General features: G+C 41.7%; 5 protein-coding genes and 3 long non-coding RNA genes across 18 annotated transcripts; 4 read left to right on the top strand and 4 right to left on the bottom strand.

Annotated features, from left to right (window-relative positions):
* Positions 1-139842: 139842 nt before the first annotated feature.
* LOC138797389 (uncharacterized) lies at positions 139843-152267 on the top strand. 2 transcript variants are annotated; one of them, XR_011363928.1, is made up of 4 exons: positions 139843-139928; positions 140354-140452; positions 150420-150452; positions 152009-152267. It is a non-coding gene; the product is annotated as an uncharacterized lncRNA (long non-coding RNA). The 2 variants fall into 2 exon arrangements; XR_011363927.1 differs by having other exon boundaries at positions 139855-139985.
* Positions 152268-159427: 7160 nt separating this feature from the next.
* Positions 159428-218584, bottom strand: LOC138797388 (cytosolic beta-glucosidase-like). Of its 4 annotated transcripts, none has more exons than XM_069977464.1 (6): positions 218504-218584; positions 203724-203871; positions 186620-186847; positions 184297-185099; positions 181728-181851; positions 159428-161820 (listed from the first exon to the last, which is right to left on the bottom strand). In XM_069977464.1, exons 2-6 carry the CDS (start codon positions 203788-203790, stop codon positions 161621-161623), a joined length of 1422 nt encoding a protein of 473 aa, XP_069833565.1. In that variant the 5' UTR covers positions 203791-203871; positions 218504-218584; the 3' UTR covers positions 159428-161620. The 4 variants fall into 4 exon arrangements, with proteins under 4 accessions (XP_069833565.1, XP_069833568.1, XP_069833566.1 ...); XM_069977467.1 differs by having other exon boundaries at positions 218532-218576; XM_069977465.1 differs by lacking the exon at positions 218504-218584 and adding an exon at positions 214043-214154.
* ADGRA3 (adhesion G protein-coupled receptor A3) lies at positions 214142-256595 on the top strand. The gene is made up of 19 exons (XM_069977463.1): positions 214142-214670; positions 227917-227988; positions 233288-233359; positions 235087-235158; positions 237625-237696; positions 238709-238869; positions 241172-241385; positions 241753-241917; positions 246301-246502; positions 247058-247207; positions 248781-248942; positions 249058-249261; positions 250163-250376; positions 250976-251184; positions 251335-251459; positions 252133-252256; positions 254084-254229; positions 254636-254731; positions 254992-256595. The coding sequence occupies exons 1-19, from the start codon at positions 214459-214461 to the stop codon at positions 256232-256234; spliced, it is 3915 nt and encodes a 1304-aa protein (XP_069833564.1). The 5' UTR covers positions 214142-214458; the 3' UTR covers positions 256235-256595.
* A 46234-nt stretch (positions 256596-302829) lies between these two features.
* KCNIP4 (potassium voltage-gated channel interacting protein 4) lies at positions 302830-708525 on the top strand. Of its 4 annotated transcripts, none has more exons than XM_069976475.1 (8): positions 302830-303101; positions 647251-647375; positions 671485-671554; positions 676371-676441; positions 693657-693764; positions 694825-694929; positions 695771-695833; positions 706070-708525. In XM_069976475.1, the coding sequence occupies exons 1-8, from the start codon at positions 303008-303010 to the stop codon at positions 706115-706117; spliced, it is 684 nt and encodes a 227-aa protein (XP_069832576.1). In that variant the 5' UTR covers positions 302830-303007; the 3' UTR covers positions 706118-708525. The 4 variants fall into 4 exon arrangements, with proteins under 4 accessions (XP_069832576.1, XP_069832575.1, XP_069832574.1 ...); XM_069976474.1 differs by lacking the exon at positions 302830-303101 and adding an exon at positions 398600-398756; XM_069976473.1 differs by lacking the exon at positions 302830-303101 and adding an exon at positions 530874-531154.
* LOC138796785 (uncharacterized) lies at positions 414903-425908 on the bottom strand. The gene is made up of 3 exons (XR_011363818.1): positions 425751-425908; positions 415175-415300; positions 414903-415066 (listed from the first exon to the last, which is right to left on the bottom strand). It is a non-coding gene; the product is annotated as an uncharacterized lncRNA (long non-coding RNA).
* Positions 708526-716353: 7828 nt separating the features above from the next.
* Positions 716354-732874, bottom strand: PACRGL (parkin coregulated like). Of its 3 annotated transcripts, none has more exons than XM_069977460.1 (9): positions 732765-732874; positions 731554-731714; positions 729416-729483; positions 727870-727960; positions 723577-723711; positions 722898-723005; positions 718300-718380; positions 716729-716791; positions 716354-716568 (listed from the first exon to the last, which is right to left on the bottom strand). In XM_069977460.1, the coding sequence occupies exons 2-9, from the start codon at positions 731695-731697 to the stop codon at positions 716512-716514; spliced, it is 747 nt and encodes a 248-aa protein (XP_069833561.1). In that variant the 5' UTR covers positions 731698-731714; positions 732765-732874; the 3' UTR covers positions 716354-716511. The 3 variants fall into 3 exon arrangements, with proteins under 3 accessions (XP_069833561.1, XP_069833562.1, XP_069833563.1); XM_069977461.1 differs by lacking the exon at positions 732765-732874 and adding an exon at positions 732442-732597; XM_069977462.1 differs by lacking the exon at positions 716729-716791.
* LOC138797385 (uncharacterized) lies at positions 732686-793469 on the top strand. Its single transcript, XR_011363926.1, has 4 exons — positions 732686-732903; positions 734313-734403; positions 790638-790770; positions 793403-793469. It is a non-coding gene; the product is annotated as an uncharacterized lncRNA (long non-coding RNA).
* On the bottom strand, positions 769132-990697 carry SLIT2 (slit guidance ligand 2). 2 transcript variants are annotated; one of them, XM_069977458.1, is made up of 36 exons: positions 989906-990697; positions 987692-987763; positions 986694-986765; positions 976827-976898; positions 853088-853159; positions 838450-838521; positions 833769-833840; positions 831371-831534; positions 830219-830357; positions 821520-821591; positions 819926-819997; positions 816070-816141; positions 813427-813570; positions 813085-813248; positions 806290-806440; positions 805840-805914; positions 805070-805213; positions 803587-803730; positions 800855-801021; positions 799928-800060; positions 798595-798663; positions 797535-797606; positions 797364-797435; positions 797116-797187; positions 795218-795381; positions 794401-794525; positions 794218-794315; positions 791163-791302; positions 787353-787446; positions 786978-787115; positions 786609-786849; positions 783438-783568; positions 779680-779834; positions 778375-778663; positions 773689-773900; positions 769132-770882 (listed from the first exon to the last, which is right to left on the bottom strand). In XM_069977458.1, exons 1-36 carry the CDS (start codon positions 990109-990111, stop codon positions 770641-770643), a joined length of 4593 nt encoding a protein of 1530 aa, XP_069833559.1. In that variant the 5' UTR covers positions 990112-990697; the 3' UTR covers positions 769132-770640. The 2 variants fall into 2 exon arrangements, with proteins under 2 accessions (XP_069833559.1, XP_069833560.1); XM_069977459.1 differs by lacking the exons at positions 976827-976898; positions 986694-986765; positions 987692-987763; positions 989906-990697 and adding an exon at positions 858093-858318.
* Between the last annotated feature and the right edge of the window lie 162736 nt (positions 990698-1153433).

The raw sequence follows: 1153433 nt of genomic DNA, 5'->3' as shown, positions 1-1153433 counted from the left end.
AAGACCAAAACAGGACAACAAAGAGTTAATCTACAAATCCCTCACCCCTTATCTGTTCTGACCATCACCAGTGACCTGTCTGAGCTCAGATTACAGCTGTCACCCAGCTCCGTGCCTGTAATCCTCTGTTATCTGCTTTCTGCTGCCGGCTAACTCCCTCCTTCCTCCTCCCCCCTCCCCTCTCCCTAGAGCAGACAGGGTACGTCTCCTGCAACAAGTCACAATTTTCAGATTTTTCAGAGTGGATGAAAAAGAGGAAGGAGGGGGGACCTGGGAAAAGGCTTTTTACATGCAGATAATGGCAGATTTGGCTAATAAACCCAATTACAAAGTTTCTTAAAATCGCCTGGACTATTGATTTCTGCAAAAAAAAAAAAAATACGACAGTGACTCTTTAAGCTGTTTTCACTTCGGAATAGTAGTTACATTTTTGCATCTGTATTATGGCTACAGGTCCCAACCTGACTACTGGTCTGATGACCAGAGCTCACAGCTGACAGCTTCAGTGATCAGAGAGCCCTGGCCATAATATGAATATAAAAATGCAGCTGTTTTGCACCATTTGAACTAGCCTTATCTAGTATAAAGCTGATTTGTTTCTGCTTACGTGAAATGCTCATTATATTTACTGTTTGTGCTTGTATTAATTTTATGTTTATACTTTTCAACTGGCCCCTTAGCTACAGATACTGTAAACTTTGATCCAATAAAGATCCCCTATAGGGAAAGTAGAAGAATGTTCAATTTGGAGTTCAATTGCCACTATAGTTTACCTTGTACGGGCTGATTCATAAATAAACTATTAGATTTTACTAAAGATATTCCCAATGATAACAACAAGGTTACATTGCAATTATTGCAGACATGCACATGTTTTATACAGATGGAGGGATGACTTTCCGGTGGACCAGATGTACTCTGGTCCGGTACTAGCTGTTTTGTGTAGTCTGGTAGAATATTATATAAAAGCTTAAAACACCTGCAATATTTTTTAATTGTATTTCACACAAAAACACATTTCTATTAGTGTGTTATAAGATATGCAAGTGACAAGGCCGAATAGTTGTGATACTACAAGGAAGAGAATCTAACTATAAGTTGTCTCGGTTGCTTATTGTAAAAAAGCCTGCGGTATAATTTAAGAAATACTTGGAGGGGACACTTTTTATTTTAAGTAAATCATAATGCTTATAAAGCTTTTTACTTTAAACGTTCTTTTTAAATTGATTACATGGAAATTGCAATCTTTGTATGAAGCAATTCTTCTAAACCGTCAAGTCAGCACTTTGAGACAGGTGGTCTGTGGAACACCGGAGTAAGCAAATTAATAACACAGAGCGGTCAATTGGTGCTTAGTGCAGGGTGCTGCTGACTAGCACTTGAAATCTCTACATAAAACTTGTGCTCTGGATCCTAAAAATAACATTTAAACTTTCACATACAAATGCAAAAGGCCTAGCTGTGTTTTTTTAAAAACAATAAACAATAAAACACCATCAATAGGCTCTTGGAAATAAACAAGAATATGAATAATTTAACTTTCTCATTTCTTTTTTGATGAAAATACAAGTTATTTTAATATTAACCCCTACAGCGGTTTGGTTTAGTGTGAAAACCAATGTAAAAATAGATTTTAAGTTTAAAGCTTAATGCCAATAACTAAAAAAAAAATGTAATCTTAAAGTAATACAGTACTTTATATTTAGCCCCCAAATACCCCCCCCCCCCCCCCCCCCCGGGATTCTTCTCTACAGCTATCGATTACTCAATGTAATGGTAGCCAAACTTCTTATAGGATATGCAGATTCTTTAATTTTTAGGCAGTTTGAAACCATGGGTCTCCAAACTGCGGCCCTCCAGCTGTTGCAAAACTACAATTCTCATCATGCCTGGACAGCCAAATCCAAAGCTTTAGCTGTCCAGGCATGATGGGAGTTGTGGTTTTGCAACAGCTGGAGGGCCGCAGTTTGAAGACCCATGGAGTAGACCATAAAGGTCTACTAATGTACAGCCAAGGGTCAGAACCAGGGGTGAAAATAATGGTTACTAGGCGGAAAAATCAGATAAGTATTACAGGTGCAAACTCAAGAACAAGGCGACAGTCATGAAAAGAAGTCAGTAGATGAAAAGCCAGATGGAAAAGAGACAACCAGTTGCAAGACATTCAATTGAACTTGAGATTTCTTGGTAAGCCTGTTTGATCTCCTGCTGGTAAGTGCCTTTCTTGGTACCTTTCTTGGACAGTTTATAGACATAAATAGATAAGGAAGTATAAGCAGCATAAGATTTAGAATACATGGCCTGATTGTCCTGGGACTGCCCAAGCAAAGTATGTGCAGGAGCAGGGACTCCTTTCAAAGGCAGACCCTGCTCCTGAACAGAACATTTACCAGCTGGGCTTGGTGCAGAGCGCCCGACTGTAAATGTATGATATGGAACGATATGGAAGTTACAATGTATACAGTGTAAGGCTAGGTTCACACTTTGTATAAACTAGGCGTTCCATGACCTGGCCAGGGCCAGAAAAGATCATCATGGCCGGTACTGCAAATTATCTTTGGCGCCACTAAATTCGGTTGTGGGTGCATCCATGCGCGCCCGCATCCGGATTCCCCGCTGCTCACAATGGAGCATATACAACCACCCAATACTGAGTTTCAGTAGCAAATAAATCTTTATTATCTAGCATTAAAAATACAATTTATTAAAAAGAGGCAAAACCATGCATTAAAAATTATAGTGGCAATCCCAGAGGGTATACAAAATACTAAATTATTGCTATCTGCCCACCTCACAGAAGCTGCATAAATTAGGGCATCATATCACACATATCATTACAGGGTCCATATCAAAATTGAATAAAGTGCAAGTGCAAAAAATATATAAGCTACCTGGGAGTCTCAATGTATAAAGTGCTATATGCAAATAATTACATACTTCACATTACTTCCCACTGATATAGCTGGAGCACATTTCGCCCTTCAATCTCTATTACCCCACAAAGGTTTGGGACAGGATAGACATCTTTATCATAAAAATCAAAGTCTGTCTGTCTGTCTGTCCGTCTGTCCCATAAAGACTTCCAAACGCCTGAACCGTTTGACCCCAAATTTGGCCCACAGATACATTGGGTACCTGGGAAGGTTATTGCGAAGGTCCCGTCCCCGCCAGATGTACAGGAGGGGAGGGGGAGGGGGAAGAGCGGCGCCCCATAGAGATGAATGGGAAAATCTCCACACTGCAAACAAAGATGATATAATTAGCTGCAGCAGAGACGGCAGTTGGGAGCCTTAGCAACCAATAGGATTACTACTATGATTTTCACAGGGAGTTGGGGTTGCTAGGGAAGCTGCCTCACAACATCCACAGTAATAACTGGTAGACCCCCTACTCCATCTATACAGTACATGTATATACAGAACCTCCTACTCCATCTATACAGGACATGTATATACAGGACCCCCTACTCCATCTATAAAGTACATGTATACAGAACCCCCTACTCCTTCTATACAGTACATGTATACAGGACCCCCTACTCCATCTATACAGTACATGTATACAGGGCCCCCTACTCCATCTATACAGTACATGTATACAGGACCTCCTACTCCAACTATACAGTACATGTATACAGGACCCCCTACTCCAACTATACAGTACATGTATACAGGACCCCCTACTCCATCTATACAGTACATGTATACAGGACCACCTACTCCATCTATACAGTACATGTATACAGGACCCCCTACTCCATTTATACAGTACATGTATACAGGGCCCCCTACTCCATCTATACAGTACATGTATACAGGACCCCCTACTCCATCTATACAGTACATGTATACAGGACCCTCTACTCCATCTATACAGTACATGTATACAGGGCCCCCTACTCCATCTATACAGTACATGTATACAGGACCTCCTACTTCATCTAAACAGTACATGTATACAGGGCCCCCTACTCCATCTATACAGGTATAAAGGGCTCCTTTCTCCATCTATACAGGTATACAGGGCCCCCTACTCCATCTATACAGTTATACAGGGCCGTATTACTAGCTGCTGCTGCCCTAAGCACTGAACCTGAGGATGCCCCATCCTCACTCACCAATTAGCATCAGGACTGGTAGGTAATAGCTCCACACGTCATATTTAACACCGCCAAACCAGACCTGACCAATACCGCCATACTGTGACTGGATAACACCGCCATACCAGACCTGACCAATACCAACATACTGTGACTGGATAACAACTCCATACCAGACCTGACCAATACCACCATACTGTGACTGGATAACACTGCCACACCAGACCTGACCAATACCGACACACTGTGACTGGATAACACCGCCACACCAGACCTGACCAATGCCTCCTTACTGTGACTGGATAACACGCCATACTGTGACTGGATAACACCGCCACACCGGACCTGACCAATACCGCCATACTTTGACTGTATAACACCGCCATACCAGACCTGACCAATACCGCCATACTGTGACTGGATAACACCGCCATAGCAGACCTGACCAATACCTCCATACTGTGAATGGATAACACCGCCATACCAGGTATACAAGACCTCCACCAACTCTATACTACAGGTATACAGCACCTCCACCAACTCTATACTAGGTATACAGGACCCTCTATACACACTGACACTTTATACCCGGGCAGCGCCGGGTACATTTTCTAGTATTACCTATAAGTCAGTGACAATCGCACTCCTCAGGGACGCCACCACCCCGACGAGCATTTCAGAATCTTCGTCCAGAGTGCACATTGACAAATTAGGCATTAATCAAGATGGAGCATGCGGCTTGAGCCGCACGCTTCATTGTGTGAACTGACAGGGTTACAAAGGCCGTGACTACTTAAGAACTTCTGTAGTGTGAACATAGCCTTAACCCCTTAGGGACCAAGCCTATTTGGACCTTAATGACCAGGCTCATTTTTCAAAATCTGACCTGTCTCACTTTATGCGCTTATAGCTCAGTGATGCTTTAACATATGCTAGCGATTCTGAGATTGTTTTTTTGTAACATATGGTACTTTATGTTAGTGGCAAAATTTGGTCACTGTCTTGTGTGTTTTTTGTGAAAAACATCAAAATATCATGAAAAGTTTGAAAAATTTGCACTTTATGAACTTTGAAATTCTTTGCTTCTAAAAGAAGAAAGCCACATGACAAAAATTAGTTCCTAAGTCACATCAATATGTCCTCTTTATTCTGGCTTTATTTTGTAAACATATTTCACTTTTTTAGGGTGTTACGGGGCTTAGAAATGTATCAGAAAATTATCAAATTTTCATGAATTTTCATGATTTTTTTAGGGACCAGTTCTTTTTTAAGTTGATTTAGGAGGCTTGTATACTGGACACCCCCATAAGGGACCCCATTTTGAAATCTTGACACCTTAAAGAATTAATCTAGGGGTATAATAGGCATTTTCACCCTACAGGGGCTGGAGGAAAATATTCACAATAAGGCCAAAAAAAAATGGAAAATAGAAATTTTCCAATAATATATTTGTTAAGATTAAAGTATCTCATTTTCATAATAAGCATGAGAGAAAATGCACTGCAAGTTATGTAACGCAGGTTCTCCTGAGTACAACGGTACCCCATATGTAGGCGTAAACCACTGTATGGGCACACAGCAGGGCTCAGAAGGGAAGGAGCGCCAATTAGCATTTCCAGTTCAGATTTTTCTGAAGAAGTTTCTGAGCGCCAGGTGCGTTTGTAGTGCCCCTGTAGTCTCAGCAGAATAGAACCCCCCCCCAAAGGTCACCCCATTTTGGAAAGTACACCCCTCAAAAAATACATCTTGGGGTGTGGTGACCATCTTGACCTCACAGATATTAGAGGAAAGTATTCAAAAGAAGACAGTAAAAATGAAAAAATTGAATTTTTCCAATAATATGTTTGTTTAGTTTGAAATTTCTCAATTTCACGAGGAAAGGGGGAGAAAACTCACCCCAATATATGTAACGCAGGTTCTCCTAAGTACAACGGTACCCCATATGTGGGCATAAACCACTGTATGGGCACACAGCGGGCCTCAGAAGGAAGGGAGTGCCAATTAGCATTTTCAGTGCATAATTTTTCTGAAGAAGTTTCTGAGCGCCAGGTGCGTTTGTAGTGCCCCTGTAGTGTCAGCAGAATAGAACCCCCCCAAAAGTCACCCTATTTTGGAAAGTACACCCCTTAAAGAATACATCTTGGGGTGTGGTGACCATCTTGACCCCACAGGTATTAGAGGAAAGTATTCAAAAGAAAACAGTAAAAATTAAAAAATAGAATTTTTCCAATAATATGTTGTTTAGTTTCAAATTTTTCAATTTCACTAGAAACAGGGGAGAAGGAGTGTCATTTTAGTTACAGGCAATATGTGGGTGTTTACTGGTTATCTGGGGTGGTAATGGACAATCTCGGGGTGTTTACTGGCTATCTGAGGTTGCCACAGGCAATCTGGTGTGGTTATGTGCAATCTGGGGTGGTTACAAGCAGTCTGTGACAATCTGGGTTGGTTACGGGCAATCTGGAGTGGTTACGGGCAATCTGGGGGTGTTTACTGGCTATATGGGGTGGTTACGGGCAATCTGGGGGTGTTTACTGGCTATCTGGGGGTGTTCACTGGCTATCTGGGGTGGTGACGGGCAATCTGGGGGTGTTTACTGGCTATATGGGGTGGTTACGGGCAATCTGGGGGTGTTTACTGGCTATCTGGGGGTGTTCACTGGCTATCTGGGGTGGTGACGGGCAATCTGGTGGTGTTAACTGGCTATATGGGGTGGCGACGGGCAAACTGGGGTGGCGACGGGCAAACTGGGGAGGCGAAGGGCAATCTGGGGAGGCAAAGGGCAATCTGGGGAGGGGACAGGCAATCTGGGGAGGGGACAGGCAATCTGGGAAGGGGACAGGCAATCTGGGGAGATGAGGGGCAATCTGGGGAGGTTGCGAGCAATCTGGGGTGGTTACAGGCAATTTGGGGTAGCTACGGGCAGTCTGTGGCAATCTGTGGTGGATACAGACAATCTGTGGTGGTTACGGGCATTATGCGATGGTTATAGGCTGTCTGGGAGGGTTACAGCTGTCTGGGATGGTTACGGGCAATCTAAAATGGTTACAGGCTTTCAGGGATGGTTACGGGCTGTCTAGGATGGCTGCTGGCTGTCTGGGATGGTTACGGGCTATCTGGGGTGGTTACAGGTAATCTGGGGTGGTTACAGGTAATCTCGGGAGGTGATGAGCAATCTGGGGTGGTTACAGGTAATCTGGGGTGGTTACTGGTAATCTGGGGCACTTGACTTTGGTGACAGGGGTAAAAAAGTTCCGGCACCATTTGGAACAAGCGATCAGTGATATATAGTATATACCGCTAATCGCTTGTACTGGGACCACACTGGGTGGTCCCCGATCATTGCCCCATGCTCTCTGCCACCACTGGTGGTGGAGAGAATGGAGCTTTGATCATTTTTAGGAATCCATCACTGTGAACAGAATCTGTTCACAGTGTTGGCGTGGCCATCTTGGATCAGATGGCCGCCCAGGGAGGGGAGGGTCAGTGACCAGGTCACTAGGGTTAATTCTAGGGAGGGGGGGGGGACATGTTTTAATCTTCTCTCAGCGTTCATCTGCGCTGGCAATGTCTGTTACCGGTGGCCGCCGTTATACTGGTAATAACGGCGATCGCCGGTGAGGGGACTGGCCGGGACTGAGCCCAAACTCTGCCCCAACCCCTCAGCGACCTCCGGTAGCTGAGAGGAGGGGGCTGCGGGCATTACCGGCGCCGATGCACTATTCTGCGCCATCGCCATAAAGAGCTGATGGCCGCAGAATAGAGCCCATTAGTGATCGCCGTAAAAATCTGCATCGGCGGTCACTAATAACATAATACATGTATTCCCTGGGTCACTACGGTTACGGCGATACCACATTTGTGTAGGTTTTTTTAACTATTACCGCTTTGGCGCAATAGAAACTATGTTCCAAGCAAAAACCCACAAAAACTGTCGCCACATTGCAAGATCCATAACGTTCTTATTTTTTGCACGACAGAGCTGATTTTGGGCTTATTTTTTGTGGGAAGATCTGTAGTTTCTATTGATACCAAGTTTTATATGTATATGACTTTTTGATCTCTTTTATGATGTATTTTCTAAAGTGAATTGATAAAATACAGCTATTCTTGTACTTTTTTTTTTTTACAGCGTGTGTCGTGCAGTATAATTATTGATACAATTTTATAGATTGGGTCGTTAAGGACGTAATGATACCAAATATGTATAGGATTTGTGTTTTTGATCACTTTTATGTAATGTTTTATAGTGTATGGGGAATGTAATGAATTTTTATTATTGGGGGGGCTGGTGGGGCTGTGTTGTATTTGGTGCACATTTTTTTTACTTTTTTTTTACTTTTACACTAGTGTACATTACTTTACACTAGTGTTAAATACTTTGATCACTGATACAATACACTGCAGTACCTAATGTACGGCCACCCCTGTCAGCATGAGGCATCTCCATGGTGACCCCGGGGACCTTCATTAGGACCCCGGATCACCATGGAGACCACCAGGACACCAGATGGCACTGCGGGACATCGCGATCGCGTAAGTGACCCACGGCGCCGACCGGAACCCGTTAGATGCCGCTGTCATGGTTTGACAGCGGCATTTAACGGGTTAAACTGCTCGGAGCGGAGAATCCTCTGCTCCGGGCAGTTTCGGGGGGGGGGGGGGGTCAGCTGTCACACTGACCGCTGATCCCCCGCTCTGCTGCCGCCGCGGGGGGTAATTTATTCCGATGCGTCTGCCGTTAAAAGGGGTACGCATCGCAATAAAGCCCATTAGTGGCCGCCGTTAAAATACGTGTGGCGGTCACTAAGGGGTTAAATAGCAGGGATCAAAAACAAATGACAAAAAAGTTTGGATTGTAACTAGAGATACGCAAACCAAATTTCACGAACCTAGATTTATTACAAACTTTTTTTTTTTAAAGTTTGCAATGAGTTCATGAAAATGACAGCTGCTCATTTTTATAGACATTAAAAACAAAAGCAAAACTCATCTTGCCCAGTCTTGCTTGAAGCAACTCTGCACCCTCAATCTGACCCCACTCCCCCCCCCCAAACCGCTTTCACCTATCCGCTTTCTGCTATTAATTTAAGATCTGTCCTGGGGTCCGTTCAGCAGGTGATGCAGTTATTGTCCTAATGGCCGGGGCTTAGATTGTGTATGCATTAGGCTGGCACAACCTCTGTGTCCCTCCTCCCCGCTCCCTCCTCATCATCTCATCATTAGGAATGCTTCAGGCAGATTGTCTCCTTTTCATCAGCTGTGTGAATACTGAATATGGGCTGGATCGTTAAGGCACCAGTGCAATGTTCAGACAGAAGAAAATGTTCCATTGGCATTCCTAATGATGAAGAGGGTGGGGTGGAGGAAAAGAGGGGTGGTACAAAGTTAGGGCACAGATACTTTAAGCCCCAGCCATTGGGCACGGGGCTGCAAGTTTAAAATTTGTTTTTTAGGACAATAACTGCATCACCTGCTGAACTGACCCCAGATCTTGGATTAAAAGCAGCTATCTGAAGGTACGATTGGTTTGGGGGATCAGATTGTGGGTACAAAGTCGCTTTAATCACACTAAAACAGCTGAAAGCCTGTAATTGTTTAGCTGTATTAGTGTGGTTCATTTAAGGTTCAATTCATGCGAACTCAGATTTTGCTTCAAAGTTTGGCTAACCTGCTGGACTGAACTTATCTCTTATTGTAACTAATATGATTTTTTTTGTGAAATTCCATCTGAAATCAATTTGTGCCGAATCAATTCCTTCATCTCTACTCAGGAAAAAGTCTGAGAATCATTGTCAGGAGATCAAACTAAATGGTACAGGCCAGAGAATGACACCAGAACAATGCCATTTCTCAGATTCAGTCAGGCATGATGGTTTCCTTTAAAGAAGGCCAACTGGGTCTGACATCTTTAGGTATTAGTTACATAAAAAACCCAGAGCCATCGGAAACGCATTGACTGCCAGAGAAGACTTCTTTCTGGAACAGAGAGCAGTGGGGAACACTTCTAAAGCTTCCTATGATGACTTATGATGGCACTGCCCCATTGTCAAGATTAGCTTAGAATTTAGCCAAAACTTAGAAGAGAACAGACTGATGTCTAGTACATTAAACTTTGGGAACAAGTACAGCTAGCCAGAAAAAAAGTTCAATTTAATTGATTTATGCGCATAAAATATTTTACTGATAATTATATTGCTAAAAAAATAGTGCCCCGGTCAATATTAGGAAAAATAATAATTAAGTAACTTTAAAAGTTTTGGTTGCAATTAGTATAGGATCCTTTAAATTTGATTAAAGTTAATCCCCAGTTTCCTCAATTTGGATTTCCTTTTAGATTTGTATTATTATTAAATATTTATGTGTTAATGTAATTCACCATATTTATACCTTGATTGTATTGTGTTTAGTTAATTATTCATGACAAATATTCTACATTTTCAGGAAAATATTTATCTGTCATATCATATCCTATCTTTTATTTACAAATTTAATTGTGCCTTATATAAGATTAGAAATGGTAACAAGTAATATCTGCATATAACTGTTTCTGAAAGAACTGAAACTTTTTCCACATTGCCTTGGGTCACATGATTAATAATATAAAACATCATGTCTTGATGTTTTGAATCTTATCATTATTCAGCACCAATATAAAGGAGTAATTAACATATTCTACAATTAAAAGGGAACTATAAGTAGGTTAGACGAATCTAACCTGCTGATAGCTCCTTAGTGAACATGGGGCACTAAGGATGGAGGTATGTCTGTTACCTTCATTCTCAACGCCATTCCAGTGCTATTCATTCTGAAATCCTCTCTTTGGTAAGCCATTAGGAGCACTTGGGGCGGGACTACCACCCTGAGCACGGATCTGGCCCACCCCTCCATTGATACTTATGAGAGGGGGTTTGCCGGGGACAGTATCACCGCCCCGATACTTTGAATTTTTTAAGTTAATTGGTGCACATTATATTTTTGTTGACCTACCTCATGGAACCTATTTTACATACTTACTACATAAGTTTAGGTGGTACATAGCAGATTTACAATATGGTGATAGTTTTAAAGTGTATAGAATGGGTCTATAAGGTTGTTAATCATGGGTTCACACATAATATTTTTGTCAGTATTTGGCCCTTATTGGAGAAGCAGTACCCATACCATCAGTGGCAGGTCCTGTCTGTCAGTAAAAGCTGTCAATCTTTACAGTTAACCCTGCAGAGGGAGAAATCTCCCTCTGTACACCATTTGGGCTCTGTGAAGTGATTGCAACTAGTGATGGCAAACGCAGGCCTTAGTGATGCCCTGGCAATGGAGGCTGGTAAGGCTCTGCACTGAGGCAGAGTCTCATCAGCAATGTCTGTCAGTGTAGCACTAAAAAGCATAATATACTGCAGAGCAGATGAGCATGGCTAAGTCCCCTGGTGTGGCACGGTTAAAGCCACTCTGTCCTGGAGTCCGTTTGGCAGGTGATGCAGTTATTGTCCTAAAAAGCAACTTTTAAACCAGCAGCCCCGTGCCCAACGGCTGGGGCTTAGATTGTGTATGCATTAGGCTGGCACGCTCTCTCTGTCCCTCCTCCCCGCCCTCCTCATCATTAGGAATGTTCCAGGCAGATTGTCTCCTAATTATCAGCTGTGTGAATACTGAATATGGGCTGGATCGTTAAGGCACCTGTGCAATGTTCAGACAGGAGAAAATGTTCCAGTGGCATTCCTAATGATGAAGAGGGTGGGGAGGAGGGGCGGAGGGGTGGTGCAAAGTTAGGGCACAGATTCTTTAAGCCCCGGCCATTGGGCACGGGGCTTCAAGTTTAAAAGTTGTTTTTTTTTAGGACAATAACTGCATCACATGCCGAACAGACTCCAGTACAGACCTTGGATTAAAAGCAGCTATCCGAAGGTACAAGTGGTTTTGGGGGAGTCAGATTGTGGGTTCAGAGTCACTTTAAGTCCCCTGGTGGGACAGTAAAAAAAGATTGTAATAATAATATTAATAAAAATAAAAAAGAATTAAAAAAAAAATTAAGGTAAAACACACAATCTCCCCATATTGCAATTGATCAATTAAAAATAAATTGCCTTGTCCATAATGACACTGGTAATAAAATTATCACATCATTTAACCCACATGATGAACACAGAGAATTTTAAAGCTAGAAAATCATAAGGATATCGGGCAAAATTTACCACCAACCTTGTACAGAGCGTCCCGAAAAATAGTTTCAGAATTCAAGGTCCTTAAGGCCAAAATTAGCCTAGTCTTCAACGGATTAATGTGTTGTTTTTAAAACTATTATTTTGAACTATTAAAAATCAAGCTATCACATAGGACTTTTTCATTTTCACTTTCACAGCAACATCTAAAAACTTCACGGCATATACGATTTTGAGAAATATGTGATCCCAGCACCCTAACAGATCTTGTATTCATAGTTTAAAATATACATTTGTACAGTGCAGTCATTGATTTTCAGTAGTTTCCTTGTGAAAATAATCCAGACAGTCATCACAGGAAAAGACTAAGGACTCTGGCATACATGTATAAACCGTAGCTCTCCGAGTAATGAAAAAATACAGCCCGGTAATTTTCTGTAATATGAAATATTTACTGCTCTTGGCAAATTACAAAATATACCGACTATGAAAGCGTACATCAATGTATACAATGCACTTTGAATACATTACCTGCAGATTTTTTTTTAACCATTTTGTTTTCTTCAGCACATAAATAATGCATAAGTGGTATAGGTGACATTTTGACTTTCTTTTTAATCAGTCATCAGTCATTTTCATACTCTCTCCGTCCATTTAACTCCTACATTAGTTGACATTTCATATCATATTATTCCAGTTTATGGAGAAGTCATTTTCATAAAGCAGTTAGTCTGGCTTTGGTGAGCCAAAACCTTAAACAAAAAGATTTTGTTAAGTTGTAAGGATGTGAAATCGATTAAAATAAATCATGATGTTCAGGTTTGATTAAGATGTATGCAAATTTTAAAAAAAATCGGGTCATTAATTAGAACATAAATTACGGTATACAATATATTTATATGTCCACATAGATGGAGCCAATACAAATTAAGTCATTATTGCCTATAACTCTCTACAATAATTAGCTAAATGGACACTCCAATATTTATAGGGAATGTGTCTCCTAGATTTATTTATTTATTTTTAACTGATAAAGCAAGATACTGAAACATGTTTTTTTTAATGTCTGGATATAGGAACTAATCGACTGAAGGAGACCCTATTGACATCTAGGGGACATTTTTTAGGCTCTGTAATCTATGCAGAGGTCAAGGAGGGGAAGAGGGTGAGCTGTGACTTTCTTTTGTAAATGGCCAGATACTAATCTATCTTTATAGTGGTTATACCTAGAGATGGGAAAACATAAAAAAAAAATCCCAAATGATGCCTGCCATGTTTACACACAAAGGTACTGAAAGAAAAGATGGCTTTTTCCAAATGGTCAAAAACATATCCCATTTTGGGATTGCAACATGACTGTTATCCTAAAAAAGTGAGACAAAATCCTCCATGCCCTGATTTTTCCACACCAATTATTAATATGCTAACCAGCCAATTTGATTCACTGGGGCAGTATTTTACCCCTCAGTGCACTGAAATGGCCACCCGCCTACTCCTTTAGCAACCCCAAATAATGAATACTTAGATGCCGCTCTGCAGTGAGGGCAATACAGTACACCAAATGGGCTAATTAGTATATTATTATAATTCATTGCATAAAAACAGTGCTGTAAAGGTGCCATGTAATTTCCCCAATAAGGATCTATCAGCAGGTTAGGAGGTCGTAACTAGAGATAAGCGAACTGTTCGGACTTTTGGTCTGAAAGCATCTCTTGTCATGCCTGTGATCCCAGCGCTCACGGGAATATGCGGCCAGGATATTCCAAGGAATCAAATGTTAAAATCCCTGTAATATCCAGGCCGCATATTCATGGAATCGCAACTATGCAACCGGGGTCACAGGCATGATGAGAGATCGCCGATGCCTTCGGACCAAAAGTCTGACAATCTGCTCATCTCTAGTTGTAACCTGTTGATTCATTTTTTCTATCTACAGTTTTTGGAGTTCTATCTGTGTTGTTCACTGCTTACTGTCCCTCACAGATATCTTCTAATGCTTGCTGTCTCTTAAATCCCTTGCTGTCTCTTAAATGCTCATTCTCTCTTCCATCCTTATACCTGCTTAGGACTAACCTAACAGCTGTCAATCAAAGAAAAATAGTTGTGGGGAGGGGACGAGGAGGCATTTAAAGGGTTATCCAGTGCTACAAAAACATGGCCACTTTCTTTTAGAGACAACACGACTCTTGTCTCCAGTTCAGGTGCAGTTTGCATTTAAGCGTCATTGACTTCAATGGAACTGAACAGCAAAACCCTGCCCAAGCTGGAGACAAGAGAGGTGCTATCTCTGGAAGAAAGTGGCCATGTTTTTGTAGCACTGGATAACCGCTTTAAGCTAAGCACACATCATAAACTTGGAAAAGAATCTTTAGGTGAGGAAATAAAAGAATTTTTTTTTTTTTTACATTTTAGAAGGACAGATATATAAAGTTATAAAACATACCCTTGTTCTAACATCTATCCAACAGGGCCAGCAGTTTGGAACATAAGTTACAGAGAAATTGTGCACACTTTTTCATTATAATTTTTCTCTGTTGTTTCTACCTCTGATTTTGGCAACAGATACTGACCAAAATCACAAAATGGCCGGACATAATGTAGTAGATGGTCTACTTTAGGGGTACACCTCACAGGGAGCCATCTACTATAGGGTAAGCTGCTATAAAAGGCAGCATCAGAGCAGGTGAACTAGTATGTTGGGGGACTCACATCGGAACCCCTTTACTGTGGGCAGCAGGTCAGGGGTAAATCTATTGGGTGCTGCCCCTTCTGCCAGGGGCTGCTCTCCTGCAGGTCTGGGGTCACACAGGTTAATGGGGGGGGGGGCTGGGTAAACCTTTCTTTGGAGTGCCAGAGGCAAAATCCATACTGTATGCATGTGTTGGTACGGGCAAGGTCTCTGTTGCTCCGTAGACTTCAATGGTTGCGGCTGCGGCATCACCTGCCCAGCGGTGCATCAGGACGCTATAAGATGGGACTATTTCCGGCGATGGGACTATTTCCCAGCCGCATGCTTTGAACTATACTATTAAAAACAATGATATCCGTTCAAAGATGTGTTTCTCTCCGGCTCTTTTCTTCTGCGCCGGAAGGTAATGCTGCTGCACCGCCTGATGAGTGTAAATACTGATAGAAATACTGTCCAAAATACTATGTGTGAACCAGGGGCGGTCTTGGCATTTCTGGGGCCCCAAGCGAAGTTGTGTCTGGGGCCCCCCCCGCGACACGCGTTCCAAAACAATAGACCGCTGTGTGTTGTCCCCAGTAGTATATACCCCTTGTGTCCTTCCCCCAATAGTATATACCCCTTGTTTGCTTCCCCCAGTAGTATATAGACCCCTGTGTGTTCCCCCAGTTATATATAGCCCCCCCGTGTGCTCCCCCAGAAGTATATAGACCTCCTGTGTGCTGCCCCAGTTGTATATAGACCCCCTGTGTGCTCCCCCACTAGTATATAGACCCCCTGTGTGCTCCCTCAGGGGTATTTAGCCCCACTGTGTGCTCCCCCACTTGGATACAGATCTCCTGTGTGCTCCCCCACTTGGATATAGACCCCTGTGTGCTCCTCCAGTAGTATATAAACCCCTTGTGTGGTTCCCCCAGTAGTATATAGACCCCCTGTGTGCCCCACCAGTATTAAATAGACCCCTTGTGTGCTGCCCCAGTAGTATACAGACCCCTGTGTGCTCCCCCAGTTATATATAGACCACCTGTGTGCCTCACAAGTAGTATATAGACCCCCTGTATGTTCCCCCAGTAGTATATAGACCCCCTGTGTGCCCCACCAGTAGTATATAGCCCCCGTGTGCTCCCCCACTTGGATATAGACCCCTGTGTGCTCTCCAAGTTGTATATAGACCCCATTCTGCTGTCCCAAGTTGTATATAGACCCCCTGTGTGCTGCCCCCAATAGTATGTAGACCCCTTTGTGAAGCCCCAGTAGTCTATAGCCCCCCTGTGTGCTCCCCCTGTTATATAGCCCCCCTGTGTGCTCCCCCATTTATATAGACCCCCAGTTAAACAGACCCCTGTGTGCTCCCCCTCCCATACAGTATATAACACAATAAAACAAACACTTATACTCACCTGGGTCCGGGCGTCTCCTCTTCTCTTCACTCTTGTGGCCGCAGGAAGGGTTTTCCCTGTGATCACAAGAGACCGCACTCCCCTTGTGCTGGCGCCGATGCTCCAGTGATGTCACTGGAGCGCCGGCACCACAAGGACAAAGCTGCCACTTGTGACCGCAGGGAAAACCCTTCCTGCGGCCACAAGAGTGACTGACAGGAAGGGAGCCAATGTCTCCTGCCCTGTCAGTGCTGCTGCATGTAACTATGAGCGCTCATTACGAGTGCTCATAGTTACAGTTCAAATGGCAGCAGCCCTGTCCAGTGGTCTTGAGCACAAGAGCGGGGCGTGGGGGCCCCCCTGGATGTTGGGGGCCCCAAGCGATCGCTTGGTGCCAAAGACCGCCATTGGTGTGAACATACCCTTAGGGTAGAGTCACACATAGTGGCAATGCTGCTTATTTTCCACATTGGAATTTCCTAGTGGAAATCCACTGTCTTTACAATAACACCTGAGTGGAAATTTAAAAAATCTCACCCACACACTGCTGGAAATACACCTTTTTTTAAAATCACAATTTACGGCTACATGCAGCTATAGATTTCAGTGTAGGAATTCTATGGATTTTTTATTTACTAATTAAATTCTAACTGGTAAAAAAATATTTAGATTTATGTTGTGTTGTTTTATATTTACTGAAGGGGTATGGAGAAACAAAACATGTGCCAGTATGTTATAAAGATTTGTAGATTACATTTATTTAATAAAATTCAAGCCTTCCAATACTTAGCAGTATACCCTGACATTTGAAATCTGCACTACATATTCATTTTTACTTGGACTTGATGTGAATTTTTCCTGCAGTGTGTGCCTAAGTTTTTTTTTTTTTAACTTTACATAAACTCTAGGGTTTAGCCAAACTGAACAATCCATTGTTTCAATTGCTTCATATTATAGCTTTTAGGACACAAAACACCACATTATTTTGGGAGACACAGAACTGTGCCAGGTGAGTCATTTCCTACTTGCTTAATATCTTACTTAATACTAATTCTTATCAAATATTTAAATAATAGATATGCATGTCTCTTCCAGGTATAGTATTACAGCCATTGTAGAATCATACTAATACATGGTCACCTCTCTTCCTTATCTACCTGGATGTGCTAGCAGACAGTCACAACAGTTGGTACGAATTGAACCAGGGTGATCCCATTCTCAACATAGGTACCATAAATATTCAAACGGGATGCCCAATAGCTCTGGTAAAAATGTTGGTTATTACAACTTTTTTTCTCCTTGTAATCTAGGCTATGCTCACACAATCTAAAAAAAGAGCAAAAGCATCTGCTCACTATTGCCGCTATGTAATTGACTTCAATGGAATGCATTGAAGTCAACGGGATGACGGACGTCCAATGCACACAGTGTATAAAATGACGAACGTTGTCTGCATGGACGTCAACATAAGGATCATGACAATTATTTTTGGACGTCTTTTGCAAACAGCGGACGTTATTTTTTAGTTGATGACACACAGTTTCTCCTTTTTCACCGTCCTTTCACCGTTTTTACTATTGAATTCAATGGACTTTTTAATTATAGACACACCCAAAGCGCAATCAGTCCACCTGAACTATAATAATGTATCAACAGATATCATTGCACTGATGGCGGCCAAACAGTGAAATGACGGAGGAAAAAACGGTGTGTGAACATAGCCTAAAAGTAAAGGATTTTTTAAAATACATTGCTTAAATAAAGTCATATTACTTTGTAATATAACTTTAATAAAATAAATGTATACTTTTTTTTACTACTTAAAGGGGTTATCCAGCACAATAAAAGTTTCTATATGTTGTAGCCCTTCTATAAATCATAACAAACACCCTATGCTTATCTCTCCACGCTCCTCCCTGTCCTCTTGCGGTATCTCCTGGTCCCCTTCTGACCGCAGACCAAAGGTTCTATTACACGAAACAATTGTTGGCCGTATAGTCTGGTGTCAAAGAAGACAACGATCAGCTGACATGAACGATGACAGCTGATCGTTGTCTGTTGTCGTCTTTCAACATGTTAAAAAACAAACGACTAGGATAGCATCAATCTGCTGCCGTCGCTCTGCGGAACAAGAGCAGCAGCAGACCACTGCTTTTTTCTCTGGGCTTGCTGGATGATCTAGTGATCACCCGAGCAGCCCCCCATCCCACCTCCGCATTAGTGAAACGGCGGTCACTAATGGGCCGGTGCCGCCGCTATATTTCATCTCCCCCCACCGTGAATCCACGGTGGGGGGAGATGAAATAAGTAAAATCAGACCCCAGACCAGCCCCCCTAGTGCCCCGGTATCTAACCCCCCCCCCCTCCCGCGGCGGCCATCGGATCCAAGATGGCCGCCGCCATCACTGTGAACATAGTATATCTGTTCACAGTGATCAGAAGTAAAAAATTAATGAAACACCCAAGCATGGGGCAGTCATCGGGACCCCCCCTGTGGGGTCCCGGTACAAGCGATCAGCGGTATATACTATATACCGCTGATCGCTTGTGCCATGTGCTCCAGACATTTTTTATCCCCTGTCACCATGAATGATTGGTGACAGGGGATAAAAAGTGATGTCCCCCCACCCCCCAAGTCGCCCCCCACCCCCCCTGTCACCCCCGTCCCCCAGTCACCCCCCCTACCCCTTATACGTTACCTGATCCTGGAGCTCCTTCCTCTTCGGCGTCCTGGCTAGTTATGAAGTGCGCATGCGCTCCACAACCAGCCAGCTCTGAAAATTTTAAGTGACAGAGACCAATTTGGTCTCTGTCACTGAATTATGATTACTGTGATAGAAAATATCACAGTAATCATAGTAATACAGTGAAAATGAATGTATAAAGTGCAAAAAGTGACAAACACAAAAAAATAAAACACACACTTTTTATTATAGTAATAATTGCAGTTTACTCCCAAATTACCCCTAACCCCCCCCCCCCCCCCCAGGTTGCCCGTAACCACCGCAGGTTGCACATAACCACCCCAGGTTGCCTGTAATCATGCCAGATTACATGTAACCCCCCAGATTGCACGCAACCACCGCACATCGCCTCTGACCACCACACGTCACCTATGACCACCGCACGTCACCTCTGACCACCGCACCTTGCCCATGACCACCGCACCTTGCCTCTGACCACCGCACGTCGCCTCTGACCACCGAACGTCGCCTATGACCACCGCACGTCGCCTCTGACCACCGCACCTTGCCTCTGACCAATGCACGTTGCCACTGACCACCGCACCTTGCATCTGACCACTGCACCTTGCCTCTAACCACCCCAAATTGCCAGTCACCCCCTCCAGATTGCCCGTAACCACGCCAGATTACAGGTACCCACCTCAGATTACCTATTAGCACTTCAGTTTATCCGTAACCACAGCAGGTTGCCTGTAACCACCCCAGATTGTCTGTAACCACCCCAGATTGTCTGTAACCACCCCAGATTGTCCGTAACCACCCCAGATTGTCCGTAATCACCCCAGATTGTCCGTAACCACCCCACGTTGCCGTAACCACAGAGGGTTGCCTGTAACCACCCTAGATTGTCTAACCACAGCAGGTTGTCCGTATTCAGCCCACGTTGCCTGTAACCACCCCAGGTTGCCTGTAACCACCCCAGGTTGTCTGTAACCACCCCAGGTTGCCTGTAACCACTGCAGATTGTCCGTAACCACCCCAGGTTGCCTGTAACCACCCCAGATTGTCCGTAACCACCCCAGATTGTCCATAACCACCCCACGTTGCCCGTAACCACCGAGGGTTGCCTGTAACCACCCTAGATTGTCTGTAACCACAGCAGGTTGTCCGTATTCAGCCCACGTTGCCTGTAACCACCCCAGGTTGCCTGTAACTACCCCAGGTTGTCTGTAACCACCCCAGGTTGCCTGTAACCACCGCAGATTGTCCGTAACCACCCCAGGTTGCCTGTAACCACCCCAGATTGTCCGTAACCACCCCAGATTGTCCGTAACCACCCCAGATTGTCTGTAACCACCAAAGATTGTCCGTAACCACAGCAGGTTGCCGGTAACCACCCTAGATTGTCCGTAACCACCCCAGGTTGTCCGTAACCACCCCACGTTGCCTCTAACCACAGCAGGTTGCCTGTAACCACACCAGATTGTCTGTAACCACAGCAGGTTGTCTGTATCCACCCCACGTTGCCCATAACCACCCCAGGTTGCCTCTAACCACCCCAGGTTCCCTTTAACCACCCCAGGTTGCCGTAACCACAGCAGGTTGCCCGTAACCACCCCAGATTACCCGTAACCACCTCAGACTGCCCGTAACCACCTCTAGATTACCCGTAACCACCCCAGACTGTCCGTAACCACCCCAGACTGTCCGTAACCACCCCACATTACCTGTAATCTAATTTCTTTATTTTATTTTAGTAACTGCACTATTCTAATAACCATTACTAGCTGCGGTTTTGCTCCAGCAAATTGGCACTCCTTCCCTTCTGAGCCCTGCCGTGTGCCCATACAGTGGTTTATGCCCACATATGGGGTACCGTTGTACTCAGGAGAACCTGCGTTACAGATTTTGGGGTACATTTTTTCTCCTGTTCCTTGTGAAATTTAGAAATTTCAAACTAAACCAGCATATTATTGGAAAAATTCAAGTTTTTCATTTTTACTGTCTAATTTTGAATACTTTCCTCTAATACCTGTGGGGCCAAAAGGCTCATCCTACCCCAAGATGAATTCTTTGAGTGGTGTACTTTCCGAAATGGGGTGACCTTTGGGGGGATTCTATTCTGTAGACATTACAGGGGCTCTGCAAACGCACCTGGTGCTCAGAAACTTCTTCAGAAAAATCTACACTGAAAATGCTAATTGGCGCTCCTTCCCTTCTGAGCCCGGCTGTGTGCCCATACAGTGGTTTATGCCCACATATGGGGTACTGTTCTACTAAGGAGAACCTGCGTTACAGATTTTGGGGTGAATTTTCTCTCCTGTTCTTCGTGAAATTGAGAAATTTAAAACTAAAGGAACATATTATTGGAAAAATTCGAGTTTTTTCATTTTTACTGTCTACTTTTGAATACTTTCCTCTAATACCTGTGGAGTCAAAATGCTCACCACACACCAAGATGAATTCTTTGAGGGGTGCACTTTCCAAAATGGGGTGACTTATGGCGAGATTTTACTCCGCTGGCACTACAGGGGCACTGCAAACGCACCTGGCGCTCAGAAACTTCTTCAGCAAAATCTGCATTAAAAAAGCTATTTGGCGCTCCTTCCCTTCTGAGCCCGGCTGTGTGCCCGTACAGTGGTTTATACCGACATATGAGGTACGTTTTTACTCAAGAGAACCTGCGTTACAATTTTGGGGTACTTTTTTTCTCTTGTTCCTCGTGAAATTGAGAAATTTCAAACTAAAGGAACATATTATTGGAAAAATTCGAGTTTTTCATTTTTACTGTCTACTTTTGAATACTTTCCTCTAATACCTGTGGGGTTAAAATGCTCACCACACACTAAGATGAATTCTTTGAGGGGTGCACTTTCCAAAATGGGTGACTTATGGTGAGATTTTACTCCGCTGGCACTACAGAGGCACTGCAAACGCACATGACGCTCAGAAACTTCTTCAGCAAAATCTGCATTGAAAAAGCTCATTAACACTCCTTTCCTTCTGAGCCCAGTTGTGTGTCCATACAGTGGTTTATACCGACATATGAGGTACCTTTTTACTCAGGAGAACCTGCGTTACAGATTTTGGGGTACTTTTTTTCTCTTGTTCCTCGTGAAATTGAGAAATTTCAAACTAAAGAAACATATTATTGGAAAATTCGAGTTTTTCATTTTTACTGTCTAATTTTGAATACTTTCCTCTAACACCTGTGGGGTCAAAATGCTCATCCTACCCCAAGATGAATTCTTTGAGGGGTGTACTTTCCAAAATGGGGTGACTTATAGGGTTTTTTCTCTCTGCTGACACTACAGGGGCTCTGCAAATGCACCTGGCGCTCGGAAACATCTTCAGCAAAATCTGCAATGGAAAAGCTAATTGGCGCTCCCTTCCTTCTGAGCCCCGCTGTTTGCCCATACAGTGGTTTACGCCCACATATGGGGTACCGTAGTACTCAAGAGACCCTGCGTTACAAATTTTCTCTCAAGTTCCTTTTGAAAATGAGAAACTTTAATCTAAACGTATATATTATTGGAAAATTTTAATTTTTCATTTTTTTACGGCATAATGGTGAATACTTTCCTCCAGCCCCTGTAGGGTTAAAATGCTCATTATACCCCTAGATTAATTCTTTAAGGTGTTTAGTTTCCAAAATGGGGTCACTTATGGGGGTTTCCAGTATACAAATCTCCTAAATCAACTTAAAAAAAGAACTGGTCCCTAAAAAAATCAGTTTTGGAAACTTTCACGAAAATGTGGTAATTTGCTGATAAATTTCTAAGCCCCGTAACACCCTAAAAAAGTAAAATATGTTTATGAAATGAAGCCAGAATAAAGAGGACATATCGGTAATGTGACTTAGTAACTAATTTATGTGATACGACTTTCTTTTTTTAGAAGCAGAGAATTTCAAAGTTCATAAAATGCTAATTTTTTCAATTTTTCATGATATTTTGATGTTTTTCAAAAAAACACACAAAGTAGTGACCAAATTTTGCCACTAATATAAAGTGCCATATGTGACGAAAAAACAATCTCAGAATCGCTAGCATACGATAAAGCATCACTAAGCTATAAGAGCATAAAGTGAGACAGGTCAGATTTTGAAAAATGAGCCTGGTCTTTTAGGTGCAAATAGGCTTGGTCTTGAAGGGGTTAAAAAAAGGAATAATACTCATAATAATAATAATAATAATAATAATAATAATAATGGACTCATCTCTCAGCGCGCGTGCCGGGCTACAGCGGCTGAGATCTCCGTCACCCGACCGGATCCAGAAGCGGGACCCGGCGGGATTAGGTGAGTATAGGGGGCTCTAACGGGGGGTCGGGAGCCTGTCACCCCGGAACGGGGGGTGACAGGTTCCCTTTAAAGGGCATTTCCATCTTGCAGTTATTGCCTACACACAGTATGGGGGATGAAAAGATGACCTGTGAATTCTGACTGTTGGGACCTGCTTGGATGAAATTGCTTCCAGGAAATACCTCTTTGGGCTGGGTTCACACTACATATATTTCAGTCAGTATTGTGGTCCTTATATTGCAAGGATCTGTTCACACAATGTTCAAATTGAGTGGATGGCCGCCATTTAATGGCAAATATTTGCTGTTATTTTAAAACAACGGCTGTTATATTGAAATAATGGCAGTTATTTACTGTTATATAGCGACCATCCACTCAATTTCAACATTGTGTGAACAGAGCCTTTCTGTGTTTTTAATCCACTCCTGGTTTTGGTTGCAATATGAGGACCACAATACTGACTGAAATATACGTAGTGTGAACCCAGCCAAATGTGATTTGACATAATGCATTTGTAGAAACATTGTAGCGATGGCTTCAATCTCATGGTAAGGTAAGCTATGCAGCACAGTCTAGACAGACTTTCCAATAATAGTAGAGCAGAGCTGCAGCAGGGGAGCCTGCCTATAGTATAGCAGACACATGCTCCCGTCTGTCTCTGCTGAATGGGCTATAAGGAAGTACTGGAGCACAGAATACAAGTCATCACCCTCTTTGTTAATCTCAAATCTTCCTTTCCTGTTACTGAGCATCCTGGACGGCAGGGAACAGGAACATTTGATTGCTTTATCAGCATTGTGTCCATTCTGTCAAACATGATCCTAGTGGATGGAAGCTCTTGTCTAATGCACTGTATAATGCAATTCTAAGCACATGCAAAGAACATTATACTATTTTAGTTTGGAAGAAATCCAATCTATACACAAACAGAAATGCCTCATGTCAATATTCTAACAATAAATGAACTCTAATAATTCCAGTTTCCAGTAAATCCCACGTGTAAATATAGTGAATTCCCAACTGTGTGTCTTTGTCTATTTTATAAATTGACTATAATGTTTTTGTTGCGTCAATTAAGTCTATTGTTCCCTCTGTAGCTAAATCCTTATTATTTTTCATGTTCAGTAATAATAGTTTCAGGAAATATGTTGTCACTTATATACACTGCATGCATACATATCAGATAGATGGATTATAAAAACGGAAGGGATGGGAAATGCTATTATCACAACCACTGCTGATACAGCATTGCCTCATTCTCTAAGAATAGGCAATATTTTTCAGTAACTGAGGAATATCCAAGAACAAAGCTGTAGTTAGGAAGTTGTGGCATTCTACAAAGTTTCTTTAGTCTGCTTATATTTGGGCATCCCTCAAAGTAAATTTCCACCCATTCTGACTAATTTCCTAATTTATCTTCATATTATTATTTTGCTGATACAGAGCCTCAAATCCCCTGCAAGAATAATATTAGATATATGAATAAAAACAAAAATAAGTAAAACACAAATAAAGTGAAAACAGTTTGGCAGATTGGGATCCAATTTTAGATAGGAGTTATGGGGGAAGGGAGAAACCTGTGGACTATATTGGATTTAACTTCAGTTATTTTAATGGATGTGTGTTTTTATAGTAGAAAATATTACTTTATAAACAATGGCGTTTACATTTTTTTTTTTTTTTTTCAGAAATCAATAGTACAGGCGATTTTAGGAAACTTTGTGATTGGGTTTATTAGCTGTAAAATGCATTTTAATAATGAAAAAGCAGTTTGAAGCTCTCCCCCCTGTCTTCATGATCTCCAGCCGCCAGCCCAACCCATCATCTGCCCAGACTACTGTGGTGCCGCCCACCCGCTGCTCCACACCTCCGCACCCCCCAGACCGCGCCAACCCAGCCAAGCACTCTGCACCTAGCAGGCCGCTGCAGACATCTTCTGCCAACAGAAGGTGCAATGACGTCATATCAATACACCTACTGGAGGGAAAAGATGTGTGCAGGGGTGACGGCGCCCTGCTCCTCGCAGGCTGCAGGAGAGAGGGACCTGCTGTATGTCAGAATAAGGTGAGTATAATGTTTGTTTTTTTGTGTGTATGTGTGTTTGGCAATGCAGAGCGGAGCAGAGCACAGGGTGGGATTATTACTATGGGGACAGCACAGGGCAGAGGCGTAACTAGGATTCATGGGGCCCCATGCCCCATGCCTCTGGCCACAAAAGAAACCCTCTCTGCTATGCAACGTGTTGTGAGCCGCCATGAGGACAGAGCACGCTGCAGAGTTGTGAAACACTGTGGTGCTGGCTCATCCTCGTGTACTGTGCCACCGTCTCTGTATATTACCACACACCATGCTGGGAGATGTAGTCCTGTATATTATCACACATCATGCTGGGAGATGTAGTCCTGTATATTACTGTGCCATTGCTCTCCCCCCCCCCTATACTGAGTCATCCTCTAATCTGTTGCAGAACTATAACTCCCATCATGTACTGCGACCAGCCCCCCCCCCCCCCCCCCCCGCGGCTGCGTGCCCTGCCTATATGGTAGCTACGCCACTGGCACAGGGGGGATTATTACTATGCGGCACAGCACAGGGGGATTATTAATATGGGGGTGCAGCACGGGGGGATTATTACTTTGGGACAGAGCACAGGGGGATTATTACTATGGGGACAGCACAGGGGGGATTGTAACTATGGGGACACATTTTAGGGGATAATTACTAAGGGGACAGCACAGGGGGATAATTACTATGGGGACAGCACAGGGAGATAATTACTATGGGTGTGCAGTGCAGGGGGGATTATTATATGATATTAAAATCTCAATGTATAAATTATATAAATTTATTTGCATTTTGCACAGAGAAATAAGATTTTGATCCCTCTGGCAAACAAGACTCAATACTTGGTGGCAAAACCCTTTTTGGCAAGTGCAGCAGTCAGACTTTTTTTTGTAGTTGATGAGGTCTGCACACATCAAGAGGAATTTTGGTCCATTCCTCTTTGCAGATCAGCTCTAAGGGTCTGTTCACACTAAGTAAAACAGGCGAATTCCATGCGGAGCCCTAGCCACGGACTCTGCTTTGAATCCCACCTGCCTCAATGTTTCAATGCGATGCCTTGCGCGCCTCTGATCTCCACCACCCTCCACTCAAAGAATTGACAAGTCTAACTGGTCTGTAGAAGCCAAAACTCTTAATAGTTGGTAGGTGATCAAATACTTATTTCTCTATGCAAAATGCAAATCCTTTATTTTGGATATTCTATCTCTCACTGTTATAATTAAGCTCCCCTTAAAAATTATAGACTGTTCATGTTTCTGTCAGTGGGCAAACTTGCAAAATCAGCAAGGGATCAAATACAGTGGTACTGTACCTCGGTTCTCGAACTTAATTGGTTCCGGAAGGCAGTTTGAGAACCGAGCAGTTTGAGAACCAAGCAGTGTCTTCCCAGAGGAAATAATGTAAATGGGTTTAATTGGTTCCAGCACCCACCAATAATTACCCTGTAGGGATAATCCCTACAGTACAGGACAGAACAGCACTATATACTATACAATACATTATACACAGGATACATTCAACAAAACCAGCAATTATAGTAAGTAGTCACTAACTCTTCTCTCATCTTGTACTGTATAGAGTCCCCCCCATCCCAGCACTGTACAGGATGGGGGATGGTGGTGCACTGACTGTACTACTACTATGCTTTATATGCACTCCAGCAGTCTTATATAGTACTGTACTGAATGTGAAGCCTCACCAGTGCTAAACTCACCAGGTACAACCCACCATCCACGCTCACAAAAACATTCAGATACCGAGTACCTCAAGACTGGGTGCCCGAAAAGTGTTTAAGAACCGAGCAAGAGTTTGAGAACCAAAGCAAACTTTTCTTGAAAATACATTTGAGTTCCAAGCAGTTTGAGAACTGAGCATTTCAAGAACCAAGGTACCACTGTAATTATTTCCTTCACTGTATCTGAATTCATTTTTATACTCCCAGTAGAGGGCTTGATCATGTGATACAAAATTAAATATTGACCAGCTTTTTATATAGAGGATATACAGTATGTTCATCTTTGTAACTTTTTTGTAATTGTTCATAATGTGCACATGGTTTTAATGACGCATCTCTTACAATACTGTATCTACAGCTACTTTGTACATCCATGCATTTTTTTACAAATAAACTCTGTATGGCTTGATCCTTTAGTCATATTCCCTTCAACCAATTTCCTTTTTTACTACTTAAGACTATGCTCCCACCTTTTTTTTTGGTAAAATAATAGTCATTGGCCAATAATCAATACTAACAGCCTTTATTATCAAATAACGGCCATTTTTTTGCCTAAAAAGACATTGTGGAAACATAGCTTAACAGAGAAATAATATAATTAATTTATTTTTCAAATATAATATAGTATTTTCTGTATTCTTCCCACTTAAATACAAACCTCATTGGAACTTAACTTTTGGCTTTAAATTTTTGTTGTGACCTATTGGCATGTCAGTAGCTCTGAGAGAACTGAGTTGCCTTAATATATATTCACAGTTCTTTGTGAACTTTTAAAAGTCAAAGATCTGTATTCTTGTTACTGACAAAGCCTTGTAATTACTAAGGCAAATATTTGCCTTTTGACTAAAATGTTGACTTATAGCACATAGTTGGCACTTCTGAAATGTCGTATTATTTTGTATCTCTGTCTACAAGGTGTACTTGTCATGAATTTACAGGTTGGGGGCTTTGCAACTCACAGCTATATCAAACTAAATATACAAAAAGAAAGGCTAAATAAAAAATAAAATGTGTGATATTTGTCTATCTATTTATCTATCTTTCGGTCTATTTATCAATCATCTATCTTATCTATCTCTTTTTTTTATAAAAGAGTGATGAAACAAGTAAAGCATAAAAAAAAAAACTTTTACGGGAATTATATTAAGCATTTCTGCATTCTCTGAACCTCGTGTAACCACATAGAGAAAACAGAGAAATATAAAAGATTGTCGGCAGCACATCTGGTTTGCACTTATATTATATATGTCAGGCATGTTTATATTCAGTGATTGTAGATTTACCAACCACATCTGCTGGAGGCTTGTTCCAAGCATCTACCGCTTTTTTAGTAAACTAATAATTTTTCATGTAGATTCTGATTTTTCCCCCAACTAACCTCAGATTATATTCCCTTATTCTTGTGTTCAGTTTCTTATTAAAGCCATCTTTGGACCCATTATATGTTATTAACATATTTTTGTAGGTGAGTTCTCCAGAATTGGACACAGTATTCCAGATGTGGTGTCACATGAGCTCTATACAGCGGGATCACAATCCCCCTCTTCCGACTAGTTACACCACTAGTTATAGTTATAATATTAGATCTAACCACTGCCTGGTTGCACTGGTGACTACTTTTAACCCTTAGACGACCCAGGGCGTATAGTTACGCCATGGAAGTCTGTCCCCAGACGACCTAGGGCGTAACTGTACGCCCTGGGTGTTTCTCACGCTATGAAGCGTGCTCCGGAGCGGAGCGCGCTTCATAGCAGGTGGGGGCCGGCTGCAATCAGCAGCCGGGACCTCACCGGTAATGACACGCTGCAGCGATCGCGGCGTTTAAGTGTGAGTGACAGGGGGAGTCCCCTGTCACTTACCGATCGGGACCCCCGCAGTGTGACTGCAGGGGTCCCGATCGGTAAAACGGGCCGCCGGAGCTCTCTCACCTGCCTCCGTGCGGTCTGATCGGCGCTCTGGTCACTGAGCCTGCACAGGCAGGCTCAATGAGCAGAGCGCCGATAACACTGATCAATGCTATGCCTATGGCATAGCATTCATCAGTGTAAAAATCCAAGTACTGTATGTACAAGTCCCCCAAAGGGACTTCAAATGTGTAAAAAAAAAAAAGTTAAAAACACTAACACACTACCCCAAAACCCCTCCCCCAATAAAAGTCTAAATCACCCCCCTTTCCCATTATATAAATAAAACATATAAAAATAAATAAATAGATAAACATATAATATACCGTAGCGTGCGTAATTGTCCGATCTATTAAAATATAACAAGCGTCATTGCGAACGGTAAACGGCGTACACGAAAAGAGGGAAAAAAGTGCGCGGATTACCGATTTTATGTTACAATATATATATAAAAAAATTAATAAAAAGTGATCAAAACGTCCGATCTTCACAAATATGGTATTAATAAAAACTAGAGATCATGGCGGAAAAAATGACACCCCATACAGCCCCGTAGGTGAAAAAATAAAACCTTTATAAGCGTCACAATAGTCCCATTTTATTTATAATTAATTGCCAAAAAAAAGGATTTCATTTAAAAAAATATATATAACATTAGAGAATCTGTGTAACCTGCATATGGTTGTGTTCGTACTGACCTATAGAGTAATGGTATCATGTCGCTGTTACCATATAGTGCATTACGTAGACACAGGAACCCCCCAAACGTTACCATATTGCATTCTTTTTTGCGATTTCACCAATTTATATCTTCATAAATAATATATTTGGAATTCCATCATACATGTTATGGTAAAATGAATGACGCCATTACACAGTACAACTATTCCTGTAACAAATAAGCCTTTACATGGCTTGTAGATAGAAAACTGAGAGTGCTAGAGCTCTTAGAAGGGGAGGAGGGAAAAACGGAAACACTAAGATCAAAATTTGCGCGGTCCACTGGGTCATTTTGGGCCTGGTCCTCAAAGGGTTAAGGCTGTCAGAAATCACTACATCAACAGTCCTTGTATCTGTGCCACTATTCACACTGTGTGATGCAGGTCTAGCACAAGCTGCGTCACCCTTCCCGGCTGTATAATCCACATAAATTCATAAAAAAGTTCCAGACCAGACAATACTCTTTGCAAATGCTTTCTTTGTTGAATAATATCAGTACATTACATAAGATAATCAATTAGGGAGAAATCACTACCCCTAAATACTTCTCTTCTGAAGTCTTTTGCTAACACCGAACTGCTCATCTGATACTCATAGGGATTCTCCAACCCCCCCCCCCCCCACACACACACACACACACACCGAAGTGCATATTTTTACATATGGAGAAATTGAACTGCAGTTTCCGTTGTTTTGACCACTTGCTTAGTAAGGCTAAATTATTTTCCAAGTTGCAGACAACAGTACTATTTAGAAAAGTCCATGCTAAAGAAATTGCTAAATTTGTAAAAGGTTCATGGTTTTCCTCTGAGTGCTTTCCATTTCATGAGGGAGATAATCAAACTGTCTAATGGTAAAACTGGCTTTGTTGCCCTTGGCAGCCAATCAGAGGAGAGCATTCATATCTTCAAAATGAAATCTCAGCTCTGATTGGTTGCTATAGGCAATAAAGACAATTGTACTATTGGACAGTATTTTTAGATACTGAGGACATGCAATACTGATTGTTTGATAACTAAGCCTAATTGTATGGAAAGTTCCTATAAAATTAACAAAATATGTATACATGTCCCAAGTTTCCAATTTGTCCTTCAACAAAGCATGGAAACATGTCTACTATTTGATGATGAGACACATTAAACCCTAACTCTCCTTATAAACCCCATTGACAAAGAGTTGGCTTTTTAGGCTGGGTTCACACTATGTATATTTCAGGCAGTATTTGGTCCTCATGTCAGGTCCTCATAGCAACCAAAACCAGGAGTGGATTGAAAACACAGAAAGGATCTGTTCACACAATGTTGAAATTGAGTGGATGGCCGCCATATAACAGTAAATAACGGCCATTATTTCAATACCACAGCCGTTGTTTTAAAATAACAGCAAATATTTGCCATTAAATGATGGCTATCCACTCAATTACAACATTATGTGAACAGAGCCTTTCTGTGTTTTCAATCCACTCCTGGTTTTGGTTGCTATACAGCCTCACAAATACAGCCTCAAATATACATAGTGTGAACCCAGCCTTAGACTGTATATAGAGGATGAGGACTGTTTTTTCTGCTTATTGTATATAGTAGATATACTGGGATTAAATGCACAGCAGGTTAGACAAATCCAAGCTGCTGATTGTTCCCTATTGCATACGGGGCACTGAGGATGAAGGTATGTCTCTTACCTTAGAGCCCTTTTCATGCAGTTTGTAGTTTAATACTGCATCTAGTAAGGTCATTTACAGTACTAGGGGCAAGGCTATCCCCTCTAGAGCACCAATTGGCCTCAAGCCAGCCCACCCCTTCTAATAGCTATTAGTAGAGCGGGCTGGTCAGAGACCAGATCAGTGCTCTGGGGGTGGTAGCCCAACCCCCAGTGCTGTAACTGGCCTTACTAGATGTGTTATTAAACTAAAAACTGCACAGAAATACTTATCTTCACCCCATTGTCGAAAGGGAGCTATCAGCAGGTAAGGTGACCATGCAAGAAAACTTCCACTTTTTGACACTGCTAACAATGGTTGTGTCAAACAATGGCCGTTGTCATTACAGTTTGTAAACCTAACCTAAGGCTATGTTCACATGATGTCCTATTTTTAAAAAGAACGGCAGTTGTTTTCCATTGACTTCAATGCACATCATTGCAGTATGAAAAGTATGGCCGTTGTTTCAATGTAAAACAATGGAAGTTTTTTTTTTTTTTTGGGGGGGGTGTTGTGTGAACATATCTTTAATGTAAGTAACTACATGTAGCTTATTAAAACAATATATTTTTGATGATGTTTACCAAAGTTTATCATGAGACCACTCTGTATGGATGGTGTTTAGTTGATTTCCATATGTAATTCTATTGATAGTATGTCATGTTTTTTACTATTTGAAGTGGATGCTTTGAAAAAAAATCTATTTTACAATTTAAGTATTCATTTTTAGGTAAAATAATTTTTTACCCTCTTTACACCGTCTTTTTTTGGCCAGTTGATGGTGGTCTTTAAGGACAGCTGTCATTTTGAGTCCAAATAGCAGCCACATTTTTTGTACAATCAAGGGCGACATTTTGAAATTACAACTGTTATTTGGAACCAAAATGACGGCCATCCCAAAAGACGGTGGAATATAATAAAAAGCATGCAGTATGTTTACCATTCCTTGTGCCAATGCAGCACTGTGTCTGCTCCTGGACCCCCACCGTCATTCTCTATCTCCCACTCCTTCAATGTCATGTGATTGGGGTGGGACACCGCTGCAGTCACTGATTGGTTAAACGGGCTATATCCCACCCTTTCCCGCAGGGGAAATCTGTAAGAAAATGACATCTGGTGGGGTCCAAGAGCCTGGTCATGTGGCGCTATACGGGCTCGGGGTCTGGTAAGTATACTTTCTTGATTATGTTTCCACCACTCCTTGCCGCCAATTAATTTTTTTATTTTGCCAGACTTTAAAGAGGCTCTAGAACTTGTTATACTTGTGAGAATTATTCAAGGTGTCCACATCCGGATATCTTTAGTTACTATTGGTATGTATTACTTTTCTGCAAATGGTGATTCTGCAAGTCTATTTTTCCTGCAAGCGGGGCATACTAAGTCATCATTGTACATATGGATTATAAATTTAGTGATTGATTGATAGATTGCATTAAAGAAACTAGCTTATTTGAGAGCACTGAATTGTGCCCTGGCTCTGTGACATTCTTTGGTAGTGTACTATAGAATAAATGTTACATGCAAGTAAATTTAGGAGAGTCCCTCTAAGCAGTAGGAGAATGTACAAGTTTTGCTTCTAGCAGAATTTAGGGTTGCTTGACAGGCTTATGCATTATGCTAAATTATTATGTAGATACTGAATCTCAACAAGACAGGAGCATAACTGGTGCCAGAGCATAGCTACTATTTATATATCCTATGAAGAACATGCAGCATAATAAAAACCTAAACACAACATTAAATGGTATTTCCGCTGAAAAATTACATTTTTAATTAATTTATTCTCAATAAATATTGGGGGAGATAATGAAAAACTGTCCAACAGTAAATCTGTATTTGTTGCCCATATTAATCAATCAAAGCTCAACTTTTATATCTTAACAAGGTGTGATAAAATGAAAGCTGGCATGTGATCAATTTTTATTTCATTTAATAATAAACCAATAAATATTTAAAATGAATCACAATATTACAAAAATACTATATTTAAAAATAAAAGTATACATCATCACAGAAAGCTAGTCTCTAGAAAAATAAATTCTATACACACTGATCAGCTACAAAATAAAACCATTGATAGTTAAGGGAATGACATTATTTGTCTTATGACTGTTGCAGTAAGTACACAGTCAGCTCTTGAAGTTGATGTGTTTGAAGCAGAAGGACAATCATAGGAATAGAAGCATCTATCACAAAGACTAAATTGTGATGGCTAGACGATTGGGTAAGTGCATCTCCAAAACACCAAGAAATTTAAATTCTTATATTGCACAAAGATTTTCATTTTTTTTCACATAACGAGTAGGCAAAACCTGGCACTAGGTGAAGCCAAGCTTGAAAGCAGGTGAAGCCTATTGGTAGTCGCCCCCCCTGTACCCCTGTAAAATATAAAAATAAAAAATGCAGTTTTTGAAGATGAGAAAAAAATGATAAAAAAGGACCCTGTAAGGTGCTGCTCCATGTTAAAAAAAATATATAGATTTATTTAAAAAGCACAATACAACAAATAAAAAGATTTATTCGGAACCTGAACCGGAACGACTGCTTCTTCAGGTAAGTACATATGATTGCACCTTGATATAGTGCATTTGATGTGGATCTACCTGAAGAAAGAGTCGTTTCAGCTCTGAAATATAGATTTATTTAAAAAGCACAATACAACAAATAAAAAGATTTATTTTGGAGCTGAAATGACTCCTTCTTTAGGTAGGTGCATATCAAATGCACTATATCAAGGTGCAATCATATGCACCTACCTGAAGAAGGAGTCATTCTTTTTATTTGTTGTATTGTGCTTTTTTTTATAAATCTATAATGGTTTTTTTTAACACCAAGCAGCGCTTTACGCAGTTCTTTTTTTATCATATTTTTCTCATCTTCATATCGCTACCGGAGGAGTTTTCCACACCGGATCCTGACTGATGGCAGCAGCTCCCATATGGTCTTTATGCTTTGTTTCGGTGAGCACATTTTGACCTGGTGTGTCCATTATTTACACTCGAAGTGTCTGCACATAGTGCTTTCACTACTGTCTTTTCTCAATATGCAGTTTTTAGTACCTACCAAAAGGAGTCTCCAAAGGAGGACAACCATGAGCCAGCATCAATGCCTAACACAGATGAGCCAGGATCAATGCCTAACAAAACAAGGTAGATAGAGAAAGGCAATAACTGGTGCAAAAGGTTTAGCTACAGAAGATCAAAAGGATAGACTGTAAAAAAAATTACTAGCATACTAGTAGTGGCTAACAAAATTTATGTATTCTTAAACAATTGAAGGACTAATTATTCTATGTGGGCCCATTAGAGATGATGTTAATACAATGGTAAAGCTTGTAAAACTGGGTAATAAATGAACAGCTAAATTTCAACAGTACAGTAAAGTCACTCACAAGGCAAGAAGTAATACCCTTTGTTCCTAAAGACGAAAGCAAGTGCAATAGAGTTAGTGTCATCTTGAATTTACACAACTGCAAAGTTGACTTGCCTAGAAGGAGGCCAGCCGACCATTAGATGGGAGGTGTCTGTGGACTGCAGATGATGGATGGACCATGTTGGATCTTTTTATTGACTACTCCAGACAGGGGCCAATATTCAGGCAATTTGGCCAGTGTTCCAGATGAAATGGTTTTAGTGCCTTGGAATCTCAGAGTGATTTTTTTTTTTTTGGCTGTTCACTTTTAAGGATACCATCTATAAAACACTGTTGTTATTTCTGTTTACAAAGAACCCTTATGCTCCCATCAGGGACAATGGCTGTCAGTGCTGTCTCGGAAAATCAGAGCCAGTCACTATGATTTACTGCTCTTTTGAAGGACTCATGGGATAGATACACGGATATGCAAATCTATGTCAGGATTCAACTAGCTCATTTGCTTGGTCTGGTAGCATTGAACCCTCACCTAACAATGTTCTCCGCTCATAAATACATAACAAATTCCACTTTTTTTTTTTCTTCCTTGCATTAAAATATGAAAACACATCTAATGTGAAGTCAGAAGCTCTCCGGGTACAAATCATATTTCAAACTCCTCGGAAGATGGGAAAAAGGCTGATCCTGCCTTTGATAAATAAAATAGAAAAATAGGACATGATTCAAGAGCTTTTAGCTAGGAAACAAGATTACAACATTGGTTATAGAATTTGTAAATTCACACACTGTACTCTTTCTAATCCGGGCTCATTTCAGACAAAAATAACACATTTCATTACCGTTTAAGACCTTTCACGCTGAACTGGAGAAATAGGCTAGCCCCCTGTGTGAGATGAAGAAATTAAAAGCAAAAGAAAAAGGCAGCTTTAATTTATAAGACGCCGAAAATGGAGATTTGTGAATTTCATTTGTTACAATGAGGAAACGTTTTCTCATAAATACTAAGAGCAGCGTGGTTCCTGTCATGTTTTTTTTTTCTTCTTCTTCTTTTCGAGTTAAATGAAGAAGAGGGCTATGTACTATACACTTATAAAGTATATGTTTTTTTTTTCTTCTTCTTCTTCACACAGTAATGCTTCCAACTGGTGCGTTTTATTCCATTGACTGCCTGACTACACATTTTATATCATTACAATAGAACATTTCTCCCTGTCTATAACCTTTGTGCTCACATAGATTGCGGTTGAATTAAATCAATTAAAATCCTCATCTATTGATATTTTACTCAAGGTAACGGCTTAAATGAGAGTTCCATTTGACATTTACAAAAGGGGAAAATTATTTTTAGAAAACAGAACAAATTGAAGATGTATTTACAATTTTTGGTTTCTAAGTATAAATTACTGGGGAATGAATTGTTGGCTGCCTTAGGGAAATTAACAATCCCTTCAAATGGATTGCTTCTGTCACTGTATGGACATACAGTAGCTTGTTTGATGTCCTTCTTCCATTTATCTTCCGGTCTGCATTTATCCGTAATCAGCCTTACTTCACAGGTACAACGGATGAAAGAAAGCCACCCAGAGTGGTACCGAGTTTAAAGTTTTACTTAAACTCACTTGTTCAATTACTTTGTGTTTTTTTTTTGTTTTGTTTTTTTCTTTGTGAAAAACTCTGATAGTTTGCTAGTTTACAGCTCTTCATTTCCCCATCTACGAAGAATGATAAATTGCTTTTTTTCTACTTCAGTATACCTTGAAGTTGCAAATAGCGGCACTTCAAAGGCTAGTACTTTGTGTCATTAGGAGATATCGTAGATGTTTACATTATACATTCTAAAATGAGAGTAGCCATCACAACAGCAACAACAACATCTACATGGATAAAAGTAATGCACCTCCTTTACAATATACCCGTGATTTTGTCGCATGGAAACATACACTAACAGTGAACCCGAACGCTCGGCATCAGTTTCCCACTGTCTGGCCACTCTGTGTAGTGGGTGGATACAGCGGGAGGACTGCCTGGAAAACTGGGATACAGCCTATGGCTATGGCTGTATCCCAGTTTTCCAGGCGTTCCTCCCGCTGTATCTACCCTCTCCACGGAGCGGGCAGACAGCGGGAATCATTGCCGAGATCATTGCCTCGGCAGGTTCGGACCATCCCTAGCATGAATAAAAAACTTTTCTGCAATCCTAAGTTTGCCTAGAAAAAAAAAGGCAGTTAAATAATATATCTTAAGACAGCTTAAAAAATTATACTTCGATAAAGTTGAACTTTACCCATACTGTACACCAGCGCTTCTCAAACTTTTTCTACTGGAGCCTCAACCAACAGACCAAGGCAATGCTTGCGCCTCACCAGACTGACCAAGAGGATGACTGGGCCTCACTATCTGTGGTGAAAGTCCATTTAAAAGCTGGAAATAATGCTAGGGCTACCTTTCACTCATCTCCCAAGCTCTCTATACTAATAAAGCAAGTACAAAATAAGTTAATAATGTTTCTAAAATGGAGATTTTTGCAAACAGCAAAAGGACTGTGCAGATCATAGTCACTTTTGTGAAAACTGGCTGCCCAGCTGGGCCTCACCAACAACTAGGGGGCGCCTCACTGGTGAGGCCCGTCTCACAGTTTGAGAAGCACTGACTTATATTACTACATATATAACCACATATATCACCATTCATATCACCACGTATATATTTCCATATATCACCACATATATCACCATACATATCACCTTATATATGACCATACATATCACCACATATACCACCATACATATCACTATATATCACCATACATATCACCACATATATGACCACATGTAACAACATATATCACCATACATATCACATACATATCACCACATATATTACCATACATATCACCACATATCACTACATATATCACCATACATATCACAACATAGCACCACATATATCACCATACATATCACATACGTATCACCACATATATCAGCACATATATCACTACATATATCACTATTTGTATCACCGCATATATACCACCACATATATCACCATACATATAACCACATATATCTCCACATATATCCCCACATATATCACCACATATATCACCATATATATACCATCACATATATCGCCATATATATCTCCCCGTATATCCCCACATATATCCCCATAGATATCACCTCATATATCACCATACATATCCCCACATATATCACCATATATATCACCACATATCTCACCATACATATCACCATACATGTCACAACATAAATCACCATACATATCACAACATATATCACCATAAATACCACCATATATATCGACACATGTATCAGCATGTATATCACCACATATATCACTATACATATCACCACTTTATTACCATACATATCACCTTATATATGACCATACATATCACCACATATATCACCATGCATATCACTTTATATAACCATACATATCCCCACATATATAAACACATATCATTACATATAACACCATACTTATCACATACATATCACCACATATCACTACATATATCAGCACACATCATCACATATATTACCATATATATATACCACCACATATATCACCATACATATCACCACATATATCTTCACATATATCACCGTATATATCACCGTACATATCACCACATATATCACCACATATATCACCACATATATCTCCACATATATTCCCACATATATCACCATAGATATCACCATATATATACCATCAAATATATCACCATATATATCTCCCCATATATCCCCACATATATATCCATAGATATCACCACATATATCACCATACATATCCCCACATATATCACCATAAATATCACCACATATATCACCATACATATCACAACATAAATCACCATACATATAACAACACATATAACCATACATATCACCATATATATCACCACATAAATCAGCATATATATCACTACATATATCACTATACATATCACCACATATATCACCATACATATAACCAAATATCACCATATATATCACCAAACATATCACCATACATATAACTTTATAACACCACATATATTGCCATAAATAGCACCACATATATAACCATGTATCACCACATATATCACCATACATATCACCACTTATATCACCATATATATCTCCCCAAATATCCCCACATATATCACCATAGATATCACCACATATATCATCATACATATCCCCAAATATATCACCATAAATATCAGCATATATATATCACTACATATATCACTATATATATAACCAAACATATTACCATACATATAACTATATAACACCACATATATTGCCATACATATCACCACATACATAACCATGTATCACCACATATATCACCATACATATCACCACTATCACCACATATATAACCACATATATCACCATTCATATCACCACGTATATATTTCCATATATCACCACATATATCTCCATACATATCACCTTGTATATGACCATACATATCACCACATATGTCACCATACATATCACTATATATCACCATACATATGACCACATATATAACCACATATCACAACATATATCACCATACATATCACATACTTATCACCAAATATATTACCTTACATATCACCTCATATATCACTACCTATATCACCATACATATCACCGCATATATAACCACATATCACCACATATATCGCCATACATATCACCACACATATCACCACACATATCCCCACATATATCACCATATATATACCACCACATATATCACCACATATATCTCCCCATATATCCCCACATATATCACCATAGATATCACCACATAAATCACCATACATATCCTCACATATATCACCACATAAATAACAACATATATCACCATTCATATCACCATGTATAAATTTCCATATATCACCATACAAATCACCATACAAATCACCTTATATATGACCATACATATCACCACATATATCACCATACATATCACTATATATCACCACATATATCACCATACATATCACTATATATCACCACATATAAAACCATATATCACCACATATATCACCTTACATATCACCACATATATCAACGTCATAGAAGAAAAAGAGGAATCTGGATGCACTCACCGTTAGCAGAAAAATCGTAGCTTTATTTTCCAACAGGTGTGCTTACAGCATAATTCAAACAGGTGGAGGACGCCAGACACCCTCCACTGACAATTGTCAGTGGAGGGTGTCTGGCGTCCTCCACCTGTTTGAACTATGCTGTAAGCACACCTGTTGGAAAATAAAGCTACACTTTTTCTGCTAACGGTGAGTGCATCCAGATTCCTCTTTTTCTTCTATGACGTTGATTGCTCAGCTACTATATGCTTCTATCTGGTTTTTTTTGCACTACGTTAAGCTGGAAATAAGAGCACAGATGTGGGGACAGTAAGTGGCTAATTTAAAGTTGAGTAGTGCTGACCTCAACATTTCTACTATTGACTTATCGCCACATATATCACGACATATATCACCATACATACCACCACATATATCTCCACATATATCCCCACATATATCAACATACATAGCACCACATATATAACCATATATACACCACCACATATATCATCATACATATCACCACATATATCTCTGCATATATAAACATAGATATCAACACATTTATCACCATGCAAATCACCATACATATCACCACATATATCACCATAAATATCACCACTTATATCACCATATATATCACCACTGATATCACCACATACATTACCATATATATCACCATATATATATAACCCCTTATGTCGCCACATATATCACCATACATTTCACCATCCATATCACCACATATATCACCATCCATATCACCACATATATCAACATATATATCACCACATATCACATTATATATCACCCTACATATCACTACATATCTCATCATAAATATCACCACATATATCACCACATAAATCACCAAACATATCACCACATATATCACATCATATATCACCTCATATATCACATCATATATCACCATTCATATAACAACATATCTCACCATACATATCACCACATATATCACCATACATATCACCTTATACATCACCACATATATCACCATTCATAACACCACATGTATCAGTATACATATCACCACATATATCACCATAAATATCACTATACATATCACCATAAATATCACCATATATATCACCATATATAACCACATTTCACCACATATATCACTATACATATCACTACATATATCACCAAAAATATAACCACATATATTACCATGCATATCACCTTATATATCACCATACATATAAACACATATATCACCAAACATATCACCATATATATCACCATATATATCACCACTTATATCACTATACATATCACCACTTATAGCGCTGTACACTATACATATCAATACATATATCACCCAATATATAAGCATACATATCACCACATATATTACCATACATATCACTATATATATATATATATATATATATAAAACCACATACTGTATATCACCGTACATATCACCATACATATAAACACATATATCACCATACATATATACACCTATAATACCATTCATATCACCACTTATATCATTATACATATCACCACCTACGTGTATATCACCATACATATCACCTTATATATCACCATACATATCAGCACATATATTACCATACATATAACCACATATATCACCATATATATTTTTATATATATATATATATATATATATATATATATATATATATATAATCATTCATATCACCATACATATCACCATATATATCACCACTTATATTACCACACATATCACGACATGTATCACCATACATATAACCACACACATTACCATACATATCACCATATATATTATCATTTATATCACCATACATATCACCACATATATTAACATACATATAGCCATTCATATCACCATACATATCACCATATATATCAACACATATCAGCATATATATCACTACATATATCACCATACATATCACCAAATATCACCGCATATATCACCATACATAGCACCACAAATATCACCATATATATCACAAAACATTTCACCATATATATAGCTATCACATATATATCACATACATATCACCACATATATCACCTTACATATCAACACATATATCACCATACATATCACTGCATATATAACTACATATCACCACATATATCACCATACATATCACATACATATCACCACATATATCAGCACATATATCACTACATATATTACTATACATATCACCACACATATACCACCACATATACCACCACATATATCACCATACATATAACCACATATATCTCCACATATATCCCCACATATATCACCATATATATACCACCACATATATCTCCATATATATCTCCCCATATATCCACACATATATCACCATAGATATCACCACATATATCACCATAGATATCACCATACATATCACAACATAAATCACCATACATATCACAACATATATCACCATACATATCACCACTATCACCAAATATATAACCACATATATCACCATTCATATATATGTATATATTTCCATATATCACCACACATACCACCTTATATATGACCATACATATCACCACATATATCACCATACATATCACTATATATCACCATACATATCACCACATATATGACCACATATAACAACTTATATCACCATACATATCACATACATATCGCCACATATATCACTACATATATCACCATACATATCACCACATATATAACCACATATCACCACATATATCACCATACATATCACCACATATATCACTAGATATATCCCTATACAAATCACCACACATATACCACCACATATATCACCATACATATAACCACTTATATCTCCACATATATCACCATATATCTACCACCACATATATCGCCATATATATCTCCCCATTAAGCAACATACATATCCCCACATATATTACCATAAATATCACCACATTTATCACCATACATATCACCATACATATCACATACATATCACCACATACAGTATATCACTAGATATATCCTATACAAATCACCACACATATACCACCACATATATCCCCATACATATAACCACATATATCTCCACATATATCTCCATATATCTACCACCACATATATCGCCATATATATCTCCCCATATATCAACATATATATCCCCACATATATTACCATAAATATCACCACATTTATCACCATACATATCACAACATAAATCACCATACATATCACCATAAATATATCACCAATATATCAGCATGTATATCACCACATATATCACTATACATATCACCACATATATCACCATACATATCACCTTATATATGACCATGCATATCACCACATATATCACCATGCATATCACTTTATATCACCATACATATCCCCACATATATAACCACATATCACTACATATAACACCATACTTATCACATACATAGATATCACCACATATATCACTACATATATCACCACACATCACCACATATATCACCATATATATACCACCACATATATCACCACATATATCACCACATATATCTCCACATATATCTCCACATATATCCCCACATATATCACCATAGATATCACCATATATATACCACCACATATATCACCATATATATCTCCCAATATATCCCCACATATATCACCATAGATATCACCACATATATCACCATACATATCCCCACATATATCACCATAAATATCACCGCATATATCACCATAAATATCACAACATAAATCACCATACATATCACAACATATATCACCATACATATTACCACATATATCACAATACATATCCCCATATATATTAGCATATATATCACTACATATATCACTATACATATCACCACATATATCACCATACATATCACCAAATATCACCACATATATCACCATACATATCACCACATATATCACCACATATATCTCCACATATATCCCCACATATATCTCCACATATATCTCCACATATATCCCCACATATATCACCATAGATATCACCATATATATACCACCACATATATCACCATATATATCTCCCAATATATCCCCACATATATCACCACATATATCACCATACATATCCCCACATATATCACTATAAATATCACCACATATATCACCATAAATATCACAACATAAATCACCATACATATCACAACATATATCACCATACATATCACTTTATATATTAGCATATATATCACTACATATATCACTATACATATCACCACATATATCACCATACATATCACCAAATATCACCGCATATATCACCTTACATATCTCCACATATATCTCCATATATATCTCCACATATATCCCCACACATATCACCATAGATATCACCATATATATACCACCACATATATCACCATACATATCACCACAAATATCACCATATATATCATCAAACATATTAACATACATATAACACCAAATATATTGCCATACATATCACCACATATATAACCATGTATCACCACAAATATCACCATACATATCACCACTATCACCACATATATAACCACATTTATCAACATTCATATCACCACGTATATATTTCCATATATCACCACAGATATCTCCATACATATCACCTTATATATGACCATACATATCACCACATATATCACCATACATATCACTATATATCACCATACACATCACCACATATATAACCACATATCACAACATATATCACCATACATATCACATACATATCACCACATATATCACCTTACATATCACCACATATATCACCATACATATCACTATATATCACCATACATATCACCGCATATATAACCACATATCACCACATATATTGCCATACATATCACATACATATCACCACATATATCAGCACATATATCACCACATATATCTCCACATATATCCCCACATACATCACCACATATATCACCATATATATACCACCACATATATTACCACATATATCTCCCCATATATCCCCACATATATAATAGATATCACCACATATATCTCCATAAATTTCACCACATATATGACCATACATACCACTATACATATCACAATATAAATCCCCAAACATATCACAACATATATCACCATAAATATCACCATATATATCAACACATATATCACTATGCATATCATCACATATATCACCATACATATCACCAAACATCACCGCATATATCACCATACATATCACCATAGATATCACCACATATATCACCATACATATCCCCACATATATCACCATAAATATCACAACATAAATCACCATACATATCAAAACATATATCACCATACATATCACCACATATATCAGCTTACATATCCCCATATATATTAGCATATATATCACTACATATATCACTATACATATCATCATATATATCACCATACATATCACCAAATATCACCGCATATATCACCATACATATCACCACATATATCACCACATATATCTCCACATATATTTCCACATATATCCCCACATATATCTCCACATATATCTCCACATATATCCCCACATATATCACCATAGATATCACCATATATATACCACCACATATATCACCATATATATCTCACAATATATCCCCACATATATCACCATAGATATCACCACATATATCACCATGCATTTCCCCACATATATCACTATAAATATCACCACATATATCACCATAAATATCACAACATAAATCACCATACATATCACCATATATATTAGCATATATATATATATCACTACATATATCACTATATATATCACGACATATATCACCATACATATCACCAAATATCACCGCATATATCACCATACATATCACCACATATATCACCACATATATCTCCACATATATCTCCACATATATCCCCACATATATCACCATAGATATCACCATATATATACCACCACATATATCACCATACATATCACCACAAATATCACCATATATATCACCAAACATATTAACATACATATAACTATATAACACCAAATATATTGCCATACATATCACCACATATATAACCATGTATCACCACAAATATCACCATACATATCACCACTATCACCACATATATAACCACATTTATCAACAGTCATATCACCACGTATATATTTCCATATATCACCACAGATATCTCCATACATATCACCACATATATGACCATACATATCACCACATATATCACCATACATATCACTATATATCACCATACATATCACCACATATATAACCAGATATCACAACATATATCACCATACATATCACATACATATCACCACATATATCACCTTACATATCACTACATATATTACTATACATATCACCACACATATACCACCACATATACCACCACATATATCACCATACATATAACCACATATATCTCCACATATATCACCATATATATACCACCACATATATCTCCATATATATCTCCCCATATATCCCCACATATATCACCATAGATATCACCACATATATCACCATAGATATCACCACATATATCACCATAAATATCACCATACATATCACCACTATCACCACGTATATAACCACATTTATCAACATTCATATCACCACGTATAAATTTCCATATATCACCACAGATATCTCCATACATATCACCTTATATATGACCATACATATCACCACATATATCACCATACATATCACTATATATCACCATACACATCACCACATATATAACCACATATCACAACATATATCACCATACATATCACATACATATCACCACATATATCACCTTACATATCACCACATATATCACCATACATATCACTATATATCACCATACATATCACCGCATATATAACCACATATCACCACATATATTGCCATACATATCACATACATATCACCACATATATCAGCACATATATCACCACATATATCTCCACATATATCCCCACATACATCACCACATATATCACCATATATATACCACCACATATATTACCACATATATCTCCCCATATATCCCCACATATATAATAGATATCACCACATATATCTCCATAAATTTCACCACATATATGACCATACATACCACTATACATATCACAATATAAATCCCCAAACATATCACAACATATATCACCATAAATATCACCATATATATCAACACATATATCACTATGCATATCATCACATATATCACCATACATATCACCAAACATCACCGCATATATCACCATACATATCACCATAGATATCACCACATATATAACCATACATATCCCCACATATATCACCATAAATATCACAACATAAATCACCATACATATCAAAACATATATCACCATACATATCACCACATATATCAGCTTACATATCCCCATATATATTAGCATATATATCACTACATATATCACTATACATATCATCATATATATCACCATACATATCACCAAATATCACCGCATATATCACCATACATATCACCACATATATCACCACATATATCTCCACATATATCTCCACATATATCCCCACATATATCTCCACATATATCTCCACATATATCCCCACATATATCACCATAGATATCACCATATATATACCACCACATATATCACCATATATATCTCACAATATATCCCCACATATATCACCATAGATATCACCACATATATCACCATGCATTTCCCCACATATATCACTATAAATATCACCACATATATCACCATAAATATCACAACATAAATCACCATACATATCACCATATATATTAGCATATATATATATCACTACATATATCACTATATATATCACCACATATATCACCATACATATCACCAAATATCACCGCATATATCACCATACATATCACCACATATATCACCACATATATCTCCACATATATCTCCACATATATCCCCACATATATCACCATAGATATCACCATATATATACCACCACATATATCACCATACATATCACCACAAATATCACCATATATATCACCAAACATATTAACATACATATAACTATATAACACCAAATATATTGCCATACATATCACCACATATATAACCATGTATCACCACAAATATCACCATACATATCACCACTATCACCACATATATAACCACATTTATCAACAGTCATATCACCACGTATATATTTCCATATATCACCACAGATATCTCCATACATATCACCACATATATGACCATACATATCACCACATATATCACCATACATATCACTATATATCACCATACATATCACCACATATATAACCAGATATCACAACATATATCACCATACATATCACATACATATCACCACATATATCACCTTACATATCACTACATATATTACTATACATATCACCACACATATACCACCACATATACCACCACATATATCACCATACATATAACCACATATATCTCCACATATATCACCATATATATACCACCACATATATCTCCATATATATCTCCCCATATATCCCCACATATATCACCATAGATATCACCACATATATCACCATAGATATCACCACATATATCACCATAAATATCACCATACATATCACAACATATATCACCATTCATATCACCACGTATATATTTCCATATATCACCACACATACCACCTTATATATGTCCATACATATCCCCACATATATCACCATAGATATCACCACATATATCACCATACATATCCCCACATATATCACTATAAATATCACCACATATATCACCATAAATATAACAACATAAATCACCATACATATCACAACATATATCACCATACATATCACCATATATATTAGCATATATATATATATATCACTACATATATCACTATACATATCACCACATATATCACCATACATATCACCAAATATCACCGCATATATCACCATACATATCACCACATATATCACCACATATATCTCCACATATATCTCCACATATATCCCCACATATATCACCATAGATATCACCATATATATACCACCACATATATCACCATACATATCACCACAAATATCACCATATATATCACCAAACATATTAACATACATATAACTATATAACACCAAATATATTGCCATACATATCACCACATATATAACCATGTATCACCACAAATATCACCATACATATCACCACTATCACCACATATATAACCACATTTATCAACAGTCATATCACCACGTATATATTTCCATATATCACCACAGATATCTCCATACATATCACCTTATATATGACCATACATATCACCACATATATCACCATACATATCACTATATATCACCATACATATCACCACATATATAACCAGATATCACAACATATATCACCATACATATCACATACATATCACCACATATATCACCTTACATATCACTACATATATTACTATACATATCACCACACATATACCACCACATATACCACCACTTATATCACAATACATATAACCACATATATCTCCACATATATCACCATATATGTACCACCACATATATCTCCATATATATCTCCCCATATATCCCCACATATATCACCATAGATATCACCACATATATCACCATAGATATCACCACATATATCACCATAAATATCACCATACATATCACAACATATATCACCATTCATATCACCACGTATATATTTCCATATATCACCACACATACCACCTTATATATGTCCATACATATCACCACATATATCACCATACATATCACTATATATCACCATACTTATCACCACATATATGACCACATATAACAACTCATATCACCGTACATATCACATACATATCACCACATATATCACCTTACATTTCACCACATATATCACTACATATATCACCATACATATCACCACATATAACCACATATCACCACATATATCACCATACATATCACCACATATATCACTAGATATATCCCTATACAAATCACCACACATATACCACCACATATATCACCATACATATAACCACATATATCTCCACATATATCACCATATATCTACCACCACAAATATCGCCATATATATCTCCCCATATAGCAACATACATATCCCCACATATATTACCATAAATATCACCACATTTATCACCATACATATCACCATACATATCACATACATATCACCACTTACAGTATATCACTAGATATATCCCTATACAAATCACCACACATATACCACCACATATATCACCATACATATAACCACATATATCTCCACATATATCTCTACATATATCTCTATATATCTACCACCACATATATCGCCATATATATCTCCCCATATATCAACATATATATCCCCACATATATTACCATAAATATCACCACATTTATCAACATACATATCACCATACATATCACAACATAAATCACCATACATATCACAACATAAATCACCATACATATCACCATAAATATATCACCATTATATCAGCATGTATATCACCACATATATCACTATACATATCACCACATATATCACCATGCATATCACTTTATATCACCATACATATCCCCACATATATAACCACATATCACCACATATAACACCATACTTATCACATATATATATACCACCACATATATCACCACATATATCTCCACATATATCTCCACATATATCCCCACATATATCACCATAGATATCACCATATATATACCACCACATATATCACCATATATATCTCCCAATATATCCCCACATATATCACCATAGATATCACCACATATATCACCATACATATCCCCACATATATCACCATAAATATCACCACATATATCACCATAAATATCACAACATAAATCACCATAAATATCACAACATATATCACCATACATATTACCACATATATCACCATACATATCCCCATATATATTAGCATATATATCACTACATATATCACTATACATATCACCACATATATCACCATACATATCACCAAATATCACCACATATATCACCATACATATCACCACATATATCACCACATATATCTCCACATATATCCCCACATATATCTCCACATATATCTCCACATATATCCCCACATATATCACCATAGATATCACCATATATATACCACCACATATATCACCATATATATCTCCCAATATATCCCCACATATATCACCACATATATCACCATACATATCCCCACATATATCACTATAAATATCACCACATATATCACCATAAATATCACAACATAAATCACCATACATATCACAACATATATCACCATACATATCACCATATATATTAGCATATATATCACTACATATATCACTATACATATCACCACATATATCACCATACATATCACCAAATATCACCGCATATATCACCATACATATCTCCACATATATCTCCACATATATCTCCATATATATCTCCACATATATCCCCACATATATCACCATAGATATCACCATATATATACCACCACATATATCACCATACATATCACCACAAATATCACCATATATATCATCAAACATATTAACATACATATAACACCAAATATATTGCCATACATATCACCACATATATAACCATGTATCACCACAAATATCACCATACATATCACCACTATCACCACATATATAACCACATTTATCAACATTCATATCACCACGTATATATTTCCATATATCACCACAGATATCTCCATACATATCACCTTATATATGACCATACATATCACCACATATATCACCATACATATCACTATATATCACCATACACATCACCACATATATAACCACATATCACAACATATATTACCATACATATCACATACATATCACCACATATATCACCTTACATATCACCACATATATCACCATACATATCACTATATATCACCATACATATCACCGCATATATAACCACATATCACCACATATATTGCCATACATATCACATACATATCACCACATATATCAGCACATATATCCCCACATACATCACCACATATATCACCATACATACACACCACCACATATATTACCACATATATCTCCCCATATATCCCCACATATATAATAGATATCACCACATATATCACATATATCTCCATAAATTTCACCACATATATGACCATACATACCACTATACATATCACAATATAAATCCCCAAACATATCACAACATATATCACCATACATATCACCATATATATCAAAACATATATCACTATGCATATCATCACATATATCACCATACATATCAACAAACCTCACCGCATATATCACCATACATATCACCACAAATATTACCATAATTCACCAAACATATCACCATACATATAACTATATAACACCACATATATCGCCATACATATCACCACATATATAACCATGTATCACGACATATATCACCACTTATATCACCACATATATAACCACATATATCACCATTCATATCAGCACGTATATATTTCCATATATCACCACATATATCACAATACATATCACCTTTTATATGACCATACATATCACCACATGTCACCATACATATCACTATATATCACCATACATATCACCACATATATAACCACATATCACCACATATATAACCACATATCCCCACATATATCATGACATATATCACCATACATACCACCACATATATCTCCACATCAATCCCAATATATATAAACATACATATCACCACTTATATCACCATATATATATACCACCACATATATCATCATACATATCACCACATATATCTCCGCATATATCACCATAGATATCAACACATATATCCCCATACAAATCACCATACATATCACCACTTATATCACCATATATATCACCACTTATATCACCACATTCATCACCATATATATCACCATACATATCACCCGTTATGTCGCCACATATATCACCATACATATCACCATACATATCCCCACATATATAACCACATATCACCACATATAACACCATACTTATCACATACATAGATATCACCACATATATCACTACATATATCACCACACATCACCACATATATCACCATATATATATATATATATATATATAAATACCACCACATATATCACCATAGATATCACCATATATATACCACCACATATATCACCATATATATCTCCCAATATATCCCCACATATATCACCATAGATATCACCACATATATCACCATACATATCCCCACATATATCACCATAAATATCACCACATATATCACCATAAATATCACAACATAAATCACCATACATATCACAACATATATCACCATACATATTACCACATATATCACCATACATATCCCCATATATATTAGCATATATATCACTACATATATCACTATACATATCACCACATATATCACCATACATATCACCAAATATCACCACATATATCACCGTACATATCACCACATATATCACCACATATATCTCCACATATATCCCCACATATATCTCCACATATATCTCCACATATATCCCCACATATATCACCATAGATATCACCATATATATACCACCACATATATCACCATATATATCTCCCAATATATCCCCACATATATCACCACATATATCACCATACATATCCCCACATATATCACTATAAATATCACCACATATATCACTATAAATATCACAACATAAATCACCATACATATCACAACATATATCACCATACATATTACCACATATATCACCATACATATCACCATATATATTAGCATATATATCACTACATATATCACTATACATATCACCACATATATCACCATACATATCACCAAATATCACCGCATATATCACCATACATATCTCCACATATATCTCCATATATATCTCCACATATATCCCCACATATATCACCATAGATATCACCATATATATACCACCACATATATCACCATACATATCACCACAAATATCACCATATATATCATCAAACATATTAACATACATATAACACCAAATATATTGCCATACATATCACCACATATATAACCATGTATCACCACAAATATCACCATACATATCACCACTATCACCACATATATAACCACATTTATCAACATTCATATCACCACGTATATATTTCCATATATCACCACAGATATCTCCATACATATCACCTTATATATGACCATACATATCACCACATATATCACCATACATATCACTATATATCACCATACACATCACCACATATATAACAACATATCACAACATATATCACCATACATATCACATACATATCACCACATATATCACCTTACATATCACCACATATATCACCATACATATCACTATATATCACCATACATATCACCGCATATATAACCACATATCACCACATATATTGCCATACATATCACATACATATCACCACATATATCAGCACATATATCACCACATATATCTCCACATATATCCCCACATACATCACCACATATATCACCATATATATACCACCACATATATTACCACATATATCTCCCCATATATCCCCACATATATAATAGATATCACCACATATATCTCCATAAATTTCACCACATATATGACCATACATACCACTATACATATCACAATATAAATCCCCAAACATATCACAACATATATCACCATACATATCACCATATATATCAACACATATATCACTATGCATATCATCACATATATCACCATACATATCACCAAACATCACCGCATATATCACCATACATATCACCACAAATATTACCATAATTCACCAAACATATCACCATACGTATAACTATATAACACCACATATATCGCCATACATATCACCACATATATAACCATGTATCACCACATATATCACCATACATATCACCACTTATATCACCACATATATAACCACATATATCACCGTTCATATCAGCACGTATATATTTCCATATATCACCACATATATCACAATACATATCACCTTTTATATGACCATACATATCACCACATGTCACCATACATATCACTATATATCACCATACATATCACCACATATATAACCACATATCACCACATATATAACCACATATCTCCACATATATCATGACATATATCACCATACATACCACCACATATATGTCCACATCAATCCCAACATATATAAACATACATATCACCACTTATATCACCATATATATATACCACCACATATATCATCATACATATCACCACATATATCTCCGCATATATCACCATAGATATCAACACATATATCCCCATACAAATCACCATACATATCACCACTTATATCAACATATATATCACCACTTATATCACCACATTCATCACCATATATATCACCATACATATCACCCGTTATGTCGCCACATATATCACCATACATTTCACCATCCATATCACCACATATATCACCATCCATATCACAACATATATCAACATATATATCACCACAGATCACATTACATATCACCATACATATCACTACATATATCATCATAAATATCGCCACATACACCACATAAATCACCATACATATCACCACATATATCACATCATATATCACCAGATATATCACATCATATCTCACCATGCATATAACTACATATCTCACTATACATATCACCACATATATCACCATACATATAACCTTATACATCACCACATATATCACCATTCATAACACCACATTCATCAGTATACATATCACCACATATATCACCTTATATATTACTATACATATCACCATAAATATCACCATATATATCAACATATATAACCACATTTCACATGTATCACTATACATATCACTACATATATCACCAAACATATAACCACATATATCACCATGCATAATACCTTATATATCACCATACATATAAACACATATATCACCAAACATATCACCATATATATCACCACATATATCACCATATATATTACCACTTATATCACTGTACATATCAACACTAATAGCGCTGTACACTATACATATCAATACATATATCACCCCATATATAAGCATACATATCACCACATATATTACCATATATATATATATATATATATATAACCACATATATCACAATACATATCACCATTCATCTAAACACATATATCACCATACATATATACAGCTATATCACCATACATATCACCACTTATATCATTATACATATCACCACATATATCACAATACATATCACCTTATATATCACCATACATATCAACACATATATTACCATACATATAACCACATATATCACCATATATATCACCACTTATATTACCACATATATCACCACATATATCACCATACATATATACAGCTATATCACCATACATATCACCACTTATATCATTATACATATCACCACATATATCACAATACATATCACCTTATATATCACCATACATATCACCACATATATTACCATACATATAACCACATATATCACCATATATATCACCACTTATATTACCACACATATCACCACATATATCACCATACATATAACCACATACATCACCATACATATCACCATATATATTATCATTTATATCACCATACATATCACCACATATATTATCACAAATATCACCACATATATCACCAAACATATCACTATACATATAACTATATAACATCACATATATCGCCATACATATCACTACATATATAACCATGTATTACCACATATATCACCATACATATCACCACTTATATCAGCGCTTCTCAAACTTTTTCTACTGTAGCCTCACCCACCAGACGAAGGCAATGCTTGCGCCTCATCAGACTGACTGTGGTGAAAGTCCATTTAAAAGCTGGAAATAATGCTAGGGCTACCTTTCACTCATCTCTGAAGCTCTCTATGCTAATAAAGCAAGTACAAAATAAGTTAATAATGTTGCTAAAATGGAGATTTTTGCAAACAGCAAAAGGACAGTGCAGATCATAGTTACTTTTGTGAAAACTGGCTCCCCAGCTGGGCCTCACCAACAGCTAGGGTGCGCCTCACTGGTGAGGCCCGTCTCACAGTTTGAGAAGCACTGACATAGAGCAAGGCAAAACTAACCCCCCAAACAATACCCCCTTTTACCTAATGGGGGAAAAGATTTTTGATTAATTCCTCAGGATCAACTGAACATAACTCATTGCTGTAAGATGTCATTTGTCCTGAGATGTGTCTAGCCACTTAGCATCTATGTATATAGAATACCCATTTGGCAAGGGCAAGGGGAATACAATTTCTAACACAATATGTTCTGCTCACTTGTTCTGTGCATACTGGCCTGTAACATGCTCAGTCACCAGTTACCAGTGTGTATGAAACAAAAGCCTCTTTAACATTCAATTAATGTATTCAGTCCAGATTACCACAGTTCCAGAATTGCTGTAAAAATGGGGGCGGATAATTATGTACTGGGCGAAACAGGTCAACATGGAATCAAGATGTCACAATATAACAGCAGGTTTCCTCAGTAAAACACTAAGGGTTGTCAAACCAACCATATACAAAGGAACGTGCTTCGTTTGGAAAGGAAATCTGCACAGATACACTGTAAGTAATACAAAGACGTAAAACACATGTACAGTAGATTACACGTAAATGCAATACAGACAAGAAGGATGGGGAACTATGTGTGGAGGTGCTATGGTTGGCCACCAGTATAGAGACCTCCAGCTGTTGCATGTTCAAGAAACAACAACTTATGTTAACCTCATTGTGTTATTATATATAGTAATAACCTGATTCATCACATATAGTATGAGTCATTATTGCAGAGTAATAACTAGTATAACAAATAGGTAATGCACAGAATACCACATTCTGGTAGCCACATTTTATACACATAACAGCCTTTCAGCATTAGTACAATTTCTATACAATACTCATAGTAGTAATGTCAGGAATGTGCAGTAGCCTGGTGTGAACTGGGCCTGGTTCTTGCTTTTGTGTAACACACCTGATTGCTTCTCAGCTTTCGGCAATGCAAAGAGATACACTGAACTCTCCTAGCCTTGATTGCCACAGCTGAGCAAGTCTGTTTGATTGACGTTTTTCTCTCCCTGTCTGGAACCTGGAGGATCAGAGCGCCGGTTGGCGGTGCCAACTGCCAGTCGGCATTACACAAAAAGTAACACCTGGGCAGATTGGCCGAGGAAAGCGAAGCCCAGGCCGTGGCAACATACAAAGATGCTATGCCGATGAGCCCTTACCTGGGCTGGGCCAGTCGTCTGGGATACCGTCAGTGCGTTCCCCACAACCAGCCGGGCCAGTTGCCGGGCACTGACAGGAGGCTGGCCGTACATTCTGGCAGTGCCGTGGCCAAGCGTGACGGCTGGCTCCTGACAACCAAGTAGAGATCCAAATCTTCTGCAAATATATAGAGATACAATTTAGGCGGTCTACAGTCAACTCTAAAGGACACTTATGGGGTCATTTAATATTGTTTCAGTATTAGATCGAATGCACAGGAGTGGAAAACCCATGGCAGTTTTGTTCACACCTGTTCATATGTGAAGTTCATCATTAGAAAAAAAGGACTCTTACTCCATTAAGGTAAGTCATGAACCTGTTAGGGTTAAAAAAAATAAAATAAATTTCACCAAGAAAAATTATTTATCGCATATAAGTACTATGTATTCTATAGGTACTTGTCAACAGGTCAACACATCATGAGTCCTGGTTTATGTAAACCCAACTCAGAGGTGGCCATTTGGGGATGATACCAGTTAATGTGGGGCCATTTGCAGCTCAGGGCTTCAAGGGGTATCCTGAGTTTGAAGTATTCAACCAGGCATACCTCTTTAAAGGTCTTCATTTGTGCAATTTACATCTTAGCAAGTGTTTAGCTACATGAAGCTAGAAGAAGAAGTTGAAGAAAATAGCTCCTACCCCTAAGGCTAAACTGAGAGGACTCATGCTTAAAGTAGAGGATGAAACGCAGATAAATAGAAAAAAATGTGGTAATGCTCCTATAGCTCGAGGTATGGCTAGATTGGAAATAGGGAGCTTTTTGGGGGGAATTACTCTTTAATGATGATAATTTGTTCTGCCATATAGGGCTGAAGCATTTGTGAATGTCTGCCTGTGGGTTTAGCTGCATGCTTGACAGTGATGTCTACTAGTGCACATCAAAAGAGAAGCAGTCTAATTCTGTACAGAGAAAACGTCCATCAGATTAATCTGGTATCTTGCAGATCGATTTATTATTTGACATTCAGTGCTGTCGGATTCACATACACAATAAATTGCTATTTCACTGACTATCCACTGACCATAAAGTGTCCTGGCCCAGTGCAGATCACTGATCATATGAACAACCCACCCATGGAAAACCCTATTATACACGCAAAAGGAGATGAACAGTGAAGCTGGAGCAGAATGCATTAAGAACTGTATCATGTCTTAGGAGAATTGTCTGATTAATTTTCTGTATTAAGAAAACAGCTCAGAATTGGTGACTATGTTCTGATGTGAAACACCCTGCTGATGTAATAAATTGGATTTTTAAAAGCAAATGTTTGTTACTAAAGGATTCCTCAAACAAATGGACTTGGGCTGTAACTTTTGATGTGAAGCGTATTTCATTCACTGTCAGGATTTTACAGCTTACTGAGCCTCCGGGGACAAGCTGTAATGTCTGGACTAAAGAAGTGTGAGGCATAGGGTTCACCCCACCCCCCTTCTTCAATGGGAACCAAAATGAATAATTGGTTAAGTGAGCAGATGTGACTTATTTAATAAGACTGTAATATGTGCTGTAATGTGTGTAATTCCATAATAACTGAGACATTGGGTTTTTTACTCTCTGCAGACTTCAAAATAAAATACCTATCATACTTTTGGCATACAGTATCAGGTCATGTGCACATGTGGTGTCCCACTAGGGATGTTACTGTTACATACACCCTTTACAAAAGTCTGTACTTTTTGTGGTCTTATTATGATAAAAAAGTAGTATTAAGAGTTGGCCACTAGATGTCGCTGTATTATGTATGTATATAAGGAAGCTGCACAACTGAAGGATTGCAAAGGGTTATTGTGTTCATGTGTTACCAGAATCTGTAGACCAGTACGATTTCTGCTTTCTTCTTTCCTATCACCTCTCCTCTCTGTTCTTCTGTAGCACTCTTTTTATCCACCCTACATGCACCCTACACGCTGTAGAGGAAGTGAGTCTAACAGGAGACAGGGAGAGTAGTCAGTCTTAGCCAGTACCCCGCATGGGTAGGACGCAGGACAGTACACTGTTACCAATCTTCTCACAAGTACCTACACCAAGCACTATGCAGTGTTAAACCTCTTAGGAGAGGACTAGCCAAAAGATAACCTCAACCCACACCATGGACAAGGAGAAGTCACAGAGCAGGACAGTATCCACTATAGAGCCACAGAGCCAGGAGCTGATCCGGACAGAGCAAAGTTACAGTAGCCTATGAACTCTGTCTCGTAGCGTGGGTGTCATCAGTCTTTATTGGAACTTTGTCAAGTGTATGTCAGAGACCGTCTGTATTACCTGTTGCACACTTACAAGTAGTAAACTAACTCAACGTTACTCCAAGAGTCTGTGGTCATTCATCACCACCTGCACAGCATATACACCGCAACCTTGGGACACTTCCCCTTTCTGTGGGTGGCGGGTCCTACTATCCGGGAGGTTCATTATACCGCTCTGGTTACCTGTGACTACATCATCTGTCACACTATCCCAAGAGACCCGGTAGCAACCCGGCAGGACACTGACCACAGGGAAAAGGGTACAACCGGCCTTACACAGCACAAGCAGGCATGCCATCAAACCTGTGTGCCCACCGGGCACTGGCATCACGTGACAACCCATTAAGGTCTGGCTGTATCTTGGAGTATCACAGGAGTGGCATCACAGGAGTGGAGTCCTACAACACCTAGCAAGTGACCGTCCGTCTCTCCGATATAACACCTCCATGGGTACACCACACCCACATGGCATGAACATCGGCCGTTGTTTGACACACCACTGCAGATGCTGATTGGCTCAGTAGAAACTAAGGGTCCTATTCCACGGGCCCGATCAACTATGTAAACGAACGCCGATCTGCTAGACTTCTCCTCCGCTCCGTCTTCCTCCCCTGGTCTCACGGCACAGCATCAACTTTGGTGCGGCCTCATTGAGCTGTCAGACCGCTCGGCCAATCACTGGCCGTGGCGGTCCTGGCCTGTGGTTGGTTGAGCGGTCTGACAGCTCAGTCAGACCGCTCTGGAGCTCCTGACGCTGTGCCGCGGGACCCGGGGAGGATGTCGGAGTGGAGGAGAAATCCTGCCAGGTAATGTCTGGGTGCTTCTTAAATCGTTGGTCGCCCACTGCGCACCACTATTCCACTGTAGCGATGCGCGCTGGGGGACCGATGATTTTAGGCTGACCCTAAATAAACGATCAGCCGATGACACGATCATCGGCTGATCATTTTCTCTATTCCACCGAGCGATTATCGCTCCCATGGAATAGGCCCCTAAGTCTCTGCTCAACCAATCAGCATCTGTAGCAGTGTCCCTCCTCAGCTGTTCGTTGGCTGATTGCAGATGAAGGAGCTCTAGATAGAAGACGCTGCCAGGAGCCCAGGTTGGTAAGTATAAACCACATCACCCCTGCACTCTCAGCAACAGAGCACACTCTGGCCCCTAGGTTAGTTAAGTGGGGATGCACTTAACCCCCTGGGGGCCAAACTGTAACTTTTTGAATTTTCAGGTGAACCAGACACCCAGGGGGAACCTGGTAAAATGTTAAAAAAGTTAGTTGATAAGTAACTGATCGTAGGGGCCCAACTACTCTAGCTTCCTCCGCCAAACTAAAAAAAGTTTTAATTTAGAATTTATAGGTCTTGGGTTCACAACCTATCAATTACAACATCCGCAAGGAGTTTGTAAGTTCTCCTTGTATTTGCCTTGCTTTCCTCTAGGTATTCTGGTTTCCTTCTACACTAAAAACATACAAATAGGCAAATATCTCAATTCCCCTTTTCCATGGTACTGGGGAAAATTCAGAGACTAAGCAAATTACTTTTATATGACTTTTATTCACTTTCCTTTCTCCGTGATAAGTTACAGCAGAAACACAGCATCAGATCATTTTATGAAACAAGAGATAGCTGGGCATTGTAAAAGCAATGTTGTCAGAACTGTTCGCAGTGTTGCATATACTGGAAGCATAATAAACAGTGATTTAAGACTATAGCGCTTTATACAGAGACCTCAACAGGCAGAGTTCTGTAGACTTCTTAGACTGCAGATCACAGAAACCTGTAGACATTTGCTTTATCTTTACTAAGAAGCTATGACTATGTTACATTATTCTACAAAAAAAAAAGAAAAGAAAAGTTATAGAGCAGGATGGGCTGAGAAAATGGATAGTTTTGTGGAAAAAGATTATTATTTATAAGTTGTTTATAACTTTATATTGATTCAATTCTTTGTTATTTTGGGTTTAGTCGTCTGAATTAATGCTTGACAGCTCTGCCTGTATGGATATGTACAGGGACATAGCTGTCGGTGATTGAGTAGGACTACCCACTGGACTCCTGAGGTTACAAAGAGAAGAGTTAGATAAAAACACACAGGCAGAGCAATAAAAGAAGGGAGGGGCAATGCTAATTAACAATGCAAACTTATGTGATATTCAGGATCTGTCAGAGAATAGGTGATAAGTTGTATAGGCACAAAAAGTAGGGGCATTGCTAGGGTCCTAAAACATCTGGGCCACATGCCCTCTAAATTGCATCTTGCTCAATAAGAGGTTTGATACACAACTGCATGTCTAAATAACACATTGTAATTCCACATACAGGATATTAGAAGTCTGGCAGGCTTTAAAATAACACCTGTATCAATCACTATGTATATTAGTGATTTATGTGTATTACCACCACTTAAAGACTAATAACACCATAGTGTTACTAAAATCCACCATACCAAGACTAATAATACTGGTATATAAGAAAGAAATATTATCACCGCCCCTATTACCAACATATCATAACCAAATAACATCCAGTATACGAAGACCATTAACCCCTTCACGACCCAAGATGTAACTGTACGTCCTGGGTCGGGTAGGAGAGTTCAGAGGAGGGCTAAACGGAGACCCTGCTCTGAACTGCCACGATCCCGGCTGCTATTAATAGCCTGGGACCGCGGCAGTTAGAAGGCGCTGTCTTATCGCCGCCCCTGCTAATGAGCAATTTAGATGCAGCTGTCAAAGTTGACAGCTGCATTTAAATGGCTATTTCTCCCCTCCGTGGTAGTCCAGTGGATGGATCGACGAGACCCCCCCACCCCTGCCATACGATCGAGGAGGGGCGATCCATTTAACTAACCCAGCCGGGTCTCAATGTTGGAATAACGCTCATACCGGCTTGGTAATCATTAGATCTGGTCTGCAACAGACCAGAAGAATATAGCACTGATCTAATGGATCAGTGCTGTATTATATACACAGCATTGATATCTATGGGAGATCAGTGTTGTGTATATAGAAGTCCCTCAGTGGACTTCTAATTAGTGTTTAAAAAAATTAAATAAAGTTTTTTTATAAACCCCTTGCCGCAAAATGACGTTTGGGAAACATCATGTAAAGCAGGTAGTTAATGCAACATGACGGTTCCCAAACGTCATGCTTTCCCTGCCTCCCCCCTCTGTCCCTAGATGCGATCGGGCATCAGGAGGAAGCTGTGTCACACAGCATCCTCCTGCTGCCACTGTCCGGAGGGGAGCCGCTTTCCCCACCGGACAGTTAACCCCATAAATGCCGCAGTCAATGCGACCGCAGCATCTATGGGAATATCTCTGGCTTATGGGGAGATCGGGTGGAGGGAGGAAGCTGCAGCATGTTGCCTCCTCCTGCGACCACTGTCCAATTCTCCCCCCGTCTGTTTGCCCTTCCCCGGATTGCTCCCCTCACCCTGATCTCCCGCCTCATCATGTGCGCCCCCGCCCCCATGCTCTGTCCCCGTGCTTCTCCCCCCACCCCCGGATCTGCTCCCCTCCCCGTGCTGCTCACCCTCCCGGGCCGTTCTCCCCCCCTGCCCTGATCTCCCTCCTATGCTCCTCTCCCTCCCGTGCTCCTCAGATGCCGCCCCCCGAGCCGCGCGAGCAACTATGATATATACCGATCAGGCCCCTGCACTGAGGCTGGGGTCTGATCGTTTGAATGAGCAGTCAGTGTGTAACACTGACTGCTCATTCATTCTGTATATAGTATAGTGCATTACAGCACTCATCATGTGCTGTAATGCATTATACTGCATATATACCTGTAAAGTAAAAAAACACAAAACACACACACACATAAATACATAAATAATAAAACAAATAAAATAAATAAATAATTAATTTAAATAAATAAATATAAATAAATAAATAAATATACACATTCCCCATCCCCTTTATAAATGATCCCCTATAAATAAAGTACACATATTTGGTATCGTCGCGTCCGTAATGACCCCGTCTATTAACCTGTTACATTAATTATACCGCCCGATTAATGCCATAAAAAAAATAAGTAAAAAACTAACCAAAATGAAATTTTTTTGTTAATCCCGCCCCCTAAAACATATAGAAAAAAGCTATCAATACGATGTATGTACCCAAAAGGTGAACCACTAAAAACGTCAGCTTATGCCACAAAAAAAAAGTCCTCACATAACTACATTGGCGAAAAAATTTAAATAGTACAATATGCAAGACACAAACGGTATGTATAGTATAAATGCCATAAACTATAACAAAAGCTATATGAAATGGACATCACTGTAACCGTACCGACCTGATGAATAACGATAACATGTCATATGTGACGTATAGTAAACGGCGTACAAAAAAATGATGAAAAACAGCTGCTAAATTGTGTTTTTTATTCTTACCACCTCATAAAAAATTAAATAAAAAATGATCAGGGTGTCACATGTCCCTCAGAATGGTACCGATGGAAACGTCAACTTGTCTTATACAAATATTTTGGCACCGCAAGGCCTCTGTGACATGATATAATGGCTATAAAAAACATGAAATAAGAAAAGACCCGAAAAATACACAAGGCTTCTATCATGTCTGTGGCCTGTGGTTGAGTCAGGTGACGCAATGCGGCCACATATGGGGGATTTCTAGAAACATTGAAATAAGGGGAATAAATATTGAGTTACATTTCTCTGTTAGTATTTGCTGTGTTAGAGAAAAAAAGGGATTAAAATTAAATATCTGCCAAAAAAAATGAAAATTTTTAATTTCCCCTCCAACTTGCTTAAATTTCTGCGAAACACCTAAAGGGTTAATGAACTTATGAAATGTTACTTTGTATACTTTGAGGGGTGCAGTTTTTACAGTGGAGGAATGTATGGGGGTAACTAACATACAGGCCCCACAAATCCACTTCTGGGAACTGGTCCCTAATAAAATCAGAATTTGAAATTTTCCGGAAAATTTGAAAAATCGCTGCAAAGTTTCGAAGCCCTCTACATTCCTAACATGTAAAAGGACGTTCACCAAATGACGTCACCTTAAAGCAGACATATTGTAGATGTTGCAGTAATAGTTAGTTTATAACTATTTTTCTCAGAAAAGAGTTTTGAATATAAAGAAATGTAAATTTTTCTAATTTTTGCGCAAAAGTTGTGTTTTTTACAAAAAACTACTGAGTATATATATACTGAGTTTATATATATATAAAGTATACCACAAACATAAAGAGGAATATGTCACGAAAAAAAAAATCTCAGAATAACCACGATAGTTAAAAGCACCGCAGAGTTATCACTACATAAAGAGAGACAGGTCAGATTTTAAAAATAGGCCCTGGGCATTAAGGCCAAAACAGGCTGAAGAGGCAAGGGGTTAATTAAAAAAAAGTTATTACCAGCTCAAATGACCATTCATACTATATAAGAAACATATGTTATTACCATACCTTAACCACCACCATTACCACCACATACTGACTAATACTATCATACCATTATTACACATCACTAACATCAACTGCCCAAAGACCAGTATGCCCCCCATGCACTGACCCATATAGAGGTAGATTATATCCAGTGACTCACAGGTGACTTCTCCATCTGGGCTGTCTATCATATAGACTTCTCCCAGCCACAACTCATTCTCGCTGAATCTGCCAGACAAACATTTTAGTCTTATCGTTCATACAGTATAGGCATCCTCTATCTGCCATTTAGTTGATATTCACTTAGGTTAATACCCCTTCTAGCCCCCAGTAGATAGTCTCCCCAAAAGGTAGTATTCTCAATGTAGTCAATATCTGTGTGTAGTTAATACCCCTGACAGCCCCACAGCAGGTAGTATCTCCCATGCAGTAGACATCCCCTATAGGTAACACCCCCCCGGGGGGGAGCTTGCCCCCCTCCCCCAATAGGTAGTGTCTCCATCATAGTATATATTCCCCTGTAGTAAATCCCCCCAAAAGATGGTATATGTAGGTAATCCTCCTTGGTTGTTTGTCCCACCTTTAGTTAGCCCCCACTCTTATGAATCTCCTCTCTGTAAGTAAAAAAAACCTGTTGTTCCCACCCTGCAATTACAGTGCTGTGTTTAACTGCAAGCACTCATCAGGAGCGCCTGCACTTAAAGGAACATTTGCAGCACACAGGAAGCCTGGTCAGTCGCCAGGTGCTGCCAGTGTTGCTGCCTTAGGGGGTCCAGTCCATTAACAGACCAGGCCCCCTTATGTGCAAGTCCCCATAGCACTGTGGCACCAGTGGGAGCCAAAAACTTTTGGGGCTAGTCATAAATCCTCTGGGGCTTAGGCCCCGGACATTATAGCAAGCGATGCCCCTGATAGAGAGGTTTTTGCATGTGATGTAGCATTTTTTTCTTATTCTACAAAAAAAATCCAAAATAGCTGCATACTGTATAAAAAGACTTACATTTACCAGTGGAAAACAGTAATATTTCAAAGCAATTTTCTTTCTTTAAGGGGAACAAATTGTTCAATTCATACCAGTATGATGAATAATGACAGCTATGCCAGCAAAATGGCTTTGTCAGATATTTTAATTGGGTAAGGGTGTATCTTGATGGACCCTGATTTGTTTTTTTTCGAAGGGAAAAATAAGAAATTTAAAGCTGAGTCAGCAAGGGTGGTCATGGACGTAACCATCTGGATAATCAATATGTGTGTCCTGGCAAGTGAGTATGGTGGTTAGTGCTTACTATTGACAGGGATCATCCCTCTAAGGGCCCTGTATATCTGCTGTGGTGTAAGACAGACTTGACAAGTTGTTCATACTAAGTAATAAGTAGTGAGAGCTGAGGACTAGGCGTGAAAATGTCACAATCAATGTTATCTTCTATCTAAAGTTGTAATATATGTTCAAAGTAGCCATACAATTCAATAACAGCAGCCCACAACTATTTCTCCTGATTTCACTAAAATGAACATTCCGCATGGCCAAACCTTTATATGTTCTCTATGAAGAGAGAAAGATTTAGCTGTTCTAGAATTCATCATTTGTCGGGGGAGAGAAAGGAGTGTGCTATATACTTTAGGTAGTCGGCCGATGCTGCCGAAGTTGGTAAGGTTAAAAAAACTTTGTTCAGATTGCATGGAGACCATAGAAAGTAATGAAGGAAGGGCACACTAATTTAAATACCTGTAGGGGAAACTGTAGATTGCAAACCCCCCCGGTAAGGGAGTATGCTTAAAGGGAACCGATAACCATAAAAATGCTATCTAAGCTATTAAGATCATGTTATAGAGCAGAAGGAACTGAGCAAATTGATATATGTCTTTATGGAAAAAGATTCAGTATAACTTACTTATTGATTAAAATCTCTGATGTTTCCATGCTAAAGAGTCCAGTCCACTGAGTGACACCGCCCACTGGACTCCTTAACCCAGAATGATCAAGGATTCCAGTCAACATGTTACAAGTTATACAGAATTTTTTCCCACAAAGATATTTATCAATCTACTCAGTTCTTGCTCTATAACATTATGTCGATAGATTAAATAGCATTGTCTTGGTGACAGGTTCCCTTTAAATATGTTGAATAGCTAATATATATGAATGTTTATCTGAAAGAAGTGTATATGGAAGTGTCCAAGGTGGCTATTTCAAGCTGTTAAAATAAAAATAATGACTTAGTCAAGTATACCTTAGATGAAGATTTATTATTATTATTATTATTGTACTATTATGTATTATTGTAGTAGTAGCAGTAGTAGTAGTAGTATTAGTAGTAGTAGTAGTTGCAATAGCAGGTATATGCAGTATGTTAATAGCAAAGATGGCAAACAATTTTTAGTTTTTTTAATTCCATCTGACTGCTCCAGGAAAACTGCACCAAGCTTTCTATCATGACCTTCAATCTTGATTGACAGTAAAGTGACAGTAAAAATTTTCAACGTGATCTTTTATTGTCAGTCTACTCTATTCTTTTTTAAATGCATTCAAGCATAGTAATGAAGAAAAAATCAAAAGAAAGAAATGATGCAGCAAAACAGAGAGTTTTATTTAGTTAAATAGAAATGATGAATTCCAAAGATCTTAAGTGATGTTTGACCTTCAGATTGCCCAGAATTACCAAGAGTGAAACTGTCACTGTTTGACATAAGTACACCAATATTTGTATGCTGCCCCGTCCATGACTAGCATGCATTGCTGGCTTGGCAGATCACCTCGAAATTAGGCTAGAAAAATGTATTTAGTTGTTTTACTTTGTAAGATGGTGTCATATGTTAGCCGTGTTTGTACATAAATTGCTCAAATCTGTAATGTATAACTTGCTTGTAAGAAGGTTGTCAATGGGGTTGTACATCCCAAGGAGGAAGAAAGCAGGGTACCATTTTTGTGTACTTCAGAAGCACGCAGGGCTCTCTGCTCAGGCTCTGGAGACTTTCCCCTAGGTCGTGGGAGGAACTGACGTCCTCAGCGCATGGCCTAGAAATGCAGCGCAGAAGAAGTATTACTGATTCAGAATGCCCTCAATATACTGGACAGACACATGGAGGAATGCTTGACAGTTTGTGAATTGTTCAGAATTTTCTCTAATTCTACATAAATAAGTAGATAAAGAGAACAAAATAAACCAAAGGAGTCAAAAATATTAGAGTTAGCCATTTATTTATATATTGAGGATAATATTCTAATTTCACATACACATACATTTGTGCCTGGCAAAAGTATGTGAACCTTTAGGATAATCAGATAATTTCAAGGTGAAATTAGAGGTAGATATTGGGCGATGTGTTTTATTTAACCCTGTAAGTACCCATGAAGTACTGGTATACCATTAAGCCCAGCAGCTCTATGAAGCGAGCTCGGGAGATAAGCTCGCTTTATAAAGGGAATGAGAACTGGCTGCTATCAGCAGTTGGGTCCTCACCAGTCAATGAGGAACAGCAGTGATCGGGTGGCCTCCTGTCACTGTCCGATTAAGACCCCCATAGTGTGACTGTTGGGGTCCTGAACAGTTATCCAGACTGCTGGAGGTGTAATACTTACCTTTGTGCAGTCGATTGGCATTCTTCTCATAATGTCTTTCTCAGCCAGACTGAGGAAAGAGTGCAAATAACACTGAACAATTGTTGTCTACATCTGAGAATACACCTGCCTCCATTCCCCCCTCCCTGCACGTTTGGATGTAACCTCCATTAAAGTACCCCAGCGGCACACTACATCGGTGAGTGCACGTATCTTTGACTTTTTATTTGTATAACACTGATCAATGCTTTGCAATGTCACAGCGCACTATAATCAACCTAATGTTTGCTTGTAATAGTCCCCTAGGGGGACTTGAAAAGTGTAAAAACAAATTTTATTAATTTTTTTATTTTTAAATATGACAAAGACCTGAATCAAATGCCGAAACCCTGGTTTCGGATTAACTCAAGCTTGCTCCGTGTTCAAGTTTTGCTCATCCCTAGTGGAAGTGTATAATGGCATAAACAAAAGAGATTTCTGAGGACCTCAGAAAAAGAGTTGTTGGTGCTTATCAGGTTGGTAAAGGTTATAAAACCATATTTAAAGAGTTTGGACATCACAATCAACAATCAGATAGATTGTGTACTGGAGGAAATGCAAGACGCAGTAGTGGTCAACCAACAAAGATTAAACCAGGGCCAAGGCATATAATAGTCTAAAAAGTAAAAGAAAAAACAAGGCAACCTGTAAGAAACTAAAGGCCTTTCTCACATGAACTAATGTTGATGTTCGTGGAAACACCAAGCAATGGTGTGCATGGCAGAACTGCAAGGAGAAAACCGCTGCTCTCTAAAAAGAAAATTCCTGCTTGCCTCCAGTCTACTGCAAGGACAAGCCAGGAGACTACTGGAACAATGTTTTAAGGCCGGACAAGAAAAAAAACAGAGCTTTTCGGTTTAAATGAGAAGTGTTATGCTTAGAGAAAGCTGCGTTCCAGCATAAAAACAGATCATTTGTATTATGGTTTGGGCCTGTAACACTGCATTTGGGCCAGGACAAGTTGTCATGTTAGATGTAATAATAATGTCAGGAACCGGTGACACCAGACACACAGAGACAGTGAGCCCTGAGCTCAGCCCCGCCCACTGACTCTACCTACTTGCCCCCTTAGGCTAAACCCTAGGGCAGCAACTGGGCGGCGGTCCCTGTACTGGCTTGGTGGGACAAAAAGACAAGACAGACAGACAAAACACAATAAAGAATGGTCGACAGTCCGGGTCACAACAATCTGGCAGCAAAAGTACAAAATCGGATCCAAAAGCGTAGTCAGAAAACAGGCAATGAGGTCAGGGGCAGGCGGCAAACAAGGGAGGTCAAAAATACTAAGCAGGAGTCAGGAGAAACCAGAAAACAGAACACACAAGCAGGCAGAGACAAGTCAATAACCAGCAATGATATCCCAGACTGAGGAAGTTATATAGGAGGCCAGGGTTCTGATCCAGAACATCATTGGACCATCCCCCTGATCTCCAAGCACAGACAGCTGAGAACAAAACAGATCCACTGGCAGAAAGACCTGTCAGTCACAGCAGAACCAAAACACAGATTAACCCAGACATGGCCAGACAGAACTCAGCAGGTGAAGTCGGGTGTGTCTCTCAAGGTGAGCAAATAACCAGTGTTCACACACTACAAAACAAAACACAGAAACAGAATGGCAAGAAAATCATCGCCTTCTCGGCCGCACAGCACGAGCCGAGGGGCGCATAATGCTCCGCAAAGATACAGTCCTGACAAATAATTTCTGAATTATACCAGCAAATTCTAAAGAAGAATGTTGAGGCATATATCTGGCATCTCCTTCTAAGGAAAATGTGGGTTATGCAGCAAGACAACAATCCTAAGAACACAACTATCCCTTCCAAAGAATGGTTAAAGTGTACCTGTCACCATAAGCCTGTTCCGAATCAGTGGCGATATTCAATGGGGGTGTTGCACATTATGGCCTCATTAAAGGGGTAGTGTGGCGGTAAAGAATTATTGACAGAATAACACACATTACAAAGTTATACAACTTTGTAATGTATGTTATGTCTGTGAATGGCCCCCTTCCCCGTGTCCCACCACCCCCACCCGTGTACCCGGAAGTGTGGTGCGCTATACATACACGTGCCGACTCGTCTCCGATCTTCAGTATGCAATGTCGTCTTCGGACGGCCCGGCCGAATCCCTCCGAGCGTCCTGAGTGCCGACCGCCCTCTGTCACGTCATTGGCTGCTCAGCCGCGATTGGCTGAGCCAAACTGTGCTCAGCCAATCGCGGCTGAGCATCTGATGACGCTGAAGAGGGCGGCTGGCACTCAGGACGCTCGGAGGGATTCGGCCGGGCCGTCCGAAGACGACATTGCAGACTGAAGATCGGAGACAAGTCGGCACGTGACAGGTATGTATAGCGCACCACACTTCCGGGTACACGGGAGGGGGTGGTGGGACACGGGGAAGGGGGCCATTCACAGACATAACATACATTACAAAGTTGTATAACTTTGTAATGTGTGTTATTCTGTCAATAATTCTTTACCGCCGCACTACCCCTTTAAGTCTCTATATCCATGGAGAACCGAACTTCTGGATTAGCAGAGGATCTTACTGCTGATCTAGAAGCATTGTTTTCTATCTGCATGTAGTTTCTATTATAGGTTGCAGCCATCCTGTATAATGTTCAGTATTGCAACATGGGGTCTATCTTGACCACCTATGAATTTCTTTTCCTATAACCATCATGTTTAGGAGGGTGACATCCTGTATTGTTCTTATATATGGGTGATATGGTCATGGTGTGGCGACTTGTATATATATATTCTCTGCATGGGCTGACGGATTTATCAGTTTATCAGGCTATCTGTTTGCTGTAAGTGAACTGTTGTCTATATTTATCTGAGGTTTAGCTTCCAGTTTGAAGCGTGTATATACCTTAGTACGCTGTTAATGCTTTATCATAGCACGACCTAAGTTATGATTCCTGATGAACCTGGGGCATCTCTCTCAGGGGAAATGCGTTGGAACAAGTATAAATCTATATTCCATCTAGTAGCGTAATTGTGGTATATCAGACGTGATACCCACACGTCCTTGTATATTTGTATATAGTTGTGTGATATTATGCACGCGTCACAATACATGTTTTCTTGTTTGTCCGTTTATTATTTTCTCCTGGGCACTTTAATAGAGTAGGGATTGACTCCGTGGTTGGGGCCACCCTGTTAAGGAGGTGGGCACCCCAAAAGTTAGGGAAAGACTGTATCTAGAAGAACAGGGCTCGCTTTCCCTGTGTCTGACTCTCCTATTCATCAGAATCTATCGCATATTCCAGTACTACTTCCCTACTCTATATGTATAGCACTTTTTTCGTTCTTATAGCACCTTTTGTGTTCTTATAGCACTTATGAGTATATGTGTGATTTCTGTGAGGCGAACACGTCTTTTAGATGGTTTATAATAAAAGTTATGTTTTACTGCCATTAGACTTACGGTGGTGTCTTTCCTCTGTGATACTATAATATTGGGTCGACCCAATCCCAGGTTCACAGACCTGTAGATCCTTCTGTATTTTGGAATATATTTTGATCTAGAAGCAGCCTATTGTGACAGGAACACTTTGAGGCTATGTTCACATATAGTATTTTTGCTCAGTATATTGGTCTGTATTTTGCAACCAAAACCAGGAGTGAGTTGAAAACACAGAAAGGCTATTTTGACACACTATTGAAATGTAGTGGATGGCCGCCATATACACTACCGTTCAAAAGTTTGGGGTCACATTGAAATGTCCTTATTTTTTAAGGAAAAGCACTGTACTTTTCAATGAAGATAACTTTAAACTAGTCCTAACTTTAAACAAATACACTCTATACATTGCTAATGTGGTAAATGACTATTCTAGCTGCAAATGTCTGGTTTTTGTGCAATATCTACATAGGTGTATAGAGGCCCATTTCCAGCAACTATCACTCCAGTGTTCTAATGGTACAATGTGTTTGCTCATTGGCTCAGAAGGCTAATTGATGATTAGAAAACCCTTGTGCAATCATGTTCACACATCTGAAAACAGTCTAGCTCATTACAGAAGCTACAAAACTGACCTTTCTTTGAGCAGATTGTTTTTCTGGAGCATCACATTTGGGGGGTCAATTAAACGCTCAAAATGGCCAGAAAAAGAGAACTTTCATCTGAAACTCGACAGTCTATTCTTGTTCTTAGAAATGAAGGCTATTCCATGCGAGAAATTGCTAAGAAATTGGTGGGAGATTTGTACAGGGTAAAAGGGATTCTGAATAAGGAAGGCTATCACTCAATTTTGCAACGCCATGCCATACACAGTGGACAGCACTTGATTGGAGCCAATTTCATCCTACGACAGGACAATGACCCTAAACACACCTCCAAATTGTGCAAGAACTATTTACAGCAGAAGCAGGCAGCTGGTATTCTATCATAGGTAATGGAGTGGCCAGCGCAGTCACCAGATCTGAACCCTATTGAGCTGTTGTGGGAGCAGCTTTACCATATGGTACGCCAGAAGGGCCCATCCAACCAATCCAACTTGTGGGAGCTGCTTCTAGAAGCGTGGGGTGCAATTTCTCCAGCTTACCTCAACAGATTAATAGCTAGAATGCCAAAGGTGTGCAATGCTGGAATTGCTGCAAAAGGAGGATTCTTTGATGAAAGCAAAGTTTGATGTAAAAACAATGTTATTTCAAATACAAATCATTATTTCTAACCTTGTCAGTGTCTTGACTCTATTTTCTATTCATTTCACAACGTAAGGTGGTGAATAAGTGTGACTTTTCATGAAAAACACAAAATTGTTTGGGTGACCCCAAACTTTTGAATGGTAGTGTAATGGCAAATAATTGCCGTTATTTTAAAACAACAATCCACTCCTGGATTTGGTTAGCAAAATACTGACCAAAATACTGAGCAAAATATTGTGTGAACATAGCCTAAAGAAGAAAAAAGTTAAAGTTTGGAATTTCAATACAAAAACATACAAAAACAAAGTATAGTACATAGCTGTGAATTCCAGCATTATAATCAATAAGGTTCATAACCATTGTATATCCAAGCAGCACAGGGTCCTTATGTACTGCCCTGTTGTAATGTGAAGGTATATATATAAAAGGACAAAACATATAAAAAAAAAACAATATTTCTTACACTCACACATTACAATGAAAAGACCATTTTTTTCATGGTATTTTCTGGTTTAGTAATATATAGACCTTAATAAACATCAGAGAGATATAGAGTTTAAGGAACCAATATCAGTTCTACAAACCATAGCAGGAACCTGGTTATATCTGACATTGCATTTATATCGCTGCAACCTACTGTCCTCTGTTACTTTGCATGGAAAAGAGTTTACAGGCAGCAAGAGTGATGTGCATTAAAAGTCGTCCTTATTAATAACACTTCATATCAGATAACATCAGCTCTAATGAGCTTCCAACCGTAGCAGCCATATAAATAAGTGCTTCCTCCGACTGCATACCAAAAAGAATACAACTCATTGTCTGCTTTAGTAATGGACAAGTTCATTTAATGTGTTTATGTTCTATCACCTTCAATGATGTTCTAAAGTTACCCTCCCGATTCTCCTTACTAAGGCTCATTTGCCTCACTGTATGTGCAGAAAATACCTGATGTCCATCTTCCTTTCTTGCTGCCGGTTTGGTAATCTGTACTTACTAATCATTCTGCAATTACTGTAGTGGGAATCAATTCCCCAAGCACTGACTTACTGGGAAGCTTGTAATAATGCACAGCAGCCAATTAGAAGATGACTAGCTGCAGGGGGAGGGGCTACATCAGTCGCAACCAAGAACAGGACAGGATCACGCTGTCTCAGACTTCTTGTAGACACTGTAGCTCAACGGTAGTCAAAGGTAATGGAGATAAGCTAAAAGGTAACCCAGAAGAAAGATCTGAGGAAAATAAAGCAGGTAAGTATCCCCTGTAGTTATAGACTTACATATAATTTTTAATTCCTGATTAAAGGGATTAACCAGGATTAGAAGAAAAAATAAAGTTGTTTTTCAAAAACAACCAGCACCACTCTTGTCTTTAGGCTCAATTCACTTTAATGGAACTGAGCTGCAATATCATATCCAAACTAAGGACAAGAGTGTCGCTATTTATGGGGAAAAAAAAGTAGCTATGTTGTTTTTTTTTATTCCTGGTTAACCAATTTAAATCTCCACCTTAAAGCGTACCTGTCAGGTATAGGAAGTGTGCAATAGAGCTTCTTACCCTGAATCAGGAAATATAACTCTTATTTCAATCCATCACTCCAATACTAAGTTATAAGCTTTAGGAATTTTGTTCAAAATAGGAGATAAAGCTCATGGGGCATTACTCTGGCTAGAAAAAGCACAGCAATGTTCAGCCCCTTCTCTCATGACACTTCTATGCCTGCATGTAAATGCCAGTTCTATGCTTACCTCTAATATCTGTGCTTTGGATCGACAGATTGATATAAGAGTGATATTTATTGATGTAGGGTAGGAAGTCCTACACTACACTGACTTTACTCTGATAAACACCAATAAAGAAAATAGTATGTAAATGGTATAATGGTGCATATATGTGAAGGAGAACAAATATGCAGTGTTTTAGTAAAGTGATTGCAACAGAAAAAGAAAAAACACATATGGCGCACATGTTAGAATGCAATACAGTGAAGGCTATTAATGCCGCTCACTTTAGGCGCTCATGCTGTGACCCCAACACGGTCAATGGCTTGTAAATGAATTGTAGTAACTGTAGCCATCTGTGGTCCTTCCATGGGACCTGGGGACCCAGTATAGAAGTTTAGAAGGAGTTAGCACTATGGAGGTCCAGTTGTGCAGACGATCCGAGAGACATAGGCAGTGATCTGCAGATTATGGGTTAAAGTCAGCAACCAACAATCTACCGATCGGTGCCGATGTCTCCTGGATCTTCTGCACAACTGGACCTCTAGAGTGCTAACTCCTACTGTTATTTTTCTTCCTTCTGTATCTGATTACTTCCTGGTTTCCTCTATGAACTGTGACTCTGAAGTTGCCATGCAACAGTGCACACACTTTCCCACAATCCCCATTGCTTACATCTGTATAACGTTCTGACACCAAATTATTTGAAGACTTTTTCGTCCACCAGAGTACTCCTTTAAGTTGTGTTGGGAACATGAAACCTGGTCTTCTCCTCTTCCAGGAGGATCTCCATGAGCCTCAAGAAGCTTTCTGTGGCCTTTACCTCACCTCTCCTTATTTGTGGTGTTTGAAGCCTTGTTGCTGCTGGTGGGTCCCATAGACCTCTTCGAACAATGAAGTTTTTTATATTGTTTTCAAGGGTTTGGATCTCTCACCGGGATCTAATTGTGTCTTTGTGTAGCTTTGTGACTGTTATGTCCCATTGGGCTTTGTCATACTGGGGGCCAGCAGGCTTGCCTCCAGTGCTTCAGGCCAGGACGGTGCTCAGCAATAGACCGGTGCATCCCCAATCTATGCAATTCTTGTACCTATGAATAGTCATCTGGGGCAGCTAGGTTAAAAAAAAACGGAAGGTGGCATCCCTGAGCTGGCACTGGTCTATGTCAAAATCTTAAAGCGATGTACCTAATGGTACATTTGCTTTAAGAAGCCAAGATAGTGCTCCTCTTTCTGAATTTCCTGGCTACAACTTCATGTATTCCAACTGACTGCTTTTGTGTTTGTTCAGTTCTCACAGCTGTGTAGACTGGACCCATTGCATCTGTATGTGACTCAGATGGCTTACAGAGATGTATAAGGAAAGTGACGTATAATCCACACCGCAGTTGCTGTAAGAAATTTGACAGTCAAAGTCATGGTCACATGACTTTAATAAAGCTGCCCATGAAAAGGATTGTTGCCCTGACTCTTTAATCATGGGATGTTACTGTCATGGAATGAGTAAAAATGTTGCCTGGAGTGATCCTTTAAAAATGCCCCGTGTAAACCCATCCTGACTGTAGTACTATAAGCTGAGCGCAGCGTTCTTAAATCAGAAGATATATTAAACCAATAAACTACACCTTCCATGAGACCAAACTACCGCTCATAAATCCACTGTACTAAAAATTTTCTTCTACAAACACCTTCATTTCTTTTAATAACAAGCAAAAATAAAAAAGGGAATTAAAATCCCCTTTAATCATGGGAATCCCAATTCAATAATCAGATTTATAATAATCAGCTTCATCTACCAGTGTAAGAATGCAGGAGGGGGTATAAAACCGCAGCTATAAAAGTTTAATGATTGTTAGACTTAAAGTCATTGAATAGTAATGATTGTTAAATATATCAAAATGGCTAAACAATAACCAACATGTTTAAGGACTATATTAAACCATCTATTTATATTCAAGACAACTGAACCCTCCAGTGGAAACAAAGCTGTATTACAGCAAATACATGTTTGGCTGAAATCAGAGGTAAAGAAGAAGAAGACATAAAATAATCTGCTATTCAGTCCTGGAGCGCACACCTCTGTGATCAGCACCGCCGTTCCGCTCAATCACACTTGTATAATGCGCTATATATCACAAATGAACTTCTTACTAATCTACACATGGGTTTCAATTGGATCCTTTAGCAAATACGACCAACGTGAAAGTGACCGGTATGTAAAAAATATATAAAAGGAATAATCGTTTAGCGCTGGCAATCTATGAAAAGTCTCAGAAATATAGCTTTTAAATTAGAGTAATTGACTTACGCTGCAAATTTCAGGTCTAAAATAGAGTCAATGGACTGTCATATTCATTAAGACTAATATGGACTTAAGTAGGATGTTCACGAGACGGTGCTGACGAATGGATCATACACCTGGCCCCTGCTGGATGAGACTCAACATTCACTAAATGGCGATTATTGCTGTGCCATTTGTTGCCATTATGATGAGATGGAATCACAAAATTTCTCGCTTTTTTGGAAGTCACTAATTTGCTCAATTGAATGGATACAAATGGTGGGGAAAAGCTGCAAGAAATCAGCTGGAGAGGTGTATACAGCCTTTAGGATGTAATTTCTTCTTTTCCTTCCCAGCTGGAGCTATAAGTGCAAATGTAATAACAACAATACTGAATTTCAATGGGAGCCTAAAGTTTTAAAAACAAAACTTCTGACATGTATAGTGACTTGTAAGAAGTTTTGGTTAATGGGGGTCTGGGTGCCGAGGACCCTACTAATCTCGAAAAGAAACCCAGCTACAGCACTCAGATGAGTGCATTGCCCATCTGTGTCTGTTCACCACCACTTGGCTTGGAGGGTGCTGGAAAATAGATGTATAGAGGGCACAGGTTTTGGACAGCCTTGTGTGTCATTGTTATAACATTAAATTGAATTTGCTGGGCAATGGTTAGCCAACTAGGATAGTTCCAGAGGGGGACAAAGGGTGAGGTGGATTAACCAGACAGCACTTGTGAATGAATTGGATGGGAGCAAGAATGTTCCACGATAAACCACAGAGAAGGATGTTGTATGTTGATGTAAGTTGGTGAAGGCATGGACTGCCAGTTGATATAGTCAATTTTGAGAATAGTGCAGAGAATGTTCTTTAGGTGGAGACAACAGGAGGGTGGAAGGGCTTAGATGTTTAAAAGACAGAGTATCTTTAGACAGCATCTGGTAAAAACATAGACATAGTCTTGAGGAACAACAATAGAGAAGTGGTATGTGAGTGGGGAACACTAACTGTTTCACTGACAAAGTATTAGAAGGCCAGGGGATGGCCAGGGGATGGCCAAGTCTGTGACACCAAGTTCCTAACTGAAGGGAATGGTTTACTGTGTTAAACCCAGAGGACAGTCTAGAAGGTAGGGCACTTCTTAGTCATGTTGTCAGATTTAACTTTGCTCTGAAACAGCAAAACCAGAGCAGGAAACAGCCACATAAGCATGATGGTATTGCCATACAAGAGTTGTAGTCATGTGTAAGTAAGAAACCATATTAAATCTGGGCTCTGGATGCCCATAGCCTTCCTCTGCAGCCTAAAAATGATGCAGGACCGTACCACAGCCCCTATTTGCATAACTACACTTTATTTTCATAACCACAGCTACTTTTATTGTATAAACTGCCATTACCTCTTTAAACATTCTACATTTACTATGCCTTCATATAATGCTAGATATTGTTGTTAAATTTACCATCTCTATGAAAGTTTTTTTCGTGTCCTGCTTCTTACTTTTTTCCGTTCAATCCTGTCAAGCCTACAGGGGTTGCCTGTGGAGCAGAATGGACAAACACCTACCCCCTCCACTCATCTCCACTACTACATTTCCAATTGCTGTAAATGTACTCATTTAGGTTGTGTTCACACATACAGGATCCACAGCATAACCACAACAGATTTGATTTACCTCTGCACACAATGGAGCGTGCGGCCGCTATTTTGTCAACTGACATGTTCTGTGCAGCCACTATTCAATGATTAGAGTGTAAGGCAATAAAGAGTTTTAGAGTGGAAGTCACGTAGCACTGGCTCCGATCGAAGGCCTGTTTGGAGTCCTGTACCTTTGTCCGACCATCTATGTACTCTCCTCTCGATAAATTCAACATGAGTGCAAGAGGGAGGATTTTACTGAGCATACCTATTTTGGGCCCTATTTAAGGTTCTTAAAGCGTAACTGTCATGTTTTTTTTTTTATTGCAGAAATCAGTAGTATAAGCGATTTTAAGAAACTCTGTAATAGGTTTCATCAGCCAAAAAAGCCTCCTTCTGTACTCAAGAAGCAATCTCCCAGCCTCCCCCCTGACTTCTTATCTGTGCATTATCAGGCAAACACGTCTTCATTACAGAGAAGCCAGTGAAGACGGGCTCTGCGCTCTCCATTGTAAGCCTATGAAGGGGGGAGGGGCCGAGGGAGATGAGGGAGCAGGAAGAGGTGACATGAAGGTCAGCTGTTTGTAGACTCTCTGGGCACCTAAAACGCTAAATTCAGGTGTCAGAAAGGTCAGTGCTTATCTATGAACTTACTGAGAGAAGATTGCAGGGTGTTGTGCTGTGCAGGACTGCTCCGTGCTCAGTCACTCCTAACAGCCCCTCCCCTCTCCATAGCCACATAATGGAGACAGAAATCCTGCTTCATTTGATGTGAGGGGGGAGGCTGGGAGATTGCTTTTTCAGTACAGAAGGAAACTCTTTTAGTACATAAAACCTATTACAGAGTTTCTTAAAATCGCTTGTACTGTTGATATTTAATGTTTTCAGAAAAATGGCCCTGAAATGACACTTACGCTTTAAGGTTCAAGAATCCTATTCTCCTGCATATAAGGAGAACGTCTGAACAGAATGGTGTAAGTAATACACCGATCTGTTCGGCATTTCTGTTCCTAGTTTATGCTGTCCCATTTAAGACAGCATAAACCTACTGACAGATTCCCTTTAACTAGGGCTTACTTTTAGAGTAGGGCTCATATTTAAAGGGAACCAATCAGCCCAATCAGGCTGATATGGTATCCTGAATCGCTGTATATAGCTCCTGCAGCAGCCATGGCACGTACCGGCTGTGGCTGCAGCAGTAGCTGTGTACACGAAAAAAAGCATTTTATTCCCCCGGGCGTGTGACAGGCAGCAGCATGGAGGTAGTCGTCTGGGCAGCTCCCCGCCCATATCTAGTCACCGATCTCTGCCTGTCAGCATGCTCGGAGGGGGTGATTGACAGGCAAAGAGGCCAGTAAGGGACCTCTCTGTCTGTCTGTCATCCCCTCCGAGCATGCTGACAGGCAGACAGGGGTGACTAGATATGGGCGGGGAGCTGCCCAGATGACTACCTCCCCGCCGCTTCCTGGGAGATTAAACTGCTTTTTTTCAGGGATAACAGCTACTGCTGCAGCCATGCCATACGTGCCACAGCTGCTGCAGGAGCTGTAAACGGCGGTTCAGGGAACCATATCAGCCCAAAATGCCTGGAAAATGAACATATACACACATATATGTTGGCACTGCATATGTTGGCACTATATACCTTCTGCTATATAATGTTATAATACCATCCTAATAATATTGCTACTTTTGTGCTAGACTTTTAAGTAAAACGTTTTTTACAAGAAGCATATTGGAGCATAAAACAAAATGAATTGAACAGAAGTTTAGTTTCATAGTCTCATTCTTTCCTTCCATCCTGCACAGATCCTCGGTAATATTTCCAGGCAGATCATGTTTCACGCTCATCTTCCATTTCTTTACTTGACAAAACAAGCACAATACAATTTTATTTCTTCCTCACACCACCTTGGTGAGAAACGTCCTTTTTTATACCTGACAACACATGATTACTATCAGATTTCAGGCAATTTATTGCTATTGTCTAGCTCTGGCTTCTATTTGTTTAAACCTTACATTGATGTGAGGTGCAAAACTTCCCGAAATAAAAGAAATGCCAAACAACAGTGGCAAAGCTGTCATGTTATTATGACTTGTGCTCGGTTTCCAGCGCTCGACTGTCAGGATGATATTATTATTTAATAATAGGGTTAAATTCTGTGTACTGGGTAATAAGATCGTATTACACACAGAGGCTGGGAATGCTCTTTACTCCTAATATAAACAAGTGGGCACGGTACATAATGAACCTGTGATAGTACAAACTGTGCAGGAACAATTACAACAAGTGAGTTGGTCCAGAATTAGAAACAAGGTTCTCATTTTTTTTTTCCTGCAGTTCGCCCTCTATTGTCCTGAGTCTGATATTGCAGCCTATTTAGAGTGAATCTGTCCCCTGACTTCCTACCAAGCTGGTGGCAACACTGGATAAATATTGATCAACTAGAACATGAAGCAAAAAGCACTCGTGCAGCATATCTACTGGTGTATAAATGTGGGAGCAAAAAAAACTCACTCACCTTATGGTGCTGTACACAGGGCACAACATCTATACAAGCTCGCAAGGGGACAGAACTGTATGATTTAGCCCCATCCTGCTGGAGATAGATGGCCCACTGCTACCGCATACAGTCCTTTCCGTTTGGTGGAACCTCACCGGAATACACAGAATTTAATGAAGAAATGGATCTCATTGATGGTGCTACACTTGGGTTGTCGAAGAATGACAAAACTGGGGGAACAGTGGAAAAAAATCCAATGAATACTCTCTCAAGAGTCTCCATTGATATATTGCCCCCTATAAATTTCAATATGCAAAAAAGGGTTTGTGAAGCCTCAGTTGCTAGTTTCAAAATGCAGGAATAGCCGGATATCCCTCCGGGGAAAGAAAACCTGTTGCCAAGGGGATGCCTCCAAGTGAGGAGATCACTAAACCACCCTGATCCCACTCAGTTGTGAATATTGGAACATAAATAGGGAATACCAGGGCGTTACCTTTTGTGGGCCCTTTTGATGTAAAAGTGGCCACCTTGGTATTTCCCTATTTATGTTTCAATACTCGCAGCTGAGTGGGACTTGAGGGGCTACGTATCAGGGTGGTTTGATGATCTTCCCACTGGGATCCACCTCTTGGCAACAGGTTTCCTTCCCTGGAGGGATACCTGGCTATTCCCGCGTTTTGAAACTCGCAACTGAGGCTCCACGGACTCCTTTTTTTGCAAGTTGTGGAAGAATGAAGATTCATTGCCAGAGAACAACATGTTTCAAGATCAGAGTGATGCATGTACGTGAGGAATAGGTCCTACCAATCTCAAAACGTGTCATTCTATCAATAAATCTTTATTCTTCCATGATCCGAGTGCAGGGTTATGAGATTTTTTTTCTTCTCTGTTGAATTCTAAATATCAATAAAAGCATTCAGATCAAACCTTTATTACCTATGTTTTACTGTATGTTTTTATTTTCATAAAAAAAAGAAAAGTGTCAATGAAGCGGGGCTTACTGGTCCCTGGATCGTAGCGCCACTACAGCTCAGCCCGCCTCCAGTGCTTCAGCCCAGGCCTGATGGTACATTCCCTTTAAAGGCCTAGGCTACAGAAGAGAGGGCCAGACTGTTCTTAGTCTCCTCACACACTACTCTAGATAAACTCTGACTTCCTCCATTCAGGCACAGGATAAACTCAGGATTGAGAGGGTATTGGAGCAGATCAAAGCACCTCCCAATTGCCATAGCTTCCTTTTCTATTAACAATCTACAGCTACTGTAAGTGCACAACTCACTTGCTCTTGGTTAATATAAAATAACCACTAGGTGTCAGCAACCCTCACAGTACATGAGGACATTAACTCATACCTACACCCAGATGTACAGTTGTGTCGTGGTACCAATAATGGGAAAGCAACTAGGGGCCAACGCTAATAGCTGGCACAGAGCGATTGAACGTGACGACTATTTAACCAATTAGATGCCACTGTCAAAAGTGGCAGCAGCATTTAAATGGCCTACATTGGTGGTCTGATGGCCAGATCTACACCCCCCAGCAAGATCATGGGGAGTCGATCCAAGGTCAGTGAGGCTTCCTGGGCTGCTCCACATTAGCAACTGTTGCAGCTTGTGTCTAGAAGACTGAAGCAATTGAGCATAGAAATGTACTACATGTACTGCATTGATCTCCATGAGAAAAACTAAAATATAAACTAAACAAAATATAATTCTCTAGTCTTCCCATACTTATCAGCTTCTGTACGTCCTACAGGAAGTGGTGCATTCTTTCCAGTCTGACAAAGAGCTCTCTTCTGCCACCTCTGTCCAAGACAGGAACTGTCAAGAACAGGAGAGGCTTCTATTGGGCTTTTCTACTGAACTGGATAGTTCCTGTTTCAGACAGGGGTGGCAGCAGAGAGCACTGTATCAGACTGGAAAGAATACATCACTTCCTGCAGGACATACAACAGCTGATAAGTATGGGAAGACTTGAGATTTTTAAATAGAAGTAAATTACAAATCTTTTTTTTTTTTTTTTACCAAATCTCTTTTTATTGAAAAGGAAGCTATAGACATTTACAATGAAAAGTGTACGATGTACAATGTAGAACCCTACATAGGGTTAGAGGAAAAGAAGCAGTAACAACATAAATGTATACGAGATCGGTCCCGTCGGCGTAAACAGTGATAAACAGATGACTGGAACAAAGTACAGGTTATTGGTGCATACATGAACAAAAGAGATGCTTTACGTAAATTACAAATCTTTATAGTTTTGTATTAGCTGGAGTACCCCTTAGTTGTGTCTTTTTACTACTTAGTAAACTAGATTTTATGTACCAAAAATGGTATAAAGGAAAAATAGTAATAATAGTAATGTGTTGCTTCATCAATGCTGTAAATTGGTATGGCTGGTAGACTATTTGGATGTTTATATGTTAGTATATTCTAGGCATTCATGTGTTGATGAGCTGTCACGGGTATTCACATAAGTCGAAATGAACCCATGGAAAAGTCGTCTGCTTGCATGTGGATGGCTGCCAAATAGCAAAAAAATGTTTTCTGCAGTGCAGAAAATGGTAAAAAAGAAATATGAGTAGAGGATACGTCGACCACATTCTCAATGTTAATAAAGGCTGAAACTTCAGTTTATAATGGCTATTTTGGATCCTATTAATTAGAAATGTTGTGTTTACTTTCTATACAAGACGACATCAAGGTCCTTTCTAGAGGAATCAGAAAACATTATTAGCTTTGCAATTATGCAAGTTTCACAGTTGCCAACATCCCATTAAGAAAGGGAAAGTTCTTTAAGTTTCTTCGGATTAGTTCCTAGTGGCAGTAATAGTTTATCAGCATACCAGCTCATACCTCCATCTCGTGTCGATGGTGTCTGCTAAAGTTTCACAGCAGGACCTTTGAATGTCTTCTACCCTGCTAGGTTTGCAATCTGTTAGATGCTAACAAAACTGATTAATTCTTACGTTGCGTTTGAGACTTCTGTCTTATTGCATTTTACATCTTACTGTTCCAGTCCTCCAGATGATTCCTTCAGACTTTTGCCATTGAAACTGTGTACAATTTACTACAATTGCATATGCTGGGTAGCTCTATCCGGATCGTGTCTTCAGCAGATGGACTTGTGTGGTTGTTTCTGGCCTAGTAAAAAATTGACTCCTTGAGACAGACATTTTCTCTAATTGCAATGTTTGTCAAATATCACTTCTCCAAGTCTCATCATAATACATCAGACTTTCATATTGAGCAATTAGCCAAAGTAAGAGCGATTGTTTGTCATGATTCAGCTTATTACTTCTCCTATGTCATCACACTTCATACAAGTCTATAAAAAGACAAACAGTGCCATTTACTTATGGAGAGAAGAATAGCATGGGCGGGCATTATCAGGATCCTTAGTCATCAATTGTCATTGCCCCTCGATGCTAGATAATAATTGGGATATTGTGCAGGCGAGCCCCTCTATGGCTTCAGTAGAAACAACACCTTCAGGCTATGCACCCACAACGGTATTTCCTCTCTGTTTTTGAAAAGAAAAAATGCCGTCCATCAGTTCGCTGTTTGGCCACCCATCAGTGCAACATCGGCTGTTGGTACATTATTCTAGTTTTGGTAGACTTATTGCCCTTTGGGGGTGTCTTTAATTGAAAAGTCCATTGAATTTAACAGTAAAAACGGTGAACGGATGGTGAAAATAGAACAACAAAAAATAACGTCCAGTGTTTGCTAAAGACGTCCGAAAATAATTGTCATGATCAGTATTTTGAGGTCCGCAAAGACTGTTATTTAATACACTGTGTGCATTGGGGTGCTCACCATCTGCACCTGCTGTGCAGCCCCCTCCTACATTGTGACAGCCCATAGAATGTGCGGACCCTTAGGACAGTATGACCACAACTGTGACTGGAATAACGCCAAAGGTCCCAGCAAGCCCACAGGTACACTTCCCCCTTGGCAACATCTGACCTGTCTCTGGTCTGCTGCACAGTTTTATTAAAGGGAATCTGGCATCATGAAAATGCGATCTAGTCTATGAGTATGATGTTATAGAGGAAAAAGAGCTTATCATATATATCTTTGTGGGAAAAGGTTCAGTAAACTTGTCATTTATTGACTGACATCTCTGATCTTTCCAAGCTTCGGAGTCCAGTGGATGGTCCTACAATTGAATGAGTCCACTGGACTCCTATGAATAGAGAGAACAGGGATTTTAATCAATGAGTTCCAATTTATACTGAATCTTTTTCCCCATAAAGAATCGTATGCATCTACTCATCTCTTCCTGCTCCATATCAGAAAGCTGATGGATTACATAGCAATTTCATGGTAGCAAGTTTTTTTATAAACGTCCCATTGACATCAATAACTTTCTTTAGTCTAAATGGCATGAGCTGTATATTTAATATGAGTTTTGTATTTCTGGGATATGTCATTTCCTTTGTTTTGGTTAGCTGCTCTGAAGTCCTGGGAAGCCAGACGATAAGCCTTTGGGGAGCAGAAATTTAGACCATGTTGGTCAGTTTCCCAGAATGAGATATTGTCAAGAAATGACTGAATAAAATTGTTATCTTTATCTTGTCAGAGCAGGTGAACTTCAAGTCTGAGGGTAATTGTTACTTGACTATCTGAGGGAACAGTCACGTTAGATATGATGTCAGGGCTTTTAGCCACTAGCAGTGTGGTAGTCCTCCTCTCCCTGTGTGGCTTTCTGACTACTGCCAGCAACAATTTAGAGCACCGTAATCTGTAATGGACATGATCAGCCGGTAACATCAGTCACCATGGTCTTCCTGCCCAGCATAAGGCCCTATTACACGGAACGATTATTGGTCGTATTCAGCTGATATCGGCTGTTACGGCCAATAACTGTCCTGTGTAATAGAAAACAACGATTAGCTGACATGAATTATGTCGGCTGATCGTTGCTGTCGTTTGTATTTCAACATGTTGAAAGACAAACGTCTGTGATAGCAGCGATCTGCTGGAGCCCCATCATGGAATAGGAACGGCGGCAGCAGACCTCCGCTCTCCTCTATGGGATCTAGCGATCACCCGTGCAGCCCCCCCCCCCCCCCCCCGCAGCTCCCCTGCACTTACCCGCTCACTGCCGGTACATGCAATAACGGCAGCAGGAAGTGGGGAACGGGTAGCAAGCGAGCAATGACAGCGCTCCTTTGTTCCTCTATGTCGCCCCATGTAATGGGGGTTTGCTCTGGTATAGCAGCCTGAAAGAGGAGCTGTGGGGGAGTGGAGGCATATCAGTATGTAATTGAGTAATCATTATGCTCCCCCCCCCATGCAAGATAGTTCTAACACTATATATATAGCTATGGTACTTTGATGTGTCACCATTCCCCGTCATTCTAACTGGCAGCAAAGACAAGAGCAGGTGCTACCTTTGGCCTAGAACAGTATAGGTCAAGAAAACAAGAGTCTGTGTGTGATGTGAGATCTGACCTATGGGATTGATAGGCTTGGGCTTGTACACTGGTGATACATCAGATAGTTGGAGGTCAGAGCCACTCATTCATCAGCATTGTTGGACTGAAAGCTAGTATGGCTTGTTCATTGCAAATGAGAGGGCTTAAGGCTACAGTGAGTGATGAAGAATATGTGAGGATGCTGTGCCATTGGTCACTTAGTGTGTTTTTTTAAAACTAACAGGCAATAGATGCCTTGGGATATCATATGGCAAGGCCTTGTGAACATCACAAGGAAGCAGTCGATTAGTTTACGGAAGGAAGATGTTTGATGCTTAAGAGCTGTGTACTGGGCTAGTTAAGCCACAGGAACTTGAGAGGCTGTGTGAGACGTTTGCTGAAGTGGCTTGGGCTTCTCAGCACCAAGGAGGAGTTAGGTCAAGTCTTCTGGGTGCTGAAAGAGAACTATCAAGAGAGCCAAGAAAACTTTGGTCACAGGACGCTTTAACCCTGGGAAGGCTATAGCCCGGCATGGAGGAGCTTTGTTAAATGACACTCTGAGAAGCTTAAGTCCAGTGTAAAGTTGGCTGCCCTGTGGGCTGTAACAAGGCCTTAATAGGTTACTTTTATGAGTGTAGAAGAAGTCTTCAGGAATAGAGCCAGGTACGGTAAGCACTAGAGAAGAAGAGTTTTGCCAACCAAGTTACATGTGAAAATAAGGTTTATCCGAGACAAGCTGAGGAGGTATATGTGAAAGGAACATCAAAATAAATGCTATGTGAACCTGACACTGACTTGCCTAGAGTTAGAGTTTATTTATTTAAACTATTGTTACGTTAAATGTTCACGTCTTCTGCATCACCAGTTTTAAGTATACTGTAACCAGCAAGCATATGGTGTCCTTAAAGTAAATTGCAAACACCAAGCACATTGTAACACTGTTGTGTAACGAAAACAATATTAAATTCTTTCCTGTAACTTTGTCTTTATATTGTCCCTGTCAGATTGAAAAATCTGATTCATTATACAGTATATAATAAGTGCTCCTTAGTTTGGGGCATTTGTTTGACATATCCAAAATATTAAAGGTGTTATCCAGGTTATAAAATCATGGTTACTTTCTTCCAGAAACAGCACTACTCTTCTCTCCAATTTGGGAGTGGTTATGCAGTTCCAATGAAGTGAATAAGCTTAATTGCAAACCCAAACTGGAGACAGGAGTCATGCTGTTGCTTGAAGAAAGCAGCCATGTTTATCTAATCCTGGAAAATCCCTTAAAGCCTTTGTTTTGTACCAATATCCTATATTTTCATCCTATGGCTTGTAATCTACTCCGTAGATATGTGAACAATCCTTTAAGATTGGCCAGACCTTAAGTTTGAACAAATATATGTCATGTAAAAGCCAAATATATTATCCCATACAGCATTGACCTTTCATTGTGTCATGTATGATGCTGACATATTGCTGACATTAAGTCAAGCTTTTACCGACAGGAAATAAGTGAGTTTAAATGTGCCATGCTGCTGAGCCTGGGCTTTAGGTTTTGCCAGGGAATAAAGTATTAGTCACCATCAACAGACTAAAAGTTCAGCAAAGAATGGATACAAAAAATCTGCATTGTTAGGATATTCTGCATACGCATGTCATTTACATTTAAACAATGTAAAACAATGCAATTGCTAATTCTTTATAATGTGTTGTGTAGCAGCAGGATCTGAGTCACATCGAAGCTTCTCTGCAGAGCTACAATGTGTCATTTATTAGAAATGCTGTCTTCCTGCAAAACTTCTATTCTCCGAAAAAATACCAATTAGACAACTTGTTCCAATAATTTCACCATTACTCCTCTTAGTAATCGGGCGCTAGATTGCAGAATGTCTAAGTCACAGTGTTAGTGATTCAAAAAGTATGTCCCTAAAAATCCCCACTTTTCTAAATCAACTTAAAGGAGCTCCCTAGGTCTTAAATCTTAATTGAAATACAAAGTAGGATAAAAACTTGTCTTACCCATTATTTAACAATGCATCAAGTGAATGTGTCAGAGGCAATCACAGTCTAAATTGCTGACACTTTTAGATAGATGTTTGGTCAAGGAGATACATGATACCATTCATATGTGTGTCTGTGCTTCCATAACATAGAAAAATGCTTTTATTCTGTGATTCAAAGTGTCAAAGAGGCTTCCCCATACTTTCATATTGGGCATACTTGTGAGACTTGGAATCAGGGCTCAGTTTCCATTTGACAATAAAGCAGGGATAGGGATGAGAGGGGGCTTGAAGAGGCATTAGAGACTTCAGCACTTCAAGGCTCTTTGACACTTTACAACAAGGAATAATTTTTATTTCTATATTCTGGAAGCACAGCAGGATATATGAAAGGTACCGTGTGTCTCCATGTCCTAACAGCCATGTAACAGTATCAGCCATTTGGAATGTAAATTGCAACAGTTGTCTCCCATTAGAACAATCCCTTTTCTTAATACAGACCCACTGATGATCACATATTATCCTTAGGGGAAATTAGTCAATGTAATACATCTGCAAGTCCTCTAGAATCCAATCTGCTTTTTATAGTAGTCAGGCCTTAAAAATAAATTCTGATTAGACACAAACTCGTATTGAACCCTATACTCTCAGAAGAAAAGTCCAGCAGATGTAGTTGGTAAATCTACAATAAACAGAATGTAAACCTTTCTGGGATGAACATATATCTATCCTAAGATAGGAAGGAGATACTAAAAGGGCAGACTAGATGAAGCCAGTGGTGTTTTTTTGCCAACAATCTTTTATGTTTCTATGACCAGGTGGCTATGCATCTCCGCTCACCTCTGGGGGCCATACAGCAAACTACCATACATAGCACGTTGCTTTTACTATATAGGAGCTGGGGCTCCTGTCAAAATGACAAGTGTCCCTGCTCCTCTACCTCTCACAGAGGTAAATGGGTACGTTAAATAACCTTGGGGAGGCACGAGCCACACGAACAACCAGATACAAGTAAAATATGGCATGGATCAATTTCTCTAGCAGCAAAACAAAGCTGCTAGATTAAAAACTAGATTAGAATAAAAAAATAAACACAAAAGCTAAAAACCAGAGTAAGCAGTAAAATGTTGCCTGATTTTTGGTAATTTATAGGTTCTGTGTGGTTGTTCTTGTTACAGAGAGTAAAGAGTAGATGGGCTGCATAAGAGATACAAATGTTTTCTGTGTGGAAATGCTTAAAAATTAGAGATAGAATAGAAAACATTCTATTTAACTTTGACCAATGTATGAAACTTGCTCTATTGTGCTATAGTACTGTATACTGCTCTATATGACTCTATTTCATTAACTGTGTTTCATTTTAATTGAATCCCATTCTCATATTTAAGCTACTGTAAGGCATAACATGATAGGACTATATCCTACTCCGATCCCACAAATATATAATACATAGAATGTACTTTTGGAAAGTTGGATAGCAGTCCAGTGTTCTCCGTCACTGAAACATGTGAACCAAATTTTTTTTTGATAAAAGGCCATGAGGTCCAAGGTTATTAACGGCATATCTTTTATCTATTAACTTTTACTGCATTATCAATTCAGGCATGAAACAATAATATCAGTCCAATGTCCTTCATCTCAAAGAATTCCACATTTGACATTAGCAGATTAATCTGCTGCAATGCATAAGGCTTTCTAAGTTTACTCACGGGCACCGTCCGGCAACGAAGGGGGAGGCAGGGCATTCTATTGGTTTAAAAAGATTTTTGCTTTTCTGTAATTTTTCTGCACAAAAATACTAAGAACTTTGTGATTTTATTTATAAAATAAATAACGTTTAATTGCAATAAACCTTAATAGAAAAAAGTTTGCATTTACATAAATTCAGCTCATATGAGATCTTCAAGAGACACTGTCAGGAGGTTTATACTGTCCTAGCTAAGAGTAGTATAAACTAGTGACAGAGAAGCTGTACAAAAGTTGGCATCATGTGTATCACATTGTTCTGTGCAGCTGATTCGGAGATATCCTCTTGAATACCAAGGACTCTGAGCACTGCACACTAGCTGTCAGGTACAGGACTGAAGGGCACGAAACAGGTGAGGCCCTAGCACTGACACCCGCCCCACTGTCCCTGTCTGCTTACCGCAACTGCTGTAAGTGGCAGCAGATAACTGGGTGACAGTCCCTAGCCTAAAAAGGTGTAAACACAAAACGCGGACAAGGGGTTTAGGAAGCAAGGTCGGTAACAGACGGTCGGTGCGGTACAAAGTCATGAGTGAAAAGGGAAGTCAGGAAGCAAAAAAACAGACTTAGGAAATCAGGACTTCTATCAGGATAACGCTAGCTTAGTCACTCTCGAGTACTGAGGCTCTAGGAAGGACATATGGGAGCATATTTATGGAGGCTGGAGTCCCAGCCCCATTCCTCTATGTAAAGCTGACTAACGGTGCTGGCTACCAGTCAATAAATGAAAACACATTACAAGTGGACTGATAGGCCTGAGGTGGTGAATGCCCAGCCATGGCAACAACAAAGGTGACGCCGCTGCGTCCCTAACAACCGGCCATACGCTCCAGCATTGACATATGCAGAAGGCCGGCCGTACGCTCCAGCGGTGCTGGGAGCTGAGCATGGCAGCTGGCTCCTGACACTAGCCATCTCTATTATGTGCTCAGTAGTCCTCAATGTTCATGAGCACCAGCTCACCCTGCCCACCGGCTGCTGATTGCTAGTTCTCTGTCTATACTGTATATATGTGTACAAAGTATATACTATACTGTATATAGGCAGACAGCTGTCCATTAGCAGCCAGAGAGTGGAGGGAGTGGTTGCGGAATGACGTCCATTCTCCTGCATACCAGGAGAATGGCTGAACAGAATGATGTAAGTAATGCACTATTCTGTTCCGTATTTCTGTCACTAGTTTACTGTATGTTGCCTTCATTTAAGGGCAATTCTTAAGAGCCATTGTTTCTGTCACTCCAAAAAACGTTTCACACGTCTGGTGTAGAACCATTTTTAAATTCCCCTCCGAACAACCTTTTTTTAAATAGACTTCAAAAAGGAATCCCTCACTCTGGAGGACCTAACATGTTGGTGCATTACATGGATGGCCTATTGAGAGCTGTGTAATGCTTCATTTCCCCAGTAGAGGTGCTAGAGGAAATTCAAACATGCTACCAGATTCTCCTTCACACAAAGGCTACGTTCACACAGAGCAAAATGGGCGGATTACGCGAGGAAATATTTCCGCCTGAAATCAACTGACGCTGAATTCCGAGCAGAATATAAGCAGAATGTAAGCAGAATCCCTGCGTATTCTGCTAGGAAAGTGTTCAGCTCGTAATCAGCTCTTGACAAATTCAGTGTGGAATACTCGAGGAATCCGCGCTGAATCCGCATACATTCAGCGCTGAAATTCAGCAAGTATTTGGCGAGTAAACTAGACTATACCAGAATATATACTAGAATCCTCCTCCCCCCCTTTTCCCCATTTCCGCGCTGATTCAGCGCATAATTTCTGCTTGTATTACGCTTGTATTACGCGCTGAATACGCGCGTATTCCGCGCTGAAACAGAAAAACAGAGCCCCATTGGTTTGTATAGGCTTCCGCTAGCGGAAGAATGAACATGTTCATTCTTCTGGCGGAAAGCGGATTAGTTCAGTGCGGAAATTCCACCGTGTGAACTGCAGAGCAGAATTTCCATTCAACACAATTGAAATTAGCTCTGCACCTATTTTAACGGCTGAAATTTCAGCGCTGATTCAGCGCAGAAATTCAGCTGCTTTTGCTGTGTCTGGGGACACACTATCTGTGAAAGATTCATTAAAGTTAAGGGGGGGGGGGAGAAAACCTACCACACTCAGAGATGTGTAACTGGCATATGCAGCGGTATGGACTTATCTGAAGAAGTACCCAATAATTTCCCGCTGTTGAAAAATAGATTATCATAATAACTCCATAAACCACAAAAAAAAAACAGGGTACTGCTGTGTAATCCACCAAACTCTAAAAGCTTTTATACTGCTCTAGTTTTAAGGGATACATGGAAATTGAGATTCACTTTGCAATAAGGAATATAAATCTGTGAATGCATATGCTGTGTGTCAGTTTCATGTTGTTCCTAAACAAGATTTTTACTGGAAATGTTCTCAACGCGAAGAGATAATAAGATAGAAAAGTCACATCATTTATCAAGTTGAGTGCGCCCGAGCAAAATCCTCACATTTTATTCATATGAGGATAAGCAGCAAGAAAAATTAACAAGTTATTCAGAGCCCGAACACTCCCCCAAATTAGAAGGAGATGCCTGGAATTAAACATCTATGAATGACATTATACGAATGAGGAGTCTTAGTCAAACAGTGGCACATACATTCCTCAAGGAGAAGGGAGAATAAATTGCTTTCTCGGGTTCAGATGGTAGCACAAGGTAAATGTATACCGAATTTGTACCAATTAATCTCAGAAAGTGTCCTCTAAACTGAGCAGACAGCTATGAAATAACCTGAGCTAAACACACCTGTACTGTAACTTAACTGGGAGATTATTCATTCCGAACAAGGCGTCTGAATATATTCAAGACAATAAATGGAGGACTGCCACCGGGCACTGTGTGCATACTAATAGCAAGGGAAAATGTGGAGAGTATTCTTCATTTATAAAACTTTGACCTGTGACCTGTGTCCCCAGCAGACTGCAGGTGATCACAGGCAATGTTCCCTCTAAGCCTTTGCAGCTGATGAATGGATACTTAAAATGTACCTCCAAAGTTCAGTTCTCTTACAATCTTCAGATCCAGAGTGGTGAGATGCATACCACCATACAACACCCGGCAAGTCCTGTGCATAAGCATATTTCTAATTAAAGGGGTACTCTGGAGAAAAAAATGGTTTCAAATCAAGTGGTGCTAGAAAGTTTTACAGATTTGTAATATACTTCTATTTAAAGCGGCTCTGTCGGATAGCTGCTTTTAATTCAAGATCTGTCCCAGGGTCCGTTCAGCAGGTGATGCAGTTATTGTCCTAAAAAACAACTTTTAAACTGTGTCAAATTGGCGTGGCCCTAGAGTGTTTGTGCCCTAGGATTGCAACGCCTCTCCGCCCTTCCTCCGCCATTAGGAATGCCCCCTGGCCTAATCATCAACTGTCTGAACACTGCACATGTGCTAGATCGTTAAGGCACCTGTGCAGTGTTCAGATATGTGATGAGCAGGAAAAATCCTGGGGGAATTCCTAATGATGAGGAGGGCAGGGAGGAGGGATAGAGGGGCAGTTCAATCCTAGGGCACAGACACTCTAGGCCATGCCAAGTTGACACAGGGCTGCAAGTTTAAAAGTTGTTTTTTAGGACAATAACTGCATCACCTGCCGAACGGTCCCCAGGACAGATCTTGGATTAAAAGCAGCTATCTGACGGTACAAGTGGTTTGGGGGGGGGGGCAGATTGTGGGTACAGAGTTGCTTTAAAAAATCTCAAGCTTTCCAGTACTTATCAGCTGCTGTGTATCACCACAGTTACAGGTCTGGTCCTTGTTGTGGTGAGTTTAGTAAGGTATAAAAATGAAGGCCCTAGTGGGTCACTAAACTACAAAGCTACAGTATTGCTAACCAAGAATCAAGGAATCATCAGGGAACAAAAGGTTTAGGTTCAAGAGAAGCAGTGTGCTTATTAGGCCGACCACCCCACCTTAGTCCAGGGCTTAGTTGAGGGCATTACAGAGTTAACAATAGGTCCCCAGGCCCAACTTGCACCCAGTGTCCCATCCCCTATAGGGAAAACTGTGGACCCAATAGAAGTTAATTTTTGATAAGTGTATTGATATTTTAATACACTGCTGTATTCTATACATATATTTTATTGATGGAACATAATAAAAGTTACATTTTAGCCTATATATTTTATGCCCTGCAGGAAGTGGTGTATTCTTCCCAGTCTGACACAGTGTTCTCCGCTGCCACCTCTGTCTGTGACAGGAACTATCCCGAGCAGTAGTAAATCCCAATAGGAAACATCTGCTGCTTTGAACAGTTCCTGTCACGAACAGAGGTGGCAGCAGAGAGCACTGCGTCAGACTAGAAAGAAAAAAAGACTTCATATAGAGCACGGGACTGACAGAAGCCCTCCTCCTTGCTTTTCTTGTCATTTACAATATATATACATTGACGTTCACAATTATATTGGGATAAATGTTGGTTTCCGGATTTATCGCAGTTTTTCCCAATATAATACTATATGTTCATTAAAGCTGTGTCACCAATAGGTATACAGAATGTGCCAATGAGGGAATTGAGCATACATAGACTACATGAAGAAGCAATAAGGGACAAGAACATCTGCATGTTCCTGACTACATTGTCTTGCTTCCTGCCCAAGACCTATGTCTGAATCCCCCTTTGCCTTACCTGCCCTACAGTCATGTTTTCTAGTCCGATGGGCCATTTGCTACCCTTACCGGGACCACTGGGAATCAGAAGCGACCTGGTATGATGTAAAGGCAAAGGTCCAATTTCTACATACTGGAGCAAGGGTAAAAATCTAAAGGGTACATAGACCCCTCTCCTAAGCATGGTCCTAAGCCAAACCTACAGTCACACCAAATTCAGCTGAAGACACAAACAGTTGAACAGAGGTGGGTCTTCTCTCCTATTCTCTTTTTACAATATCAACCCCAGGGCCTTTCCTGTGTTACTCACTTTCGATAGGAAACTACTTGAGCATCCTCGGGTTTTTCCGAAACCGAGTGGGTGGCATTTGATTTGCGGTGGTCGAAGAAGTTGGATGCTGTCCTAAGGCTTCCTGAAAAACATGGATATAGCCATTGACATAGGCTGTATCTATTTTTTCCAGGTGTATTCATGTTTTCCAGGATTCCTTAGGCTGCATCCACAACCAATCAAATGCTACACACTTGGGTTTAGATGGACACCAGAATGCTCGTTAGACTCATCTCCAACCATTGACTATTTTGACCAACACTTCTTTATTTTTTGAACCTAACAAGTTCAGTTCTTCTTTCTGCAATCTATAGTCTTCAAATCAACACAATTTTCAGTGTCTTACAAGTAGCACTCTATATATGCTGAATGCATCAGGCACAAGTAGGTTCATAAATTTATTGTTCTGAATCTCCTGTGGTTCCTCATTGTCCTGTCTGAACATAACCATGTGCCATCTAGCCATCTTCTTATATTGCATGCTGTTTCACAATGCATTTTTTATATTAGTGCTCATAATTTTATGTATATAGTCCTTATAGACAATAACAATATAAATAATATTGTAATACACAAAAGTAAAAAATAAATAAATAATAATCTAAGAACATGATATTCTTTGATATCCTATCTATGGTAGATAATCTGCGCACAGTGCAAGGAGCCATAGCACTTATACAATTGGAAAGATTCTGCATGTGACAGATCTGTATCCCAAAGACGTACATCAGGCACATGACATCACATAGATCATCATGCTCTTTTCTATTTAAAGATCTAATGGGGCAGCAAGGGCTCTACAGCTGAACATTGACTCTAATATCACAAAAACAGTATCTGTAAAAAAAAAAAATAAATAAAAAAGAGTAGCGGTCATGCTCGTGGAACTTACATGACACATATCACTGAAGTGCTTATTAGTTAAATTATATCTACAGGTAGGTGGCGGTAATATGTCAAATAAAAACAAGGCAGAAGGTCAGAGACTTTCAGACGATAATAAATGAGGGCCATTTGAGCAATTAGCTTCAGAGATCAGCAAATGTCAGGACTGCTTAACTTACCACACTTCAAAATGTACTGAAATGCTAACTGGGACAAATCTCAAATCTAGCTTGCATAACGCTGGCAAAAAATGACAAATTCAGTGCTTTTTTACGCTATTCAGGGGAGAACTTAAATGTCAGGAGATGACATTTATTTAAAGTAAAACACTGTTAATCCGGAACATGGGGTCTAAAATACCTGCTAAACCTGCATCCGACAAAACTGTCCAGACACTGTTTATTATATTGTCTTTTAAAGCTATGTTCATAGCCTGTAAAATAATACCAAAATACAGCTGTAATTTTGAGTTAAAAATACGGACGTATTTTTAATGAAGTAGTGTACTCTATTGAAGTCTATAAGACTGCACACTCAGTAGAGAAAAATTGTTGTGATTGAGTAAGGGTGTAAAGATAATTCACATTATTTACAACATACTTTTGTGTGTGTGGGTGGGGGGGAGTCCTTTTTTTGACCTGTTCACACATTCAAGATATAAGGCCAGGAACAGACTATAAACAGAGAACAGGTCATAAAGGAAAGACTGGATTTCTCCTCTTTTCAAATGCATTCCTGGGTTTGGCTTCAAATCTTTGGCAGATAATGGTCGTCAGATCTGTTGGTGGAATAGGGCCATTACTGATAGGGTTTCTACTCAGTTCCTCCCTTCTCTCATGGCAGAGAAAGCAGCTGGGGTGGTAAGGAGGTTGTAAACTGCAGCTTAAAGAGTGGGCAGTTGGGAGAGCATATATGGAGGGAAGCTCACAAAGGCTGCAAATAGGGAGGTAAACACACTTAAGGCTGTTTACAAGAGAGATTAACATAGAGAAACAGTTCTTCCATATAAAAGGTGTCCAATCATGTAAACTCATTATACAGTATTGTGCAAAGGTTTTAGGCAGGTGTAAAAAAATATACTGTAAAGTATGATGGCCCCAAATTTTTATTTTGTGGCAGAACAACAACCTCAAACATACAACCAATGTTATTAACAATGGCATAGTAATAGGAGTACAACTTATGGCTGTATCCATGTTCTCCAGGACTCCCTAAGGCTGCATCCAACTTCATCAGCCACCTGTAATGAAATGGCGAACGATTGAAGTCGAGCATGCTCGAGTTGCGCTCATGTCTAGTCAGGAATGATGGCAGGTTTTCTTTAATCCTGAAGATTTGCCATTCCATATAGATGATACAAAACCTCCCCCAGAATGAGCTCCTCCAGGACTACAGATCTTTGCACTGAGGACCTTTTTCGCATAGATGAAAGAAAACCGAGTTGCAGGTTCTCAGTCTAAACATCTCAGTGTAAAATAAAATATGTACAAAGGGACAAATAACCAGAGAGCAAATATCCCATCTGTGAAATGTTCCATTTGTGGCTTTATTTGATGTGTGCTGATGGATATATTATCATCAAACATAAGAAAGAGGAATTTGGAAATCATTATTTGTGAGGATGTTGACCCAGAATGACATATGATTGCTGTTTGGGAGTTAGCGAGTAATATTCTGGTTGTTTATGACAAAACATAAAAGGAATTAAATGAACCTGATAGAATTATGTCTTTCCATTCTCACTGACAATGCAACTCTAGTGAGATGATTGCTCTTTCTAGAACCTGTGCAAAGGATGTATAATTTGCCTTTTAAATAAAGTCGTTTTTTTTTTTTTTTTTTCCACTGACTGCAATCAATTGCGCTCCCTGAAAAAGCCATCTGTTTCTCGCCAGTCATGGGAAGCACCTCTAAGGTTTGCCGTTTTCTCTCCCTGTATCTCTATTAGATGATTTTCTAAACGTGTCTAACATGTCCTTTGGCAATTATCACCTGACAGGGAAGGATCTTCAGAAATCGCTCCCATAATTTGTGAGACTTCAGTATGTATAAAAATATATTTGTTAATTCGCATATTTCACATATGTGATACGACGTCAGTAAGTGTGTCTGTCAGACCGTCATGTGTAGAACACCCTCCTCCACATTCTAGCATTGGAATTGTCTGGGGGAAAAATGTTATCCGTGTGTACTGGATATATCTCCATGCAAAAGAGGGGAGACCCTATTTTCAGGCTGGGTTTATACTGCTGTCCACTTTCCCCATTGACTTCAATGGAGTGCATTATTATATTTTTACCTTAAAATTAATTTAATTTATGTTGTGTGGACCTAGCCTCAAAGAAATTGTTAGATCATTCTTAGAGATGAGTGAACCTCGAGCATGCTCGAGTCCATCCGAACCCGAACGTTCAGTATTTGATTAGTGGGGGCTGCTGAACTTGGATAAAGCTGTAAGGTTGTCTGGAAAACATGGATACAGCCAATGACTATATCCATGTTTTCCACATAGCCTTAGGGCTTTATCCAACTTCAGCAGCCACCGCTAATCAAATGCCGAACGTTCGGGTTCGGATGAACTCGAGCATGCTCGAGGTTCGCTCCTCTCTAATTTATTCTCCCTTTATGGTAGCTCCACACGGGCGGGCTCGCAGCGAGATTCTCGCTGCGCGCCCGGCAGGTCCTGGCAGTTCCCATAAACTACATACTTGCTGCGGACCGCAGCGAGTATGTAATTGTACCGCGCTTAACCCCTTCTACTCCCGCCCGGCTCCCCCGCTGTAAGCAGCATACATTACCTGTCCTTGCTGCTCGGGTCCGGCGTCCTGCTCTCCCGTCCGGCCAATTAGTGTGTTGCCCAGCCGCAGCCACTGATTGGCCGGGCGGGAGAGCAGGACGCCGGACCCGAGCAGCAAGGACAGGTAATGTATGCTGCTTACAGCGGGGGAGCCGGCGGGAGTAGAAGGGCTTAAGCGCGGTACAATTGCATACTCGCTGCGGTCCGCAGCAAGTATGTAGTTTATGGAAACTGACAGGACCTGCCGGGCTCGCAGCGAGAATCTCGCTGCGAGCCCGCCCGTGTGAAGCTACCCTTAACAAACATAGTTGGAATAGTATACAGCTCCAAAGAGTGTCCTTCACTTACATCAGTGACCTACACACACAGCCCAATTGATTTTAATAGGATCCATGTAATGCTGCATTTCTCCTGTGATGGCACTGTAGACAATTTGAGCATTTGATAACATTGGCAATTAAAGGGGTACTCCAGAGGGAAAAAAAATAAATCAACTGGTGCCAGAAAGTTCTATTTAAAAAAAAACTTCAATTCAAAAACAAAAAAAAAAAAAACTCAATTCTTCCAATACTTATCAGCTGCTGTGTGTCCTGCAGGAAGTGGTGTATTTTCTTCCATGTCACAAATTGTTGAGAGCAGATTCATAGTTCAGGGAGAAAAGCAAGAAGTAATTAGATCCATTAGGGAGAAGAACAGTACAATGATGTATGTTGCTTCCCCTAAAAATAGCACATTTGCACTCTTTTACATATATTTATGTGGTATATTTGATTTGTCTAGTGGGAATTTCCTTTAATACCTGCCAGTTTTAGTAAACATGCTTGTTTGTTCTGCGTGTAGTTCAGAAGACTTGCCCAGTACTCACTAATACTAGTATATACCAAGAACTCTAGTGGGCAAAAATAATGAAATTTGCCATATAAGTGTATGTGCACATTTTGGAAAATCAACGTAAAATCAGTTGCGGAATCCGCCGCTCGCGCCCGCTTTTGGACTGCGGTGGGCGCGCGCATCTCTGCTCGTGTCACAGACTCCGTTCTATGCACGGACGGATTCTGTCGTCCGTCCATAGAATAAACACTTTTCCGAAGTGTGCACATACCCCAAGGCAAAAAAAATACATGTGATTTCTCTTAATAACTTGTCTGTCTATTTATACTGTGTAAAAGTGTGTGTGTGTATCTGTTTATGCCCATGAGTGCACGTCTTCATGTTCTTTGTGTATGTGTCCGTATACAGTTTGTCTATATATTCAGGTTTATATCTGTATGTCTGTGTGAGCTTTTTTTTATATATATAACAATCATTTTATGTGTTTATGATTTTTTTTTAACTTAAGGAGCTCAGAAAGTAGTAGAAAGTTTAAGTCTACTCTTACACCCCCAAAGGATATTAAGTTAGGAGCCTGCTGGGTGGATGACTAAATTTCAAGATCTTCGTGCCAAACTGCTGTCAAGTTAATTAGGACACTTCTCAGGCAAAGGTCTAGAAGTGGGCTGAATTGCTGCGTACCGTCAGCTCTGTGCTCATTACATTAGTATGGCTCCCTCAGTACATCATTCATGATCTTTGCTTTCTCCCATAATGATGGCTGCTTTTTTTTTTTCCTGTAAAGTAAACATTGTATTTTAAATATAACTTGCTTTAATTGAATGTGAAATGGGTGCAAGGTCTGCAAAAATATTGTCCTTTCCAAATCCTATTATTAGGTTAAGGTTTAAGGTATAAATGTGTCTATTATCTCTACCTGCCAACTTTTTAAGAAGGGATATGAGGAAAATTCTGAAAAGTATCACATAGTAGCCCCATACGTTTGTACAATGCACTCCATCAATCTATTTGAACCCCAAATAGTGCATATAAACGCCCCGATTATCCAAAATGCAGACAAAATGCAAGCTTATAGACACCAAAGACCAGATTTCATAGGTTGGGATTAGGGATGGTGCGAACCGAGTTCGGTTCGGTTTCGTACGAACCCGAACCCGAACCCTCGGTAATGATTCCCGCTGTCTGCCCGCTCCGTGCAGTGGGCAGATCCAGCGGGAGGACAGGCTGGAAAACTGGGATACAGCCATAGCCATAGGCTGTATCCCAGTTTTCCAGGCGTTCGTCCTGCTGTATCTGCCCGCTCCACGGAGCGGGCAGACAGCGGGAGTCTGATGCCGAGCGTTCGGGTTCATACGAACCCAAACCTCGGCAGGTTCGGACCATCCCTAGTTGGGATGAGTGAACTTGAACTGCAAATACCCCAAATCCCCATGTTCGAGTTATACCTGACCAGTCACGCATCTGTTTGTATGTCTGTTCGTTGTTCTCCAATAAAGTTTATTAAAAGGTCAATCAGCAAGCTTGTAGGCGTCAATGTTGCCCTGGCAATGGGGCCTGGCTGGGATTGGTGAGGCTGGACGTGTAACCCTTGGGTATAATAACACCAGTCACACTTCCCACTGCCATTCTGCTAATTAACTTTGTCAAAAAATTTGTCAAACTTTACCTAATTTTTTTTTTTCAAACTTAACCTAAAATTCAGAAAATAATAACATTTTGATTGAAAATTACATTATATGCCGTCAAATATTATTCAAAGGGTAACACCAGGCTCTCGTCCACTTTGGATGCGTCACAATTGTCCACCATGCTTGGCATGAATACTGTCTTTGGGTTCCTTGTCATCATTGTCACATTTGCCCTCTCATAGATTGTCCTCTCAACTAGTACAGCGTGTGATGGCGGCGGCATCATCCAGTAGTTCTGGCAGTATATATCTGCATTATCTCCCTGAGCCTCCCACATGATCCACAATCTGTCAGTCAAAGACTAAACACAGGACCCGCACTGACAATCCTCCCCACTGGGAAATCACTTGCTCAGCACTACATAGGTCATGATAGGACACACATGCTCTACTAATCAGGTATCTATTGCTAATTACTTTGTCTATAAATAGATGTCTTGAAGTAATGTTAATTAACTCCTGATGAAGCTACAAGAGGGAGCGATACACGTGGGGCATTTACAGCCACATTGGGGTCACTATCCATACTTCCTTTTTTTGCCAGTTATACATATGTATGAGCACTATGGCTATTATTTAGCCTATTTGTAGGTATAGGACACATGATTACCCAGTGAGTGGAGTAGGCTCCTAACACATACAGGACTACCGTGTGCTACTGCTGTTGCATGTTTTAAGTGTTTTAAAGTTTTCTTTGCATTGGCTTTGTATTTGTAATGTGATTTACTTATGTTCACTCTGCTGGTACAATAAAAATAGCGCGTGCTGTTCGGCCGAGAAGGCACTAATTTTCTTGTATCCTGTTTCTGTGTTTTGTTTTGCTGTGTGTGAACTCTGGTTTATTGCTCACCTGGGTTGGGAGACACACCCGACTTCACCTGCTGAGTTCTGTCTGGCCATGTCTGGGTTAATCTGTGTTCTGGTTTGGCTGTGACTGACAGGTCATCCTGCCAGTGGATCTGTCTTGTTCTCAGGTGTCTGTGCTTGGAGATCAGGGGGATGGTCCAATTACGTTCTGGACCGGAGCCCTGGCCTCCTATATAACAAACCTCAGTCTGTGCACTTATTGCTGGTTATTGACTTGTCTCTGCCCGCTTGTATCTTCTGTGTATTTGCTATCCCTGATTTTTGCCTTATTCCTTGACCTCCCTTGCTTGCCGCCTCCCCTTGACTATATTGCCTGGACTTTGACTACGTTTATAGGATTGTTATTTTGTACTTTTGCTGCCCGATTGTTGTGACCCGGACTGTTTACTATTCTTCATTGTGTTTTGTCTGTCTGTCTTGTCTTTGTGTCCCACCTAGCCAGTGCAGGGACTGCCGCCAAGTTGCTCGCCGCCATCTTAGGGCGGATTGTGGCAAGTAGGTAGAGACAGTGGGCGGGGCTGAGCTTAGGGCTCACTGTCTTGTCTTGTCCTGCTGTCCAGTCCCTGAGATCTGCTTGTCCACAAATAATTCTGCAAGGATGTTCCTAAATGCCCTTGTAAAGTTTGCAGCTGCACAGAATTCATGCCACTACAGGAAAGCAGATCTGGCAGTCCAGCCAGAGTCTTTGGAGCAAAGATGTTTAAACATTGCTTCAAGGGATGGTACTGTTTATACAAAAATGTGATAGGTATAGCTGACGGCCATCAGTTATTAAAGGGGTTGTCCAGCAAAAAAAAAAAAATAATTAACTAGTGTCAGAAAGTTATACAGATTTGTAATTTACTTCCACTTACTTAAAAAATCTCCAGTCTTCCCATACTTATTAGCTACTATATGTCCTGCAGGAAAGGTTTTATTTTCAGTCTGACACAGTGCTCTCTGCTGCTCTGGACAGTTCCTGTCTCGGCCAGAGGTGTCAGCAGAGAGCACTGTGTCAGACTGAAAATAAAACCACATTTCCTGCATGACATATAGTAGCTAATAAGTATGGGAAGACTGGAGATTTTTTAAGAGAAGTAAATTACAAATCTATATAACTTTCTGAAACTGGGTAATTTAAAATTAAAAAAAAAAAAATTGCTGGACAACCCCTTTAAAGGTATATGGCCACAACAAGGTGCTTGATAAAGAATCAAGCTCCATTAAGCACCCCAATGCTCGATGAAGCATTATCCTTGAATAAAGCATGCTCACTCAACAATCTTTATTACCATCTCTGCCCTCCTAATCACTGTATACACAGCACTGGGTAAGCACTGTATACAGAGTTCAGCAGGGATCTTTTTTCTTGGCAATCACATGATTTCAAAGCATTTACAGGGAATAATGGAACTTAGCCGAACCAGATCACTTTCAAATTATCTGCTAATTCTAAAGGTTCACATACTTTTCCCACCCAAAAATATGTGATATTGGATCAGGTTCTTTAAATAAAAAAATAAATAAATGACCAAGTATAATATTTTTTACCAATGTAGTTGATTTCTTTCTCTACAGAAAATTCAAGAGGGTTCACAAACTTTCAGGCACCACCGCATTAAAAAGGATGTATAAATAATTAACTATGTATCACATAGGTATATGACATATGTATCACAGGGTAAACCGTCCCAGTCTTGAATGGCTTTAAAAAAAATTATAGATCACAAGTTAGATTATAGGTCACAAGATAAATTCTAGCTGTCTGAACATTTCATGACAGGCAATAAAAAATAGTGTTCAGTTCACCAAGACAAAGATGGAAGATGGAAGTCATGTACTGTATGTGGGTAACCTTTTTAGGTGCAAGGCCTAGCTTCTCTATCAACAAATTCTAGGACTCCAAACTTACTCCAAAAAAGCCTATGTATTTAGAATTTATTAGAATGCAATAAATACAGAATAAATTATACAATTTAATTAGGTGCAATGTGTCATTTCCTACTCAGGATTCTGGAACGCTCTGGTAAGTCTCATTGATTTCAAGATTTCATTGATGAGCCTATGTTGGTCTTTTCTTCAAGCCTAAACCAATTTGGAAGCATGAATTTACATGGAAACAAGCCTCAGCATACGGATGTGATACAGTATGGGTCACTACACATAGGGTTCTGTTGAAGGTGAATGGCAGAAGTTCTACCTGTCTATTATCAATCCTTAAAAAATTTCTTTCCTCTAAATATTAACATAGGAGTTAATGGTTAACTTGACAAATCATGTTTATTTCACGCTGACCTTGAAACAAGGGCTAAACCAATGTTTAGTCATTTCATTGTAGAATTTGAGCGGTAAATATAAGCAACTAGTATTTTTCTATATATCAATAATTGCAGGCCAGCTTTCACAACAGACGGCATTCAGATGGGAGTTATAAAACAGGATCGACTTGCCAGCCTCTGGTGTCCAATAGCCATCTGGTAGCCTTCCATCAAACAGACATGTATTTCAATCTTCTGAATAAAACCGTTCTCCATGTAATGGATATTGACAATTCATTTTTATCATTGCTTTGTTAAAAAAAAAAAGAGCATTTATGCAAAATCCCAGAATGGACAAATCCTAAACTTCTACTATAGATCATTGCCATTCACAAATGACAGATTAATACACCATGCAGGTTATTTGAGGATAATATAACTTATCAGACCTATAATAAAACAATTGTAGTACTTCTATAATCCAGCATTTAAGGGGAGAAATTGATTATCAGTGTCTGGAGCCCCATGATCACTGGGTATTAGAATCCCCCCATTGGATTGTGATATATGGCAGACATTCTTCTGCCATCTAATCTTCTTTGGCACTTATGTTCATTCACTTGCTGGGGGCAGTTTTAGTTTTTCCAGTATATGGGTCTGTGCCAGGTTTATGCTTTGTCTTGTTTAATGTGATACTTCATTTTATATAATGGATCCATTTGCTCGTTTTTAAGGCTAGTCATATTGATAGACTGGTCTAGTGATTGTCTACTGGTGCAAGGAGATTGTGTTTGCTGTCAATGCTCTGCCTGTGTTCACACCGAGCAGTCTGCTGTTGGTATTTAAAAAATAACTTAGGGTATTGCAGAGCTTTTGCCTATTTAGGTGGCCTACTTTTCCTTAGTGTTTTCTTGTTATTTTCCATCCTGCGGGACTACAACTACTTTCAACTATTCCAGCCCATGAAGAGTAGTCATTTGGTGATTGACATCAATAAATACTTGGGTGAATTTAATGTGTAACTGCTGACTGGTCCCACTGTTCTGCCCTACCATAATTCCTGGGGGTATCTGATTACCATTGTTAGGACTCAGGAAAGGCTAAGGCCTTATTCAAATGTCCTGTAAAGTTGTCCGTAATTGCGGATCCACAATCATGGTTCAACTTAGAACACATTTATTTATATTGGGCTATTCACACAGTCCATTTTAATTTTTACCCGTAATCCGTTCCATTAAAAAAAAAAAAAAGGACATGTCCCAGTGCAAATTGAAATTGTGGCACAGATCAGCCCATAGGAATCTAAGGGATCAATGTTTTTTAGTGATGTCTGTAAAAATCACGGATGAAAACGTGTTCAACTTTATTTACTAGTACTGTTCACATTTTAAGGAAATGGATGCAATTACGGATGCTAATACAGATGATTTTCCACGGATCACTGAGAAAAATTAGCGTGAGGTTTTGCGGCCCAGACAAATCACTGAACATGTGAAAGAGGCCTAAAGTTGAAGCCTGGCTCTGGGGAAGCCATATTACCTGAGTGAAATATCGGATCTGAAGGATGTCAGGACCTCGTGACCCAGGTGTAGAACGGGTGCAGGTAGGCTGGAAGAGTTGTTCACATGCAAGGTATCCACCGCGAGACATACAGGAGTAAGTCAGCCCCACGTGTATTTCCCAAGCTTGAGAAAAGCCACTTTATACTTAGTTTGGCCAAAACACATTGCACACAATAAAACTGCATTATTGCACCTCAATACCCGTGGGGCTGACTTACTCCTGTATGTCCCGCGGTGGATACCTTGCATATGAACAACTCTTCCAGCCTACACATGGGTCACGAGGTCCTAAGATCCTTCAGATCCGATATTGCACTTTCTACACACCTTGCCTGATGCTTGGTGTCCCTGGGAGGAGCTGCGGTAGAGCTACACGGACGCGCGTAAAAGAGTTGTGCCTAAATATTTGCATAACTCAACCAGGTAAGTCACGACATGGAGAGAGAGGAGCGGCTGCACATCACACCTATGGCTGATACTAGTGCTGCTAAGCTTATTTTAAAAACCAACGTCAGGATGTTGGCATATAATTTGATCAAACCATACCGCCCCCTGTACCACGTACAGGTCTCCTGGTTCACACGGGTCCCTACGCTAACTTCACAATGTTCCGGTTGGTGGCCGCCAACCCCGCAAAGAGTGCACCTGCAGGGAAGGGAGGCCATGGAATGGCCCTGCAACCCCAATGTCACAGGACCAAACCCAAAATGCCCCATCAATACCCAGCCAAGAAGGCTGCCCCCAAACAACACAAGTATTCCTCCTATGCCCCCTCCTACTTATGCATAGGAGACAGACATGGCTATTTATGCATATATGAATGTACATACAAGGAAGGGATGTAGGAATGGAGCGGGAGGGAAAGTACACTGAGGGGGTGACGAACACTCCACTACACCCTGAATAGAGTAATTTGCATATTATCTTTGGATCAAACTACAGGGAATGGGGCATTGCTGAGAAATAAGAAGACTGGTGCTGGAAAGTGTACAAACCTGATGATATTTTCCCTTTAGGGTTAGTGCCCTAAACTACTGGATGTGGCCAATCAACCAAGTTATGATATCCAGCATCTTCCTGTCTCCTGTGCCAGATCTTAAGTGCCCTGGCCTAAGTGGAAGCCTTCCCAGTTCCTATCTTTGCCTCATAGTGTATCAGACTACGTTCTTGACTACATTTGCCTGCCCCCTGCCCTGATCTTTCAGCCTGTCTCTGACTATGACTTATCCTACATATCTTTCCGACACTTCTCACATCAGGTGCCTTTTCAAGCCAATAGCTTTGGTGAAGACCAACAGCCCCTTAGACTCTGCTCCCAGGTACGGATGCCCTCCATCGCTTGCGTCGGTCATGCGGGTCCACTTCCTCCAGACCACTATACAGCCATTACAACTCCTCCTAGCTGTCAGTCCAACAGTTATTACTTATACGGATAAGTCATAAATGTTTCAGGCTGGAATATCACTTTAAGGGTACGTTCACACGTACAGGATCTGCTGCGAATCCCTGCTCAGTAAACTCTATGGGCAGACAAACTCGCAGCAGGATGCACATCCCGCTGTGAGTTTGTCCGCAACCCGCCCGCAGCCCGCTGCAGCATATTTCGGGGCTCCTGGTGTCTTTACGTCCCGCTCAGCCAATCAGTGCGCTGCAATCCCTTGTGTCTGTGTCTTTCTCAGCCAATCAGTAGCTGATATGGGAAACCATAAGAACAGTTTGTCAGTCTATAGCGTAATGCTATTATGCTATGTTTGACTTTTATTGTTTAAAATAAACCGAGGATTCACATGTTCACATACAATTTCTCTGTTTATCATGACAAAGATTTTTACATTGTAAATCTCACTGATCCCTCCTGTACCATGGCTGCAGGCAAATAATTTAGAACTTTGTGCAATTTTCTATACATAAGTTGGTAAATAAAAGGGAAAGTTAAGGAAATATAATATTAGTAGATAAAAGTAAAGCTATGTTTATATCTCCTAACAAGCCTGCAATAGAAGATATAACCTGAGCATTCAGTCCTACAAAACCACAGTATGCCATTGGAAATGGATCAAATGTAGTCACAAATAGACCACGGTTGGCCCACAGAACTATGGGCACATGCCATGTTTGCCATTTTACCATTATCCAGATATATCTCCTGGACATAGTGTAGGGTAGTTAGTAGATGTGTACCTCATATACGCTATCTTGTACTGTTACAGTTTTTGGTGTGTGGAGGGCATACTGGTCCATTTATTAATTTATCAATCTACCTGAAATTAAAATTGTCTGGTTTTGCCCATAACAACCAATCACAACTCTACCATATCTTAACAGACTATAGTAAAATTAAACTGTCACTGTCGATTTTAAGAAACTTTTTAATTGGGTTTATTGGCCGAAAAATGCATTTTTATCATAAAAAAGCAGTTTGAAGCTCTCCCCCCTGTCTTCATTGTTCTCCTATGGAGAGAGCTCAATAAAACACCAAAACAGGACAACAAAGAGTTAATCTACAAATGCCTCACCCTTTATTTCCTCTGACAGTCACCACTAACCTCTCTGAGCTCTGATTACAGCTGTCACCCAGCTCCGTGCCTGTAATCCTCTGTTACCTGCTTTCTGCTGTCGGCTAACTCCCTCCTCCCCCCTTCCTTTTCCCTAAAACAGACTGGGTACATCTGATGCAACAGGTTACAATTTCCGGATTTTTTGCAGTTGATGGAAAAGAGGAAGGAGGGGGGGGGGGACCTGGGAAAAGGCTTTTTAAATGCAGATAATGGCAGATTTGGCTAATAAACCCAATTACAAAGTTTCTTAAAATTGCCTGGACTATTGATTTCTGCAAAAAATAAAATAAAAATACAACAATGACTCTTTAAATCTGTACTGTCATTGGTTGCTGTTGGCAAGACGAGTTTTGGTTTCTAGAGGACTGATAAATCTGACCCAATGGATCTTACTGACCATCCAAATACCTGATTAGCAGTGATGGATTTCAGGTGCTTTAGGAAGTCCTATTGTTATTCAGTTTAGGGAATCTCTAAGGGTCCAAATCTATAGAGCACCAACTAAAGTGAAACCTCTCCAGAAGACCACTTTTAAAGTGGTTGTCAACATTATCCTTAATTAAAGGGGTTGTCCAGCGAAATTCTTTTTCTTTTAAATCAACTATCAGAAAGTTATATAGATTTGTAATTTACTTCTATTAAAAAATCTAAAGTCTTCCCATACTTATCAGCGGCTGTATGTCATGCAGGAAATGTTGATTTATTTTCAGTCTGACACAGTGCTCTCTGCTGACATCTCTGGCCGAGACAGGAACTCTGTCTCAGTTTTATATGAGTCCCCATAGAAAACCTCTCCTGCTGCTCTCGACAGTTCCTGTCTCGGCCAGAGATGTCAGCAGAGAGCACTGTGTCAGACTGAAAATAAAACAACATTTCCTGCATGACATTTAGTAGCTGATAAGTAGCTGCAGTTTTTTTACTAGAAGTAAATTACAAATCTATATAACTTTCTGACACCAGTTGATTTGAAAGAAAAAGATTTTCGCTGGACAACCCCTTTAAACAAAAGTACTTTAATGATAAAGTTATGTCACTTATGTACAGCAATGTGCCCCTGTTGTGCCCCATTTCTAACACACAAGAAGTCCAGGCCCCTTGCTGCCCCATCCTTCTCTGCATTGTGGATGGTGATGCCATTCATAAGATGGCTAAGCATGAAGGAGCATGTGACCATGCACCTTATGCCTTGAGAAGACCACTATCCCAGAACACTAAATTTGAATGGATTTTGGGAGGTCGTATAACATACGATAATACACATTTTAGATTTAGATTCCCTATTAAAATTAAATATAGCTAAATATATATATATATATATATATATATATATATATATATATATATATATAGTCCAGCTGGTAATTAGGTATGTGCATTGTTCCATATCTTCCTTATTCCTACAGATGGTACAAAATGTTGATACTGCCCAATTCCCCGCAATATTTATTAAGAAAAATTCCTCTGAGATGTAGAAACTACATGAATACTGTGTTTCTCAGCAGAACGGAGACAAGTTATTTTGTTAAAGAAAATAACCCACCATTAAAGAACAATTAATATGTTCTCACTAGGCATAACAAGCAATTCAGGCAAGGTATTTAAATTGTAGTTTAATGATGAATGATGGCTTTACAGATTTTCACGGACTGATGTTTGGCAACCAAGGTGAATGGCTGGTATTAGTTCTCATGTTAACACTTTCACCAATGCCGTAATTTAGTTCTTGTATAGATCCAACACAGTCAAAGAAGAGATTTTTTAAGACTAGTCAGGGGTATAGCAATTCAGTGGTAGCAGTCACTCCTGAACACTCAAACTTTTGTGCCTGGAGGTCCTAGAGGACAAATATATACGACTTGGGAGATCATGTTTACCCTATCTAAAATAACTTAAAGCCAACTCATGAGAAGCTATGTCTTCTGCCAGAAGTTAAAGGGGTATTCCCATCTTTTGGCTCCCTTCTGCAGTTACATAAAGAATAAATGGAGCAGTGGCACATATCAGCTCCATACAGCAAAAATTTTCTGGATTTCTGTCCTAAAGAGAACAGGAGGCCTCAGTGGTCAATCTCTAGCTATTCCCTATCCTGTGCATACTGTGGATATAGCATAGCAACTCGAGATGGGAATACCCCTTTAAGATGGGAGATATAGCTGAGGTAGCAAGTGGTCCTGTCACCAAAACAACTCTTCTCCAAAGCTATATGGTTAATTACCAGGGGTCCCACCCTTTCAACTGTGTATGACACTCTTTTCCTTCAAAGCATCAATTATTCCCATGATATATGATGAAAACCTGATTGGTGGGGTCCAACGCCAAGGCACACCAAAGATCTCAAGAACAGGGATTCTTTGTCTCTTACTGGTTGAATAGACCATAGCAGTCATACATGTGCTCTGCCACTGTATTCAACTCCATGGGCCTGCCACAGATAGCAAAGTATTATTCAGTGGGATTGAACCTATATTGATCAGACACTTATTAGTTGTAAAGCCACATGCTCAGTTATCCCACACCTGCCATGGGTCGCACTGTGCTTAGCTCATCTATTTGTTCTTCTCAGTGCTTCTCAGTGTACTTTTCTTCCAGCATCATCTCACCTGTGCTGAGCCAGCTCTCTGGGGGATTGGGCTCCCTCTAGTGGCAGGCGCACACCTTAGCAAACCTCATCTGTGCTCCCTGGCTATCTGCTACTTCCTCGCTTCCTAGCGACCTTCTAGCCATTTGGATCTTGTTCCATTCCTGGTTTTCTGCTCGGTTCTAGTCAAATCAACATTTTCACTTCCCGGGCTCCACAGTACTCACTCCTTCAGTCTCTTCAGTCAGCGGTCAATGGGGACTTTCTCTGAAGGAAGCAACCTGGGAGTTTCCCGCAGCGAAGCCCATTGTACCTTGTGGCATGCTCTGGTGAAAACCAGATTCCGCTCCTTGGAGAAGGTAAATTAGCACTCCCCTGTGAAACAGTTTATACACCTGGTACCAGCTTAACCCATTACATCAGTTATCCTGTAGATTGAGAACTTTGTTGCTTTATTTCTGATCAGCTTTCTTTGGAATGCTGAGCACACAGATCCACACACACAGACTCCATGACAGTCTCTATGTATGTCCATGATACATGGCATCTATACTCCAAGTGATCACTTTTCCAAGGATAGCCAAGAAGAAATAAAATGAAAGGGCACAGGACTTAGATGTGCTGTGGGATTTTAAAAGTTTTAAAGTCACTGGGGGCAGTGACTATCATTAAATATAGCAGCAGTGTGGTTAGCTTCCCAGCTAGGCGCTCAATTTGACAAATTTTAGAAGAAGGACTCCAAAGACATAGAATGGCAATCAGTAAAATTAAGTGCAATTCCAGAGAGCGCGTCAGACGACTATAACTAACAGAGGGATCTCAGCACTGAGACCCTGACCAATCAAAACTTTGGACAATATCAAAAGTTTATTTAAATGTCCTAAAATCCACATCACTGTTCAATGTGCAGGTAGACTCAGCATAGATGATTTTATGACATCTCATTCTTGTTTCTGGTACTATAATCAGCTGCTGAATTTCTGTGTGAGAGTACCACCATGCTACCATACTAGAACCCTAGAAAACTATGGTGATCTAAGCTGACTTTACTCAAACTATGGTTAGTTTTGTAGACTTCCTATGGACATTAATAAGTCTTAGAAGCAAATCTAAGCCTTGCATTCAAAGGAAAGAACTAAATTTATAATGATGACATCTCTAAAAAAAATGAGAATTATTGTTTTACCAATTACATTTGTATCCATCTTATTCAGACATAGACAACATTTAATCAGAAAAAAATTCTATAACTTTATCTTTTTGACAAACACGCCGATCTTCTTTCGGAACCTTTCAAATGGACTGAGGAAATGATTTAATTGGTCTCTTATCAAGGGACTATAATGATCCCCCATAGCAACCTATTGACTTCTTCAACCTTGCCACTTTAAACTACACGGAGTTCAGAAGCTGAGACTGCAGGTTTTCTATTTATAATGATTAATTAATTCTGCACTAAGCAATGTTCTTGACTGCGAGAAAAATATATCCACTTTAGAAAACATAAATGACAGCTTGCTTCAAATAATTAACACTGATAGTATTGGGAATCTTCTTTCTCTTTACACCGACTCATTTCACAGAATCTAATTAATGATATCTGAAAACTTTCATGAATGAATCAAAATAAAGAAAAGTTAAAACGATGACAACTAGAGAGGTATGGCGCACTGATCTTATAGACTATGGGGAAAGTTTGTGATGGAAAGATGATTGTTGGATAGAAAAAAAAAACACATTGATTTGGAGCAAACAAATGACTTTTTTTTTCTCCCAAATATTTTTATTAGATTTTTCAAATTTTATCTATAACAATACAGTTACATATCAAAGGAAGACATAAATAGGATACAATATAGTAAGTTTGAAAACTATTTTGCTATAAAAAACAATAGAATCTAATGAACAAAAAATTAATGCTCTACAGGATAGAAAGAAATGTAGATAAAGAATCTCTATCTTTAATATAATTAAGGAACTCTGAGTACTCCTAGGGTGCCCCTTGCCTCCGCCGTCTGATACCAAACAGTATTACAAAAGTGTTTCATAACAGCTTCCCTCTCCTCCTGCGACATAACCTTTATGAAAAAAAATTTCCATTTTTTTAATGAAATTTTTTGTGGAAACATCTTTGTTGCGGATTGCATCCAGCATTTCCCAATGAAGAGTTTCTTTAAGCGAGGTTGTTAGCTCAGAAATAGTGGGAAGTGTGTCAGAGATCCAGTGGTTTAGTAAGCCTTTTAAGGCCAATAACAGAGTAAGATGAATACATTTTGAGGCTATAGGTTTTTCAGAGGGATCTCCATCCCCGGCCACCACAACATGAAAAACATAACTGAGTAGAGTTAGAGCTATGGATTCATTCCATGTATTCTGAATAAAGGTTTGTACTAATTGCCAGTATGTCTGAATTTGAGAACAAGACCAAACACAGTGTAATAAATCTGCGCTAGGTTCTTTACATTTTGGACAATATGTCAAGAAATCATCTGGCATGGTGGAGTAAGAAAAGTTAAAAGCGTAAATTGCCTTATGGAGTAGCCGGAAGTGGATTTCCCTCAATTTCACACTGGGAGTGGCTGCAGTAACATATCGGATACTATTTAGCAATTTTTGTTCCAAATTATCTGTTTGTATTTCTGCAGCTCATTTCCGAAGAAAAGGGGGAGGAGATTTGTGTAAGGAATCAACACATATCCTACGGTATATTTGTGAAAGAGATAAGGTGGGAGAAGAATTGGAGCATAGAAAATCAAAATCATTAGTTTTTTCTGCCTTAGCACAAGATTTAAAGGGGTTGTCCGGCGATAAAAAATTATTCACAGAATAACACACATTACAAAGTTATACAACTTTGTAATGTATGTTATGTCTGTGAATGGCCCCCTTCCCCGTGTCCCACCACCCCCACCCGTGTACCCGGAAGTGTGGTGCGCTATACATTACCTGTTGCGTGCCGACCACGGTCTCCGATCGTCAGCAGTGACGTCTTCTTCGGGAGGCCACGGATCTTCCCGAGTGCCGGCCGCCCTCTGCAGCGTCATCCGAAGCTCAGCCGCGATTGGCTGAGCATAACTGTGCTCAGCCAATCGCGGCTGAGCAGCTGATGACGTGGCCGCGTCATCAGCCGCTCAGCCGCGATTGGCTGAGCACAGTTATGCTCAGCCAATCGCGGCTGAGCTTCGGATGACGCTGCAGAGGGCGGCCGGCACTCGGGAAGATCGGCCAAGCTCCCGAAGAAGACGTCACTGCTGACGATCGGAGACCGTGGACGACACGATATGCGGTGAGTATAATGCACCACACTTCCGGGTCTAGCGTGGGTGGGGGGAAACACGGGGAAGGGGGCCATTCACAGACATAACATACATTACAAAGTTGTATAACTTTGTAATGTGTGTTATTCTGTGAATAATTTTTTATCGCCGGACAACCCCTTTAACTCTATTAATAGCAAAAGAACACAGTTGTTCAAATAAAACCTGGTGATGGGGAGGGATATCATACATGTCTCAAAATTTTTCCCAAGATAACAACTCTCCCTTATCTGAGTCCAGTAAGTTACTTAAGTGAGTGATTTGTTTTTGCTTCCATACCATATAGTCAGGATTGATGTTACCATGTAGAAAGAGGGGATTGTCCCATAAATGAAAAAACTTAGAAAGACTAAATGGGAGTTTATACAATTTTCTTAAAGCTTTCCATGTGGCCACGGTATCAGCGATAATAACATTGTGTTTTAAATGTGAGGGTAGTTCTGAAATAGAGAAGTGAAGAAGCGAAGCCAAAGGCCAAGGAGAAGAAAGAGCAGACTCCAAGGAATAATTAGAAAAGAAAGAAGTACCGTTAATCCAGTCTCTGATGTGTCTGAAAATGGAGGCCAAATTATAGAATCTGATATTAGGTAATTGAGCACCACCTTTATGTTTGGGGAGGCTGAGAGTATCATATGCTATTCTTGGTCGTTTTGACCTCCAAATAAATTTGGTAAAGGCTGATCTGAGTCGAGAAATATCCTTATGTTTTAGTAGTAAGGGGATCATTTGTAAGGGATACAATAATTTAGCAAATGACATCATCTTAATAAGATGAATACGGCTTAAGATTGAAAGGGGTACATTTTTCCACCTATCAAGTTCTTGTTCTATTTTTTGAAAGATTGGGATATAATTTAATGAGTAGAGAGAAGAAGGGGTATGTCCAATTTTAATTCCTAAATATAAAAGGTGTTGTTTTGCTATACCTATACCTTCAGGGTAAATATGGGGAGCCAAGTGTGGTATTAAGGGTAACAATTGGCTTTTAGTAATATTAATTTTAAAACCAGAAAATGAGCCAAAGTTTTTCAAGATTTTTAAAACACCAGGGATGTTTGATGTGGGATTTTCTAAAAATAATAAGGTGTCATCAGCGAAGCAAGCTATACGTACTTCTTCATTGCCTACTTGAATGCCTTTAAATTCAGGTGTGAGGAGAAGAAATCTAATTAAGGGCTCTAATGCTAAATCAAAAAGAAGGGGGGACATTGGGCAACCTTGTCTGGTTCCTTTAAGGATTGGGAAAGTGTCAGACAAGAATCCAGGTGTATGAATGCGAGCTATTGGGTTATTGTATATGGTAGAGATAAGATCTTTAAAAGGTCCTGTAATGCCATAACGAGAGAGGGTCATATCCATCCATTCCTAGTTAAGATTATCAAATGCCTTTTCAGCGTCTAAGGCAAGCAGTCCTGGTGAATGGTTTGGATTTTCCCTTCGTCGTACTACTTCCTGTATGGTTAGAACTGTCCTAATATGAGTTATCGCTGAGCGGCCCTTTATAAAGCCAACTTGGTGGCTACTAATCAACTTAGGGAGAAATAAAGCAAGCCGGTCAGCCATAATTTCCGTAAGAATTTTTAAATCTTGATTTATAAGAGAAATAGGCAGATATGAGGATGGAAGTTGTGGGTCTTTCCCTTGTTTATGGAGTAATCTAATATAGGCCATTTCCCCTGAAGGTAACATGCATTTATTATCTATTATATGTTGATATACTTTTTGGAGAGTTGGAACCAGATCAGTATTTAGAACTTTATAAAATTCTCCACTAAATCCATCTGGCCCTGGTGTTTTATTATTATGAAGGGTAGATATTGTTTTAGAGATATCCTCAGGAGAGATGGGGGCATTTAATGATGCCAGAGAAGATTCATCCAATTCGAGAAGATTCAGAGACTGGAGAAACTGTTGACCCGCTGAAGTATCTATAAGATCAGAAGAGTAAAGGGATCGGTAAAATTTTTGAAGAATATTAGAAATAGTTTTTGGATCAGAATGTAATAAACCATTATGATCTTTCATATTTTTGATATGGGAAATAGGGCGTTTACTCTTTGCTAAGTTAGCTAATAATTTTCCTGTTTTATTACCATATTTATAAAGACGAGAAAAATAGTGATCTTTATATAAATTATAAAGTTTTTCTTGAGCTAATTCAAATTCTTTTTTTGCTATACACCAAAGGGATTTATTTTGTTCAGAAGGTAAAGATAAGAAGGTAGTGTATGCATTACGAAGTTTAGTAGTAAGAGTATTGTAAGAGGTGGTCGCTTCTTTTTTACGTGCAGAGAGATAAGAGATTATATTGCCTCTTAGTACAGCTTTGGCAGTTTCCCAGAACAGTATAGGAGTTGTGGTATGTTGCCGAATTAGTGTCGCAAAACTGTGACCACCATTTTTTAAGAAGATTTTTGAAGACTTCATCTGAAGCTAAAACTGCTGGGAATCTCCAAATAATGTCTTGTTCCTTTAGGGTAAGAATCACGTAGGGTTAAAGTAATCGGAGAATGGTCAGATATAACCATATCATTTATGACAGAATCATCTAGTAGGCTCAAGGCTCCCTGTGAGACTAACATATAGTCAAGTCTGGACCAAGCCATCTGAGAATGTGAGAAAAAAGAAAATTCTCTTTCTTCAGGATGAAAATGACGCCAGGAATCCACTAGATGAGTACTAGATAACAAATTTGTTAAAAATAATTCAGGAGGAGGAGAATTCCTTGTCAGAGGAGTGGAACGTTTCCTATCTTCATGCGGGTGTAAAACTGTATTGAGGTCACCTCCTACTATTATTTTGGATTCACCATCTTGAAGAAGGGATGATTCTAAGTGTTGAAAAAAATGGAGTTCGTCTGTTATTAGGGCCATAAACATTATATAAGCTTATATGTCCAGATGGAGTATCCAAAACCATGTGGTGAAATCTCCCTTCTGAGTCTGAGGTTTGAGAAACAATAGAGTGGACAAAATTTCTATGAATAAGAGTTACCACACAACGCTTCCTATTTTCAGCAGGAGATCCAAAGACTTCACCTACCCAAAACCTTTTCATTCTAACATAATCTGATGAGATTCCTATAATAACGCTACATCCGCTCCCAGTCTTCTAAGGTGTTTAAAGAGAACCTATCATCTAAATTTCACTGTCCCTAATATTAAAGTATATCTTTCCCTAAGTCTATCTATGAAGATACAGACTGCCTTTGCAGTCTGTATCTTATGCCTTACCTACTCTTTCGTATCTGTGTAAGCAAGGCCGGGCGCCGCCATCTTGATGACGTCATTTGACCGTTGGAACGCAAGTTGCGTCATCAAGATGGCGGCGCCTGGCCTTGCTTGCACAGAAACAGAGGATTAGGTAAAGTAGAAGATACAGACTGTAAAGGCAGTCTGTATCTTCATGAAGTCTATTTATGAAGATACAGACTGCCTTTGCAGTCTGTATCTTATGCCTTACCTACTACTTCGTGCCGGTGCAGCAGGGCCGGCGCCGCCATCTTGATTACGTCTTTGCGTTCCACCGCTGGAACGCAAGTTACGTCATCAAGATGGCGGCGCCGGCCTTGCTGCACAGAACAGAGTAAGTAAAGTAGAAGATACAGACTGTAAAGGCAGTCTGTATCTTCATGAAGTCTATTTATGAAGATACAGTCTGTATCTTCTACTTTACCTAATCCTCCGTTCTGTGCAGCAAGGCCGGCGCCGCCATCTTGATGACGTAACTTGCGTTCCAGCGGTGGAACGCAAAGACGTAATCAAGATGGCGGCGCCGGCCCTGCTGCACCGGCACAGAGTAGTAGGTAAGGCATAAGATACAGACTGCAAAGGCAGTCTGTATCTTCATAAATAGACTTCATGAAGATACAGACTGCCTTTACAGTCTTATACTTTACCTAATCCGCTTGTTTGGTGTAGCTAGGCGGGGGGGGGGGGGGGGGGGGGGGCGCCATCTTGAAGACGTGACTTGCGTTCCAGCGGTGGAACGCAAGTGACGTCATCAAGATGGCGGGCCCCCACCGGCCTTGCTGCCGCTCTGCATGACGGGAGTTTCCTGTCTCGCGCCGGCTCTTTTGAAAAGAGCCGGCGCGAGGCAGGAAAGTAAAACAGAAATATTTAAAAAACGCAGCTTTAAAATTAATTAATTATATTTACAAATATTGTTAAAATTAAGATTTACATCTAATTAGGGAATAAAAAAAAATTCATTTTTGCCCGTGATTGGTTCTCTTTAAGGATGAGCGCTCTTTTGGAAGGAGAGCGCAAACCTTTTACATTCCAAGAAACGATTTTCATAAAAGCCAGGAGCGGATGAAGTGATAAGAGGCAGGCACCCCAAGAGCACACAGCAGTGGTAGGGATAAGAAAAATATAGATGAGAGACTCATGTTACAATTACACCTGAGAGCATAAAAACGGAAAAAAAAACTTACATAGTATATACAGAGAGCAGTATAGCAATAATATTGCAATATATCTAAATCTTACAACTAAATAAGCGAAAGAAAGTTGGTATAAGACTTCACTTTTTTCACACAGAAACATACGGAGTATTCGCTGACTCTGAGCAGGCATATAGCCTGGTGAGAAAATAGAAAGATACAAGAAAAAGAAGAAATAGAAAACAAATAGAAACATGGCGAGAAAACGTAACTCGCTAATATCAATAATACTACATAGCAATATCTCCTCCTATACATTTTCCTATTCAAGCAGGATTTGTACAAGTAAACAAATGCCATGACTAATTTGATAAAGGAAAACTCTTTCTTTAAGGTGAAACCTTAAGAAGTCATAGTAGAATAGGAGGAGCATAAGTAAAGGGAGAAAATGATTGAATATAAAGGAATAGGAGATATAAATAAATATCTGAAGTAAGATGATGACTCTTGTTAGACATGTTAGTCAGTATAGTTCATCACTCCATATCTGCTGAAGGAGATGTAGGACTATCAAGGCGTCGTCTCTTGTTCTTATCCCCAGGAGGAGTAGCAGAAGTCGGGTCTCTCAAATTCTCTAGGAGAGACGAAGTTTCTTCAGGGGTCTGGTATACACTGGTAGATCCATCTGATTTGAAGACTTTTAGAATAGCAGGGAAGAGGAGTGCAAATCTTATTTGCTGATGTACTAGAGCTGTACATATTGGTGCAAATGCTTTTCGTTTTTGGACTACTGTAGCAGAATAGTCATTGAATATCAGAATTTTGTGACCTCTTATAAGAACTTCAGTTTTCATTTTCCTAAACGCCTGTAAAATAGCAGCTTTATCTGCATAATTAAGATATTTGACTATGACTTGTCTCGGTTTGTTAGTAGTCGCCTTTTTGGAAGGGGTTAAAGTGTTTGCTGGAGGGCCTATACGATGTGCCCTTTCTACTTGACAAGAGCCTTGTAAACCTAGGGTCTGTGGTAATTCTGAGGTACAGATGATGGATAATTGTGACAATGCTATGCTTTCAGGCAGACCTATTATGCGAAGGTTACTCCGTCTTGATCTATTTTCTAGATCACCTGTCTTGTCCCTTAATGTTGCTGTAAGTTTCATAGTTTTTTGTAGCTTAGATTTAGTCCTGGCTAGTTCATCCTCCACTAACCCTAGGCACTCTTCTAATTCATGTATTTGGGAGGTATGATGAGAAATGTCTCCCTGTATAGCAGATAGTGAGGTCATTATAGTGGCTTCCAAGGAAGCAGTAATGTCTGGTATTATTATTTTGGCCACTTCTATGGCTAGTGATTTACAGGAAATAGACAGTCCAGGAATAAAAGATTCAGTGTTGGGGTCATTTGTGACCATTTCAGAAGAAGCAGGAGGTGAATGAATTATATTTGTGTCTCCTGTGGTGATGTGCTGCGCTGCTGTGTGAGGAGACACAGCCATCTTGGATTTTGTTTTCTCCCTCTGTGGGAGAGGTATAGAGGAAGAGGGGGCTCTGTGTTGCTTCCCAGCGCGCTGCTGTTGTTTCTCCATGTCCCTAACGGGTAGAGGAGTATCAGGGCCGTTTCTAGGTAATTTTGACTACAGGGCGAATCCTGCTAAAAGCGCCCCCACCCATAGTAGTAAGCCCCCCTGTTCTCCCCCACCCATAGTAATAAGCCCCCTGTGCTCCCCCACCCATAGTAGTAAGCCCCCTGTGCCCCCCCCATAGTAATAAGCCCCCCTGTGCTCCCCCATAGTAATAAGCCCCCCTGTGCTCCCCCACCCATAGTAATAAGCCCCCCTGTGCTCCCCCACCCATAGTAATAAGCCCCCCTGTGCTCCCCCACCCATAGTAATAAGCCCCCCTGTGCTCCCCCACCCATAGTAATAAGCCCCCCTGTGCTCCCTCCATAGTAGTAAACCCCCCTGTGCTCCCCCACCCTTAGTAATAAGCCCCCCTGTGCTCCCCACCCATAGTAATAGGCCCCCCTGTGCTCCCCCACCCATAGTAATAAGCCCCCCTGTGCTCCCCCACCCATAGTAATAAGCCCCCCTGTGCTCCCCCACCCATAGTAATAAGCCCCCCTGTGCTCCCTCCATAGTAGTAAACCCCCCTGTGCTCCCCCACCCTTAGTAATAAGCCCCCCTGTGCTCCCCACCCATAGTAATAAGCCCCCCTGTGCTCCCCCACCCATAGTAGTAAGCCCCCCTGTGCTCTCCCACCCATAGAAGTAAGCCTCCCTGTGCATCCCCCACCCATAGTAATAAGCCCCCCTGTGCTCCCCCACCCATAGTAATAAGCCCCCTTGTGCTCCCCCACCCATAGTAATAAGCCCCTCTGTGCTCCCCCCATAGTAGTAACCCCCCCTGTGCTCCCCCACCCATAGTAGTAAGCCCCCCTGTGCTCCCCCACCCATAGTAATAAACCCCCCTGTGCTCCCCCACCCATAGTAATAAGCCCCCCTGTCCTCCCCCACCCATAGTAGTAAGCCCCCCTGTGCTCCCCCACCCATAGTAATAAGCCCCCCTGTGCTCCCCCACCCATAATAATAAGCTCCTCGTGCTCCCCCACCCATAGTAATAAGCCCCCCGTGCTCCTCCACGCATAGTAATAAGCCCCCCTGTGCTCCCCCACCCATAGTAATAAGCCCCCTTGTGCTCCCCCCATAGTAGTAACCTCCCCTGTGCTCCCCCACCCATAGTAATAAGCCCTCCTGTGCTCCCCCACCCATAGTAATAAGCCCCCTGTGCTCCCCCACCCATAGTAATAACCCCATGCTTTGTCCACACAAAAAAACCCAAAAAACATTTTACTCACCTTGTTCCAGCATACAGCAGGTCCATCTCTCTTCTCCAGCCTGCAAGGAGCAGGCCGCCGTCACCCCTGCACAAATATTCTCTCTTCAGTAGGCACAGTGATATGACGTCATTGCGCCTGCTCAGGGAGAAGATGTCTGCAGCAGCCTGCAGAGTGCTCGGCAGGGTCCTTCCAGTCCATGGGGGCGGAGCTACGTTCGGGCGGGGGCGGAGCTATGTTCGGGCGGGGGCGGAGCTACGTCCGGGCGGCGGGGCGGAACAACGTTCGGGCACCAGTTGTGCCCTGTGATGGGGCACAGAGGCAGGGGGTCACAGAGCTAGGTGATGGGGTGAGCGAGCGGGCGGCCGGGGGTGCGCGCAGCTCAGTGGAGCCACCAGTGCCCCCTAGCTGGCGGTGCCCCGTGCGGTTGCCCGGCCCGCCCGCCTCTAGAAACGGCCCTGAGGAGTATGTCAGGTGCTCTGGTATTTACCGTGGTAACGGGTAACAGCTGGGAGCAGAGTCTATAGCGAGTTACTGTGGGAGCTCCTTCACAGTGCTGCCATCCTGTGCGCGCTGGAACTGGAAGTCTCCACAAATGACTTATTAATACCAACTTTAGTCAGCGGCAACTGTTGCTCACAACAGCTTCAGATGTCGGTATAAGGTGTATGGGGCCCTGTCCATCGACAGATGATGTCAGTGGAAACAGAGATTGGGCATGATGAAAAATTACTGCATGACCTCTTTGTTCTGGAAGAGATAAGCCACAGCCTCCATAGAGAACACAGCAATGCTCAGACATTAGCTGTTCAATGTGAAAGTTCAGCTCACTGTAAAAGATCCTCTGCCAGTGTAATGCTTTTTAAAATGTTTTACACTTTTAAATATAATAATTATATTTTACATAAAGTGAAAGTTATTTTACAACTGAATTTAATCCATGTTTAATAACTAACTGGTGATGTATAGATATCTGTACGGAGAACCACCCATATATAATGCAATATTTCTTATCTTTTCTACCATGTCTGTGGACAGCTGAAGGACCTACCTACCAGCCAGCAATGGTGTATGTGTCTGTGCCCTCTGAACAAACCTACACATTGTACTTCATAGACCTGGATGGGATCTTCCTTCATACTGTTGGCCCCTATTAAAATGTGCCATGATAGCCTATGACTTGCCATGCTTCTGAGCTAATCATCCGGTTACATTTCTTTAGAAGAGTGGTTGACCCCAAATGGCAATTCACCATTTTCAAGAGAAAATATAATAGGAGACATTAACCCATAGTAATGATGAGAGATGCCTATTAGCAAAGTGTAAGGTTTGTAGAACACCCACAGGTTTATCTTTTGACTTAATTCTTTTCCAGTCTCTAGGTGTTGGTCCCAATTAAAAAAAAAAATCACTGTAATGGTGGTTACCCCATTATGAACAGCTCATCACTTACAGCTGAGGCCAGACATTGACTGTAGTGTGTTTGGAGAATCATCAAGAGTGCAGGGAGAGCGCGTCATCCAGGGAAGTAAATAGAGACAGAAGGTCAGACCGGGGCTGTCACTGGACTAAAAGTCCCCATACATTTTTTACTTTTGCCAGCTATACCCGCCGCTCATGACGAGTCTGGTATATGGGGCTCTCCCAATTGTCCACCGACATAATCTGTCAGTGGAGATTAGTGTCGGCGTGATGAAAAATCATTGCCCATCCCCTTTGTTGTCTGAGAGATAAGGCGCAGTCAGAGCAGTGTACTCACATGCCGAATGTTCCTGTCTAGGGGTGGAACACTGGTTGATGTTCAGATTGGGGATGACTAAATATTGCAGATAAACCCAAATTCAAACATAAATTTCCATTAAAAACTCATGATTATTTTGAAAAATATCGAAAAAGGGTGTGGCTTATCAAAATGGGTGTGGTTTTGCTGAAAAGGGGAATACTCTAAGTTTTGGAGTGGCCGAGTCAATGTTCAGACCTTAATCCGATACAATTCTTTTGTCATAATTAGAGATGAGCGAACCTGGAGCATGCTCGAGTACATCCAAACCCGAACTTTCGGCATTTGATTAGCGGTGGCTGCTGAAGTTGGATAAAGCCCTAAGGCTATGTGGAAAACATGGATATAGTCATTGGCTGTATCCATGTTTTCCAGAAAACCTTAGAGCTTTATCCAAGTTCTGCAGCCCCCGCTAATCAAATGCCGAAAGTTCGGGTTTGGATGGACTCGAACCCGAACCCGGTTCGCTCATCTCTAGTCATAATATAAAAAAGCCAGCTCAACTTTAATTATTTAAGTATTCCAGGAATTATATCATTACAGATTACTGATTATCATCAAAAATTACCAATAGTGGCTGCAGTTTCCTGTAAAAACTGCAGCTTTAAAAAGAAAAATATAGTTCATACCAGGGGTCTGTTATTATCTATTACTTATGCTTTACTTATTATCTATGCACATCCAGACTTATATGCCTAATGTATTTATCTTTATACCGTACATTGAATGCCACATGTCAACTTATCTATAAAAGACTAAACCTGTTGCAATAGTTTGAAGATTTTTTTTTAAAAGAAATTAACAGAAAATGTGATTGCAAGCAGTTTTGCAATATACTTTATTTTATTTTTTACCTTTTTTTCAAGTTTTAAGTTTAATATTTAAATCAATGTTATTCATAGGGCCACTACATGTCTTCCTGACTGTCAAACTGTTGTTCATGCTCCCTCTTTACCTATATTTGCTCTTTTATCTGTTTAAAAAAAAGAGACCGATCCCATGAAGTCTCAGCCCTTTGCATGCTCACAGACATGGCTTGGTAGTGACTGACAGCCATTCCTGAGCATGCATGAACTAATAGAGAGAGAGAGAGAAATGGCTTGCGATCACAAACCCTGTTGCTTTCTTAAAAGAAATTTAGCGATCGTGCCCCTTTAAGGCTGGGTTCACACACAGTATATTTCAGGCAGTATTTGGTCCTCATGTCAGGGCCTCATAGCAACCAAAACCAGGAGTTGATTGAAAACACAGAAAGGCTCTGTTCACACTTTGTAATTGAGTGGATGGCCGTCATTTAATGGCAAATATGTGCTGTTATTTTAAAACAACGGCTGTTATATTAAAATAATGGCCGTTATTTACTGTTATATGGCGGCCATCCACTCAATTTCAACATTGTATAAACATAGCCTTTCTGTGTTTTTAATCCACTCCTGGTTTTGGTTGCTATGAGGACCTGACATGAGGACCAAATACAGCCCGAAATATACGGTGTGAACCCAGCCTAAAGCTTAAAGGGGTAGTGCAGCGCTCAGCAATTATTCACAGAATAACACACATTACAAAGTTATACAACTTTGTAATGTATGTTATGTCTGTGAATCGCCCCCTTCCCGTGTCACCCCACCCCCGCACGTGTACCCAGAAGTGTGGTGCGATATACATACCTGACGCGTGTCGACCCCCGTCTTCTGTCGATGCAATCTTCGGGAGGCCGGCCGACTAGCTGCAGCCGTCCCGCATGTCGGCCCCCCTCTGCAGCGTCATCAGCTGCTCAGCCGCGATTGGCTGAGCATAACTGTGCTCAGCCAATCGTGGCTGAGCACAGTTATGACGCGGCAGAGGGGGGCCGGCAGGAGCGGGTCGGCCGGCCTGCCGAAGATGACGTCTTTGAAGAAGATGGCGGACGGGGTCGGTGGACACGGATCAGGTATGTATAGCGCACCACACTTCTGGGTACACGTGCGGGGGTGGGGGGACACGGGAAGGGGGTGATTCACAGACATAACATACACTACAAAGTTGTATAACTTTGTAATGTGTGTTATTTTGTGAATAATTGCTGAGCGTCTCACTATCCCTTTAATCCCTTGCAGTGGATACTGGAATTTATTCCCATAATAATAAATTTGTGACCTCCACAGAATATTATATATGTACATTTATAAATTCATCAGTATCTGTATAATAATTTTATTCTACTACTTGACAAATGAAATTCATTTGGATTTTCTCCCACATATTCTTGGCATGGAGTCTCTTGTTGGATGTGCCAACCTCATCTATGGATGACACTGTCATTTTGGATGACTTTCCTGTGGTGTACCTGGCTTATGTGTGTCTAGTCTGCTGTAAATGAGACACTCTGACAGTAATGCTATGTCCTTCATCACATTACCTGTCTGCTCAGTAATACCACACCAGGCTGTGACAAGAGCTCTTACCATTCTCACTTTTACAATTGTAATACAGGTTAATAATTTCTCAATTTCACTTTTTCTTGTATGAATTCTTCTCTGAGCTATTCGGTTACATTCCACCATAGTGAGTGATATTTTCAACATTCTTGGGGTACTCCGGGGCCTTTTTTTTCCTCCAGATCAACTGGTGTTAGAAAGTTATACAGATTTGTAAATGACTTCTATTTTATAGATCTCAAGTCTTGAAGTACTTATAAGCTGCTGTATGGGACTGGAGTTTTCTTTCCAGTCTGACACAGTGCTCTCTGCTGCCACCTCTGTCTGTAACAGGAACTCCCCAAAGCAGGACTATGGGGATTTTCTACTGCTCTGGGCAGTTCCTGTCACGGACAGAGGTGGCAGCAGAGAGCACTGTGTCAGACTGGAAAGAATACACCACTTCCTGCAGGACATACAGCGGCTGATAACTATGGGAAGAATTGAGTTTTTTAAATATAGGTAATTTGGCTTAATTTTCCTCTAGATTACCCCTTTAATCAGCTATTCTTATTGACTAAAATTGTCGGAATTCTGCAGCAGAGCTTTCCCCTGCGGAATACCGCCATCTGTCTGTTTCAGTGGGACCGCTTGCCCGTCTCTGCTTTCGCCGCTCTCTACTAAAAGAATTGACATGTCACTTCTTTGAGAGTAATTCCACCGATTTTATGAACTGGCCCTTACTCAATACATGCATGCCTATCTTGACTGAGCGAACATGTATTCCATGGTTCCATAGAAAGAAAGGAATAGGTCAAACTTTTCTCTAACATGTATAGAAACATACTACAGAACAATCAAACCCTATACAGTATGACAGGTTGAAATAACTGCATGATCAGACTACATAAAAGGTTTGTTTGTAGTCTGTAGCCATAGAGACACATAGCTCTGTATTAGAACTGTAAACACAAAACAATAGTACATTTCCCAAAAAAAATTCTTAGATGCACTGGTGCAATAATAAACAAAAAAATATTTAGCATGAGTGTTTACATCCCTTAGGTTTCTATCCGTAACTAGTACATAAGCAGTAATATAAAAATGGCAGGACTTCTTGGAATAAATACATTCTAAACTGGAATTTAGTGTATGCCATTTGTGCTTGTAATCTTGGTCTGGAGATTTCCATGATAAATGTTTGATGAAGCCAGCTACATATGAAGGAACGTAGAAGCGGTGATTCCGATAACTATGTACAGCATGCTGCGACTCAGTCATCCTTATAGAACGGGAGTAAAGTGTTTTACAAGTTGCTTTCCAGGAGTGCGGTATGATCCTTGGAGAATTTACAAGGATTACATGCTTTATTGCTTCTTGTTCAATAAACTGCTGTTCACATTTATCTGTAACTTGTTCTTCCTAGAATAAATTTCGAGTAACATCTAATAAATAATATGCTTGTGTTTGCAGAGGGCTAGTAAATCTTCTTGTCTCTTACAGAAAGTAAAACATTAAAACTTATTGGCACTGTAGACTTGTCAGAGTACTCTGGCTCCATTAATACTGATGGATCTGGGTTCCTGTACTACTCCTCCAGGATTCTCCTACATAGCCCAAGCTAATGCCATAGTCCTTAATTAAAATCTGTAAATATAAAATATGGAAACACAGCAGGAGTTGATCTGCTCCATTCTTTTACTTCTGTTACATGGAACATTTATCTGAACTCAGCGGGTGACGTTCTGATCAAAACCATTTTTAGCCTCGAACGGTCTTACAGATTGCGCATTCTATGTAATTGCAGAAGGATGCTTTGGTCGAAGATCCTCAAAACTTTATTGCTAATTTTGGCAATAAACCTGCTAATGAGTTAATTGTAGAACATTAGTGAATCAAGCAATAAGAATCCATCTGTTTATAACATTTTTCAGAACTCTCTGGAGTATGCTAAGTTTACACTTTCCCGCTGGCTCTGGGCTGAATCTCTTCAATAAAATATATTTTTGGAAATTTTCAAACAAAGTAACTTCTCGAAGTGTAAACATAATGGCAGACCTCACTCCAGATGTCCTTGTCTGGGATAGAGATGCTTCCTGGTTTTGGAGGACATCTGGGAGGCTCCTAATCTTTTTCTGGGGCTGGTCAACATATTTATTGGCATCCAAAGGTGTAACTGCAGTATAGGGGGGTAAAGAGGTCACAGCTATAGTAGGACTTAGTGCCAGGAGTGATGGTGAAGGTGTGTGTGGGTTGTTGTTTTTTTGGGAGGGGGGGGTCAGCTATTCCATGACCCCTAGGAGGACATCAGTTTTCAATGTCTCTACACTAAGATAATTACAATGTGTGTTGCCCCTTCCCGGGTGCGTGCACACTACAGAATTCCGTCGCTCGTACCCGCACACGGCGGCGCGCATCTCCTTCCGTGCCATAGACACTATTCTATGCACGGGCGGATTCCGCATTCCGCCGAAAGAATTGGGCGGAATCCGCCCATGCATAGAATAGTGTCTATGGCACGAGCGGAAATATGCGCCGGTGCGTGCGGGTACGAGCGGCGGAATCGCCGCGGGTCATACACGCAAATTCCATAGTGTGCATGCATCCCAACTGTAGTTATCCCTGAACTGTGACATCACTAGGTTCACATTACCTCTGTACTCTGACATTTTGAGTGAGTACAGTACTCTGTACTGCCATTTTGATTGTCGCTTTTAATATCCCTCTTCTGTGGCATCACTGTTATCCATAGCCTTTAGTACCATGTTTTCCTGAAAATAAGACATATATATATATATATATATATATATATATATATATATATATATATATATATTTTTGCTCCCAAAGATGCGCTAAGTCTTACAGGGGATGTCTTATTTTATGTCACATGCACAGCAGGGACAGAGCATATGTCATGGCGGCTTTCTGCCACCAGACCAGGGGGACCATAGCATACTCGCACAGCACAGCGGGGACAGTGTGCGGTACGGTGGCAGGTGATGGGATAACAGCAGACTGTGCACAGCTCTACACCTGGTGGTAGGGGACAGCATACGGTATGGGGGCAGGCGATGGGTCTCTTGATGCCTTGCCTGCACATTTACAAGTGATCGCTGTGAAAGGAAAAATTGGGTTTGGCATCAGGTGACGGTCTCCACGTCCTGCATGCAGCTGCTCTGCAATAGATGGTGAAGGTAGGAGACAACGACGGCGGGCTAAAAAGAATCGCGATGAACAATTTGTTGGATGATCGGTATGGTTATAACGATCATTTTACAAAATGCGAATTTGCGCAACTGCGTGAGTTTCCTCCCACCAATTTGAAAGAGCCAATGAACGTGTGGGGAAGGAAGGGCACATCAGGTAATGTAGTAGCCAAGTTCACTACTGGCATTACTGTGACCAGCTGTACGATTAGAGTCATTACACACAAATTTTCTCAGTCTTTCCTGATTCTTGTGCCGTTCAGTAGGGAGAGTGAAACGAGCAGGGACAGCATCTGAATTTGGTTAGGCAGCAATACTCACAGTGGTAGTTAGTCAATGTAGGGAGGGAGAGCTGACCGAGTAGGGCTTAGAACGTTGTGAAATGGTCAGTGTAGGGAAGGTGAGAGAATCTAGCATTTAAGCACTATAAGGCCATGTTTATACACAGTATGAGTCCGGCCATTCCGTCTCAGAAAAGATCATTTGTGCCAGTGATTGTGGAGTTTAATTAATATAGACAGTAGTATATAAGTCATTGCGTATATATATATATATATATATATATATATACGCACAAATGAAAACCAGCAGTGAAAATCAAACAGCTTTTTGTGTGAATAAGTATGCTGTCAATATTTACTTTGCTAATTTTGGATTAAGTAGTCAAATAGGCAGGCTTAATAACTGTTAGTCTGAGTAGGACCGCCTAGTTGACTATGTAGACCAGAATGAGCAGAGATATACATAAAGACATTAAAAGTTATCCTAAAACTTTTTCCACAAACCTATGTAATAATCTTCCCAACTCCTCTCCTCCTGCTCTATACATGATGCCTGCAGGCTGGACTGCTTTTTTTATAAAACAGAATCCCTTTTATAATAACTTTCATCAATGTCTTATGATAACAAATGAGTTCCACGATAATTTTAAGATATAAGTCTTATACAGTTGTACTGTAAACCTATCTACCAACATTATAATCAGTCAAATGGACTGTATACTACTGGTATATATCATATATTGCCCCTGGTAGTATGTGATCCAGTATTTGATGTATTAAAGTAGCACTTGACATTTATTTTAATAAATTGATACCCCAAACCGAAAATTGAGAATAATATAGAGTGAAAGTGACCAAAAATCTGTGTTCTTTCTTAGCTGTCAGCAATGGTTGCTGAGGATATCCTGCCTAACAACCACACACTTTTCATTGAGGTCATCAAGTAGCATGTCCCCAGCTACCACTATTAGATTACTTGTGTCTGCATCTCAAGGCAGAACTGACTTCAAACTAAGGGCAGAGAAAGATCAAGGATACTTGGCAGGACACAAAGGATTTTCTGGGATTGCAGTGTTAAGGGAAAAGTGCTCAAAAATAAGAAAAATAAAATTACTAGAAAGGTCTTGTAGAATATTTCCTACAACCCTATGATCAGACGTTTTTGATACAGAAAAGTTAAATAGCTGGGATGCCCCTTCTTTTACCATACATTGCTCATCCATGTGACCAACGCTACAACGCTGTGCATTTCTCACAGTACCTGCTGTGTGGACAAGAAGTCACTTTCTCTATCGGCCTCTCAATGTGAGTCTCATAGAGATGTACAGGGACTTCCTATCCACACAGCAGACACATGCGTGAGCAGCTGGACCACAAGAGCATTGTATTGGGGAATTAAACCTGCCCAGTAAAAAGACCATCCAGGATGGATAATTGTTGTATAATGTTACTGGCAGGGAGTTAAAGTTTTTATAAAACCATTGTAGCAGTTACTCTACTTATATACAGTGTCTCTCCTGCATAGCTTCAAAGCTTCATTATGGAGCGCCATGCCTCTACCAGTTCCCCATCCCTATGCATGGTAGAACAGAGCTCTTGTATATAGATGTTGGCCAATAGAGGGGCATGTGACTTACACATCACTCTCCCTCCTCTATAGCAGTTGGGAAACAAGCACAGGGGCATTGGAGGAGGCAGGGTGCTGTAGTATAGTCACATTCCCCTTCATCAGCCACTATCTATGGATGGGAGCTTAAGGGCCCATTCACCATGAGCAAAAGTGGCGGAATTTCAATTGGAGCCGGTGACGCGGACGCCGCTTAAAATTCAGCTGTCCAATTGACTCTTAGCATCCTGTTTGGAATCATTACTTTTCTAGGAGAAGTACATGTGAAGTGAAGCTATGCTTTAACCTGTGAATTACCTGGTATTGCAGAACCACATTTTCCCTTCAAGGTAGAAACTTGGGGTTGTAGTTTTGTAACGGCTGGTGAGCCCCAGGTTAAAGTGAACCTATCATGAAGCACGAGGACCTGATCAGTATTAAATCCATTGTGTGGCCAGAAGTTCATATATGCATAAATAAGACTATGCTGGGTTGGTACTGTACACAAGCCTAATTGGATCATAGTGGGGGTCGCACACAGTACCAACCCGGCATGGTCGTATCCATGCATACCCACACTTCCAGCCACAGAATGGATTTCACAGTGACTGGATCAGGGTGCTTCATGACAGTCTCTTTAAAGCATAGGGCGACTCGTTGGAGATGACTGTCCTAGAGCAAATATCATCACCTGTTTACATAGTAAGCTTGGCTCCGTAAGCTATTGGACAGTTTAAAGCTAGAGTATCTGAACAAACAACAATGAGGACAAAAACATACAGATGTACCATACACTAGCTAGTCATCCTCTAATGGCCTGTCCTCATGCCATGGCCCATGGTGCTCGACAGCATGAGTATAAAGCAATAGCACTTCAAGAAACTGTGTTTTTATAGGTCAAGTGTTGTTAAGTACCATAAAATAAAGTACCATAGGATGTTGATAGGTGAACATTATAATGTACAACAGAATGTGAAGACATTTCCTAAATCCCTTACAGTGCACTGTGGTCATAACTTGCAAGAAAATGTCTGCTATTCTTAGCATAATTAAAAGTTAATTGTTATTATTGTAAGCAGTAATGGAAGCAGTAAGTGCTTTAAAGAGAGGATATAAAAGCACAAAACACATCGCAGGGAGAAGGATGGGCTAGCTGATTCAGCTGACAGGTAAATGGTATGCAAAAGATGCTTAGATAGAAAGGCAATGATATGTAGCAGTGTTAACACTCGCGACTTGTATGTCATCAACATTTCCTCCTTTATACCAATACAAAATAAAGATATTGCTCACAAATGCTTCCTACCTTTATGTGGGTCCACTTTGGACACCTTGCTGCTATGAGAAGAGGTCTCTTAGTATGTACCCAATGTGATCTGCTGTAATCTGATAAAGAATCTGAAAGATTGAGTGCAGAACAATGAAGAGCACTCACCATTGAGATGGAACATTTCAAAATAGTTCAAAAATCTATTTTTCTTTAGACACGCAGAGAGGATACCAGGCACATACTTGAGTGACAGCCGTTTCGCACACGCATGTGCTTCATCGGACTCCACCCTTCAACCGTGCCAGAAGATAAATGCACCTACAAATTTAGTCTCTGACATTTTGAAATAAGGAAAAAGTCCTATCTCAATGGTGAAAGCGCTCAGTTTTCTCTGATACCAAGTTAGGTGTAACCAGTACAGTGTAACTGGAAAGGAGCAGCACCTTTTTGACATTCAGAATAAAAAAAAAACTTCAGAGAGGAGGCTATAAATGCATACAAGTCCATCAGATAGTTGGTGCCAATCATTGTGTCTTTTGTCTCAGATTAAAGGGGTAGTGCGGCGCTAATCATTTATTCACAAAATAACACACATTACAAAGTTATACAACTTTGTAATGTGTGTTATGTATGTGAATGGCCCCCTTCCCCGTGTTCCCCCCCCCCCCCCATTATACTTACCGCATTCGTGTCGACCCCCATCCGCCATCTTGTGACAATGACATCGTCTTCGGGAGGCCGGTCGAACCGCTCCATCCGTCCCTCATGACGGCCACTCTCTGCCGCATCATCAGCTGCTCAGCCGCGATTGGCTGAGCACAGTTATGTATTTTGGGTCCGTTTCCTTTCCTCTATGAGCATGGGCACAAACAGTGAGACTATTTTTTATTTATTTATTTTACATTTATTTTACATTGTCTGTAACCATAGATATGGGCACAGTGTGGAGAAATAGCTATTAAAGGGGCACAGTGAGGAGGGCCTAACTCATGATACACATGGTTGGGGCCCACTAGGGATGACAGCAGAATTTTAGGCCTAAATACAGAATAGGAAACATGTAGGGCTAACTACTGATGGAGGCTTACTGTGGGATCTAATTACAGATGGTGGCATACTGATAGAGGCACAGTGTGGGGTCCTAATTTAGGAAGGAAGCAAAGTGTTAAGGCCTTACTACAGGTGAGGACACAGTATGGTAGCCTAACAACAGTTGGGGGCACTGGGTGGGAGACTAACAACTTCATGAGGACACAAAGGGAGCAATATTACTGTTTCAGTGACCCTATTACTGTGTACTTTTATTAATACTATTTGGGGAAATATGAATAGGAGTTTGGCTCCTATTATGTGGCTCAAGCCCACACAGTAAATAATCACAGTTAGGATGCTGTAGATATTAGACAGCCTGTTGTAATGACTTACAACAGAGACGACCTTTGCAAATTGACAGAGTTCCACTATCTATCTCTTTGTGGGAACATATTCAGTAACTTTGAGATTGATTAAGATCTCGTGTCTTTCTATTCCCAGGTGACTCGATGATAAGACCACCCACTGGACTCCTAAGCATAGAAAAATCAGACATTTCAAGTAGAGAAAGGATAAGTTATACTGAATCTTTCCCATAAAGATAGATAGATAGATAGATAGATAGATAGATAGATAGATAGATAGATATAAATCTTCTCATCTCTTCCTGCTCTATACCTTGATGCCAACAGTTATCATTTTCATGGTGATAGGTTCCCTTTAAAGTAGAATCTTACTGTTTGCAAGGTTACAAGGGAGTTTGGCAATAAATGTCATAGCATACAATTACCAGTGGTTTGTTAGACATGAGAGGGTGCTCTATGTTGAATTATTCAAGAGTAGGAGGACTATTTTTTTTACACAGGGACCCTCTGGTCTCCATACCCACCCCTGCAGTTGACTCAGCTATTGAACTGGAATAGAAATGACACATGGGAAGGGAGGTCTGGCAGCTCTTATGTCACTCTGTTTCTGAGCCTCTCTGTTAATCATAGTTTTCTAATATTAAATATATGCATAGACCTGCTTTAAGCCTTAATAACTCCAACCAATTATGGTTTTATTCCATATACTATCATAGAAAAATCAGGGTGCCAACGCTCCAGCTGCACTAGTTGTATTGCAACTTGAATGTCTTTCCATGATTTAGTCTGCAAATTAATAGCAGCCTTTGTTTGAACGTTTCTATATTTGTCAGATCGTTTGCTTGAATAATTTATGTTGTTAAACTAATAATATTCCAGAGAGAACTTACATTTATCCTGATGTCATTTGCTTTCCCTATTTTTTCTTCTTCTCTCCAGCTGAAGCTGTAAAACTGGTAGCACAAATTCTGGTTGCCGCTACCATTAGCAGTCTGGAAGTGTTAAACACAGAAATTGTGCTCATAACCAGCACATTCTCTATAGAAATAGGAAATTTGCTGAAATTTGTTATTTGCAGAATCAGAGAAGCACAGCCGGTAGCATGGAGTATTGTGTTACAGACTTCTGTAGTGTCAGGATACTTACATCATACTTTAATGATTACTGGGTTGTATATTTTTAGTCTTTGTTATGAATATAATCTTAAAATCTTTCTTAGGAAATATTGAGCAATTTTCGTAGCTTAAAGACTTCTAGTGACTCTTTCATTCCCTGACCACCTACTAAGCTGGCTGCACCACTTGATATCAATAAAAGCAGTAAGAACATGCCTTTGTTGCCTGTGTCTTTCCTATTCTCTTAAAAAAAAAAAAAAATTTATTTGGGCCGTGAATAGTGTCAAGGAGGCAGAGCCCTAAAACTTATACACCTTAAGGCTATGTTCACAATACGTATATTTCCGGCCGTAGTGCGAACCGCGAATATACGCCTGTAGTTTTGAGGTTGATGCATACGCTTGAAAGTATACGATATCCGGCCGCACAATGCACACTACGTATGACCCTACATACGTACAGATAGTATACAGCGCCGTGAAAAATGAACAAGACCATTGTTTGCGGCCGGAACTGTTCCAACTCACGGCCGTGGATTTCAATGCGGCCCCGTACGGAATACTTTTTTCAGCCAAATCGAACTTGATTTCTATATTAAAAAGGTTCTGTGTGGTTTATTGGGCTGAGCGAAGATTTCCAAGTAAAGGACCTGCCTCAGATCGCTTCGAAACAAGCTAGGAAGCATAACTGTACTACGGGCGTATGTTCGCAATTCGCCCGCATGTCTATTTTTCACACGGCCGTAGTTTCAGCCGCACATGTCCGGCCGCGTACGAACTACGGCCGGACATATACGTAGTGTGAACATAGCCTAAAGCAAATGTATCATCAGGTACATTGCTTTTTTGTTCTTACATTAGCAAATCGGCCTGGGTGCAGGGATCCCAGTGGCGTGGTCCTTCTTTTGAAACGCTGCCTGATTCCTGTGCTCTCCACTGTTCTTTTGCCATGCACCGGCCCGACTCTATGTAATGGGGACAGGCACCCCCCACAATTCTAAAGACTTTTTTTTTTATGAAAATAAAAACACAGGCAACAAAGTTATGGCCTTTGTGATGCGGCTTCATTAGAATCAATCAATAGAGCTGCGTTACAGAGGGGAGCGAGTACACTACAATACCAGATTAAACACACAAACATATGGGCATACTCTGTACAAAATATATATAATTTATTCACACTTGATTATACCATCTATTATTATAAAACAAATTCATAAAACTCTGCTGAAATGTATAAAAGGAATCACCAAACAAGTAAAAATATACTGTAATAATGCAGGAAGGTCACTAAAACCTTTATTTATTTATTTATGTTTACATATTTTCATTTGTAAGATAGGAAAGGGGGTTATTTTGTTATTATTATTGTTAAGTTTTTTTTTTGTTTGTTTGTTTTTTTACACTTTTTAGGGCCCCTCTAGGGGACAATTACAAGCAATCATTAGATTGCTTATACTGATCAATGCTATGCCTAAGCATAAGCATTGATCAGGAAGATTGGCACTCTGCATGTAGAGTGTGCCTGAGGAAGACTCTAAATGCAGAATGCCGATCTGACAGGATGGAGGTAATTATTATTCCTCTTTCTTTCAGGGAAACTGAACGGGAACCCCGCAGTCACAGGGCAGGGGTTCCGATCAGTCAGTGACAGGTACCGTGAGAGTGTTTAAGGAGTTAATGGAAAGTAGCTCTGCATAAATTATGACCCCTTATTCACACCAGGAACATATATATATATATATATATATATATATATATATATATATATATATATATATACAATCCTACTGCACGGAGCATTTGCAGTTGTAATGTATATAGCCGCATGGCTGATGTGAAGGGATTAATAAATTCCGTAATAATTCAGTAATGTACAGCAATATCAATTGGTAAACTGTGTTTGAGGTGACTCTGGTTATTATTACCTTATATTATATCTGAAACTATCAGGTTTAGCATATATTCAGTATTAGCAGATATCTGTTAGGTAGGGAGGGGCAATACTTGTTATAGCACTCTACTGGCATTTTTATGTAAGCGGCTGCAGCTGTTGACATGGAAACTACTTTAATGATTCCCTTTAAAATTAATGTTTCCCATTTTTTAGACGCCATTGATTACCAGTGGAGGATGGCATTTTAAAAACTACGGAATAATTTTAATCACAGTTAACGGTGAGCCGCAGACCTCGGCTGCAAGGCATGGATTATATGTCAGCCTCATGTATGCTTTTTTTGTGTGTTATTGGTAAATTCTGTGAGGTCTGAACACATGGCAGATCAATGCCATTGAACAGTCTGAACAGATTTTGAATAATACATAAATTAATGTTAAATATACAGTATAGTACATTGCCGGATCAATCCTGTCCTCGAAATCCAAGCTGGGGAAAGGGCTGACTGTGCATTTACATAATCTAAAACTTATAATTAATCATCTGCTTCCGCAATTTGCATTAATCTAATGTAATTGTTGAAAAGAAATTACTGTCTGATAAACATAGATTGAATCACCAGTGTGATTTATTTCATCTTTTCATGTGAATTCTGGCTCTAGCTCTGGTATTAGGCTTTTATGGCTTTTACAGAGAAACATGAGTCGAATGTTACCCATAATTGCTGCAGATTCCTCTTTCGTTATGGGGCGGTTTGACTCCCCTTGGTTTTATATATGACTGCTTCTATCAAAATGGGGGTGAAGACCCCAAGATAGATTACGCTAAACCTTGGCACCATTGGAAACTCTCAGTCAACAGCTGGATACCCTCCTCTGAGGCTGGCAGAGGAGCTGTCATTGTGTTACACAGTTCCCATATCAGTGCCACTTTACATATAAAGGCAACAGAGAGAGAAGATGTCATAGCAATATGTATCGGTAGTGTTCACATCAGCATCACATATGGCGCCTGCATTACAGACTATACATGAAAACTATGCCACCTCAGTTTACCCCCATAAGTCAATGGGGCATGGCACTGGCTGTGTCCAACATGCAACAGATCTGGAACTGTGTCATAGTTTTCATGCTTTGAGGCTGGGTTCACACTACGTATATTTCAGTCAGTATTGTGGTCCTCATATTGCAACCAAAACCAGGAGTGGATTGAATACACAGAAAGGCTCTGTTCACACAATGTTGAAATTGAGTGGATGGCCGTCATTTAATGGCAAATATTTGCTGTTATTTTAAAACAACGGCTGTTATATTGAAATAATGGCCGTTATTTACTGTTATATGGTGGCCATCCACTCAATTTCACCACTGTGTGAACAGATCCTTTCTGTGTTTTTAATCCACTCCTGGTTTTGGTTGCAAAATGAGGACCACAATACTGACTCAAATATACGTAGTGTGAACCCAGCCTAAGACTGCATATGGCACATGGTAGAATACCATATTAAAGGGGTTATCCAGGATCAGAAAAAGCACAGCTACTTTCTTGGAAAAACAGCACCACCCCTGTTCTCAGGTTGTTTATGGAATTGAGCTCTATTCATTTCAGAGGAATTGAACTGCTTAACCACAACCAAACTGATAACAGGAGAGTTTCTGGAAGAAGCATAGATAACCCCTTTAATAAGTCAAGACCCTAACAAAAAAAAGTTTTTTCTTTGAAAAGTTGTGGCCCACTTTTATGGTGAATTCTATGAAGTGCAAACAGATGCATACACCATAGCTAAGTGAATATAGTTTATTTAAAAGGGTGGAGTCACAAAGCAAAAAAAGGTATAATCAGATGTGTAACACATACATATATGTAAAGTAGAACAAATGCACTGTTTTTAGTAAAGAAGCGTACATCCCTGTACCATTTTTCTTCCACGTTGATTTGTTCACTCCCTGCTTTCCTCTCTGAACTTTGACCCTGCAGTTGCCATGCAACAGTGCAGACACTTTCCCATAATCCCCTGAGGTGAAAACCAACTGCCAGTACTAATGGGTCAGATCATGTGACTGCAATTGAACTGAGCATGAGTGACCCAAGCTAGAGGATGCCTGGTGGGTCATAACCAAGGGCAAAAGATTAACAAATAAGCAGGCACATGGGGTGGATTAGTAAGTCTATAGCTTTCAAACAATACATTTTAAGAAATGCTTGAATATTAAAAATATGTTTAATTTAACATAATGCATCACTATAGATCTATTTTTCCTCCTGATACAATCCCTTTAAGTGAAAATGCCAAATACAAAGCAACAAGTGAGATACAGAAGACACAATAAGAGCTACAAGACACAAAGAAATAAACAAGAAAATACATCTAGCTATAAAGTAGACATCTTACAAACAATACGGGGGGTGGGGATAGGGGGCCTTTGTTGGTTGATTAACGGAGTTTCCATATGAACATCTGCATAGGTCCATTGTAATGTTCCAGAGCCGACAGATTGATAGCATCTCTCCCTTTTTCTTACTCCCCAAGGTCTTCATGAATCTAACAGAAAACACTACACTTCCCAATACTCCATAAGACCTGCCCTCTCTTAAATTCCCAATTCACAGGTGTTCAAGCAGTGCGCACGTGAGTATAAAGAATACGGCATGTATATCAGGTACCATAACGGATGTGAAATACACAGAGAAACTAAATTAAATCATAAAAGTAACAATCAAATGTGGAAAAGAAAATACAGAATTAACCCTGTATACACCTACCTGGGCATAGGTTATATCTGCTATTTCAGCTCTGTCCTATTTACTTCAAAAGATACAGGACATGAAACCAGAAACAACCCGTGGGCAGGTGCGGTACAATTTCGGAAAGCCAAGGATTCTTATCCTGTACTACTCATCTTACGTAAAAGTCCCATTGTAGTCATTTATAGTATACTGGCTGAATAAAATAAGGAGTGCGGGGTTCAAAGAGCCCTTTAAAAAGGGTCGTTCACTAAAAAAAATTGTTTTAAATCAACTGGTGCCAGAAAGTGCCAGCGATTTGTAATTTACTTCTATTAAAAAATCTCAAGTCTTCCAGTACTTACCAACTGTTGTATGTCCTGCAGGAAGTGGTATTCTTTCCAGTCTGGAGAGCAGGAGAGGTTTTCTATGGGGATTTGCTACTGCTCTGGACAGTTCCTGACACAGACAGCACTGCATCAGACTGTAGATTAAAAAAACACCACTTCATGCAGGACATACAGCAGCTGATAAGTACTAGAAAAGGATTTTTTTTTTTATAGAAGTAAATTACAGACCTCTGGCACCCGCTGCATTTCTAAACTCCGCAGAGGTTTGGTTCCCCCCTTTTTAAACTTTGGACAATCTCTACTTGCAACTGAGCAACCCCGATTAAAAGGGAAACTTCTTGCGGAAAGTAGATTTAAAGGGTATCTAAGCTATAAGCACACATTTTAATATTGGGCTATCTATAAGATAGAGGCTGCAGATGTTCCCTCTAACCTGTATTTATTGGCTGATCTTCCAGATTTCCTTACATTAAAGGGTCTGTCAGGTGATACTATATAGCACAATGAATACACTTTTATAACCCTATAACCGTTCGTATTTAATGTCACTCAGAATATTAAAAATCACGGTTTAACTTAAAATCTAGACTAGAAGCAATCGATTGGAAGCTATTAATTCCCACTCCATAAAAAAATTGGCTGAAAAGCAGCAAATTTATAATAAAGTGCTCTGTAATGGTCTTTATTTTCTCCGTCAGTTTAGTGAGTGTTACTCGGGCTCCTTCCATCTGGGATGAGGATGGTGATTTCTGGTCAGATTTTGGCTAGGCTCCAACAACAAAAACTGATGGATTGTGTAAAAGCCTGAGTCTTTATCAGGCAACTCAATATTTTTCCATCAGATGAGTACGTGGGTAATATTTCACATCTAATTGTGATAAACTATATCGTATTGGCTTGATAATTCTCTCTTTATTGGCATAGCAATACAAATGGGTCACTTGTGAGGTAGAGTTGCAGATTTGTTTTACTTTTTCTTTGAAATAGGAAACTTTTTTTTTTAAATTTTTCAAACACTGTTATTCAAATGCTTGCCTACCAACAGGGGCCATTAGTAATGAGTCACAAGACTGGATGTGGCTAGTAGTGTTGAGTGCTCGATCAAGCATCAGGGTGCTCGGCACTGTTCAATGCTCAACCCGAGCACCTCATTTTGGTCTGGTTCTCGATTTTAAGAAAAAAGCATGTTGAACGGCAGCTGCAATCAGCGACTGAGGTAGGACACTGCTGCAGCCACTGATTGGCTGAGCGGTGCCTCGTGCATTCACATTTGTCACTCAGCCAATCAGCGGTTGCAGTGGTGTCCTACCTCAGTCGCTGATTGACTGATTGCAGATGAAGAAGCTGAAGTAGAAGCTACAGGGAGCCCAGGATGGTAAGTCTGGCCCCTAGAGGGTTAATTGGGAATGCACTTAATACCCAGGGGGCCAGGCTGTAACCAGCCACTCTCCATCTGCCAAGAAGGGGGAACTTGCTCACATGCTTGAGTCTTCCTTTGACTTTAATGGGGTTCACTATTCAAGTCAAGCACTCGAGCATTTTAGTGCTCACTCAATGCTATTGGCTAGCATGGAAGCCTGGCCAATCAGGATCATGCCCAGTAATCTGCATTGTTTAGCTACGCCAGATTTAAGCAAGAGGATAAAGGCCACAGCCATCTTTGATTGTGCTTCCGTGCCTAATGCTGCTATTTAGGATCTATGGTACTCGTACCCCCTGGTTTCATTGGTTTGCTGATTCAAACTCAAATGTTCCCTCTTGGGTTTGACTCCACTTGGGTCCACTTAATGGTCTGTTGCCCAGGTTGGGGCCATCACCTGGGGTGGATATTCCAAGTAGGTAGAGACAGGTAAGTGGATAAAATTAGGACTGAACTTCTAGGTACTTGCACACACTGGTCATATCCACACCCATCTCTGATACTTTAAACATTATATATTAAAATGACGAAAAAAAGGATTTGTACCAGGGAAGGACCCTTTCCCTGGCCTTACCCTGCTATGTCTGTGACAGCACCTCTACAAATCCAAAACTCTGCAGAAGAAGGTAATACCATTACAAGAGGTTCTTGTAATATGTAATGGTTTAATTGTATCTTGCCCATATTAAAGTGTTACATATTATTATAGTTCGAACTCATTACAGCAAGAACCTCCTGCAATGCATATAGTCTTTGTCACGGCCGCGGCAGCGTCTCATGCTCCGGGCCGCCGCCGCGACCTCTCCATGCAGCTGCCGGGGTCCATGTGCAGGGACCCGGCAGTGCTACTAGTTCGGCCCCGGGGGGCGCCTTACCTCGCCCCGCTCTTGTCACCCGCTGTGCCGGCCGGCGCGCGCATCCCTGCCTCCTAGGGCGCGCACGTGGCGGCTGTCTCAGATTTAAAGGGCCAGTCCGCCCCTAATTGGAAGGTGCACTAATCACTTCCTATAAATTCCAGCCCTGCCCCACTACAGGTGTTGGAGCCTCTACATGCTTCCCATAACGTTTGGCCCAGCTCCCTGTTGTTCCTGATTCCTGTCCGCTACCTGGTCCCTAGTCCTTGTTCCTGATTCCTGTCCGCTACCTGGTCCCTAGTCCTCGTTCCTGGTTCCTGCTCCTCTGTTACACTATTGCTTCTGTGTTCAGCCTGTCACCTGCGGTTACGCCTACATACCTCTGCCAGCACCATCTCCTGCCTACTGCTCCTGCCACGCCTCGCCTGCCGTCACTAGCAACCAAGCCAGGGGTAGCGACCTGGGGGTCGCCTGCCGCAGCAAGTCCATCCCGCCTTGCGGCGGGCTCTGGTGAAAACCAGCGGCCCCTTACACTCCGTTCCCTGGTGAGGTTAGTGCCATCGCTAGTGACGGTCCAGTGGATCCACTACTCCAGGCGTTACAGTGGGCTCCAACCATGGATCCCGGCGAGGTGCCTGATATCCGCGACATAGCCCGAGTGGTCGCTCAACAGGCTCTACAAATCCAGCAACAGTCGCAGCAGATCCAGCAACTCACTGCCGCCTTACAGCAGCATACTACAGCCCAGCGCACACCACCTCCTGCTGCTTTTTCAACACTTCGACTGGCTCTCTCAAGCAAATACGCTGGTAACTCCAAGTTGTGCAAAGAATTCCTGACTCAATGCACCATGCATATTGAACTCTTAAGTAGTCAGTTTTCCACCGAGCGCTCTAAAGTGGCTTTCATCATCAGCCTATTGGAGGGTAGAGCTCTGGCTTGGGCCACGCCGCTGTGGAACCGAGATGATCCTGCTGCTGCCAATCTCCGAACCTTCCTGGCCGAGTTTCGCTCCGTCTTTGAGGAACCTGCCCGTGCCTCTTCAGCTGAGACTGCACTCCTCAACCTCTCTCAAGGGAGCTCCTCTGTTGGTGACTACGCCATCCAGTTCCGCACCCTGGCAGCAGAATTAGACTGGAATGAGGCCGCTCTAATAGCCACCTTCAAGAAGGGCCTGTCCAGTCGGGTGAGAGACGTGCTTTCCGCCCGAGACCTACCTACCTCCCTGAACGAACTCATCCTACTGGCCACCAGGGTCGATACTCATTTTTCTGAGAGGAGGAGGTCTGGCATGAACGGCGACTAAGCCTGTCCCGTAGCCATCACCAGCTGGTGCCGGTCTTCCAGAATCCTGACGTTCCGGTGTCCCAGTCGACTCCTGAGATTCCTATGCAGGTGGAACGGGCTCACCTGACACCTGATGAAAGAATTTGTCGTTTGGAGCTGAATCTCTGCCTCTACTGCGGTGGTTCGGATCACTTTCGGCTGAGATGTCCCCAACGTCCTCAAGCGTCCGGGAAACGCCAGCACCTAGGTCGGGTGGGAGAGGTCTCCCTAAGTGTGAATGCCACCTCTCCAAGGTTGTCTGTGCCAGTCTCCATCCAGACACCCTCAGGACCAACTCACCAGAATACTGCCTTTCTCGATTCTGGGTCAGCAGGCAGTTTTATTGCAGCTACATTGGTCCAAAGATGGCGGCTACCCGTCAGACTAGCCAGACCCCTGACTATCTCCTCGGTCACGGGCGAGATTCTTACCGACCATGTGCACTACCAGACCGCACCTCTAGTCCTCCAGGTGGGTACTTTAAATCAGGGAAAGATCTCCTTCTACGTCCTGCCCCATTCTTCTTCCACCATCCTCCTGGGACTCCCTTGGCTGCGATTACATGCCCCCAAGCTGGACTGGAGAACCGGGAAGATTCTTAGTTGGGGTCAGGACTATTCCAACCAGTGTCTGAGGTCACCTCAGCCCAAGTACTCTATGTTGTCACCCGACCCCGCCAAGCCTCTAGCCGGCCTACCGGCGGAATACCAAGACTTGCCTAAAGCCTTCTCTGCCACGGAGGTGGACTCTCTACCACCTCATCGGGCGTACGATTGTCCCATAGACCTCCTTCCTGGAAATTCTCCTCCACAAGGTCGGGTGTACCCTCTCTCCGTACCCGAGACTGAGGCCATGTCCTCTTACATCCAGGAGAACTTACAGAAGGGTTTCATCCGCATATCCACATCCCCTCGCCACATAGGGATGGACTTCATCACTGATTTGCCTCCATCTGCAGGCAAGAAAGAGGGGGAGTCCAAAGGGGGGGGGTACTGTCACGGCCGTGGCCCGTGCTCCGGGCCGCCGCCGCGACCTCTCCATGCAGCTGCCGTGGGTCCATGTGCAGGGACCCGGCGCTGCTAGTAGTTCGGCCCCGGGGGGCACCTTACCTCGCCCCGCTCCTGTCACCCGCTGTGCCGGCCGGCGCGCAACCCGTTCTCCTAGGGCGCGCACGCGCCGGCTGTCTCAGATTTAAAGGGCCAGTCCGCCCCTAATTGGAAGGTGCACTAATCACTTCCTATAAATTCCAGCCCTGCCCCACTACAGGTGTTGGAGCCTCTACATGCTTCCCATAGCGTTTGGCCCAGCTCCCTGTTGTTCCTGATTCCTGTCCGCTACCTGGTCCCTAGTCCTTGTTCCTGATTCCTGTCCGCTACCTGGTCCCTAGTCCTCGTTCCTGGTTCCTGCTCCTCTGTTACACTATTGCTTCTGTGTTCAGCCTGTCACCTGCGGTTACGCCTACATACCTCTGCCAGCACCATCTCCTGCCTACTGCTCCTGCCACGCCTCGCCTGCCGTCACTAGCAACCAAGCCAGGGGTAGCGACCTGGGGGTCGCCTGCCGCAGCAAGTCCATCCCGCCTTGCGGCGGGCTCTGGTGAAAACCAGCGGCCCCTTACACTCCGCTCCCTGGTGAGGTTAGTGCCATCGCTAGTGACGGTCCAGTGGATCCACTACTCCAGGCGTTACAGTCTTCTGTGGCGTTTTTATTTTACTGTAATTTTTTTATTTTATAAAAATTTCATTTGTAAAATTATAATTTTGTACCATTATTGAAACTTAAATAGGTTTTCCAAGATGAGAAAAAGCACAGCTACTTTTTTTTCCTTCCAGAAACAGCACTGTCCATAGTTATTACACTCAGGTATTACACTCAACTCCATTCAACTTAGCTGCAAAACCTACACCCAAACTGAGGACAGGAGTGGTGCTTTTTCTGGAAGAAAGCTTGAACAGGCTCTTTAACGAGTATACTCGTTATGTCACGGTTAAGGGGAAGCAGAGAGGGCTCACTGTGCAGACCCCCTCTGAAGTGCACAGCTCCTAGCTGCTAATAAGCCATTTAGGTGCAGCTATCAAGGCTGACCGCTGCATTTAAATGGCTTGTGTCCCCATCCCTGGTGTCTAGTGGGGGGGGGATCACCCTCCACAGTGTGATTGTGGAGGGGCGATCCCGTCATCTTACCCAGCTGGGCCTCATGCCGCATGATACTGATCCCGGCTTGGCAATCCATTGCTCCAGGCTCCAGTAGCCCAGAGCAATACAGCACTGATCTCATGGATTGTATTAGAAGTCTCCCATAAAAGTTTGAATTATCCCCTTTTCCCATTTTATAAGTAATAATAAAAAAAATAATAATAATAAAATAAACATATTTGGTACCGCCGCGTGCGTAATCTCCCGAACTTTTAAATTACCACATTCCTGATCTTGTATGGCAAAAAAATGCCAAAGTGCAAAATGTTTGGTCACATCAAATCCACAAAATTTGTAATAAAAACTTAGCAAAAAGTTTCACATATGCAAGCAAGCTATCGATAGAAAGGAAAGATCATAGCCATATAACACACACAGCCCCATAGACCAAAAAATAAAAACTTTATATAGATGGTAAAAGAGCGATTTTAACAAACATTTAGTTTTTTTTTTTTTGTAAAGGTTTTTATTTTTTATAAGCTGTTAAATAAAATAAAGGTTATACAAGTTGCCTATTGTTGTGATTTGTTGCATTATGATTTATTTATTTTATAATGGAAATTAATTGAGAAACTGATCAAAATGCAAAAAAAAAACAAAAACGTAGTATGAACCCAGCCTAACTATTCAAAAATTTGCTTATTTGACCAATAAAACACCCCATAAAACTGGTCATTCAGAGGTCAAAATATGATCTATATCTAGATGTTATGAGATTATATTTCCCACTCAATGATAAACTTGTAACTAGAAAAATGAAAGAACTGTACTGACATCACAGAGACATCAGTCAGAGGTCCAGCACCTTGTTATTTATTATTGAATGTTACCTGCACCTCTGGCTGCTCCGGGACATATGCTGCATACCTAATATGGGCCTGTAATTAGCAGAGCACATGATCTTTTATTAATTAAACACCAAATGTCACAAAGAAAAAAAAAAGATCCAAACACAAAAGAATAAATGAAAGATGATAAAGCTCCAGGACATGAGGCAGGAGCGGGAGAAACGCCTGAGGCTGAAATGGTTGGTAACAATGTCCGGTATTTGTTCCTAACATCAATGTCAATGTATTAATGGGCCCCTTGTAATAGTTATAATTCCCCCCTAGGTCATACCACTAGTTTGAAAAAGAACAAAAACCAACACGTGAACAGTAACATAAACATATAGTAACATGTTGCGTGTGAATGTTAAAGAGACATAAGTTTAGAACAAACCAGAGATTGAAAAGGGCTTAATACTATATTGGATGTGTTCTCTATTGTGTATTATTTGCAGTCAGACACAGTGCTCTCTGCTGCCACCTCTGTCTGTGTTAGGAACTGTTCAGAGCAGCAGCAAATCCCTATAGAAAACCTTTCCTGCTCTGGCAGTTTTGTGAGACTGGAAAAAAATATACTACTTTCGTCTTGTGTATTGCAGAATATTGTCTATTGAGTTTTCTGGTTCTGTTGTTGTATACTGTTGAGTGCTATGTTTTTTCTTTCTTAACTACTGAATGATCTCACTTTTCTGCCCTACCTGGTAGTTCTGGTAGTATCTGAGTATTGGGGCAATTTTTAAGATCCAAGAAAGGCAACAGTTAAAAGTCAAGCCTGATATTGCAATGTTGCATTTATAATTGACTAAACACACATCACACAAAGACAGGCATAACATTATTGGCAGCTCGTCTACTCCAGGAATGGGGAAGCTTCGGCCCTCCAACTGTTGCAAAACTACAATTCCCATCATGCCTGGACAGCCAAAGCTTTAGCTTTGGTTGTCCAAGCATGATAGGAATTGTAGTTTTACAACAGCTGGAGGGCCGAAGGTTCCCCATCCCTGGTCTACTCCATAGCCTCAATATTACAACTGAGCATGTGCAAGATTAAAGGGGTACACTGGGGGAAAATATATATTTTTTTATTAGCTGGTTTCAAACATTATACATATTTGTAAATTGCTTCTATTTAAAAATATCAAGTCTTCCAGTACTTATCAGCTAATGTATGTCCTGCAGAAAGTGGTGTATTCAGATAGATAGATAGATAGATAGATAGATAGATAGATAGATAGATAGAGGCTGATAAATACTGGAAGACTTAAGTTTTTTTAGTTTTCTTTTTTAAGAGAAATAGTTTATAAATCTGACAGTCCAGCAACATTAGAAAATGAAAAGGGCACTCACCCCTGGATGTGATCTTCTTTATTCGTGCAGAATTTAAAATACGCAGGACATACTGGGCTTTTCAGCTGAACGCCAAGCACCTAATATGAAGTAAGGTAACAGCTGGTTCGCGCGCATGCGCGCTTCTTCTTATAAGTCTGACACCAGTTGCTTTGAAAAACTGTTTTTCCCCTCCAGAGATCCACTTAAAGGCAAAATGGCCCCTGCTAGTGAGATATCCCTCACGAGTTTATCTGTACTCTCTTCCTCTTCCTATCAGATCATTGACATTACAGCCTTTAGTGCTGATCACCGGGCCCCAATAATTGCTTCTTTTCCCCCCATCATCCCAGATCCCCCCTTTAACAGACTGCTAGGAATACAAATAATACCACTTTTGTATAGTTCAAGCAAACTGCAACAAACAGAAAAATCACTAAATTAGAGCACAAGGATCGAACGGCAACCTACTGTTTTTGTGTCATTCATCTTAAATCTAATTGACTAACTTAATAAGGTTTGACAAACATATCCATCCTTGGCCTTTCAGAAGTGCATGCTTGAATAGGTAATTGTGCTGCACTTAGGCAGGGCGTTACTTTGCATGCTGTCAGTGCACAATGACAGGAACTCCTCTACAGAAATTTTATTCCGTGATGGTTCTTTTGAGGCCGGCGGACAGCAAAGAGTTGCATTAAAAATGATTTTCTGTCAAAGTTGGAAAGTGATCGTCCGGCGCGGCATTGTAATACATAAGATTTCTTAATATTTTACAGAAGGAAAACAGTAAAGGGGAAGGCAAAACAACTCAGACAGTGGTAATTGGATTTACTACTTAATTACGCTCCTGCCACAACAACGTTGTCATTCAGTGCGAAAGGAACGTTACCCAGAAAATTGTTCTAATTGATATTGTGCATAAGCTGAGAAAAGTGGCAGAACATTTTTTACAAGAATACAATAATATAATTGTGAGGATAAATCCCCAAAAATACAATAAAACCATACAACGCAATCCTTATGGGCTTAGTTTATTGACCCGCTTCAGTAATATTATATCACAGATTTTGGTAAAGTAACATGAAAGACTTCTCATCCTGACTCCAGCATCTTCCTATGTGCCAGGGGCAATATATCTTCTGGTGTTATGTAACAAAGTGTAACATTGCCAACTTTCTAATATACTTTAATACAGGTAAAGGTCTCTGCTTGTTGTCAGTGAATGGTCAGTCAAAAAACAGTCTTGATAAGGTCACAAGGTGCAAGACAGTAACAGATCTCTGCTGCCCCCTCTGTTCATGTCAGGAACTGTCCAGAGCAGGAGAGGTTTTCTATAAGGATTTGCTACTGCTCTGGACAGTTTCTGACATAGACAGAGGTGGCAGAAGAGAGCACTGTGTCAGACTGAAAAGAAAACACCACTTCCTGCAGGACATACAGTAGCTGATAAGTAATTTGTACTTCTTTAATTATATTGCATGGAGCGTATTTTCTGCAGCAGTAACCACATGGATGAGATTAAAAAACTGTATTTGAAATACAATGACTTTATTATTGTATTTGTGTTTTTCAGGACTGACTAGGGCTGCATCTAACTTCTGCAACTGTGAGTAATCAAATGCTGAGATTTCGGTTTAGATAACGTTTCCAAACCTGAACATTTTGACAGGTCCACTCAACACTAGTGTTCAGCCTGTATCCCGCTGCAGGAGCGTGACCTCTGTGGCTAGAGGCCACCAGGTCATCTACAAGTGTGGTCACGGTGTGAGCAGCAGCTGGTTCCCAAGGAGTCAGTGTGAGTTCCCAAGGAGTCAGTGTGAGTTCCCAAGGAGTCAGTGTGAGGCACCGGGGAACAGGCTGAGAAATCGTAGTCAGGAGGTAAGCTAGCACAGTGCCAGGAATGAAACGGCTATCATAGGCAGACAGGCAAAGGGTCAGGGCGGCTTTAGAGGCAGGTTGGGCAATCCGAGACGGCAACAGTAGAGAGGTCAGACAGAAGGCATTGAAGAACAGGCATGAGTCAGGATACATGGGAATTCAGCAGAAACAGCAGACACCTTTGCTATGTGTGCAGGAACGCAGCAACATTCAGGCAAGGAGAGCTAGTTTAAATAGGTGCAGGCAGCTCTGGAATTGTAGACAGCAGTAGCAGGTAGAGACAAGCTGCCTCTATAAGTCCAGAGCATTTGGCGGCATGCGTGCCCTAGTGGCCAGAGGTGTCATTGCAGCAGAAGGAGGAAGAAGACAGCGGAACATGAGCAGGATAAGCATGCGGAGTGCACAGGATGGTTGTGGCGAGTGGGTGCAGGACCTGGGGAGCACCACCGGTGAGTATCACCCAGCAGCATTACAATGCGCATGGGATTGGGATTGTCGAACAACTTTGTGTCAAACTTGACATGTAGGAAGGTTCTCCTTAAAACACCTTCTAGTGTAACACTTGTTAGATGGCATCTGTGGGGGTTTGTACTCCACCTATCACTAGAATTAAGGAGCCAATGTGCTTCCCTTTTCTGTTTCTATGTGTGAATATCTCCCATTTACTGCAATGAGACTACAATTCATATAAAGCTTTAATAACATATAACTGGTCACATACAAGATGTTAGATGAACCTTTAGTGTAGTATAGCAGCCCCGCAAGCTGGAGGGCCAGTATAGAAAGGACAATGCTGCAGAAAAAAATAAATGGAGAAATAAAAAAATGAAAAACAAGAACTTCATTGATGCCGTGGCCACATAGTATCGGAAGGCATTGTAAGGAAAAGGTTGCCCTGTATCATGGAAGAGTTAAGAATAGCAGGAAACATTTTGCTATTCTGTCTTCTCCTGTCTGTAAGGTTTAAGGGGCTGTCTCCTAGCTGATCTATTACTCTGGATCAGATGGTTATGACTCAATATTAGCTATTTTTAGCATTCTCTGTCCAAGCAAGACTTCCTGGACCAGCGTGTCACTCCAAAGCCATTTCATTTCTCTTTGTTCCCAATCTGTTAAGATATATACAGACTGCTGGATGTTCCTGACTTTGCTGATCTGCTGGTTTCTTTAACCTTCGCCAGTGCTGACTACAACACCTACTGTCCCGGCCTGAGCCTGACATTTGTTACATTACCAAGTGGCACATCTGCATATGTTCCCAAATCTTTCCTCATCTTTTTATAGATAAAACAAGGAGTCAGCATCCCTATCCAGTAAGAAGAATCAAGTGTCTTTCCCTGGCTTTAGTTTTGTGAAGATGTAACACATAAAAAGGGATAAAGAAACGTAAAAAAAGAATATCTGTTCCAACGATTACTCCAAAAATGCAAAATGGGGAAACGTTAAATAAAGAGCTTTGGAATGCCTACAGTCTTTGCCTGCTATCCGGTTAATACTATAATAAATGAGGCTGAATGGACCAGTCAGGAGCCAAGCTTCCCGGGCCCAGGTGGAATATGTATTCTATTATAGATGCAAAATATTAATTGTACAGTAATATAGGTTTGTCTTTACTACTACATTACTACTATATAGATATCATAATATGCCTTGACATTCCTGCTGCAACTTTATATTACTTTTGTTCCTGTCGGCAGAGACATTGTTGGGTTTAGTCAATAGTCAAGCACCAGGGCCCAGGTGAGAGGTTACATGCAGTATTACGCACAATAGTAACTTAAGCTTTACTATCCTATCAAAATATTTTTTAAAACCCGCCTGGTTTAGTTATATTTACCATTCTCAGGGGTGAAAAGGTAATATTCAGCCCCTGGGAACCCCCTTCATAGTGCACACCTATTTATCATTCTCTCCATTGTAGGTGTGGGCACAGGAGCTCAGCTGTTTGTGACCAGGACACACCATTACCTCTCTGGCCAATCACAGCACAGCACATACTGCACTTTGCAATGCCATGACATGGTGCTGGTGAATGTGCACTGGACTGTTGGTCCAGACAGGCACTGGGCTGTTGGTCTACATTGTACCCTACTATGGATGAGGAAGGAATTATTGATGCACTGGATTAGTTAGATGCTATGTAAGCAGATGAAAAAGAAACAACAGCAGCACAACAAGAAATGGGCTACACCAAACAAATGAGACCTAAAATGAAGCTCAAAATACTGTTGAGTGTGCACATGGTTTAAAATGGTGTAAGAGCAGAGAATGGCTGACCAAGAAAGAACTCTTTAGAAAACAAATTCAGCACAGAAGACATCTTGTAGTATAAGAGTAACCTAACTAAGGAGCCTAGCATAAAGAAGAAATAAAGAGCCAGCATGCACCAAACTTGCTGCTGATAGTGGTCCGTCTATTCATTGAATTCACATGTGTGGGGGAGAGAGGTGATCACAGGTGCATCCTGGAAACAGCTTTTTGTACCAATAGGCACTTCTTCCGGCCACTTCTTCTACCTTGGCCGGAAGAAGTACCTATTGGTACAAAACACCTGTGATCACCTCCCTCCCCCACACATGAGTTCATGGAATAAATGGACTACTATCAGCAGCAAGTTTGGTGAGTGCTGGCTCTTTATTTGTTCTCTATGCTGGGACTCCTTAATTACTGTAGCTTTAGCACTCCATAGTCTTCAGTCCAAAGGCTACATTGTCCTGCTTGATCTGCAGGACAATATTGCAGTGTTTGAAAAAGTACCTTTGATGCCAGTTTGGAACTTTTACAATTGTTATACTTCTCAAAGGAGTATTCCCATCTTTCACTGTTGTATATTCCTGAGGCAGAATATTATAATATGTGTGGAATAGTGTTGAGCGAACTTGCCTAAGGTTTGGAATCGGCAACATTTGTCCGAACTTGAACGCTTGGCATTTGACTTCCGGCAACTGGAGAAGTTGGATGCAGCCGAAAAACATAGATACAGCCTATGACTGAGTTTACACACAGTATATTTCAGTCAGTATTGTGGTCCTCATATTGCAATCAAAACCAGGAGTGGATTGAAAACGCAGAAAGGCTCTATTTACCGTTATATGGCGGCCATCCACTCAATTTCAACATTATGTGAACAGATCCTTTCTGTGTTTTCAATCCACTCCTGGTTGAGGTTGCAATATTAGGACCACAATACTGATTGAAATATACCGTGGGTCAACCCAGCCTATGGGTGTATCCATTTTTCCTTGAAGCCCTAGGCTGCATCCAACTTCTCCAGACGCCGGGAGACAAATGGGGTATGCTGACTGGCCACTTCCTATGGGAACGGGACATCATCAGATGTTATAAAAACACTGACAGCAGTGCAGACAAGGCGACCTGGGAACTGGCAGCGGCGGAGGAGCGGGACAGGTAAGTTTGCAATACTGTCATAACCTCCGGCAGCAAGAATGAACTTTTCTCAGACAACCCCTTTAAAGCAAATGTACCACTAGGTATGTCGCTTTGTATTTTTTACATAAATAGACCGTTGCTGGCAAGCGAATGCCGATACTGCAGTCCATTCCCGAGCACCAGCCTGGCATGAAAGCCGCCGGCCCCAGTGTAATGAAACCCCCTCCCCTCTGTGATGTGGCTCCATTAGATTGAAGTCGAGGGGAGATTGTCACACTGGGGGCCGGTGCTCTGGAATAGATTGGTGCTGTGAGTGGGAACTGGGCAGCGGTCCAAAAAAGGGCCGCAGCATCGGCATCCCCGCAGCGGCAGCAATCTATTTATGTAAAAAAAAAAGAAAGAAAAGAACCTAGTCGTACATTTGCTTTAAGAATAATGAGAATCTGTGTTTTACTGCTTCAATCTCAAATTTCTTTTTGCAAACAGGAAATATCCAATGATACAGACCTGTGAGGACTTTTGCCAGTGTCTGTAGTGAGTGTAGAAAAGACCTGAGACTGGTAGTACCAGTGTGGTTGCTGGGAAGTAGGGAACTCGCCTGTTCCCCATATCCAGGCAACTGCACAAAAGCCATTCCCAGAGCAAAAGAACATGAGGGAAATCCCATGGAAAGTATCCTTCATAGACAAAATATACATTGTTCTTCATTGTGAAGTTAACACAGCAGGACATTTTCATTTCCATATTTATTTAATGCTTAATTATTCTGTAATAGTTGTCTGTAATAAAATAAAGCCCGCTCGTAGTGCACTGATGACTGTACACAGATCTGCAATGAAAAACTCACGCTCTCTAAGGCATCACATCCTATTTGCTTTCCCATTGACAATCTAGTTCCTTTTCAATTGCTAATATGATTAATTAGGAATAACATTAATTAAAATACTGCAGGGACTGTTAGTTTTTATTATTTTAACCTCATGGCAACATTAATTTATAGCTCTAATTACTGGACTGCCCTTTGTATAATAAATATTTGGCAGGGAAAGCTAGCTTTAAACAACTAAGAGGGATACAGATGGTCATTTTCTTCCTGTATCTCAGTACATGTGTATTACAGATATATAATATCTTACAGTCATAGATTATGTTAAGGTTTTAGGGCCCTATTACATGGAGCGATAATCGGCCGAATCAGGCAGATTATCATTCCGTGTAATAGAGACAACAATCCGCCGATGAAACAAACGATCATCGTCTGATTGTTTCTTTTGGTCCAGACCTAAAACCATCTGGCGGTGGGCGTGCATCGCTATGTGTAATAGCCATGTGCATCCGACGGCTGATGATTGTAGTATAAAATAATAAAGTATTTACTTTATTTATTACACTGCCACGCTCTTGGGCCTTCTCAAGTCTCTGCAGCTCTGCCTTCTGTTCCAGTCTCTGCACTGACAGGCTGCCCTGGCTGTGGTCCTGTCTCAGCCAGTGATTGGCTGAGCGGCCTGTTAGTGCGGAAGGAGAAGGCAGAGCTGCAGACACCGGGGAAGGCACACGGACACCTGGGAACATGGTAAGTAAATACTTCATTGTATTATGCTAAAGGCCAGGGCTGCACGGACATCACTAATGTTTCAATCTTTTTTTTTTTATTAACAGATTTTTTCAAACAAAGTTTTTTTACACAGACAATAAAGAATGTAAACAGGTAAGTATACAAATCGGTATTAGCTGGTTAAGGTATTCATAAGCAAGTTACTGTTAGAAGATAATACACAAAGACATCCAGACAAGACAGACAAGGAAAAGACATAAAGGCACACCAACAAAGAACAAAGGAGCAAAGATGCCACTTAAAAGAGCAGTAAAATGAGGGAATGTGAACTTATACGTAGCTTGAGTAGGAGAGATGACTACCAATAAAGTAGGGGTCATAAGTAGTATGGAGTAGTCAATCACCAAAGGGCAGTCATAGAGCTGTAGTCTAGAGTATGCAATGTGACAGTACTTGCATAAGGCAACATATGAATGTACGACCAAGCTAGCGCTGGTAGAGCAGGTAGGGAACTTAACAAATAATAAATAAAATGTCGCTCAATTATGGTAGATAGAGCAGCAGGAAAAAAGGAATGCTTTACAGTCCATGTTGCAGGAGCAATTGTATAAACAGTGAGTATGCAACGTTATGGTGTGGCCCATTGAAGAAAACGGAGCTTAAAAAATCACGAAGACCTATGGGGCAACCAAGTATTAGCAATTATAAAATAAACATGGCATAGCAAAAGGCACAGACAATCAAGCGACATTAAAACGAACAAGACGCTAGGGCTGCAGTAGTCAGCTCAGCCTGGTAGCTGACCCGCAGGTAGCGAACTACAGGGTAGGGCACATAGTCCGAAATAAGCCGAGGACCCAAATCGCAATCGTGTAATGGGAATGTCCATGGGACCGAATATCAGTCAATATGAGTATCAAAATTGGAACAGTCCCCGTAAGCCGAAGTCGGATCTGTCCGAGTCGCTGGGTGTTGGTGGACCGGGTCCTGAAGATTCATGCGGCGCTGGTAGCAGATTCCATTCCCTCAGTAGTTGAAGCCCTTTAAGGACCGTAAGGCGGGCCGGAGATCCCCACTTGTAGGTAATACCATGAGACCGAAGTGTTGAGGTGATCTGGGCAAGCGATCTGCGCCATTGTAAAGCTTTTGGAGAAAGATTTGCGTAGACTGAAATTTTCTTATACTTGCCAGAGGGTGCTGCTTGTTGTCTGAGAGTGAATAACAGGGCTCTTTTAGTGTGAAGGTGGCGAATACGATCGATGGTATCTCTAGGAGTGCCAGGTGGTAAATTGTAGGGTTTAATAATTCGCCTGGCCCAGTCGATAGAAGGTTCCTCCTGGAAGCTGTTCGGTAACACATTTCTGAGGAAATCGGTAGCAAAGTTGGGTAATCCAGCCGGTGGGATATCCTCAGATATGCCTCTCAGTTTTATGTTGTGGCCCCTTGAATGGTCATCCAGAGCCGCCAAAGTGTGGTGAAGATGTTGCGTTTCTGCTTCTAGAGATCGGTGAGAGTCCAGCAGATGATTAAATTCAGTAATAACTGCAGATAGGCGGTCTTCGGCCAACTGCAGTCTGTAATCTAACGATTGCACAGACGTTTGCATAGCACTAGTGGTACGTTCAAAGGCAGATTGAATAGCGTTGTAAAGCAGTATAAGAACGTCTTTGAGAGATGCAGATGTAAGTGGATCATCAGAGGAGGGTATATTGTTAAAGATGCAATCAGGAAAAGGAGTAGAATAATGCTGCTGTGTTTGAGCAGTGTGCTTCTGATGGCAATTGAAAGGAGGAGGTGGTGCCTGATGTACAGGAGAAGTATGTGGGGAACATGGTTGCTTACATTCCCGGTGGAGAGCCTCTCTGCCTGGTATTGTGAGCTGTCAGCCGTGCAACAGGAGGCTGGTCGGCACCCTGCCGACTCCCTTGCTTAGCTCCCGATGCCGGGGGGACCTGCCACGCCACCACGGCATCCTTACAGTTTAGTCTTTGAGAGAAGGGAGAGGGAGAGCCGCCGTCATCTTGCTTAAGAGTAGCGGGAGGGAAAGACACCGACTTCCTCCGTCGGGCGGCTGCTAATGCCTTCTTTGAAGTCGTCCGCATGTCAAGGGAGAGTCAGGGAGTTTGTTCGGGCTCCAGGGAGCAGGATCGGTCCGCTGAAAAAGTCGCAAGGAGCTTGAGAAGAGCTGCTATCACAGGAGCTCCAGCACTGTGCGACCGGTCTTTTCGGCAGCTAGCCACGCCCCCGCACGGACATCACTAACAATAACGCTAACGAGTGCCGATCTAGTAGATAGGCGCTTGTTTACACTTTAATTGGGCTGTGTAATAGGACCCTTAGGTTCACCTAAAGCAGATCTATACGAACCCCAGTGGAGTTACTTTGGATCTTGACTTTCCTATATACCTTGTCTCAATTAGGTAAAATCTGCATTAAAACCACATGTGTGAACACACCCTTGAGGCTTACAGTGTTTATTTGCGACAGCTGATACAGAATGAACAGTATGAATGCCAGAGAGCCAATAAAATTCAGTGTTTATTCAATCATTAAAAAGTTCACATTTCACAACCCTCTTATTTCCTGCAATGCAGCCATTTAATCATGGACATACCATTACATAGTCAGAGACAAACCTCACAAGAGTAAATATAAACACAATAATTACAATAACAATAAAAAATAATTGACATCTCCATAATTGAAAAATATTGGACTTTCTTCTTTTTCCCTCTTCATAGACTTCTATGGGCAGCAGGTAACCTGATCTATCAGTGAACTGATAATCATTCTCCTCTCCCAAGGCATACTCCTCCCCATAGAGAACACAGAAATGCTCGGCCTTGCCGAAGTTTTTTTTTTAAGGAAGGGGGAGATAACCGACGGCTATCAGTTATGAAGGTGTATTGCCACCTTAAAGGGGTTGTCCGGCGCTAAATAATATGTTGAATCTAGACATTATATCTCAGTAGCTCCAGACCTCTGAATATTTTGATCCCAGGACATGGACACTTTTAAACTAACTGTATAAATTAATAGTTTTAGAGACTGTAAGAAACTTCATAATATGTTTTATCAAAGAAAAATGTCTTTTTATCCATTTATAAGCCCCTTATTAAAGGGGTTGTCCGGCGCTAAAAAAATATTCACAGAATAACACACATTACAAAGTTATACAACTTTGTAATGTATGTTATGTCTGTGAATGGCCCCCTTCCCCGTGTCCCACCACCCCCACCCGTGTACCCGGAAGTGTGGTGCGCTATACTCACCTGTCACGTGCCGACCACGGTCTCCGATCCTCAGCAGTGACGTCTTCTTCGGGCGGCCGGCGGATCTTCCCGAGTGCCGGCCGCCCTCTGCAGCGTCATCCGAAGCTCAGCCGCGATTGGCTGAGCATAACTGTGCTCAGCCAATCGCAGCTGATGACGTGGCCGTGTCATCAGCCGCTCAGCGGCGATTGGCTGAGCACAGTTATGCTCAGCCAATCGCGGCTGAGCTTCGGATGACGCTGCAGAGGGCGGCTGGCACTCGGGAAGATCCGCCGGCCGCCCGAAGAAGACGTCACTGCTGAGGATCGGAGAACGTGGTCGGCACGTGACAGGTGAGTATAGCGCACCACACTTCCAGGTACACGGGTGGGGGTGGTGGGACACGGGGAAGGGGGCCATTCACAGACATAACATACATTACAAAGTTGTATAACTTTGTAATGTGTGTTATTCTGTGAATAATTTTTTAGCGCCGGACAACCCCTTTAATAAGGGGCTTATAAATGGATAAAAAGACATTTTTCTTTGATAAAACATATTATGAAGTTTCTTACAGTCTCTAAAACTATTAATTTATACAGTTAGTTTAAAAGTGTCCATGTCCTGGGATCAAAATATTCAGAGGTCTGGAGATACTGAGATATAATATCTAGATTCAACATATTATTTCAGGCTATTATTATTATAGCTAATTTCTCATTGGTTGAGGAGCATCTTCATCTTGGGAAGTTTTCCTGCATGAGGCGACCCTTCTGCCAGTGTTAAACATTGATTAACCTTGGCCTCCGCACGGTGTCTTTCCCTGGGCAATCACATTTCCTTATGCTATGTTAGCACAGAACACAATGTAATAAACCAAAAGAACTGAGATCATGAATTTGTAGTGTTTGGCTACAACCTGCAGATTTCTTTGCGGCACCATATGCATTATTTATGAATCCTGGAAAACATGGATACAACTATGGGCTGTACCTATGCTTTCTAGTACTCTCTAGGGCTGCATCCAACTTCGTCAGCTACCAGTAATCAAATGCTGAGCGATCCGACTCATAGATGGGGGTTCCAAGTGTGGGATCCACCACTGTGACATCTTTTAGCTTATAATTTTATATATTATAATACTATCTCCAGTTTCTTCTTCTTGTATTTTAAATTTTCCACTGTGAACTTTTCCTTGTTGACTTGGCTTCAGTGACTTAGGGTAGGATCATGAACAGCTTTATATTGTATTTCTATATTTTTCAAGTTCAACATGGTCTCCTTCATTCCCGACTCATCATCATTATCATCAATCAATTCCACCAACATCTGGTCCCTGTCACGTACAGTATTTGCGAGTTGCCATTCTTTCTGTTTATTGCCTGCCAGCAATGATACATGGTCTCTTTGCAATGGGCTTGACTATAAGTCCTAGTGGTATCTGAGTAGTGTGAGCTGCAGTTGAAGAGTTATCTGGCACTGACATTTTTTACTATGTTATTTCCCTTATAAAAACGTGACAAATATCCTATCCTTACCTTTCTGCACTCCGGTGTCTCCCTGTTGTGTCTCTGGGTCCCCCACTGACAACATCCACTGCCAATTCCGAGACAAACCTGTCTTGGCAGTGACAGACTACTCAGCCAAAAGAAAAAAAAATAGAAATTGGCAGCACTCCAATGCCTCTGTTAACACTGCAGGTTGCACGCTGCATGTGTCTGAAGTACAGACAAAAAACAAAAAGTGCAACAGCAACCTACAGGTTCAAGTGCATACGGTACATACTCCCTCCTGCATAACCACGATAAGAACCTACTGTAGAGATATTAAAATGAGGATGAGGAAGCAAATTATTTGATCAAACAGAGTGTACCATGTCTGCATGTTAGGGTGTTCTCAGAGACACGGTCCTACTCTAGCATTCTCACACTAGCAATGGCCTCTGCTGGGCTAACATAAGCCTAAAACTGGCCAGATAGGAATTTCTATTTACAGCACCCACAGGACATGGGAGCCAACAGGAGGTAGCCACACACCCCACACAAATAAAAAAAAAAATTAAATTGGCAGCACTCCAATGCCACCTGTAGGTTGCTGTTGCACTTTTTGTTTTAAGCCTATTCAGCCAATTAGTGACTGCTGAGATGAGATTGGGTACGTTCACACTGCAGAATATGCACAGAGACTTAAATTGGATTATGATGGGCGGCCTCCACTTGAAGTTCCACCCGTCCCATAGGCTTAATGATATTTGATGTTGGATTTTGCCATCCAGAAAGTAACAATAAGATGTTTGTTATGTTTTATGTAAAGGCAGCAACATATAAAAAGTTTCTAAGTGCCAGATTTTCCCCTTAATACCGAGCAAAGGCATCTGCAATGAGAGAGAAAAAGTTTTTCCATAATGGAACCAGCCAATTTCCTGCTGGACCAAATTAAAAGCAACAGTCCAGATGGATACAGGGAGATAAACAATGTATTTGATATTTTACGGACTCTATATTGTACAGCAGTCCCTTACTTAGAACATATTTGTCACGTAATGCATAATTCTTTTTTATTAGTAGGAATGTACTTCTGAGAAGACACTGTTACATTGCATCATCTGCTTAACACAGATGACACAAATGGAGTAGTGTGTTTTTCAATATCTCAAAAAATAGGCAAATGTATCACAGTAAGAGGAAGTTGGCACAACTTCTACTTAGAAATCAATCCATTTTCTTTTACTACTTTGGCATACTCAATAGCAGAATAGTATGGTGTTCTTGGAAGATTTGGCTGGTTAAAATCCACATGGAACAATCCAAAGCGAACGTTGTAGCCAGAATTCCACTCAAAGTTGTCAAGTAGGGACCAAACAAAATAACCTTTCAACTTCACCCCATCTTGTTTGATAGCTGCCAAGAAAACAGATGGAATGTGTTAGATATAATGAAAGTATTATTATAGACTTCAGTATATTTTTCCCAGCTGTAAATAGCCATATATTGCATGTACAGTAGCAATGATAAGTTAATGGATAACTATAAATATGATGCCTTTTGGATAGTATAGTATCACATAGGCATTATAGCTTAACTAGATAGTCAGATATGTATTAGTTGTATCAGAGCTCTTGTAACAAGCCATGGACCTATGGGAGAAGCACAGGCCTAAAGACTTTGTTCACTGACAGCAAGAAGAATTGCAAGAAGTGTACGATCAGTGTAGTGTCCCAAAATTTGGTCCTCCCAGTGATCCTTTTAATGAAGGTCCCAAGCCCCTGTTGCTCCTCTCTGTCTGACTGTAATTGGGAGGACTTTCATTTAAGTAGTAGCCATGCATGTCTCCTACCTTAATTTTTTTAGGGCTGACGGAAACAGTTGAGTGCTTTACTTAGTTACTTTTCGCTCACTTCTAGATTTGTTCCTGTCTTTGGCTTCAAAAATCTGTCAGACAAATCTCTATGTGTAAAGGCACCCTTCGAATTGCCACGGACTGTAGTTACAGTGCCGCAGCGATTCAAACTGTTTCCCCACTCCCGACATGATGTTGATACATCATGCTGTACGGGGAAACAGCATTCATCGTCTGTGTTTTCTGTGTTTCACAGACAGAAGACAGAACGCAGCATAATTCTCTGCCACTTAGGAGCAAGCTACTAGGAGCAAACTCAGGGAGTATTGAAGTCTGATTTAAGCACCTGTGATCAATTAACCCCACCCTTAGGGTCTATTTACACAGAAAGATTTGAAGCCAAAGATTTGAAGCCAAAGCCAGGAATGGATTGGAAAAGAGGAGAGGCTTTCCTTTAGGACCTGATCTCGGTTTATAGTCTGTTTCTGGCTTTGGTTTCAAATCTTTGGCAGATAACTTTTCTGATCTTTCTGAAAACCTTCTCAGTACTAGCACTATCTGGTGCTGCAGCAACGTACCCCACACAATTGCACAAAAGAATCAGTATACTCAGCCACTCCAAGCCCACAGGATCACAAGGAATTCCTCCTTAAAGGCGTTGTCCAGCGAAAATCTTTTTCCTGATATCAGAAAGTTATACAGATTTGTAATTTACTTCTATTAATAAATCTCAAGTCTTCCTATACTTACTAGCTACTATATGCCATGCAGGAAGTGGTGTATTCTATTCATTCTGACACAGTGCTCTCTGCTGACATCTCTGGCCGAGACAGGAACTTTGTCTCGGTTTTCTATGAATCCCCATAGAAAACCTCTCCTGCTCTGGACAGTTCCTGTCTCGGCCAGAGATGTCAGCAGAGAGCACTGTGTCAGACTGAAAATAAAACATTTCCTACAGGACATACAGTAGCTAATAAGTATGGGAAGACTTGAGATTTTTTAATAGAAGTAAATTACAAATCTATATAACTTTCTGACACCAGTTGATTTGAAAGAATTTTCGCTGGACAACCCCTTTAACTCCACACTTATTCTCAGCCACTTAGTAGCAAGCCACTAAAAGCCCGTTTATTTTATCGCTTGTATACCGTTATGGGAAAAGCCATATTTCCTAAACATTTAGAGGTTTGCTTTACAGCAGCCCCATGGACCTAAAAATAGAGGTGAGCGAACTGTTCAGACTTTTGGTCCGAAAGTTCGCTCTCTCGTGATGCCTGTGATCCCGGCCGCATAGTTGCGCTCCCGCGAATGTGCTGCCAGGATATTCCAGGGAATCTATGTTGAAATCCCTGGAATATCCTGGCCGCACATTAGCGGGATCGCAACTATGCGGCCGGGATCACAGGCATGATAATAGAGCGCCGATGCCGTCTATTTCTAGGCATGCTCAGGGACCTGTGCAGAAGTCACTAAGCTAATATCCTATAATAGATACTTTCTGTACCATGCTCTGTGTAGGCGCTCAACATCCAAGGATTGCTGGGAGATTTCTTCTTAAAAGGCATCAGAATAGTAAACGCAGTTCAGACTGTAATTTCGGATCAGTACGAGCAATACAACCTATTTACAAAGTTGCAGCTTTGTATGTAAATTTATTCTATATGTAAAGCGGCGTTTATGTTGTTTAACATAAATTATATGGTGCTCGTGGTTAATGTAACTCTATGCAAACCCCTTTAAAGAAAAATGTTTATCCAACAAATAAAAGTACAAATACTCCACGTTTCTAAATACTGAAGGAAAAAAAAAAACACACATCCAAGTAGAACTTTTATAATCCATCCAAAGAAACCAAGAAAAAAGGCAAAGAAATGTAATAGTGTGATATGCCAATATGATTTATGAAGCACTGAAGCAGTGAAAGTAAAGTAGAAAGCAACCTTTGTGTGCTCAACTTCTCCTTAAAACTGAGTGGAATTTTAAGATAACAGACAGAATGGAATGACTGTGGATCCAAGGAAACTGGAACAAATGCGATAAGCGCCGCTCTTCTTAAGTTTCAAGAACATTCACTCATACCTGAAGACTATATTAAGAAGAAAAAGAACAGGAGCAAACAGGCAAGATGTATCACACTATTCTTAATGCGTCTCACTGGCTACACATTACTTAAACTACCTGAACGTGTTACAAGACCCCCAGCTATAATTACACTGGGATTTAAAATACTCCGAGATCGCTGCTCTGGAGGTGCTAAAGATCCCATTCAATAAAAGACATTATCTGACTGGGGCAAGGTAGTTAACCTGTCACCCGCAACTAGAGGGCCTGACCAATATAGTCTGGGAACTGTGTCAAAGGATGGCGGTGTTAATTCAATTAAAGAGGTATTACACAGTGTTTTAAAGTCCCATTAAATTATTCACCTCCATTTAGCCTATATGTAAGAAAAAGCTTCCAATGTATAATATACATGGTGGACTGTGACAGATGCCTAACAGTGCCATCCATCACCTGAAGGATATTATAGAGCAAAGCACACTATAAGGTAACACCTTCCAAGGTAATAATAAAGGATTAAACTGGAAAGGCTCCCCTTGTAGGGTTGTGCTAAGAGCGCAACACCTGAAAGCATGTAAAGTAGAATCCAAGCAGATTCCAAGTGGTTAACCCTAGGGATGGTCCGAAACTGCAGAGGTTCGGGTTCATATGAACCCGAACGGTCGACATCAGATTCCCGCTGTCTGCCCGCTCCGTGGAGAGGGCGGATACAGCGGGAGGACCGCCTGGAAAACTAGGATACAGCCTATGGCTATGGCTGTATCCCAGTTTTCCAGGCGATCCTTCCGCTGTATCCACCCTCTCCACGGAGCGGGCAGACAGCGGGAATCATTATCAAGAGTTCGGGTTCGTACGAAACTCGGTTCGGACCATCCCTAGTTAACCCTTTAAGGATGGAGCCCAAAATGGCCTTAAGGACCAGGACAATTTTCAATTTTCAACTTCTAAGAGCTATAATTTATTTACTTTTCCAGTTATTGGGCCGTGTAATGCTGGATTTACACGGAACGATTATTGTGCGAATTTGCACGAAAACTATCGAAATCGAACGGTAATCGTACGTGTAAACGCAGCGAACGATCAAGCGAATGATTCGCAGATCGTTCCGTGTAAACAGACAATCACCGATTTAACCTATGTGCGAGGCTTAAGCGATCGCAAAACAATTTTTCTGTACGATATATCGATACGTCTAAAAGTTGATTGTTATAAAAAAAAAATTGTTACTTCGAAATTGCTAAACGTACGATCGGGCGAATTATCGCTCTGTGTAAACCCAGCATAAGAGCTTAAGAGTTTTTTTCAGGAACAGGTGTACTTTGTAATGGCCCCTTTTGATCTACCATACCATGTATGGCGGAAACCCCAAAACATTATTTATGGGGTGAAATTGTGGAAAAAAAATACAATTCTGCAAATGGTGGTGGTGGGGGTTCCTGTTTACATAATGCAAACTGACATTTAAACTTAATTCTATAGGTCAGTCTGAATACGGCATTATGCAGTTTATATAGCTTTTCTAATGCTTTACTATTTTTATTAACAGCAAAACTTTTTTTTTTGCAAATAGGTGCGGCATGGGTCCTTAAGTAGGTGGCTGTACGGGTGCGGCATGGGTCCTTAAGTAACAGGATTTCATGACGTACCCGTATGACATGGGTCCTTAAGTGGGTTAACCCTTAGAGGACAGGGCCAATTTCAATTTTTGCGTTTTTGTTTTTTCCTCCTTGTGCTTAACCCCTTAGTGACCGCCGATACGGCTTTCTACGGCGGTCACTAATGGGCCTTATTCTGCTGCCATCAGCTTTTTACGGCGATGGCAGAGAATAAGGCTGCGGGGTCGGGACGGCCCCCACCCCATCCCCCCGGCTACCGGAGGTAGCTGAGGGGTTGGGGCAGTGTGCGAGGTCCGTCCCGGCCCCCCCCCTTACCGACGATCGCCGCTATTAACGTTATAGCGGCGGCCGTCGGTAAAGAGGATTACCGGTGCCGCCGCCACCTTTCATCTCCCCCCGCCGTGAATCTACGGCGGGGGGAGATGAAATAAGTGTATATCAGACCCCAGATCAGACCCCCCTAGTGCCCCGATAACTAACCCCCCTCCCCCGGCGGCCATCATTTCCAAGATGGCCGCCGCCATCGCTGTGAACCGACTAACGTCGGTTCACAGCGATTAAAAAGTTAAAATGAATGAAAGCCCCATGCTCTCCGCCACCGGAGGTAGCGGAGAGCATGGGGCAGTCATCGGGGACCCCCCTGTGGGGTCCCGGTACAAGCGATCAGCGGTATATACTATATACCGCTGATCGCTTGTACCATGTGCTCCCGGCACTTTTTATCCCCTGTCACCATAAATGATTGGTGACAGGGGATAAAAAGTGATGTCCCCCCACCCCCCAAGTCGCCCCCCACCCCCCCCCTGTCACCCCCGTCCCCGAGTCACCCTCCCTTCCCCATATACTCACCGGATCCACGGAGCTCCTTCCTCCTCGACGTCCTGGCTGGTTATGAAGTGCGCATGCGCTTCACAACCAGCCAAGCTCTGAAAATTTAAAGTGACAGAGACCAATTTGGTCTCTGTCACTGAACTATGATCACTGTGATAGAAAATATCACAGTAATCATAGTAATACAGTGAAAATGAATGTATAAAGTACAAAAAGTGACAAACATACAAAAAAATAAAACACACACTTTTTATTATAGTAATAATTGCAGTTTACTCCCAAATTACCCCTAACCCCTCCCCAGATTACCCGTAACCACCGCACGTTGCCCGTAACCACCGCACGTTGCCCGTAACCACCGCACGTTGCCCGTAACCACCGCACGTTGCCCGTAACCACCGCACGTTGCCCGTAACCACCGCAAATTGCCAGTGACCCCCTCCAGATTGCCCGTAACCACCCCAAATTACATGTACCCACCCCAGATTACCTATAAGCACTTCAGTTTATCAGTAACAATCCCAGATTGTCTGTAACCCTTCCAGGTTGCACATAACCCCCCAGGTTCCCCGTAATCATGCCAGATTACATGTAACCCCCCCCCCCAGATTGCACGTAACCACCGCGCGTTGCCTCTGACCACGCCACGATGCCTCTGACCACGCCACGATGCCTCTGACCACGCCACGATGCCTCTGACCACCGCACGTCGCCTCTGACCACCACACGTCGCCTCTGACCACCACACGTCGCCTCTGACCACCACACGTCGCCTCTGACCACCCCAAATTGCCAATGACCCCCTCCAGATTGCGGTGCCCATGTCAGATTACAGGTACCCACCCCAGATTGCCTATAAGAACTTCAGTTTATCCATAACCACCCCACATTGCCCGTAACCACCCCACGTTGCCCGTAACCACCCCAGATTGTCTGTTAGCACAGCAGGTTGCCCGTAACCAGCCCACGTTGCCTGTAACCACCCCAGATTGTCTGTAAGCACTGCAGGTTGCCCGTAACCACCCCAGATTGTCTGTAAGCACTGCAGGTTGCCCGTAACCACCCCACGTTTCCCGTAACCATCCCAGATTGTCTGTAAGCACAGCAGGTTGCCCGTAACCAGCCCACGTTGCCCGTTACCAGCCCACGTTGCCTGTAACCAGCCCACGTTGCCTGTAACCAGCCCACGTTGTCTGTAACCAGCCCACGTTGCCTGTAACCAGCCCACGTTGCCTGTAACCACCCCACGTTGCCGTAACCACAGCAGGTTGCCCGTGACCACCACACGTTGCCCGTGACCACCACACGTTGCCCGTAACCACCCCGCGTTGCCTGTAACCACCCCACGTTGCCTGTAACCACAGCAGGTTGCCCGTGACCACCCCATGTTGTCCGTAACCACCCCAGATTACCTGTAACCACCTCAGGTTGCCCATAACCACCCCTGGTTGCCCGTAACCACCCCACATTACCTGTAATTTCATTTTTTTTATTTTATTTTAGTAACTGCGCTATTCTAATAACTATTACTAGCTGCGGTTTTGCTCCTGTAAATTGGCGCTCCTTCCCTTCTGAGCCCTGCTGTGTGCCCATACAGTGGTTTATGCCCACATATGGGGTACCTTTTTACTCAGGAGAACCTGCGTTACAGATTTTGTGGTGAATTTTCTCTCCTGTTCCTCGTCAAATTGAGAAATTTCAAACTAAACCAACATATTATTGGAAAAATTCGAGTTTTTCATTTTTACTGGCCAATTTTGAATACTTTCCTCTAATACCTGTGGGGTAAAAATGGTCACCACACACCAAGATGAATTCTTTGAGGGGTGCTCTTTCCAAAATGTGGTGACTTTTGGGGGGAATCTATTCTGCTGACACTACAGGGGCTCTGCAAACGCACCTGGCGCTCAGAAACTTCTTCAGAAAAATCTGCACTGAAAATGCTAATTGGCGCTCCTTCCCTTCTGAGCCCGGCTGTGTGCCCATGCAGTGGTTTATGCCCACATATGGGGTACCATTCTACTCAGGAGAACCTGCTTTACATATATTGGGGTGACATTTCTCTCCTGTTCCTCGTGAAATTGAGAAATTTCAAACTAAAGGAACATATTATTGGAAAAATTCGAGTTTTTCATTTTTACTGTCTACTTTTGAATATTTTCCTCAAACACCTGTGGGGTCAAAATGCTCACCACACCCCAAAATAAATTCTTTGAGGGGTGCACTTTCCAAAATGGAGTGACTTATTGGGAGATTTTACTCTGTGGACACTACAGGGGCTCTGCAAACGCACCTGGCACTCGGAAACTTCTTCAGCAAAATCTGCATTGAAAAAGCTAATTGGCGCTCCTTCCCTTTTGAGCCCTCCTGTGTGCCCATACAGTGGTTTACGCCCACATATGGGGTACCATTGTACTCAGGAGAACCTGCGTTACAAATTTTGTGGTACTTTTTTCCTCTTGTTCCTCGTGAAATTGAGAAATTTCAAACTAAAAGAACATAATATTGGAAAAATTTGAGTTTTTCATTTTTACTGTCTACTTTTGAATACTTTCCTCTAATACCTGTGGGGTCAAAATGGTCACCACACACCAAGATGAATACTTTGAGGGGTGCACTTTCCAAAATGGAGTGACTTATGGCGAGATTTTACTCCGCTGGCACTACAGGGGCACTGCAAACGCACCTGGCGCTCGGAAACTTCTGCAGCAAAATCTGCATTGAAAAAGCTAATTGGCGCTCCTTCCCTTCTGAGCCCTCCTGTGTGCCCATGCAGTGGTTTATGCCCACAAATGGGGTACCATTGTACTCAGGAGAACCTGCGTTACAAATTTTGGGGTACTTTTTTCCTCTTGTTCCTCGTGAAATTGAGAAATTTCAAACTAAACGAACATTTTATTGGAAGAATTCGAGTTTTTCATTTTTACTGTCTGCTTTTGAATACTTTCCTGTAATACCTGTGGGGTCAAAATGGTCACCACACACCAAGATGAATTCTTTGAGGGGTGTACTTTCCAAAATGGGGTGACTTATGGGGGGTTTTCTCTCTGCTGACACTACAGGGGCACTACAAACGCACCTGGCGCTCAGAAACTTCTTCAGCAAAATCTGCATTGGAAAAGCTAATTGGCGCTCCCTTCCTTCTGAGCCCTGCTGTGTGCCCATACAGTGGTTTACGCCCACATATGGGGTACCGTTGTACTCAAGAGAACCTGCATTACAAATTTTGGGGTGTTTTTGTCTCATATTCCTTTTGAAAATGAGAAACTTTAATCTAAACGTATATATTATTGGAAAATTTAAATTTTCAATTTTTTTACTGCCTAATTGTGAATACTTTCCTCCAGCCCCTGTAGGGTTAAAATGCTCATTATACCCCTAGATTAATTCTTTAAGGTGTGTAGTTTCCAAAATGGGGTCACTTATGGGGGTTTTCAGGATACCAGACTTCTAAATCCATTTAAAAAAAGAACTGGTCCCTAAAAAAATCAGTTTCACGAAAATGTGATAATTTGCTGATAAATTTCTAAGCCCCATAACACCCTAAAAAAGTAAAATATGTTTACCAAATTATGCCAGAATAAAGAAGACATATTGGTAATGTGACTTAGTAACTAATTTATGTGCTACGACTTTCTTTTTTTAGAAGCAGAGAATTTCAAAGTTCATAAAATGCAAATTTTTTAAATTGTTCATGATATTTTGATGTTTTTCACAAAAAACACACAAAGTAGTGACCAAATTTTGCCACTAACATAAAGTGCCATATGTCACGAAAAAACAATCTCAGAATCGCTAGCATACGTTAAAGCATCACTGAGCTATAAGAGCATAAAGTGAGACAGGTCAGATTTTGAAAAATTAGCCTGGTCATTAAGGCCCAAACTAGCTGCAGCACAAAGGGGTTAAAAGGCCATAGCAGTTGCTTTTTTTTTACCCTGGGGTAAAACTGACTTGTTATATATGTTCCTCAAGTCGTTACGATTACAACGATATGTAACATGTATAACTTTTATTTTATCTGATGGCTTTTTAAAAAATTCAAACCATTGTTAACAAATATACGTTCCTTAAAATCACTCCATTCCCAGGCTTATAGCGCTTTTATCCTTTGGTCTATGGGGCTGTGTTAGGTGTCATTTTGTGCGCCATGTTGTGTTCTTTCTATCGGTACCTTGATTGCACATATGCGACTTTTTGATTGCTTTTTATTACAATTTTTCTGGATTTGATGCGACCAAAAATGCCCAATTTTGCACTTTGGGATTTTTTTGCGCTTACGCCGTTTACCGTGCGAGATCAGGAATGTGATTAATTAATATTTTGGGCGATTACGCATGCGGCGATACCAAATATGTTTATTTATTTTAATTTATAATATGGGAAAAGGGGGGTGATTCAAACTTTTATTAGGGGAGGGGGCTTTTTATTAATAAAAACCTTTTTTTTTTTTTTTAACACCTATACAAGAAGCCCCCCTGGGGCTGCTGCAGCCGGAAACTACCGAATGCCGAGCCGGGATCAGTGCCATTATGGCGCAGACCCGGGCCGGGTAAGAACACGGGGATCGCCCCTCCGGAACAATGTCACGGGGGGGGGGGGGGGGGGGGGCAATCTCCCCACTAGACACCAGATATGAGGCTGCAGTATGTATTCAGATGCAGCTGTCAACTTTGACAGCTGCATCTGAATATATAATCAGCGGGCACGGCAATCGGACCGTGCACGCTAATAGCCGCGGTCCCGGGCTACATGCGGCATCCGAAACAGCGGCCGCGCTCTGAACACCTCTAGGCAGCCCAGGACATACGGGTACGCCCAGGGTTGTCTAGGGCTTAAAGGGGTTATCCAGCGAAAATGTTTTTCTTTTAAACTGGTTTCAGAATGTTATATAGATTTGTAATTTACTTCTATTTAAAAATTTTGAGTCTTCCCATACTTATCAGCTACTGTATGTCCTGCAGGAAATGTTGTTTTCTTTTCAGCCTGACACAGTGCTCTCTGCTGACATCTCTGTCCAAGTCAGGAACGGTCTAGAGCAGGAGAGGTTTTCTATGGGGACTTGCTGCTGCTCTGGACAGTCTGACTGTGTCAGACTGAAAAGAACACATTTCCTGCAGGACATACAGCAACTGATAAGTATGGGAAGACTTGATATTTTTAAATAGAAGTAAATTACAAATCTATATGACTTTCTGAAACCAACTGATTTGAAAGAAAAAGATTTTCACTAGAAAAAGAACTTACAAAACACGTTGGAGGGTAAGATGGAGAGGCTGAGTTGTAATCCGGACTCATATACTTAGGCCTTTATGTGGTTCAGGTCTGAATACTCAGTTTTTTTGGGCACTTTAGCCACCATTATATGATTTATGGCCTGCAAACTGTGTGTATCTGTGCATAGTCACCCCCTGCATTTATTGTGTATTATACATGAATTCCTCCCCTGCCCCTCCACCTAGTTTTTAATTGTTCATTCGTGTTTATGCTTTTTATGGGATTAGTACTAGTTGTAAATTGTTTGGTTAATAGTAGAGGTGTATGGGTTGCAGTGGTAGCCGCAATAACAAAACGGGGGCGTCTTCTGAGGTGATTTAAGGATTGCTTATGTTCTATCTACGAGGATACCCTGCATTATCCATCTTCACCATGTAGTGCCCCATTGTTATTGCGACTACCACTGCAACACAATAAGGTTTTTTTGGGGGGGGGACTTTTTCTCTCTTTTTTTTTTATAAGACATTATGCTCGATAAAAGGTAAATTAACCTATCAGTATGTTTTCAGAGTAAGAAACCAAAATGTTCGCCATATTAGTGACTAGAGATGAGCGAACCAGGTTCGGGTTCGAGTCCATCCGAACCCGAACTTTCACCATTTGATTAGTAGTGGCTGCTGAACTTGGATAAAGCTCTAAGGTTGTCGGGAAAACATGGATACAGCCAATGACTATATCCATGTTTTCCCCATAGCCTTAGGGCTTTATCCAACTTTAGCAGCCACCGCTAATCAAATGCCAAAAGTTCGGGTTCGGATGGACTCCAGCATGCTCCAGGTTCACTCATCTCTATTAGTGACACGTTAACTGACCATATAATCAATTAATGGAAATATTTTTTTTTTGCACTTAAGGCGACCCTGAAAAAGAAAAAACCTTGAAAATATAAGAAGAGTTCTTCATTCACAATCTAATAAAAAGAGCCATCCCAGATCCTGTTAAAACAATAAAAAATACTAACTTTATAGTTTTTTACTCCATCACTCCCTATGTTGCATGAATACATGGTTACTAATTACAAGCACATATAGAATGGACTGTGGGATGGAATGCTCTAAGTAAATCTTTTCCATAATTGATGTTTCTGCTTTAAATGCTACTCTGGGCCACATCTATAGATTGAAGCCGCTTAACATTCATCAGACATTCCTCAAACTGGAGGATCCCTATAGGGGTGGCTTCACACACTGCATTTTTAATTAGTTTTTGATGCAGTTTTTTGAGCCAAAGACAGAAGTTTCTACATTTCTATGAGTTGGTTCAAAAGCAATGGGATATTTAGGAAAAATATTTAAAGTATACTTCTCATTCTTCTGGGTTCGCTCTTAGCTGCAGTAATATGTAAATATAATTGGGACAGATTTACAAATACCATCTAATACTTACACAGTCTACAAATACACCAGATTTATCACAGCGGCCTGTGTGGTGCAATACATTTAGCTCATATTCAGAATATCTAGTCTAAAGCCTCCCATACACATTAGGGCTGGGTTCACACTACGTATATTTCAGTCAGTATTGCAACCAAAACCAGGAGTGGATTAAAAACACAGAAAGGCTCTGTTCACATAATGTTGAAATTGAGTGGATGGCCGCCATATAACGGTAAATAACTGCCATTATTTCAATACAACAGCCGTTGTTTTAAAATAACAGCAAATATTTGCCATTAAATGGCAGCCATCCACTCAATTACAACATTGTGTGAACATAGCCTTTCTGTGTGTTTTAATCCACTCCTGGTTTTGGTTGCAATATGAGGACCACAATACTGGCTGAAATATACATATACTGACTGAAATATACTGACTGAAATATACATAGTGGGAACATAGCCCCAACATGTATTTGCCAAACCCACCAGACATGTTTCTGGGGAATCCACCAGCTTCGGCAGGTCCAGACAGCAATCTAAAGTTTTTGTTGGCTTCCTGACTTTTCCACAATAATGTTGGATTTTAACTACCTAATATTTTTTCTTGGGGAGTTAAGCCTGACAGTAGCTTATCTTCATCTTTCTATTCTGAACATACAAATGCTTATCCAAGCTGAGGATTCACATGTACTTGTGGGGATTCAAGGAGACAGTTGATGGGTAAAAAAAAGTATAGCTAGCTTCCTTCAGGCCAAAAGGTGTGCACCAAAATTATGACACACAGGGGGTGATTTATCAAGGGGTGTAAATTTTAGACTGGTGCAAACTGCTCAAAGCAGCCAATTACAGCTCAGCTTTCATTTTTGCCACAGCTGAAAGCTGAGCTGTGATTGGTTGCTGGGGGCAGTTTGCACCAGTCTAAATTTTACACCCTTTGATAAATCTTGGCCATGGAGTTGCATGAAAGCCATGCCGATTTTCTATAAGGGTGTCTTTACACGTACCGGATCCGCAGCGGATTTCACGCTGCGAGTTTGCAGCGAAATCCACTGCGGATCCATGTAGTGTGAAGGTCTATGTGTTACGTATCCCCAGCGGAATTTTCATTCCTTTGCGGATATGTAAGCTGGCCCCTTTAACCCCCCACCGCCCGCAACCCCCGTCCCGGAGCATACATTACCTGCTTGGCACCGAGGCTGTGTGTGAGGCTCCCGGCTCCCCACGGTCCCCACCAGCCAATCAGTACACGGCAGCACTGTTTGGCTGATGGGGAGCGAGAGGAGCCGGGAGCTTCACACAGCCGCAGCGCTGAGGAGGGTAATGTATGCTGAAAATTCCGCTGTGGATATGTAACCCATAGAACTTCACTATACCAGGATCTGCAGCAGATTTCGCTGCAAACTCCCAGTGTGAAATTCGCTGCGGATCCAGTATGTGTGAAGGCACCCTTAGCCAAACCCTTTCAATGTCTAAAATAGTCACATAAAAGTCACATAAACTTCATTTTGTAACAAACTGAGACAGAAATCTTCAAAAGTAAATCTGGTCCATTGGTAAAGGAAATAGAACATAGAGGGCGCCATTCTACTATGGCATAGACAGTTTGTGGATAGCTGGGGACAACCCCTTTGGAATGGCTGCCATCAATTGTTGTCACTACAGTTAACACTTCAGAATACACTGTCCTGTGTGCGTACATGAGGAGCAGACAAGTCAGTCTAATTTGCAAGTAATCGTAGGTTTATCTGGTTTTGTCCTTTGGTTCAAACTGACCATAGGGCATTAATCATGTCCTTGTATGTTTTCATACGTGTATCCTTTTTTTTGTCAAGTTTTTATTTTGTTATTTCTATGTTTGTTCTTTCACATATAAGTAACAATAAGTTTATATATTGCCAAGAAGTTTCACTAAACATTTAAGAGATATTTTACATAGTGTACTTAGTATTCTCCATAGGATGCTGTATTTTATAGACCAACTACATAATATGCTGTATAGAGGCCCCATATGGCAATACATGTGAGAGTGCCTACAACTCTGTATACCTCTGTATAGACTCCATGTTTGTGAACTATTTATCAACATAAAGTAAATATTCCTTTATTTAATAAGAAAAAGTGTGGGCTAACATTAATGTTTTATTTTATGGGAAATGATCCTTCAATCCATAATGATATTTCTAATCGCAAGCAGATATTTTTCACACAAATGGAGACAATGGAGAACAACAGTGACACCTGTTGGCTGAGGTGTACCCTATAGTCACACCTGTGATTCCTTTAGACACATGGACATGACCATGCGGTGGGATATGGATCATGAATAAAAACAGATTTGCAGACAGAATTGTTTGGTGCTATTGTATCTGATATACTTCTGTTAGGAGATTTAGAAGAGTAAATCATTACTTCCTATAGTGATTTTGTAGGTGTATAAATACTTAGTAATCCTGTAGTGTTATTGACAGGTTTCAAGATCATTGATCTGCAGTACAGTAGTCCAGACTCATCCTGTACATTAGCTACATCACGCTTGGCAGCCACTCAAATTCTGAACTTGTTAGGTTTTAGCAGCGGAGCTTCTTGTGACTCAGCACATTTCTCTTACTTCTAATGTCTCTTTTCCGGGCTTCCAGCTACAGGATTTATCCCCGTCTGCAGAAAGTAGGAAGAGTGTGCTTCTTTGTGATTGTAGCAGGGTGTGTGTCTTACGCTCCACGCTTCTCCTGGATTCAAAAGGATTGAAGGATGCGCTTCCGTCTAGAACAAAGCTGTCCTTTCTGCATGCGGAGCTCATATACCACATGTATTATCGTCATCTATAGACATAGGCTATGTTAATGAACGGAAAGTTCTGGAAAAAGCTTTTTATTTAAGTGAAGACATTTTTCATATCGACTTAATCTCCGTTTCCTAGAACAACTTTTGAACAGGTGTACATGCTTAGCATCTAGAAGTTGGGAGAATTCTGTGGCAGTCTCAAAGATGTTGGGTTTGATCATTTAAATTTAGCATTGGAGACGTGGAAGAACACTGCCCCCTCCAGTCTATGTGGAGGCAACTCCATAGACATAAGGGAGACAACCGCACCGTCATAGCAGATTACTGCGTGATTGGTATAGAATGATGATATTAACAGTGTTCTTTATGATAAGTACTAATATATCCGATGGGTCATGCTGGGATATATAGTTCCACAACTAATTTAATCACAAAATTCATGTTTTAATTTAAAAAAAAAGTTCTGAAACTTTTTAATGTATTTTACATTTTTTATTCCTCACCCTTCCAAGATCTTTGGTTAATGTCAGAGAACATTTGTAACAACGAACATGCTGACACTTAAGGGGGTTATCAGATATATGAAAATTCTATTTACCCTAAGATTTAAATTACTAATGTAGTATTATCGCTTATAGTACTGGCTTCAGTGGTTTTTGTGTGACTCACTACTCACAGGAAATAGAAAACAGCAGAACTACAAAATGAGTATTGTCTACAGCTCCCCGCCTCATCTCTCTCTTTGTAAACAATGCTTCATCCTCTGAAGTCACAGATTTCATTGCTTTTCCTCAGTTTTTCATCACAATCCTCCCACCCTGCCTACTCCCCTCCTCCAGCACTCCTGCCGATTCCCCAATCAAAGCTGTTGCAGAACATCTTTTTTCCCTGCAAATGCTGCAAGCTTACTGTGCAAAAGTCTACAGTGAAACTATATGTTCTGGAAAAGCTTTGGGTGGGGAACTAGCAGGAGTGCTGGAGGAGGAGAGTAGGTAGGGTGGGAGGACTGTGATGAAAACCTGAGGAAAAGCAAAGTATCCTTGGACTTACAGTACTAAGCAACTGCTAAACCAGGATGTATAACCATAAACACAGAACTAAGACCCCCAAAACAAATGAATTTTTGGTGGTTTCAGAACTATGACAGACAGAGAAGCAATGCTATTTGCTTCTGCAGCATGTTTATTTATTACCTGAGCTAAATGCATCAGAAGAATAAATTTCTTTATTATTGCAATGGTTTTCAACAATGTATCAGAGTAAGTAAGACCAAACTGCTTATATTCATCTAAGCAACTGGTAAAAGTCTCAAAAGTTTTGTACAATCTGTTGCTTTACAAAAAAAAATTGTGACTTTCCCTGGTCTGTGCTGGGGCAGCAATTGATAAATTTTCCACCATGATATTAATGGCCTTTACTGGTATAAGCATCATGGGTAAAGACAGCATTACAGAGCCAGTTTTGCATTGCAGTTAATGGCCATGTAGCATAAACCACTACATATATGGGCAGACACACAGGAGGTGCCTTGTTCCTTAGAGCGGACCTGTCCGCAACTTTTTGCTGACTAAAGTAAAGGCAGCATACAATAGGGTCTCTCACCATGAATCAGGAGATATAACTCTTATCCCAATCCGTCGCTCCAGCTCTAAAATCTTTAGGAAACATAATTTTATAACTTTGCTAAGAGACAGGTAATATTTGCCCAAAGGGAACCTGTCACTCCCCGTGCCGGGGTGACAGGCTCCCGACCCCCGCTGGAGCACCTTATACTCACCTAATCCCGCTGGGTCCCGCTTCTGGAGGTGGTCGGGTGACTGAGATATGAGCGCCCGAAGCCTGGCGCGTGCGCTCCTCAGATGAGTCCAACGCTCATAGAGAATGACAGGCTAGTCCGACGCTCCGTCATTCTCTATGAGCGTTGGACTCATCTGAGGAGCACGCGCGCCGGGCTTCGGGTGCTTATATCTCAGCCACCCGACCACCTCCAGAAGCGTGACCCAGCGGGATCAGGTGAGTATAGGGTGCTCCAGCGGGGGTCGGGAGCCTGTCACTGTGTACTGTATGTATAATAATAGCCTGTCACAGCAGAGAGGGTCGGGTCGGGAGCCTGTCTACTGTGTACTGTATGTATAATAATAGTCTGTCACAGCAGAGAGGGTCGGGTCGGGAGCCTGTCTACTGTGTACTGTATGTATAATAATAGCCTGTCACAGCAGAGGGTCAGGAGCTCACATTTCATATTTAGCTGATAGTACATTCGCTTTAAAATGGATCTATCAGGTACATTAGTTTTAAGTGTAACATAGTAACATAGTAACATAGTAAATAAGGTTGAAAGAAGACAAGAGTCCATCAGGTTCAACCTAGGAAAATCCTACTGTGTTGATCCAGGAAGGCGAAAAACCCCTATGGGGCAGAAGACAAACGCCCCACCACAGGGAGAAACTCCCCCCCCCCCCTCCCCCGACTGCAATGGCAACCAGAACAATCCCCGGATCAACGTATCACCAGAAATCTAATGCCCATAACTTGTAATATTATATTGTTCAAGAAAAGCATCCAGGCCTCCCTTGAACTTATTTAATGAATCAGCCATGACAACATCATGTGGCAGAGAGTTCCACAGTCTTACCGCTCGTACAGTAAAGAACCCGCGTCGATGCTGATGATGAAATCTTCTTTCCTCTAGACGTAGAGGATGCCCCCTTGTCATTGTTACAGACCTAGGAGTAAAAAGACCACTACAAAAATCTCTGTACTGTCCATTCATATATTTGTACATTGTGATCAGATCGCCCCTAAGACGTCTTTTTTCTAGCGTAAATAACCCCAAGCGTGATAACCTGTCCTGGTACTGTAACCCACCCATTCCCTTAATGACCTTTGTTGCCCTCCTCTGCACCCGCTCTAGTTCAGCTGTGTCCTTCTTATATACCGGTGCCCAAAACTGTACACAGTATTCCATATGTGGTCTGACCAGTGATTTATAAAGAGGCAAAACTATGTTCTCATCTTTAGCATCTATACCTCTTTTGATGCATCCCATTATTTTATTAGCCTTGGCAGCTGCTGCCTGGCACTGATCACTAAAGTTGAGTTTACTGTCCACCAATACCCCCAGGTCCTTTTCGGAAGTAGTTTTACCCAGTGTTTTATTATTTAGCACATAACTGTACTTATTATTTCTATGGCCCAAATGCATAACCTTACATTTATCCACATTAAACTTCATTTGCCATTTCTCCGCCCAACCCTCTAGCTTCTCCAAATCCCTCTGTAATATGATATTATCCTCCTCTGTACTGATTACTTTACCCAGTTTAGTATCATCTGCAAAAATGGAGATTCTACTCTGTAGCCCCTCTACAAGATCATTAATAAAAATATTAAAAAGAAGTGGACCCAACACTGACCCCTGTGGTACCCCACTAGTAACTAAAACCCAATCTGAATATGTTCCATCAATGACCACCCTCTGTTTTCTATCACACAACCAGTTACTTACCCATTTGCATACGTTTTCCCCGAGTCCCAGTATCCTCATTTTGTAGACCAACCTTTCATGCGGCACAGTATCAAATGCCTTTGAAAAGTCCAGATACACAACATCCACAGCCTCCCCCAGGTCCAGTCTATAACTTACCTCTTCATAGAAGCCGATCAGATTAGTCTGACAGGACCGATCCCTCATAAATCCATGCTGGTGCTGCGTCATAAGATTATTTTCATTAAGATACTCCAGTATAGCATCTCTTACAATCCCCTCAAATACTTTACCTACTATAGATGTTAGACTTACAGGCCTGTAGTCTCCAGGATCACTCCTTGACCCCTTCTTGAATATTGGTACCACATTAGCTATGCGCCAGTCCTGTGGAAGAATCCCTGTCGTAATAGAATCTTTAAATAATAGGAATAACGGTCTGTCCAACACAGTATTTAATTCTTGCAAAACTCTAGGATGGATACCTTCTGGGCCCGGTGACTTATGGATTTTAATGTTTTTAAGGCGTTTCCCCACTTCTTGTTGTGTTAGGCAGGTGAGATTTATGGGAGGATTAACATTATCCCTAGTTATATCGTCTGTTATGGGATTCTCCTCTGTGAATACAGTAGAGAAGAATGTATTTAGTAGATTGCGAGCTGGAGAGTACTTTTATGCTTATACCTTGTTGGATGCCCTTGGGTCCGGGGGTTTTTTCTCGCGTGCTCGTGGAGAGGCATACAGCCAAAATAAGAACACCACATTCCATCTAAAGGGACTTTTGTGTTGTGAGTACTGACCACTCTTTGTCATTTAGTAGATTGGCCTAGCATATCAATAAAATGGAGCCAGCGTGGGGAAGCCAATGCAGCTGTGCTTTTTTCAATTCTAATGGAGCTGTGTCACAGAGGTGTGGTTTTCACCACTGTGGGTGGCCCGGGCCGCCTCCAGTGCTTCTGCCCGGGCCGGTGCCCGGTAATAGACCGGCGCCGTGCGTGGGAACCAGGCCCGCGCCGGTGCTGTTCTCTTAATATGATAGACTTAAAGCGAATGCACCTGATGGTACTCGCTTTAACTGTTTTATTTATAAGGAATAAACTGAAAAACCACCTGTAGTTCCATTTCAAACTATGAATGTAGAAAATCATAGAACATTATTACTACAATGCAGAATATAGTATATAAATTGTGAAGGAACTTAAAGAGCTATAGAAGGAATTAATTAGTTCTGTTACTTCCTGAAAAAGTATAAGTGCAAAATGTATACTGTTCAGATTTGTAAAGCTCCCATGACTTCCATTACCTGTTCAAATCAATAGGAGATGCAAAATCTTCCCTGATTTTCACACTGACTCCATACACTTAATACAATAATACAGTTCTACATAAAATGAGCACAGATCTTGCCTGTGTGAATAAGCCTTAATACCCTTTTATGGACCTCCCTTCCTGGTTCCACCAAGAATCCATCACGCTAGCCCAGAAGCCATTCTTGCCTAACGTGTAGGGTATCTGATGCCATTGGTTTTTTTCACAGTTTTTTTTACTTAAAAAGAATTGGAAAATGTATTTGCACTTCCTTGTTAACTCACAACTTTGGGCCCTAAATGTTTGTAGTGCTGATGGTCTAGGTACAACTTAGAAGGGAGTGGATGGAAGGAGAGTGAAAGCATGATGGAGGAACAGGACAAAAACAAAGAGAAGGCAAAGATTAAAAAGTCCCCATAATTATAGCTCAATCTGGGTGAGAATTAAGGCAATATTACATGCAGAGCTCAACTATACCATAGTAACGTAGTCCCCCGTATCTATGGAATGCATGCTGCTGTTTTCTGCTTTATGTACCTGACAATCTATCTTTGTGAATAGTTTTGATGAGAGATGCCATTCTCACATGCTAAAATTACCCTGTGTTCAGGCATACCACTTATACTACAATGACATAATATACAATATACAATCTCTCCTCATCAGCCATTATGTTACACTGCGGGGGAAGCATATATGCACTACAACTATAATAAAAAAAAGTTTCACCTTTCAAAACTTCTGTCAACGTTTCTTCAAAATATCCCCATCTTTGCACGTCCTGGAGAACCGGAGGGTCACTTTGAGCAAATCCATTCTCTGTGATGTAGATGTCTGGGTCCCCAAACGTGTTCTAGGAAAATACAAACTATGAATTGCCAATGCACTGACTCAATTTAATAGCCATAAATACTAAATGAAGAGTATATAAATAACAAGTTCAGAGTAGGCTGGCACACCAAAGGGGCATCATGTAAGGTCAACATGTATCCATCTGTGCAATGGGATTTGTGAGGGACTCATGTATCACAACTTGTCACGATCATGTTTCCAGCTATGAAGATTCTCCAGTGCCACAATATGTTTGGCACTGAGATGTCTGGGCTTACCCTTACTCCCAACAAGTAGGATTCCAACAGTTTGGTCCACAAAATTGTCATGAATTGGGAACAGTAGTGCTAAGATAGCAGAAGTATATTCAGGAACATAACTAGTGGTCAAGAGCCGAAGAGTGGTCAGGATGCAACAGGTTAGAAAACAAGATATGAGCATAGCCATGAATGCCCCTTGTATAGTGGCTGTTATGTATGTGTGAACACGACATAATGGTGGGATCACCAAAGCAGATTTAGGTTTTGGGCCTGTAATGTCAACCTCTTATTCCTCTATATAAAAGTAAGATAGATATTTTCGTTTTTCGTTTAGTAAAATGATCCCCACTTCCATTGAATCTTTGTTAGGCCCTTTAACATGGATATAGACTTCCATCCTTAATTTTGTATGGAAAAACTTAATATTTTCCTATAAAATACAGTAGTTCTGATTGACATCAGCCATGTATTACTATAAAATGTGAGTCTTACACTATCCATCTAAATATCTCTCTCCAGCTCTTATAACGGCGTCTAAACAGATTAATAGTTTTCCATCTCCTGTATCGTATTAAAACAATTTCTTACATAAGATGCCCATCCGGGCTACTTTCAGTGTATAAAATGCCAGTATATCAGGTTGGATCAATAGACGTCTTTGAGCTTTTATGCTTGCCAATTAGAAGAGTTCATTCTAAGATATGAATCATAAAACCATGACAATTATTAGTAATATATGTTATTTTACAAGAGGGGATGTTGAATATTACGCCTTTAGAGTGCCTCAAATAGCCTCCACTATTGATGTTCAGCTTACAAACCTGTAATTTTCTGGACAGCCTTAGGTCTATGTTGTAAATGGTGCATTCTTTTTACCTTTGTAGCATCCTCCAGAAATAGCGTTTATACATTAGGAGTAACAATCTTCTAACAATGGAGTCTAGATCATTAGGAGCAATACACGGAAGAGCATCATTAACAATCCCGAAGTCGAGTCCTTATCTGTAGCTGCTAGTCATTGTAGATGGGCTCACAACTAGCATTCGATATTTTATAATTATTTCGCTATTGTGTGTATGGCCTCTTCTTATCCCTACCTGAGATGTGGCGGCATGGTAGTAATTACGAGATAAAGAATCTGGTTTTTCTTAGGGATCATAACAGTCATCTCTTCCCATTGAGAGTATAAGTTGATATCTCTTTTAATAATTAAATATATAATACATTCAGAGCCTTTCTATATTCCATATCTACAATATGATTCCTGTTCATCTGAGAGTGAAGGGGTCACAGAGCCACCCACTGACGCAATGGATGAATGCTGTAGGCTTTCAATACAGCACTATTACACTTCCCCTGATAAAAACATCTAATTGGGGCTCATAGTAGCGGATACCTGCAAATCAGATTCTGGGCTTGATAAGAATAGACAAGTATGTCTTGTATGTCTACCTTAGTCTGCCAAAAAGAAAAGAGGAAAATCAGTTGTCCATGAGCGCATTCACACAAACGATCCCCACAACACAGTTAAACTGGTTAAATTTGTCCACACCATGGTTAAAAAAAATAAAATAATACTAGGATGCTCATATTTTCTTCAGACATTAGACTGTCGTCGGCCACCGTGAACAATCACTCTATGATTAACCAAAATCTGCTAATCATTATCTCATGTGTATGGCCAGCTAAAGTCCTTCATTAGTATAAAGTTGGCAAAGTCTTAACCACAGTTCCTCAGGTTTGCCGATACCAGGATAAGAGTTCTGCAGAAGCAGAATCTTTAATTTTACATTAGGCAAAGGAAAGTTTAAGGCATTCTCCTAGAGAGGTTCCTTCGTGAAAAAGAAGTTTAGAATTACTGGTGTATGCCATGAAAAACATGGCACATGTTCTCCTTTAAACCTCAATTGCAAAGGTGTGAAACTTTCTGTTGTCTAATGGCCACATTTAAGATGGTGCTACTTTCAAGGGTCAAAATAAAAGTAAAAGAAGCAGGTCTGATTAAACATATACACGAGGATAGGCATAGTACATGTTCTATGGAGTTGATGCATGATACAGGGATTTAAAGAACATCAAAGAGAGGAGCCCTGTGTTATAAAGTGTCTCTTGCATCCTGCACTAAGCATGGCAAAGCTTATAAGTTCTGTACAATACTCATGTATAACTCCTGTGATCTTTTATAGGTTATAAAGAAAACTCCATACCTTTATATAAGCTAGCAGTTTACGTAGACCCCAAGGAACAACAGCTAGCCATTCTACTCCAGCTTCAGGCCAATTGGGATCTTTGATTCCTTCTGCTCCTGTGTCAGAGTTATAACTAGGTCCACTTGGCTTTGTACTGAGAGGTCTCACATTTCGAGAAGTATAATAATTTAGGCAGAAGAAATCGGCGGTGCCTTTTATAATTTTCTTTTCTTCATCTGTGAATTCTGGCAGTCTGGATGTCATCAATCCTTCTTCTTTACTATTTCTGGAGATCTCCGATTTCATCACCGCAGGATAATCCCCATCAATGAAGATTGGATTTGCAAACCAATTGAGGCGAAACTGTTGATATCGATCACATGCTTCTTTGTCACCGTCAGAATTAGGATCCAAAGGCTCTGCCCAGTCGCTATCCAGAGCAATGGAGACAAGCCCTTTTTGCTTTTCTTTGAAAAAGGTGTTGTACATGTGCCATGCTTTGGCATGGGCTTTTATCATGTTGTGTGCAGACCGATATGCACCAAAACCCGTTTCCTTTTTTCCTGGAGCAAAAATGGCTTGTTCATAGCCAAGCTTGGCAACCATAGCTGGTTCATTGACAGTAATCCATAGTTTAACTCTGTCACCAAAGGTAGAGAAGCAAAACTTTGCATACTGTTCAAATACATCTGCTGTTTTCTCAGAGCTCCATCCACCTTGGTCTTCAAGGGCTTGTGGCATATCAAAGTGATAGAGCGTAACCAGTGGAGTTACATTCATCGCAAGAAGACTGTCGATCAACTTGTTATAATACTCCACCCCTGAGGTTTTGAAAGTATAATGTTATTTAGTGATATTATATCAATGCACAAAGCCATATTATACCACTACTATAAAACATTACATTTGTGGTAACAGAAAAGTAGATAATTTACCAAATGAGCCAACCCCATATACCAATGTTCTTTCACATACCAGATTGACCTAAGGTTGGCATCCTATAAAAGTGCAGCTGATAAAAAGAACTACTCATAGCATTCTTATTTATTTCCAAAAAATGTGGTTTACTAATTGGTAAATTTAGCCATTTTGGCATTAATTTTAGTTAGGAGAGGTACCCCTCCCCCTGCAGGCTGCCGGCTCTTAGAAATTGTCGGACTTCTCCTTTAATGTACTCCTTTATTTCCTCATTGTAAGCTCATGGGTCTGGTGGGCGGTCCTACCCAGAGATGTCAATCACTAATAAGACTACTCATTGGACTAGGCCCAGAACCAGCATGCATTTAAAAGGGAACCTTTTAAAATCTTTGAAATAAGAGTCCAATCTGCAGGCATCCTGTTATAGAGCAGTGGGGGCTGAGCATATTATTATAACTATCACCCACTCAATTACTGAGTAGAACTCCTTAGCCCACAAAACTATGGGAAAAATTGAGCACGTACCCATAAAAACCTACTAGTTTTCATTTTTCAGAGGCCTGCTTTGCTCTTTCTTTGCACAAGGTTTGATAAATCTCCCCGCTATATATGAATCTTCTCAGTTCCTCCTGCTGTGTAACACGATGTCCGCAGACTGGACTGCATTTTCATAATGACAGGTTGTCTTTAAATGAACAGAATGAAAGTTACACTAAATATCACTCCCCAAAACTATATATCAATCTGTTCAGCTCTTCCTGCTCTACAACACTATGCCTGCAGCTCAGATAGCATGGTCCACGTGACCACGTTCCCTTAAAAAAACCATGGTTTGCATGGTGAAGCGCCATACATGCTCATACAAACCCTTATAGCGGCTATGCTGAGGAGGGGCAATGTCTGAATCAGGACCCATGTACAAGCCATCTTGGGATAACAATTTATTTACAGAATATTGTAGGAAATCCCTCTAAGAACACTATTGCTGTTCATGTTCTTAGTAATTAGTAGCAACTACACAACCCCCATGTCTTGCCTTAGGCTTCAAATTACGGTTAGGGACTTTTGATTGTATTTATAGTATGTATTTCAGTCCTAGCACCATGATCATTATGATCACGTATTATGCTGTAATATACCTATTCATTATCATGCATCCTGTATGCAAATGGGTCTGCCCTGATTTATAAATCTATACGTCCTCACATTGACAACATAGCGGTTCAGCCGAGTCAATATATGACATATAATGCTAATCAGGACATGGTACTAATAGATGGAAATATACCATGGAGCGTTGCTTTGATCTTCGGCATGTACCCATACATAGATTGATGCTGGTGAACACCCAGAATTAATTATGCCAGACAATAGCAATAACCTTGATTAAAGCTTCAACCTTGTATCCGTAAGAAACAATTACCTTTCTGGTTGATAAAACCTGTCGTCCCATCAGGTAACAGACGTGACCAGGAAAGAGAAAAGCGGTAATGAGTCAATCCAAGCTGTTTGATGCATTTCAAATCTTCTTCCCACAGTGTGTAGCTGCCACAAGCTACATCTCCAGTATGGTTCTTAAGAACTCGATCTCCTCCCTGATGAGTGAATGTATCCCAGACATTGAGGCCTTTCCCATCTGTATCCCATCCTCCTGGCAAAAGGCAAACAGGCAGTGCTTTATTATAGGTCTTTGTGCGGACTATAAATACACAATGGACATTATTGCCGGACACATAACCGGGCACATAGCTCCACACTTTAGTACACATGCTTAATGGAAACTGATGAAAGACTACAGGGTTAATATAAGGTTACTTTCCAATGTATGGACAGAACAAGCTAGATGGCAGTCAACATTTAGAATTAAAGGGACACTAGTTAAAGGGAATCTGTCATCAGAAGATGAGTTTTTGTTACATATATACATATGTTTTTTTCTTTTTCACGTGCCTTCGTATATTTAGAGAACAAAATTCTAAAATCTTGCAATTCAGAGCCAGAGCTTAGTCAGGATGGCTGTCTCCATTATCATGTACAATACATGGAGAAAAAAAATGCATTCAGGAAACGAAAACCGATTGAAAAAAAAAAAAGGAAAATGTTACACAATGTTTTAGTTAAGCTTTAACACATTAACATTAGTTAAAGGGATATTCTGCAAAATTTTTATTTTTTTCAAAACTGGTGTCAGAAAGTTACATAGATATGTAAATAACATCCAGTACTTATCAGTTGCTGTATGTCCTGCAGGAAGTGGTGTATTATTTCCAGTCTGATACACTGTTCTCTGCTGCCACCTCTGTCTGTGACAGGAACTGTCTAAAATATGAAATGTTTTCTATAGGGATTTGCTGCCAGTTCCTGTCACAGACAGACAGAGGTGGCATCAGAAAAAATATACCAATTCTTGCAGGACATACTGCCGTTGAGAAGTAATGGAAGATTGAAATTTTTAAATAGAAGTAATTTACTAATTTGTATAAGTTTCCGACACCTGTTGATAAAAAAAATAAAATGTATATATATATATATATTTATTTTTTTCAAATTACCCCTTTAAACATTAGTCCAATGTGATGAAATTTTATCAACAGGAGGCTGATTTGGTTTAAAAGTTAAAAATAAAACGCAAAAATCGTAACTAACTAATTAGATAAAGTAGTACTCACCTAACGAATCCCTAACCACTGCCTCTCGGACAGTAACTAGGTCCCCCAAGGAAATGCTCAATCATTGGCTAAAGCATGTCAGCACTGCGGCTAGTGGTTGGCTAAGGCTGCATTTTCTTTTCCATGAAAGGGAAGTGGAGATCAGTGGAGACTCTATTATCGTTGGAATGGCAGTATAAGATTTAAGGCCCTATTCCATGGGCCGACTGACAGGAGCAAACAAGCGCTATTAGCTCCTCGTTCTCCGCTCGCTGCTGCCGGGGGGGGGGGGGCCTGCCCGGGGGATTGCTGATTGTCCGGGCAGCCCATAGGATACAGCAGCGTCTGTTGCCGACGATCTTATTCCACAAAGTGACTGCAGCAGATCGTTGCTGTATCAGTCGTTTGTCTTTCAACATGTTTGAAAGACAAACAACGCAACGATCAGCCGACATTAACGATGTCGGCTGATCGTTGCTGTCAATTCCACGGGACGATTATCGTCCGTAACGGCTGATAATTGTTTCGTGGAATAGGGCCTTAAGAGTAACAAGATTAAGAGTGCCATTAAGAGTACTGCCATTTTTTTTTTAAACCCAGTCAACCCTATTTTCTATTTTATTTCACTGCAAAAACAAGCATTAAAACTTACAAAAAAAGCTCCAAAATATATACAAAAAGGTGCATGGGCAGTATGCTGCAGCAGAAACCTTCCTCTGTCACTCTTAAGCTAACTCTACCCCCATACTTCTACTGTTCAAAACATAGCAGGAACATATAACTGGCCAAACAAACTTGCAGCACAACCAGATAGACATCTAGTGCCATGTTTCCCCGAAAATAAGACAGTGCCTTGTATTAATTTTTGCTCACAAACAGGCACTATGGGGGAGATTTATCAAAGGGTGTAAAATTTAGACTGGTGCAAACTGCCCACAGCAACCAATCACAGCTCAGCTTTACTTTTACCAGAGCTGGAAGCTGAGCTGTGATTGGTTGCTGTGGGCAGTTTGCACCAGTCTAAATTTTACACCCTTTGATAACTATCCCCCTATGCCTTATTTCTGTGGCATGTCTTATTTCCCCACCCCCAGCCGGGGGGTGGGGGTGGTTGAAATAAGACATTCCCCCTAGACCTTCCCTTTATACTCACATCCTTGCTGAAGCAGGAGCGCATTAGCAGCGGGACGTGCGGTGGCGTGCATCAAGCATGCATCGTTTTGTGGTGGGACAGGTGGCAGGACATGTGGTGGCGGGCGGAGGACAGGGGGGCCATGGACCAGGCTGCCTTTGGCGCCGACTGTAAAGGTCCTCAAAGGGATTAGGTGAATCCTGGGTGGCGGCGGGTGGCAACGAGCTGCCTTACTTTTGGGTGGTGCCCTAGTTTAGAGTAGGGGTGGCTTATTTTCGGGGGTATGCCTTACTTGATAGGGTAGTTGGGGTATATTATTTTAGGGGAAACACAGTATGTTTTGGGTTTCTCGATCCTCCTTCTAATTCGGAAGTTTTGTTTTAACATGTCCAATCGTTTGTTCTAAGGAAAGATAAGCTGCCCCTATAGGAGTCTAGCAGGGGCAGCTGTTGTGACAAACCAACATTTGGCCTAAGGAAAGCGCCCCCTGCAGTCTGAAAAATGAGAAATATGTAAGGGAAATCCTCTTGTTTAATTCCTCACTCATTGCTTGATTTAGTGTCCCTTTAATTGTATTAATGAAATGTTTAATCTGCAGAAAATACTGATGAGATCCACAATGGTTTCTTCCATTATTTATTTCCCAGCAGAGGGAAGATTTACATATGTCAGAAAACTAATTGTGTGTGCAGCGGTTGATTAGGAAAGGATATTTTTGGACAGGACAGACATGAAATGAGTAGCTAAGGGATATTCCCGGTAAAAGGCTGTAAATGACCTTCATCAGTAGGAATGCAGTTTTCTATAAAGTACGGCTCCTTATAGAATCTTTTTTCGCTCTTAGTGTGATTGCGCTCGTCTTTCCCCCAGGCTTTGAGCCTTTACATTAATGGTGCTAATGCCTTCCCTATTGGGGAGCAAGGTTTCATTAGAAAGGGAGGTCACCATTTCTTTTTTTTTTTTTTTCAAATTAATTATGAACTAATACAAATAATGTTAAACTTGTAACACAAGAACAATTCCTGTTTTAACCTTTCCTCAAATGTCAATTCTATATAACATGGTAGTAATATTATTACTGACGTGCATGATACAAAGGAAACCTTTTCATTGAACTTATGGTAAAAAGAAAAAAAATGCTTGCAAATTAGGCGGCTTATACAGATGAATTGTAGGAAATGTATGGGACTAGGATTATTATATTATTATTATATTGAAGCGAATCTCTTGTAGACACAATTCCACTCCCAGCAGGAGCTATCACAGTCACAATCCTGCAAACCAGATCTCAACAGGAGTGCTACCACCTTAAGAGTATCTGTCATAGAAAAAACGTTTTGATCGGTTGGAGTCTGAGGGGGAGATTTATCAAAGGGTGTAAAATTTAGACTGGTGCAAACTGCCCACAGCAACCAATCCCAGCTCAGCTTTAGGCAGTGCTGAAAGGAAAGCTGAGCTGTGATTGGTTGCTGTGGGCAGTTTGCACCAGTCTAGCCAGGAGAAGTCTGTGTGCAGCGTGTTCTCTCCCGATGTGACCAGGGTGGGCTCCCAATGCAAGTCTACGGGCCAACCAGGTCGGACAAAAACAAAGCCGGGAGAGGAATGCACAGCAGCACAGTCGTCTCACTGCTGGTTGTCCTTAACAAACCTTTTTACATGTCTCTCTGACACATCAAAAGTTTTTCTAACAACAGGTACTCTTTAAAGGGGTTCTCTGGCTGGGGCCCCGTTTTTCAGCAATACTCAGACAGGGGGTGTGTAGAACCAATGACATCCACTTACCTCTCAGGCTCCAGCGCTGCTGCCGGCATTTTGCCGCTCCAGTCCCCTGGGGTCAGGCCACTTCCTGGTCTTGAGACGGGACTTTAGACGTGATGTGGTTAGCCTGCTCACCCATTCAGCAGCTGTAGCCGTGTCCTGCCTGTGGCAGTGAATAGCTGAGTGGGCCTGACCGGTTGGAGTATCCTTTAAAGTGTTCCTGACGTTTCAGGGGACTTTTTAAGATAAGCTGCCCTGTGTGTGTACATGAGGAGCAGAAATATACCTGCCCATTATTAATCTTGTATATGGCATCCATAGAACAGTAGCTAGCTCAGGAACAAATCTTAACCAGTATACAAAAATCTTTACGGGTAGCTTCACACGTACCGGATCTGCAGCGGATTTCACACTGCAAGTTTGCAGCGAAATCTGCTGCGGATCCTGTAGTGTGAAGCTGAATGGGTCCCATACATGATCTGCTGCCTGTATGGGACCCGGGCCCTTTAACCCCCCCCCCCCCCCCCCCCCCCCGTCGGCCACCCACAGCCAGCAGCCCCGAGCATACATTACCTGCTGTGTGTGCACGGCAGCACTGATTGGCTGATGGGGAGTGAGGGGAGCCGGGACCGTCACACACAGCCGCGGCGCCGAGCAGGTAATGTATGCTCTGGGCCGGACTGCAGGCGGCCGATGCCGGTGAGTTAAAGGGGCCGGGTCCCATACAGGCAGCGGATCCGCAGGGTGTATGGGACCAATTCAGCTTCACACTACAGGATCCGCAGTGGATTTCGCTGCAAGCTCACAGCGTGAAATCCGCTGTAGAACCGCTCCGGTATGTGTGAAGCTACCCTACAAGTTGATTTTGAGAGTAAATGACAGTTTAGCAAGAAGGGGGATGGTGCTTGATAACAGAGGAAGGAAGCAATTTTGTCTGATAATAAATACTACGGTTTCTTATACTCACTCATACTATTGATCTATGCAAAGGGGTGTGAGATTTAAAGTGTACCTATTGTTATAACTTTGTACCTATGTGAAATAAAGCAAGTTTACAAATTACATTCATTATTATGGAAAACACGGCCCTTCCTGTGTTTAGTCTCCTTTTTTTTTTTTTAAGAGTCTAAAAACAGGAAGTCCCATGTTTCCCAGGTCATCTGCACTCACAGAGAAAGCAGTCATGTGATTGATGGACAATTAGGAGACTGGACCTGGATTTCTGGTAAGTTTAGCTTTGTTTTACAGCATAACAAAAAAAAATAAAAAATGAATGTAAATTACAAACTTGCTTTATATCACATGTACTGTTGATTTAGACTTTGAAAGTTACACAGGTACACCTTACACAGTTACACCTTAAGCTATCCAAATGTCAGGAAGCATGAAATCTAGACAGATTGTCTTGTTACTGCCATGCCATGGATTGGTTTTATAGTATATTATTTCTAAAATGCAACGGCATGTGTTAGTTGTCAACAACAAGAGGAAATGACCCACTTGAATCAGAAAAATATTAAAACATCCATGCTTCTCCACAGTAAATTCTTGCTTTGCAATGGCCTGGACACTTTCTGCCTGGTGTTTTCAGGGAAAAGTTGCTCCTGCTCTGAGTGATTTGGCATAATCATGTATTTTATGAGTAGCCAATAAATATATACTAAATCTCGATTTTCCAGAATGAAGCCCATTTAACTATGGACAAGCAGAATTAAAGGGAAAAAGCAACAATCCAATGGGTCTGTGTTCAGACACAGAAAACTGCGCCATAACAAGAGCCGTGAGGTCAACAACGACAAATCCAAAGGCAAATAACTTCTTAATTTTGTCCATCACTTTTTGGGTTACTTCCGTCAGTTTTATAATTGTATTAGCAGTATTGTCCTACCAAAATGTCTATAATGGTTCCTGGTAGGAGTGGTCATTATAATCAGGGGTGGGGTTAAGGTGGTGTCAACTTCAAGAAAACTGTCAACAGTTTGAAAAGCAAACTAGACCTATGTGGAGACACAAAGAGAACAACAGGAAGAAGGTGAATGTTACAATGGCGCTAATTCCTCCTATTCTGTCTTCTCCTCAGTTACTATGAAGATGTTACTTTACAATGGTCTTATAGTCAACTCCAGAAATCCTGATTGCTCAAGCCTGGATAGTTTTGGGTGGAAGCTTCTATTTATCAATTGAATATATACTCTCTGTAGATTATGGTGAAGCATATGCAAATGTTTCTTGTATTTTCACATTTCTTGTCTCCATGGAATTCCTTTTTGTGTTATAATTGTATTTGGAGGTTAATGAAGTTTAGCTCACTTTGCTTCCTCCTAAGTTTGTGTTTCTCTGGGCCCTACTGCCTTATTCTAGTTTTTCCTGCTAGTTTTGATACAGAAACCACAGGGATATTGCAGGGGCAATGAGTTTTAGTAGTGTCTGGTTTTAGTTTACAGTTTAGGAGAAGATCTAGGGAAGATTAAGGTGAGTTACCTAGGTCTGGTTTCTGTATTTGTTTCTGTTTAGTCATCTTCTGTTTCATTCCTTCTTACTATCTTTCTCATTCGTATACATCATCATTCAATCCATCATCTTCAGTTCCAATCATCAAATGGCGAGATTCCACCTTGTTCTAGTTAATGTTTAAAATTCATGTGTGCGTGTGGCTGTCTGCTGGTCATTCTATTCTATTTGACCAGCTCTGAATTAATTCCTGAGGGTATATGAGTACAGGGAGCCAGTTAGAACCCAGGATAGGTGACTGCTGAAGGTGAAGCCCAGCTCTGCTATCCATGTCATATATATATATATATATATATATATATATATATAGTTTGTGTGTGAGTAAGTTGTCAAGTATCAGGAAGTATATATATTTTACAAATTACCACATATTATTTAATGTAAAACTGCTCTTACATAAGGTGTTCCTACATAAAGTGACTGAACTCTTGAGTGCTCCATCCTCTTCTATCATGTTTCCTGGTCATTGCTGTGAACAGCTGTGGATGCAAAGTGTTTCAATCAGTAAGTGAATGGAGGGCTAAGTGTTCCCAATATGTTGAGACGTCCTAAGGGCCGTTCTCAATTGTTCATGCAGATGTAAATGACTCACAGTCCTCGTCAATTAGTTCTCTAATATGTCTGCTTATTCTGCAGTCTTGATGGGAACATGTTGAAATGCACTGGAAACATCAAATACATTTATTCACAAACAAAATAAGAACTGGAAGAATTTTCTTAAATATTCTACTCTGTCTAAAGAAATGCGGCTTCCTAAGTCGGCTTCCTGTATAAGCACTATGCATCTGTTCAATGAACTGTTCCAGTTACAAGCAGGAATGATTTGGGTAATGACGGAAGATGGAAAAGGAGAATTAGGGCCTGTGGCTACTTTCCCCCCGTGTTGACCAGCTGAATACATGTGACATTTAGTGCACTGTACTGTATAGGCAGAGAAAGGTATCTCCAAAGAACTAGCAGTCATTAGGTGTAGACAGAGACTTAAAGGAGTCATTTCAATTCACTGTATTTTTGATGTCTTGCTGAAGGCACAGTTAAAATAAAAAAAGTTATACTCACCTACCCGAGTGCCACACAGCTACTGTTAGGGCACTGATCCAGTCCCTTACTCTTCACCGCTTACTCCTGCTTCTGGCATGAGTCTAAAAGGAATAATCTGCCAATTCACAATATTTTCACTCCATGTAATAAAGACAACATTGGTTGATTGTTGTCATTTATTCCAGCCTAAAAATCATTGGCTGCTGGGTGCGCATCACTATGTGTAATAGTGATGCGCAGCCGACGGCTAATGACTGTGTAAAAAAAAAAAAAAATAAACATTATACATACCACTCTGCGCTACCTGTTGTCCTTTTTGCTTCTGCCCTTAGTCTGCAGTTGCCTCTGGAACTTCTGAGCCAGTCTCTGAAGTGACAGGCCGCTCAGCCAATCACTGGCCACAGCACCGTCCCGTCTAAGTCAGAGATTGGCTTAACGGCCTGTCACTTCAGAGACGGGGCCAGAAGTGTCAGAGGTTGCTGAGGGCAGAAGCGAGAAGGACACCAGAAAGCATGGAGAGTTAAGGTAGGTATAAAGTTTATTGCAGTGATTAAGACGTACCAACGTCGAAACGCGTCGCACTATCCATGTGTTGGATGTTTTATTCTATTTTTGTCCAAGCTAAATAAAAGTGGATTTTATTAAGGATGGCTGTCTCGCTGGAATACTTTCTGGACATTGCATTCTGACCAGCCCTGTGAGTTCCAGGGCACTAGCGACGCCTCCTACACCACGCTTACATCTAGAAGGTTCAGACCTACATTACAGGCATGTATATGGTTGTAGCGATTTTATTTTCTTTTATAAAGTTTATTGTTTTACACTAGGGCAAGGGCTGCACGAACATCACTAATGATATGTATACAGCCCTTTCCGCACCATGCATTAGGCTCCCTTACATTAGTGATCGGGCCGTGTAACTGTAAAGTTATCTCCTGCAGGGTATGCATCACATAGTTGTGCTGGGGTTTGCACCCATGTGTGAACTTGCAGTCTCTTAAAGGGCCTTTAGGGTCAAACACCCATGTCATCAACCAACGTCCAGGGAATCTGAGTTTTATAAGGACCTCCCTCTTTAATTTGAGCCTAATGCCCCTATTCCACCGGTCGTTAAGAGGAGCAAACGAGTGCTCTCAGCGCTCGTTTGCTCCTCGTTCCCCGCTCGCTGCCGCCGCTATTCAGCGCGGCTGCAGCGAGCAGGTGAGTGCGGGAGGGGTGGCGGGGAGCTGGGGGGGGGCTGCTCGGAGGATCGCTGATCGTCCGGGCAGCCCATAGGATACAGCAGCGTCTGCTGCCGATGCTCCTGTTCAACGGAGCGAGGGCAGCAGATCGTTGCTATATCAGTCGCTTGTTTTTCAACATGTTGAAAAACAAGCGACTGCAACGATCAGCCGACATGAACGATGTCGGCTGATCGTTGCACTCTATTCCACGGGACGATTATCGTTCGTAGCGGCCGATATCGTCCGAATACGAACAACATTCGTTCTGTGAAATAGGGCCTTAAGCAATACGGGTCACCTAGTCCCTGCTGTTTGTATATTTGTTTTTTTATTGGTATTGATCCAGCTCACATATCTGACACATCTAGTCGTCGGTGTCTTGCCCTGACCTCTGACTGTCTACCGATGAAGAACGAATTTCTTGCCTGCCATAACCTTTGCTACACCTGACTGCAACAAGATATAGCAGGGAGAGGAGTGTGCTTCATTTCCCGGCTTGTCACTTGATCCAACTCATTGCAGGTAGAAATAAGCACAGCTCGCGCATCCGAGCATCCGTTCCTCAAAGCCCGAGCATGCGGCATTTGATTACTGGTTTTTGAAGAAGTTGGATGCAGCCCTGAGAAAGCCTGGCATAGGCTGTATCCATGTTTTTCAGGACTCCCTAGGGCTGCATGCAACTTCTTCAGCCACTGGTAATTGTAGGAGACAGGCTCCATCTCCTGAAATGAGTCAGGTTGAACGGAAAGTGAAGTGCAAAGCCGTGAATTCTCCTATCTTTATCTAGCAATTAGTGGGGTCTATGTATGATAGTTTTAACACCTCTTTTCTACTATGTAAATTTCCTCTCTTCTCCATTTTTCTTCCCTAAATCCTGGACAACCCCATTAAAAGATGACAACTAAAGGAAGCTTACAAAGCTTTCAGCATACAGTTAATGATCTCCCAGGTTCAGATGGCAGAAACCAACAAAGAATCCACATTCATTCCGTTCTTAAAAATGAAAGAGCTTTCCGATTCCTTTAAAGAAATTTGAAAAATCCACATGTAGAAAAGAAAATGTGTTGCATACTGATTCCATTGTATAGGACTAATCTGTGCCCAACACCACATTGAAATATGCACAAAATCCATAGACTGCACAGTCTCTGAAGTTTTCTGTATGAGAATAAATAAGACATAGTCAAATGCAGGAACAACTAGGCTAACCAGGTTCTAATACAGTAGTCCCCAACCTGTGGCTCCTTATCCATTTCAAAACGACTATTTCCAGCTGGGGGCTGAAGCGTTACAACAGCTGGAGACCACAGATCTAATGTATATTCAGACCATGCTCTTCTTCTTTTACTGGATGTTGTCTCTCTCTAGTGGCCAAAATATATAAGCCTTGTCTATGGGAAAGCAATGTGTTTCTGACAAGCGGTGACCTGGATTTAATACAAATGAAATGGAATAATTTGATTTGTCCCTTTGTAGCCTTTTTTTTGGGTGTAAATAAATCCTATTTTATTCCTTTTGTAATAGGTTATGAAAATCCATAGCTTTAATAATCTATAAAGTTTGCTGTGCGTAATATTGGTACATTTCTGAATTTATTCTATTGATTTCTCAGTAGAAAAGGTTTGAAAGTGAATTTTCCCGCATTGATTTTCGGCTGAATTCATTCTAAGTCCCCTCCTCCTGCGAAATACACTTTTTTTTTTGCAAGTTTTTATCTTAGGTTCAATAGATTAACCTTCAGTAACATGAACATTTAATGACATTTGAGACATGATTTTTTTTTCTTTACTATATTTTGGTGTTGGAGACTTTGTACAGCATCATAGATACACCTTTATTTACACATATACTGGAATTTATACATATCCAATGAAGTGTAATACTTGGCAAAAGGACATTCAGCGATGGATTTATGTGTTGGATACTGACTTATAGGGAAGCTACCTACAGGTGGCACCAGACAGCTAGCTTTAGGGCCGTATTACACAGTCCAATATTCTGGATAAGCGAGCGCTAATCTGCCAGATCTGGATCTATTACATGGCTCAATTAACGCGCAGAAAGCGCTGTATGGAAATTGTTAGTGATGTCCATGCAGCCCTAGCTGTATATAGTAAATAATAAAGTATATATGTTACCTCTGCACACGTTCTGTGTTCTGGATCCTTCAGGCAGCTCAACCAATCACTGGCTGGGATGGGACATCGCTGCGGTTGGTGATTGACTGAGTGGCCTGTCACTTTAAAGACTGGTGTAGAAGCTTTGGCAGCAGAGAGTGGGTAGAAGCAAAAACACCGTGGAGCATGGACAGATAAGTATAAATTTTATTATATTTTTTTTTACATAGTGATCAGCCATTGGCCGTGCATCGCTATTACATGCAGCGATGTGCAGTCGGCAGCCAATTATTTTTAGGTAGGACCAAAAGATCGCTGTTGTCGGCTGATCGTTGCCAGCCCGATTTAGCAGACTATCCCTTTGTGTTATAGGGCTCTCAGTCTCCATTGGAATAATTAGCATACTTTTCCTAGGAGGCATTGTCTGACCTAGTAGACGCTCCATGCCAGTTTTAAGACCTCCACAAGGAAACACATTACCCATACTATGACAGATGAGGACATGTAAAGGATATATCCTACTAGCTTTCTTCATTCTGGGGAAGCACAAAAAAAGTCTGCTGCGGACCCTGCAGCAGAAATCTCAGACAAAACCTAAGATTTATGCAGAAGGTTTTTACAATACATGATTTGTGGAAATGTGACAACAAGTGGCTTGCCCGTTTTTCTATTATAAACTAAAGAAGGGATTCCTATTAAAGTGTAACTATAATTTAAAAAAAACTTCTGACATGTCATAAGTGTTTATCAGTCGGGGTCTGGGTGCTTATTAGGGCAGTAGTTTGCACAATACTGCCATGTTTTTGCCACAAAATGAAGCTTTTCCAAAAAAAACTCCAATTTACAGCCAAAAAAGATGTGGGAACATAGCCTTAGGGTATGTTCACAGTGTGTCATATGCTACGTTTACACGAAACGATTATCGGGCGAATTTTCGCGATAAAGATCGAATTCGAACGATAATCGTACTTGTAAACGCGGCGAACGATCAAAAAATCGTTCATTTTGATCTTTTAACATGTTCATAAATCGTCGTTCGCCGATCGCAAAAAAATCGCCGATCGTTCCGTGTAAACAGTCGTCGCGCGATAGTCCGGCCGCCCGCCGCCCGGCCCCCCGCTCATCCGCAGCCCCCTGCGCCGGCTCGATCGCCATCCCCGACGCCGCTCTGATCACCACCCCCCCGGCCCCGATCGCCACCCCCGCTGCCGCTCCGATCGCCACCCCCGCCGAAGCTCCGATTGCCACCCCCAGCCGCCGCCGCTCCGATCGGGAATCTCCGTGAATTTCAAACGGCTTCACTTCAGCCAATCAGTGCTGAAGAGGAGCACTGATTGGCTGAAGAGGAGACGTTTGAAATTCCCGGCTCATCTCTTCAGCCAATCAATGCGCTGAAGATGGGAGCCGGGGATGTCGGAAGACCTGGGGGGGGGGGGCGGCGATCAGAGCGGGGGGGGGGGGGGGGTGGGGGCGATCGGAGCGGGGGGGGGGGGGGGGCGATCGGAGCGGCGGGGGTGGCGATCGGGGCGGCGGGGGCGATCGGGGCGGCGCAGGGGGCTGCAGTTGAGCGGGGGGGCGGGCTGCGGTCGGGCCGGGCTGCGGGTGCACGATCGCAAAACGATTTTTCCGTACGATATATCGTACCGTCTAAACGCTGATCGTTTTAAAAAAAATCGTTACTTCGAAATTGTTAATCGTACGATCGGCCCAATAATCGCCTCATGTAAACTTAGCATTTGGGTACTATTACATGGAACGATAATCGGCCGAATTGGCCCGATTCGGCCGATTATCGCTCCATGTAATAAATGCAACGATCAGCCGATGACAACGATCATCGGCTGATCGTTGATATAGGTTAGACCCTATTTTTGTCGGGCACCGACCGCGCACCGCTGCGTGTGATAGCGGTGCGTGGCCGGCGACTAACGATATACATTACCCATCCACGTTCCAGGGCTTCTCCTGCCGTCCGCTTCTCCCGGGGTCCCGTGCGCGCTCTAGCTTCACAGCGGCCTGTCAGCTGATAGGCCGCTCAGCCAATCACAGGCCGCGGCGGTCCCGGCCTGTGATTGGCTGAGCGGCCTACCAGCTGACAGAACGCTGTGAAGCTAGAGGACGGCAGGAGCAGCCCTGGAACGTAGATGGGTAATGTATGCCAGTTTAGCAAGGGCTGCAAGGACATCGGTAACGATGTCCTTGCAGCTCTTGTCAAACGATTATCAGACCGCGTAATAAAGCCAGTAAACGAGCAACGATCGGCGCTCGTTTACAGGTATTATCGGGCCCTGCTTGGCCCGTGTAATACCACCCTTAGTGTCATATAGCCCGTCTATGGGAGAGCCTGCGCTCCCATAGACTAAAGTCAATGCAAACAACAGCCACTGTTTCACACAATATAATGAACAAGGGCTGTCGAAATAATGTTCATGTCATTTCCATTTCAAGCCGTTGTCCATAAACTTCAATGAAACTTTTCATTATAAACAACGCTAGTTGTTTATACATAGTGGAAACATAGCCTAAAGGTGAAACAGGTGTAACCTGCCCACAGCAACCAATCACAGCTCAGCTTTTTTTTTTTTTAATTGTAAATTTTTATTAAAGTTTTGCATACAATAACAACAAAAAGCGTCATAGTTATCTATACATAACATATATATATAGAGAGAGCATTTTAGGCATAGAATGCTCAAGAAAAAAGAAGAAAAGTCCACGGCAAGAAAGAAGAAGCATAGCCTGCCATTGTAGTTGTAACAGCTCTGGTAAAATAGAGCTGAACTATGATTGGTTGCTGTGGGCATGTTACGCCTGTTTCACTTTTACACAGTTTGCTAAATATGGGCCAAAGGCTTTTATAGAGACATGTGCTGTGTTTATTATAGTAATATCCTTTATTTTTTTATTTTACCGTTTATTCTCTTTTTGCCCTGAAATGCCGCAGCCAGAGGAAGAGGATACATGAAAGTCTATAGTGAAATATTACAGGCACTGCAAACACAGCTTTATCGTAGTGTTTGGCTATATTCACACAACGTCCAAAAAGAAAAAAGGTGCCGCTTTTTGTGTTTAAAAAGACCGTCGAAAAGTCTGTTATTGCATCATTTGGACATGTGTGAACATAGCCTTTCTTGGTGTTTTTTTTTTTTTGCATTATTTTTGAACCAGAAGAACAGCAAAGAAAAAGAAAAAAAATGTTAACAATGTAATGAATTGCAAATAAAATAAAAAAAATGCCACCATATGTGTTAGTGGGAAACACAATCAAAAACGTTTGAAATGTCTGTTTTTATTATGTATGTGTGTGTGGAGGAGACCTTAGGCTGGGTTGATACACTGTAACATTTTAAAAAGTCTGCTATAAAACAGTGTTGAGCGGACTTGCCGAACTATTCCGGTTCAGCAAAGTTCTTCAAACTGACTTGGCATTTGACTCCCGGTGGCTGGAAAAGTTGGATGCAGCCCTAGGGAGTCCTGGATAACATGGATACAACCATAAGGCAGCATCCAAGTTTTCCAGCTGACAAATGCCAAGTGTTCAAGTTCGAAGATCGTTGCCGAACCTGAATAGTTCGGCACGTCCACTCAACACTAGTCCTCATCTCTTTTGTTGTCTTCACTAGTTTTAAAGGGCTTTATACCACTTCAGAGAACTATCCTGATATTGCCTAAAAATCCCTAAAGACCAGTTGATATGGTCCTTATAGGCCTTGTTCCCATTGAGTCTTTGGACCATATTTTGGTGCATTTAACCCCTCCTCCCTCCCCCAAATAATAAAAAAATGCAAAATCATTCTTATTGCTTTCAATGAGAATATGCACAAACATTTACATTGTTAACTGCAGCAAACATTTTTTACACACTTCTGTAACCAGTTGCACCCAGGTATTTCAGTATACTTGCGCTATAGTTTTTCTGCTTGCATAAAATATTATTGTCTATGTAGTATTGTTTTACTTGGTATTTGGATTTATGGTGCAGCCCTTTAATATTTTACTACTTGTATTATGTGTATTGTGCATTAATAATAAATCATTAAAAAAATGATGAGCCATAAGTCATGTTAAAGGGAACCATTCACCCCGTGGCCCCCGTTAGAAACAGACATACAGTAACATAAAGGTCAATATACTTACCACATCGCTCCCGGTCCCGTCCCGGATCCCGTTGTTGACACGGAGAAATCGCCGATTCTTCTTCTCCCGCCCATTATGGTAATGAGCTGAGATGAGTCCAACGTCCATAGGAAACGACGGACGAGTCCAACTTATTCATGAGGTCCTCTTCTCGTCGCCGCCCATCCACGCCTCCTGGAACTTGATTGACGTCTTCAGTCTTCAGTCTTCTGCCGAATTCCCGCGCAGGCGCCGTTGCGATGGTCTCGTCACCTCTTCTGCGCCTGCGCGGTAAACAGGATACGTGTTCGAGCCAATCGGCGCACGCGCAGTAAACAGTGAAGCTGCGGAGCGGCTTCAATTGTGAACTGCGCATGCGCCGAAAACGACTGTCACGGCGCCTGCGCGGGATCCGGCGAGAAGATAGAAGACGAGGAGGAAGAAGATCCGGCGTCAATCAAGTGTCGGAGGCGGGGAGAAGGCTGGACTTCGGGCCGGCGGCGCTCATTACCATAATGGGCGCGAGAAGAAGAATCGGCGATTTCTCCGTGTCAACAACGGGATCCGGGACGGGACCGGGAGCGATGTGGTAAGTATATTGACCTTTATGTTACTGTATGTCTGTTTCTAACGGGGGCCACGGGGTGAATGGTTCCCTTTAACATTTACAGTCCAGGCCCATACATATTTAAGCATTGCTGCACTTTATATGATATAATTGCTTATGTCCCAGGCGTCAGGCCTCCTCCCTCTTGACTTTTAGTGAACTTGTAAGACTCATTATTCTCCTGATCTGCCAGACCACTGCTTTTAGAGCAGAGTGGTGGCCAGCAACCTACACAAGGAGCTGTCAAAAATGGCAGGGAAAGAGGAGCATATCAAGAGAAGAAGGCAAGCTTGCTAAATCGATGTATTTGCAGAAATATTCAAAGAGGACCTGTCATCCCCCGTGCTGGGGTGACAGGCTCCCGACCCCCTGCTAGATCCAATTTTACTGACCTCATCTCGCCGAGTCCCCCTTCAGGAGCCGGTCCCGGGGACGGAGATATCCCGGTCAGAAGCCGGTCCGATGTCCATAGAGAATGAATGGAGCCGGACTCATCTCTGCAGCACGCGCACGGCTCCATTCACTCTGTATGGACGCCGGACCTATCTCCACAGCGCACGCGCCGGCTTCTGACCGGGATGTCTCCGTCCTGGGACCGGCTCCGGGAGCAGGACTCGGCGAGATGAGGTCAGTATAAGGGGATCTAGCTGGGGGTCGGGAGCCTGTCACCTCGGCACGGGGGTGACAGGTCTCCTTTAACTTGCCGAGTCTTACAAGTATAACTACGTTAGCTGAGATGGGAATACCCTATAAGGGTGCGTTCACACCTACAGGATCCGCAGCAGATTTGATGGCGCAGATTTGAATTTGCAGCAGATCTGCAGCAGATTTGATGGTCTAGAGTTACTTTGCATTGAATCTGCAACTTCAAATCTGCTGCAGATCCTGTAAGAGTGAACACACCCTTTGGGTGTATTCACCCGTACGGGATTCGCAGCAGATCTGCAGCAGATTTGATGGCGCAGATTTAAATCTGCAGCAGATCCGCAGCAGATTTGATGGCCCAGAGTTACTTTGCATTGAATCTGCAACTTCAAATCTGCGCCATCAAATCTGCTGCAGATCCTGTACGTGTGAACACACCCTTAAATGGTCACTGTCATTTAAAGAAAAAAAAACTGAACACTGAAACCCAGACCAATGTCTGTCTCTCTTTTTGACATGAACTCTCTCTATTTTTTTACTACTCTATAGACAGGAAATTTTTGTACCATAAATGTTAGATGATCGGGTGAACGATCCAACATGGTGGATACCGTTTTTAGCAGATGGCAAATGGATCAAAATTATTGCTTTCAATTGTCTTTTGAAAAAATAAACTGCCATAAATAATGAATAACAAAAGAAACATGTGCAGCTGGTTCCTGGTTTTACCTTCAATCTGATAGGCCGCTGTTGCTGCGCCCCAAGCAAATGATTCCGGAAATTTTAACTCGTCCATATCTTCTTTTCTATCAACAGAAATCTTGGATTCCTTTCTGTTTGGTAGGTCAATGTGCTACTGTCCACCTTTATCCTTCACCTGAAAAACAAGTCATTCAGCTTACAAAACTTCATATATCAATGCCAAGCTACCTAAAGACTACGTGGCAACAGAAAATGATGTTGCTAATAGTCAAAAGCACACTAGATGGCGCTGCTGCAGCATTTCTTATACAATGTCATCTGAAAAAACTCGTACTATGGCATGGTTATAGTACACCGTGCATGTATTTTTTCAGTTGTTTGTATTCTGAAACACACACAAAACTAAAAAAATTCATGTGAAACATTTCATGCATTTTAACCAATAACTGCTGTCAATTTACAATGTGGAATTTCCAGCACATCTTTTACGGAACTCACGTAGTGTTGGCTTCTAAGGAATCCCGGCGGGAGTGTATACACATAGAATACGCTCTGGCCGGGATCCCTTGCGGCGCCGCAAGAAACTGACATGTCCGTTTTCTGCGGGCACTATTCAATAAAAACCCTGTCAGTGCACACAGTTGAGCGTGCGGCTCCGACTGCATGCTCCATTGTGAGCAGCGGGGAATTCGGATGCGGTACTAGCCAGGATGATCTTTTCTGCCACCGGACGTTCTGTGACCCAGCAGGGTGACGGAGCGGCCGGTGTCTCACGTTGTGTGAACATAGCCTAAGTTACGCTATGTAAGCCATGTAGCCTGAGGGTCAATATTCAATAGATTTTACCACTGTATCGAAGAAACCATCATGGCGGCAGCATTCAGCCACCACTAAGGGTATGCCAGATGTACTATACTTGGGTGATGTAGAAATGTGAACGCACTGGTCTCCCCTTACAGAGGAAGCATATAGCTCTGGTCCACCATGCCTCTATGGTAGGCGCATTGCAAACTATGTTGATGTAGTTGTTGGGTGATGTAACAGATGGAGGAAGCAGATCTCTTTACTTACAATAATCTCCTCCTCTTTAACACTTTGGAGGTAAGAAACTTTGTTTTTAATGAGGCAGCCATTTCCTTTGCACATGGGCAGCTATGGTTTGGTACTAGCTAGCACATCTACTAACCAATGTACAGTAATTTGAATAGATGTTACTAGTGGCTGCTGGAAATGTGAATAAGACGTCTGATGGTCTCATGTTTTACTCCTTTGCAGTCACCATTGTAAATCCTGAGTAATTCCTACTTCAGCTGACGTAAATGTTCAGCCCTATGTGAAACAATGGCTGGCAGAGGATTATGGAGAGTGATGTGTGAGAACAGCTGGAGGAGAGCACTTCACACAAGTCCGCCGCTGTACGGCCGGCACAGCTACAGGGACAGATCATTCATGTCTCTGGTCACTGGGGAATCTGCATGGACTCAGAAACCAAGAGAAGTTTGTTCATTTTTTATAGTATTGTTCTGTCCAAAAATGCTGCTGCCAAAGTCTTAAGTATTAAAGACACTACAACAGTGTTTCTTTCTGTTTGTGGCTTTCTGGAGTTCCCTTGCTCTGGGTATGGGGATTGTTTATTTCTGGCATAACTGAGGCTGCTTGGTACGGGGTGAGGTGAGTATGGGGTGTAGTTCTTTCTATTACAGACCTAACAGGTTGCAGTGTAGCTATGTAAAGGGGTTGTCCGGCCAGGATCCATTTCTGTGCTATGCCCAAGGAGGGGCTGGGTGAAAAAAATAACACTTATCTCCCGAGCACACGTACCACGTCAATCCGATGCCTGTAGTGCGGCTACTTCTGGGGTTCGAGGACATGAAGTAGGAGGCCCACTTGGTGGCAGAGGCAGGAAACCATTACAGCTGCTGAATGGCTGAGCGGTATTGATGAGGGAACATGACAAACATTTGGCATTTGAATCCCGCTGCCAGGAGAAGTTGGATGCAGCTTTAGGGGGTTCCTGGAAAAAAATAGATGAAAAACTATAGGGCAAGTATACTGAAAACATGGTTTTCCTGGCAGCTCTAGGGCTGTATCCAGCTTCTCCAGCTGCCAATTGCCGAGCCTTCAGGTTCAGCTCATCACTACGGAGCGGTCTGCTGCATCATAGTCGTTAACCCAAAGACGGCCGAACAACAGGGACTGGAGCGGTATAGCACGAGCGGCAGTGCAGAAGCCAGGGAGGTAAGTGTATGTAATTTTTTTACTCACCCTCTCCGTGCAAAGCGCAGCAAGGGATCCTGGCTGGACAACTCCTTTCATCTCAGGAGTGTACCGAATAAAAGTTGTTTTTAGCTAAAATACTGGCCCCGGGAGACAGGCCAAGCCTGTGACCGGACATGCCTTGATGAAGACGACAAAACGGCACTGGCGGAACAGATTGCTTTCATTAAAGGTATGTTCAGATAGTAATAATTGGTTGCAAATTTGTATGATTTTAACACAGGCATTTTTTGCATGCTGTTTTCCAAAATCTTCGAAGATTTAAGAGTGAGCTGCCAAGCGGAACTGCTCTTTTTTTCCAATGCTGTTTTGCAATTCCCTATTAAAACCAATAGGGTGGGTTTTAAGCATTATAATACTTGTTTGGGGCTTTTAATTTTTAAGTCTGTGTGAATATACTCTAAATTGGAATAGCCCCTTAAATGAACATGTCTTCACCTTCATTCTGCCTAAACCAGGAGTCGTCGGTGCGGTCCTGGTGGCTTCAAGGCTAGATGACGTGTGGTTCAGGCAGCATGAAAGTGATTACAGGATCCCTTTAAACTACAGTCACACATAAATGCTACGGCTTTTTCGCAATGGAAATCTGGAGTATCTCCACCCCGAAATCCACAATACTGCAGATTTATTGCAGTTTCTGACTTCTACCATTGAAGTCTTGAAAACCACAACTCACAAGTTGCAGATCTAAAATATGCATTACAATTACATTTTTGCACAAATGGAGAGATTTATTTTTATATATCCCATCCACTTTGTTGCAACTGTATATAGGGTATTATAAACCCTACATCACACGCCAAAAAAAATAGAACAATGCACACCAACATGCATCACAATTCACAATGGCCCCTAGCAACCAAAATCTTAGCTTTTCTTTATGACCTGTTCCCTGTTTATAGTCTGTTCCTGTCTTTGGCTTTAAAAATCTGTCAGATAAATCTCTCTGTGTAAAGGCACCCTTAGAGATACTGTTATGTAAGATCAGCAGCCATTGCCCTGGCTCTACAGTTCAGAAGGACGCTGGGGTGATATAACATTAGTACAGTACTGGGCAATAAAAAACACCTGACTATACTGCTGTGTATAATGCAATGACTGTTACGTTAGGTGAAAGCAGCTCGGCTCTCTTTTGCTTGTGTAAACTTTATAGTTAGGGCCCTATTCCACGGGATGATTATCGTTTGCATAATCGTTAACGATAAACGATCCAAACGGCCGCTATTGCGAAAGACCTGAAATTGTTCACCCATCTACATGGAACGATAATCGTTACTTATGATCGTTCTTGCGGTCGTCTTGTCGTCGCTATTGCATTCGTCACTACTGCGAACGACCAAACGATGTCTTATTCAATGCGAACGAACAACAATAAAAATAGGTCCAGGTCTTATTAAACGATCAACGATTACTCGTTCCATCGTTAATCGTTAACTGCTATTCAATCGAACGATTATCGCTTAGATTCGAACGATTTAGCGATAATCTGAATGATAATCGTCCCGTGGAATAGGGCCCTTGTGTCTTATGGATAAGAACCTATTATAGATGCTGTATGCAACCACTCCCCCTTGACTCCTCCAATAGCCACGCAGAGTTACTGAAAGTCCCGACAACACCACATAACTACGGGATCATGGCGGGAATAGGCATCTGTCTGTTAATATTGCCTGCCACAAGTAATGATCAGGATTATTACTTGCATCCATCAATAACAACAGACAGCTGCCTTTTCCCGACATGATCCCGTAGTGGTGACATGGCCTCAGTCTGGCATGTTTTTTCCTTGCTCATATGAACTATCCCATAGGACTTTGGTCATGTTGTGGATAGCTAGCCCAAATGATGTCATCAAAGACATGACTCAAAAAAAAAAAAATAAATAAATAAATAAATCTGGTTTAAAATAGGTGGGATCTATAATAATTATCAGAAATATTTGTTATTTTACACCAGAATTCTTTTTTCAAGGTAATTTATCATTTGCCACTTTTTTTCCACCCCACCTTTCTGGCTTACACTTACTGCAGGCACTGTTCAAGAGGAGTGACTCGGCTGGAACTCTTTTTGGGGTAACTGCTGGCAGGGTGGACTCTATAGGCACCTATTGATTGGGGGTTCTCTTTTTGACGGGAACTCTGCAGGCCCTCTTTAAGGGGGGCACTCTTTCTAGCAGGGCGGACTCTACAGGCACTCTTTCTGGAGGAACCCTACTGGTAATATTATGTATTAGCCACAATGCTATCACGGATCATCTGTGGCACTGATTCTAGGGTATACTCTACTGGTACTGTTACTATAGCGCACTCTTTCTGGAGGGCACTTTGTTGACACTGTTCCTGGAGGAACCTTACTGGGAATACTGGGAATTCCTGGGTATACTCTACTGGTACTGTCACTATAGCGCACTCTGGAGGGCAATTTGTTGGCACTGTTCCTGGGGGAACTCTGTTGGAACTTTTGCTGGTGAGGGGGACTCTGCAGGTACTCTTTCTGGAGGAACCTTACTGGGAATTCCTGGGTATACTCTGATTATTACGCTGAAAACATAGGCACATAGACATGAAATAACCTGTACTTACTGCATATAGTGTAAACTGCACTATAGGTTATATAACACTACTGTATTCAACATACTACACTGCATTTATTATACAGAACAAACTATACTGTGTATATATATATATATATATATATATATCAATCACATATATATATATATATCAATCACATACTATTCTGTATAGAGCATACAGTACTGTATGTAACATAATATACTGTATAAATATATATACATATATATATATATATATATATATATATATATATATATATATATAGTGTACAGCACTATACGTAACATACTATGCTGCATGCTGTATACAGCGTACGGTACTATACGTGACGTACTATACTGTATATAGCGTACAGTGCTATATGTATCATATAGTACTATACGTAACATAGTATACTGTATATAGTGTATGGTGCAATATGTAACATACTATACTATATATAGCATACGGTACTATATGTAACATACTATACAGTATATAGTGTACCATACTATATGTAACATACTATACTGTATATAGCATACTGTACTGTATGTAACATACAATATTACACTACAATACTGTATGTAACATAGTATACTGTATATAGTGTACTGCACTATATATAACATAGTATACTGTATATAGCGTACCATACTATATGTAACATAGTATACTGTATATAGCGTACTGCACTATATGTAACATAGTATACTGTATATAGCGTACTGCACTATATGTAACATAGTATACTGTATATAGCGTACCATACTATATGTAACATAGTATACTGTATATAGCGTACTGCACTATATGTAACATAGTATACTGTATATAGCGTACTGCACTATATGTAACATAGTATACTGTATATAGCGTACTGCACTATATGTAACATAGTATACTGTATATAGCGTACCATACTATATGTAACATAGTATACTGTATATAGCGTACTGCACTATATGTAACATAGTATACTGTATATAGCGTACTGCACTATATGTAACATAGTATACTGTATATAGCGTACCATACTATATGAAACATAGTATACTGTACATAGCGTACCATACTATATGTAACATAGTATACTGTATATAGCGTACTGCACTATACGTAAAATAGTATACTGTATATAGCATTCTGCACTATATGTAGCATAGTATACTGTATATAGCGTTCTGCACTATATAACATACTATATTACACTACTGTACTGTATGTAACATACTATATTACACTACTGTACTATATGTAACATACTATATTACACTTCTGTACTGTATGTTACATTGTATGTTACATACTATATTACACTACCGTACTGTATGTTACATACTATATTACACTAATGTACTGTATGTTACATACTATATTACACTACTGTATGTAACATACTATATTACACTACTGTACTGTATGTAACATACTATATTTCACTACTATATGTAACATACTATATTACACTACTGTACTGTATGTAACATACTATATTACACTACCGTACTGTATGTTACATACTATATTACACTACCGTACTGTATGTAACATACCATATATTACACTACTGTACTGTATGTAACATACTATATTACACTACTGTACTGTATGTTACATACTATATTACACTACCGTACTGTATGTAACATACTATATAACACTACTGTACTGTTTATAACATACTATATTACACTACTGTACTGTATGTAAGATACTATATTGCACTACCGTACTGTATGTTACATACTATATTACACTACCGTACTGTATGTTACATACTATATTACACTACCGTACTGTATGTAAGATACTATATTACACTACTGTACTGTATGTAACATACTATATTACACTACTGTACTGTATGTTACATACTATATTACACTACTGTACTATATATAACATACTATATTACACTACTGTACTGTATGTAACATACTATATTACACTACTGTACTGTATGTTACATACTATATTACACTACCGTACTGTATGTAACATACTATATTACACTACTGTACTGTATATAACATACTATATTACACTACTGTACTGTATGTAACATACTATATTACACTACCGTACTGTATGTAAGATACTATATTACACTACCGTACTGTATGTAACATACTATATTACACTACCGTACTGTATGTAACATACCATATATTACACTACCGTACTGTATGTTACATACTATATTACACTTCTGTACTGTATGTTACATACTATATTACACTACTGTATGTAACATACTATATTACACTACTGTACTATATATAACATACTATATTACACTACTGTACTGTATGTAACATGCTATATTACACTACTGTACTGTATGTAACATACTATATTACACTACTGTACTATATATAACATACTATATTACACTACCGTACTGTATGTTACATACTATATTACAGTGATTTTCAACCAGTGTGCCGACACATGGTCGGGTGTGCCGCGGAGAAAGTTCCCCAAACTATGGTGCCCCTGCAGATCGCCCCGCTGCTGCTGTCTGCCTCACCTACTGGCCGCCTGTAGCGCCCGGACATGCTCCTCCTATCCAATCAGTGGAGACTGGGAGCGTGGTGCAGCATGTCTGGGCCCTACGGGGGGCCAGTAGGTGAGGCGGAGAGCAGCGGCGACCATGTGGGAGGAGGTGAGGAGGAAGGGGGGGAGAGAAACCTGGGGATGGGGGAGAGAAACAGGAGAAAACTATGGGGGAGAGAAACCTGGGGATGGGGGAGAGAAGCATGGGGAGAAACAGGGGGGGAGAGACAGGGAGAGAAGCATGGGGGAGAGAAACCTGGGGATGGGGGAGAGAAACAGGGGAGAGAATCAGGGGGGAGATAAACATGGGGATGGGGGGAGAAACATGGGGATGGGGGAGAGAAACCTGGGGATGGGGGAGAGAAGCATGGGGGAGAAACAGGGGGGGGGGGAGAGACAGGGAGAGAAGCATGGGGGAGAAAAACCTGGGGATGGGGGAGAGAAACATGGGGATGGGGGAGAAACAGGGGAGAGAAGCAGGGGGGAGAGAAACATGGGGATGGGGGAGAGAAACATGGGGATGGGGGAGAAGCAGGGGGGAGAGAAGTATGGTGGAGAGAAGCACAGGAGAGAAGCAGGGGGGAGAAGTATGGTGGAGAGAAGTAGGGGGGAGAAGTATGGTGGAGAGAAGCACAGGAGAGAAGCAGAGGGGAGAAGTATGGTGGAGAGAAGCAGGGGGGAGAGAAGTATGGTGGAGAGAAGCACAGGAGAGAAGCAGGGGGAAGAAGTATGGTGGAGAGAAGCACAGGAGAGAAGCACAGGTGGGAGAAGAAAACAGGCCCAGGTTTTACACTGAGTGAGTATAAATACATTTAAAATGTATATTATTAACTATATGTATAATATGTACTGTTTTAGTGTAATTTTGTGCCATTTTGGTTGGTGGTGTGCCCCGAGATTTTTTAAGTATAAAAAGTGTGCCGCGGCTCAAAAAAGGTTGAAAATCACTGCTATATTACACTACTGTACTGTATGTTACATACTATATTACACTACTGTACTGTATGCAGTGGCGGTCTTTGGCACCAAGCACCCCAAGCGATCGCTTGGGGCCCCCAACATCCAGGGGGGCCCCCACGCCCCGCTCTTGTGCTCAAGACCGCTGGACAGGGCCGCTGCACCCGCTCGCTGCTGCCATCTGAACTGTAACTATGAGCACTCGTAATGAGCGCTCATAGTTACATGCAGCAGCACTGACAGGGTGGGAGACATTGGCTCCCTTTCTGTCAGTCACTCTTGTGGCCGCAGGAAGGGTTTTCCCCGAGGTCACAAGTGGCAGCATTGTCCTTGTGGTGTCGGCGCTCCAGTGACATCACTGGAGCATCGGCACCAGGACAAGGGGAGTGCGGCCTCTTTTGATCGCAGGGAAAACCCTTCCTGCGGTCACAAGAGTGAAGAGAAGAGGAGACGCCCGGACCCAGGTGAGTATAAGTGTTTGTTTTATTGTGTTATATACTATATGGGAGGGAGAGCACACAGGGGTCTGTGTAACTGGGGGAGCGCACAGCAGGGGTCTATATAAATGGGGGGAGCACACAGGGGGGCTATATAACAGGGGGAGCACACAGGGGGGCTATAGACTACTGGGGCTTCACAGAGAGGTCTATATACTACTGGGGGCAGCACACAGGGGGTCTATATACTACTTGGGGCAGCAGAATGGGGTCTATATACAACTTGGAGAGCACACAGGAGGTCTATATCCAAGTGGGGGAGCACACAGGGGGGCTATATACTACTGATGGGGCACACAGGGGGTCTATATACTACTGGAGGAACATACAGGGGGTCTATATACTACTTGTGAGGCACACAGGTGGTCTATATATAACTGGGGGAGCAAACAGGGGTCTGTATACTACTGGGGCAGCACACAAGGGGTCTATATAATACTGGTGGGGCACACAGGGGGTCTATATACTACTGGGGGAACCACACAGGGGGTTTATATACTACAGGAAGAGCACACAGGGGTCTATATCCAAGTGGGGGAGCACACAGGAGGTCTATATCCAAGTGGGGGAGCACACAGGGGGGCTAAATACCCCTGAGGGAGCACACAGGGGGCCTATATACTTGTGGGGGAGCACACAGGGGGTATATACAACTGGGGGCAGCACACAGGGGGTCTATATACAACTGGGGCAGCACACAGGAGGTCTATATACTTCTGGGGGAGCACACGGGACGGGGGGCTATAAAACTGGGGGAACACACAGGGGTCTATATGCTACTGGGTGAAGCAAACAAGGGGTATATACTACTGGGGGCAGGACACAAGGGGTATATACTATTGGGGGCAGCACACAAGGAGTATATATTATTGGCGGTAGCGCACAAGGGGTATATACTACTGTAGGCAACACACAGCGGTCTATTGTTTTGGAACGCGTGTCGAGGGGGGGGGGGGGCAGACATAACTTCGCTTGGGGCCCCAGAAATGCCAAGACCGCCCCTGACTGTATGTTACATACTATATTACACTACCGTACTATATGTAACATACTATATTACACTACTGTACTGTTTATAACATACTATATTACACTACTGTACTGTATGTAAGATACTATATTACACTACTGTACTATATATAACATACTATATTACACTACTGTACTGTATGTTACATACTATATTACACTACTGTACTGTATGTAACATACTATATTACACTACTGTACTGTTTATAACATACTATATTACACTACTGTACTGTATGTTACATACTATATTACACTACTGTATGTAACATACTATATTACACTACTGTACTGTATGTTACATACTATATTACACTACCGTACTGTATGTTACATACTGTATTACACTACTGTACGTTACATAGTATACTGCTGTTGTACATACACCATACTTTCCCATAGCAGTATACAGTATAGAGTACAGGGTATAGGCCGGGGCTGGCGGTGCCCGGAGCAGGGGGCAGCACGGTACCTGGGCCGCTCATGTGCTCGCGCAGTCGGCACAGCTCGCAGTCCGCGCGGTTATTGTGTGCACAGCGCCGGATCCCCCCCTCTTCCCGCTGACATGTCTGTGCCTGGAGAGGAGGAGACAGGGGGGAGGAGGAGACCATCCCGGGAGACTGGGGGGAGGACAGTCTGGAGCAGCTGTGTGTGTATGGCCAGGAAGGGGCCTCCTCACCGCCACTGCCTGGGGCAATAATGTGAGCGGACCTCCCAGGCTGAGCAGCCAGAGCGCCGGTACCGGAGCCCTCTGCACTGTACGAGGACTAGAGACATAACGCTGCGGATCCTGCGCTCGGCAGGCAGGGGGCGCCCGCTCGCGGTGCGGGGAGTCTGGAGCGGCTGTAGGATAGCACGGTGTGCTCCGGCCCGGTAGTCACGGCTGGGATGGAGGCCCCGGGCCTGGCGCTGCTCGCTCTCCTCTCCCTGGTGGCCTGTGAGTGGACGCTGCCCCCCGGGTGTAAGCAGGACGGGAGACCGCGGGGAGCGGCGGGGAGGACGCCGGCAACCGGAGGGGAAGGGGCCAAGGTGGTGTGCAGCAGCCCGGACACCGGGAGGACCTTACCCCTGGGAGCGCTGCCCAACCGGACCAACACCCTGTGAGTACCGGACCAGTGAGGGGGACTACAAGTACCAGCGTGCCCTGCACTGCTATATACCGCTACCACATCAGGGCAGGATGGTGTATGATGGCACTGCTGCCTGCTGTATACATAGTATATACTGTGTCACTATAGTGTGGGGGACTACAAGTACCAGCGTGCCCTGCATATACCGCTACCACATCAGGGCAGGGTGGTGTATGATGGCACTGCTGCCTGCTGTATACATAGTATATACTGTAACTATAGTGTGGGGGACTACAAGTACCAGCATGTACTGCTATATACCGCTACCACATCAGTGCAGGGTGGTGTATGATGGCACTGCTGCCTGCTGTATACATAGTATATACTGTAACTATAGTGAGGGGGACTACAGGTACCAGCGTGCCCTGCACTGCTATATACCGCTACCACATCAGGGCAGGATGGTGTATGATGGCACTGCTGCCTGCTGTATACATAGTATATACTGTAACTATAGTGTGGGGGACTACAAGTACCAGCGTGCCCTGCACTGCTATATACCGCTACCACATCAGTGCAGGGTGGTGTATGATGGCACTGCTGCCTGCTGTATACATAGTATATACTGTAACTATAGTGAGGGGGACTACAGGTACCAGCGTGCCCTGCACTGCTATATACCGCTACCACATCAGGGCAGGATGGTGTATGATGGCACTGCTGCCTGCTGTATACATAGTATATACTGTAACTATAGTGTGGGGGACTACAAGTACCAGCGTGCCCTGCACTGCTACATACCAGTACCACATCAGTGCAGGGTGGTGTATGTGTAGTGTGGTGGCACATGGGCACTGCTGCCTGCTGTATGCATAGTATATACTATAACTATAGTGAGGGGGACTACAGGTACCAGCGTGCCCTGCACTGCTATATACCGCTACCACATCAGGGCAGGGTGGTGTATGATGGCACTGCTGCCTGCTGTATACATAGTATATACTGTAACTATAGTGTGGGGGACTACAGGTACCAGCGTGCCCTGCACTGCTATATACCGCTACCACATCAGGGCAGGGTGGTGTATGTGTAGTGTGGTGGCACATGGGCACTGCTGCCTGCTGTATACATAGTATATACTATAACTATAGTGAGGGGGACTACAGGTACCAGCGTGCACTGCTATATACCGCTACCACATCAGGGCAGGATGGTGTATGATGGCACTGCTGCCTGCTGTATACATAGTATATACTGTAACTATAGTGTGGGGGACTACAGGTACCAGCGTGCCCTGCTATATACTGTTACCACATCAGTGCAGGATGGTGTATATGTAATGTGGTGGCACATGGGCACTGCTGCCTGCTGGATACATAGTATATACTGTAACTATAGTGAGGGGGACTACAAGTACCAGCATGTACTGCTATATACCGCTACCACATCAGGGCAGGATGGTGTATGATGGCACTGCTGCCTGCTGTATACATAGTATATACTGTGTAACTATAGTGTGGGGGACTACAAGTACCAGCATGTACTGCTATATACTGTTTCCACATCAGTGCAGGATGGTGTATATGTAATGTGGTGGCACATGGGCACTGCTGCCTGCTGTATACATAGTATATACTGTCACTATAGTGTGTGTGGGGGGCTACAAGTACCAGCGTGCCCTGCACTGCATATGCTGCTACCACATCAGGGCAGTATGGTGTATGTGTAGTGTGGTGGCACATGGGCACTGCTGCCTGCTGTATATATAGTATATACTGTAACTATAGTGTGGGGGACTACAAGTACCAGCGTGCCCTGCTATATACTGTTACCACATCAGTGCAGGATGGTGTATATGTAATGTGGTGGCACATGGGCACTGCTGCCTGCTGTATATATAGTATATACTGTAACTATAGTGTGGGGGACTACAAGTACCAGCGTGCCCTGCATATACCGCTACCACATCAGTGCAGGATGATGTACGACTGGTGTAGTGTGGTGGCACATGGGCTCTGCTGCCTGCTGTAGATATTATGTAATTAAAGTGTATACAGTGTGGATACAGTATTATAGTATGTACTGTATATATAGGGTATTCTGTGGAGTCGGGGGTCGACTGCCAAGGACGTGCACCCACCGGCTGGAAGCCATCGACTTTAAGTCAGCACAGTGCTGTTCTACCAAATAATTTTTCCTGTATGTATAGGGTGTATATACTGTGTACTCCTGCTATACCGTGTAGCCATAGTATATACTGTGTATAGTATATACTTTATATGCCTGCTATACCTTCTAGTGTATATACTGTGTATAATAAACCAAAACGCTGGATTCTCCATAGCAGCCAGTCACAGCTCAGCTTTCATTTTCACAGAGCGCAATGAAAAATGAAAGCTGAGCCGTGATTGGTTGTCATGGGAGATGTGATTGGTTGTCATGGGAGATGTGATTGGTTGTCATGGGAGATGTGATTGGTTGTCATGGGAGATGTGATTGGTTGCTATGGGCAAAATCAGTTATTGTTTATATAGTGTCCCCCGTGTCTGCTCATGATTATTGTACCCCAGCGCTCCCTACACCGATTCCTTATGGTACTCCATCACTCCCTACACCGATTCCTTATGGTACCCCGTCGCTCCCTACACCCGTCCCTTATGGTACCCCGTCACTCCCTACACCCGTCCCTTATGGTACCCCGTCGCTCCCTACACCCATCCCTTATGGTACCGCATGGCTCCCTACACCCATCCCTTATGGTACCGCATGGCTCCCTACACCCATCCCTTATGGTACCGCATGGCTCCCTACACCCATCCCTTATGGTACCGCATCGCTCCCTACACCCATCCCTTATGGTACCGCATGGCTCCCTACACCCATCCCTTATGGTACCGCATGGCTCCCTACACCCATCCCTTATGGTACCCCGTCGCTCCCTACACCCGTCCCTTATGGTACCCCGTCGCTCCCTACACCCGTCCCTTATGGTACCCCGTCGCTCCCTACACCCGTCCCTTATGGTACCGCATGGCTCCCTACACCCATCCCTTATGGTACCGCATGGCTCCCTACACCCATCCCTTATGGTACCCCATCGCTCCCTACACCCATCCCTTATGGTACCCCATCGCTCCCTACACCCATCCCTTATGGTACCCCATCGCTCCCTACACCCATCCCTTATGGTACCCCATCGCTCCCTACACCCATCCCTTATGGTACCCCATCGCTCCCTACACCCATCCCTTATGGTACCCCATCGCTCCCTACACCCATCCCTTATGGTACCCCATCGCTCCCTACACCCATCCCTTATGGTACCCCATCGCTCCCTACACCCATCCCTTATGGTACCGCATGGCTCCCTACACCCATCCCTTATGGTACCCCATCGCTCCCTACACCCATCCCTTATGGTACCCCATCGCTCCCTACACCCATCCCTTATGGTACCCCATCGCTCCCTACACCCATCCCTTATGGTACCCCATCGCTCCCTACACCCATCCCTTATGGTACCCCATCGCTCCCTACACAGCTCTCCAGATGATCCCTTGTTGTACAGCATGGCTCCGATGCAGCCATGGTCACTATCATTAGTTGTGATGGGGCAGCACCATATTGCCGGGCTATGCTGAGCAGCCACAAGTTGCCGCCATATTCTTATAGTAAAGCTGGCCTGCTCAGCCTCACCCCTGCTATAGTCATGTTGTAGCTGCAGATATAGCTGATTTATTGACAATGCTGCTGGATTGGGTTTTGCAGAACTCCAGAGATTTGGTGCAGGCCCTGGTTGTGCAGTGGATTTCACTATTCGTAATGCAAATATTAAATGTAACATTGAGAAACAAACTAGATACCTGTGTGTTGTGGCGCCCGCTCCCGTACCTGTGCAGTGCCGCCCGCTCCTGTACCTGCAGCTTCACCTGTGGACTTCACTCTGTACTCTGCTCATGTCATCAGACACTCAATAAATGTCACCGCCCTGCTGTATATCCCTGCTATCAGAGTACACCAAAATGTGCCCCAGATCAGTCCCCATCGAAATCCCATCCACTTGCCACAGATATAACTGCGTTGATTTCTGCAGGTGTGTGAGGGGTTTCTGTGGCACTCTGTTGCATATTGTGGCTGTGGATGTCTTTATAGGTTTGCTACAATTCTAGATAAAATCCCTCACAGAAATTTGAGCGAGTGTGCAGATTTAGTCACTTTTTGCCACCCTTGGAGTGAGTGCATAGTATGGGGGTACAGCATGGATCAGTAGGTTTGTTTGGGTGCCATATTGTGGATCTGCACAAGACTGCTGGTATGGTATATAGGCCTATCTTATTGATAGTATATGCTGTCACCTTATCATATGTAGGCGGCTGACCTGAGAATAAAGCAGCTGTAGAGCTTCTGGAGCTGTCAGGACATGCTAGGAGTTGTAAGTTTGTAGCAAGTGTTAAAGGGGCACTCTGGCGAAACATTTTTATGGACTCAAGTGAGCTAGAAAGTTATAGAGATTAGAAAATTACTTTAAAATCTTCCAGTAGGTATTAGCTGCTGGATGTCCTGCAGGAAGTGGTGTATTCTCTTCATTCTCACAGAGTGCTCTCTGCTGAAACCTCTGTCCATGTCAAGACAGAACAGGAGAGGTTTTCTATGGAGATTTGCTACCGCTCTGGACCATTCTTGATCCAGAGCGGTAGCAAATCTCCATAGAAAACCTCTCCTGTTCTGTCCTGACATGGACAGAGGTGGCAGCAGAGAGCACTCTGTGAGAATGAAGAGAATACACCACTTCCTGCAGAATATACAGCAGCTGATAAGTACTGGAAGACATAAGACGTAATATGTAACCCGGCCCCTTCAACCCTCGCAGCCCCCGGCCCGGAGCATACATTACCTGCTTAGAGCAGCGGCTGTGTGAGCCTCCCGGCTCCCCTCGCTCCTCATCAGCCAATCAGTACACGGCAGCGCTGATTGGCTGATGAGGAGCGAGGGGAACCAGGAGCTTCACACAGCCGCAGCGCCGTGCAGGTAATGTATGGACGGGGCTGCGGGTTAAAGGGGCTGGGTCACATATCTGCAGCAGAGTGAAACTTCTGCTGAGGGCATGTGACCCCATAGAACTTCACTATACCAGGATCTACAGCGGATCCGGTACGTGTGAAGGCACCCTTAGACACTTTTCCCGATGGGGTGTGGCTTAAAATATACCTGACATTAGAAAAAAAAAACTTTTGACATTACCCCCATCAGTCATGAGAATGAGTGGCGAGCAGCGAGCCTTAGTGGTCCTCACTTCAGTCATCTCTGCCTGATCAGAGATCACTAGGAGCGGGTGAGCGAAGTGTAACGTTGCACGCTTCTCCCTGCTCGTTCTCCTGATCTGTGGGGTATCTGCAGACTGTGATGATGTCCCTGTTCATCAGTTAAAAATCCCTTTATTTATATAGCGCAAACATATCCTGCAGCGCTGTACACAGCAGCTTGTCATCACTCACATCAGTCCCCATTACAGCTCACAATCTCAGCTTCTATATGAAAAGACAAAGTTTTAGGAAGAATTTGCAGCACAAAACTGAAAATGTATGAATCCTGTCAGAGGTTGGTGGGTGTGTTTGCCCTGTATTTATAGTGTCTGCCGCTAGTTTCCTGGTGAGTGTCTGTGTACTTGGTGCTGGTTATGGTAGTAAGGCTCACAGGGTGTTCGCAGCCTCTGCCACAAAGCACCATCTTCTGTCCAATGACACTCCTATAAAATAAGGGACTAAAACAGAAAATGTGGATTTGGCGGGGTGACTTGTGTCCATGTGTCGGTGCTGATGGGTGATCTTCTTCCTCCTCTGGTAATAGTAATGGCTGTATGTGACCGAAGATAAATTATTATTCCTCACAGACGGTCACAGTCCAGTAAAGGTTTTATTGGTGTCATATAAAGGGATTTATTATGCTGTTTGTTGTGTGTAACAAAGTGTTAGATGTCATGTAGCTAGTAAAGCCCTGTGCACAGGTAGTCACCCCGCCATGTTGTCCCTGATGAGTCTTGCAGAGAAGACCCCTAATCCTTTGTAATCCTTTGTTCTCTGCTGCTGACTAATCTCACTCGTCTCTCCTCCCCTCTCCATAGCACAGACATTATCCGTCTGATTGAGATTTCCTGATTCTGAGCAGTGGATGACAGAAAGGAGGAGGGGACCTGGGAAAAGGCTTTTTAAATGCAGATAATGGCATATTTGCCTAATAAACCCAGTTACAGAGTTTCTTAAAATTGCCTGGACTATTGATTTCTGCAAAAGAAAATTTTAATGACAGTGACTCTTTAACCCCTAGACAACCCTGGACGTACAATTACGCCATGGAAGTCAGTCACCAGACGACCCATGACGTAACTGTATGTCCTGGGTGTTTCTCCTGCTATGAAGCGCGCTCCGGAGCAGAGAGCGCTTCATAGCAGGTGGGGGTCGGCTGCAGTGAGCAGCCGGCACCTCACCGCTAATGACAGGCTGCAGCGATCGCGCTGCAGTGTGTCATTAACTGCTCAAACGCCACAATCGCGCCGCGAAGTTTGTGTAAGTGACGGGGGAGTCCCCTGTCACTTACCAATCGGGACCCCCGCAGTGTGACTGTGGGGGTCCCAATCGCTGTATCAGACCGCCGGAGGACTCTTAGCTTCCGCCATGCGGTACGATCGGCGATCTGCTCACTGAGCCTGAGGGGAATAAGGGCGCGAATTACCGATTTGATGTTACATTATATGTAAAAAAAAAAAAAAAAAGTTAATAAAAAGTGTTCAAAACGTCCGATCTTCACAAATAGTATTAGTAAAAACTAGAGATCATGGCGGAAAAAATGACATCTCATACAGCTCTGTAGGTGAAAAAATAAAAACCGTTATAAGTGTCACAATAGGCCCATTATATTAATAACTAATTGGCCAAAAAAAGGATTTCATTCAAAAAAATATATAACATTAGAGAATCTGCGTAAACCTGCATATGGTTGTGTTCGGGCTGACCTATAGAATAATAGTATCATGTCGCTGTTACCATATAGTGCATTACGTAGACACAGGAACCCCCCAAACGTTACCATATTACATTCTTTTTTACGATTTCACCTATTTATATCTTCATAAATAATATATTTGGGATTCCATCGTACATGTTATGGTAAAATGAATGACGCCATTACAAAGTACAACTATTCCTGTAACAAACAAGCCCTTACATGGCTTGTAGATAAAAAACTGAAAGTGCTAGAGCTCTTAGAAGGGGAGGATGGAAAAACGAAAACACGATCAAAATTTGCGCGGTCCGCTGGGTCATTTTGGGCCGGGTCCTCAAAGGGTTAAGTTCTGGGTTTAGTGGAGCCCACCTAAAGCCACAGATCCCCTGTATGAAGCACGCCAGGTTGTACCAGTGTGTAACCGCATGGCAGTCTCCTCCGCTGATGGAGCGACCTTCCCGCGGAGATCTGACCTCGGCTTATACCACATAAACAATGCAGTGATCTGGACCTGGGCTCTCCCCACCATAGACATCCATCATAGCTCAGACTACAAGGAGCCATATAGAGCTGTGTTATACATGTCTGTGCCCCCATATGTGTGTGTTAGGTGTGTTCAGGAAAAGTATCTTCATAATACAGTGCCATACAGCTACATATGGACAGCCTGTAGCTCAACTGTATACAGCTGTACAGTCTAAAACTAAGGATTTACATCACATTACCATATCTAAATGTTTTTATAGTACATATATTGAATTTATGTTGCATGGAGTCCCTATAGCGGCAAGCAGTCCTTATGTAGCTGTCTAGTATAGTACCATATCGAAGGGTTTTGTGGGACTTTTATCTTAGACCTGATCTGGTATCCCCACTGATAGAAGAGGCTGCAGCATTGAGACATACACTGAGGCCCCTTTATTGTTTACTAGGCACAGCGCCATATATTTTCTAAAGGAAGTGCCTGATATTGCACCTTGCAGCAGCTCACTCCTATTCAAGTGAATGGGCATGAGCTAAGTGTATGGCCTGGTAAACGGTGAGGAAGCCACAGAGCTCACCCTAGAATTATAGTCCCTTCAGTCAGGTGATCTGTGAGGGTGCCAGGAGTCTCACCTGGCAGTGATGGTGGATCGATAGATGGAGTTGGTGCCGGCATGGCCTTGAGTTTCCTTTACTGGCAAGTAGTAGCTGATGTCATGTAATATTCCTATGCGCTGAGTATATATGATCTTATATAAACGTTAGTCACTGCAGGTGCTGACAGACATGTCTGGAGGGCTACATAGAGATGTACGTGTCACTGATACCTAGTGTCTACTCCACAGCTTATAGACTACGCTATGGTCTTGTTCATAGGCCGTATTAAAGAGGAAGCCTCAAATTCCCAGCAGAATCCACGTGTGTAATCCTTGCAGATTTACATGAATCTTTTGAAATGGATTTTAACTCTCTGATTTCATTCAAAAATTGCTCAGAAAAGGGATTTTTTTTTCCTCCACAATTTCCAGCCAAAAATTTCCAGCATATCCATTTGTGATAGGAATAGTCTGAGACGCTCAATAATCCGGCATTAGCACTTACTGGCCCTCTATTACACAGGATAAGCCGCACTCCTAGGGAATCCTAGGGAGTAACGTAAAGATGTACGCTGTTCTGGTGATCTATTTATAGGGCAGGTCTGGTTTTTCCAGTGTTGCCATAAACCTTAATAGACAGCCCTGGTATAGTAAATGACACGTCTGCTAGGTGTTAACACGAAAGCCGTGAATAATAGGCCCCTTCCTGTGAGAACCTCCCTGCAGCCGTCTGAAGTGGCCGATTTATAGGGGGTGATGGATGCCGGACATTGACCAGCGGCCCGTCCCTCCATGTTGGGAGGGCTGATCCTCGTTTTACGACTTCCAGGCTCGTTTTACTATAAACCTCATCTTAAAGGGAAAAAAATAGAGTCAAGTCTCTGTAGCTAAAGTTTTAGTCTTCCTGCGTCATTGTTCGTTCCCAAACTTCAGAGATGATTCGTAGAAGTAGAAACATTCTTAGAAACCACATCAAAGAGGCTGACGCTTTGTGGCAGCTCTGTAGTCATTGTGCTGGCGGATTGTGGAGGAGAACATGAGCCCCTCGGCTGCATCGGTGGCCCCCAGCCTAAACAATACACGCCCGTACTGGTTCGCTTGTTGTGTTTCATGTCCTGGATGACGGGCCGTGAAATATTACTACTTACTGAGTGACTTTTAGCCTTTGGGGGGGAACGTTTATTGGAACAGATGCTCACTGTGTTATTAAGACTAGGAAAAAACAATAAGGAACATGATTATATGGGTTGATGGGACACGTCGGTATTCAAATCTGGTATCAAAATGAGTCTAGAGAGATGTGATGACCGGGTCTTTTGTCCGTGTATAATTTAGATATCTAAGAGTTTGATCCTTTTAAGGGAATGTATCCCCAGCCTGTGGCTTCTCTGTTGTTGCACAACTCTCAGCATGCCCTGATAGACTATGGATGCGTATCTGTCCTGTGGCAGTGTCCAAGTGCTGGGGGACCAACCTGGTGTCCCCTGTTATACCTAGAACTAGTGATGAACCAACTTGAGGCCCTGTTACACAGAACAGTTATCGGCCGTATTCGGCCTGTGTAATAAAAGACAACGATCAGCCAACATGAAAAATGTCGGCTGATCGTTGCAGTTGTTTGTCTTTCAACATGTTGAAAGACAAATGACTCATAGCAACGTTCTGCTGCCGTCGCCCCGTGTAATCGGAGCGGCTGCGCCAGCAGACCGCTGCTATCTGCTATGGGCTGCCCGGACAATCTAGCGATCACCTGGGCAGATCCCTGCATACCCCCACCGGGATTGCTAATGCACGTGGCGGCGGCAAGCGGGAAACGAGGAGCAAAGTAGCACAAACAGCACTTGTTTGTTCTTCATGTCGTCCCATGGAATAGGGCCTTTAAAGTTTGGCCAAACCCGAACTACTTTAGTCTGCAGTCTGGAAGTTTAAGGGGTAGTCCGGCGGGGGGCATTTTCCCCCCAGGTTCGCTCAGCCAGTCAGTGGCGGAGGCGGGATCCATTTCAAGTCCGCTCAGATCCCACCTCTGTCACTGAGTGGCTGAGCGGACTTGAGATGTATCGTCTCGGGCCCGCGTCAAACACCAGGAAGCGGCCGGGGACTGGAGCGCCGCAATGCGGGACCTGCCGCTGGATCCGGGGAGGTGAGTGGACGTCGTTTCCCTCAGCCACCTCCTCCCCGGTCCCAGGAAAAAAATTCCTCTGGTACTGTGCTTGTAATCCAAATAACTCTTAAACCAAAACAAATTTTCCCATAAGAAATCACTGAAATGCAGACAATTGGTTCCACACCCCAAAATAATGATTTTTTTATTCTGAATAACATGTAAAACAAATGAAACAAACATTTAGAAAGCGGAATGTCATGTAAGTTACTGTACAGTATAGAAGTCAGCATGTGGAGTATAATGTAAGTGCATAAGAATGAAAAAACAGCAGCAGTTTGTAGATACAGGATGGAACTGCAGATCCCCATAATGCAGTAGCGTAGTACAACAGGCTAGAATAGAGAAGCAGGGCTGCTTTCAGAAGTCTGTGTGGTCACATGACCACAAGATGGAATAGGTGTGTGTTCAGCATGGACCAATCAGGAAAGGAGAATCCTAGAGCTGTGTAGGAGGACAGTGACAGAAACTTTTCTACACAGCAGTGTGTATAGCTGGGTGTGAGTGCAAGCACATTATAGCAGCAGTGTGTATAGCTGAGTGTAAGTCCAGGCACATCATAGCAGGAATAAAGAGGATGGGAAACACAAGGACTGACAGAAACTGCAGGGAGCATGAAGGAATGAGCAGGAAATATGTGGGCACATACATGCAGCACTCTCTGTCCGGGGAGAGAGGGGTTACAGCTATGAAGAGATTACCACCACAGTCCTGTCCCCTGATGCAAGCCCCAGACTGAAGCAGATCTGCCATGATTTGGAAGGTGAGGAAGACTTCCTGGGTCAGTATACAGTGCTGTAGAGCCCGCTATGCAGACTTGGCCCCTCCCAATACCTTACCTCTCCAGGCGCTCCCGGTGTCCTTCTGCCTGTTTTTTGCTCACTACAGCCGTTTCTGAAGCTGTCTCTGCAGTGACACGCTGCTCAGCCAATCACTGCCTACGGCTCTGTCCCATCTTGGCCAGTGATTGCTGAGCATCCTGTCACTGCGCTGACTGGTTTAGAAGCTTCAGCGGTGGCTGTGGAGAGCGGGGAAAAGGCAGGAGGCTACCGGAGAGGAAGTAATATTTTCTATGTACACAGCAAAGGCTGCACAGACATCAAGCCATGTAATAGGTTCGGTAAGTGAACGCTGATGTTGGGCCGTGTAACATAGCCCTATGTGTCCTTAATGGAGAAGCCCCTTTAAAACTTAAAGAAGTAAAAAGTAATTACAGGAACCACATAGAGCAGCAAGCTTGCCTGTTTCTATCTTCCCGGTCTGGAGATAGGTGAGGATGTCTTAGATATCAGACTTCATGCTATATCCTGTGGATATACAGTAGTACCTTGGTTTAAGAGTAACTTGGATTAAGAGCGTTTTGGTTTGAGAGCTCAGTTTTTCAAAATTGTGACTTGGTTCAAGAGCATTGCTTTGGTTTAGGAGCTCCCTGTACTGGGTGGGAGCATGAGTGGAGGAGGGGCATGGTCTGCATAGCGGGGTCTACAGCCCTGTACTCTGACCCAGGAAGTCTCCCTCACCTTCCAAATCATAGCAGATCCACTTCAGGCTGGGGCTTACATCAGGGGACAGGACTGTGGAGGTAATCTCTTCATAACTGTAACCCCTCTCTCCCCAGACAGAGTGCTGCTATACTGTGCTTACTCTGGGGATCTGCAGTTCCATCCTGTATCTACAAACTGCTGCTGTTTGTTTCTCTGGTTTATGCACTTGCTATACATTATACTCCACATGGTGATTGCTAAACTGTACAGTAACTTATGACATATTCAGCTGTTTCTAAAGGTTTGTTTCATTTGTTTTACATGTTGTTCAGAATTTAAAAAAAAAATCGATATTTTTGGGGTGTGGAACCAATTGTCTGCATTTCAATTTGCTTTGGTTTTAAGACTGGATTTGAATTACAAGCCCGGTCCCAGAACGAATTATGCTCGTAATCCAAGGCACCACTGTACCTTACATGTCTAAGATGGGAATGACCCCATTGGGTCCTGTGAATAACCATCCTGAAGAAGCAGCCTGTACTGGGCCATAGAAGCCATTGTACAGATCCATGCAGATGTAATATGATTGTATGAGTGTCTCTCCTTTCAGGTGAAGTTCATATGTTTACAGCTACAGCCAGCATTCAGCAATGACTATGCTCTGAGCTGGCTGTGGGTTATGGCTTCTGACCGCTCCCATGGGGCAGCAAATGAAAAGACGCAACCTCAGTCACTTAGAGGATGGGATCACTTCTTTATGTTTATTACATGAGGGGAAAACTAAGGTGCAGTTTATCAGCACATAGAGGATAATGAATGTGCATTGTGCGGGTTGTGTTTTACCACTGTGTTAGGCCCCAGGCACCGTGTCCTGGATACATTTGTTCTATAAGGTTTTGTTCTTAGGTTTACATTTCTTTATTATAGTAAAAGAGCAGCCAGCCATGACTGTTCTTCATGCTCGGCATCTCACAGGCCGTATTTCATGGGAGGGACAGGATCATGTTGACCGCTGCTTTATTCTCTTGGTATATCTGGGTATTGCCATCTACATAGTAATGGAGGAAAAGTTGTCAACAATTCTATGTGTATGTTCTGATCTGACAACTGGTATTAGACTGGTGTCATGTCCACGGGTGTGAACATACTGCAATCCCCAATAAATCTGTACTTGTTCCCATGAATAGTGTGTCTTCCCTTATCTAAGGATATTGCAGCTCTACCAGTTATATGTGTGCACGCGTGTCTGTATAACTGCGGCCATTACTGTGACATGGAGCAGCTCAGACACTAGGAGGTTTGTTCTGGTTGTTGTACTATGTCGGCTACAGACGTCTAAAGTCACGTTTCACCCAAAACATCTAATCTAATAGAATCGTTACCTGATCGGACGCGGCTCTCATGACTTTAATGATATAGAAGTGTTACTAATCAGATGCCAGATTAAAGGGATTTTACGGTATGTGAGGGAGAAAATGTTTGCTTTGTGATCTTTCTCTGCCTTCTGTGTATTCTGCTCTTTTCTCATACTATTTGTTCTCTTTGTTTCCTAGAATCCTAAACAGCAATAAGATCACTGAGCTGAAGAACGCGTCTTTTGAGGGGCTGAACTTCCTCGAGAGGCTGTAAGTATTTCCTAGTCCTCTAGCATCCGTGGTAAAACTTTTGACTTGATAGGAAAGCCTATACATTTTCATTACAAGTAAGTAGTGTTGTTGGTTTTTTTTTGTTTGTTTTTTAACTTTCAAATTTTTTTAATTTTATTTTAGAAGTTTAGTTGTGACTGGGTTCATACCTGTGTTGTATTTTCCATTGTTCTGCGCCATCATTGGGGCACAGCGACCTCAAAACAGTGCTGGCACATCACTTGTGTGCCTGGTTTTGTAACAAAAAGTACAGGACGCTTTTTTTTTTTTTTTTTTTTTTTTTTTTTTAAAGAATGTCTGGCACATGTGTGAACTTAACCTTATTCATTGCATCGTAAGTGGGTATTTTTATATTATAAACTGGTGGCATATTGTAAGCATATGCCATTGCTTTATGACCAGTGTGCATGCTACCTCAGGGGCCGCTATGCTGCTGTTCCTCCACCGTCTGCTGTCTCTGCATGGTGGTGCCCAGTCAGCCTCTGTGTAGTATAACTGAGAGGATCCATGCTTCACAGGGACCACAGCATGTTGCGTTGGTCGCTGCTGACTGCATTATCCAGATATCCTGGTTATAAAGCATCACAGCCTACAGCAGCTGAGTATAAAGCAGTGCACTTACTGTGACATGTTCTGCTGCTGTGACTGGCATCTGTGTGCGGCTCCTCATGTGTTGGTAGTGGTCTGTGAGTAATATAACTAGCTATGCTGTGACATTCACCATTGTCACCACTATGGAGTCGTACTGCATACTTTCTCTGGAAAATGTGTTTTCTATGAAGTGTTGTGGGAGTAGAAGTCGCCTGGTCGGAGTGATCCCTGCTCGGTGGGGGAGGGGAGGTTGTGGTTTTCAATGTGTTTCACTCTGCAGGAAATGGACTCTCTGGGGGCCAAGTCCAAGAACACTCAACACATTTTACAAGACTTGCTGCTTTTTTTTTTTTTTTTTTTTTCTACACACTTTCCATGGATTGGATACAAATGTACCACCCGGAGTGATTTCTATTTTACACGCCTACTTCATTTCTTCTATGTTTCCTTTATTAGGACTGTAATAAATACAAACAATTGGGAGTCACAGCTTTATGGTCTGGAATCACCAAATGGATGTGCAGTCTTCCATTAAAAGTGTTCTGCAGCAAAGGGTTCTGTTCTTGGCGCTGGGCTCTGCTATGTACAGAGCTAGTAACAGGTCCTGTTCTTGGCGCTGGGCTCTGCTATGTACAGAGCTAGTAACAGGTTCTGTTCTTGGCGCTGGGCTCTGCTATGTACAGAGCTAGTAACAGGTCCTGTTCTTGGCGCTGGGCTCTGCTATGTACAGAGCTAGTAACAGGTTCTGTTCTTGGCGCTGGGCTCTGCTATGTACAGAGCTAGTAACATGGCTCCCATGTGTCTGGGTCCTGGGACGGCTTTCCCTTCCTTACCCAAATATTTCTGTGCTTCTCATGATTCAACCATGTGATATATCCTATTTATATGCCTTGGAGGATATTTCCATCTATTTATATGACTGTATTTTTATAGCATGATCCCAATATATGCCCTTGGTATTTATAATACGGGCATCCAGATATAATCATAGGAAAGACTATCAAAGCTAAATTGTGGACAAGAATACTGGCTGCCATGGCTGTGGTACAGTATTGTTAGTATTTTTTCTTTTTATTTACTAATCTAGTGTTTGCCAACTGTTTTGCATACATCTTGTTCCTATGTTATAGTGCTGTGGTGGGGAACCTGTTGTCTTCCAGTTATTGCAAAATTACAGTTCCCATCATCCCTAAGCAGCTAAAGCTTTGACTGTCCAGGCATGACTGGGAACTGTAGTTTTCACACAGCTGAAGGACCACAGATTCCCCACCGGTGTTAGGGCCAGTTTGCACCGATCAAAAGCGTCAGAATCCCACCTGCCTTAGAGTGACACTCTTTCTCTATTAGAGCCCAGCATTAATAAAAGCTGCTGCAGAACATCTTTGGGAGCAAACCTGTCAATCACTTGAGACACTACTGACATACATAAACACACACATATACACCAGTGTTACAGACACTACTGACATACACACACACATACACCAGTGTTACAGACTATATATATATATATATATATATATATAGCCAGATACATACACATACTAACATATACATATATACCCATAGATACACTCTCTGACACACATACACAGCACTTACAGCTCCCAGGCTTCCCCCCTCCTCCTGTAGTTCGGGCTGATCTTCACATAGAAGTATTCAGGACCTTTGGGTCATGTGATCATAAGGTCCTTCATCCCTCTCCTGTGCCGTGCAGGACCTGCTCCTCTGTTCCTCTCCTTTTGATGTTCAGCCCGCTCACCCGGCACTACAGTGAGGGGGCTGAACAGTACAGTGGCAGGTCCTTCTTACTCTTGAGTACAGAGGTCAGCTGTCAGTGGCATACAGTACCTACCATGAAGGCAGAGCAGGCTTCCTCGGCCCCCCTTCCTGCAGGGGCCCCATAGCAGTCGCCTTCCCTGCCTTCATGGTAGCTACGCCACTGATGTCAATTCTTTGAGCGGAGAGTGACTGAAGCGCCCCTTTTGCTTCATGTGAACTGGCTTTAAGAGTGGTATCAGAACTAAGTGGACGTTCCAACGTCTACAGAATTCTGTCCGTGCACAGCCGTTGTTCTGCGGGTTGGACCTGAGAGATCCCTGTTTAGGTCTGTTCCAGTGAAAAGAATTAAATTGTAATACCACATACAACCCGTGGACAGGGGTGGTGCTGTTTTTTTAAGGAAGTAGCTGTGGGTTGTGTTTTTTTTTTTCTCTGATCCTGGATGACCCCCATTTAACTTTTGTCTGCTAGGCAGCCCTGTTCATTTGAATGGCATTATGTTGTGTGTGTTTTTAGTCTTTTTGAATCTATTTAGTTCTTTGTACTTTTGTGTTATTTTTAAAAGCACAAATACTTAGGTGTAAGTGTGGTGGCTTGGACTTGTTCCTGTTCTGTAATTTTTTTGTCAGCCATTATTTGTGTGTCTGCTGGAATGGTATTACAATTGCAGACAATGAGGCTGGCATGTGCGTTGTCTACAACCTTTCAGTAACACATGGCAGTAATGCAGGACTATATATATATACCACATTCCACTCCAGCAATAGATATTTATAGCTGTAAGGAATGAAGAGCACACTTCCACATAGGGACCAGTGATTTACTGCCGGACATAGACACAGATATGGCCAGAGTTTCCGTCCAAGCTTCTGAGCCAAGTTAATAGGCTTTTGTGGAGATAGGAATATAAATCTATTGCTGTTATTATCTGTGTGATGTGCTGCGCTGCATGGAGGCTGCCCTATTATATGCCGCTTATGGATACAACTAGCTTAGCACTGGAGTGTTTCCTGGTGAACGTGGTAAGCAGAGGCCAGTCATATGATGGGAACCTTAGGCTGTGTTCACATGCTAAAAATGTTGGCATTGTATGTGAGTAGGGTAGTGTGTACAGCATTCATGTGCAGAATATTCAGTTATTCACATTATTATCCACAGCATACACACTGTTCCTATGGACTGAATAGCCTTGTATTAATTCTTATAAATACATGGTGCGTTCATTTGTCAACATTGCCTTAATGTTACTAATGATTCATCTTAAGGCTATGTTTACACCACATATTTTTTATGACGAGAATGGCCAGTGTTTTAAATTAAAATGTCCGTTCTCACCATAAAAGTGTTGCATTGAAGTCAATGCAAACAATGGCTGTTGTCCACAGAGTGTATTAAATAACGGCCATTGCTCGCTACGGCCTTGGAGATAATTGACATGTCAATTGTTTCCACCTGTCCTGCATTGATTTCAGTGCAGCAGCGTCCGTTGTTTGACACACAAAACGGTAGCCGCTGTTTTTCAGTGCTAACAACGGCTGCTGTTCATACATTGTGTGGACGTAGCCTTAAGGGGTATTCCGATTTTATTTTTGTTTTTCATGCATTTGCTCAGCCCTGAGAGGGGACGTAGAAAACAAATCCCAGTGCACAGGGAGGAAAGTATATGTTTTTTTTATCATTCAGCCATCTGGGCTTTGGTTCTCTCCTTAACTATGATCATGTTATCTCCACATTGAGAAATTGTCGCTTAGTGATAAGACTGCATGGATTCTTATGAGGGACACATGTTGATACATTTATGTCTGCATCGTGCCACATTGTGGTAATAATAATCTTTATGGTGTTTCCAGATGGCTGTGAGTGTTACCCCCCCCCCCCCAATTCCCCAAGTGTGAATGTGTGGATCAGTTTGTAGTGATTCTTCTTCTATATAATAGCATCCATAGACTTAAAGGGGTATTCCAGAACCCAATAATTCCCACCTGTTCTCTGAATAAGGGCCCTATTCCACGGGACGATTATCGTTCAGATTATCGTTAAATCGTTCGAATCTGAACGATAATCGTTCGGTTGAAATGCAGTTAACGATTAACGACCGAACGAGAAATCGTTGATCGTTTAATAAGACCTGGACCTATTTTTATCGTTGCTCGTTCGCAAATCGTTCGCATTGAATAAGACATCGTTCGGTCGTTCTCAATAGATACGAACGCAATAGCGAATAAATAGCGAAGAGAAACGATCGCAATTACGATCATAAGTAACGATTATCGTTCCATGGAAATGAGTGAACGTTTTCAGGTCTTTCGCAATAGCGGTCGTTTGAGATCGTTAATCGTTAACGATTATCCAAACGATAATCGTCCCGTGGAATAGGGCCCTAAGTGTCTGAACACAGTACCCCCTTCTGACTCCCTGCTAAATGATGGATCCTGAAGATGAGCCTGTGACACCCGTTTATTCTCCAAATCACCACTGCAGCTAGAGGAGTGCTGTGGATAGGGGATACGTTATTTGGCGCTAGGGTACCCATTCAGATTTTCATGACATGTCCGTGGTGGTTAGGGAGAGCCCCATACACTCTACTGGCAGCCGAGTATGGGGACACTTAGCCTGTGTGATCTTACTCATCCTGAGGAAGTAAGACAAGTTCTGTGCAATCCTTCTATGGCCTGGAACCTATAGGTGTCTAATAATGAAAGCAGTCTATCTTTCTGAGTACTCGGATTGTTAATAGTAATGATTAATCCATTGCTTCAGTGTTTTCTGCTAAGGTGCTGAACTGTTTTGTGATTATAACACTTTTTTTTTTTTTTTTTTGCTCTTTTACATATTGTTATTTGTGAAGTAGAAATCTATATATTAGAGATGCGGCTGTGTAATCTGCATTATCCTATATTTACAGAGATCTTCGGAATAACCTGATCAGCACAATAGAACCTGGTGCCTTTTCGGGACTTTCATCTCTTAAGCGGCTGTAAGTTATGTTAAAATACAATGAAGTGCCAAAGGTTCCTTTTCAGTCATGATATACACTCACCGGCCATTTTATTAGGTACACCTGGCCAACTGCACGTTACTACTTAATTTCTAATCAGCGAATCACATGGCGGCAACTCAGTGCATTTAGGCATGTAGACATGGTCAAGACAATCTCCTGCAGTTCAAACCGAGCATCAGTATGGGGAAGAAAGGTGATTTGAGTGGCTTTGAACGTGGCATGGTTGGTGCCAGAAGGGCTGGTCTGAGTATTTCAGAAACTGCTGATCTACTGGGATTTTCACGCACAACCATCTCTAGGGTTTACAGAAAATGGTCCGAAAAAGAAAAAACATCCAGTGAGCGGCAGTTCTGTGGGTGGAAATGCCTTGTTGATGCCAGAGGTCAGAGGAGAATGGGCAGACTGGTTCCAGCTGATAGAAAGGCAACAGTGACTCAAATAGCCAACCGTTACAACCAAGGTAGGCAGAAGAGCATCTCTGAACGCACAGTACGTCCAACTTTGAGGCAGATGGGCTACAGCAGCAGAGGACCACACCGGGTGCCACTCCTTTCAGCTAAGAACAGGAAACTGAGGCTACAATTTGCACAAGCTCATCGAAATTGGTCAGTAGAAGATTGGAAAAACGTTGCCTGGTCTGATTAGTCTCGATTTCTGCTGCGACATTCGGATGGTAGGGTCAGAATTTGGCGTCAACAACATGAAAGCATGGATCCATCCTGCCTTGTATCAACGGTTCAGGCTGGTGGTGGTGGTGTCATGGTGTGGGGAATATTTTCTTGGCACTCTTTTGGCCCCTTGGTACCAATTGAGCATCGTTGCAACGCCACAGCCTACCTGAGTATTGTTGCTGACCATGTCCATCCCTTTATGACCACAATGTACCCAACATCTGATGGCTACTTTCAGCAGGATAATGCGCCATGTCATAAAGCTAGAATCATCTCAGACTGGTTTCTTGAACATGACAATGAGTTCACTGTACTCCAATGGCCTCCACAGTCACCAGATCTCAATCCAATAGAGCATCTTTGGGATGTGGTGGAACGGGAGATTCGCATCATGGATGTGCAGCCGACAAATCTGCGGCAACTGTGTGATGTCATCATGTCAATATGGACCAAAATCTCTGAGGAAAGCTTCCAGCACCTATCTATGCCACGAAGAATTAAGGCAGTTCTGAAGGCAAAAGGGGGCCCAACCCGTTACTAGCATGGTGTACCTAATAAAGTGGCTGGTGAGTGTATATAATATGTATAGCAACAGGCAGTGAAAATGGTTATAACCTTCCTATTACCTACAGATGCCAGAAAAGCCCCTGAGTCCTTTAAAGCTGTATACACATAACAAAGTTGAATGCTCAGAGCCCCTACAGTGATACAGTCCCTTTATAGTATGACGTGATAGAGCATGTCACTATTTTCTTTTCTTTCCTCCATATGGAATTTATACGGAAAAAAGTGTGTATTTAAGGCATAAAAAGCCACAGTAGGAAGTTATAGACGATATTAGGATGTAAGGTTGAATGAAGCGATAATATAGTACAGTTATTATATGGTTTTCACAAGCCCTAAAGAAAGCAACTCCACACAGCAATAACATTTATAATATCCACAAATTACACAAAAAATATAAACTTATGTATTGATGTTATAACCTAAAATAAGTAATAATATTCACTTGTTGTTGTCTTCTTCTTTCAGAGATCTAGCCAATAATAGAATTGGATGCCTTAATGCGGACATTTTTAAGGGACTCCCCAACCTGGTTAGATTGTAAGTATCTGTCTTTTATTTCGTAAGAAAGGCCGATAGATGAGCTGCAGTTAGTGGGGGACCCGAAGACACCAGGGGGGCGCTCATAGCTAAAAATAAGATTCTTACTGTGTTTTATATAGGGGAAACACAATATCAAACGTTTTTAAGGGCCAGAGTACCCCTTTAACTTGTCCACTTCTGTGAAGCTTTTGAAAAATGTTTTATTAGCGGTATCTTTGTCTGATCTGTCATCTGTATACAGTATGTGTAGTTTTTTTTTTCTTTAGTTCTAGTTATGCAGATATGTACTAAATAAGCTGTCTCATCCCAGACATGGCCTCTTGTCAGGATGTGCTGCTAAAGTGTAGTCTCTGGATATAATGTAGTACTATATATGGCTAGCTTAAAAGGAAAATCGCAAAAACAGGGTTTTCCAATGAGGTTATGAATCATTCCTAAGCCATGATGTTTACTAGGCAGAGGGCCAAATATGCTTACTCCTAGTCATGGTCTTGCCATGAATCATGGCTTGACAGATACTTAGTGCATTTGCTACGGGAGAGACTAGCAAAGGACTTTCTCCAATAAATTATTACAAAGTAATGAATAGATAGTATTTAAGATCATCTATAGCACAAGGGTCAAATCTGAAGCCCCCCAGCCGTTGCAGAGCTGCAGTTCCCATCATGTCTGGCCAGCTTTGGTTGTCCAGGCACAATGGGAATTGTAGTTTTACAACAGCTGGGGGGATTCAGGTTGGAGAACATTCATCTAGAAGTTGAATTGGTCATAATCATAATGGTGTATCCGATTAATCTCTTTCACCACATCAACATGCTATCACCCATATTCTCTTATCTTTGAGAAAGATTGAAAAAAAACCCTAAAATCTGTGGCATTCAGATAGTAGGCGGATGCCAGCAGCCACACCGCGAGCCAAGGTGCAAACTGGATATCGAGACAAAAAAGCCGCAGCACTCCCAGCCATGTCAGCTTCAAAACTGGTGGTTTATTCTCCCATGTGCAGACAAATGGCTATCTAGATGTGTGTTTTATTATCAAATGTCAGTATAGGGGAGACACTGTCTTCCCTGCATTTCTTTAGACTCAGATTTTAAGAAATTTTTAGAAAAGGTCAATGGGGAAAAATATATGCTGTGTGTAAAAGGGTACTCCAGAGAAAAAGAATTGTTATACAGACTTGTAAATTACTTTTATTGAAAAAAACAAACAAAACCCTCTGGCCTTCCCATACTTATCAGCTGCTGAATGTCCTGCATGAAGTGGTGTATTCTTTGCAGTCTGACACAGTGCTGTCTGCTGTCACCTCTGTTCATATCAGGAACTGTCCAAAGCAGTAGACATTTTCTATGGGAATTTGCTATTGCTTTGGACAATTCTAGACATGGTCAGAGGTGGCAGCAGAGAGCACTGTGTCATACTGGAAAGAATACACCACTTCCTGCAGGACATACAGCAGCTGATAAGTACATGAAGACATGAGATTTTTAAATAGAAGTCATTTACAAATATAACTTTCTGACACCAGTTGATTTGAAAACATTTTTTTTTCTACAGAGAATTCCTTAAAATAAAAAATCAGCTACTTCGTAGCGGTGACCATCCAGATGCAACACGTTTGCTCCGCTGTTAGCCCTTATTAAAACATTTTACATTACATGATCTTAGCGGATTTTTAGAAAGAATGCATTTATGAGTATGAGGTTTTACCAAATGTGGGAAGATCATGCAAAGAGCTAATGGTGTGGTTTCCAGTAATGTTTTCACTCGTCCCCTAAGACGCATAGATTCCTGACAATCCAGTGTTTTTTCTTATGGTTTAAATGCACTTTTTATTTTTTGCCCTTTAACACTTCATGTGCTGTAGCACTCCCTTGCTTGTAGCATTGTAGTTGCTGGGCATGCTGTTTCATGTATATAACGTTGGTACTGCTGGCAAGCAATGTATGTGGTATTTAAATGGAATGTCCCAGTTAGTTCTCTACAGCATTAATTTAAGGTTTTCCTTTGTCATTTGCATTATAAGACCTTATATATGTTGTATATGAGGTATAAAGCTGCCAAGTGCACCCTGACACTCATATCCACATGTATAGGCCCCAGACCCTGTACATCATTGTGCAGTCTTTCCTCCCCTTACAATTTCCAGTGCTGGGCCCTGTACATGGGGTGAAGCTTCCTGTATATAGACATCCTGTAGGTCGCTGTATAATTACAGGCTGGTACGTTGGCAGCTCTTTCTAGTAATTATTTGGTGAGTAGTTGTTTTCTTACCATCATTAGGTTGTGTTACTCATATGCCATCCTCCATTAGTTCTATGATTCAGCCTCTAATGCCTGTAAACTACACGTATCCACGGACTATTCTTGGTGTGACGCCTTTATTGTAGTAAATGACTAAGCTGTAATTTGATCACCTACTACCCTGTGTTTAGTGAAAGTCTATATTTTATTTCTTTCTAGGAATCTCTCTGGGAATTTATTTTCTTCACTGCCACAAGGAACTTTCGCTAACCTGGTTGCCTTAAAGTCACTGTAAGTACCAGTTGGGCCCCAGATATTATTACCTAAAGTGATGGATATTATAAAGCAGCCTGTGTTCTGCTGACTACAGGGAACAGGGAACCTGACCTTCCCACAATGCTGGGAGTGACTCCTATAGAAAATGGAGCATGTGCAGTTAGATTAGTATGCTGAGGAACTGCTATTCATGTAGTCCTCTGTCCTCTATAGCACAAGTGGCAAACTCTCATCCCTTTAGGTGTTGCAAAACTACAATCCCCATCATGCTTGGACAGCCAAAGCTAAAATTTGGTTATTCAAGCATGATGGGAATTGTAAATTTTACACCCCTGCTTAAAAGCGTCTCCATTATTATTTTACCAAACTTTTGACGTGTCAGAGAGACATCAAAAGTTAAAGAGGTTATCCAGCGCTACAAAAACATGGCCTGTTTCCCCCTACTGTTTGTCTCCAGTTTGGGTGGGGTTTTGAAACTCAGTTCCATTGAAGTAAATGGAGCTTAATTGCAAACCACACCTGAATTGGAGACAACAGTAGGGGGAAAAGTGGCCATGTTTTTGTAGCTCTGGATAACCCCTTTAAGATCAGTTGGAGATTTTATGCTAAGACCCTGACCAGTTAATACATAAATGGTGTGACACGCTTCTGTCCCTGTCACTGCTGCAGAAGTTAGACCCATAAAGTCTGTCTGAGGACAGAGGACACATTTGGTTGATCTTTTCTCACCCCTCTTTTTAGGGACTGGTGGCGGTCTCAGCATCCCGACCCAACGCATGATAACTTTTGACAAGTCTCTATTACCTATCAACATTTTTTTTAATGACAGTAACACTTGGATTATCCAGCTTTAAAAAACAGTGTACTATTCTCGGTACAATCCATCAGTATTAGATCAACTGGGGTTCAACTTTAACTCATTGAAAAGTGTGAATGGGTCAGTGCTGCACTGCCACCACTAATAGTACAGCGATGCAAGGATGGGGGGAAGTAAAGACCCTTGACCCAATTTTCTGCTCACTTACAGTGAATTTCAGACAGAATATCTGCTTTGTGACTGTAATCTTATGTGGATGCTATGGTGGATTAAAGCGAAGAATATAACTGTTCGTGAGACAAAATGTTCCTACCCCAAGTCTCTGCAAGGGCAGCCTATAACAGCCGTGAAACCTGAACAGCTGACCTGTGGTGAGTAGAAATATATTGACCAGGCACCTCTATGCATCCTTACTGATGTAATCCCAAAAACAACACATAGTGACTTCATATGTTATAATTGTCTGATTAATGGGGCTCCATGATCCTGAGAATGGAAGGAGGGGTGTCATTAGCCCCACAGTGAGTGAATGTAGCAACAGTGTGCATGCTCAACCATTGCTGCATTCACTCTGGGGACCATGAGGTCCTGTAATCATAAGGGGCCCTAGCAGCCGCGCCCTACCTATCTTGTATATTTGTGATAGTTTTAAAGGAGAAGTCCTGCGAAAATTTTTATTAAAGTATTGTATTATCCCCCAAAAGTTATACAAATCCCCAATATACACTTATTACGGGAAATGCACATAAAGTGCTTTTTTCCCTGCACTTACTACTGCATCAAGGCTTCACTTTCTGGATAACTTGGTGATGTCACGACCCGACTCCCAGAGCTGTGCGGGCCGTGGCTGCTGGAGAGGATGATGGCAGAGGGACACTGAGGGACACAGGGCACTGGAGGGACACTGAGCACCCCTCTGCCATCATCCTCTCCAGCAGTCACAGCCCACACAGAGCTCTGGGAGTCGGATCGTGACATCACCATGTTATCCAGGAAGTAAAGCCTTGGAGCAGTAGTAAGTGCAAGGGAAAAAGCACTTTATGTGTATTTCCCGTAACAAGTGTATATTAGTGATTTTGTATAACTTTTGGTGGACAATACAATACTTAAAAAAATAATAATAATTCGCCGGACTTCTCCTTTAAGAAAATATTCTTTATTTCATAAAGTATTTACTAAAGCAGACATGTCAGTAGAGCTGGCAAGTCCTCTGTAGAGATGCCCTGAAGGTTGTATTTGATCATAGATTCCCGAACATATGCCAGAACGTGACTTCATGGATTAGACACTCGCTGCGTTCACCTTGAATAACAGCGCTGTTTACATTCACTTATTCTCTAATCCGCCCTGGTTTTAACCCAGATATTTACTCACAGCTCAACCAGATCTTTGAGTTCATATGTCATCTCCTGGTTCTTACTTGCACTGAAAGTCAATAATTCCTGTGTGTTTTTCCACCGGCCCTGAGTAATCTTTGCACATGCACATTATGTAATGTCTCCTATGATGATGGCCATCACAAAAATGAGGCATGTCTTCACTTTTCCCTAAGTAGATAAATGTGATTTGCTGGTTAAAGGAGAAATCTGGCGAATTTTTTTATTAAAGTATTGTATTGCCCTTCAAAATGACCTATATACACTTATTACAGGAAATGCACAAAGTGCTTTTTCCCTGCACTTTCTACTGCATCAAGGCTTCACTTCCTGGATAACATGGTGATGTCACACCCGACTCCCAGAGCTGTGCGGGCTGTGGCTGCTGGAGAGGAGGATGGCAGAGGGACACTGAGGGACACAGGGCACTGGAGGGACACTGAGCATCCCCCTGCCATCATCCTCTCCAGCAGCCACAGCCCGCACAGCTTGGGGAGTGGGGTCATGACATCACCATGTTATCCAGGAAGTGAAGCCTTGATGCAGTAGTAAGTGAAGGGGAAAAAAAACACTTTTATAAGCATTTTCCGTAATAAGTGTATATTGGTGATTTGTATAACTTTAGTGGGGCAATACAATACTTTAATAAAAATTTTTGACAGACTTCACCTTTAAATATGTTTTCAGTGCTTGATGCATAACCAAGACTATGCACAACCTCCACGAGGTGTGTATCCCCCTGCGTCTGGAAGACTAGATGTATACTGTGTACTTACATGACCGCTATTGTATACTGGTCGTCATTGCTGTTCACAATAACCTTCATTCACGTCAACCATTACCTTAATATCGTGTCATGTGACAAGACCTACAGCACTGGTCTCTTAAATGTTAAAGAATATGTTGCCAGTGCTGCTAGGTCTAATGCAGACTTTGCATTATCTCATCAGTGGGGGTCTTACACCGGGCTTCCCTGCCAGTCAGCTATTTGCCAAAGCCACAGTCTCTGTCTCTTTTTACTGTACATGCAGGTGCTGCAGCTCTGGCAAACAACTGAACAGCAGACATGCTGGGTGTCAGACCCCACTGCCCCACTCATTTCAACAGTATCATGCTGCAATGGTGGTGAACACTCCTATTCTAAGGATTGGTTAAAGTCCTTTAGGCTGGCCCACATCTAGTCATAAAGAAGAAAACTATCTATGTCCTCTTTAGGGTGATTTATTATGACTTTTCTGTATTTATACTGAGTAGTATTGCATTTAATACTGTGGATTCCTTCTTCATTTGCTTCCAGATTCGCCTCTCGAGCTGCCTTCGTTCTACATGACCCCATCTCATCGCCAAGTGGTCTTTGAAGGGGATAGCCTCCCTTTCCAGTGCATGGCTTCCTACATAGACCAGGACATGCAGGTGCTATGGTACCAAGACGGGAAGATTGTGGAAACAGACGAGTCACAGGGCATTATTGTTCAGAAGAACATGATCCACAACTGTTCTTTGATAGCCAGGTACCTATATGTCCTCTCATAGATGATAATACATTTGTTATATGCATTACTGATACAGAGCACTAGACTGACTCTTATTTTTTTAGTGAGTTAAAAGAATTAGCCAGAGGTTTATAAAGGGAACCTGTCAGCAGGTTTTACACACACAAAAGTGGTACCTGTGTTCTAGGTCTCCATTGGAGCAGTACACTGGCAAATACTAAATCACAAAACTGTCCGTGCTTTGGCGACACAATACTACAAAGTTTACAATTCGTCCTAAAGTTGCACTTTGTTCTGTCTAGTATGGTAATTGGTAAATAGAAGGTATTTCAGCAGTATTGTTTCAGTTCAGGGTATTGACACTGTGTATTCATTTTTTTTTTAGTGCACTGACAATTTCCAATATACAAGCTGGATCAACCGGGAACTGGGGCTGCCGGGTGCAGAGCAGGCGTGGTAATAACACCAGGACTGTGGACATTGTGGTGTTGGAGAGCTCCGCACAGTACTGCCCTATGGATAGAGTTATAAACAACAAAGGGGACTTCAGGTGGGTAAATAGCTCCTAGTTCAGGAGTCTTGAGTCATCTGACTTACAGGGTATTGGGTGTTTCAATGAATGCAATATATGTGTGTGTGTGTGTGTGTGTGTGTGTGTGTGTGTATGTATATATATATATATATATATATATATATATATATATATATATTGTATAACATTTTATGACCAAGAAGTAAATAGATCAATAGACAGGGAGAAGCCTGTCATTTATAAAGCTGATTAAGTATATGCAATAGGATTACATAAACCAGTTCAAGGGTCTTAGTATACTATACACTTCAGACATAGGTCCACTGGATTTAGGTGACAGATTCCGAACCCGCATGTGTCCTGTGCTGATATGACCATACATCTGTTGTATTGCACCTATGTATTAGTATAGGAATCTATGGACTTTGGCTTAATGGCTGCTCGCTGTAGACCTCTAGTATTACCGTACAGTTATGTATCAGGCTCCTTTATTGTCTGCTTTAGTGTTTGCTGTTGAAATTCTTATAAATGTTGTATGAGAAGGTCAAGGCAAGAACAGGATTAGTTAGCAATGCTGTGAAGTGCTGCCAAGACATACCTTTCACAATCTAATAGAGTGAAGCCTGTCAACTTAATACCCAGCTGTGTTTCATTTTACAAACACAGTGCTGGTGCCATCATAGTCAGAGAAATGGGGAAGATGATTTAAAGGGCATCTGGCTGTAATAGTTATACTATAAGTAATACTATTCTAGCCCTTCCTGTATCTGTGGAGTTATCGCCACGATCACTGCCACTGATTCTCATTTATTTTGTTTAGACACACTAGCAGGCCACACTAGACACACTAGCAGGCCACCTAAGTAGCTTTTATAGAAGAGGATGATGGTCAGTTCTGGTTCTCATTGAAGAGATCCAGCCGGTGCCTTAGGATTTACAGGCAATGCTTCATGGCAAAATATGCTATTCTTGTCTCCTCCAGAAGCAAGAACTGTGCATAGACTGTTGGACTGATGGCGTTCTCAGTATTTCATCCCTAGGAAGATAATGAGAAATAACGGCTATCCAGGCTACCTAGGTCCTCATCAGGCTTGGCTTACCGTCAAATCTGAAGAGTCACATGTTTTATACAGAGAAGGATGTAGGAATAGGGGGGTGAATGAGAAAAGTAATGTTAAGTAGAAACATCAATATGTGAAGGGGTAAACCACTGGGGGAGCAAAAAGCGTGAGTTGTTCACAGAGAGTTCCTTGGATTGTGTTGCCTTCAGTAGCTTTAAAGGGCATATTTCAAGTATTCCTACCTCGGACAGTTATGGCATATCCACAGAATATGCCATACACAGATGTAGCCACCACCAGTTACATCATTGGTGTACATCTATCCCAATGTTTGCCTTTAGCATAGTGCACTATGAAAAGGAGCAGGGACACAGCATCCAGTTCAGCAACCCCTAATGCGTCACCTGCTTACTATACAGTACAGGGGCCTGACATATAGTGTGTGTGGAACTCTACCCTGGTATCATAGAGGATAACACAGAAACAACTGTGTATTTGGCTGTGTGTATGCATCAGGGGTCCTGTACACTTATCTATTCAAGCTGCCTAGCTCACACTTAATCATCATCATGATACTAATGGTGGTTGCTATATCTTTGACATATGTTGGTCTCAGTCTATCTGTGTGCAGCTCTTTGCATTCTGCTCTATGGGAATTATGGAAATAGTTAAACAGCCCCTTTTGCCCACCTTTTACATAGTTTTTTGCCTGAGACCCTATTATAGCTGTGCGGTTACTCATCGCCGCACACATTACCCAGTGCATGTGACCAGAAGCAATTGTCTCAGTTCACTGTGTAGTGGCAGACCCTGGTTACATCACTTGAATGGGAGCTGAACTGCAGTTACACATCACCACCGCTACACAGTGAATGGAGGCAGCTTCTTCCAGCCCCATTTACTGTGTAGTACGGACACTGAACATGTTTTGCCAGGAAAACCCTTTTAGGGTGCGTTCACACCTACAGGATCTGCAGCAGATTTGATGCTGTGTTCAGTTATTTAAATGAAATCTGCTGCAGAAAATCAGCTGCAGATCCTGTAGGTGTGAACGCACCATTAGGCTGGGTTCACACACAATATATTTCAGGCAGTATTTGGTCCTTATGTCAGGTCCTCATAGCAACCAAAACCAGGAGTGGATTGAAAACACAGAAAGGATCTGTTCACACAATGTTGAAATTGAGTGGATGGCCGCCATATAACGGTAAATAACGGCCATTATTTCAATATAACAGCCGTTGTTTTAAAGTAACAGCAAATATTTGCCATTAAATGACGGCCATCCACTCAATTACAACATTATGTGGAGGTAGCCTTTCTGTGCTTTCCATCCACTCCTGGTTTTGGTTGCTATGAGGACCTGACATGAGGACCAAATACTGCCTGAAATATACTGTGTGTGAACCCAGCCTTAAGCTGTATGTGCAATCAGGGAGTGAAAAAAAAAATGAAGAATGGCCTAAATCCATGCAACACATTAATTCCTGACAGGTTGTCATGAGCTTGTAATCCCAGACTCCTGACTTTTTGAGACATTAAAGCAAATGTATATTTTAATAGTTCGGACAATTACGCACGCTACGGTATATTATATGTATATTTATTTATTTTTATATGTTTTATTTATATAATGGGAAAGGGTGGTCATTTTAACTTTTATTGGGGGAGGGGCTTTGGGGTAGTGTAATAATGATTTTCACTTTTTTTTTTAACACATTTTAAGGCCCCCCTGGGGGACTTTTACATACATTACTTTGCTTTCATACACTGATTATTGCCATAGACATAGCATTGATCAGTGTGATAGACGATCTGCTCATTGAGCCTGCCTGTGCAGGCTCAGTGAGCAGATCGCCGATCGGACCACACGGAGGAAGGTAAGAGACCTCTGGCGGTGCGATACAACAATCGGGACACCCGCTACGGTAAGGGTGGTATTACACGGGCCGATGGGGGCCCGATAATACCTGTAAACGAGCAGCAATCTGCTAGATCGTCGCTCATTTACTGGACATATTACACGGCCCGATAATCGTTAAACAAGGGCTGCAGGAACGTTACCGATGTCCTTGCAGCCCTTGCTTAACTATATACATTATCTATCCACGTTCCAGGGCTGCTGCCGCGGTCTTCTTCTCCCCAGGTCCTGCGCGTTCTAGCTTCAGAGTGGCCTGTCAGCTGACAGGCCGCCCAGCCAATCACAGGCCGGGACCGCTGCGGCCTGTGATTGGCTCGGCGGACTGTCAGCTGACAGGCCACTCTGAAGTTAGAGCGCACAAGAGCCGGGGAGAAGAAGACCGCAGCAGCAGCCCTGGAACATGGATAGGTAATGTATATCGTCAGTCGCCGGCCGCGCACCCCAAACATATATCAACGATCAGCCAATGATTGTTGTCATCGGCTGATCGTTGTATTTATTACATGGAGCGATAATCGCCCGAATCGGGCCGATTCAGCCGATTATCGTTCCGTGTAATAGTACCCTAAGTGACAGGGGACTCCCCCTGTCACTTACACTTAAACGCTGTGATTGCGTTGCGATCGCGGCATTTAAGGGGTTAATGACATGCTGCAGTGCAATCGCTGCAGCCTGTCATTAATGGTGAGGTGCAGCCGACCCCACCTCCTATGAAGTGTGCTCCGCTCCGGAGCGCGCTTCATAGCAGGAGAAACACCCTGGACGTACAGTTACGCCCAGGGTCGTCTGGTGACAGACTTCCATGGCGTAACTGTACGTCCAGGGTCGTCTAGGGGTTAAAAAAAGAAAAACACAGGCACCACCGGCATCCGTGTGTCGACACCCATCCGTAGAAAAATGAAAGCAGTGTCTTGCTGGGACTATTCTTGATGCTTTAAGCCCTCAACAACCAATGACGAGTACACTCGTCATGTCGCTGCTAAGGAGGTATGGAGAAGGCTTACAACGTGGCTCCTTTCTAGTTGATTTTCAGTCACGTGACATCCAGGGGAAAAAAAGCTTGAAAGAAATGCAGAAAATCCTCATCGTGAACTTAGCCTTACTCCCACTGAACTCCCTGCCCCTGCACTTGTGAACCTGGCCGGTAACTGTTATAGTCCTTTAAAGCAGAGGCGGTGCCTACTTTCTATTGTATCCTACCTATTCTTCCTCTGTGGTCTAAAGTTATACAGTGTTTGGGAACTGGCTCGGAGCTATGCCCTTATGGGCTAGAACATGCCCAATCCTTTTTCAGCAAACATACCAAATGACTTTTTGATAGCCTTTTGTGTTACCTGAAAAGTTGATATGTAATTGGATCATCCATCATAGTTTTGGTGCAGTATCCTAATAGTGATATGTAATTGTATAACCTGCTAGGTGGCCGAGAACCTTGGCAGGGATCACTGCATATCTGCTGTGCACACGCTACTCAGCCGGAGGCGGCATCTATCCTGGCACTCAGCAAGATGACATCAGAGCCTGGCGACGGTGTGACCGAGGAGGCTTCTGGGCAGAGGATGACTATTCTCGATGCCAGTATGCCAATGATGTTACACGAGTGCTCTACATGTTCAATCAGGTATTCTTTTGCAGCGCCCATAATGAGAGGATTTACACTTCATCATGTACAATGTAGGACTGCTGTAGTCACTCAGTAATGTGAATTAGTTGTGTAGGTTTAAATCCAGGACTATAAAGTCCCTTCTATTCATGTCAAAATTAGCACATCCATTGCATGTGAATGGCTTTCCACAAGTGGAAACGTCCATGTAGATTGTTTGTACTACCAAGGAAAAAGAATCTGCTGTGGCAGTAAGTAATATGCAACTTTTTTTGCGGATTCTGCACAGGAAGGCAATTACTAAACCCATTGAATGACAATGGGGCTAATCCTTGTGTAAATCCACAGCAGAAATGCAAAGGTCAGCCTTGTATTATTAGCATAGTGTCCTGTAAAAATGTGTGTGTCTGACTGACCATAAGCTACCGTCTATGGCCACTTGTGGGTATAATCATTCCCTTCACACTTCCTGTTTAATAAGGAAGAATTTTTCATTTGTTAAGCTAAGCATTTCTAAAAGACTGATCTTAAGGTCCTTCTTTGTCGTCATTTTTAATGTTTGCTCATTTTCAGATGCCTCTTAACCTCACGAATGCCGTCGCAACTGCAAAGCAACTTCTGGCTTACACGGTGGAAGCGGCAAACTTCTCGGACAAGATGGATGTTATCTTTGTGGCGGAAATGATTGAGAAGTTTGGACGTTTTGCTGATAAATACAAAGAGGTAACAGAGAACACAAGACAACGTTTGTCTCTCTACGTGCTGTATATATCATATGCTGAAGATATAGGAAGTGGAGTATCAGCACATTGTGTTATGTTGTAGAATCCTATTCTGCTATATTGGAGGCTAACCAACAAAACACAGCAATCACTGAGCTCAAGGAGATCAGTGAAAAATTCCAATGAAGTACTCAATCAAGAGTCTTCACTGATGCCCCAAAAATTTAAATATGCCAAAAAGGAGTCCTTGGAGCCTCGGTTGCGAGTCTCAAAACATGGGAGTAGCCAGATATCTCTAGCCTGTTTCCATGGGGTGCCTCCAGATGGGGAGAGCACCACATCAAAACACAACAATCACTGAACTCGGAGAGAACAGTGAAAAATTCCAATGGAGTACTCATTTACGAGTCTCCATTGATTGTCCCATACAAAATTTAAATATGCAAAAAAGGGGTCCATGGAGCCTCAGTTACGAGTCTCAAAACACGGGAATAGCCAGATATCCCTCTCTCCAGAGAAGGAAGCCCATTGCCAAGGGGTGCCTCCTAGTGGGGAGAGCACCAAACCACCCTGATACGTAGTCCCTCCGGTCCTCACTCTGTTGCGAGCTTTAGGACCTAAATAGGGAAACACCAGGGTGGCCCCTGTGAGTCAAAGTCTAACTCTGTGGCGAGTATAACGACATAAGACAAGGGCTACCAAGGCTAGGCATCCATCCACAGACTGCAATTTCGGGGTATTTGCCCCTCGTCAGTGTGGAGCAGGATTCTGGCTACTGAGAGCACCACATCACCCTGATAGGTAGCCCCTTAAGCCCCACTCGGTTGCGAGTATTGGAACATTAATAGTGAAACAACAGGGTGGCCCTTTTGTGTCAAAGTCTAATTCATTTTGGGGAGCATCAGTGGAGACTCTTGATTGAGTACTTCTTTGGAATTTTTCACTGATCTCCTTGAGTTCAGTGATTACTGTGTTTTGTTGGTGGATTTGTCATTGCCCCAACTAGCCAGAATCCTTCTCCACACTGACGAGGGGCAAATACCCCGAAACGGCGGTCTGTGGATGGATGCCTGCCTTGGCAAGCCCTTGTCATGTCGCAATACTCGTACCTTGAGTTAGTTTGACAAACAAGGGACCACGCTGTTTCCTTATTTATGTTCCAATACTCGCAACCGAGTGGAACTTAAGGAGTTATCTATCAGGGTGCTGTGGTGCTCTCCCCATCTGGAGCCACCAGGTGGCAACAGGCTAGAGATATCTGGCTATTCCTGTATATTGGAGGCTACACTGACGATAGTTCAGTGAAGGTCTGCAGTGTTATTGCATCAGTCTAAGGCCAATTTTGGGCAGGCATAATTATGAAAAATTTTTGCGTACATGTTTAAAGATGTAAGCCCCAACAGGACTGTAAGTCTAATGGCCAGAAATGAAAGCATTGTAGATCTGTATGATGGCTTCACTTTGGGTTATTAGATCCATACTCTGTCTGGGACTTCTACCTATATTGTGCAATGCTCAGGGGACTGTCATGTGTTGATATGTGTATAATGTCTTACTTTACTTCTGTTTTGCAGCTGGGTGATGTGATGGTTGATATAGCTAGTAACATCATGCTGGCTGATGAACGGGTCTTACTGATGGCGCAAAAAGATGCCAAGGCCTGCACCCGTATAGTGCAGTGCTTACAGCGGATTGCTACTTACCGACTTGCCAATGGGGCACAAGTGTACTCCACGGTAAGTCTATTGGGGGGAAAAAAATGAAATTTGTGTATTTTGGGTCTCTAAGGCTGTGTTCACACTGCATCTGCTGTGCAAATTTAACAATTTTTAATTTATTTTTTACTTTCAGTATTCCCCAAATATCGCCTTAGAAGCCTATGTGATAAAATCCACCCTCTTCACTGGCATGACCTGCACAGTGTTCCAGAAGCTGGCTGCGTCTGACCGCACAGTAATAGCTGATTTTGGAAGAAGAGACCCTGATGGGAACCTGGATAAACAATTGAGCTTTAAATGCAACATGTCCAGCACCTTTAGTGTGGTAGCATTAAAGGTAATTTTACACATTGTTTCACAAATGTGCTGGAAATCAGAGAAGACTTAGAAAAAAAACACCTTTGTCTTCTTCCCTGGGTGCTCAGCAACCTATTAAACCTGTGCTGTGAAAGTACAGTGTCTCCCACCTCCCACTGTTCATCTTTTTTCTTGACCGCTCGCTGTTCTGGTAATGTAAGCTATGGGTGTGCCTGGTGGAAATGACTACAATGGCGCAGGAAGCTCCTCAGAATGACAGCTCTAGATTACACAAATCATCTGGTGTATTATCTGATGTTTGACCTGTGATAGACAAATGGCTCAAGGCTCCATGATGCCGGTTCAGGGGTGCAGAGAATGTGACTGCATGGATCCCATAAGGTCTGTCTTCCCTGAGTAAAAAGGCATTATCAGACCCAGAATGATCACTAGAAGTACTGAGGAGAAGTGCATGCTAAGCATGTTCTCTATGCCATGTGATGTGGTCTCATAATTCCAGACTGTGGGACTATCTTGGGACATAGAGATGACACTGCATCAAAGTGTTATGGAGACACATAGGGCTTGCAGAGTAGAACATGAGCACCTGCATTTTTGCCATTTGCCTATATATGAAGTTAGTGAAATTTGGCGCAAACACCCCTTATAAAACGTCTAAATTCCCCTGTGCTAGATCTGAATGGAAATAACCCGGGGCACTGGTGTAGAATCAAACTTAGGCTTTTATTCAATGCGGCGTGCTTCAAGGGCACAATCGCCTCTTGATCAGGCACCTGTGTGTTTGTTTGTTTTTTTCTCTTTGTGTATATATATATATATATATATATATATATATATATATATATATATATTATAATATATTGTCTTTATTCTCTATATCATAGTAAAATTCACCAGTCCTTTTTTTGTCTGTTTCCCAGAACACAGTTGTGGAGGCTTCTATCCAGCTCCCGGCTGCACTGTTTGTACCTAGAGAGAAGCGTGAGAGGCGAGCAGCGGATGAGTTTGTGTACAAGCTACAGCTGATAGCGTTCAGGAATGGAAAGCTTTTCCCAGCCACAGGAAACGCCACACACCTTGCAGATGATGGCAAGAGACGCACCGTTGTGACGCCTGTCATTCTTGCCAAACTAGGTTTGTATTGTGCTATCTTAGAGCAGTGTTTCAGTGGTAACCTCTACGAGTCATGTCAAGGCTTTCTTCATATACCTCTTCAGTAATATTTTTAAAGCCTGCTGCCTTGAGCCCTACTGTATGGAAACTTCACATGTGTAGTTTCTGTACAGGTGTCCCATGTACTGAGCCTTACAATGCCACTGTCATTAGGTTGGCAGGAATTAGAGGGTGACTCATAGAGCTCTGTCAATGGCAACATGAAAATATTATAATGACTAAAAACTATTGAGGAATTATTGCCGCTATAGTGGAGATGATTCATCCTTTCTAGTGGATGCTGGTTTAGTTGGAGAAATGGGCCAAACTACTAAAAGAAAAGTTGAAATAATTTTTGGGAACATCGTTTTGCTTTAGTCATCCCCTATGTTTATTAGGTGGGATACTAATGCCGGAGAAAATAGTTTTGGCTCTATTGAGCTGCAAAGTGTTGAGAATGGAGGTCATTGGGTAGCAATTCGCTCTGTCACACCATCCAGATGACAGATGCCATGTGGGATTGGAAATGGCTGACCTCTCCATGATGCTTTTTTTTTTTTTTTTTTTTTTTTTTTTTTTAGATGGTCCAAACAAGAACCCTCCCAGCGTGCCCATTAACATCACACTACGCCGCATTGCTCATGGGAAGGACCCTGTGGCCGCCCAGTGGGATTTTGACCTCCTTGATGGACAAGGTGGATGGAAGTCCGAGGGGTGCAGTATCATATCGTCTGACGAGAATATTACTACAATACAGTGCCATACACTCAGCAACTACGCTGTATTAATGGTAAGATTTATAGCCACATGGCTATTGGAGTGACATGATTAGAGTTGAGCTTTAAATACCAGACACACAGCATGAACAGTAAGGAGGCAAAAAAAAATTTATTTTATCATGGACAATTTCTTAATGTTGCTTTTAATGTTGTCTGTGCAGGATCTTACTGGAGCTGAGATCTACACCCATCCTGTGACTCTCCTACATCCAGTGGTGTATGCATCTGCGGTGGTGCTGCTTCTCTGCTTGCTGCTGATGATTATCAGCTACTTGTACTACCACAGGTATGTTACCATCACACCGCACTATGTAGCCATCACACTGCCTTCTCCCTGCAACAATTAGTGTAAACTGGTGGTGTTTGCGAGAGTATGATAACACTTTTGGATTTGACATAAGTTTTAGCTCAGGATTCTTTGCTGAAAGTAGTGTCAAATCCATTATTTGCATTTGTAAGTGAATGGTGTTTCCACTGTTCACATTTGTTGGAAACTTTCTGTGCACATGTTAATTCACAATGTAGAAAACATAGGTAATTACTAAGGTTGAAAAACAAGACTCCAGCAAACTCAATATATATCCCTACTGTGTTGATCCAGGGGAAGACAAAAACACTCATGAAGCAGATGCCAATTGCCCCATTACAGGGAGAAAAATACCACAATGGCAATCAGGATGTTGATCCAGGGATTTATTTTATCACATAAAATGTAATGCCCGCAACTTGTAATATTATATTTATCAGGAAAAGCATCCAAGCCTCCCTTGAACAAGAGACACATATATAATAATATTTTAATACTATTTCATTTCTAAATCATTATCTATATGACTAATACTGTTGACCTGATATTTTTCCTGTGTTTTATTAACACTGTCCACCGCAGTGACCAGCATTGTAGTTGTGTTTGTTTTGTAGAGGAATCCTTTCAGTATGCATGGTGTTTTATTTTTCAGTGTGATTCGGGTTAGCCTTAAGACCTGGCACATGTTGGTTAATCTCAGTCTTCACATCTTCCTGACTTGCGCAGTGTATGTCGGAGGCATAAATCAGACTAGGAATGCTCGTGTTTGTCAGGCTGTAAGTATGAAATTTTCCGTATAACAGTAAAGCTCCGGGCTACTATTCAGACACTGGGAGGGTTTTAACAAGTTCCAAGTAGGTTACTACATTCTCAACCCCAAAAGCGATTTCATTAACTATGGAAATATTTTTAAGGGTGTATACTAGAACATACACTAACTAATCACTGTTAAAGGGAATCTTTCAGCTGCAGTTCACATCATAACTGCTGACACTGTTAGATAGCCGTTACAGCAGGGAGACACGTGGTACCTTTTTATAGATCTGTCTGTGCTTCCAGAATGCTGACAAATGTTTTTATTATATAAAGTTTAGTCAGGCCTCCTGACTCCTGACTCTGTTTCCAGGTGTCAATTAGGTAAGGAGAGCGAGAGAGGAGACCTTCCAGTTTGAGCTATTCAGGAGCTTGGGAAGCCTTTTTACTCCTTGTACCAGAGAGTAAAAGCGTTTCTCTACATTCTGGAAGCACAGCTGGATATATGAAAGGTTCCATGTGTCTAACATAACATAAATTACAGCTGACAGATTCTCTTTAAAAAGCAAAAGTAACCCTGTCATCTTTGACATTACTTTGCTTTGGCTACCTATCAAACTTCTGGATTGACTTTAAAATTGGATTGATTATAAAATTGACTATGAAATAATTGTTTTCAGTAAAGGTGGCTATACATTTAATTGCTGTTGGCCAAACGTTCATTCAGCCGACTGCTCTCTTTTCAGATCTTTCCGTACACATGAATGTTCAACACAACTAAATGTTCATGTATTATCAATGGAGAGAGGAGGGCTAAGCCACTGCCAGATAGTTCTTGTTAGAACAAAGGGGTTGGATGTAAAATCCAAGGTATCCAACCCTCCTTTCCCCCAACATGGTTGGCTTACTTTTGGCTAAAGTATATAAGATATATTAATATTTACGACCTAGTTTCCATACAAATTTCAAATGTGTGTATATATATATATATATATATATATATATATATATATATATATATATATCCTTTATGGAAAAATAAATGTTTATTTTTTTAAGTGTCTTAATAATTAATGCCAAATGAATTATTTTAGAGCAAGTAAACTAGTTAAAATTATGCCTATCATCAGGATGGACAATCAGTAATAAATCGGTGGGGGTCCACCTCATCATCCGTGACCTGGCCCCTTCAGACAGCTTATTGCCATGCTACGTTTACACAGAGCGATAATTCGCCCAATCGATTGTTTAACGATTTTGAAGCAACGATTTGGTTTTTATAACGATCAGCGTTTAGACGAATAAATCATTAGAAAAATCGCTTGAAAATAGTTATTGCGATAGTTTTTAAGATCGCTTAAACCCATCTTTTACATAGGGTAAATCGGTGAAAGACTTTACACAAAGCGATCTGCGAATTTTCGGCGAACGACTATTTGAGAACATGTTGAAAGATCAAAATGAACGATTTCTTGCTTGTTGCTTGAACATTTGCTGTGTTTACACGGTACGATTATCGCTCAAATGCGAGTGTTGTTGCGAAAATTCGAATGATAACCGTTCCGTGTAAACGCAGCATAAGACTCACCAATCTAGCATTAATGGCCTATTAACACACATTACAAAGCTATATAACCTTGTAATTAATAAGCTATCTGGCCCCATACACTTTCTATATATATATCTATATCTGATTTTGTTTTTTTGGTTGGGGGGGGGGGGGCGCAGCCGCACTACCCCTTTAATTTTGAAGCCCCGGATGACCCATTTAATTTTATTATACATATCAAGACTTATAAAGAATAATAATTTTCCATTTAAATTGCTGACAATGTTTCATTGTTTTGTAGATTGGGATTCTCCTGCATTACTGTACGCTGGCCACAGTGCTATGGGTGGGAGTCACAGCTCGCAACATATACAAGCAAGTCACCAAGAAAGCCAAACGCTGTCAAGATCCAGACGAGCTTCCTCCCCCTCCCAGACCGATGCTGAGGTTAGTATGTAAATGCAGTCTCAAAAATGTGGATACTTGTACAAAAGAAAATAAACTCGTGTTCTAAAACTTTTATCCAGTAGGTGGCGCAAAACTCCTAATGGCAACTCCATTATCTATTTGTATTTTATCCCCTTTAAGCTTTAATGTTTGGACTCTATCCAAGGGAAATACTAGTTACATTGTATATACATGTGTGAAAGTGATGAATGAAATGGTCATGTTTGCTTAAAGGAAGTTTCAATGAAGTCAAATAAGTCAGCAATTCAACAGAAGGAGGAAGCTATTAAGGAAACGGTTGTTTACATTGCCTTGTTCCTCGTGTTGGGTTGTGTTTAGTTAATATATTTGTTGGAGTCATTTCTCTGTTTCCTTTATTTTTTTTTATTTTTTTTTTTCTTCTTAGATTCTATCTCATTGGAGGTGGCATTCCTATCATTGTATGTGGAATAACAGCAGCAGCAAACATTAGAAACTACGGGAGCCAGCCGACTGCCCCATAGTAAGTGTCTCCTACTTGGTCCTTGTGAGAGAAGTGCTCCTAGAGCTCCTTCACGTCTGCCCAAAGCAGTTTCATTCTGCTCATTTATAGGAACAGAACACTGAAAAGGACATCTGTGCCCCATCTATTAAGTGATGGCAACATGTGGCACCAGTGCTATAGAGGGGTGCCATGTTTTACTGGATAATGTAGCAATGCTTTCTTCTTCCTTTTTGGTCTGTTAGTAGTTATAACACCATTGCTTTGTTATCTCTTTCTAGTTGCTGGATGGCGTGGGAGCCCAGCCTTGGAGCTTTCTATGGTCCTGCCAGTTTCATCGTCTTTATAAATTGCATGTACTTCCTCAGTATATTTATCCAGCTGAAGCGTCATCCTGACAGAGTCTTTGAATTAAAGGAGCAAACCGAGGAACAACAGCGATTAGCAGCCAGCGAAAGCGGGGAGGGCAACCAGCAAGATTCACTATCGGTGTCTTTGGTCTCCACATCCGCCTTGGAGAATGAGCAGACATTCCAGGCCCAGCTTTTGGGCGCCAGCCTTACCTTGTTCTTATATGTTTCCCTTTGGATATTTGGTGCTCTATCTGTTTCTTTGTATTACCCAATGGACCTGGTCTTCAGCTGCTTTTTCGGGGTAACTTGTTTAAGCCTTGGTGCCTTTTTGGTTGTACACCATTGTATGAACAGAGAAGACGTAAGACGGGCGCTAATCAATACGTTCTGCCCTGGCAGGAGTACATATTCTGTGCAGGTTAATGTCCCACCTTCCAACTCTTCTGGTGCCAATGGCGATGCCCCAAAGTGTACCAACAGCAGCGCTGAATCTTCATGTACCAATAAGAGCGCATCCAGCGTCAAAAACTCCTCACAGGGCTGCAAGTTGACTAACTTACAAGCAGCCGCAGCACAATGTAACACCACAAACCCCTTACCGGTCAACACAGCGCCCCAGCTTGACAATAGCTTGACGGAGCATTCCTTGGATAATGATATAAAGATGCATGTTGCGCCAGTCGAGGTGCAGTATCGCCCTAATGGTCACCCGTCCAGGCATCACAAAAACAGAAGTAAACACAGATCCAGTAGGCTCACTGTTCTTAGAGAGTACGCATATGACGTTCCCACTAGTGTCGACGGCAGTGTACAAAACGCAGTACCAAAAAGCCGTCAGAGCTACTCAGAGGGTCACTCTCGAAGCCGGAGGGCTTATTTGGCTTACAGAGAGCGCCATTTTAACCAGTGCCATCAAGACAGTAGTGACGCTGGAAGTACTCTTCCTAGGTATAGCAGAAATATAGAGAAGCCTCCGTCTGCAAACCACAAAAAAGACATTTTGAGGGAACCTATTGCTGTGGAACTTGAGAGCCAGCAGAAGTCATATGGTCTAAATTTGGCTGTCCAAAATGAGCCCGCTAAAAATGAAGTGACCGAGGAGCCACCTATAAACACAGACAGCAATGGAAATGTTAGGACTGGTCTATGGAAACATGAAACTACTGTGTAGTATCTCCATGCTGGTTTATCCTTTGAAGTTTACATGAAAGGGACAATTCCATTGCTTCAAAGGCTTTTCCAATGTGATTGTTTACAGACAATTTTTTGTAACCTATACATTATGGGAGAATACTAACTATGAAGGAGGAGAGCTGTTCTGACTTCCAGAATCTTTGTATTTTTAAAAGAGACAGTGTTTTTGTCCACGTGTGATTTTTATTTTTTATTTTTTTAATATTTTTTTTAAGAAAAGCAAAAGGAAAAAAAAAAAACTTTTTTATGTATTTTTTTTTTTTTTTACCTATACCAGATGCCTTGTTTCTTATCGGGTTTGTATTTAAACATGTAATAAACAGCGTTTGTCACTGTCACATTTAATATTTTCCTATTGTCGTCCCTTTGGTTAGAGTCAGGTCCGCTAATCTTACTCCCTGGCCTTTTTTTTTCACACAGCCTCTGGGTGGGTTCACACAGATTTTCACAGATTTTCAGGCGGATTCCGCTTCAAAATGCGCGCGGCATCCGCACCGAATCCCGCCCGTAAAGAATGAACATTGTGAATGCACATTGGCTTTAATGGGTTTTCCGCTTATTTGTTCACACAGCAGAATTTCCGCGCTGAAAATTCCGCCGCGGATCCGCTTTCCGCCTGAAGAATTGACATTGATTCCATTAAAGGAATCCTATAGGAGTCAATGGGGCTTTAATTCTGCTTGAAATTCTACTCGAATTCCGCTTACATTCCGCTTGAATACCGCTCAAATTCTGCTCCTATTCTGCCAGAGCTGAATAGGCGAGGAATTTCAAGCAGAAAACTTTCCTCTACAATTCCTCGAGAATTCCTCAGTGTGAACCCACCCTCTTTTAGCAAATATCAGTGTATGCAACCTATGTGATAGTATGGTTGCCAAATGCTGGGAAGATGCAACTTTAGAACCTAACCTCTTAAAATTCAGCGAAGAACATTTAAGTGACTGCAAGCTTCATATTCCTGTTCCCTGAAGTAGGGCTGGGCGATATGGGCAAAAAATAAAATCTCAATATTTTTTTCCCTCCATTCTCGATTTAAATCTCAATTTATTTTTTCTTGCTAATTATGATGGGTGTAGAAGTAGAGGCATAGTGGACTAGGGGTGTAGTAATAGTAGAAGCATAGATGATGAGGCCTGTTTTTAGTAAAGAAGTAGTTGTAGTATCAGGAGTGGGGGTAATAGTAGCAAACGGTACTGGGAGCAGTATTGGGGGTAGTAGTAGAGCAGTATTGGGGGTAGTAGTAGAGCAGTATTGGGGTAGTAGTAGAGCAGTATTGGGGTAGTAGAGCAGTATAGGGGTAGTAGAATAGTATTGGGGGTAGTGGAGCAGTATAGGGGTAGTAGTAGAGCAATATAGGGGTAGTAGTAGAGCAATATAGGGGTAGTAGTAAAACAGTATTGGGGTAGTAGTAGAGCAATATAGGGGTAGTAGAGTAGTATTGGGGGTAGTAGTAGAGCAGTATGGGGGTAGTAGAGCAGTATTAGGAGTAGTATTGGGGTGGTAGTAGTAGTAGCAGCAGTAGTAGTAGTAGAGCAGTATTGGGGGTAGTAGTGGAGCAGTGTTGGGGGTAGTAGTTGAGCAGTATTGGGGGCAGACCTCCGGGTCAGGGCTGCAGTGACGCTCACTGCATGAGGCCTGCTGGGAACTGTAGTCCCCCTCTGTATACCTGGCTGTGTAGTGGGGTCATGCTGGGACCTGTAGTCCCCCCCTGTATACCTGGCAGCCTGCATCAGTGGGGTCATGCTGGGACCTGTAGTCCCCCTCCTGTATACCTGGCAGCCTGTATCAGTGGGGTCATGCTGGGCCTTCGGGTGCGGACTGGGGGCGGGCAGCAGACCTCTGGGTGCGGGCAGACCTCCGAGTGTGGGCTGGGGGCGGGCGGCAGAGCTCCGAGTTCAGGAGGTGGACCTCCGGGAGCGATCGTGCATGTAGGTAGGTCGGGGGCGGGCAGGCGGCCTTGTGCGGTCCTACTCTGACCTTCAGAAGGAGAAGCTTGCCCGGAGCGCCACTGCTCCCCCTGTAGGTCGAAGGGCATTTCTTTTTCTTTTCTTTGAAAATCGAATTTACGATTTTCAAAAAAAAAACTAAATTGATTTTCAATATCTAGGCCAGCGTTTCCCAACCGGGATGCCGCGGGATCCCGGTGGGAAAAGTGTGCTGTCTCTTTAAGCATCCCGAGAAGCTGCGGCTGCGCAGCTTCTCGGGATGCACGGATCACTTTCATGTTCGGGCGGAACATTACAGTAAGCAGAATATAGGAGCAGGAAGTGTCAGCGTCCTGCTCCTATATTCACTCCCATAGGCCGCCGGCACTTCATGCCAGCAGCCTATGGGGGGCCGGGACGTGACCTCTCCGGCAGGCTTGACGATGTGACGTCATTGTCTGAAGAGATGAAAAGTAGCTGGAAGAAATCATCATGGCGGATGGAGAGGAAAAGGGAAAGTGACTCCTCAGATCAAAGAAGAGTCACTATATGACGGTTTTCTTATTTTGTAGAACATTATTTAGTAGGGGTGCCCCGAGGAAATTTTTTTTTCCAAGGGGTGCCCCGAGGTGGAAACGGTTGGGAAGCACTGATCTAGGCGAATTAATCGAATTAATTTGATTAATCGCCCAGCCCTATCCTGAAGTATCATTAGAATGTAGTTGTCACTGTGTAATGTGGAACCATCAACATAAGATGCAGTGCAAGTCACAATATATACCTTCATCAGAGGATGAGAATTTCTGTGCCTCAGGCATTTTTTTGAGTACATTTTTGTATCCATCTTACAGCTGCAAGTCCTGGCCTGACCACCGATCTAATGCCCTGAACTGACAGCATCATAGTGATCTACCTGTGGTTCGACCAGGACTGTTGGGTGTTATTCGGATGTGTTCATATTGTGCTTGTGTAAAAACCGCTTTAGGGAGCCCTCATTCAGCCTTTCTGTGTGGTATTTTGCAGGCCTCCAGAAAAACTGACGATGCGTTTTTTTTTTTTCCCCCATGCATTGGCATTTTTTTTTCTAGCTTTTTGGACTTTGTGTGAATGATCTTTTTTGTGTTTTAGGTGTTTGTGTGCTGAACTTTTTCTTTTTCCCCTGCCATCACTACCTAATTGCTGGACCACAAGAGGTGACAAAAACGCCAGGGAAAAAATTCCCGCCAGTGAACTGATCAGCAGATGACTTTGTTCTGTCCTATCGCACATCTCCCTTCATAATAGTACATAAGTGGCACAGCAATAATGGCAGCAAAGAGCCTCTGGAACAATCCAGTGATTGCCTGTGCAGCTCTATCCACATAATAGTTGAGCCTTGTAATCGGCACACTTAAAGGGGAGCTATCAGCAGGTTTGTGCTACCTTATCAAAGGTAGAGATTCCCTTTTAAAGAGTACCAATACATATAAGACCCGCGCTTGTTTAGAGCGATATCCAAAACCTGAGCTGCCTAAAGCATAGCTATAAAATCCCATTCAGTAGCGAGGGAAATTGTTTATGCTACAATCCTCTTATGTCTTCCTAATGTTAGACTGATGAAATAGATATGATTAAAGAAATTAGTAAGCTGGTTGCCAAAACCAATAAAAGTTGCAGAGTGCTATCGACCCATCTAATATAGCAAGTAATAAATATATTACATGAGGTGAGCATCAATAAAAGTGAACTGAATGCCATAAGCTATATCCCTCCAATGTATCTGGTGTCTAATATCAGGCAGGGTTATTACCATTTCCAGTATTTATGTATCGATGGTGATATATCTTACATATGCATCATCATCACAGCAACTTGGGCATTCTCTGAGTCAAGTAGTATTTTTGGGCTTTTTTTTATTATTATTATTATTATTATTATTATTATTATTATTATTATTCCTCAGCTTGGACCAATGCAGCTCATGTTTTTTGTGTAGTTTTATACTTTATTCTACCCTGTAGAATGGCACTAAAAATTTTGTACAGCATTACATATACACTACCGTTGAAAAGTTTGGGGTCACCCAAACAATTTTTTGTGTTTTCCATGAAAAATCACACTTATTCACCACCATACGTTGTGAAATTAATAGAAAATAGAGATACGACATTGACAAGGTTAGAAATAAAGATTTGTATTTGAAATAACATTGTTTTTACATCAAACTTTGCTTTCATCAAAGAATCCTTCTTTTGCAGCAATTACAGCATTGCACACCTTTGGCATTCTAGCTATTAATCTGTTGAGGTAAGCTGGAGAAATTGCACCCCACGCTTCTAGAAGCAGCTCCCACAAGTTGGGTTGGTTGGATGGGCACTTCTGGCGTACCATACGGTCAAGCTGCTCCCACAACAGCTCAATGGGGTTCAGATCTGGTGACTGCGCTGGCCACTCCATTACCGATAGAATACCAGCTGCCTGCTTCTGCTGTAAACAGTTCTTGCACAATTTGGAGGTGTGTTTAGGGTCATTGTCCTGTTGTAGGATGAAATTGGCTCCAATCAAGCGCTGTCCACTGGGTATGGCATGGCGTTGCAGAGTGATAGCCTTCCTTATTCAGAATCCCTTTTACCCTGTACAAATCTCCCACCTTACCAGCACCAAAGCAACCCCAGACCATCACATTACCTCCACCATGCTTAACAGATGGCGTCAGGCATTCTTCCAGCATCTTTTCATTTGTTCTGCGTCTCACAAACCTTCTTCTTTGTGATCCAAACACCTCAAACTTGGATTCATCCATCCACAACACTTTTTTTTCAGTCTTCCTCTGTCCAATGTCTGTGTTCTTTTGCCCATCTTAATCTTTTTCTTTTATTGGCCAGTCTCAGATATGGCTTTTTCTTTGCCTCTCTGCCCTGAAGCCCAAAATCCCGCAGCTGCCTCTTCACTGTAGATGTTGACACTGGTGTTTTGCGGGTACTATTTAATGAAGATGCCAGTTGGGGACCTGTGAGGCGTCTGTTTCTCAAACTAGAGACTCTAATGGGCTTATCTTCTTGCTTAGTTGTGCTACGTGGCCTCCCACTTCTTTTTCTACTCTGGTTAGAGCCTGTTTGTGCTGTCCTCTGAAGGGAGTAGTACACACCGTTGTAGGAAATCTTCAATTTCTTAGCAATTTCTCGCATGGAATAGCCTTCATTTCTAAGAACAAGAATAGACTGTCGAGTTTCAGATGAAAGTTCTCTTTTTCTGGCCATTTTGAGCGTTTAATTGACCCCTCCAAATGTGATGCTCCAGAAACACAATCTGCTCAAAGGAAGGTCAGTTTTGTAGCTTCTGTAATGAGCTAGGCTGTGTTCAGATGTGTGAACATGATTGCACAAGGGTTTTCTAATCATCAATTAGCCTTCTGAGCGATTGAGCAAACACATTGTACCATTAGAACACTGGAGTGATAGTTGCTGGAAATGGGCCTCTATACACCTATGTAGATATTGCACCAAAAACCAGACATTTGCAGCTAGAATAGTCATTTACCACATTAGCAATGTATAGAGTGTATTTCTTTAAAGTTAGGACTAGTTTAAAGTTATCTTCATTGAAAAGTACAGTGATTTTCCTTCAAAAATAAGGACATTTCAATGTGACCCCAAACTTTTGAACGGTAGTGTAGTTTATCTGAAGACTTCACATTTTTATATATTGAATCCTTAGCAAAAAGAATAGAAAGACAGCACTCACCAGCTCATAGAATGTTGTTTTATTTTATAGTAAGGATGAAAGCTCACAAGAGCCACAGGCCAGAGCAGCTGTTTCGCGTCTGTCTGCTTCGTTAGCTCTGCATCTTGTACCTGTCTTATGAAGACTTCTTAAACATGGCCATATTGTGGCTTCATACCATTTCTCTACATAGTTGCCAGAGAGTAAAATGTGCTGCTACACACTTCTCTTGGCTCATTCTGATCGGTGGTGGTCTCAGCAGTGAGATCCGGACCAATCTGTGACACATCAAAAGTTTTTTCAGGAATCTTAAGCATTCCCATAAACCATGCAACCTGTGGTTCAACAACCCTCTCCTCCCCTCCACTAGCAGAAACTTAGCCCCTATACACAGGGACTGGAACACCTCTGTCTGAGACAGGAACTGTCCAGCGCAGTAGCAAATTTCTGTAGAAAACCTTTCCTGCTCTGGACAGTTCCTGTCTCGGCCAGAGATGTCAGCAGAGAGTACCGTGTCAGACTGCAAAGAATACACTACTTCCTGCAGGACATACAGCAGCTGATAAGTATGGGAAGACTTAGATTTTTAAATAAAAGTAAATTATAAACCTGTATAACCTCCTGTAACCAGTTGATTTGAAAGAAAAAGGATTTTCGACGGATTTCGAAGGATCTGCTGTTAATGTCATGGTGCCAGATACCACAGCATGCCTTTAGCGGTTTTGTGGAATCCAGGTCTGATTGACAATTTATGAAATAGAACTTTTACTTTCATTGTCCAGTAGCAATTTCCGCATAGTACACAGTTATTAAAGTGAAGGCCGTTGGAGCTAATAAAGATGACACCATGAATCCTCCCGTGAAGTGTGTGGTGCAGTGAATGTCCTCCTCCGCTATATTTCCTGGAAAGCGGCGCCTAGTAAAACACAGAATCATTTGATGGAAATAGATGGGCAATTGGCTAATGGAGAAAGGCGCCTACCGCCTGCGTCTTAATGCTGTGATTTTGTTTCTCTCAGTCAACAAATGCCATGCTACATTTCCTTGGGGAATTAAGAGCCTGTACATTAAGGAATTGCTTACACATTAAACCAGTCATGTGTACAGCAACAGAAATCCTAGTTGTATTCCAAAAGTGTAGTTCAGAATCTATACAACATGTCACTGATAGGCCTGACATTGTGTATGGGAAATAGAGTTGAAGAATGCATTGAAGGCCATGATATGGTGTAAGGGTAAGTCTACAGAGATAGCAGAAGTGTCAGTAGGCTGGGACAATGACCGACAGAATGGACCATCTCCATTTAACACATTTAATCATTTTCCTACTGGATTCATTGTTTGCTGGCTAACCTGTGTACAAGGGGAAAACCCCTTTAATAACCCCCATACTCCCTCTATGTCAACAGAATTACCTATTGTTTAAATTGAGTATTTTTGCTCATGGGATCACCTTCTTATTACTAACATCATAGGCAGGATTACAATGTGAGGTAACATCGGTGTATAGATAGGATGGGATCACACCATTCATGATGGATGATGGTCATAGCTTCTCTTCTTCCCCTCCTGGTATACTGACCTCTGCACAGGTCAGAGAGAAAACTTAGAACCCCCCTAGAAAGTAAATAGGGTCACTGCCAGTCTATTGTGTCCATAAGGGGATTGGTGAAAACTACAGTGAACAGGGCCGGCGTCAGCACAGGGTTTACCCGGGCAAGGGCCGTGCCCGCAGCGCCTCCAGGGATTCAGAAAGGAAGAGGCGCCCAGTGTTCTAATGTTCAGCACTCTCACTGTAGTGCAGGGTGAGCACAGAACATCAGAAGACACAGGAGATGGAGCAGGACCTGCACAGAGAGAGAAAAGGATGAAGGACCTGATCACATGACCCGAAGGTCCTCAACCTTACAGTGTGGAGTGCAGCCCAACAGAGAGGAAGAGGGAGAAGACATGTCAGTGTCTGTCATTCACTCAGTCAGTGTCAATAATGTGTGTTTATGTATGTTAGTGGTGTCTCAAGTAAATGTGCATAGTGTGTGGATGGATGAGGGGTCGCTAAGGCTCTGTCGCCCGTGGGCTCGCAAAATCCTGTAGCCGACCCTGACAGTATATTTCTAAGGGACATACTAAAAAGCATGAACAAAAAGAATGAACATTATTTCCATTGGGCAAAGATGTAAAAAAAAAAGGTGTTAATTGGTTTTATCAGTTAGATAGACCACTGTGCAGAAAGTTTAGGCAATATGTCTGCCCTCATAATAAAGTGGGGGAAAAAACAATACAATAAAAATTAGAAACTGTTCAGTCAGTAAGAAAAATCTAGGTAGCATTCCTATTAACCTTGATTTACTATGCATTTTCAATTGTTTCAAGATGTGATCTTAGGGATTGCCTCTGCAGGATAGTAGTATATTCCCTATATTACGGTATTGGTGGGGCATTTTGGGTTTGGTCCTGTGACATTGGGGTTGCAGGGCTATTCCATGGCCTCCCTTCACTGTTTGTGCATGCTTTGCGGGGTTAGTGGTCGCTGACCGACACAGTGTGGAGTTAGTGTAGGGACCCGTGTGAACCAGGAGACCGGCACGTGGTACATGGGGCAATATGGTTTGATCAAATTATATACCAACCTGGCATTGGTTTTTAAATGTAGCCGAGTGGCGTTCGTGTCAGCCATAGGTGTGAGGTGCAGCAGCTCCTTTCTCTCAATGTCATATTCCCTATATTCCCATACACATCGCATTTTGTCTGACATTTTTCCATGTATATCTCGTCTTCATTCTAGGACTAGGTTCACACAATGTCTAGGCACTGTGTTAATGGGAATACATGCCACAATTCAGTATACACTGTGGTGCATTTTTTGGTGCTATTATGTAACGTACCTTATTCCACAGGGAAAACACACTGGAAAACCACAACACAGATTTAGCGCTATTGATTGCTAATCCACAACAAAAACCACAACAGATTACATCAGTGAACAGACTAAAAAAAATACACAGCAGAAATACAAGGCTGCCCCTGTGGACTTAGCAGAGTATTCTTCCATGTGGATAACTACCCAGTGTACACACACCCCTAAAGGACAGGTGTCAATCTTGGAGGCAATCAGCTGTTGCCAAACTACAATTCACATCATGCCTGGACAGCCAAAGCTAAAATTTGGTTATTCAAGCATTATGGAAACTGTAGTTTTGCAACAGCTGGAGGGCCGTGAATTTGACTCCCCTGCCCTACCGAGAAAGTTTAGATCTCCACAAGGAATGGTATCAATAATACACTATACAGCTATGATGCATCTTCAAACCTATTAGTATCATAACATACAAAGTCTTATTTATGGCAGAGACACCAATTGAATTGTGTTTCCATTTAGATGAGAATTGTTTTGTCTATGGATACGGTCATCTCTATAGCGGAGATTCACCAGTAGCCAGTCCTCCTCCCCCACTGAGCCGCACTCTGTCTATGTAAGCAGAAGCCACTTCTCATCTCCTTAGCACACTGTAGCAGTATCTGACAGCAATCTGTCCCCTGTCCACCTCCATTCACACTGTAGTCTCCAACATGGACACTAAGAAAGTGGAGAGTATTTCAGCCCGGCTGGATAAGGCAGAGGACTCTTCAGGCGGTAGGACCTGAGGCATGCTCTCACTGCATGGACATCCATACTATTATCACAATGTCCCCTGGGACTGCATGACAAATTACTATAGGGGCAATAAAAGGTGCCCACCTGTAACTGCACGTCAGCAAAAGCCCTGGCTGTGGTGCTTAGGTTTTTCTCCAGGTTTGCTTTTATTATACTCTCTGGATTTTACAAGTTGTGTCTATTCTTTCTGGGAATATAGCTATGGAAATGTTTTGTACCTATAAAGAAAAGTTCATGAAACATTTCAATACTTTATAAATTGTAGATAGTTTAGTAGTCATCATAGTTCTAGATATATGTGTCTACATTTAATCTTTCTTCATACTCTGTAAATGTATATGGTTTGCTGGCGGTTTTTTTATATGTGGAATTTAACATTATATCATTCTTCATTTATATGTAAACGTTTTTATGCAATATATATATATATATATATATATATATATATATATATATATATATATAAACACACAGCGGAAGGTTATTTGTCTCTGTATTGCATATACACTAGATTACGGTATTTGTCAAGCAATAGTCACTTCTGCCAGGGCCATGGCACTCGTCCAGTCAGGCACATCAATAACGCTACACAGAGAAAAGTAGATTTTACAAACCGGTTGTCAAGCAGGTAGAATCTATATCCATAACTAGGGAGAAAAAAAATTACTGATGTACATAATGTAAATTGGCGACTGTAGGCTGACTGGTTTATATTTGGTAAAAACAATGCTGTATGTTTTTGTTTATTTTGATACGTTTTTGTTTAGCTGATTAATAACAGTGCAGATTTTAATTACACTTTGATTGCATATAATTGGCGACTCGCCAAGCAATTTGTATTACTATTAGAAAGTCATTAGCCAGAGTGTAGCCTGGACCAGCCAGCAACTTCTTCCATATAAACAAACAGAAAAGGAGGGTGACTTATTTTTAGAAGTGGTTAATGTAAATGCTTTTACAGAGTACTGCACCTTGTGGGCTGCTTTAGCACATCAGTGCACATAGTGGAAAGATTTCTTGAGTAGACCCTCCCTCCACCCCAAAAAATGAGATTTAGGGGTTACCTTGCAGTACTGGGGACTTGAGGTTTAAAGGGTTTTTGGGGCAAAGTGTACTGATCAGCAGGGTTCCAACACTGTGTGGATCATCTGTTTAGAGACCGCACTCAGGGAATGAGCGTCATGTAACTGCAGCTCACCTCCTGTAGGATTGTAGTGTTGCCTTGAAGATGAGGGTTGTAGTCCTTAGCTCCCTTTTCTACCAGACCTCCCACCCTCCTTGGCTTGGCACAGTGAAGGGGATTAAATTATGTTTAGTGGCAGTAGTAGTCCCCTGTGCATTGCCTGTGTGTAAGTCCCTAGGCTGATGTAGGCTGGCCTGTTTGCCCTTTGAATAAAATGGCTCTGTGCACTGTGGTAAATCAGCAATAGCCAAAAGGGGTCTTCCTCTCTCTAAACACTCCTCTCTTCAGTCTATTCTGAACGCAGCAGCCAGGCTCATCTTTCTATCCAGCCGTTACACCGACGTCTCCCCTCTCTGCCAGTCACTGCACTGCTTGCCCATTAAATCCAGAACTCAGTTCAAACTCCTCACCCTCACCCATACAGCTCTCCACAACTCTGCCCCTTCATATATCTCCTCCTTCATCCCCACCTACCATCCTTCCTGTGCTCTGCGTTCTGCTAAGGACCTTACACTAACATCTTCCATAATCAGAACCTCACACTCCCACCTCCAAGACTTCTCTCGTGCTGCACCAGTTCTGTGAATGCTTTACTCAAAGACATTAGACTCATTCCCAACACTCACAGCTTCCAGAGTTCCCTGAAGACTCCTCTCTAAAGGCACACTTATAGCACTCCTTAAATTTTGTCTCCCCCTCTGTTGTCCCCTCACCTTCTACTGTATATCTCAGATGGTTCCTTGCACTTTATACTTAGAACCTGTACTCAGACATTGGCAGATGGCTGGCTCACCCCACACTCATAGGTACTTTCTGATTCTATGTACGATGGCTGGACCATCTACACAAGCTCTTACTGCATCTTGTGTTTCCCTCAGTCCTTCTAGTCTATAAGCTCTTGCCAGCCGATCTCTGACTCATTTTGTATCTTTATTTTAATCATTTATTTAATCCTGTAATGTGTAAATGTAATCTTTGTATTGTGTGTGGGAAAAAAGCACTGAGAAATCTGTTTGCACTATACAAATAAGTATTATTATTATTATTATTATTATTATTATTATTATTATTAATTTATGCAAACCCCTCCCAAAAGTGGGAGCTCCCATGTGTTTTGGAGTAGTCTCATGGCAAGCCTTAAATGTCTCCATTTTGGTATTAAAAGGATTGCCTTTTTAGGATACAGTTTAGAACATGTACAACTATTAAACAGATCCCTAAAGATATCCAAAAAAGATATATAATGGTGCCTTGGTTTACGAGCAGAATTCGTTCCGGGACCATGCTTGTACTCCAAATCCATTCTTAAACCAAAGAAATCAGTGAAATGCAGAATATTGGTTCCACACCCCAAAAATAATGGTTTATTATTCTGAATAACCTGTAAAACAGATAAAACAAACATTGAGAAACAGCAAAATATGTGATATTATAAGTTACTGTACAGTAATGGAGAGGATAGGAAACACAAGGGCGGACAGAGACTGCAGGGAGCAGGAAGGAATGAGCAGGAAACATGTGGGCACATACATGCAGCGCTCTCTGTCCGGGGAGAGAGGGGTTACAGCTATGGAGAGATTACCCCCACAGTCCTGTCCCCTGATGTGAGCCCCAGCCTGAAGTGTTTCTGCTATTATTTGGAAGGTGAGGGAGACTTCCTGGGTCAGAGTACAGTGCTGTAGACCCACACTATGCAGACTATGCCCCTCCCCCACTCCCTCTCCCACCCAGAACAGGGAGCTCTTAAACCAAAGCAATGCTCTTAAACCAAGCCACAATTTTGAAAAACTGTGAGCTCTTAAACCAAAATGCTCTTAAACCAAGGTACCACTGTATACTCTTTTACAACAAGTTTTTCTTTATTACTTCATTGTGTCTAATATGACTCAATTTTATAAATGGTCTTTATTAAATAAAAATTTTACTGTTTAGTGTAACAGCTGCTATTCAGGTTTATGTCTCTATGGTTACAGACTGCAAACAAACTATGTGTAGTCTGATTCTGCAGTGATTTGGTACTTTCTGGTTTCTTAAATTTTAGATATGTGAATCAATAGAACTCTCATGTTCATGGCCTCTATGTTTTCTACACTTTAATTGTACAAACTTAGAAAGTACCTGTCAGTAAAAATAACTTTTGACATGTTATCAGGCATGTCAAAAGTTATTTATCCTACCGGATGTCACTGCTGAGAAATACGCTTGGATTGGGGGGGGGGGAGGCGGGTGCGGGCAGCAACGAAATTCATCTAGGTCTATCTAGGTAGTCTCATAGACTTCCATTGACAGAGCGGTAGCAGAGAAACAGGCGGGGAGTGAACATGCCGACTGCAGAGGTCTCTCCCCGACTACTGTATGTCTCCTGATCAGAACAGGTGTCAGCAATGGCACATGTTGTCATCAATAACTTTTAACATGTCTGATAACAGTTTTTTGATGACAGGTACTCTTTAAAGGGGTTGTCCGGCGATAAAAAATTATTCACAGAATAACACACATTACAAAGTTATACAACTTTGTAATGTATGTTATGTCCGTGAATGGCCCCCTTTTTCCGTGTCCCACCACCCCCACCCGTGTACCCGGAAGTGTGGTGCGCTATACATTACCTGTTACGTGCCGACCACGGTCTCCGATCCTCAGCAGTGACGTCTTCTTCGGGAGCCCGGCGGATCTTCCCGAGTGCCAGCCGCCCTCTGCAGCGTCATCCGAAGCTCAGCCGCGATTAGCTGAGCATAACTGTGCTCAGCCAATCGCGGCTGAGCTGCTGATGACGTGGCCGCGTCATCAGCAGCTCAGCCGCGATTGGCTGAGCACAGTTATGCTCAGCCAATCGCGGCTGAGCTTCGGATGACGCTGCAGAGGGCGGCCGGCACTCGGGAAGATCCGCCGGCCTCCCGAAGAAGATGTCACTGCTGATGATCGGAGACCGTGGACGACACGAGATGCGGTGAGTATAATGCACCACACTTCCGGGTCTAGCGTGGGTGGGGGGAAACACGGGGAAGGGGGCCATTCACAGACATAACATACATTACAAAGTTGTATAACTTTGTAATGTGTGTTATTCTGTGAATAATTTTTTATCGCCGGACAACCCCTTTAAGGTCACATTAGAAAACTGTAGTTTATTGTAACATTTATTTTCAATCATTCATGGGCATTCACGTCAGTACAGAAAGTAAAATGCTTTGGGTTCCCTGGTTGCAGGATTCTCATTCTGGTAGAGTGCTATAGTACACAGGGATGTTTGTTCCTCTGTAGTAGTAAATGTACCGACGCCTTTCTCATCCGCTTGTTTTGCCAAGGCTACAAGTGCTGCTGCAACAAATCAAAAAACTGGCAGCTTGTGCGGAATGGACTAAATTGGTTTCCAATAAGTCTCTGTAGTGAGGAAAGTGCTGATGTGATCAATCATTCAGTGAGTAGAATGGTGAATTGTTACTCTCTGGTACTTCTAATAGGAAATTAGGCTATTGAGCTTAATGTAATTACCTGCTGTAATTTGCTTGAATGCACATTAAGAGCTGCGATTAGTGCCTGGGTTACTGGAGTGAGACGTTAGATCCCATAATAGCACATGGGGGTAACTCATTGCCATGTGACATGCATGTGAAACGAGTGTTCCAAGACTGCAAATACGCACGTGGAGCTGAATAATCTTTATTTCTTTTTATTATTATTTGCCATTGAATTACTTCTATTCTGCAACATAATAAAACATGCAATAGGTCACTTGTATTTCTAAAACTAGATGTTACCTTGTAAAGCTCACCTTTCCTACACTTCTGACCAAGGCTATTAACATGCCATCATAACATGTATTTATGATAGTTTACGCCATCCCAGGAGAATATGTAGAAGAGAGGGGTCCCCACTATGGTGCTAAGGTTTGTCCTCACACAGCCGACCAAACCAACCCCCCACCTTCCCCCATTGACCCTTAGCAGCATCATGGTCTGTTATGTATTACCTTGCTAGATATAAGCACAATGGTGGTCAATCTAGCATTTTGGTATGGTGGATAGAAATGAGCTAACACAGTAAGGGCCCTATTCCACCGGACGATTATCGTTCGCAGAATCGTTAACGATTAACGATCTCGAACGACCTCTATTGCAAAAGACCTGAAAACGTTCACTCATTTCCATGGAACGATAATCGTTACTTATGATTTTATTTGCGATCGTTTTTTCTTCGCTATTGCGTTCGTATCTACTGCAAACGACCGAACGACGTCTTATTTAATGCGAACGATGTGCGAACGTTTTGTGAACGAGCAACGATAAAAATAGGTCCAGGTCTTATAAAGCGATCAACGATTTCTCGTTCGGTCGTTAATCGTTAACTTCATTTCAACCGAACGATTATCGTTTAGATTCGAACGATTTAATGATAATCTGAACGATAATTGCCCGGTGGAATAGGGCCCTAAATCTTATGTGAACCCAATCACTTAACATTTGACTCCCGCAGCCATAGGGCTGCTTCCATCTACTCCAGGCTGTGGGATTCAAATGCAGAATGACTAGATCTGCACAAACGTACCATTTGTTGACTCATCTCTAATGGTGGGTGTAAATGTACCTTTGGCTTCATCAAAAGGATGTACATTGCATTCAGCCAGGGCTGGTTCACACAGATGCCTTTAAAGGGGTTATCCAGCATTAGAAAAACATGGCCACTTTCTTCCAGAGACAATACGACTCTTGTCTCCAGTTCCGGTGTGGTTGGCATCTAAGCTCCATTTACTTAAATGGAACTGAGTTGCAAAGTCCCAACCAAACTAGAGACAAGAGTGAATCTGGAATAAAAGTGGCCATGTTTTTCTAATCCTAGATAACACCTTCAATGCAGCTGTATGTGTGACTATTGTTTTCCCAGTGTATTTCATATATCTAGAAAGAGGTTGAGGCTTAGCAGAATTAGATTCAGAAAACCAGATGTTCCAAGACCTTTTCTTGTTTTGCATCAAAAGGGAACAGTATATAATAAAGTCCGATATATTTTGTAAAACATGAATATAACAAAGAAAATACAATGAAAAAAAACACACCAAGGGGGACATTTATCAAGCGTCCGCCCAAGACGTACGACAGGGAGAAGGTGCAGATTCGGCCCTTGTCCCTGGTGTATGCCTGCTGTACACCCCACTCGCCTGATGGGTGGGCTGAGGGAGCTTGGGGGGGCGTGACAAGGTGGAGAGAAGGCGTGGCCTCCTCCCGCGCCTCATTTATCATGATTTACTCCTGCAAGCAGGTGTAGATTTAGCACTCTTGGCACAGATTCGGGCGCCTGGCCGGCCGGATTCAGGGGGTGTGCGCCTCTTAGTGAATCCTACCAAGGAAAAGGGTGCAGGGCTTAACATAAGACCGGCGTACTTGTACACCGGTCTTCATAAATCCCCCCCCCCCCCCTCAAGTCTGGGCTGTTACCAATACCTTCCTGAAATACCTAACAACAATGTTCTGGTTGTTATGGGGTTAAAGATTTGCATAATTTTACGTGTAAATGTAACAAAAATGCTTACATTAGAAATGATCTGTAAAACTAATATTTGCCGCTCAGTTTCCATCATTCCTTTTCAAAGACGGTAAATGTAAATCCCCATTTAGCTTTGATGATCACATTAGTGTAAGAGTCTATGTGATCCTTCACTCTACTAATATGTAAAAGTCCAATTAAAATTACAAAACTGTTCAATGATCTAACAGAGCATAAAGTAATAGATGTGACATGGTGACAGATGGAATATTGTGGATTTCACAGTTTCTATCTCATCCCCTCTCCGCAGAGCCAAGATGTTGTACAATACTAAATCCGGCCAAAATGCAGCTTATACTGTATTATCATTTCCTAAAACCATACTAAACTGTAAATAGGGATCATATAATACTCCGATCTTTTACAGATATTAGGCTTTTATGCTTGAATTATCCTTCTTGTGCTTAAACGGCCATGGGTTGAATCCAAGATAAAGGAGAGATAATAACATGGCACACTGCTGTGTGCAGTGTCTAAGACCACTATTGGAGTACTGGTTGAGTTTGTTATAGATATATAAAAAGTTGTCTGTGGAGCCTTGGTCGGGAGTCTAAAAGCAACCAAAGCATATTCAAATTTCTCTGGAGGCCACCTATCAATGGAGACTCTTGTATGAGTACTCCATTATGTACTCCCTGAGCTCAGTGATTGTTGCGTTTTGTTGATATGTATTACATATAGTTGAAGGAAAAATAAAAGTGACCCTGTCACGTTGAATAAGTAATCATGTCTATAAACATATTATAGAGGGGATAAGCTGAGAACGGATACAAATATGGCTATGGAAAGAGATTCAGTATAACTGGCTTATTCTAGGCTTAAGAGTCCAGTGGCTGTTCTGTCAGTGATTGACAGTCAGGCTGGGTTTAGTACTTCTCCCAGCTCTAATGATTGGTAAGGGACTGATTACCCAGATCAAAAATGTTGATGTGCAACAGGGTCATTTTAAAGGCCCTATAACACCAAGCGATTGTTGGCCGTATTTGGCCGATTATTGGCTGTTACGACTGATAATCGCTTGGTGTAATAGCTAGAGTTAAAAGACAATGATCAGCCAACATGCATGATGTTGGCCGATGCTTGTCTTTCAACATGTTGAAAATTCTTCAATGGTAACAACGTTCTGCTGTCCGTTGCTTTGCGCAATAATAGTGGTGGCAGCAGACCGACGCTATCTCCTAAGTGCTCCCAGGATGATCTAAGGATTGTCCAGGGAGCCTCTCCAGCACCTCCCCCCCCACACACACACACACTCTTAGGGTCCATTTACAAAGAAAGATTATCTGCCAAAGATTTGAAGCCAAAGCCAGGAATGGATTTGAAAAGAGGAGAAATCTCAGACTTTCCTTCATGACCTGATCTCTGTTTAAAGTCTGTTTCTGGCTTTGGCTTGCAGCCCTGCAGCTGTTGCAAAACTACACTTCCCATCATGCCTAGACAGCCAATGCTTTAGCTGTCCAGGCATGATGGGAAGTGTAGTGGAGGGCCACAGTTTATGACACCTGTAAGCATCTATTAGAGCTTATTGATGATCTGTGCTCTTAGAACAAGGATAACAATAAAGATCAGGCTGCAGTTAAACAGGGATTTGCACACGTTCTTTATAATTAGAGATCAACCTTCCAATGTATTGAATTCCATGCAGAATTCAGGGTTTTGTCATTCTGTATATTATCTATTCCTTGCCATTTGGATGTTTTTTTTTTCCTTTACGTTTTTCTGCTGATATGGTACAGTAAGTTTATGGAGTAGAAATGAGGTGGATACTGTGTCTGTCGGTAATAAGCTCCACTGCCGGAGGTCTACCAGATGGTCTTACAATAATAAAAGGGCTTTGTTAATATCCATATTTATTCAGGCATTTATGTTTAAATGGAATTTCTGCATTTGTTACAATTACTTCCCCATTCTCTGTGATTCCTCTCTGTTAGTATTCTAATTAAATACAAAGCTATAAAAATAGATACGGAATATGTTCCGTTTATCCGTCATCAAATCAGCACTGCTGAAAAGAAAGATCCTTCCATGTCTCCTACAGTGGAGGGACACTGACAATAGAAACGTGATTGAATTTTTTTTTTTTAGAATTTAAAAATAGATAAAGATAACCCATCAAATCCAATCAACAATGCAAATAAGGAGGGTGGAGACAGGCCCCAAGGCCGAGGGGCTGCGTTGATTCTGCACACTACATGCTGCTGCCTGTCACCCCCAGTCACTCCCTGTCTCTATATAATGGGATAAAACCCCAGGTTACTATATAGAGGCAGTGAGTAACTGAGTGTTCTATGTAGAGGGTATAATAGAAATAGATTATGGTCATGTTGGGGGTTGTGGTCTGCTATGTATGCAGCATAATAGTATATTGTGGTCACGTTGAGAGTAGTAGTTTGTTGCAAAATTGAAGACAGAGATATGGCACTCACCATTAGTTGCATCTTCTTAGACTTTATTCCCACAGTTCAAAATCAGTACAGATAAAATGAGAGAATGCTGGAGCGCTGCAGCAACATTTCGTGCCGTAGCACTTCTATCGGCCATGTGTTGGTAGCCGATGTCAGTGTGTGTATACACTCCGGCTGGAATTTGAAAATCGGCAACACCAGCCTTTGTCAAGCTAATTGACTTTTTTATTTACTTGAAAGAGGTACTAAAGTTTTTTTACTTCTCAAATCAACTGTCCAAAAGTTAGATCGATTTGTAACTTACTTCTTTTTTAAACTGTTCCAGTACTCATCAGCTGCTGTATGTCCTGTAGGGAGGAGTGTAGTCTTTCCAAGCTGACACAGTGCTCTCTGCTGCCACTTCTGTCCATGACAGGAACTGACCAGAGCAATAGCAAGTCCCCATGGAAACATCTCCTGCTCTGTTGAACTGGGGAAAAAACACAAATTTCGATATAGGCATGACAATATTCCCTCCTATAGAAGTCTGTGGCAAAACACCAAACACATAGCCTGCTACAATTCACACACACAAAAAAAACACCATAGCAGAAAAATGTCCTATGGGTATTGCATTTGGTTTTCCCCATTGACTATAAGTTACCATGTGGTTGCAGCGTTTTTGCCCCCCCCCCCCCCAAATGCCGTGTTTCTAAAAAAACACCAACAACATGGTACATGAGAACATACCCCTCTCTCAAAGTTATTCACAGGATAAAGGATAACAAGACCTATAGAGAATTAATGGTGCACTCTCCCCACTGTTTATTTGAGGGGGACACGTTCCACACAATCTCGTGACCACTGGGACCCCTACCAATCAGATTGATATCACCCATTCTGTGGATTTTGGGGGGCGGTAGCTACCAAGCCCACACCTGGATGTATGTGTGTGGGGGTACAATACTTTGCCTTGCCCCTGATGCTGCCAACACACACAAGAGCCACTGGGCTGTGTATATATGGCAGTGAAATGATAGAATCCAGGAATTTGATCAAATCCTGGGAAATGATGAAATGACTGCGCCGTTCCATCATTTCCCTGAAGAAAGTCAGGGATTTGATCAAATCACTGACCCCTTTCAGGAAAATTATGGAATGAATTCTATCATTTTCCCTGCGACATACCTCCCAGCAGGCACCACAGCAGAAGCAGAAGGGCCCATGATAGCGCGCCGGCGTCCTGTCACCTCCCAGCTGGCACCACAGCAGGAGCAGGAGGGCCCATGATAGCGTGCCGGCGTCCTGTCACCTCCCAGCAGGCACCACAGCAGGAGCAGGAGGGCCCATGATAGCGCGCCGGCGTCCTGTCACCTCCCAGCAGGCACCACAGCAGGAGCAGGAGGGCCCATGATAGCGTGCCGGCGTCCTGTCACCTCCCAGCAGGCACCGCAGCAGCAAGCGGGCGGATGGCAAGGAAGAGGACCAAGATGGCACTGGAACTGGAACGCTTGGTCATTTCATCGTTTACTGGGAATTGATCAAATCCCAGATTCTATCATTTCACTGCAACATATGTATGATGTATATTTATGGTGGAGTCCATGTTGTCAAATCTTGCAGATGCAATGCATATTTTTTCCTTAAGATTTGAGTGCCCCTTTAATCCAGGGATACGCACATACATGCAGGAGTTGTACTAGCCCCTGCTCCATCCTACTTGGCTTATTGTGCAGGTGATAGATCTGTGTAGCAGGCAGATGTCCAGCTCTATCACTCTGCAATATGTGATGGACCCCCAACTCCCAAGAATAATAAGTTAAACCAAAGAACGCAAAATAAAGACACAACACATTGTAATCAGGTGCCAAAGGGTCTCAATTTTATTTAAAATTATATGACACCCAAAATGGCAGACCCCCGACTCACAGAGAGTCACCCTCCAGCGCTCAGGCGAGGAAAAAACCCCTGTGGGGGAAACCTCGAGGGAGCCATGGCTGGAGAGTTGCCCCTCCCCTGGGCTTAGAGGGTAATACCATAGTATGAGTGAGAAATCCAGCTGCAACATCTGTCACCTTATTGAAGATCTCTCTTCTCTTTCACAGATCCAGGTCCGCTTCTCAGTAAGGTGAAGACTCGATTAAGGGGTAGTCTAATGCAGACCACCCCTTTTACCCTGCTAGAACCCCCAAATTACATCAAGGGTAGGGGGCAGTAAAGTAGTCAAGCTCAAGGCCTCTGGCGCATCCAAGATGGCACTGATCAGGGCGCGGTGCATTGCTTAATGGAACCTCCTTTATGACATAAGTGCTTGTCATCTCAGTGCACGGTTGCCATGGTTACTGCAGGCAAACACATCTGAAGCATTAACCCATTAATGACTGGCAATCCGCTTTACTGCAGAGGTCACTAAACAAACTTGTGACCAAGCAAACAGCTTATGGTGAGGCCTCACTAAGAACACTAAATAATATGGTTTGATGTGGCCCATAGCAACCAATCACAGCTCCGCTTTCTTTTCTCAAATTACTCTGGTAAAATAATAGCTGAATTGTGATTGGTTGCCATGAACAACTTCAACAGTCTAACTTGCCCATAGCAACCAATCAAAGCTCAGCTTTAATTTTATAAGAGCTTGTATAGATATGAAAGGTGAGCTGTGATTGGTTGCTATGGGCAAATCAGACCATGTGTTGTTTCCATTGTGGTTCACAGACATTTCTATACACTACAATTCCCAATATTTCCGGTCACTCAGTTTAGCATCCACTGGTATATGGTTATATACGGTGGATTTGTTAATATGAAGGAGACTGCTGACAATCTGATGTAATTGTATGTGGAAATGGCGGTCACAGAGTATTATAAATAAAGCTGATGAAATGAATAGAGAAGGAGGGGATCCCTACCTGGAAATCCTCCACAGTATAGACAGTATGAGTGGCATGTAACACTACATTTCCCAGGCTGTCATAGGAAATCAGTGAAACAGAAGTAAATTACAAATCTATATAACTTTCTGACACCAGTTGACTTAAAAACCAACAAAAACCAGTGACTAGACTGGACCACCAATCACCAGACACCACAAAGGGGACCACCAATATCCTGACATTATGGACTGTACCACCAAGCACCTGCCACCATGTACTGGACCACCAATAACCTGACAGCATGTACTGGACCACTAATCATCTGACAACATGGACTGGACCACCAAAGGTGGATCATCAACCACCTGAAATAAAAATTTTTTAAACTTTTTCCACATTTGCATAAGCAATGGTCCCCGTGGATAATGTCCAAGTACTTTAAGTGATTTGTATCAAAATAGATCTTCTATCAAAATACTTTATATCAGGCACTTGAGCATCAACCCACTGGGTTATTGAGAGACTAAGGGCCCTATTACACCTATTATCAGATTATCTGACTGATTTTTTTAAGCCAAAGCCAGGAATGGATTTTAAAAGAGGAGAAATCTCAGTCTTTCCTTTATGACCTGTTCTCTGTTTATAGTCCATTCCTGGCTTTGGCTCAAAAAAAATCTGTCAGATAATCTGTTGGTTAAATAGGGCCCTAAGTGACTGAACAATAAGGGCCCTATTACACCAAATGATTATCGGTGATTACCAGCCATTCCGGATGATAATCACTTGGTGTAATAGCTCCTGTTACAAGACCACAGTCAGCCAACATGCACAATGTCGGCAGATCATGGTTTTTCAACAGGCTGAAGGTTGAAGCACTCACTTCCTCCTCTTCGTGCTGTGTACAATGGCCCAAAGAGTAAGTACGCTAAATCTCTTCTCACTAGGGAATTAGGTAATAATTAACTGTTCACACACACACTTTGCAAATATATTTAGCATTGTCATTGTTAACCATAGAGTGTATTCTGCCATTGGCATGAGCTGATTTTATATTTCCCCATTGTAAGGTATTTAATAGTGATAAGCGAATAGTATTCGATCGAATGGCTATTCACGCTATTCGATTGCGTTTGAATATTGGAACAATAATGCAGTAAAAATTTGATTCGCCCTCACACCCACCCTGGCCCTTTTTTCCAGCCAATAAATATGCAGGGGGGGGGGGGGACAGGCACTAGGAATAGGCAGGACTTAAAAAAATACCTCTAACTGTGATTGGCTGGCTAAACCATGTGACTTCCTGAGTATACGAATAGTGGATACCAGATTTGTGTCACTTGCTGGTTGGAGCTAGAGAGGGACAGACTGTATACCAGGGAGAGAAAGCTTTTAGGTGAAGTTAGGTAGGAAGGGACCCCCAAAAGCCCTTGTTAGGGCTAAAAGTATAAAGATTTAGAAGCTGTTGTGAGACAGGCAGTGTGTTCAGACCTCTTCTCATATTGTATATGGCTGTATACTGTGATTGCAGGATAATACCTGTTATCTTGCTACTACTGATTTGTAGTTTTCCTTAATTTTGTTTTTACGTATTTTACGCTACACCTGATACTTAGGCAAGTGCGTACTGCTAGACTGAAACGTACGCTTCTACTTTACGCTCATCACTAGTGTTAGATGCAGCCAGGCATGCTTCCCCTGCTGTCCCATATGCATCCAGAGGTGTTGGCATCATTTCCTGAGGCGTCATTGAGTACTTAGTGACCTCCTATTTGTCAAATATTGATTTCCAGGTCCCAAGTATTTTTTTCCCATAGACTAAAATGGGATCCGATATTCGTTCAAATAGTCGAATATCGGGAGCTATTCAAATCGAATTTCGAATTTCAAATATTTCACTATTCGCTCATCTCTAGTATTTAACACTGGTAACTATAACGCATGGCAGAAATATAAACAGTTTATGGTGTATAGGCAGGTGATGGACAGGCACCCAGAACTCCAAAATTAGCTATGGATTTGTAGATCAATTTTGATAACACACTCATAAAAAAATATATGAGGCAATCTCCACCATAAAGTAAAGTTAAAAAATTACAATGAAATATAGAGTGGAGTATGTAAAATCTCATGTATCATGTACACGGACATAGTATTCTTATTATCAGACCATACTGGGATGAAGTAGACTTAAACAACCAACTTTTTTTTTCATTAAATAACATTTTGACTCTTCTTACAGATTGAGCATATATTATTAAGCCATCAAACAATTAAGAATAGAAAGAGGAATAGAAACTAAATAGAAAGAATAGAAACAAACAAAAAAAGCAGATAAAAATAACACCAAACCATTACTTGTCCCTTGAATATTGGATCAATTTCCCAGCACTGTGATTGTGGTAATTTACTTGGTCACGTTTGAGCGGTTTCTTCGTCAATCTTTATAGACACTAGGTAGTCTGGATTTATCTCTTGATGCTGGTATAAGACTTCCATTACCAGCTGTAAGAGAACGGCTTCTACAGCCAATCTTCATATTTGCAGCCTCTTCTGTTTAACATCATCTGTTTAAGATCCCTCTCGAGTTATTTCTGTCAGAGGTAAGACAATATTCTTTATATCATCTTCAGTGTTGTATATGTCTACGTTTTTGTTTTTTCTATTATAGTTGAGAATTTATGATACTTGTCTCTGTCACTGTACTTTAAAAGAAACCTGAATTCTGGGGCATTGTCTAAAAGTTTGATGGTCACTGACTACTGGTGACTGCTGATTGTCCAGTATGAGCTCCCTGCCCCATATCTCCCCATATCTCAGCTTCCTGGACCCTTTAAGTTCAGTATTTGAATACACTTGACGCTGGGGTTAAAGCCATCATCTACGATTAGAAGGGTCAGCTTTCTCTCCATACACAGCACCACTAAAGTGTGTGCAGTACTGCAGCTCTGGTCCATGCACATGAACATGGCTGAGCTGCTACACTATGCACATCAATACATCAATGGAAAATCCTGTTTGAGATAATTTACAGATTGGTTTTCTACTCTCAGGACCCTTTTTAACTATATTCACACTCAAATTCGTAATGTGTTAGTAACGTTAGGTATACATTTATTAGTCATTTCAATGGTTACCAGGTCTTAATAATGAAGTAGAGGCTAAAAGGGGAACCATTTGCTCTTTTAAAGATCATGACCCAGTCTCCACCAAGAAGCAAAAAACAGCACTGGATGAAGGGACTACAGGAGTTTCGCAAGAAACATAACTTTACCCGGAAATATCTACTGACCTGCAGCCTTACAAGACGGATTATAGCTTGTCTGAACCCAAAAGACGCAGGTGACTATTTAGTCATTTGGTTTTCACACATGTTGTACGATGAATCTGTATTAATTCCGTCGATACATTTGAAGGGTTTTTCTTTTTTATGAGTGTTTTTTTCTATTCTGTGAGCTTTTTTTCCCCATGTTTCATTGCATAACATATATATTGATAATTTTTTTAGCCTATAGATGTCAATGGGTTAAATTTAGAAACATAGATGATTGTCAGCAGAAAAGGACTATCTAGTATATACTGTATGTTCCATATATTTATAGTTTTTATGTGACTATAACTTGTAAAGTCTCGTATCAGTCAATCATCTATCTTCTCTATCTATTTATTTATCCAGACATCTACCTATATATATAACAGTCTATAGCATAATAAAAGGAATGAGAGAAACTCATTTGGTGGGTGAAGGGTGATGACAAGCCCTATGGGTGCTGTTATATAATATGCATACATTTAAATGTTGAATCCCCTGATTCCTGTACTGTAGCTGTAGTGTAGAAACTGTATATCTGGGTCACTGTAATTCTATACAAACAGCAAGTCACATGTTTCATCAGAATTCTTTGAGTTGGGAAAATAAATCTGCAGGCAGCTGTGTGTATCATCACCCCCTCTAGTGGAAGAATCAAGGCATGCGTAGAATAAATAGAGCCCCCACACAGGGCCGTATTTACCACTAGGCACCCGTGGTCCGGTGCCTAGGGCATCACCTTTCAGGGGGGCAGCACCAGGGAGCAGGGAAAAGGAAACAACTTTTTTTTTTACTTTTCATTTTTTTAGTCTCCCACCTCCCATTCTGACTTGTCAGTAGATCTAGTGTCTTTTTGAGGGGAGGGGGGGGGTATATGGTGGAATTTTTCAGGCCTGGAGCTATTACCTACTAACCTACCAATCCTTTGGTGAGAATTCCTTTGCACAATATGCAGACGGCTCTTATCATTGATTTAATGTGGAAATTAGTTTGTTTAAAGCCGTTAAAAAACAGGAAAAACGCGATTCAGACAATGTTTCTACATGAAGAGAAATGCTTGTGGCCGAAACCCCTTTCCCCGACGCACCTGGGGCGTCTTCAGGTTTAGTGCCTAGGGCAACAGCAGCTGTTAATATGGCCCTTCCCCTATATACAGTAGCTGCATGGGACAAATAGAGTTTAGGCTGAAACCAAAATAACATACAAATGATGAAGTAAATGTGATACATGTGTTTTGTTTTTATATATGTTTTACCACTAGATGTCGTTCTTATCTGTATATGTACTTGTATATTGCACAGCTGTAGTGAACAAAGGGTTATTGCTTGTAATAATCTGTGCACCAATGAGAGCCCTCTTCTCTTCTTCACCTATCTCTATTATCCTTTTCTCTTCACACTTTTTTCTCCACCACCCACAGGGGACATTACACCTCTTGTAGAAGTTGTCACTTGGGGAGAGGAAGTGCACGCCCACACAGTGAGTCTTACCCAAGTCTTGGTGGAGAGAGGACGCAAAGCAAGACGGTCCCTGCTGTAGTCCAGTTGGGCCCTGGCTTTGCCAGGTCCCCCCTCCAGTCAGTGTCCAGTGTAGTCTAGTTAGGAGTGTGGTAGTAGACAGACGCACATGGGAGACGGAGAGACTTTTCTTTTATGGGCTATCTTTCATCCAACTGTGCAGTGCCAACACCCCAAACCACGCTGTGAACACTTCTAAAAGTGCAGGACATTATCCTGAAACCCTGAAATCCTGGAACTGATCCAGATAGAGCAAAGTTGCTATAAGCCTACATAGTCTATCTCGCAGCGCAGGTGTAACCAGGTCAACTTGGCCACCTTGCTCAACTCAAGTAACAAGGTCTGGGGCTTGCGTCACCCTGATAGGACGGGTCAGCTGACACTGTAGGGCAACAGGTGGTATCACAACAACAAAGGTTGAAACACAGGCACAAATATATTTCTACTTTCAAGTATTCTTCAGTATTCTACACTTCTACTCTGGGTTGGGACTCTCAGCACAGACTTCTCTCCACTACTCTACTGTTCTCAGCTCACTCTACTTCTCAGCACACAACCAAGTCAGCTCAGCTCTTCCACTACAAAGGCTCTTAGCGCAGATTCTGTTCTGTCATGTCTACTATCTATGATCAGCTATTGTTCGAAGCATTCTCACAGTAAAGAAGATTTTATTTATAACAACAGAACTCAGTGATCATTCCGGCACCTACACAATCACAACTCTATTCTTGGGTCATCTCCCCTTTCTGTGTGTGGCGGTACAGATAGTCCGGGTGGGTCACAGCTCCACTCCGGACCACCGGGATAAGCCCAGCAGGTCACCGACCACAGGGGAAGGGAGATCTGGCTGAGCTATATCCCGACTAACCACTACATCAGTGGCGTTACACATCACCATCTGGCAAGTGACCGGTCATCCATAACCAGGCTAGACCACTACATATTGCACAGATGTCGCTGGGTAGGAGATCAGTGGCAGATTAAATGTACACTGGTCCCTGGGCTGTCCACTCAATCTTGCCCCCTCCCCTTCCCATTGCAGGCATGACTAAACCCACTAGAGGGGGGAAAACTGTTAAGTTTCCATATAGGAGATGGCCCTCTCTGTGTAGTCTTCATATTGTAGGAGGGCCCCTCTGTTTCATGCCCCTATAGTGTATTCCCTTTAGATGTTTCATTGTGTACTCCTTTTATAATAGATGTCCCCCTGCGTAGTCCCTCTATAGTACATGGCCCCTGTATAGTACCCCTATAGTATATGGCTCCTTGTATAGTTTCCCTTTAGTATATGGCCCCCTGTATAGTCCTCTATAGTAGAAGGCCAGGCCCTCATGACTAGATGGAAGAAAAACCCTCACCTAACCCATGCTCCCCCATTGCTGGTGTACTGGCGGGATTCCCAGGATTGCTTTGTAGAGATGCACGTCAGTCGGTGGGCTAGTGCCACTTGCTATCCAGTAGTTTATGATCAGATGTGGATGGTGTGAGGCGCGGGGGATTGGTGGTTTTCCTTGCCGGGTCAGCTGGTACAGTGGTGGGGTAGCTGTTTGGGTCTAGGGTCACTTGGGCACTTCTCACAGTAGCCTGGAGTGGTGTTAGAACCAATCTGCACAATTAGCACCTCACCAGCACAAGAGAAAAAAAGAGATTAACCTAAGTGTACAGGTGTGTGTGTAGGTGCAGGTGCGAAATAGACAAGCCAGAGTCCAGTGAGTTAGCGGAAAAAAAAAATTGTTTTTAGTGTGCTCTGCCGGAACAGTTTGAGTTACTAGAAGAAGTAAAAGAGTCTACTCATACTCACGGATGACTTGTTAGTCCTTAACCTCCTTATTCCCCCTAGTTGCGGGCCACTTATCCCAGGTGGGCAGCACAACCCCCAGGCCTTTGCTATCTGGGCAAAACAGACTCCCGAGGTTTCCCAATAGTCCTGCACTGCGCAGTGGGATATGTAGATGTTCTGTAGCTTTGTCCCACTGGGGTCAGTTCCTATAGCTTTCAGGTAACTGCCCTGCACGTTTTAGAGAAGTTCATGGCGTAGGCAAGGTGAATCCCTGTTTGGCTTCTATCCCCTGGTGAAAGATTAGCACGGCATAGTCGTCTGAAGGTTTACTAAAAGAACACTGTGGTTGAACTGCTTCTCAGACTTCCACTTACTTGGACCTACAGCCACTAACTCCCTCACATCAAGCCCTCCTGTGAGTGGCAGTGGCTGTGTGTGTGGAGAAAGAGAGGATAGGATAGAACAAGAGGGAAAGCACCTTCACCTATAAGTGGTCAGAAAACAACATGTGGTACAAAATATAGTTAACCCTTCTGCTCCTTCAGCCGTGCATAACGTTAGACAAAGACAGTAGTGACACCTAGTGGGGAAAACACAATAATACACCATTCTCCACTTGTGTGAACCTGAGGGATACCATTGTTGGGTTAACTCTTTAAGAATACGGTGTTAGGCTATGTTCATACAGCATAAGAGACCGGCCGTTCTGTGACCCGTGTCAAAGAACGGCTGGTCTTTGAAAAGATCATCCCGGCCGGTATTGCAGTACCGACCGGATGATCTTTCGGGTCACAGAGTTCTGATGTGGCCGCAGAAAAGTGACATGACGTGACAGTAGGGATCCCGGCCGGAGTGTATACTATGTGTATATGCTCCGGCCGGGATCCCACAGGCAGCAAAGGCACGTATATTTTCGTAATTATCAGGTTTTACGAAAATATACGTTGTGTGAACATAACCTTAAAGGGATATTCCCATCTAAGCATGTTATGCTCTATTCACAGGAGAGGGGATAACAAGCTAATTGGTGGGGGTCCAAATGCTAAGACCCCCACCGGAAAAATGTCCCTTAAAATGATTGCATGGGGAGTCCTCCATTTAATCTGTACGGGGCTTCTAAACATTGCAGGGCTCAGTGCTCATCCCAACAGTTGGAACCCACCATGTTATCCTCTATCTTGTGCATAGAAGATAACATGCTGAGATGGGAATATCCTTTCATCATCACCAAAGTGGCTCTATTGTAATCTTTGCTATGTGACCCCCCTCTCATCTATGTGACCCACTGAACAAAGCCTCTAGTCTATATCATTACTGTAACAACCTTTTCTGTATTTTTTTTCCTGTATTTCCTTTCAAGAAACCTTATGTTTCCATAAAGCCTACAACCCTAAAGCAATAACTCAGATGACAAGGGCATTCCCGTGACACCTTTCACAGACATCGCAGCCTCACAGCAACCCAATACAATACACACAACAAGTCCTTGAAGAAGTTCATTTATTCAATGAAATGCTGCAGCGGCCGTGCCCTCCACATAATGAGTAATTTCAGCAATCTCATCTGCATGGCGTGCGTCACCTTTATTCTGTATTACTGAATAATTTGGATAAATGAACCTTCACCGGGTAATCACGTTCCCTTAACTACATTTAGGCAACGGTACATGAAGAATAAGAAAAGCTTTGTGCCTCGTCCTTTTCTGGACCTTGTCACTAGCTGGGGCTCTGATCCATGCTGACACTTATTACTTACATCACAGCCCTCTGAAAGCAGAGCCCATTTACTAAGAAGCTGTCACATATGATTAAGCATTTGCACATGAATTTGTGCTGAGACTTACACGGCAAAAGAAATTAAGCAGCAAAAAGGTGTTTTCATTGTAAAAGCAGGTAAGCGAACAATGCACTTTGCTGCTGACCTACTTCCCCTATAATGCTTGGCCGGCCTGTGGTCCTGTGGTTTTTCTACTTTGTCTACTTCCTGCATCTTATACTCACTAGTCTGCAGTGATGGAGTGTGACCCTATAGTAAGACCCTGTCAGAAGTTCCATTAGATATTTTATTAACTAATGTCAAGACCTTATTATATACTCCAGTAAGTATACCAGACCGAGGCCTTGGATATTAGTAATAACAATGACACTCACAATATGGACGGTGTGATAGCACATGTGAAATAAGAAGTTTCTGTCACACAACTCTTCAGAGCAGGGGAGTTTAAGTCATTGAATTGGTTTTCTTATTGGCCAATGTGGAAGATAATACTTTAGGTTAGCGTTAAGGTCCCCATACATCTTATGCTTATGTCTAGTGGTAAGAGAATTTACAGTAGGAATAAAGTGAATTTTTCCATTAGGTTCGGCCGGCAGCTTTTTAGGCTGCTGGCTTTGAAATTGGTGCCACTCCGCCCTGGTTCTCGAGAAAAGCTGATCCAGTCCTGTGAAACTGGGAGAGGTTTCCCAGGACTGAATCCAGCTTTTCCCGGCACCTGGGGAGGAGTGCGATGGAGCGGTACAGACTTTAAAGCCAGCAGCCTGACCAGCTTCGCTTCGTTCCAATAGTAAATTTACTCATCCCTACTAATGTCGCTTGTGATGGGTTCAGCCATAAGTTTAAAGTGTATGGGGTCTCCTGAGAATCCACCAACAGAAAATGTTGGTGGAGATAGAGGTTGGGTGTGATGGAATTTCTGTGTCCGACCGCTTTGTTCTTGGAAAGATAAGCTGTCACAGCAGTGGCTGCATCTTACCCGTCCCTTCCCCATAAAGAACACAGGAATGTTTAGTTATGCCAAAGGTTCGCGTATATAGGAAGAATGGGAGTACTACTTGTCACCTGCATGATCATTCAGCTGGCAGTTTTTAAAGGTGTATGGCCACTTGATAACTTAGGGTTAAAAAGAGAATATAGCCGGCGGGTGCCCTATTTAAATACACAGTCTAAGGAAATCTGGAGCTAGATCTGTTTGGCCTGGTTACCTTATTGGTCACCCATCACACTCCCATGCCCCATGTTGCCATATGCTCATTTCCCTGACCATCTGGGGGGCGTTCTGCAGTCTGATAGGAACGCCTAAAAGCAGCACATAGATGGGAAGAGAGGTGGCATAGGCATGGGGTCAGGTGAGTTTCAGACAGGTTTCCTCGGACCAGAGAATTTAGTTCTTTACAGTCTTAGGTCTTTTAGGGTTTTTTTTTTTTTTTTTTTTTGCAAACTCCTGGTGGTCTTTCATGTATCTTGAAAGGAGAGGATTCTTTCAGCCACTGTGCTCTTTGGAACTTTCACTGCAGCAGAAACTTTTTGTACGCTTCTCTAGATCTGTGCCCCCACACAATCCTGTCTCTGAGCTCTACAGGCAGTTCATTCCTCCTCATTGCTTAGTTTCTACTCTGACATGCATTGTCAAATCTTAAATGGGTTGTGAGACGTTATATAGACAGGGCTGTGTGTTATCAAATCAACTGACTCAGGTGACTCCAAAGAAGGTGTAGAAACATCCCGTAAATGATCATGAGACATAAGAGACCCCCAGCTCTACTTTAATCATTATTTCAAATGGTGTCAATGCATACATGCATATGAAATTCAAACGCAAATTGATGGGTATTTTCTTATTTTAGCACAAGGTAACATAACTTAATATGAAAAAGTGAGATTCTAAAAACTTTCCAAATTAATTGTGCAACATACTGTAATGAAATATAATCTTGGATACAGTATATGCATAATAATTATATTCTTTTTAACAACACATAAAAAGGATCCATCAACAGCAGCTTGTTGGTGTTTTCTAAATGGAGAATTATAATCTATACAGCAAAAATGATAACTACAGCCTTGTGACGTCCAGTAGATTCGATGACTATTCTAGTCTATGAATCAGAGTTAATAACAGGCGGGGAAAGTCTTAGATATAATGTTCCAATGTAGCCGACATTATAAAACTTTGGTGATAATAATTACTTAGCGTATATATATACTGTGTTATATAATTACCTGGTTTCCAGACCTGGGCGTCACACAGAAGATACGTCCGGCTGTCACACACACAGCGACCTCTTAAAAGTGACAAAAGCATAATGTGTATTGTGTGAGTGTTCTGGCTGGCAGAATACATTATTCATTGTGTTTAGTGCCCTCTGTATGGTGCATATTTCTCTGTGGTGGAAGGTCAAGGCCTGAAGTGACACTACATTTGATGTCATTATTCTACAGGGTTGTGAATATTTAATTAGAATGAAGGAGGATATGAACAGCATTTTCTGCTTCACTGTCTGCAATGTAATCTTCTTGTGACTGCAGCATGGAAACCAATCCACACCTTGTCAAGGGCAAAGAGTAGACACCAGTCTGTCATATGCTCAATAACCAGGGATTGTGCTGTGGGTTTCCATGAATTCTAATTATATAACCTTTTTATATTTATTGCATGTAATATAGTAGGGTGGCAAAATAAAAATAAGTCTCTTTTTAAGCCTTGCATTTTATATTTTTCCCTTCTGTTTAGAGACTTTTTAAGGGGGTCACCCCCTGCTACTGCCATTCCAGTGCTCGCTGGGTAGCCACTCATCACCAATTCCTGGTCCCATCTGAACGCACGGGAACTGGTTGAAAGGGCTGACATAATTACTGGATGAGGCAGGTCATTGGTCAGGCCAGTGTGTCACAGTCATTTCATACAACCTTCCTCCAAAGCTTCAGCTGTGGCTGTATAAGAATTATGGGAATTTTGGTTTTGCAACAGCTGAAGCGCTGAAGGTTCCCCATACCTGGTCTACATGATTCCTAGAATATTTATAAATCCCTTTATTTACCCAGAAAGACTCCCTACCCCCAATATAGCAGAGAGAGTAAATTGGGATTGGCTTGGGATATGTGCCTGCAATCTGTAATCTTGTTAGTCTCCTCAAGCTGTGCCTGAAAGGTAAACCAAGGCTTCCCTGTCATCTCAGCAACTGCAGTTCAGCATGTAGTGTAGCCATTTCTGCTGCTCCTTCTTTCGTTTCTGCTTAGCCAGTGTATCAGTAACCCCTTCTCCCTCAGCATGCCATCCATAGTAGTGTACTGTAAACCATCTTCCAGCATAGTTTCAGCCTGTTTAGTCCAATACACTTTTACCAGGACTATGTAACAGTAAGGATTAGGTGCTGTGCTGTGATTGGCCAGATAACTAAGGGAATGGAAGTCCTGTGTGTGTCCTATATTAAGTGCAAAGTGCACTTTGTTTTATCTGATGAAGAGGACGTATGTCTTCGAATTTGTGCTATATTAAATATATTTTTCACTATATTAAATTCATTTATTTAAAGGGGTATTCCAGGATATTTTGACATTTACTCTACAGATTAGTCTTGTAATAAAATTAATTTGTCTCATTAGTTTCTATTACGAATTTTGTCTCTTTCTCGCAATTTTTACATGAGTCACGTGGTCCTGTGACGTCACCGAACCGGAAGAGTACTGACTTGCCGACTCAGCCGGCCTCTAGTTAGATATTCACTTAGCAGGCTTCAGAGCCTTGCAAACGGCCCTCCCTGAGCACGAGACGTCACATGACGGGGGGCGGCCGGGGGGTCCGCAATGATTTACAGAGAGAGGGGGGCCGGGGCTGAGGGGTCCGCAATCATTACACAGGGAGGGGGGCCGGGAGGATTGAGGTGATTACACTGACAGGCCAGCTCTGGAACAGGGCGTCATGTGACGTCCCGTGCTCAGGGAGGGCCGTTTGTAAGGCTCTGAAGCCTGCTAAGTGAATAACTAACTAGAGGCCGGCTGAGTCGGCAAGTCAGTACTCTTCCGGTTCGGTGACGTCACAGGACCACGTGACTCATGTAAAAATTGCGAGAAAGAGACAAAATTCGTAATAGAAACTAATGAGACAAATTAATTTTATTACAAGACTAATCTGTAGAGTAAATGTCAAAATATCCTGGAATACCCCTTTAAGCTTTCGGCCACTTCTCTATGTGGACAGCGCTGACCGTGAGTACCTTAATTCCTTTTTATTTTATTCACTTAAGGTGTATGGGGACCTTAAGAGCTGACTGTCAAGCCAATCGCTTACCACTAGGGTCTATTTCTGATGGGTTTATTCACAAAAAATCTATTACATACTTAATTGATAGATATAACCTATAAGGCAGTGATAACAACAGACATTGAAATGCAATTGAATGGATGGATTGATGTTCTGTATAGATAGAGGGTGGATGATTAGAGGGAGCAGGTTTAGACCATTATTGGTGGTCATGCACTGTAATTGGAGTTTTTTGGAAGGAAGCGTTTAAGGTTATGATTAAAATATTTGAAGTCACGTTTGAGGATGAATATGAATGTGCATTGTTGGGTGTGTTTAATGATTGCCATCTGTCCAGAGAAAAGAGGGCAGTGGTTTACAAGTTATTCTTTGCTGCCCGTCTGGTTATAATGCGTAATTGGGTTTTGATACACCCTCCTAATGTGAACGAAAGGAGGGAAGTTAGTTGGAAAATGTTAAGAAAGGAGTTATGGCACACCAAATACATAAGGAAAACTGGTGAAAAGAAACGGAAAGAGATTGTGGATAAATGGGGGGAGTACTGGAAATGAGAGAGGATTTCCCCTTTTTATTTTTATTTTTCTTTCTCTTCTTGAGTGTGTTTTCCCCCCTTCTTCTTTGGTTCTTTCCTTCTGACAGCTAGGGTGGGGGGTGGGGTGGTTAAAACGGAGAATTTTTTGTCAAATGTGGGGTTCTTCCACGGCCCATGTGTCATAATGGTTGACCATGGAGATAGCGTGGTGTTGGGGCTGTGTGGGGGGTCGCCCATGCCTTCTCCGCTCCGGAGTGCCCCCTAGGATGGCCTGAGCTGGTCATGTGGGCTGTCTGTGATTGTTTGTGACTTTATGTTTATCTGAGTTGTATGTATGGAAGTTTGTGAATTACCTTTTTGTTTTCTTTTTTTTTGGGGGGGGGGGGCTTTTCGGTCCTCGGTTGGATTTGGACCAGGCGTGACCCCTGCAAGTGTGGTTGAACGGTATATTGATGGTCCCGGCTACCCATTCTGATCACTATAATTGGTTGGTCGGATGGCTGGATTGACTTGGTATGTGGGGTACTTCTGCGGTGATTACTGTAGAGTACTAGCACTGGAATGTATAAGAGGAATATACCTTTTGCGAGCTCTGTCGCTCCCTCCCCTTTGTGAGAGGAAGGGGGGGGGGGCATGTGGAAGCGGAGGGGAAAGATTGGCGAAGGTATTGTGTGGGCAGGGTGACACGGTGGTGGGGTTCATCACGAGGACTTGTTGAATTTATTATTTATTTATGTATTTATTTTTCTCTTTTAATTTATGTGGTATATGTGTAATTTTATGTGGTATATGTGTAGCTGTTAAGTTGGTATAGAGTGTGAAGGTTTGGTCCGGTTGGGCTGGATTGGGGGGCAGGTCTGGGCCGGGTGGGGGTGGGGGGGACATCCCTGCGCAGTTAGACTAGGATAATTAATGTTTATGGTAGCGGGTGGTCTATTGGAGGGCCAGATAGATGCCCCAGGATTATGGGCTAGTGGCAGGGTGGGCCGTAGGGAGACTCCACAGCACTTTAAGATGTTGTATGAATTTGGTGATTGGGTCTAGTGTTATTCTCCGTATAGATGGGTAGGTTGGAGTTTGATAAGATTGTGAAGTGCTTTCTTCTTTTATATTGTATCTTCAATACTAATAAAAAATTTCATAAATAAAAAAAATAGATAGAGGGTAGTCCCTCTTAAGGACCCGAGGCTTACCAGCCTGAGATCACTTAAATACAGTAAATATAGAAGACCCCTATAAGAGATTCTGTATTAACTTCACAAATATTTGCCCTGTAATCCAAACTGAAGGACAGACGAAAGTGCCGAGTCTTCATATGATTTTATCTGCAATAATTTTACTAGTCATTAAAATTCTGAAAATCAATATGCATTAGGGTCATTTATGCAGATAACATAATGAATGTGCAGCTTCTGAGTGTTTTACAGAAGAGGAGGGAAATGATAGCTGTTTATACACACTTTCCGTGGGATTGCACTGCTTTTAGCAGGAATGGGCTGTCTAATGGACACTGATGGCTACCAATATCCCAGGTGCTGCAGTTAGCGTTCATGAGTTCAGTATGATGAGCACATAGGGTCAGTCAGTTACTGTATACTGTGACTTGTTGATACAGTAATTGGTTGGGACACCATCAAACTCTGCAAACCTCTATGCTGCGGCTCTAGTCTTTTATTTCCAATATTCCCATACCGAAGGGTAAAATATTTGATGATTTGTCCCAGCTTCACTTCCAGACTGTTTTACTCTAAAATAAAATGCAACTTTTTTCAGCTCCGTTTAAATTGATGTCTGTCATTGACGGATGTAATTTAGCTGTCTGGACGTCCATCCAAGTGCAATGGCGGTTGTAGATTATTCTAGTTTCGGGTTACTAATTGGCATTTGGGTCAGTCTATTGAAAAGTCTATAGAATTTAATAGTAAAAATGTTGAAAGGACGGTGAAAAAAGAAAGACTGTGTGTGAAAAACAAAAAAAATAATGTTCGCTGTTTACAAAAGACGTCCGAAAAGAATTGTCATGATCATTATTTTGAAATCTGCGCAAACAATGTCCGTTATTTTATACATTGTGTGCATAGGACGTGCATTGGATTCCATTGACTTCAATGCATTGCATTAAAGTCAATTAAATTGCAGCAATAACGGGTGTCTTTTCTCTTTTTTGATGTTGTGTGAACATAACCTTAAGGTTATGTTCACACACAGTATTTTTGCTCAGTATTTTGGTCAGTATTTTTCAACCAATACCAGGAATGGATTAAAACACAGAAAGGCTTTGTTTACTCACTGTTAAAATTGAGTGGGTGGCCGCCATATAATGGCAAATAATTGCCGCAATTTTAAAATAACGGCCATTGTTTTTAAATAACGGCCCTTATTTGCCATTAAATGGCGGCCATCCACTCAATCTAAACAATGTGTAAACATAGCCTTTCTGTGTTTTTAATACACTCCTGGTTTTGATTGCAAAATACAGGTCCTGGTTAGCACTTCATTCATTGTGGGGATGATTGCACCCCCCATTCTCAGGCAAACAGGTGGGGAAACCAGTGGTTGGAACCCCAGCAATCAGCTTGTTATGCCCTATCACATGGGTCTCCAAACTACATCTCCCATCATGCCTGGACAGCTAAAGCTTTGGATTTGGCTGTCCAGGCATGATGGGAGTTGTAGTTTCACAACAGCTGGAGGGCCACGGTTTGGAGACCGATGCCCTATCATATAGATAGGGGATAACAAGCGGAGCTGGGAATACCTCTTTATGGTGCGTTCACACCTACAGGATCTGCAGCTGATTTTCTGCAGCAGATTTCATTTAAATAACTGAACACAGCATCAAATCTGCTGCAGATCTGCTGCAGATCCTGTAGGTGTGAACGCACCCTTAAGCTGGGAAAAAAGTTTGTAACTTTAACTTTATCCTTCTTTCTTCGCTAATATCACATATCACACAGTCTGTCTGGTCAGCACCTATTCGAGAGACATAAATACGCTAAAAAGATGCTTTTACCAAGTCTTTATGTGATGTCGGCAGAAAACTTTCTTTCTCTCTGCATTAATATTTGATATGACTTCAGTTTTAAGATTCTTCATCCTGCTACTGTTATAGTTTTATGTAAACCCAAAAAAATCACATTGTATTAATCAGTGATAGCAAGGCTATAGAGAAGTCACTGCTGCCAGCCAGACCAGCCAATACAGCTTACCAGCTAAGCATTTCCCCAATTACCTTATAACTGACCTAAAAGAAGACAGTGATGGGAATTATGCTGAGAAAGGAGCCTTATGCTAAAGTTCAGACTAAGGGCCCTATATAGGGCCACGTGCGGACACATATCAGTAAGATCAGTGCTTGTCTGCAGCGCCTTTACAAGGCTTGAAAGATCGTGCAGCTGGGCCACACAAACGATTGCTGTATTCTTTGTGCGGCCCTTAACATGCATTGTTATCAGCCGTCTCCTGTTTACAAAGAGAGATGTGCGGCTAACATTAAATTTTACGTAGAAAATGAAATCAGCTCACAAGCAGGCGTTTTCCTGCTCCTCGGCTGATCGCTGACACTTTTACGTGGGCCGATTATCGGCTACATGAGCATTTCTAGGAGAGCTAGTTGTTGCCAATCAACCTGTGTAAAAGGGACTTTATTGCTACAGTATATAAGCAATAGGCTGTTTAGAAGTGACAATACATATGTGGCAGTAGCTCAGCTTTGTTGATGATCACTTCTTGCTGTGATCTCTGTGACAGATGAATGCATGTGTCAATGAAGTTTAAAGGACAACTCCCGCGGGACCCCCCCAAAAAAAAAAAAACACAGACACACACAGACACCATACTCACCATCCCTCCGGTGACGATCGCCACTCCATTCGCCCGCCGTCCGCCTCACCGTCACCGCCGTCCGCCGTCCAGCGATGTCTCTGATTTCCGGGTCCTGGGGATGGAAAAGGCTGCCAGTGCGCTTGCGCACCGGCAGCCTTTTCATTGGCTGGAGCGCATCACATGGATTCCAGCAACCTCAGCCAATCAGGGCTGACGAAGCTGGAAGCCATGTGATGCGCTCCAGCCAATGAAAAGGCTGCTGGTGCGCATGTGCACCAGCAGCCTTTTCCGTCCCATTCACTCTCTATGAAGACGCCGAGGAGGAAGAAGACCCGGACCGCCCCCCGGCTCTGACGTCGTCGTCACCAGATGCCGCCCGGGAGAAGAGGACCGTGACGATCGTAATAGGTAATGTATATATTCTTTAACTTCCGGGCGGGGGGGTCGGGGGTCCGAAAGTGGGGGAAGGGGGCCAGACCGGGTATTTAACCACATTACAAAGTTATATAACTTTGTAATGTGTGTTAAATAAGCTAAAAAATTTTTTCGTGGGAGTTGTCCTTTAATTTTATTTCAGGTAACTTTTCAGGATTATCTGTTGTGTGTATACCAAAGTAGAAGTAGCTCTATTTCTGGTCTGGTCTAATTTTTAAAGTGATATCCCCCCGCCCCTTACTCTATGTGTGGTTGTCGGCACCATCCATAAGCTGCTGCATCCAGAAAGGCATATGGATGGACTAGGATGTTATCTGTTCACCAAATGTATATGCTAAGCTATGCTATGCATTCTGTGTACCAGTGTAACTGTCAGGCAGAGAATGGGTTACATTGCCTCACACACAGACAACACTAAACTGTTAGGCAACAGTGACACCCATAGGCTTTAGTGGGTACTGCTTAGGTACTGTAAAAAGTTTCCAGCTCATTCTAGAGTTTGCTAGAAGGTGGGTGGAGTATGCTAATATGCCCCCTATAAAAGGTTTTCAGAGACAGCATATAGCTGAGACCAGTGGCGGATTAAATGTACCCTGGGCCCCGGGCTGTCCACCCAACCTGCCCTCCCCCCAATCCGCCCAAACCGCCCACATTATAATCCGCTACCTCCCCCCCACCACGCTGTCCCCAATAAACATAATGTTTGGTCCCTTGCTGCTGCCCCCAGTAAGCATTGTCCACCCCACCTCCACTGCCCCCAATAAACATATTGCCACTTGTTCACCCGCTATTGCCCCCAATAAACATATTGCCACCTGGTTTCCTGCTGATGCCCCCCCCCCCCAAAAGGTCACAGCTGCACAGAGGTTGTCAGGAGATGAGGGGGCTGATCTTATAGGGGAGGTCACAGGGTCACAGCAGCACAGAGGATGTCAGGAAAGGAGGGTGCTAATCCTATAAGAGAGGTCAAAGCAACACAGAGGATGTCAGGAGAGGAGGGTGCTAATCCTATATGAGAGGTCACAGCAACACAGAGGATGTCAGGAGAGGAGGGGCTGATCTTATAGGGGAGGTCACAGGGTCACAGCAGCACAGAGGATGTCAGGAGAGGAGGGGCTGATCTTATAGAGGAAGTAGCAGTGTCCCAGCAGCACAGAGGATGTCAGGAGAGGAGGGTGCTGATTTATAGGGGAGGTCACAGCAGCACAGAGGATATCAGCTGGCCCCCTCTATAGATGGTCCCTCTCTGCCCCCCTTATAGATTGTCCCCCTCTGCCCCCCTTATAGATGGCCCCCCTCTTCCCCCCTTATAGATGGTCCCCCTCTGCCCCCTTTATAGATGGTCCCCCTCTGCCCCCCTTATAGATGCCCCCCCTCCTCCCCCCCTTATAGATGGCCCCTCTCTTCCCCCCCTTATAGATGGCCCCTCTCTTCCCCCCCTTATAGATGGCCCCTCTCTTCCCCCCCTTATAGATGGCCCCCTCCCTCCTATAGATGGTCCCCCTCTGCCCCTCTTATAGATGGTCCCTCTCTGCCCCCCCTTATAGATGGTCCCCCTCTGTCCCCCCTTATAGATGGTCCTCCTCTGTCCCCCCTTATAGATGGTCCCCCTCTGCCCCCCCTTATAGATGGTCCCCCTCTGCCCCCCCTTATAGATGGCCCCCCTTTTTCCCCCCTTATAGATGGCCCCCCTCCCTCCTATAGATGGCCCCCCTCCCTCCTATAGATGGTCCCCCTCTGCCCCCCCTTATAGATGGTCCCTCTCTGCCCCCCCTTATAGATGGTCCCCCTCTGTCCCCCCTTATAGATGGTCCCCCTCTGCCCCCCTTATAGATGGTCCCCCTCAGCCCCCCTATAGATGGTCCCCCTCTTCCCCCCCTTAAAGATTGTCCCCCTCTGTCCCCCCTTATAGATGGTCCCCCCCCCTGCACATAATTAACAAAAAAACCACAACACAACTCACCTGCCGTCCGTTCCCCCGTCGAGCCTCTTGCCTCCTGGACTGGGCCCAGGCTGATGCGTGGCTGCAGGGGGTGTCCTGTCCTATCCCCGGCAGCGCGCACATCAGAGAGCTCCCCGTGCGCCGGAAGTTACAGCCACAGGCGTACGGGGAGCTCTCTGATGCGTGCACTGCCGGGGACAGGATGGGACACTCCCGGCAGCCGCGCGTCAGCCGTGGCAGTTAGCAGTGGCAGATTATAATGTGGGCGGCGCAGCATGCCCCCCCCCCCAAAGTCTTGGGCCCCGGGCGGCCGCCCAAACCGCCCATATTATAGTCCGCCACTGGCTGAGACAAGCTGAGTAACTAAGAGAGAAAAAGCTGCTGAAAGAGGAGATCAAGGAGTTAAAGGGGAAGTCCAGATAAGAAAAAAATGTTTTCTATTAAAAGTACATAAAAAGTTATATAGATGTGTCTATACAATGTATTACTGTATCTGTATGGTTCTGCCACACTGGTAGCTGATAGAAATCCAGAAAGTGAAAAAAAATGGTCTCTGTACCAATTATTGTCTCCTGCTCCTTCTGCTATCCCCCCTCAGAAGACAAATCTTGCATGCTTCTGTCTCACATTGTGTGTGTTTGCTGAGCATAGGCTGATGATGCAGACAGGGGGCAGGGCGTGATGTCACAGGAAGCTTGGCTGGATCCCCCAATTCAACATCTCTGTTGGGGCTTGACAGAGCTTATCCGCGTGGATTCCTCAGTTCAGAAACCCATGTGGATGGACTTGAGCATTTTGGATTGCAGAGTTTACTTTAGGCCTCTTTACCATCTCCTTATGAATTTGTGGGTAAGATATAAAAAGACCCCTGGATACTTCTAGGAACTGAAATAAGTAGCTTACTCTGCATCTCTCAGTGTATCCCCTTATTCCAGAGCTCTTTGCTACACACAGGAGAGCTCTAGCCACCTACAGACTTACAACTACTACAACCATCATCCTCTCTCTCTCTTCCACACCCCAGCTTGCTGCATAAGCTGTGACCCAATAGCTCACTGTACAGTATAATTTCCTATACTCATTCTGCAGTCACTGTCTGCATCTGGCTCTCTCTAGTTACTCCCTCCTCTCCAAGGTCCATCCCTTTTCCATCCCTATAGATATATATATATATATATATATATCTATATCATAAAAATCAAAGTCTGTCTGTCTGTCTGTCTGTCCTCTATAGACTTCCAAACGGCCGAACCGTTTGACCCCAAATTTGGCCCACAGATACATTGGGTGCCCGGGAAGGTTATTGCGAAGTTCCCGTCCCCGCCAGATGTACAGGAGGGGAGGGGGAGGGGAAAGAGAGGCGCCCCATAGAGATGAATGGGAAAATCTCCTCACTGCAAACACAGGTGATATAATTAGCTGCAGCAGACACGGCAGTTGGAGCCTTAGCAACCAATAGGATTACTGCTTTCATTTTCACAGGGAGTAATGGTTGCTAGGGAAGCTGACTCACAACATCCACAGTAATAACTGGTAGACCCCCTACTCCATCTATACAGTACATGTATATACAGAACCTCCTACTCCATCTATACAGTACATGTATATACAGGACCCCCTACTCCATCTATACAGTACATGTATACAGGACCCCCTACTCCATCTATACAGTACATGTATATACAGGACCCCCTACTCCATCTATACAGTACATGTATATACAGGACCCCCTACTCCATCTATACAGTATATGTATATACAGGACCCCCTACTCCATCTATACACTACATGTATATACAGGACCCCCTACTACATCTATACAGTACATGTATATACAGGGCCCCCTACTCCATCTATACAGTACATGTATATACAGGACCCCCTACTCCATCTATACACTACATGTATATACAGGACCCCCTACTCCATCTATACAGTACATGTATATACAGGACCCCCTACTCCATCTATACAGTACATGTATACAGGACCACCTACTCCATCTATACAGAACATGTATATACAGGACCCCCTACTCCATCTATACAGTACAAGTATATACAGGACCCCCTACTCCATCTATACAGAACATGTATATACAGGACCCCCTACTCCATCTATACAGTACATGTATATACAGGACCCCCTACTACATCTATACAGTACATGTATATACAGTCCCCCCTACTCCATCCATACAGTACATGTATATACAGGGCACAACAGATATACCAAACTGTGACTGGGTAACACTGCTACACCAGACCTGACCAATACCGCCATACTGTGCTGGATAACACTGTCATACCAGACCTGACCAATACCGCCATACTGTGACTGGATAACACTGCCATACCAGACCTGACCAATACCGGCAAACTGTGACTGGGTAACACCGCCACACCAGTCCTGACCAATACCACTATACTGTGACTGGATAACACCATCATATCAGACCTGACCGATACTGCCATACTGTGACTGTATAACACTGCTATACCAGACCTGACCAATACCGCCATACTGTGACTGGATAACACCCCCATACCAGACATGACCAATAACGACACTCTGTGACTGAATAACACTGCCATACGGGTAAATACAACCCTGCAGGTATACAGGACACTACAGGTATACAGGACCCCAAAACTATACACTACAAGTGCACGGGACCTCCACAAAACTATATACTACAGGTATACAGGACCCCAAACTTTACACTACAGGTATACAGGACCCCAAAACTATATACTACAGGTATACAGGACCTCCACCAACTATATACTTCAGGTATACAGGACCTCCACCAACTATATACTACAGGTGTACAGGACCCCAAACTATACACTACAGGTATACAGGACCCCAAAACTATACACTACAGGTATACAGGAACTCCACCAACTATATACTACAGGTATATAGGACCCCAAACTATACACTACAGGTATACAGGACCTCAAAACCATACACTACAGGTATACAGGACCTACACCAACTCTATAATACAGGTATACAGCACCTTCACCAACTCTATACTACAAGTATACAGGACCCCAAATATACTATAGGTATACAGGAACTCCACCAGCTATATACTACAGGTATATCGGACCCCAAGCTATACACTACAGGTATACAGGACCTCCACCAACTCTATACTATAGTTATACAGGACCCTCAAACTATTTACTACAGGTATACAGGACCCCCGAACTATATACTACAGGTATACAAGACCTCCACCAATTATACACTACAGGTATCCAGGACCCTCAAACTATAAACTACAAGTATACAAGACCTCCACCAACTATACATTACAGGTATACAGCACCAACTATATACTACAGGTATACAGGACCCCCGAACCATACAGTACAGGTATACAGGACCGTCACCAACTGTACACTGCAGGTATACAGGACCTCCCTCAACTATACACTATAGGTATACAGCCCCCCCAACTATGCACTACAGATATGCGAGACCCCTAAAAACTATACATTGTGGGTATACAGAACCCCTCCAACTATGCACTACAGGTATACACTAATTCCACTGATGAAACAATACCTTTAGCTTGGCCTCCTGGGCACCTTAGAACAAATCTAATTAACACACTGACACTTTATACCCGGGCAGCGCCGGGTACATTTTCTAGTATATATATATATATATTTATTTATTTATTTATTTATTTTTTCCCTGCAAATAAAAATAATACATCAATAAACTAAATAAATAAATGAAATATAATATTACAGTTCTGCTTCCATAAATATTTGAGGTGAAAAGAAAGCATAACACGGGCAGTGTGGCAGGTGACGCCACGCTCATACGCTATGCACCATTACAAGGTGTCACCATGTCACATTATTAATTCGTTTACAGTGTCGCTTGTTCTCCTTGGCTCAAATTTGCAGAGTAAACATCTCATATGTCATAGGAACCATGACTGATGGCATGTCATTAGCACGGTGTGTGTGCTCGGGAATCTGACAGCACTTCATGGCATACTGTACAGTCATGTATGTAATCATGTTGCATTTACTTATTGTTAGACCTGACCGGTAAAATCTGGAAGTAAAATACACCAGGGAAGCAGCATGTCAATAAGCCAATAAGCTATGTGTGTGTCAGACCTTGTATTAGTTTATATCTAGTGAATGCTATAGAGTAATGAATTACCAATTACACTAATAGCTTTCATATATTCTTATGGTTAGAAAAAAACTCCTATAGCCAGACAAGCTGTCTCCTGTAAAGCTTACCCTGTGTTTCTGGCTCAGTGTTGGGTATCGGCCAGTAGTTATATTATCCTTAGGTGGAGAAAGTTGTCATAAACTCAAAAAACTAACTGGTCAATAGCAGTATAATCATTTACAACAGGAATGGGGAACCGTTGGCCTTCCAGCTGTTGCAAAACTACAATTACCATAATGCCTGGACAGCCGAAGCTAAAGCTTCGGCTGCCAAGGCATGATGGGAATTGTAGTTTTGCAACAGCTGGAGGGCTGAAGGTTCCCCATCCCTGATATACAACTACACTCCTTAACAACATTTGAAATTGTGAAACACTGTGAAGAAAAAATCATAGAATGACAAAAATGACAAAATCAATAGAACTCCGACCAAAAAGTATTTTTTAATATGTTATTTCATAAACAAAGTTAGACAAATTCCTAATATACACTGATCATGGGAAATGCACATATACTGTAATGCTGTTTCCCTCTATTTAGTAGATCAGGCAGGCTTCATTTTCTCTAAAAAAACAAAAAAAAAAATGTGACGTCACGACTCGGGTGTATGTACCTGAAGTGTCCAGCAGGGGGTGTAGTATATGTAAAAGTCTATGTAGTGGAATCAGTGTGTTCTCCTTCCCCCCTCACGGTCCTTTGCGATCTACCTGCTGCCCTGTGCTTTGAGAGCTCCCTTTCCCCATGTGCATCTTAGGTGTCCATGACTGTTGCCAGTTCCCAGGTTATCCTTTCTTGGCTTACTTTTGGTACGTATTAAACATTGCATAACAGGAACACACTAAAAGATCTGCCATTGAGAGATACAATCGCCCCGTTATCTGGCCATTCTAAAAACCAAAATCTTTTTCTTTCAAATCATCTGGTTTCAGAAAGTTATATAGATTTGTAATTTACTTCTATGTAAGAATCTCCAGTCTTCCCAGCTGCTGTATGTCCTGCAGGAAGTGGTGTATTCTTTTCAGTCTGACACAGTGCTCTTTACTGCCACCCCTGTCCGAGACAGGAACTGTCCAGAGCAGCAGGAAATGCCCATAGAAAACCTGCCTGCTTTGGACAGTTCCTCATACTGATAGAGGTGGAAGCAGAGAGCACTGTGTCACACTGCAAAGAATACACCACTTCCTGCAGGACATACAGCAGCTGATAACTATGGGAAGACTTGAGATTTTTAATTAAAATAAATTAATGAAACTTTCTGAAACCAGTTGATTTAAAAGAAAAAGATTTTTACCGGATCCTTATGCTTGCTTTCCTGCTTTTAACTGACAGTAAGCAGAGATCTTGTAAAAGGGTAAGAATAGAAAACTAAAACATTATCCAAATTTATTTACATAAAATTAGAGAACCCCTTTAAGCTGATGGGATGTTCCGTGACAACCGGTTAATTTTTTTTTACAAGCCCATTCATTAATAAACAATGCATGAAGATAGGCTGTGAAGTGCCTGGATTTGTGCAGAAAGTACAGGTTTAAAGCTCCGCCTGGAGGCTGATGTGAGCCTGTATTTTCTACTGGGAGCATTGTGTAAGTAAATCTCTCCTGTAGCATATCCAGTTAACTCCACTTGAGCATCAGTGGCCAGGCAGGCTGTCTGCACAGTGTCATCCTGGTGCGAGCCAGCGCTTACCCAGAGAGAAAACCTCAGCAGCAGCAGCAGTACATCGATGACATTCACTCCTGGAGAGCTCCTTGCAGATGTGCTAGCAATTCTAGAACACTGTGCACTCCTTGAGGTGTGACCTTAATAAGAAAAAAAAAAAGGACAATCCAATTTGGGGGAAAACTTTGCCTTTCTTCACCTTTCCGAGACTGAGACATCCCATTATACTGCTCCATAAGATGAGCACCTGTAGGAAACGCTGTAAAAGAGAAATCCTGAAGTTTGTGCAGTACCTGGTGCGGCTGGCCACTGGGACGCTTCATGCAGGTAAAGGTAATCTCATTTTTATATTTAACCTTTGCATTGTCTTCTGTGTCTTTTATTGTAATACGACGAAAGGGAAATTAGGATAAAATCAGATTCTTCTGTGCAAGATATCCCTGGAATGGCAGCTTGTATCTGGGATATTGGTGGCATTGTATCTGATCTGACATAATAAATGGGGCTGGACACAAGGTGAGCGTCTGTATTAGTACATAGTGATACTGTATCTTCTTCAATCTGAAAGATAGAAATTGGTCAAGTAGTAAGGAAAAGTGGCTGGTAAATTATGTATATAGGTGCTAACATGTGTCAGCTTGGAATCATGCAGCGTCTAGCTTTTTCGCTTAACCTTGCTTTTTAAAGGGAAAGACCACTTTTGAAGGAACTTCACTTTAAGTATTAAAAGTTTGTCATATTAATAATTCTGAGTTTGGTCTATGTGCAGAAAAAGTTGCATTGATTTTTTTTTTACAGTATGTTTACAACTTATTATGAGCGTCCCCTTTAAGAAAATTTAGTAATGAACCTGTCTAAATCTCTGCTGCTGGGTATGACCTAAAGTGATAAAAATCTGAATCTTCCATGTGTGTTGTGTAAGAGCAAATATCCATGTGTGAAATCAGCAAATATCTGCAGTTCTATCCATTTGGGATCTACAGCCGTGTTTTCTGCACGATTGCAGAAGACGATGCAAATGAACTATAGACTATGCATGCTACTATAGACTATGCATGCTACATATAAAGAAGAAGGACTCAATACTGCTAAACTAGAAGATTCAGTGTTTCGGAAATGTGGCAATATTGACAACCATTGACATGTATTCAAGACCTGGTAGATTTTAAGCAAATATGCAGTACAAATGTGCTTACTTTGCAAAGGCAATTGAATGGAACCTACCGTTCCATGTTATCAGCTCTTTCTGACCGGGGAGCTGACTATATTAGTTTTTCAATGAGATTATTGACAATCCATAAAAGTCACAACACCCATGATCAGTACTTTATCTCACATATCTTCACTTCTGCTAACACCTACATTACCATCCATGCCTAGCAGTATGCTTAAGGTCCAGCTTTTCAGTCTGAAAGGTCTAACTAAGATAAAGGTCCGGTTTCTTCTATGATGTATTATGTTTGGTGGCAAATTATCATGGAAGGGTTATCACAACTTTGCTTGATATTCACGAAGGGCTGATTTACTTATAGGATTTCAAACTATTAGGCACCTACATTTGGCTTTTTTTTTCACTTTTGCAACTAAACCAGGAGTGGGTCATAATAGGAGATGAAGAGACAGGTATTACTTTTACACTTTTTTAAATCCACTTCTGGGTTTATGTTATAATCTGCAAGAAAAGAAAACCTGATTGTGTCTAGGCTTAAATGAATTCCGTGAAGAAGAGCATCATGCTCGAAACACGTCTGTGACGTTTTGTCTTTTAATGGAATGAAATAAAAATAACTTTTAGAGGGATGCTGGATCATCCCTTCATTTTGTATGAAGAATGTTAGGAATATGTTTGCTCCCACTCAATATTTTTAAGCAGTCAGACCACTCATGTAATCAATGGACACTAGTTGTTGTATTCAATAATGGATGTTCCATTATGCTCTATTGTGGTGCATAGAGGATTATGGTTGAATCCTGTAAGATTATATATCTGGTCCCATGCTATAGCCTTTGTTGGCTGCCTTTTGATCCAGCAACTGCTACCTCTTACATGGGGTAGGCATATCTCCTGGATGGCAGCACAGAGGACAAGCGAGGGGTATTAACATAGTGGCAAAGTGGTACCACCACCCAGGCCCAGTTCAGTCCTGTTTTCAGTGGTAGCATTAAACTAGAACATTGATAAATAACAGTATTAAAACATGCAGACAAACACTACATGAGGCAGTGTTCACACAAACACAGCTAGACAAGCTAGATACCGCCAAAACTTTATGTGATCCTTATGGGGAGAGAGCTTTCAGCCAGATAGCTCTGGTGCCAGCCTTTCCCTCCAAGAACAAAAGGGTTGGGCAATAAAAATCCATCTCCACCAACATCATCTGACAATAGAAAGTTTGGAGGCCCCTATGCAACTAATACTTTCACCTAAATAAAGTGTATGGGAACCTAAAAGGTGTACTCCGGTAAAAAAATTTTTTCTTTCAAATCAACTGGTATGAGAAAGTTATATATAGATTTGTAATCTACTTCTATTTAAAAATCTCAAGCCTTCTATTAGCTGTTGTATGTCCTGCAGGAAGTGGTGTATTCTTTTCAGCAAATCTCCATAGAAAACCTCTACTTCTCTGGACAGTTTCTTTCATGGACAGAGATGGCAGCAGAGAGCACTGTGTCAGAGTGGAAGGAAAACACCACTTCCTGCAGGACATACAGCAGCTGATAAGTACTGGAAGACTGGAGATTTTTAAATATAATTTTTTTTCAATTTTGTATAACTTTCTGAAACCAGTTGATTTGAAAGAAAGAAAAAAAATGCGTACCTCTTTAAGGCTATGTTTACACACAGTATTTCTTTGGCCTGATATTAGGGGGAGAGGAGGATCAGGCATGTTAGATTTAAAGAGGTTATCCAGCGCTACAAACACATGGCCACTTTCTTCCAGAGACAGCCCCACTCTTGTCTCCAACTTGGACGGGGTTTTGACGATCAGTTCCATTGAAGTGAATGGAGCTTCGTGTTGTCTCTGAAAGAAAGTGGCCATGTTTTTGTAGCACTGGATAACCCCTTTAGGCTATGTTCACACTACGTATGAGACCGGCCGTTCCGTGACCCCGGCCGGGTCACGGAACGGCCCGTCTCTGGCCGGACCATCTCTTTCCGGCCGCAGAGCTCTGATGCAGGCGCATCAGCGCGCTCCCGCGTCAGAGCTTCCCATAGCCCACAGTGAAGTAAGCGGCCAGAGCCGCTCGCTTCACTGTGTGAACTGACAGGTCTTTCTGCGGCCAGAATTCACTGAATTCCTGCCGCAGAAAACTGACACGTCAGTTTTTTTCCGGCGGCGTATGGGATCACGGCCGGAGCATATACGATGTGTGTACGCTCTGGCCGGGATCCCATTGCAAATAAGGCATTGTTCCGCACCGCAAAACAACGGCCGTAGTTCTGCGGCGAGAACTACGGCCGTAGTTTTACATTGTGTGAACATAGCCTTGAATTGTCTGATCCTTTTTGGAAAGGTAAACAGCCAGAGCTCTCTGGCAGCAGCTTACCCCTCCTGTATCTTTTCAGATTACATGAATGCTCAACTAAGCCAAAGTTTTATATGTATAGAGGGTTCAGAAGAGATAGCTGTTAGCCAAACATCTGTCCGACAGCTTTCCTATGTGTATGGGTACCTTAAGAACTGTACCATAGTGTGTTCCTGGGATAGGGAAAATAGAGTGTGAGCTCCACTGGAGACAACAACTGATGTACAGTAAAATCTGTGTGCAGCAACGCAGAATATGTTGGCATTATACAACATTGATATAAAATTGATAATCTTGACTATAAGCAATATATAGGACTATATTAATTCTCAATAAGAAAATGAGGCGGCACTCACCATCATACTTGTGCAGACCTTCGTGCTCATTTATTGTGGTAAAAACACAATGCAATCATATCAGCAGGTAAGACGCCACTCGGCCATAATCATGGCCGAGTGGCGTCTTACCTGCTGATATGATTGCACAAGTATGATGGTGAGTGCCGCCTCATTTTCCTATTGAGAATTAGGATGGACATTGCTAAAACTATGGCTGAGCACCCCATCTAGCAGATTATCTACCTCCACTCCACTCCACTGAAATCGGTGGACATCCATGTGGATGCACTAATCAAACTCCTAAGGGGATTACCTGCTGTGCCGTTCTGTGTCTTTCCCCAGTGAATGATATAGGACTATATACTTGCAGAAGGTGAAGGACATTGGAAAAGTAATCTAGCGCTATAACACTTCTAGAAGCACCTAATATTTTTGTATATACACCCTGGACTAAGGTGCCCAGCTTACTCATGTTGGCAGGTCCATCTTTTAAAGTGCCACGTTACTTGCCCCTTCCGATGTCATTCCTAGCCCAGTGTCTGCCTACTTGACCTGGTCCTAACTTACAGCTTCTTTGCTGTAAACCAGAAGTCACTGCCACCTATGCAGCTCATAGATACTTGAGTAGCATCTTAAAGCTATAGACCGGTGGCAGTAACTTCTGGTTTACAGCAAAGAAGCTGTAAGTTAGGACCAGGTCAGATAGGCAGACACCGGGCTAGGAGTGACATCAGAATGGGCAAGTAACATGGCACTTCAAAAATATTAACCTGCTGACTTGAGTAATCCTGGCACCTTAGTGCAGAATGATAAGCTACAGTATAGGAATACTCTTCTACAAAAAATATGGCGTGCTCCTTTCATCCTTTGTATCTGAATATCAGCTGTATACTGCTCCTAGCTTCCAATAGGGCCACACTGCAGAACGTTAAATATTCTACAAGCAGCTCCTAGCAGAATCATTTGTTATACTTTTTACTTGTTATATTTGAGTGTATACACATCTATTAAAGATACTGGCCCTGCAGCTGTGATAATAAACATGCGGACAAGCAGAAAGTGATGATAAATGAGGTTTATCTATTGGCTGGGGGGTGGACATGATCACTAAAGAATCCTAAAGATATATCCTATCATTTATCCACCAAGTTTTGCTACCTAGATTACAACATTTCCATGAACTCAATTATAATTTCTTTCTTCTAATTCTCAATATGTAATCTGCATTGATACATTTCCTGAACTATTATTGAGGTGCTGTATGCGATCTGTGACCTAGAGATGGATACCTACAAATACGGATACAAAGGAAATCGGGGACAACAGGCGCCTTTTACCGACAACAAGCAAATTTATCACTTGGATATATAACCTAGAAAACATATACAGTGGTAACTTGGTTTAATAGTAACTTGGATTGAGAGCATTTTGCAAGAAGAGCTCACAGTTTTTCAAAATTGTAACTTGGTTTAAGAGCATTGCTTCGGTTTAAGAGCTCCCTGTACTGGGTGCATAGCGGGGTCTACAGCCCTGTACTCTGACCCAGGAAGTCTCCCTCACCTTCCAAATCATAGCAGTTCCACTTCAGGCTGGGATGTACATCAGGGGACAGGACTGTATAGGTAATCTCTTCATAGCTCTAACCCCCCTCTCTCTCTGGACAGAGAGCGCTGCATTTATGTGCCCACATATGTTCTGCTCATTCCTTCATGCTCCCTGCAGTCTCTGTCAGCTGTTGTGTTAATGTATACTTACTATACATTATACTCCACATGCTGATTGCTATACTGTACAGTAACTTATCATATCACATATTCATATTCATTATTTTTTGGGGGGTGGAACCAATGGTCTGCATATCAGTGATTTCTTATGGGAAAATTTGCTTTGGTTTAAGAGTGATTTGGATTACAAGCGTGGTCCCGGAACGGATTATGCTTGTAATCCAAGGCACCACTGTACACCCTATTAAAGCAAATGAACATTGCAGGGAGGGTGTATGCTGCTTGAGTCCGCCCTCTAAGAGCCATAGAGAACAACCACTGTGTAAGGTCAGCTGTTGTTTTGCCCGTCCATGTATCACACTACTTCTTGTGACCACTGAAGGGGAACGCAGCTTACCCCTGCAATACCAGCTCATCATTATTGGCTAGGCCTGCAGTGCATTAGCCAGCTTATATTTATAAAGTGGCTATCTTCATTAACAACCCGCTTTCAATATTATTTATGGTCCTCTATATTCTACATTTATTCTAATATGATTTATGTTGTCATCTTTAATGTGCTCCTTGATGCGTACAACATGGGAATCATGTCTCAGCTATTGCGCAGCAAAGAGATGGGTTTATGTACTGTATCTTATCTGCATTGCACCTTGCTATATAGCTAGGCTTTCTATGTATATGAACTATATATGTTCAGATCTCCTGGACCATTCCTGAGTGGGATCCCGTCCCAATGGGGTTGTCTAATTTCCTGTAAATAAATCATACTCATCGTAAAATGCAATGTTCTGCAGCTTTCCAGTATACTTTGGGCTTCAATTCATCACCATTTCAAGAATTCTGGTTTCTGTCAGCGAAACAGGAAACTTTCTTGTTTGCATCAAGAGGTAAAGGACCTAGCCTGACACAGCTCAAAGAGAGAAAGAGATACAGGATTAAACAAGGGGCCTATACGTCTTAAAGGATACCTCTAATTGTGGCTGCAGGAAACATTTTAAATTCCCAGCCAAATCTGCAGTCTATTGCTAAACAAGTGATATATGGAACTGGTTAGGTCAAATAGACATGCATTGCAAGATACTTGCAATGCAAGTCTATTGGTCTACCAGCAATTCCGTATACTGCTTGCTTTAGCATTGGACTATGGAGTTGCTGGGTTCTTAATGTTTTTTTTTACGACCACAAATAGGTATGCTTCATATGGTTCATGTTAGGGAAGCTCCATATGCTTAATAATCAGACTAAAGTATATTTCTTATTTTAGGTTATATTCCATTTCCACAAGTTTAGCAACAATATTTAGTTAAAGTCTTACTGTCCCTTAGAAAAAACTTTTCACATGTCACACAGACGTGTTAAAAATTTTGATCGGTTTAGGTCTAGGTGTTCAGACTCTTACCAGGAGAATAGCTTCATTTCCCCCTGCTAGTTTAAAAATGATTGACCATTGACTGTGCATCACTCTTTGAGATAGGAGATGCATGGTCAGTGGCTGATGAAAGTATATAGAAAATATTGCAGTTATACTAACCGCCCCAGGCTCCCAGGTGTCCTCTTGCTGGTTCCTCGCTCACCACAGCCGCCGCTGAAGTTTGTGACAGGGCGCTAAGCCAATTACTGGCCAGGGTGCTGTCCTGCCTTGGCCAGTGATTGGCTAAGCAGCCTGTCACTGCACATACACGATTAGAAGTGTCAGTGGTGGCTGCAGTGAGCAGGGAAAGGGCAGGAGGACACTAGGAGCCTGGAGAGGTAAGTAAAACTTTATTATTTTATTTATTTGCAGTAAGAGCTGCACAGACATCACTAACAATGTCCTGCAGCCCTTGCTGTATAATTATTGAGCCGTATAATAGGATCGGTAAGCGAGCATTAATCTAGACGAGTGGCACTTGATTACAATAAATGTCAGCCCATGTAATACGGCCATTAGCTCGCTGCTCTATCCCGCTCAGGAGATTGATGCTACAATAGGTCCATGAAGCCATCTCCTGCAGTGAGTCAGAAATAGCAGCCAGTAAGGGAGAAAAGCTCTCAGCCATGTGCTTCTCCCAGTTCTATCTAGAAATTGGTGGGAACCCAAATTATCAAAACTCTGACATGTAATGCGTCATCTCCACAAAACCTGCCTGCTCTGTCAATGGTGATTTAAAGGAGTTTTCCCTTAGTGTCAACTTATCAATTATTCTAAGAATAAGTGATAAGTATCTGAGGATTCAGATTGTTCTTGTGATCAGTCCACAGTCTTCATTGGTCACGAGTACCCATTGTTTAATGGAGCAGCAGTTGAGTATGAGCACTTCCAGACCATAGTTTGGTAGACTGTTGAAGGTGCTGTTCTCAGTCTGCCGTATGACAGCCGCCTCCAGCCTGCTCAGCCAATCATTGACTGAGATGGGACAGCACCGTGGCCAGTGATTGGTTGAGCGAGCTGTCACTCTCGTCTTAGGAGTGACAGCCCTCTCAGCCAATCACTGGTCGTGGTCTCAGTCTAAGTCATTGATTGGCTTTTCAGCAATCGAAGCTAAGCACATAATCTTGGTGTCCACGTGTGTATGATCATAGGGATCCACTCCCTTCTGTGCCTCCAATTTTGGGTGGACTAAAAATGTAATCCTTTTTGGTAAATAATTACAAAGCTCTGAGGTATGACAGCAATAATAGGGCATGGCACAATAACAAACTATAGGGAAACCCTGACGGACCCCATTATAGGTAAATGAGGTCCACTGGACCAGATATAGTGTTTCTGTGTTTCCTATAAAGAACCGAAAGTCCTTAGAATGAGTTATTTATTCACCATGTTAAGGTTATTGCAGAGGATTTCACTTTCTAGCTTAATAAAGTTTTCTTAACAGAGAATGTTCCGGTAGATACAAAAGTGACAGCCTGCTCAGCCAATCACTGGCCATGGAACTCTCCTATCTTAGTCAATGATTGGCTGTGCAGGCTGTCACTCCCGAAATTGACTGTGTGACTGACAATCACTGACTGACTGAGACAGTACTGAAGCCAGTGATTGGCTGAGTGACTAAGTTTGAATGACAGTCAGAAATGACAGCCCACTTGACCAATTACTAGTCACGGTGCTGTCCCATCTCAGTCAGTCAGGAGGAGCACAGACAGGTAAGTATTAATGAGCAAACTTGCTGAACTGCACTAAAACAGCTAAATACCTGCAATCATTTAGCCATTTTAGTGCAGTTTGTTTAAAATCTGGGTGGGGCGAACCCAAACTCTTTTTCAAATTATGGTGAACCTGCTGAACCAAACTTTTTAAAGTTTGCTCATCTCTACAAATTAGTTTTTGAAAGAAACTCATTTAATTATGGGAGTAGAAAAACATGAATAAAAATCTATATAAATTTGAATACACTGACCAGTGCAATAAACTTAGTATGTCATAATAAACCACATAGTAAAAACGGTAAGAACAAAACCCCTAAAACGATACAAAACAAATTTTATTTTAATGTCACGCTTAAACATTTTTAAAAATATATTACATGTACACCAAAATACAGCCATTAACTATAACCCATCCTGATCGGAAGCGGTCATCCATCTATGTTAACCAAAAACCCAGCTGATTACTTCCGACTCAACATCTTCTGGCATTAGGACTGTGTCTTCCTTCCATAAATGCTCAGTAAATAATGGATGCTCTTTTTGCGGGATGTGTTACTCCAGGCTTGTGACATATCTCCATGCGCTCAACTTCTCACAGGCTTTTCATTTACTCCTCATTCCTTCCTGTGAATGAAAATATTCTCCATGTGAACAGTAAACCTCTGTTCACAACAATGGGATGGATACAATATTCATGACACAAGAGATCAATAATGAATTAAAGTTTTATGAATTCAGCATAAAGGTATAGAGTAGAGCCGGTTATGTGAGCTGCTCATGCACGGGTCTTGGCTCTGCTTAGGGCTGTGGCTATGTTCATGTAATTGGGAAGTGAGCTGCATTCAGAACTGCAGTGCACATTCATATTTCTAGGAGGTGAGGCTAAGTGCTACCTTATGGTGAAATACAGGTTTCTGCTAAAAAAAAATCTACATCCCTAAACTAATGCTGTCTAAATAGCATCTTGTAGTAATTCATGAGCTTGTAAAAGCCTCTTTGACCCTTTACACTGGAGAATAAATGCATTTTTTCTATATTATGGAAGTACAGATGGATATATAAAAGGTGATATGTGTCTCCTTCAAATAACACCTAACAGCCTCAGAAGTTTGGGGTGTGAATTACAGCTGTCAGACTCCTCTTAATCTATGTTGCTTGGTCAGGTTATGAGAGAATTGAGAAGGGGATTTAGGCTCAATATCACAGGGTCTTACAAAGCCTACCAAAGAGGTTTTTAGATAAGAGTGTATATAATCTACAGGGCCACACTGTTTCTTTACAATATAGGGTGGAGAGATTTTTCCACAGATGTGGCATTGCCCATGGCTGATTGTAGGCTTTCTGCTTGAGGCGAAACCTGAAATGGCAACCCCACCCCTTGTGCCCACACTGCCCCATCAACCCTCCTTCCCCAAGCCTATTCAAAAAAATAAGTAAGGTGTGTGTGCAGAAGATCTGCAGCTTATAATAGAAAGTGCATACACATAATCCAGCTCCACTAAAAATAACCCTATCCAATCACTACCTTCTATCCTTGGTGAGGACAAGACAGAGAAAGTTTCCAAATCCCACCAGTGTGTAACCAATTATTCTATCTTTATTGCTTCTCCAAGAATAAAAGCCCCTGATATATATATACAAGAGTCAATGGATTGTGACTACTTCTGGTGCTCTTATTCATGGTCATACTACCATTACACCTTGTGCTCCATATAAAAGGGTAGTGATCACTAGTGATGAGCGAATACTGAGATATTCGAATATTCGATATTCGCACGAATATCCCGTGAATATTCGAATATTCGATCCCATTAAAGTCTATGGGAACAAGTATTCGATTAGTGAAAAACATCTATTTGACCATTTGGAGGGTGAAACTGGAAGCTGGCGGATATGAACGCTTATCGAATATTTATCGAATATTCGCGGGATATTCGTACAAATATCGAATATTCGAATATCTCACTATTCGATCGAATATCTATTTGATCGAACAGTATTCGCTCATCACTAGTGATCACTTGTAGTGTAGTAATGTCTAAAACATATAACAATACCTGCAGAGTGTCTGCCGTCCTTTTTTTCCTTGCGTTCTACGACTGTGTCCAGCTATCATCTGCAGATCATAGGGTCAATAAAATCAGTGGTGTGTAGTAGACAGTAAAATTTATGGCCACTACATAAAATCTGCCGCCTGAGCAAAAAACTAATTTTGCCTCATGGCAGAAGTAGCCCTATCGGTGCCCTATACTAAATAAGTATTGGGAAAAAGTGACTTTATAAATTTAGCAAATCAAGTTTGCCTCTTAATCCCTTGTTATATATTCTGGACTATATGGAGGATGTGCCTGTGATGGAACATGTTTAGTTGGCCTTGATACTTCTATTATATGTTGTTTAGAAGAGCACTTATCCTTTATCCACAGTATAGGGGATAGATGTTTAATAGCTGAGAGCACCACCACTCTCCCTGTTTTCATTGTGGTCAGACATGCTCCCTGCTGCTTCTAGGACTATGGGACTGGTTGTAATAGCTGAGTACAGCACCTGGTTATCTTCCAGTCAAGTACAATGTAGTCTACTGTAATATTTTCATCTAGGTGTATTAATACTGATGTCCCTTTAAATATATAGGGGAAAAGAGCAGATGTAGATTTTTCTACAATCCCAGTGACAGGCGAAGGTCCTGCTGGCTTTACTAAGAGAATGTACAAAGTTTCTTATGGGAAATACATACTAAGGCTATGTTTACACACTCGCTTCACTGTGTGAACTGACAGGTCTTTCTGCGGCTGGAATTCACTGAATTCCGGACGCAGAAAACTGACCTGTCAGTTTTGTTCCGGCGCCGCATGGGATCCCGGCCGGAGCGTATACGATGTGTGTACGCTCCGGCTGGGATCCCATTCAACATAAAGCTATGTCACACACCGCAAAATTATGGCCATAGTTCTGCGGCGAGTACTACGGCCGTAGTTTTACGTAGTGTGAACATAGCCTAAATATAGCTATAACTTATCAACTTGATAGGCAATTCTTTGGTCAGCACTTCCACTAAAACGTGCAAACTGAATGCTCCAGGTATAAGAAGGAACCAAGTAATAAGGTACTCCCCTCCACACACCTGCAGCATAACAATGCTGATTAAACACATAGACATACCTTTAAAGCGACTCTGTACCCACAATCTGTCCCCCCCAAACCACTTGTACCTTCGGATAGCTGCTTTTAATCCAAGATCTGTCCTGTGGTCCGTTTGGCAGATGATGCAGTTATTGTCCTAAAAAAAATACTTTTAAATTTGAAGCCTCGTGCCAAACGGGAGTATCTGTGCCCTAACTTTGCACCACCCCTCCGTCCCTCCTTTCCACCCTCTTCAGCATTAGGAATGCCACTGGAACATTTTCTCCATGCTGAACATTGCTCAGGTCCTTAACGATCCAGCCCATGTGCCGGGCTGCCACAGCTGAGGAATAGGAAGCAATCTGCCTGGAGCATTCCTAATGAGGAGGAGGGTGGGGAGGAGGGACAGAGAGGTTGTGCAAAGTTAGGGCACAGATACTCCCGTTGGGCACAGGGCTTCAAGTTTAAAAGTACTTTTTTAGGACAATAACTGCATCACCTGCCAAACGGACCTCAGGATAGATCTTGGATTAAAAGCAGCAATCCGAAGGTACAAGTGGTTTTGGGGGGGGGGACATATTGTGGGTACAGAGTCACTTTAAATACAATCAGTAATTCAATAATAGATCCAGTCTATGATCCAGACCTTGTGGCAACAATGAGGAGAGGATCAGAACCCACAAGATTGAGGAGTTGTTGTTTTCTGTCTCCACCTCTTTTCACACCAATAATGTAGTGTAGACACATCACCCACAGGCACAGAGGAAGAATGCTTGGACACCTGAGACAGATTCATGGCATAGGAGTGTGTAGCACTGTAGATATGGTCTTTAAACGGCCTTTGTGCAATACACAATTACAGGGGCCAGGTCCTGGGAAGGAACTTTCAGTCTGCTCAGGAACTAGTCAGTCTGCTCAGGAACAACCGTAGACTAACTAGGAAAAAAGACTATCTGACTGTCTCCCCCAGCTACTTATAGGCTAAAGCTGGGCTAGTTTCCTATCTGTGGAGAGCAGCTTGAGGTAACTTGGTACCTGATAGGTTGGAACTTTCTGGAAGCAGCCTCTGCTAGGCTAAGAGAAAGAGGGTTGCTGACAATCATTGCCACTTTGGGCCAGTTCACACAGAGTAAAACTGGCGGAATCCCCCCGCTGCGGAATCCCCCTGCCTCCGTGTTATACAGGCTGTCTATAGGAGGGCTTGCACGTCTCTTCTCTCCGTAACTCTCCGCTTGGAAGAATTGACATGTCATTTTTTCTGAGCGAAGAGGCGCGGAGAGAGGAAGTGCACGAGCCCTCCCATAGACTGCATGTATGACACGGAGGCTGGCATGTCATACTCTGTGTGAACTAACCCTTACAGTGTAACAACATACAAAGAACAAATGAACCCCTGAGACCTTCAGTGGGCTGGTTGTTATAGAAAGTAAATACCAGTTAGTGACATCTTTTGGTCAAGAAATAACACTATAGCTTGCAAAGAAAACTGTAGACAAACCCAGCAGCATATACTTCGGTGCGGACTGACAGTAAAAGGAAACTAACAGTGGCATATGGGTTCCAGGACACTGCAATACCCTATAGTTTCTGACTTGCTGCAGTTGTATTGCCATACACAAAGGCTAAGTAGCATAGAGGATAAACAAATAATTTCATGGAAACGGCGAGGAGGATGAAGGGAAGAAACTTACCGTCATCCTCAGCTCCCCATCCACTATAGAGACATATTAGCAACTTAGATTTTTAGTTTCCCTAAGATTGTCCTCTAATGATCTCTTCATATTTGCATCAAGATCTCTATTTCCATCAGAACCTTGACAGCTCATAAAGAATCTTAGTGACTGTAATACAATCTGTCAGAAATCCATTTTTTACAGTCTTGAACAGGTCAACAGCAAGGCGAAACTTAAAGGAACAGCTACTAAACAATGTCATATGATGACTTAAACACTGGCTTTTGTCTGTCGTTCTAAAAAATTACAGTATAAGGCTGGGTTCACACTATGTATATTTGAGGCTGTATTTGGTCCTCATGTCAGGTCCTCATAGCAACCAAAACCAGGAGTGGATTGAAAACACAGAAAGGATCTGTTCACACAATGTTGAAATTGAGTGGATGGCCGCCATATAACAGTAAATAACGGCCATTATTTCAATACCACAGCCGTTGTTTTAAAATAACAGCAAATATTTGCCATTAAATGATGGCCATCCACTCAATTACAACATTATGTGAACAGAGCCTTTCTGTGTTTTCAATCCACTCCTGGTTTTGGTTGCTATACAGCCTCACAAATACAGCCTCAAATATACATAGTGTGAACCCAGCTTAAAAAACATCTGCTGGAAGCCCTAGTGTGAACAGCGCTTGACTGACTACGGCTGCCTCTCTGAAGGACAGCTCTTGAGCTGTGTCTACAGGGAATAGGGGCTTCATAGGACGTGATTCTTCAACTTTCAAGACACAATAATTATAATGCTAATCATTTTATCATTCATACAAAATTAAATAACTTGCTTAAGCAGAAGGCTGACATGAAAAAATGATTAATATTTCCCTCTCTGGGCCGCGCGCTGCATCTGTGCACCCATGTGGATAAAATATACCAATTTGCTCTGCATTTTTGTAGCGCTGTCTACGTTCCGGTGTAGCGAGCATGTCCAGTCTGTTAATGAAATGCTCTTGTCTAGGAAGTCTGAAATTATTCATTTCCCCTTTCTCCGGAGTTTACGCTGTGTCTTAGGCATGACCACAAGGTGTGAAATAAAATAACAAGATTAATGGGAAAGGCATGATGGGAATTTTCTACCCAGTTTTCCCGTGATGGATCCCATTAAAATATTTGATCATTTGGGAAGTTGATGAATAATAAGTTCATGTAAATGGACTTTGCCTCTGACATAGGTTTTATTAGGGGGAATTAGGCAAAACAACCTATAATCCGAGTGTTCTCCAACCTCCAGCTCTTCTTTGTTTGTCCGGGCATCATAGGTATTCTAGTTCTGTAACAGCTAAGTGCAGTGTCCCATAATCCTATTAGTCCACTGCTGCTGTGTGTATATATGTTGGGCAGCAAGGACTTTTGTCTTTAATACAGGTCTAAAGGGTTTAATCTGAGGATGAAGGATGTTATACCGCCTCTGGTCTGTAGATGTCCCTGTATGCTATTCTTTTGTAACAAGTACATGCTGAAGAAATATGTACTTTTCTGTCTGCAACCTGCTTGAGAAATGGTTACCCCTAGGTTGACCAATTCCAGTAAAGGTCACCCAGCTGAAATATCTCTTTAGATTGTCTGGCCTATGAGGGCCCAGACCTACTATTTTCTGATACCATGATTAAGCACTGAGTGCGAAATGCCTAGGCGTGGTTCTCCCATGGGGAGTAAAACTTTTTTAACCAAGATGAAATAAAGGACTGCTTTTATTCGTTTACAATTTTTGGTTGAAGTGCTAAAAGAAAAACCTCTCTTCTCATCTGTAATTGTTGCACAACAGTGTCTAGCCCACCTCAGGTCCATAGGAAAAGAAAATCATATAAGGTGAGCCGTTCATATTTACTATTTTACATATATGATCTACTATTTCCTCACATCACTGTCCAATCCCATCACAAGTTATTTCAGGTGTCCTCCACCAATGGGAACTCATTCCTGCAGTATAACAAAGGCGGTAGTGAAGGCCTGTTAGTCAGCCAGAAACGGTAGCCTAGTCCTGTCTTCAGTCTATTCCAGTAGTGTGTTCCGTACGGGGCCTAGACATCCGGACAAAGTCTGATGCTGGGCTTCTGAGGTGTCTCTGAGTCCAGTTTCCAGAGTTCTTGTCTGTCCACCTATAGCCGGCTAAAAAGTCTGGGGGGTGGCTGCGGCTGACAATGAATCCAGACCCGTTCACGCTGAGGGGGTTGTTCTTTAAAGTCTTCCCAGCCCTGCTATCTGCAGATAGCTTTAGTTGGCAGACATTGGTCGCCAGGACCTTAGGATCATAACAACGGCTGGCTCTTACAGTTTGTCCACCTAGGGCCTGTGCTACTGGATGTGCTACTCTTTATCCTCATCACTGCTTGACAGATTTCTTCTGTCAGTGAGTATGGGTTTTCTCCAAAACTAATAGTAAACGCAACCGACTCCAAGGTGGTCAGAACCCCCTGCAGCACAATGCTGTGTATATTAGACAGGTCCCCTGTAAGTGGTCCATCATGAAACTACAGTCAAGTTTCAAAAACTCAGATACACTCACATCCTACACTACCTTCCAAGTGATCAAGATCAAAACTTACAATTCCCCCTTTTCTAAAACTCAGTCTACCTCCTATCACAGTAATCCATGTATTTTAAGTGTATTTAAAGAGAACGCGCTCACACGCCTTTTTTCAAGCTCAAATGCACATTCTGAGCAGCAACTTATATTTTAATTGTACTGTGCCTTTAAGAGACTGTTTCGGTAAAGTTATGTGTTCTTCAACTATCTCTCTGCATTTAAGTTCAGTACTATCACACTGCATGAGGGGATACTAGAAACCCAACAAGCACAATGGGTGTGTGTTGGGTCCCAGGGATAGCTAACTACTACTCCGAGCCCTCCGAGTGCGATAGCGATACTGCAACAACTAGCTCCGGCTTATAACCACCGAAGCCTGCAGGTTGGGGAACAATGCCTGAACCCCTGAACTAACAACTGCTTATAGCTTTCTGAAATATAGAGGAGTAACTTGAAGTTCCTGGGACTCCCAACTATCAATAGTCATTTACAGAACGTATATACTGGGAAGGAGGGACCTTTTGGTCCTCTTCAAGCTTCCCATGTGCACCTGTATCCTCTGCACCTTCTATAGCTTATTCACTACTGAAATCAATAAACAGGCAGTATTTTGTAACCTGTAATGTTTTGTTCCTACTTGCGGGTACTGAATATTTCAGCAAAATGTATATGACTAATTATGTGGTCGTAGAACATCTCCAGAACTAAGATTCAGTTCCCTCAGTATTCATAGGTCAGTTGTGTTACAGAATATTTTTCCTAACTGAGGGTTTAGATGCCTATTGTAATATGTTCACTTACACTCTACCATTCCTGTCTGTCTCTTAGGGTCTCACCTAATTTATCAGATAGGAGGGTGGATTAAAATGGGTACTCGATACATTGCTTTAATAAAGTTCTATTACTTTGTAATATGACTTTTTTCTTTGCATAGTCACTTCTGTTGACTGGAAGCAGAAAGGGTCAACACTGTCTGCTTTGCTGACACCAATGTTCCTGTTGGGAACTCCACAGCTGTCTAACCCTGCAGTTACCCATTCCCTGCTCTAATCAAGTGCTGCTGCACAGCGCTATACAGAGCACGGTCCCCACCCCCATTTGTACTGTATATTCTAGTTAGAATAAACGTTAACAATGGGGAGGCTAATGGACACTACAGCAGAGTGTGGCAGCCAGGCGAGTTTTGTTTGTAATCCATATTCTTGGCAAACATAAAGCAGTATTTCTGGCATTTTTTTTTTTTTTAATCTGAGGGCATGAACTAAGGTAGTACAGCACTGGTGAAGCACTGCATTCTCTTCTAATTTTCCCTGCTCTCTACCATCCAGATGTGCAGAGAACCATTTACTTAAATGGGGCTATACTTCAGTTTCAGCCATGTGAGTGGAATCCATTGAGCAGAGGAAAAAACCCACTAGTGTTGTATTCTCTTTTTTTGCATGATCATTGGGGGGGGTCTCACTGATCATAAAGTAGTAGGCTCCACCAAGAAGGGTAATTTGTCATCAGTTCTAGAGAACATAATTTAACAGTAACGACCAATATGGCTGCAGAGGCAAGTGACCCAGAGAGGAAAGTAACATAGAAACATAGTAGACTGTCAGCAGAATTTAAAACCACTTAGTTCATCTAGTCTGCCCTTATATTATTTCCTTTTTTTATTTTCTTGGGATAGATCTGTGCTTATCCCAGGCAGGTTTATTCCAGTCATCTACTACTTTCTTAGTAAAGTAATATTTTCTCTGATCTTTCCCCTAACCAATCTCAGACTGTCTCCCCTTGTTCTTGTGTTCAGTTATAAATTAAAAACAAATCCTTCTTGAACCTTATTTAGTCCTTTAACATATCCATAAGTTTCAATCATGTCCCCCTTTCCCTTCTTTCCTCCAGACTATACAGATTTAGATCCTTAAAGGTGTGGTGTCACAAAGAAAAGAAGGTAAAATCAGATGTGTACCACATACTTATACAGTATGTAAAGTATAAAACAAATCTGCTGTTTTTAGTAAAGAAGCTTCCCTCACTGTACCATTGTTTGTCTACATGCATCTGATCACTTCCTGGTTATCTCTGAACTGTGACCCTGCAGTTGCCATGCAACAGTGCAGACACCTTTCCACAATCCCTACCTGTGGTGGTGTGTATCCTAAACGTAATTTTTGTCAACTCCATTTCCTCACTCTCCTCCTCACTTTGAGTTACATCCATGACAACAACCTCACTGTCTGACAACCGGGTCTCATCGTCATCATCAGACACCTCTTCCAACCCCGCTTGCAAGTCCCCACTCTCATCACCCACTGACTGTGTGAGCTGCATAGTTTGGACATCATTACAAATCGACTGCTCCGGTTGCTCTGACTCAGGGAAGGGTCCAGAAAAGAGTTCCTGGGAGCATGGTGGTGGTGGTGGATCTGAATCCCTTCTTTCCCTGGAGGGGCCAGGCTGTGGGGAAGGAGGCTGAACTAACGGAGCAAGGGTTCCACTCCCTTGGGTAGCGTGGCTGGACTGCGTGGAAGACTGGGTGGTGGATAAGTTACTGGACACATTATCCGCTATCCACGTGATCACCTGGTCACACTGCTGCGGTTTCAATATCGGTCTACCTTGAAACCCTGTAAGTTGGGCAAAGAAGCTAGGGAGTGGACGTCTGCGGTGTGCCACTGCTACCTCCTCAACAGGTGCTGCTGTGTCACCCTGCCCTGAACCACGGCCTCCGGCAACCACATCACTTGGAGCCCCACGCCCACACCCTCGACCCTTACCCCTGGGGTTCACCATTTTATGGACACTGCACAGTATGGAACTGAGATGTCTTGCGTAAAAAATACAGAAATCTGGAAAAATACTTGTGCTACCACAAGTTTTGGGGGGCTGTAAGGTACAATCTGGTAGTGGCTGGACCTAGATACACGCTGTGATACCCCCTTCCAATGAGCAGTGAAGTTTTATAAAGGTGTACTACAAATCCCAGCAATACAATGTAGTACCCACTATTTTAGGGGGGGCTGTACGGTACAATCTGGTAGTGGCTGGACCTAGATACACGCTGTGATACCCACGTCCAATGAGCTGTAAACTTCTATGTAGGTGTACTACAAATCCCAGCAATCCAATGTGGTACAGCAGGACCACCAGCCCCAAAATAAAAAAAAGAGTACACTGGGCACTTCTTAGGGGTCTGTATGCAACACCTAATGTCCCCTGTCTGCCAGCAGCCGATCACCACAGTGTGCTGGTTAAATTGTGCAGCACTGCAAGTCCCAGCCAGCAGTCTGTAGTAATAGTATTAAAAAAACTATTTGAAGCCCTGAAAAAACCTGTTTGTTTATATTGCTAGTCTATACCCTGCCTACTGGAACGCTAAATCCTACACTGACACTCTCCCTGACCAGCAGCAGCTCTGTCCCTAATCTCTCACAGCATGCGTCTGAAGCGAGTACTGCCGGCTGCGCGTTTTATATGGCAGGGTCATCTGATCTGGCCAACCAATCGCTGCTATCGACATGTATGGGTCCCACGTCATCGCAGGATGTACCAAAGAGCCTCCTGCATGTTTAATGGCTGAGAAATAGCGCCCAAACTTACAGGAAACAGATGATGAGATTTTCTTGAGTATCGGGAGATGCTCGTCCAGGTAACGAGTATCATCGAGTGCCCTAATACTCAATCGCAGGGGCGGATTAACTTGACCATAGGCCCCGGGCTATTCACCAAGCCTGGGCCCCCCAACCCACTGTAACTATGGCAGCACTAGCCTGGCGTTCATAGTACAGGACAGATAATGTCATGATGTCCTGATTTGTGCAAAATTGCCATAAAAAAACAGTGATTTTTTGCAAATCATGGCAGAAGTGTAGCCAGGAGACAGTACATCACTGAAGGTATAAGTCTTTTTGGATGGTCATGGGCCCCCCAGGAGCTCAGGGCCCCGGGCTGCCGCCCGAAACGCCCCTATTATAATCCACTACTGCTCAATCGAGTACCAAGCTCGGACGAGCATGCTCGCTCATCACTAGTGCTTATACATTCAAATGTGTTACATTTAACATATTGCATCAGTATAGACTGGTTTTCTTTGTGACATAACCCCTACAAGTCCACCATTTTTGTTGCCCATCTTTGGACCGGTTCTATTTTATCAATATCTCTTTGTAGGTGAGGTCTCCAGAACTGGAAACAGTATTTCAGATGTGGTCTAACTAATGTTCTATACTTTAGTTGTCTCTACTGCCTGGCTGCACTGGTGATTCAATTTTAATTCGTTACATATTAGTTTTTTTTCCACCCCTCCCCAAACATACAGCTTTAAGGGAGAACTCTGGGCAAAAGTTAAAGACCCTAGGTTGTCATAGAGGGGGGGGGGGGCCACATAATAAAGAGTTAACGTCACAAGAAATGCTTAGAAAATGCTGAGAAATGCCTGTTCAGCCAGTCAGCACTGGTGGCGCTGCGGCTGCCGCGGCACAGGGACGGATAAGTATAATTCTTTATTATGTTCCTTCCGCCCCTTGCCCGCCCGGGAATATTAAATTTCAGACGTGTTCTCTTTCAAAGAGTCCTGCCTGGACAACCCCGTTAAGTCCAATCATCCTCATCGTCTGTGCTCTAAACAGCCTGAATTTTGGATTGACACATTGGAGGAGATTGATCAAACTGGTATAAAGTAGAATTGTCTCAGTTGCCCCTAACAACCAATCAGATTCCACCTTTCATTCCTCACAAATTCTTTGAAAAATGAAAGGTGAAATCTGATTGGTTGTTAGGGGCAACTAAGACAATTCTACTTTACACCAGTTTGATAAATCTCCCTCATTGTACCTTTCCTATACATAGTAATAGAGATTGTGATATTTGTGCTCCTCATATATTTAGCTCATGGAGGATTGTCTGTAATAGTCACATCCGTAACCATATAGCCTCTGGGTATAATCAAGAAGGTTCCTGGCAGTGGAAAAATAAACCAACAAGAACCGCATATGAGAAAGTTGTAGAATACTTATAATTTACATATAACATTTAGCAAAGCACTAGTAATATTGCTGTCCAATGGCGTGTATAAAGTGCAGGACAAGCTACAGTATAGGAATACATTGTATTAAGATCATTCACACTTAATGGGCTTTAAAATGCATTATCTTTCTACAAAATCAGATTGAGTTCTTCAATGCTGTTTCTTACAGAATTTCAATTGAGCATTCACACTGCCCGGAAGAGAGAGTTCTTTCTACAGCGTCTATGAGTACTCAATAGGTGGAGAAAGGTCTATTTCTGGAGCATCAGGCTCCTCTTATTTATGCCATGCACTGGTGAGCTAGTGCTTGTATACAGGAGCCATCAAATCATGCAGAGCTTGAGTAGACACAGTATTAGGGTCCTATTACATGGGCCGACTACGGCCCAATCATTTTAAGGGCCCGATAATCAGGCAGTAAGGGCTGCATGGACATTGTTAACAATGATGTCCATGCAGCTCTTGCCCAAACACCTGTTACCTTACCTCTCCCCGCTCCCGGTCCTCTCTCCTGTGATCTGCAGCATCCTGGTCCCAGCAGACAGCGTCTGAGCGGCCTGTCAGTTGAGCCAATCACGGGACGGACCGCCACGGCAGCTGCTGAGACTGGGAAGCTGCGGAGCATGGGAGAGAAGACCCGGAGCGGAGGGAGGTAAGGTAACAGGTGTTTAGGCAATTGTTAGCCGCCAGCCGCGCATCCCTATTACACATAACCATGCGCGGTTGCCGCCCGCCGATTTTAGGTCCAAACCTTACCCAATGATCAGTGTCATCAGCTGATCGTTTTCTCTATTACATAGAGAGATAATCATCTGGATCGGCCCAATTTACCCCTAGCCTGTGTTGACATAGGAGGTGGATTTCTTTCAGACACCCAATGGGCAAGGTGGCCATGTCTAGTCAGAAATCACAACTATAGGTTTGGTGAATGAGTTCCATAGAGTTATAGGCTCACCATCCTACACCCATGCACCCTCAAGTTTGTCCTGAGCTGAACCTGGAACTCTTAGCATTTGATTACTGGTGGCTGAAGACGTTGGATGCAGTCCCTAGGGCTGCCTGATTAACATGGATACCATGTTTTCTAGATCTCCCTAGGGCTGCCTGGTAAACATGGATACCATTTTTTCTAGATCTCCCTAGGGCTGCCTGGTAAACATGGATACCATGTTTTCTAGCTCTCTCTAAGCCTGCATCCAACTTCTTCAGCCACCGGTTATGCTTTGAGTTCGGAATCGGACAAAACAGAGTGCACTCGCATCTTGCTCATTTCTATTCACTACCAGTTGAGTTTCTCCTGCTAACAATGATGTTATACAAAACTGAATCAGACATATACACACACTAGACAGAGATCAAAGAATTTTAGAAACGTTAAAAAAATGACAAAATGCAATATATACAGAGAAGGCCCTGCTATTTACAACAGGTCAATAAACTAAAGCTTGTGAGGCGTGACAGGAGGATGCTGAGCTCTCTCTGCTAGCTGTTTTCTATCAAATGGTAATTACTGGCCTTCATAGCCAGAAGAGGTCGCACATAGGCTGACACAGAGCTGGCATGAATATTGAGACCATGTTGCAAAGTTTGAAACATTTGCATTAGTTAATATTCCCATTTTTGTTCCCTCTGTTTCTTGAAATGTACCATTAAAGTGAATTCACCGGCCTTCAGTGCCTCAGACCGGGACGGTGACCAGGAATCGATCAGCGCTGTGCATGGGAACCTGATCATGGTTAAAAAAAAATACTACGCCACCAGGATGCCAAATAAGCGATGTACCTGCCCTCTGCATGCACATCCATATGACAGAAAATATACCTGTCCCACAGTCACAGGACATACACGGAATCAAGGGAACCTTTTCTTGCAGATCTTCTGTGCAGTGTCCCACTACAGGCCTCTATGTGGGGGGAAAGGGGCAGAGACTTTGAGAAAGGATGAACTGGCACTGACTTAAAGGGGTTATCCAGCGCTACAAAAACATGGCCACTTTTCCCCCTACTGTTGTCTCCAGTTCAGGTGTGGTTTGCAATTAAGCTCCATTTACTTCAATGCAACTGATTTTCCAAACCCCACCCAAACTGGAGACAACAGTAGTGGGAAAGTGGCCATGTTTTTGTAGCGCTGGATAACCCCTTTAATATTGATAACAGCAGGACGGTTCTTCCAGTGGCTGCACATTTCTCTAGAAAGGACCATACAGTTGAAGACCTGTTGGTTACAGTCTTAATGGGACATTTCAAGACACAAAAGGAAAGGAATGGGAATATAAACTAATGCAAAAATTTCAAAGTTTGCAACATGGTCTCAATATTAATGGCAGATCCATGTCGGCCTATGTGTTACCTGTTCTGGCTATGAAGGCCATTAATTACCATTTGATAAAATAGATAGCAGTAAGAGCTCAGCTTCCTCTTGTCACGCCACAGAATGTTTCATTTATTGACCTTCTCTATGTATATTGCATTTTATTTTTTGAAGTGTCACTGTCGTTATAACTTTCAATATCTAAATCAACAGTAGATGTCATATAAAGTAAGATTGCAATTTACATTCATTATTTTTTTTTTAGTTATTATTCTGTAAAACAAAGCTGAACTTACTTGTACTTACTAGATCCAGTCTCCTGAAAGCAGATTTTTAGTCCTGTGCTAGTTGAAAAGGAAAAAAAAAAAAAAAAACTAAACACATGCGCTCACAGAAAAGGCAGTCATGTGACTGATGGACACATTGAGCCGTGACTCTCTGTCATGGCCGTGACTTCATGTGTTTGGTCTTATTTTTTCAGGACTGAAAAACTTCAGGAGACTGGACATGGATTTCTGGTAAGTTCAGCTTTGTTTTACAGCATGATAACTAAATAAAAATAATGAATGTATATTGCAAACTTGCTTGATATCACATCTACTTTGGATTTCGATTTTGAAAGTTATAACGACAGTGACACTTTAAAGTCTCTAAAATCCTTTGATGATACCTGTCTTGTGTGTATATATTTATGAATTTTCCAGTTTTGTGTAAACTCATAACAGTTGAAGGGAACTAGACCCCTGAGAGCTTACAATCAAATATACTCTGTAATGTAAATGGTATCTCCTGATTTCTTCACTCTTCTACTGCTTTTTATGGCTAAGAGAGTACAACATTATTCTACCAGCACATTGCTAGAACATACTTTATGATTGGTGAGGTTGTGACCTCTAGGATCTCCATTGATTGTTAGAAATAAAGGGGTACTCTGGCTACTTAACCCTTACTGGTGCTGCATAGAAAATAATGGCCATCCTATACTTACTTAACTATGCTCTCCAGGGTCTTCCTGGATTTTCTTTGGCTCCCCCACTGAACGCTCCTGACACTGATTCATCATGGCAGTGACAGTCCACTCAGCCAATCATTGGTCCTGATGGAACATGGTTAAGTAAGAATTGGAAGATTATTTTTTATACTATATACCAAAAGGGTTAAATGGCCGAAGTACCCCTTTAAGGGGGCGTAGTTCTGTGTGATCTTCTAAGTTTTTCCTGCAGTGCCCTAGGTCACCCTGAGGGGCAAGGAATCACAGTTAGGTGCACTCACATAGATGGGGCCATACTGCAGTTCCGTGCACAGCCACAGGGGAAGGATTTTGGTGTTATACAACTTCTGCATCTCCTTTCTTGTGATCAGTGGAGATTCCAGAAGTCAGACCCTCATCAGTGATAAAGTGATGGCATATCCTAGCAATATACCATCACTCCATTTGAACACAGTTTTAAACACTGTTTAACTTTTACTGCTGCCAGTGATGGAGCTGAGATAAGTAATTGCATGGATATTAGAGGAATTGAAAAAACTGGTAATGAACAGTGATGTAACTCGTGGTCCGGAAGAATATAACGAAAATAGCATTATAACCATTACCTATATGCTCTATATTGTCCTCACTCAGTTGTAGTACTAGAGGCTTTCAATAATTTATCAGAAGCTGTTATGTGTAGTGAGACGATTCCATTTCATCCTCATCCTAGAAAGCAGAATGATTTGTATATTGAATTTCTTTGTCACAAAAAGCAGGTATCCCTTTTTTACTGATAGCGTTATCACAGAGACTCGGCTCCCTCTGAGCCGCATGCTTTCTGGATACTCGCAATATATAAACATCTGATGGGAAAAAAAAAGCTATCAGGTTTCTGACATGCAATCAATAGTCGGATGTATCAATGGCGGATCAATAACGCCACTGAAATCTATTCCCGGAACTGTGCCCCATCATTTACTTTACACACTTTATACTGTTAAAAGTGAACAGAAATGTGAAAATCTTTTTTAATACATTACTGCAATGCTGAGATATGATTGCTATAAAGAGGCTGTGATGCCAACATTCCCTTGTTCCCATTTCTGTCCTTCCTAGCATGAATAGGAAATGTTATACATATATACTTGGGTATAAACTGTCTGTATTGTAGTGATTAAAAGGGTGGTTGTATAATACACTGACGTCATGGTTATGGAATCATGACATCGTCAAAGTTCTTCTAAGAAGCCAGAAGTAGCCACAGCAGTGAGTACAAGAATTATGGCCTTTCAGCTTCACTAAGGCCAAACTATTTTTTTAACAAGGTCTGGGGAGGATAAAAGAAATTACATGTTCTTACCTCCCTTGCTCCAGTGCCCGGTTACTTCCTGGTCTGAGCCAGGACCTGGGTTGTGATGTGTGTGGTCTGTGGTGGGACCCCAGTACGGCTGCTGACAGACTGAGTAGACGAAGCAACTGCACACGTCATGACCCGGGTCCCGGCTCAGACCAGGAAGCGGCAATGGTATGCGGTGGAGCCGGGGAGGTAAGAACACGTTTTTTCTTTTATCCTCCAGAGCACTTGTTAAAAAATAGCTTTGCCCAGACTTCTCGGTTAAGTGGGCAATGTCACTAAAAAAAATAAAATAATGTAGACATTTTTGATACATCAGAGAGACTTTTAAAAAGTAGTGTTGAGAAGACTTGCCAAACTGTTTGGGTTGAGCAACGTTCTCTGAACCCGACCATCGTAGAGCTTCCAGGAACACATCTTTTCCAGGGCTCCCTAGGGTGTCATCAAACTTCTTCAGACACCAGGAGTCAAATGTCGCTCAGGTTCGGAAACGATGCTGAACCTGAACAGTTCTGCAAGTCTGGTCAACACTGATCAAAAGTTTTTTCGGGGTGTTTAGACCATGACTGATCTGGAGAACGAGCCAGAAGAAGTCTGTGCACAACATGTTCACTCCTGGCTTTGTGTCACGTGACCTATACAGACTTTCCCTGTAAGTCTATGGGGTCCATCTAGGTCACCAATAAAAGCTTTGGATATGTCTGTCTGACATATCAAAAGTTTTTCTTCTTAAAGACAGATACTCTTTTAAGAATAGGTTCCACATTCATAAAATCTTAGAAATGTACAGCTTCTGAGAAAGTCTATGAGACGATGACAGCTGAATGAGGACATTGCTAAGCTAAGATCATTGGCAGCTACATGAAGACATGTCAGGAGTTCTCAGATGATAGGTACCCTTTACCCTATAGGTGCTAACTATCTGATGGATTGGGGGGGGGGGTGGAGTTCTAGGACCCCCACTTTTTAGGTAAATGGAGATCCACTGCTCCTCAATGTGCCATGTGAGTGGCTGATGGAGACCCCATCCAAGCACAAAATAAGGCTTTATAAAACTTTACATTCAGTGTCTGTCTTCAGCAGAAGGAACGTCTTTCAGGTTTTTTCTATCTCTCATGAAGACTTGACTCTGAAGAGGAAGATAACTCTGCTGTCTATACATGTATTATTAGATCTCCATTTTTCAATCACAGTTTAGATTAATATTTTATTTTTTATTGCCTTGAGTTGTCAGTGGAAATTGTTATCGCGTCCTGCGCGTCTGTGTGGTGGCTGTTTTGCCTATACAACTCCGGGATGATTAGAAATAGTGCTCAAATTGGATTACATTTCAGAACCTAAGTCTCTGAAAGAAAGCAGAACTGCTTAACATAATAATAGCCCAAGAGAAATGTATTTCTCCTTAAAGTAGACAAGCAGAAATGAAAGCGCAGGTAGAACGCATCTCTATGTAAAGATTTCTGGCTGCAATCAGGAAAAATATATCAGAATTTACAAGAAGCGGTAGAAAAAGTTCTAATGCATTTCCCCCGCTGACTCTGAGCACACTAGAATGTCTAAATAAGATAACAGGAACTACAGGGCTGGGGAAAGTGTCTGCCCCCTGACAGATAATGCATATTTGTCTACAAGGGAATTGTAGTCTTTAAAAAATATATAATTTTAGACAAATGAAATATGGGGAACTTTCTGATTTAGGCCACGTTCACACTACTACGTATTTTTGCAAAAAACAACAGCTGTTGTTTATTGACAAAGGCTATTTGAATTGGTGTGTATTGAACAACGGCCGCAGTGTATACACTGTGGCCGTTGTTCTCTGCTGCCACACAGAAAAACTGACATTTCTGTTTTGTGCTGTACAAGATAGCCTGTGCACACAACGTACAGTGCTCTTTGCTGCCACCTCTGCGTGGGTAACAAGCTGTTGTTCTCTGGAGAATTAAAATGATACTTTATTAAGTGTATAATTTCCAATGTCATTCTACTGTAGTCCTTATATTCATAGATTTCAATGTAATGTGGGATTAACTTGACAGAACTGTTAAATCTGTCACCACAAATTATTATTTATCAGCTTCAGTAGTGATAGATATTCATTTTGATCCCTTACTTAATCCAATATAAGCAAATTCAATTCTGCTGTATTTGTCATGAGGTTCATTTACATATTGATGTCAAAGTAATTTAATAGGACCCCACCACTGCATACAATATCTAAAGTCATCAACTTCCCATAGTAAGAAGTATTCATTTTAATTTTTTAAATTTTAGAATTAACTTTGTTATGAATAAAAAACTTGAATACATTGTTATGAGTAGACTAAGTTATTCAATGACAGACCAGCAGACCAATCGTATGTATGTAAGTGTAATGTGTTTGGTACAGGACTCAAAATGTGTTCCACAGTTAGTGATAGACTGAAGTATGAGCCCCCCCCCACACTCCGCCCTACCCATTCCCCATCCGTGTGTGGTAGTCCAATGCTTGTTTCTTATGTGTGTATGCGCGTCTGGTGGGGCAGTCCTTATATGCTGCTTACCAGTCCTCTGCCCGGCCAACCCCTTAGCTTGTGGTCTTTGTGGATCATGATCAGGGCTGAATCGCTGTGAATTTGCAGGTATTACTGTATGGTGGCTATAGGCAGTAAATTCCAAGGGCAGGGAGTATACAACACCATGTCAGTGTAATATAGAAATTATGGCAGCAATATAAATACAGCTCCAGCAGTCTTGGGGAGGGGCAGATACAGCATCCAATGTGTGTTATTTGCAGTGAACAGACAGTAATGTACTCAGCACTGTACAGCTGGCTGATCTGTGGCCCATCAGTGTCAGACAGGCTTCCCGCTTCCCATTCCTGTGCTTCTTCACAGTGCAGTTCACAGCTCTGCCCAGGGGCCCATAATGCTAATATGACGGCCCTGGGAAAGAAGGGATTATTATTGCTACTGCTGCTAATAAGCTAAAGGCAGGAAGATATTACATTACAGCACTGTGGGTATACAGCAGTAGGCACAAGGGACAACCGAGCTGAACTGTATTGCTGAAAACACACACAGTCTTTTATATTATTTATTTATTTTATTTTTTTGTGTGAAAAACTGCCACTGCAGTATGTTAGGGCCCCCGGGAACAAAGACACACAGGACAAGTGGGCCCTATAGCTAAGACCCCCCACACTCTCCTTACCTACTTGCAGTGCAGGTCCTAAACAACCAGTCCGCAACTGGGCGACGATTCCTGCACTCAAATAAGTGTGAACACAGACAAGACACAGTACAGACGAACAAGGTACAATGACAGCAGACAAAGCAAAGTCACAAAGACACACAGAAGGACAGGACCAAGAAAGCAGCAAGGAACAGAGGACCAAACGAACGGAGGACGAAAGCCAGAGATGCAACCAGGTAACGGTGAAGCCATAGCCAGAACAGTGAAGCCAAAGCCAGAGATAAAGCAAGAAGAACTGAGCACTAAGCAAGGTAAACTGAGGACTAAGGAGAACACTGAACCAAAAGACAAAGGCAAGAAACAAGCAAAGGGATCAGGAAACCAGGAATACAGACAATATCACAAAGGCAGGATCTAGCAGACAGACAAGCTGCAAAACTATCAAGAGCCCTGAGTGAAGGGAGAGGCACAAGTATAAGGGATCAGAAGTCCCGGACTCCAAGCTGATAGGCTGAGTAGAAGAAACACACCAGAGAATAACAGAAAACCAGAGGAGAAGAGACCTGTCAATCACACCACAGCAGACACAATTAGTGAACAGACCACAACAAGGAAAGTGCAGGGAAAACTAAGAAAACATGGACCGGAACACAGAAGACACAAGCAGAAAACACGGAACGGATCATGGCCAAAAGCGCAGTCTTTGGCGCAGAGGTCGAAACTTCGCAGCAGAGGGTGGCACTGATGCCTTTTCAGGCGCGATCATGACACAGTATTTGTGCCAAAACCAGAAGTGGATTCAAATGGAATAGAAAATATTCCTGTTAAATCCTCTTCTGGCTGTGGCACAAAAATTGCAGTGGCAGTTTAAAAAACAAACAAACAAAAGAAAAACTACCATGTGAGATTGTGGCATCAAGGTGGTCAGAGTTAAAAAGGAAGCCTTGATTTATCATCGAGAAACAGTGTGGATCATCTAAAGCAGGTAGACTGGCTTAGCCTGAGGGCTTTCTCATGGTCTTTCCTACTCTTTAATGCACATTACACATGCTAAGCCCCACCCTACTTCCTTCCTGTGTTCTGTCTGCTGTTACCAGAGACAAATTTCCCCTGGCAACAGGCAATGGATAGCATATAACATAGAGTCAATTGAATCATTTACAAATGGCTGTGAAGGATCAAGTAGGTCAGTTTACATTATTAACAATGACATATAAGGCTACTAACAACCTGTCTCCTCCTTATATATCTGAGCTTATCTTCTATTACCTCCGCTTCCACAATCGCTAATCCTTACAAGACCTTCTTCTGACCTTTTCTTGCACCTGCACCTTTCCTCACACACAAAATTTGCTTCCCTGATGCATCACACTCTCCTTCACCAGCAACAATAACCCTGCAGCCACTACAATACCATAAACAGTTTCTACCCTCACCCACTCTCTTATTCTCCCAAAACTTACTGTAAACCCTTGTAGAAAGGGTCTTCTTTTTCTCTGTACCCTTTTCATTTTATTTGTGTTCATTATAATTGCTTCTTGCCATATGTACTTAAACCTGTTTTTCTATATTTTTATTTCTAATTAAAATAATTAGTAATAACTATGAAGACACTATAAGCTCATGAACAGATAATTGGACCATTAAATCAGAGTACTTTAGAACCAAAGTGTTGGCAGGTGCGTGTTAATAATGAATGTCCATCTAGTTTTCTCTTTGTGGTCAAGGATATGCAGAGCTAAGATACGTGGACTTATGAATCAGTACATGTGCACATAATCCTAGTGGTTGGCTAGTTGATGCTTTACCTATAGCGTTATATAAGGTTATTGCTTAAAAGGAGAAGCAAAGATCAGAAGTGCTGCTGTGTGGTTGAAAGTTAATAACGAGAGATGAGCGAACCTGGAGCATGCTCGAGTCGATCCGAACCCGGACTTTCGGCATTTGATTAGCGGTGGCTGCTGAACTTGGATAAAGCCCTAAGACTATGTGGAAAACATGGATATAGTCATTGGCAGTATCCATGTTTTCCACACAACCTTAGAGCTTTATCTAAGTTCAGCAGCCCAAGCTAATCAAATACCGAACGCTCGGGTTCGGATCGACTCGAACCCTAACCTGGTTTGCTCATCTCTATTAATAATTCATTAATAATATACAGTATAGTAGATTATTCTAGGAAGCTGAACAGTTTGTGCCCCATGCCCCCTGCCTCTGTACCCCTGAGGATGCCAATTATTCAGGGAAACACGTCAGGGATGCAATTTTAATTGTTTCAGTGTCTCTGTCTGTTGAATGTTCCCACTATGTGGTATCTACACTGCACCATTATCTGATCAAACACTGTCAAGAATAGCAATCGAGTCCTGGAAGTTGTATTTGCATCATTTTACTCTAGAAGTTGAAATAATAGGACAGAATTACAAAAACTGACTAATTCTTAGTGGGTAAACTAGAAAGACTTTGGGTCAATATGCGCTTTATACTTATGTTGGCCAAACCTTCCACTGGTGGCAGCTTTGGATGTCCATGTAAAGTGTATGGGGGTGTCCTAAGACTCCGTTGACAGATAATGTTGGTTGAGATAGGAGTCGGATGTGATGGGAAATCACTGCCCAACCCCTCTGTTCTCAGAGAGATAAACTGCCACCAGAGCAATCTAAATGCCCATGGAGAACACAGTAATGTTCAGCCGTGATGATGTTAAGCCGTGTTTGTTCGTCTGACAGCTATTGATGCTGTATGGGCTAATTAAGATTGCACCATATTTTGTGGTTAAGGCCGTTTCATAAGCTTATTTCTTTCTAGCCTGACACACTGCTCTCTGCTGCCACCTCTGGCCATGTCAGGAACTGTCCAAAGCAGAAAAGAGTTTCTATGGGGATTTGCTGCTGCTCTAGATACTTCCTGTTACAGACAGAGGTGGCAGCAGAGAGTATTGTGTCAGACTGGAAAGAATTCACCACTTCCTGTAGGACATACAGCAGCTAGTAAGTACTGGAAGACTTGAGATGTTTAAATAGAAGTTATTTACATTTCTGTATAACTTTATTGCTCCTGTTGATTTAAATCCCCCCTCTCCAGAGTACCCCTTTAATACCATATATGAAAATAACTGTGGCAAACATCTTGAAAATAAAAAAAATTGTATTGTTTTAAATACTCCTTTATCTACAAAAGTCCATTTTCATTTAGAAGACAGTAATTCGGCCTGCATTTAATTTTTTTACTGATCCTTAAGAATAATTGTACCATTACCTTAAAATGACTTTTAAACAACCTTTTAATGCCGACATTTTCACTCATTTTTTTTAAAGGTCATTAAAACATAGTTTCCTATTTTTAGCTCAATAATTAGATCTTAGCTCCTAATTTTCCATTTTGAAGAGAGCAGTATGCTTTTTTATATGGCACCAAAAGGTCCACACTCCCACTATGCTAAGTTTATTATTCAGGGGTGTCTCTCGGATAAATTAGCCCAAGGACAGGCAAAAATAAAATGTACTTAAAGGGATTATCCAGGCTTAGAAAAAGCACAGCTATATTCTTACCAAAACAGCGCCACCCCTGTCCTCAGGTTGTGAGTGGTATTGTAATTCAGCTCCAATCATTTTGATGCAACAGAGCTTCAAAACCTACACTGAAACTGAGGACAGGAGAGGTGCTGTTTCTGAAAGAAAGCAGCCATGTTTTTCTAAGACCGGATAACCACACAGGGCACTGAAGATCTCAGGAGTCACATACAAGTCATCTGGACTCTTGCCATGGTAAGTCCAAGTGGTGGTGGTGGATAGGGATCAAGTAGAAGGGTATTTTATTTGCCACCATTGCCTTCTTGGCCGATTCATCAAAGAGGAGGGAACCCCCATTATTTACTCTGTGTGAGCATTGTTTTTCAACCAGTAGTTTGGGGCAGTGGATCCATAGTTTTCAGCAGTTCAAGTTCCATTGTACACCAGCTATATCAGAGCAAAACCGAATCTTGGCACCAGGGTAAGAATAACATGACTGGCACTTGGCTTCAGTGTCAGGATCTAATAAAAGATAATTATCATTATATTCAGTGATGACTTTGCACCAGCACTAAGTGACTGTTATATGAGTTTCACTTCTAAGTATCTGGAAAGTCATGTAATTTCTTCTTTTTAGTGATTAGTTATTATCTATTAAACTTTTATCATTCATTTGCTAAAGGTCAGTTCAGTAAAGTGTTTAAATTGAAATTCCACTTTAAAGCAAAATATGAAGTTACTTACTATGTAAAATATAAGATCTTTGAGCTATTTTATTCACTTCAGAAAATTCTTCATTCTGTAGAAGACTAACAGTGTTTTCTTGCTGTCTGATCTATCAGTTTTGGCAAAAGGTCATTTCTACAACAAAAGGGCATAACCTTCCGTATAAAGGCTGTAAACACATTCAAAAGCACTTATAAGTGCAAAAACACTACTAAAATATTTGCTTAGTTTCTTTTCTACAGCCTCTACAGTTTGCCTAGGCTTTTCTGATTTCTTTCTATGCTAGCACACACTCCAAGTCATTATTCCCTGCAAACTACAATCTGTGTTGCCCCCAAATATTTTCTCCTGTCTACCACATTAGTCTCAAAACTGCGGCCCTCCAGCTGTTGCAATACTACATCTCCCATCATGTCTGGACAGCCAAATCCAAAGCTTTAGCTGTCCAGGCATGATGGGAATTGTGGTTTTGCGACAGCTGGAGGGCTGAAGTTTGGATACCCATGGCCTACAACCCAAGGAGTCATGTAATCCCCTCCCTCTCCTTGCTGCTATCTCAAACACTAAGGGAAAACAAGGTGTATCTGGTGGATTCTCTAAGGAGAAGCTAACTGGGAGAAAATTTTTAATGAAGACTGTTTACACTGTTACCTAATTTTGCATGCACAAAACAAAGAGACCTTAGAAGCAGACCTTAGAAAAAGCTATTCCCTTGCTCTATAACTAGTACAGTATGTTTGTGTGCACCTAGGTGCAAATGTTAACCCTTGTTCTCACAGCCAGACATGGGACAAACACAATAAAAATACAAAGGTTGGTACAAAACAGTACAAAACTATAAAACATAGACAAAACAAGACATTGACTTAACAACCCAACCAATAGGGCACATATTGCGCTACATTGCTATGAGAATGCTAAGGTTTATACAAGTACTTTAGACACAAAATGACATAACGTTTTTTATCAAGACTTTTTGCTGCACTCTCATGCCATAATAACAAAAATAATAATAATAAGATTAATAATAATAATTAGCCCCTTTCTCCGCCATACATCATGGACATTAACCCTTAGAGGACCGGGCCAATTTAAACTTTTTCCTTTTCGTTTTTTCCTCCTTGTGCTTAAAAGGCCATAGCAGTTGCATTTTTTCACCTAGAAACCCACATGAGCCCTTATTTTTGAGCCACTAATTGTACTTTGCAATGACAGGATGATTTTTTTCATAAAGTACACTGCAAAAGCAGAAAAAAAAAAAAAAACAAAAAAAAAACAAACGCATTTATTTTATTTGGAGGGTCTTTGTTTTTACGACGTTCGCCCTGGGGTAAAACTGACTTGTTATATATGTTCCTCAAGTTGTTGCGACTACAACGATATGTAACATGTATAACTTTCATTGTATCTGATGGCTTATAAAAAATTCAAACCATTGTTAACAAATATATGGTCATTAAAATCGCTCCATTCCCAGGCTTATAGCGCTTTTATTCTTTGGTCTATGGGGCTGTGTCAGGTGTCATTTGTTGCGCCATTATATGTACAGTACTTTCTATTAGTACCTTGATTGCGCATATGCAACTTCTTGAGCGCTTTTTATTACAATTTTTCTGGATTTGATGCGACAAAAAATGAACAATTTTGCACTTTGGAATTTTTTTGCGCTTACACTGTTTACCGTGCGAGATTAGAAATTAAATAAATTAATATTTTGGGCGATTACACATGCGGGGATACCAAACATGTTTATTTATTTATTTATTTGTATTTATTTATAACATGGGAAAAGGGGGTTGATTCAAACTTTTATTAGGGGAGGGGGCTTTTTTTATTAATAAAAACACTTTTTTTTTTTAACTAGAAGCCTCCCTCTGGGGTTAGGGTTATTCTCCCTGTGGTTAGGGTTATTCCCCCGGGGGACTTCTAGTATATGCACACTGATCTCTCATTGAGATCTATGCAGTAAAGTTATACTGCATAAATCAATGAGATTGGCACTGGATTGCTTCTGGCTGCAGACCCCGGGGGGGTAAGGACACGGGGATCGCCCCTCCACGATCGCGTCGCAGGGGGGCAATCCCCCCACTAGACATCAGGGAACAGGCTGCAATAAGGATTCAGATGCAGCTGTCAACTTTAGCATCTGCATCTGAAAAGTTAATTAGCGGGCACAGCGATCGGACCGTGTATAATAGCCGTGGTCCCGGGCTACAAGCGGCATCTGGGACTGTGGCGGTTCAGCGCGGGGCCGCCGCTCGGCACAGCTCTGAAGTCCCTGAGGTACGCCCTGGGTCGTCTACGGGTTAATGCCCATAATGTAATTATGTAATTTTTTTGCTTTTCCATATACTGTATTTTTTTGCTGGACAACATGTACTTTTTATCAGTATTATTTTACAATACAACAACAACAATAATGTTATTACAGCACACTTATTGTGTATCAATTGAGATCACTAAACTTTTTTTTACTGCTAAAACCATATTTTTTCTTTTTTGAGTGTGTCTACATTTACCAGTAAATTGGAAGAGAACATATGTGGCAAAATTCTGAAATCATGAAGTGTGTTTTATTGTGGTACTCTGATGATATAGTCACAGCAGGTTCTCACTCTTAGTATACAGACACAACAATTATACTATGCCTGAGCTGGGCTGCGTGCCGTGTAATCATGGTCCATGTAATGGGATACATGCTGCCACCTCTGCCTAATGGACTTGTGGTCACAGACAAAATGGTAATGCCAGTGCTGTGGTTTTTTTAAGTGTTGTCTAAATAGAGCTGCAATTTCCTGTACAGGGAATATGGCATCTTTTTTGGTTAATTATAGTTGTGTACATTTGGTTTTATGGTGTTTATGTATCTTAAAAAAACAACAAAAATAGATTTTTTTATATTGTTTTCCCATGATGAAAGGCATTGTACCGGGCTAGAAAAATAAGGCTGATGCCTTCTAATAACAGGGCTACACATTTCTACAGCACAGCTTCATTCACTTCAGAGAAGCTTAGACGCAGTAACAGACAGGACCCTTGAGCAGGTGTGGCACTGTTTCTTAACAAAAAATAATAAAATTGTTACATAGAGGGCTGCTCTTTTCTCATTTTATGAGGATACGATTATTATTATTATTATTATTATTATTATTATTATTACCGTATTTTATGGCGTATAAGACATCTTTTTAACACGGGACGACCCCTATAAAAAAAACAAACTATTCAACTCACCTGTGACCTGTTCCCCACAGCCGTGCGTCCCCCATCATGTTCCTGATGCAGGGAGTTATCGGGGACTTCTGGCACCTCTGCCATTCTCTCAAAGCTCTTCCGGCAGCCGAGCTTCTCCGATGAGTCGCTCGGCTGCCGGGCGAGCCTTGGGGACCACCGGTGGAGACAGTGTACGTCACACTGCCTGTGCCGAGAACGTGACAGGAGATGGGCCACTGCTGGGAACGGGTCACAGGTGAGTTGAATTGTTAGTTTTTTTATTGTTCAACTTCAGTTAACCCCTGCCTGACTGCAGCAGAGCTCCAGCTAGTAAACCCTGCTGCGGTCAGGCAGGGTTTAACATTTTCCGGTGTATAAGGCAAACCCCTTAAAATCTTCTCAAATGTCAGGGGTCATCTGATATGCCCAGTAGCCTTATACGCTGGAAAATATGATAGTAATAATAATAATAATAATAATAATAATAATAATAATGCATCAAGTAGCATTCACATTAATCTGTATGACTTTAAAACTTTTGATTATTTTGATAAAACTTTGATTATATCATTAAAGGGGTGATGTATATTATGCAACAAGTAGTGTGTTGGAAATAGGAAAAATAAGCTCTGTGATCTGAATGATTTTAACAAAGGCTAAATTATAATGGTTAAATGAGTGGTTAGACAGCAGGCCTTGTGAGGTGTTTTCAGTATGTAGTGGTTAATACCTACCCAAAAAGCCAAGGAAAAGAAACTGGTATACTAACAAACTAACAAACTGATCACTGATAACTTTGGAGAACAAAGAGTAATTGCTTTGGTCTTACTCCATGGAAGAGCCACTGTAGCACAAATTGCTGAATAGCTACATGCGCTCTCATGAGAGAGAGAATCAAAAATTGTACTGAAGTCTTGGCCACTGGATCTCTCACTTCCTAGAAAAACGCTGTCCACTGTTACATGAATTCTATCTCTAGCAGCCGGGAGACCAAGACACAACATTGGAAGTACATGACTGGTCAATGCTTAGTCAATGTTTTTTGTTCTATTAACCCCTTAAGGTCAAAGCCAATTTTCGTTTTTGCGCTTTTGCTTATTCCATTTTAAGTTTAAAAGTCAACAGCGCTTGCATTTTTTCACCTAGAGACGTATATGAGCGCTTATTTTTTGCAAAACCAATTGTACTTTGTAATGACAGGCATTATTTTTCCATAACATATGCTGCGAAACCGGAAAAAATCATTTGCGCTGTCAAATTGAAAAAAAAACTTGTTTTGATTTCGGGGAGTTTTGCATTTACGCCGTTCGTCCCATGGTAAAACTGACTTGTTATGCATGTTCCTCAAGTCGTTACGATTACTATGATATATAACATGTATAACTTTTATTATATCTGATGGCCTGTAAAAAATTCAAACCGTTGTTAACAAATATACGTTCCTTAAAATCGCTCCATTCCCAGGCTTATAGCGCTTTTATCCTTTGGTCTATGGGGCTGTGTGAGGTGTCATTTTTTGCGCCATGATGCGTTCTTTTTATCGGTACCTTGATTGCGCATATACGACTTTTTGATCGTTTTTTATTACATTTTTTCTGGATTTGATGCGACCAAAAATGCGCAATTTTGCACTTTGGAATTTATTTGCGCTGACGCCGTTTACCGGGCGAGATCAGGAATGTGATTAATTAATAGTTCGGCCGATTACGCGCGCGGCGATACTAAATATGTTTATTTATTTATTTATTAATTTATATTTATAAAATGGGAAAAGGGGGGTGATTTGGACTTTTATTAGGGGAGGGGATTTTTTATTAATAAAAACACTTTTTTACTTTTTTTTTTACTTTAACTAGAAGCCCCCCTGGGGGGCTTGTATATAGACAGCACTGATCTCTCATAGAGATCAATGCTGTGTATATACACAGCAAAGATTGATCAGATCGGTCATAGATTGCTATGGCCTGCTGCAGGCCATAGCAATCTATTGCCGAGCCGGGATCAGCGTCATTCCGATGCTGAGGCCCGGCACGGGCAGAAGAACGGATCACCCCCCCGCGATGCGATCGCGGGGGGGAGATCCGTCCCACTAGACACCAGGGACACGGAGAGCACAGCATCTAAGTGCAGCTGTCAGGTTTGACAGCTGCACTTAGAGGCTTAATTAGCCGGCGTGGCAACGGGACCCGCGCCGGCTAATAGAGGCACTGCACGGCTGCACATGTCAGCCGGGATCAGCGCCGTTCAGAGCGGGGTCCCGGCGGGACCCCTCTCTGAACACCCCGAGCGGCACCATGACGTATCAGATACGTCATGGGTCGCTAAGGGGTTAAACAGTGTGTGCATGTGCCCTAAGGGTCCTATTAGATGGCCCGATCAATAATGTAAATGAGCGCCGATCTGCTAGATCAGCATTCATTTACTAAACCTATTACATGGCTCGATAATCGTTTAGCAAGGACTGCACAGACATCTTTGGCGATGTTCATGCTGCTCTTGCCCTAAACTGTATACATTACCTTTTTTCACACTTTTGGTGTTCTTCTGCCCTCTGCTTGCTTCCCGTAGCCGCCGCTGTAGCTTCAGAGTGGGTCAGAGTAGTCCTCTCAGCCAATCACTGGCCAGGACAGCCGTGGCTCCGTGAAGCAAGCAGAGGGCAAAAGAACACTCAGAGCATGAAGATGTAATGTATACAGTTATTTCTTTTTACACAATCCTTAGCCGTCGGCCTTGCATGGCTAGTACACGTATAGTAGTGATGAAAAATTTTATGTGATCGTTGTCATCAGCTGACCATTGTCTCTATTACACAGAGTAATAGGGCCCTGAAGGTAAATAAAGGCGTCAATCTTATCTCTTACTACACATAAAATTCTAGACAGCTATCCAGTGGGATATTGGTAGTCCATCTATTTATACAGTGCTGAATGTAATCCCTGACCAGGGTCCTTTTGATACTATCAGCTTTTCATCATATTTATCAGCAATAATCTACTTAGTCCAATGTGGCTTTTGTAATGTAACCCTTCTTGCTGTGATCCGTAGGACTCTTTGCTATGGTTCACCATCTTTCATCACTAGTAAGAGGAATCCATAATTTCTCCAGAATGAGTAAAGCAGAACCTTTAGGATGTAGCAGGTAATATATTTTTGAAAGTACATTAATTTAGCAAACTTGTCTCCTTTTCCTGATATGCTGGTCTTTTCCTTCCATTGTTAACAACCCACTACCTAGGTTACCGACCACTGCTCTGCTCTAAAAGCCATGGTCTGGCTGGTGTATATATAGCTATAATGTACATGTATGTAGCTATAGTGTATATACTATATAAATATATGTCAACTATTTCTATACATACACCGGCCAGACCACTATTTTTTGAACAGAGTTGTGGTCGGTAACCTAGAAAACGTGCTGTCAACAATGGGAGGGGAAGGGCGGCATATCAGGAGGAGACAAGTTTGCTACATGAATGTATTTGTCAAATCCAGAGAGTCACCGGCACTACAGATCCCAGCATAGAGATATATAAATCACAGACACTTCCCTCTCCTATCGGTGTAGGTGGTGTTCAGCTGTCAGCAGTTCAATTAATTTCATGCACAAAGAAGTCATCTTCAGCGGCACTCACCATAAAATTCACCTTTATTGAAGGACAAGATTGACATCCCGCTGCAAGTATGTAAGTGACAACCCCCTTACCCCCCCAACCGGAGCATACAATACCTGCTCCGCTATTTGGCTTGCTTTGGGGGTTCTCGCCTGGATGTCCCGCTCAGCCAATCAGTGCGCTTCCCCGCCGCAGCCACTGATTGGCTGAGCAGGATGTCTAAACGCCGGGAGCACACAAAGCAAGCTGGAGCATGAATCAGGTAATGTATGCACCGGCTGGCAGGGGTTAAGGGGGCTGTCACTTACATACTTGCAGCGAGCGTCAAGGATGGATTTGTTTTTATCCACCTTGTTCCCCTAGTGACTATCCCTGTCCAAATTAAGTAAGCTGAGCGCTAGCGACGAGGACATGGCAGCAGGCAAAAAGACGGTATAACCTCCTCTCTCAGCTGAGTTAGGAGTGCACACTCATGCTTTATTCGGTTTCACATGAAATATATAAACTTTCAATACAGGTGGTGTTTCAAGTCACAAGACACAAACCTATCCAATTCTGATGGGTCAATCCATAGATGGTCAGCAGTTTTCTGTCCTGCGCAGTCAGGCTGGTACAACGTGTTGTTTACACATATTGTTTATATAACAATGTCTCTCTCCTGTGTCTGTATTGTGGCTGCGATATAGGTTCAAGGTGCTGTGCTCATAGGCCTGCTGCCAGCATTCCTCTCCTTCTTGCAGAAGCAGTTGCAAGGATGAAGACATTTTAAGTAGGGATGGTCCGAACCTGCCGAGGTTCGAGTTCGTACGAACCCGGACTCTCGGCAATGATTCCCGCTGTCTTAGACCTCCTCTGTGGAGAGGGTGGATAAAGCGGGAGGACCACCTGGAAAATTGGGATACAGTGTATGGCTGTGGCTGTATCCCAGTTTTCCAGGCAGTCCCCGGCTGTATCCACCCTCTCCACGGAGGTTTAAGACTGCAGGAATCATTGCCGAGAGTCCGGGTTCGTACGAACCCGAACCTCAGCAGGGTCGGACCATCCCTAATTTTAAGGATTTCTTTATCATCCCTAATTTTAAGGATTGTTTTTATCCAAAGTAACATCAGCTTCATGGCCACCTTCACAAGAGTATGTATTCTCATTTAAAATGACCGGCAAGGGATCCGCAGCAGATTTAGCTGTGGATCCGTTACATGTGGAACTTTCCTTGTTTTATTCTCTAGCACTATGTGAATGATCTTGCCCCTCTACATGATAGAGAGGAGGACACTAGAGTGACTACTGCTGGCAAAGAGCTGTGTACCATGGATGAGACTTTCTCAGGGACAGCACTAACATCACTCTGAAGGGTTAATGTAACAAAACCAGACAGGTTTTTTTAAAATTCTTTTGAAAGTACAGGTATGCCTTACATGTTTTGTGAGCACATGAATACCTGTCAAAACTATGTAAAAAGTTACACCTGTATCTAGAACAGGAATGTTTCCATACGGGGAAGGAACATACGTAGCAAATGCTGTCTATCTGCAAGGACTTTAGGAACAGTTCACATAGTTTGTATTGGGTTCTGTGTCTTTCCTTCTTTTATTCTCTGGTTATAAATGAGATAATGAAGCGCAGATCCTATGTTCTGCTAAAAGTCAACAGATACTTTCAGGCGGTGGAGATTTCCTAGAGCTTTTAGGAGCTGCAAATGGAATTTAAATGGGGACCCTGCAGGAAATGAATCATCTTATTTTATGCCACATTAAACATTTTACACTATGTAATGACTGTGTTTTGGGACAATGAGATTGCTTGAAGGCAATGCTGTAGGAGTTTATACATAGAGGTGTGTGGACAAAACAAAGATGTTGTTATTGCATACTCATATCTATCTATCTATCTATCTATCTATCTATCTATCTATCTCTCTCTCTCTCTCTCTCTCTCTCTCTCTCTCTCTCTCTCTATCTATCTATCTATGCAAAAGAATGGAGTGCACTCACAGAGATAATGTTCAGAGTGCCAGCAACAGGGACTGGATCCACGTCCCCTCTTTAATACAACATAAGAAGTTGCAGCACATCCAAAATCGTGAAAAAATTGGTGGTGTTTTATTTATTTATAAAACACCATCAATTTTTTCACGATTTTGGATGTGCTGCAACTTCTTATGTTGTATCTATCTATCTATCTATCTATCTATCTATCTATCTATCTATCTATCTATATACAGCACATCATCCATGATCAACTAGAAGAGGATGTGAATGGCTATGTTTACACAATGTTTTTTTCAGTTCTGTTTAAAATTATGTCCGTCATTTTGAGTCTAAAATGACATCCGTCATTTAGCTGTTTGACCGCCCATCTGTGCATTGACGGCTATTGGTACATTATTCTACTTTAGGTGGACTGATTGGCCTTTGGTGTGTCTTTAAAGGAGAAGTCCGGCCCAAAGTATTTTTTAATATGTTATTACTTATGGAAAGTTAGACAAATTCCATAATGTACATTAATTATGGGAAATGCACATATACTGCTATTTCCCTTAATTTACTAGATCAGGGGGACTTCAATTTTTCAGAAAAACCGTGACGTCACAAACCAGGGTGTAATTCCAATGAAGTGTCCAGCAGGGGGTGCACTATATAGAGAAGTCAATGAGTACCATTGACATCTATATATAGTGCGCCCCTGCTGGACACTCTATTGATTCAATGGATGTGTATGTCAAAAAATGTTATGTAAAGTGCATTTTTGATTGAATACATTTATGGAATACTTTGGGGAGCAAGTCTCCTTGCTCCCCAAAGTATTCCATAAATGGATTCAATCAGTACATTTGGAGGGCACCGAGCAGGGAGGGAGAGAGGTGCCTGTGCATCTACCTCCCCCCTCCCACCCTTGAGAAAGTCTTGTGGTTGAGACGATTAATAAAGATTTTTATATTGCTTATATCTTGAGGACATAGTTCATTATTTCATTCTTATTATTATATTACCTGTGGATGTGCCACCCCCTATTTCTGGCATAGCTTTTTCTTCTGTTTTTTGAGTCTCGATCAAAAATTCTTGAAGGGAGTTAAGCTGAGCAAGTTGTTGTTACTCTTTCTACCACAGGCTTGATGGATTCACTCACAACAATTAATTTTATTTTCATATGTACAAAAAGAGAAAACGTGCAGGGCACTTACCGTAAAACTTTGCTTTTATTTAATCCATGTTAAAAAATCATCCCAAAGGATAAGGATGGCAGAAACCACAGCACCATACGGCAGCTTGACAGCTGTTTTGCGTACGTCAGTACGCTTCTCCAGACGCGTGGACCTACAGGTGAGTACCTACCTTTTGGGGGCATCTACCTAAGGGGAAGTACCTACCTATTGGGGGCATCTACCTAAGGGGGAGTACCTACCTATTGAAGGTATCTCTTTAATGGGAGGAAAATGATCTACTTACTAGGGGGCATGTACCTAATGGTAAGGAAATTACCTGCCTACTGGGGGCATCTACCACTGGCGGAACTACCGCCGTAGCAGCCGTAGCGGCTGCTACGGGGCCCCGCCGCATCAGGGGCCCGTGACGCGGGCCCCTGGAGCATACATATCCTGCAGCACCCGGCGGCTGAGCATGCCTCCCGGGTGCTGTAGCCGGGGGCCGGTCCCGTGCTCCTCCCGACCCGGAGACTCCTTTCCCCAACCATAGGGAAAAGGAGTCACTGGGCCAGGAGGAGCACGGGACCGGTCCACAGCGCTCCTGTCACCCCCTGTCTGATGCGCGGCTGCCGTCTGATGCCGCGTCATAGCCCCGGCAGCGCGCGTATCATAGAGTTCTGTGTGGGCTTGTGCTGCGGTTCGACTTCCGGCACAGAGACGTGTGCCGGAAGTCGCGGCCACAGGCCCACACAGAACTCTATGATACGCGCGCTGCCGGGGCTAGGACGCGGCATCAGACGACAGCCGCGCATCAGACGGCAGCCGCGCATCAGACGGGGTGACAGGAAAAAGGCTCGACGGGGGAGCGTGTTGTCAGGTGAGTTTTTTTCTTTTTTTTTTAAACTTGCTTTCCTCGGAAGGGGGCATCTATAAGGAAGGGGGCATCTATAAGGAAGGGGGGGGGAGAGAAGGGGGCATATATAAGGAAGGGGAGGGAGGAGAGAAGGGGGCATCTATAAGGAAGGGGGGGGAAGAGGAGGGGGCATCTATAAGGAAGGGGGGGGGGAGAAGGGGGCATCTATAAGGAAGGGGGGGAGAGAAGGGGGCATCTATAACTAAGGGGGCATCTATAAGGAAGGGGGGGAGAGAAGGGGGCATCTATAACTAAGGGGGCATCTATAAGGAAGGGGGGGAGAAGAGGAGGGGGCATCTATAAGGAAGGGGGGGAGAGAAGGGGGCATCTATAACTAAGGGGGCATCTATAAGGAAGGGGGTGAGAGAAGGGGGCATCTATAACTAAGGGGGCATCTATAAGGAAGGGGGGGAGAAGAGGAGGGGGCATCTATAAGGAAGGGGGGGAGAGAAGGGGGCATCTATAACTAAGGGGGCATCTATAAGGAAGGGGGGGAGAAGAGGAGGGGGCATCTATAAGGAAGGGGGGAGAAGGGAAGGGGGCATCTATAAGGAAGGGGGCATCTATAAGGAAGGGGGGGGAGAAGAGGAGGGGGCATCTATAAGGAAGGGGGGGAGAGAAGGGGGCATCTATAAGGAAGGGGGCATCTATAAGGAAGGGGGGGAGAAGAGGAGGGGGCATCTATAAAGAAGGGGGGGGGGGAGAGAAGGGGGCATCTATAAGGAAGGGGGGGGGAGAGAAGGGGGCATCTATAAGGAAGGGGGGGGAGAAGAGAAGGGGCATCTATAAGGAAGGGGGGGGAAGAGGAGGGGGCATCTATAAGGAAGGGGGGAGAAGAGAAGGGGGCATCTATAAGGAAGGGGGGGGGAAGAGAGGGGGCATCTATAAGGAAGGGGGGGGGGGAGAGAAGGGGGCATCTATATGGAAGGGGGGGAAGAGAAGGGGGCATCTATAAGGAAGGGGGGGAGAAGAGAAGGGGGCATCTATAAGGAAACGGGGGGAGAGAAGGGGGCATCTATAAGGAAGGGGGGCAAGAGAAGGGGGCATCTATAAGGAAGGGGGGGAAGAGAAGGGGGCATCTATAAGGAATGGGGGGAGAAGAGAAGGGGGCGTCTATAAGGAAGGGGGGAGGGGGACATCTATAAGGAAGGGGGGGAGAGGGGGGCATCTATAAGGGGGGGGGGAGAGGGGGACCGTCTATAAGGAAGGGGGGGGAGGGGGACATCTATAAGGGGGGGGGGAGAGAGGGCCATCTATAAGGGGGGGACACCATAGGGGGAGAGCAGGCCATCTATAAGGGGAGAACATAGGGGGAGAGGGGGACAACATAGGGGGAGAGGGGGATATAAACGTACAACTTTGGGGGAGAGGGGAACATCTATAAGGGGACAATAAAGGGGGAAAGGGGGCCATCTATAAGGGGACAATATAGGGGAAGAGGGGGCCATCTATAGGGGGGGCAACATAGGGGACCATCTATAAGGGGACAACATGGGGGGCATCTATAAGGGGGACAGCGGGGGGGGGGGGGGCAACATAAGGAAGCTATCTATAAGGAGGGGCGACAGAGAGGAGGGCCATATACTAAAATGGGATCACATAGAGTCAGCCTGCCCACTAAATGTGGGTGTAAAGGGGCCAATACAGATGTGCAGTTGGTAGAGATGGTGATGGTGAGTGTGGAGCCTAATATGTCTGTCTGGCAGATTCTGTGGATTTGTGGCCTGGAAAGGTTCTCATAACGGCCCAGGACAGATGGAAAAGAAAATGAAAAGGGAAGAACTCCGATCAGAGAAGACGTCTCCTGTAAGTCACCTGATGTAACTGTACTGTAATTTTTATGGTGTACAGAACCTGTGTAGAGCTGAGTGTGTTGATGGCATAGTGGTCGGTCAGAGGAGGGGGCCCCAATCAAAAGTTTGCTATGGGGCCCAGCCATTTCTAGTTACGCCCCTGGCATCTACCTATTGGGGAGGGGGATTACCTATTACATATTTCCCATAAATGCAAACAGCAGTTACCAAATTGTAGACAGAGAATAACATTGTGAGCAAGACATCTACCTTAAAACATGCATTTATGTGCATCTACAAATAAAAAATACAGAGGATTTTATTCTCCTCCTGGGTTTCTGGACTGTTCTTGTTTCTTTATTCCTGGACCTGAGCTTCTGACCATCTGTGCACGTGGAGCAGATTGCCTGGAGGGTTAAGGTGCGTTTACACGTAACGATTTGCGCGATAATGATCGAATTTGAACAATAATCGTACGTGTAAACGCAGCGAACGATCAAACGACGAATGAGAAATCGTTCATTTTGATCTTTCAACATGTTCTCAAAAAATTCGCAGATCGTTCCGTGTAAACAGACGTCTGCCGATTTAACCAATGTGTGAGATAGGCTTAAGCGATCGCAAAGCGAATTTTCCGTTTGATATATCGTACCGTCTAAACGGTTATGAAAAAAAATCGTTACTCCGACATCGTTAATCGTACGATCGGGCCAATTATCGTTTCATGTAAACGCACCTTAAGAGCTGACGGACAGTGTTGCTGCAGGTTCTCTGTTGTGCTCTCCTGTGTATAGTGGTAGTATGATACTGTCCTGTGTATATTTGTTTTTATTTAGCAGCACTATGATGGTATCTCATACACTGAGATATTATTATTATTATTATTATTATTATTATTATTATTATTATTATTATTATTATTATTATTATGATAGTAGTGTATGACACCTTTCATGTTTACATTTTCACACTTTTTTATATCATTAGGTTGCTGCCCTGTACAGACCATCCAGGCTCAGAATAAAACAATGACATTTTGTCTGTGATTGATTAGTGGTCTGAAAATAATCTGTAGCTGTCAGTGAAGGGAGGGTTGGACAAGCAATGATGACCCAACCTGTCAGTTTTTGTGTTTTCTTATGTAGCACTGTGACCTTGGCCTCTCACCATCACTACAACCCCTTCCTTCCCTTTCCTTCCTTAAAATTTAAAACAATAAAGGTTACAACTTGTGCTGTCCCTTATGATTCAGTTCATCTTGTAAATCTTTACTAGTGGAAAACAAGCTTAAAACTTAATAATTCAAAGGCCCTAATTCAAAGTCCGCAAAAATACCACCCACCCATCTAACTAACTTATGACCTTTATAACACTGGTTTCTTCTTATGTGAAAAAAAAGGGAATTTGCATTCCCAAGTGAGACTGCTACTGCTCAACATATACTTATTACAAGTTTATATGCTAAAAGTTTACAGCCATGTCCCCCAACCTGCACTTCTCCAGTTGTTTAAAACTACAACTGCCAGTATGACTGGTTAGTCTTTGGCTGTCTGGGCATGCTGGGACATGTAGTTTTACCACAGCTGGAGAGCCACAGGTTTGGGACTTCTGATGCACATGCCATGTTCAATATATATATATTATTTTTTCTTTATTTTCCACGTTTGAGACTTAGTTCTCTTGATTTCGCTACAAAAATATTCTATGGAGAATGCTGATAAAGATTGCACAACAATCCATACATAAATATCTAATTACTAAATTCTCTAATGTACTGAACGTTTAAACTTTACTGTGCAACAAGTATAAATCATATCAAGGGCTCTGCTGCCATCTGGTGGTCATACACATAACTGCAAACTGTTAGTGGCAGAGATCTGTATTAGACTGAAACAACATTCACAGTCTTATAATAAATGGGGCAGTTACTGAGGGTGCAGATGTAGTAGTTTACCCTTTGCCTGTACTTCCCTGGAGGCCCAAGGCCTCTTGGTTACTTACGTAAATAAGGCACCATAATTACACATGACACATATGAAGTGGGGGCTTCATCACAGATTTTACTTTGAGCCACAGTAGCTTAAAGTCACACCTGACTGATACTATTTCTGACTATTTTTCTAAAGCAAAGTAATCTTTAAAGCAGCACATTGTGTGTCATGCAAACTTTAGCATTTCCTTTTATCAATTTTCAACAAAGATTTCCTTAAAGGAGTTATCCCGCTCTACAAAAACATGGCCACTTTTCCTCCTACTGTTGTCTCCAGTTCAGGTGTGGTTTGCAATTAAGCTCCATTTACTTTAATGGACCTGAGTTTCAAACCCCACCCAATCTGGAGACAAGAGTGGGGCAAAAGTGGCCATGTTTTTGTAGCGCTGGATAACCCCTTTAATATTTCCCACCTCCCAATTTACCAAAAGACCAGTCCCAGACCCCAGCTTCCATTTACAGCACTACAGCGGCTTCTAACAGCTGATCAGCAGGGTGCCTGGAGTTGGGCGCCCCCCCACCTCACCAAAGGATAGGTTATACATTTTATAACCTGGAAACCCCTTTACCTCAATGATACCTGTCAGGCTATGCTGGGATCCACTGTATGACAATAAATAATACAGCTACTATGCTGTCTATATACTGTTATATGCTGTATATATAAATGCCATAAATTGGACATATAAATACTTCCAGAGGCTTTGTTTCCACTGTGGGATCATAGCAGGAAAAGGTGTCCGTCCCTTAACATTGACGGACGCAAATAATGATCATGATGAGTCTGCCACCTTTTCCCGATACCAATACGTTCCCATAGTGGGAACATAACCATATATTTTATATCAATAACACTAAATGCTATATGGAAATTAATAAATTATAAATGTATATAGAAATTATAACAATGTGCACACATAAATAATACTGCTATATACTGTACACACACATAATACAACCACATAAAGATGTAGCATGTGCCAAAGATGTCACATTAATGCAACATCATTGCGCCACAGGGAGCCAGCTCAATATCTTGCTAGCCTGTGGCACCCTATGCTGCCAGTCTAGAACACTAAGGAAATTATGTAAGTGGAGCAGGGGCTACCGTCAAACACAGTAATAATAATAATAATAATAGAAAAAAAATCTTCTGGTCATCTGAACCCAAAACAACCCAAAGGAAAAAAGAATGATTAGTAAAAAAAAAAATCAAAGGGGGGAATTTAACCCTTTCATGACCGAGGTCATTGGTGCCTGAATGTCCGGGTCATAGTGGTGTAAAAGAAAAATTTTGATTGCTTTTTAATTTTTTTTCCTTATATAAAAATAAAAAGAAAAAATCAGCAATCCTGGTATTTTGTTTTTTTTGACAGTTCACCGCATTGGAACAATAATGTTATATTTTAATAGTTCAGACAATTCCACATGCTACCATATAGAATATGTTTGTTTATTTACTTTTTTATTTATTTTACATATTTTTATTTTTATAATGGGCACAGAAGTATATTAAACGTTCAGTGTGGGGGGGTATACGTTTTTTTTTTTAAATCCATTTAAAACTTTTTTTTAAATTACACTTTTTTACACTATTATTTTAGAGCTAAAGGGGTAGTGCGGCGGTAAACAATTATTCACAGAATAAAACACATTACATACCCGGAAGTGTGGTGCGCTATACATACCTGTCACGTGCCGACTCGTCTCCGATCTTGAGTCTGCGATGTCGTCTTCGGATGGCCCAGCCGAATCCCTTCGAGCGTCCTGAGTGCCGGCTGCCCTCTTCAGCGTCATCAGATGCTCAGCCGCAATTGGCTGAGCACAGTTTGGCTCAGCCAATAGCGGCTGAGCAGCTGATGACGCGGCAGAGGGCGGCCGACACTCAGGACGGACGGAGGGATTCGGCCGAAGAGGACATCGCTGACTGAAGATCGGAGACGAGTCGGCATGTGACAGGTATGTATAGCGCACCACACTTCCGGGTACACCGGTGGGGGTGGTGGGACACGGGGAAGGGGGGCATTCACAGACATAACATACATTACAAAGTTGTATAACTTTGTAATGTGTGTTATTCTGTCAATAATTCTTTACCGCAGCACTACCCCTTTAAACATGCAATCATTAGATGCCATTGCATAGCATAGATCAGTGCTATCGGCGATCTGTACATAGAGTCTGCCTGAGAGCAAACTCTATGTACAGATTGCAGATCTGACAGGACGGAGGTAAGTGGCTTACCCCCGCCTGTCGGTACAAGTGATCAGGACTCCCGCAATATGGCTGCGGGGGTCCTGTTCAGTCAGTGACAGGTGCTTAACCTGTCACTGACTTCCTTAATTGCTGCGATCGCTATAGATTATGGCGTTAAAGGGGTTAATGACAGGCAGATGCGGGATTGCAGTTGCCTGTCATTATCGTTGGCTTGGGACACACTAATGTGTGTGAGACCGCAAACACTGCAGTGGTCCCACACACATCTAAAGCCCCTCATTTTTTACCCCAAAATTTGTGCATTTAAAAAAAAATTGCTCAAACTGGTGCAGGCTTAAGTCTGGTCAGTATCAGGCGAATTTGTTTGCCCAATTTTTGGAGAATATTTTATTCACAAATTTATAAATATTTTGTTAAATTAGTCCTATTCGGCTGGGTAAAAAAAAAAAAGACAAATCCATAACCAATGGGTTAAAATTCTCCATCTGCCTGTGATTTTATACAGTGGCATACAGCATAGTCTCCCATTGAAACATTGTGTGAGTTATCCAAATGACATTGGCTTGTACATGATCCCTCAGGTGAGGGATAGGTTGTGGCATGGAGCTGCTCTTTACTGATGGGGGTATTACCATCTCATTAAGTAATCCGATATCCATAGGAGGAGGGCATAACAAGCAGATTGGTTGCGGTCCAACCACTGGGACGCCAACCAATACCAAGAAGGGGACATAATTATTTTTTAAATGAATGGAGTGCGACCACTACTCTATTCATTCTCTATAGGGCCACCAAACATGCCAGAGTTTAGCATTGAGCAATGTTTTGTGGCCACATAGTGAATGACTGGAGTACTGGCCAATCTGCTTGTTATCCCGTATCTTGTGAATCGGGAAAATCTTAATGATACGGGAATATCCCTTTAAGCAAAGCTAGGTATATTCCTTAAATTAAAGGTGTCTGAACCTGCCAATTTTTGGGGGATCAACCCAACCATCTAATGTGTATGGTGGCCTCCTGCCTCTCCTCTGATGGCAGACGACACGAGGAGGGAATAATCAGACATGCTGGATTTCAACATGCCCAAACCTTTTGCAGTGACTTTCTTACCTCTCACTATTCAGTATATATATATATATATATATATATATATATATATATATATGAGATAACTGTCCGCTGACAGCTATTTAAAGTGTTCTGCTTAACTTATAGAAGGCGCTATTTGTTGTCACCTGTAAACACAGTCATATATTGTGCTATAGGCTATGTTCACACAACATCAAAAATAAAGAAAAGGCGGCCTATTTTGATATTTAAAAAAGCGTCCGTTTTTTGCCGCGATTTAACTGACTGCAATGGCAATGAATTGAAGTCAATGGGAAGACGGACGTTCAATGCGCACAATGCATTGAATAACGGACGTCAAAATAATGAACATGATCATTATTTTCGGACGTCTTTTGCAAACAGCGAACGTTTTTTATTAGTTGTTTTATTCGTTTTTTTTTAATTTTTTCTTTGGTCACCGTTCTTTCTCCGTTTTTACTATTAAGTTTAATGGACTTTTCAATTAAGCCACACCCAAAGGGGAATTAGTAATCCCAAACTACAATAATGTATAAACACCAGTCATTGCACGGAGGCCAGGCTGGTAAATGACATCCATCATTTTAACAGAGCTGAAAAAACGTGGTGTGAACATAGCCACATAGTGAAACCCAATAATTCTCTTCACAATTGGTAGGTAATAGAGCGGTATATTCAATAGTAGAGCAATAGGGTTCAGTTCACACTGCTGTGAAGGATTCTATTTTTACAGGAGCCATGACAAATGTGTCCGATCTGTTGTGATCTGTTTAGTTCCTGAAGGATACCACAGTCATAATCGATCTCTACTAGCATGAATTTCTGTTGGTGCTTTTTTGTTTTATAAAGTAAAATTGCAACTTTTATGGCAAAGGAGCACTGGAAACTGGAAAGGTGTTATACGTAACACAAGTGTCAAGAGACCAAGCAAACTGACCTGCTGAGCTCAAGGAGACTTCTGTCCCATCAGACCTGTGTGGAACTTTGCATGTGTATTACTGTAATATGTCCAGCAGGTGGCAGTGCAGGTCCAACTCTTTCAATGTTTTCCTGAACTACAGCTAGAAATCTTAGATGATTTAATGACTATATGCTTTTTTACCTGTGATTTTCACTTTCATTTCAGTCTGTAACGAACATTCAGATACTGTTTGACATATGAACACCTAGTGGTTTTGTGGTCCGTTGTGTACAGCCCGCAATCATTGCCTATAAGGCCAATAGAAGTCTACACAGCATTGACCGCAATATTGTCCATATATATTCAAGTCCTGGTTTGTTGTTGTTGTTGTTGTTGTTGTTGTAGTCTGGGCTCTAAGTAAATTTGCAGACTATAGAATTCATTGTTATGTGCATTGGTCTATAGACTAAAATGGGACCAGCACTGTCCACAATTGCACATTATACAGATTACAGTATGACAGCATTCAGGTTTCACATCACAGATGTAAAGGAGGCCTAAGGGTGTTATTAACATGTCAAATGATAAACCACAGAAATACCTAACGTTATTACTGTGACTGAGGAAAATTCAGCTGCTCTGTGTATTTAGGCAGCTCCACATGCTATGGTAGGTTTGCAGTATTATTGCATTTTCTTTAAGCAATTTTTTAAAATTGCAGCAAAACTACCATTTTGGTAACTATTACAAAAACTGAAACATCCAGCATCACTAACATGCTGCATTGTGGGTACGGTAAGGCTGGGTGCAGGCTCCAGGTTTTTGCAGGCCCTTGGATGACAGAGCCTCAGCGGGCCCCTCATCCATCCACTATGCACAAACACTTGAGACACCACTAACATACACAAACACACATTATCGACACAGACACTGACTGACACACAGCACTTACAGCTCAGTCTTCTCCCTTTTCCTCTCTGTCGGGCTGCTCTCCACACTGTAAGGTTGAGAACCTTCGGGTCATGTGATCAGGTCCTTCACCTTTTTGTCTCTCTGTGCAGGTCCTGCTCCATCTCCTGTGTCTTTTGTTGTTTAGGTCGCTCACCCTGCACTACAGTGAGGGAGCTGAACATTATAACACCGGGCCCCTCTCTGTCTCTGGGCCCCTGGAGGCGCTGTGGGCCCAGGTAAGCCCTTGGCTGACGCCAGCTTTGACTGGGTACACACATTGATACTACAGGGCAGCATTATGCCAAATGCTTAGTACAAAACGGCATGCAGTTTACCCCAGATTGCCATGGTTTAGTGACACGGACATACTGTATGCTCCACCTGTACTTGCCACAAAATGAAGCAATTCCCAGTAAACTGCAGGCTGTTTCATTGAACAATCCTCAGCCACAATGTATAAGCCCGGCTTTAGTTGAATCTTTATTATTCTCCAGTGCTGAATTCATCCAGGCAACCTTATTGGTTCTGCATGGGATCTGTATTCTGCATAGTATATATAGTAGCATATATAGTATAAGTAGCATTCCTGCTGCATGTCAATGACAAAATGCCAAACTTACTGACTGTTTCCTATGAAAACCATCAAAATCACAATTGTAGTTCTGAATTATAATACAGGCAATATCTCAGTGATCGTACTCAATGTATCATGTAGATTGTAGAGATTGTCAGGTTTGTCTGAACCCTAACACTCTGCATTTGATTAGCGGTGGCTGAAAAAGTTGGATGCGGCCCTAAGGCTGTCTAGAAAACATGGATACAGTCAGATGATGTATCCATGTTTTCCAGGTCTGCCCTAGTGCTGCAGTCAACTTCTTCAGCCACCAGTAGTCAAATGCAGAGTGTTAGGGTTCAGACAAATCTGAGCATGCTCAGTGCTGTATAAACTTTTGCTGTAAAGCATTACAGTCATTTGCAGGAACTTTGACCTCAGACGTGTTAAAAGTTACTGATCACACTGGGTCTCACTGCCGAGACCAGCTGCAATCCAGAGACAGTCTCCATCTCTGTGGATCAAATCCAACTTAATCACATCATTACAGTCTATGGAGAGAACAAGTCAGATAATCTGCTAGCCATATACTCCCTCCCGCTGTCTCTCGATATTGCAGCAGGTTTCAGGAGTGAGAGTCGGTGTGAGCCAGAGTCTGTCAGAGAACATGTCAGAAATTACTGGAAATAACATATCAACCTTTTATGGGTACTAGGGTTATGGGGACAGGAGAAATCCTGCAGGGGCACTGCTTAAAGGATTATTCCCAACTTCAAAAGTTATCCCCTATTCAACTAATCTGAAGAACAGAGGAAAATGGAGTGTGTTCTTGTATGCAGTGGGGGTCCCACCGATCAACTTTTTCCCCTATACTTTAATTTGAAGACAACTTTTATTTTTCGTGGAAAATGTTCACCTTTAATTGCTTTTAACATTGCATAATATGTACTATGCGCAGACTACCTGCACCTTCCAAACTGTATTATCATGTTGTAACATACTAGACTAGACTGTAACCTTCTTTTATAGTTTGTAATTTATGACAATTATCTAACCATTTAATAATTATCTTTTAATAATATTATAGTAATGGATTAATGTTAAATGGTGTGGACAAGCCCTTTAAAGACAATCATTACCATATTAAACACATTATGGCCCGCAGACCTGTTTTATTAGATTCTTGAACCCGAGTTCAGCTACAAGATATTAAAACCACTGGAGATGATGTGAGCAAAATATAAAACTGCAAATTACCCGACACTCGCACTCTACCTAGAATATGCCGGACTAGAAATTCCCTTCAGATTTATTCAGAATGGGTTTTACATTATAATCATGTGTAATGATAGAATTCTGCAATCACTACCGTACGCATAGAAACCCAATCTGCTTACAGGGTTGTGTTTCGTACATAATCCACTAAAATGTAATAGGATTTCATATATATATATATATATATATATATATATATATATATATATATATATATAAATTTTTAAAATTCTGCTGCACCAGATATTGTTCTTGCATACTTGATATGGCGCCCTCTAGTGTTCTCTTGATTAGCAATATTTTACCTTGCTCCCTGTTACATTATAACCACATGATGCGACGACCTCCTGGACAAGCCCTTTAAAAGTAATAGGTACTCCTTTTGTAAATTAACCCTTACTGCTAAGCCCTATAAGGTCTCCTCCATTCCTCTGTGTAAAGTGTTTGAACACTGCTGATAGATTACTACAATTATTACATTTACTATCTATGATATGATTTAGTTCTAGTGCACAGTGGTACAGTCAATGAAATATACATCACATTCTCTGCAAGTACTTAAAGGGGTACTCTGGCAAAAAAAAAAAAAATCTTTAAATCAGTGTCAGAAAGTTATATAGATTTGTAATTTATCTCTATTTAAAAAATCTCAAATCTTCCACTACTTATGAGCTGCTATATGTCCTGCAGGAAATGGTGTTTTCTCTCCTGTCTGATACAGTGCTTTCTCCAGCCACCTCTGTCCATGTCAGGAACTGATCAGAGCAGGAGAGGTTTTCTATTACTGCTCTGGACAGTTCCTGACATGGACAGAGGTGGCAGCAGGGAGCACTGTGTCAGACTAGAAATAATACACCACTTCCTGCAGGACATACAGCAGCTGATAAGTACTGGAAGAATGGAGAATTATAAATAGAAGTAAATTACAAATCTTTATAACTTTCTGAAACCAGTTAATTTGAAAGAAAAAGATTGTCGCCAGAGTACTCATTTAAATAAATCATTTGTATTGCATCCTGTGGACTGTACCATCTGTAGATGACACAAAGCTAACCATGACTACCATTAATTAATGGACCTTACACGTCTGCATCTGAGCAACATCATTTTTAAGAATTAAATTTTTTTTTCAAATGTTTCATTTTACTATATCTATATATTTTTTTCCCAAATAATCTTGAAACACAATGCAGTTTTCATTCTCACCGTTAAGCCTAAATCTAATCTGAGACTTCCTATTCTGTCTGTGATGATAAAGAGGAGGCAGCTCAAAAGTGACCTGTACAACATTACAATAAAAGGTTACAACAGTTCATAGAAAAGACAATAGGTGATGTTCACAGCTCAGCCTCCCCCTCCTCTGCCAAGTTCACTGAAACCTTTTCTCATTTAGTGTATGTCTGGATACAACAACAACAAAAAAGAAATATAAAATTTCAGTCACAGATTATAAAATGATCAGAAATACTGAAATCCATAAAGAAGAAAGAAAAAAAATTCTAGATAATGTATCCCCTTTAAATCCAAGTGACTATAGTAAGTTATCTTTGGTTGGCTTAGGAAGAATGGGAACAGAATACAAACTGCTATAAAAACATATAGTGCCCATTACGCTCCTTATTTTTTGTATTTCTACTTTTTTTTTTTGGCCAGTATGAATAATGCAGCACGTTGTGCATTTAGCATAGGAAATAACTCCACGGAACTGGAATGGAAATAAGAGCTAAATAAACATTTACCATACGGTCAAAACGTCATTGAAATTAATAGGAGCCATTGACTAAGCTTCTCCTTATCTTTGTCTCGTAAAACGTATTCAGAAATGAAGTGACCCCCTAGTGTGAAGAGACCATCATGGTGGGGTGAATGACTATATTCCTGCTCTCTGTAGAGTGACTATGGAATAATGACCTGTCAGTCATGGCTGGGAGATCTGATCTATACCACTGTGCTCTATGACAATGTGTCTCTAGATAAACATTTTTTTCTATCTGTTGTCGTCAAGATGAACTATTGCAGGAATAGACTGAAATAAGTAAAGTATAATATCTGTCAGTCAACATTTCCTGCCAGAATTTAAAAAAAAAAAAAAGACAAGAAGAAAAATAAGAAATGAGAAACTTCCCAACTATTTGAAGGATTCAATAGCAACAGTGACAAAATACATGCGCTCCATCATTAAGTGAATATCCAACTTTTCCCAATACGACTGACACTACGGTGACTGCAGGGAGCCAAACCTTATCATTTACATACATGGATTTACAGCTTGGTAGCAAACAAACTAAAGAACCATATAGGGATATTAAAGAAATCAATCATCATTAAATCTTCCACCTGTTTAGAGTTAAATCTATCTATCTATCTATCTCCTATCTATCTATCTATCTATCTATCTATCTATCTATCTCCTATCTATCTATCTATCTATCTATCTATCTATCTATCTATCTATCTATCTATCTATCTCCTATCTATCTATCTATCTATCTATCTATCTATCTATATTCCTATGTAGTATAGTGCTTTTGACAAAGCAAATAATTTGTAGGTGCTGCACTTATGGACACTGGTTTTAAGCCCTACACTACTGCATTGATTTTCATTATACAGGGACAGTATACTGCTCAAGCAATGTAGCATTATGCATTGACCACTAGGGGGAGCCAATAAGTGCAGGTGGATGTATTGACTAAAGGAAGGGGTTGGGGTAATGAAAATTTATACTTAGTAATAAATCACTGCCATTCCAGTACTGCTACTGTATGTCACCCGGGTAATGGTAAGTCAGAGCACAACTGAAGGCACAGGGTTAACTATGGTCTTATGTGTGTTCACTGTTTAACCAATCACAGGTGCAGGTACCACACACACAAATCTACCAATTACACTTCTTCCCTCAGTTATCTCTTCACTGCCCCCACCAATAGGAGGTTGGCTCCGGTCACCCCTATATTAGGATAGCTATTCCTGGTGGGAGGGCTTAGTTAGTAGGTCTGTTGTCAGTGGTAGTGGAGTTTGAGAGAGACTAATTGACAGATATAGATTTCTTCATAGAGACTCTTAAGTCAAAGATGCACTGCTAAACCCAAGGGTGGGGTAACTGTCCCCTAGGTCAACCTTGTCTACGCCTGAGATCCTTCCTTATTCGTCAGGACAGTCTACAACAGTCAAGAGATTGATCCCCAGCAGGGCAAATAGCCTAAGCTAACGTGTCCTACTGATCTTTGCTCGACTTCCTTAGGAAGCCTGGGGGAGTTAGCTTCACCCAGTTGTTCAGGCCTGGGGCTCGTACTACCAAACCTGGCGCTCGCTGATCTGGTTTAGCAAAAGGTGGTCATCTCTCTATTGTGCATCTAACCATGAGTACGAGGATTTTCTACAGTATACTCAGTCACTCTCTACGTATCCCGGCAGAGTACACTACCACATAGACAAGTCCCCAAGAAGGTCCCTTACACCTCTTCAAGTCAAGTTACACCTTTTCTAAGTCAAGCTCTACTTCTTCTGTTCAAGTCACTACCTCTAGCACTATCGTCACCTATTCCTGCACCTAGTGAGCTGTTTATTGTTGTACCTTTTATTGCACTGAAGTTCCTTAGCAAAAATCATCTTTTGGTTAAGTGCTGAACGCTGTGCTCAATTTCCCCCCATACCTGCACCCTCACATTGTGCTAATCTTTCAAGTGCCAGTGCTTGTATATAGTTTAGCTTATTTTCTCCCTCCTTGCATTTAAAAGGAAAATGAATCTAACCTACAGATCGCTTTTTATTGTGCATGGGGCGCTAAGGATGAAGGTATGTGTCTTACCTTCATCCCTGACGCCATTCCTGTGCAGTTTTAATGCAGTCCTCTGTCCAGTATAACTATTTTTGGAGCATTGCCCCACCCACCTCCAGAGCACCGTTCTGGCCCGCCCCAGCTAGCCTGCTCCACTGATAGTCATCAGAAAGGACGGGCCAGCCTGGGGTGGATAGGTGCCCTGGGGGTGGGTGAGGCAATGCAGCAAACTGCCTTTCCAGACAGAAGACTACATTAAAACTGCACAGAAATGCTGCCGAGGATAGAGGTAAGAGACATATCTTCATCCTCAGCACCTCCTGCGCAATAGAGAGCTAACGGCAGGTTACATTTGTGTAACCTGCTTATAGTTCCCCTTTAAAGCATTACTGTCCAGAGAAAATTTAGAGTACACCAAGTCTCAGTCCTAAGACCCATATCCAGGACTCCCTAGGGCTGCATCTAATTTCTCCAGCCACTGGATATCAAATACCACCCACTCAAGGTTTACTCATCTGCAATCCAGACTTTATGAATTCAGCATAAGATCATTAAAATTGGCAATAGTACTATGGATCTATGGCCGCAATCTGATCACAAATTATCTGAACTGATGTTATATAAATCTTATGAGCTGGGCATCTGCAAGGTGGCGCGAACATGCCCGGTCTGTCCTGGTATACCGAAGTTCCTGAAGAAGGTGTTCTATAAGGGCTGCTATTCTCCACCTAATAAGAGGAGAGATACTGAAACGGTTACTTTCTTGTGAATATCAGTAAAACATACCAGGATTTACAATGAAAGCTGAAAAGCAATTTATCTTCTTCGCATTGGAGATAAGGCAGATAAGTGGCAGGTAGGACTTGCAACACCCATATTTTACAAGGCTCAGTGTCCTAGGAAGTAATCTCTGTGTATTGAGTGTACTCTATAATAACAGACCATCTATCTCAGGCAACAAACCTAATAAAAATTCACTACAAATATATATTCAATATTTATTTCCTGGTGAATTCATCCGCAAAATTTTAAAGAGAATGAATTCATAGAATACCAATGCTGCTAGGAACTGTTGTATGCAGTGTTCCCTCTAAGCCTTTATAGCTGGTAGGCTCTGTTCCTTCTAAGCTGGGCAGTCTAAATCTGTAGCAAATAAATATTGCGCCAAGTTATTTGCCAAAATTGTATAGGGTAGTCAATGGGTTTATAGTAACATCCATAGGGTCAAGTTCAGAGAATGAATTAACTTTTGCATGTTCAGTGGTTTAGGGCCGAAAAAAGGGTACATGTATAATTGGTGTCCAATGGGTTACTGGCCCCTCCAGGCGGCAAAAGCCCTGCAAAGTTTGGCTTGTCAACCCAGAGTAGAAGTGTACATTAAGGCAAAGGGATGTTAGAAGAGGGGGCTCTGATCATTGCTGGGCTTGTGCAACCCAGAGAAACGCCCCATGGGCATTACCTCCTAATTTGACACTTAGTCTTAAAGCCCTATGTAATCGAAATTAAACAGGTTGTCTCTTGTCTTCTTTCAACCTTATTAATTATGTTACTATGTCTAGTTTAGAAGACTATATTTATATAATCTATCTTGACTTTAAAGAGAAGGAGGAAAAAAACAAATAGTGTCTCTGGCTCTGGAAGACGGATTTGTACCTTGTGCAATGCCACGTTCTCCCTATGGTGGCACTGTGGGAAAAGTTTACACCAACTGCTAGGTTTATTGAGTACAATAGGGTCTCAGCAAAGGAATCCTCTTGTTGTCTGGTCTTGTCATTGTCTTGTTAACAATTAGACATTTTTAATCAATCTGGATCATGGCTTGGATACCCCAGTATGAGAGAAGCTTTCAGAGAGTGGGGTACGGATAGGAGTTTTCTTCATGAAATAACTCTGTTGCAAATTCCAAAAAGTTGAAACGTAACAATTTGGAAATGTTGGCTCCTATATTGAAAGAGTGAGACTTTGTTTAACTTTGTTTCTCGAGTTCTCCAAAAATAATTGAAGGGGATCGCAACTGGTAAATTCTCTGAGTGGTGATGGACTTTAGAGTTGATAAAATAAATAGAAAAACCAGTGACCTTTACCAGACAGCAAAACTAATGATTCTGATTCCTCCAGGTATGACATAACTAGAAGTCTGCACCTTTCATTTATCAGTTGTCAGACAACTATCCTGACAAACAAAGCAGTATCAGTGGCTATATAACCTTGTAAATAAAGACTTTAATATTGTGCGTTTTGGGATTTATCTGAGGCAATCTATGTCACTTTCCTCCAGGGAGTTAAAAATTTCAAATGGTTTATGCTGAAAAAGTATGCACTTTTAGGACTTCCAACAGCAACAGTTTCCTGTAGGCAATGTTAAAAACATTCTTTATTCTGGCCTATTTGTAACTAGAAATATATAAAAATAAAAATCAACATTTTTCTTTATTCCATAGGATATGTCCAACAAGGAAGCCAGTGCTGCTGTGTGTATCTGTATGCGTGCCTGTCTGTCTGTGTGCCTGCCTGCGAATGTGTGTGTGAGTAGATGAAAACTACCAGGTGAGTGATGTTGGGCTATACAGGGGGAGCAGTATGTATTGGTGCAGCATGGTGTTGCGTTATACAGGTGGAGCAGTATATATTGGTGCAGTGTGGTGTTAGGTTCTACAGGTGGTGCAGTATGTATTTGTGATGTGTAGTGTTGGATTATACAAGTGGAACAGTATTTATTGATGCACTATAGTGCTGATTTGTCACTGCTCTTGGATATTATGTGCACTACATGGTGCGTAGTAGTATATGTATGTTGGTGAGGCCCCAGCATCAACACGGTTCATTTGGTGAGGCCTGAGAAGTAAAAGTTTGAGTAGCCCTGGTCTTAGTTACATGGGGACTTTAAGTGTACTATGTTCTTGTAGTAATTATAGTAACATTTAAAATAAGAGAACAGATATACTGTAGACGTGGCCAAGGCTTGGGCTTACTGCATTGAGTAATCAGAGTTGTGGTTAAGGATCAAAAATCACGACCTCAATAATAAACACATCCTGCAAACAAAAATTGTTTAAGTAATTTGCAGCCGTTGGACCCAGAACATAGAACCTGGCAGCAATACTTAAAAATAATAGTCATTCTAAGTCATATAATTCCATATTCTTTGTGTTTCCCCGTTCCATTCTCACTCGTTCAATGTTTAATCTGTGAAAGTCATTAGCTGAAATCTCAACTGTGAAATTGGTGGCTAATATTTATTTCATTAATAGTACATAGCACATTTCCCTCCGTACCTGGAAATACAACATTAGCATTTTAATTAAAATACTGAAATAGCCAGAATTAAGCCTTAAGGTAAAACTATTTTCTATTTTCAATTCTAAGAAATAAAATAATGTTCTATGCAATATCAACTGCTGTAAATGTTAGAATGTCTCTAAATAGGATACAAATTGTGTTGTTAGCAGATTCATAATCATAGACATATAATGAGGAAGCACTAATCTGTCAACCACAGTGGTAGCTGGGCTTTTCCTCCCGGAGGCAGGGATTCGGTTAGCTGTCCTAACCATGGGAGGTGGCTATGCACAGTGCCTGATTGGCAACATGATAACAGCAGGCACCAAGACACTTGCTTCCTCCAGTACAATACAATACAAAGGTAGCAGACATCAGACTGCAATATATTGGCGTATACTGCACTGTACAGTACTGTAGTGTATACTTGAGTAATGATGCATATTGTATGCTTCATTGCTTATACATTTATTGTGCATCGTCATGCAAAGTGAATGCACAAAGTCAGGGATTTTGTAGGATTATACGGTAGTCAGGTGTATGATAAACCAATTATACCAACTATGTGATCATACTGATCATCATTTTTTTATATATAGTTTTAAACAGAGATATTAAAGGGGTACTTTGGGCAAATGGGTAAAAAAAAAAGTAGAGCAGGGGGTGTTGGCACTATAATAATGAAGTTATACTTACCAGTCCCAGAGCCACCACAACCACAGCTCCATTGCTCACCCTCACCCTCTGGTCTCCCGAATCTCCTGTGATGTCACAGCCTCGCTCAAAAAATCAGTGACTGAGGTGTGGCACCTCTGCAGTCACTGACTGGATAGTTCCTGTGGTGTTGTGATGACACAGAAATTGAGAGATTTAGGAGACTGAAGGCTGACAGGAAGCAGTGGCACTGTGGTTGTTGGGTCACCAAGACAAGTATCACTTCATTATTATGTTCCCACCAGCCCCTGCCCTATTAATTTGCAGGATCAGCTGTGTAGGAGGCTTACAACTGGATGAGGAACAGCCAAACTCTGCGACAAAGATGTCACAGGTTGCACTCCATGGTTAGACTGAGCACAGCAATAAGGCACAAATTAGTTATATGTTATCAGCAAGGTCTCTTCCAGGCAAAGATTTAAAAGCAGACTTGAGTTTCAAGATGTTCTGCTCAATTTCTTTAAAAGAAAACGTAAAATCAATTTCTAATCTGGCATTGGGCCTACTTATCTAGTAACTATGTATTCTGGGAAATTAGCTGTGACAAAATTCTGTGTAGATATAAGCATAAAGGGGGCCCACACATCTCCTAGCAGACACCCAGCAGCTCTTATAACTCACCAGGGCAGCTAGGTCTTCATCTAGAAGTAAAATTGACTGCAGACAGTCCTGAAACCCGATGCATAATCCAGCTTAACCTTTCCTTTCTTGGCAGTACATTATTGAAGTTCACTTTAACCGAGGAGCTTTGTAAATAAACCCCGCTGAGTTTAAACACTTGTTTTTTACTATTTCTTACACTCTGCTGATTTATTTTATTTTTCCCGTGAGGTAAATGTTCAGTGAGTAATAGAAAAAAAAAAAGTTGCTGAAATTCTCCAACTGTTCTTTCTAATGTGATTACAGTACATTGACACATGGAAATCCAGCCGTCAGAATGAGCTCAGTTCTCTCTGCCTTGAAGCAGAAGGAAGGGAAACATCAATCACTGTCTCCTAGTCAGTGAAACACCTGGCCAGATTATAATAAAATGTAGGTGTTGTATAAAGATATTGTACATGTCACGTTGTATCCACAGTCATTCTATTCTGAGATATGGTAAAATGAAGGGGGATCGGCAGCAGACGGCACCTGTGCTCATGCTATTCTCAAATGATTAGGCAGATTATGGAACAGATCAGCTGAGCCATGAAGTTGAGTCTTTCTTGGATTATTATGATTCAGGATATTTAAATAGGGAATGTCGTTGCAATACACATATATCAACAGTACAAGAGAATATAAAAAACTTAAAGAAATATATGAATATAATACCTTTTTCTACACTTTTTATGTGTTAATATTATCTCCTACCACCACCACCACTAATAAACCTTTTTTTTTTTTTTACTTCTAATTTACTGCTAAAATCCATCCTGGGAGAACTGATGGTTTATAAGCCTACTGATCAGGTTACATGCTGCCTATAGAAGTGTATGGAGAAGATAAGAAGAAAACTTACTGATAGAAAGAGACACAAGTAGAAATGGTGCAGAGAAGTTTTGATAGAGAGGGGTTTTGTTTTGGTGCTTATACCCCCACTGATTGCTGGAATAAGCAGGGAGATGTGTGTAGCCGAGCGCATTGTCTCCTCAATGTGGGAGATGGGCTCTGTAGACTTTCTATAGTATCTTCCTGCATCAAGGATGGGGAGACAAGTGCTCAGCTAGTCGGTTCTCCCCATTCCTTCTAGTGATCAGTGGGGGTTTCAGCACCCAAACCCCAACTGATTTACTTTGACATGTCAAAACTTTGAACTATGTAAAATGTTTTTTTGTTTTTTTTTTAACTAAGTGTTAATTTAAAGGGATACTACTCTGGCTCCATCTGCTGGCTACACACAATAAAGCATATAATGTAAGTGAAGGGCTTTGTGCTTTTCTGTGACTACCTGTAGCCTTTACACCAACATTACAGAAAGAAAAACTTAAAGAAAAAAAGCCAGGAAAAAAACCAAAAGGTAAATAGACACTAGAAAATGTCTTTTATTTTATTTTATTTTTTCAAAAAAGAAATGTTTAATTTTTTTTTTAAGGAAAACATATTGCCTAACTTCACCAGTATCCCTGGGACCCTTGGGACCGCCCGACACGTGTTTCACATATCCGTTCTTTGTCAGGGCGTGAGATTTGTAATTTACTTTTGAATAATCTCCAGTCTTCAAGTACTTATCAGCTGCTGTATGTCCTACAGGAAGTGCTATATTCTTTCCAGTCTTAAACAGTGCTCGCTGCTGCCACCTCTGTCCATGTCAGGAACTGTCCAGAGCAGTAGCAAATCCCCACACAAAAATGTCTTCTGCTCTCCAGACTGAAAAGAATACACCACTTCCTGCAGGACATACAGCAGCTCATTAGTACTGAAAGACTTGAGATTTTTTAATAGAAGTAAACTACAAATCTCTGGCACTTTCTGGTACCTGTTGATTTGAACAAAGTTTTTTTTTCCTGAAGTACCCCTTTAAGGATAGATTGAAGAGATATTAGTAGTCTTGATGGCATGCCACAAATAAGTGTGGTACTATTCCACTAATGTGGAAGCATTTCAGTAGATAATAGTACTAATAATAATACAAAAACAAAACTGTAATGTAACCCATCGCAGACAGTCAACTTCTGTATAGCTGTCACTGTTCTCGTTAAAACAAAGAGAAAATGAAATAGTATTCGATATTGCCGCCGTGCGCACACATACAGTAACCAGTAACCTACTTTGAATGCAAAATACAAGTTTGGGGATTGAAAAAAAGTAAATCTTGAACGGTATAAAGAATATAGTAGTTCTAAAAAATTGTCAGAGATAATAGGTCAATGTTATAAGACTCTGGAGATCTAATTAGTTACCCTTCTTTATGTGAATGTCATCCAATCAGAAGGGCACTGGCTAAGATGTAGTCAGAGCAAAGACAATAACTCCGGCGCGTTGCACTTGGCGACTTAGGTGCCTTCATTTCTGGCATTATAAATATTTCATGTAGCATTTTCCAATGTGGCTGGATGGCTTTGTAACTTTGCTATCTTTAATTAAACCATTCTTAAATGTTAAATAATGGATTTATTATGTAAAAAGATGAATATACACAAAGTAATTGCCGCTTTATCTTACTGAGTCATGCTGAGCTGAAATGTACAGTACCTGAGCTCAACCAGGGAGGCAATTTAGAGGCAATCAATCAAAGGCAAAAACCACCACGGAAACTGATGGATAACATTTCTTGAATTCAATAAAAATGAAGAAAATTAATAGGGCCCCAATTATTTTTCTATTAAGGGGGACTTTGGAAGGCGAGAGCCTCTAAGCGTGAAATGCGAGGCGTCTTATATCAACATTACTAATAATATTCTCAATGTATATTTAAAAATCCCAGCACTTGAGACACGAACATGATATTTATATTGGCAAATTATCAGAGCTCGAGCTTTTGCTATTAGCTTTCACCCACTTGAAGACTTTAAGAGTCCTTCCATCACTCTGCAGACTGATAAACTGGGAAGGACGGCAATTTCCAGAGGAACGGCTGCAGGTTTCTAATGGTATTAAAATGGTTGCGGCACTTTTAACAAACTTTACATAAATCATTTGATTTTAAGAATATATCTTAGTAGAGGATAAATGCCTCTTTCCAATTGAATCAGCCTTGTTCCCCCGGAAAAAACAAATGGTTACTTTAAAAAACAGCTTGAAGTCCACCTTAACAGAAAAGGTGGGCAGATCACTCAGAGAGGAAGTTACATGCTGCCCATAGAAGTCTATGAAGGGGTTGTTAGCTGTCAAGTGAGACAGAGTAAAGGCCCTATTACACAAAGCGATTATTTGCCTTATTTGGCCAATTATCAGCCATTACGGCTGATAATTGCTTCATGTTATATAAGGCAATGATCAGCCGACATGCACGATGTCAACTGATCATTGTCTTTTAATGTCTATCAATATTTTGAAAGACCAACACTCTGGATAGCAACAGGGGCGGTCTTGGCATTTCTGGGGCCCCAAGCGAAGTTATGTCTGGGCCCCCCCCCCACGACACGCGTTCCAAAACAATAGACCGCTGTGTGTTGTCCCCAGTAGTATATACCCCTTGTGTCCTTCCCCCAATAGTATATACCCCTTGTTTGCTTCCCCCAGTAGTATATAGACCCCTGTGTGTTCCCCCAGTTATATATAGCCCCCCCCGTGTGCTCCCCCAGAAGTATATAGACCTCCTGTGTGCTGCCCCAGTTGTATATAGACCCCCTGTGTGCTCCCCCGCTAGTATATAGACCCCCTGTGTGCTCCCTCAGGGGTATTTACCCCCTCTGTGTACTCCCCCACTTGGATACAGACCTCCTGTGTGCTCCCCCACTTGGATAGAAACCCCTGTGTGCTCCTCCAGTAGTATATAAACCCCCTGTGTGGTTCCCCCAGTAGTATATAGACCCCCTGTGTGCCCCACTAGTATTAAATAGACCCCTTGTGTGCTGCCCCAGTAGTATACAGACCCCTGTGTGCTCCCCCGGTTATATATAGACCACCTGTGTGCCTCACAAGTAGTATATAGACCCCCTGTATGTTCCCCCAGTAGTATATAGACCCCCTGTGTGCCCCACCAGTAGTATATAGCCCCCGTGTGCTCCCCCACTTGGATATAGACCTCCTGTGTGCTCTCCAAGTTGTATATAGACCCCATTCTGCTGCCCCAAGTTGTATATAGACCCCCTGTGTGCTGCCCCCAATAGTATGTAGACCCCTTTGTGAAGCCCCAGTAGTCTATAGCCCCCCTGTGTGCTCCCCCTGTTATATAGCCCCCATGTGTGCTCCCCCCATTTATATAGACCCCCGATGTGCGCTCCCCCAGTTAAACAGACCCCTGTGTGCTCCCCCTCCCATACAGTATATAACACAATAAAACAAACACTTATACTCACCTGGGTCCGGGCGTCTCCTCTTCTCTTCACTCTTGTGGCTGCAGGAAGGGTTTTCCCTGTGATCACAAGAGACCGCACTCCCCTTGTGCTGGCGCCGATGCTCCAGTGATGTCACTGGAGCGCCGGCACCACAAGGACAAAGCTGCCACTTGTGACCGCAGGGAAAACCCTTCCTTCGGCAACAAGAGTGACTGACAGGAAGGGAGCCAATGTCTCCCGCCCTGTCAGTGCTGCTGCATGTAACTATGAGCGCTCATTACGAGTGCTCATAGTTACAGTTCAAATGGCAGCAGCGAGCGGGGCAGCAGCCCTGTCCAGTGGTCTTGAGCACAAGAGTGGGGCGTGGGGGCCCCCAAGCGATCGCTTGGTGTGCTTGGTGCCAAAGACCGCCACTGGATAGCAATGATCTTCTGGCGTCGCTCCGTGTAATAGGAGTGGTGGCAGCAGACTGCCGCTATCTTCTATGGGCATCCCAGAAGATTTAATGATTGCCCCGGTCGGCCAGGTTCCCCCCCTCCCCACAGCTCCTCGCAGTCCCCCCTGCTCTTACCCGCTCGCTGTCAATGTGTGTAATAGCGCCGGCAGCAAGTGGAGAACAAGGAGCAACCGTGCACTGACCTGACAGGTTGGCACTCGCTTGCTTCTGTTGATTGCCCCATGTATAACTTTCAAAATCTAAACCAACAGTAGATGTGATATAAAGCAAGTTTGCAATTTAAATGTATTATTTTTTTTAGTTATCATGGAAAACGGCACTTCCTGTGTTCTGACTCTTTTTTTTCCTCAAAGAGTCAGAAAAACAGAAAGTCCAGTGTTTCCCAAGTCATCTGAGCGCTCACAGAGAGAAGGCAGTCATGTGATTGATGGACACATTGAGCTGTGATTCTCTGTACTGGCCGGAAATCCTGTGTTTAGTCTGTTTTTTACAACCAGAACAAGTCAGACAATCTGCCTTCAGGAGACTGGACCTGAATTTATGGTAAGTTCCGCTTTGTTTTACAGCATGATAACAACAACAAAAAAATAATGAATGTATATTGCAAACTTGCTTTATTTCACATCTACTGTTGGTTTAGATTTAGAAAGTTATAACGACAGGTACACTCTAACTCTCCAATAGTATTATTATACAAAGGTATTATACAATTTACCATTATTAGGAAGCACAGAAATGACACACAGTAAAACCTTGGAATAAATGTGTTCTGGGAACGTGCTTGTTATTCAAATCACTCATATATCAAAGCAAATTTTCCCATAAGAAATAATTGAAACAGAGAGGATTCGTTTTACAACCCACATAAGGTACCTAATGTGTTCTGTATCATTAAAGAACACTGTATCAGTAAAGAAGGGGTTATTCGGTTAACTCTCCCACAACACACACACACACACACACACACACAATTTTTTAGGTGACTATTGGTGAAGGGGTTAATTCAGGTGTCAGAGGCAAGCAGCCGTCATACACCATTCAGCGCCATGTGTAGGCAAGATGGCAGCTACATATGTGCGGCAGCAGTGGAAGTTGCCCAGACAAGGCCCTAGGGAGTTGAAGCACTCACTGCTTGGTTTACATCTGTGCATGCAGTATCCAGGTTGCCTGAACACCTGAGTAGGAAGGAGCCCCAGCATCACTCACCCCCAATCCTTCAGCAGCAGGGAGAGGAGATAAGGCCAAGCTGCTCGCTTCCACAGGAGGATCTCCACAATTCTACAGTATCCCTATTGCCGACAGAAGAGACAGAAGGCATCCAATCACAGGCAGAGTTGATCAGGTAGTAGTGGGTTAAAATGAGAGGGCTTTCTACCCCGTAGAGTATCAGGATGGGGAAACAGGGGCTGGTATTACGAAATCTTAATTGCCTGAGTTACGATTTTTTTTTTTTTTAACTATTAGCTTGTCTTGCAAAATGCACTTGTTATCCAAGGTTCCACTGAAGTTTTGCATTTGACCAAACATGGATTGTACCAGGATACAGCATGTGGATACCTTAAAACCATTTTGGATATAAAGAGAGATGTGAGATACAGTAAAATTTTACATAAACAATTCCTAACAGAAAAGTAGCTGTTATCCTGGATACTGTCCAGACTGATATAGATTGAATGTAGCATTGTATTTTATAGGAGAGCTCTGCCAAAGAATAAAAGATGCTGTGCAGATGAGACTGAGAGTAAAAGTAATTGAATAAACTATTACTGACTTCCTCCATCCTCTGCTCTGATGGAACCAGTGTCAAGGGATCCACCGCTCAGGGAATCATTTGGGTAAAATATTAGATTATGGGCCAGTAATTGCTCTTTACAGGTCAGGTCTGAGGCAAGCCCTAAAGCTGACCGCAGACTTAGGATTTTTGTTAACATGATAAACAATCCAGTTTTAGGACCAGTGTCTTATGTATAAAACCATTAAAGTTATATGGACAATTCAGAAGAAATTTAATCAATATCAAAATGTGAATCCACAACTACAAGTATGTAAAGGGCAGCTCAGATTGGATCAGCTTGTCTGGTAGAGATGGTCGGCTCTCAGCTGTAGTTAACAGACTCATTTTTATTCCGAAGTGGATGGTATAGTTTTGTTTTTCACAAATCTCCGATATTCTATAATAAAATATTAAAATATAACCATTATAAAAGTATATTCCCCAAACATAGTATATTATAATATAGTATAATATTATATTATCTAAAATATAAAATAATCCTAAAATCTTGCAGTCCCATTCCCACCACTAGATCTAAAACTACGCTAAGACTTCCTGTTCTGTCTGTGATGATAAGGAGGAGGCTACTGTAAAGTGATCTGTACAGCATTACAGTTCGAAGTGACAGCACTAGATAGAGATTTCAGTAGGAGATATTCACAGCTCAGCCCCCCCCCCCCTCTAAAATAATCTCTTCATAAGTCACAGAGTACTAAAAGTATACAAATAGAAACAGATTCGCTGGGTATTACATATACATATATCTATATATTAGTTTGCCCACTAGCTCTAATAACTGTCCTCACTTAGCTCATAGAACAACCAAAAGGAAACTGTTTTCATGCTGGCTGACAACTTTAATCCTGCCCAAGATCAGAAGATGAATAGGAGGAAGATACATTATTTATGAATGGAAATTCTTCAAAGATTAAATCTGCAATGCCTCAAATTGCTGCTTCTTCCAGAAAGTTCAAGTTTTCATTTGTTTCCTTCAGATTCCCTCTTACATATTTCTTAAAATGGTGTGTTCATTTTAAGTAATATTTCTTCAAGCAAAAATACCCCAAAATGTTAAACAAAAAAGTTTAAAGATATAGTGAAAGGCAATATATTACAATTCAATATTAGCATATAATACCTGCATATACCAACTCCTCTAATTTCCCAAGTCTAGCTGTCCTGACAAGATACTCACCTTTCCTTGTTCCTGTTCCCTCTACTTCCCAGGTGCCATTGCAAACAAAGTCCTGATGCTGGATCATTATGCATCAGGGCAATGTCTGTGATGGTGCCCAGGAGTGAACAGGACGGCAGGGACAGAAGTAAGGAGAGGTGAGTCTTTGCTAAGTTCAATATTTTTTCAGGTGGTCCTGTATTAATAAGGATATGGTAGGGTCTATATTTATTCAGGGGGTCAGCATTAGTGGTCTGATGAGTGTTTCTGTTTTTACTTAGGGGGTTTTATATATGAGCATAGGATATGTGCTATGGATTGTATTGACTTAAGGGATTTTTTGAAGGAGTCTTACCTTAATTCTGCATTAGTTTGGGGAGTCTGTTTTGGAGTTTGTATTTTTTTAGGGGATCTGATCCGGGTCTGTTTGTTGTTAGGGCCTCCGAGACCTACCACTCGTGCACTCGCACTGACAGGCTAGATGCTAGTAAAGTGCCTACTGTTGTCCTTTCACCATTGCCGCTGCAGAGCTTCTTTTTCAAAATAAAGATGATGTTTCATATCAGTGAATGGCCGATAGTAAACCCTCTTGATCTTCACATAGAATTTCTGCACTGTGGCCATGAGATGATGTCCCAGTGCAACAACCTAGCCAGATGTATATTATATGGAGTGGATGGTCAATTGGATATAGCATTAAATGCTCTAAAATATACTTATTCTGATAGATGATCAGATGACCCCCACACAGCCACAACTTCCTTTCTGAACTTTGGATATAAAATATTATTATACTGGCTCATAATACAGAATAATACAAAATAATTCAGCAGAATGTGTTATAGAACATAGAAGAAGTCGCCTATATTACATGTATTGTGTGTTTTACAATTTTTTTTATATTTAATTCTATTCTGTTGTAAATTTAATAGAATGCTTTTCGGATCTGACAAAGTAAAGAACAATTTACCTGGAAGTATCCTCCTGGTGAATTGTAGTGCTGTTACCAATGTCCCACCAAATGTCTACTGCATTATGATTTCTATACAATGGAAGCTTATAAGTGCTAATGTATTCAACACATATTCAAGCATGAATGAGGTCATCTGTCTGGATGGGAAAGCTGCATGAGAGCTTATTCCTTCTGCAGACATGACACCTTTTAACTGAAAAAGCACTATATAAAGTGAGGTGAGAAAGTCCTCAAAAGTGGCAGAAAATTACCTTGTGATGAGTGACGACTGAATACCCAAAGTGGTTTTGGAAACATTAAAGGTGCTGTCCAGGATTAGAGAAAAGGCGTCTAATTATTTTCCAGTGTTACATCTGCCTAGATGAATCACTATTTCTTCGGGGGTATCCCAGTGCACTTTACTATACTCATGGCCTTAGGCTGGAATCAGATTAGTTGTTTTTTTCCCAAAAACAGGAAAAAAGTAGGATAAACTGTTGCCAGTTTCAAAAATATGTCTATATTATAGTTTACTTAAAGAATTACTGTCATTACTTTTGACACGTCATCAGCCATTAAACAAAAGGAGGTCCAACAATGTGAGTGTTTATTTAAAGTGATACTTCACTGAATAAACTAGAGACAGAAATGTTTGCAGTTTTCTAAATTACAATGCACCTGTGTCAACCCCTGATTTTATACCAATTTTTATCATAGAATTATAAAAGAAACTGGCATATTTCAAGAACTGTAGTACAATGTATACAATGTACATAGGTAGCGTTGAGCAGACTTGCCAACGTGTTCAGGATTGTCAGCATGCTCCCAACCCAAATGCTCGGCATCGACTCCTGGTGACTGGAGAAGTTGGATGCTGCCCTAAAAAGTCCAGAAAAACATGTTTTCCTGGCAGCTGTAGGCTGGCATCCCACTTTTCCAGCCACCAGGAGTCAAATGTAGAGCAATCAGATTCGGAGAACGTTGCCAAACCTGAATAGATCGGCAAGTCCATAAGTCCGTAAATGCTTTCCCTTTACTATTGTAGCTGTCCTGAATATATCTTACATTGTCCTAGCCAACCAAAAGAAACACCTTAGGGGGACAACATCATGGAACCACCCTATCTTCTTCCTCTATTGTCGCTGTTCTGCAGGCTAATAGATGTGAGGATGTAATTACCCATTCTATTTGTGACTCTTAGTTTGTGCACAATACTATGTAATCTTCCAAAATTCCAATGTTTTTAATAACATGTTGTAATTACTCCCAGAACTTAGTGACCCCGCACTGTAATTGCTGGAGATTTGTCTCCCGATACATTAATTAAAATGACAGTGTTACCAAAGTCTCATTACGCTCCTTGTAACAGCTTTTATCTTCCATATCAAAGGCAGGTGGCTTATTTATTTGGAGAGATTCTTCACCACCTTGCTCTTTAAGGGGAGAAGAAGAGATTTAATTGTGAAACCTGTAGCTGAAGATATTGGTCATAACCAAATGAAAGCAAACACGGGAGCTAAGAGGAAGGTGGACGGATGACGTCTTCACTAATGGGACTCCTGACAAGGTGCATTCTGGGTCAGAGGAGAATTTATAATTACATTTGTGTCGACCAAATTATCAGACATTTCAGACACAGAGAAGTGAGGAATTTTCTTAACCTACAAAAGTCAATATAGAGTCTCGGAACTTCTTCCTACTAAAGATGAAAAAGTCTTTTTGGGGCGTTCTATTGCATGTATCCTTATAATTCTTTGTTTTTTGGCTGAGGATGAGGAATATAATACACATCTAAATACAATATTAATTTTTTTTTGTAGAAAAAAAAACATTTAATTCTTTAGGTGTCATCCAGATAATGTAGGGATTAGAGATGAGCAGTATGGGATCCGGTTCAGATTTTTCCAAACGTCTGAGTCCGGGCAGATTCGGATTTTTGGAAGTCCACTCCGAATTTTTTTTTTTCTTGCTTTCATAAATGGCAGCCATTTTAGAAAGCAGAAAGTGTTCTGGGTGGGAAAAGCACTTTCCCATGATGCCCGGAACACATCCAATCAGCAGTGATGTTGCACTAGCCCACTCCCTGTGTGACGTCGGTATTGCTTTAAGAGGAGCGGTCACATGACCACATGAGGCAGTCTGCACAGAGAGAGGAAGGAGACTGTTAGCAGTGCACAGAGCTCATCAGTGACAAAATGCTGTTGCTGCTGCACTGAGAAGATATTGTACGAAAGTAAAGACAAAAAGATTATTAGGAAAGTGGAGAGGAAAAACATATAGTGATGGAGAAAGAAAAATAGAGAGGGCGAAAGATAGATAGATTAGGCATAGGAGAGCAAAGGGTACACAGAAAAAAACGTGCTATACAGATATCTAAGTACTATACTGTCACCCTTGCGAGAGTGTTTATGACATAGGTGTTTTCCTGAGGCACAAATATACTGTATGTGCATGTGTGTAGAATAAAACTCTAAAAAAAGTGCTATACAGGTATACAAGTACTATAGTTGGACCCTTGCGAGAGTGTAGTGGAGAGACTGCTCCTTCACTGCATTTGCGACCTTTTTCCTGCATAGACCCTGTAATGGTGAATTTCCTGCATAGACCCTGTAATGGTGAATATTGAAGTCTATAAAAAAAAATTACTTTGAGATATTGAAAAGATAATGATGTTACTGACATGTAGAGCCCTAAATTCAACCAAATACACTACCCCCATATCATATAGATGCTTTAAACTATGAAATCCAAAGAAATCCAAATTAGGTCGAACCAAACTTTACCAAAAAATCCGGAAGTCCGGTCGGAATGAGCTTTTGAAAAGTTCGCTCATCTCTAGTAGGGATGTAGAAGCAAAGTAGGACATGGTTACATAGTGGGGCTCTCAATACTGTTATTGAGTCACTGTAACCACCTACTTCTGTCTGCTATACTATGCCATTGTGCTAGTGAAAGGGCCCTGGACTGTACAGAGTGACACTGTGCTGGGGGATGATTAACAGTACACTTCCATAGATAGAAGGTGCTATGTAAAGAAATGAAAGAAACAGAAGCAGCACAGCAGCAAGGAAGAGGTTACACTAAGTACCGATCTGCTGAAGCTGCTGCGAATATGTGAAGAAAGCATTGATTTTGTTGTAACCTAGGGGCTGCAGGTGTTATAAACAGGAGCTAGATGTTGAGGTACTGCATCGGCACTAGTTACAGGGCATGCAATGGTAAATAGATCTCCCTAGGGGCCAACACAAACCCGTGAAAATGTTCCTAGTATCCCCTCGTGCAGTGTGATAGTCAGGTAGACTAACGAATAGTCATGAGCGAACCTGCTGAAAGGTAGGGTTTGCACAAACTGGAATGATCGGCAGCAGGATTCAAATGCAGATTGTTCTGGGTCATGCGAACCCAAATTTAGTGCAGGTTCGCTCATCTCTAGTGAAGATAATACTTGGGCTTTGGTTTCATAGACTTAAAAGACAAGTTAGCAAATAGCAGTCTCTGGGGTTGGTGACCTGGGTGGACTTAACTAGTGGCAGGGTGGAGTTCCTAGAAGGGATCTGTCCAGTATGCACGGCGTTCTGCTGTAGGGGGTCCAGACAACCTTAGATTAAGTTGCGATTACTGAGATAGTTTGGTGAAGAAAAACCCATATTAAAAATCAGAAGAAATCCGTCAAGCTGGGATGAGAATACCGAATGGCACATTGAATAGCATGGGCCCCAGGAGGAGCACTGGTAAAACCAGCTGTTAGTTTTAACCTAAAGTCCTGACAAGTTACAGAAGGGCACCTTGGCACAAAGCAAGGTTCTCCAACCGTTGTCTGAAGAACACTACAGATTGCAGGGTTTGGAAATTTTGAAAATACCCCCCTTGGCATGGACAGGCCTGGATCACACATCAGTGGCAGTCACACTCCTGGCGTTTTAGCCAGCCATAGTTGAAAGACAGGAATTCTGGAAACTGGATTCAGGAATGCCTTAAATCCGCAGCATTAGGCATTAGCCAGAGGGGCAAGCCCCATGTAGGTCGCTATCTGGTTCTGGAGATAGCTGGATCCACTAGCAGGAAACTGGAACACCAACTACTGAAAAAGAATTACCCACAGGCCCTTATTACTCATCTATCTTATACTGCAGGGAAATGGCTCTCATATGTGTAGGGGACCTGAGGTAACTACATACAGGATTGGACAAAGCAGATGGGGAGACAGTGAGTCTGGGCTCTGATAAACCAAGCAATTTAGAGAGAGAAACTTTACTAGAAGTTTTCAACCTAGGGGCGACTTAACAGGCCATTTTTCAAGCAGGTGCATAGTCATATACTGTACATAGATGACCCTTTACATACTTATTTGCACATGCTTGTTTTAGAAAAAAATAGCATACAGTGACATCTACAGACAGATATGCAGTAAAACATCCTTCATTCGCAGATTTACCCTTTAAGGCTGGGTTCACACTACATATATTTCAGTCAGTATTGGGGTCCTCATATTGCAACCAAAACCAGGAGTGGATTGAAAACACAGAAAGGCTCTGTTCACACAATGTTGAAATTGAGTGTATGGCCGCCATATAATGGCAAATATTTGCTGTTATTTTAAAACAACGGCCGTTGTATTGAAATAATGGCAGTTATTTACCTTTATATGGTGGCCATCCACTCAATTTCAACATTGTGTGAACATAGCCTTTCAATCCACTTCTGGTTTTGGTTGCAATATGAGGACCACAATACTGACTGAAATATACTGAGTGTGAACCCAGCCTAAACCTGTATTAAGATATAAGTAGTGTTGCCCGACATATACACATACAACATAAGTGGACAAATAGGGCTCTGCGACACTGCAATTTATCTTTTAGGAACAGTGAGGATCCTCAGGATGAAGGAGACAGGCTCAAGGAGTAGCCAAGTCCCATTTCCTATATTCTATCCTCCTACCTTTGTTACTAGAGACAGATTTCCCCTAACAACAGAAGGTGAACAGCAGATTGCAGAAAAGTCACCAATACATGATATAAACCGAGGTAATGATTGGGTGAGGTTGTGCATGGGTGACGGGAGAAATCTAGGGATGGGGCTTCCAAATATTTTTAATAACCTGTTCGCTGACCAAGGTTTTAGTTGCTCATTTTAAACACCTAACCCTCCCCGACTCTATATCTTATGTAACTGTTTGACATATGAAGACGATGTCTACTTCAGTACTTTCAGATTATGTTCGAGCTTTCAAAGTCGGTTAACAAAAGTTTTGTGCTATGGGATTTCTGAGGACACCTTGGTTGATGCCTGTCCTAAATAAGCTGTTCTATTAATACAGGTGCCAGGTAACAGGTGGGGGCTTATTAATGTACAAGTCCTATAGGAATTCTTTAACAATATTGAGTGAAATAAGTTGCCCTAGTTTAGTTTACATCTCAAAAGAGTTTGCCTTTACACTACAGTGAACTTTACCATGGAATGATGACTGTAAGATCCTAAATCACTTCTAAAGTTGTAAGCATGTCTGTTGCCGTCCTTTCCAGGAATCTGAATGTCATCTTGCAGCCATTGGGAAATATGTAGCATCCACTGTGCAGAGGAAATAACCTTTAAAAGAAAATATATCATTGTAAGATTTCATCCATTCTGTAAAGACATTGAGCTAATTATTTCATTTCCATATCTCAGGTCAATGTCATGTGTTATAACTAAAGCGAGAATTCACTTCCTGCACTTACTTCCCCCTTCTTACTTACACTGGGAGGAACTATAGTCCATTTGTCTATTATATCACACAATCTTTTTTTCAGTTGATGTCATGAAAAAAGCTCCTGTGTACATATTACTTATACACATGTCATGGTGCCCCCTGCTCTTCATTTTATTCCACCATTTTGTCCACCTGATGTGTCTAGTACTGGAGATGTGTAAGACAGATTGTGACACTTGATTCTCTATGAAAACCTTGGTACTTTGTTATGACATGCTTGAGAAAGGCTTCGTTATATGTGGGTGCCGAAACACGTTGCGCTTATGAATAAATTATTTGTGCTCATCAATTGATGGTCCATCTCTACTGCATCTACCACGGACTGTGCACCTGCACTTGGGATTTCATAGAGGATCAAGTGGCACGATAGGTCTGGATTAGAGATGAGTGAACCGGTTCGCCCGGTATGGGATCTGGTTCGGATTTTCCCAAAAATCCGAGTCCGATCGGATTCGGATTTTTGGAAATTCGCTCAGATTTTTTCCCCCCTTGCTTTCTAAAATGGCAGCCGCCATTCTAGAAAGCAGGAAGTGTTCCGGGCGGGAAAAGCGCTTTCCCATGATGCCCGGAACACATCCAATTAGCAGGGATCTTGTACTACCCCACCCCCTGTGTGACGTCGGTATTGCTTTAAAAGGAGTGGTCACATGACCGCACCACGCAGTGTGTAGAGGGAGAGAGAGAGAAAGGAAGCAAGCTGCTGTTGTGTACTACAGACTACTGGGAAGATATTGTGGGAAAGGAAAGATTAGGAAAGCGGAGAGGAGAAACATCTAGTGATTGAAAGAGAAATATAGAGAGGGCGAAAGATAGATTAGGCTTTGGAAAAGGGTGCACGGAACCAAAACGTGCAGTACAGATATACAAGTCCTATACTTCTGATAGTGTGTATATCACATCTGTCTTATCCTGAGAGACAAAAATACCTGGTTCAGGTGTATAGCATTGTATCTTAAAAAAAAGTGCTATATACCCAATTTCTATACTTGGACTCTTCTGAATGAAATTGTGTATATCACACCTGTCTTATCCTGAGAGACTAAAATACCTGGTTCAGGTGTATAGCGTTGTATCTTAAAAAAAAGTGCTATATATATATATATATATATATATATATATATATATATATACCCAATTTCCATACTTGGACCCTTCTGATTAAAAGTGTGTATATCACATCCATCTAATCCTGAGAGACTTAAATACCTGGTTCAGGTGTATAGCATTGTATCTTAAAAAAAGTGCTATATACCCAATTTCCATACTTGGACCCTTCTGATTGAAAGTGTGTATATCACATCCATCTTATCCTGAGAGACTGAAATACCTGGTTCAGGTGTATAGCATTATATCTTTACAAAGTGCTATATACCCAATTGTTGACTACTGTTGCTCCTGCCTGGCCTCCATGTTGGCTACTGCTGATCCTGCCTGCCCTCCATGTTGACTACTGTTGCTCCTGCCTGGCCTCCATGTTGGCTACTGCTGCTCCTGCCTGGCCTCTATGTTGGCTACTGTTGATCCTGCCTGGCCTCCATGTTGGCTACTGCTGCTCCTGCCTGGCCTCCATGTTGGCTACTGCTGCTCCTGCCTGGCCTCCATGTTGGCTACTGCTGATCCTGCCTGGCCTCCATGTTGGCTACTGCTGCTCCTGCCTTGCCTCCATGTTGGCTACTGTTGCTCCTGCCTGGCCTCCATGTTGGCTACTGCTGCTCCTGCCTGTTCTCTATGTTGGCTACTGCTGATCCTGCCTGGGCTCCATGTTGGCTACTGCTGCTCCTGCCTGGCCTCCATGTTGGCTATCGTTGATCCTGCCTGGCCTCCATTTTGGCTACTGCTGCTCCTGCCTGGCCTCTATGTTGACCACTGCTGCTCCTGTACTGGCCTCAAATGACTATTGCTGGACCTCCACTGGCCTCCAATGACTACTGCTGCTCCTTCACTGCATTTGTGACCTTTTTCCTGCATAGACCCTGTAACAGTGAATTTCCTGCATAGACCCTGTAATGGTGAATTTCCTGCATAGACCCTGTAATGGTGAATATTGAAGTCTAAAAAAAAAGAGCCCTAAATTCAACCAAATACACTACTCCCGTATCATATAGATGCTTTAAACTATGAAACCTGAAGAAATCCGAAATTCGGTAGGACCGAACTTTCCGAAAAAATCCGAAACTTTTGAAAAGTTCGCTCATCTCTAGTCTGGATCAAACCGTTTTGTCTTACATATTCAAGACACCAGTGGACACGGGTGGTGATCCCTCTTCCCTTGAGTTACGGTGACTTGAGTTACAGATACCACAACACGTTTCTATAGAGTTGGGCCTATTTCTGCAGAACTCGACTAGGTGAGTTCATTTCAATATAATTTTGTGCTTGCTCAATTTTGCTGATTGTATTGCACTAGGAAGTGCCCTCTTGTTTGTTTCTCCAGTACAAGAGAGAAGCACCGCTTGTAGTACACTGATTCTTATTGTCCAATAGCAAAAATCAGTGAGTGTGTGATCGCCACCACTGGACACATTAAAGTGTATCTAAACTTTCAGTGGTTTATCAGAAGTTGTGGAGGTTCGGTTGCTGATTCCTAGCACAAAGAGGCAGAAGTGTTCAGTGAAGCATTTCGTTCTTTCATTCTTGGACACTATGGGGGAGATTTATCAAAGGGTGTAAAATTTAGACTGGTGCAAACTGCCCACAGCAACCAATCACAGCTCAGCTTTCCTTTCACCAGAGCTGGAAATTAAGCTGTGATTGGTTGCTGTGGGCAGTTTGCACTAGTCTAAATTTTACACCCTTTGATAAATCGCCCCCTATGATTTCTGTAATCATATGCAGAAGCACAAAGCTGCTTTACACTATCAGTATTTAACAGGCTCTGCCTATACTCATATCTGTACTGTTAAAGGGGTTATCCAGCGCTACAAAAACATAGCCACTTTTCCCCCTACTGTTATCTCCAGTTTAGGTGCAGTTTGCAATTAAGCTCCATTTACGTCAATGGAATTGAGTTTAAAAACCCCGCCCAAACTGGAGACAACAGTAGGGGGAAAGTGGCTATGTTTTTGTAGTGCTGGATAACCCCTTTAAACACCATCACTAGTGATGAGCGAACATCCCGATGTTCGGTTCGGATCCCGAACACGAACATAAAAAAAAAAAAAAAAATGATCGTGATCGGTTCGTACTCACCAAACATTCACAAACAAATAACGAACATACAGTAGAAGTGTACGTTTTGCTCAATTACGTCAATAAAAATCGATTTTGGTCTAGACTTACACATATGCGTACAGATTATCAAGCGCAAATCGTAAATTACGCAGTGGTGTATGCTCACAAGTCCGAATATGTTCGAAAATGATCCATTCTGAACATCTAACAAATTGTTCTTGATCGGCAAATACAAACAATTAGCGTCACGTACGAACATACAAATATTTACAAACATGTTCGCTCATCACTATCCATCACTTTGTCCAGCAGATTGGTGAACATTTATTAATATGCGTCCTGGCATACACCACGGAAAAGGCACAGATTTTTGCGCAAACTGCAATGTGCGCCTTTTCCACGGTGTGAGCACAGCTCACCTAATGGGCGTGCAGAGGGCGTGGCAAGGTGGGGAGGAGGTGTGGCCTCCTCCCTTGCCTAATTTATAATGGCTTATGCCTGCACACAGGTGTAAACCAAGGCAAAAATCTACTTCTGCGCTAGAGGCCTTTGGACTGCGTGGGGGCAGGGCTTTATTTTACCAATAAATGTCCCCCTTTGTTTTCTGTTAGGCATTGAGCACTGAATGTGAGACTGGGGTTTTGTTTACGTGGGTAGCTGCATAGGACTGTACCCTAAAGATGCCCATACATGATCAATAGCTGTCAACCAAACACTGGATATGTTTTAAATGGAGGGAAGACAGTGATCCACAGTGATAGACAAGTTTCGTCTATCGTATCATGGAGATAAATAATCCAGACAAGTGGTAGGTTGGTCTTTTTGACTACATAAACCATACCAACTAGTGATTTTTTTTTTTTATTTGGGGGTGGAATCATCTCACCTCAACTATCAGACACTAATGTGACAATTTCAAGCACTTATCAAGTAGGACTATTACTACTATTAGGCCATGTTCACACAACGTATATTTTGCAGAAATCACGGCTGTTGTTGCAAATTGTAGAAGATATGTTCTATGTGCATGAATGGAATCCTGGCCAGAGCAAATACACATAGTATACGGTCCGGCCGCACAAAAAACTGACATATCAGTTTTTTTTGGCCTATATTCATGGAATTCACAGAACGGCCGGTCTCATACCATGTGTGAACATGGCCTAGTACTCATTGTGAGGGTAGTTTAACAGAAGAGATATATACCAGCGTCTGCTCTTTTCATGGTTGGTGATGGCTTCTATATGTTATGGGTGTTATATATAAATGATTTTTCTAATTAAAAAAATACAAATCTGTCATAGTCATTGGTCAAAGACATGCTAGGAAGGGCTGCGAAATTTCATGATCAGCTCAGCTGCAGGAATTGAATTGAAATAACCATGAATAAATGATCATGAAATAGCACAGGACTAATAACTAGTAATCTATTACAGCGACACATCACACATGTCACAGATTACAATCAATGTTAATTTAACTTCTTACGTTGGAGGAGGCAAGAAAGGGTTAACTTCTCATGAAACCGGTGGATAATAATTAGGGCGGCTTTGGGCTATGAACCTCATTAGCCTGCACATTGGGGAATTAGACTCCAGTATCTTGGATTTAAGTCCAAAAATTTACTAGTTCATAGATTTCACATTTAAAGGGGTATTCCTAGCTCAACTAACATAGATATACTTGTAGGGCTCATCAAAGTAAATAATTTTGCAAATATAGCAAATTTAAATATTAAATATTAATTTAAACTTAAATATTAAATATATTAATATTAAAATTTAGCAAATTTAGCAAATCTGTCTCCTTCTCTTGATAGGTCCACTCTTTCCTGGAACCCAACTGTTGATGGAATCCAAACAGAACCTAATTAGGGATGAGCAAACCGAGCCGTTACGAACCAGACTTGTTACGAACTTTGCAAAAAGTTCGGTTCGGCACCGAAAGTTTGTTACGAATCTGGTAAAAATAACAACGGCGACACAAAATTTTATTTTTTTCACAGAATAGACCAGGATACAAGGGATTATTACTCCTATAATGCCTTGTATCCTGGTTTTCTGTGAATATCAAGATGTGTGACGTCCCCCCTGTTAGGGTGAGACCTTAAATTAGTCTCCTCAGATAAACCTGGGTGCTGCCTAATCAAAAATGTAATGTGACAGCTGTCTGTGAGTATCAACCAAGACACATGAAAGCAACTTCAGTGTTCAAGCTTATCGAATTTATTAAGGGAAAATCTCAGTTCATATCTTTACAATTCTGGTTCAAAAAAATAGGAGAACCCTGTTTAGCCGCAAAAAAAAAAGTTAAAAAAAACAGTCCAAAAAAAAGTCCCATCAATGTCCCAGAAAAAAAAAGTCCCGTCAGCTGTTCCATCACTGCACAGTTTTGAAGAAAAATGTTGGCGACTAATTGGGATTATTGGTGTCCAAGACTGTGCACCCCAGTGCTGATGTCTGGTCCTTTAATTATGGGCAAGGGCAGTACATGTCTGTTACTGCCTATTGGGTCAACATTCCCCCAGAAGACCACCAAAAAGTTGCCACCGTCACTTCCCCGGTGCTTTAGGGGGCCAGTTCTGCAAAAGTTCTGCCTCCACCAGCTTGCAACCATTCACCGCTTTGACTGCAGTCCAACCTGCCCCGGTGTCTTACCAACTATGTCAGGCCCGGCGCTCTCAGGCTGTCCTCCATTTTGTGAGCCTGAGTGAATGGAGCCACAGTGGGCAGGAGCTCCTCTGGGCCATCAGGTAGGAGATATACTGTATAAATGGCTGAGCCAAGGTTAAATAACAGTGGGAAGTGTTGTAGCCCACAAAGGGAGGAACCTTTTCTCTGCAGTGCAGCAGGGAGGGCTGCGTCATACACCTTGTATGGCACATGTGATAAACCTCATAATGCACAGGTTTCTTTCAACATGTCGTGTCAATTGTTGATCCCTTTTGAGTACGCGACTCTATGAGCAGGCATCAACGACATCATCCCAGTTGTCCGTATTCTGGAAAGTGCGGTGAACAACATCATCAGCGAGGATTCCCAGGCCACCACTCTAAGGCTGAACATCCTCCTCCTCCACGAATAGTCTGTTCTACAATCATACTGGGCTGGGTGCAATCAGGTACTGCCTCCTCCTCCTCCTCCGTAAATTGTCTGTTCTCCACCATACTGGGTCCAATACAGTACTATTACTGCTGCTGGTTCCACTGTCAAATGTCTGTTTTCCACCCTACTGGGTCCAAGGAACTCTGTGTCCTATGTCCCGTGTAATCACTTACACCTTGGCTAATTTTTTTAACAATTTTTACACTTTGATGTTTTCCACTTTTTTCATTGTAATAGCAACTGCAACTATACGAAACTATACCCTATCAGACTCCCACTATTGTAGCTGCAATTATTCAGCCGTTATAGCAAGGTTCGTTTAAGTTTGGTTCGCGCGAATCCGAACTTCACGAAAGTTCGCCAGATCAAACCGAACTTTTCAAAAGTTCGCTCATCCCTAAACCTAATAACAAAACAGTTCCAATCTGTAGTAGTCCACAATCTGTAACACTCCACTGTAGCAGTCCGCAATCTGTAACAGTCCAAATCTGGGGCAGTTCACTGTAGCAGTCCACAATCTGTAACAGTCCACTGTAGCAGTCCACAATGTTTAACAGTCCACAATCTGTAGCAGTCAACTATATGTAGCAGTCCACTGTAGCAGTCCACAATCTCTAACAGTCCACAATCTGTAACAGTCCAAATCTGTAGCAGTTCACTGTAGCAGTCCACAATCGGTAACAGTCCACAATCTGTAACAGTCCTCTATAGCAGTCCACAATCTGTAGCAGTCTACTATATGTAGCAGTCCACTGTAGCAGTCCACAATCTGTAACAGTCCACTGTAGCAGTCCACAATCTGTACCAGTGTAACAGTCCACTGCAGCAGTCCTCAATTTGTAGCAGTTCGCTGTAGCAGTCCACAATCTGTAATAGTCCACTGTGGCAGTCCACAATCTGTAACAGTCCACTGTAGCAATTCACAATTTGTAGCAGTCCACAATCTGTAACAGTCCACTGTAGCAATTCACAATCTGTAACAGTCCACTGTAGCAGTCCACAATCTGTAACAGTCCACTGTAGCAGTCCACAATCTGTAACAATCTACTGTAGCAGTCCACTATCCACTTTTGTTACTGCGGTCGCTTACCTCATCTGGTCCCAGCAAAAGAATTGAAAATTTGGAATTACACTGAACAGTTAGTGAACAAATGCGTAATTACTGTGAACAATTTTTCGATTGTTGCCTGCAATCACACATGTCGCTTATGGTTTAAAATTGAACAATATAACAAATTTCTGCACAATAATTGTCATGTGTTATAGGGCCCTTAAAGGGGTAGTGCGGTGGTAAAGAATTATTCACAGAATAACACATATTACAAAGTTATACAACTTTGTAATGTATGTTATGTCTGTGAATGGCCCCCTTCCCCATATCCCACCACCCCCACCCGTTTACCCGTAAGTGTGGTGCGCTATACATACCTGTCACAGGCCGACTCGTCTCCGATCTTCAGTCTGCGATGTCGCCTTCGGACGGCCGGGCCGAATCCCTCCGACCGCCTTGAGTGCCGGCCGCCCTCTGCCGCGTCATCGGCTGCTCAGCCGCAATTGGCTGAGCACAGTTTGGCTCAGGGAAGGGGGCCATTCACAGACATAACATACATTACAAAGTTGTATAACTTTGTAATGTGTGTTATTCTAGAATAATTCTTTACCGCCGCACTACCCCTTTAAGTCAGAAAGGCCTAGATGGCAGGCAAAATGACCTTTCTGCTTTTCTTAGCTGAATGATATGCCACCTTTCAAAATCTTTGAATGAATTGCAGAGGCATGTCTAGCGATTCGTGATCTCACTCCAAAAGATATTCTGTAGTTGGTGAAGCACTTTAAGCCCCCTTATGTCCAGTGTCCAGACCACACCTGTAATCACTCACATGTCTGCCTGGGACATAACAGCAATCCAACATTCCTATCTAGTATATTTATTATTAGTCTCTTTTTATTAGTCTCCAACTGGATAAAGGAAACAAATCTAATATAATTATTGTGACAGCAGATTGTACCTGAAGGTTGGCACAGATTAAAGTGAGCAGTCCCATTGTTTGTGTGATACCACTTTGCTCAGCGGCATCAGGTAATGTGTGAGAATAAGAGATTGTCATCTCCGCATACTTGGTCACACTCCTTACAATATAATTAACAGCTACCAGAGTCCTAGGAGCTAGGAGAAGCTGTTATTGCTGGGAGGATTAGATGGGATTCTTTGCTGAAAAAGAAATAAAAAATGGTGACCGATTTACATCTATGACTTTAAGTAAAAATGTGTAATAGTAATAATGTAGTCAGTAAATTGGTGTTTTCCCCCTGGGAGCTGAGATTCACATCTTTTTATTCTGCAGTGACCAGCATAATATTGTTGTCATTGTGCAATATAGCTGACTGGCAAAGCAACAGGTCCTGCAAGCATCAGACTGCTATGCAATATCACTAGAGGCTGCTAGTCCATGATTTATACCAGACATGTAGAGTGATGGGACAGACGGCCACTATGAATAACTAATAGGTTCCAAGTAAGGACCATACAGCGAGGGTTGCTATATATATTTAACCCCTTAAGGACAGAGCCAATTTCGATTTTTGCGTTTTTGTTTTTTCCTCCTTGTGCTTAAAAGGCCATAGCACTTGCATTTTTCCACCTAGAGACCCACATGAGCCCTTATTTTTTGCGCCACTAATTGTACTTTGCAATGACAGGCTGAATTTTTTCATAAAGTACACTGGAAAACCAGAAAAAAATAAATGTGTGGTGAAATTGAAAAAAAAACCCAAAAAACGCATTTTGTTTATTTGGGGGGTATTTGTTTTTATGCCATTCTCCCTGGGGTAAAACTGACTTGTTATATATGTTCCTCAAGTCGTTACGATTACAACGATATATAACATGTATAACTTATATTGTATCTGATGGCCTGTAAAAAATTCAAACCATTATTAACAAATATATGTTCCTTAAAATCGCTCCATTCCCAGGCTTATAGCGCTTTTATCCTTTGGTCTATGGGGCTGTGTGAGGTGTCATTTTTTGTGCCATGATGTTTAATTTCTATCGATACCTTGATTGCGCATATGTGACTTTTTGATAGCTTTTTATTACAATTTTTCTGGATTTGATGCGACCAACAATGCGCAATTTGGCACTTTGCCGTTTACCGTGCGAGATCAGGAATGTGATTTATTAATAGTTCGGGCGATTACGCACGCGGCGATACCAAACATGTTTGTTTATTTATTTTTATTTATAACCTGGGAAAAGGGGGGTGATTCAGACTTTTATTAGGGGAGGGGGCTTTTTATTGACAACAACACTTTTTTTTTTTTTTACACATATATTAGAAGCCCCCCTGGGGGATTTCTAGTATATACACTTTGATCTCTCATTAAAATCTTATATACTTATATACTATATGTATACTTATACAGCAAAAATCAATGAGATCGGCACTTGTTTGCTTTCGGCTGCTGCAGCCGAAAACAAACGAGTGCCGAGTCGGGGTCAGCACCATCTTGGCGGAGACTCTGGCAGGAAATAGACACGGAGATCGCTCCTCCGGGACAACGTCCCGGGGGAGCGATCTCCGCCACTAGACACCAGGGAAGTGCTGCATTCGATAATCGGATGCAGCTGTCAACTTTGACAGCTGCATCTGAATACCTTATTAGCGGGCACGGCGATCGGACTGTGCCCGCTAATATCCGGAGTCCTGGGCTACAAGCGGCACCTGGGATCGCGGCGGTTCAGAGCGGGGTCGCCGTGCGGCCCCGTTCTGAAGCCCCTTACTGGCAATAAATAAACATACACCCTTTGTCATTAAGGGGTTAAAGGGAAAACCAAAGATAAACATTGTGAATGAACCATATGAGCTAGAAAAGGTATAGGAATCTAAGTCCTTAAAGTGAATCTGTCAGGTCCCTACCTGGTAGAGCTGCAAACAGTTCTGGCACTTAAGATTCCAAGGAAAATTATACAAGCAGATAGCTGTGGCACTTCAGCTTCTGAGGAAAAATGCAATTTTATAACTTTGCAAATGGCCATGAGCAAAGACAAAAGCATCACTTGCTTTATCTCCCTATCACCTATCTGCCCATGTCTGCAACTCTGTACCTGGTACTGACCTGACAAAGATATTTTTTCTTTCAAATCAACTAGTGCCAGAAAGTGCTAGAGATTTATGATTTACTTCTATTAAAAAATATCAAGTCTTCCAGTACTTATTAGCAGCTGTATGTCCTGCAGGAAGTGGTGTTTTATTTCCAGTCTGACACACTGCTCTCTGCTGTCACCTCTCTCTGTGACAGGAACTGCCCAGAGCAGTAGAAAATCCACATAGAAATCCTCTCCTCCTCTCCAGACTGGAAAAAATAAACCACTTCCTGTAGGACATCCAGCAGCTACTGCATCAAGGCTTCACTTCCTGGATAACATGGTGATGTCACGACCCGACTCCCAGAGCTGTGCGGGCTGTGGCTGCTGGAGAGGATGATGGCAGAGGGACACTGAGGGACACAGGGCACTGGAGGGACACTGAGCATCCCCCTGCCATCCACCTCTCCAGCAGCCACAGCCCGCACAGCTTTCGGAGTAGGGTCGTGACATCACCATTTTATCCAGGAAGTGACATCACCATTTTATCCAGGAAGTGAAGCCTTGATGCAGTAGTAAGTGCAAAGAAAAAGGCACTTTATAAGCATTTCCCATAATAAGTGTATATTGGCAATTTGTACAAGTTTTGGGGGGAAATACAATACTTTAATAAATGTTTTCGCTGGACTTCTCTTTTAATGAACTAAAGCTCAGTATGTCTGACGTGGAGCATGCTGGACTTGAACATTAATGTACAGTGATCTGCTCTCTTTGTTGAATATAAAATAATTCTGAAGTTTACTTTTGCAGGAAAGTGCTACTATTGTCACCTTATTTGGCACCAAGTAACAGAAAAAGCTTCTTCACTCAATGATTTTTCCTCGCCATTCAGGGTAATAAGAACATTCGTCTAATCGACAGAACTCGGGCTATAACTTATTTAGGCCCTGCAGGTTGCCTGCTGAAGATCTCTTCTGACACTGCAGGGAGCCAGCGCATTGTCTGGTGTAAACGGTCACTGACATTCGAAGCTTTATTGTTTTAATTTTCGTTTTTCTAAAGAAATCTAAGTAATAATTAATTTTGAAGAGTGATCTCTTGGCCACCAAAGGGTTAAATGCTAATTAGTTCATGTAATTCACTCAAACGCATCAGCCCGACGCCTGGTATTTCTATTCAAGGCTATTGAAGTTCTTACAGGCTCTCATATTATTTTTGTATTTTTAGCCACTCAAAGGAAATTACGAATATGAAGAAGAACTTTTCTATAACTCTATTTTGTGAACCTTACATGAGGATGTCAGCAGGTGTAAAGTGTCCCAGCTGTTTCAGATAACTTTAGGATTAGCTGTAATGCGTGTACATGTGGAGTAGCATTATTATGGCCCTTATATCATTTTATGGGGAATTTTTCCTCTGCACTTTTTCTATTCTGTAGATTTTTTCTAATTTTCAGTTGTCCCCAAGCTAGGGGGCGGACCCTAAGGTTTACGTTGTCTCCCATTCACTGCACAGGGATTCTGGTCTTCTCTATCTCCCCACAAACCCTCAGATGTAGCAGCAACATGGAAGACATTATTAGGCAGTAGTGAACAGTCTAAGCTGTGAGTTAATCCCTAGGGTGAGATCCAATACGGTTAGCTCTTGTGTAGTGGCTACAACTCTCTGTCTTCCTCTGCATTATGAACTCATTCCCCTTCCCAATTCCCTTTCCCCCCCTCCCCCCTCAATAGATTTGTATGGGCAGCAAATATTCTGTCCTCTCGTTATTTGGCAGTTCATCTTGTAAACACAGAATGGAACTGAGGGAAGTTTTACAGGGCTGGGGGTTGGGTTGAAGCTTGACAAAAAAAAACAAACACTTTTTTTCTTGGATAAAATATATTACAAAGTTTCTTGCATTTGTTCTATGCAAAGTTTGTTGAAATGAGGTGACCATTTAAGAGATCATCTGTCATCAAATAAATTTTTCAGTCATTTTAAAACAAATATGAACAATTTGCTCAATTGTATAATGTTATATTAAAGCATACCTGGCGTAGAGACATGTTTTGATCAGACCCATACCAACTGGGAGAACGAGCAGGGAGAAGATGCAATGCAACTTGTCCTCTACCGGCTTTGTACAAGAAAAAAAAAAGTTGGGCTCCATAGAGCTCCATTATAAACTCAACTCTTTTTTTCTAAAACAGAGCAGTAGGAGAATGCACTGCAGCGTGTCTTCTTCCAGCTCGTTCTCCCAATCGGTACAGGTCTGAGCAATTAGATCCAGCCCGATCAAAACTTTTCATATGTCTCATAAGTCATGGCGCCTTTAGGCGAGTTCAGAGAGGGGCCACGCCACGACCCCGCTCTGAACTGCCGCGATCCCGGGTGCTATGTGTAGCCCGGGACCACGGCTATTAGCAGGCACAGTCGATCGCCGCGCCCGCTAATAAGGACATTTAAATGCAGCTGTCAGACATGGCATTTAAAAGCCATGCAGAGCGCCATCCCTGGTTTCTAGTGGGGGGATCACGGAGGGGAGATCCCTTCTTCTGAACCAGCCGTGGCTCAGCCTCGGACTGACACTGATCCCGGCTTGGCAATCCATGCATCTGGTCTGCAGCAGACCAGAGAAATACAGCACCGATCTGATGGAACAGTGCTGTATAATGCATACTACACTGATCTCTATGGGAGATCAGTGTAGTTGTATTAGAAGTCCCCCAGGGGGACTTCTAATTAATGTGTATGTTTAAAAAAAAAAGTTTTATTATTACAAAAAAATCCCCTCCCCTAATAAAACTATGAATTACCCCCCTTTTCCCATTTAATAAATAATTAAACATATTTGGTATCACCGTATGCGTAATCGCCCGAAATGTTAATTTATTTAATTCCTAATCCCGCACGGTAAACTGTATAAGTGGCAAAAAATTCCAAAGTTCAAAATTTGTGCATTTTTGGTCGAATCAAATCCAGAAAAATTATAATAAAAAGTGATCAAAAAGTCGCATATATGGAATCATGGTACCGATAGAAAGTACAGATCATGGCGCAAAAAAATGACATCTCATACAGTCCCATAGACCAAAGGATAAAGAAGTTATAATGATGGTAAAAGAGCAATATAATAAACATTTACATTTTTTTAAAGATTAATTTTCTTTTAAAGTAGTCAGATAAAATAAAAGTTATGCAAGTTGCATAACATTGTAACCGTAACCTCATGAGGAACATGTTTATCATGTCAGTTTTACCATAGGGTGAATAGCAACCCCCCCCCCCCCCCCCCCCAATAAAAAAAAAAAAGTGTTATATTTTCAATTGCACCACACATATAATTTTTTTTTCTGCAAAAATTAAGTCTGCCATTTCAAGCTACAATAAGTGGCACAAAAAATAAGGGCTCATGTGGGTCTCTAGGTGAAAAAATACAAGCGCTATGGTCTTTTAAACACAAGGAGGAAAAAACAAAAGTGCAAAACTGAAAAGTGGCTCAGACCTTAAGGGGTTAAATTGTCACTGTCATTTTTTTTTTGTTTTTGTTTTTTGCAGAAATCAATAGTCCAGGCGATTTTAGGAAACTTTGTTATTGGGTTTATTATGCAAATATTCCATTATCTGCATTCAAAAAGACTTTCCTTAGAAACCCCCCTCCCCCTCCCCCCCTCCTCTTTCTCATTCACTGCTCATTATCAGGAAATCTCGACTCTTTTACATCAGTCCAGCCCTGTGTAATCTATGGAGAGGGAAGGAGGAGGAAGGAAGGAGATTAGTCGCCAGAAGAGAGCAGATAACAAAGGATTACACAGTGGGAGCTGTGTGAAAGCAGATATTCAGAGGTCAGAGAGGTCAGTGCTAACTTCAGAGTAGATAGCCCAGTGATGTAGCTGTTAATTAACTCTTTGTTGTCCTGTTTTGGTGCCTCATTGCCCTCCACCCTCCCCTCTCTATAAGAGAACCATAAAGACAGGGGGAGAGCTTTAAACGGCTTTCTCATGATAAAAATGCATTTTTCAGCTAATAAACCCAATTACAAAGTTTCTTAAAATCGCCTGCAAAAAAATTTAAACGGCACTTTAAATTTTGTACTCTGAGAGTTAACTTAATGTCCAGTGAATATTTATTAGCCGTTTTTCGCCCTTTTGGAACCATGGTGGGGACAAATTGTCAGCAGGGTAGACCACTGTTTAAGACACCACCTTGCCAGAGATTTAGGGACACATTTTCAATAAAAGTATAAATAAAAGTCCATAGACTTACATTATGCGTCCATCTCGATCACGTGAACCAGAGCCAGGAGAGAATGCGCTAAATGTGGACTTCTCCCGACGCATTCTCCTGAATGGTTGCGGTCTGATCAGTCAGACCAGGACAGAACTAAACTTTTCACATGTCTCTGTGACATACACAATGGAAAAATCATGCAGCATCCATATTGAATCAAGTCAATGAAGTTTAATTCAGATGATCCAGTGAAAAAAATGCAACGTTTCGACCTTCATGCAGGTTTTTATTAGACATAAAGAAGAACTGCATAAAGGTCGAAATGTTGCATATACAGCCCTCACACTTGGGATTGTGGTTCTCCCAGCCTGCATCCTTCTTCTACATTTGGCCTTCTCTAAACAAGCTCTTTAGTGCTGTTGGACTTGACTAGTTTAACACCTAAAATGCTCAGATGGTTTAGTGGATAACCTAAAATTACAGACGTCTCTCAAGTTATAATATTAATTGGTTCCAGGGTAAACATTGTAAGTTAAAATATTGTATCATGAGGCCAAAACTTTATAAACACCTAGCAATTGGTTTTTAAGCTACCAAAATGTCATTTTAAAATAAGAAAAAAAATATATATTAAAGAAAAATGAGCCAATAACTATTACAAGTCATCACATATAAAAGTCAGAAAGAGCAGGTAAAAGTTGAAAATCACTTTCTATACTGAAGCTTCTCCAGGGTGTGCACCAGGCTGGTTGGTTGGATCTTCTAGCCATTGATGTTGTCTGTAGTAAAGGGTGTAAATGCTAAAAATATTACAACATGAGGCCATTGTTACTCAAGGGAGCACTGTATACAATAAAATTATGATGTACAATAATGTGCAAAAGTGGAAGTCTCAAAGGCACTCTGTACCCACAATCTCCCCCCCAAAAAACCGCTTGTACCTTCAGATAGCTGCTTTTAATCCAAGATCTGTCCCGGGGTTCATTCGACAGGTGATGCAGTTATTGTCCTGAAAACAACTTTTAAAGGGAACCTGTCACCCCCCCGTTAGAGCCCCCTATACTCACCTAATCCCGCGGGGCCCGCTTCTGGAGGTGGTCGGGTGATGACGATCTCAGCCGCTGCAGCCCGGCACGCGCGCTGAGAGATGAGTCCAACACCCATAGAGAATGACAGGAGAGTCCAGCGCTCCGTCATTCTCTATGAGCGTTGAACTCATCTCATCTGCAGCGGCTGAGATCTTCATCACCCGACCACCTCCAGAAGCGGGACCCGGCGGGATTAGGTGAGTATAGGGGGCTCTAACGGGGGGTCGGGAGCCTGTCACCCCGGCACGGGGGGTGACAGGTTCCCTTTAAACTGGCAGCCCTGTGTCAAACGGCCGGGGCTTAGATTGTGTATGCATAAGGCTGGCACCACCTCTCCGTCCCTCCTCCCCGCCCTCCTCATCATTCGGAATGCTCCAGGCAGATTGTCTCCTATTCATCAGCTGTGTGAATACTGAACATGGGCTGGATCATTAAGGCACCTGTGCAATGTTCAGACAGGAGAAAATGTTCCAGTGGCATTCCTAATGATGAAGAGGGTGGGGAGGAGGGACGGAGGGGTGGTGCAAAGTTAGGGCACATATACTCTAAGCCCAGGTGGTTGGGCATGGGGCTGTTTAAAAGTTGTTTTTTAAGGACAATAACTGCATCACCTGCCGAACGGTGTCTTATGGGTTAATTCTGGCCTTATTGACCATGATAATAAATTAACAAACAGCAGTGTTAGCGATATCTGTGTTGGGACTGCAGTTCCCGACACAGCCACTGGTGGCAGCAGAGGAGCCTACGCAGACATGAAAAAAAGTTAATAAATAATTGTTTTTCTTAAACTATATAGAAAAGTATAGCCAACCAGCTAAACTTGTGTTATAAGACTATGGCAACAGTAGATTTTATCGTTTTTCAAATGAGTTTTTGGAATTAGCTGTCATATGTGCATATAAAATAACGTGTATAGTAGTGGGTTCACACGTAACGGAATTGCAGCGGATTCTACACTGCGAATTTGCAGCAAAATCTACTATTCTACTATTCCCCTCCTGTCAGTTTTAATAGGATTACATACTCGCAGCAGTCATCCTGCTGCGAGTATGTAAGTGGCAGCCCCCTTAAGTCCCCCGCGGACAGAGCACTGGCTGAGCGGGATGTCAGGACGCCTGGAGCCACAGAACAAGGCAGAGAGCAGACTGGCCCGCAGGGGGTTCAGGGGGTTGCCGCTTACTTGCTCAAAACAGGATGACATCGCAGTGAAAACTGCTGTGATTCTGGTATGTGTGAAGCTACCCTAAGGCATTATTTACAGTTTTCCTTCTGCAGGCTCCATCTCTAATTTTCCGTTTTCCCACAGTTAGTGTAGAACCTAACCCCTATAATGGCTTTCACATACTAAAAACACAGCAGAGGGGATCTTGCTCCTCTGTATGTCAATAGCACACCATCAAAAGCAGCAGCATAGAGGACATCATACAGCAATATTTAGCAAGACAAGCCTTGAATCCAACATGGAAGTAACACTTACAATATGTAGAAAAACGTGTGTGTGTGTGTGTGTGTGTGTGTGTGTGTCCCTCAATGAGCTTCCCCATCTCAAGCCAGACACCAGCATCTTTTGCAGGGTGAATAATGAGTTTAGGAGAAAGAATATAACCTGATAAACAAAAAGATAATTTTTCTCTGATAAGACATATTATTTATTTCTACTAATTTATCTAAAGTTTAATTAAAGTTAGCATTTCACCTGTGGATGGTTTCAGTTTATTAGGAAATCTACTATTTATTACTTGTAATATTATTCTTATTTCTCGCATACCTGGTAAGTTTAAGAGGAAGAATATAACCTGATAAGCAGACAAAGATAATTTTTCTCTGATAAGATATATTATTTACTTGGACGACTGTTTTATGCAAAGTTTAATGAAAAAACAGTGCACATCTCACTTGTTGATGGCTTCTTTTAGGAAATCAAGTACACATAATGTTTAATCTTATTTCTTATTAGTTTCCAGTATACTTGGCATTTCTTACGGTATAGTTTCGACATCCAGAATCCAGACAAATCATCATAGCGATTCAGCGGGGTCACAAGAGGCTATCTCTATGAAAGGTCTATCAATGTCATGGTTAGCCAGTGCATTCAACCATTGGGCTACAAGCAGAGCTTTACCTAGATGAAACCTAGATTCCCTTTTAGATGTTAGATGCGGTTACCAAGGGAACTGCCAATCCACAACACTTCCAACCATAAAACAAGCGAATGAAGAAAAGGAGGGGGGAAAAAAAAATCCCAGGTGTTTTGCTGTCAGTCTGTACGTGTCACTTTCTTCTTTGCCTGTGTGACCTCCTGGGTCCTTGGGTGATCGTCGCTTTCTTTAATGCATGGCTGTCTTTCTGTGTAAGAGTGATAACAAGCATACGGGTAAATCCTGACAGGCCGCAGTTTATCCGTCTGCCACTTCTGGCCTCTGCTAGCATAGACAGGAGGCACTGTATTCACACAGATACACACACTCTCTCTCTCTTCCTCTCTCTCTCTCTCTCCCTCGCTGCCTGACTGGCAGTAGTCCTCTTAATGTAGTTTAATGGCTTGACAAAGAAAGCCAGTGTGCAGAGCTGCGAACTAGCTGGCTGTGGTCAGACCATGACCTAGCTCGCCATGAACTTGGAAGGTCTTGAAATGATAGCTGTTCTAATCGTCATTGTTCTCTTTGTGAAATTATTGGAACAGTTTGGGCTTATTGAAGCAGGTATAGAAGGTAAGGGAGTCATTTCTTCTGTAACTTTCTCAATGCTTTGTTCTCAATTGCCTTTTATGACTTGACAAAGTTTCCTGCAGTTTGTATGTAATGTTTTATTATGTTTTATCTATGCTCGTGTAGCAGAGTTCGCTATGTCAGATGTAGCAGCACCGAGTTTGTCTTGGGGTTCAACTCACTTTATAGGATTTGCATTACCTTAGAGAGTTATGTTATCATTATACATTGCCTATTTGGCTTTGCTTCATTTACATTTATTTCTGGCAGCACTATTAATTCATGGGACTGTATGATAATATTCATAGATAAAGTTTATTACATGTACTAAGTACTGTATATAGTGCCTTTATATATCCATAGTGGATAAATAAATCACAAATAAATCTAATATATAATAATATAATAAAATATAATAGATAGGTAGATGTTATTAATTTAATATCTATCTATTTATTATTATTATTATTATTATTATTATTATTTTAATAATAATTATTATCTTTTTTTTATAATAAATCATGCTGATTAGTTCTTTTAATGTTTTACTCAAATGCATCCTATCTGATTGCTGATGTAACAGACAGGAGTGAGCTACATGTAGTAGAGCTGAGTTTGTCTTCAAGTTTATAACACTTTACATAGGACTGCTAGTAAATCTAGTGACTTTATGAGAGTCATCCCTATCTAGTTCAGTTACATAATTAATTTAGCTCTGCTACATCTGCGTAATTATAATTTCCCTGTAACTGTAAATGTTTTGATGTTACATTTATAGATTAGAAAACTCTCGTCTAGAGATGTAGTGTTATAAATGCTGGAGGGCACCAGCCACAGTGTAATCTACAGTGTAAGATAAAAGCTGTTTTCTCCTTCATTAGTCGGCTGGGTTCACTGTGTGATCACGTAACATTTATCAGTCGTGTCGATTCATTATTGTCGCTCTTTGAACAATACCTGTGGAAGTTGTTTCATCGCAGGCGCACGTCTCCTATGCGTTAAGGTGGACGTGCCCACAATGTTTTCATTGCGCTGGTAATTGCTCAGGGAATAGCCCTGTTTTACACTTCATGTGACAGGGAACATTTATTTTTATCAGTTTTATTCTTCTTTCAGATTGATGGGGTTTTGTAAGCAGACAGCAATTACTGTGAACAAATAGGCTATCTTCAAGTATTCTGTACAAGCAGATTAAAGGGTAACTCAGCAATTAACCTATTTTGGATGCTTTAGAGGTGTCGTTGAGGATCATCATTTTTTTTTTTTTTTTACATATAGATGTGTGTAGTATAAAAATAATAAATAAGTCATACTCATCTTGAGATGCCATTTTGCCATTTCCTGGTCCTCACTTGTCACCACTTCCTGGTCCCTAGACGAGTCATCTTTGTAGAACCTGTCTGCTCAGCCAATCACTGATTGAGCAGAACATTGCTATAGCCTGTGATTGGCTGAGCAAAGAAGAAACAGTGACATGCGGGGCCCAGAAAACAGCAGAACGACAGCTGCAGGGGATTGGGGTAGGTGAGTATGAATATATATATATATATATATATATATATATATATTGCTAGAATGTACCAAATTGGATAAACTCAATGCTGACAAGTAGAGATGAAAGAGTCGCAGATTTAAAAAAAGCAAAATTGAAGGGGTAGCAGGGCTGACAGCCTAGCGGCTTGATGAGTGGAGCACAGACCAAACTAAGCATTTGACTTCGTTTAAATCTGCGTTTCGCTCATCTCTACTTGTCAGCATTGAGTTTATCTAATTTGGTACATTCTGGCAGCTCTATATCATGCTCAGAGTTGCAAACATGGGCAAATAGTGGATAAAATAAATGATATACAGTATGTTGATAGTTGTTCTAAAAGGTTATAAAATCCTGTTTTCCTTCTAAGTTTAAGAGTAGTAGCATGTGGGCTGAGCTGCAGCTTACATGCCTTTTCTCTCACCCACTATATCCTGCTCTGCATGATTGATGGAAAGGATTTGTGAGCTTAATTTATACAGGGCAGAGAGGGTGGGCAAGGGAGGAAGAGTGCATGCTGTAGCTCAGCATGGCCTCTACAACTCTTGAGCTTAGGAGAAAGGCATTATTTTATAATTTCAAATCAGCTAGGAGACAGGCATTATTTAATTTATGTCCTGATTAGCTATATTCCCATGTCTGTAGGTCTGAGTATGATATAGAACTGACAAATTCCCTTTAAGCCCATGAAACACCTGGGAATGCCTCTAACATCAAGACCAGCGTGGTTTACATAAACTCTTTTTGTGATCCAGTTTACAAAATTATTCAGCCAAAAACTCAATAGTTGGCAGGCAGGCAGTTTTTATTATTTTATTTTATTGGTGTTTGTGGGATTCCTCTGTAAATCAATGTACCAGCAATCTGTACTGTTTGTATGTATGGGTAAGTTTATTGTGTTACCTTAAATCATAGATCTGCTCTACAGGCTTCACCTATAACTTTTAGTTAAACCTAAGCTAGTGGATGTAAACTAGAGGGTATGATGTTTCCTATACACACACACACACACACACACACACACACACACACACACACACACACACACACACAACATAATTGAGCAGTACTGAACAGTGTAAGCTCTGAATCTAGCATTAGTATGAGATATTATAGTCATTATAAGCTCCTGCACAGTCTCTGCAGTCTGTCTGTCTAGGTGTTATGTTTACTAATTACTCCCCTCTCCTCTTCCTATTCAGGGGCGGTCTTGGCATTCCTGGGGCCCCAAGCGAAGTTATGTCTGGGGCCCCCCCCTCGACACGCGTTTTAAAACAATAGACCGCTGTGTGTTGCCCCCAGTAGTATATACCCCTTGTGCGCTACCGCCAGTAATATATACTCCTTGTGTGCTGCCCCCAATAGTATATACCCCTTGTGCGCTACCGCCAGTAATATATACTCCTTCTGTGCTCCCCCCAATAGTATATACCCCTTGTGTCCTGCCCCCAGTAGTATATAGACCCCTGTATGTTCCCCTAGTTATATATAGCCCCCCGTGTGCTCCCCCAGAAGTATATAGACCTCCTGTGTGCTGCCCCAGTTGTATATAGACCCCCTTTGTGCTGCCCCCAGTTGTATATACCCCTTGTGTGCTCCCCCACTAGTATATAGCCCCCCTGTGTGCTCCCTCAGTGGTATTTAGCCCCCCTGTGTGCTCTCCCACTTGGATATAGACCTCCTGTGTGCTTCCCCACTTGGATATAGACCCCTGTGTGCCCCACCAGTAGTATATAGACCCCTGTGTGCTCCCCAGTAGTATATAGCCCCCTGTGTGCTCCCCCGCTTGGATATAGACCTCCTGTGTGCTCTCCAAGTTGTATATAGACCCCATTCTGCTGCCCCAAGTAGTATATAGACCCCCTGTGTGCTGCCCCAAGTAGTATATAGACCCCTCTGTGAAGCCCCAGTAATCTATAGCCCCCCTGTGTGCTCCCCCTGTTATATAGCCCCCCTGTGTGCTCCCTCCATTTATATAGACCCCCGATGTGCGCTCCCCCAGTTACACAGGCCCCAGTGTGCTCCCTCTCCCATATAGTATATAACACAATAAAACAAACACTTATACTCACCTGGGTCCGGGCGTCTCCTCTTCTCTTCACTCTTGTGGCCGCAGGAAGGGTTTTCCCTGCGATCACAAGAGGCCGCGCTCCCCTTGTCCTGGCGCTGATGCTCCAGTGATGTCACTGGCACGCCGGCACCACAAGGACAAAGCTGCCACTTGTGACTGCAGGGAAAACCCTTCCTGCAGCCACAAGAGTGACTGACAGGAAGGGAGCCAATGACTCCCGCCCTGTCAGTGCTGCTGCATGTAACTATGAGCGCTCATTACGAGTGCTCATAGTTACAGTTCAGATGGCAGCAGCGAGCGGGGCAGCAGCCCTGTCCAGCAGTCTTGAGCACAAGAGCGGGGCATGGGGGCCCCCATGGATGTTGGGGGCCCCAAGCGAGCGCTTGGGGTGCTTGGTGCCAAAGACCGCCACTGTTCCTATTCCTCCTCCCCTCTCTATAGACTTGTATGAGAAGCTATAAACTGTTCCCTCAGTCAGCAGCTAGTCTGACTTCCCTCTCAGCATATATTTGAGTTGTTGGGGGCAGTGTCGGACTGGGGTATCTGGGGCCCACCAGAGGAAATGATCCTAGGGGACCACCAATGAAGGACCAGTGAAAAACAACATGTCAGTCAGTGTTTGTGCAGGTTCTAAAGCTGGGGGCCCACCCGAGGATCCTCTGGTGTTCTGGTGGGCCAGTCTGACACTCATTGGGGGGGATTTATCATTGTGCACCCCTGAAGTATGCCACAAAAGAGGGGCTAATTTGCCCCTTTTCCATGGCATACACCTGTCAAATCCTCTGCTTGCCTGGTGGGCGGGTAGGGGGCGCAACAAGGCAGGGAGGAGGTGTGGCCTCCTACCGCACCTGTTTTATGAAGGTTTCAACCTGGAAACAGGCGTAAAACAGGCAAAAATCTACACCTGCTTCTGAGTAGGTGTAGATTTTTGCACCAGCCGACTGTACTAAGAGGCGTGCACCTCTTAGTAAATCCTAAGCCCTATATATTTATATGCAAATACAAGACATACATATTTTTATGTTTGCATTCAATGTTTTTTACACTGTCTATAACACAGGAGAACACCTACTGCTCTCAGTATACATGTTGGGCATTGAAGCAGAAGATAAATATTGTAGAACACATATCCTTGCATTAGATTTTGGATACATATCGATCTGAACCTGAGCAGTGGATTTTTACTTTTGCATTATAAACTTTATATGTGCTGTAAAAAATAAGGGAAAAGGCTAGTTTTTCTAACAACAGAGCCCTTGTTGTTCATGAGATGTATTTGGTATATAACAGCTCAGGCTCAAGTAAAATGGGCCTAGTGGTGATACGCCGTTTGTTTTTAAACCTCAACATGGTCTTGTCCCCAGTTTGGATCCCTGATTTCTTATTTTGACATGTCTGTGTGATAAATATGGGGTATATATGGTTCATGAGACACTGTATGAACTTACTATACTAAAGTTGGGACCAATTAAACCTATAAATGATGGGGGAGTAAACCTAGACCCACTGGAAACAAAAGAAAAAAAAGCCTAGCCTTACTTAACCTTGTTCACACAACTGGTGAAACTTTACCAATGTATGAGTGCAGTTAAAACCACTAACATAGACCCAGACACCCTATCTAACTCCCTACCTACCTTTAATAACCTTTCAATGCCAAGTGTTCTAGAACTAAAGCTACTTAAACAAAAGTTCAATTAACAAGATCAGCCACCCCTGACCAGTATTTTTTTGTTTAAAATAGATAAATTCTACCTAAATGGTTGGGATTAGAGATGAGCGAACTCAACTTCACAAACCGAGATTCATTATATACATTGCAAGAAGTTTGGATCATTACAGAACTAAACCTTTATTAAAGTTTGTGAAGATGGTGGTTGTACATTTTAATACATATGGAAAACAAAAAATAGCTCGTGTTCGCCTGTCGTGTTCGCCGCCCCTAGCCTGCTCAGCCAATCACTGACTGAGATGGGACAGTGTCATGGCCAGTGATTGGTTGAGTGTGCTCAACTCTTGTCTTCTTCAGGAAGTGGAGGCAGCTGTGATTTGAGGGGGACAGACAGGTATTGATGACACGTAAGTATTCACTTCAAAGTTCAACATTTCTACAACTTCTTTGGTCTGTTCAAGGTCCGTCCTCTGATTTCTGTAGCAAAGAGCTGAATTATGACTGCATAGTGTAACACGCTTATAAAGTACAAAATACTCTATAAGGCCAGGTTCAGACTATGTAACTGTGCGGCTGTATTTGCGGCTGTAATTGTGCGGCGGTATTTTTGGTGGTTCATGCATATGCTGGAAAGTATAGGATATACGGCTGCACAGTGCACACTATGTATGAATCTACGGCCCGATCGTAAACGGACCCGTAAAAAATGAACAAGACCATTGTTTGCGGCTGGACATGCGGCCGTGGATTGACAGGCGGTCCGTACGGAGTACTTCAAAAATAGCCGGCAATGATGCCGAATGCCGATGCCTCTAATAGTTAATATATTAAATTAATAAAACACATTTTCTTTGTAATAAAGTCCCTTTCGTTGGTCAATAATTTAATTCTAACGAATCCATCATTGTGCAATTAAATATACTGTTAAAATAAATAGATATATAAATAAATGTATATTTATATATATATTTATTTTTTGACAGTATATTTAATTGCACAATGATGGATTCGTTAGAATTAAATTATTGAACAACGAAACTGAATTTATTTAATCGAAAATGTGTTTTATTAATTAAATATTAATTAGTACAGGAAGCTCCATAAGCCGTTAATTCATATTGCCGGCAAAAGAGCATTCTGTACTAATCATAACTTTACTTTAATGAAAACATCAAATGTTTCTTCTAATTATGTTATGACAATAGCATTATTAGAAGAAACATTTAGAATTATATGTGCGCTCAGCTGATTGGCTGATCGGCTCAGCGCACATATAATGAGCGTGTCCGCAGCACAGTGACTTCATTGTGCTGCGGACCAGCGATGAGGACACATCGGGGTGAGTATAGAGCTCTCCCCACCCCCTCCCCAGCACTGCTCCCCTCCCAGCAAGGAAGGGGGGTCAGTTAACCCCTTCCTTGCTGGGATGGGTGCAGTCTGACATCAGTCTGGCCCCCAAGGGGTTAAGGGGGATGCAATACATCCTCCCTTAACCCCTTGGGGGCCAGACTGTAAGCAGCGATCTGTAAAGATGCTGCATACTGTAAGGTGCACAACACCGCTCACAATGATGGGTGTTGTGCTCCTGTTTGTGTGTTTTTTGTGTGTTTCTCCCTTTTTGTTTTTCAGATATCGGTATCCTGGGGATTACGTCGGATTCCGTGGACTACGTCGATGACCAGCGTTTTTTTATTTTATTTTTTTAATAAAATGGTCAATGAGGGGTGTGGGGGTGTTTTTATTTGAATAAAAAAAATTTTTTAACTTGTGTCTTGTCTTTATTTTTTTACTTTATAGACTTAGTAGTGGAAGCCGTCTAATAGACGGAATCCATTACTAAGTTGGGGCCTAGTGTTAGCCGGTATAAAATGGCTAACACTAACCCCCTATTATTACCCCAGTACCCAATGCCACCAGGGGTACTGGGAAGAGCCGGGTGCCAGTGGTCCCGGAGCGTCAAAATTGGCGCTCCTGGACCGGGCGGCAGCAGGCTGGTAAGATTTAGGCTGGGGAGGGCCTAAACCAATGGCTCTTCCCACCCTGGTGTTACCAGGCTGCTGTCGTTTGGTTTTTAACCCGGCTGGTTATAAAAAGAGGGGGGACCCTATGCGTTTTTTTTTTAAATAAATAATTAATTTAAAAAAAACGCATAGGGTCCCCCCTCTTTTTATAACCAGCCGGGTTAAAAACCAAACGACAGCAGCCTGGTAACACCAGGGTGGGAAGAGCCATTGGTTTAGGCCCTCCCCAGCCTAAATCTTACCAGCCTGCTGATGCCCGGTCCAGGAGCGCCAATTTTGACGCTCCGGGACCACTGGCACCCGGCTCTTCCCAGTACCCCTGGTGGCATTGGGTACTGGGGTAATAATAGGGGGTTAGTGTTAGCCATTTTATACCGGCTAACACTAGGCCCCAACTTAGTAATGGATTCCGTCTATTAGACGGCTTCCACTACTAAGTCTATAAAGTAAAGAAATAAAGACAAGACACAAGTTAAAAATTTTTTTTATTCAAATAAAAACACCCCCACACCCCTCATTGACCATTTTATTAAAAAAATAAAATAAAAAAACGCTGGTCATCGACGTAGTCCACGGAATCCGACGTAATCCCCAGGATACCGATATCTGAAAAACAAAAAGGGAGAAACACACAAAAAACACACAAACAGGAGCACAACACCCATCATTGTGAGCAGTGTTGTGCACCTTACAGTATGCAGCATCTTTACAGATCGCTGCTTACAGTCTGGCCCCCAAGGGGTTAAGGGAGGATGTATTGCATCCCCCTTAACCCCTTGGGGGCCAGACTGATGTCAGACTGCACCCATTCCAGCAAGGAAGGGGTTAAGTGACCCCCCTTCCTTGCTGGGAGGGGTGCAGTGCTGGGGAGGGGGTGGGGAGAGCTCTATACTCACCCCGATGTGTCCTCTTCGCTGGTCCGCAGCACAATGAAGTCACTGTGCTGCGGACCGGCTCATTATATGTGCGCTCAGCCGAACAGCCAATCAGCTGAGCGCACATATAATTCTAAATGTTTCTTCTAATAATGCTATTGTGATAACATAATTAGAAGAAACATTTGATGTTTTCATTAAAGTAAAGTGATGATTAGTACAGAAAACTCTTTTGCCGGCAATATGAATTAACGGCTTATGGAGCTTCCTGTACTAATTAATATTTAATTAATAAAACACATTTTCGATTAAATAAATTCAGTTTCGTTGTTTAATAATTTATTTTTAACGAATCCATCATTTTGTAATTAAATATACTGTCAAAAAATAAATATATATATAAATATACATTTATTTATATATCTATTTTAACAGTATATTTAATTGCAAAATGATGGATTCGTTTAAATTTAATTATTGAACAACGAAAGGCACTTTATTACAACGATAGATTAACCATGAGAGACATCAGCATTAGTGCAGAGGATCGCAAACCCCGGTAATAGCAATTCATGTAAACTGTGTTCCCTGCTTTCCCAGATGCATCCAGAGGTGTTTGCATCACTTTCTTAAGATTTTATTTGTTATTTTTAGTTGAACCAGATTTCAAAGTAAATGACCGTATGTTTTGAGCCGCATGTCTCACGGCCGTAGTTTCATCCGCACATTTACAGCCGCATAAAAAATACAGCCGCACAGTTACATAGTGTGAACCTAGCCCCCGCATGTTCATTATTTGGAGGATCATAGTCTCTTCTGGCCTTATTATATACAGTGTCTGCACTTTCAGACAATTTCCATTTAACTTCGATGGAGTGCATAATTATATTGAAAATACAGCTGTATTTTGCTTTTATTTTACAGTGTGTGAACATAGCCTCAATATGTTAAATACATTCTGTCAATACATTTTACTCTTTGTAAGATTTGCAGTGGAAGGAGCAAGATGCTAAGTGCTCAGACTACAGGAAGTGTTAATGCATACGCTGGGCATAGTAATTCAATAAAGAAAATGGTAGCATCGTTAATAAAGGGCTAATGCAGTGGACATTCACAGCTGCTGCCCTACGTGATTGTAGCATAACCTCTTTGGCAGCAATCCATTACATTACAAATAAACTGTAGTGCTTAGTGCTTAGCTTAAAGGCAATGTCCGAGAACAGCTTTTCTGTGCAGTCTTTCAGTAGTGCAACACACTTCAGTAGAATAGATAAATCTTCACATAGACTTTAGTACTGAAGACTTTAGTACTTGGAGGGTTGATTAGAGAAGAGGAGAAGAGTTGGTCAAAGGAGCCCTGACCTAATGTAGCAATGTACTCTTCCGGAACTTTGGAGGAATACTTTTGAGTAAGAAGTTTACTTGTACCTGTGTATAGACTATGTCTGACCACCTTGTGCCCTACAGTGTCGAGTGACCCATCCGAATAGGGTGATACAAACCCCAGTCATGGTTATCTGGGTGATGCTAAGTTCCCGGGAGTGTCCCAGTTACCTGCACTGCGAGATAGGATTCGTAGACCTTCCTTGGTAGCTTTGTCCTATCCAGGCTAGTTCCTCTGGTTCTTACGATACTGCCCTGCACTTTTTAGACTGGTTCACAGCGTGGGTTAGGATGTTCCTGGAATCTTCTCCCTTTAAGTGCTTAGCACTGCATAGTAGTTATAGTAGGAGTAAAAAAAGAACTGGTTGTCTCTAGCTGCATCTGTACACTACTGGGTCTCAGACTTGACTCCTCCGTGTCCCAGAAAAGGGTCCTGGCATACGCCAGGCCCTGGCTTGGCTACAGCAGGGACACTTTCTCTGTGTGTTTTTCTCCCACGAGAATCTGGATAAGACTGACTAAACTTCCTCCACCAAGTAAATAACTTACTACAGGGGCTAAGTTATCTACCCTGTGAGTGGTGGGGATGAGTGTGTACATAAGAAAGAAGAAAAGAGATAGGTTAAAAGTAGAAAGGACCTCCTATAGGTCTATAAGAGCACATGGTACACAGAAAACATTAACCCATGAACCTCCTCAGATGTGCAATACATAGGAATACAAAATACTGACATCTAGTGGTAAAACTGCACCCTAGTGATAAAGTACCCTTTATCACCACTTAACCTGGAGAAAGAAGCTTTTGCGACAGGTGCAAAGGAAAGACAAAAAAACACCCGTGGTGGGACACCACACACCCATTATAACCCTCAATGCTCCATTGCCAATGCTCTGGTGGCCCCTTTCAGGTCTAAATACATTACCTAGACCAATATCTGATGTTCCCATAAAGAATGGATGGAGCGGTAAAATATGTTTCACTTGCCACTCCATTGTAACAGGCAGGAAACTTGAATCCCTGTCCTCAAGATCATGGGAAGTCCATGTGACAGAACACGTGGGATGCCTGTCCTAACCCACCATGATGAGCATGTCGGTTGTATTATACTAGAATACCCCTATCTGCATTCTCTTGGCACTCTTTTTTGCACTTGCACTTTGATTCTTGCATTGGCATTACGAGTCTGTTTATTAGGCAGTATTTTACATCACATTGTTTACATATATGCTTGTTCTGACTATTGCGCATATTCATTTTTGATTATAGGCATTATTAGTTTAATCTATATTTGTTCATTTTCTGTTATCATGGTCATTACATAAAGATATTGTGCAGTAGATTGGGTTCCACATGGTCAGATTTGGGCCAGTGGTTTGTCTGTATTTTAATTGATTTTAATAGTCTTTTTGCTATTTTGTGTTATCTGTGAGGTGCAGTCCATTTTTTCAGTCCTTTTTTTTTTTTTTTTTGTTGCATATTGTTTACATGGTGCCAGTCAGACTATAATATAATATTGAATGATTAAACCCACACTAATTGTTAGATCGTGGCAGGAGAAACCCAGTAGCATGCTTCACTCTCTGGCTTGCTACAGTCTTGGTCCAGTTCCTCTAGCAGGGCTCCATCTATGGATCGTGTCTAGTGCAACTGAACAAAGGTCGGAGCGAGCTAGGGGTGGAAGTGGAGCTGCTGAGCACCTCTCCTGTCCCAGTCCAATCATTGTAGATGTGAATGCTCAGACTCACAAGAAAACTTTGCATAAATTAAACCTCAAAATGCCTAAAAATGTCCCAGATTTTATAAACCTGTCCTGAATGTATGTTTCACAGTATTATGCATTGTATTACAAGGGTATTCCAACTTAAAACTAACTTTTCCCCATCCACCCATCGCTCTATTCAAAAGAAAGAAGCTGCAGGTTGATATGGAGATTGCCGGGGGGTCGGATTCCCCTTGATCTCTTACTTGTCCCCTATTCTGTGGATAGGGGACAAGTAAGTTTAAAGGTGAAATACCCCTTTATGGTGCGTTCACACCTACAGGATCTGCAGCAGATCTGCAGCAGATTTGATGCTGTGTTTAGTTATTTAAATGAAATCTGCTAAAGAAAATCAGCTGCAGATCCTGTAGGTGTGAACGCACCATTAAAGGATATTTTTTTTCCTATAATAAACAATATCTGATCTTCACAAAAAGTTTTCATGTACTTCTTTATAAAATCAGAAGCATCCGGAGATACAGCTGGGAACCATATAAGTCTGTGAGTGAAATACTATTACTCTGTAAAGCTTGGAGATGTATGGGGATGTGATACGGCCATGTGAAGAGGCAAAATCTAACTTAATGTTCTCAAGAGTATATATTATAGACTAACATTGACTCCAATTCATAAAACTGACAGAACCTTTTTAATTATATCTAGTTTAAAAGTAAAAAACATTGAAAAAAACAAGACTTTTATTCCCGACCATGGCTAAATTTCCATATACTTTGATTCCTCCTTTTTTCATTAGGACAGAGATTTATTTTCTGGCTGATAATTAGGGCAGAGTAATGTTAGGCAGACGGCCGCTCATTCACATTTAAATCCCTGAAAACTGAGATGCCGTCCAGTAGGATGAATGTAGAAACGCACCAGGAGCTGCACCTTCTTCAAAGAGTAATAGTCAGTGAGTTCACCTTGAATTTCTTGCTCATAACTCCGCTGACAGCAGATAACTATCATTCTAATGATTTAGCTTTGTCACACTCTACAAGAAGGAGAACATTTGCTTTTCCCATCTGTAATGCATTGGATTTTGCTGCACAGTAAAACTATTTTTGATATTCATGAGACGCGGTAAGTGAAGGAGACATGAAGCCTCCAGCTGCTCCCTCCCTCGACCGTCCCGAAAAAAAGCAGCACAAAATATATATCAGGTCTAGTCCTACCTTAGTAATGTGGTAACTTTCCTTGGTGCCCGTCCACACTATAAAGTGTACAAATACCCTTTGGAAAAAAAAGAAGGGATGGGGGGGCGGAAACGGCCCAAATCCCACATTTGGACCTTAGACTCCATCTTACCAAAACTATAGGTACTTATCACTTTGAAAAACTTCTGACATGTCAAAAGTTTTATCAATGACCAGGGACCAGGTGCTGAGACCCACCCCAATCCATGAAATCCAATCTTCATGTCAGCTCAGCACCCCTTGGCTCTGCTCAGAGAGTGGCACGAGGGGTGTTAGGATTACAGAAAAGCAATAAAAAAGTACCTTTACTATACACTACTGGTACCACTCCCTGAGCAGAGCAGAAACGAACAGGCACAGAACTCCGCTGAGTGCTTCTTTTTGCTTGTTTTACCAAATGGTGGGGTCTTAGCATCCTGGACACCACTGATCAAAACTTCTGACATTTCACTATGAAGGAAACACGACAGCACGGATAGGCTGGTCAGTGACACTGTCTGCACCTGCCCTACTCTCCGACCACCGCAGTGTCTTAAGGCAGCCCCCCACCTCCTTCAGACTGATAGCTGGCTCGTCTTTGGCTGTGTGGGATTTCAACATGAGCCAGCTGTCAATCTGAAGGAGGCTAGGGCAGCCTGAAGACAAAGATGCCAGTGTCTCCTATCAAAATGTATCTATACTTTGAATAAGAATGTTAATTCACCATCTGAGATCCCCAGATGCCAGAAGTAAGCAATATACTGTATACTACCAGTATTAAGGCTTCTGTTGTTTGCCCCACTGCTTAGTTGACGTTCGCTGAACCAAGTGCAGGATGTTTGGCCCCATATTTATAAAGCATCACCACTTACCTCCAAGTTGCACATGTTCCCTGGGCTGGGTCCTCTATGCTGGGCCCAGTTATTGTGAACTGACGGGTGAGACCTACATTGTGTGTATGTGTGGTATGTCAGTCTAGATGGTATTTTCCTGTGAGCTCAGCCAGAGATGCTAATGTCGAGACACCAGTGCTTGTCCAGCACACAGATGTGATGTTGGTACCTGCTTTGTTTATGTGGCTGGCTGTATTCCCCAATGGTCGGTGACCTGCTGGGTTGTAATGGGTCCCTTACGCTCTTGTCACGGTAGTCCTAAGTGACAACTGACCCACATCGGTACCGCCACCCAGAGTCCAGGGAAAAATATTCCCAGGCATATGGTATGTGTGTATGAGTGCTGGTGTGTATGAAGTATGACAAAGTCCCAGTGTTGAAAAAATAGAACAGCTTTTCTGTAGAATTCTTCAATAGTACAATACACTTTCACCAATAGATACATCTTTGCCACAGACTTTAATACTGGAGCTTGCTTGTGCTTAAGGAGGTGCTTAGAGAAGTAGAGCATAAGAAAAGTAGTTGTAGTGCTGCTTGGAGAATTGAGTAGAGTTGAGGAGAAGAGTTTGTTGAAGGAGCCCCAACCCAGGGTAGCAATGTACTACCGTATGCTGGAACTTTGGAGAAATACTTTTGAGTGAGAAGTTTACTTGTACCTGCGTTTATACTACGTCTCACCACCTTGTGCCCTAAAGTGCTGAGCTATGCATTTTAATAGGGTGATACACGCCCCAATCATGGTTATCTGTGTGTAGCTAAGCTTTTGGGCCTTCCCAGTTACCTGCGTTGCGAGATAGGGTATGTAGATCTTGTTTGGTAGCTTTGTCCTATCCAGGCTAGTTCCTCTTGTGTTTCAGCATATTGCCCTTTTTTAGACTGGTTCTCAGAATGGGTGAGGGTGTTCCTGGACTCTTCTCCCATTAAAGTGCTTAGCAATGCATAGTAGCTTTAGTATAAGTAGTAGTAAAACAACTGTTTGTCTCTAGATGCATCTGTACACTTTGGTGCCTCAGACTAAACTGAACTTTGACCCGGACATGGGTCCTGGCATAAGCCAGGCCCCGACTTGGCTACAGCAGGGACATTTGCTCTGTGTGTCTTTCTCCCATGAGAATCTGACTAGAACTAACACAACACTTCCTCCACCAGTGTCTCCTCCTACAGGGGCCTAAAGAGAACTTCCCTGTGAGTGGTGGGGAAGAGTGTGTGCGTAAAAAAAAGAAGAAAAGAGATTGGTTAGAAGTAGAGAGCACCTCCTATTGGTTAATAACAACACATGCTATACATAAAACATTAACCCATGACTGACAATACTGCTGTGCAATACATAAAAATAAATAGAATCATACCGAATCAATTGGGTCAGAGACCACAAACCTGCCCTGTGTCATCTGATCCTATAGTCACACTCTCTTCTATTTAGTTCACTTCTATCTAGTTTGACATCAGTATCAGAGAATACAGTCTGTTAGTAGTTTATGGACACACATAGATGTACAGACTAGCTATACAAACAAAACATTATTTTATAAGAATATTTTGCTTTTTTTAAATTCAAATTTATTTCATCAAATATAATACATAGGATAAATTAATAATATAAAAAATAGTTGCAAAAGTGTAAATTTCTTTGTAATAACACAAATGGTCATGTTACACATACAGAATAGGAATGAGGTATGGGTTACATTAACCGAATGTGATTTGATGTTTAGGAAAAGCTTTAAATACAAACTGCCACACGTGAAGTTAAATAATATTTTCTGTATTTCTTGGAAAATAAACCTTCTACAATCCTAGAGGATGTCATGGTACCCAACCCCCCTTATAAGGAAAATAATATCCCCCGCCCCCCAACATAGACATTCAGATCAATTCAATGAATCAGTATAGGACTAGAGTTATAGGACAACTGTTCTAAAGATGATAGAACAGCGCTAATGTTCTGGTTCGTACGAACTCGAACCATCGGCATTTGACACCCGCTGCCTTGCCGTTCCGTGGGAAAGGTGGAGACAGCCCGAATCCTGCCTGGAAAAGAGGAACAACTTATGGCAGAGGCTGTATTCCTGTTTTCCAGGCGGGACTCGGGCTGTCTCCACCCTCCCCATGGAACAGGAAGTCTGCGAGAGTCAAATACCAATGGTTCGAGTTCGTACGAACAAAAACATTAGCGCTATTCGATCATCTCTAAACTGTTCCACTGCAGCATTGCATCCAATGATTGTCAATGTCATTGTGTTGTGATGACAGCCAAATTTTGGGTGATTTTAAGTGACAGGTCGAAATTTGCATGTGACTTCTTTGATTTTTTTTTTACACTGTGTCAACATTTTACAACAGCAAACTGCTGAATGAATACAGATATTAACGGGGTTCACAAATCCTTTTAACCCTTTAAATGGTTATGACTTCTAAAGTAGTGCCATATCACTAAGAGATCCCATAACATTATAGTCAGTGGGGAGCTGACCTCTAGGACCTTCACCAATCATTAGAATGAAGGGGACACCATACTGCAACCTGTTCACAACAGTACTTTACTTCAAGTCACCAGATGTGCAGAGAAATGCAACTCAATGTAGCTCAATTCAAGTGAAATATATTGTGGTGCAGTTCCCTGCACGGCTAGGAGTGTCACTGTCACAATATCTCATGATTGATGGGGTTTTAAATGATCAGATCTCCATGGATATGCCATCACTTTACAAGATGGGAACAACCATCTGACCTTCAGGGTCACAGAAGTTTTGGGGAGTTTGCTTCTACAATTGTGTACTTTAATTCTATTCATCAAGATCTAGCTGTAACAATCAGCTTTACTCTACTGGCTATTGCCAGTATTGCAGTGATGTTCACGCTTCATTTTTCTTTTGTGTTCTTCTTTTTTTTTTATTCAACCTTCAGCTCAATATACTGGTATAAACAGATGTCCCTATACAAAATAGGCAAACAAAAAAATTAATCAAAATTAAACATTGAATATTGTGAAAAGTTCAATGTCTTTTAGTCCTAATAGAGAATACTAATAGAGAATACTTACTTTTGATTATTTTTTTATCTAGTTTGTGTAGGAACAAGGGTCGAATCTCATGTCAGTATATTTTTCAAATTTTAGTCCGCTATCTTTCATCCCAATACGCAAAATCCCATCCGCATTGTTGCTGATCTGCAAAAAATAATAATAAACTAGTCACTATTTACGGATTGCAGATCCGTATTTTTTGAAGATCGCATCGGCTAAAATACAGATCCCATAGAGGTGTGTCTGTGGAGGAATTTCTGTCCGCACTAGGGCCTGTACACACAGATCATGGCCCTGTACACACCGACGGATGTGTAAATGGGGCCAATGAAATGCATTGACCCTATTTTCTGTCTGTTATTGCAGATCCACACTTGCGGACGTGTGAATAGCGCCTAAAGGTAAGCCACTGCCAGACAGCTCTGGTGATGGCTTATCGCTAAGAAACCAATAGAGAAAGAAATCCAACATGTACAATTTTAGAAGAAAAAGACATGGCTGCATGCTATACATCGGCTTCTCAGCAAAATTCTCAACAAGCTATCATCAAGTCAATATATATTTTAATCAAACTGTCCAAGTCCACAGCCATCTGCTATGTAACGTACTTGAGCTGATGGAAGAGTGGGGGAGGAAAGTGACAATTGCTCTGGTCACTTATCTGGCTCAGGAGATCCTTCGTCTAGCAGCAATAACTCCAGTAAATATGGCCTCTATGGAATATGGATCTCCAAACCAATTACTATAAAAGACCATGCGGAGAATGGTGTAAGCACTATTTCCATTACCATCATATGTAACAATTGCATACAGCGCTCGGTATCTATAGTTTTGCATTCATATGATTGATAAGGAATTGCGATAATGTGTTTATAAAAATCCCAGCCTCATCTAGAATGGTAAAGAAAATGATTAAAATGTAAGTGAAACATAAATTGGATTAACACTTGCAAAGTTATCGCTAAACATAGAGACTATAAAATATGCAAATTGAAACTAGCTGTACAGGCATAATGCTGATGCAAATTGCCTTTATATAATGCAATCAGCCATTTAACTCCTTCATGGCCATAAGCTAATTGCTGCTTCCTTACTTTCTACTATGCTATAGCTACAGTATGTATGTGAGCCTGAAGTTACCTAATAGAGATGGGCAAATCACAAGCACACTCAGTTCCGTGCAGGAGCGTGCAAAATTTGATTACCAGTGACTGAAGAAGTTAGATGTAGCCCTAGGGCTTCCTGGAAAACATGAACACAGCCATAGACTATATCCATGTTTTCAGGGCTCCCCAGGGCTGCATCCAACTTCTACAGCCAGTAATGAATTGATGCAAGCTCTGGTTCGGACCTGAGTGTGCTCAAGATTTGCTCATCTCTATGTACTGCTCTCCTTCTCAGAGAAAAAAACAAAACAAAAAAAACAACAAACTTCACGAGTCAGAGGTCGGGGATTCCCTCAGATTGTTGAAATAAAATCACAGAAGAGTTTAGCTTTAAACTGTGCTTCTTTAGTTCTGCTCAGCTCTTACAGGGTTAGGCTACGTTCCCACTGAGCAAAACTAGCGGAATTCCGCCGCTGAATGCCGTTAGCCTCCCGCTCATAATGGGATTCTATGGGAGGCGCGCACTCCTGCTCTGAAGAATGAACATGTTCCGCTAGTTTTGCTCAGTGGGAATGGGGCCTTAAGCTCATATACTTTCTTTAAACTGAACCTATCAGCTGCAATTTATGTTTCAAATGGCTGGATAGCTGTTAGGTCAAGGAGACACATGATGCCTTTCATATATCTGTCTGTTCTTCCATCGTGTAGAAATATGGTGTGAATCTCTTATGCAAACAGTCTGATGTTGTTAGGACTCGGGCCATGCCTTTTGCTCGGCGTCCATAGCAGCCAGACTGCTTCTCAGGTTTTGCTCTGCTCTGTTATTCCGTGTTGTAGCAGAGCCCAGTGCTTCACTCTCTGGCTGATCAGCATAGGAGTTGTGTGTGTTCACTGATTATTGACTGACAGCTGACTTACCAGTTAGTTGTCGGTATCTGGGCAGGACCTGGAGCCTCAGCCCCAATCATTACCAGGGGCTGGGACTACAGGGTGCATACGTATCTTCACTTGCCTCATGCTCCTTGCCTGAGATGGAGCCTATTTCATAGTGTTTCTTGATCTAGCGGTTTTCCCTGCATTGTATTTTTGGTTACCTGACTTTTGGCTTTTGGACATGACTATTCTCCTGGATTAGGTTTTGTACTGCGCAGCCCTCCTGTTGCTGACTTGGACCTCTGACCTTTCTGTATTGTGTTGCGTTTGTCCTGTCTGTTGTTTTGTGTTCACACTATATAGGGTAGGGACCGTCGACAAGTTGTCCGCTGTCGCTAGGACTGCTGTGGCAAGTAGGCAGGGGCAGCAGGGCGGGTGCCAGTGTTAGGGCTGCACCTGTCCTTTGTCTTGCTGGTCCTATATATCCTGACAGATGTCTCAGTACTGGGATCCTCACTGCTTTAAACTTCTGACACTGTGTCAAAGGTTTCCTGAAATAAAGATACAATTTTGGCCACGTTCACACAATGTATTTTTTCACTAACTAATGGTCGTTGTTGCAGGATTGCAACAATGGCCGCTATTTAGTGGAAAATCAAATAACATTGTATTCCATGCGGCCGCACTCAAAACTGACACGTCAATTTTGTGCGGCCGTTATTCATTGAAAAGCGGCCGCACAAAATTGATAGTGCAAACAATGTGAAGTGCAGCTCCAGCCACACTTTACAATGTTTGCAATGGTTAATTGGAACTCAGGCACACCTGAATGTGCCCGCATTTTAATGCAAAAGAAATGAAGGTCATCCGGCCTTTACTGCAGTCCCGGGTTGAACTTCACAAACAGCGGCCATTCTGTGACATGGCCATGTCATAGAACAACCACTGTTACACCATGTGAACGTGGCCTCAAAGTGTCACTGTCATTATAACTTTCAAACTCTAAATCAACAGTAGATGTGATATAAAGCAAGTTTGCAATTTACATTAATTTTTTTTTTTTTTTGTTATCATGAAAAACACGGCACATTCTGTTTTCTGGCTTTTATTTTTCTCAAAAAACAGTAAACAGCCAGAAAACAGGAAGTCCTATGTATCCCAGGCCATCTGAGCGCTCACAGAGAGGAGGCAGTCATGTGATTGTCGGACACATTGAGCCGTGACTCTCTGTAGTGACCAGAATACCTGTGTTTAGTCTGTTTTTTTCAACCAGCACAAGTCTGAAAATCTGCCTTCAGGAGACTGGACCTGTTTTACAGCATGATAACAGCAAAAAAAAATGAATGTATTACCAAACTTGCTTTATATTACATCTACTGTTGATTTAGAGTTTGAAAGTTATAACCCCCTGCCTCTCTATGACCCGGCTCAATTGATTCTAATCCACTCCTGGAGCGGCATATGGATCATGTCATGATACATCACAATATGAGGATCCAGCTCTGTATCCAGGTAGCCACCTTGCTGTTCTTGGAGAGTGATACTAAGATGCAGAGAGACCCTGTAAGACAGAGTAGTCGGCATCTCCACTGTGCTTAGTGTTCAGATGCAGAGAGACATCACATCAGAAGAAGAGTTACGTCACACACCAACGAAGCAGCTGGTTTGGGTAGGAGCATGGTTGAGTAAGAGCCTTTTTCATGTTATGCCTGTAACCTGGGCCAAGTTAAAACATGCATAATGTCAAACAGGCTGTTTCTATCTCTACCACTGACCATGCTTATACCGTAACAAAAAGAAGCTTATGCATTATTCCAATTGGTGAGTGCCGCTTTGCTTTTCCACTGTGAAGCATAATACTTTTAGAGAACATAGGAATAAATATAAAAGTAAAGTCGACTATCTTGCTCTCACTGTCAGCAGGCTCTTCTGCGCGCACTCCTGCTCTGAAGAATGAACATGTTCCGCTAGTTTTGCTCAGTGGGAATGGGGCCTTAAGCTCATATACTTTCTTTAAACTGAACCTATCAGCTGCAATTTATGTTTCAAATGGCTGGATAGCTGTTAGGTCAAGGAGACACATGATGCCTTTCATATATCTGTCTGTTCTTCCATCGTGTAGAAATATGGTGTGAATCTCTTATGCAAACAGTCTGATGTTGTTAGGACTCGGGCCATGCCTTTGGCTCGGCGTCCATAGCAGCCAGACTGCTTCTACTGTATTACCAAACTTGCTTTATATTACATCTACTGTTGATTTAGAGTTTGAAAGTTATAACCCCCTGCCTCTCTATGACCCGGCTCAATTGATTCTAATCCACTCCTGGAGCGGCATATGGATCATGTCATGATACATCACAATATGAGGATCCAGCTCTGTATCCAGGTAGCCACCTTGCTGTTCTTGGAGAGTGATACTAAGATGCAGAGAGACCCTGTAAGACAGAGTAGTCGGCATCTCCACTGTGCTTAGTGTTCAGATGCAGAGAGACATCACATCAGAAGAAGAGTTACGTCACACACCAACGAAGCAGCTGGTTTGGGTAGGAGCAAGGTTGAGTAAGAGCCTTTTTCATGTTATGCCTGTAACCTGGGCCAAGTTAAAACATGCATAATGTCAAACAGGCTGTTTCTATCTCTACCACTGACCATGCTTATACCGTAACAAAAAGAAGCTTATGCATTATTCCAATTGGTGAGTGCCGCTTTGCTTTTCCACTGTGAAGCATAATACTTTTAGAGAACATAGGAATAAATATAAAAGTAAAGTCGACTATCTTGCTCTCACTGTCAGCAGGCTCTTCTGCACATTCATGCACATTTTGCAGACACTCGGCCATATCCAGCCAGCCAACAACTGAGGCTACAGCTTATTAAATAAAGCAGCAGTTCAGAAATATGAGCCATCTAAAACAACAGACTAGAGGTCTTCAATCACTTCTATAGAGGGGCTTTAGACATGCTCTGTCATATGTGCAGAGGTTATTTTGCATAAAGGAGAAGGTAGACTGTGCCGATGTGACGATGTCAGCAATGGATCCTGTGCTATCTACTTTCATCTGTACAATGAAAGTATTACCTTGTATTATAGTTATGCCCAGTGAAATGACTGCTGAGAAGGGATCTCTACAGTGTCAGCTTATTATTAGGTTTAGTGGTCAATGGAAACCAAGATTGTTTTCTATTATAGAATGTGGGGTTTAGGCAGCACACATTACCTGTAAAGTAAGAGGGGTACCAGGCATGCCCACTCCCGTGTGGCTGCATACCTATCCTATAAAGGACACTTCTCAGGCTGAAACGTGGCTACGTTTATGTGACCTATTTCTGGCACAGTTCATGAATTCTTACATGGATAATAAAATTTTATAGCATTCACTTAAACTCTTGTGTGAGTGCCGATTGTCCTTCTGATTGATACATATTACTCAAGTTTTTTTTTCCAATCTAGATAGTGATATGAAAAAAATAATCATTTTTATATAAAAAGGCTTGCTGTAAAGTTGAAGGGCTTTAATCTGGTTTCTTTATACAAATAGAGAATTTTTGCATTTTTCATAAAGGTTATAGCAATTACTGAAAAAGACATATAGTAGCTGAATGCAGCCATTATCAGTACAGACCATATCTTGCTGTCTATGTGTTCTAAAGGCATCATCCTTAAAGTGTATCTGCCATTTAAAAACAATTTAAAATGTAATTGTCATTTCATTTATTTTTGCAGAAATCAATAGCACTAGTGATTTTAAGAAACTCTGTAATAGGTTTAACTAAGTAAAAGAGTTTATTTCTGTTCTCAAATGTGCGCCTCTGGTGTACACCACAGAAAAGGGGCATATTTTCCAGTCGTACCCCCCCCCCCCCTCGTCTGATGGCAGGAGAGGTGCAGCAAGATGGGGAGGAGTTGTGGCCTTCTCCCAGGCCTTATTTATTATGATTTATGCCCGCTCTGAGGCATAATTCATGATAGAAACCTATACCTGCTCCAGAGCGGGTGTAAATTTGCGCCACAATGCCTGCTTTATGAGCAGTGCCGGCCAGATCTACTAAGAGGGATGGGTCTGAGAACTTGGTCTGAAAAGATTGCAGGATGTAGTATTTTGCAGGGCTGTCTTTTCTCCACTCATGTCCGCTCATCCCCCTCAACCTGAACCCCCCCCCCCCCCCGCATAGACCATAATCCCATAATAAACATGGACACAGAAAACCTGCTTCTTCTGAAATGTGTATTGGGGGCAGGAAGACAGAGTACAGAAGGAAACTCTTTTGCTTAACACCTTCATAACAAAAGGTCATTGATTTGATGCAGCGTTCCTCCTCACCTTCTAAGAAACATAAAGCTTTTATTTTTCCACCTACAAAACTGGAATCATATTGGTGTAAAAAAAAAAAAAATGATTGCTTTTTTTTTTTTTTTAAATGTCTTTTTAATAAAAAAAAACAATCCTGGTGTTTTTTTTTTCTCTTTGTGTACGCTGTTCACTGTGCAGTTCTGCAGGCTACCATATATAGTATGTTTATTTTTATATATTTTTTTATTTGTATAATAAGAAAGGAGCTAATTTTAATGTTTATTTGGGCTTTATTTTATAAGGGTTTTTAAAAAAATGTGTTTTAAAACTTTTTTTTACACATTTTATAAATCCCCTTAGGGGATGTATATATGCAATGCTCAGATTGCATATACCGAACAATGCTATGCCAACATACTGAAACCAGTTGATTTGATTTTCACTGGATAACCCCCTTAATGGAAAAACTTTTTACAATCAACACAATACATGTTGGCCTCAACTATCTTTGATTCAAGAGGGAGCAGTATTTCGAGATTTTGTGCACACTGGTATGTTACACACTTGTCGGACTAGGCAGGAGAGACATTGGCAGAACATTGGGGAAACAGAAAGCATTTTATTTATGAGGACTGAAATGCCAGGCGGCTAGATTGGACAGAATAACAGCGTGGCACAGAAATACACAGAGATGATCAAAGCGCCCAGAGCCCAGGAGTCATCATGACAGCATATGGGACAGGACACAGCACCACTTTCAGAACAGATGTTTCTGGGAAATGTATTGGATTACATCAAATTAAAATCAAGAGCAAATGTGAGGTGAGCTGCCGCCATCTATTCAAGTAAAAGTGATGGAGGAGATGAGGAAAACAAGAACGTATAGCACAACAGCCCAGCCTGGTAGAGCAAAGTCACTGTGATGCCCAGACAGGATGGCCCTTGCTGAGGGCACTTGTGGTCTTTCCTATATTACAGAAGACCCGTCAACTCATCTGACATTTCTGTTGTATTTAACACATGTATTTCCCATGAAATAAAAATTCCAGAGCATTTGTTAGAACTTGACATTGTGCCTTATTCCTCTTTTATTCCTCCTGGAACTGCATGAATAGATAACTGAGTATTCTATTTGTCAGGGTTGTCCATACACATTCTGATACAGTTTAACCTGTGCTGTCCAAGTTAGTGTTTTTCCTTGGGGAGGCCAAGCCATACATTGCTCCATGGGAAAAAAAATATGTAAAAGAGGTCTCATCTTGAAAGAAAATACTTTGCTCTACATTGCCACCTACTGGAGGTAGCTTCTCTCAACATCAATGTTGGACCTTAAAGGGCCCTAATACATGACTGGGGATTATATGCCATGCCAGAATTTCTTTTAGAAAGAAAAGTCACCCATCTGTAGATATTGTTGATTTGAGAGTCCCCAGCATGTTCTGAATATGGTGAAATTTATTTCCACTACATCTGGGTGGGGAGTAAAAACCCCATCCACATACATTGTACTGTAAACCGCAATGGATCTTGGTGCAGAATCCTCACAAAAAAAAAATAAGTGACACACATTTGATAACTTTTGTATAGACAAGCCCATGTCGATTGGCATCACTCCCAGTGATCAGCTGTCACAGATATTAAATGGAGGACCATATGGTTTGCTGACCCCTCCAGAGACAGGGCTGTCTAGGCATGCTGGGCACTGTAGTTGCACCATTAACAGAAGAGCCCCGTTGTTTAATCTATACTGGACCCATTCATAAAATTTTAAAGGGGTACTCCGATATAAGGTAATAAACATGCTACAGAAACTTGTAGCATTGCTTACCTGTCTGCCCCAGTTCTGAATCCATCAAAAATTATTTGTTTTAGGAGTCTTAGTTTTTTATTTCCTGGCTGTATTTCCTTGTTGAGCAGTTACTCACTATTACAATTACTTTCTCTCAGCTCTTCATCCCAGTCCTCCACCCTGCCTAATCCCCTCTAGCAGCATTCTCCCCAATTCCTTGCCCAAGCTATTACAGAACATTTAATTTTACTGCAGCATTCATTTCCTGTCTGCTCTTTCTGTAGCATGAGACAGTACAGGGCAGCATGCTGTAATCAGACCTCATTCTTCTGTAAATATCCCAATAAAGATGTATAGGTATCTGTGTATATGACAGGGAATGGTTCCCTTAAAGGACAACTCCAGCGGTACAAAAAAAACAAAAAAAATACAGAGTCACACAGATAGCTTATAAAGATACATTACACAGTAAAATATAACACCGGAGTTGTCTATTAAAGCGACTCTGTACCCACAATCTGCCCCCTCCCAACCACTTGTACCTTCAGATAGCTGCTTTTAAACCATGATCTGTCCTGGGGTCCGTTCGGCAGGTGATGCAGTTATTGTCCTAAAAAACAACTTTTAAAATTGCAGCCCTGTATCAAATTGGCGTGGCCTAGAGTACCCATGTCCTAGGCTTGCACCGCCTCTCCTTCCCTCCTCCCCACCCTCTTCAACATTAAGAATGCCCCTGGGCAGGTTTTTTTTTCTATTCATCACTTGCAGAACACTAAACAGGTGTCTTAACAATCCAGCACCTGTGCAATGTTCAGGCAGGTGATGAATAGGAAAAATCCTGCCTGGAGCATTCCCAATGGTGAAGAGGGCAGAGAGGAGGGACAGAGGGCTGGTGCAAGTCCAATGCACACACACTCTAGGCCATGCCAATTTGGCACAGGGCTGCAAGTTTAAAAGTTGTTTTTTAGGACAATAACTGCATCACCTGTCGAGCGGACTCCAGGACAGATCTTGGATTAAAAGCAGCTATCTGACGGTACAAGTGGTTTGAGGGAGGCAGATTGTGGGTACAGCGCCACTTTAAGGTCCTTTTAGACCTAAAAATCTTGGTCTGCCTGCGATATGTTAAATCGATCGACCAGACCAGACCAGTATAATTTGTGTGGCCATTTAAAGATATTGCTATTGGCCACACATCCCCTGTCCACAAAGGGCGGCCGATAGCGATCTATCTTTCTGCGGCACAAAACAATCAGCCAAGTATCAGGCATTTTTCCGCTGCTCGGCTGATCACTCTGATGGTGCGTTCACACCTACAGGATCTGCAGCTGATTTTCTGCAGCAGATTTCATTTAAATAACTGAACACAGCATCAAATCTGCTGCAGATCTGCTGCAGATCCTGTAGGTGTGAACGCACCCTAAAGGAGCGTTTCTAGCAACGCTCCTGAGCGATAATAAGTGCATTGTTTATTAACAAAGGGCCTCTTACCAGAAAATCCCAGACTTTGCAAGATGAAGAACAAAGCCTTATTTTAATCTTTAAGAGCCTTTACAATAATACCAACCTTTTTCCACAGATGTTTCTATATAGGACACTTTGCCAATTGCATTGATGCTCTTCTACTATAATCCATTTAACAATCAATTGTAAGTGGATTGGGCACTGGAACAGCTGAGCAAATTGAACAAGCTTCCCCACACATAACACAATTACACTACGCCTGCCACCTTGTGCAGCCTGCCGCCACACATGGTGATTGAGATGATTCAGTCACATAGCAGAGGGATAAACATTGTCATATGATGCATCAGGAGAATATCCACACATGAAAGTAAAATCAAATAAAAAAAAATAAATAAAAAAATTAAATTGCGCCACCAATGGATGTCATGATAAACGTGCCATGACCGTTATGCAATTATCATGGTTTTCTGAGATTTGTACTGGGTTTGTTGAAGTGTGACTGTCTTGTAATGGTTTAATGAAATGCAACTTTTGTCAGGTCATGGTTGCATATCTATGTGGATATAATGCAATTAAATAGCCAGGGGCATGGCTGGTGGGTTTGAGATATGACAGCTATACTGGGTTCATACTACGTATATTTCAGTCAGTATTGTGGTCCTCATATTGCAACCAAAACCAGGAGTGGATTAAAAACACAGAAAGGATCTGTTCACACAATGTTGAAATTGAGTGGCTGGCCGCCATATAACAGTAAATAACGGCCATTATTTCAATATAACAGCCGTTGTTTTAAAATAACAGCAAATATTTACCATTAAATGGTGGCCATCCACTCAATTTCATCATTGTGTGAACAGATCCTTTCTGTGTTTTTAATCCACTCCTGGTTTTGGTTGCAATATGAGGACCACAATACTGACTGAAATATACGTAGTGTGAACCCAACCATAATCTGATGGAGCATAGACTTTTCCAAATGTGTTCTGTGGTATCTGCACCAAGATGGTACAAGCAGAGTCTTGGGTTATCCATGGTTTAAAAAGTGTTAAAAGGGTTCCAAATACCTTGAAATAAATGAGTAGTAATACTCCAATCTGATTCTGTGCTGATCCCCCATTTAAGGTCCTGTCTGGAGTTTGTTCTTCTAGATGCCAGATGCCATGTGACTGTTGCAGCCAATCAGTAGCAGCAGAGTTTATGGGCCGCAATCCAGAACTCACTGGCCATGATGTCAGGAGTACAGACAGTGACTTATGGCGCTGCTGGTTGGCTGCAGAGGTCACATGATGTCAGCATGAACAGACGATCAGTAAGAGTTATTACCCATTCATTAGTTATTACAATACTTTTTGGGCTCTTTCAAAACTTTCATGACTAACCCCTTTAAGTCCTGCTAAGTTGTGAAATGCAGCCTCCATCAATCAGATATATTTTTCTTGCATTTCTCAAAATTAAGATCTCAGGAATTTGACGTCCACATCTTGAATGCATTCTTATTTTCCTCAAACTCTTAGTGAACATTTGTTTTTATTTTGTCAGTGCCAGCCAGGACCCTTGGCCCCTTACATTGACTGTAGCAGCAGCCAGGTACGGGGCCAGCTGCATGGACACGCCGATGGTATCCCTGGTAACCGGCCCAGCAGGTTGCTAGGAGCGCGGTGTTGGCGTCCCTAGCTACATATGCCGTGGACAGAGCCGCACTACTCCTCGGCTGGGCGTCCCAGGGGTATTAAGTTCCCTGTGTGAGGAGGTTAGAGTTCCTGCCCCAATCAGTGATCAGTTCATCACTACTGCGAACGACCAAACGACTTCTTATTCAATGCGAACGATTTGCAAACGAGCAACGGTAAAAATAGGGCCAGGACTTATTAAACAATTAACGATTTCTCGTTCGGTCGTTAGTCGTTAACTGCTATTCAAGCAAATAATTATCGTTTAGATTCAAACTATTTAACGATAATCTGAACAATAATCGTCCGGTGGAATAGGGCTTCATCTGTTCTGTGTCTCTGGGTCCCAATCGTAATAAGTCAGGGTCACTATCTTGTGGAAGGAAGGGTTGTACTTCATCTGCATCAATATTAAGATAGGTGATAATGTTAAAGCAACATCCACAAGTACACCAGGACCCACGGTTTCCCCACCAGAAAACTGTCCATAGTAACGCCTTGCTTCTCCACCCTATTCTGGTGCTGTCTCTTACCCAGGGAACTTGCATAGGGTGATTCACATGATATAAATGGAAATGGAATGGGTAACACCTTCTTCCATTGTTATATACTCCAGTTGTGATGTACCCATGTACCCACTGTAGTTGCTGCCCCTAGTGGACAGGGTTTGTGTCTACAACCCCATACACAGCAAGCTGAGTTGCATCAACTTGGTCTAACGTGCAGGTTCACAATTCATGAATCTAAAGTTTTAAGAAACAAGATGAACAGTATATTTATTGAAACCATACTCACTAACAATAACAATGGTGCAAGCAGAGTCAAAGCAAGGTTTTGCCGCTATGCCATGTTAAGGTAGCCCTCCGGTCTAAGGATTAATTTGGGGAGTAATACTACTACATTAGGGAATTACATTTTTTGAACATTTTTTGGAGCTTATATAAAGTTTATATAAAGATTAAGGTAGACTTTTGAAGTCCTTGATCCTAATTCTATATCGTACTAGCATAAGCTAGTTCTTTGACATTCACAAAGCAGCCTCATTAAATATGTATGCAGGACCTTATTGTATATGTCCTGATGTTATTTGCATGTCTAGTAACTATATTAAAAAGTGTCTATTTTTAGCAGAGGTGAGCGCAGAGGCAATTAAAAGGCTGCGGCTCAATGGGGAATTGTGATGAGCCGTCTCTTTCTCCAATAAACAATGTAGATGGCAATGCTGATACCGAACGTTTTAGAGGCTAAAACAAAAGGAGAAAAAAGATTTTACTCCAGCATGTATTCTTGTGTTAAGTAGCTGTCAAAAAGTAAAATATTCCATTACAGCATATGAATAACCTGTTTTCATCAGGACATATGCTCTGGGATATGCTTTCTAATAGGATCCGTGTACAGGGACAGTGGGGACGTTATAGCAGGTGACAGCAAACATATGGCTGCATACAGCATGAATGGAGGTTGCTGTTTTTACTTTAAAATAGTGACAATCATACAATCAAGTACCACTCTCAAAGGGATACTCCAGAGGAATTATATATATATATATATATATATATATATATATATAATTATTATTATTTTTATTATTTTTTAAATCAACTGGTGCCAGGAAGTGGTATATTCTTTCCAGTCTGATACGGTGTTCTCTACTGCCATCTCTGTCCGAGACATGAACTGTCCAGAGCCGGAGAGGTTACTATTGAGATTTCCTGCTGCTCTGGACAGTTCATGTCACAGACAGAGGTGGCAGCAGAGAGCAATGGAAAGAATGCACCACTTCTTTCAGGACATACAGCAGCTGATAAGTACTGAAAGACTTGAGAGTTTTAAAATCTGTATAACTTGACTTGCAAACTTTTTTCTTGTACCCCTCTATGCTGAACCTCAGTGACAACATCTGTTTTGTGCAGTAATTCATGGCATGAACATCTACAGGACTCAGAAGGTTACATAACAGTATAAGTGCAGCTCCAGTTAATGTTGAAAAGTCTGCACAGATGAGGTCACATGGCCGTATCTCTGCAGGTGCTCAAGTAGGAGGGCAGAGCAAGAAAACTGAATATATGAGAATGTGAATTGATGTGTAATTTTATTAGGGCTTGTCTGGATCTGTATTAGTTTAGTAGGTTTAGTGCCTGCATTTGGGGGTCTTTTCCAGGATCTGTAGTTACTAAGAGTATCTGGTAGAGATGAGTGAGCCAGGCTGAGGTTCAGGTTTGTACGAACCCAAACAACCAGCATTGGAATCCCGCTGTCCTCCCGTTCCGTGGGGAAGGTGGAGACAGCCCGAGTCCTGCATTGAAAACAGGGATACAGCCTATGACCTAGTACAGCCTACACAGCCTATGTCTAGTATCTGGCCTGAGGTTGGACTTTTTCTGTTGCTGCAGACGCCCTGGTTGGCTGCAAAAGTGAGAGGTAAAATATGTTTTGGCAAAAAACTTTGGCTGGTTTAAAAAGGAGCTGTCTGATCTTTTGACATGTCTGCTATAGCAACTCCTTATTACTTAGCTATTATTTCCTTTTTTGTAAAAAATAAATAAATAAAAAAAGTGTATGGGAAAACACCTGAAACAAACTCTCCACACCTAGAACATGCTGCATAACAAATAATCCTAAAAATCCTAATATATCACTGCATAACTAAAATGTAATATTTAGCTGCTGTGTTTTTGGTCGAAAAAAAAAAAAAATGCCACAAAAACGCTAAATGTTTAAAAAAAAAAAAAAAAAGTGGTGTGTGAAATCACTCTTGTGGTCAAATAAAGTACTACAATTCTAAAATAATGTCGGCAGTGGAGGGCTGACCATTTTGGCTAGTCCCGCCTTAGTCACATGTTTGAGGTTTAGGTGTTGGGTGTATAACGTGCTGCTTGCATTGAGCAGGATACACAGTTTTGCATTACAGATTTTTCACTTTGAAACTCTTTTGCTAAAACATAAAATAAGATAACTGAAGAAAAAAAAGAAAACACACACCTGCGTATTTCTAGAAAAAACAGTTATAGGAAAGAAATGTAAGTCATAGGTTAGTGGTACCAGCTATTGACCACATACTTCTCTAAATAGCATCCAGTAGTCAGCCGATGGATCGGTGGTGCAAGTTCTGGGATTTCAAATCATTTGACTTTCTAAAGGATATTATTAGAACATGTCTTCGGCCTAAGAAAGCATTTCCGATAATAACATTAAAATGGAAAGGGTTTTTTTTGTAAATAAGGTGTGTAGTATGTTCTAGAAACATGGCTCTAAGTGGAGAATCTCTTTTTGAAGGGAGTATCTCTTGAAAACAAACTTCGTTCAATTAGGCAACATTACAAGATGGCCAGTCAAATAACTGGTCATCCTTGTAATACAAGGGCTTGCCGGGTTCACAACAGGAGCAGTCCTACAGATTCCTTCTCCATTCTTACACTTAGAGGGAGATCCCAAGTGGGCCTCCCCTCCATGAAATGCATATGCCCTAACAAGGCACAAGGTACATGCACAAGGGTTGTCGCAGTAAGACAACACTTTTAAAAGGGTTTTGCCAACACTTCAACTTATTACTAAAGATTAGAGCAGAGGGAGTAGTGAAATATTAGACTTTCGAGAATTCGAATCGAATAGGCACCGATATTCGACTATTCGAACAAGTATTCAAGCCCATTAGAGTCTATAGGAAAAAAAATTTGTGGCACTTGGAAATCAAAATTCGACCACTTGGAGGTCACTAAGTCCCCCATGAAACCTCCCTAAACGATGCAAACACCTCCGGAATGACACTGGGACATTAGGGGGAGCATGCCTGGGTGCACCCAACACCCCAAAATCGCAGTATAATGCCACTTTCTGCAGTTGCGAAGGAAAAATATTTGCGACCGCTTTATGAACATTTATGGCAATGTTCACACATTTCGTTCATATTTCTTGCGCAGTGTTACATACATGATTCCAATGTGCGTCTGCAGAGTGTCTTGTTATTCGCGCTTATCATGCGTAATGCTGTATGAACGTTACTGGAACAGTATGTATGACGTGCCTTTATCTGGGCTACTGGAACAATATGTATAACGTGCCCTTAGTGGTGTTAAACAGGGACACTATAAGTCACTTGTACACACAGGGTACCTGAATGAATACACCTGATGCTGCTGTTATATCATCTATTTCTTAGCAGAAGTGCTTTTGATTCAGAGATGACTTTTTTGCTGGATATTAGCCCTGAAAAGGACTTTTGGGTTCAGTAGTAATCCTGCCTCCCCCTGCTGCAAGATCTTTCCCTGGCTAGGTTAAAAGCTCATCTGCGGTCGAGAGGCAGGAGCCAAGTATTTAAGATTCAAGGTCATGTGGTTCAGCGCTGCGTGCATACTCCCAGGGTCCCTCACAGCCTCCCTGCATGGTCATTGGATTAAAAAAAGCACCAACTACCATGGGAGGGCTTTCGAGTGTTTCCCGCATGTTTCCCGCGAGTGTTTCGCCTCACTACTCGATTGAATTTGAATCTTTCGAATACCGCAATATTCAATGGAATACCTACTCAATCGAATCGTATTTGCTCATCTCTACTAAAGATAAGTGAATCGAAGTGTCCAAACTTGAATTCGACCTAGGTTTTGACGGGACCAGGACTTTTGCCGGTTTATCTGTGCGAACTTTAGCAAAATAGCACTGGCTACTGCAGTAAAGGAAATTAGGAAGAAAGAGATCACATGACCTGGATATCTGGTGCAGCAGCTTTGTGTTTTCTACATTAACGTACCAGTGCTGGCACGGAGTTGCCGGCCTATGCCTGTCGGCCCCCAGTGTAGCAATCTCCCCTCTCCTCTGTGATGCAGCTCTATTGATTCCAATGGAGCCACGTCACAGAGGGGAGACAGTTTCATCACACTGGGGGCTAGCCAATGCTTGGGAATAGACCGGCACCATTGTGGCGCTTCAAAAAAAGGACAGCGGCATTGGCATCCCCACGCTGGTGATGATCTGTTTGTACATTTGCTTTAAATCTTAAAACATCATCTTTAATTTTGAGGAAAGTTGCTCTGCCCACTGCCCACAACCTTCACACTGATTCAAAACTCCGTCCTCCATATCTGTGAAAAGCAAAGATATGGCAGGTGGTCTTTTCTTTTATAAAGATTTTAGCCATCCTTGGTATATTTATTCATACTTTCTAGAGCTTAAAGAGTTGCTGCCTCTTGGCCTCACTGCAAGTAAAGTATTTTAAAAGATTGACCATTAAATTTGTAATTTTACAATGTTCCTTTTCCTTCTAAACTATTAGATGGATTTGATTTATGAAAGTTGTCATACTTTTCCATCTGTCTCAAAAGATAAAATAAAGTTCCCAGACTCTTAATTCTAAACCAATTAGGAATAAATTGAAGACATATTGAGCAGCCATCATTTGTGGCAATGCATTTTATTTTCTACCATAATGATAATCTATGTAAGTTATAGTTCTATCAATGTAAGTTACAGTTTGATGTAGATGGTCATAGCTGTTTTAATTCCCTGCAATCGGCAGCTATTACAGACAATTTGGCAACAAATTAAGCAATTTGTCATCTGTCAAGTCATGGCAATGGTGACCAAAGATCCTCAGAAATCCCCATCTGTTAGAAGACGTCTCACGGTTTGGAACGGCCTGTGTTTCACATGCATATTCACTTCTGTTATGACATGCAAGACAACAGCAGTGCTAATACCATATGTTACAGACCACAGGGCACTGCACATTTTGTTGCTACCTTTTTTAACACGTTAGTGACTTCATCTTTCATTAGGCTTAATGAGATTCTACTATAGTTAGCGATTCTGGAAATCTTATTTAATTACCGGAAATGTAGTTGTAGAGAAGTGACAGCAAGCAAATGCATATTGGGATTGGGCCTATAGAATAGATAGATAGATAGATAGATAGATAGATAGATAGATAGATACCGTTACCCGTCCAAATCCACTCTTTAATCAAAGCAAAATCATTGAAATGCAGACAAATGGTTCCCCACCCCAGCCTGAAGTGGATCTGCTATGATCTGGAAGGTGAGGGAGACTTCCTGGGTCAGATTACAGTGCTGTAGACCCCACTATGCAGACCATGACCCCCCCCCCCCCACACACACACACACACACTCACGCTTCCACCCAGTACAGGGAGCTCTTAAACCAAAGCAATGCTCTTAAACCAAGTTACAATTTTGAGAAACTGTGAGCTCTTCTTGCAAAATGCTCTCAATCCAAGTTACTCGTTAACCGAGGTACCACTGTATTGAGTTTGTTTACTGTACATACACAATTAGTCAAAAAAAACTTGGGCCGCAGCCCAAGTCACTAAACCCCTATTATTGCAGTAACCTTACCCCTAAAATATAACTTGTAATAAGTGACTAATAAAAGCAGCATAGAAATTTAAAAGCATAATGTCAGGTGAGTAGTATCAATCACTGGTCCTAAACTGTCCCTCAGAATACCCAGGCTGCAGCACTAGGAAATTTCTCACTCTGACAATCGTTATCTAAAAACTGTATATGTGCCCCTTCAACATGTTTCGTCATTAGGCGACGTCATCGGGGAGATAATTGGCATCATCCACTACTCCATTTAATGCTTTCTTTTATGTTTGAATGGGCTAACACATGCCCAAACACCAACTACATGGGAGCCAATCAGATCTCAATATCGTAATAAGTCCAAGGTATAACATATATAATTGGTAAGAGTAAAAACTTCACCTGTGTAAACACTCCTATCACATCTCGCCATGATGATGTTGTGGTCGCTCCAATATGATGGTGGGGATGGGCTAGGTTTCAAATACTACCCCTCTGTAACATAATTGGATGGCGAGATGTGATAGGAGTGTTTACACAGGTAAAGTTTTTACTCTTACCATTTATATATGTTATACCTTGGACTTACCAAGATGTAATTGGTGTTTGGGGTGTGTGTTAACCCAGCCATACATAAAAGGCAGCATTGAATGGAATGGTGGATGATGCCATATCTCCCTGATGACATTGCCTAGGAACAAAACATATTGAAGGTGCACATGTACAGTTTTTAGATAGCAATTTTCAGGGTAAGAAATTTCCCAGTGCTGCAGCCTGAGTATTCTGGACAGTTTAGGAACGGTGATTGATACTACTCACCTGACATTGTGCATTTAGACATCTATACGGCTCTTATTAGTCACTTATTTAAAGTTATATTTTAGGGGTGAGGTTACTGCAAAAATAGGGGTTTAGAGTAGAGATGAGCGAACCTGGAGCATGCTCGAGTCCATCCGAACGCGAACGTTCGGCATTTGATTAGCGGTGGCTGCTGAAGTTGGATAAATCCCTAAGACTATGTGGAAATCATGGATATAGTCATTGGCTGTATCCATGTTTTACAGACAACCTTAGAGCTTTATCCAACTTCAGCAGCCCCAGCTAATCAAATACCGAACGTTCGCGTTCGGATGGATTCGAACCCGAACTTGGTTCACTCATCTCTAGTTTAAAGCCCTGGGCTTTGGCCCAAGGTTTTTTGACTAATTGTGAATAAATGGGCACCCCTGACCCACCTAGTGTGTTTGTTTACTGTACATACTGCTCATTTGACCATCATGTCTTTGTTATTTTTATTTATTTTTTTAGTTTTCTAATTTTCTAAGATTATTAATTTGGGGTCTTCCCTGGCTGTATGCCATAATCATCAACATAACAGAACACGCATAAACACGCATTGGAGATTGGAAATAAAATGTAATTTAAGAAGTTTTAAAATGGCCAACATATAAGACCCAGTTGTCATTTATTTTATTGCTATCCACCACAAATATCTGGTTTGCAGTAGGGAGCGTTCTCCAAGTTCCTTATCTATATCATAAAAATCAAAGTCTGTCTGTCTGTCTGTCCTTCTGTCTGTCTGTCTGTCTGTCCTCTATAGATTTCCAAACGCCTGAACCGTTTGACCCCAAATTTGGCACACAGATACATTGGGTGCTCGGGAAGGTTATTGCGAAGGTCCCGTCCCCGCCAGATGTACAGGAGGGGAGGGGGAGGGGGAAGAGAGGCGCCCCATAGAGATGAATGGGAAAATCTCCTCACTGCAAACACAGGTGATATAATTAGCTGCAGCAGACACGGCAGTTGGAGCCTTAGCAACCAATAGGATTACTGCTTTCATTTCCACAGGGAGCAATGGTTGCTAGGGAAGCTGCCTCACAACATCCACAGTAATAACTGGTAGACCCCCTACTCCATCTATACAGTACATGTATATACAGGACCCCCTACTCCAGCTATACAGTACATGTATATACAGGACCCCCTACTCCATCTATACAGTACATGTATATACAGGACCCCCTACTCCATCTATACAGGACATGTATATACAGGGCCCCCTACTCCATCTATACAGTACATGTATATACAGGGCCCCCTACTCCATCTATACAGTACATGTATATACAGGACCCCCTACTCCATCTATACAGTACATGTATATACAGGACCCCCTACTCCATCTATACAGTACATGTATATACAGGAGCCCCTACTCCATCTATACAGTACATGTATATACAGGACCCCCTACTCCATCTATACAGTACATGTATATACAAAAGCCCCTACTCCATCTATACAGTACATGTATATACAGGGCCCCCTACTCCATCTATACAGTACATGTATATACAGGGCCCCCTACTCCATCTATACAGTACATGTATATACAGGACCCCCTACTCCATCCATACAGTACATGTATATACAGGACCCCCTACTCCATCTATACAGTACATGTATATACAGGACCCCATACTCCATCTATACAGTACATGTATATACAGGGCCCCCTACTCCATCTATACAGTACATGTATATACAGGACCCCCTACTCCATCTATACAGTACATGTATACAGGGCCCCCTACTCCATCTATACAGTACATGTATATACAGGACCCCCTACTCCATCCATACAGTACATGTATATACAGGACCCCATACTCCATCTATACAGTACATGTATATACAGGACCCCCTACTCCATCTATACAGGACATGTATATACAGGACCCCATACTCCATCTATACAGTACATGTATATACAGGACCCCCTACTCCATCCATACAGGACATGTATATACAGGACCCCCTACTCCATCTATACAGGTATACAGGACCCCCTACTCCATCTATACAGTACATGTATATACAGGGCCCCCTACTCCATCTATACAGTACATGTATATACAGGACCCCCTACTCCATCCATACAGTACATGTATATACAGGACCTCCTACTCCATCTATACAGGACATGTATATACAGGACCCCCTACTCCATCTATACAGTACATTTATATACAGGACCCCCTACTCCATCTATACAGGACATGTATATACAGGACCCCCTACTCCATCTATACAGTACATGTATATACAGGACCCCCTACTCCATCTATACAGGACCCCCTACTCCATCTATACAGTACATGTATATACAGGACCCCCTACTCCATCTATACAGTACATGTATATACAGGACCCCCTACTCCATCTATACAGGACATGTATATACAGGACCCCCTACTCCATCTATACAGTACATGTATATAAAGGACCCCCTACTCCATCTATACAGTACATGTATATACAGGACCCCCTACTCCATCTATACAGGACATGTATATACAGGACCCCCTACTCCATCTATACAGTACATGTATATACAGGACCCCCTACTCCATCTATACAGGACATGTATATACAGGACCCCCTACTCCATCTATACAGTACATGTATATACAGGACCCCCTACTCCATCTATACAGGACATGTATATACAGGACCCCCTACTCCATCTATACAGTATATGTATATACAGGACCCCCTACTCCATCTATACAGTACATGTATATACAGGACCCCCTACTCCATCTATACAGTACATGTATATACAGGACCCCCTACTCCATCTATACAGTACATGTATATACAGGACCCCCTACTCCATCTATACAGTACATGTATATACAGGACCCCCTACTCCATCTATACAGGACATGTATATACAGGACCCCCTACTCCATCTATACAGTACATGTATATACAGGACCCCCTACTCCATCTATACAGGACATGTATATACAGGACCCCCTACTCCATCTATACAGTACATGTATATACAGGACCCCCTACTCCATCTATACAGTACATGTATATACAGAGCCCCCTACTCCATCTATACAGTACATGTATATACAGGGCCCCCTACTCCATCTATACAGTACATGTATATACAGGACCCCCTACTCCATCTATACAGGACATGTATATACAGAGCCCCCTACTCCATCCATACAGTACATGTATATACAGGACCCCCTACTCCATCTATACAGTACATGTATATACAGGACCCCCTACTCCATCTATACAGTACTTGTATACAGGGCCACCTACTCCATCTATACAGTATATGTATATACAGGACCCCCTACTCCATCTATACAGTACATGTATATACAGGACCCCCTACTCCATCTATACAGTACATGTATATACAGGACCCCCTACTCCATCTATACAGGACATGTATATACAGGACCCCCTACTCCATCTATACAGTACATGTATATACAGGACCCCCTACTCCATCTATACAGTACATGTATATACAGAGCCCCCTACTCCATCTATACAGTACATGTATGTACAGGGCCCCCTACTCCATCTATACAGTACATGTATATACAGGACCCCCTACTCCATCTATACAGGACATGTATATACAGAGCCCCCTACTCCATCCATACAGTACATGTATATACAGGACCCCCTACTCCATCTATACAGGACATGTATATACAGGACCCCCTACTCCATCTATACAGTACATGTATATACAGGACCCCCTACTCCATCTATACAGTACATGTATACAGGGCCACCTACTCCATCTATACAGTACATGTATATACAGGACCCCCTACTCCATCTATACAGTACATGTATATACAGGACCCCCTACTCCAACTATACAGTACATGTATATACAGGGCCCACTACTCCATCTATACACTACATGTATATACAGGGCCCACTACTCCATCTATACAGTACATGTATATACAGGACCCCCTACTCCATCTATACAGTATATGTATATACAGGGCCCCCTACTCCATCCATACAGTACATGTATATACAGGATCCCCTACTCCATCTATACAGGACATGTATATACAGGACCCCCTACTCCATCTATACAGTACATGTATATACAGGACCCCCTACTCCATCTATACAGTACATGTATACAGGGCCCCCTACTCCATCTATACAGTACATGTATATAAAGGACCCCCTACTCCATCTATACAGTACATGTATATAGGACCCCCTACTCAATCTATACAGTACATGTATATACAGGACCCCCTACTCCATTTATACAGTACATGTATATACAGGACCCCCTACTCCATCTATACAGTACATGTATATACAGGACCCCCTACTCCATCTATACAGTACATGTATACAGGGCCCCCTACTCCATCTATACAGTACATGTATATACAGGATCCCCTACTCCATCCATACAGTACATGTATATACAGGACCCCCTACTCCAACTATACAGTACATGTATATACAGGGCCCACTACTCCATCTATACAGTACATGTATATACAGGGCCCACTACTCCATCTATACAGTACATGTATATACAGGACCCCCTACTCCATCTATACAGTACATGTATACAGGACCCCCTACTCCATCTATACAGTACATGTATATACAGGACCCCTAATCCATCTATACAGTACATGTATATACAGGACCCCCTACTCCATTTATACAGTACAGGTATATACATAGCACTACAGGTATACCAAACTGTGACTGGGTAACACTGCCATACCAGACCTGACCAATACCGCCATACTGTGACTGGATAACACCTCCATACCAGACCTGACCAATACCGCCATACTGTGACTGGATAACACCTCCATACCAGACCTGACCAATACCGCCATACTGTGACTGGGTAACACCGCCACACCAGACCTGACCAATACCGCCATACTGTGACTGGATAACACTGCCACACCAGACCTGACCAATACCGCTATACTGTGACTGGATAACACTGCCACACCAGACCTGACCAATACCGCCATACTGTGACTGGATAACACTGTCATACCAGACCTGACCAATACCGCCATACTGTGACTGGATAACACTGTCATATAAGACCTGACCAATACCGCCATACTGTGAATGGATAACACCGCCACACCAGACCTGACCAATACCGCTATACTGTGCTGGATAACACTGTCATACCAGACCTGACCAATACCGCCATACTGTGACTGGATAACACTGCCATACCAGACCTGACCAATACCGCCATACTGTGCTGGATAACACTGTCATACCAGACCTGACCAATACCGCCATACTGTGACTGGATAACACTGCCATACCAGACCTGACCAATACCGGCAAACTGTGACTGGGTAACACCGCCACACCAGTCCTGACCAATACCACAATACTGTGACTGGATAACACCATCATATCAGACCTGACCAATGCTGCCATACTGTGACTGGATAACACCGCTATACCAGACCTGACCAATACCACCATACCGTGACTGGATAACACCGCCACACCAGACATGACCAATACCAACACACTGTGACTGAATAACACTGCCATACGGGTAAATACAACCCTGCAGGTATACAGGACACTACAGGTATACAGGACCCCAAAACTATACACTACAAGTGCACGGGACCTCCACAAAACTAAATACTACAGGTATACAGGACCCAAACTTTACACTACAGGTATACAGGACCCCAAAACTATATACTACAGGTATACAGGACCTCCACCAACTATATACTTCAGGTATACAGGACCTCCACCAACTATATACTACAGGTATACAGGACCCCAAACTATACACTACAGGTATACAGGACCCCAAAACTATACACTACAGGTATACAGGAACTCCACCAACTATATACTACAGGTATATAGGACCCCAAACTATACACTACAGGTATACAGGACCTCAAAACCATACACTACAGGTATACAGGACCTACACCAACTCTATAATACAGGTATACAGCACCTTCACCAACTCTATACTACAAGTATACAGGACCCCAAATATACTACAGGTATACAGGAACTCCACCAGCTATATACTACAGGTATATATAACCCCAAACTATACACTACAGGTATACAGGACCTCCATTAACTCTATACTATAGTTATACAGGACCCTCAAACTATTTACTACAGGTATACAGGACCCCCGAACTATATACTACAGGTATACAAGACCTCCACCAATTATACACTACAGGTATCCAGGACCCTCAAACTATAAACTACAGGTATACAAGACCTCCACCAACTATACATTACAGGTATACAGCACCAACTATATACTACAGGTATACAGGACCCTGAACTATACAGTACAGGTATACAGGACCTTCACCAACTGTACACTGCAGGTATACAGGACCTCCCTCAACTATACACTATAGGTATACAGCCCCCCCCCAACTATGCATTACAGATATGCGAGACCCCTAAAAACTATACATTGTGGTTATACAGAACCCCTCCAACTATGCACTACAGGTATACACTAATTCCACTGATTAAATCAGATGAAACAATACCTTTAGCTTGGCCTCCTGGGCACCTTAGAACAAATCTAATTAACACACTGACACTTTATACCCGGGCAGCGCCGGGTACATTTTCTAGTTACTCCTATAATTAGTATCATATATAAGGTTGGATGATAATATCTTAGACAAGACCTGCATTGAAGAACCTTCATCTTCCTCCCTTACTAGTGGTGAAGGTGGTAGGAGTGGGGGGATTGGATTGGACACAATGATGAGACCTCAGATTCACCTATACATAATACTGTATCATGCTTATACCTTTCATTCTTCCACTAAACGTAATGCTGCATGATATAATGGAGCACTTAAAGGCAACCTGTCACTGGGGACGCGGGTACAGAGCCCGCCCGACCCCCAGTGCAGCCCCCGGATACTTACCCTTTCCGGCGAGTCCCGCTCCTGAAGCCGGTCTTGGGACTAAGATATCAGCGCCCAAAGCCGTGCGCGTGCTGTATGCAAATTACCTGAGATGAGTCCGATGCCCATAGAGAATGACTGGAGCTGTCATTCTCTTAGTCCCAAGACCGGCTCCAGGAGCGGGACTTGCCGGAAAGGGTAAGTATCCGGGGGCTGCACTGGGGGTTGGGCGGGCTCTGTGCCTGTGTCCCCGGTGACAGGTTCCCTTTAATAGATCCATAACTATTAATGACTGTATTACAAGTTTCATTTAGGCTAAGCAAGTGTTACAGGTGATCTTGCAAATATTTAACTGTAATACCAGGAAAACATTCTACCTGAAATGTAAGCCTTGTATGATGGTGTAAAGAACTCAGTGATGGTGCTGCCTGCTTGTTGTTTTGCGTCCTGCTGTTGTTGTGCGGCTTTTATCAGAAAGGGGGGGGGAAATTAAAGTTAAAAAAAAAAAAATATATAGAGAGAGAGAGAGAGAGAGAGAGAGAGAGAGAGAGTTTTCATGAAAAAGTAAATGGTCAAGTAAAACAAATAATAGTGTACAAATGTATTGTATAAAATGTTGTTCCATTTTATGTAATGTAATTATAGATAATAATGGAGCATTAATCATGCTCTTTGTTAGTTCCTTACATAGTTCCTTACATCCTGTTGGATGAAAAGAAAAGAAAATAAAGGGGTACATAGTGCTCTCTGCTGCCACCTTTGACCATGACAGAAACTGTAACAGTAACAAATTCCCGGGCTGCCCGGGTGATCGCTGGACTGTCACGGCAGCCCATAGGGGATAGCGGTGGTCTGCTGACGCTGCTCCTGTTCCAGGGAGCAGAGGCAGCAGATCATTGTTATATGAGTCGTTTGTCTTTAAACATGTTGAAAGACAAACGACTGCAACGATCAGCCGACATTGTTCATGGCTGGCCGGACACGGCTGATAACCGTTCCGTGTAATAGGGCCTTAAGGCATTTCAGTGTTCTCCAAAGAAAAGAACCATTAACAATAGTTATAATAATCATCATCTTGAGCAGGTGGTACAGATCAGATGCCCAGATAGGTTACATAATATGTTCCCTTCCTTTTCCCCCACATGCTGGAGGTGTGGAGGAGCTATTGGCTCCTATCTTCATATCTGGTGGGATTGCCCTATTATTCAGCCATTCTGGGCCTTGGTCTTCCAGCTTTATGATAAGGTGTGTTCAGCCGCAGTGGTTGCAACTCCGTAAATTGCACTTTTGTCCCTTTAGCCTGGTTCTGTATCCAAAGTTAAGAAGGGGCCTTGGGACACTTTACAAGAGCTGCCAGGGCAGTCATACTGTGGCTCTGAAAGCAGATACAGGTACTGTACCTTCTGGGGTGGAATTTGTAGAAACATTGAAGCGAGCTAGGAGAATGGAGGAGATGGTGGCAGCTGACATGAATTAGCATACTCCCTTTATCCAGACTTGGCTTGCATGGAAAACCTTCAGAGAGTCTGCTGACTTCATAGGTTGGCTGCAATGATTGTACATTTTGTGGGATAGGTCTCCCCTTCTTCACTTTGGCCTTCCCTTTCCCTTTTCCCCTCTTTCTTCTACTTGGACTTTTTTTTTGCCATCTTTCACAGTGCACCATGTTTTTTCTATTACATTGTCCATGGTTGGTGGTGCAGTGTCAGGTAGTCCATGATTAGTACTTGATCAGACATATATTTATTAGCATTATTCCTGCTGTTCCAGTGGTGAACTTCCGCAGGTGTATTCAACACCCTGTAACTGGTAGTCCATGGTAGATTTAGCAATACATTTACTGATGCTACAGTCCTTGTCAGTCCTTTCCTTCAGGACTGACAAGGTTGCTGCAAGTTGACCCTGCTTTACTTACGGCATGTGACTTTATCTTTTCTCTTACCCCTCTGGGTCACTTGATGCCTGTTTTATGTGCTAGGTTGTATGCTCCAGAATTTGTACTCTTTTTATTCTGTATCACTGTACAATTTTGTCCACCTCTTGTCCACTATTTGCTATTTGCTTTCAATAAAAAAAAAAAAAAAAAAAAAACATAAAAATGATAATGAAAATAACAGAATCTAAAAACAAGGGTCTATGTGAGCCAAGAGACTGTAGCATCAGTAAATGTATTGCTAAATCTACCATGGATTACAGGGTGTTGAATACACCTGCGGAAGTTCACCACGGGAACAGCAAGGATAATGCTAATAAATATATGTCTGATCAAGTACTAATTATGGACTACCTGACACTGCACCACCAACCATGGATAAAAGATGACCAAGACAAAGGTAATAGTAACCAGAGGTTAAAGCAAAGGGTCTCACTTTCATGGTAACTACCCCACAGAGGAATAGATGTGGAATAGCAGAAATGGTAGGAGGATAGCGACAAAGGATAGCTGTGGAATAGAGGGAAATGGTAGGAGAATCAGAAGACAACCGCAAGGTTAACTTTGATCACTGAATGGTATTAAGGTGTGACGGTTGCAAATATGTACAATGTTTACATAAAACAAAGGTGGGTTTTGGCTGTGGTTCACCATTTCCAGACTTCCACAGCCTTCCTGAAAATTGCTCCTGTGTTTACTGGCTTTCATTCGCATTCCATGGTGCCACCACAGCTGCAAAACTCATCATTAGTTTAGTCTCTATAGTGAAGCCTTGTGGTGACCAGTTGCAGGGGGGAAAAGGGGGGCATGTGGCAAAGGAGGATATGTGTTAGTTTTTTATTTACTGGCCAATGATTGCAATGATTACGTACCCCTTGTGGGAGGGGCCATATTTACTCCTCAGGGGAGGGACCATAATGACATTAATATATAATGTTTTAAAGGTGTTACCTACCAGAAAACAATAAAAGCAAAAAATTTTGTTAATTGAAATTGCTAAATTCATAAATGTTACCAATTTAATTTGTTTTAATAATTTCTGGGTAAACTACATGGATGTGCTGTTATTATCCCTGTCTTTTGTATCATTATGAAATACTACCCCCCCCTCATGAGATAGAATAATGATTGCTTATAGAGCAGCCCCCACCATTATGTCATAGTGTTAATTAAATGTGACATATATTTATCCTTTCGCATCATGTTTAAATAAATCTGATTGCTCTAGGTATAAAGCCCTAGACAGTCACTAGTCACATTTATCTTCATGTGAAGTGGGAGACTGAGCTGACATTTCATGTGTCCTATAATAATATTCCTCCTGATACACGTCTAAATGCCATATGATTTGTTAGGTGTCTCAAAAGGCGCCAATGAGTGTCTTTAACCTTGGAAGTGTTGTTTGTGAAATAATGTATCGTTGTACTGTTACCAGACTTGCAAATAGAATGAATGACGCCAAAGCACAAGTACTTTATTAGTAAATGTTCTGGACAATCCAACAGATATACTAAATCACTCTCTATTAGAGAACCTTTTCCTTTTTCAATATTGGAGCCTCCCTGTATGACTATTAAACCTGCGAGTGCGGCATAAAATCAAGTGAGGGCGTTTTCTATCGGTTTCAGTGTAAATCTACATTAAAGGGTAACTCCAGATAGGGCCAGTGGGACGGAGGGACTGGGGGGCTTGGCGGCAAAACACTTTCTTGTTAATGTATGTAATAAGTTATTAGGGATTGAGTTACAGAAATCAGAGGTAATTTCCCAAAATTTTTAATATTCCTATTTGATTGTTATCTGATTCTCCATTCTTTATTAAAATACAGAACCTAATAGTGAATAGAGATTATGCATTAATATGAATTCTGAGTGACTCTATGACTAAATTATAGCTCCGATTATGTTAATAGTGGCTGCTATAGCTATTATAAGGTAATAAGAGGTAGAGCATAGATAGAGATCTCAGCTCAGTGTTGTTTGCTTAAAGATCTGCTTCAAGTACTGTTTTGAAGCATGCGGCTTACACGGTGAAGCGAGACAGGGCCGTTTACGGTATGAATCTGGCATACGCGGAGTATACTAATACATATGGTAATTAGTCTGACAAGCATTGTACATAGTGGTGGGTAAAGTCTTCCAGGCTCAGCATATTACTGTGTACAGCTGTCAGCGATATCACTGGTTCACGCACGTTTTTTCATATTTAAGGAGATTTGATAGACACTATTTAAGTCCCACATTTAAGAGATAGCAGATGGCGTGCCTCTAGAAAATGGGATGTTGTTTCAATTAAGTATGTTAATTAAGAAGACTTTGCATACGGTCTAAGTGCTCTATTTCTATCCTGGAAGACAGTAATAGAAAAGTAATAGTTGATGTTATTTTTAGTTCATCCAGACAGACCACTTTATAAATGGGTAGGCAAAACATCGCTCTATGTAATAGAGAAAATGATCAGCTGATGATCGGCTCATTGGCTGATCGTGTCATAAGGTTCAGGCCTAAAACCATTGGCTGACGACTGTCCATCGATATGTGTAATAACGATGTGCGGCTGGCGGCTAATGATTTTATAAACTGTTATATATCACCTCTCCATGCTTCCGGTCTTTCCTTGTTCTCTGCTTCCTCCCCGTTGCCGCGGCTGTAGCTTCAGAGCGGGCTGTCTGAGATGACAGGTTGCTCAAAAAATCACTGGCCTCGGCGGACCCGCCCACTGATTGGCTGGGTAGTCTTTCAGCTAGGGCAAGGGCTGCACAGACATCGCTAACAATGTCTGTGCAGCCCTTGCTAAACGATAAGCTAGCCGTGTAATAGGCCCAATAAACGAACGTCAATATAGCAGATCGACACTCGTTTACATTATTGATCAGTCCGTCATCGGCCAATCTAATAGGACCCTTAGTTCCTAGCCTTCTCTCTCCAGGCACCTTAATGATCCTTGTTGCCCATGATCATGTCACCAATTTACTGGTAGTCCTTTCTAGGACTACTTTTGGTAGGTACAAACACTGCATGCCAGAAATACACCATAACACCTTTAGAGATGCTGTGGCCGAGTTTGTCTAGCCATTACACTTTGGCCGTTGTGAAAGGTGCCCAGATTGTCACTCCTCTTCCTGTGTCCTATGCAAGCAAATACATTATTAGAACAATAAGAACAATAAAGATTACTATGTAATTACACTGCATTGACAGAGACCTTAGAACCATCTCTAGAGATGGGCGCAACTTGAGCATGCTTGAGTCTGATAGTTCGGCATTTGATTACCAATGGCTGAAGAACTTGGATGCAGCCCTAGGGAGTCCTGGAAGACATGGATACAGCCTATATATAAATATTTATTTTATTAACATCCTCCTGGGTGGTCAGGGGGGTATTTAGTGTGAAAGGTTATAGGCTATACCTCCTTATGATAAGTCTGGATGTAAATTATATTTGAATACCGGGAGATGAAAAAGTTGGATGCAGTCCTAGGAAGTCTGGGAAAACCTATGGTCATGGACTTTTAGGACTGCATCCAACTTCTTCAGCTACTCAAGATTGAGTTACCTGAGTGGCCCGAGAAACTATAATCCAATTTTGTACTTAAATCCCTCTGTATATTGTAAAAGCAAGGAGAACAGTATCATAATATAGTGGTAAATTGTGGTAGTCATTTACAAAATACAGAATTCATTACACTTCCATGTTAATAATCAATTAAAGAAAAATCTGATCAGTCAAGGGATGAAAATCTGCTGGCAATGAACTAGTTTCTCTACTCACATCATGCTATTTTTGTGTAATAATAAAAACACTAGCCATTAGGTGCAATGTAATCACATCTCCTGGAAGGCCTGTCTGCAGGATCCCAATAACTTCTGCTTTCACTCCTAGGCTGTCAAAAATATTTTCGCAAATAAAATTTGCTTCTTACGAATGTGTAAAAAATAGCCTTGACAGTCGGTAGCCTGCAGACATTGTTAGTATTTGTATTGATGGGGCTGTAACAGTGACAATGCGGCTGTGACTGGTATTGAGGGCTTTAGTATAGGGATTGGTTGTTTTTGGCTATACTTTCCAATACAGCCAAAGGAAAGGTATGGCAATATATATTTGTCAGTATATCTATTGGAATACATCTAATTAATAATGGACTATAGATGCATGTGTGACTTACAGTATAGGAGCATATAAGCTGTCAGGAATCAGTTGCGACAGACCGGACAAGGAGAAAATGGGGCAGACACAGACAGTGGGCCTTGCACTTACCCCTGTTCACTTGCCCTGACTACTTGTCTCTAATAGCCCTATGCAAAAGAGAGCCAGTGGAGCCTCATTTAAACACAGTCTAGAAACACAGGACTAGCCAGATATCCCTCCAGGAAGGACCCAGCCAAGGGGTGTCTCCTGTAGGGAAACCACCAAAGCCACCATATTAAGTGGCTTATAGGGCCACTTAATATGGTGGTTTTGGTGGTTTCCCTACAGGAGCCACCCCCAGGCCAGGCCCTTTCCGGAGGGATATCTGGAACACATGTAGAGCTTGGACCACCTACCAGTAAACCCTACCGAACTGCAGCACAGCTGCAAGAGTTTGAAACTTCCATCCAGTGACACGGACCCATGGGGCCCCTGTTGCTTGAGATGCCGTCGGATATCCGTGACGTCATCAGAATTGGGAGACAGGGCACGCTCCTGCTGTCCGGAGAGACGCTCCAGAGACTGCAGGTGACAGAGCAGGATCCTGGTCAGGTAAGCATTTTACTGGTGCATTTATGCTGAGCATGCAGAGCCTTAGCCATGGGGTTTTAGATCTTATTGATACATCCTATGTAAACAATAAGCATTGTTATTGACACTGTTATTAATGTAAATAGGTTAGTGATATACCACGAAGTATAGGAAACAGGAGGTATAAACACAATAAAACCTTCTTGTCATGGATATAAGCTATACAAATATATGTCAATAAATATGGTAACAGGACTAAGCTCAGGAAATAGTGTATAAATACTATTATCACACAGCCCTCAATTCAGGACTATTGTACATGAATCAACGGTACCAAAACCAAGCACAAAAAACCCCATAGAAAATGAAGTACAGTGACATAGGAGGAATCAAACCCCAGGCCAGACCCATACATCAATTCTGACCCCTAACCCCTAACCAAAAATTATGATGACCTCAGAGCAGACTCCAAAATGAGTATAGATTGTAGTCCAGATGCCAAAACATATCAGACCCCAGGAGACACTCCTAAATCTATTCAAACTTCAATTTATTAGACTTCAGAGACGGAAATTCTTTATAATCCAAACCCCTAAATAAATAGGGTTGCCTGAGGCAAGCTGCTGGATTCGCCTCATGGACAGTTCGGCCATTGTTCGATTACAGTTATAAAGCCACATGTTTCTTAAGCAGCTCTATAGTGACAGTCTATAGAGACAACGCTACACTAAGAGTTAATCTTTCAACATTTAATTATAATTTTAATTATTTTTGCTGCTAAACTCAGATGCATTCGCTGGATAAGAAAATGAAGATTATTTTTAGCCCTGTGTTATGCAAATAACATATTTATATTCTGAGCAGTCAAGTAGCAATCCATCTTCCACACTCAGACCTTCAGGTGACAGCTGTACATGACCTTGGAGCCAGCAATTTTTGTATATTAGAAATCATTAACCGGAGAAGATGAATTCAGGTCTGTGCTCGGACTGTGCGCGCCTCACTCTTGTATCTGGAGGAGGTGACAAGGTTTACTCAAATTTTGCTTCTTTCCAAAAATTCATCTAGCAGATGTTCATTTATCAAAGTTCTGAAAACACGGCGGCTTCATGTGTGCATTTGTTGTCATCTCACGATAAATATAGGCACGCTGTCATGCACATTTCATAAACTGTCATATATGGCATCAGTTCTGTTCTATTTTGATGTACAATTTTTTTCCAATATTTTGGCAGGGGAATCAGGAGACAGAAGGTGCAGAGAAGAATTACCATGCAAATGTTTTTTTCATTAGTATCAGCAGCTGAGAAACGCAACTGAGACTAATATTATGACATGCCACAATATACAGGACCTCATAGGGAATAGGGAACACATATTATTTTCCAATGTTTTTTTTTTTTTGGGGGGGGGGGGTCAGTAATAAAAATTGGTATAAAAATAAAAATTGTTTGTAGCGAAGCTTAGCATGTCGTGAACCTCCAATGGTAATAGTGATAAACTGATGAACACTTAGAAGTGAAATGCTCCTTCTGTCAACCGGTGCCAGATTTTTTAAAAGATTTGTAAACTACCTCTATATTTAGGCTATGTTCACACAGTGTATAAACAACGTCCGCTACTTCACGCGTTCCTGGTGTGCATCAACTGCCGCAAATAATCAACAAGTCAATAATTCAAGAGTTTATTGGATTGCGTTAGGCATTTTTTTTGTATTTGGGACAGGCACTGGGGGGGTTAACTAGGCTACCAAGGACATGACTGGGGGGGTTAACTAGGCTACCAGGGACATGACTGGAGGGGTTAACTAAGCTACGAAGGACATCACTGAGGGGGGGTTAACTAGGCTACCAGGGACATGACTGGGGGGTTAACTAGGCCTACCAGAGGCATCACTGGGGGTTAACTAGACTACAAGGGGCATTACTGGGGGTTAACTAGACTACCAGGGACATCAGTATCAGGGTTAACTACAGCTACATGGGGCATCACTTGAGGTTAACTCTGGCTACAGGGCATCACTAAGGATTCACATCAGGTACATAGGGCATCACAGAGGGTTAACTAAAATAGCAGGAACATAAGGGGAACAATACTTTGCCTTGCCCCGGGTGCTGCGAACCCACGTTACTAACTGCCGCGCACGGTATGCGGCCCTCGAATGATTTTATTAATGCCCGACTGGCCCTTGACATGGAAAAGGTTCCCCACCCCTGGTCTAGAGAAAGGGCAAACTTCTTTGTTGTCCTGCTCTGAACAGTTCCCAACATGGACAGAAGTGGCAGAAGGGAGCAGCCATTAGGTGCTGGAGGAATTATATATATATATATATATATATATATATATATATATATATACATATATATATATATATATATATATATATATATTATTTTTGATATGATATCTGTATGGATTTATTTTTTTTCATAACATTTAAGGAGAACACTAGCAAAAATTATAAATCCAGGTAGAACAGGAGGTGGGGAAACATAAGTTATACTTACCCTTCCCCATGCCCCCACGGTGCAGCATCAATAGCTCGATTTCAGCCTCCGGTTTCTGGTTTCTTGCGCCTTCCTGTGTCATCACAACCCAGCCGGAACTAGCCACTCAAGTATAGTATAGTAAGGTAAGTGTAGCTTCTTTATTGTGTTCCTTTACCTCCTGCCCTCCTTGATTTTTTTATATTATTCCTGGAGTTTTAACTTTTATTTTGTAGAAAATCTGCATCATGTTATTCAGTTTCAACTTTCAGTCTTTGTATCATACTTAACAAAAATAATATTTCAGTCTGTCTGCCTTAATTATAGTATGTACTAGAAAATGTACCCGGAGCTGCCCGGGTATAAAGTGTCAGTGTGTTAATTAGATTTGTTCTAAGGTGCCCAGGAGGCCAAGCTAAAGGTATTGTTTCATCCGAGTTAATCAGTGGAAATAGTGTATACCTGTAGTGCATAGTTGGAGGGGTTCTGTATACCCACAATGTATAGTTTTTAGGGGTCTCGCATATCTGTAGTGCATAGTTGGGGGGGGGTCCTGTATACCTGTAGTGTGTAGTTGGGGGGCTGTATACCTGTAGTGTATAGTTGAGGGAGGTCCTATATACCTGCAGTGTACAATTGGTGAAGGTCCTGTATACCTGTACTGTATAGTTTGGAGGTCCTGTATACCTGTAGTATATATTTGGTGCTGTATACCTGTAATGTATAGTTGGTGGAGGTCTTGTATACCTGTAGTTTATAGTTTGAGGGTCCTGGATACCTGTAGTGTATAATTGGTGGAGGTCTTGTATACCTGTAGTATATAGTTCGGGCGTCCTGTATACCTGTAGTGCATAGTTTGAGGGTCCTGTATAACTGTAGTATAGAGTTGGTGGAGGTCCTGTATACCTGTAGTGTATAGTTTTGGGGTCCTGTATACCTGTAGTGTATAGTTTGGGGTCCTATATACCTGTAGTATATAGTTGGTGGAGTTCCTGTATACCTGTAGTGTATAGCTTTGGGGTCCTGTATACCTGTAGTATTGAGTTGGTGGGGGTGCTGTAGACCTGTATTATATAGTTGGTGGAGGTCCTGTATACCTGTAGAGTATAGTTTTGGGTTCCTGTAAACCTGTAGTGTATAGTTTGGGGTCCTGTCTACCTGTAGTATATAGTTGGTGGAGGTCCTTTATACCTGTAGTGTAATGTTTGGGGGTCCTGTATACCTGTAGTATAGAGTTGATGAAGGTGCTGTATACCTGTAGTATAGAGTTGGTGGAGGTCCGGTCTACCTGTAGTGTATAGTTTTGAGGTCCTGTATAACTGTAGTGTATAGTTTGGGGTCCTATATACCTGTAGTATATACACTCACCGGCCACTTTATTAGGTACACCTGTCCAACTGCACGTTACCACTTAATTTCTAATCAGCCAATCACATGGCGGCAACTCAGTGCATTTAGGCATGTAGACATGGTCAAGACAATCTCCTGCAGTTCAAACCGAGCATCAGTATGGGGAAGAAAGGTGATTTGAGTGCCTTTGAACGTGGCATGGTTGTTGGTGCCAGAAAGGGCTGGTCTGAGTATTTCAGAAACTGCTGATCTACTGGGATTTTCACGCACAACCATCTCTAGGGTTTACAGAGAATGGTCCGAAAAAGAAAAAACATCCAGTGAGCGGCAGTTCTGCGGGCGGAAATGCCTTGTTGATGCCAGAGGTCAGAGATGAATGGGCAGACTGGTTCGAGCTGATAGAAAGGCAACAGTGACTCAAATAGCCAACCGTTACAACCAAGGTAGGCAGAAGAGCATCTCTGAACGTACAGTACATCGAACTTTGAGGCAGATGGGCTACAGCAGCAGAAGACCACACCGGATGCCACTCCTTTCAGCTAAGAACAGGAAACTGAGGCTACAATTTGCACAAGCTCATCGAAATTGGACAGTAGAAGATTGGAAAAACGTTGCCTGGTCTGATGAGTCTCGATTTCTGCTTGAACATGACAATGAGTTCACTGTACTCAAATGGCCTCCACAGTCACCAGATCTCAATCCAATAGAGCATCTTTGGGATGTGGTGGAACGGGTAAAGTGGCCGGTGAGTGTAGTTGGTGGAGTTCCTGTATACCTGTAGTGTATAGTTTTGGGGTCCTGTATACCTGTAGTGTATAGTTTGGGGTCCTGTATACCTGTAGTATATAGTTGGTGGAGGTCCTGTATACCTGAAGTATATAGTTGGTGGAGGTCCTGTATACCTGTAGTGTATAGTTTTGGGGTCCTGTATACCTGTAGTGTAAAGTTTGGGGTCCTGTATACCTGTAGTATAAAGTTGGTGGAGGTCCCGTGCACCTGTAGTGTATAGTTTTGGGGTCCTGTATACCTGTAGTGTCCTGTATACCTGCGGTTTTATCCAGTCACAGTATGGCGGTATTGGTCAGGTCTGGTATGACAGTGTTATCCAGTCACAGTAAGGTGGTATTGGTCAGGCCTGGTGTGGCGGTGTTATCCAGTTATAGTATGGCGGTATTGGTAAGGTCTGGTATAGCAGTTTTTTCCAGTCATAGTATGGTGGTATTGGTCAGGTGTGTTAGGACAGTGTTACTTAGTCACAGTTTGGCGGTATTGGTCAGGTGTGGTATGGCAGTGTTATCCAGTCACAGTATGGCGGTATTGGTCAGGTCTGGTATGGCAGTGTTATTTAGTCACAGTATGGCGGTATTGGTCAGGTCTGGTATGGCAGTGTTATCCAGTCACAGTATAGCGGTATTGGTCAGGTGTGGTATGGCAGTGTTATCCAGTCACAGTATGGTGGTATTGATCAGGTCTGGTGTGGCAGTGTTTTCCAATCACAGTATGGCGGTATTGCTCAGGTCTGGTATGGCAGTGTTATCCAGTCACAGTATGGTGGTATTGGTCAGGTCTGGTATGGAGTTGTTATCCAGTCACAGTATGGTGGTATTGGTCAGGTCTGGTATGACGGTGTTATCCAGTCACAGTATGGCGGTATTGGTCAGGTCTGGTGTGGCGGTGTTATCCAGTCACAGTTTGGCAGTATTGGTCAGGTCTGGTGTGGCGGTGTTATCCAGTCACAGTATGGCGGTATTGGTCAGGTGTGGTATGACAGTGTTATCTACCAGTTATTACTGTGGATGTTGTGAGGCAGCTGGCCCTAGCAACCATTCAGATTCAAGCTCCCTGTGAAAATGAGAGCAGTAATCCTATTGGTTGCTAAGGCTCCAACTGCCGTTTACTGCTGGAGAGATGCATCTAATTATATCACCTGTGTTTGCAGTGAGGAGATTTTCCCATTCATCTCTATGGGGCGCCGCTCTTCCCCCTCCGCCCCCCCCCCCCTCTCCTGTACATCTGGCGGGGACGGGACTTTCGCAATAACCTTCCCAGGTACCCAGTGTATCTGTGTGCCAAATTTGGGGTCAAACGGTTCAGGCGTTTGGAAGTCTATACGGGACAGACAGACAGACAGACAGAAGGACAGACAGACATACTTTCATTTTTATGATATAGATAATGCTGAAACTTTAATACCGATATCCAGATTTGTAAATGACTCCTATTAAAAAATAAAAACTTAAGTCTTTCAGTACTTATCAGCTGCTGTATGGCCTGAAGGAAGTGGTGTATTCATTCCAGTGCTCTTTACTACCACCTCTGTCCATGACAGGAACTAGTATAGATAGTAATCCACCGGTTCCAAAATATGAAATTAAGGACAAGGTAGTCTCGAGTAATTAATTGCAAGTGCTTTCGTGCATCATTTATTGCGTAACAATGGTAAACACAGACATATCCCGACGTTTCGGTGAAGGCACCTTTCTCAAGGAGTCTGAAAGTGGATGGCAACAAGGATAGGAGATGGAGCTGTACTGGCAAGGCTGCGCCTGCCTAGAGGAGCGGATCCGGGCGAGATGTAGGTTTCCACACTGTATGTGAGGGATGAGGCACCGGATGGCAAAGCCAGGCGTAGGTACGGTATGGTGCTGGCGGTTCTGCGAGGCTATGTCGCGGGATGTTGACGTCATCATCCCGCGACATAGCCTCGCAGAACCGCCAGCACCATACCGTACCTACGCCTGGCTTTGCCATCCGGTGCCTCATCCCTCACATACAGTGTGGAAACCTACATCTCGCCCGGACCCGCTCCTCTAGGCAGGCGCAGCCTTGCCAGTACAGCTCCATCTCCTATCCTTGTTGACATCCACTTTCAAACTCCTTGAGAAAGGTGCCTTCACCGAAACGTCGGGATATGTCTGTGTTTACCATTGTTACGCAATAAATGATGCACAAAAGCACTTGCAATTAATTACTCGAGACTACCTTGTCCTTAATTTCATATTTTGGAACCGGTGGATTACTATCTATACTAGATTTACTCCTTTCCACCTCTATACATCACTGAGTGATACTCCTTCCTTCTACAATAACATGACAGGAACTGTCCAGAGTAGAAGCAAATCCCCATAGGAAAGCTCTCCTGCTCTGGACAGTTCCTGAAATGGACAGAGGTGGCAGCAGATAAAGAATAGAACACTTTTTGGCATATAGCAGCTAATAATTTCTGTATTTATTTTGTATTTATTTTTGTGCCACTGTTTTTCTGTAGATCACTTGCACTAGGATTATTTCTGCAAGCAGCTTACTTAGGAGCTATATTACAAGCATACAAGCAATTACCTACAGTTTGGGTCAGATGATAACACAGGGATGTACAGAATATAAAACTTTTGTGTTTAAAGCGAATGTACCATCATGACCATTTTTTTTTTCAGTAACTTTTTAATATGTCTCCTGGTTCCCACGCATGGTTCTGTTTTTTTGTTGCGCATCGGTCCCCCTTAATGCACTGGAGGTGGGCCCGGCAACACCGGTGTGATCATATCCCCTCCCCTCGGTGACAAGCCTTCATTAGAATCAAAGAGGGGAGGGGATAAGGAACCAAAAAACAAATTCATATTCATGATGGTACATTCGCTTTAACACATTCATAACGAACACTCACTCTCCCTTTAACTTTTACATGCCAGATTAAAGAAACATTACAATAGATTTACTAATACTGTTTAAGGCTATGTTCACACCACGTAAAACTACGGCCATAGTTCTCGACGCAGAACTACGGCCGTAGTTTTGCGATATGGGACATAGCTTTATTTTTAATGGGATCCCGGCTGGAGCGTACATCGTATACGCTCCGGCCGGGATCCCGTGCGGCGCCGGAGCTCTGCGGCTGGAAGGATCACACAGTCGATATTTAAGTACCGGGATCACACAGTCGATACTTAAGTACCGGGATGATCCGGGCTGAGACCGGCCGTTCCGTGACCCGGCCGGGGTCATGGAACATCCAGTTGTTCATGTAGTGTGAACATAGCCTCAATCTTAGATAATGCAAAATGTGCCAAATTTAAACCAGGACGGCCCAAGCTGTTAAATTTAGCCCTTCTTCATACTGTCTAGTCTAAGTTCAGACACTTACTTTACTTCCAAAAAAGGGAGATTAAAAAATAAATAAATAAAAAGAAAAAAACAAAACCCCACATCTTTGCAGCTCAGACAATACACAAGGCTCTGCGCTCTCTGCCAATTATGATATTTTCCATATGTAACTAATGCTTTCAGCAAACATGTTAATTCGTTAGTTCCAATTTCCAAAAAAAAATAAAAAATCACATTCATGATTACCTCTTTGGCCCAGTTGTAATTTTAATTTTTTCCCTCAGTAACAATTAATAATTGCCTCGCCATAATCTGAAACTGAATTATCTTCCCAGCGATACAATTCACGCGGCTAGGCAGTCACACGTTGGGTAATTGAATTACATTATTATTGCTCCATCTGTTTCCAGTGCATACAGATATAGTTTACATTATTCCGGGAAGCATCACCGTTATGGACGAGTCTATGACTTTACTGTAATGCACTCTCTTTGCTGATAGGTGGAGATAAACACCCTGCAATTCAATTATATCCTCATTCTGCTTTCAGGGAGAGAATATTTCCTCCCTGATTTACGTTCAGGCTCAGGAAGGAAGTAAATGGGCTGTTCTGGAAAGTTCTGCTCAGGTGCTGATGAACACCTTCTACAGTCTGCCGCACTAACAGGACACTTTAATATGCAAAAGCTCCGTTCACACTGGCTTCAGGATTCATGACAGACAAGTCATCATGAGTCTCCTGACAGATCCATTACTCTCCATTCCCTCCCTTCTTGACTCCTTGTCTGTCAGGTTTTCATTCTTTTTCATTGAATAGAATAGTGGATGATCAAATGCTTTTATTTCTTATTACCAAAAAGTCATGGAAACACAATAGAAAAGAACAAAGGCTCAGTTTACTCTAGAGACACGGCTTCTATATGTAGTGTCCCAGTACAGTATTTTTTGTATGGTTTAAAGGGGTTATCTAGCATTACAAAAACATGGACACCTTTTCCAGAGACAGTGCCCCTCTTGTCTCCAGTTTGGGTACAAGTTTTGCAACTTAATTCCATTTAAGTAAATGGAGCTTAATTGCAAACCACACCTGAACTGAAGACAAGAGTGGTGCTGTCTCTGGAAGAAAGTGGCCATGTTTTTCTATTGCTGGATAACCCCTTGAAGGGGTTATCCAGGATTACCAACTGTATGTATAATGCATTGTATTATAAGGATGATAAATTGCACTTCTACTCTTACCAGGTAATGACAAATGGTAAACAAAGAGTTAAAGTGTCACTGTTGTTATAACTTTCAAAATCTAAATCAACAGTACATGTGATATAAATCAAGTTTGCAATATACATTTATTATTATTATTATTATTATTATTATTATTATTATTATTATTATTATTATTATTATTATTTTTAGTTATCATGGAAAACATGGCACTTCCTGTTTTCTGGTTTGTTTTTTTTCTCAACAAGCAGGAAACAGTCAGAAAACAGGAAGTCCTGTGTATCCCAGGCCATCTGAGCGCTCACAGAGAGAAGGCCGTCATGTGATAGTCGGACACAATGAGCCGTGACTCTCTGTACTGGCCGGAATTCCTGGGTTTAGTCTGTTTTTTTCAACCAGCACAAGTTAGAAAATCTGCCTTCTAGTGACTGGACCTGGATTTCTGGTAAGTTCAGCTTTGTTTCACTGCATGATAACAACAACAAAATTATGAATGTAAATTGCAAACTTGCTTTATATCACATCTACTGTTGATTTAGATTGTAAAAGTTATAACAACAGTGACACTTTAAAGAGGTTGTCCCTCTGTGAGCGGTGACAGCCACTTGATTCCTAGGCCCAGCCTGAAGCCCTCAAGGGCCCTAGGGTAGCTATGTTACATTCATACAATTCCTTTCTCTTTCATTTTCTCCTTATTTCTTCTATAGTTTGTTTAGCAGAGGGTTAGGCTCAATCACTAGGATGTTCTGCCCCAAGCAATCCTGGGTTTAGACCTAACAATAGATTGAGGGAGACAGGCTGCTCCTCTCGCTTCCTCGCTCTACACGAAACTACCACAATTTATCATTCTGCCCAGGGTATGGCATGTATATGGGATTATGTGTTCTCCACAAATATACATACACATACAAAAATTAGGCACTATCATACATCATCCAATCCTCAGGCCCTGCAGCGTACGCGGTGGGGCACTGCATAAATTGGTAATGATAGCTCTTGGCCAATCAAGCATTTGGTTGACTACTATTGTGTATGGCCGCCCTGAGAGTATAAGAAAGAGAGGAGAACACAACAGTATTGCTCATAGTAAAAGAAAAAGTGACAGGGTTCCGGTCCTTGATACAGGAATGATCCGTCAGGATGGATAACCCCTTTAACAAGCCTAAGAACTTTATAAAAGACTTTTTTTCTGAAGAGAAAAACACTTTTTTTTTTTTTTTTTTTTTTTATATTGACAACTACCTACTGGGTCCCACTCATAGGTGTGGCATGAAAGCCGATGCTTGCCAGGATGTCACTCACAGCTCGACTTTCGGACCCCCTTGGCTTACACAGATACATTTTTTATAGAAGCAGAAGGAGCAATATAGATAAAAGGCCTCCTAATTGGCAGAATATGAAAAGACTTTATTTTTAGCTACTTTTTATAAACTAACTCTACACATAAGAAAATGTATATTGATCTGCTATTTTACATTATAAGGTTATGTTCACATGGCGTAAGAGACTAGCCGTTCCTTGACCCGACCGGGTCACGGAGCGGCTGGTGTCTGAAAAGATCATCCCGGCCGTTACTGCAGTAACGGTCGGATGATCTTTCACGCTGCAGAGTTCTGGTGAACTGACATGTCGATTCTTTGCGGCGCCACGAGGGATCCTGGCCATAACATATACTATGTGTATACGCTCCGGCCGGGATCCCATAGACAGCAAGCCAACATATTTTTTCGTATTGACCACAGCCGTTGTTGCAATCGGTAACAACGGCCGTAGAAATACGAAAAAATACGTTGTGTGAACATAGCCTAAAAGAATGATTTACTGCTCTTATATCTACATATAAACAGCATTCCTGGAAGAGGGTCCATTTACACCGAAAGATTATCTGACAGATTATCTGCCAAAGATTTGAAGCCAAAGCCAGAAACAGACTATAAACAGAGATCAGGTCATAAAGGAAAGCCTGAGATTTCTCCTCTTTTCAAATCCATTCCTGGCTTTGGCTTCAAATCTTTGGCAGATAATCTGTCAGATAATCTTTCTGTGTAAATGGGCCCTTAGGATAGGTGATAAGCGTCTGATCGGTGTGTGTGTGTGTGTGTGTGTGTGTGTGTGTGTGGGGGGGGTTATTTACACAAAAAGTGAGGGGTAAGCCGCTGTCAGTCTCCTCTAGCAATGGCTTATCTTACTTAGAACAAAAGGTGTGGTGCCCTATTTAGATGTCTGTTCTGGAGGTCTAGAGGCCATCGGGTTGCTTTCCTCCCCGGAAACGTTGGTCTTTGGGCTCAGAGATGCCAAACAATTCTTTTTTCCTTGGTGGACAATGGGGTGGCAGCCCTGGTAGAAGCAGGGAGCAGATTTGTTTCTCCCTAAGCCTCAGAAGACAAAAGGCAGGGGCCTTCTGGATTTAAAGAGAAGGGCTTGTGATAGACCATATCAATAGCAACAAACATATTACAGGATAATTTTATGCAGTGTTCACACTACGTATATTTCAGGCTGTATGTTTGAGGCTGTATAGCAACCAAAACAAGCAGTGGATTGAAAACACACAAAGGATCTGTTCACATAATGTTGTAATTGAGTGGATGGCCGTAATTTAATGGCAAATATTTGCTGTTATTTTAGAACAACGGCTGTTATATTGAAATAATGGCAGTTATTTACTGTTATATGGAGGCCATCCACTCAATTTCAACATTGTGTGAACAGATCCTTTCTGTGTTTTTAATCCACTCCTGGTTTTGGTTGCTATGAGGACCAAATACAGCCTCAAATATACATAGTGTGAACCCAGCTGCGCGCAACAGCGCAGAACAGTCCTATATATAACATATACAACACATACAACATCTATCCCCAGGTTTTATAGAGGTCCTCAACAGGATAATACACAATCATCAGTTTGGGCAAGAACATACTTGACAATGCACTTTCATATACAATAATATACAGACAGGATGACCACAGTATATGCAGTACAAACACATACCTCCCAACTTTTGCAAAGAGCAAAGAGGGACATGTGCGCCGCGGTCCCCATAGCCACGCCCCCCATAGCGACCCTCCATAGCCACGCCCCCATAGCAACCCTCCATAGCCACGCCCCCATAGCAACCCTCCATAGCCACTCCCCTACAGTCACCACATGCTGCTGACTGAATAGTGCCCTATACAGTATCCAATCCCGCCAAAAATGCCCTATATAACAGGGGTACTTAACAACTTTTAGTGAAGGTCCACTTACCGGGGTCTATTGTCAGGTGAAGGTCCGAGCTGAACATCAGTAGGAAACGTGTTTTGTTACTTTGTCACAAACGTTCAACTATTTATATACAGAATTGCTGCTTATTAGCGGGAAAATTGGCATTTTTTTCTCTCTCACCAGGCCTTTGATATTAGGTACAAAGGGGGTGACTGCCCTGGTAGTATATAGCCCCCCTGTTGCTCCCCCAGTAGTGTATAGCCCCCCCTGTGCGCTCTCCTTCAGTAGTATATAGCCCCCTGTTGCTCCCCCAGTAGTATATAGCCCCCCTGTGCGCTCTCCCCCTGTAGTATATAGCCCCCTGTGAGCTCCCCCCAGTAGTATATAGCCTCCCCGTGCGCTCTCCCCCTGTAGAATATAGCCCCCTGTGAGCTCCCCCCAGTAGTATATAGCCCCCCTGTGCGCTCTCCCCCTGTAGTATATAGCCCCCTGTGCGCTGTCCCCCAGTAGTATATAGCCCCTGTGAGCTCCCCCCAGTAGTATATAGCCCCCCTGTGCTCTCCCCCTGTAGTATATAGCCCCCTGTGAGCTCCCCCCAGTAGTTTATAGCCCCCGTGAGCTCCCCCCAAGTAGTATATAGCCCCCCTGTGAGCTCCCCCCTGTAGTATATAGCCCCCTGTGAGCTCCCCCTGTAGTATATAGCCCCCCCATGCGCTGTCCCCCTGTAGTATATAGCCCCCTGTGAGCTCCCCCCAGTAGTATATAGCGCCCCTGTGCTCTCCCCCCAGTAGTATATAGCCCCCCTTGTGCTTTCCCCCTGTAGTATATAGCCCCTGTGAGGTCCCCCCTGTAGTATATAACCCCCTGTGCGCTCCCCCCAGTAGTATATAGCCCCCTCAGTAGTATATAGCCCCCTGTGAGGTCCCCCCTGTAGTATATAGCCCCCTGTGCGCTCCCCCCAGTAGTATATAGCCCCCTCAGTAGTATATAGCCTCCTGTGAGGTCCCCCCTGTAGTATATAGTCCACCTGTGCGCTCTCCCCTTGTAGATGCCCCCCAGACAGAAAAAAAAAATAACAAAAACAACTAACCTAGCACCTCGTTCCCCGCTGCGGCTGTCTTCTTCTCTTCCCGTCGGTCCGGCCCCCGGCTGATACGCGCTCTGTAGGGATGTCCCGGGGATTCCCCAGCAGAGCGCGCATCAGTGACCTCAGCGTACGCCGCCGGCCTGCACTTCCGGGGAATCCCCGGGACATCCCCAGAGAGCGCGTATCAGCCGGGGGCCGGACCGACACCGCCCCCAGCCCCACAGGCGTACTGACATCTAAGGACAGTACGCCTATGGGGTGGGAGGCAGTGCAGTGGGGAGCGGGACGGACCGGATACGGGGCGGTTAGGAGGTCTGACCAGGGGTCCGGTCAGCTGGCCTCCGCGGTCCGCCAGTTGAGGACCCCTGCTATATAGTATCCAATCCCCCATTATAGTGCCTCACATAGTATCCAATGCCCCCATATAGTGCTCCCATATAGTGCCCCACATAGAATCCAATCCCCCACATAGTGCCCCACATAGTATCCAATGCCCCCATATAGAGCCCCACATAGTAGCCTATGCCCCCATATAGTGCCCCACATAGTAGCCAATGCCCCCATATAGTGCCCCACATAGTAGCCAATGCCCCCATATAGTGCCCCACATAGTAGCCAATCCCCATATAGTACCCCACATAGTAGCCAATCCCCCATATAGTGCCCACATAGTAGCCAATCCCCATATAGTGCCCCACATAGTAGCCAATCCCCCATATAGTGCCCCACATAGTAGCCAATCCCCTCATATAGTGCCCCACATAGTAGCCAATCCCCATATAGTGCCCCACATAGTAGCCAATGCCCCCATATAGTGCCCCACATATTATCCAATCCCCATATAGTGCCCCACATAGTAGCCTATGCCCCCATATAGTGCCCCACATAGAAGCCAATCCCCCATATATGCCCACATAGTAGCCAATCCCCCCTTATAGTGCCCCACATAGTAGCCAATCCCCCCATATATGCCCCACATAGTATCCAATCCCCCATATAGTAGCCAATCCCCATATAGTGCCCCACATAGTAGCCAATCCCCATATAGTGCCCCACATAGTAGCCAATCCCTCCATATATGCCCCACATAGTAGCCAAAACCCCATAGAGTGCCCACATAGTAGCCAATGCCCCATATATGCCCCATATAGTAGCCAATCCCCCATATAGTGTCCACATAGTAGCCAATCCCCCATATATGCCCCACATAGTAGCCAATCCTCCATATATGCCCCACATAGTAGCCAATGCCCCCATATATGCCCCACATAGTAGCCAATCCCCATATAGTGCCCCACAGAGTAGCCAATACCCCCCATTTGTGTGGCCCCAGCGGAAAAAACAATAAACCAGTAACTCACCTGTCCTCCGGTCCCAGCAGCTCCTCTCCCGGCAGAGCGCATACTCCCGTCATCCTCCGGGGCGGGCAGCGGGGTACAGAGACACTGACTACCGGAAGTGATTTATGACAGAGGCTACAGGTCACTTCCGGCACAGTCAGTGTCTCTGTACCCCGCTGCCCGCCCCGGAGGATGATGGGAGTGCGCGCTCTGCCGGGAGAGGAGCTGCTGGGACCGGAGGACAGGTGAGTTACTGATTTATTGTTTTTTTCGCTGGGGTCACATATAATGCGGGACACTGGGGGACAGAACCCCGAAAACGGGACTGTCCCGCGAAATCCGGGACGGTTGGGAGGTATGCAAACACTATATACAACATAGAAGGAAAGGTGCTTTAATATATATGTCCAGTAGTGGATTATAATAGGGGCGTTTTGGGCGGCAGCCCGGGGCAGTGAGCTCCTGGGGGGGCCATGACCACCCAAAAAGACTTTATGCCAATTTTGCACAAATCAGGACATCATGACATTATCTGTCCTGTACTATGAACGCCAGGCTAGGGCTGCCATAGTTACAGTGGGGTGAGGGGGCCCAGGCTTGGTGAACAGCCCGGGGCCTATGGTAAAGTTAATCCGCCCCTGTATATGTCCCAGGCATAATTTACTGGGAGCCAACAAGAAGAGCTATGGGGCTCATATCTGGCAGAAATCTCAGACTGTAGTGCTGCCTATAACATGGTGGGAACACAGACCAACAAGACCTAGTGTGTTGTTAGTCTGGGAATTAACAATCTTCATGTCATAGACAGAACCAGCTAGAATTACTGTACAGTGTCTGGGCCACTCCAAACAACTCCATATATCTCTGCTGCATAGATCCCTGGGAGTGTGGGATATTTGTACCAGCTGCAGTCATAAGTGAATATCATCAGCGTCTCAGTGGCCTCATCTTCTGGTACAATAGCTGTAGTACAGTGAATTCATTTCCGTTCTTAACCAGTAGAGAGCAGCAGTGATATATCTGTAATTATACCCGAACTTACATATTCTGCAAACCCAGACATTAGTGATATGTTTTCTAATATCTTTTCTATTTTTTATTTTGTATATGTAGAATCAGGATCTTTCTTATAATATGGTAAGATAAAATGTGTGTTTTGCTGTACAACATAGCAAGGTTTAGAACATACTGTGGCTGGACAAAATCTTGTTTTGTGGGACTTTTAGGGTCAAGCAGAGTTGGCATTCTGTAATTTTTATTATTGTCCCTGGACTACTTAACTGAAAAACACAGACACCTAACATCTTTACAGACAAGGTAGAAAACCCATCATGAAGACATGTTGATAGCTCAATATACTGATAATATTGATATAAACCAATCAGACATCACATAAAGCCCTGAACCTAATATTATGTAGCTCTAGCAGGCCTCTGAAACATCTGTGAACCATTGAGCCCTGGAGCCTACAAGGCCTAATGGTGTCCTCTTGTATCTGGAACTAGGATATTAGCAGCAGATCCATGGATGAGAATAGTTTTTCCAGCACATTCCACTGATCCACTGAAGCCAAGTCATCACCTTAAACTATTTATCATGTTCCTTTTTTAACTTAATTTTGAGTGTGGACAAATGCGTTATCCTACTGAAAGAAACCACTGCCATAAGGTAATACCTCTGATTTGAAGGGGTATTTGGTCTGTACAATGTTTAGGTTGGTAATATGCACTAAAGTAGATTCCTAAGGTTTTCCAGCAGAACATTGTCTACACCAGTTTGCCTTCCTTTCGTAATTACTCTTGGTGCTGTCTCTTCTTCATATAAGCTACACACACCTGTCCCCCTATTACAGTGCTCTTAGCTCAAGTTTTGACACTCACATGCCTACTGTAGACACTTTTGGTGGAGGATCGGTGTCTACACCATTAGTGGTCTTAAGTAGAGATGAGCGAACTTTTGAAAAGTTTGTTCCGACCGGACTTCCGGATTTTTTTGAAAAGTTCGGTTCGACCGGATTTCGGATTTCTTCGGATTTCATAGTTTAAAGCATCTATATTATACGGGGGTAGTGTATTTGGTTGAATTTAGGGCTCTACATGTCAGTAACATCATTATATTTTCAATATCTCAAAGGCAATTTTTTTTTTAGACTTCAATATTCACCATTACAGGGTCTATGCAGGAAATTCACCATTACAGGGTCTATGCAGGAAAAAGGGTCCAACTATAGTACTTGTATATCTGTATAGCACTTTTTTTTTTTAGTTTTATTCTACACACATGGACGAGGTATATTTGTGCCTCAGGTAAACACCTATGTCATATACAAGGGTGACAGTATAGTGCTTGGATATCTGTATAGCACATTTTTGTTCTGTGCACCCTTTGCTCTCCTATGTCTAATCTATCTACCTATCTATCTTTCGCCCTCTCTATTTTTCTCTCTCAATCACTATATGTTTCTCCTCTCCGCTTTCCTAATAATCTTTTTGTCTTTGCTTTTGTACAATATCTTCTCAGTACAGCAGCATGCAGTGTTTTGTCACTGACGAGCTCTGTGCACTGCTAACACTCTCCTTCCTCTCTCTCTTTTAAAGCAATACCGACGTCACACAGGGGGTGGGCTAGTGCAACATCCCTGCTGATTGGATGTGTTCGGGGCATCATGGGAAAGCGCTTTTTCCGCCCAGAATACTTCCTGCTTTCTAAAATGTCGGCTGCCATTTTAGAAAGCAAGAAAAAAAAATTCCGACCGGACTCTGAGTTTTGGAAAAATCCGAACCGGATCCCATACCGGCCGAACCGGTTCGCTCATCTCTAGTCTCAAGTACCAACAGCTTTAGAAAATCATCCTATACTTTTAGACTTGGGTCTTCCGTGCATGGGAGGTGGGAGCAGGTGGAGCTGGTTACAAGGACCCGTAATGGATTAATATCCAGGAATTTATGGAAAACTGGAAATCCTGGAACTGGAGTAGAACTGCTCCCTATTGCATGCCCTATATTTATGCCATTGAGGTGGTCAAAGTCTATAGAATGCATTGAGTTTCTCAATTGCACCGCACATTAACCCTTAGAGGACACAGCCAGTTTTCATTTTTGCGCTTTCGTTTTTTCCTCCTCGTGTATATAAGGCCATAGCGCCTGCATTTTCCCACCTAGAGACCCAAATGAGCCCTTATTTTTTGCATAACTAATTGTACTTTACTATGGCAGATGTAATTTTTGCCTAAAATGTGCCGGGAAACCAGAAAAAAATTATATGCGAGGTGAAATTGAAAAAAAAATGATTTTTTTAATTGGGGGGGGGGGTTGTTTTTACTCCGTACGCCCTAGGGTAAAACTGACTTGTTGTATATGTTCTTTAAGTTGTTACGATTACAACGATATGTAACATGCATAACTTTTATTTGATTTGATGGCTTGTAAAAATTAAAACCTTTTAAAGAAAATATATGTTCCTTAAAATCGCTCTATTCCCATGCTTATAGCGCTTTTATCCTTTAGTCTATGGGGCTGTGTGAGGTGTCATTTTTTGCGCCATGATGTTATCTTTCTATCGGTATCTTGATTGCGCATATACGACTTTTTGATCGCTTTTTATTACAATTATTCTGGATTTGATGCGACCAAAAATGCACAATTTTGCACTTTGGAATTTTTTTACTCTTACGCCGTTTACCGTGTGAGATCAGGAATGTAATAAATTAATAATTCGGGCGATTACGCACGCGGCGATACCAAACATGTTATTTATTTATTTACTTTTATTTATAAAATGGGGAAAGGGGGGTGATTCACACTTTTATTAGGGGAGGGGGCTTTGTGTTATTAAAAATACATTTTTCTTTTACTTTACACATATACTAGAAGCCCCCCTGGGGGACTTCTAGTATATGCACTCTGATCTCTCATAGAGATCCATGCAGTATAGTTATACTTCATGAATTCATGAGATCAGTGTTCTATTGCTTTCGGCTGCTGCAGCCGAAAGCAATAAAATGCCAAGCCGGGATCAGCGCCATTACGACGCAGACCCCGGCCCGGGATGGATGCGGGGATCGCCTTCCCGCAATCGCGCCACGGGGGGGCCGATCCCTCCACTAGACCACCAGGTATGGAGATGAGCAAGTATTTAGAAGCAGCTGTCAACTTTGACAGCTGCTTCTAAGTACTTAATTAGCGGGCACGGCGATCGGACCGTGCCTGCTAATAGCCGTGATCCCGGGCTACATGCGGCACCCGGGATCGTGGCAGTTCAGAGGGTGTTCGCCGCGCGACCCCCCTCTGAACTCCCATAGCAGCACCAGGACATTCAGTAACGTCCTGGTGCAGCTATGGGTTAAACTATGACAAGTAAAAATTTTATTTTTATTCAGTTCTTTTCTCATTACTTGTAATTACAGTTTCCGTACCGTTTTCAGTTAGTTCCTATTACAGAATGCAGTTGTGAGTGGTGATGTTATATGACAGTCTCAAATCCCTAGTCCTGGCTAGAGGCCTTAACAAGGTACTAGAAGGGTAACAAGGCTCTTGTGATACTTATTCTCTAAAATTTGGAGGTGGTAAAGGTAAGATAATATACAGCAGAAGAGAGGACATGTATGGCAATCACCCAAATTGTTGCTTAAAATTTAAATCCTTTATTACCATGTGTGAAAGATTACAGACATCAACGAGGATATGCTTAGGCGAGCATGCATGGCAGCAACGTCCATTTCATACTATTCAGCACGATGAAACGGATCTTGCTGCCGCTTCTGCTGGTCTAGGCATTTCCTCTCTTTTGCTGTATATTATAGACTAGACTTTTGACTGTTATATTGACCACGCCCAAGTTGCAGTAATCGGTAATCTAGCTTCTCATACCCACTCTGCCTCCGATTAGTCCTGTGGTGCCGGACTTCTTCTGTTTGTGGGAAAGGTTTGATATTTTAGACAAGAGTGATATGGCTTCCTGGATTTCTCTTCTCAGTTTGCAGGAACAGTAGCAAGACTCTGGAAGCCCTAAAGCTGGCATCACTAATGCTAACTCTTACTAAGTCTTAGATTTCACTAACTTTGATTTATCTTAAAGAGTCACAGTCATGTTGTTCTTGCATAAATCAATAGTACAGGCGATTTTAAGAAACTTTGTAATTGGGTACTCTGGCAGAGGGCAGGGGGGCTGTACATCAGTAATATTGGGGCCATCACCCACCTCTGCTGTAAGCCTGCCCCAGAGCCTCAGCCTGTCCTGCACTGACAGCAAACATCTCAGCCTCCACTACTTCCTGCTCAGTGGTGATGCAGTGTTGTCGGCTTCACACTGAAGGTACGAGTGGGAAGCTGGGCGTCTGTGGGTACAGTGCACCTGACACCTGCTGCCTCCCTAACATAGCAGAGCCCACCAGAGCCTTATGGGAATTACATTTATAATGAATGTACACACTGTTATCTGCTATCAGTGCCCCCTAACCAAAACAGCCCTGCCCTACACTACATATGGTTTGGGGGAATTAATTACATGGGTGGGTACTCTGGCAGAATGCAAAGAGGCTGTACATAGTGTAGCATTAACTCTTTCTGTCAGTTAGAGGTCACCCAGCTTTCCCAGCTCCCCAAAGCCAGTATAATAGAGGTCACCCAACTTTCCCAGAACCCTAAAGCCAGTATAATAGAGGTCACCCAGCTTTCCCAGCACTCTATAGCCAGTATAATAGAGGTCACCCAGCTCTCCCAGCTCCCTATAGCCAGTATAATAGTGGTCACCCAGCTTTCCCAGCTCCCTAAAGCCAGTATAATAGAGGTCACCCAGCTTTCCCAGCTCCCTATAGCCAGTATAATAGAGGTCACACAGCTTTCCCAGCTCCCTATAGCCAGTATAATAGAGGTCACACAGCTTTTCCAGCATCTTTTACTAAGTATAATGGAGGTCACCCTATCATCCTTGTGCTGCCTGATAGTTATTAGACAGATATGTAATAGTAGGTAGTCACCTGCTGAGGTTCTCACTCAGACTCGCTCGCTCCCCCCTAGACTGAACCCCTAGCTGCGACCCTGGGTCTGGTGTAAGGTTGCCCTGATCCCACCATCATACCGCTACCCCTACATGTGTGCAGCCATTGTTCTCCGCTATCACTATGCAGCCATCTTTGTGGTTATATATACACATCCCTGCTTGTCTTGTAGAACTGTGTCAGTCATAGTGCCTGACTATACCAGTGTTACTACAATTCCTATCATGTCCTGCCATATGAAGGCTAGCAGGGCATGCTGGTATCTGGTAGTTTTGGAGAGGCACAGGTTGGAGAACCCTGGAGTATATAAAGAAGTCATCCCAGCTAGTTGTCATCACAGATCGCCCATCTTCCATCACCTGATACCCCACCAGCAGCCCAGTGATTCATAGTAGAGCTAGCTGTGGTGTGAGGGAGAGGGGAGGCCACGCCCACTTTCTGTCAGCCAGGAGAAAAATTCATGTATTTGTTTGAGCCGAACAACTGGGGATATCTCAGCAATCGCACAAGATATCCACACAAGTTAGGTTTTTTTTTAAAGGGTAACACATGGGCTTTTTATTTGTGGAATTTCATTTTTTGGTCACTTAAATTATAGTTGCGCTTTAAGAACTAGAAACCTCATTGACTATTAAAAGACTACTCATTAGCCTAACTCCTCCCTTTGTCTGGAATTATATGTAATGTTCCGGAACTCCTTACCGGACACTACCACTAGGTGGTAGCAAAGTGTAACCTAGCTGGACAATGTGAGTGTGCATAAATGTGTTGACCCTTTCGCAGCCAAGCACAATATGCAAAGTCAAGTACAATTTAATATTATTAGACACAGTGCAATATCACAAAGGTGACTAAAGACTGTAGGCGACCAATGTTATCCATTCTGAATGTCAAATATAATTCAAAGAAGCAAGTCTGTAGAGATGACGTACATTTAATGCTAAACAGGGTGAACATCACATAACTGATATCAATGGACTAATAATAACAACCGCATGGGTCATAAGCTCTATGAATAATACATTTGTGTCAATAACACAACAAATATCCTACGGTTTACACCACATTAATTATTGTTGGTCATGTGGAATGGCTATTACCGCCTACCTCATGTCATTGATTTTTTTCCTTAGACTTTTCAATGCTGCTTTTTCTGACCAGCTGGAAAGAAATAATATACATTCCTCAACATTAAAATGGCAACATGAAAAAGGAAAAGTCATGGAATTATGGAAATGATAGGATTGATAGGCATAGTAATGATATGCAAATTATAAAAATGTGTAAAAATAAAATATAAATAAAAAAAATCTCGAAATACATACAATCATGCATGAGCGCCACATGCTGAAATACATGCATTTACTACCCTTGGTCATCTTGCTTTGCACCATGATAGCCTTTGAGAGTGGTGAGGTCATGGAACACCTGTAGTTGGACATTTGGCTTATAGTCCAATGTTGCGCAGGTGCCTTCTGATGGTTTGTGAACACACAGTTAGATGTCCTAGGCTTTGTATGTGATGTCAAATATCACTCATAGTACATAATGGATGACTATGTGCCATTCATCTAATCTAATGTGCACCTCTTGCTGTCTGTCATTGGCCTATGCACTTAGCAATCTGCCAGAGTGATAAATCAAGGAAATAATTGATGAACAGGGGGCATAGTAAAATCATACTACACACACAACAGTTTCTTTGAAAAATTGTGACTGCTGTTTTGGTGGCAAAACCAAAAGAGGATCAAACAAGTACAAGTCTTCCCTTTATAATTTCCATCCCATATAAATCCATTTCTGTTGTTGGCACATAAATTGCAGTTTAAAAAAAAAACTGCCATGTGTGTTTCCAGCCTCATGTGGCTAAGATTTGCTTTCTATCTGCCCATTAGGGAATCTGTCAGCTCCTGGGCCCTACCTAAGGTGCTAGCAGTGTGCTGTAGCCGGCAGTCCCCTAGTGAGCATGGTGTCTTTTGGTAATTTGTCCTTGGAGTGGATTATACACAATCCTACTGTACTGAAGAGGAGTTGTTTGTGCCACACTCTGGCATGCCTCACTACTCCTTCCTCCTCCCACTTCTTTATGAATAATCAATGCTGCCTGGCCTCCTGCTTGCTCAGCTGTCAGCTAGTGTCTCTGATTGCAGATCAGTCCTCTGTAGGCAGTTTATGTCTGAAAGAAATATAGTTGAATCTCTGAGCCCAAATGTGTTGAAGCTTTGGTCTAAGGGTAACTCACCTCTCTAGAGACCTGCCAGCAGTTTGTTTGTTGGTTCAAATCCCCTAATGGAAATTAAAAATAGGCTTTTATTTATTTAAAGTGACTCTGTACCCATAATCTGTCCCCCCCCAAACCACTTGTACCTTCGGATAGCTGCTTTTAATCCAAGATCTGTCCTGGGGTCCGTTCGGCAGGTGATGCAGTTATTGTTTTAAAAACGACTTTTAATCCGGCAGCGCTGTGTCTAATGGCCGGGGCTTACATTAGTATATGCATTAGGCTGGCACCATCTCTCTGTCCTTCCTCCCCACCCTCCTCATCATTAGGAATGCTCCAGGCAGATTGATTCCTATTCCCCTTCTGTGTGCATAATGAACATGGGCTGGATCGTTAAGACACCTGTGCAAAGCTCAAACAGCAGTTAATGTTCCTGGATCATTCCTAATGCTGATGAGGGAAGGAGAGGTGGTGCCAGCCTAATGCATATAAAATGTAAGCCCCGGCCGTTAGACACAGCACTGTAGGATTAAAAGTTGTTTTTAGGACAATAACTGCATCACCTGCCGAACGGACCCCAGGACAGATCTTGGATTAAAAGCAGCTATCTGAAGGTACAAGCTGTTTGGGGGGGTCAGATTGTGGGTACAGAGTCGCTTTAAAGCTATGTTCACACTCAGTATTTTTGGTCAGTATTTTGGTCAGTATTTTACCAAAACCAAGAGTGGATTGAGAACACAGAAAGGCTATGTTCACACACTGTTGAAATTTAGTGGATGACCATCATTTAATGGCAAATACTGGCCATTATTTCAAAACAATGGCCATTGTTTTAAAATAACAGCAACTATTTGCCATTAAATGGCGGCCATCCATTCAATTTCAACAGGCATTTGAACCAAAGAATAAACTGCTGGCAGGTCTCTAGACAGGTGAGTTACCCCTAAACCAAAGCTACAAACACATTTGGGTTCAGAGATTCAACTACTATATATCTGAGTGTTTCTTTAAGACATAAACTACCTACAGAGGACTGATCTGTAATCAGAGACACTAGCTGACAGCTGAGCGAGCAGGAGGCCGGGCAGCATTGATTATTCATGAAGAGGAGGAAGGAGTGGTGAGGAGTGTGGGACACACAACTCCTTTTTGACTCTTCATTACAGTAGGAGACCTGAGATTGTGAATAATCCACTCCATGGACAAATTACACTGTCAGCACCTTAGGTAAGGCCCGGCTGACAGATTCCCTTTAATGGTGCCTTCACACGTACCGTACCGCTGCGTATTTATCGCTGCGAGTTTCTCGCACATAAATCCACAGTGATACTGATTGCTATAAAGTCAATGTATGTGTATTCTCGCTGCGTGCTTGGTGCGTGTTTGGTGCGATTTTTACATGCGAGTTTTGATTTTCACATGATTTTCACAGGAGAGTTTAACACCACAAAAAACGCAGCTACTTTTGTGAGAGTTTCATGCAAATTTTGTGCGAGTTTTGTGTGATAAATACGCAGAGATACGGTATGTGTGAAGGCACCCCTAAAGCCGCTCCCATGTGCAATAGATTAAGTTAGGTGATTTGACCATTTGCATATCTTATTGCTTCCAAAACCGGCAGGAATTGCTGACTTCAGTAAATTAATGTCCTTCCCAACCTGTTAGTGAGTGAACATTTTAATAGGCTTTCAAGGGCTGACTAATATTTTTTCTGATGAACTTATAACACAGTATAATCAGGTAAATGCGGTTCAGGGAAGAAAAAGAGTGCTGCACCTCACACCTATGGCTGATACTAGTGCCCCTAGGCTAAATAAATAACACATCAGAATTTTGTGTATGAATTGATCAAGCCATACTGCCCCATGTACCATCGTGCAGGTATCTGATACACATGGGTCCCTACACTAAGTCCACACCGTGCCAGTCAGTGGCCACCAACCCCGCAGGCGCGCACAGTCAGGGAACGGGGGCCATGGGACGGCCCTGCGACCCCCATGCCACAGGACCAGACCCAAAAACACCACACCAGAACCCGGCCAGCACCGCGGGCGGAGAAGGTCGCCCCCAAACAGCACAAGTCTGGATGAGGTATTGCGCAAACCATAGCTGCTGCAGACAGAATGGGAAAAGACAGGAGGGATTAAAACCATGTGCACTCAGGTGTCTCCTGCTAATTGCGGTCATGTGGGTCTCACCAGGAGGAGTGCAAAACACGGAGAAAAGAGAGAAACAAAATGCGGTTCAGGGAAGAAAAAGAGTGCTGCACCTCACACCTATGGCTGATACTAGTGCCCCTAGGCTAAATAAATAACACATCAGAATTTTGTGTATGAATTGATCAAGCCATACTGCCCCATGTACCATCGTGCAGGTATCTGATACACATGGGTCCCTACACTAAGTCCACACCGTGCCAGTTAGTGGCCACCAACCCCGCAGGCGCGCACAGTCAGGGAACGGGGGCCATGAGACGGCCCTGCGACCCCCATGCCACAGGACCAGACCCAAAAACACCACACCAGAACCCGGCTAGCACCGCGGGTTGAGAAGGTCGCCCCCAAACAGCACAAGTCTGGATGAGGTATTGCGCAAACCATAGCTGCTGCAGACAGCATCATCAGCCGCTCAGCCGCGATTGGCTGAGCACAGTTATGCTCAGCCAATCGCGGCTGAGCTTCGGATGACGCTGCAGAGGGCGGCCAGCACTCGGGAAGATCCGCTGGCCGCCCGAAGAAGACGTCACTGCTGAGGATCGGAGACCGTGGTCGGCACGTGACAGGTATGTATAGCGCACCACACTTCCGGGTACACGGGTGGGGGGTGGTGGGACACGGGGAAGGGGGCCATTCACAGACATAACATACATTACAAAGTTGTATAACTTTGTAATGTGTGTTATTCTGTGAATAATTTTTTATCGCCGGACAACCCCTTTAAACAATTGAAATATCTAGATTACTTTAGAGACAGTAGCAATACCCATAAAGAAAGCATACAAAGGTGATTGGTATTATAGGAGTTAACTGTACATTAGCTCTATATGCATGCACTACAATGCAGAGATACCGTATCTTAGAAAGAGATATAGATGCAGCATTAGAGAACTAAATGACATTATTGGATCAGGAATACAAGCAGAGGAGGTGATTTTTAAGTTCTCCTTATCACAGAAATATCTAAATCCTCAACTCCATTAAAATCCTCAAATAGAAAACTGGAAAAATTATCAGATAAAACTTTTAGATTAGCCTTCCTGACCCGGCATAAGATATTCCCCTGTACAAATGGCATCTTCCATCCTCTTCATCTACCAACATCACATATACTCACATCAGGGGCTGGCTAGCAAATCTTGCACACAGCAGTGTCCCATGAATCGCAGCAAATTACTAGGGTACATTCACATGTACCTAATCTCCTCTGGATTTGATGTTGCGGATTTTAGGTATTTAAATTGATTTAATTGGCTGCATCAAATCTGTGATGTAATGTAAGTGTGAACAGATTATTAAAGAGAATCTGTGAGGTCCATACCAGGTACAGGGCTGCGGACCCTGGCAGACAGATGCGGGGGAGATATAAATTACAAGACCTTAAATTTTATCCTTTTTGTTACCAGCTGAGGTGTCATAGAGGTGGAGACAAGAAACAGCAGCATAGCCCTCCCCTGCCCTTCCTGTTCTGACATATAGGGCAGTGCTGCTGCTGTCTATGTGACACTTCAGCTGGTTATGAAAAAACAATTTCAAAAGTGGCGGCTAAAGGTCAGGACTCAGGTCCCTTTTATCTCCCTAACACCTGTCTGCTGGGATCTGTAGTCCTGGACCTCAGGACTTCCTTTAAGGGTAGCTTCACATGTACCGAATTTGCTGCGGATTTCACACTGTGAGTTTGCAGCGAAATCCGCTGTGAATCCTGGTACAGTGAAGTTGAATGGGTCACATACCCGCAGAGGAATATTTATTCTGCTGCCAGTATGTGACCCAGCCCCTTTAACCCCCGCAGCCCGCCACCCGCAGCCTGCGCCCGGAGCATACATTACCTGCTCAGTGCTGCGGCTGCATGTAAGGGTTCAGGCTTCCGTCTGTCCCTATCAGCCAATCAGTGCACGGGCAGCACTGATTGGCTGTCGCTGATGGGACCAACGGAAACCTCACACACAGTCGCGTCACCGAGCAGGTAATGTATGCTCTGGGTGCGGACTGCGGGGAGTTTAAGGGGCCGGGTCACATACTGGCAGCGGACGTACAGGGCCCTCTCTATACACAGTGCCTCCTAGCTGCTATCAGCAGCTGTGGGCCGCTGCTAATAGCCAGCATTGAGTGATTGCCCGTACCAGCTAGTTAACCATTTAGATGCTGCTGACAAAACTGACAGCAACATTTGAATGGCCTTTGCATACCTACATTGGTGGTCCAGTGGCCAGTGAGACTGCTGGGAGCCAATCCGAGACCAGGCAGTTCAAGTCCTCTAGGCTACCATCTGCGATTGCTTCAGCAGGCTAAATTAATCAAGCTCTGATATGATGGATCACATTACACTACATTACATGTACTGCGTTGATCTGTACAAGCAAAACCCCTAGATTCTGGCATAAATGATGATAAGTCTGTTGGGCCATGGTAAAAATTTCCAACTTATGTACACAAGAATACTGATGTATATACATTGGTAAGTAAATCTATCTGGAGTGCCAGAAAACTGCATATTAGGGGGTCATGTACATGTTTGCTATGTGGTCCCTTCTCTTCTATGTATGGCATTAATATATACGTAGGTCTTGCCTTTCTGTGGCTCCTTTCTATATCCTTTACAGCCAGACAGGAATAGCAGGAAGCCTTTTCTCCTTGTTCTTCTGTGATAACAGCCCACCACAGACAGATACAAACAATAATTCATATGGTAGTAATGTTATAACAACATTACACATGGAACATGCCAAAGGCAAATGTTCTGTCTTGTTTCATGTTACCTTCATTTTATTGGAGAACTCGCTCAGCCTGGGCCTGTAACTTGATAGAACAATAGCCTTTATTACTCACAATAACAAAATTAAGTGACAGCAAATATATTTTTGTTTTGTTGGTTTTACTGAATGCTGCAGGTAAATCCAAGGCAAAAAACGTTTTTTTTTTCCTTGTCTGCAAGATAAGCTCCAGTAAGTATAGATGGGAGACGAGACTATCCAGATAGGATGCAACATCACTAAACATACAGTATGTGACTATAGGGGGTAGATACATGGGTCGCCGAGGCACTGAGACCTGGTCACCTGAGGGACTGAAGGCCTTTGTGCCATATAAGGCTGGGTTCACACTACGCTTTTGCAATCCGTTTTTGCAATCCGTTTTTTTTTGCAAAAAAACTGATAAAAAAAACTGATACAATTGCGTGCATCCATTTTGATCCCTTTTTCCATTGATTTCCAGTATAAAAAGAAAACAATTAGAGATGAGCGAACCTGGAGCATGCTTGAGTTGATCCGAACCCGAACTTTCGGCATTTGATTAGCGGTGGCTGCTGAAGTTGGATAAAGCCCTAAGGCTATGTGGAAATCATGGATATAGTCATTGGCTGTATCCATGTTTTCCAGACAACCTTAGAGCTTTATCCAAGTTCAGCAGCCCCAGCTAATCAAATACCGATCGTTTGGGTTCGGATCGACTCAACCCGGTTCGCTCTCTAAAAGAGACATACTGAGGCTGGCATTGTAAAGGGGCAAGCGGATCGACTCGAACCCGAACCCGGTTCGCTCATCTCTAAAAACAATCAAAATGGATCCGTTTTTTTTTTTACGTACACAAAAAACATAGTCAACCTCATTTTTGTGTCCGTTAAAAAAAAACAGATCCATTTTGATCCGTCTTTTTTTAAAATAATGGAAGTCAATGGAATAACGGATCAAAATGGATGCACACAATTGCATCAGTTTTTTCCATCAGTTTTTCATCCGTATTTTTGCAAAAAAACAGATGAAAAAAAGAAAAAAAGAAACAGATTGCAAAAACGTAGTGTGAATCCAGCCTAAGAAGGCCCCAGTATAATAACAGACATGTAGCTGCAATGAGCAGGGCAAACAGGGCAGAGGTGAGAGGAGCAGGCTGTCTTTCTGTTGCTTAGAGTTTAATGGGGGAAGGAAGGAGGATAGAAAGCTAGAGAGGACATTAGGATGAAAGTAGATCCTGCACGGAGGGTAGCAGAGCACAGTGCTGACTGGCAGACGAGGGTTGAAGCTGACTGCAGAGTATTTAGTATGCTGGACATACATTACCCCTTAAAAATTTAAGGGCATCTATCACCTTCTTTTTACTTCTTGGAAAATATGTTGAAATAATTCAAGACTATAATATAAAGAATTTCTCAGATATGTTTTATTATGAAAAGTAATTTAATTTAGTAATAAATGCTAGTAATTTTAATGCTTTAACCCTTGCAAGACTGGGATATTTTTGTCCTTAACCCCTTCACATCAGCAATCTGTATATATACGTTCCTATTGCACATGCCCCGTGCAGTAGGAATGTACATATACGTTCCTGACTTGAGGGGGCTTTCTGATGAGAGCGGGATCGCTGCAGGGACAGCGATCCCGCTCTCATCTGTGTACAGCACCAGAGATAATGAGGATCAGCTGCGATCCCGCAGCTGACCCCCATTAACCCCTTAGTGACCGCCGAAACGGCGCTCACTAATGGGCCGTTGCCGCTGCTGCATCTCATCTCCCCCCACCGTGAATCCACGGTGGGGGGAGATGAATTATGTAAAATCAGACCCCAGACCAGCCCCCCTAGTGCCCCAGTCACTATCCCCCCTCCCCGCGGTGGCCATCGGATCCAAGATGGCCGCCGCCATCACTGTGAACAGAGTAACGTCTGTTCACAGTGATCAAAAAAGAAAAATGAATGAAAGCCCCATGCTCTCTGCCATCGGAGGTAGCGGAGAGCATGGGGCAGTCATCAGGGACCCCCCTGTGGGGTCCCAGTACAAGCGATCAGAGGTATATACTATATACCGCTGATCGCTTGTGCCATGTGCTCCAGGCACTTTTTATCCCCTGTCACCATGAATGATTGGTGACAGGGGATAAAAAGTGATGTCCCCCCACCCCCCAAGTCGCAGCCCACCCCCCCAGTCACCCCCGTCCCCCAGTCACCCCCCCTACCCCTTATACATTACCTGATCCTGGAGCTCCTTCCTCTTCGGTGTCCTGGCTGGTTGTGAAGTGCGCATGCGCTCCACAACCAGCCAAGCTCTGAAAATTTAAAGTGACCAATTTGGTCTCTGTCACTGAACTATGATTACTGTGATAGAAAATATCACAGTAATCATAGTAATACAGTGAAAATGAATGTATAAAGTACAAAAAGTATAAAAAAAACACACTTTTTATTATAGTAATAATTGCAGTTTACTCCCAAATTACCCCTAACCCCCCCAGATTACCCGTAACCACCGCAGGTTGCCCGTAACCACCGCACGTTGCCCATAACCACCCCAGGTTGTCCGTAATCACATCAGATTGCACGTAACCACCGCACGTTGCCCATAACCACCGCACGTTGCCCATAACCACCGCATGTTGCCAGTGACCCCCTCCAGATTGTCCGTAATCACCCCAGATTGCCTGTAACCACCCCAAATTACATGTACCCACCCCAGATTACCTATAAGCACTTCAGTCTATCCGTAACAATTCTAGATTGTCTGTAACCCCCCCAGGTTGCCCGTAACCACCGCAGATTGGGCATAACCACCCCAGGTTGCCCGTAATCATGCCAGATTACATGTAACCCCCCCAGATTGCACGCAACCACCGCAGGTTGCCTCTGACCACTGCACCTTGCCTCTGACCACCGCACGTCGCCTCTGACCACCGCACGTCACCTATGACCACCGCACGTCGCCTATGACCACCGCACGTCACCTATGACCACCGCACGTCGCCTATGACCACCGCACCTTGCCTCTGACCACCGCACCTTGCCTATGACCACCGCACCTTGCCTCTGACTACCGCACCTTGCCTCTGACCACCGCACCTTGCCTCTGACCACCGCACCTTGCATCTGACCACCGCACCTTGCCTCTGACCACCGCACCTTGCCTCTGACCACCGCACCTTGCCTCTGACCACTGCACCTTGCCTCTAACCACCCCAAATTGCCAGTGACCCCCTCCAGATTGCCCGTAACCACGCCAGATTACAGGTACCCACCTCAGATTACCTATTAGCACTTCAGTTTATCCGTAACCACAGCAGGTTGCCTGTAACCACCCCAGATTCTCTGTAGCCACCCCAGATTGTCTGTAACCACCCCAGATTGTCCGTAACCACCCCACATTGCCCGTAACCACAGCAGGTTGCCTGTAACCATCCTATATTGTCTGTAACCACAGCAGGTTGTCCGTATTCACCCCACATTGCCCGTAACCACCCCAGGTTGCCTGTAACCACCCCAGGTTGCCTGTAACCACTCCAGGTTGTCCGTAACCACCCCAGGTTGTCCGTAACCACCCCAGATTGTCCGTAACATCCCAGATTGTCCGTAACCACCCCATGTTGCCTCTAACCACAGCAGGTTGCCTGTAACCATACCAGATTGTCTGTAACCACAGCAGGTTGTCTGTATCCACCCCACGTTGCCCGTAACCACCCCAAGGTTGCCTGTAACCACCCCAGGTTGCCTGTAACCACCCCAGGTTGCCGTAACCACAGCAGGTTGCCTGTGACCACCCCATGTTGACCATATCCACCCCAGATTACCCGTAACCACCCCAGATTACCCGTAACCACCTCAGACTGCCCGTAACCACCTCAGACTGCCCGTAACCACCTCTAGATTACCCGGAACCACCCCAGACTGTCCGTAACCACCCCACATTACCTGTAATCTAATTTTTTTTTTTTATTTTAGTAACTGCGCTATTCTAATAGCTATTACTAGCTGCGGTTTTGCTCCAGCAAATTGGCGCTCCTTCCCTTCTGAGCCCTGCTGTGTGCCCATACAGTGGTTTATGCCCACATATGGGGTACCATTGTACTCAGGAAAACATGCGTTACAGATTTTGGGGTACATTTTTTCTCCTGTTCCTTGTGAAATTTAGAAATTTCAAACTAAACCAACATATTATTGGAAAAATTTCAAGTTTTTCATTTTTACTGGCCAATTTTGAATACTTTCCTCTAATACCTGTGGGGCCAGGGCCAAAATGCTCATCCTACCCCAAGATGAATTCTTTGAGGGGTGTACTTTCCGAAACGGGGTGACTTTTGGGGGGGGTTCTATTCTGTAGACATTACAGGGGCTCTGCAAACGCACCTGGTGCTCAGAAACTTCTTCAGAAAATTGGCGCTCCTTCTCTTCTGAGCCCGGCTGTGTGCCCAAGCAGTGGTTTATACCCACATATGCAGGACCGTTCTACTCAGGAGAACCTGCGTTACAGATTTTGGGGTGAATTTTCTCTCCTGTTCCTCGTGAAATTGAGAAATTTCAAACTAAACAAACATATTATTGGAAAAATTCGAGTTTTTTATTTTTACTGTCTACTTTTGAATACTTTTCTCTAATACCTGTGGGGTCAAAATGCTCACCACATACCAAGATGAATTCTTTGAGGGATGCACTTTGCAAAATGGGGTGACTTATGGTGAGATTATACTCCGCTGGCACTACAGCGGCACTGCAAACGCACCTGGCGCTCGGAAACTTCTTCAGCAAAATCTGCATTGAAAAAGCTAATTGGCGCTTCTTCCCTTCTGAGCCCTGCTGTGTGCCCATACAGTGGTTTATACTGACATATGGGGTATCATTTTACTCAGGAGAAGTTGCATTACAAATTTTGTGGTACTTTTTTTTCTCTTGTTCCTCGTGAAATTGAGAAATTTCAAACTAAAGGAACATATTATTGGAAAAATTCGAGTTTTTCATTTTTACTGTCTACTTTTGAATACTTTCCTCTAATACCTGTGGGGTTAAAATGCTCACCACACCCCAAAATGAATTTTTTTGAGGGGTGCACTTTCCAAAATGGGGTGACTTATGGGGAGATTTTGCTCTCCTGACACTACAGGGGCTCTGCAAACACACCTGGCGCTCAGAAACTTCTTCAGCAAAATCTGCATTGAAAAAGCTAATTGGCGCTCCTTTCCTTCTGAGCCCTGCTGTGTGCCCATGCAGTGGTTAATGACCACATATGAGGTAACTTTTTACTCAGGAGAACCTGCGTTACAAATTTTGGGGGTACTTTTTTCTCTTGTGTCTCGTAAAATTGAGAAATTTCAAACTAAAGGAACATATTATTGGAAAAATTCGAGTTTTTCATTTTTACTGTCTACTTTTGAATACTTTCCTCTAATACCTGTGGTGTCAAAATGCTCACCACACACCAAGATGAATTCTTTGAGGGATGCACTTTCCAAAATGGGGTGACTTATGGTGAGATTATACTCCGCTGGCACTACAGCGGCACTGCAAACACACCTGGTGCTCAGAAACTTCTTCAGCAAAATCTGCATTGAAAAAGCTAATTGGCGCTCCTTTCCTTCTGAACCCTGCTGTGTTCCCATGCAGTGGTTTATGACCACATATGAGGTACCTTTTTACTCAGGAGAAACTGCGTTACAAATTTTGGGGCACTTTTTTTCTCTTGTGCCTCGTGAAATTGAGAAATTTCAAACTAAACAAACATATTATTGGAAAAAATTGGAGTTTTTAATTTTTACTGTCTAATTTTGAATACTTTCCTCTAACACCTGTGGGGTCAAAATGCTCATCCTACCCGAAGATGAATTCTTTGAGGGGTGTACTTTCCAAAATGGGGTGACTTATGGGGGGTTTTCTCTCTGCTGACACTACAGGGGCTCTGCAAATGCACCTGGCGCTCGGAAACTTCTTCAGCAAAATCTGCAATGGAAAAGCTAATTGGCGCTCCCTTCCTTCTGAGCCCCGCTGTGTGCCCATACAGTGGTTTACACCCACATATGGGGTACCGTTGTATTCAGGAGAACCTGTGTTAGAAATTTTGGGGTGCTTTTTCTCTCATGTTACTTTTGAAAATGAGAAACTTTAATCTAAACGTATATATTATTCGAAAATTTTCATTTTTCATTTTTTTAAGGCCTAATGGTGAATACTTTCCTCCAGCCCCTGTAGGGTTAAAATGCTCATTATACCCCTAGATTAATTCTTTAAGGTGTCTAGTTTCCAAAATGGGGTCACTTATGGGGGTTTCCAGTATACAAATCTCCTAAATCAACTTAAAATAAGAACTGGTCCCTAAAAAAATCAGTTTTGGAAACTTTCACGAAAATGTGGTAATTTGCTGATAAATTTCTTAGCCCCATAACACCCTAAAAAAGTAAAATATGTTTATGAAATGAAGCCAGAATAAAGAGGACATATCGGTAATGTGACTTAGTAACTAATTTATGTGATACGACTTTCTTTTTTTAGAAGCAGAAAATTTCAAAGTTCATAAAATGCTAATTTTTTCAATTTTTCATGATATTTTGATGTTTTTCACAAAAAACACACAAAGTAGTGACCAAATTTTGCCACTAATATAAAGTGCCATGTGTGACTAAAAAACAATCTCAGAATCGTTAGCATACATTAAAGCATCACTGAGCTATAAGCGCATAAAGTAAGACAGGTCAGATTTTGAAAAATGAGCCTCGTCTTTTAGGTGCAAATAGGCTTGGTCTTGAAGGGGTTAAAGAGGTATTCCAAGAAAAATGAACTCTTCCCCTATACAGTGTATAGTAGAAAAGTAGTAGATCGTGGGCGGGAGGGACGGGTAGGCGATGGGGCGATCCGACCTCTGTACCCCTCCCCGATCTCTGTGTCTGGCTCCCGCCTTCTGTATTATGACTAGAGCCATAGGTGCAGCACGTGACCCGCGGCTTATTCCTATGAAGCTGACAGAAAGAGCCGAGTGCAGCACTCTTCCAGCGTACTCGGCTCTTACCGTCGCCGCATAACAATAAATAGAGCCGCGGGTCTCATGCTGTACTCACAGCTTTATTCATAATACGATTCCGGGAAAATGTTTGTAAATCAGCTCAAATGTGTTCATTGTGGAAACACAGTGCTTAGTATGGAATACATATATGTTTTTGAAGCCCTGTGTGTATTTCAAGGTACAGTATGGCCACTACAAAGAAATAGACTGTATGTATAGGAGAATATATTTCAAAGAGGAGCTTGTTTGTTATTCTCTTTTAGTCCTTTTTTAGAATTGGATATTCATTTTTCTTTCTTATTTTTTATCAACAATCTCGCTACAAATATGTTGCTTTACCTCATATACTGCAAGTAGTGTTACTAAAACAGAGTAAAACTCTAAAAGCTCAGCTACACCACTGGAATGCCGAAACAGTAAAATGTTCTGCACCAATCCCTCTTTAAAACATGCAATCACATGGAAGGCTATACGGGGAAGCCTCTTTAAGACAACCACTGAAAACTGCAAATATTGTCCTCTAGGATGATGGTCTTCTTAAGGAAGAGACCAATATAGGTGATACCGTCCACAGCATACCAGTTGGGTGAGAGGTAGACATTAATACAGCTGTGGCAATGAATAAGTGCATCACATCTTCTAGCCCAGACAGTGAGCAGCAATGTGATGGGTACAGCAGGTAAGTTACAATGATACACTTCACAGTTTGGCTTATTAAACTTTTATGTTAAGTAGGAGTAGAAGGAGATCCAGAGTAGCTTGTCACCATGTAGGCAGCAGAAAGATATGTAATCTGTCAATCATAAATCTGGTTTAAATGAGAGGAGTCTTCTAAAAGATATAATATTTTATAGAAGTGTCACTATATTAGTTTAAAGAGGTTTTCCAGGAAAGATTCATTTTCCCCCTATCCACAGGATAGGGGAAAAGTGGGAGATTGCAGGGGGGTCCGACCTCTGTAACCCCTCGTTGATCTCTGTATCAGACCCCGCCAGCTCTGTTATGCATAGAGACGCGGGTACGGTGTGGGAACCGCGACTCTATTCATGACAGAAACAGCTGAGTACATGGCTCTTTCGGCTTAGTCGTCTTTTAATTGCTCCATAGGAATGAGTAGAGACGTGAGTCATGCCCGTGGTTCTATTCATAACAAAGCCAGCTGGATATGGAGATCTTGTGGATAGGGGAAAAGTGAGTTTTCCTTAATATACCCCTTTTAAGATACAAGACTTAATGCTTGATTATCAATCTTTTGATGGGACTCACTAAAACATTTTGTCATTCAGTTTTTGACTGCTAGTAGATCCAGTTCCATTCAAAATTTTCTGTATGCTAATGACCTGGAACTAGTCATCAGGAGTCACGGCGTCATAAGTGTAATCATGCTTACCGTGAGAGTCCCACGTCATCAACTGTACATGCTGGTAGCTTTAGGAAAAGATAGTGGATGATACAGGATACTCTCTAGCTCGTCAGTAACGGTTCAATATATTACAACCATGAAATCATGACTAGTTTAGTGGAGGTGCCCATGTTGATGACTAGTTGAGGATCATTAGCACACAATGCACCAGTATAAAAGTTAATGGGAATATCCAGGATTAGAAAAAAACAAAAACAAAAATAGCATCACCCCTGCCCAAAGTTATGTGTGGTATTACAATTCATTTTCATTCACTTCAGGGGAAATGAGCTGCAAAACCCGCACCTAAGCTGAGGACAAGAGAAGTGCTGTTTTTTTTTTTAGAGATCAGGTTTTTCTAAGCCTGGATAACTCCTTTAAAGCAACTTTATACCCACAGTCTGCCCTCCCAAATCGCTTGTACCTTCGGATAGCTGCTTTTAATTCAAGATCTGTCCTGAGGTCTGTTTGGCAGGTGATGCAGTTATTGTCCTTAAAGGGAACCATTCACCCCGTGGCCCCCGGCAGAAACTGACATACAGTGACATAAAGGTAAATATACTTACCACATCGCTCCCGGTCCCGTCCCGGATTCCGTTGTTGACACGGAGAAATCGCCGATTCTTCTTCTCCCGCCCATTATGGTAATGAGCTGAGATGAGTCCAACGTCCATAGGAAACGACGGACGAGTCCAACTTATTCATGAGGTCCTCTTCTCGTCGCCGCCCATCCACGCCTCCTGGAACTTGATTGACGTCTTCAGTCTTCAGTCTTCTGACGAATTCCCGCGCAGGCGCCGTTGCGATGGTCTCATCACCTCTCTGCGCCTGCGCGGTAAACAGGATACGTGTTCGAGGCAATCGGCGCACGCGCAGTAAGCAGTGAAGCTGCGGAGCGGCTTCAATTGTGAACTGCGCATGCGCCGAAAACGACTGTCACGGCGCCTGCGCGGGATCCGGCGAGAAGAAAGAAGACGAGGAGGAAGAGGACCCGGCGTCAATCAAGAGTCGGAGGCGGGGAGAAGGCTGGACGTCGGACCCGGCGGCGCTCATTACCATAATGGGCGCGAGAAGAAGAATCGCCGATTTCTCCGTGTCAACAACGGGATTCGGGATGGGACCGGGAGCGATGTGGTAAGTATATTGACCTTTATGTCACTGTATGTCAGTTTCTGCCGGGGGCCACGGGGTGAATGGTTCCCTTTAAGGGTACCTTCACACGTACCAGATTCTCAGCAGATTTCATGCTGCGAGTTTGCAGCGGAACCTGCTGCGAATCCACGTAGTGTGAAGTGGAATGGGGTTACATAACCGCAGTGGAATTTTCATTCCGCTACGAGTATGTAACCCGGCCCCTTTAACCTCCCGCAGCCCGCCGTCCGCAGCCCAAGCCCAGAGCATACATTGGTGCCGTGGCTGCATGTGAGGCTCCCATCGGTCTCCATCAGTCAATCAGTGATGCCCCTGAGCAGGATTTCTTCTATTTATCACTTGTCTGAACACAGAACATGTGCTGGATCGTTAAGGCCCATGTGCTGTGTTCAGACAAGTGATGAAAACGAGAAATCCTGCCTGGGGTGTTCCTAATGGGGAAGAGGGCGGGGAGGAAGGGCGGAGAGTCGGTGCAAGCCTAGGCCATAGACACTCTAGGCCATGCCAATTTGATAAAGAATTGCAAGTTTAAAAATTGTTTGACAGGACAGACCCCAGGACAGATCTTGGATTAAAAGCAGCTATACGACAGTACAAGCAGGCAGATTGGGGCTCCAGAGTTGCTTTAATTTCTTAAGCTATTAGCATGACGTTGTGTTCTCTGGCACATGTTAGGGTATGAGAAAGTGTTTTATATGTTAGATTTATGAGGTATTTAGTGCTTACAGGTTCCCTCCGACTATATAATAATGCTAATGATTTTTCAAGTAATAATGAGAATTACTTCCCGCATGCATCCAGATATCCTTGGTTTACCTGAGTAGCTGACACTGCCAGCTCTTACTTCTTATGTATCCTTGTAAATTTTAATAATACAGAAATACTGAATTGTAGATGATTCACTGGAGGCCACTAGATGTTTAGTGGAGTGATGATTTGGCTCTACATTGATAGCATACTGAATAAAAATTCATTATGGAAATTTGCCCCCCCCCCAAAAAAAAAGGGTGGCCGCTTATGCTGTCCGGAGCGTCACTGGGTGGGAGAAAGGGATTATTAACCATAATCCCTTGCACCCGCCCAATCAGCTACAGGCCCCTCCCCCTCCCCTCTATATAAGGTGGTTCAATAAGGAGCTGGCCAGTCAGCTGTGTGTGGAGGAGAGAGCAGGATGGCAGCAGGCAACTAGAGCAGAGCAGGGAGAGACTAACAGAGTGATATAGGGACAGAGAGGAGAGGATTGGAGGGCTTATTGTGGGTGACTGTTGTAGCTGCCAACCAAGTGTCCAGTTTACCAAGTAACTGGGTGCCTATAGGAATTCACTGAGACCAGTGAAGACACAGTCCATATTATTCACTCACTGGGCAATGGGCACTGTAAACTCCTACTGAGTTATACCAATTTACTGAGATCAGTGAATGGAGCATGCACCTTACATAATCAGTGCTCGCACTCAACTCCTGCTGTGTTTTACACATTTAGTTTCATTACTGACCTGAGCGTGCGCCTAACATAATGAGTGCTCGCACTCCACTCCTACTGTGTTATACAAGTTGGGTTTCATTAGATTGAATGACTGGCTGATTGACATTTTTTAAATTGTTATTTTCCAATTTTTGACACTTGTACAAGAACATGCATTAACAAAATAGTCCTTCTGTAATACTTCTAGTACTGTAGCTACTATAGTTGGGCTAACGAATATTAACGAATCTGATATGAAATTTGCAAGGCTCACAAAAAAAATTTTCACCTGCTTCGCTCAATTCTAATAGTCAACATGTCCAGCTCGATAAAGGGAGCTAAAATATATAGAGATTATATAGATGGGATGCCACCAGTGCAGGCAATGGAAACTACAACTTTCACTTGATATGCAGACAGACTCCCTTAGCCATAGTCTGTGTACCATGATCGATTTTCCTTAACAGTCTCCGTTTTTACACAACAATAACTTTCTTGTATAATATATTCCCCAATAGATGAGGATTTTTTTTTTTTCTCATAACAAAACATGTTTGTACTTAGGATTACACTAGTTAATGGCTCACCATAAAAGAGGCCTGAGTTTTTTCCCATCTTTTACACTATAATGAGGAAAGTCATGCTTTCTCCGTCCTTTCAGTTGACAATTGAAGTGGAACTCCTAATTTATTAGGCGCAGATCTTGAAAGAATTTCGAGGTTGCACAAAGCAATGTTGGATCTTATTAAATAAACTGGCGGCAGCAATAAAAAAAAAATACAAATTAACAGACTTAAAATGTCAAACACCCACCATCGAATATTTAACAAGACAAGAGGGCATCAGACTCTGAAAGCAAAACTCCTACTGTGTTTCTACACAACGTGGCTAAATGTAAGTGGGCAACATAAAATAATACATTTACAAGATTAATAGCTAAGGGCAGGGAATGAAAGTCAGTGTTAATAACTTTCTCGGGAACTCTTTATAAAGTTTTGTTGTGTTTTTATTTAAAAGTTTTTTCATTAAAGTTTATTTTCTAAGATTTGCACAAGATCAGTTCAGGGTCTGAGTCTCAGAGAGGACAATAAAGCTGCTTCTATTGTTTCTTAAATATCCAGCGCTTTACCTTTACTTTTAATGCAGTTATGTCCTTGGCTGCAAGCTGTATTGATTTCTACAAAAATTGCTGGTGAATATAGTTACTTACAAATGTTTTTCCATTGTTTTACCATTGTTTTTCTTTAAATGGGCACTGTCATTACCAGTAAATAATTTTAAATCAGCAGTGAAGGTGATATACTAGTTCTTTGCAATTTATTTATTTATTTGCCCAGTTTTTATATGAAATACTGTGCTATACATTCGGCCACTAGAGGTCTTACTAAATGGAAAACTGCAGTCGAAGCTCCGTCACTATGGTCATTTGGTCTTTAGAAGCATAAAAAAGAGACCAGTCTGTTGGCCCAGTGAGGATGAATGATGATTGGCCAGAAACTGTGCACTGCTGCAGCTAAGTAAACTGATATCAGGGCTCCTCCACAAGCTCAGAGTGAAATGCAAAAGCATGGGCAGCACAATAGGACACTAAATAGACCGATAGAGGTGCAAAATAAAAATGAACAGCATACATAAGGTAAACATTAACTATATATTTGCTAGGGGAAGGTATTTTTTATGTCATGACAGGTATACTTAAACCTTTAAAAACATATTTTCTGAGAATATCATAAGCTAAACATTATGCTGTGCTATCTAAGGGTAGCATAAATTAGTGACAGAAAAGCTGAACAGAATGATGTATCACTTCCATTGTTCTGTGCAGCTGAGTCAGAGATATCCTCCTGAATAACATAGACAATATGTAGTCCTCTCCATTATGTGCGTTAGCCCAGTAATCCTGGATATTCATGAGAAGCATAAAACTCCGCCCACCAGCTGCTGATTGGCAGTTATCTATCCATGCTGTGTATAGGCAGTCAATTGTCAATTAGAAGCTGGAGGGCGGGGGGGGAGGGGTGCAGCAAGAATCCTATTCTCCTGCATATTAGGAGAATGGCTGAACAGAATGATGGAAGTAATACACCAATCTATTCAGCATTTCTAATGCTAGTTTATGTTGCCCTCATTTAAGGTGGTATATACCTAATGACAGATTCCCTTTTACTCTGGTTAAATAGGAGGCAGATATCTAGCAGTAGCAGTCCCTGTGCTGTTGAGAGGCACAACCTCGAGACTGCAAAAGGCCACTATAAATATATAAGGGGAGTTCCTATGAGAATGCGAGTCCTCCCCTAAGAATTCTACCACAGTCAATGGATGAAGACATCCATGGTGATGTCCTTACAGTGCAATAAGGGTCTCAGTAAATACCTTCCTATAGTCAGTTTTCTTCCATCTCTAATCCTCCTGAGATGAGGAGAAGGACCAAAGTGACTTGTATATGCAGAACTCTGAATTCTCTTTAGTCCATCAGTCACAATGCGGCAGCAACATTGCCAAAAACCATTTGCTCACAAGAAGGTGGCTTGTTTGAGCTACACATCTTCCTCCACTGGGAGGGACAACTTTTAGTAATACTCAAAAACTTTACCAGGGTTTCTGCTATATTGCCATAGATAGATAGATAGATAGATAGATAGATAGATAGATAGATAGATAGATAGATCAATTTAAGTTTTCCTTATAACTTTTATATTCATGTTTCTTATGTTTGCTGCGATATCCATAGTGAAAATCCTCTGAGAATATGAGAGATCACACACTACATGAACGCCCATGGCTTACAAAGTATGTTAATATAACATGCATAATACATAGTACACAGCAATGGGAACATATACAACAAAATAATGTGCATTATAAATCATCAATATAAAAAAAAAAACACTGAGGTTGCATATTTTATTTATACCCTTAGGTGATGTTGTGTCAAGCTTAGTAATTCAGAACGCCCTTCCCTAAAGCAATCTACTTTTTGTTAACTCCGTGTTGCCAGTCTATTCCATACAGTTTGCTACTTGCCGTTGCGAATCTCCTGCTGTGTTCATAGGTAACAAAATGCCGACTTAAGATGTTTTAGAAGATTACTTAAGATTCCTAATAGCTGGCCTATGTTTATTAAGATGTACTTCACCAGCCCTGGATATTTGTCTCATATAACATCTGACACAAGGGCTGATTGGACAGAATTTTTTCCCCCACATTTAAGCCATCAAATTAGATAGGAATCTAGCCCCAACCCTTCATTCTTACCCTATTTGGAATCACTTTTATAATTATTTCACATTTTATAAAAATCCCTTTTTTGCATCACTACTCCGAAGGAGAGCATGGTGGACTTGAGGTTCTTGTTGGAGAAAAGCATATGTGGCAACCCAGGGGAAGCACAGATAGTTCAACAGCAAATGACACTTATAGAAGTCTATATCCTGCTGGTCACAATGACTTGATAATTTCCATAGGAAATACCCATGCCTCGTGGGCTGACCTAGTGAACGGAACTGTAGGGCTTACATGTAATAGTGTAGTAGTGGAGTAGCACCCGTACACCGATGCACATTTTGCCAACGCACGCTAAATGTACATCGGGATATGGGCGCCACTCCACTACCATGGGTAAGCGACAAGGGACTTGTGGGGAGTTAAGTAGTGATATAGGCCGCACAATTGTGTTTTGCTGACTTAGGAGGCCATGTAGATATTTCACCTGTTTATATTGGAATGTGAATTATATGCTTACTGTGACCATTTCAATGTTCATATGATATATATACGTGGTGGTTTGTGGTTGTCTATTACTGTATCCTTTTACACTCTGTAGCAAAGTTTGAGACTTTTAATAATGATGTCAATAAAAATTTTAAGTATTTTTAAAATGTAAGCCATTAGTTTCTGTGTGTAATTATTGTTTGTAAAGGCTTGAGTATAATAATATTATGGACAAAGGATAAGTGGGTTATTAATGGGAGATAGAGACCCTGCTTTATGTGGTTGTATGTCCATTGGAACTATTGTGTATAAAGTTTATGTAGGAGGTAGTAGAATCCTGGTAGAAGTCAGCAGGGGTATCTAATATCCACTTGTCTCTCTGGTACTATATGTCCCAATTGTAGGCTTGGGAATCCAGCCTGGGATCAGGTTTTCCATGGCAATCCTTAGCAGGAAAAGTTTGCAAAATCCCAAACTTACTTTAGGAATTCTTAGCAGTTGCTGTATCACCCCAAGCTGTCCTCAGCAATCTCCTCTGACAAGGATCACTCTTTACCTTGTGGGGAGTCTTACTAATAAGCCTCTAAGTAGAGAGGCTACATCAACACATCTCCTCACAAGAGATGTTTTCCTAGAACGGACTGATTTTCCTTCCCCACAACTCATCCTTTCCTTTTGGAATTGTCCCTGGCAAAGTCTATGGAGGCATTTATGAAAATTATGGCAGGGGCGTACGGCAGGGAGAAGGCGTAGATTCACCCCTTACCTTGGGCAGACACCTGCCGTATCTCTTATTCAAAGGTTTTCTAACCTTGCCCTACTATACCTTGTACGAAAGAAATTACAGAGCAAAACTTGATAAAAAATAATATAAACTAGTCCAAAAGTATAAAGCACGTATGCATGTATATCCTAAAAATAGATTTAAAAAAATGATTTCATTTCTATTCAGTAGCTTCAAAACACAGAATCTCCTCTCGCAATGTTAAGATCTTTGGCCTCTCCAAGGCTTCTTACACCTTCACAAGGGTCATGAAAGTGTTGGTCACGCACCTGAAGTTATCAGGTATTACGTATCTTATATGCCTAGACAACCTTCTAGTGTTTCGCACAAATGCGGAGACATTACATCGTCATGACTAACAGCGGCAGGATTTTGTGTCTATGTGGAAAAATCTGTTCGTCTGCCAACACAATGTCTCACATTTCTAGGCTTTCAATTAAGCACGGACACTTTTACCATGGTGGTTTAAGAGGACAAATAGGTAAAGGTTACGGATCACAAGTGTGTTACCAAAAGAGTTAGCCGGCCTAATAGGAAAATTGTTTGCAATGTAATTAGGATTCACCGCTGCCTCCACCCTGTTTCATAAAAAGCTGTTCTGGCTAGGAGTCATACTCGGAAAGGGAAAAAATGAACACTATCAAGCGCTATTGAAAATTCAGGCAGACCAAGTAGCAGAGTAGTCCTGGTTTACCCAGTGTGGCTTTCTTGACCACGGTAACCAATGATCCACAGACTGGTCAAGAGAGTCAAGATAGCTTTTGGCTTCCAGGCATCGAAGGACATAATACTTCATCTATCCTGATTTTTGTGGATAGCAACTTATTTTATCCTAGCTTTAGTATTATGATGAATGATAAATGTGTTCTTAAAAGGGTATGAAGCTTTCACGGCCAAACAAGTTGTCTGTGTAATGCAGCCAATAGAGATGAGCGAACCTCGAGCATGCTCGAGTCCATCCGAACTCGAGCATTCGGCATAGCGGGGGCTGCTGAAGTTGAATAAAGCTCTTAAGCTGTCTGGAAAACATTAATACATGGATACGTTTTCCACATAGCCTTAGGGTTTTATCCAAGTTCAGCAGCCCCCGCTATGCCGAATGCTCGGGTTCGGATAGACTCGAACATGCTCGAGGTTCGCTCATCTCCAGCAGCCAATGATCAGCCAATAAGCAAGCAAAAACTCGTTAAAGGACAACTCCGGCGAATTTTTTTTTTTTAGCTTATTTAACACACATTACAAAGTTATATAACTTTGTAATGTGGTTAAATACCCGGTCTGGCCCCCATCCCCCACTTTCCGACCCCCCACCCCGGAAGTTAAAGAATGTATACATTACCTATTATGGTCGTCACAGTCCTCTTCTCTTTGGCGGCATCTGGTGACGGGTGACGTCAGAGCTGGGGGGCGGTCCGGGTCTTCTTCCTCTTCTGCATCTTCATTGAGAGTGAATGGGAGAGAAAAGGCTGCTGGTGCACATGCGCACCAGCAGCCTTTTCATTGGCTGGAGAGCATCACATGGCTTCCAGCTTGCTCAGCCCTGATTGGCTGAGCTCGCTGGAAGCCATGTGATGCGCTCCAGCCAATGAAAAGGCTGCCGGTGCGCAAGCGCACTGGCAGCCTTTTCTCTCATGGACCCGGAAGCAAGAGACATGGCTGGACGGCGGACGCAGGTGACGGTGAGGCGGACGGCGGGCGAATGGAGTGGCGATCGTCACCGGAGGGATGGTAAGTATGGTGTCTGTGTGTGTCTGTGTTTTTTTTTTGGGGGGGGTCCCGCCGGAGTTGTCCTTTAACTGGCTAATGGGTTCATATGAAAAAAAAAAATCATTAGTTGTCAACCACATATGTCTCTGTGTAATATGGGATGTGCAGCAAATGATACAGCGATCATTATGATGATCCTTCTGGCCAGATGCTCTGGCTGCTCAAAGGCTGACTATTGGTTTGCCTAACTTTGTTGCTGAGGCTTATACTATTTTTTGGTACTGAACATAATCCAGTTAAAAATGTAACTAAACCCTTTCACATTGCCCCTTATAAACTCAGCACTATAGTCTTCAATTCTGTGGTCCTTTAATGGGTCAGATTTTTCTTTTCCAAATTCCACTTTTTGTGGGGAATTGGATGCGACAACAAAACACACAGTACATGATCTTTAGACCACTATTTAGAGGCACCAGAAAAAAAAAAACAGACATGTCAGAGAGTCAAGTCTAAAATTTTGATTGATGAGGGTCTGAATGATCAGGAGGCCAAGCTGGGAGAAGTCACACTTGGCTCAGTCCTCCTCTGTGCAGTCCTCTCCTTACATAGACACAAAGCAGGGAGAGGATCGTTTGGCAGCACAGTCCTCTTCAAGCTCATTCTGCTGAACAGTAAGGGTCTAAATACTTAAACCCTGACTGATAAAAACTTTTGACATGTCTCGCTAACATATCAAAAGGTTTTTTTGGAACAGGTACACTTTAAGGTCAAGGCTTAAAGGGCTATTCTGCTCATTGGTGCCGTACTGCCCCTTCTCAGTTAGTAATGTGCTGAGCGGCTATCACCGCCAAGACAAATATGTCTCAGGAGTGGAGACCGGATTATTCATTAGGAGACCTGAAGATGACATAAGAAGAGTATGTAAAGGTAAGAATAGCTTGTTTGTTATGTTCTCCACCAGGGCAGCAAGGTATTATGGGTGCATTTACACCTACAGGATCTGCAGCAGATTTTATGTAGCAAATTTGTTGCTGTGTTCAGTTTAGATCAAATCTGCTGCAGATCCGCACCATCAAATCTGCTGCGATACGGTACGTGTGAACCCACCCTAAAAGTTTAAAATGAGCGGATTGCCCTTAAGGTGGACCCCAAGACATCATTGTCTGTCTAATCAGGAGTATGCCCAGACGTTGTTCAGAGTGCATACAGACTCATCGATCCAAGGACACTATTGAATTATATTAATATTTGCTGTGATGAGATCGACACATTTTGGACCTGCTTATGATTTTAAAGTTTTTGATTTCCAGTGTGTGAGTAATGATTTGGATTCCCATTACCCATTGACATTTCATTTGGTTCCAATGTGTGATTTAAGTGTTACCTTAATTTTTTTGAGCCATACAGTGGTACCTTGGTTTAAGAGTAACTTGGATTAAGAGAGCGTTGCAAGAAGAGCTGACAGTTTTTCAAAACTGTAACTTGGTTTAAAAGCATTGCTTTGGTTTAAGAGTCGGGGAGAGGCGTGGTCTGCAGAACCATGGAAGTCTCCCTCACTCTAGCAGATCTACTTCTGCTGGGACTTACATCAGGGGACAGGACTGTGGAGGTAATCTCTCAATAGCTGTAACCCCTCTCTCCCCGGACAGAGAGTGCTGCATGTATGTACCCACATATCTCCAGCTCATTACTTCATGTTCCCTGCAGTCTCTGTCAGCCCTTGTGTTTCCCATCCTCTCCATTCCTGCTATAATGTGCCTGCATTCACACTCAGCTATACACACTGCTGCTATAATGTGCCTGCACTCACACTCAGCCATTTACAGTGCTGTATATAAAGTTTCTGTCACTGTCCTCCTGCACAGCTCTGTGATTCTCACTTACTGATTGGTCCATGCTAAACACACACCTATCCCCTATTGCTGTCATGTGACCTCACAGACCTCTGACAGCAGCCCTGCTTCTCTATTATAGCCTGTTGTACTACGCTACTGCATTGTGGGGATCTGCTGCTCCATCCTGTATCTACAAACTGCTGCTATGATTTTAATAAAGCTAACAAATGTAATTTCTCAGCATGAAGTCTGTGTTTTTAATTATCACTGAACTTATATTTGTCTGCCTTGGTTTAAACGAACTTTATACATTGAATATACTTGCGGGTCATTGCAGTTTTAGTCATAAAGAAATTTCTTAAAATACACAGACTTTGTTAGTTCTGGTCACTGAAACCATAGCAACTTAAGTTAACTTAATAAAACGGCAAGAAGTAAACTAATCATATCTCAAGTAAAGCGATGCAGGTCAGGAAGATGGCCACCTGAAGGAACAAATCTGTTGTCAGAAATGCAATTATGGAAAACTTTGCCATAACTCACATCACTCTGTGTACGAGAACACGAGCTGAAACACTTTTCCCGCCGTCGTACAGATTGTGCTGGGAATAGTTTAACTATTCGAAGGGAAAATCTATTTATAAAACAAGGTTGATACTTGATGCATTAGGACATCGGTTTCTTACTAGTGGCTCCTACCTGTCAAGATTACTTTTTCTTTTACATACATTTTCGCACAGAGTGGCAACAGTAAGAGGAGACTCAGCCTCGCTGCTGCCATCAATGGCTTTTTCAGGAACTGCAGGACTGCTCAATCCCCGGCCCTGCCACAGTTAGCACGTAGTGCTTAGGGTTCCTTTTCCCAAAAGCTAACAAACACTAATTAGCACTTTACTAATTAGTGTTTACTGTGAAGGGACTACTAGGATATCCCATCATTATGTGATTGGTGGGGATACTATCATGTTATATAATGGGAAAACCCCCATAAGTGAGGCCGTACCTGTTGTGCAGCTTTGCTGAGTTTAATCTTTGCTCAGACAAACACTTGAATGTACAGCTGGAGTCCGACAGCGCTGTCATTTTATTGTTTAGAGGGCCCCAACTGGTCAGACCCCACTAGACCGGGCTTAAGAGACGCTAACAGTCACTGAGGTTCTACAAACCGATGTGTGAAAATACAGGATAAATGCTCAGTATTGCATTTCTCCGGCAATACCGTAGGTCACATCTTACAGAATGACTAAACAGATCACTTGGAACACAAGATGTAACATATAGACTGTGAATTATTAATCTGCAATGAAAAAGGCAGAACATGAGCCCTACGTCCCCGGTGTTTGTACTGTATATTATTCTTTCTGCAAGCTGAGAGATCAATAGACAGTCTATTTTGGTGCCTGATATTATATATTTATTATATAATGTCATTATATAAGTAAATATGACATTGAAAACTTTGGTTGTTTTGCGGCAGATGTAATCACATATGTCCCTGAGTCAGGAAAAATGTCCTTCCTTTATGTGGTGAGGCCACGCGGAAAATGTCCTAATTTATCTGGTAATTGAAGTGCGTGTACCGCGCATGCTGGATACATAGACACGCTTCAAGCATACCGAGCATTATGACCATAGAAAACCTACACAACACACAGAAAACATACTGTATAGATGTGAACCCAGGACTGAGCCACCATGCTGGCCCTCATTTTCTCATAACTTCCTTACTAGAAACTTACAAAGTAACCTAAGGTATCACACTCTATATCAAGTTGAAGTATATGCTTTGGTTCTTGTATAACAATGTCAGCAAAAGTTTGTTCCTGTGTAGTGACTGCCACACAAAGCCCCCTTTACAATGCCATAGTTTGCCACTGGACAATGTCAGCCTCAATATGCATGTCAAACCCTGCATGTTCTCAAATGGTGTCAAACACAGTGTGCCACCATACTGTACCAACTGGAGTATGCTCCTATACTATGCCAACTACAGTGTCAGCCTCAGTGTGCATCTTCACAATTTCAGCCTATGCGTACCAGTTATAGTCTATACCAAAAAAACTGTGTGCCATTATACATTGCCAGCTACAGAGTGCTCACATAGTCTCTGTATGCTCGCAAATGGTGCCAACCAGTGTGCCACTAGAGTGCCAGCTAGAGTATACTGCTATACTATGTCAACGACTGCAATTTCAATCTCAGTCTGCACCTCCACAATGAAAGCCAGTTTGTGCTCCAAAAAACATCATGCCATCATAAAATGCTAGCTAGTGTGCTTCCTTTGTGGGCCCTTCTACATTGCCAAACACAGCTTGCCCCTTTACAATGCCAGCCTCAGTATGTCTCTTTTAGAGATGAGCGAACCGGGTCGAGTCGATCCGAACCCAAACGTTTGGCATTTGATTAGCTGGGGCTGCTGAACTTGGATAAAGCTCTAAGGTGGTCTGGAAAACATGGATACAGCCAATGACTATATCCATGTTTTCCACATAGCCTTAGGACTTTAACCAACTTCAGCAGCCACCGCTAATCAAATGCCGAAAGTTCGGGTTCGGATGGATTTGAGCATGCTCGAGGTTCGCTCATCTCTAGTCCCTTTACATTGTGCTCCAAAACAGTGCCACCATACAATGGCCACCACAGTGTGCCATGCTTCAATGCCAGACTGTGTGCATCCAAACCGTGCCAGCCACAGTGTGCCACCATACAATGTCAACCACAGTCTGCAAGCCTAGACGTTTGCAACACTGATGGCCTAATGCAAGCTACTGCCTCAAGCCTCTGCAATACTTACTGTACCTCCAACACTTTACATTGACATCATCTTCAGTCTGCATCAGTTTCCTATAATCGGTGCAGTACGATCAGAATCATATGTTTATTTATTTATTTTAAATGTAGTCATTATATATACAATAATTCATGTATATTGAGCATTCCCAGAATGTTGAGGGTAAGTCAGTGGCAGAGTTAGATACAGTATTACGCTACCTACATCCATGCTAATCCTGTTTTCCCCTTACAAATCTAGAATGGCCACGCATAGGGCAAATTTCACCCTACAGTCATCTCTGCTCGTGCATAATGTTTTATCCTCTCTGGATATTAAAAGTTGAGTCCACTCGATTTCACAAATGAAATATTCTTTTCAATTCCCAGAATTGATACATAAAATATATAAAAGACCATTGATTTTGCTTCATGTCACTCTTTAGGATTATCGGGTTTGCAGATCACAAGTATGTTTCTATTATTTAGAGAATAATTCAGCAATAAATAGACTGGGTTCTATATATAGAAGTGGCGTGGAGCAGACATGGTAGATTCATTGTTCTGGGGAGGGGTGGGGGAGAAGGGTGTTAAGAATTGTGACATTCACTGTATCCCAGAAGCCGAGATAAGGTTTAGAAGATTAAAAGGAAAATAAATAGGAAGAAGGGTGCAAAATGTTTGAACAAATGAATCCTTTTCAATAAGACATTAGAGTCTAGGAGAAAGAAGCACCAATTACTTTTTATGTGAAATGTGGATAACTTGATAACGGCAAAATAATGCTTCCTTTTATGCCGCTGTCAATGTATTTATACGAGGGAAAGAGGATATGGCAAGAAAACATCCAGAAATCTAGGAACAAGATCAACAGTGTGATTTATTCATTAGATATACTCTACAAAAAAAAAAATGTATATTTTATCTGCAATAGCAAACAAAAAATAACCAATACAGTCGGGAAGGATAGAGAAGAGCAAACTTTTCTCAGTATTTCAACTTAACCTTAGACTATATTCACATTACGCAAGAGACCGGCCGTTCTGACACTGCGCCCGCATCAGAACTCCCCACAGCACACTATGGAGCGAGCGGCCGGAGCCGTCAGTTGTCAGTTGTTTGCGGCGCCACTAGGGATCCCGTCTGGAGCGTATACTATGTGTATACGCTGCGGATGGGATCCTAAAGGCAGCAATGGCACGTATATTTTCGTATTACTCACGGCTGTTGTACAACGGACATGGTTTTACGAAAATATACGTGTTGTAAACATAGCCTAATGGTATGGGGAGACGTGACCTGGCCCTGACCAGCAAAGTCTGCTTACCTACACCTGCCACTTGAGGAAGATCACTAAATGCAGATATAGATTAGAGTAACATGGTGCCTTTGGCTTGGTGGCATGCAAGATGCCCCTGACCATGTGGGTTTTTTAGGACCATTGTCCTGTTATGTGCCACAGTGGAAACCCATTCACTTTCCTTTGCTGCTATAGAGGAGTAAAAAACTACCCTCTTTAAAGGAGAAATCTGGTGTTTTCTAAAAGCCGGCAGCCTGCAGGGGGGGATTTATTTCAAGTTACAACCTACCTCTCTCCATGCCTGCAGTGGGCAGCTGCAGTGGCCCTGGGAACATCCCTGGAAGTAATTTTCCCCCGAGTTGTGATGATGTCACGAAACGGGGAAAATGCCTATCCTGGCTAATGGACTGAATGCTCAGTTAAACAGTAATTGGAGCTGCGTTGTAGCATCGACACCCTGGAGATCCCAGAGCCCGGCAGGGGTCCCGTGGCCGCTCACGCCACTGATCGCGGGCACAAGCAGAGGTAAGTTGTTACTTGAGATCCCGCTTTTAAAAAACACTGCACTTCTCCTTCAACCATGTGATAGGTGTGATGGCCAAAGTGGTCGTGTAGCCCTATGCATATACAGGTCTACACATTTGGAACTGTATGAATTCACATGTTATGATTTTCACCTAGTTACATAATTAATAAAAATTAAAAAAATGTATACATTTTTTATCAGGAACAGCTTATAACTCTTCTGTGATGAGGAAGGCAAAAAACTCTTATGATGTCCAATGCAGACTACAAATAATCCCTGGATCAATGTCATAACTCCAGAAATCTATAAACCATGGGTTATATTGTTATATTTTTTTAAACATGTTAACTAAACCATTTGATAAGTTCCATATTTTTACTGCTCTAACAGTAAAAATTCCAACTACGATGATGAATTTAAAATCTTCTTTCCTGTAGACAAGATGTCTCCTTGTCATGGTTACTGGCCAAGGTGTAAACTAGAACGATGTCTGATCACTAGAGAAACCTCTATTCTCTATTGTCAGCAATAGGCAGTCAGAATTGTATTACATAAATTGATCTTTGTTAGGAAAAGGAAGTATTATCTCTGACTGGCAGCAAATCAGAGTGACAAGCATTGACAATATTTCAGCACCAGGGCTAGCAACTGCAAAGCTCAGAGCATGTATTGGTGATGTGCCAGAATTCTTCAATATGAACCAATCATTCATTCGCTTGGGTTTTTTGACATTTTATAGGGGACTGTTACAATTATATATTGGTGCTGTGTTTCAATCATCAAAATGAAGATGATCAGGACCAATTTGTGACACTAAAAACTCTGCAAGAAAACATAAGATCACTATGCATAGGAGCAGGTACAACTGCCAATATATCAAAAGACACAACCACTATTTCTTTTCACTTTTTGCACTTTAGTAAGTTTTCTCAAAAAAATTCACAAGGTAAGCTTTCACCAGATACATTTTCTCACATATTTATGAAAACACATGAAGTACTTCCCGTAATGCTGAGAGCCAGCTGATGTTGGACGTCTTCTGTTGTAGCTTCTGCCTTCATATTCACTGGGTGATACTTGTTTTCATACATATGTGAGAAAAGTTATCTGGTGAAAGTTTACCTTGTGAATTTTTTGAGAAAACTTACTAAAATGCAAAAAGTGAAAAGAAACAGTTGCATGTATATATATATATATATATATATATATATATATATATTGCTTGATGGATAGCGGGTGTGTGGTGTTAGACACACTTGTTGCTGTACTAGTTGCTGAAGAGAAAAGTCTACATTTTGTATATATTGTATACATTGGATTGAACAGGTACAGCTGAGGAACCTTGTAGTAGATTAGCAGTAGGGTCCCTACTCTCCTGCTTATTAGATGGACCTGAAGTGCCATCTGAGGAGTAGGAAACACTATAATTTCAAGATTCCAGTGAGCCCCCTTGCCCCCTGTAAAGCTACATATGAAGCTACAGTTTCCCCTGTGTACTGTCTGTAAAAACTTGAGTTCTGGAAAAAGAAGGCTGTAGCTGTCAGAGTTTGCAGGAAGTTAGGTTATGTTCCCAAGGTTGAAAAACAAACTAAAAATATCTTTGAGGCTTAAAAATGTGTGTTTTAAAGGGGCATACTCCTCTCAGCTACCATTGTTATACTTGTAGGGCTTATCAAGTTATATATATTGCAATTAACAACTCATTGTTTAGGTTACAGAACACCATTCTGCTCTAACGGCAGTGGCCTGCCTGGTGTATATATAGATATAGGGGGAGATTTATCAAACATGGTGTAAAGTGAAACTGGCTCAGCTGCCCCTAGCAACCAATCAGATTCCACCTTTCATTTTCCAAAGAGTCTGTGAGGTGGTTTCTAGGGGCAACTGAGCCAGTTTCACTTTACACCCTGTTTGATAAATCTCCCCCATAGTATACAAATGTATTTGTTATACAGTATATTTACACTTCAAACAGAAATAGATCCACAAGGGATCAAAAAATGCAGGACAGTCATATACAAATATAATGATAATCTTTATTTGAGATATTACTTATTAAAAACATGATTACAATGGGATTGAAGCATAACCAAATACATACATAAGTGAGGGGACATAACAAAGTATTCTATGGGATCATATATTGCACATGCATGAAAATGAAATGAAGACTGAAAATAGCCTGTGGCAGTACAGGCAACCTCCACTGTGTAGACAACAATATAAGTAACAATAAATAGTAATAAATAGTAAAAATTATTTAGTTAAGTAACTACAATAAGTATACACAGAAATCCTAAGTTAGATCACAGTCACTCAGTGAGTAACATGTGTAGGTGACATCACCAAAATAGATAGTATAGATAAATGGACAATAGGAGGATGCGTGTACTGCAACAGATCCCACTCACCTACTCACCCTACGCACGTTTCGCGTGACTCGCTTTGTCAAGGGATATGAGTAGTGAGGGGAAACCTACTTCTTTTATTCTGGAATTGACCAATCGGAATACACAAACACAGGTGAGATAACTCACCTTGATGATAACAGCAGACCCAGGAGACCAACATGGCAGAAATACCAGGGAGTACGCGCCGATCACGTGGTGCGTCGCGTCATCCCAAACCGGAAATGATGTCAACACAGTCTGGTCACATGATCGCACATGCGATCACGCGGCCTACCCGGAAGTATGTGCCGACCATGTGATGCGGCACGTCTCATGTACCCAGAGATGATGTCAGTATAATCAGGTCACATGATCGCACATGCGGCCACGTGACCGGAGAAACACATGACCAAAAGAAGATAATAGAAATACCAATAATAATGGAAACTTAGAGACTTACAAAACGCAAATGGATACATTCAAGTACATTTAGAGCAAAGGTTCTTCCCATATCACACAATGTCCCATTTATTCCTGTGATCACATAGATTTCCTGCGCATGCGCAAAAGCACCTGTCCGAGCATAATAGTACATAGAAGTGTAATGCGCTGGCTAGCAGGCAGTAAATACCCACACCTCAGACCCCGACACCAAGTTTCAAAAGTGACAAGTGAAAAATTGTGACAAAAGTGCAAAGTGCATGGTGCAAAAAAAAAAAAAAAAAAAAAAAAAAAAAAAAAAAAAAAAAAAAGAAAAAAAAAAAATACCAAAATAAAATATAAAGTGCATGCTTACCACCATATCAAAACTATTATCAAAAAACACAAAATGTAGGATTATATATGTTTAAAAACCACCAGGATCATAAATCCATATACATAAACAATCAAGATTGCCAATAAAAGTGCCAAGTGCAAAAATGTATAGATGTATATATGTATATACACACACATGAGCAGACAGTGTAGCTAGTGTAAGTGCCAGGTGCTAGACATAAATATCAGTACTAAAATGTGTATCTAAGTGCCATACAAAACAATTAAAACTATATCTATTTGTACATTGCTCTATGTGCATAATGGACAGATACATATATAAATAAATAAATAAATAAATAAATATGTAAATATATGTGTGTAAATCAATCCTCATGTATTACTCCATGTGAGCAATAAATATATAAATAAATAAATATATGTATATATATTTGTGCCGTGTAAAAATTACATACCAATGTGTAAGTTCTGGAGTGCATAATATGAGCACATAAGGTGCCAGTGGAAATGAATAAAAAAACATTACATTACTTTTATAAATATTAGAATGAGTCAGGGAAAGTGGGAAAAAAAGTTCATAAGCATAACCTATATATACCTATTGGCATAGAAAATGCATATAAAAGTGCAACTGCAGTGCAATATATGATCACATAAAGCATCAATAAGTGGAGGAACATGAGATATCAAAATATCACGAGGAAATGAGAAAAGATTGTCCTTGAGCATCATTCCCATCTTGTATCTGCTGATTGGACAGGCCACCAGGTCTCAATTGATTGGAGATCCATCATAAAGAACTGCAACAAATAGACATACATAAGACATATATAGCAGTTAAAAATTAAATAAATAAGGAAAAAATATGTTAAAAATGTGTGTGCAACAGGCACCAACACATGATTAAAAAAAAGAAGAAGAAGGTTTCCTCAACAAAGTAAATTATTTACAGGAGTATAGACGCAAAAATATTGTTAAATTGCATATGGGTACAAAAAAAGGCATATCTATAAAAAAGGGGCAAAACTGTTGTATTCATTTAAACCAACCGGGGCCATTGTTTTGAGAAGATAAATCCATCTTGTCTCCTTTTGTGCCAAGCGTTTTTTAATGTCCCCGCCACGTATGTTTCCAGGAATCATATCAATCCCCCGCACTTTCAGACCGCTTTCGTCACAGTTATGCATCAATTTGAAATGTCTAGGCAATGATTTTAGACCTGCAATTTCCGTTGTATCCCTGGCTGCTCGAATGTCCAGAACATGTTCCCGGACACGTCTTCTAAGTTGACGTGTCGTCATGCCGATGTAAATCTTATCACATGGACACGTGGCAAAGTAAATTACTCCCTTAGTATCACAGGAGATATGATGTCTAATCTCATACTGTTTCGTGTGGTCGGAGTTGTAAAAAAGATTAGTTCGATGCATATTTGGGCAAGACACGCACTTACCACAGATGATAGATTCAGGCTTCCTCAGAGCAAAGCTCAGAGCATGTATTGGTGATGTGCCAGAATTCTTCAATATGAACCAATCATTCATTCGCTTGGGTTTTTTGACATTTTATAGGGGACTGTTACAATTATATATTGGTGCTGTGTTTCAATCATCAAAATGAAGATGATCAGGACCAATTTGTGACACTAAAAACTCTGCAAGAAAACATAAGATCACTATGCATAGGAGCAGGTACAACTGCCAATATATCAAAAGACACAACCACTATTTCTTTTCACTTTTTGCACTTTAGTAAGTTTTCTCAAAAAAATTCACAAGGTAAGCTTTCACCAGATACATTTTCTCACATATTTATGAAAACACATGAAGTACTTCCCGTAATGCTGAGAGCCAGCTGATGTTGGACGTCTTCTGTTGTAGCTTCTGCCTTCATATTCACTGGGTGATACTTGTTTTCATACATATGTGAGAAAAGTTATCTGGTGAAAGTTTACCTTGTGAATTTTTTGAGAAAACTTACTAAAATGCAAAAAGTGAAAAGAAACAGTTGCATGTATATATATATATATATATATATATATATATATATATATATATTGCTTGATGGATAGCGGGTGTGTGGTGTTAGACACACTTGTTGCTGTACTAGTTGCTGAAGAGAAAAGTCTACATTTTGTATATATTGTATACATTGGATTGAACAGGTACAGCTGAGGAACCTTGTAGTAGATTAGCAGTAGGGTCCCTACTCTCCTGCTTATTAGATGGACCTGAAGTGCCATCTGAGGAGTAGGAAACACTATAATTTCAAGATTCCAGTGAGCCCTCTTGCCCCCTGTAAAGCTACATATGAAGCTACAGTTTCCCCTGTGTACTGTCTGTAAAAACTTGAGTTCTGGAAAAAGAAGGCTGTAGCTGTCAGAGTTTGCAGGAAGTTAGGTTATGTTCCCAAGGTTGAAAAACAAACTAAAAATATCTTTGAGGCTTAAAAATGTGTGTTTTAAAGGGGCATACTCCTCTCAGCTACCATTGTTATACTTGTAGGGCTTATCAAGTTATATATATTGCAATTAACAACTCATTGTTTAGGTTACAGAACACCATTCTGCTCTAACGGCAGTGGCCTGCCTGGTGTATATATAGATATAGGGGGAGATTTATCAAACATGGTGTAAAGTGAAACTGGCTCAGCTGCCCCTAGCAACCAATCAGATTCCACCTTTCATTTTCCAAAGAGTCTGTGAGGTGGTTTCTAGGGGCAACTGAGCCAGTTTCACTTTACACCCTGTTTGATAAATCTCCCCCATAGTATACAAATGTATTTGTTATACAGTATATTTACACTGTACCTCTTTACATCTACAATATAGTTATATATAAATGAACAAGGATCAAGAAACAGAGTCTCGCACTCACCGGACTGAAGATGCAAGTGGTTTATTTCCGATACATCAGAGTAGGCTAGGCGGGGAGAGGGGAGATGGTGAAGCAGGTGTGTTCAGCAGGAGCAACAAAATGTTTCACGCCTACAGAGGCGCTTCGTCGGGCTAGGAAACCTCTGTAGGCGTGAAACATTTTGTTGCTCCTGCTGAACACACCTGCTTCACCATCTCCCCTCTCCCCGCCTAGCCTACTCTGATGTATCGGAAATAAACCACTTGCATCTTCAGTCCGGTGAGTGCGAGACTCTGTTTCTTGATCCTTGTTCATTTATCCTGCCTTTTTTGTCTCTGCACCGCCGCTCCACGGTTTGGATACAGTCTGTGTGCTATATACTCCAGTCCCGGGTTTCCCACATTGGGTGTACCTTGTAGTTAGTGCCGGCCGGAACTCTCACCATACGTATAGTTATATATAAACCACCCCGACCACTGTTTTTAGAGCGGAGTGGTGGTCTGTAACCTAGACAGCCAACTGTCAACAATGGAAGTCCTACAAACATAAACTTTTAGCTGAGATGATAATACCCCATTTAACTCTTTAACCATTGCTTCCAGTGGGACAGCAGCCATAAAATGTGTGTCTTTAAAGACAACCACTACTTTATAGTTGCACTGAAAAAAGTCTTGCCACTTCTTTTGATGGTTTTTATTTTGTTAAAGTTTATATATATATATATATATATATATATATATATATGCTGTAGTTGATCACCACCCAGCAAGTGTTACTTTATTTCTGTCTCACGTCTTTAATTCTGATGGAAATGGAGGAGTAGTTTGTGGGAGGATTGTTTGGTTGGGCCTACATGCATTCATAAAAAATCCAAAGACCTTAAAAATGGCTCACAAATACAAGAAGGCAAAAAAAAAAAAGATAAAAACAAACAAGCAAAAAAATGGTCCGAATTCGAAAACAAACCAAAACAACACTATCACAAGATAGAGGCAGCAGTAAAGTGTAGCGGCCATTCTAGATTTGTTTGCCCTGTACCTGGCATTATGCAGATACTGACACTCAGCACCCTTGGCTTGAATAGGATTATGTTGCAGTTCTAATTGTGTCACAGAGTTGTCAACTCCTTTCCAGAGGATGTCACCGATAAAAGTTCATCTCCAGTCATCTATGAAGTTTGATGATATCTCTCAGGTTTGTGTTAACCAGGTTAGGAAACTTTAGATCGTTTGTGTTCGTTTTGCATGGCTGAATTTCTTTTTCTTTCACTTAAAATTTTTTTTTTTTTTTGAAGTCTCAAAACAAAAGACTGGCGCGTTGCGCCTTCTCAAGTGCCTGTCAATGGGGATGGAGGGAAGGTCTGTTTTGTGCGGAGAAATGATGAAGTTATTGATTAAAGACTTTCTTCCATCTGCTCTCACGCTATTGACAGGTCCTTGTATGGCACACAAAGGGCATTGTTCGATATGTTATTAACCTCCCATTTTATTCTGTTCCTGAGCTGGTAACTATTGGATCTCATCAAACAACTACGAGACATTGCACAAATCCTCCTGATACATAGTTTGTTCTGAATTTACATTAAGCCGCTTATTGTAATCTCTCGTCTGCCGCAGGTATTTTTTTCTGTCAATGGAGTAATTATTGATTTCTTGTAGAAAAGAAAACACATGCGGCTTTTTGTTTTTCTCCCTTTATAATCTTCTAAGAAGAGCAGCCGGTTCTCTGTAGTGTCTTTGCATAATTGGGTATCGAGGGTCAAGGTATATTACGTCTCATTTCTTCGATACTTCTTTGATTAATATTGAGTAAGACCTTACTAATAAGAGTCAGAACAAGCAGTCCAAAGTGTGTTTCATAAGAAATTATAGACTTAGTGTCAGCCCTGATTATCAACTATTGAGTTACAATATATATGAAGCCACATCAAGTCTAGACCAAGGAGACCTTGATGTTACTTCTTTCCTGGAGCATGCATAATCATGTGGCAAAGTGAACGTCTCTGTTCTCTGAAACTAGTCAGATCAATGTACTTCTGATTTCATGAAAGGTTTGATGTCACAGACAGAGACCACTAGGGATCCTGGGCCACTCACCTGTGAAGACTGTTAATATCTATCTATGACGTGAATTGTTTTACAGAATTATAGTCTGTTATGGTAAATTGGTAGAATAATAGTCTCCATTTTGTAGCTCTGAGGTCAGAACGGGCTGGGAGGTCGCAACAGCTGGAAAGGCACTGGTTGCGGACTTGAAGACCGCTGTGCTAGACGATTTAGTAATTTACTGATCTGCGGGGGTCTGACTGCTAGAAACCACTAGAAATTAATGGATTCAGTGGTAGAAAAGTAGAGCAATTCTTTTCTTTTAACTGCTTGGCACCTGGTTTTGTGTAGGTATTGCAATTCAGCTCCATACACTTGAAAACCTTCCATGTACATTGGTTTTGGTTCAGCAGGTAAGAGGCTAGAATATAAATCTATGCAATTCTCTCCACACCACTTGGTCAATGGTGGGCGCTGAGTGGAGAAAACCCTGCAATCAGTTTGTGATGGTGTATTCTAGTAACTTATGTCAAATACCTCTTGAAAGTGTGGATCTCTCTCTCCCTCTGGCTGCCTCTCCCCTCCGATGACCACAGTAGTGTAGGGCCGTTGCCATTGAAGTGTCCCAGAATCCATGTGCCATTGCTGCTGAGTATAGATGTACAGTATGTGTGCGGCATTTTTAGTATCTTTATTTTATGATCTTATCTGTGGAAAAGGACTAGAAACAGCATTTGTCTGCGTTTTCCACTGTAAGCTAATCAGTCACAGCAAGCCCAAGCTGAGGTCTATGTAAGGGTTAATTTCTGTATGTGATTTAGCACATCTGGAGAAAATGGTGGTCAGACACTTCCCAGCCTCTGGGCCTATCACAGCCCTCCCGAAGAGTCCCCTCATTCTCCTGTCCAATCCTGTGTCAAGTTACCTCAGGCTAATCTCCACCAATAGGAGGACACTCAGAAGTTTCATGGGCAAATACTGTCAGCAGCAGTGAGTGCCGGAGCTGCTCAAGATTGGCAAAGGGTTTTTGGTTTCTTGAAGACTGGTGGCATTGCTGTCCCATCTTTTGTGTGCAAAATATGTGTACATTGCCAAAAACCTTCATGTGCATTGGTTTCAGTTCGGCAGGTAAGACCCTAGTTTCCCATGATGGTCATAGGTAACCAGAGTCTTACCTGCTCAACCGAAACCAATGTATGTGGAAGGTTTTTGGCAATAAATCTACATATATTTGGCACGCAAATGGTGGTGACTACCACGTTTTTCAGATTTGTTTGCTGGACTATCTTTTCTAATGCTGAGCATCCCAAATAGCAGAAACCTATCCACACCTATGCATAAGCACACACACGCACACAAACACACACACATATACACAGCTCCCCGTGTGGTTTGTTTAAAGTTTGCTTTAGACTACCCACACTTTTTGTAAAAGTTTGGCGAAGCTGCTGAACCGAACATTTAAAAAGTATGCTCTTCTCTAATCTCCCACACCGACAGTCCGTATAACACATTTATAGCAGCCTATTACATTGAAATTTTTGAAGAGAAGAATCCTTTGCAAGTCTATATCATTACAGTATTGCTGAGATAAGCATAGCAAGACCAGACAACTACCAGAAGGAGAAGACTTTATATCTATGCATGAGGCAAAGGGGAAAACATGACAGAATGTAATGCACACTGCATGGGAACATTATGTATGATCTGTCTACAGTAAACATGGGATGAAGCTGGAGTCTGTCAATGTCGATACTCAACAATTCTGCTGAATTTACAGTGACAATATTAAACATGTTGTGGTCTTGTATCAGAACAAAGCTTCAGCACTGGTTCCCTGAACATGTCAATGCATGACTAGAGACTTGAAGGGTCTTGGTCTCTTCTCCATGCTGACTGGTCATATTTCTGCTATAAATGTGTTTTTAAATAACTCGAAGGAGCAATTCCATAATATCAATGATGCATTTCCCAGCAGCTGTACATCATGTTGATTGATGTAAAAGTGATTGATTTGATTGATTAGAATACATGAAAGATGTTTCTCAAAGTTATCAGAACCCAAACAATCAGTTATACATCACAATTCCATGGTGGACAAACACAGGCTGCAGAAACAATAATCTAATATAGAAAAGAGAGCCAAAAATCCAGAAACATCTACAGTAAGAAAAATGAGAGGCCAAAATTATAAAGTAGGTAGAAGCAGCATGAAGCTTGAAACCCAATGGGGTGAATACAGTTCGATAATGAAAATCTTGTGTAAGAATATCAAAATTACTAATAGAATTTGATCTTTAGTTTTAAGGATAACTTGCATACAATAATTGAAAACATAACAAAAGGGGTAGGGGGGTATCCAGCATTAGGACATTTTTAGATAATGTTGCCCTGTGTCATGTCTATGCCTGTTCAGACCTCTGCTCGTAAAATATGGCCAATACTGCACGTTTCATTTAGACCAGTCTGAACTCTGTCTTATTTCAGTACTTGCTGTGTGGTGATTGACAGGCTTCCACCACACCTGCTTGGGTTTCTTCTAGCCTTGTCCTGGGCTACAGACTGCCACTCATCCCTTTCTTTGTCAGTCTGTGTTCTTTGTGGCTGGTCCAATCATGCTCTTGACCGGTATTTGTTAGTTTGTCTTGTCTGTGTTTTATGTATTCACCTTTTGTGTAGGAAGGGAAAGTCACCAAGTTGTCCTCACACTTGAGCCCGATGAAGCGCGTGTAGCGTGAAACAATTGTAGCTCTATTTTATTAAATTGCTCGATGTCCTGTTTGTTACCTGACCTCAAATGAAAGTGTCTATTCCAAGTTGGTGAGTGCCGCTGGTGATATCTACCTGCTACAAGTATTTATTTGTTGTTGGCTGAGCATTGCTTGCTGGACTGTGAGCTGCATCGAGACCTCGACTGAAGAATAGACCCGAGTGCCCACATGTGTTTCTTTATTGGTGAAATATAAAAAGTTTATAACTGCTTAATTATTTCTTTAATTGGTTTGTCTGAGAAAATAAGGTGCTTAGGTTGGGAGAACAAAATTAAAAAAAACATAACCTGTTGCCAATTCTCCGCCAGTGCTGTTCAATCTGTACCCTCCCCATTGCTTACAACTTCTTCTGTACAAAACATAGGAAGTGTACAGTTTTGGGCAACAGTATATAAGAAGGACACAGCTGAACTGGAGCGGGTGCAGAGGAGGGCAGCAAAGGTCTTTAAGGGAATGGGTGAGTTACAGTACCAATAAAGATTATCTTGGGGTAATTTAGTTTAGAAAAAAGACGTCTTAGGGGCGATCTGATCATAATGTACAAATATATGAATGGATGGTACAGAGATCTTTGTAGTGGTCTTTTTACACCTAGGTCTGTAACCATGACAAGGGGGCATCCTCTACGTCTAGAGGAAAGAAGATTTTGCCATCAGCACAGACGCTGGTTCTTTACTGAACGAGCAGTGAGACTATGGAACTCTCTGCCACATGATGTTGTCATGGCTTTTTCTTGAAAAATATAACATTACAAGTTATGAGCATTAGATCTCTGGTGATACGTTGATCCAGGGATTATTCTGATTGCCATTGGAGTCAGGAAGGAATTTTCTCCCTGTGATGGGGCAATTGTCATCTGCCTCATAGGGGTTTTTGCTTTCCTCTGGCTCAACACAGCAGGGTTTCCCTAGGTTGAACCAGATGGATTCTTGTTCTCTTTCAACCTTATTAACTATGTTATTATGTCTGTTCAGTCAGTCACTGGCTGAGATAGGTCATTGCTACAATTATTAAATCACTAAGCAGGTAGGCAGTTGAGTATGTATTTATTCTTTTGTCCCTCCGCCCCCCAACTAGGCACTTTTACATATAAAAACTTTTCCTCAGACAACAATATAGAAGGCTATGGGAACCTTTGAATGCACTTTTCTTTTCTTGCATTATAAAAAAGTGTGGGTAGAAGGTGCTGTGGTACAAGCCGAGGTTTGGCATACAGAGCTCGATCATCACAGTTGAAGTAGTATGCGAGGGTAGGGGGGGATTGATCATGCCAAGAGATAAGTGGAAGAATCAATGTACAATATAGGAGAGCACAAGAGGACAAGGATGGTGGAAGGACGCTGTAGAATAAACTCCACAGGGTGCATCCATTGCTGGCCATTGCTGTGTAGAGTGGTGAGGAGAATATGGCACTGACTAGAGTGGAATTGGGAGAGTGACACAAGGATACAGATAAATGATAACACTCTGGCTGGCTGCAGTTGCCACTAGGGGCAGTATACTGCTTACTAATTTATTTTTGAGTTTATAAACAGTATGCTGTAGAGTGCCCCATTAGTGGTCTCTGCTGGAAGCTTAAATTTTATTATTTACACATTAGATGATACAGGGATTTTGGAATTCCATATCAGAAAAATTAATCCATGCAGACATTCTGACCTAAAAAAATATTTGCTGATAAAATTCTAAATATTTTATTGCCTGTACATTATTTACAACTATTTCTTAATATGCCAAGGAAAACCAAGTTAGAATCAAATACTCTATGTAATGCTCTGAATCCTATAATGTGTTCTTCCTAATGCCTAGGCCACCTGTTCTTACATTAAGCCCCTATAAAAACAACCCTCAGTCTATATAATGGTACTTTATAATCATGAAATAGTAAACTATAAAAAAAAATATGTTGTTATATCTATGCGATGCTACTCCAGGCTAAACATACGGTTGAAAATGTATCAAATAAAGAAGAATTTTAATATCCAAGGTGATTTAAAAAGCATCTGAAGAACAGATCATGTAATTATATTAGCTGGATGAATCCAGAGAACAGATTATTCTAATAAAATTCATAGCACAACGTTAATCAAAGAACTGTACATAGAAAATGAATAGTTTCCATGCTGCCTGTCGCATCATAAAAGCAATAAAGCTATAACAATCAGGACACCAACATTATCTTTTCATTATCATTAATATTCAACGTTCATATAACCTCCAGAGTATGATGAGAGTTTAGGCATATTATAGTATATTATTCATACTTTCTCCATTGTGTGAACCAGTTTAGAAAAACCTGTAGTTGAAGTGTTTTACATATATGTAGATTAATAATACATTTAAAGGATTCATTAGTAGTAGTAATAAAATATTTATTTTTTTACTTCTTTACATAGAAAAACACAGGACAAAACTGACATAGAAAACGTCCTGGGGATATATAACAGCGAACTGGACTGTCAGCAACCAGTGCCAGGAAGCTGCTGCCAAAGCAAATGATCATCACAGATCTAATGGTCTGGATCAACACAGAGGGGTCATGGGTTTAACTGTGAAATTGAGTCTTTTTTGGAGCTTTACTAAATGACTATATTACTCTCTACCCAATAAGCTAAATTACAGTTTAATCCCTTATGGCAATTCAGAGTATTGATTCCCCTTTAAAGTGAATGAATCACCTATAGTTATTTTACTGATTACAGACACTTGAAAAATGTTCTTTTTTTCCAATCTGTTTCTAATTTTATATGCTTTTTTTCTGTATTTTTTTTGTTGTTGTTGGGCATGCCATCATCGCTGAGCATTTACAATTATACTTTACGGCAAGCCTACTGAGCATAGGCACAGTAAACTGGAAGACCACTAAAAATTCAACAGCTCACTGCTAATGACAGGATATAAACCCAATACAGATAGGAAAATCACTAAAAGCAGCCAACAACTGCTAAAGAAAATGTCTATAAAAAATAAATAAATAATGAGGCTCTTGGTATACCATTTGCTAAAGTGTGTACCATTCCACCATGGTAAGGTGGCCTCATGCCCGGGATGGACCCTACACTGTACTTTGGCCTCTCCATGGCTAATAATAAGCGTACACTCTGGGCATGCAGGATACAACTAACACTGGCAAATAAAAATAGGCTTACCTTTCCTAGGCTCCTGCTGAAGCCTATGGCTGTATCCATGTTTTCCAGACAGCCTTAGGGCTGCCTCTGACTTCTGCAGCCACCGCTAATCAAGTGCCGCATGTTCGAGTGTTGATAGACTGCTGCATGCTCGAGATTCGCTCATCTCTACAGCTTACATATTATTGGGATATACAAGTTAGACTATCAAGTCTTCGCCATCTGATGATATTGGGCAGATAACTGCACAGTAGTAAAGTTTTCAGACTCACACGGCCAGGCTCTGAGCTCACACTTACTTTTGTGTATATAAGGTATAAGGGTTTGATACTAAGTAATATGTAATGCTGATAAAGTCAATAAAGTTTAAATCTTCTACACTTTGGGTATGAAGTCTAATAGGCACCTGAGCGTTAACGTTCTCATTAACTTATTGCAGCTAATTTCCCAAAGTAAATATTCACAACAATCAGTGTCTGAAATCAAATCGTCTCCTCCTATGTTCAGGGAGGATTTTCTATGGCGCACCTGAACATCCTCAGCAGTTTAGATGCCAAATCTTTGCTTTATACTTTCCCGAATCAAAAGCTAAGTGGCAATTTAGAGATTGCACCAAGGAGAGATGTAAATAGTCTCTGATGGGAGCGGAGGTGCTGAATGCAGAACCTGGGTGTGACTAGTAATGCTGGTTCATCAAATACATCAAGCGTAATTGGAAAACTTTGTTAAACTAAAATTTGAGTCTTTCCCCCATTGGGTTTACATTGTATTTAACTTATCACACATACACACACACACACACACAATGCACCCCCACCTGCAAACATAACACACAGAAAGTTAACCAACGTACCCAGAGGAACCCACCAAGATCATACAAGATGTATCCAGATGTTACCATTTATCCCCAGGAATCCAGTTTTGAAAGTTAACAGTAATAACGGCTAAGCTGCTATTCTACCCACTAGAAAGTAGAAGACAATACATTTGTCCAGTTGCTTTCCTTCTATACATTAAGAGATATGTAACACATTACAGAAACCATATAAGTTGGTTTAGGCACAATACATACAGTATTAGCAGGGCTGTATTAACAGCTGCTGCTGCCCTAGGCACTAAACCTGAAGACGCCCCATCTACACACACCTATTGGCAATACCAGACCTGACCAATACCACCATAAACCCCCCACCCCCCTGGAAAAGACATCAGATTTACTGGCAAGTCTGAACGGGAGGAGGGAAACTAAAAAAATAAAAACAAAAAAAATAGTTTTTTCTGTCCCCCTGCTCCCTGGTGCTGCCCCCCTGCAAGGTGCTGCCCTAGGCACCGGACCACGGGTGCCTAATGGTAAATACGGCCCTGAGTATTAGTATTCTGATTATTCCTTGTCATCCCGTAATCCCTTGTAATTCCTGTGAGAATCTTACAGTCAAGACATATGGTGAGTGGTTATTGCCCATAATGGTGATCTCTACAAGTACAGCACATGATAGGCTGCAACCAGTGAATGGCTGGACTAGTCATATGCCTGTACAAGCTTTAGCTGCTGCCATAGCCAATGAAAACACAAAATGGTCAGAGGTCAGAGGATTGCACTGCATTTAGCTTTCATATGCCATTTACAAGGCCTAATATCTGACGAGTCCCCCAAATTATTCCAGACAGTACAATGAATTCAAGTAAGATCACAGACCCCAAAACTCACCATTGAGATAACAATATTCAGTTCCCAGAAGACAACATTCAGATTCCAAACTAGACCCTCAGGCTCCAGATCAGACTTTAAAAGTCCCATAATTCAGATTCCAGACAAAGTCTCAGACTTCACACCTCAAACTCCATAGATCAGATCAGACCCCTTAATTTCCTAATGGCTGCTCAGTCCCATCATCTTTTTAGCCGTCCCATCATCTTTTTAGCAGGTCTTCTTTGGAGCCACTACACACAGTGTTCAGGGAGAAGAGAACCATAAAGGGCTGCACAAGAGAATAACATATGAATATGAATAGCATCATAAAATAACATAGTAAAAGGGAGAGCAGTGTGAGTACTTATTCTGTTTCGTCTCTGCTTTGCTGTCTGTAATATTTACGACGTGCAGAACTGTATGTAGATAGGATCGGCGCAGCGTTATTGACAGCTCTGATTTGGGGTCAGTGTCGGAGCCTTTCCCCTTCTGATCATGAATAGACATGAACATCTTCCTTAGTTATTGGCCTTAAATAATGTCTTTTTATATCTCCTAAAGCAGTGTGAACATTTTATGCCGCTTAGTAATACATACATATTTATCTATATAACTACACATTTTCTGCCTTAAAGGGGTTATCCAGCAAAAATATTATTCTTTCAAATCAACTGGTTTCAGAAAGTTATATAGATTTGTTTTTTTTTAACTCAGTTTTATTAGAGTGTACAAAGTGGTATACACAGAGAAACGCATACCAAAAGGTAAAACAAATCAGACAGCTATCCAAGTCATACAGCATTATACATCAAAATATAGGTAACACTTTTCACAAAAAAGTTATATAGATTTGTAATTTACTTCTGTTTAGAAAATCTCAAATCTTCCTATACTCATCAGCTGCCGTATGTCCTGCAGGAAATGGTGTATTCTTTTCAGTCTAACTCAGTGCTCTCTGCTGCCACCTCTGTCCATGTCAGGAACTGTCCAGAGCAGAAAAGGATTTCTATGGGGATTTTCTCCTGCTTTGGACAGTTCCTGACATGGACAGAGATATCAGCAGAGAGCGCCGTGTCAGACTGAAAAGAAAACATTTCTTGCAGGACATACAGCAGCTGATAAGTAGTGGAAGACTTGAGATTTTTTTAATAGAAGTAAATTACAAATCTATATAACTCTCTGAAACCAGCTGATTTGAAAGAAAAAGATTTTCGCCGGAGTACCCCTTTAATTGTATTAAAAGTATTTATCAAGCTCCTCTTTTTCCAGCCCCTTGGGCCTTGTTGTATTTGTCATGAGACAGTTACAGCTCTTTCACAGACATTTATAAAACTGGAGGTAATTTAGGAAAGATACCACTCCTCACTCTTAATGCATGCCATCTTGAATAATATGGCACATACCCTTGGTTCAGAATATGCAAAAATGCATTATTTGCTTAATAACGGCCATTATTAGGAAAGAGGGACGTCATTTTTTTTTATGGTGTGAACCTAGCCTTAGACTATAATAACATACTGGCACAATGCTCTGCAGTATATCAGTATCAGTCATTTTGACCATTGTACATTAGTGAGTTGATTATTACCCTTTAATAGATCAAAAAAAAGTAAAGAAAGATAGATCAAAGAAAAGGCATTGGTCCACATATACTGTGCCTGCTGCATCTTTGCTGAGCGCCCATTTCCAGTGGGAAGAGCCCATCGCCAAATGTTGTCAAGAAGATGACAGCAACGAAGAGCAGAGGACATAGGGATGCCCGGGAACTGGCAGCTGCAGTGGAGCAGGACAGGTAAGGACAGTATTGTGTCCCCTCCAGCCCCGTCAGCAATGTACTTTTATTAATTATGACGGAACACTCCTTTATTAAAGGATGCTGAGGAAGAAGGTATGTGTCTTATTTTCCTCCTCGGCACCGGTCATGTACTGTTAGTCAGAGCAATCTCCGCTCCGGTGCACTGTTAGGAGCACTGCCACGTCATCTGGCCTGCTCCTTCTAATGATAATAAATGGAGCGGGCGGGCCAGATGACACGGCAGTGCTCCTAACAGTGCACCGGAGTGGACATTACTCCAACAAAGTGCAGGACCAGCGCCGATGAGGAAGGTAACACAAATTCCTTCTTCCTCAGCATCCTGGGAGCTATCGTTTAACCTGCTGGTACTTCCCCTTTAAGCTACATTTACAAAGCTGACTAGCAATGGACACCATCCAGGAGGCATGGTAGCCATATAAGCCTACATACACCTAGAACGTCTTCTTAGTTTAATTTTGAAATATCCGCTTCAGAGAATCGGATCCAGAAGCCAATCTTCCACTGGTTTCTGAATTGTTCCCTAAAAATGATTACATCATACTACTCAAAAATATAGCTGATATGAATTCCCATCGGATTAGGAGGGTGGATGAATCGACCATATGTAAGAGACCTAAGGCCAGAAAAGACGACATGTACAGAATATGTGCGGTTGGCATGATGGTTAGTATGCTGTACAGCAGCTGGAGAACATGTAATTAGCTGAAATTCATTTCTCATATCTAGTCATTGACTGTTGATTCTCCATTTCATTAACTGTCACATTACAGAAATGAACGTATAACAACATCCCTGAAGTGTAAATGATAGGCATGAAAAGTGACGTATCCGTGTAATGCTAGTATTTGCAAGATATCTATATATTCATTAGTAATAGTAAATAATACCACCACTACTACTACTACTACTACTACTACTACTACAAAGTAGTAAAGTATGAAAAGTCCACTCAGTATAAAAACTCCCATGAACCATCATTCCAGACAACTAGCCATACACATGAGACAACTGATGGCTGTCAGCTTGAAGGGAAAACATCTTAGGAGTAGAAAAAAAATAACTGGATTCTGTCTTATCAAGTGGATATCTTTATAACAAATAACATCTGTTTTATTTTTCATTTTTTTCGCCTTTAAAAGGTGTTGTGGAAACATAGCCTAATGCAGTTTTTGGACCTTTAAAACCAGTGTGTGTGTGGGGGGGTTCTAAGTAGGGATGGTCCGAACCAGGTTCGGGTCGGGTTCGTACGAACCCGAACTCTCTGTAATGATTCCCGCTGCCTGGCGACTCCGTGCAGCGGGCGGATCCAGCGGAAGGACCGCCTGGAAAACTGGGATACAGCCATAGCCATAGGCTGTATCCCAGTTTTCCAGGCGGTCCTCCCGCTGGATCCGCCCGCTGCACAGAGCAGGCAGAGAGCGGGAATCTGATGCCGAGCGTTCGGGTTCATACGAACCCAAACCTCGGAGGTTTCGGACCATCCCTAGTTCTAAGCTTTCAGGCTTTCAGTCACAATCAGATACTTTTAACTATTTTATTTTCTATCTATGCCGCTCTATGCGGGCTCATTTTTGTGGACTTTAACAGTACTATTTTACTAGGGGCAAATTTTCAATTACTTTTTTACTCCTTGTTTTTGCGAGTTGATCTGACAAAAAAAAACAGCACAATATTCTTACCCCTATTTTTCAATGCTAACTATGCAGGATTAATAACACTTTAGAGGGGATTCATTGCACAGTCTTACAGTAAGAATGTTGTTTGCTGCTTATAGCAACCAATCACTGCTAAGCTTTTAAATATTCATGAGCTCTGGTAAAATCAAAGCTGAGCTGTGATTGGTTGCATTCTTCCTGTAAGGCTGTGCAATAAATTTCTCATTCCTGCATACTGTGTTGCTAAATATTTTACATTTTTTTTGTTTAAAGTTATTTATTTAACCCTGGATTTAAGACTGGATTTTTGTTTGTTTGTTTTCCTCCTCGGTTTCTAAAAATCATATGTAGATCCTTACCTCGCAGCATTCCAGCATTGTTAGCTTTAGCAACTAGGTGCCCACCCCAGCTGATGCACGATGTGGGAGCGCGCCCCAAGACTTCTCTTTGGCGCCTCCTGCTGAGTGACATAACAGATACCTGACCAGCTCCAATTTTAGGTTTTCTGCTGCCTGAATGAATCCTGAAATGCCCTCTCCCTCAGTGCCCACACCAACAAATCACTAATGCAGACAGACAGCTGCACCCTGCAGCCCTGTCAGCATCCCTGTCTACCTGCGATGCTGTGGATTCATGGCATCTGAAGGGGGTACGTCATGGCCTACAGCTGTGATGCTCTGGATAGGCCATAAGTTTGCCAAATTCCCAGTACCCCCATACCACCACCGACCAACGCCCCCCCCCCCCCCCCCCCACACACACACACACCTATTATCTATAACTTACAACTGTTTGCAGACATGTTTTAGTAAATGAGTTGGGCACAGAAGGCAATGTGCCCCTTCGCTTAGCCTGGCCAGGTGGTGTATAATCCTGCAGAACTGTCAAACAGCTCATTGTTGGGTGTGTCAGGTGTCCTGACCATAAAATTTAGTCTGGAAATCACTTTAAAGTGATGCTGTCATCGCCCTTACTCTCGCTTAACTTCATTGAGCAACACTGTCACCTAGATGGGGCTTCACGCCTGTTGGTTCCCATCTCCTGGCTAGGGAGAGGAAGCCAGCTGACATGAAGCCCCACTTAGGTGACTCTGTCCACCAATGAAACAAAGTAATTTTAGAGCAGAAAGAAGATACAGACAAGTTTACAGGAATATATATATATATATATATATATATATGATCATTTTAAGGACAATCATTCCCATCCACCCATTGGAAAATTATCTGATTCTCTGCGATGCAGTCCGACACTAGATTGAGCAGAGTGCCTTAAACCAATTCTTATGCACGCTGCTGGAAATCTGTTCTCTTCTAAATCTTGTTAATGTTGGACTTGTTGACATCAGTAGGGTACAGGATAAATATGAGCCATGCAAATTGCTGTCATGGTTACAATTATTTTTGCAACGACTGTGGCCATGTACCTTCTCCCATGACAAATGCATCATAAGTGATAATTGTTCACAAATAATACGATATCCATTTATCTGATATCCTTATTCAGAGGACACATGACTAAATTCTTTGGCCATCCAAGGGTTAATTGGGCAGGGCCGGCATCTTGCAGTGCTGGGGACTTGGTCTTTAGAAGGGTATGCTTAGCTCCCCTGGATTTAGCTCGGCACAGCCGGAGTGCCCACGGGGGTAGAGAGAACAGGGCGTAGTGGTGTTGAGCTAAATTGGCTCTGCCTTGTTGTGTTTCCCACTGAGATTACAACACATCTCCGGGGACAATCCACAAGCCCTGGAGACATGTATGATCTCAGAGGGAAACATAGAAGATCTAGAGCCATACTTACCAGCCCCCGAAGATCCCAGGCACCCTGTGATGTCACAGCCGAGCCACCGCTCACAGATCTGAGAGGTCAGTAACTTAGACAACAAGCTCTCAACTATAAGGCAAGTGAAGAGGGACAAAATGCCAACCAGGGCCCGATCAACGATGTAAACTAGCGCCGCTCTGCTAGTCCTTGAAGCCATTGTTTCATACTTTACCTCACCAGGCACAGGTCTTCTCCTTCTCCTGGTCCCGCGCCGCAGCAGCATCAGAGCGGCCTATCTGAACTGACAGACCGCTCAGCCAATCACTGTCAGCTCAGACAGGCTGCTCCGAAGCTGATGCTGCCGCGCGGGACTGGGAGAAGGAGAAGACCGGCAGCCTGGTGAAGTAAAGTATGATATTTTCAAATCGTCGGTGGGCCGAGGATTTTGGGTTTGAACCTAAATGAACGCTCAGCCGATGACATGATCATCAGCTGATCGTTCTCTCTATTCCACGGAGCAATAATCGTCCGATTATTGCTCCGTGGAATAGGCCCCTAAGCAATTATGCTAATGCTGTCTGCTTACTTGTGCATCTATCACCAACCAGAGGTTTAGGTGATGAGATTAGCCTTGTAATCTGACCAGGGCAACGTCTGCACAGGAGTGTTTCTCCTGTGAGAGAGTGAGTTTTAACTCGATCTAGAGATACTGTCTGATGTCAGAGCTAGTACAACTCTAAGCTGGTCAACCTAGAAAGGTACCTACCATTACAGTCCACAAGCCGAATTCTAGGGTGTGGAATTTCTTAACTTAGAGACTATCTTAGAGGAAATAGCAGTACCATGTATGGTGAAATGCCTTCTTTATAACTTTATATAGACCTGAATAGATTTTCCTAGAATAAATTAGAATTTCCTAAAATGGGTATCTAAGCCATTATCACTTATTTGCTGGTCACAAAACAGAGACCCTAGACTTCTGTCAGAATGGAGAGCAAAATGCTCATGTGCGCTGCTGTTCTATTCATTATCTTTGGGAACCGTCCAGAGTGCCAATCCTATTGACACAATGAATGGAGCCTCTTTGTGACCAATGCATTATTCCAACAGGAGGCTCAGGAACCCATTTTGAGATTCCAGGGGAATCCAGTGCCAGACCCCTCTAAGTCATACTCTTATTTGCTATCCCGTAAATCGGACATACATGTTAATGGCTGGAATTCCCCTTTAAGTTGACATTTATTTCATAAATAAATGAGAATACTTCTGTAATACAGCATCTGATGGAACATTTACTATTAGTTTTTTTTTGCTGATTTTGATATAAATCAGTGAAATAATAATAAAAAAAAGTAAAATTGGGACTACATTATGATGTCTATTGGTGCTGTATTATGTCTTCAGACAAGAGTTTGCATAAAGCTATAAAATGTGTGGTATATGACGTCGTAGACTCATAGTTGCCATCATAAACAAGAGTAAATATGGTTCCTTAGGAAGTTAGATACTGTTTTCAATTAGGTATTCCCATTTTCTAACAGTATGGCATATCATACACAGAGGGGGGCCATAAGCATTGCTGTGCTGAGAATACTAAGGATTGGATGGGATCTTAGCCGTCAGTACCCCATCAATCGGTAATTATGAAAATTGCCCTTTAAATGAATTCTGATGATATTATAAACAGCGCTTTACATTGTGTCTAATGAGAAGAGAGAGTATAATGGGTAAGCTTGTGTTCAATGATCGGCTTGAGGCCCACAAAATGAATTATTAAAAATAAACTTATAAGGAAGTGAACGATATACAAAGGTTATTCTTAATTTAATCTCCTTGTAAAGTTCACACACCTTTCATCTCATTGTTTAAGGTTAGACTTAATGGCCATTCATCTTTCATACAGTATGGAAGTGAATGTATTCTAGCTGTGCCGGTCAATGTTACCACTCTTGGCACCCTCACCCTGGCACCCAGAGGATAGTCGCCCAGCTTTTTACTTTATATTAAATACACAGATTACAGGACATAGGATTATAGTTAGTGGCTGGGCTCTGACTTCATGAAATATTCCTCAAACACATGAAGGGAAATTGTTGTATTAATGACGTATATTAGGGAAAGGGGAAAACTCTCAGTGTTTAGTCATAGACAACAACAAAAAATCCTGTTTAGGACTTTTCCTTAGATATTTTGACACCTGAATTCTTTAAGGTCAGACTTTCAATGGTCATAAATAAGACTCTACATTAAGCTGCTTCCCACTTTCTCATTGAGTGGTGACAGATGAGCTTTGCAGGATGGGGTCTTGTCTCATGAGCCATTGCTTTTAATTTCCACCATAAATTTCTTTAGTCAGGTTAAGATCTGGACTGTTTGCCGCCATGTCATTGAGATGATAGAGGAAAGCTTTAAAACTCTTGCTCTTTTCAGGATAATAATATGTATTGTCCTAAAAAATATTTTTATCATCACCAAATCTATATTCTATTGATGGACCTAGAAGTGCCTAAATTTGAATGTGTTCTGTTGACTATTGAGGTGATAGATGTTATCTGATCCTGCCCTGATCCTCTATCCAACATGTAACTCCATGATGGGAAAAAGTGCCTTAGGGTATTATGACATGGGCCGACTATCATTTTATGACATCATCTTAGTAAACAAGCGCCGATCTGCTACATTGGCGCTCATTTACTGAACCTATTAGACCGCCAGATAATCGAGCAGTAAGGGCTACATGGACATTGTTAGCGATATCCATGCAGCCCTTGCCGAAACACCGACACCTTACCTCTCCCCACTCTCTCCTGTGCTCCGCAGCTTCCCGGTCTCGGCGGCAGTATCGTCTGAGCGGCCTTTCAGCTGACAGTCTGCTCAGGCAATGACAGGCCGGGTAGAGGTAAAGTGTCAGGTGTTTGGGGAATCATCAGTCCCCAACTACACATCGATATTGCACGTAGTGATGCACGGTCGACGTCCGACAATTTTAGGTCCAAACCTAAAACAACGATCAGCCGATGATCTTTGTCTTCAGCTGATTGTTGTCTCTAATAATTGCAATGCAAATGCAGATTTGTGATTCACCATTGACTATCACGTTCATCCAATCCAATCCCCAGTACCATTGTTAATTTCGGTTTAGGTGTGTTTTTTTTTGTTTGTTTTTTTTGTAAATCCCATTTCATTCAGCTGATTTCTTCCTGTTTATCACAATTTTGACTCCTTTTTTGTTCTTTTTGTTTATTTGTTCTGTTGAGCATTTTTTTTTTTCAATGCATATTGCTTCAAGGATTTTACTCAAATATTTTCTATCCCCTTCAATTTTCTTTATACTTGCACTAAATTTGACACACAGATACACCGAACCAACATCTTTTTCCTCACTTTGTCGGGTTTTCATCTTGGCAATTTACACTTTTTTTTTATCTTGTTTTAACTGACAGCTCTCATCTTGGCACCATGTTTTACTATTAGCCTAGTCCCACACATCAGTAAGGTCTATAAGCATTTCCCTCATTTCCATGTTCTAAGCTAGTCAGTATTTCTCTTAGTAAATTTTTTTTTTTTTGTCAACATCATTTTTCCCTCTTATTGAGCTGGAAAAACATGCAATTCGTTAGAATTATACAAAGTAAAAAAAGCTGCAAAAAAAAACAAAAACAAAAAAACATTTTTTAAGTGTGGTAAATCCATTTTTCCATTGGGTTGTAATCCTAGTCCAAATACAAAAGAATGCGTACTTCAATAAGCGTTACCTGTTCTAGCAATGCTATAACCACACAGCCTAATGGAGAAATAGGCTGCAGGAGCTACATGTCAGATCAACCGATACCTGTAATCAATAAGAGTGTGACAAACTATATAACGTTGTAATCCTAGCTGTTGCAGTGCGGTTTTCACTATATGTTAAGGTGGCCATACTCCTACAATAACTGACAGCCAAATAGTTCGGCCATTAGTGATCTGTCCTTCTGGCTGCCTGTGCTCCCCAAACACAAGATTGTTTAGCTCAGCGTTCCAGCATTCTTTATGGGGAGAAATAAGTCACATCTAGAAATCTCTGACCTCTGCTTTTCTCTCCTAGATCAAAAGGGTCAGGTAGGGATTTTCCATTACGTCCGACCCGTATCTCCTCTTACATCATCTGACGGTGGACGGTCAGGAGAGCCCCATACACCTTACACTAACCGCCGAACCGATGAGCACTGGGTACTGCTGGCTAAAGTATAAAGTATATGGGGGCCTTTAGGGCGGGTTCAGACTACGGAATTCGCGCGGATAAAATCTGGCGGATTCCATTGCTTGTACGCGCTCACGGCCGCGCGCCTTTCCGCCAGCTCCATAGACACTATTCTATGGCCCAGCCGATTCCGCTATCCGCCAAAAGAACTGACATGTCAATTTTTTTCGTCAGAATGCGGAATCCGCCCGTGCATGGAATGGTGTCTATGGCACAGGTGGAGAGGCGCGCGGCCGTGAGTGCGTACAGGTGACGGAACTCGGCAGAATTTATCTGCGAGAATTCCTCAGTGTGAACCCACCCTTACAGCTGACACCCACTGTGAAGGGCACAGTTGCAGTACTGAAAGAACATACTAGTTTAGTGTGGAGTACTGCAAGAACTAACTGCTTTCTACACTGTACTATTATGGCATGCCCTTTATTTGTTTGTATGTTTTGAGTGATTTCCAAAATATTTAGAAAAATCCCATAACCTTTCTTTTATTTTCTTAAAACAATCTTTTATCCCTCTATCAAACCATACCCATACCCCAAAAAATACAAATAAAAGAACTTCCGAGTACACCCATGACTAAAACAATAACCAATAGTGTGCTAAGGCTCTAACAGGTCTATATGATCCATTTCTTCCCACTGAGACTTTCTGTTATCCCCTTATTCCCCTGCCCGTCCCCCCACTGTTGAAAAATCCAGCACGCTTGGCTGAGCTGAACTAGGCATGAAAGCCGTCTGCTGTGATATCTATAGCCAGCTTAATTCTATAAAGATCCTTTGTTTTCTCAGAGCCTGATTCATAAACCATGGATTACATTTATCATCAGAGTAAACCAGCGCTGGGACTGACATTTTACACTTTAGCCAAACACATGTTTGCATTGTTTTTTCTGTCTTCATTAAACTTCATGTCAATAGTCACAACATAAAAACATATACACTAAGCAGTCTGGGCAAAAAACGAAAAAGCTCCACCTTGAAAACTTTATTATGTTCTTCAAACCATTTGTCAGTGGCTGGCCATCACGCACAGCTCTAGACACTGCTGGAGCGTGCAGTTGGCCCATAAAAATTCCAGCGGTGTCCCTGGCAACCGGCCTGGCCGGGCGCAGGGAGCACGCAGACGGCATCCCTGACTACTGGCCCGGCGGTGGCCCTTCCTTTTGATATAGCCGTGGCCAGGGTTTCACTTCCCCCAGCTGATCGGCAAAGGTGTTCTAAGTTATAATTAACTGACTGGAGGCTGGCACCACCAGTCAGCTGTCAGTTTTGGCCTGGAGCTGGAGTCTCAACCTCAATCATGCCTCGAGCTGGGACTTTGAGCTTCATAAGTATCCTCCCCTATCTGTGTTCCCTGCATGCGATAGAGTCTCATATTCTGAATAACTTCTTGACCTAGCAACTCTTGATTGTTATACTGGTACCTTGGACTTTCTGGCTTTGATTTTGGACTACTATTTTGGATTACGTTTTTGTCCTTCGCAGACCACTAGTTGCTGACCCAGACCTCTGACTTTGAGTATTTGTGTTTTATCTGTCTTGACCATGTTCAATGTCACACCTGTATAGACTAGGGACTGTCGACCAGTTGTCTGCTGCTGCCTAGGGCTTTCAAGGCAATTAGGCAGGGACAGTGGGGCGGGTGTCAGTGCCAGGGCATCACCTGTCTCTTGTCGGCCAGTTCCCTAGTCCTGACACCATTATTCTGCTGGAAGAGGCCATCTGCCATTAAGGAATAACGTCATGGGGTCAAAGTAACATCCACATGAATAGCAAGACCCAAGGTTTCCCTGCAGAACATTGCCCAGAGCATCACACTGCTTACACCAGCATGTCTTCTACCCATAGTGCACCCTGGTGCCACACATGCACACTGCCACCCACATGATGTAAAACAAAGCTTGATTTATTAGTTGTCCTTTACTCTAAGGGTCCTGTTCTGATGCTCACATGTCCATTCTATGCTCTTTCTGTGATCGACTAGGGTCAACTGAGCACTCCAACCAGTGTACTGCCTAATATATTTCCCAAATAAGTGCTATTGTCTCCAGAATATCAACATTACTCACTTTATCTTCCATTGCTATCAATGTTATGTTTTATAGGTGTGGAATGTAATCCAAATCCATGCACACAGACTGCATTGCACACAGGGGCCTTCATTTTGGAATGTGTAGGCAATTATCTGTTTGGTATCTCATGGCTCTGTAGTCGCACCACTTTCCCAGTATATCTACAGGGATCATTAATCTTTCAGAACCCTCCCGACATCTGAGCCTCAGTTCTAGGAGTCACTGGTTTTCAATTAGTCATGGAACAGTTCTGGTCTCCTACCAATAAACTGCACATCTACATAGGCAGACACAGGCATGCCCAGGGGCGAAGAGTGTCTGCTAACTCTATGGACTTTCTAAGTCTTTACTTTTTTTTTTTTTTTTTTTACATACATCTCTCTTTCTTTTTATGCTCACATTTAGATAATTTTGTACTGAATTCCACTTTAAAGATTTCTCTTGAGCATTGTTCCCTCTGGATGGATATGGTATATTGGCGTGTGTTCTTTTAGACTGTCTGAAATGGTTTTTAGGTTTTAAGTTTTAGCTTGAGTCTTGGTGTAGAGCTGTGAGGGGGTCTTGGTGTAGATCTGTGATGGGGTCCTTGGTGCCAAAATAACAATGTGCATAATTGAATTCTGTACTTAGAGACGCCTGGTCCTCCACATCCACCTGGGCCCCATAGTGAGAAGGCGGCCCACTACATGATAGACCGACCAATGAGTCTTTCTTCATCTCTAGCTCAGGAATCATGGTTACTTTACTCCCTCTCACCTTAGGAGATGTATCATCCAGAATGATTATGTATTTTAACTTTTACATTTCCTTCTTCCTTGTACTTTTCATATACATAGGTAGCAAAGTAGTTTGTCATATGGCAAAATTTATCATTTGTTATCTGTGATCTCAAGCAGGACTGCAGTACATGTCATACTTTATACTTAAAGTATACTTTTCACTTTTTTAACATATGTTTTCCACCTTTCTGCAGTGGTGTGATCATGTGACCAGAAGGGTGCTGTATTTCTGAGGGTGGCACTGGTTATTAGTATCTCCCTAGTTACAGATCACTTCTCCTGTCTTCCTCCACTGAGCTGTATACAATGTAGAGCCTCACACACAGCTGCAGAGATCTCACTAACACATAATGCTGTGGGATCTCATTTTTCAGATTTTTTCCGCTGTCCCCACCAATGACTGATTATTTGTCCTTCATATTCTTCCTGTATTTTAAAAGAAAGAAAATGGTGGTGCACATACAGTAAATCGATTCTTTTTCTATCTCTAAGAGGCAGATATTTCTATGAATTTCTGTATAGTGCTAGACCTCCCTTTACATATACAGGCTTATAATAATGTGGATATATGATGTTCATGTGTACAAAAGGTATCAACCCCCCTAGTGGAAAAAAACTGACAATGGACCTAGAAATCAGCAGAACAAGAAACAGCAGGGAGTGATGCCACTGACATCAATGTAAAATGTCTCATAGCTGAAACAGAATTGTGAATTTACAGCTAGGATGACATAGTTATTTTCCTACATATTATTCAAGTACACACATTTTTAGTTGGATAACCCCTTTAAAGTGGTCTCCCCATCATGACCCTTCTGCCTTATCTACAATATAGGGGATTAAAATATGATCATGGGGGTCTAACCATTGAAAACAAGGCAGAGAACAGGGCTTCTGAGTCAATTGCAATGGAGCAGGGGTCAGGTGTATACACCGCTGCCCCATTCATTGTCTTTAGGGGTTGTCATTGATAACCAAGTACTGTATATAGCATTCAGTGACATGAGCAGCTATTGCTCCATTGCAATAGGAAACTCAGAAGCCCTGATCTCATGGTTATGGAAAGAGATGAGCAAACTTACAGTAAGTTTGGTTCACAAACTTACCAAAATCTCTGCATTTGAATCCCACTGCCTGAAAAAGATATGGCTGTATCCATGTTTTCCAGTCACTCCTAGCAGGGCCGTTTTTGCCACTAGGCACCCATGGTCCGGTGCCTAGGGGTGCACCCTGCGGGGGGCGGCACCCGCAGGGAACACTTTTTTTTTTTTCATTTTTTTACCCCCTCCGCCGCCATAGGCACCGGCCCATGGGTGCCTGGTCCGCGCCGGGGGTGGGGGGGTATTGAGCGCCGGGGCGAGCTTCCGGCACAGACAGCCTGACAGAGGACGGAAGCTCACAGCTGCAGCCCTGCGATGCCCGATCTTCTCTCCTGCTCCCCTCTGCTCCCCCTGACCCCCAGCCTCTCCCCATGAACCCCAGCTTCTCCCCCTGCCCCCTACTGCTCCCCCTGCCCCGCAGCCTCTCCCCCTGACCCCCAGCGTCTCCCCTGCCCCCCAGCCTCTCTTCCTGACCCCCAGCACTACAACTCCAAGCATGTACTACTGTCTGCAGCCCTCGGGATATGCTGGGAGTTGTAGTGCCTGCAGCTGTTGTAGTTAGATCCTAGGTGCATTATACACTGGATGCTTTGTGGCATATAAGAATATATAGATCTGTGGGGGCTTAGTGCAGGGAAGTGACCCCAGAACATCACTAATAGGGGATAGAACAAAAACATCTACCACTATCCCCTATTAGTGATGTTCTGGGGTCAGTTCCCTGCACCCCCACAGATCTATGTATTCTTATATGCCACAAAGCATCCAGTGTATAATGCACCTAGGACCCAACTACAGCTGCAGGCACTACAACTCCCAACATTTACTACAGTCTGCAGCCCTCAGGATATGCTAGGAGTTGTAGTACAGTGTAGACAGATGTGTTGCTGGACCCTCAGGGCTGATGGTTGTCACCCACAGATTGCAGCCACCAGGAGACTCTGCACACAGTGATTTATTACAGTGTTGTCCTCTCAGAGACTACAATTCCAAGCATACCCTGAGAGCTGTATAAATGGAGGGTGTTCTGAGATTTGTCACAGATGCAGATGAATTCAGGAAAGGATGGGGTCAGCATGTCGTGTCTCACTGGTTCTATATTGGTGGGACCCAGGTACCCCAGTCCGACACTGGACAGAACCAGTCCCCAAGCTAAGACGTCCCAGCCTCCTTCCTTCCTCCATCACGTCTGTTTGATGAAAACAGCGGGCATCAAGCACAGTGGCACCCAAGTGCCAGGGTATATACCATGCATGTAACCGGGGGGGGGGGGGGGGGGGGGGGGGGGCTCAGCATGCAAAGTGCCTAGGGCAGCATGAACTCTAAATACAGGCCTGACTCCTAGGGCAGCCTCTATCTTCTCAAAAGTGTTCTGTAAGTTTACAAACCGAATTTACTGTAAATGCCCTATTACACACACACACACACACACATCATTGAAGCCAAAGCCAGGAACAGAATATAAACAGAGAAGAGGTCATAAAGGAAAGACTGAGGGGGAGATTTATGAAAGGGTATAAATATACACCTGATGTAAACTTTTACCAGAGCTGAAAGCTGAGCTGTGATTGGTTGCTGTGGGTAGTTTACACCAGGTGTATATTTACACCCTTTCATAAATCTCCTTCCGAGATTTCTCCACTTTTTAAATCCATTCCTGGCTTTGGCTTCAAAAATCTGTCAGATATCTGTTAGTATGTGTAATAGGGCCTAAGTGTCCATTTACACAGACAGATTCTCTGACAGATTATCTGCCAAAGATTTGAGGCCAAAGCCCGGAATGGATTTGAAAAGAGGAAAAATCTCTGTTTATAGTCCGTTTCTGTTCACACACAGTATTTTTGCTCAATATTTTGGTCCTCATATTGCAACCAAAACCAGGAGTGGATTGAAAACACAGAAAGGCTCTGTTCACACACTGTGGAAATTTAGTGTATGGCTGCCATTTAATGACAAACAATTGCCATTATTTTAAAACGTCGGCCGTTGTTATGAAATACCGGCCATTATTTGTCATAAAATGATGGCCCTCCACTAAATTTCAACAGTGTGTGAACATGGCCTTTCTGTGTTTTCAACCCACTCCTGGTTTTGGTTGCAATATGAGGACCACAATACTGAGCAAAAATACTATGTGTCAACCCAGCCTATGACAGATTAAGCTCTGCTACATTTTTCTATATCTACATTATCATTTGTATGTGCAGATAGTCTAGAGGCAAAATACTATAATCCTTTTATGTGCTGTGTGATATTGTAGAACAGACTCTAGAAGAGTTTGGCACAAAGCTGCAGGATAATCTGCAATCTGTAAAGAATACAGCAGGACTGTGCGGAGATTATGCAATGACTCTGATTATGATGCAAGGCATTAGAAGCCTATTTATGTTACAATTATGTTACAGCCTCCCTGGCTATCTAAGAAGATAGTAGAGTATATAGTTGTCATAGAGGGGGACTCCCTTAACTAGATCCTCTTCTATGAGCCACTGCTCATGGACTTTTATTACTAGCCATTCATCTGGAGGCAGCTTCCAATAGTAAAATCAACTTGCTGAGGATGGAAGGGAATAGAAACTGCTGCATTTTGTAAGGATTATACTAAATATGATTATTGTTTATATAGCGCCAACATATTCTGAAGCACTTTGCAATTCTAAGGCTACATATACAAACTATTCAACAAATAAAGCAAAAGCCTGGTCACAAGAGCTTACAATCTAAGATTTATTCCCGTTTCCTAATCAGCTCCTATAAACCCTGAAATAAATGTGATGCTACTATACTAATGTTGTGCACAGTGCCAGCCTGGAGCACGCAGTGTTAATTGTAGCTGCGGAATACGAAATGAAGCAATGAAATTAGCTGCGCTCACGAAGCAACATGCTCATCCTAAAAGTTTCCAGGCATTGTTCCTGATAGGAATTGGGAGTGCAGGGATGAGTTGTGTAGCAGAGGATCCAGCAACACCTCTCAGTAGCTGAATAAGCTGCAAGTAATGATGTCAAAGCACAGAGCTAGTGGTGGTCCACCCCAGCCTCTCAAGGAGACTCACTCCTAACACAATCACACAGTGGGAAGCATGAGATGCGGAGCTATTCCACATTTTCCCATTCAGTCAGGCTGGTCCTTTCCAGAGGCAGGAAAAAAGGCTGCGTCCTCTCTCCTCGTCCATGAATGCCGCTCTCCATTCCAACCCCATCAGCTGTAAAGTTTGAAACAGGAATGATTTGTCAATTCCAAGGATGATATCGGCAGAGTGGGAGTCGGAGGGACTACAGACGGTGGGGATTGTAATGATTATCTGTGCGTCTCTCAAGCTTCTACATTTATTGGGACTTATAGATTTCTCAGAAGGTAAAGTCATCATATCCACGTCTTGCTTTATATTTTGTCTTTTCGCAAGTTTTACTATATTGCCGTGACTGATAGAAAAATCTCTTTAATTTGTTAAGGCGGCATGTGTCCTGGAGTGCTATACCAAGGAAAAATAATTGCTAATGTTACTTGTATTGCTCATTGCTACATGTATTGCATTGCATTGTATATGTCTTGTAAGTTGATTATTATACAAACTGCAAAGTCCTTGGTCCTATTCCTATAACTTATACGTGCAAAGTTACGTGTTTACAGATGTAGCAGAGATGAATTAATCACTAATCTGTTCTTGTAGGTTCAATTTTCACCACAATAACTCAGCTCTGCTACATCTGGCTACATTTAAGTCAATGTAGTTGAGCTGAGTTTGTACTTTGGTACTACAGAGCAAGCTACTTACTGATCTTAACACAATGCAGTCCCGAAAAGCTAAACTATATATCCCACTGTACAATGTCTGTTTAGATGTAGAAGAGCTGAGTTTGTCATGCAACATAAAAAGTCTGATACTGAGTTCCTGACACCATTATACCACAATAGGTGCTAAACCCAGTTTAAAGCTCAGTTTATTGACAACATCAGCCCTGCTACATCTGTAGGTATATACTGTAAGTACATGTAAATAGGTTTTCCACGTTGCACCTCTGTTATAACAGGAAAAACTACTAGATACATTGTAATGCACAGGAGGAAAACTCCTTTGTGCAGCATCCAGCATACAGTACGTCTTGTAATTTTGAAGATAACTTCACTGAGATCTCACTGCTTGATAAAGAGCCTTCTTATTACTTTCTCCAGAAATAGAACAGTCACAGTAGCGGTCGCCCCACCGTAGAACTTCATAGCAGCTGTCACCTTGCATTAAGATGGACCAGATTAATATTTTAATTGAACATCCTTAATCCTATGCTGTTTGTCAATGTTTACCTGCAAGAAGTAAATATTATGACTCCTAGTAAAGTATCAATGGGAGAACAGTCTTTGTTGTGTAAATAAAGGATAAATATTTTAACATATTTCCATGTAATAAACTGACAGGTTAGTTTATACAGGAGCTTACTGCATGCAGTCAGGAAACTTTACAGCTATATTAAATAAGTGGATCTATATTCATCCACAATGTTCTTTAGACACAGCAATAGGCTATGTTCATACATTAGTTTTTCCATCAGTTTTTTGGTCAGTCGTTTTTCAACCAAAATTAGAAGCGGAACTGACAGGGCAAATATAATGGAAAGATTTGCATGGCGCCTGTTTTTTCAAACCACTGCTGGTTTTGGTTATAAAAAAGACTGACTAAAAGACTAATCAAAATACTGTGTGAACATAGCTATAGGGTGTAACTCTTTAACAAACTTATAAACGTGATTCTGCTCCTGTGCACCTGATTTTGCTGCTATGTTTCCAGTGATCAGCCCTGATTCACCCAATAACATTCCCAGTTGGATCTGCTGGGGATCCATGTTATGTCTGCATGTTTGACATTCATAAATATCTGTGGTTTTGTCATTCAGCATTATCAAATACAGTTCAACAAAGCTATACACTGTCTTTTTATTGCCCACCACCTCAATAGTGATCAAAGCCACTGCCTTCTCCACCCACCCCACTTCTTGCATCCTGGTCAGCAGTGAGCACAGAGAGGACTCCTATGTGAGAACAATATCTGGGACCCCAGCCTGGCATAGAATACCCCTCCCTTTCTAACAATCCAGTAGGACTTGTGAGCTATGACATAAATCCCTTGCTAGATAGTAGGAAGCTGTTTTGTAACTTATTTACTAGTCACACGTTGCACATATGTTCAGACCAACTCTTTATGCTGATATTCTCATCTGGATTATACTGACCAATATTGCTTAGTACATAACTCATGGAGATGTGGGAATCATCATTGTAACCCTCAGGATTAACTTTCTTAAAAGAGTTGTTGCCCTTTTAAAATCCTTTTGTGAATAGATCCCCAGAAATAAAAGGGATTGTACAACCATTAATACCGATGCCTTATTTCCAGTGTCTTCCATAGAAAATGAATGGAGCAGCACTAAGCATGTGTGACCACTACTCAGTTCCAAAGGGACACATAGGATCCCTTCATTAAGATCACAGGGGGTCAAAGCAAGTCCTCCCATGATCATGCACCTATGACCTATCCTGCATTAGTGGATAAGTGTTAAAGGTCATCACTTTCATGCTGCCTGAAGCACCAGTTATTGGGATTGTCCATGGTAGCTTCTCCCCACTATTCTCTAACAGGAAGACGTCTATCAATCAAGGCTGAAATGGGAGGCAGAAGCCACCGGGGACATATTTAGTTTAGTCATTGAACTAAAGCTGTTATTGTTGTCTATTCATGAAGTTTTATATGGATATTACATAGCTTGTAACAGCAGAGCCCAAAGCCTTGCAACCAGGCTGAACATCACCTGTATGCTACCACCAGTGTTCACTCATTCATTCATTCATGCAAACTGGTGGGAAAAATGCATAGCAATGGAGCTAGAACTTATAGCACTGATAACTTATAGGTATTCGTGTTGTTTCTTGTAAGGAGCTGTACACAGCAAGAAAAGCCAGAGCTCTGACATAACATCATACTGTAATATTGTACTGTATCTGTAAAAGTGCAATATTCAGGTGTCAAGACTCCATTGAAGTCAGGGATAGAAAGATGAAAAGTTTTCCTCCATTGTTCTGTGTATGTAAAGAAGAAGAAAGGTTACAAGAGTCAAACACAGCCTACTACACAGCCTCCCCTATATACCACCTCCAGAGACCCCAGTTATAGCCTGCTACATGCTGTCATTCCTCTATATACCACCTCCAGTGATCCCAGTTACAGCCTACTACACAGCCTCCCCTATATACCACCTCCAGTGACCCCAGTTACAGCCTGCTATATGCTGTCATTCCTCTATATACCACCTCCAGTGACCCCAGTTACAGCCTACTACACAGCCTCCCCTATATACCACCTCCAGTGACCCCAGTTACAGGCTGCTACATGCTGTCATTCCCCTATATACCACCTCCAGTGACCCCAGTTACAGCCTGCTACACAGCCTCCCCTATATACCACCTCCAGAGACCCCAGTTACAGCCTGCTACATGCTGTCATTCCTCTATATACCACCTCCAGTGACCCCAGTTACAGCCTGCTACATGCTGTCATTCCTCTATATACCACCTCCAGTGACCCCAGTTACAGCCTGCTACATGCTGTCATTCCTCTATATACCACCTCCAGTGACCCCAGTTACAGCCTGCTACATGCTGTCATTCCTCTATATACCACCTGCAGTGACCCCAGTTACAGCCTGCTACATGCTGTCATTCCCCTATATACCACCTGCAGTGACCCCAGTTACAGCCTGCTACATGCTGTCATTCCCCTATATACCACCTGCAGTGACCCCCAGTTACAGCCTGCTACATGCTGTCATTCCTCTATATACCACCTCCAGTGACCCCCAGTTACAGCCTGCTACATGCTGTCATTCCTCTATATACCACCTCCAGTGACCCCAGTTACAGACTGCTACATGCTGTCATTCCTCTATATACCACCTCCAGTGACCCCAGTTACAGGCTGCTACATGCTGTCATTCCTCTATATACCACCTCCAGTGACCCCAGTTACAGCCTGCTACATGCTGTCATTCCTCTATATACCACCTCCAGTGACCCCAGTTACAGGCTGCTACATGCTGTCATTCCTCTATATACCACCTCCAGTGACCCCAGTTACAGGCTGCTACATGCTGTTATTCCTTTATATACCACCTCCAGTGACCCCAGTTACAGCCTACTACATGCTGTCATTCCTCTATATACCACCTGCAGTGACCCCCAGTTAAAGCCTGCTACATGCTGTCATTCCTCTATATACCACCTCCAGTGACCCCAGTTACAGCCTGCTACATGCTGTCATTCCTCTATATACCACCTGCAGTGACCCCAGTTACAGACTGCTACATGCTGTCATTCTTCCATATACCACCTCCAGTGACCCCAGTTACAACCTGCTACATGCTGTCATTCCCCTATATACCACATGCAGTGACCCCAGTTACAACCTGCTACATGCTGTCATTCCCCTATACAGTATACCACCTCCAGTGACCCCCAGTTACAACCTGCTACATGCTGTTATTCCTCTATATACCACCTGCAGTGACCCCAGTTACAGCCTGCTACATGCTGTCATTCCTCTATATACCACCTCCAGTGACCCCCAGTTACAGTCTGCTACATGCTGTTATTCCTTTATATACCACCTCCAGTGACCCCAGTTACAGCCTGCTACATGCTGTCATTCCTCTATATACCACCTCCAGTGACCCCCAGTTACAGCCTGCTACATGCTGTCATTCCTCTATATACCACCTCCAGTGACCCCAGTTACAGCCTGCTACATGCTGTCATTCCTCTATATACCACCTCCAGTGACCCCAGTTACAGCCTGCTACATGCTGTCATTCCTCTATATACCACCTCCAGTGACCCCCAGTTACAGACTGCTACATGCTGTCATTCCTCTATATACCACCTCCAGTGACCCCCAGTTACAGCCTGCTACATGCTGTCATTCCTCTATATACCACCTCCAGTGACCCCCAGTTACAGCCTACTACATGCTGTCATTCCTCTATATACCACCTCCAGTGACCCCAGTTACAGCCTGCTACATGCTGTCATTCCCCTATATACCACCTGCAGTGACCCCAGTTACAGGCTGCTACATGCTGTCATTCCTCTATATACCACCTGCAGTGACCCCAGTTACAGGCTGCTACATGCTGTCATTCCCCTATATACCACCTCCAGTGACCCCAGTTACAGCCTGCTACATGCTGTCATTCCTCTATATACCACCTCCAGTGACCCCCAGTTACAGCCTACTACATGCTGTCATTCCCCTATATACCACCTCCAGTGACCCCCAGTTACAGCCTGCTACATGCTGTCATTCCTCTATATACCACCTGCAGTGACCCCAGTTACAGGCTGCTACATGCTGTCATTCCTCTATATACCACCTGCAGTGACCCCAGTTACAGCCTGCTACATGCTGTCATTCCTCTATATACCACCTGCAGTGACCCCAGTTACAGGCTGCTACATGCTGTCATTCCTCTATATACCACCTGCAGTGACCCCAGTTACAGCCTGCTACATGCTGTCATTCCTCTATATACCACCTGCAGTGACCCCAGTTACAGGCTGCTACATGCTGTCATTCCTCTATATACCACCTGCAGTGACCCCAGTTACAGCCTGCTACATGCTGTCATTCCTCTATATACCACCTCCAGTGACCCCCAGTTACAGCCTGCTACATGCTGTCATTCCTCTATATACCACCTCCAGTGACCCCAGTTGATCAGGTTGTCTGGAAAACATGGATACAGCCAATGACTATATCCATGATTTCCACATAGCCTTAAGGCTTTATCCAAGTTCAGCAGCCACCGCTAATCAAATGCCGAAAGTTCGGGTTCGGATCGACTCGAGCATGCTCCAGGTTCGCTCATCTCTAGTCAGAAACTATTGGTCAAAGCAGTCCAAAATCAGGAGGCGGGGAGAATCGACAGGAAGTCAAGCCCAAAGTCCTAGAAACCAGGAAATATGTAACCAGGATACAAAACGCTAGCTTTGTGACTCTCAGGAACGAGGCTCTATCACAGTCAATGGAGCATAATGGGGCTAATAGTTCTATAAAGGCCGGAGTCCCAGCCCCAGGACATGATTCTGGCTGAAACTCCAGCCCCTAGTACATAATGGAGCTGACTCCGCCGGTAAGCATGTACTAAAAAGAAATCAGCTGTGCTGGCCGGGGGCAGAGGAGTCCCAGCCGTGGCTCTCCTGCTCCCTAGTCCTGTTTGTGTCCCCGTACTCTATGATTGATAATATATTTTGAAATCTGTAGTCATTCTGTATGTTTTCTCTTTTTATTATGTTTTATGGAATATGATTTTATTTTTGAGAGATTCAATAACAATTTATAGTGATTGATTTAAATTGTGTTATAGTCTAACTTTATTGTAGGAATGGAATTACAAAAAGTTTAACTAAAACTCTTTCCAAAGACCCTGCTTGAGTGGCACATACACTAATTTTGATGATTTTTTTTTTTTATTCATATATTTGCTTCTGAATGTAAAGTGCTTGCTGGCATAAATTTTAGGTGTCTAACTTCAGAAAAAATATGGGTATAAGGTCTAAAACATATCATTTAGATATTTAGATTTGACATGCTTGCTTTAAAAGTGTTAAAATTATGTCAACCCCCCCCCCCCCCCCCTATGGTCACATGTAGTACATGGCCTGGGCTTTAAACATGTGACATAGTTAATGTGGGTGGGTTTAAAACTCCTTTAGGGTACAAACCCACTTGACGTATTTGCTGCGTGAATCAGTCTTAAAAATAAGCAAGCAAAACGCAGGTTGGCTTTATACAATTGTTCTGTGTTAAAATACGCAATTGCGTATTTTTGAAGCATGAAGCTACATGAGTTTTTCGCACAGGTTGTTAACTGATGCTTTGCTAACAACAAGCTTCATGCTTCAAAAATACGCAATTGCGTATTTTAACGCAGAACAATTGTATAAAGCCAACCTGCGTTTTGCCTGCTTATTTTTAAGACTGATTCATGCAGCAAATACGTCAAGTGGGTTTGTACCCTTACTCTAACAGGAGCAGATTGTGTGTCCAGTAGAGATAAGCGGCACTCAAGCATACTTGAATTTGATCATCCGGCATTATAATACTGATGGCTTGCAGTCTGCATATCATTAAATAGGAAAAGTCTATATACTGTATATTACAAGTGAATTTAGCAAACTGTATATATCTTATTAGACAAAAGCCTCCTTCTTATTATTCTTGTTATTTATAAGGCTGCTTTCCTTTACCATAATTTTGTAGGTGAGGTCTCCAGAACTGGACACAGTATTCCAGATGTGGTCTCCCTAGAGCTATATACAGCAGGATCCCAATCTCCATCTTCCTACTGGTTATACCTCTAGCTATACAGCCCAGCATACAATTAGGTTTCACTACTGCCTGGTTGCACAGGCTGTCAGAAATCACCATCCCTAAATCCTTCTCCTCTAAAGTCTTTGTCAACATATACATTAGGGACTACGGTGGTAGGTATAATACTGGAACTTTTGTGAGCACTGCGGGCCACTATGAATATGTCACCTTTTGGGCGGGACGTGCGTTGTGTGACAGAACGGGATCAGCTGTACACATGTGTGGTGAAGACTTGTCCCGTATGTGATCAGGAATTGCTGTCAATCGATTTTAAACCATAAGTTCATTTGCATGGTCAGTGCCCAGTCTGTGTATGAGTACTTCTTGTATAATAAATGTTGAGCATAAAGGCAATGCCCCTAGATATTGGGATGTTCACAAGAGAAAAGACCAGAATCCTTCAGCTCTCTAAAAATTCATATATTTTATTGTAACAAATCCTTAAAATGGTCATTTTAAGGATTTGTTACAATAAAATATGTGATTTTCAAGAGAGCTGAAGGAATTTGGTCTTTTCTCTTGTGAATACAAGACCATGTGAGTGATTTCCTTTGTTTGGTCTCTTTTTTTTTTTAATAGAGAAAAGACCAAATATCAGCATGGAGGGAAGGGAGACACCTAGTGGCCATAAGTATAATGTTGATTAGGACAATATAAATTACAGAACTGCTTGCTATCACAAGCTCAGTTGATTTCTTTAACAAAAAAAAAAACAGTGCCTCTTTAACATTCGAGTTTAAACATTGTTTAAATCGCTAAAAAATATTTTTTCGTATTTTGGACCAAGCACGAACCACGATTTTCCATTCACACTAGATTATTCTCCATTGATTAATGATGTGTCAATATGTCCTTCATAATGAAAGATTATTCTACCTGATAAGTAGTATTATCAAAGTCTAACAAAGATAAGAATACCCCTGACCGCTATTTATACACAGCTTCACACCAGTCATGTATTATTAAAGAGCACAGGCTGTGTTAGTTTATCACTATGCATGGCAATTGTTGGAGCATGTTATTGTTTCCTGGCACATTTAGATATACACCCCTGGGCTTTCAGGTGCTATTGTTTTGAAGCATGCAACCATTTCCTTCATTACACTCTATAGCATTTAGAGTAATGCCCTGTTGAATACAACATCTATTATGAGAATCATCTTTATGAGCGTGAATGATCAGATAATAGGTCTAGGAAGCTGCTGGGACTCAGATCTCCTTTAGCTGTCCTATAAGCCGATCAGTACACGCACATACAAGGTGTTTACCCAGTCTGTGTCTGCCACAACAATAAAACAATGGGTGATGTGAGTATATGAGAACAGAAGCGGGCACTCACTGGTACAATATGTCTTCAGGCTGGTTTATTGGAGGTAACTTCAAAACATGCAGGGAGGGGGGGGTGGAGCAAACACATCCTCACAGGTAGCCTACAATTGTTTCTCGCGGAGACGCGCTTCTTCTGGTCTAGACGCAAGAAACAATTGTAGTCTACATGTGAGGATGTGTTTGCTCCACACCCCCCTCCCTGCATGTTTTAAAGTTACTTCCAATAAACCAGCCTGAAGACATATCGTACCGGTGAGTGCCCGCTTCTGTTCTTCTCATATACTCACATTATATCTCTTATCAAGCGGAGCACCACTGTCTAGCATTGTCTCACCGGGGTTGTAAAGCCAGTTGATTCTATCCTGGACCCAGGTGTCAGAGATTGCATGGGTGGTGCAATCCGCGTCTCCCTGTATAGGAAACAATGGGTGAATTGCGTTCTGTTGCTCAAATTGCAAGGGAAAATGGTTTCTAGGCTGCTGTTATGGTTGATCATCCCTAAATGCCAATAGAACATGTTTTAGGAATTGTTGCATATAAAGTTACCTAATATGCAAACTTATGTGTGCAAGCTAAGCAGGTAAGACAACGGTATATAAAATACGGACATGGGGGGACATTTATTAAGTCCGGCGTTTTTTACGTCGGACTTATAAATGTCCCCGCATCTCCGGCGCTGCGGGGATTTATGTAGAGGCGGACTGTCTATATAAATCCCGTGCGCTCTGGTGCGCACCGCCGAAAACCTACGCCAGCTGAGGACTGGAGTAGGTTTTCGGCGTATCTTTTTGCGGAACAGATGGTGAATCGCGCGCACTCCGAGTCCACGCCCTCCGTTCCGCCCCCTTCACAACGCCTCCCCACCCCCCGGCGTAGCCGGCGGAAAGTGCTGATTTGCAAATATTTTATTCGCAAATCGGCCATTTGCGAATAAGATATTGCGCTAATCGGCAATTTCCGCCAAAACCCCCCGGAACGCCAGATGATACATGTCCCCCATGGAGAGAAAGGAGCTGCTGCACCTCACACCTATGGCTGACACTAATGCCTCTCGCCTATAGAAGCATAAGTGTCAGCCATAGGTGTGAGGTGCAGCAGCTCCTTTTTCTCTCCATGTCCATATAACAATATATAGAGATTTGACCCATTGAAATTTGTTAGATCATGGTCTGCTTCCACGCAGCACTTGTTGATAGCAGGGCCAGGTTTAGACTAAGTGTGACCCTGGGCAAAATTAAAAGTGTGATTATTAAAACATAGACACATACTGTCTTCTACCCTATTTCTACCCCTCCCTGGCCTGAAGCAGTACTGTCTTCATTCCTACCCTTCTCCCATTAGCAGCATTGCTGTCCCTTTCTGGCTCTTCCCTGACCAATGCAGCTACACTCTACCTCCTCTCATCTGTCCTCTCCCACATTAGCCATTTTACCCACTCATTCTTCCCAAACATTCTTCCCAGACTGTTAGGACAGAAGATGCTGGAGATGGAATGGAAAGTATAAGGAGTTATTTCCTTATCTGTAGCTCCCCTGTGGTCTCCAGAATGATTTTCTATTGCTACCGTGGTACAGAATGTGTAAACTCATGTCTTACGACCATAATATCATTGGATGTCCTTTACCCCATTCTAATCATGGGAATTGCACTGATATTGTAGAACGGCCATTAACTGTGTGTAACCATTAAGATCCCGTTTTATACCAACACCCGGCACAGACAAGGACTCTATACAGTACCTGTAAGTTTGATAAGTGTTGGCCTAAAGAATGGCAGGGTTGGAAGGTTATAGTTATAGGTTATTGCAGATTTAAACTGTACCATATCTGAGGATATCACTTATCAGGTCAAAACTTGGATACAGTGGATTCCTGGGGCCACTTATAAGGATGCAGGCTCTGGGTGACTGTCCAGTGTCCTGCTGCTTCATGATGATTCTAAATGATGCTCCACCTACCAGAACAATATTTTGGATGTATTTGACACCAGTATTAGCATGTAGAAGAGCAATCATTGACCCATAGAAGTACCCCAGTACCCTTGGCCTTTTTTGTGTGCATAACTAGTGATAAAAGTATTCAAGTTTTACTAAATACTAATATCAATGATAACTCAATTATACGAGTAAAACACACTTTTCAGTTAAATCAACTAAATATTGTATATTAATATGCAAAAGAAGAGCCCGTGGAGCCTCAATCAAGAGTCTATAAACACAGGACTAGCCAAAGGGTGGCTCCTGTAGGGAAACCACCAAAACCACCATATAAAGTTGCCCTATAAGTCATTGAATTGACAAGGGAAAAACCAAGGCCAGGTATCCATCCACAGACAGCTGTTTTGGGGTGTTTCCCCTCATCAGTGTGGAGCAGGAGTGTGGCTAGGTGGGAGCAATGTCTAGTAAAGCCATAAGAGCGATAGAAAGTGAAAAAATAAGTGGTGGTTCCGGCACTCCAAAAAGGTAAAATCCAATACTTTATTTCATAGAAGTCATAAAATAGTGCTGCAGGATAACACCGACGCGTTTCGCGCGCATGCGCGCTTAGTCTTGGTATGATGCATGCTACGTGTAACACATGTTTAAAAGCAAAGCAGCCTATCGTAACAAGGCAATTCAACCTGGGATACAGGTGTGAGAGCAACTTAGCATAATTGTAATGTGAGACTAATGTGGGCATGAGAGAGATGCAGGCGAAGGGAGCCAGACAAAATGTGCGGTAAATGCCGCATAATGAGAAAAGAAAAGTCTGAATAGGGATGAAACCAGGAATGTAAAGTTGGATAAAAGGACTAAGGAAGAAGGAAAAAAGAAGAAGAATTATACACTCATTCTTCTGCTTTTCGTTTTTCTTCTTCTTTTTTCCTTCTTCCTTAGTCCTTTTATCCAACTTTACATTCCTGGTTTCATCCCTATTCAGACTTTTCTTTTCTCATTATGCGGCATTTACCGCACATTTTGTCTGGCTCCCTTCGCCTGCATCTCTCTCACGCCCACATTGGTCTCACATTACAATTATGCTAAGTTGCTCTCACACCTGTATCCCAGGTTGAATTGCCTTGTTACGATAGGCTGCTTTGCTTTTAAACATGTGTTACACGTAGCATGCATCATACCAAGACTAAGCGCGCATGCGCACGAAACGCGTCGGTGTTATCCTGCAGCACTATTTTATGACTTCTATGAAATAAAGTATTGGATTTTACCTTTTTGGAGTGCCGGAACCACCACTTATTTTTTCACTTTCCATGTATTTTGCGACTGGCTATCGCTGGAACCGTGCACCCTCCTGCAATAGACTGTGACCGACATGCAATTACTGAGGTGAGCTGACTGCCCTTCATTTTTTCTTGTATAAGAGCGATAGATTGCTGATCTCAGGGAGACCAGCCAAACGATAACACTGCCGGCTGCCAGCCAAAGTGCTCAATGCAGTGAAATCCTAGGTGCATTGCTCCCTGGAAAACATGAATATGCAAAAGAAAAGCCCGTGGAGCCTCATTTAAGAGTCTCAAAACACAGGAGTAGCCAGTTGGCCCTCCCTTGTGTATATCTGGTCATCCATTTCCATGTAAAGAGAACCCCTGAGCCCTCTAGACATGTCTGTTTCAGTGAGGACTTGTATTCCTTTTAATATACCAATTTTGGGGCAATTGTGTCATTCCTGCCTTATTTCTTCTAGAAATGTAGGAATCAATTGACAACTGAAAACACCATTCCCATTCTATATAGGGACACGCCATATGGGACATTCACAAGAAATACAGCAAGGAAATTTTTGGGGGTCACAGCCAATTGTAGGTCTCTACACGACCTAGTTTAGTTACCTTGAGGGTACAAACCCACACACCGTATACGCAGCCAATACGCAGCAAATACGCAGCAAATACGCAGCAAATACGCAGCAGTTTGATGGTGAAGATTTAATGCTGAGTTCAGTTATTTAGATCTAATCTGCTGCGTTTTTGTTGCGTATTTGTTGCGTTTTTGCTGCGTATTCGCTGCGTATCGCAGCAGTAAATACGCTGTGTATACGGTGTGTGGGTTTATACCCTAACTCTTATAAAGTATGATCCATGCAAAGCAACACAGCAACTTTTGATTGTATTAACCCTGACACCTCCTGCCTGCATCCTCCTTACTCCACCAGGTTACTTCAAAGAATGAAGTGTTGCTTGTGTTAGCTTATTCCAGTCCTTTTAGGCCCCTGTCACATTACATTTTACTCCTATATCTAGCTTTTGCATTGTCAAATGAAGGCTAAAAGCTTCTATCTGGCCAGTAATGTCAGAATACTGCTAGAAATGAAATGAATAAATTATTTCTTTATTTAGTGCCAACATATTCCACAGCACTCTAAAAAGCTTGCCATCGCTCAATGTCCCTACAGAAGTTCACTATGTGAGTCCTTAAAGGGAATCTGTCACTAGATTTATGTTGACTTAAATAAAGGCAGGGTACACTAGTGACAGAATTGCTGAACAGATTGGTGTATTACATATATCATTCAGTTCAGCCGTTCTTCCAACACCCCTCCCCCACCCTTCAGCTGCTGATTGACAGTTAACTGCCTAAACAATGCATGGATAAATAACTGCCAATCAGCAGCTGGTGGGTGGAGTTTTCTGCTTCGAATGAATATCCAGGAATACTTGGCTCATGCACATAATTGAGAGGACTACTTATTGTCCATGGTATTCTCTAAATCAGCTGCACAGAACAATGTAAGTCAAACAACATTCAGTACAGCTTCTGTGTCACTAGTTTATGCTACCCTGAGATAGGACAACATAAACTTATTGACAGTCTCTTTAAAGTAAAATCTGTCAGCACCTGGGCCCTACCTGACCAGGTGCTGACAGTGAGCTGTAGCTGGCAGTCCCCTAGTAAGCATGGTGCCTCTTGGTAATTTTCCGTGCAGTGGATTATGTACAATCTCAGGTCTCCTTCTGTAATGAAGAGACAAAGAGAAGTTGTTTGTGCCACACTCTGGCACATCTCTCCACTGCTTCCTCCACCTTCTTCTTCATGAATGACCAATGCTGCCCTGCCTCCTGCTCGCCAAACTGTCAGCTAGTGTCTTTGATTGCAGATCAGTCCTCTGTGGGCAGTTTTTGTCTTAAAGAAACTCAGATATAGTTGAATCTTTCACCCCAAATGTGTAGGGGCTAACACCTGTCTAGTGACCTGCCAGCAGTTTGGTCTCTGGTTCAAATCCCCTGATGGACATGAAAGAGAGGTCTTTGTTTTTTTTCCCCTCAATATTGTATAATTGTTAAGGCTATGTTCACACACAGTATTTTTGCTCAGTATTTTTGTCAGTATTTTGCAACCAAAACCAGGAGTTGATTGAAAACACAGAAAGGCTATGTTGAAATTGAGTATATGGCAGCCTTTTAATGGCAAGTAGATACTGTTATTTTAAAACGATATTTGCCATTAAATGACGACCATCCTCTAAATTTCAACAGTGTTTCTATAGCCTTTCTATAATTTTAAACCATTCCTGGTTGGAAAATACTGACCATAATACTGAGTAAAAAATACTGTGTGTGAACATAGCCTTAAAAATTATACAATAATGAGAAAAAAATAAGGACCTCTATTTCATTTTCATCAAGGGATTTGAACCAGAGAATGAACTGCTGGCAGGTCTGTAGACAGGTGGGTTACCCCTAGACCACAGCTCCAACACATTTAGGTTGAGAGATTCAACTATATTTGAGTGAGTCTTTCAGACATAAACTGCCTACAGAGGAATGATCTGCAATCAGAGACACTGACTGACAGCTGAGCAAGCAAGAGGTTTATTCATGAAGGAGAGGGAGAAGGAAGGAGTGGAAAGGTGTGCCAGGTGTGCAAACTTTTCAGATATTAATTTCCAGGAGGACTAACACAATGCAGAGTGTGAATAAAATATATTCCATCATTATTTTATTGTATTTATTCCTTTTTGCTACCATAACATATTGAGACGATGCCATCACTTTTACTTCAGTCCTACAATGTACAACTTAGCTCTTCTACATTCACCGGCGCACTTTACCCCCACTAGACTCAGTCTAGTGTACAGTTTTCTTTACCCGAGCCTGAAGGCAAGTGGCTCGAAATTCCCAGAAGTTCCATCTCCATCACATAGATTGGGAATAACCTAATTAGGTGAGCAGGACTCTCAGCAATACACATGGGGCTAATATAATTAACCTGATCTTCATGGATCATTGTCTAATATAGGAAGCTGCATGATATATATCATAGGTTTATTAACAGGGCCACATAGGGTTTGTTTCCTGAGCAACCACCTATTGGTGCGGAGGCATACCTTACTGCCAATCATTCCTGAATCCCCGGGTAGTAAACCTGTCACAGATGGTCAGTATATTGTCATTGTGTTAAGCTAGCTATAGATGGAAAAAATTGTAATTTTCATGTTCTTTGGGAAGTGGGCTTATACCACAGTGGTAATCAATATCCCCACTGAAAATTTCTTTCATTTGGAGGCGTATATATATTCCTAAGCAGAGGTGTAGATGGGATTTCCAGTACGTGGGGCAAAAGTTTTGCTTGGCGACCTAAACCCAAAGGGGTTGCAATGTGCCAAGTGGGTGAAAATAAAGCAAATCATGTTTCTCTCACATGGCTCATATAGAGAAGTGAGGACCTTAACACCTTAAGGTAAGGCCTCACAAAGCATCTCCAAATTGCTGAGTTTCCCAAGCTGCTGCTTGGTGCAGTGGCCGCCTACAAGCTAACCCTTCAGCGCCTTTAACGTACAGTCCGATGTGAAGGACATCACTCGCCTTCTTTAGTCTCCCCCAACATATAGTCCTATAGTGGCTTGCAAAAGTATTCACTCCATATTTGGCATTTTTGGTGTTTTGCTATAGTACCTCCCAACCAGGATTTAAAATGGATTTTCGAGGGTTTCTGCCCTTTTATCTAAAGAATAGCAAAAAAAACTACAGTGTACAGAACTATTTGCCCACCTAAAGTCAGTCCATTGTAGAGACATCTTTATGTGGCAAATGCAGGTGGAAGTGGCTTTGCATAAGTCTCTATGAGCTTGCCACATCTTGCCCCCTGTGATTTTTGCCCACTCCACACAACTCCTCTAGCTCTCAATTCTCAATTCCAATTCTCAGTTGGATTAAGGTCTGGGCTTTGACTAGGCCATTCCAATACATTTACATCTTTCCGTGTAAATGGCGTTAAGGGAGGCCTTTTGGTTGGAGCTTCCCACTCCCAAGCTACGTCAACGTTTTCCGGCCCTTCCTGCTCCCGCCTCTTCTTCCCCCAGGTATTGGCCCTATAGCAAGCCTTCAGCTAAAAAGTCACACTGCCAACATGGCTTCTGTTACAACCCCCCCCCATAAAAGCAGTCCTGGACTTGTCAAACAATGGACAACTATGCACAATGGACCCCTTTAACTTACTCTGGGGTTTACTGGGTTCCATTGTGGTGTCCATTGTTTAAATGGGAAGAACGGAGCAGGCATCACATCTGGTCTTGGTGAGTAAATGTCATTTTCTTCACTCTGCTACACTGCAGGTCTCTCAGGAGAACAATGTGGCCACATAATTGCCCTGACCTGTCAGGTGCCAGTGCCAATTTGTGAAGACCTGACAGATTATCTTTAAATGTTCTAAAATCCAAACTCCTTCAACTACAACTGAAAGTCGAGGGAAAGTTCTGATTGACCATAGCAATAAAACATTTACTTCAACATTAGCCAAAGAAAAGAAGGAAAAGTTTCACTGACCATCGTTATCTTCCTTAATCTTTATTAGTTTTACATAACAAAAAAGAATGTGAACAGTGCGGACATACAGCAGAGCAGACGCTAAAAAAAGCGGAGTCTCTGCCCTGCTGTAATTCCGCACTGATCACGTTCTTTTTTGTTATGTGGAACTAATAAGGATTAAGGGAGATAACGATGGTGAGTGTAACATTTCCTTCTTCTGTTTGGTTCATGGTTTACTTTACTATATTCTACTAGTTAGCACCACCATATGTCTGGCCTTGCTTAAAACCTGGGATCCTTCACCAATATGAACTGTGACCTGTAGTGCCGCTGGTTCCTTTATCACATTTGCATTTACTCCAACATTAGTTTTACATATTGTCCTTAGGCACTACACTACTAGTGACCCCGAGCCTTCCATTTCCTGAATCTATACAGTACATTTATTTTCCAGGAATTAAAAGTGTAACCTATGGTGTAAAATAAACATAACTTTTTAAAAGAAAATGTAATTTTTAAAAATAATGTTATAATTAGTGGCAGAGGTAAGGGGTGAAATGTGCCCTCTGCTGCCGCTAATGGCTATGTTAGGAATTGCATGGCTGCACAAGACCCATCCTGCCACACTTACAGCACTAGCATTACTGGACCTTCCCTATAATCCTATAATGATAATGTATGTTAGCATTATAATACACATTAGACTTGGGGAAGTAGCCTGTGTTAAGAGCCATGAGTGCTGGAACCATGGAGTCCCCACACACTCTGCTACATTGTGTGACAGATTCAGCTCTAGTGACACAGGCTGCTTTACCAAGTCTAATGTCTATTTTAATATTGATATGCATTAGCATGTACATTAGAGGAGGCTCAGTATCGCTTGTGTAGGTCTTGAACAGCCCTGTTGTTCCCATCAATATTATTATTATTATTATTATTATTATTATTATTATTATTATTATTATTCCCCTTTGAGGGGTTAGACCAGACTGATTTTTTTTTCTGCTATCAGGCATTTCAGGGGCTCCTCTCAATGCAGAGGAAATGCCTGGTCAGCCAATTACTGGTGACCCATCTCTGCTGGTAAATGAATGAATGAATGGTATGTATAGTAAGTATGGCCTAATAAATCATTAAAGGGGTTGTCCAGCGAAAATCTTTTTCTTTCAAATCAACTGGTTTCAGAAATTTATATAGATTTGTAATTTACTTCTATTTAAAAGTCTTTCCAAACTTATCAGATGCTGTGTGTCCTGCAGGAAGTGGTGTTTTCTTTTCAATCTGACATGGTGCTCTCTGCTGACATCTCTGTCCGAGACAGGAAGTGTCCAGAACAGCAGCAAATTTCCATAGAAAATTCCTCCTGTCAGCAGCGAGCACTGTTTAAGGTTGCGTTCACACTACGATTAGCACTGGTCGTTCTGTGACCTGGCCGGGTCACAAAACAGCCGGAGTACTGAAGATCATCCCATTTCCCACTAAAGATCTTAATTTCTGGTGAATTCGGATGCAGGCGCACCCATGTGTGCCCACATCCCAATGTACTGCCGCACGCTCCAATGTGTTAACTGACATGTTCTGCGGCTGCAGAAAACTGACATGTCAGTGTATATGCTCCACCCGGGATTTCATTCATTCACATCCAAGATATGTTTTGTATAAATCACGGCCGTTGTTGCAAATTGCAACAATGGCGGTGATTTATGCAAAACATATGTTGTGTGAACATAGCTTAAGACTGAAAAGAAAACACTACTTCCTGCAGGACATACAGAAGCTCATAAGTTCTGAAAGACTGGAGATTTTAACATAGAAGTAAATTACAAATTTGTATAACTTTCTGAAACCAACTTATTTAAAAGAAAAAGATTTTCGCTGGACAACCCCTTTAAGTGACAATATTATATTTGAATGTGGATCCTTCGTACCACTGGAGTATATGACTAAAATGTGCTGGCTCTTGCAGCAGCTGCCAGACACTATACTTTTAGACTACTTTCTATTAGTTTTTCCTATTTCTTTTTACTTTGAGCTTTCCTTGACATTTTGCTATCTATCTTACCACTGTCTCTTCATTGATTAAACTATATCCTGTGGCTACATTGAGCAGCTACATTGCATTGCAGGGTATCTCGATTTTATAAAAGCTCTTAAACTTTTGAAGAGCAGATTAATCTTCCACCTAACAAGGAAACAAGCCAGCTAAGTCCATGCGCACATCCCAGCGGTGCTGATCAAGCCAAATTCTACAATTAATGACCGATAAAGTTCTAGTTTACAATCAGCGATCTGCAAAGAGGGAATTATTTTGATTGAGGATAGGTGTAGTTTCTTATGTTTATTTACAGCCTATCCCTCTTACCTTTGAATTCCTAAGCCTAGTTTACCACAATTACTTTTCTGTATAAACTTAACATATGTTAGACGTCCTTTGACGGAGTTTCAGAGTTTGCCCTGACACTTGTTTTTTATTTCTAGTTTTGTTACGGTCTTCAGTACTGGCTGTGACTTGCGCTTTTAGATAATGTTTTGGGGTTACCTTTCATTTGGTTCCTACTACAAGTTATTCCGAAATTCATGTCTGGTTTGTCTATTGGGTTTTCTGTATTTACCTACAGTTACACCCATCATTGTCCCCTGTACCAGGTGTTGTCCAACCTCGCCTTCCCCATGCCTGTATTTCCTCTGGCTGGCCTTTACCTTTGTTTGAAAATTTCTCAGACAAGGAAGACTTGATGATACCCTGCTGCAAAGTCCACATCTGTATCATTTAAAGGTGAATAACAGGATTGAAAGGAGAAGTCCAGCGGCAGCCAGCAGGGGCAGTGGGGAAATTTAATACAAAATACTAACTTAACTACCTCTCTCTGTGCCTGCGGTGAGCTGTGGGACTGTCCGCCGGACCTCCGCCAAAAGACATTTTCCCTCGAGCTATGATGATGTCTCGAAAAGGCCTGTCCCAGCTGATGGACTGGAAGCTCAGCCAATCAGTGACTGGAGCGGCTTCCTGTCCCAGTCACTGACTGGCTGAGTTGCCAGTCCATCAGCTGGGTTGGGATGTGTCAGCTCAGGAAATCCTGGAGCCCAGCGGGGGGTCCCATGGCCGCTCTCGCTCCTCACCACGGGCACAGGGAGTGGTAATTTAGCACTTTTAATGAATTTCCCCCCTGCCCCTGCCGGCTGCAGGATTTTATAATCCGATGGATTTCTCCCTTAAGCAGACTTTGCACTAAAGCACAGGTGTCAAACTTGTGGCCTTCTAGTTGTTGTAAAGCTACAATTTCCATCATGCCTAGACAGCCAGAAGTTTTCCATGAGACATGAAATTTGTAGTTTAGCATAGAGACCAGTTCATGCTGAGTGATCAGGTTGTTGTGACCACTTTCCCACACCCACTAAGTTCCATGTCCCCAAGGGCTAGTACCGAATTCATCAGGACGTGGGACAATTACCCTGACAAGCTCATGCCCCAGCGTTAGAGCAAGCTACCGCATGGTGACAGGCACCTTTTATTCCACATGAAGACATAGAAACTTCACAGGTTTATTAGAGGGAATGTTCCAATACACAAAGGTAGATTTGCAGCTGAAACCTCTTAGCTTACTCTTCTGTGGATCTGTGCCAAAGGCCCCATTACAGATCCTCCGAGTACAATTCTTTTTACATCTCCTAAAAGTCGCTATCTGCAGATTACATATAAAATGAAATATAACTTTAGAACGGATGCAAAGGACAATTAGTTACAAACATTATTAGCATGACTGTTTAAGGGGCCATATTAGTAGGGTGTTTACCCAGCTATGTTGGGGGCAGAAACAGACTATTATTCCCCTTAAAATATATGTGACCTGAACTTGGGCATAAACAACTTACCTTTTATAACACCCACTGAAGATCGATACAGATGCCTAGCTGCCAAGTAAACCTAGAACACTCTTAGCACAAGGGATTTTCCCTTGTTCTCTCTCCTTATTGTCTGGCTGCAAGGTTAAGAGCTTTAATTGGAACCTGGCTCAGGGCCAGTATCAGACGATCAGGTTACAAGCCACAGTTCACACTATGCAGTTTAGAATAAAACCACCTTAAAGAATTCTGTCCACAGCTTGTTCACAGACTACATCTTGTTATTCCTACTCTACAAACTCAACACAGAAGTGTTTGGATCCCGCCTGGTTCTACAATCTGCTGAGGTGGCACAGAGCAGTTGGGCCATTCTTATCTCCTTACCTGTATTAGCATCCCCAGCTGTAACACTATAGCCACTGTTTTCTACGTCTACTTTTGCTAGTCCATGCTAGTAATTTTATGGTGGCAGGTTCCCCTTAAAGAATATCTGTTATTGCTAACCCAATGCAGTTGCTCCTGCTGTCGAACGTTCGGATAACTATAGATACGACCATACTGGGTCAGTTCCATGCACAAGCCCCATTATGATTAATAGGGCTTGTGCATGGAACCAACCTGGCTTGGTCATATCAATAGTTACCAGAACCTCTGGTGGAAGGAATGACTGCGAATAGATCAGGCAAGAAAACATCATAACAGGTACCCTTTAAACCAGCTGATCTAGATGGAATATTGAGATCGGTTTTAGAAAACCGTATAACCACTTTAATAATGTACGATGGCTACAGTTGGTAAATTCATTTGGTCACCATGGCTGACATTGTTATGGGGGCACTGAGTCTGTGTTGTTATAAGGTTACTGTGGCTGCATGCTTTTTTTAATTTATTCTATGAAAGTCATCAATATGTAGCACTATGGTGTGAAATATATAGGTACAGTTACTTTCTAGTATCATTAGGTGAATTCCAGTCTGATCACAGTGAACCAAGTGCATTAGTCCAATAATGTCTAAATCGTATAAGGTATATATATATATATATATATATATATATATATATATATCTATCCATCACTCCTATGGAAGCACTTTATATTCAGAAGGCAACAGTTAACTGAGCAAGGCTTTAATGATGCTGAAGAGATGTCTGCCAGTGTTTTAGTGAGCAGAAATGAGAAAAGCAATTTTATTATAATGACACACCGACAGCCGTCATCGAGCGGATTGAATTTTTAGCTTCTCTGCGCCACTGCTGGTAAATAAAAATTAATTTCAGACTTGTTGGGGGTCGGACAAAAATTTCAATGTCATAATAAATGGTTACAGAGTCTGCCCATTATCCTTGTGTCTCTTGCACCTAGCTGAGCATGCCGTATTGGATTGTCTTAATGCCAAATCCTTCTGAAAAATGAAAATGCTATTATTTTTTTCTCCAGCTCTGGTGTCAGAACTCATGTTAAAAATATTCAAAAATCGGTGGTATTTCTGTATAACTAAGTTTTAAGGACTTATAACCTCAAAGGCAAATTCCTGAATCTGTAGACATATATTCTGTTTTAAAGCTTTGAGCGCCGCCAACGATTCGGAGTTCATACGTGTGACATCTATATTATAACTAATCTGCTTCCAGTTACATTTCACTCAACTCCTGTCGGCTGGATACAACTATTCCCAGTAGTTTTTCTTATGCACTAGCTGGAAATATTCCTATAGTAAATCTTATTTTGATGTCTGGATGTATTGAGAGATGTGAGTTCTTTGCAGGGCTAGATGATAGCACCCACTACTACTGTTTCTGTTCCCACCTTGTGCATAACTGTACTATATTACCTGGGATCTTCCCTCAGAGTGCCAGAGAGGATGTAAGAGGCTTAAGGGCCTATTACACTGGTCGTTAAGAGGAGCAAACGAGCGCTCTCAGCGCTCGTTTGCTCCTCGTTCCCCGCTCGCTGCCGCCGCTATTCAGCGCGGCTGCAGCGAGCGGGTGAGTGTGGGAGGGGCAGCGGGAAGCGGCGGGGGGGGGGGGGGGGCTGCCCGGGGGATCGCTGATCGTCCGGGCAGCCCATAGGATATAGCAGCGTCTACTGCCGACGCTCCTCTTCCACGGAGCGACGGCAGCAGATCGCTGCTATATCAGTCGCTTGTTTTTCAACATGTTGAAAAACAAAGCGACTGCAACGATCAGCCGACATGAACGATGTCGGCTGATCGTTGCACTCTATTCCACGGGACGATTATCGTCTGTAGCGGCCGATATCGGCCGAATACGGGCGATAATCGTTCCGTGGAATAGGGCCTTTAGTCGGCACTATCACCGAGGATGATGCATGCAGTATAGTGTTGGTAATGATGTAGCGCTGAGGATGATATAGTGACGGCTGGGATGCAGGTCCTCTATTTAGCAATGGCTGTATGCTCTATCCCTGCCCCATTTGTGCTTTACATGGATTGAAATAATGCAACATTTTTTGGTGAGTGCCGCTTTATATTTTCCTTTTCCACAGCTTGTGCACATTTAGTCGTGTGTTGGTAATATTTACATACAATAAAGTACTATTTTGTACTTTTATGTGTTCACAAAAGGGCTCTGTTATGCCCTCTGCTACAAAAACATATAGCATTTTTTACCTTTTTTCCCCAGTTCTGAAACCACTTAAATCCATTTGTTTTATGTGTCTGTAATCCTCTCCCCTACCATGTCATCTCACTACTTATTGATTGAGTATTGCTCAATACTACAATTTCCAGAATTTATTGTCCCTCAATTCTCAAGCCGATCCTTCCTACTCCCCTTTCCCACCCAATGCTGCTGCAGAATATTGCTCTACACAGCAGGTTATCTCTCCACACAGCATGATGTGAACACATAATAAAAATATATATTTGACATGACTTTATGATGGTTAAAAGGTTATAAGGGCTGAGGTGATAACATCACTCTGGTTGGTTTAGAGCTTAGAGACAAGATTCAGTCAAGCCTTATGGGTGAGCAAAGATGATGTGTTGTCTCTGGAGCTGTGGACAATACCACAATGATGATGAAGGAACTATGTAAATTCCTGTCAGGTGTAAATCAAGCTATGACATCCCGAAACCAGTACAATTTGTGACACCTTTATAAGTAAGTTATATCTTTTGGGGTGATTGTCCAAACTAAATCTTAAACTGCACTAAAACAGCTAAATGATTGAAAGTTCAGAAAGTTTGCTTATCAATACTTTCCTGTCCGCGCTCCCCCGATGTCCTCCTTCTCCAGTCACCGATGTCCCCCCTCAGACGCTTTCTGCCTTCTGAGCCAATCACTGACTGAGTAGGACAGCGCCGGTTCACTCCAGAGATGAGAGTAATAGCCCTCGGCTAATCACTGGCTGTGGTGTTGTCTCATCTCTGTCAGACAGTGATTGGCTCAACATATTTTGGGAGTGACAACCCTCTCATCCAATCACTGGAATAATTAGGGTGCAGTCCTAGCCCCCCCCCCAGAGGTGGTGGAGATAGTGTAGAAGATAGTATAGACTGGGCAAAAAGGCACCAAATATTTACACAAAGAGACTGTGCAATATTATTAGCCTTTTTGCTGGCTCTGCATGTTGTATACCAGGTGGGCAGGCAGATGACATGGCATGGCGTTCAGCCCTTCCCCCGTGTCAATTTTACTACATGGAGGCGTAAAAAGTAACATTAAACTACAACAGCTGGGGGCTGGTATAGATTGTGGCTCTATGACTTTGTTTGTTATTTATTTTATTCATTATTATTATTTTTTAACCTATGTTAAAATTTATACAAATTTGCAAAGACGACTGTAAAGATAAGCTGGTCTTGCTCACCCTATAATGACTTTGTCCTAGTCTACACAGCAAAGCTGCCGAGTGTCATCCTACTGGGATTGCTCTACTGACTGCAGTATTTAAAGATTATTTTACATTGTTAGTCACATTAAAAAAGTATAAAAAAAACAAACAAACTAAGCTATATGTTAGAACCCAATTTAAATGGAGTCATTTTCTGATGATGCATTCCCTTTAATTTTCTTCTTCCTTGTAGAACGTATTTTTCTTCCTTCCATGGAAGTGAATCTTTGTGTCATTATGAGCATTAACTTCTGGTACTTAGGATTGGATTGTGCAATATAAAGTGACTAAAAGATGGTCTGCAAAAGTATTCTGCATTGCAAAATGTAAGATCTTATTTTCCATTAGATGTAGAGTCATCTTTTAGTACTACAGGCGCATTTTTTATTCCAGACATACTTCTAAGTAAGGATCCCTTTTTATGTATGGAGTTGTTACTTTTCTGCTGTAATTCTTTTTTATGGGCCCATTTCATTTTGATAGCAAAAAGAAGTGGAAGTTACTTTTGTAGATGACTCATGAAAACAGGATTTTACCTGTGTCCAAAGGGACGTCATTAATGTTTCCTCTTCTACAATTACAAGGATGCTGGAAGCAAAATCAAGAAAAGAAAAATGTCCCAAAAAAAAGGCAAATAAACAAGATGCAAGCTACACAAATGAACACAACTTCAATATACAGTACTTGTAGAAATACTGATTTCTTCATTTCAAAGCTTTCTGGATGCCAACAGTTTTCACCTTCTCACATCTCAAAACTTTTTATTTTTAACCTTGAAATTACTCTATGACTTTATTTTTTATTTATTTTATTTATTGATTTATTTTTTTGCAGGACCCATGTTAAAATGTATAAAAATTTACAAATCAATAGTATAAGAATAACGGGGGAAGAAACTAATAATAGTTTTATATCATTTACCTATATTATTAAAAGATGTCTATTTAGACAAGCAGTCTATTAAGTAGCTAAAAGTAGGGATGGTCCCAACCTGCCGAGGTTCGGGTTCATATGAACCTGAAAACTCGGCAGCAGATTCCCGGGATTAACGCCTGGAAAACTGGGATACAGCCTATGGCTATGGCTGTATCCCAGTTTTCCAGGCGGTCCTCCTGCTGGATCCACCCGCTCCACGGAGCGGGCAGACAGCGGGAATCATTACCGAGGGTTCGGGTTCATACGAACCCAATCCGAACTCGGTTTGGACCATCCCTAGCTAAAAGCATAGGAGCAAAATTTCTTCTATGTCTTTTTGAAGACCCTGCTACGTCGAAACATTGATGTTCTGTACTGTACTTGGCTTCACTCCCCGGTTTGCTGAAATCTCATACAGTTGCAAAAAACATCCTCTATTATAAGCCTGTGAGGTCTTCTCCTGCAACTGGATGAGGACCGCAACAAGCCATGGAGTGAAGGGCACAGTCTCTAGCTTATTGTGACTCAATCTAATGATCAGAGGGCGTCTGAACACCCAGACCCCAACTGATCAACACTTTTGATATATATCACGTCATATCAAAAGTTTTGTTAAATGATAAGGGAAATTTCTCATTATAACATGCTTCAAATATATATGTGCCCTACTATACAATAATACTAAACGCCAACCATACTGTAGGTCCTTCAAAGGATGACTAGAGAAAAGACCCATGGTCCTTTAATGAAATTTCTGTGATACCTGCCATGGTGGTACCTCCTGTGTTTCTCCTCCATCTTGTCACAGTTAGAAAGAATGTCCTACAAGTATATGTATATATAAACTTTTTATTGAAAACTGTATTCAACAATAAGGGGATCCTAAAAGAAGATGTAGGACCCCCCCCCCCTTATGAGTCAATGCATGGCATAAGAACCTGTGCAACATACAGTTGCATATGTTGTGGCCAGAAGAATGGGAACAGAGCCTTATAGGGATAAAAAGGGATAAAAATGTATTGTTTAAAAATACAATAGTCATTCAGCAATAGTATAGCATAAGGAACAAAGAAAGAGGGAGAAGAGAATGAAACATATGTAAAGAAACTATAGTGATGCACAAATATTTGTTCATATTGAACCAATTTGTAATTGACTTACCCTGGTGAGTTTAGTTTTGTTTTACCTTCTTAGTGAAAAAACTTAAATTATAACTATATTATAAATTATATCTCTAGCCAACTGGGCCTTACTGATAAGATGGCTATACACCAATAATAGCCAAACAGATGTCCACTCGGGGATAGCTCCAAAACCCATATAAATCCCTCCTTACATTGTTATGCATTCATACTATATGGACATACCTACACAAACAGCCCACTTGTGTATTAAAGTTCATTTCTTTCCAGCACAAAAGAATTTAATGTGAATAAAATCTATTGTCTGAGTTTATAAATAAGTCCTGTAGCATATTTTGCATCGTCTATTATTTACATCATTGTACTTCTTCTTGTTTTATACTTTTTATATTGGACAAAGAGCTAGCTAGCCCCCATTAATCATTGGACTGGAAGAAGCTCCTGTAATTTATTGATAAAATGTGCAATTCATACATTTTATAAGGCGGACATGGAGAAAGCTGCCCAGCAGTTTACGGCATTGCTAGTGTGTATATCTCAATGCCTGATCCACAAGTATATTATTAGGAGCAGTGTTTACCCAGGACTGCAGATTGCAGATTTTATGATGCCTCTAACTGCGGCAGGACTTCCATCCCTGACTGACACAGGACACTTTGACGGGGCTACTTTCTGATTTATACCTTATACCTTGGAAGGAAAACAAATAGGAACGAAATTCATAGTATTCAGCAAATAAGCCTGAGAGTTATAGTCTGCCCAGACCCTATGGACAAGCTTCACATTGGGTAATTTAGATGGTTTTTAAGATACCGGCTCGGAGGCTTGGGAGCATTATGTACATTCGTAATACAATTTAGTCTGTCGCCATGCTACTATATTTCTTTAAGGTAAATTAAATATTGATTGTAATAGACCTCTGGAACTTCCTGGGGTTCTGTACATTTATTTAACATCAGGAAGCTATAATGAAGCTAATGTAAAAACGATATCAAATTAAGTCAGCAAAATCACCCTAGAATGTACAGAAATACCCAGAAGATGTAATGTATAGTTGTTGTTTTTTTTTAATTGACATTCATTACTTAAAGGAAAAGTTCTTTTTCACACACATCATATATTTCTTTATGGCTTCTTTAGTACCTGGACCTTGAAGGCTGGGTTCACAGGTCATGTTTTCTTTTTATTAATATTTTTAGCTAAAAGCAACATCTGTTCCTTTTTCTTGAGCCATTCCCGATTTTAGCGACAAAACTGACCAAAATACTGAACATGTGAACCCAGCCTAAAAGATATGTTTGTTTCTACTTTGTTATGTTGATTTGTTTTTCTTATCGATTTGTCATGTACCTGCTCAGACACACACACTCCTGTGGTGCCATTATTGTCTCATCATAGCAAATAGCATGGCAGCGTATCTTTTATATTCTGCATCCTAAATGGGCAGATCTGTTCTCAACCAGTTGGTAGAACAAACTGGGAAAAGAGCACACAGCCAAGCGCTTCTCTCTCCGCTCATTCCAGTGATTGTTCAGGGTCTCAACATTAAGATCCCGGTTGATCAAAACTTTTGTCATCTACAGGTACACTTTAGGGCTATGTTCCCACTCCGGGAAAATATTGGGGAAGGTGGCCGTTTTGTAAGATAGACAGCCACTAATAATGATCCTGATCATTATTAGTGGCTGCCTATTTATCAAGAGGACAGCCTTCCACCAACATTATGGTTATAAATGGGAACCTCAGATGAGCATTGTTATTTTAATGGGCAGCAGAGAATCATTGCTGCCAGGTTCCTCTGACATTGGTTTGTCACTGGCAAGAAAATTTATCTAACAGTGAAATTTAGCATACTTGTACCATAACTAGCATGTTTGATTTGGGGTGCCCTGTCCTACATTGTATTAGGGCTCAGGAGGTTCAGGATTCACCACGGTCTTTCTTTTTTTCATGTACTTTTCAGTTGGTGCAGCCTGCTGGGTGACATCTGAAAGTAAATACACCTGTGTCTGCATTAAAAAGAACTTCTGCATGCTGGAGAGCTTCTACTGAACCTGACTACAAATGAGGCTGTTTGTAGTCAGGATCTACTAGGTGACTGCAGAAAAAGTACACTTATTTATCCTTCCTACCAGTAGGCAGGTATGGGGAGTCTACAGGAGCAGAGATCACACAGGCTGTGTCTAGAGAGACAAAGGGACAGAGGAGATAAAAGGAGCAGAATCGGCAGTAAAACATCACACTGGCAACATCAATGTATAGACAGATCAAGCACAGGTCCGGGTTGGGAGATGACATACAAAGGCAGGTTCAGGGAGATTATACAGAACTGAATTAAAATGAGGAAATAGTACAGGCATGACAGTGAAGCAGCGTTCAGATTTCTCAGAGTTCCCATCCAATGTATATTACTGGGGAAAAAACACGTTCATATGAGAAAAGAGAAAGTCTGGAACTAGGACTAAGTTGCAAACTGCATATCAGGAAGTCTAAAAATGAATGAAGTAAGGAAGATTGGAGCGTAAAAACATAGCTATCATGAAGATATATAAAAAATAGTTAGCCCATAGTTTTATGGCTAGATCCATGTCAAGCCAGGGGTGGATCCCAAAGGCAGGATAATTATTAAAGTCCAGGCAGGGAAATTTTCTTCAAAAGTAAAAAAAAGTAACATGCACTCACCTCTCTGGCTCCAGCCCTGGTTCCCACTGGCTGCTGATCCGGCCCCCGATTCTTGGCCGCATCAGGGTTTGAGATGCGACCTAGGAAGTTACATCCCAGGTCCCCTTTCAAGCCAGGTAGTGACCGCTTAACGGGGGACCGGGGGGTAAGTGCATGTTTGTTTTTTCATCCTCTTCATCCCTGCCCAGAGTTTTTTCATCTTTTTAGTCACCTAGGCTAGGTTTACACACCATATAAATAATAAATAATCAAATAAAACTAAAATATGGCTGTAATTTTGTGAAAGCAGGTTGTAAATAATTAGCATGGTCATCATTTGCATAGTCATAATCAATAATATAATATTCTTTACTGTGTGTTCACTGCCGGGCATAATACCATTGATTATAATGAAAATCCATCTGAAAATGATGACCATATTTTACATTTATTTTACGGTGTGTGAACACTGTATGCACTGTATCAAACAGCTCTAGTAAATGTGGGTCATGGTGCTTCATCTCGATGGCTTTTGTTTTTTAAAGAAAAAACCTATGAAACAATTAAACTTTTTCCTGTTTTTGCTGGTGTTATTTCCAGTCGCATTTATCTTCCCAGAAAGTTTCCCAGTATATTTTAAATAGAGGGCAGATACAGGGTCATGTAATCACCAGAAACAAAGTGGATATAGAAGCAGTGCACTGAGTATACATTGTGTAGCTCTCAGAAAAAGAGCAAAGAAAATGACCGCATTGTAAGAAGTGTTTTTTAAAACAAACACAGACCTATCTCTGGAGCCCCAGGCACCCACTGACATTATCGCTTCTCTTCTTTGGTTGCTAGAGTTTATGTTGTTGCAAAATCAGGGGTCAGGGTCCGAGACATTTTAGTTTGTTGGGATCGGGGCAGCTGAAACAGACTTTACATGTTCTACTATTTGTCCAGACATATTAGTGTGCAGATGAACAATAGCTGCAGGGTAACTGTGTATAATTATGTACCTGCACTATGGGGGTTCGGGGTCCGACCCATTGATCTTGGGTTGGCAGACCGTGCTATAGCATGGATTCAAGAATTAAAAGGAGACTGAAGTAGAGCTGAATATAGCAGAATTATTTTATAGATTTCCACCATGTCACTGTTCAAAGACAGGTAAAGACTAGGATATAACATTCTCCATTATATTGTTGTGGTAGAAAAAACTATATTTGATTAGTTCCATTCTAAATGCAATATTCACAAGCCTAAAGGACAGAAATGGCTGCACATCACACCCATGGTTGATATGAAAGTTTGTTCAGCTACATTAAAAACCAACATCAGAATTTAGTATATAATTTGATCAAACCATATTGCCTCATGTACCACGTGCAGGTCTCTGATACACATGAGTCCCTAACCAGACAATATTGTGTTGGTCAGCGAACGCAAACCCCGCAAAGCATGCGCAAGCAGGGAAGGGGTGCCACAGATTATCCCTGTAACCCCAATGTCACTGGACCAAACCTCAAGGGCCCCCTGAACCCTGCAGGGGCCGCCAGCGAAGAAAGCAGGCACCAAGCAACACAAGTGTGAACAAGCTGTTACCTCTCACCATTACTCCTGCAGGTAGAATGGGAGAAAAAAAAAGAAGGTACCTACCATATGTACACAGGTGCTTCCTGCTAATTTGGTTTACATCGGTCTTACAAGGGAGAAGTGCTAGCCTCAATGAAAAAAGGGACAGAATACATAAAATATGCACAAGCGTAAAGGACAGAAATGGCTGCACATCGCACCCTTGTGCACGTTTTGCGGGATTTGCGTTTGATGACTGGCACAGTGTTGTTTGGTTAGGGACTCTTGTGTATCAAAGACCTGTACGTGGTACATGAGGCAATATGGTTTGATCAAATTATATACTAACTTCTTATGTTAGTTATTAATGTAGCTGAACAAGCTTTTGTGTCAACCATGGGTGCAAGGTGCAGCCATTTCTGTCCTTTAGGCTTGTGCATATTTTATGTATGCTGTACCTTTTTTCATTGTGGCTAGCACTTCTCCTTTGTAAGACCCATGTGATCAAAATTAGCAGGAAACACCTGTGTACATATTGTAAGTTACTCCATTTTTTCTCCCATTCTACCTGCAGGAGTAATGGTGAGAGGTAACAGCTTGTTCACACTTGTGTTGCTTGGTGGCTGCTTTCTTCGCTGGCGGTGTCTGCGAGGTTTGGGGGGCCCTTGAGGTTTGGTCCTGTGACATTGGGGTTGCTGGGCCATTCCGTGGCCTCCCTTCCCTGCTTGCGCACGCTTTGCAGGGTTGGCGTTCGCTGACCAACACAGTGTTGTTTGTTTAGTGTATCAGAGACCTGCACGTGGTACATGAGGCAATATGGTTTGATCAAATTATATACTAACTTCTGATGTTGGGTTTTAATGTAGCTGATAGGCTTTCGTATCAACCATGGGTGCGATGTGCAGCCATTTCTGTCTTCCAGGCTTGTGCTAGTTGCATTATTGCATAATTTATGCGACATTAAAGTGTCAAATGTCATATAACAACCCTGTAAATTTATAGGAATGTGCAATCCCTTTACAATCAGAGGCAACTCAACCTGAGATTAAAGGGGATGCAAAACAACTGTTAATACTGTTAAGCTACAGCATTAAAGGGGTTGTTCACAAAAAAATCTTTTAAATCAACTGGTGCCAGAAAGTGACAGAAATTTGTAATTTACTTCAATTAAAAATTGTTGTTGTCCAGTACTTATCAACTGCTATATGTCCTGCAGGAAGGGATATTTTTCTAGTCTGGAGAGCAGGAGAGCTTTTCTATGGGGATTTGCTACTTTTCTGGACAGTTAATGAAACAGACAGAGGTGGCAGCAGAGAGCACTGTGTTGGAGTGGAGAAAATACACCACTTCCTGCAGGACATACAGCAGCTCATAAGTAGTGTTAAGTGGATCTGTCAAAATGTTCAAGTATGGCAACTAGAACGCTCTGCATTTGATTACCAATGGCTGCAGAAATTGGATGCAGCCCTAGGGCTGCCAGGAAAACATGGACATGACCATAGATTGTATACAGATTGTTTTCCTGGCAGCCCTAGGGCGGCATCCAATTTCTACTGCTACCGGTAATCAAATGGCAAGCGTTCCAGTTGCCAAACATTTTGACAGATCACTACTGATAAGTACTGAAAGACTGGAGATTATTTTTTTTTTAATAGAAGTAAATTTCTGGCACTTTCTGGCACCAGTTGATTTGAAAGATTTTTTTTATTTTTATTTAACCCCTTTAAGGAAAAAACTCAGAAGATTATGCACTGTGGCACCGCCCACATCAGAACACTGCGGCTGAAAAGATAATTTTCATGATCTTTTCAGAGACCGGCCGTTCCGTGACCTGGCCGGGTCACGGAACGGCCAGTCTCTCACGTAGTGTGAACATAGCCTAAGGGTAGCTTCACACACACTGTATTGCAGCGGATTTTCTGCTGATTTGATCTAAATAACTGAACACAGCATCAAATCTGCTCCATCAAATCTGTTGTGGATCTGCTGCGGATCTGTTGCAGATCCGGTGTGTGTGAAGGCCCCCTGAGCAGGATAGGCTGACTGTTTTCCAATAGTTATCTTCTACCTATGATCACCTTAACCTTAAAAGACATGCCAAAAGATAGATGACAGAAAAGGAAAGTAAATGTGGTGGGCATTTGAGGACGTGCTAAGTCTAATTACATTTTTAAAGCTTCCCTGGGCAGTTTCAAAGCACCCAAAAGTATCACATTTTCGCACAAATCAGTTTGCAACTGTTTTTTTTTTTAACCCCTTCAAGACCAAGCCTATTTGCACCTAAAAGACCAGGCTCATTTTTCAAAATCTGACCTGTCTCACTTTATGCTCTTATAGCTCAGTGATGCTTTAACGTATGCTAGCGATTCTGAGATTGTTTTTTCGTCACATATGGCACTTTATATTAGTGGCAAAATTTGGTCACTACTTTGTGTGTTTTTTGTGAAAAACATCAAAATATCATGAAAAATTGAAAAAATTAGCATTTTATGAACTTTGAAATTCTCTGCTTCTAAAAAAGAAAGTCGTATCACATACATTAGTTACTAAGTCACATTACCGATATGTCCTCTTTATTCTGGCTTCATTTCATAAACATATTTTACTTTTTTAGGGTGTTACGGGGCTTAGAAATTTATCAGCAAATTACCACATTTTCGTAAAAGTTTCCAAAACTGATTTTTTTAGGGACCAGTTCTTTTCTTAAGTTGATTTAGGAGGCTTGTATACTGGAAACCCCCATAAGTGACCCCATTTTGGAAATTAGACACCTTAAGGAATTAATCTAGGGGTATAATGAGCATTTTAACCCTAAAGGGGCTGGAGGAAAGTATTCACCATTAGGCCGTAAAAAAATGAAAAATTACAATTTTCCAATAATATATACGTTTAGATTAAAGTTTCTCATTTTCAAAAGGAACATGAGAGAAAACGCACCCCAAAATTTGTAATGCAGGTTCTCTTGAGTACTACGGTACCCCATATGTGGGCGTAAACCACTGTATGGGCACACAGCAGGGCTCAGAAGGAAGGGAGCGTCATCTAGCTTTTCCATTGCAGATTTTGCTGAAGAAGTTTCCGAGCGCCAGGTGCATTTGGAGTGCCCCTGTAGTGTCAGCAGAGAGAAAAAAACCCCATAAGTCACCGCATTTTGGAAAGTACACCCCTCAAAGAATTCATCTTGGGGTAGGATGAGCATTTTGACCCCACAGGTGTTAGAGGAAAGTATTCAAAATTAGACAGTAAAAATGAAAAACTCGAATTTTTCCAATAATATGTTCCTTTAGTTTGAATTTTCTCCATTTCACGAGGAACAGGAGAGAAAATTCACCCCAAAATCTGTAACGCAGGTTCTCCTGAGTAAAAAGGTACCTCATATGTGGGCATAAACCACTGTATGGGCACACAGCAGGGCTCAGAACGGAAGGAGTGCCAATTAGCTTTTTCAATGCAGATTTTGCTGAAGAAGTTTCTGAGCGCCAGGTGCGTTTGCAGTGCCCCTGTAGTGCCAGCGGAGTAAAATCTCGCCCATAGTCACCCCATTTTGGAAAGTACACCCCTCAAATAATTCATTTTGGGGTGTGGTGAGCATTTTGACCCCACAGATATTAGAGGAAAGTATTCAAAAGTAGACAGTAAAAATGAAAAACTCGAATTTTTCCAATAATATGTTCCTTTAGTTTAAAAATTCTCAATTTCACGAGGAACAAGAGAAAAAAAGTACCCCAAAATTTGTAACACAGGTTCTCCTGAGTAAAAAGGTACCTCATATGTTGGTATAAACCACTGTATGGGCACACAGATGGGCTCAGAAGGGAAGGAGCGCCAATTAGCTTTTTCAATGCAGATTTTGCTGCAGAAGTTTCTGAGTGCCAGGTGCGTTTGCAGTGCCCCTGTAGTGCCAGCGGAGTAAAATCTCGCCATAAGTCACCCCATTTTGGAAAGTGCACCCCTCAAAGAATTCATTTTGGGGTGTGGTGAGCATTTTGACCCCACCGGTATAAGAGGAAAGTATTCAAAAGTAGACAGTAAAAATGAAAAACTCGAATTTTTCCAATAATTTGTTCCTTTAGTTTGAAATTTCTCAATTTCACAAGGAAAAGGAGAGAAAATTCACCCCAAAATCTGTAACGCAGGTTCTCCTGAGTAGAACGGTACCGCATATGTGGGTATAAACCACTGTATGGGCACACAGCCGGGCTCAGAAGGGAAGGAGTGCCAATAAGCATTTTCCGTGCAGATTTTTCTGAAGAAGTTTCTGAGCGCCAGGTGCATTTGCAGCGCCCCTGTAATGTCTACAGAATAGACCCCCCCCAAAAGTCACCCCATTTTGGAAAGTACACCCCTCAAAGAATTCATCTTGGGGTAGGATGAGCATTTTGGCCCCACAGGTATTAGAGGAAAGTATTCAAAATTGGCCAGTAAAAATGAAAAACTTGAATTTTTCCAATAATATGTTGGTTTAGTTTTAAATTTCTAAATTTCACAAGGAACATGAGAGAAAACGTACCCTAAAATCTGTAACGCAGGTTCTCCCGTGTACAACGGTACCCCATATGTGGGCATAAACCACTGTATGGGCACACAGCAGGGCTCAGAAGGGAAGGAGTGCCAATTTGCTGGAGCAAAACAGTAGCTAGTAATAGTTATTAGAATAGCGCAGTTACTAAAATAAAATAAAAAAAATTAGATTACAGGTAATGTGGGGTGGTTCCGGGTAATTTGGAGGTGGTTACGGGCAGTCTGGAGTGGTTACGGGCAGTCTGAGGTGGTTACGGGTAATCTGGGGTGGTTACGGGTAATCTGGGGTGGTTACGGGTAATCTGGGGTGGATACCGTCAACATGGGGAGGTCACGGGCAACTTGCTGTGCGTACGGCAACCTGGGGTGGTTACAGGCAACCTGGGGTGGTTACAGGCAACCTGGGGTGAATACGGACAACCTGCTGTGGTTACGGACAACCTGCTGTGGTTACAGACAATCTACTGTGGTTACGGGCAACGTGGGGTGGTTACAGACAGTCTGGGGTGGTTACAGACAATCTGAGGTGGTTACAGACAATCTGGGGTGGTTACAGACAATCTGGGGTGGTTACAGGCAACCTGCTGTGGTTACGGATAAACTGAAGTGCTAATAGGTAATCTGAGGTATGTACCTGTAATCTGGTGTGGTTGCGGGCAATCTGGAGGGGGTCACTGGCAATTTGGGGTGGTTAGAGGCAAGGTGCGGTGGTCAGAGGCAAGGTGCGGTGGTCAGAGGCAAGGTGCGATGGTCAGAGGTGACGTGCGGTGGTCAGTGGCGACGTGCGGTGGTCAGTGGCGACGTGCGGTGGTCAGTGGCGACGTGCGGTGTTCAGTGGCGACGTGCGGTGGTCAGTGGCGACGTGCGGTGGTCAGTGGCGACGTACGGTGGTCAGAGGTGACGTGCGGTGGTCAAAGGCGACGTGCGGTGGTCAGAGGCGACGTGCGGTGGTCAGAGGCAAGGTGCGGTGGTCAGATACGACGTGCGGTGGTCAGACGCGACCTGCGGTGGTTGCGTGCAATCTGGGGGGTTACATGTAATCTGGCATGATTACGGGCAACCTGGGGTAGTTATGCGCAACCTGCGGTGGTTACGGGCAACCTGGAGGGGTTACAGACAATCTAGAATTGTTACGGATAGACTGAAGTGCTTATAGGTAATCTGGGGTGGGTACATGTAATTTGGGGTGGTTACAGGCAATCTAGGGTGATTATGGACAATCTGGAGGGGGTCACTGGCAACGTGCGGTGGTTACGGGCAACGTGCGGTGGTTGTGGTCAACGTGCGGTGGTTGCGGTCAACGTGCGGTGGTTACGGGTAATCTGGGGGGTTACGTGCAATCTGACGTGATTACGGACAACCAGGGGTGGTCACGGGCTAGCTGCGGTAGTTACGGGTAATCTGGGGGGGTTAGGGGTAATTTGGGAGTAAACTGCAATTATTACTATAATAGAAAGTGTGTGTTTTATTTTTTTGTATGTTTGTCACTTTTTGTACTTTTCACATTCTTTTTCACTGTATTACTATGATTACTGTGATATTTTCTATCACAGTAATCATAGTTTAGTGACAGAGACCAAATTGGTCTCTGTCACTTTAAATTTTCAGAGCTGGCTGGTTGTGGAGCGCATGCGCACTTCATAACCAGCCAGGACACCGAGGAGGAAGGAGCTCCAGGATCAGGTGAGTATATGGGGTAGGGGAGGGTGACTCGGGGACGGGGGTGACTGGGGGGGTGGGGGGCGACTGGGGGGGTGGGGGGACATCACTTTTTATCCCGTCACCAATCATTCATGGTGACAGGGGATAAAATGTTCCGGCGGCACATGGCACAAGCGATCAGCGTTATATAGTATATACTGCTGATCGCTTGTACCGGGACCCCAAAGGGGGGGTCCCCGATGACTGCCCCATGCTCTCCGCTACCTCCGGTGGCGGAGAGCATGGGGTTTTCATTCATTTTTACTAAGAGATCACTGTGAACAGACATTCAGATCCAAGATGGCCGCCGCGGGGAGGGATAGATACCGGGGCACTAGGGGGGCTGGCCTGGGGTCTGATTTTAACTATTTCATCTCCCCCCACCGTGGATTCACGGTTGGGGGGAGATGTAAAATAGCGGCGGCACCGGCCCATTAGTGACCGCCGTTTCGGCGGTCACTAAGGGGTTAATGGGGGTCAGCTGCGGGATCGCAGCTGACTCTCATTATCTCCGGTGCCTCACTCAGATGAGAGCGGGATCGCTGTCCCTGCAGCGATCCCGTTCTCATCACAAACCCCCGTCAAAGCAGGAACGTATATGTACATTCCTACTGCACGGGGCATGTGCAATAGCAACGTATATATACAGATGGCTGACGTGAAGGGGTTCATACCTGAAAACAAACAGAAATGACTGATAAATTCCTGTTATGTCCTTATCATGGGCTTATCATGGGTATCCAAACTTTTGCGGCATCTCATGCATACAACTTTTTATCTTTTTCTTTATGTTACTTATAGGCTATGTTCACACACAATAGAGGTAAAATATGGCTGTAATACTGAAGGAGAAAATACATCTGTATTTTCGATATAACAATGTGATCCATTGAAGTCAATGGGGACTTAGACAGCAGTGCACACACCATATTGAATAACTATAATTAACTATAATAAATGTATTATTATAAATAATAAATTTTCGGATGGCTGTCATTTTGGTGCCAAAACATGGCCAATTTATGTTAATTATATCCATAATTTGCATAAAGCCGCTGCGTTTTGGTGAAACAAATTACAACAGTAAAAAAAAAAATTATAAAGGAAATGATATAAGGGCAGGCTAGACTGCACAGGTGTTCTTTTTCTGTTTCTATATAGATTGTCCCTTTCTCTGGTGAGGCTCACAATCTAATTTCCCTATCTTGAAAACACAAAGATCCAAACAGCAAGGTTAATTGCCTTCCTATGAAGTTGGCAGGGCAGTGTATTTTTGGAGTGTTTGGGGAATTCACACAGACGGAGGGAGAACATACAAGCTAGATGGAGACACGGTCACTGGTTAGATTTTATTTAGCGAATTGCAGAACCAAATTCCCACATCCACATATGCGAGTCCTTTTCTATAATTTATCCACTGTTACAATTCATCAGATAATGGGGACATCGATTCACACCTTCTAAGAGCAGAATTATAATGGGAACTAAACTTTATGTAAAAATTTCTCCAACTTCAAATCTCTATGCAATATAATATTGTTTTCTTTGGTGTTGACTACTGGTATTATCATATGGATACTGCTCTGTCTGTTATACGGAATACTTGTACTGACAATTGTAAGGAAGACGGTAACAGCATCCAAGAAGGTGGTCACTTGTATGGATGCCATAATGAAAAAAGGCTGCATTCCCTCTTCCCCCATATAATGGGGAAAGAGGACCATCTGGTAATATAGACGGATGCTAATATTATTATTTGTAGCTAAATGACAGCAGTCCAATAAAAACATCCATCATGTTCACACACAGCCTTATTACACTATTAAGTAAGCACACCTTGGATGTCAGCTAAAGGAGTGCTTTTGGTCACTTTTTTCTTTTTGTAAACTATCACCATTCCCCCTATAAGTAAAAAGAGTTCTGCCCAGTCTAAGGCTATGGTCATACAATGTAAAATTAAAGCAAATAACGTCCGTGTTTTGATAAATAGGGCCATAAATAATGATCATGGTTTTTTTTACCCGACTGTGGGATCAGGGTTGCTTGTACATTGCAAAGGGTCCGCCCATTCACTTGTATTAGTGACAGAATCTCACAACAGATAGACTCATTGTATAGAGCAGCAGAATCAAATTAGATTGCATGTGGCTTGTAATTTATTAAAATCCTGGCTCACAGTAGACTTTTGAGTCCAGTGGGTGGTCCTTCTTAATGACTGACAGCTATCTTCCTAAAGGGAAACTAACAGCACAGATATGGATGTATCTTTGCTGCCACCTTCCAGTTACCTATTACATGACCCTCACATAGCTCAGTTTTTCATTTAAAGAGAACCAATCATGGACGAAAGTTAAAAAATTTTTATTCCTTAATTATTTATTCCTTAATGATGCAAATCATAATTTAATTGACATTTGCAAATATAATTAATTATTTTTATTGTCACGTTTTTGAATTATTCCCTTTTTACTTTCCTGTCTCGAGCCGGCTCTTTTCAAAAGAGCCGGCGCGAGACAGGAAACTCCCGTCATGCAGAGTGGCAGGAAAGGTTCCCATGATCCTTTGCCTGCCGCTCTGTTAACACACAGTGATCTCGCGCTATACAGCGCAAGATCGCTGTGTATTATCTAAAGTCCCTCTTCTCTAATCTATTTATGAAGATACAGACTGCCTCTGCAGTCTGTATCTTTATACTTTACCTAATCCTCTTCTTCGGTGCAGCAAGGCCGGCGGCGCCATCTTGATTACGTCACATGCGTTCCAGCGGTGGAACGCAAGGCCCGTAATCAAGATGGCGGTGCCCGGCCTTGCGGCACTGAAGCAGAGGATAGGTAAAGTATAAAGCTACAGACTGCAAATGCAGTCTGTATCCTCATGAAGTCTATCTATGAAGATACAGACTGCCTTTGCAGTCTGTATCTTTATACTTTACCAGATCCTCTGTTCCCTGGCTGTTCCGGCGGCGCCGCCATCTTGATGACGTCACTTGCGTTCCAGCTGTGCGTTCCAGCGTGACGTCATCAAGATGGCGGCGCCGCCGGAACAGCCAGGGAACAGAGGATCTGGTAAAGTATAAAGATACAGACTGCAAAGGCAGTCTGTATCTTCATAGATAGACTTCATGAGGATACAGACTGCATTTGCAGTCTGTAGCTTTATACTTTACCAGATCCTCTGTTCCCTGGCTGTTCCGGCGACGCCGCCATCTTGATGACGTCACGCTGGAACGCACAGCTGGAACGCAAGTGACGTCATCAAGATGGCGGCGCTCACCGGAACAGCCAGGGAACAGAGGATCAGGTAAAGTATAAAGATACAGACTGCAAAGGCAGTCTGTATCTTCATGAATAGACTTAGGGAGAGATGTACTGTCATAATAGGGACAGTTATATTTAGGTGATTGGTTCTCTTTAACACATTTCTCTCCTGAACCTTATTTAGTCCTTTAACATATTTAAAGGTTTTGATCATGCCCCCCCCCCCCCTTTCCCTTCTCTTCTCCAAACTATACAGATTCAAATCCTTAAATCATTCCTAATATGTAATTATGCTTCACACCCTCCACTATTACTGTAGCCTGTCTTTTTATCAATATCTTTTTGTAGGCAAGGTCTCCAGATCTGGACACAGTATTCCAGATGTGGTCTCACTAGAGCTCTATACAGCAGGATCCCTCTTCCTATTGGTTATACCTCTAGCTATACAGCCCAGTATATGATTTGCTTTCCCTACCGCCTGGTTGCACTGGTGACTCATTTTAAGGCTGTCAGAAATCACTACCCCTAAATCCTTCTCTTCTGAAGTCTTTGCCAACAGAGAACTGCTGATATGATACTCGGATAGAGGATTCATCCTCCCCAAGTGCATTATTTTTTATACATTTGGAAACATTGAACTGCGGTTTCCATTCTTTGGACCACTTACCTAGCAAAGCTAAATCTCTCAGGACAGGGATATAATATAGCCACTTTAAAAAGCTTTGGTGCAGCCTCATCTGGAGTATGCTGTTCAGTTATATAGTTATGCTGTTTAAGTATATAAATGGCTTGTACAAGAAAAGATGTTCCAGGTAAACTCTCCTCAAAAGACAAGGGGGCAATGCCTCCATCTGGAGGAAAAAAGGTTCTCTGGAGACGACAAGTCTTCTTTACCATGAGAACAGTCACCCCAGGATTTGGTCACAGCAAAAAAAGTAGAGGACTTCACTACAGGCTTAGACAATTTCTTAGACCAAAATAACATTAATGCATATATGTAGAAATATTTAATTTATCCGTTATCCATCCCCCTTCCCTTCATTCATCCCCTTCCTAGGTTGCACTTGATGGACCTGTGTCTTTTACACCCATGCTATGCTCACACAATGTCTTTTTTTAGTTGGGGAAAAATAAAAACATTTTTGGATAATGATGGCCACAAATAATTTTCATGATAAAATTATAAAATAACAGCCGAACAGACGTTATTTTGCCTAAAAAGACACTAGGAACATAGTGTAACGCCTGGAGTAGTGGATCCACTGAGCCGACACTAGCGATGGTACAAAACCGCACCAGGGAGCGGAGTCTAAGGGGCCGCTGGTTTTCACCAGAGCCCGCCGCAAGGCGGGATGGGCTTGCTGTGGCAGGCGACCCCCAGGTCGCTACCCCTGGTTTGGTTGCTAGTGACAGCAGGCGTGGCGAGGCAGGAGCAGTAGGCAGGAGATGGTGCTGGCAGAGGTCTGTAGGCATAACCGCAGGTGACAGGCTGAACACAGGAGCAATAGTGTGACAGAGGAGCAGGAACCAGGAACAAGGACTAGGGACCAGGTAGCGGACAGGAATCAGGAACAAGGACTAGGGACCAGGTAGCGGACAGGAATCAGGAACAACAGGGAGCTGGGCCAAACGCTATGGGAAGCATGTAGAGGCTCCAACACCTGGGAAGGGGCAGGGCAGGAACTTATAGGGGGGTGATTAACACTCAAGCCAATTAGGAGCGCACTGCCCCTTTAAACCTGAGACAGCCGGCGCGCGCTCGCCCTAGGAGGCGGGGACGCGCGCGCTGGCCGGCACAGCGTCGGGCAGGAGCGCGGTGAGGTGAGGTGCCCCCCGGGGCCAAAGCAACAGCAGCGCCGGGTCCCTGCAGATGGACACCGGCTGCTGCAGGAGTGGGAGAGGGGGTGCGGCGGCGGTCCGGAGCACGAGACACCGCCGTGGCCCTAACAGTACCCCCCCTTTGGCCTCCCCCTCTTTCTAGTCTGCAAGAATCCCTTGATGAGATCCCGATCCAGGATATTAGACTCGGGTTCCCAGGATCGTTCTTCAGGACCAAACCCTTTCCAGTCCACTAGGAAGAAACGTCTTCCTCTGATGGTTTTCATAGCTAGAATGTCTTCAACAATCTATATGTCGTCCGAGACGGCTTGTGGAGTGGAGGACGAAGCGCTACTGGAGAATCGGTTGAGGACCACCGGTTTCAAGAGGGAGACATGGAAGGAGTTTGGGATTCGCATAGTAGGGGGTAGACCGAGTTTGTAGGTGACTGGGTTAATGCGTTTTAGCGCTGAGAAAGGACCAAGGAATCGAGGACCCAACTTGTAGCTGGGAATCTTGAGTCGGACATACTTGGCCGAAAGCCAGACTTTGTCTCCAGGGAGAAAGTTTATGGCAGGTCTCCTTTTCTTATCCGCCTGGTCCTTCATGCGATCAGAGGCCTTGAGCAAGGACTGTCGAGTCTGTTCCCAGATCGACTGCAGGTCAGACAACAATTCCTCCACGGCAGGAACCTCAGATGATGGAGAGAGAGGCAGAGGAGGACGAGGGTGATGCCGTAGACCACATAGAAGGGAGACTTGCCTGTGGAACTCGAGTCCAGATGATTATAAGAAAACTCTGCACATGGAAGTAGATTGGACCAGTTGTCTTGGCGGCTGGAGACAAAATGACGTAGGTAGTTGCCCAAGATCTGATTGACTCTCTCCACTTGCCCGATGGTCTGGGGATGATAGGCGGATGAGAAGTCCAACTTCACTTGAAGCTGTAAGCAGGGGGCACGCCAAAACTTGGAGACAAATTGTGAGCCTCGATCGGACACAGTGTGAAGAGGAAGAACATGCAGGCGGAAGATGTGTCGGAAGAACAACTGGGCCAGACGGGGAGCAGAGGGTAGTCCAGGAAGAGTCATGAAGTGAGACATTTTAGAGAAGCGGTCAGTCACCACCCAAATGACTGTATTGCCCGCGGATGGAGGTAGATCCGTGATGAAGTCCATCCCTATGTGGCGCCATGGACGGTCTGGAACAGGCAAGGGCAAAAGTAGGCCGGCAGGTCTCTGACGAGGTGACTTGTTCTTGGCACAGACTGCGCAGGAAGCCACAAAGTCCTTGATATCCTGAAGGAGATTGGGCCACCAGTAGTGACGGGAGATCAATTGCCTGGTCTTTTGAATTCCCGGATGCCCGGCCACCAAAGAGGAATGACCCCACTTCAAAATACATTTTCAAAGTGCGGGGCGCACATAAGTTTTACCGGGGGGCAGTCTCTGCAGAGTAGAAGTGGCAACTGGTACTAGGCGATTGGGAGGTATTATGTGACGGGGGGATTCCTCCTGCCCCATGACGTCGGATGCTCGGGATAATGCATCGGCTTTCACATTCTTCTCGGCTGGACGGAAATGAATGGTAAAGTTGAAACGCGAGAAGAAGAGAGACCACCTGGCCTGCCGAGGATTGAGGCATTGAGCCAATTGGAGGTAGAGAAGGTTCTTGTGATCCGTGTAGATGTTAACAGGATGTCTAGCCCCCTCTAGGAAATGACGCCACTCCTCCAGTGCCAACTTAATCGCCAGGAATTCACGGTCTCCAATCGTGTAGTTCCTCTCGGCAGGGGAAAAAGTCTTAGAGAAGAACCCACAGGTTCTGGTCTTGCCTGATGTGTCCCTTTGCGAGAGGACGGCTCCTGCGCCCACAGAAGATACATCGACCTCAAGAGAAAATGGCTTGGTGACATCTGGACAAACTAGAGCAGGAGCAGAGGCAAAGGCAGACTTAAGGCTATTGAAGGCTTGTTCGGCCTCAGGAGGCCAATGTCTGGGATTCGCCTTCTTTTTGGTGAGAGCCACGATGGGTGCGACCAGGGTAGAGAAGTGTAGGATGAACTGCCGATAGTAGTTGGCAAATCCAAGGAAACGCTGGATAGCTCTAAGTCCCACAGGACGTGGCCACTGGAGAACAGCAGAAAGCTTGGCTGGATCCACCTGTAGGCCCTGGTTGGAGACAATGTATCCAAGAAACGGCAGGCTGCGCTGATGGAAAACGCACTTCTCCAGCTTGGCATACAAATGATTGGCCCGTAGTCTTCGTAGGACCTGCCGTACTTGGGACACGTAGGTCTGCTGGTCAGGGGAGAAGACCAGGATGTCGTCAAGACAGACGATGACGCAGACATAGAGAAGGTCACGGAATATATCATTCACAAATTCCTGGAAGACCGCTGGGGCGTTGCATAGGCCGAAAGGCATGACCAGATATTCGTAGTGCCCATCTCTGGTGTTGAAAGCGGTCTTCCATTCGTCTCCTTCACGAATATGGATCAAATTATACGCTCCCCTGAGATCCAGCTTGGAGAAGATCCTGGCTCCACGGAGACGGTCGAATAGTTCAGGGATTAGCGGAAGAGGATAGCGGTTCTTGACAGTCACCTTATTTAGGCCCCGGTAGTCTATGCATGGGCGGAAAGAACCGTCCTTCTTCTGCACAAAGAAAAATCCAGCGCCAGCAGGGGACGTGGATTTGCGAATGAAGCCCTTCTGTAGGTTCTCCCGGATGTAGGAGGACATGGCTTCAGTCTCGGGCACGGAGAGAGGGTACACTCGACCACGTGGAGGAGAAGTTCCAAGAAGAAGGTCTATGGGGCAGTCATAGGGCCGATGAGATGGTAGAGAGTCCGCCTCCTTGGCCGAGAAGACATCAACGAAGTCTTGGTATTCCTCCGGTAGGCCGGATAGAGGCTTGGCGTAAGCAGGTGACCTCGTAGAGCACTTGGGTTGAGGATACCTCAGACACCGATTTAGACAGTCCAGACCCCAACTGAGAACCTCCCCAGTTCTCCAGTCCAGCTTAGGCGTATGTAATTGCAGCCAAGGGAGACCCAGCAGGATGTTGGAAGAGGAATGGCGCAAGACGTAGAAAGAGATCCTCTCCTGATGTAAGGCGCCCACCTGGAGGACTAGAGCTGCAGTCTGGCAGTGCACAGCTTCGGTAAGAATCTCGCCCGTGACCGAAGAGATAGACCGGGGTTGGGCTAGCTGGATCATGGGTAGCCGCCATCTTTGGACCAACGAAGCTGAAATGAAACTGCCAGCAGCGCCAGAGTCAATGAGGGCAGTAGTCTGGAGAACTTGCTCTGAGGGTGTCTGGATGGAGACTGGCATAGTCAACCTTGGAGAGGTGGCATTCACACCTAGGGAGGCCTCTCCCACCGGACCAAGGCGCAAGCGTTTCCCGGACGCTGAGGACGTTGGGGACATCTCTGCCGGTAGTGATCAGCGCCACCGCAATAGAGGCAGAGTTTCAACTCCAGTCGACGGGCCCTCTCATCAGTCGTCAGGCGAGCTCGTTCCACCAGCATAGGAACTTCTGGAGACGACTGGGGTATAGGAGCAATGGGATTCATTCAAGGAGGTAGGAAGGTCTCGGGCAGCAAGCACATCTTTCACTCGACTGGACAGGCCTTTTTTAAAGGTGGCAATTAGGGCGGCCTCTATCCAGTCTAGTTCTGCAGCCAGGGTGCGGAACTGGATGGCTTAATCACCAACGGAGGATGTTCCTTGAGATAGATTGAGGAGAGCAGTCTCAGCCGAAGACGCACGGGCAGGTTCCTCAAAGACAGAGCGGAACTCGGCCAGGAAGGTTCGGAGATTAGCAGCAACAGGGTCATCACGGTCCCACAGCGGTGTGGCCCAGGCCAGAGCTCTACCTTCCAATAGGCTGATGATGAAAGCCACTTTAGAGCGCTCGGTGGCAAACTGACTGCTTAGAAGTTCAATATGCATAGTGCATTGGGTCAGGAATCCTCTGCACAACTTGGGGTCACCTCCATATTTACTTGGGAGAGCCAGTCGTAGTTTAGAAGAGGCTGCAGGAGGTGATGAATGCTGAGCTGTGGTATGCTGCTGTACGGCTGCAGTCAGTTGTTGGATCAGCTGTGACTGTTGCTGGATCTGTTGAGCCTGTAGGGCGACCACTCAGGCTACTTCACGGATATCAGGCACCTCGCCGGGATCCATGGCTGGAGCCTACTGTAACGCCTGGAGTAGTGGATCCACTGAGCCGACACTAGCGATGGCACAAAACCCCACCAGGGAGCGGAGTTTAAGGGGCCGCTGGTTTTTACCAGAGCCCGCCGCAAGGCGGGATGGGCTTGCTGCGGCAGGCGACCCCCAGGTCGCTACCCCTGGTTTGGTTGCTAGTGACAGCAGGCGAGGCGAGGCAGGAGCAGTAGGCAGGAGATGGTGCTGGCAGAGGTCTGTAGGCGTAACCGCAGGTGACAGGCTGAACATAGGAGCAATAGTGTGACAGAGGAGCAGGAACCAGGAACAACAGGGAGCTGGGCCAAACGCTATGGGAAGCATGTAGAGGCTCCAACACCTGGGAAGGGGCAGGGCAGGAACTTATAGGGGGGTGATTAACACTCAAGCCAATTAGGAGCGCACTGCCTCTTTAAACCTGAGACAGCCGGCGCGCGCGCGCCCTAGGAGGCGGGGACGCGCGCCGGCCGGCACAGCGTCGGGCAGGAGCGCGGTGAGGTGAGGCGCCCCCCGGGGCCGAAGCAACAGCAGCGCCGGGTCCCTGCATATGGACACCGGCTGCTGCAGGAGTGGGAGAGGGGGTGCGTCGGCGGTCTGGAGCACGGGACGCCGCCGTGGCCCTAACACATAGCCCAACTATGTAACTTTTACAAAGATGTCAGAAAACAGAGCAGCCGTAAAGGTAACTATGCGATGCTTGACTAATAGGTAACTTGAAGCTGGCATCACAGGTGTATCCCTTTAAGGAAATAGCTCATATAGCAAAAGTTAACAGTCACTGAGCTACTACGCCCACTGGACACATACCCAGAATGAACAGGGACTTTAATCAATAAAACACAAGTTTTTTCATAACATATCAGTCTTTTCAGAAGATGTTACTCTAATATGCTGCTGGCATATAGCATGATTAGCATGACGCATTCTCTTTATAAAAGATAAAGGGTAAAATATGCTACAGTACTAGGGCACTCTATGCTTGTATTTTTTATCAGGGAATCTATTGTCATCTTTTGTAGTAAAGCTTTATGAGAACACAATGAAAGGTTGTAGAGCAGAATTCCATCATGTACCTCCTAGTAAAACTCATCCAATATAAAGTCTGATTGCCTCCTGAGTCATCTCTGTATTGAAGTTCAATATTCATTATTCATACAATTAGGAGCGTTCTAGGTAACAATGGGAATGGAATGAACGTAGGCTTCATCCCATTATCTCTGAAGGCCTTAGAAAAAGGAACTTAGCAAAATGTATATCTCGGCTACCTTGAACTTAGTTTCTATATCTTTAAATGAAGAAATTGCAAGTAATAAAATGTTCTAATAAGTCGGTTACAGCAACTTCATAGAGTATCTTCACTTCATGGCCCCATGCGCATTAGACGAGTGTTGACCAACTGACCATCTTATATATATGGGGCTCCTTGATGTACAGTATCAACAGACTTTTGTTTCCTTTTATACTGATCCACACCAGAGTAGTCGGGCAGCATCCACTCTATTAAACACATGAATACTAAGGGGGGGGATTTACGATGACCAGCGTACAAGTTTCCCCGACAGGATACACTAAGAGGCGCACGCCTCTTAGTGAATCCGGCAGACTAGACGCCAAAGTCTGCGCCCGGGGTAAAAAATCTACACCTGCTTCCAGCAGTTGTAGATTTTGATTATGATTTACGCCTGCGAGCAGGCGTAAATCATGATAAACGAGGCACAGGAGGAGGCCACGCCTCCTCTCCACCTTATCACGCCCCCGCAAGCTCTCCCAGCCCGCCTATTGGGTGAGTGGGGCGTACTGGAGGCGTACGCCAGGGAGAGGGGGCGAATTTGCAGAAATATTTAAAATGTTAGTTACACTTTAATGCTATGTTCAGACAATGTAACAGACCGGCTATGGTTGGTCTCAGATTGATTTCAAAATAAAAGACATTATTTGGTATCAAAATAACGGGCATCCCAAAAGATGGCCATTGAACAGCCATAAATAGGTGTGTGAACTTAAGGTGATTTTGAGGCCTATGTTATGATACTGAGCTGCATCTCCATGTTTATTTTCTTTTCTCACACATAGGAAACAGAGCTCAATAATTCTCTCTGAGGGTATATGTCTGTTACTATAAATAACCAATATAGAAACCAGCTGTAGGTGGTACACTACTAAAAATATTTGTAGTGTAAACCGCCTCTTACATACCAGTAAGAGATGTTGAATGTCTGCGTTTAGAGTGGGTAAATACACTGTATTTAACTGTGTAACAGCAGGAGGGAAGATGCGGCCGTCATTGACTGTCAGGCTTTCTAGAAATAACTCAGAAGCATTGCTTGTAAATTATGTATTTAGCATTACACCATATAAACGTCGCTTGGTTAATCAGCTAGATTGAAATCTCTACTTTACTATAGTAGTGAAAAAATTGATATATATATTTATGTATATATTTTATCATTTTGGGTTTATTTTGTCAACCTGGTAGACTGGGATGTTGGTGTATACAGTGTGCTTCTGCCAAACACATTCAATATCAAGTGCAGAATGTAGTTGAGCAAGCTAAAAAACAGTAAACGTGCCAAACATAGTCACTTTTGGGCTATCTTCACACAACCTAAAAATGCAGGCAAAATAAGGCCATCATTTTGTAATTTCAAAAATATAATGTGCCCCATTGAAGTCAAGCGCACACTGTATAGAATAATGGCCATCATGAACATGACCTTTATTTATTCGAGTAATTTTTTTAAAATACAATTTTAAGTAAAAATGACGGCAATACGGCCTCAAAAGACATTGTGCGAACATACCATTAGACTCCATTGTGCATAGAGAAATAAATGGATCTGATTGGGGCATGCATAATGTTCTCTCGGCTTGTTGATGTATTACATAAATTGGACTTTATATCAAGTGTGCCTTGTTTTTTCTTATTGCCAGAAGCAGTTATGCTTTTACGAGACGCAGCTTAAAATTTATAAAGTACTTTAGGTCTTTAAAAACACAGTCAACTTTACCAGAAAGAAAAAGCACACAAAGACCAGAGAATATTTATATTAAAATCCTGGCCTTTTTTTTATTTTTTTGTCAATAATGATACCATAAGTGCATGATTTACAACAAGCCCAATATAGAGGCAGAGCTCTACATGCTGGCACTTGGAGGGCCATCTGTGAAGTAAAGATGTACAGCAGTCATGCAAATATCTAATACCTGCTACAGTAAGTAAAAAAACACTGTAAGGCTATGTTCACACTACTGTTTAGCAACGGACGCTGTTAAACTGACGGCTGCTGGCTGCATTCAGTACATTCCTGCAGCCGATACCTCTTTCTTCACAATTTATTTGCGGGCACCATCCTCTGTGCCCACAATTCAATTAGCCGTTCACTTCAATGTAAAGTGCGGCCGCCACTGAATTTAGTCAGGGCTCATCTTCTAGGTGACAGAAAACCAAACAGGCATAGGGATACCTAACTCCCATAACTGCATACACCAGCTACTGGTTTTCTCTTTACTGACCACCTTCTGTTGCCCCCACCGGGCCATAGGGGACTGGGGACACTTGATCTCAAACTGCAAGTCCAGGGATAGGACCCATGTCTATTAGATATTAATAGCATATTGTGTTAATGGTTTAGATGGGAAAAGTGCTTTGAAGGTTATCTACAGTTATGCTCTCAGATACTCTATACAGTTAGACGTGGAGAGACGCAGCTCAAGCCATCAGTCAGGTTGCTTGGATGATGTCTGACGAGTTTCATATATAAGCCCTATTTTAAGGAATAGAACTTGCAGGGCATTGTATGGTTGCAACTTGACCGCTAAACATGAACTGTGCATATGGGACCGCATAACTGAAGAGCACTTAAAGGATACTGAACAGGAATGTATTTTATTGTTTATGTCTTTTTTTAATAGGGTCCATGAGAATGATAATTTTCTAAACTAAACAACTAAACAACTCTGTGGAGTTATGAATGATGGAGGACTCTTTTTTTTAAATTATTTTAAAGAAGCACTGATAGGTGATAAATTGGGATCTGACCATTGGGATCTCCACTAGTTGAAGCCCAGTTCCCCTATTCCCACTACCTGCAAAACCATGGCTATATAGCATTCAAAGGGCACAGCAGTCGAACATGGGCTGAAATATCAGAACACTCTTCCCAGTTCACATTTGTATGTTTAACACTACATCATGTTGTTTATGCCTGTGTTTGTACAAGAAGAAAATTGCAGTCGCCATTACCATCATTTTCACGTCCTTTTATGTCCTGGAAGAAATATAAATGGTCATTTGACAAAATCAGATTCTGCCATTGACGGATAAATCTAATGCACATCAGAGTGTCACCTGATGATTCACCATTTCAATGGTGCTATTACTCAATGTTATGACCTTCATATTCACGAAATATCTGTTCCAGATAAGTGGAGGATATATGTCACCGCCAGCTTCCATAAGCTAATCTAGACATAATGATGGCTTCCGTGTAGTGCAAAACAATATTACCAGCATGTGGAATACCAGCAAATTGGAGAATGTGTTATCCAAAAGTTCTGCTTGAGACAGGTGGTTATAGGAGAATTGATATAGAGTTTTCTACCCTTTGGCAAATTCAAAAGGCAAACAGGATATGCCTATCACAGATGGGAAGAATAAAAAGAATAATAATAATTATAACAATAATACTACTAATACTCAACTAACCAAAGTTATATAGTCATACTATTAATATGATGAACAGTTGATTGTGCTGCATTTGGTTAAGAGGATTACAGTCATAATATTAATACAGTTCTTTCTACTTGGTTGATTTTCAATTAAAGTACAATGCAGATTATTTGTATTATAAGACGTTAGGTCTTAGTTTATTGTGATGTAAAAATATTTGCATTGTTCAAGAAAACTAAAGGGGTACTCCCAACTTGCAAAGTTATCCCCATAACAAATCTTTTATATGTATGTTTCCAGCATATAGGGCTGTTCACACAGAGTAAAATCAGCTCTGCCGCTCTCCGCTCAAAGAATTGACAAGTCAATTCTTTGAGCGGAAAGCTACAGAAGAGGAGGCGCACAAGCTTTCCCATTGAAACAGACGGCATAGAAACAGATGTCCCATTGAAACAGACAGAGCTTCGCAACTGAATTCCCCCGATTTTACTCTTTGTGAACTGCCCCTAATCCACAGTGGTGTACAGAGCTTGTCATCAATCTTAAAGGCGAAGTCTGGCTAAAATGTTTGTTAAAGTATTGTATTGCCCCCCAAAAGGTATACAAATCACCAATATACACTTATTACGGGAAATGCTTATAAAGTGCTTTTTTCCCTGCACTTCTTACTGCATCAAGGCTTCACTTCCTGGATAAAATGGTGATGTCACGCCCAGACTCCCAGAGCTGTGCGGGCTGTGGCTGCTGGAGAGGATGATGGCAGAGGGACACTGAGGGACACAGGGCACTGGAGGGACACTGAGCATCCCTCTGCCATCATCCTCTCCAGCAGCCACAGCCCGCACAGCTCTGGGAGTCAGGTCGTGACATCACCATTTTATCCAAAAAGGGAAGTCTTGATGCAGTAGTAAGTGCAGGGAAAAAACACTTTATAAGTATTTCCCGTAATAAGTGTATATTGGTAATTTGTATAACTTTTGGAGGGCAATACAATACTTTAATAAAAATTTTTGCTGGACTTCTCCTTTAATTATATGGTTTTTAGAATGTAGAAAACTGAAGAACCTGGAGTAAACCCACACAAACATGGGGAAAATAAACTCCCTACAGATGTTGTCCTTGTTTGGATTTGAACCTAGGACCCTAGCACTACAAAGAAACAGTGCTGAGTGAGTCACCATGCCACTCCACACAATGGGGATAAGTTCTGACCCCTGGGACCCTGAGTGATCATGAAAATGGAGGAAACCTGCTGCTTGGTACATATCACGCGTGCATAGCCAGAGCTCCATTTATTCTCTATGGGGTTTCTGGACATTGCTGAGTGGTTATATTTAGGTGTAATTTGTCTGTATTTGTGGAAGAAAAAAAGTGGAGTTTAGTTTATCAATTCAACTCAATGGGGGAGATTTATTAAACATGGTGTAAAGTGAAACTGGCTCAGTTGCCCCTAGCAACCAATTAGATTCCACCTTTTATTTTCCAAAGAGTCTGTGAGGAATGAAAAGTGGAATCTGATTGGTTGCTAGGGACAACTGAGCCAGTTTCACTTTACACCATGTTTGATATATCTCCCCCATAGTGCTCAAAGGGGTAATCCAACAAAAATCTTTTTCTTTCAAATTAACTGATATCAGAAAGTTATATAGATTTGTATTTACTTCTATTAAAAAATCTCAAGTTTTCCCATTCTTATCAGCTACTATATATCATAGGGGAGAGCACACAGGGGGGCTATATACTACAAGGGGAGAGCGCACAGGTGGACTATATTATACAGGGGGAGAGCACACAGGGGGTTATTTACTACTGGGGGAGAGCGCCCAGAGGGGCTGTATACTACAGGGCGAGAGCGCAAAGGGGGGCTAAATACTACAGGGGAGAGCGCACGGGGGGGGCTATATACTACTGGGGGAGAGCGCACAGGGGGGCTATATCCTACAAGGGGGAGAGCGCACAGGGGGCTATATACTACTGGGGGAGAAAGCACAGGGGGTTATATACTACAGGGGGAGAGTGCACAGGTGGGCTATATACTACAGGGGAGAGCGCACAAGGGGGCTATATACTACTGGGGGAGAGCGCACAGAGGGGCTGTATACTACAGGGCGAGAGCGCACAGGGGGGCTATATACTACAGGGGAGAGCGCACAGGGGGGCTATATACTACTGGGGGAGAGCGCACAGGGGGGCTATATACTACCAGGGGGAGAGCGCAAAGGGGGGCTATATACTACTGGGGGAGACAGCACAGGGGGCTATATACTACTGGGGGAAAGAGCACAGGGGGCTATATACTACAGGGAAGAGTGCACAGGGGGGCTATATACTACTGGGGGAGAGCGCACAGGGGGGCTATATACTACTGGGGGAGAGCGCACAGGGGGGCTATATACTACAAGGGGGAGAGCGCAGAGGGGGCTATATACTACTGGGGGAGAGAGCACAGGGGACTATATACTACTGGGGGAGAGAGCACAGGGAGGCTATATACTACAGGGGGAGAGCGCACAGGGGGGCTATATACTACTGGGGGAGTCACCCCCTTTCTACCTAATTTCAAAGGGCTGGTGAGAGAGAAAAAATGCCAGTTTTCCCACTAATAAGCATCAATTCTGTATGTATGTAGTTCAACAACCTTTGTGAAAAGTAACAAAACACCTTTCCTACTGATGTTCAGCTCGGACCTTCACCTGACAATAGACCCCAGTAAGTGGACCTTCACTAAAAATTATTGACTACCCCTGCCCTAGGCCATGCCTTTTTTACTCTTTAAAGCTCCATAAAAGTGTTATTTTCTGTAAAATAAAGACAAAGAAGCAGGACACAAAGTATATCTGCATTATTGCTTTACCAAGTGCATCTCACTGTCATTAAATCCTTAGCTATTTCAGGGGTGACAAATCCACTTTAATTTGAGCTGGCTTGACTATAGAGAACACTGTAGAGAAATCCCACATTATATTTGGAGTCTAGTTGGTCTTATGTCCTATAAGTCAGACTTGCTCAGAAGTTACTGCGGTTTCTTACGGTTGTAAGAAAAAGCCATTGAATGAACATGTTTTAATAAAACATATTGTCAGTAAGCAATGCTTCATCCATGACTGCACTCCATGGAGGTCTCCTATCATAACTACTTAGGCGTGTAATTGCATTTTCACAAACAATACTAAATGATTTAAATATACATTTTCCAAGGCATAAGTATATGAGACAGGCAAGGGACAATGGGAGCTTCCAGAAGAGGACAAGAGCGATAACAGAAATCTATTAGGAATATAGACACGTATGCAAGTACAATGAAACCTTCACATCATCATATAACATACTTCTATGTGAAGCCAACAAATGTATGATCACATTATTAGTCTATTAACAACGTCTATGTCAAACCAAGACCAGATACTATGTTATAAAGAGCATGAATAAGGATACTTCTCTCCTGTTCTAGTTAAAATGGTACTCTAGTGATTTTTCTTTTTGTGTCAGAAAGTGCCAGAAATTTGTACTGCACTTCTATTAAAAAAAAATCTGAAGTTTTCCAGTAGTTATCAGCTGCTGTATGTCCGACAGGAAGTGGTGTATTCTTTCTAGTCTGACACAGTGCTCTCAGCTGCCACCTCTGTCCGTGCCAAGAACTGTTGAGATCAGTAGCAAATCCCCATGAAAATATCTCCTGCTCTCCAGACTGGAAAGAATCCACCACTTCCTGCAGGACATACAGCAGCTGATAAGTATTGGGATACTTTTTTTTTTTTTTTTTTTTAATAGATGTAAATTACAAATATCTGGCACTTTCTGACACCAGTTGATTTGAAAGAAAAATATTTTTGCTGGAGTACCCCTTTACACATGGAAGAGGGAGGAACTTCATAGCAAGTACCAAGATGGGAACTTATTATAGTAGCAGCCAGGCCAAAAGGGTTGGTTATTTGTTTGCTCCACCACTTCCATGACCTTTTTGATACAATGTAGTTACCAAAGAGAGGGGAATCCCACATGTTTTTGCCATTCAGTAGCAAAGGAGATGGCTCTAACAAGGACATGTATTGTAAGTCATTTATGGTTCATTTACACAATTTTCAATTCATAACACAATTGCATTGATTTTTATTGTCACTATAAGACTAGGTTCACACAAACAGTAAAATAAAAGCTAAATACGACTGTAATTTTAAGTGATACTAAAACAATGTGTGAACAGATGAAAAAAAACTGCTGTGTTTTTGCTTAAGCAGGTGATAAATAATGATTATGTTCATTATTTGGACAGTTCTAATCAGTTTCAGTTGTTATTCTATACAGTGTTTGGGCTGCCAGACGATTTCTCCTTGATGTCAATGGAAATCATTATTAGGCTATGTTCACACATGGCAAGACACCGGACATTCCGTGACTCGGCCGGATCACGGAGCGGGCGGTGTTTGATAAGATCATCCTGGCCGGTACTGCAGTACCGGCTGGATGATCTTCACCTCCACTGAATTCGGATGCGGGCGCATCGGAATTCTCTGCTGCACACAATGGAGCGTGTTGCCGGAGCCGCACGCTTCATTGCGTGAACTGACAAGGTTTTCTGCGGCCGCTATTCAGGGAATAGCGGCTGCAGAAAACTGACATTTTAGTTTCTTGCGGCGACGCTAGGGATCCCGGCCAGAGTGTATACTGTGTGTATACACTCTGGCCGGGATTCCCTCATCGGCAGCACTATGTAAGTACCATTGTAATCACGGCTGTGATCAACAACAGCCATGATCACTACGGTACTTACATAGTGTGAACACAGCCTTACACTGAAATCTTTACCTCAAAATTACAACCATATTTTACCGTTATTTTATAGTGTGTGACCATAGCCTACCTCTGTCACTATACAAAGATGCCGGAGCAGACTACCTACAGTACCTAAGCTCACGGCACAGAATAATCTTTAAATACAGTGTGGGGGGGGGACTATTTGGCCCCTTTAAGATGTCTCCTGTTGTGCAACTGTTCATAGAGATTCTAACGATTTCTAATGATTTCATTCATTACTTAAGTTAATCTGAGTAAATGATGTGTGACATTGCTCACTAGAGAAATGGATCTTGTAAGCTGCAATCGATTTGGCCGTAAAACTCAAGAATCTTTCCAGTTTTCACTCCTGACTGGCATGATCTATCCCACCCAAAGTCCCAGGCCTCAGTCCTCAGTATAGGGTTCTGTTAGCACAGGGTGCAAAGTAGCAAAGGTAGCAAAGACTTTGCAGCAAAATGTACAGCTGCAGCATCACATGAGCAACTTACATAGCCAGTGTAAACTTGATCACAATGATGCGTTTAACTCAACGTTCTAATTGACTTAATATAGCTCCCTGACACAATTGTTGCATCGGGGTTCATGTTAATCCTGGCTACATCTGTACATGGTGTCAATGGACGCACTGAAGCTTTGGACGTGCTGGGGCAGCAGTAGAGGAAGGGCTTGTTCATATCACATTTGTGTCCATCTTAAAGTGTCACTGTCATTTAATTATTATTTTTTTTTTTTACAGAAATCAATAGTACAGGCAATTTTAAGAAACTTTGTAATTGGGTTTATTAGAGGGGAGGGGTGGAGGGAGATGAGGAGCCAAAACAGGACAACAAAGAGTTAATTTACAGCTACATCACCAAGCTATCTCCTCTGAGGTCAGCACTGACCTCTCTGACCTCTGAATATCTGCTTTCACATAGTTCCTGCGGTGTAATCCTTTGTTCTCTGCTCTCTGCTGCCAACTAGTCTCCCTCCCTCCCCTCTCCATAGAATAGACAGGGCCCGACTGATGTAAAAAAGTCGAGATTTCCTGATTCTGAGCAGTGGATGAGAGAGAGGAAGGAAGGGGGGGCTGGGGAAAGTCTTTTGAATGCAGATAAAGGCATGTTTGCCTAATAAACCCAATAACAAAGTTTTTTAAAATCGCCTGGACTATTGATTTCTGCAACAACAAAAGAAGTGACTCTTGACTCTTTAAAAGCAAATGTCTGAAGGGTATACCGACATATCCATGCACCGTCAAGCATGGAGCCCATTGATTTCAGTGACCCAAACATAGTGACATAAGCGCCATTTTCTGTGCTTGTACTCGCTGTCAGCGCAGTCTGCTAAACTCTTGGGTCCTGAATCCTGAATATAGACACTAGCTGGGTATGTTTAAACCATTGAAATCAGTGGGGCTCATGCCAATCCATGCATAGACATGTCATTGTATCTTTGTATTGGAGGGTACAAACATAATATAAACCCTGTCTTACCAAAGACAGGTTGCAGCCTATGCAATTTTGTAGAGAATTCCATTCTTTACAGGAAAACTGACATCAGGTACAGTATATGCACATATAGGTGCTCACTAGAGATGAGAGAATCGCTGATTTAAACGAAGCGAAGTGCTTCGTTTGATCTGCACTTCACTCATCAAGCCGCCGGCCTTTCAGCGCTTTTCCACTCCCTACTGCTCCACCCTGGGAGCCGGGGAAAAGCTGGATCCAATCCTGGGAAACTGGAAGAAGTTTCCCAGGATTGGATTCAGCTTTTCCCAGCATCTTGGGAGGAGTGGCAGGGAGCTGAGCAGTGCTAAAAGGCCAGCAGCTTGATGAGCGGAGTGCAGATCAAATTAAGCACTTCAATGCGTTTAGATCAGCAATTCGCTCATCTCTAGTGTTACTTACTAAACAAGCATTTCCTTAGCACCATTTGCCTGTTCTGTCATCTTTAACAAAAAAAGACAAAAAGAAAAGATCTTTCCCAGGGCAAAGTGCAGACATGGAGACGTGTGTGACACTGCTGGCATCCGCCCTGCTCTCCGACCACTGCTCCGTCACCAGACCACCCCTGCCTCCTCATTGAAATATTAACAGCTGGCTCATCTGCGGCTCTGCAAGACTTCAATGCAGTCAGAGATGAATTAGCTGTCAGACTTTCTGTAGGGAGGTGAGGGGTGGCTTAGTGACAGAGCCATGGTCGGAGAGTGGGGCGGGGGCCAGCAGTGTCACACACATGTCTCTGTGACACTGTCTCCGGGAAATAAAAGACCTTTTTACAAACATGACAGAATGGGCAATGCAGATAAAAGTGCTAATGAAATAGTAACCTACAACTGTCAGCACATATACATGCGTATACCTGATGTCAGTTTCCATTTAAAAGTTTCCTAAAATAGTTAACCCCTTTGAAACTCAATGGGGAGATTTATCAAACATGGTGTAAAGTGAAACTGGCTCAGTTTCCCCTAGCAACCAATCAGATTCCACCTTTCATTTTCCAAAGAGTCTGTAAGGAATGAATAGCGGAATCTGATTGGTTGCTAGGGGTGACTGAGCCAGTTTCACTTTACACCTTGTTTGATAAATCTCCCCCAATGTCCCTATACTCCTTAAGTTATCTCTCCCATCCTCTCAATACACATGAATGTTCTGCACAGCCATGTTTATGTATTGGCTATGGGGGGAGAAGAGGGGTAAGCCGCCACCAGACTGGTCTGGTGGCGGCTTACATCTCGGAAAATAGAAGTGTCAGGTAGTGAAAATTCACCCCGCCAACCTCTATCTTGACCAATATTATCTGTCAGTGGAGACTAAGGAGGCCCCCATACACTTTATACTGATGACCGAACCTACCAGTATTAAGTGTATAGGGACCTCTCATTGACCTTTGGTCTGGTTATAGATACATTTGGAACAATGGATAATGGGTAGCCATTGGGTGGATGTTTATAGAAGCAATAAGTATTTGTATTATTTTAATTCCTTCTTTGGGAAATGTTCAGTGTGTACATTCATAGCTCTTCAAAAAGTTTGACAGATTTAGAAAAACAGATTTTGCCTTTAGTAAAACTACAAAGCAGCAGCTTATTTATTTATGTAAAAATATCATTTTTCAACTGTGTTTGGCGGCTATTGGATTAGAGGCATCGAGAAAAATGCAAATGGACAGAACAATCATGTTCTCATTACTGAACCTGTCAAATGTTTTATGGAACATAATGAGGTCCGATTAAGACTTCTTTAATTTTTCAACAACCTTGTTTTAACTCCCATACCATTACAAATAATGTGACTGGGCACATAATAAGAAGAAAGAAAATAATAACAACAAAGAACTTAAAAATTAGGAATGAAGGCAACATTGCATTATTGAAGGTTTCCCGTCTCACATGACTGTTCACAGATACTGTTTTATCAGAGCCTTACAGCCAATTTTTAAATTTTTAAGAAGTTTTCCAGGAAGGAAAAAAGTGTTCAGACTACCGAAAAGTAGAAAACATTGGATACTGTCACAGCCGCGGCGGCGTCCCGCGTTCCGGGCCGCCGCCGCGACCGCTTCCTGCCCCATGCAGCAGCCGGTGTCCATAGTCGGGGACCCGGCGCTGCTGTCACCTCGGCCCCGGGGGGCGCCTCACCTCTCCACGCTCCTGTCTCCCGCTGTGCCGGCCGGCGCGCGCGTCCCCGCCTCCTCGGGCGCGCGCGCGCCGGCTGTCTCAGATTTAAAGGGGCAGTGCGCTCCTGATTGGTGGTTGCACCCAGTCACTCCCCTATAAATCCCAGCATGCCCTGTCCCCTGGGTTGGAGCCTCTGCATGCTTCCCATAGCGTTTGGCCCAGCTCCCTGTTGTTCCTGATACCTGTCCGCTACCTGGTCCCTAGCCCTTGTTCCTGTTTCCTGCCCGCTACCCAGTCCTTACTCCTAGTCCCTGGTTCCTGCTTCCCGTCTCACTGCTGTTCCTGTGTTCAGCCTGTCACCTGCGGTACGCCTACACGCCTTTGTCAGTACCTACTCCTGCCACGCCTCGCCTGCCGTCACCAGCAACCAAGCCAGGGGTAGCGACCTGGGGGTCGCCTGCCGCAGCAAGTCCATCCCGCCTTGCGGCGGGCTCTGGTGAAAACCAGCGGCCCCTTAGACTCCGCTCCCTGGTGAGGTTTGTGCCATCGCTGGTGCCGGTCCAGTGGATCCACTGCTCCAGGCGTAACAGTAGGCTCCAACCATGGATCCCGGCGAGGTGCCCGATCTCCGTGACGTCGCCAGAGTGGTCACTCAGCAGGCGCAACAAATCCAGAAACAGTCACAGCAGATCCAGCAACTCACTGCCGCCTTACAGCAGCAGACTACTGCCCAGCACACACCACCTCCTGACGCTTCTTCTTCACTCCGACTGGCCCTCCCAAGCAAGTACTCTGGGGACTCTAAGTTGTGCAGAGGATTCTTGACTCAGTGCACCATGCACATTGAACTTTTGAGTAGTCAGTTTTCCACCGAGCGCTCTAAAGTGGCTTTCATCATCAGCCTATTAGAGGGTAGAGCCCTGGCCTGGGCCACGCCACTGTGGGACCGTGATGATCCAGTCGCTGCCAATCTCCGGGCCTTCCTATTCGAGTTTCGCTCCGTCTTTGAGGAACCTGCCCGTGCTTCTTCAGCCGAGACTGCTCTCCTCAACCTCTCTCAAGGCAGCTCCTCTGTTGGTGATTATGCCATCCAGTTCCGCACCCTGACAGCCGAATTGGACTGGAACGAGGCCGCCCTATTGGCCACCTTCAAGAAGGGCCTGTCTAGTCGTGTGAGAGACGTGCTCGCTGCCCGAGACCTGCCTACCTCCCTGAACGAACTCATTCTTCTGGCCACCCGAGTTGATACTCGTTTTTCGGAGAGGGAGGAGGAGGTTCGGCATGAACATTTACTAACCCGTTCCCGTCGCCATCCCCAGCTGGCGCCGGTTTTCCAGAATCCTGACCTTTCGATGTCCCAACCCTCTCCTGAGATTCCTATGCAGGTGGAACGGGCTCACCTGACGCCTGATGAAAGAATCCGGCGCCTGGAGCAGAATCTCTGTCTCTATTGCGGGGGTTCCGATCACTTCCGGCTGGGATGTCCCCTACGTCCCCAAACATCCGGAAAATGCTCGCACCTAGGTCCGGTGGGACAGGTGTCCCTAGGTGTGAATGCCACCATTCCAAGTCTGTCTATGCCAGTTTCCATCCGGACTCTCTCAGGACGAAATCATCAGACTACTGCCTTCCTCGATTCTGGGTCAGCAGGCAGTTTTATTGCGGCAACATTGGTCCAAAGATGGCGGCTACCCGTGACCCGACTAGCCAGGCCCCTGACTATCTCCTCGGTCACAGGCGAAATTCTTACCGACCGTGTGTACTACCAGACCGCACCTTTAGTCCTCCAGGTGGGTCCTTTACATCAAGAAAAGATATCCTTCTACGTCCTGCCCCATTCTTCCCCCGCGGTCCTCCTGGGACTCCCGTGGCTGCAAGAACATGCCCCTCAACTGGACTGGAGAACCGGGGAGATTCTCAGTTGGGGTCAGGACTGTTCCAACCAGTGTCTCAGGTCACCTCAGACCAAGTGTACTATGTCGTTTCCTGTCCCAGCCAAGCCTCTATCCGACCTATCGGCAGAAGACCAAGACTCGGCGGATGCCTTCTCTGCCGAGGTGTACCCTCTCTCCGTACCCAAGGCTAAGGTCGGGTCCCCTCACCACCGGGAGAACTTACAGAAGGTCCTCGTCCACAGACCCACAGTCCCTTGCCATGTTTTACCGCCTGATCGCCTAGCACCAGTCGTCACCTCCTCGCGTCGGAGAGTACCCCCCGGAAAGACTCATGTTCACCCTGCGCTTCGAAGAGGTATTTTGAAGTGGGGTCATTCCTCGTTGGAGGCCGGGCACCCTGGAGTCCGTAAGACCGGCCAACGGATCTCTCGCCACTACTGGTGGTCCAGTTTGTTTCAAGATGTCAAAGACTTTGTGGCTTCCTGTGCCATCTGCAGGCAAGAAAGAGGGGGAGGCCAAAGGGGGGGGGTACTGTCACAGCCGCGGCGGCGTCCCGCGTTCCGGGCCGCCGCCGCGACCGCTTCCTGCCCCATGCAGCAGCCGGTGTCCATAGTCGGGGACCCGGCGCTGCTGTCACCTCGGCCCCGGGGGGCGCCTCACCTCTCCACGCTCCTGTCTCCCGCTGTGCCGGCCGGCGCGCGCGGCCCCGCCTCCTCGGGCGCGCGCGCGCCGGCTGTCTCAGATTTAAAGGGGCAGTGCGCTCCTGATTGGTGGTTGCACCCAGTCACTCCCCTATAAATCCCAGCATGCCCTGTCCCCTGGGTTGGAGCCTCTGCATGCTTCCCATAGCGTTTGGCCCAGCTCCCTGTTGTTCCTGATACCTGTCCGCTACCTGGTCCCTAGCCCTTGTTCCTGTTTCCTGCCCGCTACCCAGTCCTTACTCCTAGTCCCTGGTTCCTGCTTCCCGTCTCACTGCTGTTCCTGTGTTCAGCCTGTCACCTGCGGTACGCCTACACGCCTTTGTCAGTACCTACTCCTGCCACGCCTCGCCTGCCGTCACCAGCAACCAAGCCAGGGGTAGCGACCTGGGGGTCGCCTGCCGCAGCAAGTCCATCCCGCCTTGCGGCGGGCTCTGGTGAAAACCAGCGGCCCCTTAGACTCCGCTCCCTGGTGAGGTTTGTGCCATCGCTGGTGCCGGTCCAGTGGATCCACTGCTCCAGGCGTAACAGATACCTTATTGACCAATCTTGGTGCCTACTGCGCATGTCCCATGTCAACACAGGAAGTGCCCATTCAGCCAATCACTGTCTGAGATGGATCACTGATGTGGCCAATGATTGGCTGAGCAGGCATTTCCTGCAGGAAGTCATGAACAACAAGGAACTGCTAGGAAAGCAGCAGTGGGGGAATCAGGCAAGTCACTTTCTGATATTTTTTTATTTTTAAGGCAGGTTGAGCAGTTTTAAAATCTCCCTCCCTGGAAAACCCCTTTAATATCACCTAGTTTTATTTCCAACCTTCTGCGCAGGTTTATTTCCTATTAAAGTTTTATAAGGTTTACAGTTGCATTTTTTGATACAGTGCTCCAAATCATACATCTTTATGCAGACTTTAAGTTTTATTCTGTTTAATGTATAAATCATATGCAGTAGGTGCAAGAATTACTTTAGCCATATCTACTGGGAAAAAAGTAGTTTTGAGCTTTCTTTGCTTGAAACTTAAACCCAAACCCCAACATTTAGGACAGTTTTTGATCTTGAGTTACCATTGGTTTACAGAGTTCTAGCATTTCTTAGAGTCCTTAAAATGTATTTAGAAGTACTCTCTGATACAACATTCCAAGCAGATGACCATTCAGGGCATAACTTGAATCTTTTATATGTCATTTATAGTATGGTTGTGTTGACTCGTCCAACATTACAGCCTAAGTTTGGCTGCAGCCTCTATTTCCCTGTATACTTATGTGCTCAGGGCCATTCTACTTAATGGCAGATAATTTAGTTTAACTATATTAATGGCCCATACAAAACAATAGTGAAAAGCTGTTCTATTTAAAACCCTTTCCAAAGACATGGGAACACTCCGTCCATCTATAAAACAAGAAGGTTCGATTCAGAAGGTTCAATCTCTTCTTTATTGTAAGAGCTGTAAATCAAAAGCTCTGACATCAAGAGCCAATCACAACAGAAACTAATGAAAGGCTTAAAGGGAATCTGTCAACTCTAATTCACCTTCCAAACTGCTGACGCCGTTAGATTCAGCAGAACCCTTGGTACTTTTTCTGTATACATCAGTGCTGCCATAACCTAAAAAATATGTTTTTACTCTTTGGGAAAAGTTGTTCAGAAGCTCTGGAAGTACTGAGGGCTATAACATCTTGTTGCTCCCCTTCCCATCCCCCATATCTGCTTGATTTACAGATCTGGTTCCAGATGGGAAAGCCATCAACACTTACTGGAGCTTGATTTGGCCGAGCTAAAGGTTAAGGTGTATAAAGGGATCGGGCAAAAGTCCAGCCAACAGCTATCCCATGTGATAATCCAGTCTGATTACTGCTTGGGGTCAGGATGTTTTTGTTTTTTTCCCCTTCCTTTGGATCAGAAGGGGAAACAAACTTCTACATTTAAAGGGGTTATACAACATTAAAAAAAACAGATAACTACTTTCTTTCAAAAACAGCACCACTCTTGTCCTCATGGTGTATAGAGTATTACAATTCAGCTCTACTCACTTCATTGGAACCACACCCAAACTGAGGACAGGAGAGGTGGTGTTTTTGTAAGTAAGCAGACATGTCTAACCCTGGACAATCCCTTTAACCATCCTTTTTTTCTACATTATTTCCCTCTCGGAAATTAATAGAACTTTTTTAACCACCATAATACCTACAATATGTAACTATGTTGAAAACGTCCATTTTAGGAAGATTTCCTCTAAAAGGCTTTTAGACGTTTTCAAGAGGGGTTCTCCAGAACAACAAAGACTTTGGAAGTTCAAGGTTCACACAGGTCAGTTCAGTCAAAGTGACTGTAGGCTACACAATATACCTTTCTACATTGCTGGGGGCTTCACCACTCCTTTAGGTTCCCATGGCCACTAAGCCACTACCTTTCATCCTGACCTTCTTTGGCTGCAAGTATAAAACATATATATCACAAAATACCATCTAGTTGCCCCATCCTCAAATGGGGGATAACAAATTAGTCTGATATCCCCACCTCAGACCAATCCTAACAAAGAAGTACAAGTATCTTCCAACTGAAGGACCAGCGGCGCGTATGCACAGTTAGCACTCAATTCATTCTCTATGGGGTGTTCCAGCATTGCTAAGCCCATGTGCAGCAATGTTTGGAAGCCCTATAGGGAGTGAATAAAGTGCTCGGCACATGTGTGGTGCGCTCCATTTATTCAGGGCCACAATTTTTCTGTGTTCTTGTGCCAACAGTGCTCACTACTCTTGATTGGGTCCTTGATATTGGGTATCCACCAAAATCTTATCGTAAAATAATTTTTTGTGGAATTTAGCCAAATTTAGACAAAACTATACAGGCATTTAAGATATTTCTGCTCCTTCTTAGTGTAAATCTGTGAACGTTTGAGGAACATGCAGTACATCAGTCATTGTCTTTAGCAATAAAGAAAACAATTACAAGATTGTGGAAGAAATATCTTCTAAACTGTATAAAATGAATTAGAACTTCAAAACTGTTTAACAAGTGATCAGCCAAGTATACTATGTTCAACTCTGTATCCCGCCTGAGCCAAGTCATTTCCTCTGAAATGTCATCTTCACATAGGATTGCAGATTAATGAATTTCGAGGATACAAATTGCATCATTATGTTCCTACTAACCACAACTGTCTCACTTTATATTAGTACACAAGAGAACCCGTCTGGATCATCAATTCACTGGCTGCATGACAGCAACAATTGCAGAAGTTGGAACTTGCTGGATGATTTCTTGTTTCTCTGGGGGGAGCTTACTAAAAGATACATGTATTTGATCAAATAAGTTTATGCAACATTTTATTGCAATCTTAAATATGTTGGGAGGGTTACATTGGTTCATCTGAGGCCCAGGGGATGCTCAAGGTTCTGAAACACTAAAAAGCCTACACACAATTGTGGCTATGCGGTCAAGTAGCAGACAACCCACTAAATATGCCAATATCCTCAGCTATAAAAGATATATTGGCCTGTAAATGTAACAATATACCCGTTTTACATTGGCAGAGTGTAACATCTAAATTATTTACACCACTGGGCCCATAATACCTCAGTCATATACTTTAAGTGTCTGACAGTAGAAATATAAAATACATAAGATTCTCGCCAGACAAAAGCTCATGGGCCATCTAGTCTGCCTCTATACTTTTACCTTAGGGTAGATAAATAAAAGGGAAATAATATTAGGGAAGACTGGATCAAGTGGTTACTTTCTGCCAACAATCTTCTAGGTTAATAATATTGGACCAACATAGTGTATGACTAAGCAATTATGGCCCCAGTGATGGAAAGTATCAATATCTCTTCCCCAATATAGTAGTTAGGCGCACCTCTATGTCCCCCATAGACTTAATATTTCCTCTGTGCCCCTATTCAGAATTAGGCCCTTCTTTGCCCTCATATACAGTAGCAGTTATGCCTTCTGTGTTCCTTTGTAAGATTAGGCCCCTGTGTGCCCTAATGTAGGATTAGGTCGCATAACTGTGCCTCCATCTAGTATTAGGCCCTCCTTCTATGTCCCATGTAGAATTATGCCCTGCAGTACATTGTATCAGATCAGGCCCCTCAGTTCCTCTACATGTTAGCCTATAAAAAGCACTTGTCACTCCGCTCTTCTGGAGCTCCTTTCTGTGCTTCCAGCACATGATTCACGACCCCTTTTCTTTTGCCTGTGTTTTCCAGCTAGTCCTGCTCATGGGCACAGTTATGTCCATCATTTAATGTGCTAGAGCTTTCACCCACTGGGGGACATTCTGGACCTTTGATGAACCAGTGCAACCTTTAAACATATTTTAAATTAATGTAATTGTTCATCAAAGTTAACGTTGTTATTATTTTGGTAGAGCACTGGGTAAGGTCTGTAGGTATCTTTCAATAGTTTCAGCTTAGGATGTGTTCACATATTCAGGTTCTGATCTTTATTGAAGGACACATTTAAACTAATTTGAAATGTATCCCAATCATGTGATCCATCTCCCATTATATCAAGAGATTCATTCTGTGATGAAAACAAAACCTATGGAAGCTATTGTACATATTGTATAAGCTGCGTGAAGAAGCATGGTCACCAGGATTCATGAGACAATCCATTTTTCTTTATTTATGTAATCTATTGTTCATGTTCCTTTACCAAAACTGTACTTCCTCTATGTAGTACAATAGCAACAGAGATCATTAGTTTACCGGCTCCAACATTTTATACAAAGTATTATATATTTTAGATATTTTCTATGAAAACTGTTACCTTCATAAGCCATTGATTCTTCACAGTTTCCATGTGACTATAGGACTGATGGCTTAGATGTTGTTTCTGAGAAAGTACAGTATGTTCTAAATATAAAGTCTTGAAACTTTCAACCAAACTGAACCAATTTTAAAGAAAAACTTTTGACATCTCATAGCAACGTGTCGAAAGTTTTAATCGGTGGCAGTCTGCATGGCGAGACCCATTTTGTTCACTACTTGAGTGCTTGTTCTCTTCACCATCTCAGGAGATGAGCTCCATAGATATTCCAGAGAATCTTTCTGCTGCAGGCAGGAGAGAGTCAGAGAGGACAAGCGCTTATTTGATCGGTAGGGGTCTTGGCACCCAGAACCCGACCAACAAACTATAATGGGTGGTTGTTCTTCCCTCAGCTTCTCTACAGGTCATGCGTAAAATCCCTGCCGTAGATACCACAAGAGTTTGTCTGGCCCCTGGCTAATGCCAAATCCTTACCTCTATGTTTAACACTATTGTTACCTAAAAGATAGCTTGTTCTGTTCACACAATTTTATATGTGGGACAGACAGTCAGAGGTTAATCAGCAATGATCCAGACTATGCAAACCGCAGGTATCTAAGGAAGCTAGGATTTGAAGGGCCATCAATATTTGACTGACTACGGTATGAAGAAAAGAAGTTTTAAAATACAATTTTCTGCAATGGCACTCGCAAAAAATGGTTTCTATAGATACAATCATGAACAAAATGACAAGACTTTTTTCGATCAAGCGGAGCATTTTGGCAGCTGGGTTTTTCCCCTTTCTAAATGTAGTTTAAAAAAATAGAAGCAGAAGGATGATGACAGATGAAGCAGATAAAGACCAACTGGACATCTCTGTCTTCGCTCTCTTATTGTGGCTTCTCATTAGGAAAGTAAATGGGAAATTATCCTGCCGGCTATGGTTTGCTTTTCATGAAAAATGCATGCTAAGAAATTTGTTTACACCCAGTGAGTAAGAACCATGCATCCCTGGAGATGCTGACGTCACCTCCTCCTCCCCACCGTCCTTCCTTATTTCTGACCAAATTAGGAGACACATCAGAGATAATTATCAATTGCGTTGTTCGTAGAAAACATTAACTTTAAAAAAAAAAACTCAATGTGGATCCAATGTGGTATTTGGAGTTCATGCTATCCTAGGCACTTTGAGTCACGACACCTCAAACCAACATAACCTGGAGCAGGGAGGGTGTTGGACTGTAGTGTTGGACTGTGTTCCCGCCTTGTGTTTAAGTTAAAAGTGCAGTGTGAGAACACAGCCTTTCATTACTTTATGGGTGCTCTTACCTGCCGTGCTAGCTGTGGCGGCTACCGCATGCACTTGGGGACTGCAGGTTCAAATATATGCTAGCTACCACAGCTAGTAAAGCAGGGAAGAGTGCCTGCAATATTTTCCTGAAAGACTGTGTTCCCACATTGCATTTTTAACATTAGGGCAATGTGGGAAATAATGCCCAGGCTAAAGGCAAACCTTCAGCCATGGTTCTCTGGAAATATGCAACAGTACGTGTCTCTTCCTGGCTGTCAACCAAATCCAACAAGTTTACTCCATAATCTGCAATGGAGTGTACAAGTCAGATTTGATTGACTGCCGGGGAGAGATACACTCTGCCGTGCACTCTTTTCCAACTGTATCTCAGGATTGGATCGCAGTGGGTCTCAGTAATAGAATATCAAAAATTACTCCAAATGAAAATAACCCTTTATCTAATAGAGGACTTTCAACCTCATGGGCGGTGAGCCAGGATGATCTTTAGAAAATGGCCAGTCTTAAGGGACATCATAATGGTAATGGTATCCAAGGAAAGGCGTTATGGTTAAGGCCAGGGTAGAGGCTCATTGTGTCCTCTAACTACACTAACTCTGAGTAAGTAGCAATTCAAAGCATGCAAACCCTCTTTTGCTGCCTGACTGGGTGCTATTAGTCAAAAAGCTGGGAATCTCATAGTATATAATAGTCCCAATAGCCTAGTACTCCTGTGATTCTTTCACTCCTCTTGTCATTTCGACACACAAAAGGTGGTTGGTGCATTTGTTCAACAGTCTATGTTTACTATACTTTTATTAAAGCGACTCTGTACCCACAATCTGACGGCCCCCAAACCGCTTGTACCTTCGGATAGCTGCTTTTAATCAAAGATCTGTCCTGGGTACGTTTGGCAAGTGATGCAGTTATTGTCCTAAAAAACAACTTTTAAACTGTCAGCCCCGTGCCCAACGATTGTGTATGCATTAGGCTGGCACAACCTCTCTGTCCCTCCTCCTCATCCTCCTCATCATTAGGAATGCTCCAGGCAGATTGTCTCCTATTCCTCAGCTGTGTGAATATTGAACATGGGCTGGATCGTTAAGGCACCTGTGTAATGTTCAGACAAGAGAAAATGTTCCAGTGGCACTCCTAATGATGAAGAGGGTGGGGAGAAGAGACGGAGGGGTGGTGCAAAGTTAGGACACAGATACTCAAAGCCCCGGCCGATGGGCACGGGGCTGCAAGTAAAAAGTTTTTTTTTTAGGACAATGATGGCATCACCTGCCAAACAGACCCCAGGACAGATCTTGGATTAAAAGCAGCTATCTGACAGTACAAGTGGTTTGGGGGGTCAGATTGTGGGTACAGAGTCACTTTAAGGGCACGGGTCAATCCCATATCCAAAAGTCACAGAATATACTGTAGCTTAAATAGAATTGTCTAGATTACAAATAATTGTGTCTGTTCTCAGCTACAGACAGGACCAGTTACTATACAGACTCATTCACTGACAGCAAATATATATTGGAGAATTGAAACACAAAATCATATGAGAAAATTTTTTGTCACGTTAATAGGTTTAGTTAACATAAGACCAAAGCACCCCCCTTCATAAATTCAAAAGTAAAAAGCATTCAGGCAGAGGCCATAGATCTATAGATCTACATATCTGCTCATTCAATAAGATGGGTAATAAAAATGCATTACCACTGACATTCGCTGCCAGCATAAGGAACGATGAATTATTGTGTGACTCCGGCTAGATGACTGCACAGACGTAGTATTTGTCAGGAATTGTGGTGAATGTTGCTCATCTTTTCCCGTCTTCCCTACATTCAGTATGTTCAGCTTAATGCCATTGCTTAGTCAAGCCTCATCATCTTTTTATATGCCAATTCGATTAATTAATTTGAAGGGAAGTATATGTATATTTGGTGTGAAGACTGTTCTGTTTCACCACCCTCAACAATTCCTATGTTTTATTTTTATACTGTGTGTGATCATTTTAGCTGTGCACATTATAAATGCTATGATCAGATGTCTCATTTATAAATCACCCTGTTTGTGATGAAGGGATTGTTTATTACTGGTAATGTTACTTTACCCACTACTAGTACATCATAGTGCTTTTACTGGTGTGTTGGGCGGCTTTAGGGGTCCTGCCCGTTTCCCATCCTGCAGCTCAGCAGAGAACCACCACAAATAGCCCACAGGGGGCGATTGCTCTGTGCAGGGCATTAACTGTTTAAATACTGCCATCAAAATTGACAGTATTTAAACACAGTAACTGTACATCATTGGGGGTATAGTGGAACAGATTCACTTTCATGACAGCCTAGGGCCTGCACTAATGCTCCATGGCTGCCGAGACTGCTTTATTACTACTGCCCGGTATTGTTGGATCAATGTCATTCTAGAGTATTACATTGATCCCAATGAGCAATCAAGAAGTTGCTCATAGAAGTCCCCTCTGGGAACTTTTATCACTTCGCACAGAATTGTCCAAGCTAATAAAATACATAATTACTGATCCTGTATTTTAAACGGCATATACATAAAATAAAAAAACAATTGTGAGGGTTTTTTGTAACATCATATTCCAAAAAAAACAAGAATGTTTGTTTGTATCAGTGGGGGTTCGTACACTGAGACTCCCGCCGATTATTGGAATGAAGGGACAGAAGCGCTTAGCAGTGCACACTTTGCTCCTTCATCTCCGCTCTCACTGGTAAAGTAGCAGAAGACAGAATTATAATGGAGCCCTATGGAACTTTCGGTTGACACGATGTTCCATAGACTCCATTATAATTCCATCCATTGCTTATTTCGCAGTGGAAGCAGAGATAAAGAGGCAGAGCATCCGCTGCTAAACATCCCCCCCCCCCCATTATAGTGATGGGCAGGGGTCTTAGCCTCTTGACCCCACAACACAAACTTTTGTCATGTGGCTATAACATGTCAGAAGTTTGTTGTAATGACAGGTATTAATGCTGGTTTCACACATGGCAGTTTTTTGGGAAACGGACACTGCAATTTTTGTGCCAAGTCCAGAAGTGGATTCAAATGGGATGGAAAATATAAAGGGAAAACTGGAAACTCAGAGTTTTCAATTTAGCAGCCAAAGGTGTGCAAAGGTGCATTTTCCTGCAACAAAAAAGTCTTAACTTTTATGCTCAGTATCGAGAGTTTAGTCACGTCTCTGCTCTCACTGGATCTTGTGAGCTCTGCTAGTGAAAGAGCAGACAGAAAACAAATGCAGCTGGTGCTGCAACCACACAGTAGACAAGTACTAGTGCTATAGAATTAAATAAAAGATTTATGGTAGACACAAGCATAGTTTTCCAGGCAATCAGTGGCACCCCCCTCAGCAAATGATTTTATCCTCAGGACATTATTACAGCTATGTTGGTATTATAATAAATTCAGAAATATTCATTACTAGTTATAGACTTTTTTTCTACAATTCTATAGCTACATTTACAAATACTAACAAGAAACCCGGCGCCCTGAGGGTATTTGTTAAAAAATGCAATTTCTTGTGGTATTTTGACCTCTTGCTTTCGAAAACAAATGTTTCTGCATTGTGTCTAGTTACGTTGCCAAACAGATTTCATAAGTAAGCCCCCAAATCTCTCATGTATGTTCAGCTTTGTGCTCCAATCCTCGGCTGACATCTTGTTGGAGCTCGCTGTTCATTAAACTTTAAAAATACAATTCATGGAGAATACCGCTGAGTGTATGCAGGATCGTTCTATCTGGTTTCTATCTCCGCATAGCCTCATTAATGGGAAGACATTTCTAATTAGTAATTTCTAATTTTCCGAGCACAAAGAAGTCGTATTCCACAATTATATATCGCGCTGTGTTTTATTTGACTAATTTATCAAATATAAAGTGTGAGACGTTATTATACTAGGAAATTAATGTAAATTAAATTAACAATAAATTCTGAAATCCTATAAGTAGGACTAGACCATACGATGGCCAGGGACACACAAGGGCACTAAGGTTTGCAGTTTAACGTTATACATAATGTATATAGCCCCTAATATGTCTTTGGGGGTTGGGGATTTATTAGGGATACTTGTTTAGTGCCAACACGAGTTACACATAAATACTACAGTAAATTATGAAGCTTACAGTATATACTTATTAGAAAAGTGTAGGCCCCATACCGTAAAATAGAGCAAATTTCCTAATACTGGAAAAAGACATAATATCTATTGTTATTGTTATTATTGTTAAAACTTTTCTCTTTATATTTAAAAGCAAAAGGGATGAACAATTCTTATGAAAACTTAACAGAAATTGAATCTGGGGGGGTTTCTTATTTAGAGTGTAATGCTAGGATTAGGAACTCCAGAGATTGAAAATGCATGACTTTGAGATTCTGTTTTTATAGCAGTTGTTTGCGTTCTATGCTTTTAAAGATAAAGAAGATATCCATGTTTTATGAATGATTTTTCCTATACATATATATATATATATATATATATATATATATATATAGTGGCTGCAGTCTTTGTCTATGCACCAGTGATTCATTATCAAGGCCAGGATGCACATATGAGGAGAAAGCGGATCATATACTCTGAGTCTGGGATTTTCTTCGAATTTCCTAAGACCCCTCTTACCTACTTGTGGTAGGTTAAGGAATACTAGTTGCGTTAATCTTTATGCCAGGATTTACTTTTTGTGGTGACTACAAATTTTTGAAAAATGTAGTGTTTTTCTGCTAGCAGGTAGCCAATGGCCTAGAAGTGGCCCATACAAGCACGGTGTGTGTGTGTGTGTGTGTTTGGGGGGGTGGGGGTCAAGATGGCTTCAGTTTTGATTCCATTTCAGATTTTAGCTTTGTCACTCCACATCCTGGCAAAAGCCTACCAACAAAACAACTAATCCACAGTCCAACTAAGCCATTTAGTGCTGAGCAAGTGCACTCAAATATGTTGCTCGGCCACTTACTGCCACCTTATGACTCAGTGGATGAGTGGATGTGGATTAATAGAAAAGTACTATGTAAAATAATATATTTTTGTTTTGTACTTATTTTGGTATACCCTATCATCAGGTATGTGCTATAGTTTAAAAAGTCATATATTGAAGAAATAATTCTACTGGTTTTGCCATATGTTGTCCCCTTCCCCCCCCTGAACGTGAGGCAGACCATATTCAGTACTTAGCTGCTGCTGGTGTTTTTTTTTCACTTCGCCTCTAGGTCATCTTCAATTGTTGAAGATCCATCATTTATTTGTGCTTTATTTTTGTGTATATCAGAAAAGACTGATGAGAATGATGTAATGTTTATTTGCTGGTAAAGCCAGACAGTGCATACTAAAAGTATGCAATAAAACATGGTCAGTCAGACATTGGTGGGACCAGACAGGTACTGAATTATTGAAAAGTCACTATTTCACGGTCATAGAAAATTGACAGTGTACATTAAAATGTAATGTTTAAAAGGAACCAATCACCCCAATTGGACTGATTTGGTTCTCTGGAGCACAGTATAAAACTCCTGTGGAGCTCGTGACACGTACTGGCCGCGGCTGCAACAGCAGCTTTATACCAGAGAAAATGAGTGCGACAGGTAGAGGGGTGGCAGGTGGCATCTGGGCGGCTCCCCGTCCATGTCTAGTCACCGCGCTCGGCAGGGATGATTGACAGGGAGAGGTGCCTGTAATGAGGCATATTGGCACTGGCCTCATGAGGGTTTTTTGCCTACCCCTGCATCAACAAAGTAGGGTTATACTGCTGATGAAAATTCCTTCTCAACCTTAATACCTATGTGACTGTTTATTTGAGGCAGAAATCATGGTTCTTCATCCAGAGTTATGGCATTTGGACCAGGGGCCCCTTGGCAGGGACAGTTCTGCTTTATGGCATTGCTGCTGTCGGGGGGGGAAGGGGGGGAGGGCAGACTGCCCTCAGAAATTTACTCTTTTAGATTTCTGGATGAAGGGTCGTGATTTGCGTCAGACCTCCCCACTTGTGCTTTAATGTTGCAAATAAAGTGCAGCAGATGATGCAAAATTTCCGTCAAACTATGTTGTGTTTATGGCTATTGACATTAATGGGCCCTAAATTGGAATTACAGATAAAACTATGGAACGTGGTCATGTAGCCTAAGTGGACATGCACATTCTGTATAGACAGATTGATACCCCCAAAAATTATTTCCTCTGATGAACCAAAGAACCCCAGTGCATAAGACAAGAGCAATGTATATAGAGAAACGTAGAGAGACTCTACCGGAATCATAATATTCTGTGCATCTCATCAGGAGACACTCAGATTGATTCACTTGTCGATATCATATAGACGTCTCACACAAAGTGCTGTTGTCTGAGCAATTTAAAAAGAGAAAAAGTTCCGACTTCCTATCAAAAGATCAGCAGCAATGATTCTGCAAAAACGAGAAAAACTTTGACAAGTAAAGTTCAGGTAAAGGTCACTGGATGTTTTGAGGGAAGTTATTGGCTTTGGTTGCGGCATAAACTGTTATTTTTCTATATATGTTATGTCCATATAACATCTCTCATTAATCCCAGGACGGGGAGGCTTCCTACAGCGCAGAATTACCCACCTAACATTGCACTTTGCTGGGTATAGACAATACTAGGTGAGATGAAGGGAAGTGGGGGATGTGCAAGCATTTTTGTGATTTGCAGACGTGACTTTACTATCCTCTACAGCAAACTAACAGTTGACAAATAAGTTCAGTTTTCCTTGAAATGTTCCTAATAAATAAGCCAGGCACGTAATAAAGAGGGAGATGACTGGGAACAAGTCCAGTCCATGCCACACAGGCAGATATAATGATGTGGGCTGAAGATTTTTTGAAAGAAGTTGATTCTCTTGACAAACATGTTATTTTACTACCAGTAAAAATAAAAAAATAAAAAGTTTATGTCATCTTTTCATTATATGCTATTGCTGTTCTTTCCAGTCTAGTGTCTGGTTTATATATTTAAAGAGATATTACTATGACTTTTTGTTATCAATTCCTAACGGCTCTCAAGATCTATGCTTGATGTCATTCAGTATATAGACATGGGAGTTCACCAGTCAAAACAGAAAACACATGTTAAAACACACAGTGTGAACACAGTTGTATAGTTTACTTTCAGAGGCATACAATTTGTGTTGAGTCATGCTATTGATACACAGGTTCACAGTTCCATAGAGTAGTATGGAAGTAAACAATAAAGATACCTATAGACATACAGCAAGCAGAGATCTTGAAAAGTATTAAGAAACTATACAGAATTTATTGGAAAATTGTTGTTTTTTTTAAATTATACAATTATTTTTTTTAATCTGTATTATGGCCATAAGTTTTGGTCTGACAGCTGTCAGTTTGGTTATCAGACAGTCCATCAGGCTGAATTCAGCAGATGTAATATGGATGAAAAAGTCACTTATTGACAGGGTACCGACACCCACCACCCATACTGATCAGCTGTTTGGCACCCACACTGTACGGTGAATGGGGCCAGAAGCAGTTGGCTCCGTGCACTGTGTAACTGTGGCAACATGTAATTGCAGCTCAGCTCCCGTTTAAGTGAACAGGAGATGGGCTGCAGTAGTCATGTCCAGCCACTACATAGTGAACGGAGGCAACTGCTTCTGGCCCCATTCACTGTGAAGTGCAATCTCCAAACAACTGATATACACCTTACCGATCAGAGACTGATGACCTATCCTGTGGATCAATCATTAGTAGTGTTGAGTGGACTTGCAGAACTGTTTAGATTGGGCAAAGTTCTTCAAACCCAAACACTCAGCATTTGACTCCCAGCGGCTGGGGAAGATGGATGCCCCACTAGCGAGTCCTGGAAAACATGCATAGGCTGTGTCTATGTTTTCCTTGCAGCCCTAGGCCAGCATCCGACTTTCCCAGCCACCATGAGTCAAATGACGACCATTCGGGTTTGAAGAATGTTGCCCAACTCAATAGGATACTTTGGCATACACGCTCTTTGTCCCACTGGGGCCAGTACCTACTGTAACACTAGGTGACTGTCCTGTGCGTTACAGAAGGGATCCCTGGAATGGACAAGGTTTTCCTGAGAGGACGTCACTCCCTACTAAGGTCTCTAGGACTGCATGCTAGTAGTATTTCACAGCATAAAAGAATAAGTTTTTTGATCCATTACAAGGGTCCTGGCCTAAGCCAGGCTTTGGCTTCACTGCAGCAGGAACTGTGCTCTTTGTGTTTGTCCAACTACTACTGACACTAAAAGGCCCTCCCTCCAGAAATGAGCTCCATTTTGTTTGGGTACCTTAGCTAGCATGTGATTGGTGGGGATGTGTGTGGGTATATGAGAAGAAAGAGGATAGGCAGAAAAGTGAGGGAAACAAGCCTGTACCTGTGACAGGAGGAAATTTAACATGTGACAAACAGTAGGTAACCCACAAGACCTTCAGGTGTGCATAGTGCAGTACATACAGTAAGTACTACAGTGACACCCAATGGGGAAAAACGCATAATACAATCACCTTCATCCCCTTTTGTGTGAACCTGAGAGAGTTACTTTTCCTAGGTGCATAAAACTTAATGGCACACCTATGCTGGGACACTACAATAGAATATACTTTCTAAAACTCAGGGTATATAAGAAAGATAGTGTGCCGCGCCCCCCCCCCCCCCCCCAAAAAAAAAAAGAAGAAGGCATAGATTGTAGTTGAAAACTCTACCAGTTCTTAGCTTGTGCAGACCTCAGTATGCGTGGTGCATAGACAGTCACAGATGCACCAAATTTATTAGGAGACCTGCAACATGCTGAGTTTTAGTTTTGAAACAGCTGGGGGGCCACAGGTTGGAGATCACTTTGCTAAAATGTGTGCCTTTTCTTCGATATACTTAATTCAATTGGTATACGGTCTCCTTCGCTAATCCCCTTCCATTTCTAGTCTGTGTTTGTTAAAGGTCACTGGACCATTAACTAAATGTCTCCCAGAGGTTTCAATAGTGTGCTAATAGTTTCATAGTTTTAATCCATTATCTGAACCCATGCTGTTTTTTTTTTTACAACACAAACTACAAAAAGCCTAAACTATATTTCCTGATCCTGATCTAGGCTATTATATATTTTCTGTAACAGTACAATGTTCTATTTCACAGTATAGTCATACAAGCATTTGTATGACTATCAATGGGGCTTAAGCACAGTGCAGCCAGTAGTGGAGTATAATAGGGGCGTTTCGGGCGACAGCCCGGGGCCCTGAGCTCCTGGGGGGCCCATGACCACCCAAAAAGACTTATACTTTCAGTGGTGTACTGTCTCCTGGCTACACTTCTGCCATGATTTGCAAAAAAATCACTTTTTTATGGCAATTTTGCACAAATCAGGACATCATGACATTATCTGTCCTGTACTCTGAACGCCAGGCTAGTGCTGCCATAGTTACTGTGGGGTGGGGGGCCCAGGCTTGGTGAACAGCCCGGGGCCTATGGTAAAGTTAATCAGCGTGAGTACAGCGATGCCTCAAAATACAATGGGCTCAGGTTACAATATTGTTTTAACATACAGTGGTCTTTATAACTTGGACCATTGTAACCTACTCAACATAAAATAGAAGAGTGAACATAATCAGACGATACCTTTTATAGCATACAATGCCATTGACAATGCAGATTCACGATATGTGTTAATGGCTCAAAGACCTGACCAATCAGGTATAGCATTTCACTGATAAAACCCTTTTTATACTGAAGTGCATCCACTGTTTGGCTGTCTAGTAGTGCCTCTCTATAGTAGGGTGCAATACTAAATGTTCTGCACTACTCTTTAGCTGTGCTCGGATGAGCTCCTCCTTAGGAGCAGTAGGTGGCTCCATGTTTTTTTTCTGGGTGTATTCTGTACAGGACCTTCAAAAAAATCCTTTTCTCAATATATATCATGATTTACAGCTTCAGGCAGGTCTTTATGACTTTTATATGTAAGGGCTTGCTTTAAATATGTTATTTACTGGCTTATTTATTTATTCATTTATTTCTTTTTTTTTCTTTTTTGGGCTTCAGAAACAGTTATGATTTTTTTTTTTTTTTTTGAATTTACAATGGTCGTCCTAGAGCCAATTAATACTGTAACTTAAGGGATCAGTGTATATAATCTCAGATGAGACACTGTACAGCGATGCTTAAAAGTTTGTGAACCATTCAGAATTTTTTTCAGTTTCTGCATGAATTTGAAAAAGTAAAACAAAAGTAGATAAAGAGAAGCAGATTGAACAAATAGTCAAAAATATTAGACTCATTGAAGAAAATGCTCTAATATCACATATCTGGGAGTGGCAGAAGTATGTTAACCTTTAGGATTAGCATATAATTTGAAGGTGAAAGAGTCAGGTGTAGAGATGAGCGAACCTGGAGCATGCCCGAGTCCATCCAAACCCGAACTTTCGGCATTTGATTAGCGGTGGCTGCTGAAGTTGGATAAAGCCCTAAGGCTATGTGGAAAACATGGATATAGTCATTGGCTGTATCCATGTTTTCCAGACAACGTTAGAGCTTTATCCAAGTTCAGCAGCCACCGCTAATCAAATACCGAACGTTCGGGTTCGGACTGACTCGAACCTGAACCCGGTTCGCTCATCTCTAGTCAGGTGTTTTCAGTCAATGGCATGGCAATCAGGTGTGAGCAGGTGACCTGCCTTATTTAAATAACTGGAATCTATCAATTCTAAACTTTGCAACTAGAGATGAGGGAATCTACAGTAGGAATGAAGTGTGCTCTTCTCCGTGCCGCTCTGCTCCAGGTGCTGGAAAAAGATGGATCCAGTCCTGAGAAACTGGGAGAAGTTTCCCAGAACTGGATCCAGCTTTTCCCAGCACCGAGGGAGGTTCAGCACAGAGCACAAAGACTTCAAAGCCCCAAGGGATTATCCAGGAATTGAAAAACAGCCGCTTTTGCAGAAACAGTACCACACCTGTTGAGGTTGTGTGTGGTATAACTAAGATCCATTCACTTCAATAGGAATGAGCAGCAAAACCTACACCCAAACTGAGGACAGGGGTGGTGCTGTTTTGAGAAAAAGGAGATGATGTATTTCTAACCCTAAGCCACTTTAACAAAAGAGTTATTGACACCTAGAAGGCTGGACAAAGTTATAAAACCATCTCTAAAGAGTTTGGACTCCACCGATTTACAGTCAGATAGATTGGCCCAGTTTTATCAAGCTGCTTGAAACCTGCTCTGCCTGTTTTTTCCCCCACAGAAACAAACCACAGCTCAAGCTTCACTTTGGCAAATCTATAACATGAGCTATGAGTGATTGACGTGGGAAAAAACAGACAGTTGGGGTTTCAGGCAGCTTAATAAATAAATTCAAGAAAACTACCCTCCTCAGAAGTGATCGACCAACAGAGATCACACCAAGAGCAAGGTATACATATTATAGTCACCTGGGTCACAAAGAAACCCAAGGTAACCTCTAAGCAACTAAAGGTCTCACATAAGCTACTGTTTAAGGGGTTATCCGGTGTAAGAAAATTTTTATATAATAATGCCCTGTTGGAAAACGTAATAAACATCTTGCGCTTAACTGTCCCTATGTTTCGGAAGTGGCAGAGTGGGGGACACTGGAGACGCCACAACAGGACACCAGGGAATGGCAGAGAGGTATGTTTTCCAAGGTAAGTTTTCCAATAGGTCAGCATTATATGAAAAAAAAATTTCAATGTTGGATAACCTCCAAAACCAGAAGGACACTAAACAAATAAATCAATTACCAAGTCTAATATTGTTAACTAACAACCAATTAAAAACCAATAAGTTGGTTTTCTTCATCAATATTTAGGACTATGTGAATATCTGATCCAGTTTTATGTCAAATCTATTCAGAAATATAGAAACTTCTAAAAGGTTAACAAGCTTTCAAACACCACTGTAGATAGATAGAGATTAGAGTAGATGATAGGGAAAAAAAAGATTGAACGATACATAAGGAATGAGCACATAACATCTCTTATTGGTGAGAAAAGCGTGTAACACTGCTGATGAATGCCGAGGCTGGATGGGGCAGATCTGCAGATATTGTTACAATGTACACTGGAGAAAACATTAATCATTAGGCAGGATAATGTGCTGTGGTTGTGGGGAGGTACTGAGCTGAGACCGTTCTATTACAATTTATTCCATTCCTGACATGTAATACGTGGATTTACTTTCAAGTTAGTATTCTGGAAAAGAAAAGAAATGTTAGACAAATGTAAATAAAAAAAATGTGTATTCTCTCACAGCACTACAGGAAAGTGATATCATAGGGCCGGGGCAGCGGAGTGGTGCAAGAACTGAGAGGAGGTTTCAAGGGGTGCACATTATATTGGAGGACAGGCGATCATTTGGATAAGCTTGGCTTATGATCTCGGCTTTCAGGGCACAGGCGTCCAATGTATGAAAAGAGGCAATGGCACCTTCTTTCGATGCCTCTTCATACCGTGATATAGAAAACAAATAATCATACTATACAGTGCCTAATATAAGTGCAGTGAAGTATAAAGTCTACAAATCTGTGGGCTAATAATGCTCCTATACAGTGAAGCCTCTATCATACAGCACAGAAATACTATATAATACATATGCCTATATACAGTTAGTAGAAAAGACATACAGTGCTAAAGTTAAAGGAGTACTCCGGAGACTCTTTTTTGTTGTTGCTGATACATTGCTTTAATAAAGTAATATTATTTTGTTATATAATTTAATTAACAAAAACATCTTTCTTTATACTGTATACATACTTCCATTGAGTGGTAACAGTAAGGGGCAACACAGGCCCCTCTGCAGCCACCAGTATTTGTGTTGGGAAGTCAGGGGTTGTCTATGCAGTTCCCAGATCCCTGCTCTGATCTAGCACTGCCACTGGAACCACTAGCAGAGCGAGCTGTGCTATAGTGACAGCCCCCCACCCCCTTCCCAAGCACTGTATATAAGACTATACAGTACATGGGGTGGAGGGTGAAGGGGATGAGATTGGATGACACCCTTAGATAGCCCTGCAGTTCCCGACAGAAACGTTGCTGGCAGCAAAGCGGCCTATCTCTCCCTTTAGTAGAAAAAATTATTCATTTATTTCAATTAAGTTATATTACAATGTAATATAGCTTTATTAAACCATTGTATTTAAAATAAATAAATGGAGTCTTCCCTTTAATACCACCCCACAGTACTTTTAAAATATTTATAGGTCCAAACTTACCTGGGCCTTAGTGACCAAATTTAAGACCCTATACATAGTAATCTAATAGCAGTTTTATACAATGTGCAAAGAACACAGCTTTAAAGGGAATCAGTCAGCAGTATGTCCCCACACTGTGCGCCAACAGGGAGAGAGTGACACAAGCGGCTCCCCTCCCAGATGACTAGTTGCCGCCACTCTCCCGACCTCACGCAGCAGAATAAAAGTAATTTTTCTCCTTACTAAAGCACCTGCTACAGCCATGGCTGGTGTGGGACGTGAACTGCACAGTAGCTCTATACTAATTCTGGTAACCATATCAGAGCAATCATGCTGATTGGTTCCCTTTAATATTAAGATTAAGATTGGTGGCTACAATTCTTACTTGACTATTTGGGATGCACTTTTAAGAGGAACCGCTATTGCACCTTGTGAGTCTGGACAGGCTCTGACCCAACTTTTGCACAACCGTTTTGGTTTTTTTAGCTTAAAAAAAAAAAAACTGTCAGCAGTCATTCCTGCTTTTTTTCTCTGTCATTTTAGTGTTAATTACTATAGACATTGTTATCGCTAGTGTTTTATCTCCTGCCTTTTTTTTCTAACACAGGTCAAGTGATTTTTTATTAAGTGATAACAAAATTTCTATTTAAGAATTGGGGAAAAAAAACATTGATGTGCATATAGACCTGGCTTTTTTCCTGGCATTTTTACTCCCCTATAGAAGTCTATTGTTCTGTGGATGTTTCTATGTAAAGAAAATGGATAAAGAAAGTGGATAAACAGCCAACACAGGACCTGCTGTACTTTAAAAAAGAAAAAACTGAAACACTCTGAAATGCACCAAACTGACCATAACAAAAAACATCCAATGGGTATCGCATTTCATTTTTCCTCACTAATATCTGGCCACAGCGTTTTTGAGCAAAAAAGAACGCGTTGCACCAAGTTTGGCCTTTTTTGTGATGTTCTTTTCCGAAGACTGCTTAGTCTAAGTCAAGCCTAAGGCTGGCCTTGGGTAGGGTTTAGAGCTGGTACCTGTAACGCCTGGAGTAGTGGATCCACTGGACCGTCACCAGCGATGGCACTAACCTCACCAGGGAGCGGAGTCTAAGGGGCCGCTGGTTTTCACCAGAGCCCGCCGCAAGGCGGGATGGACTTGCTGCGGCAGGCGACCCCCAGGTCGCTACCCCTGGCTTGGTTGCTGGTGATGGCAGGCGAGGCGTGGCAGGAGCAGTAGGCAGGAGATGGTGGTGGCAGAGGTCTGTAGTCGTGACCGCAGGAGACAGGCTGAAGACAGGAGCAATAGAGTAACGGGGAAGCAGGAACCAGGAACAAGGACTAGGGACCGGGTAGTGGACAGGAATCAGGAACAAGGACTAGGGACCAGGTAGCGGACAGGAATCAGGAACAACAGGGAGCTGGGCCAAACGCTATGGGAAGCATGTAGAGGCTCCAACACCTGTAGTGGGGCAGGGCTGGAATTTATAGGGAGTGATTGTGCACATGGACCAATTAGGAGAGCACTGCCCCTTTAAATCTGAGACAGCCGGCGCGCGCGCGCCCTAGGAGGCGGGGACGCGCGCGCCGGCCGGCACAGCGACGGACAGGAGCGTGGAGAGGTAAGGCGCCCCCCGGGGCCGAAGTGACAGCAGCGCCGGGTCCCTGCCTACGGACACCGGCTGCTGCATGGGGCAGTGGGGAGTCGCGGCGGCGGCCCGGAGCACGGGACGCCGCCGCGGCCGTGACAGTACCCCCCCCCTTTGGCCTCCCCCTCTTTCTGGCCTGTAGGAACCTCTTGATGAGGTCTTGGTCCAGGATGTTAGCCTCGGGTTCCCAGGACCTCTCCTCAGGACCAAATCCTTTCCAGTCCACTAGGAAGGATCGTCTCCCTCTGACAGTTTTCATAGCCAGAATGTCTTTGACAATGTAAACGTCATCAGAGACGGCTTGTGGAGCAGAGAGCGAAGCCTTATCGGAGAACCGGTTGAGGACCACTGGCTTTAAGAGGGAGACATGGAAGGCGTTTGGAATCCGCATCGTAGGGGGTAGGCGGAGTTTGTAGGTGACAGGGTTGAGGCGTTTTAGCACCGAGAAAGGACCGAGGAATCGAGGACCCAACTTGTAGCTGGGAATCTTGAGTCGGACATATTTGGCCGAGAGCCAGACTTTGTCACCAGGGAGAAAATTCATGGCAGGTCTTCTTCTCTTATCCGCCTGGTCCTTCATGCGGACAGATGCCTTGAGCAGAGATTGTCGAGTCTGTTCCCAGATTGACTGCAGGTCAGATAACAACTCCTCCACGGCTGGGACCTCAGAGGATGGAGAGAGAGGCATAGGAGGACGAGGGTTACGTCCATAGACCACATAGAAGGGTGACTTGCCTGTGGAGCTCGAGTCCAGATGATTGTAGGAAAACTCTGCCCAAGGAAGCAGACTGGACCAGTTGTCCTGGCGAGCGGAGACGAAATGTCGAAGATAATTGCCAAGGACCTGATTGACCCTCTCCACTTGCCCATTGGTCTGGGGATGATAAGCCGAAGAGAAGTCCAGCTTCACTTGGAGTAGAGAGCAGAGAGCACGCCAGAATCTGGAGACAAATTGTGAGCCTCTGTCAGAGACTATATGAAGAGGAAGACCATGGAGGCGGAAGATATGCTGAAAGAACAGCTGGGCCAGGCGAGGGGATGATGGTAATCCAGGAAGAGCCACGAAGTGGGACATCTTGGAGAAGCGGTCCGTGACAACCCAGATGACTGTGTTACCCGCAGATGGAGGTAAGTCTGTGACAAAGTCCATGCCTATATGACACCAGGGGCGGTCTGGAACTGGCAAGGGCTGAAGTAGGCCGGCAGGTCTTTGATGAGAGGACTTGTTTCTGGCACAGATGGTACAGGACGCCACAAAGTCTTTGACATCCTGGAGTAGGCTAGACCACCAGTAGTGGCGGGAGATCAGTTGCCCGGTCTTTAGAACTCCCGGATGCCCGGCCACCATAGAGGAATGACCCCATTTCAAGATGCGTTTACGGAGTGCGGGGCGCACATAAGTCTTACCGGGAGGCAACTGCTGCAGAGTAGAAGTGGCAACTGGTACTAGGCGATCGGGAGGTATTATGTGTCGAGGGGATTCCTCTTGCCCCATAACATCGGATGCTCGGGATAACGCATCGGCCTTGATATTCTTCTCGGCTGGACGGAAATGAATGGTGAAGTTGAACCGAGAGAAGAAGAGGGACCACCTGGCCTGCCGGGGATTGAGGCGTTGAGCCGATTGGAGGTAGAGGAGGTTCTTGTGGTCCGTGTAGATGTTAACGGGATGTTTAGCCCCCTCTAGGAGATGACGCCACTCCTCCAGTGCCAGCTTAATAGCCAGGAGTTCCCGATCTCCTATAGTATAGTTCCTCTCGGCAGGGGAAAAAGTCTTAGAAAAGAACCCGCAGGTTCTGGTCTTGCCTGATGTGTCCCTTTGCGAGAGGACCGCTCCGGCGCCCACAGAGGAAGCATCAACTTCAAGAGAAAACGGCTTGGAGACATCCGGGCGGACTAGAGCAGGAGCGGAGGCAAAGGCAGACTTTAGGCTATTGAAGGCATGTTCGGCCTCGGGAGGCCAGCGTCTAGGATCCGCCTTCTTCTTTGTGAGAGCCACTATGGGTGCAACCAGGGTAGAGAAGTGAGGGATGAATTGCCGATAGTAGTTGGCAAATCCAAGGAATCGTTGGATAGCTCTAAGTCCCTCAGGACGAGGCCACTGGAGAACAGCTGAGAGCTTGGCAGGATCCATCTGTAGGCCCCGGTCGGAGACAATGTATCCAAGAAACGGCAGGCTGCGCTGATGGAAAACGCACTTCTCCAGCTTGGCATACAAACGGTTGGCCCGTAGTCTCCGTAGAACCTGTCGTACATGGGACACGTGGGTCTGCTGGTCGTGGGAGAAGACCAGGATGTCGTCAAGATAGACAATGACGCAGACGTAGAGGAGATCGCGGAATAAATCATTCACGAATTCCTGGAAGACCGCTGGGGCGTTGCATAGGCCGAATGGCATGACCAGATATTCGTAGTGCCCATCTCTGGTGTTGAAAGCGGTCTTCCATTCGTCTCCTTCACGAATACGGATCAGGTTATACGCTCCCCTGAGATCCAACTTGGAGAAGATCCTAGCTCCACGGAGACGGTCGAATAGTTCTGGGATTAGCGGAAGAGGATAGCGGTTCTTGACAGTCACCTTATTTAAGCCCCGGTAGTCTATGCATGGGCGGAGGGAACCGTCCTTCTTCTGCACAAAGAAAAATCCAGCGCCAGCGGGAGACGTGGATTTACGGATGAAGCCCTTCTGTAAGTTCTCCCGGATGTAGGAGGACATGGCTTCCGTCTCAGGCACAGAGAGAGGGTATACTCGACCACGTGGGGGAGAAGTTCCAGGAAGAAGGTCTATAGGGCAATCGTAGGACCGATGAGGTGGTAGAGAGTCTGCCTCCTTGGCCGAGAAGACATCAGTAAAGTCTTGGTATTCGTGCGGTAGACCAGACAAAGGCTTGGCATTAGCAGGTGACCTCGTAGAGCACTTGGGTTGAGGAGGTCTCAGACACCTATTAGGACAGTCCTGGCCCCAGCTGAGAACCTCCCCAGTTCTCCAGTCCAGCTTAGGGGTATGTAATTGCAGCCAAGGAAGACCCAGCAAGATGGCGGAGGAGGAATGGCGCAAGACGTAGAAGGAGATCCTCTCCTGATGTAAGGCGCCCACCTGGAGGACTAGGGGTTCAGTCTGGCAGTGCACAGCTTCGGTAAGAATCTCGCCCGTGATCGAAGAGATAGACCGGGGTTGGGCTAGCTGTATCACGGGTAGCCGCCATCTTTGGACCAACGAAGCAGAAATGAAACTGCCAGCAGCGCCAGAGTCGATGAGGGCCGTAGTCTGGAGAACTTGCCCTGAGGGTGTCTGGATGGAGACTGGCATAGTCAATCTTGGAGAGGTGGCATTCACACCTAGGGAGACCTCTCCCACTGGACCTAGGTGCGAGCGTTTCCCGGACGCTGAGGACGTTGGGGACATCTCTGCCGAAAGTGATCAGCGCCACCGCAGTATAGGCAGAGATTCAGCTCTAGTCGACGGGCCCTTTCTTCAGTCGTCAAGCGAGCTCGATCCACCTGCATAGGAACCTCTGGAGACAACTGGGGCATAGGAGCAACGGGATTTTGGAATACTGGTGCCAACCGAGGATGGCGACGGGGCAGACTCAGACGCCGTTCTTGTCGGACCTCCTCCTCTCTCTCGGAAAACCTGGTGTCGACTCTGGTAGCCAGTAGAATGAGTTCGTTCAAGGAGGTAGGAAGGTCTCGGGCAGCGAGCACATCTTTCACTCGAGTGGAAAGGCCCTTCTTGAAGGTGGCTAATAGGGCGGCCTCGTTCCAGTCCAATTCAGCTGCCAGGGTGCGGAACTGGATGGCATAGTCACCAACAGAGGAGCTCCCTTGAGAGAGGTTGAGGAGAGCTGTCTCAGCTGAAGTAGCACGGGCAGGTTCCTCAAAGACGGAGCGAAACTCGGCCAGGAAGGTTCGGAGATTGGCAGCAACAGGGTCATCTCGGTCCCACAGCGGCGTAGCCCAGGCCAGAGCTCTACCCTCCAATAGGCTGATGATGAAAGCCACTTTAGAGCGCTCGGTGGGAAACTGACTACTTAAAAGTTCAATATGCATGGTGCACTGAGCCAGGAATCCCCTGCACAACTTGGGATCGCCTCCATATTTAGTCGGGAGGGCCAGTCGAAGTCTCGAGGTGGCTGCTGGTGGTGGTGAGCGCTGGGCTGTAGCATGCTGCTGTAGGGCGGCAGTCAATTGCTGGATTTGCTGCGACTGTTGCTGGATTTGTTGAGCCTGTTGCGCGACCACTCTGGCGACGTCACGGAGATCAGGCACCTCGCCGGGATCCATGGTTGGAGCCTACTGTAACGCCTGGAGTAGTGGATCCACTGGACCGTCACCAGCGATGGCACTAACCTCACCAGGGAGCGGAGTCTAAGGGGCCGCTGGTTTTCACCAGAGCCCGCCGCAAGGCGGGATGGACTTGCTGCGGCAGGCGACCCCCAGGTCGCTACCCCTTGCTTGGTTGCTGGTGATGGCAGGCGAGGCGTGGCAGGAGCAGTAGGCAGGAGATGGTGGTGGCAGAGGTCTGTAGTCGTGACCGCAGGAGACAGGCTGAAGACAGGAGCAATAGAGTAACGGGGAAGCAGGAACCAGGAACAAGGACTAGGGACCGGGTAGTGGACAGGAATCAGGAACAAGGACTAGGGACCAGGTAGCGGACAGGAATCAGGAACAACAGGGAGCTGGGCCAAACGCTATGGGAAGCATGTAGAGGCTCCAACACCTGTAGTGGGGCAGGGCTGGAATTTATAGGGAGTGATTGTGCACATGGACCAATTAGGAGAGCACTGCCCCTTTAAATCTGAGACAGCCGGCGCGCGCGCGCCCTAGGAGGCGGGGACGCGCGCGCCGGCCGGCACAGCGACGGACAGGAGCGTGGAGAGGTAAGGCGCCCCCCGGGGCCGAAGTGACAGCAGCGCCGGGTCCCTGCCTACGGACACCGGCTGCTGCATGGGGCAGTGGGGAGTCGCGGCGGCGGCCCGGAGCACGGGACGCCGCCGCGGCCGTGACAGTACCCCCAATGATACCCCAAGCACAAGGCTTGATGATGGTAAATGGTTGGACCACCACTGTTCTGCTCAACCCTATAACCTCTAGTAGTTTCCAATGTTTTACCATGAACGCCCAATTCTGCATGGATTCCATGCAGAGAATACATTCAGTTTGATGCTCTACTGAATGGGGGATATTCTGTGTCCAAAAATTCAGCAGAAGCGTGAAACGTCTGAGACTTGTTCGGCAATATGTAAAATATGCCATATATTTGTCCTTCAAAGTTCATTCACTACTGGGACTCCCAACGATTACCTGGAACCTCATTTTATGTGCCATTTCAATCTCAGGCAGGTAAGACCAGTCGCAGATATCTGAAAGTGTTAAAAAAAAAAAAATGCTTACCGCTTACAGGGAAGGAAACATATTTCCACAAAGGCATCAGATGTCTACTGTGAGGTGACAGGAAAAAAGAACATTTTAAATTGCCTTTATATTGATAGTCCCAGAAGACTTATCAATTAATGGAAGTGAGATGAGTTAGTGACAGAGACACGGCGCTAATTTGTCTTGTAATATTTTCAGATAATATATGGTGTCTGGCCTAATTTTACCTTAAATATGTCTTCCTGAAGTATTGTGTTTCCATAGTAACGATGACTCCTGATATCTTGTGTGAACAATTGATGTCCATGAAGCATATGCCGGCTTAATTAGGCATAGATCTTCCTAAATCTCCGGCTATTAAGTCGCCCTCAACAAGTTCAGAAATAAAGAAAATTTACAGTCCAGGGAAAACATTAGAGCTGAGCGCTGAACGGAAGTCGGAGAGGCCTAGAACACAAGGGGCTTCCTTCATTAACCCCAGCAGAAATGGCTCTTGTTGATATAATTACCGTGTATTATTCTATCCGATAATGATAATTACTATTTTTCCATTAGTAAAGCTCAACTGGCTACTTTATGACCCCATAAATACCAATGCCAAACACTGATGCAGTTATTATAATACAAGGTGTGTGACTCATGTAATTTCCGATAGACTCTACGCAATCTCTATCTACTCCGCAATCTCCAAATTAAACAAGCAATCTAATTGCTTTAGCTTAGATTCCATTGAATTTAAAGGGGTACTCCGAAGAAAAAAAACATTCCAATCAGCTGCGGTCAGAAAGTTATACAGATTTGTAAACTACTTCTATTTAACAATCTTAAAGAGGTTATCCAGCGCTACAAAAACATGGACACTTTTCCCCCTACTGTTGTCTCCAGTTCAGGTGCAGTTTGCAATTAAGCTCCATTTACTTCAATGGAACTGAGTTTCAAAACCCCACCCATACTGGAGACAACAGTAGGGGGAAAGTGGCCATGTTTTTGTAGTACTGGATAACCCCTTTAAGCCTTTCAGTACTTATCAGCTGCTGTAGGTCGTGCAGGAAGTGGTGTATGCCACCTCTGTCTGTGATAGGAACTGTCCAGAGAAATAGCAACCCCCCTACAAAATCTCTCCTGCTCTGCACAGTTCCTGCCATACACAGAGAGGGTAACAGAGAGCATTGTGTTAGACTGGAAAGAATATACCACTTCCTGCATGACATACAGAAGGTGATAAGTATTGGAAGGCAATACAAGTAATTTACAAATCTGTATAATTATTATATCTCTCTTTAATTTACTTGACCAAATTCAATTATTAAAATATTTAAATGGATTTTCCAGTGTGTACATATTATTATATGTGTATGTATATATATATATATATATATATATATATATATATATATATATATATATATATTTTTTTTTTTTTTTTATTATTATTATTTTTTTTTATATTATTATTATTATTATTATTATTATTTTAAACATTTTTACATTGAGTAGCAGTAGTAAGGGGTGACATGGCTCCTCGTTGCCACCAGTGGCTGTGTGGGGAATCCTGGAACAATTCCATATCCTTAGTATGCAGTGTTAGCAATGGTGAGCCTCCCTTATTGTCTATTCTATTGTATGTTTGAATTAAAATAGATATATTACATTTGAGGAAACTGTGTGTGTCAGTTGCGGCACAGTGTAGCCAAGCAACTGGGACCAACTGTCAATCCCAACCCACTCTGCTACAGACTGTCACATCTGCAGTGACAAAGACAGTGTGTAATGTCTAAAGTGCATTAGAATAGCTGTCAGTGTAGGTGCTAGCAATATGTCAGCATCAAGGCTTGAGCAGCCCTGCAGTTCCCACTGTCACAAGGTTGCCCTATACTGCTCCTACTACCCAATATAAAAATTCCCTCCAAAAAAGGTAAGATAAAGTATACATTTTCTTCAATAAAGTTATATTACAAAATATATAACTTTATATAACTTTATTAAAGTGATGTTAAAAAACAAAATCCACCAGAACATTCCTTTAACAACTGTCTGATTACTCACCACTGCCAAATTGTGTGTCTGGGAATTAGTGAAGAATGCATTCTCTCTGCTAAATTGTCAACTGCACATCCTAATGGTGCGTTTACACCTACAGGATCTGCAGCTGATTTTCTGCAGCAGATTTCATTTAAATAACTTAACACAGCATCAAATCTGCTGCAGATCTGCTGCAGATCCTGTAGGTGTGAACGCACCCTAACATAGTAAAACTCCAAACAATGTTGCTGTAAGAGAAGCTTAAATTATCTCTGTCTCTGAGCAGAATGAGGAGCGAGCTTATTTTCTTGACAGCAAAATATAAAATAAAGAGAAACAAATAACTAAACAAATTGCTTGTCACAATTCAAGTTTTTGTTTTGTTTGGTTTTTTATATTATCAAAGCTAGATTCCATAAGGAGCTATAGTACATTGGAAGCTGTGCTGTGCTCAAGGTTCAGTATTAGTATATGTTTAGAATTCCCAGAGGCTGGATGTTCTTCCTTATTATTGCATGTGAGAGCATTTATACCAATGGGCGGGAAGCTTGATGTACTCCATCTTTAATCATTTCATCTGAAAACAACACATGACGTTTGTAAGTGTTTACTACCTTTTTCCCACTTAGAGATCCCTCCAATTTTTTGTAGTTTGCCTTACATCTTAGATACACCAAAAGTGCTTAGTCTTCCAAGTCCGTTCTATAAACCTACAGTATTGATCCAAATGATCAGGAAAAACATCCTACAAGGCAGATACCAATTCTACATACGAGACATGACATTATACCCTAACTCCAACCATCAGAATAATTCCAATTTCCAGAATCTACTACCTGTAACATGTCAAAAATGTTAAGAAACACATCCAAGGCCCTCTTGTTCTAATCCAGTGGATCAGCCAAAATTAATCTGTAATTAGAAACAAATAACTAGGCCGATAATATATGGCAAACAAGGGATCCCTGACAATTTATGAAAAGTTGAGGTCAGTTACTATAGTTGTCTTAGCTTTCATTAGAGATAAGCGAAGCAGGCGGAAATTCATTTTGCTTTCGGTCAAACTCATTAAGGTTTGTGAATTGAATCATAACGAATTTCATTAAAACAGCCAAAACCATAGTAGCTACAATACTGAGACTATTACAGAAGGGCAAATTTGTTAAAGCATGTTGTTGTAAATGTGTTTTAAAAAATCTGAAAATTATAATTCTGACAAAAAAAACAAATTAGCCAGCCAATCATCCAATTTCCTCCATTCCTCTCTACTCTGTCCCTATATCTCCCTGTTAGTCTCTCCCTGCTCTGCTCTAACTGTCTGCTGCCATCCTGCTCTCTCCTCCACACACAGCCGACTGGCCACATCTGTTACCGAACCACCTTATATAAAAGGTGAGGGGGAGGTGCTGACATCACCCACAATCAGCCCTCCTATCCTATCCTCTCTTATTTGTCCCTGAGTCGCTCTGTTAGTCTCTCCCTGCTCTGCTGTAACTACCTGCTGCCATCCTGCCTGAATTTGAACGAATCAAATTGACAGCGCGATTTGCAGCGAATTTTGATTTGTCAGGTTCTCTTTGCTCATTTCTACTTATTATTCATCTACTTTAATTCCATCTTCATTATACATCTTCTTCTCCAATCAACAATTAATTTCTCTCATGTATTAGTTCCCATAAGAGGTGCTGAGAATGGCTCCATGATAGAGTTAAGAGAATAAAACATTAGTAGGTATGAGCGAACCTGGAGCATGCTCGAGTCGATCCGAACCCGAACTTTCAGCATTTGATTAGCGGTGGCTGCTGAACTTGGATAAAGCCCTAAGGCTATGTGGAAAACATGGATATAGTCATTGGCTGTATCCATGTTTTCCAGACAACCATAGAGCTTTATCCAAGTTCAGCAGCCCCAGCTAATCAAATGCTGATCGTTCGGGTTCGGATGGACTCAAACCCGAACCCGGTTCACTCATCTCTAAACATTAGCTGAATTGTGAATGCTAGGAGGTCTGCTTCTTCTTCTGGATATAACTGCAACACTGGACATTTTGGTCTAAGCCTCCGGACGTTTTCACCCTAGAAATTTATTTATTTTTTTCCCTTGTATTGTTCCTTATTTTGGATAACATTGCTATTTTATTTTCCAAAATCCCTTTAAGTATTCCTTTAAGACACAAAATGTCACAGCCAAATTAAATAGCTAATCTTTGGGAGAAGAAATGAATTCAATGTAACACAATGAAGAATAAAGTACAGATATAGCGTACTTTAACACAATTTGACTTACATATGTAGAAAAAAATGAAATGACAAACATTATCCAATTAACTGAAATCCCTTTGGGTTATAATAAAGCAAACACGAGGATAATTAAGAAAGCACAAAAGTACAATATGCTAATGCAGGAACAAAGCCGCGTCTATCGGCAATGCAGCATCTTGAGGAGATGATATAATTAACACTATGGACTCAAATGCTAAAGTAAAAGACAAGACACAAACTCCCTTGAGGATTACAGAAAATTACACCATTTACTATGTCAATATGTGTCATGGATGTTTCCAAACAACAAAAGTCTACTCGTTTGGCTGATTAGTCAATTTTTTTCATTTTGAATTCAAAAGATTTTTGTTGATCAATTAGACTCATATAACGAATGCACGAAGGTCGTACTAGAACTGCATTGCCTTGGGCTCCCTGCAAAAGTATTATGGAAATAAGCAAATTCTTTTTTGAAAATATCACATTTGCATAAAATTCCTAGAGAACCTTGTTCAAAAGTCAATCTAGCACTACTTAAAGGGTAAAGGAGACAAAAAGGGGGTCTACTTGTCCACAGGCAGTACTGTAGTTAGAGGGATTTTGCCCCACTGATAATCTAAACATGAATTATGAGTGGCCATGTTCATTTAAAAGTCTATCATGCTATTAAAGATAGGCAGATAATATGCTCGGCTACCTTCAGCTATCCCATGGAGTTTGGATGGAGTCCCAATGTGCATACTCAACCATCACTCCATTCATATAGGATCACTTTTTATAATGCAGCTTTATTAGTATACTATATAAGCTATAAGCTATAATAAGCTTTATTAGTATACTATATTTATTGAAGAAATGGAAGGGGAAATTAAGTATCTTAATATCCCAGCAAATAATGGGTGAGGGGGGCTATATTTTAGGCTATGCCCGTTACTTAGCTGCCATATTGAAAGATGCCATATAAGATCAAAGGTAAGTTTTTCCAATAGGAAGGTGGCCATGTAGCATATCATACAAAACTGGGATTGTCTAATATCTCTTGTGGTTCAAAAATTATCAACACAAATATCAAGCTTCAACAACAACTGGGAATGGACATGCTGTCCATGGTGCTGAAAACAGTTGAAGGCACTGGATCCAATTGTTTTGAACCCGAATAACAACTTTCTGTGTTAATAACTTGTGGCAATCGATTTCTGAGACAATCTTGGTCTTCTTTTATTTATACATGGCCACTTTCTATGTTCTGAACGTAGCCTAAAAGATAGCCCCTCTTGCCTATTAATTGCTGAAGTATTTGTCTGTTGTTTTCCATTTCATTTCTAAAATAAATGGGTGTCCTGAGACTTTTGACTCCCCCTGTTGTACTAACTGTAATATAGACTTCAAATAGCTTAATAAAGAAGAATTTTAACCCTTTATGTTTACCAAAGTTCTGGAACTCCAGGTAATGGTTCTTCTTTAAAAAAAAACCTGGAAAGTGAGAAAGTCAAAGGGATTTTATATACAAGTTTTAACTCTCCATTTTCCACATGAGTGCTTGTGCTGCTTCTCCGTCTTTGATTCTATTTTGGCCAGTGGATGATTATCCTTAGTAAATGGAAGCTACTGAAGCTTTACCGAATGTATAAAACATGCATTAAATCATTGTGGTCATCTTCGCTGGTACAAAATACTCATTTAGCTCCTACTTCTGAAGAGATGCCCTGGAGGAAAGGGCTCAAATAAATAAACTTCTCCCGAATTCTCATTTACACACTGGAAAAGTGTAAAATGTGAAGGGGTTCTTGCTTTCTTGTAGCGTCACATGAGCCTTTCACGTTTATCGAAACCATATGGCTCTTTGTAGACAGTAAACTGGCTTTACTACAGAGCTTTGTTAATCAGCCTTCACCAATGGCAATACTTTCTGTACCTTTACATGTATAACTCCTGATCATACTGCATCAGAGATCACAATATCAAATGTTCTCGTTTTGAATGAAGCAATGAGTATTGAGCCACTCCATTTAAACTCTATGGGACTGTACTCCGCTATCGTTATCTGTCTCAGATTTTGAGTGCCACTACTGTCACTCCAGTAAAATGGTGGCACTAAAGACATTTGTTACTAAATGGATAATATAATATATACTTGCTTTTTGGAAAGGCTGGGCTTCTTACCTAGAAATGGGAAAAAAAGTAAAAGAAATTCAAGATGAAATAAAGATTTAGGCTATGTTCACACAATGTACTTAAAAAAAAGAAAAGAACTGCTGTTGTTTTGAGTGCCAAACAACAGCCATTGTTCAATGCATTATGTGAAAACAATGGCCAATGTTGCATTGACTTCAATGCATTTCATTGCAGTATGAAAAAAAAGTCTGTTGTTTTAATAAAAAACAACTGCCGTTTTTTTTTTTTCAAAAATCGTATGTTGTGTGAGCATAGCCTAAAGATGCATTACAACACCTTTCATAATCCTGGAGGAGTCTCTGTTGGAGATATCGCCATGTTTGACAGGATGACTAGCCATTGGCTACCGTTGTGCATCACAGACTCATCACTTCATTGTAGTATGAACAGTTCCTTAGCTCAGACTCATCAGAGGTGTTAATATGTGTTTGATGTGGTGCTTGTAAAGTCATCTCCATACATGTTATCTCTGTCTATGACTCAACTGCAACTGGACAAAGATCTAATTAAGCTGGGGAGTGAAGCGCTTGGGTGAGGGCTTCTTCCCACTTGTTCTATTGATCGTAGGGGTCTAATCAGGCATATCAAAACAATGACCGATCAGAACTGTTTAAAAGTCTTTGTGACATGTCCAATGTTCTTTTGAACAACAGGGACACTTTAAAACTGCCCACCTTTAACTTTGCATCAAATAAGAAGTCTTGTGTCTTAGACTTAAAGTGACACTGTCACCCACTTTTTGCATTATGACTGCTCTACACAGGTGTAATGTGTAAATTTAGCAGTTTTCATATCTTATTTTATATCATACCTCATGGTGCTTGTTCCAGTAAAAAGTGATCTTTTATCATCTGCGGATTGGGATAAGTGGATGGGGCTTCACGACCGAAGTGCCACTTAGCCCCGCCCCCAGCTCCACTTAGCCCCAGAAGGGACCATTGGAAGGGCCGGCCCAAAGGTCTAGGCCCCACCCCCACAAGATTGGCCCACACCAATGGCCGCTGAGGGGCAGGGCATATGTGTTAATGACATTGGGAAGGGGCGGGGCTAAGTGGCGCTGGGGGAGGGCCTAAGTTGTGCTTTGCCTGTGAATCCCCGCCCACTTATCCCAATCTGCAGCTGATAAAAGATCACGTTTTACTGGAACAAGAACCATGACATATGATGTAAAATAAGATATGAAAACTGCTAAATTTACCATTTACACCTGTGTAGAGCACTCATAATGCAAAAAGGGGGGTGACAGTGTCACTTTAACTTTGGGGCAGTGGAAAAATGTTTTCACTGTTGCCAACACTAAAAAAAAAAAAAAAAAAAAGTAATTAGATGTTTGATGGTGAAATGTTACTTCTTGCCTGATTCTGATTCTAATTTTCAGGAAGACAAACCAGATTAAGCTGTATTTCCGGGAGCAATTAACTGTGGCTAATATATTATAGTAACGAATGAACACCAATGCCATAACTCCAGTAACTACACGTGCGTCACAGATTAAACCAAGAATCTTCATGGAGCCAATTCCGAAACTGGTTAACTTAACCATTTTCTATAATGCATCTAGGACTGCAAGATTTCAAATAGGCAACACAATTCACGATCAAGATGGTAGATAAGGGTGGCACATCATAACTAGTGCATGGACAACATACTATCAGGTATGGCCATCTACTATAGTTGGTGTTGAATGTTTTTGGAAGTCACCGTCAATTCTACATGCATTACTGAAAGGTTACAGGACCTTCAATGACCTTAGTTATGAGGCTTATAGTTTAAGGGGTAGGTTCTATCAGTGAAAGGCTATGTAAGTAGCTTATTTCCTTCTTGCAGCATTTGATTCAGCAAATCCCCAGTTATTTTCAAGAAACCCATGACATTATGAAGAAATTCTATCACATGATCGAATTTTTTGCTTTTGAAAAAGTGATAGTGACAGATTTGGTCATAGCCATGGGGTAAGGGGTGGGGGATGGTCAATATTCCTGTTTATATGCAAATCTTCACATGGAGTGAAGGGGAAAAAGTTTATTTTTGATACCAACAGTTCTTTATTTGTAAATACTTATTATTTATGTATTGTATTCATATAGCCCCTAAATATTATGCAAGTTCCCATGGGAGCTCTCATTCTAAAGTACGAATTAAATGGGTATTCCCATCTCTAAAGTTAGTTGTATCCACAGGACTGGTCACTGGGACTGTGACTGATCACATGAACAGAGGCCTTCTTGTGATCGGTGGGGTCCCTGCAGTGGGATCCCCACAGATCAGCTTGTTTTTCCTCATCCTGTGATTGAGTAACCCCTTAACATCCCAGTATGTTTCGGAAGTAGCTTTACATAAATGACCTTCAGTAGATGTGTAGAATGTTACTGGAACATATTAATGACCACAAGTTTAATCTTCCTTATAGTCCTCTGTGTCATCCAATTTAAATGAGATTTTAGACCTCTGCCTGAGAGTTAGAACTAATGAAATTACACCTACCTCTACTATCCATAAGCAAACAGCAGGCAGAACTATCTTACATGTGTAAAGTGCACATCCGGAGCACACAGTTATGGTAATCCCAGTAGGGGAGCTCATTAGGGTCAAAAGGAATTGTATTTATTGGATGACTTTAAGATTGAGTCAAATAACATCCCGAGGAGGGAATCCTAATGGGATGTTCAATTGGCCAGAAAGCATTGTACTACTAAGATCGAGGGGATCAGCTCTTCTTTAATTCCTGTAATAGGAGGAAGAATCTCGATAAAGCAGCACTGGTATTATGGTACGGTCGTCAGAAAGTCATGAAATAATTATAGATGTGTCCTCCCTTACTTTTCTCCTGGGTTAACATATCCCAAGATGAATAAAGCAAGATGATCAGCTTACCAGGATATGATATTGCAAGACCTAGTTGGGCAGTGTTAATGTTAATATGTGTATAGACATGGTGAACAGTGCCTGTGGTGTATAAAAGTTTATTAAGAGTTTTCCTAGCAAGTTGTGATAATGTGATGAAATTTTTTAAAATCCTTAAGGGGAAACTACCAGAAGGTTTGAAGTATTTAACCAGCCGATATATCCCTATAGGACACAGGGAGCTGAGAATGAAGGTGAGTTTCTTACCTTCATCCTCTGCGCCATTTCCTTCATATTAACCGTTTAACCCTTATACTAATAAGGCATTCTGGTGTACTAGGGGAGGAATGCTGCCCCCAGTGTACCGATCCGTCTCTGGCCAGCCCGCTTATTCCAATGAATATAAGCAGGGTTGGATCGGTACACTGGGTAGTCCCACCCCGAGTGCACAAGAATGGCTTATTAGCATAGGGAATAAACTGCTTATATAATGGAAACGGCACTGAGGATGAAGATTAAAAAAAATACCTCAATTCTCAGGGCAACATGCGCTATAAAGACATATCAGCAAGTTAGATTCTTCTAACCTGCTAAAAGTTTCCCTTTAAAGAAGTTATGCCAAGATTAAAAGTTATTCCCTGTCCACAGGATAAGGGATACCTACCTGATCATGGGGGTTAGAATGGAAGGACCCCCTACAATCAAAAGAAAAGAGGTCATGATAACAATGATCAACACTCACCAATGTTTAGCAATTAGAGATGAGCAAACCGGGTTCGAGTCGATCCGAACCCAAACATTCGGTATTTGATTAGCTGGGGCTGCTGAACTTGGATAAAGCTCTAAGGTTGTCTGGAAAACATGGATACAGCCAGTGACTATATCCATGATTTCCACATAGTCTTAGGGCTTTATCCAACTTCAGCAGCCACCGCTAATCAAATGCCGAAAGTTCGGGTTCGGATCGACTCGAGCATGCTCGAGGTTCGCTCATCCCTATTAGCAATCCATTCAGGAGACCACTGACCTCTGTTCTCATGATCAGGGGAGGTCCCCACCGATCAGCTAGCAATCCCCTTTTTAATCTAAGGAAATTTTAACCCAATTGCCAAAAAAGTAAGAGGAATCTAGTTATTTCCAAAGATCTCCGAGAACTCTCCAAGCTAAAGGGCGTACATAGATGCAGGTTATTCCGCTATAAAATGTGATGCCTTCACTGATGTAGATACAGAATCCAATACACACCCTTTATTTCTGTCTCATACAGAATGATATAAACTATATGTAGGGTGTACATCCAGAAAGCTGGGAGCGCACATATTAGAACATTTAGGCGATATCTCTAACCTGGATAATGGGAACATTTCTAATACAGCAAGGCATTATATTCCCACACATAAAAGCTCCACTAAATCTCCGAGTAGTTGGAATTGAAAAAGTAAAGAACCTGATAAGGGGTAGGGATCAGAGGCACATTCTCCGTGATCGAGGGGAGGCTTATTGGATCTTTCATTTAAACACCAGAATACCACAGGGTTTAACTGCTTCATTGTGCTATATTGTATCTTTCGTTATGTGATTTGTATATATATATTTTTTTTTGCATAGTTCTTGGCAAATTCTGTTAATATGTTATGTACACATAAAAGACATGTAAAAGGCTTTTAGCTAAGTATTTAATATTCATCATAGGAATCAATTTGTGCTATCAAGAATGTGACTACCATGCAGATGTGATGCTCATGGTTATGCATGATGATAGCTTATTACTTGGATGTGTTTTGCCATAGGCCCTTCTCTGCTTTTAAATAATGAGCTATTTATAATGCACATGTGGCGTTGGAAACATGTATACGTGCAGTATTTTCATCTGTACAACTTGCGGTGTATTTTATTGTCCTAAAACAAAGAGAGCTGACGGTTCTGCCAGGTTTTGGACAGAATGTGTTGTTTTTTTTTAATTATTGAATTGCTGCAGCCCTATACTTCCTTTCTGTTGTTACCAAAAGAAGAAGAATATATAGGCATCAAGAGAGCAAGACAGAGAAAGCGAAAAAGAGACGTAGCTTAAATAACTTGAGAAAGTTACTGAGACAGATACTGTAATTGCAAGCAATAAATAAAGTCCTGTGATTACAGCAGCCTCAACCAGTGTGTATTATGGGGGGGAGTGTAAGCTAAGAGGCTCTAATATAGTTATATACTTGTTGTTCTTCTTACAACTAGGAGTCTTCCATTAGAAGAATTTGGGAATAAATACCGGGTTGGATTTCTTGTGTTTACTAATTTGCAGAGAATCTTTATCTTTGGGATTCTGGTATGAAATGTTGCAGAAGAGCACACCTATTGTTTTTGATGAAGGTTTTTAAGCCAGAGTGGGTTTAAATGGAATTAAAAATATAAAAGAAGATTTATTACTTCTCCTTTTTGTTGGATCCACTTTTGGCTTTCAGGGAGTACAGGTGGTTAGCGCTACAAGCATCATAAAGAGAGCCAAAGCTCCACAATAGACTCCAAAAAGAAAAAACATCCAGCCACTCGCTCTTCCTTTCATCGGCTTCTTTATTCATGAATCAGGAGAGGAGATGTTTCATCAACAACCAATGAAAAAGCTCCAGAACAGGAAAATATGCATTCTCTGTATTATTATTTTGGTGCACAAATAAAGGAACAGAGAAAAGGGAGAACAAGTGAGTGTTGTTGTTTTTTTTTTTTTTTTTGAACGCTTTTTGTCCCTACTTACAGGGATCTCTCCTACCAGTTATGCAAATAATCATGTGACTGGGACACTACTGAATGGCCTACAGGTTCTGCAGCTTCATTATTTCTAAGTTTCCTATGGGGCTTCTACAAGTAGCAATTTGGAGATGATGCACATGACCTCCAGATTCCTCTCCTGCTCGGCATTGATCTCACTGATCGGTGTCCAGCAGGAGAAGGGAGAGGACTGTGCAGCTATCAGTACCTGCACAGCTCATCCAGTGGTCGGGAACAACACAGCGCTCTGTCCGACCATTAGGGAAGCAGTCAGGGTGATTTAACAGGCACTCTTTAGCAAGATACTTTCTTGCTAAAAAGTGTGTCTTATCAAGCAAAAAATATGGTAATTTCATAAAATTAATATTTCGATGTCATTTTCACCTTATAGAGTATTAGACTAATACAGTGTGGAACCAAAGGGGTAATATTTCTTCTTAAGGAGAGTATCATAAAGATGTGTAAATACTTAGGGCCCTATTACACGGAGCAATTATTGCTCTGTGTATTAGAGACTATGATCAGCAGATGAAACGATTATAAGCGGCTGACGATTTAACAAACAGGTTACATTACCTGTCCATGTTCCCGGTCTCCTCATGTGCTCTGCTTCCTCCCCTGCTCGCGTGCCGCAGCTTCGGCTCCTGGCCAGGGATTGGCTGAGCAGCTTGTCAGCTCTGACGGGCCGCTCTGAAGTTGCATCACACGGGACTGGGGAGGAAGCAGAGCACAGAAGGAGACTGGGAACATGGATTGGTAATGGCAAAAGGCAAAGGCTGCACAGACATCATTAGTGATGTACAGCCCTTGCTAAATGATTATCAGGCCATGTAATAGATTTTTGCTCGATCCTGTCTTTCGACTGTGTGCTCCCTACCGACTCTTCTGTATTTTCCTTCTTCTTTGTTGCTTTCTCTTAAAAACTTGCAGGTTGTTAATTGGTTGTAAGGTCATGCATCCCCTGCTTCAGAGGAGTAATCAGTAGAATTAGATGACCTCTCAATCCTTTGTTTTTCACATCTACTCACTTCGACACATCTATTCACCCAGTTCAATAAATAATCACGTGTATCACACTCAAATTTAGAAATATTTCCTTGCAATATCACATTTCAAAATTTGTCAATAGAGTCATTCAATCATTTATCCACAGTCTTGGAGTTCTTTAACTTCTCCTCTATCTTCTTGACCTCACTACTAGATTTATTAATTGCCCCTCGTAGGTGCTGTACAGTCAGGAACATCCGAACTAACCAGTGTCGATAGAAGAACTTTTGATCCTGATGTACTTAATGACTTATTGAACATTTTCGAACATATGGTGATGCAGGATGAACATACAGCCCGTACGCTTGAATTCATGCCATTAGAGATGTTACAGAAAGATACAGTCATAAAAAAGGCAGACAAGTGAGTTGAGATTGCGGTTCAGAATCGCACCTACTACGTCGTAGAAGCCTTAAAACAGCTATCAGATTAAAAGCTGTATAATAAATCACAAAGTGATCCGACTATGAGATTTAGAAAGGATATTGTCAGTAGTGGCACCATTCATGAATGTACTGTCAAGAACCATGTTTTGTGAGGATAATCCCTTTGTCCCCGTTTTGTATTTGCTTTCTAAAATCCACAGGGACTGCAGCATCCCAGCGGCCGACCCATTGTGTCCGGTACCGGTTTCCGTGTTGATATATGTTGACTCTTTCTTGCAAGATATTGTGAAAAATTTTAAAAGATGTCTGTCTGATATGGGACTTCTTTCTTTGTCACTGAAGATATTGATAGTGACAATGGCACTTCCTTACAGTATTCTCGATGTACATAGTTTAGATACCAATATATCCCAGGATGAGGGAATGTACTGTATCACAGAGTAATTAAGTAAGAACTGTAGACTGGGTAGCGATATGATTATTTCTAAATGGGTTTGCTAGATCCTGTCCTAACGAGGAATTATTTTAGATTTGATGAAAGTATTTTCCTCCAGTTACATGGAGCTTCAATGGGCTTGTCACTATTCCCAAGTCTATCAAATATGTTTATGCATGTGTTTGAAGAGAAATTTGTCATTAGTGGTAGCTTGCCCACGTCGGACAACTAGTGCTTGCTATGGACATACAGTGGGGACTCACTGTTACTGTTCGTGGATTAATTGAACAAATGTCATAAGATGTTAAAATTGTAATTGGAATATGACATCAAAGTTATTTATTTCCTGGATGGGGAGGTTAGGAGGAAGAATCAGGGGTTGGAGACTACATTGTATTCCAAGCCCACTGATAAGAACAATTAACTACATCGGACTAGCCAGCCTGCCTCACGTTTTTAAAAGTCCTAACTAAAAGTAGCTAAGAGGATAGCTAGTGAGTACAAGAAAAATTCTGAGAGAATAAAATGTAAACTTGTGGAGAGAGGCTATAGTAAGAAGGAGGTTCGCTGGTGTGGTGTGGTCCTTTTTTTTAGAACCGCCACCCTGTTCCTGTGCACGGCGCTGATCTATTCCCAAGCACCTGGCAGGTATTAAGCACTGGGGCCGGGCCTACCAGATTCTCCTTATGACATTGTCCAGACCTCTGCGTCTCTGCAGATGAGGGGGGGGGGGGAATAAAATTTTTATATTTATATATATATATATATATATATATATATATATGATGGCATGTCAAGAAACTTAAAACAAAAAATTGCAACCTGGTATACATGATATTGTAGTTGGGACCCATTATAATGAATACGGATGGACTGCAATACCAGATGTAGCCTGTGCACGAGAGTGGTGCTGTTTTCGGTGCCATGCTTTTCTACCTTTAACCAAAATCTTTTCTTTGTTGCTATTTTTTGCATATGTACATTTCTATTTCACCATTTTGTCATTTCCCTACCACACATGTCCCATCATAAGATATTTGCGTCACGTCGATACGGAAGAGTTTTGGAGCCAGTAAACACTTCTGAGACTAAACAACAGTAAAATAAATAATTGCTTCATATTTTATTTGTCGCGCGCCCCTCATCATTCATGCTAACAAAGGTGCCTGTTTCTTAGTTGCGCTGTGATGGAGTATATAATTACCAGGGAAGGCAGAAGAATCAACTCTACTAAAAGTATTTACTCTCCTAATGACAGGATGGTAGCCGCCTGAATTCATCAATGTCTTGCTTCCATTTATTGCTGTTATTCAGCTGCCGGGGTAACGGTAATATTGCTATTGGTTCTAGGGATTTAAATATTTCATCACTTTATTTTTTCGATTGTAATTTCTTCTATTTTACAGTTATAGAAGTAAATAGCCATAGATGTGCCTTTCTCTAATGTGATATATTGTGCTAAGCTAAACCTCTATAATATCAAGCAAACCTGCTGAAAAACATTGGGGCACCCAGTCTATATACATGTTGCATGCAAAGTATTATTTAATATAAAGTAATAGAAATTGCATAAAACAAGTAAGGCCATGTTCACATGGCATAAGAGACCGGCCGTTCTTTGAAAAGATCATCTCTGCCGGTACTGCAGTACTGGCCGGATGATCTTTTTGGCTGCAGGGTTATGATGCGAGCGCATGCGTGCACTCCCGCATCAGAACTCCCCACTGCACGCTATGAAGTTTAAGGCCAGAGCCGCTCGCTTCATAGTGTGCACTGACAGGGTTTTCTGTGGCCGCTATTTACTGAATACTGGCCACAGAAAACTGACATGTCAGTTCTTTGTGGCGCCGCGAGGGATCCCAGCCGGAGCATATACAATGTGTATACGCTCCTAACGGGATCCCATAGAAGGCAAGGCAAAATATGTTTTCGTACAAAGTACGGCCGTTGTTGCCAATTGCAACCACGGCCGTACTTTTACAAAAACATATGTTGTGTGAACATAGCCTAATACTGTATACAATGGGGAACATTTATAAAGTCCAGTGTTTTTTCACGCCGGGCTTACAAATGTTCCTGCAGCTCCGGAGCTCAGGGGATACATAAATCCCAATCGCACGGAGCCCGTCCGTGCAAAGATTTTGAAACCTACGCCAGCTCAGAGCTGGCATAGGTTTCAGTGTCATTTTTCCACCAGAAAAATGATAAATGCGGCACACACAGAGGTCGCGCCCCCTCTGCGTGCTGCTGCACCCCTTCTCCGTCCCACTGGCGAAGGTGGCGCAGATGGGGCAGATACAAACAAAATATTCACAAAAATACCCTTTTCTAATATTTTGATGCCCATCTGCCCCATCTGCGCCTAAAAAAGGCATATTCGCCTTTTCATCCATGTCCCCCATATGTGCAAATTACTTGTATATTCCAATCCATACACAGAGCCTGGTCCATTTAATACTATTTAGTATCTATCTATTAAATAAATCTTATTGGAAATGTAAAAAAAAACTTTGTAAATGCATTACACAGACTATCTTGTACAGATCCTGAGTTACAATTAGTAGTACAGACTAGAGCTGAAATCACAGTTCTGCTGGTTGTCATTAGAAACTGTAAGTGTACTGTGACCTAATGGGTGCAGACTAGGCCAAAGTACAGTGTTCTGATCAGTACAAGGTGCTTGAATACCTAGCCATTTCTGGTTTTAAAGGGGATTTTCTATCTCATAAAGTGATGATATGTCGTTAGAATATGCCATCACTTAATTTTTGTTGAGTGGTCTAATATCTGGGACCCTCATTAAACCTTAGAATTAAAAGGCTGTAGCACTAATTCACTGTCATTGCTACCTGCTGTGCAGCATAGCACTGTTTAAGTGAATGGGACTGGGTGCAATTCCTAATGTATCTGGGTGTCTAGGAGTGTCACTGTGCAGGAAAAACAATATGTGCCGTATCAGCTCTGTAGGCCTCTCCCTCATAGGTTGAGTTAATACTGTGTTAAAGGGGTTATCCAGCGCTACAAAAACATGGCCACTTTCTTCCAGAGACAGCACCACTCTTGTCTCCAGTTCACATGTGGTATTCACTTCAATGTAACTGAGTAACAGATCCCCATCCAAACCCAATAAGTGGTGCTGCCTCTGAAAGAAAGTGGCCATGTTTTTTTGTAGCACTGGATAACCCCTTTAATCTGTTCTATAATAGGTACTGTATACGCCAGTATTCTCTCAAAAAAAAGGGGATGCTGACGTATACCAAGGTCTAGGGACATTGTGGTTAGAGATAAGCAAAGCGAATCTGACAAATTCCGATTCGCAGGGAACTGGGCGTTTAACTCGCCCCATTGCAATTCGTGAATTTTCCAGATTCGCTAAACATGGAGACTGCAATAGCGAACACACATGTTAGCTTACACTGACACAGTTGCATACATTACACAGTTGCGAACATTACACAGTTGCATACATCATGAAATAAATGTTCGCATGTTCAAAAATGATTGTTATAACCATTCTGATCAGTGAAAAAATTGTACGTATCGGCGAACATGGACAATTATAAAATTCATTTGTTAGCAATTCACAAATACACGAATTCGAGCAAATATTCTCTGAATTCAACTTCATGAAACAAATTTCTGAATGATTCGCTCATCTCTAATTGTGGTCATTCATTTTAAAGTGTCACTGTCATTATAACTTTCAAAATCTAAATCAACAGTAGATGTCATATAAAGCAAGTCTGCCATATACATTCATTATTTTTGTTGTTGTTATCATGCATTAAAACAACACTATACTTACCAGAAATCCAGGTCCAGTCTCCTGAAGGCAGATTTTCTGACTTTTGCTGGTTGTAAAAAGGAGACTAAACACAGGAATGTGTCCGTATTGCAAACTTGCTTTGTATCACATCTACTGTTGATTTAGATTTTGAAAGTTAGAACGACAGGTGCACTTTAATAATACAATGTAGATACAAACTACATTAAACTGAATGGGTCTGCTGCCCCTAAGTATTTCCTTTCTTTAGCATTCTTTACCAGCCTGAGCGGCATTACCCTTCATAGTCCATGGACAATGGTGGCGCTGTGTCTGGAAAAAATGTATTTTTCTTAAATCTTGGACAATCCCTTATCTACTAATGCAGCTTTAACCTGCTGTTGTGAAATTATAACTCCCAGCATGTGGTCATTTGCTATATATATATATATATATACAGTGGTACCTTGGTTTAAGAGTAACTTTGTTTAAGAGCGTTTTGGTTTAAGAGCTCACAGTTTTTCAAAATTGTGACTTGGTTTAAGAGCATTGCTTTGGTTTAAGAGCTCCCTGTACTGGGTGGGAGGGGGAGTGGAGGAGGGGCATGGTCTGCATAGTGGGGTCTACAGCCCTGTACTCTGACCCAGGAAGTCTCCCTCACCTTCCAAATCATAACAGATCCACTTCAGGCTGGGGCTTACATCAGGGGACAGGACTGTGGAGGTAGTCTCTCCATAGCTGTAACCTCTCTCTCCCCGGACAGAGAGTGCTGCTATACTGTGCCCACATCTGCCCTGCTCATTCCTTCCTGCTCCCTGCAGTCTCTGTCAGCCCTTGTGTTTCCCATCCTCTCCATTACTGTACAGTAACTTATAATATCACATATTCTGCTGTTTCTGAATGTTTGTTTCATCTGTTTTACATGTTATTCAGAATAATAAATCATTATTTTTGGGGTGTGGAACCAATTGTCTGCATCTCTATGACTTCTTATGGGAAAATTTGCTTTGGTTTAAGAGTGGATTTGGATTACAAGCACAGTCCCGGAACCAATTATGCTCATAATCCAAGGCACCACTGTATATATATATATATATATTTATTTATTTTTTTTATTTTTTTTTGTACTATACATGGTACATATGATGCATGGAGCCTGATGCTTCCGTCCTCATTTTGTTACAAACTATCTCATGTATCTTTTAGGTCTCCTCTACGCTAAGAACAATACTAACTACAACATTAAGCAGAGGTTACTGAGCCTCTTGCCCTGCCTGGCTGTCAGAAAGACATCACCAGAAATTGAAAGCAAGTTCTCATCTTCTATGTATTCAGGGGAGCTCATTGCTAAAGATAAAGCAGTTGCATTTGAATTGTTGTATCATGCACATAATGTACTAACCTTGGCTGGAGCAGCTTTACAGAAACTTCATGAATATTTTAGTTCTCAGTGTATGTATCGGAGCAGCTGAACTCACCCTTCCAGTTTCCCAGAAGAACCCAAGGAAATCAGGGTTTCTCTGAAATTAGCCAAAAAAAGTTTAACACAATAAGAAATAATTTACTAAGAATCTCCAGAAGTTGGCATACTAGTTTGTATGATATATATTTTTTTATTTTTTACTATACTTTTTTACTTATAAGGTTTGAGCAGCAGCACAAGCTTTAGTTTAGTATACACTTCCAACAATACAAGCTGGATAACTTCCTAAAATGTTTAATACATGAGAAGTGATTTGCTATGGATGTGTACACCACTATCTGAGCAAAGCAAACTAAAAACAAAAGATTCTCAGCTTAGATTTAAACGTATAATGTGTCAAAATTTGTATAAAATTATGCTTAGTCTTTAAATGGTCAATGCAATTTCAACGTTTGCTTAACCCCTTCCCTTCGCAGGTCGTACCGGCACGTCCTGCGGGGGGGTGGGGAGGTTCAGAGAGGGGCCGCGCCGGGGCCCTGCTCTGAACCGACGCAATCCCGGCTGCTTACTCCAGCATGGGACCGCGGCTATAAGAGGGTGCCGTTGATCGGCCGCGCCCACTAATAAGGACAGTTAGATACAGCTGTCAAACATGACAGCTGCCTCTAACAGTCCTGCGTGCCCTGTACCCTGATGTCTAGTGGGGGATCTCCCCCCCGCGATGCGATTGCAGGGGGGGGGAATCCAGTGTACTGAGCCGTCCGGGGCTCAGCGTCAAAATGACGCTGATCCCGGCTCGGCAATCAATGTAGATGGTCTGCAGCAGACCATTATAATAGAGCACTGATCTGATGGATCTGTGCTCTATTATATACACAGCATTGATCTCAATGGGAGATCAGTGCTGTGTATATAGAAGACCCCCAGGGGGCTTCTAATTACTGTTAGTAAAAAAATGAAAAGTGTTTTTAATAATAAAAAAAATCCCCTCCCCTAATAAAAGTTTAAATCACCCCCCTTTTCCCATTTTATAAATAAAAATAAATAAATAAATAAACAAACATATTTGACATCGCCGCGTGCGTAATCGCCCGAAATATTAAATTATGACATTCCTGATCTCGCACGGTAAATGGCGTAAGCGCAAAAAAATCCCAAAGTGCAAAATTGCGCATTTTTGGTCACATCAAATTCAGAAAAATTGGGATAAAAAAACAATCAAAAAGTTGCATATATGCAAGTAAGGTACCGATAGAACACATCATGGCACAAAAAATGACACCTCACACAGCCCCATAGGCTAAAGGATAAAAGCGCTATAAGCATGGGAATAGAGCAATTTTAAAGATCATTTAGTTTTTTTGAAAGGTTTTGATTTTTTACAAGCCATCAAATAATATAAAAGTTATACATGTTACATATTGTTGTAATCGTAACAACCTAAGGAGCATATATAACAAGTCAGTTTTACCATATGGTGCGTGGCGTAAACACAACCCCCCCCCCCCCCCCCCAATAAAAATTATTGCGTTTTAGTTTCAATTTCACTGTGCATATTATTTTTTTCTGGTTTCGCAATATATTTTATGCAAAAATTTAGTCTGCCATTGCAAAGTACAATTAGTTGCACAAAAAATAAGGGCTCATGTGGGTCTATTGGGGAAAAAATGCAAGTGCTAAAAAAAACTAAAAGGCAAAACGAAAATATGCCCAGGAGGGAAGGGGTTTAATCAGTAGTGTAAGGAACTTTATAATATGATTTATTAGAGGAAAAGCTTCATTCTCTATTTCTTGGTTCCCCCATGCCAATTTCATTTTGTCTTTAAAAGATGGAATAACAACTTCTTGAGGGATTAGGTAACATGCTATCCATACAAGTCTATGGAGAAGGAAGAGGCAAGAAGGGAATTGGAAGAGGTAGTGACTTAAGAGATCTGAAAGCAAATAGTGACTGCAAAGAGACTATATAAGATTTTACTCAGATGTTATCTATAATGTCCATGCTGCTCCAATGGCCAAATACACCAATATTGCCCTGTGTAAAGAAAACAAATCCCAGCCAGGACAAAAGAATCATAAGGTTCAACAAAGCTTGATCTTTTGGATTATTGATTACTTTTATAAGAAAAAGTATTAAAGAGGTATTAAAACTTTTATTTTCTTTCTAAGAATGTGCTTGACTTGGAGAAAAAAAGTTAAAGATCCCTATACTTACATTCCTTGCTTCTCCCACTGTCCCGGGGCTGCTCCCATTGCACAAAAGTTCTTGGGGGAGATTTATGAAAGGGTGTAAATATACACCTGGTGTAAACTGCCCACACCAGCCAATCACAGCTCAGCTTTCAGCTCTGGTAAACTATAAGAGGAGCTGTGATTGGTTGTTGTGGGCAGTTTACATCAGGTGTATATTTACACCCTTTCATAATCCCCCCCGCTTGTGTTTGGGATCGGCACATGCACTGCCCACTCAGCAGTGTCCTGCCCCTGCTGCTGATTGGCTGGGCGGTCAGTGCACAACTGGATGGACCCGGAGAGCGAGGAAGGTAAGTATGAGGTTTTCATGTTTTCCCTCAAGCATAGCATATTGTTAGAAAGAAAATACTAGTCATAATAGCCCTTAATAACCAATCCATTCTTAGTGGTGGTATTTCCTTTGTGTGCAGACACAACAGCTTATCAATATAATAAAGAGTACCTATGTACTTGTTCTGTAGAGCTGGAGTGTGATCCCCAACCAGTATCATGGTAGATATAATATAGATAATAATATATATAGCCTTAACATAGAACTGCAAACGGTCTCAACAAATTTACATATTGTTTTATCTACAAATGGTATCTGGTTACGGATGGACTATTGGAATTTTATTGCTTTAAGGAAAACATTTTGTGAAAAAAAGGGATAGCTGTGCAATGAAAAATTTACAATGTACTTGTCTCACTCCTGTACAGTTGTTGTTTTTTATTTTACATTATTTACAAGTAAATCCAAAATTTGCTGCAGAACGACAAGATTGACGCCAGAACAGGCAAGAAACATTCGAGTAGAACAAAAGGTTTTTTAGGTCATTCATTGTGATGACACGAAACATAAATTAATGAGCTTCAGTCCCAGAATTTATGACTTCATCTCTATTACAAAAAAGTCACCTCTGTCTGCTGACACGTAAACACCACCTGGCTAATTACACTCGACGTGATTCAGCGACGGTGTCTGCCATAAAGTGCAGAATCGGACAACTACAGGGTGGCAGTCTTAGTAACCAAGTTAAAAAAAAATACTGTTTATACAAGTGTTTAAAGGAATTTTACAGTATTTGATTTGGCCAATGTGTGTGATATTGCCAATTATAACTATATAAAAAAAACAGGGCCGGCAACTTGAAGGGTGGTGCTATATGCATACCTACTATTTAAACTTAAAGAGAATCTGTCCAGTCCTTGGGGCCTCACTAACTGGCCCAAGGACCAGACAAGCCAGGAGAAAAGGGTTCTGATGACTTTCCGAACAGAGCAGATAAAGTTATCTTTATTCACCACGCCAGTGGTTACCGTCACAAAGAAACGCCCCCTACAGCCAGTTAGGCTTGATTGACAGCCTGAGTACAGGGAGAAGTCTGCATTCAGGCTGTCAATCGTCACTGTCTGGGACAGTGTTAGGAATGTAACCACTTGTCATGACTAGAAAATACAGTCACAGCTATGGTGAATAAACATAATTTCCTTCGATCTGTCAGATTGCAGAATGCTCAAGAGAACAGCATCGGACCACTCTTGACCTGGACTGTCCAGTTTGTAAGGCTTTAAGGTCCTGACAGATTTTCTGAAATACAAAGTAAAAAAAAAAATCCCAATATAGGATGCCAAAAGAATATAGACTCCAACATGAAATAACAATATAGCGTATAACTCAATAACTAAAATGTTATTAGAACAAAAGAACATATCAAAAGTAGCACACCTAACAATATAAAAATTTCTGAACATATATATTAAACTATGCCTCCCAATCTGTTTAAGAATATTCCAATATTAAACAATACCATTTACCAATTAAACAAGAGATTGCATTAAAAATATAAACTACTAACATAAAAAAGAAATATAAGTATGGTGGATAAACATTTCAGTGTAAAACATGCAATTACAGTAGAGAATAATGGTCTAAGTACATCTACAAGAGAAACCCAAAGTGTAAAAAGTTAGGAATCGCACTTTAACTGAATAAATGGAAGGAAGCATCAAACCAGCCAGGGACTAAATGAGGACCCACTGTGTTTTGCCACAAATGTGGCTTCTTCAGGGGAGATATTGGCTTCTTCAGGGGTGATATTGAGGGTCGGTTATTTCTACTTTGTTAGTGTTGTAATACCAGCTGTATAACCAGTGGACTGATATCGCATTGGAAGAAATACACCATGTTGAACTATGCCATCAATTCTTTCTTTATCAACTACTGTATATCATGATTTAATGGATTCAATAGTTATGCTTGCTTGATAGAAGGCTTTTAAACACAATTTTTCAGGTTCCTCATACTGTATATAACCAGTTTCATTTACAACATCTATTTCAAATGGACATCACTGACATTTCTTAGTCATTAAACAGAGTCATTTTGAGTGCTGGTTGATCTTTGCTGGTATACATTATTAAAGCACTTTTCTGCCCAAATAATAAAAGTTGCATGTGCTCAGAAATGTGTCTGCTCTCTTAAAGTGAATCTGTCACCAGACTATACTCTCTTGTTTAAGTGATGTTTAGTATGGCGACAGGTTACTTCCATTGGTCAAAATAGCACAAAAATATTGGATAAATAAATACTAATACAAGTGTAATCCTGTAAACTTCTGTAGACTAGAAAGCCTGAAAATGAGCCAAAAATTATTACTTTCCTTACTTTAAACCTAAATTATGCACCAAAAAAGACAGATATAGTCATCATCAGTTATGTGATGATGTATATTTCCATCACTTGTCCCTATTCTGCTCTATACAATGTTTGTCTGTTTTGATGTCATACATTAAAGGGGAACTCTGGGCGCCTTATAAAAAGAAAATTCCAAACAATGCAAAGTCTATGTCCCCCCCCCCCCCCCCCCCCCCCCGCTACACTTTTTATGTGGTTTTACAGTGGTCCTGGCACCTCTGATGCAGTTTTCTGTATGTTCCTCTTCATGTGTACTGCTATAATACTACATTTCCCAGTAGTCTTTGAGTTGCACCATTATAACTTCCTGTTTCTCCTACTCCCATAACCTTTGCCCCTCCCATCCCCTCTCCGCTCCTGTCACATCTGCATCCTCACTCTGTGCTCAACAAACTGAATGTGAGACAGTGGTCACATGATCTCTGTCTCCTGAGGGGGGAGAGCAAAGGGAGCAGGAGACCAGGGAGGCCATATTTCTTCTCTTCCTGGATGTCAGCCAACTACCAATGTGACAGAACTGCGCAGACACTGTAATACATTATATAGAGACATCTACAGAACTTTCATTGTATTTTTTAATAGAAAATAATTTCCCCTACCCGGAGTTCCCTTTAATACCCTGCAGTAGGAGTAACACAAGAGCCTCAATTTAAAGTGTGAATAAGAGGTAAGATTATTCCTCTTTTCATTTATTTTAATGGACACCATAAACTGGAAAAAGGTATAATAAGATAGTCTAAAACAATATTCAGTCGTAAAGGAATTTGTTATAGTTGTGATTCCAGAGCATGGACCCTATCGATTTCATAATAGCAAATAAGAAAAGTGCTTCCTAAACCAGACAGCCCCTTAAAGGGGCACACCAGACATTACTTTTTTATATAGTGCAAAGACTACATAGAAAGTAGACAGAGCAGATAAAGTGTTCAACAGAGGCCAGAAGGACCCAGGGAGAATAGGTTAGGCAAAAATAGAAGATTTATTATTTTCTATGCAGCCCCAGCAAAAAAAAATGTAACTGGCCTGAGTACCCCTTTAAAATAGGACCTGTAGCAAACTCCCCAAGATAAAATGTTACTATCATAAAATAGCATAGGGCACGTATCTGACCTGCTGATGGCTCCTTATAGGTCATAGGGCTCTGAGGATGAAGGTAAGTTTCTTACCTTTATCCTCTGCATTGTTTTCAGGATATTACCAGTTACCTTCATCTTCGGCACCCTCTGCACTATAGGGATATATCAGCAGGTTACATGCCTTCTAACCAGCTGGTAATTTCATCTTAAAGTTTCTTAATACACCTTTCTGTCCCCAAGTTCTGTGGGTTTATAATTAGATTTAGTTAATAGTCAAAAGGGTAGAACCTCAATTTTAATAATGAGAGTGACTATTGTGATGTTATAATCACACCCATAACCTGATATTAACCCCCTTTATAAAAAAAAAAATGGGGGGGGGGTTGACTTTAAGTGAAGTTAAGTGAAGAATAGTTACATTTGAACAGGTAGCTGCAGTATATTATATACCGTAACATGTATATTTCTGATTTTTTTTTCATCCATGTATCAGAAGAAATATAACGGAGATGAAAAATGCAATCTAGTGTCCCAAACACAACTCAAAGCTCTGTACACCTGACAGACAGGATAACATGCTGGTTCACAAGTCTTTGGGATTTAGGAGACTCAGTCATAGACACCTACAGGCTTATGACTAATAGAGCCAAGTCTATTTTGCTGGAGGAAATCCAGCCATAATTCCCTCTGACATCAGGACGAGACATGTAAAATATTGAGTAGGACTTGAAGCAGTATTATATTCGGTGACATCTCATACACTTTACCATTGTGCCTCTACAGGAAAATATATTATTAAATGTAAATTTCCTTTTGCATCACATCAACAACCATGTCTGTCCTAGGTAATTGGATCCAACCTTACTGACCATTGTTGGGCCATTTATTTCTATTTTTGAGACCTCAAGCACTAGGATAAAAGTGCTGCCTAGAGTTGCCAATGAAAGCCAGTTTACTATGCAATATATTGCTTAAAGGGAACCACCAGTCCCCATATTGACCTTATAGTAAGTGTAGCTGGGCTCTGCCACACAGATCATAGTCATGCTGTTCTTTTCAATTTTATTTATCAAATAGAGAGTAATACATAAGGAAAAGACAAGAATTCAAAAATAATTCAGAATAAAAGTTAAGTAACATGGTCTCTGTAACAAGTAGGCCCTTTAACAATTGTAACACTTGAGACTATAACAACAAGGTTAAGTAAATGGCAGTGATGTTCATATTTGAAACCATCGGAGAATGAAGAGGAGGGGTGGGGGGATACAGATGGATATGTAGCTGACAGATAGAAAAGAAAACTGTTCTAGTCCTCAAACAGCATAAAGCCATTAATGTGGATTCAGTATGAAGAGTATAAACATTAACTCTTTCCTATTCAGGGTCAGAAAGATTAAAGGAAGTGTTAAGGGGGGGGGTCAGGGAGTGGTGTTGGAGTGAGCAATCTGATTGTATTGACTGTCTAAATGCAGCCCAGAGGAACCATATTTTGGAAAATTTTGTATGAGATCTGTGCTCCCAATACACTAATTCCTCTAATCTATACTGTATATATGGTCTACTTTAGCCAACCAGACCTGAATAGATGGTGTACTATCCAATTTCTAAGATACTATTATAAAAAGATATTCTTATTATACTAATTAATTTATGTGGTACATTGGAGGTGGTCTCGAGCCCCCAGGGCACCACTGCTGCCCACTCCTCATAAATATGCATGACTGGGTCTGCGGGTTGCATAGGTCAAGGCCTTTCTAAATCCTGTGGTTCCTATGTAACACACAGTAAGAATCATGGTGTACCATGAAAAGACTCTTATTGCATGACTGTGGAATTGGGGATGGCTGGGACTTAGATAATCTGCAGAGCCAGACATGTATATTTATGAGGAGTGCAAAGCCAATAGCAGTAGCGATGCACTGAAGGTTGGGACCACCACCGGTACACCAACAGTTGCCTTCCAGAGTCAGCTGTGTCTCCACGCAGAACTGTGGAGAGGCGTCTAATGAAGGACACTCTTTAAAGGGGTTATCCAGCACTTCTAACCTGCTGATAGTTTTCCTTTAACCCCTTCCCTCCGCAGGACGTACCGGCACGTCCTGTGGCAGGTGGGGAGGTTCAGAGAGGGGCTGCCCCGTGACCCCGCTCTGAACAGCCGCGAACCCAGCTGATTTCTACAGGCCAGAACCCCAGGGCTAACTAGGACAGTGAAATGCAGCTGTCAAACATGACAGCTGCATTTAAATGTCCAGCGGTGCCCCTCTCCCTGGTGTCTATTGGCGGATCTCCCCCCCTGCTATGCAATCGTGGGGGGGGGTGGAGATCCTTTATACTGGCCGGGCCAGGGCTCAGCGTTGGAATGACGCTGATCCCAGCTCAGCAATCCATCTATTTGGTCTGCTGCAGACCAGAATAATAGAGCACTGATCTGTTGGATCACTGCTCTATTATATACACAGTATTGGGAGATCAATCGGAGATCAGTGCTGTGTATATAGAAGTCCCCCAGTGGGCTTCTAATTACTGTATGTGGAAAAAAAAAGTTTTTTCTAATTAATAAAAAAAATCCCCTCCCTTAATAAAAGTTTTAATCACCCCCTTTTCCCATTTTACAAATAAAAACAAATAAATACATATTTGGTATTGTCGCGTGTGTAATTACCAGAACTATTAAATTATCACATTTCTGATCACACACGGTAAACAGCGTAAGTGCAAAAAAATTCCAAACTGCAAAATTGCACATTTTGGTCGCATCAAATGCATATCAGCTGGTGTATGTCCTGCAGGAAGTGGTGTATTCTTTTCAGTGTGACACAGTGCTCTCTGCTGCCACCTCTGTCCGTGTCAGGAACTCTCCAGAGCAGGAGAGGTTTTCTTTTGAGAGCACTGTGTCAGACTGAAAAGAACACACCACTTCCTTCAGGTCATACAGCAGCTGATAACTATGGGAAGACTTGAGATTTTTAAAAAGAAGTAAATTACATTGACATAACTTTCTGAAACCAGTTGCTTTGAAAGAAAATTGATTTTCGCTGGAATAACCCTTTAAATCCCTATCGAGAATTACCATGTTGCTTCTTCCTTTTTGTTTTATTTATAACCTCTCCTAAAGTATAAGGTGATGTCTGCAAATGTAAGCAGTGTGCAGTTACTATATGGCTATAAGCACCCTAATAATCAAAAATAGTGGATTTTTGGGATATCTTTGTATGTATTCACTTACCAGAACAGAATACATAACTATGTGACTTAATAACAGGAAGAACAACTAGACATTAAATAAGTGAAGGGCAAGATCAGTGTTATATGGTCATAAGGAAGGACAACCATTGTAACCAACCCTATGGGACATGACGCTGCTCAGTTCTTAGGGGCTCTTCTTCTCTTTTTTGAAACTTGAAGCTAATTTAAATCAATTCTGTTTTAACTTTTAAATTTTGCCTTCTTCTTCAGACAATGTTGAAGATGAATTGGAAATGGCCACAGTTCGGCATCGCCCCGAGGCGCTTGAGTTGCTTGAGGCACAGACAAAGTTCACAAAGAAGGAGCTGCAGATTCTCTACAGAGGATTCAAGAACGTGAGCGTTTTCATTTACTGGATTTTAATTATCGAGCTGTTTAATGAGCACAAAGGAGGGTGATAAAGAATGAAAAGTATGTGCAAGGATATATATAAATATATGTGGCAGAACCCTGGACGTTTAACAGCAGTCAGCCATTAAAGAGTAAATTGCCCATATATAAGTAAATAGTTTATATTTGTTTGCTAAAAAAAAATTCCATAGTTTTTATGATTCATTCACAGTGGTTGCCCCATGAATACAGAACATATGGTAACATGAAACGGGGGGTTCCGTACTTAGGACCACATTAAAGCATTTATAGCTTAGGCTACCAGATACGCAGGGGTGACCGGTGTTTAATAGCACAGGTTACCCTCATTCATGGTACCTTTTATATATATTTCTGTGCTTCCATTATGTAGAAAAACGCTTCTATTCTCAGGGACCAAGTGTCAAATAGGATGTCCTAAGCCCCTGAAATGCTGAGGGCTGCAACACCTCCTCGATCCCCCTTCCAGCCCAACCCCCTTGATTAGCAGTCAGGGGTCTGCTTCCAGCTGGCTGTCAATCAAGCAGGGGGAGGAACAGAAGAGGAGTAAGGGAGTCATTTGTGGTAAATAAATGGATTTACAAATATGTTGGAAATCACAAAGGCCATCAATGGAGGGAAGTTGTTTGAAACAACATTGATCATCTTAATGTGCAATGATACCAAGGAAGATTTCATAAGCATCTCAGAAAAATCAGTTTACTAACACAAATAAAGAGACAGGTACATAGGCACTGGCGGTAGTCTTACCTCCTTAACATTTACAGTAGGGTTAGTTGTGAACAGTTAGACCATAGGGATGCTCAGCTTAAAGTGTTTTTTTTGCAGATATCAATAGTACAGGTGATTTTAAGAAACATTGTAATTAGGTTTATCAGGCAAATATGCCATTACCTGCATTCAAAAAGTCTTTCCCCAGGTCTCCCCCTCCCCACCTCCTCTCTCTCATCCACTGCTCATTATCAGGAAATCTTGACTCTTTTACATCAGTAAAGCCCTGACTAACCTATGGAGAGGGGAGGGGGGAGGAGGGAGATTAGTCACCAGCACCAACAAAGGATTACACAGTGGGAGCTGTGTGAAAGCTGGTATTTAGAGGTCAGAGAGGTCAGTGCTGACTCCAGAGGAGATAGCTCGGTGATGTAGCTGTAAATTAACTCTTTGTTGTCCTGTTTTGGTGCCTTATCTCCCTTCTCCCCTCTCCATAGAAAACCATGAAGACAGGGGGGGAGAGCTTCAAACTGCTTTTTCATGATAAAAATGCATTTTTCGTCTAATAAACCCAATTACAAAGTTTCTTAAAATTGCCTGTACTATTAATTTCTGCAAAAAAATTAAACAATAGTGAAACTTTAAGCCTTTTTAGACATTGAGGACTAAAAATTGGACCATACTTTCCCATGCATTTTACTGCTATTAAATGTTTTTATAACATCATTTTTAATTATACAGTATTGTCACCAATACCACCAATATGCAGCTGGTTATGGATAGGCAATTTTTTCCACCTGTAGCATTTTAGTTCAATAAGAAAGAGCAGCTCCTTTCACCCATATAAAGTTAGAGCAACTTCATAGTGTGGATAAAAATCTGAGAAAAACATATTTATTTCAGATCTCTCCTGTGACTTATTATTAGATCCACAGTACACCCTGGATATCACCTCTACTAACTTTCATTCATATATGCAACCTAAGCATCCTCTTTTCCCCTGTGGCTCCCACTTTTTTAACACATTGCCCATCTCCGGTAAAACATCTGTTTTATTGGATCCTGTGCTGGAGAGCACGCTTCTCCCCAACATCTGTGCTATTAGTTAATACCCTGATAATCACTCCTGTAACTCGATAATGGTCTTGTTTACAGAATACTTAATGACTCCCCCCAGGAACAGTACAAGGTAAGACAGCATGGTGTGTGCAGCTGCTAAAGAGGTGAAAGTCCCTAATCAAATATAAAATGAGGCCTGGACGCATACAATTTGGTCATTGGGAGCAGGTATGCTGATCTCTACACATTTTAGCAAACTTAGGTGACATAGTTAGGACCCTATTACACAGGACGATTACCATACAGAAAATTGTTAAATCGTTTGAATTTAAAAGATAATCATCCTGTGTAATTGCAGGCAACTATCGAAAATCGTTTGTGTGTCGTTCTTGATTGATTTAGATCTGACCCTAAAATCATTGTTAATCGTTCACTGAAATTCAGTGTAATTCCAAATCTTACCTTCTTTTTCTGGGATCAGATGGAATAAATGATCATAGTAATGATCGTTGTAACGATCATATATAAAGACTATCATTCTGTGTAATATGGTGAACGATTTCAGATTAACGATAAACAATCTTGTTGGTGATCACTTATTATTAATCATTAATCGTTAAAAATCACCCCATAGCCTGATATAAGTCAAAAGGTCTCCATGTAGTGTTGTGCAAACTCCAGCAGGTGTCATTTATGCATTTTGGTTTTTGCAAGGTCAATATTAAATTACATGTGAAAAAGAAGGCACAGTAGAAGCCTAATACACTAGAACAGGAGGCCTATAAAGGCTCCACAAAAATACTGAGCTGTGTGCAGGAGGTCTGAATAGTAAGGGTACAACACTGGTAGAGTTGCAAGAATAAGTGGGTGAACTCCCCTAATGTCTGTTTTGATTTCTAATACAATTATAGACAAACACAATCTGACCAGGCTTGTAACACAAACATATGCACTAGTCAGGTCTTTGATTGAGCAACAGTGAGTAAACATTCATAAAGCAGGGAGAAAGGTAGGTGAACTGCTATGTTATTGAATTTGTCAAGCGCTAATTGTGGAGATTTGCAGAGATTAAGGGTACAAACCCACTTGCCGGATCTGCAGCGAGTCTCCTTGCTGCGTTTTTGCAGCGACACTCACTGCAGATCCCGGCCCTATGCTTTCAATAGCAGAGAAACTTGCAGCAGGGATGTACATCCCTGCTGCAATTTTGTCTGCAGCCCGCCCCATTAACCCCCCGGCCGCCGGAGATTATACATTACCGGGTCCCCGCTCCTGCTTGCTTCAGGCCAGGAGCGGGGACCCGGTAATGTATAGCCTGGCCGTCCCCCCCCCTGCTGCCTCGATCGCCCCCTCAGCAGCACTGATCGCCCCCCCCCCCCCGCAGCCCCTGGCCGCACGATATCCCCCGCAGCCCCCGGCCGCACGATCCTCCGCAGCCCCCGGCCGCACAATCCCGCACAATGCGGCCGGGGGCTGCGGGGGATCGTGCGGCCGGGGGCTGCGGGGGATCGTGCGGCCGGGGCTGGGGGACATTGTGCGGCCGGGGGCTGCGGGGGGGATCAGTGCTGCCAAGGGGGCGATCGGGGCGGCCAGGCTATACATTACCGGGTCCCCGCTCCTGCCCCGAAGCAAGCAAGAGCGGGGACCCGGTAATGTATAATCTCCGGCGGGTGGGCGGTTAATGGGGCGGGCTACAGAAAAAATTGCAGCAGGGATGTACATCCCTGCTGCAAGTTTCTCTGCTATTGAAAGTATAGAGCCGGGATCTGCAGCGAGGGCACTCGCTGCAGATCCGGCAAGTGGGTTTGTACCCTAATGGTGCGATCACACCTACAGGATCTGCAGCTGATTTTCTGCAGCAGATTTCATTTAAATAACTGAACACAGTATCAAATCTGCTGCAGATCTGCTGCAGATCCTGTAGATGTGAACGCACCCTAAGGGTGCTTCACACCTATAGGATCCGCAGTAGATCTGCAGCAGATCCGCAGCAGATTTGATGGTGCAGATTTGATGCTGTGTTCAGTTATTTAAATGAAATCTGCTGCGGATCTGCCCCCTAAGGGGGCATATACGCGCAATTCCACAATTAAGGTCCATGCACAGACAATATGCTATGGACCGGAACTGGTAACTCCTGGCATGTAGCTCTGAACTTTGTGCTACTGTACTGACACGGCCTATACTGTGTTAGTATGGTTGTGTAAGTATTTAAACAGTTTCAGAGCAGATTGATGATGAATAATGATGTTAGGACTGTGCACATAATGTGTGAATGATCCCTAATTGTGGGTGTTAACGGTGTTTTACCTAGTAAACAAATGCACACAAAGCTAATTAACAATTCTGTCTTTGTCAAGAAAGATTGGTTATTGTGCACCATGACTTGATGCAAACCACTCCTAGAAAACCTTAGATGTGATTTTCTAGAGATGTTTGTAGCTTAAACAAGTCATAAGTTCTGTGTACCAGTTGGATTCTAGGCAGTGCAAAGCTGGCATTGCATTTGTGCACCAACCTTTAGACCAGGGATGGGAACCTTCGGCCCTCCAGCTGTTGCAAAACTACAATTCCCATCATGCCTGGGCAGCTGAAGCTACAGCTTCCGCTGCCCAGGCATGATGGGAATTGTAGTTTTGCAACAGCTGGATTGCCGAAGGTTCCCCATCCCAGCTTTAGACTATTAAAGACACATAACAGAAGAGAAACACTATGGGGGAATGTTATCAAACTGGTGTAAAGCAGTTGTCTTAGTTGCCCCTAGCAACCAATCAGATTCTACTTTTCATTCCTAACAGATTCTTTGGAAAATGAAAGGTGGAATCTGATTGGTTGCTAGGGGCAACTGAGCCAGTTTCACTTTACACCAGTTTGATAAATCTCCCCCTATGTGAGCAGTAGGAAGGGAAATTGCTTAGTATCCTAATTGTATAGTGATGCTATATAAAACAATAAGTCTATACACATGGGTTTCTGATTTTAAAAGGATTGAGAAACAATGAAAGGCCTTCTGATTTTCCCAAACCAGGAATAAGGAATCAAATGCATTCTAGGTGCAATAAAGACGTTGGTTTTTGTTCACACATGCAAACAGCAGATTATACAGGATTCTGAATTCCAATGCGTTTTGCGTGGATACTATGCATAATCATTCACGAGAGACAATATTAAAAATGGTAATGAGGCACAATGAACTTTCTATGGAAACATTCAGTGATGAAGTAACGCTAGACATCATTCCATTGTAGAGTGCATAAAGATCTTATACATCCAGGACTTTATTGCTTGAAGCCTTACTGTATTCTGAGTCTATGAAGCCTGTCACCTGCCATGAGTGGGATTGAGTGGCAGACCGTGGAGCGACAGGCACAGCTGCACACATTTCCCAACTCTAGAGATTGGTGGGGGGCTGCGTGACATGTCTAAAGTTTTTTTTAAGTGACAGTAACTATTTAAAATTACACACAGAATAGGCTCTGCCATCTTGCACTTCCTTCTGTAATACCCGATACTAGAGTTCTATAATACAGCACCTCAACCTGAAGTATAGTGAGGGACGTAGCCAGGCATCCACTTTGTGTGCTGTTCTCTCCATGTGACCGCTAGACTCTGAATCACTCTGTAGTGATGAATCGGTCCAATGGACAAATGTTGGTTTGGCACATAACCTGATAATGCTATTTATCAGAAAGCATAATTCCTACTGAAACATTTAATAGAGGAGGGATCCAGGTACAGGGCTGTTTTTCATGCTTTCAGCTAGGCCAATAATTCCCAGGAAAGGATAATGTTAATTCTACAGTATTCACTGGCGTTCTAGACAATTGTATTCTTCCAACTTAAAGCGAATGTAGCGCAGGGAAGATGGTGCCGTGGTCTTTCTTCTGAAGTACAGGCCCGGGCTGAAGCACTGGAGGTGGGCTGGCCACTCCCCAGTGGGAGGAAACGTCTGCCACTCTAAGATGCAGCTCCATTAGAATCAATGGAGCCGTGTCACAGCGGGGCGGGGGTCTCCTCCCACTGGGGCAGGCCAGGCCACCTCCAGTGTTTCAGCCCGGGCCGGTGCCCGGTAATAGACTGGCGCTATGCGTAGGAACTGGGGTGTGGTTCAAAAAAAGACTGCGGTACCAGCTTCCCTGCACCAGAGCCTTTCTATTGCTATGCAACGCTTAAAGCGAATGTACCTGGTGGTGCATTTGATTTAATGTGGACAGTTTGGGTTTGACCCTTTGCTGTTCCAACATGGCTGTGCCCCATAAGGTAAGCGTTTGGGTCCTATTAAATGAAGTAGTTTTTAACGGTTAATGATAAATGATCACAAACTACATTGTTTATCATTAAGCTGAAATTGCTTACCATAGTACAGAAAACAATAGTCATTAGTAACAATCGTTATAATGATCGTTAGCATGATCGTTTACTCCATCTGATCCCAGCAAAAGAATGAACAATGTGGAAATACATTGAATGATTAGAGAACGATTAACAATTATTTTAGGGTCAGATCTAGATGAAGGATCAATGACACACAAAATTTTTTTTTCGATTGTTGCCTTAAAATTACACAAAATGATTTTTATTCAAAGTTGAACGATATAGCGATTTTCCACGCGATAATCGTCCTGTGTAACAGGGCCTTACTGGTCAGAGGTCGTCAACCATTTGATCATCTTTTGTAGGTTGATATATCCTCATCTACTACTCTAGGAAAAGTAGGTGACCTCCCCTATGGGGGCTGTGATGGGATGCATCTCAATTGCCACTCACTTTCCCCATATAATAAAGAATCATATGAATACAGTTCAGGGAATAATATTCACTGGGCACTGGCCTTTAAATTAGAGGTTCTCAGGGTCTTGTATGGGAAAAATTACATATAACTATTTTGGTCTTCCTATAGTTTGTTTTATATGTCAAGTATTATATCAGTTCTATTATGTCACCTGAATAAAAAAAAAATGGTGGCAAATGTCACAATACAACTTTACCCTCGGAAGCCTCTGACCTATAACTTGGCCATTTAAATCCTTGGAGTGTATTTTTGTGAATAAAGGGCATGACCATCTTGTGGCATTTACTAAATAAACTAATTTTCAGACGTAGCATTTTGCAGCGTCTACATGAAAGCCGCTCTGACAACACCATGTTGTCCGCAGTTTTGGAAGATAAACAACTATTAAAAGTAATTGTTCGTTTTAAGAAGAAAGTTCTAGTAAATTAATTTCTCTATAGCAATCTTTCCTCAAATTTTATCTTTTTATTTGAACTCGTTTCCAATTACTTTACGAGATAGCATCTTCATCTACATAATTTCCATAATAAACAACACTAAATGCATATTCGTGATAAAAATTCAATTATCCTCCCCGACAGACAAGGGGAAAAAAATGAAGTCTGAATATCACTGAAAATCATATTTACTGCACTAAAATAATGAAGCCATAATAAGAAACAAAAGCAGAAAAGGTTTTTGCAGGGTTTAGAGCTACTTCCTATGTAAAAGTGGACATTTTAATTCTAGTTTTCTACTAATTTTTGGGGACTTGTAACTGACCAAATGAGACCCACCTTTGGAACCATTTAACCAGAGGAGGTGGCAGGCGTGTACTTTCCCTGCAGTGGCCAATTCAGGGCAAATAAGGTATTAACATTCGCTTTAAGATTTCCACACGGATAGAACAGTGTCGGCGAGGGGAAGCCGATGCTGTGGCCCTTCCAGTCAAGGAAACAAGCAAACACCCCGAAACAGCTGTCTGTGGATGGATACATTGCTTTGGTGGTTTCCTTGACTGGAGACATTCCTTGGCTTGGTTGTTCTTTCCGGAAGAAGGTCTGGCAAGTTACTGATGTCGAGACATGTGATGGGGTCTCTGCAGTGTTTTTTGCATATTTGATTTCCCAGGGGGCAATGTCCTAGATACACTGACGTCAAGACACGTGATGGTGTCTCTGGGGTGTTTTTGTTGATCTCCCAGTCAACCAGTGAACCATCATCCTTTTGCATGCACTTACTAGGCGTTGCTCCCACTAGCCAGAATCCTGCTCCACACTGATGAGGGGCAAACACCCTAAAACAGCTGTCTGTGGATGGATACCTTGCTTGGGTGGTTTCCTTGACTGTAGACATTGCTTGGCTTGCTTGTTCCTTCCCGGAGGAAGTTCTAGCTTGCTCACTGATGTGAATACACGTGATAGTGTCTCTGTAGTGTTTTTTGCATATTTAAATCAGCGAGCGACCATGTAGGACATAGCCATGCCGAGTCCTACTCTCAAAATTTAAATGGGCTGCTAGACACTTCTCTCCACCTAGAGATTAAGATGCCAAGCTGGCAAAAAGCCATGCATTGGTTGCGCAACAAATTGCAACTTTTTGCTGTGTTTGCCTTGATAAATTTCCCCCTCATTTTTTGTATTATACAATTCCTCCATTTATGATCCATTCCCAGTTTCAGTTTCAAAGATAGCAAAAAAACAAAAACAAACGTAATGTCGGTAAACTGGAATTACAGCGTTATTTTTGGGGTAGGTTATGTTGCAGTAGAAAATTTCGTGTCACAGAGCACAATATGTTGCCATGCCATGGACAGCTAGCCAACTTTCTCATTTGCAGTGGTGTGAGTGAGGAACCTAGACTACTATGGTCTGGAACCATATTGTTTGGACAACGGTCTGGATTATGGAGGTCTAGTGGTGAGCGCTTAAATCTTGCCTTGGCTGTTGAAGGGCACACTGCCCCCTGCTGGTGTGATGATCTGGGAAGCCATCACATATGACAGTCGGTCACCCCTAATAGTGATAAAAGGGACACTAACAGCCCGGTGATGTGTACAGGACATCCTGCAGCCACAAGTGTTGTCTCTCATGGCTTCCAGCTGGTATTTCTAAGCAGGATAATGTTCACCACATACAGAAAGGGTTTCCAGAAATATCTCTGCCAGATTGTAACACTTCCTTGGCTGCCTGGTCACCATATTTATTGGCAATCAAGCATTTATGGGACCAGCTGGGATGCCAGCTTTAGCAACCTATTAGTGTGCTGAATTAACAGGCCCAGCTACAACATCTGTGAGCTTCTATGCCCAACCCTATCTCATCCTATCACCAGACTAGAGGCTCCCAACAATATTGTGATATATATATACTAGAAAATGTACCCGGCGCTGCCCGGGTATTAAGTGTCAGTGTGTTAATTAGATTTGTTCTAAGGTGCCCAGGAGGCCAAGCTAAAGGTATTGTTTCATCTGAGTTAATCAGTGGAATTAGTGTATACCTGTAGTGTATAGTTTGAGGGGTTCTGTATACCCACAATGTATAGTTTTTAGGGGTCTCACATATATGTAGTGCATAGTTGGGGGGGCTTTATACCTATAGTCTATAGTTGGGGGGTCCTGTATACCTGTAGTGTGTAGTTGGGGGGGGCTGTATACCTGTAGTGTATAGTTGAGGGAGGTCCTGTATACCTGCAGTGTACAGTTGGTGAAGGTCCTGTATACCTGTACTGTATAGTTCGGGGGTCCTGTATACCTGTAATGTATAGTTGGTGGAGGTCTTGTATACCTGTAGTTTATAGTTTGAGGGTCCTGGATACCTGTAGTGTATAATTGGTGGAGGTCTTGTATACCTGTAGTATATAGTTCGGGGGTCCTGTATACCTGTAGTGCATAGTTTGAGGGTCCTATATAACTGTAGTATAAAGTTAGTGGAGTTCCTTTACACCTGTAGTATATAGCTTTGGGGTCCTGTATTCCTGTAGTGTATAGTTTGGGGTCCTGTATACCTGTAGTATAGAGTTGGTGAAGGTGCTGTATACCTGTAGTATAGAGTTGGTGTAGGTCCTGTATACCTGTAGAGTATAGTTTTGGGGTCCTGTATACCTGTAGTGTATAGTTAGGGGTCCTGTATGCCTGTAGTATATAGTTGGTGGAGGTCCTGTATACCTGAAGTATATAGTTGGTGGAGTTCCTGTATACCTGTAGTGTATAGTTTTGGGGTCCTGTATACCTGTAGTGTAAAGTTTGGGGTCCTGTATACCTGTAGTATATAGTTGGTGGAGGTTCCATGCACCTGTAGTGTATAGTTTTGTAGTGTATGTAGTGTCCTGTATACCTGCAGGGTCGTATTTACCATTAGGCACCCATGGTCTGGTGCGTAGGGTAGCACCTTGCAGAGGGGCAGTACCCTTCCGTTCAGACTTGCCAGAAAATCTGGTGTCTTTTCGAGGGGGGTATGGCGGTATTGGTCAGGTCTGGTATAGGGGTGTTATCCAGTCACAGTATGGCGGTATTGGTCAGGTCTGGTATGGCTGTGTTATTCAGTCACAGTGTGTCGGTATTGGTCATATCTGGTATGGCGGTGTTATCCAGTCACAGTATGGTGGTATTGGTCAGGTCTGGTGTGGCGGTGTTCTCCAGTCAAAGTGTGGCGGTATTGGTCAAGTCTGGTATAGTGGTGTTATCCAGTCACAGTATGGCGGTATTGGTCAGGTGTGGTATGGCAGTGTTATCCAGTCACAGTATGGCGGTATTGGTCAGGTCTGGTATGGCAGTGTTATCCAGTCATAGTATGGCGGTATCGGTCAGGTGTGGTATGGCAGTGTTATCCAGTCACAGTATGGCGGTATTGGTCAGGTCTGGTATGGCAGTGTTATCCAGTCATAGTATGGCGGTATTGGTCAGGTCTGGTATGGCAGTGTTATCCAGTCACAGTATGGCGGTATTGGTCAGGTGTGGTATGACAGTGTTATCCAGCTACAGAATGGCGGTATTGGTCAGGTCTGGTATAGCAGTTTTTTCCAGTCATAGTATGGTGGTATTGGTCAGGTGTGTTGTGACAGTGTTACCCAGTCACAATATGGTAGTATTGGTCAGGTCTGGTGTGGCGGTGTTATCCAGTCACGGTATGGTGGTATTGGTCAGGTCTGGTATAGCGGTGTTATCCAGTCAAAGTATGGCGGTATTGGTCAGGTCTGATATGGTGTTATCCAGTCACAGTATGGCGGTATTGGTCAGGTCTGGTATGGCAGTGTTATCCAGTCACAGTATGGCGGTATTGGTCAGGTCTGGTATGACAGTGTTATCCAGCACAGTATGGCGGTATTGGTCAGGTCTGGTGTGGCAGTGTTACCCAGTCACAGTATGGCGGTATTGGTCAGGTCTGGTATGATGGTGTTATCCAGTCACAGTATGGCGGTATTGGTCAGGTCTGGTATGGCAGTGTTATCCAGACACAGTATGGCGGTATTGGTCAGGTCTGGTATGACAGTGTTATTCAGCACAGTATGGCGGTATTGGTCAGGTCTGGTGTGGCGGTGTTACCCAGTCACAGTATGGCGGTATTGGTCAGGTCTGGTATGACAGTGTTATCCAGCACAGTATGGCGGTATTGATCAGGTCTGGTGTGGCGGTGTTACCCAGTCACAGTATGGCGGTATTGGTCAGGTCTGGTATGACAGTGTTATCCAGCACAGTATGGCGGTATTGGTCAGGTCTGTTGTGGCAGTGTTATCCAGTCACAGTTTGGTATACCTGTAGTGCCCTGTATATACATGTACTGTATAGATGGAGTAGGGGGTCCTGTATATCTGTAGTGCCCTGTATATACCTGTACTGTATAGATGGAGTAGGGGGTTCTGTATACATGTACTGTATAGATGGAGTAGGGGGTCCTGTATACCTGTAGTGCCCTGTATATACCTGTACTGTATAGATGGAGTAGGGGGTCCTGTATACATGTACTGAATAGATGGAGTAGGGGGTCCGGTATACATGTACTGTATAGATGGAGTAGGAAGTCCTGTTTATACATGTACGGTATAGATGGAGTAGGGGGTCTACCAGTTATTTCTGTGGATGTTGTGAGGCAGCTTCCCTAGCAACCATTGCTCCCTGTGAAAATGAAAGCAGTAATCCTATTGGTTGCTAAGGCTCCAACTGCCGTGTCTGCTGCAGCTAATTATATCTCCTGTGTGCAGTGAGGAGATTTTCCCATTCATCTCTAAGTGGCGCCGCTCTTCCCCCTCCCCCTCCTCTCCTGTACATCTGGCGGGGACGGGACCTTCGCTAAATCCTTCCCAGGCACCCAATGTATCTGTGTGCCAAATTTGGGGTCAAACGGTCCAGGCGTTTGGAAGTCTATATGGGACAGACAGACAGACAGACTTTGATTTTTATGATATAGATATCCTCTATTTCATGACGGTCACAGCATAGCGTTTCCGGCCTCTGTGTCGGTGGGGGTGAAGCTCAGAGGTCTGCAGCCTGCCTTCACATTGCAGTGGATAAGACATGCCACTGTTTGTTTTAATCTAATAGCACATTGATTTATATTGCATTACATGTCCCCTTGGCCCTGAGAGGAATAGACGTTGCCGCTATTGATCCTAATTTAACAGACTGATTTCATTACTTTCAAGATGTTTGTACATGGCATTCATTTTCCTTTTCATTTCTATTTCTCTAATGAAAAGGCTATTATGTGTTACTCCGAGTCTTAGCGTCACCTCCAGTAATGGATGCTTGATGTGTAAATTAATATTAAGAGATTGTATGGCTCAATAAAAATCCTAGTTAATGTATGGGACTGCCTGAAAGCATTACAGCACTTAGACCATAGTGTTATTATTACACACTTAAAGGGGTTGGCCAGTTTATAGTAAGATAGTTCAGTGTACAGTATTAGTACATGTACTCATTGTATATACTGACAGCAGCTTCCTGTGTACCTCATAGAGCTAAAATTAGACTCCCTCCTCCAGGCTGTGCTGCCCTGCTCTGTGGTGAGTCTGTCTAAAAGATGTCCGACTTGGAGGAGCATGTGACCATGCCCCATTCCCTACTGTTCACCACTGTGCCTGTATATGCTTAGGGAGGACACTTGGGGCGGGGCATGGTCACATTCTCCTCCATGTCGGCCATCTTATGGACAGACTCACAACAGAGCAGGGCGGCACAGCCTGGAGGAGGGGAGTCTGGTATTAGCTCTATGAGATACACAGCTGCTGTCACAAAGTAATGGGAATACACTTACTTATACTACACAATTTTTTTTTTAGTATAAAGTGGCCAATCCCTTTAAGTAGTATATACAGTGGTATAGGTCCTTGGGGACCCTAATGAAAGTCTGTATCTGGACTCTCCTGCTACATTCGATGATCATTAGCTTTATGTCCGTAGCGGATTATAATAGGTCCGTTTCGAGCGGCAGCCCGGGGCCCTGAGCCCCTGGGGGCCCAAGGCCACCCAAAAAGACTTATACTTTTAGAGGTGTAATGTCTCCTGGCTACAGTTCTGCCCTGATTTGCAAAAATCACTGCATTTTGCACAATTTAGGGCATTATGACATTATCCTGTATTATGAACAATACACTAGTGCTGCCATAGTTACCGTGGGTTTTGGGGGGGGGGCAGGCTTGGTGAACAGCCCGGGGTCTATGGAAAAGTTAATCCTGCTATACCTCCATATATTCTGGTTCATATTCAGAAGACTGATAACTAGTTATCATATGCTAGTTATATAGTAGTCTGTTGGAGTCTAGTGCAGCACGGAGAAGGCAACATGGCGCCAACCCTTAGCTCTGCATCCTGTTACTGCATAAGTTTTATAGTCATCACTAGTCCCATCAGAGTATCTGTCCATTAGCTATATACGGTATATGAGAATGGCATTCTTCATTTTTTCCAAGGACAGGAGCTGTGAGCATTGAGCAGAAGGGATTTGCCATCTAGTGGCTACCTCTTCAAGTACAGGCATCATATAATGTACACAAGACACCTCAAAGTGTCTGCAGAGCAGAAAGAGTGTTTATTCCGATAAGACATGGATAGACTGATCACTTCTGAATGTCTCAGGTGGTCATAGACAGACACCTATGACAAATGTTAATGATTATCATTACATCAGACAATTGAAAAAAATCAATCAAATTCGTGTAGAGATTTATGGGACTTTCTTTCAAATGGTGATCGACTATTATGGTGTAATCATGAAATATATTCCGGGTCACTAAAAATATTGATCATTCATTGTGAACTACATATCATGCATGTAAGGACATCCCTCATGCTTATATTATGGTGTAATCATTATATTTATTCAGGGTCAATGACAATACTGCACATTCATTCTGAACCACATCTCATGCGTGTAAGACTAATGAGAGACATATCATTTGACTTATATAAAATAACCTTGGCTCCCAGGGGCAATAATGTGAAATATATGATAACTAGAACTTTGCTGGATGGGAGTCAGGGACAGATATAATACATCAGCCATAGATTTTAGTACTCAATGGTTAATTGCAAAAATCAAGTTAGGAGTTACCAGTGTGGTGTACACCCAGGGTGATGTTATATCAGAGGATGGGCCGGTCACTTGCTAGGTGGTGAAGTTTGACGCCACTCCGGTGCTGGTTGACCGAGATACAGCCGGACCTTGAGGTGGTAATTTGTGACGCCAGTGACAGGTAGGCACACAGGTGTGATGGCACGCCTGCCTATATTTTATATGGCCGGCTGTACCCTTTTCCCCTATGGACAGTGCCAGGCTGCTACGGGGTCCCTTGGGTTAGTGTTATCACCGATGGCCAGAGTGGTGTAGTGACCCTCTTGGACTATTGAAACTGCCACCCACAGAAAGTGGAAGTGTCCCAAGGATGTTATGAACACTAGATTTGGGAGACCCGTCCTAGAGGGTGACACAGGCCCTAGTCCTTGTTACCTGGGATGAGCGAAATGCTGAGGGTTTCCTGATGACAACCGCGCTGTGAAACAGAGTTCCTAGGCTTATTGCAACTTTGCTCTATCCGGATCAGTTTCTAGCTTCTGTGGCTTTTGTGGATACTGTCCTGCACTGTAACTCTCCTAGCCCACAGTGTCGGTTGAGGTAGTTTCTGACTTGTCCTCTCTCGGAAGAAGTTTAACACTGCATAGTGTCATGTAGCATTACAGAGAAGAAACTGTTAGGTGTGTCCTGTCTGACGTCCTACCCATACGGGGCTCTGACTAAGACTGACTCTTCGAGTGAGGGGACCTGGCAGAGGGCCAGGGCCCAGAGAGGACCACTGTAGAGAGCTGTCTAGCTTACGTCCTTCCTCTACAATGTCCAACACGAAAGACTCATACACTTCCTCTACCCATGTGACTTCCTTCCTCAGCGTATCTAAAGTGCGCTGTGAGTGGGTAAAGAGTGCAGACAGATGAAGTAAAGAGAGAGGTGATAGGAGAGAAGAAGAACAGATTCCCATAGATTTGTAGATCCATGTGACATGTAAACAAACAATAACCCTTTAAACACTTCAGCTGTGCAGCATCTGAATACACATATCTAATACAGCGAAATCTTGTGGCAAAACTTTAGTACTACCTCTATCACCACTTTTACACAATAAGTACAGGATTTTACGAAGGGTGTATCCAATAGCAACACCCGTGGTAGGACACCACACCAGCATCCAGGATCACACCAGGCTTTACCTTTCTTATAATACTAGTAATAATAATACCAATCATTTTCAACCTATGAACTGTTCATATTTATAGCCGAGCTCAGAATAATAACGGTTCATAGGTTTGAAACATGTTGCCATAGCCTCACATCTTATTTTTAATCTTGATTTAGCCCTACATAAAGTTTGTTAAAGGGTTGTTCTGGAGAATAATTTTCTCTTTTTAACTGTGGTAAAGGTTACACTAATCTAACTTGATAGCTCCCTATTGCACAAAGGGCGCTGAGGATGAAGGTATGTCTCTTACAGTACCTTTATCCTCGGTGCCGTTCCTGTGGAGTTTCAATGTAGTACTCTGTCTGGTAAGGACATTTGGAGTACTGCCCGATCCGGTCCTCTCTAATGATAATCATTAGAAGGAGCTAGATGGCCGGGAGCAGCGCTGAGGATGAAGGGAAGAAACATATCTTCATCCTCTGTAACCCATGCACACTAGAGAGCTATCAGCAGGTTGGATTCACCTTTAAGTTCCTATGTCTGTGACAGACAATCAGTGGCCTCAGTGGTGGTAGTAAGCTGAAAAGCACAGGAGAACTGGAGCTGCTCACTACATGGTCCAGCCAGCCTTCCCTTCGATGAGGATACTCAATGGCAGTGCATAAACACAGCCGTAAGTTTTCAGATATACTTAGTCCTTGACTGAACAAAGTTGGCTCCAGGGACCTTACCAAGCAAGAAAAAAAGGCAAAGTTAGGAGGAATCTAACTTTTTGGTTACTGATGGTACCAAATAGTCCCAAAACATAGTGGAATCTGCTAAAGTGGGAGGGATAACTTGCTGCCCACCTTATATACCCACCTCCTGGTGGCCAGTAGAGATAAATTCAGGAAAAATATTAGTTAGGGGTTGTGTGCCCCACACGAAACCCCTTATCATCCATCTTTTAGATAATGATGTACACAGGACACCCATCCCATTGTCAGTAATAACCCTATGCAGCATCTGTGGGAATTACCCCCTGTGTGTTTGATGTGTTAGAACATGACTCTCTCTTATTTGATCTCCTAATCATAGTTATCACCATACAAATGTATTATTCAGTAAATGAGAATATTTAACCTCTAATAAGAATAGATCCGGTGAGATTGGCGGTAATGCTGCAGTGATTTGCCCTGGTTAGTATTCTGAGCGTGTTGGCGATACATAATACGCCTCTGACTGAAAATATTTATACAAATATGAATACCAAGCATGATTACACTTGAAATATTGAAATCCATTCCTACATAAATCTCTTCTGAGCATTTTCTGTTTCAGTACATTTGCTATGCTGACATCTCACCCATAATCTGCTTCCAAACTCAAGCGGCAGAGAGAAAATAGAAAATGTATAACCCTGAATATATCACACAAATTCAGCAAGTAAATATTAAACAAAAGCCGGAGCTCACGCAGTGAGTATACTGCCAGGGTTTTGCATCAAGTGCTCGTCATTGATTTTCCTAAACATAAAATGCCATTCATACTATCCCCTCCCCCACACTAAATGACTTATAAACTAACAGGGGCATTTATCAAATATGTCAAATAAGTCCAAAATAAACCCTGCCCCTATTTACCTGGCCGGATTTACTAAGAGGCATACGGCTCTTATATTATCAGCTCTGATTGAAAAGTGTCAGACAGTGGGCACCCGCCCCCCAGCTGGTAACACCCAGTTGGTTATTGAGTCATACATTTTTAGGGGGTGCTTAGGTGCTTGCTGTATACTTTTTTTTATTAAAGGGGTGTTCTACCCAAAATGAAATGCTCTCAAACCTCGTGGGTCTTACTTACCAAGTTCCCTTAAGTATTTAAAGCCATCTCCAGTCTTTCTAGCTGCCGCTCTTCCCGGGTTACAAGTTTTTCTAAAAGCCAGTCTATATCCAAGATGGCGCCGGCTGGGAAACTACATTTCCCAGCATGCACTGCACCTCAGAGCCAACTGCCAAGTATCCGCCTCATCTGGTAGTATCTGCTGGCTCAATCTGCTTTTGCTTTAGGCTATGTTCCCACAATGTTTTTTCTTGTCCGTGTATAATTTTTAAAATGACGTCCGTCATTTTAAGTCCAAAATTACATCCGTTATTTTGAGAATTGGCCACTCGTCAGTGCAATGACGGCTGTTGGCACATTATTCTATTTTTATAAGGGGACTAATTGACCGTAAAAACGAAGAAAGGACAGTGAAAAAAGAAAAACTGTGTGAACAAGTAAAAAATAGCGTCCGCTGTTTGCAAAAGATGTCGGAAAATAATTCACATGGTCATAATTTTGACGTGCATTGGACATCCCTCTTTTTTGACAGTGTGTGAACATAGCCTAAATGTCCTATTACACAAGACGATTATCGTCCGTATTCAGCTGTTACAGCCAATAATCGTCTTGTGTAATAAAATGAATAGCGCTGGCACCGAGCGGGAATGAGGAGCAAATGAGCACTGACAGCACTTGTTTGCTCCTCTCCATTGCACCGTGTAATAGGGGCTTTACACTGTAAACAACATATCTATCTAACTCTCTATTTGTTCTGTTGTCTCCTCACCCCTTGGCCAGGAGACCACTGGGTGATGTCGGTGGTGGGCGGGGTTACAGAAGAGGAGTTACAGATTGCCTGGCAACAGAAGGAACAGAGATCATTTGACTTTGGTCTCAGAAGGCAGGGGGAAAGACAGAGGAGTGGAGAACATGTGGACCAGGCAGTGAGGATTTTCTGCAGCTTCAGGGTATGGGTCAGGATGTGCTGTAGACAAACGGCCCAATTCATGTAATAGAAACCTATCACAAACAAGCTTAGATTATGGATGGGGATTGAACAGGGTTAAATCTTTCTTAAGTGGACTACCCTTCTAACTCCTAAATCTAGGCTCCTAGATTTGGAGTTCAGTGTGACTAAAACAAAGCTCTGTCTACCATACAAATATATAAATAGTTATGACAGAGAAATGAACCTATTAAAATTATGAACAACATGGTAGACACTCTGTTGCAACACTGCAAGTACAAATCAGTCCAAGGCGACTATGGGTAACTGGACAACAGTCCCTAACTTGCGATATGTGAAACACAAGACTAGACAAACTTACAGATAAGGATAGTGGACGAGACACAGAGTCCAAAGACTAATCAGGCCACAGTATCAGAAGTCAGGAAAGCCAAATAATAAAAAGAGTAGTCAGGTACAAGAGCCGAGGTCAGGAAAGCCAGATTACAAGGGTATAACAAGGATAAGGGAGCACTGACATGCTACACAACTAAGCTAATAGTCAGCAAAGTCAGTCAACAAACTGGTGGCATTATATAGGAGGTCAGGGGTCGGGTCAGAATGGAATCGGAACAGAAATCTAGAATCCAGCAAGAGTGAGTGGAAGAACCAGATGTCAATCATCTAAACAAAACAGAGGTTAACTGAGAAGTGACCAGAAGGAACTCAGCAGAGGAGGGACGGGTGTGGCAAGTGAATCAATCAAAAAAGCAGAAGGAGTAGGACAGTGTTCAGACAGAGCTCAGACAAATGCAAATAAAATACAGAATAAGTGCAATTATTGGCCAAAAGTGCAGTCTTGGTCGTACCTTACAAACCAGGGACCGCACCAAGGTTCCAACAGGTACAGTAATAACACATTCACTTTAATAATTTCTATAAACTATAAACGGTATCAGTCTCCACACTGTGAACACGTCTTTCAATATAGTAGATCCTTCTTGTCAGATGAAAAGACACAAGAGTGCGGCAAATGACAGGCACATACAGATTAGAATATACAGCAATTTATAAAGTGATGTGATGATCAACATGAACTGTTCTTTCCTGAGGGAAAATGCAGGCGTGATGGACAATCACTTCGATATGTGCTCAGTAAACAGAGGATGAGATGATTGAAATTAATAGCTCTACATTTCTGTATATATGTTGCAGGAAAATTATAGAATCATGGATTTGATCAAATCCTGGGAAATTATGAAATGACCACACCGTTACATTATTTCTTTGAAGAAAGTCATGGATTTGATCAAATCTGACCCTGACTCTGACCCCCTTAAGGGAAATGATGAAATGAATGAGTTGCCACAGCATTGCTTACCCTATTGGGCCTCCTACTCTCTGTCCACCCTACTGCCTCCATGCCTGCCATGCGGTCCGGTGCCATCTTGGGCCTCCTGCTCCCTGTCCACCCCGCTGCCGCCATGCCTGCGGTGCAGTCCGGTGCCAACCTGGGCCTCCCTGCTTTCCGTCCGCCCTGCCGCTGTGCCTTCCATGAGGCGTAGTCATTTCATCATTTTCCCTGATTCTATAATTTCTCTGCAAATAAATAAATACATATATATATAGAAAAAATAAATAAATAATATATATATATATATATATATATATATATATATGCAAAAAAGGGGTCCGTGGAGCCTCAGTTACGAGTCTCAAAACACGGGAATAGCCAGATATTCCTCTCTCCAGAGAAGGAAGCCCATTGCCAAGGGGTGCCTCCTAGTGGGGAGAGCACCAAACCACCCTGATACGTAGTCCCTCAGGTCCTCACTCTGTTGCGAGCTTTAGGACCTAAATAGGGAAACACCCTGGAGAGAGGGATATCTGGCTATTCCCGTGTTTTGAGACTCGTAACTGAGGCTCCACGGACCCCTTTTTTGCATATTTAAATTTTGTATGGGACAATCAGTGGAGACTCGTAAATGAGTACTCCATTGGAAATTTTTCATTGTTCTCCGTGAGTTCAGTGATTGTTGTGTTTTGTTGGTATATATATATATATATATATATATATATATATATATATATATATAAATAATTCGTTTTTTGTTTAGTTTTTTTCATCCTGATAGCGCCACCCTTATCCATAGGCAATATCTGGTATTGCAGTTCAATCGCATTCTTGTAAGATTCATGTATAAACATGCCTCCACCCCTGTTTTTCCTGAAGTTGGAGGCACAGGCCCCTAGTGGGTGTTGGATTGGGAATTAATATGTCTGAGCTTCGTTGCAAATGTAGAGATTTGCCAAACAGAATACGTACTGTGCAGCCATCCTATTGAATAGGGATGAGGTAAAGTTTTATCAATATATTCTCTGAGGCATTGCCTGTGAAGACTCCATCACAGAGTCACAGGACAATGAAAAAAGCGACTGTCAATCCTCCCTGCCTGTCAATGAGAACATATCATTGGCCTCAGGTGTAGACAGACAATAGGGTAGAATGGGTATAATCCATTGCTTCACACTATCTGGCGGATTGATTTTCTGTACTACTATCCTTGTATATTTATTTCTAAGCCTTAGTGGTTGCTGAGAGTGAAATATCTAGTTATCCTGCTATGGCAGGATCAATGTTTAGTCCCACAGTCTCTGTATTCTAGAGATTATCCTGCTTATATAACTCTTCAGAAGTGGTGGACCTACCATCAAAGTACGGTACAGCTATGGGGACGAGTTGAATTTCTATTGCTTCATTCCCATTGTTCATGGCACTTGACTGACCAGCACTTAAAGTGTACCCATCATTTCAAAGGATTTGTAAGAACCTGCCTGGTTTCCTTAGATAAACCCTTTATAGTGGTGACAAGGTGATTTTTTGACTCTCACTTCTGTTATTGAGCCCCTCAGAGCTCCTTCTCTTGGTGCTGTACAGCTATTTCTCATTCTTTCCATTTCAGGGGCTGTAGTGTGGTATGCCCCCGGGGTGTTGAGACAGAGGTGTCTAGGTGGCTGACTAGGTGGTGAGGTGTGACACTACTTCTATGGTGGTCGGCCAAGATGTAGCTGGTCCCTGAGATGTTGTGTCGTGATGCCAGTGGGCACACAGGTATGGTGGCACACCTGCTTTTATTTTAAAGGGCCATTTACACCTTTTTCCCCTGTGGACAGTGTCCTGCTGGGTTGCTACCAGGGTGATGATATCACGGTGGGCCAAAGTGGTGTAGTGACCCTCCCAGACTCGGAACTGCCACCCACAAAAAGGGGAAATGCCCCAAGGCTGTAGTGTACACTGTGTGGGTGTGAAATGAAGAATCACAGTATCTTTATCATAAATAATCTCGTTTTACTTGAAAGGTACTTTCCCTAGATAGGGCATAATACACCTGATAGTTCCCCTTGATAAAGCACTTGATAAGACACTTGATAAAACGGAAAACAGATCTGTGGTAGGGATGCAGTGAAGAGTACAGTCGTGCTGACTGTATAGCGTATTGAGAGATACTAAGAATCAGAGGAGCAGAGAGGAGGATGTTGTGAGAGTCTCAACCCATGTAGTACTGTGCACTCCCAGGATGTTGGAGGATGAGGTAGAAGAATACTAGAAAAAGAGAATACTTGTGCCCGTGTATTGACCTTTGGGTCTTCACACCACCTAATGCACACCAGTGTTGGGTGAACCGTCCTATGAGGGTGACACAAGGCCCCAGACCTTTTTACCTGGGATGAGTGGAATGCTGAGGATTTCCTGCTGACAACCACGCTGCGAGATAGAGTTCCTAGGCTCTTAACAACTTTGCTCTGTCCAGATCAGTTCCTAGCTTACTGCTGTCTGTGGATACTGTCCTGCTCTGTGAATCTCCTAGTCCACTACGTGGGTTAAGGTTGTCTCTGACTTATCATCTCTTGTGAGGGTTTAACACTGCATAGTGTTGTGTAGCGTTACTGAGAAGAAACTGTATGCTGTGTCTTGTCTTGCTTCCTACCCATACAGGAACATGACCAAGACTGAACTCTTCAGAGTTGGGGGACCTGGCAGAGGGCCAGGGTTTAAGGAGACCACTTTAGAGAGCTTTCTAGCTTGCGTCCTTCCTCTACAATGTCCGAAACGAAAGACTCATGCATTTCCTCTACCCATGTGAATTCCTTCCTCAGCGTATCCAAAAGTGCGCTGTGAGTGGGTGAAGAGTGCAATAGAAAAAGTAAAGAGAGAGGTGATAGAAGAGAAGAAAAGATTCTCATAGGACTACAGATCCATGTGACACACAAATAAACAATAACCCTTTACACACTTTAGCTGTTCAGCATATAAGCACACATACCTTATACAGCGACATCTAGTGGCGAACTTTATCATTACCTTCATCACCAAATGTATACAATAAGTACAGGCTTTTACGAAGGGTGTAACCAATAGCAACACCCGTGGTGGGACACCACAGTAGCAGTAGACACATAGGGGGACATTTATCAATATGCACCCCAGTTATCAATGCCTGCAACCTGCACAGGGCCGGCTGGCTTTACTAAGAAGTGTGCACCTCTTAGTAAATCTGGCCAATGAAAAGGGGGCGTGGCTTTCTATAACAATAATGTACTTGTACACCAGTCTTGATAAATGTCCTCCATAGTTATTTCCTTCCTTGAGTTCCTGTCTAATCTTAGCAGAACACAGAACCTTCTCCTTTCTGCTATGCCATATCATATTGCTGGTAAAAGTGCAAAGGACTTAACAGGTTAGGCTGATGATATAGAAAGTACTTTACTAAAGACAACATGTGAAACGAGGCAGGGTTACTGATGCACTGAAGAGGTTACATAAGGCACTGTGATGCTGCTGAATACAGCAGAATAAAAAGGAGGGGGACATTAGGTACAGGTGGCAGCAGGGAGTACATACCGCAGCAGCAATGAAGGCATTGCACAAAACACTAAAACTGCTGACGCTGAGACAGAACAATGGGAGAGAAGTTGTTTCAAACAGTAATTATTTAAAGGTGTTATATAGCTTTAAAATTATTTGATATCCTCTGGATAGGCCAAAGGTATCAGATTAGTGGGGGTATGGCACCTGACACCCATGCTGATCACCTCTACAATGTTGAACTGCATGAGGTACTTTTAGCCATGGTGCAAGGAACTGGATTGTAGTCTTCCCCACTTGGATAGGCTTTATTGACAGGTCTCTCCCTGTAAACACATATAAAATATATGGGGAGTTCATATTGCATTGGCTTTTAACAATGTTTTTCATATTTATGCAAATATTTATAATATTATCTACCCTGGATTCATGATATTAGTGTATACTTTATTTCCTTTACAGTTATGGCAGCCTCATATTCACTGCATTTACTCCCGACCCCCAGTTAGATCCCCTTATACGTACCTCATACCGCCGAGTCCCGCTGCTGGAGCCAGTCCCGGGACGGACTTATTCATTCTCTATGGACGCCAGACCTCTCTCCAGAGCGCGCGCGCCGGCTTCTGACCGGGATATCTCCATCCCGGGACCGGCTCTAGCAGCGGGACTCGGCGGGATGAGGTATGTATAAGGGGATCTAACTGGGGGTCAGGAGCCTGTCACCCAGGCAGGGGGGGGTGACGGGTCTCCTTTAAAGGCATGAGTCTCATAGTAAATACGGTGTGAGGCAAAGGAGCAGAGATTTAACTAAGGTCCCCCATGACTTCATTGGTACATGCAGTAAAATAGCAACTTTTTTTTAATCCAGATATATACAGCCACCACTTGGGCAGCTTGGTAGCTACTGCATACTGCTTATACATTAAAATCAATTATAAATCAGTATTTAGTAAGCTCTATAGCACCCCCTAGTGCTGCAAGGTATTTTTTTTTTATCATTTGTCTATGCAGGAAACTTTAAACTCTGTATCACAAAATTTTCCCTATAGGGCACGAAGTGCCGAGGATGGAGATAAGTCCCTTCCCTCCACCCTCAGCACAATTTCCGTGATATTAGGAGCTTAATTCATATGCAGCCTAAGGGAAACAGTATGGGAAGACATGAATTTTTTAAATAAAAATAAAAGCCTCAGACCCGTCAGCATACAACATGTCTCATCTCTTCTATTTCCTTGTTTATTTCTTCACCAGGAATGTCCCAGTGGGATTGTCAATGAAGAAACGTTTAAAGACATTTACGCTCAGTTCTTCCCACAGGGAGGTAAGTGGCACTTTATATTTGCGCAGTTTACAGCTAAGATGTATGTAGTTAAATGAGGGCTGCAATGTTAGTAATATTCTACTAAGTAGAAAACAAACACGGAACAACAATATGTCTGTCGAGTAATGATCCATCCCTGAGAAGAACACAGCAGATGCTTGGCAGTAACACTGGCAGCACTAGCGCTAAATATTCTTCAATGTGCCTATTACATCCTCCATTCTGCTCCTTGTATAAGACATAACTAGAATCAAGACAGAGTTGTGTAAAACCTATCCTGCCAACATGTAGGATGCAGATTATTCCATATATCGTCTTCAGATCCTAACAGTAAGAGATGCCATCCCTAATCCTTATCATTAGGAGCAGCCAAGGAGGTTCTGTAAGGTTAGGGTCACAGAGGTGACATACAGTATTATCAATTTCCATTATTGACCTATAATGGCAACAGGAGGCCCCTGTGTATGAACAGTGTACGACTATAATGTCCCTCAGTGGGGTGTGCCAGTCTAGTCATTTTAACACATGTACTACATAACACTTGTAATACATGAGAAGGAATGAGCCTAACTCATTACATGTGATTTAATATATTATTGTATAATTTAAAGGGGTTATTCACAATTATAAAAAATGCAGCTACTTTCTTAGAAAAACAGCACCATGGCATGTGTGATAATACAATTCAGTGACTAGCAAATGAACTCCCAAACTAGGGATAAGAGTCGTGCTGTTTTTGGAAGGAAGCGGACAAGTCTTTAAAGGGTTTGTTCGCCAAAAATGTTTTTCTTTCAAATCAACTGGGGTCAGAAAGAAGATTTGTAATTTACCTCTATTTAAAAAAAAAAATCTCAAGTATTTTAGTACTTATCAGCTGCTGTATGTCCTGCAGGAAGTGGTGTATTATTTCCAGTGTAGAGAGCAGGAGAGTTTTTCTATTGGGATTTGCTACTGATCTGCACAGTTCCTGATATGAACAGAGGTGACAGCAGAGGGCACTGTGTCAGCCTGGAGAGAACACACCACTTCCTGAAGGTCATACAGCAGCTGATAAGTACTGGAAGACTTGAGATTTTTTAATAGAAGTAAATTAGAAATCTTTGGCACTTTCTGACACCAGTTTATTTGAAAAAAAAAAAAAATGTTGAACAACCCCTTTAAGGTAGCAGTCCCTCTTGTTTGAAGCCCCCTTTGCAGCTGCACACTTGCATTCATGGTATCTACCAAAGATCCCTCTATACCTCCATAGTTTAATTTAGTAGAACCTTGATTTATAGGGATCTGTAGATGCTATATACATATAACCTGGAATAGAGGTTTTAGTGACATTCCTGTACAGTTGGATTTGCCCAGGAGACTGCCAGAGAATCCTCATTTGGACCCATCTATTTTTATAATATGTCCTGACTTTGCAATAAAATCATGTGCATTAACACCAAGTCCGATCCAGTCACAGCTTACTAGGAAAAAATGTGCACAGTAGCTCTCCTCCTTAAAGGGGTTATCCAGTGTTGAAAAACATGGCCACTTTCTTCCAGAGACAGCACTGCTCTTGTCTCCAGTTTAGGTGCAGGTTTTGCAACTAAGTTCTATTGAAGTGAATGAAGCCTAATTGCAAACCACACCTGAACTAGAGACAGCAGATCTCATACCCAGCATCCCTTAGTTGTCTGACTAGCTTCCATTTTTGTCCTATGTAACTTTGTCATTGATATGTATAACACTGTATCACTTTGACAAATAAATACAGCAAGATGACAATGATCTGCAGTCGGTCTCCTCTCTCTGTGTACTAAAATAGAAAATGAATGATGATGTTAACATTTAGCAGTGCTCTCTGCCTCCACCTCTCGGCAGCTATTGATCCGTGCATGAAGGTCGATAGGCAGTCAGCAAACGCTAATGTAGAGAAATGAAAAATACTTCAGATTCCCATCTCAGCAATATTGTCTGTTTTATTATGTTATAAGAAAGTGACGACAAGTAACACTGCCATATGTGAATGCCTTATATCGTCTGATTTCTAGACCAAGGCTGAAGTTTATATATATATATATATATATATATATATATATATATATAGGGCAATCTATATGTTCATTCTTGTATCTATAGACAGGGCTTATACACTTAAACTTCTCCAGTTTAGAGGCTTTGGAAGGGCACACTTCTGCTCCAAATAACATGAAAATCGTACAGTGGGTACATTAGATGAAGTACTTTATTAAGTAAAAAATGTGTTAAAAAAGTCATCAATAGGTGGCGCTGTACCTATGCTACTAAAACTACAAATGTTCAATATGTCCTCCTTGGTTTTAAATTATTTTCCATCAGCCAAATCATGTTTTCCAATACTGAATGCAGAGAGTCTGCTATAAATGTGCACTGGCATTACCAATAAATAGTGTTAAATCAGCAGAGGAAGTGATACATTATTTCTTTGCAATTTACTTCATTAGTTGTTTGTTTTTTTTGCCTGTTTTCTATATGAAATACACTGCTGTAAATTTGCCACTAGGTGTCTCACTTACTGGAAACTACAGTCGAGGATCCATCACTAGGGCCATTTGGTCTTTAGTAACAGCAAAAAAAAGAGACCAGATGCAGGAAGTGATGTCAGTTGTCCCTCTGCTCTGCACAGACTGGACTAGTGAAGATGAATGCTGATTGGCCAGCAGCCGAGCATGCCACTGTGCATGCCCCTGTGCTTTGCTGCAGCTGAGTAAACTGACCAATCTAAGGGTCCACCCACCAGCTCAGAGTGAAATGTCATAATTACAACATGCCGGGGAATGCTGTCCCTCAGATCTGAATCTGATACAGGGATGTCATAGAAGACCCCATCCTACAAGAAACCCCATACCAGAAGTCACACAGGGTAGGATAAGATGACTTTTCTGTTAGGAAATAACTCACCTGTGTATTTGTAAAAGTCGCAATTTATGCAAATAAAATACCATTACTGCTATAGGGCCACTTATCTATGACTTTTTGAACAAATATTTTTAATTTAAAAAACGTCATGTGTCGACTATGGAGTAGCAGAATGATCTCCAGTGCCCTCTCAGTTGGAGAGGTGGCTTTTGCAAAATATATATATATATATATATATATATATATATATATATATATATATATATATATATGTGTGTGTGTGTGTTATGCTTTTTGACAGTTCTATTATTGCTCCATATAACATGGCAGAGTTGTAGAGCTTGCTCATGTGATGTATTACTGTAATACTAAACTTCACAGAGGGAGAGAGATATTGATGCTGACTTCAGAGCAATGATCTTATATGATGACACAAAATATAGTGCCAATAGGAAAAACTAATTAGGTTTCTCGTAGACGTTCTGGTGCCTTTAGATGTATAAATGCAAATCACCTTTATAACACGACAGGCTTAGTTACTCTGTACACTGACCCTGAATTTTACTTCATTGTGAAACTTGCGAGTTTGCAGCAAAATCTGCTGCAAATCCATGTAGTGTGAAGTTCAATGGTGTTACATACCCGCAGCAGAATTTTCATTCCACTGCGGATATATGACCCGGCCTGCCGCCCGCACCCGGAGCATACATTACCTGCTTGGCGCCGCAGCTTCGTGTGAGACTTCTGACTCCCGTAGGTCCCCATCAGCCAATCAGTGCTGTACATTTTCATTTAGCTGTGGGTATGAACTTTACACTACATGGATTCGCAGCGGATTTCTCTGCAAACTCGCAGCGTGCAATTCGCTGCGAATCCGGTACGTGTGAAGCTACCCTAATAAGGAAAATGCCTGGAGTAGGCAGAAGATGTTCTCATTAGGTAGACACCTCCAGTAGGTGGACAATTCCCCTATGATTAGTTAGATAGGTGACTCCAGATAATGCCCAATTAGGTAGAAACCAACAGGTAACTCATCCCTGCCTCCCTGCCGTTAGGTAGATGCCCATAGTATCTAGATAATCATGCACCATTAGGTAGATGCCCCCCAGTATCTAGATAATTCTCCCTATTAGGTAGATCCCCCCCCCCCAGTAACTAGATAAATCCCCCTTTAATTAGGTGAAGTCCCCCAGTAGGTATATAATATCCACTCATTAGGTAGATGCCCCCCGTAGGTAGATAATTCCCAACTATATGGTAGATACCGCCAGTAGGTAAATAATCCCCCTATCCCATTAGGTAGATGCCCCCGTAGGTAAGAAATTCCCCTATTAGGCCGGGTTCACACTATGTGAAACACCAGCCATTCTGTGATCGGCCGGGTCACAGAACGGTGTTAGTGAAGATAATCCTGGCCGGTACTGCAGTAACGGCCGCGATCAATAGTAAACTTGCGTTGTGTGAACATGGCCTTAGGTAGATAATCCCCATTTGGTAAATGCCGCCCAGGTAGTTTGATAATCCCACCTCTAATAGGTAGATCCACACTCGAATAGACAATAACCATTGAACTCCCTGCTTTTGTGTAGTACTGTGTGGTGATGCATACATTGTTCGCATTGCCTCTTACTTTACATTCTATGGGGCCTATCTGTGGATAGGTGATACCTTATAATCTTGGGATAACACTTTCCCACATCACCTTCACTTCACTTTACCATAAGCATGAATAGATATCTGGTCACTTACAGAATTGTATTTCATTTTATTATTGTATTTTTACCTATATGTTTTTTTGTATCTCATCTTACCGCTTGTGCCATAAGAAATAATAGAACTTTATCAGCAAATAATTCTTTTTATGATAGTAATTATACAAACATTTACTGGTAAAATATAATCAATATTAATATATACTAATTGTATATATTTTATTTTGTAGATGCTTCGAATTACGCACACTTTCTGTTTAATGCTTTCGACACAGACCACAATGGATCTGTGAGTTTCGAGGTAGGTCATTTACCGTCATATCTGCTATAATAAGGATCTGAGGGTCTATGAACATTTTATATGGTTCTTTGGTAGTGTGGTTATGGTTTATTAATAAAACTAATAATTGCATCAAATTGTTAATAAGTAGAAATGAGCGAACCTTGAGGATGCTTGGGTTCATTCGAACCAGAGCATGCAGCATTTCATTAGTGGTGGCTGAAGAAGTTGGATGCAGCACTCAGGAGTCTTGGAAAACATGGATATGTTGCGGTGAAATGATAAAATCAGTGATTTGATCAAATCCCGGGAAATTATTAAATGACTGCGCCGTTCCATCATTTCCCTAGGGAATTGATCAAATTACTGACGCCTTTCAGGGAAATGATGAAATGAACTCTATCATATCCCCCTACGACATAGAATTCGCTTACTGTATCATCTCTCTGCCCGCCCCCCCCGCCCCCCACGGCCTGTCCGCTCTGCTCCCTGTCGGCCTCCGCCGCCTCTCTTCTCCCCGTTCTGCTCATTTTCCCTGCTACGTGCCTCCTGCTCCCCCGGCCTGTCCGCTCCACCCCCCCCCCCCCCCGCACGCCTGCAGGGAGGTGTGCCGTTCCCCTCCCCGCGACATGCCTCCTGCTCCCCCGGCCTGTCCGCTCTGCTATTCGTCCACCCCAATGCCGTATGCCTGCCAGGAGGTGTGCTGCTCTGCTCCCCGTCCGCCCCCGGTCCCGTCCGCCCCGCCGCCATATGCCTGAAAGGGAGGCGTGCCACTCTGCTTCCGCATCTGCCCTGCCGCCATATGCCTGCCGGGGAGGAGGTGTGCCGCTCTGCTCCCCTGTCCACCTCCACCGCCATATGCCTGCCGGAGTTCCCGTACGCCCCCCGGGCCCCCGCCGCCATACGCCTGACAGGGAGGTGTGCCGATCTGCTCCCCCAACCGCCTCCACCGCCAAAGAAAGAGGCGGGCGACTTCTCGATCGTTCATTCCATCATTTCCCTGAAAGGGGTCAGCCATTTGATCAAATCCCTAGGGAAATGATGGAACGGCGTGTTCATTCCATCATTTCCCGGGATTTGATCAAATCTCTAGTGATTTGATCAAATCCCTGGATTCTATCATTTCACTGCAACAGATAAAGCCTATGGCCTATGGCTGTATCCATGTTTTCCAGGACTCCCTAGGGCTACATCCAACTTCTTCAGCCACCAGTAATCAATACCTCTTGCTCAGGTTTGGACGAAACCGAACATCCTTGAGGTCTACTTATCTCTATTTATAGGTATAAAGCTCACATAACACTGAGGAGGTCATCTATGGAGGTGTCTGATGTCCTGTACCAGTGAATCGTTCTTTTCTATATAGAGTATATCTGGTGGTTCCTAATATCTCTGACGGCTTCATGATATCAGAGAACAGATAATTCAATTTCCTTACCCCCTCTATATACAGCTTACACTTGTGATTACTGCAATGTCATGATGTCATGGAGGTTTTTGAAAACCATTGCAGCTGGGACAAGTCAGTGTTACTATCGATGTCATATCGGCAGCATCCAAGTACATCACCTGGCTGTGTCTGCCTGACCCTGGGAAATGAATGGAGTAGCAGGGTGCACACGTGACCATAATCCTCTAGCGATGGGGGATCAAGACCTCCATTCTAGTAATCGATGGAGCCATGTATTTATAGCAAATCACCAATCAATTCCACCCATTTATGAAGACAGTCCCTATACTGTCACATGCTGTCTAATAAAGGGTTATCCAGGCTCACGGCTGCTTTCCTCCAGCACCCCTCTTGTCTCCAGTTTAGGTGGGGTCTGCAATTAGGTTTATTCGCTAGAGATGAGTGCAACTGGAGTATGGTCGAATCCAATCATTCAGCATTTAAATATCGGTGGCTGAAGAAGCTGGAACCAGCCCCAGAGACTCTGGGAAAACATGTTTTCCTGCATTCCCTAGGGCTACATCCAACTTCTTCAGCCACTGGTATTCAAATGCCGAACAATCTGATTCAAGCATTCTGGAGTTGCGCTCATCTCTTTTATTCACTTCAATGGAACGGAGGTGCAAAGCCCCAGCCAAACTGAAAACAATAGTCATGCTGTTTCTCAAAGAAAGCAGCCATGTTTTTTTAAGCCTGGATAACCCCTTTAAAATTGTAACAAGTTTTTGACCAAACTCGCTCCAGCCCAGACCAACTTATAATTTATGAAAAATTTGCCATTTTGATAAATATAGCACAGGTATAAGTTACTATTGACTGGCAAAACAGTGTGAAAAACTACATCAAATACATAAACAATGATAAATCCCCTGTATAAGACTACATTCCGTATACTGAACCCAATGGATGCAGTGCCGGTTACCCGTGGTATGTGCCGACACACCAATCTGCTAGTTTATCAGCGTATACCACAAACGTTGTGTCAAATCTGTGTGTGTTAATAATTCTCTACAAATTGGCAGCGAACGGAACGTCACTCTGTAGAAATGAAAGTATGGCTTTATTCATGGCTTATCAAGTGAGTTATAGAGAAGGAGCACAAGATGTTACTTTCCAATGAATCATGCCGGGTTGTGCAGATCAGTCATCATTTCATCTGTCATGTATATCTGTTATTGATGTTCTGTAAGATGGTGTCATCTTCAAAGACCTTCTCTTTGCCCTTTGATGTCAGTTTCTAATAGATCCCGACGACCTCGAGAAACAAGAAGTAGAAAAACTTATCAGATGCTTTTTATTTCTGAGAGTTAGATAAAATATGGCAAGTGTTCCTTTATAAAGATAACTTTACTGAGTAGAAAATCGGTCACTTTTATATACTGGAGATTATATACTAATCTTAAACTGACTCTGTACCCACAATCTGACCCCCCAAACCACATGTACATTCGGATAGCTGCTTTTAATCCAAGATCTGTCCAGGGGTCCATTCGGCGGGTGATGCAGTTATTGTCCTAAAAAAAATACTTTTAAGGCTATGTTCACACTACTTAAAACTACGGCCGTAGTTCTTGCCGCAGAACTACGGCCGTAATTTTGCGCTGTGGAACATAGCTTATCTTCAATGGGATCCCAGCCTGGAGCGTACGCACATCGTATACGCTCCGGCCGGGATCTGTGCGGCCCCGCAAATAACTGACAGGTCAGTTTTCTGCGGCCGGAATTCAGTGAATTCCGGCCGCAGAAAGACCGGTCAGTTCCCACAGTGAAGCGAGCGGCTCCAGGCGCTTGCTTCACTGTGTGCTATGGTAAGCTCCGATGCGGGCGCGCACTGATGCGCCCGCATCAGAGCTCCATGCCCAAAAGATCATCCGGCCGGTACTTAAGTACCGGCCGAGATGATCCGGCCAGAGACCAGCCGTTCCGTGACCCGGCCGAGGTTCCGTGACCCGGCCGATTGAAGCCCCGTGCCCTACGGGAGTATCTGTGCCCTGACTTTGCACAACCTCTCTGTCCCTCCACCCTCCCCACCCTCTTCATCATTAGGAATGCTCCAGGCAGATTGTCTCCTATTTCCCACCTGTGTCAGCACGGCACTTGGGCTGGATCCAGTAGCAAAATTTGGGGGGTGCAGGGGAGGCGGTCACTCCCGGGCCCACTCAGGCAGGGGCCCACTGAGGTCCCAGCTATTGCTTTTGCAGACAGCCTTAACACATGTCTGTAGTGGCCGGGGCGCCCAAGAAGGCAACAGCACCTGGCAATAGCGGGCCTCCAGCTCCTGAGGAGCCCGCTCAGCCGTCGGATGCCGTTCCCGGCCAGGGCTGGGGATCTTCTCCCCTTCTCCCTGCTTCTTCCTCACTCGCTGCTGCTGGCCCAGCAGCTGGAGGGATCCTGAGTCCATAGCTGCCAGGGTGAGACTGAAGACGTCCAGCAGCAGCTCTGACAGTGAGTGAGGCTGCCGAGTGCTGGAAGGTGTCAGGTACTGAGAGAGGACTGGGACTGGGACTGAGACACACACAGGCAGATACAACCACCCACCCCAGCAGGCTCAGGTCCTCACACTCAGGCCCGCCAGCTGTTGCAAGTCAGAGCTGTATACATATATATATATATATATATATATATATATATCCTGTTGGTCACACACACACACATATATATATATATATATATATACAGCTCTGACTTGCAACAGCTGGAGGGCCTGAGTGTGACATCCTTGCTGTAGTCAGTGTGTAATGGAGGTCACCCAGCTTTCCCAGTATCCTGTAGTGAGCATAATGGAGGTCACCCAGCTTTCCCAGTATCCTGTAGTCAGCATAATGGAGGTCACCCAGCTTTCCCAGTATCCTGTTGTCTGTGTCATGTAGGTCACCCAGCTTTCCCAGTATCCTATTGTCAGTGTCATGTAGGTCACCCAGCTTTCCCAGTATCTTGTATAGTAGTCAGCATAATGGAGGTCACTCAGCTTTCCCAGTATCCTGTTGTCAGCGTCATGAAGGTCACCCAGCTTTCCCAGTATCCTGTAGTCAGTATAATGGAGGTCACCCAGATAGATATATAGGAGATAGATAGATAGATAGATAGATAGATAGATAGATAGATAGATAGGAAATGGATATTTAGCAGCTCATCACATATCTTGCATTGTACATACATGTACGATCACAACCAGCTCACCCTTTTAATGTCTAAAAGCTGATTACCTATACCACTATTATTTTTAGGCAAAGATAATCTGGTTAAAATGGTTCTCCAGAATTTAAAAAACAAACAAACAAAAAAAACAGCATAGTTGCTTTCTTCCAAAAACAGCGCCACCCCTGCTCTTAGGTTGTGTGTGGTATCACAACTTGGCTCCATTCACTTTAGTCGAATACCACACACAAACTGAGGACAAGAGTGGTGCTGTCTGTGGAAAAAGGCAGCTGTATTTTTCTAATGTTAAGCACTTTTACTTTTTTGTGGTTCTATATTTCAGATGTGGAAGCCTCTTACACTGCTCTTTATCCTTATTCACTATAAGTAATGTAGAAGAATATTCCCTTTATTATTCAGAAATCCTTGTCACCTGCTGAGGTTCCCTATGGGTAACAATGGTTGGGGGCCCACTCAGACTCTTCGCCCCCTCCCCCCCCTCCTTGGCTGAACCCCTAGCTACGTCCCTGGCTGGATTGTTAAGGACCTGTGCAATGTTCAGCATGGAGAAAATGTTCCAGTGGCATTCCTAATGATGAAGAGGGTGGGGAGAAGGGACGGAGGGGTGGTGCAAAGTTAGGGCACAGATACTCCTGTTTGGCACGGGGCTTCAAATTTAAAAGTATTTTTTTAGGACAATAACTGCATCATCTGCCAAACGGACCCCAGGACAGATCTTGGATTAAAAGCAGCCATCCGAAGGTACAAGTGGTTTGTGGGGGTCAGATTGTGGGCACGGAGTCGCTTTAAAGAGGAATACATCAAATTTAGAGTGCTTTCACACAGGACGTAGCGCAACAAAAATCTTGCTGCAAATTTTGCAGCGAGATCCGCTATGACGTAAGGTTCTGGCAGGTCCCTGTGCATACATACTCGCTGCGGTATGTAAATAAGGCTAGGTTCACACTGCGTTTTCAGCATCCGTTTAACGCATCCGTTTTTTGCAAAAAACGCATGAAAAACGGATTGCAAAAAACGGATTCATTTGTGTGCATCCGTTTTTCCATTGACTTCCATTATAAAAAAAAACGGATCCGTTTTTTTTGGCGGACCAAAACGGACCAAAAAACGTTGCTGACCCTATTTTTGTGGACGTTAAAAAAAACGGATCCGTTAAACGGATGCTGAAAACGCAGTGTGAACCTAGCCTAACCCGCCCCTTAACCCCTTAATCGGGTCCCGCTGTATACAATAGATTACCTGTCTTCAATCCTTGCTGCACAGGGTCTCGGCTTCCTGATCACCCGCCCAGCCAATCAGTGTTTTGCCCAGCCGCAGCCACTGATTATCTGGGTGGAAGAGCAGGAAGCCGGGACCCCGTGCAGCAAGCCGGATTGAAGACAGGTGATCAGTGGGGGTCCCGACAGTTGCACCACCATCAATCTGCTAGTTATCCCCTATCCTCTGTATAGGGATAAGATTTGGTCATTAGAATACCCCTTTATTTAATAAGTCTTATATTAAAGGGGTACTCCGGTGCTGTAAAAAAAATAACAATCAATCAATCCTAAACATAGTTTTTACATTTATCATCCCTCTGAAGTCTGTCTTCTTTAAATTTTCCGTTGTTTGCAGGTGCCTGAAGCTCCAGTTGGTGTTTTTCTTCACTTCCTGGTTTGGGGTTTCCCATGATGCACTTTGTCTCCTGGGATGTCTAACTGACTCTGTAAAACTGTTAGATGGGTTACATCTTGCTCAGCCAATCCGAGCTGAGCAACCTGAGTCCTCTGACAAAGGGAGGTTGGCCTAACAGGGCTTAGACCCGCCTCCCTCTTGATGATGTCATTGTCACAAAATGGCTGCCACAGAACAGCCTGGGGTCAACAGTCATTAGGTAAGAATGAGTTTACATCTCTTCCTGGTGGGGGGATTGAGGGGGGAAAAGATAGAGAAGGGGGGCAGATAGGTGATTGAAGCATATGGCAAAGTTATATAACTTTGTAATGTGTTTCAATTACTAGGAAAAAGCTTTTCACTGGAGTACCCCTTTAAGTGCATTAGTTGTCTGCACGGGGGGCTCCTATAGCAAAGAGCTGAGCGGTGCTGCTGACGCCCCTGGTTTTGTCCATGTGTCTTTAGTGCCACCACCCCCATCTCTATATAACAGGCATACTGTAGCTGCAGATATATTATGACAGCTTTATGTGACAAGTTTTCCTACTCATGACAGATCTGCAGCCACAAAGCTTCCGCACAGATCCTGGAACTGAAACTAACAGCTGCTGTTTTCCTATCTGAACTAAATAGTTGTGTTTTCAGCAGAAGGAGTATAGTGAGTTATGCCATTACCAGTGATTCACACAGCGGAAATGTTAGAACATTGCCATATTTTATCCACATCTACTAAATAACATTACTTTTCTCATTATAACTAGAGATGAACACGTTTTTATTTTGCCATATATGAGTTTTGCTAATTCTTAAATCAGATAGTGATTTGTTCAAATGTATTCACCTTAGAGAGATGCTTAGAGCAAATGTAAGCAAATAATTCACAAATTGATTCCTCCTTTTAGATTCTATGGAACAAGGGAAAATGTTCTATTGAATATTGCAGTCTTACAATTCTCATAGATTGAAGGTCCCTGGGGTCCATCTCCGATGCCAGTATAGCAGGACATTAGGTTGTCTCCATTTTCAGCTGTTCCCAAGCATTCCGTATTGGACAGGACAGTGCCTGAAGCGTTCAGTCACAGCCAGGGGCGTAGCTAAAGGCTGATGGGCCCTGGTGCAAAATGTTAGCTCGGGGCCCCCCATCTCACCCGATCAGGCAAAGTCCTATCTAACGTTATATCCAATTACTCTAATGTGCCACCATGTTTTAATGCACTGCCACTGCCTCCACCACATGCTGCAAAATTCCCATCAGCAGGGCACAATGAAGTTTGAACTTCTGCAACCTGGAGAAGTCACCTGATGTCACCTGCAGTCCTATGTAACACCACAGATAACACAGTGATATCTCTGAGTACAGATAATGTAGATATAGACCCCTGTGTAGCCCCCCCCATAGTATAGACCCCCTGTGTAGCCCCCCACAGTATAGACCCCCTGTATGGCCCCCCAAGGTATAGATCCCCTGTGTAGCCCCCCACAGTATAGATCCCCTGTGTAGCCCCCCACAGTATATACCCCCTGTGTAGCCCCCCACAGTATATACCCCCTGTGTAGCCCCCCACAGTATAGACCCCCTGTGTAGATCCCCCACAGTACAGACCCCTGTGTAACCCTCTCATAGTATAGACCCCCTGTGTAGCCCCCCTCCCATAGTATAGACCCCTTGTGCAGCCCCCCTCATAGTATACACCCCCTGTGCAGCCCCCCCTCATAGTATATACCCCCTGTGCAGACCCCCCTCACAGTATAGACCCCCTGTGCAGACCCCCCATTGTATAGACCCCCCTGTGCAGCCCCCCATTGTATAGACCCCCTGTGTAGCCCCCCCTCATAGTAAAAACCCCTTGTGCAGCCCCCCTCATAGTAAAAACCCCTTGTGCAGCCCCCTCATAGTAAAAACCCCTTGTGCAGCCCCCCCTCATAGTAAAACCCCTTGTGCAGCCCCCCTCATAGTAATAACCCCTTGTGCAGCCCCCCCCTCATAGTAAAAACCCCTTGTGCAGCCCCCCTCATTGTAAAAACTCCTTGTGCAGCCCCCCTCATAGTAAAAACCCCCTGTGCAGCCCCCCGCCCCAGTATAGACCCCTTGTGCAGCCCCCCACATTGCAACATTTATGTAAAAAATGAAAAAAACAAAATAAACTCACCTCACCTGGATCCTTGATCCCCCTCGGCCTGGCAGCTTCTCTTCAGTTCAGTGAGCTTCCGGGATGCCGGCCTTGGCTGGAAGCTCACTGATGCAGGACCGCGGCGCCCGGATTTCTCCTCTCTACTGCACGGCGGCTGACATGTGACGTGATGACGTCACATGTCAGCTGCCGAGGAGGAGCGAGGAGAAGTCCGGGCGCCGCGGTCCTGCATCAGTGATCTTCCGGTCAGGGTCGGCATCCCGGAAGCTCACTGAACTTAAAGAGGTCCGGCGGCCTCGGCCATTTAACTGCACGGGGGGGACCGGGCCGGGGGGCATATGCCCCCCGGCCCAGCCCGCCCCTGCCGCGGCCCCCCCGGATTGGGGGAGCACAGGAGGAAGTGGCAAGGGGGGGCGTGCGGGCCCCCCTAGCGTAGGGGCCCAGTCGCCCCCTGCGACCCCTATAGCTACGCCACTGGTCACAGCATCTCATGTCCAAAAGTATCTAGCGGGCACCACAGATATAAGTGTAAGGGTCCATTTACACTGAAAGATTATCTGCCAAAGATTTGAAGCCAAAGCCAGAAACAGACTATAAACAGAGATCAGGTCATAAAGGAAAGCCTGAGCATTTACCTCTTTTCAAATCCATTCCTGGCTTTGGCTTCAAATCTTTGGCAGATAATCTGTCAGATAATCTTTCTGTGTAAATGGGCCCTTAGCCCCTATGATCTAATACATGCAACACATGAATTCAAAGGAACAAGCAAGAATGAATGAATGGGCTGCAGCTCATAATGAATAATGACAAATATATCCTTAATTCACATGTAACCAAAAACCACAATACATTTAAAAACACTTAAAAAAGAGAGCAAAAATCCCTACACCAGTCCCTAATAAGACCTGTACACTTACAAATATAGGTGCAAATAGAGCAGCAAATAATTTACTGTATGGGCAATAAATAAATAGTTCAGTACCAGACTAAAGACTCTACAAAAAAAATATCAAAAAAGTGGCAGTGCAAAATCATGTGGTTTGTGAACAGTGACTAGGTATAGTATGATGTGCCAATGCTAAAATAGATGTCAATGATGTTAATAAATACAAGAAAATCCCCAAATAACAAAGATACTGCTCAATGGATAGGCAGTATATATGCTCCCACGCGTTTCATCCTTTGGGCTTCTTCAGGAGTAAATGACAAAGTCCAGGTTTGTGATATTTATACAGTTTATGCAAATAAATAACTGATAGAATAAATAGCTGTAACTGGATATTGTATATATTCACCTCACAAAGAAGATGGTGATGTGCATGTATACAAATTTATCCTTTTCAAGTTCCTGCTCCCAGCTGACGGGTCTGCATCCCAGCATGTGTGGCAGACACTAGAGATGAGCGAACCGGCCGAGGTTCGGGTTTGTATGAACCTGAACTCTCGGCTTCTGATTCCCGCTGTCTGCCCGCTCCGTGGAGAGGGTGAATACAGCCTGAGGTCCGCCTGGAAAACTGGGATACAGCTTATGGCTATGGCTGTATCCCAGTTTTCCAGGCGGTCCTCAGGCTGTATACACCCTCTCAACGGAGCAGGCAGACAGCGGGAATCAGAAGCCGAGAGTTCAGGTTCGTGCGAACCCGAACCTCGGCCGGTTCGCTCATCTCTAGCAGACACCAGTGATTGACGCCATCTTGGCCTACGTGATACATTCACATTACCAGATCTCATGGTGCCAGAGTACTGGAGGCTTAAAGTGGTAGTTCACAAAAAAATAAATAAAAAAAAATCTTTCAAATCAACTAGTGCCGGAAAGTGCCAGAGACATGTAATTTATTTCTATTAGAAAATCACATGTCTTCCAGTACATATCAGCTTCTGTATTACCTGCAGGAAGTGGTATTCTTTCCAGTCTATGGGGATTTGATACTGCTCTGAATAGTTCCTGTCACGGACAGAGGTGGCAGCAGAGAGCACTGTAGATTGATGGAAGATTTGATATGTTTTAACAGAAGTAAATTAAACATCTCTGGCACTTCCTGGGACCAGTTTTTTTTTTTTTTTTTAAGTACCCCTTTAATGCATGCACACTACATTTTGACCCATCACAGGCCAAATAGCACACAAAGGAAACCTTTTTACAAATGTTACTACAGAGGATGATGACAAGTCTAAGATAACCACAATGGTAGACGTTGCCTGTTAGAAACAGTGACAACTCCTGGGGAAGCTGTAATTGAGCCCATATAATATATAATATAATACAGCCCATATTATATAAAGAATTTTTTTTATAGATTATTTTTTCCATTGGATGAAACTGTGTATAATACAGGGGTATTTAATAATGAATAGCTCTCATATTATTTACTACAAGAATGAATGAGCCGGAGCTCTAGTTGCAGCAGGAGATCACTAGTCACACATAAGGGAGCACTTGTTGTGACTATTCTCCTGAAAACTCCAGGCAGCTATCTCTGGTAAGGGCGTCTGAGGGAAGCACACTAGCCGTATACTCATCTATAACAGCATCTTCTTGCGGTAAGATATAAATGAATGGCGTCTGCCTTGTTTGTGTATAAACAGTGCATTATCCTCACAGATGTAAGTATGGTACACATTGCTTCGCTCCCCATAGAGCGCTCCCTGGCTCCATCTGTTCAGATGATTTATTTATTCTCTGTACACGTGTTGCTGAGCAATCCGGCTAGAACTCCACTCAGGAAAGAAATTTCAATAAAAACCCTCTTCTCTAATAGCCTTGTGTTTAGATCTCACCTCGGTTCTGGAGAAACATCTCTCCCTGGTGCCTGATTCTCAGCTTTGGTGTCTGCTGGTCTAGGAAACAGTAAAATTTAGAATTGCTCCTCCAAATGCACATAAATCCCTTTCCGGGCCCATTATCTGCTCCAGTTAACCCCTTATTTCCTTTAGGAGCCCATTAGGCTTGCCGTGCTATTATACCTGTGTACCTTAATTGTATTGTAGTATAGTCTAAAAGTGCTTGATGGTGGAAAGAAATGTAAAATTAGAAAGAGAGATGTAAGTGTAGAAGCAGGCCTCTAGTCTACAATTAAAAATCAGTGCTGGCTGAACACTATTCCAATATAGAGCAGAGTAGGAAACTTGGGCCTATGATTCCTCACTATTGATATGTGCTGTGGGAGAAGATAGGGAATGGAGGCAAAAATTTAACCTAAACTGGGAATGTTTAAGTGTCTGTAGAGGGAGGGGGTCACTGTCAGGAAACGCGGCCCTGTTGTCTACTTTGACACCTTTGATAGCTGCCCCCTGCTGGCCAAATATTCCTTTCCTAGCTAACGGTGTATGCTCACTGAGGAATAGGCAAGGAATTTAAAGCAAATCCGTACCCACAATCTGTTCCCCCCAAACCACTTGTACTGTCAGATAGCTGCTTTTAATCCAAGATCTGTCCTGGGGTCCCTTCGGCAGGGATGCAGTTATTGTCATAAAAACAACTTTTAATCCTGCAGCGCTGTGTCTAACGGCCGGGGCTTACATTTGTATATGCATTAGGCTGGCACCACCTCTATGTCCTTCCTCCCCACCCTCCTCATTATTAGGAATGATCCAGGAACATGTACTGCTGTTTGAGCTTTGCACAGGTGTATTGACGATCCAGCCCATGCGCCGGGCTGCCACAGGTGGGGAATAGGAAGCAATCTGCCTGGAGTATTCCTAATGATGAGGGAGGAGGGACAGAAAGGGTGTGCCAGCCTAATGCATATACAAATGTAAGCCCCGGCCGTTAGACACAGCGCTGCCAGATTAAAAGTTGTTTTTATAACAATAACTGCATCCCCTGCCGAACGGACCCCAGGACAGATCTTGGAATAAAAGCAGCTATCTGAAGGTGCAAGTGGTTTGGGGGTCAGATCGTGGGTACGGAGTCGCTTTAAAGCAGAATCCGCTTTCTGCTAGAAATTCCTCCCGTAAAATATGAACAGAGCAATGTCCCATTGTGTTCAATGCAATTTCTGCTCTGTTGTTGACACGGCAGAATTTTCAAGCACAATTTTCTGCAGCGGATCCGCTTTCTGCCCTGAGGGCCCATGCACCCTGAGTAAAAGAAAGGGAATTTATGAGCGGAATAAGAGCGGAGTCTACGTAGCGGATTCCGCTTGAAATTCTGCCTGTCCTTTTGCTTCAATGGGATTTCTCGGGCGCCTCTGCTCTCTGCTTAAAGAGTGAACATGTTCAAATCAGGTTCAAATCAGCATGCACAGGGATGGTCAGAATCAGGTCTAGGAGAGTATGTCAGGTCCAAAATCACAAGACAGAAAAGGTAATCTGGGTCACTATCTTGAAGTCAGAAGCACTGCAATACAAGACAGCAAACAAATGTGTCCATTAAGAAGACCATTCCTAGGTGGTTGTGGTCAGCAGCAACCTGTTTGAATCATCACAGCAACGTGAACTTACCTCTGGAGCTAGAACAGATACGTAATAACAAGTCCTGTGATTACAGCAGCCTCTGCAAACAATGTCTAGGAATGTACTAACAGGGAAAAGAGGGGGCAGAGGAATGAGAATTAACAAATTGGTAGAAAAAATTACCAGGGACTAGGCTCCATCATATATATAACACTAACAACGATAACAATTTTATCGAATTAGGGAAAGGGAGAGGTCTGCAGCACATGAGGACATATGTATGAGTACATATATATTATTGAACCTATAACTATAACATGGTCCCTGAGATCAAGGTTAAAGTAGTCATTTAACTTTAAAGAATTGGCCAATACACCATTCTCAGGAGGCTTCCATACATATTACAATGTCTAATGAATATAGAGGCCTGGGATATAGGGCAATACAGGAGACAGTCATTGTTCCTAAGGCAAGATGAAGTTACATGGATTCTATGCCCGGCCCATGGATACATTACCCTATGTACAGTACATAAAATTTACATGTTATCTTGCTGAGCTGAGGATATGGAATCACTATAACTATATAGTACATATATGACTCTTTTGGTGAATGAATAAAGCATGTTTTCTGACTTGAATTAATGTATATAGGCTTCCCTGGAGTTATAACAAGTAGACTTTTACAAAGCTGTAGGGGAGAGTAATGCTGCGTCTTAGTCCAGAGGGGGGAAATTCCTAGCAGACTCCCGGCTGTCCTAACCCCCTCCTGCAGTGACGGACATATGGTTTGGCTCCATCTGAACTTTTACACATGGAAGTTTTAATCTCAAGTAGAAGAGATGCAGATACTGTACATTTTACATATACTATGAGGGTGACTCATCGTCGTTGCAGATATTTAGGACAAGGCTCTGATGGCACATCAGCTATTGCTGTTCATCTCGGCATTGTGAATGTATGAGGTATAGAAGGTTATAAATCAATTGTTAAACACTGCTCAGATGTAGGGTGATCAGAGGGTGAGAATATAATGGTGGAAGATGTGATGTCATTTCATGAGGGAAAAATAGAGATTTAATGAAAACCGTAGGATTAAGTCATAGGAAAAAAGAGAACAAGTGAGGGCAAAGGAACAACTGTGTCTCATGGTCCTGTCCTGCTCTATATATGTTAAGATTTTTTTGTTACTTCATGTTCTCCTGGGCAGCTAGGATGGGATAACTGTTATAGGCTATGTTCACATTACCATTTTAGACTTCTGTCAATGGTATACCTCCAATGAAAGACTGCTATGTATCAGATAGATCAGCCATCCAAGGAGGCTCTGATGATGTAACCATGTATCAGTTACCATATATGTCCATATATGGTAATGGTCCCTATATGGACAGTTACATGATCAGGGGTTTCCTGGTGAAGCCATTTAGGTTGGCTCTGTAGTTAGCCGCCTTCTTCTCATGTGCCTCCTGGGGATCAGTGGTACTGGAACCAACACAAAGTGTAATATGGAAGAACAGAGGAAGAATGTGGAGGAGGAAAGGAATGAGTTCCCTGTACCTCTGCCTTAGAAAGCTGCAGTGATCAGTTCCATACTCTGTACGGATAGTGACATCACTGGAATGTCCCAACCTAACCATTAAAGCGACTCTGTACTCACAATCTGACCCCCCAAACCACTTGTACCTTCGGATAGCTGCTTTTAATCCAAGATCTGTCCTGGGGTCCGTTCGGCAGGTGATGCAGTTATTCACTTAAAAACAACTTTTAATCCCGCACCGCTGTGTCTAACAGCCGTGGCTTACATTTGTATGTGCATTAGGCTGGCACAACCTCTCTGTCCCTCCTCCTCATTAGGAATGCTCCAGGCAGATTGCTTCCTATTCCCCACCTGTGTGCATAATGAACATGGGCTGGATTGTTAAGACACCTGTGCAAAGCTCAAACAGCAGTCAATGTTCCTGGATTATTCCTAATGATGAGGAGGGTGAGGAGGAAGGACAGAGAGGTGGTGCCAGCCTAATGCGTATACAAATGTAAGCCCTGGCCGTTAGACACAGCGCTGTAGGATTAAAAGTTGTTTTTATGACAATGACTGCATCCCCTGCAGAACGGACCCCAGGACAGATCTTGGATTAAAAGCAGCTATCCGAAGGTACAAAGGGTTTGGGGGGTCAGATTGTGGGTACAGAGTCGCTTAAAATGGAAGCCTGTAAAGGATGCTATACAGTAGCCTTCCTCATCCACGGTTTAATATGGTATCTGTTTAATGGATACTTTCTTATAGGATCCTGTTTAATGGAACAGTATAGTCTGCCAAACTGTTATAGTCTCATTTTTACCTGTATACAAACTGGTTAAAAGGATACTTTAAGGACATTTCAAAAGTTACTGGGGAACAAAATAACGCTTTATGATTTAGGTAGTGGGACACCATTGTCCAACATGGCCAAGGATCTGTGTGCTTTAGATGTCAATATATAATATTTAATACAATGAACTTTATGGAGTGTTAAAGGGGAACTATCAGCAGCATAGACATATTTAATCCGGGACATTTCCCCTTTTAATATTTTTCCAGCACATGATAATGAAATATGGCAGTTAAGCTATCACTTTTAGGGGCAGAATGGCAAACACTGATGGGCCCCTCAGACTGGCTCTGTACATAGTGCTATGGTCTTGCCATATTGTCAGTGTGGTTGGGAATGATATGGGAGGGCACTGTCATCTCTGAAAGAAGTGTATGTGTATCTGCAGGGCTAACCATGTGCTGAAGGTGAAGGGTTTGGGTATTGTTCCTATTTTTATCTCATATTGTTTAGTATTATGCTTGTATGACGTGATAGGCAGATAGGGATGGAAATCTGAGTAGAAGCAGTTTGTCATGTAATAAAGTGAATATCGGTTTTACTAGAAATTTATTCTTTTCATGAATATAAAGCCTGGGGCATGCATTAATTTTCCATTCATCCCTTATTCCCCGGTGAGAAGATAGCACCCGTTCTCATCTATTCCAATATACACTCTGTGATAGATAACAGTGCATCAAGGCTGAGCTGCTCTTTTCTGGTAGACAAGCAGTGTTATGCATCTGAATTGGGTCTGTATCTCCTCGTCTCAGGGCCGGGCCTCTGGGCAGGTACAGTAGGAGAGGCTGATGTACCGAATGCAGATTTAATATGGACACAAGCCCAGCAGTGATTATAATGTTGTATGTTCTTGGCATACTCATGTCTTCTTGATAATTGTGTGTCTGTTTAATAATTTATGTCACTAATATTTCTGCTTGGGTAATACTCATAGAAAATTACTATCAGTAAAATAAATAAATATAAATATAATTATATATGGGTCCATATTGCTTATTCATACTTTATCCAGATGTGGACCAGATCAGAGGTGGTCTTCTTAAAGGGAACTCACCATAACTTTAGGGTCAGGAAGGTGTACCCAGTGACTTCTCCCTGCCCCTTCTTCCTTGAGTAATAGATCCGTCCCTATAACCAAACTGGGAAAGATCTATCAATCAAGGCTGGTGGGTCCGGGAGAACCCGGGACCACCCCAGTGATTCACGGTTTAGGCAGCATGTGATGACTTACTCTCTTTAAAGAGATGGCCTTTTTGGAGACATTCCACTTTATATACAAATATGGTAGACATATCAGAAGGTAACATTGGTCATTCAGTGACACTAATACTTTTTGAGAGAGAAAGGTAGTATAACCCTCTAAGTATCTTTGACCTTTGCCAGATTTTGGATCTCGGGGCCTAAGAGTGTGGAGACCTAGTCCCAACTAAACCCATTCCCTTAAAATCTGGATGGTGAAAATCTGTGCTGGGTAAACCACATGTAAATCTAAAAAAGGGGATAGATATGGGGTCAAAAGTCATGGGAGGTATATGGAGGGTGAAATAAAAAACAGACTCTTTTGCCCTTGGTGACAAAATGTGTTAAAGGTCAATAAAGGATTGTTATATAATACGGCAGACAGAGGAGCACATGCCTTATTAGACCATGTTCCCACTACGTAAGTTTTGTAATAACCACGCCCGTTGTAACAACGGCTGTGATTACTACGGAACTTACGTAGTGCTGCTTTCTAAGGAATCCTGGCCGGAGTGGATACACATAGTATACATTCTGGCCGGGATCCCTAGCGGCACCACAAGAAACTGACATGTCAGTGAATAGCGGCTGCAGAAAACCCTGTCAGTTCACACAATGGAGCGAGCGGCTCCGGGTTGATCTTTTCTGACACTGGCTGTTCTGTGACCCAGCCGGGTCACGGAACGGCTGGTGTCATACATGGCCTAACAAAGCATTTACTGGAGATTCTGGACCTCATCTAAACTTGCAGAAATTGCTCCCTAACCGGGCTGTGTGGACTCCTGAACCTTCCATCAGGTAGCTGCCGACTCACATGTGTCCTACCTGTCTCCGCAGGACTTTGTAATGGGACTTTCTACACTGCTAAGAGGGACAATCCAAGAAAAACTGAACTGGGCATTTAATTTATATGACATTAATAAAGATGGATATATCACTAAAGAGGTAAGGCCCTTCTTATACCATAGGAAAATCACGATATAGCAACACTCAAGATTTTATGATTTTATATGCAAGAAAGTTTTGGACTGTAAAAAAGGAAAACGTTTTAAAAAAAAGTCAGCAAGCATAGAAAATAGAAGACATGTTCTCAGACATTGTACTTTATAAAGTATATTATTCCTCAGTAATTGTTTAAAGAGGATTTCCAGGAAAAAAAAATAAAAAATTCCGCTAGTGTTTGGGTCATACAGGCAGTCTATAGGAGGGCTTGCGCGCCACTGCTCTCCGTGCCTCGCCACTGGTAATAATTGACATGTCAATTCTTACGAGTGGAGAGAGGAGGCACGCATGCCCTCCCATAACTGCCTGTATGACTCGGAGGCTGGCAGGATTCCGCGTCAGAGAGTTCTGCCATGGAATTCTGTTAGTTTTGCTCTGTGTGAACTGGCCCAAAGTGGCAACTTCTGTGCAGCTCCCAATATCAGAAGCCTTGAAGACTTATTCATATTTCTGGCACATGTACAAAAAATATTGAATTGTAAAAGTCTAATAGATGTGGGTCCTACCATTCTCACCCAAACCTACTTCAAGAACAGACATCTCTCAATCCTGGTCCCTTCTGATAAGTTGGCTGCTGGCCGCTGCTTTGAGGCAGAGAAAGATGGGAGAGGAGGACTGCTCTTTCCATAACTCCCATAGGAGGTGATGCGGAAAGCCACACAACTGCCTCTTAGTTTTATTCTCCACTTTCATGGAGCTGGCAATTTGTTCATATTCATTTATTCATAGTAATAATTCTCATAAGGAATAGGCCACCTCTCTTTTTGTAGTCACAATCTCTAATTGTAATATTCACAGCGGTATGATAAAACAGTATTGGCTATCACATCCTATCATATGTTTGCTGTCAATGGATTTTACTATTGCTATTACCCTATTCTTGATCACTGTAAATAAAGTGGCAGCCAATGGAAATATTATCATCATTGTATTTGATAGGTGGGAATGTAGAAATATCAATCAAGTTATGTGTTCCCGATAATCTACTGATCATGTGTTTCAGGAGATGCTTGATATCATGAAGGCAATTTATGATATGATGGGTAAATGCACATATCCTGTTGTTAGGGAAGATACACCAAAACAACACGTGGAGAATTTCTTCCAGGTAAGATTACCATATAAACCTGAAGTTATGTATTGGTAAGGTTAGGGATGGTACATGTACTGTATATATAACCACCTAGGTGACACAATCGCTGATGGGTTGTCATCGTAGCTGGGGGCCTGGCACAGCCCTCTAGGTCTGCCATGCACATGAACCCATCAGACCTGGACTACTTTATAGGCTGCCTGTCAGGCTATAAGTACATTAGATTTTTTTGTTCGTACTGTCCTCAACCGCAAAACTTTTTTTTTTTTTTTTTTTTAATGCAAGCTAAAAAAAATTTAAAGAAATGTTTGGACATTTTATCATTTGGCCATGTTTACACAACGTATCTTTTGTATTAATCATGGCCGGGATAAACTTCACTGACACGGCTGGGTCACAGAACGGCCGGTGTCTAACGATGTGTGAACCCGGCCTGAAGCTGTATAGAACTCCATAATGATTGTACTATATAAATAACACATTGGGGGAAATTTATCAAGACTGCATATCTCTACACTGGTCCTAACTAAAGCCCGACCCCTGTATCCTATACCTCTAAATACATTCAGGGCATCTGAGGCGTAGTGTATGGGGACTTTCTTACTCACCACCACCAAAGAGATTTTGTTGGTCTATAGAAGGGAGGAATAAGCCAGCATCAGACTTGTCTTACACCTGCCCTGCCCCCTATAGGCAACACACAAACACTTGGTCAAGATTTTGCATGTGGTTAGTCACTTAAAAAGTTATTTATATAAAAATAAAGTTTGAAATATGTTTGTAACAGAAATCTGATTGTGTAATTTTCTGATGAACCTTTCACTAAATTTATATTATATATCATTTTGTTTTTCAGAAAATGGACATAAATAAAGATGGAGTCGTGACTATAGAGGAATTCATAGAAAGCTGCCAAAAAGTAAGTATCATACTGTGAGATTATAGGTATTCAGAAAGCACCTTACTGTGTTTCATGTAACAATGACTATGATATAACAATGCTGACTGTGATTTTCTTTCTATATATTTATTTGGGCCAGCAGAGGCAACTCTAGCACTCAGTGTTTGTTGGCAACTAGAGATGAGCGAACCTGGAGCATACTCAAGTCGATCCGAACCCGAACTTTCGGCATTTGATTAGCGGTGGCTGTTGAAGTTGGATAAAGCCCTAAGGCTATGTGGAAAACATGGATATAGTCATTGGCTGTATCCATATTTTCCAGACAATCTTACAGCTTTATCCAACTTCAGCAGCCACCGCTAATCAAATGCTGAACGTTCGGGTTCGGATCGACTCTAACCCGAACCCGGTTCGCTCATCTCTATTGGCAACTAAAATACAGCAAACTTCATTGAGATCAAGTTCACCATTCATGCACTCAGGCCAGAGGTCCATCTAACCTACAAGGTGTAGGTGGTGGTAAGATGTAGCTTTCAGACTTGCAGTGTGCTGTTCAATTCTGAAAGCTTCATCTACAAAGATATATTGTAAAAGGGCAATAAAAATAGTGCACGGCCATCAATTATGTCAGGTTATCCCACATTCTACATCTTTCCAGAGGACGTGTGATAAATGTTTCACCCTGATTAGTTCACAATGTTGATCTTATAGACTTTGAATAGAGCAACAGTGCATGTGCTCGACCACTACTAAATTTAAACATGGACACAGCGGATCAGTGGCAGAACCCAAAGGGAACAGACACTTATTACCCTTTAAGGGTTTAATATTTATTACCAAAAAAAAAGAAGAAAAAGACTTGACCATAAAAATGCCCATGTCCCTGTGACATATCAATTGTTATGTATAATTAGTAGGCTCTCTAGCAATACCCCTAAAATATTATCTCAAAGTATAATTAAATCACAAGTAAATATGTATATAAAACACTTTATCTAAATCAAAATTAAAATTCATAAAAACATATAAACAAATGAACATGTAGCTACACGCTTACAAAAAAATCTCTGTATATAAATCTCATGCGGTTGCAAATGGTATAATACAGGATATAGACTTGATTATTTGTAGGTTAAAATACATATAATGCGGTTAAAATTAATATAGTACGGTTAAGTCCGCATGTAGTTGTTGCATACGGTGCGCTTAAAACCGCATGCCACTAGTGCAGGGCCCTTGCAAGTCGCCGTGGTTTATTACTACTATATTTGATCAAGTCAGTTATCACTGTTCTGTTTATCAGTTCAATATAAATTGCAACAGTTAGTGGCGCTTATTAGCGTTTTCACAGAAATATGTTAAAATAGATTCGGTGGAAATCCACCTCTCACCGGTCTGAAGACACTGATTCTATGAGGTCTGCGGCCGCAGACTGGTGGGATATGCACATGTACATGTATATTACCAATAAATAAAAAATAGTATAGTGAAAAATAAAAAATAAAAATAATTGAAAGTAAAATCAGGTAAAAAACGAAATGAAATGATATTACCAGCAATAAAAGTACATATTTATAATGTATCTGTTTAGTATTAATAATCCCTTTGCAGTAAAGTATATAGTTAATATGGTTAAGTAAGCTCAATAAATAGAAATATATACCGTATGTATATCCCACCATATGTTGATTCCAAAGGGGCAGTCCAGGCACTGATATAACAGTCGGGCACTGTACTGTCCGTAAGGACAAACCAAGATGGGAATATCTACAAATACATTCTGCTGAAGATTTAGTTGAAGATGTATAGGAGACCATATGGATGGCGGTCAGATTGATAAGTAGATTTAAATGTGCATGGGTCATATATAATTTGATCCCTGCAAAATATCTAGCAATAGTGTATAATATATGATAACATAATCAGCCATGAAAACATTAGATATCTGTTTGAGTGGTCGTCTGGACCTATACACAGGAAATCATGCCTATACACCTGGATATCGCCGAGGGACGGTCCAGGCACTGATAGACAGTCGGGCACTGTACCGTCTGTCAGGCGAAATCCAGGACCAGAGGCCATATGTTATGAATACATTGAGGTAATTTCATAGAAAACCAAAAACTTCCAACTCTGCGTTTAGACCATGAGGTTCCATTGTTTGAAAATCAAAGATGCATCTCGATTCTTGCCTTGACATTTTCGCGATAAAGTTGCCTCCTCTCCATTCTGTTTCTACCTGTTGGATCGCTGTACATGTAGTACCTCTTATTTTTCTGTCGTGTTTTTCATTATAATGTGCAGATAGTGTGTGTTTTGTGAATCCTCTTTTTATATTGTAAAAATGTTCAGCTATTCTTTTTTTGAGGCATCTCGAAGTTCTCCCTATGTACTGTTTATTGCATGGACATTGAATAATGTAAATGACATTTTCTGAGTTGCAAGATAACGTCCCTTTGATTTTGTATTCATAACTGTTGGTGGTAGATATTACTTTATCGGTGCGTCTTGGAAACTGAGTGATTTTACAGTTATTGCATAATCCACATCTGAAGAAGCCTGTTATGTCTGGATTAAGGGTATATTCACTCGGGCTCGGGCGAGAATCTCGCTGCGAGCCCGGCAGGTCCTGGCAGTTCCCATACACTACATACTTGCTGCGGTCTAAACGACCGCAGCGAGAATGTAATTATACCGCCCTTAACCCCTTCTGCTCCCGCCCGGCTCCTCCGCTGTAAGCATACTTTACCTGTCCTTGCTGCACGGGTCCGGCGTCCTGCTCTCCTGTCCGGCCAATCAGTGGCTGCGGCTGGGCAACACACTAATTGGCCGGACGGGAGAGCAGGACGCCGGACCCGTGCAGCAAGGACAGGTAAAGTATGCTTACAGCGGGGGAGCCGGGCGGGAGCAGAAGGGGTTAAGGGCGGTATAATTACATACTCGCTGCGGTCGTTTAGACCGCAGCAAGTATGTAGTGTATGGGAACTGCCAGGACCTGCCGGGCTCGCAGCCCGCCCGTGTGAATATACCCTAAGTGTGTTTTGTATGGAATTAGGTTTTTTCTTTATGGTTGGAGCAACTTGTGAACCTAAATTCGGTGCTTTGGAATAAATGATGGGTGGTTTGGGAGGGAGTAACGGACCTAATGTTTTATCATCCCTTAAGTGGTGCCAGTGTTTATGAATGATTTTATGTATCTGTTTGTGGCTGTAATTAAATGGTATGATGAGTTTGGCTGAGTGTACGTGGTCTTGTATTTCTAATGTAGTATCTGGTGGTTCACTAAAAAATGATGATCTGTCAAGTGAACGTGTTTTCTGAAGGGCTTTATCTAGAATCTCTTCTGGGTATTGTTTTGTCTGGAATTGTTTTTTGAGTATGGCAGCTTCTTCTTCAAATTTCTCTACTGCTGTGCAGTTCCGTCTTAATCTTCTAAATTGGCCGAACGGTATATTAAGGAGCCACTGTGGGAGGTGGCAGCTGTCAAATCTGATATAACCGTTTTTGGCCGTGGGTTTGCGGTATGTATTGCATGTCAGTGAAGAAGAGTTGGCTGTGATTTGTAGATCTAAAAATTCGATAGTTTGGTGACTGTATTGCGAAGTGAAGGTTAAATTAAATTGATTTGATGGTTTCTATGAATGTTAAAAAATTGGCCTCTGTTCCTTTCCATACGATAATGATGTCATCAATATAACGTTTCCAGAGCACCAGGTCTGCTCCTAGCTGGGGTATGATGTAAAGTTCCTCCCAGTACGCCATGAAAAGGTTGGCGTAACTCGGAGCAAACCTGGTGCCCATGGCCGTTCCGGATATCTGTAAAAAATAATCAGTATCAAAATAAAAATAATTGTGAGTAAGTATGAATTCGATGCTCCTTATTATGAATTGAGTCTGTTCTTCTCTGAGTGAAATATCTTGTCCTAAAAAATGTTGTATGACTGAGATTCCTTGGGAATGATGTATGCAAGTATATAGGGAACTGACATCTAGCGTGGCTAACAACCAGTCTAATTGCCACTCATGGTTCTCTATTATTTCAATTATTTGTGTAGAATCTTTAATATAGGTGGGAGTTTGTTTAACGTACGGTTGTAATATGCGATCTACATACTGCGAGAGATTTGCCGTCAGTGAGCCAATCCCCGATATTATTGGGCGTCCAGGGGGGATAGTTGGATGTTTATGGACCTTTGGAATACAATAAAAAACTGGAATTCTACATTCTGTATTGGTGATAAAGTTATATTCTGATTTATTAAGTATGCCTAATGTGTGGGCCTCCATACAAAGTTTATGTAACTGATTGGTGTATTTTTCTGTTGGGTTTGAAGATAGTAGTGTGTACATGGCTCTATCTTGTAATTGACGTCTACATTCTGCTTTGTATTTGTTAGTGTCTAGTATAACAATCCCCCCCCCCCCCCCCTTTATCTGCTGGTCTAATGGTTATTTGTAGATCTTGCTGTAAGTCTTTTATGGCTTTAATTTCTTTCTGTGTAAGGTTATTTGGTTGGCGTTTAAATTTATGTGTCCTCAATTCCTTTTCTATGTTGCATTGGAAAGTTGACATCTCTTTACTGATTTCTTGTCTAGGAAAAAAATTTTGATTTGGGGTTGAGTTCTGTGTGTCTATATGTAGAATTAATGGCCATGTTACTTTCAATTGGATTTTTTAGATGGTATTTTTTCAGGCATAATTTTCTGATGTATTTTTCTATGCCAATATATACACTAAATTTGTCAATTTTTTGGGTTGGAGCGAATTTTAGACCTTTGTCTAGTAGAGATATATGTTCGGGAGATAGTATTTTGTCACTAAGATTGATGATAGAAGATGCTTCTAGTGTGTTTTGCCCACTTTGTTCCTCTGAATTTGGTTGGTTTCTATGTCTTCTTCTAGTTCTCTTTTTTTGCTTGTTTGTCCCGTTGGGTTCTGATATGTTTTCTGTTCCATTTCCAATTTGGGAGAATGATACTTCGATTTCTTGTGTGTGGGGTGGAAAGGTTGTGTCTGATAGTGAGGAGTGTGGGAGTGGTAACGTGTATCTTGGTTGTGTGATCGGTGAGTTGAGTGATGGTATGGATAGTATGTGTTGCAGTTCTGTCGGGTGGGGTTGTGTGGCTGATGTGGTGAATATTGTCTCCTGTATGGTGAAGGTGCTCTCCTGTGTGGTGTTCTGGGTGATGATGGTGGATAATTGGTTCTGTGTGTTTGATAGGGTAGTCGAGTTGGTATGTGTGGTGGGTTCTGATATTGAGAATAGTACATATGTTTCTTCTTGTATGTTTGGCTGTATTGGTTGTTTTGAATTGAAGTAATGGTTGAGGCTTTCTTGGGAAAATTTGATTGAGTGGTGGCTGTTTCTTCTAGGGTGGCAAATCTGTTGGTGTAAGTGATTGTATCTCTATCTGTTATTTGTTGTGCTTTTGTTTGTCCCCATAGAATTTTTTTGGTTTTTCTATCTATAATTTCTTTTTCTAGTATGTCTAATTTTCTGCATATACTATTCTGAAACTTGTTATATTCATCATTTTTCTCAAATGTGTCTACTGTAATTTTCAATTGATTAATTTTTGCATCTAGTTCTTGTATAATTTGATTTCTTCTTTCTATAACCATATTAACTATAACTATTGATTGTGTTTTGAAAAATTCCTTCCATTTCTCATCAAACTCTTTGTTACTAAGGTCCCCTGCTGGTGTCTTATAGAGTATCAAGCCTTTTGGTATAATATTTCTTTCTAACAGTTGACTCAGTGATCTAACTTCCCATAATTGTTTTAAACGTTTCTGTAATAGATCCTCTAGTGTCCTGAACGTGTCAGATATAAATGTATCTTGGTTAGATTTGTTTTTGGTTGTTGAAGTAGGGTTTATGTCTCCCTCAAAATTAAATTCTGCGACTTTCTGACGTTTAGTTTCTAAAAATTCCCATAAATGCATCTGTACTATATGGGAGTTCTTTACTTAGGTGCACAATAAGTGAATGGAAAAACTCTGGTGTGAGAACTCTACCTCTAGTGCAGTTATGGAATGGGTGTATAGCGAGTGCACTACTTGGCTGGCACCAAATGACCTAATTAGTATGTATAATTAGTAGGCTCTCTAGCAATACCCCTAAAATATTATCTCGAAGTATAATTAAATCACAAGTAAATATGTATATATAACACTTTAGCTAAATCAAAATTAAAATTCATAAGAACATATAAACAAATGAACATGTAACTACAAGCTTACAAAAAAATCTCTGTATATAAATCTCATGCGGTTGCAAATGGTATAATACAGGATATAGACTTGATTATTTGTAGGTTAAAATACATATAATGCGGTTAAAATTAATATAGTACGGTTAAGTCCGCATGTAGTTGTTGCATACGGTGCGGTTAAAACCGCATGCGACTAGTGCAGGGCCCTTGCAAGTCGCCGTGATTTATTACTACTATATTTGATCAAGTCAGTTATCACTGTTCTGTTTATCAGTTCAATATAAATTGCAACAGTTAGTGGCGCTTATTAGCGTTTTCACAGAAATATGTTAAAATAGATTCGGTGGAAATCCACCTCTCACCAGTCTGAAGACTCTGATTCTATGAGGTGTGCGGGCGCAGACTGGTGGGAGCAGACAGAGGGTTATTTACTTGAAGATGTCGTCAGGAGCTCTCCTCATGTTCAGTGTTCCTCGTGTCATGTGCACAGGGTCTTGTTTAGAGTACTGTCCGGTTTGGAGCTGAATGCTCAGTGCTCGGTTGTCTCTCCTGACATCAGATGGGTGTTTACCCTTAAGAGCTGCTCCTGTGTTCTCTGTCAGCATAGGAGTATTTGTATGCATTCACTATGCTGTGAGATATTCCCATCTTGGTTTGTCCTGACGGACAGTACAGTGCCCGACTGTTATATCAGTGCCTGGACTGCCCCTTTGGAATCAACATATGGTGGGATATACATACGGTATATATTTCTATTTATTGAGCTTACTTAACCATATTAACTATATACTTTACTGCAAATGGATTATTGATACTAAACAGATACATTATAAATATGTACTTTTATTGCTGGTAATATCATTTCATTTCGTTCTTTACCTGATTTTACTTTCAATTATTTTTATTTTTTATTTTTCACTATACTATTTTTTTATTTATTGGTAATATACATGTACATTTGTATGTATATAAGTCTACAGATGTATAGGCATTGTGACATTAACCAAACCTATACATGTATCGTATATACTAATTTGGATGTAAAACCGCATCAAGTCTCCAACGGTGTTCACATGGAGAAGTTGCACATGCGTTCTCACATGTGACTCATGTAAAATAGACCTACTATATTTCGTGTAAGAAAATAATGTTCTATAAAAGTGATATGTGTAATCTATCCATACTGCATGATAAGTATATTGCTATATTTAAATATTGATACGCAGGATCATTTCCAGACTGTAAACAACATTATGTTTCAATTGAAGTCATGAAAGTAAAATCCAGTCCACCTATTAGCGAGAACCTGGAGAGTCCCAGGCCTGCATTTAACATGGCCTCAACATATATTTAAATGCTGCATATACGAACAGACTCCATTTGCAACTCATTACTGAGGAAAGAGCTGAGCAGTGCTCTGAAACGCGTATAAAGAGTTGCTACTACTATTGAATATACTGCAGAAATATACTGCCATAACCACCTACCACCGGTCCCACCATTTATTAGCTCACAGCATAGTGAATGCATACAAATACTCCTATGCTGTCAGAGAACACGGGAGCAGCGCTTAAGGGTAAACACCCATCTGATGTCAGGAGAGACAACCGAGCACTGAGCATTCAGCCCCAAACCGGACAGTACTCTACACAAGACCCCATGCACACGACACGAGGAACACTGAACATGAGGAGAGCTCCTAACGACATCTTCAAGTAAATAACCCTCTGTCTGCTCCCACCAGTCTGCGGCCATAGACCTCATAGAATCAGAGTCTTCAGACCGGTGAGAGGTGGATTTCCACCGAATCTATTTTAACATATTTCTGTGAAAACGCTAATAAGCGCCACTAACTGTTGCAATTTATATTGAACTGAAACAGAACAGTGATAACTGACTTGATCAAATATAGTAGTAATAAACCACGGCGACTTGCAAGGGCCCTGCACTAGTCGCATGCGGTTTTAACCGCACCGTATGCAACAACTACATGCGGACTTAACCGTACTATATTCATTTTAACCGCATTATATGTATTTTAACCTACAAATAGTCAAGTCTATATCCTGTATTATACCATTTGCAACCGCATGAGATTTATATATAGAGATTTTTTTGTAAGCGTGTAGTTACATGTTCATTTGTTTATATGTTTTTATGAATTTTAATTTTGATGTAGATAAAGTGTTATATATACATATTTACTTGTGATTTAATTATACTTCGAGATAATATTTTAGGGGTATTGCTAGAGAGCCTACTAATTATACATACTAATTAGGTCATTTGGTGCCAGCCAAGTAGTGCACTCGCTATACACCCATTCCATAACTGCACTAGACGTAGAGTTCTCACACCAGAGTTTTTCCATATCAATTGTTACTACAACAATTTCCTTCACGACGCCATGTTCCCTGCCCTACAGGAACATTACATGCTATTTTCTTACGAGATGGCCAAGGTTTTCTATGCCCAGGTTGATTGAAGGCAAGTAACCTATATGGGTCAGGGAATGGACCACCCCGCCTCCATATATGTGAATATATCCATAACAAACATCAAGTCCAATCTTAATTTTAGATACGGAAACATCCCTATGGGCTCCAAAGTCCAACCAACCTAGGAGATCTTTTCTATAAACACATATTCTAATTTCTTTTGTCCACAGAAGAGACTTCACTATTGAGCAAAAACCCAACAAGAAACACAATGTACAACATGGAATTACTTTCATTTCTTGAACATAAACCTTGAAGGAATTTCTAATACCCAACAGCGATCTCTGGTGTATTCTTCACACTTCACTGCAATGTAATATGTTACAGATTTCACACTGTTTAGAAATATGATGTAGCTACATTATATAACAGTTTTGTGGCCAAAAGGCATAATCTCTTATTACTGGTTAGGAAAACCATCACAACTCACTAATATCCCCTGTAATACCATTTAATCAGACAGAGCACTGAAATTTCTTGTTATTAGAATTGACCCTGATTTCCAATTAACTCTGCTAAAAAGCTGGATCCAGTCCTGGAAAAGTGGAAAAAGTTTCCCAGGACTGGATCCAGCTTTTTCTGACACCCGGAGCAGAGGTCTGCTCCTCCTATTACACTGAGCGGCAAGCAGCAGACCATCACTGCACTGATCAGGCCTTTTCAACATGTTGAAAGACCATGATCAGCTGACATTGTGGGATGAGGTGACCCTAATATTGTGTTACTTATAGAGATCTGGCATTGTCAATGCACATGTGTAGAAGTCCTGGTGATAGATACTAATGTTTTTGATCAGCTGTTCTCATCCAAGATGCAAAGTAAAGGAAGATGATGGGTGAGGTTGCTTGGATGGGGTGAAAGATGTTTTGTACAGCTTCAGCTACATATTCTTGAGCCTATTGCTTGTACTGCGGGAACCTGAATACTGTATATTGCTAAGCCAAACATGTTCCAATACTCATCATCTGCAAATAGAAAGATACAGGGACAGCTCCAACAATTACATGTTTACATGACATATTGTAATAATAAAAATTTGTGCCATACCAATGAATGTGTAACTATGCAATAAGGGTACCCTCACCATGTCAGGAGTAGCCATCATCTAGGCAAGGTCTTAGAGGCAGTACTTGATCACCTCCGAGTCATAGTAATGCTGGCTGTGACTTACATTCAACCCCTTAAAGGGGTTATCCAGCGTTAGACAATCATGACCACTTTCTTCCAGAAACAGCACCACTCTTGTGGTTTTGCAACTCAGTTCCATTGAGGTGTATGGAGCTTTTTTGCAGACCACACCTAAACTAGAGACAAGAGTCATGTTGACTCTGGAAGGACGTGGCCATTTTTTTCTAACACTGGAAAACCCTTTTAAGGAAAAAGTTGTGCACAACTTGTGATAATCATTAGAGATGAGCGAATCAGCCGTATTTACGAACCAGAAATCCGTCTGATTCGCTCATCTCTAATAATCATACCATGTTAGAGCTCTCTCAATTGTCAACGTTTTGACTAAGTGTCCTTTTTTTCTGTCTTTCAGGATGAAAACATCATGTGCTCTATGCAGCTGTTTGAGAATGTGATTTAGCTCATGTTGGCGGACTATGGAGGACAGACATTTTACCTATTTTTGACAATAATTTGGAGCTGCAGTTTCCATCGTACCATGAATAGACTGTTCAGCTTTATACTAAGTCATATATTATGCAAAGTAGCTTTTCTATGATGCCTTCCAAAAATCAGGTCTCATGACGTATAGTGTTTCAGGTTTGTTTTCATGCTTAAAACATTTCACCGTTGATAGGAATTTTTTTTTTACACATCACTCCCCTTAATTTTTCAAAGTACTCATAGACCATGATGCATTGTTAGACACCTTATGAGTGCGCCTTTTAGACATACTGTGGGCTGGACCAATAATGATATCCATGTACATTGGCTTGGCCAACAAGATGGCGAGATCTGACGAAAAACACAGGTGTGTTTTTGTTAAACATTTTGCTTATTTATTTCTTATGAATCGATTATATAGAATATATTTATTTGGTTACGAAATGGAAATATAAGTCTGTATCTATATCTGATTTTATGCCTTCTACTTGGAAGAAATGCCTACAAACTGTTGATGAACTGCAAGTCTCAGCAAGCTGCAACATTCTTTTTGGTATTCTTGTGATGAATATTAACCTTGGAGGAAAGGGATGACTGTTTTTCTGCCAGAATGCCAAGACCAACCATGAAGCTTCAGTAAAATAAGATTTATAGAAGAAAAAGTTTGTTGATCTTAAAACTTGAATATTTAAAGATGCTCTGTCAAGTCCATTATATTGGCCAACAACATGGCCCTCGAATTGGGGACTTGCCAGGCCTGGAGGTGGTTTAGGGTGAAAGATATATGATAGGCAACACATGATATGATCATAGAGTTCTACTTGGGTTGTTTCAGTATGGAGTATTCGGCTCAGGAACATTGAGAAACAATGGACTAAACCAATGGACTAAATATAATGGATGCGTACAGATGTGGCCAATAATTTTATTGGCAGCACATAACCCTGTTACCATTGAATGCTACTTTATTGGTATAGCACCTAATGGAATGCTAAGTCTGTAATCCAAACACCAGCTCTAGGCTATAAGAGGTTCAGTCTGGATTATTGGGGTTTCACAGCTCATCAGCCTAACAGCTGACCCTGTTGTTATGAGGCTGTACAGCTGTAACAGTCATGGTAATTATGACTGTATCCCCTATATGTACTGTACTTTGTATGTACCATATAGTGGCCATGGCTGGGGTCTGTATTACCAAAATTCTCTGCCACTGAATAAGCGGTCTGGGCTGGGGCTGTGAAGATGAGGTGTAGAAACTGTACTACTAGACTTCCATGCCTTAGTTAAAGGGGTCTGCACTTATCTGCATGGCAATGAGAGACACCAGGACTTGGTGGCACTACACCTGTAAGGGCCCTATTACACGGAGCTATAATCTGCCAAACCAGGTCGATTTGGCAGATCATCCCTCCGTGTAATAAAGACAACTATCAGCTGATGACATTGATGATTGTGTCTTTAGGTCCTGAACTAAAATCATCAGACAGGCATCGCTACAAGTAATAGCAATCAGCAGACGATGATTGTGTAAAAAAATAAAGTACATATATACCTGACTTTGCTCCCCGGTACCTACCTGCCTTTTACTCGCTGTCCACAGCCACCGGTGAAGCTGCAGAAATGGCTTTTGAAGTGACAGGCTGCTCAGCCAATCACTGGCCGTGGCCTGCCACTTCAGAGGCCAGCTCAACAGTACTCGTGGAGGCTGTGGGACTAGGCAAAAGACTGAAGGTACCAGAGAGCGTGAAGAAGCACCAGGGAGCGTGGTCAGGTATGAACTTTATAATTTTACACTAGTCAAGAGCTGCACAGACATCACTAATGATGTCTGTGCAGCCTTTGCTGCATGATAGTTCAGCCGTGTGTTAGGCTCAGTAAGTGAGCGCCGATCTAGCAGATTGGCACTCATTTACATTATTGATTGGGCTGTTTAATACGGCCCTAAGACCATATACTAGTGCTGAAAGTAGACGCCAAACTGTTTGGGTACAGCAACGTTCTTCAAACCCGAATGCTCAAGATTTGACCCCCGCAACTGCAGAGATTAGATACAGCCCTAGAGAGCCCTGAAAAACATGGATACAGCATGTGGCTGAACAGTTCAGCCTCTCTGCTCAACACTACTCAAGAGATGTCTGTGACAGGCACCATACAGTGACAGCCATCACCCAGAGGCTATCAGGGTATTTGTTTAATAGATATGTTTTTTTACGGGATCCCACTGAATGGAATAGTGTATTTTACTATGCTATTACATTTTTTATTTTTACAGTATACTAATGTATACCAGCCAAAAGGAGGCCAAAGGGACAGTCTTCCAGATGACAAGTCCTGCCATTCTTGACAAACATTAAAGCTTTTATTAAAAACACTTCTTAAAACCAAAGCTCATATAAACACCAGTACACATGCTTCATCTCCAACGTCTTTCGAGCTGTTGTACAGCTCTTAGTCATAGGACTGGGGATTTTAGGACTAAGAGCTGCGTGACAACTCGAAACACGTTAGAGATGCAGCTTGTGTACTGGTGTCTACATGTGCTTGGCTTTTAAGAAGTGTTTCAATAGAAGTTTTGCCAATGTAAAAAGTAGGACTACTCATCTGTTTTCCGCTATTTAATGTGCACATTGAAAGGTTTACATCTGCCTTAGAGGCTCCGATCAGGGCCTTGTCTGCTGCCCATGAGATGCCAACAAATAATCCTGATGGACCACAGGTCGCCCCCCCCTTCTCAAGCGGCATACAAAAAGTGAAGTCACAATTTTTTGTACGAGCTGCATAATTTTGGATGAGCATCATAATTCCCCTGGTGTGCCTATCCCTTTAATACACCACCCTATTCCCTGCAGATCCTTTCCAGCTTTGTTACTACTATTAATATCCCATTCTGAGCAGGACAGTGTTATCCCCATATCTCCTGTCACTCCTCTTATTAGCTCAGTGCACTTTTCCTTTGAAATGTTAATGTTGACAGCAAGATGACAGCAGAGGAATTGAAAACATTTATTTGTTTCGGAGGAATCTAGAGCATTAGCTCAGTGCAGCAAGACATGACAAAAAACTCTAACGGTGTTATTAGAGCTTCGGTGGATGCCGAGCGCATGCAGAGTAATGTGCTGCGGAAGAGACGGCTATAACAACCATATGTATGCATGGCGTCCATTTAAAGAACAAAATTATTAAACCCTAGTAAGACTAAACTAAATTGCATACATTATATAAATACTTATATCAGGCACCAGGTTAAATGTAGTTAGGTTTAAAGGGGTACTCCGGCGCTGATAAAAAAAAAACAATGAATCAAACATAGTTTTTAAATTTACCATCCCGCCTGAGTCTGTTTAAATTTCCCGCTGTTTACAGGTCCCTCAACCTCCAGTTTGTGTCTTCATTTTTTTTAACTTCCTGGTTTGGGCTTTCCCATGATGCACTTTGTCTCCTGTGATATCTAACTGACTCTATAAAACTGTTAGATGGCTTACATCTTGTTCAGCCAATCAGAGCTGAGCAACCTGTGTCATCTGACAAAGGGAAGCTGGCTTAACAGGACTTAGACCCGCCTCCCTCTTGATGATGTAATTGTCACAAAATGGCTTTCTGGGGTCAACAGTCATTAGGTAAGAATGAGTTTACTTCACTTCCTGGTGGGGGATTGAGGGGGGGGGAGATAGGGAAGGGGGCAGATAGGTGATTGAAGCATATCACATAGTTATATAACTTTGTAATGTGTTTCAATTACTGGGGAAAAGCTTTTAGCTGGAGTACCCCTTTAATCACTGTGTCAATGAGAACTACAACTGTCTTATATACAGTGTTTACAGGGGGTTTTCAGGGAAACCCTTGCAGTGGGGGTGCGGACTGTCAGCCCCCCATTAATCAGCTATTGGTGACCTATCCTGTACATAGGCCATCAGTGAGATTTCCATGTAAAATCCCTTTAGGGCTACAGAAAAAAGTACATTGAAATGTGTGAAAGCACCTGGAAGTTAGATACATCACATTTCCTATCAGTTCATACTTTTAAAGGACCGAACAAGAAGCAGTAATGTGTTTGTTGTTATCTAGTCAATCACAGACTGATCAATTGATTCCATACTGGCTGTTGCTTTGATACAGATAAGATCAATAGATCAATAAAACAATAGTTGGAAAAAATTACATATGCCTAAAGTTTAAAACAAAAAAAAAAATTCTGCAGGAGCATATAACGTTGCTTAGCTGTCTACCACAGTTCTGAAATCTGTATTCTGTGGTTGAATTTCTTGATTGAGCAATATTAAAATTCCCAGATTGTATTGCTTTCCCTCCGCTGTTCATCACAGCCCTCCCACCCTGCCTACTCCCCTCCAGCAGCACTCTTGCGAGTTCCCTGCCCAAAGCTGTTGCAGAACATCTAATTTGCCTGAAGACTATTTCATCGGTGAGGTTGCAGCACCAGCTGCATTATTTCCTCTGCCTGAATGTCCCAATACAGATATTTATGCACATGACAGAGGGAGGGAGAGAGGGAGATGAGAGAGGGAGATGTAGGCCGTAGGGCTAGTCAGAGATGGTGACATCACTCAGGGAGCAGGGCTAGAGCTCCGAGACAAGATCCAGCCACGCCTCCTGTAAAATCAGAGGATGATACATTATCTACAGAAAAAGGGAGGAGCCAGGGAGCTGGAGACAATACACATCTTAGTTCTTATATTTTCCATTTCCCGCCAGGGATGAATCACGCAAGTCTAGACTGAGGCCAGTACTATTAGTGATAGTTTATTACAACTACTATATTAGTAAGTTATATATCTTGGGGTAATAGTTTTATTTTAAGCAGATGTACCAGTACTAGCTTGGCCCGCCTCCAGTGCATCAACTTTATTAGTATATATAGAAAACAGGCCAGATCTCAGCACTTTGAAAAAATGGACAACACCATTTGTGTAGCGGCGCCGACCAGCTCGTATGAAAATAGTTGCTTATTGCTTGGACTGATAGATTTGCTTTAAATACAATTTGTTGAGTAAGAATGAGCACTGTTATTGAGTGTTTTTGTTTCTTATTCTTCACAAGTAATGTTGGACTTTCATGGTGGACTAAAGATTGCGCTACAAAGCTTACTCTTGCCTGCACTTATAGTGAACATGTCAGTCAGGCCCTGAGAGCCAGTTATGATAGGAGAGGAGCTGAACACTACAATAGATTGGTGTATATGGTTTGGAGCAGAGTAAATCTTGACAGGACTCCTGAGAGACAAAGGGTCCTATTCTACGGGCCGAGGAGGGCCCGATCAAGGATGTAAACGAGCGGCGATCTGCTAGATCGCCGCTCGTTTACTGGGCCTATTCCACGGCCCGATGATCGTTGAGCGAGGGCTGCAAGGACATCGTTACCGATGTCCTTGCAGCATCATACATTACCTGGCTGCAGGGCTTGTCCTCTGCTCCCCTTCCCGGGTCCTCCGCGCTCTATCTACTGAATGGCCGGTCAGCTGACAGGCCACACTCAGCCAATCACAGGCCGCGGCGGTCCCGGCCTGTGATTGGCTGAGCGCTCCGTCAGCTGACCGGCCATTCAGAAGATTGAGCGCGCGGGACCCGGGGATGAAGACAGCGCAGAGAAGAAGCCCTGCAGCCAGGTAATGTATGATGATGCTGCTGCTGTTCTCAAATCGTCGGTCGTCCGCCGCGCACCTCTATTCAACCGTAGCAATGCGCGGTGGGGGAACGATGATTTTAGGTCTGGCCCTAAATTAACGATTAGCTGATGACACGATCATCAGCTGATCGTTCTATTTCACCGAACGATAATCGGCCGAATCGGGCCAAATGGGGCTGCTCCGGACGATTATCGTTACTGTGGAATAGGGCCCAAAGAGTCCAGCTCACCCACCCACCCAGACTTTGTGATTGACAAGTTTATACACACCCTGATACTGGGAACAATGGCAATCAGGGTATTGTTTACAGAGTAGATTGATGTGGATACTGTGTGGAATCCAAACCATTTTGATTTCAATAAGAAAATCTTTAAACCTGAAGAATTGACATTTTCAAAAACTGCCAAAACCAAAACTTGCTTGAACACAACCGCACCGTGTAGCAGGACTCTTACGGTGTTCCCTAGGATTCCTGTTAAAGGGGTTATCCAGTGTTAGAAAAACAGTGCCACTTTCTTCCAGAGACAACATGATTCTTGGCTCCAGTTCAGGTGCGGTTTGCAATTAAGCTCCATTCACTTCAATGGAACAGTGCTTCAAAACCGGCACCCAGACTGGAGACAAGAGTGGTGCTATCGCCAGAAGAAAGTGGTCATGTTTTTCTAACACTGGATAATCCCTTACAGGTTTATTTTGCTTCATATCCTGCTCTCAGATAGGGTAGCAGAAATCACCTGACAGACTTTAAGTCGGAATGTAGAATCAGTTTTACAGGCCATGTATAGATGTAGAGAGTATGGCCTTATCAGCGGTATGCCCTCTGGTGATCACACTACAGGCAACAATGTGAGAAAACATGCAGGTAAAAAATGGCTCAATTACATCTCTCTAAAAAAAATAAAGTGAAATTCTAAGGACAGAATTACTACACCCATGTGTAGAAAAGGAAGAATTGTAGCAACACTCCAAATAAAGGCAAATTATCCAGTGGTTGACGCATCCATGTGCAAAACAGCCAACATGTCGGCTCAGTCTGGACTTTTTTTTTTCCAAGGCAAATAAATGGGTATGATCAGATTGTGATGTGGTTGCTCTACATGGGTCTCAGAGCCTTTCTAATAAAATGATGTGTACAGAGATGGTGCCAGCAACACGCTCATGGACCTTGCATGGAGAAGAACTGTAAGCTCACTGACCCGACCAGAATGTGTGTCCCTTCCTATTTAAAAGCACAAACGCCCCTAGATGTAGTATTAGAGGATAAGAGAAGGGATACATAACTGGGGGATCTGTTCCTTTAGGGTCGATCTCTGCTCTGGGGAAGAACATACTGACACCAAATACATTACATTTGGGCAGAACTCATGAAGAACAAGAAAAAAAAAAAAAACAGACCATGGAAAACACTGCAAATCTTTATTTATTGTCATCTTTTAACACTGAACTGATACACTGTAAATTCCTCCTATGACAGCAAACAATGTATAATATTGTCCACAATGACGCCCGCCTTGTATGTATGAACACGAGCATCAGCCCTGTACTGGTGTGTCTATGTACTGTAAGCCATAGCAGCGGATTACAATAAACCTTCTTTCATAAGCATGTGGTCTTGGGGTTTTATTATATCAACAGTCAAATAAAACATCTGCAGAAAAAGCTCTTTATTAAATCTATCAGGTTAACACTGACTGAGAAGACAGGCTCGGCATGGGAGCAGAGGAAATCTCTGCAGGGTCTCTCTCTTTCATTGTAACGTATGGAGGGTTTAATGTGCACTGGAAGCCACATAAAAAAGAAAGAGGAGCCCACATTACTATGTTTTTTTTTAACCCCGCGGTTACTGAGCCAGTGTCATGTGATCAATATTTTCATGAAAGATATACCGTAGTTAAAATTCAATCATTTGGAGGAGGAACACCAACCATTCTAGTGACAAGAATAGTTATAATATGGGGAGAAAGGATTAGAAAAATATGGCTGCTTTCTTCCATCCAAAGGTTGTGTCTGATACTGCAGCTCAGCTCCATTGAAAGGAATGGTGCTGGTATGGGATATCAAACAAACCCTGTGGTCAGATGTGGCCTTGTTTGTGTTTTTTTTTTTCTTTTAGGTATCAGCATGTTTTCTGTACAGTACAGCCTACTTAATATTCTAAATATTGTCGATAATATGTCTTAAAGGGGTACTCGGGGCATAAATTTTTTTTTTTTATAAAATGCTGTTCTTCGATCATAATAAAGATTCTATTCTTTCCTCACCACGAAACATCCCCCCCTCTGAATGACTGCACCACCATCTCCAAGACTCATGTGGGGTCTATGTTTTTGTGATCAGTGGAGACCCTAGCAGTTGGACCCACATAGGGGTATTTTCTTATCTTTTGATAACCACTAGTGAGGTTATGTCCCAGGCAGGTCCTTGGACTAGAATCTTGTGCTGTATGGTGCAATTTGGTGCATGTAATTACATGAGAAAAACTATAAAATGCACAAGTTGGGCATTTCCACTAGTAAATATGTTCCAATGTGATTATTTATAAGTGTATCTAAAAAGTATAAACTTTGTGATCCGCACACCACAATTACACAGTATTATAAACATTAACAATTATAATAATGATAGTATCAGGCACAGCTCAGTGAAGCCTTAGTGGGCCCTTTTTCCAATGATATTATAAAGAACAGCTAATTATTTAAATTGATAGAAAAATAAAGGATTTTTATTTGATAGAAAAATACAGGATTTTTATTTGGACACGGTTAAGGCAAAACACCTATATGTGCTACAGCCCTGCTAGTTCAGTTACATGTTGAGTATCTACAAGGATGAACTGTGCCACGTACATATGAGCACAAGGCATCCTTTAAGGTAACCACAGAGCTTAGGAAAATATAAATGTTTGTCTGCAAACAATTCCAAGAAATTCTTTTTGGGCGGCACGTCGAGGGTGGTGCTCGTAGTAGGAAAAAATTCCTATAACATCATAAAAGTTCAAATCTCGGCACTCACCATTTTCATGCTTCCATAAATCTTTATTTTAGAAAATTCATCAGATTTTTACAGCGGTAAAAAAACAGGACGTTTCGGCGTCAAGCCTTCCTCAACTGTCAGTTGAGGAAGGCTTGACGCCGAAACGTCCTGTTTTTTTACCGCTGTAAAAATCTGATGAATTTTCTAAAATAAAGATTTATGGAAGCATGAAAATGGTGAGTGCCGAGATTTGAACTTTCATGTCTGCAAACAATGGTTTTCCACATGCAGTGACCCAAGGATTTACAGCCTGACTACTGGTAGAGTCATCAAAAGAAAGACAATATATAAAGGAAACAGCATCAAAGTCTAACTCAGTTGTGAGTATAGTGACATGACAAGGGAATTACCAAAGCAGGCATCCATCCACAGACAGTTTCCTTCCCTGGAGGGATATCTGTCTATTCTGTGTATTGCAAGACTGGAGAGAAAGGGGTCTGTGCCTCGGTTAAGGCCCCGTTCACACGTAGCAAAACTAGCGGAATTGTCCGCCGCAGAATGCCGTTAGCCTCCCTGTCATAATGGGAGTCTATGGGAGGCGCGCACTGCTGCTCTCCCCGCGCTGAAGAATGAACATGTTCATTCTTCAGTGCGGAGAGACACTGTGAGAACAGCAGCGCGCGCCTCCCATAGACTCCCATCATGAGAGGGAGGCTAACGGCATTCCGCGGCAGACAATTCCGCTAGTTTTGCTACGTGTGAACGGGGCCTTAACCGAGGCACAGACCCCTTTCTCTCCAGTCCTGCAATACAAGGATAACACACTGGTTTGAACTGGCCCTGTGTAGTTCCTAATTTGTCCTCGGGTGGAGCTTCAACGCTTACACTTTTAGCGCCAGACCTAAAAAATGTCCAGCAACGCCAAGGCTCCCCGGATTTATGCAGAGGCGCAATCTCTACACAAATCCTGTGCACCAGTGTGCGCACATAGTGAAACCTATGCCAGCTCAGAGCTGATATTAGTTATTTTTTTACACTTTTCTGCAGGAAAAATGTTAAATTCAGCTCACGCAGAGGCTATGCGCCCCACACCATTCCGCACCCTCTCGTCCCTTCTGGTGCGACTGGCATAGGGGGTCCTGATGCGAGAAATCTGTTTGCACAACAAGCCCGTGTGAATAACTTTACTCGCATCAGGCCCTTCTATGCAAGAATTTTCACTATACGCTAGTTAATAAATGTCCCCCTTTGTGATCAGCATATTGTTTAGAGACCCTTCCAATATGTAGGGACTAGTGTTGAGCGATCTTGCTGAACTGTATTATAGAATGTTATTGTGTACACTGTGTTGTACGTTCCATCTGAAGTGTGATTTAGGTTCCATCTGCCGGCCTCCACAGATACTATCCTATAACATGGATTTTTGAAATGTCAGCATACTAAAAGGAAAGGGTTTTTCTTACAATGTTTGTCCACTGGTGGTTTACTGAACCATGGGAAATAGAGGGGGGCCCTCGCAGTCAGCCTACGTTATGACACTCAACAAGGAATACGTACACACTACAATACATTTCTATCAGGCTAAACAAACTGGAACAATTGTTTACCATTGCTCTGTTCAATTTAATGTATATAATTCCCATATTCCAGTAACCCGGAAGCAAATATACATTTGGTATAAACACTTTAGAAAGAGCTGCAAGTGTCCAGTCCTTGTCACACATGAAATCTTGTGGCTGATCATTGTGATCCAACATTCAGCTGTAAATGGAGCAGTAGGTCGGGATTTTAGATTTGATTATTCCCAGACTTTCCTTTATAGGAGAAAAAAACAAAAAACATACATGTAACTTCACATTTCACTCAAATAGGTAAAAGTTAAGTCTAGTGTAATAAGTGTGTGCACATTAAACTGTGGGAAGCAAAAAGCACGAACATCCCCAAATGTGTGTTTAAGGTTGCCTTCACATTTACCGTATAGCAGCGGATTTCCCGCACAAAATCCGCATGGTCCAAATGAACGCACATAATACGCTGCTGCGGAAATACATTGCCATTAAGTTACATAGTATCCATTCTGTCAGTTTCACCTTAAGACAGGCCTTTAATATAATAACCGGGGGAGGGGGTTCAATGCAACAACTGGCTCCCCCACAAATCGGCTCATTGAAGGGTCTGTGACCCTGCCACGGGCCAAACACTCTTCATTGTTTACCTGGCTGAGCTCTGTATTGTGTATTAGCTGTCTGGTAATGCATCCCTTTGCAGCTGTCTCACTGAAATTAATGGAACTGAGCTGCTGTACAAGAGACAGCCACTACAAAATGTATAAATCTGCGGCTGGTAAACAATTAACAGGCTGCAAGACCCCTGTAACAGCTTTGGAACCCTACCAGCATTGGTACATACAGTTCTGGATCTACATGGTCTGGATTCTGTAATATACTGTACATGTCATTCATTGATAACACAGGTCAACAGCATTTTTGGGGCCAAAGATATTTCAACGAATTTAGGGTAACTTTGGGGTGCTGATTCTGAATATGTCATCAGTTTTGCCAGATTGGCTCAAGTTTTTGAGAATTTTCGTGAAATGTGTAAAAAAAAAAAGACGTAATTTGCTACACGCGCATTAAACTTTATTGCTATTGTCATGAATACAATAAATTGTACAAAGTAAATGTTGATTTTAGTTTATTTTGACTAGTTTTAGAAAGTAATCTTCAAAAATGAACAAGACATGAAAAAAAACTTGAGCCAATCTGGCAAAACTGATAGCATATTCAGAATCAGCACCCCAAAAATACCCCAAAATCATTAAAATATTTTGGACACCAGTAAATTTTTTTTTTTTTTTGTTGACCTGTGTAATTGATGTGCATGTTGTTACACTTCAATCACTTACATTGGAGGTGTTTGCAGCATCTGAATAATATGGCTATACTACAACTACTAGTAGTTATATGGGTGACAGACACAAGACCATATTGCATGTACTAAGTGCTGCACCCTAGATCATTAAAGGGCTTGGCCACTTTATAGTAAAATTGCTCAGTGTACAGTATTAGTAAGTGTACTCACTGTATATGTATATATATATATATATTTATATGTGCACCTCATAGAGCTAAAATCAGACTCCCCTTCTCCAGGCTGGGCTGCCCTGCTCTGTGTTGTTTCTCTCCATAAGATGGCCGACATGGAGAAGCATGTGACCATGCCCCGCCCCCCTGTGTATAGGTGTATGGTGGATACCGGGGGGCGTGGTCACATGCTTCTCCATGTTGGCCATCATATGGACAAAAACACCACAGAGCAGGACAGCACAGCCTGGAGGAGGGGAGTCTGATTTTTGTTCTATGAGGTACAAAGAGAGCTGCTGTCAGTATATACAGTGAGTACCCTGAACTATTTTACTATAAAGTGGCCAACCCCTTTAATGATATCTTCTGAGAACAGAGACTTCTGGGGCAATAATGTAACGCATAAACAGCATACCCCATGCCGTCACTGATATTGTCTTAAAGAATTTGCCATACATTTACCTTTCCCCCATACTGTTCCAGCTTCTGCAGTGCAGATGTGACTCCATCCTTATACTTCTTGTCCATTAATCTTTTCGAAAGCTTACACAAGAATAAAGGAAACAATGACATCAGCATATTGACTATTGACACGCATTATATGCAAGGCTTAACCATAATAAATCTCAGATTTAAGGAGGACATCATATTTCAATAGATATACCGTACCAATTTTATGCTGAAACAAAGTTTATAATAAATTCTATGAAGTTGTTTTCCAGATGTAAGACATAATGGCCTACCATCCGTATGGACAATAAATGTTTAACTGGTCGGTGGTCTGCCTGCCGAGGACTCTTATTAGACTCCTTTCCAGCTCACCCCTTAATGGAGAAGCAAGGGATTTCATAGATTTCAGAGAATCACCATGAACACAACCGAGTGGAAGAGAAAATACTTTAAAAAAAAAAAAAAGACTTTGCTAAATTTACCCAATATATGTAGGCTTATTACTTCACATCTGTGGCCCTTTAAGCGTCAAAGACATCAACACAGGCGTGAATGATTTATAAGTCTGAACAAACAAACCAACTGGGATATTTCCAATCAAGATAGAAAATATGTTTAGTCTCAAATATTTCTCACATAATGACACATAGGATCAATTATTTATAGATAACTAACCCACAAGATCTAATAGAGAACTGGGAGAGCAAAGCTGAAGATGAAATACCATTTTGTTGCCTAAAAGCAGCCAGGAAAAACTATTAAAAAAATCCCATGCTGTAAATAGGAACGTGCTGAATGATTTTCTGGTGTCCCCTATGAAAAAAACCATAAAATATAAACTACTGTATATTTCCAGTTACGTGATGCACCAATAATTAAAAGCATAAAATATATACAATAGGGAAGATAAGTGTTTGATACGCTGCCAACTTTTTTCCCCACTTGCAAATAATTTTTATCTTACTTACACTTCACCTGTGAGAGACAGAATCTATAAAGAATCCCAGAAAATCACTTTGTTAAATAATTAATTTGCATTTTATTGCATGAAATAAGTATTTGTTTACCAAGCAACCAGCAAGAATTCTGCCTCTCCCAGGTTTTCTTTAAAAAGTAAGGCATGGGGGTTGAATAGGAAGGGAGGATGGATGGAGCCATGTATTGTGGGATTCTGGCAAACAAGAGTAAGAGCAATGAAGATGGGTCATGGCTGGGTCTTCCAGTATGACAGTGACCCATAACACAAAGCCAGGGCACCTGAGGAGTGGTTCTGTAAGAAGCATTTCAAAGTCGTGGAGTGGTCTAGCCAGTCTCCAGACCTGAACTCAATACAAAATTTTCGGAGGGGACCGAAAAGCCCCCAAACCCGAAAAATCTGGAGAAGATGTGTATGGAGGAGGGGGACACAATCCCTGCTGCAGTGTCTGCAAACCTGGTCAAGAACTACAGGAAACGTCTGATCTTTCTAACTGCAAACAAAGGTTTCTGTTTTTCTATTGTAGCAAATCCTTATATCATGAAATAAACAATGTGATTATCTTGAATTTAAAGTGCCTGTTATTAAAAATATTTTTGACATGTCATCAGGCATGTCAAAAGTTATTCATTAGAGCAGGTCCCACTGCTCTGCTAGGACCAGCTGCAATAAGGAGATATAGCCAGGGAACGTGGTGGGCATGCGATCCATTCCCTGGGAATGAGCACGGCACTCCGTCGCTGTACCAGACCCAGCACTCCGTCGCTGTACCAGACCCAGCACTCCGTCGCTGTACCAGACCCAGCACTCCGTCGCTGTACCAGACCCAGCACTCCGTCGCTGTACCAGACCCAGCACTCCGTCGCTGTACCAGACCCAGCACTCCGTCGCTGTACCAGACCCAGCACTCCGTCGCTGTACCAGACCCAGCACTCCGTCGCTGTACCAGACCCAGCACAAATTGTCACATTAGTATACTAGACAGAGTGCCCACTCACATTATCAACTACAATGTCACAAAGTCAGGACCGACTCCAACTCCGACTCCGACTCCTGAATTTTATCAGGACCGACTCCGACTCCCGACTCCTGCTCCTTCATAAATGGCCAGTCATATACCAGGGGAGGAACTTATCACACTGGCTCAGCAGCTTCTCCCTAATGTATTACATGATCCTGGGGCAACTTCTGAAACATACAAAGGAAGCTTCTCCTGTGTGTGCAGTGGATTCAGCCAGTCTCCAGCCTCCATGTCCTGAACAACTCACAACTAGACTAGATGGAGCAGGTGGTCTTTTCCTGCTGACAGTCTTCTATGTTTCTAACTAAATATTCACCATACTTAAAGAAACACTGTTAACAATGCCAGATATCTGTAATATAGAGGTCAGCCATAGTGATATACAGGGGGTCACACATAGTGATATAGAGGTCACACATAGTAATATAGAAGGTCACTGTGGGGGCACGCAATAGCACGCGCACACACACACACACACACACACACACAGCCTGCTGGAGCCATAGCATACACATACACACACACACAGCCTGCTGCAGCTATAGCACACACACACAGCCTGCTGCAGCCATAGCACACACACACAGCCTGCTGCAGCCATAGCACACACACACACAGCCTGCTGCAGCCATAGCATACACACACACAGCCTGCTGCAGCCATAGCATACACACACACAGCCTGCTGCAGCCATAGCATACACACACACAGCCTGCTGCAGCCATAGCACACACACACACACACAGCCTGCTGCAGCCATAGCACACACACACAGCCTGCTGCAGCCATAGCACACACACAGCTTGCTGCAGCCATAGCGCACACCACACACACAGCCTACTGCGTCCATAGCACACATACACACAACCTGCTGCAGCCATAGTGTGCACACACACACACACACACCCAGCTTGCTGCAGCCATAGCACACATACACACAGCCTGCAGCAGCCATAGCAGACACACATAGCCTGCTGCAGCCATAGCAGACACACATAGCCTGCTGTAGTCATAGCACACATACACACATCCTACTGCAGCCATAGCGCGCGCACACACACACACACAGCCTGCTGCAGCCATAGCACACATACACACATCCTACTGCAGCCATAGCATACACACACAGCCTGCTGCAGCCATAGCATACACACACAGCCTGCTGCAGCCATAGCATACACACACAGCCTGCTGCAGTCATAGCACACACACAGCCTGCTGGAGCCATAGCATGCGCGCACACACACACACACAGCTGCAGCCATAGAACACTGAACAAGAAAAAAAGAAACAAGAAAATCACACAATCTTCTCCCAGAGAGAAAACACCACACTGAGGACAGAGGTTACTGCTACACTACTTATGTCTCCTCCTCCTCTATATTACACAGGATATCTTCATATTACACTGCTGTTCATATACAGTCATCAGGCATCCAGAAAGAGACCAGCACAGATCTCCCCCCACACAATGGATTCTTCCAGCTCAGAAACAAACTGCCAAATAGTGAGTGACAGCTTTTCCATGACCCCCCTTATGTAATAGGGCCAGTGTCCTATTACTGATATATTCCCCGACCACCCTTATGTAATAGTGCCAGTGTCCTATTACTGATATATTCCCTGACCCCCCTTATGTAATAGGGCCAGTGTCCTATTACTGATATATTCCCTGACCCCCCTTATGTAATAGGGCCAGTGTCCTATTACTGATATATTCCATGACCCCCCTTATGTAATAGGGCCAGTGTCCTATTACTGATATATTCCCTAATAGGGCCAGTGTCCTATTACTGATATATTCCATGACCCCCCTTATGTAATAGGGCCAGTGTCCTATTACTGATATATTCCCTGACCCCCCTTATGTAATAGGGCCAGTGTCCTATTACTGATATATTCCCTGACCCCCCTTATGTAATAGGGCCAGTGTCCTATTACTGATATATTCTCCGACCACCCTTATGTAATAGGGCCAGTGTTCTATTAGTACAGTATATATTCATGAGCAAAACTTGTAAAATTCATATCAAAATTCAATTCTACATTTTTTTAAGATTTTTTAAAGCTGGAGTCAGTACATTTTTTCCCCGACTCCAGCCACAGCTAGCTCCGACTCAAACTCAGACTCTGACTCCAGCCAAAACTAGCTCCGACTCTGACTCCACGACTCCACAGCCATGCTGCCAACCACAGTGCCTCATTTTGCCAGTCATAGGACTCAACACCGGTCACAGAGTCATATCAGAATGTCTGCCACATTGCATCGTATCGTCACAGCACCCAAATACACTTACCACTACCCCATCATATTATTACCACTACCCCATCATATTATAAGTCACAGTTCTCCATCACATGTACCACATGGAAAATGTCCGCAGCATGTGGATAAGAGGTATAACATTTTACACACTTGCCTCTTGCTGTAATCCGCTGCAGACTGTACTGGTTCAAATCCACAAGTAAAACCAGCGGCTTGCTGCACAGTTTTTAGCAAAACAAAGTGTATCTAATTGTATGAAATATAGTAATAGATAATAGCTATGTAATCACAAGTAACCATGGGCATGTAGACCATCAAGAGAACTACAGTATTCTCATACTACTTACACTGGTTAATAGATTCTTCAGATGAATATTCAGTGCCGGCCCCACTACAGCACTTAGCTGCACCAAACCATTCAGTCCCCTTTCAAAAACTCCGCCATCTGTGTGTACCTACAAGCCAAACACAGACAGCAGTGGATAAAAATGGAAATAATGAAATATACCTGTGCTAATATTTTTGTTTCTACACGGTGATGGCAGTGTGCTGATGGGTTTCCACAGCGTGTCAGCACAGCCATCATCATAATGAACGCTGATGCTGGGAACTCTGAATTCCGTTCCATAGCACAACCTCCATATTTACGAACCCTGCATGGAACGCATGAATGCCCCCCTTAGGCATAGACAAGACAGTCTAAAAAAGCACCAGATTTAACCCAGTGACTTATACCTTTTTGATAAATTTGGCACATCTTTAGACAGACTAGTCTAAGTTTAGACAATCTATCAGTTAATTTACGCCAAAAAACATGCTCCAAAGGTGTGCCACTTTTTTGGGTTCACAAAGTTGCTCTCAAACCCCACCCCTTTTATGTGAGGAAAAAAACACATAATACACATGGTGCAAGTAATGTACAACAATTTACTGACACTAAATGTGACAGAAATCTGAAATAGTAAATCATCTCTATTATATGTCTGCCTGTAAATGTAATAAAAAACATGTATGAGGAATACATACGAGGGCACCTTTCAGGGCAGCTGCAAGTTTGGGTAGGATGGGCAGAGCTTTGTCAGCAGCACCAGGAACCATCAGTAATTCCTTAAATCCTTCCTGGGATACAAATGTGTACGGGTGTCTAGTTTCTTTGAGACCCTGCGCAGGAGACATAAAAAGAAAATGAGGAATCTGTAAAGTTTAGTAAGAGGACAACAACTATTACAGGTTCAGCCTACACAGTCAGATGCACAGTAATATTCACCAAGACTATGTCGTTTCCAGCTAGAGTTGCATCTACATAAATGCAGTGGAGTTGTGTAATGTGAGAGAGTCCTTGCAGCTATATCACCTCATCTACAGCCGATACCGCTGACATTTCTAATATTTGTGCTTTTCCTGAACATAATTCACAGGTGTCTCTCCCTGTACGTTATGTGGGTACAGATAGTAGTGGTTCACGTTCTCTCTCTGTAACTCATATGGGTACAGATACTGTACTACTTATATCTCTGTTACACATGTTGGTATAAAGAATACTGCCTCCCTGTACATTATATGGGTACAGATAGTAGTGCCTCACTCTCTGTAAATGGTATATCATACTGTCTGTGCCTATATCATACTGTCTGGGTACAGACAGTGCGATATAGGCACAGACAGTGAGATATAGGCACAAACAGTGAGATATAGGCACAGACAGTATGATATAGGCACAGACAGTATGATATAGGCACAGACAGTATGATATAGGCACAGACAGTATGATATAGGCACAGACAGTATGATATAGGCACAGACAGTATGATATAGGCACAGACAGTATGATATAGGCACAGACAGTATGATATAGGCACAGACAGTATGATATAGGCACAGACAGTATGATATAGGCACAGACAGTATGATATAGGCACAGACAGTATGATATAGGCACAGACAGTATGATATAGGCACAGACAGTATGATATAGGCACAGACAGTATGATATAGGCACAGACAGTATGATATAGGCACAGACAGTGAGATATAGGCACAGACAGTATCATATAGGCACAGACAGTATGATATAGGCACAGACAGAGAGATATAGGCACAGACAGAGAGATATAGGCACAGACAGAGAGATATAGGCACAGACAGTGAGATATAGGCACAGACAGTGAGATATAGGCACAGACAGTGAGATATAGGCACAGACAAGTATGATATAGGCACAGACAGTGAGATATAGGCACAGACAGTATGATATAGGCACAGACAGTATGATATAGGCACAGACAGTATGATATAGGCACAGACAGTATGATATAGGCACAGACAGTATGATATAGGCACAGACAGTATGATATAGGCACAGACAGTATGATATAGGCACAGACAGTATGATATAGGCACAGACAGTATGATATAGGCACAGACAGTATGATATAGGCACAGACAGTATGATATAGGCACAGACAGTATGATATAGGCACAGACAGTGAGATATAGGCACAGACAGTATGATATAGGCACAGACAGTATGATATAGGCACAGACAGAGAGATATAGGCACAGACAGTGAGATATAGGCACAGACAGTGAGATATAGGCACAGACAGTGAGATATAGGCACAGACAGTGAGATATAGGCACAGACAGTGAGATATAGGCACAGACAGTGAGATATAGGCACAGACAGTGAGATATAGGCACAGACAGTGAGATATAGGCACAGACAGTGAGATATAGGCACAGACAGTGAGATATAGGCACAGACAGTGAGATATAGGCACAGACAGTGAGATATAGGCACAGACAGTATGATATAGGCACAGACAGTATGATATAGGCACAGACAGTATGATATAGGTACAGACAGTATGATATAGGTACAGACAGTATGATATAGGCACAGACAGTATGATATAGGCACAGACAGTGCTGCCTTCCTCTCTCTGTATATCATGTAGGTATAAACAGTACTGCTCTCCTGTCTCTTTGTGTAAATGATGTACACATAGTATTTCTTCCCAATCTCTTAGAAATGATGTACAGATGTATCCTTGTGGCTTAGTAAATCTAAGTATCATAAGATGATATTTATGTAAGATGAGCAGCTCAGAGAAAAACATGATATTGCAATACTATATCAGGAGATGTATATGCTATATGGGCCTATGTTGAGGGTAGCACATTGCTAAAATGTATTAAATAAGTATCCTGAGAAACTGAACTCTAACCTAAATCCTAAACTAAATCCAATAAAAGGAGGCGATGGACACATCTAAAGGCACAGATATTACTGTCTGCCTGTAAATATTATAGGCACAGATAGGACCGTCTCCCTGTAAATATAGGCACAGATAGCACTGCCTCCCTGTAAATATTACAGGCACATATAGCACTGTCTCCCTGTAAATATTACAGGCACATATAGCACTGTCTCCCTGTAAATATAGGCACAGATAGCACTGTCTCCCTGTAAATATAGGCACAGATAGCACTGTCTCCCTGTAAATATAGGCACAGATAGCACTGTCTCCCTGTAAATATAGGCACAGATAGCACTGTCTCCCTGTAAATATAGGCACAGATAGCACTGTCTCCCTGTAAATATAGGCACAGATAGCACTGTCTCCCTGTAAATATAGGCACAGATAGCACTGTCTTCCTGTAAATAATATAGATATAGTTAGCACTGTTATCCTGTGAATAATATAGGTATACATATCCCTGAAAATAATATAGGCACAGATAGTGCTGCCTCCCTGTAAATTCTTTAGCCACAGGTGGCCACACCAATTCTTCTTTTACTCATTGACACAGCACTAAAGAGAGACTTCCTGATAAAAAGGCTTCAGAAAGAAAGATCAGTAAGAAGATATAACTATAACTAACAGTACATCAATGTGTAAGTGAATTATGTAAGGACACTAGCGCTTTATTAACTGGCAGCGGCTGAATGTGCAACAAACAGATTATATTTTGATATGATGTCTAATAAATATCCAGAAACATGACACTTTCCTGATGGCATTTACATTGAACTTACATTGAAAATAGAAAAGCTTTTAATTCAATTCTTCAGAGAGATAACATGGACACAGAGAGTGCACAAATCAGCTAGACACAGTGGCTTCTGACAGATATATAAAATGCTTGTGATGGGCTGTGATTAATCTCTGCAATGGCTCATAGGTGTGAGACACCTCCCAATAATTATTCTTCAGCCGCTTCTCTGCCACTAAACCACGCTGACAGATGTTGCCAAGTGTTCTGATGTTAAATGGCGATCAATCACTAGTGCGCTGTCAATAGTAGACAAATGTCTCTGCTCTCCAGACTACTCAAAAATTATAACATACCGAGCTATAAATATATTATTACAAGATCACAGCTTGATACTGGAATACAGGGAATGAATGGCTTTATCAGTATTACATTCTCCAGTTATGAAATAAATATAGGTAAATAAGTAACCTATACTGTATATGGATTGTCTAAATAATGCCATGATTCAAGGGACAGTACGAATTTGGATTAAACTAGTAGCACAGCATTAAAAAGTCCCATAAGAGTTGCACCGATAAGAATACTTAATGTGATGTGTGCGCCAAAGCTGGAGATGACTGCAATACTGAAGGGAATGCTGGGAGACTTCTGCCATTTCCTTACATTAAATGGTCACTGCCTTGAAACAACTTCCCTCAATTTGATAGAAAATGATAGAGTATAAAAAGCCTGGATGTCGGGAGACAGTCTGTCTACTGAAGATGATCCACGTTGTTCCTAAAAGGTAAATCAATGCCTCCTTCCCATCTCTAACAGCCCATAAAGCTCAGAGCAGTTGCTCCTTGAATAAATACCAATGTACTCACTGCAGCAACAGCAGCTCAGTGTAATGTTAGGGTATGTTCACACCGAGTAATTCAGGCGGAACTTTCCCCCGCGGGATCCCTACTGTCTCTAGTGTGACATAGCTAGTCTATAGGAAAGCACACACTCCTCCACTGCTGCCGCTCTCCGTTCAAGTAGTGACATGTCAATTCTTCGAGCAGAGAGCCGCGGCAGTGGAGGAGCGTGCACTCTCCCATAGAGATGCTATGGCACACTGAGGCAATAGGGATTCCGCGGCTGAATTACTCTGACAGATTTATCTGACAGATTTTTTTAAGCCAAAGCCAGGAATGGAATTGAAAAGAGAATCAGTCCCTTTCTTTCCTTTATTAGCTGTTATCTGTTTTCAGTCTGTTCCTGACTTTAGCTTCAAAAATCTGTCAGATAAATTGGTGAGATAAAAAAGACAAGAAAAAAGTCTAAACTGCAGTTTACCTCAGCTAAAGTAATGAGTAGGGGATCGAACGGTATCATTTCTGGGGGGCGCTCCCATTGTAGCCTGTGTTTTACAGAACCATGGACCAGCCTGTGAAATTAAACAGCAAACAGTTAAGAGCAGTACTTATACTTGTATAATTCATTAAAGATTTGTGGCAGATTGGCAGATTGGCTGAAAACATTTCAGTGAGTGTCCTATTAAGCTGAATGGGGCTTTCAGAAAATCCATGTGCTTCTTGCAAAAAAAAAAAAAAACAAAGAAAAAAAAACTCATTCAGATGAATGAAACTAATTTTTGATGCAATTTTCTGCAACAAATCTACTGCATGTGAATAAAACCTAAAAGTGGTTTACCCCACAAAAGACATTCATCCCCTCTCAGGACTCTGTTGTTTTCATCCAGTCCACAGATTTGCATGAATTGGCAGCAAGCATGTCCATCAGCTCTCATGATTTGTGGGGGTCTCAGTAGTCGGACCCCACCAAAGAGATGCTCATTTTCTATTCTGAACATGGAGGGATGAGTGTCTTTCATGGGAAAAGTCTTTTATATCCTGTTCAGACCCAAAAACGCATCTCTCTCATACTCACTAAAACTCTACAGCCCATCATAAAACATAACCTTTCAATGGAAGACTAAAGAGCCTACCATCACCACTCCATCACCCATTCTGAGGGGTAGAGAAGGATGGTGTTATTTATATATAAGTAATTAACTAAATTAAGCCATGTTCACACTGTGTTTGCAGTGTATGTTTGTTGTATGCCCCAGGAACGCTTCTGTTACATACGATAAACATAGGCCCCATTCACCTCAGGGAAGCCTAAAGAGTGCCAACTGGCCTATGATGGAGTAGTACATGAATATGAAGGATTTCTTTTATTATTTGCTGAATAGAATAACACTATGCTATTCTGTCCTGGTGCATCCTGTAAAATAATATACACTGTCCGGTATGTGTTTCTCTAGCAAGGAAGTCTATGGGCCCACGAATGCCACTTTATGTCAGTATTTACTACCAAAATCATGCAGCCATTAGCCACATATGTGGGCATGGTCTCGTCATTACAGAGCCACTGCGATTAAAAAAGTTTCCCTGCTGAGGGTGAATGCATGCAATGAATTATTTTCCCGCCCGGCATGATGTATCCGTATCATGCCGGGCGGGAAAATAATTCATTGCATGCATTCACCCTCCGTAGGTCCGCAAAATCTACGGATGGATGAATGCAGACTTAGGCTATGTTCACATGTCCAAAAAAGGAAAAAAAAACGTCAGTTTTTGTGTTTAAAAAGACGTCTGTTATTGCATGCACTGAAGTCTATGGAATAACGGATGTCTTTTTCACACATTGTATTGAATACGTCCGCCATTCAATACAATGTGTGAAAAAGTCACTTAAAATGATGCAATAACGGACGTCTTTTTAAACAAAAAAAGCGGACGTTTTTTTCCTTTTTTGGACGTTGCGTGAACATAGCCTTACTCTGACGGCTTCTCTAAAGATTTAATTACTCCAAAAATTGAAAGAGTGAATTTACCTGCAAGGAATTCCTCCTTTAGAATATATAGCTGCAAATGGGGAGGATGAACGCTGGGTCTCAGCAAACTGCAAGGGAAAAGACACATATTAAAGCTGACTGACAGAGCCGGGAATAAGATATCGTAATGTGACAAGTATATGAAAACCAGACATATTACTTACACTACAAAGATGAGAATGGAAACAATTTATCAAGTCTAACTTGAGCGACCAGTGTATACACTGTATTGGGCACTAGACAAGCAACATATACTATATGGACTAAAACACCGGCACACCTACCTACTTACCTATTAGTAACACCCCTTTCTAAATCCATAGGTATTAAGATGAATTCCATCACCATCCCATTTGCAAGTATAACAGCTTCCCCTCTTCTGGGAAGATTTCTACAAGATTTTGGAGTGTCTGGGGGAATTTTTGCCTATTTATCCAAAACAGGATTTGTGAGGTCACCGATACAGAATGAGAAGGCCTGGCTCACAAGCTCGGTTTCAGTTCACCCCAAAGGTTTATCACAAAGTTGGAAGCAAACTATTGTCCAATAGTCTTGGTATGCTAAAGCATAAGGAGGTTCTCTAAAACTAAGGGGCCTAGGCTAATCCCTGATAACAACCCCATAGCATTATCCCTCCTCTGCCTGACTACATTTTGCCAGCTATAACATTAGACTCATCCATCAGACTACTAGTCAGCTTATAGGCAGGGGGGTTAGAAGTCAAATCTCCACTGATCGGGAATTTATGTCCTAGGGATAGGCCAACCATCAATATATAGTAGTAGTAAAACACTGGCACTACTAGACCCAGCAGGTTTGTCCAATAATTCCACAACAGACCTTCGGTGTAGGTGGTGCTCTCCACTGAATGCAATAATTGTATAAGTAAAACATGTTTTTTGCAATAAAGGTGATATTCTGGTGAGTGCCGCAAGGACTTCTTTAATTTTACAACCATCAATATGAATGCTCTAAAAAACCTTAAAGGGGTTATCTACATTTAGAAAAACATGTCTGCTTTCTTATAGAAACAGTGCTACTCTTGTCCCCAGTTTGGGTGGGGTTTTGTAACTCAGTTTTGCTGAAGTGAATGAAGATTAAAGTGATAATGTCACCCTCCTTTCATTTTATCAGGGGACAGTGTCACCTTTGCAGGTCTTTACAGCAGTTGGGTCCCATCTCCCTGCAGGGGAAAGGGCCCGACTGCCATGAAGCCTCGCCAAGGTGACACTGTCCCCTGATAAAATGAAGCAATGAAAGACAGAGAGACATGATTTATACAGGTATATATCTAATGTGCAGCATCTAAGCTTGTAAACGGTGCAGAGAACCGCACATAGAGTAAGGGTATGTGCACACTAAGGAATTCTCGCGGATTCCGTGAGGAATTGAAAAGGAAAGATTTCTGCCTGAGTGGAATTCAAGTGGAATGCAAGTAGAATTTAAGCCCCATTGACTTCGGACTTCGTCGGAATCTGCCAAAAGAATGAACCTGACTATTCTTCGGGCGGAACGTGGTTCCCGTGCAGAATCTGGACAGAATTCTGGACAAAAAATTCAATAGAAAACAATGGGAGCCAAGACTGCTCATTTTTTACGGGTGGAATTACAAGCAGATTCTGTGCACATTTTGACGCAGAATCCACCCTAAGGGTATGTGCACACCACGGAATCTTGGCTGATCACCGCTGTTCCGCAGCTGGCCCCCACTCACGGCCGCGTGTATCTTCTCCTGTGCCATAGACTCCATTCTACGGTCAGGCAGACTCCGCCGTCCGCCAGTTCATAACCTGTCTGTGCATAGAATGGAGTCTATGGCACAGGAGGAGATACACGCGGCCATGAGTTGCGGAATTTGCGTTGGGTGATCAGCTTGGATTCCGTAGGTGTACCCTCAGAGGTTGACAGTATCACTTAAATTGCAAACAACACCTGAACTGCAGACAAGAGCGGTGGAAGAAAGCTTTCTGGAAGAAAGCGGCCATGTTTGTCTAACCCTGGGTAAATAAAAATGCATAATTAATACCATAGGTGTATGACATACCATGCAATGTATATAATGACATCATACCATACAACAAGTATAATAACCTCATAAAGCAGCACTGTAATGAAGAATATGCATCATAACCACTCACCGGGTCTATGGTCTTGGGGTTCAGCTTGTCACTCGGCTTTGCACGGCTTCCACTGGCGGGGGTCGCGGATGCTGAAGATGTTGGAGTAGTAGTCTTGCTTCTTGGCATTGTACTTCTGGACTGGCCTCTAGAGGACGCCGACATCTTTTCACCATAATGTTCTGGGAAGTAGAGAGGTGCGTATAGAGAGGTGTATATAGAGAGGACAGGTACATATGGAGAGGTACATATAGAGAGGTGTGCATACAGAGGTACGTATAGAGACGTGCGTATAGAGACGTGCGTATAGAGACGTGCGTATAGAGACGTGCGTATAGAGACGTGCGTATAGAGGTGCATATAGAGAGGTGCGTATAGAGAGGTGCGTATAGAGAGGGGTACATATAGAGAGAGGTACGTATAGAGAGGTTCGTATAGAGAGGTGCATATAGAGAGGTTCGTATAGAGAGGTTCGTATAGAGAGGTGCATATAGAGAGGTACGTATAGAGAGAGGTTCGTATAGAGAGGTGCATATAGAGAGGTGCGCATGGAGAGAGGTTCGTATAGAGAGGTGCATATAGAGAGGTGCATATAGAGAGGTACGTATAGAGAGAGGTTCGTATAGAGAGAGGTGCATATAGAGAGGTACGTATAGAGAGAGGTTCGTATAGAGAGGTGTATATAGAGAGGTACGTATAGAGAGGTGTATATAGAGAGGTACGTATAGAGAGGTACGTAGAGAGGTGCATATAAAGAGGTGCGTATGGAGAGAGGTGCGTATAGAGAGGTGCGTATAGAGAGGTGCGTATAGAGAGAGGTGCGTATAGAGAGGTACATAGTAAGTGTATGAAGCTACACAAGCCATCATTACCATCCAGGCACAGGAGCTACCTGTACAGCACACACACCTCACACTCAGGAGTCTGGGAAAGCTGGGTAGCTAACACTCTCTATAGGTTGTGCTATGGCAGCCATATTGGTTGTCACCCGGCAACCTATGCAACAGAATAGGAGCTGAAGCCAAAGATGTATATTAGTATCAATGCTGCTTTACGATGAACACCAGGTGTAACAGCAATGAGTGACGCACGGGAGGCACATAACGCTGCTCTCTGCACTGCAGGAGGGCGGGCTTCCCGGTGGACGTGTGACCGCTGGAGGTGTACAGCACTGCGGTACCGCAGCCGAGGAGCTCAGCGATGAACAGTCAGTGGGTATGTGCGGTACTTACCGGACCCTGACGTCTTCTCTGCGAGCCAGGATCACCAACTAGGCAGCTTCAGTACTAACCTCCTTTGTTACCATAGAAACCACGGCCGCTCTACGGCGTCCCGAGAGGGACATACAACTGCATTTCGCGTTGCTGACCGGTAGGTTCCACGTTGCTCTTGCTACTCACTATCACAGCAATACTGGGGGCATGGGGGCACGGTGTATGTGTTACTTACTGGGCTTCAGGTTCCCGACCTGTGACTGGCTCCCCAGGTGTTGGAAAACTACAACTCCCATTATGTTCTGTCAGTGCAGCGACAGGTTGGGAAACAGTATAACAGCATGCACCTGACTCCATGTCACAAGAGACTTCACAGACATGGGGGTAATATGAGAGCTGATAGGTTACCTGACAAAAATGCGCCTTATAATGTAACACATGTCCCTGTTCACACCTGACTTATTAGTGGCTGCAGTTTACCTTAAATAGATAGACAATGCTGTGGCACTATGTCATGGATGCCCCCATTTGCAAAGCACAATGAATATGAGATATTAAGTGCAGCGATAAAAACTTTATCAAGAATGGCGGCCATATGAGTCCAGTAAGGCGGCTTCTTTGCCTCAGTGCAGATGTTGTGGCTAGCTGTTGTGGTATAAAGTCATCGTGTGTCTAATCCTGCTTTTACACGGAACGATAATCGTTGGAGTTTTCGCAATAACGATCGCATTTGATCGATAATCGTTCCGTTTAAACACAGCAAAAGATCAAGCGACGAGCGAGAAATTCATTTTGATCTTTCCACATGTTCTCAAATCGTCATTGGTCATTTGCAAAAAATTCGCAGATCGCTTCGTGTAAACAGTCTTTCAAAGATTCACCCTATGTGAAAGATGGGCTTAAACGATCGCAATAACCATTTTTATTACGAATTTTCTAATGATTTATTCGTCTAAATGCTGATCGTTATAAAAACCAAATCGTTGCTTCAAAATCGTAAAACGATCGATTGGCTGTCCAGGCATGATGGGAATTGTAGTTTTGCAACAGCTGGAAGGCCGAAGTTTCCCCATCCCTGGTATAAACAATAGAGCATCAAAGCAAATACAGTAGTGCCTTGGATTACAAGTATCATTTAATCCAAATCACTCTTATATCAAAGTACATTTTCCCATAAGAAATAATTGAAGGCAGACAATTGGTTCCACCCCCCCACCCCAAATAATATTTTTTTATTCTACATAAAATGTAAAACAACTGAAACTGAAGTGTAATTTACTACAGAATCATTGGTGTAAGGGAGACAAGACAATTAGCATGAGAAGGGTTATTGTATAGCACAAATTTCACGTTCTGAATTACTGCTACCAACAGCTGGTGGAGGGTGTTTGCGGAACACCTTGGGCTCCCTTATACAGGTACCTTTTACAGCACAGCGCACGTCCTCCTCTGGTCAGGTGGCACCCGGCTCCTGCAGTAGGTGACATGTGGGGATCGCCGATCGCACGCTGCTGGAAAAACACGCACGTCCTCCCACACAGCTGATCTGGCTCTTCATCCTTGCAGGTCCCTGCTCGTAATCCGAATTTCTGCTCATAAACCAAGTTGCATCATCTGGAAAATCAGAGCTCATAAACCACATTACTAGCAAACCAGGGTAAGAATTTCCCTCTAGTGAGAGAGCCGCCAGATGTGTATTGCCACAGATCACGGCTTCATCAGCAATACTGCATTATTGTAAGGGTACAAACCCACACACCGTATACGCAGCAGATACGCAACAAATACGCAGCAGATTTGTTGGTACAGATTTGATACTGTGTTCAGTTATTTAGATCTAATCTGCTACGTATCTGCTGCGTATCTGCTGCGTATCGCAGCAGTAAATACGCAGCGTATAAGCCGTGTGTGTTTGTACCCTAAAGGTATATGCGTTGTTGTCCAGATTGAAATTCACCTGCACCAAGGTTTTTTTCCTTGTACCCTACCTTGGTCATATACACATGTATGTTTCTATTCCTCAAATGTGCGAAAAAATTCAGCCTTCACATTAGAGATCTGTGGTATGCCCTTAGATATCATACATGGATTTTTGATATATCATCCATAGTTTTGGATGGGGATTAGCCCCAGACAGTGGAGCTAACCTGCATCCTGACTACCTGATGTGGTAGTATCTTGTATCCCAGAAACACAATAAGTGACAAGTTGTTTATTTTTTTCCTGTGTAGTAAAAATCAGTGCTGTATATCATATTATTATAAATTGTGCAACACTTGGGAAGCTTTTTCTTTTAGGAATTGTTGCTGATTTCAGTGCAGAAAAAAGGGTGCGGATCCCACCACAATATCTACACAGCTCTGAGGATCTTGTGCAATAATGCTTTCTACCATTAGATGGCACTGTGTCACTGTGATTGTTCCATCGCCTTTATACCTTTGCTCATTATAAAGACCATTTGTTACTCACTGACATGAAGCGCTGAATATAAACATAAATTCTGATACTTACTGAAGCTTAATATTTAGCAAAGAACATGGATCTTCATCAGACGGAACAGGTTTTATGAAGTGATAGTAAAGTTATAATTAGAAACTAGTTTACGAGAGAAAAAAAGTTGGAACCAGTGATTTGCTAGATTTGTTTCTTTATTCATGTGCTGTTTGTTTCCTGCAATAGTTTTGGCTTCTGCAATGAAACCGATTAATCTCTGTAACCACATGTACTAATGGATTGTCAGCTTCTAGCACAAGTAGAAATACATTCGCAAAGTTTCAAACATCTAACAGAATGTACTCCAGTTCCTTCAATAGAGCATACGTGGAATCATACTTGGGAGATGTTGTATATATTGTATTACCAGCCCTATTGCTCCACCCCAGCCATTAAAGGAGTTATCCAGGATTAGAACAATATGTCCGCTTTCTTCCAAAACTGCATTACTGTTGTACTGTATGTGTGGTATTACAAGTCAGCTCCATTCACTCTAGTGGAATTGAATTGCAATACCACACTGAACTGCTGTATCTGGAAGAAAGTGGCTATGTTTTTCTAACCCTGAATAACCTCTTTAACTGCTGTAGACTAGCAATAAAACATATATAATAAAAGGTAGAGTGAAGCATGATACCAGACATAGTGCTCTAAAATTACCAGTTATGCCCCCTGGCTGCCATATCTGTGACCCTATTAACCCTTTTACGACCTGGGGTCATCAATGCATCAATGCCCAGGTCTTTTTTGGACATCACCTTTTTTGGACATCACCTATGTCTGCCCCCTCTCCTCTGTCCCCTGCCGCTGTCACAATCTTGTGACAGCGGCAGGGGAGAGAGGGGCGGGGGCAGAGCCTTCCCTCTCTCCCCCCAACAGCCTCCGTAGCCAGGAAACCGGAAGCCTGAGGCTTCCAGTTTCCATGGCTACCATCGGGGCTCTGCGATAACCTCACAAAGCCCTGCTGGACACACCGGGCAGAGAATTCTCCCTCTGTAGAGGGAGAATTCTCTGTCAGGAGCCCTAGAGATGCTGCGGTTGTGCTTACCGCTGTATCTATAGGGTTAACTCTCAGCACCGGAGTGTGGGTCCGATGCTGAGAGTTGCGACGGTCCCCGGCTAATAGCCGGGACCCTCCGCGGATGACACGGGCGCAGCTTCTACACCTGTGTCATCCTGCAGCATAAATTAAAGTAGCTGCAGCATCAGGCATAAGCTGCAGCAACGTTAATTTACTGCCCTGCGGCGGGAGAGGGTTAATGGCTGGGTGAAAGTACCCTTTCTCCCTTAGGATCTGTTCACAATGAGTAAAAGTGGCAGATTTCTGTTCAGAGTTCCCGCCGCAGACTCCGCTCTGAATCCCGCCTACCTCAGTGTGCCATGCCTCGCGCACCTTCACTCTCTGCTGATCTACGCTCAAAGAACTGACATGGACTTCCTACACCAGCGCTACTTTAACTTATACTGGAGCCTTACCCAACAGAGTAAAGTGATGCCTGGGCCTCACCAGACTGACCAAGTAGATGCCTCGAAAAAACTATTGCTCAGTCTAGCCTTTTGTTTGATTACTTAAGGCGGTATAACATTAAAATCAGAACAAAAAGAGTCAAAAATGTTTCTAAACCAAAGATTGTTGTGGCCAAGGAAAAAAATATACACCTTATAGTCACTTTTGTGAAAACTGCCTCACCAGCAACTAGGGGGCGCTTTACTGGTAAGGGGCCGCCTCACAGTCTAAGAAGCACTGCCCTACACTGTACATTGGCCTCTCCTGGGCTAATACTACACATTCTGAGCATGTAGGATCCAGTTTGCTGTTGGGACAGATAAATGGGAGAGGGTCTGATGCAGGTTTCAGCGACCAGATTGGGCTACAGAGCAGTAAAAAAGCAAAAATTACAGACACCTAATGCTATCGGTGTCTATCGCTGCTTTCAACTTTTGCATTGGAAAGGTGTGTGTGAAACCTGCGAGAAAAGCTGGCATGCTGGGGTAAAACCTACAGTGATGGTAGCCTGGCTTTGTGGGTTTCAGTTGTTTGCAGCACTATGCTGCTACTGTAAAATTCCATACTAAGACCACTATACTGGCGCCATGTGTGTTTTCCACAAATAGCTTTAAAGTCATATAGTGTTAATGCTCGCTCTGTGTATCTGTATAGTACTTAGGTGCCTTTTTTGCCCCCATATAGTAGCTAGGTCCCATTCTGCATCCATATAGTAGTTAGGCCCCCTCTATACCCTCATATAGTTAGAAGGCCCCCTCTGTACTTCCATATGTTAGGTCTCTCCGCACCTCCATATAGTAGTCAGGTCCCCTCTGTGCCCTCATAGAGTAGTTAGGTCCCCTCTGTGATCCATATAGCAGTTAGGCCACCTTTGTTCCCCTACATGGTAGTTAGTCCTTTCCTGTGCATCCATATAGTAGGCAGTCCCATCCCCCTGCTGAAATATAGAAAAAAAATCAAGCACTCATAATCACCAGGTTCCCGCACAGTCTGTCAGCCTCTTCTCTACCTCCTTTCTCTGTTCAGGGGCGAGAGCGGCCTCTTGTCTATTCAAGCATAACACTCTTGCCCGAGGTCACAAAAGTACCTGGCAATGTCTCCTCGCTCTGCCAGTGTGCTGAATTCACCTGTACGTGCTCATTAAGAGTGCTTACTGTTAAAGTGCTAGACAGCACTAAGTGGGCAAATGGGCCCCTCCAGGGAAAGAAGGCCCCGGCAATTATGCCAGCCCTATGTGCCCCCCTCAAAGCAGTATAGTGGCTGGTGCCCTGTGCACTGGTCCCACATAGCTAAGGCCAGTCATGATGCCAGCTACTAGTGAATGCCCAAACAATGCCATACACATTTTGTCTCAACATCAACTTTTTGACTGACTGCACCCAAACAGATTAATACTCACTGGAGTATGATCCCTACTACCAGGCCAGTAGTGCAAATGCCTTCTCTTAGGTCCTCTGTAGGGCCACAGATGGAAATTTGAGACCCCCTGTGGTTTTGAATATGAATTACATCAGCAATTAAAATTATAAACCTATTATAGGGGATTACTATGTAAGCAGCTAAACAGCAGTATGAGCCTTCTTGTATTACACTCAAACATAACTTTTAATATTTTGCTGCCCATGGTGAGGCTAACAATTCATTTTACACAAAAAACTGCGTGTAAGCTTTTCTTTCTGGCTCCCCCTCCTCCCCCTCCCTTTTGAGACGGCTGTTGTAAACAAGTCCCTAGCAGGCTTTATCTTCAACATTGTAGTTTCTTTGTAGTTTCTTTGTAGTGCTGGGAGGGTTATTCCGAGGTTAAGTTGCTAATAAACTCACTGTGATGAATCCTCCCAGCATTACAAACAAGCTACAGTGTTGCAGATAAAGCCTGCCAGGGACTTGTTTACATAAGCTGTTTCAAAAGGGAGGGGGAGACAGAGAGAGAGGCTCAAACACAGATTTGTGTGTCTTCAGCAGAAAGCAGCAGCTGACAACTGGGAGAAGGAGACTAAACAGATAATAACATGTATGGAATGAATTATTAGTCTCACCATGGGCAGCAACATATCAAACGTTATGTTCGAGTGGAATACCCCTTTATTTATTAGACTATACTAGTCTAGTAAGTTTGTTATCATGGAGATGTTTGGTGGACATTAATTTAATATTCTGATAATCTGGCATTCACAATAGAGGGATAACACATTTACTCAAAAATGAGTGCATCTCATATCTTAGAATCTCTACAAAACATGATAGAGACTAAGGCATTGCTGTTGTACATCGTTATCTTTATCTATATTTCAGTTAGGAATCAATTCACCTTGTTCATGCCTTACCCATAATCTAAGATTGTTTGTAACAGGTTTCTATTCCATGAATGGGGTTGTTGGTCTATATCACATCCTGACATCCTGAAGCTGCTAAAAATCCTTACTGCTTAGGCTAGGTTCACACTGCGTTTTCAGCATCCGTTTAACGGATCCGTTTTTTGCAAAAAACGGATGCATTTGTGTGCATCCGCTTTTCCATCGGCTTCCATTATAAAAAAAAAACTGATCAAAACGGATCCGTTTTTTGACGCACAATAAAGTAGTGTTGACACTACTTTTTTGACCGTAAAAAAAAAATGGATCCGTTAAACGGATTGCAAAAACGCAGTGTGAACCCACCCTTAGTCCACTCTGTCTCCACTCCTTTGACCTCCCCCTTCCTTCTGAGACAGAGAACATGCCACCCCCGCCTCTTCTGCGGCAAGCTGTAACATGTCTTTTGTAACTGACACCTATCAGTGATCACCCGAGCAAGGCAGAAGCAGAACGAGCCAGTGGTCCTCGGGTACCAGGCAGTTGGTGCAATGCATTCTGGGAAATGTTTCCTAGCTGGGTGCCATGATGTAAAGCTGGGATCCTTTGTAAAAGTTTGAATCTAGAAGCAGCGTAGACAAGCGGGAAAGATGTCAAATGATCAGTTAGTGCACTTTTATTCATTTTGTGCATTTAATTTTACTTTTTTTTATGGGATTACCAGAATACCCCTTTATACCCCTTAATGTGCTGTGTTACAGGAATATTCAGCTTAGCTTTATTTCTCATGTTGCTTTAGTAAAATGAAAGCAGAGATTGGTTGCTATGGGCAACAAAGAGAATCTTACTGTAACACAGCGCAATAAGTCTCCCCCCTAAGGCCATGTTCACACTTTGTAAAGCAACGGCCGTTCTGTGACCCGGTGTTACTGAAGATCATCCCGGCTGTTACTGCAGTACCGGCCAGATGATCTTCATTTCTGCCCGCATCCAAATTCACCGCTGCGCACAATGTATGAACTGACAGGTCTGTGCAGCCCCCATTCAATAAATAGCGGCCACAGAAATGTAATCCCGGCCGGAGCCCATTGTGTATACACTCCGGCTGGGATTCCATTATTTCTAATGCAATGTATGTTTTGCATAAATCACGGCCATTATTGCAACAACGGCCGTGATTTATGTAAAACATACGTTGTGTGAACATGGCCTAAATCTGTATAGTCTGAAAGAAGGTGCATTACTGATGTATTGTAGTGTTGTGTAATTTTCCCTATTACACCTCAGGATTCTATAAGATTACTATCATGACATACATGGAGGCCTTCACTAGGCCCATAACTGTCATGATAGCCAGCAACACCTCTGATCATGGTGGATTAATGGGTGACGGAGGGGATTGTTCATGCCCCAAAGCCAGGCAGACAGCATGTATTTAAGGGGGAAGAGTTCCCTATTCCTACCCCTGCTGTTTCTTGAAGTCAGGAGCTGGATGATTACCCTACCACTATGGCCATTGACATGTCAGTTCTTTCGGCAGAATGCGGAATCAGCCGACCCATAGAATGGTTTCTATGGAGCCGGCGGAAAGGCGCGCTTCCATGAGCGCATACAGCCGGTGGAATTCCGCTGAGTTTATCTGCGAAAATTCCTCAATGTGAACCCACCCTTAAAGCAAAGAAGTGGCTGTGCAAATGTGCAACCATGACAATATAGTGAATGGGAGACACAGTGACCAAGTGACCCATTGATCTCTGTCCATATTTCCTATTCACTATAATGCAGAATGGCAAACGTGTTGCCATCAGAGATTAGAGATGTTCGCAACTCAAGCTTGCCCAAGTCTGATCCCGTGGCATTTGAATACTGGTGTCTGAAGATGCAACCATAATTGGATGCCGCCCTAGACAGTCCTATGGCTGTATCCATGTTTTCCAGGACTCCCTAGGGCTGCATTCAACTTCTTCAGCCACCAATATTTAAGTGCCGAATGATTGGACTTACGCTCATCTCTAGTTGACATATATCCGCTAAGAATAACTGTGGACTGTCACAGCTCTTAGACACCCATTAATAAGGCTATTATGGCAATACAACCAATAGGCCATAGAATAAAATAAGAGGAATGAATGTATATCTACACTAAAGCTTGTGCATAGTAAGAAGAAATACCTATACTTACTTTGTTAGGTAAAAACAGTTCCATTTGTGGTCACCTTCTGGAAGGGATTTTATTCTCACTGACAATGGAGCATCAGTGGCCAAGGTTAGCTTGTCAAATAAATGTAGTGACAGCTCTCCGGAGTAATATGATACTATTATGTTGCTCTTTGATCTTCCACCTTTTTGTGAACTTTTTTAATCAATTAACCATGAAACTACTCGGCTTGTCTTATTTACTCTATATAAAACTACTTTGGTCTTGCTGACATATTCTACATTATAGATCAAAGATAGCAGAGGACTCGGTCTCCAACCGGGATAATTATGGAGCGTTTTTTATATCGTGTGGGAGAAAGAAATATCATCTCGGTGACATAGGGTATAGGAGATGCATTTTAATCTCGACTCAAAGCAAAAACCAGGTGCCTTTAAATAGAATCTGAGGAGACAAGTCAATGCCAAAAATACCAGGGCGTCTCGGGTGAAATTTACAGCATGCTATCACTAAAATATGCTCAGAATTCTGCCTTACTGTTCCAAGTGATAATGTACCGAAGATGGAGTGGCTAAATATTCAGCTTCAGCTAGTAAGTTTAGTAAGAAAAAAGGGCTTCTAATTCTTGTTGAAGGCCAACGTGTTTCTCCTGAAAATCTAGGAGTAGAAAAATCGTAACCTTTTTTTTTTTTCCAGAAATAACGCTGTATAGTCTATTGTATCTGTTTTTGCACCCAGTCCTATTTAATCATTGTAAAGGGTTATTCCAGTTAGAAGCAATGATCACTTATTAAAGATAAATATTACACTGGAGTTCAAACCTCTGGGACCCCCAACCATCACCAGAACAGCATGCGGTCCTCTGCTCCATTCAAAAAAATAACAGTGATGACAATAGCACAGTATGCCTTACTGTCCCCTTCTTACTCTGTCTCAAGTAGCTGTGCTAGTGTACTTCAAGAGAGCCAAAGAAAGACAGGGGCCTACATATCTTGTGCAATACCTCAGGGTAAGGGTAAGGGTGGCTGAAGCGTTCTGCGCTTTTGCTCTCACATCTTGTGATTCCATGTATTGGAGGTATACCTTGTGAGTAGTGGGGAAGGGGGGTCTATGGGCCCTATTACATGGGACTATTATCGTGCAAAAAAATCGTTAAATCGTTCGAATTTAAGCGATAATCGTTCTGTGTAATTGCAGGCAACGATCGAAAAATCGTTCCTATGTCGTTTATCGTTTATTTAGATCTGAACCTAAAATTATCGTTAATCGTTTGCTAATCGTTCGCTGTAATTCCACGTACGTTCATCAAGTTCCAAGTTTTTTCACTAATCGTTCAGTGTAATTGCACATTGTTCATTGTTTTTCTGGGATCAGAAGGAATAAACGATCACAGTAACGATCGTAATTACCGATTATCGTTCTGTGTAATATGGTGAACGATTTCAGGTTAACGATAAACAATCTTGTTTGCGTACGTTTATCGTTAATCGTTAAAAATCGCTCAGTGTAATAGGACCCTAATGCTGCATTTACACGGAACGATTATCGTGCGAATTTGCATGATAATAATCGAATTTGAACGATAATCGTACGTGTAAACGCAGCGAACGATCAAGCGTCGAGCGAGAAATCGTTCATTTTGATCTTACAACATGTTCTAAAATCGTCGTTCGCCGTTCGCCAAAAAATTCGTAGATCGTTCCGTGTAAACAGTCATTCACCGATTTACCTATGTGCGAGATAGGCTTAAGCGATCGCAAAACGATTTTTCCGTACAATATATTGTTCCGTCTAAACGCTGATTGTTCTAAAAAAACATTGTTCTTTCGATATCGTTAATCGTACGATCGGGTGAATTATCGGTCCATGTAAACGCAGCATTAGCCCTAATCATTAAAGGACAAGTGCCATGGAAAACTTTTTCCCAGTAATTGAAGCACATTACAAAGTTATATTACTCTGTAATATGCTTCAATCACCTATCTGCCTCCCTTCCCTGTCTTTTCCCCCCTCCACCCCCCACCAGGAAGTGTCCTAACTCACACAGACCTGATTACTGTCGTCACCGTCACCAGGCAGCTCCTTCTTGTGAGGATGAGTCATCAGCAGGAGGGCTGCTCTAGGTCCTGTTACAGCAGCCACCCCTCCCCAGTCCAAGTGATGGCTTGCAGTTGTTCAGCCAATGGGAGCTGAGCAAGCTGAGTCACCTGACAAGGCAGGGGAGGGGGGAGGCTAGTGTAACAGGAGAAGGAGCTGAGAGAAGAGCTTGGTGACGGTGACGACAGTAATCAGGTCTGTGTGAGTGAGGACACTTCCTGGTGGGGGGTGGAGGGGGAAAAAGACAGGGAAGCGAGGCAGATAGGTGATTGAAGCATATTACAGAGTTATATAACTTTGTAATGTGCTTCAATTACTGGGAAAAAGTCTAGAAAGGGGTTGGGGATGAAAAAGTTTCAGTGACAGGGATCAGAGGGCTTTAGCTATCTTCTGCTCCTTGGACAACCCCATTAAGTACCCTAAAATACTTCCCTTACCTGATATCTGCCCACTTTAGAGGAGTAATCGGCATGCTCTTTATGCTCTACCCTGGTGGCTTACAACAAGCAACAAGACTTTTTTTCATGGTAGGAAGTTGACATATTCAAGCCACATTTTCTTGTTCAAAACAGGGGATCATTGGAATTGTAGGAGCTGCTGGGCAGCAAAAGGGAGTGCTTCCATGAGGGAGATGAAGAGATCATGGCAAGATAGCTGTTCAGCCTAGTAAAAAAATATTTAAAACATATGGTAGCGCTAAATGCACAAATCTGTGAGAAATTCTACTTGTGAACAAATGAACATAAAAAAACCTCCTCAGTGTTCCAGAAAGCCTTACGGAAATAATACAGTGTATTATAAGCACAAATGATGTCAAAAGCATAAATACATGGCCAAGTTCTAAAATAAAATGTAAAAACATTTAAACAAAAAACATGATAAAACTTTTATTCCAAATGAAGCTACAAGAACAAAAATGTAAAGTAAAAAGTAAATGTACTCGGTATTGCTGCCTCCACGACAACGCAAACTGTAAAATTATCATGTTATTTAACATTAGTTTGTCATAATTGCTGTTTTTTTATTCATTTCACCTCCAAAAAAAGGAATAAATTGCATCAAAAAGTCCAAAAATTGTACCAACAGAGATCAGGAGAACAAGATGGAAGTATGCACTTAGCATGTTCACTTCACGTTCACTGTGCTATATGAGCAGGATGGACTGCGCTTCTCTCTGTGACATCACTGCTCTCTCTGTTTCACTGGAGTAGATGAATTCCATAGTAAGGGCCCTATTACACAAAAGACTTATCGGCCGTACTTGACTGATTACCGACTGTTCCGGCCGATAAACGATTGGTGTAATAGTGCCTGTTAAAAGACCACAATAAGCTGACATGCACAATATTGGCTGACCGTGGTCTTTCAACAGATTGAAAAAATTTGATCAGGATATCGATGGTGTGCTGCACCTCTCTCCATGTAATAGGTAGCAGACCAATGCTTTATTCAATGGACTGCCCCTTCCGCAGCTCGCTGAGCCCCTGACACCCCCTCTCTTCCCCACTGCTGTCTGTGCATGTAATAGTACAGACAGAGAGCAGGACGGCGCTCACTTCCTCCTCTTTATCTTTTGGTGTAATGCCACCCTAAAGGCCCTATTCCACGGAACGATTATCGTCCATATCCGGCTGATATCGGCCATTACGGCCGATAATCGTCCTGTTGAATAGAAGACAACGATCAGCCGACATTGTTCATGTCGGCTGATCATTGCAGTTGTTTGTTTTTCAACATGTTGAAAAACAAATGACTGATACAGCAACCATCTGCTGCCCCCGCTCCTTGGAGTAAAACCGTCGGCAGCAGATGCTGCTGTATGCTATGGGCTGCCCGTACGATCTAGCCATCACCCGGGCAGCCCCCCGCAGCTTCCAACGGCCCTCCCCGGACTCACCAGCTCACAGCTGCCCTGTGGAATAGCGGCAACAGCGAGCGGGGAAGGAGGAGCAAACAATCGCTGAGAGCCTTAAGTCTATTGCCATTTTCCTGCAGCCAGATAGGAAGAGCACCAAGCTGGGAAGAGAAACACAGTGTGGCATGCTTCTATTAGCTCTTTCTACAGATCTTAGGGGTCTAAACATTCAGACCCTGACCAATGAAAACTTTTGACAGTTTTGTGAGTTTTTTGGCATATCATGATATAACTATGTTTACTAACATAGTACTAGAAATAGAGCACCGTAATATCATCCACTGGACTAATTCTATAGGCTGCAGAGAAAAAACCTATAGTTAGTGCATAGCGTACATGAGAAAGGAGTACAGTAAAAAAAGCAATCATTGTGGGATTTCCTGCACGGAGCAGCTCATGAATTATTCACCGCCGTCACTCCATCTTGTCATGTCATTTGTTCCAATTTATTTATTGATTGTGAAAATGTCAGCAGCTCCAAACAATAATCAGAATTGTTATTTCAGACATGATAAATTTAATTCCAGATTTATCCAGCAAGCGGGCTGACAGGATTTGAAAGATGACTTCTGATATTATGTTATTTTTTTCCCACCATCTCTTGTTCTGCTGTTGTAATTATTCCTCTAAAGCCTCTATGCACCCAAAATGGCACAGCACTGCAATAATAGCAATATATGGAACTCAATGTACAAAGACTCAGGGAAAAAGGAAACCCTTTCCTTTCTAGTAGCACAGACAGTTTCATGTAGAGGATGAGTTGAGGACATTCCTGAAGTGATCACAAGTGCCCAAAAGGCGGACCTTTGAGGCTAAGTGCCCAGGAGGCAGGACCTTCAGTCTAAGTGCCCAGAGTTCTGAGCACTGAGCTCTTCCTTGGTTCCTCCTTTTAGCTCCTAGTGACAGTTCTACTGATCTTCTGATCAGACCCTAGATCTGCCTAGTTTCATTATGCAGTCAATAATCATTGCTCACTTTCTCAGTCGTCTCAAGATCAGGAAACAGGATTATTCTCCGACTGAAAACTGGATGCCAGGGATAAAGCTTTAAGTATGTCATCCAGGAAGCCTCTTTACAGCTACAGATAATCAGGGAGTTAGGGCACAGGACCCCAGAATCTCAAGCTCAGCGCTGCATTTGCTGTAAGTATTGCTGATTGGCAGAGCGGCTCCTGCACTACTCGCCTGATGCTATGTTACTTTATATAGCGACAGGCAGATACAGATAGCAAAGTTCTTAAAGTGAATGTACCACTAGGTACAGTACATTGCTATGTGTTTACAGACCAGTGCAGGCACAGGGATGCTGGTGGCGCGGTCCTTTATTGAACCGCCACCTGGTTCCCGCGCACAGTGCCAGTCTATTCCCGGGCACCAGCCTGGCATGAAGCACTGGGGTAGGCCAGACAGCCCCCAGTGTGATGTTCTCACCTCCCCTCGATTCTAATGGAGCTGCGTCACAGAGGAGGTTCCATCACACAGTGCTTCATGGGGGGTTGGTGTTCGGGCATAGACTGGCAACGTGCATCGGAACCGGTGTCGGTTCAAAATAAGACCTGCGCCACCGGCATCCCGGCGCCGGCACTGGTCTGTATGAAACACAAAGGGATGTACCTAGTTGCTCATTCGCTTTAAAGGGGTTTTCTGGGGAAAAAAAAAAAAAAAACTTTTCCCCTATCCACAGAAAAAGGAGGAGATCACGGTGGGAAAGACCCCTGAACGCCGTGGCGATCTCTGTATCTGATCCCGCCAGCTCTATTCATTCCTATGGAGCGATGGAAAAAAGCCCAGTCCAGTGTTCTTCTGGCATATTCGACCCCATAGGAATGAATAGAGCCGCGGGTCACATGCTGTAATAAAATGTTATTGATGATTTTTATATATATATATATATATATATATATATATATATATATATATATATATATATATATTATCAATAACATTTGACATATATATGTATATATATATATATATATATATATATATATATATATATATATATACATATATGGGTTAAAAAGTTTCTTCTCTGCTCTGAATTGCTCTATTCTCAGACTTTGCTCTGGCGAGTTACATTCTGGGGAGTCTTTACACCAGGCACTATTCAGGAATGTGATGTGTGGAAATGGTGGATTACAGCAGCTCAGCTAAGTGTGTCTGTCAACAAGCATGTCAGACGCCTCTATGACAGATGGGTAATGGCTGCATTTACATAGTTAGTCAGTTCTTTTAGGAAGATTATATACGAACTGTAAAATGCTTTTCAGGTGGACATGTGCTTTTAAGAGGCCAAATCAGCATAGAAAGATGATGGCATGTCAACACCAGGATATGGTATCAGTGTTCAATCCACAGAGGTCACACTGGTTGGGTCACCTCCAGTCAGACATATTCCTATGATTGCTTTTGGCTGCATTTGGCTTTTTAGAGGCAGTTATATGGCCGCTATTAACTATAAGGAGCCAACAACGCAACGTCGATGGAGGACAGCCACTTTATCAACGCCTCTGTTGACTTTCACTGTAGTCAATTACAGTGGCCTAATACTTACCTTAAAATATTTCTTAAAATAATGTAAGTTGCAGCAATGTAAAAGAAATGTGATTAGAGAGGAAGAAATATTCCTGCAGTGTACTCTGTTTAAACCCAGCTCAGTTGCACCCATACATATTGAGCCCTTTACTGTTGTAGCAGGTTCATGTGATCCACTCTCCACTCCTACCAAATTTAACGTTTTCGTGTGTAATCACAGCATCAGTTTCCTGTGTGGCGGACACGGTTCTTGTGAACTTCTAGCGACTCTGTTATCGCAATCTGCCCCCCCCCCCCCCCCAAACCACTTGTACCTTCGGATAGCTGCTCTTAATCCAAGATCTGTCCTGGGGTCCGTTCAGCAGGTGATGCAGTTATTGTCCTAATAAACATCTTTTAAACTCTCAGCCCTGTGCCCAACGGCCGTGGCTTGGAGTATCTGTGCCCTAACTTTGCACCACCCCTCCATCTCTCCTCCCCACCCTCCTCCCCATTTTTCCTATTCCTCTGCAGTGAGAACTGCACAGGTGCCTTAAAGATCCAGCCCATGTGCCATGCTGACACGGGTGATGAATAGTAGGCAATCTGCCTGGAGCATTCCTAATGATGAGGAGGGTGGGGAGGAGGGACAGAGAGGTTGTGCCAGCCTAATGCATACACAATCTAAGCCCCGGTTGTTGGACACAGGGATGCAAGTTTAAAAGTTGTTTTTTAGGACAATAACTGCATCACCTGCCGAACGGACCCCAGGACAGATCTTGGATGAAAAGCAGCTATCCGAAGGTACAAGCGGTTTGGGGGGTCAGATTGTAGGTACAGAGTCACTTTCAGGATTACATTATTACTTATCAGATCCCTCCTGGCAACTCTTCTCCTCTAAACCCATGCAAAGAGTGCAGCTAAATATATTTCTGATTTATTCAAAGGACTAGGAGTGCGGTGATATAGTAGGTGAATACTTACAATGACCAGATCCAGAGTTATACGCTTCCCCTGAATCACAGTTCCTGGCTCTCCTTTGAGCAAATTCTCTAGTGTGGCCTATAAGATGCAGATTGATGTTGGTTTTACCACCTTTTGCTTGTAAGAGCTGATAGAGAGAAACCCCTCACAAGGAGGGACCTTAAGTTAAGTCTTGTACTCCTGAACTTCTGTCTGATGGTTATGAATTATATTGCAGTTCAGTTCATGTATTACAGCTTGGTGTCATTGCCTCTCTTAGGGCATGTTCACACTATAGAATCCACTTGGATAACCTCCAGTGGATTCCGTGTGCGCTCCCGCTTGAAGATCCGCCCCTCCCATAGGCTCCATTCTATGCTCAGGCAGATTCCACTGCCCAAAGAATTGACAGAATCCGCAGAAGGTTATCTACGCTGATTCCATAGTGTGAACGTGCCCTTATTTGTGGCAGCCATTTGTGGTGCTTACCATAAATATACATGGATAACATTCTTGGCAGCTTCTTCTCTAGTGCGCCCCCAGTCAGTACAGGTAACATTTTATTGGAGAAAGGATGCTGATCCTGACTCTTGTAGGAGAGATAACCGACCTATGTTTACGCATAGATAAAATAATTATAAAAAAATACAGTTGTATTGTATGTACTCTTCTCCCAAGTGTCAAGACTTTACGCATTAGCTTTCATTAGATCCAAGAAGAATCCTTCTATTAAAACTCCTCGGCTATATTGTACATACTCAGTCCTCCCGGGACCTACAAGTGATGCCCACTGAGTGCTGTAATTTACTTTCTTATCTTGTATTAGTTGTGTCGACCACTTTTTAGAATTGTCAGACACTTAGTCACATTGTGCACCTTGCCCAGAATATCTATTTCATACTCTGCTCTATCTCCCAGAGTAAGTCATCTCTTCTGTCTGTCTTTCTGCCAAATAAAAATAAAATTACGCAAAATAAGGAAATCTACTATTTCATAGGAGACATTAACCCATTAATGACCAGACCCTTTTATATGAAAGTTTTTTAACAAATTAACCTTGATCTTTTGTTTTTTGACCTGCAGAGCCCCCCCCCCCATTTTATTTACTGTTATATAATATGTGACATTTGCCGTGTTTTTGTCAGTTATTAGGGCTAGTTAGATTTTATTATATTTTACAGTTTATTTTTTTATTTATTATTTTATTACATCTGTTGCACAACAGTTTTCCATGTTGTGACAAAACCAATAGGAGCTGCAGCTGAAGGGTGGAAGAATCCTATATTGTGACATGTATTACAATCAGTGTTAAGCAATCCCCAGCAGCTGTGATGTAATGAAGAACGCCTGATGAACATATGAGACATTACATAACTACAGGGATATAAGAACACTACCTCTTCCAGGACTATATAAATAGCACAGGACCTCACAAGTCATTGGAGGAAAGTTATCAAAGGAAAAAGTTGTATTTTTTGGCGTAAAATGGCTAGATGCGAATAAATTTATGTGCAAATGGCCATTTTGCGAATAAATATTCGCATCTGGCCATTTTTCGCCAGGGGGGCGGGGAGAGGGTGTGGAGGGGGCGGGACTGGGAGCACAGACTCTGGGTCCGCTTCATTTTTCATTTTTCTCGCCGAAAAATGATAGGGAAACCTACGCCAGTTCTGAGCCTGGTGAACACACTTGTGTGCGCAGGATTTATGTAGATGCAGTGCACCCCTACATAAATCTCCGTACTGTCAGCGCTGTGGGGACATTTATACGCCTAACACAGAAAACGCCAGACTTAATAAAAGTCCCCCATTGTGTTTTAGAAATGCACAAAAGAAGCTAGAATATAGTTCGTACCTATGAACATTGTTTATGATTTTTTGATTTTTTTCCCATCCAAGTACTGTATAGGCAAATTTAGGCCTTCCTTAAAATCATGGAAAAACGCTAATAAAAACACCATGTCACCAACGGCCAGATATTAGCTGGAAGTCAATGGAAGTTTATGATCTTCCTTACAGTGTTTTTTTGGCGGTGGTGTTTTTCTTTCCTCTCTGGCGTTTCTGAGTCTCTTCGGCAGTTTTGTGAAAACGCAGCATGCTGAGGGTGTTGTGTTTTGTTTTTTGGAAACTGTGTTGTTATTTTCTTCCGTAGACTTCAATGGGATTGTTCTGGTTGTCTCAAAAACGCCATTGCTCTGCGTATATGGTGTTTTTGTGACCTCTTATGGTCAAGCAGCTAGGTGATGCGATGGCAGAGGGAAAAAAGTTCTGCACACAAAAACGCCTAAACCACAAACAAGCTCATTCACACATAAAGTCAAAAAAGCTAGAAATAATGCCAAAAGAATAGCAAATGCATGGTAAAATTGCATTGGCAGGTTTTCTGGCATTTTTTGGAGGGGTGAAAAACGCCACTTAAAAACGATGTATGGGGGCACCCTTAAACCTACAGTATGTACAGGATAGGCCATCAATGTCTTCAAAGCAGAGTGCCAACAGCTAACATCCCTGCTGTTCAGCTGTTCAGCAGAGCTGCTCATCAGCACCTGTACACATCGAATGTCAGCGGAAACCTTATTATATTGAATTTTAACTGATTTAATTAAACAGGACCTGTGCTGCAGTAACCCATGCCACCATTGCACAGTAGATGGCACAGGGCTTCCTGGACCACTCGCTGTGTACAGGTGCCATTGCAGCAGCTTCCCTGAAAAGTTAATCGCCATAGGTGCTGGCTGTTTACATCCTGATCAGACATTGGTAGCCTATCCTTACGGTAGTCTATCAATGTTATAAACCCTACCTCCCCTTTGAGAACAGATCTGGGCCACATGCATGATAAACCATGGCATTAGTGGAGTTAGGAGGCTTGCTGCCCACAGGCCACATTAGGCTGTTCCTAATTCAAACAGGAAGAATTGTCAGGAGAGGTATCAGTTTATCAGTTCTTCCAGGAATCTTTTGCAACACTTAAAGGGCTTATCCAGCATTTGATAAACATGGCCACATGTCTCTGGAAGAAAGTGGCCACGTTTTTCTAATGTTGAATAACCCCTTTAAGTGCCCTATTACACAGAAAGATTATCATGCAAAAAAATCTTAATATCCTTTGAATTTAAGCAATAACCTTTCCCTGTGTGTGCTGGCCTCGATCAAACGACTAACGAAAAGCTGTTCATGTCGTTGAGCGCATCTTTTGAGCCGACTATAAAGCCGACTATTGAGCCGACTATTGTTGAAGTGTAACTATCATTTTAAAAAAACTTCTGACACGTCATAGTGACATGTCAGTAATGCGTATTAGTCGGGTCCGGGTGCTCAGACCCCATCGATCACTAGAATGAAGGGGCAGAAGCGCTCTGCTGAAGTATTCTGCCCTTTCATTTCTGCTGTAACTACAACCTACTGAATTATAATGGAGCCTATGGATTATAATTCTGTAGACTGATTGTATTAGCAGTCTATGGAATTCATCTCCATATGGCAGAGATAAAGGGGCAGAGCTGAACGCTTCTGCCCCTTCATTTAGTACCCACACCCTCACCGATATGCACTTCTGACATGTCGCTATGGCGTGTCAGAATTTTTTACAAACGATAGTTACACTTATTAGAGCATGGCTGCTGAACAAATCTCCTACCGGCCCTCCCTATGGTGGACGGGACTGGAGGGGTTGCTAAGGGGGTAGTAATTTGTTGCAGCAGCTGTGGCGGTTGAGAGCCCTCGAAGCAGATGGAGATCAGTGTGGTTGGAGGTTAAGGGGGTTGTAATCAATTAGTTCTGGACTCTCTTAATGGTTTAAAGTGGTGTCACAATTGGTGGAGTTTTCTGGGGACCTGCGGTTTAAAATTTAATCCTCACTAAGTTGAGGCACATGGCGTGCAGAGGAGGCAAGGTGTGATAGCACACGGGTACTTACTATTGGTGCCTCCGAGCCGGTGGTATTCAACTGCAGGTAATATGGTGTGCGCCGGGAATGGTTGAGGACCACCAGGAGTATTAACAGGAGGTACAGCTTAGAAGACCACCCACTTGTTAAACTGTCATGTGATTTATGATGTTAAGTTTTGAATAAATTCCTTCTGTGGCCATTTTATCAAATCTTTAGTGTTGTCTCATTTTTTGGGTTTAGGGTGGAGGCGAGGGGGTCATGGCAGTGTCTGGGCACTAATCAGCTAGCTAGCTATCTATCTATCTATCTATCTATCTATCTCCTATCTATCTATCTATCTATCTATCTATCTATCTATCTATCTATGTATCATCTATCTATCTATCTATCTATCTATCTATCTATCTATCTTCTCACATACTGTATATCTTATTTCTTTGCCATTAAAGACGAATATTAGGTCATTGTGGAGCAATCTTTCTATCTGTAACACAACCCTATACGATCTCTCATTGTATTGTTAGATTTATTGTATATGTGGCTCCATGCTTCCCCATAATCATCTTGAAACTATTTTATAACTGGAAACAGTCTCATAGAGGATTTAGCTAATCCTCGATTTCCAATATATTTTAGTTGCAGTTCCTGCAGTCATGAAGAGCTGATAGCGGGCTTGATTTAGAGGACTACAAAGCATCTTGAGGAATACTGTTGATCTAGGCTTGTATTTCAGTAGTGCCATGTAATCGGTGATTGGTTGTCAGGTTTTAAGCTTTATAGAGATAACTGCTTAACACAAGCCGATAACCCTGACCCTGCGGTGTGCAGCACACATGGTGGACATGCTTCTCCACGGGCTTCTTCTTCTCGGAGGCCCAGATCATTAGTAATAATACTCTAGATAATATCGTGCATGCATCCTACAGAAGAGCGCATTACATGACACCAGTGTCAGTGACCTGAGAGGAAGGTTCAATGACATCAAGATGTTGTCTTCTAATGTTCTACAAAGATTTACATATATCAAAGCTCCTTAGGTCTGATTGATGTAGATTGCATGTTAGATAAATATTGAAACATGAATATGTGAAGAGTATGGACTATATTGAAGCATTATGTGTATGCTCACGGCATGCTCTATCCTATTTCTTTGCATTAAAGGGGATTTTTAGGACTTTAATACTGACTCTATCCTTTGGTAGGCTATTAAAGGGGTTGTTCAGCAAAAATCTTTTTTTTAAATCAACTGGTTTCAAAAAGTTATATAGACTTTTAATTAACTTCTGTTTAAAAATCTCCAGTTTTTCACTATGTATCAGCTGCTGTATGTCCTGCAGGGTGTGGTGTATTCTGTCCAGTCTGACACTTTCTGCTCTCTGCTGACATCTGTGTCCAAGATAGGAACTGTCCAGAGCAGTAGCAAATCCCCATAGAAAACCTTTCCAGCTCTGGACAGTTTCTGTGGCAGCAGAGAGCACTGTGTCAGACCAATAAGAATACACCACTTCCTGCAGGACATACAGCAGCTCATGAGTATGGGAAGACTTGAGTTTTTTAAATAGAAGTAAATTACAAATCTATGTATTTTTCTGAAACTAGTTCATTTAAAAGAAAAATATTTTCATTGGATAACCCCTTTAACCCTTAAGGACATGGCCCATTTTCGTTTTTACGTTTTCGGTTTTTCCTCCTTGTGTTTAAAAGGTCATAGCACTTGCATTTTTCCACCTAGAAACCCACATGACCCCTTATTTTTTGCGTCACTAATTGTACTTTGCAATTACAGGCTGAATTTTTGCATAAAGTACACTGCGAAACCAGAAAAAAATTCAAAGTGTGGTGAAATGGAAAAAAAAAAACGCATTTCTTTTATTTGGGGGAAATGTGTTTTTACGCCATTCGCCCTGGGGTAAAACTGACTTGTTATGCATGTTCCTCAAGTTGTTACGATTAAAACGATATATAACATGTATAACTTATATTGTATCGGATGGCCTGTAAAAAATTCAAACCGTTGTTAACCAATATATGTTCCTTAAAATCGCTCCATTCCCAGGCTTATAGCGCTTTTATCCTTTGGTCTATGGGGCTGTGCGAGGTGTCATTTTTTGCGCCATGATTTGATCTTTCTATCGGTACCTTGTTTGCATATATTCAACGTTTTAGCTCATTTTATTACAATTTTTCAATGCAATTGATGCGATCAAAAATGCACAATTTCACACTTCGGAATTGTTTTGTGCTTACCATGCACAATCAGGAAAGCGATAATTTAATACGTCTTTTTGATCGCTTTTTATTAAATTTTTTCTGGATTTGATGCGACCAAAAATGCGCAATTTTGCACTTTGGGATTTTTTTGCGCTGACACCGTTTACCGTACGAGATCAGGAATGTGATTAATTAATAGTTCGGGCGATTACGCACGCGGCGATAGCAAACATGTTTATTTATTTATTTATTTATTTGTTTACTTTTATTTAAAACCTGGGAAAAGGGGGGTGATTCAGACTTTTATTAGGGGAGGGGGCTTTTTACTATTAACAACACTTTTTTTTTTTTTTTACACATATACTAGAAGCCCCCCTGGGGGACTTCTAGTATATACACTGTGATCTCTCAATGAGATGGCATGAGATCGGCACTCGTTTGCTTTCGGCTGCTGCAGCCGAAAACGAACGAGTGCCGAGCCGAGGACGGCGCCATCTTGGACGCGTCCCCGGCCGGCATCAGTAACGGAGATCGCTCCTCCGGGACAAGGTCCCGGAGGAGCGATCTCCCCCACTAGACACCAGGGAAACGTTGCCTCCGGTAATCGGAGGCAGCTGTCAACTTTGACAGCTGCCTCCGATTAGCTAATTAGCGGGCACGGCGATCAGACCGTGCCCGCTAATAGCAGCGGTCCCGGGCTACACGCGGCACCCGGGATCGCGGCACTTCAAAGCGGGGCCGCCGCGCGGCCCCGCTTTGAAGTGCAAGTGAGGACATAGGACGTACCGGTACGTCCTGCAGTTAAGATACTAGCCCCCTTGTAATAATAGCCCCAGGTACACCCAGCAGTGAAGTCCATATACCGACCTAGAATGTGCAATGTAATTGCAGACACCTTTATTTGCAATACGTCATTACTTTACTCCTTCTATATATAGGAAGGAAGAAACATCTTTATTTATCTCGCGGTAAAACACGCCATAAATAAGTCATTAGCATTTAGTCAGCTGTCTGTGTAGGAAAGCATTATTTATTGATATCAAAGGGCTTGTAGTTGTTGTGCGCTGAAGGGCATACAAAGCCATTTCTGGAAGATCACAGGCACATTCTCCTGTATTTTATATAGTGTAGTGCCTGTGAATAACATAGTAGCACAGAGCGTTTGGAGAACACTACGGAAGCAAAGGAGTAAATAATTAAAATTCACAATTCCCTGTATTCTAGTCTCCGCCATAGTATATATTCATAATATAACTCCTGCCGTGTATCTGCACATCTGCACAGTACAAGAATAGACTCTACAAATCAGACACACATAGAAAGGCAGTGCATATGATTGGGAATCTCCAGGAAAGTGTAATATTTAGACATGGCTCTATATGGAGGTACAGGTCCTATTACTTACCTGAAGTTGAACACTTAAAGGGGTTGTCCAGCAAAAATATTTTTCTTTCAAATCAACTGATGTCAGAAAGTTATATAGATTTGTAATTTACTTCTATTAAAAAATCTCAAGTCTTCCCATACTTATCAGCTGCTGTATGTCCTGCAGGAAGAACAGTGTCAGACTGAAAATAAAACAACATTTCCTGCATGTCATACAGCAGCTAATAAGTATGGGAAGACTTTAGATTTTTTAATAGAAGTAAATTACAAATCTATATAACTTTCTCATACCAGTTGATTTGAAAGACAAAGATTTTCGCTAAACAACCCCTTTAACCTCATGTTAATTGAGCTAAAGCCAAAAGAACACACATGTTATCAGGCCTAAAGTTCTGTGCTGATTATCTTCTTATTATGACTCAATTTTCAAAATCCCCAATAAAGACATAGTTGAAGGGGCTTACTGGTATTTTTTTGTTTATGTATACAGGCTGGGAAAAGGATAACTTTACTCACTCCTAAATATATCAAAGCTCCTTAGAGGTCTGATTGATGTAGATTGCATGTTAGATAAATATAAAAAAATTATTACCGTATTTTTCGCTTTATAGGACGCGCCTTTTGATAAGACGCACCCCTGATTTTAGGGGGGAAAAATAGAAAAAAAAATATTTTGCTCATTGTCACAGTTTGGAGATAGCAGCAGTGTGATTGGTGCCAATCCCCCCATATAGTGCCTCACATAGTAGCCAATGCCCCCATATAGTGCCCACATAGTAGCCAATGCCCCCATATAGTGCCCCCCATAGTAGCCAATGCCCCCATATAGTGCCCCCCATAGTAGCCAATGCCCTCATATAGTAGCCAATGCCCCTATATAGTAGCCAATGCCCCACATAGTAGCCAATGCCCCCATACAGTGCCCCCATTGTAGCCAGTGCCCCCCATAGTAGCCAATGCCCCCATACAGTAGCCAATGCCCCCATACAGTGCCCCCATAATAGCCAATGCCCCCATACAGTGCCCCCATAGTAGCCAATGCCCCCATACAGTGCCCCCATTGTAGCCAGTGCCCCCCATAGTAGCAAATGCCCCCATACAGTAGCCAATGTCCCCATACAGTGCCCCCATAGTAGCCAATGCCCCCATACAGTGCCCCCATAGTAGCCAATGCCCCCATACAGTGCCCCCATAGTAGCCAATGCCGCCATACAGTAGCCAATGCCCCCTGCGACCAGAAAAACAACAAACAGGTTACTCACCTGTCCGCCGACACCAGCAGCTCCTCTCCCGACACTCGGGTCTCCCGTCATCCTCCGGCACAGGCAGTGGGGTACAGAGAGACTGCCTGTGCCAGAAGTGTCCTGCAGCCGCTGCAGAACACTTCCGGGTCACAGGCAGCGTCTCTGTACCCCGCTGCCTGTGCCGGAGCATGACGGGAGACCCTAGTGTCGGGAGAGGAGCTGCTGGTGCTGGCGGACAGGTGAGTAGGACAGCGATCCCCTCCGTCCGCCCAGCCCGCCCCCTCCATCGTCGCTTAGCTGATCAGGAGCCCAGGAAAGTGCTGCTCATTGCACTTTCCCGGGCTTCTGATCGGCTCAGCTGAGCGGCGATAGAAGGGGCGGGCTGGGCGGGCGGAGAGGATCACTCAGGGCCGCTCACTATGCATATGCATAGTGAGCGGCAATACAGGGGGCGGGCGGGACGGCTTCCTTGCGGTGCTCAGCACTGCTTGGGAGCCGTCTTCGCTTTATAGGACGCACGTGGTTTTTCCTCCCCCTTTGGGAGGAAAAAAAGTGCGTCTTATAAAGCGAAAAATACGGTATATAGATTAGGGACTAAATTTACTCCTGAAGAACAAAGCCAATTTTAGTTTTTGCAGTTTTTCTTGTTCCACTTTATGTTTATAAGGCCATAGCGCTTTCATTTTTTCACCTACAGACCCAAATGACACCAATTGTACTTTGCAATGACAGACTTGATTTTCCCAAAAAGTATGCTGAGAAGCCGGAAAAAAATCATTTGCGCTGTCAAATTGGATAAAAAAGGGAATTTTTATAACTTTTATTTTATAGCTTTTAACAAATTAAAACTTTTTTGAAAGAAACTAAATGTGTTTAAAATTTCTCTATTCCCATCCTTATTAAGCTTTTATTTTTTGGTCTATGGGGCTGTGTGAGGTGTCATTTTTCTGCCATGATGTGTTCTTTCTATCGGTACCTTGTTTGCATATATTCAACGTTTTAGCTCATTTTATTACAATTTTTCAATGCAATTGATGCGATCAAAAATGCACAATTTCACACTTCGGAATTGTTTTGTGCTTACCATGCACAATCAGGAAAGCGATAATTTAATAGTTTGGGCTATTACGTGTGTGGCAATACAAAATATGTTTATTTATTTATTTGTTTTTATTTATAAAATGGGAAAAGGGGGGTGATTTCTACTTTTATTAGTGAAGGGGATTTTTTTATGAATAAAAAAACATTAACTAGAAGTGCCCCTGGGGGGCTTCTATATACACAGCACTGATATCTCAGCTGGGATCGGGCCATGTAATAGGACCCTTACATTATTTATTTATTTAAAAAAAAAAAAAAAAAACGCATAGGGTCCCCCCTTATTTTTATAACCAGCTGGGTTAAAAACCAAACGACAGCAGCCTGGTAACACCAGGGTGGGAAGAGCCATTGGTTTAGGCCCTCCCCAGCCTAAATCTTACCAGCCTGCTGCCGCCCGGTCCAGGAGTGCCAATTTTGACGCTCCGGGACCACTGGCACCCGACTCTTCCCAGTATTCCTGGTGGCATTGGGTACTGGGGTAATAATGGGGGGGTGAGTGTAAGCCATTTTATACCGGCTAACACTAGGCCCCAACTTAGTAATGGATTCCGTCTATTAGACGGCTTCCACTACTAAGTCTATAAAGTAAAGAAATAAAGACAACACACAAGTGAAATTTTTTTTATTCAAATAAAAACACCCCCACACCCCACATTGACCATTTTATTAAAAAAAATAACACCAAACAACCGCTGGTCATCGACGTAGTCCACCGAATCCGACGTAAATCACAGGATACCGATATCTGAAAAACAAAAAGGGAGAAACACACAAAAAACACACAAACAGGAGCACAACACCCATCATTGTGAGCGGTGTTGTGCTCCTTACAGTATGCAGCATCTTTACAGATCGCTGCTTACAGTCTGGCCCCCAAGGGGTTAAGAGAGGATGTATTGCCTCCCCCTTAACCCCTTGGGGGCCAGACTGATGTCAGACTGCACCCATCCCAGCAAGGAAGGGGTTAAGTGACCCCCCTTCCTTGCTGGGAGGGGTGCAGTGCCGGGGAGGGGGTGGGGAGAGCTCTATACTCACCCCGATGTGTCCTCTTCGCTGGTTCGCAGCACAATGAAGTCACTGTACTGCGGACCGGCTCTTTATATGTGCGCTCAGCCGATCAGCCAATCAGCTGAGCGCACATATAATTCTAAATGTTTCTTCTAATAATGTTATTGTGATAACATAATCAGAAGAAACATTTGATGTTTTAATTAAGGTAAAGTGATGATTAGTACAGAATGCTCTATTGCCGGCAATATGAATTAACGGCTTACTGGAGCTTCCTGTACTAATTAATATTTAATTAATAAAACACATTTTCGTTTGTTAGTTAGTTTTGTTGTTCAATAATTTAATTTAAACAAATCCATTATTGTGCAATTAAATATACTGTCAAAAAATAAATATATATATAAATATATATTTATTTATATATATATATATATATATTTATTTTAACAGTATATTTAATTGCAAAATGATGGATTCGTTTAAATTTAATTATTGAACAATGAAAGGGACTTTATTACAACGAAAATGTGTTTTATTAATTAAATATATTAACCATGAGAGGCATCAGCATACTGCAGAGGATCGCAAACCCCGGTAATAGCTATTCCTGTAAACTGTTTCCCTGCTTTCCCAGATGCATCCAGAGGTGTTTGCATCACTTTCTAAAGATTTTATTTGTTATTTTTAGTTGAATCAGATTTCCAAGTAAATGACCGTATGTTTTCAGCCGCATGTCTATTTTTTCCCACTGCCGTAGTTTCAGCCGCACATTTCCAGCCGCATAAAAAATACAGCCGCACACATACATAGTGTGAACATAGCCTTAAGCAGAGTTCGTGGCACTGCGCTGATTTTGTAGTTTGAACATGCCCTAACACATGCCTCAAACAGAAACCCAATCGAACCCAAACCTTCAGCATTTGGTTACCAGTGACTGAGTTGAAGAAGTTGGCTGCAGCCCTAAGGCTGCCTGGAGCTGCATCCAACTTCTTCAGCAACTTCTTCTCATGTTTAGAAGAATCTGCACGCTCTCGAAGTTCGCTCATTTCTATTGCCTATATAATAACATGTTAGGGCACATTACGCAATGCAAAATGTGAGTTATTTTAGCTGTTATGCATATCCAAGTTATATAATCCACTTTGAAGGATTGGAGTTGGTGGTGCCTACGCCCAGTATCTTCATACAAGACAGTTGTATAGTTATATTAATCCATTATATCTAGGTTTAGACTCCAGTGGGTGTTTATGTTTCTCTTACATTGAACAGTATGACAATACCCCTTATGTAAAACTACATGACACAACCATTTTTCTATGTTAAATTCCTTTGAAGTGACATTTCCCTTTTAGCAGTGAACTTGTATGATTCATACTTTCTTAATCCTTATCACAGAGGTTGGAGAAATTCCATCTCATCTACTTTCCCTTTGACTATTCAAGAAAACATGTCCAAGATTGAAAGTATTTATTTTTACTGCCAAACATTGAAAGACAACATATCTTTATTAGATCCATATTAAAAATGATGGAGCAACATCTGAGGAGAACATCTTTAATCGATCGCCAACTCGGACTTCTTACACAAAACAAATCTGAGCGTCTTAGCTGAGACATGGGATATTCATCTGAAATAGCTGAATTCCTGACCAGACTGTAGATTTTGACACAATTAATATTGCTTGTAAGCTGAACGCCATGTGTTATGTTGGACCACAAAGAATAAAAAGACATTAAAGCCTTAAAACTCTTTGATAATTTTCTGAAAGTAAACTTAGAGATATTTCCGTACCGTAGTGATCACTTGGATATGCAATCACTTTATAATTGGTGTAAACCAAAAGAAGAAAAGGCTGGAGCATATAGAAACTGTGTAAACCAATTGAGATAAAATAGTTTTATCTGGAAGGCTGAATAATTAAAAACACTAAAAAACATTCCAAAAAACCTGCAACATCCCTACAGTAGAGGACGTCCACCCTAACTGTGGAGTGTGATAGACTCCCAATAGTGTACCGGAGCCCTGGTTAGTAATGCATATAATGGTACATACAAAAATATTACAAACAGGACTACATAATAACATAACAAATATGCAACTTGTAACCTCTGGTGCCCGGAACAATGGGGGATATGACGCTCTTACCCATATGACATGTCATGCGTGGTCCAGCATCACACATAATGTTCAAGTTGCAGGCAATATTAATCTGTGATCACAGACAATTTTATAGCCCATTGTTTTCTATTGGGCTATTCACATGTAGAGATGAACGAACATTGGAAAATGTTAGATTCTATAGAACTCGGACCTTGTCGAACCTCCCGCATTTGATTCACGATGCCTTTCCGTTTCGTGGGAAAGGAGGAGACAGCCCAGGTTCCGCCTGGAATTCTGGGATATAGCCTAGGTAATAGGCTGTATCCCGGAAATGGGGGGTGTAATTATAATCCATCTATTATTTTGTATGATGGCCCAATCCCCGTTTCATACTGAAATTCTTTTCATTAGGTTTATAAAACCAACTTTATTTTGAAGCAATATTGTGATATTGTGTTTCCAGCCAGTGCCTGCTTATTAAGTCAGACTATTAACTTCTCTACCTGCCACTGTAAAGGGGTACTCTGACTGGCTGCAGTAAGAGGAGACACGGCCCTCTCTGCTACCACCAACATTTCTGATCCCCTTCTCTGATCTAGCAGTGATGGACAGTGCTATACAGAGCAGGGTCCCCCCCCCCCATGTACTGTACTGTGTATTCTGAAACAGAGTACACGTGGGGAGGCTGTCAGGGTATCCGTAAGCGGTGGTTGCTATTACTGTTCCCTCTGATGCTGGTTCTAGCACAGTGAGTGGTGATAAAATCCTCTGTGGACACACGTCTGGAGAAGAGACATATAAGGGGAGATGTGATTAATTTATTTAAATATATAAAATGCCCCTACAAGAAATATGGGGAAAAGATGTTCCAGGTAAAACCCCCTCAAAGGACAAGGGGGCACTGCCTCCGCCTGGAGAAAAAAAGGTTCAATCTCCGGAGGCGACAAGTCTTCTTTACCATGAGAAAGGACGCTGGTTGACCTCAGGGAGATCAACCAAAACACCGCAGAGACACCATCACGTGTCTCAACGTCAGTGTATTCTAGAACATTGCCCCCTGGGAAATCAAATATGCAAAAGAACACTGCAGAGACACCATCACATGTCTCGACGTCAGTGAACTAGCCAGACCTTCCCTCCGGGAAGGAACAACCAAGCCAAAGCGTTCTCCAATCAAGGAAACCACCTCAGCAAGGTATCCATCCACAGACAGCTGTTTCGGGGTTTTTGCCCCTCATCAGTGTGGAGTAGGTTTCTGGCTAGTGGGAGCAATGACTAGTAAGTGCATGCAAAAGGACGCTGGTTGACCTCAGGGAGATCAACCAAAACACCGCAGAGACACCATCACGTGTCTCAACGTCAGTGTATTCTAGAACATTGCCCCCTGGGAAATCAAATATGCAAAAGAACACTGCAGAGACACCATCACATGTCTCGACGTCAGTGAACTAGCCAGACCTTCCCTCCGGGAAGGAACAACCAAGCCAAAGCGTTCTCCAATCAAGGAAACCACCTCAGCAAGGTATCCATCCACAGACAGCTGTTTCGGGGTTTTTGCCCCTCATCAGTGTGGAGTAGGTTTCTGGCTAGTGGGAGCAATGACTAGTAAGTGCATGCAAAAGGACGCTGGTTGACCTCAGGGAGATCAACCAAAACACCGCAGAGACACCATCACGTGTCTCAACGTCAGTGTATTCTAGAACATTGCCCCCTGGGAAATCAAATATGCAAAAGAACACTGCAGAGACACCATCACATGTCTCGACATCAGTGAACTAGCCAGACCTTCCCTCCGGGAAGGAACAACCAAGCCAAAGCGTTCTCCAATCAAGGAAACCACCTCAGCAAGGTATCCATCCACAGACAGCTGTTTCGGGGTTTTTGCCCCTCATCAGTGTGGAGTAGGTTTCTGGCTAGTGGGAGCAATGACTAGTAAGTGCATGCAAAAGGACGCTGGTTGACCTCAGGGAGATCAACCAAAACACCGCAGAGACACCATCACGTGTCTCAACGTCAGTGTATTCTAGAACATTGCCCCCTGGGAAATCAAATATGCAAAAGAACACTGCAGAGACACCATCACATGTCTCGACGTCAGTGAACTAGCCAGACCTTCCCTCCGGGAAGGAACAACCAAGCCAAAGCGTTCTCCAATCAAGGAAACCACCTCAGCAAGGTATCCATCCACAGACAGCTGTTTCGGGGTGTTCTAGAATACACTGACGTTGAGACACGTGATGGTGTCTCTGCGGTGTTTTGGTTGATCTCCCTGAGGTCAACCAGCGTCCTTTTGCATGCACTTACTAGTCATTGCTCCCACTAGCCAGAAACCTACTCCACACTGATGAGGGGCAAAAACCCCGAAACAGCTGTCTGTGGATGGATACCTTGCTGAGGTGGTTTCCTTGATTGGAGAACGCTTTGGCTTGGTTGTTCCTTCCCGGAGGGAAGGTCTGGCTAGTTCACTGACGTCGAGACATGTGATGGTGTCTCTGCAGTGTTCTTTTGCATTCTTTACCATGAGAACTGTGACTCTGTGGAACAGTCTACAACAGGATCTGGTCACAGCAAAAACATTAGAGGGCTTCAAAACAGGGCTAGACAAGTTCTTAGAGCAAAATAATATAAATGCATATGTATAGAACCTATCACCCCTTCCCTGTTTCTATCCCCTCCTTGGTTGAACTTGATGGACATGTCTTTTTTCAACCGTACTAACTATGTAACTTCCGCCTCCCCTTGAATAGGATTTTCACTGTTGTGAAAAATGATCAAATATTGGTAAATAAAGCTATTTTACTACCTCTATTTGGTTTTTCAAACTTTCCTTCTGATGTAATATGTCTTGCCTTGTGTTCATCCTGTAGAGGACTTCCTGTTCTTGCTGTACACTGTAGTCTTGAAATCAGCCTTTCTCCCACCCATATAGTGGAAGGTGTGGTTGGCAAGGTTACAGTCAAGAAGGTGACGGGAGAGGGAGATAGAGTTGGCTGAATCGCCAGCTAGAGTATGCGGCAGCAACAAGCTCAATATAGGGTGTATACTGGACAAGAGTGCAGAGAGTATGCATCAGAAGTAGAGCGGAAGCATGAAAGGTAGTGAAATAACCCTTTTAGCCTGTCTTATTCTGTTACTGACTGATTTCTTACATCCTGTGCATGATGTTTTTAACCTGTTTTTTGACCTAAGCTACCTTTCTTCTGGCCTTGAAGACGATAAGCACATTGTCCGCCATATTTGTATTCTTTGACCCCATTTGTAGCATGACAGAATATTAGTAATGTTTCAAAGTCTGGAGGCCAACTGTGTAACTGTGACTGAAGGTGTACAGGAAAAGGTTGCCTTAGGTGAATACCATGCGTAACCTGGCCAATATCCCTGAGGAGTCACATCATTCACAAGAGCATTACAGGAGGTCGGATGGATTGGGGCACAATTTGAGAAGATTGAGCAGCTATATCCTGTTTTAGTTTGTTGAACTGGAAGTTATAGAGAGAGGAATCTAAGGCTTGACAGCTAACCATGATATGGCAAAGTGATTAGTCTTGCTCCTTTGACAAATCTAGGGCCATGAGGTTGAATATGCACCGAGTTCTCGCCTTGTTTCCAATTTCCTCAAGGGATCGTTCTGCTTGCTCTCATATAAGCTAATGAGATTACATTCTCCAAGTAGATGGACAGGTGGGAACAATATATGCTCTATGGTTGGCGTTGTCCTTTATGTCAAAGGCTACTTACACATAGGATCCTTATAATATACCTGGTAAATACATTTGCAGGGTTAAATAAATCATAGAATGTCAAAAAGAAAGATTACTTCTGCAGCAAATGACCTAAAGTGATAACGTCCCAAGTATCGGCAAACTCATCCATCATGTCCTGAAATAGACTTGATGCATGTTTCCTATCTTACTAGATTCCTTTAGTTAGACATGGCCATCCCAGGGGGGCTGGGGATGACCATACTAGTACATGCAGTCAGGATTTCTTCATTTGACCTATGACCCGATTAGCTACATCAAAGTTTCACCCTTAAGACCCTTCAACTTCCTTTGCCTTGCTGTTGGACAAGTCTCACCATGCTGTGATCCTGGGTCTCTAGTGATAGTCTGTCAGTCTCCTGTAATCGTCTGCTCTTTAGAGAGGATTACTGAAGCCTAGAATAGCGCCTGGAGCAATACACAATAATCCATATTACGCTGGCACAGTAAGTGTCTATGAAACGATGCACGGTCAATAATAAACCGAGACGAAAATTGTTTCGAACAAGAGGGTCACTGTTGTATCTTGGAGCAGCATTCTTCTCCCCTTAAGGAGGCCCCTATCTCCGTAGAGACCTTACATAATAGTCATGTTGACCTTCTCTTCTGCAAGGGTTGTGGACATACCACAGAACACAGATAAAGATGGCCTATAAAAATGTGGGAAACAAGGACTGAAATAACCCCAAACGCTAAATGAATGAGGAAAATATTATGATTTATAAATGAGAGCAATTCATCTTTAATTTATGAGGTTATTTCTGTAAGTATGTACTGTACGTCAACCTGTTATATGCGGAGAAACCACACATTTGTTATTTAAAAAAAACACATTTAATTTAGCTAATGGAAAGTCAAGCGGACATGTACTGAATAACTAAAATGCTGCCAATTTTCCACTTTTTTTTATCGTCTTAAACGAGAATTTCTACCTGTGTTTAAGAGAACCTATGGCTGACATCAGCACCTTGCCTATGTGTTTATTATAGAAAGTGGGCACTGTTATACACTGTTATTATCTAGATGAGAAGGCATCAAAAAGAGTAGAGATTCCCAACTTTTTGTAGGTCACAAGCTACTTTCAAATACAACACATGGTCCTAAAGGGGTACTCTTCTTTTAAAGTAACTGGTGTCAGAAAGATATATAGATTCGGAATTTACTTATGTAAAAAAAAAGTCTTACAGTACTTATCAGCTGCTTTAGGTCCTGCAGGAAGTGGTGTATTATTTCCAGTCTAACACAGTGCTCTCTGCTGCCACCTCTGTCCCTGGCAGTAACTTTCCAAAGCAGGAGAGGTTTTCTGTGGGGATTTGCTACTGCTTTAGTCAGTTCCTATCACGGACAGAGGTGTCAGCAGAGAGCACTGTGTCAGAATGGAGAGAATAGACCACTTCCTGCAGGACATACAACAGCTGATAAGTACTGGAAGACTTGAGATTTTTAAAGAGAAGTAATTTACAAATATGTATAACTTTCTGACACCAGTTGATTAAAAAACTTTTTTTTCTCTTGTGTATCCCTTCAAACCACTTTGAATGTTTAAAGGAGTAAAACTGACTGTGCAAAAGTTTTAAGTAGCCACGGAAAAAAATGCAGCAAAGTAAGAAGCTTCCAAAAATACAAGAGGTAATTATTTATGTTTATCAATTAACAAAATGCAAAGTGAATAAACAGAAGAGAAACCAAAATCACATCCATATTTGGTGTGACCGCGGTTGGCCCTCTCAACAGTACACTTGTACACAGTTTTTGGAACTCGGCAGGGAGGTTGTGCCAAACATCTTGGGGAAATAACCACAGATTTTCGATGGATATAGCCTTGCTCAAATTATGTCTCTTTATGTAATCCCAGACAGACTTGATGATGTTATTGTTGTCTGAGGGGCTATATTGAACACCGCCAGGTACCTCCACTCACCACTCTTGGGCTGATCTTGGTCCTGCCGTTGTGCTGTGCTCTCCGAGCAGTCCATTGTGGTGGGTGGTTACTGGCATCCTCTCTCCTCCCAGCCTAAGGTCCATGCATCCGGCCTTCACTGCAATTCTATTTCCTAGAGCATGCATGCAGCTGCCTTCTCAGGTTTAACTCATTCCCGCACGAGGGCGTAACTGTACGTCCTTGCGCAGGTGGGGGAGTTCAGAGCGGGGCCACGCGGTGACCCTGCTCTGAACCGCCGCGGTCCCGGGTGCGGCATATAGCCCGGGACCACGGCTATTAGCGGGCACGGTCCGATCGCCGTGGCCGCTAATTAAATCTTCAGATGCAGCTGTCAAAGTTAACAGCTGCATCTAAAGACTTACTGCAGCCCATACCTGGTGGTCTAGTGGGGAGATCGCCGGGGTCTTCGCCGTAATGCGCCGTAAAAACGAGAATTAGCCTGGTCCAGAAGGGGTTAAAGGGCCAATGTGCACTACATTATTCTTCCTTCACTTGTCTTGATTCTCTAACACCTATTTAAGGTATTGTTCCTATTTCTGCTATTCCATGTACCTGACCTGTGCTTGCTTCATGGACTATGCCTACGTTCCTGACCAATTTGGTACCTTCTCTGCTTTACCTGCATCTAAGGGCTGGCTGCTCTAACTCTCCCTCTTCTGCCTCATTCCTGGTACCATTCTGATTCTCCTGTTTATAATCCCCGCCTGCTGACTTTGTCTTACCTGTCTGTCCCTCCGATGCCTTGCCATTGGTCCCCAGAATAAGGTCGCTATCCACAACTGGACCATACTTGTGGATCAACCTGGTGGCCTGATAAAGGGCACTTAGGGTTCTATTACACGAAGCGATTTTTAACGATTAACGACTAACGATAAACAATCACATCGTTAACCTAAAATTGTTCACCATATTACACAGAACAATGGTCGATAGTTACGATCGTTACTACGATCATTATTGCGATCTTTACTGCGATTGTTTACTCCTTCTGATCCCAGCAAAACAATGAACAATGTGCAATTACACTAAACAATTAGTGAAAAAATGCGGAACTTGAGCGAACGAATGTGGAATTACAGCGAACGATTAGAGAACGAATAACGATAATTTTAGGCTCAGATCTAAATCAACGATCAACGACACGCGTATAAATTTTTGATAATTTCCTGCAATTACAAAGAACGATTATCGTTTAAATTCGAACTATATGATTTTTCGCCTGATAATCGTCCCGTGTAATAGGGCCCTTATCCTTAACTTCTTTGTATAATCTTGTTCTTCTTCATTCTGAAGAACGTCTTTAATGATTGTTTTATGTTTGGGATCGTTGTCCTGCTATTATTGGGTGTCTTACATTGCAGATTTTTTTATACGTCTTAGGGTGCCTTCACACCTACCGTATCGCAGTAGAAAATCCGCTGCGGATCCGCAGCAGATCCACAGCAGATTTAACTAAATGAATGAACACAGCATCAAATCCGCACTTACAAATCTGCTGCGGATCCGCAGCGGATTTGACAGTGCGTATTTAATGCTGTGTTCATTCAATTAGTTAAATCTGCTGCGGATCCGCAGCGGATTTTCTACTGCGATACGGTAGGTGTGAAGGCACCCTAAAGCTTTTTGCACACTACTGTATCTCTCTAGATCCCTTCATAGGCATGAACATTTGGCTCAATTTGGCATTCATGTGTTCTGAATGGAGAGATGAGGGGTAAGCTGCACAGGGCCACAGAAAACAATTGACCAGTACATGGTTGATCTCAAAAAGTTGAGGGAGATGAGGCAAAAGTTACGGAAGTAATATTTGTTTAATTTACAAACATCAGTTTCATTACTGACATCAGTCCAAGTAAGACAAAACACACTGTATTACACATGTACACCTATTTTCTTTTGTAAATACAAATTAAAAAAATGTTGAACTTAACAAATGTTTTTGTACAGAGTGCCTGTTGTTTTCTTTATTGAAGGAAAGAAGAGCACAGCCCACTACCAACCATTAACAATCGTATACTGTAGTTTAGCAGCAGCATATTAACATGGGAACCACGTAATACTATGGTAGTCTTATTATGGGGAAATAAAAATCACAATTGGGAACAGTGTAAACCGCTCCATAAGACAGATATAAAAACTTCATGTGGGTGGGGATAGAAAGGATTTACTAAAGCCTAGAGACATCTGTCTGCCTAGAACACAATTTTAGTTTTACGTAAATATACATTATATTTATATTATATGTAGGGAAAAAATACTTCTATATAATTTCGATCTAATGTGAAGACACTCTAATGTACATTTTTTTTCGGCACTGTTCCCAAACTTTGAGGACATTGCCGGTTACACAACCACATTAGCGAACACATATGAGACAAAACAAATCCATCAGACACAATTTGCTATGTTACTTCTAGAAGAGAGAGAAAAAAATCCTGACTTTGAGTCATTTTGTGTTTACCAAAATAGAAAAATATCAGGACAAATATAAATTAATATATATTAAAGCATTGAAAAAGGGATAACCTAAAATTGTTAAGAATGATGTACTCTGATACAATAAATATGTTTCATTCATATTGCGAATACTGTTTTATAAACCTTTTTTGTAAAATTATTCCTAATTAAAAAAACTACCAGACTTTTCTTTACTAATGGCCCAGTTAATTTTTATATTACAAAAAAAAAAGATAATACTGGAAAATGGCTAGATGAAGACTTCTTTAAGCTTCTTGTGCTATCACGTGACAATAAAATTTTTTTTCTTTAAACCTGAAGTCTACTCTGGGCCAATGTCAGTCCCCATTGCGGTTCCTCTTCATATGACTTGGAATGCGCAGAGTTCCTTAATACGCTTTAGCTGTTCAGGTAGAGTCAGTTCTTTGCGAAAGTCAGAATCCACTTGAACCCTTATCATTCACAGCTTGTCTTTTATTGTGTGGCTAACCAATTGGCAGGGCTCATCGACGCTGATACTGTATGTGAACCAATTCCTTATCCGGGATACATTTTTTCAATTGATTTTTCAGCATCTGTAAATGAGCAAACCAGCAGTTGTAGTTCCTTTCTGTCAAGAGACATCTCCGTAGACTTAGTATGGTTGTTCTTCTTTGTGAGAAGACTTTTTTTTTTATTCTTTTTGAATTGCCAGTGAGGAAAACGTCATTTTCATTTTTTTTCTTAATAAAAATATGTCTGTTTCTGTATTTTACAATATAATTCAAATATTTTCCACTATCAAGTTTGAATTAGTCCAACACGGTCATAAAAGGTATACAACGTTTTCAAAGGGCTTCTGAAGGTTACATATTTAGGAGGGGCACTTTGTACAGCCACACTTTATTACTTTCTCGATTTCGTCCACAAATGAGGTGCCATCGGTGCACTCGAAAATGTATTTCCGTCGCTTACTTCTTAGTGGTCTGCAGCACTGACCATTTGCGCATCCCCCTCGGCATTCTAGTCGCGATACCTTCTCGGTCGTCTGGCAAGCAGCATAACCTTGCTGCTTTTGGTAATAATCTCTGATCCGTTCCCCTCGGCAAGAGATTTCTGTAAATAGAATGAAACCAAATTAGAAAAAATTTAGTAGTTTTCCACTTTACTGAATAATACTTTATTAATAGATTTTAAATTTAGATGAGTGGCATTTCTCCTTGTGGAGACTTCTGCGCAGATGTAGGAAGTCATATAGGCCAGGCAATGCTTGTTGGGAGAAAAGTATACAAATTACTTTTTCTCTAGTATAAAAGGAGAGCTGTCTCTCTCTATGTACTACCTTCAGAAGGTCACATTAGACCGCCAGCTGACTGGAGAAGACCTAATTGACATTTATTAAATAGGATTTTTACTTTACACTAAAAATATTTAAGAAGATGCTTAAATATACTTAAGGCAAAACATTGTTATCCCTTTATATAATCTTGCTTTTAAGCAGACACTTTAAAGGTCACACACAACTATTTTTTGTTGCTCCAAACCATCTTTACGAATGGTTTTGGTTAAATAATTGCCATCAGTTTATTTCTTCAGCTCCTACACAAACCTATGCGTCTCCATGGTAACAGACTACAAACTCTGTAGTCTGCTCCTGCAGTATTGGTCCCATTTATGTCCTCTACTCTGCCAAAATACATTCCTTAGATAGAAAAGATTATGACTAAAGGATCACTACACAAGGTTTGTTGTGTATTACCTCAGAGATGCCTAGGTCTGCATAGTAGCGGTAGACACAAAATAAGCTAAATAAATTGGCTCATTTTCCCATTCAAATGCATGCTCAATTTACCCAAGCATGCATGTTTTTTTTCATTGGTTATAGGTGGTGCAAGCTGTCACCCTAAAAACAAAACAATCAAGCAGGCCAACTTCCAATCCTCGTCTCTGCTGACACCTGCTATTGGGAAAGGAGACCACTATATACATTAATTGATCAGCTGATCCTGCTGAAACAAGTGGGCTAATGTCTGGCCAGACTAAGAAATTTTAAATCAAGACTATTTACGAAGTTGCTTCATATATAATTTTAGATGTGTAATAAAAATGGCTGTAAAGGTGTACACATCATAGTTTTAATCATACCATTGCATAATATATCTAACTCCAAGATGGCCCACTGGACACATTGGTCTATTCCACTAACATTATGGGTAAAGCTTTGAAAATTGAACCATGGAAGGTTCATCATGATACAGAATATTTAACTATGGCGGACATTGCCCTCTACTTTATTTCAGTGGCCAAAATTTTTTGAAAAAAATTCTCATAGCCCATAAGCAAGAAATACAATATTATTACAATGACAATAAAATTGGTGGCTTAAATCTTAGCTCTTTAATGTAAAACTACACATTTACTGTTCTTCGCCTGAACAGCTGGTTCTGTTTACATGAGGGAACTGTTTCGGAGAGTATGCAATTTAATTTATTAGACCTCCAGCTCAATATTATTCAATCTGTTGCTTAATACAAGTTACATTCCACTAGCTTCATAAATTACCAAAGTATAAACCAGCTAAAAATGAGCCATCTGTTAATCACTTCCCTGGCCCTGTTCCCCATTTTCCCAGTCACATTGATGCTGAAAACAAAATAAATAAATGCCAGCTGAGGAAAAAGAAAGGGGAAGACATTGATATATGGAGGAAGGAGACACCACAATGAGAGGCGGGAGGATAGAGGAAAAGGAAACCATCCCTTGTGTGTTTCGACTGTCTCACCTGTGGAATTCTCTGTGATAAATCAGTGAAAGCTGAAGGGTGAAGAGCAGAGTTTGAGATAAGGCAAAGTGTGGAATCATTCTCCATTACAGAACATACAGAAGAAACATAACATGACACTATACAGGGAAGTACAAACACTGTAAAGGTTGTATGAGATTAGAAAAAATGGCTGCTTTTTGCAAAAACAGACACTCTTATTAATTAGAATTCAAATCAAATTCCATTATACATCCTTCAGAGGGGTCTTATACAACCCCTTTAAAGCCTTATAGTAAGTAGATAGTCGGTTCTGTCAGTAATTATAACAAAAGACATCGCAAGTGTTCGGGATGCTGCAGCTAGTCACTGGCCTTAGTAGTCATGTGGAAAAACAATACCTGTACTTATCCCTCTGCTTGTTCCTGTTCCAGCCCTGCAACTGCTCTGGAGTGCCTGGTGGCAGTGCCCCAGTGATAGCACTGTACACTCTGTGTTGGCCACTCACAGGCCTTATCAGAGCGGTGCACACAATCAGCACAACTACAAGTCGTGGAATCCTGCAGTACACGCCTATCCCAATTTCTTTCAATCTGGTCAAGACATCACAGACATCGATTGTTTGGCTACCACTGTTCCAATTGAAAGAATTACAACAGGCGTGTGCTTCTGGCATTTTTTATAAATGAAAGCCATGACACTATTGTGATCTTTATCGTATGTGAGCTTTGTACACACTAGCACCATTGCTTCCAACAGAGTCTATTGACCCCAAGCAATCCTCATTTCAGTGATATAATGGGATCCATTATATTTGATGTCTTGAATATTGCTGCAGTCTACACTGAAAATATGAACAGAGCATAAATACCTAAGATGTATAATAATGGTAGTATTATATATTTAATTCAATACTGGTATTCAGCATTTAATGCCGCTAACAGAAAACACTCAAACAGAAAACAAAAAGCAGAGAAACAAAGCTAGGTTAGTCCAGAGAAACAGATAAGGAGAGATTCGCTCAACACTGTAGACCTTCAGGCCCTGCTGTACAGATAGATAGAAAGAACATAACAAGCATCAAAGTGAAACCAGCTAAGTAAGGGAAATGGCAAGTCCTGCATCCAATAAATATATGAAATAATATCATAGATGATTTACCTTTATCACAGCTGTCTCCAGTGTAGCCAGCATTGCACTCACAATAGGCCTTCTCCAGACCTGAAAGCCTACACTTCCCGTGTTTACACTTTAGTGACTGGCAAGGGTTAATCTGTTCTTCGGCCTCATCACACAAGACGCCCCCATAGCCCGAGGAACATTTACAGCTGTAGGAAAACGCATTGATTGGGAGACAGGTGCCATGTGCACACCTAATAACACAGCAAAAAAAATATTGGATTACCATCATTGTAGTTTTTTTTTCCATACTGATATAGAGAGGTACAGTATAATGTGTGTCCCCCATTTACAGCCAAAGCAGCAGTGCACTATATGGAATCTGTCATTGTTACAGTATGTGGTAAATGTGTCAAAAGCTTTTCAATAACTTTTTCAATGACAAGTACCATAATAGCCCATGGGTGCATTAAGCATATATCTAACAGTGGCATCCATCACCCACAGGCTATAAGGGTATTTGTTAAAAAAATATTCATCAGGAGCTTGTCAACAGCTTTTCTTGATGTATACATTAAAGGGAACCTGTCACCAAGACAATGCTATCTAATCTTTCACCATCATGTTATACAGCAGGAAGAAGTAAGCAGATTGATATATCTTTGTGAAAAAAGATTTAATATAACTTATAACTTGTTGATTTGAATTTCTGATCATTCTATGATAAGGAGTCCAGTGGGCGGTCACTCAATGGACTGGACTCTAGCATGAAAACATCGGAGATTTCAATCAATAAATTACAAGTTATACTAAATATTTTCCCATATAGATAAATATCAATCTGTTCAGCTTCTTCTTCTTCATGCCAGCCTTATGGTCACAGAAGCCACTATAAGGCATGCATTTTATTTTCCTATAGGCTACTATGGCACATGTCACAAGAAGCTGTTGAAAAGCTTGTTACACATTAAAGAGATACTAGAGACAGATTCCATATAGTGGCATTTGCCACCCATAGGCTGCCGTGTTAAAAAATATAAACATTTAATGCATATTTTTCATTTAACTTTACAGTATGTGATAGAATGGTCTACTATGCTATCCCATACATTTTTTCCTTGCAATATACTAATGTAGGGATGGGGAACCTTTGGCTCTCCAGCTGTTGCAAAACTACAACTCCCATCATGCATGGACAGCCAAAGCTAAGCTTTGGCTGTCCGGGCATGATGGGAATTGTAGTTTTGCAACAGCTAGAGGGCCAAAGGTTTTCCATCCCTGTACTAATGGCTACCAATATACGCAAAACTGGCAAAACGACAAAGACCAGTCGGGCCTTTAACACCATACCCACATCTGGAAACCATCTCCAGCCACTAGTCGCCACTACTAGAATCCTCCCTCTTTAAAAATGTTCTAAAGAATTTCACACCCTTCTCAACAATTATAATAAACAAATAAATTGTCTCCAAGCCGACGCAGTAATTCTGCCAAGAGCAGCATATGTGCAAGGTACTGCGAACATCTTTCAGCTGCGAGCTGTCAGAGCGGCATAAATTCAATATAAAAATGACATAGATGCTAGGAGGTAAAGGCTGCGGAAAAAAACAAGGCGGAAAAAGTCGTTTCAAATTGATAAGAAACTTTATGCCAAAACCTTAGAAAACAGACGTTGGGCTTAGAAAGATAAAAGAGAATCTGTTCTAGACAGAGATCTGTCTGGCTGCCGCCAATAAATTTATCACGTTTCCCTAAAAATGCATTCCGGAGAAGTGGATGAAGCAAGAGTATTACTAGGGTGGGTTATATATGTTAATAGGAGCTCTGCAAGTAGATAGCTAATGGCTCTGTTCAATAAGGGTGGATCACTTATAGGGAATTTCAATGAGAAAGCAAATTTGATGAATGGGGGGGGGGGGGAGCGGAGGGGTTTGCTATTATATCACAAAATTTCAAATTACTTTAAGGTTTCACTAGAATAGTTTTAACAGGAGTCTGTCATATTTAAGATTGTGTCTGATCTATTAACACACCATTGAGGATGAGAAGCTGGGAAGGTTCATTGACAGCTATTCCGGTGAGGACATGTATAAAGAGCTTTCAATCTTTGAAAAAGACCACCCACTTCTATAATGAAAAAGCAACTAGAATGCAAGGACCACTCACTTTTATAATGACAAGGTAAGGATAAGAACCACCCACTTCTATAATGACAAGGTATTTATAATCCAGGGACCACCCACTTCTAGAATGACAAGGTAAGTATAAGGACCACCCACTTCTATAATGACAAGGTAATTAAAATACAGGGACCGCCCACTTCTATAATGACAAGGTAATTATAAGGACCACCCACTTCTATAATGACAAGATAATTATAATACAGGGACCACCCACTTCTATAATGACAAAATAATTATAATACAGGGACCACCCACTTCTATAATGACAAGATAATTATAATACAGGGACCACCCACTTCTAGAATGACAAGGTAAGTATAAGGACCACCTACTTCTATAATGACAAGGTAATTAAAATACAGGGACCACCCACTTCTATAATGACAAGATAATTATAATACAGGGACCACCCACTTCTATAATAACAAGGTAATTATAATACAGGGACCACCCACTTCTATAATGACAAGGTAAGTATAAGGACCACCCACTTCTATAATGACAAGGTAATTAAAATACAGGGACCACCCACTTCTATAATGACAAGGTAATTATAATACAGGGACCACCCACTTCTATTATGGCAAGGTACAGTAATTATATGGACTGTCATCTTCTATATTGTAAAACAAATTATAATACAAGGACTGCCCACTGCTATAATGACAGTTATAAGGACCACCTATTTGTATAATGACATGGTAATTATAAGGACTGCCATCATCTATATTGTAAAACTAATTATAATTAAAGGGCTGCCCCCTGCTATAATGACAGGGTATTTGTCATGTATTAGTATCCTTTTAGTTTCTAACTTGTAATAGCCTATGCATGTAAAGCACCATGTGTGCCTTACCAGGGTTCATCTCAGGACAACCCTGGGGGTCTTGATTAGGTCACAGACCATCCCTCAAAAGTGTCAACCATTAGATCTCGCTAGGGCTGAGGACTGGAGGAAAAAGGAAGCCCCCACCTTTTGCTGATACTGCATTTGTGATTGATCACGGTATTACAGAAGGTTAAGCGTCTGGGGTTGTCGTTTTCTCAGATCTCAGTAACAAGGCCGCTGTTATCATATACATTCCATCGTAGAACACATGAGCCATAACATTCAATGAAGACAAAACACACCTTTACTAGGCTGAGCTAATCTAATTGGCATGAGGTATTAGCACATTGTTGTCAGTGGACACTAGGATACAAAACTGTACTCAAAACTACCAAGGGCGAACGCTTAAAGGAGAAATCCCATCAATATGATGTTGGCATGTGTCATAGATGTCTGTGAGATAATCACACTGATGGAGCCTGGATGTCAGATCACCAGTCAGTTACAGTATGCATCACATTCTCTATCTCATAAAGCAGGTCTGACACAAGACACAATGTGCTATTAACTTAAATGGTGTATTGTTTACAATGTCATGTCAGATTTTCCATAAAATAAATCTCTCTGTGTTTTAATCCATATCATAGAGTGCATGTTCTAGAGAACCTCTTCATTTGGTAAGTAGGTGGTGGTGTAACATCATACTGGGGTGTTCTCACAGGTATCTATGAAACACTAAGATTAGTGTTGAGAGAACTTGCCAAACTGTTCAGGTTCAGCAACGTTCTCCCAACCCACTCAGAATTTGACTCTCTGTGGCTGGAAAAAATGGATACAGCTATAGTCCTGGCTGAAACAGGCTGGTTGTGAAGGAAACATGGCCTAACAACCATAGACTTTACACATTAAGGCTGGGTTCACACTATGTATATTTGAGGCTGTATTTGTGAGGCTGTATAGCAACCAAAACCAGGAGTGGATTGAAAACACAGAAAGGCTCTGTTCACATAATGTTGTAATTGAGTGGATGGCCGTCATTTAATGGCAAATATGTGCTGTTATTTTAAAACAACGGCTGTGGTATTGAAATAATGGCCGTTATTTACTGTTATATGGCGGCCATCCACTCAATTTCAACATTGTGTGAACAGATCCTTTCTGTGTTTTCAATCCACTCCTGGTTTTGGTTGCTATGAGGACCTGACATGAGGACCAAATACAGCCTCAAATATACATAGTGTGAACCCAGCCCCCAAGGAATCTGTCACTAGGTTTATGTTGCCTTAAATGAAGACAGCATAAACTAGTCACAGAAATGCTGAACAGATTGATGTATTACTAGTATATTCAGCCATTCTCCTAATATGCTGGTAATTAGGATTCTTGCCACACCCCTCCCCCACCCTTCAGCTGCTGATTGACAGTTGAATGCCTATACACAGCATAGAGAGATAACTGCCAATCAGCAGCGGGTGGGCGGGGTTTTCTGCTTCTCATGAATATCCAGGACTACTGGGCTCATGCACATAATGGAGAGGGACTCCATACATCGATACATCATTCTGTTCAGCTTCTATGTCACTAGTTTATGCTATTCTTAGATAGGACAACATAAACCTACTGACAGAGTCTCTTTAATGTTAGTTGAACCTAGCAATTTCTAACATGTATACTATATTGATCATGTGCCTGTGTATCAATAAAAAGCCCACATACTTGTGTCCTAGACAAGGGTCATTAGACTGCTGATCACATAGTGGTCCTGTCCAGCCTCCTTCACACTCGCAGGTGAAGCCGGACTGACTGGTGGCTACACATGTTCCATGTACGCAGACTTTCTTGTGGCAGGGTTCACAACCAGGCACTATTCCTGTTTGCAGGTTAAACATTTTGAAGTCTTGCATCTCATTATTTATGTACAGGTTCCGTAGGCAGCCCTGGAAGTTTGTCCCATTGTGTCCTGGGGACTGACGTAGAATGGCAACATTGTTCTTTATTGGCATACCTGCATTGTCAGAAAGCGAAGAATTAAATATGCACCATACAACAACTTTGTGCCAACACAAAGTCAAATGTTAGAAATGTTGGCTTGGGGTTTTGTGTTTGGTATTATTGGTCCCAATCCAATAATATAACAATGACATAGATTCTTATGTATTTCTAAGGTTCCCCTGGGTAGTTAGGATTACCTTAAAATATATTAATCTGTTTCCTATAAAATTCCCATATGTGGTCTTGCGAGAGAGATTTACAGTAGATTGTGAGTCACAGCCAAGACAGTAAGTGATGTGAACAAACACGGTTACATATATAACTTTTTATAAGCTATGTGTGCTGTAGGCAAAGCCTTGTGTCTTACACCAGAGGTATGCAGCCTATAGCAATGCTGGAGTTCTGCAGGTCCATGCTTACTCTGCATCCCCACTCATGGCACCAGAAGCCACATCATATGGGGAGCAGCTGGAGAACTAAGCCTGGTAATATCTTCGATATTTGCAAAATACCACTCATAGTTTCTATATAACTATACAGTAGCTAGGTAGAGACCTAGACTGACTTATTCTGTGAGTCAACCACTGATTTGATCACTAACATCTGCCAGGTTCTGCAGGGCTGTACTGTAAGAGTCTCTATGTCCCATTGATCATTGTGGAGAGTTGGCTTTTCGCACTTTGGTTCATCCAACTCACATCAATATGGCTCCTTGCACTCTTTGTTTTCTTTAGGTTCAGTTTTCCTCCTATTGTTTTACTATATAGTTCCCTGCACATAACCAGCCATAACATACACTAGATACCAGTCATCTCTTCTCTTCGTTTTGTCTTCTTTGTACAGTGGATTAGTCTAACAAACCATCAGTGAAAGCTGAAGCACCTACGCCATTCCCTCGGCTTGTCTGATCAATAGACTTCAGCAAGAGTTTGATGTGTGATCCAGGGGTCAGAGAACATATTAATCATAGTGACATGTACTTAATAAATGTTCCTATTATCAGTGACATGACAAACCAATATCTTTTACCTCCTACGTAAAGTGGAGAGTCGAAGCCCAGAGAAGATTGTTTTGACAAATTAGTAATGGTCTTGGGGTTTCCTCCATCCACTATTAGTGACAGTGTTTGATCCAGGCTTACAAGTTCCACAATGTGAAAATTCCCATCATTTATAGTCTCAACACTGTAAAGAGAAGAAGATAGAGAGGACTTCAGCAAAGCACAAATCATTGCTTATAAGTTATATCCTACCTACACAGGTGGTGTCAACAGTTGTTAGTGGAAACACAAAAAAATCTACAAATTTTAAACTTATTGATGATTTGCTAAAATTTTCTATGTGCAAACGTAAGAGCCTTTTACATGCGCCGATTATGGTGCAAAAAATCGTTAAATCGTTCAAATTTACGCGAAAATCTTCTGGTGTAAACGTGGCAATGATCAAACTACAAATGAAAATTTGTTCATATATCGTTGATGGCATCTTTTGAGATGACCTCAAAATCATTGTTAATTGTTCTTAAATCTTTCAGTGTAAACACTCATCTGTCACAGTATATGGTACAAACGCAATTACGAATATTCACAGAATATGACGACCTTTCACAGAGATTTATCCAGGCCGTCCCCAGGATGTCTCCTCCTTCGGCACGGACCATGAAGACCTCAGCAATTAAATGTGAAAGGTTCGGCTAGGTTCAAGTTCGATCGAACCTAGTTTTTTCAGATCAAGCCTGGGGCCCCCAAGTATTTCTGAGTACATACTGAATGAATGGAGAGCAGGGTCCGTGAGTGCTGCATTCATTGCTTGGACAATTTAATACCTGTTCTTGGGATTGGTGGGGGTCCTGGTTGTCGAAGTCAATAAAAGCCATTCAAGATTATTCGATTTGAATTTGCTGCTATGGATTCACTTTCAAAATACTGTGGATTTTCATCTGCAGGAACGTATACCCTGGGGCCTTGTTCACACTCAGTTTTCACATGTATTCTGTGTTGGATTATGTTTTGGAAACTGCATGGAAACAGTGTGAATTGCTTTTTCATTGCTTTTACTGGGAATCAGTGCTGGGGATAACCTGTGTCCAAATCCAATCCCAAAGGTTTTCTGCCATGATTTCTGTCATATGAACCTTCAGAAGAGCAATCTTTTATCACACAGATGACTGCTTATTAGGACAGGGCCTAAATATGAACAATCTGCAGTAATGACAATGATGCTTGTGCTCCTATGTTTGTAAAACTAGGCACTTATCATTGTCTGGACTCCTTTTACTATTTTCAGTATTGTGTTCAGTAAGGTTGTTTTACCTCTCTACAACAGCTGCTTGTTGGATGATATTGCCAATTATTATATAACAGTTCCCCAACCTATTTTAATTCTCGGTGAATACAGGACGCCATTCCCTCTGCTCTCTGTTAACAATGGTGTTTTTCTCCCTCCAGTCTATTTACTGCTAGTTGGAAAGCAGCGAAGTAAGTTAGAGTGTCACGCTGTGTAACAGCCTCTGAAGCTGCTGGTTTATGGCCGCCGCTCTATGGTCTGTACCTGATTTATTAATTCATTCATTGCTGGTGTCGCTATACACACAATATGCCAAACTAGGGGAAGACAATTCACTCCAATCACTAGGGCCCGATATTCTTCTTCCTAATGATAGGAAGAATTACTGCATGGGAAGCGGACTTTGGAGTGAGGATGCTGGAAGTCCCATGAAGGCAGCAGGTCTGCCAAGTAGAGGTCTATGGGACAGCCCAGTATGCCCTGACCTAGCACAGCAGACACTGCACTGTGTAAATGGCTACCCAGGCCTGTCAATTATTACACTTCTGGACAATCAGTAATATAAATTCTACTCTGCTGATTATATATAACATACAGTTATATTCATTTAAAGGAAAACTAACAACCTAGAAGACTCTAAACTGCTGTTATATTCCTATAGGACATTTTTGGTAAATCTTACTTTTAATCCATATAGAATTTAGGCGGTTTGATGCACTGGGGGACTAGGCCCCTCTGTGTACTGATCTGCCCTGCTGTGCTTGGTAACACTGACAATTTGTATTGGATCATCCTACAGTCTAGTGTTTGGGGAGCCCTACTGTCATCAATCATCTTTTATTTGGTCAAAGAAGGGACAGGTTCGATTTTTTGAAGTGTCTGGTAGCAGCTTATCTCCCTCTCTATATTGTAAGAAACTCACAAACATGCTTCAATCAGAATGTACAGGCAAGTATAATAAATTAGTATAAATCCTATACATAGATCAGCCATTTGATGTACTGTATATCGCAGTGTCCTGGCTCACCCCCAATACAGACAGCTGTATTTCAAAATGGCCGATCCTTCTGTCCTTGTGAGAAAAAAGCTGCTATAAAAGAAAATCCTGGATCCAACATGAAATGTAAAACTTCTTTAGTCTTTATTTCCACTGGATAAAAAAGCACTTATTGCACTCCCAGAAAATGCAATATATTTCATAAAATATACACCTCCTTACTTCCTTACTCATGGCCAATAGTCCAGAGGTGTCTGGCAGCAGCTTATTCCCATGATCATATTGAGAACAAATGCTGAGATGAGCGTGCATGTGCATTGGGGTTGGGGGGCATACATTAGGATACTCTTATTCCTTATTTGTAACAAGTATTTAGTGTGATGAACCCCCACAACCTACAAATGGCTGTGATCTAAGCATGGAGACAAAGTACAGGCAGTGGACCAGCATCTGAGATGGGTAACATGTGGAAGTTATCTACAATATCATTGTGTTACATAATGAGTTTTACAATTGGGTTTATGTCTGGACACATTCTTAAAAAAAAAAAAAAAAAACTGTAGACCATGCCAATCCTCACTTGCCTCTACCTACAAACATGCCAACACCAGATGTTTGTAGCAAACACTCTCTATTGCTGTGGAGAGAGGCACATCACACCGCCGCGCCGTGCCTGCTAAGCTTTACATGGCTGTGTTTATGTTGTACAGTGGCCAAAATACAAAATTTTGTGCTTATGAAACACCTAAAGAAAAGAATTTGGTGGACTCGGCATGTTAAGGCTGGTCACACCACACAGCCTCACTCCATCACTACGGATGAAGCCATGTCGGCTGCATGCCACCTGCACGTTCTCCTTGTACCGTGTCCACCAGATTCCCTTCTGCCGTAACTTTTATTACTCTCCAAACAGTTAAACGCAGTCTAGACTGAGCAATCTCCACAGACATAAAGGGTATAAATAAGCTAGTTACAATGCAAGAAAGGGAGAAACGGAATGAAGTGACTGATGCACAAGCCCGAATGGAAGAAATGTTGTTTTTAATATGATTGTTTATTGGGATTTTATATAGATTGTTACTTTAGACTGGTAAAATGCATAATAGAATGCAAGCAAATTGGTGGAGCGGTATGAGTGCATTTGAAGGGCATTCCCCTAAAAAATTGAAGGATAACCCCCATTTTAAAGGGCTTCAGTAATCATCCATGGGGAAAGCTGGTTCTGAGCAGATATTTGAACGTTTATGTGAACTCAATAGGGACATCTTTGGGGGTGTCTCATCTCTCTCAGAACAAAAGGGTGGGCAGTTGAAATGCAACATCTCTAATACTTCTGTCCCCCGATATAATCTGTTAAGGAGTAAGAAGAGGGGTCTAGGATGTTGTCTTGTCAAGTTTTATTGTCAGATGACTGATCCACTGCATTTTAGAATCACTGAATTGACTCCATGTATGTCAATCACCTTAGAAAGGAATTTGTGGTCAGGAAAGAGCCATAAACTTACCTATAGATGGCAGATGCCGGGTAACTTCCAGTGTCATAACTAACCCGCACTCGCCCCCGATACAACTCCACTGTTACATGGTCCTTGTCGCCTTTGTAGAGCAGGATCCCACTGTCCTCATCTGTGGCCACCTAGAACAATAACCAAAGTTATGTACATTATATAGGATAGTCTCTTGCTTAGGGCCTAACAGGGGATTTCAATGCAACCACATATTTAATGGCCTCCCATTCATTAGAAAAGGCAATAACAATGTAAAAACAGCTGATCGCAGAGTACTTCGGCTGCTGGACCCACAGCAGGGCCTCATATGGAGAAGGAACAGTAGTCCTTATCCAGAATTACATATATCATATTTGTAGTGTCCCAGTACACGTGTGCCACTAAGTCTTATTCCACCTGTCAAAAGGTAACTCAGGTGTCACTCTCTGGGATAATGGCTGCCTTTCTGCTTCATCACCACTTGGTGTCTCACTCTCCCCTGTCTCTGTGCACAGCTAAAGGTATGCTAAGTGTAAACTGTGTTTTTTTTTTTTTTTTTACTGTTATCTGTTATCCAATCACTAGCTTCAGTGCCACACTCTATTCTCATCTAATACACTTTTACACCTCACTCTTTCTAGTATTTCCCCACCACTAGGAGGTTAGTCCCAGTCACTCCTATTTAGGAGGGTTAGTTCTTGGTGGAAGGGTCTTCAGGAAAACTACTATGCACTGCTAAACCCAATGGTGGTGTAACTGTCACCTGGGTTCAACCTTGCCTACGCCAGGGATTCCTATACAGTAAGCACTATCCAACTCTAGGAATAGTCCGTAGTGGAGCAAATAGCATTAGCTGAAGTACTCCATTGGATCTTGCTCAGCATACTCGGATAATCTTGAGAGGTTAGCTTTGCCCAGTTGTTCAAGCCTGGGACTCGTACTACCAAACCTGACACTCGCTGGACTTGTTTGGCAAAAGGCGGTCTTCTTTTTCACTACATACAGTATTCTAACCTTGAGTAGAAGAGTCTTCTACTTAGTCTATACCAAGTTACTCCGAACCATCCCAGCAGAGTACTGCACTAGGTCCCCAAGACAGTCCCTGAACCTACTCAACTTAGCTACCCCTTCTAACCTACTCAACTCAGCGACACTTCCCTACTTACTATCTCCACTACAAGCACCCAAGCTAGAAATTCTGTGTTGTCCATTAGAAGAAGAGGACATTGTCTGTTGGGATTATTTTGGGGGCAATTCCATTTACAACAAAGTTCACTACTCTATTGCACTGAAGAGTATTCAAGCAAAGGGTTATCTGTGTTTAAGTCCTGGACTCTGCCACACCTGCACCCACACATTGTGCTACCTTTACAAAGCCCAGTGTCAGTGTGTCCGGGGGTGGATACCACCATTCCTGGCCACCATGACAAGTGTTCACCCAAAACACACCACCTAGCCCACTACTGTCACCATCTAGCAACCCCAGGCCACGACATATTGCTCTATATTTTTTTCTATTTTTTCTATCAGTGCTTTAAAAGATCTCTGCTTGTGAAGATCCCTACACCCATTACAAAGACAGGCTTCATTCCTTGAAAATGAAGAGTGAAGCAGGAAGGATTCTATTGACAACCAGCAGAAATACTTCCAATATACAGCGAATAAGTACATTAGTTACTGGACCCAGAATCATCTTTTGACTACTGTAATGATTCAAATGGATGTGACCTTACCCAACTGTACCTGGATAATACCAACGTCATCAAAGTAATAGAAATAATATTTCATATTACTCATAATGAAAATAAATAGACCTTTTTCTATGTTTTATGGAGTAATCCGGCATGTTCTTTCTTTTAGTCTGACATACATCAACATCTGTATGATGTTAATAAAGAAAAAACAGATTTCTGGAGCAGCAACAGAGAATCTCATTTCTCAAGGAATTTCAATGTGTTCTTCTTATTAAACCTTCCCTTTATGTGGTGCTAAGATTCGTATCTAAATAAGGGTTTTATTGTGAGAGTGATCACATGATACAGATATCTCCTAATGTGAACAGTTCAGACACGGATTCTGGGTTCATATTGATAAGGTTTTCTGTAACCTTCAGATAGCTAGATCAAATGATGAAACCTTGTAAACATTTCAGACAGTCGTAATAGGGCAACATACCAAGGCTGCAAGATGCATACCCCTCTATGGCGTTACTATACCAAGCTCCAATTCACATTTGAAGTTCATGGATTCTTTGAGTAATGCAGACCCTAATATTATAATGTGGCATTCCTTATTGTCCCAAAGACAAGGCCTGAGGGCCTCAGTGTTGGGCGCATCCTTAACTTCAAAATGGTGTCATAAAGCAGTAAAGAGACCAGAGAATGCAAAGTATTTATACACCAGAAATGAGGAAACCGTCTGTACATGGTGCATTGCCTCCAGCTTAATATTTTATAAGAGGAATACCTTCTGAGAAGCAGTTCTCCCAGAGGGGTTGTCCAAAGATTAAAAGTTATCCCCTATCCACAGGATTAAATCTACAGAATAGAGGACAACCAACTGATCAATGGGAGTGGGTCCACTGAGACCCCCTGACGATCACGGAGGTCAATTGTTCCCCCGAGTGAATAAAGCTTTACAATTCCATAAGGTTGGAGGCAATTGACCTCCATTCTTGGGACTGGTCTTGATCTTAGTGGTTGGACCCCTGCTGATCAGCTGGTTACCCCTCATCATGTGGATACCAGATAACTTTTATACCCCATAAGAGCATCCAACACAGTACAGTTAAAACATATAGCTGGACTCCAGGATCACTAATACAGATACATCTGTGATTTCACAGTCCTAAGTACAGAAGATAGTGATGATGGAGATCACATTGTGTATACACACACTTACTAGTCAGTGATAATAGCAGGTTTCCTTGCTTATGAATAAGGTTTATTCAGAACTAATACTTGTGGTTCTATTGATCTGCTCCACCTAAAATATACTGTTATCTGTCAAGGAAGGAAGGCAGCTGCTGGTCCCTAACATTGGTGCATGGATTTCTCTATATTAGGTAGGGAGTTCTAACAGAAGACCCGGCCAAGCTTTGCTTCACCCATGACTTAGGGTTTGGCTTGAGATATACGTTATATACAGAACATTCCAAATGAACAAAATTAAAACTGTAAGTTGACAAACCTGTAAGGAGATGTTGGTCTGAGAGCGGATTCTTGTTGATGGGATTTGTAGAAATGAGTCTTTGTTGATAAAGTTGATGCTTGTGAGTTTTTCACACTTGCCCCCCTGGTAGCCGGATGCACATTGACAGGACGGGTCATTACCCTTCATGATGCACTGTCCTCCATTCTGACATTCAAAGTTATCACATGGACTTGTACGCGGCAGAACCATTGGAGGTGGGAACTCACAGAACAGACCGCTGGAAAATAGAAATATAAATCTATAAAAAAATTCTATAAAAATTTCAATGTCAGGAAATGAAATCTATGGCAGCCATATTATATTAATGTGTAGAATTTAATCCTTAATGTTTGGAATCAGACTGACCTGTAGCCATCCGGACACACACATGTATACCCATTTACTGCATCTGTGCACCGAGCACCATTACGACACTTGTTATCTTGGCAGTCATCATAATCTATATCGCAGTGCTCCCCAACATATCCTGGGGTGCAGTCACATCTACAACATAGAAGTAGACACATGTTTAGGTTGTGTATGTTTGTGTGTCACTCAGCTCATAAGTTATGTCATGTGTTGTAAACTTTTTAAAACTTTTTTAAAGACTAGGGTCCTGTATAGAATACAGTCTGGATTATTGTCTTTAAGGAGTCTGAGAAACCTTAGTTAGAGCACTTACATAGCTACACGGTAATGGAGGTGGGCCAGACTATGGCCACCAGTTTATCCTACACTTACTTGTATCCCCTCTGTGTCATGATGCACTTAGAATCATGTTGGCATGGATTTACTTCCTGGGAACAGAAGTCCAGTTTTTCTTCACATAGTTCACCTGCAATATAACATAATAAAACATTACACCCTTTAAGCTTAATATTGCTATTACTGATAATATGAGCTCCTTTAATACCTAAGAAGCCTGAGATACCCTGAGGCAATATGATAATGAAAGAAACAGTAAGTGCGGAAATGGAGTGTCGGAGTCCTAACAAGTGTTATAATAAGAAATATAGATTATTATATGATTCGGAAAAGATACACCTAGAAATACAATTATAAAAAATGAAAAATGTTCAATATCCATGATTAACTAAGGAATAGCATTTCTGAATAAGACATGACAATGGATGTGCTGCCAATAGTAGATTGAATATTATCTATCTATCTCTATCCATCTCTTTCTCAGATTTATCCATCTTGATAGATCGATCTCATATCTATCTATCCTTTTTCCATATCTCACAGTATGTTACCATATATTATTATGAAAGGGAACCAGTCACTTTGAAAGCACATGCCCATCTATAGGCAGCATGTTATAGACCAGGAGGATCTGTGCACATTGATGTATAGTTTTGTGGGAAAAGTCTTTTTTATGTATCTCTGCTCATTCACTGCTAAGTAGACAAGTGGTCAATCACGTGATTGACAGCTACAATATCTGTCTATACATGTAGACTTGACTACTTAGCTCAGAATAAGCAATGACAAGTTCTTTTTCTAGAAAAACTCTATATCAATCTTCTAAGCTCCTCCTGCTTTATTACATGCTGCCTGCAGACTGGACTGCATTATCATTGTAACCGGTTCTATTTCCATGCTCAATGTGGCCTGAAATGCGTAGGTTCTATGGTAATTATAAACATCCATTAAATACAGGTAAAGATCGGTACAGCCGGTAAAGGTTGCTGTGTCACATGTTCACCTGTATTCTAACCATAATCAGGACATAGTACAAGGGTCCCTATTACAGTTCTTGCACTGGGACCCAGAAGCTCTGTGTTTAAGAGAACACAATCACTGCGGGTGAGAAAGTAACATTTACTATTGCTTTTCTGCAAAGTCCCTCAGTTCACTTGCAGTTTGTGGCGAAGTACACTCGGTTATCCTGACAGCTTTATGGAAGAGCATGTAAGCCGCTGGAGGAACACCTGCTTTAGCTTTCCCTTGCCGCTATGTACTGAAATACAAAGCGTATCTTTTTATGAAGTGGAATAATGAACTTAGTGCAGCAGCATGAAGTCTCCACGAGCGGCCTGCTGGATTATGAAGCTCTGCAATAGATGACTTGGCTCCCATGAATTGTACCTAAAGGGGCACTTTCATGTTACTTGAGATGACTTGTAACATAAAATATATATTAACAAGCTTTACATCTGCTCTCTGGCATAACAGTGTGCGCTAGCATCGGCCCTTTAAGATACAGTAATCATTCGGCTGTGTTTAATATCACAAAGAGATTAGGAAGCTTTATTCCAGAAACTATTAAAAATACAGCCTGGAAATAATAGGAGACCAATGTTTTTAGAAGAAATAGGTTTCTAGACCTATTCCTGTGAAGTAAGCAATGGAACATTCAGAAGAAGCAAAGCAATGAGAATGGGCACATGCAAGCAATAGACATTGATCTTTGGTATGGGGTGAAGATCTAAGGACTCAAAGGTGAGAACCTGATGGCCTCTGTAGTTGGCCACCATTGATCTATGATGATGGACAATGCCAACATTCCATCTGTGGAATGGAGTGAAATGTGCATGGCCTTTCCTTATGATAGACCATCAATGTGTGACTGGTGGGATCAAACCTCTTGAGATTCCCATTCATTAACAGAAGTTTATTATTTATTGGTTGTAGCTGGTGCCCCGAATGTCTATTCAGACATTGATAGTCTATTCTAAGGATAGGCTATCGATAGTGTTTTCAAAATTCCAAGTCAAAGGGGCAAGATTACTATGGTCCAAACTTAAGGCCATATTTCATTAACGATTATCTAAATGACCTTGCAACAATGGTGGATTCCTTGGCGCTTAAACCTCCAGGCACAGTCACTCCATTTCAATCAAGAGGCAGAGATTTCCAGTGTTCTTGCCAACCAGATGTGTTCTTTATTGCTACGCGTTTCAAGGGTTAACCACCCTCTTCATATGCCTGATGAAGAGGGTGGTTAACCCTTGAAACGCGTAGCAATAAAGAACACATCTGGTTGGCAAGAACACTGGAAATCTCTGCCTCTTGATTGAAGTGGAGTGACTGTGCCTGGAGCTTTGAGTGGCAAGGAATCCACCATTGTTGCAAGGTCATTTGGATTTCGATCCCGATCCCACATCCAGGGATATCGGAAGGTGGAAGGCAGCAGCCCTCCTTATATACCTACAAGCCTACATTAGAGTCGTGCCTAATACGTACGACCTAACCAGGTGAGCGTGCATTTGTGTGAATTTACACATACACATCTCACAGGGTTAATCCGCCTGCACATGCAGCGCCACTGTGTTTCCTTTTTTTCTTTTTATGTACCACAAACGATTATCTGACATATCTGGCCAATTATCGGCCATTACAGACGATAATTGTTTTATGTAATGAAAGGCCCCTATTACATTGGCGATCAGCAGGAGCAAGTGAGCGGCGGCCTGTCATATCAGCTCTTGCTTGCTCCTAGTTTCCCGCTCGCTGACGGAGCTTATAAAGGTACCGACAGCAAGCTGGTAAGAGCGTGTGTATGTGGGGGGGGGGGGGTTGAAGAGCTGCGGGGAGCTGCCCAGGCTACCGTTAAATCGGCCGGGCAGCCCATAGAAGATTACATGGGGCGACGGCAGGAGATCGTTGCTATTTGATTCGTTGGTCTTTCAACAATGATCAGCCGACATTGTGTACTGTATACTAGACAGCCTTCGGATATGCCAAAAGAACACTAAACCTAAAGTAAAGAGCAAATACTGTAAAAGCTGCGAATATTATCCACACAGATGTATAGAGATATTTCTATACTTTTCTACAGTGGGTCTATAGATTTACGTTTTATTATTTTTAGGGGTCCCTGTCAGTATACACATTGAAGAACACAACAGTCACCTTCTCCATGGTCTAAAATGGATGATAACAGAAAACAATACCTTGCATTCAACCAAAAAAAAGGAAATTTAGAAAAAGATAGATATCAGGTTTAAATAAAGATATGACATACAACAGAGATTAGGAGAAAAGGATGAAGAAACACTGACCTTTTTCCACCTCATTCAGATTAGCAGCTTGTACAACAAAGACAGAAGAGACAAGATACGTATGTGTTTATTGGGAAACAACACAACATGTAGAGACAGAAGCAACAAGGATGGAGGCAGAGAAGCGGATGCAGCAAGCTTTGGTTCATCTAGTAAGAGAATATATTGTATAGAGGCAAGAAAGTCCACACTCATTGACTGGCGTGAAAATGGTGACAATTGCAGGGTTATGATAGAAGATGACTGTGGTCACTATTGCTGAATGTGCTAAGCTGACTAGCAGATCAGAAGTCCTATACACTCAATTCCATATAGTACAGGTCAGTTATCTAGTATCTGTACACCCCCATAGCTACTAGATCATAGACTGCCCATCTCTAATAAAAGGAATCCAAATGTTAACTTCAAATTATAATGATATTCTTATGGAAACATGTTATAAGAAGACAATTACAGATCCATTCCTGTATACATGATATGAATAAGAGGGTGGATTGACTCTATGGTATGGACTATGAAGCTTATGTTTTAGTGGTCATCTCACCTGTATATTCTGGTGGACAAAGACAAGTGTAGTTGTTGATTCCATCCACACAGGTAGAATTATTCTCACAGTCATTATCTTCACAGTCATCGATGTTCACCTCGCAGTTCTCACCTTCAAAGCCATCTGGGCATGTACACCTAGAAGAAAGAAAGCTCATAGGTCAACTTACTAGAAGTCACGGCTAGAAATCAATGGACTTTTGAAATTTTTTGTTAAATATTGTTTTTCTTCTATTATCTTCATTCTTTGATTTACATGATGTTTGTTTTGTACCCTTTGACCATGACAAAAACTGGGGTCGGTCATACAAGGCCAGAATATTCAGCTTTGTCTAGCAAGTTAGCACTGAACTGTTTAAAATAATACCTAGCTAAAAGTTTAATTTAATGTTCTTGGGCTCAATGTAAAATTTATGACATCCCCCCCAAAAATTTTAATGGTCCACTCATAACTTCTTAAAGGACAAGTGCCATGAAAAACTTTTTCCCAGTAATTGAAGCACATTACAAAGTTATATAACTCTGTAATATGCTTCAATCTCCTATCTGCCTCCCTTCCCTGTCTTTTCCCCCCTCCACCCCCCACCAGGAAGTGTCCTGACTCACACAGACCTAATGACTGTCCTCACCGTCACCAGGCAGCTCCTTCTTGTGAGGATGAGTCATCAGCAGGAGGGCTGCTCTAGCTCCTGTTACACCAGCCTCCCCCTCCCCTCCTTGTCAGGTGACTCTGCTTGCTCAGCTTATCTTCTCTAGTGACATGACTCCTTCACTGAGTCCACGGCAGCAAGAGAGAGGGTATGAGGGGAGGGGGGAGCTGCCTATGTGCCGGAGTCAGTCTGAGGGAAGATAAGCAAGTGAGATGTGACAAGTGATGGCTTGCAGTTGTTCAGCCAATGGGAGCTGAGCAAGCCTGTCACCTGACAAGGCAGGGGAGGGGGAGGCTGGTGTAACAAGAGAAGGAGCTGAGAGAAGAGCTTGATGACGGTGACAACAGTAATCAGGTCTGTGTGAGTCAGGACACTTCCTGGTGGGGGGTGGAGTGGGAAAAACAGGGAAGGGAGGCAGATAGGTGATTGAAGCATATTACAGAGTTATATAACTTTGTAATGTGCTTCAATTACTGGGAAAAAGTTTTTCATGGCACTTGTCCTTTAACTATCTCCTTCTTTAGCAGTTAAGGCCCAATTACACTACAGAATCGGTGTGGTGATTCCACTCGGAAACCCCAGTCCGCGGACTCCACGCAAAATTCCGCCTGCTATAGAATTTAATTGTCAGTTCTTTGAGCGGAGAGGCGCGGAGAGCGCAGACTCGCAAGGCCTCCCATTGAAAGAGATAGCAGGTGGTATTCGGCATGGAGTCCATATGCAGGGGCTCCGAGCGAAATCTCTGCGCTGATTCCGTAGTGTGAATGGGCCCTTAGACCCTTCTGTTCAGATACAAATGCTTCCTCTGCACACTGTATAGTTTTATAGTTCTTCCCCAGTATCTAGCACTTCTGATAAGTACATTTCTTGTCAAAGACTTTTCAATAAGATTATTGATCAAATTGTTTCCCAGGACCTTTCAGAAATGGCTTATCCTTTTGGCCCTATACTTAGGATAGACCATCTGATTGGTGGAGGACCCATTGAAATGAATAGGAGCTGAACTACAGTAACTTAGTATGGCTATTACACAATGCACGCAGGTATCTGCTAGTTCTGTTAACTGTGCATGTGCCCCCTACCCATGGCAAACAGCTGTTCTGTGGGTTGCCTGGTGTCCGACCTCCAACCAGTTATTGATGGTCTATCCTAGAGATAGGCCATTAAAAAAAGTAAAAAATAAAAAAACTGCATTTTGAAAAATCTGTAGTGAATTTCATGGACCTATTTGCAGTGGAATGCTTTGCTGTATGAGAAATTACCTAAACAGATACAAACTATACATTAAAACACATAACTGGAAAGTAGATGGGAAGACGGGAAATGTCTTTTATAAGCATTGACCTCTAAATCCAATAAGTTTAGGTCATCTGATGGTGAAGGGTGAGTGTTATCCTCAGTTTGGTGCTACTGCCTTTGATAAGATGACCTAGCTCCATAGTGTAACTGGTGGTTTCCGTTGATGTAAAGATAAGCAGACTTGTGGTCATAAATTATGGAGCTAAGAATGCAAAAATATACTATGGAAGAAACTTTTCTATAAAAATATATAGCTGTCCATAATATACCTGTCACATTTTGTTTGCAGCATGTGGAAGCAATGAGAGAAAGATACCGTGGAACAAATTGGCAGCATATGTTTAAAAGTGTCAGATCCGCATATTGGAAATAGGTATGTGGAATATAAAATATGCCTGGCTCCAGGTAATATGCTCAATAAAGCAAGTAAATGTGACATATACATAGGGGAAAGAGGGCTGCCACATCTAATACCAACTATGCTAATGGATTCTATGCCACGAGGAAGATAAAAAGCTACATCTGATACCATAAGGTGATTGGGTACGGAAGGTTACAATATTCTCTATTAGGCTATGTTCACACTACGTGAACACCCGGCCGTTCCGTGACCCCAGCCGGGTCACGGAACGGACGGTCTCAGCCCGGATCATCCCGGCCGGTACTTAAGTACCGGCCGTGTGATCTTTCCGGCCACTGAGCTCTGATGCGGGCGCATCAGTGCGCACCCGCATCAGAGCTTCCCATAGCCCACAGTGAAGCAAGCGGACGGAGCGGCTCGCTTCACTGTGTGAACCGACAGGTCTTTCTGCGGCCAGAATTCACTGAATTCCGGCCGCAGAAAACTGACATGTCAGTTTTTTCCGGTGCCGCATGGGATCCCGGCCGGAGCGCATACGATGTGTGTACGCTCCGGCCGGAATCCCATTGCAAATAAGGCTATGTTCAACTCCTCCAAACTACGGCAGTACTTTTACGAAGTGTGAACATAGCCTTAAGGTGCATATTGAATGAACAAAACTTGGTTTACATAGATTCAAATATTCATATGAACATATTTTATTGCTAAATTATAGGAATTTTAATAGCAAGGACAATACTAACCAATAGCCATCCTTCTCCCCTTCCTTCAAGTGACATGTTCCGGCATTTTTACAAGGACTGCTGATGCAGGCATGGATAGGTATATCACAGTCCTGACCCTAGAAACATAACATTATGTAACATGAATCAACATAAATTACACAAATGACCATGACTTCAAACAAATTATTTTACTAACTTTACCTTGAAACCATAAGGACATGTACACCGGTAGAAGTCTACTGGGTCGTTTTTACAGGTCCCATCATTTTTGCATGGGTTGGATAGACATGGGTTACACTTGGCCAGGATGTTGACATCCACAGGTCCTATACAAAAAAAGGAATATATAGCAATATTATAATAAAGCACAAACATATCTTGATCAGATCCTTTATAGTTGGTGCAGAACTACCGCTCACAACATGTCCTGTTTTACCGCGACAGACAGGGCATCCTGAGAGTTGTAGTTTTGACAAGACTGTTAAGCCACAAGTTGAGGAACACTGAGATGGTAGATGTTCCTAAATGTGATGTTATCAAGGGAACATCTTGGTTTTCACGACACATTTAAAAAGTAATAATATCCCTTATTACTTAGCATGTACACAAATCTGCTTATAATAAACCAAACCAGGGTTGACCTATATCTTCAGTCAGTTTCAGACTTGGAGATATAGCACAAAGACAGGGGTGTGGAAAAGTGACATGCATGTTTAGATTTAGGGGGATACATCTCAGGGAAGATATATAAAGGAAAGTTGGCTTTGATATCGCGGGGCCCAGCACCCTTACCTGCAACAAGAAAACCACATGGCCCTGGAATTTCTAGGGCAAGGATTATCATAAGGCCAAAAGTAAAAGACTGAGTGTTAGTTTGAAATGGCAAATCTATAACATTTCAATAAAAATATTAGCAAATGTACTTTTTTCCACATGGAAACAAGTTTGGTCTAAAGTATAATAAAATGTTACAGACGCTAGGTAATATAGACAGAGTACGAAGTGAATTAGATATTACCATGACATGTAAACTTCTTGGAAGGTGTAGTGAGGAGAAGCTTGTCAGCCATGTCCCCAGGTCCGGCGCACCGAGCTATACCAGGCTCTTTGTATTCTGACTTGACCCAGTCTGACAGCCATTGCATGTTACAATCACAGTACAGAGGGTTTGCTCCAATAGCCCTGGAATAGGATGAATGGGAAACATTGCTCTCAGTACTCCTCAAGTGCAGACGAAGTATTGTAAAATATGGGATCTATTTCAAGGCTTGTGTTTTCAATACGTCAAGTCTAATATCTGCAGAGGTGCTCAGAAAATTGTCTCGTTCTATTACATAGAATGAAGGCAAAGTGTAGGATGTAAAAACATACTAAAGCATATGACACAAAAAGGAATAATTCAATAAGAAATACTTGCACACTATAATCTGCCAAATGTTGTAGTTTAATCCATGGTCAAATTCAATACATATTTATATGGATTATTATGGTGTGGAGTACCCTAGCCAAGTAGATCCTTCACAATGACATATGAACCCTATGGTTCTGTATTATGGGCCGGTAGATGTTCCTTTTTGTGCCTTTATGAGGCACCACATGCTAACTTTGAACATTTCTAGGGGACAATACATTCATATTAGGGCATTTGGTAAAGTGTGCTATGAACCTTCAAATTATATCAATGGATGTTACATATTCATACAACTCTGACCCTTAGGTGATGATCTGCTAGATAGGAGCTTGTTTTCTGGGCCTATTACACGACCTAATAATCTTTAGCAAGGGCTGTGTGGACATTGTCGGCGATGTCCATGCAGCCCTTGCCCAAACAGTTTATATTACCTGTCCACATTCCCAGCATTCTCTTGTTCTCTGCTTCCTCCCTATTCCCATGGCTGCAGCTTCAGAGCGGCCTGTCTGAGCTGACGGGCTGCTTATGGGCCTATTACACTGGTCGTTTAGAGGAGCAAACGAGCGCTCTCAGCGCTCGTTTGCTCCTCGTTCCCCGCTCGCTGCCGCCGCTATTCAACGCGGCTGCAGCGAGCAGGTGAGCGCGGGAGGGAGCTGCGGTGGGGCTGATCATCCGGGCAGCCCATAGGATATAGCAGCGTCTGCTGCCGATGTTCCTATTCAACGGAGCCACGGCAGCAGATTGCTGCTATATCAGTCGCTTGTTTTTCAACATGTTGAAAAACAAGCGACTGCAACGATCAGCCGACATGAACGATGTCGGCTGATCGTTGCACTCTATTCCACGGGACGATTATCGTCCGTAGCTGCCGATATCGGCCGAATACGAACGATAATCGTTCCGTGGAATAGGGCCTTTAGCCAATTACTGTCTGAGACCACTGCGGCCAGTGATTGGCTAAGCAGCCTGTCAGCTCAGACAGGCCGCTCTTAAGCTGCAGCCGTGGGAATGGGGAGAAAGCAGAGAACAGGAGAAAAATGGGAGTGTGGAGAGGTGATATAAACTGTTTATTCAATCGTTAGTTTTCAGACGCGCACCGCTATTACACGTAGCGATGCATGGTGCGCGGGCAATGATTTTTGGTCTGAACCTAAAGAAATCATCATCCCGCCACTTATCGCTCCTTGTAATAGGGCCCTTAGTGTAGTTATAAGCCCCTGCCACTATTTTCACCCTAAACAGCAACACATCAGCAGTTGACTGTGCAAAGGACTACAGCACTGGGTTCCCGGTACAGCTGGGCGCTTTAGAACGATGCTGTGCCAGAAAAAACTTAAAAGACAGATCCCCATAGCTCATAAAGTAAAGGCATATCAGTGTGATAATAGAATACCTCTTTTATGAGCCAATTTAACAATAAAACCAAGTTTCCTTCCTGATCCCTTTATTTTTTGAAAACCAATACTGTCCTTTTTTCATATTATTAATGCAAAGAATTAACTTACAAGTGTGACAAAGATGAAAGGTCACTGAAAGCTCCTTGAGGAATGGTGGATATGTCATTGCCATGTAGAGACCTATAGGATACAAGTAGATGGTTGGTCAACTGCAAACATCAGCTATATCTGAGAGAATATGAAAAACAACGCCTCAATTATATGGATGAAAACTGGCTTGTTCTAATATATGCATAGATGGTGTGACATGTGCCTATGGGAATGCTATTTATTCAGCATTGTAAACCACCACTTACAAGAGCCGGAGGGAGTTCAGACCATCGAAAGCCTGAAGAGGAATGCAGCGGAGACGATTGTAACTGAGAATCCTGAAAGAAAAAGCAAGAAGGTTGTTGTTATTAGGGAAGACGCTTCTATTTCCTTTGCTGTGCACTTTATAAGAAGGGTAGATGCAATAAATTACTTACAGAGTGAGGAGCTGAGTCATGTTGCTGAAACTTTGATTAGAGAGAGTGCTGATTCGGTTATTGCTCAGGTCTCTGAAAAAGACACATCCGTGCATTGCATTTACAGTGGTACCTTGGTTTAAGAGTAACTTGGTTTAAGAGCGTTTTGGTTTAAGAGCTCACAGTTTTTCAAAATTATGACTTGGTTTAAGAGCATTGCTTTGGTTTAAGAGCTCCCTGTACTGGGTGGAAGCGCGAGTAGAAGAGGGGCACTGTACTTTGACCCAGAAAGTCTCCCTCCCCTTCCAAATCATAGCAGATCCACTTCAGGCTGGGGCTTACATCAGGGGACAGGATTGTGGAGATAATCTCTTCATAGCTGTAACCCCTCTCTCCCTGGACAGAGAGCGCTGCATGTATGTGCCCACATATGTCCTGCTCATTCCTTCATGCTCCCTGCAGTCTCTGTCAGCCCTTGTGTTTCCCATCCTCTCCATTCCTGTACAGTAACTTATAATATCACATATTCTGATGTTTCTGAATGTTTGTTTCATTTGTTTAACATGTTATTCAGAATAATAAATCATTATTTTTGGGGTGTGGAACCAATTGTCTGCATATCAGTGATTTCTTATGGGAAAATTTGCTTTGGTTTAAGAGTGTTTTTGGATTACAAGCGCGGTCCCGGAACGGATTATGCTCATAATCCAAGGCACCACTGTACCTTATTACATCTCCATTTGGAAAGGCAAAATTAAAGGGAACCTGTCATTATTTTCATTCTACTTGAACCACTGTTAGTCCCCAGCAGGATGGATTCTTGGCTAGAAAGCTAATGGATAGCCTTACTGTACTGCACCAGCGTTCCGCTATCAATCCATTATCACAGGTGTCATGGCTACCTGCCCACAAAGCAGCTGCCCCTTAGGCCGTAATTCAGAAATACTAAATAGTACAAATCAATAGACCTTACAACTGGGCGTTTAGCTGTTAGTAAATGTAAAAAGTAAAGTTCCTCTACATTCTTTTATAATAGCCCGTTATTACTACCCTACATCCAATAACTTATAGGTATACTCACATGAGCATTAAGTGCTTGTAATTGGACAGCTCCTTAGGGACCAGGGTAAACTGGTTCCCATCCAGGTACCTAAAAGAAGAGAAGAAAGTGAAATTCATCATTATGCAAGAGGCTTGAAAGGTTCCTTATCAAACTAAATTTTGTGGAGTTCCCAGAGGCGGAAAGATAAATGATGCTAGGAACACAATACAAATATAACACTACTAAGAGTTATAACTTCATTTTCTCAGTCCGCAGCATGCATAATTGACACACTTAAAAACAGATTTTTATTTTTTGTTTGGCAAATTACATAAACCCAGATGCTGAACAAGTAACAATTCACCTGAGCTGAAAAGCAACAGTACAATGTAATTATATTTCCTGTCACTGCGGCGACAAAGCCAATAAATATTCCCTGCGGGATGAGTTAAATCTATTCATGATCATCTTGGTACATATAGTTTTATTAGACAGGGCACATATTGCACTAATATTATCAGTCGTGCCTGATCTAGCTGTACACATAATCAATCCCACAACTCTACACATTCATATATGTTTTAGGCTGCGTTCACACTACGTATATTTCAGTCAGTATATTTCAGTCAGTATTGCAACCAAAACCAGGAGTGGATTAAAAACACAGAAAGGATCTGTTCACACAATGTTGTAATTGAGTGGATGGCCGCCATTTAATGGCAAATATTTGCTGTTATTTTAGAACAACGGCTGTTATATTGAAATAATGGAAGTTATTTACTGTTATATGGCGGCCATCCACTCAATTTCAACATTGTGTGAACAGAGCCTTTCTGTGTTTTAATCCACTACTAGTTTTGGTTGCAATACTGACTGAAATATACATAGTGTGAACCCAGCCTTAAAGCGAATGTACAGCGGTTCATCACTTTTCTGTTTTTACCATGAATAGACCGGCATCGGCATGGAAATGCTGGTGTCATGCTCCTTTTTTAAACCGTGGCCCGGGTTCCCTCACACGGTGCTGGTCTCGGTAATAGACTGGTGCTCTGTGCGGGAACCAGGCTGCTATCTAATCTATTGGAATCATGTATAGAGCAAGAGCTGAGCTGACTAATATATATCTTTAATGCTAGATGAAGTACCCTACATTCTGGGTATATGTCAGCATACTCGCAGAATGGCATACCAAAATATACCACAATATACTTGAGCTGCTTCCATTGATTTCAATAGAACAAATGTAGTCTACCAATGGCAGCACTGCTGTTCATCGCCATAGTATAGCAGGTAACATAGTGGTCACAAATTCATCCTGACCTAGAGTACACAAGAGGCTGAAGTATATAGTCTGCCTATCAGTGCTACTCACAGCTCAGTCACATCCTTGGGTATTCCCTTGGGTAATGCTTTTAGACCTTTGTTACTGCAGCGGACTACTGTGTCTAGACAGGTGCACTCTGCTGGGCAGCGAGCAAGTGGAGAACAAGTGTTGTCATCATTCCCTGGTGCATACAAAGGAAACAAAACATAGTCATTATATTTCTGAATGAGGCCTTAAGGTGACCATAAACATTAGATTAATATCACCCGAACCCACTAATTTAGATATAACCAGCTGACAATCTCTTGTTTATAAGTATGTCCAAAAAATAGGAATGGGCTAATGGATTGTAGCATGCCCTTTTAGCCTCTAGCAATACCTCATTTCCCTCTACCCACAAAACAGAAATGCACTTATGTCAGAGCATGCTTATACAGTATATGTGAGGGCAATCGGTAAATCTGTCGGTTCAACAGATCAACATTGCAATGACCCAACATCAAAGAGCTTAAAGCAAATCTGTACCCACTGACGACATCCCCCCCAACTACTTGGACCTTTCCTTAGATGAGGTGAAGTCCTTCTCGGATGTCTTTAAAAAAAAAATCTTTTATTATCTTTTTAGCATCAGTGTCATTGAGACGGTTTATGACACTCGTTTATTCAACTGCACATGTGCCATAGTGATTCTAGATAGTGCGGGTGCAGTAACGTGCCTGGACGTTCCACGCTAGTGTGGCATTGCACCTGAACTGCCTAGGATTGCTACAGCACATGTGAAACAAGTGTTCCAGGCTTCGTCTCATAGATACCACTACTGAGGAATAAAAGATGATTTTCACCCAAAACATGGCACCAGCAGCATTCACCTCATCTAAGTAACAATATGAATAGTTTCTTTCTTTTTTTTCTTTTTTTTTTGGGGGGGGGGGGTTGTTACTGGGTACAGATTCTCTTTCAATATTGCTTAGTTACCTTCTTCACATGTAAAGTCTTGAATGGCAACATCTTGGATTGGAATCTCCTTGAGGAAGTATGGTTTTTGGCACCGTGGATTTCCAGTCACAATACGTTTCTTCCTCAGCCAATTTCCCAGCCAGGCCAGGTGGCAGTTGCAATTAAATGGATTGCCCAGAAGATTCCTATAAAGCCAAATAAGTAGGTTACTGTATGTCAGGCTTCACACAACATACTGTATAGACTGTGTACAATTATATAAAAGTAATGTGCATCTAAACATGGATATAAGAAGGGACAAGTCTTCCCATAAAATGCCAGATGGGTCCAACTTGAAAAAAGGCCTCATCCCTCCTTAGGCTTAAAAGGTTTTATAAAAAAGTACAGAAACAAGACAGAAAGTAGGAATGATCAGTAGGCTTTACCAACATAGCTTAGTGTTCATTATATCTTTTGTATTGCCTTGCCCAGCTCTGTGCTGCACCTTTGTTTTCATGCTGCCAGAGCTTGCTGGAAATAGGATTACCAAAGTAAAGGACTTTTGTTCCCATGATTCCTCTCTCCTCTGACAGATACTGCCTTTACAGCTGCCTGCATGTTGCAAGTTTGGAAAACCCTTTTTTAGAAGCCAATATGTCTGCCTCTACATTACATTTTTTATGGACTCAGCAGGAACCCTACCAGCCTTTCTATCTCACTTTCTTGGTTTCTCCAACTTTAAATGGGAGATAAAGTTCTGGCTATGACCCTGAATATGGGTCAGTGGTGACAAATGTGTCTTTGTGCTATTAGCTCTTTTACTGAATGTTAATAAACCGTCCCTCAACTCCCCACCAGAACATGCAGATCCAACATGTCCATCCTCTGGCATTGATGGCTTCTTCTCGGTATTTTGCAGTGGATGAAATGATGTAGGGGACTATTGTGCAAGTGACAAGAATTCCAAAAATGCATACAACAAACATTTATATTTTCCCACTTCGGGACTTGACTTCCATTCCGGTGATTCCCTCATGCAGACAACACTATCAGATTACCGCCGCGAATCTCTTTCAACTTATTTAGCAGGGTATTCGAGTCTGCACTCAATCCGCCTGGCTGTCACAGCCTACCTATCACACAATGCAGTAATATGATACAGGGATGAAGGCGGATTTCTTTTTTGTTATTGGATTTTAAGTGACATCCTCAATTTCATTAATTTGTCATCTTGTGATTTCCATCTCAGGGCGGCTTCACAGTCCCTCTCTCCAATTCAAAGTGACAGCTGAGTTGATTACATGCCAGTTATAAAAATGAATTCACTTGCAATTCCTGATACCCCTGGCATCTCACCACTTCATTCTTCCGTCTATGGACGAAGCCGGCCTTCATAAACATGTCATCTTTAATTTTCACAAATTAGCTGCTAGGTGTAGAGTGTCACATTTCATATACATGAGGTAGTAAGTGTTTCGGTGGCCGCTGTGTCACATAGAAATAGTTCTGATATTACTGAGATGACAATACATTCTTCCTCACTTCAAGCCGCTGCTAATACCTGACAGTCTTCCCTAAATATTGCAATTTTAGCACCAATTATCGGATAATGTTTAGAAACCTATTTGGATAGAAAATGACTATTTTGGTCCAATTTGAATTAAGCTAATTCACACTGGTTTATATGGATTAAAAGACCCCGGTCAAGGACCCGAACCTCAGATAGATGGACCATAGACCAGTGCTAAAAGTATCAACTACAAGACTTTTAAATACTTCTAAGACTTTCCAATTCTATTGTATTTATACTGAGCAAACCTAGAATAAGAACTTTCGGCCCTCCAGTTCTAGTAAAACTACAATTCCCTTCATGCCTGGAAAGCCAAAGCTTTTTGGGTCTCTACTGAAGAAATCTAAAGCTAACTATACAGCCTGATGCTCATTCCAATGACAGCTATATTTCCAAGCCTGCCATATACATGCATGCACTGGTTGGCTGCCTGTTCACATGTTCCGACCAGGGAGGGGAAGTCAGCTGTTGCCAGACACCTCTAGCAGTGGCTTATGTTCTCTGAAACCAATAGATTGGACATGCTGAAACCCAGTTGTCTCATCTTTCCCCTTCCTCACATATTTTTCATCCGCTTTTGCAAAAAAAAGGATGGAAAAACAGATGCATATGTGCATCCATTTTGATCCGTTTTTTTATTGACTTCCATTATAAAAAAAACTTATCAGTTTATTGAACATACAAAAAAATGTGGTCAACCACATTTTGTGTACACTAAAAAAAACTGATGTATTTTGATCCGTTTTTTTTTTTTTTTATAATGGAGGTCAATGGAAAAAAGGATCAAAACGGATGCACACAACTGTCTAGTAAGGCATACGGTGTCTAAAACACAAGAAGTCTGGGCAAATTTGCACAGTAAATCTCCTTTGTGCTGTTTTTGTTTTGAAAATAATTCTGGTGGATATTAATATATTTTGGCTTTTTAAAAGGAAAACAAAATCCATCCAAAACCTGCCGACACACAGGCACAACACTTCTCCCTGTGTTGTGGAGTCTTTATAGAAGTGATAGAATTCTGTATTCTATGCAGATCCTGCTCATATTCCACTCACTGCAAAAGGAACAGGTGCTTGCTGGGGAACAAGGCTTACCAACCTGAAGCAATTTTCAGATATGGGCAGGAAACTAACAAGTAAGATTAGTTGGCATAAGGTCAACACAACACCGGCGGCAGACTATACTTCAAGATTTTACTTACAATGTAGACAGAGAATGCAGCGTGTCAAATGCTCCTGGGGCCACTGTGACAATCTGATTGTCATAGAGAGAGAGTAAGCGCACAGAACTCAGGCCGGTAAAGCTGTCATTATTCACACAGGTAATGTGATTACTTCTCAGCATCCTGCAAGAAGCCGGAGAAAGATAAAAGTTATAGCTTGTTATACCAGAAATATTTGGCTGTATTTACCGTTAATCCTGTCCTAGAAGCGAATATGACTTATTTATTAATGGAGTATCTACATGACTCTTGTATGCAACACCCAACAGAAAACTGGAGAAATATACACCTGAGATTGACTATTATATTATCTTGAATGCTTATGTATTTTAAAGGAAACCTGCCACCATGAAAATGCTGTTCAATTTACAATTGTCATGTTATAGAGTAGGAGGAGCTGAGCAGATTGATATATAGTTGTATAGAAAAAAAATTCAGGATAGCTTGTATTCTCTTTATTTAAATCTCTGTTTATTCTGGGTTGAAAAGTCCAGTAGGCGGTCCCAATCTGTATTTATACTGTCCATAACTGATTAAGACCGCCCCCGCTGAAGTCCTATGCACAGAACAGGCAGATGTTTCTACATCTTTTCCCACAAAACTATATATCAATCTGCTCAGCTCCTCCTGCTCTATAACAGGATGCTGATACATTTAACAAATAAATTTCATGGTGAAAATTTTCTTTCAGAAAAAAATAACAACAAAAAAAACAGCATAAAGTGGCAAAAATGTAACACAATTAAACCCATGGGGAGTAATTAATGTTTGAGATTTACCAAAAGGCTAGTTTTTTTTTTACACAAAGCAATATCACACATCTGCAAATAATGACCAATGTCCTGGCCCAACTGCAGTTTTATAACCTGAAATAACAGCATCATGGGGATCATAGGAGTTATTAGACCTGTCGTGGACCTGTAAGGCTGGACCATCAAAAAGACACGCAAACGTGCCAGTATTACACTTGTTGGCATAGGGTTCTCTGGCAGGCAGTCCAATGATTCAGATACATATTGTATGGGTTGTAGATTAGTTGCTTAGGGTTCCATTATTAATAGTTTATGGAATGGCAAGCAACAGTCGGGGTAGACTAAGGATGAAAGATCAAGGAGAACTTGTGGAACTAAGTATAATGTAAGTGAAGATGAAGTGTTTTAATGAGGTGGACCGGTGGGTTTGAGATTGAAGGGCATAAGTCTTACTCCACTAGAATATTGGATTGACATGTTGCTTGGTCTCCAATAAACAATATATAAGAGGGTCCCTATCTAATATGATTTATAACACTGGTGTATTTTTACGTGGCAAAGTTGCTTTTGGGTATTATCGGTAAACTATAGCTGATACAGTACGTCTACTATTGTTAGGGTCTATTAGTTTGTTGGTCGAGAACACTGTAAGATCATTAGTGTTTTTACTTATAATAGAAATTTAGTAAAGTGGCAAAAATAATACATACAATGATTTGAGCCCATCCAGGCCCTTGAACATTTTATGGTGTACGTTCTCTATTCGGTTGCTGGTCAGGATGAGTTCATTTACTCCATTTGCCCCCTCAAAGGCTCCTTCTTCGATATCCGTGATCTTGTTGTTGCTAAGATTTCTAAAATTAGAATTTATGGGATTATTTCATAAAATGTAAAAAATACATTGGGTACAGTGCCAAAGAAATACATAAATGCATAAAAGCTGTAGGATTTGAACACACTGCAAAGTAAATAGTTCTCCCTGGCGAGCAGAACATGACAATATAAAAACACATCATCTTGATCTTCTCTGTCAACCGGGATAAAGATCTGTGAGAGTTGGAACTCTGTGTATTTTCTTTGTTGTTTTCATTGCAGAACTATGTGCAGCAACAGCATGTAGTTTGTATCACATTGGCGCTCTACGTTATTCCACTACTTTTTTAACTCCCTGTTTTGTTTTCTACAACTATCCCGATGTACTGTATATACCATGGACATTCTGTCTATCGGCCTCTGTAGTCAAATAAGTCTCCAAGGATACAGACTACAAACAAACGTAGTCTGGTCAACATAGTCTGATCCTACAGCCATACTGTTTCCTTCTCACTTAGCTTTACCAACAGTTTGAAAGGGGGCAAGGCCTTATGGTAACAGTTTACCTAAAATTGTTAATAATATCAGGAGTTTATATATTGGTTATGTTCCCAGTGGCCCTTTAAACCAAAAAGCTTTACGTTATAGGTTTATAGACAAGACTTACATTTTTCGCAGTTGGGGAAGTTTCTTAAAGATTCCAGTTGCTTCTAAGACAGTAAATTCATTGTTGTTAAGACGCCTGAATAAAAAGTAAATTAAAATGATTAAAGTATATAACAAATAGAGTGTATAATGTGGCACCTTGGGACAGTTTAGCTTAAAGGATCTAGGGCAACATTAAGAAATTGTTTCTTCACCACAATGGATGTTTTAAAGCTGATTACCACCAGCTTTAGTTTCTTTACACACAGTGAAACAGAGCAAAAGTAAATCTTAGGCCTAGGTCAGGGTCCCTTGCTATGAGACCTTGGTATAGTATTGTCAGTGACTACTGGGCACTAACCCAAGAACACTAGACATGTGCCACATATTTAATATCTTAAGGACACAGGATGCTCAAGCTTCACTTGGACACCAAAGGGTATGTCTTCAGCTTAAGTGGAGATGTACTTACAGCTCAGCGGTGTACTGGGGGATGTGATCGGGGATCTTAGTGAGTTTCTGGTTAGAACAGTCCACTGTGGTGCCTTCACAGCGACACTTCTCTGGACACGCCAGGTCAGCAAAGCAGTCCCCACTCAGCTTGGACCTATAGTCTTCCGTACCTGTGGAACACGTTAACAAATTACATGTCACCCAATAAGCAGGGGACACAATCGCATTGTCACTGCTGCAGAAATCCGTATTAGGGCAAGGAACAGGAAAAAGATAAAGGAGTCAAGGGGAACGCACTGGTTCTCTAAAGACAGACACGCCATGGCTGGAACGCACATAAAGGTTCTGCACTAAAGGCTTCGGGGTTGCTGGAAAAATAGAAACAAGACTTGGGCACACACAACAGGGTCACATATGGACTCAGAGCTTTGCACAGCCGTACGTTCTGCTGGTTCATGGTTTCATCGGTAATTTCCAGAAACATAGTCATGTTTTCTAACATTAGAAGCACATGCTCTTACATGAAGAACCCTCAAGTGTAAGAAATAAACTGATTCAATTATTAGCCATGACATAATAGCGCAACACTGACACGCATATATTTGTATACAGTTTGAGCAGGCTTTGTTGCAGAGATTAGTGTGCTCAACCGGTTAATTTTATTGTTCTTTCTAAGCCCTGTTGGTGACAGCCGGGTTAGCCCTGCGGAGCTGATATCCCCACTGCCAACAGCGAGGCAGGGTATATATATCTTTCCTAGTTGTACAAGCCTCAGCAGCTTGCCATGCTGTAGAAAGCTGCGTGACGTTCCATGGTGCTTGACAGAACCATGTTTTACTCATACCTGACAACCACATGGTTAGATCAAGCACAACAGAAAATCTCGCTTGGTTACCATAAGTGCATCCATAACACCAAAGATAAGACCAAAAAAGGGAGAGATAGAAAGGAAAGACGGGGGGAAGGGGGGTGACCAGTAGTCTGCTTGGGTGTAATACTTGTATGCAGCAGGTCATTCTCATTCTACTGAATGCAAACTGCCATAGCAACAGTATTAACAGTGCAGACCAAGCACGGACACAAGAAAACGTAGAGTTATTAGAAGGGAAAAAAATCTTTTTTTTTTTTCTTTCTTCCTTTTCTGCAACATCAAAACCAGACACGGTACGACAGAGTAAGAGGATCTCTCTGTTAAAACACCTGTTCCCCATAATGCACGGATTAGGCCATACAATTGCGAAGCAAGCTAGAGCTACAATTACCTTCACATGAGTTTTGTAGACTTTTTATGTGACAAATAAAGTGAAATTATTATTCTTATTATTTACTCATGAATGTTTTTGAGCCGGAATGGGTGAATTAACGGAGAGCTTAAGAACATAAATACACAATAATTTCGGTTTCTTTGGGATAAGGTAAAAAAAAAAAAATGCTGGGCTGGAAAAAAAAGAAGAGGATCAGAGAGACGATTATGCTGAGGGGAAGAAATGTTACTTACAGCCCAAGTGGTGAATGCCTGAAAAGGAAAGGTGGTCAGGAGGAAAGAGAGCAAGAAATAAACACGAGAGAAGCAATATTTACTAACATTTGGTATAAATTCAGAATAAAGGCACAGAATATACATAGGATGACATAAAAGAGACATTCGTGGGATGGTGAGAGTCTGGAAACACAATGGGGTCCACAGCTGGAGACATGCTGGTTATGGAGAATGTAGATGCACAGGAATACAACTAAAGAACACACTCTAGCCATCAAATTGAAATTCTAAGAAGTAGTTTAAAATATATAAATATGCTTTTAAAAGAAAAGCTTAAAAAATACTAATATGTACCCAAAGGTACAATACTTTACAAGAAGGTAGGCCCTATGGCCAAGTTAAAAAAAATAAATAATAATAATCAACCCCTAACAGAAAGAACCACCGCCAACTATTGTGCAGCAGGAAATGGGCATTTGGAGGACTGGCACACCTTCCCGGCCCATGTTTTTGTCTACATCTACAGCAGATGCATTACTGTCTCGTAGAACATATAGCTTTAAGGTCCTGTATGCTTTATACTTTAGTCGGCCGAACCTACCGCAAGGAGCAACCCATTTGTTTTTGAAGAGATACTGTAGACCGCCGCCAGCATTGTCAGAAGCCTACCCTTCCCCTCCCCATAGAGAACACAGAAACGGTCGTCCAATGTCGATTATTTTAGGGTATGGTGAGGACGGAAGAGATAACTCTCACTGACGGTGTATGACCACTTTTAGGTATCTCCTGGGTACCTCTTTTAGCTTGATGGGGATGTTGCCATGGTCGGTACAGGCCTACATTTATAGCAGATGTATTACTGACTCTTAACTCCCTATAAAATACATAGATTTAGACATAAACTCAACATTTAGAACCTAATCTGTATCTCGAGTTCTTTGGATATCTCCTGTGTACCTCTTTTAGCAGCACTATGTCATGATAGTGCTGCTTGGTAGTGATGTTGCCATGGTCGGTACAGGCTTCACCTGTGGCCTAAGAGGACAGTAAAAGCTATCTGAAATGGCTGTAATACTTTGGGGACATTGGTTTCACAACTCAAAAACTGTCCTGTTAATTTCTGGCTAGAGGTACCCTTTAAATATTACCGTCCCAGTGCCAGAATGTAACGTATTGTAGCAGATAAGTGTGAGAATGGAAAAAGATTAAACATTGTTTTTTGTATAACAGATGCAGCATTTGCCTCTTGTTTATACAGTACAATCCCTTTCTTTTCCTTGATCAGAGCCACATTGAGAAGATAAATGTATCTACATTATTTTGACTTGGAAAAGACGTCTAATTCAAGAAATTAATTAGCGTCTTGCAAGGCAATGTCTCTTTCAGCAGGCGGGCCAGCTGGACGCATCTCAAATGTACAGGTTATTCCAGGCCTCTTTTAGTTAAGAATAAAAAAAAGCCTGGGAATCAAACATTTGCTTTGTAGAGTGAGTCTTGCCAGAAGCGTGCTGCACAGGAATGGGCTCATTGTTGGCAGTGTAATGGTTAAGTCGCTGCCCTGTAACCCAGATGCAGTACCTTAGTCTCCTCGCTTACTCTCTTCTATGACAGTATTACATCACTGCACTTATTACAGGGAAATTAGAGCTTTCACCAAAGAATATAGAGAGAATCTGCCCTGCCCTGAATATTCCCATATCCTACTGAGCCCACCATAAAAACTCAAGGCGTTTATCTGAATGGGATTTACACATGTGAAAGTAGCACTCGACCTGTATTAACAGGACTGACAATACAGCTTTATGTTTGGTCAGCCTGGCATATGAAATGACTTCACATCCCATCTAACCTTATTTCGCCATTGAGAATCTTAAGAGGTAGCAGTAAAAAAAAAAATTCTTCAGTACATTCCCTAAGAACAAATTGAAAAGCTGCTTGAGATCCCGTAGAAGAACGATTGCCGCTATTCACAAGCAGTTTGTATTTTAGAGGGGGAAAAAAAATACAATACTATATACTATATATAGATAGATATAGCTTCTGTATATACACTGTAAAGGTAAAATGCAAGAAAAATCTGAGATTCATTCAACTGAAAATCTGTCTATCTATCTATCTATCTATCTACTATCTATCTATCTATTTATCTATCTTCTATCTATCTATCTATCTATCTTTATTATACATGCTTTCCCATAACTATGTAAATGTAGAGGATATTTTCCATTGCGGACACATTGCTCACTATCCGAAATACATGCGGACAATGGATACTCAAAGGCATAAAAACAGGAGCCAGAGAAGTAAGAATCCCTCAGGAAATTAAACATCTGACAAGTGCCGGTCTACTGTGTCACATCTGTCACCAGATCTAGGAATGATAGTCACTTCATATTGACTTTTTAATAGCCTGAGGAGCGAGAATTATTTATGAAATGTGAGGATTTTATGACCTGTATAAGTCATCATTATTATGCTGTTTTTATTTGTCCTTATGCTAGATGTGCATGTGTTGATCACATACAATTTATTATTATATAGTATTAGTGCCATAGAATAAACTTTATCTATAATACCATAAGTTTAATAATCTGAAGAATCTAGTTCCTCATTGATTCGGAGAAAGGAATGGATGGTACCAAGGTAACTGTTGCGCTCAGGCCCATGTACTCTAAGGTTCCTCTGCCACATAATTATTAAAATGACATATGCTATCTGGTAGACGCTGTTACGGATTATGGTTTGTGGACCAGGAATTTTAAGGCTGGGTTCACACTACGTATATTTCAGGCAGTATTTGGTCCTCTTGTCAGGTCCTCATAGCAACCAAAACCAGGAGTGGATTGAAAACACAGAAAGGATATGTTCACACAATGTTGAAACTGAGTTGATGGCCGCCATATAACAGTAAACAACGGCCATTATTTCAATATAACAGCCGTTGTTTTAAAATAACAGCAAATATTTGCCATTAAATGACGGCCATCCACTCAATTACAACATTATGTAAACAGATCCTTTCTGTGTTTTCAATCCACTCCTGGTTTTGGTTGCTATACAGCCTCAAATATACAGCCTCAAATATACGTAGTGTGAACCCAGCCTTATAAAGGAGTATTCCCAAGTTGGTAAAAGATGGCTTTTTCACCTATTCTTTGCTACACCATTTACACAACTCCCATTAAAGTCAATGGGAGTTACATAAACTGCATTAGACATTGTAGTCTGGCTTGGCTGTTTGAGCTTTCTAACCTGCTCCAGCAGCCAAAACCAGGCCTAAGGGTCTGGGAAATCATCTTTTAGTGATAATGAAATAGCCCTTTACGTTACTCTCTCTACAAAGATAAGACTCCATAGCATACCATCCTATCCTAGACAAGAGAAAATGTCACCTACTCTCCCAACCTTCTGAGGGTTGTTGTCATACTTGGACTAATTCCCTTTTTCCTTCTATATTAATGTTTGTGTCTTTGGTAAGTACAAAGAAATAACCCAGTACCCACTCTTAAGTTTTCTTGCTTCTTTATTGTATATCAATTAGTTATGAACAGGATGTGTTTCAATCTGTCCTGAGGCCCTTTCCACAACATGCTCAGGATGAGATGAGGCCATTGTATGACTATTTGATATACAAATAAAGAAGCACATTAAAAAAAAAAAAAAAAGAGGACGTACTGGGATGTTTCTTTTACATAGCGCTCTTGAGTAGTGTTGAGCTACTTGCCGAACTGTTGGGGTTCATCAACGTTTTCCGAACACTCAGCATTTGACTTTTGGTGGCTGGAGAAGTTGGATGCCAACCTTGTGAGTCCTGGAAAATATAGATATAGCCATAGGCTCAACACTACTCAAGCTTTGCCTCTCCATGTATACCTTCACAAGCCCAAGGGCCAACCACTCGGATTTTGTGAATTAGGTGAACGTTATGGTCCTACGTATGCTGGTATTACTTATATACAATTTCTTTTATTTGAATGTTCTTTTTTTTAGGGGAAGGGGATAAATAATCACAACACAAAACACAATATAAAACAAAGCTAATATAGGGCTCTTTGTAGGTAATTTGTTGAGTATAAAACAGACAAGGAGCTCCATGCATATAGGCAGCTATATTCCATATGGGTTCATGCAAGACCATATCTGCTAAGAACACAATAAGGAAAACCCTACAGCAGTTCCAAACCTACCTGGGATGAAATATTGCTCTTTAGCTACATGCACAAGAAAAAAAAGAGAAAAACAAAATAGAAAGTTGCATCTGAATTGCAGCAGGCGGACAGATGACACTGGTGGTAATCAGAAGGCACAATACTAATATAAAAGCAAAATAAAACCTCAATGGTGGTATAACAAGAGCACACACATCTGGTCATACAGCGCTGGAGGACACAGGCAATAAACCACTCACTACTGGTGTTTAATCTGAAGTAGTAAAACAAGAGACACCTGCAACAGCTGGATAACATATGACAAGAATATACATATAGGTTGTGAGCCAGGATGAAGATGGGACATAGCCTTATTCAATTAATTTCTTTTTATGATTTTGTCTGTGCTTTTTAGTCATTCATTTATACATCAGGTAGAAAACATATGTATTCCTGACATGGATTCCCTTGGCCTCCCCTTAAACATGATCTCAGAGGTCAAACATACATACTTATTTAATAGAGAAGAGGGAGACTTCCTGCTTCCAGAGGTGACTAACATATTCATTCCCTACAACACCTGCTATCAGTGGATGTTCAGGAGGCCCTAACACATATTACATTGGTGGTGGATCCCACTAAAAGTATGGTATTCATAATAATACCATAGATACTATAATACCATTGGTTCTGATATCCCGATAAGTTTTGCCAAATAAAAATCATAGCTCTTGTATATCAGAATGTCACCCATGCTATAAAATAAGCAGACAAAAACAATACTATTGTATTCAGCAAAAATTAAATGTGCCAATGAATTATGGACCTTCATCAAGACAGCCAAGAACAAGTCAATATATACAAAAACAACACAATCTACATATCAGGAAATGTTCTCAGTGCCAAGCCAATGCTTTATGGAGAAGATGGCACAAGTCTTGACAAAACAAAGAGTTACGTCCCTCCCTCAACATCTTTCCTTGTCTCCAGTATGTCGTCTTTTTATAAGTTAATATCGACATTGATTTAGAGATCGCACACAGATTCCTTCCCCGCCCATTAGAAGAAGTCGACAAAAGAAAGTTCTATCATGTTAATAATGCAGGGGAGAGGAGCAGCTGCTTTGTTGAGCCATCTTGGTCAACTGCGTTTTGGCAAGAGAAAGGAATTGAACTAAGCAAATTACCTGAGCAGCGGAATTTCTTGCTTTTGATCTGCCCAATCCTTTTGTTTGCCAGTCGACGGGGGCTGGTGCAGCGGGCACCGCTGGTCTCAATAGGGTTTGTATGCAGATAATCCGCCAGCCACTTCAGATGGCAATCACAGATAAATGGGTTCTGAGCCAAATGCCTTTCAGGAGTGAATGAGAATGATTTAACATGTTATTCGCAAATGACCTGGCATCTTTTTTTTTTCTTTTTGACCATGAATGCAAAGAGAAGTTGGATTATTTAGAACAAAACCATGCGCTATAAACCAGATTTCTCATACATACAATCCCCACCACCCTTATATGACAAATACTCACAGGGTCTGAATGGCTCGCAGTGGTGCGAATGTGCCTTTGGCAATGGTTTGAAGTTTGTTGTCATACAAAGAGAGGAGATTCAGGTTGTGCAGATCCTGGAAAGCACCTACCCTAAGACAATTTATCTTGTTGGCATTGAGCAACCTGTTGAACCAAGGATAATGTGAATTACAAAGTTGTCTCGTGTTCATTCGGTTGTAAAGTTCAATGACAACACTTTTTGTTTGCTCAAATCCATCATGAACCGTCTGATGTAACCAACAAAGGGTTCTGCAAAGTTCAGGAAATGTTCAGAAAGTAAACAACTGGGGATGTTCCTCTGGGGAAATATTATTGTAGAATGCTATAGCGCTGGGCGTCCTGTTGCTTTATAACAAGGTTCCTACCCAAATTTAGCACCCATGGATTATATATATTATATATGTGCATGGTTTTCAGTCATGATTTAACAAATATTATGTTCTGTTTAGAAGTTCTCCATATAGACCCTAGAGTAAGCCAAACTGGGTTTGCCTTTTAAACATGGCATGATAAATTCCCAGTCATGTTCTAAAGCTCTTTAAAGAATTAAACATTTTGCAGGAGTGCTACCTTCAACAGGTGGCACCAGAGATCAAGCTCTTCTTCTATGAGAGACCTACTTCGCATATCCATTCTCCAATTGTGAGTGGCCTGTGCCTGTGACTATTTACTCTACCCATTGGAGGTGTAGAAGCCAATGGAAATGAGTCAGAGGTTAATGAGGGCAGTTGCCCCAGGTCTTCGTAACTGAAAGGAGCCAAAAAAAACCTCTGCCACATAAGAAGAAACCAGTTCTTGGTAAATGGGCTATGATTCAGATTTTTCAATTATAAACCTAGATGAAGGTCTATAAAATCTGCTAGAGATAAGCAAACCTCAATCACGCTCAGGTTTGTCCTAACCCAAGTGTGAACCATTTGATTAAGTTGGATGGTGTCCTAGGGAGTCTTGGAAAACAAGGATACATCCTTTGGTCATGTTTTCCAGGCATCCTTAGGCCTGCATCCAACGTCCAATGGTATTCAAGTGGAGCATGCTCTGGTTCATACAAACTTCAAGGTTTGCTCATCAGTAAAATCCACCTGTTTACTGAGTGAGTGATCTAAGCTTCTTGACCCTCGTACTCAATGCTGTTATTACTACACCCCACATACATAACTATACCGAATTGGACCTTGTAACCTAGTGCAGCATCAAACTATACATATAAATACACGTACAATGTGTGGTTGTCATGAAGCTGGCCTGTGAAGTTTCTCCTATTTGCTTTCATTGCTTTCTTTTGCTTACTTTACATTACACCGTTTGCTGAAGCAGAAAGTTCTGTATGGTTTCCAAGGTGCTGTCGGATATACTTATTACTTTCAAGTGGTTTACAAACTGGATGTGCTTTGGGAGAGATTTTCAACAGGTACAAAAATGTTTTCCTTGTAGTTTATGACTGCTCATTGTAGATGTGAAATGCTGATGAGGAGTCTGCACCATAGAGGAAGATTGGCCACAAGCCAGTCATTGCTTCAGAGGAGAAGGTAGAGTAATGGCAGGTCAGGCACACTATCCCCACATGTGGCAATATGCTATTAAAAAGGTGCCAGGAGGTAAAAAGTTCAGACCAAGTTAGCAAGGGAGCAAGGCAGCGGTCTTGGGATCATTGTACGGAACAGTAAATATAAAGGGAAACTTAAAAGATATCAACATTGTGCTGGAGGGGAATAGCAGGGAAGACCAGAAGTCAAATATCAGGGGATACAAATAAATAGTCACTCAGTTAAGCATAGGAAGGGCAGACAGCGTTTTCACCCCGGGACAACTCTACGTAGTATGAGTATGTTATTATTCTCTTAGAACACTGGCATAGCAGAGACAAGTTTACCATTTCACACAACCTATATATAAGAAAGTTTTATCTGTGTCACATAGGATTAAGGTTTAAAAGAGTTATCGAGGTTTTAAAAATTAATGGCTAATCATTAGCATCTACCATTAATATAAGATCAGCCGGGTTGTGAGGCAGAATCTTAAATGTCTAGTTGGATTTATTTTTTGTTTTGGTTGTCAAGGATTGCCAAATTCCATGCCAGGGCTAGCGCAGGAAACTCAACTTTGGTTCTGCCTTAGAAATTAATAAAAACTAACTCCAACCAAACCAACTTTTCCTATTCATCTATGAGTGAATAAGCAATAAGATGGTATAGAGAGGGTCCTAATTGATCTAGATAAATTCCATCTACTGAGGGTCCGATGCTGTCATGGGGTAAACACAGGACGGCGAACACATATTATTCATAAGCAGATGCTCATGAAAACAGTGTGTTTCTCATTTATGGCTTAGTGGTTTGGTTCTGGTATAAATTAAGACAATTTGTGATTTTTTAATGTTCTGGGTCTCCATCCATCAAATATTCAGATGCCAGCGGTGGTTGATCTGAGAACATATTGCGTCATATTGCAGAGGTTAAAAATGAGGAGAATTAAAATATTTGTATTAAATTATCCAAAAAGTTCTATTTAACCCTTTTTTTTTTTGTTTAATTCTGTGACTGTAAATGATGGAATAGATTTACAACTGTGTAAATTTGTACAAGAAAATAGACCATAAAAATATTGTTCTTATATACTTACAGTAACTGCAAAGAAAATAATCCCTCAAAAACACGTTGGGGAAGTTCTGTGATTTTATTTCCGTAAAGAACCCTGTAAGGAGATAGTAAAAGAAATAAGGAAAATAGAAGGTAAGACCTACTTTAAAAAATTTCACCTTATGGATACATTACTTGATCACAATGACACATTTAACTCAATTTTCTTATTGAGTTAACATAGCTCCCTGACACAATTGTTGCATCAGGGATCATGTTGACCCTGGCTACATCTGTATGTTCCCATTATGTTTTTTCCTCTCCATTTCTGAAAAGAAAAAAATGCTGTCCATCAGTTTGGCCGACTATCAGTGCAATGACAGCTGCTGGAACATTATTCTAGTTTAGGAGGAATAATTGCCCTTAGGGTCTATAATTGAAAAGTCCATTGAATTTAATAGTAAAAACGGTGAAAGGACGGTGACAAAAGAAAAACTGTATGTGAACAACTAAAAAACAACTTCCAGTGTTTGCAAAAGACGGTGAAACAGGAAAGAGGCCTGGCCTCCTCCCGCGCCTCATTTATCATGATTTACGCTGTTAGCAGCAGATGTAGATTTGGTACACCCGATGCAGGTATAAAAGGGACGGGCCTAATTTTAGACTGGCATACTCGTAAATCCTCCCCAATGTGTTGCTAAAATTGCAAATATTGCAACTAATAAAAGTGAATATGATAATGTTGAAAGGCTTTGATTTTCGTCAAATGTTGGGTTGGGTTGAGTTGAGTTTATATTAACTTGTGGGTCACAATATGATCATATTCACCATCTTTAGATTTAGCAGTGCCACCCTGTGTTCTTATTGCTAGTGATATAGCCCTAGTCTAATTTTATGTGCATGTGTGTATGTGGAGGGAAAGATGCAATGTAAAATTAATATAAAGGATACAAAATGTCAGGTAGAACATTAAATAATCATGAGTTCTGCATTACAGTCATTCTTTTTTTCTGGGGACAAGAAACCTGAAAAATTACTGTTGCGCTGAAGAAAAATTCTTTGACAAATCTTCCCCTGTGGAATGAATTTATCAACATCAAGCAAAATGAGGCTCGGCTAATGTCTGCTAATTTGTCTCCGTGACTTGTGTTTACGGTGTGGCTGTTAGGCGTAGTAAACTATTACCGATCACGTGGTGCCTGGATATTAATAACTGTCCGCACTCTGTTACTCGCATACTTTGAAGTCTACAGACATATAAAGCAAGCAGAAACTAGACAGAAGGAAGACGTTTCTGGTTTCTGCTTTACGGTTATTTAATAATAAGCAGGTCCGTAAATGACATTGGATGGATTGCCAGACAACTGGGTAGAGTATTTATGGCAACTATAATATAATATAACATGGCATCAATTATGTCTGTCAGCAATTCTAATATTTGACAGTGTGCCAATGTGGCATAATGGACATCACTAAGCTGTAAATTATAGCGGGCTTATCTATACTGAGCCGGATCATTAACCCCTACTCTTATAATTCCAAAAATGTATAAATGCCATTCCATAAGAATGAATGTAGTCATTCTGGAGACAGCGTCTCAGACATAGGAATTCAGTCCTTAACACTAAAAGGATTGGGGTTTGTTGAGAAGGGGTTTTGGCTACAAAAAACCCTAATTGGCCAACCAGCACATTATACGTGGACTTGGAGCTATAAGCAAGTTTGTTGTTTACTAAGCTTAAAGAAAAAGTTGGGTTAAGTTATTAATTTTATGGAATGGGAGGTAGGATCCAGGTAATTTACACAAGCTTCCCTGTCTGGCGACTTTCCCTTGAGTCTTGACTTTTCCTAAATATTTTTGTAGTATTCTATTGGATTATATTATGTCAGATATCATAAGACCATCGCGCACATGACACATCATGCGCAATGGTATACAGCATTAGGGTATGTTCACACGGAGTAATAAGTGAGGAAATTTAAGCTAAATCCTCTCCTAATTTTACACATATTAAGCTTAAAATTCTGCCCATAAAATATGTACAGAGCAATGTCTCATTGTGTTCAATGGGATTTCAGCTCTGCTGTTCACATGTGGTATTTACACGCAGAATCTGCTTTCCATCCAAAGAATTGACACGTTAATTCTTTGGCGGATTCCCATAGAAGTCATTGCGGCTTTGAGTTTCTGCTTTCTGATCTTATTCCACTCAAATTCTGCTCAAATTCTTCTCGAATTCCATGCCTATTTCACAAGAGTTGAAGAAGAGGAGATTTCAACCAGAAAACGTTCTTTGCCTATTCCTCAGTGTGAACATAACCTTACAGTTCCATTCAAGGTCTGAGTTGTACAGAACTGTAATGTGGCACCTACAGAAGTGAGACCAAGATGTGTCTCCATATGTTTAATACAGTGGCGTACAGTTTAGAATACTTAAAGAACTGCCACATGGCCCATTGGGTACACCATCACAAAAGGTATTCTCCCCTAAAAGCATTGATTCCAGTAATATGAGTAATTGAGTAATATCACCAGATGGTACAACATTGAGACAATTGTCCCATGTAAAAGGGCCAGCAAAAAGCCTGTGAATGGGAAATCTCAGCTGATTGCATCTTTTGTGCAAACAGTAAAATCATTGGTAATGGGTGGGCAACTACCATAAAGTTGAAAGGTTGATGCGGTAATTGTTTATGCAGCCCCATGATTGATTGGGCCTTATAAAGTCCATGTAACAGTTCTACTTCAGGCCATGTAAAAGGGCCTTTATGGTTGTGTACAAAATACCTACAACTCAATAGTAGAGAGCCAATGGAGATCCTGTGTGCCTCCAACGGGCTTCATGTATGTGTGCAGTATCTAGAACACCAGTCTTATTTATTAGTTTTTTCCAACAGTCTTAATTGTTTACTTGTTGCTACAGCCATCTTACTTACTATCTCTACTTTTGAGTGTCCTCCTAAAGTGTGGTGTTCTCGACATAAGAATGGCCGGACGCTCTTCCTTTGCAAATGGCAGACCAGCATTAATATTCTTTGCTTATCGCATCCCTTTGTTGAAAGCTTTTATATAGATTGTCTCTCCGTAAAATGTAATCAGTCATTACTAAATATTTTATGATCTTATTTCTCACAAGTCCAAATATATGCCCTGATTTTTATTCCTTTATGTGTGTGCCTGATTTACTGCTATACAATCATGTTTTCTCACTAGGTTAATCACGGTAATAAAGCATCAAAATATCCTGCAATAATTTTTCGCATGGGAAGAAAAATCGATGCATGGTGGAATTATGAAAAGACGCAACATCTGATTCATTATCTGTTCATAAACCCAACCAGACAGCTGACAGACAGTCTCATGGCAGTCATGGGATAGACTTTCAGTTTTTGCTAAGACTTGGAGTGTACTATAGGGCTTTTTTGCTCCTATGCACAGGTACATGGCTTTAAGATCAATAGACTGGCAATAGACTGGCACTGGTTCTAACCGCCCACCCCCAGTGTGACATTCTGCCCTCTCCACTGTGATGTGGCTCCATTGCTTCAGGCCGGGCCAATGACCAAAAATAGACCAGCGCTGTGCGGCACAGGCATCCCCGGTGTCAGTCTATTGATACATTCGCTATAAAGACGCAACTAGAGATGTGTGAACTAACAGTAAGTTCAGCCGAACTCGGACCTGATCTCTTGTCTGTGGAATAATGCTGCCTGAAAAATATGGATATAACCGTAGGAAAACTAGGAGACCTATGACTGTCATCCTGGACTTTTTCAGGCTGCAGAGACTAAATGGTTGATCAGGTTCTTACAAACTTACTGTAACTTCACTCAAGTGAAGTTATCGCTTATATCCGGTGAAAACAGTCAAGCAAAACTTAAGAATTGCGTATACTTACAGAGAGTTGAGAGAACGGAGGCCTTGGAAGGCATCTGGGGCTATTTCAGATATCTGGTTGTTGCTTAAATCACTACAATTAGAAAGTAATTTGTGTTTAGGGAACATTCACACTGATATAAAATAATGTAAAAACTATTCTAATAATTCTAATCAAACACAGCATGTGTGCACAGACATTATCTATGATCAGAATAATTTCTATATGGATGATTTAAATAATAATGAAAATTACAAGTGAATTATTTATTTTTTTACTGATCACATGGTACATTGTTGGTTGATTTTTATCAACTTTATTCAAACTTTTTTGTACAAGAGTTTCTACACACTCACACCTTTGAAAAAGTTAGTGTTCTGCAGCTTCTGCTATTAGTAAAGTCCATGAAAGAAGCAATTCTCTGATGGGCTTTTCATCCGCCTTTCTTTCCTCTCCCTTAAGGGTCTATTACACAAATTGATTATTGGGCGATACTGCTGATTATCCTCTTGTGTAATGGAAGACAACGATACTGCTGATTATCCTCTTGTGTAATGGAAGACAACGATCTGCCGAAATGCACAATGTCGGCTGATTGTAGTCTTTAAACACGTTGAAAAATCAACTATCACGATAGCCTGACCGGTCGGTGCTCATTTGTTCCCTCTCGTCGCCCCGTGTAATAGGGGCTTAAGGAACTTTTAAAAATTACCTTATCAACATTAACCTTTGATCTTGTCATAACTCAGCCTAAAAAATTGGTTAAGGTGAAAAGGGAAAGGCTAAGAAGCCGGGTACAGAATTGCTTCTCTGACAGACCTGTTGTAGATTTTTTATTTTTTTTTTACTGCAAAAAGTACAAAGGAAGCTTAATATCATCTGAATACATTCTTGGACTTCTGAGAGTCAAGGCAATAATAAAGTATATATATTAGCAGTCTAGTAAGTGACACAGGTCTTTAGCCAGCTGGGGAGTGGAGTACACTTCCGTCTGCATCTCGGGAACATTTTAACATTTTAGCTTTTTGATTTGAACCATGACAAAATGAGTCCAGCAAAAAATAAAAATTTAACCCCTTTTCCTTTCATATCTGTATCTAAAAGGCCTGGAGAAGTTTGACTGCAATTCCCAACTATAAGCATTATGACCATATATATATTTTTCTTTTTTTTTTTAGTAAATTGGCTTTTGCATTTCCGTATATGGAACCTTTTACCATTATGTCCAAGTCTCTAAAATACTGAAAATGAAAAGACTTTACAAGGTCATCCCACTGCAATACACTATTACTTTATGAACTGCTATATAAATTGATCTTTTACACATCTCCGAATGTTGACAAATTACATCAATTTACACCTAACAGTAACTTATGTGGCTGCATTTATGGCGGTACTAATTCACATCAACACATAGTCAGGGCAAGCTTAATAAATAACAGCAAGGTATTAAATACCCATAAAGCAATGTTCCAGATGATTAACAGAAGAAGACCCATGTCCGAAGCCGTCAAACCATAATATTTGCTAATCAACCATCTGTGAAAAGCTCACAGGGAATATTTTTGGATACGTGTAACTACCATTAGAGTTCTAGCTTAGAATTATTACTTACATTCTCCGCAGCTTTTTATATGGTGAGAAAGCCCCCGGGGGGATGACCTTGATTGCATTTTGTTCAAGTCTCCTGCAGAGGAAAATAATGTTGAGAACATAACTCTTCTGAACTTTAAGAAAAGTTTTATACTCATGGGAGAAGGCCTTATACGAGGTCCTGACAATAAGTTGGAACTTACATTACAAATTAAGGATTCGTTAGGCTGTAACATTCACCTGGTATTAATAAGACCATGTTTTTCATGATATCCCAGAGTCTCTATAGTCACCTGAAGCGCACTATAGGAATCACACTTGCATCATCTAAATACACCTAAATATCATATTAACTGGTTATTATCCCTTTTACCATTCCAAGTGCAATAGGATAGCAAATAATAATCATTTGTGAAATTCCTCTGTTATAGCACTATGAGAACAAGGAGGCTTCTGCTGCTTAGTTTGGCCTTTTTACACTTGCAAAGAATAGAACATCATCTTCCATGTCAGGGAGAGATGAATTGAAGAAAAGTCCAGTATTGGAACTTAACTTTAAAGTTCAACAAGCAGTAATGGGGTGTTCTGAGTAAGAACGGACTTAGGAATAAAAATTTTCTGAAAATTAATTTATTATTATTAATAATAATAATATTTGGGGGTAATATTTTTGGTATCAATTAACCTTGTATAAAAAATAATACAGGTTCTCATAAACGTATTATATTATGTTAACACATCTCTATTTTTTGTTCACATTTTCAGACAGATTACAGGCCTGTTAAGTTCTATGGCCCCATTCGCCTATAGGCGTTAGGGGTCTGTGATTTGTGCCACAAAAAACGCTGGCTTGCCCTAGTACAGACTGCAGTTGCGGCGCAGATCTCCACTTACCTATAAATGGGTCCATGCAATTGCGGACGACTATGAATGCACATCCGTAGTGCTGTCAGTAGCTGCCATTTCATGGCTGAGGACAGCTCTATGGACATGTGAATGAGGCCTAAGTCTTTATGTTCCTTTTGCCTTATTGAGTTTATACATAGTGTTAATGTCACAATTACATTATAGCTGAGAAAAATATTGAAAAAATAATTTAAATTCCTAAAGAATCAATTTGCTGGATTTATGTTTTGCATAAAACATCTATTGCCCCTTGATCAACAATCTATTAATGGGATGGATGATAAACTGTAGAAAAAAGCCTCAGAGAATTCAGCTACATTGAATGCCCGGTTTTTAGAGTCCATTGATACAGCTACATTTTTCATAAACGGTATCTCAGGATATTCGCTCAGCGTTCATCTAGGTGCCATTTGTAAATATTCATGGGAATGAAGAGGCTGGAACAGATCGCATTTCATGGTCTCTTTCCAAAAAAACAAAAATGAACTGTGGATCTTGAAGATGATTTGTGAGGCACTGAGCCCCGTCCTGGATATCTGCCAGCCTCGTATTAATCTGAACAGCTGTAGGAAGAGATGTATTAATCCTATAGCATTGATGTACACATGCATGGCCTGTGATGTAAACATTATCCGGAATGTTTTGCGGGGGATATCTTGAACAAGGCCTGATAACTAGCGTGCGTGGTCGGAGAAATGTAGTTACGAAATATGTTCTTTCCTTGATGAAATCTCCCTGAATACCAAGTAGGGAAATGAAGGTGATAAATGTTTTGGGATACGCTTTGCATATTTTATGCTAGATAGCCAAGCTGACACTTAGTATATAACTCTGTGTACGGCCTCATTCAGACAGGTCTACTGCACACATGCTTAGCTATCCATAGTCCAAATGTAACAACTGGAAAAACTCTTTTTAGATGTACAGAATATAGACAGTGAAGCACAATTATAATATAGTCATATAAGTGAAGCTTATGGATGGCTTAGACCAGGCATTTGTAATAGGAATAAAGGTGATCTCAACTCATCATGCAAAAACAGGGGGGGGGGGGGACACAAAACAAAAACGAGTTACGAACAATTTAAATAGTTGCCAATTGGAGATGAGTTCTATCTATGCTTTCCTAGACTCCCTAGGGCTGCATCCAACTTCTTCAGTCACCGGTATTCAAATGCCGAACGAACGGACTTGAGTATGAGTTGCACTCATCTCCAACTGGCAACTATTTAAATTGTTTGTAATTCGTTTTTGATTTTTTTTTTCCCCAGTCTTTGGCTGATTTCCAAAAAATATACCCAAATGTAATATGTCCCAATAGTGAGGCGTGGTGTTCATTTTTATGGGTTTACAAATCATACTTAAAGAGGTTGTCCAGTAACAAATAATTAATAGCTCATCCACAGGGTAGGCTATAGCTATCGATAGGTGATTGCCAGGGTGCTGACACATGGCACCCCTGCCACTTGACTGTTTGGGCCCAGACTACAGGAAAAACTGCACTAGAAGCAGTTGGCTTGTACTCAGTATAGTGGCAGTGCCACGTTATTGTAGCTTTAGCTCCTATTGAAGTGAACAGGAGTGCAGCTGCTTTCAGCTCTGTTCTCCCTGCAGAGCGTGTGCTGATCAGCTAATAGGTGAGGGTGCTGGTTGTCAGCACCCCTTTCAACTATTGATGGCCTGTAGATAGGCTATCAGTTATTGAGCTGAAACTAAACTTTGTTTATATAGGTATGCTACACTTTATTAAAGCAACTCTGTACCCACAATCTGACCCCCCCAAACCGCTTGTACCTTCGGATAGCTGCTTTTAATCCAAGATCTGTCCTGCGGTCCGTTTGGCAGGTGATGCAGTTATTGTGCTAAAATACAACTTTTAAACTGGCAGCCCCGTGCCCTACGGGAGTGGCCTAGATTGTGTGTGCATTAGGCTGGCACAACCTCTCTGTCCCTCCTCCCCGCATTCCTCATCATTAGGAATGCTCCAGACAGATTGCCTACTATTCGTCAGCTGTGTCAGCACGGCACATGGCCTGGATCGTTAAGACACCTGTGCAAATGTTCAGCATGGAGGAAATGTTCCAGTGGCCTTCCTAATGATGAAGAGGGTGGGGAGGAGGGATGGAGGGGTGGTGCAAAGTTAGGGCACAGATACTCCCGTAAGGCACGGGGTTGTAAGCTTAAAAGTTGTTTTTTAGGCAATAACTACATCACCTGCCAAATGGACCGCAGGACAGACCTTTGATTAAAAGCAGCTATCCGAAGGTACAAGTGGTTTGGGGGGGTCAGATTGTGGGTACAGAGTCACTTTAACTCAATACATTCTAGGGCATAAAGGAAGGGTTAAGTTGGCACTAGACTTGACTTGCAGATAAAAATCAATGTCATGTACTTTCATGATAATCCAATTAGGATGTTATTATAAAATAGAAGAAATATATAAAGAAAATAATCGTAATCACAGATAAAAAGAAAGCAAATAAGATCTTTATCCAAGTAAATTCCATGAATGTGTCAAAAAAAAAAAAAACACAGCGAGTAAAAGGAATAAAATTTGACTTTGAAGGTATAAATGACTTGCCCAGTTATACAAATGGGTCTAAAGTGATATACGATACACAAAATGAAGGGGTTAGAAGTTACACTGTGAGAACATGTCACCAGTGAGAGCCCTTCAGGGAATGACAGACAGGTTACACCTTAGGGCTGAAAACTCTGTGGAGCAGAATAAAGTACAAAGTGAAGAGAATGAGAGAATGATGGCTATTATTTCCAAGGATACGGCTCTATAATCATGACATGACTATCTTAGCGGTCTCATAACAGCAGAGCCAAGGCTCATCATCTTTGAAGCCTGCTGCCAGTGACAACTTTTATCTTATATACACTTTGCAGAAAAAGCCAAGACATAAAATCTAGCTTGTGTGCGGTCTGACCTTAAAAATATCATGTGCAAAAATGCACAATTCAGGTAAAGTCGCATTTGATATGACCTGGTCTGAAACTACAGGCCCCACATAAATACACTAATCATCCACTAACGCAGAAAGCTTTACGAAGACATGACCAAAAGTGTCTAAAAGCCGAGATACTCCAGAGGCCAAAGCGCACAAGGCTGCAAAACGGGATCGGAAAGCGCGTTTCTTATATTCTATCTTTGCTTTTATAATGGAAGGCAATAACAGCTGTCAGACAGAAGGACAAGGATTTTACAAATAGGATTTGATGGAGCTTTGGATAATAAGTTAAAAAGGGTAATAATAATGGAAGGAAATTTCTTGGCTGTCAATGTGATTCTCATAAGACGGATTACGTGTCTAAGGGTTCTTTCAGCTATGTGTATTATGACTTGTGAGATACAACAAGGCACAATCTGTGAACGTTTTTCTTACCTGTACTGGTTCACACTGGTGTCACAGAACGACCGGTGTCAGTGAAGTTTATCCTGGCCGGTACTACAGTATCAGCCAGATTAACTTCATTTCTATTGAATTGGGATTCAGGCGCAACCGTGTGTGCCCACATCCCAATTCACCATTGGACACAATGGAGAGTGCGACCAGAGCCGCACTCCCCATTGTGTGAACTGACAGTTCTGTGTGTCCGCTATTCAATGAATAGCGGCTGCACAAAACTAACATGTCAGTTTTTGTGTGGCCGGTTGCAATCCTATGTGTATACACTCTGGCCGGGAATGCCTCTGACTTCTATAGAATATATCTTTTATATTAATCACGGCCGTTGTTGCAAATCGGAAACACTGACCGTGATTAATACAAAATATATGTTGCGTGAACATAGCCTTATACTGTATGTTCTAATAATAGTGAATAAAATACAATAAAAAACATACTGTACATGAACTGATAATAGACAAACCAATCAAATCAAATAATATCATGTAACAAAAACTTTGATTGTTTGGGATCTGGGTGACCATACTTATTGGAGCAGTAGGGGTCTGACCCCCAGATGATTAACTTTTTAAGGAGCTGCAGTGCTGGGGGAGTGCTGCGGCCTATATATTGTTTCCCAGTACTCATACCTGCACTGCCATTCTTCCAGCAGTGGCAATACAAGGTACTGCAGCTTTGTTGCATTCAAGTGAATGGTAAAACATTACTGTACCTTGCATTAAAGTGATACAAATGCAAGTGAGGGTAAACATTGCAGAGGGTGCAGTTCTAGCACAATCATCATAGCTCCTTCAATTTAATGGGGATGCTGGGAGTCAGAACACTGCACTAAGCTATCTCTAAAAGCCCCAAAGAAATTTAATAAGGAACTTTTGCACATTGTAATCTGCCCCTCCTTGCAAAGGGGGACATGGTCCCCTTGTTTTTGTGATCAGTAATAATATATAGTATCTATCGTGGGTTAACTCCTGTATACTATATTTTATGGCGTAATATATGGCCCATTGTATAGTTGTTTGGCTTCTTTTAGATCATCTAACATCTGTGTATGTCTGTTTTCATAGGCTCAGGGTTATCCTATTCACATTCTGCACCATGTGAAAAGTAATATAAAAATCAGTATGACAAGAATTTTATTTGGTGTAATATATCATCATTCTGACAAGGTATTACTAATGCTGGGATATGTTGATTACATGGTGAGCAAAGAAGAGATATATAATACAATATAATCCAGCTAGGATTTCTGAGTAAAACGAAATATGTTGGGATGGGATTTTTATGGCTTTTCATATTCCTAAGTTTGGTAGTCTGCAGCTATAAACATAAGCACACTATATTAGATGAATACAAAAGGAAGGCATGGGATGCCTTATGCAAGGGAGTGGTGGAGATGGAGAGGCAGCATTTGTATGGTGATGTAAAGCTAATGCAGGGAAGGAGCGAATGCATCTTCTGTATTACAATAGGACAAAAGGGGGAAAAAGATATATAAATAATGTAACAGAAAAGCGCCATAGAAAAAGTGAGAGTGAGCAAGAGGAAAAGAACGAGAAAAAGGAGTCATAGGCTATGTGCACACTTTGTAACCGACTGGCGGTCTCTGAACGGGCGGTCTCTGAAAAGATCATCCCGGACGGTACTGCAATACTGGCAAGATGATTTTTAGGGTCGCAGGGTCCTGATGCGGGCTCGTAAATGCGCGCCCGCATCGGAACTCCCCACAGCACAGCTGTAGCCCCTCGCTTCACAGTGTGCACTGACATGGTTTTCTGCGTCTGCTATTCAATGAATAGCGGTCGCAGAAAACTGACATGTCAGTTGTTTGCGGCGCCGCTAGGGATCCTGGCTGGAGCGTATACTATATGTATACGCTCCGGCCGGGATTCCATAGGCAGCAATGGCACGTATATTTTTGTATAAATCACGGCCGTTGTACAAAAAATCACGGCTGTTTTACAAAAATATACAATGTGTGATCATAGCCATAAACTGTAAGGACACCATGGCAATTTTACAACCCAGTAAGAGATAGAAATACACCTTGTTCACACATTCATTGATTTAAATGGCAGCATTCACACATATTTAAGTGTTACGGGGCTGTGATCCGTCCTGCCCAAAAAACGGGCAGGTCCTAGTACAAACCCTCCATTATAACATGGATCACTATTCACTATTAAAAAGGTCCATGCATTGTCAGACAACATACAGACACGGGCCATATTGACTTCAATCCCCCAAACATGGGCAAAAGTTATGTTCAGGTCATTTCCTGCACAGGCTTATTAATATTTGGATGACCACCCCCATCTCCACAGTAAGGCTAGTTTCATATCTTCTCCCTCTACCACCCACCCCCTTTATAAATATATATATATATATATATATATATATATATATATATATATATACAGACACTGATATATATATATATATATATATATATATATATATATATATACTATGGCCTGAACAAGCAGACTTCAAGGCCATTGAAGTTAATGGAGTAATGTCTGTCCATGCATCCCATTTAGCCAGTGTATAGGTGCCACACATGGCACATCTGCGATGCAAATATGATAAAAAAATAACCACCCTTTCCCTAACAGGAAAACAAATTGCACTCCCTCCTTTTGACTTCATCGCCTAGACTTGTCCTTAAAAAGCATTGGTAAAAAAAAAAAAGGTTGTTTAAAACTAGATATGAGTCAGTGGGAAGAATATATATAAGGAAAATAGAGAGGGGAAGAGAGTCGAAAATGAAGACAATGAGTATGAAATGGGCAGGAGGCAGGATGAGAATGGAAAGATAAAAGAAAGACACACAAGGAAGAAAAGACTTGATAATTCACATTACAGATGACATGGACTCCCCATGTATCACCCTACTCAGAGTAGGGAAGAGATCAATAAGTAATGAGCGATAAGCGATGCATTGGTTTAGATACAGCGCTGTGTCGATGTGTACAGCTCAAAGGCTACTCTATTAAAAATTCAGTGCATCCACTTGTGACTCCTGATGTTCCAACTCTCGGCAGACACAGTGCTCCGGGCTTTTCTTTGTCCATATAAATTCACTTGACTACTAAGCAGGTAAATCAAAGACACTTTAATAAAAACACTTCACAGCCTTTGCTGGAAACTAGAGGATGCACCATCTGGGCAACATAATTTAAAACAGGAAAGGAAATTGAACCAACAGTGATCTTTGGTTGACATCTACGTTCTCGTTGCTTCTGCTTAGCAAACACATTTTAACCTGTAAGGTGCCGCCGGTGTAACGCACAAAGAAATCTCACAAAAAAGTTGCGCCAATGACAAATACATAGTTGTGCCCTTAGTATTTACTGAGGGGTTTCATTTAGATAAGGAAACCTTTAGAATAAAGGCAAACATTGAAATTATTTCTGATTTGCTCATTATATGATTCGTTTTGCAAAGTGAATGTTTTGACCACTGGTGTAGATGGAGGGCGAGGAGCCCATACCACACATAGGAATGAGTCTGCATCTAGGTGTAATAGGTAATATGTTTTTTTTTTTTACTTGATTGTGAAGAGTGCAGCTCTGGAGGGGACTATGTCTATGTCTAAATTAACCTAAAATTGGCCCCATTTCTCCCGGGACCCCATAGCAGTGCAATAACAATAGTATGTACAAATGTGCATTTGACTATATTTACTATACCTTCAACGCATAAAGTGGCTATGTACTGTAGTTTACACGGATATTGTTATGCTAAATCCCGATCTCCTCCATACAGCACATATGAACATTCGGCATGGCCCGCTCATCCCTCCCAGAACAATAGGGTTAGGCAGGAAAAGTATAAAACACTGACCCTTCTCATCACCGACAATATATGTCAGTGGACAGTTAGGAGACTTTAGTACACCTTAGACAGATGGCTAAACCTAAAGGTTTGGCTGACTTTATTCTAAGGTGTTATTTTTAGATTCAGCAATTATGGACACATTTAGGGCCCATTGATTTATATTGGGCTACTCACACTATCCATAGTTTTACAGATCCTTAATCTGTGCTGCTAAAAAAGAGGACATGTCCTAGTACAGGCCGTGATTGTAAAAGAGATTAGCTAGTAGAAGTCTATGGGATCAGCATTTTTCGTGGCCATTACAGATTTAACACCCATACCGTCTGCATAAAATACAGATCACCTTAATTTAAAACTATGACTTTTGCAAAAATATGGATTGAGGATGCACGATGGACAAATCTTTGGAGGACTGCGGATGAACGGTTCTGAAAAATTGCTGAATTACGAAATGAGGCCTAAGGTGTATGGGTATGTTATAACATCTATTCATTACTATATACCTCAGTACAAGTTGATCAACCAATGAAATATATGCAAATTATATACGTTAAAACCTTACATTTCCGTTATAGTCTCAGGAAGATTGGTCGGGATCTCAGTTAACCCTTTTCCTCGACAGTCCACCACATTATTACTGCAGGTACAAGCAGCTGGACAGTGCAGGACACTACAGGAGGAGATCATGAATGACTGCTGGCCTGCAAGACACATTAAGAACTCACATTATTATAAAGTAAGGTTATGAACAAGTCTCTTTGTTATGCTGTGGATTATCGGGGGTCATATGTTTGAAGCCCCTTTGCATTCACTTAAAGTTAAGTGCACCCTGGCTATGGAAGTGTAAGGTGAAAGAGGATTTAAGTAAGAGAAAGAGACTTGCCTTCATCCTCATCTGAAAGATATGTATAAGAAAAATAAACAGAGAAAACACAGTCAATTATGAATGGTTTGTTTTCTTAGACTCTATTATATGAATACTGGCTGGAATTTTCTTGTAGATTATGCTTAGACAACTTGCGGAGCTAGAAACCTATCAATCTATGTTTTTGAAATAACACTAGGCTGCCTTTACATTATGTGTATAATAAAGTACTGTATAGGGTAATATGCAATGACAGCAAAAAAAAAAGTACTGGTCAAAAATGTATTTTCCAACTATTTTACAATAAAAAAAAAATTGAGAAAATTGATGAATTTCTGAAAATTAATATGTCATGGGTTTACAGAGATATAGTGTTTGCATCAATTATATTTTACTCTATTTGTAGAGAATAAAACATATGATTTTGGTCTCTAATTTATTAAGTATAGGTCCAAAATAGCACACCTTCAGTTACTGATGGCCGAATGATCATTCGGCTGTCAGTCATCACTCCCGTCCCCCGCCATCATCCCCATACACAGGAGCATTCAGCATGGCCGATCATTCCTGTTTTCTCTATAGGGTAGGGAAGGTTAAGCGGTCAGAGAGCTCTGGCTGTAGATAATCTCTCCCAGAACAAAGGGATCAGTGATTTTCCATCCCGCTCGACACCTATCACTACCAACATCATCCGTCAGTGATCATTCTGGAGAGCCCTATACACCTTATATTGACAACCGATCCCGCCACAAGGTGTATAGAGACCGTAAGAATAAGATTATCAGATTTATGCAATTGTAAAATAGCTGTGACAACTGTTTAACACTTCAGCAACTCATCCATCCTTACCACTGCATATGAATTCTCGCTTCTGAACTTCAGCAACATTGTGTCCTCTCAGGTGACTGGGTCCCATGCACTGAGTGTACAAGCCAACGCGGGGTCTCTGTCGCAACCAGTCAGATAACCATGCCAGGTTACAATCACAGTACAAGTTATTGGAGTGAAGCCGACTGAGAAAGGAAAAAAAAATGACAAAAGAAATATTCATAAATATACAGTACTAAGCAAAAAATTCTCAGAATGTTCCAGAACAAAAACATCATATAAACCAAAATATGCATTTTATTATTGTAGTTTACTTTAGTAAATTATCCGTAGCAAATCCCTTGAAAGGTAATGGTGGAGTAAGGGAGCCATGTTTGCCAACATTAAAAATGCAATCTCTCCAGTTCTGTCATCGTTTCTTTACAGTCGGTAAAGAAAACCTACAAAGGCTTGAAAATAGTTGTGGAATTTTGTAGCTAAATAGCTGAACAAAAGCAGGGTAAGAAAAGAAAGACAAAACAAGTCTCAAGTAAATTGCTCTATAGGGGCAGCATAGTGACAGCAAGAGTGAAAAAAGACCCATAAAAGATTTGGCCCCCAATTAGAAATATCACTAAGTCTTGCTTTATTAGTCTCTATAGAAACTGCCTACAAAATCCTTTTAACAGGTCACATTCATTTTCTACTGAACAAGGCAGAAAAATAATTCAATATAAAACATCCCCTTGTATCCTTTTTCTGATTTCCTCTCTTTTTGTTTAATCAAAGAAAAGGGGATTAGTTGCTTTTAGCCCATCGGGACCCATGCTCAATGTGGCGGCTGAAATTAAAGGATGTAAGTGGTGACACAAAGACTTTTGCTACTTCAAGACGGGCACAAGATCATGGCCGAATTCCAAAGGGGCGCTTATATCTACCGGCTGAGACTAAAACACTAAAATATTCATTCAACATTTTGGGAAATTTTTTTATTGCCGTAGATTATATGTCGGAGAAAATTATATGTTCATCAAAATATATTTAGATTTTTAGTAATTAATCTTTAAAACATTACTCATTGATTTTTCCGGTTATCCTCTATTTGATGAAGATATCAAAACTGGCAAATTAGTTTTCTGATCTTGTAGAAATGGCAAATATCTACAAATTTTGCGAGGAGGTGAATCATCCTGACACTTCACCAATCAATGTTTCCTTTTCTAGAAGTACTTGGAAAACACACAAGTCTATCTCTATAGCTAATTTCATGTATCAGTTTGTCAAAGAGCCTTTTCACTTTAATTAGGTCTGGCTGTGGTACAGTAATAAAAGGCTAAAGATTTCCAATTTATCATATGTGACAGACAATCAAGTCTATGTTCTTAGATGAAATGTGACCTGCCTAATATATCAAGGCAGACTTTACTTATTTAACTGGAAAGTAAATTTCTATAGTGATGGCATTGACAAGACACAAAGAGCTGACAAAAAATTGAAATGGTGCTTAGTGTATTGAAAAATATATATATATCTTACAAAAAAAAACATTTAAGATGGATAAACTAAATATTTTTTTAATTTCTTTAATTTTAATCTTCTGTTTGTTCTACAGAATTATGATGTAGTTTACTTTATTTTAACTTATTGTTTTGTGTTGTAGCTTACACTTGCAGACTGTGTTCGCACATAGTATTTTCATCACTTCAGTCTTTTGATCAGTTTTTTTATTTAACTAAAATCAGGAGGGGAGCTGAAAGGTCAAAATTATAATAAAAAGATTTGCCCAGTTTCTGTGTTTTCAACCCATTACGGTTTTGGTTGAAAAAAGACTGACTTAAAGACTGACAGAAATAGGCTATGTTCACACAACGTCTAAAAAAGGAAAAGGGCGTCTGCTTTTTGTTTTAAAAAAGATGTCCGTTATTGCATCATTTTAATTGACTTCAATAAATTGCACTAAAGTTTAAGGAATAACGGATGTCTTTTTCACACAGTTTATTGAGTGAAGTCCACCTCAAAAGACGTCCGTCATTCAATACATTGTGCGAAAAGACATCCGTTATTCCATAGACTTCAATGCAATTTATTGAAGTCACTTAAAATAATGCAATAACGGATGTCTACCGGACCAAAAAGTGGATGCCTTTTGCCTTTTTTGGATGTTGTGTGAACATAGCCTTACTGTGTGAACATAGCCACACAATGATATTGAAATGACTAAGATGATTTATACATAAATAGTTAATTTCTATTAATAATCATCAAAACATATTTTTTCAAGAAATATTTTAGCTAAGTAAAAGCACCAGAATTCTAAATAAATACAGGAATGCTAAAAAAAAGTGCAGAATTTGAACATGCATTTAAAAAGTATGAACTTGTTGAGTTTCAGAATGACAGACAACATGCCCTAGAGATCCATTTATAACGATCTACTTACAAAATTCGAAGTTTGGGCATGTGGTTGAAGCTTGCCACCGAAAGTCGAGTGATGTTGTTATTGTTGAGGGTGCTGTAAAACATGAAAGAGATGACGTTAGATTAAGAAAAGCAACAACAAATTTGTAATAGACTTGTGTATTTTAGTTTTTGACAGCTTACAGTTTATTGCTCGAAAAATCTGTTCAATATGTTTCCCTCGCATTATGTAAGTGTGCACAACAACCGTATTAATTGCAGTGAACTCCGGCAAAAATGTATCGTCGGATTAACCTAAAACATCTTAAAGTCTGTACTGCATTTCCCACAGGCATTTTCCACTCACTTAATGTGCTGCTAATGAAAACTCTAGTTACACAGCCCAATTAATACAGTGCTAGAGTGCCGTCAAATACTCTAGAATGAGATGCATTGTGGGAAGGGGAAGTCAAAACAGGGTCAGGAAAAATTACCACAGCTTCTAATACTAAAAGTTACTTCCTAGCTTAAGCTTTCTAACTCCAAATTGAAAGACAAATCACAGGTGGTTATGGGTAAAGCGAATATTCATTGGAAATGTGTAATTTATTATAAAGTGCTTGGGGATAGTGTCTAAAAAGAAAAAATAGCATGCACATAAACATTTCTAATGTACTAACACTTCCTGGAATAAGTTTTATGCCCGTAAAGGATGGGCGTAAAATTTTTAGGTAAATTACAGGTAGCTAAGGAAAAAAACAACAAATATTACTTAAACATTCTGAATGAATTTTAAATTGTTTAAGCACAGTACCTGAAAAATGTAATTAAAAATGTTAACTAATTGTAATAAATAAAATCTAATTAAAGCTGAAATTTCCTTTTTTACTTGTAACAGACAAAAATTGTATCAATGCAAATTTACATACATTTCTACCGTCTACAACACCCTAAATGTCATCTAAAATTTTTTTTAAAAATGTATGCATTAAAATGTTATTAAAATTTTTGTAAAAATGTACAGATTTGTTATACTAATTTACTCCCATAGCAAGAGGAAATAAATACAATTAAGAAAAATTATATTTATAAATTTCATCAATCCACATAGACTTGCCTTTAAATTGAGCGATCATATTTCCGCTTCTATGTAGGTATAAAGGGGCTTCAGTAGAGGACCTGGCTACACAAGTAGAAATGCGCATTGTGCAGGAGGAGTATGAGAGTGTCTTCCGCTTATCAAGGGTGGACTCGCCCTTCCAAATTTCTAGATAATTCCAATCCTCCACTCCTTATACATGTCCCTCCCACTAACGTCAGCAGATTTTTATTAGTCGCAGTGGGCATGAATGCGGGCACCATAAATCCATCCGCTATATACTGCAGTTATTTTTCAAGTCAAAGCCTGACAAATACATAAAACTTTTTTTCATCCGTGTCCAGTTTTTATCCATATTTGTCATCTACGCTACAATATTCAGAAAAAAAACAGCAATAAATTTTTTCCTTCAACTTTTCTTTGTTTTTAAGCCCATATGAACCTAATGGCGGCCATTTTACTACAGTGACCTATTCTGTCGGTATAGTATTATTTTACTGATTGGCACTAGAGGATAGTTCGAGTAAGGTCATATGAAAGTTGAAGAAGGGAATGACTACATGATAGTCATTCTGTATATTTAGTAATAATTTAAAAATTTTAAATCATTACTATTTTAACTATGTGAAATCCACTGGAAATGCTAAACATTAGCTTTTTTTTTGCTATGAAACATGCACATATTTTTGGTGCTTAATCACCGTAATTTCATTTTTCCTGTTCTTCCATAGCGCCAATAAATTTAATAGCACTGTACAGAGATTGTCATCACTCACATCAGCCCTAGTCACTAATGGGGCCCACAATCTAATTTTTCTATCTCACACAATAGGTCCTGTTTTCTAAAAATCTAATTATTATATCAGTATGTTTTTTGGCGCATTGGATGAAACCAGAGAATCTGGAGAAAACCTACAAAGACACGGAGAGAACATGCAGATGTTGCCCTTGATCAGTCGTAAGACAAAACTAGTACTAGCCATTGAGTCACAATGCTGTCAGCAATTCCCATATAGCTTCAATAAACTCTTAGTGGTCCCAATCCTTTGTAAATATCATGCCGCTTCAAATTATACCAGGAGGTGAGTACCACATTTTATACTAAAATGAAAAAATTCTTACATCTTTTTATAGTATAACTACATGATATTCCTGAATAACAAGACAACCATTGATACGTTATTGGCCCATATGCTTTGACATTGCTGTTGTGCCTAGCACATAATAAGGACTCCAAACATGACTCTCAAACCAATGGCTATGGACCACTGTGTTGGTGGATACCAAAGTTAATACTGTATAACAGTGAAATCAAATCTTTAAAAAACTAAACCTTTTTTTTTTTTTATATATACGTGCACTTAAAAGGTGTAAGAACCGCCAGACTGCATTGGGCACACTGAGTAGGCTTCCTTTTTATTATATAGGTACCCTCTCCCTGACCTTGAAAGTATAATAAAAATCCTTGAAATTCTACACAACTCTAATAAGAAGTGGGAAGGCCTTCTAGACCTAAATGGACAGTTGTAAAACTCTATTAAGAATTCTGTAATATTTTTAGTCCAATTTTTATCACTTTTTACAGTTACCGTCCTTTCTTGTCTAAATTGATTCAATATCAATAGAAAACGTTTTCGTTAACATTCTAAAAATAAATAAATAAATCTGATAAGGTCATAGAGGGATTTTCCCCAAGAGAATTACTCAAATAGATTGTATGTGCAATGTAAAACAAACCAGGTCTGAGATACAATATGAAACATACAGGACTATGAAACTCGCAAATAAATCTTGAAATAAGTCATAACTCATGATTGTTTTATGTGAGCTTTGGAAACCTCTTGGTGCTGGTTTAATTTAACAAAGCCTCTGAACATTTATTTTTTTTAACATTAAAGGCTGTATGCGTATTTCATAAAATAATTGTAGAAGCGGTCCTGTAGCAGATACATTGTAGGAAAAAGGAAATTTCAGATTTAATTTAAAACTTTAAAAACTGAAAATTTCAAGTTTTAAGGATATGCATTTAAAAGGATGCATGACCAGCCTTGGGGTAATTTTTTTATTTTTATTTTTTTAAACCAAATTTTATTTGATTTGATTAGATTTTAAGTCTGCAGGAAAAGAAATCTATACAAAATGAACAGTGATACAGAAGATACCGAGAAGTTCTAAACAATTCGAACTGTTCGCCCCAAAATTGTCCAGGTTGCACTGTCCTTGTATTTTCCATTTTTATGTTCTACGTATGCTACATCAGCGCCTTGGGGTAATTTGGCCCTTTGGCCATCTCAATGATGTGTATGTTGTTTTGTTTGCTATAGATAGTTGAGTTGACTTCCCGCTTTTTGGGTCTGCAGTCTTATGCAGTAGCTTTACCCAATTTTGTGGCAAATGCCAAACTCAGATCAATTGCATATATATGTTCTTCTCTTCTTAACCAGTCAGCGACTGGCATATGTATAGGGTATGCAAAGGATATAACTGTAGGTGGGTTCTAGTGCATAGAGGATGGTCATAGGAGGGGTGCATTGCTATAAATGGGTAGTGCCTGTGTCTGTTGATTGGGCCTGCTAGGCTAACTATAGTCCCCATCTCTACAAGCTAAGTCTCTTTACAGGTACCTTATACTAGTGGATTTTGGGTTTGATAAAGCTGATTCTTCAGGGAGGGACATAATAAAGGTCACATGAGCAGGAAACAATATATGAGCTTGCACCTATTTTCTGAAAGAACTGGTTCACAAGATATATATGGGAATACAAGTCACATGTATTTTAAATATAAAGGGCTACTCTGCTCTAGTTCTACAAGTTTTTGGCAACCATGCAAAAAAAAAGAAAGAAAAAGTTTTGTCATTTTCAAACGTGGAGTTATTTGGCTCAGATCTGTCCTGACCATTAGACATATGTTGAAAATGTCTTCACAATCACCAACACTTCCTAAAAAAGTTTTTGGCTTAGAAGAACGCTCACAATTTCTTCATATGCACATGGGGCACGTATTGTATACGTTCCGTCCTATAAGAACAAACTATGATGTGTCTCATCTACGTGACTTTGTAAACCTTTTCACTTGGTGTATATATATATATATATATATATATATATATATATATATATATATATATATTTCATAAAATAGAAGCATATAATGAAACCGGACAGTAGATGTGGACATAGAAGGGGAAAAAAGCAATGGCGCATCAATCTATGCATTATCAAAGATGGCGTTTATGCGGCGTCTGCAGTCTACGCCACTGCAGCGTCCGCTCTCCCAATCGTCGACAGTTCTGTCAGGCGTGGCTAGACTGACACCATATAGTGACATCTACATGAAATCATCACTTCTTACATAAAGCTACAAGTTTAAGACGTTGCATTTCTGCATTGCCGCGTTTCATTGCATAGACAAAAGACAATAAAAGTAGATGACCCTCCTCTAATATATTACATATGTATTATCAATAGTAAGTAACCCTAGCATTTTCTGTACATTACAAACTATAACTTCTTAAAAGGAAAAAGTTAGTGATACACAGGTAAGTGCTAATGCAGTGACTACAGTACATGCACAAAGACTGCTTCTTCTACTGATCCCAAGACATAAGATAAGATGTACTCACAGCACTTCCAGGTCGCGCAGGGCTCGGAACGATCCATCTTCTATGCAGCTGATCTGGTTAAAATCCAGTTGCCTGTGAAGAGATGAGGAGGATCTACATAAGACTGGATTACTGGTATGTGATGCACAGAGCTAGGCCTCCCTAACTAGCAGCTCTTCTCCTCTACTGTCCTCTTCTTCCCCATGCACTGTGCTACAGCCCTGCTGCTGCCGCTGCTGCTTCTACTACTGCTGCTGCTCCTACTGCTCTGGATAGCAACAGTAGCCCTGGAAAAGCTCTAGTAAATAATAACTGCACCTTATATTAAATGCCAAAGGAATGCAATTTCATTACATCAAGTAAAGCCATCCATTAAAAGCTCTCAGCGTCATCTCGCTGAAACAATTTCATTAAGGTAAAGGGACTGTAAATCACTTAGTGTCACATGCATCCCCTCGGTGACCTAACCGAATCCATTTATCAGAGGAGCCAGCTGCATGTTAATTTTACTATCTTTGGCGAGAAAGGGTAAGATGCTATTCTTGTTTCATATGGCTCCTTCGCTGTAAGCCTCAGTGCTGTTTCCTTTGTGTGGGACAAGTTCAGTCCAGCTGCCGGGAAGTATTTTTAGTCCAATAGCCAATATAAGAAATTGCGGGTACATTTAAGGTCACACTATGACTACAGCTCTCCGGGATGGAATAAGGTCTCTTCTAATCTTTTTTCATAATCCATCTCAACCAGTGACTTAACATCTTGGGATAGAAAGAAAGATACTGTATGTTGTCGTAGTTATTCGCAGGTGTCATTCATCAGTTGAGACAAAATCCTGTGAAGACAGATACTAATTGTCCATTAACTTCACGCAGTTCTATATGTTTTTGGAAATGGGATTAAAATATACTGGGCACTAAAAAGACCACTGCCTCCATAGATAGATAGATAGATAGATTATTGATAGATAGATAGATAGATAGATAGATAGATAGATAGATAGATAGATAGATAGGAGATAGATAGATAATTGATAGAAGTTAGGAGATAGATAGGTGATAGATGGATCATTTATAGGAGATAGATAGATAGATAGATAGATAGATAGATAGATAGATAGTTGATAGATAGATAGATAGATAGATAATAGATAGATAGATAGGAGATAGATAGATGATAGATAGATAGATAGATAGATAGATAGATAGATAGATAGATAATTGATAGAAGTTAGGAGATAGATAGGTGATAGATGGATCATTTATAGGAGATAGATAGATAGATAGATAGATAGATAGATAGATAGATAGATAGATAGATAATAGATAGATAATAGATAGATAGATAGTTGATAGATAGATAGATAATAGATAGATAGATAGGATAGATAGATGATAGATAGATAATAGATAGATAGATAGATAGAAAGAAAGATAATAGATAGATAGATAGATAGGTAGATAGATAGATAGATAGACTGTAGATAGATCTCAAAAGGAAATTTTTTCATTTGTCTCTGTCATGGTGTCAGTGGATTATTATGTAAGGTAACAGGAGTAATGAATCATCCAGCTCTGGTAACATTCTCTCCTAAAGATGCCCCCATGCATTCGATACACCAAGGTATGTTGGATTATATCAAGACTTACCCCTTGTGGTGACGGAAGCTGTCAGATGTTTCTGGCAGCCATTTTTTTGACATGCCAAGTGACAATTTTTGTGGGTGAATAGAGGACTTACTTGCTGGCCAACCAAGCGTTTGACCCGTAATAAATATCCTACTGTATATCTAGCTAAGGTCTAAAGGGGTGAAGTTTCTCCTTGTGGAGACTAAGGCTTATAGGCCAGATAATGTTGCCTGGGAAAAGCTGTATAACAGGAAGGAACAAAGCTTTTTTTCCATTGCCACCCATTGAAGGTAGCTACCCCCTGAGTCAATGTCCAATCCATGAAAGAGCTTTGAAACATGACTATAGCCAACATAGGGCCTCCATACACATTAAATATGTGTCAGATGAAGCCATAAGTTCCAGCAGGACCATATTTCCATCTAATATGTGTGGAGCCCTCCCAACTTTCCCTGCTAGATGATGTCAGGAGATAAAAGGATCAGGCATAATGAACTTCAATTGCATGATCCTTATGTTCTCTGAGAGATAAACCACCATTAGAGGAATCTGGAAGCTGCCCATTCCCCCCTGCTAAAATGCTGCCTTACCATCTGGGCTGTGACTAGTTATTGCGCTCTGCGGGGGTGAGTAACCGGAAAAGAGGCTTCTAACTGGCCTCTTGGGTGGGTTCAGCTAACTTTAATATAAAGTCTATGGGCACCTTTACAGGGGTACTCCAACCCAATACTATAGTTTTTATCAGTCAGGCTCAGGCCCCAATCCGTCTCTAGATGGAGCCAGGGAGAAGTCCTTAGCTGACTGCTTCACTCCCTGACCTGCAATCTCCATCTCATTGCAGGAGATGGTCTCTAATATAAGTCTATGAGCTCATCGTTTGTACTTCTTGTGTCTGATCTTAACCGATGGCATGTCTTTACCACCCCATTTAGAGTAAGACTGAGTTCCGCATTGGCCAGTCCTGCCGTATAAGTCTTGGATATCGATGAGCAGAATAGCCCTTTAATCCCTGACAATTCCACCACTGGTTCCAATATGATGTATATTCTTGTTTACCGCTGGATATATAATACTCGGCGCACAGCTGCTCTGTATATGTACAATGCTCTCTGGTTACTTTATTGTTTAGAACATAAAAAAATACACTATAAATGCTGTAGGAAACAAATTGTGGCTTTAAAGCATTTCCCATCCAAGTTGGTGACTGTAACTGTACTCGGTTTAATAGTGTAATGTTGTAGGATCTCAGGAGACCTGCAGCATCAGAACATCCTGGAAGTGGAGCATTAAATAGAGAGGACCACCCCCAACACAGCAGGTGGTGTTTTTATTAAAACGGTTATTTTTTATATGTTTGGCATTTAACACAGAATTAATAAAACATTTATATGGTGGTTTCCCTGCAAATTCTTCTTAATTACAACCTTGCGCTATTGGAATCGCATGAGCGGGATACTTTTTAGCAGGCATTTTAGAACAATAGCGTTAAACATTGGGCCTTGTTTGTTGGTCATTATTTGTTCTTAAAAAGCCCTGCCCCCCCTTTTTTATATAAGATTCCAATGATCAGTGTAATTCATCACTTTTCTCCTTCTTTGTGATCATATCAATACTGATTCCTTTATTTATATAGCGCCATTTTATTATGCAGAACTTTACATAGCTTGGTATCTATCAAATAGGTCCCTGTGCCCACTAAGGTACATTCACACTGAGTAAAACAGGCGGAAAGTCCAAGCAGAACCCCCAGCGCAGACTCCACTTGGAATCCCGCCTGCCTCATTGTCTAAATGTAATCTGTTGCGCTCCGCCATGTCAATTTTTTGAGCGAAGACGCACAAAAGATTACATTGAGACAATGAGGCCAGCAGGATTCCGAGTGGAGTCTGCAGTGGGGGTTCCGCTTGGAATTTCCGCCTATTTTACATAACCTTAATGTTAACGTACCCTTAGAGTTTATAATCTAAATTCACCTATATTTATGTTTCGGAGTTAGGGAGGAAACTCATGCAAACATGGAGGGAGATGAGACAACTGACAGTAAGTTCAGGTTTGTACAAACTGAAGCGTTCGACATATGAAACTTACTGGAGAAGATGGATGCAGGCCATCCTCAACAGACTGACAGAATCCCAGGAGTTCTAGAGTTCTCTCATCTCTAGAGAATGTACAAACTACTTGTAGATGTTGTTCTTGTTGGGATTTGAACCCAGGACCCCAGCAAGGTAATGATATGAGTAATCTGGGAAGGACTGGTTGTAAGGGAAAGACTCTACGTAACAACCACACCTAGTTGTAGTTAATAGTCGGTGTATCCATAGCTACCAGTCTGTCTCGGACAACTCAGCTGTATGGCTCGAGGCCTGATCAGCGCTCTAGTGACATCTGAGAAAGGGAAAAGCAGCTTTGGCAGCAGTTAAGCCGGATCATCCCTATCTGAGCCAACATTAATCAGATTTCTCAAAAAATCCATTTAGTGAGGAAACCGCTTTACAAGATGGTCAGAGCCCAGAGACATAGTCATTTGTAATATGATACAATCAATAATGATGGTCCATTGTAATAACAACCATTGTCTCTGATTTAAACCTGAACACTGTACATACATTATGATCAACCGGGATCAGTGTATGGCTATGTTCCCACAATGGGTAAATTGTGGCCATCGGTTTGGCAGCAAAAGACAAATAATGTTCAGCTCTCTTTTCAGCTGTCTTTTGGTCCTAAAATAATGGCCGTCCAGAAAGATGGCCATCATTTTCCCGTTGTGGGAACAAAGCCTCGAAGTGATCTTATCACTAACCATGACTGTGACATATATCTTTTTATATTTTGAACGTACCGGTCAAGAGTTCAGTAAATTGTATTATGTAATGTATGATAGATAGACAGCAAAAGTGTTGCGGCACTCAAAGAGAAAATGAGGAATCGGGTGCCAGCATGCAAGACGGGGAGCCTCCAGGCTAACAATATATAGTCCACAAAAGCAGCAGAGCTCCAGTAGATGAAAAAAACGTGGGAAATTTTATTCACAACCCATGTGAAAAACAGCAACTTTTCTGACCACAACCATGGTCTTTTTTTAAGTCCTGGCTTGAAAAAAGACTACAGCTGTGGTGAGAAACGTCGCTGTTTTGCACATGGGTTGTGAATAAAATTTACCACGTTTTTTTCATCTACTGGAGCTCTGCTGCTTTTGTGGACTATAGATAGATAGATATCCAAAATAAAGCCAACAGCACTCCCGAACTTGAAAAATATGTGCAGTTTACTCCATAAACAACATGTGCAACACAGCAAAAGAAGCAACGTTTTAGCCGCCTCTAAACGTTTTAGCCGGCATTTTCAAGCGGCTTCAAAATGGTCGTGAGAGACGGCTGAAACGTTGCTTCTTTTGCTGTGTTGCACACCTTGTTTATAGAATAAACTGCATGTATTGTTTCAAGTTCAGGAGTGTTGTTGGCTTCATTTTGGATAACTTCACTACTCTTTGGTCAAGATTCTTCAGCTGGCACCCACCATACCAGTGAATATCACAAGCAGTGCTGCCTACAATCTATTTGTAGATAGATAGATAGATAGATAGATAGATAGATAGATAGATAGATATGTACTGGATATCGAGCAGCACTTCCTATGAATGAGAACGGGTGCCAGTGGAAATTGTCCCGACCACGAACTTGAAGGATACCAAAATATAGATATTCCACAGCACTCCCCCTTGATAAGGTAAAAAGAAATTTATTACAAATCATCACATGTGAACAGCACAGCAAGGAGTGAATCAGGATGCAACGTTTCTGCAGCCCGTTGCTTGAAAATGGCGGCAACGGGCTGCCGAAACATTGCATCCTCATTCACTTCTTGCGGTGCTGTCCTTATGTGAGGATTTGAAATAAATTTCTATTCTATTTTCTATTTCTAGAAATTATTTTCTATTTCTAAGTGGAGTGCTGTGGAATATCTATATATAGATAGATAGATAGATAGATAGATAGATAGATAGATAGATAATCATTGACAGACATATATACAGTATAGATATAACTAGACAGGAGTCTTGGCAGAAGTGTGAACCTACAGTAGCCTTAGATGATAAAGAAATAATTGATAGATAGATAGATAGATAGATAGATAGATAATCATTGACAGACATATATACAGTATAGATATAACTAGACAGGAGTCTTGGCAGAAGTGTGAACCTACAGTAGCCTTAGATGATAAAGAAATGATAGATAGATAGATAGATAGATAGATAGATAGATAGATAGATAGATAGAAAGATAGATAGATAGATAGATAGATAGATCATCCTCTGATCAAAGATAGAGCACAGAATAAATCCTAAATGGATGTAATAGTAAATTATAAGGCGCAGAGTTAAGACGACACAAGAGCACTGAGGACACCTTCCCTCCAGTAGCCGCACTTCTCCCGTTCTGCAGATTAATTCTGGCCAGCAATTAAGGGAATTGACTTTTTATTGGAGTGATAATATAGATGTACAGTACAATACTTTCACCTCCTGGACTATCTATCAAAGTCGTTTAAATTGCTCGGTGGCATGAAATGCTCCTCTTAGTACGGCACCAAAGAGGAATTGCTTCCAGACAAATTGGCAAAATCCTTTTATGCCATCAAATTTGCCTAATGCAGTCTGTAGGTTAATTTGAAAAAGGGCGAGCTGCATGTATGCCCGTATCTTATTATCCTTAGCTGTCAATAGATAAATCATTGCTGACACAGCATCTTGTAAATCATCCCAGAGAGGAGAAATCATTGAGGACAATCATCTCCCTTGGTTTTTACAAGATACCACTGGAGGATGAAGCGCTTAGCACCGTTTAACACGGCTGATCTCAGATAGTCTCTCCTTATTGCTCATTTTCGGCTACGTTTTATCTCAGGAACTATTAACAAGTTAGAAATGAAGGGAATAATAAAGGACACGAACCTCAATGAAAGGACAAAGGCAGATTAGAAAACTGAGTCATTCTAGGGCAGTAGAAATCTCTATTGTTCAAGAGCACTTACAGAATCAATATTGTATCTGCTCCTGGGAAAGCTGGGTGGCAATATGATTCCTAATTGGCAATTTTGTACTATGAATATATAGACAATCCATGTGTCGCCATATTGTGTACATGTATGCTATTAACTTATGGTGGTATTCTTCCCTAAGAGCATTTATATAGCGCTGCCATATTCTGGAGTGCTGTACAGAGATAGTCATTGGCCCCTTAAAGTGTACCTGTCACGTTGAAAAAAAAACATGTCATAGGGCGTTTTAATTGGTTGGGTTTTGGTTGAAGAAAGACCACGGAGAGACGTGCGTGGCTGAGTGTGTCTCTCCTTCTCTCTGTGCACTCTACAATAGACAATCCCTTTAAGGGTGAGTTCACACGTACAGGATCCACAGCAGATCTGCAACAGATTTGATGGTGCAGATTTGAATCTGCAGCAGATCTTGAACAGATCCGCAGCAGATTTCATGGCCCAGATTTGATTTGCTTTGAATCTTGAACTTCAAATTTGCGTGAATCAAATCTGTTGCGAATCCTGTACGTGTGAACGCACCCCAATTGCAAGGGTGCGTTCACACGTACAGGATCCGTAGAAGATCTGCAGTAGATTTGATGGCGCAGATTCAAAGCAAATCAAATCTGCTGTGGATCCTGTACGTGTGAACACACGCTAAAGGCCGTATTACACGTAGCAATTATCGTTCAAAGATTCACTATAACGATTGATCGCTAGCGATAAATAGCGATTCTTCAACGAACGATTCTGAGTTTATTACATTAACTGATTACTGTTATGAACGATCGTTTTTACCTTGTTATTTGGTCGCTAATCGTACCTCAAGACAGTCCACACAACATGTTTTATGGGCGAACGACTTATTACACGAACAATTATGTGAATGATTGGCTAACTACCAACGATAATTTTTCAACATGTTGAAAGACCAAAATGAATGATTTTTCATTCGTCATTTCACCGTTGGGTGTTATTACACGGACTGATAATCGTTCATTTTGATCGTTTTAGCGAATTTTTAAACAATAATTGTTTCATGTAAAAGGACCTTTAGTCACATGCAAAAGAACACGCGTGGCATCACCCCCCCCCCCCCCCCCTCTGGCTCATTCTAGTGATCGGTTGGGGTCTGAACACTCGGATCAAAACTTTTAACACATCTCTATGACATACCAAAAGTTTTTGAAAGTGACAGCGCCCATTTAACTGTTAAAATACCCTGATGTCCCCAATATGAACAGGGACATTGGGGGGGGGGGGGGGGAATGTACAGTATGGGGGAGATTTATTAAACATGGTGTAAAGTGAAACTGGCTCAGTTGCCCCTAGCAACCAATCACATTCCACCTTTCATTTTACAAGTAGTCTGTGAGGAATGAAAGGTGGAATCTGATTGGTTGCTAGGGGCAACTGAGACCATTCTACTTTACACCATGTTTGATAAATCTCCCCCATTGTTTCTGTAGGAAATCCTGAAGGAATCTGATCCCAAAATAAAAATCCACATAAAAAAGCTAAGGATATACCCTTGTATATATGATGTGGATGAGGGACAGGTTTGCTATGTGCATGGGGCCTGAGACAAATGGCTGGTGACAGTATTGTAGCTTTTGAGGATGCAGAGTGGACACAATAGAGAGAAGTACATAGATTGGGAGGCCAATAACCCTCTTAGCACCCCACCGCTCACCCATAAATGTCCCAATTGAGTTTTGACTCTGGAATAAAGCTAAGTCTGGGCTTTCTGGAGCTTCCAGCGATGAGAGGCGTATGGGCAGAGCGGCAGGGTGATTACTGAAGCACTTTACGGCTCACTCTCGTCTGATTGCCTTAAAGTGCATTACATTAACTAAATGAAAAGCAGCCATTAAGAATTTACTGGTTCAATTAACCTGAAAAAACGCCACTTCAGCTCCCTACATTTTATGTTGAGGAATATGTGAGGGAAATTCTATTAGAGGCAGCATGGCAGCTGCCACCGGCACGACTAAAGGTCAGAGGGCGCATCATTCAGTAGCATTGAAGCATGGGGCTGAGTATAATGAGTGGGGTGAGTCTAGGATAGCTGGATTCGCATTCACAGCGCATGGCTCTGGATGACAGTGATACTGCAGTTACCTGACATCTAAGGGGAGGCTATCCTCATGTCCTCCCAGGTTGCGGAAAACTACAACACTCAGCATTTCCTATGTCCCTACAACTCATGCAGGTCACTGTTCTACACTATACAATGCTGGTTCAGGTCCCAAACACTCTGTAAACCTAATATCAGAGCTTCTGGCACAGCCTAGTATAAAAATAGTCTTATTGGGCTTAACTATATCTTTTTTGGGTGTAACTATATCTTTTCTATCTATGGAAATTAATGTAAAAAATTAACAAATAAAACAACAACAACAACATAGAAAACACAATGAGATTTCACCTAGGGATGTGCTGAATGACCAACACAGCTCTACTGCATCTTCATTTATTTACTCATGACCCGGGTCCCCACTCAGAACAAGAAGCAGCCAGGGGACAGTAGGACCCCAACGCTGATGCTAAGGAGAGGCATGTTGTTATGTTCAGCCACCCCTCCCTGTTTTTTTTGGAAAAAAAAAAAAAAAAAACTACCCCAGACTTTAATTATATTATTGGGCACCTCTTTAGTATTCCGACCTTTAAGTAACACTGAGGAGCAACAAAGTTGGTAGCCATTATGCCACAGAGTTTTACTATCTAAATGCAAAAAGGACAGTGTGTATTTTCCCTTTTTCATGTCCCTACTATAACCATGGGAAAAAATCTTGTATACCCTGAGAACAAATTTTGTTTAATTTTCTACATTTTAAATAGATAACATTTGTCTTAAAGGGGTATTTACATCTCAACTAATATACAGTGGTACCTTGGTTTAAGAGTAACTTGGTTTTAATTTAGCGTTTTAATTTAAGAGCTCACAGTTTTTCAAAATTGTAACTTGGTGTAAGAGCATTGCTTTGGTTTAAGAGCTCCCTGTATTGGGTGGGAGCGCGAGTGGGGAAGGGGCATGGTCTGCATAGCGGGGTCTACAGCACTGTACTCTGACCCAAGAAGTCTCCCTCACCTTTCAAATCATGGCAGATCCACTTCAGGCTGGGGCTTACATCAGGGGACAGGACTGTGCAGGTAATCTCTTCATAGATGTAACCCCTCTCTCCCTGGACAGAGAGTGCTGTATGTATGAGCCCACATCTGCCCTGCTCATTCCTTCATGCTTCCTGCAGTCTCTGTCAGCCCTTGTGTTTCCCATCCTCTCCATTACTGTACAGTAACTTATAATATCACATATTCTGCTGTTTCTGAATGTTTGTTTCATCTGTTTTACATGTTATTCAGAATAATAAATAATTATTTTTGGGGTGTGGAACCGATTGTCTGCATATCAGTAATTTTTTATGGAAAATTTGCTTTGGTTTAAGAGCGGATTTGGATTACAAGCACAGTACTGGAACGAATTATGCTCACAATCCAAGGCACCACTGTATATATACTTGTAGGGCTTATCAAGTTTGATATTTTTGCGAATACAGTACAAAAATTGAGCAAACTTGTCTCCTTCTGATATGTTGCTCTTTTCCTTCCCTTGCTGACAGTTCATTGGTTACCAACCACCACTCTGCTCTAAAAGCAGTGGTCTGACTGGTGGTATATATAGCTATAATATTTTTTATTATATATTTTACAGTATATGTACACTCTATGGCTATAACTTATAGCTATACTGCATATACACTAGCCAGACTACTATTGGGGTCTGTGATAAATCTGATTCATTATTAGGGCCCTGTTAAAGACCATTGTCGCCCCGTGTAATAGGGCTTGTGATCAGCTGACCATCATTCATCAGCCGCTCAGGATGTTGTAACCTAATGAAAAAACCATCTGCACCTGATACTGACGGACAAACCCGCTGCAAGCAGTGGGCACAGCCGATAAAAGTATAAAGTCTACGATGATCTTAAAGAGGTTGTTCACCCAATAAAGTTTACTTTCAAATCAACTGGTGCTGGAAAGTGCCAGAGATTTCTAATTTTCTTCAATTAAAAAATCTCAAGCCTTTCAGTACTTATCAGCTGCTGTATGTCTTGCAGGGAGCTGTATATTCTCTCCAGTCTGATACAGTGCTCTCTGCTGCCACCTCTGTCTATGTCAGGAACTGTCCATAGTAGTAGCAAATCCTCATAGAAAACATCTACCTCTCTCTAGATCGGAAAGAATTACCACTTCCTGATGGACATACAGCAGCTGTTAAGTACTGGAAGACTTGAGATTTTTTTTATTAAAAGTGAATTAGAAATCTATGGCACTTTCTGGCACCAGTTGATTTAAAAAAAAAAAAAAAAAATTCGGTGAACAACCCCTTTAAGAATTAGTTAGCTTTGGTAATATTGCTTTTTATAAACTGTTCCTTTAAATTAACCCATGCAGAACAGTCCAATATTTTAAAGCTATTGGAGCAAAGATGTGTATAGTTCCATATTAGCAGCGGGCTATCCCCCATACTGACTTCCCATCTCTGTCTCACAGGTCAGTCTCTGTTATGTCTAAGCCACCTGCATCTGTCATTCCCTCAGCATTACCGTGCGCTTTCTTCAGTCCCCCAGAACCGCAAGTCAACAGCTGTGCACAGATCCAGCCGTGAACGGCGAAACAAGACTGAAAAATGACAGGCGGCCTAGGCAGCAAATATTTCATCCATTTTTCATGCAGCACTAAAGGAAGGGGGGGGGGGAGCACCCCGAAGTAAATGAAATTGGCCCTTTATAAATATCCCTGTAAGAAATCATCATTGTCAATATCAGAAGCTATTTACTATATCATTATGTATCGGGTAATAAGGCAGCGGGGCCGTAAGCAGAGATGACTGAGCAGCATGTCAGCCGGGAGGGAGACGATGGATAAAGATGATACGTGGCTCCATACATCACTATTATCCACTCTCCTTAGTACACAGCTACATTATACCACATACTAACAGTAAAAGGGAAGATAGATAGGAGGCCTAGGGATACTCATTTGCTTATATACTATCAGATATATGAGAATATAGCAGAGCTGGATTTGTCTCATATACAGTACTTCCTTCTTATAGGAAGTACTGTATATAAATCCCACATAAAGCATTGAAATAGCAGTATCTATTGTTCGGTGCTATTCTGTATGTCATATGTAATAGGTTACCACTGATATGCCATCTATAATATACAAAGAGGGCTACTGGATATGTGGCGAGTGACGCCAATCTTCAAGCCTTCTTTCGGCGTTTATAACTCCTTTCAAATAGCAGGACTATACAGTAGCAAGGTTTTCCTTCACCTTGGGTAAAGATTGAAATACCCTGAACATGCAGCAAAAAAAAAAAAAATCTTTCAGACCAACTGGTGTCAGAAAGTAGATTTGTAATTTGCTTCTATTTAAAAATCTCAAGTCTTCCAGTACTTATAAGCTGCTGCATGTCCTGCAGGAAGTGGTGTATTCTTTTCCTGTCTGAAACAGTGCTCTCTGCTGCCATTTCTGTCTGTGACAAGAACTGTCCAGGGCAGGAGAGGTGTCTATGGGGATTTGTGACTGTACTGCACAGTTCCTAACATGGACAGAGGTGGCAGCAGAGAGCATTGTGTCAGTCTGGGAAGAATACAACACTGCCTGCAGGACATACAGCAGCTCATAAGTACTGGAAGATTTTAGATTTTTAAATAGAGGCAAATTACAAATCTGTATAATTTTCTGAAACCAGCTGATTTGAAAGAACATTCTGGAAGCATTTCTACAACATAACTTGACATGCTGCAGATTAGATAGCTACCCCGCAGATCAATCTCTAGGTGAATTTTTTCTGTAATGTGGATAAAATTTCTTAAAATCTTTTTTGCTGGTTCTGTATTACACTATTGATTTTCAACACACAAATCCACATCCATCCATCCTATGTGAAGGCCGTTGTTGTTGTAAAACCACGTTGGAGTTAATGTTCATGCTAAAGTTTAACAGTGGCCGTAGTTTAGTGTTAAACAACGGACGTTCACAAAAGAATGGCTGTTGTTAGTACGTATTGGGAACATACCCTTAAAGTGACTCCTGAGGAAAATTTAAAGGAATCCTGGCACATTAATAATGCAGTCTAATCTAATCTAAATTTGTAGAAAATATCTTGCTAAAAATTGCCTGTGTTTTATATTCCACAAACAAGTGTCAGATCACCCTGACTACTTCCCTAATGGTAGTGACTAAATCCCATACCGTAAAGGGACCTTGCTGGGGGCGGGCACATAGCTCCTCGACCCTAATCCGAACGTTTAGTTTTAGGGTTAGGGTTGGGGGTCGGATTAGGATTACTACAAACATGACTTAACTATCCCCTTACCACACAACAACCCTAACCCTCGGGGTCGGTTCTAATGAGGAGGTTTAGGGTTAGGGTTGGGGCTGTGCGGAGGGTTAGAACATGAGAAATCAGTGGGACGTAACCCTAAGCCGACCCCTAACCCTAATACTAAACATTCAGATTAGGGTCGGGGTCCGGCAGGGTCTGATTTTGGCTGCTAGGAAGCCCGCAGTGGAGCAGCCAATGAAATCCGGCGGGGCTTTCCTGGGAGCTGTGTGCCCGCCCCAGTAAGGTCTCTTTACGGTATGGGATTAAGTCACTACCCTTCCCTAATGTTTGTGCTGATTTAGCCCTGTGCCAGACTGCTGGGTGAACTCTGCAGCTACAGATAGCTGCCCCCTCCTCTTCCTTCTCTTACCAGGCACCAATCAGTGAGATGAGTGTTGGTAAGAAGAGGAATCTGGAGTGGATGTGAATCACCTCCAGATTCCTGCATGTAAAAGCATTTGGGAAGTTACCCTGAACAGAGCTGAATGACCTTCAGGAGGTCACAGTCATGTCATTAGTCACATGACCAGGAGAAGTGTGCACTACAGGTACTGTAGATAGGGACAATCTGTATTAAAATGTGTGTGTTTTCATGTATGTAGCAAAGCTGTTTGTGTATGGTGATATAGCAGTGGTGTGTGTGTATGTACATTGATACTGCTTTGTGTCTGTGTGTATAATGTAGCAGAGCTGGGTGTGTATGATGCAGCAGAGCTGGGTGTGTATGATGCAGCAGAGCTGGGTGTATATTGTGCATGCTGCAGAGCTGTGTATGTATAATGTATTGTCATGGAGATTATTAAAGTGGCCCTCTCATTTCAATAAACTTTGACCCCTTCATTGCATTCACTACCTTAGACCACCAGGGAAATTTAATTAACATGAACTATTTTTTTTCCTGTTTTCAGTTGTCTAAACCAGCGGTGGGTATGGCAGTCAGGTGCGTCTTATAAAGCAAAAAAATACTGTATTCTTTTAATTCCAAAAAGGAACTAAAATAGTCATCAATGTGACAAAAAAATATAATTTGCGTCCTAACAGTGTACAGTAAGTTCCATACGCTCCCTCTACAGATGGGTTCAAGTGACCAGATCATAGAATAAATGTGGACAGCCAGTAGTCTAGTGTAAATGCTTTGTATAGTCATGTTGATTTTTAATTTGGCATCCCCCCCCCCCCAAAAAAAAAAAAAAATAATAATAATTTGACTAAGGAGCCAATATATATTCTCCTACAAGCTATATTTTACACAAGGCCCTATAAACATCTTTCAGTGTTACAATGCAAATAAAGAGCCACTGATTTAGCTGCAGGGAAATGAAATGCTTTAATTTTGGTTATAAATAGTTAAAATGTTTATGGTGTCTCTTAAAAACTCTTATGAAAAACAGGACAGCGAGTAGGGGAATAGCACGCTCCGAATCCACCATCCAGGACTGATTTCCTGTGTAAGACTTCTGCTGGTTTGCATTTTTCAAACAGGTCAAAATATTGTTTGAATGTCATAAAACATTAGAGTTTTGTGGTATTAAGGCATGCGCTGCATTACAGAATGTCATAAAGGCCAAATGATACGGCTCCACAGGAAAATACTTACAGATTTTTAATATCTACCGCACCACGAAATGCTTTTCTGGGGATTGCTTGGATCTGGTTCTCACTGAGGTCACTGAAAAGGAAAAGATAAAAAAAAACTATTGAACAAACTCCATAAAAGTTAAAAAATAAAAATATAAAAAAATTATATATATATATATATATATATATATATATATATATATATATAGTGTATACAAATAAATAAGATTTTTTTATTCTGAAAAAATATATTTTTATAATATTTCCCTAATTTTAATATTACTTTTTTAAAAATATTTTTTTAAAAATATAAAGTATTTTTTTTATAATTTAAAAAAAAATCTATTTTTTTAAAATACTTCTGTTAATCAAAAATATCAACAGCACTGTCAAAACAGATTATAAATTAGATTATGCATATATATATATATATATATATATATATATATATAAAATTATTTTTTTTAAGAACAATCATTTCACAAAATTTTACTATTTTTCTATTTACACAATGTGCAATATAAAGATATAGATGAGCTTTGAAAATATGATGATGTATTGACTCAGGTATTGCTATTGGTATTTTAGGCATTACAACTAATAAAATATAAAAATGTAAAATTTTATACTTTTTGTATACACAAAAAAAAAACACACACATAAGGCCCATTTTACATTGTTGTTGTTATTCATATTGTTATGTTACATGGAAAGTGCATTATTGAGGCATTCTGTAGCTGTATGCTGGCTGTGCTAGGCTGACAGTCCATCTCATAACTAAAAGTAATAATGACCTTCAGCAATCTGAATGTCACTTTGATTGATAGGCCCCTTTAAAAGAAAGCGTTGTATACATTAGTACAGCACTGATTAATATACAAGCAAACCGTAACACAATGCAACTGTTAATCAGAAACACAGGCAAGAAAGTTATGGCCGTCTCTATCCCCGATATTCAGTGTCGCTCCACATATGTTAATTGTTACGTTAAGTGCTGTTGTGCAGATGTGTAAAACATTATAGCTTGGGATTGTATTATACTATGTAATATCTGGACAGTAATCCAAACATGTATCTGTCATAAAATGTAACTCGCAAAAATACAAATGCAGAACATTATGGCAAGTGATTCCACTGGGTAATAGCAAGTACTGTGAAATGCACTGCCAGCGTCCTATAGAGCATGTAATGTTGTTAGTATATTTGTGAATAGATAGATAGTCTGGAGATAGATAGATAATAGATAGATAGTCAGGAGATAGATAGATAATAGATAGATAGTCAGGAGATAGATAGATAGATAGATAGATAGATAGATAGATAGATGCCAATATGCACTCCAACATGTTATCAATGGACTATAAACTTGAATTGTTACCATGGTGCATTGGCTGAACATATATATATATATATATATATATATATATATATATATATATATATATATGGTATTATCTTCACATAGAGTTGCTATATGGCGGCACATGGAGTGCTTATAAATCTCTGAGTGACCTGTGATCAGTCCAAAACATTTTTAGTTTTTTTCTTATATTATTTTATACCCTCAGGTGTCCTGACTTCTTTAGTATTTTTACTTCCTTCCACAACCCCCAAAGTAGAGGTTTTACTATTTGGTTAAATATCTGTAACTTCACACCCACTTAGCCTATAATTCACACTCCATTCTGCAACACAGTTCCCACCCATCTGACTCTTCAGTGAAAGTGCACTTGGAAATGAGGGGTGGAGTAAAACAATAGAGACACCTTTGTAATCAGCGAACCTAAGGCTATAACATTATATGAAGAACTAGGTCCTCTTCAATAGCGACTCCATAATCTCCATATGTGGCCCATGCACATGACTTTGCTGAGTGCTAAGCACTATCATCTACTACATCCACATTTATTACAATGGTACTGCCCCCTACTGACAGGAACATGGATATAGAGTTGCCAGGAATAGTCATTCATGTGACTAGTGGAATATCCCCATTTAGCTTCTGGCAGCCACTATCATTGTTCAGCGTAACTTATCATCGTAACATATGGAATCTAATAGGAGACAAGATGTACATTACAAGGCAGCATATAATAGACAGGCAGCCATATGCTGGGAGATACGGCGTAGCACGATGCTGCATTGGAGTAACAGAGACATCTTTCCTAGTGCTTCATCTCAGCAAAGCTGTCAGACAATAAAGGCCAGTGGCTATTATTCTAAGCTATTGCATCAAGTCATTACAATAATGTCCTTGCGGTAATACCATTTTATTTATAGATCCCTTTATGACTTTCCTTTAGATGCTGCTTCAGCGTTCTCGAGAAGAAGAAGAACTGGCACTTAATTATGTAAAAGAAAAGAGAACGAGACGACTGGACGAGTATTTTTCGCGTTTGCTGTTGTGTTTCCAAAGGGATGAGCCACCCACCCCATAGGAGCCATAAATCCATTGGGGATGGCAACCTGCTTGCAAATTTAATTACTGGTAATTTCATTCCCCCTTCTATGGTTTAACCTTCCTAAAAGTCTGACGGTGACATCATAAATCTCCACGATCATCCACTTATGGCAAAAGCCCTGACTAATGGTTATGACTAATGTGTCCCCATATCTTTTGGGAACGGGGAAGTGTGGGGGGGGGGGTATAAACTGCTGATCTAGTACTGGGAAGAGACACTGACACAGGCCTTTTATCAGAAGGAAGGGGTCTGTGGAGATAAGCTGGCAAGATTAATACCCCCCCCCCCCAACCATTTACAGAAAACCGAGTCATTTCCTCAATGTCAGGGGTAGGGCCAAACATAAGGGTTGGCCTATATATGATTTAATATGCAGTATGGTAAAAAAGGGAGATTGGATGTAATACTACATCTGCAAATTATAATAATGCGGATGTCACTAAATGGGAACATACCACACATCATGCAAAGATGTAGGGTTACTGAGAGTGATAAACCCATCAATATGGCACAAATATGAATCAGTTATTGTGCACGGAATAATGTAGCGCCCTCAATAGTTTAGCCTCTACTAATGCATATGCAATGAGTAGGTCAGACATTGATACTCATTGTGACTATGGAATCCTTATAAATAACATATAATGTTCTCAGGGATCTCAGGGACAGTGTATAGATGTATCATACCTCACACAGTGGACTAGTGCACATGGCAAACTCAAAGATCAATGTATGCAACGGAATACATAGACGACAGACTGATCTGTCGCTATTGGGTTATGGGACAATATAGAATTTTTATTGTTTATCTGAATTTTTGGACTGCTGTGATATTTTGTTCTATTTAAAGTGGATTTGGATTCAGTCTAAACCCTTGACATCTATCTAATAATCAGGGAGTCTGCATTTATTTAGAGTTTAATCTATCTATCTATCTATCTATCTATCTATCTATCTATCTATCTAATATCTATTATCTATCTATCTATTTATTTATCTATCAATCTATCTAATATCTATTATCTATCTATCTATCTAATATCTATTATCTATCTATCTATTTATTTATCTATCAATCTATCTAATATCTATCTATTATCTATCTGTCATGTATCGTAATCTACTATCTATCTATTATCTATCTAATCTATCTTTCAATCTAATCTATCTATCATGTATCATAATCTACTATCTATATAATCTATCTTTTGTAGTCTATCTATCAATCTATCATCTATCTATCTATCTATCTATCTATCTATCTATCTATCTTCTATCTATCTATCTATCTATCTATCTATCTTCTATCTATCTATCTATCTATCTATCTATCTAGTATCGTAATCTACTATCTATCTAATCTATCTTTTGTAGTCTATCTAAATGATAGTAGTAGATCTAGAACATTGTAATACTCTTGGCACATAACCCTTTTATACACTTGACGTTAATTGAAACTGACACAACAGAAAACCCTTTCATTCCACGCAGTGACATGGATCAACAATACTATTCTCAGATATCACAGACAAACATGTCCATTTCCGCAGGCCGGCACTCTATGCATGGGAGAATCTGATTAAAATATCACTGTACAGCTTCTAAGCAGATGTTTTACCAATACACAGAGAACAATGGACAATACAAAGGAACAGCTTACAGAATAGGCCATTGATTAGTCATGTACCATTCTGAGCATGACGTAAATCAGGCTTCTTCCATTTCTGCTGGCATATGACTTTAGCATAAAATTAGAGGAATATTATTATAGTTTCTATATATTATACAAAGTCATTAGGGTGCAGATATTAGGTACAGATGTAGCAGAGCTGATTTTATCGTAGTCAGTGCAGTGGGATATCTCTGGAAGAAGGTAACTTTACTGCACTAATAAAGAACATGTCTCACCATAAAACTATCTACCTATGTGCCCTAATAGGGTATATGGACATCATAGAGGGGGTAAGGTCATGCTTAAGACCCCTTCTCTATGAGCCAGAAAGAACAAACATTTTGTAGGAACAGCTCCCGCTCTGGTGGATCTGATGTCTCCATATATTACATGGTTCGCCATATTGTTTGAATCTATTGTTTGAAACTAATAGCCATATGCAGCTTCCCCCAGGAATGAAATCTGACCTTAGTATTCTTTTAAATAGGTGGTTGTTTTTATCAGACAACTCCAATGGAACCACAGATGAGAGTTGTGTGACAAATAACAAATTTGGCCCTGCTACATCGGCACTGCAACACTGTTACTGGCAAAGGATATAATGAAACTGACAATGAACACCAAAGGGAAGTGAGATATCTCAGGCTATACAACACTGAAGAGTTAACTGACAACTATAACTCTGCTACATCTGTAACTATAATTTGTCTCTTTAACCCTATCATACAGGCAATCATCATAAAAGGCTCATATATTCTATTTCCATTGCAAATAGGGCCCCCCTGTGCAGAATAATACTGTATATGTAGTACATTAGAGCACAGCAACATCAATCATCCCCATCTGAATAAGATTATGTTTTCTTGTTAGCATAAAAAAAACTCTCCAACCTCAGTCTCATCATGGAAGTCAATTCATTGACCACAAAATCAATGCTGTCCTGCCCTCCTTCTTTCCAAAAGTGCACTTAAATCAATTGGTTACAAGCGCAGCCCATGAAATGAGATGTGGGCAAAATACGCTTAGTCCTGATATCATTATTCTAATATGGCCGCCATGAAGAAGAAGGAAGGGACGCTCACAGTATGACCCCTGACCCACCCAGCCATCCTCTGTAATCCCCCATCCGTAAATCCTCCCAATAACATCTGTTCTCTCTAAAACAATTCATTAGCTGAAATAAACAAAATTGTCTGATTTATCAACTAGTGAGAAACTTTATACAGAAAATATATAAAAACTAGTGAAAAGGACAATCGCAACCAATCACATCCCTGCTTTCATTTTTCAAAGGCACTTTTAAAAATTAAAGCAGCAATTTCATTGGTTGCTATGGGCAACTCCACAATGGCACGTTTGAAAATGAAAGAAGCAATCTGATTGGTTGCTATGGGCAACCCCTCTACGATATCAATATATTTTCATGAACTTTATTTGCGGACCTCTTTACCAATAGATGGTCGTCTTATGGCGCTAAAATGACCACTGTTGAGAAAGATGGCTGCTGTTTTCCCATTGAGGTAACATAGCCTCAGGCTGGGTATATACATTGTAATTTAGGCCAAAACAGGATAAAGTGATTCTCCTGGTGTTTCTTTTTGTTGTCTTGCTGGCCGATGGTCTCTTTGGCTTGTGTACTCTGTAAAATTTTGAAAAATTCTTTAATAAAATTTTTTTTAAAAAATGAGCTGTTGCCCCTAGCAACCAATGAGGCGGATTATTTCGTTTTTCTAAATGGTTTCCATAACGAGAGATAAAGGGAACTTGCCTCATTTCTTTCCTCTGTACCAGTATGGTGAAATCCCCTCCATATGCTTCTTCTTAGGCATAGATATGTCTTTCTAGTGTCAGTACTAGTTCAGACATATCCCTATAATGCTGTTAGTTCGGGTCATTAGAGCGCTCACATAATGCTCGTGTGAAAGCGGCCTAAGGCTCAGGCTCCACCGCGACATGTTGCTTGCAATGTTTTACAATGTGAACCTATGTGAGATCACAGCACAAACCTGCACGCAACATGGTCACCACAACTGTAAAACATAAAGGGCCTACAATTATCATTAGTGACTACAAAAACCCTCGAGGAAATTGGGGGGAAAGATATTATTAGATATGGAGACACACAAAAGACTAACAGTCCATCTAGACTGCACTTATATTATTTCCTTTCTTACTATGTTAGGTTAGATATATGTTTGTCCCAGGCAGGTTTACATTTACTGTAGATTTACCAACCTTATCTGCTGGAAGTTTGTTCCAGGTATCTACTACTCTTTCAGTAAAATGATATTTTCTTACGTTCTCATCTTTTCCCCAATGTCCCTCAGATTGTACAACTTTTAACTTCCGACCTGAACCTTTTTTAAAAGGGGTTTTCCAGTGTTAGAAAAACATGGCCACTTTCTTCTAGAGACAGCACCACTCTCCAGTTCAGGTGCGGATTGCAATTAGGCTCCATTCACATCCATGGAAATGAAATGAAAACCTGCACCCAAACTGGAGGCAAGAGTGGTGTTGTCTCTGGAAGAAAGTGGGCATGTTTTTCTAATCCTGGATAACCCCCTTTAAAGGTGAAAACAGGGCAATAGAAAATATTCATTATAGTCAAGGGGTGGGGTAACATAATAAAGAACCTATACTTACCCATTCCCGTGCATTCGCAGTGTCGCCTTCTGCTTCTGGACTACTATTGGGATTTTCCACATCTCCCCCCTGCTATGTCACAACCTGGCTGAAAAATGCCCCCCCCCCCCCCCCTCAACCAGTAAGTGACTGGGGCAGGACAATGCTGCAGTCCCTGACTGGCTGAGTGGGCTATCTTGCACCCTTTCCCACGAAGTTGGGACATACCATGCCAAACCAAAGTTGTGACATACCATACCAAAAGGAGAGAAGATGACATCCAGCAGGGCCCTGGAGCCTGGTGCCTGGAGCTGCAACGTTGTGAGGGCACGGAAACTGGTAAGTATAGGTTGTTTATTATGTTCCCCCCCACCCTCTACCTGCACAGTAATAATCAGTTTTGTCAGACTTCTCCTTTAACGCTTTAACATATGTAAAGGTTGCAATCATATTCCCTGAATGCACTGAGCATGCCGGCCAGGTGCAGCCACAACTCCATTCATTCTCCATGGATAAATCGAACATGGTCCAGTTTAGCACTTTAATGAAAAATTCCCATATTTTTATATCTTATATTACTGGATTATTAGACACCAAATTAAATTAATTTCACTGCAGATGTTGAGCTGCTTTGTCTATTCACACATGTAAGCCTAGGAGGCGGCATACAGTGTGCGGGGGCATCTGTGTAATGTAAATGTTACACGGAAATGACAATGATCTCACCACATTAACATCAACCAGTCCAGGGCAGAAAGTGACAGCGGTAAATATATAACCTGTGAAAGACTGAGACGTTACAGTAAACCATCCATCATCACTTTCACACATTATCAGTAGGTGTAGGCAGACGCAAGGTTAGGAAATGCATCCCCTTCCCCTAAAACATAAAGGACCTTATGTGACATTACTACTTCAGGCCAGCATTCTGAGTCTGTATGGGAAGTTAACCATTGACTGGGCTCTCACATGTGAACTCTCTCTTAGGGTGGGTTCACACTCGCGGCCATGCGCAACTCCGCCTGTGCCGTAGACTCCATTCTATGCACAGACGGGACGAGCACGGAATGCGCTGAAACTTCTCTGTGCGGATTCCTCAGTGTGAACCCACCGTAAGTGATGAAAAAAGGTGTCTCGCCAGCTTAAAGGGGTTATCCTGGATTAGAACATCATAGCTGCTTTCTTCCAGGAACTGTATCACTCTTGTCCTCAGTTTGTGTTTGCTGTCACAGCCCAGTTCCACTGATGCAAATAGAACTGAGTTGTAATATCACAAACAACCTGAGAACAGGGGTGGCACTGTTTTTGAAAGAAAGCAGCCATATTTTTGTAATCCTGCACAACCTCTTTAAGAAGGTCATGGGGTTATGGGAGCGTTGGGACATGGCGCTGTGTCTGATAATGTAATGAACACCCTGATTATCACTGTTATTGGGGCACCGGGGATGGGTCTTTGGGGGCTTGTGAAGTATGGATGCTTTGTAATTGTACTTTTAAGGGTGTACTAAAGCTGGCCACACAAGTAAGATACCTGCTGAACACTCTTGTTCTGGGGTATGCTGCTGCCAGACACCTCTGGCAGTGGTTTATCTCCCTAAGAACAAAAGGATTGAAGGGTTGAAATTCAACATGCCCCTACAGATTATTTATTGGGGTAAAGTTGGGAGATCCCATATAAGCCTTAACGGTTGCACTGCGACTGTTACAGAGCCGCCATGATTAAAAATACTATGGCGACATAATACAGTAGCCATATGAGATCTTTGTGGACTAAAGAGACAAGTCGTAGTCTATTTATTGTCAAAGGATACAAGTGAATGGCTATAATGAACTAAACATGTCAGCAGAATATCAGATGATAATGGGGAGTGCCTATGTGGGGTTCCCCACTGTGCAGATCCCCCTTCTACAGCATAAAGGTGTCACATAATGCGGGCTGTAAGGTAAGAGTGCAGGCCTTAGGGCTTTATTTCTTACGGATCCTTCCCTGTGATCTTTACAGCCCCCCGACATTCCTTTGTAATGCCATATGTTTCACTCCATCTTAATATTGTATACAAGTATGGGTTCTCATTACATTTCAGCCGCTCGCATTGTATTAAGAGGCAACATCTGTAGGGAAGGTCCTTCAACTTGATTTAAAGGCTGCAAAATAAGCATATCAAATCCTTCTCCTGTACAGAGCCATATATCTTAGCCGGGCGCATGACACATGGTTTCCACATGGACCTAAGATAACACATAGGTAGAAGACGCGTTTCGAGTAAGTGGGTGATACAATGTTAAGATGGATGGGAGTGTCCCCAATCCTTACGGCTTCTCTTGTAGGATCTACAGTACAGTACCGTTCACAATGAGCCGCCACCTTCCCTCAAGGATATCAAGATGTTCTCAAAGTGTGACAGACATATGATGGAATTTTACGGAGCAGGCACAAGGACAAACCGCTTTGCAGAGAAGACTGTAATGGTTGATCTTAACAAAAATGAATTGCTGTTCTGGCAGGACCATTGAAAATTAAATTACCAGACTTTTTGTATCCATTATAATTGTTTGACGGAATAAAAGTAAAAGACAATTAAAAGTGACAGGTGCGCGGCTTTCTGGGTGACTCTAAATCAAATCAATAACCTCCAGAGCTAAAGCTTTACGAGATGGATTCCAGAAATTATTTCCATAATGGACGACTTAAAACAAAATGTTTCTTCTTTTTTTTATCTAGTGAAAGGATTTTCATATGGCTTAAATGACGAAACCAGATCATAAAAATATGACTCCCCATCCATTAGTTAACTCTGTCAGTCATTGCGAGCTCTAATAGATGAGTGTATATCCTATGCAGTTCTACTGGGATGAGAAAGCTGCAATACCAGACATGGCCTATAGACAAAGTGGCGCTGTTTCTGAACTAAAAACACAAGACTAGGGCTAAGAGCAATGTTGGCTGTGCATGGCAATAAATTCCTGCCTGCCTTGTAGCTAATAAAAGTGGATGTGATTACAAGGTGATGTGCAAGCTGTCATGACAGTCCAGGACGAATATGAGTGTCCTATCCACATGACACACGACTCTGTGATCTGCCAGTGCGACAAGTATTGCGGCAATAGTGCTTCCCATAGGATGAGCTAATATGATGTCACTGTCCTCTAGAGGGCACCAAAACCTTATGTCAGTCCAGTGGAGACGCCAAAAGTTTGTGTTCCTTCTATAGGGGGCGTAAAACTAAAAAAGATTATAAAGAGAACCTTTGTTCAGATGCTGACCCTGCTCTGAAGATTTTGACCTCCAGACTTTGTGGGCGGTGACCATGAACTCTATTAGTTAAGTGCTGACTATAGCTTAGATACATTGATGCTTAGGACAGACTGACAAAGGACCTTAAAAGCCCCAGGGGTCCAATAACTTTTTTCACAAGTGATGTCGGGAAGTGGACATAGGATCTACAGACTAACACACTATAATAATAAATGATGTTGTGCCCCATGGGTACTATTTAAGTAATGAGCTCAATCTCTATATGAAACTAAGGTTTTGTTACAATGTAACAGTTTAGGTAAGACCTATTATACCACACCTGTTATGCATCACGGCATTACAGTCCAGAAAGTACTGGTATACTGGTGGGAATCCCAGTGGTCAGACCCTTACCAAAATCTTCTAGTTATACCTTATCCTATAGATAGGTCATTCATTCTTCCGAGTGGAACACCCCTTTAAGCTCCCATAGAATTGTCTAGAATTCTCCGGTCTGTTTGTTAGGGTTTTCTGGGAGTTGTAGTTTTACAACAGATAAATAGACACATGTTGGAGGTGACAATGTGGTGACCCGTATGTTTTATGATGCCAATTTCACTAAATAAAACACTTTAATAAATGGACAAAGATGCCGTCAGCCTTGCAGAAAAGGCAAATGTAAAATATCAAGGAAATCTGTAGAATTACAACAGGAACAATCTTTATATAAAAATGACAAAACGTTTGTGAGCTAAAAGGCGTCCCATCTCCCCCTGTGCGGCGGACCCCCTTTGTCTTGGACTGAACTCATCCTACAACAGACAGCTATGTGTTGTGGCTGCCTGGGATTATAATGAGCTTCTTCATCCACCACCCCACAGATTAATGCCTTCCCGGCTCTGATTGCATACACACTCAAGTGTCCTCTTCTAGGAAGCTGCTGGGCCGTTCATTAAATCAGCCCCTGCTGCTTCTCCTCTAGAAGACGATGGAATTCTAACTGCCCCGGTAGGTAGGTCAGGTCACAACCAACACTTTGATCCAGCTGGTGCTGTGTGCAGAGCTGAGACATGAAAATACGGCGAGGAACTGCTAACTATTTCCTGCCGCTACTTCTGGGGAGCTGATCCCCCACCTATTGTGCACCGCAGATACAGTCAGCCATTCAATACTTAAACATCCCATTGTGCACTAAAGCCTTTTTCAACTTCTGACCTAGAATACAGATGGAGCAGAGCTGAACTTGTTACTTCTGTTTTTAGGGCTGCCATACATAAATAACCAGGTATCCAATATAAAACTATAAAGAACACATTATGATATCATAGTAAATTATGAGATCTTGACTACATCTGTACAAGCAATAGCTTTCTCCATACAAGGTACTAAGTAGCCTATGCTCAGGGCCAGCGTCAGCCCAGGGCTTACCTGGGCAAGTGCCAGGGCCCACAGAGCCTCTAGGGGCCCAGTGTTCTAATGTTCAGCCTTATCACTGTAGTGTAGAGTGAGCGGCCTGAACAGGAGATGGAGCAGGACCTGCACAGAGAGAGAGGAGTGAAGGACCTGATCACATGACCTGAAGGTCCTCAACCTCACAGTGTGGAGAGCATCCTGACAGAAGGGAAGAGGGAGAAGACTGAGCTTTAAGTGCTGCGGGCCTATGTCTGAGTCAATAATGTGTGTTTGTGTATGTTGGTGGTGTCCTAAGTGATTGTGCATAGTGGATGGATGTAGGGCCCACTGAGGCTCTGTCACCCGGGGGTCAACAAAAACCTGGAGCCGACCCTGCCAATGCTACAGGGGTTACCCTGTTAAATTATGAAGTATAGTTCTAAAATATATTACTGCATAGATGTTCTTAAAGAGTTATTTCATCACAGACATCTTTCATATGGGATCTACCATGATGATCATTTGGTTGCTGCCAAGTTAAGTTGCCGCAGGCCAAAACCATTTCCTGCTAGTATCTCTTAATTTTGACTCATAGAAGGATGTGTTGAGCCGATGACCCCTGTATCTACCTATACTACAGTATATACAGTTATATATAGTACTTAAAGTACCACATAAATTAAAGGAGCTTTCTGGGCCTTTTGTATTGATAGCATATCAAGAATAACAGATCATTGGGGGTTCAACTCCCACCACCCTTGTTTATAAGTAGAGATGAGCAAACCTTGAGTACGATTGGGTTCATCCAAACCTCTACCAATGGCTAAAGAAGTTGGATGCAGTCCTAAGGCTGCCTAGAAAACATGGATACAGCCATAGGCTATGTTCACACAACGTATCTTTTCGTAAAAGTATAGCCTTTGTTGCAATTAGCAACAATGGCTGTACTTTTTACGAAAAGATAAGTTTCCTAGTCTTGTATGGAATCCCGGCCGGAGCGTATACGCATAGGGGGAGATTTATCAAAGGGTGTAAAATTTAGACTGGTGCAAACTACCCACAGCAACCAATCACAGCTCAGCTTTAGGCAGTGCTGAAAGGAAAGCTGAGCTGTGATTGGCTGCTGTGGGCAGTTTGCACCAGTCTAAATTTTACACCCTTTGATAAATCTCCCCCATAGTATGCGCTCCGGCCGGGATCTCTCGCGGCGCCGTAGAAAATTGACATGTCAGTTTTCTGCACCCGCTACTCAGTGAATATTGGCCGCAGAAAACCCTGTCAGTGCACACTATGAAGCGAGCGGCTCAGAGGCCCGCATTCAAACTCTGCGGCCATAAAGATCATCCGGCTGGTACAATCTTTTCAGAGACCGTCCGTTCCGTGACCCGGGCTGGTCACGGATTGGCAGGTCTCTTACAGCATGTGAACATAGCCATAGGCTGTATCCATGTGTTCCAGGTCTCCCTAGGGCTGAATCCAACTTCTTCAGCCACCGATAATCAAATACAGAGTGTTTGGGTTTGAGGATACTGACCTGCATTACCAGAAATAGCCATTACTGAATGTATAGCGCTGTGCCCGGTAGGAAATTAAGATGATTTGGAGGGGTGCAGGAAGTTGGACTCTAACCTATCTGCTATTCCTTAGAGTAGGCCATCAATTTAAAAGTCACAGAAAAAAGGTGCCCTCTATGAGTATTCAAGAAGACTTAACAATCAGGAAAACATACAGTATGTAACTCGACCAATGTAAAAGCAATAATCTTCTTTTATTTTACAATCCATACTAGAAGAGAGGAGGGTGCGGCCGGCCGCTATGCAGTATATGAATTTTCCTACCTGTCTGCTTTTATAAATGCAGCCCCGTCTCATTTTAAGAATTACATCAACCATAAATCAGGAACCGTTTTGGAATCATTTCCAGAGGCCGCTCGCTGCAGAGCCAGAGTATCCATGACTTGTATATCTGCAGCACAATGCAGACTCATTTTTACAGTTTACATACTACAGTTCAATAAAAAGGCAGCATCATGAATGGTAAGTAATTGAGCTCACAGAAATAGGGCCTGTGTTGCTGTGCAGGCTGTCAATACTGAGAGTGCAAGGGCATATGCAGAGACAAGACATTTCAAGGGCAAATCCTACGCCAATAGGCAATAGGAGAGGATGGTGACTTATATATTACTAAGTGTCTTCCTCGAATATTAATTTTACTAATTTAAAGAGACACTGTCAGTACATTTATGCTTATCTATCTGATGGTAGCATAAACTAGTGACAGAGAAGCTGAACAGAATGATGTATCAGTTTTATTGTTCTGTGCAGCTGGTTCAGAGATATCCTCCTGAATAGCAATGACTCTGAGCATGACAAATTAGTCCTCTCCATTATGTGTCAGTGCTCTGTAGTCCTGGATATTCATGAGCACCAGCAATCTCAGCCCAACTGACGCTAATTGGCAGTTGTCTATGTATACTGTATACAGGCAGAAAGCTGTCAATCAACATCTGGATGGTGGAAGAACTGGCGCAGCATAAAGCCCATTCTCCTGCATATCAGGAGAATGGCTGAACAGAATGATGTAAGTAATACATTGCACTGTTCAGCATTTTTGTCACTAGTTTATGCTGCCCTCAATTAAGCCAGGATAAACCTAGTGATAGATTCCTTTTAGCCTCATGCACAACACTGTTTTAGAGCTCCATACATCCTTCAATTTATAGAAGTCTATGGAACCCAGCTGTGCCACCAGCTTACTGTAAAATCCATTTCAAAATGTGTCCAATAATCCATTAGACCATGGACTGTACAATAATCTATTTATTATGTTCAGAATAAATTATATCATTTGAACCCTTCACTTGGCCTTTTATATCCTTAACGTCAACCTGTCACATTAATAATGTAACCCATTCGGTGGGCAGAATGTTAGAGCAGGAGGAGCTGAGCAGATTTATATATAGATTTAAGGGAAAATATTTAATAAAACTAGTAATTTATTCATTTAAACTTCTGCTTATTTTGGGCTTAGGGGTCCAGTGGGCGGTGCTACTGACAGCCTTCCTTGTTTGAGTGTGGAGAGATAACTGCCAATCACTGAGAAGGACTGCCCACCGGACTGAGAAGAGGTTAAATGAGTGACTGAATCTTTTCCTACCAAATGATATATCAATCCGCTCAGCTTTTCCATCTCTATAACGCTCTGCCTTCAGATTCTCGGGCATTGTCAATGTGACGGCTTCCCTTCAAGTAAACACTTTTGTCAAGGACAACCCAGATTATAGATGATGGAGTGGAGCAATTACTCTTCTGAAAATCCTTTTGTAACTCCCCAAAGCCTATTAGCTATGAGGATGTGTGGACACCGACTACGATAGAAACCTTAGAGAGTCTCCATCCCATTGAATTGACGTTGACTAGAATGGGTAGCCCTTTTTTTTTTTTTTTTTTCTTGCCTTCTCGAATTAAAAAGCATTCTTAAGAGCCAGACCTCTTCATAAGTGCTCAAGAGGCGGCTCTTAGAAATAATAACAAAAATCATCGAAATCCTTAAGGCTGCTTTGAACTTTGACCCTTTGCCTTTCACCTTTACTAATGAAGATTTTAATTAAAGCCAAGACGGCCCAGCACCCAATGTCAAAGACGCCGTGTGAAGTACAGGAAATGAATAAATGTTAGTCTATGTCTCTTAAAGTCTCTCAAGTTCTCTTCCTAACCCCTCCTCCATGAAAGAAACCTCACAAGGTGTCCATTGTGGCCCTACTCTCATGGCCCACTGGGGTGATGGGCATGGATGCCTCCTGCTGCCCAGAGTGGAGTCAACTTCTGTCACTTCTCCTATTCTCTTCACACTGGGGGAAAAGCCAAAGGAATGAGCCAGACTCTGGTAAAATGCCGGCAGTCACACTAAATGTTAAAGAGCATGAAATTTATCTGACTTCTAGAAAAGATGTGCCCTGCCCCGCCATTCCTGCTATTGCTGAGCCAGCTGCTCGGGGGACCACCTATTCTTCCCTGCAAAAACAAATATTTGCTCTAATTGTCTCATCATTATACAGTTTCCTTATTTTCCCTCTTTTCTTCATTGTACGCGCTGCTTATTTACACCCACAGAGCACTTTTGTTACTCCAAAGACACCACGTTTGTCACTCAGACGCCGTACTGGGCCAAAAAAGTTGATGCATGATATAATTCGGCTGGTGGGGTTGCTATAGATGCTCAGTATGTAGGTCTCAACCGGGAAGGAATACATTGACTATAAAGAGAAATATACTGTATATACTATAATACATACGCAAAATACACTGCCCATAGAACCTGAATGACATAGAAATTCTATACTCTGGAATCCACAGTGTCAGTCTTCACTATAGTTTCGCATTCTGTTCAGAAAACAGAAAGATCATGTTGAATACATCTAATAGTTAAGCCCCGCGTATCAATGTCTGGCAGTTTACATAAAGGGAATCTGTTATAATGAACATCAGGAGGAGCTGAGCAGATTGATAGACAGTTAGTAGTCTAGTGGGCTGTCCTACTCAGTGATTGACAGGAGTCTCTGTATGCACATTTATATACGGAAGGATGTCAATTAGTAATAAGACTCTTAAAGGGATACCCCGTGGAAAAAAAATCTTATTAAATCAACTGGTATCAAAAAGTTATACAGATATGTAAATTACTTCTATTAAAAAAATCTTAAGCCTTCCAGTACTTATCAGCTGCTGTATGTCCTGCAGGAAATGGTGTATTCTTTCCAGTATGACAGAGTGCTCTCTGCTGTCTCTGTTCATGACAGGAACTGTCCAGATCAGTAGCAAATCCCCATAGAAAACCTCTGCTGCTCTGGACATTTCTTGTCTTGGACAGAGGTGGCAGCAGAGAGCACCATATTAGACCGGAAATAAACAGCACTTCATGCAGGACATACAAAAGCTGATAAGTATTGGAAGGCTTGGAATTTTTAAATAGCAGTAATGTACAAACTTTCTGAAGCCAATTATTTTGAAAACTTTTTCCCCTCTGGAGTACCCCTTTAAACACAGAAGGAGCAAGAATTTAAAGGAAAAAAAGTTGTCCACAATCTTTCCCAACTAAACTGTATATCAATCAGTTCAGCTCCTTCTGTAACATACTAAACACAGGGTAAACTCCATGCTTAAAGAGACAGCTCCCCTTTAAAGATTTTAAGAGAAACCTAGCTATGGAAGCAGTATATTTAGGAGGCTATACATTATTGAAGCTCAAGGCTATCACTCCTAATCCCTATATATATATATATATATATATATATATATATATATATATATATATAAAATCCCCCTATACCTATGCACAGTCAGCTCAGTTGAGCATGCATTCTCCATAAGGACGATGCTGCTACCACACACCTCTGGTGATAGATTATCTCTGATGGGCCGTGTTGAAATTAAACATACTGCATCCTTATTTCTCCCCATACACAATAGATGACATTCATGTAATGTGTATGGGCACCTATGCATAAAGCTCCCTTCTACAGAGACAAATGACTTTTACGTAACGCCATACAGGCACCATTATACTTACAATGTAACAACGCAAAAAAAAGTGTTTGTATGTGTCCGTATACCAAAACTACCACGGCAGACTCAGCAGTATACGGCATATGGGCATGTCATCACTGCGGCACACTAAGTGAGACTGGCAGGGACCATCTTAACAGCCGCGAATGGTGACTAATAGTTCTCTTATTATTTTATGACTTTTTTTTTAAATCTTGAAAACCCCTTTAAGTTACAATTTCCAGGTATGATGCCATTTTTCAAGCCATCCATTGTATCAGCTTTAAATGCGTTCCCCTTCTCCCCCTGCTGTCATCTATTCCCCCCAAAGGTAGAAATACCAGAATGCAAACTGCCTTATAGTCCATGAAACAGAGTACCCAACCACATCTTAAAGCCTTGCCATATCACCTTACAGTATGCAGCCATCAGCACTAGATGTGCCTCAAGGACATGTCACTGCTACCTAGTGAACCGACGTCATTCTAATAGCTATGTACGCCTGCACTGTATATGGGTGACAGGTGATGTGCAATGGAATCATAACACCAGTAATACACTCCAACAGTATGAAGACCCAGGCTATCCCCGTCCCTGCGCTCTATTATCATCTGTCACAGGCACACAGGCTACATGAGAAAAGAGCGCAACTTGCCAAACCGAACATTAATGCTCAGGGATTTCCTTCCATTATTAATGAAGGCGATAGGGTATAATTTATTACATCACCAAGCCCCTGCCTCCTCAGCTGGAAACACACAGGTGACTGCTCACAGGGGGAAAATGGGCCTGTCATTCCACATTTGGCCACCTAGGGGCACTCCAAGGCTTTCTAATCTTACTTTAATGGGATTAGTTAGAAGATAATATTTTTAACACTTCTAAGGTATCCATTAAAATTTGTAAAATTGTATGTAACAGCAATGTACACTGTTATCTATACTGAGCTGGCTTGTTGGATATCTTTAATAATCTATATGACAATTATTTCTAGTCTGTCCCCAACCCTCATTCACACAATTGAACTATCTATCTATCTATCTATCTATCTATCTATCTATCTATCTAATATCTATCTATTTATTATCTATCTATCTATCTATTATCTATCTATCTATCTATCTATCTATCTATCTATCTATCTATCTATCTAATATCTATTATCTATCTATCTATCTATCTATCTATCTATCTATCTATATCTCTCCTATCTATCTATCTATCTATCTATCTATCTATCTATCTCCTATCTATCTATCTATCTATCTATCTATCTATCTATCTATCTATCTATATCTCTCCTATCTATCTATCTATCTATCTATCTATCTATCTATCTATCTATCTATCTCCTATCTATCTATCTATCATCTATCTATCTATCTCCTATCTATCTATCTATCTATCTATCTATCTATCTATCTCCTATCTGTCTATGATTTATCTATCTATCCATCAATCATTCATCAGTCTATCATTATCTAATATCTTTTTATTCTATCTATCTATCTATCTATCTATCTATCTCCTATCTATCTATCTATCTATCTATCTATCTATCTATCTATCTATCTATCTATCTATCTCCTATCTATCTATCTATCATCTATCTATCTATCTCCTATCTATCTATCTATCTATCTATCTATCTATCTATCTATCTATCTATCTCCTATCTGTCTATGATTTATCTATCTATCCATCAATCATTCATCAGTCTATCATTATCTAATATCTTTTTATTCTATCTATCTATCTATCTATCTATCTATCTATCTATATCTCTCCTATCTATCTATCTATCTATCTATCTATCTATCTATCTATCTATCTATCTATCTATCTCCTATCTGTCTATGATTTATCTATCTATCCATCAATCATTCATTCATCAGTCTATCATTATCTAATATCTTTTTATTCTATCTATCTATCTATCTAATACACATAGCATATACTGTAGCAGAGCTGGCTTTGTTATTGATGATCTGATCTACATTGTTTCCGCTCTGTGATTCCTCATATATAATGCAGTAGGTTTATGCTCAAGCCAATAAAGAAACATCAACAACAAAAAGATTGTATCCCTACAGGAGCTCAGCTCTGCTACATCTAGGGAATTCAGCTCTGCTCCATCTATAAAAGCCAAGCCAGTCCTTTGGTTTCTTGATCTGAAAGTCTGCCAGTAGAAATAACACACACACACAAGCCTGCAGCTACATTTACCTGCATCCACTCATCTTATCGAGGCTAAAAATCTCAGCTCCAGCCACAAAAAGGTACAGACCGTGACCACTGTAATTCAAGCTCATGTTAAATGTTCGGGGGCTTACGCCGCAGTGTTCTTGTCACCGGGCATTGCTATGGCAGGGCAGATTTATAGGAACATATGATACCTTTTAATGTATTAGATCCATATTTCAACATAGAAAAGGGACGAGAGCGGAATCCTACACAGACGCCAGGCTCTCCGTCTATTGAAAGTATAGCAGAGAGCGACAGATATACCCCAAGAAAGTCGTACTGTATGATCCACCAGTCTGTGATAAAAGCTGCGTGCGCTGTTATATGATTTTTAGTATAAATACAGCACGGCTCCTGCACATGGTCGTATTACCCATCCATTTTCTATGGCTATGTAATATAGTACCCATACAAATCTAGGAGCCAATACCGTTTTTTCTTACAGAAACCTTGGCAAGTAAATCGGCGACAGCAAAATTGCACCTGATCATGTGAATTGAGTGTAGATTGTGGCTTCTCCACTAAACTCAAAGTGTCCCTCTCATTTAAAGGGGTTGTCCAGCAAAAATCTTTTTCTTTCACATCAACTGGTTTCCCAAAGTTATATAGATTTGCAATTTACTTGTACTTTAAAATCTCAAGTCTTCCCATACTTACCAGCTGCTGTATGTCATGCAAGGAAATGTTGTTTTCTTTTCAGTCTGACACAGTGCTCTCTGCTGCCACCTCTGTCTGAGACAAAAACTGTCCAGAGCAGCAGCAAATCCCCATAGAAAACCTCTACTAATCTGCACAGTTTCTGTCTCAGACAGAGGTTGCAGCAGAGAGCACTGTATCAGACTGCAGAGAATACACCCCTTCCTACAGGACATGCAGCAGCTGATAAGTACTAGAAGACTTGACATTTTTAAATAGAAGTAAATTACAGATCTGTATAACTTTCTTAAAACCAGTCGATTTGAAAGAAAATGATTATTGCTGAATAACCCCTTTAACCATACTTTGTTACAGAGACATGCAAAAATTTTGATCGCTCAGGGTATGGCTTTTCAGACCTCACCAATTATCAGAACAATTGGGGAAACAGCTGCGACTTTGTTCTTCCCTCCCCAGCTCCTTGCAGTCTCCATCCAACTACAGGATCACACGCTTTATTATAAGTCTATAGGGCCGCCTCCTGCAGCATCACTGAAAAGGCAACAAGGCAGGGAATAAAACTGTCTCTAATGATCAGTGGGGGGTATGATCAATAAAAAACATTTTACATGTCTCTGTGACATTCATATTTGTTCACTCGCATATGATTTTTGAATATGACAACTTTTACCAATTTCTGTGAGGAGCTAACAAGTGATTTCAGCACTTGTTTGCCCCTCGTTTCCCGCGGGAGGGGGGGCTGCCCAGGTGATCGCTAGATCGTCAGGGCAGCCCATAAAGGATAGCGGCGGTCTACTGTCGCCGCTCCTATTCTACAGAGCGATGGCAGCAGATCACTGCTATCATTGCCGTTTGTCTTTCAACATGTTGACAAACAAACAACTACAACGATCAGCCGACATCGTTCCTGTTCTATTACACAGCACGATTATTGGCCATAACGGCCGATATGGGTCAAATACGGCCGATAATTGTTCCGTGTAATAGGGCCTTTACAGTGACGTCAGAGGTCTTATAATTCTCGGTCTTGAATTTCAATATCAACCGTTTAATAGGCGTTGGGTAGTACTGGAATAGCAAGTAGCTGAGTGAAAACATTGCCTGTTTACCTTGCCACCGATCATTTTATATTCCCAGCAATAAGTTACGTGTGAAAAGTCAAACTTTTTTCCATTAAAACAACGAGTGGTCGGCTTAAATTGTTGAATGTTTCCTAGAAGCTGGAAACACTATAGTGCATGGACTTTAAAGAGTACCTTGCCCCGCAGCTGTTATTAACTAGACCTAGACCGGTGGCCCTCCTCTGACATGTACCGTATGTAAGGAAAGATCAAATTAGTACCACATGCTCTCTCCCACTCTCTTTTTTTTAACAATTTGTTTCACTAGAAAGTGTAAGGGTTAACAGGAACACCGATCTCCATTTGGCCCCATAATGGTGTCATGGGAGTGGGCATTAGAGGTTTACATGCTAAAAGTGATAGAGCAGAATACAGGTCATATCATGTATTGATATTTTTATGTGTTGTCCTACCACTATTGTGGCATGCCAGGTCGGACCTACAGAGGAATATGTATTTATTAAAAGTTTAGGATTATTATTTTCGCCTCCTTAAAGGGGTACTCCAGTGCTAACACTTTCTTTTTGTTTAAATCAACTGGTTTCAGAAAGTTATATAGATTTGTATTTAACTTCTATTTAAAAATGTCAAGTCTTCCAACACTTACCAACTGCTGTATGTCCTGCAGGAAGTGGTGTCTGTTCGGTAGTGCTCTCTGCTGACATCTCTGTCTATGTCAGGAACTGTCCAGACCAGAATAGATTTTCTATGGGGATTTGCTACTGCTTTGTCTTGGACATGTCAGCAGTGAGCACTGTGATAGACTGAAAAAAATACACCACTTCCTGCAGGATATACAGTACAACAGCTGATAAGTATGAGAAGACTTACTATTTAAAGTAAAATACAAATGAATATAACTTTCTGAAACCAGTTGATTTGAAAGAAAAAGACTTTAAAGCGACTCTGTACCCACAATCTGACCCCCCCCAAACCACTTGTACCTTCGGATAGCTGCTTTTAATCCAAGATCTGTCCTGGGGTCCGTTCGGCAGGTGATGCAGTTATTGTCCTAAAAAACAACTTTTAAGCTTGAAGCCCCGTGCCAAACAGGAGTATCTGTGCCCTAACTTTGCACCACCCCTCCGTCCCTACTCCTCACCCTCTTCATCATTAGGAATGCCACTGGAACATTTTCTCCATGCTGAACATTGCACAGGTCCTTAACGATCCAGCACATGTGCCGTGCTGACACAGGTGGGAAATAGGAGGCAATCTGCCTGGAGCATTCCTAATGATGAAGAGGGTGGGGAGGAAGGACAGAGGGGTGGTGCAAAGTTAGGACACAGATACTCCCGTTGGGCACAGGGCTTCAAGTTTAAAAGTATTTTTTTATGACAATAACTGCATCACCTGCCGAACGGACCCCAGGACAGATCTTGGATTAAAAGCAGCTATCCGAAGGTACAAGTGGTTTGGGGGGGGGGGGGGGTCAGATTGTGGGTACAGAGTCGCTTTAAGTAGTTACAATTTATGTATTATGTGTGAACATGATGGGGGAGATTTATCAAACTGGTGTAAAGTGAAACTGGCTCAGTTGCCCCTAGCAACCAATCAGATTCCACCTTTCATTCCTCACAGACACTTTTTGGAAAATGACAGGTGGAATCTGGTTGGTTGCTAGGGGCAACTGAGCCACTTTTACTTTACACCGTGTTTGATAACTCTCCCCCATAGTGTACACTCTGGAAGCCAAGCTTAGATTTAATTGCACTAAAATGGGTTAAAATACTAGAAGCAACTACAGAAGAAACTCTTAGGTCTGTAACAATATAATGAAAGAAACAGATAACTGGGAGACGCTAAACTAAAGATGAAATTATAAAAGTCTTTGATTGCCAGACATCCTCTCTGTGGCCATCTCGAGCCCCTGCTACATAGGGCCACCTAGAAGTCCCTTAAGAACCGTAGGCTTCCAGCCTGTATAATGTATGCAGATGCTTGTCCCCGGCTGTGTTTGGACAACATCTTAGTCACCTTGTACATTCGAGGTTTGGAGTCTGACAAAATACTTGATGCGTTTTCCCGGTAATAATCCAAGAACAAACAGGAATTTAAGCCTGAGCTGTTTTAATAACAGTAGGAAAAATAAACATTCTTATTGAAGGTATTACAGCGAGAGATTATTTCCTGACCTTAGAATTAATCACACATAATAGCTCAGCAGGGCCCAGCAGCCGCTCTCACAATCTCCTATCCTAACAGGTAGACACCATGCAGGCCTGATAATCACAGGGTGGGATGGAGCCCAAGAGGCTAAACCAACAAGCAAAGAAGCTTTTAATGTCACCTGTGCAAACAGGGGGCAGCCATTCAACAGAGAAGCCACAATAATTCAGAGCCATTCTGTATCCCTAGTCAATACGGTGGGCTATTATGTTTGGCGAAACTGCATTTGTAATAGTTGTCTGAAAAGGAATGGGACTTTGTTGCAATACTGACTTGACTTAAGATAACATAAATGTTACATAAATTCTGAGACATTCTGAAGGATTTTTTGGGAAGTATAAACATCTTGTATAGATGCACAGTATAGATTTACTTTGCAGCTCCTGAGGCTACTAGCTGCGTCTACAGTGGTAGCTTTACAATGGGTAAAAAGGTGTTATTTCGATGTGCGAGGTCGGGAGAGGGGTAACAACTAGTCATCTGGGCAGGGAGCTGCCCATGACTAGTAACGGCTCTCTGTCTGTCAGCGCACAGTGCAGGGATGATTGACAGGCAGAGAGACCCTTTAGTGGCCTCTCTGCCTGTCAATCATCCTCACACTGTCTTCCCTTGAAGGAATGCACAAATGTAAACTGACCTATACAGTATTAGGCTATGTTCACACTACGTAAAACTACGGCCATAGTTTGAGGGGTGGAACATAGCCTTATTTTCAATGGGATCCCAGCCGGAGCGTACACACATCATATGCGCTCCGGCCGGGATCCTGTGCAGCGCCGGAAAAAACTGACATGTCAGTTTTCAGCGGCCGGAATTCAGTGAATTCCGGCCGCAGAAAGACCTGTCAGTTCACACAGTGAAGCAAGCGGCTATGGGAAGCTCTGATGCGGGCACGCGCTGATGCGCCCGCATCAGAGCTCCGCGACCGGAAAGATTACCTGGCCGGTACTTAAGTACCGGCCGGGATGATCCGGGCTAAGACTGGCCGTTCCGTGACTCGGCCGGGGTCACGGAACTGCCGGTTGTTCACGTAGTGTGAACATAGCCTTATACTGATGTCAGAGAAATTCCAGTACAACCTCAATATACCGTGTGACAGCTTTGTCTAATTGGTCCCCAGTTGGGCCATGACTTTGTATGCTTCATAAATTCATTTTTGTTATTTTAGTCAGCAGTAACTTTTTTTTTGCACAGACTCCTTTGATGTCTTCTCCTTCTCCAAGTATTTATGCACAAGAAAAATAGAGGTCTAGCATGTTTGAACTCTCCCTCATGCTGGCCCTAAAAGTAAACATCATACTAGTGTTGTACTTGCCCACCTGACCCGCTCCTTTCTGCATGGATGTCTATAAAATAACACCAGATTCCAGTTGAAAAGCATCCTGACTTTCATCTACTCTTCATATTGTTTAGGTGCCACCCATTAAGTAAAACTACTACAGTCCGTTCTTCTGCAATCGCTGATAATCCCACAAAAATAGTCCAAATATATCCATATTTATCAGCATTGTACACTTGGACAGATATGTCAGGGGTGACCTGTGAAGAATGAGGTAATGGCCACCATAAGCCTGATCCCAATAAAGTTAAGACTTCACAATTTAAAGTAATTCCTCTCACTAAAGGGACCGACTGAATAAAACACTGTGTATAGGAGAATGTTTGGCCCCCTTAATAGATGACAAATTATAAATGCTCAAGAAGCATGGTTGGCCCCATGAATAGTTGGTTTTAGAAATATAAAACTGCTACATAGGTAAAAGATACCATTGACATGCCAATAGTTGGCTCCCTTTATTAGGCAGATCGGTTTCTACTCTTTTTCTGGAGGTACTTTGGTGGCCACGTATTTTATGAGTACCCATTTCAGAGGGCACAAGATAATCCTTTAGCAATAGGACACCCTACTCGGTTATAAGGGTTATCCCAAGATTACAATATTATAGGTGATATGTCTGATCAGAGGGAGTCCTATCACTGGGACCCTACTAATCATGACAATAGGGTTGGTCCCACTGCTCAATTCACACTGGAGGATATGGCAACTTTGTTTTTGTGGTTGATGGAAATCCCAGTAGTTGGACCCCCATCAGTCAGACACCTGTTGTACTCTTTGGATAACCTCCTTAATTATCTTAATTAAACGGGGATAAAAAAATAAGTTTTCATCTATTTATGTCCATGGAGAATTATATATTGTGGGTGTACTTTTAATAGTTAACCTGGGCCTAAGTTTTTACCTGATATTAAAATCTAAAGTTGGATTTCTGACAGCTGACAGTACACATCACCAGCACAAAGCAATAAACTGCAGGCCCACCATGTACTTCATCACCCTCCAAATTTGAAATCTTTTTTTTTTTTTTCTACATTGCCTTCGAGGTCTTGTAAAAGAAAATACATAGACCATATAAAATCTAAAAGGAGCTGGCTGTCAGATAACCCAATATAGAAACAACAATCTGCCCCTTCCAGGTGGGAATTTGACGTACTGTAAACAGAAACGACCCTTTCACTACAGCATGTACCTGCATGCAGATAAGTGCACTCATGCCAGCATGGAGGTTTCCAGTTTTATGACTTCACAGAGGTAAAAGAACAAGTGTCAGAACAGATGAAGAACAATGTTAGTAAGTCGTGGAAGTGTAAAACATGCAGCGGAGTTCCACCAGGACAGGTGTGTCTCCTGCGGTGTTAAACTGTAAACATTTAACAAGTCTCCTAGCCGGCCTTACAGAATGTGCAGCTACGGGCAGTGTTGTGTCATTACACTAATGTAGCCCTCCGAAGAGTACAATTGCTTCACATGGATCAGTTTAGCCTTTTATAGCAAAGCATTAAAAAAATAAAAAGATAATCATATGTTTTTTCCTCCCAACACCAAGCCACCTGGTGATGCAAAGAGGTCAAAATATTCTACCAAATTATTAACTGGCTTCATCCCACGACAAAAAAATTATAAAATATTTTAAAGGGGTTATCCAGCATGGGGACACTTTTTTGGGGGGATCGGGAAGGAGGTGGCTGAAATAAAAGACGTCCACTTACCTCCCCGGTTCCAGCGGCGGGTCCCGCATCACGGCGCTCCGGTGTCCGAGCGGACTTCAAACGGATCCCGCCTCCTTCACTGAGTGGCTGAGCGGCCCTGAGACGTAGCGTCTCGGGCGCCATCAGACACCCGGAAGCGGCTGGGCACCGGAGCGCCATGATGCGGGACCCACCACTGGAACCGGGGAGGTAAGTGGATGTCTTTTATTTCAGCCACCTCCTCCCCGGTCCCTCAAAAAAAGTGCCCCCACACTGGATAACCCCTTTAACTGCTCAATTGTGTGAAGAAATTCAAAGATTCCAACTGCCCCAACCTGTGACAAACACTCAAACAAGAGTCAAACTGCCCCATTCTGTGACAAAAATTCAAACAAGACTCTAACTGCCCCTTCCCGTGACAAAAACTTAAAAAAGATTTTAACTGCCCCAACCCGTTACAAACACTCAAACAAAAGTAACTGCCTCATCTCGTAACAAAAATTAAAACAAGATTCAAACTGCCCCATCCCGGGACAAAAATTCCAACAAAATTCAAACTGCCACATCACCTGACAAAAATTCAAACAAGACTCTAGCTGCCCTCTCAACTGACAAAAAATCAAACACAATTCAAACTGCCCTCTCAACTGATAAAAATTTTTAACTGACCTCCTTCCAAGAACCAAAAATTCTAAAGACTTTTTGAAATGTTGTAGAAGTATTGATTTATGGCACAATGTAATAAACACAAGCTGTATTTAATAAATGTTTGGAAGAATATGGTATGTAGTTTGCTGTGCGCCTCACACATATTGAACACATTTATGGTAGGAGCAAAAAAAATAAAAAACAAAAATAGCAAAATTAGCTGTATAAAATGGAAGGGCCTGTTGTTTACAAAGACAGAGTTTATTTCAGTCACTGAATGCGGGTGGTATCCAAAAGTCACAAGAATATTTTGTTTATGGGTGTAATGCATTCTTTCTTGGTTTAATAAAATAAAGTTTCTGGAAATTATTAATTATAATGCTTTGCACATTGTGGACCGTACAACTGTAAAAATAGGTTGTTGTTTACCTTGTTGTAAAAGTATTGGCAAACAAAGCAGGTGGGGAGGTGAGGTTCTATTGTTATTGTGTATTTATGGCTTATATAGACAATGGGTTTTTGCAACAAAATTGGACTACACTGCAACTGAATTTGTGAATTTGGCTGTTTGGATGGCACCAGTTGGGTTGGATTTGCGCATGTATATAAGTCATTCCCTTTCCTCAGGATAGGAGATAATATGTGATTGCATGGGGAACCGACAGTTGGGACCCCCTGAGTTTTTCAGAACAAGAAACAGAGAAATGGGAGAAACGGGAAGTGAATCAGCTTTAAGACCGATGCGAAAATCTTGAAAAATCAAGATTGTGTCAGCAATGGTCTGCTGGTCATTGCTCCATGCAATAGGAAACCTCAGTTTGTTCGGGTGATCCCTTCCGCTGCTCCCGCTCGCTGTCTGTGGATGTAATAGCACAGGTAGGGAGCGGGGAACGAGGGAGAAGCGAGCTAAGCTTACAGGTTGGTGCTCGCTTTCCCTGGAAAAACATGCCATGTAATACCGCCTTTAGACCCCTGTGCAATAAGATAATTATCCTCTATCCTGAGGATAGGAGATAACTTGTATTCATGGACAAAGCCTTTTAGGAATTGCTTGATGAACATAGGTGAGGTTCCTGATTCTCATTGAGTAAGGTATGTTTTATCCAAATTTCATTATAATCTTTTTAATAGTCTTGGAGTTATACAATTCTTTTGAGCCTCTCGTGTGTTGGACAACCCCCCCTCCCCCCCCCCACACACACACACACACGTAGTTGGACAGCTTTATAATTATTCATTACTCTGGTAACTTCAAAGGTGTTGTTTTCTTACGAGTTTATACACTTTGTTTAGAAAATGTAATACTTTATGGTCCTACGAATAAAATAAGTTTTACAAATAACTTCAAAGTCACCATTTACTTTGCATAAAGCAGAAAGTATTAACCAACATAAAACCCCTTTGAGCGCCCGCTTTAATTAATAGGCTTAATTATGACAGCCAGCTCCATGATCCGTAAAATTAAATGGTAATAATGTTGTGCTCGCTGTAGGATGATCTATAGTGCACTGGCATGATAATATAATTAATATGACACATTGACATTGCTCTCGAGCTGTCAATAGTTAAGACGTATCCCGTAGAATTGTTTTTGCAGTAAATATGCTACCAGTATCTGGATGGTCTTCATAACTCGTAATGATGTCAGGGAAACGGATGAATTTAACTGAGTTACTGCAGGAGGAAATACATAAAACTTGGCTGTGGGATTGGCTTGTTGTCAGTTGTGATAATTGTGATCAATGCGCTGGAAAATAAAAACTGTACTAGATTCAGGGAATGGAGTTTCAGCAGCTTTATAGATTAAAGGGTGTGTCTGATGCCACAATATCAGATGGGCATAAATTAATTTCTCCATTGCATATGCCCTGATGGTGCCCAATCCCAGATGAGCAGTTGGCTGTAGCAATTACCCATCTTAGTTAGCATTTCCTGTATGTCAAGACAAAAAGTAAGAATTGCTGCTCAGTAGAGACCGCCACCATCATGACAGATACAGCAGGGGATTGGGGGCAGATGAGAATATTTATAAATAAATATAAATATTTATAATTTTTGTCCCAGCTTGAGCCTATACTCAAAAAACTGTGGTGTGGAACTACCCCTTTAAAATGTAAGGAAAAATTTTTACATACTACAGGAACATGTCAAAAGTTTTGGTTGGTCAGGGTCCATCAATGAGCAAGGATAAGCGCCGGGGATGGGAATTTTTTTTTTTTTTATACATAGGAAATTAATAATAAACCATGACAATTACAGTACCTTGGAATCTACAAATTGTTATATAAATCCAGAATCAACAGATAAACCTTCATTTCGCAAGGATAGAGGAGAAATGCCAAACAGCAGGGAAGACGAGAGGTATTATGGAGTTGGCATAAAAGCAAGAATGAAGAAACCCAAGGAAGTAGGCACAGGCCAAAACTTGAAAATGAAGCCTGGAAGGTGCCACCCGAAAGGCATTCTTGGACATGTCTTTTAGATCTGTATTTCCCGAGGAAGATGATTTTCTAGTAGAAAGTGGACAAGATCATGAGTTGATTTATTACTTCTTCTTATGGCTCCGGGATCTTGCAACTTTGACTTTAAATTGAACTTAGGAACTTGACACCACGGAAACTTTTTAGACTTCTTCTTCTACCTCTGACACAAGATTTCTGAGCTATTGTTTGACCCTTACCACGGAAATGAACAAAAACCCATACATTTTCCCCTGAAAATGATAAATAACAATTGCAATGTACACACAGTATTTCCACTTGTCCAATAAGCCGTTACCGCATTTGGCAATACGCTCAGGTTGCATAAGCTCATGTGAAATGCCGAAAAGGTTTATCCAACGGCACATGTCGGCACTAATCATACAAGGACACAAGAAATGCCTGATTTTAATTGCGTGATGACTGACTCCATCTCAACAGCTGACAGAGAACAGGGTCGTCTTTGTTACTGACCCCATGTTAAACATTGTGCGTATGAAACGGTAAACAACCAATATACAGTACAGTATAGTAAAAAGCAAGTAAAGTACAGTGGATTTACATATCCTATTGTTATGTTATTCATACTGTGCACCCTAGAGCGGAGCTAGGTTTACTATACACAAGGAATATTGAAGAGATTTGTGGTTTAACCTTTCTTACCTATGTGAACTAATCAGAGAGATTTGGAAAATTGCCGAAACATATTGACATTATGATACATAAGGGCCATTAAACTTACAAACCGGCTCTATCCACTGTTAAAGGGCATCTGGTACAACTTAGGAGATATATATATCCTGACAGCAATCCAATATGTACTACCTCTCGTGCAGGGGTGGGGGTTGCAAAATGACTTTTAATGATTCCTAAAATCTAAGTTTTCTTCTGACATGTCTGTTTTAGTAAATACTTCTATTCTTCATGAAATTACAATTGTAAAACATCTGTTCTTAGAACTCTACGTTGTGCCATTCTGGGTATTTCCTCTTGATATTTGTGAATACATTAACAACTGTTTTTACCAATTGGGCCTGTGTCTTTGCATCGTCCAATCAGTGCTGCCGGTGTTAGACTGTGTAGAGACACACCTCCCAAGAGGCATGGTGAGGGGTTCATTTTAAGAAGCCAAATGTTTCGTAAATCAGATTTTGCCAAACTTGCTAAGAGGGATAATTTACAAAACTTGTTTTACACTTAGTATAGAGGCAGGCAAGACATTTAGTATAGAGGCAGGCAAAACATTTAAAGGTGGAACTGAATCCTCATTCTTTTTTTTACTTATAGTTATCTCTCCTCACATTCCCTAAACATGAACTCTTGAATGACTGCCAATCTCAATAATGGGATGATAATAATAATAAGAAGAAGAAGAAAAAGAAGAAGGAGAAGGAGAAGGAAAAGAAGAAGAAGGAGCACCATGCTCAAATCCCACAGTATCGGATCCTACATTTCCCCAAATCTAAAGTGGTGGACAGCTTGAAGGCCCCATGTACATTAGGCCGTGTTCACATCACGATTTACCAACATTTTCCTCATATACATCAACATCCTGTGAAAGTGGGATGCTTCTATATACATTTGCATACCAAACATATACAAGTTCTGACCTTGTGATTTGCTGAGTCAAAACTTGTATACCCTCGGAAAATGACCTGAACGTACCAGCTGACTATGATGCTCTCTGACGCAACCTTTAGCAACTGGCTAGGGCTTCTACTGACTTGAATGGAAAGCTTAAAAAAACTGCTTTGCATATCCTTCTTCCCAGAATTCCCAGTGGAGCATTAATGCCTTATAAGCCTTTATGAAGCTCTCCGCCAGAAGTAACAATATATTTACTGCTACATCTGCATTATAGACACCATAGACTCTCTATACATTTGTCTCTGTATTCACTCTGTTATCGGACTTACATGTATCCGAGTATTTATTTCACTCTTTCATGCATAGTTCTAGTGTACAATATAAACCAATTATTGTTTTAGAGGAACACTGTGTATTTGAGTAAAAATAAAAAAAATTGAGGTTATCCACCAAGATATAATATTACATTTCAATTACATGGAGGTAATGATTGTGTTCTGTTATTCACCGAAGGAAAATAAAACATTAATTTTCGACTTGTACATCCAAAACCACGACTGACAGCAGTGCAAACCAAACCAGGCCGCTCAGCCTTCATGGTCCAGTGAGCTTGTGGAAATGTATCCAAGTCGCTGCTCTGTTGGAGGATTGTGTTTTGCCTTTGTGCAAATGTTGCACCTGCACATTATCTTGGAGGAGTCCTATAGATCAAGTGTTTTTGTGACTGTAGCTAGTCATCTGTGTCTGTCTCACAGCGCTCTTATTCATAGTGCAGACCCTTTTCCAGTTAATTAAGAAACCATCAGAAAAAAATCATTCAGTCATAAGCACAGAATGTTCTCCATGGGAAGCCTATTCCACATTGAAAGTCGGCTGCAAAAACACACTGGTGGCGTGACCGAGAGACGGGCAAAGCAACTGTCTATGTGTTATCATTAACTGAGTCTTCATGACCTGGTAGATATCTCAAGTCTTCTATCCCTTCTTATGTTTATTTAGACCCGATAATAGATGGCTTGGACAACCACTGGAAAATGCTACATAATAGGACAACACAATAATGTGGAAGGACCCTTTTTGAAAATGAATTATTTAGTGATTATTACTCTGTATATTTCATAGTTCTTTACTAAATTGTTGTCAATGTATATTATCTAATCAGTCAATTATAATTAAAGGGGTTATCCAGTACTACAAAAACATGGCCACTTTAGCACCGCTCTTGTCTACAGATTGGGTGAGGTTTGAAACTTGGTCCCATTGAAGTAATTGGAGCTTAATTGCAAACCACACCTGAACTGGAGGCAAGAGTGGGGCAAAAGTGGCCATGTTTTGTAGCGCTGGATAACTCTTTTAATTTTATTGTACAAGATAGATAGTGGATGGCACTGTCTGGCTCTCTACTCTCCGGATTCCGAAACTTTACCCCTTGGTCCACTACATAAGAAGCAGATTTAAATCATAAGGAAGTATAGCTAGGACTCACCATTGCGTGTTCATAACAATTTCGGCTTTATTAGGCACACAGAGGTAGCAGGAGATAGGAGGCAGGTAACTGAAGTTTCATGGCTATGTGCCACTTTTGTGAACGGAGGGTTCATCAAGGTGCAAAACCGTAGTTACCCGTCTCCTCTCCCTTGCTGACTTTTGGCTATGCTGTGGAGTGGAGCCTCGATACCTTTAAGGCTTTTACCCTTTGTCCAGCTCCAATACGCAGCGGGTGGAGTTGGTAGAGAGTACCAGGTTGCTTCCTAAGAGTGGTCCATGGTAAAGGTAAGGCTAAAAAGACCATGAGACACTGGTGTGTGCCACCAAAGGAGTCAGGCAAAGACAGATCAAAGTCCTAACATGGTTCATGGGCATATGGCAATGATAGCATAGTCAGGTGCAGGCCAGAAAGTTGAGACAGACAGCACAGGTTCAGGGTCAGCAGTGTAGGTCAGACGCAGAAGAGTCTGCCCACTACACAATAAAGGCTGAAGTGGAGTCAGGACAACAGACATGAGTCAAATCTGACAGCTACTCAGAATACATTTGCTTATGGTAACTACAGTGTTGATCAGACATCAGGGAACAGGTGGAGCTTCTTTAAAAAGAAGGTGCATAGCTGGGATTGAAAGGAGACAAGTTTAGTAAGCACATTGTCCCTTTAAATAACAGAGTAGGTGTGCCCTAAGGGACAAAGAAGAAATAATAGCAGAGGATGCAGCACAGCGGCATAGGACAGGGAATGGACAAGAACCCGGTGGTGATGGTGCCAACTGCTGGCATTACAATAGATGACTATAAAAGTTCTAGCGACAGGTTCTCTTTAAAGCAGAAGTCTCAACTCTCAACGTGTTTTCCAATACCTAACGTACCACACAATGTTGGATACATTTGCAATTCTTGTAAACTTTCAGTTTGAAATATGTACATCTTCTATTATGCGTATAGTTGTACATGATTTATAAGAATACAAAGGCAGCTTCAGACAAAACACTGAAAGAATCATAAATGTAATATTTCTGTATAAATGCAAATTGACTTAGTAGGCCCAACTCTGAGTACGCGGAAACACTACTTTAGGTTTCTAATAAAAATGGAAAAAATTTCCTCTAGAATATATAACCGCTTAAAAGATTCCCTGACGGATTCGCTGGTTTAATACTCAGACAAGGCCATAAACCAAGATAACCTAGATTGTATAAAATATTTGTCAAATTAAGAAGTGAAAATGTTCCCATCTCTGTATTATGAGGCTTTGTAACGTAATGAAGAAAACCCAGCTAAAGTGGATAAAGAATCTGTATTGGTAACAAAACCAGAAGTATATGCACTAGAGATGCAGACAGTCAATGCCATGGGGCTAATAAAGAAGGGGTGCCAGGTATCTCATCTCCATCCCCCATCTCCTTTGACCATATCTCAAGGGTATCCCTTCTTTACTACGATGTTGGCAAAAAGGAGTACTATGCCCCTCTTAGGGCCCTATTCCACCGGACGATTATCGTTCAGATTATCGTTAAATCGTTCGAATCTAAACGATAATCGTTCGGTTGAAATGCAGTTAACGATTAACGACCGAACGAGAAATCGTTGATCGCTTTATAAGACCTGAACCTATTTTTATCGTTGTTACGAACGCAATAGCGAATAAATAGCGAAGAAAAAACGATCGCAATTACAATCATAAGTAACGATTATCGTTCCATGGAAATGAGTGAACGTTTTCAGGTCTTTTGCAATAGCGGTCGTTTGAGATCGTTAATCGTTAACGATTATGCAAATGATAATCGTCCGGTGGAATAGGGCCCTTAGGCGATAGAGAAGGGACCAAAAATTTAGCGAGTTGGGAGTTGTTATTGACTGAATATACATCTGGTATTTTAAAGGGAATTTGTCACATTAAAAAATACAGTCTAGTCTGCAGGCAACAAGTTATAGAGGAGGAAGAGCTGAGCAGATTGATATATAGATTTGTGTAAAAAGTTCCAAGATAACTTGTCATTTACTTATATTCAGATGACTATAGGACCGCCCACGTGACCAGAATGAGCAGAGATTTACATAAATAAATGAAGTCATCCTGGAACTTTTCCCATGAAGCTATATATCAATCTACTCAGCTCCTTCTGATCTATTACATGATGCCGGCAGATTGGAATGCATTTTAATTGTTACAGGTTCCCTTTAAGTTTTAACAGGGTCCCATTTTATATAGCAACGGTGTGGGTAGCATAGACATGGTTGCTTTCCGATGTGGCTCTATGTCTAAAAGACCTATGGGACCACAGAGAGGACCAATCCGAGGTTAATGCTACTCCCGTCCTTTATAAAAAGTATAGACCTGTGTCAGTCACCCTCTTCAAAAACAACGTTAAAAATCAAGAAACTGTCTTTTTAGGGGGTCAAGTTGTCCTTCTCTTTTCCAAGAGATGAGAACGGTGGGAGGGACAATTGACTGAACTCAAAAAGGGAGGCTGTGATCCTATGACATAAGCAAGAAATGGCAGGATGGTTCCTTCTTGAGTCTGAAACCTGATTTTTACTCAGACATAAAGTTTCCGTACACATAATGAAATAAATAAAAATGTATGACAGTCCACATTACACATTATTACAAAAATATAGAAACAAGAAAGAAAGATGGTCCAATCCATAATCCATGATGTTATAGACTTAAGGCCTGGCTGGGACATTGTCTGGGTCCACCCTTTATTCCTGTTTCTTCTATGAGGCCCCTTTGTTGTGCGCTATTGTTGCCTGATTAAGCCTCTTGGTTGCCACTTACTGATTCCAGCGCTGCTTCTGTCGGCTTCTTGTGTTCTAGCCTGGCTGCTACTGCCTTTACTAATCACATAGCAAGGATTATCCCTGCGTAGCTAGCCACAAGACACCAGCCCCATAAGTCTATTTGACACAGTCCTCTGTCATTGTCTGGGTTATAGTTGTAGGTTAAGCAGAGTGGCAGTCATCTATATGCTAGACTTTTATAGACCTCATCCATGGACAATGTGAAGAGAATAAGGGGCATAATGCAGATTTTTTTTTTTTTTTTTTGCTGGGGGAGGGGGATTTGGCAAAAAAGTTAAAAGCATATAAATTAGGAAATATAATATGCAAGGAAGATATACTATAAGATAGATTATGAATGGATAGATAGATAGATAGATAGATAGATAGATAGATAGATAGATAGATAGATACATTGCTGCCATATTACAGGAATGTTTCTGATCATTATTAAAGTGTTTGCGGTGTATGGAGAATCTTGGATATTCAAGCTGATAATTATTTTTTTTTAAGCTCATTGAATTGAATTTATTTTTATGTCTATAATCCTGAGGGGAAACAAAAAAAGGGATTAACCATGTGAATTACACACCTCAATTTCCTCCTGCAAATCCTCAGTAAACAAATCGTGTTTTCCCTGGTGCGGGCCACAGCTGTTTCCCCAGCAAGGTGTATAGACGGGAAGTGGATTACACAATCACAATGCACTTTGCAGCCATCAACTACTGCAATATTAGACCTTGGGCACTTTATGTAAAGAGCTGGCCCCCGACAATGAATGGCGATGTATAATGGGCACACAAATGCACTTTCAAGAGCCCATCTCCAAATCTCTATAAGATGCCTCCTGGCTGCAATATTTCTATGTACTGTATACTGACAGTCAGCGGGGATGGGAACACAGATGTGCTTTGTTTGCTTCCTAATGGATTCTGATTTCAAAAGTGGAAATCACCCTAAGAGCCGTATAAGATTTTACAATGAAGCGGGCCTGCAATGTGCCTGTCCTGTGGCCATTTATTCTGCTTATCTGTAATCTCCAAATGTTCCCTGTATCACTTGACTCCAGAAATATTGTTGGTAATTTTAGAATGGCGGAGAAACTTTTTTCTCTGTGAATGATTATGTCATATTGCTCCTTATCTTTTCTAATTAATGGATTTATAAGAAACTTAGTATTTAGCCTAATAACCATGTATGCATGTATAGAAAACACAATCTTAAGTGTCTGGTTCAATTACATTTTATTACTATTTTTATGCTAAGTACCAACTATGACCCTGAAATAGTAGGATAACGCTATCTAATAGGCTTTAATACATCTCATTACGTCAAGCTATAGGAAATCATGATACCTATGTGAATTCTACACAGGTCTTTATACTTTTGCTTCAACCACCTCTGCAGCTTACTGTATGTGCTAAACTCTTAATAATCCAAAAGTCTTTATTAAAAAAAAATTGCTTACTTTTGCTTCAACCCCCTCTATAGCTGACATAGCCTATATGATTCTCCCCTGCATAATGCTTTATACCAGCTCTTCTTTCTATTTCCAGGCTGTGTGAGCTGCCCATCAAGGCTTCTCTCCCCCCCCATCTTGTCTTTGAGTTTATGTACAATTCACTCCTATTCCTGCTCGAACACTCTTTTCCCATGGAGCATTGCCTGAAAATAAGCCTCCAATACACCAATTGGGTCTTTTAAATAATAAAAAAAAATGGTACCTATCCCAAACTTCATCCAAGGCATCTTCCTAGCCAACCAGTACCCAACTCTGTACTGACAAGGGGCAGGCACCCCATAACAGCTGACTATCTAAGGATGGGCGTCTGTTGGTTAATATAAGAGGTTTCCAACCTGCTGAGGGAGAGCTCATTTACATACTCTTTTACCATGGGGCATTGCCTAAAAAAAATTCTCTATACACCGAATGCATCTCTTCAACGAGTATCCTCCTGAGCTAATAACACTACAGTAAGCTTTTCCCTCTTTGCAAACAGCTGCACAGCAGGTTTAGTATTAGTAAATGACTGTATGAATATGTAATGGACCGTCAATACTTTTCTATGATTAATTCTTATACCCAGAACAGACCATATAGTACTGGCATGCTGTGCTGCTCCGCTGTAGTAAGACACAGCCCTGCCACTGACAAGCTCCTGTATAGCATTCTGATGCGTGAAATGCTAATGTCTATAACAATAGCTGGTGTGTGCGAGATGAAGATGTAACAAGACAGAAGCAGACCACCAGCTGAACTGGCAGGGCATCGCCAGCCCCCCTCTTCTTTTTCAGACACCATTTTGAACTTTGCAGCCCATAAACTGTGAATGTAAACCAGACTTTGCTGAATTATACGCACATTACAGGCAGATTTAATAGAGAACAGAGTATGTGTGATATAATAAAAGAGACACCAGAGATGCTGGTTTTGATGAGTTAGCAAAACCACGTTTTATACCTAGTTAGGGATCAAGATATCACAGCTCTGAGGTTCTGTGATATGTCGATCTTGGGGATTTCCCTGCCCTTCATGGTACATGACCTTCTCAACACTCAACTGTATCAGCTAAAAACAGATTACATATTAATAACAGCCCTATATTGAAGTATAATAAAATTCAGAGTATAAAGCGGAAAAATACTCACTACAGGACTGGAAGTATAACTGGACATACATTTCAGATATCTATCGGCTGAATGCTCATTTGATCGACAGCTATCTCTCCCAAACCTGTATGTATTCTTCATTATGGAGGTATTATGGATGAGGAAAGAGAGGAAGCCGCTGCCAACAGAGATAACTCTACTCCCAGCCATTTAACCTCTGAGATGCCACAATCACTAGTGACTATAGCCTGTAAGTTAGGGATGGTGGGCCCCTGGCCATTCAGCTGTTGCAAAACTACAGTTCCCATCAAAGTCAAAATTTTTAGGTGTCCAGGGATGATGGAGATTGTGGTTTTGCAACAGCTGCAGGTTCCCCATCCCTTGTCCAAGTGCTTATACTGAAGGAAGGCGCTGCCTCTATCACCCTATTGATGCTCCTGTGACACAACTGTTTACAAGCAACCAAGGCCATCAGGCTTGGCTGTCTCTATGCCAAAGACATGGCCCAATAGATTTCCTGTCTCTTCACTACCTATAAGAAAAGTCTAATAAAGTTTATTTAAAGAAAGTCTCTTTTTATCATTGTAATTGTCAACGTGTATGATAAATTAAAAAAAAACATTAGGAAAGGGAATCAACAATTGATCTGTACCCTAAAATGATTAGAAAAACTAGTCATACAGCCTCATTGACAGAATATCGACAGAAAATTAGTCGTACAGCTACATTGACACAATAATAGTAAGATTTAAGGGCAGATATATCAAGCTTTGTCAAAAAATTGGCAAAAAAGCACAAAATATATTGCTACCTATTGCCAGTTTGCGCTTCATGCACCATATGGGCAGAGAGGGGGCATTGCATTGCGCATGGGGAGAACTCACGGTGCTCAAAGTTTATCAATATTTTCACCTGGATTAGCCAAAAAATAGACTAAAAATGTTTGACAGCGCTGTACGTGTGTCTCTTGATAAATCCAGTGGCATGAACCCAGGAAAATGTAAGATAGGTGCACCGCAAAAAATGTTGATTAACGGTACATCTGCCCCTATGAGTCTTGGAATTAGGTTACATAAAACCATAGTTTTTTATTCATTTTTATAATTTTCCATTTGAAAGCATTCTTTCCAGTTCTAGTATTAAAATATTCAGTAGAAGTAGTAGTAGTAGTAGTAGTAAAAGAAGTAGTTTATTCATACTAGGTTTTTTTTTTTTTATTATTTCCATTAATTTTTTTTTACACATTTTATTCTCCACCAATAATAATAATAATACCCCCATCACAAGACCAGTATATGGGAGTAAGTGGCATCACCTGGACTGTAACATCAAAGTAAAGTGAAGCAAACACTTGAACCTTGCAGCTCATTCCACTTTATTCCGCTTTGTTTGACAGATCACCTGCTGTTTTGGAAACATTTGCTCCGCACACTCCCACTTTAGTGACCTGACTGTTCTGGCATCTGGAAAAGAATTTGGAAATTTGGTTCTTGGCTGTGGTCTTGTGTTTACATACGCTCCGGCCTATATTTAAATCCCATATGGCGACAAAATAGACAGCACATGCTCGGTGCCTTGAGATGTCACAGGGATCTTGTTAGTCACTGCCAGATTGGTCTCATTAAATTTATTAGATTGTACTATTTTCATATGCAGCAGCGGTGTCAGCATAGGGCCAACAATACACAGTAGTCCAATTTGGAAATCTGCAATGTTAGTTCCATATAAGATATATAAATTAACAAAAGAAATATGGTTAGACAGCTGGAGCTGGCATGTAAACCATTTGGAACATATTTTATAAAAAACACCTGAAAGGACCATTCCATAGGAAAGAAACCGCAGGGCATGTCAAACCTAGTCATGTAACTTCATACATTGAGTAAAGCGTTGTATTCTTGTCTTCTGTATCTTAGATTGCCAAGGTCATTACCTATCTTTATATGCTAAATGCTTGATGTCACATTGCCAAGTGCTATGGACTACCTACCTAGACATAGTGCCCTATTCTGAGCAGTTCTTCATTCCTCTCCTAAATTCCTCAATGCACTGCTACCTTTATAAATCCAGCTCACGTTTCATATCATCGCACACCGATGCACAGCCACAATTGCTCTTTTCTTTGCCCACATTAGAGGACATGGAATTAGACCATACAGTAATTTTCTGGTATTTTTTAATATTACACATGATAAGAAGACCTGCATTGTGATCAGTAGAGCCTGACCCAATCCTGTCAGATGGAATAACTACAGAAGATAACAGCAGCGGCGGAAATTGTTTAACCCCTCCAGACACGGAGAAAGAGGTCATCTGATTTGTAGGGGTGTCCCCTTAAGTCATAGAGCCAGATATTAGATTTCATGCCACTTTCCTGACCCACTAACCTTAAGTAAATGGGAGTTTTTCTTTACCTTTTTCCTGAAGCCCACATGCAGTCACCTCCCTATAATCATTATATGGCCTCCTAATATCATGGGTGTCCTGTTTTAAAGTCAAGGATCAATGGACTTCAAACAATGATCACCTAACAAACAGTATTCAGGTTTTGGTTATGTCTGTGTTGGTGGTGCATTGCTCTTAGATATAGTCATCAGCCTATATACCATAACCATTAAATGGGTTTTCCATTGAAGACAACATCAATATATGAAGATCATAAAGAAGGATCCTACTCTGGCAGACAATGATATGAATAAATGCCCCATCAGCTCAATAAAGGAAAAGATCAGGTGTGCTTTGCTGATTGGTCAAGCTTGAGGTCAAGAAAACTACAGGGACAATAAAAGTGCACCCCTAAAGGATGGATAAGTATTACGTGTGACACATTCTCTATTGGCTTAAAGGAGAAGTCCGGTAATGAAAAAATATTCACATATCCCTGTGCCGTCACTCCGAGACCCCCACAGGGCTCTAGAATCTTCCTCACAGCCAATGTCACAACCTGGTTAATGGACTGCCCGCTTAGCCAGTCTGTGACTGGAGCGGAGCACTGCTGCAGTCACTGATTGGCTGAGCAGGCAATCCACCAGTCATGATGTCATGATTAGAACTCGGGGAAAAATGCCTCCCGACAGGGTACCGGAGCCTGTGACGTGGCTTTAATGTCCGGTGATTTTTAAAAATTGCGAGCCGCATGGGCAGGGGGGAACATAATAAACAATCATTACTTACCTCTCTCCCTGCCCCCTGCTGGCTTGCAATTTTTAAAAAATAGTTGAACTTCTCCTTTAAAGTTCACAGTGTTAAATGAGAAGGAAAAAAATGGCAATAAAATAGTCATTCAAAAGTGGCATAGAAAACTAATCTAATAATGTGTTGCAATAAACCCTAGGGGAAAGTGGCACACATTGTTTTTAAAAAAAAGGTTACCTATTTAGGCTATGTTCACACTGTGTATGAGTCCGGCCGCATTTCATACGCCGCCGTACATGTGCGGCTGAAACTACGGGCGTGGGAAAAGAAGACATGCGGACGGATGTGTACGAACCACGAACATACGCCCGTAGTAGAGTTATGCTTCCCTAGCTTGTTTCGAAGCAATCTGAAGCAGGTCATTTACTTGGAAATCTTCGCCCAGCCCCGTAAACCACACAGAACCTTTTGGATCGAAAAATCAAGTTCAATTTGGCTGAAATAAGTACTTTGTACGGGACCGCATGGAAATCCACGGCCGTGAGTTTCAACATTTCTGTCCTCAAACAATGGTCTTGTTCATTTTTCACGGCGCCGTATACGATCCGTCCGTAAGCTCATACGTAGTGTGCACTGTGCGGGCGTATATCGTATACTTTCAAGTGAACGCATCAACCTCAAAACTACGTGCGTATATTCGCGGTTCGCACTACGGCCGGAAACATACGCAGTGTGAACATAGCCTAAATATGTGTATTTGAGGATGCAATTCCAAAGGCTTTATTTGATAATAAAACAGCGACCAATATGCGACAGATCATATAGATTGGGGTTATTTTAGCATATATTTGGGGGGAAAATCTATCAATATCAAATTAACAAGAAAGCAAATGTTTGTGCAGCGCTTTAAATTTTTGCACAAATTACAGAAAAAGTCATGCAAAAAAATCATTGATATATATATATATGTGAAATAGTCACAGTTGATAAATCTGAATTTTCTTAGGAAAGAATAATGTCCGACCTGGCAGTAGGCCTGGATTTGAAGCACAATCTGCCAAAAAAAGTGTACATCTGTGTTCAAGGCAAGTGTATTATGTGTGTGTGAATGAAAAAAAAAAGTCTTCTTACACTCATCAGCTTTGAAAAAAGCAAAGGAGAAGAATAGAATCGACTCAGGCAGGCACTATGAAAGAGTATGCTGGCTCCGTTACAGCTCTGGGAAGGCTGAAGAATAAACTGGAAGTCTCTGATGGCTTCACAATGAAATCATCATCCACTTTCTGGAGAGATAATTACTAGGTGAAGATGTGACAGACAGGCAGTTTTCATAAGAAAAAGAGAAAGAACTTCCTAGATTAGTAGAATTGAAAATGGCAGACACCTTCCCATCACTTGGCATATTTATCACCACTGTCAAGCTATAAACACACACAAAGAATCTTAAAGCTATGCACCGAATTCATGAGACGGTCGGATTTAAATGAGAAAGCACTAAAACAGTCATCTATCAATATTATAACAACTGGCTGCAAATTGTCAGCGTGGTGTGTTTAGTGCCGCCAATATTTCTGCTGTCTGGATGTGTCTCATTAGCCCAATGTATGGGATAAAAGCCATAAGTGCAGGTTATTAGCAAAAAGAACTATTACAGAACTATTGGATATGACAAATCTAGGTGCCCTGGTATTGTCAGAATGTGTCCACATATCTAATAATATCTGTATTCTGGTGCAGTATTAGTCAGGAGTTCAGATGTCCTTGTTATCTTTTATGTGGTTTCCAGGCTACTTGATTAAAGGAAAACTGTCACTATCGAGTCTTCCTATACCATGTTATAGAGCACCAGGATCCGAGCAGATTTGATATATTGATGTATAAAGAGGCTCAAATGGATACCACCAGATGAAATACTTTTGATATGTCACGTCTGTGTCCCATGACCTAGACGGCTGTGTAATGTAAGCTTATGGGGGGCCATCCAACTCGCTCTACTGGCTTGTAGATGAGGGTCCTAAATAGTCATCCATTAACTCCGCTTTCACTAATGAGGAATTTAAAGGAGGTTCTCAAAACCAGTTAACCCCTTTAAGAATCAGATCAGTACTATATTTTAAGGAAATTTCCTACTATGTTTTTATGGTACTTTGCCCTAGTCAAATGTCTATTAATAAACTAGATAAATAATAATAATAATGATAATAAAAAACACACTTTGGTCAGATTTGATTGTAAATCAACATATGAGATAAATGAATTGCCTCATCTGGTAAATTAGTGGACATTCATACGATCTTTGCAAACTGTCTGTAGCATTTGGATGCCATACATTGATTTTACATAGAAAGGCTATGTTCACACAACGTTTTTTTTTAAGTAAAGAGCGGATGCTGATTGCAACTGCCTCAGCGTCCGTTCTTGACTGCAGGGGCGGCATTGCATTGAAGTCAATGCAATGCCGCCCGCTGTGTTCATACATCGTTATTCTAACGCCCGATCTTTAGAACGGGCGTTAGAATAATGTGCCTGACAATTATTTCTAAATGCTGTTCACTGAACAGCGTCCGGAAACATCAGCTGTTCACACAACGCAATGTGCAGCGCGGCCCCCGGTTCCCGCAAATCAATTGTGAAAAAAGAACGTGCCTGCAGCCGATATGGAGGTATTGGCTGCAGGAATGGGCTGAGGGCAGTTCGACGGCTGGCTGTTTAACAGCGTCCATTGTGTGAACATAGCCAAAAACCTAGGGGGCACTCACGCTATCTCTGCAAACTGTCCGTAGCATGGACAGTGTTCTGAGGATTGGATCTCTGAGCTTCACCAATCATTATTAAATATGATGTCTGGAGCTCTGATACTGTTTATATGTTCGCTCTGGTGTACTAATACAGCTGCACGACTGTGACTGTACACCAGCGCAAACCTTCAAATAGTATAACTTATAATGATGGCTGGAGCTCTGAGATCCAATCCGCAGGACACTGTCCCGGCTACGCACAGTTTGCAGACATAGTGTGAGTGCTTCCTCGGTTTTACCATGTAAAGTCTCTGTCTACAGAGTTGATCAACCATAATATTACGTCCTGCTACTACCATCTTGCAAGTGACTTTAGATACTGTGCTCAATATGGAAACAATCTAGCCGAGTGGACTAAGTGCCTGTATAGAGCTAAGCAAATAGTGTTGAACAGGAAGAACCTAGGAATCAAATTTAAGCTTATATAATCCAAACCAAATTCTTGCCTATACTATTATTATTATTATTATTATTATTATTATTAACTATTATTTATACCTTAAATTAATGTTACTAATAGAGATGAGCGAACCAGGTTCGGGTTCGAGTCCATCCGAACCCGAACGTTCGCCATTTGATTAGCTGGGGCTTCTGAACTTGGATAAAGCTCTAAGGTTGTCTGGAAAACAAGGATACAGCCAATGACTATATCCATGATTTCCACATAGCCTTAGGGCTTTATCCAAGTTCAGCAGCCACTGCTAATCGAATGCCGAAAGTTCGGGTTCGGATGGACTCGAGAATGCTCGAGGTTCGCTCATCTCTAGTTACTAATGGTACTATTTCAGTTTCAAGTGTTGGGGCCCCTTCCTATTTTACTGATGCCCCCTATAAATTTTTGTTGCGGCCCCTGGCTGCAGCATACTCACAAAGCCCTAGAACTAAGAAATTTAAGAAATGAATGTAACATTCTATACACTGAGGTAAACTGCACCCAGCGAATTCATTTAGAACACACTGACTTCTCTTTGTGCCTCCTGCTCTGAATCATAGTTTTACCTTGACATCACAACTCATCCCTCACACTTACTTATACAGCAATACAGAGAATATAGTCATTGTTTTTTGCTTAGACTATGAGCGCATGATGAGTCCTTGTGTGGGAAAGTGTGCACCATAAGCCAAGGTAAGGGAAACAAGACACAGATCATGGAATTGTCTATAGGTACAGTACTTATTTCACTTCCACCGATATTGGCTGTGTGCCGTTTCATCCTACTGAAGGGCAAAGGGGTCAACTTAAGCTTTGCCACCCCCTACCATGATTCCACTGCAGGTACTGGAACTGTACATAATATACCAAGTTGTGGAATTATGGAAACCACAGAATTGATAGACATAGTAATGATATGTAAACAATGAAAATATTTAAGGCTATGTTCACACTACGTAAAACTACGGCCATAGTCCGAACTGCAAAACTACGGCCGTAGTTTTGAGGTTTATGCCTTGCCTGCAATATATACGAACTACGGTCGTACAATGCACACTATGTATCAGACAACGGCCGTTGTTTTCACGGCTCCGTGAAAAATGAACATGTCATTTATTTCCGGCCGATAATGTTCCAACTACGGCCATGGATTTCAATGCGGCCGTGCACGGAATATTTATTTCTGCAAAATTAAACTTGATTTTGAAATAAAAAATTTTCTCTGTGGTTTATTGGGCTGGGCGCAGTATTCCAAATAAATGACTTGTTTCATCCCGCTCAGAAACAAGCTAGGAAGCAAAATTATACAACGGCTGTAGTTTCATGACTAGACCGTATGGCCATATTTCTACGGCCGTAGTTCCAGGTGCACACGTCCGGCCGGGTGAAAACAACGGCCGTTTATTTACGTAGTGTGAACATAGCCTAAAACTGCTTAGATTATTGTTTGGAGTGGCACCATGTTTATTAGCCAGACTCCTTAGTGTTGTGGCCACTTCTCCAAGGTATTCCAGATGCCGTTTGAAAATAATGCCAGGCTGCATGTTGCTCGTGCTACTGTGAGCAGCCTACATGGCCAAAACGTGCCACCGCCATGACTTGTCCCCCACTGAGTACACATAGGACCTTATTGGCTGGAAATTGTAAAGGAAACTGCCACATCGGATCTTGATGATTTTCCAGCTCAAATACATTCAGTGTGGCAAAGCATTCCTCACAAAACATTAAAAGGAGAAGTTTAGTGATGGCAGGGGCATGGGGGGTGGAGCAGCGGAACTGGCCTTGGGACTCCCTCCGGAAGGCTTCTTCACCCCAGTGCTGACGTCACCACTGGAAGAAAATGCCTGTCCCAGCTGATGGACTAACTGCTTAGCCAATCAGTGACTGGAGCGGCATACCGCCCCATCTACACCTGGAAATCCCAGAGCCAAGCAGGGGTCACAAGGCCTGTCCTGCTGCAGGCATGGGGAGAGGTAAGTGCCTACTCCTGATGAAAATCCCTCTTGACGGCTACAGGATTTTCAAAATCGCTTGATTTCTCATTTATTGCCAAACTGATAGAATGCCAAGATCTGTAAGTGCTTGTATTTCTGCATGCAACTAATACTCTATACTAAATGAAACAAGAAATTTTGAAGAATTTAGCCATTTCCATTTATCCATTTGCATAACAATAACATATCTATCGATCCTGTGATCTCCATAATTTTACGACTTTTCCTTGATGTTGCAATTTTCAACATTGAAAAGTATAGCTGAAATGAAATAATAAAAAGACTAGAGTTTATAGAAAATTGGAAAGATTTACACTGAAAAACTGAAAATTCAATATAGTATAGGTGATGGGCAAGAGCAAATGAGATAGCCAAAGTGACAGCAGGGTTTATACTGGATGTGATGACAGTAGCGAACATTAAATCAATATGACAACAGCTGGAGGAAAATTAAATATGTTTAGTCAGGACGTGGAACGAGTGAAATCGATACAGAGATGGCAGGGAAAAATTAAGATATGTGCGGTAATAGTGGACTTATCAAAAACCTTTCAATTAAGTAGGAAGATGTGAGAATATAATATCGAGCGAGCAAGTCTTACGATGCAGCCCAGTTATAAATGTACTGTAGGTATACATGATTATAACGCTATAGAAATCTCATCATATAGGACAATGTCTAGTAGGCAAAATAGGAAAAAAATCATGTAAAGACATTGAGGAAAAAAATGAAATAATGTGGGTAAATACTGCATTTTGGGCCCATGCATGCTGGATTTTGTGATATGGCATCAAAAGACCCCAATGGGTCCATACCATACCTCTATGATTGCACAAAGATTAGGCTTCAGCAACTAAATATGGAGTCTTGTAAGCCATTCAATGCTCCATGGGAAATAAGTATGCAACGTAGCTCTCTTCTAGACAGACAAGACTTGTTCCTTACTGCCACCTACTGGAGGTGGAACCCTTTAAATCAAGAACTTTAGAAACCCAAGAAACTTGGCATATATTTCCCATTTCCCTGCTTCACTTGCATAGGGAATAAACTACGATATTCCTGAAGACAGTTGTGAGGATCAAAGTAAGGAAACAATCTTAAAGGAGAAGTCCAAAAAAAATTTAAACTTTTTGAACAGACAGGGCAGGGGGGAAAATAATAACCAGGCACTACTTACCAATCACCGTGCCCCTAAAGTGCCACGTACCTGACCTGGCTAATGGGTGGCCCGCTAAGCCAATCAGTGACTGGAGCTGTGTACCACCACAGTCACTGACTGGCTGAGCGGACAATTCATCAGTTGAGTTGTTATGTCACTGGAAAAAGAGATTCAGGAGCCTGGTGAGTGTGCCGGAGCGGTAAAGGTACGTGGATAGGTAAGTAGCGCTTGTTTCTCCCTGTCCCTGCCTGCTGGAAAAAAGTAAATTTTGCTGGACTTCTCCTTTAATCCTCTAGGCCTGTAGGCCTAGTTTGGTTGACACGTCATGACCCGGGTCTCTGCTAAGACCAGTAAGTGATCAGGGGACCTGGAACCAGAGCAGGGGACCCCTCCGCTGCAGCTGTAGTGGTAGGTGCCTGTTGTTCTGTTCAGCCACCTCCTCCCCGACTCTTTTGAAAAAAATTCCCAACGCCGGACTTTCCCTTCAATGCTAATTAGTATATATTTGTGTTGTATATGTAGGTTTTTATATAGCAACCATTTTGTTCTTTTCTCTACTCGCAGCACTTGTATCGGATGATTTTTTTCTACATTGTTTGACTTCTCTCGCTCTTCTAGTAAACAGCTTTATGTTATAAATGAGCCTCTTGAAACCACAGCTCCTTCAAGCCAATGTATGTTTGTACCTTGAAGTAAAAATCAATAGGCATTTTGCTGTGCTCTGCTAGTCTTGCTCGCAGTTCTGAGTCTTGTGTGTGTACCAAACAAAATAATCATATAATTTTCAAGGCCAAGGCCCATTTGCCAACCATATTTGTGCTGAAGTAGCTATAGTAGACAATGACAAAGAACTGCTATCTGCAATTGCCAATTCTATACATGAGGAGGAATTATTGGAAAGCACTGAAAGCATAACTAAAAGAAAAAAAGAAAAAAACAATCAACAAAAACAATTTACTATTATATAAATCTCACAGTATATAGAGGAGACCTGTTGGGGTGTAATAGAAAATGAGAAGAGATACTGTTACAATTGGTTGACAATTGCACCTTATAGATGAGTGATGCCAAACTGTCAAGCAGACAATATATAATGTCTGCAGGGCTTTAGCCAGTCTAAAGTATACAACCAGCCTACGTTTCATACCAGTAGCATTTTAATGTACCTACAGATTTCCAATATGGCTAATGGTCATATTCTCGCAGAATATAGTTAAAGAACGACAGTAGTTTAACCAGCTCTGGGTTCGTCATTTGAATACCAATGGCTAATGAAGATGGATGCAACCCTATGGATTCCTGGAAAACATGGATACAGCCTATGGCTGTATCCAATTTCGTCAGCCATCAATGATTGGTCTTGAGCATGCTTAAGTACTGCTTAACTCTAGAGAAAATATTTGCTTTTTCTGGTGACCCCATGAACCTTTTTTTTTATTGACAATAAACGTAGAAAAGGGTCACATAGAAAAAGGTTTGGTGGGTAAAATGTATTTGCTAAATACACAAAAGTGTGCAATAGGGTTATAAAGGTGTCTGTAATATGGAAAATGTCTTTCCCAGATAACATTTATTGCAAATTCAAAATAATGCACTACAGGAGGAATCCTCTATCTGAGTATCAGATCAGTGGTTCTGCTTTAGCAAAGACTTCAGCAGAGAAGGATTTAGGGGCAGTGCTTTCTGACAGCCTTAAAGTGTCACTGTCGTGAAATTTTTTTTTGCAGAAATCAATAGTCCAGGCGATTTTAAGAAACTTTGTAATTGGGTTTATTATCCGAAAAATGCATTTTTATCATGAAAAAGTAGTTTGAAGCTCTCCCCCCTGTCTTCATTGTTCTCCTATGGAGAGAGCTAAAGAAAAGACCAAAACAGGACAATAAAGAGTTAATCTACAAATCCCTCACGGGATATATCCTGTGACAGTCACCAGTGACCTGTCTGAGCTCGGATTACAGCTGTCACCCAGCTCCGTGCCTGTAATCCTCTGTTATCTGCTTTCTGCTGCCGGCTAACTCCCTCCTTCCTCCTCCCCCCTCCCCTCTCCCTAGAGCAGACAGGGGACGTCTCCTGCAACAAGTCACAATTTTCAGATTTTTCAGAGTGGATGAAAAAGAGGAAGGAGGGGGGGACCTGGGAAAAGGCTTTTTACATGCAGATAATGGCAGATTTGGCTAATAAACCCAATTACAAAGTTTCTTAAAATCGCCTGGACTATTGATTTCTGCAAAAAAAAAAAATATGACAGTGACTCTTTAAAATGAGGTTAGCTTGGGGAAAGATCAAAAGCAACATGAGAAAAAAGGTTGGTAAAGCTAAGTGAATGTAAACCTGCCTGGGATAAACATACAGTATATCTATCTTAACATAATAATAAAAGGGTAGACTAGATGGATCAGGTGGTCTTTTTTCCCCCGACAATCTTCCATGTTTCTATGTAAAATGTTGCAGCCTGTCGACTGTTTCATATGTGCCCCCTTATGTGGTCAGCGACTCGTAAGTTGTGACTATTAAAGCTTCTGAAACTTATTGTACATGCTATTTCCAGCCGGTTTCTCCTATGTATTAAATGTTAGGGATGTTATAAATCTACACAACAATGCTTAAATATTCCATTATCAAGGGTCATAGAGTAGTGGTGCTTGATTCACCCCTTTAATGTACATAAAAATGTATATAATCTTCAGAACTATATGAGATGCACAAATATATCAGATAAGGATTTGTTAAGTACCACTTATAATGTCTTGGAAGGAAACCTGTTTGTGCCCCACTCTATGATGGTATGAAAGGAATGAGTTGTTCTCTCCATGAGAGTGGATGACCTGAAGAACCCAGCATTACTGAATTTAACAAATTCAACTAAGTAATTTAGAAACCCATCCCTTCTCTATCCCTAATCATAACTCTGTTACATTTGAAAGATCCATCTCTGCTACATCTAACAAGCACAGCTCTAGGACATACGACAAACACAGCTTTGCTACAGTTTTACATAAAGCACTGCTATTATGAGCAGGAATCTTTTTAAGTGGAAATCCCACAATAGAGGAAATGAGGTTGGGACTGAAAACGTTAACAATGTACTCAACTACTTTTACCCTGAGAGAAAAATTTCTATTTAATCCTTGGCCGCACCCCTCCAGAAAGTGTATGTTGCATTTGAAAGGTCACCCCCCTAATTGCTAGTTTAACTATGTCCATTAAGATCGGTTGTTCTTTCCATTCCTAAGAATTGCATTACAGGCCTTGTTTTATGATTGTTTTAATCTCAGAAACCCAGCTGCAGTGAAACGTAGCTACGGGTTATTTACTCTTTCACATTAAACCATTTCAAAGTCTATTCTTTGGTATGTTGAACGATGCACTAAGTAATGGAATAGAGGACGATGTTTTGTGTATTGTGTACCAACAGTTATTCTATTCAAGTGCAATTTCATTTACTAATATACACTATGACAAAACATAACAAAAATCATGTTGTGGCCATCCCAAAGGGGCTGTATGGGATTTTTATTCAGATTCTGAAGTGTCCCGATTGCCCTGTAATTGCCTACAGAAACTATGCTTAGAAACAGGGACTCCTGTCAAAGATGGGAGTCCCTGCTCCTGCATATTACACTGAAGGGCGGCACACATTTGCTGGGCTGCTTGCAGACGACCCAACCCAGTGAATGTTTTAAGTCTAAACTGACATGCATATAACAACATCAGTAACCTCCAGGTCGACCAATGTATCATGCCTCCAACAGGAGTCCCTGCTCCTGCATAATAGACTGGTGGTACACATCCAGTGGGCTGGGTGCAGACCACTCATCCCAGTGAATGTAGTAAATTTAGTCTGAGACAAAATGCTGCCTTTAACAGGAGTCCCTGCTCCTGTATTAGTGAATAATCTCAAACAAAATCACAAAAAGTTAAAATTTTAGCTAATTTGACTTTTTTTTTGCAAAAATTCAGGCCAAAACCGTTTTGTAATGATTTGTTTATCTATGTTCAAGAGACTACAAAGAACGTCTCCTAATCTGATGGACAACCCACTGATTGACACCTGGGGGGTTCCTGTAGAAGGACATCTTGCAATTTGTTTATCATCAGGTGATCCTGAGGTAAGGTAGGCAACCCCTTTAATTATCACAATTTTATATATGTCAGGAAAAGCTGACCAGGGTTGGAGCATCAGGAGATATAAAATTGTTCAGCGAAGGATAGGGGAACTAGACATTTAACAACCGTTTGCCTAAAAGTGGGCAAGCCTTTAAGGTAACTGTCGTCAATTCTTTAAAAGGGATCAATACATTCTCTTCATGATGAGCGTTCAGAGCGCATTAACAAAACTTCACATCAAACAACATAACACAACCATGACAATTTCACCAGCTGCACCCAAAACCTGGCACTGTGCTGATATATTACTTCACACATCTGAAGGCAACATATTTCCCCTAAGTGTTGGCATATTGGACTTGTCTTCTGTATATTGTTACACATTGGAATAAAGTAAAACATAATAATCCACAAGCATCACACTGAGCCTTTACGGCATATCTATAACCTTATAAGACTGGAGAACACTCAACCACAGACTCGTAGCACAGCTGCTCCCAGGTCGAGGTTGCATAACATTCCCTCATTAGATGACTTTTGCATTATGCATACGGTGTTTTATGCTTTCAAACTTCATTTGCTTTGCTAAGGGACTCACGAGTACAAGACAGATCTCCAAACCCTACACCGAGAAGGGAAAACTTTCCACTGGTCCAGTTTCCATGTGACTGAATAGAATGAAAAGAATTCTACATGGCTTCTCCAGTTCTCTAATTCACTCTTTATAGTAGTAGTCTCAAGGCTATGGAAATCTTTATATAACCTATCATTAAAAAAAAAAAAACCTCAACCAGTTTTATAGTTTACCGATAACATTGACAATTCTGTTGATTGTCTTCGGAAATGGTTGACAATTTGGATTTATGCCAGAATGGGGACTCCTTGATCTATACAGGGGCAGGGATGGTGGTCCAAGCAGTCAGAGGCAGGAGTCCCTGTTCCTGTACCCTGAGCAGTGAGGTATACACTGTATGCTTCACCACTCAATTAAAGGGGTGTTCACTAAGTCTTCTTCTTTCAAATAAACTACTGCAATAAAGTGTCAGAGATATATGATTTACCTCTATTACAAAATCTTAAGTCTTCCAGTACTGATCAGCTGCTTTATGTCCTGGAGTAAGGGGTGTATTCTCTCCAGTCTGACACAATGCACTCTTCTGCCACCTCTGTCCATGTCAGGAACTGTCCAGAGCAGAAGAAAATCCCCATAGAAAACCTTTCCTGCTCTCCAGACTGGGAAGAATACCACTTCCTGTAGGACAGTAGCCAATAAGTACTGGAAGACTTGACATTTTTTTAATAGAAGTAATTACAAATATCTGGCAGTTTCTAGTATCAGTTGATTTGAAAGAAACAGAAGAGTGCAGATTACCCAATGAATGTAATAACTTCGAGGCAGTTGTACATTTTGCACCTGTATATGCCTTGCTCCTCAGTGTATAGAAGGGACGCTGGCAGCATAGGATTCGATGGAAACTACCTATAAGGGCAAATAATTCTATCAAGTCCCTGCTCCTGTAGGTTCTGAACAACAGCAATACTGTATGTCTCCCTGCTCAGTGTACAGGAGCAGGTGCTCTTACCTTTAAACAGGGGTCCCTGCTCCTGTTCACAATTCATTTAAAAGTGATTTTTTTTTTTTTTTAGAATTTATAGGCATTTCAAAAATATTAAATGTAAAATGTAAAAGTTTACATTTCTGAAGTCTTTGAAGCCAAGTTGCAGCCATTATGAAAAATGGAAAAAGGTCGCTAGTAGCACAATGCATGACTGAAAAACATCACTTGATATATAATGCACCTATTCACCTTTTATAAAGTGAAAAAAAAAAGCCTAAAAAAGACTTGAGCGAAAGAATTAGTACTAAAACACCAATCTGTATACACAATACCATTTTCTATGGCTGTGCTGAACTCGACTATTTAGCGCTGTAAGAGGTGTTAAGCATTGTGATTTAATATTCAACCCATTCACAAGACATTACATTACCCTTTCCCCCATGTAACACTCATAATAATAATAATAATATATCCGTTGTCATGGCAATGCTCGCTAAGGAAACAAAAATCTTCGCTGTTAAATGTAAAAATTCCCACTTTCCAGTGTTCTTTATACTTAAACAGGCAAATTGCATAAACAGTCGGCGATCAGACATATGAGTATCTTCCAAAATTTCTTTAGCCCTGAACATGATGCAAGGTATAAATCTTACTGCTTTAGTGAGGGACAAGAACCCATTAATGGCCCATAGGGAAAGCAAAGAGCGTACAGAGTAAGTCATACTGATGCTTCTACTAATAGTAAAGACTGGTAAGGGTTAATCCCCAACCTCCCAATATCTTACTTGAAAGGGTTGTCCCAAGGGGAGACATAATAGATGGGGATCCATTACTCAGTAACTCTCACAAGGGGTCCGACGTGGGTACGGTACAGTATGTATTGCCATACTTTATTGCTAGTGTACTTCTGCCATACTGACTCAATGCAGCCTAACTCTGATAGGATAAAATAGTATGTAGAGCACTAGTATGAATGTCGCCATCTATGTTATGGTCATAATAAACTTGGCTATTGGTAATAGGTGTAATAGGTGTAAGAAGATCATAACATGTAAAGGTAAAACTTCATTAGAGTTAAAATCAAATAGTCATCTACAACTTTGATTCTAAAGGTGTTACCCGACTCTTATTGATTTAGTGCACCTTTGACTGTCTAGTCTAAGTTTACACTGTGCAATTTTGGTGCATTGTTTTACATCTTAAACTACCCTTCTTTGACCAAAGCTTTCCCTTTTTTAACCAAAGCCTTTCCCATTTGGCATTGGTATCTAAAACAGGTAATACATTTGGTGCACAGCATATAGGCCAGTTTGTTTTTTAATTTCACATTGGTGTATAATATTTAAAGGGATTTTCCAGAAGGCAAAACATTTTTATATTTGGCTAGCGATGGTATAAAATAAAAATGAAGTTATACTTACCTTCCCTGATCCCCCCACAGCTGCTGCTCTTAGTCACTCATCACCATGACTTTCTGATTCCTGGTGATGTAACATCCCTGCAGGAACTGCCCTGTTCAGCACTACTTCTTGTGGGGGTATATATATATATATATATATATATATATATATATATATATATAAGTAAGATATATATATATATGTCCCTGGAAAACCCCTTTAAGTAAGGGATACTAAGAAACATCTAGGAGATCTTGTTGACATTCTTCCTTTCATATATGACACTAGCCCATAAATCGATAATATCGATCTCCACTCTTCATTTTTAGGATATCATAGGATTGGATAACATCTATCAAAGTGTTACATAACACACATTCTCCTACAATACGGCAACATTTTCCCTTTTAAAAACGTGTGTGAAACTTTTGCCGTGGATAAAGTAACTTCAATGGTCCCTAATCCTTCTCTTGAGATGATAGCCCCCTGTAACCTTTGTGATAATTTTCAGACTACAGGGCAATAACCATTAAGCTCTTTAGTGCTGAGGTTGTTGGTAGGAATGAGAGGCTTCCCCATACTGCTGGTGGTAATAATTTTGCTTTTGCCCTTGGCCGTCTAATCAGTCTGTGGTCCTAGACTTAGGCTGTCAGGTTGTGTCAGTAGCTCCCTTGTGAGTGCTCACTAGACTACCTTTTATCCTGTGAGCTTTACTCAAATGTCACATTACGTCTCCAGGGAAAGAAGACTTCCTACTGGGAACCAAAGACTGCAAAATGCCATCAAAAGGAAAGGGAAAAGAATGAAAGGACTTCATAAACATGTGGATTTTATTTCAGAAGGTGCATGCTGTCTGTTCCTGGTCTCACACAGTGCATACTATATATACCTTCATATACTATATACCTAACAGTTTATACTATATAGATATACCTATAGCTTAAATATACAATAGTTTCATGTGCATTTCTTCTATATTGAAAAACTACAACATATATATGAAACCAAATTGATCCTTAAATTAAGTTCTAACTACTTTGCCAACCATAGTCAATGGCATTGGATAAATAGAGTTCAATTGATAGTCATCATGTGCCAGAACTGTATACAGGAATGTGCCATGAAGTCAAAGAAAAACATAATTTTTTTCACACTAAAAGATGTATGATTTCCAAAAATTACAGAAAAGCTCTTGATTTTGACCATAAATATAGAAAATATATTCATGTATATTTATTACTAGAAAAGGCTCGACTGGGCATGGCTGGCATAGGATACAGTCATGGACCATAATACATAATGGGCTTCTAGTCATTTATATTGATAATAAGGCTGTTTTTCAGAAGAAAAAAAAAAGACGTGGAGAAACTGTCAGACCCCATTGTAAGTTAGTGGTGTCTGTCATGCTATGAAACCAACACTGACTCATGCTTTCGGTTATAAAGAGCCTTATACAAGTGTGTGTAGGAAAGAACATGTCAATGACTATAAACAGATGTGTCATGGTGGTGGGACATTCCACACCCAACATTGCCTAAATCAATGTAAGCTTGTGATGTTACCTTTGAAGAAAGAACATCTTCAGCAGAGGTTAACAACAGCTGGAGAGATGTACCCCGGGAGGGGGTCAACATAACTATGTAACCGTGTCATACATGAGAGAAGACTTACTGCATCTACAGTATCAATGATATTCGGAGACATTATAAAGACATAAGTGTAAAATTTCACTGTCACTTAAAGAACCCTTTGAGATGTTATGGAGATATATCTAAAGTTTTGATTGGTTTTCAGGGTCTGAGTGTTCAATCCTCTACCCAAGTAACAAGCTTGGAGATGGGCTTGACCAAGTGCTTCTCTCCCCATCTCACTAAAGGAGACAAACTCTACTTTAAGTCCATCTCCTGCAGTGAGTAGTAAGAGCTGTGGCTTCTTCTAGTGGTTGGTGGGGGTCTAGACAGCCAGACAGATCAAAACTTTTTATATGTCTCTAAGTGACAATTAAACCTTAAAGGACCTATCTCATAAACACACATCCCTTTTCAAAGATTGCAGTCTTCCGAATCCCGTTGTCTCTGGCTGACATTACAGTTCTCTTTGACTGAAGGAGATGTACTGACTGGGGAGATGTACTGTCACATGCCAGCCATTCAAATAAATGGAAGTTCATTTAATAAATGATGGGTTGCTCTCTGGTTTAGGTAAGATAAAGCAGTAGGGGGTCCCTCTGTAGGATGTTAATATGCCCTTATGGGTATGGATTACCCTTCAGCATTGACAAAGCTTAGAGACAAGAAACCACCAGATGCCATCGGCACAGACTATCCCCAGGAGAAGCTAAAAAGCAGGTAAAAAGGAGAAGTCTTGGCTTGCACTGACTCCACTGTCTTGGTTGGGGTGAGGATGCCTAAGTATACCATAATATTTAGCTGAGCTGAATATTTTATGAATGGGGAGATTGGGAGAGACAGCAATAAAAAGTGTGTGGCCACCTTATGCTGTTGCCAGACAATTTTTGGCGGCAGCTTACTCCCTCCATTGGGGGTAGTTTTGGATGTCACTATACACGCTAAGGGTATGTGCATACTATGGAATTTCCACTGAGATTTCAAGCGGATTCCGCTGGGCACCCTTGGTGGCAGCTTAGATCCTCTGTTGGGGGAAGTTTCGGATGTCACTTTACACACTAAGGGTATGTGAACACTACTGTATTTCCGCAGAGACTTCAAGTGTATTCTGCTGGGCACCCTTGGCGGCAGCTTACTTCCTCCATTGGGGAAGATTCGGATGTCACTATACACGCTAAGAGTATGTGCACACTATGGAATTTCCGCAGAGACTTCAATCAGATTCCGCTGGGCACCCTTGGCGGCAACTTATTGCCTCCATTGGGGAAGATTCGGATGTCACTATACACGCTAAGAGTATGTGCACACTATGGAATTTCCGCAGAGACTTCAATCAGATTCCGCTGGGCACCCTTGCCGGCAGCTTACTCCCTCCATTGGGGGAAGTTTCGAATGTCACTATACACGTTAAGGGTATGTGCACACTATGGAATTTCCGCTGGGTGGAATCCGCTTGAAGTCCCAGTGGAAATTCAGTAGTGAGCACATAACCTTAATAGTCAGCTGCTCCCGATTATATCAACAAGTTTGGCCGACATTAATCTAATGTTTTTAGCCACCTTTACACCTTATCTCCCATACTGTATTTTCTGTAAGCTCTGAAAGACTCCATAAACGTTTACACCATATTCTGTCAGTGACATAGGCTTAGTTTCAATATTCCTTTAAGAGTGCATGGAAACACTATATTCCTTTAAGGATGCATGGAAACACTACAGCATGTCACCACTGCACTTCACTAAAGGGCTCTGGTTGATATCTATATATCTTAACCGTTTTGTTGGAGCTTTGTTCTGTAATATAATTGAACAATTTAACTTTGCTTTCCCTAATTTGTTCTCATTAGTATGTCTAAACCCCGGTCCCCGAGAGTGTATCATGTGAAGAATTAAAGCAAGGAGCAGAGCTCCCGAGCAGATTCATCAGTGCATTGTTTGCAACACTTGTTAAAATGTCTTGCATTCCATTCATTTCTCCTTCCCATTGATGTCAATGCAACATTTCATGCTTGAAGAATCAATGGAGAGTGTGAAAAGTGTTTGATGGGGCTGGATTTCTTAAGAGCAATGAGATTAAGATAACTCCTCACAACATGGGTTTATGCTAATGCTGGAAGCTATGCATTGATACAGGATGATTGTATTGCTTTACATGGGATCACACAAATATTTGTTGTACAACAAGGCATCATGTAAATCTGAAAAACAAATGTAAACAGCTTAATCTTCATTATGTTTGTCCGCTGACCACGGGGGCACTGTAGTTGGGAGGGGAATTGAATTGCCATTATAAACTTCTTAAAGGGGACATTCTTCATTTGGTACAGAAAATGGCACACATTTTCTGGTTTGGTCAATAAATGATAGTGATCACAGCAGATGCCTGCACCTTATATCTGCATGTGTATCTCTGTTGTATCATGTGAGTCAGTGCTCCTCATTCTTTATAGAAGGCACCCATACATCTTCAATACTTGTTAGCCAAATCACAATTTCCCCCTGTAAGCCGGCAGCAATTCCTACTATCCCGTCCCCATATACGGCACTTTAGATTTGGCTGAGCATGCTTGTGTTTTCAGGGGTAAGACTGTAGACTGGCATTGGGTTATCTTCTTATCTCCGTGGAGAATTAAAGGATCAGTACCAGAGAAATATTGGGGGACCAGCATACACATAAGATGATCACAGTGGCCACTTCAGACACCTTTTCTCCAATATGTATAGGACCCTAAAGTGAATGTACCATTAAGTACATTGCTTTAAGGTTTTTTTTATATGAATAGAGGAATGCCAGTGCCACGGTCCTTTTTTTGAACAGCGGCCCAGTTTCCGCGCATGGGCATGAAGCACCCCCCAACCCCCAGTGTGCTGATCTCCCCTCCCCTCTGTGACGTGGCCCAATTAGAATCAATGGAGCCGCGTCACAGAGGGGAGGGGCTTAGTCACACTGGGGACCGGCAGTCCCCATGAAGCGGATGTAAGCGAAACGTACGTAGGGACGACTCGGATCGGTGTTATAAAGTTATGGGTGAGTGTACAGTAACTAACTGAGGATTTAGTAACCGGCAACGGTGGTCTGATGGGATGATCTAATTGGTGATTCTTTGAGATGGTAATAGACCGTTTAGGATCCCTTAGATGACTATTTCCTATCATCCTCATCTGTGATGCGATATTATTAAATTTATATGCACAGTCTTTTATTCATATACAAGTATTTTTATTGGGAATTTTTTTATGCAGTTATTATTTTATGATATACTGTTTTAATTATGTATGCTTCATGAATCATGCTGATAAAGAGAATTTTAATTTTATCAATTATGCCCATTGCTTTCTTTTCCGTATAATAATTTTAGTGGGTTGTTCTTTAGGAGAGGGGTAATACCTAGTGGCACAGTGTGCTATTGGTACCTTTAATTGGTGTATAATATTCTATCAACCCCTTTTCCCGAACCTGTTTTTGTGTATATCTCCAGTGCTTCATCCCCGGCTAGTGCCCAGTAATAGACTGACGCCGTGCGCAGGAACCAGGCCGCAGTTCAAAAAAGGACCGCGGCACTGGCACCCCTGCGCCTCCGACGGTCTATTCATATAAAAATACTTAAAGCTATGTATCTGTGAAACATTCACTTTAAAGAAAGCAATGGTATACCCTTACGCTATGAGTGAAAGGGGTAGCATAGTCTTATTACAATTTGCACTGTTTCTCAAACATTTTACGTACATGAGCATATTCAGTATATGTGCTTTATAAATCCTAAATATATAGCCCAGTCCAAGGGGTTGTTTTCCCTTCTAGAAGAAATGCTGTGACACATAGAGGCATCATGTAGACTGCAAAACTAGTTCATGCCTGATTTGCAGTCCATGCACCCCCTTGCCTTGATAGACTAATGACAGTGGACTATGTAAAACAGCAGGTTACTTTAAAACGTTAGTATTCTCAAGTTACTGATTAGAGATGAGCGAACCTGGAGCATGCTCGAGTCTATCCGAACCCGAACTTTCGGCATTTGATTAGCGGTGGCTGCTGAAGTTGGATAAAGCCCTAAGGCTATGTGGAAAACATGGGTATAGTCATTGGCTGTATCCATGTTTTCCCGACAACCTTAGAGCTTTGTCCAAGTTCAGCAGCCCCAGCTAATAAAATACCGAACGTTCGGGTTCGGATCGACTCGAACCCGATTCGCTTATCTCTATTACTGATACTTCAGGAAAACAGTTCCTATTAAAGTTTGGAAGAAGATCTTATAACTTGGTAATCATATTTGGATGTCTAACTTGTCCATTGTCTCATAGGGGCTGTTTTCTCTTCCTCGTAATCAATACTAGGTAATAGAACTATATAGATTAAAAAGATACAAAAATAGTCTACATTCACTCAAACGTAAAAGTACGCACAAATTATTAAAAAAAAAAAAAAAAATACTGTATGTAAATATTTTTGACAAACTAGAACTGATAGCGGCATTTGGATCTGAGATTAAAGCATTAGTGAAACACAATATACACTATGATAACATCTTATCTCTAATCCTCTCTTACAAATGAGCCTTTTTTATGAGGCACCAGACGTCTTAGTCATGAAATATAGGCCCGTTGTTTTCAAATTACCCACTTGATTTCTAGCTCACTTAGGGCAAGTTCCAATCTGTGGCTCTGCCATCATTGAGATGAGTGTTTTGACATGTGACATAACACTAAGGGGGGTTGTGTATAAGGAGTATTGTTCAACTTTGTGAAAATGGGAAAAAAAATGGTGAAGATTTGCTGAGCTACATGATGTATGTAACATGTCTCTCAGTGTGGTTATGAGACAAGTTTTGTATACAGCAAAAGAGAAATTCAATCTGGGTTGTCAGCCCAAAGTCCTAGCTAGACTTTGTTTTACCCGTGGGCAAAACTTCAGTTTTCTTCCCTAGTCTTGTATGTGAATACCTTTGCCAAGAGAGATTGGTTTTTTGACAGCCTAGACCTAAACCTAAAGGCATCCCTACGCTTTCGTCAGATGTTGGCAAACCCAGTTACCTTGCTGGGACCAGACAAGTGTCTGTCAACTGGAGGCCTCCCGATTGTACCCCAATCTCAATCCTTTTGTTCTCAGAGGGATAAACCGCTGCCAGTGCTGTCTGGTACTAGATTAACCCTCCATTCTCCATTAAGAACACATGAAAGTCCACAACAAATGTTTATGTGTATGGTGAGATTGGGAGATCTGACTAACAGCTTTTAAAAGTTGTCTACTAGCAACACCTGTAACACAGTCCACCATGTTAGTAATACATGTGAATATTAATATTAGAATTATGTATAGTGCCCCTTCCTTTCTCTGACTGCGCCCTTTGTCACTAACAAGTCAATCAAGTAAAAAAAAAAGAAGCAGATATAAATAAAATATTGGATTATCATTTTTGAGAAAATTCTTTGTTTTTTGTGGCCAACTTACTGAACAGTCGGTCAACCAATATAAAGCCACTGTAAAGCTGTCTACAAAACAGACATCATGATGCATTTCTTAGGCAAAAGACGTGTAAACAACCAACATTTTTATGGCTTTTTGGAATTTTATATATTTTTAATCATATAAATTAAATATGTTATAATAACCAATATAAAAAGTAATGCACGCAACCGAAATAAAACCGCAAAAGTCTTAAAACTAATCTCATTAACAAATATGGCCATATAATATAAAAGATTACATTAAATAGGTTCTTTCAGAGGGAGAAGGATCGGCAGCTGGGCTAATTAATTTAGATTACACAGAGCTTAAAATATGCAGTAAACAATTAATAAAACAATAGAGCTTTGCTTCTAGCAGAATCGCAAACATTCCAGATCGTCAAAATGTCACCGAATATAATAATTAGGACACAACGCTATTGAAAAGAATTGCTTTATTGATTAACCCTCACCATGTCAGCAGGAGAAAAATTTGCTCCAGTACATACCCAGATCCTTAATCCTACATGTGTATTGTTCTGCATCCACTTTAAATGAACAAGTGGAAATTATATATATATATATATATATATATATATATATTTTTTTTTTATTTCTTTATTTTTTTTCTTAACTGAGTGCACTATACAAAAAAGGTCAACCCTTCACCCATACAGAACGCGTGGACGTCTACTTATAAATGCATTGAAATATTTGGTATTACAACACACACACGACATGTCAACACAATCTAATAGCTCATTTGTAAATCAATCCATAAGAAATACATTTGAAAGGGTTACTCTGCTTTAGGCAATTCCTACTTGTTATCGTCCCTTGGATAGATAGGGATTACTTCTGGGATCTGTGGGGAAATCTGTCAGTCAGTATTCAGTATTCCTGCAGCACCACCACAGGAGAAATGAAATATTACACAATGTATATTTAAATCATAAGTTTGTCTGTGTTATGGAGGACAGAACAGGTCTTCCAGAACTAGAGACTTAAGCCCCTATTCCACGGGCCGACTGACAGGAGCAAACGAGCTCTATTAGAACTCGTTTGCTCCTCGTTCCCCGCTCGCTGCTGCCGCTATTCACCCGCGGCAGCAGCGAGCAGGTGTCTCTGGGGGGGCGCGGGGGGCTGCCCAGGGGATCGCTGATCGTCCGGGCAGCCCATAGTATACAGCAGCATCTGCTGTCGACGCTTCTATTCCACGAAGTGACTGCAACAGATTGTTGCAGTATGAGTCGTTTGTCTTTCAACATGTTTGAAAGACAAACAACGCAACGATCAGCCGACATGAACGATGTCAGCTGATCGTTGCTGTCAATTCCATGGGACGATTATCGGCCGTGGAATAGGGCCTTTAGGGGGAGATTTATCAAAGGGTGTAAAAATTAGACTGGTGCAAACTGACCACAGCAACCAATCACAGCTCAGCTTCCAGCTCTGGTGAAAGGAAAGAGGAGCTGTGATGCTGTGGGCAGTTTTCACCAGTCTAAATTTTACACCCTTTGATAAATTTCGACCTTTCTGTCTAAAGCTGGCCATATATCTTCCCCATACACAGTATATTGACGACCAAACGTGTTGCGCGAGCTCTAGAATCTAAAGTGTATGTATGGTGACCTTAACTTTTCTCTCCAAAGAAATGAGGCTCCTGAACTACTCTCAATTAGATCAGTTCCATTAATAGAGTATATTAAAATAGGTTCTGTAAGATGAACAATCCTTTTATTGGAAACTGATTGGGTTCAAAGACATCTCCAGATGAAGTAGCCTTCTACTGAGGCCTATTAATGTACAGAGCTTGGGTCCACTTTGGGTCCCCTGAAGGTTCTTTTGGTACCCTGATGGGCCAGTCTGACCCTGGAAACATCTTTCTGCAACTTGTCTCAACCTACATAGGCAGGTGTGCAGTTCAGAACGTTAGGAAAACATATTGATAGATCTCTACTAACCCTAAACAGATATTGTAATCTAAACTAGTGACACATCCCTGATCCCCCGTAGCATTATATGCATTACTCTCATATATTAAAAAATAAACTCAATTGAATGTGCTCTCCTCAACCAGGATAGAAGAAATTTTCAGAGAAATATTTTCAACTTTTAACTACTAGGCAGAGCAACATGATTGGACTTTTGACGTTGACAGATCCTTCTAAAGCACTTTCACGGTTTTGGATCATTCATGGGTTTTGATTTCACCAGATGAAGACGGACGCCATAAGACCGGAAAGGCCAAATTTTACATTACTGTAGGCTAAAATTGAAACATCATGGACATGTAAAGCAAATCCAGGGCATGCAAACAGGTACTAGTAAATTATTTACACTAGGAAATGGACAAGGATACTAAAAAAACACTGGAAAACGTTTATGGGAAAAGATGTTAATGTTAATATATATATATATATATATATATATATATATATAAAGTTTTATAATATATATGTAGGGAGGAAGCATTGTCATTCGATAGCTAGACTCAACATACAAGTCAGGCTGTCTGGTTGCATTATACTTACTCCCGGGCCACCAACTTCATGAATCACTGAGCGTGTGGGCTACAGGAAGACTGTCTAGGAAATAGGAGTTCTGGATAAAATTATCTCTCATGGGGGAAAAGAGTCCAGGGAAAGGCATTTTTTCATTAAGAACTTCCTGGTCAACGGCCCTAGATTGAGACCAACAGGGCCCAAAGTTCAATGCAGACAAGGGTCAAATTCATACAAGGCTTGATGGCTCTTCCAAAAGAGGAGGACCCTCATATTGCAAATTGTTCAGTGTGAAAACCAATCCCTGGTTCAATAAGGCCATGTGAACACAACAATGTGCTAGACAATTGCCATAAATTTGAGGCAGACCCTTGTTTTTTGATGAATCTGTACACAGATTGGCTCCACTCAGCTGAGTTAATCCACATGTGGCTGGCTACCCATGGCGGTTCTTATATGGACTTTATTTCAATGAGTGACTCAATATCAGTGCACACAGGATAAACGCCAAAATCCTGACACAAATTCATTATAAATTACATTACAAAAATAGGACCTGGTAGTTTTAGACACAGTCCTCCGATCATCTATGTTTTTTCTTTCCAAATTCTAAGGAAAGAGTGTCAACTAGAGATGAGAGAATTTGACTCCGTAGGGCTGCATCCATCTTGTCCAGCCACCGGGAGTCAAATGCTCAGCATTTGGGGTTTCACAAACCTAAAGTTACCGTAAATTCGCCCATCTCTTTGGTGGTTATGCGGGATACTGGGGAAGCCAAGATCAGGTTAAGTTTTGGAAGCTCATACAATTTTTATATCCACAGTCAACACTTCCCATACAGTAGAACTATTCTTCTCTGTCAATGAAGAACTCCTGCTGAGCTATATCATTGTATTTTGGCTTAGTTAAAAAGCAATTTAGAAAGTTTTTGTTTACCGAAATGTAGTTCTAGAATTTTTTGGAACATCACTTTCATAAAATACACTTTAATATAACACACATTCACTGTACCTCAGCCCAATTCCCCACCGCTAACTAGGTCTAACTCAATATGTTTTACATTTGTAAAGTACGAAAACAAAATCAGCAAAAGGAAAGCTAAATGAGAATGTAACATGAACATTTTGTTTCTCTTCGATAGAACACCTTCAATAATCTATACACATTGGTTTTAATTAACTTTTAAAGCAAATTTCCGTTCAGTCGCTGAAATAGATATGCTTCATTTGGGCTTGTTTATAAAAGCTAATGATTTGATGGTGTCTAGATCCACTACGGATCATATAATCCAGACTGATCTAACCACAGCAATCAGATAAGAGCAGGAATGAAGGGATACGGCTGTCACACCACATTTGTACACACTATCAATGTCAGATGTTTGCACAACTTGCTGTGATTATTCATCAGCGTTTCCAGTTTTTCCTCTCGGTTCACATTGTTTGGGTAGAATGTGGGAAAGAAACTTTGGTTTTCTTCCTCTAAATGTAGGCACAAAATCTTATTTAGCTTGAGACCTTGCTATGTCCTTAGGTTGTGTTCACCCATGCAGTAACCCAATGAAAATGCAATGTGAATGCATCATTTAATTGCAGTAATTTATTCGTTTTGTTGCAGTACTGCATCATTTCATTGTGTTCCAGTGGATGCCAAAGGACAGTCATCTTTTTATAATTACAGAGGCAAATAATGACTGTGATTATTTTTTTGTGACCATAATTGTGAAAAGATGGCTATCTTTTTGCCATAAAAATAACGACCATCCAAAAAGAAGGCCATAAAAAAACAGTGTGTGAACATCTCCATAAACTACAACAATGTGATCGGGCAGATATAGTAGATATCAGTAAACAATTAAAAAGTTGTCTAACCTTTCAAATAAAACTGTACCTGTCGCTTTAAGAAAAAACTTTTGACATGTCCTGAAGACATATCAAAAGTATTGATCACATGGGGTCAGGTTCATTAGATGTTTGTGTCATTGTAGGAGACAGCACCCTGCAATGAGACAAAAATCAGCAAACTGGGGCGTGAAGCACTTAGCTGTGCACTTCTGGCTCTATTCAAGAATCAGTGAGGTCTGAACTCCCAGCTCGACCAATTAAAACTTCTGATGTGTCTCCACATTTATTTATTTTTTTTACTTGAATTGGTCTTGACCAAAGGTTAAAATCTCTGTCCCAGTGACCTAGTTGGTAAAAAATGTAAGCCGCCATCTTACATGAACCCAAAATGTGTTTGAGAAGCAGATCAAAGAAATGGATTAGCTTACTGTAGCAACTATTGAGCAAATCATAATTAAAAAATGTTGAACATTTTTAGATTTATAGTATATGGGCTAGTCTGCTATTTTGACTAACTCATAGAGTGGCTATGGGTTTGTATCATGGACCTATGGGCCACCATATGGTGCCAAGATGTACCACATTTGCACGGCATCTTAATATATAATGTAGGCCAAACCTATGGGAATACAAAGTCCCCCTTTTGCGCCACAAAAAGATGTGGTCACACTGAGGCACAGAATAAGATCATAGTAGGGTCCTGTTATACAGATCCATGCAACACAGATGAAGAACAAGTTTACTCTAAAATAAAAATGGATTGAGGACATTGAACCTCATGCAGAATTGTACACTGGTGGGCCGGTGCCATCATGGTTATCCTCAATGTGCAACATAGTGTAATGTGTTAATGGAGATGGTTGTCAAATGAGTCAATTAGCAGTAGACTAGACTTAAATACGTATGACTGGATTCCATTAATAAAACATTGACCTCTTTGTTCTAAGTGTCTATATAGCTGGGATCACATATATGGTTCACAAGTCTGGATAAAGGAGCTGTCAAAAAAACAGCTCCCCTATAAATCCATTTTTTACAGGATTTGTTTTCTCAAAGTGAGTTTAGTAATGGATTGGTTATGTTACAGTGTTTACCGCTGGAACATTCTGGAGAATCTGTAACATTCTAGAATACACCATGGGGACTATGGAAAAAATGTACATTCAGACTGCAGTATTCGCATGGGCAGTGATGTCATAAGGAATCTTATAAAGTTAACACCTGCTACTCGAGTCCCAGGGTCCCTGAAGTTTGGGGAAAAGGAAGGATAGAAAAGCCATTCTGCTTAATGACTGTCAATTACATGGAAAATATTTTGGTTTTCTTAAACAGTTGACTCAAAAAGATCAATCTGCATTGACTAATTCTACTATTAGCACTTGGTTCAAGAATAACAGTGTGGGAAAATTAATTCTCTCTGACAAAAACAAAATCTGTGCCGTTTCATGCATGTGGATACTCCAGTGTGTGCTCTAGGCCAGCTGCTCGTATTAGGTACTGAATCGGAACAATGGGGTATTTATTGCAAATCACGGAAATAAAAAATATAATAATGTTGTATCAGAAACCGAGCTGTAATTTCTATCGGAAATATAATAATACTAAATATCTTTGTTCTTTACTGTACTTTTCCAAAGGATTACGGATGAGGTAGAAACACAGGCTGTTCCGAAGAGTCCATAACAAGTGTTGCAAAAGTAAAAAAGCTTCTTTTAATAATCCAGCATTATGAATTCTTAGTAGATTGTTACATTTTTAATATTTAAAATGCTAAATAAAAATGTACCCAAAGACTTACTCAATGGGTAAATTATCAAGAGTTCCATAGGCCCAACAACTATGGGGTGAAACTTTAATTAAGTGTTGGCTGAATAAGGAATGAGGTACCTGTGTCTTTACTGAGTCTGGCTAGACATACATAGCAGGTGCTCCACTACTTACACAATATGCTTGCTTGGTTACTCTGGGTAATGCCAGCAAGTTTTCTTTTTTTATATGGTTTATTGCAATCTTTACAAGTAATAACATACAGGAACAAATTAGGGTGTATCATAAACACAACAAAATCTATTCTGGAACTCCTACATGATGCTAAAGTTCAGACTCCACATATATACAGTATATATATATATATTTATATATATATATATATATATATATATATATATATATATTTCATTACCATACCGATAGAATAGTAGTATCCCCAGGAATATGACAATTATACAATCAAATAGAAAAAAAAAAAATATTAAAAGCTATATAACTGGATTAATGATCAAATGTATCCTTCATCTACTGGCCATCAACATGTGTTTCACCATGGCTTCCTCAGGGAGTGCAAAGCATGGCGGGTGTATCATTCTATTTATTTGTCTAGTAACCAAGCATAGTTCAGTAAAAGGTCTGTGATGAAACAGATTGTGTACTGACTGTAATGTATGTACTGAATTATACACTTTTTATTGATGTATGACTGGAGACTGGACATATTAATAGTTGTAAATATCATTATTTCTGCCCCCTGAGGAAACTGTAGTGAGATGTGTATGGTACAGCTATATATCAATATTTTCTGTTGCTTTATTTGATGGTATATGTGTGAATACTAGTTATACTAATATTATATAGCCTTTTTAAACAGAAGAATGATATATGTCAAAACCCTATGGTTTTGATTGAAAAAAAAATATATGTGTATATATATATATATATATATATATATATATATATATGAACCAAAGCTTACAACTTTTTACAAGTATCAACTATAGCAAAGCAAAAGGCAAAAAGAAGGAATTTACAAAGTCTCAATTCAGCTGATACTGGAAGTGACATGCCTGAATGTTAGGTAATTTTAGTGGCATTTTGCACTACATTTATCTTGATAGGCAGTCACCCTTCACATTAACACCTGCACAGCTCCCGTCCACTTCCCTTTCAACGTTTCCTACCACAGGTGTTAGCAATTTAACTTCTACTGTTTGCAGCGGTACATTTATTGTGTTTGATATCTTTCTTTATTGCTGACAGCGCACTAGTCTGTTCTAATTCCATCTCAGCTTATGGATGACATATAGCATTTGCACATTTTTTATAACACCTGTCTTTGATGTCGCTGGCACAGAGCACCTTGGTGCAGAGACCCTGCCGGCAAATTCCTCTTCATAATGCCACACAATAGCCCATTAATCGGTGAACATTTTCTGTTTGTTTAACCCAATTAGAAGCGGCAATATTCTATTCTGGACACATTTTCATTAAATCAAATAACACTGTTCATAAAAGATATTGGCTATTACCGGTAATTATACCACCAAGCCCTGTTATTACAATTGTCTAAATGCAGCTGCTACTGTATCTGTTAGCTCTTCCACTTTCTAAACAATTTACAGGATGTGTGTTTGCCGACCTAAAGATGCTTTAGGCAAGCAGTTTAGTGAAATATCTAAAGGTGATGTGTCACTTTAAATGAGGATGCCCATACAGGACTGTAGTTAAAGAATGGAAGGGTTGTTAGGAAGTAATAATTAGGTCCCTGAGAGGTGACAACCTAAATAAGCTGTGTAGATTGATAAATAGCTGGAAATTACCCTGGATTTCCAGTTGTACCAGATGGAGACAGGCAGCTAATAAGGAGCTATGATGACTAGTGAATATTAATTGGGCCATATAGGAAAGTAGGGGTGTTCTAAAATGGCCCATATAATGGAAAAATTGGAAGAATTATCAAGATGTAGAGGCTTGTATTTGTATCCCCTACACCTAAGATCCTTTTTGATGGACCTAAAGAGGTTGCCACGCAAAAGAAAAAAGAATAACTAATATACTACAGTCTTTCAATTACTTCCTATGGATGAAATGATGTCAGACGCTAGTGCAACCCTAAATACATTTACTCCATAGTATAAAGGGGAAAAGCTGGAGGTGGACCTCAAAATTACCTAGCAGAAGCCCTACCTTCTATGTACTACTTGTAAAACTTCTGTCTCCTTATGTAGCAAAGATGCATTTGAATCCCCTTAGGGTGCTATTACTCAAAGCGATTTTTCGACGATCATTGATTAACGATAAACAAACCCAAATGACCGATATGGTGAAAGACCTAAAATCGTTCACCCAATTACACGGAATGATTGTTATTGCATTCGTCCTGTCATCGCCACTGTGTTCTCCGCTACTGCGAACAACATCTTATTACATGCAAACGATTTGCAAACGGTCAACGATAAAAATAGGTCCAAATTCTATTAAACCACCAACGATTTCTCGCTGGTCGATTAATCATTGTCTGCTATTACACTAAACAATTATCGTTCAAATCCAAACGATTTAATGATTTTTCGAACGTTAATCGTTCCGTGTAATACCAATTTTTAGGCACCAAGGCCTAGGGGTGACTACTATCTATGTGCATCCCCGAAGCTATGCCTCTTATTTAAAGGCGTGTATATTGGAAGTAAGAAATAGAGTGATGAGTGAGGGACCAGAAGATGTCATACTGGGAGCTGCCAGGGGACTGAGATGGACCAGTATGCCTTTTTTTTTTTTTTTATTCTCCTTTTAAAATTTTTAATTCAGCAAACATATTGTGATACACAGAAGAAAGAAGCTCTATATAAAGTTTCCCACCCCCTTTCCTTATACCATTGAGGCTCTTGCCCTCTTCTTCCCCAAGAACTCTAAACTTTTGACCAGGACTCCTCAAACTAGCTTATTCTTCATCCATGTTACGTGAAACACCTTCCACCCACCTTCTAAATCTTCATAGTAAGGTTTAGGACTTGGCAGCCATCTATGCCAAACCAAACCTCAGCTCACATGACAAATCATTTTAAACCACTGACACAATTTTATTAGACCGAGTCCACCAGAATCCATGACTTCAGTTTAAGGTAGCACTTTCTAGGAATTAAGATGGAAAATGAAATATGGAATCTCCATTGCCTCGCACTTAGCAGTGGCCTCCGTAGAACATTTTCTATAAATTTCACACCGCTCAGTAAAAAAAAAAAAAAAAAAAAAAAGCAACTTCTCCCTCCTCTCACTGGCTGAATTCCCCCTCCTGTAAAAGTCCCATTAATCCTTGTAGCACGACTCCCTGGAAAGCAATTGAGTCTAAGTCCCTTTAAAATGCATTAATGGTTAAGTCAGATGTGCGAGCTACTGTGTGCGCTGTTCACTAATTTACATCTCTGCTGAGATTTATCTGTGACACATGTGTTAGGGGTCATCCGGTCTGCGTTTTTTTAGCTTTTTCTCACCTTCGAGCTTTACCTTGTACAATTTGTTATGTGTTCCAGATGTTCTAGCATTACGTATGACAGGCACTGGAACAGGGCTGTGATATAGCTTAGTGTTCACACAGCTTACAACTCTACATACATTATTAGTGTCTATTAGGCTAGTCACTATTATAAGGGAACCTATTTACGTGATGAGTTTTAGCGCCACTTAAATGTATTAGCATAGACTTTACCGACGTCACCGATGATTAATCGCTATGTATTAGAACAGCTATAGGTAAATAAGAAATGACTGTATTTTACAATGAGTATAACTTCCCATAAGTACTCTGTGTCTCATATACTAAACAATTGACCAGATGGACAGGACCATTTTTCTTCCTGAGATAGTTAACTGTAAATTCAAAAAACTCTGTTTTCTCTAACTCCCATTAACATCAATGGGAGTTGCACAAACTGTGTAAATAAACCTATTTGCCTGTTTTCAACCTCACAAACACCTTTATCCATTGCAAACAGGCCAGAGGGGTTGAGGGCTCTTGACCTCAATACCTGGGGCCCACATATATCAGCCAAAAAAACCAATAACACTAAAAATCTCTACATTTATATATAAGCACCTAAGCTACATTACAAATATATGGAATTATATCCTTCAAAAATCTACATACTGATTTATAAAAATGTTTTTATTTTTCAGTTATATAATACCAACATAAAGAGATTGGGGTTCTATTACTATAGGTTCATTTAGTATAACACCTAAAGAGGGTGTCTCACAAATACAAAGCATTTTCCTGCCCTACTTTGTATATGGAGCCATATTAAGAAATTCTATTATTTAAAGCAGACAGCTTCTAACAGTGTCTCTTACTGTTTTTGAGGCAGCCAGTCCATGTATGAAACTGGCAGGCTTGTAATACCACAGTTCTCCAGCAGTGGCCACTACAAAAGAAATGCATGGCTGGCTGTAGCTTCTCCAAATGATCAGAGAGGATTGCTAGTGCCAAACATGTGGACATTAGCTATCCGGGCCAGCTAAATTGATTTGTATTTATAAAATAATCCATTTAACAGGGATCTACAATTTGTATCTAAAGGTGGATGCTGTGTACTAGTGTTATAAGATAAGAAAGTGTGGCATACTCACCTTGCCTTGTTCAACATCGGCACTAAGATTTTCCCAGATGCCCATGTTTCTGTGGATGTTGTTTTGAATCCAGAACAATGTATCATGAAGGAAAGTATACACAGGAAGAACTATAATGTCGATGATGGACAAAGAAAGGTGAGTATGCTGCAGTTTTTTTTCTATATTACTAGCAGGTTTGGCAGTTTTGATATAAACCAGAGACCCCTTTTAAGGAAAACTACATTGTATATCAAGTAGGGTTTGTAGTAATAGTTACATTAGCTTTCACATACAGGACATAGACACTGTATGACTAAGAAAAAGCTCAAAAGTTCATATTATAATTTGCTGGGAAAAAAATAAAATGTTACAAAGAATAAAAAGTACATAGGGTTGGATCTTGCCACATACTTCTGGACATTCCAAGTAAGATTAAGATTCCATCAACTATAACAAATGGTGGGTGTTCCAACTCGTTTAGTGAAGGGGAAACCAGATATTATAGGAAAGCCCCTTAAACTCCTAGATATTTGCTCATGATTATACTAATGTATTAGATAAATACGTAAATGGGACAGTGCATAGCTCTTATAATCTTATAGTATAATGAACAATGAGAAGTGGTTTTCCAATAAATGTTTATAGAGATAGCCACATCCCACGAAAGAGAAACTATGACTGCCAGGAGCCATCAGTATACATTATGAGAATCTGCTAGGCTACAGTCCAGTTTTGGCTCCACCAGTCCCTGAGCTGCCCAACATTTTGGCCGAAAAAGCAAATGATAGGCAGTGTTAGAAGTGTTTAGCCAGTGAGAAGTCTTGTTACTCTACTTGTTGTCTCCAATGTTTTCAGAGGTGACTGCTGAGTAGATCAATTTTGCTTGCTGATGGTTTCCCTCTGGATGTCAGCAGTCTACCGCCAGTGTCTTGGTCAAAAAAGGCCCAAACCCGTCTGAGAGCAATATCAATTACAAGCATTTTGTGAACAGATCAATCCCGAAATGTACCTTTCACCTCATGCCCTACCAGTTGGCCAAAATTGCCCAACAATTGAACTTTCCTTTAAAAGAAAATAGAGACATAACACATTTTAAACACATTTCACGTAAAGGGCATATAACAAGCCCCATGTGTACTGTGCATGCTAAGATTGGCTCTGAAAGCGGATTAGGTTACAATGCACGTTACACAAAGATGTTCTCTAGTCAACTTTATGGAACGCCACAAATCCATCATGGCCAACCCAGTCTGGTTCTCTTTATAAAGAGACATGGCACTTTGCTTCAAGGGTTATGTACACTCAATAGAAAAATGTGCTGTTTAACCTGTTAATAGATTTCGGGGCATTCCCAAGGGAAGTCAGTGGGATACTGCATTCCTGGCCAGGCTTGATCTCCACCCAAAAGAATCATTTTGTGGATTATCACAGACTGAGTCACTTGGCTTCCTGTAATCTAGTCCATAGCTGTAAAAGGATTTATGTTACCAAAGCCATATGCCAAATGCATGTTAGCACTCTTATGTGTCACTCTCTGTATTTCTTGTAATCATATATTGAACACTTTCCATTGTAGGATTGCTCAATGATGTAAATGGTTACAGTCATTGGGATGAAATGATGAAAGTCAGTCTAGCTGTGACCTCTAGGTCAAATGCCTTTTTATAACAGTGATGTATGTAAGGGAGACTGGACACAAGACAAAAGTAAAAAAAGGTGGCAGGTCATGATCAAGTACACCCAAGGGGTTGTATTATTGACTATCCTGAAGGGGGTGCCATTGGTGTAACTACTAAGAATTGTACAGCAATTATACATTGTAAGGCTGGGTTCAGTATTGTGGTCCTCATATTGCAACCAAAACCAGGAGTGGATTAAAAACACAGAAAGGATCTGTTCATACAATGTTGAAATTGAGTGGATGGCCGCCATATAACAGTAAATAACGGCCATTATTTCAATATAACAGCCGTTGTTTTAAAATAACAGCAAATATTTGCCATTAAATGGCGGCCATCCACTCAATTTCAACATTGTGTGAATAGAGCCATTCTGTGTTTTCAATCCACTCCTGGTTTTGGTTGCAATATGAGGACCACAATACTGACTAAAATATACGTAGTGTGAACCCAGCCCAAAACTGTATGTTATTTGGTCACAATAAGTTGGTACTATTTAAGCACTATTTGGTTGTATTTACTTTGGCACAGTTTGACACTATTACTTGGCTACTGTACAAGTTGTTACTTTTTTAGCGTATGGTGGCGGTGATGGCACAGAACAACATTGTTTAATACTTTGCTTGGGTTAACAGAATATTTTTTATATGGCTGAGACAGTACTATAATATAAATGATACTCACCTACCCCAGTCCCCTACAGCTCCTGTCCCAGTGCCTTCTTTGACAAGATGCCTCAGTAGGACTTGTCCATTTAGTGGTGAAGAGGAGAAGCTTGGAAGGCACTGGAACCAAGGATGCAGGGGAACAGGGTAGGTGAGTATCCCTTTGATTTATGTTCACCCCACACTCAACTATATACAGTATCAAACATTCTGTGAACTGGAACTGTTGTTTGGGCACCATCTTATATGATGTTCATAATAAGGGACTTAATGTTAGATATTTCTGGACTGTGTAATATTTTTTTCTTCTTCTGGTGAATGAACCCACAAAAAGCACTGTAGAGAACCATTTAATGTATGGTTGGCCCTATTCATTACATCCATACGCCCAGACAGGGGAGCACATTGCTTCTCCTCCACATACCATGTTGGTATTGACCCTTGATCCAATTCTGTCTGACAAGTTTTCTAACATTGTGTTGCCTGAGGAGAGTTGAATGGGGTTAACTTAGTACCTTCTCTCTGAGGGCACTTTATTAGCTGCAGGTGCTGCTTCCATGTTACATGTGTCCTAAGTACAATATATAAGTATGTTCTTTAACCTCTATGACCTATAAATCAGATTTACTTGAATGTTATACAATGAAGCAAGTTGTAACAAGTTTTGTTCTGCTACTTTTATTAGATGTACAATACCTTTTAGCTCTTTATACCTTATTGCTTTTAGAAAAGAATGGCAGAACTACTCTATAGATATGCAGCCACAGAAATTACTATTTTAGAAATTGTTTAAAATTTAAAAGGGTTTTCTTGGACTACTGGGACCAGACGTGAGGGGCCATGCCAGGTACTGCACCTCAATCCTGTGCACTTTTACAGACAAGCCACTCTGTCTATGTATGCATATAATCTGCCATCATGTTCATGATGCCTAAGCCACAAGTCATCAGGGTAGTTTCCATGCCTTACCAGCCTAGACTGATAGATCTCATCCTGGTTGGGTATAGGGAGAGATCTATCAATATAGACCAGAAAAGCCATTGGGGCCACCCTGATAACTTATGGTTCAAGCAACATGAATGTGATGAGAAGTTCCCTTTTAAGTGCCACAGCGCTTCCGGTGGTTGAGCAGCCTATCTAATAAAACACCAATGTCTAATACAAAGTATGGGCCATGTCCTAGAAACCCATTTTATTGGACCTACTGGACAATACATTATACTGTTAGTGCTATCCAAAATTCTATTAAGCCTACTACCACACAACATCTTGTTTTGACCGTTTGACGGCCATATTTTTTGACGGCCGTCATTTTCAGCCAAATAGCAACCATTATTTCTAATCAATGGATGTTATTCCACAAATTATGGACTTTTAAAAAAATAAAATAAAAACCATTATTAGGCATGAAATGACATCCGTCCAAAAAAATGGTCGATAAATTGGCAAAAAAACCCATTGTGTAGTCTAATTCTAGATTTTCTGCTTTATGAGTAAAAAGTGAGAGCTGCAGTGAAGACTGACACATACAGAGTGTTAGCGGAAGATGTCTGGAAATGTAGCCCTGTATAACAACACAGACTTGTACACAGTGTAGACGTGGGGGGCAGACCCTATGGGTACTAATATGGCACCATTGTAATCCTTTAGAAAATATTGACGGGAAATATATATACTGTAACAATATTACAATACTGTATATACAACCTGTGCTTATGTAAATAGAGAAAAGTGCGCTGTCAAGACCAAATTAGCTACTCACGTACGGCAAATACCTGTTCTGCATTACTGACGTCTCTGGTCATGTATGAAAAGAGACCTAAATGTGGTTACATGTATCGTCTGACAATAAGGATGTACAGTTACAAAACAAACATTGTTCCGCCAACAGAGGCAACCATGCATATATTGCGGTGTACACCGTCCAATACACAACCACAAGTAACAAGATAATGTATCAAAACCACACAATAGACTTCCAATGCTTCATAGCATTACTGGATTCCTTTACTGCCCATCCCTCCTCCCCATATTCATCACTTGCCCTAATAAAATATTATTGTACAAGCCGGAGCTGTTCTCACAATTGAGCCGATCAGCAGCAGGAAAATCAAGTTCCTACCGCAACCCTGTGAAGACCATCAGCAGAGTAATACAGGAGTCTGTATTATGGGAATAAGCAGCTCATGGAGCTACTGTATTACTATGTGCTGTTTATCATCACATGAAGCCATATAGAACTCTGGAGGCTCCCATAAACTTTAGGCAGTCATGGGTTTGTTCGTCTTTAGTCTAAGGGCCTTATAACACGGAGCGGTAATTGGCCGAATTGGGATTATGGTCCTGCGTAATAGAGACAACCATCAGCAGATGAAACCATCATCGGATAATCTTTTCTTTAGGTCCAGACCTAAAATCATCGGCCACCGACCGCACATTGCTACATGTAATAGCAATGCTCTGCTGACGGCTGACAATTGAACAAAAAGTTCACATTACCTGTCCACATTCCCGGTCTTCTCCTGTTCCATGCTTCCTCCCTGGCGCCGCGGCTGTAGTTTCAGAGTGGCCTGTCTGAGCCAACAGGCCGCTCAGTCAATCACTGGCCACAGCCGGATGGGCCGCTCTAAAGCTGTAGCCATAGGACCGGGGAGGAAGCAGGGAACAGGAGAAGAGCCGAAGCATGGAGAGGTGATGTAAACTTTTTGAGCAAGGGCTGCACGGACATCACTAATAATGTTCACGCAGCCCTTGCTAAATGATTATTGGCCGTGTAATTGGCCCAGTAAACAATTACAGATCTAGCAGCTCTCGTTTACAATATAGATCAGGCCGTGCAATAGGATCCTAAGGTGTATGGGTACCTTAAGGACACAGGTATACAAATTCTTTATGCTTTGTTTCCTGGATTCACATAAAAGAGCATTGCAAACCCTTACTGATTTAGGCTGGGTTCACACTATGTATATTTGAGGCTGTATTTGTGAGGCTGTATAGCAACCAAAACCAGGAGTGGATTGAAAACACAGAAAGGCTCTGTTCACATAATGTTGTAATTGAGTGGATGGCCATCATTTAATGGCAAATATTTGCTGTTATTTTAAAACAACGGCTGTGGTATTGAAATAATGGCCGTTATTTACTGTTATATGACGGCCATCCACTCAATTTCAACATTGTGTGAACAGATCCTTTCTGTGTTTTCAATCCACTCCTGGTTTTGGTTGCTATGAGGACCTGACATGAGGACCAAATACAGCCTCAAATATACATAGTGTGAACCCAGCCGGGCCCAGGTACAACCACATGTCAATATGGTGTTACCTTACCCAGATGTAAACTGTTTACTATTTGCTCTCAGTATAGACATGGTCCCTCTTTGGGGTTGCTTCATCTATGAGTTATACAAGTTCTATCTAAATCCAAATTCCAAGAACTATAGACTGTAAGTAGCAGAAGTCCCTAGGATCAAACCAATGCATAGTAGTTTAATTGCCATAACTTTTATAATTTATTCAAAAAATGAGAGCTGAAATCTGATTGGTTGCTAAAAATTGTATAAATTAGTTTTATAGCAATACGGCATACCGCAGCCTGATGCAGTGTGTACTGTGAATAGAGCGGGCATAAGTAAGTAACAATGAATGGTAATCCTCGTACTATACCATTCGTGCTTCAAGCCATGAAAAAAAAAGAACATTCATCACATTTACCAGTCAATAAACTTGTTAGCGCCTGAGCACATACATAGCGGGGCCCAGAGTGGCTTCCTAAGAATTTATGTTCCCTTGTTGGTGAACATGCTGAACCCTGCAGAAATGACTTCATCTATTCCTATTAGAAAGTCGAGCAAATAAAAAGGAAAACCATGTTCATTTTCAAGCTGTGTGACTCTGAATAACGGAGCTGGACAGGAAAGGACAGAGCATTCACGGCTGGTTTCACTGGTCTGAACACGCTAGTTCAGCAGAATGCATCCTTTCAGGCCAGCCGGGCTGGGAAAAATGGATATAATGCCTTACAGGCTTATATATATATATACCAGCAAGTGCAATTTCCAGCCAAAGTATGAGAAGACCACATAATATGTTTAATAGGGTATAAAACAAGGCATCTCTATATGAACTGGTAGGAGGACTACAGCATTCTGTATGTTAAAGGGCATGTCCACCTTGAAACGTCCATTTACATTTTATGGATAGAACTAATCTCTATAATGTGTTAAGTAACCTTGTAAATACATCATATTACTTATCATGTATGGATCCTAAGTAACACATTGCATTATAGTCCAGAGCTTCAAAGATTTGCTAATGTATTATAGTCCAGAGCTGCATACATCTGCTGGTTTCTAATGTAGTATGGTTCAGAGCTTCATTCACACTTCTAGTTATAACTGTTATATATTCCAGAGCTGCAATCAGAGTTCTGCTGGTTGCTACCATAGTATAATGTACAGGTAGATTCACAATCTTGCTACTTGTACAACTCAATGCCATGCCTGTTCAACTGAACTTTCATAATACAATGCTATATGCTCATCGCTCTGCAATGGACTTCCTCATCTTGATTTATTATGCAACAGCTGGCGTAAAGACTATTCTACCCAGATTACAAATCACTGGAGCCCTCTCTATACAGACATTGAATAAGCAGGGGATGCGCATGTGAACATACCTGTACAATAGCCACTAGCCACTAGAGTTGAAACATCTTAACTATAGGATGGTGGACATTCCGGGATTTGGAGGGAAAAGCGGCAAATGCTCTATATAGGGATTGTTAATCCACTTTCTCCATTTACTCTATTCATCTATGAGAACTTTAAAATTAGCTTACTAACAAAATATTAATGATCAGAGATGTCACGTTAGATCACAGGTGTCAAATTGCGGCCCTCCAGCTGTGGCAAAACTACAGTTCCCATCATGCCTGGACTGATAAGGCCTCTTTCACACCTTTAGTGAATTTTCTGGGCTGCATAACCTCCCGCTATTTTTTCTCTGTAATCCATGGAAAATCATCCGTATTTACATCCGTAATTGCATCTTTTTCTGTATCTGTACCTGTAAAATCTGAACAGTACATAGTTCGCTCAGATTCAATCCGTGTTTTTTACGGACGTCACAGGTGTGACATCAGTGATGTTCCATAATAAAATACGGATCCCATAGGCTTTTTCTTTACGGAATGGATTACCGATCAAAACTAAAACACAATGTGTGAATAGCCCAATATAAATCAATGTGCTCTATGTTGAACCGTGATTATGGATCCGCAAATATGGACAACTTTATGGGACGTGTGAATGAGGCCTAAAGTAGAGATGGGGAACCTTTGGCCCTCTGGCTGTCGCAAAACTACAATTCCCATTATGGGAATTATAGTTTTGCAACAGCTGGAGGGATGGAGGTTCCCCATCCCTGGCCTAAAGCTTTGACTATCCAGGCATAATGAAAATAGTAAGTTAGCAACTGCTGGAGGGCTGCAAGTTTGACACCCCTGCTTTAGAGTATGCAAATTCCCTTCTGCTAAATAGGGACATATCAGTAATATAAACAGTGAATAGAAGGTGATGGGTGCTGTTATAAGAATAATATTGGGGGACAATATTTCTGTCACCTCTCATTTATACAAGACTGCTGTAAGGGTTAAACCCAGAATGTGAATATTGTTCACATAACCTCTTCCTGGCAGCACACATCTAAATAAAACCTTAAAACATGACGCAAGCTAATTCTCCCAGTATAAATCACAGCGATGATCAAAGCCGACCTAATATCAATACGTCTAGTTTCAAGTTTAAAAAAAAATAAAATAAAATAAAAAAAATAATTGGAATTTTGAAAAAAAAAGTTCATTTTGAAAAAAAAAAAAAATAAATGTTATTACCGGCGCCTTTAAAATGCTTCCAGCTATTTCTCGAGCAAGTAAAACTTCTGCCGCCAGCCTATTCTACACTGTCACTAACAACCTTGCCAGAGAAGCTCAGCCTGGAGTGTATTAGCAAATAGGAAACACATTCTTCTTCTTTCAGGCTTGAGGATAAGGCGTTTGGGTGCAGGAGTGACAGCATTGTACTACAGCGTCCATCATCCTTGTAGTAAGCGGCCTGTCAGGCTTGAAGTGGTTCCCGCTCATAAAGTCTCACTTCACATATCAATATTAAGTTCTGTGACATGTAAAATAACAAAACAAGCAAACATTTATTTAGCTTTTTTTTCTCGCTTTTTACAAGGTAATTGGTTTCTCCCTCCAGCTGAGTGCTATTATTTACTCTACAAGGCACCCTGCGGATCACTGCCGAATACATTCAGTAAATGAATGCTGGCTATCCTGTGTGACTGCTGTTGATGGAGGCGCCACAGGATCTGGGTACAGTAAGCATTACCCCTGCATTGCCACAGGAAATGTGTCGTCTCATAAAACAGGAGTACATCCTGCATTTGTTTATCTAAGATTTATCTACTATATACATAGGACTCTCTTTATGTCTGTACTCTACGCGGACCATTTGCTTAGGGCGCCACTTTGGAAGTCCATTAGAATGGTCGTTCCATATTGCACTGCAATCATACAGTAAAATGTTTGAAGGGGAAATCCAGTTTACATGAGGCAATGATTTGGAAAGATCATGTAAGCACAATCCACAATGAAGGGGTCTATCGAAAGTTAGATTTCTTTTAGCACTCAATCGGTACTGACACAATATTGTCACATGAAACAGCTATGCCTGGGAAAGACTTAATTTGATGGTTGTGTCTTCTTTCAAGTAACTATGTTACAGTGTGATTGTTAGTTATATGACTGGACCTTTTATCCAAGCTGGCCATGGACATTAGATTATTGGTAACCAACCCTGCATACGTCATTGTTTTCGACCATAATTTATTTGGTATGTTGGCTTCCCAACTGTTCTCCAACATCATCTTTGTTCTCTTGGGAGATAAGCTGCCACCAGCGGAGTCTGGCAGCGGCTTAAGGCCCTATTACACTGCAATTATCGTCTGTATTTGGGTGATAATCACTTGGTGATAATGACGGTCTGCTGGTCCATGCTTCGTTTAACATGACAGGTAACATGGTATGTATAGAGAACTGTATATGTCTGATGGGGCATTTACGTTTCACATTCTGTACACAAGCAAACATGTGACTTCAAGTAGAACTTTAGGAACTAATACTAAGCTCAGAACTCAAATACCTCTTTATTAAAGTCCCGTATAGCATCTGTACGTGAAAAGCATAAACAAAACCACCATGGTTCTCCTAAAATGCAGGGAATCTTATAAGAAGCTTTTCTCCTTTGAGGTTGCATTATTTGCTCAAGAAATAGCATTGTCAAGCCCTTACAAATGACCTTTACTCCGTTTAGATCTTGTTTGTTCTTCACAATATTCTGCAAATCGCAAAAATCCAAAGTCAACAATACAAACGGCATGGCGGGGACACCTAATGCTAACGTCCGTCCTCTGGTTTCGCCATTAGTACAGATGGGTTAATGGCAAAGGTTGATGATTGTTTAAAAATTCGCATTACCAAAGCGGATTACATTGCATCTACTGAGGGGATCAACAATGTAAGCCTACACTGAACCATTATTGGAGAAACAAAGCTTTCATTTTAAGCCTTTGATAACAAGCATAAAATGGACAAAAGAAAAAATTCTTCTGATGTAAGAACAAGGCAAACACTACACGCTTTTCATACAGACTCGTTTTCCAAAGCCGTGCAACATGCACACATATCGACAAACTGTCTCCTCCGAATAGGCCCAACATAAGGACGTGGTATAAAATCAGCTAAGATAAAAGAATGATCAATATATAAAAAAAAAGACTACTGACGGTTATTAGAGCCATCAAACAGATCTTTTCACTTGCCCTACCCTGGGCACATTTTGCTCTTTCTTTTTTGTAGCTGCAAGCTTGGTAAATGAATGCTTCATGATGTAAGAAAGCATTCCTTTGTTCATCCCTCATGATAAAACTGAAGACCCTCGGGGAAGGTTGGAATGAAGAGACTCCTGAAGCAGGTCAATGTAGTCCACATGACGAGACACTCACTATACATACACACTTCGGTGATCTGAAGAGAAGGGACTGGGGCAAACAAGATTAAAATCTCATTTCATTGATTTCCTTGGCTTTCAATGAATTGAGGATGACAGGTCGGGACTTATAATTCTTCATCGTATGGGTCGGCCAGAATAAGAATGAGATCTTGTTGAGTACCAGAATTCTTTTTTTTTTTTTTTTTGCATTACTACTTTTTGAAACTAGGAAACTGTAAAAGTCAATATCTTGACAGCTTCGGAACCCAAACTATAACTGCAAAAGCTTTTATGTAACTCAGTTCAGAAGAAGGACAAATCTTTAAATAATAATAAAAAATTTCAAATGTTAAGTGATGCCTAACCTATAAAAAAAAAATAGCATTCCCGTATGGGAGCAATAGAAGCAAATGCACCATCTCTGAAGATTAGTTATCTCAGTGGTCACTAGGGGTTGTATCTAAAGGTCACTAAGGGTTGTATCTGGTTTCTGATGTCAAGATCTTTGGATACTTCAGAAGATAAACTTGTGCCATCTTGATCTGGATATCATCTTTTCCAAAAAAATTTCTTCATAAGATTGTTAATCCTGCCTGCCAAAATTACATAAATACACAGGAGTATAGCTATAGGGGGTTCAGAGGTTGTAGTTGCACCTGGGCCTAGATGCCTAATGGGGCCCAGAGGCTCTTTTGTATATAAGAAGGCACTAGTATATTTTGCTCTTACTGATTTTGCATTGGGGCCCTGCAGCTTTAAGTTACGCCTCCATGAATAAAACATAAAGACTAATTATGAGTATTTCCAGCCATCTACAATGTTCGGAATTTTCCCATAGACAGTGCACAGCCAAAACTTGTATAGTTAGATTTGGGCACCCCTTTTTGTTGGCATAATGACCGATAGGTAAGCCAACATTTACTGTGGTATAACTAAGGCTTGCCCATTGACCAGCTCAGGATGTCCCCATATCCCTTCTCCATGGTGTTAACTTTGGCAGGCTTCAAGCATCTATTAATGCAAAGGCAGCAAGCGAGCGTGAAGAAAACAGACTTTATGCCCTAGAAATGTGATGGCATGAACTAACATCAAGAAGAGGGCCTCATTATCCTTTCTGAACGGGCCGATGAACATTGACCCACGTTAAGGATTGGCAGATAATGCTGCCTAATAACAGCCCATGTCACAATGCATATCTGATCAGTTGTCGATTGGGCTAGAATGGCTGTCATGTTGCCCATTTTTACTTTTTTTTTTGTGGCATGTGGTTCAACCACCCAGATGTAACATTTTATGGTAAGTCTGAGAAGAAATGTACCAATGAAATAATAAGGGACATGTTATGAGGAATGCTAATGAATACTAATTGATTATTTTCCGTGGTAATTCCTGACTCAAGCATACAAGTGTAAATTGTTCAAATTTTGTAAATTCTTCAAATAAAAAAATTCTGTAATATTCTGGCACCAGACTCCCATTAGCATAATAAGTCTTATAGGGTTACGTGAAGCTATTGCTCTATAGACAACCAATTTACATTACCTGAGGCTGAACTTAGAGTAAACACGATTATGCTTAATTATGGTAATAGAGCAAGAATGAGCTTCTGTCTCTCGTGCCTAGCGAGCAGGCATACAGCATAATTCAGCTTTACACTAAATTGCTGGAAATGCTTCCAATGAGAATTATATTCATCAGGGGCTTTAAACAATCGCTCTGTGATACAGGCAGAGATGGCAGATTGGCCTACTCTTCTCCATTGTCGCCAAATGTGAGATAAAGCCATTGTCTCTCCATCTGGTGGGATTTAATCCCATGCTGCTATAAATTGCCACATGCAAAAGTATGGTGTGTTCCCTCAAGATGTCTGGGAAAAGTAAATTTTCACATGTATTTAAGAATATTCAGGAAAAAAATTATAGAAGCATTTACAATGCAATTAAATAATAATATTTTATCCCCTATCCATGTGATCTCAAGAATGGAACTCCCAAGTGATTGAAAGGATCAGCAACTGTTGCTCCTTTCATAGTTTATGGAAGCTTTGGGAATACAATTTTTGAGATCAATTTGGTCCTACTGGTTGGACCTCCTTGCAATACAAATTCAACTTTCAACAGGCTGCCAATCATACAACAACAACAGGTAGCCACATATATTTACATAAAGCACAAACAACTTCTGACAGAGTATTGCCAAGTCATCTTGTACTGCTTATCTCGGAATACATGAATGGGTTTGGAAAAAACATTTTTCCGGTACTTTTTTAGGATATTGTAAGTAAACAGATTGAGGTTACTCTATTTGAGACACAGATGACCCATTGATTTAAAACTAAAATTGTAATGTATCATTTCTCCTATGGTGGCACTGCAGTAGAGTTTAAAATTTAAAGGGGTTGGTTTCGTGTACAGTATTAGTAAACTCACAGCCCTTACTGACAGCAGCTCCCTGTGTACCTCATAGAGCTCTGTGATGAGTCTGTCCATAAGATGGCCGACATGGAGGAGCATGTGGCCATGCCCCACCACCCTGAGTCCACCATAGGCACATACAGGCTCAGTGGTGGACTAGGGGCAGGGCATGGTCTCATGCTCCTCCTTGTCAGCCATCTTATGGACAGAATCACCATAGAGCAGGAAGACACATCCTGGTCTCAGTGAACAATTTTTTTCAGCCAACAGTTTTCTCACATGTCCACCTCATACACATGAATATTCGGTACGGCTGGGCGTTTCTGTGTTCTCTACGTGGAAGGGTTAGCCACAGCCAGAGAGCTCTGACCGCAGCTTAAATAAAGGGGTTGAGTCCGGAGCGCCCCATATACCTTATACTTATGGCCAAACCCAGAGTGAGCCCAATGACCGCTTTATTGTCCAGGGATTCCTTTTAAAGAAAACAGAAAATCCCTTTAATGAAAATTCATGTGTTGGAGGAAGCGTAGTATAAATGTATGTATAAATAATATAATACGCAGAACTAGGGTAAGTAGATAAAATATTAATCGGCTGGAGGGAGTCCCTGCCTCAAGATGACGTCATTGAATGACATATCAGGATTCAGGCTGAGAGGATCGGACACCAAACCAGTGAGGAATCACGACATACATCTCTAGTCTATATTGTATACAGTACCTCTCTGAAGCCTCCAGAGCACAATGGTGACCATGAATCAATCCTATAACGTATAAATTCTCTCTTTTTCTGAAGCAGGGAATATACGCAACCTTACAATAATGAAGACAAATGTCATCTGAGGCCGTAAATTAACTCCTGGGCAAAGGGCCAAAAGTTTCTGTGACTACGGTGACAAGTTTTTCCACTGTATGTAATAGAAATGAGTAGAAGTTGCTATAATTTGTCCTGTTAATGTACGTGATTCACGTATAGGAGTTCCATGCATCAGTATGATTACTACTACAATACAGGTGGAGCAGACTGTGGTGAAGTAGATACTTCCCCCTCCCCCCCCCTTCCCCCGCCAAGCACGACGAATGTTGTAAATAAAGTACACTAAAATAAACTAGTACCTGTCAGTAGGTAAGCATTTGTCAGCAAATTTAGACAACGATGGAGCAGGACATGCAACATACGGCTCAATGGCATGAAACAGCATGCATGTTTTGTGACGAAACGCATACTTCACACAGTGACCACACCATGACCTCTAGATGAGGGAGTAGCTCCTCTTAAGGCTGAGCCCAGCAGGAGACCCCTTTGAAGTGGAGCACGTGTTATCAGGCACACTGTACTGAGGTCTGCACATATGGTACAAGCCAAACCACTTCATTACTCCTCAAGAGGAGCCCACAGTCCCTTCATCTGTCTACATCATATTAATAGAGGAATGACAGGAAGGTGGAAAATGTCCAAGTTTTTAAAGGAATTCTAACTGGATGAGATGATATAGTAAAGAGAGATTTTTTTTAATGCCAATCCCCTGTTGCTTCTATGTCAGCAGCCTACAGGTCATTTTACGCTAATCTAGAGGCCATTCCCATATAACTAATTTCTGCACGTGCCTGCTGATGGATAGCTAGGGGTTATCAGGGTTTAGGAGATTTGGATCACTCCCCTGATAACGCCAGTAATTTCATTAAAATTTTTTATCCTGGCCTAGAAAAACATGGCTGCTCCCCCCCCCCCCCAGAAACAGCATTGCTCTTATCCTCAGTTTGGTTGTAGTTGAGCAGCTAAGTTCAGTTGATGTGAATGGAACTAAACTTGAATACCATACACAACCTGAGGACATTGGCAGTGCTCTTTTTGCAAGAAAGTAGCTGTACTATTTTTTAATCCTTGATAACCTCTTTAAATACCATTGCATTACAGACCTGCTGAATAAGGCGTCGTTCACGCATGGTATTTTGGTCAATATTTTTTAGCAAATTTTGGTCATTATTTTTTTTCCATACCCAGTAGTGGGTCAAAACGTCGAAAAATTTGCAAATCTTGCATATATAATATATTTATATTGCCGAAATACTGACCAAAATGACCACCGAGTAATAACCTATGGTGGTGTTCCCAGTATCATCAGAGGCTCAATAAGCATTCTTAGCCATTTTGACTGGATGACCCAATTATAGTACAATATAATTTGTCTGCCTTTGGTGTTATTCTTTATAAGACAATTTCGATAGAGAGTGTGAACATAGCTTTAGAACGTAAGGTTTTTCCACAGTAGACAAATCTGATATGATGATGGATATTAGTTAATAGTCAGATCAGTGGGGGGTTCATTCACTGACACTGGATGTACCTTGTGTAAATTCATAGCCCAGAGGTGGCCATGCATGTACTGTCACTCTTGAAAGTAGTGAATGGGTAACAGTGAAAAAAATGAGTGGGTGCCTTCCAGTGAGGGTCCAAGAAGGCAAATTGATATATTGGTATAGGGTATATGGGAACTGAGTCTAATCTAGAAAGCAGCAACCACTGCAATCCATGTGTCATATTGTACTTTCTCGAACATACAAATCATGTTCTATCAATTACCATGTTAGAGAGGTATTTTCCCCTAAAAGCACTGCTTTTAGGATAGAATACAATGCCACATGGATTTCCTCTCGGGAACTATACGGTCTCTGTGTGATTCTACTCCGACTCCGTGCACATGGCTCTGCTAAGTTCACAAGGCTAATGGAAAAACCTCTTTGAGCCTGATGTACCCTACCTATTGAAATGGATGCACTTCCCTCTATAATAGGTTACTGTATGCAGGAATATTCGAGCACGGCCAATGTGGTCTATAAACAGCAGCCGCTTCTTTAAGGAATAATAAGTGAAATCTACTAATGTAAACTACTGTAATTAAATGACCTCTGTAATGCTTCTCTGACGCTTGTCAATAGACTTTTGTGCTCCGGTTATCCCACTTAGTCTGAGCTTGTTGCAACTTGCAGAATAGCTGAGCGGAGATTATCACCTTCATACTCCCCCCACCTGGTGGGCGCTCCACTATTAACGCAGCAGAGTTTACCGTCTTATATAAAACAAACATCTACAGTGCAAGGAAACTTTTCTGACAGCTTGTCTCTTAGAAGATGCTCTAAAGACTTTAGCATCTCACTCGATGACAGAAGGTATTTTTCAACCCCCTTCATTAAATCTACTAGTTGTAGGCATCTTATGGCTCTCAATGTACTATATCCTAGAGGGGTGTGGGAGCTTGGACTTGTAGTTGAACATCTGAATTGATGTAAGGCTGGACCCGGGAATACCTGGACAATACCTAGCCCTAATAATAGAACATAAAACATACAGACAGCTCATACACTACTGTTCTGTATGGGAGGATCAATACACAGTTTGGCAGTACAAGGGAATCAGAAGTTCTCATCTAAATGTATTTATAGGGATCCATGTGTTCCCTTGTATATATGAACAAAAAGTAAGTAAACTGTAATGTTTATATGTTTCATGTCCTAATATTTGACCTACTGTAAGGGCCCTATCACTCTGGGCAATTATTGGCCAATATCACCCTAGGTAATAGTGACAGCAATCAGCCACCTAAGGGGGGAAACAAACGCTTGTACGTCAGCCGATCACTTTATTTCACAGGTTAAAAACTATCTTTGTCGCCAACAGGAGATGTAATAGGGGGTGTACAACCAACAAATGGTAGAAGCAAAGGGCCACCTGAACTATCTATTGATCATTCCTGCAGCCCTACCTGCACGATTGTAGAGCCATGTAATAGGTCATGTAAATGGGGTTGGTGCTTGTTTACTGTGGGCGACTCACCATCTCATATGGCCCTTAGTCGCTCCCAAACAGCTCTTATCTCCCTGAAAACAAATGGGTTGGGCAGATAAAAGCTAACACTCCCGAATCTTTTGTCTCCTGACATCCTTTGTTGTTTGAGAGTAAGGAGGGCCCATACACTTTAGACAGTAGGCCAATGTGGCCTGTTCAGTGGACTTTTGACTAGTTTCAGCCTATTTCTATCTTTACTACCCTCCCATTGCTCCCACCCATTTACCTGCCTGCTCCATTCTAAACCCAGTTATGTTGGTCTTCATTTGACAGCCCCCATCGGAAAGAGATATGATGGAGAAGTCAAAGGCCTATTCCAATCTGGACATTATAGCCACTGTATAAATGTCTGATCCTGTCAAGATCAACAGGTTGTCGGGAAACCAAAAGGATCTGGACAAGCTTAGAAGTTTTCTGCAGTTTATATAACCCCCGTTGACATTAATGGTAGATGCACAAACAACATGGCACCACAAGCTACTCTTTTCATGAAACTCCCATTAACTTTTTTAGTAGTTATGAAAACCAATGATTCAGCTACTTTTGGCTCTTTGACTACATCCTTCTACTGTAAGGAGGCCGAAGGGGGACCAGAGGTCCCTCAATTTCCAGATACAGATGTGGCTATACAACCATGTCTAGATGGGAAATTTCTTTAGTAAAAGTTGTAACAACTTGAAAGAAAAGAACAACTCAGGGATTTTTTTTTAATGTACAGAGTATCAATACTTCAATGCACAATGCATTGTGACCTCTTATTTCCCCACTGGCAGAAGAGATCCAGAATCCAAAGCATAGAGCATCCGTCTGTTTATCATCATATCCTGTGGCTTGTAGTCGTAGACAGCAATAAGCTGCACACCTCTGCAGTAAGTGAAGGTGATGGCTGAGTGCTAATGTCACATCCTTTCAGTGAGATGAGCCAAATCCAAAAAATCCAAACATCACTGTTTGTTTAATTTAAGTGTAACCAAGTGACTTTATCCTTTTGTCCCTTTGGGGAAAGAAAATCGATTAGAAACAGTAGAAGCGCCGGAACCGTAATAGTCAAGTGTACAGCAGCCTTGTGCTGACTCCAGACTTGTTTCTTGTAATTGTCTTTTAAGCTGCAATGATTGCGATTTCCACAGAATGGAACAGGCCGGCCGCGATGACATTGATACATGAACACATAGTTCTACCTTGATTTCATTTTAAATACAATTATTGTCACTTTCCTTTGAAAGTTCTCCCCCGGCTCAAGGGGTGCGCACGAGGCGAAAACTTTCTACAAAGAGAAACGACGCATTTCATACAAATTTTACCAAAGTATTGTCCTTGTCTATGGGAGGACAAAAGACAGCAATGCAATTAAATGTGGCTATACGGTTCATCTGGGTTCACAGCACGCTCGTATGCGTCTGCTAAACAGTCACTGCTTCACAAAACCATTACATCAGTATGTTCCTGGGACAATAGCCCCAAAGTCTGAGTGAAGTGGCCTGACTGCACATGCCGAATAATATTGATAGGAGAAATAATGGTAGGATACTAGCACACTTGGCACTGAAAAGGATGAAAATTTTTTACCATTTACCAAAATTTTAATAATAATAATAATAATAATAATAATAATAATAATAATAATAATAGGATTATTATTATTATTATTATTATTATTATTATTATTATTATTATTATTATTATTATTATTATTATTATTATCATTAAAATAATTACAATAATAATAATAATTATTATTATTATTATAATTAATATTATTGTAATTATTTTAATAATAATAATAATAATAATAATAATAATCCTATTATTATTATTATATATTTTATTTTATTTATTTTTTGGCCCTTAGTATGCTGTTGATTGATATCTATCTACTGATGGGTCTTTCTATGTATCTATTTCTTTATCCATGGTTTACTCTGGCTTATATTGTTTACACATCCAATCTTTAGACAGACAATAGGACAAAGCCTATTCCGAGAAGGGACTTGAAACATCCTAGGTATCATGTCTGTCAGCATTTGAGTTTGATGGCCCGACTGCAGGAGCCTCTCTCATCACCACGTCATATAGCGCTAGAGTCTACTTCTTTCTGGTTCGTAAGTTTCCTGCAGATATCTTGGTAGTTTCTGATAAAGTGAATGCAGGGAAGAAACATGTGTTCCTGAAGAATACACAGCCACACATTAATCCAGGAATTGAAGGGGTACTCTGAAGAAAAACATTTTATTTCAAATCATCTGGTGTCAGAAAGACATACACATCTGTAAATTACTTCTGTTTAAAAATCTCAAGTCTTTCAGTACTTATCAGCTGCTGTACATCCTACAGGAAGTGGTGTATATTTCTAGTCCGACACAGTGCTCTCTGCTGCCACCTCTGTTGATGTCAGGAACTGTTCAGAGTAGGAGCGGTTTTCTATGGGGATTTGCTACCGCTCTGGGCAGTTTCTGACATAGAGAGGGGTGACAGCAAAGAACACTTTGTCAGAATAGAAAGAATACACCACTTCCTGCAGGACATACAGCAGCTCATAAGTATTGGAAGACTTCAAATTTTATATAGAAGTAATTTACAAATCTGTGTAACTTCTAATACCAGTTGATTTGAAAACATTTTTTGGAGTACCCCTTTAAATGGAATCAAAGAGGATCCATATAGTCAGTATTGTTTTTTTATCGCAAAGCCAGGTTTTCTCTGATTGTAATAAATATATACATAATAAGTTTTAAGATTGTGTCCAGACATACTTTCTAACAAGCTAATATCTATAAATCTGTAAATCTGCCATGCTATTACTTCTGTATGATAAGCAATGCCTGACAGCCACTTATCCCAAACCTACCGAAGCCGCAGCGTGAACATACATGTTAATAGTCTAGTTGGGGTTGTTATCTATTGTACACCTATATCCAAGTATATCATTGTACACTAGACAAGACATGTTGTATAGTTAGGACATACAGTACAAGGGGAAAAAAAGAATGCTAACACAAATCAGAATAAAGATCAAAAAAAGAGAAAACCATGGTAACATTTGTTCCTCCTAAAGTGTCGAGATGTCTTGCTAGCAGATTTAAAGGCCTAAAACACACAATAGTAACTCCCGTAAGGTTGAAAGTGGTTCAGTCATCAGACAGACCCACAGGCACTCTGCATAATGTGACTCTCTCCGCAGGTTGGAGCTGCTACAATGCCGGAGTGATGCCGAGTTTTATAATGAAGCCTTTTTTTTTTTTAACATGAATCAACCTCTATCAGTTTACACTAAGACAGAGAGATCAAAGTCAGTGTACATATCAAAGACAGGGTATAAACAAACATAAAGCCGATCTCTTCTGAACATGTAATGTCACACTTATGCAGGAAACGGCAAAATGACGGTTATAATCGGGAGCTATTGGACACACCAGCGCTGCCATAAAATGTCTAATAATATAGCTGTCCAGATCTGGCTGTCTACAAAACAAAGGCGGCCTGCTCTAGACTAGACATCTTCCTTGTCAACAATAGCCATGGATTAGCTGGCATCTTGGTGCCAGATCCGAGTCCCTTCTAATCACACTTTGTGTTTCCTTTCTCTTTTTATCTTATTATTCTAGCGCTTCTCCCATTCATTTTTAATCTGATGTGGAACTGCTGGCTATTTGTTGATGTTTCCACGGAGGAAGCAGCTATCTGTGTGTCTGCCATTGCCATAGGTCCACATGAAAGCGTCAGGGCTGCCAAATTCCTTCCTGCTAGTTGTGCTCTGACAGCGGACACCGGGGTGTTGGCACTCACATCTCCCCAGACCCACAACAGCAGACAAGCATCATCATGAAGTCATTATCACACTGTCTTTTGTGGCTCAGTCTCTTTGGAAATTCCCAAGTGCCCTAACCCCGTCTCGTACCGCTCTCCATTTCATTAATTATGTAGATGATATTTATGGCATATCAATAGCCGGCTTTCTTAAGCCGGACCTCTTGCAAACAATATCTATATATCATCATCAAAAGAAATAATAGATGAAACGGCTTATACTGTATGGCATTGTGAAATGCATAGGAAAGCAGCTTGTATAGACGGCCGCCATTCTGCATTCATTATAATTATGTCTTGCTGAGCTATATGAATAAAGGATCTAGCTGAAAGATTTACAGTAAATAGACGGGGCTTCCAGACCTACTGGGAAAATGTCTCATTGAAGCCAAACGCAACTTGCCCTCAATAAACGGGGAAGATGATGAAATAAATGACTAATGTCCTATGTGTTCCAAAGGCAAAATCTTTACTGGGGCCCCTTACCCTGTAATGCTACTGTTGTTAAGGGCCTGGATGTACCTATAATCTCTGTATGTCATAGTTAGGCCAATGTTGTGTAATTTTAGGCTATGTTCACACTACGTATATGTCCGGCCGCATATTTTACGCGGCCGGACATATACGTGTGAAACTCCGGCCGGGGATTTACGTAAGTTGCGGCCGGCTACATACGGTCCGCGAACTTACGCCCGTAGTCTACTTACGCTTCCCGAGCGCCGTACGTAGCGATCTGACAGCGGTCTTTTACTTGGATATCTTCGGCTAGCCCCGGACACCCCACAGAACCTTGGATCGGCAAATCAAAGTGCAAAAATGAGGAAATCACCACTCCGTACGGGACCGCATGTTGGGCTACGGGCATAAGTTACAGCATTTTTGTCCTGAAACAATGGTCTGGTTAATTTTTTACGGCGCCGCATACGATCCGGGCGTAAGTTCTTACGTAGTGTGAACTGTGCAGCCGTAGATCGTATACTTTCCATTGTACGCAAACTACGTAAATCTCCGGCCGCTTATTCACGGAACGCGCTACGGCCGGAAACTTACGTAGTGTGAACATAGCCCCCGTTTGCAAATTTATTCTAAGGATTATGTTGACCGGCCTTTTATAATTTAGGGCCATGTCCTAAGATGGCTTCATACAGTAGATAAATGTCAGCTGAAGCCAGCGATTTCAGCTACTGTATGTGTATGTCCAGCTTTAGGAAGACATGTAGGTGGAGGAGCGCAAAAGAGCACACTCTGGGGTCATCCTCCAGCGGCTACATCTTCTTTAAGGCCCTATTACACAAGTGATTATCGATTGTATTCAGCTGACATTGGCCGTTACGAGCGATAATCGCTTCATGTAATACAAGACAATGATCAGTCGATGTGCAGGTTGTCGGCCGATCGTTGTTTTTCAACATTCTGAAACGCTAACGATCAGCCCGGCAACTATCTGCTGCCGCCTCTCTGTGTAATCGTAGTGGTGGCAGCACCCCGCCGCTGTCTCCTATGGGATGCCCGGGCAATCTAACGCTCATTAATTAGCCCCCCACAGCTCCCCCCGGCTCTTACCCGCTTCTCCTTGCTTGCTGTTGGCACGTGTAATAGTGACGGCAGCGGGCTGGGGTGACGAGGAGCAAGTGAGCACTGATCTTACACGATCTGAAAGAGCAAGCGAGCGCCGACCTGTCAGATCAGAGCTCGCTTGCACCTCGTTCCCCGCTTGCTGCTGGCGCTATTACACGCACCGATACAGAGCGGATATGGGGGGGGGGGCTGTAGGGAACTGTGGGAGGAGCCCATAGGAGATAGCAACAAGGATCAGCTGACATTGTGCATGTTGCGTAATTGTTGCCTTTTACCAGGAGCTATTACACCAAGCGATTATTGGCCATAACGGCCAATAATTATCCAGGTATGGCCAATTATCGCTTGTGTAATAGGGCCTTAACATGTCTCTTTTTAGGCAATACAACTAGGCCAGTTGCTTTGCTTAGATGATGGACAAACCTATAGTAATGCTTAAAATAGACCACCGAGCAATTGCAGTAGTGCACGGAAAACGTGGTCTGTCTTTTGTTTTTACCATCTTGGCTCATAAAAGCCAACACTTTGTTATATTTGCATTGACAGAGCCATAGGAGGGCTTATTCTTCTTCACAAGGCCCCTGGCTGCCATGACAACTGATTGGTACCCTACAACTTTATTGTGGTGTGCCAATCTGATATATGATAGGATCGACAACTGCCTTGAAATAGCCACCTAGAATAGTCAAATAGTCACTATGACCATGACATCTAGGGGGTTAAGCTTCCAGACTCCATTGAGTAGGCTCAGCTTCTAAACCTGATCCATATGCCCATACTAAATGCCCACACCTGTCCTGTGTTTTACAGACAACATACTGGCGTGAATAAACACTGTCTGTCAGGTATCCTCACAAATTACAGCTGATCATTTTCTACCAAGTCCATAGTGGAGTACCCCTTTAAGTCTTTGCACCAGAATACCTGACTACTCCTTTAAAAAAAGACATCCATTTTTCAATATACTAAGACGGCATCTGACAAGGACAAGTGGCAGAAAGGGGGAGTTATGTTTTCTTATTGAAAACTTTCTTTAAGAAAAGAAATAAAACAATAGTTAGTCTATCTTTTCATCACAGGAAGGCGCTTTCTAATATAGCGCTGCTTAGTAAACATGGGTCCTGGCTATTTTTACCCAATATCTTTCATCGCACCAATAGACCTTACAGACAGACAAGCCAAACCTATTATTCCAGTGCAACTTTAGATTTTCTTTGACCGAGCAAGCAGGAAGAGTGCCCAGGTATTCAGCCCGACCATTGTAGCACACAGAAGTCAATAGAAGATTCACACTTCGAGCTGTGGATCCAATTACGGCCAGTGAAGGAATCTATGGAATTTGCATGATAATATCTGCAATGTCCTTTCCAGCGAGGTCACCAGTAGCCAAGACACATGTATAATTATCACCTCACACCTTTTATTAGGTGTCAGGTCAGTCAGTGTAGAACCTGTGCCTCCAGTCCATGCCTTCAATAAGCTGGCCACAGATGTCAGGAATCTCACACGTTCCAATCATTTTCACTATGCACGTTCACATAGGGGCAAATGTCGTTCCTTTCCCCTGGCCCACAGTGAATTTCTCATGCTATGATGACCAATAAAACATTTTACTGCCAGTCCAATTAGTATTTGCATAAATGGAACAGACATCTATAGGTCTAAACGTATGTGGAATGTTCCAGTATTTTCTGTTTATGGGATTCTTATTTACATAGTACAAATACCATTCTACTCACACAGAGTATTTTGCACGCTACAGTACTAGCATTCATATTAACCAGAAAAAGCTAAAAGAGAAAAGTTTTTAAAGTTAGTTTCATGTACTTTACCCAAAGTATACCCATCTGGGACCCTACATATCTTTAGGATATGCCATCAGTGTCCACTAGATGTGGTTCTTGTTCTGGGACCTACACCTATCTTTAGATTGAGGGCTCTCCAGACCTGTTCACGGTCACCATAGGTGGTTCGGAGGCCAAAAACAATTGGATCCAGTGGGTTACACAATTTGTGTAATTCCCATTGACTTTAATCCACAAGCTACATTGTGAGTTACGCAAACTATCTGGGCCCCTTGGCTACCACATTTTTGCATATCCCATTAAAGATTTGACTGTTTTGGGCCACTTCTGATGGCCGCAAACAGGTTGTTGAGGGCGGGGAGATCCCGATCTTAAAATAGGCATGGGTCCCAGAGGTGGAACTTACAACTACAGGACACTACTGACATATTGTAACGCCTGGAGTAGTGGATCCACTGGACCGTCACCAGCGATAGCACTGACCTCACCAGGGAGCGGAGTCTAAGGGGCCGCTGGTTTTCACCAGAGCCCGCCGCAAGGCGGGATGGACTTGCTGCGGCAGGCGACCCCCAGGTCGCTACCCCTGGCTTGGTCGCTAGTGACGGCAGGCGAGGCGTGGCAGGAGCAGTAGGCAGGAGATGGTGCTGGCAGAGGTCTGTAGGCGTAACCGCAGGTGACAGGCTGAACACAGGCGCAATGAAGTGACAGGGGAGCAGGAACCAGGAACAAGGACTAGGGACCAGGTAGCGGATAGGAATCAGGAACAAGGACTTGGGACCAGGTAGCGGATAGGAAACAGGAACAACAGGGGGCTGGGCCAAACGCTATGGGAAGCATGTAGAGGCTCCAACCCAAGGGACAGGGCATGCTGGGATTTATAGGGAGTGATTGGTGCAACTAACCAATTAAGGGCGGACTGGCCCTTTAAATCTGAGACAGCCGGCGCGCGCGCGCCCTAGGAGGCGGGGGCGCGCGCGCCGGCCGGCACAGACGGAGACAGGAGCGGAGGAGAGGTGAGGCGCCCCCAGGGGACGAACTAGCAGCAGCGCCGGGTCCCTGCACAAGGACCCCGGTGGCTGCATGGGGCAGGAGGAGGTCGCGGCGGCGGCCCGGAACACAGGGCGCCGCGGCCGTGACACATATCTTGTAGACATACATAAGTGTCCCAGATGGGTATACCCATTTAATCCAAGAGAGTCCTCCATTTGTGACTTCCATATATTTATCAAACAGTCTGGAGGACAAAATGGATAACATATGGATGGTAAACTGCTTGCTGTCTGTATTGTACACAGGACTATTGACTTCTATTGACTTGCCATGGCGCAAATACAGACCATAGTGCTGCCCCTATCTTTTTGTGTATCCAGATCTGCATCCTTAAAAACAAACAGCACATAGACATTAATGAGTCTGCATACTGTCTATGGCTATGTTCACACTACGTATGAGACCGGCCGTTCCGTGACCCTTACTTAAGTACCGGCCGGATGATCTTTCCGGCCGCAGGGTTCTGATGCAGGTGTATCAGCGCGCGTCCGCATCAGAACCTCCCACAGCACACAATGAAGCAAGCAACCGGAGCCGCTCGCTTCATTGTGTGAACTGACAGGGTTTCCTACGGCAGAAAATGGACATGTCAGTTATTTGCGGCGGCCAGGATCCCATAGAAATGTAGGCAATGTTCCACACTGCATAAAGTAAGGACATTAATGCCGATGGCAACAACGGCTGTACTTTTACGTAGTGTGAATATAGCCTCTAACTGCGAATAATATGCAGGCAGAAATTACAGAAGCGTTCATGAGGCTGCTGTGAATGAAAACTGCCCGATTTCAAGAATATTTTCAAATATGGATAGCAATATGGAAAAAAGAAAAAAAAGAAAAACCCACAAAAAACTTGATTTAAACAGTAGCTCATTTTCTGATGACACATTCCCTTTGAAGATCTAATTTTATTCTCCAAATGTATGTAGATTCACAAAATGCACAAAAATGGACACGCGTTTATACAATGCAGAAGGACTATAATTTGGGGGGGGGGGAATGGATATCTATATATATTTTATATTTTTGAAAATATAATTTGTCAACCATTTTCAAATTAAATAAAAACTAAAACCATTTCTTACACTAGAAGCAGCAGGGTATAGAACACACTCATTGTATTTAAGATGCATTATTTAGCTATTAGCAATTTGCTATTCTTGCAATGAAGTCGTAGTGAATCTCGGGGGAATTTTCCAAATGTATTACTGAATTTTGATGGGGGTTTGATAACTGGAAACGAATTGTAAATCTTTAGATGACAGATTATAAATTATACATTGTTTTTATAAATAAGCACGTGCATGGCTCAAACAATGAGGAATCTCCATGTACACGCTCTACATTATCTCAGCAGCCATGGAGTCATTTCCCATCTGAGAAGATCACTGGCTCACTCCGGTGAAACATTCACTTACCACCCAATGTATAGGAAAAAGCATTATACGTGTGAGCTGATTTAATTAGTAGTGTAGTACAAATCACCGCCTGCTAGACTGGCCGTGGGGAGGCGGCAGCTGGTTGAGGTCGATGGCTTGCAGTGAGCATCACCCTACTTTTCAGCTCATCAATAGAACATTAGGCACATAATGGCCATCATAGGCCTAATGCCTGGGCTGAGATAATTCAGTCACAGGGCCACTTGACTTGGCAGTGCTTCAGCATCTGACATTTAACAGCTAATGCAAGGTATAAGATACTACTTGGCTTAACGAGTCATCTTTGGAGCTGTGTCATTATAATGTTCCTTAACGCAAATAGCGGAATATTCAAATTCAATTTTCAAATAACAGAATTTTAAAATTAAACTATTATTAGCAGTTATTCCAAATATAAAAAGAAAATCACCAAGTAGTCAATGAGTTTGACAATGATTGATGTCTAACATGGCCACCATTATGGCTCCCAAAGGATTTGTCACTGAGATTTCTTGGACTTTGTACAGTATAAGGCTATGTTCACACTACGTAAAACTACGGCCGTAGTTCTCGCCGCAGAACTACGGCCGTAGTTTTGAGGGGTGGAACATAGCCTTACTTTCAATGGGATCCCGGCCGGAGCGCATACGTTGTGTGCGGCGCCGGAAAAAAACTGACATGTCAGTTTTCTGCGGGCGTAATTCAGTTCACACAGTGAAGCGACCGGCTCCGGCCGCTTGCTTCACTGTGGGCTATGGGAAGCTCTGATGCGGGCGCGCGCTGATGCGCCCGCATCAGAGCTCCGCAGCCTGAAAGATAACCCAGCCGGTACTTAAGTACCAGCCGGGATGATCCGGGCTAAGACCGGCCGTTCCGTTACCCGGTCGGGGGCACGGAACGGCCGGGTGTTCACAGCGTGTGAACATAGCCTTAAGATACATCCTTCCACCAATATGGCTACACAACTAGGCTGACTTTTGCTGCAGAACTCTATGAACTTTGCCCTTCCTATTGATATTGCATCATTAATAACTTGAAGCTCCTGGGCCCAAATGCAAAATCTATAATATGGCCTCTCACCAACAGTATCATGTGTCAGTGACAGAACTGGTGCAGAGCGGCAACTGCAACCTATGAGCCCCTACAGCCGTACAATCACATATAAGGCATGTTTTTGCAATCTGTTTTTTCCATCGGGTTTTTTTTTTGCATTTTTTTAACGTACACGAAAACGTATCTGACCTTATTTTTGTGTACGTTAAAAAAGAATGCATTTTTATCCATTTTTTTTAATAATGGTAGTTAATGGAAAAACTAATCAAAACAGATGCACACAAATGCATCCGTTTTTCCTTCCGTTTTTCGAAGAAACGTAGTGTGAACCCAGCCTAGTACACTATTTTTGGCAAGAGAATATAACATTAAATCTAAGAAGTTTCAATTTGCTTCCATCATGAATTCTTGCCAACATTTAAAAACATCAAAATTGGGACATTTAAGCCTTGTTCCCCATGAATACCTCCAAAAAACTCCAAAACTGGAAAAAACCAAACCAACTTTTTTAGTTCAGCACCTATGCTAATTAGGAGCCATACTATAGCTTTAGCACATATTCAATGAAGGATCAGAAGCAGATGACAGTTCATTGTATAGTGGTGACATTAATTTACTGCAGTGAGGCCCCCAATGAGGGCTGCCATTCATTAACCTGACACCACCACTACCTAGCGCCAAGGCTTCTGGCTTATCATTGCAATCGCAGTTCCACCGAATGGTTGACTGGCAGGGTACCTGTTGTTGGTACCCTACAAATCAGACATTAATGGCCTGCACAGTGGATAGTCCATCAAAGTTAAATGTCCAGAAAACCCCTTAAATGTCCTCCCCTTGTTTTTAACTAGCACTGTACTCACCCCAATGGGTCATTCATTCTTCTCTCTCCTACAGTAAATGGATAGACAAGATCTGGATGGCTTGGTATTATAAGGAATCACCAGGAGTAAAGTCCCTATTAGATTCCCTACAGGTCCTTTCTCCATTAGACACAGCCTGCTGTAATAGTATGAAGAGGTATCATATCTCAAATGTGAACAAGGCCTTTGTATTTTTTTAAGAGGTGAAGTCTGTAAAGATTAGCAGTGACGTTATATACGTGCGGAATATGAAGAGGACGTCTATATTTTGTGCCTAAGAAATGAGGGTTTATCTTACAACCAGCACTTTACACCACTTGTTAAATAAGACTATCACTTAACACCAGATTAACACCATGTAAGCCTCCATGTTTCCACACCTGAGACACATCAATAGAGTTCAACCATTCCATGTAATTAGCATTACACACAGCATGCACTGACTATGAGGCCGCTGCATGGCAGCTGCCATGCCCTGCCAAGTGATGCATACTAAACTTGGCTCCCTCCACCATCTACTGAAGCCATATAAAATATATCTGTATTATCACAGACATTATGACTGAGAGGGCAGAGGAGGATTAAAGTTTTCTCATGACCCCGAGTGATATGATTTACAATGGGAACATCAATCGGGAGGGCGCGGCTGACATGGATTTGCATCAGAGCCAGGCTATTATTATACTGACATTCCTATTACAGCCAAACTTCATCAATGACTACCAGACGCACAAGTAAACACGCTCGGCATTTGCGGTGGTCATCATTTCACTGTCGAGCCAAAGTGCACATTTCCTTTCCTTTTTAACTTTCTAACGTTTGTTTGAATTGATAATTTTATCTACAGTAAAAATAGAACTCACATAGGACTTTTCAGTTAAAGGGCAATTCCACTTTCAATAACATTTTCGCAATATCCTGCAATTTGAAGGGGCATGAAATGCCGAATATCTTTGCAAATAGTTTTCTTTTATTTAGTTTGTTCTGTTTTTTATGGAATTATTTACTTTTTCCAGACTAATATTCTGCTGCAGAGAGCAAAGCATTATGGGAGCTTACATAGGGCTCAGCTGTTAGGTCACATGACTGCAGAGAATTCCTATACAGGTTGCTTTGGGTGTGAAAGAAAATATACATTAGTTAAATTGCCATTGTGTGACAGGACCCTGAATAACTGTTTTCCTAGGATTACGTCTTTATCACTTTCTTCTGTGTACTTTGATTATTCACTGAACTTGAGGGTGACAATGGGCCAGATAGGCCAATTCTTGCTCCCTGTAATAGTCACAGTGATTAGCCAAGAAAAGGTGCAATCACTTGTTCGTCGGCTGACTTCTGGGATTATGGAGCCTTAAAAACCATTGTTGGTCAGCCACACATTTCCTTTTGTAAGCAATGGATGCGTGGCCATCTATGAGCCGTATTACACGGAGCGATAATCGGCCGATTAGCCCCAATTGGGCCGATTATCACTCTGTGTTATAGAGACCACAATCTCCTGGTGAAACGGGAGCGTGGACAGGTAAAGTATTGACTGTTTGGGCAAGGGCTGCACAGACATCGCTAACAATGTCTGTGCACCCCTTGCTAAATGGCTATTGGGCCACGTAATAGGCCCAGTAAACGTTTACAATATTGATCGGGCCTTTATCGGCCCAAGTAATAGGACCCTATAATGTACGGGAAGGGCTGTGACAGCAAACAAGTGATCATTCATATAGACATAATCACACAATCATTTGGCCATTTACATAGAAGCATCAATCTGCTAGCTTAGCACTCTCTTCGAACAGATATAAAAGGAGCTTAGGGGCCTTGCTACAGAGTCCGACATTTGCATCTTGTAGATAGGTGCTTATTGAGTCTATAATAAGACTTGACCATAGTTTAAGCAAGGCCAATCAAAAGATTGCTCAATCATTTCTGCAACCCTTTATTGCCATAATCCGTCCACCATTACATGAGGGGATGTGCAGCCGATGAGCGATGTTGGTTTTTTTTACCAAAATGACCTGATCAGCCAACAAATAAATGATCGCTGCTCCTATTACACAGGGCGATGTCAGCCTGCTCAGCCCATAATCCTCCAACTCTAATATAGCTAAAGAAGGTGAGAAAGAACAGCAATATAATATAATACAATACAGTCTTGATCATATAAGACATCCAAGTACACCTCCTCGTTCATAGTGGGTTTATGAAGGTGAAGTGAGTGATAGTCTGGTATTAGTCCAGTATCGTCCCTGTCTTTCCCTACGAGCAGAATTTTACAGGTTTTATATGGCGAGTATTTAGAGTGTAATTGTTTGATGTTCCTCAGAGAGCCTGGTCCCTTCCATCATTTCATTCACACAGGAAACACAGTGTTTTTAATGCCAAGGCAGATCATGTCGCGGTTACAAACACATGGAGATATTTTGACAAACACGAGCATTAGTGAGACTGTACGAGACATGACAATCACGGGGATAAAGCCCAGGAAGAAAGCTGACTCGTAATGCGCAGAGATTCCTAAATCGCACTACATGTAAAATTCATTGAGCGCTGACATAACACATCAGAGAGGGAGCCAAGCCGCTCATCTCTCAGCTATTTCACTGAGTACATAAATTCCTTTTGTGAGTCCTATAAAGGAAATTTCCGACAACGAGGATATTAAAACTCCCAGGATACCCACAATAAAAGCGTCGGAGGATTTCACAAGTTTTTCCTGGTGTTAATTAAATGATCATTTAACACTCTAATGTAAACAGTGCTATTTCTTCTTCAATGGCAGGGGAGCCTATTATACACCCAGAGCAATAAAGGACATGGGGCTAATACCCTACATCAAGTTCCCACCACACTTTAAGATGCCTTCTGGTGTCTAAGGTTAAGCATCTAGACACAAAACAAAGATAAGGCCTAGTCCACTTCCAGTTTGGTTTTCCCATCGCCCAGTGACCTAGGTAACACTTGGAGAGAGGAAGAATAAATTTAATTTCTGAAGCATTTTGTGAGGATTAAGAACAATTGTTGGCCAACTATGACTTTTCACCCTCTCGCTTTTCTTTCTCCGGTGCTGCATTCCCTTTAGTTCGAAGAGAAAATTCTGTTAGTTTAAGGAGTAGAACAAACAGCTTGAAAACAGGAGAACTTTCCATTATCTGCAGCAAAGCAATCAACCGCTCTTCAGGGATTTCTGCTGCTATTCAGTAAAGCCAAGCTCCTTAAAGTATGGGGTCACCTCTGGTGAACCTACAAGAATACATTAGAGAGTTACTGAAAAAGTCTCCTGTAAATGTAGGTTCTTGTAACTACCAGGGTGGCAGGCGTAGCAGCTGCCAGGGGGCCCCCAACTAAGCAGGCCCCATTCTACTCATAAAGTGCATGACTATTGAAGATGGGATGGAATACGCAATTGGATTGCATTGCAAGTTTTCCTATGGTGTCCCATGGTTACTTCTGCTGTGTGTATTATCCCTCCTCAGTAACATCACTTTTTGTATTATTTCTGTGCCATGAGTCCATGACATATTATTATCATTGCGTACATTATCTCTGTACTGTGACATCATTGCGTACATTATCCCTGTACTGTGACATCACAATGTGCATCATTCCTGTGCATAAGGGCCAGTTCACACTGAGGATTCAGCGCTGAATCAGCGGGGAAAGTGTTCTGGGAGGAGAGCCTTCTGGCTGGATTCCGTGCAAATTAATTTTTCATCTGATCAAATTCATAATTTTTTTCCAATTCCGCTCGGATTCTGTGCTGAATTTCTGCGACTATCCAGCGCTGATTCCACCCTTATTCCGCGCTGAAAAATTTTGCTATGGAAGCCGTGGTTACTTGTGACCCCATTGATTTTGAGTTTAGTTCTTGAAATATCTGTACCTTATATTTGTTTTAATACACAGATTTTATATTCAGGAGTCTGAGCAGGTTTTTTTGGCGGCTCGATGAAAGCTTTAAAGACAGATTGACCTTTTTGGCCTTGCAATTTGTTTCCAATCTTTTCCAAAAACAGATGTAATAGTGTAAAGTGTGCAAGAATTGTGATATATATATACAGGAGGGCTGTGGAATTCACACCCCATGTATTCCCCTTTTTGCCCTGTAGCAGAATACAGGTTGCTTTATAACTTGTTCAGGCCTATTCCCAGACTTCAGGCTGCCAGAACAGATTTATGGGATGTCGTGGGAAATCTGCAGCCCTGTTTCTTATATAATAGAAGATTGTATGTTTCATCATATTAGGGAATATTAGATAACATTTCTTACTACTAGTCCTTCTCTTATGGGGATTTTTGTTAGTCTTTTATTGAGTTCCACAATTTAAGTCAAACAACTTTCCATGAACTTTGAGCAAATAGAAATTATTATAAAGCTGCATTTCTTCCTATTGCTTTTAAGCATACTGTACCTGTCAGCGATCACAAGAACAAGCTGGGAGAAGTTGTTTTTTCCCTGTTCTGAGTCACATAACCTGGATGGACTCCCAATGTAAGTCTAAGGGGCTGGTCAAGTCTCATAGACTCAGAGATGAACAAGCAGGTGCTTTCCCCACTATATTGATTGCTCTGAACACTAACGGTCTAATCATGATGCGGGGAGCTCCGAGATCCACTCTGCTATTGACCGTTTGCAGAGAACATGTGAATGCACCATTAAGCGGGAGATTTATAAAGGGTGTAAAATATACATTGATGTAAACTGCCCACAGCAACCAATCACAGCTCAGCCTTTAATTCTGATAAAATAAAAGGTGAGCTGTGATTGGTTGATGTGGGCAGTTTACAGCAGTTTATATTTTACACCCTTTGATAAATCTGGGTCTACAGGATTTCCATACATCTTAGACGTTAGACGGCTGAACAATCTAAGGTGTATGGGGCCATTTTGAACAACCAATGACAGATATGTCCCTTTGTTCAGGGAGATATAGGCCGCAGCCACAGCTTACTGCTTCCCATAGAGATCCCAGGAATGTTCAGTCATGCTGAATTTTTTTTATGCTGAATCTTGTATATGTGGAGGACGGGTGGGGGGTGTAAGATATAATTGATAGTTCGGTCGTCAGTTATTAAAGTTGTATGTGGGCATTAAGACCTCAATGGATAAAATCTTTTTTATATGTCCCTAAGGCATATCAAAAGTTTTTTTGGGGTGGAGAAAATTAGTTTATTCTTCATTTATATCTATGGTTGTGGCCTCCTGGAATAGAATATTCATCATTTTCTTACACTGAAAAATCTCTTACTGTGACCCTAAGCAATAATTTCATCGCTGCATTTGAGACTTTTTGCAGAAGAAAGATCAGATATTGCATATAGACACTGTTTAGTCAAGGATAAGGCCTTTAAACACATTTGTAGAATGTCTTCTGGAGCCTTATAACACCAGATTAATAGATTGGACATGGCCCTTTGCTTTCTCACTTCTTCCGTCATCAGGATTCAGTTTCCCACTTAACTGAACCTTGGTGGTTTCCTATATCACAGGAAAGACAAAACCTTAAATGCCTGGAGCCCTTTGTAGACTGCTGGGCTTACAAGTCGGGGCTACACAGTAAAATATGGGGACTACAAACTTCACAGACTACTTTAGGACAACCTGGAAAATAAAATCAGCAAATTAACTTCTCCCCCAAACCAGGTGCCTTACTCATTGTGGTAAACTACAGGAAGATGTTTTCTTCGCTATATGTGACAACTATTAACCTTCCATCACAGAAACAAATCGTATCAATTACAAGAAAAACAGCATCTGCATGGTCCCACTGCAAAATCTATGACAGGTCCCCTCACCTGGTATGTGCCATTTATAACAATAGGTTTTATTACAGTGAGACATTGGGGGCCCACTACTCCCGCCCCACTTTAGGTATACAGAAGGGCCACATGTTCTTCATGTGTTATTGCATAAAACTGTTCAGTATTAATAGGTTGAAATATCTGACGTTTCCATGCTTAGGAGTCCAGTGGGTGGTCCTATCATTGAGTGACACTTTATTGTATTCTTTAAATTTAAAGAGTAACTGTCATGTTTTTTTTTATTGCAGAAATCAGTAGTATAAGCGATTTTAAGAAACTCTGTAATAGGTTTCATCAGCCAAAAAAGCCTCCTTCTGTACTCAAGAAGCAATCTCCCAGCCTCCCCCCTCCCCCTCTGACTTCTTATCTGTGCATTATCAGGCAAACACGTCTTCATTACAGAGAAGCCAGTGAAGACGGGCTCTGCTCTCTCCATTGTAAGCCTATGAAGGGGGGAGGGGCTGAGGGAGATGAGGGAGCAGGAAGACGTGACATGAAGGTCAGCTGTTTGTAGACTCTCTGGGCACCTAAAACGCTAAATTCAAGTGTCAGAAAGGTCAGTGCTTATCTATGAACTTACTGAGAGAAGATTGCAGGGTGTTGTGCTGTGCAGAAATCCTCCGTGCTCAGTCACTCCTAACAGCCCCTCCCCTCTCCATAGCCACATAATGGAGACAGAAATCCTGCTTCATTTGATGTGAGGGGGGAGGCTGGGAGATTGCTTTTTCAGTACAGAAGGAAACTCTTTTAGTACATAAAACCTATTACAGAGTTTCCTAAAATCGCTTGTACTATAGATATTTAATGTTTTCAGAAAAATGACCCTGAAATGACAGTTACGCTTTAAGAGGATTTCAATATGTAACACCGAAAACTGAATATTTTCCCATAACTATATTAGAGAGCATTTCTTTGGATTTCCCAAATCACTTAAAAATCATTCTAAAACTACTTCCATAGAAAGCTAGGATCATACTGCAGCATTGGATCCCCCAGAATCACTATAACAATAAACCTGAGCTTCCTGTTCCTTCATGCTGCTTGACGGAGTTAAAGAGGTGTTTCATTGGCGTGGTTATCCTACATGTACCCTGCCACTGCATTCCTTTCTATGGGGCTGACAGAAATAGCGAGCATTATATTTAGAAGTTTTCGAGCCCATAGACATGGACTGGAGCGGCACGTTGCATAACAACCACTCCATTGGAACCCCTCCTGACGCAGTCTGTGCTGTGAACAGGAACATGTGATTAGGACCCCCCCCCTTGTAGTAATCAGTAGGGTTCCTAGCAGTAGGCCATGTTTTCATGGATGGACCTTATGTGTACTTTGTTAAAGTGTATGGTAAAGTGCATGCAGTGAGCACTGGCCTGTATCACGGTGTATGGATGACACTACAAACCTGCCATGTGGCTCGTCTCCTGTAGAAGAGGCCCAACATGTAGCTCTTGGACCCCTTGGCACAATCTAAAAGAGGCCCCCACCTATCTTATTGTACTATACTGAAATAACTCACTGTTTACTATAATGATTTATATCACAGGGCAAACATAGCTGAAAACCTCACCTCTGCTACATCTGTACACTATTATAGCTATATACAAACCAATGCCATTCTAATAATTTTAGAAGAATAAAAACCCATTTTCCCAAAATGAAGCTACTAATAAGCCGCCCTCACAAAAGCAAAGAAGACAAATGAACTACAGTATGCTGGATTCTGGCAGTCAAGACGCTGAAAACACATGCCCAGAAATTAACAAGGCCTGCAGATTAATGCCTGTTAGACACGGTCCACTGCTTCCAAATATGCCAAAAACGTACAGTAATTCAGATGTGAATGAACAGTGAAGGAAAATGAGCAACATTGTTTCTTCCAGAACGTTGTCTTTCGTCTATTCATCTAATATGAATTCCAGTCACTAAATTAAATTACGTAATAATCTTAATAATCCTCAGCTACTGAAAGCAAATCCATTTCCAAGTGAAATATTCCTAAACACCTACTCTAAGGGAAGATACTAGCCAATATTATTATTATAGAGTCTGTAGATCCACTGGGAACCGGAAACCCAGGATTACCAAGTCATCTAAAAGGGAATATTCAAAATTTATGGTCAATTATTCCAATATAGAGTGGGAGATGATAACCTAAATCTAATAACTAGTCCCAATATAGTATCACCCATCATCTGGGAACAAGACTACTGATTAAAAATGTCTACGGCAGCCATGATATGGCTGGCTAGCTAAAATAAGTTAGCCAGAGGTAATCCTGAAGCATCTAGAAGCCCTATAATAGCTGAATGACCCAATCTCATGGACACTATTAGATGAGGATTCATTGGGATATGCTTTGGAATAGATCCATCATACTTGCCATTGCTTGGAAGTGTGACCAGATCATGACCAAAAAGAACAGTTAGTTACATAAAATGGCACCATTTAATTTTGATTATTAAATATACCCTATTTAGATGTAACAAAGATCAGAGCTGAGTTTGCATTAGGCAACATTCACATCATGTCAGGGTATGCTGACAACGTATATGGCGAAAATGGGGTGGGGGGGGTGTTCTGATGACACCATGGTGTGCCAGGGGGCACTTTAAAGGGGCTATCCCAATATTGAAAATTATCCCATTTCCACAGGAAGCACTGGTTCACCCACTGATCTTAAGCAGATGTCAATTGTCTCTTGAGCGAATGTTGTTTCAGTGAACATGTTCGGCCATTGCTCCATCCATTGTCATAGGACATCCAAACATGGTGATAGCAAAGTTTCTAGGCCCCTTAGGATGCAAAACTGGTCAAGAATGTGTGCTACCACTCCATTCAATTGACCTCTGTTCTTGTAATTGGTGGAGACCCCATTGGTCAAACCCCCACTGGTCATCTAGTTATGTTCTATCATGTAGATAGGGAATAATATTTAATATTGAACTTTTTTTTTTTTTCACTATTGGTCTAAAGTAGTCCACCAGTGATTGGTATATTTTTTAAATGTATATTGTAAATTGGACAAAAACAAAATACTAACACATTGTGCTCTGCTATATCTGTGGTTGAACTTTACATTTAATTCATATAGCCTCTAGTTAAAATAAAAACCCGCGGAAAAAATCTATCCACGAGAATACGAAATAAATGATTTGCACCGAGTAAATGATCCTTAGAAGAAGACAGTGAAAGCTGAGTCAGGAATAAGGTGGACAGCCGGTTTAATTTATCATCTAAATAAAATGGACTAGTCCTGTGACAGGGTAGTTAATAGTACAATGACTCTTCATAGACTGTGCAGAGTGCAGCTGCTTCCCTCTTTATATATTAGTCAAGGGACTCTCTTTATTCCTTCGTCAGCATCTCAAATCCTTTCTGGAAAGAAACTTGTTTTTCCAATGTTGATTGGCAGTTGATGGTGAAACTTTTTTCTATAGTCGAGGATTAATATTACTTGAGAAATAAACAGAGTGCACAAGGCCAGTAAGCTGCAGTAAGCCGGCAAATGCCCTTTTTGGCCTACACTACACTTTCTTGTTTAGTCTCTCCTCTTAGCTTACGGGAAACAATAACTTTGTGAGTAGATAATTTTTATTTATTTTTTTTGCTTCTCAAAATATTTGAAATTGAAAATTTCCAAAAGTTACTGTTAGAAGGTAGATTTTTTTTCCTTCGCATACAGAAGGTATTTTTTTCCTTCACATTGTAGTAGAAATAAGCAGAAAGTCCAATTCAAGGTGACAAGTGTGATCCCTATGTTTGTGTGGGTTTACCAGGTAGTCCGTTTTCCTCCCACACTCCACAAATTTACTGGTAGGTCAACTGGCTTCCTGTAACATGGGCCCAAGTGTGTGGAAAGTAAAGAAATAAGACTGAAAGCCTCGTTGAGTGAGTGTTGACAGCTTTTATACTTTTAGAAGGCAGAATCAGTTGATGGTATGTACAGGTAGCAACATGAACAAATACATTTCAAGGCAACCTCTTGTGGTTGGTACGTCACAGTCAAAATGAACTGCACCCAAAGGTTGGCTATGGTACTCATCATGGTGCAACTGCACTTGTCAACAATCAGATATTTAAGCTTCATTCCTTTAAGTAGTTATCTTCATACACCCTTTTTGTGCCTTAGCTCACAGTGTCAGAAACAGGACTGTTAACAAGTATGTGATCTGTTACTTTTGATGGGATCGCACAAGTAGTCAACACTCCTTAGCCATAGTCACCAGGTTACAAAACCATATATAATAATATTTAAAGGGACCCTATAATGCCTTTCATACTTCCTCAATGGTGGGTCACCAAGAAGGACTCTGGAGGCTTCTCACAAGTCTTGATAGATCTGTGCCAATACCCAAACAGAATGAGCCATCTATCAATCAAAGCTAATGGGGTAAGAGAAGCCAATGATGACTGTCCAAATGGTTTAAGCCTCATAAATGATGACAAGTTTTGCCCACAATAGTCAATAGGACATTTAAGGAGAAGTAGTTACACATGCAAAGACGGTTCCCTAGGCGGTCATGTGGACCTTCTACTGCATACAATTACACCAGTATTATACATGACACATGGGTGGGGGCGCTATTACAGATATTACAGTAGGGCTACTTATGTCCCTGTCTCAACTCTCCAAAGACTCAACTCTTCTTTTCTCAAGACCATGGGTGTTCCAGTAGCCAGAACCAGGTGATGTCTTTCACATCCAATGGACAAGTTAAATAACTCGTTATTTCCACTAGACCTGCATCTGACATATTAACAATGGGCACAGGGTGCGCAATGAATCGTAGACCACAAGAAATGACCGTAGCTTTAAGCTAGAAGTTTTGGAAACCTCGCAACTTATTATCTCCCAGCCATTTCTGCAAGAAAAGCTATGAGTATGCAATAAAAGTCTCATCAATTTCCTTTTGTCACCAACTGATAAGTGATAATGTCTGGCTGGTTAGAAAACAGGTCATTTACACAAACCACATATTAGACAGAATGAATCTCTCCACTCTGCCCAGCAAAGCATCAGATAAAGGATTTATGCTTCACTCCCACTAACAATATACATTTCATCTGCAATAAACGGAGGGCTCTCAAGCATGAAGCTCTCCGGCTCACTGTTTCATTGTTTTCAGAAGACTACATAAGAAGCTAACAGAAAAATAAATCTGATGATACTGTTTTTACAACAGAAAATTCCAAATAGAAGAAAACAATTTACAGGACGGGCAAATGGATGAGTTGTGTATTTTAAATGGGGCTCTACTTGGGGAGGGGGTAACTTTGTAACAACTGATATAAAAATGCTTCACTTTACACCTATACTTTAGAACAGACCAAAAAATTATTTAAAAGCCTAAAGTATGAAGTTAATAAAAAAAAAAAAGTCTAATTTTAGATGGAGGCCAAAGACATTACAACTCAACCAGAGAGATTCAAATTCCTCTTGAGTTGGCCATACACATAAGATAGCTGTCTGCCGAATACCCCCGTATACATGCTCGGCTGAGGGTGCATGCATTTGCAATGGGGAATGGGGAGAAGGTCGTGGTTAGACTCCTTTAGTGGTGGCATCTTATTTCTCATAGAACAAAAGGATCAGTAATTTGAAATCTAACAACTTCTCTACTGTAAGATTTAGGAAACCTTCATAGAAAGGCATCCAGCACAGTTTAGTTACTTTAGTTACCTGTAGCTTAAAGGGGTAGTCCACCCAAATTTTTTTTTTGTTTCAAATCAACTGCTGCCATGAAGTGACAGAGATTTGTAATTTACTTCTATTAAAAAATCTCAAGCCTTCCAGTACTTATCAGCTGCTGTATGCCCAACAGGAAGTTGTATTATTTCCAGTCTGGAGAGCAGGAGGGGTTTTCTATGGGGATTTGCTCCTGCTTTGGACAGTTCCTGACATGGACAGAGGAGGCAACAGAGAGCACTGGGTCAGACAGGAAAGAAAACACTACTTCCTGCTGGACATACAGCAGCTAATAAGTACTGGAAGACTTAAGATTTTTTAATAGAAGTGAATTACAAATCTCTGGCACTTTATGGCACCAGTTGATTTGAAAGAAATTTTTTTTGGGTGGACTACCCCTTTAAAGTTTTACTGTTGTTATAACTTTCCAAATCTAAATAAATAGCAGATGTGATATACAACAAGTTTGCAACAAACATTCATTATTTAGTTTTTTTAGTTATCATGGAAAATACGGCACTTCCTGTTTTCTCTAAATACAGGAAACAGTCAGAAAACAGGAAGTCCTGTGTATCCTGGACCATCTGAGCGCTCACAGAGAGAAGGCAGGACATAAAGAGGCAACAGTCTTCTAAGATAAGATGCCTTACAAACATCCATAGACTCTGAAACAGACTAGTGAAAGACTTCCTAAATAAGAAGAGCTCAGGGACTACATTCTGAGGGCATGAGGATACAATATACTAGGACATGCCTTAACCTTGCATTTATCAGACGGCCACTGCCCGCTGATATATCTAATTTACAGGAGTACGTTAGCCATACATGATATGTAATTTTCATCACTTTCCCACAGCTCGGGTTTCACAAAGTTGCTGTTTACCAGATCTCTAGCCGTCTAAAGTAATCTATTGGTGTTTGCGGGCTAAGAAGTCCACATCTCCCCTCAATTACATACAAATAATGGATTGCCATCTTGCTGCTGCTTGAAAAGGTCTTTAGTGTCCTCTTCAGAGAACAAAATCAGCGGTAGCTATCATGGCAGATCACTGTATGACTAATGATGTCAATCTGTCGGACAACGGTAACCGTAGCAACAGTAACCTGCAATTCCAGCGGTACTGTTGTTGAATTTATTGTGGCAGGGGCCAAGCGGACCTGCAGAATAATGAAGCTGAGGACTATAATATGTGACACATCCACTTCCCCGCGCTGTAATCTGAGCTGACACAATGAATTCACCCGTGTTTGTATCTGAAACTGTTTAAACCTATAGATAAATGTAACAATTAATAAAGAAGAATTTCATTGTCATCTTCTAGCTGATCAGATGGATTAGACGTTACGATGAGAGTGCATCACGCCACGCTCGTAATATAACAACCTGCAAAGTTAAAGTCTGAGCTACCGTCAGCACGATGCTGTCTGCATTATTCATATCAGAGTCCTATGTTACGTAGAGTCAGTATTTTATGAAAGTTGCCTTTGTTACGGGACTATATAACTTGGATTGTTACACAAGGTGGAGGATTTCAGATAAAATTCTGAGCAACTGATTGGTCAAAGCCATAACCGAAAAGTCTAAAAAGTCTAAAAATCAGCAACACTTTTCACTAATATATAATCAAACTGATTTTCTCGTTTTATTAAGTTATCCCCTATCCATAGTAAAGGTCAGACACACCACAATCCCAGAATTTAGTAATATGAAATGAAACATGTAGGCCACACACACGTAGCCACCACCCCATTCATTTTCTATAAACCTTCTGACCATTGTCTGGGCTCTAATGTTACGACATTCTGAGGATTGTTGAGACCCGAGCAGGTCGGATCCTCACCAATCCACAACTTATCCCTTATGCTATGGAATCAAATGAAGATGAAAACCCCTAAAAGGCCCTATTACTGTCAGAGGCTCCGTCAGTAATTTCATCAGATTTAATAATAAGAATAGTACAGTATGCTATTGTTTCATCAAAGAGATGGAGACCATAACAAAGTCCCATGGTCCTCAGTATAAGTCAACAGGGTCTGTAGCATGTTCATCATCTGATGGATCCGGAACACAAAATAAGTAAAAGACAAAATTTAACTCCATACCCCATTGAAGTAAATGGGCTTCTCTGACCCAATCTGAGCCTTTTCTTCCCAGACATAATCCATTGGGGGAAGGTTGGGAGGCCTTTATATACATTAGATAGTTGGCAGGTCCAAAATCATTAGGTTTGGCTGACATGTCCCTAACGTGTATGGCAGCTTTTTGTCTACTTATATTTCAGGGCTCCCGTCCAGTAGCATAGTCTTAGGCAGTACAGAGGTAGGATCCAAAGGCCTTTTTGCCACATAGGAAGACATTAGTATTGTAAATGGCACATGGTTGGAGATTGGGCATTGAGTTTCAAATAAGGTCTCTCTATCTTCAGGTCTACTTCCTCTTCTCTTCTGTGACATTGGTGGACAGAGCATTACTTTTGACCTACTACAATGAAGACAAGACCATCCTGGAATAGGCCATCTCTTTACAGGGGCTCCCTGGTATCTAAGTGTTCAGAAAACATTCACGGCCCCATCATTCTTTTAGCCATTAAAGGTCCCAGTTCACAGCCCCCCCATCGATCCCATCTCCTGTCAAGCAATAGCGTAGGGTGGACATACATTTAATCCCTATGAAATTGGTCCGGGTCATTTGTAAAGTCGTAAGCATCACTTTATCTGCAGGTCTGTAATGAATCTATAGAGCTAATGTGCTAACTAGTATATTGATTAACCCTGATAGAGACTCACAGGAGTCAGCATGCATTTGTGTCACCAAAGTGCTCAGCAGGCAGCATTTATCTCTGGGATAACGGTACAGTTGTTGGACAACACTGTCATGAGCATTTAGGTCAGTGCTGAACACACCGAAGAGTAATCGGAAGCGTTTCAATCTACAGTCGCTCCCTATAAGTACAATGCTTTAATATGCTGTGACTGTGTTTTTTAATTATATTTTTTATACTATTGTTCCTTAGTCTACATCAGGCCATTTGTGGCAAAATCGGTGAATGCTGGGAGTTGTAGTTTTGTGACAGCTGGATACAAATTAGTTAGACACAACTGATCAGTATGTAACCAAAGTATTGCATCTTATACAAAGCAAATAGAAAGAAATAAATACTGTAAAAGCAAAAAGGAACATAGGTGCAAAAAAAGACAGATTGGTGAAATGAAGAGAACCACAAACAATGCCGTATGTTCCTCTATTATTAGGGAATGTGACTGTTTCTGCACAGTTGATCCTAAGTGGAATAGTAAGAGCAGGTCTGACAATGTCAAGAGGGCAGCAACTGCTGAGGAGGAAAATGTGGCTCCTGCTAATGTGAAGAGCTCTGCGTTTTAGAGAGGGAAGGCGGATAAACAGTTCGGGATGATGACCATACAGTACTCATAAAATCTAGAGACAGTGTTGTTGTCCTCCCCTATTGACTTTATGGATAACTAATTAATGAAAAACACCACCACTGTAACACTGAGCCCAGTTGGAGCGACATATATATACGATATATATATATATATATATATATATATATATATATATATATACTCTGTATATATATATGTATGTTATAGTAGCCATTGAACCAACCAAGTCTCTGGACTTTCTTCCCTATCCTATATATGTATCCATTGGGAAATCTCCTAAAGGTGTAAATCTGTATATCTGTAAATTTTGGGTGACAGTTTTGTTGCAGAAATTACTGTGATTGTTCCATTCATCTGAATTTACGTGCTTAGTGCAGAAAGAACTTTTTAAACTGGAGCTTCCCTTTCAAGGGGGGATTCTCATCTCATAAAGATGGCTTCTCACTAGAGATGAGCGAACATCGAGCATGCTCGAGTCCATCCGAACTTTTGGCATTAGTTTAGCGGTGGCTGCTGAAGTTGGATAAAGCCCTAAGGCTATGTAGAAAACATGGATATAGTCATTGGCTGTATCCATGTTTTCCAGACAACCTTAGTGCTTTATCCAACTTCAGCAGCCCCAGCTAATTAAATACCAAAAGTTCGGATTCGGATGGACTCGACCCCGAACCCGGTTCGCTCATCTCTACTTCTCACCCATCCCTGAAAACAGCCGAAGCACAGGAGTTACGCAACTTTAGTAACTCCCTTTGGTTTCAATAGGTGTTGTGCAAAGGAAGTAGCCCCATTGTTTGTGAAGCTACATAAACAGCACAGCTCATAGTTTACACAACTCCCATTAAAACTAATTGGAGTTACTCAAACTACGTAACTCCTGCACCTTGGCTGTTTGGCTGCAAATGTGCAGGAGGGGGGGGCAGGAGGCCATCTTTGTGAGATAGGAATAATTCTTTAAGCTCCATTTACATACAGGAATCATTGCAATGTTAATCATGGGTTGGGTTGGGCTGGCTATACCTAATAGGTACATGGTGTCTGAACCTCCAGATTTTAATGGGTTACAGATTTTAATGGGTACACAACCCGATTTCATGAGCAAGCAAGTGCTGACCTGTCAGATCAGTGATCGCTTGCTCCTCGTTTCCTGCTTACTGTCAGCTGTCCACACACCAACAATAAGCGGGGGGGGGGGGGGGGGGCTGGGCCGCAGAGAGTTGCGGGAGGGGCTGCCCGGATGATGTTTATATCATCCGGGTAGTCCATAGGAGAGCCCGGCGGTCTGCTGCTACTGCTCCTATAACACAGAGCGACAGCAAGTAGACTGTCGCTATTATTATCTGGATTTTAGGTAATTCTTTAAATCAACGATCAGCCGGCATTGTGTTTCACAGCTTCCTCACAGATTCAATTTAACTGTGGTAAATGGATCTGGCTGGGCTGCTGTACTACAGACACCAAGAGAGCCTAACATACACCATTGACAGACACCATTGGGGTCTGTCAGGTTTTTACCTGGTGTATGCCATTGCACTGGATTTCAACCAGACAAAAAAATCCTGCTTAGTTTTTATGAATGGAGATTCCTATGCAGATCTGAACCTATCCTAATGTGCATGAGGCTCTCCTGACTCTTCTCTTATGAAAGATTTTGGGGGACAATACGCAGAAGGTCTTACTTCTGTTACCCCACATTTTAAGAGAACTGAGGATCCTTGAACAGGTAGGTGGCCATACATGTGTGATTAGGCTATCTCTATTTAAACCTATGGGAGCTAGCATAAAGGGCTGGGGGATTCACAATTTCATTATAAGTGGGAGCCCCAGAGGTGGATAGCAATAAATATCTGAGATGAGAATACCCCTTTAATACGTCAAATAAAGAGAACAGCCCCGGCTTGTAAATCCAAGAACACAACATTAAAAAGGAGCAATTTCCTCTGGCTACAATATTTTGATGTTTCTCTTCAACCTCCTAAGCACTTGTTATATGTGAGCGGCAGCAACAAGTCCCAAACTACCCAAACTTATGTCATTGTTTAGCCTGAAATATCCAACATGCACATTTTAACAGCTCCCAATTTTCATGAGCTCAACCAGATTAAACTATCCGTATCAATCTATAAATAAAGCCTGAATGGGCGCTCTGAAGTCGCAAATCATTGGATATTGTTCCAAAAAAAAATCCTATCCATTTATTTATTTGCAGAGAGCTGTCGGTGTAATTAGGTCTAAAATACCTCCGAGAGATTTCTATCCAAAGAAAGAAAAAAAAGACCCTCGGACTCCTTCAGACAGGAACCATTTTGCTTCTCCTTTACGTACGCCCCCCCATCTGTCAACAAGTGCTTGTAATTTTATTACACTGTCCTGTAGTTTATGCAGAGTTGGTATTATTTTACAGAGTTCTGTTAATGGACTGGATAAATGGAAATGCTATTTAAACTGGTCTCCAGATCCAACAAACACAGCTGCAACTGTACTTCTGTTTCTAAGCAAGCTTCTTGACCTGACCATGCGGTGCTCATGAAGCCAGTCCAAGGAGAAACCGGAGCAGGCAGCAAAGGGAAAGCATAGTAGACCGCTGGCGGCAATCAACCGTGGCTAATCATAATTCATATACACTCAGGCCTCTTTTTCTTTCATATTGCTTTTAGGCTACAAAACAAGCATGCAGCCCCTTTCACCTGGCATCTCATTTACAACCAAAGGTCAAGTAATGATTAGTATGCACAGAAGCTGCGAGGGAGGGAAAGCGAGGGGGGCCGCATCCTGTACCCACTAGGCCATTCCGAAAAGTGAGCCCACTATGGCAGCCATTCTCTACTTCATCTCAAACAGTCCTAGTTTACTCAGTTGTGAGATCCAACATATATATATATATATATATATATATATATATATATATATATATATATGTCAATATGAGGTTATCTACAAAATACTGCCAAAAAATAAAAGGTGCCCATACACCTTTAGGCTATGTTCACACTGCGTATGAGTCCGGCCGTAGTTCGTACGCCGCTGTACATGTGCGGCTGAAACTACGGGCGTGGGAAAAGTAGACATGCGGCCGGATGCGTACGAACCGCGAACATACGCCCGTAGTACAGTTATGCTTCCCTAGCTTTTTTCGTAGCGATCTGAAACAGGTCATTTACTTGGAAATCTTCGCCCAGCTCAATAAAACTCACAGAACCTTTTGGATCAAAAAATCAAGTTCAATTTGGCTGAAATAAGTATTTCGTACGGGACCGCACTGAAATCCACGGCCGCGAGTTTCAACATTTCCGTCCTCAAACAATGGCCTTGTTCATTTTTCACGGCGCCGTATACAATCCGCCCGTAAGTTCATACGTAGTGTGCATTGTGCGGGCGTATATCGTATACTTCCCAGCGAACGCATCAACCTCAAAACTACTTGCGTATATTCGCGGTTCGCACTACGGACGGAAACATACGCAGTGTGAACGTAGCCCCCGGCTTTGTTCACACAACGTAAGTTTTCTAATAATCACAGCCATTGTTGCTGATTTGCAACAACGGACGCGATTATTAGGAAATTCACATTATATGGTGCAGCAAGAAGACCTAGGAAGGGGAATGTGAGGGATGCACAACTCTATGGTATAAAAGTTATGGTATATAGGATATTATTGGAAGCACACAGGCACAACAAATATTAAAAGCTTTTTTTGTGACATTGCTCATTTAATACTTTATGGGAGCCTTATTAAAGCTCAATATCACTGTGATATTGTATGATGCTGTAGTTTATTTATTTAAAAATATAAAAAAAAATAACAAAGAATAACAGAGCAATAATACAAATAACATACAGATAATGTTTCTTCTTTAAATCTCCTATACAGTACATACAAAATGAGTCCATATAAGTAACACCCACACTTACTTATATGAACACATCCCCACACATGTGCAAAAACTAGTAAAAAAACAAACAAACAAAACACTTCTTTTAAAATAATAATAATAATAATAATAATAATAATAATAATAATAATAATAATAATAATCACTATGTGTAGTATGTATATAATTATACAAATATACAATATATATAATAATACATTGCTGTAAAGCAAGAAGCCTTGGTTTGACTCATTAGCTCTGTTACTAAACACGGATACATGTTATACTTTGAAGCATGGAGAATATAAACCATGTATTACAATGATTTTTATAGATATTGTGAGTGACGTGTTGTACAGCATTGATTTCGCCATGTTTCTAATGCGTCTTTAAAAGCAGAGATGTACATTTCGTGGATACTTGTGTTATGGTCTGATCAGCAATAACCCTTGGGCAGAGGAAATCTAACACCGCAAATACCATAGTTCTGTGCCCTCGTTGTTTGTGAACTGGATTCCCTTTAATGTACTATCCCGTACGCCACTGAAAGGCATTATGAAATATAATATTGGGGCCGGCCACACCTGATGTCAGCACATTGGAAGTCAATTACTAAGTGCATATTTCACGTCAGCTAAACTCTCTGTGATTCAGACTCAAGCAGAGCGCACTATTTCCTGACGCTTTTTGACTAAATGTCTTGCTATGTTACACTACAGTCTGTTTCTGTGCTATAGAAAGACTTAAAAGGGAACTAAAAAGAAAAAAGGCAATGAATTACAGCTGTCACTCAAAGGAGTGTTCATCCAACAGCTAATAAAGGTCTATCAGAACTAGTTATCATATGCCGCACTAAAATGGGCATGGACACTGGTAATCTGAGATCTGTAGTATACATATTGGATGTAAATGCCCCCATATACATTAAGGCTGGGTTTACACTACGTATATTTTAGTCAGTATTGTGGTCCTCATATTGCAACCAAAACTAGGAGTGGATTAAAAACACAGAAAGGATCTGTTCCCACAATGTTGAAATTGAGTGGATGGCCGCCATTTAATGGCAAATATTTGCTGTTATTTTAAAACAACGGCTGTTGTATTGAAATAATGGCCGTTATTTACTGTTATATGACGGCCATCCACTCAGTTTCAACATTGTGTGGACAGAGCCTTTCTGTGTTTTTATTCCACTCCTGGTTTTGGTTGCAATATGAGGACCACAATACTGACTGAAATATATGTAGTGTGAACCCAGCCTAAAAATGGATCTGCCAAATCTAAAATATACAGTGGGACCACTAGGCCAGCTAATGTGCATGGGGGAACCCTGACCGATTGGGGAAGAGAAGGATCAAACATTGAATTTCAACTGCCTGATCTTTTTGTTCTTGGAAAGATGAGCCAGAGGAGTCTGGCACTCGCGTATCCCCCATCCGGAGACATAATTCTCGGTGAAATGAGTATTTGTCCGACAGCTATCTAAAGTATGTGGGCACCTTAAACAAAATAATGTGTTTTTCTGGTTAGAGACAGACACTGCAATGTGTTTTTCTAATCTGTTTCGATTTCTAATTGTAATTTTTTTTAGTTATTTGTCGTACATTACTATAGGGCAGCCATATTGTCCGAGCTGAGTTTAGTGACATTCTTTACTACAAGCCTCATGGACATAGACACAATGAACATCTCCAGATCTGATTCTTTGTATGGGACACATTGGTGGGCATGCTCTGTGGCCTTATTTCACTAGGGAGGGGATGCTGAGCTGTGAGCAACAATAATTGTGTGCATCTCTGTTATCTATTTACTGGTGTCCCCTTTCATTGTCTATGGCACTTTTGTTCTTCCTGATTTCTACATACACCTTTCGGGGAATAAGCCAACTCCATATGATTTAATTTACATCGGATAATCAGCCAATCATGGCAAAATCCATAGTTTTATCCATCTTTCATCTAATGTTTATAGACACCAATACCAATAATCTGCATATAAAAATAACATATCCATGGCCATCTTTGTTTTTGGGGATTCTAAGGCACACAAGCTCTTGCACAATCCCATACACCTCTATTGCTTAGCTATATTGATGCCAGTGAACGTTCTCTTTTAACCCCCATGTGCATGGCTGCACATTAACCTTTGTCCTATATATTCAATTGTCATCATGGGCAGGAATGTAGATAAAGATCAGGGAGAAGACATGTAAAAGGTGCATCTAATATGAGCTCACCCGTGAGATATCGGACCGTTCATCTACATGAACACTTCATCTCTAAAGAATTTTGTTTGTTTTATGGACAAGAGTTTTATTCCAAGGAAATGAATGTGCTCATTGCTCCCAACAGTTCTATTATTTTACTGCTTCTGTTATTATAGGTTTTGGCACCTAAAATGCAATGTTCCTATGTTAGACACATATTAAATTAGTGATATACAACTTGCGGCTCTCTAGAAACTACTACTCCCTGCATATTCTGACACATTTGCGTCTGTCAGGACATGCTGGGGGTCGTGGATTTCCAATATAGGGTGAGGGGCGGTCATAGGATGGAGACCACTGCACTATACACTGGATTGCTACCTAATATGATCTTTTATTGTCCCCATTGTCAGAAGGTGTACCTATGGCATCTGAGGACTACAAGATCACATATATCACATATAATGACCACATATAGGTCCCCATACACTTAGGGGGACATGTATCATCCGGCGTACTGTTTAATTTCGGCGCGGAGGGTGTGTGGAGGGGGTGGAATGGGGGGCGTGGGGGGCGCAATTTATCATTTTTTCAACTAAAAGATACGCCAAAAACCTACTCCACCTTTCACCTTTTCAGCTGTGCGCACCGACACGCACAGGATTTATGTAGAGGCAGTCCGCCGGACTATGTAGAGGCAGTCCCCCTTAGACTTTTATTGTCAGTATAAGGTGTATAGGGCTCATTCTGGCCTAAGTAGCCAAGTGGGCGGTGCCCATAGTGATTGACAGTTGTCTAAGCATATACATAGAGACAGCTGTCAATAACTGAGTAAGGCCGCCCACATGACTACTTAGCCTAAAATGAGAAGATTTACAAAAATAAATAAAAAAATAAAGAATTTCTGCTTTCATATTATTTGTTAAAAACTAATATCTATCTACTGTACCTAGTAAGTCAAAGGAAGACTGTAAATGTTAACGCCATCTTACTGATAGGATGATCATCTACCCAAAATACAAAACTAATTTAATTCTTTGGTTTCCATAGTATCAATATTCACAATAATCACCAAGTGTGAACCCAATACCTATAGCACACAGTAATGAGTACTGCTGGCTCACAGCTATATACAGTCTATAAGACAATCTCACCTAAATGAGCTTCCTCACTATGGGAAACTATTTATACACAGCATGAAGAGAAAGAAGAAAAATTCTAAATGAATCCTCTGGGAGCCAATGGATAATAGCGCAATTATTCAGGCCAGTCCTCAAGGATTTCAGGCTGACTGGAGACGCAATAAGAAAATCTGCTCATTAAAATATTAATACTATTACCAAAGATTGTGGAAAATCAAAACTGCCTGTGCCAACAAAAAACTAGCTTCCATGAGCTGCACCACATTCTCCATGCCTTTTAGACACCTTTATGCTATGCTTGACAAGGGGGCGTGGCTTACTAGATAGTGGACGTGGCCGGATTGTAACAAAAAATACTTTTCATTGTACATTAAAACTAAGCTAACTAATAGAAGGTGCAAATTTAGACCAAACAGTTATTGTTAAAAATCTGGCACATTCTCAGACTATCTAGTCTTGGTTTATATACCCTTTTAGAATTGGACTGTTGTGTTTACTGGAACCCTGTATACATATTCAATATAAAGAATCTCTACCTGCATTACACAAAGAATACAACAGGTTCCTGGATATACAGGTCAGCCACAGTCTCATTTTTTATATTTTACCAATTTTATTAAATTGGTCACCATTAGAGATGAGCGAACCTGGAGCATGCTCGAGTCGATCCGAACCCGAACTTTCGGCATTTGATTAGCAGTGGCTGCTGAACTTAGATAAAGCCCTAAGGCTATGTGGAAAACATGGATATAGTCATTGGCTGTATCCATGTTTTCCAGATAACCTTAGAGCTTTGTCCAAGGTCAGCAGCCCCAGCTAATCAAATACCGAACGTTCGGGTTCGGATCGACTCGAACCCGAGCCCGGTTCGCTCATCTCTAGTCACCATCATATACCTTGTATTGTCCCTTGAAGCTAATATTGTAGTCGTAGTCCATAGAGACGGTATCAACTAGCCCATTGTAAGACATCATTGCAAATTTTGTACCAGATCTCTTTTCCCTAACTTTTGGTTCCCAACAAGCCATGCCTTCAGGATTTCAAGTGTTTTACAGCTGACTGTAAAAACTGCCCCCATATCTCCGTTCTCACTAGATAACCCACTATCTGTTTTACTGTAGACCACTTTTTCCAACGTCCCCGCCCTTGATGATGGCAGCTGTCACCACAGATACAGATGCTGGTTAATAAATGAAGCTTCCTACAGATATTCGGGTAATCAACTCTGACCAAAGAAGACGAAAATAATATTGAACCCTGAAGCATGCAGGGAAGTATACAATAAATGGTGTACTTACAGTCTGTAGAGTTTAGGAGTTCCCAGAAAAAGCAATTCGGGGAATACCTGAAGACTATTTCGATTTAAACGCCTAAAAGAGAAAAAGAAGGATAATGAAATATATATATAAAAAAAGAATGCTATAAACTGGTGGCCATAAAACTGGACAGCAACCATGCTATAGTATCAGGATTCTCCATTGCAGATTCCGCCATATTTGGGAAGCAGAATAGTGCAGCATGAAGTGCTATTCTGCTTGGTAAAATGACGGACACCATGAAGGATCCTGAAAGTCCTCATTATAAGTCAATGGGGACTGTTGGTTGTCACTGTTATCCACCATTCGTTAACACATGAAGGTAGACAGGTAACACAGTGTTCACCTAAAACACCATACATTAGCCAGGAATATATGCTGCATCCAACGCCTTCTACGTCACCCCCACCACCACCACTATGGACAAAGTAGACGACAAATCTGTGGTCGTTTGGAGACTTTGCAATGAAAGGCTATATCCTCAGCTCCTTCTGTCAGAGCGTATTTTATGCCAACAAACTCACCTCTGTAGATTTTGAAGGATTATACAGGATTGGAAAATAATATGTTCCAGAATCAGCGCCACTCCTGTCCTCAGGTTGTGTGTGATATTACAACTTGGCTCCATTCACTTCATTGGAATTGAGCTGCAATACCACACACAACTTGAGGACGAGAGTGGTGCTGTTTCTGGAAGAAATCAGGTATCTTTTTCTAATCAATGCAATATATGGAAGTATGAACAATAACAATAATAATAATATGAACTGAAAAATTCACACTTCATAACATGCAATTACTGAAAATAGCATCATCTATTCACCTAATAGTATGGCAATACAGTCAGAGAACTGATGACATTTTATTGGAATCCACCTCTCTTCTCCAATACAGACTGAGGAAATCCTTCTGAAGTGTCCCCTGCTCCATGCCAGATCTATGAATTATTGGAGCCCTATCCCAGCAGAACAATGCATGCTGTAGAAATGCCAGGAATGTCGGCTAGGAATTTTGCCCCCAGCTAAACAATGAATAAAATTAAAAGTAGAGGGCAACAAGAGGAGGCAAGAGTGATAGCACATTGCCTGGATAAACTACTTCATCCCAATCTGGGCTGTAAGGAGAACCCAGCAAACGCTGTCGAGGAGGGATACGAACAAAAATAGACATGGGAAAAATAAACAGCCTCTCTGGCTGGGAATTTGTGAAAAGGTCTGGAAAGAGTTTCTCACCATCATTTCAAATTAATGTCCACAGAAGGAGTTCTACTAGTCTCCATGGCGTAGTGTGCTATACGCTGCAAACTTTACAGGGCGCCTCTGATTGATGCTAATGGGTCGAGCAAAATTAATTTACTGAGTGAGCCTGCCAGCATTACATTGCATCACTAAGATATATAGATGTTAGAGGCTACTAGAGCATATCAGGTGGTATATGATGGATAGATAGATAGATAGATAGATAGATAGATAGATAGATAGGAGAAAGATAGATAGATAGATAGATAGATAGATAGATAGAGATAAATGTAGAAAAGTCCACAGCACTCCAGATGTATGCCAAAATCGTGAGGTGGTTTATTCAAAAGAACATGTAGAAATTAACAGCAAACACAAGCGCGACGTTTCGGTGGCCCATGCCACCATTTTCAAGCTAGATACACAGATCACTAATTTATCAAACTGGTGTAAAGTAGAATTGTCTTAGTTGCCCCTAGCAACCAATCAGATTCCACTTTTCATTCCTCACAGACTATTTGGAAAATGAAAGGTGGAATCTGATTGGTTGCTAGGGGCAACTTGGGCCTGTTTCACTTTACACTAAGTTTGATAAATCTCCCCCTTCATAACCCTATTACACATACTGTCCACCTACTTTTGGACCACCTTGTAGATTATGGAAATAAGTATAAATAGGAACTAAATCACAGAAATATTAGATCGAGAGAGAGAGATAATACATACAGTATGTAATAGCTGTATTATAGATAGATGATAGATAGATAGATAGATAGATAGATAGATAGGAGATAGATAGGAGATAGATAGATAGATAGATAGATAGATAGATAGATAGATAGATAGATAGATGTTCAGGTTCGGATCGACTCGAGCATGCTCGAGGTTCGCTCATCTCTAATTAGAACATATCGGTCCTATTCACAAGGTTACAATCCACACTCAGGTTTTTGGAAATCATCACATGCTGATAATATAAGAACTGTTACTGTTTTGAAGAAATGGTATAATAAGATGAATTCGTCTTATTGATTCTTTTCATGGACATATAACTGTAAGGAAATCTTAAGCAGGATTCCTGTTTTTTTGCTGTGGAAACACCCAGAAACAGTCATTTTTGCTATTGATTCTATGACCTCCTATTGGTTCTTTGGTGCACAATGGCTTGCAGACAATTCAATAATGTCCACGTATGTGTTCTAATATTTGATAGACCCTTGAAATAGATTTCTTTTATTAGAGTACCAAAATATTTATATAAAAAAAAAAAATTGGTCCTATTGCAGCCTTTGTTAGTCGAATTCAATTATAAAAAGTTAAGAGCCGCTTGCCTTTTCACTTGGGAATATAAGCAAGGTCTTTTTTCTGCAACCTATGTTTAGAGAGTGCATGAAAAGAACTATATTTGTAATGTATCTCTAGGTTGCCTTAGAAATGGTTCTGAATTCCAGGGTCCCAAGGAGATGAATTGGTTGTCAGATAACAATGTACCTCCATCAGATGGACTTGGCAGCTGTAAACAAAAGGGATTCTTTCGACTTTTCCTCACAAATATGAAATATTTACTCTCGGCCAACAGCTGGGGACTGCTATAAAAGAACTGTTCATATAGAACTTGGTATCCATTCAAAAAACCAAAATCTTCTGTCCTCCTTTTCACAGTTCTCAGACATTGACTTCTTAAAGAGATCTAAGTGGACTTCGGCACAAAGAGAAAGACAACCCATGATGTTACGGGCTCAGCATGGTTACAATGGTAATAATTTAACGTGTAAAACGGATCCTATAGTGTAATATCGGATTCTTCCTTTCGAGATGAAGGAAAAAAACAGGGTCAATAGGTGTAAGAAAGGTTTTTAGCCCAAAACAGAAGGGAAATGATAAGTAACTTTATTGGTGTACTGTGTAGACCAGATGGTGGCCTCCAATCATTGGTATAGGAATCACATTTTGCAGTACCGAAATAAGGGGATTAGAACCAGATCACTGGTAGTAAAAAGACCATACAATTTAAACCAGGTGAAGAATCCCAATGCCTTTGGCTCCTAGGTCAAGATCATGTACACACACTGGGAAATGCTGGTTTTCACAGAGTAACATGGTTGGTCAAAAGGAGATTTAAAGGTGGCCATATACTTTCAATAGATATTTGCCGAAACGGACAGTTGCCTTTCCCGATATCTCCATATACATGAATGTTTGGCATGGCCTCAATTCTCTATGGAGAGACAAGGGGTAAGCTGCTGCCAGAAAGCTCTGGAGCAGCTTATCTCTTCAAGAACAGTAGCAGTCAGGCAGTCCAATGGTCTCTGGCTGTATCCATGTTTTCCTGGACTCCCTAGGTCTGCATCCAAATTTTTCAGCCAACAGTATCCAAATTCCAAACAATCGGACTCCAGCTCAAGTTGCGCTCCTCTCTAACAGTAACGTTTGAACTTCCTTTACACATTAGGTTAATGTTGGCATTACATAATCAGTGACGTCCACCATAAATATATCCACCAAGAATCTTAAGTGTGGTTTCCATCCAGCTATTTAGCAGTGGCAGATAACCAGGGAAAACAAGACTGAACATTTCTATTTCATTATGCACAATTCTTTAATTCAGCTTGGAGAAAAGCTTCCATCGGAAGGGTCTCATAGTGACTTGTCTTCTCCCCATTGAAATAAACATGTACAGCTGACTAGTTTTTGGCTGACAGCTACCTTATGCCTGTGGACAGCTTTACCTTTGTGCGTGTGAATTCTATCACCAGCTATTGTTTTTCTTGTGTTTTTTATAAGCTTTCTACTTAGGTTTCCGACCACTTTTGAGTCACCTACTGTTTCTTCGAATGGATCACCAATAAACAGCTAAAACAACCATCCCCACGATGTGTGGTCAATGTATGATCCCTTACGCCTAGTATGAAAAAGAAGAGAATAAAATACTTATACGTAACAAGAACGTATAAAACACTGTACTCTATTCCATAAACAGCTGGAAAGCAACAGGTTCCCCGTGTAAGAAAACAGATGGAAAAGACTCTCAGGTCAGTGCAGTAATAAAGATACTTGTGAGGAGAATGTAAGGGTTAGAATTGCTGGCAGACATTGTCCAGGCCATTTTACTTGACTGACCTGCCTATGTGTGAAACACATGAGAAAGTGCTGGAGGCTTAACGCTGAACAGTACAATAAGGGCAGCAGGAGATATGCCGCATATGAAGAAGGACGATGCACCTTCACAAATTCTAATTTCCTGACAACACGCCTGCCTCATGAACTGTAAAATGTATGAAAAAAAAAAAACAATACTGGGGAACAGACTATAAGGAGACGATCAGAGAAAGGCTCAAGGGTTATTGGGGAAGTGATGCAGAACAACTCATATTCGGAGTTGCTTTAAGAACTGAAATCTTAATGTATTAAAGTGATATAAGCCTAAAACTATGTGATGATGCTCACTACAATTACTTAATTCAGCGTCACTGTACCAAGATGTCTACATATAGAAATTAACTGAAAATATATGTTAAAGTTTTCCTGCATTAGATCATAGGGCACACTATCAGTTACATCAAAGTCGGGTATAGTAATTCATCCTCATTCTCTATGTCTGGTATACCAGACATAGCCTGTGGATAAAAGTGGCAATGTTTCTGGAAAAAATAGACCTTTCTTTTCTCCAGACAACCCCTTTAACATTTTAATAGACAGGGCTTTCTCTTTGATGTCCTTGTGGACACTGAAAGTCATCATAAAGTTCATGATGTCCTGTCCCATCATTGTAGCCAGGAGCAGTGGCAGCTATAAAATGGTGGACCTTTTAACTGGTTCTGACAGCTTGGCTTCCACATAAAGTTGACCCTCTTGACCCTTCAAAATAGGTCAAAATTAGTGATGTCACTTAATAATATGGCTGGACTGCTAGTCCTGCCAAAGAGTTGTACAGTGTTAACCCATAAACCAGCCATAACCTTCTTATACTTTTAGGTCGAATTCTTGGTAGGCTAATAACTATTCCTCTAAGTAAGTATGTCTTCTCAATGGGGAAATGGGAGCAAGCCACTGCCAGCCATCTCCAGCAGTTGTTGTCGCCATTAGAACAAAATGATTGAGCATGTTGTAATCCATTTGTTCAATTATTCTATGGCTTGATAGCAGAAGTAGTGTGGATCCCATGTACAATGGATGGTCTACCTGATTGAAACTTTCAAGTTCAACCATTAGGCTGCGTTCACACTACGTATATTTCAGCCAGTATATGTATATTTCAGTCAGTATATTTCAGTCAGTATTGCAACCAAAACCAGGAGTGGATTAAAAACACAGAAAGGCTCTGTTCACACAATGTTGAAATTGAGTGGATGGCCGCTATTTAATGGAAAATATTGGCAGTTATATTGAAATAATGGCAGTTATTTACTGTTATATGGCGGCCATCCACTCAATTTCACCATTGTGTAAACAGATCCTTTATGTGTTTTTAATCCACCCCTGGTTTTGGTTGCAATACTGACTGAAATATACTGACTGAAATATACGTAGTGTGAACACAGCCTAAATCTAATATGAATCCCAAGAACTAGAAGGAAACAGCTATAGACCAAAAAAGTAACAAGGTAAACCATCCTCATCAGACCTGTGCAAACATCAGACATGGGGCCTTTTACAAAGGCCGATTATCAGTTGAATGACTGTTCGTAGGAACATAATTGACCCATGTAAAAGGGCCAACAGTCGGCTGTCAAATGAGAAATGTTGTGTGATCCTACCACTTACTCAAGCCAAAAAATCAATGGTTAGTCGACTGCACGTTGCCATGTGTAAATGGGGGATGTGAAGCCAACAGTGACGAAAGTAAAGAGCTGCAAGAACTATTAAGAACTCATTTGCTAGACCCTATCTGTTCGATGATTAACCCATGTGTAAAGCTCCATAAACAGGCAGAGATCTACTAGATCAACATTCGTATTGAAAACACATCAGCCCATCTAAAAGGGGGCAAATTCATAAGTCAATTACTTGTTTTTGTTTTCTCATGTAAATTAACCTGTTCATCGGAAGACAAAGTGAACAGATTATCTATTGGTAGATAAACCGCCCAGACACATCTATACCTACAGCACAAGCTAGAGAGATATGGGCTCTCAGCTGCTCTGAACAGACCGAGTCTCACACAACAAACGGTTCAAAGCTAACATGACAAATTTCCCCTCAAGCATAAAACACCCCTATGTGAGACGCTGTATTTTGAAAACTAAAAGTTTAAAGAATTTACCACACAGATTGTTGTGTGAACAATGAATGAAAAGACTATTTTTTTTTTAGTTCCAGTGTATTGTGGGTCTATGCTTCACTATTAGTGATGCAAATCTGGCATACAAGGGTAAAAACAATTAATTTGTATACTGATAGCAAAAAAAAAAAAAAAAGAAGAAGCAAAAAACGACAAAGCAGTAAATTTTTTGTTTGTTTCTTTAAAGTAGAATTAGGGCAAAGCTTACAATAAGGTCTAATTTTATGGTTATAAACAAAACAAATATTGAACCAAAATCTGGTTTTTCTTTTTGAATATTCATTTAGTTTAGTGCCCCCAAAAAACTGTTTCTAATTTCTTAAATGGATTTGCACTGTTATTTTTACTTGACCCTTAGCCACAGAATAAGGAACAAGTATGAGATTGCAGGGGGGGGGGGGGGAAGGGGGGTCCGACCTCTGGGGCCCCCCCAAGAATCTCCAGAATGGCACCCCAATTGCTTTGTTTTGAAAGGAGCCGCAGGTCAGCATGTGACCCACCACCCCATGTATTCTCTAGGGGGCATAGTCCAGTGCTTTACTTAGCTACCTCTATTGGCTCCATGGAGAATGAATGGATCTGAGAGTCACATGTCAACCCACAGCTCCATTAAAACCATTAGAGTTGGGCCAGCATGCAAGAGATCCCTGGCTGGGCCCAGAGGTCAGACTCCCCATGACGTCATGCTTGTTCCCTATCCTGTGGATTGGAGTCAACAAAAAATAACTTATCAATCCCCTTTATTCTTTGTGCAAGCATATGATCCACATGGTGTGTATTATGGGGTTATTTCTCACATTTATAAGGGAGGCAATCTTTATAACACAGCTGCCAATGGAAAATCTGGACTTTAACAGGTAAAATGGCATAAGAATTCGCATAAATTTGGAGGCATAATGAGGTACAGTAAAGCCCCACTAAAGTCAATAGGAGTTCTATTATGTTTCTACACAACTCAGAGGTTGCAAAGGGCCCAGAAATTTTTTCAAAAAATTTGAATGACTTTCCATGCACAGAATATATTTTTAAAGCTTTAACCTTTCTTTCCTTCAGTCAGCTAAAATAACATAACCAAATGGTAAAGTAAAAATGGTCCTCAGAAACACATGAAAACAAACACTAGACTGCCGCCCATGTTAGCCTTTTTATACAAACACTATCTTTTCAGTAATCACACTCTACTGTCATTTACGGCTCTTATCTGGGACACGGCAGGAATGTCTAAAATTAAACATGGTTGTAATGATGTCATCGCCCAAAACACTAGGGAAAAAGAAAGACAACACATCTCTGATAACACGCCAAGGATCTCGACCTTATTATATAACAATCACAGATAAATGAACTGGATTAAAGGATTTTTTTTCATTAAAAGTATAATCTGAGGCATAGGAATTTTGTATATAGCAAAAGGACGAAAAGTGATAAAAGTGGGGACCAGACTAGCCTACCAAGGTTGATTATATTATCTGGCACCACTAGAAAGACATGGGGGACCTCTAGTCTTTTCAATTATTTTTCCATTATGTCTAAACCTGGCCACTCGAGAAGAACAAGCACTCAATAGCTATATTCCCTACCTATTTTATATAGGTAGGGAATACCTATTTCCCCATTACACTCATACATATCAAAATAGTCATCAACAACACCAAAGAATAAACTTCCTTTAAATGTAGGACCATATACACTAAAATTACATTTTTAACACAACCGACTTCTTTCGAAACCATTATCCATTGTTAAATTCTACCCAGCAAATGATCATTTTGGTCGAACTCATTAATTTTTTTCAACTTTAGACTAAGGTGTATGCTTACTTGGTATAGCCAAGGATGGAGATGGAGCTGCCACCATTGGTGGTGCTCTACTCTTTTACCATGGAACTGGGCTATCAGAGTAGGGCATAATGAAAAGTAATGTCTACTGCTGGATTCCCTGAAAGTACAGTACTGTAGTGAGTGGTGATGCACACAGTAGCGTGTGCATTGCTGCTCACTTTATATTATCTTGGTTGGATGGGAGAGTGCCCAACCCAACAAATGTGCTACAGTAATGATGAACACTGTATGCATCTCTGCTCACGTATACATGTCTATACAGTATCACACCTCCTAATTATTGAGAGGCATCAGGTGGGAACAAGGACTGCAGTACCATAAAACTGTATCACCACAATTTGTTTGGTAGCTACTAGAGATGAACGCAACTGAGCGTGCTCAAGTCCGATCGTTTGGCATTTGATTACCGGTGGCTGAAGAAAGTTGGATGCAACCCTATGAAGTCAGAGTAAAACATGGGTACAGCCATGTTTTCCGGAACTCCCTAGGGCCGCATCCAACTTCTTCAGCAACCAGTATTCAATTGTCAAACAATCGGAGCTGCTCAGTTGCGCTCATCTCTAGTGGCTACATCTTTATTTCAATTATCTCTCAGCAAACAAAGAATTAAGAATGTCGAAATCCAACACAACCTTCCTAATCTCTCACAATATTAGGGAAGCTCCCACAGGCATCAAAACCAGTTAACCAGACCTGATCCTTTATGGCAGAAACTGCCAAAATCTAACATGTTTAGGGACTGTGAGATGCCCTCGTGGAGACACATCAGACTTACTAATGTCTCTAGTGAAAGTCGATTAAAACTTTTGGAAATAATGCTGTTAAATTTATCATAACCCTGATGGCCTCCATTAAAAGTCAGGATTTGTCCGCATCCATTTAGAAATGGATCAGATATAGTTGTCATATAATATATATATTACAATCCTAGTGCATCTACATGGGCCAGCTATTATTTCCATTGTTCATTATCATTCACATTGGACCCATAATCACTGGTTTAAGCCAAATGAGAGGATGTAAATAAACCGGCTAATCCAGTTTCCCTGCCTAGTTTCTATTAATTAAGCAGGACAATTTCCTGGAAGACTGATTCCAACCATGCTAGCTGTTTAGGTTTATAGAATGCCTACTGATAGCTCCTAATTATATGGTAAAAGTACTGGCATATGAAACAAATAATAAGCCTTAATATTTTGCACACCATTTCCTAACTAAGTTAACTAAGGAAAAAAATTGTAAAAAAAAAAATCATTCAAGACTAAAATGTCCTTCCTACAGGAAAACTAGAAAGTACTTGGCTGTCCTAGCTTCCGTCAGGTCTCTTTTTACACTCTTACATACTGGGGACTTCCAACTTCTAAATTTAAACTTTCTGATTCAGCAGTTAGGAAGCCTGATGATTTTATACACAAATTTTGAATTTCCACTTGGATTATTTAATCTCTGTATTTAAGTCAAAGCAAAAATAAAAACAAAAAATACTCACAGTCTATCCAGTTCTTTCAAATCTTGAAATGCTCCCCTTTCAATAGTACTAATCTTGTTCTCCATAAGCTGCCTGTAAAAAAACGAAAGCGAGGATGTGGTTTAATACACCACTAGTCAGCAAAACATTAACATGACATCAGTCTTCATTCAGTGACAAAGGCCTAAACGGGATTATTTCACACGTTTATCACTTCCCACAATCCAACTCCAAAATGAGGTGTTATGTAACTAATCAAATTAAGAAAAAAATTCTAATAATTTTCTCCAGTTATTATTTTTGAAAATTTCTGAAAACAAAAATGCATAATAAAAGCTGAAAAAAACTGTTTAAAATAAATAAAAAAGTAAATGTTAAACTACTACAATGACCATATAAATTGTACTATGGATAGTATAACTACTGCACATTTAAAGTTGTGGTAATGATAGTTGAAACGGTTTTAAAAAACTTTTCTTTGGTGGAATGTCAAAACTTTTAATAAACTCCTCCAAAAGTTTTATAAAACAAAGATAAAAAAAAAATCAAAAAGTATGAAAGTGTTACATACATGAAGGATCTGGGATATCTAATATGTCAACACTTATCATATTTCAATTTAAGAGGAATTCATACCAGTTTTTTTTTAATTGAAAACAATAGTCAGTGGAGATAACACTGAGCAGAAGACCTTTCAGTTCTGCGAAAGTGTTAGAACACATTGACAATTACAACTAATTGCTTGCAGATGAAAGTTGTTATGTTAATAATATGTATAACTAAATCCTTCAAGCTGCCTCTATTTCTGCGCATTTTCCAGAAACTCACGCCATATTTTCTTTTTTTTTTTTTTTTACAATATTAATTTTTTATTAAGAATTTTTTTGTGTGTTTAGAAGTATTTATGTCTTTTATGATGTGCAACAAACATGTGTAAAAGTTATTTGACTGTATAAAAAAAAATTATTTGGTAACTGCACAATTTTAAAGAAATACACATGAGAATATAAAATACTTACAAGACACGTAAATGCCGCAGACCCGCAAAATCTGTCTTGGTGATTCTTGTAATATTATTTCCATTTAAATCACTATGAAAAATGCAAAAAATAGAGTATTACTCAGCATATACATTTTACTAATGCATGATAAAAAAAAAAAATTTAAGTCAAAAGCAAGCTAAAACTTTACTGGCAGCAGATCAGCAGTATCTTGAATGATAACAACGTTCCAAACTTCACCTGATAAAACAACACATTTATAAGCCTTATCTCAAAGAAGGCTCCAAAAGTGTCTGATAGGGTGACTTTGAGAGAAAAAAAAGGGAACATCATAAAATAATTTTAGTTGGACTTTAAACAAATGTCAACAGGACAGATAAACCTTTGAAGAACAAAAATATTTCCAAAATAATGTATGAAAATTTCACAAAAAGTTGGCATCCTTCTACAGCAATAAAAAATATTTTGAATAATTTCAGGAAAAACACAGAAGGAAGGCTGCTTATAGGATATAGTGGCCTGATTTCCTAATGCAAACATGGCTGGGTTTAAAAAAAAAAAAAAAAAAAATCAAGTCTTTGAACTTAAAAAGTTTCTTCACTATGCAGAAGTTTAACTCTTGGGATATTTTAAAGGAAATCACCAGCACACTGCTTAAATTAGATAATATGTGTTATTTTAACACTTATGCACCGTCTACATAGTAACACTTTACCTAGTATCTCAGTTCACCATCTCAAATTAACCTTGCCCTCAAGTGGGCCGCTGCAACTAGACTGAATTCCAAATTAACTCCCTTGTCAAAACAAACTTTTCCAAACATTTATTTATTTTTTTAAATTGAAAAACTTTTTGGCCATCTGCTTCGGAGTTTCTTATAATTCTTTCTCGAAACTGCAATCATTACACATGAAAGCATCACAATGGATATAAGCAATTTCAATCATCTGTATATTGCATTGGAAATTAACCCTTTTTATGGGCATTGACTGTCATTAAACATGCCTGAATGAGATGTAAGACTACTGACTGGTCTGCACTACACAGAAGCCTTTAACAAACAGAAAAAAAAAGTTTAGAAGTGGGAAACTTCCCCAGACAATAGCAGGCATGACATATGCACAATATTATTACAATATTATTCAGAGATTCTATCTACATGTCAAGACGTTTAATGCAATATTTGCCTAAACTTTGGCTTGTCAACATCTTAAGAAGGGGTAGGATTCCACAGGAGTCTACTGAATTGATTTAGCCTTCATTTTGACAGAATAGCTGGAAATTCAGAGTTTAATATCAGGTGTATGTATGCTGGCTGAGGTATACGTTGGTTTATTAAGGGGAAAAAAATTCAAAAATTTCAAAAATTTTATCTAACCGTAAGAATTCCACTTTTAAATTTCTAGTGGAACTGACAACCTTCTGACAGACCAGAGAGAACTTTTTTTTCTTCTTATACTCAGCTAGTTATTAGTATATTAATCATGGCCAAAAAAAGTGGCATTCCCACAGCCAAGGCAAGTGATGCTGATAAAGCGGACACTTTCTCATTCCCATGATTGACGTCACCCACGCTGTGTAATGTACTCTGCTCTTGTGAGATTTAAGTGCTCTAGTAATGTCTTGTAGGCAAAGCCAATGCTTGAAGGATTTACATCTGTGCACACTGGGAAACTGTTTCAGGATGAATGATCCTGCGTCCCATGGCTGGAAAGAAGTGGTGCCACCGCGAAGAGAGAGAGGGCTATTGCGCCATTTGTTATAGTCGATCATGCATAAATATTGATGATGCTGGAGCTTGAAAACTGCTCGGACTGTGGAGCATTGGTGAGGAAAGCATGGTCCACTGAAGGGAGGAATTACAATTGCTGGCAAATCGAGCATGGCACTTGCCTAATAAAGTCTCCTATATTAACACTATATCCTCATGTATTAGGTGACAGTAGGGGAATCAGATGCCTTCCCTGGCTACATGCTTATAATGAAGGTTAGATTGAAAGGCATTACATGTATAAGCGTCTGTATGTTCCCCAGGGACGTAGGTTTTATAAGGGGTCTCTCCTTTCCTTCCAAAACCCCCCAAACACCTTAACAAGTTAATAAAATTGTCCAAGATGCCAGTGATTACATTCTGGGTACTGCACTTACATATATGTTGGCGATATGCGAATAACTCCTAATACTAATAATAATATAGAAGGGATATATATATATATAAATATATATACTCACAGTCGTTCGGTATTCCTGGGAATGTTGCGTGGCACACTGCGCAGAGCGAGCCCATGACAGTCCACCGTCGTTCCGGTACAAGTGCATTGAGCCGGGCACGGCTGAGGTGCCACTTCACTCAGGATCACCAACACTAACCCCACAGAGATGGACAGCTTCCAGAAACCAATGCCACACATTTTCTTCTTCACAAATCCAGATAACATTTGGTAATATAAAAAAAATAAAAATAAAATAATAATAAAAAAACCACAAAATGCCAAAAACTTAGAAGACGGCTTAAAAAAAAAAAAAAAAATGTTAAGTGTTTTTTACGAGGATGCCAAGAAACTTGTTTTAGTCACAAGTTTAAAGGTGGCACAGTGCTTGCTTATCCAAAATGCATGGCTTGTGCACGTATCATGGCTAGAGCCAAAAAGCAACTTCTCTCCTTTTTTTTTTTTCCTGAGCTTTTATATTCCCGTCAGTGGACACAGGGTTGAATGTGAATTGTGCCTTCAGCAGCCAGAGCAATCCTCCAGGCAGTGAATGAATTTCTGCATCTCCGCCAGACTCACTGTTGTGCCCCTGTATTACTCTGATATCCTTAGGCTTGGTGTGTGCAGTTGGTGCCAGGCTGGTATCTGTGCACAGTAAGTTAGTTTCATTGACTGCATAGCATGTCACTCCAGCCTTGTGTATATACAGAGCATACACTATGCATGCTGCCTCCCTGAGCCTGTCTGCTAACTAACTGCACATTGCAGCCTCACAGAGAGGAGGAGGTTCTAAACAAACACACTGCTCTTAAAGGCACAGCACCTTACACCAGGCACTTGCAAATCCAATAGCATAGTCCCACTTAAACACACAAAACCACATTTCTTTGGAGATGAATGCCTCCTACAGGGCTGCAATGCAATCCGTCACCACCATGGGAAGATCCTTTCTATTGAAAGCACAGGAGGGTTTGGGGAGGGGGGAGCTCTGATAGGGAGCAGACTTGGAGGCAGAGTCTAACTCATTTTATTATGCCTGGCTGTTCACCATATTATCCATCTGCCACTCCAAAGTCAACAATGATAGGTCTGCTTGTGATGAAGCCTTCTGCAGATCCTGATCAATGAGCCAATCTGCTGATCATCAGATGTCTCTGTGCAATGATATACTAGTGTTTGGGCTGATAAGAAATGTTTCTTTGAACTTCAGGAGCCTGTTATGTGTCTCTTTCCCTTTAAAATGTAAATTTTCAGTCTTTTTTTTTTCTTTTTCTCTTTCAGTTACAATTTTTCTTTTCTAAGTGTATCTGTATAGTTTTTATTTGATTGTTTTTATATAGTTATCATTTGGCGTTATACACATAAAAGTCCTATTATATATTTATGTTATCTTCCTATGTTAACAAAAATTTATGTTTATGTCATTTAAAGTATTATTTCCGTGTGTGTGTATATTTTATATATATATATATATATATATATGTATATATATATAAATATGTATTAGTATTTATGTAAGTAGTAGATATAGTATTATTATTATTATTATTATTATTATTATTATTATTATTATTATTATTTATGTTATCATTTTATTAGATTAGTTAACTAAAGCTGTCTAATTCGCAGGTGCAGTGCTAACTTAGGCTATGTTCCCGCTTTGGGAACATAGAGGGGAAAGACGTCCATCTTGTTATAATCACGGCCACAAATACTGTCCGTGAACATTATTCGCATTCTTGACTATAATGAGATGGCTGCCTTTCCCTGCTATGTTCCCAAAAAACATAACCTCAGACAGACTAGAAATGTGCCAGATTTGTCACAGTGTATTAGGAAATTTGATAAATATGGCATATCTGTCTACGCTACAGGTGAGCATACACCATCAATATCAATTGCTCAACCGACAGTTATCTCTCCTATTCTACCACCACCATGTTGAGCTAGCCGAGTGTTCCTTTGTTTTCTATGGGGAGAGGAGGAGTAAGGCGCTGCCAGATTGCTCTGGTGGTGGCTTACTTCTGTGAGAAGGAAGGGATCGGGCAGTGAATTTCCATCACACCTGACACCTATCTCCTCTGACATCGGCTGTCTGTTGAGGGTTGTGAGAGCTCCATACACTTTATACTGACACATGAGCAGTGAGTTCAGATGACAGTAGTATAATGTTTATGGGGACCTTAAGGACTGTATTGTACAGTCTTACACCCACCCAATACAAGTGTTCATTAAATAGACTGGCACTAGTGATGGTCCGAAGGCTGTATCCCAGTTTTCCAGGCGGTCCTACGGCTGTATCCACCCTCTCCACGGAGGTGGAAGACAGCGGGAATCATTGCCAAGAGTTCAGGTTCGTACAAACCCGAACCTCGGCAGGTTCGGACCATCCCTAATTGGCACTCATTTCATTTACCGGCCAGTCAGGGCTGCACAAACAATTGGTGGATAATTTGTGCGGCCCTTAACTTCTGTCATTGGTCCGACTAATGCTGCATTTACACGGAACGATTATAGTTCGTATTTGCACAATAACGATTGAATTCGAACGATAATCGTACGTGTAAACGCAGTGAGAGATCAAACGACGAGCGAGAAATCGTTCATATTGATCTTACAACATGTTCTTAAATTGTCGTTCACAAAAAATTCGCAGATCGTTCCGTGTAAACAGTCGTTCACCGATTTAACCTAAGTGCGAGATAGGCTTAAGTGATCGCAAAACAAATTTTCCGTACAATATATTGTTCCATCTAAACGCTGATCGTTATAAAAAAAAATTGTTACTTCGAAATCGTTAATCATACGATCGGGCGAATTATCGCTCCGTGTAACTGCAGCATAAGGTCAAACATGTCAAAAGCATGCGATCAACCACTGGAGGAGCTCATATCTCATCTGATCACTTGCCCTATCATACAGGATAGTATTGGTCTGTTTGGGCAATAATTATCCCATGATAACCTTAGACCACCTATTAGCTTACTTCAAACAACAATCTTGTTTCAAACTTTTTGTGCTTTTTTGTGTGTAAAGGCCAAACCTCTTTTTATAGTCTAATTTGTCTGACCTGGTGGAAAAGTTCTACAAAAATGCCTTTAATTCACTATGAGGCTATGTTCACACAACGTCAAAAATGAGAAAAAGCGCACAATTTTAATATTTTAAATAACTTCAGTTTTTGCCGCGATTTAACTGACTGCAATGGCAATGCATTGAAGTCAATGGGAAGACGGACGTCCAATGCACACAGTGTATTGAATACCATAGATGTTAAAATAATGAACATGATCATTATTTTAGGACGTCTTTTGCAAACAACGGACGTTTTTTACTAGAAGTTCACACACAGTTTTTCTTTTGTCACCGTTCTTTCTCCATTTTTACTGTTAAACTCAATGGACTTTTCAAATAAGCCACACCCAAAGGCCAAATAGTAATCCCAAAGTAGAATAATGTACAAACACCAGTCATTTGCATTTACCATTTGCAATAGTAAATTGGGCCATTGCTGAACATTGTAGAATGTTATTCAGCAGATATGTTGGATTATCAGATAATCTGGACTATCAAATGAGAATACCAAAGTATATAACACTTGTAAGGGTTTATGACCTCTGTTCAGTCTTTGTAGTCTCAGGCTTAGAACACTTATACCATATCCCAGTGGTCGGAGTCACTGGGATCCTGAACAGGGACCCATGTCTAACCCCCAGAATGGACCTGCAGCCTCTCTAGGCAATGAATGATGTGGTAGAATGCCAGACGTTAAGGGGTTATCTGGCTAAGAATAACTTCATATATATTAATATGGTTGCATCTTTCTGTACTTTCCCATTGTCCTCCTACAGGTCTCTGTTGTGCCCCAGATGGACTCATTTAGGGGGTGACAGCTTGCTCAGCCAATCACAGACTGAGACAGGACTGTGCCACGGCTAGTAATTGGTTGAGTGGGCGGTCCTCCCCAAACAAGTCCATCTCAGAAGTGGAGACCGGATCGTCTCCTGGGACACCGGAGAACCGTAGGAGGACAACAAAGGAGTGTGAAGATGTAAGCATATCTTCTTTATTGCTTTCTTTGTATTTGTTACTATATAATATATATAATGTTCTCCTTAGCCAGATAACCCCTTTAACTTTCAGTGAAGTACAACATTATTGGTGAAGCATAAGCGTAATGGTTACAGTCTCTATCAGTGGCACTCTGCTTGTTGGTTTCTTTCATAGCTGGGTAAATCCACTTATCTAGATGAGTAGAAAACAGTTGCAGCAATTTAGCACAGTCTTTAGTTAAGGTATCTGGCACTCCACTTCTTCCCTCTGGCCATCTTGGAAATATACCTTCCAAAACAGCAGGGGGGTTGATGCATGTTGAGACCCGAACATGTGGGCATACCTCTGCCTGCACAATAGATGCCCAATGCCACCACAACATCAGTAACATCAGGCGGCTTTGCCCACATACTCATAAAAATAACCTGCCCTGCCCTGAAGATATGCTTCCAGGATAACCAGAGAGAGTAGGACCTTTTCTACTTTCCAGACAACTTGTGCTGTATACCTAGTATCCAAGGACAAGAGATCCTCATAACTGTAGCATCGTATATAGTGTAACAGGTAACAGGATTGGTTACTTTTCTATGACTTTCCATATGATCTGATTAAAGGAAAATCTATAAGCTGTCAGCCTAGAAATCATTGATCTCCCAATGCTAGATTCAGGTTAATGTTATACACACAAATCGAAAAGAATTGTTGCCCACTCTTCCAACATTAGTCTCTGATCATAAATCATGGTAAAATCAGCATATTATTCATCCATCTCTATATCACTCAGCTTTCAATAGTTAGCTTTTTTAATTTTTTTTTTATTTTTACAATTAGCATACCAGAAAAACTGCAAATACATTTCACTGAACAATACGTCCCCTCAAACTATAATTTTCTAACTGAATAGATTTAATGTGAAGCTTTAGAAATGAATTAAAGTCTTTCTTATGGAGGAGCATTGCTGATGAAAAGATCTAAGAAGTATTGAGAGCCTGAAAGCTGCAAACAAGAACACAAAAAATCTCCTCCCTATACACAAATATACTGAAAATTAAAATAGAATTTCCCGATATTGCACCATACTGCTCTACAGGCTAGACCAGACTAGACTAGACCAGGGGTGGGGAACCTGCGGCCCGTGGCATACACAGCATCCTCCTGTGTCTGTGACGGCTGCCAGACACAGGAGGATGCTGTGAGTGCCGTCCCCTGCCCCACCAGAGCACCGCACGTCTTCCTTCTCCTGCGGGCCGTGCGCGATGACGTCATTTCATCGCGCGCCGCCTGTAGGAGAAGACAGGCGCAGGAGAGGGAAGAGGACCTGGGTAGCGTGGGAGTGGAGGAAAGGTGAGTGGGATGTTTATTTTTTTTATTTGGGACAGGCACTGGGGTTAACTAGGCTATCAGGGACATGACTGGAGGGGGGAGGGGGGTGTTAACTAGGCTACCAGGGACATGCCTTGGGGGGGGGGGGGTTAACTAGGCTACCAGGGACAGGCACTGGGGTTAACTAGGCTACCAGGGACAGGCAATGGGGGGGGGGGGGGTTAACTAGGCTACCAGGGACATGACTGGGGGGGGGGGGGGGGTTAACTAGGCTACCAGGGACAGGCACTGGGGTTAACTAGGCTACCAGGGACAGGCACTGGGGTTAACTAGGCTTCCAGGGACAGGCACTGGGGTTAACTAGGCTACCAGGGACAGGCACTGGGAGGGGGTTAACTAGGCTACCAGGGACATGACTGGGGGGGGGGGGGTTAACTAGGCTACCAGGGACATGCCTTCGGGGGGGGGGTTAACTAGGCTACCAGGGACAGGCACTGGGGTTTTAACTAGGTTACCAGGGACAGGCACTGGGTTTTAACTAGGTTACCAGGGACAGGCACTGGGGGTTAACTAGACTACCAGGGACATCAGTAAGGGGTTAATTACAGCTATCAGGGGCATCACTGGAGGTTAACTCTGGCTGCTGGGCATCACTAAGGATTCACATCAGGTAGAAGGGGCATCAAAGAGGGTTAACTATAATAGCAGGGGCACTAGAGGAATAATACTTTGCCTTGCCCCGGGTGCTGCAAACCCACAATACTAACTGCCGCTCACAGTATGCGGCCCTTGAATGATTTTATTAATGCCCGACCGGCCCTCGACATGGAAAAGGTTTCCCACCCCTGGACTAGATGGACAGATATCAGACAACCGTGTAGACATCTGCCCATCCCTAGACTAAGCCCAGACCTCTCTCCAATGCCAATTCCAGATGGTAAATTGGGGCAAAACATAGTCACCTATTTATAATGGTATTTTGTATTTTATTTTTAGGTTTTGTTTTATTTTTAAAAGGTTACTGTCATTCATCAAAGCTTTCACATGTGATAGAGACATATCAGAAGTTTTCATCTGTCAGGGTCTGAGAGTTTAGACCTCCACGAATCGCTAGAACAAGCTTGTTGCCCTACCTGTTTTGCTGTAGCCAATGGGCACCATAGACTTACTATAGAAGCAATGAGAAGAGGACAGCAATGGGCTGGAAAGAGAAGCACTAAGCTAAAGACTTCTCCCAGCTTGTTCTAGTCGCTGTTCAAACAGTTGAGTCGCTGTTCAAACCCCATGCCAATCAAATCTTTTGACATGTTTCTGTGGTATGTCAAAAGTTTTCTTAAATGACAGTAAATGCTTTATGGGTAGCTTCACATGAGTTTGCTGCGAAATCCGCTGTGGATCCTGGTAGTGTGAAGTGAATGGGTCACATACCCATAGCGTAATTTTAATTCTGCTGCCAGTATGTGACCAGGCCCCTTTACCCCCCCCCCCCGCATCCCGCTGCCCGCAGCCCCGGCCCGCAGCATACATTACCTGCTCAGCACCGCGGCAGCACTAGCTCCCCTTGCTCCCCATGAGCCAATCAGTGCACGGAGCTTCCACACAGCCACGGCGCCGAGCAGGTAATGTATGCTGCAGGCCGGGGCTGTGGGCGGCGGGATGTGGGGGGGTTAAAGGGGCTGGGTCACATATCTGCAGAAGAATATTTGACGCTGCAGATATGTGACCCCATAGAACTTCACTATACCAGGATCCGGTACATGTGAAGCTACCTAAAGGGGAACTATCTGCAGGTTAAACAAGTCTAACCTGTTGATAGCCCCCAATAGTGCCTGGGATGCGGATTATCAATGGTGGGGGTGGGCCGGATGACACGGCAGTGCTCAGGACCGGCACCGAGGAGGAAGGTAAGACACATACCTTCCTCCTCAGAGTCTTTGGCGCTATAGGGGGCTATCAACAGGTTAGGTTTGTCTACCCTGCTGATAGTTCCACTTTAAAGAGGACCTATCACCCCCCGTGACAGGCCCACGACCCCCCCGCTAGAGCCCCCTATACTTACCTGATCGCGCTGGGTCCCGCTCCTTGATCCGGTCCGGTGGCGGAGGTTTCAGCGCCCGAAGCCCGCTGCGCGCGCTCCTGAGATGAGTCCGGTACCCATAGAGAATGAATGCTGAGTCCCATGCTCTATTCATTCTATATGAGCGTCGGACTCATCTCAGGAGCGCGCGCGCTGAAATCTCCATCACCTTACCGCATTAAGAAGTGGGACCCGGCGCGATCAGGTAAGTATAGGGGGCTCTAGCGGGGGGTCGGGAGCCTGTCACCCTGGCACGGGGGGGTGACAGGTTCCCTTTAAAGTGGACTTGTGGCCACAAAAAAGAAAAAAAGAAAAATGTTGTTCCTATCATTGAATAGCTTAGTATGCCCTGGTTACAGTTCCTGATATGCCCTTCCAAATATGTCAGTTTAGAGTTTGACAATTTTAATGATGGGAGTGAATATCAGTGGATGGGGGTGATTATACAGTCCGAGGGTGTGAAGGTTTTATAGTGAGGGGTATGTATGTGTACTAGACACCTCTCACACTAACCTGATATTCACCACTATTATTTAAGTGCATCTGTCATTTCTATAAACGTTTGTAACATGTTGTAGAGACATAAGCAAATATAAAAAGCCCAACAGCAGCTATTGTGTAAGGTCCTAATGGCAGATAGTTGGGTAATGCATGCTGGGATACCAACAATCCCAATAGAAGGCTTGCATACAGGTAACCCGAAGAGTCCAACAGTATCCAGATAGGTAAAAAAAATCTTTTTACATAGCTACTTTTTAACCCAATGGGGTGTTTGTTAAGTTTGACAAAGACCCTATAGGGTCAAGATATCATAAATGTCCATCAAACCTTTGAAGATTTCATGGATACAGCTTATGTATTCCAGGCAGCCCTAGGGCTGCATCTATCTTCTACAGCAATTAGGATGCAGAGTGTTCAGGATTTCATGAACTCGAACCTACTCTACTGTTTCGCTAATATCTACTATCTGAAGATTATTGGACTTTACTTGCATTTACAGAGAACGAGTACTATCCTGCCCATGCAGTTCCTCATATAAAGGGCAACATAGAAGGATTAAATGGGTTTTCAAGCGAAAATCTTTTTCTTTGTAGATTTGTAATTTACTTCTATTTAAAAATCTCAAGTCTTCCCATACTTATCAGCTGCTGTATGTCCTGCAGGAAATGTTGTTTTCTCTTCAGTCTGACATCGTGCTCTCTGCTGGCATCTCTGTCTGAGACAGGAACTGTCCAGAGCAGTATCAAATCCTCAGAAAATCCTCAGAAAGGGTAGGTTCACACTGAGGAATTCTTGCAAATTTTCAGGCGGATTCCGCTGCAAAATGCGCTCGGAATTCACACGGAATTCTGCCCATAAAGAATGAACATTGTAAATGTACATTGGCTTTAATGGGCTTTCTGGTTACTTGTTCAAACAGCGGAATTTCCGCGCTGGAAATTCCGCCGCGGATCCGCTTTCCACCTGAAGAATTGACATGTACATTCTTTGGGCGGTTTCCTCTGGAGGAATCCTATAGAAATCAATGGGGCTTTAATTCTGCTTGAATTCCGCTAAAATTTTGCTCCTATTCTGCCAGAGCTGAATAGGCAAGGAATTTCTAGCAGAAAACTTTCTGCTTCAATTCCTCGAGAATTCCTCAGTGTGAACCCACCCAAAACCTCTCCTGCTCTGGAAAGTTCCTGTCTTGAAAAGAGGTGGCAGCAGAGAGCACTGTGTCAGACTGAAGAGAAAACATTTACTGCAGGACGTACAGCAGCTGATAGGTATGGGAAGAATTGAGATTTTTAAATAGAATTAAATTACAAATTTTTATAAGTTTCTAAAATCAGTTGATTTAAAGAATAAGATTTTCACCGGACAACCCCTTTAAATGGGTGAAAATCTATAAGTGTAAGTAGTATTAAAGTTTTTTTTATTTTATTTATTTACTTACTTTTAGGAGGCGCAGCTTTAGAGAAGTTAAAAAAAAAAAACAACAACAACACATCCACTAAGTCTCAGGTGACCCCTTTAAATCTAGCTCCTCTTCTGTAGTATACTGTTTCCCCGACACAATACAGGAAAGTGGAAGAACAAGGGAATGGATCATCAGAAAGCAGAGAAGTAATTACAGCACCTGTGTTACTTGCATCGCTGGTTCTTAAAGGGACAGCCCATCTCCTCTCAGCATGCCGCTCTATGCTGCATAACTAAATCCAAGCTGTCAGGGATGGAGCAGACAGAGCTGCCGTACCAGCGCCTGAGGGCAGAGCTACAGGGCTGCATGCCAGTTACTTTGTGTCACGGTTCTCTGCAAGAATGGCTTTAAGGCTTTATGTCTTACTATGCTTTATTGTTGTTGTTTTTTTAATTTTTACAATTTCTTAATATTCATTTGAAGAGTCCCCAGCTATGTCTGAGCCTGTCTGGAAGAATAGTATGGATTTATGCAGGGACATGAACAGGTTAACTGCATTGATTTGCTGGCGCTTTATAGCAGATTGTATTTCTTTACTATTGTTGGAAAGGTCTATTGATGTCGCTGCTACAACCAGCTAATTCCAAACACAGACAGGTGTTCCTCTGATATTATAGTCTGGACGTGATGATAGTATAAGGAAGTAGTCGAAAATTACTATCATGTTGTTATTGTATAGCATGTATGGAACATACACATGGAATAGCTGTCAGCAGAATGTTTATATACACATTAATATGCACACTCAGTTTAGCTGAGCATGCATGTATTGTGTATAGGGAGAAACCTGCTGCCAGCTGCAACGTATGTCCCCAAGAACAAAATGATTGGTTAGATGAAATCCAATATGCCTGATCCTTCTCTCCTCTGACATTCTTTAACTGGCCTGGAGTCGGGAGGAAGGCCACAATACACATAAGGCGGCTGATCCCAATGAAATTGGCATATCTAATGTTTTACTGTCCAACTCATGAGCATGATTCAATGTGTGTCTCCATTTCTTTAAAACAATATATCAATATTGATGGTTTTTCCCAACGACGGGACATGAAAACCCCCTTTAAACCTATTTAATTACACTTCAACTCTATACTATTAATAAACATCTATACATTTAATGAAAATGAATAGAGCCCAAACTTTGAAACTATCTCTCTATGTTAAGACGTCATTCCTTTTGCCAGCAGGGTGATACAGGTCCTGTGCAGTCAGTGCTGGTATTTGCAGTAATGGTGGTTATATAAAGGCTCCCCCTAGTGGCATGTGGGCACATTACCCTAAACTTAAACATTCCAGAAGACTGGAATACAGTAGAGCATTTAGTATCCAAAAAATAATTTATCATCGTTACATAACACAAAGTATAGAATTAATACTTTAGATGGCTTCTTACCAATCTCTGGCTCAAAACTGTTGTAAAAGTATCACTCCCAGCATGTCCTGACAATTGGGAGTTGTAGTTATGCAACAGCTGGAGAGTCCCAGGTTGGGGAATAGTGATATATATGCACAAGCACAACATCTATGGCCGAAGTTTTTTTTTTTTTTTTTTTTTTTATAGTTCATCTTGAAGTGCAATGTAAGTAGTTTCACATTAAGCACTGCTGCCCCCTAGAGACCAGAATGTAACTGCACTTGCTCTATAGCATACAAAATCCTCTCTCTAAAGTGCTGAAAGTTAATAAAATGCGCACAATTCCCATGGATCACCTATGCTGTGTATAACATTTTATATCACTACAATACCTAATGGTGACCACCTAATGTTAACACGTCTGGATATAAAAATTTGCAAGGAAGTAAATGACTAATGTATGATACTCTTGGAAGATTGATTATCTACCTATTACATGTGAACTATGAACTATAGCAAATAAAAGTTTTACACAAACACAGCACAAAGAAGTTTTTTTTAAAAATCTACAGAGCTCCACTATCTGTGCCACTCAAAGCAACACTCAGGTGCCCATTCCCGAGATTATTGGGGGGGTCCTTGATGATCCAATCTACATTTGATCTACATTTACTCTTGTCCAACGGATAAAGGATAACTAATTAAACTTGGAATAATTAAAATATTTATGTAATAAAAAAATTGCAGTTGTGGATTTTGTCCTAGATCTTTAATAGAGATGAGCGAACCTGGAGCATGCTCGAGTCCATCCAAACCCGATCGTTCGGCATTTGATTAGCGGTGGCTGCTGAAGTTGGATAAAGCCCTAAGGCTATGTAGAAAACATGGATATAGTCATTGGCTGTATCCATGTTTTCCAGACAACCTTAGAGATTTATCCAAGTTCAGCAGCCCCAGCTAATCAAATACCGAACGGTCGGGTTCGGATTGACTCGAACCCGAACCCTGTTCGCTCATCTCTAATCTTTAACATTAAGGCTGCAACATTGCAGGATTCTGATTTCCCGATTTAACTCACTTAGGAAAATCTTTGGTCAAACAATAGTTGGTCCACAAAAAGAAGGGATGGTCTGCAAATTTAAAATCAGCACAACAGGGAAATTTCCTCTGTGATTTTTGTGTGGCTTAAAGTGTTACTGTTATTTGTAGCCATCAGACATGTCAAAAAATAACTGATCGCATCGGGTCTCACTCCTGAGAAACCATTGTGATCCCGAAATACAACCATCTGGAGCCAGCCAAACATCCAGGTCTTTTGAGTAGAGTGTAAGTAAGCGGGAAAGTGGATTTAATTGACACATGGGAAGAAAGGTACCTTGTGGCTATATATATATATATATATATATATATATATATATATATATATATATATATCTTGGGGTTGCAGCAGGTCTCAGGGGTGAGACTTGGGGCGATCAGTAACTGTTGTCATGTCTGATGACAAAACGTCAAAAGTTATTCCAAATGACAGTTTCACTTTAAGGCCACTGTCTATTCATAATGTTGGCCACAAATAAGGTTCATAATCATTTGCAGCCATCATTACCAATACCCATCCATCATTTAGTGCCAAAATAATGGCAATCTTTCTGGAGGTCCATCCTTTTAGCACCAAAATATGACTTTCCTGAAAGAGGGCCATAATTTTTATCTAGTGGGATCATAGGGATAATCTGCATTAAAAAATGATTTTTTTCAAAATACATAGAAAATAAAGGTAATCTATTCTGCTGCCATTGAAGTCAATAGGGCCTTTGCCTGTACATGCACATATACTTTGGCACTACTATTGACATACAGTAGTTATGCAAGAGAGGGCACATTCATGGCAAGAACCCACCCTGGGCCAATGTATTCCTATGTCATTATATTGACCATTTATAGTATGATTGCATAGGCACTTCTATAGGGAGCAAAGAAACCCTATAGCTTTAGTATCTGTCCATGTATATATGAACTGTCTATCTATATATCAATGCAATTAACATAAGAACATTTGTTGCTCCATCTCATTAGCCTATCCCATGTGACTTCTGACCACCAAGTATATAAGCCACATATAGAGGAACACTATGGACTCATCATATGCTGCACCCATGGTATGTGAATAATCCTTAATTCTCAGAAATATTCCAGTATGAAGTAACCAGACACTAAAGTTGCCCAGAAGGCAGAAAGTAATATATGGAAAAACCTACAGTGCTCCCCCACCCTCCGTAAGGTCGGACTCCTCCTGAGACTGTTTACTGTTTGCAAGGAAACAAAAACAAATGCTAAGGAGGTGAATCACTGCGGGAGGAGAAGAATGGAGGTCTACAAAGAGTGAGCAGAAACTATCACTCCTCCGAGCAGCAGGGCGGCTTTGTCTTACACAGAGACACACCAACATTCCTCTTTGGCAATGAGGGGGCACAGCTTAGACTACTGACACAATATATTCTCCCCCTGAGAGCCAGAAGGTAGAAAACTTCCTTCCACCATGTAATTGATTACTGACCTAGAATAACCAACAAATGATTGCAATGTCTAACCTTGACAGCTTGTTTTATCAGATAAATAAGACATCTAGACTTGTTTGAAAAGGCAAAAATCATATATACTGTAAAAAAAAAAAAAGCATCAATGAGCCCATTGATTCATTATTAGGAGCCCTTGGTAATGAACCCTGGTAATGTACACACATACAGTTTCGACTGCATGGAAGCAATTATTTATACAGTTTCTAATGTATGGAAGCAAATATTATATATATATATATATATTTTTTTTTTTTTTTTTTTTATGTATTTACAGTTATTTATTTAGTAATTTATATAGTTATTTAGCACCAACCTATTCAGCAGAGATTGCTATACACTTCAGATAAATGTCATCTCACCATCGTATGTCTATAGGGACCTTCTAATTCGCCCTGATTACAGAAATCTTGGAACAAGGGGATCGGATTCTGTCTGATCTATTTGTTCTCAGGAAGAGAAGCCTGGTAGCGGTTTCCCCTCTCTCTCTATTTTGAGAACACACTCATGTATAGCTGTGCCAAGCATGTTTCAGGCACAGTAGGTCTGGGCACTCGGCCACAGGGGCCAGGTCCCGAGTAGAGATGAGCAAACCGGCCGAGGTTCGGGTTCATATGAACCTAAACTCTCAGCTTCTGATTCCCGCTGTCTGCTCGCTCCATGGAGAGGGTGGATACAGCCTGAGGACCGCCTGGAAAACTGGGATGCAGCCTATGGCTATGGCTGTATCCCAGTTTTCTAGACGGTCCTCAGGCTGTATCCACCAACTGACTAAAAAGAATCCAGAACTAACCAACCTCTCTTTATATAAGGTTGAGGACTGGGCTAATCTCTGATTGGTGGGAACTTTCTAGAATATGCTTGGGATACGGTAAGAGTGTGGGAAGTGTCTGGCAAGCATACTCTGCATCTACAAAGTAACTAGAGATAATTGAATTTACAGTAATAATGAAGTGAAGCAATTCCTTAGCTCGGCAGTCGGCTTATCAGCCAGTTGCCTTTAAACTTTTTCTCCGGATGCATAGAACAGCTGCATCACAGTTCACAGTTTCCCAGGACTGGATCCAGCTTTTCCAGGTAACCAGAGCGGGGCGGCACGTAGCAGCATGGACTTCAAAGGCAGCGGCTGATGAGTTAAAGGCTGAGCTAACAAATCAATTTGCTTAGTTATTACTGTAAATTTGCTTATCTCTCAAAGTAACACAAAACACAGCATGCATTAAGCCACGCTACCTTCAATGTGATGGAAATTACATACAACAAAATACTCAGTGGGGGCATCTTGTGGCAAAAATGTAATAGTGCAGACTGTTAAATAGAATATAGGAGAGCATAGGTAGCTATAAATGGCTGAAAAATGGACCAGAAGCAATAAAAACAAAAAGCAAATGCTTAATAAACAAGGTGGGAACATAGCATAGCTCATGGAGGATCATCAAAGTATGGTTGTTATGTGCTATTCATTTCAGTTATAATGGCAGTAATCTCTTTGTGTCTTTTTATTCCCTGGTTATAATCACAAAAGATTTTTAGACTACTTGTACTTGGCCATCATCTATAAAATACATCATTTATATGACAGGGTGGAGAATAACAGATCATGGACAGAAGATCGAGGGAGAATGAGACCTCCTGCCCAAGGGGGTTAGGCATGAGGTGTGAGAAAAAGTATGGCGACCCCACTTTTCTAGGTACCAACTTGGAATAGTAATAAAGGGGCGAGTCCTAGTTGTAACGGGAAGAGCTACATGTTTTTATATCCATGAGTAAGAACCAACATGTCAATCGTTGGAAACACATAGGCGCAATACTTAGGGCATTTAGAAGTTTTGTATTCTTTCCAGTCTGACATGATGCTCTCTTCTGCCAGCAGAAGAGATTTTCTGCTGCCGTCATCCCGAGGCATAGGAGCGGCAGCAGCAGACCGCTGTTTTCCTCTATGGGCTGCCCAGACGATCTAGCGATCACCCAGGCAGCCCCTTTCGCAGCTTCTCACGCCCTCCCCTGTATTTACCCGCTCGCTGCTGCGGCGTGCAATGGCGGCGGCAGCAAGCGGGGAACGAGGAGTCAAAGAGCACTGACAGCACTCACTTTCTCCTCTATGTCTCCTTGTGTAATAGGAGACACAGACTCATTTAGAGCTAGGATTATCTGCAGCAGAAGATAAGATAAAGAAGAAACATAAACCTAAGGGGAAAAAAAACCACATTTCATTATAGAGAATATAAATGATAGTGTAATTAGACGGTGAAGTATAATGGGGCAGGGATCATCTGGCAGAGCTGATTTTGTATCTTCACTGTGTCGTACACCATGGTAGACCTGTACAGAATTGATACAACTTTATTTTCAGTGATCCATAAAGAGTTTTTTTGGTGCTTAAAGGGAATTTGTCATTACTTTCATGCTGCTCAAACCACCATTTTATTTTATTTTATTTATTCTTTTTTTTTTGGGGGGGGGGGGGCAAGTACTATGCTTTTACGTGACAACTAAGGGCCCCAAAGTAAAAATTAGTTTTGATTATGAACAGAAGGAGGACCTGTTATGAAACAGGTCAAGTGAACAAACCCTGAGGCCGACTGATCCCAAGTGATTAGTTCCCATTCACTAAATTTTTGCTACTCAAGTCATTATGTAAACAGTTTCTTAGCTCATTAGTTAGGAAGTGTATGATATTATAGGGATAAAGGAGACCGGGTATGTATAGTTTACTGGAAAACAAACACAACCATTACATGTATGTGAAGAATGTGAAGAATTTACCATACCTTCTAGACTGTAACCCCTCACTGGCAGGGTCCTCTCTCCCTATGTACCAGTCTGCCATTTACCTTATTCATGTCATGTGATTTGATTTTGTGAGAAATTGAGTGTGAGTTTGCTTCACCCCCCCCCCCTCCACCACCACCACCACCAATGGGTTTTGATTATAAGTATAGATATACCAGCTTCAAGTTTCAAGTGCACTATTGTCTCAGCGCTGAGGGACTATGAAGGAATGTAGTAGTGAGTAGGCTCTCAAGAACTGTGTATTTAAATGTAGTTGCCATAATAAGGTAGGACGTATATATATATATATATATATATATATATATATATATATATATAAATAAGTGGGTTTTATAAAATATGAATGAAAATTCAATATGCAACAAAAGAAAAAAATCTAATATGCCTCAATAGAAAAAATCAGCATAGTTTTTCTTAAAAGTCTTCCTAAAACAAATCTATGACTTACATACATAAAATACATAAAATTCATATAGGGGGACATTTATTAAATCCGGTGTTTTCTACGCCGGGTGTTAAAATGTCCTCGCAGAGGCCTCTACATAAATCCCGTGTGCACCAGTGTGTGCGCCAGGAAACCCACGCCAGCTCAGAGCTGGCGTAAGTTTCCATATCATTTTTCGGCGAGAAAAATGATGAATTAAGCCGACCCTGAGTCCGCGCGCCCCTGTTCCGCCCCCTCCACACCCCCTCCCCACCCCTCTGGTGAAACTGGAGTAAAATGGCCAGATGTGAATATTCAAATAAATTTATGCAAATAAATTTATTCGCATCTGGCCATTTTACGCCAAAAAATACAACTTTTTCCTTTGATAACTTTCCTCCATAGTGTTTAAAATACATAAATTCATTAATATACAATATAGAGCCAAAGTTAGCCATCCGTGCAGGGCCCTTTGCACTGGTAGCCTTGGTTAAGGAGATCGAAGTTATGTCTCAATCTGTAATATAGTGCTCGTAGATTGTACAAATGTTCCAGGTTCATAATAGCCTGTTGCCTTTTTTTCTAGGAAAAAAAGACAAATTTGGTCAGCTCTCCTAGAACACCATTCACACTAGGCAGGAGCACGTTGCTATGGCTGAAATTGTAAACACAAAAACACAGAAAAATGCAACAGCTCACCGCAATGGCAAGAAGCAGACCCACTACAGACATGAAGCAGCCCCCCCCCAACTGCTAAAATAAATTCCAACAAAAATAATTAGACTCTTGGTTACCATTTGCAAACAGTGTGAACCACCCCACCAATGATTGGTCAGCTCTCCTAGAACACCATTCACACTAGGCAGGAGCACGTTGGTGGGTGGTTTACACTGTTTGCAAATGGTAACCAAGAGCCTCATTATTTTTGTGGGAATTTTTTTTAGCAGTTGGGGGGGGGCTGCTTCATGTCTGTAGTGGGTCTGCTTCTTGCCATTGCGGCGAGCATTTTTCTGTGTTTTTGCCTCTTTTTCTAGTATTGGTGGATTAAATGGTTAAATTGTTGTTATTGTTCACACAGTAATTTGCATGCATTTATATCATATTCCTGTAGCGCTTTGATCTTGCGCATAAAAAGATTCCCTGCATATATATTCATTTGTTTAAAAAATAATTATGTGTTTTAAGTTGTGGTGGATGATCCTCCTCTCACTGGGCTTCGAGCAGATTTCGGACGCATAGGAAGCTTGTCGGCCTTTCTGTGTAGTTATCCTTTCATAGCTGTGCAGCTTGTGGGTCCATGCCGTCCTCGCTTGCTAGCGCATATGAAGTCCTGCTGGAGCCGTCACAGCGTCTGCGTGTTGGAGAGCGTGCGCTCATTAAACACGTTTACCTAACTTCCTTTTTAAACGAAAGGTCCCCATGTACTTTATAAATATGTCAGTATACAGCGTACGGGGGTCACCCGAAACTCCACTGACAGATGTTGGTGGATATACAGGTCGGGCAGTGAAATTCCATCACGCTTAACCCGTATTTCAGACACCATTGTTCTCTGAGAGATAAACCGCCACCAGAGCAGTCTGGTTGTGGCTTACCTCTCCCCATATAGAACACAGAAACGTTAGTCTGTGCCAACTGTTTATGTGTATTGGGACGACAGGAGAGATAACTGTCAGATGAAGTTATTGAAGGTATATGGCCAACTTTATCGGTGGCTGATGACAGGACAGTCAGTGATAAGGAAGAGATTTTCCTATAGTTTCTGCACCTGCCCTTTATATCCTATGTATATTAGGCTTCTTGAAAGCCAGTTGCCATTGCAGTTTTGGGTGGTCACCTCAAAGACGCTTTACTGTATTCAATATTTCAGTGCCTGTAGAAATCTGCAGAGCCACCTTCCCCATGTATAATTTCACTGTATAAGGCCAATAGGTTGTTATCACAGCTGAGGGTTTCATGGAGGTCCTGACAACAGTAAAAATATGATGCAAAGTACTGAAATGCATTAAACCATAGAAAAAAATGAACCTCTTATTTAAACAGCTTGAAGAATGACATTAAAATGAAACTCAAAAAGAAAGCTAGAGGCCAATAGAGACACTACAGGACATTATAGTATGATTCTCACCCTAGGGCTTAATTTACAGCTTTCACTGCTCAGTGCTGCTCTATAATGTCCTCTGTGCTGCTTCTCTAGGAGTGCTATAGAGACAGAGGAACAGTGTATGGGAGATATCATAGCAGCTAGGCTCGCACATCAGCTCAGGGAAAATTAAAAATTTGAAATAGAGCCTGCAGAGTATACGTTATATAATGGGCAAGAGTATAATGGGCAGAGTACACGTTATATAATGGGCAAGTATAGTGTTGCTCTATTATCTTATTGTTTATTTGTTTATGTTTATGGTTATATTTTAATTTCCACATAGTAGATGTTAAAAAAAAAAATTACCCAGACTGCCCTTACTTTTTTGCATGACTGCATGTGACACCCATGCGTCCACCTGCTGCAGGCACACATCACTGCGGGCCCCATCTGGACCTCTGTGCATGTATTTCTACCCGGCGCGCTTCCTGGGACAGCAGAGGCTTGTATGGATAAGAACAGTAGCTATATCATTGTCACTTTGTGATGCTGCCGTTGTCATATTTGTTGAAGAGGTTCATGTATAAATAGTAGTGGAATGAGCGGTGAGTATTACACAGCAATCTGTCATTGATAGACTAAAAGTCTATGTAATTGTTGCTTCATTTTTCATTCTCTACGGTTTTTTCATTATGCATCCCTGCCTCGGGGGACAATTGTCATTACAAGGAAGAGATGATCGGACCTGACAAGCTTCTTCTACCGGGACTATAACGAACAAGAGAAAACCTTCAATTACTCAATGACATAATGTTAGCTTTTTAAATCCCAGTCTTAGTCATTTTTCATGGCCGTATACACTGAAATGAAGTGTTGAAAAGCCGCCAGTGTTATTTTTGCAAAGAATCTAACTCGACTAATATGCGTTTAACAGCCGATATGATTTTATCATTCTTCTGTTGGAGGAGATGGGATTTCTGTTAAAGGGTACATTAAAGAAAAAAAAAAAGTCAAGTGAATATTTTACATAGCTGAGACATAGGAGGGTTGTTCCATTGCATTCTTCATCTAGATGTTATTTTCTTACTCACGTACTTGGGTTGTGAATCAGAGCTGGAGATAATGCAGGAGGTGACAGCCCATGTAGCTCCAGGCCCAAATGTCAAATGCAGTAGACATGCCTGCTATTACATTTAGACCATTGACTAATTTTATGAAGTACCCCGAAGTTTAACTCTTCTGATTCCAGGGGTTATTGGACATTTTGCACTTGTAGTAGCCAGGACTGTTTAGACATGTGCATAGACATTGTGCACACTTTTGTGTATCCTTTTGCAGTATCCTATGTTCTATTGTATACACTGTGGTCAACTATTTGCATGCAGCCACTTTGCTGCTACTACAGCTTTGCTAACAATTTTCACCAAAAAAGAAGAATGCTGAACTTACGTAGCAAGAAAATTCAATCTTTATTAAGTACATATATTTAAAACAATTCATAAAAAGAGAAAAAACCTAACATTAAAAAGAACGGTGGCTATCCCGGAGGTGGTTCTTAATTTATTGACTCATACTATTTGCTGCAATCCCTGACCCACAACACATGTCGTCTTACAGATGGATAAAGTACAATACGCAATAAATAATGCTAAACGAATGTTATATTACAATGCCAAAGTGCTAGTGCATAAAATTCATTGGATTAGCGTATATCATAACATTAATCCTATAGTCCACCTATTTGTTGTTATTACCCCACAAATTCTGGGGATCCAGCAAGTAAACTACCTTAGAGGTCTGTTTGTTATGTAGCTCCTCCGGGACGCCACCACCCCGACGCGCGTTTCGTTGCCTTCGTCCGGGGGTGATGACGTCCCATCCGATTAGGGTATAAATAGTTTCATCCCACCAATCGCTCCTTCCTGGTATTTAATAATCACCTGTGGCCTATTTGGCGCATGTTCCGTCCTCCATCCCTCCTCCGTGTGCACGGCGCGGCCAAACCGGAAGCGACGTCACGGCGCCGGTCACAGGACCCAACACGTCGGGCCACGTGATAGATATGCGCCATGGCAACGCCGCTGGTCACATGGGCCGCCCCAAGCAAATGAGTGAGAAGTTTTCCAGACATGCACACTGCCACGGACTGTCAAAAATAGAGCAAACATTGTGGACAGGATGTTCCATATCCCCTCCTATGAATAACGTGCATGTTGTGCTCATGTGACCATTGTGTTACAAAATTTGATTGTAAATATACGTGAATATTAGATATAAAGTGTAAAAATGTGTATATGGTTACATAAATATATAATTTATAAAAAACATAATACATGAAGCTATATACTTGTGTGAGAAGCATGAATGTTGTGTCAAATAAATATATGTGTGTGAGATATATCAATTATCATGTGCAAGTGAACTAATATGTGTAAAAAGTGAAAATGTGTGCTTGGTGTATTAAGTGTGTTAAGTGCCAAACAAAATAATCATGAAAGTAAACCATCAAATAAAGTGCAAGTGCATTGTGCAGTGTAAATATCACAAAATCACAAAAAACACATCAAAAACGCATGAAGTGCAAAAAACGCATGATGTGAATTGGAGGGAAAAAAAAAAAAAAAAGGGGGGAAATTTTTTTTTCATCATTTTCAACTTCATATGTTTCATCTGGAACATCTGTGCAAATAGCGCAGGTGGGGGAGAAGAATCTAAAACAAAGAAATATATGAAATATTAATTAAAAGATTAAATAATTAAATAATTAATAATGTTTTAAATAAACAATAAAGAAATTTAAAATCAAGGGGACTTGGACAAGAAAACTAAGGATCTAGCACCTTAATTAAGAAACGGAGCGAAGCTCGGAACCTCATTCATAGGATGCACAGTCTTTAACTTCCATATCCATTTAGCTTTGCATTGAGCCAGGCGTGTGTTCCAATCACCCCCCCTGACTCCTATATTCATCTTATCAATGCCTCTAACCTTTAACAGGTGGGAATTACAGTCATGGTATCTTTTAAAGTGCCGTGCTACCGGTTTTAGGTTGATATGCACATTCTCACTGCGTGCCATTTCGATGTCCCTCATATGCTCTCGAACACGTATCTTCAAAGCTCTGCTTGTGAGTCCAATATATATCTTGGCACAGGGGCATGTGGGCATAGTAGATCACATACCTTGTGTCACACGTGATGGTCTGTCGGATATCATATGTATGCTGACCAGAAGAGTCGGTGAAATTCGTGGCCCGTTCGACATTAGGGCATGCCACACATTTCCCACACGGGGTACATCCCCACTTAGGTCCTTTGGTATTAACCCCTTAAGGACCAGGCCTGAAATGGCCTTAAAGTGACACTGTCACCCCCTTTGTTCATTTTGACATCTCTACACAGGTGTAAAGGGTAAATTTAGTGTTTTTCATATCTTATTTCATATCATATGTCATGGTGCTTGTTCAAGTAAAAAGTGTCCTTTTATCATCTGCAGATTGTATTAAGTGGGCGTGGCCTCGCGGCACTAGCGCCACATAACCCCGCCCACAACGGCACAATTGGCCCCGCCCCCTCGCCGGCCATTGGAACAGGCTGGCCGAAAGGTCTAGACTCCACCCCCTTTACGTTGGACAACCAATGGGCGTCAAGGGGGCTTGGCCAACCGTGCCGTTGTGGGCGGGGTTATGTGGCGCTAGTGCCGCGAGGCCACGCCCACTTAATACAATCTGCAGTTGATAAAAGGACACTTTTTACTTGAACAAGCACCATGACGTATTATATGAAATAAGATATGAAAAACACTAAATTTACCCTTTACACCTGTGTAGAGATGTCAGAATGCACTAAGGGGGTGACAGTGTCACTTTAAGGACCGGAGTAAATTTTATGAATATGACCAGTGTCACTTTATTCATTAATAACTTCGGGATGCTTTTACCTATCCGGCTGATTCTGAGATTGTTTACTCGTGACATATTGTACTTCACATTTCTAGTAAATTGGAGTCAATACTTATAACAAATCTTTATGAAAAAAAACAAAATAGCGTGAAAAATTGTGAAAAAATGCATTTTTCCAACTTTAAAACTTTTCTGCTTATACAGAAAATGGTTATGCCACATAAATTATATATTAAATAGCATTAGCAACATGTCTATTTTATGTTGGCGGCATTTATCAAACTATCTTTCATTTTTTTTAAACAATAGAAAGCGTAAAACATTAGCAGCAAATTTCCAAATGTTCGGTGAAATTTCAAAATCAGATATTTTTAGGGACCTGTTCAGGTTTAAAGTGTATTTGAGGGGACTGGGTGTTAGAAAGCCCCACGATGCACCCTATTTCAGAAACTGCACCCCCCAAACTCTGCAAAAGCATATCGAGAAAGTTTTTTTAACCCTTTAGGGGAGTCACAGAAATAAAAGCTAAGTGTGTAAGAAATTTGAAAATTTTTATTTTCTGTGCAGAGATTTTATTGTAATCCAATATTTTTCATAATTATGACCCTATTACCAGAGAAATGCACCCCAATAACTATTGCCCCGTTTCTGCAGTTTATAGAAATACCCCATATGTGGCCCTATTGCGCTATTTGACGCAACCACAAGCCTCAGATACAAAGGAGCGCCTAGTGAATTTCAATGGCTCCATTATATTTGGTCATTTCTGACTGTACCACTTCAGTTTGGCAGAGGCTCTGGGGTGCCAAAACCTAAGAAACACCCCTAAAGGGACACCATTTAGAAAACTAAACCCCTCAAGGAATGTAACAAGGGGTGCGGTGAGCATTTGGACCCCACAGGTGCTTCACAGATTTTCTGAACAATGTGGCGTGAAAAAAGACAAAAGTATTTTTTACACTAAAACGTTGTTCTAGCCTTCAATTTTTCATTTTCACAAAGGGATAAAAGGAAAAAAAAAAACACAAAAAGTGTAGCGCAGTTTCTCCCGAGTACAGAAATACCCCACATGTGGACATAAAGTGCCAAGCGGGCGCAGGACGAGCCTCCAAAGGGAAGGAGCGTTTGGAAGCTGGATTTCACTGGAATGGATTTCAAGGGCCACATCGCATTTACAGAGCCCTCGTGCTGCCAAAACACTGGAAACCCCCCACAAGTGACCCCATTCTGGAAAATACACCCCTCAAGGAATCTTTCACGGCACAAATGTGCCCGTCATCAAGGGGTCCATTTGCTCACTACACCCCTTGTTAGATTCCTTGAGGGGTGTACTTTCCATAATGGGGTCACTTGTGGGGGGTTTCCAGTGTTTTGGCAGCACGAGGGCTCTGTAAATGTGACATGGCGTTCATAATCCATTCTAGCCAAATCCAACCTCCAAAATCCAAATGGCGCTCCTTCCCTTCGGAGGCTTGCCCTGCGCCCACATGGCGCTTTATGTCCACATGTGGGGTATTTACGGATTCGGGGGAAATTGCTCTACACATTGTGTGTTTTTTTCTCTTTTAACCCCTTGTGAAAATGATAAATTCGAGGCTAGACCAACATTATAGTGTAAAAAATGTAATATTTCATTTTCACGCCACATTGTTCCACATTTGTGCCCGTCACCAGTGGGGTCCATATGCTTACTACACCCCTTGTTACATTCCTTGAGGGGTGTAGTTTCCATAATGGGGTCACTTGTGGGGGGTTTCAACTGTCTTGGCAACACAATGGCCTTTTAAATGCAACATGGCCCCTCGAAATCCAATCCAGCCAAATCCAGCCTCAAAAAACCAAATGGCGCTCCTTCCCTTTGGAGGCTTACCCTGCACCCGCATGGCGCTTTATGTCCACATGTGGGGTATTTCCGTACTCAGGAGAAATTGCGCTACACATTTAGTGTTTTTTTTTACCTTTTAGCCCCTTGTGAAAATGAAAAAATCATGACAAGATTAATGATTTAGAGTAAAAATTTTTAAAAAATTACACTAAATGTTGGTCTAGCCTTGATTTTTTTCCATTTCCACAAGGGGTTAAAAAAGAAAATGAACACAAAACGTGTAGGGTAATTTCCCCTGAGTACGAAAATACCCCACATGTGGACATAATGTGCCATATGGGCACAGGGCAAGCCACCAAAGGGACAGAGCGCCATTTAGAGGCTTGAATGGAGGATGGAGGCCACGTCGCAATTACAAAGCTCCTGTGCTGCCAGGACAGTAGAAACCCCCGACAAGTGACCCCATTCTGGAAATTACACCCCATAAGGAATCTAACGAGAGGTGCAGTGAGCATATGGACCCCACTGGTGACGGGCACATGTGTAGAACATGTGCCGTGAAAATAAAAACATACAATTTTTTTTCATTTTCACGTCCCAAATGTGGCCGTCACCAGGGGGCCATATACCCGCTGCCCCCCTTGTTAGATTCCTTATGGGGTGTAGTTTCCAGAATGGGGTCACTTGTGGGGGGTTTCTACTGTCCTGGCCGCACAGAGGCTTTGTAATTGCATCATGGCATCCTCTAATGGGAATGGCAGCTGGGGAAAAGGGACAATTCTAATTTATTTGGGGGTATTAGGCCAATTATTAGTTTATAAGGTTGAAAATGACAGGTGTCCATCAAACTCAACCTGTGTTGATCCAGAGGAAGGCAAAAAACCCTCGTGAGACAGACGACAGTAGCCTCATCACAGGGGAAAAATTCCTTCCCGACTGCATAATGGCGATCAGAATAATCCCTGGATCAACGTGACCCCTGAAATAGGAATAAGGGACAGAATTTAGATAATGTAGAACCCCAGTGACGTGTGGTACGCCTTGGAGCGATCCAGTATGCAGAGGCCGGGGAGATCAGGACAGGTGTCACACTGGAAAATGGCGTCCTTCCTGATCCCCCTGTTACGCCACACTCTGCACTTCTTCTGGGGTCTCCCGTTCTCCAGTGTGGGGGACGTCACCTGGAAAATGTTGTCCTGGTGCGATACGGGGTCCTTCATATCCAGAAGCGCTGGGTCCGCTCCATGGCTGCTAAATATTAGGGCTCTGTTACGGCTTCTGATATGTTCGGATCGTGCCGCAAGCGAGTGCTGGTATAAAAGTTATCCCCGTACAGGTGGTGACCTTTATCCAGCAGTGGGAAGATCAGTTCCCGGACGATCTTCCCACTTGTTCAGAGGATGGGGGGGGGGGGCATCTGGGGGCTGCATTCGGGTGTCCCTTCCTTCATACACTCTAAGGGTACGTGCACACTGCGGAATGGCGAAGGATAACCCTTCGTGCATTCCGCAGTTGGCACCCACCGGCGGACTGATGCAGGCGCGCGTCTCCGTCCGTGTCATAGACTCCATTCTATGCACGGGCGGATTCCGCTCTCTGTCCAACGTATTCATTCTTTGGACGGACGATGGAATCCGCCTGTGCATAACATGGAGTCTATGACACGGGTGGAGACGCGCGCCTGCATCAGTCCGCTGGTGGGTGCCAGCTGCGGAATGCACAAAGGTTTATCTTCGCCATTCCGCAGTGTGCACGTACCCTAAATCTGTAAGTGTACCCTGAGGTACGCTCACAGAGTTAGTAGAATTTTACGCCATACCGTCATCTCTTATTGGGACGGTACTGGCGGAAAAGACGTGTCTGGGGGGCAGCGTACGCTACGCTACCCCCAGACACGTCACTGGAGGCTGAGGATGAATGGAGGAACGAAGGATCCCCCCATTTATCCTCACTGGCTGTTTCGGTGTCGGAGGCAATAATAACGTATCCCTCTGACGCCGAAAACACCCTGGGGGTCATCTTTATATGGGGACTAGTATATGGGGTATGTAGTGGTGTAGTGTCAAACTTTATTCAATGTAGTGTAGTGTGGTGTAATGTAGTGTTTTTTACGTGTTTTTTTACAGTAAGTATAAAAAAAAAAAACCTACGCCAAAAATGGTGTTGCCGATAAATGCCGCACTTATGTGCGGCACTTATCAGCAGACCGTGGCAGTAGGATAGAGAAAAAAAACACCCTACGCCAAAAAGGAGGAGTTGCTGATTAGCAGCGCACTTTCGTGCGATGCTGATCAACACTCAGCGGCGATATGGTGCGGAAAATAGAAAAAAAAAATAGAAAAAAAAAAAAAAAAACTTTATTACATACTGAACATCCCTGCAGCTGCTGATAAGTGTATTACACATATCAGCCGCTAGAGGGCAGCAGAGCGGAAAATCCCGAAAACCCGACGCTGGAGCCGAAAATAGCCGAACGTGACGTCACGGAAGAAGCCGAAGACCCGAACGAGACCACGAGGACGCCGCGAACCCAGAAGACGCCGATCAGGACCCCGGGACAGGTGAGTAATGTACGAATACCTGCTCTGGACCCCTCAGCTACCTAGCTGAGGGGTCCGGAGCAGGTATTTATAACTTTTGGGGACTTTGATCGCCGTGAACGGCGATCGGGCTGGTGGCACCTGGCCACCATTACTTTTTACAGTAATGGCGGTCGGTGCCGTCCTCGGACAGCACCGACCACCATTTTTTCCAGGTCATCGGGTCACCGATGACCCGGAAAGGTTCCGATCGCCGCTATTGGCTGATCTGAACTGATAAGCCAATAGCGGCGATCGTCGGCATGGGGGGGTTAACAACCCCCCATGCCGACAGGGAGAGATGGCCTGCAGTGTATTTCTGCAGGCCATCTCTCCCGATCGCATGCGGCCGGTCCGCGGCGCCCTCTTAAAGGACCCGCGTACCGGTACGTCATGGGTCCTTAAGTGACAGTGATCCATGACGTACCGGTACGACATGGGTCCTTAAGAGGTTAAAGGGATTCCTTTGTTGTCCAGGATAATTACTTTTTGTTAACATATCTTTTAGATTGGCAGATCTTCTAGCAGTGATCGACGGTGTCCTCGGTAAGTATTTCTGTAAGGTGGTATCTGATAATAAAACGGGCCAATATCGTTGCATCACTTCTCTCATTTTTTGCCATTGGCCATGATAGTTAGTAATGTATCTTACCTGATTGTCTGACCTCCTCGAGATGGATGTGTGAATCAGCTGTTGTCTGTCTATTGTCTTGGCTCGTTTATATAAAGATTGAATTTTCTTGCTAGGTAAGTTCAGCATTCTTCTTTTTTGGTGAAAATGTGCATAGACATGCACATATCTTTAGTAAAACAGTTGGAAATTTCAAAAACTAACAGCGTACAGAATACACATCTCGAAAAGTGAGTGCACCCAAAAATCTTATATATTTCCTATAAGCAGACAACCTGATCATTGCATTTGTTATAACTTGCTGCTGTCTAGGTGTAAACACATTAAACCTTATACTGGCTCCTGAAGTGAGTGGGTGATCAAAAGCCTTACAAGGGCAAGATGTAGTTTACAAATCCTCCTATCCTTGAATGCAGCCAACATATCTTAACTTTATTCCAATCTTCCTCCACATAGTCTGAAGTGAAAGATTCACCTATATGCAGCTCTATCCGGGGGTTTTAACATGGACCTGTCAGTAGTATCTGGATTAAAGAAAGTGTAGAATAGGGCTTCTTAACCCTATATCAGGAGATATAACTCTTATTTCATCCGTTGCCAAGATAAAAACTTTTTAGAAATTTTATGCAAGTTAAAGTCCACAGTACTTTCCACTGGGCTGCAGAAGCCCAGTAATATTCCACGCATTCTCTCCTAACACCCCATGCCTAGATGTAAACTCCCACTATTTATATTAACAGGCCAGAAACAGCTGGGTTTTTACAGTTAGGGATACACCCCATGCGCTTTATCTCCTAATTTGCATAAAATGCTGAAACTTAAACCTCAGCTGTGGAGCAATTTAAATGTAATCTGTCACTAGGTTTATTCTGCTTTAACTGAGGGCAGCATAAACTAGTGATAAATGCAGAACATATCAGTGTATTACTTACATCATTCTGTTCAGCCGTTCTCCTAATATGCAGGAGAATAGGATTCTTGCCACACCCCTCCCCCCACACACATACCTTCCAGCTGCTGATTGACCGTTTAATGCCTGTATACAACATGAATAGATAACTGCCAATCAGAAGCTGGTGAGCAGAGTTTTCTGCTTCTCATGAATATCCTGGACTACTGGGCTCATGCACATAATGGAGAGGACTACCTATTGTCCAGGTTATTTAGAAAGATATCTCTGGATCAGCTGCACAGAACAATGTAAGTGATACATCATTCTGTTCAGCTTCTCTGTCACTAGTTTATACTACTCTTAGATAGGACGACATAAACCTACTGAGTCTCTTTAAATATATTGCTGTCTGCTGCACTTCCCCTGCTTACGCATAGAGATGTGCTGCCAATAGTGATATATTTTAGCACAGCACAACATACCATCGGCTGATGATCGGGTGTTTTCCCACTTCTCAGCTGATCACTGACACTTTTACACAGAATGATTATTGGCCAAAGGAGCGTTTCTAGCAGCACCTCTTGCCGATAATCGGACCATGTAAAAGGCCCCTAAGAAGCCCTATTGCACATTGTATTTAAAACAATACCTGGATCACAGCTCTTGCCATCTTTACGTCTTTAGTAGCAAAGCTGTATCACGTGTGTCCTCAGTTACTAGAGTGCTTCTCTTATCAGAATGTAGGGGATTCTTCCTAGGCAGGGAAAGGGTTAAACATATAAAAAGAATTTATGGTATCATATAGAGTCATAAAAGTTTACAGTATACTTTTCATATCAATCACGGTTAGCCGGATCTCCTCTTGCTGTCATTCACTAGTCAGCAAAGCTGCAGCTAACTCCTGGCATTTCTGGATGTATCTTTGTTGTAAGAAGATTCATTTTTTTTATTGAGCAGGAAATCTAGATAGTGACATCGTCTTGGTTAGATATGAGCCAAGCCAAGAGTCTCCAATGTTCTGATAAGCTGGAAATGTCATATTATCTACCTCCTGGAAAGTCAGGATAGGGGTGATGTATGCCAGAGGTCTATATATATATTTACATACATTTCTATCTGGTGTATGTATATCAATAAATGGGACGTAATGGATGGTTTGCATGGTCTTTTTGTCTTTTCTTGTACACGTTTAGCCTCCACATGAAAGTTATGACTATGCCATCCAGTATTACACAGCTCTTGATTGTGTCCTTTACTATATGAAAGGAATATCAATAGTTTTTGGTCTTTACTACTTGTCTTTATGACCGAATGTTGACTCGTGCCATCCATTATAATGTAAATGATGACACCTTGTGGTGGCCATGGTGTTGCATTCAAACATATAGTATCTTAGTATATAGTATTTGGTAAACTTAGTCTATATTATCTAGTAAACATGAAATACTTTCCCACTAAAATCACTGATCACCCGATTAATGGAACAGGAGATCACTGTGTGATCTTTAAGGGTCGTCGCCTGTTGGGGACTCGCGGTGATCTTGAGAACTGCTGTTTCCGATGGTCCTTGTGAATGGACGGACAGTGCAGTTGCGTGACCCACAATCCATTTTTCTACTATGGGAACTGAATGCACTTGTCAAAAGGGGAACTTGGGGGCTGTTCTCAAGATTGCTGGAGGTCCCAGCCGTCACTCCCCGGATATCACACATTTATCACCTATCCCCTTTAAGCTTTATGTATTGCAGTTCTGCCTGTTCAGACAGGTCGTCGTGTAACACAAGCTTACCAGTAAGTCAGTGCACTGGGTGCTGATGGGAAAACAGTAGGATAGAATTATTATAAGCTACACAAGCTTATCAGGTACATATTCTTTCCCCTGGACAATTTTTCCACAGAAATGGGCTGTGTTTACACATAGTATTTTGGCCAGTGTTTCTGTCAGTAGTTTGGTCAGTATCTGTAACCAAAACCAGGAGTGGAACCGACAGCACAAAATAGTAATGGAAACGTGCACAGTTTTCAACCCGCTCCTGATTTGGGGGGAAATCAGGGGGAGAATCTTGGAATCCTGATAGTTGTTGCATATCCTGTGATTGAGATACTAGTTCATATATAGTGACATATACAGTAAGGCTATGTTCACACAATGTATTTTCATGACAAGAAAAGCTGTTGTTGGCAATTAAAGAAGTGGCCATTCTTATCATAAAAAAGTGTTGCATTAAAATCAATGCAAACAGCGGCCCTTGCTCACACAATGGGGGAGATTTATTAAACTGGTGTAAAGTAGAACTAGCTCAGTTGCCCCTAGGAACCAATCAGATTCCCGTGGGGCCATTCCCGTGAAGATGGTCTTTTACTCTTCGGTTGCACTGCTATTCTGATGAAGAGGACCTCTGTTCCTCGAAACGCGTAAATATTGTGCACTTTTAATAAATATTTTTACTTTATTCAGCCTCTATTTGGAGTCTTTTGGGCAGCGCTAACATTTATGGATTAGCCACGCACCATTTTTGTACCTAGACTAATCTCACTCTTCGGTTTGGTAAGCCCGTTTGGAGCACTGCCCCGCCCCCAAAGCGCCGATCTGGTCTGCCCCCAGCCAGCCCGCTCTATTGATAATAATAAGAAGGAGCGGATCGGCACTATGGGGGCGGGGCAGTAGAAGACTGCACTGGAAATGCGCCAAAGATGAAGGTAAGAGCCATACCTTCATCCATGGTGCTTCCTGCACAATAAGGAGTTATCAGCAGGTTAGATTTGTCTAACCTGCTGATAGTTCCTCTTTAAGATGGGGATGGGGCTCTTAGTCATTTGGCTAACCCGGATTAATGGATAACTTCCTATACATAAACAGGAAAGCATCTGTCAATCAATGACTCAGAGCCCTGTTCCCTGCCGATCCATTATTACTCTGAAATGATCACTGTTTCTGATACTGTTTCATGGTGCCTGTGATTCGGGTAGCATGAAACTAGTGACAGATTTCAACCTAAAAATTTTAGATGATTAAACAGATAAAAGTAAACAGCCAGATGCCAATGAATGAAGCTCCAATGAAATGCTATGAGAGAACTGAAAGACACGCACTGCCCATTCCACGTGATCATATCTTGTGTTCTCTTACGCATCAAACTGTGAAAATAAATAAGCTGAATAATTCAATTCTGAGGGCATCACGCTGACGCTATCCTTCCAAATCTAATTTCTAAAGTTATCCGCGGTGTCTCTAATCAATTTGATTAGCATTGGAACAGATAAAAAGACAATCAATGATATGATGTCAGTTCTATCTGCTGCATGCCAAGTGCACGTCCTGCTGGAAGAACCCTGACTAACACGTGTCACATTATATATTCACACCTCAGCCGGCCATTTATGACACCTCATTTATATTTATGACACACCATTCATTTCAGTAGGAGCAGGAGTCAATGAACTGAAGGTGAAGAGTATGTTTCATCGCTACGGCCCAGATTCATGGGAATGATCATTAATTGTTCTGAAGATGAATCTGTCATGTTCCTTTTGTTAGACGCTGACAGCAGAGTGAGAGGAATCAATCTAAAATTTGTCGATATCTGTATTTCTCTATCTTAAGGCATGGATCCCAGAGCAAGGTCTGTAAGAGACCGCCCACTGGTGTCATCTTCTGTGGTCTGGGGTACCCCTTATAGTTTTTCCACTAGTGGTAATTATCATGCCGCCCTTTGGCTATACATATATAAGATTTTTAAAGACCTCTGTGATTCTGTGATATTAACCTTTTAAAGTGGTGACAAGGTGATTTTAAGCTGATCACTGCTGTTATTTAACCCCTGGGGGCCCTCTGGTGGCCCATGGTGCACAGCTATTTCTCATTCTCTTTATTTAAGGGGCTGGGGTTTTTGCCAGCTATACTCCTATCTGGACTATCTTCCGTGGTATCCCACGACGGGTGTTTCTAGTTTGGGCACCTGTCGTAAAAGCCCTGTGTCGTAGAGTAAAGTGGTAATGAAGTTGCACTCTCAGGTTTTTTCCACTAGATGTCACTATGTACTATTTTGTATATTGCACAGCTTTGGTCATTTAAGGGTTACTGTTGTATTTTGTGCACCAATGAGAGAGACTCTTTTCTCCCTACCTATCTCTATTCGCTTCTCTTCTATACTTTCTCTTCTCCACCACTCACAGAGGCTGTTAAATACACCCTGTAGGAAGTAGTCACATGGGGAGAGGAAGTGTAGGACCACCTTTAGTTAGTTCTTCTCTGATTCTCAGTGGAGCAAGACACATAGATCAGGCATCCCTGCTGAACTTATCCAGGAGCCTGGCTCTGCCAGGTTCCCTGTCCAGGACAGACCAGCTGAGGCAGTGGACACGTATGGAGAACACAGAGACTTTCTTTCCTAAAGCTACACTTACAGTGAAGATGCAGTGCTAAACACTAAGGAGGACAAGTCAGACACCTCAACCCACGCCGTGAACCTCTCTATATAGTGCAGGGTGGTGTCCTATACAGAGGAACTGACCCAGATAGAGCAAAGCAGCCATAGTCAAGGCCTACGTACTCTATCTTGCTGCGCATGTGACACCGGGACACGCTCGGACACTTTGCTCAACTCAGGTAACCAAGACTGGAGCTGGTGTCACCCTCGTAGGACGATAAACTGACACTGCAGGCCAAAAGGTGGTTTATAGCGACAAAGGTCGAAACACGGGTACAAGTATTCTTCTTCTCCCAAGTATTTCTTCTTCAAGTATCTTTTATTACAAGTTCCAGCAGAGCACATTAATAAACTGGGTTGGGGCTCTCCCGACAAACTTCTCTCCCCTCTTTTAAACTCTGTACTGTACTCAACTAAACCAGCACTGCTATTCTACTTCAGCTTCTTTTAGCACAGATTCAGTGAACGCAAGTCTGTATCTCCAAAGTCACTCCTCATCCTGTTATCCTGTATTACAAGAGACTTGTCAGTAAAGATTGGTTTATTTATTCTACTGGGACTCAGGGATAATTGCACCAGCACTTACATACAAAGGCTACACTGTCCTTGTGTCATTTTCCCCTTTCTGTGGGTGGCAGTACCTACAGTCCGGGTGGGTCATCTCTCCACTCCGGACCAACGTGATAACAGAACTATATCTGGCTGAGATATATTTCAACCACCAACATATCATCCCGGCGGTTGGGCCCTGGATTATACCCAGGGCACCACCACACTTTCCCTTACTTTTCTTGTCAATCACAGGATGTCACCTACTCTTTTCTGCTATACAGACACAGGAAGGCACTATGCTGCAGACTAAAGAGAGGAGGAAGTTACATTCAGGAGGCAGCACTGTGTACAAACTGCAGTAGTGGCACAGGAATTTTCAGGGACAGCTGGCCAGAACTTTATGGGTAGTCGAAAATGAGAAGACACCCTTGAATCTCAGGAACAGTAGGGACCCTCTGAATAATGGAGAAACAGCTTACAGATTGATATCTCAATATAACTCACTCTCCTGCACATAGCACTCTCTAAGCCCTAATTGCTGACTTCTTCACTTCTATATACTTCAAATAGTTCTTGGCTGAAAGCATAATAGGCCAACTGCTATCTCTTTTGATCCTTCAGTACTCATGAATTTTTGGAGCATGGAAAAAGTGCAGTAAAGTGCTGTTAGACAAATCTAGTGCTGGCTTATTTTCTGAGAACAAAAGGATCAGGCATATTAAAATACAACTGTCTGATCTTTCTTTCCTTTGGTGTCTGTCATTGTGGAAATCAGGAGGTTCTTATAGCAGTCAGCCAATCATTAATCCAATATGTTTTTCCAGCCTTAGATAAAGAGCCGCTATTTAGGAAGTGGGGTGGCTCCTCATGCAATCTGTAAATATAAATTCCATAAAGTTTGAATTTCTTTAGGGAAGTGGTTGTCCAGGAATAGAAAACAAAAAAAACACATGTATTTTTTTTTTTACTAAAAACAGTGCCACACTAGTTCACAGGATGCGTGGTGTTGCAGCTCAGATAGATTCACTTCAACTTATGATCACATGTGACCCCTTTAAAGTTTGGCCCCTTTAAACAGTTTTTTTTTTTTTTCCGGATTAGATTGTCTCTGGTTTTCAGATCAATCCCAACCAAGGGAATTTCTGTCTCCTATTTCGGATTTCAGATTCCATTGTACCTATTTCTTTTAACTTCAGTGATAACAAGTTGTCCATTTAGTTATACATGTCCAGGAGGAATAACAGAGCAATGGCAGAACACCAGTTTGTAAGAAAATAAGCTCCAGAATTTTTACTTTATAGGAAATATAGGAAATGCTTACTAATACTGGCATACAAGAAGTTCTCTTTCAGTATGTATATTATAAGTAAATCCTATGTAATCTGAGAGTCATGTTCCATACAGAATTTATTGTAATCCGGGAGACATATTTCATAGTCAGGCTTCAGTAGCTAAGGTGATATGTTCTGTACCAAGTGGCTGGTAACCTGGGAGACATTTCTTACAGTAAAACCTGAGGAAATACTTGAGAATGTGTTTCAAATTTATCTCAAATCCTTAGTATTCAATGAGATTTAATGAAGAAACCTTTCAGCCATTGACACAGTACCACACACATGAAATGTGTTATTCCACAAGTTTTAAGGCACCTGCAATATACAATACTTTATGTAACGGCGGTGAACCTCAAGTAACCCTAACTCTCCCCTAGGGTAATAGGGGTGCTAGGTAATACAATACGCATATACCTTTAAGAGGAATGGTCATTGATGTTATGTTATGTTAGACATTATGCCGTTTCTGGCGACAATTATACTATCAGGATCTGGTAATACGGACACTTCACCAATGGAGATACTGACACTTGACCTATGTGCACCTGTTAACCCATGTTTAGAAGAAACTGGGAAAGCACTGCAAATGGTTACATCGCCAGATCCTGTAAGGATCAGTTTTATTGGGCCTCATTCACACGTCCATATTTTTGGTCTGCAATTGCGGATCCCTAAACCTAAAGGTTTCTATGGCCCTATTCACAGTAATTTTACTGATCCATGATTTGATTGTTATCCGTGCTGTAAAAGATACTGATATACCCTAGTGTGGCCCATAATTATGGCACGGACACACCAAAAAGAGTCTATGGAATTATCCATAATTTGGAAACATTACAGAGGTAAATTCCGTAATATCTGCAAAATCCGTATCTGGAATACTAGTTAGTGACATCATTTTGACCATTCAACCTCAACCTCAACTTTCCACTAATAGAAATCTGCAAAAAATAAGGACAATACGGATGCATTTTTGCAGATCACAATTTAAAAATTGCTGATTTAAAAAAAAAAACAAACAAACATGTGAATGTAGCCTTAGGGCCCTCGTTACATCGTTTGGATCTGAACGATAATCGTTTGGTTGAATAGCAGTTAACGATTAAACGACGAATGATAAATCGTTGATCCCTTAATAAGACCTGGACCTATTTTTATCGTTGCTCGTTCGCAAATCATTCGCATTGAATAAGATGTTGTTCGGTCATTCGCAGTAGCAACGAACGCAATAGCGGTGACAAGACGACCGCAAGAACGATCATAAGTAACGATTATTGTTCCATTTAAAGGGTGATTGATTTCAGGCCGTTCACAATAGTGGTCGTTTGAAATTGTTTATCATTAACGATTATGCGAACGATAATCGTCCCGTGTAATAGGGCCCTTAGGCATTATTCACACATCCCTTTATCTACAGATCTGTATTTCTTCACTACAGTTAGTGCACATTGATGTCTATTGGGCTATTCACACGATCAGTAGATTACTCAAACCAATCCTGTAAAAAAAAAGGACATGTCCTTGTGCAGACCCAGATTTTTTTGCGGATTCTCTCAGGCTGGGTTCACACTACGTTTTTGCAATCTGTTCTTTCCGTCCGTTTTCTGCAAAAAACGGATGAAGAATAGATGGAAGAAACGGATGCATGTGTGTGCATCCGTTTTGATCCGTTTTTCCATTGAGTTCCATTATAAAAAGGATCAAAATCCGTTTTTTTTTTAACGGACACAAAAATGAGGTCGACTATGTTTTTGTGTACGTTAGAAAAAAACTGATGTTTTGATGTTTTTTTAATATTGGAATTCAATGGAAAAAGGATAAAAATGGATGCACATACATGCATCCATTCTTTCTTTCCATCCGTTTTTCATCCGTTTTGAAAAAAAAAAAATGGATGAAGAAAACAGGAATTCAAAAACGTAGTGTGAACCCAGCCTCATAGAAATCAATTGATCCCCTATTTTCTACACTATTTAGTAACCTTTTGGCATCCGTATTTACGTAAGAAAATAAGGAGTCATTAGTCACATGTTAAAAGGCTGTATTTATAAAAAAATGGATTTACAGAAATACAGATGCACTATGGATGCACTACAGATGCCCAATCCATAGTTTTTAGTGAATTGTATGGGTGGATAGAGGGAGGAATCTACGGACATGAATAAAATACTGAACGTGTGCATAAGGCCTTAGGCCACATTTACATTTTCCTTAATTTTTCAGGACTGCATATTTGCCATCTTTGTCTGAAATACGCAAAAAAATACCTCCATAATGCATCCTTATATAATCTGTATTTTTTGCAGATCCGTAAAAGTGGAAATTCGTTAGGATGTGAGGAGCTACACCTGTGATATCAGAATTACGTATGTTACAGACAATACTTCCATATTGTCCACAATATGTCCACAAACTACGGATGATACCATAGACTTTTTTGTGAAAGCCAAAGCTTTGGCTGTCCAGGCATGATGGGATATGTAGTTTTATAACAGCTGGAGGGCCACCAGTTTGATATCTGTGTCCTATAAGGAAGCATTTGAAGGAAAGGCCAGAAAAAGTGCCATACCCAATCACAGCAGGGGAGTAAAATCTATTTTATATTTGTATTTCTTATATTTATATTTCTTTTCAGTCGCATCCATTCTTTCATGCAAACTAAGCAGGCAGGTAAAGCGTTAAACTTTAAGAAGTTCTGTTGCCTTTTCAGCCTTTGAATTACACCCATGGCATTAGAAGTTAGTAATGGAGTTAACTTTTAATTATTGTGTTTTCAGATCACTCGGCTAACACCGCTGTCTCTGGTATATTACAGTAAATGTAAATGAAGATTGTTCTTTGATTTGTTTGATTAATTATACACAACGAGGTCGTGTGAATAGAATATAAAGCAACACTTTATAACTCATACATTAGCATAGATTATTCATGTGGAATATTCATGTACAATTAAAGTGATTTTCCATGGGGTAATTTATTGTTAAGGAAACTTTGCCCTGTACTCACCAAGAGTGAAAAATGTTATGCAGACACGTCTGGCCGGTATTCTATATTACCTATTAGATATATTGCTCCCTTGGGGCCAATGGCAGTGGTTAAGCACAGGGCTACACATATTATAAATCAATCAGCCATAGCACTTAAACTACTGACAGCTCAGGTGAAAATCTTTGATTATCTTATGACACTGGCACCTGTCAAGGGGTGGGATGTGTCAGACAACAAGCGAACAATCTATTGAAGAAGTTAAAATCTCGATAGCAGGAGAAATTGGCAAAATATAGGCTCTAAGTGACTTTAACCGAATTGGGATGGATAGAAGACTGGTTCAGACCATCTCCAGAAGGTCCAGTCTTGTGGGATGTTGTTGGTACGTGCTTACAAAAAGTGATTTAAAGAGGTTGTCCAGGAAAAATTTACTTTTCCCCTAACCACAGGTCTCTGTATTGGGCTACACGACCCGCGACTCTATTGATTCCTATGGAGCTAACAGAAAAAGCTTTTCCGGCGTACTCGGCTCTTTGAGTCACTCCATAGAAATGAATAGCAGAGCCGTCAGGGCCCAATACGGATAGGGGAAAAGTGAATTTTTCCTGGACAAACTCTTAGAGAGGCTAGGCAACTAGTTCAATCCCACAAAACAGCTACTGTAGAATAAATTGTTAAAAATTTTACTGATGGCCATAATAAAAAGGTGACAGTACACACTGGGCATCATAGCTTGCTTAATATAGGTGTAACAAATGTGTGTGGACCCGCTGTGGTTTTGGCTACACCAGGGAGTGGAGTCCAAGCGGCATTCACACATTCTGTGAAACACAGAACCTGTACAGAGTAAAGCTGCATAGTGAAATGAAGGACCACCTGGCATCATGTGTCAATATGAAATCCGGAGGGAGAGAAGTGTTGAAAACTATATGGAACTGTGTGGTTGTATCATTACAGTCTTGCAAAGATTTAAACACTTTGTCAATTCCTGGCATCATATTGATACATGATGCCGGAAGGATATTCATTCCACTACGCAGCTTCACCGTCTGTAGGTTCTGTGTTTCAGAGAACATGTTAAATCTCCCTTTAGTGCCCTCCAGAGGCAGGTCAGGCAATAGGAGAGGCATAGGGTACAGACAGGGGTCAGCCAGTAAGCATAATCTGAAGAGCAGGCACAGGTCAGAATTCACAGAGAGTCAGCAAAATAGCAGAAACACACCTTCGCTCAGAATGCAAGAATCCAACAGTGCTTAAGCAGGTAGGGGCAGGTGGAGCTAGTTTGAATAGGTGCAGATGACTCTGGATTGGCAGGTGGAGACAAGCTGCCTCTATAAATGCAGAAGAGTTCCCTGCATGCACACCCTAGTGGCCAAAAGTATAGCTGCAGGACAAGAATGAGGAAAAAGACGTCGATGACATGAGGATGAGCAAGCCCAGGAACAGCATTGAGTACAGCAGAAAAGCGAACAGTAGTGCAGCTGAGAGCAGGAGCTGGACCTGGATAGCTCCACAGAGGATAAGTAACAGATTGCCGCAAGGTGACATCTGGCATTGTTACAATAGGTGTGCAGAGTGCCCATGCTGACCCCTACTGCCCTATAACAGTGTTTCTCAAACTTTTTCTACTGGGGCCTCACCTAGCAGATGCCTGGGCCTCACCAGACTGACCAAGAGGATGCCTGGGCCTCACTATCTGTGGTGAAAGTCCATTTAAAAGCTGAGAATAATGCTAGGGCTACCTTTCACCTGTCTCCCAAGCTCTATATACTAATAAATTAAGTACAAAATAAATTCATAATGTTGTTAAGATTTCTGCAAACAGCAAAAGGACTGTGTAGATCATAGTTATTTTGTGAAAACTGGCTCCTCAGCTGGGCCTCACCAACAACTAGGGGGCGCCTCACTGGTGAGGCCCACCTCACAGTCTGAAAAGCACTGCCCTATAAAAGCACTTACAAAAAGTGTGTGTTACAACTGGTCCATTAAGCAATGGAAGAAGTTGGTTTGGTCTTATGATTTTCTTTCTTTCTTTCTTTCTTTTCTTTTACTTTTTATCATGCGGATTGACAGTAATTTGTGTTTTGCTTATAAAGAGATAGCACCAAGAGGATGACAATCTGGCAAAGGCAGTGTAGTGCTCTCGACAATAATCTGCTTGGAATAAACTTACAACCACCTGCTGATGCTAGGACAAAAACATACTTTTTATAAAATAAATTATAAAAAAAAAAAAACCTTCAACCACCACATGAACAATAATAATAAAACTTGACTGGTTATTTTGTGCAAGAACACTCTAGTCATGAAAGAGTTAATAAAGGACGTCTATCCTGTTTCTTGTTTCTTAAGGCATACAAAAAAGCAGAAGGACCCCACAAATCTGTATGGCTGTCTGCCCATAATACAGCCATGTGTACGGACCCTCATTTCTCCAGTTTCCTAATACATGAGGCTGAGCTACACTTCCATTATGTAGCGAGATTTGGGCAATCTCGTTGATATGATTTCTGAAATGAATGTTTAGAATGTTCCTATTCAAATATTTAACAAAGCCCCACTTTCATTTCAATGAAAATACCATCTAAATTATATTTCGTAGGTCGCCTTTTTCATCCTTGAAATGAGGGTCGGGTAATACAGCAAGACGCATAAAATCCTTATAACATCAGTAATTCCATTCAGGTCTGAGTACTTTGTTTACTTTCTGTGGCGGTGTATTCGCAGCACAATGTGAATTAATTAGGAGCAGGGATACCGGGTAATTCAGGGGGGCGCTTTATAAAGTCTACGCTTTAGAATCTGGATGTTGTTATTAGAATCTGGATGAGTTATTAATGATACAAGACAGCTGCTTGAGATAAATTAAATATTTCATATAAAAGATTCCATTTTGGAGCCAAAGAGACGCACTGAAAAGGAATCCACTTTAATAAGATGATTGTTGCCCACGCCCAAGGTTTATGTATGATCACAACATAACAAGGAGACTATTTGCACTCACTATTAAAATGCCTGTTAGGTAAGTAGGAATAAATGACTAATAGTGCTCAAGGAGAACTCTAAGGCCTCATACATAGTCCTGTATTATGATTATGGATTTGGAGCAGCAAAGAAATGAACACAACCATTGTGTGGCACAAAGAAAAGTCTGTGGGGGTCATACTGTTCCTCTATATGCCTTCAGGTAATAAAGGATAGCATGCCCCCTTGCCTCCAAATACTTCTGGACAGTATAAGGCTATGTTCACACTGCGTACGAGTCCGGCCGCATTTCGTACGCCGCCGTACATGTGCGGCTGAAACTACGGGCGTGGAAAAAATCGACATGTGGCCAAATGCGTACGAACCTAGCTTCCCTAGCTTGTTTCGAAGCGATCTGAGGCAGGTCATTTACTTGGAAATCTTCGCCCAGCCCCGTAAACCACACAGAACCTTTTGGATCGAAAAATCAAGTTCAATTTGGCTGAAATAAGTACTTCGCACGGGACCGCATGGAAATCCACGGCCGTGAGTTGGAACAGCGCCGCATACGATTTTTTCACGGCGCCGCATACGATCCGGCCGTAAGCTCATACGTAGTGTGCATTGTGCGGGACCGCATGGAAATCCAGGGCCGAGAGTTGGAACAGAGCCGCATACGATCCGGCCGTAAGCTCATACGTAGTGTGCATTGTGCGGGCGTATATAGTATACTTTCAAGTGAACGCATCAACCTCAAAACTACGTGCGTATATTCGCGGTTCGCACTACGGCCGGAATCATACGCAGTGTGAACATAGCCTTAAAAGCGTATAATAGGGACTTAACGGGGTATTCCCATATCAGCTAATTAATAGAGATTAGTGAGTAGTGAAATAGTCGAATTTTCGAATATCGAGTCAAATAGACTCCAATACTCGACTATTCGATCGAATATCGAATCCCATTAAGGTCAATAGGAGAAAAATGCTTGTTAATTGGAAACCAAAATTCAAACGACTTGGAGCTCACAATGACATCTCAGGAAATTATGCCAACACCTCTGGAATGCAACTGGGACAGCAGGGAAAGCATGCCTGGGTACATCTAACATGCCAAAGTCGCATCATTTTACCACTATCGCAGCCTCAATAAACTCCAAACACAATATAACTGTTATGAAAATCAGTAGCAACGGGTGGAACAGACAGAAAGACACGGACAGTGAGCCCTGCGCTATTCACGCCCACTGTCCCTGCCTACATGCCAGGAACAGCCCTAGGTGGCTGCGGACAACCACAAGGGCGGTCCCTGCACTGGTATAGGTGGTACACAAAACACAGACAGACAAACAAACACAATAGATCAGTGTGGACAGACCGGGTCAACAAACGTCGGGCAGCAAAAGTACAAAATCGGATCTTAAAGAATAGTCAGTCAAGCATAAAGATTGAGGCAGGCTGCAAACAGGGAAAGTCAGAACCAGATATATAGAACAGACAATAGCACAAGCAGGCAGAGACTAGCTCAATAACCAGCAAGGAGTCTACAGACTGGGAGTGTTATATAAGAGGCCAGGGGTCTGGTCCAGAATACAATTGGACCATCCCCCTGATCTCCAACCACAGGCATCTGACAACAAAACACATCCACTGTCAGGAAGACCAGCTAGTCACAGAGAGAACCAAAACAAGATTAACCATGAAGTGGCCAGACAGAACTCAGCAGGTGAAGTCGGGTGTGCCCATGAAATCAAGTGAACAGACAAAATAAACCAGTGTTCAGACTAATGCAAAACAAAACAAAACAAAAAAATTCAAGAAAATCAGCGCCTTCTCGGCCGCACAGCACAAACCAAGGGGCGCATCAAGCTCTACAATAATACAGTCCTGGCAATAACCTCTATGTAAAGTGGAAAATGCACCAGGAAACCTTCTTTCCTCTATATGGACATAAAACCAAATTTGAAGCAAACAAAAAAACATTTTCATGCATCCTTTTAAATCACGTTGCCTATGAGAACTACAGATGGCATAGGCATTGGGAAAACCAACAGCACCCAACGCTTACTGTCATTGTGTGTTTGTATGTGTGTGTGATGTGGTCAGACATGTTCTACACTTAAAGGGGTGTGGTTGTCATGGAAACCATGTAAAACTGAAATTTAGGCCTGTCGGTGAGCCCCACAAAAATCCTGGGAGTTACAGATGAACTGATAACAATACAGTCTTCTTAAGAGACCCTGGAATTTTAATGTTCACACTTTAAATCCTTTAAAGAGTATCTAAGAGAAGGCAATTTTAAATTGAATTTGATGGAAAAACCACCCACTACTACCATCTCTACAGACCTGATTGAACCTGCTTGCTAAACAGTGACTTTTTTCACCTAAAAACATATAGAACGAAAATTAGCAGGCCCTTGAAGTGAGTCCTCCAAAAATTGATTTTGTGGCCCTTGAGGTGAGCCCTCCAACATTTCCATTTGATTCGATTTAATCATTAAAAAAAAAAAGGTAAATGAAAGATTGCATTGAATTCGAGTTAATTTGTAATCGAATATTTAAAAAAACAGCCAATAAAGTGGCCTTTAGTGACCTGCCTGCTTCTGCCTTTGAGTTTTTTAACCTGAAATAAAATGGTTTGAAATGGACAACACAAGGATCCTACTAAAATAGCAAGATTCTGATTGAAAGTTGAAATGCCAAGTTTTTGGCCCACACAAATTTTTAGGGCTTTTGGTGGTCTCTCCTGCCTAAAATCACCTAATAACTAACTCACTCTGCTACACACTGTCTCCCTCTCTAGCTCCAGGTAGCATCTGATAATGAATCTCAAATCCACTATTCTTGTACTGTAAAGGTCACATGGTTTAGCCAGCCAATGATTGCAGATTGGCATTACTATGTGGCTGCAGTGCTTTGTGTTCCTTGTTGTTTGCCAATTGCTTGATTCTTCCCCTCCAGTCCTCCCCTCCTGTATTGTCTGTACCATCTGGCTCCTGCTGACACTGTGCACCTGCAGTATAAAGAATGGGTTTTGAAGGTCCCTGTGTGCTCTATTTTTTTTTATATGTATAAGACTGTACAATAGTGATTCAATTGTACATCTTTCATTGAAACATACAGGTACAGTAGTTAGCTATTGGTGGATGCTGGAACCAATTAACATTATTTCTTATGGGAAAAAACAGTTCGGTTCTCAACCAGCCTGTCAGAACAGATTGTGGTTGAGAAAAGAGGTACATGGATTTAGCAAACGTGCCTCCTACTTCTGATATCCTGCTCTTTCCCTTTTATTGTTGACAGCTTTAGATTATGGACCATCACTGTGCTCTAAAAGCAGAGGTCTGGCTGTTGCATATATATTTATAATGTACATATTTATACAGTATACAGTTTATATCTATTATATCTTTATTCATCTACTTTATAGCTATATATACACCAGCCAGATCAATGCTTTTAAAGCAGGGTGGTGGTCAGTAACCCAAATAGCGATGCTCTTACCCAGTCATCCAGACATCATACTTTGGCCCTTTTCAAAGTTGCTCAGATCCTTAGGGTCCTATCACATGGAGCGATTATCTGCCCAATCAGGCTGATTTGTGCAGATATACTTTACCTCTCCACGCACTCTTCCGGCTTCTCCCGGCTCCCTGCAGCCACCGCTGAAGCTTCTGAAGTCATCTCTTCAGTGACAGGCCACTCAGCCAATCACTGGCTGTGGCTCTGTCCTTTCTAGGCCAGTGATCAGCTAAGTGGCTTATCACTTCAGAGATGTCTCAGAACCTTATGCGGTGGCTGCAGAGCTAAAGTTTTGGCTGTCCTGGCATGATGGGAATTGTAGTTTTGTAACAGATGGAAGGTCTGAGTTTGACACCCCTGAACTATATCTATTGGACTGAACTTATACTGTTAAATGAGGAGCACCTTCAGGAGTAATGATAACTACTTGTGGCAGAATTAAAGTGAGCTAAGTCGTGGGGCTGGCTACAATACTTGACAATAGACCTTAATCCTGTAATAAAGATACACTATACAGTACAGTGACCCCATAGTACGGAACCCCAGGTGCCTTGTGTGCCTCTTTACACTGTCAATACATAAGTTTTTAGGAGCAAGCCATCATGCTCGTCTTCTGGCATAGGCAGAGCGTACCATCGGCCTCTTGCAAGCAAATTTTAAAGTGTACGCCGGAGCGTACGGACAGTTGCGAGGAGAGTACCGACAGCATCCCTAGCTACTGCTACTGGCCGACCAGGTTGCTAGGGGTGCGGCGCTCCTTCATTAGTTGTTTCAGCGGCTGGGGCTTCACTGCTCCTAGGCGATTAGCTTAGGTGTTTGACATGTAGTTTGTGCTTACTGGCAGCTGTCTCTGCCAGTCAGCTTCTGTAGTATTGTGGGAGTTGGAGTTTTAGCTTCAATCACGCGCTGGGGCTGGGACTCCAGTCTCCTTAAATATCCTCCCAGTGTGTCCTTCCTTTCCTTCCTTACCTGTGATAGAGCCTCAGTTCCTGAATGTTTTCTTAACCTAGCATTCCTTCTGTTTGTTATTTCGGTTCTTAGATTTTGGCTTTGGCTTTTTTGACTACTCTTTTGACTACAGTTTGGTGCTGCGCTGACTTGTTGTTGCTAACTTGGATTCCTGATTTGGATTAATTGTGTTTGTCTGTCTTGTCCTTGTTTTGTGTCACACCTGTACAGGCCAGGGACTGTCAACCAGTTATCTGCTGCCATTTAGGGCAGTTGAGGTAATTAGGCAGGGACAGCGTGTCAGTGCAAGGTTATCACCTGTCTTCTGTCCTCCAGTCCTCAAGTCCTGACATAAGCTCTGTGTGAAGCCTTAGACTTATTGCTCATTGTGCCAGTGACAATGATAACTGCATTAATTATGCGTATTGAGGCAATCATCGTACTAAACATTAATATTAATATAAAGGCTAAAGATATTCTACATAACTTTAGTTTGGCTAATAATTCAGCAAGCCTTCCAATATGATGTGCATCAGTCAAAGCGCTATGACATTCAGTATTGTAAAGTCAGCAGGATGCATACAGGAATGAACGCCTTTTATTGAGCACTGAAGTTGTAGTATATCATCTGCCGAGCTGCTAGACTCATCCTTCTTTATTACGTTCATAATTACTCTGTTCATCTGCTATCCCATATATTAACTACAGTTGTGTTCATGCTGAAGTGAGAAAGTTTGGCAAGTATCCGCGTCTCGGGATTACAGATTGCACGAGTGCAATTTTCAAAGAGAGGCATTCAAGGATGAAAGTCCCACACGTTCACCAGCGGCTGCCGAGGAAATGTGAAGTTGACAGACGACTATTTATATAATAGCTTGATCTTGGGTTAGACCCTTTCATTTACTCTTTTGCCGCCAGTAAATTAAATATATACAGTCCCTGTGTCATTAATGAAGAAAAATTATACATGTAACTGGTTCATGGAAGATGGCTCTACTTGTTTTTGGGAGGCACTGCTAATTGTAACATGTTACTGTGATGGTTAGTGATGAATTTATAGAGATCATAAAGGTTGCTGCCAAGTGGAGCACTACAACCTAATAGGCTATAAAGACAGGATAAGCCTTTACTAACATGTTAGGCTAGGTTCAGACTACGTTTTTTTAATCCGCTTTTGATGGAAAAACAGATGTATGTGTGTTTTGATCCATTTTTTCATTGACTTCCATTATAAAAAAAAGGATTCCTTTTTTTTAACGTTATTTAACGTTTTTACGTTAAAAAAAAGGATGCGTTTTGAGCTATTTCTTTTTGCAATGGAAGTCAATGGAAAAATGGATTAAAACAGTTGCACACAAATGCATCAGTTTCTCTATCCATTTTATAATCCGTTTTTTGTAAAAACATAGTGTGAGCCCAGCCTTAGATTTTTTTTTACATTTTTTTAGCAAGCGAGTGGGTTCATCTTTAAATGCTTCTTTTAGGAATTGAAAACATTTGCATACACAATGCTGAAAACCCGATAAATGGGATAATTTTTCTGCCATAAATGTCTTTGAAACAAATCTGCCATACAGTATGTGAACATACCTGAATACTCCCAGCTTGCTGAAAATATACTGCTAAAAATAAATAAATAAAGGGAACACTTAAACCACATTTTAACAATTTAACTCCAAGTCAATCACACTTCTGTTAAATCTACCTGTCCAGTTATGAAGCAACACTGGTTGTGAATCAATGTCTCCTGCTGGTGTGAAAATGGAACAGACAACAGGTAGAAATTACCAGCAATTAGAAACACGACCCCTATAAAGGAGAGATTCTGCAGGTGGTTACCACAGAACATTTCTCTGTACTCATCCTTTTTGGTTGTTTTGGTCACTTTTGCATCTTGGTCATTGTTCTCACCCTTAGAGGTGGCATGAGGCGGTGTCTACAACCCACTGAAGTTAGCAGGACCGCTATCTCCTTCTTTGTGTAAGAAGGAACAGGAGGAGGAGTGCCAGAGCCCTGCAAAATGACCTCCAGAAGGCCACTAACATCCATGTATCTGCTCAAACTGTCAGAAATTCTTGACCTAGGCTTACAGTAGGTCTTTCTTCTTGCAGCAAGAAAAGAGAGTTGTGTGATGTCACACCATGGGTGTTTCTGTTTTGAACACCCCTCGCAAAAGCCTTGTACTTCGAAAGTAAAGTGGTAATGAAGTTATGTATAAGTGTTGCCACTAGATGTCAGGGTGATCGGGCACCCCTTGCTGAGTTTAGCCAGGAGCCTGGCTCTGCTAGGTTCCCTTTACGGGACAGACCAGCTGTAGTGTACAGACACGTATGGAGAACACAGAGATTCTTTTTCTTAAAGCAACACTTCAACTAACGATGCAGTGCTAAACACTAAAGAGAGGAGTCAGAGAACACCCCAACCCACGCCATGAACATCTCTACACAGTGCAGGACAGTGTCCTAAAGCAGAGAAACTGATCTGGATAGAGCAAAGCAGCCAAGGGCCTACGTACTCTATCTTGCAGCGCAGGTGACACCGGATAATTTCGGACACTTTGCTCAACTCAGGTAACTAGGACTGGACCTTGTGACGGGTAATTTAACATTACAGGGCAGAAGGTGGTATAGCAACGAAGGTCAAAACACGGGCACAAGTATTCTTCTTTCAACTATTCACTTTTCAAGTATCTCTTCATCTACTATTCCTGTAGAGCACAATACTACATTGGGTTGGGACTCTCACGACAAACTCCTCTCCAATCTAAACTCTCTACTTTTCTCAGCACGTAACCATGTCAGCACTGCTATCTTACTCTCTACCTCAGCAACTCTCAGTACAGATCCAGTGAAAGCAAGTCTGTATCAGTCATGTATTATTCATCTGTATTACCAGAGACTTGCCAGTAAAGAACAGTTTTATTTATTCTACTGGGACTTAGTGATCATTGCACAAGCACCTACATACAAGCTACACCGTCCTTGGGTCATTTCCCCTTTCTGTGGTTGGCAGTACCGACAGTCCGGGTGGGTCATATCTCCACTCTGGACCACCGTGATAAGCGCCCAAGGGACCCATCACAGCCCTGCAGGTCACCGACCATTGGGTATCAATATAGCCAGCCACAAAAAACTAAAAGCAGGTGTGCCTCCATACCTGTGTGCTGAGTTAGCACTGGCGTCATGACAACCTCCACCATAGAAGTGGCGTCACACAGCACCACCTAGCAAGTGACCGGTCGTCGGGCAAGAACCACAGTTGCTGCAGGACTACAGCAAGGATGCTCTAGGCCCCACCTCATTGACACTGTGCCACCTGATTAAAATAGCATTTTTTTAATAAAAAGGATGGCATGGCATCAGGAGATATTTGGGGGGGGGGGGGGGGGTGTACAGGGGTGCCTACAGATTCACTTTGGCATATTAGTGCCACCTACACATGGATAATATAGATACAGAGATACTGGAGTAGCCAAATCAATGTAATAACAGTCCATAAAGACTAACCCATAGGTCACTGTGCATAAAAAGAATGAGTGAAGCAGATTGTCATAAAATTCCAAATGAGAAAACAAAACAAGAATTAACCATAATTTAATACATGCTAACACCATTACTTGTAAACCTCAGTAAGCCTCAATTCACACACAGGGCCACATTTACCATAGTTGAGGCACCAACATTTTGTCCCATTGTGTTCCAAATTGTGGTGCTCTTCATGCACATCCAAGTTATACTGTAAATGGGTTGTTTGAGAAACAGTTTAGTTTAGTTTTATAGTCTCTATAACAATATGGCTAGTTCTATACACTGCAGTGCCATATAGCTACAGTAATTTGAGAAATACAGGATGCCTGAGAATAAGTGGAGGGAATTTGCTAGGCAATGGAGTCCTGTGCTTACAGCAGCCTCAGCAATGATTTAAGTCTTTCTTTCTCAGTAGTGTAAGTGGTGAATGATGGGGGAAGAGTAATGTGGGTGAGCAGATGTATAGTCAGTAACAGAGCAGGCAATTATAACAATTTTATTTTAGTAAATTTAGATTAAATCTGGTTCAGCTTTGAGGAGATAGGCCCAAGCAGCATTGCCTATGAGATGAGGTTTTTATCTTGACTTGCCATGTGCTTTTTTGACTGACACAGTGGTGCACACGTGCCAATTATCGTCCAGGAGTGTGGCTAGAAATGCCGCTGTAGACGATAATCCACCCTTGTAAAAGGGACAGCAATCAGCTGAAGCCCATTATCAGCTGATTGTTTCGAACCTGCATTAAAATTTATCTTTATTGTGTAAACAGGGGGTTTTGCAGCCGATAAAGATAAAGGGAAACTGACAACACAGATATGTATATATTGGGGTCTGTAATATGTATATACCAGTAGCTGTGCTGTCAGTTTTCGGATCACAAGCAGCAGTGTATACTTTCCAGCCACACTACTTGTAACGTCAGGCCACTGGCTCCTCCGAAATGATTGACAGCCAGAGGAGGTGGGGCCTGAAAATACAGCCGGCAGCAGGAAGACTGGAGAAGCTAGATGTTGGATCACAAGCAGCATGGTAAGTATTGACTTCTAGTCATCAGGAAACTGACAGCACGGACATATACATATCTGTGCTGTCAGTTTTCTGAAGGGCCCGGGCTGCACGAATGATCCTTCTGTTGTTCGTGCAGCCTTCAATTTGTCGTGCCGTGTAAACCAGTGCAAACAAGTGCTGATCTCGCTGATCGGTGCTCATTTGTGGCCCCTGCAGCCGACAAATCTTCATGTGTAAAAGAACCCTTACTCGATTCTACTCCGCTACTGGTAGTTGGAGCACAGTTCTTCATTATCCTTAATGAATTACATATTAGGAAACCTTGTATACTTAGCCCAGGGCTCCTGTGTGAAATTCACATTATGTTACAATAACAATATGTCTTTTGTCATGTGCACTGTCATTTACAGAATCTTTGCCCTTATGGCAAATTTCTCTTAACAGGTTTCTTATAAATTTATACATTCATTTGGTGACAGCCTATGCCAGAATAATATTTGAGCAAGCTGCGCTCATCTTGCCTTGGGGAACGCTCCATGAACTACATGTCCACAATAATCTCACCAAACAGGCATGTTCACGCTGTCAGCCCTCGTTGAGCCTAGTTCTGAAATTAGTGCAATTAACAAAGGGTTAATGTGGCTGTCTCGTGCAATTTAACTTTAACACGTCTGTTTTTCTTTTTCCATGTATAACATATGGCTGGTTAATATAGTCCTATATATCCAATTATGCATGCCGGCTGATAAGAAAGGCAGCGGTTCTGGCCATTAATAATGGCGAGAAAGTATTTTACAATGTGAATTTTATAGCATATAACAACATATATTGATGAAATCTGTGCATGGGGCACTGGATAATTGTGGAAGAAACATTGCCTGCACTAAACTATTAAGAATATTAGCCTTTGAAAGTGATTTTTTTTTTCTTCATTTTTTCCTGCTTTTTTTGTTTAGCGGGGGGTGGGGGGGGGAAGAACCTAAGGTAAATGTAAGTTGGCATACTATTTCTATCATAGAGGAAACGGTAATAAATTGGGAATAATTTATTGTTGATGCAGGCCCAATAAACTTTTTATATATACTTTTCCATACACCTTTTATTTCTACTTTACACTTTCTACCATATGTTTCTAAGTTGAGGGGGGGGGGGATGTGTGAGAGAGAGAGAGAGAGAGAGAGAGAGGCCAGGCCTCTGTGAATCTATGAAAGGTTAGTAGCTGGGTATATGTAGGAGTTTTTTTAAAAGCAAGTTCAGCATTGCATTAGGACTAGTTGCCCAATATAGCCCTATGTATTGAGACTCAGACTAAATATGAGCAAGTATACTGCATTGGAGGAAGAAAAAGGACATAACTATTGTGGATATAGTAGTGAAAAATGGTAAACTGAGCAGAGTTAGTAGTTTTCCTCCTCTAGTAAATGGGAATGTCAAGTTGAGTTAAAAAGTAAAATAACAAAGTAATGCCATCTTCACACAGCGTATCTTTTGCATAAATCACGGTATGATTAATGCAAATAGATATGTTTTATCGAATGAATAGAATCCCGGCCAGAGCGTATACACATAGGGGGAGATTTATGAAAGGGTGTAAATATACACCCGGTGCAAACTGCCCACAGCAACCAATCACAGCTCAGCTTTCAGCTCTGGTAAAATATAAGAGGAGCTGTGATTGGTTGCTGTGGGCAGTTTGCACCGGGTGTATATTTACACCCTTTCATAAATCTCCCCCATAGGATCCTTAGCGGCCGCAGCGAAAACTGACATGTCAGTTTTGTGCGGCCTATATTCATTGAATAGCGTCTGCACAAGCCTGACAGGTCACACAATGGAGAGTGCAGCTCCGGCATCCCAATTAAATAGAATTGAAGTTTATCCCAATTGATACTGCAGGCCGGTGTCATACATAGTGTGAATCCAGCCTAAAAGTTAAACTGAATGTTAATATACAATGTAAACTCAAGGGGAAACATTTACGACGTGTCCACCTGAGGAGTACACCAGGGAGAAGGTGCAGATTCCCCCCTTCTCCCTGGTGTATGCCCCGCTTACCTGATGGGCGGACTGGGGGAGCTTGGAGGGGGGCGTGACAAGGCAGGGAGAAGGTGTGGCCTCCTCCCCTGCCTCATTTATCATGATTTACGCCTGCTCGCAGTGGTAGGGAAGATGATTACAGACACATAAAATAATGGATTTTTGGTGGTTTCAGAGCTGGAGAAGACAGGTAAGCAATGCTATATGCTTCTGCAGTATTTGCATTTTTTCACCTGATGTCAGAGCCCCCCTTTAACCACCCAAAAGACAGTAAAGCATCCATTAATGTCCCACATTAATATGTTTAGCGGACTGGATCCTCACACTAATGTAAGCTTTCCAAAGAAGTCTATGCCCACTGATTATAGAATCTATGCAAACAAAACTAGTAGGAGAAATACTTTGTCTTTTAGGCCCTGTTCACACTGTTGAAAACAGGTGAAAATTCTGAACGGAATTCCTGCTGCGGACTCCGCTCGGAATTCCGCTTGCCTCAGTCCGCGGTGGGAATTCCGCTTGGAATTTGCGCCTGTTTTCCACAGTGTGAACAGACCCTACCTACAGTCATGGTCAAAAGTTTTGAGAATGACACAAATATTATATTTTCACATGATCTGCTGCCCTCTGGTTTTTATGTGTGTTTATCAGATGTTTTTATCTTCTCTGAATAAGCTGTTTTCCAGATGTCCCAAACAATCGTAAAGGGGATTAATCAGAGAAAATGACTTTACCCCAGTCCTCAGCAGTCCACTCCCTGTACCTTTTTCAGAATATCAGTCTGTCCCTGATGTTTTTTTCTGGAGAGAAGTGGCTTCTTTGCTGCCCTCCTTGAGACCAGGCCTTGCTCCAAGAATCTCCGCCTCACAGTGCGTGCAGACGCACTCACACCTGCCTGCTGCCATTCCTGAGCAAGCTCCGCACTGCTGGTCGCCCGATCCCGCAGCTGAAAAACTTTTAAGAGACGGTCCTGGTGCTTGCTGGTCTTTCTTGGGCGCCCTGGAGCCTTTTTGGCAACAATGGAACCTCTCTCCTTGAAGTTCTTGATGATGCGATAGATTGTTGACTGAGGTGCAATCTTTCTAGCTGCGATACTTTTCCCTGTTAGGCCATTTTTGTGCAGTGCAATGATAACTGCACATGTTTCTTTAGAGATAACCATGGTTAACAGAAGAGAAACAATGATGCCAAGCACCAGCCTCTTTTTAAAATGTCCAGTGGTGTCATTCTTACCTAATCATGACAGATTGATCTCCAGCCCTGTCATCATCAACACCCACACCTGTGTTAATGGAGCAATCACTGAAACGATGTTAGTTGGTCCTTTTAAGGCAGGGCTGTAATGATGTTGAAATGTGTTTTGGGGGATAAGGTTTATTTTCTAGGCAAATATTGACTTTGCAAGTAATTGCTGTTAAGCTGATCACTCTTTATAACATTGGAGTATATGCAAATTGCCATTTTAAAAACTAAAGCAGTAAACTTAGTAAAAAATTAATATTTGTATCATTCTCAAAACTTTTGGCCATGACTGTATTTGTGACAGTAGGATCCCGTAGGCCTGTATTTTTTTTGCTTTATTAGTGACATCACAAACACAATCAGCCAATCAGCAACATTTCTGGATCAGTACTTCATTTTCTTAGGCCCCTGATCATTATGACAACATAATGGATTGTTCCCAAAAATATATTGAGGGCAGCTTCTCCATCTTCCTTCTCCCTGTACAGTGACAGAGAGCATGCTCACAACATCCTTCAATATAAGTCAATGTGCGTGTCTAGGAGTCCTGGCAAGATGGCTGCCTCCATAATCATAAAATAAAAACTGATTAGAAAATTGTGTGCTTTACAATATGTGTTAAAAAAATAAATAGCTCCGTTCTTTTAGCGTCTTATACTGTATAGTCTATATAGTCTCGTTATCAATGCGACTGTTTACTAACTACATATAGTCGGAAAGGCAGTGTCATCGCTTCATACGAGCTGGTCTTATTATGTTTCCCATCTATCTGCCCAGACATGAAGATAACAGGGTTGGTATGCCAGTTCCCAGTCCACTTTCCCACGTCCTCAGCTCTTTCTATTGCTTTTCACATCTTATTTTTCTTGGAGTTTTCATTCCGGTGTCTGTATAACATATTCATTTCTAGGTTTAGCACTGAGCGCATAGAATACACATTTCGACTTGTAGCATATAATTTACTGAAACCGTAGAATAACTCAGCTCCATGTAGAAACACTAAATATGGTGAAGCTTCTCAGGAGGAGATGAGTGGCAAGTTACATGATTATATTAAGCATAAAAATGATTAGTGACCTGGAATCTGTGAGAAAAATGATGCTGTAAGGGGAAACAGCAATGAAGTGAAGACTGAGAATAATATGAGAGTGGATTGTCTGGTAAGGCTAGGTTCACACTGCGTTTTCAGCATCCGTTTAACGCATCCGTTTTTTGCAAAAACGCATGAAAAACGGATTGCAAAAAATGGATTCATTTGTGTGCATCCGTTTTTCCATTGACTTCCATTATAAAAAAAAACGGATCCGTTTTTTTTGGCGGACCCAAAACGGACCAAAAAACGTTGCTGACCCTATTTTTCTGGACGTTAAAAAAAACGGATCCGTTAAACGGATGCTGAAAACGCAGTGTGAACCTAGCCTAACACTGGTTTACATTCACTGTTCAGGAAACAACTACGGTAGTAGCTAGTGTTGAATGGGCATGCTCTATCAAGCATAGTGCTCTGTAGTGATCAGCGAACATGTTCGTAAATGTTCGTACGAACATGACGCTAATTGTTCATGTTCACCGATCACAAACAGTTTGCTTGATGATCGCAATGGTTATAACGATTTTGGAACATATTCAAACATAAGAACCTTTATCTTGCGATGTAAGCAACTGTGCAAGTTTCCTCCCACCAATTTTAACGTGTGGGGAAGGAAGAGCACATCAGGTAATGTAGTAGCCATGTTCACTACTGGCATTACTGTGATTGGCTGTATGATTAGCGTAATTACGTATGTTACGTACATGCTATAAAGACGCGACGCTGAGGTGAATTTTCTCACAGTCTGTCCTGATTCTTCTGCCGTTCAGTAGGGAGAGTGAAACGAGCAGGGATAGCATGTAAATTTAGTTAGGCAGCAATATTCACAATGGTAGTTAGTCAGTGTAGGGAGGGAGCAGGGCCGTTTCTAGAGGCGGGCGGGCCGGGCGACCGCACGGGGCGCCGACAGCTACGGGGCGCTGGTGGCACCCCCCAGACTCCACTTAGCTGCGCACGCACGCCCGCCTGCTAGCTCGCTGACCCCATCACCTGGCAAGACTGCCCTCTGCCCCGGACCGCCCGTAGCTCCGCCCACGGACCGCCTGGACCTCCGCCCCCGGACCGGCCTTAGCTCCGCCCCCGGACCGCCTGGACCTCCGCCTCCGGACCGCCCGTAGCTCCGCCCCCGGACCGCTCCGACCCAGCCGAGCACTCTGCACCTGCAGACATCTTCTCCCTCCAGCAGCGCAATGACGTCATTTCACTGCGTTTGCTGGAGAGATGTGTGCAGGGGCGGCAGCGGCCTGCTCCTCGTAGGCTGGAGGAGAAGAGGAGAGAGGGACCTCTATGCCAGAATAAGGTGAGTATAATGTTGTTGTTTTTTTGTGTGTGTGTGTTTGGCAATGCAGGGGGAGCAGAGGGGATTATTATTATTATGGGGGGGGCAGCACAGGGAGGATTATTACAATGGGGACAGCACAGGGGGGATTACAGGGGGTGGTCACCCAGCTTTTCCAGCATCCTTTATGTCAGTAAAATGGAGGTCAGCCAGCTTTTCCAGCATCCTGCATGTCAGTATAATGGAGGTCACACAGCTTTCCCAGCATCCTGTATGTCTGTGTGTAATGAAGGTCACACAGCTTTCCCAGCATCCTGTATGTCAGTGTAATGGAGGTCACCCAGCTTTCCCAGTATCCTGTATGGCAGTGTAATGGAGGTCACACAGCTTTCCCAGCATCCTGTATGTCAGTATAATCGAGGTCACCCAGCTTTCCCAGCATCCTGTATGTCAGTGTGATGGAGGTCACCCAGCTTTCCCAGTATCCTGTATGTCAGTGTGATGGAGGTCACCCAGCTTTCCCAGTATCCTGTATGTCAGTGTAATGGAGGTCACACAGCTTTCCCAGTATCCTGTATGTCAGTGTAATGGAGGTCACACAGCTTTCCCAGCATCCTGTATGTCATTGTAATGGAGGTCACACATCTTTCCCAGCATCCTGTATGTCATTGTAATGGAGGTCACACATCTTTCCCAGCATCCTGTATGTCAGTGTAATGAAGGTCACACAGCTCTCCCAGCATCCTGTATGTCATTGTAATGGAGGTCACACAGCTCTCCCAGCATCCTGTATGTCAGTGTGATGGAGGTCACACAGCTTTCCCAGCATCCTGTATGTCATTGTAATGGAGGTCACACATCTTTCCCAGCATCCTGTATGTCAGTGTGATGGAGGTCACACAGCTTTCCCAGTATCCTGTATGTCAGTGTGATGGAGGTCATCCAGCTCTCCCAGTATCCTGTATGTCAGTGTGATGGGGGTCATCCAGCTCTCCCAGTATCCTGTATGTCAGTGTGATGGAGGTCATCCAGCTCTCCCAGTATCCTGTATGTCAGTGTGATGGAGGTCATCCAGCTCTCCCAGTATCCTGTATGTCAGTGTGATGGGGGTCATCCAGCTCTCCCAGTATCCTGTATGTCAGTGTGATGGGGGTCATCCAGCTCTCCCAGTATCCTGTATGTCAGTGTGATGGAGGTCATCCAGCTCTCCCAGTATCCTGTATGTCAGTGTGATAGAGGTCATCCAGCTCTCCCAGTATCCATGTATGTCAGTGTGATGGAGGTCACACCTTGCAGGCTTTACTGCACCAAGCAGCAGAATTACTATAGTTTAGGAGCCTATAGGAGGGAAAAGGGAAGGAAGTTGCTGGATAAGTGCGGAGCCTGAGATGTTTGTCTCGCAGGTTCTGAAGAGACGAATTGTAGCTGCAAGAAACCGTCATGGTGGTCTGGTTGGAGAGGAAAAGGAAAGTGGTGCCGCAGATCAAAGACAACAAGAGAACGTCACCTGTGAGTCCCTGTATGATGATTTTGTATTCGGTTGAATATTATCTCTTAGGGGTGCAACACCGATCTATGCCATAATACACACCCTGCTTCTTCCTAATAACCCGAATCCTGATAAGGCCCCCCTTCCTCCTCCAGAGCTGAATTGAGTGAGGTTGCAGGGGGGGGGGGGGGGGCGCTTTTATCAAGATTCGCCCTGTTGCCAAAATGATCTAGAAACTGCCCTGGGAGGGAGAGCTGACCGAGTAGGGTTTAGAACGTTGTGAAATTGTCAGGGTCGCACCTGAAACTTCCATTGCAGGCCGTGTAGAATTTTAACAAATTTTTTTCTATGCATGTTTGGATTCTGCACGGGGCCACGATGCAGATCATAATCCATCCCGTCCATAATCTTCACAATATATTTCAGTTCTCCAAAGCCAAAAGGGGAGGCTCACTGGGACATCTTAACTTACTGAGCTGACCTTACGCTGCGGCCTAGCATTCCTCGCGCGTATTGTGTGCTACATGGATGCACGTTATTGCGTATATACGCATGGGCAAATAAAAGATACGCTAATTCTACACACCTTGTAATTGCTTTGCTATTATGTATTTTATACTTTGCACCTCATAATCTGTATACATGTGCGTAACTCTAGACTGAAATGTGCGCTTCTACTGTACATGCGATATTTCTTCATGAATGTTCGGCGAACACAAACCAAACCAATCACAATAATTTTTTACATGTTCGTGTTTGGGATGTGAACCAAACATTGGGACGTTCGCTCATCACTAGTGCTCATTTAAGCATTGGGTTGCACATGGTGCTCCAGTTACTGTAAGACACATTAGAGATCAATTGATGACATGCCCCCGGACTTCTAATCTGTCTTGCAGTATTATATTAAAAAATTTTTGTTCTAATTTTTGGATATTTTGCCCCTTGAAGGCATGTGCAAAAAAATTTTAAAGTTAAAATACAAAAAATGCAATACATTACTGCAAGATACCTTAGAACAGCAGTATCTTGTCAAAAATTAAAAAATAAATAATAATAATAGTCATCCTTTTTTACTTTACGGTTCAGGGAAGAAAAAGAGTGCTGCACCTCACACCTATGGCTGATACTAGTACCTCTCGGCTGCATAAAAAACATCAGAATTCTGTATGTGAATTGATCAAGCCACACTGCCCCATGTACCTCGTGCAGGTATCTGATACACATGGGTCCCTACACTAAGTCCACACTGTGCCGGTCAGTGACCACCACCCCCGCAGGCGTGCACAGTCAGGGAAGGGAGGCCATGGAACGGCCCTGTAACCCCCATGCCACAGGACCAGTCCCAAAAATGCCACACCAAAACCCAGCCAGCACCACCGGCGGAGGAAGCTGCCCCCAAACAGCACAAGTCTGGATAAGGTATTGCACTCATCATAGCTATCAAAGATAGAATGGGACAGACAGGAGGGATTAAAACCATGAGCACTCAGGTGTCTCCTGCTAATTGCGGTCATGTGGGTCTCACCAGGAGGAGTGCAAAACACGGAGAAAAGAGAGAAACAAAATACGGTTCAGGGAAGAAAAAGAGTGCTGCACCTCACACCTATGGCTGATACTAGTACCTCTCGGCTGCATAAAAAACATCAGAATTCTGTATGTGAATTGATCAAGCCACACTGCCCCATGTACCTCGTGCAGGTATCTGATACACATGGGTCCCTACACTAAGTCCACACTGTGCCGGTCAGTGACCACCACCCCCGCAGGCGTGCACAGTCAGGGAAGGGAGGCCATGGAACGGCCCTGTAACCCCCATGCCACAGGACCAGTCCCAAAAATGCCACACCAAAACCCAGCCAGCACCACCGGCGGAGGAAGCTGCCCCCAAACAGCACAAGTCTGGATAAGGTATTGCACTCACCATAGCTATCAAAGATAGAATGGGACAGACAGGAGGGATTAAAACCATGAGCACTCATTAGTATCAGCCATAGATGGGATGTGCAGCCGTTCCACTCTCTCCAGTTCGTGTTTCACAGTTCTCCCTCTCTGAACAGCTAGCACTCCTTTATAAGACCCACATGACCAAAATTAGAAGGATATGTCTGTGCTCACATGTCTGGACCCTATGTCTTCCCCATTCTGTGAGAGCAGCAATGGTAAGTGTAATACCATATCCATACTTGTGTCGTTTGGGGGCAGCCTTCCCCGCCGGTGGTGCTGGCTGGGTTTTGGTGGGGCTTTTTGGGTCTGGTCCTGTGACATTGGGGTTGCAGGGCCGTTCCATGGCCTCCCTTCCCTGCATGTGCACGCTTTGCGGGGTTGGCGGTCGCTGACCGACACGGTGTGGAGTTAGCGTAGGGACCCGTGTGGACCAGAGGACCTGCGCGGTAGTACACGGGGCAATATGGCTTGATCAATTCATATACAGACACTCTGGTGTTGATTTTTAATATAGGCCTAGCGGCATTAGTATCAGCCATAGATGGGATGTGCAGCCGTTCCACTCTCTCCAGTTCGTGTTTCACAGTTCTCCCTCTCTGAACAGCTAGCACTCCTTTATAAGACCCACCTGACCAAAATTAGCAGGATATGTCTGTGCTCACATGTCTGGACCCTATGTCTTCCCCATTCTGTGAGAGCAGCAATGGTAAGTGTAATACCATATCCATACTTGTGTCGTTTGGGGGCAGCCTTCCCCGCCGGTGGTGCTGGCTGGGTTTTGGTGGGGCTTTTTGGGTCTGGTCCTGTGACATTGGGGTTGCAGGGCCGTTCCATGGCCTCCTTTTCCTGCAGGTGCACGCTTTGCGGGGTTGGCGGTCGCTGACCGACACGGTGTGGAGTCAGCGTAGGGACCCGTGTGGACCAGAGGACCTGCGCGGTGGTACACGGGGCAATATGGCTTGATCAATTCATATACAGACACTCTGGTGTTGATTTTTAATATAGGCCTAGCGGCATTAGTATCAGCCATAGATGGGATGTGCAGCCGTTCCACTCTCTCCAGTTCGTCTTTTTTACTATACATTTAGTGGTGGGGTAAATTTAATGATCGGTCCCCTTTAAGTTTGAGTGCCTTTCCTTTACATGAAGATAATTTTCACTTTCTCTGATCCCCCATATTGCTGCTGTATCCAGCCCATTGTTTCACATCTGTAAATAATAACTCCATGGGAGAGAATATATTCCAAATCATGAAATTCCTGAATGTTTATAATGTGTATATAAGAAATTGTTCTTGTATAATATAATAAAGTACATATAAATATAAACAACATTGTGCAGCTTGAACAGAACACCCTGCAATTCTTCTACCCTCTCCTTGAGCACTGGGTGACCTTTCTAGAAGAACTATAATAGATGTCAGGCGTAATTCTGATAAAACAATTGGACTTAATGGAAAAATAGAACAGAAACAGCAATAAGATAATTGCTTTAGTGTATGATTTGGGTTTCGGAGGAGCCGTCCTCCCTCCTGGCTTGTTAATTTTAGTGAATACTTGTAATCCCTAACAGGTCTGGAACATCTTTTCTTAGAATTCTGTATTGTGCAATTCCACAGTTATTCCTTCTAGAAATGTATCATGAGAAGAATAATTTAGAATTACCATTTACCTTGTCAACATGCTGTGTTTCCCTATAAGCTCTGATACTGTCATTTTGGGTTGGAAACAGCAGATTTTTAGCTCTGTTCTACGAAAACATAGTATAATGTGGATTTTCTTGTATCATTGGTTTACAAAGTTCAAAAACCACTTACAGTAGGAACCAAAAAGTCAGTAAAATTGCCATTAACCCCTTCCTGACATATGATTTACATTTACAATACGTCATATGTTGTTTTGGGATGTACAGTTAGTTTTCAGACGACATTTCTCAGTGACCGACTTTTGAGTACACTCAAAGGCGATGTTTACACAACATTTTTCCTCTTCGTTTAAAATGAAAACTGTCATTTTGAGTTTAACATGATGGACATAATTTCGCTGTTTGACCGACCGTCAGTGCAATAACAGCTTCTGGTACATTATTCTAGTTTGGGTGGACTAATTGGCCTTTGGGTGTGTGTTTAATTGAAAAGTCCATTGAATTTATTGGTAAAAAAGTGAAAGAACGGTGAACAACTAAAAAATAACTTTCAGGGTCCCGGGGAACAAAGAGACACAGGACAAGTGGGCCCTATGGCTAACACCCCCCACACTGTCCCTCCCTACTTGCAGTGCAGGTCCTAACTGACCGTCCGCAACTGGGCGTCAGTCCCTGCACTCAAATAAGTGAAAAACACAGACGAACAAAATACAGAACACAAAATAAGTAGTATAAATGGGCCAAGGAGAATACCAAACAAGCAAGGGACGAAAGCCAGGGATGGTAACAGTGAGGGTGAACAAGGTACAATAACAGTAGACAAGGCAAAGTCACAAAGACACACAAAGGACAGGACCAAGAAGACAGTAAGGAACGGGGGACCAAACAAATATAGGACGAAGCGAGGCACAGACCCAAAAGACAAAGACTGGAAAGAAACAAGCCAGGGTCAGGAAACGAGAAATACAGATTGCAAGGTAAAACACTGGATCAAGCTGAACAGACAAGCTGGACAAAGCTATCAAGAGCCCAGACTGAAGGGAGAGAGATATCTATAAGGGAAACCAAGTCCCGGACACAAAGCTCATAGGATAAGCAAGAGGAACATAGAAAACCAGAGGTGAAGAGACCTGTCCATCAAACACAGCAGAGACAAGAAAGCCACAGCAAGGTAAGTGCAGGGAGAACTAAGAAACATGGAACGGATCACAAAAGACAACAGCAAAGAAATTAATAAATCCAGAAACGGACTTAAGGGCAAAAGCGTAGTCTTTGGAGCAGAGGTCGAATCCTCGTCGCAGAGGGTGGCACTGATGCCTTTTCAGACACGATCATGACAATAACATTCAAGTGTTTACAAAAAATGTACGTAAGTAATTGTCATGATCATTATTTTGACGTCCACGCAGACAACATCTGTCATTTTATAGACTGTGTGCAATGGACATCCATCATTCCATTAACTTTAAGTAAATCCGCTAGGATCAATGAGGGCGGGGTCTAATTGGAGACTTAATGAAGACTTTAAGTCTTAATAAATGTCCTCCAAAAATACTTTTTTGTCTTGGCAGTGACAGCTCCTTTAGCCGATCACCTAGCCAAGCGCTGTGCCTTCTCAGTTAGTGATTGGCTGAGCCATCTGTCACTGCCGAGACAAGTTCATCCCTTAAACCATTAAGATGCCATGATCAGGTGCTGCTCCTATCACATCTACAGTCATCACAACTGTGACACAATTGCAGGGTTAAGACTTATTGTCATGGCATTTAGGAGCATCCTTGAAGGTATTCCGCCTATGCCTTCCCCAAAGAAAGCCCTTCAAAGTCCCACTGGTATCACTTACGGCTCTCCCACATGTTTTAGGTATCTCTCCCGTGTTTCTAGGCCACTTAGTTCTGCTGTTAGAGGTTTTTAAAAATCAGTGACTATATTGAAGATGAGTAATAGAAGACTCCATAGCACTCTTTTCATGCAAAAGTGTTCAACAGTTTATTTGACAGCGTGATATGGACAAGGCCAGGTATATATATATACAATATTGGTGCAAACTGAATATTTGCTCTGCTCAAACTACCCCACCGCAACGTTGAAAAAGACCCTGCTAGGGTCGAAATGTCATCAATCGCCTAAACCAAGCATTATTTTCTGTTTGCACCAATATATATACCTGGCCTTATCCCTATCACGCTGTCAAATAAACTGTTGAACACTTTTGCATGAAAAGAGTGCTATGGAGTCTACTATCACTATTAATTGGGGTTATAAACCCGTCCATGAGAAGCACCTACAACCTACACCCGTAGTGCACCCCTATCTCTTCCTATCTATATTGAAGATGACTTCCGGCAGGAAACTACATCTCCCAGCATGCCGCGTGCCTCCTTTATCACTATCAGTGCCTTACAATATAGAGACGCACTGCTCTGCTATCTAAAATAAAAGCAGGCAGAGGGCACGTGAAAAGGATTGAGGAAAGACGTTCTTTCCTCTGTCCCCCTCCTGTAGGAAAGATGGATCCACTGTCCTCTGCCTTCTCAGTGAGCCATGTTAGCAGTTCAAACCCAGCACATTACTGACATCAATGGTCTGGGATGGTCCATGTGTCTTGTTAGCGCTTACAACTTGACCCACAGAAGAGACACAGGACACGTGATCCACATCTCGGATGGGAGGGAAAGCAGTGAAGAAGTGAGACAGAGTGTGAGCGCTGTCTAAAGAATGTGAGTTACATGCAAATATACAGAACGTGGCATAGTAAAACTCATTACATACAGTGCGGGGGGGGGGGGGGATTTATGAAGACCAGCGGATTTATGAAGACCTCTTAGTGAATCCGGTTGGTCGGCGCCCGAACCTGTGCCCACCGTACCAAATCTACACCTTCCAAATCTTCCAGCGGATGTAGAATTAGATCATGATTTGCGCCTGTGAGCCAGCGTAAATCATAATAAATGAGGTGTGTGAGAGGAGGCCTTTGTAGATACATTGCATTACTTTTTCATGGATCCCAAGTTACGAAGCTATATTCACATCTCCATAGTGTTCAGTTACATTCTCTCACCCTTCCTTCCTTACTCCATTATAGAACTTTATGAAGTGCAATCCTTACAGCAGGCAATGTACAGCAATTTATAGAAGCTGAGATGTTAGGAATCTGACAACAAGCCTAAACACTGTGTCAGTGATAACCAGCAGGACTGGGAAGGCAGCTCTGGGCTGTTTGACAGGTTGTAATTCAGAGTCCATACAAGTATTGCAATTTATTTATAAAGTTGCACAATGTTTTATGCAAAGGGCACCTTTATGCATTAGCTGTAGAATGGTGCTCCAGGGTGGACCCATATGATAACTGTGTTAAATGAAAGATATACAACTTTTCAATGAATGTTACAACCACTATTTTCAAGACTTTTCTTTGCAGTTTTAAATCTATCAGTACAAAAATACAACAACATAGAAAACAAACAAACAAGCCAATCCCTCACAAGCCTTGTTCAGGCAACTGATGTATATTACATGGACTGACCCTCCAAGAGAAATATTGCATGTACCTGGTAGATCTCAGGTCTTTTTAGTTGTCTCTTCTGGTTTTTGCACATCTACTGTATCTATATTTCTTCACTCCTTGCTTGTTCAGTGGCTGGTCTTCTTTTGGGATGTCAATTAATATTCTCACATAACCTTTCATATCATGTTTTCTTAAAGGGGAACTATCAGCAAATTAGGAAAAAAGTAGATGGGGATTCAGCTCACATAGGCGTAGTATTTCTTGCAGCAAGCATGTGAGATGAAGGGTGCACGGTTGTCCGGTGCTTGCCAGGCACTGATTACAAGACATAAATGGAAAAGAAGCGTGGTGGATTCCGGCACTCCTGACGTGGTGGGGTGAACATATGTTTAAACCCCTTTGAATCTGTAGTACCCTGTACATGTGGGATGTATTAGAATAGCAGAACAAGTATTTGTTGGGGTTATGAAGTATCATAAATAATGGAATAACAAGTCATTTTTGTAGTTCATACCCCTGGGTCTACGTGTATCTAGGCGGAAGATAGTTTCGGCTTCTTTATGAAGCAACATCTTGCGCCAATCCCCTCCTCTGTGTGGTTTGCTGACTTTAATTATGCCGTAAAACCCAAATGTCTCCAAACTGCCGCTATGTGCTTCTAAAAAATGTTTTACTGGTCCTGATGTGTTCGTGGAGATACCTTTGCGTATACCAGGAATGTGTTCACTAATACGATTTTTAAGTTTTCTGATCGTACAACCGACGTATTTGAGATTGCACTAATTACATTCAATAATATAAATAACATGATTACTTTCACAACTAATAAAATTGGCGATCTCATAGGATTTAGAATTTGTACTGTTGGTGTAACGTTTTTTGGTGTTAGTGTGAACACATACCTGGCAACGACCAAGACCACACCTAAAGTTTCCCTTGGTGTGGTGGTTGTTATTGGTATTAGAAGCACAATACATACTGGGAGAAAGAATATCCCCCAGCGATTTGCCTTTTCGTGCCACACATCTATGGCCTTGCTCCAGTATTTCTGTGAGGACATCATCTTGTCTTAAGATGGATAAATTTTAGTTTAAGATCCGTACTATTTCAGGTTACTCCGGAGAAAAAGTGGTGGAGAAAGTTAAGGGATGTGATATTTTTTTATCTGTTTCATTGGGAGCATTATCAACACGTCCGTGTAACAGAGTGCTCCTGTCTTTCTTATCCACAATCCTTCTAGCTCTTTTTAAATGTTTTTTCTTGTAGCCCCGAGCGCGTAGTCGCTTAGATGCCAGTTCACATTGAGTGTTGTATTTTACCGTGTCAGAACAGATACGTTTTATGCAAGTGAGCTCACCAACCGGTATTGCTCGGATCGTATGTTGGGGATGTTGGCTAGATGCGTGTAATATAGTATTGCCAGCTGTGGGCTTTCTATACATAGATGTATTTACGCCAGATGTATTTACGCCACCCCCGCTGGCCCGTCCCTTTCTAATGATAATGAATGGAGCAGGACAGCCAGGAACGGGCAGGGTCAGCCTTATGAGGGTGGGCAGTGCTGGTAACGGGTGCCCCAGTGCTCCTAACGGTCTCACTGGACTATGAAACACAAGACTAACTGCCCTGGAATGGCACAGAGGAGGAAAGTAAGAGACCTTCTTCCTTGGCATCTCCTGTGCCCCTTTGAGGAGGTCACTTTAGTTACATACTCTATGTTAGCTGTATACATTGGCCCAAGCTGAGCCCATTCATTGCAATAATATGTCCATTTCTAAACATATACTATAATTTTGTGGGAATCCAAAGTGCAGGTGGCCACTTCCTATGTATATAATTGCAAGCGGTTTATACTTGAAATGCATTAGCAGTTTACAGATGGTTTTATATGTCAGTAACTTATTTTAATGTGTAAAGACATCAAAATCATTATTTTACCAATCTGGTCCTGGATTCACATAATCTTGGATTTTTTTTTCCGTGCACCCTCTTGGTTTTCCAAGTTGAGGTTACTTGGAAAAGTAAATGGGTTTCTTATTCACTAAAAGAGATAATTTGCTTCCAACCATCGGAGATGGTCAGAAAGCCAAAAAAAGCCAAGCCTGCTGTCTTACTCAATTTGAATAAGTCCCATTGACATTATAGTGTAGCAGAGGGAAATACATAAACAGCATAGCCTGCAGTACTATTTAGCTGATTTCAGCTTCCTGACCATTGTTGGCTGCAAACAGGCTGGAGATGGCTGGGATGTCATCTTTTTAACTAAAACCCTTTTAACTAGATGGTGACCTGACTGCAAGACTTTTGTGTAAAAGTATGTCCATTGTTCCCATTGGCAACAACGGCCGTACTTTGTACGCTTAGGCACGCTGCATATTCTTGCATGGGATCCCTGCCGGAGCGTATGCACATAGTGTACGCTCCGGCCAGGATCCCAAGCGGCGCCTCAAAGAACTGACATGTCAGTTTTCTGCAGAAAGACCTGTCAGTTCACACAATGAAGTGAGCGGCTGCGGCCGCTTGCTTCATTGTGTGCTATAAGGAGTTCTGATGCGGGCGCGCGCTGATGTGCCCCCATCAGAACACTGTGGCCGGAAAGATCTTTTCAGAGACCGGCCGTTCTGTGACCCGGACGGGTCAAGGAACAGCCGGTCTCATACGCCATGTGAACATGGCCTCAAGGGGAATAAAATTAAGCTTTATCCCCCTCCTGCCTCCTGTTTAGCATTTTTATGTTCTGATGCGGACTCACACTGATTCACCCCCATCAAAACACTGCAGCCAGAAAGATCATTGGGCCGGCACTGCAGTACTGGCCGGTATGATCTTTTCAGAGACCGGCCATTCTGTGACCTGGCCGGGTCACAGAACGGCTAGTCTCATACGCCATGTGAACATGGCCTCAAGGGGAAAAAAGTGCAGCTGCATCCCCCTCCTGCCTCCTGTTTAGCATTTGCTATTTTCTACCCAACACATTTTTGGAGACTAAAGGTGGCTGTACACATTAAATAAAAGTAGGTTGATGGTTGAAGAAATGATCGTCTGATAAAAGATCATTTTACAAAGGCATCGATACACAGTTTGCACATTATCGACCCATTAAGTTGTTCAGAATAGCAATACCTAATGAATGACACCTGTCAAAGAACAATTTTTCAAGAATGTCCTGATAATTTTTTTCTTTTTTGGGGGGGTGGGGGGAGAGATTTTTCACACTCTTATACATGAACTATCTTTCATCCAAATTTTGACTTTAACTTTGACAAAAGATAATTCTTTTTCGTTAAATTTAAGGGGTATTAATACCTTAAAGGGGTACTCAGACCGTATAATTGTTTTATAGGTTGCTGCACATGCAGAGAACATAATAAACTTTCTAGTCTCACCACACTGTGTTTTCAGGTTCCCTGTTGAGCGGTCCAGTCTCGGAGTGATATCCCAATCACAGGACAGCACTATTGCTGAGTAGGCTTTCATCGCCAAGATGAGTCTTTCTTGTGGTTGGAAAAAATACAACATAGTCAGAATACCCCTTTAAGCCTTGATTTACAGCTCTTCTGGACCTTATGCCAACTTTATACATCGAAATACCAGCAAACAAAAGTATGCTTTCAAATACCCAAAACAGGCCTATTTACTTTAATGGAGCAAACATACAGTAGTTTACTAGTGATGAGTTGCAGTTTAGTTCCCAAAATAAAAATAAACAAAATAAAAGTTTCTGGCTGTTTACAAAGAACCTACAGGCTGGTTAAGTTGTTATAGAAGACATATTTAGGTCCATCACGCTGTAAATGTGAGCTATAGGACAATGTAGTTTGTGTTACCCATAGGGTATAAGAGGAGTTCATTTAGGCTTGTGATTTGAAGGCAATGCTAAATCACCATTAAAGCTGACAATATACAGTATTGCATTTCTCCCATTCACGGCAGCAGACTAGCTTTTATGTATAGATGTTTCCTATTTTACAGGGCAGCACAGCTGGTATACAAGTCATTACATAAAGTAGACTTTTTCATTAGCGGTTTTCCGACTTGCAGATAGTCTACACTTCACCTTTTTCTCAACACTTGGAAAGAGAATATTTTATAGGGATTTAGGGCCTTGAAAGTTAAGCTCAGGCTTATCCTGTAAGTGGTTGTTCAATATTGGATCCCATTTCATCATGCTCGGAGCTTATTTAAAGTCTTTCAGCAACATTGCATCTGCTTGTAGATCTTTTTCAGGGTGAGATAATGGAATTACATTTTTAATTTTTGTATTGACTGTTCTAAAGTTTCCATAGTCTTAGTCTTTACACATGTCTCATACTCATTGAACCTTTATGGTGATACTTTGTGAGTAATAGGAGGTTTATCGAAACTTTGCTCATAATACTTAAAAAATCCCAATAATAACCAGTATGGAACAGCTGTGGTGAGTGCAGAAAAAGTGAGTTTTTGCCAAAAATTCTTGTTCTATCTCAGAAACACATATTTACAAAGTGATTTAAACGGTTTTATCCCACCATTAAAGGGGTTGGCCACTTTATAGTAAAATTGCTTAGTGTACAGTATTAGTAGGTGTACTCACTGTATATACTGACAGCAGCTCCCTGTGTACCTCATAGAGCTAACATCAGACTCCCCTCCTCCATGCTGGGCTGCCCTGCTCTGTGGTGTTTTGGTCCATAAGATTGCTGACATGGAGAAGCATGTGACCAAGCCCCGCCCCCCAGTGTCCACCACTGAGCCTGTATATGTCTATGGAGAACACAGTGGACAGGGCAGGGTCACATGCTCCTCCATGTCAGCCATTTTGTGGACTGAAACAAAACAGAGCAGGGCAGCCCAGCCTGGTGAAGGGGGGTCTTATTTTAGCTCTATGAGGTACAGAGGGAGATGCTGTCAGTATATACAGTGAGTACACTTACTAATACTTTGTACTGACCTATTTTACTGTAAAGTGGCAAACCCCTTTAAGTAATAAAAATCTCTGTAAGGTTATTTAAAGCAGGGGTAGTGTGGCACTGAACAATTATTCACAAAATAACACACATTACAAAGTTATACAACTTTGTAATGTATGTTATGTATGTGAATGGCACCCTCCCCCGTGTTTCCCCTCCACTCACGCCAGACCCGGAAGTGTGATGCACTATACTCACCTGATCCATGTCGTCCCCCGAACCGCTCCATCCGTCCCTCGTGCCGTCCTTCCTCTGCCGCCTCATCAGCTGCTCAGCCGCAAAATAACGCAGCAGAGGGGGGCCAGCACGAGGGACGGATGGAGCGGTTCGGCCGGCCACCCGAAGATTACAACATTGTCTCAAGATGGCGGATGGGGGTCAACATGGATCGATGAGTATAGTGCATCACACTTCCGGGTCTGGCGTGGGTGGGGGGAAACTCAGTGAAGGGGGCCATTCACATACATAACATACATTACAAAGTTGTATAACTTTGTAATGTGTGGTATTTTGTGAATAATTGTTTAGCGCCGCACAACCCATTTAATGGGGGACATTTATGAAAGCTGCATCACTGGCGTACATCAGCGAGAAGGCACAGATTTGCCCCGGCTCCCTGGCGTATGCCAGCCGTATAGGTGGGTGGGGGCTGGGGCGTGACAAGTATAAATCATGGCAGAAATCTACACCGCCTCAGGAGCAGGTGTAGACTTCCGTTCTCACTGTACAGCATGCGCAGATCAGGCCGGTTTCACTAAGAAGTGAGCGCTTCTTAGTGAATTCAGCGGGGCAATTGGGAGAAGGGCCTAATTTAAGATTAGTTTATAAGTACAGCGGTCTTCATAAATGTGGGCACATTGTGTTGACTTCTGATAGGAAGAAGCCACCTCTAGTGAGCTGATACTTATTGGCCATAGGTACTGAGCATGTGTGACCACTGTGAGTGTATAACATTAGGTGGACATTGTCATAGGTGATTAAAGGACCAGCAGGAGGCTTTCAGCTTATCATATGATACATTTGCATTTTAAGCCGACATAATCCGATTTGATGAATCCCTTTTGAGTAAACAATAGTCTGCTTTGACCAACGTGAATGTTTATGACCAAAATTTGCTATTTGGACCAACATGTGTCTTACTTGTATATCCAAAGAGCAGAAAAGGTCCTACGTTTTCTGCTTTCTGAAGCTCCATTCCTCCACCTGCCCATCTGTGTTGATACTTCCACATATGGGAGAGGGCGGAAGCATGTTGTGTGCAGTGACCAATAGCTGCCCGATGTTACTGATGTTGCAGCGACATTGGCCAGCTATTGGACATTGCAAGCAGCCATGGTTTCCCTGGACACTAAGCCATGCTCCCGCCCCTCTCTTGTCTGTGGAAGTATCTGCAAACTGAGGCAGTGGAGCGCCGGAGAGCAAAAAAGATAGGATCTTTCCTGTTCTCTGAATATCCCCTTTAACAGCCAATCTACAACCCATCTAGATAGGGGACTTTATGACTGAAATGTGTAGGTTCTGTGGAAGGTCATGCAGAATAATATTACTAGTAGAGAACAATAGAACACTTCTTTGATGGCATTCGGGTCACATCCAACTTTTGGGAAATGTTCATAGTTACACGTTAACATGCTAAACAAATGGCTGTCAGGTGGCTTCAGTAGATGCAGTAATGATTGATACTTAAAGGGAAAATATTTACAAACCAAAGCGCGTGGAGTCTGAAATAATGGGTTGTTGTTAGTAACAAATGAAAACCCCGTATTATCTCGGCAGAATCACTCATCCACACATTATTCTTGTTAACTGTCATTTTAACACAGAAAACTGTGATTTTTTTTCCCCGAAGAAACACGTCCCTGACAAGCTTATTAATTCGGATTTGTTGATGTTACAAACAAAATAAATAAATAAATGAAAGGCATTAATAAGACAGAAAGAATCATCTCCGCTGTTTCTCTGTCTGGTTTTATTCATTAAGTGGAAATAAATTGGGAAAACAAGCGTGAAGTCAAAATAGCTAAGCTACTTTTATGCATGAAGGTTTTGTACTAATTTAAATTAACATTTAACTGCTATATTAGACTTCATGGGGCGGCTCTGCTAATAGGCAGATTGTTGGAATGAATTAATTCTATTTTCTTATAGAATGATACTTTACATCAGTAATAATTGGATCATAGCAACCTGGGGAACATATGAATTTCTCTGTTGTAAATATGATCCAGTGAGTTCACTATTGCTTAGCAACTTATTGTCCAACAGGGCATATTGAAAACGTTATGTTCACGGTCTTTTTTTCTATTAAATAACCATTTTACTTGTTTGTTCAAAGACGAAAGAACATTTTACCTTGAAATCAAAAAATAATAATTGTATTTTTACAAAAGGTAGAATTGTCATAAACCAATGACCATGGAGGGGATCTCATCCCGAGGACATACCGTATTTTGCATTGTAGATCTGTATTGAATTGGAGTTAGCACCACCAAGAAACATTTAAGGATTCCTAATGGTTAATGGTGAAAGGTTCATGAGGAGGAAGTGACAATCACTATATCTTGGTTTTCTTGCCAACCAGAACTACAGTGCATTTCAACAAACCTTTCTAGCATTGCCAAGTACCACTAGACAGCATCACTGGTATTGTGCTTATGCTAACCCTCCACCACTAGCAGCAGTTCGTTCCTCTTCCATCGCTCCCCTAACGTTGGTACCACTGATGTCCAAACCAACATTTTTATAGTAGCTATACTCTCCCCCTTTCCACCTTTCCTCTCTCCTATTGACAGCAGCATTTATCCCACTCATTTTCCCGCAAACCACCCCACCCAAGCTCTGGAGATGTTGGAGATTGGAGAGAGAGTAAGGAGAGCTCTTACATCATTAGAGCCCTGTAGTCTCCAGATGGTGTGAGACTATTGTAGCCATATTTATGTAAGAGCCAGCAGCTAAACAGAGTTTGAAAGGAAGAAGTTATGAATTATGGCGAATTTGCTCCTCACTGACGGAGAGTATCAGAGCACATAGTTTAAGGAAACAGGAGAAGGCATACAACAAATGGTAATCAAATTTTCAGGGTTTCTGTGTGTAGTAGGTAAGAGGTTTAATTTAGCAGTAAAAGAAGGTTAGATGTCCCCTTTAGCTAATAACAAGATTCAGTGACTTATGAGAGCAACTTCGTATTGCACAGTGGAATCAAATGGTTTAAGGTAATTAAAGAAAGTGAATAGTGCATGAAGGCGGTATAGATACAGTACCTACAGTAGCTTTGATTTATCTTAAAGGCATTGTCCTCTAAAAATACATTTATAAGGTCTGTGGATGGCAGTAAAATGTGTAAAGATTTGTACTTACCTGCTGTTGATATCTTGTCTGTTTCATTCCAATGGTACTAGTCCCACTGCATAGAGTGACTGGCTCAGAGAGAATGCTCCATCACAACACTTAGGGAGGGCCTACTAAGCCAGTCACTGGCTGTAGTGGTGACATACTAAGAATTGGATTAGTGGACATTTATATGTGTCCAAGTGGTAACCCAAGGGACTGAAAGGTGGTAAATGCAGGAGCTAGAGGTGTTTTGGTACTGCGGTGGCACTCAGCACAGGCTTGAAGAGTAGCTAGCTCTCCTCAGTTATTAACAAACGCTTTAAAAGAAGTACTCCTTCTTACGGAGTGATGGTGTAAGACTTAAAAGCCGGAGGTGGCAGAATAATAAACTTTAATGAACGGTTCCTGAAAGGTGCAATACAGTATACAACCAGTCTTAGTTTATGCCCGTGTTGGCAAGGGCATTTATGCTTGGGGTTAGGTTTCTCAGCAACTTTCGTTCAGAATAAGTTTTGGTAAACTTTAAACTTAAAAGCAGAATAGTCTCTTGCATGGATGGCTTTGAGTGGGTTTTCACAGGAGTTACTGGAGGGACTACTTAAAGTGGCACTATCCAATAGGTACAGTACTCTGTTGGAAGGGGGTCCTAACAACTTTTGGTTGGCTGCGATGACTTGACAAACTAATAGAAGAAAACCAGTACTCAAGAGTACTTGGCACCAGGAGGAACACTGGTAGTAGCCGACCATCAGTATTAGCCTATGGACTTGTACAGGGGCATGTATGAGATATGCAGCTTCTCCAACTTCTGACTTGAACAGAAACAATGTTGGTCGCAGAACTTGACTGAAGACGTGTAGATAATGATCCTCTCAGCATGGACATGCTGGATCCCTCAGGCAGTAGTCACACCTCTGGTGACCTAGCAATCCATGCTAAGCAGACTAGGAAACACAGGAACTGAAATAGTTAGTGGCATACACTCCTCTACGACACATGGCCCTCTCCACCGTCTCTTATTGAGAGGCCTGAGGTCAGGACAGATGGAAAGAATCTTGGTAGGGCCACAGGTAGGGGAGGATACTGATAGACCACCTCCTTAAGCAGGTGGCAGGGAAGGAAATTTGAAAACATTCACATACACAGTTAACCTTCTTGTCCTTCAGCATGTTCAGCAGGACAGTTTTATTGCACAGGACCGTCAGGAGATCTGAAGCAGGTGAGTACATGTTTTTTTTTTTTACTGCTACCCTCAACACTTCTAATTACAGAAAATGTAATTGTCTTGGACAACCAATTTAACCAATATAAAATGAGAGGATAATAATTTTACTAGGAAGGACTAAGGGCCGTATTACATGGTCAGGTCAGCGCTCACTTCCTCCTTGTTCACCGCACCCGAAAAGCTGCCCAACTCTGATCCAACAGATCAGATGGTTTTATTGATTCAGTGTCCATCAACAAGCAAGTTACCAAATACAGATTCAGTATTGAGGAACAAGTTTGTTCCTTCTTTCTCTTCTCAACTCTTTTGATATTCAGTGTTGGACTGGGGTATCTGGGGTATCTGAAGAACCAATGCGAAACAACATGTCAATCAGTGTTACTGCAGGTTCTAAAGCTGGGGGCCCACCGGAGGATCCTATGGTGGGCCAGTCCAACGCTGTTGATATTTACTATCTACTGTATGGGTAACTGACTTTCTTTAAGGTCCAGCACAATGGACTTAAAGGATTTAATATTTACAAACTTAGTATTTAAAAAAAATAAAAATAACTAACACTAAAACATAAAAAACATAAGTCCTGGAGGGTAACAGTTCAAGAGGTTCTGGTGTCTTGAAGATAAGAAGTTTTGTATGGCAATTCAGTCTCTCTCTGATAAGGTGATACTTAAAATTCCAGATTTTTGGAGAAGATTGTGGATAATATAGTGTATAAGTGTCTTAACAAATCCATTTCCTTAATAAAATGTATATTTGCCTTCCTCCGTGAGACATTTATATCTATATTTTAAACAATGAACATCAGAGAACATTCGCGCCTGATTTATCATCGCTAACAAATGTGTATATTTTTTCATAAGTTCTGCAGAGAATTGCCAAGAATCTGTTCAGCAAAACTATATGTGTCAGGCTGAACCTTTTTCCTCTGTCAACATATTTCAACATTGCATTAAAGCTTTCAACTCTCTGGAGCTTCATTGTATTGAAAGGAAAATACTCAGCCCTTCCATGCAATAAAATTTTTACTCCTATGTTCTGAGCTCAACAGTAAAGGTAAAAGTTTACAGGAAATCTAAAGTGACAGAAAAACAGGTTTTCTGGATTGTCTGCTTCAAAGAATATTTTTTATATAAAACAAAGAGGAAAAAAAAACCTGCCAGCCTGCCTGGTGATGTGAGTGAGGTGTCAGGGGGTACAAATCTTGTGTGGTAGCGGCTAAACATTTATAGCAACCCGTTTTATATAGTCTTTATATTAACCCCTAATACAAGTGTGCACTGGGGAAATGAAAAGCACATGTATTATAGATGACACCTGGTGATAGCATCTGGGATCAATGATAACTCTGATAATTGTAGTTTAACCACTTAGATGCCACAGTCTCAATATGGACAATGCAATCTAGGTGGTTAGACAAAGAGAAGCCCTCTGTCATCTGATGGGACCCATCCCCCCAACAGATTATAGGGTGCTGTTAAATTGTCATGGCAGGTGTGGGCCCAAGGGCTGCTATTACAATACTCCTATTAAACCCTTCCAAATGAGGTTGTAATAGGATATCAGAAAAATAATGGTCTACAGTAATACATTAGTATTACAATGTGCGGTACAATACTAATATACACATATATTATTCCTCTAGTCTCAGAGAACATCTACAGAAGTAGTAGTAGTACAAATGAATGTATTTGCAAAAATATTTAATTTAATGAGAACTAGAAGTATAAAGTTACATTGTCACTCCCTAACAACCTACCGAGCTGGCGGCACAGCTAGATAGATATCAATAAATGCATTCAGAATATATCTTTGTTGCTTTTGTCTATGTTTTTATTTTTATAAAAAAACACTATGAATAGTGTCAAGGAGAAGGGGCCTATTGTTGGCTTGGTCCTTGCACTGCTACACACTGTGCTGTATGCCTGTCCCTTTGTATATTTAGGGCCAAGTCTTGTACATACAGTACAGTGAGGTGTAGCAGTGCTTGTCACATGAAGAAGGAGGGTCCACAGCTCCAAATAAAACGTAAAGGGGGACATTTATGAAGGGTCCGCCCGAGACGTACGCCAGGGAAAAGGTGCAGATTTGTCCCTTCTCCCTAGCGTATGCCTGCCATATCCCTGGCTCGCTCAATGGCAGGGGAGGGAGGGCTTGGGGGGCGCAGCAAGGCAGGGAGGAGGGTGGCTTCCTCCCCACACCCCAGGCATAAATCATGATCCAAATCTACACCTGCTGGCAGCAGGTGTAGATTTGATGTGCTGGGCGCAGAATCAGGCGCCTGGCCAGCCAAATTCAATAAGAGGCATATGCCGGTCTTGATAAATCCCTCCCAAGAGTTTATTGCTCATCCATAAAAATACTTACAAAGATTAAAAAGGTTGCTGACGTGTTTCGGGATGAACTCCCTTATTCATGCCATGTAACAGTGCTTGTGCCTAGGAAATGTTAAGCTCCGCCTCCTGTACCATATTCATGGCCCGAACAAAGGCCTTTGTGTGAAAATAAAAAACAACACAGGCAACAAAGCTACTGTATGTTCCGAATGCTTTTTACTGATATCTAGCGGTGCCACCAGCTTGGTAGGCGACTAGAGGGGGGGGGGCACTGTGCCACTTTAACTATATTAGTTGAGATTGGACTACCCCTTTATCTCCATTATTGAAGTTGGGATACACTAGAAAAGTTCAGTTAAAATTTTTTTGAAATCTATGAAGATAGTTTTAAAACTAGCTCTAGACATCTACTAAAGTTGGCATAAAATAAAGAAGTTACAAGGAAATCAATGTTTTCCTTGCAAGGATATCCAGCTTGTAAGTCCTTCTGCATCCTTTCGGTTTCAGTAGTCTTCCTCTATCTCTTTCCCTCCTAGCCTGAGGAGTTTGTTCCATAATACAAAATCTCAGCTGGCAAATGTTGTGTTGCATCTCGATGAAATGTTTAGGGACTGGTTATTCCATTGGACATTGTGGCATGGTGGACTTATGTTTTTTGATCTACTCTATGCACTCAAAAAGGTTTTCTCCAACAGAGTGTAATCTACATGGACATTGTAAAGAATATATAACAAAATTTGTTTTGCAAGTGAGAAAACATTTCTTTGATATATCTTACTGGTCCTTGGCTGTGTAAGCGAACTGCCTTTCTGTATTGCATTGCGTTTATAGCAGTTCCAATAATAATTTTTTTGTGATGAGCATTGGGGGTGCATAGACTCCACCACATCGAATAATACCAGGATTGCATGTTCAAGGATCATTGGTGTTTGCAATTTTAATAAGAAATCAATAATATGTTCAATATATAACAAAATCTCATCACTCTATTCAGAAAAAATGCTATTGATGAAAATATTGAATACAATCTGTTGGCCCAGAGGTCTAATTTAAGTAGACCTTTATGTATCGTCAGTATGTAATATATAAAGGGAGTAATTGGATATAAAGAAGTCTATTTCAGTGCAATTCCCCTTTTTTTGGTAATATTCTGCTTAAGAAAGATATACTGTGACTCCTAAGCCATTACTGATAACCTGTTGTGCATCCTCATCTCTGTATGAAAAAGTACTGGAACACTGGTAAATCATTCACACCAAGTGAAAAGTTGATATGTCTTTCACTGTATTCCTGTTCTACAGACAATATGCACAGAGAGAAAATTGAACAATAGCCCTATAGTCATAAATCCATGTAGTACTCAAGCTCTTTCTCCAATTCACTCACAATCTCAGGTAGCACAGAAAAAAAAGAAAGAAAAGCAGTCCAAAGCTACAAATCTGGTGTATTAAGTAGTGCCGTAATATTTAAAATTAGCAAGCCTTTTTCAAACATAAGCACACACCATGTTCCCACTACGTTGCTTTTTAGAAAAAAAATGGATGCTGTTTGCAATGAAATCAGTGTCCGTTCTTTTCTGCAGCTGCGGCATTGCATTGAATCCAATGCAATGCTGCCTGCTGTGTTCCCACTTTGTTATTTTAACCTCCATTCTTTAGAATAGCTGTTCACATAATGTACTGTAAAGTATGGCCGGCGGCCATACTTTACATTGTAGACGATGGTTAATTGAATTGTGGGCACACCCAACGGTGCCCGAAATTCAATTGTAAAAAGATATAATGTTCCTGCGGCTGATACAGCGGTATCGGGTGCAGGAATGTGCCTAATGCTGCCCGGCGTCCATTAAAATGCTAATCAACAGACGGTATTATACTAAGTGTGAACATAGCCCGACTCTCCACACTTGCCATACCACAAAGACATAGGGTGACATTTATTAACCCCTTCGGGACCAGGCTAATTTTCGTTTTTGCGTTTTCGTTTTTTCCTCCTTGTGCTTAAAAGGCCATAGCACTTGCATTTTTACATCTACAGACCCACATGAGCCCTTATTTTTTGTGTCACTAATTTTACATTGCAATGACAGGCTGAACTTTTACATAAAATATGCTGCGAAACCAGAAAAAAAATTATATGCGCAGTGAAATTGAAAAAAAAAAAACACAATTCTTTTTCTTTGGGGTGACTGTGTTTTTACGCCGTGTGTCCTATGGAAAAACTGACGTGTTTTATATGTTTCTCAAGTCGTTATGATTAAAACGATATGTAACATGTATAACTTTTCTTTTATCTGATGGCCTGTAAAAAATTCAAACCATTGTTAACAAATATAGGTCCCTTAAAATCGCTCCCTTCCCAGGCTTATAACGCTTTTATCCTTTGGTCTATGGGGCTGTATGAGGTGTCATTTTTTGCGCCATGATGTTTACTTTCTATCGGTACCTTGATTGCGCATATACGACTTTTTGATCGCTTTTTATTACAATTTTTCAGGATTTGATGCGACCAAAAATGGGCAATTTAGCACTTTGGGATATTTTTGTGCTTACGTTGTTTACCGTACGAGATCAGTATTGTGATTAATTAATAGTTCGGGCGATTACGCACGCGGCGATACCAAACATGTTTGTTTATTTATTTATTTATTTATTTACTTTTATTTATAACTTGGGAAAGGGGGGGTGATTCAGACTTTTATTAGGGGAGGGGGAATTTTATTGATAACAACACTTTATTTATTTTTTTTACACATATACTAGAAGCCCCCCCTGGGGGACTTCTAGTATATACACTTTGATCTCTCATTGAGATCTTTGCTGTATAGTTATACAGCAAAGATCAATGAGATCGGCACTCGTTTGCTTTCGGCTGCTGCAGCTGAAAACAAACGAGTGCCGAGTCGGGGACGGTGCCAACTTGGAGAGGTCCCCGGCCGGCTTCAGTAACTGAGATCGCTCCTCCGGGACAACTGTCATCTTTGACAGCTGCCTTTGATTATCTAATTAGCGGGCACGGCCCGCTAATAGCCGCGATCCCGGGCTACATGAGACACCCGGGATCGCGGCGGTTCAGAGCAGTGTCGCCGCGCGGCCCCGCTCTGAACGCTCGCACCCGCACGAGGACGTACAGTTACGTCCTTGTGCGGGAAAGGGTTAAGGAGTCTAATATGTGCAACTATTCTAATGGGGATTGGTGTGTATTTTGTTCCAATAACTTGTGACTGATTCAGTAAAATGTAGCACTGCCATAGTAAATGTATCTAAGTAAAAAGTCGCAAAAAAAAAGTTGCAACTATGAAAAAATTGCGCACTTATATTCACCTGGTACTGACCAGACGTAGGCCTGCACCTGTTTGTGCAACTTTCTAAATTGGGAGCTAATCCCGGATTATACGAACTTTTGGGTGAATACTCAAAACAGGCAGATTAAAAAAATAAAGTCGCTGCTAAAAAATATTTGCCTGTTGAATACTGGTTCATAAATAGAACTTAGACCAAAAATGGGTGAATAATCCAATTATTCAACGAAAAATAGGCGCAAAACCCTTGATAAATTTCCCCCATAGTCTACACTACTCTGCCTAGTATAAAAAGAAAAAAAAAAAACTTATGGACATTAAATGAGCAGATTAAAAGTCAATGGATGAAATTTTTCAATGGTTTTTGTATAGGCTTTGCTGTAAAATTTGTGCAATTTTTCGAGAATTGCTTAAAAACTTCCCTGTGTTTTCTGCAACAATTTACAGTGTTGTGCAAAAATTAGCTTCATGTTGTTCAGTCGGGTATAATTGCTCCGGATGGGCAGACCAGCATAGTGTTCATTATTGAAATTTAGGTGATCCACTATACATTATCTATTTGATTTAATATGTTTTGGCAGTCAGTACAAATATTTCAGCTGATGGGGCCTGAAATTTCTGCTGCGAGTCTGCCATGTGTGAATATACCCTTTGAAAAACAAGGCAGAAACAATTCTTGGTGGTAGACTGGAATGGTCTGAGAAATTCAAAAATAAAGAAGCTGTGAAGGGCCAAAGCCTAAAGGTGGTCATACACCCTCAATAGCTTTCATACAAATTTTTGGTCGTCCAACAGCCATCTCTTCTGATCTTCCCATACACATGAATGTCTGTGTGTTCTCACTGGAGGTTGAGGAGAAGAAGGCTGAAGGTTCAGATGAATTTCACTAAAGTTTATGCGGACTTACTTCCCATTCTTCTCTCAATATTATCATCTCATAGGGGACACTATAGGAGAATTGTATATGTATAGAAGTGTAGTAACAGGACCAACCGTGTGGTGTCATGGTCTTCCGTTCACCGTTGTGATTTGCTACCCTAGCCCTGTAGCTAAATACCCTGGCCAAGGAAAAGTGGCACTATACCTACCCACTCCGCTTAGTCTGTATCTTAGTAATTACATTTTTTTCAAACCCTTAGTCATATTAAAAAAAAAAACAGGTAAATAAAAGAATGAACCATTTTAGCCTTTCGAGCCTTTCATCCCCATCTGTTTCCACTCTTGTTATTGTCTTCCTCTTATGTACAATGCACCCTGTATCACCTGGTCACAAGATGCCTATTGAATTTCTAATTCGGTAAAGAGTGTTGTTAATAAGAAAAGATAAAAAATGCCCTTGAGATAAAAACTCGTCCGCCCTTAGCGCTGCTGGAGAATAGCATAAAATGCAGTATTATGAATATGTACATTGCAGGCTTCCTGTATAATTAGCACTTAGCCTCCATAAATGATAGGTTTTGCCACCATATGAGAACGTCGAAACTAATTATATTTGAACAGTTGCACTACATAATAACTATATTTATAGAGTAGACTATCATCCAGTAGTACACGGCTTGCATATCAATAACTCACGCAACATAGTAGCTCTGGCCTTAGATGTTTGTATAAGATGGTTTTCCAAGGTGTCTGTCACTCTGTATGCCCATATGACGCACCCATCTGTTCACCTAAACATGTAAGACTGGGAGGCTATAAAGCTTTGTGTAATTACTTTGCCTGAATCATTATAATTGGACATATGGATGATGGTTGGGAACAGAAGGAAGATAATGATTAAAAAAAAAATAATAAAAAAAACAAAGGCATTTTTTTTTTTATCAATTTTGAGCATTGGTGGATAACTCATGTCCAGTATAGTCAAATTGATTTTCTGCCATCTCAATTAATTTATATTAATGTGAATCCTTGTATTCCATAATAAAAGGAGGAAAGAATATTATACCACAAAACAGGTGTAAGACATGAGAAGACATGGCAGTCTGATGTGGTTGGATGTCACAAATGTTTTTTTTATTTTACTGTAAGAGGTGAAATATTCTTTATAAGATTCCATTTTCAATTTTCACATCGGGATTCATTCCCTATGAAGATGTCATTAAGGTGAGGGGTCTCATTCCATAGTAGCCAGAGCAGTAACAAGTGCTCCCAACATGACGGACAATGTACTGTATTCACAAGCACCCAAATGAGCGGCCATCCATAGCCGTCAGCTGACCAACGGCAGATTCTTCCTAGAATTTCAAAGTATTATACATGAACAAAGTTTTTTCAAATGCACGTATACACAGTAAAATGGTGCCTACCTGGACTGATGTGAATTCTCTGAATTGGACAGATGGGCTCAGGGCTAAACTAAGGAAGACCACTTCAACACATCAATGTTTTGATCAATATTTAAAATCAGTAGTTTTAAAGAGCCACTCTCTTTAAAAATAACTTTTGATATGTCATTGTGCTTGTCAAAAGCTACTGATCATCATAGCCAACTCACTGCTGAGACCCGCTGCAATAAAGAGATATAGCCAAGGCGAGAGCACAGCAACTGTGTGATCCACTCCCCGTCTGAATCTCCTGGCTATCTTTGACAATGTAAGTCTATGAGGTTACAATTAGCGAGAGGCCCACAGATCGTTCACCAGCAGATAAAGACCATGCAAAGAAAATTAAGGTCTATGGAGCCCAGAAAATGGACCGTTTAAAGGGGTTATCCAGCGCTACAAAAACATGGCCACTTGTGCTCCACTCTTGTTTCAAGTTCAGGTGTAGTTTGCCATTAAGCTCTGTTTACTTAAATGGAACTGAGTTTCAAACCCCACCCAATCTGTAGACAAGAGCGGTGCAAAAATGGCCATGTTTTTGTAGCACTGGATAACCTCTTGAAGTGCAGGTCCATTTTTTTAGCAGCCTTTTTTAGCAGCAGAAAAGGTGCAATTTTATTCCATAACACTTTTTCTTTTGTAGATGTGACCCCTTGCTTTAGGTTTACAAATTCTCATACAAAATAAGCACTGTCCCATCTCTGCAAATGATTGGCTGAGCAGGCAGCAGATCTGAGATCTTGTAAAACAGCAGAAAAGTTGAGCGATGGAGGACCATAGGGAGCTGCTTGGGAGCGGGGGTAGGTAAGTAATTATTGCCGGAACGCAATACCCCTTTAATGAACGAGTACCTTCTTTTATTAGCTTACAGCTCCTATAGTAAATGTTGTGAACTTTATTTCTATATCTGCAGATAGGAACAGCATGCTTATAAGAGAGAATGAAATGTTAATAATGCTTCAGTTTCTAGATAACTATCCCATTATTTTTTTATTTAATACAATCAGCTGGAAGGTAAAGTTTAAGGAGATTCTCAAACAGGTTTTGCTGCAATCTTATAATATTACTATCTTTTAGAGTAACATTTTCATGCTTTATTAAAATCTATAAAAATTATGTTATTTAAGAAATTAATATGTAATAATCTTGTAATGTAAAACTATCGATTTTTATACTCTTTCCTTTTGTTTAGTTTCCCACATATTGCAGAAAAATGACAAATAACATAGTACAATTACAATATGCTTATTACAAGATGTAATCTTTTGAGTTGGTACCTGCTAGTACTAGTGCAGGCTGCCTGGAGCAGCTATCCGTGAAGAGGTTAATTTAGGGGTCAGAGGAAAGCAACAGTGAGACGGACGGGCATCGGAGCAGAGACAGAAAGAGTCCGATCACCGGCAGAGTTAATCCGGTAGCAGTGAGTTAAAATGAAAGTGCTTTCTACTCAGTACAGTATCAGGATGGGGACAGAGGGGCTCATAATAAGAAATTTCGCTTGTTTACAAAGTTTACTCTTTTTTTTTTTTTTTTAGAGCCGTTACCTTGTCTTGCAACTCGCTCTCCAACCATGTTACTTGTAATCCAAGGTTTCACTGGATTTGTTTCCTTCCTAACCTTTGTAACTTGGAAGGAATGCCATTTACCAAACAAACTCATGCTGCTGGCGAAAAAAAACTGAAAAAATGGAAAAAAAATGTTAAAAGAAACATTAAAAACACTTCCTGTACAAATCTAATTGTGGATTCCTATAGAGTAAACACTGAGTACACAATGTGATGCAGCGCTGTAGTTAAATTACCATTTGGCAAGTTTTTTTCCTAAACAGGAAAGACAAACAAATTCCTAGAACAACATTCTGATACAAACCGATGGCTTGACCTCAAGACAAAGCCAAACCACCCTCCAAACCTGACCCCTTATATTGTTTGCGTACAGGAAAACAGAATGGAAGGGCTTAGGAGGGCTCATCACTGGCTCTAGAATGGGGGATATTATTTCAAAACAGACAACATTTTTTGGCCCTTGACAATTATTTATTTATTTCCATTTTTTTAAACACTGCGTTCCAAGAGCAATAATTAGTTAATTTTCCCATTGAAGTAATAGTTCGATAGCTTTAGCTTTTTTTATTTAATGTCACTATTTTCTGATAAACGTGTGTGTTTTATTGAAAATGCAAAAAACAACCAAGGCAAATATATATATATATATATATATATATATATATATATATATATATATATATATAAATATATATATATAGATAGATAGATAGATAGATAGATAGAGTGGTCCCTTGGATTACGAGCATAATTGGTTCCGGGAATGAGCTTGTAATCCAAATCCACTCTTAAACCAAAGCAAAACTTCCCATAAGAAATCACTGAAATGCAGACAATTGGTTCCACACCCCAAAAATAATGATTTTTTAAATTCTGAATAACATGTAAAACTAATAAAACAAAGATTTAGAAATAGCTGAATGTCATATTATAAGTTACTGTACAGTAAAGCAATCAGCATGTGGAATATAATGTATAGTAAGTGCATAAACCTGATAACACAGCAGCAATATGTAGATACAGGATGGAACTGCAGATCCTCATAATGGCGAGGATGGGTAGCACAAGGGCTGACAGAGACTGTAGGGAATATGAAGGAATGAGCAGGGCAGATGTGGGCACACATGCATCTCTCTCTCTGTCCGGGGGGAGAGGGGGCTGGGTTACAGCTATGAAGACATTACCTCCACAGTCCTATCCCCTGATGTAAGCCTGAAGTGGATCTGCTATGATTTGGAAGGTGAGAGAGACTTCCTGTGTCAGAGTACAGGGCTGTAGACCCCACTATGCAGACCATGCCCCTCCCCCGCTCCGCCTCCCACCCAGTACAGGGAGCTCTTAAACCAAAGCAATGCTCTTAAACTAAGTCACAATTTTGAAAAACTGAGCTCTTCTTGCAAAACGCTCTTAATACAAGTTACTCTTAAACCAAGGTACCACTGTATATATATATATATATATATATATATATATATATATATATAGGCATGCTTTGGTCAGTGTAAACATACCCTAAGACAATATAATACTTTTGTAATTATTCTATTTTCTGTTTCCAGTAAGGGTAAAGCATATTCTTCTATTTGTCCCAGGAATCCCACCACCCCATCTCTGCCTATAAAATAACTGGCTGCAGCAAGACTTTAGTAACGTTTACCCCTATTTGCAAGTTACCTACATTTCTGGTTAGCCACAAATGCATGCACTGTCATGGGTAAAAACCCAGACACCTCATTCAAGTGTACCCCAGGGGCTCAAAGGACTACTACCCTTAGCTTCCCTGGACTATTGCATGCATCCTCCTGGTGGGCACCACAGGATCAGCAGTGTACATTACTATGGTAGAGCATAGGGTTATAACAACCAGTGTCACCATGAGGAATTCCAGGGCTCCATACTGCCAACTTCTCTGGGACCCCACCTTACTAAAACCAATAATTTAAAACAAAATAAGAACGGGAACCCTGGGCCTGCTCACTCATCTCTAGTCCTTTAGATACACCAATGTCTGATCTCACCAATCTGTCACTGATGTTATACATATGTTTATAAGACATTGCAAGTAATTGCTGATAACTCACTTTTTGGACACCCTTTTTTGACAATATCCTAATGCTTTACTAATAATTTCACCACTCAATGGACCCTGTGTGGAAAGGGACACAATTTCCACTCTCACACTCCTTTGCCACAAATAGGGTACTTCTCTTTATAGTTTTACTTTATATCTATGTCTATTCACTGACTCAACGGGATAAACTCTGGAAATGAATTTATTACGCATGGAATCAAGACGTTTATCCACCACCTTCTCATGGCCAACAACCTGTCTCACCTGAAGTAGCTAATTACTTCCGGGAGGGAATTAATCATTTTTAAGATATTATTTTTTATCAGTTGATTTCACAAACAGTTCAGACTACAAATGGTTCCCAGCCTTTAAAATCATAGTGTCAAGAAATTGTATTTCCCTACTGAAGTGTACCAGGGTGACCTTCAGATCCTCATGAATGTTATTTAGTTAATCTAGGAAGAGTTCTAACTCAGTCACAGAACTCCCATACCAACAACACGTCATCATATAACTTAGGCAGCAATGGATATGTCACCAGAAAGATGACACATACACGGCCTCCTCCTCTAGGACCGCCATATAGATGTTGGCATAAGTGGGCACCACATTGGACCCCATAGCAGTGGTACTGCAGGAAAAATTTATCCCAAAACACAAAATAATTCTTGCACAGAATGAACTCCTAACACTGCTAGGAGGAAGTCCATCTGTTCTGGAGACATGCCTTTGCTGGCCATTTTTTTCTTAACTGTTGTCAACCCCGTCATGTCATATAGAGGTATACAATGACACCATATCAGAAGATGCTAGTATACTAGTATACTCCACAATGACTTTAATCATAGCAATCTTAGATTAAAAAAATCAGGTATATCTTTAACATATGACATGGTTGTGTCGGAACACACAATCCAAGAACACAGCTGCATTTGCAAACAGAGATCCAGGGCCAGAGACTTGAGGCCTCCCAGGTGGGCTCTCAAGACTTTTGTGAATTTTGGGCAGCATCTATATGGACAGGTACAATAGTATCACATACAATCAAGAATTCAACCAGCTCCTCATCAATCAGTTGTTCTGCCTAAGGGGAAGGGCCCGGCATAGTGAGGAGGGGGGCTCTGCTTGTGTATACACCTTCATACCTGCCATGCATGTTCAATGTCTCTATATTGTAAGCTTAGTAAGTATATAGACAGTAAGGCTGGGTTGACACTGCGTTTTTAGCATACGTTTAACGGATCCGTTTTTTTACACGGACAAAAAAAATAGGGTCAGCAACGTTTTTGTGTCCGTCAAAAAAACGGATCAGTTTTGAACCGTTTTTTTTATAATGGAAGTCAATGGAAAAACGGATCAAAACGGATGCACACAAATGCATCCGTTTTTGCAATCCATTTTTCATCCTTTTTTTTTTTTTTTCAAAAACCGCATGAAAAAAAAGGATTGCAAAAACGCAGTGTGAACCCAGCCTAAGCAGACAGGAAGTTGCAGTGTGTGTGTGTTACAGCAGTCAGGAGCTTCTATGCAGAGAGGAGAGCCTGGACCCCTTACAACTGTACCGCCAGTACTGCCCTGTTGGTAGCCCTGAAAACAACCTGCAGAGAGAGAATTCTGGGACTGCTGTGGATTTTACATTTGCACTATTCCCTATCTATTGAAGAAATGCCACAGACTTTCATCACAGAATCTATTTCTGCAGTGCAATGAGCAAAATCCACAGCTAAATGGAATCCAAATAATCAGTGATGCCTGTGTCACATATAACAGAAAAAAACAATCCAGGAGGTTTATAGCAAATGCTATGTCAATTCAAAAGGAAGTCACTGTATCATAGCCATACAAAACATAAATTTACTTTCATATATCTAAAAGGGATAGAGGATCCCAAAAATAAACCAACCAACTAAGATAATTGGACTAGGATGTATTAAAATAGGACCACAGTTCCTAACACATCGTGGGGGACACAATTCTCTAGCTCCTAAGAGGCTATCATAGTTCCTTATAGAAAAAAACTGCCATATGAGATAAATGCAGACATATACACATAGATAATATCACATATCTCGCAAAGTCCCATGTCTTATGGACATAAACGTGTTAGCAATATCACATGTCTCGCAATATCACATGTCTCAACTCATTTCCCCCTAAAGTATTAATAAGGTTCATCAGGAGACAAAATACCTAAACATTATACTGTCAAGTATTGCAAAATAATGAGTTAAACGGGCGACTACTGATGTATGGTACAGTCATAAGAAGTCATTGATAATGTAGACTAATAACCAGGCTCCAGACAGAGCCACTTACTACACCCTGTGCTAGATGTCTGAAGGAGGGTCATCATGTAGAAGCAGATTTGGGGATGACCATTTTATCCTATATATGCAAAAATCCTAACAGCTTAAAAAATATCTAAATTTTTACTTCCAAAATGTATTCTACTTGCTACCTAAACTAATACATTCTAAACAGAAAAAAACTTTTATTCCATAAAAGGCAGTATAAAACAACAAGACTATAAGGCTTAGAAGCTACGAGTGGTGTGGAATAGCACAATGTATAGACAACAAAAAAGTTCATTCAATCCAAAAAGGTGGTGTTAAGGGGTTAATATAACCAGATACCTTATAATCCTCATAGTGTGATATTTTACATAAGATTCAAAACATTTTTATGTAATGTTTGTGTTTCCCAAACCACATTGTTTTAACTCCCCACAAATGCCCAATGTGCCAGATTGGGTGATAATTGTGCAGTCATTGTGGTTTTAGTGATGTGGCTCTTTACCCTCACTGATCCTTGGTGGGAACCTTGTGCATTTTCCCATGATAAACTAGAGAGTATAGATGTGCAACAAAGTTGTTAGATGCTACAGTGGCATGTCAAGCCTTAAAGGAAAACTCCATTTCTGCACAACAGGCTTGTAACATTCTCTAGTTTAACCCTACAGTAAGATTTATCGGCATGTGCCCCTGGTGTACAGGGGTGAGGGGGATGGGCACAGCGTACAACAAGGCTGGGAATCCTCCTGCGCTGAATTTATCCTGTTTTACACCTGGAAACCAGGGCAGAAACCTACACCTTCTCTGGAGCAGATGTACTGTAGATTTTGGCACCCACCATGCATCAGGCGCAGGTCCCACCAGATTTACTAAGAGGCGTGCACCTCTTAGTAAATCCAGCCGGATATGGGGGTGGGATTTATTTAATAGAAGGTGAAGCACGGTGGCACTCACCAATAAATTCAGTTAATTTATTCAGTGCAAATGCATCAATGTTACAATCAGTATTCGTTTTAGCCAGACATAGCCTTCATCAGATTGGTGTACATACCATGGTTCAGTTCATATTAAATAAGCAGAAAAAAATGTATCAGCGGGCAGGGGCCCCCTAGGACGCAAGGGCCCCCGGGCAGCCGCCTACCATGCCCAATGGGTAAGACGGCCCTGTGGTAATGGTGAAGAGGTGTCCCGAAATGCCAGCAGGGTAGGAGACTGATGGGGAGTAAACAAACAGCCTGACTAGAATGTGTATAATGTGGCAATAGGTATGTATGATCACGGAGGGAGAACGTGCACACAGTATATGTCATGCATGGCATGGGTATTAGAACACTGGGTTGTATGACAGGTAGACTGGCACAAAGTGAGGAATGCAAAGATGCAAAAGGGGGAAGGAACATGAAGAAAATATAAAGAAATCATAACTATATATGTACATATATACAAATAACCCATATGCACATATACAGATTACATCATGGGCTGAAACAGCGAGAACGAAGTAGCGATAAACATAGGGGAGTATATGTAAAGCACAAGTAAGGCCCAACAAGGGTAAGAACAAAGGCTGTGGGGCCAGGTGTGCCCAGAGATGGTATTGTAAAGGCTATAGGGCAGGGCCGTCTTACCCATTGGGCATGGTAGGCGGCTGCCCGGGGGCCCTTGCATCCTAGGGGGCCCCTGCCCGCTGTCACATGACGCAAAGGTCCCCGGGCATCCGCCTACCATGCCCAATGGGTAAGACGGCCCTGCGCGCCCCCCCTTCCCCTTCTCTCTCTCTTGCGACCGCAAGCACTATCTTGCTTGCGGTTGCAAGAGGATATCCGGCCCCCGACTGATGCCGGGACTGATGCACGCATCAGGAACCTCAATGTGCGTCGCTGGGACTTCCTGTACCGGAAGTCCCGGCCCGGGCGCACACTGAGCTTCCGGATGTGTGCGCTCCCTGAGAATCCCCCAGGGAGCGACGCATCAGCCGGGGGCAGAAGAGGAGAAGAAGCAGCGACAAGGGAGCGCTTGTCAGGTGAGTTGTGTGTTTGTTTTTTTTATCTGCTGTGCAGGGGGCCATCTATAAGGAAAGAATACAAGGAAGATCCATCTATACGGGGGGGGGATACAGGGGGAGCCATCTATAAGGGGGGAATACAGGGGGAGCCATCTATAAGGGGGGAATACAGGGGGGTGCCATCTATACGGGGGGGGGTTCAGGGGGGAGCCATCTATAAGGGAGGTAAACAGGGGGAGCCATCTATACGGGGGGAGGGGATACAGGGGGGAGACATCTATAAGGGAGGAATACAGGGGGAGCCATCTATAAAGGGGGAATATAGGGGGGAAGCCATTTATAAGGGGAGAATACAGGGGGGAGCCATCTATAAGGGGGTAATACAGGGGTAGCTATCTATAAGGGGGGAATACAGGGGGGAGCCATCTATAAGGGGGGAATACAGGGGAAGCCATCTATATGGGGGGGGATACAGGGGGAGCCATCTATAAGGGGGAATACAGGGGGGAGCCATCTATAGGGGGGGAATACAGGGGGAGCCATCTATAAGGGGGGAATACAGGGGGGGAGCCATCTATACGGGGGGGGATACAGGGGGGAGTCATCTATAAGGGGGAATAAAGGGGGAGCCATCTATAAGGGGGGAATACAGGGGGGAGCCATCTATAAGGGAAGAATACAAGGGGGAGCCATCTATAAGGAAAGAATACAGGGGGAGCCATCTATAAGGGGGGAATACAGGGGGGGGGGAGCCATCTATAAGGGGAGAATACAGGGGGGGGGGGTCTATAAGGGGGGAATACAGGGGGAGCCATCTGTACAGGGGGAATACAGGGGAAGCCATCTATACGGGGGGAATACAGGGGGAGCTATCTATAAGGGGGGAATACAGGGGGGAGCCATCTATAAGGGGGTAATACAGGGGGAGCTATCTATAAGGGGCCAATACAGATGTGCAGTTTGTAGAGAGATGAGGATGGTGACAGAGTGAGGAGCCTAATATGTCTGTCTGGCAGATTCTGTGGATTCGTGGCTCTGAGTTTTTATAACGACCCAGGGCAAATGGAAAAGATGAAAAGGGAAGAACTCCGATCAGAGAAGACGCCCCCTGTGAGTCACTTGATGTATCTGCACTGTAATGTATTTGGTGTACAGAACCTGTGTAGAGCTGGGTACCTCTATATGACTGAATGAGGTGATATTGATATGTGTACAGTGGATTAGTCAGTAGCAGCGGTGATGTTAGTCAGTATGTGGTGGTAATATTTGTTGCTTGTTATCTGGCACTGTGTTTTATTGGATTTAGTATACAGGATTTAGTCAGTAACAATATGGTGGTGATGGTTGTGGTGTGGCGGTAATATTTCCCCCTAGTATACTGGTATTATTGGTAATACCATATATATACCAATAGCATGCACTTGGTCAAGGAAGGGGAGGGCCAAGTTGACAGTCTGCAGCCCTCAGGATATGCTGGGAGTTGTAGTACAGTGTAGACAGATGTATTGCTGTACCTTCAGGGCTGATGGTTGTCACCCACAGATTGCAGCGACCAGGAGACTCTGCACACACTGATTTCTTAAAAGGTTGTGCCCTCAGAAACTACAACTCCCAGCATACCCTGAGAGCTTTATAAATGTAGGGGGTTCTGAGAGTTTTAGTTTGACTGAAAATGTTGTTCACAAGGGATTTATCACAGATACAGATGAATCCAGGGAAGGAGCGGGGTCAGCATGTCGTGTCTCACTGGTTCTATGTTGGTGGGCCCCAAGGATCATTTCCTCTGGTGGGCCCCAGGTACCCCAGTCCGACACTGCCGCTGTGACATATTCCCTGTCCCCGGTCCCCAAGCAAGCTCCCTTGTAGGTATTGTGCCTGTGCTGCCGTCAGCCGCTCCCCCCTCCTCCCCGGCTGACGTGACATCTTCCTTGTCCCTGGTCTGCACGGCGCAAGCTCCCCCTTGTAGGTGCTGTGCAGTGCCTGTGCTCTGAGTCCTGCCGTCAGCTACCCCCATCCCCCCCCATCCCCCGTGCGCGGTCCTCAGGCTCAGGCCAGCAGAAGGGAGAGGAGTCTGTGAACGCTGTACGCAGCAGCTGAGACTCCTCCTCCTTCACGTATTAACTGAGGAGGACGACGTCAGGTCTCAGCCCATGAGGATGGTCGCCGGAGTACTGTGCAGTGAACAGGGAAACGTGGTGAATATATTACATGCCCCAGATACAATATATTAGACATGATGCTTGCTGTCCCTCAGTAATGTAAGCCCTGTTGTCTCCCTGTATACTGTATAATACAATATACAAGGAAACAACATGGCTTATATATAGAGAAGGGCAAAACAACATGTCTCATATAGACAGAGGAGCAACAACATGGCTATTATATTATATATGAACCATGTTGTTTCCCTGTATACAGTATACAGGGAAACAACATGGTTCTCATATATAATAGTCATGTTGTTGCCCCTCTGTATATATGAGACATGTTGTTTTGCCCTTCTCTATATATATGCCATGTTGTTTCCCTGTATATTGTATTATACAGTATACAGGGAAACAACATGGTTCTCATATATTATAGTCATGTTGTTGCCCCTCTGTATATATGAGACATGTTGCACTGGTGTGACAATAAACCCTGCAGATTGCTGTTGGAAGTGCTGTCTCCATTGCGTTTTTTGGATACTTTGAAGCCAACCTGGTCTGGTTTGGTGAGGCATGCACGCACGGTTATTTTTTGTTTTTGTGCAGTAGTCATACCTGAGAAGGGAGAGTCTTCATATCCCCCGCTGGAGTTGTGTTTAAGAGTGGGGTATGAGTATGGCAGTCTAGAATAATCTTTTTACGGATTGCGGATCCATAAAAATACGGACAGTGTGAACAGCCCAATTGAAATCTATGGACCCTAAATTTGTTTGTAATTGCAGATCTGCAATTATGGTCAAAATTACAAAATGGGTGAGTGTAACCTTAGTGGTGACATTGGCTCATGCAGACACCTGCCTTTGGTTACACATAGCATGCTGCATGTGTCAGATATTTCAGCATAGGTTCACAGTCAGATCCTAGTGAAGTACCCCAGCACAGGGTGCTGTCCTTATGCACCTGTGTAAAGTTTTCCTTTCTCTCTGCACACATACAGCCCACCAATCACAGGGTTAGAAAAGGTTAGTTCCTGGTGGGAGGAGTGAGTTAGTCTTTAGTCTGTATTCAGTGTGAGAGGAAGCAACACAGAGCAGTCTCTGCTGAAGTTAAGCCAGGGCCTGGCTTTGGCCAGGTCCTCTGACAGGGACACAACTAGACCAGCCAGTTTTTTTCCGATGAGCACCCGAACCGCTATGCAGTGCTAAACTCTACAGGGGAAGAGAAGCCAAACAGGGATCACCTTGTCTACTCCAGGAACAGCAGGGCCGTTGCTGAGGGACTATTCTTTTTCTCAAACACTGCAAGAAGCAGGAGGTACATCTCAAAGGAAACACTGCAAGAAGCAGGAGGTACATCTCAAAGGAAACACTGCAAGAAGCAGAGGGTACGTCTACAAAATCCCCAGCTGAAGGAGTTTACACAAGGCCCTTATTCTCTGAGTCAGTCTCTATATTCTACTTCAGTCAAACCTTTCCAGTACATATCTACCTTGGACAAGGCCCGTAATACAACTCCTCTGCTCTCCTTTCTCTTCTGCAAAGTTTCTCTCTAGTCTGCAAGGCAAACTTACCTCTACTGCTACTACTAGTACCTGAGTCTCTTGCAAGAGTGTAACTGTTGTATTGCACAAGACTGTACTGTTACCGCAAGTACTATATCTGTATTGCACTATGTTTCTCCAAAGTAAACTGTTCTACTTTACTAAAGTACTGGACTCTGGTCTGCTCTTTGTGCACCCGAACCTGCACACATATCTGTACACTTTGGTTACCTTTTTTATTTAACTGTTCTGTTGCTCTGCTAACTGTCCGGGTGGGTCCGATACCACTCCAGGCTACCGTGACAAGTGCCCAAGTGACCCTAGACCCACTCATCTGACACAACACCGCACCAGTTGATATGGCAGGGTGAACCACCGCCAACTCCCCGTGTAACCTGGCACATGCGGACACCACATTAGTGCATAGGTTATACAAATACTATGGTGGGAATCATGTGTATTTGTGGGCTGTATGAAGATCATCCCCAAGAATGGTGTCACACAGTGTTTCCCATTTACAATATACAATAAGGTTTCTCAAGATTGCTCTTCAGGTTCTCATTTAGCAGCTCTGCAGATGGGGGTGGTAATATCCGGCCATTATGTTGCCAAACCACATGGTGACAGCACTAAACCATAACCCGGCTTTATGGCCAGTCATGTGAACACTTGGAACATTATATGAAATCAGAAAAGTCTATGCCTGGACCAATGGCATTTAGTTCCCTGAATGTGTATTTGAGGACCACCCGCTAAGGATTTCAAGTTGGTAATTCATCCAGCAGAAGACAGTCTTCCATTCAGAATGTCTGTCAATTAACCAATGAGAGGAGGGACTACAAGGAATGTCTCTGTCTCCGAGGAGCTGGCATGTTATAGCATTATATATACCAATAGCCTTTTGTAATGCCCCGGTGCTGGAGCAAGACTTAAAATCCCTATTGCTACACAATAGATCATCAGAATTAAAAAATGCCATGTGGAAAGTGTCATTTTGTAAATTTTCTTTTAGTGATCAGCTTCAAGTTAAAGGGGAACTCCTGGTAGCCGGGTTTAAAAAAATGACTCCCAAACAATGGAAGGTTCTTACCTATGTTCCCTCCTGACATTTTCATGGGGTTTTACAATAGCCCTTCTACTCTGATGCAGTTTTCTCTGGTAGGAATTCCCGTAGCCTGATGTAAAAGGTACCTATCACTCATAGTGACATCTGTACATCACTCATGCCACTCTTCGGTGCCAGGCAGATACAGACAGGCACATCACTAAGCTGATTATTGGTGCCCACTAATTTTAGCCATCAGTGGGGCTCTCAACACAGGGACCTCCATCAATCAAAACTTGTTGCTATGACATTGGCTGCAAGTTTTAACTACGACTTGATGCGTAGACTGATGGTGACCATACAATATTAACCTTAATAATCAATTCATCTATGAGTTTGACTTCACAGTTGGAAGCAATGGGAAATATGTTACATGAGAATGCAAGAATGAGCGATTGTATTAGCAATGTTCTGTGCATTCCATGATTAATAAATGTATAGATATACTTCCCTCTGTATTTTATGAGAATCTTCCCACTCAAAAAATAGGCTTACAAATAAAACACTATGAGAAAAAAACATTGTGTCCTTGAAGGCTTGACGTCAGTCACATATTCTAGAACTGAGGCTGCAACATAAAAAAGTACTGTATATGTTCCTAAGCATATGGTTACAATGTATTAGAGCATCCAGAAATGCAGGAGGCTCTTCCTCCTCGGTGGTCTATTTGAGAAACCTAAACCTAAGCTCAGTACACACACAAGTCATACAATTTTATTTGAGGAAAACAGTGATATGCCAGGAGGAAAGAATACAGATATGGATAGAGCACAACTACACAACTACCATTATGTATATTTATACCTCTAATAGTAAGTAAATGGACTATATGCCATACCTAAAGCAACCCCCCACCAGCACCTCCACCACCACCCCAGGTATAAACACCTGTGATAAGTTTAATGATCACATACTCCAATACTGTAACAGCTAGCACAGACTGCTGAGATTATACAAATGAAAATGGCAGCAGCAATACAATAGACACAGTTCAACCATTGGGAAGGAATCTGCTTGAACGTCGGTGCACTTCTAGGAAGGTGTACAGTAAAATATAAACAGCTTACTTACTAATCTTACAAAAGCAGAACAAGTCTCCACAATATCTCCTCAATACTTCTTGAGTTTGGTGTTATACCGGATCACAGTACACAGAAAAAGGGTAGCAAATGGAAGGAGGAGACAGGGTCCTCCTCTAAGGCAAACTGGGGTCCTGTAAGGGTCCTATTACACAAAGCAATTTTTTAACGATTGACGACTAACATTAGACGATCCCAAACGAGATTGTTTATCGTTAACCTGAAATCGTCGTTACTATGATCGTTTATTCCTTCTGATACCAGCAAAAGAATGAACAATGTGCAATTACACTGAACGATAAGTGAAAAAATGCGGAACTTGAGCGAACGAATGTGGAATTACAGCGAACGATTAGTGAACAATTAGGGAACCATTAACGTTAATTTTCGGTTCAGATCTAAATCAACGATCAACGACATAAGAACGATTTTTTGATTGTTGCCTGCAATTACACAGAACGATTATTGTTTAAATTCGAACAATATAACGATTTTTCGCACAATAATCGTCCCGTGTAATAGGACCCTAACAGGGATGTTCTGCTGAGATGATGATGCAGGATTCACAATTATTTCCTCTTATCTCAGAAAGAGACAAGTCCTAGTGCAAGAGGTAACAGAGACATGCAAGAGCAAGACCTGTAGTCCAGTGATCTTCAGTGAAAGAAGTACTGGAAAGAAATACTGCTGTTTTGAGTCCTTTCTTGGTATCAGCTGCAGCATCCACTACAAACAAGGTTCTCCCTTCAAGAGATTACAATGTTTAATAGTGCCATATAGTTCTTAGACATTGAACACTATAAACAATATTGAACACCATGGCCCAAGTTTACTAAAACGGTTACATTTATAGCGCAAATAAACTGATCATCTTCTAACATGCCATCAGATTCATAAGTCTGTCGTATGTGAAAACTGTCTAGTCCAAGTTAAGACTAGCCCAAGCCTATACTAACAGTTGTCTTAAAACTAAAATTGTGCATTAAAATTTGGGTCTTTCAGACCACATCCATACTATTAAAGCCCACAACCCTTTAAACTAAGGGTCCTATTGGACAAAGCGACTTTTAACACTTAATAATAAACTATCATAAGCAAGAGCTACTTAAAATCGTTCACCATATGCAAAGAACGATAGTCATTACTACAATTGTTTACTCCCTCTGATCCCAGCAAAAGAGTGAACAATGTGAATTACAGTACAATGATCGATTAGCGAATGACTAACGAGGATTAAGGTGTCAGCACAAAATCATTAACTACACATGAACGATTTCTCGATGGTCGTTTGATCATCCGGTGCGCATGCGCCCCCTCCTCCGTGGCTGCTTCCGGTCCGTCCTTTGCATCGCTGACGGCGCACTTGTGCGTCCTCTGTGATGCGGCCTCGTGGCGGATGTGGTCTTGGTGGAGGGGGGCGGCATGGCGTCGGAGCGCCCGGTAATCATAATCACGGTATGTTATTGGCCAAAGACCACAGCACTAGATATATAAGCGTGCCCAGCTCTGCACATCTCACCACTCCTTGAGAAAGGTCTACGAAACGCGTTGGAGGGTGAGGTGCAGGGGTCGTATGACAAGGGGATATGGGATTCCATGTGTTTGGCAATGGTCTGAGGGTTTGAATTCTTCCGTTGGCAATATCAGCCATATGATTTATATTGTTTCCAAACTCGGTATCAGTTATTTATAAGAATTTCATTGCACTTTAAGGCATATGGATTGAGCCATTTGGAATCCCATTATTTATGTAAGGCTAGGTTCACACTGCGTTTTCAGCATCCGTTTAATGGATCCGTTTTTTGCAAAAAACGGATTGCAAAAAACCGATGCATTTGTGTGCATCCGTTTTTGATCCGTTTTTCCATTGACTTTCATTATAAAAAAAAAAAGGATCAAAACGGATGCGTTTTTTTTGACGCACAATAAAGTACTGTTCACAATACTTTTTTGACCGCTAAAAAGAACGGATCCGTTAAACGGATGCTAAAAACGCAGTGTGAACCTATCCTAACCTTCTATTTTCCCCTTTTTGTGTAATCCAATGTGATTTTGCTATTTATTTTTGTATGGTCCCCTGCACCCTGTTTTTAAGTGTCTCATGTGTATATGTAGTTTTTATGGGATAGGTTTGGGATTTATGTATGAATAAAGGATTAAAATCTTGATCATATCTATTGGTATGTAATTTCTTTATTTAATTATCTAAGGGTTGTTTGTTTTGGTCGTTTGATCATTGCCTGCATTAACAAAACAACAATTTTCGTTTAAATTCGAACCATATAACGATTTTTCGCTCTAAGATCTTGAATATTCTAAGATCTTGAATTCACTGAATTCCGGACGCAGAAAACTGACATGTCAGTTTTTTTCCGGCGCCGCATGGGATCCCGGCTGGAGCGCATACGATGTGTGTACGCTTCGGCCGGGATCCCATTGAAAATAAGGCATTGTTCCACCCCTCAAAACTGCGGCCGTAGTTATGCGGCGAGAACTACGGCCGTAGTTTTACGTAGTGTAAACATAGCCTAAATGTGGTAGTGAATTTGGGCTATTACCTAATGCTGTGCTCAGATAGTGATATATATATATATATATATATATATATATATATATATATGTATATATATATGTATATGTATATATATATATATGTATATATATATATATATATATATATATATATACAAATATATATATATATATATATATATATATATATATATATATAATTAAAATGAAAGTCTGTCTGTCTGTCCATGTGTCCCCTATAGACTTCCAAACGCCTGAACCTTTTGACCCCAAATTTGGCGCACAGAAACATTGGGTGCCCGGGAAGGTTAAAGCGAAGGTCGCCCCATAGAGATGAATGAGAAAATCTGCACACACAGGTGATATAATTAGTGCTGAAGCTGACCAGCAGAAACGGCAGTGGAAAGCCTTAGCAACCAATAGGATGACTACTTTCAATTTTACAGGGAGCTGGAATTCACAGCGAAATCCACTGCGGATCCAGTGTCATTCAACCCTATGACACTATATACTCGCAGGGGGATTTACATCCCGTTGCGAGTATGTAAAATAACCCCCTCGGCAGCCGGAGCGTTACTTACACTGACAGAGGCCGCCATCATCCCGCCCGCACAGACCGCTGTTAGATTGTGCAGGCTCCCCTCCAGTGTGTTCAGCGCTGTTCTGCTGCTACCGGGCACAGCTCTCTCCTCACGGCTCTGGACGCTGCACACACCGCTCCAGCTTGCTTCGGGGGGGGACGTCCAGAGCCGTGAGGAGAGAGCCGTGCCCAGCAGCAGCACAGCGCTGAACACACTGGAGGGGAGCCTGCACAATCTAACAGCGGTCTGTGCGGGCGGGATGATGGATGCCTCTGTCAGTGTAAGTTACGCTCCGACTGCCGAGGGGGTAAATTTACATACTCGCAGCGTGATGTCAATCCCACTGCGAGTATGTAGTGTCAAAGGGTTGAATGACACTGGATCCGCAGTGGATTTCGCTACGAAGTCGCAGCATGAAACCCGATGCGGATACGGTAGGTGTGAAGGCACACTAACAGTGTACAGTGTATATACAGTGTATACAGTAAGGGGCTTACCTGCTGGGTGGTGGTGTTGGGGAATGTATACAGTAAGGGGGTGTTAAGGAATGTATACAGCATGGGGGCTACTTGAAGGGGGGAGTTTATAATGCATGGGGGGCTATCTGAAGGGGGGAGTGTATACAGCATGGTGGCTACCTGCAGGGGGGAGTGTATACAGCATGGGGGCTACCTGCAGGGGGGAGTTTATACAGCATGGGGCCTACATGCAGAGGGGAGTTTGTACAGCATGGGGCCTACATGCAGAGTGGAGTTTGTACAGCATGGGGGCTACCTGAAGGGGGGAGTGTATACAGTATGGGTGCTATCTGCAAGGGGGGCAGTGTATACAGTATAGGGGATACCTGCAGTGGGGAGGGTATACAGTACGGGGGCTACCTGCAAGGGGGGGAATGTATACAGTATGGGGGCTATCTGCGGGGGTGGAGTGTATACAATATAGGGACTACCTGCAAGGGGGGGGGTGTATTGAGTATGGGGCTACCTGCAAGTGGGGGAATGTATAGAGTATGGGGGCCACCCACAGGGGTGGGGGTGTATACAGTATGGGGGCTACATTCGGGGGGAGTGTATACAACATGGGGGCTACCTTCGGGGGGAGTGTATACAACATGGGGGCTACCTTCGGGGGGAGTGTATACAACATGGGGGCTACCTACAGGGAGGGAGTGTATACAGTATAGGAGTATCTGCAAGGGGGGGTGTATACAGTACGGGGGCTACCTGTAGGGGGGGTGTATACAGCATTAGAAACTTTGACACCTCTTCTGTGTTGAGGTAGAGAAAACAGGGCGGGCACCACCATATATAAATAACAGCAGATCTGAAAATACTGGGTGCAGCTGACAACCCTAGATATGCAACAACGTATATGAAAAGAGGGACAGAGGGAAACTAGGGTTACTCAGTAAAGCGCACACCAAAAATGAGATGAAATAAGAATAAACTTTATTAAACACCGGCTAAACAAACAACATTAAAAACATCTAAAATCCCCAAAGAGGGGAGAGAGACTGCAGAACCTGAAAATAAAAGTTAAACTGCACTGCTACAATGTAACAGGCCATATAGGCCCCCAAGTAGTAGAAGAAATACCCTGCTACATGGGGACGTGACATTGCTTATGGGTATGATCTTCATGACTAATAGGACTTACTGTTCATTGTCTTTTACTGTGTAATTATTTTCCCTTCTTCTGAGTCCCATACTTGGGGGCCTATATGGCCTGTTACATTGTAGCAGTGCAATTTAACCTTTATTTTCAGGTTCTGCAGTCTCTCTCCCCTCTTTACGGATTTTAGATGTTTTTAATGTTGTTTGTTTAGCTGGTGTTTAATAAAGTTTATTCTTATTTCATCTCATTTTTGGTGTGCGCTTAACTGAGTAACCCTAGTTTCCCTCTGTCCCTCTTTTCATATACCTCTTCTGTGTTGTCCTCACCAAGGATGAAAGGTAGTGCCGAAGAGGGCCAGATTATGATGATGCAGGATTGTGTATGCACTTATTATTATAAGCTGCAGGTTTTCTGCACACACACCTTACTTATTGTCTGCAGTCGGTGGTGGTGGGGCAGGGGCATAGCTAGGATTCATGGGGCCCCATAGCAAAAAAACTGTACAGCCCCCCCCCCCCCTATATATATTCGGTGATGTGGCCAAAAGTCTCTTGTGGCAAAGCAAAATGCTGCTTGCTCTGTCAGTCCACTGCATTTAACTATAAGGGCCCATTAGGAGCCATTAACTACATAGGTACAGGAGCAGACTACATTCTGCTTAACCCCTTATGTACTGAAGTGTGTAAGTGACATAACCCTCACCTACATGCTGCAGCACAAAAAAAGGTTAAAAGCAGAAGAGAAGGAGATGGCTAGTGTATTGATAACCCCTGACCTCTGCAGGGCTCAGGAGAACAGAGGTCAAGAGTTATCAGACCAGTGAAGCAGAGATCCCTTGTCTTCTGCTTATTAACCTTACACACGGCAGTACATGAGGGGTTAAGCAGAAGGACACAGGTTGGCTCTTATCTTCCCTGTGCATCCCTGGGCCCCCCTCCTGCAGGGGCCCCATAGCAGCTACCTTCCCTGCCTCTATGGTAGCTACGCCTATTGGTGGGGGGGCCCTAAACTACACACAACAGGTATGCAGGACCTCCACCAACTATACACTACAGATATACAGGACCTCCACCAACTATATACTACAGGTATACAGGACCTCTACTAACACTGTCAATGTTTTATATAACAAGGCTCAGCATAACACTACCAATGTTGTATATAACACTGATGATGTTGTATATAACCAGGCTGTATATAACACTGCCAATGTTGTATATAACCAGGCTGTATATATAACACTGCCAATGTTGCATATAACCAGGCTCAGCATAACACTACCAATGTTCTACATAACAAGGCTGTATATAACACTGCCAATGTTGTATATAACCAGGCTGTATATAACACTGCCAATGTTGTATATAAGCAGGCTCAGTATAACACTGTTAATGTTGTATACTAGGCTGTATACTGTATAAAACTGCCAATGTTGCATATAACCAGGCTGTCTATTACACGGACAATGTTGCATATAACCAGGCTGTATATAACAATGACAATGTTGTATATAACCAGGCTCTGTATACAGTCTGATCACATGATGACATCTTAGTTTGGCTATTAGGTATTTAGAATGTTTAAAGTTTTTAGTTTATTTCTAACCTACAATTTACATAAACAATGCAGAACTGTCAGGGTATATAGTGTATGTAGGGGTATATAGGGCTCCTGGCGATTTCCCCTTAACCTCTTAAGGACATATGACGTACCCGTACGTCATATGTCCTCATTAGCACTTCAAAGCGGGGCCGCGCGGCGACCCCGCTTTGAAGTGCCGCGGTCCCGGGTGCCGCGTGTAGCCCGGGACCACCGCTATTAGCGGGCACGGTCTGATCGCCGTGCCCGCTAATTAGCTAATTGGAGGCAGCTGTCAAAGTTGACAGCTTCCTCCGATTACCGGAGGCAACCTTTCCCTGGGGTCTAGTGGGGGAGATCGCTCCTCCGGGACGAGCGATCTCCGTTACTGATGCCGGCCGGGGACTCGTCCAAGATGGCGCCGTCCCCGGCTCGGCACTGCTGCAGCCGGAAGTAAACGAGTGCCTATCTCATTGATCTCTGCAGCATATCTATGCAGCATATCTATGCTCTGCATATATCTATGCTGCAGAGATCTCAATGAGAGATCAAAGTATATATACTAGAAGTCCCCCAGGGGGGCTTCTAGTATATGTGTAAAAAAAAAATTAGTGACGCAAAAAATAAGGGCTCATATGGGTTTCTAGGTGAAAAAATGCAAGTGCTATGGCCTTTTAAACACAAGGAGGAAAAACCGAAAACGCAAAAACGAAAATGGTCCCCGTCCTTAAGGGGTTAAACAAAAAAACACAAGGGCATAGAGTTGCCTCCTGGGCGACCTTGGAACAAATCTAATTAAGACACTGACACTTTATACCCGGGCAGCGCTGGGTACATTTTCTAGGATATATATATATATATATATATATATATATATATATATATATATATATATATATATATACACTAATTACTACAGACAGTATACAGAAAATATTATGTACATATACTTAGTTATACATGATATAGGCTCATACATAGAAAATTATGGGGAAAAAACATGGGATGAGATTTATCAAACTGGTGTAAAGTAGAATATTTTCAGTTGCCCCTAGCAACCAATCAGATTCTACTTTTCATTTTCCAGAGAGTCTGTGAGGAATGAAAGGTGGAATCTGATTGGTTGCTAGGGGCAACTGAGCCAGTTTCACTGTACACCACGTTTGATAAATCTCCCCCATGGTGTCCTTGAAACCTTCACATATCAGTCACATATTCCAGGACTGAGGCAACAGCCTTCTAGATAATGGTTCAGCACCAGCTTCATATTTCCTAAGCAGATGAAATGTCGCTGAATTGCTTCCAGGATTTTGTTTATCACTCCAAATGGCACTTCTCCTGTAAATAACCCAGCGAGGTCTCAGAATGGTAGAGAAAGGCGCTGAGTGTTTGCAGATGTTGCAGACTACAACATAAATAGAAATTCTGAGGAATCCCAGCACCTTCAAATTCATTTCATAATCTTCAAAAAAAACTGAATTCTTGCCATCTGTACATCTGTGTTGAGAGCGGGAGAGCAATCAGTAGATATGAAGAAACAGGTGGTGCTTCTCACACGGAGAGGGCTACAGTCATGGAACCGGGATTAAATACTATTTTTTATTTTATACACTGATTCTGGTTGACGTCACTGGGATGAACGGCATCAATGAATATTCATTTCATTTAGGTCTGGGAACAGTCTGTAACTTTCTTCAAATTGCATCTGATGGAAGATTTGTAAAGGTCATAGACTAGAATCAAACTGGAACAGCATTGGACTACCAGAGTACAGGACAGGAGGAGGTGTTGTCACGGGAATAATAATATAATATATGGATAGCAGAAGACATTCCGGTGTATTCGGTTCACTTTTCACTAGAATAACACAGTGAAAATGTTTTCATGGTTCTCCTTTGATAAGTAGATAATTTATGTAAAGTAGATAATTTTTACATCATTTTTATCCTTCCAACCCTATAATGGATGGCCCAGGCATGAGGGGGTGGATCTCCTGGGGTAGACTCTAAGGAACCCCCGGATTTCACCATTGCCCGCCTCAAAACGGGATGGGTTTCGCTGCGGGAAACTCACAGGTTGATACCCTCAGAAAAGGTCCCTGATGACCCAGTGGCAGTGAAGAAGTACAGGAGCTCGGGACTAGATGCTTTACTTCAGCAGTCAAACTTCCAAATATGAGAAGGCACTGTTCAGACTTGAGCTGAGCTGAGAAGTAGCAAGATCCAAACAGCTAGAAGGACATTACAAAGTGAAGAAGTGGCAAATAGTCAGGGAGTACAGATAAGGTTTGCTGATTAGAACACACCAACAACTGAGCACAGAGGTGTGGCGGTGGTGGCTATATATACTCTCAGGTGAACAGGCTAGTATTCTCCAGAACCTGTGGGTTGAGCAACAAATGTAGGTGAACAGGCGCAGACCTGCCACTAGAGGGAGCCCAATCCTCCAGGAGGTCAGATCAGAGCAGGAGAGTGTACAGATTAACACAGGACAGAGCGACCTACAGCAAGTACAGAATAACGGACACAACATTGTGCTGTTACACACCTTTTTAACTATCATGTATCCACTTTTTACGGATCCGCAAAAAAATACAGATTACAGATGTACTATTTTTTTTTAAAGCCGGTACATGTTTGGCTATGTGCATACCCTATTTCATTTCAATCAGTTAAAAACATTCAAAAACATTTTTAGCTATAAACAATTAAGAAAAAGACATTGAACTTAGTTTTACGGCTGTACAAATATGGTCATAAAATTTAACAGGAATTAGTTCAATGGAATTAATAAAAGAAAACACTTCTGGTATGTTTTTTTTAAAACTGGACATTTTCAAGGCTGTAACCTTGATAGTTATCACTACTCAATTTGTTCTGTAAAAATAACTAATGGACAAAGGGAAAAAAAAGTCCAAAAGTTGCTTCTTTAAAAAAACTGGTAAAAAAAAATGCACAATGACCACAAAAAGCTATTTTTATTTTGGGGTTTTTATTTTGCTTTATTTAAAAAAATTAAAGTTGTTTGAATATTTAAAATACAATTCTTATTACCTGTACAGTTCAATGTTATTCTTAGAGCTATTTCTGGTCAGATGGATAGTGGGTTGCACGTGATGTTAGGTGTGTGAACAGCAAGCCAGGAATAGGTAAAATTATTTATTATATTTACTGAAAACTTGATAAGCACAATTAATAGCACAATTAATAGATAAAACAATGGGGGGCAGGGATTGCCTAAGAAAATGGGTTCCAGAAACAGGCTATGCTCCACTCTATCCCTTAGAAGTTTCACTCTAGTCCTTTATGAATGGTGTACATAGGTACGCTCCCAATGGATTGTGAAAAATAATAGTACTCACTGTTTTAAGCCACAATGCCCACTGCAGGATGCTGTTTCTTGGGCAGTTCTTCAATGTAGCAGTCACAATATCTCTAGGCCCAGCCTGAAGCCTTGACAGTTCCTAGATATGCTATGGAGTTCCTGTAGACCTTCTCCCCACAATCTCTTTTCTGTGTCTCTGTACAGGGCCGTTTCTAGGGCCGGGCGGGCCGGGCCACCGCACGGGGCGCCAAGAGCCAGGGGGCGCCCGGCGGTGCCCGACAGCACCCGGCCCCCGCACACTCACATCATTGTTGCCCCCCCGCCAGCATTCACTGTGAGTGCTGTGAGCAGGAGCCCGGTTTCCCTGCAGCCCCCGCCCGCGGAAACTGAAGTGCCGTGCCGCCGCAGCTGATGTAAATACAGAGACTTCTGATGCAGGCTTCCTGCATCGGAAGTTCACTGTCTCAGCCTCGTAGCGCCCTCACTCCTCTCCTGCTTGGCTCAGATGTGACGTCATGTTCAGAGCCATGGAGAGAGTGCGGACGCCGCGGGGCTGGACCAGGGGACTTCTGATGACAGGTAGCCTGCAGCGGAAGTCTCTGTACTTGGAAATAGCGGCTCCAGGAGGAGAGACTGCAGGGGAGCGTTGTGATAGGTGAGTATCCTATGGGGGTATACAATGTGGGGGCTACAAAGAGGGACTATACTACGTGGGACTATACAATGTTGGAGCTACAAAGGGGGGTTATACTATGTGGAGGACAATGCTGGGGACATTATAAATATGTAGGTGACAATGCAGGGGACATTATAAATATATGGGGGCAATGCAGGGGACATTATAAATATGTAGGGGACATTATAAATATATGGGGGCAATGCAGGGGACATTATAAATATGTGGGGGACAATGCAGGGGACATTATAAATATATGGGGGCAATGCAGGGGACATTATAAATATGTGGGGGACAATGCAGGGGACATTATAAATATATGGGGGCAATGCAGGGGACATTATAAATATGTGGGGGACAATGCAGGGGACATTATAAATATATGGGGGCAATGCAGGGGACATTATAAATATGTGGGGGACAATGCAGGGGACATTATAAATATATGGGGGCAATGCAGGGGACATTATAAATATGTGGGGGACAATGCAGGGGACATTATAAATATGTGGGGGACAATGCAGGGGACATTATAAATATGTGGGGGACAATGCAGGGGACATTATAAATATGTGGGGGACAATGCAGGGGGACTTTATTACTACATTTGGGGCAATGCAGGGGACATCATAAGTATATGGGGGACAGTGCAGGGGACATTATTATAAGTGTATAGGGGACAGTTCAAGAGGCACATTATTACTATATGGGGGATAATGCAGGGGACACATTATTACTATATGGGGGATAATGCAGGGGACACATTATTACTATATGGGGGATAATGCATGGGACACATTATTACTATATGGGGACAATGCAGGAGGCCCATTATTACTATATGGGGGATAATGCAGGGGACATTATAAATATATGGGGAACATTATTATTACTATATGGGGCAATGCAGGGGGACTTTATTACTATATGAGGACATAGCAGGGGACATTATTACTATAAGGAGGTACAGCAGGGGACATTATTACTACATGGAGGTACAGCAGCAGGGGACATTATTACTATATGGAAGTACAGCAGGGGATCCTACATACAGGGGACAATCCACACACCTACTGACTTTTGTGCACCAAACAGGCCATAATGCAATTATTACAGATTGGGACCCTATAGGTAGGAAAAGGGAAGGAAGATGCTGGATAAGTGCGGAGCCTAAGATGTTTGTCTGGCAGGTTCAGATGAATTACAGCTGCAAGAAGTCGTCATGGTGGTCCAGGCCAGATGGAGAGGAAAAGGAAAGTGACGCCTCAGATCAAAGAAGACGTCACCTGTGAGTCACTGAATTATATTTTTGTATTCAGTAGAGCATTATCTGGTAGGGGTGCAACACTGTTCTATGCCGTAATACACACCACTGCTTCTTCCTAGTAACCCGAATTATGATAAAAGCCCCCCTTCTTTCCCCAGAACTGGTCCGGGGGGGGGGGGGGGGGCGCTTTTATCGACATTCGCCCTGTTGCCAAAATGCCTTAGAAACTGCCCTGTCTCTGTATCACTTGTAAACCTTAAAAATGTAATAGAAATGACACTGCGGGATCCCCACTTTACTGGAGCTAATGTATTTTTCTGTTAACTTGATCAATTGGTGTATACCCTGAAATGCGTTGTTGTCAAGACCAATTAACTACCCATTTTTACTTATCTCGCTGATTGATGCTGTGAGCACCGTCCATTGGTTCTGTTCTTTCCCAGTTACCTCTGCGGATTTCACACTGCCTCTTTCTCTCTAGAGAGAGTCGATTCCACTCTCTAGTGGGCTAGAGTCGGTTCCACCCACTGGCTTGAAAGTTCTTAATGTAGTACTATGAGCTAATTCAATTTAATCCTTTCACGACCTGGGGTCATTGATACATCTCTCCTCTCCTCTGTCCCCTGCCGCTGTTACAGTCTTGAGACAGCGGCAGGGGAGAGAGGGGAGGGGGCAGAGCGCACAGCTGCACGCCTGGCACAAGCCCTGCCTTAACTTCCTCCCCCTGCCAGCCTCCATAGCCAGGAAACCAGAAGCCTGAGGCTTCTGGTTTCCATGGCTACCATTGGGGCTCTGCGGTCACTTCACAGAGCCCTGATGAACACCGGACAGAGAATTCTTCCTCTGTAGAGGGAGAATTCTTTGTCAGGAGCCCTATAGATGCTGTGGTCATGCTGACTGCATTAACCCTGACCACAGGGTTAACTCTCAGGAGTGCGGCTCCGGTGCTGAGAGTTTCGATGGGTCCCCGGCTATGACTGATAGCCGGGACCCGCCGCAGATGACACAGGCGCAGCTTCTACGCCTGTGTTATCCTTGATCGTAAATTAACATTGCTGCAGCATCAGGCATAGGCTGCAACGACGTTAATTTACAATGCAGCGGCGGGAGGGGGATAAGCTCTCCTATTGCCAGTACAAAGGTACAGTACATCACAGTTTAAAACACAGTGCAATTACATACAGTATAAACAGGATAATCAGAGCAACACTGTAACCACATGCCAGCAATCAAAATGTGCAAAAACTAATACTCATATTTCACAGGAACACATATTGGGACACTGCATATAAAAATAACTGTCTGACAACCGATACTCCTATCTCACACGAACACATATTAGGACACTGCATATATATATAACCATTGTTTGTCTATTGTATTATTTATCAAGGCAACAACCTCTTCCAAGGAAAAAAGCCATAGAAAATGCTTGCCGAGCACTCCACAAGACGTAAGGAGAATAGATTTCTCAATGAGCAGATGTTCCATCTGTTACATTCATGAAAGAAGCCAGGCTAAACCACACCGTCACATGCAAGGCTTAAATCTGTTTTATGTGTTTATATTAAGACACTGAGCTACAAAACAAGGACAGCAGAAAGGACCCAACATATACGTTGGTGAAAGGAATAATTAAGTTCTTAGGGATAATTACACACATGTGGTTTACAATTATTCCGGGGCTTACACGACCTGTTTATTCCCGGTTTGTAGCAGTTGTTCATATAATACCACAACCAAACAACACTGTAATTTTCCAGAAAGAAAACACTCCCCAACAAATTGATTGGATATTCTGCTTCAGTTATCGGCTTGGTATTTTTCTAGGTTAAGAACACACAAACATGTTTACGGCAGAACAGAAGAATTAGTTTAATTGTGATGAAATAATATTACATAATTGCCCCATACAGAACACCATTCATCCATCTGACATGTTAATGGAACAGACCTTCATCTTCATCATCACCGAGAGAAAGTGAAGGTTACACAGATAAAATACATATCCCAATCATTGTCCTCATAATAAAGTCAATGTATTTTTCAGCGACACACTTCCAAACGTACCCCCCATATGAACTCTGGGAACGCTCCTGTGAGCACTCAGGAGATCACCCAAGTGATCGAGAGCAAGGAGGCCACTAAAAATTGCAGGCCATTGTTGAAAACTGTTGGTATTGTTGGAAAGAGAGTTTTTTGTGGGAGGCCTGGAGAATTAGGGGCCTACTCCACGGAGGGATAATCGTCTGAATCGGCCCAATTCGGCTGGTTATCGCTCCGTGGAATAGAGACAACGTTCAGCCGATGATCGTGTTATCGGCTAATCGTTTATTTAAGTTCAAACCTAAAATCATTGGGCACCGACCGCACATCGCTGCATGGAATAGCGATGCGCGGCGGGAGACCGACGATTTCACAAGCACCATACTGTACCTAAACATGTTGCAGGTCTTCTCCTGCGCTACTTCTTCCTCCTGGTCCCGCGCGCAGCAGCAGCTTTGGTGCGACCTCTCAGACTAGACCGCTCAGCCAATCACTGGTCAGGACTGCAGCAAGCGGGACCGGGAGGAAGAAGGAGCGTAAGAGAAGACCTGCAACATGTTTAGGTAAAGTATGGTGTTTAAACAAGGGCTGCAAGGACATCGGTAATGATGTCCCAGCAGCCCTCGCTAAACAATTTTCAGGCAGTGTAATAGGCCCAGTAAATGAGCACCGATCTAGCAAATCGGTGTTCGTTTACATTATTGATCGCCCCTCCATCGGCCCCTGGAATCAGGACCCTTAGGCTGTGGTTGACTGTTGAATCTGCTGTTCCCCTTTCCAAGTGTATTTACAGTGGTGAGAGGTAGTGAGAACATCTAATGGGTCATCAGTAACTATCATATTCTGCTGGAGGAGTGGGGTCAGCTTACTTAGTGGAGAAGGTGACAGTGTTTCAAGAAAAAAAAAAAAAAAAAAAGAGTCCCTGCTGAGAGAGATGCTTGTAGACAGTGAAAGAGCAGATGATGCAGCCTGAGAGGGCAAGAAGTGCATGTTGAGACCTGAGATGACCATGATAAGCCTGTTGAAAGTAAATATACAGACAAGAGACTAGTAGTGTAGGAATAACCAGCTCAACAGCATGTCTTTCTATGATATGAAAGAGAATGGCTCTTGGACACCTGCTGACTGTAACTTGCCTTATGTTATGGCTTCACATACAGTAGAAGACCATTGCCTTACTGTAAATAGTTACTTATTATCATGTAAGTTATCATAATGTTCAAGCGATAATACCCCCTGGTGTTCTGTCATATCCCATTCTATGCTCCTTCCTGGTTCATGTGACACTAAGAATCTAAAGGAACTGCCCACTTAGCCAGTCACTGACAGGGGAATCAGGAAACTGCAGTGGCACATAGGGATTAGGAGATGGAGGAACGGCAGATGAGAGGGATCAGGGTAGGTAAGTATAACTTTTTATTATAATTTTTTATTTTTTTTTTTTAAAGCACCCACAGCCAATGTGAAAAAGATTTTATTACTGCACAACCCCTTTAAAGGACAACTACAGCGCTGATAAAAAAAAAAAAACTGAACTGAAGCTCCAGTTGGTGTCTTCATTTTTTCTTCACTTCCTGATTTGGGCTTTGCCATGATGCATTTTATCTCCTGTGATGTCTAATTGACTCTCTAGAAGTCAGTTAGATGGCTTACATCTTGTTCAGCCAATCAGAGCTGAGCAACCTGAGTCATCTGACAAAGGGAGGCTGGCTTAACAGGGCTTAGACCCGCCTTCCTCTTGATGATGTCATTGTCACAAAATGGCTTCCACAGAGCAGCTTTGGGTCAACAGTCATTAGGTAAAAATGAGTTTACTTCACTTCCTGGTGGGGGGCTATGGGGGGAAAAGGTAGGGAAGGGGGCAGATAGGTGATAAAAGCACATTACAAAGTTATCTAACTTTGTAATGTGTTTTAATTACTGGGAAAAAGCTTTTCACCTGAGTTGCCCCTTAACCCAAACTACACTGGAGGAAGATAAGGTAAATATGGTAAGAGGCACATTGTTTCAGTGTTCATATACCACAAACTAAACATGTATGATAGCTATAAGCTGGTGTAGATTTCTGCTTATTATTCTGCTGTGAGAGGTTCCACAATTTCTGTTAAGCCTGAAATTTTCCCCAAAAAAGCAGGTGCTAAATTTGTGACACGGAGATCAGATTCAAGGCAGACCATTCACCTGGGGTTAAATAAAGGGGTACTTTATCAAAAATCTTTTTTTCTTTCAAATCAACTGGTTTCAGAAAGTTCTATAGTGGGGATGAGCATTCGTTACAAACTTTGCAAAAAGTACTTTTTTCACAGAATAGACCAGGATACAAGGGATTATTACTCCTATAATGCCTTGTATCCTGGTTTTCTGTGAATATCAAGATGTGTGACGTCACCCCTGTAAGGGTGAGACCTTAAATTAGTCTCCTCAGATAAACCTGGGTGCTGCCTAATCAAAAATGTAATGTGACAGCTGTCTGTGAGTATTGATTAAGACACATGAAAGCAACTTCAGTGTTCAAGCTTATCGAATTTATTAAGGAAAATCTCAGTTCATATCTTTACAATAAAGGTTCAAAAAATAGGAGAACCCCGTTTAGCCGCAACAAAAAAAGTTAAAAAAAAGTTAAAAAAAAAAAAACAGTCCAAAAAAAGTCCCATCACTGTCCGAGCAAAAAAAAAGTCTCATCATCTGACCCATCACTGCACAGTTTGAAGAAAAATGTTGGCGACTCATTGGGATTCTTGGTGTCCAAGACTGTGCACCCCAGTGCTGATGTCTGGTCCTTTAATTATGGGCAAGGGCAGTACATGTCTGTTACTGTCCATTGGGACAACATTCCCCCAGAAGACCACCAGAAAGTTAGCTCATTCTTGCCACTGTCACCTCCCCGATGCTTTAGGGGGCCAGTTCTGCAAAAGTTCTGCCTCCACCAGCTTGCAACCATTCACCGCTTTGACTGAAGTCCAACCTGCCCCGGTGTCTTACCAACGATGTCAGGCCCGGCGCTCTCAGGCTGTCCTCCATCTTGTGAGCCTGGGTGAACAAAGCCACAGTGGGCAGGAGCTCCTCCGGACCATCAGGTAGGAGATATATGAATGGCTGACCCAAGGTCAACTAACGGTGGGAAGTGTTGTACCCCACAATGGGAGTTACATTGTCTCTGCAGTGCAGCAGGGAGGGCTGCGTCATACACCTTGTATGGCACATGTGATAAACCTCATAGTGCACAGGTTTCTGCGAACATGTCCTGCCAATTGTTGATCCCTTTTGAGGACGCAATTCTGTTTGTGAGCAGGCATGACTATGGGATCAACAACATCATCCCACTCGTCCGTGTTCTTGAAAGTACAGTGAACAACATCATCAGCAAGGATTCCCACACCACCACTCTAAGGCTGAACATCCTCCTCCATGTGAATTGTCTGTTCTCAATCATACTGGCCTAGGTGCAATCAGGTAGTGCCTCCTCCTCCTCCTCAAATAGTCTGTTCTCAATCATACTGGGCTGGGTGCAATCAAGTGCTACGGCCTCCTCCTCCTCCTCCTTCAATTGTCAGTTCTCAACCACACTGGGTCCAATACAGTACTATAACTGCTGCTTGTTCCACTGTCAAATGTCTGTTTTCCACCCTACTGGGTCCACGGGACTTTGTGTCCTATGTCCCGTGTAATCACTTACACCTTGGCTAATTTTTTTTCACTATTTTTGCACTTTAATTTTTTCCACTTTTTTCATTGTAATAGCAACTGCAACTAAACGAAACTATACCCTATCAGACTCCCACTATTGTAGCTGCAATTATTCAGCCGTTAGAGCAAGGTTCGTTTTAGGTAACAATAGATTTGTAATATACTTTATTTAAAAATCTCAAGTCTTCCAGTACATATCAGCTGCTGTATATCCTGCAGGAAATGTTTTGTTTTTTTTCAATCTGACATAGTGCTCCCTGCTGCCATCTCTGTCCAAGACAGGAACTGTCCAGAGCAGCAGCAAATCTCCATAGAAAACCTTTCCTGCTCTGGCAGCACTGTGTCAGACTGAAGAAAAAAAAACACCACTTCCTGCAGGACATACAGCAGCTATTAAGTATGGGAAGACTTGAGATTTTTAAATAGAAGTAAATTACAAATTTGTATAACTTTCTGAAACCAGTTGATTTGAAAGAAAAAAGATTGATTAAGGTTTAAGGTTTAAAATGACAATGAGAGAATTTTGAAATTAACAAATGTTTAACGTGTTTCTTTTCACTTAGTAATGTGATATGAAAAAAGGAAATGTATCTGGGCAAGGTGAATTCTAGTTACTCATAGTAAAATGACTGTCAATATGATGGAAAGGTGGGGAAAAGTACAAGACAGTGTAAGCAGCATTAGTCCCCTCCATAGTGCGTGGTAATAAAAGACCAGCAGCATCCAGCACATACACCCTGCAGTTCCTTCTGATTGGCAGGCTAAGCTCTCTCTTCCGTTGTTTGGCTATGGCATGTGGAGACAAATTAACAGCATTTGATAGCCTGAAACAGAGCCCTGAGCGACAGAAAGTGCTGTAATCCTCTTTGGAGTTATAAATATGTGTTTTAAGAGTGATTAACAGACTGCAGCATGGTGGGATAGCAAGCAGTCAGTGAGGATGAAGCTAGCATGGTATTTTAATTGCTTACAGCCTTTCTACCTACTTGGCATGAGAGCCCTTCCAGCAATACACAACAAGAACCAATTCTAACTGGATTTTCAAGTTACTGAATGAAAATTTAGCTGTATTGGAATGTGCTCAGTCTCCTCTTGGAATCAGCCTATTGATAGGTATAATTAAAGCACCGAATTGATCCTATTGACTGCTATGACATACCCCATGATGCCTTCATAAAGATTTTCCTAGGTAGACATTTCTTGATTCTTTGTTTTATGTATTATAAATCCTAAGTTAACTACATGATGCTCTTTCAATGAAATAATAAAACCTGTTAAAAAAATAATAATATATATCTACAGTATATCTCTATCTATCTATCTATCTATCTATCTATCTATCTATCTATCTATCTATCTATCTATTTATCTCCTATCTATCTATCTATCTATCTATCTCTCTATCTATATTGGTTGCTTACTTAAAGGGGTTATCCAGTGATTAATTTTTTTTTCTTTCAAATCAACTGGTTTCAGAAAGTTATACAGATTTGTTATTTACTTCTATCTTAACCCCTAGACGACCCTGGACGTAGGGTTACGTCATGGAAGTCTGTCCCCAGACGACCCATGACGTAACCTTACGTCCTGGGTGTTTCTCCCGCTATGAAGCGTGCTCCGGAGCGGAGCGTGCTTCATAGCAGGTGGGGGCCGGCTGCAAACAGCAGCCGGGACCTCACCGGTAATGACACGCTGCAGCGATCGCGGCGTTTAAGTGTAAGTGACAGGGGGAGTCCCCTGTCACTTACCGATCGGGACCCCCGCAGTGTGACTGCGGGGGTCCCGATCGTTGAAACGGACTGCTGGAGGTCTCTCACCTGCCTCCGTGCGGTCCGATCGGCGATCTGCTACACTGAGCCTGCACAGGCAGGCTCAATGAGCAGATCGCCGATAACACTGATCAATGCTATGCCTATGGCATAGCAATCATTAGTGTATAAATCAAAGTAGTGAATGTAAAAGTCCCCCAAAGGGACTTCAAAAGTGAAAAAAAAATAAAAAGTTCAAAACACTATTACACTACCCCAAAGCCCTCCCCCAATAAAAGTCTAAATCACCCCCCTTTCCCATTATATAAATAAAACATATAAAAATAAATAAATAGATAAACATATAATATACCGTAGCGTGCGTAATTGTCCGATCTATTAAAATATAACAAGCGTCATTGTGACCGGTAAACGGCGTACACGAAAAGAGGGGGAAAAGTGCGCAGATTACCGATTTTATGTTACATTATATATTAAAAAAAATCAATAAAAAGTGATCAAAACGTCCGATCTTCACAAATATGGTATTAATAAAAACTAGAGATCATGGCGGAAAAAATGACACCCCATACAGCCCCGTAGGTGAAAAAATAAAACCGTTATAAGCGTCACAATAGGCCCATTTTATTAATATTTAATTGCCAAAAAAAAGGATTTCATAAAAAAATACATATATAACATTAGAGAATCTGTGTAACCTGCATATGGTTGTGTTCCGGCTGACCTATAGAATAATAGTGTCATGTCGCTGTTACCATATAGTGCATTACGTAGACACAGAAACCCCCCAAACGTTACCATATTGCATTCTTATTTACGATTTCACCTATTTATATCTTCATAAATAATATATTTGGATTCCATCATACATGTTATGGTAAAATGAAAGACAACATTACACAGTACAACTATTCCTGTAACAAATAAGCCCTTACATGGCCTTGTAGATAGAAAACTGAAAGTGCTAGAGCTCTTAGAAGGGGAGGAGGGAAAAACGGAAACACTAAGATCAAAATTTGCGCTGTCCACTGGGTCATTTTGGGCCTGGCCCTCAAAGGGTTAAAATCTCAAGTCTTCCAATACTTATCAGCTGGAAATGTTGTTTTATTTTCAGTCTGACAAGATGCTCTCTGCTGACATCTCTGTTTGAGGCAGGAACTGTCCAGAGCAGGAGAGGTTTTCTATGGGGATTTGCAGTTTTTCTGTCTTGGACAGAGATGTCAGCAGAGAGCACTGTTTCAAAGGGTAAAGAAAACAACATTTGCTTCAGGACATACAGCAGCTAATAAGTACTGGAAGGCTTGAGATTTTTAAATAGAAGTAAATTACAAATCTGTATAACTTTCTGAAACCAGTTGATTGGAAAGAAAATTATTTTTGCTGGATAGTTTCTGCTTGATTAACCCTTTACATGCTACAGTCAGGAGTGACCATGGCATGTAAGGGATATGACAGAGGTCATTGTGTGCCCATGGTTGCCAATAGAGATGAGCGAATACTGTATTTCCTGATGCACGGGTGCTCATTTCAAGTAAGGAACCCTATTGAAGTCAATGGGAAACTCAAGCATTTTTGCTGGGGACCCAAGCTCTGCTCAGGGAAGGTTGCCTGAAAACCTGGAAACCTCAGAAAATTATGGAAACAACACGGACATGGACAGGAAACAGCAGGGGCAGCATGCATGGATGCCTCTAGGGCTAACTAATCGTAACATTACGGCAAATTGTGGGAAACAGCCGGGTGGTGGCCCTCAATACAATTTTGCTGACCCAGACCAAGATGGGCAAGGCACGTATGCTGGCACATGTTAGGAAAGCACCCAACTAGGTGCAACTGGGAGGACTTTTGGTGTAGTCTATGGAGTCTGTGTGTACTAGGTGCAAGGTGCTGTTTGTTTTAGAGCGCCGTTACCCTGCACACTGCACAGCCAGGATAGGTGTAGCTGCACTACAGATCCCAGCAAGCCAAGGTACAGCAGCAGCAAAAATGAATGCTGAGAGGACTTTGGGCAATTTCTTTGGGGTCTTTGTGGAGCATGTGTTGTCCCCTTTCTGGCACCAGTCGCTCTGCACAGTGTGCAGCCAAGATGGCAGTAGCTGCACTACAAGTCCCAGCCAGCAGCCAAGAGTAGCAAAAAAAATGTAGTTGTAGCCCTTAGAAGGACTGTTGGGTTCTTTGTGGATGATTCCTGCCTAAGGGTGCCTTCACACACACCGGATCTGCAGCAGATTTGATGGTGCAGATTTGATGCTGTGTTCAGTTATTTACATCAAATCAGCTGCGGATCTGCTGTGGATCCGCTGCAATACGATGTGTGTGAAGCTACCCTGACAGACACTATTATTCCCACCCTAAGGGCGGGTTCACACTACGGAATTCTCGCGGACAATGTCCGCTGAATCCCGTCATGTCACTTCTTTCAGCGGATCGCGGAATACGCCGGCCCATAGAATGGTGTCTATGGAGCCGGCAGAAAGGCGCATGCCCATGCGGGCGGACAGCTGACGGAATTCTGCGGACATTGTCCGCAAGAATTCCATAGTGTGAACCCGCCCTAACACTCTCCCTGACAGACAGCAGCTCTCTCCTTAATCTCTTACAGCCTGCATCTGAAGCGAGCACCATGGGACCTGATTCTTATATGCCCAGGTCATCTGATTTGGCCAGCCAATCACTGCGATCGACATGGGTCCCCACGTGATACTACAAGCTCCCAAAGAGTCTCCTGGATGATTGGCTAAAAAAAAGCCGCCAAACATGCAGGAAGAGGAATATGCCATTGTCTCGAGTATCGTAAGATCCTCGTCCGAGAAACGAGCACCATCGTATACCCTAATACTCGAACAAGTACCAAGCTCGGACGAGCATGCTCGCTAATCTCTAGTTGCCACTCATAATAATAATAATAATGATAATAATTTTTATTTATATAGTGCCAACAAATTCTTTAGCACTTTACAATTTTGGGACTGCAGTTTGATAAAGTTCCCAGGACTGCCAAACTGTAATGTACAGTATATGAGGCTGTGTCAGAGGCACACTGACAGCCAATGATAATGCATAGCGAGTACACCAAAGTCAAATAGTGTCCAAACTGTAGGGGAAAAAAATAAACAAAAAATAGAAAAATCTATAAATTAAAATGTTTTTAAAAAAGAAAACAAAAATATTTATTTTTTAAATTATGTGAATTGTTATAAAAAAATAAATGCAGGCAAAAAAACTGTCTGTTGTACAGTGTAGCCAGCTATGAAGTGCCATGTACAACACTGATCTGTAGTAGGACTGCATACACTTCCAATGTAAGCCTCCCGGGGATGTGAAACCTGGAGGAAAAAGTGACAGCTCATCCATAGGGTTATCACTTTATTACTTCCTCCATGAGATGTTTGTGAGCGCTCAGCCAAGTTACAGACCATGAATACAAGCTGGTTGAGTTTGGTACTTTGCCAAATGAATACATTTTAATAGAATTTATGGGGTTTCTGTTTTAAATCAACCTCAATGCTGCATTTGTGAATACATTTGGGTTTACGTTTTTGCATACGTTGTAACAACCCCCATAGATACCTTATGAAGCCGTCTCATTCATTAAGATTGTCATTAGCGCTGATAATTAGCAATTGTGTCGACAGCTAGGGAGAAACCTATCCAAGCATTGAATGTTGATGTTATCTAATTGTGATATGTTGTTCACAAAATACGCCAATTGCCTCCTGTAATTAAAAAAAATCGGCAATTATCGGCACATGTCTGTCTAGATGACAAAAAAATGAAGGTATGCAAATTGGATCTTGTAAATGCTGAGGGCTGAAACAAATATTTGGGATAAGATTCCATTAATTAAACTTTCATTATGTTAATTTGCTAATTTGTCAGGAATTATGCAAATGCTGAAACAGCCATGAATCACAGCTCCAGTTTGTGAACAGTCATCCAAAGCAAGGAACAAACAAGCTGGAGGGTTTGATCACACGATGCAGTTTGGTTGCTTGTTTAAAGAAAACACTGCATTTATATAAAGGAATATATATAAATCGCAGTTTACTCCTAGTGCACCAATCGTTTTTACTGACAGTTACAGAAGCATAAAATCGGGGACCTTTAGTCTTTAATTAAAGTGAATGTACCATTAGGTACATTGCTTTAAGTTTTTTTCTGTGAATAGACCACAGCCAGCATGGGAATGCTGATGCCGAATTCCTTTTTTGAACCACAGCCCGGATCCCGCGCATGGCATTGGTCTATTCCCAGGCACCAGCCCGGCATTAGGCATTGGAGGCTGGCCCGTCCCCAGTGGGACGATCTCCACTCTGTGATGCAGCTCCATTGATTGTAATGGAGCCTTGTCACAAAAGAGAGGGGGTTTTGTCACTGTTAGGATGGGAGGTAGGGATTAGACGAGACAGTGGGCCCTGAGTCTGAACCCACCCACTGTCCCTACCTATTTGCCTCAAACGGCCCTAAGCAGCCGCGGACAATCATAAAGACGTGCTCTATACTGTATAAGTGTAACACCGAACAAGACAGACAAACAAACACAACAAAGGAGATTCAATAAGCCAAGTGGAACCAAACGGGCAACGCAGTACAAAATCAGGGAACAATCGGATAGTCAAAGGTCAAGCAGGAGGTCAGATAACAAGTCAAGCAAGCAGAGGGATTAGGAACAGGAATCGGAGGAATAGCAGGGGAACTGGGATCAGGGTATGAACCTTAATAGCCATTGGACCGGCGCTCTGATCCTCAAGGTTCTGGACAGACAGAGGAATATGCCAATCAACAGACACTGCTCAGCTGCAGCAATCAAGTTTAGCAGTGATCAGTGTAACTCCTGCATTGCCAGGAAGCCGAGAAGCAAGCGGGTGTTACACAAAAGTAAAAACAGGCCCAGTTTACACCAGGCTACTACACATTCCTGACAGTCACACTGTGGACGGGCCACCCTCCACTGCTTCAGGCCAGCCCAGTGCCTGGGAATATGCAAAAAACACTGCAGAGACACGTGTCTCGACGTTAGTGAGCTAGCCAGACACAACCAGCCAGGAACAACCAAGTCTAGGAATGTCACCAGTCAAGGAAACCACCCAAGCAACAAGGTATCCATCCACAGACAGCTGTTTCGGGGGGGGGGGGGGGGGGGGGGGGGGGGGGGGGGGGTTGTCGCTGCACCATAAAACAGTATTTAAATTTTAAGTTTAAATCGGTTCGCCCCCTGCTTTGTGTCAGTGAGAAAAGTAATGCCTCATAATGAGGCTGTCTTATCATTGGACACAGAGCCAGGAGAGGACCACGCTGACCACAGACTTTTTCCAGTTTGTTCTCAGAAATATTTGGCCATGTTGGAAACTGTAACAAAACAAGTTTTGTACATGTTGTCCCTGGTGGGATATCAGGATTTGAACCCACGACCCCAGCACTGCCCATTGAGCCACCGTGATCCCTATTTTTGGTGTTGGTTTATGTAATGACGCCACTCTCTGTATGATCTCTTTTTTTTACTCTATGATTACTCTTTCTTTTGTTTGCTAATGTGAAGGAGACCTGTGCAGGTTCACACTAACCATAGAGAAAAAGCATAAAGCAATGTGATTTGCCTCCTTCTCTGCCTAACTGGACCACAGGGAATGACCACCCAGCCTATGAACAAGAGTGGCAATATTTCTAGAAGAGTCACATTGTTTTAGGCAATGTTCACACTATGTAAGAACAACGGCCGCTGTCTTATATGTTCACACGGCTGATACGGCAGTATCTTCTGGATGAACATCATTTTATTTTAATTGAAATGCGGGTACATTTGGGTGTGCCCGCAATCCAATTGACCATTGACCACAATGTAAAGTATAGCCCGGAACCGAAAATAGACATGGCAATTACTTTCTGCGGCCACAGTGAACAGCGTCCGTAGTGTATACAGCAAATATACACTACAGCCATTGTCCAGTTCACTGCCATTCAATTAAGCACTGTTAGTGAACAATGGCTGGTGTTGCATCCTCCAGCAACGGCCATTGTTTTTTGAAAAAAATACTGTGTGTGAACATGGCCTTAAGGTGTTATCTTCTCCCCATTATGACCTTTGATTCCCACTGTACTATGTCATGGTCTGCTTTAATTCAACCCAGTAAGCCACACATTACCATTGAAAAAATATCAAGCTATAAAACAGTTACAATGAATACATCTTTTTACCATTAGGGCTAGGGCTGACTATGAATCATATCTAAAATAAATAGCTGATAGAAGAGAGTCAACATTTGTACTATAGAAACTGCTTTGACAACAGAACTGAAATGCTGATACGTAACTTCTCAGCCTGCCCAACTAGTCCTCTCTGGCTGCCAGCGGCTTCGCCTTGCTGTGACTTGCAGTTCTGAGCAGCATAAAGTCTAAGATAAATATCAAATGTCTCAAGTGTGCTAAAAAAAGCATAAAAATAGAAACTCCTGGAGGAGAATGAAAGGACATGAGTGAAATACATAAGTGAAGTTGTCATATGTTTACTGCCCTGAGTGTGGAATATTTGGAGTTCCAGGAATCAACTATCACTTATGTACCAGGCTGAAGTTGTTTATTTGCTTACTTTGTTATACTTACGTTAGGCTTTTGTTTCTTTTTTTTAAATGTAACATTGCTGAAGTGGAGTTTATCCAGAGTATTTCCTGTTGTTTTGGGTGTTTTAGTTTTTCCACAAAGGACTGGTTGGGGCTACAAAAGGCTGACCTGACATTTGTGGTCCTTTAATATTGGCGATGTCACAAACTTATGAACGTCTCTAGATATAAAGTATACAAAGAATAAAAGTATTAAAAAAAAGCAGAACAAACCAGAAACAGTACTACATATTTCGGTGTCCTGCTTCTTGTTAGAAGTGTTGACTAAAGCAACGATGAACCCAGAACCAAGTTTACAGCATAAATCTTTAGCTGCCTTGCGTTACACTTAAGCATTTTTGAATGTTAGTTATTTTACCCGTTTGTGGACTCTTACTAACACTTTACACCACTCTAACCACAAAACCAGCAATAAAAATGTGGGTTTGTTATATGAAGCAGGCCTCTCCACTTTTATTTTATTGTATGATATTTGTACATTATTATGGGGGGGGCAGCCATATTGTCTGAGCTGTTTTTAACAGCATTTAGAGACATGCTTTACAGCAAGCCCCACAGAGATATACAGAATATTGTGGAACAGACCCTATTTACTAAAATGAGAGCGTTTTCTAGGTACGCTCTGTGACCTGTGCTAGAGATATGTTTTGATACCATATTTAACCCCTAGACGACCCTGGACGTAGGGTTACGTCATGGAAGTCTGTCCCCAGACGACCCATGACGTAACCTTACGTCCTGGGTGTTTCTCCCGCTATGAAGCGCGCTCCGGAGCGGAGCGCGCTTCATAGGAGGTGGGGGCCAGCTGCAGTGAGCAGCCGGGACCTCATCGGTAATGACACGCTGCACGATCGCACTGCCGCGTGTCATTAACCCCTTAAACGCCGTGACCGCGGCGCGACCGCGGCGTTTAAGTGTAAGTGACAGGGGGAGTCCCCTGTCACTTACCGATCGGGACCCCCGCAGTGTGACTGCGGGGGTCCCGATCGTTGAAACGGACTGCCGGAGGTCTCTCACCTTCCTCTGTGCGGTCCGATCGGCGATCTGCTACACTGAGCCTGCACAGGCAGGCTCAATGAGCAGAGCGCCGATAACACTGATCAATGCTATGCCTATGGCATAGCAATGATCAGTGTATAAATCAAAGTACTGTATGTAAAAGTCCCCCAAAGGAACTTCAAAAGTGTAAAAAAAAAAAAGTTCAAAACACTATTACACTACCCCAAAACCCCTCCCCCAATAAAAGTCTAAATCACCCCCCTTTCCCATTATATAAATAAAACATATAAAAATAAATAAATAGATAAACATATAATATACCGTAGCGTGCATAATTGTCCGATCTATTAAAATATAACAAGCGTCATTGTGATCGGTAAACGGCGTACACGAAAAGAGGGGAAAAAGTGCGCAGATTACCGATTTTATGTTACATTATATATTAAAAAAAATCAATAAAAAGTGATCAAAACGTCCGATCTTCACAAATATGGTATTAATAAAAACTAGAGATCATGGCGGAAAAAATGACACCCCATACAGCCCCGTAGGTGAAAAAATAAAACCGTTATAAGCGTTATAATAGGCCCATTTTATTAATATTTAATTGCCAAAAAAAAGGATTTCATAAAAAAATACATATATAACATTAGAGAATCTGTGTAACCTGCATATGGTTGTGTTCGGGCTGACCTATAGAATAATAGTATCATGTCGCTTTTACCATATAGTGCATTACGTAGACACAGGAACCCCCCAAACGTTACCATATTGCATTCTTTCTTACGATTTCACCTATTTATATCTTCATAAATAATATATTTGGGATTCCATCCTACATGTTATGGTAAAATGAATGACGCCATTACACAGTACAACTATTCCTGTAAAAAACAAGCACTTACATGGCCTGTAGATAGAAAACTGAGAGTGCTAGAACTCTTAGAAGGGGAGGAGGGAAAAACGAAAACACTGAGATCAAAATTTGCGCGGTCCACTGGGTCATTTTGGGCCTGGTCCTCAAAGGGTTAAGCAGAGTCTAAGATCTAGGTAAATATTTTTGGATGAAGAAGTACTTTTTCTGCATGTTTAATAGATGACAATTAGAGATGAGCGAACCTCGAGCATGCTCGAGTTCATCTAAACCTGATCGTTCGGCATTTGATTAGCCGGGACTGCTGAAATTGGATAAAGCCCTAAGGCTATGTGGAAAACATGGATATAGTCATTGGCTGTATCCATGTTTTTCAGACAACCTTAGAGCTTTATCCAACTTCAGCAGCCCCAGCTAATCAAATGCTGAACGATCTGGTTCGGATGGACTCGAGCATGCTCGAGGTTCTCTCATCTCTAATGACAATTCCTCAATGGCAATGTCTGATTTCCCCATAGGAACCTTTAGGTTAGGTTCCCACACAGTGAAATAAAACCTACATACAAACGTTATTTTGTGTGAAAATAAAACAATGTGCGAAAAGATAAAAAATAAACTGTGTCATTTTGGAAGAGCAGGTGATAAATGGGCGCTATTCTATACAGTGTGAGCACTGCCGGACAATTTTCCATTGACTTCAAGGGACTGCATTATGTAGAAAATACGGCCACATTTTAACCTCAAAATTACAGCTGTATTTTTATTTTATTTTAACCATCGGGCTAACATTACCGACTGATTTACCCCCATGTTACTAGTGTCTGTGCTCTGATTCTGCTGGGCATTGTATTACTGTATTGAAAGGCAAAAGGAAAATTTTTTAACAACTTGCTGGGTAACCTGATCTTTTACTACTGCCTTTAATGTATAAGTATGTTTTTCATAAGAATAGAGACCTACTGTAGGATAGAAGTATTGGGTTTTATAGGTGCCAAATGTATGTACGCTGCACTGATTTTATAGTTAGTTGGGTATTTGTGTACCTGATAGCCCACATGGGAGGACAGCTTAACCTGATGCTTCAGGCATCTGATTTATGTCCTGCCTGTATCTGATTATGCACAGCCATGTAGAATGCATACCTCCATGCCCCCACACACCAATAATGTGCATATACATTAATAATGCCCTTTCTGTGCCCCCACAGATTAAAAATGTCCAAATAACTGAATCTTTGTCTGGGTATAGAAATGAGCGAACCTCGAGCATGCTCAAGTCCATCCGAACCCTAACGTTCGGCATTTGATTAGCTGTGGCTGCTGCACTTGGATAAAGCCCTAAGGCTATGTGGAAAACATGGATATAGTCATTGGCTGTATCCATGTTTTTCAGACAACCTTAGAGCTTTATCCAACTTCAGCAGCCCCAGCTAATCAAATGCCGAACGATCGTGTTCGGATGGACTTGAGCATGCTTGAGGTTCGCTCATCTCTATCTGGGTATCTTGAGTTTAACCTCTTTAATCTGTCATATTTTTGTTACATTACTACAACTGCAATCAATGAATTAGGCTGTGCAAGCATTAATAGCTAATCCGTCATGACTGTCTTTATCTTACAACCTGTGATAGGGAAATGTGAAACCAGCAATGATGAATATAAGTTTTTAAAGTGAACCACAGTGAGACAAGCTGTGAGGGTCCTCCACATGGGTAAACCCCATGGGACACCTCAATAAAGTGTACCCTAGGGTCAAAGACTTGTGACAACTGTGGAGACCACCAGTTACAAAAAATGGGAAGTACAAAGTTGGCCAGACTACAAGGCTACTGTGACAAAAGGGACTATGTTAGGGTGACTAATACCTCCATCTGCTCTGTACCACTGCACCCATCCTTCTTGTGGCCACCACACATATATAACTTCTGTCCTCTCTTAGTCTGTACAAAAGTAGGACACAGCTGTAACCATTTTTGCATCAGAGCCCAGAAGTGAGCGTTCATGTTGTGTTGTGGCACCAGGTGATGTTAGTACTGGTGTTTGTCAGCTCAGCTGAAGGTGGTGGTTGTTGAGACGGGAGTGCTTGTCCAGCTGTTGTCCAGCTGATGTTGATACCTGTTTGTTGTATGGCTGGCTGTGTTCTGCAAATGGTCGGTTACCTGCTGTGTTGTTGCGGGTCCCTTGGGCTCTTGTCATGGCAGTCCTGAGTGGCAAGTGACCAACCCGAACTGTTGGTACCGACACCCACAGAAAAATAACCCGAGATGTGCGGTTGAATGTGTATAGGTGCCGATGCAGACAGAGGATGACAGAGTCCCGGTAGTATAAAAATATAACAGCTTTACTGTAAGGCTTTCGAGTACAACAGTACATGTTTTACAAGTAAATAAATCTTTACACAAACTTTAGCGCTTTACCTTTGGTGCTGGAGGTAGGTGCTTAAGAAGAGTTGCAGCAGTGCTTGTAGAGTAGAGAGTAGAGGGCTAAAGGAGAGGAGTTTGCCAGAGGAGCCCTAACCCAGTGTAGCTATGTACTCTGCCGCAACGTTTTAGTAGATATCTCTTCAATAGTGAAGTGTTACTTGTACTTGTGTTTAAACTTGTGTGTGACCACCTTCTGACCCCTGGTATCGTAGAACCCTTCCCAGTACGGTAGCACAATCTCTAGCCGTGGTTATCTGGATGTAGCTAGGTGTTCAAGGTTTCCCAGTTACCTGCACTGCGCGATAGGATACGTAGGCCTTCTGTACTGGCTGCTTTGTCCTATCAAGGCTAGTTCCTCTAGTGTCAGGATACTGCCCTGGTCTTTGTAGACGTGTACCTGGCGTGGGTCATGGTGTTTCTTGCTTACTACTCTCCCTTGCTGTGCTTAGCACCGCATAGTATAGTAATAGTTAGAGAAGAAGCGTTGGTCTCTAACTGCATCTGTACACGTTGGTGACTAGACTCAACTGCTGTCCCTGACAGGGGTCCTGGCATAAGCCAGGCCCTGGCTTAACTTATGCAGGGGCTGTTGTCTCTTGTGTCCTTCCTCCCTGACAATCAGACTAGAACTAACTTGTACTTCCTCCACCAGTAAAACTCCTCCTACAGGGGCCCTCTGTATGCCTGCCTGTGAGTGGTGGGGCTATGTGTAAGCAGGAGAAAGATAGGTTAGAAGAAAAGAGCATCTCCTATTGGTCAGCACAGAACATATGGCACACATAAAACTTCAACCCATGACTACCTTCAGCTGTACAATACATATAAGGATACAAACACTGTCACCTAGTGGGGAAACATAATATCCTTCATCCACCACTTTAAGAGAAAAAGGCTTTTTGACAGGTGCACAGGAGAGAGGAAAACACCAGTGGTGGGACACTACAATGTTACCTATAAATGAGCTGACCATTTAACAGAGCTGCTACAATTCAGATTTAACACCAATATTCTTGTATTCTTAACTCTAATAGAATCTCAAAGTTGATTTGAATTCAAATTAGTGTGTGTATGTATGTGTGTGTGTGTGTGTGTGTGGGAGGGATTACATATATGAGTACAAAATGCTGTTAGAGACCCCTTAGGGTGTACAGGCCCCTATGAACACCCATGATGGAGAACACTTTCTATTGGATCATCCTAATGGACCATGCTGAACGTCTGACAATAAACCTGGATCCTGCAATGTTGAATATTAATTTGTGGAAATGTACAATGTGCATGTCATCACTTTAGTAATATTATATAGCACATTATAAAGTGACCGTTGACCCATTACAGAGAGCATTGCAGCAGGATATAACTGCAATTAACAGCTGCTAATAAGAGGCAATGTGCAATGCCCAGGAATTGCTCGTACTTTCTCTATTTCTCTATAAGTGCATGTCTGTTTTGTAAATCTAATTTCCCTTAAGGCAATGTAAACCTCAACCAACTTCCTGTAATATCATACCTTAACCAATAAAATGGAGTAATTGTTCATGGCTAATAAATAAAAACTATGGCACATTTATGTATTCTCAGCCAGAGTATAAATTATATCTACTTTTATTAAGCATGAAAGTCCAGTTGATATTTTCTTCAACAATGCAATTTAGCTATAACGAAACAACTTAATAGAAGATCTTGGCGTTTAGTTCTGCAGTGTTTTATTACGACTATACCATGTCCCAACGTTAGTCATACCGAGCCATAAATTTGTATACTGAAAGTGATACATAAGAAAAATACCTTATGCTATGGCTGCTACATAGATGCCTTAAAGACTAAGATTACTGATTAATTGAATTGAACCTTGTGCAAATTATGTTATGCCAATTTTTGGCATTGATCGTCCATGATCACATTTCCTCATATGACCCTATCTACTGTCTAAGGGTCCAAGGCAATTGGAAACTATAGAAGGCTGCTCACTGGACCTTTAGGGGTGGGGTTTTCTATCAGCCAATGAGAAGTGGCATGATGCAATCTATCTGAGCTTGTATCTCAACTTCCACCATAAATTCTGTCAGGGGTCTGGTTCAGTGTTAAAGGGGTTATCCAACAACAAAAAAAAATCTTTCAAACCAACTGGTTTCAGAAAGTTATATGGATTTGTAATTTAATTCTATTTAAAAAATCTCAAGTTTTCCCATACTTATCAGTTGCTGTATGCCCTGCCAGAAATGTTTTCTTTTCAGCCTGACACTGTGCTCCCCACTGACATCTCTGTCTGAGACAGGAACTGTCAAGAGCAGGAGAGGTTTTCTATGGGGATCAGTAGTTCCTTTTGCTTCAGGATACCGTCCTGCACCTTTAGATATGTTCATGGCGTGGACTGGGGTGATCTCTGACTTCTCCTCCTTCTCTGTGAGTGCTTAGCACTGCATAATGACTAGAAGTGCTGCTTTCAAGAAACTAGTGTCTGTGCTTCCCATGTGTGTCTGTCTACTACCTTACTCCAGACTACACTGGACTTGTCCCAGAGAGGAAATCTGCCAGGGCCAGGCTCCTGGCTAAACTCTGTAGGAGACTCTGGTTTGTGCATCTTGCCTCTACAAAAACCAGGGAAAGACTAACTAGTGTGTGCCTACTCTTCCTCTCCCCATATGACAACTTCCTACAGGGTATGTAATACCTCCTGTGAGTGGTGAAGAAGAGAGTGCAAAAAAAGAAGGAGAATAGAGATAGGTGGAGAAGAGAAAAGAGCTCCCATTGGTGCACAAATCACATACAATAATAACCCCTTGAGGACTTACTTAGATACAAGATATACATACTAACGACATCTAATTTAGAGTACAGGCTTTTGTAAGGGGGGGGGGGGGGGGGAACTAGTAACACCCGTGGTGGGACACCACATCTACAGTATCTGACATTAACAGAATAACATGGCATTCTGTACTGTTGATTCTGTAAAAAAATAAACTTCATGCATCTGTCTTGTTCTCTTACACAACACGTTTGGTTTGAATAAGTATTTTACATATTTTTTGTTTTATCCTCCCTTTTGCTTATACTTTCCAACTGTGCTCATGGATATAGAACTTGGCCCCGGTACAGCAAATGTTTGGACAGTTTACTTTATGTTCCTGGGAGGTTCTTCTACCTCACACATTAGGCTTCTACAGGAATGTGTGTTCTTCTCTATCTGTTTTTGTTATGTATCCACCAGGTAACCGTCAGGGTGGTTTATCGAATACCTTTTTCCCCCATTTATTTGTCTTCAGACCACAGGTGATTTATGAAGCTGCGTTCAGGAGACATTTCGGTTTTCGTATTAAGCTCGATTTGAGGCATACATTTTCTGGCAGCACTCTGCAGTGTAATGTATACACGCGGACAGCTCATATTTTAAGAAATAATAGGACACATTCTGTAAATATTTAAAAATATGTCCGACAGGTACAATTCCCCTAATAATATATGAAATGTTGACAGACAGCCATGGGCCCTGTAATGGATGGGCTTGTATTACACACATTTAATATATCGCGTTTCAGACTTGATGCACTTGTTAAGAATTTTACAGCACATTAATGGATGTGATTCACTACTGGGGAAATCGGAATACCACTTACAATCAATTTTATTGAAAAGGTTTGTGCTGACGGATATTCTTGTGTAGACGTGTAGTTAATTTGCGAGACCTCTGCCGGCCATGCTATGTAATCACGCAGTCACAAGGTTACTAAGCATAGCCGGATCCTGGCTGTAGGCTTTGGCTCTTATCCAGTGGGCCACACAGTAGATAATAGCTTGTACTCTAGCCCTCCAGTTCTGTCTTGTAGACTTACATGTATAGTTGACCCCATGCTGTAGGTTGGCCAGAGGGTCTAAGTTTCCATTTTTTCTTCTGTACTTTGAATAGTAAATACTACAACCTGTACATAAATGGTGAAATCTTCCTCCATGTATATTTCATTCATATACAGTATTTTCCATTGTTCTTTTTAAGATGTCCTGCCATCTCTCCTGCCATGTCTGTTTAAGAAAATATGTGAACTCCCTGTTAAAAAAAAAAAAGTCTTGTATTCTTACTGTAAAAGCATACATACACTGACAATTGACTCTTAGGCTATGTTTATAGACTGCAAAATAAATGTAAAATACGGGTGTATTTTCAAAATAATAATGAACTCCATTAAAATCAGTGGGAAATTTTCTGTTAGTGCACAAACCATATAGAATAACGGCTGTAATTAATTCAGACCATTCAAATAATGAATGAACATTCTCATTATTTACCTACTTTATAGCCCTTTTTTCCATTTGATCGCACATTGTTTAATTTTTTCTGATCATTATAATCGTGTTTACCTTTTATTGTACTGTACTTAAGGTCCTATTACACGCAAGGATCGTCAGCCATTGCGGCTGATTATCGTCCTGTATAATAGAACACAACGATCAGCCGACATCAACGATGTCGGCTGATCCTTGTAGTCGTTTGTCTTTCAACATGTTGAAAGACAAACGAGTCATATAGCAGCGATCTGCTGCCATCGCTCTGTGAACCGCTGCTATATCCTATGGGCTGCCTGGATGATCAAGCGATCACCCGGGCAGCGAAGGAGAAGGAGGAGCAAACGAACGCTGACAGTGCTCGTTTGCTCCTCACAGTCGCCCCATGTAAAAGGGGCTTTAGTGTTAGGTTTCTTATACACCTAATCTCGTTAGATCCCTGTCCATAAATCTTAGGTTCTATCAAATTTGAACCTTGTGGAACCTTCCGCATTTGATTCCTGATGCCTTCCCGGCCCATGGGGAAGGAGGAGACATCCGGGTACCGCATAGAATTCCAGGCAGTACCCGGCTGTCTCCTCCTTCCCCACGGACCAGGAAGGCATCGGGAATCAAATGCGGAAGGTTCGACAAGGTTCAAATTTGATAGAACCTAAGATTTTCCAATATTCGATCATCTCTAATTTTAAAATTGTGAGCTACTGTACAAGGGACAATAGTCTCAAAATTCCTAAATATACCTAATGGTTAAAATTTAACTTTTATTGAAACAATTAAAAGTATCGTAGTTATTCAAAAGAAGAAGAAAAAAAAACGCACATGTGAGACGTGATGTAAAAACTTTCCATTGACCACTAGAGTATCCACTTTCATAAGACCTCTTATCATGATTTTTATAGGATAAAGCTCAAGACCCCTTATATTATATAGATAGCACTTATGGCAATGACAAAAGCTAGAGAGCATTGCCCATTACGCCAAAACTATCGGGATAGCTATTACTGCCTTTTACCCAGGAGTGATTTTTGTGTGATACGCTCCACTAGATCCCCCGGGGGTCACACTGACTGGGCAAGCACAGTCTCTAAGCAAGCGCTGATCATCTGAGTAAAGTGTTCCAGTGTTTGCAAACAATGACCAATACTGTACCTACCATATAATTGCATCATCTCCTCAGCTAAGTGGTCACCACTGTGTCCCTGTGAATACCAGCAGCGGCAACCCTTAAGGGTTAACTGCATGCACATAGAAGGGTTGACTTTAGGACCATAACTTACCTTTCCCCCCTCTTATATACAGATGTAGCCAGGCTTACCATGAGTTGTAGCCAGTGTTAACTTGATCCCTGACGCAGCAATTGTGTTAGGGAGCTATGTTAAGTCAATCTGACTAATAGTCTGAGCACAGTAGGTATAGGCCATATTCACACAACGTATAACACCGGTCATTCTGTGACCCGGCCGTGTTACTGAAAATCATCCTGTTACTGAAGATCATACTACAGTACCGCCCGCATCTGATTTCCCCACTGCACACAATGGAGCGTGCGTTCGGAGCCTCACGCTCTATTGTGTGCTCTGGCAGGTTCTCTGCGGCTGCTATTCATTGATTCATGTCACTTTTTTGCGGGGCCGCTAGCGATCCCTGCCAGAGTGTATACTATGTGTATATATTCCACCCGGGATTCCCTGTAGCTGTAGCACAATGTATGTACCGTAGTAATCACGGCCGTGTTGCAAATCAGCAACAACGGCCATGATTAATATTTTACTTGTGTTGTGTGAACATAGCCATAAACTGTACAGATGGAGGATTTCCAATAGTATATGCTGGTGTAAATCTTGATATTCATAGAGCAATATTGTAAATGAATCTATCAGAAAAATGCAATGTTATGTAACAACAGGTAACAGACAGGCGAGATTAATTTTAATTATATTCATTTACTTATTCTTTTGCTAAAAGACTCTAGATCAATTACACAAGTGAAGTAATCCAGCAATGCATCAATGACAGGGAATGCAAACTGAATAAAGGTCCATCCTTCTATCTACTGAAAGCTATCATCAATCAAGGGCAACAAATGACAACTTGCATCGGCTGCACGTTTTCTTTTATTTTCCTTGAAGAATCTTCTCTAGGACATGCTGCTGCTGCTATGACATTGTGAGCATGCACTTATTGTATGTTACATCTTTACTCAATTGTATCAATCAGGGTAAAACATAGAAAAGGGCAGAGAGGACATGATGCTAAGTAAAGACTACACTGCTCTTCTATAAAGTTACTGGCGGGAGATAGATAGCTAATAGATAGATAGATAGATAGATAGATAGATAGATAGATAGATAGATAGATAGATAGATAATAGATAGATAGATAGATCATAGATAGATAGATAGGAGATAGATAGATAGATAGATAGATAGATAGATAGATAGATAGATAGATCATAGATAGATAGGAGACAGACAGATAGATAGATAGATAGATAGATAGATAGATAGGAGATAGATAGATAGATAGATAGATAGATAGATAGATAGATAGGTAGATAGATATATGCAGAGAATCCGCAGCACACCAAAGGTCGTGAAGATTGTGATTTATTTAAATCATAAGTGCAGCAATCCAACAGACGCAACATTTCGGTGATGTCGTATCACCATTTTCAAGCGTGAAAATGGTGATACGACATCACCGAAATGTTGCGTCTGTTGGATTGCTGCACTTATGATTTAAATAAATCACAATCTTCACGACCTTTGGTGTGCTGCGGATTCTCTGCATATATGTGAAAACGGTCTGAAGTCAGGACCCTGACCGCTGGCACCTATACTTTAGATAGGAGATAGATAGATCATAGATAGATAGGAGACAGATAGTTAGATAGATAGATAGATAGATAGATAGGAGATTGATTAATATATAGATAGATAGATAGATAGATAGGAGATTGATTAATATATAGATAGATAGATAGATAGATAGATGACAGATAGATAGATAGATAGATAGTTAGTTAGATAGATAGATAGATAGATTGATAGATAGGAGATAGATAGATAGATAGATAGATAGATAGATAGATAGATAGACAGTTAGTTAGATAGATTGATAGATTGATAGATAGATAGACAGATAGATAGATAGATAGATAGATAGATAGATAGATAGATAGATAGATAGATAGACAGTTAGTTAGATAGATTGATAGATTGATAGATAGATAGACAGATAGATAGATAGATGCTATCAGTGCCTGCATTTACATTGGCATAGGTTTTTACGGTTTTTGTGTATTTTTTTATAGGCAGTAAAGTTCTTTCCTTCAACACCATTTATTTTTTTTTAATCTTAAAAGGAAGTAAATTTCAGTGACAAATCTGTGCCTTTCCACCTGTGATGTATCTTCGTAGTGGCAGAGCAGCATTATTCTGATACGGTGTTCCAGATGCTTAGCGTAAACAGTTTACAATTATGACAGTGAATAGAGGAGGCTCAGGAGCTTGCTGTACAATGTTTATACACTGTTTATTTACTGTTTGCTGAATACTGTTTACATACTGTATTGTCTAATGTAACTGTATGCCGTATACTTCTCCGCTGCAGGAAACCAAAATGTTAGCACTTTAAACTGAATTTGCAGCAGATATGAAGCCTTGCAGAAGAAAATATAAGCTCTGACTTTTCTATATAGATATATGGTTGGAGTTTTACTATAAAAGGGCACTGTCACCATAAAACAAAAATAATAAATTTATGCCATTCAGCATAGGCTGTATCCATGTTTGCCTAGGGCTGCATCCAAATTCTTCAGCCACCAGTATTCAAATGCCGAATGATCGGACATGCTGAACAATCATGCATGCTCCTGATGTACTTATCTCTGGTCATAACAAACATTTTTAGGATCTAGTTAGGATTTTAGAAAGGAGGGGAGGGGCTCAATCCAAAAAAGCTCATTGACTTGAAGGGATAGAATGGGTGTATTGTTTGTGTGTGTGTGTGTGTGTGGGGGGGGGGGGGGGGGGGGGGTTCTAGTGTTCTGTTCAACGTGTTTTGATTGTACTTGCTTAATGCGTATCGTGGCACTTCTCCCTAGTGGTGGGTACTATGTCCACCTTATTGCAATGTTATTTATAAATTGAAAAACAAAGATATGGTAAAAAAAGAGTCTGTTTTTTGTTGCCTCAACTAGGTCGGAGAGAGCAGGGGAGAACTTCAACTTGAGTCTCATTGGGGGCACCCACATCTATCTGGCATTTATGACATATCCTATATATAACCATATGCCTGTATGGGAATAACTTTCTAATGGCTACAACATACAGATTAGTTGTGTGTGACCATATGGGAACCAGCACCCTTCTCAATAATGTGAATATATATATATATATATATATATATATATATATATATATATATATATTTATATATATATATATATATATATATAATGTGTATAGTATGTATATAGTATATAAATAAAGATACAAATTTAGTTGATGTATAAATATATATATATTTATATGCATCAACTAAATTTGTATCTTTATTTATATACTTGAAAAATCCAACAGTTCTTTAAGTATATCAGATTTTATGTATAGTGGATTTTATATCCATATATAAAGCGAGCCAATTTTCCATGTAACATCTCCTTAAGAACTCCTGACATCAAATGAGCATCCTTTATAAGGCAGGCCAAGTTCAGAGGGGGTGAGCTGTAAGTGATTACTGTACTGATTGATCTACATTGTCAGGTCTCCTAGGGGTGATTCATCAATATTGCATCATGTGTTAACATAGTCATTCTAACCATAACTCCCAATGACTTGAAGAGAAGCTGGAATAACAAACTTAGTTTGATGTATCAACTGTGCCCATTATGTATCTTCTGAAGTCCCAGATTAAAGCCCTGGATGCATCTGAGGAAAGGCGGCCAATTAAAATCATATCCCAGCTATTTCTGGACTGTCAAAAATTTAAAGGGAACAAAAGGGAAAAAACATATTTCCTTAATTTTTTCTAAAACATTATTTTTTTATATGTGAATGATAGTTTTTTTTTATTTGACAAAACTGCACAAAAAAATTGTTGATATGACGCTCATCTGGTTCATACAGTTACTATTCTGTAAGGCGGCCATGACGGAAATAATTCATAGTCATAATAATTTTACAGTACTGTATATAGGTGGCAACTGTGTTAGAATTGGCACCTGCTACATTTTAAGGTGATAGGATGTCCCCCAGGAGAACATCGGAGCTCCTCAGAAACTTTCAGATTTCATTGAGAGTTACCATTCCTTCTACTTGAGACTTGATAACTTCCGGAGGGCGGTGAGGAGTAAATGTTGTGCATTTGTAATGGCATGTAAGTAACCCAAAATTTCAAACCTAAAATAAAATGTTTTAGCTCAAGAGGGTTATATGTAGAGATGAGCGAAGCAGCCGGAAATTCGTTTGGCGAGGTTCGCGAATTATGGGTCAAATTTGTTAATATTAGTTAATCAAATCTTAATAAATTTCAATAAAACTGGCAAACTTTAGTAGCCACAGTACTGGGACTATAACAGAGTGACAAATTTGTTCCTGTAAAAGTGTCAAAAACTGGAAATTAACAATTTAAAAAAATGTCAATCAGCCAGCCAATCATCCAATTTCCGCCATGGACAGCAGTGGACATCGGTGTAACGTCTATTTTCTCCCAGGACAGCAATGGATATTGGTAAATGAGCTGCGTAAAGTGACACTTTCACAATTTTTAGAACATAGTAGGAGTGGAGTGCGAGCACTGATTATGTAAGATGCACACTCAGTACACTAATGAAAACTAATTTATATAGCACAGGATTGGAGTGCAAGCTCTGATTATGTAAAGCGCTCACTCAGTTCACTAATGAAACCAAACTTGTTTAAGACAGTAGAGTGGAAAGCAAGCACTGATTATGTAAGGTGCATGCTCAATACACTGATCCCAGTAATTTGGTATAGCTCAATAGGAGCGTACAGTGTCCAGTGCCCAGTGAGTGAATAATATGGACTGTGAATTCGCTTAGCTCATCTCTAGTTATGTGCCTTGTCCACACTTGGAGCCCATGCTCAGGGAAGATCACATATAGCTTTGTTGGTGGTGCTGCTGCCCCTTGCCTTACAGTGGCAAAGGTATTCTGGTGCGGCATGCCCGTGGGATGGACCTATCCTCAGCATTCCGGGCACTGTAGGGACATTATATAATGATAAAGTCTTCTTACCTGCTGTTAGTCTCCCTTTAGGTGCGATTAACAACGCATTGGATATGATAACAGGGTTTTTATGGTCTTCATTAGGTCCAGAAGCTAACAAATAATTGTTTCACTCCTGATATAATTTGTTGTATTTTTTTAGACATAGGGGTAAAGAAAAGAGAAAGAAGGCAGATTAACCCGAAATGTGAAGCACCATATAAACACATATTCACCCGGTAGTTACAGTTCCCAAGATACCACAATGAAACATGAAGTTTTATCACATCCTGTGCCAGGGAAAATTTCTTTCACTCTTACCACGGTAGTATATAAGCTCTAGTTCAGCCACTAGCGAATGCCATGGTGTTGCCCTCAATGCTATCGATGACATCTTTCACATTCACCCCGGGGGGTATTACATATTAGGCAGATGTCTTCCAATAAATAACTGCGTCCCTGGAGTTTTCCTAGTTGAGACTTTAATCTTCACAGGAGTATCTATGTATTATGTAGCCCAATGAAAGTACACAATTATACACAGATGTAGAGCACATTGTCAGCCAGCCAGCACACGCTACTATAATAGACAGTGACAGTTCAGGAGTTCCGGTCTGATGAAAGAATAATACATACTGTCAACAGACTTGGACTAAGGCCACGTTCACATGGGCGTATTGTGGCCGTCATTTCACATCAGTATTATATATACACTCCTCTGTGTTTCTTTTACTCCTGGTTTTGGCATACAGATACTGATGAAAAACACTGCTCCAAATCCTACCACGTTAAGTGGTCTCAGCTTGTGCAGGAAATCACTTGGACTTGTAGAGATTGTAGATGCACATAGTCTACTTGGCGTCTAATAAAGAGACCGGTCTTTAGTTCTAATACCCTCACAAGATGGCATTGAAGCAAATATTGCCCTAGGCTTAGTGTGAGGTCCAGGTTTTGGAGATTTTTTTGGATAGATGGAGAAATTTTCCCTTGGAATGGCCAATACCTTTGAGGGCCTCCTCAAACACGTGTACGTGGAAAAAACAAACTTTCAATAAAACTTTCATCCAGTAGGAGACACAATCTTTACATGGTCAGTAGTTTCTTTAAAATAGTATAAGGTCGTTGGGGAAGTTGTCCTTACCCTACTCCTATATTGATCAGAACAGTCCACTCCTTCTTCCACCAAGAAACTGCTCTAGTTGTAACTGCTCCAATGTTTCTACAGGTTAAGGAGCATCAGACAAACCCAGCCTCCACCCTGTGCTGCTGAGGTATCCATGTTGTTGTGTTGTAGATACTCGCAGAGATGTTGCCATGAGCTTTGTTTTTCAGGGAAACAATTTGAGGATGCTGCAGCACTCCAGCACAATATACCATTCCACCTCCTCCTTCATTCTGCAGATCACTAGGGGTCATGGAAAACCTCTTTGAAGGGGTTGTTTGCTTTGTTTAAAAAGTTAGCAGTGGACATTATGGCTATGTTCACACTATGTATGAGGCCGGCCGTTCCGTGAGGCGGAAAAGATCATCCCAGCCCATACTGCAGTACCCGCCGGATGGTCCTTAGCGCCCCTAAGTTCTGATGCGGGTGCATCAGTGCGCGCCCGCATCAGATCTCCCCACTGCACACAGTGGAGCAAGCGGCCGGAGCTGCTTGCTCTACTGTGTGCACTGACAGGGTTTTCTGTGGCCGCTATTCAATAAATGGCGGCCGTAGAAAACTGACATGTCAGTTTTTTACGGTGCCACTAGGGATCCCAGCTGGTGTATACCATGTGTATACTGTACATCCTGGCCGGGATTCCCTCAGAAGGCAGCACTACGTAAGTTCTGTGGGAATCACGTCCATTGTAACAATGTCCATAATTCCCATGGAACTAACGTTGTGTGAACATAGCCTAGAGGTGTAAAAATAAGTAAATATGCAATACTTACCTCTCCCTGTCTGCTCTGTGGTACCTTGGCATTTTTGATGATGTGCTGTCCTGTGTCTTCTGATGAAAGCCTCTGATCTTCCTGAAGAAGTTTGCAATGTCATTGGAGGGACAGGAGGAATATGTCATTGTGGCAAGTAAAAAATAGCATCAAGGTAGAATAGTATACTGACGCTGGATAGGGAGAGGTGAGTATGGCATGGTTACTTTTCATATGTGGCTGTCTGCTCCAAACTTTTCCTTGAATCCAACAAGTTCTAAGTTACTTTATTTAAAAGCAGTGGTTAAACTAGAGATAACCCTGTAAAATGACTATACATTGTGCCATATGACACCCTCATCTTCACTTTGTTTCCATGTCCTGTCAGGCAAGGCTTCTGGTACATAATCTGCTGATCTGATAATGACCTACGGATCTGGTCAATGCTTCTATATCTCCATTGCTCAATAAGTAACATCATTCTAGGGCAAACAGGGTGAAACATCTGTTAGTTTGGCTCTTTGCCTTCAAGTATACATTTTTTTTTTAATTTGATGATTTCCATAGGAATTTTACCATTCCCCCCACAGAGAAATGACCACCCTTAAACCTATTAAATTCTTGGCAGTTGACATTGATGTAATACATTTATAGATGGAGGCAATTTAGACTCTCTCCCCGCAACAGATGCTGGTGTCTTTGAAGCAGGAGCTAAACAGTTTGTTTTATTACACCATTAGCCATTTCATCCCCTTGTCTACAAATCAGTATTTTATGTCAGTTGTATGTGAAAACTATCCCACTTACTAAGGTGGGACCAAATAGTTCCAAACAAGAGACACCCACGGTGTATTAAGTGTCAAGGGTAGGAAGTGTGGTCATGCATCCTAAAAGTGCGCAGAGCAATGAATGTTCAGTCTCTTTCTATTCCCAGTTACAATTAGTCATTGTACCACATGTACACAAAACCTTCTGCTAAATGTTCAAGCAGGCAAATATTAAGTTGCCTTTCTTTTCACCCTTGAGTCATATATCACGTGATTTAAAGCGAATGTACTGCTAGGTACATTGCTTTGGGTTTTTTACATGAACAGATGACCGATGCCGGCGTGGGGATGCTGGTGGCGTGGTCCTTTTTTTTTCACTTCCGCTCAGTTCACGCACATGGTGTCGGTCTATTCCAAAGTAATGTCCCACCCCCGAGCACTAGGGGCAGTTCCGCGGGCCCACAGTGTGATGAAACCCCCTCTCCTCTATATACTGGTTAGTAGAGATGAGCGAGTAGTGAAATATTCGACTTTTGAGAATTTGAATCGAATAGGCACCGAGATTCCACTATTCGAACGAGTATTCGATCCCATTATAGTCTATGGGAAAAAAATTGGCAGCGTTACATACATGATTCCAACGTGCGTGTGTTATTCGGGTGTATCACACATCATGCTGTATGAACGCTACTAGAACAGTATGTATGACGTGCCTTTTTGTGAGCTACTGGAACAATATGTATCACATGCCTTTTACTGGGCTACTGGCACAATAGGTATCACGTGCCTTTTATTGGGCTACTGGCACAATAGGTAAGGTTAACGTGACCTTAGTGGGCTAAACCAGGGACACTATAAGTCACTTGTACACACAGGGTACTGAAATGAATACACCTGCTGATGCTGCTGTTGCTATATCATCTATTTCTTAGCACTGAGAAGTGCTTTAGATGCAGACTCCAGAGATAACTTTTTCGCTAGATATTAGCCCTGAAAAGGACTTTTGGGTTCTGTAGTAAGCCTGCCTAACTAAAACGCTATTAAAACCTATCTCTCCCTGCTCGAAGAACTCTCCCTGACTAGGTTGAAAACGCATCTGCGGTCGAGAGGCGGAAGTCAAGTCCTAAATATTCTAGGTCATGTGGTTCAGCCATCCAATGAGGGTAGACGCTATTTTCGCACTGCGTGAGCACTCCCAGGGTCCTTCACGGCCTTCCTGCATGGTGATCAGATTAAAAAAAGCGCCAAGTGCGATGGGAGGGCTTTCGAATGTTTCCCGCGTATTCAACACACTTTCCCGCGTATTCAACAATCTTTCGAATACCGCAATATTTGCTCATCTCTACTGGTTAGTTAACGCAAGTAACAAAGGGAACATAGCTAGTTAGGGTTATGTTCTTTTAACCTGGTGATAATTTTCCTTTATGCTGTCACTAGAAATTGTATTTAGTAGCTTAAAGGAAAACTAACTCCAGGTTATCTTACCTTGATCCCCAGTGCCTTTTTCAGGAAATTTGCTGTTTATTTCATATGCAAATTAAGCAGTTTGGTGCACTGGGGGCAGGACTGCGCTGATCTGCCCCGGCCGGCCTATCCCTCCTAACCTGCTGTTAGTTTCCTTTTAAAGAATTAATAACCACCCTTATCTTCATAGGGAATAAATGAAAATGAAAAATTGAAAAAATGAAAAATTAAAGCCTTTTCTCTTAGTGTTCCACACAACAGCACCACAAATCTCTGCTTCCTAATTTGTTTAAGAGGCTGGGACTTTAGTTGTATACTACTTACACATCACACAAAAGCCGTTAGGATAGATTCTTTTACACTTGTAAATTTGGTCTTTTACATAGTAAAATGTAAGATATAAATATTTGGAGCAGATATTCAATACATAAAATTGACATCACAATTATAAGAGACGCTTTGCAGATGGAAACAATTTTGCAGCACATCTTTGATCTGGCCAGTTTTGTTTTCAGTGACCTGGAACTTCCTCTAAGCAAACAACAAGGTATCTAATTTCTACATGAATAATGAGAATCTGTAAAACAAAAATATTTTCAAAACATATTCATAAATCTAGTTTACAACAATGAAACAAAAAACTCCAAATGTTCAGACCTGCAAGCCATGGAAGTCCTAAGAACGTGCAACCTGGGAGTGCTAAAAACACAGCATAAAGGTATCCATACAAAATGTAACTATCCTAAGAAATTTAGTGAGGTTAGAGTTTCCTCACTGTCTTGTGATCACAGAAACATACATGTATTAATAGTTTACTGATAAAAAATAAATAAAATAAGCACAAATCATAGTAATAGTAATAAAAGTAGCAGTACTAGTAACAATGTGAGTACATGTAGTTGCAAAATTCATTCATCTAAACATTTCAGAGAACGGTGTTCAAATGTTTAACAGCCCTATAGAAAATGAAAGGAGCAGTGGCCAAGCACGCGCAGGGTGTCCCATTAATACTGGGGACAATAATGTGACCATGATGTGGGGGCTCCAGCAGTCAGACCCCCACTGATCAGCTTGTTAGCCTCTATCCTGTGGGGATAACTTAATAAATGAGAATACCCCTTTAAAAACTGTATATTATAATCTCATATGGCCGCACCATAGTAACAATGAAGCACTTTTGCCCCTCTACCTTTCGTCTCCCTCCTCTTCCCAAAGTCTGTGAACTCTTGTGAGCAGGGCCCTCACTCCTTATTTATGGTTTTATAATTACGTGTATGTCTGTAATGTCTGATTTTTGTCTATGTATGTACGCCCAGAATTGTAAGGCTGCGTTCACGCTACGTATATTTCAGTCAGTATATTTCAGTCAGTATTGCAACCAAAACCAGGAATGGATTAACCCCTTAACGACAAAGGGCGTATAGGTACGCCCTATTGCCGGCAAGGGCGTTCAGAGCGGGGCCGCAGGGGGGCTTCTAGTATATGTGTAAAAAAAATATATATAGTGTTGTTGTCAATAAAAAGCCCCCTCCCCTAATAAAAGTCTTAATCACCCCCCTTTTCCCAGGTTATAAATGAAAGTAAACAAATAAATAAATAAACAAACATGTTTGGTATCGCCGCGTGCGTAATCGCCCGAACTATTAATTAATCACATTCCTAATCTCGTACGGTGAACGGCGTAAGCGCCAAAAAATCCTAAAGTGCAAAATTGTGCATTTTTGGTCGCATCAAATCCAGAAAAATTGTAATAAAAAGCGATCAAAACGTCTTATATGAGCAATCAAGGTACCGATAGAAAGAACACATCATGGCGCAAAGAATGACACCTGACACAGCCCCATAGACCAAAGGATAAAAGCGCTATAAGCCTGAGAATGGAGCGGTTTTAAGTGACGTATATTTGTTGACAATGGTTTGAATTTTTTACAGGCCATCCGATACAATATAAGTTATACATGTTAGATATCGTTTTAATCGTAACGACTTGAGGAACGTGCATAACAAGTCAGTTTTACCCCAGGGCGAATGGCGTAAAAACACATTTCCCCCAAATAAACAAAATGCGTTTTTTTTTTCAATTTCACCACACTTTGAATTTTTTTCTGGTTTCGCAGTGTACTTCATGCAAAAATTCAGCCTGTCATTGCAAAGTACAATTAGTGACGCAAAAAATAAGGGCTCATGTGGGTTTCTAGGTGGAAAAATGCAAGTGCTATGGCCTTTGATGCACAAGGAAGAAAAAACGAAAACGCAAAAATCGAAATTGGCTCTGTCCTTAAGGGGTTAAAAACACAGAAAGGATCTGTTCACAGAATGTTGAAATTGAGTGGATGGCCGCCATTTAATGGCAAATATTTGCTGTTATTTTAAAACAACGGCTGTTATATAGAAATAATGGCAGTTATTTACTGTTATATGACGACCATCCACTCAATTTCACCATTGTGTGAACAGAGCCTTTCTGGGTTTTTAATTCACTCCTGGTTTTGGTTGCAATATGAGGACCACAATACTGACTGAAATATACGTAGTGTGAACCCAGCCTAAATCTGCGGAATCTGTTGGTGCTACATAAATAAAATTATTATTATTATTATTATTATTATTATTATTATTATTATTATTATTATATAATAATGGGTATATTCTCCTTGGGATTAATTGGGTTGCTCATGAACATCTTTAAAGGAGTATTCCCATGTCACCAAAACATGACTTCCTTCCCCTAGCTATTTAATGAGGTGGTAGTCCTTATGAAACAATGATTTAATGACCAGGCACATTTTGGAAATCATGCTGGTTAACCCCTTGGTGACATCCACAGTACATTTGTAAAACATGCTCATAGGCTATGGAGCAGGTTCAGGAGCTGAACAGACACATTTTAGAGATATACACGAGCCAGACCCCTGCTTTTAGAGCAGAGTGGTGGTCAGTAACCTAGTCAACGAGCTGTCAACAATGGGAGGGGAAGAACGGCATATGAGGAGAAGGCGGCACATTTGATAAATGTATTTGGAAAAATTTATAACTTGACAAACCCTACACATTTACCTATATCAGTTGAAATGAGAATAGCCCTTTAACGCATTTTGTTATTTGCTTTTATTGACATAATTATTATTTATTATAATACATACTCCTTTGAAAATTTACAGCATATCTGAAGATGAATCCATTAAAAATCTGCAGAATGTCCTGCCATTTATGTGTAATGCTTGTTTTTTTTTATCTATTTAATAAAAAAAAAAAAAAAACATTATAAAAGAAAAGGATCAAACCGCATCATTTTTTTTAACATACACAAAAATGTGGTTGACCACGTATATGTGTGCATATAAAAAGGATGCGTTTAAACTGGGGTTTTTTTTGTTGTTTTTTTTATAATGGAAATGGAGATTAAAAAACAGATCAAACTAGATGCACACAAATGCACCAGTTTTTTCATCCATGTTTTGTAAAAACAGATTTACTGACTCTGTATTGTTCTCTGTTACAATGTTACCTAAATGCGTCAGCCTTTACTACACTGGTCCACTGGCCACAGGAAAGCACGACTCAATACTATCGTGTGAACATTTATCTACATGGCAAACAGATTACAACAAATACCAAAGCCTTTTACATCCATAAAAATGGCCTCATTATATAGGAAGGGCAGCCACAGGTGAAGCGCCCCTAGGTTTAAGGGGGTATTTGCTAACTTAAGGTGCCAGTACTGGCCCAGAAGGAACAATCTTCATAATCCTGCAAGTAAATTAAACCATTCTTATTCCATCCTTTTGAGCCTCCAGGTTTTTCCAGCACTTTTGAACTATTTCAATAACCTGTGTAATCAGCTGTAGACGTGTATATGCTGGACCTGTATGACTTTCACATATGCCGAGCTCGCTGTGGGATAAACAGTTATTTTGAGAAATTCTGAACAAATGTCAATCCTGATCGATGTCTTAAAGCTCTGTTTGATGCCAAAGACATCTGAAATGTATATTATTTAAATTCATGCCAGATCCTGTAAGGAAGGCAATGAAGACAATCGGAAATACAGAGTTACCTAGTTAGAAATGTCTAAAAAAAGACGCAGATCCATTAAGTAATTGTGGCCAAAAAATGAATTCCTTGAAAGTGCGAACAGTATAGGAATACAATCGTCTCTAAAGCTGAAGTCTATGGGGGACATTTACGAAGGTTGGGGTGGCCTCCTCCTGCGCCTCATTTATCATTATTTACGCCGGGTGCAGATTTGGTGCATGCGCCTTTAGTGAATCCGGAAGGGGAAAAGGGGCAGGGCCTAATTTAAAACCAGCGTACAAATATGCTGGTCTTTATAAAGGATGGATGGATTTGGCAGGACCTTGTGCTGTTAGAGCTGCCATGAGGTGCAAACATGGCAGATAGGTACATAGATAAATGTAAGAGAGAAATATAGAAGATAAATAAATAGATAATTAGATATGTAGATTTTCTGTGTGGCCCTTCTAGAGGGCTTCTAAATATTTCTAAGTTTAACTTTCTGTAATAATTGCACGTGTGTATTGGGGATAACTCTGTCAAATGAGAATATCCTTCTAAGCTATATAGTAATGTATCATGTTTCATGATAAAAATGGCTTAAAGGAGTGGATGCTGGAGGGGATGATGGCAGGGGGATGCTCAGTGTCCTTCCAGTGCCCTGTGTCCCTCAGTGTCCCTCTGCCATCATCCTCTCCAGCAGCCACAGCCTGCACAGCTCTGGGAGTCGGGTCGTGACATCACCATTTTAAGCAGGAAGTGAATCCTTGATGCAGTAGTAAGTACAGGGGAAAAAAGCCCTTTATAAGCATTTCCCATAATAAGTGTATATTGGTGATTAGTATACCTTTTGGGGGGCAATACAATACTTTAATAAAAATTTTCACTGGACATCTCCTTTAACCCCTAGACGACCCATGACTTAACTGTACGTTAAGGAAGGCGCTTGGGGCATTCAGGGTGGGCCGCACAGCAATCGCTGTGCCCGCTAATTAGGCATTTGGATGCAGCTGTCAAATTGGAGAGCTGAATCTTAATGCCTCTTTTACTCCATCGTTGGTGGTTTAGTAGCGGGACCACTCCTCCCCATGAAGCGATCGCGAAGGAGCGGTCCCCGCACCTGAACCAGCCTGGGGTCTGTGCCATTATGGCGCTGATCCCGGCTTGGCATTCTATTGCTCTCTGCTGCAGCAGCCGAGAGCAATAGAACACCAATCTCTTTGATCTATGTAGTATATATGTACTGCATAGATCTCAATGAGAGATCAGAGTAGTGATACTAGAAGTCCCCAGGGGGAATAACTCTAACCCCAGGGGGACTTCTAGTTAGTGTGTAAAAAAATGTTTTTTTATTCATAAAAAATCCCCTCCCCTAATAAAAATCTGAATCCCCCCCCCCTTTTCCCATTTTATAATTAAAAATAAATAAATAAACAAAAAATAAACATGTTTGGTATAGTTGTGTGCGTATTCGCCTGAACTATTAATCTATCATATTCCTGATCTCTCATATTCCTGAATGGCGCCAGCGCCCAAAAAATTCCAAAGTGCAAATTTGCGCAGCTTTGGTCGCATCAAATACAGAAAAATTGTCACATATACGCAATCAAGGTACTGATAGAGAGTACAGATCATGGCGCAAAAAAAATGACATCTCACACAGCCCCATAGACAAAAAAATAAAAGCATTATAAGCATTGTGATAGAGCAAGTTTAAGGAACATTATTTTTAAAAAAAGTTTAAATTTTTTAAACGCCATCAAATAAAATAAAAGTTACAAAAATTACATATAGTTGTAATCGTACTAACTTGAGGAACATGTTTAACAAGTAAATTTCACCACACATATAATTTTTTATGCAAAAATGATTCAGTATATCCCTTGGCCATACCCTGCCGCTAGTACCCAACTACTCCTCATTGTAGCTTACCGAGCCTCAGGTATATTATTGACCAGTAAGAGCCTGTTCACATCAACGTTTGGTTCTTCCTTTGGTGTAAACGTCTGGAAAAGCTCCCAACATATATGCCAAAGGCATCCACAGGACTCTATTGACCTAACAGAGGGCAAATAAACGGGGCTAGTATACATCTGTATGTACTGTAAAAAAAACAAAAAAACATTAAAATTATACTTGTATTTAGCCTGATGTATTCCAGTGTATGTGAAACATGTCAGAGCCATTCATCCGAGGTATACATTGTGCAACATTCCCGACATATATGTCTGTCAGAAGGCTGTAACATGATGACTACAGGTCCTGAGGCTAAGCATTGCCCTCAAAGTCAGGCCTAGGTGTTAATATTATAAACGCTGTATATAAGTCAAATACATAACTAAAATAATGCTAAAGCTGTAAAGAAAAGTATTTACAATTTTATCAAATTGTGACTCATCGTTGGACCAGAATGACACTTCTAACACCTTTTCCTATAAAGAAACCTCATTCTGTAGTTCCGTTTGCCGTTGCTCTCCAATGTCAACATTGCACTTCATAGGTATGGATGAAAGTTTTCCATCTGTTCAGTCACTGTGTATGAGAAAATCATTTCAAATTTTTCCAAGGTTCAGCATAATGGTGTTCATATGTTAGGCACAAATCAAGCTGCATGAGACAAAAAGATTAGAGGAACACTCCAGCAAAATGTATTAAAGAAAGTGATGACATATGGCTAGGATGCACCACTATTTTTTCATCCTGAAAATAAAGGGAATATAACACTGTAAACAGTTTTCCTTGTATTTTAGAACTGCTGCCCAACAATAGTGCAAGAAATTTTACTGCACCTCAACTCACTAAGTAGCTGTGCTGCACATCCCTGCAAAGTGGGTGACCAGAAGCTCCCCTATTAGAAGCTCCCATTTTAGTCTGGGCTCACATTACGTTTTTAAAGTCATTTTTTTCCTCTGTTTTATGTTAAAAAAAAAAATGTGTTTTTCATCCATTTTTTCATCCTTTTTTGCTGAAAACGAATGGGGGAAAAAAAGCGGACTGCAAAATTGCAGTGTGAACCCAGCCTGAAATGGATAGCAATTCTGAATTAAAAGTGTGGTCTCTTTATTTTTTAGAGTTGCCAAGGGTCCCACTAGCAGATGGATCTACACTGATTAGAAAGTAATGGCATATCGAATGCTATATATCTCTTCCTGTTATGGGAAAGTTACTTTAAAGTGACACTCTGGGCTAAAAATAAAAGGTAACAAATAATCATCTATTGTCTGGAGTATAGAATCTCAACAATTATACATTTATGCATAATTATTTTAGAAAAACAAATATAAAAATGTGATGAAAATTTGAAAAATGTATCCAGCACTTAAAGGCATTCTTGAGTTTAGAAAATCCTCCACTGTTCAGGATCCTCATCTATTGGCCAGACTAATCCTTAGATCAATTGGGCGGCCCATTGAAGTCAGCGGCAGTCTGCAGCCATTGCCTCTATTGCACAGACCAACGTGCAGCAGACCATTGCTACTCAAATTGTTAACTTTCAACGTGTTGAAAGACCACAATCTGCAGATATTGGCATGTGTGAACACAATCTAATTATTGTGCCTCTTTACTGTAGACCTGCCAAATATCAATGATTGGGGTGCTCCTCCCAAATAGCAGAAGCTACGATCATGATACAAAATGAGGAAGAAGATGATCGGAGGGCACTCACCATAAAACTTGACTTCATTTCAAGTATCTTAAAATCATTCCATTTTCTCAGGCGATGCAGACGCCAGCACCATGCGGTATAGCGTAGACGTCTGGAAAAGCGTGCTTACGCATGCGAAACAGCTGTCACGTACGCTATACCGCATGGTGCTGGCGTCTGCATCGCCGGAGAAAATTGAATGATTTTAAGATATTTGAAATAAAGTTAAGTTTTATGGTGAGTGCCCTCCGATCATCTTCTTCTCATTTAGCACCACTTTGGTCTTACTACTGGTCTTCATTCACCAAAATGTGGCTGCAATTCAAGACATAGCCCATATACAGAAATGGTGGTGTTTCTGGAAAGAAAAACATTTTTTTCTGAACATTGTTATCCATTGCCAGCTCTAGTAGAGTTTTATTGCTGGGCTGTGCGTGTGGAGGCTCTTCACTATTAATTATATGGTGTATTCAGAATGTGAAAAGCAGCCCACACAGTATTATCTCTGAATGCCGGCTATATTACACAGAAGAACTTCCTGCAATGAACTCTCTGGCTGTTACTTCTCCTATGATTTATAATAATCACATCCACACGTTTTCATAGTTTAATCTTCATCATAAATCACCCATCAGACGTACGCATTCTTCTTCTGATACAATCCCACTCCCTAAATTAATCCTGTCTGACCATTTATTTATGAGAAGTCATGTTTTGGAGAGCTGCTTAACTAAAAATACAGCGTATATGTGGGGTATGGAACCGGCTGGAAGGATTAATGTACTGTTTAGTCTCAAAAGAGAAAAGAAAGAAGTCAGGAGTTAAGCAACACTGACTGGAAAAACCCACCTGTCCAGCAGACTTTATGTATTTTCCATCCACGTTTGCTTGTAAGGATATGCAGCATGTATGGTCAAAAGGGATAACATCAGCTACTCTTAAGCCCCTATTACACGGGCGATGCACAGGAGCAAATGGGCGCTGTCAGTGCTCGCTTGCTCGTCGTTCCCCCCTCGCTGCCGGCGCTATTACCTGTGTCGGCAGCAAGCAGGTAAGAGCCGGTGGGGGCTGCCCGGGTGATCACTCATAGCAGCCCATAGAAGATAGCGGTCTTCTGCTGCCGCTCCTATTCCACGGAATGACGGCAAAAAGATTGTTGCTATCTTAGTCGTTTGTCTTTAAACATGTTGAAAGAAAAGGACAAATAACGATCAGCTGACATCGTTCATGACGGCTGATCGTTGTCTTCTATTTCACTAGACGATTATCGGCCCGTAACAGCTAATATCGGCCAAATATGGCCAATAATCGTTTTGTGTAATAAGGCCTTTACTGAAGAGAAGACCTGAGCTAGCCCACACCCAAGCCTAGTGACCATCACAAATTCTAATTACTTGTATAGATATATGATGTGATATCAGCCCAGCAACTACATTAGGTGTTTCTAGTTTCTGCTGTTTTACTGCTGCTAAAAGAGCCCACTAAAGGCCATATTACACCAGGTGATCAGTGGGAGCAAGCAAGCTCTGACCTGTCAGGTCAGCGCTCGATTGCGCCTCACATCCTGCTCGCTGCCAGCGCTATTATACACACTGAATGGGGGGGGGGGAGTTGCACAGGGAGCTGCAGGAGGGGCACCCCAGAAGGTCTTCCCATAGGAGATAGCGGCGGTCTGCTGCCGCTGCTCCTGTTATACGGAGCGATGGCAGCATACCATTGCTATCTTAGTTGTTAGTCTTTCAACATGTTGAAAGACATTGAAAGACAACGATCAGCCAACATTGTGTTAGGATAGGGACAGGAGAACACAAGGACAGGTGAGCCCTGAAGCTGGCACCCGCCATGCTGTCCCTACCTACTTGCCTCAGAAGCTCTAATAGTAACGGACAACTGGACAGCAGCCCCTGAACTTACTTAGTGGAACACAGAACAAAACAATACACAACACAATAAAGGGAAAGTCAGGAGTCCAAGTCAAAACCATTTGAGCAGCAAAGTACAAAATCGTGTCCAAAGGGGTAGTCAAAGGGTTAATAGCAGAAGTCAGGTAACCAGAGAATACATGCAGGAAAAGGCTAGGTCAAGTAAACTAGGAGTTAGATCGCAGGCAAGAACATGATACAAATGCTGGTACTTATGGAGCCAGAAGTCCCAGCCCCAGGGCTTGATTGGAGCTAAGGCTCCATGTCCTGCACAAATACCGACAGCTAAATGAGTCAGCTGTCAGTCAACAACCAGTGAGCACACACAACACCTATGTTGATCAGCCAGGGGAGTGAAACCTTGGCCTCCTCTACAACATAGAATAGCAGAGCAGAGTAGGTGAAAAACATGAGAAACAGTCCGGCAGCTATGGATGCCGTCGTCGCGCCCCCAGCAACCGGCCTGAGCGATTGTTATGAATGCTTTGGCCGCACGCATCAGCGATGCCAGGAGCCGACCGCACAGCCTGAGTCCTAACACATCACATGTTGGCTGATCGTTGCCGTTTTATTACACAAGGCGATAATCAGCCAAATAAGGCTGATAATCGCTTTGTCTAATAGGGCCTCAAGGCTCTGTAGCCCAAAGCGCTGCTGAAACCTGGAGATGACCCTCTATCTATCTATCTATCTATCTGCCGTGACCAGGGTTGCTAGATAACAACAATGGGCTAGCTGGTATATTACTTGGGCACTTGTCACAGTGGCCAGGAGTGGTCATACCCACCACTGGACAGACTGGCATTGGGCTTTGTAGGGATAGCATAGTGTGTAAGTGGAGGTGCAGAAATGAGGAAAGAGTCCAGGACTTAACCCAAGTGCATCTTTACTGTGCAGTCTCTGAATAATATAAAACACTTTGGCAGCAACTATATAATCTCTGTACAAACTTAAGTGTTTAGAGTATAGTAGAGGTAGTAGTAGCGGTGCTTGTAGAGTTTAGAGTAGAGTGGAGCAGAGTAGAGGAGTATGTCCAGGGAGTCCCAACCATATGTAGTACTTGTGCTCTGCCAGAACTTTGGAAAGATACTTGAGAGTGAGAGATACTTGTACATGTGTTTAGACTAATGTCTGACCCCCTTCTGTCCTACAGTGTCAAGCTACTTGTCCTACTAGGGTGATACAAGCCCCAGCCGTGGTTACCTGGATGAAGCTAAGTGTCCAAGGGTGTCCTGGTTTCACCTGCACTGCGAGATAGAATACGTAGACTTACTGGTATCTTTGTTCTATCCAGGCTAGTTCCTTTTGTGATGTCTGGCACTGCATCTTAAATATTATAGGAATACTGGAGAAACTGAGTGTCTCTGGTCGCTTAATACACGTGTGTCTCACCACCTCACTAACACAGTGTCTGAACTAGACTGCCTTGTCCAGGACAAGGGTCCTGGCAGAGCCAGGCCCTGGCTTAGCTACAGGAGGGACGTCTGCTCTGTGTGTCCTCTTCCCACAAGAATCTGGGTAGAACTGCCGCTACACTTCCTCCCACTAAGTGACTACTTCCTACAGGGATATGTAAAAAAAAAAAAAAAAACCCTGTGAGTTGTGCAAATGAATGTGTGCAAAGAAAAGAAGAAGAGGGATAGGACATAAAGAAAGAGTATCTCAATTGAACAAGAAAAAATCATAACCCTTTGTTAGCTTCAGCTGTTCAATCCATAAGAGCATATATAATAAACAATGACATCTTGTGGTGAAACTAGAGAATGCTACCTTCATCAACACCAAACCTAGAGGAGAAACTTTTGTGACAGGTGTAAAAAACAAAACACCTGTGGTGGGACACCTGATTACAACGTATCATGTCTTTATTTTCACATATTTCAGAGTCCTAAAACCGGACATCTGCCTGACAAAGATATACCTCCTTCATTCCATCTTCGGTGGTGGACCGGCTGATATCTCTCTAAGAGCTCACCATTAAAGGGTTATTCCATGATAAAGCTAACTTGTAAGAGATCCCACCTCTGAACCCCTGGTGATCTCCATATCGGCCTTTGGTTTCTTTGTTTTTAATAAAGCCGCAGGTGCGACTCGTGACTCACGGCTCTATTCATTCCTGTGGAGCCACTGGAAAGAGCCGAGTGCTGTTCAATGCTCTCTCTGGCTGCTCCATAGGAATGAATAGAGCCGCGAGTATGACACATGATTGTGTTCAAAACAAAGGAGCCAAGGGCCGATATGGAGTTTGCCATGGGGTATGGAGGTTGGACCCCCCAACCCCCCCCGCCCCCCCGTCCTCCAATCTCTTACTATCTCTATCTCCTATTCTGTTGATAGTGAACAAGCTAGTTTTATCTTGGAATACCCCTTTAAATCTTGAAATTCGGGGAGGGCCCATTCACTTTAATACCCTCATCAACAATGTCCTATAGAGAAGGCTGTTTAGAACACATCACACCTTTGGTGCAACTGTTTTTTTAAACTCATTGCATCCATCCATTTCAGGCCTACAGAAAGTGTAACTCTGCTTTCCCAGGAGCCCGAATGTCAATATTGCCTATTTAGGCAGGAGGGATTTACTGATGGTCTAGGTCAGTGATGGCTTACCTTGACAATCCAGTTGTTGCAAAACTACAATTCCCATCATGCCTGAACAACCAAAGATATGGCGTTGGCTGCCCAGGCATGATGGGAGTTGTAGTTTTGCAACAGTTGGAGTGTCAAGGTAAGCCATCAATGGTCTAGGTAAATGGGACATACATGATAGATTCTTATGGAGCTATACACACTCTCTATGTAGATAGTGTTAGCTGGTGTGCAAGTTACCTAGCTTTCTTAGTTCATAAAGGGCTCATCTACCTGTAGCAAGAGTATTTTTAGGGTAGCTGTAATGTTCTGCCATTTCTATTACACCTCCACGTGGTTTGTTACCCAGCCTTTTCAGGACCCTGAAAGGTGAATCTGCCTAACTAGGTAGACTTAGTTGTGGCACTTTTAACATAACATGGTAAACTTGTTAGTTACAGCTTCCCTGGGATTCTTGCCCAGCCTTTCCTGGCTCCTGGATACCAACTCAGATTAGTTATTCTATAATATGGGAATTGGGGACCTGGGCAGATATGGTGGCCTGGGAAAGCTGGGTAACAACTGCTTTGGAACTGTGGGGAAGGATAAATTGTTCACCCAGTATGCATCAGTGATATACTGTGTGTATCTACCAAGCAGTATCACATCTGTAGTCACCATTGTGTTGCTGTCACTCAGCTTTCCCAGCATTCTGTCATGTTGTTATGGGGATTCATCACTATATAATCAGGGAGACTTGGAATTTGTATTATTTTTAAAGTGAACTGTATAGCATTTTGACTAAAGAGGCCCATGTGACTAAAGGTGCGCATTTGACACTCAGCCGCTGGAGAAGTTGGATGTAGCCCTAGAGCTGCCAGGAAAACATGGATATAGCCTATGGTTGTATCCGTGTTTTTGATGCCTCCCTATGTCGGAATTCAACTTCCCAGCTGCTGGGAGTCTAATGGCGAGTGTTTGGGTTCAGACAGACGTTACGCTCAACACTACTTGTCAGCCAAACACTTACTAGGCTAATAGCTGTTTGTCCCACTCTGCCCCATACATAGGCACAGTGGGCTCGGATGACCATGTATGTGTTTAAGAGATGAGCGAACCTCAGGCATGCTCGGGTTTTTCCAAATCCAAACATTCTGTATTTGATTATTGGAGGTTAAATGCAGCCCTAAGGAGTCCTGGAAAACATGGATATAGCTTTAGGGCTGCATCCAAGTTCTTTAGCCAACAGTAATCAAATGCAACCACCAGTAATCGAATACAGCCACCAGTAATCAAATGCAATCAAATTCGGACTAACCCAAGCACGCTTGAGGTTCGCTCATCTCTAATGTGTTTTCTATGGGAAAAGAAGAAGACACTGCCAGACACTTCTGAAAATAAAAGGAACAGCCCTTGACATGATGATGCCATGTATGCTGGGGTAGCTGTTCGGTGTTGTGGTTGCTGTGTGGGTGTAGAGTCACTTGTGTACTTGTAACGGTGGCCAGGAGGGGTGTTGGAACCCACCCCCGGACAAACGGCCACTGCGCTGGAGGTTTGGATTGCCCAAGTGTAACCTGGTGTATAGCTGCGGGCGCGAGAAATGACTGACCAGAGTCCAATGACATAACCTGATATAAACTTCATTGCAATACATGATAAATACACTTCTGGTAACTACCCTTGCAGGCAAGAGGTAGTAGTAATAAGAGTTGTAAGAAAAAGGTAGAGTAGAGGAGCATCTTGAGGGCCTTGTCAATGTAGCAGTGTACTCTGCTGGGATAGCGTAGTGGAGAACAGAAGTAGAAAAAGATACTCATACTCCTGTATAGATTTGCTAATTTGACGGCCTTTCGCTCTATAGTGTTGGCTTCCTGTCCTGCTAGGGTAGTACGAGGTCCCAGGCCCCTGTGCTGGGTTAAGCAGACTTTCCAAGACTTCCAAGAACAGCTGTGCATTGCAGTAGGATACATATTTGTCCTACTGGGGCCAGTACCTACTGTAACTCCAGGGGACTGACCTGTGAGTTGCAGAAGGTATCCCTGGACAAGGTTTTCCCCAGAGGACGTCACTCCCTCCTTAGGTTTTTAGCACTGCATGCTACCTGCATAAAAAAAGATAATTCTCTTGTTCCTGACAAGGTTTCTGGCCTAAGCCAGGCCTTGGCTTCACTGCAGCAGGAACTGTGCTCTCTGTGTCTGTCTCTCTCCACTTCTACTGAAAAAAGCTCCCACCAGGAACTAGCTCCCTTTTTATAGAGACAACTTAGCTAGCCTGTTATTGGTGGGCCGGGTGTGGAGATGAGAGAATAAAGAGGATAGGCAGAAAGTGTTGGAAGCAATCCTGCACCTGTGACAGGAGGAAACATAACATGTGACAAACAGTAGTTAACCCATTCCTTCCTTCAGCTGTGTGCAGGAAAGTATACACAATAAATACAGCGACACCTAGTGAGGAGAAAAAATACAGACTCCTTCATCCCCTTTTGTGTGAACCTAAGAGAGTTACTCTACACAGGTGTATAAACCTTGGTGGCACACCTGTGTTGGGACACTACATAAATGGTAAGAGTACCCCTTTAAGTTGTACTATTTTCTAATGTTTATATACAACATAAAACCTTAATATATCCACATTTGTTAAAAAAAAAAAAAAAAAAAACGCTTTACACGCAGTGTTCTGATTTGTAGCTGTAACATATGGGCTGCTAAACTCTTGGAGGAAAATGACAAACTGCGAGAGTCGTGAATTATTTGATGCATAGCGTCCGGAGATGTGAATATTTACTGGTAGATATAATTCCTTCTGGAGATAATTGTGAGCATGAAAAACAGGAAAACAATGAGAGCCGGTAACAAGCGATGCTGTTCGTGTTTACGCAGCAATTTGCAGACTGTGAAAGGTTGAGGAGAACGTTGCGGCACTAAGAGCGATGAAAACCATGTGATTGTCAAATAAATTGATGGCCATTTTCTGTCAGTGCGGAGCAATTTTATAAACAATGTGCATTGAAAGGAAAGATTGGAAATCGCTGACATGTACTAAACAAACTGGCATTTGAAGTTTATTACCATTTTCGATGAAATGCAGAACGAGTCGTTATTTTCACTAAATGTTTATATTTTTCATCTCAAGAGGAAAGAATCGTCATGGTCATCACATACTTTCATGGGGTTACATAAATAGTAACCTGTCAAGTCCCTTCATTAGTAAGAATCAATCTTTTCATGTTCCCGTACTTGTTATCTGTAGTGCAGCACTGGCTGTGCCTCACTTTGTGGCTCTTTCAGGCCATACTAGGCTTAGTATTTATAGGACTCAGCATCTATTTCATCCTGTTTTCTACAAATCTGTAAAATACCTCATTATACAAAGAGCCGCATATTTATTACCATGCTGTTACTAATATTAGACATAAAGGAAGAAAAGCACATTCTGGAAATGCCTTTGTGGTGACTAGCAAAAATAGACATTGTGCAATGGTGAAGGCAATGGCCAAGACATTCATATATGGTGGGAAAGGAAAATGATGTGTCTGCAGTTATTTACTAGACCAGTGGTGACGTAACAGTAGATCAGTAAACCAGAGGGGCCAGAGGTGGGAAAACTGGTTCCTTATAGGTTCAAGTTTCAAGGTGTCCTAATTGTCCTTTTAGGTGAAATGCTTATTAGTGACCCAAATAAGGAAATCAAGAGTCTGAGGACCCTAATACACGGAGCTACAATCGGCTAAATCAGCCGAGACAGCGATCAGCCGCTGAAACGATCAACAGCCAATGATTAAAGGGGTTATCCAGCGCTACAAAAATATGGCCACTTTCCCCCCTCTTTTGTCTCCAATTCAGGTGTGGTTTGCAATTTAGCTCCATTTACTTTAATGGAACTGAGTTTGAAACCCCACCCAATCTGGAGACAAGAGAGGGGGAAAAGTGGCCATGTTTTTGTAGAGCTGGATAACCCCTTCAAATAAACTGTTCAGACATTACCTCTCCACGCTCCCAGTCTCCTCTGAGCTGACAGGGCCACTGCGCCAATCACTGGCCATGACCACTGCGGCCAAGATGGTAAGGAACCCAGTCCAAGATGGCGGACGCACAATTTAGTACACAAAGAAAACAAAAAAAAAATGTCCGTGATCCCCCAGTGTCCTTCTACAGGTCTCCGGTGTTGCCCACTGATCACAGCTGCCCCATCCCACTCAATCACTGACTGAAACAGGACAGCACCACAATCAGTGATTGGCTGAGTGGGCTGTCACTCTCATTTCAGTCAGAAAGTGGAGGTGGGTGCGATCAGCAGAGGACACAGGGGAACACAGATTGGTGAACTTGGTATTGATTGGCGAACTTGGTAATGATTGGCGAACTTGCTGAATCACACTAAAACAACTAAACACCTGCAATCATTTAGCTGTTTTAGGCTATGTTCACACTATGTAAAAGTACGGCCACTGTTGCCGATGGCAACAACGGCCGTACTTTTGGCGCGGAGGTACAATGCCTTACTTTCAATGGGATCCCGGCCGGAGCATATACATACACCGTATACGCTCCGGCCGGGATCCCATACAGGGACGCAAATAACCGACATGTCAGTTTTCTGCGGCCGGAATTCAGTGAATTCCGGACGCAGAAAGCCTTGTCAGTTCACACAGTGAAGCGAGCGGCTCCGGGAAGCTCTGATGCAGGCGCGCGCTGATGCGAACCTGGAGCATGCTCGAGTCCATACGAACCCGAACTTTCAGCATTTGATTAGCGGTGGCTGCTGAAGTTGGATAAAGCCCTAAGGCTACGTGGAAAACATGGATATAGTCATTGGCTGTATCCATGTTTTCCAGACAACCTTAGAGCTTTATCCAAGTTAATCAAATATCCCCCGCTAATCAAATACCGAACGTTCGGGTTCGGATCGACTCGAACCCGAACCCGGTTCGCTCATCTCTAGCCATAACGCTTTCTTTCTGGAAATTTCAACAGATTTAAAGGGGAAGTGCGGTGCTCAGCAATTATTCACAGAATAACACACACGATCGAACCCGTCCACCATCTTCTTCACTGACGTCATCTTCGGGAGGCCGGCCGACCTGCTCCTGCCGGCCCCCCTCTGTCGCATCAAAACTGTGCTCAGCTGAGCTGAGCAGCTGATGACGCTGCAGAGGTGGGCTGGCATGCGGGACGACTGCAGCGAGTCAGACGGCCTCCCGATGATTGCATCGACAGAAGACGGGGGTCGACACGCGTCAGGTAGGTATATTGCACCACACTTCCGAGTACACGGGCGAGGGGGGGGGGACACACGGGAAGGGGGCGATTCACAGACATAACATACATTACCAAAATGTATAACTTTGTAATGTGTGTTATTCTGTGAATAATTGCTGAGCGCCGCACTACCCCTTTAACATCACCACATTTTTATTTTTCTGTCTATGAAGCTAAGGGCTAATTTTTATTTTATTTTATTTTTGCTTATTTTGCGGTGGACCTGCCTTTTTGATGGCTGAATGTGGGAAGTGAGGTACTGTAAGATGAGACATTTGGAACTATTGTCACATAAAATTAAAGCTAAAAACATGATGTGGTGATGGTGGTGAAGGAAATTCTTAGAACTGTTCCTAGGGAGAAAAACCTCATGTTTCAATACATGCACTTAACAAAATATAAACTTGAGCATAAAACAAATGTGCAGCATATTGAAATTATAAATTATTGCAGACCTCTTTGCAGAACTGTTAACATAAAAGTGAAATTAAATTTTCGTAAAAGTCATTGTTTTAAAATGCCATTTCTTCTAATGACTATTCATTTAAAAAGCTTTGAAATTTTGAAATTATATACAATACTGCCTGACACTAGATATTTGTATCTCACTTGCTAGTTTTGCCAGACTGAGACAGAATAAGCAGAGTCACTTCAATATCATTAAGGAGGATGTCCAGAAAAAATTAATACTTGGCCAGGCTGCCGGGGCTGCAGAGGACATGTCAGTGATATGTACTTACCTGTCCTGTTCCCCTGCCGCTTCTGGATTCCAAGCCGCCCACTCTGCGCCACTGCCTATGTTTTTAGAGCATCCAATGACATTGCGCTCCCATAGGAAATGGCTGCTGAGTCCTACCTGTCTCTTCATGCCCCAGTGCAATATTTCTGGAGGATGCCACAATAAAGACTGCAAGATATGAATTTTGGTGAATGCCGCTTCTACATTTTTTCTGCTCTTTCCCAATGGCTCATGTGATTTTTTTTTTTATAGACTGTTTTCCTAATGCTAAGCACCACAATTTATTTGCTGCATCAGACAACATACTTAATGCTCCTCGTTATTGGCTGCACAGATAAGGCTCATACACTGTAAAACTTGCTTTATACAGATGAGAAGATTGTGCCGACTGATTTAGTCCTTTAATATATTTAAAGGCTTTGATGTCCCCACTGTCCCAGAACTGGACACAGTATTTCAGATGTGGCCTCACTAGAGCTCTATACAGCAGGATCACAATCTCCCTCTTCCTACTGATTATACTTTTAGCTATACAGCCCAGCATACAATTAGCTTTCTCCATCGCCTGGTTGCACCGGTTACTCATTCTAATAAATCACTACCCCTAAATCCTTCTCTTCTGAAGTCTTTGCCAACACAGAACTGCTGGTATAAAACTCAGGTAGAGGATTCCTCCTCCCCATGTGCATTATTTTACATTTGGAAACATTGACCTACAGTTTCTATTGTTTTGACCACATATCTAATAAAGCTAAATAATTCTCCATATTACTCAAACCTCCAGGAATATCAACCCTATTGCACACTTTTGTATCATCAGCGAACAGACCTTCTCTTCCCTCAAGTCAGTGTGTCCATCCAACTAGGAGTCTTAGAACATGACCAGACATATATGCCAATCTCTCCAGAAGACAGCTGTTTTAGAGTTAAAAGGTGGCTTCAGAAAGCTACCTTTTTTTCCAGAATTCCCAGTGGAGCATGAATGTCTCCAGGTCTCCACATGTTATAACACTCTCCTTAAAGAAAAACGTTACCACTTTGGCTCCACACTGTTAGGCCTCTCTGCAGCTGGCAGAACCTTGTTCTCTACAAATAAAGGGCCTACAGGTAGGTGATCTTTTTTCTTGAGAGATCTCAGCATATATCCCCAGTCATGTTTTAAGACTTCTAGTTGGATGCAAACACTGAAGGAAAAGCCACCTCCAAAAGGTGGAAGTAGACATCTGCTTTGCATTTCCTTCTTCCTGAGGACTGTAATAATCTGTGAAACTGCTCTTATCCCAATTAAGTTTTTAAAAACACAAAGCTATAAAATAAAGAAAAGTACATGTAATGAATATAACTAACATTACGTACATGAGATAGTCACTGTAAAAGGTTTGCTGTTATTTTACAAGCAATACATTTCTAAACTCAATCACCTTTTGTCCAGAAAAATGAAACTTTTAATGTCGCCTCAAAGAGCAATCACGTAAACAAGCTGGTTATTAGCGAGACTATAAAAGTCACTCAAGAGTAATAGAATTTGCTTCAGAACATTATTAAGAATGTTAACTAACCTTGACAGTGGCGCAGGGCCGTTCTTAAAGAATGAATTAAGATATCTACTGATTTGTGCGAGTCTGATGAAGTCACCTGTAGAAACACAAGCTGTTGTCTGTCTGATTTTACAGCTGCTCATTTTCTGGTCTTGACTATCAGGCGTGGCTAGACTGAATGTAAATAAATATCAATTACTACCATGTAGCCATGCTGACATAGTCTATTTTAAAGGATAGCAGGGCTGATAGCAGTTAAAGCAGGAGTCCCAGGCCTAACAGTGCATTTTGAGGTCTTTAAAGCCTTTTTCTAAAGTTACGAACCTTGAAACGTGTTCTTTATAACTTGATCTCGCATTCTGTTGTTTGAGAGTCTGAAGAAATCTTTGTAAATCATGTGTTGATTGTCTTCCTTTCTTCGGACCTATATGCTTAGGACTATAGCTTTAAAGGGTACTGTGCAAAAATCTTTTTTAAATCAACTGGTTTCATAAAGTTATATAGATTTGTAATTTACTCTTATTTAAAAATCTTAAGTCTTCCCATACTTATCAACTGCTGTATGTCCTGCAGGAAGTGGTGTTTTCTTTTTAGTCTGACACAGTGCTCTCTGCTGCCACCTGTGTCCATGACAGGAACTGTCCTAAGCAGTAGCAAATGCCCATAGAATACCTCTCCAGCTTTGGACAGTTCCTGTCATGGACAAAGGGGGCAGCAGAGAGCACTTTCTGCAGGACATACAGCAGCTGATAAGTATGGGAAGACTTGATATTTTTAAATACAAGTAAATTACAAATCCATATATCCTTCTGAAACCAGTTGATTTGAAAGAAAAATATTTTTTTCCAGAGTACCTCTTTAACTGCTATCAATCGAGACACTCTTAGCCTAAGTTCTACACAGGAACGGCTGGCTTCCTCTCCTAGGCAATCATAGAGTTATCTGGCTTGAGTACTATATATCCTAAAAGGTTAAGTGATGTTGTGCTCATAGCGCAACATCGCTAGGTGAGTCTACCCATCACTACCTTTCACTATTTCTTATTGATACATTACTACCCTATCCATCTCTTTCTTCCTAGCCTGCATTCAACAATTTATTTTTGGGGGAGATTTATCTAACACTAGAAAAAGTACCCGTCGCTGTCCGGATATAAAGTGTCAGTGTGTTAATTAGATTTGTTCCAAGGTCGCCCAGGAGGCCAATCTATGCCCTTGTTTTTTTTAAGTGAAAATCGCCAGGAGCCCTATATATGCCTTTATACGCTATATACTCCGACAGTTCTGCACTGTTTATGTAAATTGTAGCTTATGCAAATTAGAAATAAACTAAAAACTTTAAACATCCTAAATACCTAATAGCCAAACTGAGATGTCATGTGATCAGACTGTATACAGAGCCTGGTTATATACAACATTGGCTGTTTTATATACAGCCTGGTTATATACAAAGATTGTCAGTGTTATATACAGCCTGGTTATATGCAACATTGGCAGTGTAATATACAGCCTGGTTAGATGCAACATTGGCAGTGTTATATACAGCCTGGTTAGATGCAACATTGGCAGTGTTATATACAGCCTGGTTATATGCAACATTGGCAGTGTTATATACAGCCTGGTTATATACAACACTGCCAGTGTTATATACAGCCTGGTTATATACAACAATGGTAGTGTTATATACAGCCTGGTTATATACAACATTGGCAGTGTTATATACAGCCTGGTTATATACAACATTGGCAGTGTTATATACGGCCTGGTTATGTACAACATTGGTATTGTTATTCTGAGCCTGGTTATATACAACATTGACAGTGTTAGTCGAGGTCCTGTATACCTGTAGTATATAGTTAGTGGAGGCCCTGTATACCTGTAGTGTATAGTTCTGGGGTCCTGTGTTCTTGAAGAGTGTAGTTTGGGAGTCCCCCTGCCGACTGCAGACCATAAGTAAGGTGTGTGTGCAGAAAACCTGCAGCTTATAATAATAAGTGCATACACAATCCTGCATCACCATAATATGGCCCTATTAGGCACTACCTTTCATTCTTGGTTAGGACAACACAGAAATGGTTTCAAGGTTTCTAAAACTGTATACACTCCCCCCCTTGCAGGTAGCCCCCGTACTGTATACACTCCCCCCCCCCCTGCAGGTAGCCCCCGTACTGTATACACTCCCCCCCCTTGCAGGTACTCCTATACTGTATACACTCTCTCCCTGTAGGTAGCCCCCATATTGTAAACACTCCCCCTGCAGGTAGCCCCCATACTGTATACACCCCCACCCCTGCGGGTAGCCTTCATACTCTATACACTTCCCCCACTTGCAGGTAGCCCCCATACTCTATACCCCCCCGCAGGTAGCCACTATACTGTTTACACTCCCCCCTTGCAGGTAGCCCCCAAACTGTATACACTCCCCCCTTCAGGTAGCCCCCATGCTGTACAAACTCCCCTCTGCAGGTATCCCCCATGCTGTATATACTCCCCCCTTCAGGTAGCTCCCCATGCTGTATACCCCCCCATGTAGCCCCCATGCTGTATACATTCCCTAACACCCCCTTACTGTATACATTCCCCAACACCACCACCCCGCAGGTAAGCCCCTTACTGTATACACTGTATATATACTGTACACTGTTAGGGTGCCTTCACACCTACCGGATCCCTAGCGGATTTCACGCTGTGAATTCACAGCGAAATCCGCTGCAGATCCAGTGTCATTCAACCCTATGACAGTACATACTCGCAGCGAGATCGACATCCCACTGCAAGTATGTAAATTAACCCCCTTGGCGGCCAGAGCGTAACTTACACTGACAGAGGCACCCATCATCCCGCCCGCACAGACCGCTGTTAAATCGTGCAGGCTCCCCTCCAGTGTGTTCAGCGCTGTGCTGCTGCTGCCGGGCACAGCTCTCTCCTCACGGCTCTGGACGCTGCACACACCGCTCCAGCTTGCTTTGGGGGGAACTTCCAGAGCCGTGAGGAGAGCTGTGCCCGGCAGCAGCAGCACAGCGCTGAACACACTGGAGGGGAGCCTGCATGATCTAACAGCGGTCTGTGCGGGCGGGATGATGGCGGCCTCTGTCAGTGTAGGTCACGCTCCGGCCGCCAAGGGGGTTAATTTACATACTCGCAGCGGGATATCAATCTTGTTGTGAGTATGTAGTGTCATAGGGTTGAATAACACTGGATCCGCATCGGATTTCGCAGTGTGAAATCCGCTGCAGATCCGGTAGGTGTAAAGGCACCCTTACTGTATTTATTTCTGTAGATCTGTTGTGAGGCAGCCGCCCTGGCAACCAACCAGATTCCAGCTCCCTGTGAAAATGAAAGTAGTAATCCTATTGGTTGCTAAGGCCTCCAACTGCCATTTCAGCTGCAGCTAATTATATTACCTGTGTGCAGTGTGGAGATTCTCCCATTCATCTCTATGGGGCGCTCTCCCCCCTCCCCCTCCTCTCCTGGATGGGACCTTCGCTCTAACCTTCCCGGGCACCCTATGTATCTGTAGGCCAAATTTGGGGTCAAACGGTTCAGGCGTTTGGAAGTCTATACGGGACAGACAGACAGACTTTCATTTTCATGATATAGATGGAATGAAAAGTGGAATCTGATTGGTTGCCAGGGGCAACTGAGCCGGTTTCACTTTACACCATGTATGATAAATCTCCCCAAAGTGTTTGTTTCTGCTCAAAAAAATGCATTTTTTGTGCTGTTGTTTTTTAACAGCTGAGAGGTTGAAGGTTCCCCCATCCATGCTCTAAATCATCCATAAAGAATAGTGTCGAGCCCACAGTGGAGTCAGTCACATCACCATACCCCTAGTTAGCTCACACTGGTTCTGATAATATATTCATTGAATATACCACAGGGCAGTTACACTTGTAAGCTTGTGTCGACCTCCAAGACAATCGGCTCAGTTTCCCTTGTACTAATATCTACTAAATGTTCCTATTGTAAAAGTTTTTGTAAG

This window comes from Dendropsophus ebraccatus, chromosome 7 (assembly GCF_027789765.1).
Source record: "Dendropsophus ebraccatus isolate aDenEbr1 chromosome 7, aDenEbr1.pat, whole genome shotgun sequence".
Lineage (NCBI taxonomy): Eukaryota > Metazoa > Chordata > Amphibia > Anura > Hylidae > Dendropsophus > Dendropsophus ebraccatus.
This window is presented reverse-complemented; position numbering and strand designations above follow the sequence as displayed.

Excerpts from the sequence above, each read along its gene's own strand:
- LOC138797388 (XM_069977464.1), bottom strand. The coding sequence starts at position 203,790 with ATGGACGAGTTAAAATTTCCGGAATCATTTGCTTGGGGCGCAGCAACA. Across the intron at positions 186,848-203,723 it reads AGCGGCCTATCAGATTGAAG|GAGGATGGGATACAGATGGG; the intron begins GTAAAACCAGGA and ends GCCTTTTGCCAG. Across the intron at positions 161,821-181,727 it reads GTTGACAGAAGTTTTGAAAG|CTATCAAACAAGATGGGGTG; the intron begins GTGAAACTTTTT and ends TTTTCTTGGCAG.
- ADGRA3 (XM_069977463.1), top strand. The coding sequence starts at position 214,459 with ATGGAGGCCCCGGGCCTGGCGCTGCTCGCTCTCCTCTCCCTGGTGGCC. Across the intron at positions 241,386-241,752 it reads AACTGTTCTTTGATAGCCAG|TGCACTGACAATTTCCAATA; the intron begins GTACCTATATGT and ends TTTTTTTTTTAG. Across the intron at positions 251,185-251,334 it reads GCAACTACGCTGTATTAATG|GATCTTACTGGAGCTGAGAT; the intron begins GTAAGATTTATA and ends TTGTCTGTGCAG.
- KCNIP4 (XM_069976473.1), top strand. The coding sequence starts at position 531,043 with ATGATATCGGCAGAGTGGGAGTCGGAGGGACTACAGACGGTGGGGATT. Across the intron at positions 676,442-693,656 it reads ATGGATCTGTGAGTTTCGAG|GACTTTGTAATGGGACTTTC; the intron begins GTAGGTCATTTA and ends CTGTCTCCGCAG. Across the intron at positions 694,930-695,770 it reads ACGTGGAGAATTTCTTCCAG|AAAATGGACATAAATAAAGA; the intron begins GTAAGATTACCA and ends TTTGTTTTTCAG.
- PACRGL (XM_069977460.1), bottom strand. The coding sequence starts at position 731,697 with ATGTCGGCGTCCTCTAGAGGCCAGTCCAGAAGTACAATGCCAAGAAGC. Across the intron at positions 727,961-729,415 it reads AAAGGAGGAATTCCTTGCAG|GCTGGTCCATGGTTCTGTAA; the intron begins GTAAATTCACTC and ends TTAATTTCACAG. Across the intron at positions 716,792-718,299 it reads TGGAACAGTATGGGGGAAAG|CAGCGTATTATGTGCGTTCA; the intron begins GTAAATGTATGG and ends GTATTTCCGCAG.
- SLIT2 (XM_069977458.1), bottom strand. The coding sequence starts at position 990,111 with ATGTTATCTGGATTTGTGAAGAAGAAAATGTGTGGCATTGGTTTCTGG. Across the intron at positions 816,142-819,925 it reads CTCCGTTCTCTCAACTCTCT|GGTTCTTTACGGAAATAAAA; the intron begins GTAAGTATACGC and ends ATCTCCTTACAG. Across the intron at positions 770,883-773,688 it reads TGGAGACAGCTGTGATAAAG|AAATCTCTTGCCGAGGGGAA; the intron begins GTAAATCATCTA and ends TTCTATTTACAG.